Source organism: Prionailurus bengalensis, chromosome B3 (genome assembly GCF_016509475.1).
Source record: "Prionailurus bengalensis isolate Pbe53 chromosome B3, Fcat_Pben_1.1_paternal_pri, whole genome shotgun sequence".
Lineage (NCBI taxonomy): Eukaryota > Metazoa > Chordata > Mammalia > Carnivora > Felidae > Prionailurus > Prionailurus bengalensis.
The window spans coordinates 33,901,798-35,055,230 of NC_057355.1; the positions used below are offsets into that span (position 1 = coordinate 33,901,798).

The following is a 1,153,433-nucleotide window of genomic DNA, read 5'->3' on the forward strand; positions in this document are numbered from 1 at the left end:
TTATCTTTATCTACAATCATGGCTTCAGCATTCCATGTCACTTCTCTTACTCCCCTTCCCTCCCTATTTCACCTCTATGGCTGATTGCCAGTTCCTAATCTTTTTTTTTTTTTTTTTTTGCCTGTTCCCATCTTCATTAGGTCTCCTTTTTATCCAAAACATACTGACTTGAAATGGAAACTTTTTCTGTAGCTTTCTCAGACTTTCAGTTTCAACTCATGTTCACTTGGGCCTGCTATGTAACCTGTATTACTTACACTGTGGTTTCCCCCCACTCCCCTGACTAAAAAGAATGGAGTTACTGCCTTTGTGGTTACTGAGTGGTGAGATTATTTTGGGCTATGAGGGCTGGGGGCAAGGTTAGGTTGGGGAGGGAGGTGAAATAAATTTCACAGCTGAAACTAATCTTTGGTTTTTAAGTCTCGTAAGCACTGCGATCTAGTTTTCATTAGGAATAGAATTAATGTGTGTACCCAACATATCGGGTTGTTAATTATTTGAAACAACTCAGAAAAAAACACATCAATGATTTAGGAGGGATAGCATTTCTTTTTATTCTTGGTTCCATATTTTAAAAATTACATCGTCTGCATTTTGAATTAAGTGAAAGGGTTGAGAAAGCTCACTTTATCTGCTTTATAACTGCAAAAAACAAAAACAAAAACAAAAACAAGCCAACTTTCAGTTTGCAAGTTTCAGATATGATAATAGTCCTGAAATCACCATGGTTGAAAACAATTCTGCCAGATTATGGATAAAGAGGAAAGGAAAAACTATGACTATTAGAAAGCAGCAATATTTATTAGAAATAACAGGCAACCTTGGGAAGTTATTGGCTATGAGTTTTAAAACCACAGAACTTTGGATATAAAAGGAAGGAGTGTTGCATGGCTAACAGACAAGGTGAAGAAAAGCTGTTATCAATGCAGAGGAGCAAGTCAACCCATTCACTGAGCAAACTAAAAGGTCCAACAGCCATTTATTTTAATGAAGTTAAAGATTCCCCCTTTCTTAAAACACTCCAGGAATAGAGTGGGGGAAGATGGGCTAACATCATCTTTATCAAATATCTGCAAAGGTTACAAAGATAGCTGGGAAAGCCTCTGCACGGAGAATGGAAGAGGTATCACAGAACTGAATAACTGATTCTTAGAATATTTAGATCTTGAATTAGGTTAGATCTTGACCTGCTTCTAGCCAGTTGATCTCTTTAAATATGCAGGGCTGTGCAATAAGTTTTTGATTCTTCTATAATGTTCTTCTTGCATTCTTCTGGATATGACATACACTTGGTTTCTTTAAAGATCACTGCTTTTCCTTTGAATAAGCCAATGGGAATAAGGGAGACAAAAAGGGAAATAATAAATGTTCAGACAGCGTGGTTTTAAGGTTTTGATGCATAACTTCAAGACATTTTCACAGAGCATATTGCTCTCAAGTTAGGGTTAAAGTGAAACTTTCCATGTGGATAATGCAGAAGATGACATTCTTCCAGGGAAAAATAAGATACCAGGCATCTTCTTTCAGGCACTGAGATTACAGCCATCCAATAGATGGGGATGGGCAGAAAGAGGAGACTTCAACAGCCGCAAATATTCTTTGATAGCTAATTTTTGGCAAGTCTGGCAATGAGATCTTTCCATTCCCCCCTTTTCTTTGTGATGTATGTAGGAGTGAGTAGCTGCAGTAGTGATTCTGGTTGTTGCCTAAAGAAGTTCTGACACAAGGCCTCAGTGTTACATATCACATACATCCCACAGTCATAGCTGTTTTGTTGAGCAGGGGCTCTCTCTTCCACAAAGGCTAGTTTGTCTCCTTTTCTGCCTAAGAAAGCCTCCAGTTTCTCTGCTACCTGCTTTGCATGAACTGAGTTGCTTCTGCTATGGGAATCATAATGAAGAAAGCTATTTTTATCTTGGACATAAACCAACAAACTCCAATGGGTTCCCCCAGCTGCCTCATTGGAATTATCATTGATGGCTAAAAATACAACTCTCTTGTTGGGGAGGTCTAGGGGTTCAAGGAACATGGCAATCTCTGCTTGGTTGCTAGTGCACTTGATGAACTGGGTAACTTCGGGACTGATGAAGCAGACATGGTCAGAGCAGTCATGAAACTGACTGTTGGCAAAGTACTCAAAGGCAAATCCAATAATATGGTCATTGAGCCAGCTTGGAGGATCCAACAGCGAGACATCTGATTGCCGCAGTAGACTGTCCATGTAACTCAAAACTACAGGGTCCATCTTGTCCTGACCAGGGCTGATCAGAAATTCCAGTAGCTGAAGGAGAGGCAGAAGATAATATTTACTGCTGAATATGATACCTTGCTGTAAAATGGGGATCATAAATAGTAGCTACTCTTACAGGTTTTTTTAAAGATTAAATATAATTGTAAAGTTTTTCGCAATAATGCCTGCCTGAGAGTAAACATTCAACAGACTCTAGCTTCTGGATTGTGTGTTAACAATTAGTCAAAATGAAAACTTTGGAAAATTTTCATGCTGAAACAGTAAGCATGAATTTTTATCTTCCTCTTTAAATGCAGAGATTGGTTAAAATTATAACAGACATTTATCAAACTTCCTACCATTAACCCTATATTTGGTCCTTTAATGAATATGCATAATAACAATGGCAAGTTATTTTTACATTAAAGTGAATTTTCAAAGAGTCTGAAGAAAAATGTTGCTTATTAACAAGGGAAATAGTTTCCATTTCAACATTTATTTTTGAGATAAGATAAAAATATTGCTTCCTCATTCCATAATGGAAAGTGACAGTGATTAGAGCTGTAGTTAAAAGGAACTACAGGGGTGCCTGGATGGCTCAGTCGGTTAAGCGTCTAACTTTGGCTCAGGTCATGATCTCATAGTTCATGGGTTTGAGCCCTGCGTCGGACTCTGCACTAAGAGCTCAGAGCCTGGAGCCTGCTTCAGGTTCTGTGTCTCCCTCTCTCTGTCTGTCCTTTCCCTGCTTGTGCTTTCTGTCTCTTTCAAAAATAAATAAATAAACTTGAAAAAAAGATAAATGAAAGAACATTTCAAGAACAGAAAATCATGAGTTTTACAAATGAAAATCATTCCTGATTCTGCTCAGTTTTGAGTATGAGTGATCTAGTTTTCCTCATCCATTTCTCATCTTTAACTTCAAGGGGTAAGATAAAGATTATGTAATGTTTATAAGTTAGAAATTTTTATCATTGAAAGGTAGTTAGGCACAGGAATCAGGAGACCTGGATCTAGCCCTAGTTTTATCACAAAATTTAAATGATTTTGTCTTCGCTTTGTTGTCTGTAAAAAGGGCATATATCTGCTTACATGCCTCAGTGAGTTGCAGAAAGGCCAAATAATTTTACTTGAAGTTATTAAAAGAATATAAAATGTTGTTCCAATAGCATTTATATTATTAATTAAATGGTATTAGTAAGATGATCAGAACATCTACATAGCGCTCCACACCAGTGAAAGCAAATGAAGTTTGGAAGCAAATATTATCTTTTCCAAACAAAAGCATGACTAACTTAGAGTACAGCAACACAAAGTATATGATAAGATTAATATGCTCATGATCACTGAAGGTAAGGTGCTAACAAAGACAAGAAGTCTGATAAATGTGCAAGATAACATAATATTTAAGCCAGAGAGAGTTAACTGCTGTGCATTGACCTGACAGCATTACAACATCACTAAAAATCCAAAGCAATAAACGATCACATGCAGATTGAGAGTATAAAACAAAGCATATTATAATAATATCATTTCTGTGAAAGACTGGGCTAGAATAATCAATTATTTCTAGCCATTAATAATCAATTCTGGCCATCAGACCAGGTATTTTACCATTTGATTACACTACTAAAATAATAAAATTTTGTGGCACAGACATTTTTCTGTAATCAAAAGTCTGAAAAACCTGTAAGAAAAAATAAATATACCCCTCAAGAAAAAAGACCCTAAAGTAAGTGAGGTAATTAAGAAGCACCAAAGATGGTTTTATGTGCATATAGTATATAATAATCTGAACTATTTCAGGAACAATATAGGGCTGTTTATGAGAAATATATGTATATACACATACATATTAATATAAATATATGACATAAGATCGAATGAAAATATCTTAAGATTTTCTTTTCTTTAAAAAAAGGTTTTTTTTAAATGTTTATTTATTTTTGAGAGAGAGACAGAGTGCAAGTGGGGGAGGGGCAGAGAGAGGAGACACAGAATCCAAAGCAGGGTCCAGGCTCTGAGCTGTCAACACACAGCCAAATGCAGGGCTCAAACCCATGAACCATGAGATCATGCCCTGAGCTGAAGTTGGATGTTTAACCGACTGAGCCACCCAGGTGCCCCAAATCTTAAGATTTTCTTTTTTTTTTTTTTTTTCAGGGGGAAGGAAGGGAAGGGGACGCCGGGTGGGGTGGGTTGCTGGTCCCTCAAGGCAGACCCCGGTTTGGCCTCCGTATCCAGACCTGGACGTTGGGGGCGACCAAGCTTTTAAGAGGAGCATTGAGGGTGGGCGGCAGCTGGGTCAGGGTTTGGGAAGGCGAGGTCTGGGGGCTGCAGATACGGAACACCCAGGGGCCAAGGGAAAGAGGGTACTCTAAGATTTTCTTAAGAAAAGAGAATAACTTCAGAAGAGACATAAACTAGAGCCTGGAACAAAGTTTAACGAGGCATAGAGCACATTTGCTATGGGTGGGCCACAAATTTGGCTCTAAGATTTTTGGCAGCTAGCCAGAGACTATAAAGTTAAACATTCACAATGTCCGTAAGGTAAAAACAAAGCAATTGCTCAGGAGAGGTAAAAACATTCTTTGTATTAAGGTTAGGCAGTTTTTTTTTCAAGCAATTTTCATAAAAGACAAGGTGTATCATAATGAATAATGTCCCTCAATATTCTTAGGATAGATGAAGTTGTTTCTTATAACGATCCTTCATATCCAGTCTGATGGCAAATGAATTAACAGCAGTCTAGTAAAAACAAGTCTATGGAGGGTAGGTTCTCAGCTTGCTGCTGCTGTGACTTAAGAGTAAATTAATATGAAAATGGAATGACTGCTTGTGCATCAAGCAAAGCTCCCCCAATCTCTTCCCCCTGCTCTCAATGAATACTATGTAGTGGTGAGTACCAGATTTTACTGTCTGGCAAATACCTGGAGACCTACTCTCTACACTGAAATCAGACCCACATATTAATAGCCAACCCAACTAGGGATAGAAGCCTATAAGGAGAAGAGTTCCTGAAAAGACAGGCATCTCACCTTGGAAGGAGTGACATAAGTGGCCAAGATTTCCTTCAAAATATATAGTTCTTTTTTTTTTTAAGGGCTTAAATTTTTTTTTTAAGGTTTATTATTTATTTTTGAGAGAGACAGAAACAGCACAAGTGGAGGAGGGGCAGAGAGAGAGGGAGACACAGCATCTGAAGCAGGCTCCAGGCTCTGAGGTGTCAGCACAGAGCCCAACACGGGGCTTGAACCCACAAACTGTAAGATCATGACCTGAGCTGAAGTCGGACGCTTAACCGACTGAGCCACCCAGGCACCCTCAGAAAATGGTTTAAGTGTTCTGTTTGATTTTGAAAATATCCAACATCCAGACAATGGGTCAGTCAAGGATCTAGGTCTATTCCACCCAGCATGCTAGCAATAGTTTAACCCCAACAATTCTAAAGCAAATGGAACCAAAGGAGCCTTTGGCCAAAGCATTGTTAGCGAAGAAAAACTCTAAACTTAGCATCTGAAGACTTGAATTTTAGACTCAATTCTGTTACTCATTGGCCGTATGATCATAAATAAACTACTCAATTTCTTTAAGCCTCAGTATCCTCTTCTGTAAAGTGAGAATATTAATACATGACCTTTATCCTGGAGTATTTGTTAATATAAAATGAAGAAAACATTGGTAACTAATATTTTAAAAAATATAAGATAAAGTAGTATTTCCAGACATCTATTGTGTCTCAAGGAAATTTATATCCCAATAACTGATAACTGTGATGTATTTCATTTAACAAATGCTTACTGAGTGTTTCCTTTGTGCTAGGGGTTGAAAATACAGAATGGGAATGAAATAGTCATAGTTCCTACCCTGACTGAGCATAAGCCTATTATGTTATAATGAATACATAGTGAATATACAATTCTTTTTACTCAATAAGCACCTACTGACTAATAGCTGTTGTGGGAGATACCAAGATGTATAAGATGGCTTATAGTCAATAAGATCAGAAACCCACAAGGGGCAGAAATAAAATGTATGGGAATTCAGAAGAGTGAACAATCACCTCTGGCTAAGAAAGGGAAGGAGACTTGAGATCAGGAGAGACTTCCAGGAAAAAGTGGCATAAAAGCTGGCTCTTGAAAGGCATATAGAATTAGATGCATGGAGAAAGGCATTAAGAAGGTAAGAGAGGCAAGGGAAGTGCCCCTAGAGGCTCATTCCAGTCTGGCTGGAATGAAGTAGGAATAGGGGTACAGATGAAGGTCAGAGGAAAATTATTAGAAGCTAAATGGTAACAGACTGAAGTCCAGGTGAAAGAATTTGGAATTTATACTGAGGAAATGGGAATCCATTAATGGCAAGGCTGGTGCTTTAGGAAGTTTAATAATTCAGCCATAGTACATAGGATTAATTGGTAGGGAGAGCAACTGGAGGAAGAGATCAAGTAGATTTTTATTGAAAGTGAAAGTAGGAGGAAATGGCCTAAATCAGGGGAAATGGTAGAAATGGGGAGGCAAGGAGGAAAGGTATTGTAGACAGAGACTCAATAAGTGATTAGAGAACAGTTGGGTGAAAGAGAATCATTAGGAAATTGTCTGTGGGTTTTAGTTAGGGTGACCATAAAGGATGACGATCCCATTACTAATGGGGTGGGGGAAAAGGAGACAGAAGGGGATCCAGCAAAAGAACCAAGAACCATCTAGAACTCTCCTAGGGATATTTCCTTTCTATACAGGGAGCACTGTGCGTGGCACATCTGAGGTACAATAAATATTTGCCAGATGAATGAAACATTTCAAAAAAGGAATCAGAAAATATAGATTCGGGGTAAAAAGAGAAATAAGTCCTCTTAAGACGTTTGCATTGTTTGTAACATCCCCCTTTCTGCTTTGGTTTTGTGTTTTGTCTTTTCTCCTCTTCACTTAATAGTAAACTCCTTCAGAAATAAGAAGACCTATGTACTTGGCCTTGGTGGATGGTAAGGAAGACTGAAGAGTGAACTGGGGAGACAATAACCTCCTCATAGTTCTATTTGTAAAGTTCTACAAAATATATTTTAGTTCTACGTTTTGGGGCTAGGAGGCTTTGGGTCCAGGCTCTACTTTGCCACTTGCCTATCTGTGTGAATCTGGGCAAGTTATTTATTCTCTTTCTGGGCCTCATTTTCCTCATCTGTAAAATGAGGTAATAATAACACCTGCCTCATAGACTGTTACACAAAATAAAAACATGAGTGAAAACACTCAGCATGTCATCTGACATATATAGCGGACTCAAAAAGAGTTGTCTTCCCTGCTCCCTATATTTGGGGTGGTAATAATGGGCTTTAGAGATTTCTTGAAAATAAAGCACATCTGTCTTTTTTATAAGGCCACAAAGTCATCAAAGATAGATTTAGCTAGGGCATGACTCTGCTCTGTGCTTTACCTTTGGCAGAAGAAGGGTGAATGCTAACTCCAGAGAAAATTGTTCTCTCGACCTGAGTGGAGCAACGATGTTAATTGTGTATTGTCAGTATACACAAACCCTGCAGTAACAGTTTATAACATCTTCCAACTTCTGTAGCTAAATGAAGTTAATATTGAAATCATAGTATAGAACAATTCCTAAACGAAGGCTTAATTTTAGCAAAAGGAAGAGACTACTTTTTCATCTTAATCGTGAAATCCTTAAAATGTATATTACTGGAATATTTGTTGTAAAAAACAACAAGGTAATTACATAAAAGGTAATAAAAACTACCTTAAAGGGAAAATTTACAATTCAATGGAAGCCAATCTGATACAAGTAAGGGAAGAAGCTGCTGGTTCAGTAGAAAACCAATAGGTTGGGAGTCAGTTTCAATGAACTGTGTTTTAAAAGAGTGCTGTCCAATAGTACTTTTGATGATAATGGAAATGTTCCTTATTGGCAATGTCCAATACAGTAGTCACTTGCTGCATGTGGCTACTGAGCCCTTGAAATGTGGCCCATAAAACTGTGGAACTGAACATTTAATTTTTAATTAATTTAAACTTAAATTTAAATATCTACATGTGGCTATTGGCTACTATTTTGGACAGTACACTTCCACAGATTTCAAAGATATTTCTTGAAGAAAAAAAATAAGATTATATGGTTAAATAAGTTAGGGAAATGCTTCATCCTAAAAGTCCTCATTGGAGGCTCATAATGCACACAATCATATTAGAGACTAGAAGTTTTGTAATAAGGAAATGTAACTTTTCTTGGTCTTATTTTTTCCCCCAAACTCATTTGACCACGAGACACTTTTTTTTTCCTTTTAAACAGAATATCTATTAACACCTTATTGGCTGTGCAGCGAAGTTTGGGACGTGCTTGCTGAGTTACTTAATAAATGGCAGTGAGGCAACATGTTAATCATTTGATAAAAAAAAAAAAGAAGTTAGATCTCCGCCTCATACCTTATATGAACTCATATTTTAAGTGTAATAACATTTAAATGTTAAGAAACAAAAATATTAGAAGAAAATGAAGCTTAATACACTTACGTGGCCAATAAATGCATGAAAAGACACTCAACCCTTTACTAGTAATCAAAGGAAATCAAGTTAAAGCAAGATTTAATTTTTTACCTATCAAATTAGCAAAGATGAGGAAAACAGGTAATAACTAGCATTGCTGAGAGACCATGGGAAAAACAATCATTCTCATTGTTGACAGGAGTATATAAACATATGCAAGCTTTTTGAAGGGTAATTTGCCATTATATTTTAATTCTTAAGAAATGTCTATGTGAAGGTATGACACTTTCAGAAATTTATCTTAAGGGAAATATTAAGGATGTGTGCAAAAATTTATGAAGGATGTTCATCACAGCAATATTTATAAAAGAACTACTGAAACAATCTGAAAGTTCAAAAGAGGACTGATGAATTTTAAATAATAGATTTTCATACAATGAAATATTTTCAGTCATTAAAAAATAAAGTTGTAGATACCAATGTATTGACATGGAAATATGTTTATGATATGCTACGAAAAGGAAGTTTATATAAAAATTTATACAAGAAAATATACACGAAAAAAATCAAGAATAATAGCCAAAGTTTAAATATAGTTTTAAAAAGAGAATTATTAATGCTTCTTAACACTTTTTTCCTTCTACCTTTTAATACTGTTTGCTTTATATTTTTCCCCTTTCTTTTTATAATAAGCATATAATCAATAAATACAGCTATTTCCATTCAGGAAAAAAAAGGATATACCATCTCCCACTCTTACACTGACCTAAAATATGTCTATTCTTTCAACTCACTGGTCTCTAATGTCCTCTGGAAAGAAAAGAAAAAACAAAACAGAGAAAGTCTAATATCTCTTCTATAAATATTCAAACACAAAGATGTAAAATTAATCTATTTACTAAAATTAGATTATGTCCAACTTCTAATGTATGATTCCATTTTCAATTTCACAAAAAGAATCAAATCCAAAGACCAAATGTGCTTTTCATGGCAGCATAAGCAGAAATATTTTCAGGAAGGAAGTTCAAACTTTTTTTTTGGTTTCAATTTCCCCCTATTAAACGTTTTCTTTTAATGCTAGCCTAAACCTAAATATATGTATAAAGTAGAATGTAAAAATTACCATCAAGATTTACATATCCCTCTTGAGGGCAGAAATTATTAGATTTTATGCATCCCTGTTTCTTTAGTGCTTGACAAACTGGAGAAAATTTAATAAATGTTTCTCCTGAATAAAATATAGAAGTAAAATACATTTTGAAAAACTCCTAAAAACACAAAATTGTTATAAACAGGAAGATTTCTCAATTGTATAAATTATTTATAAATTGAACAATATTCCTCTTGACATCAATATTTTACAAATAGAGGAATTCAGCTCTCAAAGTAGAAAAACTACTTGGTATGATGATGATGCCTGTTAACTCTCCTACCAGAATACTTAACTTTAAAGTATTTTAAGTATAAATTCCATTTGGTCCTGCCTTGGGCCAGGAAGATAAACTAGAAGACTTTCTAGAATTTCTTCTAGCACCAAGGTTCTCTATTTACTGTTCTGTTACTAGGCATGGCTATCAATGGCTAAGATGTCATTGACCATGAAAATAATTTTATTTTCAGTCTACTGTTTCTAACTCAAAGGTTCCAATTCTAATTGTACTACAATTTTTTTCCTTACTATAAACTTGATGTAAACACCAGCCTTTCCTTAAGCTGTGTTTTGCTTAAAATCTTCCGAGAAATGACTTTGTACAAATGCAAAATTTGAAATACCTGGGGTTGTAAAGACAGTGTGTAGGGAGGCCAAGAGGTTCAATGAGGGGTTTGAGTAAGATAACATTTTGTGAAGGAGTGGACAGAATTTTATCATACGTATTACGTATAAACAAATTAAAGCTAATAAGGTGTGATCAAGCTGAAGTTACGATCTGCCTGATTTCATAAATAACCACAGTGTTCAGCACACATTAGCTATATGCAGACACAGTTTGAAAGAGTATGAAAAACTCATCAAGTTTTAATCTTATTTGTCCTGTAGATTTCAAAGCCTGGTATTTTTTTTCATAGATAGTTAAGAGGTAAATTGTTATTACAAACTCCTAATTAATGAGTTTCAAAAATGTGCTTGGCACATAGTAGGGGCTCAATGAAAGTTTTTAAAAGTTTTTTTATATATTGCTCAGAGACAGAGCAAGTGGGGGAGGGGCAGAGAGCGAGAGAAAGAATCCCAAGCAGGCTCCACAACTGCTAGTGCAGAGCCTGACTTGGGGCTGGAACCCACGAGGCTGAGAGATCATGACCTGAGCTGAAACCAAGAGTCAGCTTGGTTAACTGACTGAGCCACTCAGGGGTTCAATAAATAATGAATGAATGAAAAAAATAATGAATTTATGTTTTAGTGTATTGTGCTGATAGGAAAGCAGGATCTGAAGGGATCCAATAACATAGAGAATTTTCTGTCTTAGCAATTTGTCTTTAAATGTTAATTAATACAAAATATTTGTGAACTACCTAACCAAATTTTAATTATATGCTATTAAGTAGGGCTAAACATTTCCAGCAACTATTTATTTTAGCTGCTAATGTAAAGTACCAAGTTGCTACAACAAATAGTAGTGAGAAAATTAGAGCCAACTAAGGTCAGAAATCTCCAAGCCATTGCTTTGATGGAGGACTTGAACCTACCACTCTACTATGAGAGAGTATTTATTTACTCACTGGCCATAAGGGAAGGAAGTCCTCAAGTTTTTTAACCTGTAATCTAGACGCTCGAAAATAATAATTGTAAATGGGACAATTTTTTTCAGTATCAGGACTGTGTTTGGTGCTTTCATAACAGATAAAGGTGTGGAAGGGGTAGTAGTCACTTAATCAGAAGCCAGAGAAAGGAAATTTCAGAGATCTTTTGTAATAAAAATTCTTAAAAAGCTTCAAAAATTTCCAGTATTCTTTCTGCTTTCAGATAGACCTGTTTCCTGGTTCCCCTAAAAAGGAGACAGACAGATGAACCTTAGCCTCTACATAAACTTGATTTTCAGCCTGTTAAACCATATCACTGTCCAAATGTTCTCCAAAAGTTAGACGGACAAGATCAATATAGCTAGTCATGCTGAAGAAAGTAGTCTCTCAGAGAATCTGGTTCAGAAAGTTAACTTCACATTACTTATTTGGATTAGTAATATTTGGACCCCATAATTAATTTTTTGAATATATTTAAAAAAGCACACAAGTTGGGAACTAGCTGGAATCTGGGCAGTAAATTTCACATAGTTTGGTATTGATCAATTTCTAATGAGACAGGTTATCTGGGCTTCAAGGACTTCCTTCTTGTTTGCTAATGCATTTTACTCATCCAAGAGGTTTAAGGGATTGACAAGGAGAGAGAAATCTTGACCTTAAAAAGTCAGAAACGTAGGATTTAACACGTGTAGATGGAATTTAACTAAGAAAGGCCTTAGCAACACCTGGGAACCTATATATGTGGTAAAGCCACTGCCTATCAAAAGTACTAACATTATCACTTATAATACAAAAGAATGGGCTGGCCTCTTGACATGTAAAATGCTAATGGACCTCCACACTGGTAAGCACATCTCTGTAGAAAGGTATGTAATTTAGTTCAATCTATGTTTCTTTAGACTGGTCAGTCACACCGGGGAAACAAAGTAACTTAACAGACCCTTTAGAGATCACTTTATAGTAAAATTTAGTTAAAGATTATTTATTGGTCTAGTCTCTTCATTCCTATCTTCTGACAATCCAACCTACACATTACTTCTAGATTAATTTTTCAAACAGAACTCTAATAATTACATTATTCTACTCCAAAGATTTTAACATCTCTCCATTATCTACCAAATTAAGTTCAAATTACATCTTGACATTCAATGGTTTCCACAAAAAGAGCCCCAGCCTATCTTTCCCAATTTATTTCCTAGTACTGCTCCTACATACGTAGGCACAAGTACAGTACTCTCGCAGGCCCAAATTATTAGGCAACAGTGGATTAATTAGTACTGGTTGCTGCCCCTACCGTATAAGAGGAGAAGAAAATAGCCAGTTCTCTACTTCCACAGAGAGGCTGGGAAGTGAAAACTACTCTAGTATTTTTCTGAAACAGAGAAGGGATCTATCATGCTCTTGTTTAAAAAAAAACTATTACAGTCAGCTTTTTATAAATCTAGGGTCCATGGGCCAGGATGCAGCTAGAATTAGGGTTCCATGAACTTGGACTGGGAAAAAAATTGCATTCTGGATTTTTAATAATCTCTAGCTGAAATTTAGCATTTTCTTCAATAAGTATAGGCAATAATCCACAGCAGTATTAGCAGTCCCTATGTCTTTGTCACCAATAGAAATATGGTATTTTAATATCACATTGAAGTTACTACGAGTATCTCAAAATATAATTTATATACATCACTATTTTGAAATTACATAATTAGGCCTGCTGCCAGATATTATTTAATGCATAAAGAAGCACATATGTAACTACATCATACAGTTGTCTGAATATTTTAAAACTTCCAATAAAATTGATTTTATTTCTATGCATTTTATTTTATATATTTAAAAATATTATTCTGAGATAGGGTTCATAGGCCAGGCTGCCAAAGAAGTCTGTGGTGTAAAAAAGGTTATTTTATCTTTGTTTTTTATACCTATTAATTACTTATAGATTATCTAAACACTTTAGCATGGAATTCAAGGCTCTTCATAATCTATTCACACCCACTTTATCGCCTTTATCTCTGCCCCACCCCTACTCTCCATATTAAGCCCTAGTCATACCAGACAACAGTAACTGTCTTTTATCTGGAGGCAGATAGACTGGTTTTTGAATTAGCCCTAGTTAATAGTCAGTAGCCTTGCACTCACTGGCTTTGGCATTGCCTTATACAGACCTCTCTGCTTGCCAAGTGAATTATTCTTTTTAATGGTTTGTTTTCCCTAATACTATGAGGTCTTAATAGGGCTATATCTTTAAAAATTTTTAATTTTTTTTTCTTTTTGAGACAGAGAGAGACAGAGCATGAGCAGGGGAGGGGCAGAGAGAGGGAGACACAGAATCCGGAGCAGGCTCCAGGCTCCGAGCTGTCAGCACAGAGCCCGATGCGGGGGTCAAACTCACAAACCGTGAGATCATGACCTGAGCCGAAGTCAGACACCCAACCGACTGAGCCACCCAGGTGCCCCTGAATAGGGCTATATCTTAACTATCTTTATATCTTATTCCTTAAATGATTGATGAAATGAATAATAAAAGATTCTAAATTGGCAAGGCACTGTATGCAGTAATTTCCAGGGGAGTAAAGTTAGTCTTTGAATCTCAAATTGACTTAGCACTGATCTTTTTTGAGGACATAAATAAAGATACCCTTGATTCAGCCCTAAGGTTGGATCCCCAGCTGATAAATGCTGGATGGTAGGGAAAGGGAGAGTAAAGAGAGCCCTAACTGAGGTGGACTTCATTTTACATCCTCAGATTGAGGGATGTAACTGTGTTGAAGGGAAAGGCAAAAATGACACTTTTTTCCCATTTCCCAGAGTGGTTACCCAAAACTTCCATCACTCTGCTCAAGCTTCTCATTCCAGCCCCAACTCTTTCATCAAATAACTCCCACCTTAATGTTACAGAGCCAACACCATCAACTTCCTGCCCCTCCTTACTTTCCCATCCTTTATTGGTTCTCAACCGTCAGCGTTAGTCACCTCAGAAACTTTTTTTTTTTAAAACACTGATGGCCTGGGCCCTAGTCCCGGTTTATTCAATTGGTCTTGGGTGGAGCAACAGCATTTTTTTTTTTTTTTAACTTCTCAGGTTATTCTAACATGCATACAAGGTTGAGTTCCACTAGTGCTCCTGAAGCTATCAATCAGCCACCCTTATCCATGAATTGTCCACTTCGGGTTCCACGGTGGACCACTTCTATGCCTAAGTCTCCCATCTTTAAAGAAAACATTCTTGCGGCCCACATTCTCGCCCCTTAACTCTCTCACAATCTTAACTATGATGCTTCTTTAAAGGGTAATCTACACCTATCGCTTCCGCCAGCTATATTCTATTCCTCTTTTTACTCTTAACAGCCAATACTATGATTGGCTTTTGTGCCCGTCATTCTCTCTGCTTGTCTCATGTTTCTCTGACCAGTTACTGCTCACTGGCCTTTTAACACAAGAGTGGCCAAAAGGTCACCTTGGAAAAGGTTTCCCCAAGTCGTTCCACACAAGCAGGGGCCCCTCTTCTATGCTCAAAGAGGACCCTGTGCCTTTTTTTTTTTTTTTCTTATAATTTTACTTTATTACCACTGCGGATTCTCTCAAAGTCTCCCATGTAACACAGCACTTCAGAAAGCTGAAACGGTTTCATATGCTTCTGACTTCCTGGAGTCGAAAGCACCAGAAAGCACTCAGTGAAAAGTCTGAGGAATGAATGGAAAGCGAGACTAGGAAAAGGAGGTCGGGGGCGGGGAAATGCGAGGGGAGAGGGCGTGTGTGTGGGAAGGGGCGGGGGCTAGGAGGGGCGGCGCTGAGAATCCTGCGCCAGAACTGGGGAGGGGGCAACACGTTAAGTCGGCTAGGGCCGCAAAGCAGCTCCCCGACGGGACACACCGCCTTACCAACCAAAGTGGGGAGGCGGCTTCTTACCTGCCTCGGGCCTCACCACCCCAACCAGCCTTCAGGCACCTCAGTATTGGCCGGAAAGCGAGAGCTACAGTCGTAAACTCAGAGTTTTCTACCCCAACCTTGCGACATTCCTCTCTAGTGGAGTGAGAATCTGAGGCAGCGTTCCGAGCTCTGCCGTAAGGTGAGGAAGAAAAGTTTGGGCGGGGCCGCCTGGGGCGGACGAATGGGGCGTGCCCGCGCAAGCGCCAGCCGTTCTCTCCGGCGGCGTCACGTGCGGGGGCAGGGCCGGCAGGCTGCCCGGCTCCGGTAGGGGGCGTGGGAGGTAAGTGCGCGCGCGCCTGCTCGTCTGCAGCCGAGGAGTCGCTCGGGGCGGGGCCGCGTGCGCGGGGTCGGGGGCGCGCGGGCCTGAGCGGACGAGGGACGCGGCGGCGGTTGGCGGTGGCTGCTGAGGGTACCGCAAGGACTGTGAGAGGCGGCGGAGGAGGCACCCGCGGCACCGGCAGAGGCGGCGACAGCGGCTGAGGCGACGGTCCAACGCGTGCTCTCTGGGCGGGGTGCGGCGGGGGATGTGCCCTCGCGGGCCGGGCGGAGTCTCTCTGACAGGGCGGGGGATGCGCGGCGGCCGCTCTCCCGGACCCTGAGGCAGCTGGGCCCACCCTCCTGGAACCGTTTGACTCTTGGTGGCCTCAGCCTCTGCGGTCTCCGGCGCCCTGACCCTGGGGCCGCGGGTAGGAGGTGGCGTTTCCCGAAGAGGAGGGGGCTGCAGTGGCCACCGCGGCGGAGCCCGAGGTAAGACCCGCCCAAGCCGCCCAGAGGCCCTGCCGCCCGGCCCGGCCCACGTCTCGGTCTCGCTCTTTGGCTCCTTTGGGGCAGCCCCGCCCCAGCGGAGACGCCCCGTGAGCGGGTCTGCCTAGGAGCCTCCCAGACACCAGATCGCTGCGCTGGGTCCCCGGTAGACCCCACCCATCGTATCTTCCATTGGTCAGACACCACTCCGGCCCGCCAGCTCCCGGACGGTTCTGTCACGGCCCCCATCCCCAGCACAGCCCGTTAGAACCCCCTTCGGACTCTCTTAGGACTCCTCGTGGAGCCTCCAGACTCCGTTACGGCCTCCCGTAAGCTGACCCGGTCACAGTTCCTCTGACACCCAGGCGCGGCCGCCCCCTAACCCAGAGCGACCTTGCAGCCCACCCCCTGCCTGCGGACCCCTCCCAGCTCGCTTCCCGTCAACCCTACCCTCCTCGCCTTGCGGATAGTCTGTTCTTGATGCTCTCTCCTCCTAGTGGATCTGGTGTCAGCCCTTCTGTAGACACCATCAGACAGCAGCCTCTCCCCCAGCCCTCTCAGGCAGACCTTGTTATCTTTCTCTTTTCTTTGGTTGGAAGAGTTTTGCCTTTAAATCCTGGAGGGGCGTTTGCTTAACCTAGTGTACTCCCTACCCCCCCCCCCCCCCAGTGGGACCTAAGGGGACTAACTGACACCCAAAGGAGGGAGGGGACAGGGAAGAGTGCGGGCCCAGGGCAGGGGTGTGTGTGCTAATATAAGGTCATACATCCTGCTTCTCATCTCGTCTCTTCTGTAGAACGTGTGAGGTAGTCCAGTTTGACATTTAGGGACCTCTATAAGAATTAAATCACATTACATTAAGGGATGTGACTGTGTCTCCATGTAGTATCATTTGCTTCCCTTTCTGGAAGATTTTTACACATTTTTTTGTTTTGTTTTTGAGTGACACAAGGCGATTGTTTTTTTTTTTTTTTTTAACGTGTTTTTTGAATTTTCCGGAAAAATAAGACTTGTGGCTTTCCTTAATCCCTGAAGATTTTAATGTCAATTTAGTAGTAAATTTCTGCTACCTGGTGCTGCTCCTTTTCCAAGGAGCAAGTACAGTTATCATGCAGTGTTGACTGATGTCATTACCAACAGCCTTCTCAGCAGTAGTGAAATAGTGAATAAAATCTTGTTTGTGGAAGTTGAACTCCTGAGTTGTCAAGAAGGAAACGTAATGATGCACTAAGTGATCAGTACCTAGGGATGAAGTATATAGTGAGGTTTTTGTAGTTAGTACTTTAAAATTTTTTCTTTTGTGTGAAACTGAAGCGGGAGAAAATCATATTAAAATTACAGGTAATAACTAGACATAGTATACAAGTCAAAAGGTTCTAAAGAGTATGCAGCAAAAAGTTTCTCTTCCCCCTTTATCCTCCAACCACCTGTTTTTACTTTTTAGAGGCAACTATTTCCGTCTTTATGTGGGTCCTTCCTGTGATTTTTAAATTTATATTCTCAAATATATTCTTAAAATGCACCACAAATGCTTGCAATACTATACACTCTATACCTCCCCTCACTGCCCCTCACTTGATAGTAGAGCCTAGAGCTCATTCAATTAGAGTACATATGGACATGCCACATTCATGGGCTGTATAGTATTCTCTTTTTATGATCTTGACATTATTTTTAGTCTTTGCTTTTACAAACGGTCTCATTTGCTTTTCTTTTAGTGTATCAGCTGTTACATGTATGTTGTAAATAATTATCAGGATTTAAAAAAATTTCCTGATGATTCTTTTGTATTGAACCTACAAAAAAGGGTATAACTAAAGTTCTCATTGAACCTCCGAGCTTTCACGGAGTGATTCATTAGCTTTGATGGTGATTACAATATTTATCAAATAAGTTATTGAAGGGTATAAAGTCGGGGACTGAAATGATCAGATTTGCATTTTTAAAAGGTCACTGGCTGCAGTGAGGAGGGTGGATTAAAGGGTAGTCTAAGGCTAAGGGCAGGAATATTAGGCAAATGATGATAGGGAGTCTGGATTTGGGTATTGGGAGTAGAGAGGACTTGGTGATTTCATTGGATTTGGAATTAGGGAGAAGGTTCATAGAAGATTTAGGTTTCTAGCTTTTGCCTTTCACTGAAGTGGGAATTGATAGAAGGGAGGAATGGGATTTTTATTTTTGTCAAAAAAGAATTTGTGACAGGTTGGATTTGGGTGATTATATTTCTGTCAGATACTGACGGCCAGGAGGCAGCTGGATTTGTGTCTTAAGCTCATTATCAAATTCTGGATTGATAGTAATAGATTTGGGGGCAAAAGGTATAAATGAGAGGAGAAAAGATTATAGGACAGAAATCCAACATTTACATACAGATAGAAATTGAATGTCTAAAGCTAGTAAAGTAAGTGATTAATTTTTTTTAAGTTTGTTTATTTTGAGAGAGAGAGCCCACAAGCAAGGGAGTGGCAGAGAGAGAGAGAGAGAGAGAGAGAGAGAGAGGGTGACATAGAATCTGAAGCAGGCTCCAGGCTCTGAGCTGTTAGCATAGAGCCAGATGCTGGACCCGGCTTGAACTCACGAACTGTGTGAGATCGTGACCTGAGCCAAAGTCAGATGCTTAACTGACTTGAGCCACCCAGGTGCCCCAAGTGATTAAGTTCTTTAAAAAATCTTATTATGGTTTACGTATCAATAGTGAGGTTCACGGTCTAATGTGATTTAATAGTTTTTTCCCTTAGTTAACAATAATGCCTTAGTTTATGAGGGAAATGGGAGTAAAATTAGATTTTTTTAAAAAGTAAAACCTCAGTAGAAATTAGTACTATAAACCCATCCTTTCTAATCATTTGAATTTTACTATTGTAGATGTTTGTTCAGTCTTGTTTGTAGAGAAGTGTAGGATATTTGAAAATATGGTTTACCAAGAATAGTGTTTCCTAGTTTGCATGATTTTTTAGTTGTATTAACTTAATTTAAAATAAATATTAGTCAAAAAATTTTGGTTCATGTTTAAAAAAAAATTTTTTTTTAATGTTTATTTATTTTTGAGACAGAGAGACAGAGCATGAATGGGGGAGGGTTAGAGAAAGGGAGACAAAGAATCTGAAGCAGGCTCCAGGCTCCAAGCTGTCAGCACAGAGCCCGATGCAGGGCTCGAACTCATGGACTGTGAGATGATGACCTGAGCCGAAGTCGAATGCTTAACCGACTGAGCCACCCAGGCACCCCTGGTGGTTCATGTTTTAAAATCTAACATTGACTTTTTTTTTTTTTTTTTAATTTTTTTTTTCAACGTTTATTTATTTTTGGGACAGAGAGAGACAGAGTATGAACGGGGGAGGGGCAGAGAGAGAGGGAGACACAGAATGGGAAACAGGCTCCAGGCTCTGAGCCATCAGCCCAGAGCCCGACGCGGGGCTCGAACTCACGGAGTGCGAGATCGTGACCTGGCTGAAGTCGGACGCCCAACCGACTGCGCCACCCAGGCGCCCCTGACTTTTTTTTTTTAATGTATGTTTATTTTTGAGAGAGACAGTGACAGTGTGAGTGGGAGAGGGGCAGAGAGAAAGGGAGACACAGAATGCCAAGCAGGCTCCAGGCTCTGAACTGTCAGCACCGAGCCCGACGTAGGACTAAACCCATGAACTGTGGGATCTCACATGAACTGTGAGATCATGACCTGAGCTGAAGTCAGACACTCAACTGACTGAGCCACCCAGGTGCCCCCTGACTCTATGTATTTCTAAGTTTAGAGCGGCTGTATAGATCTCTAACTTTTCCTTATGAATCACTGCTAATGGATATCTCCTCTTGGATTCACATTTCACAAGCACTTCAAATGTGTGCAAAATAAAAACTCGTCTCTGCTTCTCTTTCTTCCAAAAAGGAGAGGGGAGAGGGAGACAAACTGCAACAAAAATTTTTGTTTTTGATTTCCTATCTTGGTGAATGGCACCACTCTCTCCTCGAGAAGTCTTCAGGAACCTGTGAATCATTGTCCACTCTGTACCTTACTACCAACGTCACTAAGTGCTCCACATTCTCCCTCATGATAATTTCATATTTATTGTTGTTTTTGTTGTTTCTATTTTATTTTAACCAGAAATGTCTCTGGTGCTCCTGTAATGTGTTCTAAGCAGTCTTGTTGCTTTCTCTTTTCTGCCTCTTGTTTTGTCTTACCCTCCAATTCATTCTCTGCACTGCTGCCAGATTAGGTGTTCTAAAATGCTCTTTTAGTTAGAGTCTTTCATTTGCAAAGAGACTCAAGTTACAGTAAGTAGTGGAGTGCTTTTTAGAAGGAAACATGCAGAAGGGAACCTAGGAAAAGTTAAACACCTTGGTCTCAAGAAGAACAGGAGTTTAATAAATAAAACTAAAAGCAGAAAAATACATATTTCACTCCTAGTGCTCTGTGGTTAATGTGTCTTAGATTTCTCTTTTTTTCTCCCTACTCCAGTTTTTCCTCTCACAGCTTCCCTTTATTCCCAATTTATGCCTCCTTATAACTACTGTGTTACTCCTGTGCCAACATTTTGCCTCCTGGATGCTGGCATTTTAACTTGAGCTGTTTGTTAACTTCTTCCTTTTCCCTAGGATTTTCTGGTTTGAATTTCTAAGAAACCATCTCTTGGGCTCAGCTCTTTTTCTCATGGGCTACTAGTAAGCCTGTGTACTTGGGACATGTGATCACTCCTGGCCATTTAGTGTTGGCCATGTGTTTATTTGTGCATGTGGGTGTGGGGCAGGATCATAATGGTGAAAAGCACAGGGCAGTGTGTGGGCTAATTTCTCACAAAATGGGATTGCAAGCATGGCAGACACTATAGTTGACATTTGTAGTACAAATACAAATCTGATCATGTCCTTTCCTATTGAAAGATCTTCAGTGTCTTCTCATTGCTTTCAGGATAAAGCTTAATTGTAGCATGGCATGTATGTGAGATTCTTTATGACCTATTACTTTTCTAGGCTTTCCTCCCATGCTCTCTTCCTTAAATTCTTTGATCCACCCTTATTGAACTTAGGCTTCCGCCCAGATAAGGTGCTTTTTTCTCTTGTTTTTGCATCTCTCTTCCTTTCCTGTCTTTCCCTTCACCCATTCTTTGCTTGGCTAATTCCTATCTGACCTTTAGGATTTGTTTCAGGTATATCTTCAGGAAGATTTCTTTTACTTCTTCTAGATTGAGTTAGATGCCACTCCTGTGTGCTCCTACTTAGTGCTTAGGTCTATCATAGCTCTCAAATGAAATTCCTAATTACTTATGTATTTAACTTCTTTTTTATCCCTACTATATAGGAAGGAAGACTTAGATTGGGGATTTAAAAAAAATATGTATATGTGTGTGTGTGTATAATGTTTTTTTTTTATGAATTTGAAAGTATACAAAAAAGTACACAGATCCTAAGTGAATTTTCACCAAGTAAACACACCAGTGTAACCAACACCCATGGTAAAATGCAGAATATTTCTACAACTCCGTAAGCTACCTCATGCCCTTTTCTAGTTACTAATCCAGTTCAAACAGGATTTAATTTTAAATGGGAAAACTCTTTTTATGTTTTTTTCTACATATTTTGTGTGTATCTTTAGATATACGAGAGATAGGTATCGGGATTGTGATCCTGTAGAACGAATATAATTTGTTATATTACAGAAATGTAATTTTCGCATACTTACACGCAACAGACAAATTTGAAATCACATTCTACTAATATTCTAATATTCTAATATTCAGTTGTGGGATGTTTATATTTAAGTAGATTTTCTTGTTTATAAGTTTAATATTTCAGAGTGGTAGAAAATAATATGATAGATCAAAGAATATTTGTTGAAAATAGCCTATTAATTTTGAATGGTGAACTTGCTGAAGATGTGTATAGTAAACATGTAAAGCACTTTCCAAATGGCGTTTGGCCTCTGAGTTTTAATGTGAATTATGTTGCTAGCATATTTTGGCAGTGGGGTCATCCAGCGGGCAACTGGAGTGTAATTTTACATGTACAGTGAGGAAAGTACTAGCTGTCCTATGTCATAGACAGCTGGCTTGCTAAGAATTTTTTTTTTTTTTTTTTTTACAACCAGCAGTCATTTTAGAGTGTATTTTTTCTTTTTCTCAGTTTTGATTTTTCTTTGACATTATGTAGCTCTTTGAATATGAAGGTATTCTTTTAAACATACTTTTTCCTTAGGTGGGGTTTTCTGTCTGTAAATATTAATTTAAGTCCATTAAGGCCAATCAAGTAGAAAGAATATGGACTTTCAAACCTGGATTTCCAACAACCTCAATTCAGTTTCCAGCCTCATCATTTATAAGCTGTCATTTATAGGCAAGTCACTTAACATTTCTGAGCTTTAAGAGTGTGCATCTCTAAAATTGGAAATACTTACCTGACACAAGATTATGATTTAGAGTTAAAAAAATTTTGTGTAAAGCACTAGGCACATAGTTGATATTCAACAAATTTTCCTTTTCTTCTGCAAATATGTCTATTTCTTGTTATATTTAAATATGAGGTCAGGAATTTAAAGAATTCATTGTGTGGCATTTAGAATAAATGGCTAATCAAAGTTTGTTGCTAATAGAAGTAAATCGTAGAAAGTCGGCTAGCTGTCTTTCAACTGTGATAATATTTTTGAATTCAAGAAGTTTCAAAGAAATGCTTTTCTTCATTTCTTACTATAAGTTTAATGGATGTTAGAATGTATTTTGATTCAATGTATTATGATACTTCAATTGAGGTATCATAAGACAATGTTCTGTTTGCCAATGACAAACATTCCTTAAATCATTGACAGATTGTAGTACTATTGCTATTTGTAATGTGTAAGTATTTGTTTGAAATCTGTTTACTTATATTGATTAGATGATAGTGGGTTGAGTAATCTCTGGATTTTTTTTCTTTAAAAAAATTTTTTTTAATGTTTATTTTTGAGAGAGAGAGAGAGAGAGAGAGAGAGAGAGCGAGAGAGAGAGCGAGCGCATGCACGCTACTTGGGAAGGGGCAGAGAGAGACGGAGACACAGAATCTGAAGCAGGCTCCAGGCTCTGAGCTGTCAGCACAGAGCCTTTGGGAGGCTTGAGCTCATATCACGATCTGAGCCGAAGTTGGATGCTTAACAAGACTGAGCCACCCAGGTGCCCCTTTTTCTTTTTAAATATAAAGAAGAAAGTTCTTCAGATGACTGTGTGGATATGTGTTTATAAATGATTTTTAGATCGTATTTTTTCCTTACTTTCTTTTGAAACTCTACCTTCTTTTGGTTCTCTTCCAGCCTCTCCCCTACTTTTTTTTTAATAATAAAAAAACTTAGAGAATAATGAAAAAATTGAATGATTAGGACAAAGAACATTGATATGTCTGCCACCTAGATTCAGGTTATCAATGGCCCATCCGTATTTGCTTTATTGTTCTTTATATGTATGGACATGTGTATACTTTCACTGAGCCTTTTGAAAGCTGTGACTATTATGATGTTTATCTCAAAATACTTCAGCATATATCTCCTAAGAAAATAAATATTCTTGGGGTGCCTGGCTGGCTCAGTTGGAAGAGCATGTGACTCTTGATCTTTGGTTTGAGAGCCCCATGTTGGGTGTAGAGATTATTTAGATAAAACTTAAAAAAAAAAAAAAAGATATTCTCTACATCACCACAGTGCCATTACCAACACCTAGAAAAATAAGTCATTTCCTAATAGCATTTAATATTCAGTCTATATTTAAAATTTTCCCATTTGTCCCATAAAATGATTTTTTCAAACCAGAATTCAGTCAAGATTTTTTTTGCATTTGATTATCTTTTTAGTCTCTTTTAATCTAGAAAATTTCCTTCCTCCACTCCTGTTTCTCTCATGATATTGACATTTCTTTGAGAAGACGAGATCATTCTTGTAGAATGGCCTGTTTTCTAGAGTTACCTGATTGTTTCTTTGTGCTTTTGTTTAACTTATTCCTTTGTTCACTGTGTATTTTGTAAATTGGAAGTTATATTTTAAAGGCTTGAGTTAGATGCATATTAAAGAAGTTTTGGCAAGAATACTTCATAGGTGATGTTATATTTCATGTTGCATATTACGGGAGGTACATAATGTCACTATTAGTAATCTAAGTTTTATGAAGTTTAAAGTTGGTGTTTGCTGACTCTCCATTGTAGAAGTGTATTTTTCCTGCTGTGATCAAATACAATAATTTGTGGGGGTGATACTTTGGTACCATAAAAAATTACATTATTCAGTGTGCCTTACCTCATAATTTTAGCATCCTTTGTTGAACCTTAGGCAATTCAGTTATTTAATTGAAACTTGAAAATTAGTGATTTTTCTAATTCTATTATTGTTTTTACACTTACTAGCTATCATTCTTCAGTTAACAAGAGCTTTATAACCTTCCAGCAACTGGGAATGAACTATAGTTCTTCCTAAAGGGCAGAGTAAATATATGCTTAATTCTTTCTCATCTAATTTTCAGAGTGAGGAGTTGGTCTATGAGTTATTACAATGGTAACAAATGAATGTTGTTATGATCTCTTGGATTTTACTTTGTTGAATTACAATAAGTTACAGACATTGTTCTTTTTGGTGCTCAAATGGTCTCAAATAAGGGCATTGGGAGCCCCTCCAAGCATAGCCCTCAGTTCTTTTTGCATAAATGCATTATTAGTCATTGAATGAGTCCTTACTTTTGAGTATTAGATACCTTGGCTCACCATGGACTTTTCCTGCTTTAGATTTCAATTAGCAGTTTCTCTTCAGGAGCTCTGTCTCCTTATAATGGAGGATGATATTTAGAAACCAATATCTGGATGCTAAATATGCTCCTTTTTATGGGGCTGTCACTACTTCTAGGCCTTGCCTTGTCTGGAGGGGAAAAAAAAGCATGAGGTCATATTGATAATTCTAATTCAAATTTAACGCTGTGGGTATTTCTTTCCTTTTTTTTTTTTTAAGTTTAATCTCTTTTACATTGAAAACCTTAGTTTTTCTTAACCTTTATGTATATGTATATATTTAAAGTACACCTTAAATAGTTTCAAGATAAATAAACCTACTCAGCGAATCTTAAGATTTTTTTTGCATTTCATTTTGTCCTTAGAATGTATCCCAATAAGGATATACTTATTGTTAGTACTATATTTAAAAGTCACTTGAAATCATTATTTTCTCAGTGTGATTGTTACCAATTTGATAGGTATGTAGTTAGATCCATTTGTTTTTCATTTTAGGGTTTGCTCCCTCCCTTTTTTTGTTTTGTTTTGTTTGTTTAATATTACTCTTTGAATATATGAAACACATAGTTCAAAGGAGAAATCAAATGAAAAGGCATATATAGAAATCTCATTTTTATCCCTGTCTCTTCTATTCTGTTTCCTCCTTGCTCCTGTAAAGGTAACATTTTTGTGAGTTTTTGATCAGTCATTCCAGTATTTTTTCTCTTTGAAAAATAAGATGTGTGTGTGTATTCTCCCTTCATATGCCAAAGGTGTGTGTGTATGTGCACGTGCATGTGTGTGTGAGCAATATCTATATATACTGTTCTGTAGCTTTTTTTTTTTCTCCACTTAATATATTCTGGAGAGCACTTCATATTGGTACATTTGGATCTTTCTCATGGAGGCATAATCTGTGCTGATATACCATAGTTTTAATGAATCTGGATCTGATGGATATTTGTGTTTAATTTTTTGGAATTAATTTTATGGAATAAATTAATTAAAAAAAAAGTGTCTTCCCCAAGTAATTGAGAAGGAGTTGATTTGTTCCAGAGAGCTGTAGTTTGAGTGGGCTTTGTTGTGTTTTGTTGTTGTTGTTGTGAAGAGAATTTCATGGTATGTTTTGGGACATAGTATACTTTCTTCCCCTTATATATTAGGTCATTGGTGTTAATGTTAATCTGCTTTTATTGTTGTATGATACGAGGGTCAGACAATAGATGATTCACTTGCTTTTTCTTCCTCTGCTTCTTGGTTTCTTTTAAAGCATTGGAACTAAAAACCTGATGTCCTGGGTGTTTTCATGTAAGGATAACTCAAGTTTGTCTTCACTTTTTTTCTACAACTTCCCCCTCCCTCACTTTAGCCTTTCTTCTTCTTTTCTGCCTTAAATCTCTCAGATTTTGGGATTCCAGGCATTTTGTGACAGTTGCTTATAGTCTGATGTATAATAAGATGTATATTATGAGTATAAATAAAAAGTAAGAGATCAAGAATACCAAAGGGAGAGGGAAGGGCACCTGTTAGGATAGAAGGAATTCAAGCTCTGGGGCTTGTGAAATAGAAATTGGAAGTTAGGGAACCTAGCCATTCAGATCTAAATTGTCTTTTACTCCAGTGCTTGAAAGTAATGTTTTGTTTATTGTTTTTTTTTTTTAAATGGAAGTATAGTTAATATGCAATGTTGTATTAGTTACAGCTGTACAGCGTAGGTGATCCACTATTCTATGCAATTACCCATTAGGCAGTGTTCACCATGCTAAGTGTGTTTATCATCTGAATTTGTTTCATTTACTGAACAAAATTTTTCAGTATCTACCATAAGCAACTTCGGGGAAATACTAAAAATTATATAATTTAGTAGCCTTTTTTTTTTTTTTTTGAATGAGCACTAGGTACCAGACTTACATAGGTTGCTTTATTGTTTTTTTTTAATTCTTTAAATGTGTTATTTATTTTTGAGAGAGAGAGAGACAGAAAGTGAGCAGGGGGAGGGGCAGAGAGAGAGGGAGGCACAGATTTGGAAGCAGGCTAAAGGCTCTGAACTGTCAGCACAGAGCTCCGTGTGGGGCTGAAACTCAGGAGCGGTGAGATCATGACCCGAGCTGAAGTCAGATGCTTAACCGACTGAGCCACCCAGGTACCCTGTGCCCCATAGGTTGCTATATTGTATTAAATTACTATAGCAATGGTATGCAGTTTACTTTTCCTTTTATTCATATATATAAGAGAGTGAATAAAACTTGCAATTTGAAGAAAATTTTGAAGTAAATATTTGTGTTATCACCCAGGGCAACAAATCAGGATTGCCTCTCCTTTCCCTTTAAAAAAATTTTTTTTTTTAATGTTTTATTTATTTTTGAGACAGAGAGAGACAGAGTGTGAGCAGGGGAGGGGCAGAGAGAGAGCGAGACACAGAATCCAAAGCAGGCTCCAGACTCTGAGCTGTCAGCACAGAGCCTGATGCAGGGCTCGAACTCACGGACTGTGAGATCATGACCTGAGCTGAGATCAGGAGTTGGACGTTTAACTGACTGAGCCACCCAAGTGCCCCTATTCATTCTATTTTTGATGGACATTTGAGTTGATTTCATTTTCTTGCTGTTATACAAATAATTTGGTGGTAAGTGCTCTTCTACCTGTTTCATATTTTCAAGTGTATAAATGTTTCTCTAGAATTTATAGGAATGGAACTGCTAAGTTGTGAGGTATGCACATGTTCAACTTTGATAATGGCAACGTGTTTTTCAGAATTATTTTAATTTATACTTCCTCCAACACAGTATATAAGTTCCCATTGCTCTGTTGTTGTTGTTTTTTTTTAAAGATTTTATTTTTAAGTAATGTCTACACCCAGTGTGGGGTTTGACCCATAGCCCCAAGATCAAGAGTTGCATGCTTCACTGACTAAGCCAGCAAGTTGCCCCTCCATTGCTCTACATTTTTAACACTTGGTATTATCAGACTCTTAATTTTTGCCAGTGTGAAGGGTGTGATGGTATGCCATAATTTTAATTTATATTTCCATGATGGCTCATTAAGTTGAACATCTTTTCATAGATTTGAGTTTTCTTTCTCTCTCTTCTCTTTTTATTTTTAAAGTTTATTTTGAGGGTGGGGAGGGACAGAGAGAGAGGGAGAGAGAATCCCAAGCAGAATCTGTGCTGTCAGCATGGAGCCCCACACGGGGCTCGAATCCACGAACCATGAGATCATGCCCTGAGCCAAAATCACGAGCCAGATGCTTAACTGACTGGGCCACCCAGACACCCCCATTTGAGTTTTCTTCATATGATGTGCCTGTTCAAGTTGTTTGCCCAGTTTTTTTCTGCTTTTCTTACTGATTTTTAGGAATTCTGTATGTGTTTTGGAGACTGGTCCTTCAGTTATACCTGTTACAAGTTACGTTTTTGGCTTGTTGGTGCTTGTTGATCAACAGAATTTCTCAGTGTTAACATAGTTGAATTTATCAACTTTGGCTAGTACTTATTGAATCTTTTTAAAGAAACCCTTTTCTAGGCTATGTTAAAGATGTTCTCGAATATGATCTAAGAGCTTTCAAGTTTTAACCTTTCACAGATTTGCTCTTTATTTGGGATAGACTTCATGTATAATGGGAGGTCCCATCCCAATGGATACTTCCCATTCTTTCCCATCCCAAATGGATACTTGATTGTCCTAGCACTGATTTTGAACATTTCATCTTTTCTATACTGATCTCAGTGCCACATCTGACCTATATCAAGTATCCATATTTGTGTAGGTCTGTTTCTGGCCTTGTTCCTCTGTTCTATTGGTCTGTTCCTGTACTTGTAACATATTCTTTTTTTTTTTTTTCAAATTGAAATTCTTTTATTAGAATACTAATAATTGAAGATAGAAGAAAACCATACACACGGAAAAAGGAAAATACTCAGAAATGCTATTTATAGATTAGGCAAATTACAGAAAATTTCTTCAGTGTATGCAAAACGTAAACATTTTCCCTGGGATTCCTCACAGATGGCACAGTCCACAAAGACTTATTTGGAACAAGAATCTATCAAGTAGTCTACAGTATAGCCTCTAAAATGTTTCTTGAGTAAGTAAAATGTCTTCTTGAGTAAGTTTTGCTGAGTTAAATATATTTCTAGGGTATTTTTTCAATTTCATCTGTATTAAAAAAAAATCCTCTTACTGTTGTAATGTTTGTAGCATTGGTAGTTTTTGTCCCTGTTGTCATTTCTGATCCCTTTCCCTTTCTTTTACTCAGCATTCTTGCCAGAGGATTGGCAACTTACAGTTTTTACAGAGACCCAACTTCTGGCTTTGTTGGACCTTTCCAATATATATTTTCTTTTATTTTTCATTTCTATTATTTTCCCATACTTGTTGTAGGTTTATTTTGCTATTCTTTTCCTATTTTCTTGAATAGACAATTCCCTATTTTTTTTGTTATACCTATTTAGGGTTATAAATTTCCCTGTCAAATATTGCTTTAGCTGCATCTCATAAGTATCTTGTTACAGTCTAGTTCAAAATATTTTCTATTTAGTTATTTGTCACATGGTTTATTTAGGACTGTGTTTTATTTTTTATTTTTTTATTAAATTTTTTTTTAATGTTTATTTATTTTTGAGAGAGAAGGAGACACAGAGTGTGAGTGGGAGAGAGGCAGAGAGAGAGGAAGACACAGAATCCGCAGCAGGCTCCACACAGAGCCGGATGCGGGATCGAACTCACAAACTGAGAGGTCATGACCTGAGCCGAAGTCAGATGCTCAATCGACTGAGCCACCCAGGTGCCCCAGGACTGTGTTTTAAAATTTACAACTCTTCTGAGGATTTCCTTTGTATGTTAATTATCTGTTGTGGCATAACAAGTTAAGCCCAGAGCGTAGTCGCTTATTACCGTTTACAGTTTTTGTGTGTCAGGAATTCAGGAGCAGTTCAGTTTGGCAGTTCTGCCTCAGTTCCTTTCCATGTGGATTTTTCCATGGAGCTTTTAAAATGTTGTTATAGTATGACCACTGGAATTCCTGAGGAAGAAAATGCTAGGTAGCAGCCATGTTACTGTTTTTGAATTAATCTCAGAAGTCACACAGCCTTACTTTGTTGCATTTTGTTGATGGAGACAGTTACAAAAGTCCATCCAAGTTCAATGGGGAAAGAACATAGGGAAGAGTGTGAACATTACATTGTAGAAGGATATGTGGGATGGGATATATATTGGTGTGAAGGATACCATTTGTTACTCCTAGTCATCTTTTTATTACTGGCTTCTATTTGAAAAGAACATGATATTACAATTTCAGGAGTCTCTTCTTTTCTGGATCTCCAATTTACTTGTCTATTAACTTTTTTTCTTACGTGATCTTTTTAAAAATATTTTTTTTCTTTTATTATGGGTAATTTCTTCTTCACTGTTCCAGTTAGTTTCAACTGTGTTTTACAATTTTATAAGCTGTTTTCTGTATCTTCCAAGTCATTTTGTATAGTTCTTGTTCCTTTCAAATATTTTCAAGCATGTTTATTGCTTTCAGCATTAGTAAGCAGTTATTTTATGTTTTGTGTATGATCATTTACAATATCTGATATTTTAGTACATCTGGTTTTTTTTGATGAGAATATTAACTTTGTTGTTTTTTTTTAAATATAATTTGTTGACAAATTGGTTTCCATACAACACCCAGTGCTCAGCCCAACAAGTGCTCTCCTCATTGCCCATCACCCACATTACTCTCTCCCCCACCCTGTAGATCTGTTTCTAACCTTTGTTTTCTTGTTGTCGTTCATGGTGTTTTGCTTTCTTTGTGCTTGGTCTAAGTAATGCCCTTTCTTGGGACATTATTTGTGACATTTGCACAGGCATGTTCTAGATGCCTATAACCTGTTTTTTTGTTTGTTTGTTTGTTTGTTTTTGGTCATACAAGTGATGTGAATTAGGGCCACAAATCTGTGTGTGTAGTCTAGTGGTGCCTTAGATGGTGGTGTGTCTTATGGTTACAACTCAAGGCAGACTGTGCTCTGTGCCACCTGGTTTTTGTAAGGTTGAAAGCTAAGAATGGTTTTTACATTTTAAATGATTGGCAAAAAAAGAATATTTTGTGACATGTGAAAATTATATGAAACTCAAAATTTCAGTGCCCATAAATAGTTATTGGAATGTAACATGCTCATTTGTTTCTGTATCGTTTGTGGCTGTTTTCAAGCTATAACAAAGGAGTTTGAGTGGTTGTAGCCTCCAAAGCCTGAAGTACTTACATCTGGTCCTTTACTGAAGAAGTTATAACTTGACAGGAACTCTGCTTTCCCCTTTTCTGTTACAGTTCAGTGCCAAAGCAACTTTCTTTGCAGTTTTAAGGGGATGGGTTAGAATGGAACAGGTTTTCTTTGGTTGATTTAATGGGTTCCAGTTGTATGGTATAGGGTATCCTATCAGACTTACTGCCTTGGGTGGGCCCTGGGCTACTATCTTTATAAGACTGTGATAGTCAAAGTCCAAGTTTGGTTTTGATTAGCGGCTAACCTGGCTTCAGCACTCTGCTTTCTTCTCTGAATTCCTGCCCTTTCTTATGTTTTGACCTTATGGTTCCCTACTATCTTGTCACTTTTTGATACTTTTAAGAATATGTGTTTTCTGTTTTATTTAGTTTTGAAAATCTCATTGTTTTGTTCCAAATAACTGGCCATATTATTGGAGATTGATGTTATTTTTTGTTTATTTTTGGCTTATTTTGAGAGAGATAGCGAATGGGAGAGGGGCAGAGAGAGGGTGACCGAATCTCAAGCAGGCTCTGCACTGTCAGCACAAAGCCCAATGGAGGGCTTGAACTTATGAATTGTGAGATCATGATCAGAGCCGAAATCAGGAATCAGATGCTTAACTGAATGAACCACCTAGATGCTTCAATATTATTTTTTGAATATGAAGAAATTAATGCTCAGAGAGCTAGGCTAGCTTGCTTCAAAATTATATTACTAGTAAGTAGCAGACAGAGACTTTGACTTTAGAAAGCTTATTTGTGATCTAGAGTGTGAACACTTAGGTTTGTACGTTCTTTTCCATGTTCCCAGTACGGTCTTAGGGATTTCAGCTGCTCGGGCCATGCAGGAGAAGTCTCAGTTATAGAGGACAAGAAAGGCATAAAATACTCAAAAGCTGTTTGTTGGGAGAAACTAACACCATATGTAGATACACAGAACTTAAAAATGTTGAAAAAGAAATGGAAAATTTTGTTGGCTGTACAAAAGGTGATAAAATTCAGCAAATATGCCTCATTAACGTCTGTAAATCAAAGATGAAAGTACACCTTTTAATTGTGCACCTACTTTGTAAGAGTCATTGTGTTCTTTTGTGAAATTTTTTTTTAACGTTTATTTACTTTTGAGACAGAGAGAGACAGAGGATGAACGGGGGAGGGTCAGAGAGAGAGAGGGAGACACGGAATCTGAAACAGGCTCCAGGCTCTGAGCTGTCAGCACAGAGCCCGACGCGGGGCTCGAACTCACGAGCCGTGAGATCATGACCTGAGCCAAAGCTGGACGCTTAACCAACTGAGCCACCCAGGTGCCCCAAGTCATTGTTTTTTTTATGTCTAGTATCACATTTAACTTCATAGCAACTGTGAATTAGGTGATCGTGGTGATGTCTTTTAACTGCATGCAAACTTTTGGGGAAGATGGCTTATTATTTATCTAGGACTCTACAACTAGTAAGTGCTAAAAGTAGGATCTGAACCCCTGTGTGACTATAAAGCCCATATTTCCCCCATAAAATTATTTTGGAAAAAGTCTCTAAATGGTTAATGGAGATTTCATGAAATCTGTGGTTAACATTTCTGTACTTGTGTGACAATCCCTTAGGTTTTCATTTAGAGGTTAGTCTTATTTTAGACAATTCAAAAAAGTATTTGGTTTCTAAGGCCTCATGGATTAGAAGCAGCAGTGAGAACAGAGGGGCATTTGTAGGTTGTTAGGCTGAAAGCATGAAAAGCTTTTCTATAAACTAAAAGTAAGCCAATCTGTTGATACTGAGATAGGGACAGAGAACTTTGCTTATGTGTGTCAGTAGTTTTTATGAATATCACTATCATATAAAAATTGACATTTACTACAAGATTCCAGATTCTTAAGAAATGTGTGAATTATATTCAGTATACTCTGCCTTAAAAGATATAAAGTTAGAAATATGTTGTGGAGGGGTGTCTGTGTGGCTTGGTCGGTTGAGTATCCAACTTTGTCTTAGGTCGTGATCTCACGGTTTGTGGGTTTGAATACTGCATCAGGGTCTGCGCTGACAACTTAGAGCCTGGAGTCTGCTTCAGATTCTGTGTCTCCCTCTCCCTCTCCCTCTGTCCCTCCTGTGCTCGTGCTTTGTCTTTCTCTCAAAAATAAACATTAAAAAAAAATATGTTGTGGAAATAATTTCATCCAGAGTATTTGAAAACAACTTCTAGTGCTTAAAGAGCTGAAATTCCAGTGTTGGAAAAGTTGGATTTCTAGAATGACTTCTCTAAAAATTCAGAATAGCTGAGATTTTACTGATGTACTGATAAATAATTTGTGACTCGCTATATATCTAATTGCCATGCAGTAAAATAATGATTAACTTGAACTTTTATTTTTACATAAAACTGTTAACTTACCATGAATACTTATTCCTTATAAGTTATTAATTTAGAATTGTTATCTCACAGCATAAAAAAAAAAAGAATCCCACTTAAGTCATTGGCACAATATGGTTTTTGACACATAGTGAATGAAGGCACCCTTTCAATAGGATCAAAACCTAAGAAAACTTTTAAGATTAAACTTTTTTTTTAATGTTTATTATTTTTGAGAGAGAGAGAGAGAGAGAGAGAGAGAGAGAGAGAGAGAGAGAGATGGAGCAGGAGCAGAGGAAGGGCAGAGAGAGAGGGCAGAGCCTTCGGCACAGAGCCCGACGCAGGGCTTGAACTCATGGACCATGAGATTATGACCTGAGCTGAAGTCGGAAGCTTAACCGACTGAACCACCCAGTTCCCCAAGATTAAACTTTTCTATAAATGATCTGGCAATATTGTGTTGATAAAAGTCAAGATCTTGAAGGAATAAAAATGATACATTTTTCCGTAACGTTTGACTTTTGAGGCAATAAGGCAATATTTGATGAGTGCGTATTTTGAAGTATTAACTTAGTTGTTTGCTGTACTACTGTTCTAATGAGAACAAAATTTTAGGCTTTATTCTTGAGCAAGTTGGTAAGGGATGCTCTTATCTGAACATACTTGTATTTTTGGAATGCTATTTCTTTGTAGAAATGCACCACATTGGTCAGAGAAGGGAGACTGGATAACTATGGATAAATGAGCACAGAGCTATCAATGTAAGTAGAAAAATCAACTTGTAGCACATGTTTTGTTGATGGAAATCAATAAAGCTAGTCTCTTTGTAGATAATATTTGAAGAGCAGAGGTTTTCACTTTAATAAGCTTACATAGAGTTAAACATTTGAATTTTCCCAACTCAAGGAACAGTTGCAACACTCAGAGAAAATAGCCTACTGGTGTGGGCAAAAAGATAAATAATAGAAAGCACCATGTTATTGTTTTGTTCATGGACCAGAAGTGCTCTCATTGGTCAGTGATGCTTCTGAATGCCTTATGTCAGTAGTGCCAAGGCAGAGAAGTGTATGTGATGCAGATTGTAAAGGGCTGGGTGAGAGAGGGGAAAAGGTGTCAGAGTGGCAAGTGACAAATATGTCAGGTTACCTTTTTGAGTGTGCTGGAAAGGAGATGACTGACTGTGGTAAATAAGAGTAGAAATCAGAAATTATCACAGTTGAAGGGATGGAAGAGAAAGGAAGTTGTGTATATTTCAAGCTCTGATGGAAAAAGAAAGCCATGCATATATTAGGCACAGAGGGATGGCATTGTATTTCTTAGGCAATGGCAGAAAACTAGAGTAAGTATCCTATAGAGTTCATTATAATACAGTGTCAAGTTTTAAGGTGTATTGGTAATTGTATATCAAAAACTGCTGTATAGTTGTACTAGTTTGCTAGGGCTGCCATAAAAAAATCCCACAGACTGGGTGGCTTAAATAACAGAAATTTATTTTCTCACAGTTCTGGAGGCTGAAGGTCCAAGATCAAGGTGTTGACAGGTTTGGTTTCTCCCGAGGTCTCCTAAGCTTGCAGATGTCTACCTTTTCACCGTGTCATTGCATGGCTTTTTTTTTTTTTTTTTTTTTTTTTTGGTGTCTCTTCTTTTTTTAATAAGGATGTCAGTCCTATTGGATGATCTCATTTAACCCTAGTTACCTCTTTAAACATCCTGTCTCCAAATATAGCCACATTGGGGGTTAGGGCTTCAGCATATACATTTTAGGGAGATACAATTCAGCCCATAATAGTAGTGTAAATCCAAATATCAGAACAGAATAGAAGCTAAATCTTGTCTAGAGAAAGCCATAGTGGAAAAGAGTATAAGAAAGAGAAAACAAGTATAGGATAGTTTTGATGGATTGGTATATTAGTTTATTCATGTCATAATAGCATATCTCATATCAATTTTTTGCATATTCAGAAATAATGGATGCTGTTGAATGTTGTATTATAGATTCACTATTGTCTCTCAGGGTGTCAGACTCTATACTAGGTTTCTTTGTGGGTTTTTTTTTTTTTTTTGAGGGGGTATCTAGGAATCAGCTAAGTAGTGAAAGAGGAGGGTGCAATGGAAATACAGTAAGCATTGTAAGGATAAAATTACTGATAAACAGAAATCAGCAAATAGTGGTTTTCTTTGCCCAATCACAGTTGAGCAACTTAAAATTTCTTATAGGTATGAAAATATTTGCAGATAAATATGTATGTCTAATGTTAATTTATGCCATGGCTGTGTACTGCTAAAGGTTTAGAAAACATTTTGAAATTTGAGTTAAAAAATTAAAGTTATGTTTGTTTTCTTCATTTGTACAGATTGAAAAGGTGGTATCCTATTAATTAAAAAAAAGTTTATTTATTTTTAGAGAGCTAGTGAAAGTGCATGCACATGTGGTTAAGGGGCAGAGAGAGGGAGAGCGAGAATCCCAAGCATGAGGTGCTCTATCCTACCAACCGTGAGACTGTGAACTGAGCCGAAATCGGGAGTTGGCCGCTCCTCTTAACTTACTGAGCAACTCAGGCACCCCTCTATTAATTAATAGTATTAACAAGTTTATTGGTGTGGCTGTGTGCCTTAAGCTTTGCTTTCATTCTCATTTCTAGTGAAGATGACATAAACTATATGGAACATGATTAATTTTTTATTATTGTACAGGAATGTCTAGTCAAATCTAAATTTTCATTAGTTAATTTTGGATTTCAGCTTTTATGAGTAAAGGGCAGGTGATATGAGGGTAAGTTTTTATTTACAGTTGTTTTTGGGCTACAAGGGCAGAGTTGGGTAGTTGGGAAAGAAACCATAGGACCTGCAAAGTTTAACATACTTACTGTCTGGCCTTTTACAGAAAAAAATTGTGGACCTCTGCACAGACCATGATTAAATGCCAATGAATAATATTGTGAGTTAAATAATTTGTACAGGTCACACAGCTACTTTATTTTTGGGTATCCTTTTTCTTAACTTTTTGGAGAGTCTTTTAATTTCAGCAGACTGTGGTACCAAATTTACATATTACTTGTCATTGTTGGCATTTCCAGTTTGTTGCTTTCTGTTAGAAAGCACCTCAATTCCATCTGTAAAAGGTCACCAAAATAGAGGAAGATTATATCAGTGCTGGGTTTTGTTTGTTTTTCTGGCTCCGTAGGGAGCTTTTGCTATAAAATCAGTGCCATGCTAGACTCTTGCTAAACAGCTAATCCCAGCTATAGTTCATGTATTTGTTTCAATCAAATGATTTCTTTGTCTCTTCCTCATCTAAATTTCTTTTTTCAGTTTTTATGAGACTGTCATTGATATTTTAATTTAGATTCCCTTGAGATATGAATAAAAGTGATACGTTGGCTCTGTGGAATAAATTTAGAAGAGCAGGGGGTATGCTTAGATCTAATGACTGTAGCCAAATGCATGACTTGGCTGTGCTTTTTTGATGTTCCATGGATCCTTATTGCAGTGGTAGTTGGTTGAGGTAGGTATACTTTCTAATTGATTCATCATTGATTTTTAATTATCTGTGGTAAATGTTGTAAGTTGTTGATCTTGATATAGGTACCTCTTTAGAGGTAAATACAAATTTATGTAAGGTCACTCTTGTTGGGTGGTTAGTAGTGGCTTAGCTTTAACTTCTGGGAACAAATGGTTTGCTCTATCTCCATAACGTCTTAAATATTTATATTATTGGAGAATGATCCTATAAAAATAGATTACTAACCATGAATGATTTATAATAGGAAAGATGAGTTGTCTGTTTATAGGTAGGTAATGGAATACTCAACAATAACTTATTTATCTTTCACACCTCACCCCATGAGGAGATTGGGGTAACATGCCCAGATGCAACTAGTCACAAACATCAATCAGATCTAGAATGGTCACAGATGATTTCCATGGTTTCAAATCCGTAGGTCATTTCTCTATTCAACTTCATTTGCTGCTGCTTGAAATACTTTTCCTTCATGAGCCTTCATTTTTCTGGTGGTTTTCCTCTGCTTCGATATACCATCTAAAGCACGTTGTTTATCTGCTGTTCTTCAGTTTCTTCATTTGAAAATTGTGATAATAGTGCTGTTTAGCTCCACAAAATTGTTCTAAGATTGAATGACTAAAATGAATAGTTTGGCACATATCAAGTATTGTTTTTGGTTTTTTTTAATTAAAAAAAAATTTTTTTAACGTTCATTTCTGAGAGACTGAGAGAGAGCCCAAGTAGGGGAGGGACAGAGAGAGAGGGAGACACAGAACCTGAAGCAGGCTCTAGGCTCTGCGTGCACTGTCAGCACAGAGCCTGACGTGGGGCTAGAAGTCACAAGCCGTTAGATCATGAACTGAGCCGAAGTCAGACACTTAATCAACTGAGCCACCCAGGTGCCCCACATATTAAATATTCTAAGGGTTAACCATTATTATTATTATTATTATTATTATTACTACTATTGCTGTTATTAGTGTGTTTTTAAGTCATTAGCTGCTCTATTTTTGACTCTCATTCTTCTCTGCAGGACCCCTAACTGCTGATGACCCACAGGCCTAGTCATAGTTCTTCTCTATCTGCTGTGTGTTTATACGTGAGTTCATCTAGTCTGATTGCCTAAAGTGCCATCTATATGCTGATGGTTAGCAGATGTGCCTTATCTTTAGCCCTTCCCTCATTTGTTTTCCAGACTTGTCTATCTAGTTGCTTTCATAATATTTTCACTTGCATATCCTGTTAGAGTCCTAGACTTAACATGGCCAAAGACATATCACAGCCCCCAGCCCCTAACAGCAACAAACACACCAACAACAAATGAACATGAACAAACCTGTTTTTTCCCCAGGTTTCTATTTCTATTTTAGTAAATAGAACCACTATTTACCTGGTCCCTTTCAGTCAGATGAACCTAAGTGTTGTCTTTGTTCCCACATCTAATCAATTCATCATTGAGTACAGAATACATACCCAATCTGTCCACTTCTTTCTATCCCCAGCTGCTATTTTATTCAACAACCATTACCTTTTGCCTAGACTGCTATAATAGTCTCTTAAATGGTCTCCCTGCTTCTACTCCTTCTTCCCTCCCTCCTCTAATCCATTCTCTTTCAAGTAACTGGAGTAACCTTTTAAAAACATAAATCAGGTTATATTATTCCTTGTATATAAACAATAAAATAAAACAATACCCAGAGGCTAGTACATTAGAATGAAATCCCAGACTGTGAGGTATGATCCAACTCCTCTCTCTGACCTCAACTTTCTCACCATTTTCCTTGTGGAATACTTTGTTTCAGCCATACTACCCTAACCTCCTTTCTGTTCCACAACCATACCAAGTTTGTTTCTGATTTAAACATTTTGCATTACGTATTCCTCTTAGCCTGGAGTATTTCTCACATATGTTATCATAGTTGGCTTCTTCATTTCATACAGGTTTGTTACCACCTCCCTGAGGCTTCACTGCATGCTACTGATAACTAAAATAGCATACGTAAGTCCTCTAGTATAATGATAGACAAACTGCTGTCCACAGGCCAGATCCGGCAGGTGGCCTGTTTTTGTTCTGTCTGAGAGCTAAATATGGTTTTTACATTTTTAAACATTTAAAAGAGTAAAACAAAACAAAAACTCCAAATATGTGATCCACAAAGCCTAAAATATTTATACTCTGGCTCTCTATAGAAAAAGACCATACGGTTATCCAAAATTAGTTTGTTCATTTGTTTCTTTGTTTTTGTTATTTATTTATTTATTTATTTATTTATTTATTTATTTATTTATTTATTGTTTTGTCCTCAGGATGCTTAATTGTTGAAGAGTTTTAGAACATTGGTTAAATTATCTGGAATGGAGGAATTGAGCAATAGTTAATACAAGGAACATTAGTATTATTGAAGAGTAGAAAAACAGGGCAAATAAAAAATGTAGTAGGGACAAAGACTAAAGAGACTGTGGGACATCTCCCAAAGTGGACAAGAAGAGATGATCTGTTAGAAGGGTCTCCTGCTCACATGACTCTGAAAGCCTCTCAGAATCATTCATGCAGAGGATTCAAATCTGAGTTTAAAGTATGCCTGTAAAACTACTCAAGTGATTAAGAGTATGGTTATCTGAAAAGTCATTCAGTACCTGAAAGATGTCATATTATAGAAGTGTGTTTCATAAACAGAGTAGTAGGGTTGAAAGATACCCCTAGGCCCACCCTTATAAATAAATGCTGAATTCTTATTCCTCAAGCTTAAGAATGTGGAAAGTGAGGCTGAATCGCAGCATTTTGTATTTTACAGTCATTGAGCTTATCTACCTTGTCAACAAGACCTTCAAAATATTTGGACATTTATGGAGTTTGTAAGTGGATCAACTCCCCAAGTCTCTAATTCTTATTGAAAATTAAAGGAAGAAGTGCTCAGAAGAAGGTTATCTTAACTGAAGGGATAAAAATTTATGAATGTGTAAATTAAGAAAAAAAAGTCTCTCTGCTTTGTTTTCATATTTACTACTGGGTATAAATAACATATGTTGCTACTGTCTTATATGTTTCTATTGTCTATCACTACCTTTCCCTGCTTTTTTTTCTACTTCAACAGCCTGATAAGTGGTTTATCACAAATTGTAAAATTGCTTCTGAATCTGTTTTATATTATTGATTCTATTGATAGTGGCTATTGTGAGGTAAAATACTTTATAATAGTTTCACATATTTATTCAACAAACATTTTTTGAGTACCAAACATTGTGTAGCAGATATAAAGACAAATACTCTGCTTCATCAAGCCTATAGACTGGTAGGGGAGACCACCAAATATGGACTAAGCAGTTGACAACACAATTTGGGAGTTCAGTGGCAAGGCTAAACTCAAACATCACTATTGCAAAGAAGCCTTCCTTCGGACCCCAGTGTGCCTCCTAGTCTCCCTTTATTATTACCAGTTCCTGTGCTAAAGAAAAGCTAATATTGAGCTGCAGTGGAGTCAGAATTGATCTCTGCTCCATAAAAAGCTTATGATTTCATAGAGGAAATATGATGTGTAGCTTTTCAACTATAACATGAAGCAGTTTATGAAAGGCAAAGTAGGATAGTGTTTAAGATCACCAAGTCTAGGGCTAGACCACTGAGATCCAAATCTTGGCTCTGCTGTGTAACTAGCCTGTAACCTGAGAAGTGTCAATCTTCATGTGCTTCAGTTTCTTGATTCGTAAAATGAGGATAGTAATATACATTTGATTAGGATTGTTATGAAGATTAAATGACTTAAGCACAGAGTAAATGCTGAGTGAGTGTGTTGCCATTATTGTCATCATCATGTTTCTTATTTGTGCTAAGTGTAGCATATTGGTTAAGAAATTGGGACCTGGTTTCTTTTTTTTTTTTTCTTCAATATATGAAATTTATTGTCAAATTGGTTTCCATACAACAGCCAGTGCTCATCCCAAAAGGTGCCCTCCTCCATACCCATCACCCACCCTCCTCTCCCTCCCACCCCCCATCAACCCTCAGTTTGTTCTCAGTTTTTAAGAGTCTCTTATGCTTTGGCTCTCTCCCACTCTCACCTCTTTTTTTTTTTTTCTACCCCTCCCCCATGGGTTTCTGCTAAGTTTCTCAGGATCCACATAAGAGTGAAGACATATGGTGTCTGTCTTTCTCTGTATGGCTTATTTCACTTAGCATCACACTCTCCAGTTCCATCCACGTTGCTACAAAGGGCCATATTTCATTCTTTCTCATTGCCATGTAATACTCCATTGTGTATATAAACCACAATTTCTTTATCCATTCATCAGTTGATGGACATTTAGGCTCTTTCCATAATTTGGCTATTGTTGAGAGTGCTGCTATAAACATTGGGGTACAAGTGCCCCTATGCATCAGTACACCTGTATCCCTTGGGTAAATTCCTAGCAGTGCTACTGCTGGGTTATAGGGTAGGTCTATTTTTAATTTTTTGAGGAACCTCCACACTGTTTTCCAGAGTGGCTGCACCAATTTGCATTCCCACCAACAGTGCAAGAGAGTTCCCGTTTCTCCACATCCTCTCCAGCATCTATAGTCGGGACCTGGTTTCTAACCCCAGATCATCTGTATCATCTTGGGAACATCACATAACCTTTCTGAGCTGGTTTCTTCATCTTTAAATGAGGATAATAGCACACATTTCTTATTAAATGGGGTAATGCATATCAAGCATATAGCATAGTGTCTAACTGTATATTATCAATAAAGAGGCATTAGTCTTCCTAAAGCTGTGAATGAAAATGTTGTAGACTTTTAAAGAAATGAAGTGCTGCTGAGATGTAGCACATTCCTGAGCTCGTAAGAGTCATTAAGTGTGTGTTCACTTAAAACATTAATTATTTAGAGATTGGGAGCCTAGAGAGAAAGCTGTTTGATGTACAGTTTTCTTTCTGTGAGGACTGTGGAAGGGTAATTTGATAATCTTATAGGCAAATATCATTGAGCTAGTAAAATAAAATATATGAATAAATGATCTGGATAAAAAGCATGTATAGTTTTTTTTCTAATTACAAATAGAATTTTTTTTTTCCAGAACGAGAGAGTGCAAGTAGGGGAGGGGCTGAGAGAAAGAGAGAGAGAGAGACAGGGGGAGAATCTTAAGCAGGCTCCACACCTAGCATGGAGCCCCGTGCGGGACTCAGTCTCCCGACTGTGAGATCATGATTTGAGCCGAAATCAAGTTGGATGCTTAACTAACTGAGCCACCCAGGCACCCACAAATATAATTTTTTGTATTTTCATTAAGAATTCTAAAGAATTGTAAGATTCTTTTTCTGTAAAACTTTGTGCATCATATTGTAATTTTGAGTCAACTAGTTGGGTTTTCTCAGAGCAGAAACTTTGCTGTGTAAAACTATATAAAATTTTTTTTGTAGCCTTAAAAGATTTTTATTAGAATGAATAAACATTTTGAAGCTTTTGGAATTTTGCTAAGTGGATAAAAGCACAGAAACATCATAATTATATCATCCATATTGGTGTATTAAGAAAAAAATCTGAAACTAAAAATAGAACTACCCTATAATCCAGCAATTGCACTATTAGGTATTTACCCAAAGGCTACAAAAATACAGATTCAAAGGGGTACACTATGGAGAGAGCCCAAGTGTCCTCTGGCTGATGAATGGATAAAGAAAATATGGTATAGGGGCGCCTGGGTGGCTTAGTCAAGCATTCGACTTTGCCTCAGGTCATGATCTCATGGCTTGTGGGTTTGAGCCCCATGTCGGGCTCTGTGCTGACAGCTCAGAACCTGGAGCCTGCTTCAGATTCTGTGTCTCCCTTTCTCTGCCCCTTCCCTGCTTGTACTCTGCCTCTCTTTCTCTGTCAAAAATAAACATCAAAAACAAAAGAAGATGTGGTATATATGTATATACAATGGAATATTACTCAGCAATGAAAAAGAATGAAACCTTGCCATTTGCAGTGCTGTGGATTAGCTAGAGTATATTATGGTAAGCAAAATAAGTCAATCAGAGAAAGACAAATACCATATGATTTCACTTATATGTGGAATTTAAGAAACAAAACAGATGAGCATATGGGAAGGTAGGGGAAGAGAAGAGAGGGAAACAAATCATAAGAGACTCTTAATGATAGAGAACAAACTATGGGTTGATGGAGGGAGATTGGGGGGAGATGGGCTAGATGGGTGTTGGGTACTAAGGAGGGCACTTGTTCTGATGGGCACTGGGTGTTGTATGTAAGTGATGAATCACTGAATTCTGCTCCTGAAATCAATATTGCATGGTATGTTAACTAAAATTTAAATAAATTTATTACTTTTTTACATTTATTTATTTTTGAGAGAGAGTGGGGAAGGGGCAGAGTTTAGAAAGGGAGACAGAGGATCTGAAGCAGACTCTGCTGACAGTAGCAGGGCTTGAGCTCAATGCAGAGCTTGAACTCAAGAACCATGAGATCAGGGGGTACCTGGGTAGGTCAGTTGGTTAAGTGACTGGCTTTGGCTCAGGTCATGATCTCATGGTTTATGGGTTTAAGCCCTGTATCAGGCTCTGCGCTGACAGCTCAGAGCCTGGAGCCTGCTTTGGATTCTGTGTCTCCCTCTCTCTCTGCCCCTCCCTTGCTTATGCTCTCTCTCTCTCAAAAATAAATAAACTTAAAAAAAAAAAGTGTGAGATTATCACCTGAGTCGGGCTTGAACTCATGAACCGGGACATCGTTACCTGATCCAAAGTCAGATGCTTAACCAACTGAGCCACTCAGGTGCCCCAAGAAAAAAATACTATTTACAAACACTGGAGAGCTATCTTATAGAGGGAGTGATTTTAAGTTATTTATGTGAGATTATGTGAGATTAATTGTTGTTTGTATCAGCAGTTCTTTTTTATTGCTGTATTGTATTCCATTAATTAATTTTATTGTTGATAAGATTTTGATTGTTTTTATTTCTTTGGCTATTTTTGAATGAAGTAGCAGTGAACATTCTTGTATGTAGCTTTTAGTGGACATAGCCAATTTTGCTAGAGGTTTGGTAATATCCCATTGTGGTTTTTATTCTCATTTCTCAGATGACTAATGATGTTATATTAGTCAACTGATAATCCTAAACAGACAATTTGAAAATTGCCAGTGGTGTACAATAATATTTATTTGTTGGTCATGATTTTGTGGGTCTCCTGGCATAGCTCTTCCTTGTGTATCTCATCTTCCTACTGGGAGTAGTAGGCTAGATAATGCATATTTTCATAGTGGTGGCACAAATGCAAGAAGGCATACCTAACTGGGCAAGCATATTTTAAGATCATCACGTCTCCTGACCTCTCACTCTTGAAATTAAGTCATGTGGCTTAGCTCAGTTCAAGGGATGAGGAGGTATACTTGACTGGACTTGAGGATAGGTAGTGAATAATTTTTTTTTTTTTTTTTAAAGAAGCCTCCACACCCAGCACAGAACCCAGAGTGGGGCTTGAACTCACAACCCTGAGAGCAAGACCTGAGCTGAGAACAAGAGTTGGACACTTAACCGACTGAGTCACCCAGGCATCCCAGGTAGTGAATTTTTTGAACAATAATCTAATTCACTACAGATGTTGAATTCTTTTTCATATCTTTATTGGCCATTTAGGTATTCTCTTAAGAGCCATCTTCTTTTTTTTTTAATGTTTGTTTATTTTTGAAAGAGCACAAGTGGGGGAGGGGCAGAGAGAAGGGGACAGAGGATCCGTAGTGGGCTCTGCTCTGACAGCAATGAGGCCAATGTGGGGCTCGAACTCACAAACTGTGAGATCATGACTTGAGCCAAAGTAGGATGGTCAACTGACTGAGCCACCCAGGTGCCCCAAGAGCCACCTTCTACATATATTACTAGGCACACTTACTCTATCAGCAACATTGATTAACTCCTTAGGAAAGAAATTTGATACTCATTTAAATTTTTAAATTTTATTTATTTATTAAATATTTTATTTTTTAAGTAATCTCTATACCCAACGTGGGGCTTGAACTTACAGCCCCGAGATCAAGAGTCTCCTGTTCTACCAACTGAGCCAGCTAGGTGCTCCTACTTGCTCCTATTTTTAAGGCCAGATATTGTTAAATTATTGTTGAGAACAGCTCTTACAGGAAGTTAAATAAAGCGGTGTATATAGATGAAAATAGATGAGAAGGTAGGAAAAAGGGAAAACAAACTATTAATAAAATGACTGCCTTAAGCAGTAAAAATGATTTCTAAAACACATGAATTAATGCGTATGTGAATTTATTTCTTTAACAAATATATTTTTGAGCTGTGGATACCTATGAAGAAAAAGACAAAAACGTTTTAGTGGGGAAGTCTTCCAATAGACAAAAAAACAAATAAATAGTAATATAATTCTAGGTAGTGTATCAAGTTCTATGATTAAAAATAGATCAGGACAAGGAGAATATAGCAGGGAAAGGGGGTTATTTTACATAGGTTAGGAAAGAAAATCCTCTCTGAGGAGTTGGCATTTGAGCAGACACCTCAGTGAATGAAAGAAGGTCCAGGTAGAGGGGGCAGGAAGCAAGTGTAATGGTCCTAAAGCAGGAATAAGCTTAAATTCAAAAAAAGACCAGTGAGGGTAGAGGTGGAGTAGAGTGAGGGAAAGATGAAGTTAGGCTACAGTAAGAGGTTACAGTTTTATTCAATTGTGTTACGGAGAGACATTGAAAATTTTGGTAAGAGAGTGACGTGATCTGATTTACCTTTAAGAAGGGTTGACTCCCCTGTTAGGTGTAAACTAGACTGTAGTGGAGCAATGGATACAGGCATATCACACTCTTTCACCAATTCAGATGAGAGAATGATAAGGGGCTTGAACTAGGTGGTATAGATGGGAATGGCAAAAATGGTTCGATTCGGGATATATTTTAATGGCAGACCAATAGTACTTATTGTTGGATTGGATATTGAAGAATTTCCTTATGGGGGAAGTTAGAACATTTCTTTAGTAATGCGTTAGTCAGAGTAGACTAACTGCTATTACTAAACAGCCTCCAAATATCAGTGATTCTACACAATAAAATTTTATTTCTTTTTCCATCATAGTCCAATGTAGATGGGTGAGGATGGGGTGATGGTGGGTGTTCTTTGTGTGGTCATTTGGGACCAGGGTTCTTCCATCTAGTGGCTCTGTATCCCATAGGACTTTAGAGCTTTCCCCTGGATCCTTTCCATTTTCTAGTAGACAAGGAAAGGCAGGCCCTCCCACCCCCTTTATTTAGGGGCTCTTATTGGCTCAGCCTGAAAGGACATCACCCCTGCCCACTTACCATTGGCCAAGGATTCAGTTGCATGGTCCCATATAATTAACTGCAAGGAAGGTTGGGAAATGCAGTCTAGCTGTGTGCCCAGGAAGAGGAGGAAATGGGTTTGTAAAAAGAGTAGAGACTTTTGAAAAAAAAGAGTATTATAAAACACATAGTTGGAAAAGTTTAAAAATATAAATATTTACATATTTAAGTAAGTTACATATTTACTTGTAAATTCAGTTTTAAGTACTAAAATATGAAGAAACATGAATATTAGCTCTTGAACACCACTTCTTCCAAATTATTTTTCTAAAATAAGTTCAAAATATTTAATAGCTTTCTCCCCATGACATTTACAACTGTATACAAATCAGTATTGTTTTCTCGAATGGACCCTGCCTTGATAGTAGAATGTTCTCCTTTTAATATCTACTGGTGAGATTTTTGCTTTATTTTCTGTGTAGTGAAGCTAGATTTTTATTTTTTAGATATGAATTTGCCTGATTTATTTTTCTCTTGTTACTGAATGTTAGTGTATGATCTTACTAACATTCATTTGTAGATCCCTGTGATAAAGTAAATATAAAGAGAAAGGATACTTCTTTTTTTTCTTCTTGGAAAATGACCTTGAGAACTTGGTAAAGAAGTAAAAGCAGCTATAAAAATTTTTTGAAAATTAAATTTTATTAGTACACAGATGCAAAATATGACATTAAAAATCTTTAGTTACTTCTTTTTTTTAAATGAACTTCTAATTTAAAGGAAGCTCTGTATTCCCTATTTTCATTCTTCACCACAGTTTTCCTCTATAATTAGTTTCTTCTCAGACCACTGAATAACAGCATAAGCTGGCCTATTCTGAACCACACCCTACTGACCACAGCAACTGTCTGACCGCATTGTTTCCCTCTGTTAGCATATACTTTTGAAATATTACTTTGGGATAGGGAAAAAACATATTAAATAATTTTATTTATAACTGGTACAGCTATGTGTAATTGCTCCATAAGTGCCAGTAAAGTGCTTAATTCTTCATATGCATGATATAAGTTATTTTATTCTCTCAATCATTTATCCATACTCTTTTTATCTGCTGGTTTGAAATGCTATCTTTATCATAAGGTAAATTTACATAGACTTTTTTGCTCTGTAAGCCTTAATTTTCTTTTTTTTTTTTTAATTTTTTTTTTTTCAACGTTTATTTATTTTTGGGACAGAGAGAGACAGAGCATGAACGGGGGAGGGGCAGAGAGAGAGGGAGACACAGAATCGGAAACAGGCTCCAGGCTCTGAGCCATCAGCCCAGAGCCTGATGCGGGGCTCGAACTCACGGACCGCAAGATCGTGACCTGGCTGAAGTCAGACGCTTAACCGACTGCGCCACCCAGGCGCCCCTGTAAACCTTAATTTTCTAATTTGACAGGTATTAACTTGTTACCTGTCTCAGAGATTTCCTGTTCAACTCAAATGAGGTAATGCACATAAAACTTATTTTTGATGAAAACTATAAAAAGGAATTTTGAAGATTACTCAAAAGTCTAATATATTTGTCCTTATTTAATATATATATGCCTTTATATGTAGTTTTATATTTTAAGTTTTTTCAGTTGACATCATATTATACATCCCTTGCCATATTTCTTCTGCATGACTGGCATTACAGGTATCATTCACCATCTAAATCTGTTTTACCCAATCTTTAGTTTGGATAGGGAATTTGGATGTCAGGGGGTGCTGCCCTATTTGAATCTATTTGGCTCCCCAAGTTTGGGTAGCAAATAGCATGATTGTGAAGTAAGCACCTAAAAGTTTATTCAAATATATTTGGTTCCTGAGCTTAGACTGTGAAATTTAAATTAAAAAAAATTTTTTTAATGTTTATTTATTTTTGAGAGAGAGACCGAGACAGAGCACACGCGGGGAAGGGGCAGAGAGAGAGAGGGACACAGAATCTGAAGCAAGCTCCAGGCTCTGAGCTGTCAGCACAGAGCCTGACATGGGACTCGAACTCACGAACTGCGAGGTCATGACCTGAGCTGAAGTCAGATAATTAACGGACTGAGCCACCCAGGTGCCCCTATTTAAAAATTTTTTTTAATGTTTACTTTTGAGAGAGACAGAGTGTGAGCAGGGGAGGGGCAGAGAGAGAGAGGGAGACACAGAACTCCACATGTGCTTCAGGCTCTGCACTATCCACACAGAGCCTGATGCGGGCTCAAACTCACAAACTGTGAGATCCTGATTTGAGCTGAAATTGGATGCTTGACCAACTGAGCCACCCAAATGCCCCTAGACTGTGACATTTTTAGATATCAGTAATTTGGATAACAAGAGATACCTAAATTGTGAAAGGGTATTGCACTGAAGTGTTACCTATTAAAGTGAGTTCCTTTGATTGCAGAGAACAGAAACCCAGCTCAAAGTAGCTCAGGGTAAAAGGGAATTGATTGTCACACTTAAGGAAGTTCAGTGGTGTTTATTTGAGGCACAGCTAGCTTCAGTAGCCCAAACAATGTTGATTAGGTTTTGCTGTATGTATTTGTTCATTTTCTTTTACTGTGTAAGGACTTCTGTGCATTCAGGAAAGATGGCTGCAAACAGTTTTAGATTTACATATTTCTGGATAACCAGCCCAGCAGAAAAGAAAATGCAGCAAAGTTCCAATATGGAATCTCTATGAGCAGCCGCTGGTGCCAGGGGGAATGGAATAATTGATTAGCTGGGTCTGGGTCACGACTAATACCACCCTTCCTCCCCTAGCTAGGGGATGAGGTTGGTCTATTCAAAGTGTGCTGTGTCAAATGGCAAGGGAGGAGTAGTAGTTCTTCAAAGGCAAATGCAGTACTGTACTTTCATTAGAAGGGCCGGATTACCTACTGCACAGATGAAACCGGTTAGCTGTTCATGTACCTATCTATAGTGTGTCATCTGGTAACTAATTTATTCCATCACCTTTTCTTTAGTTGAAATATTACAAAATGTATTTTCTTTCAGCACTCAATTTGGCTTTTACTTGGCATTGACCTACTATAAGTAAAACTGGGCTCCTAATGTGCTATCTAGTGTGAAGATGAGCTAACATGCACATTTGTCACATCTTACCTAAAAAGCTTTTTCTCAATCTTTTTTTTTCTTTAAATTCTTTAAGGAAAAGAAAAGAGTATGTTTTTTACTTTCTGAGAGATGCACCTGTCCATCTTTGACCTAAATCTCATTCTCATTTAGTTTGTCTTATTGAAGAACCTTGGCTCATCAGATAGACCTTCATTTTCTTAAGTTTTCAGTTTCTGCTTCTCTACTTGATTCTATTTATAACCATAAAGATGTGCTCCCAAGCCCCCTAACAAATGATTCACTCATACTTCTCCCTTTTTTCTTTATAGCAGATTTGACCAATGTCTGCTAATTTACTTGCCAATCTGTCTTCTCCCACTTCTTCCTTAACTTCTTACTTCCTACTTTTCAGAGTCCCCAGTAATATCCAGAGACCTTCATTTCAGGCCTAAACCTAGAATTACAGTATGTAAGGGCTAAAAGGGACCTAAGAGATATTTAACTCCACTTTCTTTTTTTATTTTGCTTGATGTTATTTTGATTGTACTGACTTTTTTTTTTGTCTAGAATTTAGATGGTATATGGAATTTTTTTAAACTTTCAGATCTTGATCAGATCATAAATGCATGTTTATTAAAAACAATATAGTTGGATTTTAAAAATCTCTTGGTAATCTTTTTCTTTTAAGTGGAGCATTTCCATTTAATGTAGTTATTGATACATTTAGTTTGCTTTCCATTTGTTCCATCTGTTCTGACTCCACCCAGGACCCCCTTCCTTTTTGCCTTCCTTTGAATTGATTATTTTTTAATCATTCCATTTTTTTCACAGTGTTAGTTGGGAAGTTATACCTTTTTTCTAATTTTTTTAGGGGTTAGCCTAGAATAGAAGTTGGCAAACTTTTTTTTTTTTTAAGTTTATTTATATATTTTTGAGAGCAAGCTTGGGGGAGGGGCAGAGAGAGAGAATCCCAGGCAGTCTCCATGCTGTCAGTATGGAGCCTGATGCAGGGCTCAATCTCATGAACTGTGAGATCACAACCTGAGCTGAAACCAAGAGTTGGTTGCTCAACCGACTGAGCCATCCAGGCACCCCTAACCTGTTTCATTTAAGGGCCATATAGTAAACATTTTTGGCTTTGTGGACCATATGGTCACTGTCATTGTAGTGCAGAAGCATCCATTGATAACAGGTAGTGGTATAAATTTCAGACAGTGGATTAGGTAAAGTCATTTAGATAGAAGAGCACTGGGTTGAGACCAGAAACTGGGAGATTTTGTTGTTGTTGTTGTTGTTTTTTTTTTTTTTTTTTTGAAATTGAGGTCATGGACAAGAAGCTCTGAGAGTGAATCAGAAAAAGAGTGAGCCTATCAGGAAGATTACAAGAAAAATAATTATCATGTGAGGGCAGTTTCAAGAACGAGAAGATGGCTTTCTTAGTCAAATGCTATAGAGTGCCGTGTTAAGATGAGGATTCAGAAGAGGCCGTTGGATTTGGCAACTTTATGGTAATTGGTGACATTTTCAAAGAATATTGGCAGAGCTTGCTATGTGGGAAGAGTGGTAAAGGAGTGGAGAGTAGAAACATAAACCATTGATTGTCAAATACTATTTTTTGGACCAGCAACAACAGAAGTGCCTAGATTTCCCAATCTCAGAACCATTATTGGGCTTAGAAATGTATATTTTTAAAACATTGCCCAGATGATTTTGATAAACGCTAATGGCTTGCTGTCAAGATGTATTTGTTAGTGATATTTTGAGGCAAACCCTCTTTTCCAAACACAAAGCTATGATTGATGAAGCAAAAAGAAAAATCAAGTTGACATAAATGGGGTGCAGAAAAGGTAAACATTCCTATGTTTCAGAAAGGCAGTAGAACACAAAGCAGTGAATAGGGCTGTGGCTGGGACCTTGCAGGTACAGAAGCTGAGGTTTGAGTTTCCTTGAGTGTAGGACTTATCTTCTGATTTGAACAGACCACCGGTAAGAAACATATTTATGAGATAACGGGAAATTGAACATTGACCAGTAATATTAAAATTGTTAATTTTTAAAGGTGTGATTAATGGTATTGTGGTTATATTAAAACAAAGTAGTAAATAGTAGGTTCTCAGTAAATGTTTATATGAAAAACAAAAAAAAATTTCCATCAGAAAGTACACCTGTACCTCTAAATTTTCAAACAAATTAGCCATCTAGTGCCGAGAATGATATGAAATAAATCTGAAGAGCAGTTTACTTTGGATGACATTAAAATGCTTCACTGAAAAAAATAAAATTTTATATTTAGTATTTTCAAGAAGAAAAGTGAGTAATATCCCTTAAATTAAAACAATTATGGGGGCAATGGGGGGGCAGGGCTCGGTTGAGCATCTGACTTGATTTTGGCTCAGGTTATGATTCCAGGGTTGTGGGATCGAGCCCTGATTCGGGCTCTGTGCTGAGTGTGAAGTCTGCTTGGAATTCTGTCTCTCCTCCTTTACCCCTTTCCCCCACTTACGCTCTTTCTCTTTCTAAAATAAGCCAAACAAAGCAAAAAAAACCCAGTTATGGCACTTAAGGTAGAAAAAAGATCAGATGGATATGAAAATGACAGAAACTTTAGAAGTGAAAGCTAGTGTAAGACAACAGCGTGATTTTCATGAAAGGGAAGTCAAGGGGCGCCTGGGTGGCGCAGTCGGTTAAGCGTCCGGCTTCAGCCAGGTCACGATCTCGCGGTTGGCGAGTTCGAGCCCCGCGTCGGGCTCTGGGCTGATGGCTCAGAGCCTGGAGCCTGTTTCCAATTCTGTGACTCCCTCTCTCTCTGCCCCTCCCCCGTTCATGCTCTGTCTCTCTCTGTCCCAAAAATAAATAAACGTTGAAAAAAAAAAATTAAAAAAAAAAAAAAAAAAAAAGAAAGGGAAGTCAATAGGATGTCTGTTTTCCCAGTATTAATCTATGAAATCAGTGTAGTGTCAGTCAAAATATCAGAAGGTTTTGGGGGTGCCTGGGTGTCTCAGTCGGTTAAGTGTCTGATTTTAGCTTAGGTCGTGATCTCACAGTTCATGAGTTCCAGTCCCATGTCGAGCTCTCTGCTGTCAGCACGGAGCCTGGAGCCCCTGCTTCAGATTCTGTGTCTCCCTCTCTCTGCCTCTCCCCAGCTTGTGCATGTGCGTGCTCTCTCTCTCAAAAAAATAAACATCAGAAAATGTCAGAAGTTTTTTTTTTTCGTGGTAGTGGACGTGCTGATCTTAAAATTCTTATGGTAAAGAATCAAAGTAACATTAAAGAAGAACAAATTGAAATGATATGCCTTCCATCAAAACTTATTATAGAGCTATAGTAATTAAGATAGATTCAGGGATGGACAGATAGACTACTGGAAGAGAATACAGAGCCCAGAACACCTTGATATTTATATGGAATTAGCTACATGACAGAGGTGGCATTATAAATCAAGGGAGAGATTGGACTCTTCATTGAGGTGCTGATTAAATTGCTAATCTGATTTGGCATGAAAATAAGAGCGCTATGAAAATAAATTCTGTATGGATTAAGTACATAAATGAGAAAAGAAAAACCTTAGGCCTTTTCAAAGAAAATGCAGGATGGATAACTTTATGTCTTCAGGATGAGGAGGGATTTTTAAAAACTATACCAGGAGATAACGCCATGTAGGTTTTATAGCCAGACGAACTGCTTCAAATGTCAACTTTCTCACATGCTAGTTATGACTTTGGGCAAGTTATGTAATCTTTCTTGTTTTCTCATTTGTAAAATGAGGATGATAATGGTAAAAACAGCCCTCAGGAATTGTGAGAAATAAAATGTGAAATGCTTAGAAAAATGACTGGTATAAATAAACACACAATAAGAGTTAACTACAATTGTTGTTACTGTAATTTACTAAAAAAGAAATCATAACCTGTAAAGGATTGATAAATTTGACTATTAAAAACTCTATGACAAAAGACATTGTGAATAAAATAGAAAGCTAAGGCACTAATAGGTAGGAGATAATTATCACACATTTAACTGAAAATTGATTAGTATCCAGGCTATATGAAAAACTCATTTAAACCAATAAAGAAAAGACAACTCAAAAAACAGAAATGAATAAGCAACATAGTCCAAATGGCAAATGGTAAGTGTTGCTCATCCTCATTCTAATAAACAGGGAAATGCAAATTAAAGTAATGAGATACCTTTTTACACTTATACTGGCAGAAGCTCAAGTCTGACAATACTTTTATTGGTAAGGAGGCAGAGAAACTTGAGCCCTTCCTACACTTGCTGTGAAATAGTTGGTACAACTACTTTGGAGAGTGTTTTGTTAATATCTAGTAAAGTTGAATGTGCTTAAAACCCAACGATTCTAGGTGTAAAGCCCAGAGAAATTCTAGGAAAGACATACAAAGAGACATGTGTGAGATCTGCAGCATTGTTTTAATAGTGTAATATTGGAAACATTCCAAGTGTTCACTAGAAGGACAGTGGATTGATAAATTGTGGTATAAATCATCCAATGGGATTTAAAAACAAAGACCTTGCTTTTAAGAGCAGTTTTAGGTTAGCTTGACAGCAAATTTGAACATAAGATCCAGAACCCCCCAACCTCCCCCCATACATACATAGTCTCCCCCAATATCTATATCCCCCCCACCCCAGTACATTTGTAACAATTAATAAACATTAATTGGCATATTATTTGGCAGTTAATGAACTTTTACATGTATCAGCACTTAGAAAAGACAATGTTAACTTGAGATGCAGACTATTAAGTATGGTATGACACCATTTTTTTAAAGCCTAAAAGACTGAAACAGTACTATCTATAATTCATGGAGACCCACATGTGTAATAAAAATATAGAAACAGGACAGTGGTTCTCTCTGCAGAGCAAAAGAAGGAGCTTTATCTCTAATATGTTGTTTGTAAACTGATCTGGAGTAATTACAGCAGTTTTCAAACTTGTTGAATTCGGTGGTAGCTATATGACTGCTTTTTATATGTTCCATAATATTCTCTGTGTTTGAAAGGTCATCTAGGAAAAAACAAAACAGAGTTTCTTCATTTGAGAACTTTTACAAATATGTAATATTATGAGAGAGAAGTAACTGAAGGTATTTAAAAAAAATAACAGCATCTTTGTATGTTAAAGGATGAAATAAAAAAGGAAAGTGGTAACATGTGAGGATGATTCTCTGATGGGGCAAGTTTGATGGAGATGATAAGAAATAGGTTTTATTAGCCCTGGAAAGGACATGGGATATATTTTCTTTGTAGACTAGAATGGAAAAACTAAGATGAGAATAAAATAGGGATACATTTTGAGTTGGAAAATGCTATTTTCTCAGCGGGATGCCAAAGTTGAAATCATTCTGGAGGTGTTATGTACATGGGGTTTGAGAAGATTGGAAGGATATGCAGAATACGTGTAAGAAATGAAATAAGGTTAGATAAAAAGGTAACCTTGAAGGAAAAGGGAAGGTTGAATAAAAGTTATAATAGTATCAGCTATATAATTTTATCAGCGAGCCGGGGGCAGGATCTTTTTGTTGTTAGGAGAGGTAGAGAGAGAGCCCAAAAGTCCTTGAAAATATATCTATTCTATAGCAGGTTTCTCTCATATTTTCTTAGTTATAATTTCATTTAGTTTGATTTTTTTATTTAATCTCATCTTCTTAATGGTTTTTTTCAAGGTTTTATTTAAATTCCAGTTAACATACAGTATAATATTAATTTCAGGTGTAGCTTTTTTGTGATTCAGTTCAATACCTAGTGCTTATCACAAGTGTCCTCCTTAATTCCTATCACCTATTTAATCCATCCTCCCCACCCATCTGTTTTCTGGTAACAATCAGTCTATTCTCTATAGTTTAGAGTCTGTTTCTTGGTTTTCCTCTCTCCCCTACATGTTCCTTTGTTTTGTTTCTTAAATTCCACTTATGAGTGAAATCATATGGTATTTGTCTTTCTCTGACTTATTTCACTTAGCATAATACACTAGTTCCATCCACGTTGTTGGAAATGGCAAGATTTCATTCTTTTTTTTTTTAATTTTTTTTTTTCAACGTTTATTTATTTTTGGGACAGAGAGAGACAGAGCATGAACGGGGGAGGGGCAGAGAGAGAGGGAGACACAGAATCGGAAACAGGCTCCAGGCTCTGAGCCATCAGCCCAGAGCCTGACGCGGGGCTCGAACTCCCGGACCGCGAGATCGTGACCTGGCTGAAGTCGGACGCTTAACCGACTGCGCCACCCAGGCACCCCGATTTCATTCTTTTTTTATGGCCGAGTAATATTCCATTTGTGTGTGTGTGTGTGTGTGTGTGTGTGTGTATCTCACATCTTTATCCATTCATCAGTTGATAGATATTTGGGTTCTTACCATAATTTGGCTATTGCTGATAATGCTGCTGCAAACATTGAGGTGCATGTATCCCTTTAAATTAGTATTTTTTTATCCTTTGGGTAAATAGTAGTGCTGGATCATAGCGAAGTTCTATTTTTAATTTTTTGAGGAACTTGCATACTGTTTTCCAGAGTGACTGCACCAGTTTGTATTCCCACCAACAGTGTTAGAGGGTTCCCCTTTCTCCACATCCTCTTCAACACCTATTATTTCCTGTGTTGTTAATATCATCTTCTTACTGTTTTTAATTTCACAAAAATTTGGCTTCATTGATGGCATTGTTTTGTGTTTTTGCTTTATCCATAAGAGCTTTTGGGTGCAGGGTGATTTGTATGATTATTCTGCCCTTTATAATCTAGTCTTTGGCAAGTCTCTTTAAATATAAAGAAAGAACTTGACTCTAATCTCAGGTACTTTGGAAACATTTGAGATAGAGTACAAAATAATTTTTATTTGCACTCTGGATTTTGCGTTATTAGTATGATAAAACATGGAAAAATCTTTGGCAAGTTGCTTTTGGAGAAAGTGTCCAGATTTGGGCAATAAAATGTAATATTACGTGGTCTCAGATTGTTTTCAAGACTTTCTAGACTAAGAATTAGGATATTATGTTCTAAAAGATGTAATCAACATGATTTAAGCCTTTCTTTCTTGAGCATCAGAAGCTAAAGATTGTTTATGTGATTTCTAAATGTTTCACATCTTTTATGTTACAGTTCTTTTGCCATGAAAATGGTTTGCAGGGTCTTGGACACATACTATCCATGCTGATGGGACAGGATCCAATATGAATATAAATGATGGAGGAAGACGACGCTTTGAGGATAATGAACATACGTTACATATATATCCTGGGACAATTTCAGAAGGGACTATCTACTGTCCAATTCCTGCCAGAAAAAACTCCACAGCTGCTGAGGTGATTGACTCTCTTATAAACAGACTTCATCTTGACAAAACAAAATGTTATGTTCTTGCAGAAGTAAAGGAATTTGGTGGAGAAGAATGGATACTCAATCCAACAGACTGTCCAGTTCAGCGAATGATGTTGTGGCCCCGAATGGCTCTGGAAAATCGCCTGAGTGGAGAGGACTATCGCTTTCTTCTGAGAGAAAAAAACCTTGATGGATCAATCCATTATGGTAGTCTGCAGTCATGGCTACGGGTAACAGAAGAACGTCGTAGGATGATGGAGCGGGGTTTTCTTCCACAGCCTCAACAAAAAGACTTTGATGATTTATGTAGCTTACCTGATTTGAATGAGAAAACTCTCTTAGAAAACCTACGAAATCGCTTTAAGCATGAAAAAATTTATACCTATGTTGGCAGTATTCTAATAGTTATTAACCCATTCAAGTTTCTTCCTATTTATAATCCCAAATATGTCAAAATGTATGATAACCACCAATTGGGAAAACTGGAGCCCCACATTTATGCTGTGGCTGATGTAGCTTATCATGCCATGCTTCAGCGCAAAAAGAATCAGTGCATTGTGATTTCAGGAGAGAGTGGTTCTGGGAAGACTCAAAGCACAAACTTTCTTATACACCACCTTACTGCACTCAGTCAGAAAGGATTTGCCAGTGGAGTGGAACAAATTATTCTTGGAGCTGGACCAGTACTTGAGGTAAGTGTGTAGAAATACTTTTCTTACTCTTAAACATGTCTTTGAAAAAATTTTTTGTAAATGTGAGAAAATGTAATGAAACCACAAGTATAGATATCATTTTTAGTTACCAAGGAAAACTGGAAGATGGGAAAGCAAAAAAGGCAGCGTGGAAGATTAAAGGGTATGACAGTGGCAGTATATTTTTCAAAGGTGTTTTTGGGTCATAGTGATGAAGTAAGAGATGATTGGAGTCGTATGTATCCCCCTGTAAAGGGAAATAGCCAGCACAGGACTCCTATCTGTAATTGGGTTGTGGAATTAGGTGTTGGGGAAAATATTCTCATCAATCTATTTGTATCTTTGCAACTTTAACATGTGCCTAGTATTGAATTCTAAGGGTTCAGAACGTTTTGAAAATGTAGAGAATATGGGAAAAAAAGTTTTAGTTCTATAATGTTTTAGAAGTAATAGTACCAAAGGTAGAAAGGAAAAAGAATACACTTTTTGTTTTAGAGTTGAAAGGAAAAGGTAGTATTACCTATTTTTTTTTATTAAAAGAATTTTTTTTTATGTTTATTTTTGAGACAGAGAGAAACAGAGCATGAGTGGGGGAGGGGCAGAGAGAGAAGGAGACCCAGAATCTGACGCAGGCTCCAGGCTGGGCTGTCAGCACAGAGCCCGACGTCAGGCTTGAACCCATGAACCGTGAGTTCGTGACCTGAGCTGAAGTTGGTTGCCCAACCAACTGAGCCACCCAAGCGCCCCAATATTACCTATTTTTTAAAAGAGATTTTGTGAGGTATAACTGAGATACAGCAAACTGCACATATTGGAAATGTACAGTTTGATAAAATTTGACATGTATATATACTAATTAAGCCACTGTCACAGTCAAGATACCGAATACATCCATTATTCCCAAAGTTTCTTTGTGATTCACAAAGTGTAAGTATAGTGTAAGAAACCACTTACACACTTACACTATAGATTAGTTTGTGATTTCTATAATTTTGTATAAATGGAATCATATACCATATACTCTTTTATGTTTGATTTCTCTTGGTATAATTATTTCAAGATTCATCCAGGTTGTATGTGTCAGTAATTCATTCCTTTTGCTAAGGTGGAATTCCACTGCATGGGTGCATGATGCTTTGCATTTATCCATTTACCTGGTAATGGACTTTTAGATTATTGCTAGTTATTCACTGTTGCATATAAAGCTTTATACAAGTCTTTGTGTGGACATACACTTTACTTTGGGTGAATACCTAGGAGCGGAATGACTGGGTTATATGATAGGTATATGCTTAACTTTTTTTTTTTTTTAATTTTTTTTTTTTTTTCAACGTTTATTTATTTTTGGGACAGAGAGAGACAGAGCATGAATGGGGGAGGGGCAGAGAGAGAGGGAGACATAGACTCGGAAACAGGCTCCAGGCTCTGAGCCATCAGCCCAGAGCCTGACGCGGGGCTCGAACTCACGGACCGTGAAATCGTGACCTGGCTGAAGTCGGACGCTTAACCGACTGCGCCACCCAGGCGCCCCAATGCTTAACTTTTTAAGAAGCTGCCAACTTTTTCTACAGTGTTTTTACTTACATTTTATATTCCCACCAGGCAGTGTGTGACAGTTCCAGTTACTCCATATCCCTGCTAACCCTTGATATAGTCATTCTTTTAAATTTTAGCCATTCAAATATATATACAGTGGTATCTTACTGAGGTTTTAATTTGCATTCTATAATGACTAATGCTGTGAGCACATTTTCATGTGTTTATGTGCCCTCTATATATCTTCTTTGGTGAAGTATCTGTCAAAATTTATTGCCTAATTTTTTATTGGATTTTCTTAAATTTTTTTTAATGTTTATAATTTTTGAGAGAGACAGAGTGCCAGTTGGGGAGGGACAGAGAGAGAGGGAAACCCAGAATCCGAAGCAAGCTTCTGACTCTGAGCTGTCAGCACAGAGCTGACATGCACTGGCATGAGATCATGACCTGAGCCAAAGTCAGATGCTTAACTGACTGAGCCACCCAGGCACCCCTCTTGCGTTTTTGATTTTAGCCATTCTGATAGGTGTAAGGTAATATCTCATTGTGGTTTTGATTTGTATTTCCCTGATGATGACTGATGTTGAGCTGGATTTGATTTGTATTTCCCTGATGATGACTGATGTTGAGCATCTTTTCATGGCCATTTGTATGTCTTCTTTGGATAAATAAAATGGGTCCTCTGCCCATTTTAATTTTATTTTTGGCTTTTTGTGTGTGTGTTGAGTTATATATATATATATATATTTTTTTAAATATATTTTAGATATTACCTTATTGATATATTATTTGCAGATATTTCTCCCTCTCAGTAGGTTGTCTTTTTGTTTGTTGTTGGTTTCCTTCACTGTACAAAAGCTTTGAAAAAAAAATTTTTTTTTTATTGGTGTGGTCCCAATTGCTTATTTTTGCTTTTGTTTTCCTTGCCTTATGAGACATACCTAGAAAAATGTCACTTCGGCTGATGCCAGAGAAATTACTACTTGTGTTCTATTTTAGGATTTTTATGGTTTCAGGTGTCACATTTAGGTTTAATTCAATTTGAGTCTATTTTTGTGTATGGTGTTACAAGGTGGTTCAATTTCATTCTTCTGCATGTAGCTGTCCAGTTTTTCCAGCACTATTTATTGAAGAGAATGTCTCTCATTATATGTTCTTGCTTCCTTTGTCGTAGATTAATTGACCATATAAATGGTTTATTTCTCAGTGCTCTATTCTGTGCCATTGATCTGTGTGTCTGTTTTTGTGCCAGTACTGTACTGTTTTGATTATTACACCTTACTAGTATATCTTGGAATGTGGAATTGTGATACCTCTAGCTTTGTTTTTCTTTGTCAAGATTGCTTTGGTTATTCCAGGTCTTTTCTGATTCTGAAGAGATTTTACTATTATTCTAGGTTTTAAAAAAAATCCTGTTGGTATTTTGATAGAGATTGCATTGAATGTATAGATTGCTTTGGGTAGTATAGACATTTCAACAATATGAATTCTTCCAATCCATGAGCCTGGAATATCTTTCCATTTGTTTGTGTCATCTTCAGTTTCTTCAATCAGTTATTTTGTAGTTTTTGAGTATAGGTCTTTCACTTCTTTGGTTAAGTTTATTCTTAGGTACTTTATTATTCTTTTTGGTGCACTAGTAAATAGTCTTGTTTTCTTAATTTCTCTATGTGCTGCTCTGTTATTAGTGTATAGAAATGCTACCAATTTCTGAATATTAACTTTGTATCATGCATCTTTACCAAATTCATTTATTATTTCAAATTGCTTTTTGGTGGAGTCTTTAGGATTTTCTGTGTGTAGTATCATGTCATCTGCAAATAGCAATAGTGTAACTTCTTTACCAGTGTGGTGCCTCTTCTTTTTCTTGTCTGATTGTTGTGGACAGGACTTTGAGTACTGTGTTGAATAAAAGTGGCAAGAGTGGACATATTTGTCTTCTTCCTGATCTTAGAGGAAAAGCTCTTTGTTTCACCATTGAGTGTGATGTTAGCTGTGGGTTTTTCATATATATAGTCTTTCTTATATAGATGTATGTGCTCTCTAACCCCACTTTGTTGAGAGTTTTTACCATGAATGGAATTTAAATTTTGTCAAATGGGTTTGTTTTCTGCACCTATTGAGATGATGATATGATTTTTATCCTTTGTTTTGTTGATGCTGTGTATCACATTGATTTGCAAATCTTGAGCCATTCTTACATCCATGGAGTAAGTCTTACTTGATTGTGGTGAATGATCTTTTTAATGTATTGTTGTATGTGGTTTGCTAATATTTTGTTGAGGAATTTTGCATCTATGTTTATCAAGGATATTGGCCTGTAGGGGTGTGTGTGTGTGTGTGTGTGCGCGCGCGCGCATGTGTGTGTGTGTGTGTGTGTTGTTTTTTGATTTTTATCATCAGAGTAATGCTGGCCTTGTGAATTTATTTGGAAGCTTTCCTTCCTCTTGTGTTTTTTGGTATAGTTTGATGAGAATAGGTATTAACTCTTTTCTAAATATCTGTGAATCTGTCCTGGACTTTTATTTTTTGGTAGTTTTTTGATTACTGATTTACTTGTAATTGGCCTTAGATTTTCTATTTCTCTTTTGTTCAGTTTTGGAAGATGATATGTTTCTAGTGATTTATAGACTTCTAGGCTGTCTAGCTTGTTAGTATATAATTTTTTGTAGTATTCTCTTATAATTCTTTACATTTCTGTGATAGTTGTTACTTCTCTTTCATTTCTGCTATTACTTATTTGGGTCCTTCCTCTTTTTTTCTTGATGAGTCTGGCTAAGTGTTTTTCAATTTTGTTTACCTTTTCAAAGAACCAGCTCTTGGTTTTATTGATTAAAAAAATTTTTTTAATGTTTATTTATTTTTGAGAGAGAAGGAGACAGACAGCACAAGCAGGGGAGGGACAGAGAGAGACAGAGACACAGAGTTTGAAGCAATCTCCAAGCTCTGAGCTGTCAGCACAGAGCCTGACGTGGGGCTCGAACTCACAAACCATGAGATCATGACGTGATGCTTAACCGACTGAGTCCCTCAGGCGCGCCTACTGATTTTTTTTCTATTGCTGTTTTTAGTCTTAATGTCATTCATTTCTGCTCTGGTCTTAATTATTTCCTTCCTTCTATTTACCTTGGGCTTTATTTGTTGTTCTTTTTTTTTTTTTTTTTTTCTGGTTCCTTTAGTTGTTAATGTAGATTGTTTGAGCTTTTTCTTGTTTCTTGAGTTAGGCCTGTGTTGCTATATATTTCTCTCCCTTTCTCTCTTTCTCTGTCTCAAGAACCAGCTCTTGGTTTTATTGATTTAAAAAGTTTTTTTTAATGTTTATTCTTTTATTTATTTATTTATTAATTAAAAAAAAAAATTTTTTTTTCAACGTTTTTTATTTTATTTTTGGGACAGAGAGAGACAGAGCATGAACGGGGGAGGGGCAGAAAGAGAGGGAGACACAGAATTGGAAACAGGCTCCAGGCTCCGAGCCATCAGCCCAGAGCCCGACGTGGGGCTCGAACTCACGGACCGCGAGATCGTGACCTGGCTGAAGTCGGACGCTTAACCGACTGCGCCACCCAGGTGCCCCTTTAATGTTTATTCTTGAGAGAGAGAGAGAGAGAGAGAGAGAGAGAGAGAGAGAAGGGCATAGGGAGAGAGAGAATTTCAAGCAAGTTCCTCAGTGCAGAGCCTGATGTGGAGCTCTATCCAATGATCCCCGTATCATGACCCAAACAGAAGTCAAGAGTCTGATGCTCAACCAACTGAGCCACCTAGGTATCCCTAATTTTAAAAAATGGTATTCATCAGGCACTTATAAATATTTGTAGATTGCTTTGGGGTAGTGAGGACATTTTAACAATGTGAATTCTTCCGTGAGCACATAATGTATTTCAGTTTATTTGTGTCGTCAGTTTTTGTCATTAATGCCTTTTGGTTTTCATTGTACAGATCTTTAACCTCCTTGGTGAAATTTCTCTCAAATACAGCCATCTCTCAGTAGTACCTTTTGAAGAGCAGAATTTTAAATTTTGATGAAATCCAGTTTAACCATTTTTTTTCTCTTATGGATTGTGTTTTTGGTGTCATATTTAAGAAAACTTTGACTAAACCATGGTTGCAAAAGTGTTCTATGTTTTGTTTTGTTTTTTCATTAGTTTTGTAGTTTCAGTTTTGCATTCAGGTCTATGATTAATTTTGAGTTTATTTTGTATATGGTGTATAGATCCAGTGTTTTCCTATGAGTATCTAATTGTTTCAAAACTATTTTTGTTGAAAGACTATTTTTCCTTTACCTCGTTTGCCTTTGTGTCTTTGTCAAAAAAAATTGTACATATATATGTGGGTTTATTTCAGCATTCTGTCTCCTGTTGATTCGTTTTTCTTCATGACAATGCCATGCTACTTTCATTATGCAGCTTTATAATAATTTTGAAATTAGGTAGTATTAATCCTTCTTTTGCTTATTTTGGATATTCGAGGCCTTTGCATTTCCATATGAATTTTAGAACTAAATTGTCAGTTTTTCTATAAAAGTTTTTTGGGACTTTGGGATAGTGTTAAATCTATAGTTTAATTTTTAGAGAAGTGATATGGTAACAATATTAAGTCATCTGACCCATGAACAAGTTTATTTCTCTACTTATGAAGATCATCTTTAATTTCTCTGAGCAATATTCTGTTGTTTTTAATGTATAGGGCTTGAACATGTATAGTAAGATATATTTGTCAGTATTTATTGATGCTTTTATAAACAGTATTTAACATTTTTCAATTGTTATTTCCTAGTATATAGGGATACAGTTGAAATTGGTACTTTGATCTTGTACAAGCTGGCTAGGTACAAATATTAATTTCAATTTTTTAAAATTTTTATTGGATTATCCACATAAGAAGTCATATTTGTGAACAAAAAGGCAGTTTTATTTACTTTCTTCCAGTTGGAATTTTTTTTCCTGCAGATTTCACTAGTTACTCCAGTATGAAGAGATGCGGTGAAAGTAACATTCTTGTCTTGGGGGAAAGCATTTAGCCTTAAACATTAAGTGTGATGATAGCTGTTGGTTTTGTGTAGATGTTCTTTATTAGATTGAGGTCCATTCCCTTTCATTCTTACTTTGTTTAGAGTTTTTATCAGGAAAGGTTGGATTTTGTCAAATGCTTTTTCTGTGTCTATTTGAGATAGTCATATGGTTTAAAAAAGAATAGTTTGTTAATATGGTAAATTATATTGATGGATTTTTTAAATTTAATTTATTTTTAAAAATTTATATCCAAGTTAGTTAGCATATAGTGCAACAATGATTTCAGGGGTAGATTCCTTAATGTCCCTTACCCATTTAGCCCATCCCCCCTTTCACAATCCCTCCAGCAACCCTCAGTTTGTTCTCCATATTTATGAGTCTCTTATGTTTTGCCCCCTCCCTGTTTTTATATTATTTTTGCTTCCCTTCCCTTATGTTCATCTGTTTTGTATCTTAAAGTCCTCATATGAGTGAAGTCATATGATGTTTGTCTTTGATTTTGCTTAGCATAAGACTCTCTAGTTCTATCCACATAGTTGCAAATGGCAAGATTTCATTCTTTTTGATTGCTGAGTAATACTCCATTGTATATATATACCACATCTTTATCCATTCATCAGTCAATGTGCAGTTGGGCTCTTTCCATACTTTGGCTATTGTCGATAGTGCTGCTATAAACATGGGGGTGCCTGTGTCCCTTTGAAACAGCACACCTGTATCCCTTGGATAAATACCTAGTAGTGCAATTGCTGGGCCATAGGGTAGTTCTATTTTTAGTTTTTTGAGGAACCTCCATACTGTTTTCCAGAGTGGCTGCACCAGTTTGCATTCCCACCAGCAGTGCAAAAGAGATCCTCTTTCTCCGCATCCTCGCCAACATCTGTTGTTGCCTGATGTGTTAATGTTAGCCATTCTGACAGGTGTGAGGTGGTATCTCATTGTGGTTTTGATTTGTATTTCCCTGATGATGAGTGATGTTGAGCATTTTTTCATGTGTTGGTTGGCCATCTGGATGTCTTCTTTGGAGAAGTGTCTAGTCCTGTCTTTTGCCAATTTCTTCACTGGATTATTTGTTTTTTAGGTGTTGAGTTTGATAAGTTCTTTATAGATGTTGGTTACTAACCCTTTATCTGATATGTCGTTTGCAAATATCTTCTCCCATTCTGTCCGTTGCCTTTTAGTTTTGCTGATTGTTTCCTTCACTGTGCTGAAGCTTTTTATGTTGATAAGGTCCCAGTAGTTCATTTTTGCTTTTGTTTCCCTTTCCTCTGGAGACGTGTTGAGTAAGAAGTTGTTGCGGCCACAAAGAGGTTTCTGCCTGCTTTCTCCTCAAGGATTTTGATGGCTTCCTGTCTAATGTTTAGGCCTTTGATCCATTTTGAGTTTATTTTTGTGTATGGTGTAAGAAAGTGGTCCAGGTTCATTCTTCTGCGTGTCACTGTCCAGTTTTCCCAGCACCATTTCCTGAAGAGACTGTCTTTATTCCATTGGATATTCTTTCCTGCTTTGTCAAAGATTAGTTGGCCATATGTTTGTGGGTCCATTTCTGGGTTCTCTGTTCTCTTCCACTGATCTGAGTGTCTGTTTTTGTGCCAGTAACACACTGTCTTGATGATTACAGCTTTGTAATACAGCTTGAAGTCTGGGGTTGTGATGCCTCCTGCTTTGGTTTTCTTTTTCAAGATTGCTTTGGCTATTCAGGGTCTTTTTTGGTTCCATACAAGTTTTAGGATTGTTTGTTCTAGCTCTGTGAAGAATGCTGGTGTTATTTTGATAGGTATTGCATTGAATATGTAGATTGCTTTGGGTAGTGTTGACATTTTAGCAGTATTTGTTCCTCCTGTATATTGATGGATTTTTGATTGGTAAACCATTTTGGCATTCTGGGGATAAACACCAATTGTCATGATACATTATCCTTTAATGTATTGCTGGATTTGGTTTGCTAAAATTTTGTTTAGAATTACTGATATGTGGTCATGAGAAATATTGTTTTCTTTAATGCTTTTTTTTTTTTTTTTAATAAGGATAATTCTGGCCATATGGGAATGAGTTGGGGTGTTTTTTTTTTTTTTTTTTTTTTTTTTAATTTTTTTTTTCAACGTTTATTTATTTTTGGGACAGAGAGAGACAGAGCATGAACGGGGGAGAGGCAGAGAGAGAGGGAGACACAGAATCGGAAACAGGCTCCAGGCTCTGAGCCATCAGCCCAGAGCCTGACGCGGGGCTCGAACTCACGGACCGCGAGATCGTGACCTGGCTGAAGTCGGACGCTTAACCGACTGCGCCACCCAGGCGCCCCGAGTTGGGGTGTTTTATATTTTTGGAAGAGTTTGTGTAGAACTTCTTTTTTCCTCCTACTATCAGTGTTAGGATTGATATGATGGAATCCAGGCCTGGTGTTTTCTTTGTAGGAAAGTTTTATGTATTTATGTATGTATGTAATTATCTATTTAGAGAGAGAGAGCAGGGAAGGGGGACAAAGGGAGCAAGAGAAAGAATCGTAAGCAGGCTCCACACTCAGCATAGGGCTCCATGCGGGTCTTGATTCCACAATCCTCGGATATATTGGAAATTCAACTTACTGAACCATTCAGCTACCCTGCAGTAAAGTTTTAAACAAAGTTTGAATTTTTAAAGTAGATACAGATCTACTTTGAACCTGTTTGTGTCTTTGCACCTGAAGTATGTCTCTTGGGGAAAGCATGGAGTTGGATCATTTAAAAAAAAAACATCTTTTCTGCCAGTTACTTGCTTTTTGACTGGAATGTTTAAGCCATTTACAGTTAATGTAATTACTAATGTAGGATTTGTGTCTGCCATTTGATTTTTAATAATTTTTTTAATGTTCTTGTATTCTTCCATTATTATCTTCTGTTATGTTAAGGAGATGTTTTCTAGCATACCATTTTAATTTTGTTATCTCTTGTTTGTTTGTTTTAGCAGTATTCATGAGCATTCCAATTAACATAACAATTCAGTTTGGATTACTACCAACATGTGTTCTTTTTTTCTTCATATAGATTTGCTTTATTAAGTGTCCTTTCATTTCAGCTTATATTACTTCATTTAGTATTGCCTTGTAAGGACCATTTGCTGCCTAATGGATTCTTTTGGTTTTTGTTCATTTAAATATCTCAATTTCTCCTTTAATTTTTAAAGACGGTTTTATGGGACACAGAATTCTTGGTTGACCGGCTTGTCTCAATGCTTTGAATATATAGCTCCACTCTCTTCTATTCTTGATGTTTTATTTGGAGAAATTCGATGTTACGCTTATTGAGGAACCTATATATGGTAATGTGTTGCATCTCTCTCACTGCTTTTAAGAAACACTTTTTGTCATTCAACAGTTTGATCATTATTTGTCTAAGTACTTATTCTTCATACTTTGAATTTGTGAAGGTTGTTAGATATATAGATTAGTGTTTTTCATGAAATTTTGGAAGTTTTGGGCTATTCATTGTTAAAATATTGATTCTGTGTTTTCCTCTCTATCCTCTCCTTCTGGTGTTCCCATTATATGCATATATTGGCATGTTTGATGGTGATCCACCCGTGTCTGAAGCTCACTCTGTTCATTTCTTGTTTATCTCCCCCCTGCTATTCCTTAGGTATCATCTCAATTGATCAGTGTTCAAGTTTCGTGATTTCTTCTACTTGTTCATATCTCTACTTGAGCCTCTTCAGTGCATTTTTTATCTTAGTTAATTACTTTTCAGTACTGGAATTTTTATAATTTCTCTGCCTTCACTAATATTCTCTACTGTTAAGGCATCTTTGTCATATTTTCCTATAATTGTTTGAAAATATTTAAAATAGTGATGTAAAGTTTTGGCTTTGGAGGTCCAACATCTGGGCTTTTTCAGAGACAATTTCTGGTTATTGTGTTTATAAAATTTTTTTGTGTCCCTACTTTCTTTCTTTTTTTGCATGTCTTATAATGTTTTGGTGAAAAGTGGGCATTTTTATTAATACAATGTGGCAGTTTTGGAAATGAGGTATTTACCTCCTCCCAGGATTTGTGGTGGTTGTTTTGTTTTTGCTGTTTGGTTGTCCATGACTTCTTTGAAATTAGTCTGTGAGGTCTGTTCTTTTTTTCTGTGAGGGCTTTACATTCTCTCTTCATTTAGCTTAGTGGTCAGGTAATAATTGGACAAAGATTTTAAAAAAATGTCCTGAAGCAATAAGGTTTCCAGTTTGTGTGTGTGTGTGTGTGTGTGTGTGTGTGTGTGTGTGTGAAGTTCTTAAGTTGTTTGGTTACCTCATTTTTTGCCCCATTCTCCTATCCATACCTTAGGCAGTTGCAGTGTTCTAATCAATTGCCTCTGATCGATTTTAACAAATATACATGGGTGAAAAGGCTGTTCCTTGTGAGTGCTTTCCAAGTCATTTCAAGTAAAGATAACCCTTTGAGTGAGGTTTTCCAGTGAAATACCATGTAGCTCAAATTCTGACAGTTACTTGTGGGATGGGGCTTTGGCTATAATCCTGTTTTGATCCTTCAATGGCTTTTAGGCTGCCTTTGAAACAGACTGTAATTATAGGGCATTGCTTTTCTCTTCAGCATGGAGCTAGGGAGAGGGAGATGGTAATTGGCTAAGTTAAAATGCCACAATGCCTTTTTTCTTACTGAGATTCATCTGTTTTCCCCTCAAAGGATTATTGCAAGCCTTTGGTTAATTTCTAGAGTTGTCAAAAAGTTGATTTGGATAATTTTTTTGGTTTTATTTCTCCTATGAAAAAGAGAATTTTCAGAGATCTTTATCATTTCTCTGACCTTACTTTCAATGATCTTTTCAGGAGATTTAAGTAATAAAAAATTCTTTCTATGTCTACCTTTCTGGTTACCATTTCTGCTGTTCTCCATTCCTTCCATATGTTGATCCATATTTGAATATGATATTTTCCTTTTGCATTAAGGACTTCCTTTAATGTTCCTTTTAATGTGGTTTGGCCTATGATGAGTATTTTCAGATTTAGATGTCAGAAATTGTCTTTCTTTGGCCTTTAAAATTAAAAGAATAACCTTATAGTAAAATTGTATGAATTTTAAAACCTGTTAATTTTTGTATTGTATACAATCTGAGTACCCATTACCTCTTGAAACTCCCTCACACATTCCTTATCTTCAAACCCTCTGACTTGCCTTCAATACTCCCATAATCCGTGAAGACTACGTGTCCCCTGTTGTTGTTGTTTTGAAAATGTCACAGAAATGGAATCACACGCTAAGTACAGTTTTGGGACTAGCTTCTCTCATTCAGCATTATGTCTTAAAGATTCATTCAAGTTGTTGAATATGTGAATTCAACCGGGGATTATTTCTTTTAAATATAAATTTTAATAAATTTTATTGGGATGTAACTTAGAATAAAATGTAGCCATTTAAAATTTATACTTCAGTGATTTTTGATAAATGTGTATACACTTAACGTAACCATCATTATTACACAATGAAGCTGTAGAATATTTTCATTACTCCTTGTGCCCTTTTGTAGACATTGCCTAACCACACCCTCATTCCCAGACAACTCTGATCTTCTTCCCATTACTGTTTTGCCTTTTCTAAAATTTCATATTACAATATGTACTCTTGAGTCTGATTTCTTCTATGTGGCGTAATGTTTTGATATTCATCAGTGTTGATGTATCATCTTTATTGCTGGGTAATATTCACTGCATTGTGTATACTTTGGTAACAATATATTCTTTTATAAATAGTACTATAACTTTATTTTAAGTTGATGTAATAAAGTGCAATACATTATGTAGTGAAACCTTATTTCATTTATACTATTCCAAAATTGCGATTATTTTTTTTTAATGTTTATTTATTTTGAGAGAGAGAACACACGTGAGCAGGGGAGGGGCAAAGAGAGAGAGGCAGAGAGAGAATCCCAAGCAGGCTTTGTGCTGCCTCTGAGCTCAGAGCCCAGCATAGGGCTCTATCTCATGAACCATGAGATGATGATCTGAACTGAAATCAAGAGTGGCCACTTAACCGATCGAGCAATCTAGGCACCCCTAAAGTTGTAATTATTTTGATGTAATTATTCTGCTTCTATCTCCTTGTTATTTAATTTAGTTAGATCTAAAAAATTATATATTGAAATATAGTAAGAAAGTTTGCTGGCTCTGGGATGTAAAAGTTAATTTTAAGGAGTGTTAAATCTTTATAATTAAAATTTATTTATTAAACTTTTTAAAAAAATATTTATTTTTGAGAGAGCATGAGCTGGGGAGGGGTAGAGAGAGAGGGAGACAGAATTCGAAGCAGGCTCCAGGTTATCAGCACAGAGGCTGACGTAGCGCTCAAACTCTTGGACCGTCTGAGCCAAAGTCTGACAATTAACTGACTGAGCCACCCAGGCACACCTACTTAAGATTTATTTTACTGAAAAGCATAAAATACTTGTTTTTTCAAAAATTTTTTTCAACACGTATTTATTTTTGAGAGACAGAGCGTGAATAGGGGAGGGGCAGAAAGAGAGGGAGACACAGAATGTCAAGCAGGCTCCAGGCTGTCAGCACAGAGCCTGACATGGGACTCAAACTTGTAAACCGTGAGACATGACCTGAGCTGCAGTTGGACGCTTAACCAACTGAGCCACCCAGGTGCCACTCTTCCTACTTGGTTTTATTTCAACTATTAGTTTTTTCTCTTTTACTTTACCTAAACCATAGGAGTCTGAAGTTAAAGAAAATTGCTTTTCTACTGTCTCTTGCATTTTGTATCTTTGAGCTGACCTAAGTAAGATTTTCCATTTTTAAAATGAAATTAACAAGAACTATTTATTTTGACAGGCCTTTGGAAATGCAAAGACAGCTCATAATAACAATTCAAGTCGTTTTGGCAAGTTTATTCAAGTAAATTACCAAGAAACTGGCACTGTACTTGGGTAAGTAGCAGTAATAGGCTTTGGAGTATGTTTGTATTTTTACCATTGTCTCTTCATAATCCGTAGATTATTCATTTACTCTTAATGAGCATAGTGAAACTGGTGTCTATTAAGTTTTTTCTTCTAAACTTTTTTTTTGTTTTGGAAAAGTTCAAGCCTGAGAAAAGTTCAAAGAATAGTGTAGCGCTTATATACCTTTTTTAAAAAAAATATATAACTTATTGTCAAATTGGCTTACCTACAGCACCCAGTGCTCATCCCAAGTGCCCTCCTCAATGCCCATCACCCATTTTCCCCTCTCCCCCACCTCCCCACCCACCCTCAGTTTGTTCTCTGTATTTTAGAGTCTCTTGTGGTGTGCCTCCCTCCCTCTGTGTTTGTAATATTTTTTTCCCCTTCCCTTCCCCCATGGTCTTCTGTTAGGTTTCTCAAGATCCACATATGAATGAAAACATATGATACCTGTCATTCTCTGACTTACTTCTTTCACTCAGCCTAATACCTTCCAGTTCCATCTACGTTGCTGCAAATGGCATGATTTCATTCTTTGTCATTAGCACTTACATATCCTTAATGTAGATTTATTAATTATCAACAATTTGCTGCATTTGTTTTATCTCAGTGTGTTATGCATACATTCATTTTTTAAAATTGTTTTTGAGTAAGTTGGGCATATAATTTGACCCCACACAGGAATCACAGCCACATTTTCCTATATAATACTTTTTAAGAAATTAAATATGTTACAATAACATTAAAACAATTTTTTTGTAATGTTTGTTTATTTTTGAGAGAGAGAGAGAGCCAGAGTGCAAGCTGAGGAGGGACAGAGAGAGAGGGAGACACAGAATCCGAAGTAGGCTCCAGTTTCTGAGCTGTCAGCACAGAGTCTGATGTAGGGCTTGAACTCAGGAAATGTGAGATCATCACCTGAGCCGAAGTTGGACACTTAACTGACTGAGCCACCCAGGTGCCCCTCCAGTAACATTTCTTACATAGTGTGTAATCAGAGTATCTCTGGTTGTGTCAGCAATATACTTCCTAACTTTAAAATAACTAATAAGCTTTATTTTTAGAGCAGTTTTAGGGTCACAGCAGAAATGAGTAAAAAGTACAGAGTTCCCATATACCTCTTTACTCTATCCCCCAGTTTCCCATGTTAAGAACATCTTGCATTGGTGTGTTCCATTTGTGTTGTATATTCTGTGGATTTTGACAATTGTATAAAGACATGTATTCACCATTACAGTATCATATGGAGTAGCTTTACTGCCCTAAAAATCCTGTGTGTTTTGCCTGTTCATCCCTTTTTACTCACTAACCTTTGGCAACCACTTATATTTTTATAGTACCCCTAAGTTTTGCCTTTTTCAGAATGTCATATAGTTGGAATCATATAGTGTATGGTCTTTACAGTTTGGATTCTCTGCCTTATTCTTAAAAAAATTTTTTTTTAAATGTTTATTTTTGAGAGAGAGACAGAGAGAGAGGGCGGAGCTGGGGGGGGGGTGGCAGAGTGTGAGAGGGGGAGGAGCAGAGAGAGGAAGACACAGATTCTGAAGCAGGGTGTAGGCTCTGAGCTGTCAGCACAGAGCCTGACGCAGGGCTCAAACTCATGAACCTTGAGATCATGACTTGAGCCGAAGTCGGATGCTCAACTGACTGAGCCACCCAGGCACCCCCTTTGCCTTAGCACTTTGTATTAAAGTTTGTTCCACACCTTTCATGCTTGATTTTATTGGGCTAATGTTAAATGTATGTATTAATTTGGAGATAATTGACATCTTGGGCTATTTAGAACTGCTTTTAAGTTTTTGTATTTCTTATTTATTCCTAAGTATTTTAATGTTGTTATTAAAAGTGTGATTTTTCTCTTGCATTATATCTTCTAGTTGTTTGAAGATATATATGAAAGTTACTGATTTTTATATTTGTATCTTATTATCTTATTTTTTGCATTTTACTGTCGTATCTCTTACCTTTTCTTGGTATATATGCAAAAATAGATATTTTTACCTTTTTTTCTGCTCTTACATCTTTAGTAATTTTTTCTCTTGTCTGATTCCAAGTAATTTTGTTTCAGACCTTTATATGAATGACTTTACTTTTTTCCACTAAGTAAAATGCTGGTTTTAGGACATTTTATCACATTAATGGATTAGTATCGATTTAAATTTTCTGTGAGTGGTTTTCTGAGTAACAAAATGATATTGCATTTTATCAAATGCATTTTTCACATTTGTGGAGATTAGCATAATCTTCATTCTGAGATATATCAGGGTTATCATTATTTTCCTAATATTGAATCATTTTGTGTTCCTGGGAAAACAGTCTCACTTGGTCAGTACAAAATGATACGTACACACACACTCACATACATATGTACACAAACATATTTTTGTAGACACATATAAATTGGTTCTATTCTGTTTTCTAGTTTTTATTTATGATTTTTGCGTCCATATTAATAAGTGAGATTGGTCTTTTTCAGGCTATTTTAATTATGCTTACTATTTTACTTCTTTTAATTTTAAAATTTTGACCAAAACTATGTACATTCTCCCCCTGCCAACAAAAACAAAACAAGAAGGATAAATCCTTCTTCAGTGATAAGTTTCATAACTTATTTCCTTTCTTATTAAAACTATGTTTCCAAAGGTACAGTTGGTACTTTTACTAATAAAAATGGGATGCAGTCAAGTTGTCAAGTTGTACTTTTCTAGTATTTATGATTGTGATGCAGGAGAGGTTGATAATAGGTACAGTAGTATATATTGCTTTGTAACTTATAAGATATCATTATATATATTCATTGATTTTTTTTTTTTTAACTTTTTTCAAAGTTTATTTATTTTTTGGGGGGGACAGAGAGAGACAGAGCATGAACGGGGGAGGGGCAGAGAGAGAGGGAGACACAGAATGGGAAACAGGCTCCAGGCTCCGAGCCATCAGCCCAGAGCCTGACACGGGGCTCGAACTCCTGGACCGCGAGATTGTGACCTGGCTGAAGTCGGACGCTTAACCGACTGTGCCACCCAGGCGCCCCAATATATTCATTGATTCTTAAGACAATTTCATGAAGTAGGAATGGCAGATGTTTATTTTCCCATTTTATGAATGAAATCCTGGCTCTTACATGTTAAGTGATGACCTAAAATGGTTAATCTCTTCTCTTACAACAGTGATGAACAAAAATCTTTATCTTGAGTAGTAAGTCAACAGATACATATTGAAAAAATTTTTTTTCATTTCAAAAATTTCTAACTCTTAGCAAATATATGTCAAACATTTTTCTTTCATTTTATCATTCATTGGGCAAACATTTATGGAATTCATTTCTAGTACCAGGCACTGTGCCAAGTGTTGAGGACAAAAAAAAAATATATACACTTGTCCTCTGCCATTAAAATTCTCATAGTCTTTTTGGGAAGACATGTTTACATAAGAGGATTACAGTAAGTGAGGTAAGTACAGTGATTAAAGCACGCGTCTGGGAGAGTTCACAAAAAAGGATTTTTATCTTGGGTCTTGAAAAATTACTAAGAAGAAAAAGTGGTAAATCACATTATTGATTGAGGAAATGAATGGAATCATAAGAGCTTGGTGTACTTGAGAAGTTCAGAGGCTATAATGGTCAATTGGTTTCAGATTCTGAATAAAGCTCCAATGTTTATAATTTACCCTTTTGACATTGGGAAGGAGATTTTAAAAATTTTATTATATAAAATGTCAAACATAGAAGTAAAGAGAATAGTACAAGGAATGCCCATTTGATTAAACAGTTATCCTGTCTTGCCATATATACTTCATCTATTTTTTTCTTTTTCTTTGCTGATGTATTTTAAAAAACAGTCCCAGGTAGATATAACATCAGTTTACCCATACATACTTTAGTATGACCAGCAGTGAAAGAGGAATAAAATGAGTAGATCTTATTTTATAGGTAAATAACTCTCAGAGCAGTATAACTTATGGATTGGAGGGGAGGAAGGAGAGATGTCTAGGAGTATGTTGGTGTAGCTGAAAGAGAGAGGCTTTTAGTTAAAATAGATCTGGTATCCAGTCATAGTTCTGCTGTTTACTAGCTGCATGATCTTAATATCTTTGAGCATCAGTTTCTCCACTTATGAAATAGGCAGTAATATTTGCCATGCAGAGTGGGTGTAAGGATTTCATATACTATGTAGAATCTAAAACACAAATGAGTAAACAGAAAGCAGATTTATACCTATAAACACACAGAACAAATTGATGGTTGCCAGAGGGGAGGAGGATGGTGGAATGGGCAAAATGAAGGCTGCCAGTTAGGATTGAATAAGTAAGTCATGGGACTAAAAGGCATTGCATAGGGAATATAGTCAATGATACTGTAGTAGTGAGGAACCGTAGCTACACTTGTGGTGAGCATAGTATAATGTATAAACTTGTTGAATCACTATGTTGTATACCTGAACACCTGAAACTAATGTAACATTGTCAACTAAATGTTGACATAGTCAAATAAAATAAAAGAATTTAACATACTAGTTTATGTTAGTTCCCTTTGTCCCATCTTATACAGATAAGACCCTGTTTCAGTAGTTTAGAGGTGATGATGTTTATTCAGAGGAAATGATGCATTTTAATTGCTGGTAGTGGTAGTGATAATGGGCTTACAAAGAAGGCACATTTGAGCTTCATTTTCATTTTCATTTCCATCCAATGGATGGAACCTATTGGATAAAGAGTGGGTATAGACTGTAGAATTAAAAGTGGAAAGAAGAGCATGAACAATGCAGTCAGGAGTGAATGGTGTGCTTGTGGAAATAACCTGTATGTGGGAGTGATGAAATACTGAGCATGCAGTGGGAGGGAACTGATGGCAATAAAAGCTCCAAAGTCAGATTTTGACCCCACAGAGGTTTGTGCTAAGTAATTTGGATTTAGTAGGCTAAAGCTTTTAAATTTCAGACCATAGGAGCCTCTTTTGCAGTGGGAGCTTAACTAATTGCTTCAGTTTGGTAATAGGTATTGAAGACTTGAAGTGGTGGGGTACAGGCTGGATAAAGAGAATAACGTAGGGGAAGGAAAAAAAAAAAAAAAGAGGTTAGAATGGGAGAGAGCCAAAGCATAAGAGACTGTTAAAAACTGAGAACAAACTGAGGGTTGATGGGGGGTGGGAGGGAGGAGAGGGTGGGTGATGGGTATTGAGGAGGGCACCTTTTGGGATGAGCACTGGGTGTTGTATGGAAACCAATTTGTCAATAAATTTCAGAAAAAAAAATAAATAAAAACTTAAAAAAAAATTTCAAAAAAAAAAAAAAGAATAACGTATCAGATGTTTATGTTTCAATTCCTCATTACTTTTAGGGTAAAATCCATTCTTCTGGCATATGGTATATTGGTTCTTCTTGATCCACTCCACTTGTCTGTCTCATTCTTTAGCCATGTTAACTAATTATCTTCCTTGATGTTAAGTACCCTCCTTTTATGCGTTTATACAATGCAGTTCTCCTTGCCTTCTTCTGGTCAGTCTTTCAGATTTTAGAGTCATTTAGTCAGTCATCAAATAGTTTTTGTGAATGTTTACTATGTGCTGGGAACTCACCTCTATATGAATTGTTCCTTATGTAATTTTTTCCTTCTTGGATTGAGTCTTACCTATCTCTCTTGGTATATCCATAATATCGTGGTCATTGCTCTATAATAAACCCTATACCAACTCAGTATGATAGCTCCTTGTTTACATATTTCCTCCACTAGTTTGTAAGCCTCTTGAGAATAGATAGTACATCAGTATTTTCATATTTGAACAGTGCTTAGTACAGTGCCCAATTAATGAATACTTACTGAGTAAATAATAAATGAATAGATTCCAGAATGTGGTAGTAGCACGAGTATGTTAAGAAATGTGTCTTTGAGCCTCATTTAGGCATCTGACGAAAGTATAATATCTGAAAGAATGTGCAGTGGCATGGTATCTGGGTGGCTGAGTCAGTTAAGTGTCTGACGTCAGCTCAGGTCATGATTTCACGGTTCGTGAGTTCGAGCTCTGCATTGGGCTCTCTGCTGTCAGCACAGAGCCCGCTTTGGATCCTCGGTCTCCTCTCTTTCTGCCTACCCCCTTCCCTGCTCACACTCAAGTGCGTGTTCTATCTCTCTGTCTCTGTCTCTGTCTCTCAAAAAATAAACATTAAAAAAAACACAAAGGGTTGCCTGGGTGGCTCAGTCAGTTAAGCATCTCGACTCCTGGTTTGGGCTCCGGTCATGATCTCACAGTTGGTGAGTTCGAGTCCCATATCAGACTCCATGCTGAGAATGTGGAGCCTGCTTCAGATTCTCTTTCTCTGCCCCTCCCTTGCTCATGCTCTCTCTCTCTCTCTTAAAATAAATAAACTTTAAAATATTTTGAAAAGAATGTGTAGTGGTATATGAACCTGGAAAGAAAGTAAAGTCTATGCCATGGGTGGGTCTTCTGTGCCATGTTTTGAACTTGTGACTTTATTTTGATTTATTGACTCCCCTCTGCCAAAGACTTAACGAGTTTATGAATTTAACGTAGGTAACATTGCCAGCATTTATAAAACAGTTGTAATGGTAAATGTACTAAAATGATATGGATAGTATTCTTTGTACTTTTGCATCTTCTATGAAACAGTGTTTATCTACCTTAAGCTTTATTGTTTATATCAACCAATTTTATTTTTCTTCTAGTGCCTATGTTGAAAAATATCTACTGGAGAAGTCCAGACTCGTTTATCAAGAGCATAATGAACGGTACAGATTTTTATTAGTATAATTTAATTAAGTTAACATTTGTATTATGCAGATCAACTTTTAGGATGTTTGTATATTATGACTTTTAATTCAGTTTATACTGTGTAATCCCTTTATGTATAATTGCTGTTACTATCACTGGCAGAACATTGCACTTTTTCAGAGGCTGCTAGGAGTTTTTTTTAAAACAAGGTATGTTTACAAGCATACCTTGTTTCATTGCACTTCATAGATACTGTGATTTTTACAAATTTGTTTGTGGCAACCCTGTGTTGAGCAGGTCTTTTGGCACCATTTTCCCAGTAGCATTTGATCACTTTGTATCTCTCTGTCTCAAACTTTGGTAATCCTTGGAATATTTCAAACTCTTACATTATTATTATATTTGTTACCATGATCTGTGATCCATGATTACAACTAGCTGAAAGCTTGGATGATGGTTAGCATTTTTTTTTTTTTTGGCAATGCAGTGCTTTTAAATTAAGGTATGTACATTGTTTTTTAGACATGATGCTATTGCATACTGAAAAGACTATAGTGTAGTGTAAACATAACTGTTATATATACTGGGAAACAAAAAAAAATTATTTGCCTCATGTTATTTTGATTCTTGCTTTATTGTATGTAGTGGTCTGGAACTGAAACCCACAAACAGTTATCTCCGAGGTGTGCCTGCACGTGGAACTGTTGCCATTTCTAAATTCTAGGCAAACTGTCCAAACAGGAAAACAGTGGTATCTCAGATTATTGCTTTTTGTGAGCATTGTGCCTTTGGGCTTTTCCCCATGTCTTAGTGTTCTATTTCTAATTTGAGAAAATTTTTAATAAGGCACTTAATTTTGTTATATGAAGTATACGGGACTTCAGAGATGATATCTGTAACTTTGTACGGATGAAGAAACCAAATGTCAGGGGAAAGAAAGACCCCAAATATAAGAGCAGTAAATGATTTGCTTCATGCTACAATGAGACAAAATAAAGTTAAGAATCAGAGTTGGAAGTTAAAGAGACCTACATTCAGGGGCACCTGGGTGGCTCAGTCGGTTAAGCATCTGACTTCAGCCCAGGTCATGATCTCACAGTTCGTGAGTTAGAGCCCCGCGTTGGGCTCTGTGCTGACAGTTCAGAGCCTGGAGCCTGCTTCAGATTCTGTTTCTTCCTCTCTCTCTCTCTCTCTCTCTCTCTCTCTCTCTCTCTCTCTCCCTCCCTCCCTCTCTCCTCCTCCTCTACTCATGCTCTGTCCCCCTTCTCTTTCAAAAATAAATAAACATTAAAAAAAAAAAGAGACCTACATTCAAATATTGACTATGCCTTTGGCATCTGTTTCTTTGATATTTATTCCCATTATACAGATAGAAGACAAGAGTTATTTGGAGGAGTAAATGAAATAACATTTATAAAGTGTTTAGGAGCAGCTTGGTGGCTAAGTCAGTTGAGCGTCTGACTCTTGATTTTGGCTCAGGTCATGATCCCAGGGTTATGGTATTGAGCCCTGCATCAGGCTCCATGCTGAGCATGGAGCCTGCTTGGGTTCTTTCTCTCTCTCTCTCTCCCTCACTTGAGCTTGCTGTCTCTCTAAAAGTAAAAATAGGGACGTGTGGGTGGCTCAGTCAGTTGAACGTCCGACTTCACCTCAGGTCATGATCTCATGGTTCCTGAGTTCAAGCCCCACATCTGACTCACTGCTGTCAACGCAGAGCCTGCTTCAGATCCTCTGTATACCTCTCTCTGCCCCTCCGCCACTCTCAAAAATAAATAAATGAAACATAAAAAAAAATAAAATAATTAAAAAAAATTTAAAAAGTAAAGTGCTTAGTGTGGTCCTTATATAATTAAACTTCAGTAATTAATAGCTAAAATTATTGTAATGAATACCTTCCAGGTTAGGACTAGAACTCAAGACTTAATTTTTCTGTGGCTAGCAGATGAGGAAATTTAAATTAGAAGTTTTTTGAAATGAGGGGAAGGGAGTTTTAGGAAGAGAATAGCTTCATAAAGATTTGTAGAGCTAAAAGATACTTCCATGAGAAGATTATTAGTAACTTTTTCTAACACATTTTAATGGAATGGTAGGGATATAGCATGGTTTCAACAATGGGAGGGAGATAAATAAGATCCAGAGTTTATAAACTAATTCACTATTATTTTGCTGGATTCTATTTGTGGATAGATGTATAATCTTTATTATGTGTTGCTGCGTTTGGGTTGCTAGTATTTTGTTGAGGATTTTTTTATGTCTGTATTCATAAGGGATATTGCTGTAAGTTTTTTTGTTTTTCTCCTGATGTCTTTGGTTTTGGTATCAAGATAATACTGTCTCATAAAATGAGATGGGAAAAGTTTGGGAAGGATTGGGTTAATACTGTTTTAAATGATTGGTAGAATTTACTAGTGAAGCCATCTGGTTCTGGGGTTTTGAGGGAAGTTTTGATTATTAATTCAAACACTTAGTTATTGTAAGTCTCTGTAGATTTTTTGTTTCCGTTTTAGCCAGGTTTGAAGATTTTTATCTTTCAAGGAATTTGTCCGTTTCATTTAGTTCATCTAATTTGTTGACAAAAAAAAATTACAGTATTCCCTCATAATATTTTTTATTTCTAAAAGACTAGTAATAATGTTTCCCCTTTTCTTTTTGAATTTGAGGTTTACTCCTATCTTTGTTTGGGCTGCTATAATAAAATACCTCAACGTGGGAAGGCTATAAACAATAGGAATTTATTTCTTAGAGTTCTGGAAGCCGAGAAGTCAATGATCAAGGTGACAGCATGGTTGCATTCTGGTTAGAGTTCTTCCTGGTTCATTACTCATACCTTCTTGCTTGGTCCTCATGTGGTGGAATGGGATAGGGAACTCTGTAGGACCTCTTTTATAAGATTACTAATCCCATTCATTAGGGCTCTACCTGTCATGACCTAATCAACCCCAAAGGCCCCACTTCCTAATACCATTATCTTTTGGGGTTAAGATTTCAAGATAGGACTTTGAGGCGCACACATTCAGACCATAGCAATCTCCCCCACCTTTTGGGTCGGTTTAGATAAGAGTTTGTCAATCTTGTTGATTTTTTGAAAGGACCAAGTTTTGGTTGATTTTTCTGTTTCCTGTTGCCTATTTTATTTCCCTTCTCATGCTTATCACTTTGTTCTGCTTGCTTTGGATTCATTTGCTCTTATTTAAATTAAAAAAAAATTTTTTTTAAGCTTCTTAAGGTGAATGGTTAGATTTGAGTTCTTTCTTCTGTTTTAATATGGGTTTACAGCTAGCTATAAAGACCCACTGAACATTGCTTCAGTGGTTCCCATGTTTTGGCATGTTGTATTTTTGTTTTCATGCATCTCGGTGTATTTTCTAATTTCCTATGTGATTTCTTCTTTGAACCCATTGTTATGTAGGAGTGTGTTTGTGAATTTCCTTCTGTATTTTTGAATTTTGGAAATTTGTTATTGGTTTTTTATTTCATTGTAAGGTCGTTAGAGAACATAGTTTGTATGATTTCAGTTTCCTTACGTTTATTTAAACTTTATTAAAATTTTTTTTAAGGTTTTTTATTTTTAAGAGACAGAAACAGCACGAGTGGGGGAGGGACAGAGCGAGAAGGAGACACAGAATCCTAAGTAGGCTTCAGGCACAGAGCATGATGTGGGGCTCAAACTTACAAGGTGCAAGATCATGACCTGAGCTGAAGTCGGACACTTAACTGACTGAGCCACCCAGGCACCCCTATTTAAACTTTATTTATTTATTTTGAGAGGGAGAAAGAGAGGGAGGGAAGGAGGGTGGGAGGGAGAGAGACAGAATCCTAAACAGGCTTCGCATTGTCAGCACAGAGCCTGATGTGGGGGGCTCAAACTCATGAGCTGTGAGAGCATGACCTGAGCCAGAATCAAGAGTCAGACACTTAATGAACCACCCAGATGCTACAATCCCCTTACATTTATTGAGACTTGTTTTATAGCCTAACATTTTTTTTAAAGTTTATTTATCTTAGAAAGAGAGAGTGAGTGCACAAGCACGCTTGGGCAGAGAAACAGGGAAGAGCAGAGAAAGCGGGAGACAGAATCTGAAGCAGGCTTCAGGCTCCAATCTGGCAGTACAGAGCCTGACCTGGAGCTTAAACTCACAAACCGTGAGATCATGATCTGAGCCGAAGTTGGACACTTAACTGACTGAGCCACCCAGGCACCCCAGATAGTCTAACATTTTCTAACCTGGAGAATGTTTCATGGGTATTTATCCTGCTGTTGTTAGATGGAGTATTCTATAGATGGCTGTTAGGTCTGGTTGGTTGTTAGTATTTTTCAAGTTTTCTTTTTCCTTGTTGATCTTTTGTCTTGTTCTGTTTATTATTGAAAGTGAGATGTTGGAATATCTCAGTACTATGTTGAATTGTTTTTTTTTTTCTCTCTTTTTTCAGTTCTTTCAGTTTTTGCTTTATGTATTTTGAAGCTTGTTTTTATATGTATTTATATTTAGAATTGTTACATCTTTTTGACCAATTGACCCTTTTGTCATTATAAAATGTCCTTTGCAGCTAGTAATAATTTTTGTCTTAAGGTCTATTGTATCAGATGTTAATATAGACATTTCAGCTTTCTTTCATTTATTTTTTTTGCATGGTATTTTTTCCATCCTTTTTACTTTAAGCCTTTTTGTATCTTTTAATCTATAGTGTGTCAGTTGTAGATAGCATATAGTTGATTTTACTCATCTTTGGACTCGAGTGTTTAATTTATACTTAATATAATTGCTAAGATAGGATTTATGAATGTTATTTTGCTATTTGTTTTATATATTTTTATGATGTTTTAGTTCTTCTATTCTCCAGTTACTGCTGTGTTTTGGATAAATAGATGTTTTCTGTGTACCGTTGGCATCTCTTATTACATATTTCTTAAGTTATTTTATTAAAAAAAATTTTTTTTTACATTTATTTATTTTTGAGAGACAGAGAGAGCGCACAAGTTGGGGAGTGGCAGAGAGAGAAGGAGACACAGAATCCGAAGTAGGCTCCAGGCTCTGAGCTGTCAGCACAGAGCCTGATGTGGGGTCTGAACTCATGAACCGTGAGATCATGACCTGAGCCGAAGTTGGATGCCCAACCGACTGAGCCACCCAGGCGCCCCTAAAATTATTTTCTTAATGCTTCCCCTGGCAATTACAGTTAACATTTTATCAATCTTCTTTGGAGTAATAACTTGATTTTGATAATGCACAAATAACTTTGCTCCTGTGTAGCTCTGTTCCTTTCCCTCTCCTTTGTACTATTATTGTCATGTAAATTACATCTTTATAATGGTAGACCCATCAATACAGATTGGTCATTGTTTTTTGGCTGGTGTCTTTGAGATCTAATAGGTGGGAAAAGAATGACAGACAAAAAACTTAAATACATGCTATCTTTTATATTTACTTACATAGTTGCCTTTTTAGTGCTATTTATTTCTTCATGCTTAATTGAAAATTGTCTGGTCTCCTTTCATTTCAGCTAGAAAAAGGCCCTGTAGCATTTCTTATGGGACCCATCTGCTAGCTATAAAGTCTCTTAATTTTTGTTTATCTGGGACTATCCTAATATCTCCTTTATTTTTGTAGGATAGTTTTGTTGGACATATAATTTTTGATTGATAGTGTTTTTACTCTCAGTACTTAAAAGTGTGTTATCCTTCTGGTGCCATGGTTCCTGATGAGAAATCTTTTATTAGGATTCCTTGATTAGCATATCTTTTCATGGTGCTTTGAAAATTTGTCTTTGTGTTTAAATAGTTTTGTCTAAATGTCAATCTCTTCAAGTTTTTTTCCCTGGAGTTTGTTGAGTTTCTTGGATGTGCAGTTGTTTTTTCATCACATTTGGAGAGTTTTTGAACATTAGTTTATCAGATATTCTTTTTGCTCCTTTCCTCTCTTTTTGGGACTCCTATTGTGCGTGTGTTGGTGTCTGCTTAATGGTGTCCCACAGATATCTGAAGCTCTGTTCAGTTTTCTTCGTTAATTTTTCTTTCTCTTCAGACTAGTTTCAAATGACCTGTCTTCAGGTTCACTGATGCCTTCTGCCCCCTCAGGTCTGCTGTTGAGTGCTTTTAGGTAGTTTTTCATTTCAGTTATTATATTTTTCAATTCCAATTCCTTTTTGATTTTTTTAAGTTCTATATATTTATTGATAGGCTCTATTTGATGAGACACTATTCTACTTTCCTTTAGTTCTTTCACATGGTTTCCTTTGGTTCTTTGAACGTATTTAAAATAGTTGATTAAAAATCTTGTGTACCAAGGCTTCCTCAAGGACTGTTATTATTGATTGTGTTTTTTCTTTTGTATGTGCTATACTTTGTTTCTTTACATGCCTCATACATTTATTTGAAAATTGGACATTTCAAATAATAATTGGACATTTAAAATAATTATGTGGCAGCTCTCGAAATGAGATTCTCCTGTTCCTACTGTTTGTGGTTGTTTTTGTTTATGTTTGTATCATGACTTTTTAACTAATTTCATGAAGTCTCTGTTCTAAGTGTGGCCATTCAAGTATCTGCTTGGTTAGCTTAGTTGTCAGCTAGTGATAGAACAGAGATTTGATTAAATGCTTGGAAACTAAATCTCTTAGTCTTTGCCTCAGGGCATTCTGTTTGTATTGATTCGTTCCTTTAATACTCAGGCATTTTTTTTTGATATCAAAGTAGATTTTATTTTTTTATTTTTATTTTTTAAAATTAATTTTTTAATTTTTAAAAATTTACATCCAAATTAGCATATAGTGCAACAATGACTTCAGGAGTAGATTCCTTAATGCCCCTTGCCCATTTAGCCCATCCCCCCTCCCACAACCCCTCCAGTAACGCTCAGTTTGTTCTCCATATTTATGAGTCTCATCTGTCTTGTCCCCCTCCCTGTTTTTATATTATTTTTGTTTCCTTTCCCTTGTGTTCATCTGTTTTGTCTCTTAAAGTCCTCATATGAGTGAAGCCATACGATTTTTGTCTTTCTCTGACTCACTAATTTCACTTAGCATAATACCCTCTAGTTCCATCCATGTAGTTGCAAATGGCAAGATTTCATTCTTTTCGATTGCCGACTAATACTTTATTGTGTATATATATACTACATCTTCTTTATCCATTCATCCATCGATGGACATTTGGGCTCTTTCCATACTTCGGCTATTGTCAATAGTGCTGCTATAAACATGGGGGTGGCATGTGTCCCTTTGAAACAGCACACCTATATCCCTTGGATAAATGCCTAGTAGTGCAATTGCTGGGTCATAGGGTAGTTCTATTTTTAGTTTTTTTGAGGAACCTCCATACTGTTTTCCAGAGTGGCTGCGCCAGTTTGCATTCCCACCAGCAGTGCAAAAGAGATCCTCTTTCTCCGCATCCTCGCCAACTTCTGTTATTACCTGAGTTGTTAATGTTAGCCATTCTGACAGGCGTGAGGTGGTATCTCATTGTGGTTTTGATTTGTATTTTCCTGATGATGTACACTCAGGCATTTTATAATTCTGCCTTTGCCGTTACTTCCTGCATGTGTATCCCTTCAAGGTTAGCCAGAGGTGAGAGTTCAGTACCCTCTTTGGTCTTTGCCGAGAAGACATGAAGCCCTGGGCATGTGCACAGCCTTACGTATGTGCATGGCCTTCTCGATTCCTAGGAATATAGAATTAGAATTAGAATATAGAATTAGAATATTAGAATATAGAATTAGAATATTAGAATATAGAATTAATTCCAATTTTAATTGGAATTAAAAGCTGGTGTGGAGATCACATTTCCCTTTAAATTTTTGTTAACCCGTTGTTTGCCCCAGCATTTATTCATTGTTTAATGTAGCTGATATGTTTCAAAAAATTGCCTATAATTTTCTACCAATGCCCCTGGAGAAAAGGTTTTCACACTGGGCTAAGTGTGAGTAATGTCAATAAAGCCAGTTTTGAACTGTCTGGCTTCTTCCAGGGAATCACCAGATAGTTTAAATAATGATATTTCTCAGAGAATGAGGCTTTTCAATGAGCTCTAACCCTGTTCTGCTCTCTTTTGAAAGCTGCCAGGCTATTGGGGTCCATCACCATTATAAGCTAGTGGTTTTGAAGGCTACCATGGATCTGGTGAACAGGAGATGGACTAGGGCAAGTTAAAAGGCTACAAAGGTTGGATTTTTTACTGAGATTGGGCTTTTTTTCTTATGTAAACACTCCTTGGATTGCTTTAAGCTTTAAGGTATTTTCTAGAGTTCTGAAAAAGTTGATTCTGACAAATTTGCCAGTTTTCTAATTGGTTTTATGAAGGAGAGAATTTTCAGGTCTTAACCTTTGCCATATAGCTGCCTTCACCCCTCTCTTTTGAATTTAGCATCCAAAACATCATTTATTTTGTAATACTTAAAATATTGAACTTAACACTTTTGCATTAAAAAATGAGGCAAAGTCCAGGGCGCCTGGATGGCTCAGTCAGTTAAGCGGCCGACTTCAGCTCAGGTCATGATCTGACAGTTAGTGAGTTTGAGCCCTGCATCAGGCTCTGTGCTGACAGCTCGGAACCTAGAACCTGCTTCAGATTGTCTCCTTTCTCTTTGCTCCTTCCCCGCTTTCATTCTGTCTCTCTCTCTCTAAAAAATAAATAAACACTAAAATTTTTTTTTTTAAATGAGGCAAAGTTGAAACACTTTATTAACATTTGCTCTTTTTTTCTGATAAATGACGACTATAGATCACGTCCATTCTAAAGCCATACTCTGTTTCCAACAGGAACTATCATGTGTTTTATTACCTCCTGGCAGGAGCAAATGAAGAAGAAAGATTAGCATTCCATCTTAAACGACCGGAAGAGTATCATTATCTAAATCAGGTGAGGATTCATGAAAAGTATTTTGAATGTTGGGCATTATTAAATTTTAGCTCTTGAGAAAAGTTTTTTTTCTAATACTTTGTTCTCTGAACCTGGTAATAGACATTAACTAGCATTTTCATACATGCCGCCTAAAAGTTTATGTGATGCGCTTCTCAAATTTAAAAATTATTATTACTTTCAGTTGTAAGAAGTTAGTTATATGTGTGCCCTTTGCTTTTTGTGAGACTCTTTCAGAGAATAATAAACTGTTTATATACATACCTACACCTTAATAAAATGGGTTGGTCTTTTCAAAGTGATTTGCCTTTTATCGACAAGAGCATGCTAAATGTCACTAATAATTAATGTTTGTCCTTCGCATGGGATTACTTGAAACCTTTTTTGTATGTTTTGAAGTCTAATACATATGCCTCTTTGCATGATATTATGATACTAACTTAAAGTATGATTTTTTTTTAATTTAGTGAATGATCCTAATTAGTATGAAATTCATCAAAAAGAATGACTTACAGAATTTGTATCTTTCTCTGAAACTCAAAAATTCACCCCTAATTAGGGAGTAATTTCTCCCAGTTTTTCATTACAGTAGTTTCTCCGATTTTATTACTTCTCATATTAACAAAAATTCTAGAACCAAAATCAATGAAATTGGTATGACAGTAGATCACTTAACAGAAAGACATTCCTTGTTTTTTTGGATCAAGACAAGATGTAATATCCTTGGAAATAAATGTCTTTATGGTAATTTTAAAAATGTTTATGGAGCTTTTGTAAAGAAATTGACATTTGATGATAGTTTGTAGTAAGGTTATGAAATGAGTATCCTAGACTTTTCCCAAGATACACAGCATGCTGTGTAATGATTTTTTTTAGTTTTGAAACTACCTATTTTATATAAGCTAATATAACTTTGTTATCAAATATATCAGTTTCAAGATGATTTAAAATTTCACTTCTTGATATAAATACTAAACATTTCTCTGCATAAAAATTAAGTAGATTTAAAAAGTTACTGATTTAGCTTCTGACCTTTTTCTTTCCCCTGTTTAAACAATTTGCATATATTTGGGTAATTAAATATTTTCTTTTTAAAAACTAATAATTACCCATAAATGAGCTGATAGTATTATAGAAACCCAGAGCTTATTAATTCTTCTTCCAGATTTTTTTTTTATCGGTGCCCATACCACACATATTCTTGTCCTAAAGGGGTCAGTATTCATAGAACATAAGATTGATCTATTAATACAAATCTCAGAGTTGCTGGACAACAGCATGTATGGATTCATTGTAATGATATATGATCTCCCAGAATCTGAATGTTCACCTAGTTGTTTCTTGTTTTATGCTGCTACACAAAATAACTTTCTTTGGGTAGCAGCAGTGCTAACTGAATATTATTTCTAAGAGATAATTAGAGAAGAGTAATAACTATTACTTCTACCTAACTAATCTGCCTTACTTTCAGATAACAAAGAAACCCCTCAGACAGAGCTGGGATGATTATTGCTATGACTCTGAGCCGGTCAGTACAAGTACCTAAATATTTTGTGTTCCTGTTAAAGGACCCTCACTCACCTTGCTCATTTGCATCTATCTCATGACTTAGAAAGAAAATCAGCTGAAATACAAAGACTCTAGGAAAGAAGAGAAATTAATGTTTAATTTCTTTGAATTGATTTATTTGTATGTGTATAGTGTGTGGATTCAAAACCAGTCAATTTACTTTTTAAAACTTTATTTTGCTGCTCATGTTTAGTCTATATTTATTTTGACAATAAATTGATTTGCATTCCTGATTTCAACATTGATGTGGATTCTTATGAACTACAGGGTGTTTTTCCTTGAGATATATTTTTTTCAGTATTTTTTTAGTGATTTCATTACTCACATGTTGTGAGTAGTATGTATTGTTTATTTTAAATAGTTATAGTCTTCCTGTTTTATGTGTCAGTTAACAGTCTTTTCACATGATGGATGCATGTACATTTTTCTTTGAATTTTTTTTTAATAGCAAGAGAGGCTATCATTTTCCAAATATTAAGAATTGAAATTCTTATAAATAAGATAAATAGTGTTTAAATTAAGTGATTTAAGGGCATATATGATGTAGGGCATATATGATGTATGATTTAAGGGCGTAAAATGAGTAGGTAAATTTAATTTTATTTGTTACATTTTATAAAGGCAAGTTTGTAATTATAAAGAACATAAAAAATCTTTTTCCTGCCATTCCCTTTGTAATGAGGTCAGATATAAAAGGCTGAGAATCTGCACTCGTCTATATCTATTAACTAATGAACTAATTTATTAACTATTCCCTCTGGAAACATAACTTATCTTCATCCTTGCTTTAAATAACCATGACTTTGATTTTCACTGCATGTGTTTACAACCTCCAGTAATTATAAAACTGTTTCAGAGAGTTGAGAAGGATCAGGAATTATGGACATTAATTTTTTCCTTCATACAAAGTTTAATTGCATTACCTTTTCATTATATATCAATTAATTTATGGTTTCAGATTTAACATTATGGAAAATTAAATTTAGACATTTAAATTTATAGATTCTGATAAATTTTAGTAGAAAAAATTATGCTGTTTTGCCACTCTTGAGAAGTTTCCACCTTTCACCTATTATATCAAGTGACTGATCTGTTGGGAAGTAGGTAGGAGACTGGTAGACTCATATAGTAAATGTAAGACTTGATTGCCTGTAAAGAGCTTATTGTGACGTTATGAACTGATCTGCTGTTATTTAGTCTGAGTCATGCTTCAGGATTTGGGCTCTGAAGCAGACAGACCTGCCTTGATGACTGGCTTACCCATTTACTAGATTTGAGAACCTGAGCAGGTCACGTAACTCTTGTTTCCATCGTCTGTCTAAAGGGATAACAATGTTCTTTAACTTTTGTGAGTATTAAATTAGTGCAGGAGTGCCTGGGTGTTTCAGTTGGTTGAGCGTCCAACTTTGGCTCAGGTCATGATCTTGTGATCTGTGAGTTCAAGCCCTGCGTCGGGCTCTGTGCTGACAGCTCAGAACCTGGAGCCTGCTTCCGATTCTGTCTCTCTCTCTCTGCCCCTCCCCTACTCACACTCTGTCTCTCTCTCCCTCTGAAAAATAAACATTAAAAAAAATTAAAAAATAAATAAATAAATTAGACAGTGCATCTAATAAACAGCTTGATAGAGTGCTTCTTAGTACTTCATAAATGTGCAGTACATGTTCCCAATGTTGCTGCCACCTTTGAGATCATCATTATCTCCATCTTTTCTTTTTAGCATTTTATACCCAAATTCTTCTACTCCTTTTATATCTTTCTTCTTTTTAAAAAAAATTTTTTTAAACGTTTATTTATTTTTGAGATAGAGAGAGACAGAGCATGAGTGGGGAAGGGGCAGAGAGAGAGGGAGACACAGAATCTGAAACAGCCTCCAGGCTCTGAGCTGTCAGCACAGAGGCTGATGCGGGGCTCGAACTCACGGACCGTGAGATCATGACCTGAGCCGAAGTCGGACGCTTAACTGACTGAGCCACTCAGGCGCCCCTGTCCTTTTATACCTTTCATCACTAGCCTCTTGCTGATGTTTTCAGTCTATTATAGTTTGAATAATTTCTGTTACTTTTTCTTACAAGTTAATTGATGAAAGCAAGCAGTCAATATGAGAATCTTTTGGTTTATCTTCCTAGCCCTCCTCAGAGTATATTTGGGGCCAAACTAAACTTTGTGTCCCTCTGAGTTATGAGAACTTATGTGACTTAGCATTATAAGAAGAGAGATGTTTTTTTTTAAATTTTTAAAAAAAAATTTTTTTTTTCAACGTTTATTTATTTTTGGGACAGAGAGAGACAGAGCATGAACGGGGGAGGGGCAGAGAGAGAGGGAGACACAGAATCGGAAACAGGCTCCAGGCTCCGAGCCATCAGCCCAGAGCCCAACGCGGGGCTCGAACTCACGGACCGCGAGATCGTGACCTGGCTGAAGTCGGACGCTTAACCGACTGTGCCACCCAGGCGCCCCGAGAGATGTTTTTTTTTTTTTAAATGTCTTATTTATTTTTGAGACAGTGCAAGTGGGGCAGGGGCAGAGAGGGAGGGAGACGGAGGACCCAAGGCGGGGCTCTGTGCTGACAGCAGTGAGGCTGATGTGGGGCTCCAACTGGCAGAATCATGAAATCACGACCTGAGCTGAAGTTGGACGCTCAACTGACTGAGCCACCCAGGTGTCCCGAGAAGAGAGGATTGTTAAGGATTGTTTTGTAATGTGTTCTGTATTATCATACATGTAATGGAGTAGTATAAATGATCCTGAGGAGAACTGTGATGAGAAAATTGCTTTTAACAAGGGACCAGTTGTTGCCCATTTTATGTTGGTTTAATTCCTATTAAGAGGTATCCTATTAAATAAATAAGCTCAAGCAACTGGTGTTGCATGAGGGAGTGCAGAGGATTTAGAACTGGATAGATTTTCATTTGGCCACTCCTGTCATTTAGGTGAATTATTTAATCTCTGAGCCTGTTTTCTTCCCAATTGAATGTATATAACCCTAAATGCCTCCTTGTGTTTATATTTTAAACTATATCTAGTTTAACTCATTCTTACAGGGTTGAAAGCAGGGTGTACATGCTAGATACTTGATAGTCTAAAAATAATAAATGAGTACTTTCTCAAAAAGGAATATTTCATCTAATTCAGTACTTGTTCAGTAATTCACTGACTATATATTTACCTTAATGATTATCCACTTTTTTCTTGGCACTGACTTGATGCTAGAGATCTTCAGTGAATAAAACAGATTAACAGTTAATGCATGTATTGAAAACTTGATGCAACCTTCTACAGTATCTTAAAAAAGTAAATATGTGTGAGGAGGTGTTTGAAAATGTAGGTGTAAGGGAATGTGAGCAAATACAGTAAAGGGCTCTAAAAACCTATTTGTTATTTTAAAGATACAGATTATATATATGTTTGACTTTTTTGGTAACTGAAATGCAAGGATTACCCGAAAAAAGTAGTATTTTTTTTATTTGGTAGTTCACAGCTATTTTTATGCACTAATATGTATTCTTTGCAGATTTTTAATTTTCATGTATACTTTTTTTGCTGATTGATAATGTTTATATTATTTCATTAGGAACTATTTTTATATCTAATACTGATATAAACATCTTTATATAAAACTAGGCTTCATTTCTCAACTAAATTACTGCCTCTTCTAAAATTTATTTTTGTGTCTCAGGATCTTGTTTAGCATCTTGCATAGGGATAGGCATTTAGTAAATATTTGTTGATTAAATAACATTTGTTTGTGGAATTGAGCTCTCTTAAATGCTTTGGATCTTCAGGACTCTTCACCATTCAAAATCAAACTTGGTATCAGAACATTTTATATTGCTAGCTCTTTATCTTAAGTTGCTTTGAGATCCTTGGTGATTTGTGAAAAGAAGAAAAAAAGGTAACTTAATTGTTATTTTGGTAGGTATGTGTTTAGTTTGCAAACCTGTCATAAGAGTTCTAATGAATTTGGCTGTGTCTAAATATTTCCCCAGCTCTAATTTTTATACACAGGTATACTTACCTAGAGTTACTATTATTTCTGAGTGGCCTACCTTATATTTCAATAGGTAATCTTGATTTCTTCCCCTTTTTTCTTTAATAAGCAGGATTGCTTCTCCGTAGAGGGGGAAGATTTGAGGCATGACTTTGAACGCTTACAACTGGCCATGGAAATGGTAGGATTTCTTCCCAAGACACGAAGACAGTGAGTTTATTTATTGTACTCTATACCATTGGTAGAGAACAAATCACAATGTATGGTTAAGAAGTTCCTCTTCCTTGGTCCTTTGAAAGAATTTTCTAATGGATATTGCTGAGCTAGTGCTTCCTTCTCCCTTGTTAAGCATTACTTAAAAGACCTGTTATGAATTCCTTTTTTAATTATAAATTCTTTGAAAATCTCTTAAAAGTTGGAGCTCTTCTTCCTGTAAAATGTGCATCCATAAATATTTGCATGCAATTGTGGGAATTCATGGTGCTCCTAAAGCCTGTCCATGGACCTTATTTAAAAACTTGCTTTATAATGCTATTTTTATAGTTTCTTATTTTCTGCGTCATTGAGCTCTAATCCTAAGGCATGTGTACCTCTCAATAAAACATAATTTCCCTGCTTTTCCTCTGTAAATTTATGTCTGTACTATTGTACTAAACATATTTTGTTCATTATAAACAAAACAGAAATGTAAAAAGGTTGAAATAAAGATGAAGCAAATTATATTTAAAATAAAACAAACTTTTTAAAATTAAAGACAAATAACCTGACTCTCACCAGAAAAGAAAAAGTAACAGAACTATTTTTTTGAGACAGGAATTGAATTATGTCAGATGTGATTATATTGTCAACTTTTAATCTTATACTAAAAGTAGAATAACAGCTCTTATGTTTTCTTGCTTACTTGTGATTACATCATTAGTATGATCTTCAGTTAGATTATTTGCCAAAATTATTTTTTGCCAAATAGTACAATATGTAAATATGCAAGCCAATTTAATTAGTCACATAAACTGCATTTCACTGAAAGTTACTAAGTAAATGAGAGTACCACTATAGTTCCTCCATGCTATATTATATTCGTCCCTCAACATACCTCATGTGATACCTGATTGACATATATGGACCAAAGTGTCAGTCTATATATTAAATAATAGTGAAACTTAATTTCATTTTTTTAAAGGTAACATACATTGGAAATAAAATATTTCTCATACACCAAGGGATTGTGTGTCTTTTACACTTTCTGATATCACTGTATTTCATATTGGAAAACACTGGAAAAAGTAGGTTCTTAGTAGCCTGGCCTTAATTTGACCTTTCTTTATCTTTTAGTATTATCTTCAGATACTCCCTAACACAAGTTTTGCATTTTAACTAGGCTGATGGTGTGTCCTAAAACAGTATGTTGTATTCTGAATGTTCAGTATTTTCCCAATTCCTGGAAGGACCCATCTTAAAAAATTGTTTTCTTCATTTTATTTTAATAATAATAATAATGATAATAGTTATGTTTATTTATTTTGGGAGAGAGAGAGAGAGAGTAGGTGGGGCAGAGAGAGAGGGAGAGAGAATCCCAAGCAGGCTCTAAGCTGTCATCGTGGAGCCTGATGGGGGGCTCGATCCCACAAACTGTGAGATCATGACCCGAGTGAAATTGAGAGTCAGATGCTTGATTGAGCCACCCAGGTGCCCATTCATTTATTTAATTTAGAGAGAGAAAGAGAGAGGGAGGGAGAAAACAAGCTGGGGGAGAGGGACAGAGGGAAAGAGAATTCCAAGCAGAGTCTGTGCTGAGCACTGAGCCCAATGTGGGGCTCTTATCCCATGACCCCAGGATCGTGACCTGAGCCAAAATCAAGAGTTGGATGCTCAACCAACTGAGCCATCCAAGTGCCCTGAAGGACACATCTTTATCTCTTTTTCGGTCATTCACATACTTTCAGTTCTTTTTTTGATAACATATCATATGTACTGCTATTCCCCTCTCCTGTGACCATGATTAATTATCTGCTGATAATTCACAAAATTCTTTTCCACTGCACTCAGATCTAATCCAAAATTATTCTTTTTTTTTTATCAGCAGCTTTTTTTTAACGTTTATTTATTTATTTATTTATTTATTTATTTATTTATTTATTTATTTTCAAAGTTTATTTATTTTTGGGACAGAGAGAGACAGAGCATGAACGGGGGAGGGGCAGAGAGAGAGGGAGACACAGAATCTGAAACAGGCTCCAGGCTCTGAGCCATCAGCCCAGAGCCTGACGCGGGGCTCGAACTCGCAGACCGCGAGATCGTGACCTGGCTGAAGTCGGACGCTTAACCGACTGCGCCACCCAGGCGCCCCTAACGTTTATTTATTTTTGAGAGAGAGACAGAATGCGAGTGGGTTAGGGGCAGAGAGAGAGGGAGACACAGAATCCGAAGCAGGCTTTAGGCTCTGAGCTGTCAGCACAGAGCCCAACATGGGGCTTGAACTCATGAGCTGTGAGATCATGACCTGAGCCGAAGTTGGTTGCTCAACCGACTGAGCCACCCAGGCGCCCCCAGAATTATTCTTAACACAGCCCTGTAGGCAGCCCAAAATTTGGTATATTAATTGAAACCTGTTTGCTTTAGAGTACTGTACATGTCTTCCCTTTTTATTTTTTTTAAAGTTTAAGTAATTTCTATACCCAGTGTGAGGCTCAGACTCATGGTCTTGAGATCAAGAGTCACACTCTTCCTACTGAGCCAGCCAGTCACCCCATGTCCTGTCTTTTTGGTGAAATTTTTCTTAATTGTGTATTGTTTCTGCCTTCAGTATTTTAGTATACCTTGCCTTACAGTTTTTGAGTCTGTGTTATCTCCTATTGCAAGATTATAAGCTTTCTGAGAACAGGAATTCTTATTCATATTTGTAAATCTTTTTTATGTTTAATCATTGTACATGAGATTGTTATGTAACATTTATTATTGGAGACTATGCATTATGTATTTGTGTGTGAGAAAACGTTAATATGCAGATTTTTGAACCCCATATTCTGAAACAATGTAATTAGCAACTATGTAAACTCCTACTAAAAATAGTTTTTAATAAATGGCCCATGAATTTGTGTTTTTATATTTTTTGGCTTCCATTAGTCTGTATAATGATTCAGTTGATACTGAATTTCCTTTCTAACCCAGTGTACTTTTATAAATTATTCCTTTATAATTGACCTGTGTTTTATTTGAGTCGTATTAATGATTCAAACATTTAAAATTTTAAACTTTATTTATTTTTGAGTGAGAGACTGAGAGAGTGAGCAGGGGAGGGGCAGAGAGATAGGGAGAGAGAAAATGTCAAAGGCTCCATGCTGTCAGCACAGAGCCCGATGTAGGGCTCGAACTCACAAACCACGAGATCATGATCTGAGCCAAAACCAAGAGTCGGATGCTTAACCATCTGAGCCACTCAGGTGCCCCTCCAACATTTAAAATTTTAAATTGTTTGAAAAATTAGATCAACTAGTTGTTGATTCAGGGATTTTGAATGTATAGGTTAGATTCCTAAAGCAGTATCTTTATTTTATTTAGAACACTTAGTAATTTTTGGAAAACACACTAGTTAAAATTTTACAGGTAGGACAGGTTTATTACAAGGAAACAATGGGACAAGCCAGAAAGATGTGTATATATGTATGGATTTCTAGGAAGGGCTTTTAGATGGAAGGTTCAGCTATGTTAAATGCCTTTGAGGGGTCAGGTAAGTTAGGACACAATATACTTTTCGTGGTTTCATGGAGGTCATTGGTAGCTTCAATGAGATATTTTAATGGAGTCAGATGCCAGAATGTGATAGTAAACAGGGAATGACAAAGTGGAGACAAGTGTGTAAGTTAACAGTTTAAAAAGCCTGTTTGTGAAGGGAAGGAGAAGATGTAGGATCTAGGATGGGTTATTTAAAGAGAAAAGTGAACATGACATTATTTTGGTAGGAAGTTCTTGTAGGTTCAGGTAAGATATAGGAAATAGGTATAATAAAATTCCTGAGTCACCTGGAGTTCCCAGGATGTAGAGCACAAGTAGAGGTTTAGTTGTTGACTGGAGAAGGATCGTGTGTTCCTCTTAGATGGGAGGGAAGAATGGAAAGGAGGGCCAGATGTAGATGCTGTTTTTATAGGAGGGGCCTGATATCAGGTAATTTACCCTAATGCCCTCGCAGTGTTTGTTTTAAAAGCATTTATCAAGGGCACCTTAGTATGATGTAGGAAAACATTTCAAAGATGTAACTAATAATGAAAGATCACCTAAGCTACTTAGTTAAAAAAATACAGATTCCAAGGACTTGCCTTTAAAGTTTCTGATGCAGTACATCTGAATTATACAATGTAGGGAAAGGATACAATTCCAGGCAGGATGAAAAACATTTAGAAAGGTATGGATTTTGAAACACTATAGCAGATTCACGCAATAGCAAGTCCTCTTCTAACAACTATGTTTGAAAAGTGATATAGTACTGAAAGTAAGGTTATGTAAAGCACTTTGTGAAGTACCTGACATAATATACATAATTTTTATTATTATAATTAGTATTCCTATATTTTTTATTTTTATAATGATTAGATACTTCATATTTGTAGTGGTTAATGTGCTTGATTAGAATTTTGCAGTGAAGTAAGTGTAGAGAATGCACATAAGCAAGCTGTAATTTATGGTTTTATTTTCACAGGATTTTCTCTCTTCTCTCAGCAATACTACATTTGGGTAATATCTGTTATAAAAAGAAGACATATCGGGATGACTCCATAGATATCTGTAATCCTGAAGTTCTGCCTATTGTCTCAGAATTATTAGAAGTGAGTGATTATATTTTCAGTTGTCATTTCTCAAATACTGGGGTAACTGCTCACTTTTAATTTTGTGTAACTATTTGGTTAGGTGTAAATGGGTTAATGCTTTTTATTATGGTGTTTGTTGGAAAGATGGAATTTTTGCTATTACCAGAATCTCTAAAAGGCTTGGGTTTTCTTGCCTGTCTCCCTTTGGCCAGATATCCATAATCCCTCAATTTGCTGGATAGGATCAGTATTTCGCTCTAGACTGTATCATGTTCTAAGCCATTAATAGTGTTTCTCCCTCTATATTTGAGATTTGTTTCTCATACTAAGATTTTGGTTAGATTATTTATTTGAAGATGGAATATCTGGATGAGTGAAGAGAAAACGGTACTTACCTTTTTTTCTATTCATGTCTGAATAGGAGCCAAAGGTCTTAATTTCCTACCATGCTTCTTCCTATAATCAAGGTCTTTATTGCCTCATTCTTCCGGGAGTGATGATTTCCCATGTTTTCCGAGCTCACTTCTCATCTTGCCAGATTCATCTCAAAATCATTTTACAGGCCTTCTCGTTTGACAGAGCAAGGAAATACATGTGTGTTTACTAATCCATGTATAGTCACATACTACAAATGTTTTTATATATCCATGTATATCTATATAAAGGTAAACCTGAGGTCATACTGATGTTTCTAACTAATACTTTATCACATGTATCATCCTAGCCTTCTCCCCTTGTATAGAAACTCCCACTTTAACAATAAGGAAGCTATCTCCTACCATCTGCCATTCATTTATTTAATTATTCAATTTCAGTATACAGTTGACCCTTGAACAATGCAGTGGTTAGGGATGCCAGATCTCCTGGGCAGTAAAAAAATCTGTGTATACTTTTTTTAAAAAAAATTTTTATTTTTAAAAATTTACATCCAAATTAGCATATAATGCAATAATGATTTCAGGAGTAGATTTCTTAATGCCCCTTACCCATGTAGCCCATCCCCCCTCCCACAACCCCTCCAGTAACCTTCAGTTTGTTTTCCATATTTATGAGTCTCATCTGTTTTGTCCCCCTCCCTGTTTTTTTATTATTTTTGTTTCCCTTCCCTTATGTTCATCTGTTGTCTCTTAAAGTCCTCATATGAGTGAAGTCGTATCATTTTTGTCTTTCTCTGACTCACTAATTTCACTTAGCATAATACCCTCCAGTTCCATCCATGTAGTTGCAAATGGCAAGATTTCATTATTTTTGATTGCTGAGTAATACTCCATTGTGCATATATATATATATATATACACACACACACACACACACACACACACATATACACATACACACACACACCACATCTTCTTTATCCATTCATCCATCGATGGACATTTGGGCTCTTTCCATACTTTGGCTATTGTCGATAGTGCTGCTATAAACATGGGGGTGCATGTGTCCCTTCGAAACAGCACACCTGTATCCCTTGGATAAATACCTAGTAGTGCAATTGCTGGGTTGTAGGGTAGTTCTATTTTTAGTTTTTTGAGGAACCTCCATACTGTTTTCCAGAGTGGCTGCACCAGCTTGCATTCCCATCTGTGTATAACTTTTAACTCCCCCAAAATGTAATAGCCTGTTGTTGACCAGAAGCCTTATTAAACAGTTGGTTAATACATATTTTGTATGTTACATCTATCATATACTGTATTCTTACAATAAAGTAAGCAAGGGAAAAGAAAATGTTAAAACCATAAGGAAGAGAAAATACATTTACAGTATTGTATTTATTGAAAAACACCCGCATGTTAAGTAGACCCATGTAGTTCAAATCCACGTTGTCAACTGTCCATGTATGGGAATGTACATATATGTATGTACACATACACTGATATGGGAAATGACTATCAACTAGAGTATGGTGTTCCTTCTGCTTTTAGTTTTTCTGACTCCATTCATCCAGAATTAATTTAGGTTAGCACCTTTTTCTCCCACTCCCTTCGTTTAGGTTGTTTGATATATTTGTCATACAGTTAGATTTTCTTGTCATGGTCTGCATTCTTTCCTAGGATCCCTCAGTGTCTGAAATAATTTTCTAAAAAATTTGTTCTTTGTGCTTTATGGGTTATGGCAAATGCATAATGTCATGTTCTTCCATTATGTTACTATTGGTATAGAATAGTTTCATTCCTAAAAGCCTCTTGTATTTCACCTGTTCAACCCCTCTCCGCAAACTCCTAGCAACCAGTGATCTTTTTACTATGCCTGTAGATTTGCCTTTTTCAGAATGTAACATAATTGAAATTATACAGAATGCAGCCTTTTCAGACTGATTTGCTTCACTTAGCAGTATGCATTTAAGACTCATTCATATCTTTTTTGTGACTTGATAGCTCATTTCTCTTTATTGCTGGGTAATATGCCATTGTATGCATGTACCATAATTTGTTTATTCATTCACCTATTGAAGGACATCTTGGTTGTTTACATTTTTTTGTAGGTATAAATAGCCTGCTTTTTTATGTTAAAATATTACTTTCAAATTTTGGTTCATTTGCCTCTTCATAGAGATTAACCTTATTAAATGCTGTAAGCTGACTCCATCAGGATAGAACATTTGTGTCTGCTTAGCCTAATTTAATTTTGGTTTTGTAGCAGAAAGTTATTTAGTGGTTGGTGTTCATTATAAGGCGGCAGTGCTTTTTGAGGGCAATGGATGCCTCTTTCTTATTTATCTAACCTTAGAATGCTTATTTTGCACGTGCCTGGGTGTTGCTTATTAACTTAAGTGAAATTAGTTAGTCTGGCAGAAGGGGCAGAAGAGGATACACGGAGTTGAAACTAGACTCATTCATTGAATGAAGTTTTACTAGGATGTGGAGTGTGGTATTTGAAGGTGGTAATTTTGAAGGTCATGAGGTTGACAATAGGTGAATGAATAAACAATTTCAGTCAGGCATTTTAGGTGATATTTTAGTCAACATGTAGTCAGTAAAAACACTTATGAACAGGTTCTAAGAATGGAGGTTTGGTAGTAAGTAGGAAGAAGTTATCTTCAAAGTTTGAGGAGCTATAGAAGTACTGACAGGACCTACCATAGTATCATGCCTGTATTTAGTTCTTAGAAATTATTTTTAAGATGATTTCCTGTAATTGGTTAAAATTGGTAATAATAATTGCAACCTTAAGGCTTTTGTTGAGATAGAATTCAAAGATAGGAACAGTAACTGGTTTAATTAAAATATAAACTCTTTAGTTAAGATTTTAATTTAATTCTTCTCCTCACAGTGGTTCAGTTCAATGATAACTTTAGATTTATTTTTTTTTTAACTATTAATGTTTATTGATTTTGAGAGAGAGAGATGGAGAGGGTACAGAGAAAGAGGGAGAGAGACTTTTAAGCAGGTTCCATACTCAAGCTGGAACCTGAGGCGGGGCTTGATCCCATGAACCATGAGATCATGACTTGTGCTGAAATCAAGAGTTGTACGCTTAACTGTCTGCGCCACCCAGGCACCCCTATATTTATTTCTTTGGAGGAAATGTTTCTGAAATAATGATTTAATTTTATTTTTTTAATTATTTTTTTGTAGTTACCTCAGGCAGCAATGAATATTTTCAGTCATCTGTTTACTAAATTCTGTTTGGGATATATACTTGTGAAATTATTGAAAGGTGAACAAGCTCCAGTAGATTAATTGTAGAGCATATTTTTGAGCACATTAGAACAATCATCATTATCAAAAACTGTTCAGTTTTTAGCAGGTTTATGTGTTTTGAATATGTTTTAACATCTGTTAAAACAATATAAAGAATGGGTTTTTAACACACATATCAGTTTCTCAATTATGTGAATATGAGAAACATTGTAGACTAGATATTGAGCTATTCATAGTTATTTTGTGTTAATAAAACTAATTTTTTTTTTTTTTTAATTTTTTTTCAACGTTTATTTATTTTTGGGACAGAGAGAGACAGAGCATGAACGGGGGATGGGCAGAGAGAGAGGGAGACACAGAATCCGAAGCAGGCTCCAGGCTCTGAGCCATCAGCCCAGAGCCTGACGCGGGGCTTGAACTCACGGACCGCGAGATCGTGACCTGGCTGAAGTCGGACGCTTAACCGACTGCGCCACCCAGGCGCCCCAATAAAACTAATTTTTTAAATTAAAAGTCATATGTACAATTAAGGATATTTGGGAAATTACAGAGATGGCTGATTAAAATATCGTGAATTCAGTCATTTTCTTCAGGATGTTTATCAAACATAAGCAAGATTTGTGTGTTTTGTGTGATTGTGCATATGTGTGTAGATCTGTGTACGATCATTATCATTACTAGGTTTTAGTGCCAGTATTAAGCCAGCTCCTTAAAGTGAATTGTGTAGTTTTTTATCCTTTCAAAATGTTTTCTGCACTTAAAAGAAGAATAATTAGCCAAGAATAATATGTTCCTTAAAAATTTGAGAGATATCAACCCTATATTTGTGATCAACAATATTTGTGTCCTTCCTGTTTGTTTTTCGTTAATTTTTTAGGATGTGTTTTTCTAGGAAATCATATATTGATTAAATGTTTAAAACTTTTATTTTGCATTCTTTGTAAGTATTCTGTTAATGTTTAAAAACATTTTCTCTATTTTGTTAGGTTTCTGTTTGTATTTCTTTTTATAATTTTTTTTTAAGTTTATTAACACTGAGAGACAGAGATAGCATGAGTGGGGGAGGGGCAGAGAAAGAGGGAGAAAGATAATTCCAAACAGGCTCCCTGCTGCCAGTGCAGAGCCTGATGTGGGGCTTGAACTCATGAAACTTCAAGATCATGACTTGAGCTGAAACCGATAGTGAGATGCTTAACTGACTGAGACACCCAGGCGCCCCTCTGTATTTCTTAATGTTTTTTTGATTTGGTAAAAGTTGTCTTTCATTTCTTATTTTGAAATAATTGGCCTTTAGATTTATTACTTCTGCCATTTTACTTATTATGTATTAATTTCTGTTTTAATATATCTTCTTCATTTTTCTCTGTTAAATTATGAATGGTTTTCTATATACAATATAATAAATACCTGTGTACTCACAACCGTACCCATGTAATAAAATACTGCATATAATTGTAGCTCATTTTGTACTCTGCCACACCATAAGTAAACACTATTATGAATTTGGTGTTTATAATTCTCAGTTTTGTTTTTATATTTTCAGAATAGATGGATGTTTACATAAAGAATATATAGTTTTTAGGGCACCTGGGTGGCTCAGTCAGTTAAGCGTCTGACTTGGGCTCAGGTCATAATCTCATGGTTTGTGGGTTTGAACCCTGCGTCAGGCTGTCTGCTGTTAGCTCAGAGCCCGGTGCTGCTTCGGAATCTGTGTCTCCCTCTCTCTCTCTGCCCCTCCCCCACTAATGCTCTGTCTCTCAAAAATAAATAAACATAATAAAAATTAAAAAAAGAATACTTTTGTTCTACATATTTTTGTACTTTATATATGTAAATGTTTTAATGTATCATTCTAAAACTTGACTTTCTCATTCTATATCCTGTTTTTGAGAATTTTCCATACTGATTTAAATATTCTAAATGATTCTTTTTAGTTGCTTTATAAAATTTCATTATATGAGTAAAACATCTTTTTTAGTGGAGATTGAGATTTGTAATTTTTCATTTATAGATAGTATTATGATAGACATTTTTGTACATGTCTCCTTGTTAACATGTGTGGGAGTTATTCTAGAGTATAGTCCAAGGAGTATAATTTTTGGGTTATGGTATACTCACATATATAGCTTACTGATACTGACAGATTATTTCTATAGTGGTTGTACCAGTTTATACAAGTGTATGGAACTGACTTTTGCTCCACATTGTTGCCAGCTTACGTTTGTTTGTTCCTTTAAAAAAATTCCTTGAGTCTACTGCCTAGATCATTTATTTAATAATACTCACTTTTATTTTTTTTTATTTTTTTTTATTTTTTTAAATTTTTTTTCAACGTTTATTTATTTTTGGGACAGAGAGAGACAGAGCATGAACGGGGGAGGGGCAGAGAGAGAGGAGACACAGAATTGGAAACAGGCTCCAGGCTCCGAGCCATCAGCCCAGAGCCCGACGCGGGGCTCGAACTCACGGACCGCGAGATCGTGACCTGGCTGAAGTCGGACGCTTAACCGACTGCGCCACCCAGGCGCCCCGTATAATACTCACTTTTAGTAATAATTGCTTAACCTCACCAAACAACAGTGGTTTTTATTACATACGTTTTTTTCTTAGTTTTATTAGCTTTGTCATATTTGCGTAATCTGGCATTGTTTAATTTTTGTTTTTCAAACTATTTTAAATATAGCTAAAAGCTTGAGGTCTTTTATTTAAACTTTGGTTATTTATTTGTAGTTTTTCTGCATTTTGTAAAGGTAATGGTCCTCAAATTTTTTCCAATTTGTTTTGAATTTGAAGATTGAGCAGTGGATGCTCCAAAAGAAGGTATATTTCCTTTATGGTATCGTCACATTAAAAAAAAAATGATTGATCTATCATGAATTGCTGGTGGTAGGGTAATGCTTCACTCTGTTGTTTTGTAACTCAGTTTCTCTTTATAATCAAATCTTTTTTGCTTTTTATACTTTATATCACACTGTCTACATAAAATTTTGTGAGTGTTTTATCTTTTTTATGTATGGATGCTTTTATAAAATGCCCTTGTTTTGCCATTTCATGATCTCAGTGTGGCAAAAATCAGCAGTCTGATAATACCAAGTATAGTCAAGGTTTGAAGAAATAGGAATGCTCATTGCTGATGAGAGAACAAATTGGTGAAAACCACATGCAATAGTTTGGCAATATCCTTTAAAGATGAAAATGTGTATGCTACAACCTAGTAATTCCCCTTTTAGGCTTGTACTTCAGAGAAACTCTTGAACTCATATGCAAGAATAGTCACTTCAGTTTACTTCCTAATAGTGCAAAATGGTGGATAGTGTAAACTCCTACACGTAGGATAATGGGTTAAACACTGGAGTAATTTATATACTGGGAATCTGTACAGCAGTTAAAATGAATAAGCTTGATGTAAATTATTAACATAGATTCAAAAACTTATGGGCAGTATGATGCCATAGATTTAAGAGTTAAATAAACTTGGCAGTATAATGTATTTACGAATACGTCTAATATATATAACGTCAACTGAACTGAATGATACTGAACTTAAATGATGACATGTCAAATTCATGATCATATTTGCTTCTAGAGAGAATGAGAACAAAGGAAGCATTAACTTTCTTTTAAAGTTTAAATGTGCAAATAAATATCAAACCTCTGAAACATAAATAAGTACTCACTGTAATGCTTTTTGAATTCAAGAAGTGTTCTCACTTTTTAGTCCTTGCCTGCAAGTTGTGGCATTATTGTTGACCATCTTAAAATGTTTTTTTGCACTATTCTGTATTTTCCATATTCTGCACAAAGAAACATGTTTTTCTATTATGGTCAGAAAGAAAACTGTAAAAAGACACATCTGTCTTACGCCCCTTCTCTTTTTGGAGGTGGGCACTGGGAAGTGGGGTGAGTGGAAAATTTAACTTTTACCATGGCCAATATTTAAATTACCCAATGTATTGTCTTTGTTTTTTCGATTGTATATTTGCTAATCTCATTAAGCATTTTTTTTCTTTATTTGGCTTTTCAATAAATACATTGTCATAAATCTTATACATTGAATTTACTTTTCTGTTGTATAGGTTAAAGAAGAGATGCTATTTGAAGCATTAGTTACAAGGAAGACTGTGACAGTGGGAGAAAAACTTATTTTGCCATACAAGCTGGCAGAGGTATGAAAAGATTATCTTCTCCTTTTTTTCTATTTTTTCTTTTTTTTTTTTTTTTAATTTGAGAGAGAGTGTGAGTGGGGGAGAGAGAGAGAGACAGACAGGCAGACAGACAGACTGGGAATCTTAAGTGGGCTCCATGCTCAGGGCAGAGCTGTCCTTATGATCCTGGGATTATGATCTGAGCCAAAATCAAGAGTTAGAAGCTCAACCAACTGAGCCATCCAGGTGCCCTTGAATAGATTTTCTTGAGATCAGAGTACTCTGAACAGTTTTAGAAGTTTGAGTTTGTTCTTTCTTTTAACAGAATGAAAATAACAAAAAAGAGTATTGATTGAAATATCTTCTGAGCCCTTGAAATTTGGTTGTGAATTTTCCCTTAACTTGAAAACTTACTTGAATGTGATTTTAAGCAGTAGGCATATATTTTTCTCCAGAGATCTTAATTTGTTCACCATTCTTAAGTTTTATATTATTAATATAGGGTGAACTAGATAGTTACAAATGAGCAGTATTTGATCCAGTTGATTATTTCTTCTTCAAGCAGTTTCTTATCTTCTAGTACATCATACTTTTCTGGTTCATTTTTTCATTGTTGGCCACTCATTTGTAATTCTTTTTGTTTGCTGTTTCTTTTCCACCTGACTTCTAAAAGATGTAGTGCTCCCTACACAGTCCTTGTCTTTTATTCTCTATATTCCTTATCTAGGTTCTCTCACCTAGTCCCATGGCTTTAAGTATCATCTGTATACTGAGTATTGCTGTCTTTGCCATTATAATTATAATAATATACTATTCGGGTGTATATGAGTGGGAAAATTATTGAAAAGCCTACTATTTTATAGTACAATTTAATGAAAATGATGAGAAATGAAACTATGACAGTTATTATAAAAATAGGACAGGAATGTGAGATTAGAAGACACAGAGGTGGGGAAATAGTAATAGAACTATTTCTATCTAGAGAATGCTTTTTAGGCTGACATTGATCTATTTATACCATCTTTTCGGGTCCTTCTAAATGTACCTTCAAGTCTGTATTTCTTCATTATGTCATGTATCTTACGTCATAGTCTCCCAACTTTTAGAGCTCTTTTCTTTTTTTTCTTTTTTTAATTTTTTTTTAATGTTTATTTACTTCTGAGAGAGAGAGAGAGAAAGCAGGGGAAGGGCAGAGAGAGAGGGAGACACAGAATCTGAAACAGGCCCCAGGCTCCGAGCTGTCAACACAGAGCCTGACACGGGGCTTGAATTTGCAGACTGTGAGATGCGGACCTGAGGTGAAGTTGGATGCTTAACCGACTGAGCCACCCAGGTGCCCCCAAAAGCCAGACCTTTTACAGGGTTTTGCCCTTCTTTTTGCATAAAGGTTTAGTACTTTTATATTTTGTTTTACAACTCTTTTCAATATAAAATATTTCCTTATGTTTATTTACATTTTTAACTTAAAATTGAACTTTCTCAGATAATTTTTATAGCTCCTGACTTATTTTTGTTTGCATTTGTTTAGTGTATTTATTTAGTAAATATTTGAAAATCTTATTTGTGTCCAGAAATGTATTAGGCATTAAAGGTAAAATTAAGGAGCAGTTCTTAAGAATTTGTGTATTTTAAGGGGCAGCTGGGTGGCTCAGTCAGTTGAGCATCCGACTTCGGCTCAAGTCATGATCTCACGGTTTGTGAGTTCGAGCCCCACATCGGGCTCTGTGCTGACAGCTCAGAGCCTGGAGCCTGCTTCGAGTTCTGTGTCTCCCTCTCTCTCTGCCCCTCCCCGCCCCTGCTTACACTCTGCTTTCTGTCTCTCTCAAAAATAAATAAACATTAAAAAAAATTAAAAAAAAAAAGAATTTTTGTATTTTTTTTTTTAACTTTTTTTTTTTTTTCAACGTTTATTTATTTTTGGGACAGAGAGAGACAGAGCATGAACGGGCGAGGGGCAGAGAGAGAGGGAGACACAGATTCGGAAACAGGCTCCAGGCTCTGAGCCATCTGCCCAGAGCCCGACATGGGGCTCGAACTCACGGACCGCGAGGTCGTGACCTGGCTGAAGTCGGACGCTTAACCCACTGCGCCACCCAGGCACCCCGAATTTTCGTATTTTAAGAGCAATGGAAACTTCTTAAAATGTTATCAACAAAAAAGGTGTCTTTGATTATTTTTTTTTTCTTTTTTTTTTTTTAATTTTTTTTTTTTTCAACGTTTATTTATTTTTGGGACAGAGAGAGACAGAGCATGAACGGGGGAGGGGCAGAGAGAGAGGGAGACACAGAATCGGAAACAGGCTCCAGGCTCTGAGCCATCAGCCCAGAGCCTGACGCGGGGCTCGAACTCACAGACCGCGAGATTGTGACCTGGCTGAAGTCGGACGCTTAACCGACTGCGCCACCCAGGCGCCCCTTTGATTATTTTTTTAAAGGATCAGTCTCACAACAGTTTAAAGAAGTAGAGGAGAGTGTATTGGTTTTCTATAATTTTGTAACAATCTTAGCAACTTAATGCAACACAGATTTATTTTCTGACAGTTTCCATGGATTGGCAGTCTGGGCACAGGTTTGTTTTGTCCTCTGCTCATGGTTTCACCAGGCTGAAGTCAGGATGTCTGAAAAGGCTGTGATCTCATCTGTGACTCAGCATCCTAGTTCACAGGTTGTTGACAGGATTCAGTTCCTTGCAGTTATAGGATTGAGAGCCCTAATTTCTTGTTGACTGTCAGGAGCCATGCTCATCAGAGTCTACTTGTGGTCCTGTATACAGTATAGCAGTTTGCTACTTCAGAGGCCAGCAAGGGAATCTCAGATGGAAAGGCTCAGTCTCTTTTAGGAGATTTCTCTGGATACTTTCTTTGATTAATTAAAAAAATCAGCTGATTTTGGGCCATAATTATGTCTTTTAAATCCCTTTGTCGTGTAACAAGATAGTTACTGGAGTGATATTCATCATATTTACAGTCCTGCCCATGCCTAACAGGAGAGGGTTATTCAGAACGTGTACACAAGGGGATGGGAATCTTGAGGACCATTTTAGAATTCTATCACAGAGGACAAGAGTGAATGTGGAAAGATGAGTTGAGGAGAAAGAGGTTTATTGCTTTGTCTAAAATGGTGATATATTGATAGGGAGAAATGGATATTTAAAAAGAAAGAAATTTAGATGGTAAAATCAACAGCATCTGGTAGTGATTTGCTTAATGGGAAGCAAGGAGAAAGAAGGAGATGTTAAGGATAAATCCTAATTTTCTCGTTCACACAACTGTAAGAGTATTGGTACCATTCACTGAGATAGGAAACACTCGAGATCTTGTTTGGGTTGGAAAATGTTAATTGGCATATGGGTTTATTGAGATTAAGCTGTGAAAGGACCACATTTCAGAGAAAAAGGGCTAAAAGTATATTGGGAGTTATGGGGTAAATAAGTATTATGTTGGTATAATTTGGTATGTCTGGATTCTGTCTGACTGTTACTTTATAAAAATAGTGGTTGTTTAATGTAAACCATAAGTAGATGGGTTGTAGTTTTTAATTTAATATGAAGGTCTGTCTTCTCACTAAAAAATTCAACCCATTTGTATATTTTATGCTAATATGTTTTCTTATTTGTGTTTTTGCGATTTATGCTTGTGTATGTAGTTTTAAATCTTTTGGGGTGCCTGGGTGGCTCAGTCGGTTATCTCGCAGTTTGTAAGTTTCAGTCCCACATTGGGCTCTCTGCTATCAGCAACAGAGCCCACTTTGGATCCTCTGTGCACCGCCCCCCCCTTCCTTCACTTGTGCTCTCTCTCAAAAATAAATAAACATTAAAAAAAATAAAACTTTTTACTTTTGCTAAGCTAGATCAGATTGTCTTCATTTTGCACTCTGGGAAAAATTGAATGGTTATTCTCCCTGTATATTCTATTTGATTTTTTTGAATTTTAAAGATAACTTGCCTAAGTATAGAATTCTAGGGTCACAGTCCTTTTTCTTTCAGAACTTATAAATGTTTTCCAAGTATTTTCAAGTTTCTGGTGTTAAAGGTAGAGAATTTGATAGCCATCTTTTCTTTTCTTTGCAGGTAATGGTTTAGGTAGTTATTTTTTGGTCTAGAAACTTGAAACTTTTGTTTTTTTATTCACCAAAACTGAGAAATTAATTCATCATTTCATGTGGTAGATTGTAGTATTATCTACATTTTACAAATGCATAAGCTGTAGCTTAAGAGTTTCAAGTATCTTGGTCAAGGTTACACAGCTAGAATAAGTAGAGAAACTGGGATTGGATGATAGCCTAGCTTTTAATCATTATTGTCTATTTCCTCTAAAGGTTAGGACAAATATATAAATATGTACCTGATTTAGCTTCAAAATAAGTCCCTAGATAGCAAATATATGTTATTAGGGCTTACATTCTTCTAACTACTAGGACTCAATTCTCTATGATATGTGTCCTTCCTTTTTAGCCTGTAGTGCTTTCTAAATGTTGATTTTTTTTTAACTAATAGATGTTATTTTTTACAATTCTGGACTTACAGAAAAATTGAGCAGATAGTACAGAGGGTTTCCATAAACTGGGGAAAGTTTGAAGTGAGGGGAAATATAAATTGTATTACTCCATAATGAAATCATTACTTTGGTGATGGAGAAACCCTAAAGGTTAAAATGGGTGACAAGTTGAAGACGACTAGGAATGTCATTGTTTTGATTATGTTTTAAGAGTCTGACTCCGACTAGGATTCCACAGATAACTATAACTGATGCCTGTTTTCCAACAGATTTATTCCTCTGCTTGGAATAGTCTTCCCCACTTCAGCTGGCAAAGTTCATTTGTTTGTAAACTTCCTATAATACCTTCTTTACTAGATAAAGAAGTTTCAGTTTCAGTAAAACTGTTTAGAACTGACCTATATTTTGTTTCTTGTACCTTTTAGTCTACTTTACCTGAGTTGGACTAGGTAAATGAGTATATGTATATGGAAAACTTCAATTATAGGCTATTTATGTTGACAGAAAATTAAATTTCTTATTCAGGATAAGAATTCTTGGATATTTCTTGATTGATCGAGAGAAAAACACACTTTGTTATAGTATCTTAGATTATTGCCATTTTCATTTGTTCTCCAACCCTTTTTCTTTTTTTTCAGGCTGTGACAGTGAGGAACTCCATGGCTAAGTCTTTATATAGTGCCCTGTTTGACTGGATAGTTTTTCGGATTAATCATGCACTTCTGAATAGTAAAGATTTGGAGCAAAATACGAAGGTAGACATACACTACATTATTATATATTTTTCTTGGAAAGCTATTTTAATAAAATAATTAAAAGATGAAATTTAAAAACACAGAAGTATGTAGAGTAATAAGTAAGAATCTGTGTTTATACGTATTCCCTGCTCTTTCCTCTTTATTTCTGTTTTTATAGACATATAAACCCTGTTCAAGGAAACTACTCTTCTGTTGTCTTTCCAGACCTTTTTCTTATGTACATTTCTATGGATATAGACTATACAGAGTTGCTTTTCAACATAAAAATAGAATTATGCTATCTGTGTTGTATCTAACTTGTATTTTTTTACCTGGTATGTCTTGAAATATATCTGGACCTTATTATTTTTAATAACTTTGTAATATTATATAGTATGTATACCTGTATACCATAAATTTCCCCATAAAAATGTTGCCTTTTTTTTATTGTTAGAAATTATGGTGTAACAAATATTCTTTGTGCACATTTCTCTAGGATAAAATCCTTAAAGTAAATTGCTGGATTAAAGAATATACATTTTCAATTTTTGGTAGCTACTGCTAAATTGCTTTTCAAAAAAGACTACACTCCACTGGTAGTGTATGAAACTGCCTGTTTCCCTACACCTTTACTCATATTGGATATTATCAGTCATTTCATCTATGCATCTGATTAGGAGGAGTATCCCATTTTATTGTCTGTTTTTTCAATGATAGATTAAAATTGAGCATCTTCTCATGTTTTTTCATTATTTCATTATATATTTTGCCTTTTTGTTACTCCTTTTTTGGAGTCATTGTGGATATTGCAGAGACTTATAGTTTGATACATATTACAAATATTTTCTCTTAACTTTTATGTTTTATTTATGTTATATATCTGGGCCTGTATTTTTTTTTTTTTTTTCTTTTTAGAGAGCCAGTGGCCAGGAGGTAGGGAGAGGGAGAAGGAGAGAAGGGGAGGGAGAGAATCTTAAGCAGGCTCCACACCCAGGGTAGGAGTTCAACGCTGGACTCAGTCTCACAGCCCTGAGATCATGACATGAACCAAAATCAAGAGTCAGATGCACAACTGACTGAACCACTTAGGTGCCCCTGGCCCATATGTTTTAAGTTTTTGTGCAGTTAATTCTGTCATTCTTTTCCCTTATTTTCCAGAGTTGTATTTATTTTTCTTACATAAGAATGCATCTTTCACCTCAAGATAATAAAAATATTTATTCTCATACTTTTAGAATTTAATTTTTTATATTCAGGTTATTTACCTGGTTGGAATTTATTTATTTATGTATTTTTTAAGATTTTCTTTCTTTTTTTTTTTTTTTTAATTTTTTTTCAACGTTTATTTATTTTTGGGACAGAGAGAGACAGAGCATGAATGGGGGAGGGGCAGAGAGAGAGGGAGACACAGAATCGGAAACAGGCTCCAGGCTCCGAGCCATCAGCCCAGAACCCGACGCGGGGCTCGAACTCACGGACCGTGAGATCGTGACCTGGCTGAAGTCGGACACTTAACCGACTGCGCCACCCAGGCGCCCCAAGATTTTATTTCTAAGTAATCTCTACACCCAATGTGGGCTCAACCTCAACCCTGAGATTAAGAGTCACCTGCTCCACCAACTGAGCCAGCCAGGTGCCCTTGGAATTTATTTTTTAATATTGCAGATTTTAGATATTTAAATTATTTTAAATCCATTTTTATTTCTCAGCAACTTTATGGAATAGTCTGCATATTCAGGGTAATTAAAAATATCATCTTTATTACTTAATTCTCCTGTCTTAAATGTGTAATTGCTTTTATATTAACTTTTTATGATTTGAGTAAGCCCACAGCCATAAAATTAATTGTAATAGTTATCTAATTTACCAAATTGACATATTTTTAAAGTTCATTACTTTCACTGTTTTTCATAAGGGCTTAGAATTAGAATCAAAGAAAATACTTTTTTTTAAGAGAGAGAGAGAGCATGAGTAAGGGAGAGGGGCAGAGGGGAAGACAGAGAATCTTAAGCAGGCTCCATGCTCAGCGCTGAGCCTGGTGCAGGGCTCGATCCCATGACCCTGGGATCATGACCTGAGCCAAAATCAAGAGTCGGACACTCAGCTGACTGAGCCACTCAGTTACCCCAAAGGAAATATTCTTAATGGAGAATTAAATAAATCTCTCACTATTTATCACTCATGACATTAGTTTGCCCAGTGGCTCTCTTAGCAGCGGTGGAGAAAAATTGTTTTCATTTAACCAAAATTGTCTTGCAACTCTATTTTAAGAATGAGGTGAGGTGGTGAGAAAAATGTTGGTTTGGGGGCATTAGAGCTGAATCCCTATTATCCATAGTAAGAAGTTAGAATATAATTTGTAGAAATAAAATATCAAGACATAGATGAATGAGCACTTGTATACTGTACTCTACTATTTTATACCAAATAGCTAAAAGATTTGAGTGTGTGGATTTTAGGGAGCAGAAGTTGACATTGAAGAAGGGATTGCTATTTTTTGTTACAACCTTTTAGAACTTTTTAACATCATGAACCTTGTATAATTTTTTTGATGAAAACTAAAATTTGAAAACACCATATTCTGATACCCAGTTTCATTTTTAGTTTGCACAAGAGTGATGAAACATACTTCTTAGTTTGGTTTGTGAAGCAGAATTCTGTTAGGCTTTAGAAGTCAAAATAGTGGAACTTGCATGGTGTTCTTTGCATAAACATGAATAATCACGAGCAACCTAGCTTTAGGTTATTTTTTACTTCCCCATTGGTGGTTCTTTCTATTTCCTTGTCTCTTGGAGTTTAGGAATTTCTGAGATTGAGGTAACAGGTCACTAACCCTGCTTCAAGCATTTCTGTAAAGTAATCAATGTATTACATGTGTTAAAATTTTGTATGTATTTTTATAATTGGGATAAAAAGAAAAAAAATGAAGATAAAGAGAACTAAGATGCCCTTTATTTTGTGGAATATTTTGGTTGAACATTGGCCCCCCAGAATTTCCTCTCCACTGCTCTAGAAGAACTTTGAGCATTTTGTTACTTATTTTGTGGATATTATTTATGAAATAAATTTGAGCATATTTTTTTTCCTGTTTTATAGACTTTGTCCATTGGTGTTCTTGATATTTTTGGGTTTGAAGATTATGAAAATAATAGCTTTGAACAGTTCTGTATTAATTTTGCTAATGAACGTTTACAACACTACTTCAATCAGCATATCTTTAAATTGGAGCAAGTGAGTACCTAAATTGCATGTATGCTTGTCTTAACCACTTAACCTTCACTCATGTGTATACACATAACATTTTTGAGTCATAGTTACAGGCATTTTAAGTCTTGTACTTTCATGCAGATATTACAGTCTTCACATAAGTGTCAGCAAATTAATACTCAGAGCATAGTTTTTGAGCCATGTGATACAGGGTTTCCTATATATTTTTTATAAACCTCAAGTAGATTCAATAATATGTGCTTTCTTAAGTATACCTTTCAATATAAAGATGCTTGGGTTTGGTTTGGTTTGGTTTGGGTTTCTCTTGATTTTTAATTGTTGCCATGTGCTTGGTCAATTTGTGTAATGCTAAATATGCTTGTTTGATTGCTTTGGTCTCTTAGTTTCAACGCAGTTGCTTGCTTTGGTCTCTTATGTCTTTATCTGTGGGGTGGAGGAGCTTATTAATAGAATCTTGAATCAATTTAGAGTATGGATACAGAGAAATGGGATAGTTTACAGAGACCAAAATAGGTAACTAGATATTTCTTGTGAAACACTCAAATTGATTTAGAGTTGAAAGTGCGATCCATCAGTTTCCCTGAGAATACTTAGAATAAATACAGGGTCAGAGAAAACGTGGTCTCTTTCTCCAAGCCAGATTTCAAGTTAGTAACGAGTTGAGTTGTGGCCAACAATTTCAGTTTGTATAGGAAGATACAAGCAGAAGCAGGGTTCACTTTGAAATGCGGAAGAAATGAAATGGACAAGAGGATGACAACACGTCTACAAAACAGAAAAAAAGAATCTTTCTGTCATTGAGGCTTTTTACATTGGGTCCTAGCTTTAAGCATATTTACCTTCTTAAAGGGTTAGGACAGTTGCACAAGCAGCACTAGTCCTGGCCATCTTGATGGTGCTTAAAATGTTTAGCATATTCAACCTTTTAGCTAGACTCTCTGATGGAGCTGTTAAAAGATAGTACAGTATTATTTGTTACAATGTTAGCTAACATTTATGTAGTACTTACTATTTATCAGGCAGGTACTATTTTTATTCTAGTTGTGCAGATGATACCTAAGCCTAGTATTCAAACCTTAACACTCTGGCTCCATAATTCTTGCTTTTAAAAAGCTGAGCTGGGATTGATCTACTAGACTCAGTCTAGTGTTCTTTTAACTAGATCATGCTAAATTAGTTTTTAAATGGATATATGTATTGGAGGGGTAGAGAAATGTGTTTTGTTGACTGTGTGCTGTATTTTACAAAGCAAAGCGTCAGTTGCTCTCTGGATCATTAAACAGAAGAGTAAGTAAATTGCTTTTGAAGAAAAAAGGTATTCTCTTACAATTATTGAAATTATTCTTACCTTTTCTAGAAGTGTAGGTTAGACATGGAGGAGCCACAAGAAATACTTTGACTAGAAACATGTATAAAAACATGCCTCACAGTTCATGGAAAATGTTTTTGGGACTATTTGGCTGGGGGTGAACTTTATGTATTTGCTACTCTGAATATCATAGTTTTGGGCAATGTGGTGGAATTATGGATCAGAAGATTTAGATTCAAAGATACAGCTTTTTCCTTTCAATTTTTAATATCCCCTTCTGTAATTTAGTGTAATGGGTATACTTTTGCTATAATTTATAGAAAGTTTGGAGACGTTACACCTCTTTGCCATCTCATCTATTTTATTCTTCCTTTCTCTCCCTTCTTAGATTTTTCCACTTAAAATGGATTTGCTGGGCCATAAGAGATTTAAGGCAGATTAAATATTGAGTGTTTTGTTGATTTGTGTATCATTGGTACCTAGAATAAGATGGGTACACAGTGACTGTTAAATTCAATTGAATACAACATCAGTTAAGTAGATAAAATTTGTTGAAAATGAGGATAGAAGTAAAAAGCTATCAAATATGCTTAGGGAGTAAACATCTGTACTGAAGTAAATTTTGTCTAAAAATTGTGTATGGACACATAGGATGGGAGACAGGTATAATAACTGCCCTGTAGGATGGTAAGTGTGAAAATCAGGTAGAAGGTTAAAGTAGTGATATAAAGGATGAAGTTGATTAGAACTTCATGAAAGTCTACAAACATTTCCCAGGGGTGATTCGGGAATATAGTTTTGAATAGAAGATTGAGTTTACCAGATTGTCAATGGGGAAAAGATATTTTAAACAAAGGTAACAATCTCTTTAAAACTGTGAGGCATAAAACAGCATGGCACTTTAGAGGAACTGAAAATAGTTCAGTGTAAGCTAAAATACAGGATATAAGGATAGAGACAGGGAGGAAGATTAGTTTATGAAATAAAGGGTCATATACTTGTGAGCTTTATATGTCATGCAGAGAAGATTGGAATTTTTCTTTTGGAAAATTAGGTGCTATTTGAAGTATATTTAGCAGAGGATTTGAACTGTGTAAGATAGACTGGTGGAAGTGAAATGGAGGGAAGGACGTAATCCTTGAGTTAAAGTAGTATGCGTGTGATTCTGAGTTCTGAATCAAGTTATATGTAAAGATAATATGGAGTAGGAGACCAGAAAAAGTTTCTGTGATTTGAAAATATACTTACAGTTGTCATTTATAATACTGTTCTCTTATTTCCATTACTTGCTCAGAATTATCCTTGAAGTCATTGGCTCATCACTAAATTGAATAACAGTTGTGTGTCACGCATTGTGCTAGCCACTGAAGACAGCAAATTTAGAGCACAGGGATCTTATCTGAGGAATTTATAATCTAGAGAGTTTTTCTCATCTCTGTTGCTTCTGGGGATATCAAACTAGGAAATTTGCCTTTGTAGAACACCTAAAAAAAATGAACAAAATATATTTAAAGGCATTGAGTTACATTTAAATAAGTGATATTCTACAGGGCTTATTATATCTGCAAGAGGGAAACCCAGAGAGACGAGACCAGCATTTTTGGACACCTTTGCCTCTAAAGATATTTTTCTATTCTGGTAGAGGGCTGCCCAGCCTTAAGAATCTGAGAAGCTGAACAGAGTTTCTTCAGATTTAAGAACAAGGAAGATACTCCTGGTAATTCCTACAGGCTTTATGCTTGAGACCTTAAGGATTATGTCTTAGAAGTAAAGATAAACCAGAAATAGATCATGCATCATAGGGACTGAAGCCCAGTTTAAGATATTCTTAGTTCCAGTTTGGTTGAAAGAGTATAGAATTCCTAATGTTCTCAGCCACGTGCAAAGAGCAAATTCACTCTCCAGTGGAGGAAGAGATCATCCAAGTGCTAAAATTATCTGTATGATTTTTCATATACAGGAACAAGAATTCAGTTTTTTTAACTGAGAATTCTTTTTTAAAAAACATACAAGGAGAGAAACCAACATGAATAAAAAACAAGAGAATGAATAGATTATTCCACAGGAGATCCAGGAAATGATGTTATCTGACATGATCTTTAAAGTAATAATGGTTTCAAGAAATTTTTTTTAAAAGCAATATTTTTATTGAAGAACTACAAAGATCTCAAGTTTAGGAAAATCTAGAACTAAAAGGGAGAGTGAAATTAAGAACATAATGATAGTTTTTAACAGTTAGATATAGCTTAAGAAAAGGTTAGTGATTTGGAAGATAGGCCAGAAGAAGATACCTAGTCTGATGAAAAAATAAAATACAAGTAATAAAAGGGACATATGGGGTACAGTGAAAAGGTTTAACATAAGTGTAAGAGGAATTCTGGAAAGATGTATGTGAGGAAAGAGAGAAAATGGTAGGTGCTATATTTGAAAAGATAATGGTTGAGAATTTTTCCAAAACTCAAAACAAAAAACAAAAAAAATCCAGTAAGTGCACATTTGAAAAACTCTAAGAATTCAAAGCATGGCAAGTATAAAGACAGTCATATAGTAAACCAAAGACAAAAAATCTGAGAGGCAGTCAGGGGTTGAGGGCCAGGCATTAAATGCCAAGCGATAGAAGATTTTTTTTTCTCCCTCTGTTAAACATTGTTAAGTAAAGATATGTATTATGATTTTAGGATAACCACCAAATAGTAAATGAATATAAAATTGTCAAGTTAATATAGGGAACAAGTAAAAACTCCAGCAATCCAAAAGAAAGCAAGAAAGAAGAATAAAAGCAATACTGAAACAGGACAGATAGCATATGGTAAAATGGCTGATTTAATCCCACAATTATCAGTGATTGTGTTAAATATACATGGATTTATTACTCCAAGTAGAAGTGAAATAGTGTCATACTAGATATAAAACAAAGGTAAATTGCTGCCTATAAGAGAGATTCTTCAAATATAAACATATTAAAAAGTTAAAAATAAAAGGATGGAAAAAGCTTTAATAAACCTGAACAAAAAAGAGCTAGTAGGTAAGTATATTAATATCATGCTTTAAGCATTGCCGGAGATCAAAAAGAATATTTGATAATGCAAAAGGACGAGTTCATCAGGAAGTATACAATTCCAAATTTATAGGTTACTGATAACATAAATTCAAAGTATATAAAACAAAAATTAAAAGTAAAAAAGAAACATGTAACAGACCTTCCTGAATAGCTAACAGAATAAGCACACAAAAGAAAAAAACAGTCAGGGTATAGACTATTTAAAGCACCCAGAGGATGTGGCAGATGCTTTTGTGGGTGCTCAGCCCTTCTTGCCTTTAGGTTTGAATGCCAGTTTACTTGGGCCTGTATCAAATAAGGATATAGAAGGTTTTTTGTTTTTATTTTTGTTTTACTTTTGGATATGGAAGATTTTTAAAGCAAATACTTATTTGACATGTATAGTTAACTAACTGCAAATTTACAAAATGTATAAAATCTGTCCTTGTACTGGGCCATAATAACAAAGGTCAAGTTTTGGGATTGAAATCACACACATTTTAGTACCATACAGAAATTATGCCTGAAACCAACAACCAAAAGATAACTGGAAAATACTTTTATGGGTAAAAATTAAGAAACGTCCTTCTGCATAGACTAGAAGTTGAAGAAAATAGAAAATATATTGAACTGAGTGAGCATGTTGCATACTAAAACTTGTGGGATGTAACCAAAGGTGTATTTAGAGGAAAATTTTATAGCTGTTAGAAGATTTTAAGATTGAAGAGCAATGATAAAAGTACCCCTCCCAACAAATTGGAAAAAGATATAAAGGAAGTATAAACCAAAGGAAAGTATAAAGAAATAATAAAGATAAAAGAGGAAATTAAATAAGAGTGAAAACAAATATGCCATGGAGGAAGATCAACAAAGTCAAAAGTAATATATTGAAATGATGAATTAAGACCCCTCAGAGGGGTGCCTGGGTGGCTCAGTCAGTTAGTTAAGCGTTCTACTTCAGCTCAGGTGGTGATCTCACGGTTCATGGGTTTGAGCCCTGCATCAGGCTCTGTGTTGACAGTTCAGAGCCTGAAGCCTGCTTCAGATTCCGTGTCTCCCTCTCTCTGCTCCTCCCCCGCTTGCACTCTGTCTCGCTCAAAAATAAATAAAAACATTAAAAATGTTTAAAAAAAAAACCCTCAAATTCATCCAAGGGAGTGACAGAAAAAGAGAGGGATATAAATAATCAGAATTCCAGTTTATAAAGAGGACATCACCATGGATCTTACACACATTAAAAAGATAATAGGGTACACTAAACAACTTTATGTCCATAAGTAGACTTATCAAATGATATGAAAAAAAAATTTCAAAACTGACACAGAAGAAATGCAAAATCTGATTCTTATAACTATGAAAAAATTTCAATATGTAATTGAAAGCCTTTCCATAAAGAACATTGTAAGCCACATTGGCTCCAGTGGTAAATTCTGCCAATACTGAAAAAATTAGTATCAGTTTGACATAAATTCTTCTGTGGAGTAGAAAAAGAGACAATTCACAATGCGTTTGAGGGGCCCAAGATCTGTCCAGATCCAGATCTGTCAAGGATATTATTAGAAGTGGAAATTGAAGTGAATTTCACTCATAAACATAGATTCAAAAATTTTAAACAAATATTATCAAATGAAATCCAGCAAGATACACAAAAGGATAATATAGAACCAAGTGGAGTTTTTTCCTGGTGTGTGTTACATCTAATCATCAATTGATTTAATTCATCTATAAACAAAACAAGAAAAAAAAACTTACGGTGATCTCACTAAAAGTATAAAAATCAGTTGATAAAATTACATAACCATTCATGTTAAAAAAAAGTCCTTAGCAAATTAATTGTAGAGGGCATTTACAAAAACCTATAGTTAATATTATACTTAATGGAAGTAGGCTGAATGCTTTCCCCTAAGGCATCTCTTAAGGGAGTTTTCCTCAGAGTTTTTTATTATGAATGTAGGCACGTGAGGACATCCAAATGGACTGACTGTAAACATAAGAAAAGATTTTTCACTTATTATCAGGGAATTAAAATGAAAACCACAGTCAGATACCCCTATGCATTCATCAGAATGACTATAATGAAACAGACTGATAATACAAGTATTAGAGATACTGTGCATGGGGGAAAGTCCCATTTACAGGTGGTGGTTACATAAATTAGTACATCTGCTTTAGCAAGCTGTTTGGCAGTATCTGCTGAGGTTATACATGTGTAGTTTATAAGCCTGTGTTTTCACTCTCAAAATGCATATACACATACCAAAAGTTTTGTGCGTAAATGTTAACAATGGTTAAAAACTAGAAATAACTGTAATGTCTATCAGTAGTGCAGTGGGTGAATAAATTGTATGTAAATACTTTACAGCCAATCAAAAGACAGGGTATCAGAATGGATAAAAAATCAAGGTCCATCTATATCCTACTTAAAAGAGACTCACTTTAGACCTAAAGACACCTACAGATTTAAAGTGAGGGGATGGAGAGCCATATATCATGCTACATGTTAATGGATGTCAAAAGAAAGCTGGAGTAGCCATATTTATATCAAACTAGATTTTAAAACAAAGACCGTAACAGATGGAGAAGGGCATTGTATCATAATTATGGGGTGCCTCCATCAGGAAGATCTAACAGTTGTAAATATTTATGTCCCCAACTAGGGATCATCCAGGTATTTACATCAATTAGTAACAAAAGTAAACAAACTTACTGATAATACCATTAAAGTAGGAGACTTTAAAACCCCACTTACAACAACGGACAGATCATCTAAGCAAAAATAAACAAGGAAACAATGGCTTTGATGACACACTGGACCAGATGGACTTAACAGATATACTGAGAACATTTCATCCTAAAGCAGCAAAATACACATTCTTATCAAGTGCACATGGAACATTCTCCAGAAAAGATCACATACTCGGTCACAAATCAGCCCTCCGCAGGTACAAAAAGATTGAGATTATACCATGCATATTTTCAGATCACAACACTATGAAACTTGAAGTCAACCCCAAGAAAAGATTTGGAAAGCCCTCAATATATGGAGGTTAGATAACATCCTACTAAAAATGAATGGGTTAACCAGGAAATTAAATAATTTTTTTTAATGTTTATTTTTGAGAGAGTGAGAGAGAGAGCACAAGCAGGGGAGTGGCAGAGACCGAGCGAGACACAGAATCCAAAGTAGGCTCCAGGCTCTGAGCTGTCAGCACAGAGCCTGACGCAGGGCTTAAACCCACAAACCATGAGGTCATGACCTGAGCCGAAGTCGGATGCTTAACTGACTGAGCCATCTAGGCACCCCTGTATGGTTCTATTTATATTTGTAAACATATGAGTCTTAACAGTGGTATGAAAAGTTAGGAAAATGGTTAAATTTGGCAGGGGCGTCTGAATTGTAATTGGGAAGAGGAGATGGGAAGGATTTTGGACTGCTATTAATGTGTGTAAGAATCCATATGTTCCTGTTAGGTAGCGTGCTTGTTAACCAAAAGAGAAGAAACAGAATCATACAACTCCTTGGGGGTGACCTTCATTTAGCAATTACTTCCTTGTGAAATTATTAATTAAAAGGAAATAATAAATTATCTTTTCAGATTTGCATGTCATCTTTGCACATGCGCCATGCTAATCTTCTCTGTATCATTCGAATTTTAGTATATGTGCTGCTGAAGTGAGCATAAGCATATGCCTTTCCCAATTAGCATAACTATCACTTATGCACTACCATTCTTCTTTACAGGTTAATAATAATAATAATAATAATAATACCCAAAGAATGATAAAAATCACAAAATCACCAATTTGCAAAACCACCATATTTGCAGAGAAGTGTGTGAATGTTATCAGTGTATTTCCTTTGGTGCCTAAATACTGCTGTGTAGAAACTTATTCGGGGGCCTCATTTTGAAAAACAGTTTAAAAGCAAGTATTTCCCAGTATAGAGAAAAAGTTAAAACCAATAGGGGCTTAATGACATCGTTTTAGTTGCTCAAGGCCTGCGCTTTGACTTTTTTAAGTCTTGAAATTTGAAACTTTTTTTTTTAACGTATTGTAGGAGTTCCCTCCCCCCCCCCTCAACTCCACCAAGGGTTTTATTTTACCAAAGTACATTGTGTATGAATTCCATATGATATCAGTGATCACTGTAGGTGATGGTTTTTTTCTTTTCCCAGACATTGCTTCATTAAATTCATTGTTGATAATCCAACAAATACTCAGTTCTTTTTGATGATTTAGGGTAATGTGGGAGAAATTAGGCTTCTTCGTTTTGCATTTTTCCTTAGTGCAGTCCACAAACAAATTCAGCCCTAAATTTTCACCTGAGTGGTATTACAAATAGCATTCTAACAAAAAAATTTGGTTACATGTATGTTTTAATGAAAACAGACATAGCCTGTATGAAGGTTTTATACCACCAAAATTAAACATTCTTCTATTGTGTAGATTACCAGTTTAAAAAAGAAAAGTTTAGAAAGTTCTTTTAAGCCTGGCAAAAGCTTTCCAGTCTTTATTATATACCAATTATTTTCTGCGAGATGAATAAATTATGAATTTATTTCCTAGGAGGAGTATAGAACTGAAGGTATCAGCTGGCACAATATAGATTATATTGATAATACCTGTTGCATCAATCTTATTAGCAAGAAACCAACAGGACTACTCCATCTTTTGGATGAAGAAAGCAAGTGAGTATGATTCTTTCAGTTTTGCTGTTGGCCATTTGGGATTTTCATGTCTTTTTATTAACTGTGAAGTTTTCTTCTTACATAATGAAATAATGTGCCAAAGTTTCCCTTGTATGCATTTTATTATGTGTGTGTGTTTCTAGGAAAATTGGATGCACTTCAGCATTGAATGCATTCTTTCCTTGAGTTTTTCCAGATTTCTTCTACTGAGTTTCTTTGACGTTAAATTTGTTAGCATATTTTTTGTTGTTTTCCATGTTCTTCTCTTCCTGAATTGGGTTTTATATAAGATATGTTTGTAGTTTTCATGTTTATCAGCAAAGAATATCATGATAGATTAGTGATGTCTGTCACAGCTGTGCAAGTGTAAATAGCAATATAGGCCAAGTATTTGGCACCCTTTTTACCACTGTGTAGTATACCAAACTTATATATAAGCTTCAGAAATAAAACTTCATATAGCATCCTCCACAGTGTTTTCAGTGCTCTATAAGATATTACCTAAAGTAAAATTATCTTATGAGATGGCAAATCTAGAACTGGAGAAACTGAAGTGATGGGGAGTATTTAAGTTTTCTGTCACTCTTCAGTAAAATGTTTAGTAATTAGGTCACCTGATGTCTAGCTTAACATTATATCCATTGAACTAAGATCTAAAATATTGGGAATTCACTATCATAGATGGGATGACTATACATCATCAGGCTTGAATAGGACAATCTGAAGTTTATGCCTGTTCAGTTTAGTTACTAAAGGTGCCTACTTTTACTTACAGACATCCTGGTTTGTATGGTAGGTTGTAGGTTACGCTACTAATATGCCATAAACATTCAGAATTGCTATCTACCAATCTCATGGTCTTTAGATTGAGCCTGTGTCAGCCTCCAGGCTGAGCGTGTAACTTGTTAGGGATTCTCTATCCTCCTCTCTCTGCCTCTCTCCTGCAACTATGTGTTCTCTCTCTCAAGATAAACATTAAAAAAAAAAAAAAAGAATTGATACCCAAAAATATAAAGTAATACAGCAGATTGCAAACTAAATTGAAAAGGAGAATGTTTCCAGTTACATCTTCCTACTTTATCACTAGTTTGTTTCCATTAATTTAAATGAATTAAAATACAATTAACACAAAAATATTTTTAAAAAAAAATTTTTTTTTTCAACGTTTATTTATTTTTGGGACAGAGAGAGACAGAGCATGAACGGGGGAGGGGCAGAGAGAGAGGGAGACACAGAATCGGAAACAGGCTCCAGGCTCTGAGCCATCAACCCAGACCCTGACGCGGGGCTCGAACTCACGGACCGCGAGATCGTGACCTGGCTGAAGTCGGACGGTTAACCGACTGCGCCACCTAGGCGCCCCAACACAAAAATATTTTATATCCAAAGTTGCGTAAAAGTTTTTTGTATTGCTCTGTATGTCCTGAAACATATACTATCTTTTATAAAATTGTAAGGTCAGTGGTTCTTAGCTGTGCTGACATACCTTACCTCTGGTGTATTTTATTTTGGAAAGCTTCATAGGTGAGTATGATATTCGGTGTTGAGAACTACTGTGGTTGATGTTAAAATGCAGTTCTTTTTTTGAGGTATTTTATGATAACAAAAAGAACAAAGTGTAAGCAATTCTAGAAAAAGATTATACAGGTATCAAATGATGGATTTGAGATTCAGATACTCCAGGTATTTCTAACTAATTAGCTTGTGCTTTTAAGTATTGTCCTATAAAGCTTCTTCATAATGCTCAGGCTGTAGAGTCAGAATTTCAAGGTTGCATTCCATCTCTATTAACTGCCTTTGGCAAATCTCTGAATGTTCTTGGTCATTGTTTTCTTTTCATGTAAAAAGCAGATGATGATGAGAAATGATAATGCTTTGTGCTATATATCTTAAGGTGGTTGTAAGTAGCAGTTGAGATAGTGAATAATTAAAACATGGGAGAAAAGGGTTGTTGCCTGGCCTATCATTCTTTACTCAAAATATTTTGAGTTCATATCTTACTTTACAAAGACTGTATTTTCCTGGTCAGTTGCTACCTCCCATAGATATAAATATTACCCAATAAGAGACTGTCAACTCTTTGCCATTACTCAAAAGTTCCTGGGTGTAAGCCATGTGGCCAGAAATTACAGAGAGACGGATTTTGGCTCAATGTAAGGAAGAACTTACTAGTCAGTAGAGCTGATTAGCAGCTGCTTTATAAAGTAATAAAATTTCCCAAAATCATAATTATTTTGCATCATCTGTAGTTGGGAGACTGGACTGAATAACCTCTTAATTGTCCCTTCAGCTATACTTCTATATTCAGTCCTCCACAAAATTTTTTTATAAACCCTAGTATAATTTTCTTCATTTCTATATCAGTCCTGTTGTTCTTACCTCCTTTTGTAAATGGACCACTTTGTCTCTATGCGTTAACATCCCAGAAGATGCAAAGGCATGAAATGTTTTCTCTCTGCCAAAATGGGTTGAAAACAGTCACATTTAAGAAGAGCTATTTGGGGACCACTTTATAGAGTAGTTTTCTTCTAAGAACTGTTTTGTTCTATAGGGAGCGTATAACTTGAAATCTATCCTTAGTGGTGTTTCTCCTTCATTCAGTGTTATTTTACTGCTTTAGGTGAATGGGTTTGAAGTCAGAAGTCTTGTTTAATTTTGTCTTGCTATCTCTGGGCTGTTTGACCTGGGCAAGTTATTTAAGCTTGATTGTAAAGGATGCAGTGCGAAGTTTAGAAAGAAGGAGTAGAATAAGCAAAGTTAGGTATGAGCAGGATGTTAGGAGTGTTACCAGTCTTTCCTACAGTATTCAAAGTGTGATCTGTTGATGGCAGGACTCGCAGCACCTTGAAGCTTGTTAGAAATGCAGAATCTGAGACTTCGACCCCAGACTCTTTTAACAAAATGAAGTTAAGATCAGAGCATTCATTTAGGACAGCATTTCATTAGTCTTGCCTGCCCATAAGAATTACCTGGAGAACTTGGAAGTAGTACTGATCATCACCACCCTAGGCTCAGTTCAGTAGAATCACAGGAATGGGGTCTAGGCCTTGGTATTTTTGCAAGCTAAAGACACAGAGAGGCACTAAGGCTATCCTGGCAGATAGCCTTTGGGGAACACTAGATGGAAGAGCTTTGACATGCACAATAATGTATGATATTTATCTCTGTTCCAAGCTCTTTTGCTTGATATTGTAGTGTGTATCCATAGGTGTGTATTGAATGCAGGAAATATGGAGAGCTTCCCTTTCTATCTTTCCTTGTTTGGAATAAAAACTGTTTTCATGTATGTTTTCCTTTGAAAATTTTTTTTCTCCATTTAAAAGTAGGAAAAAAATCATAAGCTTTTTGATTACCCAGGGGATTATCCAGAGACCATGAGGTGTGAGTATCCTTTCTGAAGAAAAGCATCCTGTGCTGTGGATAGTGAAGCATTAAGTTTGCAGAGTTTGAGTTTGTCTAGGGTTAGGAGCTTGGATTCTGTCTCTTTGCCTTGGTGATCCATAAATTTTCCTGAGTAGGGGAGGCACATGATTAAAGCAGTATTCTAGGAAAATTTGTTATTTTGGTTTGGTGACTTGAAACAAAGTTTAAAGTCACTGACACTTGTAGAGGCTGTTGCTGTACTCTCTGAAATTGTAAGAGTTATAGTTCATTCTAGAATGGCTTTAGAGTTCTAGAATGGACAGGAAGAGGTGGATGGTGGAGATGTTTTGAGGAAGGGTTGGTATTGAATGCAAAAGCAGGCCTAGGTGGATAGAAAAATGGCAGTGTTGGCAACTTAAGAAATGAGGTGACATTTGTGTCCTTCCTATAGGATGCCAAGCTAGTGTTAGATGTTTTTACTAGTTTTATTTGATTCTGCTAACACTGTGATACCTCATTGTACTCATATGTGGAAGCTAGCTGGTTCTTGAAGCTTACTGAAGGTCACTGACAGAACTGGTAATCCAAACAATGACTAACACCAAAGGCCATTCTCCTTCTTCATTTTAATACATTTACATAATTATTTTCGTTATAATTTTGGAATCATTTTTACACATTAGATTTTGTATTCATCATCTTTACAACCTCATGTCACATTATTTCTCATTACTTCAGCTACTATTAAATGAAACTACTCTCTGAAAGATACTTGCTTTTTCCGTTTTGTCAGTGATATTTCCTTTATTAAGAAACTCCACCTTGGGGCGCCTGGGTGGCGCAGTCGGTTAAGCGTACGACTTCAGCCAGGTCACGATCTCGCGGTCCGTGAGTTCGAGCCCCGCGTCGGGCTCTGGGCTGATGGCTCAGAGCCTGGAGCCTGCTTCTGATTCTGTGTCTCCCTCTCTCTCTGCCCCTCCCCCGTTCATGCTCTGTCTCTGTCTGTCCCCCAACCAAAAAATAAGTAAATGTTGATAAGATATACTCAAATATGGAAAAAAAAAAAAAAGTAAAAAAAAGAAACTCCACCTTTAACATTTAGCTCATAATTGCCTCCTGTATCTTTGTTAAACCTTTCCATTATTTCCAACCACTAGTGTTTTTTTCCTCTTCTGAACTTTTATATTCTTGTATTTGCTATCATGTATTTATTTCTTTTTCTTTTTTTTTTTAAATTTAATGTTTATTTTTGAAAGAAGAGAGAGAGAGAGTACGAGTGAGGGAGAGGCAGAGAGAGAGAGAGGGAGACACAGAATTTGAAGCAGGCTCTAGGCTCTGAACTGTCAGCACAGAGCCTGACGCAGGGCTTGAACTCACAAACTCACGAACTCATGAACCGCAAGATCATGACCTGAGCCAAAGTCAGACGCTTAACCGACTGAGCCACCCAGGTGCCCCTATCATGTAATTATTTTTAATAGGTATCATTTGAATGATCCCTAGATATGAAATGCTCATCAGTGAGTATAAACCCATTGATGTATATTTGAAATAATAATAGATATAGTATAAAATTATATAGTAACTGGTATAGGTATGAAAATTGCTACTTAATTTATATATCAAGAAATAGGAAAACAGAAAATGACTTGCGGATTTAAAGGATCTATCAAAACTGGGAGATCATTTTGTTTTTGGAAGTTCTTGGCCCCAAACAGTGGATCATTTGAGTTTTATTTGGTGAGTTTAATGGTAGTGTCACACAATGCAACCTAAGCTAAAAGTTTAAAGACTTGAGTTTATTTCTCAGTTCTGCTACTTGCCAAGTGTGAATTTGGGCAAATCATGAATTTTGATCCCTCATCTATAAAACATCAATCCTTGTTACATTCACTTTTTAGCTTGTTATAAGAATCAGATTAGAGAATATAATTTACTCTTTGTAATTTGCTAAATGTGTTAGATGGCAATGTAATTATAAGGGTTTTTTTTTTTAAGATTATTAACTGTTGCATCTTTCTTTAGTATTTTTGCTTTTGTTTTTAATTCAGCTTTCCACAGGCTACAAATCAAACATTGCTAGATAAATTTAAGCATCAACATGAAGAGAATTCTTACATTGAATTTCCAGCTGTGATGGAGCCCGCTTTCATTATAAAGCATTATGCCGGGAAAGTAAAATATGGGGTAAAGGTCAGTAAATTTCTCATTAAAATGCCTTCAGGGTAAAAGTGTGTTTACTGTATTATCATTCCTGTCACACTGCTTTCTTTGTAGTTTATGGAAGCTCTTGATACAATTAGAGACATTTTGTAAGAATACTACTAACCCTCGTATCCTACCTTGCAATATATTACTGTCTTATGTGATATTTTTCTTGGCTTCTTCCTATAGATAAATTTGATATCAGTCCCTTCAAATAGTTTTTTGAGTATAAAAGAATAGGTAGCATAAATATCTCTTAAACCCACTATTTCATTAAGTGGTTTGATGAATTTTTCTCTTCCCTACATCCATGAAGCTTGACAGAAGATTTTGTCTTCATGCACCATTAGGTATTTGTGAGTTTGCATTCCTAATGCATATATTGAAACTCTTAACTCCTGCAGAGGGGAACCTTCATAATTGTGTCCATTTCCTGTTTGTAATTAGTGAGCCCATTACCCTTCAACCACTTGATGTTTAAGCCTACCATTTAAGATAATTTCCCAGACAAGGCAGTGATGTTTTGGAGAAAAGTGGAGCAATAAGCTTTCTCTTGGGTCTTGAGATTAGAGTCACAACTGAGATCACTCATTCATTCATCAATGATTCACTTATTTAGGAAGTGTTTGTTAAATACAGGCTATGTGTCAGACACTGTCCCTGGTGTTTGGAATGGCTTAGTAATACACTAGACAGACCTGTTCTTGGCTCAGTGTGTGTGTGTGTGTGTGTGTGTGTGTGTGTGTGTTTGTGTGTAATATAGATAAATGGGTATTGCTATAAATAAATGAATGAGTTCTATGAGAGATAGTAGTCATATAGTGGATTTTGAATTTGGAGATCCATGAATACCTCTCTGAAAACTTAAATATTGAGAGTTAACCTGAAACAAGCATTACCTTGGTGAGGAGTTGAGATGATGAATATTCTAGGATATGAGGTGGGAAAGAATTAGTATGTTAAAATAATTGAAAACAGGCTAGTGTTACTAGATTTTGGTAAGCAAGGGAGATAGTGGCATGAAATGAATTTAGAGAATGGACAGCAAGTTAATTCATAGCTTTTAGGACAAGTTAAAGGTGTTTGTTTTTTGTTGAACTTATTATGGGGAGCAATAAAAAGATTTTAAACAGGATGTGATTCGTGTTTTTTAAAGATTGCTTTGATTCCTTTGAGGAGAAGGAATAGCAGAGGATGAGAGAGGAAGCTGGGAGATCAGTTAGGAGCTTTTTTAAATAGTTGAGGTGAAATGTTAAGGTAAACTGAACCACCAGGGTGACAGTAGAGATGTAGGGGATCTAGATGATTAAGAAAAAATTTTGGAGGTGTAATCAGTAAAACCTGATTGATTTATTCTAACCTATCAGGTTGAAAGTAAGTGACTTCTGACTGTAACTGATGGGTGAATTTGAGGTGCTGTTTCCTGAGATGGAAAAGACAGGAAGGAACAGATTTTAGAACAAACATAAAGAATAACAGAATAGGGGTGCCTGGGTGGCTCAGTTGGTTAAGCACCTGACTTCGGCTTAGGTTATGATCTCACAGTTCGTGAGTTCAGGTGCTGCGTGGGGCTCTGTGGTGACAGCTCAGAGCCTGGAACCTACTTGGGATTCTGTGTCTCCCTCTCTCTCTGTCCCTCCCCTGCTCACACTCTGTCTCTAAAAATAAATAAATATTGAAAAAAAAGGAGTAACAGAATTGAGTGGTGGCTACCAGGGCTGGGGATGGAGGGATTGAGATGTTGGACAAAGGATACAGACTTGTAGTTAGAAGATGAATAAGTTCTGGAGCCCTGATGCACAGCATTGCAATTATAATTAACATTGTAATAATAGCATTGTCTTCAAAGTTGTTAAGAGACTAGATTTTAGATGGTCTCACCATAGAAAAGAAATGATAAATTAAATGACCTGATGGAAGTGTTCAGTAATGCTATAGCGGTAATCATACTGCAGTGTATAAATGTATCAAATTAACATATTATATACCTTAAACATTACATGTCAGTTTTATCTTATGTAAAAAAAAGATTTTAAAAATACAGTTTAGAATAAAAACCAGAAATCTTGAGCTATATATAGTGAGGTACATAAAATACATAAATCTAAAGTGTACAGATTTCTATCAGGCCCCTCCCCAGCTCATTCTCCCCCACTTAGAGGTAACCACTATCCTCATTTTTTATCCTTTGTTTTACTTGTTATTAAATTTCAGATAAATGGAATTATATATACACTTGTATGGATTGTTCATCCATATTATCAGATAGGTTGAAATTAAAAGTATGGAAAAATATATACCACACAAACCCTAACTAAAAGAAAGCTGATGTATAATTATGTTATTATCAAAGTAGACTTTAAAGCAAGAAGTATTACTAAAGATAAAGAGGCACATTTCATAACAATAAAAGGGGCCAGTTTGACAGGAAGACACAGTCATCAAAAGTTGCCTGTACCTAATGATTTGATTCAGTACATAAAAAGCAAAGTGAGAACAAAAGTAGAACTAGAAAAATCCATCTGGCTGTAGATTTTTATACATATCTCTTAGTAACAGAATAAGCAGACACAAAATCAGTAAAAACAGAAAAATTGAAAAGCATTGTTAAAAACTGACCTGCTTGGTATATTATAAGGATAAGTAGGCAGTCTTTGGGTGTTCAGAAATTAAGCACAGTCCTTCTATGTAACCCATGAGTCAAAAAAGAAATTACAATATAATACTAAGTTCAAACTGAGCATGAATGAAAATACAACATATCAAAATTTGCAGATTTGATAGTAATTGGTAGGATGCATTTAAAGCAGTGATTTATAACTTTAATGCATATATTAGGAAGAATGGTTGAAAGTAATTAACGTTCTGTTTCAAGAAACTAAAAAAAGAACAGGAAATTAACCCTACTCCTCCAAATTAGAAGGAAATAATAAAGGGAAGATCAGAAATCAATGCAGTAGAGAACAAACATACAAGAGGGAAATTACCAAAGCCAAAAATTAGTTTCTTAAAAAGATAACAGAAAATAATTTAAGTAAAAGGTAATAGAAAATAACTGATAACAGAAAAATATTTAAAAATTACAAATATCAGAAAAAAAGAGGACTTAACTACATACTCAACAGATATTAAAAATATCTGAACATATTTTGCCAATAAACTTGTTAACATGAAAATGGAAAATTCCGTGGAAAACACACATCATCAAAACTGACACTAAAAATACAGGCAAACCCGGGATTCCCACTTCTGTTAAACAATTTAAATCAGTAGTTTAAATCTTTCCCACAAAGGAAATTCCAGGCCCACATGATTTTACTGGTGAATGCTTACAAACATTTAAGTAATACTAGTCTTGCTCATTCTCTTTCAAGTTTGAGATCCCTTTAAGACGTATAAGTGGATCTCAAACAAGAAAGATCTGAGGTAGAAATACAGATTTGGGCCTCATCATATAGATAGTGTTTAAGGTCATTATTATGGTTGAGATCAATCACCTTACATCAGATAAGAATTTCAAAAATGGAACCAGCAGTAGGGACTGAGAATGCACAGCACAAAAGGTAAGTAGTAAATCACAAGATGTGTTGTTACAGAAACCAAGAAGAAAATGTCAAGAATGATATGATCAGTTTGTGAATTGTACTTAGAAATCTGGAACTCTGAAGACATATGAGACCATTGCATTTGGAAAATGAAGGTCTCCCATCAATATTTAACAGTCATCATGGAAAAGATTTCTAGAATTTTATGTCGTACCATATAGTTATTAATAGGATGGGATGGTCTTTGGTATAGAACAGACTAGTGTTTCAGTTCCTGTAGTTTGACCTTCTTTATCTATTTACTTATCAGTAAAGTGTGGTTTATAATTATTCTGTGTTATTAAGTACTTGTTAGAATTGAATAAGTTATGTATAGTCCTTAACTTAGTGCCTGGCATCTTGTCTCCCATTGTAGGTATTAGCTGCTGCTGGTGGTGGTGGTGATTTGAATTTATAAATTCTAACTCAGTTTTACTAACTTTTATAATACATACTTTTACTCAAAAGATGGTTAGGGGAAAGCCAAGGACCAAGATTTCTGGCTTGTTTTCCCTCTTCTATTCTCAAGAGAACAAAGAACAGGAAAAGAAACCCCTAAAAGTTAATAGGATGAGTCCAAACTGCCTTCTAGAAAACATCATACTAGGCGTGCTCCTCGTAGAAGTCTGAGTTAGAGCTGTTCTGTGAAGTTGCACCAACTCCAGGTGATTTACTCACCAAGTTTTAATCCTTTAATCTGGGTGTTTTGGACTATACATATCAGTCTAGAACCTTCTTCCATGAGTATAAGCTTTTTGTCCTCTTTATCTTTGTGTGGAGTGTTTTAACCCATTTTCTTCTGATATTCCCTCCGACTTCTATTGGCAGGTGGTTTTTACTGCCTGTTTATGCTCTTTAGGTAATACTATCCTGCTTTAAAAAACTCTGTGGATAATGATATCCATATGTATTTTCTGAAGTCTGTATAGGATTCCTAGATGCATATATTCATCTGCCTACTTGATGTCTGTATGCAGACATAGTACAGTGGTTATGAGTGGTTGTCTTTGAATCCCTGTTCTACTTATTGTGTGATAGGGACCAAGATAGTTAACCTCTCTGTGACTGAGATTCTTCATCTATAAAATAGGAATAATAGTAATATTCTCTATCTTAAGGAGTTGTTAGGTGGATGAAATGAGCTTAAATGAGATAGCACATGTAAAATGCTCAGAGGAGTGCCGTGTACCTAATAACCATTCAATAAATGTTACTTACTGCTATCTTTATCCTCACCATCTCAGACTTCACTTGTACAAAACTAATCTCTTGGTCTCATTTCCTTTTCCTAAACTTTCTCTTTTCTCTGTGCTTATCCATATCAATATGGCACCTCTATCCACCTAGTTACTTAAACCCAAAATATAGGTGTTACGCTTATTCCCTCATTTTCTCACTGGGGCCTAATCCACCAGCAAATTACCAGCCTTACTTCCAAAACATATCCCAAATACAATAACTATTTTCTCTTTACAGTATTACCACCAATGTAGTCTAAAGTCACAATTAGCTCTTACCTGGAATATTGTAGTAGCTGTTCTCCTTTTTTTAATTCTTTGCACAAATTCATTCCCTCTGCAACATCCAGTGTTGTTTATAAAACAACATTTAGCTTATGTCATTAGCCTTCCATTGGCTTTCCTTTACACTTGAATAAAACCCAAACTCTCAACTCAGGCTTACGTAACCTATTTATTTCCCAAATCTTCCACCACTCTCACCCTTGCCCAGAATGCTCCAGCCCCTGGTTTTACTGCTTATCTCCTAACTTGTCCAGTTCATCACCACCTATGGGTAGTAGGTGTTTCCTTTGCTTAGAACACTGTTCCTTGTCTTATGTCTGCCTCCTTTTTATTGTTCAACTCTCTGGTCATTTTATATAATACCCCTTCAGAGAGGCTCAATGTTTAACAAGCTGCAATAAAATAATTGAATATTCACTCTAAATGAAATGTATTATAGAATTCAGTAGTTTTAGGGTTGGATGGGACTTTATAGAAGGTATCTGATCCAGTTAGCTACCTAGAACAGAAATCACTTCTATAGTCCTTATTTAGCCACTTTTCAGACATGTCACCCATTGTCTTCTTGGTTTAATATTTTTTTCAGAAATAACATTGGTACTTTTTTCATGTAGGATTTCCGGGAAAAAAATACAGATCATATGCGCCCTGACATTGTAGCTCTTCTAAGAAGTAGCAAGAATGCATTTATCTCTGGGATGATTGGAATTGATCCTGTAGCGGTTTTCCGATGGGCAGTTCTCAGAGCTTTTTTCAGAGCCATGGTTGCTTTCAGGGAAGCTGGGAAAAGACACGTGCAGAGAAAAACTGGTAAGCAGTAGATATTAGTATTCTACCATATTTCATCTTTTAATTTTTTACCTTTTTAAAATAGAGATATCATAATTTTGTTCTCTTCTGTTTTCTTACCATATCCTAACATCATTTTCAGATCTTATTAGTTCTAGTGAACTTTATATGATTAAGTGGATATATGGTGTTTGTGTGTATATATGTGTTGGTACATTTTTATTAATAAATCCTGAGAGGAGTAATGTATGTAAGACACCTGGTATTTAATAGGCATTTAGTAAAACATTGGTAAAATTTTTAAACAAAAAAACAAAATGATACTTACCATTATTTATATAGAATTAAATATTGATACCTTTTTCTATTTTCTTCTTAGGCCATAGTTTTTACTCCAAATGAAACATAATTTAATGTGAAAGAATAAATCAGGAGATAGAAAAATTGGGATAGAGGTAGGGTAGTCTAGTTAGAGATAACCTGGCTTCAGTAATCAGTCAAGTGTCATTTCTTCTCTTGAAGAAGGTTTTGTGACTATTTGAAGAAATTTTTCTTCAAAATATTGCCTTCAAAATTGTGGGGTAAAGTCAGATAATAATGATACATATAAAATACCTGTTTACAAATGTTAAATTTCTTTTCTTCCCACTCTTTAGTTCATTGAATTTTACTTTGAAATTTAGAAATGAATGAAGCAGGATACTTTTTCTGTGTCTTTTCCCCTTAAATCATAAAATGCCATATTTCACATTCTGTGGGAGGACATCTTCATAAGCACTTGCCACTTAATGGAAACCACACTGTTGCTTGCTGTAGCTCTAGCCTTAGATAGACCATTGCTGCATAGTGAGGATTTTCTAATATATATGTAGTGATTTAAAATAAGTTTTTCTGCCCAGAGAAGCTTCAGTAGAAGTTCTCTAGGACACATCTGTGCTTTCAGGACCCCCAGACTTACATATATGGCTTTTTGGTATGTGTACTAGCAGTAAAACTTTTAGGTTCAGCTTTTATATATTTCAGGTGAATACACATATTTGGGAGATTGTATTTCTAAAATGAGAGAAAAATGCTAATTGAGCTTAGCTTCTGTTTTTCAAATTATAATACGTGCAAACTGGCCTTTGTAGGTAGAGAGAAATACAGTTTTTTGGAAAATAAAAGGAATATCTTAAACCTGCTTTGTCTTTTACAAAATTATTTCTAAGAGGCTCTCTTTGAAAAACGCTTTAAGGAAAGATTTTTTTTCCTTTAAGATATGTTCTTATTTATTACAATGGATTTATTAATTTTGAAAATTTTAAAAATTGGTAAGTATCCTGCTAAGGTATAACTAAGTGAAGAAACTTTTCTTGTATTTACTATTGAAAATACTGCTTTCTGTAAACATTATTCACATTGTTTGTATGTTCCTTTGGCATTTAAAATATTATTTATGAAAGCTGATTGTAGGTTTATTATTATCAATTTGTACAAAGATATGTAATGTTATTAATGATCAGCAAAATGATACTGTGTTATTTCTACTTTGATCATTTCTAAATTCTTCTTGTTTTTTAATCTATTTTTCCTTTCTGGCCAGCACAGAGCTTCCATATAATAAACTTTTTGAAAGCTCTTTTATTTTGGGATATAACATGCATGCATACCGAAAAGTGTGCCCCCCAAAATGTATAGCTCAATGAATTATCACAAAGTGAAAACACCCCTGGAACTACCACCTAGATTAAGAAGTAGAATATTACCAACAACCCAGAAATTGCATTCGATTAACTTCTTAAATTTCATTTTTTCTCAAGAAAAAGAAATTCCATAGTTCATTTGTATTTTGAGGCAATGATGGAACAGACTTGTTACAGGAAATAATTGTATTACAGTATATTAGTGTCAGTGCAAGTATTCAGCTTTTTTGCTCCTTCCACATCTCTCACCATTTACTGTTCTCTGATGGGTTTAGGATAAAAGGATGCCATTAAATTAGAACATTGTAGCATTGCAAAATGAAAACTATTGGAATAACTGAAAATGGATTAGTAGTAGATGCAGAACTTTTTTTTAATTTTTAAAAAAAAAATTTTTTTTTCCAACGTTTTTTTTAATTTATTTTTGGGACAGAGAGAGACAGAGCACGAACGGGGGAGGGACAGAGAGAGAGGGAGACACAGAATCGGAAACAGGCTCCAGGCTCTGAGCCATCAGCCCAGAGCCGGACGCGGGGCTCGAGCTCACGGACCGCGAGATCGTGACCTGGCTGAAGTCGGACGCTTAACCGACTGCACCACCCAGGCGCCCCCAGAACTTTTATAATGACCATAAATAGTGTGCAGACATGTGAAAATGAAATAGGAATTAGAGATTATTTAAGTAGAAGTGGAATATATGGATGGCAGAAGGTAATCAAGTTCAGATTCTGAATAAGAGGTCAAAGATAATAATACTTTAATGAAGAAAGAAGATGTAGACTGCAGAAGTACAATATATTTTTCACTTCCTTTGAGAGTATCTGTATAAAAAAGTTTTAGTGGCTCTTAGCTAAACTGGCAACAGTTTAACTTGATTGCCAACAATAGTTGATGGTAAACTAAAAAATTTTGGATTTTCTTATGGAAATCCCTGACATTCTTTTTCATCATCAAGCAAACCAAACACAAATGAGAATATTAAATTAAAATCTGCTTTTTGACTATTGTATACAGACTTCCAAATTAAAGGACACAGTGCTATTTGTTTAATACTTTTAAATAAAAACTAATTCAATTTATTCTTTTCAAGGATAAATTTGTTAAAATTGTGTAATGTATATTATGGTAATCAGGAAACCATAAAATGTCCTTAATGGAGTCATATAAGTAGGCCATCTGAGTAAAGGTACATGTTGGCCCTGAGAAATAGTAATGATTTGTCTGGTCAGCAGTGAGGTATGAGAGAACAGACATTCCAGTAGTGTCATTCACCTTGCCTCTTCCTGAATAAGAAAGATTCTGGAAGAGAGTAGGAGAGATCATAACTTGACCATGAATTATGCTGTATGTAGAAGCGAGTGCAGTGATGTTTTATGTAGCTCTTTTGGAGAATTTTAATCAATCTAAAACAGCTAGACAGAAATGGGGAGTTCAGTTGTGGTATAGGGAAAAGAGGCAAGAACAAGAGAGTTCAAAGTGTCAGTTTTTTCTTCATCTACAGGAGAGAAGCTGAAGTCATTAATATAGTTTTCACAGAGAGCTATAATAGTTTCCACATAACCTGCCCCACATAACCTGTTCCTTTTCCCCACCCACTCAGTGGATTGCATGACTCTAATGTGCTATCATTTCTTTCTAAGTGGGAGAAGGGTAAGGGTTCCATGGACCATCTATTTCCAGGAATGACCAGGTACTAAAACTGATTTTGATATCACCAAGGGTCTAGGATCTCTATGCAGTACTCTGTCCACAGTTCTTTCCCAAATTTAAATGTACCCTTAATTTAAGACAATTAAATGGATTTTTATGAACAAAATAAACTCTGAATATTTTTTATAAATCACTTCTGTATCAGGCACTGTAGTATGGTGGTTTAAGAGTAGTGTCTTAGATGGAATGTCAGTGAAATGGTAGAATAGGAACCTCTTCCATAAAAGCAACACAAATACTTGCAGAAAATGTCAGAATAACTTTGTCAGAACTCAGGAAATTTATCAAAGGCCTGTAGTAATCTAGAAAGTGTTTATACAAGAAAAAAGGCTGAATATTGGTAAAGACAATGCACTTTGTAGCCTTTTAATTTACACTGTTTGCATTCTTCCGTCCCCAGCTCCCCATGATAGCCTTGAAAACCAATAGGTCAGAAACACATTGAATATCAGCAGTTTGACAGCCATTACAGGTAGTAGATGGAGGCTGGAGGTCCTTCAAAAGCCCCATTTCCAGAGAATTATATTCAGCATATTAGGTGGTTCCCTGGAAAACCTGACACCCACTTGCTTCTTTAACCTGACTCAGAGCTTGCCCAGTGTGAATAGCCTTTTATGTAGGGGTGATGTCCAAAAATAATCAGAAGTACTTGTTGAATAGTGCAACTCCCTGCTAGTAGTAGATAGCAGTTGGGGCAAAAACTAACTAAAAAACTTAAAAGGAAAAGCTGGGAAATGAGGTCTCCATAGTAATGGCTTTGAAAATTTCCTGTATCTTCATGGAAATCTAGATAGTTGTGTACATACATAGGGCTGTGTACATGCCCAGTCCTATGCATATGCTCAGGAAAGACCCAAGAAGATCCTTCTCTCTCACTTCTATGACCTTCAGGCTCTGTGCAAGCAGGAAGCAAAGGTGAGATCATATAAGACAGTTGTAAACTGCCTAGCAGATTAGCAGGGTGTTGAAGGTGTGCCCCAAAACACATGCACAGTGAACTTTGACAAAGACGGGGAGGTTTATTGCTTCCAGGCATGTAGAAATATCTGCCTTCAGTAGTTAGCTGAGCACCAAGCAGACTGATGAGAGATTTCTCTGTGATCATATATGACAAAGAATACAAACTTTATAGAATTGGTTCAGGAAAGTCCCAGACGATAGCAACAGTTACATGAAACATTAAATCCTGGGAAGAAGGGAGACTCTGATTTCCAGAATTGCCGTGTTATATTTTTAAAAATATTTGTGTTCCTACTCTTAAAAGTGTGAAGATATAAAAATATGAAATTTGTTATAAATTTGTTGCAAATTAAATGTTTTAATAAAACTCACAAAAATAATTCCTGTTCCTTGAGTGACATGTAAATGTGAAAAGAAGACCTTAAATTATTAAGTAAATAATTAAAAATATTGTTTAAAAAAATAAAGATGTTTTTCCACTCTCAAAAAAAATATCTGCTGTTCTATACACAATTATGGGATGTGCAAAGAAAAAATATGACTATTTTAAATATGTTCAAAGGCAACCATGTCTGAAGACTAATGCAAATTTTGAGAACAATGTCTGACCAAATATAAAATATTAATTTATATATGTATGAGAAATTCACTAGATTCAGCAACAGATTTGAACAGGCAGAGGCCAGAATCTGTGAACTTGAAGACAGATCAGTTGAGATGATCTGTTCTAAGGAACAGAAAGAAAAAAGAATGAATAAGAATGAAAAGAGCTATGGGACACCAGAAAGTACACTGATTTCTGGTAGTCCAGAAAGATAGAGAAAGGGGCAGTAAACATTTCAAGAAATAATAATGGCCAAAAACTCCTCAAATTTGATGAGGAAACTAATCTATATATCCAAGAGGTTCAAACTACAATGGTGAATTCAAAGAGATCCAAACTTAGATACATCATAATTGAATTGGCCTGAGAGAAAATATTGAGAGCAGCGAGAGAGAAGTAATTCATCATGTACAAAGTATTCTCAGTGAGAGTGACAGTTGATTCATCATCAGGAACCATTGAAGCTAGAGGGCGGTGGCTTGATATATTCAAAGTGCTGAAAGATAAAAGAGAGTCAGTCAAGAATTCTGTATTCAGCAAAATTGCCCTTCAAAGTGATGGTGAAATTAGGACATTCCTGGATAAACAAATCCTGGGCTACTGTTACTATCAGATTTGCCTCACAGGAGATACTACAGTGGGTTCTTCTGGTGGAAATGAAAGGAAACTAGACAGTAACATGAAATACTAAAGAGCACATTAAAGACAACTATAGAGTTAAATAAAAAATATAGTAAAAGTATATTTTTTACATTTTGTAACTCCCCCCCCTCCCCCGCCCCAATTTGATTTAAAAGACTGGTACAAAGCAATAATTATAAATCTCTGTTGATGGGCATGACATTTAAAGGTGTAAATTTGTATGATAACAGCATAAAGGAGGAGGAAGGGAATGGAACTATATAGGGGAAACATTTTAAAAAATCAATCAATTAATATTTTTGAGAGATAGAGCATGAGCAGGGGAGGCTCAGAGAGAGAAAGACAGAATCCCCAGCAGGCTGACTCAGCATAGAGCCCAGCACAGCGCTCAATTCCACAGCCATGAGATCATGACTTGAGTGGAAACTAAGAGTCAGAAGCTTAACCGACTGAGCCACCCTGGTGCACCCTGGGAAACATTTTTATATACTACTGAAATTAAGTGGTTTTTAATCCAGCCTTGATTGTTATAAGATGCTAATTCTATATTCCCTTGGCATTTGTTATGAAAATAACTAAAAAATGATGGTAAAATAAATGACAAAAAAGTAAGAATATACTAGAAAACATCTGTTTAATACAAAAGAAGATAGTAATGAGAGAAGAGGAGCGCAAATAATATGTCGTAAGACATATCTGGAGGGGTACCTGTGTGGCTCAGTAAGTTAAGTGTTTGACTTTGGCTCAGGTCATGATCTTATGGTTCATGAGTTTGAGCCCCGCATCGGGCTCTGTGCTGACAACTCCGAGCCTGGAGCCTGCTTCAGATTCTGTGTCTCCCTCTCTCTCTGGCCCTCCTCAACTCACACTCTGCCTTCCTCTCTCTCAAAAATAAATAAACATTAAAAAAAAGACATATGGAAACTCAACAACACACTTCTAAAAGTTTATTTTTATTTTGAGAGAGAGCACATGAGTTGGGGAGAGGGACAGAGAGAGAAGAATCCCAAGCAAGTTCTGCAGAGCTGGATACAGGGCTCAAACTTACAAACTGTGAAATCATGATCTGAGTTGAAATCAAGAGTCAGACGCTTAACTGACTGAGCCACCCAGGAGCCCCAAAGGAAGAGTTCTTGTTTTCTTTTTTTTCTTTTTCTTTTTAAAGTTTTATTTTGAGATGGGTTGGGGGGGGTGCAGAAAGAGAAGGAAGGAGAGAATCCCAACCAGGCTCTGCAGTGTCAGTGTGCCAGTCTCTTTGCCTAAGCATTCTTTCTTCATGTAGCCCATCAAACGTGGTGGGGAGGATTATTGGTAAAGTACAGGCTAGTCTGAACCTAAGCATTCTTTCTTCAAATAGCCCGTCAAACATGGAGGGGAGAATTATTGGTAATGAGTGAAGAATATTTTTACTGAGGTATTCTTTGACCTAGAAATGATAGATAACTTGATAATATTTGTCTCTTTTTGAAACATTGAACATTTGCAGCTGTGGGCTATCCACAGTGGATGAGATAGTGTTTTATTCGTTTACTCTTTTAATATTGGATGTGAAAATAATTTTCACATCTATTTCATTTTTAAGAGCCTGCTATTTATGTGTTTATTCTTATATAATGTATTGTAAGATTCCATGTCTTCAGCTAAAATGTAGATGCCTTTTCTCTGGACCCAGTTTAAGGAATTATGGTTAGACTAAACCATGCTTTGCCAACTTGTTTGAACTACTCTGCCTCTGTTTAACTTTTTAAATGATCCTGTGTTGAGAACTGTTCCTATATAGTATCTCATTCCAAATTATAGAGTAAATATGCACTAATGAAACTTTAGTTCATTGTGTTGCTTACTTTGCCTCTGTTGTTAAACCATTCCCTTTTCTCCCCCCTTTTGTTTTTTAAAGGCAAACCTACACAAATTTGAATATAACGTCTTATCTCTAGAGATGTTCTTTGAGTAAATGATACTCAACACCACCTCCCAAAATTGGCGGTGCCTATTCTCTTTTAAATCCGTCTGTTGCTAATATTAATGGTACTGACATCCCCCAAATCCTCATCATTGCTAGAGTGACTCATGGTTTCAGTAGCACTAATCTGGGGCTTTGGTCCTTATGTGAACATGCTCTCTTCCGTTTCCCACCAGTAGTTGATCCTGTCTCACTTGACTAAGAAGTGGTGGTGAGGTACATTTTCCAACTTTCTTTTCAGATTTATAAATACCAAAGTGCTGCTGGGTTTTCCTGCTCTGTTTTGCTTTTCTTCCTGCTCTTTAAACATTGACACACTTGTTGGAATTCCTACAAGTGTGGTTTATTGCAAGATTTGTGAAAGAATTGTTTAACTTTTGGTAAATTGTTTTGGGTATATTTCTCTTTGGTGTTCCATCATTGTTCCTTGCATTGTTGCCAACTATATGCTAATTATATTTCAGACCTGATAAAAATGGGTCTATTAAAAAAATAGCTAAATCATACAAATTGTTTTGAAATTTCCCTAATATTTTAAATTAGAAATTTTCAGTGTGATGTTATCTCACAACACTTTGAATACTGATAAGGATACTTGGAATATCTAAAAAATACCTTTATGTTTTCCTTTTATTTTTGTGTAATTTCCACAAATCAATTTAGAAAAATTATTCACATTTAACTCCTATTACTTGATACACTTATATATATTCTTAAGATAGTTGGCAGCATTGTCCTTGAATCTCTATTGGTTTGGGCTTATGTAATCTTTTTCTTTTCTCCATTTTTTGTTTTTCTTTTGCTTCCTAAGGACATGATGATACAGCGCCATGTGCAATTTTGAAAAGTATGGATAGTTTTAGCTTTCTCCAACACCCAGTCCACCAGAGGAGCTTAGAGATTCTGCAGAGGTGCAAGGAAGAGAAGTACAGTAAGGCTGCAAATCCTGATAAACTCTGTGTCATCACATATCTGTTTGGAAATGGAAACCAGGAGCATTTTGCACCAGGGTGGGACATAAATTGCATAGGCAATGTCACCTCCATAATCGTTTGACCAGTCTCAGGATTCTTCCATTGAGACTTAAGTTCTTTCTTTTGAAAAAGTTGATATACCTCTTCTTTGAACTTGGACGACTCTTTGCCTGTGATCCATGAGTTGTTGATTATACTTGGTTATAGACTCTGAATTAGTTTCCACTTTTGTCTTTAAAGTAGCTGAGTGATGGGTAAAAATGAATAATGATTTTTTCCCTGCTAATTTTTAAAAAATGCTTTACTGAAATCTAGTTGAGATAAAATTGCATGCAAAAGCATAGAGTTTGGTAAATTTTGACATATATATGCACTTGTGAAATCATTAACATAATATAGATAATTACTATATCCAACACTACCAAAAGTTTCCTCTGCCTCTTTCCAATTTTTGGCTGATTGTTATGCTTGCTTATGCTTGAATTTCAACATCAGCAGTGTTGCTTTTGTGTATCATTGCTTAATCCACTTAGTTTGATTGCAGTTCTCCTATCAGACTTTTCTGTGTCTGGTTTAGAGAAAAACCACCATATTAATGTTTTGGATTAAGGAAGAATGATAGAATCATAGTGGATATTTCTTTTTTTTCTTTTTTTTTCTTTTTCTTCTATTTCTTTCTTTCTTTTCTTTTTTTTTTTATAAAATTGGTGTGAAAAGATGCCCGTGGTCTCCATTTCCTCCTTTCTATTTGTTATACTCATTCTGAATGAAAATAGATTGTTTTGCTTATTGTGGGATTATAGTTATTTTGCTACTGCTATAGTGAGAATAAAGAGATCCTTCAGAATACTCAAATACTCAAACCCCAATTTAGCAGTTTCCATATAATGGACCTAAATTACTTACAGATTCTGAGCTTTTTACAAATTACCACAGATTTACTTTGTTGATTTTACAGTTTTGTGATTGAAATTCCATGAAATTTTAGTATCTAATTATCAGTGAAAGGAGAATGTAAGTAGAATTTGTAAAAGCAAATGTTGTGGATTCTTTTTTTAGTTCTTACTTTTGCTGTCTTGGTATAAGGAAATGTGTAATGCATTTTGAAAACTATTAAAAATGTTTTCTCATTTTAGAAAGAACAAAGGTAAGTATTTCATTTTAAAAAGACCATCCTTAAGTGTTACAATGAATTAATTGCTATTGTTTCTAAAAGGTGTACAATAAGTTTTATTTCAGGTACTCATCTTCCTTTTTAAATCTTTAAATCCATGGGACATTATTTAAACCAGTTTACAAATCTTTTTGGGAGTTTAATTCTTTTTAACTTTTAAATAGTTGCAAGTGGTTTATTTGCTTTGTTGATTTTCATCATGTTCTGACAACCCTAGGCCTGATTGTATTCCAGTTTAGTATATATGGGTTCGGGAATAGGAAGGCACCATGTACAGTATAGGCTGCGTGAGGAAATCGTACATTTGTTCTGTGTTTACATGCAAATTGATTTTTACATTTATGGAAGTTGGAGCTTTTCCATTATTTTAAGAAGTTTATTCCATTTTATATTATAGTACTACCAATAATTAGAATTTTATACTCTATAAAATTACAAATTGAATTTTGCGAGATTGTTCTTAAAAAAACAGGGGACTACCAGCTTTAGGTAATGGATAATTGGCAAGGTGAATGAACCCTTCCACAGGTAACAATGATAAAACCTGGAAAAATTTTTATTTTATTTATTTATTTTTTTCCTATGTAAAACTTTTTTTTTTTCAGTATATGAAATTTATTGTCAAATTGGTTTCCATACAACACCCAATGCTCATCCCAAAAGGTGCCCTCCTCAATACCCATCACCCACCCTCCCCTCCCTCCCACCCCCCATCAACCCTCAGTTTGTTCTCAGTTTTTAAGAGTCTCTTATGCTTTGGCTCTCTCCCACGCTAACCTCTTTTTTTTTTTTTTCCTCCCCCTCCCCCATGGGTTCCTGTTAAGTTTCTCAGGATCCACCTAAGAGGGAAAACATATGGTATCTGTCTTTCTCTGTATGGCTTATTTCACTTAGCATAACACTCTCCAGTTCCATCCACGTTGCTACAAAGGGCCATATTTCATTCTTTCTCATTGCCACGTAATACTCCATTGTGTATGTAAACCACAATTTCTTTATCCATTCATCAGTTGATGGACATTTAGGCTCTTTCCATTATTTGGCTATTGTTGAGAGTGCTGCTATGAACATTGGGGTACAAGTGCCCCTATGCATCAGTACTCCTGTATCCCTTGGGTAAATTCCTAACAGTGCTATTGCTGGGTCATAGGGTAGGTCTATTTTTAATTTTTTGAGGAACCTCCACACTGTTTTCCAGAGTGGCTGCACCAATTTGCATTACCTGGAAAAATTTTTTAAATAACAAAATGATTTGAAAGCATTGGAAAAAGACCAAAACACCCCCACTAAAATACCATAAAGAAGCAGAAACCAGAGGAGAGTTTATTCTTTGGAGTAAGTAAAGTAGTGGATAAGAATTGTGAATCTGTGGGTTTTTGTACAAGGTGCTTCCCCACTCTCATAGCCCCAGAGACGGAAAACCACAACCATACTGACTTGAGGTATCAGAGAACAAAGGTGAGGACTGGCAAAACAACTTGGAATTTAGGAGGAAAATCTGAAACTGAGAAAGCTGCCAGAGGGCTAAAACCCAAAGTTAGAGTATGAATTCTGCCAGCTGTACCTGGCTGACAGCTATGAGTACACAGGGAAGCCTGTCAGCAAAGCAGTGCAAACCAAATAGGAGACAAACTTCGAAACACACAACTGTAGTAGGTGAGATTTTCAAGTTTGCTGCTTTTTTGACATACACTTTTTGTATCTGTGTGTAGCTCCTGTGGGAGAAAAGCTGAATTCTTCCTGCCTTAGTTGGAATCCCATAGGTAGAGGGGGGGAAAGAAAGAAGCAGAGGAATATTTGAAGAAATAATGGCTGAAAACTTTTCATATTTGTTAGAAACCTGGCTTAGAGATCCAAGAAGATTAATGATCTTCAAGTAGAATAAATACAAAAGAAAACCATAATTAGGCACATTGTAGACAAACTGCTAAATGTCAAAGACAAAGAGAAAATCTTGAGAGCAGTGAAGAGAAAATATGGCCTATCAAATACAGGGGAATAATGATATTAACACCTGACTTATTAAAGCAATGGAGATGAAAAGATGTTGAAAAATCATAATTAAAATCTCGCCCTGGCCCAAAATAAACCAGAACACAGCTGTCTCCTACCTCCCAAACAAATCCCAACTTTCAGGCAAAATTTCTATATTTTTAGTTTGGGTCCAGACAAGTTAACTATCTGTTGAAAGAAAAATCAACAGTCTTCAGAAGAACATAACAGAATTTAGTGTTGGCACAATGTATTATCCATAATGTTAAGCTATCAGCAAAAATATTCTTAATAAATGAACCTTAAATAAATATGTTTTCAGATAAAAAGTATCTGAGAGAATTTGCCACCATAATGTGTATTCTATGAGAAATAATAATGGAAGTTCTGTAAGCTAAAGGGAAATGTCACCAGGGTGCTTGGGTGGCTCAGTTGGTTAAGTATCTGTTGATTTCCACTCAAGTCATGATCTCATGGTTCATGAGTCTGAAACCTGCGTCGGGCTATGCACTGACAGTGCAGAGCCTGCTTGGGATCTCTCTGCCTCCCGCTCTGCCCCTGTTCCACTTGAGTGTACATGTGCTTGTTCTCTCTCTCTCAAAAACAAATCAACCAACTTAAAAAAGTAAAATAAAGAGAAATGGCACCAGATGGTAATGTGGATGTGTAGTAAGTGTTGGTAAACTTTCTGCAAAGGGCTGGAAAGTAAATATTTTAGCCTCTGTGGGTCTTATGGTCTCTGTTGAAACAACTCAGTTCTACTGTGAAAGGAGCCATAGATAGTACATAAATAAATGAACATGGCTATGTTCCAATAAAATTTTACTATGAGCACTGATATTTAAATTTCATATAATTTTCACATTTCACAAAATTATTTTTTTATTGATAATTTTTTTCCTTAACCATTTAAAAATGTAGGGGGCACCTGAGTGCCTCTGTTGGTTAAGTATCCGACTTCGGCTCAGATCATGATCTCATGGTTTGTGGGTTTGGGCACTGCATTGGGCTCTGTGCTGACAGCTTAGAGCCTGGAGCCTGCTTGGGATTCTCTCTCTCCCTCCCTCTGATATACCTCACCTTGCTGACAGTGCTTACCTTAATGTCCCTGACCTCAGGCCCACAAATGTGTGGGGTCCCACAAATGATTGAAAATTTAATCTGGCCAAATACAATTAATGGAATTCCATTGTGGAATTTCAAATGAAATTTAAGTCTTACAAAAATGGAATTAAAATAGAAATAAGTAATAGATATCTGAGAAATACATGTATATTTTTTAACTAATCTCTACACCCAGTGTGGAGCTTGAACTCACAACCCTGAGATCAAAAGTCACATGCTCTTCTGACTGAGCCAGCCAGGCACCCCTCAAGAAATCCTCAAATATTTTGAAAATAAACAACATGTATAAATGACTCATGAGTTAAAGAAAAATTTATAAGGGCAACTTGAAACTACTTCGATCTGAATGAGAATAGAAATAACATAACTTGCATAATGCAACTAAAGAAGTACCTAGAAGAAAATTGATAGCTTTAAGTCCTTATGTTAGGAAAAAAGGTCAAAAGTCAAGGATTTAAGCTTTTACCTTATGAAGCTACAACAAGAAGAGCACATTAGACCCAAAATAAGTAGAGAGAAGTGACGAACTACAACCCATGAATACAAAGCAGACCAACAGTAGAGAATATCAGTGGAAACCAAAAGCTGATTTTTCTTTTTTTCCAGTTTTAGAGGGAGAGAGAGAGACCACACATGTGCATGAGTAGGGGAGAGATGCATAGGGAAAGAGAGAATCATAAGCAGGCTCTACACTTAGTGCGGAGCCTGATGTGGGGCTTTATCCCAATTCCCTGGATCATGACCTGAGCCAAAATCAAGAAATGGAATGCTTAATCAACTGAGCCATCCAGGTGCCCCCAAAGGCTATTTTTTCAAAAAGAGCAATGAAATTTTTAAAGCTCTGGGTCAGTCCATTAGAACTTTCTATAAAGATGAAAATGTTCTCCAACCATGCTATCTAAAAGCCACATATGGCTGTTAAGCACCTGAAATTTATTTAAAATTGAGAAACTGAAGTTTTAATTTGATTCAGTCAAATCAAACTTGAAAGCCACATGTGGCTAGTGACTGCGGTATTAGTGCAGTTCTAGCCATTCTGATCAAGAAATAAGAGAGAAGAAGACACAAATACTGTTATCTGGAAGGAGCAAGTGGACACAGTTATATATGATAGGGACCTCAAAAGACTGAGGAGAGATTATGTCACTAAATTAAGCAACTTAGATGAAATGGACAAATTCCTTGAATGTCAATCAAAATTGACCCAAGGAAAAATACAAAATTTGATCACTCCTATAAATGATATTGGCTTCATAAGTAAAATCTTCCCACACAAAAAAGTGTAGGCCTACATAGCTTCAACAGTAAATTTGATTTAAGAGATGTTTAAGAAAAGAATAATACCAGTTCTCTTCAACTATTTCAGAAAATATAGGAGCAAGTAACCTTGTACAAATCTTATGAGGCCAGTATTATTACTCTAATACCAAAAGCATACAAAAACATTACAAGAAAACTATGGACCTCACAATGATGGGTGTAAAAAGGCTTAACAACATAAGGGCTGACTGAATTCAGCAGTATAATAAAGGATAATACATGAAGCCCAGTGGAATTTAAGGTTGAATGAATGAATGAAAGGAATGAAAGTTTGGTTTGATAATAGAAAATCAATCATTATAATTCACTATATTATCCTTCTAAAAAAAAAGCATATGATACCTCAGTAGTTGGAGAAAAAGATTTTTTCGTAATTTTTCACTCATTTAAACACCTTTAGGAGCCTTGGAATAAAAGGCAGCCTTCCTCAATTTTATAAAGAACATGCATGAAAATCCTACGGCAGACTTCATATGTAATGATGAAAGATTGAACACTTCTCTGACATTGAGACAAGGCAAAGATATCTGTTTTTGACACTGATATTTAACATTGTACTGAAAGTCATACACAGTGCTATAAGGCAAGAAAAAGAAGTAAAAGGTGCATAGCTTGAAAAGGAAGATGTAAACAACATACGATCCTCTATATACGAAGTGTTAAGGAGTTTGATATATGCTCTTTGATCTAGGAAGTAGATTCAACAGCCTCTCATGATAACAGGTAAATTTACAAAATTATACTATTTTAGCCATGAAGACATAGAAAATTAAATTTATGAATTTTATGTATACATCTTTGGCAGCCAGTCTCCTAGATATTCTTGTTATCCCCATATTATGGTATTTACAACCTTGTATAGTCTTCTGCATTTTTCCTGTCTTGGTCTGTGTGACTTATAGGACATGGCAGGAGTGATAGTATGTCAATTCCGAAATTAAGTTATGAAAGACTGCAGTTTTCATCTTAGGTAATTTCTTACTTGGTAGCTCTATCTCAGATCACTGTCTCTAGGAGAAAGAAGCAAACTGTCATCTGTGAGTCGCCCTGTTGAGAATCCCACTGAAGCCACTGGTCAACAGGTAGTGAGAAAATGATCTTTGCCACTAACTACATGAGTGAACTTGGAAGTAAATCCTTCAGTTCCATTCCAGTCTTTTTTTTTTTTTTTTTTTTTTTTTTTAATTCAAGGTAGTTAACATACAGTATAGTATTGATTTCAGGAGTAAAACCCAGTGATTCATCACTAACATATAACACCAAGTGCTCATCCCAGCAGATGTTCTCCTTAATGCCCATCACCATTTACCCCATTGCCCCACCTGCCTCTCCTCTAGCAACCCCCAGTTTGTTCTGTGTATGTAAGAAGCTCTTATGGTTTGCCTTCCTCTCTGCCTTTATTCTTACTTTTCTTTCCCTTCCCTCTATATTCATCTCTTGTTTCTTAAATTCCACATATGAATGAAATCATATGATATTTGTCTTTCTCTGACTTATTTCGCTTAGTATAAACACTCTAGTTCTATCCATGTTGTTGCAGATGATAAAATTTGATTCTTCTTGCTCCTGAGTAGTATTCCATTGTATATTTATACCACATCTTTTTTATACATTCATTAGTTGATGGACATTTGGGCTCTTTCCATAATTTGGCTATTATTATAAAATAATAGCATTATTGATAGCATTATTGATAAACATTGGGGCGCATGTGCCCCTTTGAATCAGCATTTTTATATCTTTTGGATAAATCCTAGTAGTGTAATTGTTGGGTTATGGGGTAGTTCTATTTTAATTTTTTGAGGAACATCCATAGTGTTTTCCAGAGTGGCCGCACCAGTTTGCATTCCCACCAACAATGCAAAAGTGTTCCCCTTTCTCTGCATCCTTGCCAACATCTATTGTTGCCTGAGTTGTTAATTTTAGCTATTCTGACAGGTGTGAGATGGTATCTCATTGTGCTTTTGATTTGTATTTCCCTACAATGAGTGATGTTGAGCATTTTTTCATGTGTCTGTTTGCCATCTGGATGTCTTGGAAAAGTGTTTTTGTAACTGGCTTATTTGTTTTTTGGATGTTGAGTTTGATAAGTTCTTTATAGATTTTGGAAACTAACCCTTTGTCAGATATGTCATTTGCAAATATCTTCTCCCATTCTGTCAGTTGCTTTTAGTTTTGTTGGTTGGTTCCTTCGCTGTGCAGCAGCTTTTTATCTTGAAGTCCCAGTACATTTTTGCTTTTGTTTCCCTTACCGCTGGAGACGTGTTGAGTAAGAAGTTGCTGTGGCCAAAGTCAAAGAGGTTTTTGCCTGCTTTCTCCTTGAGGATTTTGATGGCTTCCTGTCTTGTGTTTAGGTCTTTGATCCATTTTGAATTTATTTTTGTGTATGGTGAAAGAAAGTGGTCCAAGTTCATTCTTCTGCATGTCACTGTCCAGTTTTCCCAGCACCACTTGCTGAAGAAACTGTCTTGATTCCATTGGATATTCTTTCCTGCTTTGTCAAGGATTAGTTGGCCATACGTTTGTGGGTCCATTTCTGGGTTCTCTATTCTGTTCCATTGATCTGAGTGTCTGTGTCAAATTCCTTGATTCTCTTTCTGCGTTTTCATTATTGATATATATAAATGCAACCAATTGCTGTGTGTTGACTTTATATCCTGCAACTTTGCAGATTTTTTGTATCATTCTAGCAGTTTTTTGGTGGAGTCTTTTGGATTTTCCACGTAGTATCCTGTCATTTGTGAAGAGTAAAAGTTTGACTTCTTTGCCAGCTTGTATGCCTTTTATTTCTTTTTGTTATCTGATTGCTGAGGCTAGGACTTCCAGTACTATGTTGAACAACATTGGTGAAAGTGGACATCCCTGTCGTGTTCCTGACCTTATAGGAAAAGCTCTCATTTTTTCCCTGTTGAGAATGATATTATCTGTAGGCCCTTCATATATGTCTTTTATGATATTGAGGTATGTTCCTTCTATCCCTATTTTCTTGAGGTTTTTTATCATGAACGGATGCTTTTGTCAAATACTTTTTCTGCATCTACTGAAAGAATCATGTTTCTTATCTTTTATTAATGTGGTGTATCACACTGATTAATTTAAAAATATTGAACCAGCCCTTGGCCCAGGAATAAATCCCACTTGATCATGGTGAATAATTCTTATTTAAAAAAATTTTTTTAAGTTTATTCATTTTTGTGTGTGTGAGAGAGAGAGAGAGAGAGAGAGAGAGAGAGAGAGAGAGAGAGACATAGTGACATAGCACAAGGGGGTGGGAGGGGAAGAGAGGGTGGGAGACACAGAGCAGGGTCCAGGCTCTGAGCCGTCAGCACAGAGCCCAACACGGGGCTCGAACCCATGAACCACGAGATCATGACTTAAGCCGAAGTTGGATGCTTAACTGACTGAGCCACCCAGGAGCCCTAGTGAATAATTCTTTTAATGTACTATTGAATTAGATTTGCTAGTATCTTGTTGAGAAATTTTACATCTAGGTTCATCATGGATATTGGTCTGTAATTCTCCTTTTTAGTGAGACGTGTGTGTGTGTGTGTGTGTGTGTGTGTGGTTTTCGAGCCAAGGTAATGCTGGCTTCATAGAATGAGTTTAGAAGCTTCCCTTCCATTTCTATTTTTGGAACAGTTTGAGAAGAATAGGTATTAAACTCTTCTTTAAATGTCTATTAGAATTCCCCTGGGAAGGCATCTACCCCAGGACTCTTATTTGTTGGGAAACTTAAAGAAAAAAAAATTCTTTTTAACATTTATTTATTTTTGAGAGACAGAGAGAGACAGAGTATGAGTGGGGGAGGGCAGAGAGAGAGGGAGACACAGAATCTGAAGCAGTCTCCAGGCCCTGAGCTGTCAGCACAGAGCCTGATGTGGGGTTGAACCCATGAACCATGACATCATGACTTGAGCTGAAGTCAGATGCTTAACCGACCTAGCCACCCAGATGTGTCTATTGGGAAATTCTTGATTACTGATTCACTTTTTTTGCTGGTTATGGTCCAGCATTTTCTGTTTCTTCCTGTTTGAGTTTTAGTAATGTGTGAGTGTCTAGAAATTTGTCCATTTTGTCCAGATTGTCCAATTTGTTGGTGTACATTATTCATAGTTTTCTCTAATAATGGTTTGTATTTCTGTGGTGTTGGTTGTGATCTCTCCTCTTTCATTCGTGATTTTATCTATTTGGGTTAGAGCTCTCTCTTTTTGAGAAGTCTGGCTAAGGGTTTATTGGTTTTCTTTATTCCTTAAAAAAAAACCTGCTTTTAGTTTCATTGGTATGTTCTATACCGTATTTTTTGTTTCTATATCATTTATTTCTGCTCTAATCTTTATTATTCCCTTGTTCTGCTGGCTTTGGGCTTTATTTGCTGCTCCTTTTCTACCTCCTTTAGGTGTGAGGTTAGGTTGTGTATTTGGGACCTGTCTTACTTCTTGAGATAGGCCTGAATTGCAATATACTTTCCTCTTTGGACTGCCTTTGCCGTATCCCAAAGGGTTTGGACTGTCGTGTTTTCATTTACACTGGCTTCTATGTATTTTTTTTTTTCTTCTTTAATATCCTGGTTAACCCATGCATTCTTTAGTAGGATGTTATTTTACCTCCATGTATTTGAAGGCTTTCCAAATTTTTTCTTGTGGTTAATTTCAAGTTTCGTAGTGTTGTATTCTGAAAATATGCATAGTATGATCTTGATCTTTTTGTACCTGTTGAGGGCTGATTTGTCACCCAATATGTGATCTATTCTGGGGAATGTTCTATGTGTACTCGAGAAGAATGTGGATTTTGCTGCTTTAGGATGAAATGTTCTGAATATATGTTAAGTCCATTTTGGTACAGTGTGTCATTCAAAGCCATTGTTTCCTTGTTTATTTTCTGCTTAGATGATCTGTCCATTGCTATAAGTGAGGTATTAATGTCTCCTACTATTATGGTATTATTATCAATAAGTTTGTGCTTGTGATTACTTGATTTTTATATTTGGGTGCTTCCACATTGGCATAAATATTTATAATTGTTAGGTTTTTTTAAAGTTTATTTATTTATTTTGAGAGAAACAGACCACAAGTAGAGGAAGCCAGAGAGAGATGGGGGCAGAGGATCTGAAGCAGGCTCTGTGTTGATAGCAGAGAGCCCGATGCAGGGCTCACACTCATGAATCATGAGATTATGACCTAAGCCAAAGTCGGATACTTAACCCACTTAGCCATCCAGGCATCCCAATTGTTAGATCTCCTTGATGGATAGACCCCTTAATTATGATATAATGCCCTTCTTAGTCTCTTATTATAGTCTTTGTTTTAAAATCTAGTTTGTTTGATATAAATATGGCTTCTCCAGCTTTCTTTTGAGGTCCATTATTATGGTAGATGGTTCTCCATCCCCTCACTTTCAATCTGCATGTGTCCTTAGGTGTAATATGAGTCTCTTATAGTCAGTATATGGATGGATCTTGTTTTTTAAATCTGTTCTGCTACCCTGTGTGTTTTGATTGGAGCATTTAGTCCATTTACATTCAGAGTGATTATTGAAAGATACGAATTTAGTGCCATTGTGTTAACCTATAGAATTGGTGTTATTGTTGTTTGGTCCATTATAGTCTTTGCTGTTTCCTTTTTTTTCTCCACTCAGAGAGCCCCCCTTAGAATTTCTTGCAGGGCTTTTTTTTTGTGGTCACAAACTCCTTTAGTTTTTATTTGTCTGGAAAAGCCTCTTTCTCTCCTATTCTGAATGTCAGCCTTGCTGGATAAAGGATTCTTGGCTGCTTATTTTTCCTATTCAGCACATTGAATATTTCCCTTCTAGCCTGCGTAGTTTCAATGGACAGGTCTGCTACTAACCTTATGTGTCTACCCTTGTAGATTAAGGACTATTTATACTTAGCTGCTTTCAGAATTCTGTGTTTATCCTTGTATTTTGCAAGTTTCACCATGATATGTCATGGTGTTGACTTGTTTTTATTGATTTTGAAGGGAGTTCTCTGTGCCTCTTGGACTTGGATGCATGTTACCTTCTCTAGATAAGAGTTTTCAGCTATAATTTGTTCAAATCTATCTACTGCCCTTTTTTATCACTCCTCTTCTTCTGGGGCCCCTATGATACAGATATTGTTTTGTTTTATAGAATCAGTACTCTAAATCTCTCCTCATGATCTAGTAACATCCTTTTCTTCTTTTTTTCAGTTTCTTTATTTCCCATAATTTTATCTTCTATTTCACCTATTCTGTTCTCTGCTTTTTCAGTCCTCACTATTACTGTATCTAGTTTGTTTTGCATCTCAGGTATAGCATTTTTAAATTCATCCTGACTAGTTCCTAGGTCTTTGATATCTGCAGAGATCTCTGCTTTGATCTCTGGTGTCTTCTCTGTGTTTTTCTTTTTTTTTTTTTTTTAAATTTTTTTTTTTCAACATTTATTTATTTTTGGGACAGAGAGAGACAGAGCATGAACGGGGGAGGGGCAGAGAGAGAGGGAGACACAGAATCGGAAACAGGCTCCAGGCTCTGAGCCATCAGCCCACAGCCTGACGCGGGGCTCGAACTCCCGGACCGCGAGACCATGACCTGGCTGAAGTCGGACGCTTAACCGACTGCGCCACCCAGGTGCCCCATTCTCTGTGTTTTTCAAGGCCAGCTAGTAGTCTTATAACTGTTGTTCTAAATTCCATTGTATTTTTTTTTTAATTTTTTTTTCAACGTTTTTATTTATTTTGGGGACAGAGAGAGACAGAGCATGAACGGGGGAGGGGCAGAGAGAGAGGGAGACACAGACTCGGAAACAGGCTCCAGGCTCCGAGCCATCAGCCCAGAGCCTGACGCGGGGCTCGAACTCACGGACCGTGAGATCGTGACCTGGCTGAAGTCGGACGCTTAACCGACTGCGCCACCCAGACGCCCCTCTAAATTCCATTTTAAATATATTGTTTATATCTGTTTTGAGCATGTCCTTGGCTGTGATTTCTTCCTGAACTTTCTTTTGGGAAGAATTCCTCCATCTTGTCATTTTGGCTAAGTTTCTGTCTGTTGCGTGTTTTAAAAGCTTGTTATGTTTCCTGCACTTGAGAGTACTACTATATTAAAAAGGGGTCATACGTTGTTCAGGGCCTGAGGGACACCTGGGTGGCTCAGTTGGTTAAGCATCTGACTTCAACTCAGGTTACGATCTCATGGTTTGTGGGTTCGAGTCCTGTATTGGGCTCTGTGCTGACAGCTCAGAGCCTGGAGCCTGCTTCGGATTCTGTGTCTCCCTCTCTTTCTGCCCCTCTCTTGCTTACACTCCGTGTCTCTCAAAAAATAAATAAACATTAAAAAAAAAAATTAACATTGTTCAGGGCCTCACACTCCAGGAAGTGTTTCTGGTGTATGCTGTGTCCACTCTGCTGTTGTGTTTGGCTGCTTTTTCCCACTGGTCAGTCATTTGCAGAGCTCCTCCTTGCTTGCAGTGGTGGAGTGTTTGGACCTTTAACTACATACGCTTTGATTTGTTTGTTGAAGTAATCCTGGAATAAATCTAGAGTCAGTGGTAGGCCTGATTCTAGAAAAAGAGAAAAAAGAACAGGAACAGAAAAAAAAAAAAAACAGAATCAAAAAACTATCTTGCTGATTCCAAGGAAAAACAAAGTGGGGGAAAAAAAGAGAGAGAGAGGAAAAAAGGCAGAAGCAAAGGGAAAAGAAGAAAAAAGAAAGGAATAAAAAAGCCTGATTAAAAAAAAAATGATGAAAGGAAATGACAAAAAATAAATCAGAAACTATGAGCCTGATTCCAGAAGAAGTAAAGAAGTCTGGTAAAAAGGAAAGAAAAAAAAAAAAAGCATTATTTATGTCTTAGTGCCTGGGGGTGGAGGTAGCTGTGCTTGTCTGGAGGAGAGGCCATCTGTGTTGTCTCAGTGTGAGTCTTGCCCCAGTAAATAAGCATTTGCAGGCACAGAGGGGCAGGGTTTGGTGTCAGCAGGTCTTGCCCACTGGGCGCTCTGTGTTGGTCTCTGAAGTCCCTCCTGTTGGTGTTGGGGAAAAATGGTGCCACCCCAACCCCTCGTCCTCCAACTGGGGATCTCAACCCCTGTTGTTCAGGCAGCCCTCAAGGATTAGTGAGGGAAGCTTACCCTGCGCCAAAACTCTCTTGCATTTTTTCTTTGGTGCACGGCTGGGATTCAAAACCCAGTTTTAAAGGACCTGGCACTTGGCACGCAGCTGGGATTCAAAACCCAAAGTCTTAAAGGCCTGGCCTGGCACAGAGCCTCTCCTTTCCTCCGGAGTAGAGCCCCTTCACCCTGATCATGAAAGGCCTTTAGCTGGCACTTGCAGGGTCTTTTGTACTTAGGGAGGCAATAAACCTTCTTCGGAAGTACTCCAGGAAGGGAACTGTTCTCTCCCAGTGTGCCCTGGAGATTGCTACACCACACTAAGGACTCTCGGGGCCAGGTCCCTCTTCTCCAGGAGCGTGCACCATGGCTCTGCTTTGTAGAAAGTCATATACTTCCAAAACCTCAGGGTTTTAGCCCCCAAAGATCCAACCACTTCACATCTGCCAAGCTGTCTCCCTCCAACTTTGGAGATCCTTCTGTGTCTCTACAGATCGATTTCCTGGGTGTTCCAAGTAATCTGACCTCAACATAGCTGTGTTTGAGGGATGAGCAATACCTGGGGTTCCCCTACTTCTCTGCCATCTTAACTCCTCCCCAGTTCCATTCCAGTCTTGAGATGACCATAGCCTTGGCCAACAGGTTGAATACAACCTTATGAGAAACCCTATTGGAACCTCCAAGCTAAGCAGCTTTTGAAACCTGTCTCTCTAGAAAGTCTGTGATTATGATAACTGTTATTTTAAAGTGCTTTAATATGCAATGGGTAATAATACACCAAATCATGAAATATATAGGGATAACTTTAATGAAATACATGTTAGACCTGTATACAATCAAGGGGAATTGAAAAATACTTAAATAAATGGAGATACATGTTTTTCTTTTTCTTCTTCATTTTCTTTTTCTTTCTTTCTTTTTTTCTTTTTTTTTTTTTTTGAGATACATGTGTTTCTATTGTTGAGATGTCAGTTCTTCCCCAGTTGGATCAATAGTTTGAATGCAATTCTGGTGAATATCACAGCAGATTTTTTGTAGAAATTCATGAGCTGATAACTAAGATTTATATAGAAATATAGAATACCTAGGATGACAAAACAATTTTGGAAAAGAGCAGTTAAGCTGGAGAACTTATACAATACGATTTCAAGACTAAAATAATGATGACATTGTTCTCTTATTCTTAAGATCAAGAGATCACTAGAACCAAATAAAAATCCAGGAAAAGATCTACACATAGAAGTCAGTTGATTTTCTGCAAAGATGTTGAGATAATCCAATGGGGTTGACTATAGTCTTTTGAATAAATCACATTGGAACAACTGGGTATCTGTATGTAACAAGAAGACTGACTTTTACCTTATATTATACATAAGATTGAATTCAAAGTGGGTCATACAGGTTTTCATAAAGAGGAGAACTATTAAATTTGTAGAAGAAAACCTGAGGAAAATCTTTGCAGTCAGGCAAAATCTTTTGCCAGGCAAAAATTTCTTAGATCGGACATAAGAGCATAAACTGTTAAAAAAAAAAAAAAAGGAAAAAGAAAAAAAAGATGGAGTTCACCAAATTGAAAATTTCTACTTTGAAATAGATCTTAAGAAAGCTAAAAGCATACCACACCCTGGGAAACAATATTTGTGTAATAATTTATAATACTAATAACTGATAATGGATTTGAAAACAATATTTTCAAAACCCCTGTAGTTAATAGGATCAACAGTTCAGTTAAAAATAGCCTAAAGAGGGGCGCCTGGGTGGCGCAGTCGGTTAAGCGTCCGACTTCAGCCAGGTCACGATCTTGCGGTCTGTGAGTTCGAGCCCCGCGTCAGGCTCTGGGCTGATGGCTCGGAGCCTGGAGCCTGTTTCCGATTCTGTGTCTCCCTCTCTCTCTGCCCCTCCCACGTTCATGCTCTGTCTCTCTCTCCGTCCCCAAAAAAATAAATAAACGTTGAAAAAAAAATTTAAAAAAATAGCCTAAAGATTTGAACATGTGCTTTAAAAAAAGAAGATCTATGAATGATCCTTAGGCTAATTAAAATTATCAGTTTCATTAATCATTAGGGAAATGCAAATTATAATCACAATGAGGTCATATTAACACCCTGTGATATGGCTAACCTTTAAGAAGTTGACAGTACTAACTGATGCTGAAGATGTGGAGCAACTGGGGGTACTTATTTACTCTACTGCAATGTAAAATAGTATAATTGTTTTGGGAAACAGTTTTGAATAAAGGTATGCATATACTTCCCATATGTTCCATTAATACCGATCCCTGGTATTTACCTGAGAGAAATGAAAATATGTGTTCATGGAAATATTTTTATAGATCAATTATTAAAATAGTATGCTGAGTTAAACCTTACACAAAAGAGGACATACTGTGTTACATTCCATTTATGTCAAATTCTAGAATATGCAAACCAGTCTATATGCATAGCAGATAAGTGGTTTCCTTGATCCAGGAAAGGGGTTGTAGGGGTTGTTTGAGAAAGGGTATGAGAGGGGCGCCTGGGTGGCACAGTCCGTTAAGCGTCCGACTTCAGCCAGGTCACGATCTCGCTGTCCGTGAGTTTGAGCCCCGCGTCAGGCTCTGGGCTGATGGCTCAGAGCCTGGAGCCTGTTTCCGATTCTGTGTCTCCCTCTCTCTCTGCCCCTCCCCCGTTCATGCTCTGTCTCGCTCTGTCCCAAAAATAAATAAAAAACGTTGAAAAAAAAAATTAAAAAGAAAAAAAAAAAGAGAAAGGGTATGAGGGAACTTTTGGGCAATGATGCAGATATTCTCTGTCTTCTTTTGGTGGTGGTTTTATCTAATCTTACACAACCATATACTTAAAAATGCATGGATTCTATATGTAAATTTTACCACAATAAAAATCACGTATCATGAAGCCTGACAAAAGTCACAAATGTATACAAAAGACTATTTTGCATGGAATTAAGAATATAAAAAATAAAAAAGTGTATGATCAGAATTCCTGTTTGAAAATGAATAGAAACATGCAGGAAGTGCTAGAGTGTTACTTTGTTGAAGCTTGCAGGGAAGTCAGGAAGCTATCTTTTTCTTGAATTGGTAGACTATAGATATTTATCAAAGTTGGTAAATCAGTATGGGTAAATAAACATGAATGTGTGCTTTATAGGCAACGACAATAATAAAAAAATAGAAACAAGTTTATCTTTTACAGTAGCTTAAGAAACCTTTAACAAATGAAAGCAAACAGGAAAAAAATGAGTTTGAGATAAATGAAAAATATGAAATAAAATACAAGAAACAAGTACTGCTACTTATAATTACTAAAAATAGATTAACCTCATCACTTAAATTCCCAAAATGAATTTTTCAAGAAGTTCAATTAAAGATTCTTAAAATGATGAACATAGAAGGGTGGACAAAGATAGACCATGCAAAGATGAACAATTGTAATAAAGTTAGATAGTAATCTGAACAGCTCTACACTGATAGAACTTATAAAATGGTTTAGTTGAGAAAGACAAAACCTGACCTCACTGGCAAGTTTTGAGATCTGATAAAGAAATATTAAATAAGTGCATAAATCTAAATAAATATTTACTTTATAAAACTTAGTAGTAAAGCTTAATTTCTTGATTCATGGGAAGAAAACAAGGTGGAAATAAGTACAGGGTAACAACATCTGAGATGGGAAGGGGATAGCTAGAATCGGACCTTTCAGAAATTCTTATATTCTTTTTTTTTTTTTTTAATTTTTTTTTTTTTTTCAACGTTTATTTATTTTTTTGGGACAGAGAGAGACAGAGCATGAACGGGGGAGGGGCAGAGAGAGAGGGAGACACAGAATCGGAAACAGGCTCCAGGCTCTGAGCCATCAGCCCAGAGCCTGACGTGGGGCTCGAACTCGCCGATCGTGAGATCGTGACCTGGTTGAAGTCGGACGCTTAACCGACTGTGCCACCCAGGCGCCCCTGGAAATTCTTATATTCTTTTTAGGGGAACCTGGTGGCTCAGTTTGGTTGAGTGTCAGACTTCAGCTCAGGTTATGACCTCAATGTTTGTGAGCTGGAGCCCCACATGTGGCTTCCTGCTAGCAGCCTGTCAGTGCACAGCCTACTTTGAAGGCCCTGTCCCCTTCTTTCTGCCCCTCCCCCACTTGCATTTTCTCAAAAATAAGTATATTAAAAAAATTTTCTGTACTCTTTAGAAAAAGGGAAGAGAGAATTTAGTTTAGAATTCATGGATATGTTAAAAATTCAAGGATAATCAAAGAAGAGAGTATATATAACTTCCAAAACAAAAGAAATCAGAATATAAAGAAAATAATTCAGTAGAAGTCTGGATAAAAACATATAATAATTAGGGCGTAGAAGGCATAAAATAAGTTAGTAAAAATAGAAATAACAGTAATATTATGTTGGGCCAAACTAAATAGTTAAAAAACAGATTATGCAGTTAAGAAAAAGAAAACTCGGGGCGTCTGGGTTCAACTTTGGCTCAGGTTGTGATCTCACAGTTCTTGAGTTCAAGCACTATATCTGCTGTCAGCATAGAGCCTGCTTCAGATCCTGTCTCTTTCTCTCTCTCTCTCAAAAATAAACATTTAAAAAGAAAAAAAAATGTAACTATAAGATGTTTATACAAGAAAAACCTAAAACATGAACACAAAAAGATTCAAAATGAAATACTAGAATAAAGTTGTATCAGAAAATTTGTTCTTGCTTTCTTGTACATTTTCCCACCACCTTTAGGCAACCCATGTTAAGATTTGTTACTATAGTTTTGCCTTTCCTAAAAATTTACAGAAATGGAATAATTCAGTTTGTATTCTTTTGCATTCTGATTCTCTTATGCAATATAATGGTAAACATTCATCTATGTTGTTTCATATTTAAGTAATTTGTTGCAGAGTTATATAGATATAAACAATTGTATATCATTCGTTTCTTGATGGATATTAGGGTTATAATACTGTTTTGAGCTGTTGTGAGAAGCCCTGCTATAAACATTCAAGTCATTTTGTGTACTACATATGTTCATTCCTCAGGTAAAACTTATGGGTTGTTACTGTGTCATAAAGTAGACATGTTTAATGTCATTAGGAACTATCAATCTTTCAGCACTTTAAAGATACTTCATTCTGAGGGTGCCTAGGTGGCCTAGTCGGTTAAGTGTCCAACTTTGGCTCAGGTCATGATCTCACAGTTCGTGGGTTTGAGCCCCATGTTGGACTCTGCTAACAGCTCAGAGCCTGGAGCCTGCTTTGGATTCTGTCTGTGTCTCTCTTTGCCCCTCCCCTGTTCACACACACACACACACACTGTCTCTCTCTCTCTTTCAAAAAATAAACATTAAAAATATATACTTCATTTTCTCCTTGTTATATATTATTTGTGATGATCAATTCAGATGTCATCCTATTGTCATTGTTTCATGCCTAATGGACCTTTTTTCCTCTGGCTCCTTGACATTTTCTCTTTGTTTTCTGGTTTTCAGTAATTGTGATTTCCTAGATATGATTTATTTTTATATTTATCCTGTTCGGGATTTGCTGTACCTTTTGGACCTGTGCTTCAATTGTTTTTCATCAAATTTAGGAACTTTTTGGCTAATATTTAAAATTTTTTTTTCTGCTGCAATTTATTTTCTTTCTGGATGTCAGTTACATGTTTTTAGCATATTTGATATTCTCTCAGATTCCTCATACTCTTCATTTTTCTTTTATCTTCTTTCATTCTTCAGGTTGGATAATTTTTACTTATCAATTTCAAGTTCATTGTGCTGTTTAAACCCATAAAATGAATTTTTAATTTTAGTTTTTAGGTCCAGAATATCCATTTGTTTCCTTTTTACAGTTCCCTATTGTTCCTTGAGATTTCCTGTCTGTTAACTCATAAGACAATCTTCAACGTTAAGTTATTGAATATTATGATAGCTATTATAGTGTTTTGTTTTGTTTTTTTGTGCTAATCCTAACAAGTAGGCAATGATGGGACCTGAAGCTGTTGTGATGGGATCAGGAGAGAGGTGCACAGGCCTTCATTTTCTGAGTGATCAGTTGCCAGTGTTCAGTGTATTATCCCTTTTAATGTTAAACTATTTAATAATTGATGTTGAAAAATCATCATACAGAGGGAAATAAGAAAGTGAGTTAATATGCATAAAAGAACGACCCTCAAAGATATGCCCTATTGTGTTTACAGGGAAGATACTCCAAGAAAGAGAAAGAGATTTCCTGTGAGTACTTTATAGTTTAGAAGCATTTAATAACATGAATCCAGTAAAGCAGCAGTACAAATTTGAGAGTATAAAATACCAGAATGATACTGAAAATAGGTATTGAACTACTAAAGCACACAGAGGCATAAAGCTAAATCTGTATGAGTTCAAAAAATAGGGGAAATAGCTGAAAATTGAATTACTGATATTGAAGAAACTTCTGGGATTATTATGTTTCAATACACGAAAGAAAATAATAAATATGAAGGATAGAAAGGCAGAATTTGTCATAGGGATAATTGGTGCCTATAACTAAACAACTGATTAAATAAAACAAAAACAATGAATTCAAATATATAAGAAAATAAAGTCATTCAAAGTTCTAAGAATTTGTTGATCTCAGGATATATTTCCAGTAATAGTTTATTGGAAATTCTCCTGGGGATTTACTTAGGAGTAGAATTGCTGGGTCATATGGTAATCTTATGTTTAGTTTTTTGATGAACTGCTCGAGTGTTTTCCAAGGTGTCTGTATCATTTCACATTTCAACAGTGTATAAAGGTTCCAATTTTTTCGTGTCCTTGGGAGCACTTATTATCTGTCTTTTTGATTATAGCCATCCTGGTGGGTGTGACGTGGTATCTCATTGTAGTTTTGATTTTCATTTCTCTGATTACTAATGATGTTGAGCATCATTTTGTGTACTTATTAGCCATTTGCATGTCTTCTTTGGAAAAATATTTATTCATATACTTTGTTCATTTTTAAATTGGGTTGTCTTTTTATTGTTCAGTTGTAAGAGTTCTTTTTATTTTCTGGGTTCAAGTTCCTTGTCAGATATTTGATTTACAGACATTTTCTACCATTCTGTGGGTTGTCTTCCTACTTTCTTGATATGGTGTCTTTTGAAGCATAATAGTTTTACATTTTGATGATGTCTTTTTATCCATTTTTTTTCTTTTGTTGCTTATGCTTTTGGTGACATATCTAAGTAATTTTATTGTCTACTTCAGTGTCAGAAAAATTTACTTCTGTATTTTCTTTCAAGAGTTTTATAATTTCAGGACTTATATTTTGATTTTTGGTCCCAACTTCATTCTTTTGCATAAGGATATCTAGTTTTCCCAGCACCATTATTGAAAAAATTATTCTTTTCCCATTGAATATCTTGACACCATTGTCAAAATTCGATAGATCTTAAATGTAAAGGTCTGATTTGTATTCTCAGTTCCTTTCCATTGATTTATTTTGTCTTTGTTTATGTCAGTACCATAATGTCTCAGTTACTCTGTCTTTGTAGTAAGTTTTGAATTCAGGAAGTGTGAGTCCTCCAATCATGTTCTTCTTTTTCAGCATTGTTCTGGTAGTCTGGGTCTTTTGCATTTCCATATTAATTTTAGGGTCAGTTTATTCATTTCTGCAAAAAAAAATGCTGCTGGAATTTTAATAGAGATTGCATCAGTCTGCAGGTAAATTTAGGGAACATTGCCTTCTTAACAGTATTAAATTTTCCAACCAATAAGTTTGAAAGGCATTCCATTTATTTAGATTTTCTTTTAATGTTTTTTAGTTTTCAGTGTAGACACTTTATACTTTTTAAAATTTATTGTTTAATATTATTTTGGTCTTATTAATGGAATTGTGTTCTTAATTTTATTTTCTGATTGTTTATTACCATTGTATAGAAATAAAATTGACTTTTAAGTACTGATCTTATATTTTATAATTGTTCTGAACTCTTTTATTAGTCCTAATAATTTTTTGTGAGTTACTTAGGATTTTCTACATTTAAGATTGTTATCTTGAATAGATACTTTTATTTCCTCTCCATTGTATTTTACCTATATTAAATGTGTGTTGAAAATTTGTGGCGTTATGTGTATAGAGCTTCAGTGTTTATCATATGATTTAAAGTAAATTATAACTTAAAAAATATCGGTAAAGGAAGTAATTTATTGTTTTTGTTTCTCAGTGTCTATATATAAGATTAATTGATCGCTAAAATCTGTGGTCCATGTCAGCAATATAATTATTGCTGAAAAATGTTGCAAAGGAATAATTAGGAATTTTTTGAATATTAAAATAAATGAGCATATACATTTCTAGACCTTCAGCCCAGTTACCCTTGATTTTCTGATAATGTTTAAATGAGAGAACAATTAAAAAGATTTATTATTTAATTCCCTAATTGGGTTCATTGTTGATTAAGTCAGATTTGTAAGTAACAGTCATGTGCCTTGGTTCACATTCTTATTTTGATATTTCTGACATGTTTAGCAAATATTTACTACCAAAGTACATTAATTTCATTTGCCCTTAGAAAAATTGTTTTATGTGTAGTTTCTTTTAGCATTGATTTGAAAATATCTGCTTTTTATATGTTAGGTATAACCCGGAGAAATCCCAGAACACCTCTTTCTGATCTCCAGGGCATGAATACTCTAAATGAAAAAAATCAACAGTAAGTATGTTTGGTTTGTGTTTTCAAAGAGGTATAGAAGAAATAGCTAGAATTCTTATTAATACTTATATGGCTTTAAAAATATGAAGCAAGGTGTAGTTTGTTTTTCTTTCTTGAAGCTTTTATAAATGGTATAATAAGGTTTGAAACTGGACTAAATATGTGTAACTAGTCATAGTACTCTTTGCAACAGCAGTAGCTATAAGAGGTTAAGACTGAGAGGATTTGAAATGGTGTATAGTAAGTTTGATATACATGTTTAATGGGAAGCTCCTATTCAGTCTTTATACATTATATATGCACACTCATATAATTAGGAAGCACACAAACAAAATGAACCTACCACCCAAGTTCAGAACTAGAAGATTATTAATATTGCTACAGCTACCTTTATATTATCTGATCATTCCCTTCCTCCCACCCCTCAGATAACTGTTATGTAGAATTTTATGTTTACCATTACTGTACTCTTAAAAAAAGTTTTACAGGGGCATCTTGGTGGCTCAGTTGGTTGAGTGTCTGACTCTTGATTTCAGCGCAGGTCATGGTCTCACAGTTGTGAGATGGAGCCCTGCATTTGGCTCCATACTGGGCATGGAGCCTGCTTAAAATTCTCTCCCCACTACTCCTCCCCCTCTCATACACGTTTGTACTCTCTCTCAAAAAAGTTTTATCATAAATATATGTTTTTTCTAAGCCATAAATTGTCTTTGCTTGTTTTTAAGTTATACAGAAAAATTAGTATATAGTATGCTGTCTTCTATGATTTTTTCCCTTCAGCAATATTCATCTAAGATTCATCCATCTTGTTGCATACAGTTTATTCTTTTTAGTTGCTGTATAATATTATATGCTATTGGGGGGATAGGGAGTTACTGTTTAATGGATGCAACGTTTCAGTTTGGCTAAAAATTCTGAAGATGGATAGTGGTGATGTTTGTAGAGCAATGTGAATGTACTCATGCCAATATACTCATATACAGTGTACACTGAAAATATTAAAATGGAGAGAGAACAGATTGGTGGTTGCCCATGGCCTGAGTAGGGGGTGGGTGAAATGGGTGAAGGTGGTCAAAAGGTACAAACTCCCAATTACAAAATAAATAAGTTCTGGGAAGTAACAGATAGTATGTATAGTTGCCATAGTTAATAATACTGTATTGTGTATTTAGAAGTTACTAAGAGAGTAGATCTCAAAAGTTCTCATCACAGAAAAAAATTTGTAACTGCATATGGTGACAGATATTAACCATAGTTATTGTGGTGATCATTTGGCAGTATATATAAGTACTCAGTCAGTATGTTGTAATATAATGTGTCAATTATTTCTCAATAAAAAAGTAATAGTTAAAATGGTAAGTTTTGTGTTGTGTATTTTTTAATCACAGTAAAAAAATTATTTTATCACATTAAAAAAATTATTGTGTTGGGGCGCCTGGGTGGCGCAGTCGGTTAAGCGTCCGACTTCAGCCAGGTCATGATCTCGCGGTCCGTGAGTTCGAGCCCCGCGTCGGGCTCTGGGCTGATGGCTCAGAGCCTGGAGCCTGTTTGTCTCTCAGTGGATATATGAGTGATTCTTTTACTATTAGAAATGGTGCTACTTTAGGGATGCCCGGATGGCTCAGTTGGTTGGGCATCCGACTTTGGCTCAGGTCATGATCTCATGGTTTGTGGGTTTGAGCCCCACATCTGGCTCTGTGCTGACCACTCAGAACCTGGAGCCTGCTTTGGATTCTGTGTTTCCTCCTCTCGCCCTTCCTGTGCTCATGCTGTATTGCTCTCTGTGTCAATAATAAATGTTAAAAAAAAATTTAAAGAAATGGTGCTACTTTATTACTAAAAATTTTTAATTAAAAAAAATTTTTTTTAATGTTTATTCACTTTTTGAGAGACTGAGACAGAGTGCGAGCAGGGCAGGGGCAGAGAGAGGGGGAGACACAGAATCCAAAGCAGGCTCCAGGCTCTGAGCTGTCAGCACAGAGCCTGACGCGGGGCTCAAATTCACAAACCGTGAGATCATGACCTGAGCCTAAGTCAGATGCTTAACTGACTGAGCCACTCAGGCACCCCATATAATATTTAATTTTTTAATGTTTATTTTGAGAGAGAGAACAGGTGTGTACACATGTGTGTTGGGGGGGTGGTGGGAAGAGAAAGGGGAGAGAGAGAGAGAAGCCAAGCAGGCTCCGCGCTGTCAGCACGAAGCCCAATGTGGGCTTGATCTCATGAACCGTGAAATCATGACCTAAGCCGAAATCAAGAATCAGATGCTTAACCAACTGAGCCATGTAGGCACCCTGACTAATGGTGTTATTTTAAACATGCTCATACCAGTCTTCTGGTTCACCTATTATTACATTGCTAGGATATGTACTTATTAATGGAACTGTTAATTCAGTGGGATATGTGCATGATAGTTTTGTAAGATAATCCCCAGTTTTTCCCCCAAAGGAGTTGTACTAATGTACACTAAAAGTGGCAGCTAAAAGTTCCCTTTGCTTCGTTCCTTGCCAGCACAACTCAGCTGACTGTCTTTTTAACTTTTGATAATCTGGTGGTTATAAAATGGTATCTTAGGATTTGCTTTTCCCTGCTTATTAATGTTGTTGAACAATTTTTATATATTTTATGGCTATTCATGTATTTTGAAATATCATTTATTTGTCCATATTTCTTTTTTAAAAAGTATTCTTTATAAATTTTATGTACTGGTGCCATTTCACTTATGTTTCAAATGTATTCCCCCAATTTGTAACTTATCTTTTTACTTTCACCATTTTTAGCAATCTACACATGTCCATATATAGACTTTTGCAATTGTATCCCATATATACAATTATGTAATCAATGCCACAGTCAAGATACATACCTTTTTCATAATCACAAAAGAATTCACTAATGCTGCCTATTTGTATTTACCCCTCTCCTTCCCTGTCCTATCCTCTAGCAACCTGTGGGCCTCTAGGGCCTGTGAATTAAATTATGAAAGACAGATTAACAGGAGAAAAAGTATATAATTTTTATTAATGTTTTACATGCATGAGTATTCACAGAAAAGAAGTGAAACTTAAAGAAGTGGTGTCATACTTGGGGGCTCATATACTCTTTTTTTAAAGGAAAGATGTTTTGGGTTTTAAAAGGGATTATAAAATGTCGGGTAGTGACTAGGGAATAGATGGGGGAACTAATGGAAGATGAGGGTTATTTTAGTAAGGTTTATTTAAGCAAACTCCTTTCAGTTTCTAGTCTCTTATTTCAGGTGATAAAAGCTGCACTTCTCTTCCTTATAGGGGAGATGGGGACACTTTTCACGAAGGGAAATTTATGCCCTACTTTTAGGAAGTTCAGGGGACGGGAGAGAACTGACTCTTCCTGTATCTGTTGATTCTTAGTTCCCTTATGTAGTGTAATTTGGGGTGACATGTCCTAATCCCCTTCATAACTTTGAGATTAGCTCTTTAACGTTAAACGTGGTGCTTAATTCATTAGGTTCTTAAATGTATCAGTAGTTCATTTCTTTTTTTTTTTTTTTTTTCTTCAACGTTTTTATTTATTTTTGGGACAGAGAGAGACAGAGCATGAACGGGGGAGGGGCAGAGAGAGAGGGAGACACAGAATCAGAAACAGGCTCCAGGCTCCGAGCCATCAGCCCAGAGCCTGACGCGGGGCTCGAACTCACGGACCGCGAGATCGTGACCTGGCTGAAGTCGGACGCTCAACCGACTGCGCCACCCAGGCGCCCCAGTTCATTTCTTTTTATTTCTTGAGTAATCTGTTTTTTAGTTGGGTTGTCTTATTATCAGGTTGTAAGAGTTGTTTATATATTCTAGATCTAGGTCCCTTATCAGATACATGATTTCAAATGTGTTATTGGAAGTGTGAAGGTTTTAATTTTGAAGAAGTCTAATTTATCTATTTTTATTTTTTGCTATACTTTTGTTGTATTTAAGAAATCATTAAGCCTAAGTCACAAAGGTTTACTCTCTCTGTTTTCTTTTAAGAATTTTATAGTTTTAGCTTTTAAATTTAGATCTGTAATTGATTTTGAGTTGTTTTGTATATGCTAAGAGATAAAAGATCCAATTTCCTTCTTTCCCATGTGGATATTCAGTTGCCTCAGTACCATTGGTTGAAAATACTGTTAATTTCCCTGTTGAATTGTCTTGATGCCTTTGTCAAAACTCATTTGACCATAAATAGAAGTGTTTATTTCTGGATTCTCAATTTTATTCTATTGATATGTATGTATTTCCTTATGCCAGTACTGTGTTGTCTTAATTACTATAGCTTTATAATCGGTGTACAAATCAGGAACTGTAATTCTTCCAGCTTTGTTTTTTTCAACATTGTTTTGGCTATTCTGGATTCTTTGCATTTCCGTATGAATTTTAGGATTATCTTGTCATTTCTGCAAAAAAAAAAAAAAAAAAAAAAAACGGCTAGGATTTCGCTAGAGGTTATATTGAATCTATAGATTAATTTGAGGAATATTGTCATGGAATATCTTTTCACTTCTTTAGATCTTTAATTGTTTTAACAATATTTTTTAGTTTTTAGTGTACAAGCCTTACACTTCTTTTCTCAAATTTACTCCTAAGTATTAATTTTCATGCTTTTATAAATGAAAAATTTTTTTGCTTTCATTGTCAATTGTTCATTGCTGTTATATAGAAATATAATTGAATATTTTAACCTTGCTTAACTCATAAGTTCTCATAGTTTTTTAGTGGATTCCTTAGAATTCTCTATATGTAAGATCATGTCATATGTGAATAAATATAATTTTACTTCTTCCTTTTCAACTTGGATGTCTTTTATTTCTTTCTCTTACATACTGCCCTGGCTAGAAACTTCAGTACAGTGTTGAATCAGTGTGGCAAGAGCTCACATCCTTGTCTTATTCCTGATATTAGTGAGAAATCTTCCAGTGTTTTTTTGTTTTTAATCATGAAGCATGATGTTGACTGTAGGTTTTTTTTTTTTATAGATGCCCTTTCTCTGATTCTTTTTTTTAAAGCTTATTTATTTAATTTACTTAATTTTTAAAAGTCTTTTGATGTTAATTTATTTTTGAGAGAGAGAGGGGCAGATTGTGAGCAGGGGCAGGGCAGAGAGTGAGGGAGACACAGAATTTGAAGCGGGCTCCAGGTTCTGAGCTGTCAGCACAGAGCCCGACATGGGGCTTGAACTCATAGACTGCAAGATCATGACCTGAGCCAAAGCCAGATGCCCAACTGACTGAGCCACCTAGGCGCCCCAAGTTTATTTATTTGAGAGCGAGACAAAGTACACGAGTGGAGGAGGGGAAGAGAGAAAGGAAGAGAGAGAGAGAATCCCAAGCAGGCTTTGCCCCACCAGCACAGAGCCTGAAGTGGGGCTCAAACCCATGAACTGTGAGATCATGACCTGAGCCAAAATCAAGAGTTGGACGCTTAACCAACTGAGCCATCCAGGTGCACCTGATTCTTGAGCCTTTGTAATACAAGTGACATCTCTCCTCTGAACTTAAGTACCAGAATTTTGTATGATCTGTCTAGAAACTCTTTTGTTAAGTCTTGAGTCTACTTGATTGATCTATTTTGTTAATGATTTTTCATGTTGTTTTGCTTTATAAGTGATTTCTCCCACTTCCTCATCTCTAAATCTTCTCTTACTGGTTTAAAATCTTGAAGTCATCCTTAATTCCCTCTGTCTCAGACACTCCCCATTCAATCCATCAGCAAGTTACATTGGCTGTACCTTAAAATGATATCCTGAATCTCACCATTTCTTACTACTTCCACTGCTATTGCCCTGGCATAGATTATTATAATAGCTTCCTAAAGTAATGTCCCTGCTTTTGTCCTTTGCCCCTCAAACAGTATTCAATATAGAAACCAGATCATTTTAATATAATATGTAAATATATGTAATATAAAATACATTTTAATATAAAAAAGCTGATTCATGTTTTGCTGAAAATCCTTCTTTGTCTTTCTTTCTCATTCTCATTAAAACCCCAAAATTCTTACATTTCCTAGAGGGTATATGTGACATGGTTTCCTCCTTCCTAACTCTGACTTGATCTACCATTTTTCCCCTGTTTACTCCACTCCAGCCTTGCTGATTTATTTAATATATCTCAGACTCATCAACAAAATTCCAGCCTCCCAAACTGTGTGTTTGCTCTTCTGAGTAGAGTGCTCTTCTTTCAGATAATTGCTTGAATTGCTTTTTATCTCCCTTAGATCTCTGTTTAAATGAAATCTTCTCCATCGTGCATCTCCTTGACTTCCCTATTAAAAAGCCTCGTGTCCTGGCATTCTTCTTCTATGTTTAAAATTTCTCCTTGGCACCTATTATCTGACATACAATGTGTTTTTTTATGTGTTTGTTTTCTTCCATTTGAATTTAAGTAATATGAAGATGCTAGAAAAAATTGACACTATTTGGTGCTCAATAGATACTTTTGAATGAATAAGTATATTCTGCATTTTTATTGGTGTTACATCTTTAATTTTTAGGACATTTTTGTTACTTTGTTTTCTCAATTTTTTAATTTTTCATAGCATCTTATTTTATAGATGCAATATTTTCTCTCTTCTCTAAGAATATTACTGAGGGCTTAAAACTTTTTTTTTTTTTTCCGCCTGCCTGATCCTTTTTTCCTTTAAGTTGTTTATGTCATGATAGTTTGTTTTGGTCTCTGTTTTATGCTCATGGCTTTACTCAGATGTCTGATGAACCTTGGTTGACTGTTAATATTCATTATTGAAACACTGAAAGACTAATTGCAATCTGATTAATTGGGTGTGTTGGCAATGTATAGAACATATTGGTATCTTTGGGTCTTTCTTCCTGGGATGGCCACATTGCACACAAAAGTTTATTCCGATTTTCTCCCTGGAGGATATAGTCCTAGCTGCTAGCATTCTGGAGCCAGTGGGGTAAGAGGGTTGAGAATCTATTTTCAGTATTACCTTTGACTTCTATATGGTATACTCATCCTCTGTTGTGCCTGGTGCTGCCTAGTCCGTGGTTCATGGACTCCTCTTTCATCCTCTTGCTTAGATAAGGGATGGCTATTAGGCTTCATGGAGTTCTAAATGCTTCTTTACACACACACACACACACACACACGCACGCATATGTGTGTGTGTATGTGTGTGTATATATATATATATATATATATATATATATATATATATATATAAAATTTATTGTCAAATTGGTTTCCATTTAACACCCCGTGCTCATCCCAGCAGGTGCCCTCCTCAATGCCCATCACCCAATTTCCCCTCTCCCCCACCCTCATCAACCCACAGTTTGTTCTCAGTATTTAAGAGTCTCTTATGGTTTGCCTCTCTCCCTCTCTGTAATTTTTTTCTCCTTCCCCTCCCCCACGGTCTTCTGTTAAGTTTCTCAGGATCCACATATGAGTGAAAACATATGGTATCTGTCTTTTTCTTCCTGACTTATTTCACTTAGCATAATACCCTCCAGTTCCATCCACGTTGCTACAAATGGCCAGATTTCATTCTTTCTCATTGCCAAGTAGTATTCCATTGTATATATAAACCACATCTTCTTTATCCATTCGTCTAACTGCTTCTTAAACTGACTTTCAACTAGTGCTCTTGTTTTTAACCCACCTTTCCCACCACTTCCACAGGTACTTGATGGAACTCCAGAAACTCTGGAGCCTTTGAGAGTTCTGTAAATACAGATGCTTCTCATTCTTCCTCGTAGCCAGTTTCAGATTGCTTTCTGTATTCCTCTGTTTTCCATATTTCAAAACTGTGTTACTCTTGTCTCTTAGTATATTTTCTTTATTCTTAAGTGTTTATTCCTTTAAAAGTTATTTTATTAATGTTTTTATGGGTTTTATTAATATTTAATGTGTTTATGGGTTTTTATGGGAGGAATCAAAAAATGTGGTCCATTTGCTGCTTTACCTGGAAAGCCCTCTATTAAGTCCTCATATTGTAATCACTGATAATTTTATCTGTTTTGTTCACTCCTCTATCTCCAGTGGCTAGAATATTGCTTAGCCCATAGAAGATACTTAGTAACTTTGGTGGATGTGTGTGTAGTGAGTGAATGTGTGAATAAGACCTCCCAGGAAGAAATTAAATATTCCATAGAATGGGACAGCCTATTAGGATTGTAAATTCCTTCAATAATATTTGGAAGTTCTAAAATCTAACAAAGACAAAAACCATTATATTACTATAATAACCTTATATTATTTACTGATTGTAAATAGTTAATGGATTAGATTTAAAGATATTAGCTGTATGATGTGCTCATCTACATGCACATTTGTATGTGAATGTGCCAGAATCCATAGAAATTCTTTGTTCTGAATGAGGAAAAGATTAGATTGATTGGTAATCTCTGTGCTAAAACCATTTTTTGCTGGGTTAGCTCTTTTTGTAAATTTTAACTTCAGTGTTGAAAGTTTTAAAATTTACTTATTTAAGCAATGTGGGGAGTATTGTAGATGTCTCAGTTAACTAAAGCAAATTATACCGTATTTAACTTTTTACAGTGATACATTTGATATTGCCTGGAATGGCAGAACTGGGATTCGCCAGAGCAGACTGTCAAGTAGCACCTCCTTGCTTGATAAAGATGGGATATTTGCTAATTCAGCTAGCAGCAAACTCTTGGAAAGAGCGCATGGAATTCTCACGTTAGTATTGATCAGAAATGTGGATTGGTTTTTATGACTGGTTTAAAATTTCTGGCTAAAAAAAGAAGAGGGGTGATGGTGAATCATTATTTTCATGAGGAGAATTTTGAGTGAAACAAGTGAATCAAAAATAGTATTGAGAGCTGTGAATCTCCTGCATTAAGAAGCTTGGCGGTTTGTTTGTTTTCATCTCCCCAGGAGAATCATGGTTGGATGTACTTACGGAGATAATTCTTCATTAGTCTTTGACAGACCCTACATACAAATAGAGTAAAACTGTTCACACTTTTTATGATTCTCAGTCTTGAATTGCACTTGTCCTTTAATTTTGACACTCCTAACAAATTGGGCAGTAAAATCCCCTATGAAATGGGGACTGAGACTATATATAGTGATATATAACCTTTATCCAGCCTGCCATTCTTCATTACCTAATTATAGGACTGCTTTGAGGGTATAGGTTTAACTATGCAAGGTGGACCAGTAAAAAGTTCTTAGCTACCTGTATCCATGTATTTCAGGCATTATTTCAAAACATATTTTTTGACCGCTAGCTGGTATGACTGAATTGGATTCCTTAATCCCTAAGTCATCACTTAACACTGCTAATAGGCTCAATTTATTTAACTTTTGCAATGCTTCAGAATTATAAATTAACTCATTTAATCCTCACAACAACCAAGAAGTTGGTGGTATTATGATCTTCATTTTACATTATTACATTCTACATTATCACATTAGTGAAACCAAGACTTAGAGAAGTTAAAACTCCTACACTAGTAAGTGCTAGAGTTTTAGATTCAAGCTTTGGTCTTTCTGACTCCCCAGCTTATGCTCATGAGCTCTGGGCATTATTCCTTTTATTTCTTTAGCCGTTAAAAAAAGTCTTGATGTGAATATAATATTGGGTTATAAAGAAGAAAAAGAAGAAGAGAATTTTTAATTCAAAAGGGAAAGATAAGAATTTTTTGATACGTACATTTTAAAAATCTATGAAATTAGACATCTCTTTAAAGTCTTAAAATGACAGAAACAAAGTTTCTGTAGGTATAGGAAAGCAGAATTCTATTAACGTCCAAAAGGAAACAATTTTAGTTTTGAATGTACAACACTATGTTACTGATTATCAGGCTTGAATCTGTTTATACCTATATTGTAGAGCAGGTATCTCTTGTTCCTTTTCCCTGCTTATTTTTCATTCCTAAAGGTGCCTGCTTAGTTGAACTAGACAGTGTTTTCATATAGAGGACCAGTATCTTGGAAATGGGTATATAATCTATTGTTTTACCAGAGACCTGGAAAGGATTCATCTGTACTGTCGTTATTTCTAATATATGATCTGTCTTATAGGAGAAGCAAAAACTTCAAACCCAAGCCTGGACTTCCAAAGGTGAGTATTATGAAAAAGAATTTTTCTGTTTGTGCCCTATTCTGTAATATTTTTTTTATTCATGCAAACAATCTTTATAAACAATCCCAGATAAACAGTACCTTATTTGTACCCAAAGTAGGGATTAATTTTGTATATTCAGTTAAATCTGTTTTATAAATAACACTGGATGTTAGGAAATGGCCAGGCTTAATGGTTCAGGTAAATATTTGTGATATATCTCATATGTCAGTGTTTGAAAGGCTTTTGAATTACAAATGTTTTTTGTTGAGAAATTGCATCTTTACATTAGATCTTTTCATTTATCGTTAAGCCAGGCTAAGGTCAAATTTTGAATTTTACCTGATTTTAAATAGTTTCTAATTAGGGGCACCTGGGTGGCTTAGTCGGTTGAGCGTCCGACTTCAGCTCAGGTCATGATCTTGTGGTCTGTGAGTTCAAGCCCCGCATCAGGCTCTGTGCTGACAGCTCGGAGCCTGGAGCCTGTTTCAGATTCTGTGTCTCCCTTTCTCTCTGACCCTCCCCCGTTCATGCTCTGTCTCTCTCTGTCTCAAAAATAAATAAACGTTAAAAAAAAATTAAAAAAAAAAGTTTCTAATTAGTGTTTGTCTAGCTTATCATCATTAGCATTAGTTAGCCAAGTTTTTCTATAAGGGCCCAGATAGGCTGCAGGTCTATGTTGTAACTCCTTAGCTATGCTGTGGTAGCACAAATGCAGCTATAGACAATATGGAACTGAATAAGTGTTACTATATTTCAATAAAACTTTATTTTTAGACACTGAAATTTGAATTTCATATAATTTTACACATGCCCTTAAGTATTATTTTAATGTTCTTTTAACCATGTAAAATCAGTGAACAGGATTTGGCCCATGGCTGTAATTTGCCCACCCTGATCTACAAAGTTTATGCTGAGATGGCATTCCAGAAGTATTTACTTAATTTACTAAAGAAAGAAAAATCTTACTCTTTCTTCCTCTTGTACCCCCCTAAAGAAGTTCTGTCACTTGTAACCTTTTTGGTGAATTTCAAAATTTTAAAAGAACTGAGAAAGAGCTATTTATTCTCAGATTTTCTAGTTCAAAAAACAAAAAACAAAAAAATGAAGTTATTATTTCCTTCTACTTAAGCCTCTTTGGCTTCTAGAGAAAAGGTAATGCAATGCTTCTGTGGTTTCTGGTAGTGGTAAATAGTTTTAAAGCACAAAGAAAATTTATGTTAAGTGGTCTGTACTTTGTTCTTATCATGAAAAGATTTTATGTAGAGAAAAAGGCTACTACTTTCATTATCAAACATCTTTATCTGTTCATTTGTGTTTCCTTTTTCCTTCATTGTCTCTTTAGCCATTTAATATTTTGTTTTTGTTTCAAGTTTTTATTTAAATTCTAGTTAATTGACATATAGTGTAATAGTTGTTTCAGGAAAAGAATTTAGTGATCTGTCACTTACATAGAACACCCAGTGCTCATCGTAACAAGTGCCCTCCTTAATACCCATCACCCATTTAGCCCATCCCCTGCTTCCCTCCACTCCAGCAACCCTGTTTGTTTTCTATAGTTAATTTTATGGTTTGCCTCCCTCTCTTTTTTTCCCTTCCTTCCCCAATGTTCATCTGTTTTGTTTCTTAAATTACATGTATGAGTGCAATCATATGGTATTTGTCTTTCTCTGACTGAATGACTTCACTTGGCATAATACACTCTACTCTAGCTCCATCCATGTCATTGCAAATGGCAAGATCTCATTCTTTTTGATGGCTGAGTAATATTCCAGTGTCTGTGTACACATACACATATATACAAGATTTATATATATACATACATATATATATGTACAGTGTGTGTATAAATATGTAAGTATATATATTATATATAAATGTATATATATACAATGTGTGTGTGTGTATGTGTATATGTATGTACTTTAGTATTTTGAATGCCAGCACTGAGTCTAGCTATTTGTACCATTCTTTTTACTCTCCTCAGATGGATAACCTCTCTTTAAACTTCATATGGTTTAAAAATATTCATGTTGGCTACACCTGAAATAAAAAATTCTATTCAATTATCAGTGACAGGAATCCCATCTATTTCTCTATTTTTATTTATTTATTTTTATTGATGTATATACAGTGTTATATTAGTTTCAGGTGTACAACATATTGATTAATTGATTCTATACATTACTCAGTGCTCACAACCTGTCACCAACAATGTTATTACAGAATTACTGACTATATTCTTTATGCTGTACTTTTCATCTGTGTGACTTTTATTTTATCACTGGAAGTTTGTATTTCTTAATCCCCTTTATCTATTTTACCCCTCCCCTCCAGCAACTATCACTTTCTTTCTTTCTTTTTTTTTTTTTCTGTATTTGAGTCTGTTTTTCATTCATCTGTTTTGTTTTCTGGATTCCACCTATACACGAAATCATGTGGTATTTGTGTTTCTCTATCTTACTTCACTTGACATAATACCCTCTAGGTCTATCTGTGTTGTCACAAATGGCAAGATCTCATTCTTTTCTATGGCTAAGTAGTAGTCCCATTGTGTGTATATGTGTGTGTTTGTATACACACACCCCACATCTGTATTCATTCATCTGTTGATAGACACTTGGATTGCTTGCATATCTTGGCTGTTGTAAATAATGTTGCAGTAAACACAGGGATGCAACCATCTTTTGAAATTAGTGTTTTCATTTTCTTTGTGAAAATACCCAGTGGTGGAATTATTGGATCATATGGAATATCTGTTTTTAATTTTTTGAGGAACCTCCATACTATTTTTCTTAGTGGCTGTACCAATTTAGATTCCCACCAACAGTGTGTAAAGGTTCCTTTTTCTCCACCACCTTGCTAAATATTCACTTGTTATTTCTTGTCTTTCTAATGCTAGCCATTCTTATAGGTGTAAATCAAAACCTCATTGTGGTTTTGATTTGTATTTCCCTGATAATGAGTGATGTTGAGCCATCTTTTAATGTGTCTGTTGACCGTCTGTATGTCTTTGGAAAAATGTCTCTTTGGTTTTCTGCCCATGTTTTAATTGGATCACTTATTTTTTGGCATTGAGTTGTAGAAGTTCTTTTTACTAACCCCTTATTAGATATATCATTTGCAGATATCTTCTCCCATTCAGTTTGTTGCCTTTTCATTCTGTTTATGGCTTCCTTTGCTGTGCAAAAGCTTTTTATTTTGATCTCCCAGTAGCTTATTTTTGCTTTTGTTTCCCTTTCTTGAAGAAACCTATCTAGAAAAATGTTACTATGGCTGATATCAGAGAAATTACTGCTTGTGCTATCTTCAAGGATTTTTATGGATTCAGGTCTTACATTTAGGTCTTTAATCCAATTTGAGTTTATTTTTGAGTATGGTGTGAGAACGTGGTCCAGTTTCATTCTTCTGCATGTAGCTGTCCAGTTTTCCCAATACCATTTATTGAAGAGATGGTCTTTTCCCCATTGTATATTCTTGTTTCCTTTGTCACAGATTGACCATGGAGTCGTGGGTTTATTTCTGGACTTTCTATTCTGTTCCATTGACTTATGTGTCTATTTTTGTGCCATATTCTTTTGGTAGTACAGCTTGGTAGTATATCTTGAAATCTGGGATTGCGATATCTCCATTTTTGTTCTTCATTTTTCAAGATTTCTTTGGCTACTCAGGATCTTTTGTGGCTCCATACAAATTTTAAGGTTATTTGTTCTAGTTCTTTGAAAAATGCAGTTGGTATTTTGATAGGGATTGCATTGAATCTGTAGATTGCTTTGGATAGAATGGGCATTTTAACAATATTAGTTCTTCCAATCCATGAGCATGGAATATCTTTCCATTTGTGCCACCTTTAGTTGCTTTCATCAGTGTTTTTTAGGTTTCAGAGTATAGGTCTTTCACCTTCTTGGTTAAGTTTATTCCTAGTTATTTTATTCTATTTGGTGCAATTGCAAATGGAATTGTTTATTTATTTTCTCTCTCTGCTACTCATTATTAGTGTATAGAAAGAACTGATTTCTGCATATTAATTTTGTATTCTATAACTACTGAATTCATTTATTATTTCTAATAGTTTTCTGTTTGGAGTCTTTAGGGTTTTCTATATGTAGTATTATATCATCTGCAAATAGTGTCAGTTTAACTTTTCTGCTTTACCAATATGGATGCTTCTTATTTTTTTCTTGTCTGATTGCTAGGGCTAGGACTTCCAGTACTATGTTGAATAAAAGTGATAGGAGTGGACAGGGTTGCAAATATTTTTCTGTGTCAGTAAATACAGGTTACGGTATATTTATGAACTGTATAGAATTTAGTTGTGTGACTAAAGCATACTTTATGAAAATAATTCCTTATAATTACATATCTCTGTTGTTTTTCACTGTTTTCTGAAGCATTGTCAAAAATAACTTTCAGATCTTGTTTGATAATCTCCTTAAATAAATATCTAGATGTGAAATTGTTTATCAGGAAGGCTATACTGATTTGCATTCTTAAGAACAGTGCATAAATATGTCTTTCTTCACAACCTCATGAATATTGGGTTTTGTCAGTGTTTATTATGTTTGCCAATCTGATATGCAGAAAATCTCTTTAAAAGAAATGTGCTTTTTTTTTATTATAAATCAGGTTGATTGATTGTCATCATGTTATATGTCATTTATACTTTATTTGAGAATTGCCTGTTTCATGTCTTCTGTTCATTTTAATTTCAGGATGAATTTTTAAAGGAATTTTTACATTTCTTATGTACAGATAATAAGTCTGTCATTGCTAGAAAAATTTTATTTAGTTGTATCTGTTAAAATATGTATTGTACTTGTTGCCACTTGAAGGTTTATATTTTTAGGTGTTTATATTGTCAAAATTAATATTTTTAAGACTTTTAAATTTGTTGTTTTTAACTCAGTTCTGTGCTTCTCATACAATAAAATTTTTAGAGCTTTTTGAATAACATTATATAGTTGTACATATGTATATATATATTCTTTCCATGGGCAAGCTCACTTCCATAAATATGGTATGGTTTAAAAAGTTGGGGCGCCTGGGTGGCTCAGTCAGTTGAGCATCCGACTTCAGCTCAGATCATGATCTCATGGTTCATGGCTTTGGGCCCTGCGTTGGGCTCTGTGCTGATTTGGAGCCTGCTTCAGATTCTGTGTCTCGCGCTCTCTCTGCCCCTCCCTTGCTCGCACTCTGCCTCTCTCTCTCAAAAATAAATAATAAATATTAGAAAAAATTACTTTTAATTGTAATTGGCTGCAAAAGCTCTCAAATACTTTATTAACACCCCATTTTGTATTATTTGTATTTGCTTTATGTGTAACTCCTATCTTATTATTAAGATTGATAATTAATTTGCCAGGATCATGGTTAATAGGGTTTATGTTTTATTTTGTTTCTGTGTGTGTTTCTGGCATACCCTCTGTAGCCCTGGGATTAAATTTATTGTCTCTGTGAGTCAGGATTCAGTTACAGTTAGCAATAATAAGTATAGATATTTTTAAGTAGAAAAAGACTTAATTCAAATAGGCACTTACAAAATCATTAGAAGTTTTAGAGTTTCAGAGTATTAAAATAGCAGTGCAGAACTGACCCCAGCTGTAATCAGCTAAGAAAGCAGGAAGCTGCCATTCCAGCTGCTGCTTCCAGGTGCATACTACCTGTGGTGTGATCCAGGAATCAGGAGGAAGCTGCCACAACTATTGGCTCCAGGGTTAAGGTGCATTTACTAGAGTTGCAGTAACAACACAAATTCCCTGTGCTCTGCCTCTCAACTCACAAAGGTGGTGCCTGGACATTAGGATCCATTTAGAAAGCTAAAGTACTTGGGTATATATGGTTGTCAGAAGAAACAGAAGCTAGTAGCCAAAGTCTGCCTCAGTTATACCTTCCCAATTTCATGCGTTAGAATTTAAATGATAAACTTAAATCCTATCTGGAACCCAGATGCAAGAGAGTTTGAGAAATGCAGTTTTCTTTTTACCTGGAAAGCTTCTGCGAGAAAGCAGGAGGGTGAGATGGATATGGAATATCAATTTCTAATATTCACCACAGTCATTATACATAGGTGATAATGAAAACTGGCTTAGAATTTTGGTTTCCCTGTTCTTTAATTAATTTATGTGAAGAATTTGATTTTTCTTGCTTGTTTTCAGCACTTGCTAGAGGTAAATTCTTTAAAGCACCTGACAAGACTGACACTACAGGATCGCATTACCAAGTCTCTTCTTCATTTGCACAAGAAGAAAAAGCCTCCCAGCATCAGTGCCCAGTTTCAGGTTATTTCTTTTGTTATCTTTTTATGAAAAAAGTTTTTAAAATCAGGAATCTGTTTCATTCAGATCAGCATTGAAAGGTCAAAATGATCTGCAAGGTACCTGAATGGAATATGATTCATACGACTTAAAAGCCATTTTATGGTGGTCATTTTGGAGAAAAGTTACAGTGGTGGAAAAAGTCAGCTGCCTTTCTTTTTCATTGTTGTATCTGTGGATAGTGGATATCCCAAAGAGTAATTCATTGCTTTCAATGTGAGGAGACAGGCAGCAGGAAATTGCTATTATAAACAAAATCTTCCTTTTACCCTATGGCCCAGATATAGTCACTGTTAACATAAGGTGTATGTTTTTTTTCCTATATATATTTTTAAACTTCATGCTTCTGCTATCGATATTTAACTAAATGAGATTGTAGGTTTTTCTGGTTTTATTTTAACTTTGTGTACATAGATCCATTTCTTTTTGTTGTGACTGGGCATTTGTGAATAAATATCACCATAAATTAAATAACAGTTATATATAATTGTCAAGCTGACTTTTATTCTTTGAACATCTGTGTCTTAAGTTTTTTACAGTACCTTCACATTGGTTTTATAATCAAAGGAAAATAAGTCTAAAATGGGCTATTTTTTTCAAAGATGGTTTGTTTATAGCAGCAGGAATCAGATTGGTGGTTTTCTGGGACTGTAAGCAGGAAGAGTTATTAATTGCATATGGGCAGGAGGGAACTTTCTAGGGTAATGGAAGATTTCTATATCTCATCTAATGTGATGTTTGCACAATTATGTAAACTTACTGAAAATCATTGATCTGTACACTTATAATGGGTACATTTTTATAGTATTTAATTTGTATTTCAATAAAGTTAAAAACAAAACATCACTCTTAAGAGAATGAAAGTGCAAGGTACAGGGTGTGAAAATATACTAGCAATATATCTGAAAAGCACCTTATATATGTAGAATAAACGAAGAACCACAAATCAATTTTTAAAAAGACTGACACCCTAATACACATGGTACAAAGCCTTGTGCAGTCAAAACTGTCTGAAATCAAAAGATGTAATCCAAAAGGCCAGTGAGCCTATTAAATACTGGCCCAACATTATTATTCATCAGAGAAATGCAAATTAACTACACACTTGCCAGCATGGTTGAAATAAAAAAGACTGATTATACAAAGTGTTAGTGGGGATGTGGAGCAACCAGAAGAACTTTTATACACTTCTATTGAAATATAAACTGATGCAGGTATTTGGAAATAGCTAAAAGATATGTTGAAGAATGTCCACAGCAACTTTATTTATGACAGCCCAAACTGAAACAAACAAATATCTACCTTAAATGGATTATTTAATTGTGGTATAGTCATATAATGAATCATTACTATATAGCACTGAAAATGTACATAATATATGCAACAAATACAAGCTAGTACCTAGTATATCTTTTTTTATATGAAATCATATAGCAGACAAAACTAAGTTGCCATCTTAGAGATTAGGGTAATGGTTACCCTTGGTTCAGGTGTGGAGGTAGGTAATTTATGTACAGTGACCTTGCTAAATTCAATGGGATGGGATAGAAGGCCTTCTGAATTTCTGGTAATATTTTGTTTCATGATTTGGGCTTTGGTTGTAAGAATGTGTTCCCTTTGTGAAAATTCATCAGACCGTATACTTACGATTTAAGCATTTTATGTATCTTGTACTACAATAGCATATACAAGAAAAAAGAACACTTAAAAGTAAAAAAGTTGTATGTTGCTTATATATGATGGTAATAATAGGAGTCTATATGGTTGTAAGGCTTTTAAGTTTTACTTGAAGTCATAAAATATTAACCCTAAGTAGACTATGACAAGTTAGGTTTGCATATTGTAATCCTTAGAGTAGCCACTGAAAAATACTACAAAGAAATATAACAGAGAAGCCAATAGATGGAATACTAAAAAACAAAATACGTTATCTGAGCATAAGATGGAATGAAACTAGAAATCAATAAAGGAAAGATAACAACCCCCAGGTATTTGGAAAATAAAAAGCAGACATCTAAATAATACATGAGTCAAAGAAGGAGGAAGATTTTAAAAATATTTTAAATGAAATGAAAATATCAAAGTTTGTGCAGTGCAGCTAAAGCAGTGCTCCAGGGTTCATTGATAACATTAAATGCTTTTAATGAAATGAGAAAGGTCTCAAGTCAATAATGTAAACTACTACTTTAGGAACCTAGCCAAAGAAAAATATGTTAAACCCAAAGCAAGCAGATGGAATGAAATGATAAAGATAAAAGAAGTCAATGAAATTGAAAACAGAAAAATAATAGAAAAAAATCAACGAAACCAAAAAGCTGGTTCTTTGAAAACATAAAAAAATTATAAACTTCTAGATAGACTAGTCAGGAAAAAAAAAGAAGTAAACTACAAATTATCATATTAAGAATGAAAGAGGGGATATCACTGACATGAACACTGAAAGTGGGAGAATATTAGCTAGTGGATACCCTACTGGATGATTTTCCAAGTTGTTCTAGGAATGCATGAGTTTGAATAAATTGCTTCATGAAATGTGAAGAAAAGTCTAGAATTAGGAGGTTATTCTGTAATATATATGCAGTATTTACTATTGCCAAGTTATCAGCTTTAAGATTAAACTACCATTCTTAAATTACTAAATTACCCTTAATCAGTATGGAAATAAATTTGCTTTTCAGAAAGAAAGCTATTCCTGTGTATACCAATTGCTTCTGCATAGTTTGCCAACATTATTTTTTGTACCCATAAATTATTTCCTGCCAGTTTGGAATGGGAGAAAATGCTAATTACATTGCTTTGTATTGCAGGCCTCATTAAGCAAACTGATGGAGACACTTGGTCAAGCAGAACCATATTTTGTGAAATGCATTCGCTCTAATGCTGAAAAGGTAAAAATGTCCTGTAAATGAGAGCTTCTAGCTCAGCTTACTTCAAATCAGGCTTTACATTTTTTTTTTTTTTTTTTTTTAAGGAGAGCAAGTGGTAGGGAAGAGCTATCTATAATCTTTTAAAGGAAAACCAGGTTCTGTATTTTCTGTGGATGTCCTTTTATTTTCTGTATCTACTTGCCTATTCCGTGTTTACATGCACTTGATTCAGTGTTTCCCAGAATCTGAGAAGCAAATATGTTTTGAAATTCCATCATAAAAAAGAGTTTTATGCAACTTTTGTTACCCTGAGATTAATCTTTCTTGTTTGTATATAACCTGTCATTCTTAAAGAATTTGTTTAGAGCTTTTTGCCTCTGTAAAATAAGGAACGTACTGTGGACATTCTTGATTCCTTCTGCTTTCGATAATAGGTCTCCTAATTACAGCTGTGCAGAATATACCTAATAAATACAAACATTTGTCATATTCCTTTATGTTCATCATAGGAAAATATAGTTCCTAGGCTGAACAGCTAAAAATGTGTAGTTCTATAGTACTATAAATGTATAGTATGAATTGTGTCCAGCTTTCTTAATTTTTAGGAAGCAGTCTTCAACTGCTGTTTACAAGCTTTGTGAACTTAACCATTTCTGTGACTTTTAAAAGTTTTCATCTTTGTAAGAATATACTATAATTATAGGACCAGACTCATAGTGTTTTGGAACTAGTATACCTGCGTCACTACCTGCAAAGTACTTAAAATGTTACTGGCCCATACTAATTGTTCAGTAAATGTTAGCTGTTCTTTTATAGTAACAAAAAAGGACACCTTTTTATTTACAGTTAAATAGAACCTTTGAGTTCTTATTATTAATGAAGACCTTGTTATACAGAGAGTTCAATTAATGAAGTATTTCAGGGCACAGAATAAGTACTAAATAAACATTGACTATTATTAACATAAGTTGCATATTTCATTTTTTTTTCTTTGATAGCTGGTATGCCCCATTTCCCTGCAGGAAAATGTTTGGGATTGCCTTTGCGAATCATTAAAAATAGTATTTAGAGAATAGGGAGAAATATCAGAATATCCAAATATATCTTTTGAATATCGGAAAACATGCCTACTGAGATACCTACAAGTGACAGGGTGTTGTGACTGGTGATGAGTGACTGCCTCCCATTAGCTTCTTCCTTATCAATGCTTGTGCATTGAGGAGGTCAGTTCTCAGGGACTGTAGGAATTTTTTGTTTTTCATTGTATCCTACTGGTATTACTAGCAAAAAGTGTTTAGAGAAAAAACTGCTCTTAACCTCGTACTAGTCATTAAATGAAGAATCTGTCAGCTCTCCATTAACCAAGGCAACTGGTAGAGTGGAGTGGGTGGTTTCTGACTGAAATTATAGAGAGAAATCTTAATTTAAAACAAAAATACAGACACTCTTGACTACATATATGTAGATTAATCTTGTTACAGATTTTTATAGGGACTAGACTATGTCTGCTCCTCCTGTGGGTAACTACATTCCTTTTTAGCTTTGAAGGTCCTCTCCCTCTACAACTAGAGAGAAGCTGGAAGCTTGGTTTCTCCTTTTTCCCTAGGGTCAGGCATTTAGAACTTTTCTGAAGCTACCAGCTGAGGAGGTAGATTTTCCTGTCACCTCTGTTGTGTCTTAACCTGACAATCTCCAATTTTTAGATACTCAAAAGTTGACTATACTTAATGAGGAAAACATTAATTTGGAGATCTCTTCTTCCAGGTTAATCTGTTTTTTTTTCCATTTGCTTTGATTTAGCTGCCATTAAGGTTCAATGATGCTTTGGTACTTCGACAGCTTCGATACACTGGGATGCTAGAGACAGTTCGAATTCGCCAATCTGGATACAGCTGCAAATATTCTTTCCAGGTTATGCTTTTATAGTGATATTTAAATTTATATACACATAATTAAGTGATTCCTGTGTCTTGTTTTTCATTTGGGGCTCACTTATTTCTCTTATTTCTTCCTTTCCATTCCATCTTTTGTATACAGAATTGAAGAGGGATAGAAAGTACTCACTTCCATTGAATGGCAGCAGTCTTATTTATGTGTTGTAATCGAATCCAATTCCTGGCTATTCTCATTTTATCTGAATGTTTACTAATACTAAGTTTACTTGTAACATAGTAGTTCCTCCTGCTGATTACTCCAGTAATGGAAATAGTTCAATCAGAGCTACCTGGTTCAAGAGAAGATTCTATTTAGGTTTATGTAAAGTTTTCTCAGCAAGATTTTCTTTTATAGTAAGCTGCCAGCAAGGTTCACAGTTATTCTCATCAGCTATTTGCTGCTATGGGTATAGAAATTATGTTGAAGCTTTTCAGCAGCTGAACAGATTCTTTGCTGTTTCTGGGCGGGAATGCTTTGTTCTCAGTTATACCCTGTAATAGCTGACACCTTTGCATGTTTTTTTGCTAAAAATTTCAATTCTTATTAAATAACTTTTTCTTTGGTCTTTAACACAACTTTCTCAAAAGGGATAGTTTCTGCTTTTTTCTTCTTCCATTCCCTTTTGATAACAAAATATGTAGAACTCACTATCTTCTCTCCACCCCACCCCCATTTTACAAATTAACTGTTTTGTAGTTTTTTTAATTAAATACTTCATTGGTTTCAGTCTGTTTAGAAGATGAGAAAAGGATCAATAAAAGGACAGCTAGCTAATTTAGACCCATGTTTACATTTTACATATAGTTTAGACATATTTATAATTTTCTTGTGATTTTACAACATTTTTCTTTTCATTTTTCAGGATTTTGTGAGCCACTTCCATGTACTTCTTCCCCGAAATATTATTCCATCCAAATTTAACATTCAGGATTTCTTCAGGAAAATAAATCTTAATTCAGATAACTATCAAGTTGGAAAATCCATGGTAAATATAATATATACACTCCTTGTCAAATTTGAGTGAATTTTTATACTTAGATAATAATGGCGATCTTTGCCCCAGAGAACTATTCTGAAAAAGATACTGTACCAGTTATCATAAGGAAATTGATTAGGTCAAGATTTTTACTTAATATAGTCAGTATTAACCAAAGAGCTTCTGGCCAGTGCTCTAGGTCTGCTTAAGGTTTTTATCTGCCTAAAAACAATGACTCCCTAGGTATTCTACTGTAATCTTCAACTCAACTTGCCCAAAGTGAGCTTATCCAAATTACCCTACTGTCCTTAATTTTCATCTATTCTTTTCTCTCTCATCCTTCTTCTAGGTTCTTAGGCTAAAAACTGTAATGCTATTTGGCCTGACCCTTCACCTTAATCCTTTTACAAAGTTCTGTGTCTTCTCACAAATGATTCTCACGTCATGCCCCTTTTGTTCATTCCTGCTGCTGGCATTTTAGTCTGTTCCTTTGCTCTCAGTTATAGTTCTCTTACAGTAATTCCTCATCCGATTTCAGTCTATTTGTCATTCCATTTAAGTCACTCTACCCATAGTATCAAAACCATCATCTTAATATACTTTTCTTTTATGTTGACTTTCTGCTGAATAATAATCACCTGATAACCTCCCGTTAAATTCAAACATCTTTCTCTTCTTCAAGAACCTCCATATTGTGACTTCATATCATTTAATATTTTCTTTATGAAGATTATTCGGTTGTCTCCTGTACATGCTGCCATGTACGTGTACATTTGTTATTATTTCCTGCTCCTTGTTTTGCTTAGGTAGAGCCCTCTGTCTTTTGCCTTACAGTTTACTGTTTTCCTATTTGTGTATCTAATATCTCTTCTTTTTTAAAATAGTGTTAAATTTTTGACAGAAGGGGGAGGTGATGGATATCAATTAGTTGGTGGTAATTACTTCATAATGTATACATACATCAAAATGTCACATTGTACACCTTAAAGATACATATAGGTTTTAATATCTACCTGCTTTTAAGGGTGAAGTGCAAATTCTGTTTTCAGAGGGACTATGTTTAAGTTATATTTGTTTCCTCCTAAACCCCTAAAGATTTATTAATGGCATGAAATAGTAAATAAATTGATTAATAGCTTTGGGTAGCAAGAAGCCTTTGATGCATACTGGTTTCAAAAAGACTGTTATTATTGGTTTATTCATATTATGATCATCCCCCCACCCTAACATCCTTGAACAATATGACCTTTTGCCAGTGGTACAAGTGGTTCATGATGGCAGTGAATCTCTAAAACTGGGAATTTTGTATTCGTGTTCACTGTTTCATTTCCCCTTCTATGTTCTAATGTCTCTTTCTATATTCTAATGGCTATTTTTTTTTTTTAATTTGAGAATGACTTCTTTGGATATATTGATAGAAATATTTATCAGTACTGCTTTTCATTTCTTCCACTGTATTCTTCTCTAAAGAAGCTTACCACAGAGGGGCGCCTGGGCGACTCAGTCGGTTAAGCGTCCGACTTCGGCTCAGGTCATGATCTCACGGTTCATGAGTTCAAGCCCCGCGTCGGGCTCTGTGCTGACAGCTCAGAGCCTGGAGCCTGTTTCAGATTCTGTGTCTCCCACTCTCTCTCTGACCCTCCCCCGTTCATGCTCTGTCTCTCTCTGTCTCAAAAGTAAATAAACGCTAAGAAAAAAAGAAGCTTACCACAAAAAGATGATTCATGAAATAAATTTCTCATTTCTTCATAAGCTGTATTCCTCATCTTTCTTCTTTTTGGTAGGTGTTCCTAAAGGAGCAGGAACGACAGCACCTACAAGATCTGCTTCACCAAGAGGTGCTGCGCAGAATCATATTGTTGCAGCGATGGTTCAGGGTCCTGCTGTGTAGGCAGCATTTCCTCCACCTGAGACAGGCATGCATCATTATCCAGGTGGGAAGTAAAGGATTTCTTGCATGAGATTTGCTAGTTTATTTGGCTTTTATTTTAGTAACTAGAATTTTACTGTGAAACATTTGAATAAGAATATAAACTTCTTCATTGATGACAATGTGTCCTATTCATTTTTGAAATATTCATACCATCTAAAAGATTACCTGGCATATACTAATAGGCCATTGATAAACATCGATGGAGTTGAAGTTAAATTGAATTTATAGCTGTAATGTCTTGTACACTATGGTTAGGGGCAAAGGAATTATGTGCCTTAATTTTTGTTGCCTTAGTTATTTTTATTTGATTGTTTCCTGAGTGATATTTGAGAGTTATATATACATTGCTCTTGCTCTGTACTCCTCTTGGATGATAGGTATCTTATTTCATATTTTATCTGTTTTATTTTTTCCTTCACTGATTTATATGATGACCGTTCTGTTCTCCTCCATAGGCCCTTTTCTTTTAATACAAGAAAATTTTTAGAATATTTATCTTTGAAACATGTGCATGTTGACCTTAAACCCATTAATATTGGCAAAACTATAGCCCGAGAAGATAATGTAATTTGTTAAAGCATCAAAAACTGTTAAATTATTTTAAGTTCTATAATTAACTTCATTGAGGTTATATTCTCTAAGAATTGTTTTAGCCAAGCATATCTGGAAAAGAAAGCTTTTTTTTTTCACTTTAATCAGGTGCAATTTAGCTATTTAGCCATTTAATCTCTAATTACAACACAATACATTTATTTTTTTTCTTTTTTCTGTGAAAATGTGGTATAAGATATGACAGCCATTTCTATTGTTTTGTCTTCCTCACAGCGATTCTGGAGGAATTATCTAAATCAGAAGCAAGCCAGAAATGTAGCTGTGCAGAAGGATGCTTTAGTTTTGGCTAGTGCAGCCACGCTTCTCCAGTCTTCCTGGCGTGCTCATGTGGAGAGGCAGCGGTATTTGGAGCTCCGGACTGCAGCCATCATCATCCAGCAGAGATGGAAGGAATGCTATAGGCAGAGGCACATGGCTGCTGTCTGTATTCAGGCAAGATGGAAAGGCTACAGGGAAAGTAAGAGGTATCAAGAACAAAGGAGCAAAATTATCCTTTTGCAATCAATATGTAGAGGATTCAGAGCAAGACAAAGGTAATCTGTATTGTTTTTGATACTCCTTTTCTCTTCAGCTATTTTGTTTATATCTTTGCTCTTAACACTTGCCTAACTTGTATTAGAATTGGTTATGTACAATTTCGTCTTCTCCACTAGGCTGTGATGTTCCTAGCAGTTTTAACCCACATTGTATGGTCTCTAAAAGAAGCTAAACAGATACTTATTGAATTAAATTGGATTGAAAACCTGCATGGTCTACAGTTACAACCACTAAGAATTGATTTTACATTAGGTTGAGTCTTTAAAATTTGTCAATATTCAGTTGTTTTTATCTTCAGAAACTTTAATTTCATTATTAACGTTTACCTTAAAATAAAGTTATTTTTAAAATGAGAGCTTTACTTCTGAGTTAATTTATGTTTTGACTAGGGTGACCTATTAGGATTAATGTACTTAATAAAGTATCTCACTCATAGAAATAGAATTATGAAATAAATATGCATCCAAGTTAGTTTAAGAAGAAAATTTTGAAACTTTCAAATTATTTCTTAAATTCTCAGTAAAGTGTATTCTCTCCAGTAGTAACTAAAAAATCTTTCTAACCCATTTTTTTTTCCTGTTGTTATATAGATTTAAAGTTTTAAAAGAACAAAGACTGAAAGAAACAAAACTAGAATTTGGATTGGCAGATCCTGAGCCATATGGAGCTCTGGAAATTCAGGGCTCAGACCCTTCAGAATGGGAGGATTGTTCCTTTGACAACAGAGTGAAAGCTATAGAGGAATGTAAATCTGTGATAGAGAGTAATCGAATTAGCCAGGAGAGTTCAATGGACTGCTTGAAAGAGTCCCCAAACAAGCAACAGGAGAGAGCCAGAAGCCAAAGTGGTGTGGACTTGCAGGAAGAAGTAATTGTAAGAGAGAGACCTAAGTCCTTAGAGGATCTCCACCAGAAAAAAGTAGGTCGGGCCAAAAGAGAAAGTCGGAGAATGAGAGAACTAGAGCAAGCTATATTCAGTTTAGAATTGCTAAAAGTTCGTTCTCTTGGTGGCATGTCTCCTTCAGAGGAACGTAGATGGTCTACAGAACTGATGCCTGAAGGTCTTCAGTCTCTACAGGGTACACCTGACAGTGAAAGCTCTCAAGGAAGTTTGGAACATCTGAGCTGTGAGGAAAGCCAGAAGAGCAAACTTGAGTCCATAATATTAGATGAAGGAGACTTGCAGAGTCTGTCACCTAAAATATCTAGCAGTCCAAAATTTGATTCACAGGACAATGCCCTCAGTTCCTCAAGTGAGACTAACTATACCATGATTGAAAAGGGAACACCCTCTGACTCAGTGCATTTGAAGAATGGGACTGTGAAGGAAAAATTGGTTTGCAGTTCTGAATCTATTACCTGTAAGCCACAGCTGAGAGACCCCTTTATTTCAAATAGTCTGCCTACATTTTTTTATATTCCTCAACAAGATCCACTGAAAACAAGTTCCCAACTAGACACAGGTATCCAGAGAAACAAGCTATTAGAAAGTGAAGAAGCACTTTCAGCTCTTACTTTGGATATCAACAGGGAAGCCAGAAAGTACCACTCCTCCGGAGAAAATCAAGTTGTCATGTCTTTGAATACAGATTCTTCTAATACTGTGCTGAAGAAGTTAGAAAAGCTAAACACTGAGAAGGAAGAAAGGCAAAAGCATTTGCAGCAGCAGAATGAAAAAGAGATGATGGAACAGATTCGTCAGCAAACAGATATTTTAGAGAAGGAGCGTAAAGCCTTCAAGACCATTGAAAAGCCACGAACTGGGGAGTTGTTCCTGGCACCATCTTTCCATCCATCAAAACAAAGAGTAGAGAGGCCGTCCTCTCTCCTCATTCTGAATACCCCAAATAAGGAAGAACCCAATGTACTAGGGCCTCCATTAGTAACTGTAAAAGATGCAGTTCTTCCAAAAGACAGCGCTTCTGCTCACCTGTCCCAGAAGGACCGACCTGTCACCTTATTCTTTGAAAGGAAAGGAGGCCCATACCAATCTGCTACTACCAAGGAATTATCCAAGACAGACAGAATGTGTACCCAAATGAATGTAGCCTGTAAACTTTCTAATAATCGTGTTTCCAAAAGAGAGCATCATAGGCCAGCTCAGTCTTACATCCACAAATCTGATGGCCCTTCCAGAGATGGAACTACTAGGGTCATTTTCTTCACACCAAAGGACAATATGAGTATTTCCCTGTAAGTGAAATGATATTTATTTTCTGTGTAAATGGGAAACTTTTTGGAGAATTTTGCTAAGTTGCTTTAATCTACCTCAACTATTTGTATGGGTGCTGCCGAAATGAGCCATTTTCTCTGTGTAAAAAAATTCCCTTAATGTTGACTCTAGCAGGGTTCCTGAAATTGGATATAATTATACCATAGGAATCTTTGACTAAGCATAGATGGAGTTTTTTGGTTTCTCCTCATTAAGTGAGAAAGCATTTGTGAAGGTCAATACAGTGCCTATAAACATAGTAGGCTAGGCATTCGGCAAATGCTGGTTGTCTTAGATTTTTCATGTGAGGCAAGTCCAGGTTTTTATTGTCACACTTTAAAATTAATGTACTTTGTCCCAGCTCTTGGCCTATTGGGTCTTCACTGAGTACTTTATACATTTTTGATGTGTAGTAAAAAACACAAAAAGAATAAAATTTACCATCTTAACCATTCTTAATTACATACGACAGTAGTGTTAACTATATGCACATTGTTGTACAGTGGATCCCTAGAACTTTTTCATCTTGCAAAAGAAACTCTATTACCTATCAAACAGCAACCAGCCCTTTCCCCTTACTCCAAGCCCCTGGTAACCACCATTTTTCTTTTTTTTCTTTTCTTTTCTTTTTCTTTTTCTTTTTCTTTTTCTTCTTTTTCTTTTCTTTTCCTTTTTATTTTGAGAGAGTGTGCATGTGTACTTGAAAGCAGGGGAGAGGGGCAGGAGGAGAGAGAGAGAGAGAGAGAGAGAGAGAGAGAGAGAGAGAGAGAGAATCTCAAACAGTCTCCTTGTTCAGCACTGAGCCCAATGTGGCTCAATCCCAGACACTCAACTGGCTAAGTCACCCAGGCGTCCCTCCTTGTGACCACCATTCTACTTTGTTTCTAAGAGTTTGACTACTTAAGTGGATGCCTCATATGGGTGGAAGTTCTTTATACTTTTAAGTTTTCTTAACTTGTGGTCATCATGAGAAAAGCACTTTTTAAGTGGAACATAAAAACAAAGATGATAAAATTTAAGAAATTTTGTTAAGTCTTTGTTGTATAGTGGATTCTTTCAGTTCTCCTGGGACAATGTCAGTGTTTTGTTTTTAAATATTTTTTGAGAGAGAGAGAGAGAGCAAGTGCACAAAGGGGGGGGGGCAGAGAGGGAGAGAGAGAATCTCAAGCAAGTTCCACACTCTGTGTAAATGTGGAGCCCAACATGGGGCTCGATATCACAACCATGAGATCGTGACCTGAGCCAAAATCAAGAGTCAGATGCTCAACCAACTGAGCCACCATGGTGCCACAAGAATGTCAGTGTTTAAATGAAAGGAGGGTATATATCTTAGAGCTAAAAAAAATTAAATGTCACATTAACTATGAAAATAACCTTTTCTCTCTTATCATAGCTTGAGCTTTTAAATATTTTTGTCTTTAAAATTACATACAGATTTTATAGAAACTCTTTGTAAATACGAGCAAAAAATCATTGGTATTTTTTTTTCCATTAGGGGTTTCTGTATGGTATTATGAAACGCAGTTGGACTAAATGACAGCTTAAGGTCCTATACCTGCCCATTAACCTAGAGATTGCCCAAAAGTTCAAAGACTTTGTATAAGCATATATAAGCCCATTAGAGTGTTAAAAACATTATTTCCTGTCATTCTGATTAAGTTTAGTGATGGGAGGTGTGTGTGTTGTATGTTTGTGTAGTTGTTGGATCCATGAATCAGTTCTGTGAAAGGCTTACTTATAGATTTCAAAAACATTAATCATTCTTGTGAATCCTTGTAAATTACTTTTGTCATTTTCCAAGATAAACAATCTTAAGGGTACTTGATCTAGTTTGTTTTGCCTCATTAAGATCTATTTATCTTCAAAATGATTATGTGTTAGGTTGTTTCTGTGAAAGCTTAAATAAAATTCATACTTTAAGTCTTCTTTTATTGTATAAGTAATACTATAAACCTTAGCATTTTATAGAATTGCAAATGCTGGTAATTCTAAACTATTTTGTCCAGTTGCCACACTATTATAGATGAGCTCACTAGGCCTATAGAGATGAAATGACTTGTTCAAAATCACATACTGAGAGAAATAGCTGGGAATGGAACTTGAGTTTCATGATTAGAAATCACCATTGGATTTCATGATTAGGAAGTAATTTTAGATTAGTGTTCTTTCTATAGAAAAGAGATGCACTTTCTATAGATAAAGTGCATTGTGGCCTTCATCTGGTTAATGAAAGAGAACAAAAAAGAAATCATGGAGAAATATAAAGAAAATGCTGTGAGTTTAAAAGTCGGCTAGGGCAGGGGCGCCTGGGTGGCGCAGTCGGTTAAGCGTCCAACTTCAGCCAGGTCACGATCTCGCGGTCCGGGAGTTTGAGCCCCGCGTCGGGCTCTGGGCTGATGGCCCAGAGCCTGGAGCCTGTTTCCGATTCTGTGTCTCCCTCTCTCTCTGCCCCTCCCCCGTTCATGCTCTGTCTTTCTCTGTCCCAAAAATAAATAAACGTTGAAAAAAAAAATTAAAAAAAAAAAAAGAAAAAAAAAGTTGGCTAGGGTGTTCAGATGCTATCAAACATTGTTCCTTGTTTTGAGAATAAATCAAAGGCCAATAGGCTTAACTGTGGCAAGACAGATTTTGATGAAAGGGAATCTTTTAGGATAGCCTAGGATTGCTAGGTTTGATTGTGCGTTGGTCAAAAAGGGAGATACCTGAGACGCCTTTAGCTAGGAAAGGTTGCCATCTATTTTGGTTTGTTTAGGGATTTATGCATAGGGTAAAGGACAGTATAACTTTTATGGCCCCTTGGTCTTCACTTATAAAAATTAAATGGAAGATTTTGCATGAGAGCAGTTAGTCTGCCAACTTGTATTATAAGTTAGTATGTACTTTAAACCCATCACTATGTTAGAAGGTAAGGTATGATTCTCAGTGAGCTTATAGTTCTAAGGAGAGGATAATGGTATGTTGATAAAGTTTAAGATTCATGGTTCTGAGTTAAGGTAGGTAACAGAATTTAATGATAAAGTAGTCACATCATGTGGTTATTCAAGCAAAATTAAATTTTCATAAACTAACACTGCTATCTGTATGGCATACCTCTTTTAACTTAATAACAATTTCTTATCCTTCTAGTGTTGACTTTGTTCTGTATAATAGTTAAAAATTTTTTTAACGTTTATTTATTTTTGAGAGACAGAGTGTGAGTGAGAGAGGGGGAGAGAGAGCGAGGGAGACACAGAATCCAAAGTAGGCTCCAGGCTCTGAGCTGACAGCACAGAGCCTCATGCGGGGCTTGAACTTATGAACCATGAGGTCATGACCTGAGCCGAAGTTGGATGCTTAACTGACTGAGCCACCCAGGCACCCCACTGTTTTGTATAACAGTTTTAAAACTAAGATAGTAGATGAAAGCTACAGAGGGATTTCAGAAAGGAAATTTGCTAACCAGGAGAAACCATCTCAGTATAAAACAAAGTAATGGGATCTTCATCACTTAGTAGCTACTTATCAGGTATTTTATAATGATTAGAATAAAAGGTCCCTTCTAAGACTGATTTTAAAGATTTGGGGATGTAGTATTTTCCCTTATCAAATCCATCTGTTTTCTTGAGCTAATTCTGCTGCTACTATTCTTAAACATATATCATAGTAGAATATACCCAGTGATTATCAGGGACAGGCTTCTAATTCAGTCTCATATGCTAATTCTTGATAATGCTATTAATTAGGATAGGCAGAAAAACATTGATAACGTTGTTTTAGGAATTGGATAAGATCTGGAAATATTTATGTGATTTTCTAGAATTCTTTGACTTGGCTTGTTAGGCTATATTTCATGTTGTACTTTAAGACTGTTGCCATGGGATGTCTGCTCGGAATTGAAATGTAATCCTGTTGTTTTATCTTAAGTGTCAACAAGGAAGCCTTAAACAGTGGAAATCCTCTACTCCATAAACAAGATGAGCCAAATTGGAAACCTGTGAAATTAACTGGGCCGGGCCAAGGAGAGGTAAGTATTGAACTTTATCTCTCTTATGCAAAATAGATGCACCTATTTTAGAAATTATTATTCTTATAAGTAGAGCACCTCATTTATGCATTTACTCCCAAGTGTTTATGGGAAAGAAGCAATGAGTTAAGTCTGTTATACTTAGGGAAGTGTACTTTAGGGAGGGAATGGTGACTAAAATCCCAGATTATGTTTACAAAAAAGATGTTGCTTAAAGAAAGAAGGCAATTTATGCAAGTGGCTTTGGTGACATATTATGGCGGTGAAAGATGTCTTCCTTGGCTATGGAGAACAGTGTAGACTTAGCTTCCATTTGTGTTTTGTCCAGAGTAATGTATATGGATTGCTTTTGGTTATCTCTGTCACTTCTAGAAGAGAGGATACAGTGGGGTGGAGGGATGTTTCAAGAAATTCATGAGCTCTCAGATGTCTTTCATTGGCATCGTCTCCAAAAAAAACCAAAACAAAACATTGTTGTGTTATTTGTTTTATCATTTGGTCAAGCAGGTTGCCAGACCGGCCCATAAAAAGAAAGCTCGAATGGCGCGGACGCGCTCCGATTTCTTGACTAGAGGTACTTTTGCCGATGGGGAGGGGGATACAGAGGAAGATGATTACGATGACATTATTGAGCCCCTTCTCTCCCTTGATCAAGCGTCTCACTCTGAGCTAGGGCCTGCACCCAGCCTGGGTCAGGCCTCTCACAGTGACTCCGAAATGGTAATTTTACAGCAATATAAGAAATATAGGGAACAAGCAAATCTGATGGGAATAGTGAGTAGTTTTTGCTAATCTAAAGCTAACCTTCGCGGCTTCTTCCTTGTATAGTGGTTTGTACACGGGAAACCTCAGTGAACACAGCAATAAAACTAAACCTTAATTTAATAGGACCAGATAAAGGGCACTTTAACAGCATATATCAAATCATAAATTAGGGGAAATTAGGGTTATTTAATTTAGCACTAATGTAGAGTTTTTCTATTACATCTTAAAAGGTCTAGATCAGGGGCCGCCAAATTGTTTTCTGTAAAGGGCCAGATAGTAAATATTTAGATGTTGTTGGTCAGCTCTGCTGTTGTAAAGTGAAAATAGCCATAGATAATAAGTAAACAAATAGGACTGTGTTCTAGTAAAACTGTTTACAGAAACAGTGGGCTGTATTTGACTTGCTGGCCGTAGGTTGCTGATTGATCCTTGTGTCTAGTGAATAGTAGGGTATGTTGTTAAATAATCCATTTGCTTTTAACTGAAATGGTACTCTCCTTTTTTTGTTTTTGGCCTTTAAGCTTGCTTTCCCTCCACCATTATTTAGTAATAGAAAATAAACATGATTTTTTTTAAGTTTGTTTATTTTGAGACAGAGAGAGAGAGCACACACAAGCAGGAGAAGGTCAGAGAGAAGGAGAGACAGAATCCCAAGCAGGCTTCTCACCATCAGCACAGAGCCCAATGCAGGGCTTGAACCCACGAACTGTGAGATCACAACCTGAGCCGAAATTGAGTTGGACACTTAACTGACTGTGCCACCCAGGCATCCCTAAACATTAATTTTTTAAAAATATAATGAACAGTGCCAAAAATGTTTTCTTGGACCAACCTAGCCAGGCCAGAAGTCTGTATGTAATGTGAATTTGAATTAATCACAAATTATAACATTGAAGTTGTTTGAATAAAGCTACACTTAGTCAAAATATTTGACCAGGAGTATAACTTTATCATCATATTTCATCCAAAATTAGGTATATATAGTTTGACAAGTATGAATGTATTTATGGATATAAAGTATCTGATTTTGGAATTGTCCTGGAAAATATACTATATAAAGAGTCTGTTATGTCTAGTATGTACTAAAACATTATCACTTGTCAAGTGGAGTGATATATATGGTTTATTTCCATGCATATCCTTAATTAAGTTGGGTTTCTAATGTTATTCTTTAGTATATATTCATTACGGGAGAAAAATTTTAGGTTGGTCTTTTGACATATTAAATATTTCATTTTTGAACTGTTGTAAGCTGTTTGTGCCAAAGAATTAAATCTTCTGCTAATTTCTAGAATACCCTCCTTGTCTTTATCTTCCGTTAGATAGACCCCATTTTTAAATGATAATATTGATAATCTAAGAAGAAAAAATAAAATAAAAATAGAAAACTATATGACTAGGTCTCTAATTAGACAAATGAGTCTTTACCCTGAGCTAAACCTTAGGGCTATAAAAGTTAGAAACAATCTGTGTATCTATTAATATATATATAATATATATATATTATTAATATATATATATTAATATATATAACTAGAGCCAAGGTAAAGTAACTCCATTTTGGAGGTGCCCTGTTTTTGAGTTATAAATAATGAAACTTACTCTACCATATGATTAGTGGTTAAAGCTGAAATTATGTTACAGAGCAACTAATTTTACTAAAAAGTATTTTTTTTTTTAGTATAAATAGGGAGCATACTTAAATTATTCTCTAAAATGTACATAGATTTTTCATTTGTGGAAGAACTTAGCATGGTAATTGCTGTTTTGTTCCTGAGAGTTTGCTTTGTTACAAACCTTAGTCCTTTTGGTGGTAGAATTCTTCCTCACTGAAAACTCTTACTGAGATGAGCTGGAGGTTGGGCTTTCTGCTTGGAGCATTTGGCCCCATTAAGGGTTCTAGCTGGTGGCCTCTGCCTATGATTCTGTTCACCTGCTTTTGACGGTCACTGCATGCCAGTAGTTGTAGAGCACTCTGTATCCCTGCACAGTGTATATAGCCCCCTTTCCAGCTTTCTCACTGTCCTTCTGTTTCATCACTAGCTATTTTAGGAACAGGTGGTGGTGTTTGTTTCTGTGGACACTTGCATGAAGCAGCTTTGCTTTCTAGAATGTGCTGATAGATAGTATTGGGGTTGGGGGTGGAAAGGGTAGAGACAGTTTAAAATGTGTTTCTGTTTGTTTATCTTGAAAATATGCCGTGTTCTAAATGTTATCTGATATGAAGATGAAGACTAATTGTTTGTAAATGGGAATTCTCAAAAATTCAGGTATCTCCAGGATTTTAAATAGGCTTGATTTTCTAGACACGTGGGTTTTTAAAAACTGGATTTTTTTTTTTTTCCTGGACAAAGTGATCCTGTCACTTGCGACATTCTCTAAAAAGAGTGTCATTCAATCTTGGAAGAAGCCGTCTTACCTTTCCACTTGCAAAATAACTGATCCAATGGGATAGAGACAGTTATAAATGAATTACCTGAAGAGGATTTGATAAGCACTACCTCCTGAATTCATCAGTGGTTAACTAAGTTAACATTAATTAATTGTTACCTGCTAGGAGGAGTGGAAAGAGTAGCAGTTTCCTTTTTTTTTTTTTAAACTTTCTGCCTTTAATTCTGCCATTTGAATAACTATTTACTCTCTGTATGCTGCTCTCACTCAGTTCTTCTATCCGTTGTGTTGGCTTTTACCCAAGAAGAATATGTTCTGTCACATAATATTTAAAAAAAAGTTTATTTAATGTTTTTATTTATTTTTGAGAGAGAGAGAGCGCACAAGTGGGGTAGGGGTAGAGAGCGAGGGAGACACAGAATCAGAAGCAGGTGCCAGGCTCTGAGCTGTCAGCACAGAGCCTGATGTGGAGCTCAAACTTGTGAACCGTGAGATCATGCTCTGAGCTGAAGTCGGACACTTAACTGACTGAGCCACCCTGGTGCCCCTGTCACGTAGTATTTTTAAAACCAATTTTTATATAGTTTTTAGTTTCTCAATATTCTAGATGGTAAGTGAGTTAGTCACATCATTTCTATTCCTTATTAGTAGGGTTGGTATAGGTAACGTTATAGTTTCCTCTGTCATTCCCTAGATGGAAAATAATCATCTCTGTGGGCATGATTCCTAAATAGCTCTCCAAAATTTGTCTTCTTTATCTCCAGTATGATAAATTTCTCATTTTACCCCAAACCTGCTGTCACTTCCTGTTTCTGTTTGTTATTCTCTGAGATATTCACTAGTCCTTGTCTTTGAGAATTTTCCTTCTCACCACCACTCTCTCCGCAAAAAATTGCCAGAAAAACCTGTAGATAGAGCAATGCTAAGGTTTTTAGCTTATTTTACAGTAAAGGAAAATCTACCTTGGCTAGGCCTCAGAAAGGGGAAGCCAGGAGAGGATGTTTATAGAATTTTAGAACCTAGGCTGGTGATTTTGAGATGGGTCTTGCAAATTAGAAATCTGGTTGATATTGAACAGTTCATAACATGAAAGGTTTGGATTGGCAGTCCCAGCACAGCAGCCATACTGTTGAATATACTTAGTATTTATACATGTATTTCCCCTCCCAAAAGTTAGGGATGGTTCATAGCATCGCAACTCTCTGCTCTTTATTTTTTATTTACTTATTTTTTTAATTTTTTTTTCAACGTTTTTTATTTATTTTTGGGACAGAGAGAGACAGAGCATGAACGGGGGAGGGGCAGAGAGAGAGGGAGACACAGAATCGGAAACAGGCTCCAGGCTCCTAGCCATCAGCCCAGAGCCTGACGCGGGGCTCAAACTCACAGACCGCGAGATCGTGACCTGGCTGATGTCGGACGCTTAGCCGACTGCGCCACCCAGGCGCCCCAGCAACTCTCTGCTCTTTAAAGATTTGGTAGAATTTCCCTATGAAACCATCTTGGATTGGTACATTTTTATGGTGTAATTCGTTACTTCCTATATTTCTTCTAGAGAAATTAGTCTTATAAACTTTCTATCTAAAGGGGTCAATTTTGGTAAATAATTTCTCTTATGAAATTATTCATTTCATCTAATGATTCAGATTTATTTGCATAGAGGTCTGGAAATAATCTCATGATTTTTAAAAATTTTGTTTCAATGGTTATTTCCCTTTTGTCATTTCATATTTTATAGAGTTGTGTTTTTTCATTTTTTTCTTTAAGTTAGCCAATCATTTGTCTTTGTTACTTTTTCCCAAAACAACAGGATTTTTATTTATGATACCTAGTTCCCCACCGCTTCCCCGTTCTCCACTGATTTCTGCTTTTACCTTTATTATTTATTTCCTTATATTTTCTTTTGGTTTACTGTCTTATTTTTCTACATTTTTCGTGGGGAATTTAATTCATTTATTGAAGTTATTTTTATTGATACAGGTTTTTAAGGCTGTGAATTTTCTTCTGATCACTACTTTAGTTATATCTTGTTTATTCTAATGTGTTTAAGTCTTCAATTACTTTTTGGAAATCTGTAATTTCAGTTTATGTTATTTTTTACCCAAAACTTGCTCAATAAAAATCTTTTAGTTTTCAGAGGAAGAACCTTTTTCTTTTTTAGCTTTTTTTTTAATTTCTAGTTTTATTGTATTGTGATTAAAGAGTATTTGTAATGCTTCTAGTTGATCAAATTTATTGGTTATATTCTTTGTTACTTAATATGTGGTTAGTTTTTGTGAATGCACCTTGTGCATTTTTTAAGAAGGTATATATTATGTGTTCAGAATGTAAAATTTCAAAATATAACCATAATTTCTTCCTTACTGATTAGGTTGTTTACCTTCTATATACTTACTATTGTTTATACAGCTATCTTTTACAGAGACTTATGTTAAAGTTTCCTATTATTCATTGTGAATTGTGGCTTTTGGTATCAAAAAGTGTCCTTTGTCACATTCAGTGCTTGTTGCTTGAATTCTACTTAAATAATAGTATTATAGCCTCTGTTTTCTTAATTATTTCCATTTGCCTAGAGTACTTTTACTCATCCCTTTATTTTTAGCCTTTCTGAACCCTTTTGCTTTAGATGTGTTTTGTATGTATTATAGTTGGTTCCTACTTTGTGAACCAAATTAAAATTTTTTTTACCATATCGATGAGTTAAATCTATTTATATTTATTGATACAACTGATAGCTTTGGTCTCAACTCTTATAATTTTATGTTGTTATTCTGCATTATGTTAAATTTGCTGTTTGTTACTTTTTTATTTCACTTTTTAAAATTTATTTTGATATGAGGTGGTGTGTTCTTTTCTTTGGGTTTGTATATAACTTTTAAAAAATGCCCTTAATTTACCATATTTTATTTTATTTTTATTTTTTTATTTACTTTTTTAACATTTATTTATTACTGAGAGACAGAGGGAGACAGTACATGAGCACAGGAGGGGCAGAGAGAGGAGGAGACAGAATCAGAAGCAGGCTCCAGGCTCTGAGCTGTTAGCACAGAGCCTGACATGGGGCCCGAACTCACAAACCATGAGATCATGACCTGAGCCGAAGTCGGACGCTCAACTAACTGAGCCACCCAGGCACCCCTAATTTACCATATTTTAATCTATTATTCTCCAGTTAGTCATTTATAAAAAGTATTTTTTAATTCTCACCTGTTTTGGCACAACTATCAAATTATTCTGGTCTCTACCTTTCCTCTGTTTTTTAGGCTTTTACTTCTACTTTGTCAGAACATTTAATTTTACATATTCTTTCACTCTAGTGTCCATCTTTATTTTTTGTCTTAGATCTATTAAATATCTGAAATGATCACATCAAATATTTTGCTGAAGTTTCCATATTTATCTCTTGATTGGTTGTAGCTCTGCTCCTAATACTTTACTCAGGAAGGCTCATAGCTCTGGCATTCCCTTGATATTTGAAGGGACATCTTGGCTACATATAAAATCCTTGATTCATACTTTACTTGATTTATACCTGAGGTTTTGAAAATGCTATTTTATTGTCTCACTTTGTTATTTTTGGAAGTCTGTTACCAGACTAATTGTCTCGCTGTTTCAAAGAGTTATTGGCTCTGTTTACTTGGAGACTTCCAGAATTTTTTTTCTTTATATCTAAAAGTTAGGATATGTCTTCAACTTCATCATCACAGGTGAGTTATCCCATATACCTGCAGGACTTGTGTGTGTGTGTGTGTGTGTGTGTGTGTGTGTACGCATGTGTGTGTATAAATTCAGGTTTTGCCTTATTTTTGAAACACTTTCTTGGATTACAGTTTTAGATATTGTGTTCCATCCATTGTTTTGTTTTTCTTGTGTAGGGACCCCAATTATAAATGATTTTTTCTTTTCTTGTCTTCCAACTCAACTACCTTCTCTTCTGACTCTTTTCACTCATTTCTTTATATCACTTTACATTCTTTATTATCTTTCTTTATATCAAAAACAAAAACATTTCACTCATTTCTTTATATCACTTTACATTCTTTATTATCTTTCTGCCTTTGTTCAGTCCCTTTTAAATTTGCATTTGTGTATTTTCTCCCTTGGGCATCTTCTAAGTATTCTTTACTATCTTTTTATTTCTTTCCTGAGTTCATTTGACTCTTTTCACTTCTTCCTGGTTTTTCTAGGAAGGGGGGAGCTCATTTCTGTTTTTAATTTTTGAATTTCTGATTAATATGGTATTTCATATATGAAGTTATTAAATTCATTTTTGATTTACAGTTTTCTACTTCATGCTTGGTTTTGGTCAGTGGGAGATGGGTTAATCAACTGCATTGTTTTGGTTTTAATTTTCTTTGTTTTCTTATTGTAACTTGTGTAGATTTTGTATGTCTTAATTTCTGTATGTTCATTTGGGATAGTTTATAAGTAACTTGATTTCAAAGGCTTCCTCTTCTGTCAGTGTAACAAAGAAAAATTTATTTTACAGGCAGCCTCTTTTGGGTCTGGTAGGTGTGTGAGTGCGTGTGTGTGTGTGTGTGTGTGTGGTGAAGGCATTGTTGTGTCTTTCATTTTTTACTTCTTTTTTGCCTTGCTAGATTCTAAATTTTACCCTTCTGCTTCTTTTCCTTTTCACTACTCAATCTCCAGAAGGCACCCCTTCCTTCTTTTTTACCTTCATTTTCCTCAGAAGCAGTGATTTTAAAAATATGTCACCTTGGTGGCACCTGGTGGCTCAGTTCGTTAAGCGTCCGACTTTGGCTCAGGTCGTGATCTCGCGGTTTGTGGGTTCGAACCCTGTGTCAGGATCTGTGCTGACAGCTCAGAGCCTGGAACCTGCTTCGGATTCTCTCTCTCTCTCTCTCTCTGTCTCTCTCTCTCTCTCTCTCTCTCTTTTTTCTTTCTCTCTGCCCCTCCCTCACTCATGCTCTGTCTCTCATGCAAAAATAAACATTAAAAAAAAAAAAAAGTCACCTTGAATCCCATGCAGTTTTAAGTCCTTTCTTTTTAGTCAGTTCTCTGATCTCCTAGTGCTCAATATTTGTCAGTTTTGAGTCACTATAGATGGATTGATTTTTTTTTTTCCTCCTTGTCAGTCATATACTGTTATTTCTTTGCATGCCTAGAAATAGACATTATTGGATGCCTGACATTGTGAGTTTTGTCTTACTGGGTGCTGAATACTTTTGTATTTAATTAATATTCTTGAGACTGTTATTTCCAGTAATGTTCTAGAGCTTGGTTCTGGAAGCAATTTGTTCCTAAGCAATCAGGTCTTCCTTTTAAGATTTGTTAGTTACACTGTATTGAATATTGGAAATTTTCTAAAAGAGTAGCTTTCAGGTGCTCTCACTGCCAAAAAACAAACAATGTGAGGAGGTGATATGTTAATTAGTCTGACTGTAGTGATTTTAATATTTATATGTAAATTGAACTATGTTCTATACTTAATATACAATTTTTATTAAATAAAACAAAGATTTGTTAGGCTTAAACAGAGCAATAGTTCGTTTAGGGCTCATTATTGACTATTGAGGCAAGATCCTCTGTGTACTTCACCCAGTGCCCTGGGAATCATAAAGTTATGTATTCTGACTCTTGGGTACAGGCACTATTACTGGGATTTCATAGGTGTGGGATTCTATTTCCTTTAAACCTTTCAGGTGATCCTTTGCCTGGTCTTGGGTAGTTGTCTGACACAGAAGTATTGATAAGTACTCAGCTAAATAGTTTCTGAAGATCTCTAGAGTTCTTTATTTGTGCATCGCTTTCTTCTTCAGTACTCTGCCTTTTGGTCCGTAGTCAACCTTGGTCTTTCTGGACTTCAGCTTCATGTGTCCAACTCAGAGAGTCTGACAGGGTTCACCTGGATTCCCCCTCCCTGTGTAACAGCCTGGAAACTGTCTCAAGGCATTAGGCTGGGGAAAATGAAAGACTTTACTTCCTTTGTTTCCCATCTCTCAGGGATAACTGTCCATCATCTAGATAACTGCTGGTTCTTACTATTTTGTGGGAGTTTGTGTTTTGTTTTTGTTTTTGGTTGTTTCAGACAAGAGGATAAAACAGGTCCCTGTTAATTCTTCTTGGCCAGAAGCAGAAGTCTGTTCTTTAAATTTTAGCAACCCATGTTATTTTCTATTTATGTTGATAAGGCCATAGTCAAGCAGACTAAAAAGCTAAAGAAAAGTACTATAATTATAGAAAAATGAAATACTAGGAAATGATTTGAATAGGTAACAAGAAATTTTCTCCTCCAAATTTTAAAGGGGCACATTGTAAACAAATGGAACAAAAATTGCCGATTGAAATTCAGGCCCCCGTTTGATAAAGCTATGTAAGTTGTTTGTATAGAGCATTAGTGGTGATAATGATCTTTAATTGTTTGGTCTTTGTTTTTGCTTTTGTTTTTTTTTTTCCTTCTAGATTTTTAAAATCCTTGACTGAGTATAATAAGAATCTATAATAGCAAGTTAGGCCATAATAATTATTAACTTATAGGGACAAATAAAAGGCATGAAAGACTACTTAGTATTCTAGATTTATCAGATCCTGGAGCTTTTGTCTGTATCTTTAGTTGGCTTTGACTTCTTTCATACCTTTCCATTTGATATTCATTGTTAAGTTGTCAGAAAACATGAGCTGGTAGGTCCTATTCAGCATTTCATTGACCCAAGTTCTTTTTACTTCAGATTAGGAAGTTAATAGAGTTTTTACTAGGTTCTTTTATTTCAATGAATTGCTAAATAATATGAATGTATTTGTATATATTTTTCATAGATATAATTCTCAAATTCTATAACTTGAGTTTTAATTACAGTGCTGTTATAGTTACTTGGTTTTAAAGTCTTCCATATATGTAATTATTACAGACATCACAGCGATTTTCTTCAGTTGATGAAGAAACAAAGCTTCATAAGACTATGTCTCAAGGAGAGATTACAAAATTGGCAGTGAGGCAGAAGGCTTCAGATTCGGATATAAGGTATATACACTGAGTTAATAGGGGTGATATCATTTTATTTACTAATCAACTATAGTTTATGCTTAGCCTCTTTTAAAAAGCATAGTTGATAGAGCAGCTAGTTTTGAAATTTATTTTTCAACAAATATTAAGTACTTACTATGTGACAGGCATCTGATAGTTCAGATTTACATGATGAGCTTTATGTTTCTGTATGTTTAGCAGTGTGATTTGGACAAAGTCTTTAAATCATTATACAATTTGTGATTTTTTTGTTGTCAGAAAGGGAGATTAGACCAGATGAGAGTGACCATATTTTCCAGCTTTGGATTTGGATTCTGTTCTCTGAGTTAAAGTGTTTTACAAACAGAACTGGAAAAGACTGTCAGGAAATAATTCTATTCCCCTTAAGAGAATATATGGAGTTCTTATTTGACAAGTAAATATCTTTGTCTCTTATTGTGTTACAGAAGGCAATTGGGCCTTCACTGAACACCTGAAGATTACATTGAAATCTTTCTGGTTCTTAGTCCTACTAAAGACCACTTCCTTAATGTCTGTAGAGGCATAATCCAAGATAATGCAAATCCTGACCAGATTATGTTAGAGATCAAATTTTGGGAAAAAGATATACCATAATAGAAAGAACATATGGCTGGAGATAGCAGATTAAATATATAAATTTAATTTCTACTTCCTCCTCCAAAATTGTAAAAATGATAAAACCTGTGCAGGTCAAACAACAACAAACAATAAAACAATGAGAGACAACAATAGTAAAATTGTGGAATCCAAAAAGGAAATAGACAAATTTTAAATGTCTTAATAGAAGAAAGCTGAATCATAAACCAACTGGGTAGACCTGAGAAAGAAGCCTCTGGCTGACTGATCTTCCCCAATCATAGCAGAAAGCTGGAAATTTATTCTCTGGAAAGGATAAAATAGAAGATCTCTTTACTTGGAGTTCTCAGATACATTTGAAGACTGGGGTACATATTTGGAATAAGGAGATTTAATGAATGTTTACATACTGAATATTAAGATTCCACTCAGTTTCCACATTTCACATATCCCCTTGGCAAATCGTTCAAAAAGTCTTTGGGACATTTGTACAACTCCTAGGAAAGACCAGAGGTATTGGTATCAGAGGCTCGCCCTACAAAATGGACTAGCCAGATAACCATACAAGGAAGACCAGTTTGGAAGCTCCACCAATGCACACTAGAACTTCCAAATAGTGCTTTTTTTCAGCCCTGTATTTTATTACTGCATTTGAAGAAACATCTTAATTTTTTTTTTTACATGTATTTATTTTTGAGAGACAGAAACAGAGCACAAGTGGGGGAGGGGCAGAGAGAGAAGAAGACACAGAATCCGAAACAGGCTCCAGGCTCTGAGCTGTCAGCACAGAGCCCGACGCAGGGCTCAAAGTCACAAACTGCCAAATCATGACCTGAGCCAAAGTAGGACATTTAACCGACTGAGCCTCCCATGCACCCCTGAAGAAACATCTTATATTAAAGAAACTAAAACTAATGGATATAATACAACTTGGAAGAAATAAACTATGCAGGGGAAAGGGAACTTCAAGACAGACAAGTGAAACTAATCAGCAAACCTGCATAAATAAATATAACTGCATACATGGAACCAAACAAAGTGCATGAAAGACAAACATTCATTATTAAAAGAGCCTTTGAAAACTAAAAATATGATAACATAAAGAAAGAACTAGAATAGTTGGAAAGAAAGTTAAGGACATATCTCAGAAGGTTGAAGAAAAAGACAAAGAAATGGAAGACACAAGAAAAGGTTAAGAAAATCGCTTTGGGCTGTAATCATCAAAACAATATGGTACTGGCTCAGGAACAGACACATAGCTCAGTGGAACAGATAGAGAACCCAGAAATGGACCCACAAATGTGTGGCCAACTAATCTTTGACAAAGCAAGAAAGAGTATCCATTGGAAAAAAAGACAGTCTCTTGAGCAAATGGTGTTGAAAAAGCTGGACAGCAACATGGAGAAGAATGAACCTGGACCACTTTCATATCATACATACAAGAAAACCCAAAATTAGTGAAAGGCCTAAATGTAAGACAGGAAGCCATCAAAACCCTAGAGGAGAAAACAGGCAACAACTTCTTTGACCTCGGCTGCAGCAACTTCTTACTTGACATGTTTCCAGAAGCAAGGGAAACAAAACAAAAATGAACTATTGGGACCTCCTTAACATAAAAGCTTGTGCATAGTGAAGGAAATAATCAACAAAACTAAAAGGCAACCTATGGAATGAAAGAAAGTACTTGCAAATGACATTATCTGATAAAGGGTTAGTATCTGAAATATATAAAGAACGTATATAAAACTCAACACTCAAAAAATGAATAATCCAGTTAAAAAATGGACAGGAGAAATGAATAGACATTTTTCCAAAGAAGACATCCAGATGGCTAACAGACACATTAAAACATGCTCAGCATCACGGATCATCAGGAAATACAAACTAAAGCTATAAGGAGATATCATCTCACACCTGCCAGAATGGCTAAAATCAATAAGATAAGAAATAGCAGGTGTTGGTGAGGATGTAGAGAAGGGGGAACCCTTTTACACTGTTGGTAGGAATGCAAACTGGTGCAGCACTCTGGAAAACAGTATGAGGTTCATCTAAAACTTAAAAATAGAACTACCCTATGATCCAGCAATTGCAGTACTAGGTATTTACCTAAAGGATACAAAAATGCTGATTCAAAAGGATACATGCACCCTGATGTTTAAAGCAACATTATCTACAATAGCCAAATTATGATAAATAGCTTAAGTGTCCATTGATGATTAGATAAAGAAGATGTGGTATATATACGCAATGGAATACTACTCAGCCATCAAAAAGAATGAAATCATGCCATTTGCAGCAATATGGATGGAGCTAGAGAGTACTGTGCTAAGTAAAATAAGTCAGAGAAAGACAAATACTGAATGATTTCATTCATATGTGAAATTTAAGAAACAAAAGAGAAAAAAAAAAGGGAGACAGACTAAGAAACAGACTCTTAATTATAGAGAACAAACCAGTGGTTACCAAAGGGAAGGTGGGTGAGGAATGGGCGAAATAGGTGATGGGATTAAGGAGTGCACTTGTGATAAACACTGGGTGTTATATGGAAGTGTTGAATCACTGTATTGTACACCTGAAATGAATATTGCATTGTATGTTAACTGGACTTTAAATTAAAAAAAGAAAAGATAAGAACATAGAGCAGTTCAGAAGATCCAGTGACCCACATTAATAGGAAGTTCAGAAAGACTGAACAAAGAAAATAAAGAGGACCAATCATTAATAAAGTAATTTAAATAAGTTTCATAGAACTGAAGGACATGGGTTTCTAGATTGATAGCACCCAATGATTGCCCAACATAATGGATGAAAACAGACCCGTACTAAAAGACATGTCATTGTAAAACAATAGGGACGAAAGGAATTTACATAATGATGATGGATGAAAGTAGCTTTTCAAATGATGTTTGTACAAGTACTGAGGGAAACCATGCCAGATTAGAGCAGATTAGAAGGCTCTGGGAGAGATTTCTTAAAGAAATGGAGTACTTACTGTGTTTGAACATGTTGAAAAGAGATGTACACAACTAGGAAAGCATTTCGAAGTGAATTGTATGTGGATAAGTGAGCAAATGTAAAGCAAAACATTAACTCTAGAGAAAAAAATAGGTTATACAGGGAATTACATGCCTTAGTTGTGAATATTATTTGTGTAATAAAAAGTGGCTGTTACTACAAGAAAATATTATATATTGAGCTAACTCAAATTGCCATTTGATTCTGTTGGGGGCATACCTGTCTGTGGAGAGTGTAGAACAGGAGTGTTGGAACATGCTTAATCATTACTTGTGGTCACAAGGATGGCAGCAATATAAGTATGGTAAATATTAAAAAGTTAAATCAATTCAAAAGGGTTGCCTCCAGGGATCAGAAAAGGAATGAGATGGCAGAAGGATGCTGTCCTTTGTAATAAGCCTTGTAGAACAACTTCTCTTTACAGTATATGGATGTGTAAGTTTAGTAATAGGCTTTAAAGAAAGGAACAAAAGAAAAAAGAATGTGGGTTTCAAAACCAGATAGACCTGTTTTTAACTTTCAGCTTCATCAGTCCTCTGAGCCTCAGTTTGCTCATGGGTAAAAAGTAAGGATGATAATAATAGCTATTTATCATAGTAGTTGTGAAAATTAGGTATATCAAAAAGGCATATCATGCTTGACTCCTGGTAGATGCTTATATTTATTTTCATTGAATGAACATAAAAGGTAAAAAAAGAAAAAACAAAAAATGCGCAAATAAGCTCTTGGGGTATGGGGTTAGGACACATGATGTATGGTCAGTAAATGTGCACTGTTATTATCCTACGGTTTTTTTTTTTTAATTTATATGATAGAAAGTATATAAGCAATAATAATGAGGCTTATATATAAGCAATAAGAATAAGGTAGTATAACAATCAATATAGTTATGATTTTCAACTTCATTACTCACTGGCTGTGTAGTCTTGGGAAAGTTACCTAATGGTTAAGCCTCCAGTTTTTCACTTATAAAATGGTTTTTGTAGTTGAAAGTAAACTTGTTTTTATAATTAAATAAGGTAAGCCAGTGTAAGCACTTGTGCCTAGAGAAAAATAACTCAAATAAGTGGTAGCATTTGTTAAATAATAGTATTGATAACTTCTACATATAAATCACATTAAAATATTTTTTATATAATGGTAAGTGGAAAGGTTTAAAATTGTATCTTCATCGGGGCACCTGGGTGACTCAGTCAGTTAAGCGTCTGACTTCAGCTCAGGTCATGATCTCATGATTCAAGCCCCGCGTCTGTGCTGACAGCTCAGAGCCTGGATGGACCATGCTTTGGATTCTGTCTTCCTCTCTCTCTTGCCCCTCCCCTGCTCATGCTCTGTCTTTCTCTGTCTCAAAAAAATAAAAAATAAAAAAAATTGTGTCTTCATCATGATTACAGTGGTGTAAAAATAAATGGGCATTCTTATGGATAAAGACTTGAAGGGAATTAACAAAAAAAAACCCAAAAAACAAAAAAGGTAAACTGATACATTTTAGAGTGATGGGATACCAGTGAATTTTTAAAAGGTATTTTCTTTGTTGTTGTTTATGTGCTAAATCCAAGCTGGAAGGAGGACAAGAGTGAAAAGATACCAGTTTAGGAATCAGAAAACTTCAGTTAGAATTCTAGTTTTACTGCTTTGTAGCCATTTCATTTTCAGGAATTGTTTAACATCTCTGGGTCTTATTATTTCCTGTATTCAAGATGAGGAAACTGTCTCCCTTCCAGAAGAAGTTTAAATGTGAAATTGAAGGTTAAATATGATTAAACTTAAGTGTGAAGGTTATATGAAGTCATACACATGAAAGGTTTATATGGGTTAAAGTGATATACAGATATTATCACTGCAACATACTAATTTCTTTCCATTTTTACCTTTATTTTTAAAAATAGACCTCAGAGAGCTAAGATGAGATTCTGGGCCAAAGGGAGACAAGGGGAGAAGAAGACTACCCGAGTGAAACCTGCCACCCAACCAGAGGTGTCAGCATTCTTTGCTGGCTCAGATATGATTCCAGCTCATCAGTTTCCAGATGGTAAAAACAGATAGAGGGTGGAGATTGTCTTTCTAATTTTCTACTCTTTCTGAGACTTTACTGTTCCTGTTGGTCAGATATTCTATGAGATAGGACCAGGATTGTTAAATCCTTCCTTAACTTTATAAAATTACATTGTACCTATAATAGAAGTTCCAAGGAAGTGTACAAAACGGTGAAGTAACAACTTCAAGAATGATGGTGAATCTTCGGTTAGCCTCAGTTTTCTACAGTGTAAAAATTTAGCTGATATTCATTCACTTAACAAATTTGTGTTTTAGTAAAAATTAAGATAATAGCAGCTAATATTTGAGTGCTTACCATATGCAAGGCACTGTACTAAGGATGTTGTATGTATTAACTCAGTTGATCCTCACAATTTTTTGAGGTTGGTGTAATTATTATTCCCAATTTATAGATGATAAAGCTGAGGCACAGAGAAGTTATTTGCTGATACACATATTGTAGTTGGCAGAGCTGAGATTTGAATTTAGGTAGCCTAGCTCCAGGGGCTAAACCCCTGTGCTATATATTAAGTATGTACTATACTGTCAATGTCTCGGACCTTATAAATGTAGCTGTTATTTTAACATTTTGGACATCAGTCACAACACACTTGGAAGTACTCAACAGTGAGTTCATCTGTTGAGAAAACTGGCCTTTCTAAATGCTAGAATTACTAACTTTCCAAGGATTCCAGTAATTCCAGCATTAGATGATTATGCCATTTCCCCCCAAGCCTTTGCTCAAGCACGTGTGAGAGTTTTTAATCATTATGTAAAAAATGCCAGCTATCTTCAGCAGTGATGGGCTATATACCAGAGATGAGTGTGTGGTAATGAGTGGATGAAATACCAGTGGGTAAGTGAAATATCAGGATTGAATAAAATAGAAAGTGGATCTAGGAAGAAAGTTATTATCTCTAAAGGAAAGATTGAGCAGACCCAGTTAAAATAAGTAGACAAAACTTCTCATATCGAGGGTAAGATAAAGGGACAAGGAGAAAAGATCATCAGGTTTCACATAGGAATGGATGAGCCCAAGCAGAGGCAGTTGTGCATCAGGGGAAAAAATGGTAGAGCTGTAGTTAGAGCCCTATTTTTGCATGTTGTGGCTTTGCTCCTATCAGTTAGCAAACTGATATGGATAAAACCAATAATAAATTAAATGAATACTACAAGTTCAGTTTGGAAATTTGGGAAATTCTTACCATTACATTACTAAGAGGTTCTCTTTCCTATATCTTATCTGGTTTATAGTAATCATTCTAAATTTTTCATTTTTCACAGCTCTATTCTCAATGGCTAATTCTCAGGAAGGAAGCATAAGGCTCTTTAGTTGATGCATATATTATTAGCAGGCTTCACTGTGTGTTGCTCCTTAAGGATATGTATATAAAAATTAAAATTGTAGCTTTTTACTCATCTTTGGGTAGCAATTTATTAAGGTAGCCCTTGTTTTTAATACTGAAATAGTATTATAATTTCTATAGTAATCATTATTTTATTTAAAAAAGATATTGACTTTGCTAAATGAAATAATTAGATACTTATATGTTTAGGTTATATAATGGAATTAAAGTCAATTGATACTAATTTGCACATACATATATCCTATATCTTTATAATTTTTATTGTGGTGCCATATCTTAGATTGGGTTTGCCTTTCTGCTTGAAGTGGCATTTAGCATGTAGGAGGCTACTTTTTTCCTTCATTATCAGAATTAGCTTTTAGAAGGAATGAGGACATACTATTGGATAGGTGAACATGTGTCAGAGAGACAAACTGAAATGTGAAGTGAGAAGGGGCCAACATTCTTATCAAGCCCCAGGTAGGGCTTTGGCAAACCCAGTATAGTTCTGGATTGTGATGGACTTACATGGAATCTAATTTCGCTGTTGTAAATAGTTATTAAGAAGATTTGTTGGGCCTTCCAATATTATATACAAATCTAATGCATTCCAGGAGATTTCTCAGAGAATTCTAGGAATCCTAGGATTCCTGAGAAATTTAGTTATTTGGGAGATATGTAACACAGTCGTGAATACTAAAGAGACCAGGGAGAAATGAGCCAGTTGACTTACCTGGCTCCCTAGACAGGTTGCCAGGCTAACACCAGATAATATAACTGGAACATTTATGGCTTTAGACCCTAGTAATGAAATAATAATTAATGAATTTCACTGGTTTGCTGGACTCATATATAGCTGAATGTTCATTCAAACTAATATAGTAAAACTATGACTGGGTTAACAGCATGTAATGTGCCAGGGTGATTACATCTTCTTTTTTTTTCTTTGGGACTGTGGTATCTGATTCCAGGCTTCGGTTCTACCAGACCCCTCTATCCAGGTTTTTGGTATCAGACCTTAGCCCCTTGGGAGACATGGTGGCATTTCCTTTCGAAAAGTGATAATTTTAAAATACATTTTCTGTACAAATATGCAGTCTGGATTTATTGCTTAATTGCCTAACCTCAGACATTAATGTTACTTGGCTTTTCAGATACTTACATATGTTTCCTTCAGTGACTTACTAAAGGAAGTTAAACTTAGAAGAATATGGAGATTTCAATATTTTCACTAAAAAATTTTTTTTGGATACTTATCTTGAATTGTAGAATTAGTTCAGTATCACTCGACACCTCCTTTGAGCCCAGACTTGCCTGGTAGTTGCCGGAAGGAGTTCAAAGAGAACAAAGAACCTTCTCCAAAGGCAAAGCGGAAGCGAAGCGTGAAGATCAGCAATGTGGCTTTGGAATCTGTGCACTGGCAAAATGACTCTGTCCAGATCATAGCAAGTGTCAGTGATTTAAAAAGTATGGATGAATTTCTTCTGAAAAAGGTACACTCTGCACGCTGAGTTAAGCCCCTGATTGGTTTTGACTATGGAATACGTGTATATATCAGAATATGGCCCTTATAGATCAAAGTTATATATGCTTCAGTAAGTTAGATGGTCTTTTCTTTATCAAAAGGTACAAATAATAGGATATACATTACTCAGACTGGGTGGACAGGATTTAAGGTTTTATGCTTTAATATTGACTTCCATTTTACTATAACTGTCCCATTGTATTCCATTGTAAAGGTGAGACATGTCATTGCATACTTGGAGTTTTTTCTCAGGTGACAGAACAATAGAATAATACAATGTTAGAAGGATCTTAGAAATCATCTAGTAGTAATAAAACATTTGCTTTCTAGTCATGATTTTACCTGGGACCCATAATAGCAGGAGCTTGCACTTTCAGAACCATCAGGACCATCATTGTTGAAGAACCAATCAATATCACTATTGTGTTCACCTGTTTTTAATTAGTTGATTATATGCAAAAACTCTTTCTGTGGCCTCCAGATGAATGACCTAGATAATGAAGACAGCAAGAAAGACACATTAGTGGATGTTGTATTTAAAAAAGCCCTAAAAGAATTTCGGCAGAATATCTTCAGCTTTTATTCATCTGCCTTGGCGGTAAGTTGGACTGTGTTAGGAGATACTCAATAGTTCAACATATGAAAATTTGGCAATGCTGTAGAAGATCATACAGAAGCTGTGTTCAATGAGAGATTTCTCAAATTCTTTGTTTTTGTTTTAGGAATAGGTAGGGAAAAGCATACCTATGGGTCTTAGATTAATACCTTCCTTCAATTTCCTTAAGTAGGTTTTTTTTCTCCTCTTAAGATATTGAATCTTCTTAAGATGATGAATTCAAATATTCTAGATGTGATTCTGTGGCTCTCTACTATTTTGACTTCTCATAATCCTTTTAGCTCTAGCTTTAGCTTTTAATTTTCACATGTGTGGAATTATATATTTTTCCCCAGTGGAATTAGAGCATTTATGTTTGCTGATTTATATATATCAGTTTATTTCACTTTCAGATTTACCTTATAATCTTATGTGATATTGGTTATGTTTTAGAAAATTTATTTTCATGCTAAAGTATATAATAATTCTTTGATCTCTACAATCTATGAATTCTCACATTGTATAAATAATTGTATTTAATCATTTTTCTTTGTTCAATCTGTAATTTATTGTGAAAAGAGAAACCAGAACTTTCTTGTGTACCCTCTACTTTTTCTTTCTCAATATAAGACTTTTTGATTTTTTAGAAACCTCAACCATGCAGTCTGAGAGAATAGGAATTTCAAGACCATAGTAAGAGTAGTAATCAGGCTATGGCAAATGACTAGGTTTGGGTGGAGACAACATTGGCTGTATTTTTCTAATCCTGCTCAACTGCTTATTATGCTCATGTCTTTCTCTGCTTCATACCTGTATTTCCTAGATTAGGGACTCAGCGTTGTTGCTCCAGTGCACTTAAATTACATAGGAAGAACCAAAATTATAAAGCAGAGCTTAATAGTGGTTTTCTAACCCTAGATCAAAAATGTTCAACTTATTTTGAGGAAGTGAAGGAGAAACAAATTCTAAATGTATTTAACACTTTTTGGTCATTTAAAGCCCCTTTCTTCTCATAAAGATTCCAGATCTTATTTAAATAAAAAAGTTAATTCCATGTAGATTTCTGTGCATGTAATACAGTGTTAGTCAGGGCATATCACTCTTTGGAAAAATAAAATAAAAGTTACCTAATGTATCATTAGACAAGGATTCAGGTATTCATTCTTTCAATTTTAGAGTGGAACTATCCAAACATGGTTCATCTTTGAAGCAATGGGTAATTAAAAGGGATGCAAATAATCTTTATAACTAAATATAGTTTATTGGAAAGTTTCCAGGACTTTTTCAGATTGTTATATTGTTTAAATTGTTAGGTATTTGACTCAAATTTAATAGGTTTTATTTGGCAGACATTCCAAGTAGAAGAGTTTACAAATACCACATGAGTTCATGGGCATGCCCATTAGAAAGGATCCTAATCTTTATTCTAAGCACTACCTAATACAAGTTCAATCAACTTCTATATTTATAGAATTTCTTTATAAAACCTTAACATTTCTTCTCTTATTGCTTATTAGGTAGATGATGGGAAAAGCATACGGTATAAAGACCTCTATGCACTATTTGAACAGATTCTGGAAAAGACCATGAGACTTGAGCAGCGTGATTGGAGGGAATCTCCAGTCAGAGTTTGGGTTAACACTTTTAAAGTGTTTTTAGATGAATATATGAATGAATTCAAGACTTTGGATTGTATACCCACAAAGGTAAATATACTATGTTTTGATTTCTAAAAAGGATTCAGTTAAGAATTTTTAACAGTCTGTTTGACACAGTGTTTGAGAAGAACATTACAGGAAACATGTCAACTTAGCACTGCTTTAGATTCAGCAAACTTAATTCTGTCTTGTAAGTTTATCAAGCCATTTTATCTAAATCTTCTGCAATTAATATATTCTTTGCTTAGTTACAATATAATATGTGTCCTCAAAATTATACCTTCTACTTTGATAGAGTTCACTACATGAATTTCCTTTTGAAAAGTCGTGGTTAAAGATGTGATTCATTGTATCATTTGATGGCCTTTATGTAAAGAACCACAGGTTATATTTCTTCTTAAATTAGGTTTTGAGAGGATGTGTGTTGCTAGAAATCTATATAACAGTTAATAGTAACATTTATTTATTGAATTCCAGGAATTGTACTAGGAGTTTGATATTTCATTCTTGTTTCAGTCCTATTAAATAACTATTATGAAATCCCTATTGCAGAAAAGATAGCAAGCTTAGACAAAGTTATCAGTGTTTCATTTTAGTACCCCAGCTGAAATAAATAGGTCTCTAATTATTAGATATCAGGAATATTATTAATCCTTTTTATTGATGGGGCCTTATTTCCAGTTATTCTAGTTTATATGTGTGTAGATTTATTAGTCATTTTAACTCATTTTTGAAGTAGTCAGGTATAAGTAATACCTTGAAAGTTCCTCTGTTCTAGGTCAAAGTTAACTTTATATTATGCAGAAGAAGATTTTTAGTAGGCTTATACTGCCTTTGTTTATAATTTTAAAGGTTAGGTTTAGATTGCTCTATACTGTAATTATCAGGAAATGTCATATATAAAAGAGCTTTCCATATCCCTTGTGATACCTTTTTATATTTAACTCTGAGATGGAGAGTTTTTTAGAGACAAAATATGGAAAGTACAATCTTAAAAGTTAATAATCATTCAGTTAATGATTAAAATAAAATTATCATTTAAATTAATATGGAATGGCTTCTGGACAGAACTAATGTTTAATAAGACAAGAATCCCTAAAGTGTCCTTTTATTCTGTTGTTTTTATGAGCACTGTGTTTTACTAAATTTAAAAGTTTTCTCACATTTGCTTACTAGCACTGCACACTTTGTCTTGAAGAACAAAGAGCTGCTTGCTCTACTACCTGTGAGCAAAAATCTCAGCATTTGCACAGAAGCAAGAAAGTATGTTTGTCTTTGTTGATATTACAGTTTCTGTATTTCTCTCCCATCAGGTGCCAAAAACAGAAAGAAAGAAAAGAAGGAAAAAAGAAACTGATTTAGTAAGTTATAATCTGTTTCTTATGTTAGCAAGAAATAATTTTTAGTAGTCTGACGTATATTTTACAGTATTTCTGTGGATATATGTAAGGAATGTTTATCAGTTGCCTAAGGGGTTATAATTTATGTCTTTACAAAAATTTACAATGGCAAATGTGTCTTGAATTCTGTGACTTGCTATTGGTGGTGGTTTCCTAAAATGGCAGAAAAGTGAAAATGTTTACTCATGAAAGGTACAAATACCTCTTCTCAGACATAGGAGCTGTTTAACTTCCCCTCATTTCTAAAAAAACAAAAGCAAAAACAAAAACAAACAACTGAGGACTCTTAAGGGTTTTACAAATATAACTACTTCTAATTCAAAAGACATTCTCAAAGTCATTTCAGCATATTTTGCCATTGCTCATGTTCTTAATTTGTATAATGTATCTCTTATTAACTGTAGCCATCATACTGTACATTACATCCTCCTGATTTAATTATTTTGTAACTTTAAGTTTAAATAAATAATAAATTATTTTATAACTGAAAGTTTGTACAGCCTTCCCTGCCATATATTTTAGTAACAGGCAGTGTTGCCAGTCATCATCAATGATACTCTTGGTCTAGTTCTGTTTGCCAGCATAATCTCTAAAATTTTTAACTAGTTTTTATATTTGAGAAATTCATAACATAATTTAAAATGATATTCATTATAAAGGAAACTTCTTTCCCGGTCCTTTTTCCTTAGGGGCACCTGGGTGGCTCAGTTAATCCTCTGACTCTTGATAGCAGCTCAGGTCATGATCTCTCAGTTGTTGGATTGAGCCCCATGCTGAGTAGAGCCTGCCTGGGATTCTCTGTCTCCCTTGCTGTCTGCCTGTCCTCCGCTTGAAGTCTCTCTCAAAATCAGTCAGTCAATCAATTAATAGACATAAAAAATTAAATGTATATATTATTCCCCTTCCTTTTTTAGGATATTCTGACTGGAATTATCTTTTTACTTTATTTATAGTTGATTTGTTTATTATGGAAATACAAATTCACCAGTTTTTAAAAAATGTTTTAAATGTTTTTATTTATTTTGGAGAGAGAGAGAGACAGACAGAGCATGAGCAGGGGAGGGGCAGATAGAGAAGGCAACACAGAATCTGAAGCAGGCTCCAGGCTCTGAGCTGTCAGCACAGAGCCCCTTGTGGAGCTCAAACTCATGAATCATGAGCTCATGACCTGAGCCAAAGTCAGAAGCTTAACTGACCGAGCCACCCAGGCACCCCTCACCAGTTATTTTATGTTTGAGGTTTTTATCTTTCTTAGACAAATAATTATATAATTATTACAAATAATTTTTCACTTTTCCCTTGCCTTTTGCTCATACATTTATTGTTTCATTTGTTTCCTATAAAAATTTTTAATCATCTGGGATTTATTTTAGTCTTGAATAAGGTAGGGATCAAAGTCTGATTTATTTTTAAAAGCATGTCAATTCTCTGAACTGTGTTCAATGATGCATTTCTTTTGCAATGATTTGAAATATCACTTTTATAATATACTTCATTCCAAATGTATTTGGGTTTAATTTTGAACTTTCTCTTTTTATTCATTGATCTGTTTATACACATGTCAAATTTTTTAAATTACTTTTTATGTTATCAAATATATGTACATGTATACCCCCATATACACATGATATACAAGACTCTAAAGTCTTGAAGGCTTTTCTCTTACTTTGACTAAGTTTTTATTTTAATTCCAGTTCGTTAACACACAGTATTACATTAGTTTCGGGTGTACAATGTAGCGATTCAACACTTACATACAATAGCCAGTGCTCATCACAAGTATACTTAACCCCATCCCCAATTTAATCCAGTTACCACCCTTTCCCCGTCCAGTAACCATCAGTTTGTTCTCTATAGTTAAGAGTCTATTTCTTGGTTTGCCTCTCTTATTTTTTTCTTCTGTGTTCATTTGTTTTTAAATTCCACATATGAATGAAATCATATGGTAGTCGTCTTTCTCTGACTTATTTTACTTGGCATAATACTCTCTAGCTCCATCCATATCATTGCAAGTGGCAATATTGCATTCATTTTTGTGGCTAAATAATACTCCATTGAATATATACATACCACAGCTTGTTTATCCATTCATAAATTGATGGATATTTGGGCTCTTTCCCTAATTTGGCTATTGGTTGATAATGCTGCTATAGACATTGGGGTGCACGTATCCCTTTCGATTAGTATTTTTGTATTCTTTGGGTAAATACCTAGTAGTGTAATTGCTGGATCATAGAGCAGCTCTATTTTTTTTTTAATTTTTAAACATTTATTTATTTTTGAGAGAGAGAGAGAGAGAGAAAGGGAAGAGGGGAGAGGGAGGGGCAGAGAGTGGGAGACAGAGGATGGATCCAAAGCAGGCCCCATGCTGCAAGCGCAGATCTCACACGCTGTGAGATCATGACCTAAGCCGAAATCAAGAGCCAGCTTCCCAACTGACTAAGCCACCCAGGCACCCTGGGCAGTTATATTTTTAACTTTCTGAGGAAGCTCCATACTGTTTTCTAGAGTGGCTGCACCAGTTTTTCATTCCCACCAACAGTGTAAAAACACCAACTCCTGTTGTTTCCTGTGGTGTTGTTAATTTTAGCCATTTTGACAGGTGTGAGGTGATACCTCACTGTAGTTTTGATTTATACTTCACTGACGATGAGTGATGGTCATCTTTCCATGTGTCTGTCTGTTAGCCATCTGTATGTCCTCTGGAAAAATGTGTTTATTTCTTCTAATTTTTTAACTCAATTGTTTGTTTTTTGGGTGTTTAGCTTTGTAAGTTCTTTATATATTTTGGATACTAATCTTTTGTCAGATATGTAATTTGCAAATATCTCTTCTCATTCCTTAGGTTACCTTTTAGTTTTGTTGATTGTTTACTGTGCAGAAGCTTTGTATTTCAATGTAATCCCAGTAGTTTATTTTTGCTTTTGTTTCCCTTCAGGAGACATCTAGAAAAATGTTGCTATGGCTGATGTCAGAGACCTTACTGCCCTTGTTCTCTTCTAGGACTTTTATGATTTTAGATTTCACATTTAGACTTTGATCCATTTTGAATTTGTTTTTAGTGATGTGTGGTGTAAGAAAGTGGTCCAGTTTCATTCTTTTGCGTATAGCTGTCCAGTTTTCCCAACATTATTTGTTGAAGAGACTTCCCTTTTCTCATTGGATATTCTTTCCTACTTTGTCAGAAATTAATTTACCATATATTTGTGGGTCTATTTCTGGATTTTCTGTTCTGTTCCATTGATCTGTGTGTCTCTTTTTGTGCCGGTACCATACTCTTTTGATTATTACAGCTTGGTAATATAACTTGAAGTCTGAAAGAGTGATGCCTCCAGATTTGCTTTTCTTTTTCAAGATTACTTTGGCTATTTGGGGTCTTTTGTGGTTCCATACAAATTTAGGATTGTATATTCTACCTCTGAAAAATGCTGTTGGTATTTTGATAAGGATTGCATTAAATGTGTAGATTGCTTTGGGTAGTAGACACATTTTAACAATATTTGTGCTTGTAATCCATTTCTTTGTGTCATCTTCTATTCCATTTCTTTCATTGGTGTTTTATAGTTTTTGGAGTATGGGGTCTTTCATGTTGTTAGTTAGGTGTCTTACTATTTTTGGTGCAATTGTAAATGGGATTGCTTTCTTAATTTCTCTTTTTGCTGCTTCATTACTGGTGTATAGAAATGCAACAGATTTCTGTACATTGATTTTGTGTCCTGCAACTTCATTGAATTTATTTGTCAGTTCTAGCAGTTTTTTGGTGGAGTCTTTAGGGTTTTTCCATATATAATATCATGTGTCTGTGAACAGTGAATGTTTTCCTTCTTCCTTACCAATTTAGATACCATTTATATCTTTTTGTTGTCTGAATGCTATGGCTAGGACTTGTAGTACTATGTTGAATAAAAGTGGTTAGAATGGACATCCTTGTCTTGTTCCTGATCTTAGGGGAAAAAACTAAATATGATGCTAGCTATGGGTTTTTCATATGTGGCCTTTATTTATTATGTTGAGGTATGTACCCTCTAAATCTACTTTGTTGAGGGTTTATCTCATGAGTGGATGTTGTACTTGTCAAATGCTTTTTCTGCATCTATAGACATGATCATGTGGTTTTTTTCCTTTCTCTCATTGATGGGATGTATCACGTTGATGGATTTGTGAATATTGAACCATCTTTTCAACCCAGGAACAAATCCCACTTGATTGTGATGGATGATTTTTTTTCATGTATTGTTGGATTTGGTTTGCTCGTACTTTGTTGAGGATTTTTGCATTTATGTTTATTAGAGAATGCTGGCCTCATAGAATGAATTGGGAGGTTTTCTTTCCTTTTCTATTTTTTGGAATAGTTTGGGAAGAATAGGTATGAACTCTTATTTAAATGTTTGGTAGAGTTCACCTGTGAAGCCATCTGGTCCTAGACTTTGTTTGTTGGGAATTTTTTCATTACTGATTCAATTTCTGCTAGTAATCAGTCTGTTCAAATTTTCTATTTCTTCCTATTTCATTTTTCTTAGGTGATATGTTTCTAGGAATTTATCCATTTTTTTCTAGGTTGTCCAATTTGTTGGCATATAATTTTTCATAATATTCTCTGTGTATATCTGTGGTGTCAGTTGTTTTTTCTCCTGTCTCATTTGTGATTTTATTTGAGTCCTTTCTCTCTCTCTCTCTCTTTTTTTCTTAATAAGTTTGGCTAGAGGCTTATCACTTTTCTTGATTTTTTTTTTTGGAGAACCAGCTCCTGGTTTCATTCATCTGTTCTATTAATTTCTTCTTTTATTTTCTGGGTGACTGATTTGTTGTTTAGTAGCATGTTATTTAACCTCCACATATTTGGTCTTTCCAGAGTTTTTCTTGTGGTTGACTTCTAGTTTCATAGCGTTGTGGTCAGAAAAGATGCATGGTATGACTTTGATATTTTGGATTTGTTCAGGCTGATTTTGTGGGCTAATATGTGATCTAGTCCAGAGAATTTTCCATGTGTGCTTGAAAAGAGTGTGTTTTTCAGCTGATTTAGGATGAAATATTCTGACTATATCTGTGAAATCCATGTGTTCCAGTGTATCATTCCAAGCCATTGTTTCCTTCTTGATTTTGTGTAGATGATTTGTCCATTGATGCAGGACGCATTGTTAGCAAAATTGGCATTGGGCCACTAGTTTTATGATGGAAACCATGAAATGCTGCAATGGCTGGGGACATGAGGCCTGGTGTGGCAGTGCACTGTGGCTGGGTGTGGTTGGGCCTGATGCTGGATGGTGGCTGGAGGTGCATGGCTGAATGCTGCTGTTGGGTGCAGTATATGGTAGCAGCAGCACACCTGGTGGGTGGGTGGGGAGCATGCAGCTTTAACAAAGTGTGCCCTGAGCCCTGGGCGAAGGCTGCAAGTGTCTGGGTGTGCAGCTCCTCATCCTGTAGGTGGCTCTGTGTTTGTGCTGGGGGCCAGGGGAGAAAAATGGTGACTGCCAGCTCCCTTGTTTTCATAGAAGTCCCCCAGCTCACTCCAAAATCAGCTTTAATTTATCTAGCTCCCATTTGCCCCCCAGTATTGTGTAAACTGCTATTTTTATGTCCTCTCTGTGCGGTTACTATCTCTTTAAGGGATAGTATCCCAGCTATCATTTGCCCTCCCAGCTCACCCCTTGCTGAGTCAGCTGACTTTTTTTTTTTTTTAATTTACATCCAAGTTAATTAGCATATAGTACAACAATGATTTCAGGAGTAGATTCCTTAATGCCCCTTCCCCATTTAACCCATTCCCCCTCCCACAACCCCTCCACTAACCCTCTGTTTGTTCTCCATATTTAAGAGTCTCTTCTGTTTTGTCCCTCTCCCTGTTTTTATATTAGTTTTCCTTCCCTTCCCTTATGTTCATCTGTTTTGTACCTTAAAGTCCTCATATGAGTAAAATCATATATTTGTCTTTCTCTAATTTCGCTTAGCATAATACCCTCTAGTTCCATCTACATAGTTGCAAATGGCAAGATTTCATTCTTTTTGATTGCCGATTCCATTGTGTGTGTGTGTACACACACACACACAACATCTTCTTTGTCCTATCATCTATCCATGGACATTTGCGCTCTTTCCATACGTTGGCTATTGTTGATAGTGCTGCTATAAACATGTTGGTGCATGTGTCCCTTCGAAACAGCACATCTGTATCCCTTGGATAAATGCCTAGTAGTGCAATTGCTGGGTCTTAGGTTAGTTCTATTTTTTTTTTTTAACATTTATTTATTTTTGAGAAACAGAGAGAGGCAGAGTATGAGTGGGAGAGAGTGGGGCAGAGAGAGAGGGAGACACAGAATTCGAAGCAGGCTGCAGGTTCTGAGCTGTCAGCACAGAGCCGGACGCAGGGCTCAAACTCATAAACTGCGAGATCATGACCTTAGCCAAAGTTGGATGCTCAACTGACTGAGCCACCCAGGCGTCCCAGTTCTAATTTTAATTAAAACATTTTTGTTGAATGTTTATTTATTATTGAGAGGCAGACAGCGCATGAGCACGGGAGGGGCAGAGGGAGGGGGAGACACAGAATCCGAAGCAAGCTCCAGGCTCTGAGCTGTCAGCACAGAATCCGATGTGGGGCTCGAACCCATGAACCGTGATATCATAACCTGAGCCAAAGCCGGACGCTTAACCAACTGAGCCACCCAGGTGCCCCTATTTTTAATTTTTTGAGGAACCTCCATACTGTTTTCCAGAGTAGCTGCAATCACTTTGGATTCCCACCATCATTTGAGTCAGGTGACTTTTAAAGATCCAGGCTGATGGGGTGCCTGGGTGGTTCAGTCATTTGAGTGCCTGACTTCTCCTCAGGTCATGGTCTCATGATTCGTGGGTTCGAGCCCCACATCAGGCTCTGTGCTGACAGCTCAGAGCCTGAAGCCTGCTTTGGATTCTGTGTCTCCCTGTCTCTCTGCTCCTCTCCCACTCACATTCTGTCTGTCTGTCTCTCTCTATCTTTCTCTCTCTCAAAATAATAAATAAGCATTAAAAAAAAAAAAAAAACAACACTCCAGGCTGCAAGTCCCACTGGTTTTCCAAACTCACTGAATTCAACTCCTCCTGGATTTTAAAACCAAACATTATGGGGATTATTCTTCACCATGTGAGCTGCCTTGGTGTGAGGGCCCATTTCTTTGCCCTCCCTGCACGGGTAGCTCTTTCCCTACTGCAGGCAGCCTCCCTCCACTTTTCTGACTTTCCTAACCTTTCAGATGCAGTTTCTTCTGTGTATCTTGTTGTGGAGTTTGTTCTGCCTGTCTTCAGTTCACTCTCTGTTTATTGACCTGAATGTGGGTGATAACGTAGATGTAATTGTGGGACAGGATGAGCTCAGAGCCTTCCTACTCTACCATCTTCCCAAACTTTTTGTTTGTTTGTTTGGTTGTTTGTTTGTTTGTTAAAATTTTTATTTATTTATTTTTAGTTTTCAAATTTGTTTTTGAGAGAGAGAGACAGAGTCACAGAATCCAAAGCAGGCTCCAGGCTCTGAGCTGTCAGCACAGAGCCCAACATGGGGCTCAAACTTGTGAAACGTGAGATCATGACCTGAGCTGAAGTCTGATGCTTAACCGACTGAGTCACCCAGGTGCCCCTGTTATAGACTTCATGAAGATTAACCATCTTTGGTTAGCATATTATTTCTTGAGATGGAATAAATATAGTTACTAATATACAAGCTTTCTGAATTAAACTACAATTCAGTTGTGCTTCCCTGAATTTTAGCAATTAGATTTTGAATGATTATAGAACATTCCTTCTTTTTGTTTAATATTTACAGATACCCATTTATTTATTTTATTATTTGCTTTTATTTTATTTTTTAATTTACATCCTAGTTAGTTAGCATATAGTGCAACAATGATTTCAGGAATAGATTCCTTAATGCCCTTACCAATTTAGCCCATTCCCCCTCCCACAATCCCTCCACCAACCCTCTGTTTGTTCTCTATATTTAAGAGTCTCTTATGTTTTGTCCCCCTACCTGTTTTTATATTATTTTTCCTTCCCATCCCTGTGTTCATCTATTCTGTGTCTTAAAGTCCTCATGTGAGTGAAGGCATACAATGTTTGTCTTTCTCTGGCTAATTTCACTTAGCATAATACCCTGTAGTTCCATCCACGTAGTTGCAAATGGCAAGATTTCATTCTTTTTGATTGCCAAGTAATACTCCATTATATATATGTATATGTGTGTATACATATACATATACATATACATATACATATACATATACATATATATGTGTGTGTGTGTATCTACACACACACCCCACATCTTAAAAAAAATTTTTTTAATGTTTATTTATTTTTGAGAGAGACAGAGAGTGAGCAGTGGAGGGGCAGAGGGAGATGGAGACAGAATCTGAAGCAGGCTCCAGGCTCTGAGCTGTCAGCACAGAATCCGATGTGGGGCTCGAACCCATGAACCGTGATATCATAACCTGAGCTGAAGTCAGACGTTCAAAAGACTGAGCCACCACATCTTCTCTTTCCATTCATCTATCAATGGACATTTGGGCTCTTTCCATACTTTGGCTATTGTTGATAGTGCTGCTATAAACATTGCAGTGCATGTGCCTCTTCGAAACAGCATACCTGTATCCCTTGGATAAGTACCTAGTAGTGTAATTGCTGGGTCATAGGGTAGTTCTTTTTTTTAATTTTTTGAGGAACCTCCATACTGTTTTCCAGAGTGGCTGCACCAGTTTGCATTCCCACCAGCAGTGCAAAAGAGATCCTCTTTCTCTGCATTCTCACCAACATCTTTTGTTGCCTGAGTTGTTAATGTTAGCCATTCTGACAGGTGTCAGGTGGTATCTCATTCTGGTTTTGATCTGTATTTCCCTGATGAGTGATGTTGAGCATTTTTTCATGTGTCGGTGGGCCATCTGAATGTCTTCTTTGGAGAAGTGTCTATTCCTGTCTTTTGCCCATTTCTTCACTTGATTATTTATTTTTGAGGTGCTGAGTTTGATAAATTCTCTGTAGATTTTGGATACTAAATCCTTTATCTGCTATGCCGTTTGCAAATATCTGCAACCATTCCATTGGTTGCCTTTTAGTTTTGCTGATTGTTTTCTTCGCTGTGCAGAAGCTCCTTTATTTTGATGAGGTCTCAGTAGTTCATTTTTGCTTTTGTTTCCCTTGCCTCTGGAGATGTGTTAAGAAGTTGCTGCGGCCAAGGTCAAAGAGGTTTTTGCCTGCTTTCTCCTCGAGGATTTTGATGGCTTCCTGTCTTATATTGAGGTCTTTCATCCAATTTGAATTTATTTTTGTGTATGGTGTAAGAAAGTGGTCCAGGTTCATTCTTCTGCATGTTGCTGTCCAGTTTTCCCAGCACCACTTGCTGGGAGACTGTCTTGGTTCCATTGGATATTCTTTCCTGCTTTGTCAAAGATTAGTTGGCCATACATTTGTGAGTCCATTTCTGGATTCTCTATTCTGTTCCATTGATCTGAGTGTCTGTTTTTGTGCCAGTCCCATACTGTCTTGATGATTACAGCTTTGTAATACAGCTTGAAGTCCGGGTGCGATGCCTCCTGCTTTCGTTTTCTTTTTCAAGATTGCTTTGGCTATTTGGGGTCTTTTGTGGTTCCATACAAATGTTAGGCTTGTTTGTTCTAGCTCTGTGAAGAATGCTGATGTTATTTTGATAGGTATTGCATTGAATATGTAGATTGCTTTGGGTGGTATTGACATTTTAACACTATTTGTTCTTCCTATCCAAGAGCATGGAATCTTTTTCCATTTTTTTTTTTAATGTCTTCTTGAATTTTTTTCATAAGCTTTCTGTAGTTTTCAGTGTATAGATTTTTCACCTCTTTAGATAGATTTATTCTTAGGTATTTGATGGTTTTTGGTCCAATTGTAAATGGGATCGATTGGTGTATAGGAAGGCAACTGATTTCTGTGCATTGATTTTATATTCTGCAACTTTGCTGAACTCATGGATCAGTTCTCGCAGTTTTTTGGTGGAATGTTTTGGGTTTTCCACATAGAGTATCATGTCATCTGTGAAGAGTGAAAGTTTGACTTCCTCCTGGCCAATTTGGATGCCTTATATTTCTTTGTGTTGTCTGATTGCTGAGGTTAGGACTTCCAATACTATGTTGAATAACAGTGGTGAGAGTGGACATCCCTGTCTTGTTCCTGACCTTAGGGGGAAAGCTCTCAGTTTTTCCCAATTGAGGATGATGTTAGTGTTGAGTCTTTCATATATGGCTTTTATGATCTTCAGGTATGATCCTTCTGCCCCTACTTTATTGAGGATTTTTATCAAGAAAGGATGCTGTATTTTGTCAAATGCTTTCTCTGCATCTATTGAGAGGATCATGTGGTTCTTGTCCATCTGTTAGTCCTTTCTTTCTTTCTTTCTTTCTTTCTTTCTTTCTTTCTTTCTTTCTTTCTTTCCTTCTTTCTTTCTATGTTTATTCTTGACAGAGAGAGAGAGAGAGAGAGAGAGAGTGAGTGAGAGAGAGAGAGAGTGTGTGTGTGTGTGTGAGTGGGAGAGCGTCAGAGAGAGAGAGGGAGACATAGAATCTGATGCAGGCTCCGGGCTCTGAGCTGTCAACACAGAGCCCGATGCAGGCCTCCAACTCATGAACGATGAGATCAGACCTGAGCTGAAGTTGGATGCTTATCTGACTGAACCACCCAGGTGCCCCTCTTGTCCTTTCTTTTATCGATGTGATGAATCACGTTGATTGTTTTGCAGATATTGAACCAGCCCTGCATCCCAGGTATAAATCCCACTTGGTTGTGGTGAAGAATTTTTTGAATGTATTGTTGGTTGACTAATGTTGAGGATTTTTGCATCCATGTTCATCAGGGAAATTGGCCTAAAGTTCTCCTTTTTAGTGGGGTCGTTGTCTGGTTTTGCATCAAGGTAATGCTGGCTTCATAGAAAGACTTTGGAAGCTTTCCTTCCATTTCTATTTTTTGGTACATCTTCAAGAGAATAGGTGTTAACTCTTTCTTAAATGTTTGATCGAGTTCCCCTGAAAAGCCATCTGGCCCTACACTCTTGTTTTTTGGGAGATTTTTGATTACTAATTTGATTTCTTTACTGGTTATGGGTCTGTTCAAATTTTCTGTTACTTCTTGTTTCAGTTTTGATAGTTTATATGTTTCTAGGGATTTGTTCATTTCTTCCAGATTGCCCATTTTATTGGCATATAATTGCTCATAATATTCTCTTATTATTGTTTTTATTGATCTCTCCTCTTTCATTCTTAAAAATTTTTTTTTTCAACGTTTATTTATTTTTGGGACAGAGAGAGACAGAGCATGAACAGGGGAGGGGCAGAGAGAGAGGGAGACACAGAATTGGAAACAGGCTCCAAGCTCCGAGCCATCAGCCCAGAGCCCGACGCGGGGCTCGAACTCACGGACCGCGAGATCGTGACCTGGCTGAAGTCGGACGCTTAACCGACTGCGCCACCCAGGCGCCCCTCTCCTCTTTCATTCTTGATTTTATTTGGGTCCTTCCCTTTTTCTTTTTGCTCAAACTGGCTAGTGGTTTATCAATTTTGTTAATTCTTTCAAAGAACCAGCTTCTGGTTTCATTGATCTGTTCTACTTTTTTTTTTTTTTTGGTTTCTAATGCATTGATTTCTGCTCTAATCTTTATTATTTCCTGTCTAATGCTGGTTTGGGTTTTTATTTGCTGTCCTTTTTCCGTCTCTTTAAGGTGTAAGTTTAGGTTGTGTATCTGAGACCTTTCTTCCTTCTTTAGGAAGGCCCGGATTGCTATCTGTATTCCCTCTTATGACTGTCTTTGCTGCGTCCCAGAGGTTTTGGGCTGGGTATTATCATTTTCATTGGCTTCCATGTACTTTTTAATTTCTTCTTTAACTTCTTGGTTAGCCCATTCATTCTTTAGTAGGATGTTCTTTAGTCTCCAAGTGTTTGTTATCTTTCCAAATTTTTTTTTGTGATTGATTTTGAGTTTCACAGCATTGTGGTATGAGAATATGCATGGTATGGTCTCGATCTTTTTGTACTTATTGAGGGCTGATTTGTGTCCCAGTATGTGATCTATTCTGGAGAACGTTCCATGTGCACTGGAGAAGAATGTATATTCTGCTGCTTTAGGGTGAAATGTTTAGAGTATATCTGTTAAATCCATCTGCTCCAGTGTGTCATTCAAAGCCATAATTTCCTGTTTAGATGATCTGTCCATTGTTGTAAGTGAGGTGTTGAAGTCCTCTACTATTATAGTATTATTATCAATGAGTTTCTTTATGTTGGTGATTAATTGATTTTATTTAGGTGCTTCCACATTTGGAACATAAATGTTTACAACTGTTAGGTCTTCTTGGTGGATAGACTCCTTAATTATGATATAATGCCCTTCTTCATCTCTTGTTAAAGTCTTTATTTTAAAGTTTAGATTGTCTGATGTAAGTATGGCTACTTCAGCTTTCTTTTGTTGACCATTAGTATGATAGATGGTTCTCCATCCACTTACTTTCAATTTGAAGGTGTCTTTAGGTCTAAACTGGGTCTCTTCTAAACAGCATATAGATGGGTCTTATTTTCTTATCCATCTGTTACACTGTGTCTTTTGATTGGAGCATTTAGTCCACTGACATTTAGAGAGAGTACTGAGAGATACAAATTTGTTGCCAATATGTTTCTTGTAGAGTTGGAGTTTCTGGTGGTGATCTCTGGTCCTTTCTAGTCTTCCTTGCTTTTGGTCTCCCCCCCCCCCCCTTGTCTTTTCTCCCCTCAGGGAGTTCCTGGTAAAATTTCTTGCAGGGCTGGTTTAGTGGTCATGAAGTCCTTTAATTTTTGTTTGTCTAGGACCACTGATTTTTATAATTTAAAATGCTGATTCAGAGTCATGCAAAACAGCTCTTGTATGTTTGTAGCATTCCTTTCTGTTTTCATACAAGTTGATCTTGTTTCTCTACTAGATTGTTAGCTTTTTGAAAGTAGGGACCACATATATTGCCTATTTAGTTTCTCAGAAGATCATATTTACTCCTGGAGTAAATGCCCATTGAAGACTTAACAAGGGATTGAAGGATTTCCCATTGGCTGACTATGTTAAGACAGCATTTGTTATGTTGGCTTTAACATAAATGCTATGGTTTTGTTTTTTTTTTTTTTTAATTCAGGTAGAAGAGCACAATGGTCACATCTTTAAGGCCACCCAGTATAGCATCCCTACATACTGTGAGTACTGTTCTTCCCTGATATGGATAATGGACCGAGCCTCTGTTTGCAAATGTAAGTATGAGTGATCTTTTTTTTTTTTTTTAAAGGAATCCATCTATCTTTACTACAGTAATTCCAAACATTTCACCATGAACCTCATTTTTGCTATATAATCTTGTCACATGTGGCAGAACACATGTACTTTGTCAGACACCCATCTATCCGTTCTTTGAAGTGCAAAATAAAGTACAGAGACCTGAACTGACTTCTCTAGGTTCTCAGGGGTCCCACTTTAAACTTGTGGCTAAGAAGGGTCTGGGCCCTGCTGTCAGGACTCACATCGAAAGCCACTCTTCCAGAAACTTTTTATCTACATTTAGTAGCCTGAGGAACCAATTTGTGAGTTTCTCCAAACTGGAAGAGCTCTTCTGAGGGAAGACAATTACCCTCAGAAATTATAGTACTTTTATTTAGCCAATATGAGTGATCTTTGAGAATTTTTTTTAACCCCTTGATATTTCTATTTCCTAAGTTTACTTACATTTTTTTTAACATAAAAGAGTAATTCACACTTCCTGATTCTTTAACCTCATTTCACTGTACTCTTTCACCTACTCCCTGTTGCCAAACCAGATATTTTGGTGTTGTTTGGTCATTGTACTTGCAGGTTACTTTATCTGAAATGCTCTTCTCCCAGACGTTAGTATGATTTACTATTTCAGTTAATCTATGTCTTCACTCAAATGTTACCTCTTACAGAGCTCTTTCCTTACTGTCCTATCTGAATGCCACTCTGTCCCCTAATTTTTTGTCCCTTAATTCTCTGTCTCCTTCCTCAGCTTAATAGTATTCATAGCACTTCTCGCCACCCAAGGTTATATTAAGTATTTGTTTTCTTGTTTGTCAGGCTGTCCCACTAGAAAGACATATAAGGTCAGGAAACTTAATTGTTTCTTAATACCAGATCACTTGAAACTTAATACCAGATCAGTTCTGGTATTACAAATTTTGATAAATATTTGTTAGGTAGATGGACCTATAGATGGATGGATGGATGAATTAATGCAAATATTATTAGGCTATAACCAAAAAAGTACTTTTTTTCTACTTGTAATCTTCTTTGTTAAACTTTTTTTGTGTGTGAAAGTTTATTTATTTTGAGAGAGAGAGAGCTGATGGGTAAGTTGCACGGAGGGAGGGAGGGAGAGAGAGAGAGAGAGAGAGAGAGAGAATCCCAAACAGGCTCTGCACTGTCAGCAGAGAGCCCAGCACGGGGCTCAAACTCACCAACTGTGAGATCCTACCTGAGCTGAAATCAAGAGTCAGATGCTTTACTGGCTGAGCTGCCCAGGAGCCCCTCTACTGTAATCTCATCAGAATATATAAGTCTGTGAATGTGAATAGAGACTTTTTATAGGTCACCTTGGTTCTGGGTTCTGGCTTACAGAGGACCTTCAGATTCTTTTCCTGTCATGCCATACGTCTACTGTGGTGCTTTCAGTAATTCTTGGAGGTTTTGTTTCCTAGTGGCCTGGAATTGAATGACTGAAGTATTAGGAAGGGCTGTGTCCAGTAGGACAAGGATGAAAGTCATGGTCACCATTGTGGAATCACCATTATTAGATATGTTTATTTGTTCTGTCATCAACAATGGTTTCTTTTTGTTTTATTATTGATAATCTAAAAAAATTACAGTAAGAACAAAATAGGAAATAGTTTGCCATTAACTTGACTGTTTGATGTTAGTCTGAGTCCAGTAGGTTTGGTATAAATGTCTCTGTGTTTTAAAACTGAAAATGGAAAAAAATCTGCTTGTTTATGACTTGGGTGGGCTTGGTTTGATTTCTAAATAGAATTAACTGACTTTGTGATTATACTGGTGGTTTCACCTGCACAATGAGATAGCCTCCCCTATTTGATCTCGGTCTTGAAAACCTCACAAGTTATGTTTTAGAAGCTCAAAAAAATACTTAGGTGTTGATATCAAGGGGTAGAACTGGTGTAGCAAAGTGACACCGGTCAGGTATGTTTTCAGTATTCTCTCACTGCTTCTTCCCACTACCAATTGCCTAACAACCCTTTTCTCTGCTGCTCCAGGGAATAATTTCTCCTCTGAAACTTTTCTTTATCTTTTTTCCCAGTCACAACTGATATTGTTTATATTCTGGTTCCTCAGAGCTCTATTCTGGACTTTCTAAGATAGTAAATAAATAAAGCCTTTCTTAGATCTTAATGTGCTACCCAACGTACTTTCATTTCAGCAGGAGTCTTTGGTGATAATACGTTTCTTCCTCCTTGGAATGATTCTTAATAGGTATTTTTGGCACTTTAATAGATTGCAGAGCCAGATATATGAGGAGAGCATAAAGACTAATTTGTGAGTCAGGTCAGAAAGATAGAAAATATTCTGTAGGAATATGGCAGGTGCAGGGAGGAGGAGTAGACAGTGATGAAAGATTAAAAGCTTTTTCATAGACAGTAGTTAGAAATTTTAGGCATGTTTTTCAGCTTCACTTTTCTAAATAGAATGGGTTAAAATGCTTTTTTATTGTTTTTTTATATGAAATTTATTGTCAAATTGGTTTCTGTACAACACCCAGTGCTCATCCCAACAGCTGCCCTCCTCAGTGCCCATCACCCACTTTCCCCTCCCTCCCACCCCCTATCAACCCTCAGTTTATTCTCAGTTTTTAAGAGTCTCTTACAGTTTGGCTTCCTCCCTCTCTAACTTTTTTTTCCCCTTCCCCTCCCCCATTCTAATACCATATGAAACATATATATGATATTATAGCAGCCTCAAATTTAAAGAAAATATGTCTAAAACAGAGTTGTAAACTTTTTTTAAAAAATTTTTTTATATTTATTTATTATTGAGAGACAGACACAGAGTGTGAGCAGGGGAGGGTTAGAGAGAGGGAGGAGACACAGAATCCGAAGTAGGCTCCAAGCTCTGAGCTGTCAGCACAGAGCCCAATGCGGGGCTCGAACTCACAAATTGTGAGATCATGACCTGAGCCGAAGTCGGTCGCCCAACCGACTGAACCAAGCAGGCCCCCCTAAAGTTGTAAACTTTTTAAGTTCTTGTCATTGATGTACAGGCTTTTAAAAATACTGCATTCTTAATCTGTTTTTCAGTATGTAAATATGCTTGCCATAAGAAATGCTGTCTGAAAACCACAGCCAAGTGCTCTAAAAAGGTAAGAAATTATCACCTATGAGTAGTAAATAACAGATATATTGGCCTTTTCTACCTCATGAAAGAAAGCAAGTCCTCTTCAATGGTTTTATAGAGCAGTCGTTTTCAAACTTTTTGATCACAACTCACAGAAATACACTTTATGTCGTGATCCAGCATGCATATATATATATAGGGATAGGTATATAATTGGATTGATTTTCCTGGAACTATATTTACCTTTACTATTTGGGAGAGCTATTAAACTGGTTTCACAACTGACAGTTTATTAAAACACTGCTTTTAAAGGTTTTCCACTTCATTAAATGCTCATAACTCTTACTAGAAATTGTCTTGAAAGTGGTAGGCTATAGCTAAAGATTTTAACATTAACAGCAAGATTCACCAGCCCAGTTGGTGTTTTTACATAATTCAGTTTGGATACACAGAGATCTAAAAGGTATTAAACATGTACTTTGACACTTTATTTTAAAGGAAGCAATGATTTTTGATAGATTTCAGGCTTTTTTTGCTATATAATCACATTTTTTTTTTACTTATTAGTCACATATGGACAGTTGTAACAATACTATACAAATCTGAACTGTAATATAAATGTGTGTATGTATTGTTTACAACCCAGGTACAGTATTTGCATCTGTTCCAAATTAGTAGACAAATCATGGCAAGGTGTACAAAGAGAAATTTTATTCAAGGCTTAAAATACAATGAAGGTGGGACATTTGCTTTGAGCTTAGGTGGAATAGCTTGTGACAGACTATTACCCATGCCGAGAATAACTGAAAAAAGTGTTGCTGCACATCAGAGAGCTAGCTGCCCAGGAAAGTTGGACTTTGTTGGAATGCCGATCCTAGAGAGAAGATAATTGCATAGTAGTGAATCTGTGTCTGTGAGATGTTTTTCTCCTAGTAGGAATTTGTCAATTTTTGCTGTAGAACACGAAACCACAATTTCAGGCAGAGTTTTTAAGAGTCAGAGAAGTCAGCACAACTTTTAGGAATCTCATAGGGCAATGGAGGCAAAAGTTGGAATTTGGGATTGCCAAGACCAGGAATTTGGGATTGCCAGGATCATGATCCAGGTGTAACCCTTGAACTCAGAGGTTTTTCCCTCAAGACATTCTCTGAATTCTTAAGCTATATGGGGTAAAAGGCTAAAAAGCTAAACTGGAAAAAAGATCAGAGTTTTCTGCAATTTCACACTGTTAAGGAAAAAAAATTGGAGTTCTATGATCCACCTTCAGAGAGGGGCCCTACTGAATGTCCTACACTGGCACTGAGACCTCTGAAGAGCTGTACTCTCAGAAAGGGAGTGAGTCATTAATAGGCTGGACGTTATAAAAGCTGAAGACGAGCTTTAAGGCATTCTTAATTAGATTAAGATGATCTGTTCCTTAATTTGACTACCCTCTCCAAAGAGACATAACATCATCAACGTTTATACTTTATCTATATATAATAACAGATATTAAGAAATGAGACAGAGAAAAAAAACACATAGACAATGTCAGTAGACTCACAGATGACCCAATTACTGAATTTTCAGACCTGGACTTTAAAACCTTTTTTTTCAAATATGTTGAAATATAGATAAAAAAAATTTATTATTTTTTTTAAATTTTTTTAACATTTATTTATTATTATTGAGAGAGAGAGAGAGAGAGCTCAAGCATGGGAGAGGCAGAGAGAGGAGGAAACAGAATCTGAAAGCAGGCTCCAGGCTCTGAGCTGTCAGCACAGAGCCGACGTGGGGCTTGAACTCACAAACTGCGAGATCATGACCTGTGCTGAAGTTGGCCGCTTAACCGACTGAGCCACCCAGGTGCCCCGAAAATTTATTTTTTATCAATATCTGAAATATACATTTAAAAGAGAGGCAAATGGAGATTCTAAAAATAAAAAATGCAATTGGAATTATAAACTCAAAAGATGGGCTCAACAGCATATTGGTCATAGGAGAAGAGAAGATTGGTGAACTAAAAGATAGGTCAGTAGAAATCTATAAGTGCAGAGAGCAAAAAAGAAGGGGGAAATACAAAGATAAACACGAGAAACATCTAGGAAAAGATGAAAGGTTCTTAAATGTGGGTAATTGGAGTCCAGGAAGAAAGGAAAGAGAATAAGGGAAAAGCAACATTTTAAGAGATAATGGCCAAGACATCAAGTCACAGGTTCATGAACCATTTTTAACCTAAAGCGGGATAAATACAAAGGAAGCCACACCAGATGGACACTTCTCCAAATGAAAGGAAGAAAAATTCCTTAAAAGCAGTCTGAAAGGAAAAAATAAAAAGCACTGCTAAAGCAGCAGTGAAAAAAAACTGACAACTGGCTTCTCAACAGAAATGATGGAAGTCAAAAGACAGTGGCCTGGCATGTTTTGAGAGTTATAATAAAATGAAGCTAACTCAGAGTTTTGTACCTTGTGACAATAGCTTTCAAAAATGAAAATGGGGGCACCTTGTTGGTTCAGTCAGTTAAGCGTCTTGATTTTGGCTCAGGTCATGATCTCATGGTTCATGGATTGAGCCTCATGTTGGGCTCTTTGCTGACAGTGCAGAGCCTGCTTGGGATTCTGTCTTATCCTCTCTCTCCCTGCTCCCCAACTCGTGCACAAGCACTCTCTCTCTCTCAAATAAAGAAATAAACATTGAAAAAAAAAGTGAAAATGATGTGAAATTATTTCTAGACAAAGACTCAGAATATGTCACCAGCAGCCTTGCACTAAAAGAAATACTAAAGGAGGTACTCCAGGCAGAAGGAAAATGACATTGGATAGAAACAGAAACATAGGAAAGAATGAAGAAAAATGCAAAGAGTGAATAATATTTATAAATCTAAGTGAATATGACTAAAAATACAATAATGTCTTTTATAACACTTCAAATATATAGTTGACCCTTGAACAACAGGGGTTTGAACATCATGGGTCCACTTATTTGTGGATTTTTTGATAAACACAGTTATGTAAATGTATTTTCCTTATGATTTTCTTTTTTTAAGTGTTTATTTAATTTGGATAGAGTGCACAAGCTGGGGAGGGGCAGAGAGAGAGGGAGTCAGAGAATCCCAAGCAGACTCCATGCTGTCAGCACAGAGCCCAATGCTGGGCTTGATCTCATGGATCATGAGATCATGACCTGAGCTGAAATCAAGAGTTAGACGCTTGGCCACCTGAGCCACCAAGGCACTCCTTCCTTATGCTTTTCTTGATAACATTTTATTTTCTCTAGCAGTGTACTTCATTGTAAGAACACAATGTATAATACACATATAACATATAAAAATGTGTTGATTGACTGTTTATGTTATCAGTAAGGTTTCCAGTCAGCAATAGGCTATTAGTAATTAAATTTTAGAGGACTCAAAAGTTACATGCAGGTTTTTGGCTACATAGGAAATTGGTGCCCTTAATTCCTACATTGTTTGAAGGCCAACTATATAGAATTAAACTGCCTGACAACAATAACAACACAAAAGTTACTTGGGTAAATGGAATTAAACTATACTAAGGTCCCTGGGTTATCTGGGAAGTGGTTAAATTGTTCAAAATACATTAGACTTAAATATGTTATGGATATTTGTTTTAGTCTTTAACCACTAACAGAAAAGCAAATGAATATATGTCTTAAAAGCTAATAAAGAGGGGCGCCTGGGTGGGGCAGTCGGTTAAGCGTCCGACTTCAGCCAGGTCACAATCTCGCGGTCCGTGAGTTCGAGCCCCGCGTCGGGCTCTGGGCTGATGGCTCAGAGCCTGGAGCCTGTTTCCGTTTCTGTGTCTCCCTCTCTCTCTGCCCCTCCCCCGTTCATGCTCTGTCTCTCTCTGTCCCAAAAATAAATAAACATTGAAAAAAAAATTAAAAAAAAAAAAGCTAATAAAGATGGGAGAATGGAAAAACGAAAAATATTTGATCTAAACGAAGACCAGAAATGAGAGGAACAAACATAAATTAGATCAGAAAAGAAAATACATAGCAGATTGGTAGGTATAAGTCCAAATATATTGGAGATTACATTAAATGTTAATAGGTAAGATACTTCCAGTTAGAAGACTAGGTTAAAACCAACTGAAAAATCAGTGATATGCTGTTTACAAGCAACATTCTTAAATATAAAGATACAGAAAGGCTGAAAGCAAAAGGATAGATTTGTATGCAAAGACTAACAAATAGAAAGGTGGTGTACGTATACTAGTACTAAAGTGTATTTTAGGGCAAAAAACATTTCAGATGAAGATGTTTTGTAATGATAAAATGGTCATCCCGTCAGGGAGATACAAAAATTCTAACCTTTTTTATTTTTTTAATATTTATTTTTGAGAGAAAGAGTGTGCACAAGTGGGGGAGGGGCAGAGAGAGAGACAGAGACAGAGAATCTAAAGCAGGTTCCAGGCTCTGAGCTGTCGGCATAGAGCCTGATGCAGGGCTTGAACCCATGAACTGTGAGGTCATGACGTGAGCTGAAGTTGGACACTTAACTGACTCAGGCACCCCCAAAAATTCTAACATTAGGGGAGACTTGATATTATTGCTTTAATACCTAGAGACAAAAATTTAATAAGGGTGCAAATGATAGGAAAACAAGATGAAAAAACTTGACCTAGTTGATGTGTAATGAATCTTGCAGTCTTTTCAAGAGCACATGGGGCATTTGAGAAAAATTGATTATATGTTGGGTTATAAAGCAAGTCCCTACAAATTTCAAGAGGATTGAAAATGTTGAGAGTACATTTTTTGACCCAAGTGATATTAAGCTCTAAATCAACATAAAGATAACTAGATAGTCTTCAAGTACTTGGAAATTAAGCAATACTCTTATAAATTACAATAAAAATGAAAAAATATTTTGAACTAAATGATAAAGTATGACTAGGTACAAAAGTGTGGGTACAGCAAAAGTTGTGAGTAGAGGACTAATTACAGCTATTTTAAATGCATACAGTTAGAAAGGATGTAAAGAAAGAAATGATCTAAACTTCTATCTCTAGAAGATGGGGAAAAGTAACCTCAGCAAATTTAATCCAAAGGCAGTAGAAGGAAGATAATAAAGAGAAATAAATGAAATCAAATCTACAAAGCCAAATTTTAGCGCTTTGGAAATACTAAAACCATGGATAATCCTGAAAAAACAAAAACCTGCAACCAAGAATACTCTATACAGCAAGGCTGTGATTCAGAATAGAAAGAGAGATAAAGAGTTTTCCGGACAAACAGAAATTAAAGGAATTCATCACCCCTAAACTAGCCCTATAAGAAATGTTAAAGGACAGAAATGTTTCCTTTCCTTTGTCTGGAAAGAAAGACCATAAGTAGTAGGAATAAGAAAAATAGGAAAAGCAATAAAAATAAGTATATCTGTAAAAATCAGTCAAGGAACTGACAAAATTAAAGATATAAAATGTGACACCATATACCTAAAACATGGTGGGAAGGAGTGAGGAATAAAGTATGGGGTCAAACTTAAGTGACCACCAATTTAAAGATTGCTAAATGCATAAGATATTAAATATAAACCTAATGGTAACTACAAATCACAAACTGGTAGTAGATATCCAAAAAATAAAAGAGAAAGGAATCCAAGTATATCACTAAAGAAGGCCAGCAAATTGTGAGAGAAGAGAGCAAGGGACGAAGGGAACAGAGAACTACAAAACAACCATAAACAAGTAACAAAATGACAGTAAGTACCTACCTATCAGTATTTACTTAGAATGCAAATGGACTAAATATTCCAATCAAAAGACATAGAGAGATGGAATGGATAAAAAAACAAGGCCCATTATATGTTTGCTACAACAGACTCATTTCAGACCTAGAAACACCTGCAGATTGAAAGTGAAAGGTAGAAAAGCATTTATCATGCAAATGGAAATGAAGAGCCAGGGTAGCAATAGTTATATTGGACAAAATAGACTTTAAAACAAAGACTGTTAACAAGAGACAAAGAAGTACACTATATAATCATAAAGGGAACAGTCCAACAAGAGGGTATGATAATTATAGGGGTGCCTGGGTGGCTCAGTGGTTAAGCATCTGACTTTGGCTCAGGTCATGATCTCATGGTTTGTGAGTTCAAGCTCTGCGTTGGGCTCTTTGCTGACAGCTCAGAACATGCAGCCTGTTTCAGATTCTATGTCTTCCTCTCTCTCTGCCCCTCCCCCACTTGTGCTCTGTCTTTCTCTGTCAAAAATAAACAAACATTAAAAAAATTAAAAACAGGGGCGCCTGGGTGGCGCAGTCGGTTAAGCGTCCGACTTCAGCCAGGTCACGATCTCGCGGTCCGTGAGTTCGAGCCCCGCGTCGGGCTCTGGGCTGATGGCTCAGAGCCTGGAGCCTGTTTCCGATTCTGTGTCTCCCTCTCTCTCTGCCCCTCCCCCGTTCATGCTCTGTCTCTCTCTGTCCCAAAAATAAATAAACGTTGAAAAAAAAAATTAAAAAAAAAAAAATTAAAAACGAAGATGTAACAATTGTATATATTTCTGTGCCTTTCTACATAAAGGAGCTGATAACAACCATAAATGAAATAATTGATAGTAATACAATAATAGGGGACTTTAACAACACATTATATTAAGGGATAGATCATACAAACAGAAAATCAACAAGGAAACAGTGACTTTGAATGACACACCAGACCAGATGGATCTAAAAGATACATTCAGAACATTCTATCCTAAAACAGAAGAACACATATTCTTTTTTTTTTACACATATTCTTTTCAAGTGCACATGGAGAATTCTGCAGAATAGGTTACATATTAGACCATAAAAAAAGTCTCAACAGATTCAGAAAGATTGAAGTCATACCATGCATCTTTTCTGACTACAATGCTATGAAACTAGGAATCAACAACAACAAAAAATCTGGAAAGAATACAAATACATGGAGGTCAAATAACATGCCATTAAATGATGAATGGGTCAACCAAGAAATGAAAGAGGAAATCAGAAAAACTCATGGATATAAATGAAAATGAAAACACAACAGTCCAAAATCCTTGGGATGCAGCAAAAGCTTTCTAAGAGGGAGGTTTTGAGCAGTACAGGCCTACCTCAAGAAACAAGAAACATCTCAAATAAACAACGTAACCTTATACCTAGGAGAGCTAGAAAAGAACAAACAAAACCCAAAACTAGTAGAAGGAAAGAAGGAAAGATTAGAGCAGATAAAATGAAATAGAAACTAAGAAGACAGCAGAACAGATGAATGAAACTGGGACCTGGTTCTTTGAAAAGATCTAAAATTGATAAACTGTTAGCAAGACTCCAGAAGAAAGGACTCAAACAAAATCAGAAGTGAATAACCACTGACACCATAGAAATACAAAGGATTATAAGAAAATATTATGAAAGATTATATGCCAACAATTTGGGCAATCTAGAAGAAATGGATAAATATATAACCTCCCCAAACTGAGTCAGGAAGAAATGGAAAATTTGAACAGACCAGTTAGCAACGATGAAATTGAGTCAGTAATTAAAAAAAAACAACAGCAAAAAACAAACAAAACCCTCCCAACAAACAAGTCCAGGACCAGACAGCTTCATGGGTGAAATCTAACATCTAAAAAATAATTAATACCTATTCTTCTCAAACTGTTCTAAACAAGAAAAAGGAAAGCTTTCAAACTCATCCTATTAGGCCAGCAATACCCTGAATCAAAACCAGATAAAGACAGTACAGGAAAAGAGAACTACAGGTCAATATCTCTGATAAATATAGATGCAAAATCTCAACAAAATATTAACAAAGCAAATTCAGCAGTATATTAAAAAAATCATTTGCCATGATTAAGTGGGATTTATTCCTGGGATGCAGGAGTGGTTCAATTTTTGTAAATCAATTAATGTGATACATCACATCAAGAAAAAGTATAAAAACTATGTGACCATTGCAACAGATGCAGAAAAAGAGTTTACTGAAGTTATACCATCCATTCATGATAAAGACCCACAACAAAGTAGGTTTAGAAGGAACATACCTCAACATAATCAAGGCCATATATGAAAAATCTATAGCTAACTTCATAGTCAATGGGGAAAAACAGAGCTTTCCCCCTAAGGTCAGGAAGAAGACAAAAATGTCTACTCTCACCACTTTTATTCAACATAGTATTGGAAGTTTCAACCACAGCAGTCAGACAGATATGGAAATAAAAGGTATGGAAATTGCTAAGGAAGAGATAAAACTTTCACTATTTGCAGATGACATGATACCATATATAAAAAAAAAAACTAAAGAGTCCACCAAAAAGTTACTGCTAAATAAATTCAGTAGGATTGCAGAATACAAAATCAATCTATGGAAATCCACTGCATTTCTATACACTAAGTAGCAGAAAGAGAAATTAAGAAAATATTCCCATTTAGAATTCTACCAAAAATGATAAAATATCTTGGAATAAACTTAACCAGAGAAGTGAAAGTCCTGTACTCTATAAACTGTAAAACGATGAAAGAAATTGAAGATGACACAAACAAATGGAAAGATATTCCATGTTCACGGATTACAAGAACAATTTTCGTTAAAATGTCCGTACTACCCAAAGCAATCTACTGGATTTAATGCAATCCCTATTAAAATGCCAGCAGCATTTTTCATAGAACTAGGACAAATAATCTTTTTTAAAAGTTTATTTATTTTGAGAGAGAGAGAGAGTGAGTTGGGGAGGGACAGAGCAAGAGAGTGAGAGAATCCTAAGCAGGCTCCACACTGTCAGCACAGAGCCCAATGCAGGGCTCGAACTCATGAACCATGAGATCATGACCTGAGAGCCAAAATCAAGAGTTGGATGCTTAACCAACTGAACCACCCAGCCACCCCACGACCAAGTTAGAAAAAGAGAATGATGCAAGAGAAGGAAAAGAGAAGAGATTTATAAAAAAAGATCTGAGTCTCAGAGATAATACCTGGCATTTTTATCTTCTGTGAATTACTTCAAATAATCTTCAGGATAAGCTGTTCTTTTACAGTCATGTAAACTGTAGTTAGTAGGATTATGATGTCAGATACACTATTTTTTTAAAATGTTTATTTATATTTGAGAGAGGGAGAAAGAGCATGAGTGAGGGAGGGGCAGAGAGAGAGAAAGAGAATCTGAAGCAGGCTCCAGGTTCTGAGCTGACACAGGGCACAAACTCCTGGACCATGAGATCATGACCTGAGCTGAAGTAGTAAGAAAGAGCTTGAACACTAATCATGGGTCAGTCTGTGTGTGCTTCTGCCTTTGGCTATGATATTGTTCAGTTAAACTTCCCTGAAGTTGGGGCGCCTGGGTGGCTCAGTCGGTTAAGCGTCCGACTTCGGCTCAGGTCATGATCTCGCGGTCCGTGAGTTCGAGCCCCGCGTCGGGCTCTGTGCTGACCGCTCAGAGCCTGGAGCCTGTTTCAGATTCTGTGTCTCCCCCCGTTCATGCTCTCTCTCTCTCTCTCTCAAAAATAAATAAACATTAAAAAAAATTAAAAAAAAAAAACTTCCCTGAAGTTTACATAAACATTGAAGCATTGTTAAGCCTCAGAAATTACTGGCAGCTCTAATTCATATCTAATCAGACTTTCTATTGGTGCTTGGTAAATGTTTAGCACACAAAGTCTATTCCCTTTCTCCTTTGTCCAAATCCCAACTTTATGTGAAGAACTTTTTAATAGGAAGGGGAACAGTAGCCTGTTGCCACTGTCTTCATTCTCTACCCCATTATATTTTGAGGGGATTCGTAGTGGTAGAGGATTGAAAAGTACATCTCACTTGATATATATTGTCAGTGTTAACCAGAATTCCCTTTCCCTCCAAGTCCTCTAACTGTGTTCATGAAACTTCAGGGAAATAAAAAGTAGTTCCTCTTAAGTAACTGGTTAAATATGTTTAAAGATGTTTGAATGTATTTGGAAACAGAAAATTATCTTCCATTTAGTATGATCCAGAGCTGTCATCTCGACAATTTGGGGTTGAATTGTCCCGTTTGACCAGTGAAGAACGAACTGTTCCTTTAGTGGTGGAAAAGCTCATAAACTACATTGAAATGCATGGACTGTACACAGAAGGTATTTACCGAAAGTCTGGTTCAACTAATAAAATCAAGGAGCTCCGACAGGGTCTAGATACAGGTAAGATAGTGCTCTCCAAATCAAGACCACATGCTTTTATTTAAATAGGTCATTTTACACTCTTAAAGTTTTCATTACATGTTGCCTTTTTTTCTCGTAGCCAAAAGAATGCAATCTTTTCTGTGGTGCTTATTCATTTTGTGGCTTTCTAAAGAATCTTTGTTTTTATGTGGTCAGTTCAGCAAACACATATTGAGTGTGTCATTTATACAAGGCATTATTAGGTACCTCAGACAGATCTCATTTAATCTTAACAATTTGGTATGGTCATGATATCTGTAATTTACAAAGAAGAAAATAATTTAAAGAAAATTACATAATGATCTGTTGATGATGATGTAGAGCAGTGTGCCAATGTTTTTATTCTAATCTTCACAACAGTCCTATGATTTAGGGATTATTATCCTACTTAAAGAAACTGAGGCTTACAGAGGATCTTGCCCATAGACTCACCACCAATAAGTGATCAAGCTGGGATTTAACCCCAGATGTTCTGAATTCATAATCTAAACTATCGCCTATTAGTCTGTTATTTTGACTCCCAAGTGTGCTGTTTCTGATGCATGTTCTCACCTTCCTATATTGATGACATAATTATTTAGTGGATTAAACATGTACCTGTGTAGAACTGTAGCCTCAGCCCCAGAATATATCAGGAGTTTGACTTTGGTTTCATTGTCAACTTCTACTTTTTATCACTATTGAGAAGGAATAGATCATTTTGAATCAAACATAGATACAAAGCTTGTCTCTGTGTCTCCAGGAACCTATCTACATGCTTTTTCTTTCTAGTTGTTTTGTTTTGTTGTTGTTGTTGTTTTAATGGGCAAATCAGGGAGAAATTAGTATGGAAATAACAGAAAATGTTTGGTAAAACTCAAGCAGGAACTTCTGCCTACCAGAGACTCCATCTACTCCAGTTTAAAGGCAGTTTCCAACTTGTGTCTTGCACCTTGGGTCAGCACAAATGAAAAATCATTCATCCTGTATCCTCCCAATCATTTCCTTTGTATAACCTTTGGGAGTTTATAAGTGAAACAGAGTAAAGATATGTCCTTTACATTTCCTAAGTTCAGTTATTGCTGTCCTTTCATCTTTAAAAATGACTTAACATTAGCCTTATTTTTAGAAAATGTCTTCTGGGCCTTTTCCCCATGTGTCATCCAAAGCATTGCTAATGAAAGTGTGGCTCACAGACCAATCTACAAGATAAGTACAAAAACTGAGTGTAAGCATTTAGAAATACTTACAACAGTATTTAACAGAGCTTTGACATGAAAGCATATGATCTTTTATTTTACTTATTTAGCAGTCTACAACAGATTTGGAAAACAAACAAAAAGCTGTTCCTTTACCACTGTTAGAAGTGCTTTTCTACAGCAAACAATTAGATTGTAAAAGGTATTAGTTCAATTAAGAACATGAAGGCTTCCTTGGTGATGATAGTTTCTAAAGTGAATTATTTTAATTTCTTTGCATGTTTTGGCTTTGTTATCTAACTCTTGTCTATAAACAGATGCTGAGAATGTAAACCTGGATGACTATAACATACATGTCATTGCAAGTGTATTCAAACAATGGCTTCGTGATTTGCCCAATCCACTCATGACCTTTGAGCTCTATGAGGAATTTCTTCGAGCTATGGGTAAGCACAGGCTTCCTGGATTCCACGGAAGGGCTATACTTGGGAAAGGAATGCTATCTTCATTATAGATTTATTATGTCATCCTCTAGTGGTTTAGTCCATATAGGTCCAAAAGTAAGCTTTTGACAGTCAATACAGAACTGCCACTGTATTCTCACCTATTCATTTGTGGATTTTTGAGAGCTTCATTAAAATATCAGGATCCCAAAAGTTTTCTGAGTAAGTCAGCTAGTTGCTTCTCACAAAGAGATTGAAAGACTAGATTAAAAATTATAAACACATTAGAAAACTAAATAGATTTAAGGGCCAGCTTATATTCATTTAAATTGTGAATCTAGGCAAGATCTCTGCTATGTATTTTATGCCAGGCCTACTAGATGATGGAGTTTAGTTTTTCAGCACTACAGGTATGTAGGGTGTTGCTGAAGGCCTGCCTAGACGTGTTTAGGCCCTGAGGCATTACTCCTCAAATTCCTATAAGACCAATTTATAAATTACATGGCAATTAATTAATTTTAATGGGGGAATCCACCTGCCACAAAATGCCTAATAAACTAGGCTGTCTCTTTCCCCTTGCTGTAATAAGGATTACTGGGATATAGATTAAAACCAGGAGACTGCTTAGTGAATATAGAATTCAAGCAAAGGAAGATTAGTAGTAATTGTGAGTTGCTTGTTTTCTGTCATACAGGTACAACTGTCTCTCCTAAAACTTTAAAATTTAGAGCCAGGCTGCCCTGCTTCTATCTGTTCAGGAGGAAGATACAGCATATAAGAGGGCGTATTCAATTTTATTTGCTGTCCTTACTCTTTCTAGGCCTTCAGGAGAGGAAAGAAACAATCCGTGGTGTATACTCTGTGATTGACCAGCTCTCTCGAACTCATCTCAATACACTGGAACGCCTCATCTTTCATCTAGTCAGGTAATTTCAAGGAGCAAGGAAAGATATGATAGTTTTGGGGTTTTTTTGTTTTGTTTTGTTTTTGATTCTTTTAAAAGGGAAGAACTCCTTCATTTGGAAAACTGACAGATCTTTTTTTTCCTATTTATAAAGTCAGCGACTCAAACAGGGGCTTACAGTTCCTTGGAGCAGAAAGCCTCAGCTGAGTTGGACTGCATGACAGGTGCTTCTCTGCCCTGTTTGAGCCATGTAACAACTTCAGCCTCATGGTGGCACTATGTAGCCTAACCTCCTTATCTCATTCCTGAACTAGGAAGTAGACATAACCTAATTCAAAGGAGGTGGGTTCAAGTGGTGCTTGAGAATTGACTGACCAGAGACTTCAGGAGTGGTCTCTCTTCTCTGAGTATAAATATCTGCAGTAGTTGGGTAGAAAGTTATGTTTATTTTTTATTAGATAAATATCTGGTAAATACTAGATAAATGTTAGATGAATATCTAATATGACTATCTGAAAATGCCTTAAAGTCTCTGCTGTGCATTCTTCAGACACGTTTATCAGGTGTATGGCAGTGGGTCAGAAATTTCCCTTGATAAGCTATCTGCTAGCCTATATTGCTTCAAGTAAGGGACAGAGTAAAAGTGCATTAAAAAAAAAAAAAAAAAAAGAAGTATATTTTCCAGAGGCAAAGGAATAGCTTTGGGAAAAGTCTACAAGTATCTTCTTTCAACTGATATGTATATCCTTCCAGTACAATGTGCTTGATGTCATACGTCATCTTTTTCTCATATCCTCTGCCTGTGTCCGTACTATTTACCCTTTTTTTCTGAACTTCACTTGGTTTTTTTATTCCTTAGGATTGCTCTACAGGAAGAAACTAATCGAATGTCTGCTAATGCTTTAGCCATTGTGTTCGCACCCTGCATTCTCCGCTGCCCTGATACCATTGACCCACTACAAAGTGTGCAGGACATCAGTAAGACTACCACGTAAGGCCTGTTGTTAACACCTCCACAAGACCCCAGAAACTTCTGAGTCAGTGTAGCCACTTTATCCAGATATCGAACATAGTGAATGATTTCTTAAGTTCAGATGTTTTTAAGAAGATTGTTAGACACCATTGGGTTTTCTTACGCTGAAGATGAAAATTTTTTTTTAGATTCTATTCAACTGAACACCATTTGTTTTGAAGAATCTTTTTAAATTTAGCTTTTCTTTAGCAATGCTTGTAATCTCTAAAAATATTTAGAATTTCATTTTACCAAATTATGTATACTTTGTATCTTCCCATAATTAGTCTAACTGGCTCCAAATCCCTTTGGCCTTAGTACTTCAGTATTTCTGCATTTTACTTTAACCTTTTTTGGTGGGCCTCTGGTTTCCTTCTAGATTGATGGTTCTTAACCTTGACTGCAAAAAGAGCTTTAAAAAAAATCCTAGTGTTTTTGTCCCATCCTAGAGAGTCTAATTTAATTGGTCTGGGGTATGGCCTGGGCTTTGCGACATTTAGTCACTCCTCGGGTGGGTACTGAAGTACAGCCAAAGTTGTGGACCACCATTATATAAACCTTGTCATAGAGCTCATAAAATAAGGAATGTTGGTTTTTCTTTCATTCTCCAACCATCTGCCACATTTAGCTGAAAAGCAGTCTGTGGATACTACACTTTATTTGACTTACTTCAGCTCCTAACAGTTTTCTCTTTTTCCTCCTGTTTCAGCTGTGTGGAGCTGATTGTTGTGGAACAAATGAATAAATACAAGGCTCGTCTCAAAGACATCAGTAGCCTGGAATTTGCTGAGAATAAGGCAAAGACCAGGCTGTCTCTGATTCGTAGATCAATGGTAAGATACAAGATGTGGAATCACAGGGGAAAATGGGAGCCTTTCTGGGGCTTTAAGTATGCATTTATGGTGTAAAGAGAGATTATTCTCCAAATCTTTTTCACATGGAATGAGTAAAAAGAAACCACTTTAACTCAGGGTAATATAGATGCCTCATGTTTGATATTTTAGCCCTCTTTAGTAATATGTACAGAATATATATAGTTAAATGTGTAGAAGTTTTTAAGTCAAGTATTTGGGTAAAATGCTGGTGGTTTAATAATCTGTCCTGTTTTCTTTTCCTGTCCTTTCTGTGAAAATTTAACCTATCCTAATTTTTTTCTCTACTTCGTTCCACCATCTGTTCCCACCCTCAACCATGTCACCTTTGATGTTCCTGTTAATACTTGTGTGATGTAGAGAACTTAATCATTTGCAAGAATGTGATTCATAAGGAAATGGAATTCCATCTATGAGTCTACTATTCTCAAATAAAGATTTCTTTAAGGATTTATTATTAGGTTTTGAGAAAAGCCTGGCAAAAATTTAATTTGTTTTCTCCATTTGCCTACTTTTCTGTTTAATATCTTCCTTTGTAACCAGTGATAGACAATTTCAGTTCTCACTGACCAGTAATCAGTAGGATCTGGGTAACTGGGATACTACTGCTGCATTAAAGTCCTATCATTTGCTACCATTCCCCTCAGCTGCAAAACAGAATTGTAGCAATGAAGACCCAGTCAAATTCCCAGTAAATCTCTAAAGGGAAGCAGGCTTCCCTGTCATCATGCCCGTGCTTTTCCAGGAGCCCAGCAATACTTCATCTATATCTTCATGATTTATACTTAGATTAACATTAAAATAACTCTGTTTCTTTCTTTAGTGCTTAAACTGCCTGGCACAGAATAAGTCCTAACAAATATGTCTGTTGATTTAAATTAGTGAAGGGTCTTCTCTAAAAATAAGTACAAACATAGACCTTTTCCAGGCAGTCAAGTTACTAAAGAAAGTTAATTGTAGGACACTATCTAAATCTTTTCCCTAGAAAATGAAAACAGAAACACTATTAAAAAGTTAAACCCTTTCTGGTAGTCTGAATTTTCAGGAGCTCAGTTCTAGGATGCCCAATTTAGCAGTGCCCATCTAAGAAGGATGGGGAGAGACCTTTTACTCTCAAACTGCTTTTCAAAGCAGCTAGACAAGCTGTGCTTTTTTTCCCCTGATGCTGCAGAAGACAGATATATTCAGTCCATTGAAAGATTAAACCTTCTCTTTTAATGGGGCAATGACATGTACATTCTAACCTTCTGCTTTCCTTTTCATGTCCTTCCTAATCCAGAAACCTGTACTAATTGCAGTTAGATTTATGAGCATTACCCGCAATTCAGTCTCGGTATGTATTAATATTGCAATGTGTCATAGCCACTTTACATTATTGTCTACCATCCATCCAGAGTTGTTCTGCTCTGTCTATCATCCATGCCTGTCCACCTTCCATGTACAGCCCCAGTTCAGGTCCCACTTCCTGACCAGCCTTCACTTGTTTTTCTCTTACTCTTTTTCTTTAGAACCTTCCCTTTTCTTCCTTTGTATCATGCAGCTGAACAGTGTCCATTTATAATATACTGGTTTTGCTCTTTGTCAGATAAGCCTCTTTGTAGATTTCTTCTTTGGTTGGATCATTAAAAGGTAACATTGAAAGTGGCTTTGAGGTATCAAATTAATTTCTGAAGAACTTTGTTCTCATTGGTCCCCTTCACTTCATTACTTGAAATACCTATTACTACTACTAGCATCCTCCATCATTAGTAATGCTTATTTGTCCATTCATATCTGTGACTTTAATGGTGACTTCCCAGATATAGAATAATAGCTCTCATCTGCTTAGCATTTTTCAGACAGAGCAGCAAGCAAATGGTAGTGAAAAAATTGACAGACTGGTTTTAGACTTCATAGTATAAATATCATAGTATAATAGAGCTCATACCAGGATTTCATTTATTATACAAAAAAAGGAAAGGAGAGATGGAAAGCTAAGAACACCAGTATATGTGGAAACTAACTTTAGAGGCTATCCATCTGTGGTTAACTAGTTCATTGAGGATCTCAATTTGCTGGGATATAAACACCGATCAGTTTTGCTTTTTACCTAGTAACTGCCTGCCAACTCTACCATGTCTGACTCCCCTTTCTGATTGGATGTCAACTGCCTTCACAGTGTCTTGTCACTATTCTGCAATTTTTAAACACTCTTGTCTCATGGCAGTATTTAAGAATCAGTTTTCTCCATATTATAACTTGAGTCACAGACTTGATTCAGTTACTCTTTTCATTTTCTCAGGCAAACTAGACCTTAATCTGGGGCTGAAAACTTTTGGGGTGGATAAGTAGGTTCCTTTTATTACACATGTCGGCCGTCCCTTTTTCTTGTGGTTTTTCTTCCTCTAGTGTTGAAACTGGGAGGAGTGATACCGGGGGCAAAATCCTACATGATATCCCACTGTTGAGGTGGCAGTCCTCTTTCTTGGTGGTTCAGCACTGCTGTTCTAGCTCATTGTCAATAGCCTAAATGTAGGTGAGTGGGAACTTCCATTTATCCTGCTAACAGATCAGTCCTATCCCATGTTTACAGGCATTGGCAATCCCTTGGAAGATTTGGTTACATCTTTGGACTAAACCTACTAATGGCATTCACACCATGGGACTCTGTATGTCTTTTTTTGCCTCAGGACTTTACAATCAAATCCACCTCCCAGTACCAGTTCTAGGGCCTACAGGCACATTAGGGGAAAGGTTACATTTTTCATACCTCTTGGAACCAGGTTCCAGGAACCAGGCCATTGTCTTTCCTGTCTTACTATCTCTCACTTCCCCCACCATACTCTCTCCTTATTTCTCTTTTCCCTTATGTATATAACAGAGGGGTAAATCAGTAAGTCTTTTGCCTATACAAATAACCAAATAGGGAATGAAATACCAGTCTGACTTTCTTTTAGATGACGATGATTCTTTCCCTCTGGATTTAAATATGACAACTTCTTTTTTCTCCAAAGAGGAAAGGAATGTCCTATTTTCATAAACTCTGTGTTCCCCTTAAAGTCTAGTAATCTTCTTTTCTTTTCAGCCTTTTTAGATTTACATTGAGGGAAGGTGTTAGGATATTGATGGTAGGAGCTGTCTCAATAAATTGGTATCTCTCAGTTAAACCCTTAGAGAAGAGTCTGGTACCAACTATGGTTGGCTTCTTAAGCTAGTAGATGGAATACTTCATTATCCTCAGCTTTGGGCCTTAGCCACAATTTTGAAACAGGAAGAAAAATGCAATGTACTATTGCATTTGCATTTAGCTGTAGTTAAGGCTGTATATAGGCCCAGTTCTTAAGAGTATGACTGTGTCGAGGGCATATTTGGTATTTAGTAAGTATCCGTGGAATTGAATCTAAGAATTAAATCTAGGGGAGATAGCAGTGAGTTTTTAGGATAACCACTACAAATAGACTAATCAAAATCAATAGTGTTCATTATTCATAGATGAAAAAAATTACTATTCCATAATTAAATATAGTAGTGACTTTTCTGAAATGAAGAGTGAAATATATTTATGAAACGTATGTTGTATTATTGCCAATGTGAACAGTCATTTTGAGTTGGGTGTTGAAAGATGAATAATAATTTAACAAATGGAGAAAAGGAGGGGAAAAGAGAATTCGAGAAGGAAAGAAGCATGAAACAACAATCTGTGAATAATAACTACCTTGTATAGCTAGAGCTGGGGCAGGTGGTGTGGAAGTGGCAGAATAATTTGGAAAGCAGATTGGAACCAGATGTGCAACATTAAGAATTTTTAATTTCTGGGGTGCCTGGGTGGCTCAGTTGGCTAAGCATCCAACCTCGGCTCAGGTCATGATCTCACGGTTTGTGGGTTTGAGGCCCGCATCAGGCTCTGTGCCAACAGCTCAGAGCCTGGAGCCGGCTTTGGATTCTGTCTGCCTCTCTCTTTGTCACTCCCCTGCTTGTGCTCTGTCTCTCTCTCTCTCAAAAATAAATAAACATTAAAAAACAATTTTTTTTTAAATTTCTTGGGTGCCTGGGTGGCTCAGTTGGTTAAGCATCTGACTCTTGATTTTGGTTCAGGTCATGACCTCATGGTTCATGAATTCAAACCCTACATAGGGCTCTGTGCTGACAGTGTAGAGCCTGCTCAGGATTCTCACTCCCTCTCTCTGCCCCTCCCACACTCTCTCCCTCTCTCAAAATAAATAAATAAACTTAAAAAAAATGAATTTTGAATTTCCTGCTTTGAAGCATTTGGGAGCTATGGAAAGGTTTTTAAATGAGGGAGTGTCACCATCAGTGTGTCTTTTAGAAGATAACTGATAGCATTCTAAAGAAGAATAGATTAGGGGTGCCTGGGTGGCGCAGTCGGTTGAGCGTCCGACTTCAGCCAGGTCACGATCTCGCGGTCCGTGAGTTCGAGCCCCGCGTCAGGCTCTGGGCTGATGGCTCAGAGCCTGGAGCCTGTTTCCGATTCTGTGTCTCCCTCTCTCTCTGCCCCTCCCCCGTTCATGCTCTGTCTCTCTCTGTCCCAAAAATAAATAAAAAACGTTGAAAAAAAAAATTTAAAGAAGAATAGATTAGAGATAGGCAAGACTAGCAGTCATGTATCAGAAAGCTCTTGACTCATAAATCACTGAAATAGGTTGAATGCTGATCATTTCATTTTGAAATGATGTGGAAAATCTCTTTCTGCTACCATGCAGAAAGAAGGTCATTAGGTTTATGGAGCATAATCTTTGGCTAGGACACTCCCAGACTAGGATTTCAGAATATGATATGCTTCTAGTCTCATCCAACTATTCCTTTGCTATAAGAAGTGGTTTATTTACTTATTTATGGAATAATTCCAAACATAAATATTGATTTAGCACTATTTATGTTAATATAATATGAAGAATACAATTTGAAATAAATTTTACTAATCTGTAAAACTTACACAAATCATCATCTGGAAAGATGTTACACACAAAAGTTTCCATAACCAAACAAAGTTGGGGATATAATGGATAACACTTCCAAAACTTTGACCATGGAATTCTTTTCTTCATAACATATCTAGCTGAACAAGCATTCTAAGAAGGGCATTTTAAAAAAATGAACATTCTAATTTTTAAAATCGTATCAGTTGCTACTTTATTTACTTAGTTTGAAATTTATAAATTGCTCTAAGTCTTTTCAAAGATTTTACTGCTGTACTCATAGTGGCAGACCTTGTGAATTTTGCCTGTTGTAGGCTTATTAAAGAACTTACCTGCATGTCTCTTTTGAAATTTTTTTTTTTCAACGTTTATTTATTTTTGGAACAGAGAGAGACAGAGCATGAACAGGGGAGGGGCAGAGAGAGAGGGAGACACAGAATCGGAAACAGGCTCCAGGCTCTGAGCCGTCAGCCCAGAGCCTGACGCGGGGCTCGAACTCACGGGCCGCGAGATCGTGACCTGGCTGAAGTCGGACGCTTAACCGACTGCGCCACCCAGGCGCCCCTGCATGTCTCTTTTAGAAGTTAACATACCTTTGATTCTGTATTAACCCGTATAGGTAGATCTGCAGTGTTAAGTTTTGCAGTTGACTACACCAAAAGAAGCTAGAAATGTCCTTCCAAAAGTTAAGTATTAATAATTGGAAAGCCAAAAATCAATTGAAAATTGGCAGCTCTGAATGGTTCCAAAGGAAAGAAATATTCCAAGTGTGGACTTGCTTTCCTTCCAGCGAAGGGTTTTGTCATTTCCTTATGTTAATAATGTATAGTATCTAAGTCTGCTGTTCACATTCAGGTGACTTGACATAATAAGAATCGGATTCAGAGAGTGAAGATTTTCTCAGAATATAGAAGCATTCTTATTGTTTCTGGTACTGACCAGCAGGTATTTTTATATTATTATCTTTTTTTTTTAAGATATAATTGACATGTAATGTCATGTTAATTTTAGGTATATAACAATTTGCTAAAAGTATATATTGCAGACTTTTGTATGATGATTTGCTATATGTATATATTACAGAATTTACCACAACAAATTTAGGTTACATCATCACACAGTTATAATTTTTTTTCTTGTGGTGAGAACTTGTAGTGTTGTCTTTGATAACACCACACCCAGAAGGACCCTATTCTTTCTATTTCTCCCTAAGCCCTTTCCAGGGATCGTCATGGTATGCATGAGGTGCTACTTAGATCTCTGGAAAGGGGTTGGGGGAAATAGAAAGAGTAGGCTTAGATCTGCATGCAGTAAATGTGCAAGGCCAGTGACAAGGAGGATACACAGGACCTTCTTGGGAGAGTAGGCAAAAGGAGAACAGCATTTGTGTTCTTTGTGTATTTGTGAGAAAAGCACCTCTTTCAAAGCTTCGGAATCTTCTCTCAGATGGGGACAAATGAAAATTATGTAGGGAATTATTGTACATAGAATTGCATGGAAATGGAAGAACTACAGTAATATCTGGGAAGGGAACTTAACCCTTTTCAGGAAGCCTAACAATTAGGTTTGAAGAATAAAAGGCAGAAGATAGGAAGTAAGAAAACATTAAGGATTATTGTGGTTTGGAATGATGGGGTTATATGTGAGAAAAGAGAGGTGAGAAGTTTAAAAAACAGTAGAGTGATCCTGGGGGGTTGTGGTTAAAGAATAAAAAGTACAGAATGCTAGACAAAAGTGAATGCTGTTAGCTCCCTGTGTAATTTTTGCTGCTAGAAGGGGATTACCTACCATTTATATTCTAAAACTCGACTGTTAAATAGTCTCAATTCACTCTTGTATCTCCTTTTTTTTTTTTTTTAATTTTTAAAAAATGTTTATTTATTTTTGAGACAATGCGAGAGACAGAGTGCAAGCAGCAGAGAGGCAGACAGACAGAGACACAGAATCTGAAGCAGACTCCAGGCTCTGAGCTGTCAGACCAGAGCCCGATGTGGGGCTCAAACTCATGAACCGTGAGATCATGACCTGAGCTGAAGTCAGATGCTTAACTGACTGAGCCACTCAGGCACCCCGCTCCTTTTTTTTTAAATGAGATTTGAAGCTTCATTCTAGTTTTGTGTGTGCGTAGTAATGTAGTTAGTGCTTTTAAAGAAACTATTTTCTTTTTTCTCACAGAACTTGGAGCTGAAAGATAAACTATTTTGTGTTTACCACTTTCAAATCACTGAAAGGTTTTTTTTGGGTTTTTTTGGTTTTTTTGTTTTTTTTTTTAGAGAAAGAGAATGTATGCCAGTGGGGGAAGCAGGGCAGAGGGGGAGAGAGAGAATCTTAAGCAAGCTTCAAGCTCACCACAGAGCCCAACCTTGATCCTACAACCCTGGGATTTGATCTTAGCAGAAATCAAGAGTCGGATGGCAAGTGAGCCACAGAGGCACCCCTGGAATTCTTTTATAGCATGTAATGTCTTTTAAAATTAGCCATTTGATATGTTTAAGATCATATATTTTTATATAAAAGAGATTCACATACTTTTTTCATGTTCATTGTGGAAAATTTTAAACAGGGTAGCATGTAAAAGCAGGAAGCAAATCATAGATATCTATTAATATTTAGAATATTTGTATTTCAGAGTGCCTGGGTGGCTCACTTGGTTAAGTGTCCAACTTTGGCTCAAGTCTTGATCTCACGGTTTGTGGGTTTGCAAACCCATTTGCACGAACAGCTCAGAGCCTGGAGCCTGCTTTGAATTCTGTTTCTCCCTCTCTCTCTGCCCCTCCCCCGCTCATGCTCTGTGTGTCTGTCTGTCTGTCTCTCTCTCTCTCTCAAAAATAAATAAACATTAAAAAAAAGAGAATCCTTTAGAATATTTGTATTTCCCTCGAACTTTTTCTTTATGTATATTTGATGAAGTTATGATAATACTAGGTATCATAGTTTTATATTTCTTTCATTAGGAAGACTTTCGTAGAGGTAAAACGTAATCTCAATTCAGTATTCTTAATCTATTTAGTAAACTTTTACAATTTTACTAAATAAAAATGAGACTACTTTCAATTCGTTTCTTTAAGGATACTTCTCTTTGTAGGCTGCATCTTAGACACATCTTTTTCCCTTCCCATTCTCTTCTGCAGATGATACCTATCCTCCTAATCCCACTCATTCGTCCTATTTCATTTATTCTTATGTTTTCAACAAAAATAGAACAGTTCTGCCATGTTTCAGGCACTGTGCTGGAGGTATAGAAATGACAGTATCTCTGCCTTAGATAAAATAACAATCTAGCAAACAAATACATAATTGCAGTTCAGTTTACTAAATCTCGTCTGTGCAAAAAGCTATAGCAACATAGAAAGCTGGTGACTAGTACTGCTTGTGAAAGTTGAATGAACATCAGAGGCCAGAATGGAAGATTTCTTGTTAAGAATGAAGGAAGGGGAGAGTAGTAAGATATAATGAGTTAGTAACATTTTGGGCTCTTAAATTACAGAATCAGGAGTTTGGATTCAATCCTTTTTAGGTCTTGAGAGTCTGTCAAAGGTTTTTAAGCCAGGGAATAATACTACCAAACTTTTACCCATTACCAAAGACTTTCAAACCTTTTTAGGGAAAGGCAATGACTGTACTCAAGGGTAGCTTCCAGAATGTGACTATTAGGTATACATGGAGTAGCCTAAGTTATTGGGTGTTTTCAAAATAATCCTATATAAAAGCACCCCACAACTCATTGGCTTAATGCAAGCATGTATTTATCACTTACACATCTGTGGGGCAGCTACGGTTTAGCTGATTTAGGGTAGACTGCAGGTTAGGTCCAGCTCTGTTCCACACATCTCTGATTCTTCTTGTACTATTGGACTATTTTTTTTTCATGATGTCTTCATCACGTGAATTGGTAAGCTCAACTGTGCATGTTTTTGCTCCCATAATGTCTGCTAATAAATGTCCAACTGGTCAAAGCAAATCATATGACCAAACCCCAAATCAAGAAGGGGAGAATATACTTCACCTATCCTGAGGCCATGAGGAGGGTGCAGATATAATTCTATTCGGAAGATTGGAGAATTGGAGCCAGTAATTTAGTCTGTCATGATCTTTGATACTTCTGACAAGGCCAGGAGGAAAGCTCAGGAACATGTTTCTTTACAAAGAAAGCAGAGTTTTTCCTTCATACATCCCCTCAAACAACTTAGTCCTTTTTTCCACCTATTGTGCCTGCTCAGCATCTGCTCATGATCCAAAGCTGAGTTTCCTTCTCCTTCATAGAACGTTGGCCTTATGGAAAAAGGAGCATTAGTTCTGCTTTTACTAAAGGGAATCAGCTTATAGCTCTTTTAAAAATGCCATTAAGAGATGCAATCTTAATTCTTATTAAAATGACTTACCACTGGCTGTGGTATCTGGAATGAGGGAAGATTTCACGTCTGGTATAGTCAATATACTTTTGATCTTATCCCTCAGATGATTTTGGATACTGTGGTCCTTCACCCAAAAGCAAGAGTTTTTAGTTTCTTACAAGTTAGTTGCAATATAGAATATGAAGCTACATCAACTAACATTTCATATTCTGGAATAAGATATTTGCAAATGACATCTGATAAAGGGTTAGTATCCAAAATCTGTAAAGAGCTTATCAAATTTTTAACACCCAAAAAACAAATAATCTAGTTAAAAAATGGGCAGAAGACAGGAATAGACATTTTTCCAAAGAAGACACCCAGATGGCTAATAAATACATGAAAAGATGCTCAACATCACAAATGGCTAAAATTAGCAACAGAGGAAAAAACACATGTTGGCAAAGATGTAGAGAAAGGTAAAATCTCTTGAACTATTGGTGGGAGTGCAAACTGGTGCAGCCACTATGGAAAACAGTATGGAGGTTCCTCAAAAAGTTAAAAATGGAACTACGCTACATTCCAGCAATTGCACTGCTAGGTATTTACTCAAAGGATACAAAAATATGGATTCAAAGGGGTACATACACCGCTATGTTTATAGCAGCATTATCAACAATAGCTGAACTATGGAATGAACCCGAGTGTCCCATCAACTGATGGAATGGATAAAGATGATGTGATATATATATATAACTTGGTGATGAAAAAGAATGAAATCTTACCATCTGCAGTGATGATATGGATGGAGCTAGCATGCATTATGCTTATTTAATAAGTGAAATAAGTCCGTCAGAAAGACAAATACCATGTGATTTCACTCATATGTGGAATTAGGAAACAAAACAGATGATTATATAGGAAGGGGAAAAAGAGGGAAGCAAACTGTAAGAGACTCTTAATGATAGAGAACAAACTGAGGTTGATGGAGGGAGAGGGGTGGGGATGGACTAAATGGGTGGTGGGTGTTAAGGAAGGCACTTGTTGTTATGAGCACTAGGTGTTCTATATAAGTGATGAATCACTAAATTCTCCTGAAACCAATATTACAGTATATGTTAACCAAAATTTAAGTAAAAATTTGGGAGAAAAAGTATATTCTGTGACATTAAAATCCATTGGTTATTTTGTACTTTCAATGGCTTTATAATGTCATAGGTGGGTCATTTGGGAAATATTGGATCACTAAGTTAAGCAGATCTTCCAAAAATTTTTTTTGTTGAAGTATTGTTGACCTGTATAGTGTTGTATAGTTTCAGGAGTACAACCTTGTAATTCAGCAATTATATACATTACTCAGTGCTCAAATGTTTCCCAATACAGTATCAAAAATCACATTTGTTAGTATTACCACCAGTCTCTTCAGACAATCTTTTAAGTACTGGGTAGCTATCAAACTCACAGAGCAGTTACAAGTTTTCTAAAATTCTAATATTTGTTTGAAATCTTGAAATTTTATTATAGACAACAAATATGGTCATGTATTTCACTTGAAATGATGAGCTCTCCTCATACATTTTTAAAGTAAATGTCTGCCACATATCTAAGTCTGAATAATCCTACTTTGTTGATTTTTATAAGCACTGTTTTATGAATAAAGCAGTTGTAATTCAGCTTGCATTTGAAACAATTGCACTCATATTTTTCTGAAGATAACTGGTCAGTATGTAGCAAGGTCCTTTATATGTACTTCCCATTTTATCACACAAAAAATAAAAAAAAAATAGTGAACTTAAGGGTTAGGAATTAATAAAATCAATTCATACTACTTGATTAATGAAATGAAATTGACTTTTAAAAAAGCTGTCATAGTAGCAAAAAATACCATGATTACTAATATAGTTTGGTACTGCTGCCTTGGACTCATGCAAAAATGTTAGTTAGCAGTTTTACCTACAATTGCTTTTGTGCAGTTAGTGCAAATGTTAACAAGTGAGAAAGGCAAACAGCAACTTAGTATCTTGATTTTGATACTGCAGACCCTTTTAAATGGGCTTAGAGATACCACATAACCCCTGCCAGGGATCCACAGACTACTGCCTAGCCTTTGGGAAACCACTGCTCTACATACAATACTGCTGACACACTGCATTGTACAGAAATTTTGACGTGGGTAATTCCTTTTCATGTGCAAGATACAAATACAATCATATACTGGCTGTGTTTAAAGTACTTACTAATTCTTATGATCTGATGAGCCATAATTACAAGCATTGGGATTTTTGATCAGGCCTGTAACCTAATTATAATACCATTCAAAGTAACCAATATTCCAGAAAGCCTTGAATATAGGACCTGTCCTTATCAGGAAAGCAGACTCCTCAGGAAGAGGTCTGATAATTCACATCCTTGCTTCCTATTTTTGTTAAGATCACTCACTATTGATATTTTGTCTTGGCCCAAAGTGCTATTTTGGGGTAAAATTTCTTCCTAAGAATTCTAAAATTTTTGTTTTAGCTAGTTATATACAGTCCTGTCTAGATGATGCATATTTTCTTCTCCTTATATGTTCAACCCTTGGGTATATACTTTCCTTGGATCTTCATAAAGTATAATGACTCCATGGTGAGGGTAGTACATGTCTTTCCTTACATAGTCTTCAGGTTTTGTAAGGGCAGTGCAATCTAGTCCTTTATAACCACCACAAGTATCTCTATCTTCATCTGTCTTTAACTATTTGGGCTTACTTTGACTCAGCGTTGAATTTCTTTGTGTCTCATCGATTGTGCCTTGCCATTCCTTCTTGCATATTTCCGCCATCATGAACCTTAAAGCATTTTCAGAAGATATCAAAACTCTTTCATAGGCCTTATTCATTTTAACAGTTTGCTATACCTTCTAGTCATATTGTTATCTCTTCAAGCCTTGGGAGAAAATGGAAATGTTAGTATCTTTATTTAGATCCTCCACATTAAGGCATTTGGTTCTCAATATTTTTGTTATGGTAAGAAGCCTTTTACAGACTGGTCTCACAGAGTAAAGAAACCTTTTATGGACTCACAGAATTCTGATCCAAATCAAATAATTAAGGATTTTTATTTCAGAATATCATTCTTAGAAAAAGTAGATAGTAGAATCATATAGACTTTCTCAGATAAAATATGGCAAATGTATATGACTAGATGACTGAATTCGTGGGTATTAGAATGTTTTAAGGGGCTTTTGGGTGGCTCAGTTAAGCATCTGACTCTTGATCTCAGCTCAGGTCATGATCTCAGGATCGTGAGTTCAAGCCTTGCATTTGGTTCTGTGCTGGGCGTGAAGCCTACGTTAAAAAAAAAAAAAATGTTCTAAAAGAAGAGAGGGAGGGATCAGATAATACTGTGTATTATGTGGTGAGAGTACTGAGGAAGAAATATTTAATTCTGCCTGGGCATACTGGGAAGGCCTGTGAGCCAGATCTTAAGGGAAGGTACAAAGCATACATGGTATAAAATATTTCTTGTTAGAAATTAATTAAAATAATAAGTCTGTGAGAAAAAACCAGGCCACAAGAAAAATCTCAAAGGCACAGAGAAATTATTGAGTAATTTAAAAATAACAATAAAAACACTATCTGAGTCTCTGGGACATGTACCTAAAGCAATGTTCAAATGAAATTGTGTTGCCTTAAAAAACTTGTAAAAAGAAAAAGTAAATAACAAAATTAACTTAAGGAAAGCAGAAAGAAGAAAATAATGAAGGTAAAAGCAGGAAATAAATTAGAAACAACAAAAATGGTGAAACAAACTTGATTCTCTGAAAAACAAATCATTAGCTAATATAATTAAAATGGGAGTAGGCACAAATTTACAAGTAAGAAATAATGATTATCATGGATAACTGAAAATTAAGAGACATAATTAAGACTACTATTGTTTTAGTCATCTATTACTATGTAACAAATTACCAAAAAGCTTAATGGCTTAAAGCAATAACAAACATTTATGATCTCATACATATATTTTTGTGGGTTAAGAATTCAGGAGGCACCTGGGTGGCTCAGTCAGTAAGCGCCCGACTTTGGCTCAGGTCATGATCTCAAGGTCCGTGAGTTCAAGCCCCACATCGGGCTCTGTGCTGACAGCTCAGAGCCAGGAGCCTGCTTCCGATTCTGTGTCTCCCTCTCTCTCTGCTCCTCCCCCACTTACACTGTGTCTCTCTCTCAAAAATAAAGAAACATTTAAAAAAATTTAAAAAAAGAATTCAGGAGCAGGTTATCTAGGTGGTTCTGGTAAGATCTCTCATGAGCTTGTGTCAGAATGCCAGGGCTTCATTTATCTGAAGGCTTGACTGGGGCTGTAGGATTTACTTTCTGTATGTCTTACTCATATTGTTAGCTTATTGGTGTTTGTTGTTGGCAAAAACTCTTAGTTCTTTGCCATATGGATCACTCCATAGGGCTACTTGAATGATTTGACTTTTTCCAGAGCAAATGATCTAAGAGACAGCCTAGGCAGAAGCCTACAATGTCTTTTGTACTCTAGCCTCAAAAGTTACACTGTGCTATTTCTACGATAATCACACACATCAACTCTATTCGGTGTGGAAGGGACTACATAAGGAAATGAACACTGAGAGATAAGAATGATCAGGAACCATCTTGGAGGATAGCTAATGCAATTTTATTCAACTCTGAAATACTTTGAAATACAAGGTTTTCTAAGAAGCTGTCCTATGCCAAAGTGCCTCTAAAAGAAAGACTATCAATGGACCAGTTACCAAAGAAAAGATAAAGTTGTCTGAGAGTTTCCTCATATAAGAACACCAGACAAAAACAGTTCACAGAGGAATTTTACTAACCCTTTTAAAGACATAGTTATAATACAATTTAAGCTGTTCCAGAGCAAAAAGGGAAAAGGCCTTTTTTTGCAAAAAGAGTGTAACATTGGTATTCACTCCCACTGCCTCCCCCCCCCCAAAGAAAAACAAAAATTGCACACAAAAGAATTAAAGGCAGCAGAGTACAGGATGGGCTCTGGACTACTTTTGTGTATAAATCCCAGCACCAGTGTACTAGCTATTATGTGATGGGCAAGTCATTTAATCCCCATGCCTCAGTTTTCTTTATAAATTGGGGTTAATAGTACCAAACTCCCAGAGTTAAATGAGTTCCTATTCAGAAATCCATAAGAACAGCACTTGATACATTGATATATAGTATGTATGTTTATATGTATGTATGTATGTATCAGTAAAATACTTGATATATAAATGTAGAACTGTGTCATCTGTTACAAGTTAATTGCAAGTTAAAATATTAGCAAGAGTAATTCAGTAGCTCATAAACATAAACCTTGACCAAGTGAGACTTAACCTAGGAATAAAGGGATGATTCTATATTAGGATAGCTATTAACATAACTCACCATGTTAGTTGATCCTCATAGATATTTAAAAGGCATTTGAGGGGCACCTGGGTGGCTCAGTTGGTTAAGCAGTTAAACTTCCAACTCTTGGTTTCGCCTCAGGTCATGATCTCATGGTTTTATGAGTTCGAGCCCTGCGTAGGGCTCAGCGCTGACAGTGTGGAGACTGCTTGGGATTCTCTCTCACTCTTCCTCTCTCTGCCTTTCCCCCACTCATGCTGTCTCTGTCTCTCTCAAAAATGAATAAATAAAAAAAATTTTAAATAAATAAAAAGCATTTGAGGGGTACCTGGGTGGCTCAGTCAGTTAACTGACTTCAGCTCAGGTCATGACCCCATGGTTCATGAGTTTGAGTCCCACCAGGCTCTGCTGACAGTACAGAGCCTGCCTGGGATTCTCTCTCTCCCTCTCTGCCCTTCCCCCACTTGTATGCACTCTCTCTCTCAAAATAAATAGATAAATAAAAAAAGGTATTTGATATAAGTATGTAGGTATTTTTTAAATTCTTATTAAAATAAGGATATATCTCTAATTCCTTAGCATGGTAAAATATATCTGTTTCAACCCCAAAGCCTGGATATTATTTAATGGAGAAACACTGAAAGTATTTTAATTAAAATCAGGAAAAGGCAAGAATGTCCATTATCCCCACTGTTATTTGACACTGATTAGAGAGGTACTAGCTAATGCAATTAGATAATAAAAGAGATCACAGGTATAAAATTTAAAAGAAGAGTTAAGATTATCATCATTTGTCGGGGCATCTGGGTGGCTCAGTCAATTGGGTGTCCAACTTCGGCTCAGGTCATGATCTCACATTTTGTGGGTTCGAGCCCCACATCTGGTTCTGTGCTGACAGCTCAGAACCTGGAGCCTGCTTCGGATTCTATGTCTGCCTCTCTCTCTGTCCCGCCCCTGCTCGCATTCTGTGTCTGTCTTAAAATAAATAAACATTAAACACATTTTTTTAAATAAAAAATTATCATTTGTCTTCTGACTGTATATATGCAAAACTCAAGAAAACTAAAAATTTATAGGTTTTAAGAGAATTTAATAAGGTGGTAGGGTGCAATTAATAATTAATAACTTTGGGGGCGCCTGGGTGGCTCGGTTGGCTAAGCGTCCGGCTTCGGCTCAGGTCATGATCTCACGGTTCGTGAGTTCGAGCCCCGCATCAGGCTCTGTGCTGACAGCTCAGAGCCTGGAGCCTGTTTCAGATTCTGTGTCTCCCTCTCTCTCTGCCCCTCCCCTGTTCATGCTCTGTCTCTCTCTGTCTCAAAAATAAATAAACATTAAAAAAAAATAGTTAATAACTTTGATGTATACAGCCACTTAGATGATATAATGAAAGAAAAATCCCCATTTGTATTAGCATATTTGTACACACACGCACACACACAACAGCAACGTAAAATACCAAGGAGTACACTTAATGAAGAAATGTGGGAAGAAGAAATAGGGAAGGTCGCACAAAGAAAGCCTTAAAACCCCAAGAATTACAAATTCTTTAACAGTTGCATTTGGAAAAGAAGACTAAATTTTATAAAGGTGTCAGTTCTTCCTAGTCTATTCCCATTCTATTGTTGTTCTAATACCCAACAGCACAGAGAAGGGATATCTTATCAGATGCAGCTTTCAGACTGGTAGGGCTACCATGGGCTACACTTGGCATCAGAATCACTTAGAAGGATGTGGGACAGGAAGCACAGTATGCCACCAGACAATTTAAGGTCTTCTTCTTCTGCCAGAGTCCTTGTAGCAGTCCATGCTGCCATACAACTATCAACGATTTAGTTATCTTTAGCCTCCCAAGTCACATCTCTGAAAAGAGAAGATCTGAATCTAGTGACTGAGACCCATTCTGCCTTAGAAGTTTCATTCCTCCACAGGAATCAATATCTTTTGTAAAATTCTATAGACATAGTTTCCAGGGTCCCTGCAAGGAATATGTCTGATTACAATATACTCTACACTCAGGGAAGTCCAAATGTGTGGCTTCCAACCAGATATTTATAATTTATTATTTCTTCTTCTCTAAATGCAACTTACCAATCAGGGTAATTTTTTTCCAGAGGCAATGTCACTTAATAACCTCATTTTCATGCTGTCTTTACCAGGATTCCAGGGATCCCTCAGCTAGAACATTGACCAAAGATCAGATTTTCACAAATAAGGGAAGAGGTTGTTTTTGTTGTTGTTGTTGTTGTTGTTGTTGTTGTTGCTTCTTTAGGTTTTTATTTTAATCACCCAGTGGTCATCATGACAAATGTACTCCTTAATCCCCGTCACCTATTTCACCATCCTCTACCCACATCCCCACTGGTAACCATCAGTTTGTTCTCAATAGTTAAAGAGTCTGTTTCTTGGTTTCTCTCTTTTTTCCTTTGTTATTTTATTTTATTTCTTAAATTCCATATATTTAAATTCCAAATACTGTATAGTATTTGTCGCTGACTTATTTCACTTAGCAGTATACTCTTCTAGCTCCAAGTTGTTGCAAATGGCAAGATTTCATTCTTTTTTATGGCTAAGTAATAATCCATTGTATTTATATAATACATCTTCTCTATCCATTCATCAATCAATGGACAGTTGGGCTGCTTTGGTATCTTAGCTATTGTAAATACTGCTGCTACAAACATAGAGGTGTATGTATCCCTTTGAATTAGTGTTTTTTAATTCTTTGGGTAAATACTCCATAGTGCGATTGGTGGATTATAGGGTAGTTCTAATTTTTAACTTTTTGAGGAACTTTCATACTGTTTTCCACAGTGGCTGCACCAGATTGCAGTCTCACCAACACTGTACGAGGGATTCTTTTTCTACACATCCTCACCAACACCTGTTGTTTCTTATGTTTTTAATTTTAGCAATATAGACAGATGTGAGGTTATATCTTATTGTAGTTTTGATTTTCATTTCCCTGATGATAAGTAATGATGAGCATCTTTTCATGAATCTATTGACTATGTCTTCTTTGGAGAAATGTCTGTTCATGTCCCTATTTTTTAATTGGATTATTTGGTTTTTGGGTGTTGAGTTGTACAAATTATTTATATATTTTGTATACTAACCCTTTATCAGATATGTCATTTATGAATATCTTCTCCCATTCCATAGGTCCCCTTTTAGTTTTATTGATTGTTTCATTGTGCAGAAGCTTATTTTTATGAAGTCCCAATAGTTTATTTTTGCTTTTGTTTCCCTTGCCTCAGGAGATATATCTAGAAAGAAGTTGCTACAGTGATGTCAAAGAGGTTACTGCCTGTGTTCTTCTCTAGGATTTTTATGATTTCAGGTCTCACATTTAGGTCTTAAGTCCATTTTGAATTTATTTTTGTGTATGGCGTAAGAAAGTGGTCCAATTTCATTCTTTTGCAAATTGCTATCTAGTTTTCCCAATACCATTTGTTGAAGAGACTTTCTTTTTCTCACCAGACATTATTTCCTGCTTTATTTAAGATTAATTGACCTTATAATTGTGGTTTATTTCTGGATTTTCTGTTGTGTTCTACTGATTTATGTATCTATTTTTGTGCCAGTCAGCTTTGTGATACAACTTGAAGTCCAGAATTGTGATGCCTTCAGCTTTACTTTTCTTTTTCAAGATTGCTTTGGCTATTTGAGGTTGTTTGTGGTTCCATACACGTTTTAGGATTTTTCTAGTTCTGTGAATAATGCTGTTGGTATTTTGATAGGGATTGCATTAAATGTGTAGATTGCTTTGGTTAATAATAGACAATTTAATAATATTTGTTCTTGTAATCCATGAACATGGAATATCTTTACATTTCTTTGTGTTGTTTTCCATTTCTTTCATCAGTGTTCTACAGTTTTCAGAGTACAAGGTCTTTCACGTCATTGGTTAGGTTTATTCTTAGGTATCTTACTATTTTGGTGTAACTGTAAATAGGAATGTTTTCTTAATTTCTCTTTCTGCTTCATTATTGGTATATAGAAATGCAACAGATTTCTGTACATTGATTTTGTATGCTACAACTTCAGTGCATTTATTTATCAGTTCTAGCAGTTTTTTGGTGGAGTCGTAGGGTTTTCTATATATAGTATCGTGCCATCTGCAAATACTGAATGTTTTCTTTCTTCCTTACCAATTTGGATGCTATTTATATCTTTTTGTTGTCTGATTGCTATGGCTGGGACCTCAGTACTGTGTTGAATAAAACTGGCTAGAGTGGACATCCTTGTCATGTTCCTGATCTTAGGGGAAAGGCTTTCAGTTCTTCCCCATTGAGTTATGATGTTAGCTGTGGGTTTTTTATACATGGCCTTTATTTTTTTTTTTTAATTTTTTTTTCAACGTTTATTTATTTTTGGGACAGAGAGAGACAGAGCATGAACGGGGGAGGGGCAGAGAGAGAGGGAGACACAGTATCGGAAACAGGCTCCAGGCTCTGAGCCACCAGCCCAGAGCCCGACGCGGGGCTCGAACTCACGGACTGCGAGATCGTGACCTGGCTGAAGTCGGGCGCTTAACCGACTGCGCCACCCAGGCGCCCCAACATGGCCTTTATTATGTTTGAGGTACCCTCTAAATCTACTTTGTTGAGGGTTCTTCTTATGAATGGATGTTGTACTTTGTCAAATGCTTTTTCTCCGTGTATTGGAATGAACATAGGGTTGTTATCCTTTCTCTTATTGATGTGATGATAGATTTGTGAATATTGAGCCACCCTTGCAACCCAAGAATAAATCCTACTTGATTGTGGTGGATAATTTTTTTAATATATTGCTGGATTTGGTTTTCTAGTATTTTGTTGACAATCTTTGCACCTATGTTCATTAGAGAAATTGGCCTGTAGTTCTCATTTTTTAGTGGTGTGTTTATCCAATTTTGGTATCAGGATAATGCTGGCCTCATAGAATGAATTTGGAAGTTTTCTTTCCTTTTCTGTTTTTTTAAATAATTTGAGAAGAAAAGGTATGAACTCTTCTTTAAATGTTTGGTAGAGTTCATCTTAAAACCATCTGCTCCTGGACTTTAGTTTTTTGGGAGTTTTTTGATTATTGATTCAATTTCTTTGCTGGTAATTCGTCTGTTCAAATTTCCTATTTCTTCCTATTTTGGTTTTGGTAGGTGATATGTTTCTAGGAATTTGCCCATTTCTTCCAGGTTGCTCAGTTTGTTGGCATATAATTTTTTATAATACAGTGAAACTTGGATTGTGAGTAACTTGTTCTGTAAGTGTTCTGCAAAATGAGCAAATATTTCTAATAAATTTTCACTTGATAAATGAGCTATGTCTTGCAATATGAGTAGTACGTGATGCCAAACATCTCATGAGCACAACTGAGCCAATGGTTCTTCTCTCTCTCTCCCCCGCCCACCGCGGGATTGTGGGTAATCGTCTCCCATACTTGGATGCTCGGTCTCAAGCTGCGGTGTTTGGCAGAAATCTGTGATTTTTCAGAACATTGGAAGGTGCCCACAACTGGCACTTGTGTATTTTTTTGTCACTTCAGATCACTTATAGACAGTCCTTTGCTTTTCCATACAAGATTAGCTTATGAATGCTTTGCTTCATTCTAGGTCAGGCTGCCTGCAGATATAGACCGTTTCCTCTGCTGCCTTATTGCCAGTTACATTAAATACAGTTTATGACAAGAGTTTATTAATACTGTACTGTAGTCAACATCTATGGGAGCATATACAATGGCCCCCCATGCAGAAAAAGATTGAAATGAAAGGCAGTTAAGAAGAAGGAGATGATTAAGGTGGAAGTTAAGGAAATCATGGAAAAGTATGAATGAGGTATGCAAGTGGCCGAAATTGTAAGATTTTATAAGAAGTCCACGTCTGCATCTCATCTGCAGAGGAGAAAAAGGAGGAGGAATGCTTCATGTGACGTGAGATTAGGGAGATTTGTAAAATGTGGGAAACAGTGCAAGATTTTGTGGAAAAGCACCACCCGAATAAGGCTGTAGCAGTGTGAGCAATGAATCTGTTTAATAACAATGCAATGCCCCATTTCCATGAAATCCTTAAAAGGAGGTCAAAGCAAGTATCATTGGATAAGTTCCTTGTTAAAGTTGCAGGAAAAGAAAAAGATTCCATTGAGCCAATGGATAGCAATGATTCTGCTAGTGATAGTGAAAGTTGTCCTACACAATAACCCTCCTCTCTCTTGTCGCCCTCACACTAGCCACAAAGGTTTTCAAAGGTAAGTGCAGGTTAATTTGTTTACTTTTCTTTATATTTTGTATTTTCTTTCTTATTTTGTATTATATTACAGTATTGTAATCATTTTTATATGAATATTTTCGAGTTGTGGAGCAAATCATATGAGTTTCCATTATTTCTTATGGGGAAATTCACTTTGATATACAAGTGCTTTGGGTTACAAGCATGTTTCTGGAATGAGTTATGCTTGGAAACCTAGGTTTTACTGTATTCTCTTATAATCCTTTGGAGATCTGTGGTGTTGGTTGTTATTTCTCCTCTTTCATTTGTGATTTTATTTATTTGAGTCCTTTCTCCTTTTTTCCTTTCTCTTTTTTTCTTGGTAATTCTGGCTAGAGGTTTATCAGTTTTGTTGATCTTTCCAAAGAACCAGCTCCTGGTTTCATCCATCTGTTTTTTTAGTTTCTGTATCATTTATTTCTGTTCTGATCTTTATTATTTTCTTATTTCTGTTTGTTTTAGGTTTTGCTTGTTCTTCTTCTAGCTCATTTAGGTGTAAGTTCAGTTTATTTATTTGAGATTTTTCTTGCTTTTTGAGGTAGACCGGTATTGGTATAAACTTCCCTCTTAGACTCTCTTTTGCTGTGTCTCAGAGGTTTTGAATTGTTGTGTTTTCACTTTCATTTGTTTCCATGTTCTTTTTAATTTCTTCTTTTATTTCCTGGTTGACTGATTCATCGTTTAGTAGTATGTTATTTAACCTCCACATGTTTGGTTTTTCCAAATTTTTTCTTTTGGTTGACTTCAGTTTCATAGGGTCAGAAAAGATGCTTGGTATGACTTCAATCTTCTTGAATTTTTTAAGCATTTTTTTTACGTTTTTAATTAAATTCCAGTTAACATACAATGTGATATTTGTTTTAGATATATAGTGATTCAGCACTTCCACTCAACAACTGGTGCTCATCACAAGTACACTTGTTGAGGCCTATTTTGTGGGCTAATATCTCTTTTGGAGAATGTTCCATGTGCACTGGAGAAGAATATGTATTCTTCTGTGTTAGGATGGAATGTTCTGAATATATCTGTTAAATCCATTTATTCTAGTGTGTCATTCAAAGCCATTGTTCTCTTGTTGATTTTTTCTTTAGGTGATCTGTCCATGGATGTAAGTAGGGTGTTAAGGTCCCTTACTATTATTGTGTTAGTATCAATTAGTTCCTTTATGTTTACTTGCTGCTTTATGTATTTGGGTTCTTCTAAATTGGGTGCATAAATATTTACAATAGTTTTGTCTTCTTGTTGGATTGTCCCCTTTATTATTATATAATGTCCTTCTTTGTCTTCCCTTCACAGTCTTCATTTTAAAGTCTAGTTTGTCCAATATAAGTATTGCTGCTCTGGCTTGCTTTTGATATCCATTTGCATGATACATTTTTCTCCATCCCCTCACTTTCAATCTGCAGGTGTCTTCAGGTCTAAAATTAGTTTCTTATAGGCAGCATATAGATGGACCTTGTTTTTTTATCCATTCAGTCACCCTGTGTCTTTTGATTGGAGCATTTAGTCTATTTACAAAGTAATTATGGATAGATATGTACTTATTGCCATTTTATTACTTGTTTTGTGGTTGTTGCTGAAGATTTTGATTGATCCTTTCTTATCTGTCTTTCATGGTTTGCTTATTTACTTTAGTGATATATTTGGATTTCTTGCTCTTTATTCTTTGTGTATTTATTAGTTCTTGATTTGTTATTATCGTTAGTTTGTATATAACCTCTTCTGCATATAAAATGGTGGTCATTTAGGTTTGAATCCATTCAAACTTACTCCTCTTCTCCCCATGTTTTGGTATATGGTATGATATTTTACATCCTTTTATTTTGTGAATGCCTTGACTGATTTTTTTTAAAGAAATATCCATTTTTACTGTTTTTGTGTTTCCTGCCTTCATACTGTCTTTTTGGTCTTTCCTTTCCACTCAAGAGTACCCTTTAATATTTCTTGCAGGGCTGGTTTAGTAGTGGTCATGAACTCCTTAAGTTTTTGTTTGTCTGGGAAACTCTTTATCTCTTCTTCTATTTTGAATGATAGTTTTCCTGGATAAAATATTCTTGGCTGTAGGTTTTTCCCATTTAGCACTTTGAATATATCATGCCACTCCTTTCTTGCTTGGGGTTTTTCTGCTGAAAAATTTGCTGATAGTTTTATGGGATTTCCTTTGTATGTAACTGTCTTCTTTTGTCTTGCTGCTTTTAAAAAGGTTTTTTCTTTATCACTATATTTTGCCACTTTAATTACAATTTGTCTTGGTACAGGTATGCTTTTATTGATTTTGTTGGGGGTCTCTGTGCCTCCTGAATCTGGATCTATTACCAAAGTTTTCAGCTGTTATTTCTTCAAATAATCTTGCCCCATTTCTCTCTCTTCTTCTTCTGGGACTCCAAAAGTTATTATATTTGATGGAGTCACTGGTTTTCCTAAGTCTGTTAATCAATTTGCATAATACTTTTTTCTGCCCCTTTTGTTCAGGTTGATTACTCGATTTTCTAGGTCTTTAATGTGTTCCTCTGCTTCTTCCAGTCTGCTGTCATTCCATCAAGTATACCTCTCATTTAATGGTCTCACTGATGTTCTCCACTCCTTTCTCAAGTCCAGTGAGTATCCTTATGATCATTGCTTTAAATTCTCCATCAAGCATGTTACTTACATCTGCTTTGCCCAGATCCCTGGCCATGGCCTTGTCCTATTCTTTCATTCAGACAAATTCCTCTGTCTTTACATTTTGTCTAAGTTCCTGTGCCCGTTTCTCTGTGTCAGTAAAGTCAGCTGTATCTGTTCTTGAGGGTAATAGCTTTATGAAGAAGAGTCTTTTAGTCCCTGTAGTATAGTGTCCCCTGTTCCCCAGGGCCTGGTGCCTCCAAGAATTTCTCTAATGTGTGCTGCATGCACTCTGTTGTTGTGTGTTGGCCAGTCATCTGCAGATGCAGAGGTTCTGTTTGCCTGTTATAGGCAGTGTTTGTTCCCTGACGTGAGTGTAGCATGTTTAACTAGGTATGCTCTAGTCTGCTAGTGAAATGAGATCTGTAGCCACTGACATGGGAACCAAGGGGTTACAAAACTCCTTCACTGGGAGATGAGGTATTGCCAGGGATTTGGGCCAGTCTTCTGGAGGAAGAGGCCATCTGCACTGAGACAGAGGCAAGTGTGACTGGGTAGGGTGGTTCTTCTGGAGTGTAGAGTGGGTTGGGCGGACTTGATGTAAGCAACTTAGGTAGCAAGTGTTGGTGCTGCACTGGTTCTTGGTGCCCTGTGCTTATGCTGAGGGATGGGGGAGAGAAATGGCACCTGCCAGTTCCTTTGTTCCTGGAGGGGTCTCTCCATGATCACTGGCCCTCTTGGACACACTCGGAGATGAGAAACTGACCTCCCACTGTGTCCTGGTGCTTTTCAGAGTGCTGTCTCCCTGCTATATTTTCATGGGCTGTTTGTCCTGCCTTTTCTGCAAGTGCAGCCCCCAGATCCTCTGAGCTCTCCCAGAGGCAAGAATGTTGACCTTTAAAACCAGGCTTTAAGCCTCACTGGTTGCAATAACTTTAAAAACTCAAACCCTCTCTCTTTAGAAAGAGAGCCAATTGCTATGGGAATAATTTTCTTGGTGCACTCTCCTGTGTGTTAGTCTCTCTCTCACCCTTCACAGCCACAGCTCCTCCCCATTTGCAGCAGCCACAATCCATTTCTCTTCCAAGCTGTGTTTCTGCACTTCCTGCCTCCTTCAGTGTCGTCTCTTCTTTTCCTGTGGAGTTTGTTCTGCCAGTCTTTACATCGATTTCTGGGGATTTTGGATGATTTGATAGCTGTCTAGTTCTATTTGTGAGATGAGGCAAGCCTAGGGTCCTTTTATTCCTCCACCATCTTCCCTCCAAGGTCAAGGAAAGTTTTGTAACCCTTTACCTACAGACGTGATCTGAGTAAAAATAGCAAAATAATATCTGGGGAGACTTTAACAAGTTGATACTAAAATTCATAAGAAAATAAAGAAGAAATATCCTTAAAAAAGAAAAAGAACATTAAAGTGAGTGACATTTTAAAGATATATTATTCAATAAATAGTGAAGGAAAAATGGGTAGCCATATGGGGAAAAAACAAGAATTAAAATACTGATTCAAGTGAATCAAAGACTAAAAAGTACAAACTAAAGGTACTAGAAGTATATAGTTGAGGCATTCTAGTTTTTCAGGGCTGCTCACTGCCCTGCATCCTGCAGTTATTAAAGCATCCTACTCTTTACCTTCACACTGCCAAAATATCCAAGAGGAAATTCAATTCAGCTGAAAGGGTAGTTGTAGAAGAGCCCAAGAGGAAATCAGCAAGGTGGTCAAATAAAACCTCTTCCTACAAAAGTTGAAACCAAGCCATTAAAAGTGGCAGAAAAGGATCGATCTTTGGCGGGGGGGGGGGGGGGGGGGGGGGGGGGGGGGGGGGGGGGGGGGGGGGGGGGGGGGGGGGGGGGGGGGGGGGATGCAAACAAAAGGGAAAGGGGGAGCAAAAAGAAAACAGACTGAAGTGGCTAACCAAGAAACTGAAAACATCTTCAGAAAACAGAGAAACTGAGGCTAAGTACAATGAAATTGATAGCGTTTATCAGGTAAGTGATCCCTGTATTACACTTCTTGTCCAATCCAGAAGAATTTTTTTAATCACCATTTTGTAAATGTGAGTTTTTTAGAACTCTAAAAACATGTGTTTTTGTTTTTTTCCTCCCCCCCCCAGCTTTATTGAACTATAATTGACATATAACATTGTGTAAATTTAAGGTATACAGCACAATGATTTATGTATATATCATGAAATGATTACCACAATACACTTAGTTAGACATTCATCACCCCATGTAGTTACCTTTTATGTGTATGTGTGTGGTTACAACATTAAAGGTCTACTCTCTTAGCAGCTTTCAATATACAATATAGTATTGTTAACTGTAGTCGGCATGTTGTACATTGCATCCCCATAATTTATGCATCTTATAACTAGAAATTTGTACCCTTTGACCAGTATTGTCCATTTCCCCTACGCCCTCACCCCAGCCCCTGGCAACCACCAGTCAATCTACTCTGTTTCCATGAGTTCAGTTAAAAACACAGAAGACGGGACCCTGACTAGGACAATATATTTTCAAAACACATATGTGAAGAAAGATTTGCTTGAAAAATATTAAATGAACTGGGAAACTCTACAATAAGAAAACAAACTCTCCAAGTTAAAATAAATAGGGCAATATGAGTAGACACCTTACCAAATAATGTACATAAGTGGGAAATCAGTATGTGTATGTTGCTCAACTTGGGGAATTATTAGAAAATGATATGGATTTTCCATTAAGGAAAAGCAAATTAAAACACTGGTGAGATTCTCTATCCATCTATCAGAATGGCTAAATACCAAAACTGACAATACCACTTGCTGGTGAGGATGTGGGACAAGAAGAAATCTCATTCATTGCTGATGGGAATACAAATGGTACAGCCTCTTAAGAAATCTTGCCAGATTCTTTTGAAGCTAAACATAGTGTCACCATATGGTATAGCAGCTGTGCCCCCAGTGCATTTACCCAACAGGCGTGGTAACATGCATCCACATAAAACCACTAAGAGCATATACCAAGCTGATTTATGAAAAGAAGAGAATCCCATTTCCTTCCATTTTGAAATCATGAAATCAAATGCTAGTTTATTTTTTGTATGAACTAATCATGGTGAGCATTAAGTAATGTAAAGAATTGTCAAGTCAATATGTTGTACACTTGAAGCTAATATTATATGTCAGTTATACTGCAAAAATAAAAAAAAAATTATATAGTGTAAGAGGGTTCCATTTTCTCCACATCCTTGCCAACACCTGTTGTTTCCTGTGTTGCTAATTTTAGCCATTCTGACTAAAGTGGTGTGAGGTTATCAATATCTCATTGTAGTTTTGATTTGCACTTGCCTGATGATGAGTGATGTTGAGCATCTTTTCATGTGTCTATTAGCCATCTGTCCTTTGGAAAAATGCTTTTCATGTCTTCTACCCATGTTTTTACTGGATTATTTGTTTTGGGGATATTGAGTTTTGTAAGTTCTTTATATATTTTGGATACTAACCCATTATCAGGTCATTTGCAAATATCTTCTCCCGTTCTTTAGGTTGCTTTTTAGTTTTGTTAATTGTTTCCTTCACTATGCAGAAGCTTTTTATTTTGATGGAGTCCAAATAGTTTATTTTTGCTTTGTTTCCCTTGCCTCAGAAGACATACCTAGTAAGAAGTTGCAGCTGCTGATGTCAAAGAAGTTACTGCCCTCTAGGTCTTTAATCCATTTGGAATTTATTTTTGCATATAGTGTAAGAAAGTGGTCCAGTTTCATTCTTCTGCATGTTGTTGTCCAGTTTTCCCAACACTATATGTTGAAGAGACTCTCTTTTCCATTGGATATTCTTTCCTGCTTTGTCGAAGATTAATTTGATTATATAGTTGTGGGTTCTTTTCTGGGTTTTCTATTCTGTTCCATTGATCTGTGTGTCTGTTTTGTGCCAGTACTATACTGTCTTGATCATTACAGCTTTATAATATAACTTGAAGTCTGTAATGGTGACGCCTCCAGCTTCACTTTTTTTTTTCCAAGATGACTTTGGCTATTTGGGGTCTTTTATGGTTCCATACAAATTTTAGGATTGTTGTTCTAGCTCTGTGAAAAATCCTGGTGGTACTTTGATAGGGATTGCATTAAATGTGTAGATTGCTTTGGGTAATATAGACATTTTAACAATATTTGTTCTTGTAGTCCATGAACATGGAATGTTTTTTCATTTCTTTGTGTCATCTTCAACTTCTTTAATCAGTGTTTTATACTGTTAATGGGAATGCAGACTGGTGCAGCACTCTGGAAAACACTATGGAGGTTCCTCAAAAAGTAAAAAATAGGTCTACACTGGGGTGCCTGGGTGGCTCAGTCAGTTAAGCGTCTGACTTTAACTCAGGTTATGATCTTATGGCTTGTGGATTTGAACCCCACATCAGGCTCTGTGCTCTGACAGCTTGGAGCCTGATGCCTGCTTCAGATTCTGTGTCTCCCTCTCTGCCCCTCCCCCACTCACGCTCTGTCTCTCTCTCAAAAATAAATGAACATTAAAAAATATATACAGGTACCCTATGATCCAGCAATTGCACTACTAGGTATGTACCCAAAGGATACAAAAATATTGATTCAAAGGGACACGCACCCTGATGTTTATAGTAGCATTATCAACCAATAGCCAAGATATGGAAGCAGCTCAAGTGTCCATTGATTGATGAATGCAAAAGATGTGGTGTATGTATACAATGAAATAATACTCAGCCATAAAAAAGAATGAAATCTTGCCATTTGCAGTGACATGGATAGAACTAGAGAGTATTACACTAAGCGAAATAGGTCAAAGAAAGACAAATACCATATGATTTCACTCTTGTGGAATTAAGAAATAAAACAAATGGATATGGAAAAAAAGAGGCAAATAAAGAGACAGACTCTTAATTGTAGAGAACAAATTGATGGTTCCTGGAGAGAAGGTGCGTGGGGGTGCGGGGTGGGGGGAGTAGGTGAAATAGGTGATGGGGGTTAAGGACTTGTGATGAGCACCAGGTGTTGTATGGAAGTGTTGAATCACCAAATTCTACACCTGAAACTAATATTATACTGTATGTTAGCTAATTGGAATTTAAATTAAAACTTGGAAAAAATTTTAATGAAAAAAATACATACTTAAAAAAAAAATTAAAAACAGTTACCTGTCCATAAGTATGATAATGTCTTAAACTGTTCCCTGATCTATGAGAATTGTGTGTTATCTGTGACACCTTTGGTAGTGGTAGTCCAGCTTTTCCTAGGAACTTGGATTTGAAATTTTGAATATTATATATCATATTAAAACATGGATTAGTTGGATTTCAGACCTAACACTTAATCAACATTTGAAGATAATTATAGTTGATGTCCTAATTTTAGGAATAATTTGTCCCTAAAGTTTAAGCTGGAAAATCACTGAAATAAGTTCTCCAAAAAGGACTACAATCTGACTTTGTATTAATTAAATAATAATTAATGCAAATGGGTCCAAATTGTTCATAAAGTATGTGATCAATCCAAACCAATAAAATTCCTTTCGTGATAGAAAAATACACTGTAACCTTGGAGTAGAGAAGGTTTTCCTATTACAAAAAAACATGAAAAGAAAAGTTGATAGGTTCATCAGCATAAATACAAAGTATTGTTACTGAATGATAGAATGACCATAAGCAAGGCACAAAGGAAATGACACATCCTAAGAAAATAGTTACAACTCATATCACAAAGTCTAATTTTCCCTAATCAATAAGGAGAAACTCCTATAAATAGGAGAAAGACTGGCTACCTAGTGAAAAATGAGCAAAAGGTTCTACCAACCACTGCTCAAAGCATTAACTGCTGACTGTTTGAAAGTACAGAAAAGTGTAGAGAATAAAGGATATTATTCCACTCAAGCTACTGTTAATAATGTGGTATGTTTAGATTAAAAAAAAAAACAAAAGCCGACAGTATACAAATTTATGTCCAGTTTCTAACACAGTATTAGCATTTTCCAGGTTTCTAAAAGCTCTATGTAATCAACTTGAAAACTTAATTTTTTTTTTAGGGAAACACTCATTTGTAATTTTAATATTAAGCTTTGACCTTGTAAGACAACTCTGAGCTGTAGGGGCTTCAATTTCTACTTCATCTTTATTTAATACTGATTAGAGATGAGGCCTGTAAGGTTTGTTTGATTTTCTTCAGCTCTTCTAAGTAATTCCTAGCTAAACCATAGTGAGCTACTCAGTCAGCTAGGTGATGGTATAAACGCTGAACAAAGGCAACTCTTTTTTGAATATTGGTGTGTACCGGGAATAAGTTCATAGTTTTCAGCTTCCTGAGGCTTTTGTATCACATGTTTTAGTCATTCATTTGGCTTCATTAAAATAGTCAAAGTCAAGATGTCCTGGAATTTATAATGTGATTCTGACTGGTCATGGACTGTCAGTGGACTTTAGCACTGTGTTGATACTAACTCTAAACCCCGTTCTCTGCCTCCATTCCACAGTGCCATCTTCTTCTGAGTCATCCTTTGTTAAATTTACAGACTGATCTTCTGGTTTTAAGGGCCTTTTTCTTAATATATTCTTTACTTTTTGAACTCAGAACTGAAAGTGGAATAGCAATCTTGTAATGCTCTTGATTTTCATCCTGTTGTGTGTTTTAGAATGCATGAGTTTGGAAGAGTTAGCATGAATTTCCGTAGAGCTGCCCTCCACTCTACCTTAATACCTGGACTAAATCAGTAGTTTCTCTTTCTTAGACAGTGTATCTTCCTTCTTTCTTCCCCAAATCAACTCAGAAATCTATCACTTATTGTCCTGTGCTATTCAAAAAATACTGATATGTTTGCATAAAGTGCTAACTTTGAAAAGGACCTCTTCAAATATCTTTTTTATTGTGAAATACAACACATATGGAAAAGCACAGAAACATACATCTATTAATGAATTATACAGTGAATATCCAAATACCACCCATAGTTCAAGAAGTTGATTTCTAGCACTCCCAGAAGCTCTCCTCTTTCTCTTTCCAAACATAATTCTTTCTCTCCGTCCCAGGGTAAGTGATAACCTGAGTTTTATGTTAATCACTTACTCTGTTTTCTTTGTTGTTGTATGTATCTCTGAACACTATAGTTTTGTTTTGCCTGTTTTAGAGCTTTATAAAAATGGATTCATATAGCACATATTATTTTATATCTGACTTATTTCACTCAATGTTATATGTGTAAGACTTATCCATATTGTTGTGTTTCGTTGTATCTTGTTAACTGTATAGTATTCCAATCCATGTGTATACCACAATTTATACACACAAATGTCCTAATGTTGAAGGACATTTGGCTTGTATTTGGGGGAATTGTGAATACTGCTATGAACATTCTGATACATGTATTTTTGCTGGACACATGCACATATTTTTGTTGGGAGTATATAGGAGCACAATTACTGGGCCATAGATATATGTATCTGCAACGTTAGTAAATAATAGCAAACTTTTTTCCAACATGGTTGTACTATACTAACAGTATATGAGGGTTCCCCGTTGTTCTACCCCAGTATGTATATTGCCAGATTCCTTCATTTTAGCCATTTTAATGGGTGTGTCAGAGTGGTCTAATTTGTATTTTTGTGCTGTGACTCTAATGTGCTTCAGCACCTTTTCATACAGAAATTGGCCATTTGGACAATGCAAACGGTTGCAGCCACTCTGGAAAACAGTATGGAGTTTCCTCAAAAAGTTAAAAATAGAACTACCATACATTCAAGTAATTGCACTACAAGGTATTTACCCAAAGAATACCAAAAAATACAGATTCGAAGGGGTACATGCACCCCAATGTTTATAGCAGCATTATCAATAATAGTCTAATTATGGAAAAAGCCCATGTGTCCATCAATTGATGAATGGATAAAGGTGTGGTACACACACACACACACACACACACACACACACACACACACACACACACACTGGAATACTACTCAGCCATCAAAAAGAATGAAATCTTGCCATTTGCAATGACTTGGATGGAGCTAGAGTATATTATGCTAAGCAAAATAAGTCAGGCAGAGAAAGACAATTACCATATGATTTCACTCATATGTGGAATTTAGAAGACAAAACAGATGAACATATGGGAGGGGGAAAAGATAAGCAAACCATAAGAGACTCTTAATGTAGAGAACAAACTGAGGGTTGATGAAGGAAGGTGGGTGGAGGATAGGCTAGATGGGTGATGTGTGTTAAGGAGGGCACTTGTTATGACGAGCACTGGCTGTTATGTAAGTGATGAATCATTGAATTCTATTCCTGAAACCAATACTACGCTATATTTAACTAACTAGAATTTAAATAAAAATTTGGAGAAAAAATAAAGTTTTGTTTGCAGAGATTTTACACATCTTTAGTATGAATTAATACTAGAATTTTAATATTTTTAATACAATTTAAATGTTTAAAATATTTATGTTTTTTGCTCATTACATACAGTTGATTTTGGTATTTTTCACCTTGTATCCAGCAGCCTTGCTGAACTCACTTATTCTAATAATTTTTCTGTGCATTTCTTTAGATTTTCTACCTCTACAATCAGGTTGTTCATGAGTCATGATAGTTTCATTTGTTCTTTTATAGTCATTATGCCTTTTATTTCTTTCTCTTACATCAGCTAGAACCTCCAGTACAGTGGTGGTAAGGATCCTTCTTGGCATGTTCCCCAACTCACTGGGAAAGCTTTTTTTATAAATTTTTTTTTCAACGTTTATTTATTTTTGGGACAGAGAGAGACAGAGCATGAACGGGGGAGGGGCAGAGAGAGAGGGAGACACAGAATCGGAAACAGGCTCCAGGCTCTGAGCCATCAGCCCAGAGCCTGACGCGGGGCTCGAACTCACGGACCGCGAGATCGTGACCTGGCTGAAGTCAGACGCTTAACCGACTGCGCCACCCAGGCGCCCCGGGAAAGCTTTTAATAGAACTTTTGTAGTTTGTTTTTGAGATTCAGTACGTTCCCTTTTATTCTTGGTTTTCTAAGAGTTGTTACTATGATTTAATGTTGAATTTTATGAATTGCCATTACTATATGTAGTTTGGTGTTCATGAGACTTTTCTATTTTACTGACATGTATACAGTGAATTTCTAATGTTAAAACTATCATGTTTGCTAGTAAAATCATCTGGGCCCAGAGTTTTCTCTCTGGAAAGGTTTTAATTTTTGGATTGGTTCAGTCGGTTAAGCATTCAACTTCAGCTCAGGTCATGATCTCACAGTTCATGAGTTGGAGCCCTGTATCCAGCTTTGTGCTGACAGCTCAGAGCCTGGAACCTGCTTCAAATTCTTTGTCTCACTGTCTTTCTGACCCTCCCACACTCACACCCTGTCTCTCTCTCTCTCTCTCTCTCTCAAAAATAATAAATAAATATTTTAAAAATGAAAAAAAAGATTATCCACATTTTAAAATATTTTCTTTAATGGTATTAATTACTTGGGTTTTAGTAGAAATTTCTCCACTCCTTATAAAATTTCAGATTTACTGACATAAAGTTGTTCATAGTAGCCTCTTAACCTTTTCATATCCTTTTCACTACTACATATTTATTAGTAGTGCCCTCTGTTTCATTCCTGCCTTTGGTTATTGTAAATTCTTAATTTTTCTTTCTCAGCGTTGCCAGGTTTTATGATTTTTCAAAAAGTTACATTTGGGCTTTGTTTTTCTCTGTTCTGATGTTCATTTACTCTTATCTTTATTTCCTTTTTTTCTCCTTGGGTTTATTTTTTTGTTCTTTATCTAGCTTCCTGAAATTGATGCTTATTACCTCATTAATATTTAGCCTTTCTTCTTTTCTAATGTATGCATGTAAGGCTATAACTTTAAGGTAGACAGTGTTAAACTGTATCTCATGTATTTTGATATTGTTATTTAGTTCAAAATAATTTCTAATTTCCTTTGTGATTTCTTCTTTGTTCATGGATATTTTAAAGTCTCTTTAAAGTTTCTTAATTTCTGAATATATAGGGACTTTTAGTTTTCTCTTTGTGATGACACTTACAGGAAATTATTTTAAGTTACTTTAAAGATAACCCCTTGGAAATATATTGTCTTGGTATATGTACTTTAAAATAATGAGTATTCTGAAGTCGTTAGATACTGAATTCTTGTATGTCTATTATATCACTTATGTTTATCAAGTTGTTCCTTTCTTTAGCTTTATTGGTTTGTGTGTACACATTTGTTTTTTTCTGTGCTGATTATAGCTTGGTCTGTTTCTTTGAGAATTTCTGTCAGTATTTTACTTTAAATTTTTGGAAGCCATTTCTTAGGTACTTCCAAGTTTGGAAATCTTCTGTCTTCATAATTTGAAATTTTGTCATTGTGAAATAGCCCTCTTCATCACAGGTAACACTTCTTACCTTAAAGTTTACTTTGTGTAAAATTTATATAGTTACACCAGTTTTCTTTTGATTAGACACGATATGTCTTTTATTCCCATATTTTTACTTTCAGACTTTCTAAATTTGTTTGCCTTATAAACTTCATATACTTGGGTTTTCTTTACTAAGACAATCTGACAGTCTTCAGATCTTAACTAGTACATTTAATCTGCTTACACTTAATGTAATCACTGATATATTGGGATTTAAATCTTATTTTATTTTGTGCTTTTTATTTTTCCTGCCTGATATATGTCCCTTTTCTTTATTGCCTTTTTTTGTTTTTTGTGTGTTTTTTTGCCCTTTTCTTCTTATTACTTTTTATCCCATTTTTTTCTTTTGTTAGTTTCAAGTTTTATACTCTTTTTTTTTTTCAGTAGTTAATATAAAGATGACCACATAAATATATGACTATCAGTTAAGTCTGTTAATTTGTGCTTTTATTTTTTTTCTCAGATAATGCAAGGACTTTAATGTGTTTCAGCTATTTTATGGTATAGTTGCTAATGTTGTTTTTAATTTTGTATATACCTTAAATCCAACACGTTATTTTTATGTTTTATGCAGTCAGTATTCATTTTAACTTGCTCATATTTTTACTCTTTTACTGTTTTCCTTGCTCTTTATTTATCCCCCGACTTCTCTTCATTTTTATATGCCCTTTAGTGCAATTGTGCTGGGGACAGATTCTCTGTCTTAAGTCAGTCTGAAAATGTGTTTATTTCAACTTTGTTCTTGAAGGTGGTTTTGCTATCTGTAGAATTCTAGGTTGGCAGTGTCTTTTTCCTTTCATCACTTAAAAATACCATCTATTGTGTTTGCCTCCCATTATTTCTGTTGAAAAGTAACCTTTGAATCCAGTAGTTTCTTCTTTTTACATATGTGTATATATTTTTCATTTCATAATTCAATTTAAAAGTTTTTTGAGTATAATTGACACATAATGTTACGTTAGTTTCAGGCACACAACATAGTAATTCAGCAATTATGTGTTGTGTTATGCTATGCTCACCATGAGTGTAGCCACCGTGTCTCATCATGCAGTGCTGTTACAATATCACTGACCAGATTCCCTATGCTGTACTTTCCATCCCTGTGACTTACAATTCCAGAGCTGGAAGCCTGTATCTCCTGCTTCCTCTGACCCATCGTACCCATCCTCCCACTCCCTTCCCCTCTATCAACCACCAGTTTGTTCTCTGTATTTATAGGTCTGATTCTGCTTTGTGTTTATTCATTTGTTTTGTAGTTTAGATTCCACATATAAGTGAAACCATGGTTTTGCCTTTCTCTGACTTTTTCACTTACCATGATACCCACTAGAGCCATCCATGTTGTCACAAACGGCAAGATCTCATCCTTTTTTATGGCTGAGCAGTAGTCCACATATGTGCACGCGCACGCGCACACACACACACACACACACCATACCACATCTTCTTTATCCGTTTATCAGTCGATGGACACTTGGACTGCTTACATAATTTGGCTATTGTAAATTAATGCTGCAATAAACACAAGGATGTATGTATCTTTTCAGATTAGTGTTTTCATTTTCTTTGGGTGAATACCCAGTAGTGGAATTACTGGATCATATGGAATTTCTACTTTAAAATTTTTGAGGAACCTCCATACTGTTTTCCAAAGTGGCTGTACCAATTTACATTCTCACTCACCATCAGTGTAAAAAGGTTCTTTTTTTCTCCATATCCTCACCATCATTTGTTATTTTTTGTCTTTAAGATGCAAGATGATATCTCATTATGGTTTTGATTTGTATTTCCCTGATGATGAATAATGTTGAGCATCTTTTCACGTGCCTGTAGGCTGTCTGCCCGCTTTGGAAAAATGTCCATTCAGGTCCTCTGCCCATTTTTAAATTGGATTATTTTGTTTTTCTGGTTTTGAGTTGTATAAGTTCTTTATATATTTTGGATATTATCCCCTTATTGGATATATTATTTGAAAATATCTTCTCACATTCAGGTTGACTTTTTGTTTTGTTGCTGCTTTTCTTCACTGTGGAAAGGTTTTTTATTTTGATGTAGTCCTAATATTTAGTTTTGTTTTTGTTTCCCTTGCCTTAGGAGACATAACTAGAAAAACGTTGCTATGGTCATTGTCAAAGAAATTACCGTGTATGTTCTCTTCTAGCAGTTTTATGGTTTCAGTTCTCACATTTAGGTCTTTAATCCATTTTGAGTTTATTTTGGTATGCTAGAAAGTGTTCCAGTTTTTTCTCTTGCATGTAACTGTCCAGTTTTCCCAGCACCATTTGTTGAAGAGATTCCCTGTTGTGTATTCTTGCCTCCTGGGCTCTCTGTTCTGTTCCATTGATTTATGTGTCTCTTTTTGTGCCATTACCATATTCTTGATTACTACAGCTTCGTAGTATATCTTGAAATCTAGAATTGTGATACCTACAGCTTTGTTCTTCTTTCTCAAGATTGCTTTGGCTCTTTGGGATCCTTTATGATTCCACATAAATGTTAGTATTTGTTTTAGTTCTGTGAAAAATGCTGTTGGTATTTTGATAAAGATTACATTGAATCTGTAGATTGCTTTGGGTAGTATGGACATTTAAATATTAAATTTTCCTATTCATGAGCATGGGGTATATTTTCTCATTTGTTTGTGTCCTCTTCAGTTTCTTTCATCAGTGTTGCATACTTTTTGGAGTACAGGTCTTTCACGTCTTTGGTTAAATTTATTCCTAGGTACTTTTTTCTTTTTGCTGCAATTGTGGATGGAATTGTTTTCTTAATTTCTCTTTTGCTACTTCATTATTAGTATATAGAAATGCAACTGATTTTTGAATATTAGCTTTGTATCCTTATTTCAGGTATATATATTTTTCTGACTTCTTTTAAGATTATCTCTTGTCTTTAGTTCTTAGCCATTCTGTTTATGTATGGACTTATTTTTATTTATCTTTCTTAGAGGTTGAAAGCTTTCTTTCAGGTTGATAGGTTGATATCTTTAATGATTGGTTTTGAAAATGTTCTGCCATTATCTCTTTAGTGTTCCACAGGATCCTTTTCCTCTTCTGGTATTCTTTATATATATAGTAGATTTTTTTTATTTTGCTCTCTCTTTTACCTTCTTTTCTGAATTTTTGCAGGAAAAGTTTTGTTTCGCGTTCTCTGCTTGATTCTTTATATTTTCTTCTGACATAATTAACTTCCAGTCTGCTATTTTAGCGATGTCTTTATGCCTCCTTCAGCATTGTTATTTTAAGTCTGTCTGATAGCAACAGTATCTGGAGTCATTGAGGGTTTCTGGGTTTTGTTATTTTCACTTACATTGTCTTGTCTCCTTTTGTGCTTGGTTACCTTTGATTATGTGTCATACATAGTATTTGAAAAACTATAAAAATATTTTGAAGCCTGAGGTGATATTACTTTCTTCCAAGGTGTTTCTGTTTTTTCTCTCAGGTTCTAGGGTACTAGCAATCTGGGATTACTTTAATCCAGTTTTAGGAATTACAATTTTCTGGACCATTCAAATGACTGGAAGCTAGGCTACAATGTCCACAAAGACTGTTATTTCAGTTAACTCATTTAGGTTGCAAACATTGGGGATCCCAGCATCAGGCATGGAAGTTTTACCAGGCAGCAGTCCATACTCTTGCATGGGTCTGAACTCCAGTTTTTATTCTCTACCCCAGGGGTTGGCAAACTTTTCTATAAAGGACCAGAGAGTAAATAATTTAGGCTTTGTGGACTATACAGTCTTTTGATGCAACAATCAATGCTGCCATTGTTCTTGAGAAGAGCCACAACGTGTGAATTAATGAGCGTGAATGTATTTCAATAAAGCTTTATTTACAAAATCAGGCACAAGGCCAGATTTGGCCCAGGGCCATAGTTTGTTAACCCCTGCTATAGTCTGTCAAAAGCTCTGCTCAGATTCTCAGCCACCTCTTCTTAAATTTAGGTTAGCCCTGAATGCTGATCTAGCCTCTCTTTGGTCTGCTGTGTTAAATAGCTCTCTAATGCCTTCAAGAATATTTTGGGTTTTTTATGTTTTGCCCAGTTGCTGTCAGCAGGAGGTTTAATCTGAAATACCTAGTCTGTGGTATTATCAGAAGCTAAAGTCATATACAAAGTTAACCAATTTAACAGCAGTGAGATTTTGTTTCCTCTTTGATCTCAGGAAGGAAATTTCCTGAGGTGTTCTCAGAGAATCTCTCTCACTGACATCCTTTGATATATAAATGACTTTTTCTTTAATGAAACTGACTTTTCAAGACATGTTTCTGTAGTCTTCCTAGAGTGATTGTGTATTCCAAGGTTAAATTTATAGAGCACTGTTGTCCATCAGAACTTTTCTGTGATGATGGAAATGTTCTATATCTTGCACTGTTCAATATGGTAGCTACTAGCCACCTGTGGCTATTGAGCACTTGAAATGTGTCTAGTGCGAATACCAAACTCCAATTTTACTTTACTTTTATTTAATTTTAACTAATTTAATTTTAAATAGCCATGTGTGGGTGGGTACTTAGTTTGGAGTGGATAAAGCTTAGATTAAATGAAGAATCTACTCTCAGTGCAAAATGTGTTCTTACAGTCTCACCCACCAAAGTGTCCATTTTCTAGTGCTTTTGCAAGAAATACTTAACCTAAATATATTCAATGGTCAGTAGTATCTCTCTAAATATCTTAGGCCTTGCAGAATGTTTCCATGTATTCCTACCATTCACCTGGTGTGATGGAAGTACACTTGCTATCCTCAACAGGCCACATAAAACCAATGCAGTCACTCAATTTAGTTTCTAACACATGTTTTTCTTTGCAGGGAAAGGGGCGACTTCGCCGAGGAAACTATCCAAGTCCATCCTCTCCTGTTGTAGTTCGGTTGCCCTCTATGTCTGATGTGCCAGAAGAGACCTTGACTAGTGAAACAGCTGTGGAGACTGACATCACAGAACAACAGCAAGCAGCTATGCAGCAGGAGGAGAGGGTACTGACTGAGCAGATTGAGAACCTACAGAAAGAGAAGTGAGTTTTCAGGAGGAAAGGGAGTGACCAGTTATTACCTGTTTTCCTTTCCTTCATTCTGTGCTTTCTTGATTTTTCCTTACTTAGTAAATATCTCCTATGTGTGAAGCACTGTATCAGGTGATACAGGGCATGCAGAGAAGACAAAGACATGTTACCTGGACTCGGGTAACAGTGTGAGAGTTGTCATTGTATTGACGGAAGCTCCATGAGCAGGGAGACCTGGAGATGCTGAACTGACACACTGCAACACGGTGTGTCAGTCTTAGCCAAGATTCCTCACAGGTCTGAGCCCAGCCTCACTGACTAAATTGGTCTTTAAAAGGAGGAATGAGGATTCCTGGGTTAAGGCAGAGGCCCTTTCAAGAATGGGTATTACCCAGAACTCCCTAAAGGAAGGTTATTATCTGAAGATCAGTGTAGCCATGAGGCCAACAATTAGATGGTCAGGATAAGGCAGCAGCTCTAGTGGGCACTGGGATACTATGTAGGGAAATTGGTTGCAATTTAGGAGAGAGACAAATAGTCAATTCTGTGCCCTCCACCATCACTGGAGAAAGGGTAGGCAACAATAATACTATATTTGGGGGGATAATGTGCACAAGCTGTGGCTCTTTTTGAAGGTACTGTGTACTGGTTCTGGTTGAAAACGAAGACTCTTAAGCTTTAAGGGCATTTTTGTTCCTCAGTCTCACGATCCCAGGTCTGAGAGTTTGATGCATTAGGGAATATGGGAGTCTGTTGAAGTACTTTTTGCGTATCAGGACTGATTCTAGAATTTAGGCAAGCTAAAAAAGCAGCTGGGGCTCAGATATGCAGAACATGATAAGGCAGAAGTAGTATACATTGACCAGGGGCTGGTATTGGAGGTACTGAAGGATGAGTAGTTCAAGCTTGGTAGAGTGGAAGCAAAGCTAAGAAGGCCCTGAAGGAGAAGAGACTTGATGTAAAAAGGAATAAGAATTGGAAGGATAAGGAGGTTGTGGGCTGATGTATTTCCAGGTGTAAGATCTGCCCATTGGAGAAAGTTGCCCACATAATGTGGAGGAAAGCTGGTTAGAAGTAGCAGACATAGAGGAACTTTTGTCTTAGAGGACTGAAGTGAGCTTTTACGAAGACGTTAATTGACACAGATCTGGGTGACATCAAGCAGTAGTAAGAAAGCAAGATTAGGAGCCATGTACCAAAGACGTGAGAGAACAAGGGGGCTGAGAGGCAGGTGGGTGACTGATGAAGAGGAGCAGAGAATGCTGTGAGTGGGAGCAGCATAAGCTGCAAAGAACAGAAAAGATCAGTCAGCATTTGACTTCATCAGAGGCCTCTCTGTGTTTAAGGTGAGGATATCATCTATAGTGTAGTTAGTGCCTGTTTCATGGGAAATAGTTTAAGAGCTAGAAGGAATGTTAAGAGTTTATCTCATTAAATCTCTTTGTTTTGTGGATGAGGAAGCTGAGGTCCAGAGAGAGGAAAGTACACTCCTGCTGCATTATGTATGAGTTTAGAGTGAATTTAGAACCCTGATCTAATTATCAGTCCCAAGTTCATTTTACCAAAATATCTTATAGCTGCAGCATCTTTTCCTGCCTCACTCTTTGCTCTATTATAGGTCCCAGACTTTGCTGTTTTCAACCTTCATCATTACTGTGGCTTCCGGGTCTCCATCGCCACTTTGGTTGAGAACAGTAGGAAATGTGACTGTTTTTGCTACTTAAATTTCTTGCATCATAGGTCTTTTTTCCTGTTGTCTTCGCTCCACTTCTTATCAAATGCTGGTGGATTTCTTGATTATATCTTACAGGGAGGAGCTAACATTTGAGATGCTTGTATTGGAACCCCGTGCCTCTGATGACGAAACCCTGGAGTCTGAGGCCTCCATTGGGACTGCCGATAGCTCAGAAAATTTGAATATTGAGTCTGAAGGTGCCATCTCTGAGAAATCAGGTAAATGAACATACTAGACCGAAGTCTCCAGATTTTTTTTGTGAAGGAGGAGTAAGGATTCCCAAGCTAATAAGACAAAATCCCTTTCAAGAATGCCTAACCTTATGTGAGAAGGTGACAAAGTCCTAAGGAGTTAAATATGTACTAATCTTTGTGAAACTTCCATTATATACTGTTCATTAGACCAAGCCTTTAATGCAATGCAGCTTTTTGTCAATTTTAATGTTTTCTCCTCGATTTACCACAGAGAAAAACCCATAGTAACAACACATGTCGTCTTACCCATGATCCATGTTCCAGAGGTGGTTACAGGCATTGTGCCCTGCTGAGAGATGGGGTTATACCAAAGGAGGTATTTAACCTCCTGGCATGTCTCAGGGAGACGAAGAATTACTACATACCCTGGCAGTTTTTTAAATGATAGTGACAGTTGTAGGCCTCTCCTAATGGCATAGTCGAACTCCAGACTTCTTGGGGTTGATTCTGAAATGACCTACATAGAAATGGATAGCTTCTCGAGCTGTGACTGTGCACAAAGTAGGTCAGCTTGGACCCTTCAGACCTCAGCCCACCCAATTTCACATGGGAATGGTGAAACTGATTCATTATGGAATGATTTGCTTTAGAGAAAATTGTCATTTATAGCTTTGATCTCTTCTTTGAATTAGAGAGAAGCTTAGCCCTTAGCTCCCTGAAGGCAGCTGGCAAGTCTGAATCTTCAAGCAAGTTCCGAAAGCAGCTAAAAAAGCAGGAAGACTCTTTGGATTCAGTGGACTCTTCAGTCTCTACTTTATGTTCGTCTAGCACTGCATCTTCTCATGGGACCAGAAAACGATTTCAGATTTATTCTAAATCTCCATTCTACCGAGCTGCCTCAGCTGGGGAGGTCCTGGGAATGGAAGGGCCACTGGGCCAGAGCAGATCCCTGGAAGACAGGCCTCAATTCATCAGCAGAGGAACCTTCAACCCTGAAAAGGGCAAACAAAAATTAAAGAATGTGAAAAACTCACCTCAGAAAACCAAAGAGACCCCAGAAGGGACAGTCTTGTCTGGCCGCAGGAAAACTGTGGACCCAGACTGCAGCTCCACCCAACAGCTAGCACTCTTTGGAAATAACGAGTTTATGGTCTGAACTGGCAGCTGTATGTCCCGTCATGGCTACAGAGTGGTAAACACACCTCCTCTTCGGGGCCTCTTCTCATCACCTTGTCCACAATAGTCCATCTAATTGTGGTCCTGCCTCTTGCCCAAGCATACAACTGAGAACTTGTGTGCTAATTTCCTGGGCCTCCTGCAGAAGCAGAAAAGCCCCTTTGAAGCCTGCTGGGGATGGTGCCAGCTGTGCCTTGGCTGCTGTATTTGACTGGAGATTCCACCAGACAGAGCCACCAAGGGCCTGGGGATTTGGGCCAGTTGTGAGGTCTTTGTAGTTGCCTCTCCTCCGTCTTCTTTTCCTTCCCAGATGTGGGTGTTGAACTGGAGGGGACATGGTGGGCCTGAGGGACCCGCTGATTTCTGACATTGAAAGAAAACATATAAATCTTTCTTAACCATGAAAGCAAAAGCCTTTGGGTTTATTTTGGGATAGTTAGGAGCTGGAGCAGAATATAATTTTTTTTCCAAGGATTTATAAACAAAAAGCCTAAGCCCTCTATTTTAAGATTTTTGAGAAACACTCCATGTTATATTTTGGGGAAAGTAAAAAAGTAATTGTTTCCATGAAGCCATCAGAGCATGCCTCAGACATCTGGTTACACAATGAAGAAGAGAGTACATGTTTTGTTTTTTGATGATGTTCAGTGTCATAATAATCAATGCTGGTTTCACTCCTGGTTAGTTCTTGCCAAACATACTGCATGGGCTAAAGTTTCAGTAGCCTACTTTTCTCATATTTCCTGGTCCTAGGATTAGGTTCCTCTGATTTTTTTTAAAAGTCTCATCAGAGACATGGTGATCCCTAAACATGAGGGTTTCATCCTAATCCACCCAGGCCTTTCTCTTCGTATAGATTAAATTGAAGATCACAAACGAACCTGTTCATTTGCTGGTGGATTTCCACCATAAACTCAGACAAATAATGTGACCATTTAATCACTTTTCCCAAAACATTTACACACAACACTGCATGAATAAGTGTTAACAGAAAGCTGCCAAAAAATAAAAAAGTTTTTAATATAACCATCTATTATCTTCTTTTCCTCAGACCATCAGTATTAAATAGATGAAAGAAAAATCAAGGACTACTTGAAGCTATTTTTGTTAATATTCTGGTTACTGAAGTTTACTGTAAATATATATGTATAGTATGCGTATTTCTTTTTAACTTTATGCTTCCCTCCTTCCCATGGAGTTTCTTCCCACAGATTAGGGGCCATTGGATAGGGGTGAGAGCCACTATCCCTGAGTTGAGGGAAAAATCAAACCATCTTTTTCACCACTGGGTGTCTCCACACACCTGAGCTATAATAATAGTATTTTAAGCTTCTTAGCATTTGTGGGATTAGAAATCTGTTTTTGCTATTTATAATATATGGAAAATGAAACATGATACTCTTTCTTGAGATAAGTATGTGAAAATGTTTATTTTTAAAGTTACTAAATGCATCTTGTCTAACTACCACATGCACTGTTCTGAAAAAGAGCCTTTACCATCTGTAACCTGAATTTTGGTTATTCTTTCTTTTCATACTTCTTCAATTTGAAGTTATGGAAATATTTAGACTTTTGTTAAGGCAGAGTCTCTCCTGTTACACAACACTGAACCTCATGTCACTGCCTCAGTGGTTATTGTCAAGCCCCAGAGGTCGGACTTGGAACATCATTCTGAGTGGCAGCTAAAGGTAGCAGGAGTCTTACCTCTCCCTGGTTTGGTTTCAGAAATGAGCTAGGGAAAGGAATCTTTTTAAATCTCCAGAATGATGATGGCTGTGAGTAAATGTTAGATTTTATATCCCGCAAACATCTGCCACCTTGTTTGTGCCGAGGAGTAATAAATTTAAAGCCTTTAAAAATCTGAATTTTGGAGAATCTCCTAGAGGAAAACCCAGCCCCTCAGCGTGGTCATGTCCAAGTGGGATTGCTGGAGCCTCAGGGCCCCTTGCCGGGCCACACAGGTCTGCTTCAGGATTCCGGGGAGAGGAGTGTCCTCCTGGGCATTCACAGCTACTCTCCACTTGCTCCAGAACATTGGTTAAATACTATACAAAAAAGATATTACCCTTGTCGGATAGTCCTTTGGCCCTGAGGAACAGCCTGGAGGACACATCTCAGCATATGTTCTCCCTTCTAAATCTTTGCGGATTTTGTTTGTTTGCAAAGTAAGTTTTTGGCAGTTAAAAAAGAAACTACTCATTATAGGTAGGTCACTTTATAGGAACTAGGCAGTGGATGATAAGAGACTTTATAATTTTTCTCAGGGACCTGAAACCTGAATTTGGATAAAATTAAATAAAAAATACTTGTTTTTCAGTTGCTAGATTTGTGGATTTCTAGTTATTTAACAAACTGCCAGAATGGAGGATGGTGGGGAGGAGAGATCCACACAAATGTTAAGAATGGAGAGCAGGTGTGGGACCCTCCCTTTGAAGGAAAGAAAGCTTTTCTTCTCGTAGGATAACAGGTGTTGTTGGCCTGATAAAGAGTTGAAGCCATAATTCTTAAAAGCTGTCAGAACCAAGTGCTGTATCTTCTTCCATCTGATCTTAACTGGTCCTCTCCATGGTTCAAGTTGTCACCACAAAGCGACGCTGTATTACAGTCACTTACAATGAAGATGTTAACCCTTAATATGTGTCAAAGTCATGCTTCCTATTGCTTCTCCTTTGCTTTTCTCTGCTCTCAGATGCCACAAACAAAATCCCTGCGTGGCATCAGTGGGGCAGCCCCCCATCTGGAGCCCGTACTCCAGAATACAGAGAAATTCTGTTCATATCACACATTCCCAGCCCCAAACAAAGCCCAGATTTTCACTTCTCCCCATTAAAGCCAACATATCCTTTATCATGGAAAATGTAATAAAAGCAGAGAAGTATAATTTTAGGGTTATGCTGTGTATCATTAAGTGAAGCAAATCTGTTCAACAGCAAGGATCAGGCAGGTGGCATGCTTAACGCACTCTGTACTTCCTGCCATTTTATTTACTTTGCCACTCTGGCCTTCTGGAAACACAAAGGGAGATAGAGAGTTCCCAGTATGGGCCTTGCACAGACAGGGACCTGAAGAAGGGATGGGATACCAGACCCCTACCTTCTCATGCTTTGGAAACCTGGTGCAGCTCTTACCCTGCTGGGAGGTTAGTGGAGACTTCCTGTGTTCCGTGACAGTAGGGTTGTTTTCACTGTCAAAGTCCGAGGACGGGGGGCCTAGAAGAAAAGAGGAGCTCCGGCAAGGTTCTGCAGGCCCACTTCAGTGACTGTGGGCCACGATTTTTTAACTGTAACTAACGAATGTGTACCTTTTATAAGCACTTTGGTGAACTAGAGAAGAAAGTATTCTCAGGATGTGTTCAAAGCTAAGAGGGTTTTTATTTTAAAATGAAACACAGTCCAGATGGCTTTGCTAATCCTCCTCTCTTCTCCCCTGTGGTGGGAGCTAGGCATGGGGCATGCGTCATTCTGTGTTGACAAATGTGTTATGTCTGTCCATATTTTGTGACAGTTCCCCAGCACTGTCCCCCAACAACACCATGCTAGCCTTGGTGTTTGAGGAAGTCCTCTGTTCTTCTGTGCCCCTAAAATATTTCTAACCACTTTTCTCTGGAACCACTCCCACGTTTGATTTGGTGTTAAAGGAAACAGCAAGATGAAGAATGTGGAGATGGATCTATTTGGTCTTGTTGGTCTCTTGGCTAAAACTGTTTAAGGGGCCTGTCACCTTGCTATCCATCTATATACTTAATGCCTGTTTATCAGCCCTCTTAGGTCATATAAAAGTTGCACCTTTTGAACCAAGTAATTGTATTTACTAGGGGAAAGGTGTGGATTACAGATTAGTATTATATTATTTTAATGGATTTAAAGTAATTTATAAGTATGCTGAGTGTAAATTTTTAAGACTATGTATTGTAAAAGGACATATCCTGTGAAATATATCATTTTACTGTTTAACAGAATAATTCTATAAAAAGAATGATTTATCTCACCCACGGAACTGATTACATTCCTGATGCAATCAACAGGCACTTTGTAATTTCCTTTTGGGTTGGTTTTTTTTTTTTTTTTTTTTTTTTTGGAGGTGGGGGAGCAAGACATCATCTGTATGAAGTGCAGTTTGTGTCACTCAGAATATGCACTGTATAGCTACACAAAAGCAGCTTGATGAACAAATCACCCCGTGGCTCATTAAAGAACAAAGCTTCCAGAAGCAGCAATCCGTGTGGTTTGTTTTCTGACCATCCTGGCTCCCACCCTAACTCACTCCAGTCCCACTCCAGTGGTTTTTGTTTAAGGAAAGGACTGAGCAGTTGGCAACGTACAGAAACAGTAATTACTGGAACTCAGCTGAATTCAAGTGAAGGGTGAGATTCAAGCTGTTAGTTTTCTGTAATGGATGCTAGCTGCCAGCTGTTAAGACTTCCATTTAATCAGCTCAGAGCTAGGTGGACAGCCAAGACCGCAAGTCTACATTTAGGATCCTCACCAAAAAGACTGTGAAGAAGTAGCAATATCTGCTGTGGGCCCAGGAATTCAAGCCTAGGTTGTGCTTTTTGTTCTGGCTGTGATTTGGAGAAAGTTGAGAGCCCTTTCTGGGTGTCAGTTTTCTCATCTGTAAATGAGTTCCCTTCCTCGGGTTTACTTCTCTGTATAACTCCTGCTGACTCTCAGGTGTCCAAAGGGAAGTTTACTGGAAATTTACGCCTCCCCCTTGAACTGGGTTAGATGTCTTGTATTCTCAACAGAGCCCAGTATTTGTGCCATCAAAAATCTGTTTGATTAAGCTTCTCAAGGCAAGAAGTGTGCCTATCTTGCTGACTCTTAGATCCCCAGCACCTAACAAAAAGTGCCCTTGCTTAGATATTGGATGAGCAACGTGAAGGAGATTGGGGGTTCCCAAATGCCAAACCAGGTCGAAGGTGAAATAGAAAATTGTTCAGTTTTTAGTTAGAATTCTGAGATCATCTTCCCATTTCTTTTTGCATTGTTTATATTTACATTTTTGCAATAAGTTTACATCAAAATAAGGATGGTGAATTGTTTCTTAAAATGTCTTTCGTTGGCCAAATAAAACCTAGAAATGCCATTAAAAAAAATTTTTTTAATGTTTATTTCCGAGACAGAGAGAGAGAACATGAGTGGGGGCAGGGGCAGAGAGAGAGGGAGACACAGAATCCAAAGCAGGCTCCAGGCTCTGAGCTGTCAGCACAGAGTCCAACGTGGGGCTCGAACTCACACACCGTGAGATCATGACCTGAGCTGAGGTCGGTCGCTGAACCAACTGAGCCACCCAGGCACCCCAAGAAATGCCATTTTTGAGACATCCCCTGTGATAGCTGAATCTACAACAAACCTCCCAATTATGAAGAAAGCAGAAAGGTGTAAGGAGACAAGTTCTAAAGAGACCAGAGCCTTGTGTTTTTGTTTTTTGTTTTTTGTTTTTTTGGTTTTTTTAATTGCTCTTCTATATTGGGTAGCAGTACAGTGTCTAAGAGCCAGGGACATAACCATGAAAGCAAATCAGACACATGTAATATCTGATTGTTGAGTCTGTGGGCATCTCGGATTCCTATCTGAGTATGTCTCCTCCCAGTTCTGGGTGGCCATTTATCCATTCATCCAACAAATATTTGCTGAGCACCCATAAACACTGTCCCAGGTATTTGGAGTAAATTGGTACAAACAAAACAAAGCTCCCTAACCCTGTGGAGCTTGAATTTTGGGGGAAAACAATGTCCACAAGATGGAGACTAGTCATCCACAACACCTGGATTCCACAATCAGGTTATATTTATTAATTTGAATGGTGCTTCTTGGCATCTTTGGGTCTTTCTCTGCCTTTCTTACCATGAAAGTCCCTTAAGGGTGCAGGAGGATGAGTGTCCCTCCAATCTGCAAACTGCAGTTGAAAAGAAAGGCCCAGATAGGCCCACAGAGACGACCTCCATGTGCTTCATAACCAAAGACATTTCTAGATTTGGGGGCAAAAAAACTTTCACAGTATCCTCTTCCCTAGCAGCAACAGCCCTAAATGCAATGAAGGAGAGCTCTTTTCCATCCAAATTTCAGTGGGGCCAATTTACAGCAAAATGTTGAGTAAATCCTTCAGATCAACTAAGCTCTATATTGTATTAGGAAAACAAGAGCCACTCAGTGTATTTCAGGTGAGAAGGATTTAAAAAGGAATCAGGGTTAAGTTTAACAATAAACATTAGAAGGACTGGGAAAACAAAGATCAGAGAAGCTCCTGCAGAAGGTAGAGAAAGCCAACACAGATCTCAGCCAAAAGATCCAAAGTTAAGAGCTTGCCTCGAAGCTACTGCAGTTCTAAGGAAGACTGCCTGAAACCTCCGTCTTCCCACACAGCTGGCTGCGACTGCCTCCAGAGAATAATGGCTTCCTCCTTTACCTTCCTAGGCCCCTGTGAGTGCCTGCCTTTCATGAGCGAGCCTTAGGCAAAGGGATCCTGGGAAATGTAGTTCCTGGCATCTCCGCAACCAAGACAAGACCTTAGAAGGGGGGGTGGTATTGATGCCGGTTGCCAGCAGATAATTCAGTTTATGTAGCTCCTCTAATTCTCCATGACTTCCTCCTGGAGATCTCACTCTCTCCCAATATAGAATTGCTGTGCTCACACATCCCAGACACCAGCCTGTGAACTTCAACAGGCCACCTTTGCACTCCTTTATGTTCTCAGGAGCATGACTACAGGGTACATGTCCAGGGCGTATCTGGTCCTATTTCATCCTTGTGTCTTGCTACAGTGCCTTTGCTCGGACTTTCTGTTTACAGACCTTTTAAACCCTATGGTTAAAACTTTTGATAAGCAATTAGATAGTAAAATGACACTGTAGACATTAAATCGCCTACATAACTGAGGCATATCTGATGCTTTTAGAAGACCCAGAGTAGTTTGAGTGCTCAAGTGGGAAGGGCTTAAGCTGGGCAATATTTACCATACTCTTTCCTCTCTGGGCACCGGCCTAGCTATTGTCATTTCCAGAGCAGAGTGTCCTGAACCACCTCCTTCCATCAAGGCAGGATATCTCTGCAAGCTAGAATTCATAACACAGGCCAAAGGGCAGGGAACCCCTAGGATTTCACATATTTCTCACATGACCTTTTCCTTCTTGACTTCAAGCATTTCTTCTGTGGGGACAGGAAATGCAACAGCGTTGTCCAGCGATTCCAGGAGTGGAGGGGTGTGGTGGGGCGGCAGTGCCAACTTCAGAGGAGTTGAGTCCCACTAAGGTTTGTGTTCCCTCCAAGCCTCAGGGTTTTCGTTTATCAATGGGGATTATAGGTCCCTGTCCCAGAGCTAATCTGAGGATTAAATAACACGGGCATTCAGCGTTTGGTTCACTGCCTGGTATAAAGTAAAGCAAACTTTACTACCATTTTGTAGGTCTTTTGCATCTGCCTTTGAAAAGGATGAGGCTTGGCTGAGCATTTCTCCCTAAGGAATTAAGAAGTGTTAGAGATTCCCCTTCCCCAAAAGTGCCTGTAGCTGCCTGGTTTTGAGTCAGATGGGCTCACCTTTGTTTCTAGAAGGGTGAGGAAGAACAGGAAGAGAAAGGCTGAGAGAGCCTGTGGGCTGGCGGGCCCCCATCTGGAGAGAGGCTGGCCTTTTTGCTCCTGTGGGAGTTTCTGAAGCTAGACTTGAATTTGTTGCACCTGGACTCTGCCTTGGCATGGAAACCAGATGGAACACAAGTCTGTGCTCATTCCTTCCATGTCCTCAAAGGGAGAGCCTTTTCCACATGTGTTTTCTTTTTTGTTGTTGTTCACTTTTTTATTGAGATTTAACATAATACAGTAAAGTACACAAATCTTAAGTGCATGGCTCAATTAATTTTTATGAATTAGTAGATTTGTGAAACCACCACCTGGGTCAAAATAAAAACCATTTCTAGCATGCCAAAAGGCTCCCCTGGGTCCTTTCCCAGCCACCCACCTCCCTCCCCCTGAGGTAAGTACTATTCCAGCTTTTGTCACCATCCGTTAGTCTTGCCTGTTCTTGAACTTTGTATAAGCAGAACCTGTGCCTGGAAGGGTTCTTCGGTTCCACTTTTATGTCTGTGAAATTCATCCATGTTGTCACATGTGTTGGTAGTTCACTCTTCTTTATTGCTGTTTTCCATTAAATGAATAGATCACGATTTATTAATCCATCCTATTGCCAAAATACAGTTTGGGGCTATTAGGAATAAAGCTGCTATGAATATTCTTATAATCTCTTTTAGTGGACATTTCTGCCTGGTACGTGTGTACCTACAGGTGGAATTGCCGAGTCACAGGGCAAATGTTTGGCTTTGGTAGATTGTTTTCCAAAGTAGCGGTGCCCATGGTAGTTCCACATCTCTCAGTTTTTGAACATATCACAGAGGAGCTTCTCCATTGGAGTATTCCCTATGGTCTTGCGGAAAAAGAGGAGCTCAACCCGTTCAGAAGTGATAAACCTCAAGGATGGGAGGAGCAGGAGCAACTTCCCAAACCTGAACGGGAGAGAGAACAACATCAGTTTTATCGGCAGCTTCTGAGCACGAGTCATGGGGGCGGTGGCATAAGAAAGGGTGCGTGAATATTGTTTATTATGTGTAAAGATTGGAAAGTGAGGAGTTATTTACATTAATACTATGTATGAATATATCAATCACATATATGATTATTATGATAGCTGTGGTCAATACTATAGATATTTGAGTAAGAACATAAATTCCCCTGTGTAAGCCCGTTAGGATGATAGAGTAGCCATTAGTGAAAGTGTTCTGAAGTTGAAGCATCATTTTTGTGGTGAGATACTCCTCCAGAAGCAAAACAACTGCAGTTTTCAGTAAGAACCATTTGCCAGGGTGAGGGTCCCCAGCGCAAAGAAGGAAGGTGGATGGCGAAGCTCCACAAGACAGACGGGAGGGATCAGCAGGGTTCAGTGCCCAACATCAAGGAGGCCGCTCCAAAGTGGGGCAGCTCCACCCTCAACTCCCACCATGGAGGTCTGTGGGAGGCCTTCCCTCATGGGCCAGGTATCCGTGGGACTTGTTCTGCCCACCCAACCCGAGGGCTTCCTTTCTCTTGCGGGCGCCAAGTGGGTGGCACCCCGCAGTCCTGCCCCTCTCCCTTGCTCCTTCCCTTCTTGTTCATCTGAGTTGGGGAGTTTCAGGAAGAAGTAACTAGAAAGTCAAGTTGAGAAACTGTTTTTCAAACTGCAGGAATTCATCCCCTAGTGGGTCTGAAATTAAATTCAGTGGGTCACCACAAGCCTTAAAAAAAAAAAAAAAAAAAAAAGAAACGGAGTAAATTACTGTCTGCAAAGTAAGTGAGGTACTTTTCGGTGGGACTTTGTTTCAGTGTCTGTGTGTGGACTGGGTTGTGATGGGAACTGTATTTCTTCCTGCCTATTGCAGTTTCTAAAAACTGAAATACACGGACTTAGAGAACCGAAAACCTCTCTGTCACTTCTGTCTGTAGTTGATACTGAACTGCTAAGAGGTGACGTAGGAAATCTTAATCAGAATTGGAAATCTGACACCAACCCAATATGCCCGGACATCTCTGGGAGCTGATCCCAGTAGAAAGTCTGGGAGGGCTACTGGATGTGTTGAGTGTCTGGGATGACTGTGCTTAGGACACTCTGTCGCACCTTAGGAACAGCTGTTTCTCCCCATGCTCATAGGCAGCAGAAATCTTTCTGGACAACACCATATATATTCCTTGTATACTTTGACTCCTTTTAAAGGGAGGTTACCTCCTGACATCATTTCTCAGATCAGAGGTGATTTGAAGATGTTCATGTTCACCTAACTTCTTCAGAGACAGCCACTGAGCACCCCAAAAGAATGCAGATAATAAGGTATAAAATAGCCAGTAGATGCCTGGAGGTCAAGTGGCCCAATCTATGCCGAGGCTCCACTGCATCTACTGGTGTTGAATGAACATGGCCCCTGCCCCCACGCTCCCCCAGCCACGCTCTCAACCTGGAGCTCCTGCCCCCAAACCCAGCCAGGGCCGGGCCATCATCCATGCACGTGGCTTAGCCCAGTGCATCCTGACAAGATGTTACCCTGCAGCTCCAACAGACCTGGTCATGTTCCCTAAAAACTATCTCTGCCCGACGTCCCTTTTATTTCTTGACTCCTTCTTCTGCCCGATAGCACCTCTTCTCTGGCTCCAAGTCCGACCCATTCTGACTCCTAGAGGCTCCTGCCACTGTCCTCTCCCTTCCACTCCCTATGGCTACTTCTGGAGAGCAGGACCCCAAGGACTCCCCGGGATGAGGTCAGCGTGCACCGCCCTCCCCGATCATATTCTCTGTACTCACTCCAGCTCTGTGCACAACACCCTTCTGCTCAAACACATACGGTGGCTCCGTCTGCCTGCCAAATCACATATGGCCTTTGGCTGGCATTCAAGTCCTGGACAGGCTGGCCCCAGAGCACTGTTCTGGCCTAATCTCCCACCTCCTCACTTGGCAGCAACCTGGTACACCTTCCGAACTGGGCTCCTGTCCTAGATACCCACATAGATACATACATAGAGATACAGGTATCTGAACTTCAGTATCTGACTAGGGTGCTTCTCGTCTTCAGTGTGCTCACTGGGCGGGGGTCGGGGGGGGTGGGGTGGGGGGTGGGCATCCTTGGAAGCCAGCAACTTTGTCTTACGCTCATTTTGGTCCCTACTCCTGGGGCCTGGCACACAGTGGATGTTGGATTCGGGCCGGATGAACTCAGACCTTTGGGCCATCTGATCAGTGCAGCCCAGAGATGATGTCAAAGCGGTGGGGGGAGGGTGAAGAGGAGAAGGGACAGGTGGGCAGGGAGGCACGCGCTCAGGTCACCTCACAGGCTGGCTGGGGTGGTGCGCCTTGCTGTGCTGGCTCAACATCACTTGGGACTGGTCCTGCAAGGCCTCCACGTGCTCAGGATCCTTCAGGCCTCGAGTTTCTGGAGAGAAACAAGCATCGGCAGTGAGCTCCTCTCCCAGCCTGCCCTCCGGTCCCTCCGCCCCCACAGTCAACCAGGGCCCTTAGGAGGGATGAGCCGGGCTGTGCCTCTCTCCTCCTGCCCCCCCAGGGAAGAAGCCTCCGCCCACCTGGGACTATGTGGGGCCATGGAAGCAGAGCGAGAGGCAGAAGGAAATCACTGGCATTGTCGTTCTTTGACCCCAACGGCCTTTCTTTAAGGCCTGGGCAAAGACTGGGCTACCTGGTTTGAAGAGGACCAGGGCCTTCATGCAGGCGAACTCCGTGGGGTCCACCGCCAGTGCTCGGAAGCGTGAGATGGTTTCTTGCAGCACGCGACTCTCCGCGCTGGCCAGTGCCAAGCGGCCCTGGGAGCTGCCGGCAGCGGAGGCCTCAGGTGCGGCCAGCAGCGGGCAGCTGTCCAGAGGCAGGGACCACTGTATGGCTCCGAGGAGGAAGAGTTCACTCCATGCCTCTTCCAGCAGGATCACCTGTGCTCAAGAAGCAGCGTGATGACTGAGAAATGACCTGTCCGGCTCAGCCTGCAACCTCCGCCACCTTCTCTGGGGCCCTAGGAAAGGAAGGGCTGGTCCCGAATGCCCAGACCTTCTCCTGACCTCTGCCCGACACTGGCCAGGGGCCCAGAGTTCTAGGATTTGGTATGATCTGGCCCAGCTGTGTAGGCTCCAAGACACTATAGCCTCCACCCAGAGGCTCAGCTGGAACATTTGGGAAGTTCCGAGAGCCGAGGGAAGTTGGGCCGCCTCGGGGGCACACCCCACGAGCATCCCAAGTTGAGTGCGTTCAGCAGGCTCTGCCTGACTTCTGAGCCGCTCCTTGCAAACCGCCGGCCAAGGACTCAGACCCTCAGTGTGCCTCCCTTCCTGGGTTTATCGTGACACCTCCGCTTGCCCTTGAGACGCTCAGAGGGAAGTCCTACAGGTGAAGAGGTTAGGTGGAAACTGGAGCTTTGAGGTCAGAGGCACTCGTGCTCCCAGGGAGCCCAGAGTCACCTGCTCACGCTGCTGACGGGAGGGCAGACTGCCCTGTCACACAGAGGGACTGTAGGACCTGAGGGTGTGTCTAGGGGGAGAGAGGACCCAGGGGGCCATAGGCATTGCCTTCAAATCCCTGGTCTCTGCGTCACCTCCTAGCTGCACGTCCCACCATCATCTCTGCCCAGAGATGTGAGCGCCCCCAACGGTCACGTCCCTGAGACGCGTATCCCTGACCAACACGGACCCAGAGACATGTGCCCCCACACCGTCACCACCATCCCCAGGTTTCAGGCCCCCCGCCCCCAACCATCGCCTGCACGACAGTGTATGTGCCCCCAACCCGGCTGACCCAAGTGCATCCCCTGACACGTGTACCTGATCCCGGAAGGGCAGGTTGGAGAACACGGGCAGGTTCTTGGCCCACTTGACGGCCATAAAGAGAAGGCGAGCCGATGTCTCATGGATGCTGTCCAGGCCACACGGGGATGAGGAGGAGTATGGGGATGAGGGAAACTCGGGATCATTGCTGGTGACATCAATATTCTCATCGGCTGTTGGAGGAGGAGGCTGCTCTGTGGCAGGGGCAGGGGGCGCTCAGGGCCACAGGGGTGAGGCTAAAGCCTGCTGCGGCAGCACCCAGCAGCCAGCACCCAGCCGTCCCCCCACTTACCGTCCTCTGGCTCCAGTTTAGCACACGTTTCGGCCGTTATAAGGCTGGCCATGAAGTGGTGGTGACCTGGAGGTGTGAGGGCCCCGGGCCCCAGGGCTCTGGCTGCAGAAACAGGCGTGGGGCCCCGTGGATTGGGCCCTGCCGGGGCCAGGGGGGCCCCCAGGGGCTCCAGCCGGCGCTCCGGATCTGACTCCATGCTGGCCAGCCGGACCTGGGCTGTGCTTCGCGGCTGGCGTTCATTCTGCACAGCTGGGGAGGCAGGAAGGGTCAGGACCCCCCATCAGTCCTGTGCCCCCGTCTCTTCTGCCATATAGCTCTCCGGGCCGGCTCCCCGACTCACCGTCCTGGTTCATGCCCTCCTGCAAGCACTTCTTCAGCCGGCAGGCCTGGCACTGGTTCCGGTGGGCCTTGTCCACCTGGCACATCCCTGCCCCCACCTGGCACCTGCAGGAGGAGGCGAGCCCCAGGGTGTCAGTGCCCCACCCAGGCCCTGGACTTGGCTTTGGGACACGTTTCCCCCAGTCCCTTCATCCCTGGACATCCTCCACCCCTTCCCGGGCCCCCCCCCCCCCCCGCAGGGCTCACCCCGGTGGGGGTCCTGCCCCGCCCCCCTCACCGGTAGATGAGCCTCCGCCTCACGCTTCTCTTGAAGAAGCCACTGCAGCCGTTGCAGGCGTAGATGCCATAGTGCTTCCCGCTGCTGCTGTCACCACACACGCGACACTGGAGCGAGGGGCCCACGCCTGAGGGGCAGGGGCAGGGCTGGGTCACACCCCTCCCTCCCACCTTCTCTGGGAGCCCTCCCCGCCTCCTTCCCTTTCCGGTCCCCACCCACATTTAAACACACTAGTACTCTCTCCTCCTTTACCTACACACCCCCCCACCCCCCCAGCCAGCTTCTGCCCTCCCACCGCCTCCTCTGGGGGCCAGTTGGCTCCAAGAGCACGCTCTCTCCCTTCACTGCCCTGGCTCCCATCCCTTCTCTGCAGGTGACTTCAGGCTCTGGCATCCCACAGAAACGTTCCTGACCACATCCCTGGGAGCTCGACTGCCACACCCCAAGGCTGCTTCTCCCTCTTTTCCCATTAGTTCAGCTGTCCCATCCCGACTCTGCTGCCTCCCACCCCCCTCTTTCTAGGATTCTGGGTTTGCTGGCCTGTCCCCTCACTCTTGCCCACAGACCTTGGGGCTTTTTTTCGTGGTCTCTGCAAATCTCAGGTCCTCCACACTCCACTCCCCCAAGGGCCCAGATGCTGCCTCCAGGAAAGCCATACCTGCCGGCTCCTCTCCCAGGCCCCATGTGCCTGGAGACTCCTTCCGGGAAGCAGCCGCAGTGGCTGGCACAGCTGCAGCCATGTTGGCGCTCATCCGCAGGCAGTGGGCCTGGTGCTAGCAGGTCCCCCGCTTCCTGCCTGAGGGAGGCCTCCTGAGGGGGCGCAGCCGTGCTCCCCCTCTTTCCACCTCTGTCCCTCTCTTGGTGCCCCCGTCTCTCTTCTATTTCGACTTCTCTGTCTCCCTGGCCCTGGTGGTCTCCCTCTGTCTTTGTCTCCCTCCCGAGTCTTTCCTCTCTGTTCTGTCTGTCTGTCTGAACTCAGGAGCTGCCCCAACTTCCCCTCACAGCAGCGGCTCTGGATCTAGGAGATTTCTCCCAGGGCAGCACTGGACGCAGCTTATGATCCTCTTAATCTTTACTGTCTCCACAGGGGATCAACCAGCCACACCTGCAGCGTCACCAAGGTGCCCGCTGAGCCGGTCGATCTTGCTGCCCCCACACCAGCCCCCAGGCTGCCCAGGGTCCCCTGGTCCCTTCCCCTCTGTGCCCTCAACCTGCTCGCAGTTCAATGCCAAATCTTGAAGGGAAGTGTGGACTCCAGGTCCCCTAGGACTTTAAACCTCTTGGAGCTGCTTGGCATGTGTCTGGGAGCAAGTGTGTGTCTGGGAGGTGTGTGTGCGTCTGTGTGTGTGGCGCTCACTGTGGCTCCAGCCTTCCACCCTCATGATTCCCACCCAAGCCCTCGATAAGGGACTGTTACGGCCCAGAATTTGAGGGTCTCGGGCCCCCTAGAAGGGGGCTCTCCACACGTCCAGCACAGAGGTGGCTCCCGTCACGCATGGGAATGGCTCTAATGTAGGGTCTGAGGCTGGCCTAGAGGCAGGGAGGCCTGAGGCCCAAGGTGGAGAGTCTCTTTCAGGTCTGTGAGGAGCAGAAGAGGAGCCGTAAACATTTTCCTCACCCTCCCGGGGAGCAGGGCCTGCAGGTTGGGAGGTGTGAGGACAGAGCTCCTGAGCCTGGCAATGGCGTCTCGGGTGGCCTCTCCTCCTTTCCGACTTGGCCTCACGGTCCTAGGCAGGCTGGCCTCCCTGCTGTCCCCAGATCCAGGCTTCCCAGCTCGAGCCCAGTGTGGTTCTGAGGTGAGGAGATGGAAGGAGGGGTCTGCGCCTCTGTGAACCAAGCCTGGGGTTCAGAAGGAGCGTGGAGAGAGCCCAGACAGAGCCAGATGTAACCCCTGCTCCCGCCCAGGCCAGCCATACGTCCCTGAGCGAGTGATCTAGGCTTTCTGAGCTTCAGATTCCTCGTCTGTGAAAACAGGTGACAAAACTACCTGTCTTGCAGTGTAGTGGGGAAACCAAGAGAATAAGAGCATAGTAAATGATGGGGGCTGTTATTATTATGATTTCTCTGAGGAGATCACAGAGCAATCCCCAGGAAATAGCCTTTCCTGTCCCCTGTCCCCACGTCCATTCTTGCCTCCTTCCTGGGATAGAGCAGAGAGCCCTGCATTGGTCTGGAGGGGACCACCCATCCTCAGCAGACCTGCTCACCTCTGGGGCTTAGAGCCCAAGGGGAAGGGGGACAGTGAGAAGTTTCTGGAAGGATCATGGAGTGAAGGGGATGGGGGCGGGGGGGCGGGGCCCTTATGTATGTGGGGTTAACCCTCACTGTGACAGAGAAGCACTACTGGGGATTTGGGAAGTCAGCTCGAGGGGCTTTGCAGGGTAATCCGCTTTCCCAGGCCTCAGAAGATCGAGGCCACCAGGCCGAGGCCCCACACCTGACCTCCTCTGCCTCTGTGCTCACCTGCACCCCTTCCTGGCAGGCAGCCCTCAGGGCCCTCTACTGCACAGTCCGCAGCTCCACCTAACCTCCAAAGCCACGGGCATCTCCCTTGAACTTGACTGACCGGTCTCTCCTTTGGAAAGCTTGTCTCTCCCACTCCGGAGCATGTCTTTACCATCGCCCTCCGCACCCTGAATGGTCATCACTCAGGGCGCCCCAAAGCACGCCCCAGCCGACCTTTTCACCCTGTCCTTGGGTGATGATCTCGCATGCCTGTGCAGCTTCCACGACCCCGTCACACCTGCCTGGATCTGGGCCTTCCACCCACAGACCCACTCAGGTGGGTCTGTTCAGGTGTGGAGACCGACTCCACACGCCCCAATGGGCTCATACCCGGCTCGTCCACAGAGACGGTCACCGAAGGCCCTGGATTGAGGGCCTGCCCTGATCAGGCATGCGCAGGGAGGAAAGCACCCTAGGCTGAAGCTGAGGACCTTTGACCCTGGAGGTCGGGGCCAAGGAAGAGCCCCTGGGAAAATCAGGACAGCGTGGGGCGTGGGGGCCAGGGAAGGGGAGGATTCGAGGGTGGAGCCATCCATCCACCAGGCCAAGTGTCCTGTGATGTTTTTGCACCGGCGCTAGTGAGAAGGAGACAGCGAGCAAGAAGAGTGCTTGCACAAATGCTTGCAATATCCTATCCAACGCTCACAGCAACCTTCAACCCAGAGGTGAGGAAACTGAGTCTCAGAGAGGTTAAGCAAACTGCTTCAGGCCACACAGCTGCAGAATGGGAGAGGAGCCTGGGGAAGGAGACAGGGCTCTCAAACCGGTGTCAGGTCCCCACACTCTTGCTTTCCACCATGGTGCTCTCCAAGGAGACCGAGCGTCTCTTTGGCTTTAGCTGGCGCTGACGACGAGCGAGCGCTCTTCCCAGGAGAGGGAGAGCGGACCACCCTGGGCGGGAGAGAGAAACTCCAGGGCCGGATCTTGTCCTCACCAACACTGATGAGAAATAATGACCAACCGCAGGTCGTCTTTCTCTCCTCGGTCAGTCGATGGAAGATTCCAGGGACAGGGTTTGGAGCCACAGGTCAGCCGGGCATGTGAATGACAAGGTGCTTAAAGGACACTGGCTCATTTTTAACTTGTCTTTGCTTTCCTCGTATTCCGGAGCGAGTATGTATTACTTAGAATGGAAAAAATAAATCCATCAGAATAAAAGATACTAGCAATGTTTGACGTGCCTGTTCTTAACACTGTGTTGACACCTCACATTATTTTGGTTTCGGGCTGGCTCCTCCGTCACCCTGGCCCTCCGTTCTTCGGGTTCTTTAGCGGGTCGGCCCCAGCCGGAGCCGGCACTGTGCTGGGAGAAGGGTGGGGGGAGGATGACAGCCCAGCGGGGCTGGGGGCAGGGGCTCTCTCCCGATTTGTGACCACCAGCTGCTGGGGCAGACGCCAAAGGATTACCCGGCCCAAAGCCTCGAATCTGCTGACGAAGCTGCCAGGGGCCACCTTATCACTAATACAATTATTCCCCCAGGGAACAGGTCAGCAACTTCCTTCTGACTCCCTGGAGGTCTGGGGCAGGTGGGGAGGGGGTGAATGGTAAAGGCTGCGGAACTGACTTTTTCCAGGTAAAGCCCCCTGCCCCAGCCTGTCTAGGGCCTGCCATACCCTGTGACACTGAGAGATGACCCGGATGTAGTCAGGAGGACGAGTGGCTTCTGGGATGAGGTCTGGTTGGCTGGGCTGAACGCCACGGTTCCAGGAGCCACGGGCTTCTGGTTTGGGGCAAGCTGCGCTCATGGCATTTGGTCCTGGGACCACGTTTCCTGGGAGTTTTCAAAAATTCTCTTTATTCCCCCACCCATGCGTCTTCATGACCTCAGAGAAGGGATAGCTAGTGATGTGTTCACAGGCTCAGGAACTCAGGACGCCAGTTCCATTTCCAGGAAACTATCCCTTGGAAAATTTCACAAAGAGTTAATTGTGGGGCTGTTCCCTGCAGCAACTGTCGTAAAACACCCCTCTGGAGACAACTGGCCGAATACAGTCTGCTCCATCCCGACAGCGGAATGCTGAGCAGCCTTTGCCGATGGTCACGCTTCTATATTCATTTACATGGAAATATGCCCAGTGTTTGAACTTGAAAGCCAGCTACAAAACAGCATGCACGTTTTGAGTTCATGTGTCTCGGGGGAATTTCTGGCCAAAGATCATGAGACTCCTTTCTCGTTGTTAGGACCTAAATTCGTCAATAGTTTCTTTTTCTAGAGCAGTGAGCGGAAGATTCAGGCCTTGGAGAGGCAGACACCAGCAGGAACGTTTGTCAACAAAGCCTCTTTCTTTTCTTTTCAAGATAACATTTAGAAATGATCAGATAGTTCTCCCAGCCTTTGGCTTGTGAAGTGCTTCTCCCAGAATCGTTTTAGAGGTCCGAGCAGAAGTGGAGAGGCTCCCTCTTCCGTCCCAGGGGAGCAGACAAAAGGCGGTCTGTCCAGGACGCGTCTGATCTGCAGCTCCAGCTAGGGGTGACCCCTTCCTCTGTCCCTGATGACCGGTAGTGAAGGACGCCTGTTCAACTTCTCCCCCAGGCTGCTGTGAGAGGTGGGCTTCTCCCGTCTCTAGCAGAGCTATTATAAAGATGCCACAAGCAGAACTTCTCGCCACAAAACAGAAGTCTGGCTGTTTTGTTTGAATGTTTAATAATGAACATGTATTACAATTAGAAGCAAGGTAAAGCTCTTTTCATTCAAAGAAAAAAGGAATGGCTAATTTGAAATAAATACTAATACTACCACTAACAATAATTAATAATAATAGGAAGTGCTTACGAAGAAATTGTTCAGCATTTCTATGTGTAAGAATGAAATGCTTCTCAGGCCCTCGATTTCGCTCCCTCATTACTGGAGGGGAAGGTTAAAATCTTGAACAGCAGGTTGGGCCTGAGCCCTGCCTCATCAGACAGCTACAGGTGGGTGCAGCCTGGTCCCGGAGGCGCCCTTTCTCTGTCTACACCTGCCTTAGCCCCATCCATGCTGTGCTGGGGAGGCACTGGAGGCTCCCTGCCCGGGCAGGGGCAACTGGGCTGGGGAGAGCTCTTGGAAAACCAGTACAAAAGTATTTTAAAAGTTTAACAAGAGGTAAAACCATACCAGTGTATTCTAGCTGACTGACTCCTGGTTCTAATATTTATCATCTCCGAGAAATGAAACAACCTAACACAGGGGTTTTCAACTTGGACCCTATTGACATTTGAGCCAGAAAATTCTTTGTCGTGGGGGCTGTTCTGTGCGTTGTAGGGCATTTGGCAGCACCCTTGGCCTCTCCCCACTAGATGCCAGTGGCGTCCCCTTCTCCCCAGTTGAGACAATCAAAAATGTCTCCAGACATTGCCAAAAATGTCCCCCGAGGGGCAAACTTGTTCTTGGTTGAGAATCACTGGGTCTAAGCCATGTTATTTCCTGCTTTCCTGGAGACAGTTCGCCAAGTCTGTTTTTACAGATGCAGGAAGCACAGCCCAAGACAAATGTCCATGAGGAGCCCCAGGCCGTCGGGCATGTAACATTATCTTCGGTATGCAGACTCAAGAACTATCTGGAAGGACGCTCAAAGTGTTGACAGAGGTTTCTCTGGAGGAGAATTTTACTATTTTATTTTCTTCTTTATATTTGTCTGTGTTGTTTGAATGTTTAATAATAAACATGTATTGTAATTGTAATCAAGATAAGGCTTTTCGTGTTTGTAAAAGAGACCAGCTAATTTGAAATAAATATGACCTGTAATAATAACAAAAATGGGAACTCTTTATTAAGAAATTGTTGTGTAGCAGCCAGAGTTCTAAGTGTTTTTATGTGTGAATTAAAAAAAAATTTTTTTTTTTCAACGTTTATTTATTTTTGGGACAGAGAGAGACAGAGCATGAACAGGGGAGGGGCAGAGAGAGAGGGAGACACAGAATCGGAAACAGGCTCCAGGCTCCGAGCCATCAGCCCAGAGCCCGATGCGGGGCTCGAACTCACGGACCGCGAGATCGTGACCTGGCTGAAGTCGGACGCTTAACCGACTATGCCACCCAGGCGCCCCTATGTGTGAACTTTTTAAATCCTCCCAATAGCACTATCAGACCGATGTTATTGCTCTTGTCCTCTCGTTACAAAACAAGAATGACAGAGAGGTTTAGCGACTCATCTAATGTCACACAGCTAGTAGGAGATAGAGCTGGGATTCAAACCCAGGCAGATAAAGTGGTTATTTTAGGAGAATGTGTCTGCCCAAGGGTAAGGGGGGAAAAACACGGGAATATCGTATTTCCGAAAAAAAAAAAAACCCAAACAAACAAACCCCAAAACAAAAACCACCCTCATACATTTAATAAAGAAGATCTCCTCCAAGACACATTCTGTCTCCAGGTAAGTTGAAAGAATAAAGTAGATATGCTGGGCTATGGAAAGTCACTTTGAATTGGCACTTCTGTTCCCAGCTTTTCTATGGGATGCAGAGTCTTAGATTCAAACTACAATCAAAATCAAAGAGGAAAGTGAAAGAATTATTCTACAGGGAATGTCTTTTTTTTTTTTCTATGTTTGCTTTTAATACGATGGCGGGGGGGGGGGGCGGGGGGGAGCTTCACCAGGTATGACGACATGACTAGTAGTGCGCATGCGTGAAGGGGTGTGTGTGTGTGTGTGTGTGTGTGTGTGTGTGTATAGAATCCGGCCCTGCTGTGACAAAGGCAGGCTGAGATTTGCTATATGGACGCAAAGATGCTGTCTCTCCCCATGTCTGTTGTGGTTTATTCTTGAGGTCCCAGACAACGTCATGACAGCGGCACAAGCTTCTAGAAATTTCCCCCAAAACAACTCTTCAGACGAGCAGCTGTTCAAATGTAAACTTGGCACATTTTCCTTCTTGACTTTTGATATGGACAGAAGCTGTATTTTCTGACCTTAGCTATACTTATTAATTGGTGAAAATGCTAAATTGAGGTAATAAATATCCAGTGTCTCTCCACAGAGACGAAGGAGGTATTCTTTAGAATGGCATCATAGAAAATGCATACGCTCCACGCAATTCTCCCTATGGTGTCATGGTACAGGAGGGGTCCCGGAGTAACTGGCCACTGCCCAACTTGTCAGCTGGGCCGCGAAGGTCTCCTGGGTCCCTGAACACAGCACATTCCCTCACAGCCCGTGGTCTGTGCATATGCTGTTTTCTGGCTCCCCAGTTATCTCCGAAGGGGTTTGAAAGACCTGCCCTTTAGCAGAATTTCTTAGACACTACAACGTGATATGTCAAGATGTTGCTTTCAGTCATCATGCATTGGAAATAGCTCAATATATATATTTTAATGTAACAAATTATGGCACTTTCCCAAAATGGCTCTTTGCCACTGGAAGGGGTTATATGGAAAAATGTTATGATGAAATAGCAAGTGACAAAATGCCACAAACACTAAGGCATTTGTGAACAGAACTAAGCTAGTTCTGCTAAGTCAGAGGCATTCTGGTTATTAAATTTAATATATTTAAATTTTAAATATAACATAGCATTTAATAGAAATTAGCATTATTTTACTGAGCTTTTATGTTGTCATACTGTTTCTTCAGCATGCTTATCTATTTATTTGATTGTCTATTTCCAAAGGTAATTTCTTTAAAAACATTTTTTTAATGTTTATTTTTGAGAGAGAGAGACAGAGAGAGTGAGTGGGGTGGGGCAGAGAGAGAGGGAGACACAGAATCCAAAGGAGGTTCCAGGCCCTGAGCTGTCAGCACAGAGCCCGATGCAGGGCTCGAACTCATGAACCATGAGATCATGATCTGAGCCAAAGTCGGACACTGAAGTGACTGAGCTACCCAGGCACCCTCAAAGGTAATTTCTAACTAAGGCTGTGATCTATCATTTTGTTCCCAGACACAATTTCAAGGTGAGATTTCTGAATAAGACACTGAAATTTAAAATAACTTTTCTGGAAGTCTGAACTTATTTCAAAAATAAAATGTTAAAAAACACATATGTTAAGGACTTGTTTTAAATGTGGCTTGTTATGACAGGGGTATCGTGCTTATGCTTAATGAAAAAGCACCTTGGTCTTGGTTAGAAGCTATCCCAAAGTATTTACTGGTGAAGTGATTCAATGTGTTGGGTTTGCTTTTTAAAAAATATAGCACAGGGGCGCCTGGGTGGCACAGTCGGTTAAGCGTCCGACTTCAGCCAGGTCACGATCTCGCAGTCCATGAGTTCGAGCCCCGCGTCAGGCTCTGGGCTGATAGCTCAGAGCCTGGAGCCTGTTTCCAATTCTGTGTCTCCCTCTCTCTCTGCCCCTCCCCCATTCATGCTCTGTCTCTCTCTGTCCCCAAAATAAATAAATGTTAAAAAAAAATTAAAAAATATAGCACAAAAATTTTGTTTCATAAACGAGTGAACGGAAGGAGGAAGTGTGTCAAAGCAGAACAACTAAAGTTCATGGTTGATGATGTGGGAGATGGGTCCATGGTATTTCGTTGAACTATTATCTATAATTTTGTCTATTATAATTTTTATATAATAAAAAGTTAATTTAAAAACATACACACACATTTTTCAACACGAAAACTGAAACAAAAAAAATGTGGTTGATGGCTTTGGACATACCCTCCAGCCTAAATCTTTTTGCTTTCTCCCTTTGCTTCCACCGCTCCCACCCTAAATCTGTCTTCACTGACCCTTTCGATCTCGCTATGTACTTTTGAGGAGCTAAGTTGAAGGGGGTGATGCCATAGAGGAAAATTCCAGGTGCTGGCTTTGGATGAGGTTGGCTATTACACGCATCAGCGCCCCCTCCTGGAAGGAGAAAAAGGCAGCGGTACCCTTGAGCTTTCTCACTGCGTCAGAGTGCCTGGCTTTAAAAAGAAAAAAATATTGGGGCGCCTGGGTGGCTCAGTCGGCTGGGTGTCCAACTTCGGCTCAGGTCATGATCTCACTGCTCGTGAGTTCGAGCCCCGCATCAGGCTCTGTGCTAAGAGCTTGGAGCCTGGAGCCTCCTGCAGATTCTGTCTCTATCTCTGTGTACCTTCCTTGCTCGCTCTCTGTCTCTGTCTCTCAAAAAAAATAAATAAATAAATAAATAAAAACATAAAAAAATTAAAAAGAAAAAATATTATGGTGCAAGTTTGATTATTTATGTATTCATTATTAAATTTTTTCCAGCTTCGTTAAGGAATAACTGACATATAACATTATATAAGTTTAAGGTGTACCACTGTTGATTTGATACACTTATGTCTTGTGAAATGGTTACCAGAGTAGTGTTAATGCCTCCATCACCTCACATAAGGACCACTGCTTTTCTGTGATGAGAACATTTGAGATTTATTCTCCTGGTCTTATAACTGGAGGTTTGTACCCGTTGACCAACATCTACCCTCTCCCTCGTCCTCTAGCTGACCCTTCCTCACACTTGGAGACACAGCTCCAATCCTCTTCTCAGACCAGACTCTCTAACATCTCTCCTCACGTCCCAGTCACAATCAGAAATAAGGAGAGCTTGGGTGGCTTTGTCGGTTGAGTGTCTGACTCTTGGTTTCAGCTCAGGTCATGGTCGTGGGATCAACGATCCTAGGGTTGTGAGGTCAAGCCCCACGTTGGGCTGAGCATGGGGTCTGCTTAAGATTCTCCCCACCCTCCCTCTGAAGTAAATATATTTAAAAAAAGAGAGAGAGAGAGAGAGAAAAAAGAAACTATTCTAGTCATCTATTTGTTCAATTAGTGTCTGTCTTCTTCAACCAGAAAGTAAGCTTTATGAGACCAGAAATCTCATGTATCTTGCTTAAGGGTTTGACACATGGAAGGAGTCTGATAATTATCTGCTGAACGGCCGACCGGATGCATCAGTGAAAGCTTCCCCTATCTCTCTGGCAGAGTTTGCTGTTCCTTTCAGGTATAGGACAATGGTTTTCAAGGTGTGCTGAGTAAAGGGGCTGGCAAGGGTGAGCCCTTCTGTGACTTCAACCAGAACACCTCCAGATTTGTGTCTTATAATTGGTAGAAACTAGTTTGAAGAAAGGTTTCTTCCTAAAAAGTGACCAGAGGATTGCAAGTAACCTCAGGTAAGATACTCTGTTAGCTGTGTGGCCTCGGACAAACCTCTTAGCTTCTCTGGGCTGTTATTTTTTATTATTATTATTATTTTTTTTTTTTTAATTTTTTTTCAACGTTTATTTATTTTTGGGACAGAGAGAGACAGAGCATGAACGGGGGAGGGGCAGAGAGAGAGGGAGACACAGAATCGGAAACAGGCCCCAGGCTCTGAGCCATCAGCCCAGAGCCCGACGCGGGGCTCGAACTCACGGACCGCGAGATCGTGACCTGGCTGAAGTCGGACGCTTAACCGACTGCGCCACCCAGGCGCCCCTCTCTGGGCTGTTATAATAAAGCAATAGTGGTGTTCATAAGCCTTACCTGTTTGCAGGTAACTGAAATTAGACAGGAAACTGAATTAGAACACTTTTCAAGTCCTCTCCCAGATCTGCGATGGTAGCAGTAGTCAAAATATTAAGAGGCAGCTCGATCTACTTGCAATAACCAGAAAGACCACAAGATGGAGGTGTTACTCCATGAGAAAAGCTCTTCCTGCTCCCTGGAAATTCTAGCAGGAGCGAGAGATTTGGGAATTTCTTCTTTGAAATTACAGAAAAGAAGAAAAAACAATCATTAGCACTCTCAACGTCAGGCAGAGGATTTAAAATCTTTTAGCGATGAACCCTGGCAGAGTTACCCAGTGTGGAATGCAAAGTTTTGTTCTACCAAAGCATCCAAGAGGAGCTTCTGCGATGGAGGAATGAGCTAAATTTGGTTCCTCTGTGTTTTAGAGGCCATCGCCTCAAGGGCCAGATTACCAGAGTCTGGGAGGCACTGAGCAGGAAGGACATTTTCTGCATTAAGGTTTTGGCAGGAATCTTTGTCGTGTCATGCCGTATTGGTAGGAAAAGAAAGGGTGAAAGCACCAGATTAGGCAAAAATACAGTTGATCCAAGAGGACACGTCTCACTCAGCAGACCTTTGGGGCGGAGGCGGGATGATGCGGAGGAGACTAGAGTGTTGACTGCTTGCTGCCGTGGAGACAGGGAAGCTGGAAGGGTGCTCAGAACAGGTTCGGAAGAAGGCGATGACTGACATCCCCTGGGAGAGGGTCTGCGCGAGAATGAAGAGTGGAAGTGAGCCTGTAGATCTGCCTGTTGTTTCCCCCAGAATGTGGTCATCAGAATAAATGAGCTGAACATTCCTGAATCCAGGCCGGACCCACCTGTCAGGCCTGCTTGTGGATGGAGGAGGCTTGGTGACCTTCATGCGGAGACCTGGGCCCGTCTGCTACCTTGCCGGCTCTCCCACTTGCCTCCTGTAGCTGGGGAGCACCCCCTCCCCACCCCCCCCCACCTTCCTGAGGGCCCGGCCAGAGAAGGAGCACCAAGGCTGCTTGGAGTCACCCCAACCTCCAGGCTGCTTGCACTCAAGTAACATGCACACAGCTTTTTATTTTATTTTAAAAATGTTTATTTATTTAGGGGCTCCTGGGTGGCTCAGTCGGTTAAGCAGCCGACTTCGGCTCAGGTCATGATCTCGCGGTCCATGGGTTCGAGCCCCGCGTCAGGCTCTGTCTGACAGCTCAGAGCCTGGAGCCTGTTTCCAATTCTGTGTCTCGCTCTCTCTGACCCTCCCCCGTTCATGCTCTGTCTCTCTCTGTCTCAAAAATAAACATTAAAAAAAAAAAAATTTTTTTAATGTTTATTTATTTATTTATTTTGAGAGAGAGTGTGAGCAGGAGAGGGGCAGAGAGAGAAAGAGACAGGAGAGAGACTGCCAAGAGAGAGCCCCAACACAGGGCTCGATCCCACAAACCATGAGATCACAACCGGAGCTGAAATCAAGAGTGGGACGCCTCACCGACTAAGCCACCCAGCGGCCCCTAGACAACTTTTCAAAGGAACGTCACTGTTTCCCTAACCTCCAGTGTGGAATCAAATAACCTCATGTTTTATTATAATGCTATAAAAATTGAACTAAGTGGAAGGATAGAACTCTTAAAGAACTGTATAATCAAAATGAAACTGCTAATTACGTGAAAACACTGTTGCGAGCACACAGAATTAAAAGCAACAACACGGATAGGACGGATGATGCTTTGCTGGGACCCAGCGGCCGCTCAGGACGTAGAAAGAGGAACCAAGTGTATGATGGAGATTCTTTTGGGTTTGGCGTGGCTTGTCCAAGGAACTCGCTGCACTGCTGCGGGTCTTTTGCCTCAAATGACAGGTGTTTGACACACTCTGGCCTTTGCTTTGTGGACATCCACTCTTTCACACCAAAAATGACCGCTTATTAGCTCCGCTCGTGACAATTAAAGCAATAGCACCTGGTCCCAGTGCTGGACCCAATGGCGGTGTTGGACTGGAGGGAGTCAATCAGACGATGGAGTATTTGTATGTGCCTATTTTTTTATTATTAATTTTTTTAATGTTTATTTATTTTTGAGACAGAGTGTGGATGGGGGGAAGGGCAGAGAGAGGGAGACAGAATGTGGAGCAGGCTCCAGGCTCTGAGCTGTCAGCACAGAGCCTGATGCTGGGCTCGAACTCACGAACCGTGAGATCATGACCTGAGCTGAAGTCCGACGCTCAACCGACTGAGCCACCCAGGTGCCCCTGTACGTGCCTGTTTTTAAAAGATTATTATTAACATAAAAACACAAAATGAAAAAAATTACTATTGGAAACACTCCTGAAAAAAAACAACCACCATTTAATTAAGTTCTCTCCCCAGGATGAATTCCCAGTCATGGGATTAAGTGAAAGGGTATGGTCAGGGTTGTGGCTCTTGTTACATTGTGTCAGTGGACTTCCTTAAATCAACAGTTGCAGTGAAATGGTATTTCTCAGCTTGCCTCAGAGGCTGATGGCTTAACCCAGGAAAATAAGTGTTTGGGGCACAGTTAATGCACATGCACAGCTCGTGTCAGGCTGGGGACCTCACTCGAACCCCGTCACTCCTCCCCACAAATGTCTGATTGGCTTCTTCTCTCACCCAGGGTGAAACCAAAGTCTTCCCCAGACCCCCAGGGCACCTGACCTCATCTCCTGCTCCCCAAGTTCTCCCACTGCCTGCTTTGTGCTCTCCTGGAGGCAGAGCTCTTGCACGTTCCTCTGCCTGGAACATCCTTACCCAGGTAGCCACGCGGTGGGCTGGCTCCTGCACCCCCTAACCATCCCGTTTAAAATAGTACCTCCCGCCCATCCCTCCCGCTCCCCATCCATCTTCCCAGCTTTGCTGACATATCACTGTCTGACATGCCACACATCAGTTACCTGTTTACGTCTTTTTTCTGCCTCCCCCGTGAGCACGTAACCTCTCTGAGGTCTTATTCCACTTGGTATACTGCTACATATTCAGCCCCTAGCAGAGTATCAGGCAAAGAGTAGGTGGTCAATAAATATTTGTTGAATGAGTGAATGAATGACTGTCATGACTGGGGAGGTATAAAGGCAGGTGATAGAAAGTTAATTTCACAAAAATGAACTATTGGGACCTCATCAAAATAAAAATCTTCTGCACAGCGAAGGAAACAATCAGCAAAACTAAAAGGCAACTGACGGAATGGGAGAAGATATTTACAAATGACATATCAGATAAAGGGTTAGTATCCAAAATCTACAAAGAACTTATCAAACTCAAAGCCCAAAAAACAAATAATCCAGTGAAGAAATGGACAAAAGATTGGAATAGACTCTTTTCCAAAGAAGACATCCAGATGGCCAACCAACACATGAAAAAATGCTCAACATCACTTATTATCCATGAAATACAAATCAAAACCACCATGAGATATCCCCTCACACCTGTCAGAATGGCTAACATCAACAACTCAGGCGACAACAGATGTTGGCGAGGATGTGGAGAAAGAGGATCTCTTTTGCACTGCTGGTGGGAATGCAAACTGGTGCAGCCACTCTGGAAAACAGTATGGAGGTTCCTCAAAAAACTAAAAATAGAACTACCCTACAACCCAGCAATCACACCACTAGGCATTTATCCAAGGGATACAGGTGTGCTGTTTCGAAGGGACACATGCACCGCCATGTCTATAGCAGCACTATCAACAATAGCCAAAGTATGGAAAGAGCCCAAATGTCCATCGATGGATGAATGGATAAAGAAGATGTGGTATATATATATATATATATACACACAATGGAGTATTACTTGGCAATCAAAAAGAATGAAATCTTGCCATTTGCAACTAGTGGATGGAACTAGAGGGTATTATGCTAAGCAAAATTAGTCAGAGAAAGACAAATATCACATGACTTCACTCATATGAAGACTTTAAGAGACAAAACAGACGAACATAAGGGAAGGGAAACAAAAATAATATAAAAACAGGGAGGGGGACAAAACAGAAGAGACTCATAAATATGGAGAACAAACTGAGGGTTACTGGAGGGGTTGTGGGAGGGGGAATGGGCTAAATGGATAAGGGGCACTAAGGAATCTACCCCTGAAATCACTGTTGCACTACGTGCTAACTAACTTGGATGTAAATTAAAAGAATAAAATAAAATTAAAATTAAAAAAAAAAAGTGAACTTCAGGGCGCCTGGGTGGCCCAGTTGGTTGAGCCTCTGGCTCTTGATTTCAGCTCAGGTCATGATCCCAGGGTCATGGAATTGAGCTTTGCTTTGGGTTCCACACAGAGTGTGGAGCCTGCTTCAGATTCTTTCTCCCTTTCTCCCTCTGCTCCTCTCCCCTCTCATGTGTTCTCTCTCTCTCTCTCTCTCTCTCAAAAAAAAAAAAAACAACAAATGAATTCCAAGGGAGAATGCCTGAGTTCTGAAGTCAGGAACAGGTTGAGGGGTCTGCCTATGTCCCTTCCCTTGAATCTGGGTAGGCCTGTGGCAGGCTTTAACCAACAGAAAGAGGCAGGAGTGATGCCTAGCACTTCCAAGTCCAGGCCTTAAGAGACCTGGCAGCTTTCTCTTTCTCTTGCAGGCTCTTCCTTCTCCACCTGCCACGTTCGAGAAGCCCAAGTCCCTGTGGACATCACTCGGAGAAGGAGCCGTCCTCAGTGGGCCCTGAATTCCTGACCCACGGAATTGTGAGAAATAAGAAAATAGTGCTGTCCGAAGCCACTGAGTTTTGGGGATAGTCTGTTACGCGGCAACAGATAAGACAGACAAGGTCATTACCTGAGAGTGTAAATTGGGTGTAAGGGGCGCCAGAGTCCGAGCTCACGTGAGCCGCGGGGCAAAGATGACAGAAGTCAGGCCCCTCCGGGACTCAGGTGAGGAGCCAAGAATTCTGTCTTGACTGGGTGAGAGTAGAGGCTGATTGAGGGTGTCGAGTTCAGGTCGATTTGATCTTTTGCGTCTCACTGCTGTGCCCCTCCGGCCCTGGCTGGCCTCCAAACAGGACTGACTCTGGGCTTAGAAAAACAAATGTTTGGAATCCACTTGGGAAAGCAGGACAGAGTAGAAGTGCTTCCTTGGAGGCAATGGTGTGTGTGTGTGTGTGTGTGTGTCTTTGTGTGTAACTGTCAGAGAAGCATGTCCCCGGGCTCTCCACTTGGAGCCGGAGAATCTTTGTGAAGCCAAGGTCATCAGCAACAACCTCTGTGACGCACACCACACGCTCAAGGGAGTAAGTTCTGGCCCACGTTTAGTTTTAAAGGGACTTTCGTCTCGCAGATGCGTTTATGCAATTCTTGCGGAGGGACAGTGCCACGCGGAGGAACAGGCACAAACAATGAAGGTTAGATGGACCTGGGTTCGAATTCCTCAGCCACCAGGAGCTGTGTGATGGTGAGTAAATTTCCTAAACTGGTGAGACCTGGCTTCCCCAGCTGTAAAATGGAGAGAATAGTACCCAGCTGTCAGGATGGCTCCACGTATTAAATACTGCCGCGCGGAGGAGGCTGTTGCATCCACACGACTCCTGAAACAGAATGTTACGGGCACCAGTGACAGTCACAACGAAGTTTAAGAGAGGCAAGGCCGACCGATCGGGACCAACACTCTTGGTGAGAGTGCGGCCCCGAGCAGCTGGGGTACAGAGTTTTCATGGCCGATCACACCGTTTTCTGGGAACAGAACAGAGAAACAGTTCCCAGACGAGTCAGAAACAGTTGCTGGATGGGGTGATTATTTTAGACTTTTTGCCACTAAGTTGCAACCAGTGGATCTCCTTGACCTTGCCTCTGATGCTCTTTTCTTTGAGCTTTTGTTTCCTTCATTGGCGAAGCCTGATTTACAACAGTATGAAGCATAATTTACAAGAGTAAAGCAAGGCTGTTATCTCTTGACCTTCAGTGTCAGAACAAAGCTGTTGTTTTTCAAGCTGCACGTTAGCCTTACGCTACAACTTAACCCTTACAAGGCTAAGCGTGAGTTCCCTGCCAGTTATTAAGTAGAGCCCGCACAGTAATACCCGTTACGGCTCTTAGAAAGCTGAGAGCCAAATCTGATGTCCGTTTATTTGCAGCTCGTTGCAGAAGTCTGGCCGCATCCACTCCGTCTGAACCCTGTGGGCGCCTCCCTATCTGCAAATGTTCCAGGTTGCACAGCATTTTGTAAAGTCCACGGGACTGATGTATCCCCAGTGTCCAAAGCAGTGCTTGGCGCACAGCGTGTGCTCAGGAAGTACTTGTTGAATAAACGAGATGGACAGCCTAAGCCCATTTGAAGGAGTAGCCCTCTAACAGGCCAGAGATGAGCTGAGGCTGTGTGTTTGAACTTCCATCACTACGGTCTGGAAGTCGGCACTCGCTAAGGGCGGACATCATTGGTGACCTCATCCATGTTTGGCCCCTCCTGCGTCTCTGCTCACAGAATCGCAATTGTGCCCAGAGCAGCGGTGTGTCCAGCCCCCGGTTGGTGGATCCTGACTGGTCCACACTAGTCATGACGACCCTTCATCTTCCCAGCCTTTGTGGCTAGGAATGGCCATGGAGCCTGTTTTGGCCAATGAGACCAAAGTGGAAGCCTATTGGTTATGGGAAGGGTTTCTGGGAAAGTGTTAGCTTTCTTGGTAGATGGAGGCCAATGCAATTGCACCTGTCCTTCCTCCTTCCTCCGCTGAAGGTGGATGTGATTGCTGGAGCAGGAGAAGCTGTCTTGTAACCACGAGCAAGAGGCCAAGAGAACTGCAAAGAAGCTCTGAAACTTTTTATAACTTCTTGTTATAAAACAAAAACAATTCCCCAAGTCAGTATAGTCAGGTTTTCTTTTACATGTGGCCAAAGAATGCTCAAATGATACACAGGTTGTCTGGTTGAAAAAACTGAGTCATGTATGACACATGAGCGCGAAGGCTTAAAAGAGTTTCAGAGCCCTTACATGGCCTTGATTGAAGGGGTAAACTGGTAGATTAAGTCCAAGAAACTGAATTTTATAGAAGACTTTTATAAAGAGTGTCAGGAGTCATGTGCTCAGCTTGTCAATAAAAACAAGAAAATCTGCAACTTTCTTAAAGGGTTGATTACCTCATTTTCTAATCAAGAGCTTTCCTCAGGAACTTGTTAGAAATACAGAATCTCAGGTCCCACCCAGCCTTCGCCGGCTCAGAATCCTAAATTTAACAAGAGCCCAGGTGATGCAAACACACGTTAAAGAGGGAGATGCGCTATTCTTGGGGGTTCTCGGCCCGAGCTAGAATTTCTTGCGAATGCCTTAAACCCACCGATGCCTGGTTCTCACCCCAGTCAACTGGAATATCTGGGGGGGGGGGGGGGGGTCCCAGCATCACTTAAACAAACAGAAGTTCCAGCTGATCTCATTACACAATGAGGTCTACAGAAAACCCGAGACTGCCCCTGGCCACCCAATAATCATGTCTTTGGTCGGGTTACTTATTCTCTTTGAATCCCAATTTATTTATCCATAAGGTGGCCACAAAATGAAGCACTTGCTCAGCAGCGTTGCCATGGAGATTAAGTTATGGGGTGTGAAGGACCTAGGGGACGCGTGGCACACTGCAGGTGCTCAGTCTCCCAGCCTCGGTGTCTCCCAGCCTCGGTGCTGATGAGGTTCTTTACCTGCACCCGTCTCTTTTAGAAAATTTCAAACCTCAGAGAAGCATAATATGAAGAATACCTCATACCCTTCACTGCTACTCACCAAAGTGCATTTTGCTTGATTTGCATGTGCTCGCTCGCTCTCCACCCATGCGCGCGCACACACACGTGTTCTGACCTACCTGACAGTGAATTGCAGACATCGTGACCTCGATCCCTAGATACAGCCGCAGGCACCTACTCCTGCTTGACCAAACACTAACATCACACCCAAGAAGTTTTCCATGGATTCAACTGCATCATCTTAAATACACTCCATATTTGAATTTTCCCTACGCTCAAATGTTCCTGGTTGCTCTTTTTTGAGGGTCTCATCGTCTGTTGAAAAACCTTTTCCGATCGTTAAGCCTCCCTATCATGGAATCACGCCTGACTCGCTGTGCCTTCTCTTTGCTGACCTGCTGGAAGTATCCAGTTTCTTTTCTGCTCCTCACTGCCCTTGGGACGTCTGGAGAGGGCGGAAGACATTTTCCCTTCCAGATCCCTCCCACTGCTGTCCTGGTCATCATCACCTGGGCTCTTGCCTGGTGGTCAATGAGCTTGTATGGCATGTGGTGCCTAAAATTAGAGACCGAGGTTTCCAGCTTGGGTCTGACCCCCTTGAACAGAGCAGAATTGTTGCCTCTCTCTTGGTTTCATTTGTGCATCTTCAAATGTAGCCTATTATCCCGTCGGTCATATTGAGCCTGGGGATCCTACACTTTTTCATCAACAGCTAAGCACACCATCTAGTCCTTGTGCAGTTAGGTCCATAGGTTGGAGTTGACGTGGGAAAAGAGTGGAACTAATATATGCTGGGACCATAGAACATGCCAGGCCCTGCAGAAATGGAGCTGGGAGAGACAGAGCCCGCCTCGACAGGGAGCTGACTGTAGAACCCTAGAGCCACCGAGGCGTAGCTGGAGACTGAACCCCTCTGAGTGTCAACGCTCTTGTTTCCAGAAGGGGATAACATTACAACCTCCTAGGTCTGCTGTGAAGACTTAATAAAAACCCTCACTCAGCTCAGTGTCTGGCACGTGGTAGACTTCTGGTTTTGGTGTTGAAGAAAAACATGGAATTTGGGGGTTAAGGAGAATGTTCCAGTGATGGCTGTGCCACACTGTGACTGTATAAAAAATCGGTGAATTGTACACTTCAGAACGGTTGACCTACTGGGTTTTATGTTAAGTGAATTTTACCATAATCAAAAAGAAGAGAGGCTATACGTGGAGATGTTCCAGGCTGAAAAGGTGGGTGGGAGGTGTGGGAAGCACATTTCAGGCAACATAGTAAGTTTCTGAGAGTTACTGATGCAATACTGTGCAGGACAGAGTCAAGGACAGACTCCTCCAGAGACTCTCTCTAGTCCGGGACGGCTCTCACCGGGCATTCTGACCTAAGTCATACTTCACTTTCCTATGCACCAAGAGAACCTGAAAGATTTTGTCAAACACTTGGCTAAACCCAAGACCAAGGTGAAGTCAGCCCAAGGGGAGCTGGAGGAGGGCTTATTCCATTGAGAGATGAGCCAGATGGAATCTGCCCAGTCGGCTCCAGTCTTTCCTGTCTCCTGGGGGGAGGTTTAAAGAAATACCCGCAAACGAGCAATCCTGGGTGGTGCACGCGCCTGAATATTTTATCTGAAGCTCCTCAGGCGATTCTAGCATACAGCCGAGGTTGAGGACCAGGGTGAAGCTAAGGTGCTTTGTAGCCAAGGTGTTCCCTGTGGCGAAGCGGCCCCGCCCTGTGCAGAGCGCTCAGAGCCATTAAGACAAGCCAACGGGGCCGCTCCAGGGCTTGGTTCTTTTTTAAAAGGGGCTGCTTGAAGCAACGTGAGCAGACGCGGAATCAGGCCCGAGAAGGCACAAATGTGTTCACAAAGCTCATCTTTTAACCAGTTTATTGCATCTTTACAATAATAAAAATAAATTAGTCATACACAAAAATAGTTGTCATTTTTGCCGAAAACAGACTGCATTTGCTCACATAATTCACCCTCTCCCCCTCACCTCCTTAAACAATAATTTAACACTTGTAAGGCCGACATGGTGACAGTGGAGTATTTATATTTAGTAGGTAGGTTCCTTGCTCCTGGCTAAGCAGGTGGCGGGACAGCCCAGTGCCCCTACCCCAGCGGTCCCAGCGGCCACCCTGGAGGTGTGGTCAGAGCTGTGAAGGAGCCACACCTCTTTAAGCCCCTCCCAGCCCCTGCCAGCGGACCCTGCCTCACCCACTGCTCTGACCAAGCCTCCCCGCAAGTCAGTGTTGGCGAGCCTACGAAGGAGGCAAGACGAAGAGAAGGGACGAAGAAAACCCTCCCGATTCCTTCTCCAGTTGGGACGAGGAGAGGGCAGATTATATGAGCAAACATAATATTTAAGATGGAAAGGTGGCGATGCAGACAGGCTTGTGTCAGGTACAATGCCAGGGGTAAAAGTCCCTCCCTGAACGAGTCAAAAAGCAGAGTAATTTATATTCGATCTTAAAACCCAAAGAATTTGGCTAGTCAGGATACTACATCGTAACTATGAACCTAGAATAAGGCATCATGTAGCAACTTTGCAGGAAGCTGGGTTAGTAGGATCAAATGATTTTACACAAATGTGGATTGCATATGTAAATAAATACCTATTAGGTCCCTTTAAAATTAACATATTCTAAATAATAGAACTATTTTGGTGTAGTGACTCATTCTGCCCATACAGTTCAGAATACACATTTCCTATAAACATCTTGTATTTACAAAGAACAAAATAATAAGTTATAACAAAGTATATCCTTCTGTCAAACTGAACCAGGGGTCAAGGACGTACGTGGAAGTTCGCTTATGTAACAGAATGGCTTTCCTCTCACTGAGGCAAGGGGCTCACCCTCTGGGAGATGCTGAGAAAGTTGGCTGCGAGTTCCCACCCTCTCGTGGCCACGTCGATTCTCCAACTGTTACCCACCGAACAGAACCAGGAGTGTGGGATGGTTCGGGGTGGAGAGAATTACTTTGCTCCAGTAAAGGTGCAGTAAAGCGAGGCGAGTTGAGAAAGAGAGCAGGTATTTGGAGGGTCCTAGTCTAGTCAAGATACTTCCCCAACAAGGTGTGTGACCCTTCCTGGGCAGAGAACTAGCCATCGGAATGTTCGGTTACTCGTCTACAAAGCAGGACTTGACAGGGCAGCTTTGGCCAAGTTGCTAGTGGTTCTGAGATATGAGGCCACATTCGGCTCAGGTGAGGATGCACCACTGGGTTCAAAATGGGGGACCCAGAAAGGGGAAGTCCACGTGCCGTGGTTCAAAATGGGGGACCCAGAAAGGGGAAGTCCACGTGCCGTGGTTCAAAATGGGGGACCCAGAAAGGGGAAGTCCACGTGCATGTACTTGCCATCCCAGACCAGGTGAATCACTCAAAGCTGCTCTACCGACAGAATCACCAAAGCCTAGACTCCGAAGGGACCTTAGACATCATATTGCCCGAGCTGAGCGCCTGAATCCCCTCTCCAGCATCCCTGACAAATGGCCATTCAACCTCCACTGAGACCTCCCAGTAACGGAAGAGCCCTCTACCTTCAGGGAGCTCTCGCCTTGGTTCTTCTCCAGGAGCTCAAGTCTGCTTTTACTTCCTGGTCTTAGGGTCACTGTCCTTATAACACGGCCCCATGTCTCTTCTCCAGGCTACACGTTCTCATGACGTCCTCTCCACCGTTCCTAACTGTGTGCACCCCTCCTCGGGATTGGGCGTGCTCATCTGAATGTTACACACTACCAATACTCTCCAAGTGTGGTTGCAGCAATCACAACGCAATGTGGCAGACGGTCACCAATGTTTTCTCCTCATGTAGCCTGAGTGTCTCATTTCGGGTTTGTGCATGGGTGGGGGTGGGGGGTGGGGTGCCGGAGGGGAGCCTCCACCCCTTTCTTGACTCACTGAGCTTAGTCGACTGGAATTCTCACGTCTCCTCCACCTTGTATTTGTATAGTTTTTGGTTTTTTTGAAGTTTACTCATTTATTTTCAGAAAGAGGGAGAGAAAGAGGTAGAGAGAGAGGGAGAGAGAGAGAAAATCTGAGCCTAACATGGGGATCTAACTCAGGAACCAAGAGACCAGAACTTGAGCCGAAATCAAGAGCTGACCGAGCCACCCAGGCACCCCAGACTAGTTTTGTTTTGTTTTTTTTGAATCCAAAGGTTGACTTATGCTGCTTCCTCGTGAATTCCTAAGATCCGGGTTTTGTTCTAGTCTCCCAGATCTCTTTGGATCCCGAGCCTGTCACTGTCACCAATTTCATGTCATCTACCAATTTCATCAGTAAGGTGTCCAACTTCCCATCAAAGCCATTTAAAGATATGGCAAGGGTCAGATGTTGGCCTCCACCTGCCAGACTGATACAGGTTCCTTCAGGTTTGATCATTCAATCTGTTTTAAGGAAAGACATCTATCTTTTTATCGCTTATATTTATACCTGCTACACTAGAAAACCAATATTCAAATTCTAAAATGGCTATATTAAAAAACAAAACAAAACAGGAGAGCCACTGGTTTAGAAAGGTACTAGTCCTATCCGGATTTCTCTCTCTGTCACACAACTTGGTGAGAATAAACTTAGTATCTCCCACCCATTGTTCACCTCCTTGGTAAGGCCATTCTTTAAAAAAGTTTTTTTTAAATGTTTATTTAAACATTGAAAGAGAGGACAGAGTGTGAGCAGGGGAGAGGCAGAGAGAGAGGGAGACACAGAATCAGAAGCAGGCTCCAGGTTCTGAGCTGTCAGCACAGAGCCCAATGCGGGGCTCGAACCCACCAACCGCTAGATCATGACCTAAGCAGAAGTTGGACGCTTAACCAACTGAACCACCCAGGTGCCCCAAGGCCATTCTTTTTAAAGGCAAGTGTCAAATGCTAAAGACTTTGAGGATAAGCAGATGACATGTACTCAAGGAAATGAAGCAGTCACAACATTCCAAGAGCCCTGAGCAGAGAGGCAAGGGGAAAAGGGACAGATGGGGACAGTTCTGAGAGCTCCTGCCAGCAGTGTCGCTCCTCGAGGGTGGGGACAAGCCTCACTCCTCTTGGTTTCCTTACTAGCGTGAGGGCAGTGGCCCAGACGCACCTGTGAAGTGCTCAGCTGACTCCTGTCTCCACCTAGTGGCCAGGTTGACAAGCTTTCTTTAGTGTCTCTCATGCTATCCTGGGGTGGGGGAATCTGAGCGTGAAGGTGGGAGACTGGAGTGCATTGAATGTCCTTTGCCTGGACTGCAAGGAAAACACTTTCCTTTTCTAACGAGTGAAGCAAAATAGCAAACTCCTTCTGTTTGGAGATTGTTGGCTTTTGTGAGAAAAACATAGAACATCTTCGATTCGTCTAATTGTAAAAGTCAGGGCAGGGAACGAGGCGATTCAGTACACAGGAAGAAGAAAAGCAGAATTAAAATGGAACTTTCAATTCTGCACGTCCCCGGTTGAGGAAACATGAGTGGGCGGAGAAGGAGCTGGCAGATAATGGGAGAAGGAGGGTGAAATAAGGGAGTGCCAGGAAAGGGAGAAAGAGACCTATCTGCGGGGAGAGTCATCAAAAGGTGAGCTTTCCTCTGACCCCCTCCAGGAACTTTATCGCTGGAAACACTGAGGGACCTTATCATATGTGTTGTGCCAAGGACAAAGGCGTTCAGGTGTTGATACAATAAACCAGGAAATGAGTGAAAACTGGATTTCAAAGACAAATAAGCTGCTAACTCCCTGTTCTAGTAACTTATAACTTTCCAGAGATAAATGAATTCCAAGAACAACTCAACTATTTGTTGGAAAAGAAAAAAGACGCTTAGTTTAGGTACGTTTTCTCCCTGAAGACAAAGGACTGACCCATTTGCTCCTACTCAATTCCACCAGAGGCAGGATGGCCATTCTCACAGGAAGATCACGGTCTCTAGCACAGCTGTTAGGTAACGTTTGGGGGCCCCAGGACACCAAAGAGATGTCAAAGAGACAAAGCCAGCATTGACGCATCCAGTCATGAGAATCTGGAGTTGGACCACCCTGGGGTGGTGACTTGCTTGATGAAGAGATCTCCGTTAGGACGGAACGTCGCCCATGTAGGGTGGTCCAGACCTCTGCGGGGCAGCCTGGATGGCTCCAAGGTTTCCCCTCAATTTGAGTGAAATCAGCCTTTCTGCTCTTTGACCCACTGATCTTGCCCTCCACCCTCCAGCATGTAAAGAAAGTTTCCTCCAAGGGACCCTTCTAATCGGGGGCTTGTTCCGCAAGGTCTGAGAGCAGCTGCATGAAGGCAACACTTCTCTTGTGACAAAATGCAAAAGTAGGTGGTGACAGGGAGAGAGAGTGCTCTGGACAGAAACCACCCGAATGCTTGGCTTCTCTGGTCCTGCTCTGCTTGGTGGGCATGGGAACTGGGGTCTCTGCCCGGCAGCTCATTGCACGAGTTACACTGTGTGGAGATGAGGAGAGATGGGTGTGCTTTTGCAAAATGGCGGCTGGGCTCTCCAAGAAGAGAATAAGACCCAACGAAAGGTCACACAGAATTTCTGAAAGCCCAGGGGTAGTGGCAACTGAACACAGTGTGTCAGAGTGGGCTGGCCATACTGTTTCCAAAAGCTTTAAGTGACCGTCAAATTAGCAGATTTTTGGGTTAAAGGGCTCATGGGAGAAACTCAGTTACTGGGAATCCAGGTTTGCTTTGAAAGGGAAATAAGCCCAGGACCACGGTACTAAATAAGACAGATTTTCTATGAGCTTACAGTTTGTTTAAGCCTGAAGTTTTTCTTAATTGGTGAAAGAATATAAAACCCTTGAACAACATGGGTTTGAATTGCATGGGTCTGCTTATACAGAGATTTTTCTTTCCGATAAATACCGTACAGTATTGTAAATGTATTTTTTCTTTCTTGTGATTTTTCTTTTCTTTCTTTAAACATTTTTTAGGGTTTAATTTTGAGAGAGAGAGAGAGAGAGAGAGAGAGAGAGAGAACGAGTAGGGGAGGGGCAGAGAGAGAGGGAGACACAGAATCCAAAGCAGGCTGCAGGCTCTGAGCTGTCAGCACAGAGCCCGATGTGGGGCTTGAACCCATGAGCTGTGAGATCACAACCTGAGCTGAAGTTGGAATCTTAACCCACTGAGCCACCCAGGTGCTGCTCTTGTGATTCTTCGAAATGACATTTTCTTTTCTCTAGCTTACCTTATTGTAAGAATATAGTATATAATACACGTAAAAATATGCGTTGATTGCGTCATGGGTAAGGCTTCCAGTCAATGACAGGCTGTTAGTAGTTGAGTTTTTGGGGAGTCAAAGGCTACACAAGGATTTTTGACTGCACAGAGGGTGGCTGGCAGCCTAAGCCCCCTAACTGTTCAAGGGTCAACCATATATATATATTCTTTTTAATTGGCTTTTCAGGTGGTTTACCTTTCCCTATGCACTGCATCCCCCTTGCTGCCCGAGGCCTCTAGAACTGCAGAGTCAGGTGAAGGGCATCGGGGAGGATCCTGCCACTGCGGCCGTCACTGAAGGAGCCCACTGAAGGAGCCTCTTCCTGGCTGCTGTATGAGTGCAGATCTTAGTGCTCAAGTCTGGGATGGTGCGTATAGGTTGTGAGTCACAGTGGGAGGGAGGGATGGGAAGTCAAAACAGAAACCCATAAATCCAACTGGAAAAACCAAAGGGAGACTCTTTCTAATATAAACACAGGTTTTATGCTGAGACACGTTGGTTAGACTCTCCACTGGGTGATGTGTGGTGAACATCCCAGAAGTGACTATGAAAGGAGAGAAAGCCCAGAGCCCAGAGATAGGAAACAAGGGCTCTGTGGCCAAAGGGACCCTGGTGTGCAGTTCCATGGGGGTGGGGGGGAGGGCACATATCACTGGGGAATGCACTCGGGATTTCAGGCATCACCTTGCTACCCCATTGACTTTCTTGTCTCATGGACAATTCCGTTCAGGACGGGGTTTCACAAAACCTGCGCAGGGTCCTGTAATGAGGATCTGTGACTTTGTCAGGGAAGGGACAGACGGAAACGGACTTTGGAAACAACAGAGTGCAGTGGATACAGTCTTGACCTTTGGCCAGAGGAAAGAATTCAGAAACTGGGTTTTGTTTGCTGAGCGGGGAAATTTCGCAGTCACTTGGTCTGAGATGAAGCCATGTCCTGTAGACCTAAGGCTTCTGGGCAGGCCTTGGGGTGACTTTTATGGTCAGATGACAGGGGTCGGACTCAACTCTGCCACCGAACGGGTGAGTGTACCTGGCAGGTCAGTTACACAAATTGAGCCTCAGTTTCCTTGTCAGTAAAATGAGGATGATGATTCATTCCCTGGCTCCCATTCTGGGGCTTCGTGGGCCGCTAATGATCTAGTACCTGTGAATACACCTGTGAAACAATAAAGCACTATATTGACATGAGATATTTGTGTCATAAGGCAGGAAAAAGCCTAATGTCTTTGAGAATAAAAATAGGCACAGCCAGGCTGAGGTAAGAGTGGGAAGCAGGCGTCTCAGCAAGGCTTGGTGGGGCTCCGGGGTGGGAGCTGCCTCTTCTGACTCTCCAAGGGGCCCCGATATTGAAAAGGGCAGTAGCACCATGGACGAGGCAGCGCCCCTCCAGTGACTTAGAAAGTGCTGGCACGGGAGTTGACTGAGAGCCACATGCACCCCGCCCCCCCCTGCGTGGTTTTCAGATGGCACCTTACCAGGTGCCAGGTTTCCCAAGGAGGGATCATCAGTTTATGGTGATGCTAAAGGACAACCGTGGCTTGGCTCCTGGGCACGACGTGTCCGCTTTGGCGAAGGTGGGGTGGTGACTACGCTGGCTGGCGGCCTGGAAGCCTCTGGCGGAGCAGCGGCCAGCCAGCCCCACCGCCGACAGACTCCCCGACCGCCCCACTGCCGCGGGGCGGGCGTGTTATCTGCTCCCCAGGAAGCCCGGGTGCCTGTTGGCCACACGCGTGCAGGAGGCACAGCAGGCCGTCTTGTAGTAGTTGTAGACACACAGTCGCGCCTGGACCACCACGTTGCAGTTGTAGTACCTGTCCTTGCAGTTTTCATCTGCAGAAGAGAACAGAAAAGACCCTCTGAGCACAGAGCCAGCCCGGACCCATGGGAAGAGAAAGGACAGTGGACTTGGCTTTCCCTCCTGGTCCTGCTTTAGTACCCATGGGAGGTGCAGGGTGGGCGAGGAGCTTATGTTTATCTTTTCTTTTTAAAAAAAAAAATTTTTTTTTAACGTTTATTCATTTTTGAGACAGAGAGAGACAGAGCATGAATGGGGGAAGGTCAGAGAGAGGGAGACACAGAATCTGAAACAGGCTCCGGGCTCTGAGCTGTCAGCACAGAGCCCGACGCGGGGCTTGAACTCACGGACCGCGAGATCATGACCTGAGCCGAAGTCGGACGCCCAACTGACTGAGCCACCCAGGCGCCCCTATCTTTTTCTTTTAAACATGGTAACAGAATGGACGGTGTCCTCCCTGCTCCCCAGCAGAGACACAGTTCCCAGAGTTCACTCCGCGGCCACCTCCCCTTTCTTCTCACCTGCCCCCGAGGTCATCAAACCCCACATTTGGTATTTATTATCCCCAATCCTTTCTTCATACGCGAGCTGTGAATGATCGTGCCCCAATCACTATGTGGCATTTAAACTTCAAAAAAAAAAAAAAAAAGATACAGATTGTATATATTCCTTGGCAACGTGCTCTACGTCGACTTTGTGTGATTCGCTCATGTTTAACGAATGCTCTGCGGGAGTTCATTCTCATCCTACGTGCTGCAACTTACGGACCCGTTTTCCACTGACAGTTGTTTTCCATTTTTTAAGGCTGCAAACACTGCTCCTTTCTTTATTTTTATAAATTTTTCTTTTCAACGTTTATTTATTTTTGGGACAGAGAGAGACAGAGCATGAACGGGGGAGGGGCAGAGAGAGAGGGAGACACAGAATCGGAAACAGGCTCCAGGCTCTGAGCCATCAGCCCAGAGCCCGACGCGGGGCTCGAACTCACGGACCGCGAGATCGTGACCCGGCTGAAGTCGGACGCTTAACCGACTGCGCCACCCAGGCGCCCCAACACTGCTCCTTTCAACAACTGTTACACATCCCCTTCTCTGGGTCCTGCTGGGTCACAAGGTAGATGCAACTTTACTGGATCCCATCCAATGGCTCTCCCAAGTAGGTGCAACAACCGACATTTCTGTCAGTGGTACAGACGAATTCCCTTTGTGCCGCATCTTTTTGCTGATCTGGCGGATGTGACATTATCCCCAAAGGAGGTCCAACGTGTCGTCATCATACGCATAGTGGCCATTCGAGTTTCCTTTTCTGTGAATTGCTTTTCCCATCTTTTGACCAATTGCTAATTTGCTTAACTTAAAACAAATGATTCAAGGACATTCTTTGCATATAATGGGTCTGATCCTTTTTTGTTCATTGTAGGTGTTGCAAATATCTTCTCCATGCCTGAGGCCTTTCTTACCAGTTTGCCTAGTGTTGATTGGCAAATAGATTTTATTTTTAATATAATAGGCATTATAACATTTTACTTTGCGGTTTGGGATTTGTGTTTCTCATCGAAGAAATGATTCCCTATGCTAATGGACATATTTCTGCATATTCTCTTTTAAAAGTTACAAAAATTTCTCTTCACGTTTATTTCCCTAATTCACCCAGAATTGATGCGTGGGCATGTGCGGTGACAAGGAGGAATTCAATTTGATTTTTTTCTCTGTGGGTAAACAATTGTTTCATTACCATTAACTGAACGTTCGTGTTTCCTCCCCAGATTCGTAATGTTAACTTTGCCCATGTATCACAAGCCACGCTATGCTCGAGTGTATTTGGGGAACTCTATTCCGTTCCTTTGGTTTAGTTATCTATCCTTGGGCCAGTATCTCCTGATACATCGTAGGATATGTTCCCCAACATTGGTCATTATCAAAATCACCTTGCCTATTATTATTTCTTTGCTTTTGCTCTTCTGTGTAAACTTTAGACACTGTTAGATTTTTCTATGAAAAGCCCTGTCTAGATTTTGATTAACGTTGCTTGAACTTACAGATGAATCAGGGAAATAACTGACATAATTTCAGATGCTTGCTTTTTGATATGCCTCACAAGTATATTTAATCCGTTTATGCATCATGACATACAGCTTTACCACATTCTTTTCAAGACGTCAATTCTGTCCTATGTGCAGTAGCATAATTAGCCATTTCCTTCTCCTGGTAGAAATGTAATTGCTTCCGATTTCTATGAGTCACAGGAAATTCTACAATTCAGTCACTTATCAATTCTACACAATTTTCCCAGCCCTGTTACTCATGTATGTGCATATCCATACATTTTTGAGAGCAAAGCTTGAGTGTAAATTTCCGGAAGTAGAGTCACTGAGTCAAAGACACCGAATACTTTGTGTATTGAATGATAGTGCCAAAGTTCTCCTAGAAGATTACATTCCCCCCACAACTTTGCCAACAGCGAATACTGTCCAATTTTGAAAAGTTTTCCAGTCTTAGGGAAAAACACAGACTACCATTATTTTTAAAATTTGCCTTTTTGATGTGCTAGTGAAGCTGATTACTAACTCCGCCTCTTCCAACTATGTTCGTATCTTTTATCCTTTATAAAATTGGATCACTTGTCTTTTCAGGTACACAGCAAAACTGAAGGAAAGGTACAGAGGTATAGGGATTCTTTTCTTTGTGAGACAGAGAGAGAGAGAGAGAGAGAGCGAGCACAAGCGGGGGAGGGGCAGAAAGAGAGAGGGAGACACAGAATCCTTAGCAGGCTCCAGGCTCTGAGCTGTCAGCACAGAGCCTGACGCGGGGTTTGACCTCATGAACTGTGAGATCATGACCTGAGCTAAAGTCGGATGCTTGACTGAGCCACCCAGGCGCCCCTCTTATCTCTTCTTTTTAAACTAATTTGTGTGAGTTTTATGTATATTAAGGATTTGACTCTGCTTGAGTGGCATTTATTTGATTCTTTGATTCTAAGATACGGTCAGTTGTGAGGTGATTTAGTAACGGCTCTCTGGAATTAAGTGAAAGATTATAAAAATGTACGTAGATTTCAAAAACCTGATAACAGCATACATTTGCCCATGTACTCACACACTATTTTCTTCTCGAGCATTATAACCAAATGTGCACCCGAGTCATCTTTGCTCTCCCAGTGTATACAGATTCTTGCTGGGTGCAACTGTCTGGGATACACTTTGTGCTTCATAACTCTGGCTCACAGCCTGGACATTTTTAGTACCTTTAGCTCTGATGGTATCGATTGGGATCAACCTGAGGCATATGAAAGAATACCACGGTCTTGCTTACATTTTCTCTTTTGTTAAATCTCATAGTTTCCCTTTTCCTGAATTGAATTTTCTATAATTGGAAACTAAACAGTTTTTTCTCGTGTCCTTGCAAAGACACCATAGACAAGTGGAAAAGACCAAAGCAGACTGGTAAAAAATTTCTATCACATCAAATTAGTTAGAAACCTGGAGGAGATGTCTGCTAGCTGAGGGCTAGCCCTTCAGAATACACGAACCGTTTATGCCAATCACTCCCAGCTTGCAAACTGTACAATCAATTCTATGGGTCTGGTAATTTTGGCTGTCTTTAATTATCTTGGGCTGGCCCGAGACAAGTAGACAAGTTTACATACACAACTTTTCTTTCCAGTGTTGCATTACTTTTTTAAAAAAACAATTTACCTAACAATTTAGGATCCACATTTAAACGAATGCTTTAATTATGTGCTGCCAATGTAAGTAAGTTGATGGAGGCGACATCTAGGTGAACATGTTTGTGTGCATGAATCGGCAATGGTACTTCTGTCACTCTGGGCTCTGGCTCCTGGCTGGACGGTTTCCTCTCATATTGATTGTGTCACACTGCAGTAAGGTATATTTCACATTGTCTCACAATCGTTCCTCATTCTCTCTCTCTTTTCCTTTCTTCGCTTCTTTCAACTTGGGTTATGATGTCTGTGATGGTTCCTTTCGTGTGTCAACTTTACTAGCGATGGGGAGCCCAGATTGAAAGTGATTTCCGGGTGTGTTTCTGGATGAGGTTGCATTGGAACTGACGGGCCCCGTAAAGCAGGTGGCCCTCCCCATTGCAGATGGGCCTCATCCACTGAGGGCCTGAACAGGACGTAAAACAGAGGAAGGAGGACTTTGCCCCTTTTCTGTCTCACTGCCTGAGCTGGACATTTCACGTCGTCATCTCGGCTCTTGGACTGAGATTCACGCCATCAGCTCCCCCTGGTTCTCAGGCCTTCAGACTCAGATTGAATTACACCAGCAGCTTTCCCGAGTCTCCAGCTTGTGACGGGTAGATTGTGGGGCTTCTCAGCTTCTACAGTCATGTAAGCCAATTACTCATTTCTCCCTTCTTTTCTCTCTTTACCTATCTATCTATCCATCTACCTATTTATCTATCTATCCATCTCTCTCTCTCTCTATCATCTATCATCTATCTGTCATCTTTTGTCTACCTACCCACTTATCCACCCGTCTATCTTTCCTATTGGTTCTGGTTCTCCGGAGAGCCCTAATACAATGTTCTTAACAGAAAAATGTTTTTAATTAATTATGTTTTTACATTCAGCAATGAGGCCTCTGAGTTTTGGGTCTAGTTTATGAAGACTTAACCAACTCTGAGATGTATTTTCTCTGGCATTTTTACAGTATGTTTTTTTTTATGTAAGGATCTTCAATCCATTAGGCACTTGTGCTTCTATATGGCATAAGGCAAGATTTAAGATGCTTTTCTTTGTTTTTTCAAATGGATCTTCAACTATCTGAATACAGTGGAAATCTCTCCTTTCTGTACTTCCTTAATATTAGACTATCATACTTCACTTCCTTGGTATAAAGGAATCTGTTTCAGAATTCTGTATTATAACATCGATATGCCTGTCTCTTCCTGAATCAGTAGCATATAGTTTTAATTTATGTAGGTTTATAATATGTTCAAGTATATGATAAGGCAATATATTAAATTTTTTTTAATGTTTATCTATTTTTGAAAGAGAAAGGGAGGGAGGGAGAGAGAGAGAGAGAGAAGCACAAATGGGGAAGAGGCAGAGAGAGGGAGACACAGAATCCGAAGCAGGCTCCAGGCTCTGAGCCGTCAGCACAGGATCTGACGCAGGGCTCGAACTCACGAACTGTGAGATCATGACCTGAACGGAAGTCTGATGCTTAACCGACTGAGCCCCCCAGGCACCCTGGCAATCTATTTGAACATATTATTGCTGAACCCCATGAACCTTATTTTATCCTCTTTATAGTACTGAGGAACAGTTAGCCTCTCTATCCATTCACATTTCCTTTTATGTTCTATACCAAGGTTTTCTTACTTTTAATTATTATTTAACATTAAAAAAATAGGTTTAGACCTTTCTTATTAATTTTCTTCCTTACACTGACTTGTTCCTACAGTTAAAAGTTGAACTCTCACTACTTTGACCTTAAAGATAATGGAACCGAATCTCTGAAACCATTAGCATTTTAATCAGTTCACATTTAAGTTTGGAGGGTGTTTTGGATCGCCATCCCTGCTATGAACAGTCATCTTAAACTGTGAAACTTGGGGCGCCTGGGTGGCGCAGTCGGTTAAGCGTCCGACTTCAGCCAGGTCACGATCTCGCGGTCCGGGAGTTCGAGCCCCGCGTCGGGCTCTGGGCTGATGGCTCGGAGCCTGGAGCCTGTTTCCGATTCTGTGTCTCCCTCTCTCTCTGCCCCTCCCCCGTTCATGCTCTGTCTCTCTCTGTCCCAAAAATAAACGTTGAAAAAAAAAAAAACTGTGAAACTTATCACACTGAAAGTATTTTGACCCCCTGAACTCCATGACTATGCACAAGGTCATGGAGAGATCTAGATGGGCTTGGCATTTTCATACCAGAGAACTTGATGGAGTTTAAGAAGGATGTATCTCTTCTCCTAGAAAGGAATCCCTACTCACCAACTTCAGGGACACAGTCCTGAGGGTTACAAGATTCTTTCTCTTCTGGTTTCAACTGAGGGTCACAGAGATTGCTTAGGGTCATGTCATCTGACAGGCAGCGCACTTCCCGGACCCGGAAGCCACCCTGGCAGCTCTTGGAGCACTGCATGGCGACAAAAGGAGAGCGTTAAGAGATTTTTGACAGTCCATTAGCCTAGCACATCGGAGGCGCAGATTTTGGAAGATTTGAAACATCTTCAAAAGGAGACCAAATACTAAAACAAACTCCCATGCGTCCAGCAGCATCAACAACCATCAACTCACAGCCAATTATGTCCCAACTATACCCCAACCACATCCCCTGTACAACAGCATTTCTCAGAATGTCCAAGGATACCTGCATCCAACTCACCTAAGGAACTTGTTCAAAATGCAAAATACTTGGCTAGGGTGGAGCCAGAATCCGGTCTTTCCAAACAAAATGCTGGTTGATTCTTTTGCACACACTAAAACTGATGGGGTGCCTGGGTGGCTCAGTCAGTGAAGTGTCCGACTTCAGCTCAGGTCATGATCTCCTGGTTTGTGGGTTCAAGCCCTGCATTGGGCTCTGTGCTGACAGCTCAGAGCCTGGAGCCTGCTTCGGATTCTGTGTCTCCCTCTCTCTCTGCCCCTCCCCCACTTGCATTCTCCTTCTCTTTCAAAAATAAATAAACATTAAAAAAATTATTGGGGCGCCTGGGTGGCTCAATCGGTTAAGCGACCGACTCCGGCTCAGGTCATGATCTCACAGCTCGTGAGTTTGAGCCCCGCGTCGGGCTCTGTGCTGACAGCTCAGAGCCTGGAGCCTGCTTCGGATTCTGTGTCTCTCTATCTCTCTGCCCCTAACCCACTTGCATTCTGTCTCTGTCTCTCTCAAAAATAAACAAACATTAAAAAAAAATTAAAAAAAATAAAAATAAAAAAATTATTAAAAAATAAATAAATCAAATTGAGAGTCACTGCTTTATGGCCTCTTCAGTTTAGAGATCAAGATGGTCCCAGCCTCTGGCTCCTCCCACCAAGCAGGCCCCAACAGCCACTGTCTAGAGTAGGTCACTGTAGGGAATCTACTCCAGGGCTGAGCCCAGTGCTTGCACACAGTAGGTGGTCTGGCTGTCTATGGGAGGAAAACAAAAGCGTGATGTACTAATGTGATGTCTATAAAGAGCACCATGACTTACCATGCTCCATTCTGTGCTAAACCATTTGGCCCCACAAGGCTTGAGGTGGCATGACTGCTGGCTGGGGGGTCTTTCCAGGAAGGAACATTCATATGGGTCCAACACTTCAAAGGTGTCTACGTTCTTCCTAACACAAATCACCTCCCTCTGTTGGGTCCCGCTCCCACACTCGATGGAACACTGGAGAAAAATCAGAGAAGGATGGGTGTCACATGGCAGAAAGGGGACGAGAACATCATGTGGTGTCTGTTTGAGTGCTTTTTATCATCAGTTCAGTGGGGATGAGCCCGACGGCACCTGGAAAATATTACTGGACGAAAAGTTGCAGATGGATTCCAATTTTCCTAACAGCTCTGTGTTTGGAATGGAGAGTAGGTGCCCTGGGTTATCACAGCGCCAGGGTCGTGGTGCCCTCTGTGGTGAGAGTGAAATGGTTTCTTTTAGACCACCTCTTTTATATAACCCCTCCCCGGGCGCACAGGCAGGAACACATCAGCCTGTCAGTTTGGTTGTCCCTGTCCAGTAGATTCTGACACTGCTCATTGTAAAACAATGAACCAACATTCTGATGGCTTTCCCAGGTCTCAGTGCGTGGATACTGGGAATGAAGTAGTCTCTTAGAGCCCACACACCTGTGGATGAAGGGCTAAATTAAAATTCTTCGGGATGCACGAACGTGAGAAGATCCAAGACTGGGGACAATGCCCCCTGTGGTCAACCCTCCCCTCCCAACAGGTGGCCAGCAGGAAGCTTTGACGTTGGAGTCCAAGCCTTTCACTTCCCACCTTGGTGGGAAGTGTGCAGGGGGTGGTCACACAAAGAGGGTGGTCAGACAATTACATGCGTTGGCGTATTTTGTTAGTTTCCACGAACACGATGCATATAACTGCTCACCAAGTATTCTATTTAAGTATCTGTTACTTTGTAAAATGTTTTCTGTTCACGTTTGGTTGACTCTTAACACTTCTTGATTACAAAAAGTTTAAACTGTGATCTATATTCTTCTAGAGACTTTAAATAATCTACTACCTGTATAAGAGCCTCTAATAATTTCTTCAGTTGAAACTCTTAACATTACCTTTACTGTCTGTATGCAGGAACATAATCGAATTAAAAAAACGGGGGAAAACCCACACATATCTACAGAAAAAAAAGACAAACCCCAAACCAACAGACTATGAATTAAGCACACAGGACATCATAAGCATCACCCTCAGCAATTTCCCCTTTGTGCCCTTTTTTGGGTGGGCGGGGCATCCTCATAAGACATCCAGAGAATACGTCTTCTTAGTTTGTTTTTCCTATTTTTTTTCCACGTTAGTTTATGATTGATTTGGAGTATATTCAGGTTTTGTCCTTTTCTTACAAATGCTGCAGACAATGACAGCACCGGAGGCAGGGGAGGAGTGACCAGGCTGCCAGGCAAAGGTCTGGCCTCCCCTGCAGGAGGAGTGTGTGTGTGTGTTAAAGCAAGGGTGGAATAGGAGACATGGAAACTAGTCCAGACATCGTCACTAAATAGCTCTGTGACTTTAGCCAAGATATTGCACTTCCCCATGGCTCTACTGTCTTACTTGCAAAGTGGTGGTTTGGAAACCTAATCAGAAAGACTCCTCCCCGCCATGACTGCTCTGAGGGTCTGTGTCTGTACTGAGTGCTTGGCAGAATAGCAGAGTACAAACCTTGACCAAAACCTGAAGTTATTTGATGCTATTTTTAGAAAGTCCTTGAAGAGATTAGGTAATTAAGGGAGAATGAGTACATAGCTCAGCCTTCTACCCTCAATGCCAAGAAATGGCAGAATATTTGTGTTAGGAACAAGTGAATGTATGTGTGTACGGCAGGGGCGGGAGGGGGTTGATATACGTGTGCATGCACGAAATAGCATTTGAAAACAGGAAAGGAGGGGCGCCTGGGTGGCGCAGTCGGTTAAGCGGCCGACTTCAGCCAGGTCACAATCTCACGGACCATGAGTTCGAGCCCCGCGTCAGGCTCTGGGCTGATGGCTCAGAGCCTGGAGCCTGTTTCCGATTCTGTGTCTCCCTTTCTCTCTGCCCTCCCCCGTTCATGCTTTGTCTCTCTCTGTCCCAAAAATAAATAAACGTTGAAAAAACAAACAAAAAAAAAAAAAAAAAAAAGAAAACAGGAAAGGATACTCATCCTTGGTGGAACGGAAGTTATGGGGGATACTAGAATGGTGAAAGGCAGCTGAGACTAAATTGAAGAAGCACATCATAGTTCAAAATGCACACGCAGGAGGATGCCTGGCAACGAGGAGAGTTCAGGTGCTTTGGGTGAGAAGGAATATGAGGAGCAAGAGAGAGGACTCAAGGCAGTGAGAGAGTGGCCGCTAAGGTACTGACCAGGAACAGCTGGGCTGGCCTGACTGTGCCCGGGTGCCTGACAGTAAAGACATCTGCCCCTACTGTCAAAGGGCAAAGTGAAGGCATTCTCAGATTTTCAATGGCTCAGAAACTTACCACTCATGATCCTATTTGAAAGACTTACTGACTAACGGTCTCTAACCAGATAAAAAAGAACCTGGAAGAAGACACACCAGCAAGGACATAAAGCAGAAGTTGGCAAAAGCTGTTGTTAATAATGGTTTCCAGGGATGATGAAGATGTTCTGGAATCAGACGGTGGTGGTGGCTGTACAGTTTTGTGGATATACTAAAAACCACTGAATTGTATACTTTTAAAAGGGTGAATTCTGGGGCGCCTGGGTGGCTCGGTCAGTTGGGCGTCCGACTTCGGCTCAGGTCATGATCTTGCAGTTGGTGATTTCGAGCCCCACGTCAGGTCTGTGCTGACAGCTCACAGCCTGGAGCCTGCTTCGGATTCTGTGTCTCCCTCTCTCTCTGCCCCTCCCCTGCTCATGCTCTGTCTCTCTGTCTCAAAAATAAATCCACATTAAACAAATTTTTTTAAAGGGTGAATTTTATGGTATGTGAATTATATTTCAATAAAAAGATAACCTTTGGGTGGGAGAAAGCTATTTTTAAACCTAAATTTTCTCGATTTTCAGTATTTTCTATAAAATTAGTTAACATTAATATGGAGCTGGATCCAGATGATCTCAAGATCTTTTGGGAGCTATTGTGGATTGAGAAAGTGGAGATAAATAAATGAGGACTTAAGGTTTCTGTTTTCTTTTGGGGGAAGATGTAGGATAACACAGATAGAAACATAAAACTTTAAAACTGCTAAATATTTGAATGTTATTACCAAATGAATAAAAATAGAATTTATAACTTCCAAAATGTTAGAGGGAAAAATGGAATTAGAGAAACCTAATCCATGAAAATGTGCAGAAAGTTAAGAAGAAACAGACCCAGAAAGCATGGCAATAACCTAAACAGGAAACACAAGTTAAGATGGCAGGGGAAAGTCCAAACATATAATTGATTGCAATAAATGTGAATGGTTAAATTTTAACTCTTAAAAAAACAGAGACTTGCTTGGGGTGCTTAGGTGGCTCAGCTGGTTAAGTGTCTGACAGTTTCAGCTTAGGTTGTGATCTCACTGTGAGATCCACTGTCAGCATGGAGCCTGCTTGGGATTCTCTCTCTTCCTGCCCCTCCCCCACTCCTTCTTGTTATTTCTTAAAATAAATAAACATTAAAAACAACCCCAAACCAAATCAAACCAAACCAAACCAAAACTACAGAGACTTGCAGACTGGGTAAAAATAAAGTCTTGCCTACAAAACGCATACCTTGGAAAAGTACATAAGAAGATGACAAAAATGCACTAGGTGAAATTCGACAACGAGAAATGACAGTAATGCAAATATCAGGTAAAATATAATTCATGGAGAAAAGCCTAGAAGAGCAAGCGGTATTTAACAGGGATAACTACTTCCACTGAGCAGTGGGAGCGATTATGTGTGTTTGTACACCTGAAGAATTCCTGCAGTTGTACATTGGTGGATCACTGATCCGAGACCAGATGAGAATGGAGATATCTGCTCAAGATGCCAGTGAAATCCAGACAGATAGGCAGACAAGAGGGCTGCTCTCAATGGCTAGAGGCTGTGAAAGACCCCCCAGAACAAAGACAATGTACAGGTGAAGTAAACCCAGAACTGGTGGGGAAGATAGGAAACATCTGTGATCCGTCTAGGCACTGATCTAGATACTGGTGGAATACCCTGAGTAGGAGTTGGGCTACTTTGGCTGCAGGTAGAAAAGAGACTCCTTAAGCTTGACAGGTCTCCTTCTCTTGGATTGGCTTTCTCCACAAGCCTCAACAAGGCCGCTGCTAGCACCCGTGCTCACGACTTCCCAGGTAGTCTCTTCCCCCAAAGCCCACACTAAAAGTCCCAGAGAAAAACTCTGCTTGGCTTGGCTTGGGTTACACGTCCACCCTGGACAATTCACTGTGACCAGGCTAGTGGGGTGTTCCAGATGCAACTATCGTTCAAACCACATGGATGGAAGCAACATTTATTTTTATTTTAGTTTCAATAAATAAGCATGCTCTACTTCATTTTCTCTGGGGACAACATCAGATTCCCAGGGTATGGAGGTGCCCCCAGACTCCAACATCCTCATAAATCCAGAACGAAAACCTTGTCACATTCAGTCATGTCCTGACCCTTTTGGACAACAGGGCAATAAATTCTGTTTCTAATCCTGGCAGAAACAAACACTGCCTTCACCCAGATTCACATCACTCTCAGTTCTCTGAGTAGGTCAGGAGTCAACAGGAGGCCTGCCAGGAAAAAGGACCCTGAGTCCTGCTCCCCTCTCGTCTTGGGAGATTGGTAGACATTCGAGTTGAATTGTACTGCTCATCCTCACCATGTGAGGGCTGTTACAATTTCCCATAGGGCTCTTCCCGTTGCCTCGGTTTCTGTGGGTGCGTTGTGTAATACAGCTCCTTCTGAATTATCTTTGGGATTCAGGTCCCACGCCCTAAGTGTTTTGCTATCAATAATGACACAGAAATAGCCGGCAGACAAAATCATAACCATGGGGAGAAGGGAACTACTATTTATTAGCTGGTATTCTTATCCTCATGTTTGGATGGGGAAACAGGCCCACAGAGGTTAAGCTGACTGCCCCGAGTCAGAAGAACTACAGAGAAATAGGGCTGGGGTCAGTTATCAGGTGTCATCTGCCTCTGATACCCACTCGGGTAGCACTGGAAGTACTTGGATTCTCTTTCTTTCTGAATTTTCTATATTTTACAGTTTGTATTATAAAAACATGAAAGGAAACTTGAGAAGAAAACATTTCCCCCTGTTGTTCATATAAAACCCCATTCTTTGAAGCGGCTGAGATGACATTCATGTATTTTCATATTCTGGTTTTCACTTGCCACTATATCATGTGTACTTTCTACGTCTCCCTAATTATCACTGTTGTTGTTACATGATATTCTAATGAGTTATGATATACCATAATATCCCTACGTGCCCTGCTGTCATGAACACCTCTGTCAAAAATGCCTTTTTTGCCCCCCTTCTGGTAATTATTTTCTTAAAAAGAATCCCCAGAAGCAGAGTGACTGGTTAAGGCAAATGAACATTTTTATGGTTCTTGACTTTTATTGCCAAACTGCTTTCCAAGGGGGTTGTATCAGCTTACAAGGACGGGGCAGTCCATTTTTTCAGGGTCTGTTTTTAAGGATACTTAAAAGAAATAAAATTCTATATGGAGCCAGAGGTCCTGATAATGTATAAATCATGATCATCAGCCAAAAACGTCTTGGAGAACCAGCCAGCCCTGAGAGCCAAATGCTTAGGGGCCCAAGAACTCAAAGTACTAATGTTAATCATAATGGGGCAGTAAGAAGGAATGATCTTTTTTCCACATTTTCTTAGGGAGTCTGTGTTCAATTCTGGAACACTGAGGGGGGAAAATCAATTGATCATTTCAGTTGCTTTCTTTTTTTTTTTTAAATTTTTTTTTTCAACGTTTATTTATTTTTGGGACAGAGAGAGACAGAGCATGAACGGGGAAGGGGCAGAGAGAGAGAGGGAGACACAGAATCGGAAACAGGCTCCAGGCTCCGAGCCATCAGCCCAGAGCCTGACGCGGGGTTCGAACTCACGGAGCGCGAGATCGTGACCTGGCTGAAGTCGGACGCTTAACCGACTGCGCCACCCAGGCGTCCCTTCAGTTGCTTTCTTAAAGTATTTGGTATTATCTGTTCTTTATAAGGAACAGCCTCAACTTTTTCTACACGAGCTTCTATTTTCTCCTGTTATTGAGACATAATTGACAACAATTGTAATATATTTAAACTGTACTCACGATGGTTTGATGTACATATGCATTGTGAAAGGATTCCCACAGTCAAGTTAATCAACCTCCATCGCCTCCCATATTTCTCTCTTTTGTGTGTGAGAACACGTATATTGTATCCTCTTAGCAAATTTTGACGATACGGTATTATCATTACCCTCATCGTGTTATACGTTAGATCCTCAGAACTTTTTTTATCTTACAATTGAAAGTCTGTCTGTTTTACCCACCTTTCTCTATTTTCCCCACTCCACCCCCACCCCCAGGCCCCGGCAGCCACCGTTCTGCTGTTTCTCCAAGTTCCAGGTTTTTTTTCAGATCCCACATGTAAGTGACACCATGCAGTGTCTTTCTCTGTCTGGCCTATTTGATGTCCTTCAGGTCTACCTGTGTTGCAACAAAGGGCAGGATTTCCTTCTTTTTTATGGTTGAATAATATCTATACTACATCAGTTATATGTATTACATCTTCTTTACCCATCCACGTCTCAACAGACACTTAGGTTATTTCCAGATGTTGGCTACGGTGTATAATGCTTCTACGAACACAAAGGTGCAGGTATCTCTTCGAGACACTGATTTTGCTTCCTTTGCATATATCCCCACAGGTAGTATTGCTGGACCCTATCTATTTGTGCTTCTGACACTCAAATACAGAAATACAGACAAAACTGGCTTTACTGACGATAATAATGGCAGCGGCAGCTATGATGTAGAGTGTATGTGTTGTATGGCAAGCAAATGCACTGCATTCTTTATATACATTTCCTTCTTCATTTCTTCTAAAAATAACCTCATACAGTGCGGTCATTAGCAGCATTTTATAGACAAAGAAACCATGCTAGACCATACTCTCCTGAGGGCGCGGATATTTGTTCTGTTCATTGATGTAATTCATGTGCTTAGAAGAGCACATAGTAGGAGCTCAAGAAACACTGTTGACTGAATGCAGCTCCAAGAGCATAAGTAGCCTCTCCAGGGTCACGGGCAGCACTGCTGGGATTCAAGCCCAGGATGCCTGGGCTACTCCCATTCCTGGTTCCTGACCCCTCTGCTACGGACGCTCTTACCAGAGACAGACAAACACAGCCAGTTCTGGCCACTCACCTGGCTCCAGCTCCCCGCAAACCACTCCACCTTGCCCGTGCAGGGCCCATTGTCACACGGGGTGGCCTCCGCTGGCCGGTTGTTCCCACAGCCCTCCAGGGGCAGGCTGCTGACGTGGTTGGTCATGCACACCACTGAGCGTGTCCGCACTCCAGCCCCACACTCCGCTGAGCACTGAGAGACAGGAGATAGTTCCATTAGAGGGGACACCCCTACAGGCTCGGAAACCACTTTCAAATGATGTGAAGGAGAACTGAACATCTCATTTCCCTACCAACTCTTTCCCTTCGGAGTCTCTGATCACTTTTCCCGCATAGCCTACTCCATTATGGTGTACCAGTACGGCAACCCCGCCCCCCCATCTTAGATTTTCTGGGACAGTCTTCTTTCCAAATATCCTGTCCCACTATTGCGATTCATACGCTTACACACTTGTCAGACTGCCTGTCTTGGCTTTTGCTTTTGAAAACATATCCAGTAGCAGAAGAATGAGAGCATGAACACTTGGGCCTCTGTCTACCTGCTGGTAGCCGACATTGGGCTAGTCTGGGGAGACTGGGGAAGTGAAGTCTGTCACCTCATCGTTGCCGCCTGCTATTAAGTCCCTGAAGGCCACAGCTGTGACAGTGTTAGGAGACAGCTTGGTATAGAGGGAGAGCTTGGCCCGGGAACCAGACACATCGATGTTAATATGTCTACTAGCTGGGTGGCCTGGGGCAAGTGACCCAGCCCCTCACGTGTTTGGCATACTCACCTGGACAGCTGGCATAGGACAGGTAACGAATGATGTGCTCTGCGTACAGCAGATGTCCAAAAAATGGTATAAGGGGCTTTAAAGAGTCAAGTCCTATATCTCCACTCTAAAATAGAGAAACTGAGGCAAGGTCTTCACTTACAGCCACAGAACCACCAGTGATTTGTCTCCTATAATCACACTGTTCTCATCTAGTGCCTAGTAAACACATTCCTGAGCCATACCCTAAAGCTCAAAGAGCGTTCTCCATCTGTCTTGAAATACTTTGGAATGCTGCCTTATTTTGCTTCTCATCCTGTACATGCAGACATTTTCTGGACCTCTTTGGGTGTTCCCCAGATACCTCATGTCCAGCATGTAAAATAATGGAACCCTGCCTTCACCACCAACCCCATTGCTACTCTTGGTTTTCCAAGTTGTGCTCAAATTTCCACCAGGATTCAAAAGTTGACTGTTCTTCTGAGTTCTTGCTTCCAACATCTAGCCAACCATCAGGTCTCACAGATTCTGGTTTGACCACATTTTTTCCTGTCGTGTTCCTTTCTGCCCATGGCTCCCAGCACTACTAATGTTCTTCCCCTGGACTGTGGTCACAGCCTGTTACTCAGCCTCATCACCCTTTCTAATTTGTTGGGCTTCCAGGTGTTGGGACTGCCATGCTGAAAGTCCCCCTGATGCCATCCCATTCCAGCATGGATTTCCCCACCTGACATCAAAGCTTTCTTAGAAGATGACCTCAGTCAACCTCAGCCAACCTCAGTCTTCTAGGCTAACTCACCATTATTCTATCCCACACACCTCATGCTGGACAGAGCCAGGGTCCTCCATTCGCCATCGCATGAAGGGCTCACTGGACCTTGGCCATGCTGTTCCTTCTATCTACCTAGAGCGCTCTTCCCCTTCCCCAGGACACACCAAAATCTGTTAAGGCTCAGCTCAGATGCCAGTGAAAACTCCCTGCATTGCCTGATTCAATACTCTCTTTCCAGCCTCAGGATTCTCAAGGCACTCTGCATTTTACCATCTTTCTGTACCGTTACTTATGTCCTACTTTGCTTTATTCTTTCCTTTATAGAAGTAGGCTCAGTGAAGGAAAGGACTATGGAATCATCTTTAGTTCCTTCTCAGGTCAGCACCTAACTTATGGGCAAATCCATGAATATCAGTTGAAGAAATGAATACAGACTTGGGTCCTTCCTTGCTCATTTCTCTTCTGTAACCAGCACCTTCCAACCCGGAAAGTGGCCCTTCAGAGCTCAACCAAAGCCTGTTCTAATGGTTTCTGCTGGGTCTTCCCTTAAAAACAGAAGGGAAATTTGTTTCACTAATGTTACTGTTTTAAGAAAAGAAGCAAAAGCGATGTGATTTAGAAAAAATTTGAGGAAAGAAAAAAATACAACCCTGTTTCCTTATCAAAATTTTCATTTTCTTTTTTTGTACATTGCTGTCTAGTCTTGCAAAATCACAGCCCAGGATGAATAATCAAACATTTATATGACCACTGCTGGGCTGGGCCTGACTCCTCAGGGAGGAAACTCTTTGTAGCTTGAAGGGGATTAGAATATGCCACCCCAAAATATGCTGCTTTGACCTATTTTTAATTGAAGGTGATTGAGAAACATCAGATCCAGGAAGGGCTCTCTGCCTTCCCCCTTCCTGCCTAAAAGCAGTGCATAAGTTTCCTGTGAGAAATTTCGGCCTAGAACCAGGAAGAAAACATTTTTTTGTTTTTGAGGGAGGGTACAGAGACAGAGGGAGAGAAAAAGTCTTAGCCAGTCTCTATGCCCAATGTGGGGCCCAACGAGGGGCTCGATCTCATGATCCTGAGCCGAAACCAAAAGTCAACACCCAATCGACTGAGCCACCCAGGTGACCTAAAGAGAACATTTTTATAACTGCCATTGCGGAGCTAATGCCAAGAGGAATGTAGACAAACTTTACTAAAATAACTCTAACCCTCCATTAGTTTCCCCCATATATAGACAAACTTAACTAAAATAACTCTTATCTTCCATTAGATTCTCCCATATATTTCTCAGCCACTTTCCTACAATTTACTGTCCTGGAAGCCCCAACACCTTTCCTTGGTCTAGTCACTTCTTCAAAATTTACCACTCTTTGTTAAAATGGTATATAAGCCCTCACGTCTAACTGCTTCTTTGGGATTTTCACTTCTTTCTTATTAAGCTCCCTGTGCCATGTAAAAAAAAAATTAACATTAAATAAAATTTGTTGGCTTTTCTCTTGTTAATCTGGCTTTTGTTAGTTTAATTTGCAGGCCTCCATTGCAGAACTCAAGAGGGTAGAGGAAAAGAGCCTCTCCTACAGGCTCACAAATGCTTTGCATGACTTATACCCTATCTGCACTGTTACTGGGAATTTGAGCTAATGAGTCAGTCCTTTTTACAAAAAAGAAAATCTTTTCTTAGAGTAATTGGAATATTCTAGGCTAAAGGGTTTTTTTTTATTTGTTTGTTTGTTTCAGCTGTATATTATCTGGTCTCTTTCTTAGCCTCAAACACTCAAGATAGTTAAATCTTCCTGAAGAATACAAGGTGAATTGAATCTAAGTTATCTTCCTGTTTCAAACCCTAAGAATATTTCTTTCCATGTAGTTTCCATTTGCCCTACTAACTTAATTTCTGCTTTCCAAACCAAGTCATATACACGCATCTGGGAAAATGTCCTCAGACCCCCATGTGCTTAATTTAAAAGAAGAATGTTACGGGTCGAGCCAAGTACCCAATGAGAGAACATTACAGGGATGAACCGTGTAGAGGAGCTTGACTTTAGCATACAACCGCAGCGAAAAGCACATTTCAACTTGAAAGTAGCTACCCACCCCAAACCTGGCTCAGGAAGTCTCTCAGCAGGAATCAGGGGGAATCATGGATCCCTACCAGGAAGCACAGACTACCCTTCAACTTGAGGCACCGAAACACACCCACTCACTGTCCCTGAAGGATGTGCCTAAAAGGGCCAGATCCTCTTGGTAGTCAGAAAAGGACCTGACTCCTAACTGAACCTCTGGGCCGATAAAACACTGAGAGGCATCATGAAATGCCTAAACAGCCCTGTGGTGAGGACTGTCCTCTCTCTCCAGCTACAGCCGAAATGCTAAGGCTTGAGGGACTAAGAGGCCATAATGGCTATTCCTGAACTTCAGGTTCCTGTATCATCTTCTGTAACTAAGTAACAAAAAGCTCAATGTTTTGTTTCTTCTCTTGGAAAATATCCTTAAGATATGAGGGTGGTGGACTTAAAAAAGTTAAAAAAATTTTTTTTAAACGTTTATTTATTATTGAGAGACAGAGAGAGACAGAGCGTGAGCAGGGGAGGGGCAGAGAGAGAGCGAGACACAGAATCTGAAGCAGGCTCCAGGCTCCGAGCTGTCAGCACAGAGCCCAATGCGGGGCTCGAACCCATGAACCGTGAGGTCACGACCTGAGCTGAAGTCGGACGCTCAACCGACTGAGCCACCCAGGGGCCTCCCCCCAATTTTTTTTCTGTTGTGACTAAATATTGCACGTGTGTTTAAACTTGTCACTAAAGTTTACTTTTTGAATTAAAAAGTCAATGATGCCGATGTCTCATAAGGTCCACCCTCAATTAAAAGGAGCTGCAAGGATATTTTTAAGGTGAGTCAGTGAGTCAGAAAAACTATATATCCCTGGAAGTTTAAGAGAAGATTCAGATGTGAGTTTACAACCTCAATTCAATCAGGTAGAGATTAATTAACTTTATTTGCAATCGGGCAATAGGATGTGTTCTGGGTCCTTTAAGTGTTTGTAAACTTCACTCACACTTTCTCTAATCTCTCCCACTTGAGCTAATTAAATGGAAGCTGGATCTCATTCATGCCTGGCATTATTAAGTGCTCAACACATGTTTCTTCCAGTTGCAAAAAAAAAATTGCGTGGTTGAGACTACAGCTCAACAGGGTTGATTGTGAGACAAAGCCACTACTCACATGTGAAAGACTGCCACCAGCTGGTCATTCCTGGGGTCTGACCCTTTTTGTGAGGCTAAGTCGTGACTCAAAAACCCACTCCAAGGTCCCAGTCTCATCTAGGTCATGGTTTCGAATATGTTACCTCTTAATGCTCATTCAGCAACGTTACCAATGAGGAAACTGAGGGTCAGAGAGCGGCTTGCTCAAGGTATAATGAGAAATAAGCCCTTGGGGGAAGTGATGCCACAGCCAGTGCACTTTCCCTAAAGCCACCTGCACCCCCTTCCCACTCATCTACTCCAAGCACAAACATTCAGGAATAATGACACGTTCTAGGGGTAGATAAACCAAATTTCTTACAACACAGGACTAAACTCACATGGCTTAAAACATCTTTTCAAAAAAGAACAAAAAAGTTCTAACAGAAGAATGAAGTGGTCACCCCTTCCTCCATTTAGAATTTTAAGGCACGAGTTAGATCCATCAAGTACTTATGTTAAAATGCAAAGTAAATTTACATTAGAGGGAAATTTACAAGTCTTTTTTGGAGGGGAAATAAAGAATAGGGGTCGATTCAGTTATAGTAGACAAACAATAGCTGAGTCTAATTAAAAGTCATGCTTCAAAGGTTTCTAATGCCATCAACATGTTTATAATTAATACATACGTGAAAAAGGAAGGCTACCAAATTATACATATGTAGTATTATGATTTGTATCCTTCAAATATGAATGAGTACAAAAGATTTATGTATAAAGGGCGCCTGGGTGTCTCAGTTGGTTAAGCTTCTGACTCTTGATTTCCGTTCAGGTCATGATCTCACGGCTATGAGACTGAGCCCTGTGTCGAGCTCTATGCTGAGCGTGGAACCTGCTTAAGATTCTCAATCTCTCTCTCTCTCTCTCTCTCTCTTTCTCTCTCTCTCAAAAAAGAAAATTCTCTCTTTTTTCCCCTCTCCCCTGCTTGCATCTTCTTTCTCTCTCTGAAAAAAAAAAAAAGCTATGTATGTAAGGTATGTATGAGTAGGAAAAAGCTTGACAGTAGCTTTTTTTTTAAGCTTACAACTCTTAAATTATTATCTGCTAGTGAAGAGATTATTGGTATACTTTTCTGATTTTTTTCATATTTTTTATAATAGTATATGTTACTGTATGACCAGAAAAAGTGAATGTTATTATTTTTTGTCCATAACTACATTAGCTCTTTAATTGGAAATACATATTATTTTTTTAAAGTTTATTTATTTTTGAGAGAGAGAGAGAGCCCACATGTGTGAGCGGGGGAGGGGCAGAGAGAGAGGGAGAGAGAGAATCCCAAGCAGGCTCCACACTGTCCGTGAAGAGCCCGACATGGGGCTCAATCCCACAAACCTTGAGATCATGGCTTGAGGTGAAATCAAGAGTCAGATGCTCTGCTGACTGAGCCACCCAGATGCCCTGGAAATCTATATAATTTAAGTGAAAAACTCTGTGAGAGAAAATGTTGGCAAATGCACATTAAAAAAGCAGAAAATGGCATTTTTACTATTTTATTAAGTGGAGGTAAGTTATTAAGTGTGTAGTCATATAAGAACTTTGATTAAGGGGCGCCTGGGTGGTGCTTTCTCTTTCTCTCAAAACAAATAAGTGAACATTAAAAAAGGAACGATGATTAAATATTTTAGATTAATATTTGAAATGCATTAGAAACTCAGTTGTCTTGCATTGCCTATCTTTGCATATATCCTATTATTAATTACATAGTTTTCTGTAAATAATTTTCTTTGCATTCTAGAATAATGATTGATCAAGATGAAGCATTTCCTGAGAAAATAATTTCAGCTATTTTAGCCTTTACACAAGCATTCTGAAACTTTCGTTTGCTCTAGGGAATGTGAACCTTCAGAAAAATTTCTAAGTTTCTAGTCTGTTTTGGACATACAAGTCATTGGATATTCATAGAAGAACTTATTACCTTGAGCACTGCATATTCTTCATGAGGTTACATACAATGGATTAAGGATTAAAAGGGTTTAAGTGCTCCAGACTTCAAGCTATTTTGTTCCTTTGTTTCATAACTTAAAATGGTATCATAAATTCTGTGTTTGTATCATAAACTTTTATATTATAGGACACCGATATTTTAGCTGAAGGTTTTATGTATATTTGACAAAAACTATTTTCATCTAACGTTATTAAAAAAATTTTTTTTCAAGTTTATTTATTTATTTTGAGAGAGACAGAGACAACGTGAGTAGGGGAGGGACAGAGAGAGAGGAAGAGAGAGAGAGAGAGAGAGAGACAGAAACCCAAGCAGGCTCCTAGCTGTCAGTGCACAGCCGGATGTGGGGCTTGAACTCACAAAACCGTGAGATCATGACCTGAGCTGAAACGGAGTCAGATGCTTAACCGACTGAGCCACCCAGGTGCCCCCATCCAACATTATTTTAAAAAGTCTTCCCTACAGAAAAATGAAAGCCCAGCGTCATTCTTTTTATTCATCTGCTTGTGCACTAAATTTGCCCAGTTTACTCTGAACACAAAGGAGTTCTGGGATGGCTAGAAATCCAATAGTAAATTCACTATTTAATATTCATTGGGGTGCAAAGGAGAACTAATATTCTCTCACACCCAGTGATCCCTTTTGGAGCCCCTCGGTCTTCCTATAAGGATAGAAAGCCTGCAAGAGGTCGTCTCTGGGCCTTTTCCCCAAAGTCAGAAATTACCCACGTAATTTTTAGTAATCCTAGTGATTTCTAGTAAGTCTAGTAATTTGTAGTAAGTCTCATGGTTTCTAGTAAGTCTAGTAATTTCTCGTGGGCGATTTGTCTTGGTGGTGTTGGGGCGCCCGGTAACACGTGGACCCTGGGCCCGGCTCCAGAACCCAGTGTGCGGCCGCCATGCTCACCCTTTCCCCCCACTCGGTGAGGAACCAGCTCTTCGCGCAGGGCCCCATGTCGCAATTCTCAATGTCGTTGGGCCGCAGCTTCATGTTGCACTCCTCATCATCAACCACGTCCCCGATGTTGCTCACACACTTCACGTCACGAGTCCTCTGTCCCACCCCACAGGGCACTGAGCACTAAAACACAGCAAGATCACGTCAGTGGAATGGGTGGTGTTACCTCCGGGGGCCTCTCTAGCTGTGGTGCCCTCATCCTGGTCACCTGCCACCTGAGCAGGGGACCCACTGTGTGGCTGAGTTCCCCTTTCCCCCTCCCCCGCCACGCAGTGCTGTCCGACGGGAGGGGGATCCCAGCCCTGAACACTTCACAAGTTTTTTTCCCTAAGACCTTCTCGGATGTCCTGCCTACTCTGCTGCTCTGGGCCTCAGTTCTGTCATCTGTAAAACAGGGGCGCAAGACGGGAAGGACCTGGCTTCTCATGACACGCGAGAGCGATGAGACGTGTATGCACGTGACTCGCGTGGGTTCACCCTTCAGGTTGGCCGTGGGTGGCTGGAACACTCTCCCAAGCCATCGGTCTATTCTGTGGGTTGCACAAAAGTGCTTCCGGAACCACTCGGGACGGGTTCCCTCCAGGAGACCTCAGGGCTGTCCTGATAGGTCTCCGGGTGGGGGCGGGGCGGCGGGGTGGGGGTGGGGAGGCAGTGAGCGCTGCAGGGGGAGCTCTGGAGCGGCGCCCCGCCCCGCCCCGCGTACCGAGGTCCAGTCTGTCCGGATCTGCCACTCGCTGCAGATCTTGAGCTGGCAGGTGCTGGTGGTCTCGGGCTTCTCCAGGTGCTGGCAGCGGTAGGGCTGCACCGTCAGGCTGCGGTTGGCATACACCTGGCGGCACAGAACCTGGCGATGCTGCATGCCCAGGCCGCAGGTCTTGCTGCACTCAGACCACTCTCCGATGTCCCAGCTAGCTCGGGAATGACAGAGAGCGACAGGGACGGGTCAGCGTCGGTCCGCAGGAAGACAGCCAGACCCCGCCCGAGCCAGCCTGCAAGGAACCGTCAGAATCCTTCCGGGTGAGGCTCGTCCTAGAGCATTCTTAATGGTCGGCCCAAGGGCCATTGGGCTCCGTAAAGGAAAGTAACCCACTTTGGAACTTAGAAATCTTTTTCCAGTATTCTTTTTTTTTTTTTCTAGTTACTCGTCAGTTTCACAATCCTCTCCTGTCCCCCTGCTTTGTCATTCAGTTAAATAAGACATGGGCGCATGCTCATTACCTATGAGAATGTATCTGTTACTTTGAAGATTACGTTTGGGCCCTTCTTAGGGCCCTTCCCCTGTCCTTCCTTCTGCAAGTGTCCTATTTATCATTCAATAGCCAGCCCCGACCTCTCCTGAGACTCTACCCGACTCCTCCTGGCTGCTGTCTTTGTGACTCGCGTTATTGTGTGTACACAGCTCACCTACCACACTGACCACGCTGGACTGTAATTCTCTGCTTCCCTCTCTCCTTTCCTCGCCGGGCTAAAACGTAATTGCTCCTGATTACCAAAGGCTGGCTGGTCAGGGCTGCAAGTTAACTGTGTGCATCCCGAGACAGGTGCGCGTGTTGAACAGACTGCAGCTTATGCACAGACCAAGTCTCATGTTCCTAAATCAGATGTACACAGATTTAAAAACCAGATTGTTCTGCGACTGAGGCCCTATGCACGAGCAAGCAGAAGTGACCCGACAAAAGGCCACCTGCACCGAGAGGCCATCTTACAAGGCTGGGCAAGGGAAGATGTTGCAGGGTTCCTCCTCGGGGGTCGGCTTCATGCTGGAGTCACAGTAGCTCTCGGGAACCTCTTCGTGGGTGTTTCTGTGTACACAGCGAAAAATCGGGAACTGCGATCCTGCAAACACAAGAAGAACTTCTGAGGGACCATCCCGCACACTTGAATGGTGGAGATGCACAGAGATACCCAGGTACCGATGAGGAGAGGCCACAGAAACGGAACAATCCATACGCACACACACGGGCCGCCAGGCACTGTGGGTGCAAAGAAGGGTAGGAATAGTCACTGCCCTCGGAGAGCTTACGATCTCTTTGCGGACACGGCTGCTAGAGGCAGGCAAAAATAGTTTTCGTAACAGTTCAAGATAGCACTAGGCAGGAGAGAGATTGTGAGCACTAGCAATAACCGTTTGCAGGTTTTCTGGAGACATCACAGAGAAAGGGTCCCAGAAGCCCCAGCTGGATCCTAGAGAACAGTTGGGTTTGGGCAGCTGTGGGCACATGTGTCTTGGAGGGAGGGGGCCGTGCAGGCAGCTGAACCTGTGCCTGTATGATGAAGAGGCAGGCTGAAGCAGAGAAGTAGGAAGATTTAAGAGAGGCTAGAGGAGCAGCTGGCTTCCCCTTTGTAAAGCATCTCACACATTCCCCGAATAAAGTACTGATCCAATGGTATTTTTAGGTATTTGAGTGGATGTCTGCTTCCCATGAGACAGTGAGCTTCTCAGAGACAGAACTCATTCTTGTCCATCCCTGTAATCCCAGTACGTAGCAGAATAACAGCTGCTCAATAAAAATGCTGAGTGGCTACTTATCAGAGATCTAATATTTGTTTTTATTACTTTGCTACAAAAAATCATACTAACTTCCTCGGGGTTTTTGTTGTTGTTGTTTTGTTTTGAACACTTTTTTTTTTCAACGTTTTATTTATTTTTGGGACAGAGAGAGACAGAGCATGAACAGGGGAGGGGCAGAGAGAGAGGGAGACACAGAATCGGAAAACAGGCTCCAGGCTCTGAGCCATCAGCCCAGAGCCCGACGCGGGGCTCGAACTCACGGACCGCGAGATCGTGACCCGGCTGAAGTCGGACGCTTAACCGACTGCGCCACCCAGGCGCCCCTGTTTTAAACACTTTTTAAAAAAAGTTTTTATTTATTTTGAGAGAGAGAGAGAAAGGGAGAGGCAGAGAGAGAATTCCAAGTGGCATCTGCACTGTCACTGAGGAGCCAGACTTGGGGCTCAGAGTCACAAACTGTGAGATCATGACCCGAGCTGCAACCAGGAGCCAGACGCTCAACCGACGGAGCCACCCAGACGCCCCTGTTGTTTTGTGTTAAATACACAGCTGAGTTTCACTGGCTTCATGTGGATAAATCTGTCTTGGAGAGAAGGTCAGAATTTGTTAAGTGAGATCTGTCGCTTTCAAAAAAATCCCTTTCAATTCTGCCTTCCTCTCTCTGCTGCTCCCTGGTGGCAGCCCTGGAATATTACTAGTGAAGGTGTACAAAGAGAAATGTCATCAGGCCAAGCAACGGTCTGAAAAATAAGATGCTTCTTCACAAATAATTGCCTGTCCCCGCAGCCAACCCCCCAGTCGAGGCCACTACACAATTCCTGCTGGGCAGAACGCTATCACTTATTCTACAGCTCTGTCATAGCTCTGTTGCTAACTGGCCAGGCGTTCAGAGTTTCTGAACTTCCAACTTGCTACAATTTAATCGAAACTGGAGGGATAACTTTTAACATAAAGGCCCCAATATTTCATCAGCCGTGAAAAGTGTGTCAATGCTTGTTTCAGCTGATCTTGTGTGATGACCGAGCCAGAGGGAAGTTCTCGTAAGAAACTCGACAGTTTGTAAGACAGTTCTGAATCTGAAATGGTCATGTGTTTCAAAACCACTCTGCTAGTAAAAATTTCTAATGCGGCTCTTCCTTGAGACCATTATTTAAAATCATGTCTCAATTAAGTATAATTGTTAGCTCAGTAAAAAAGCAGTACTGACTTTTCCCTTAAATTAATTTAATTAATAGGAAGCAAACAATTTTTGTGGAATTGAGTTTTGTCTAGTGACATACCTGCTTCCTTTAAGAAGAGATTTTTAATTAAGTTCAACGAACATGAAGCACATCATGCTCACTTCACAAAGATGAATAAGATTCCATTCACGCCTTGCAGGGTATCCATTTGGGACCCAGCTATTAAGGGATTAAGTAAAAATCTTATTATTTATCCCTTCGGACCATGTGGGTCTAACTTTTCTGCTAGCAAGTTTGTGAACTGCAAAGCAAAAGTAACTATTCCAACCCCACGGCACGCAAATGAGGGGGCAATTTAATATCTTCAGCTAGAAGGATGCAGGTAACCATAGGAATGCTCTGTGCCTCGGAGAGATGGGTTCTGCTTAGGGCTGTTAGCACATGGCCACTGCCTGCCTTCCCCAACCCCTTACGGCCTTTACAGAGCGCTTGTCCACCATGCAGCTCCCGTGTTCAGTCGAGGACCTGGGTTCAGAGGCTCTCTCTCTGATGGTGAGAAAGCACCAGAGCTCTAGTGACTCCAGTGACCACAATGGTTTCTTTCTTTGTTGATCTCCGCAGAGAGGGGGACTGTCACTCAAAATGGCACCTGGCCATCTCTTCACTGTACAGCGTGCCATTCAATTATGCCTCTAATTGCTGGCAAGCAAGAATGGGGTGGTGAGGTCAGGTGCTGGCTGGGCTTCAGGCAGCAGGGAAAATCCGGGATCGTTTTAGTTGGGTTTTGTGTTGTGTGTGTTGATCAAAACAGGACTCTGTTATCCTGGAGGAGGGGACGGTGCCGCAGGTAATCCAAAATGAGCAACTGAGGCAAGTCAGTGAATTCAGGGGACAGTATATAGAGGCCGGCGAGGCACTGTGGAGAGAGGGACAAAATACGGAGCAAGAAAAAAATTAAATCACCCTAGTCTTGGTACCTTAGGAATCAATGGGGCCAAGCCAAAATTTTGACCAGAGGTCTGGGCAAAATGCTGGATGGAGTACAAGCCATGTGGGATGCTCGGGGCGGGGCCCCTCTCTGTGATGGTGATATCGTGATGCTGAAAGCATTTCCCCAAAAGGGAGGTTTTCACACGAAACCTGTGGAAACGTGTGGTCTGGTGAGCTCCACCAGGACTGGAGGAGGTCTGTGTAGGGACAAGTGGTGAGGTTGCAGGGGGCGTGGATTTGTGTTGTGCATAAAAGAGCTGGGCGGCACCAGGAGGCTCAGAAGGTCCTGGTCCCAGCACATCTGTCACTACTGCTGAGCAAAACACTGCCGCATCCACGCTGCCTCGTCTGTCCTGCAGGTGTGGCCACTGCTGCCGGGAGCAAACCTTCCAGGGAGCCAAGGGAGGGGCACCCCCGGCTGCTGCCATTTGTCACGAGGGAGAGCAAAGGGGCTGGGAGTACAAGTTGCGGGGGTGGGGGACAGTACATCTCTGCTCTTGTTTGATTTCCGAGGCACGTCTTCCGTGTCTCTTTGACTGGACAAGCCGTGCTGTTTATCAGGGTAAAGAAGAGAATGCACACGTCATCCCGGGCATCCGAGGGGCAGATGACGTGTGTGTATGTGTGTGTGGGTCCACAATGCAAAAGAGAAAGACTCTATTAAGGACGTTAAACAAGATAATATGGAAATCTAGAGAAAAAGAGTCTTCAGTTTCGAATACATAAATCCACGCTCTTTCAGCTACGGATAAAACACAAGTAAGGCAACACTAGCCTTGCGTATCTAAGATATAATGAAGATGTAAAAGCCACTCTCACACGCTTTCTAAAAGCTGTCTACACCCCACTTGAGATGTGGTGACAATATATTCGTTAATTCAAGAATCACCTGAGGGGTGCCCCCGTGCGTGCTTGGTACGATCCCAGGTGCAGGCAACGCAAAGTGTGTGTACATGCGGAGGGTCCGCTAGGCCACAAGAAGCTGGGACAAAAATGTGTCCCGAATTGCCGGGAGGTCCCATGGAATAAGTGGGACCTTGCAGAATTGGGAAAGGCTTCCCAGAGGAGATGTAGCTGTGCTCAATCAGCAGGTCTAAACAGTTTGCTGGCTCCATACCAGAGAATAATCAGGGAGGCAGATTTTTTATCTCCGTGCGGATCACACAGACTGGGGTTGGCTGGGGGGACGATAACCAGAATCTTTGGAGATGGGGTCCCTCCATCATGCCTGGTAGAGAGCAGATAAGAGACCTGTTGAATGACCACCAGGGTAAGTGGCATCTATTCAGTGAACACAGGACCGTGTGAGCAGCATGAAGGGGCAGCTGGCAAATGGCAAAGCTATGTCCTTATCCTATTAAGTCCCCAAGGCAAAACCGAAAGGTCTCTGGACAAGGCTACATCTCACCCTCCTGGAAAGGCTGGGCCAGGAGATCTTTACGGACGTGAAAGGGAAGAGAATCTCCCATACCTGCCATCCTTGATATAAAACCACATGACAACAATTTTTATTTTTATAACTTTCCCTCGTTTTTACCTAGCGCAAATGTAAGCAGTTCCTCTAGTGGGTACCATACCACTAACTACAGAGTATTTGGTAAGAACACATTTGGACCCTGAGTTCCTACGTCACCTGCATTTTGTACTGCTCACCTCTTCAGATTCATGGCTGGGTCCTCACTAAAGTGGTTTTGGCCTTAATGTGTAATCATCTCTAGCTTTCTGCCTCTGTTAAGACACATTCTATAGGCATTTCATTTTTCCTCACAGAGCTTGAAAAAGAGGTTAGCCCGGCGAATCTCCAGTCCACGTTCTTTGCACATCAACTAAGTAAAAGCACGATAAAACCTGCACAATACCAGCCCCATAAATCAGTTCTCCGGTTGTCGATCATCATGGGACTGGTGGGGTTCCAGGAGGGAGGAGCTCCAGCTCCCGTGAAGAACACCCAAATCCCATTCTCAAAAGCCACTAAGCCAACGTGCTTGGGAAAAAGATAAAGGCTTTGAGGCAGTGGCGAAAGGCTTTTCCATGCACAAATTCTGTCAAAGTTTCCGGATTTTGTGCCTTCAGGTACAAGCCTCTTGAAGAAAAGAAAAAAAAAAATGTCCCCAAACCAATATTCTCACTGTGTCAGTTTCCTGTCCGCAGAAACTTTCTGAGATACAGCCTCCCCGTTTCTGTGGTAACCTCCCCTCAAAGCACAGCTCTTCCAGGGTCACCAATAGGACTTCATTACAAACAGAAGGCTATTACTATGCATTTGGTATCCCTGGAAAACAGTTCCTGGATGGTCACAGGCAAATCCTTGCCCTGGGGATCTAGGCCACCTTGAAACTGGGAAACAGCATCCATTTCCAACCAGGTGCCACAGGTTTGAGAAGGGGTTTCTGGACACCACATTCCACATCTACCTTAGCTTTGGGGCTTTCCAGGAAACAGGGCCCTGGATCGCCTTCACAGTTCAGACCGAGACTGATACTGACCCGCTCGCACACAGCCACGCTTTGTTTTGAGCCTATCACGACCAGCTTTACGTAAATTTCACCTGCACACCATCCACTCTTCTCCCCAGTCCTGTAACTCTTCTCTTTTCTTTGGTTTAGGGAGATGCCCCGTGTGCCCTCTGGTGTGTGGTCTCCCTTCCTGCCAGGAGTCCACAGAGCTGGCGACGTTGGGCTGCAGGCTTGTCCCTGGGGTCTCAGCCGACGGGGTCGGGATAACGGGATGATACAGGATGAGGATTTTACAGAAAGGAGAGAGCTGTGAGTGCTGGTGAGCCTGAAAGCCAGCTAACACCTCAAGCCCAGTCAGCATGCTTTTTTCTGGAATCTCAGATGTGAGAATGAGTTTTGTCTGGTATTTGTGTGACCTTACACTTTGTGAGCACATTCTGTGGCCATTAATGAGTGTGGCATGCAGGAGAGGGTTAACTCAGGGTGCTCAGACCCTGCACACTCCAAAGAAAGGCCCATCTTCAGGACCGGCCCCTTGAGCCCGTGGAATATCCGGCTGACAGGGGTGTTTCTCTATGTCTTGGGACCACGCTGTATCAGTGTGACAAGAGAGTTTATGCCAACAATGCGATTCGGGTGAGTGCCTGTTTTTCTGTGCCTGAGGTCTCGGGCCATGTCCTGTCTCTCAGTTTGACTTCTGGGTGCCAATGTCGGTAATGTGGGGGCTACGTGCCGATGCGACTGAGCCACAATAAGCCCCCTGGACACCAAAGCTCGAGGGGCTTCTCCGGTTGGCATTACTTGGCTCCTGCGGTCACCCCTCATTGCTGGGAGAATTCAGTGCATCCATATGCAACTGTCTTGGGATGGGACACCTGGAAGCTGGCCCCTGGTTTCTCCTGGACCTGGCCACACATGCGTTTTCCCTCTGACGATGCCCCTCTGTATCTTCTCACTGTAAAAGTTGCAAGCCTGGCAGCTTCTCTGAGTCTTGCATGTCCTTCTTGGGGATCATCAGGCTTGGGGGGGGGTCTTGGGGAGCCTCAACACAGTGTCACTCCAGTGACCAATCCCACAGTCAAACTCAAGGAGGGGAGGGTTTGCCGCGTGCCTCGAGCCCAGCTACGCGTTCCTCACCGGGTGGCGGGGGCGGGGGGGCAGGGATCTGCGGACACCCTCCCGGCCCACACTCGAGCTCACCTTTCCCACAACTCGTTGAGCATTCTGTGGTCCCGAGCTGCTTCCAGTTGTGGTCCCGGCTTCGCCGTGGGGACTGCGGTGCCGCCGGCACCAAATCGTCCGGTCGATGGGGAGAAAATCCATCGGGATGCCTGACTGGGAAGGCCTGCGCTGATCCTGAGGTGAATACTTCAGGCGCCCCACCATCTCCTTCCTTCTCGGTCCTCTCTTTCTCTTCTCGCTCCTCCTGGCTCCTCCCATCCGTTACCAGCTGGCCGTTGAAGGGCTCCCCTAGGAGAGGCAGGTGCACACACAGAAGAGAGACCGGTCTGGACACTGAGTCCCACGGAGGAGATCCCTTCAACATCAGAAATTATGCAGAATGCCACCGTTTCTAATTCACAACACGCGTGTTTAAAACACGCAGACGCTCATTTCCCTAATATCCAAACCATTATTAAAAGCGAATAAGAGAAAGACGGAGGTCTCAGGAGGAGAAGCAGGCAAGGGCCAGGAAGAGGCAAGTCACGCAAAAAGAAATACAAACAGCCCAAAAGTCACACAACAACGCTCAACTTCACTCATAGTGAAAGAACCACATGGGAAAACAAAAACTACCGCCACAACGTTATTAGCCTGACAGTAAGTATCAGAAACTTTGGAGACCCTAAAATCCCTAAACCCCTCATGGAAAGTACAGGGAAATACACCGGGGAAGGGGAGGGTAGATAGCCACAAATTTTTGGAGGGCAATTTGGTCACATCCACCCTTGTTTTACACGCACGTGCCTCCTGACCTAGTGATTCAGTTTCTAGGACCTTCATCGTGCAAATATTCCCATTCTTTTGCATAAAGCTGCATGTACAACCATGGCCAGTAAAGCGTTATTTGAAATAGCCCAACAGTGGAGTGGATTTAAGTGTCCACCAGGGTCCTGGTTAAAAACCATCAGGCTACAACCATGAATGGATGCTAGGTTAGCTTTTTTTTTTTTTTTTTTAAGAATGGAACAACAACAACAAAAAAAAAACGGAGAAAATATATGTTGTGATATGGAAAGATGACCGTATGTTGTGATATGGAAAGATGACCGATTTTTTTTTTTTTTAAGAATGGAACAAAGAGGCGCCTGGGTGGCGCAGTCGGTTAAGCGTCCGACTTCAGCCAGGTCACGATCTCACGGTCCGGGAGTTTGAGCCCCGCGTCAGGCTCCGGGCTGACAGCTCGGAGCCTGGAGCCCGCTTCGGATTCTGTGTCTCCCTCTCTCTCTGCCCCTCCCCCGTTCATGCTCTGTCTCTCTCTGTCGCAAAATATATATAAACGTTGAAAAAAAAATTAAAAAAAAAAAGAATGGAACAAAAAAAAAACGGAGAAAATACATGTTGTGATATGGAAAGATGACCGATCTGTTGTTTGACGAGAGGAAAAAGCACGGCAGAGTTTAGCCTGCATACACATACACCCCGAGGTGTGGCTGGACACCTCCGGAGATTAAATCTGCTTTCTGCCCCTTGCGTCTGTTCCTCCTCCTCTCCCAGTCCAAGTGGCCAAGCCCTTAGGTTTTCTGGCCTCGGAGTTTTGCAGGAGAGAGAGTACAAGCTGCTGAAAGTCAACAGCTCTTCCTTCCTACAGTGAAAGCCTGAGTTCTCAGGAAGGATAAGGAGGCCCAGATACCCAGCCAGTCGAGGGAAAAGAGGAAAAGAAAGGAGGGAAAGGTGGAGAGCATTTTTTGAGAGACACAGGGAGAGGGAGAAGTATTTCCAAGGCGAGGAGAGGGTGGAGTCAGGGGGCTGGGGCTTCCTGAGCACCGCAGACCTTACTCATGGTGACCTTCACTCCTATCGGGGGTGTGTGGGGGGCCCCCATATGGACTGAGATCGAATTTTCTACAAGTTTCAAATAGGTTTGCAGTTGAGGTGAGATCTCAGTTAGACTTCTGGAAAAGCCCAGCATGCAATGTCCCTTGTACACTTGGATTGCAGGCAAAGGTTCCAAGTGGCTGTAAGCGTGTTTCTATGTGCACAGGAAAGGGCTGTGTGGAATCCCACCAAGCTGTAAAGAGATATCCCCTCTTGGGATGGGGTGGGAGGGATGAGGTCGGGGCATATTACCTTTTCTTTTTTTTTCATAGACCTTATTCTTTTTTTTTAGAGCAGTTTTAGGGTCACAGCAAAATTAAGTGGAAAGGTTCCATATCCTCCCTGGCCCCACACACGCACAGCCTCCCCCATCAACATCCTGCACCAGAATGGGACAGCTGTTGCCATCCACGAACCTGCATCGACACACCATTGTCACCCAAAGCCCATGGTTTACATCAGGGCTCAGTCTGGTGACGTACAATTTATGGGTTTCGACAAATGTGTAGTGCTATGCACCCACCATTACGGTAGCATTGAGAATAGTGTCACTGCCCTCAAAATCTTCTGTCTGCCTATTCGTCCCTCCCTCCCCTTGCCCCCTGGGAACCTGTTTAACGTCCTCATAGTTTTGCCTTTTTCAGAATGTCGTATGGTTGGAATCATGCAGCGTGGAGGCTTTTCAGATCGGCTTCTTTCACTTTAATAATGCGCACTGACCTTTCTTCCACGTCTTTTCATGGCTTGACAGCTCATTTCTTTTTGTGCTGAATAACATTCCACTGTCTGGAGGTACCAGACAGCTTATTCATCCATTCGCCTAACGAAGGATATCTTGGTTGCTTCCAAGTTTGGCCAGTTATGGAGCACTTGTATCTTACTTTATATATTTCTATTTTGACCGAATATTGTTCAAGTTCGATACAAACTAAGGAGGCAGATCCCAGAGTTACTGTAGAATCCGGTTAAAACTTAGGGCTCTCCCACCCTTCACCCGTATTTCTTATTTAGTTGGCTACTTAAAATATTTCATGGCTTAAATTATATGCAGTTTAAATCAACAGAATCAAGACTAGTCATCCCGCCATAAGTGAGACTAAAATGCTACCAGACAAAAACATTTTAAAATCATTTGCGTACCTCACATACACTGGGCACCGTGCCGGGATGGATACCTGATATTCAATCCTTTTCCACTGCCTGTCGCCTCCAAAAAAATCCTGGGAGTGTAGGGTTTTTTCCCCCTCACCATTTTGTAGACTGGAGATGTGCTCAGAGAGTTCCTGACTTGTCTGAAGCAAGCCAGCAGAAACCAGCAGAGCTGAATTTGAGTTCATGGAGGGTAAAGCCGACTCCCAGAATGCCCCTCCTCACCAACTTTCTACAACTGACTCCTTCTGGGCCTGCCTGTCCCAGGTCATCAATCCCATGCTACCGATCAGCTGAGACTCATCAGGCTTGTTATCAGTCATCATCACCTTATATGATTTCAAGTAGTCTGTCCAATCGCCTTATCGATCAGCATCAGACCTCAGTAACCTCAATATTCTGCCATCCGCACTTGGTTTCTCAGACTATGTGTCGTTCCTGCTGTGCTGATTTGCTGTTTGGACAACACGGGCACCCCATAGGCTGGGCACACACCCTGTTGTCTCCATGCAGCCAGGTGGTTTCTGCCTGACCTGTGACAATCCGATAACCCGGTTATCCATCTGGTGGGCTGGAGAAGGATGGTGGGCCGGGCCTCCTGTGCCCTCACTTCCCAGGACAGTTGTCAGACCAGGTAACTCAAAGAAGCGTAACAGTTACGTAGTCACACAGGCTGGCCTGAGGTCCCTGTGAGACCGGGGCAAATAAGTCAATCTAAGCTTCCATTTCTTTACTTTTAAAATGAGGCTAATAATAGCACCTTCCTCTGAGCACTATTGTGATAATGTGATGAGTTAATCTGTGTGAAGGGCTCAGCAGTATCTGGCACAGAGCAAGGACTCAGTGTGTGGGTGATGATACCATTAATATTTATGCAGACCTTCCCGTTCAAAAGATGGAAAAGAAAGTCTCCGTTTGGGTGGTGGGCTCCATTATCATTTGGTAAAGAAATATCTGTGGAGTCAGAGGGCTGCCTGCTGTGTCTATCAGCAAAGCCCACAGGAAAGAGGTAGACAGCTAGGCGTGAACTCATTATTCATTTCTTATAAGTCAAAGCAGTGTTGACGGAAGCAAAGGGGACCAAGAGAAAAGGCATGAAGTAGACAAGAATAATGGCCCTCTGAAGATGTTTGCATCCTAATCCCTGGAACCTGTGAATATGTTACCATGTATGGTAAAAGGGGCTTTGCAGATGTGAGGAAGTTAAAGATTTGGGGATGGAGACTTGTCTTGGATTGTCTGGATGGGCCCGATGTTATCATTTGCATGCTCACGAGCAAGAGGCAGGAGGACGAGAGTCAGAGACGGAGATGTGATGATGGAAAAATGGGGTCGGAGCCCAAGATCCGAAGGTGCTACTCAGCTGGCTTTGAAGATGCGGGGGCCCAGAAGCAAGGAGTTCAGGAGGCCTCTTGACGTGGAAAGGGCAGGGTGACACAGCCCCCTAGGGCCTCCCATAGGAGCATGGCCCACCGACACCTTGGTTCCCGCCCAGCAAGACCCGTTTTGGACAGACTCTGACCTCCTGAACCGTGTGATAGCAAATTTGTGTGGTTCTGAGTAACTAAGTTTGCGAAAATTTGTTAGGGCAGCTGTAGGAACCTAATACGAGGTGCTTCCAAATGTCGAACTGGAAAGATAGATTCAGGATGTCCACCTCATTTTTGAATCAAGTGAATGAGACACGCTCATCAGCAAAGGCTCAGACAAATAGTAAAGCATTCTCTGATATCAAGTGGGTGCCCATGGGTTTTCTCCATGTTGACTGAGAGACACAAGGGAGATGCACAGGAAGAGACAGGGGGGCTTTAGAAGGAAATAGCAGGCATGCTTGGCAGAAACACAAGAGATTTTACCTGGTCTCCTGTGAGGAGGCACCTGGGGGCTGATGGCGTTGGTCCCCATGATGACGTACTCATAGTGGACTCCCGGATTAGGCTGCTGGTGTATCATCTGACAACACAAAGGTCAATGTCACTGCACTGTCACACACACCTTGCCTGTGGGCCAAGTTTCCGTGGTATAAATGCCACTATCTATTAATGAGTGGGTTGATTCAGATCTAATCATATTAGTGAACCTGTGGCAGATTAAATGAAAGCTCTTCCTGGATTGTTTTTTGTTCTTTGCTTTTGAAGAATGAAGAACTTGGAAGAAAACTAGGGGGAAAGTCAAGATTTTATACATTCCAAATAGGAAGATGGGACCAGTGGTAGCAGAACCTTTCTGTTGGCTCTCAACCATCTTATACCATAGCTTAGTTTGTGCTCAGTGCTCTCAAAATAGCCCAGACAGCCATGTCTACGTTACAGGGGAACACATTTGAACACTAGGTGGCGAGAGAAAATCATGCAAAGAAGAGCCAGCCGCCTTGGGCAGAGCCAGCCTGGCATCCCTGAGGTTCCTTCAAAGAACCCTATCTGGCCATGAGGCTGGCTCAGGAAAGGTCTGCCCCACCCTCTCCCTCGTTCACGCTCTGGATCTCATCCCCTCTCATCCATGGAAAGCTCCAGAGCCACAGAGAGTTGGGGGGGCGGGGGGCCAGGAAAACAGGTGTAAGGCAAGTAAGTCTCCCTGGTTCCTGTTCTCTCAGGAACCAATGACAAAAGCAGGATATCAAGCAGGAAGCAGCAGAAGTCAGGAATTAACCACCATCTGGGACAAAAACCACAAAATCAATCAGCAGGCCTTTGCAGAAAAAATCCCTCCCTATTGGCTTTGGAACACAGAGTCCTTTGTGCCTATGGCCTTCCTGGCGAGGGGCAGGGCGCTGGGCTAAATGGAGCAGCAGAATGGGAATCCTCAGTGTAAATACAAGCCAGGCAAGGAGACACTGTCCCTACTGCTTTATAAAGGGGCTCTCCTGTTGGCCAGTTGTATACCCTAGAGTCCCATGGTCTCACGGTTTTTGATTTCTTCATCTGGAGCAAGAGGTTAGAATCACAGCTATCTCTTGGAATCTTTAAGCCACAAGCGTCTCCAAGTCACTCCTGCATGGTGGGACCTGTTTTGTTCATGAAAGTGTCCATTCTGCCCGCCATCATCCCTTACCTTCTTCCTACATGTGAAAAGGGGCCTCCATTCTACAATCACCCGTGGGAAGGCAGACATGAGAACCACTGACCTCCCTACACCCAGGAACCATGGTGGTGAGCACAGAGCCCCAAGGGGGGAAGTGGGGTGACCTCTGTTTCCCACCATCTACCCCTAATTCTCTCGTTTCTCTTTTAACAGTGGGTCTGAGGCTGGAAACCCTCCCTGCCTCCCCCATGCCTCTTCTGCATGAGCATTCTGCCAGTGCAAACCCTGTCCCATTTATGAAATTATTGTTGGCCACCGAATCCCAGACCACCCACACCGGGCCTTTAACACAACCTGGGTTTTTACCCCTGATGCCATTGGAAACTTACCCAGAGCCCAACAACCAACTGGACAGTCTTAAAAAAAAATATTCAAAATTAACTATAACAAGGCTTCTTTTATAGTTTCTAGTCTATGAGCCACTAGGCCCAACAGGAATGAACATGTAACTGTACAGCTGGAGAACGAATATTTATAGAATCCTAAGACAGCAAATAGCATGTAGATTAGCATGGCTTTAGAGATGGGAAGAGAGTACAGGTCTGTGGCTGAGCTCGTCTTTATCAAAACCTGATTTGAGTTTTATGTCTTGTCACCTTTTTTATTTCCTGAGCATTTTAAGAAGACTGGATTTTAGTGGTTTCTTTGAAAAATAAGGACCATTTTATACTCTTGGGCAACCTACTAATTTAGTTTCTTGTAAAATAAATCCCGAATTGTGTCTTCTGTAAGGCAAGGAACTTGTAGTAAACGTCTGTATTGTTCCTTCAAGCTTTATTGCACATCGTCTGGAGTACTCTGCAGTTCTCGTTTCTTCCTTTGCTTTCATAGAATTTGAAGAGGGCTGGGAACTTGAGCGGTCTTGTCTTGCCTTGGGCATTTGCTTTCTTTTGCCATAAAAAGAAAACATGCCAAATTAGCATTAGGAAAAAAGTGCCGGGAGCGGAGCCAATGCTCATGAAATAAAGGGTATGTTTTGCCTCTGATTTGGTTCAACAAGTAAAAATGGTTTTAGGGGGTCAATAAACTCTGAGGGTAATAAGCATCTGGCAGAGTTTAAGGTTTCTATGAGCTAGGTACATTCAGAGGTGAATGGTAGAGGTGAACGCCAAGCATTTAGGCACCTCAAAGGCTCAGCTCAAATGGTTTTATTGAGCACAGGCAATGATCTGTTGCTTATTTGCACTCAGGGTGGGACTTAGAAGAAGCAAGATGCAAAATTCAAACAGTCCAGAAACATCCAAACTCACATAGACATCCAAGATCTCATTAGTGGGGCCTTCGGCCAAAAAGGATTCTCCAGCGGTGCTCGAAATCTCATTTGGACGCTTGTAGGTGAACATGGTCCCTCCGCCTTCGTATTTTCCTGGCCGGTCAATTGCCCAGTTCCCGTTGATGATGGAGCGGCCAGAACGACTTCGCAAAGCTGTTGAGAAAAACGAGATGATTCCTCGGGTAAGGGCAGGGTATGCACAAGAAAGTGAAGTGACCCCACGTCAAGTGTTCCATTAGGACCCACTATGTGCTAGGCACTGATCTAGGCCTTGAGGGAGGTGAGGCATCTAGATCACATCCCTTCGGGTTTCTTCAACTTCTTGGTTCACTTCTTCAACCCATTCAATGCCTTCCACCCCTTGAACTTAGGATAGAAAAGAGGGGCAAGAGTAGTCAGGAGAGAAGAATGTGGAAATAGAGAGGGGGGTGGGGAAAGTTAGAGGACGAAGAGAAAAGGACGGGAAGGGAAACCGTAGTATATCCCATTATCTAGGTGAGAGGTTGCACATTGGCAGCCCGTGAGCTGATTTTGGCCCACAGATAGGCTTAGTTTGGCCGTCATAGTGTTTTGTTTTGTTTTGAAATAATTGAACCCAAATTCAATTTGGGTTCTGTAGCTTCTAGCTTCTCTTGTAAAACAAGAAGACATGTTACCATTGGCTCTACAATCTGTCATGGCAGGAACCAGCTGGAGCTGAGGAGGACCGCCCGTTAGATGGGGTTTGTGTGCTCTGCTTTGTCCTAACGCCCCACTCCCTAATACTCCCCCACACTGAGGCTGAGTCTCAGTGTACTGTCCATTTATTGACGGCTATGGGTTATTTATTCCATTTATATGATCATGCCCGCATTGTTATTTGTCTTACGGAAATAGAAACTTGCTTATAATTCTTTCTACTTGTGTGTCTACTAAAAGTGACAAAACTAAAGATAGGTCAAGAGGGTCACACGATTCTCTCCCACCTGATCACCTTCATTCATTTGTATGACCTTCCTGACCTCTGTGGGCTTTTGAGGCTGGGAGCCATGCTGACCCTCCCACATACACGGTTAAAATTAATCCTCATGACACAGCTAAGCAGGCGCATGTCCCCGTCAGAGCGTTGATCAGGGATGGGAGGGAACTTGTTCAAGTTGGCGAAGGTGAGAAGTGACAAAACTGTGTCTGTGCTCAGGAGGGGAGGTAAGAGAGGAGGAGAGTGGCAAGGAACAAGGTGCTTGTGTTTATGAGAGGACAAAGGACAGCATGTGAGAGCTGACTTTCCTCCCTTAGGGCATCTGACACCTTGACACTCAGAAGCCAATGGTGGATTGGGTTGAAAGGAGGCCCCGTGGTAAGTGTCATATACACAGTGGGCCTGTGATGGTCACTGGATCTCTGCACCCTCACTTTCACAGACTTACTAAATTTAATTTTGTACAATGTATTATGGAAAAATTTACATAGAAACAAAAGCAGTGAGAACAGTGTAATAAACCGTATACCCATCACCCAGCATCAATAATTATCAACTCATGGCTTATCCTGTTTCCCTCTGCAAATCCCGGACCCCCTTTACCCTTATATTTTTCAGGAGGTGTCTCAAAAATATAAGGACTCTTTGCTTCTTTTTTTTTTTTTTTAATTTTTTTTTAACGTTTATTTATTTTTGAGACAGAGAGACACAGAGCATGAACGGGGGAGGATCAGAGAGAGGGAGACACAGAATCTGAAACAGGCTCCAGGCTCTGAGCTGTCAGCACAGAGCCCGACACAGGGCTCGAACTCACAGACGGTGAGATCATGACCTGAGCCGAAGTCGGCTGCTTAACCGACTGAGCCACCCAGGCGCCCCAAGGACTCTTTGCTTCTTAAACACATTTTCAGCAGCGTTTCTACAGTGGGTCTCTTGGGTCCAGCAGAGTCAGGCTGCTCCAAGGGGTGGCAGAACCTCCTGTTTAGAGGTGGGTATACCCCCATTCTCCCCACCCAGCACACTCCATCCCCGGTTGGCTGGTTGCCATGGCTACAGGGAGACCACACCTGTGGAACACCGAATACCAAATTATAAAATCAATTCAGCTTACTGAGTGGCAAAGAAGGTCAAGAGTAGAGACTAAGGAAGAATAAGTTTAGAGCTGTTTTCTCTCAAAAACCACACTTGAAAGTGGTCCATATTGCCTCTCCATTTCCTCACTTGCCATTCACTTCTCAACATCTCCAACCTGACTCCTGCCCCCACTATGCCACTGAAACAATTATAATTAATGTCACCAGGACCTCCATGTTGCTAAATCCAATGGGCATGCTCTAGGCCTCCCCTTGCTAGATGTCGCAGCAGCATTCGGTCCTACTGGCCCTTCCATCCTATTGGAAACATTCTTGGTCTGGGACACCACACTCAGCTTGCCATCCTCTGGTTCTTAGGCTGCTCATCTGTTCTTTCATTTCTGTGTCATCTTTCTCTACTCAGCTACTGAATATTAGCATTCCTTGAGGATTAAGAGTAGACCTGATTTGGGTGCCATACTTTCATGGGCAAGTACACCGATGCCATGGCTTTAATTACTGTATTCCGCTGGTTTCCAAATTTCTGTTTCCAATCCAGACTCCTTTCTCTAACTGCCTACTTGACAGCTGCCCTCAGATGTCTGAACTCGCCCTTGACCTCTTCCAGCATTTTCTCTGTCAGTAAGTGGTACTACCATCCGCTTCATTAGAAATGGAGGAATTACCCTGGACAACTCTCCCTTCCTCCTCTCCTGTATCCAATCCATCATCAAATTTTACTTGACCTCCTCCATATTTCTTGAACCCATCTATTTCTCTCCATGTCCACTGCCATTATCCAGGGCAAGACTACCACCAGATCTCATCCAGACTAACTCAAAACCTTCTAATTGGTCTACCTAATTTCCCTTCTTCTCAGCCAGAGTAATCTCTTCAGAATGCAGATCTGACCATCAACTATGGCTCAACATCCTTCAGTGGCTTTCTATTTCTGTCAGGGAAGAAGCCCTTAATCCTTAATGGGTGACGTGGTCCACGGTGATGTGGTCTAGCTTCATTGTGCACCACTTTTATTTTTCTCTCTGTGCTCTGCTCCCTGGCCTTCTTTTAGCTCATCTAATACCTCATGTTCCCTCCACAATCTGTTCCTTCTTCTAGAAGTGTTTCTCTGAACCCCAAATCCAATTTGTTCTTTAGATGTCAGCTCTTCCCCAACCCCCAGTCAGGTCTGTCTTTTCTTTCACATGTTCTACGAGATGCAAAAGCCTCTCATCCAAGGCACTGAACTCTGTACATACATCCGTTCAGAGTCTGACTGGACTAACGTTTGTCTCCCGGAACACTGCCGGCTCCAAAAGGTGTTTCCTCACTGTTACAGGTCTAGCGATCAGCAGAGAGCTTACCACCTAGTAGGAGTTCATATTTGCTCAAGGCAAAGCTGGACAGCAGAGAAAGGCACCAGCTCAAAAGAAAGATAGGCAACGAATGATCAACAGGCAATTTAAAGAAAACCAAGTCCCGATATTTCATAAGCAAATGAAAAGCTGCTCTGCCTTACTTGTAATTTAAGAAATGCAAATCAAAACCACGATGGGATATTCTTGACCCACCAGAATGGCAAATGTTTGAAAACCTTTACTATTGCCGGAATTGGCAGGTGTGCGAGTGAGCAGGCATCCATAACATTGTTGGTGGGAATGTAAGCCAACTCAACCATAGTGGAGGGCAGTTTGGTTACATTGCTAAAACTTTAAGTGCCTACACACTTGGCCCAAGAATTGTACTCGCATGAAACTACTTTGAGGGATATACTTTTATAAGGACACAAAAGCGTTTGTAACAAGGATATTCTCTGCAGATTTTTTTAAATAGAGAAAACCCCCAAACAACCTAAATACCTCAATCCTCAGTAGAGGATTATTTACATAATTTGTCATACTGAATGTCCACGCAGTGGGATGCTAGGTGACCGTAAAAACGAGATAGGTCTGTGTGTGTGGGTATGAGAAGAACTCCGTGATAAATTTTTATTTAAACTTAAAAAAAATTTTTTTTTCAACGTTTATTTATTTTTGGGACAGAGAGAGACAGAGCATGAACGGGGGACGGGCAGAGAGAGAGGGAGACACAGAATCGGAAACAGGCTCCAGGCTCTGAGCCATCAGCCCAGAGCCTGACGCGGGGCTCGAACTCACGGACCGCGAGATCGTGACCTGGCTGAAGTCGGACGCTTAACCGACTGCGCCACCCAGGCGCCCCTATTTAAACTTTTTAAATGTTTGTTTTATTTTTGAGAGACAGACAGAGCATGAGTCGGGGAGGGGCAGAGAGAGAGGGAGACGCAGACTCTGAAGCAGGCTCCAGGCTTTGAGCTGTCAGCAAAGTGGGGCTCGAACTCATGAACTACGAGATCATGACCTCAGCTGAAGTTGAATGCTTAACTGACCAAGCCGTCTGTTTTGTTTAAATGAAACAAAATGCAACGTAGTGTGTTTGGTATGATCTCATTTGTATATACTTTTAAAAAAAGGCATACACATAAAACACATATGCCTATGCATAAAGCTTTTCAGAGAAAGTCATAAAACTGTTAACATTTGGGGACAGGAACAAGGGTTTAGGTTGGGATGGGAGATGAGAAGGGAAACATTTATTTCCCATTTTATATCTTTTTATTACCATTTAGAATTTGTTTTACCATATGTGTATATTACCTTCTTTAAAGCTTCAACATTTTTCAGTTAATTTAAGGGACATGGTACAAGCAGAAATACTCCCGAGGGATATACATATTTTCCCCCTTTTTACTGGTTCTTCTTAAAATCTCATTCAGAGCATCCAAAGCTCAGAACTGATGTAGGTTCTGGCTAAGGTTTTATTGCTCTTAATGGCAATATCGTAGAAGAGGTTGTTATCTGGAAACCAAAAAGTCCATTAAAAAACCATCTGAAATACCGCGTAGGAGGGAACTGTGAGGGTTTCCCAGGAACTAAAACATGGGGACCCCAAATCTTTTTACCATCTACTACTGTTACCCCTGCCCCTGCTCTCCGGGTTTAGGTGAATCTTTCACCATATAATAGCAAAGCATTAAAAAAAGCCATGTGAGGTTTTTAGCAGACATGGGCCTGATTCCATATGCCCACAGGTTAGCTTCTGAAACGGTTCCAGAACTAGTCCCACCTGGGCTTGCATATTGAAAGCAGCTGCACCCACAATTTACGTGCCTGTAAGCAGTTCCAGGGCTGCGTAAGGGTGTCCAGAACTACCCCACAAAAAGGTGCAGGTGACTCACGGCTCTCGCTAGCGGGTGTGTTCATGGAAGGTCAAGCTTTGGCGAAGCTTGTCGCAACTGTGTCAATAAGGGGAAACCTCCACTCTCGTTTGACATACGCCTTTCGTTCGTTTTAGCTGCCAACTCTGGGCATCTACGTCTGGCCTAAACTATCTGCGCCAACAAAGCCCGTCTCCAAGATTCACATAGGAATCGCTTATAGAACTAAGCCCTGCTTCTCAGGCACTTTATCCCACAATCTTAACGCCTGCTGCCGCCGGCCGAAATGCCAGGCCCCGCGTCCCAACAAGAAAGGGGGCCTCCTGACAGCCAACAGATCACTGCGAGCTTGTCGTGTTTCTCCCTTTGGGAAATGAGAACGGAGTTCCTCCTAACAAAGTTCCAAGCTTCTCGATGTTTCGGCAGTTCTAAGAAGCTGTCTGGGAAGTGGCAGACCAGGAGCAAGGACGAAAGGGTCAGACATCACCGGCCGCCTCGTGATGCCAGCTGGAGGTCTGCGGCCCTGCCTTCGTCGCCCCAGTCTATGGGCTTCCACGGAGGCTCACGTGTGGGCACAAACCCAAGTGAGTCTCAGAATATGCTCACTCATCTGGATATCCTGAAAATGGAAGACACCTACTCACCTGGCACTACCACCTTGGAAGGGTCAGTTACATCCTAAGTGTAGCTTTCCTTCTACGATAAATTCAGCCGCCAATCCTAACAGTATCAGCAGTACTTTGTGCGCTGTATCCTAATGGAATTAGCAGTTTCTCTGGGGACTTTGTCACCACTAGAAATCACCTATGCATTCATAGGACATTACAGATGTTACAGGTAGTCTGAAATATTGTTTAAAAACCTATCACTATCCTGCAACGACAGTGATGATTAGACTCCCCGTGAGATCTCCTATCTTAAAGACGCCCATGCTACTAAAAATTACTAAGAAGCAAGTCTTTTTCTAAAAATATTTTGATAATTATATTTCAGCGCAATTGGTTTCCGCTGTACTCTTCTGTATCTTATTTTATGGATTTAAAATCAGTGGTCTGAGAGGGGATCTGAGAAGGGAGTTCCAGGCACAAAGAATTGAAGACCTTCTGGTCTAATGATTTACGGTTTTCAAAACAGAAAGGAATTCACGTAATACCAAAGCCAGTTGCATAAGGCAAACAGGACACATAGTACCTTTGTTACACAGAAGAGGAAAGAGGCTCAGAGAGATTAAGTTGTTTGCTCAAAGTCATAGATTATTAGTGGAGTTCAGGACTTGAGCTTTGATGCTCTGATTTCATATTCTTTCCATTCTACCAGTAGTTCTCAAAGTGTGGTCCTTGGACCAGCAGCACCAGCACCCCCTTGGAAGCTGGTTAGAGGTGTAGCTTCAGACTGGCTGAACCCCAGGCTCTGGGGTGGGGTCCAGCATATGGGTTTCACAAGCCCTCCAGGTGGTTGTGGTATATTGAAAGTTGGAAAACCACCCTTACTTTATTATATTTTAATTTTTATTATAACCATCTCTTATTTTCGAGTCCTGATCAACAGGGAAAGCTTCTCGATCAAGGCAGGAATGGTTTCATGTCTCATATCTGGCTTTGCCTGGACAACAGGGCAGATGCTGAGAACAGGGAGGACAAAGGGGCAGTCTGGAGGTTGTGGCTGTATTCCACCCTACCAGTGAAGCTGTCACCACGACACCCGCCCTCCCCGTCTGTGGGCATTGAGGATTCCCAGCGCCAACCTTTCCAGGGATTTCGTTATCATTATTTGATCCTAGAGGGCACCTAGATTCATGTGACTTTATTTACAAGGCATATGCCATGACGGGTTTGAGCGATGACTGGCCCTGGGTGGGGTACGGTGTAGAACAGAATCCAATGCAGCTCAACAAGCAAAAATTATCTCAAGACACCGGATAAGCCTACACACTGTGTTGTTAAATCCTAGGATGCACGATTCTCCCCATTCTTACATTATGGACATGGCATGCGTCTTACAACAGAAAAGCAGTAGCTGCCAGGCAGATGATTAAGCTCTGATGTAGTCGTCATTTCTTGAACACATGTGAGATTTGTTTGATTAATTCATTTCAGTTGAGCGAATTTCCAGCAACCCAACTGGTAGCTGTATCAATTTTTTTAAAAATTAGGATATAATTCATACAGCAAAGTATTTAAATTCTATGTTTATAGCCCGATGACTTCTTATCTTGGTATTACAACTGTGTTACTACAACCCAAATAAAGATATAGACCATTCCAGACCCCCATAAGGCTCCCTTCCTGCTCTGTCCCCACAAGCCTCCAGGGTTATCACTACTCTGACTTCTAGCACCATTAATTTTGCTCGTTTTTGTATTTTGAGTAAATGGAATACTATTCTTTTGTGCTGGACATCTTTTACTTAACATCATGTCCATGAGATTCATCCAAACTGCTGCATTTATCAGCAGTTCATTCGTTTCCACAGCAACTTAGTATTATATGAATATGCCACTATTTATTTGCTTTTTCCATTATTGACTGGTCTGGGGGTTGTTTCTAGTTTTTGGCTCTTATAGGTAAAGCTGCTATAGACATTTGTGTATGCTTTTGCTGGACATAAGTCCTCATTTCTGTTGGGAGATATCCCCAGAAGTAGAATTTCTGGATCACGGGCCCATGTATGTTTAATGATAGTTTGTACTGCCAAACATTTTTCCAAAGTGAGTACCCTGGAGTTGCTGTTGGAAGCCAGGGATCTCGTTGTGGAGAAGGAGACATAGATATGGAATGGGAGAAGGCCAGACAGAACACTGTGGGATGGATTTCACTTTCAGATAGTGTAAATTCATGATCTTGAAATTATGTACGTGTGTGTTTATATGTACTTGTGTGTGCACACATTTTTATGTGTGTGTATGCATCTGTACATATACATGCATATACCTCCTGGCTCTGTCTGTCAAGAAGGCTAAGAGGCAGAGACATGGGGCACCTGGTGGTTCAGTCAGTTAAGTGTCCATCTTTTTTTTAAATTTTTTTTAATGTTTATTTATTTTTGAGACAGAGAGAGACAGAGCATGAACGGGGGAGGGTCAGAGAGAGAGGGAGACACGGAATCTGAAACATGCTCCAGGCTCTGAGCAGTCAGCACAGAGCCCGACGCGGGGCTCGAACTCACGGACCGTGAGATCATGACCTGAGCAGAAGTCGGACGCTTAACCGACTGAGCCACCCAGGCACCCCAAGTGTCCATCTTTTGATTTTGGCTCAGGTCATGATCTCACAGTTCGTGGGATCGAGCCTCATGTTGGGCTCTGTGCTGACTGCGGGGAGCCTGCTTGGGATTCTCTCTCTCCCTCTCTCTTTGCCACTTCCCTGCTCATGCTCTCGCAAAATAAATAAATAAACATGAAAAAATTAAAAAAAAAAAAAAGAAGCAGCAGAAACATGCTACTAGCAACAAGCATTACTGGTATTACTTAATCTTGATGACCCCATCTACTTTTCAAAAGCTTCAAGCTACCTTTTAGGAGATAATAGCTAGAAATTTGATTAAGGGAAAACAACGTGTATAATCAAACAAGAAATTGGGTCAAAGCCCCAGCATTCTTTGACACGCTTTGAATTTCTACTGCCAGGTATAAATATGCTAAAGGAAGGCCGTGTGCACAGCTTCCACAAAATCCTGCCACCCTGTCACTGTGATGCCCCACAAAACTGCCAAAGGCTGAAGGTGGTTCCGAATACGTTTTAGGATTTGAGTACGAATAAAGCTGAGAGTCCAGATCTGATGGGGACAGAAGGAAGTAGCATCTAGACAAACATGTATGTCATGGCTGGTTTCTATTATTAAGTTTATGTCCCTGCCTTTTGCTAGAAGGTGAGTGCTTTCAAAACAGATACTGTGACATATACATTTTTGCCCACTACTTGGTGCTTGGGTGGCACTTAATAAATGCTTGTTGAATAGAAGTAAATTATGAGCTGTATTCTTCTGATCTATCATATTTTAACCTTGGAGTTGAGATAAGAGATTCTTGGAAACTCCTTAAAGTCCTATTTGTGTCTGAATATTCCTGTTTAAGAATTCCAATCTCAAAAATGCCCTCCCTGCCTCCTGACCAAAATGGTAAATACACGCAGTGATGCATAAAAATGCTGTAAAAAAAAAAAAAGAAGCACAAATATTTCTTTTTAGGTAGGATCCAGGTCCAGCTTAATACAGTATCCAAATTACAGTTTCTGTTAAACAGCTATAGGCACATATCACCCAGTAATTTTTCAGTTCAGATTTGCTTTGGCATTTTGGAAAGAATTGAGCCTGTGTGATTTTCTAGAACATGATGTAACACAATTGGACTGAAAATCAGAGTATGAGAGAAAGAAGGCTGGCTCTCTCTGGCACTCTATGATCACAGGTTGAATAAAGGGAAATGCCAAGTCTTTGTTCTTCTTTCATTGCTAAATTATAGTAAGTAAGGTGAATTCTCGTTCTTTAAAGTATTAACATTTGATTTATTTTGACTCCAGATTTCCTTTGATACTTACTAACTATAAATAAACTTTATGTGTTTTTAGGTCTCAAATAATGTATGAAATAGATTCCGCCTATGGTTTAAGTAAGAAAATAAACTGGGCAAAGCACTGGGGGTGGGGGTTATAAAGCTAATACAGCCGACAGTTTCGGGAGCTCGGACACGTGCTGATACATGTGAACTGAGAGGCTGTCAAAATTTCCTTGGGAGTGTAGAGAATTTAGGAGAGGAGGTGACATATGAGCAGGAATTGGCATGGTGAGGAGTTCACCAGTCAGAGGACAGGGGAAGGGCATCTGGGGACAGAGAAAGGCATGGACAAAGGCAGGGACAGGAACGGGCCTGACCTTGGAGGGGTGGGGGACAGTGTGGGGGTGCTACAGCAGGGGCATCCTGGGGTGCTAGGGGCTGGAGTGGAGTGGGTGTGCAAGGAGTGCCCTTGGACATGAGGTGGGGAGGGGCGACTTTGGGCAGACTGTGGGGCTGGGTTGTGGGCACTGGGGAGCCATGGAAGGATTTAGATCAGTAGTGACAGTTGCCATCTGGTGCTGGAGATAACACTGGCTGTTGAATAAGAAGTCCCAAAGTTCATTCACACCACATTTCCTGAGTACCTATCATGCCTCTTCCCACCCCCAGGGGGCAGCAGGTCTGCCCCTGGGGTCTGCCCAGGGGTCTCAGGGCCACATTCCCCTTCTCGGCTCCACTGTCTACTCCCAGGAGCAGGGAAGCACCCTGTTTAGGACCTTCCTTTAGAACTGAATTCCAGGAATGTTCACCATAGCTCAGTTTATCTACGGATAAACCCAGTATCTTTGTCATCCTAAATGATCCTGCTTCCTAACCCCTCCATTGAAAACATTATTCTCCCATTACTCCGATTCAAGTTTTGGCAACCATCTTCTGCTCTTTCCTAGCTGTCTTCCTGTTAGCTGATTGCTCATCAGGGGTATCATCCCCTTTGCTTCCCCTTTGGGCCCCTCCTTCCCTCTCCTGCTCAGCGGCCTCCTGTCTCATTCTCTGTTTGCCCCATAGCTGGACCACAGCAGAAAGTCAAGGATCTCCCTGCATGCTACTCTAGAGGTGCCTTGGTAGAGCCGCTTTCCTCCAGTCTCCCCACCGTCTCTAAATTTCCAACCTAAAGGATAAAGCCCAGCCCCCCCCGATTCACAGTCAAGATCTTGTATGATTTGCCCCTATCTGTAACCACTTCACAGACCCCCTTGTCTGCATTCAATCAAATGTGGGAAATACCAGTAATTTGTATGTCTGCTTTAAAAAAAAAAAATTCAGTTGTGCCCTGTCTTATTTATACCTGACAAAAAGACCCTCTGATGTTGCTGAGTATGGCTAGCAGCCCCCTGCTCATCCTGAAGTTCCCATTCGAGTGTTGCTATTTCCTCTCTCCAACCTCTTAACCCTACTCTTTGTGTCTATGCCCTGTTTTCTGAGACTTAATCCATTGCTGTCTTATTTATTTATTTATTATTTTTTTTAATGTTTATTTATTTTTGAGACAGAGACAGAGTATGAACAGGGGAAGGGCAGAGAGAGAGGGAGACACAGAATCTGAAGCAGGCTCCAGGCTCCGAGCTGTCAGCACAGAGCCTGACGCGGGGCTCGAACTCACAGACCGTGAGATCATGACCTGAGCCAAAACCAAGAGTTGGATGCTTAACCAACTGAGCCACCCAGGCACCCCCGTTTTACTACTCCAAACGCTGATTCTAAACTCTGCAAGATTTTTTTTAACTTCGGGAGCAGAAGGTTGAATTAATCAGACTCTGCAGCTCATGACACTTTTGCTTCACATGGCCTACTTCTCTTGCCTTATTTTGTTTTTCCCTTCATGCTGGATTCCCATTGCCGTCACCCTGCCAGCCCCAGCAAGAATCTACACTAACGTGACATATATGTGTATGCATAATTCATGAAAACATTACCGTGTTTCCAATAACCCTTTGCTTTTAAAATCTACCTTTGTTTCTGTAATGACTGTCATTGCTTTCTAACTGCTGCATAATATTCTGTGGTATGCACCTATGTCAGTTTACGTAGCCGATCTCCGAGTCCTGTGGGGACTGGTTATTAAATTTCTTTTTATGGTCCATAGTGTCAGCCGAGAGCTGGCACTTAGAGAAAACTCAATGAGTATTTGTTGACCAAATGCCCAAGCCAAGAAGGTCTATTTTTAAAGACAGCATCCCTATCAATAGCAAGAAGAGAAGCATTTTATCAGGGCCCACGTATGTTGGTAAAAGGCAGTAACGTGTTTGCAAGAATGCATCCTCCCCCTGGCACAGACGGGGAACACTGGAGCTGTCTGAAAAATAATTCGTCTGAGGTGAGATTAGAACCCAGCTTTTCCTGCCTCCTGGTCCTCTGGTCAGCTTTGCCCCAAAAGTTCTCACTAAGGAACATCTGCGGTGACCTCGCGGAGTTGCATTAGGATCCTACATTAGGATTCCGCGTGGGTGATCATAACACACAACAAAGGAGCATCTGCATGTGCAGTGAGGGGTGGAACCAGCTTGGTCTGAGGGAGGAAGGCCACCGCAGTCAGGTGGATGGTGCTGTGTATGTAGGATGCTAGCCCGCCCGCTGGCCTGGCACCAGTCTAACAGCAGGCCGCTAGGATTTACAGCACTGGTCACTCGACTGCAAAATAACCTTCCCCCCTAAAACCACCACAAAGAAATGCAACGACAGCACAAGCGCATGTGCATGCACGCGCACACACACACACACACACACACACACTCTATAAAACAGAAAGTGCCCTAGGAACAAAGAGAAGAATGTAATGAATACTACTGGGCAGGTGGACATGCTTCACATTTGCACAGCCACATAGACAATGCACAGCGTCTGCCCAAAACTCATGTCCACCCAGAACCTGTGAGTGTGATCTTATTTAGAAATAGGGTCTTTACAGAATTAAAAATAGAAATACCGTATGATCCAGTCACTCCACTACTGGGTAGAAAGCAAAAGAAAACAAAAACACTAATTTAAAAGATACGTGTACCCCCCCATGTTTATTGCAGTATTATTTACAACAGCCCAGATATAGTAGCAGTCCAAGTTTCCAAGGATAGATGAATGGATAAATAAATAAATACACACACACACACACACACACACACACACACATATATGTATATGCACACAATGGAATATTACTCAGCCATAAAAAAGAATGAGATCTTGCCATCTGCAACTGCTAGATGGATCTAGACAGTAGTACACTAAGTGAAATAAGTCAGACAGAGAAAGACAAATACCGTATGATTTCAATTACATGTGGAACCTATTAAACAAATGAACAAAGAAACAAAGAAACAAAGAGACAAATAAAAAACCAGAATCTTAAATACGGAGAACAAACTGGTGGTTGCCAGAGGAGAGGTGGGTGGGAGGATGGGTGAAACAGATAATGGGGACTAAGAGGTATAAACTTCTAATTATAAAGATAAGTCATAGAGATGAAAAGTACAGCATAGGGAATACAGTCAATAATACTGTATGGTGACACATAGTGCGTACAATAGCTTTGCATGGTGACAGATGGCGACTATGCTTATGAGGAGCACTGAGTAATGTATAGAAATGTTGCATCATTATATTGTACACCTGAAACTAATATAATAACATTGTATGTTAACTATACTTCAATAAAAGAGTTGGTGACCAAAAATAGGAAGGTTCAAGCATGACTTGAATCCAATGAAAAGATTCAAGAATGCAAGAGAAATTCCCAACAGCTGATCTGATGGCATTGTTGCCAAGGGTTCCAGGATGGTGGCACTAATTCATCCCTAAGTAGAGAACTGGTAATGGCAAAAGAAGTTAATCTAAAGAACACAGGATGTACTTAGATACTAATTTAGTCTAAGGGTTTTATTGTACAGAAACAAAGAAACATTGGTATGGTTTTTGAGTATGAGAACTCAGAGCAGTGACTGTATATCAGTTTTAATGTCCTTGGAGAGCAAACGTATGGAAAGAAACTCCTGCTTAATTATTTTGACTGTTGAGCATGATTCTTTCATGTGATACTTACTCTAAGACTGAACCACTTGTGCGTCTGGGGTTCTAAGGGTTACGTATCTAATGATGGCAGCTTGTCCATCCATGAGTTGAGTAGGTGCCCAAGGAAACATTTTCCCATGATGATAATAATTTAAAACATGATCTCTCGATGAAACTAACATTCCGATGTATGTTCACATTTGGCAGATAAAACGCAAAATTTCAAAGAAATTTGGACTAACAACACTGGGCCACTCCCTAGTCTCTAGAAAGTATTAACACTCTAGAAAGCATTTCCTAGGCTAGTAGGGGCTTAAAGAGAAAGTCTAAGAGGCCCTGGTGAAGTGGGTTGTTCTCCAGCCATCTTGAGAATTTGAAAATAGCATTTACGTTCTCCTCTAGCACGCACACGTTCATCTTTTGCTGGGCCCCTCTACTTTACATTCTCAGGAGACTCTCTTAAAAAAAGCACTTTGTGGGGCGCCTGGGTGGTGCAGTCGGTTAAGCGTCCGACTTCAGCCAGGTCACGATCTCGCGGTCCCTGAGTTCGAGCCCCGCGTCAGGCTCTGGGCTGATGGCTCGGAGCCTGGAGCCTGTTTCTGATTCTGTGTCTCCCTCTCTCTCTGCCCCTCCCCCGTTCATGCTCTGTCTCTCTCTGTCTCAAAAATAAATAAACGTTAAAAAAAAATAAAAAAAAAATAAAAAAAGCACTTTGTTTAAAAAAGTGGAAATATCAAACAGATTAAAAATAAACAAAGCAGTACAATAAAATCTCATGTACCCATCAGCAAACATCAAGAATGATCAACTTAAGCCATTCTTCATCTGTGTCTCTCTAATTGCTTCCTTACCTTTCTTACTTTTCAACACTTCTCCTGGGGGGGGGGGTGATAGTTTTGTTCCTTCTTCCTGGAAGTAGTCACTTGGTTCAGACTCCAAGAATACAGTCGATTTTTTTACTTCTCTGCTTTAATTCCACTTCCAAATTGGGTTAAGGAATGCAGCAGAGAGCTCAGAATGGAATTAACCCCATTTGGTTAAGTGTCATTGTGCTTGGGGTATCGAGCACCAAGCGAAGACAGAGTCCAGTTTCGGTGGCACAGGTCTAGAGCGTGGTTTCCAAAGCACGATCCCCGGCCCAGCAGCATCAGCATCAACATCAGCTGGGAATTTGTTAGAAATGAAAATGCTCACGCCCACCACAGACCGCCTGAATTAGAATCTCTGGAAGCAAGGTGTCCAGGTGATTCTATTGCAACCTCAAGTTGGAAGAGCACTGCTCTAGAGGTTGGGCTAACTTGAGACATGGACAGCAGTAAGCATCAGGGAAATGACATTCAATCTACACTCTCTGAACACCTGTGTGAGTGTGTGAGTACACACATGTGTACTCACGCACACCTTGCACGTAAGCATATTCTTATTTAAGATAGCCTAAAAATTTATTTCTACGTGAAAAATGGGACACAAGCTTGATATAAACAATGTGATGCAAACAGATGGAAATCCCTGGGCAAAACTTAAGCATCCTTGTTCTATATTTAATCTTATTAATTCTGCTTTCAGATTGTATTGTAAATTATGTGCAATAGACAATTTTGACACGTTGTGTTTTCACTTTCATTCAGTTCAAATTATTTTCTAGGTTCACATGAGACTTGTGGTGTTTCATTTCTATGCGTTGTTTACTTCAGGTATTTGGGAAATGTACAGATCTCTTTGTAACTAATTTCTAGTTAAATTCTATAATGGTCAAAAAAAGCACATTTTATATGATGACAATTGCACTAAATTTGTTAAAGTCTGTTTCGTGGCCCAGAATATGGTTTATCTTGGTGATTGTTCCATGTGTACTTGGAAAGAAAGTGTGTTTCTGCTGATGTTAGATGAAGTATTATATAGATGCAATGAGGCCAAGATATCTACTTATTCTATTAATTATCTTGAGAGGAATGCTGAAGTCTCTGAGTACAATTATGGAATTGTCTGTTTCTCCTTTTAGTGCTATCAGTTTTTGCTTCATGTGTTTGGGGGCTTTTGTTTAGGTGCATATGCATCTAATACTGTTATGTTTTCCTGGCCATTTTCATTATTATGTACTTTCCCACCTTATCTCTGGTCATTTTTCCTCGCACTTAAGTCTACTTTGTGTAATGTTGGTATTGCCACCTCTGCTTTCACTTTCTTTTGATTAGTATTTCCATGGCACATATATATATATATATACACACATATATATATACACATATATATATACACACATATATATACATATATATACACATATATATACATATATATGTGTATATATACATATATATGTGTGTATATATATACCTTTACTTTTAGTCTACTTATATCATTACAGTTAGAGTAAGTTTCTGTAGATAGCATTTGGTGTTTTGCTAAAAATCCAATTGGACAATATTTATCATTATTTGGTATTTTAGGCTATCTACATTTAACATAATTATTGGTTGGATTTAGCTCTATCATTTTATTAGTGTTCTATTTGTTTCCTCTGGGTTTTGTTTTTGTTTTTGTTTTCTTTTGTTCTTCTGTCTGCCCTTTTCCTTCCTTCTTTCGGATTTGAATAATTTTTAGATTTCCATATAATTTATCTATTGACTGGTCGCATCTCGTGCTATTTTTTAGTTGTTGTCTAGGGATTATAATATACAAGCCTCATCTGTCACAGTTTACTTAAGGTAAATACTTACCACTTCAAGTAAAATAAATTGTACAGTTCTTGAAAGCATATAGGTCCTTTTATGCTCTCCTATTTATGTTATATGCGCCATAGGTATTACATCTACATACAATGAGATCCTTCCAATGTTACAGTTTTTGCTTTGAACAATTGTGCATATTTTATATAACTTAAAAGGATATGACCTTGGCTTTTTTTTTTTTAATGTCACAATCCACAATAGGTAGCAGGTATTATGAGTTCCATTTTAGAGAGGAGGAAATGGATAAGTTAGGTGACTTGTCTGCATGTGTACAGTTGAAAGATAGCAGAACCAGGACTCCACCCCTTTACCCCCATCTCCTATCCCTTTCCCTTCTACTAGGCTGCGTTTTGCCGTTCACACGTAAGTTCTAGCTTTGGTACAGAAACTAGAGTCTGCACAATGCAAAGCTTGAGAACTTCCAACAAATACTGTTTAAGCATTCCTCCTTTTGGAAACACCTCGGTGGGCTGGAGGAAGTGCCTCTTATATCTTATGTGTGGCACCAAGATAATAAGCAGAAAGATCTGGGTCTAGCTTCCAAGGCACTGCATTAACCACACACTGGCTGATGCCCCTCACGTTCCCAGCTAACAACTAATTTAGGTCCGTGATCATTTACGTTGGCTCTCCTCCCTTTGGAATCTGCTTTCTAGCCATCACAATAATCAGGATTCCAGCTACAGATGGCTGAATGCAAATTTCATTTCTGTGGAAGTCCTATTTCCCTTCCCTTAAATTTGTGGTTTTTAAAAACTGTGTGTGTTCCCTGGAGTCCTAGAGATTTTCTTTAAGTTCCCAGATTTCCATGAAGTCTCCTCAGGGGTCAAATGGACTTGGGTAGGTGGATGGGGTCGTGGGGAATCCACTTCCTTCCTCTTTTGTTTATTTTGAATATTTTATTTCATTTGGACAAATAGTTCCTTGGAACTGTAAAAGGAATTTGAAAACCTTCACCTCAGACCCTGGACCCAGCAGCCTCTCAGGATGGAAGGGAATTTGAGGTTTGTCTACTTTAGCCAGCCATGGAAGGCTTGAGCTCATCACCACCATGTGACGCCCAGCCTGGGTCTGAGCAGGGAATCTCCACATCTCTAATAGCTCACCCCTTCTGTGCTTGGTTCGGACGTTCTCAGCCCTTCTGTCCATCACTGCTTGGTGAACTTGGCTGCCCACTGCAATCCCCCGAAGAGTTTTTGAAAATACTCATGCCTGGGCCCCACTCCCAGAGCCTCTGATTTAATTGGTTTGGAGTGCAGCCTTGGTAATGGGAGATTTAAACGTTTCCTAGGTGATTCTCATTTGCAGCAAAGTTCAGGAAACACTGCCTCAGACGAGCTGAGACCTGTACCTGTGTGTGTGTCCCCACCCTCTCCTGGAAGACACCTGTCACCAGAGCCATCTTCCTGACTCCTGCTGCAACATGTTATCTGGCTGTTCCACGTATCTCTTAGTGAGGTGCCTCCCTGGAATGCGATAGGCTGGGATGGATCCGATCATCACACAGGAGTAGAACCAGATATCCCTCCTCCATACTCGACTTGGATTCCTGCGTTGCCTACGTAGCCCCAGCACCTGGGTGATTTGATAAAGAGCCTTTTTTTAAATTTTTTTTTTTATTTTTGGGACAGAGAGAGACAGAACATGAACAGGTGAGGGGCAGAGAGAGAGGGAGACACAGAATCGGAAACAGGCTCCAGGCTCTGAACCATCAGCCCAGAACCCGACACGGGGCTCGAACTCACGAACCGCGAGATCGTGACCTGGCTGAAGTCGGACGCTTAACCGACTGCGCCACCCAGGCGCCCCATATAAAGAGCCTTTTTTTACGAAGATGCTGCTGCTAAGCTCCTTTCTCTCACCTCGCATATCCACATGAACTATTAGTTACTGACCATGGCCTGAGGATAGCCCCAAAACCAAATTAGCAGAGCCTGCAGCTAAATGAGGAAATACATCTCGCAGCCTTTTACAGTTCACAAAGTGAGTTCACACACCTCATTTCAATCACTCCTCCCCCTCAGCTGCCCTTATTCCAGTTCTACTGTTCAGGTAAGTGAGGTGGTTGTCCCACAAAGAGACAGACCCCAAACTACCAAACCATGAGGTTAGTAAGTCGCAGAGCCGGGGTGGGGGCGGGGGGTGTCATGCAAAACGCCTGCTTCCACAGTCAGCAACCTGTACACCAGGCCACACTACCTCCCATGCAACCTCACAGTCCACGGCAGGCCAGGAACAGGACCTCATGGAATGTTCGCCTCCGGTATCGCTGCTGCTTGGCGTGGCAGCGTTCCAGGGCCACCCACGCTCTCTGCACCATGAGTGTGCAGCAGCATAACCACAGGACAAGGGTCCCTGCCACAGCGCTGAGAAAATAAGGCCAGGTTTCAGGCAACATTAACATACCCCTCGCTCCAAATGCTGACAGAAATTATGTGGTGGCTTAAAAACCTCCTTGGAGAAAGACAGCCATATGCATGGCTGAACCAAAACCAGGACCAGATATAAAAAAAATTCGCTCCCTGCCTTCCCCCCCCCCCCCCCCCCCCCCCCCGCCGCCAACAAAAACCAGACCAGGCCAGAGAGTTGCAAACTGTGTGGCAAAAATTCATAATCCATCTCATGATGCATTACTTCCTGTATATACGTGTGATGCTTCATTCTTTTGGTTCCTGACTCACCTTTGCCCTGGGACTTAAAATCTCTTCCAGCAACTGACACTTTCACTATATACCCTTTTAGTTTCGGGCTCAGCTCCTACTCAGGACTTTGGTTTTCTTGTCGCTATTTGAATATTCTCAGGACTTTCTCCTTTCTTTTTTATTTAAAAAAAAATTTTTTTTTAACGTTTATTTATTTTTGAGACAGGGAGAGACAGCATGAACGGGGGAGGGTCAGAGAGAGAGAGAGAGGGAGACACAGAATCTGAAACAGGCTCCAGGCTCTGAGCTGTCAGCATAGAGCCCGACGCGGGGCTCGAACTCACGAACCGCGAGATCATGACCCGAGCCGAAGTCGGATGCTTAACCGACTGAGCCACCCAGGTGTCCCAGGACTTTCTCCTTTCAAACTCACACTACTGACCCAACTCTGGGTCTTAATTTTACCTATTTCATTGATTGGACTAAAGACAGTGGGACATCCGTTAGCTGGGCAGTGGGCAAGGTCTGTCCCAGGTGCAGGCAGTAAGAATGTGCATTGTCTGTAGAGGATTTGATTAAAAAAAAAATTTTTTTTTAACGTTTATTTATTTTTGGGACAGAGAGAGACAGAGCATGAATGGGGGAGGGGCAGAGAGAGAGGGAGACACAGAATCGGAAACAGGCTCCAGGCTCTGAGCCATCAGCCCAGAGCCCGACGCGGGGCTCGAACTCACGGACCGCGAGATCGTGACCTGGCTGAAGTCGGACGCGTAACCGACTGCGCCACCCAGGCGCCCCAGGATTTGATTTAAAAATGGCAATGCAATGAAAGCATCTAGAAGTTGATGCTGTTTATCATTACCATGATGAAATGCTGCCCTCTGTGGGTGGGAGGACTTCCACTGTCCCTCCTTTCCTGCCTTGGTGTGCCACTGGTAACATTCAGTCACAGATGTCTATCCCAACCTGCCTTAGATGTCCTTCCCAACGTGGCCTCCATTTCTGTCCTGTCTGTTGGGCAGGACAGAAGTCACATCTAACAGGCTTAGGGGGCTACTGCAGAACTTCCTGCACAGTTAGTTGAAAGGGAACTCTGTTAATTCTGTTAGAAATAATATGCCCCTAGAAGATAGGGCAGCTTCTATGGCAGAAGTTGAAAACCAGAGAAAACGGGGTTTTAAACATCTCTGAGAACATAGTCTTAGATGACACTGGTTATTTCCAAGCACTGAGAAGTATCCTGCTGGAAAAAGAGGGCACGGAATTGTTTTTATTTGAAAGGCATTTGTTTGAGAAAACGATGCTTTCTCCAAGCAAAATGTTAGCTTGCCTGGTTAGAAGTTAATTACAGTATTTATTGCTTAAAGCCAGCCTGGAATTTTGGCTCGAATTCTTACAAGCCTATGATTCAAGGGAGGAAATTACCTATTCAACCCAAGGCTAGCGAGCTAAAGGTTGATCTGATAACTGCCCATTTCAAAAGGACCCAAGAGATAAGAAGTAAGACCCTGAGGGAGGAAAAAACAAAACTGAAGTTTTAAATCCAGGAACGTTATCTCCGAGCTACGGGAACGTTTGTTATCGAGGACGCAGATAAATGAAGAAATGACGTAAAGGAATAAAGTGATTAGCTGCCTTGGTTCTCGAATTAATAATGACCTTGTTCTTTTGATGTCTTCACTAGTCACATATTGGTTTAATTATAATATTTGGAAGTGGAAGTCCAGTGTAAGCAGAGAAATCATGCATTTCATATACTGCTATGGACTTGAGCTTTAAACCATTCTAACTTCACTCAAAAGCAAACGTCATCCTTGTTGGTCATCCTCCTTCAGCTCTGTCTTCAGGGCTGGGTACCACTGACTGACTTGTTTGTGCCTCTGGACACCACGACGATGTTTTCCAGCTGTCCCCTCCTTGGTGCCTATTTGACCTTGAACTTTGAGCCTTTCCCAAGGTTCCGGCCTCAGTCCTCTGATTTTCTTTCTGCACGACCGAATTGATCGGTGGGGCTTCGGTGCTCACCCCTGTGTGACTCTCCAGCCTCTCCCTCCCACCGCAGCTCAGAGACTTTAATTCCAAATGTCAACAGGTCATGTTCTTGACCTTAATCCCTCCTGCCTCCTTCCGCCCTCCACCAGGCCTTCTTTCTCCCTTCCATCTCTTATCTCTCCCTCTCTCTGCTAGCTCTCTCCATCTTCCAGGAAACATGTTTAAGTCTACCCTAGCCTTAAAAAAGGAAAGAAAACCACATCTTGCCTCAGCCCTGGCACCCCTTAATCTCTCTCCTCCTCTTCACTGTCAAATTTCCTAAATAACATTGACTCTGGCTGCCTTGCACCTGCCAAGGTCAGGGGTAATGTTCTAGTTGCTGGATCCAGCTGTGTGTCATGTTTGCAGCGTGTTAACCCTTTGTGCTAGGACAGAGACTGCTCCCTGTGGAACCTCTCCCATCCCTCACCTCTGGGGTTTCGTATCCCCTGACCCCTGCCTACCTCTGACCACGCCTCAGGTCCTCCTCTGCCTCCTGCTCTCCAAAGGGTGCTGTTGCTATATAGTCTTTGGTCAGCTTCCACTTGCCCTCCATTCCATCCCTTGGGCAGGCCCAACTCTCCACTCTGAAGAGATGACTCCCAATGTCTATCTTTGGTCCTGATCTCCTTCCTGAACTCCAGCACCTGGTTTTCCATGGCCTGCTAGAACTTTCTCTGGTATATTTCACGAAGGCTTCAGTTCAACACGTCTCAAATCACACACACCATTTTTTCTCCCAGGCCTGCTTCCTCCCTGTCCTGGCCCAGGTGTCCTCTCAGTCATGGGTTGGACCCCTTCATTTCCCCCCAGCTTTTCCTTTAGCCCTGGTATCTAATCAATTATGAAATCCTATGTTCTGAGCAAACTGTGAAACTTATTCTACCATATGCATCCAGAACTCTCACACCTCCAGGCCCCTGCTACACTCTGCTCTGTCTGGAAGGCCTGCCCCTTGTGTGGACAGAAGCTGCCTGGGCCTACTAAGCTAGCCTGGGGCTCAGACTCCCCACATGCAAGATAAGGGGTTAGAAAGACAATCTTAAAGCTTTGCGATTCTCTGGATGAAATTCCTCGTCATGTCTACATGTCCACAACCTGCTTCTCTTTCAAGATCCATGGCAGCTGCTGTCTCCTTCCAAAGCCTTCTCTGACTCCCTCCCTGCCCCGTCTCAACTAGAAGTAACATCTCCCTCTCTGGATTCCTGTAACACTTTATTATATATTTCCTTTAGGGAATTTATCACTGATTACTTCTTAATCTCCCTCATTAGATTAACTGAGCACATGCTCTTGGAAGGGAAAGGAGAATGTCTAGTGTTTTCTACTTTAAATCCTTCTTGTGTACAGTAGGCGACCATGAAATAGTCGTTAAGTAAAGATATGAATGAGTACAGAATCCTTTCCCTTGGAGAAAACCCACAATAGCTTCTAATTTTTTTTTTTTCTGGCTGCTGTCCTGAAATAAGGCTGGAGTAGCCGGCCTGCCCTGAGAGCTAGAATGAGGACTGGGCCGGCCTGGCTGCTGCTCGGGATGTTAATGTACAAGGAGCTGGGAAACATCTCTAGGGCAGCAACGTCTTACCAGAAACGTAAAGAGGAAGGAAATTTTAGTTAGGTCACCTCCTCTCAGGGGCTCCTGTGTGTGGCAAGAAGACCGCCCTAGAGAGGCAGTTTGGGTGAGAGGAGACCCGTCTTCCACCACGGTGCAACACCTCATTAGCAACCTTCCAAGGAAAGTGGGTCTGGGTCTCTTTGGGGTTTTAGTTTTGCTTAGTTTAGAATAGGGAAACTGAGGCACTGCCCCCACTAGCCATCCTTTTCCCACGCGGGGCTCTACCTGTCCTCAAAGAGAATTGAGTAAAGGCTCAGTATGAGGGACACCTGGCCTCTGGCTGGTCCTGGGCACCCACCCTTCTGGCCCTGCTCCTTCCCAGCAGGAGCCTTCACTCACCTGTCCTGCCAGCATCCTGACTGCCCTTCAGTGGCTTTAGGACTGACTACCTGCACTCTTCGGCTTCTGCTTTTCCCTTCCAAATTCTCCCCTTCCTTCAAGGCTTGACCCATGTTCCTCCGTGTCTCCCCCTGCCCGCCCCCCCCGCCCCCCCCCCCCCCCCCCCCCCACTGACGATTACTCTACCGATCACTGCTTTCTTTCTTCTTTGAAGACCCAAAGTAGACATCTTATACCCAGGCCAGGCTCTTTAACTTAGAGCCCACGAAGATGGCATCACTATCCACTTCTCACTCCGAGCTTCTCTTGGAGTAAGAAGCTAATAACTAACAGGCATTGGGGTCTGGGTTCAAAGCCAGGTTTGGGGCCCAGCGCTCTTGTGACTTTTATTTACTACTCCATCGTGCTTCTCCCGGTTCCATCACGTAAGTCATGGCAGGTAGGGGCTGTCTCGAGCAGCCTTTGGATCTCCAGAGTCCAGTACCTGGTTCACAGTGGTTGCTGGATAAATGCAGAATAACTAAACACTTAGCTCCCAATGATATCATTTGATTTAAACTTATGCACTACCTTCATCTTGTCACTTGGCAATTTCACGGTAAGAGAACCGTGGTTTTTTTTTTTTATTTATTTTTTTAACGTTTATTTATTTTTGAGACGGGGAGAGACAGCATGAACAGGGGAGGCTCAGAGAGAGAGGGAGACACAGAAGCTGAAGCAGGCTTCAGGCTCTGAGCTGTCAGCACAGAGCCCGATGCGGGGCTCGAACTCACGGACCACGAGATCGTGACCTGGCTGAAGTCAGACGCTTAACCGACTGAGCCACCCAGGCGCCCCTTAATTTTTTTTTTTTAACGTTTATTTATTTTTGAGACAGGGAGAGGCAGCATGAATGGGGGAGGGTCAGAGAGAGAGGGAGACACAGAATCTGAAACAGGCTCCAGGCTCCGAGCTGTCAGCACAGAGCCCAACGCGGCGCTCGAACCCACGGACCGCGAGATCATGACCTGAGCCGAAATCTGATGCTTAACCAACTGAGCCACCCAGGGCGCCCCGAGAACCATGCTTTTAAGGGTGAAATCACTTTAAATTATGTTAAAAACTTTTAAAAATTTTCATTAAATAATTTTGGCTAAAATTTGGGGTGCCTGGGTGGCTCAGTTGGCATCCAAAACTTGATCTCAGCTCCGGTTTTGATCTCAGGGTTCTGAGTTCAAATCCCGGGTTGGGTATGGAGCTTACTTTAAAAAAAAAAAATTGGCTAAAATTTGCCAAGATCCTTGCCCCTCACCAGAGAGGGCCAAAGACAGCACTGACAAGGAAGAAATGAAGGAACGTCTCTAGAATTACAGCTTCTCCAACCCCTCATGCCCCAGGCAGTAGACACTTGACCTGAGGCTGAGGACCTTCCCTGACTTCAGACACACTTCTCTTGTGCCATCCGTCTACACTGCAGGCCCAATTGAGCTGTCTTCCGTGGAAAGACCAGCAAGAGGTCAAAAGGCAGGACTGGCTTTAGGCATCTGTCAGAGCACAAGCCCTGGGGACCCTGTCCCTTGTGCTACTTAAGACCTCCATCCCTTCCCTCTGCCACGTGCCTCAGGTTACACACAGTCGCACTCCCGGCAGACTCAGGTCACCACCCAGGAATGATTGAGTCAAACAGTCAGGTGTCAATGGAGAGCTGAGCAAAGGACACAGCTCATGGAAGCTTGTTCAGTCTCCCTTGTAGACCTTCAAATTAAAATAATAAGGCTGTATCATCACTTTTCACTTCCCCCAAAAAATCAAATTATAATACACATTTCCTGGACTACATGAGGAGACAATCCCATAAGAGCAGGAGCCAGAAACCTTTCCAAATGGGTATCAGGCTTGCTCATTCATTCACTTAGGCTCTTTCTGAGCACCTACGATGTGCCCTGTGCCGTGACGGCACAAGGGAGGCTCGGAGTCTGTTTTCCTGGATGGTTAAGGGTTGTTGAGAGGGCAGGTCTGGTTCACATACAGTGGTCAAGGAAGGCCTCTGTCAGGAGGAGCCTGCCTTGTGAAGAGCAGGGAAGTGCATCCCAGAAAGAGGGAATAGTCTATACAAAGGCCCCTGGTCCGAAGAACTTGGTTTGAAGAAATGACAAGAGGTCTGGCTGATGACTTCTGTTCTCCTGAAGAGAGGTGACTATGGTTACCTTTTTGGAGGTAAACAGGCAGGAGGGGGGCAGTAATGTTCTCAGAGGGTAGCAGACAGGCAGGAGTCGGCTTGCCTAAGAACCAGGAAACTTACAAGGCTGAGTCGCCAAATTCAGGGTCTTGAATTTAACACAACTTATTTTTTTTTTTAAATGTTCATTTATTTTTGAGAGAGAGAGCAAGTGGGAAGGGGCAGAGAGAAAGGGAGACATAGGATCCAAAGCAGGCTCTGGGTTGACAGCAGAGAGCCCGACACAGGGCTTGAACTCACGAACCATGAGATCACGACCTGGGCAGAAATCAGATGCTTAACCCGCGGAGCCACCCTGGCACCCCTTGATACCATTTACTAACGCTCCTTCCCTGGACCTCTGATTCCTCATCCATAAAGTGTTAGGATTGAACTAAAAGATCTCCCATGTCCCTTTAAGTGAAAATTTCCCTTCAAAGATTAAATTTAATTAAAATAATGAATTTGAAAGGATGAAATGGATCCATTACCTAAGAGTTTAAATATGACGTTGCCCTCCAAAGACTTACTGGCGGGCTCCTTCTGCCTTTTCCTTGGGCCTGTGACAGGCTGCAGTTAACAGAGGTGCTGGAAAGCCATGGGTGAGGCAGCTCCCTCAGTCAAGAACCGTGAATATCGGGTGAAGCAGTCCCTTGGGAAAGCCTGACCCTGGGAGGAAAGCCACAGCCAGCCGAGTTCGAGAAGACTGTCAGTTCAGAATACCTCAGACGGGGAGGAGGCCTGGCGGGGCGCACCTGGTCCGAAGATGCTTTTCAGATTTGATTTATCGGCTGTACATGAGTGTTACCTCTGGCAGTTTTATTTTCCATGTGTTTTTCATCAGAATAATTTGATTAAAAAAAAATCCCACAAGTAATTATTCATTAAAACAAAATTAAGCATCTTAAAAGTAAGAAGCCAATGTTCTCACTCCTCCCATTAGCCCCAATCTCACTTCACTCCATGAGGATAACCAAATGTAACAGCTTGGTGCATAACCTTCCAGACCTTTCTGTGCATGTGCAGACACAGACCTATATAAAATTATGTATAATTTCATACAGCACATTTTTTAATACAAAAATGGGACCCCGTTATAACTTTTTTTTTTTTTTTTAAGCCCAGCATCCTTTCAAGGATCTTCATTTCATGTCATGGAATGTAGAGTGACTCCGGTATTTTTAATGGCTGCAGAGTGTCTCAGAGGATGGAAATATAACATTTAATCACTTTCCTTCTGTTGGGTGGTTAGACTGCATTTAATTTTTTCAGCTTATGAAACTCATTGCAGTAGACATTCTTGCTCAGGTCTTTCTTTGTAATCTTAAAGGAATATTTTAATAGGGCAGCCAGCAGTGGAACCACTAAGTCAAAGGCTTGCACGCTGTGGTGTTACACACTCGAGAGTTACCCACTAGTTTGGCCTCGTCTACTACACTGTGTTTAAAATGTCTGCAATCTGCAAAAATTGTACTGTGGCACTTTGCATTCTTCTGACTGCTAATGGGGCTAGATATCTTTTCGTACGGTTTTTGATCGTTGGCGTTTTTCCCTCTGGAGATCACCTGTTTGTATCATTTACCGGTTTTGCATTGGGTTGTTTTATCTTTTCGTAGTGAATTGTAGGAGCTTTCACCAATATTAAGGATATTAGTCATGAGCCCTTTGCCATCTATCGAAAATACTATCTTTCAGTCTAACACTATTTTATTTTATTCTATTCTTTTCCATTCTGTTCTATCTTATTCTATTCTATTTTGAGAGAGCACATGAGAGTGGGGGAAAGGGGCAGAGGGAGAGAGAGAGAATCCCAAGCAGGCTCCACGCTCAGCAACAGGGAGGTGGGCACCTAGGTGCTTCCATTATATTCAGCTACCTGGAAGTCCCCACGTTCTTTTTTTTAAATGATAATAGCCACCAGGGCACCTGGGTGGCTCAGTTGGTTAAGCATCCAACTCTTGATTTTGGCTCAGGTCATGATCTCACGGTTTGTGAGAGTGAGCCCTGAGTCAGGCTCTGTGCTGTCAGTGTGGAACCTGCTTGGGATTCTTTCTCTCTCTCTCTCTCTCTCTGCCCCTCTCTCACTCTCTATGTCAAAAGAAATAAACAAAAAAATATAATAGCTACCATAAAAGAACTGTTTCAATAGACCAGCTACTTATATAATAGCAGTAAAGCTACCTACCATTTATTGAGGACTTACTATGTGCCAGGCATATCCTAAATGCTTTCTGTGTATTAACTCATGTAATTATCCAACCACCATAACAGATAGACAAAGTAACTTGCTCAAGGTCACAGAGCTACTAAGGTGTGAAGCTGGGATTTGAACTTGGATCCAAAGCCATTCTCCCTCCTTGTGAAGGAAGAAGAAAGCAGCACATGTACTGGACCCAGTGGGTGCAGTTCTTAGACGTGGGGACTGTGACTCTCCAGACAGGGTGGGAGTCAGAACACCTCTCACCAGCCTCTGTTGTGGTCCCCAGCACCTCTCCCTTCATGAGAGGGCCCAGGCACAGTGGTAGGGATAGCAGAAGAGGGGCCTCCTTCCCACTGGGAGAGGGTCCTCTGCCTTTACTGAGCTATGGTCTGCCTTCTATTGGGGCATGTCCAGTTGGGTCCCTCTCCTGGAAAGGCAAGGATGGGCAACAGACACAAGAGGGGGCTTCGAGGAGAGTTATGAAGGGGAGAAGCTACAGTTTGCCAGCCTCTTTGCTGAGCTTGATCAGCTAGAGAGATACCAACATAGGAGCAGCATCTCACTCAGGGCCCTGAACCTGACTCTAACCTAACCTTCGATCCAGCTGCCAAGTGGCAGAATGCAGAGTATAGAGGAACATTTTAAACTGCACCGTGACTGGGCAATCAGCAAAACTCACCACTATGGAAATCATGACAATCAAACACCCTGGGTCCCCAATAGCACATATACAGAAGAGAGAATCTGTACACGAAGAGATGCTTACAGGATCTAAATAAAAATGGGCAAGACTAGGAGAACCTGGGTAGCTCAGTCAGTTAAGCATCTGACTTCAGTTTAGGTCATGATCTCACAGTTCATGAGTTTGAGCCCTGCGTCAGGCTCTGTGCTGACAGCTTGGAGCGTGGACCCTGTTTCGGATTCTGTGTCTCCCTCTCTCTCTGCCCCTCCCCCACTCATTCTCTCTCCCTCTCTCTCTCTCTCTCAAAAATAAGCAAACATTAAAAAATTTAAAAAATGGGCAAGACTAAACCATAAGGTTCAGGGATGCACACTTGAGCAATAAAATTGTGAATAAATACAGGGAAGTGACTTCTATACAAGTTAGGGGAGGGAGTGAGGGAGCAGAGATTGGGACAGGGCATGTGGAGGGCCTTCTGGTCACTGGCAGACTTTAGTTCTTTACCTTACAATAACTCACTAGGTTCTGTACTTGTTCTGTGGGATTTGGGGGGACAGGAAGGAAGTTATGAAGACAAGAGGTACAGAAGGAAAAGTTTAACTGTTAAAAAAATTTTAATTTATTTTAGAGAGAGAGAGCAGGGGAGAGGGGCAGGAAGAGAGAGAGAATCTGAAGAGTCTCCACTCAGCCCAGAACCCCACATAGGGCTCGATCTCATGACCCTGGGATCATGACCTGAGCCAAAATCAAGAGCCTGATGCTCAAACGACTGAGCCACCCAGGCGTCCCAAGAAGGAAAAGTTTAAATTAAGAGATGAGGGTGGCAATTACACACACACCAGCTCCTTAATATACCTCTCTGCCCGCCCCCTCCCCCCCAACCCTCCACTTTTGGGCTCTCCTGGCCGCCAGGTGCACGCACACTCTATGTGGATGCCATGGGGTGTTCTGCATGTTTTGTTGTGGTCTTGTGGGGGTCTACTGGGGTGGTCTTCAACACTAGGGGCTGCTCTGAGTTGGGCTTCTCCTGACAAACCGTAGTTCTGATAATAGGTAGTTACGGCAGCAGGTCCTGAAAACGCAAGACCAGGGCATATGCGTGTTTCCTTGGGACACGAGAATGCAGCTATCGTTAGACCCTTCCATTTGTCTGGTTTTAATGACTTTTGTTTGGGAGCAAAAGTTTTCAGTCTGTTAAAAACTGAAATACCACTTGTAGCATATCTCCCGACTGAATGTGAATCCACAATTACTTCAACAGAAATGTCAATTAAACAGAGGAAAGGAAGAGTTGTGAGGAAACTTGTTGAATAAATCGAAGGAAAAGGCATAATTCTGGAAAAGCTTAACCACGTTGAAAGAAAATAAGAGAACTTAAAGTTATGCTTACAGGGCTCCAGGCCTCTGTCGAAAGTCCTCAGGAAACCGTGATGTGGAGGCCACCGATGAAAAGTTGACCAGACTGAAATCCGTACCGTCGGGGGAAGTATAAAGTAAAGAAAAAGTGCAAGAGGAGAAATGGAAACATTCGGAACTGGATGAATTGCCGTGACAGCACAAGAAGAATAAAGTCACGAGGACATAAGTGAAAATCCATTCAGTGGCGGATGGCTTTTCTAATGAGGACGCCTAAGGGACAGCCTCTCCCAGATGGTCTTCACCAAAGGGTCAGCCTTCATCTGAAAGGTCTTTGCCTGCGTCTCCGCACAGAGTCCCAAGCTTGACACCTGCCGTGTTCCTCCCCGTCCCCCATCAATTCAAGATTGTTTGTTGCCAGCGGACCCAAGGAGACAGATCACGGGACTTGGACCTCCTTGGCTGCTGCACCACCAGAAAGCAGGTATGGATGTATGGATCGTCCCACAATGCTTCCCACTAAGGGATTTTTCTGGCCTTCCACATCTTCGATAGCGATGAGAAATTGCCTGGCTACTAAGAGGGGGGTGGGTTCTTGCTTTTCCTCTCCCATAGGCTGTATTTTCCTCCACCATGCCATCCTGAAATCAACCTTGGGTTAACAGCAGGATTGATTCAGTCTCTAAACGAACCTATGACCAAACATCTAGAACCACAGCAAGAAATCTGACACTTTTGTGTCGCTTCAAAAGCAATGTTGGAATTCCCTCTCATTATTGGTTTAGGAAACTGCCCTCTCTTCCTTAAACGTTTCTTCTTTGCCCAGTTGGAGGTTTTGGGAATTATAATTCCAGGGTATGGACTGGGAAATAAAGTTTACTCAACCACTTAAAAGGTAGATTTATTTTTTTTTAATATTAAAAAAATTTTTTTTAATGTTTATTTATTTTTGAGACAGAGAGAGACAGAGCATGAACGAGGGAGGGTCAAAGAGAGGGAGACACAGAATCGGAAACAGGCTCCAGGCTCCGAGCTGTCAGCACAGAGCCCGACGCGGGGCTCGAACTCACGGACCGCGAGATCGTGACCTGAGCCAAAGTCGGCCGCTCAACCGACTGAGCCACCCAGGCGCCCCAAAAGGTAGATTTAAATATGAAATGTCACCCGGGTTAGCGTTTCCAAAGTGTCTTCTTCACTGGAAGTGAGTCCCTCCAGATACCAGGATTTAGCAGGGTTTCTTACTGCTGGGAGCTGAGCCAATGAACCTGGTCTGCAGCTACTGAGTATTACTTGTCTCCCCCCACTTTCTCCTGCTGCTTCTCTAAGATACCCTCAGATGTCAGAGCTGCACATGAACTCAGATCTCCGGGTCCGATCCCCCAGGCACAGAGGAGGCGGAGGGGGCCAGCTAGAGAGATTGGCTCTGACTGCTGAGCTGAGCTCACCATGGCCGGCTCCTGACCTCCAGCTTGCTAGTAGCTCCCCACATACTGAAGAGCTAAGTCTCACAACGCAGTGAGTGAAAAAAAAAAAATCCGGTGGAAGAATACGGGTCCCGTTATCAAGTGCAGCTTTTGTCTACCTAAATCTCCTTGGCATCCAGCAAAGTAAAAAAGGAAAAAAAAAAGTTCTGAAGTGTTCTGAAGGATGGCCTGGGAGTATATTTCCAGTAAGATGACCTCATAATCTCTGTAATTCTCAAAACCCAGAGCAGCCATTCCATTTAGAATAATGGAAAAATAAAAATTAGACTCAAATGTTCCCTTATACGTGCACATAGATCCACGTGTCATTTATCAGTTTGTGCCTGGATGTTCTGGAACACTCATTTGTATATATCAATGTCCCGGTATTTTGTTACTTTTAAACAAATTATATGGGAAACTGACTTTACTGAGGCCCTGGTCACTTGAAAAGAGAACGCACCGTGTTACTTTGGGTGAAGGTCCCAGCCGGAATTTTGTTGCGATTTTGTTACCCCTCGTGGAGAGGTCCCAGCCCAAGCACACCACCACCTGCCCTTGCTTAGGTTTTCACCTGGGCGACATGTTCTTTGGGAATCTCGATCCTTGTTTGGTTCTGACCTTCCTGGGTACGTGCACTGCCAAGATTTCATGTGTTCACTGCCCTTGGAGAAGGGACTGTCCAGCTGCCCTGGGTCCAACTGGTGGTCCAATAACCTGCGGTGCTGTCACTAGGAACCCCCAGAGCAAGGCTACCCAGCGCTAGACAGGGAAGAGAATGTCAATTTCCCACACCCTAATATAGACACTCTTCCAGGGGAGGGAAGGAGAAGAAGGCATGCTTGAAGGCCTCAGGAGTAGATGAGGTCATGTGTTGAGAGCCCACGAGGTGCCAGGTACTTCACTATGAGTGCCCGATGCAGTTTCATTCTTACGTGATACCCATTTTATAGATGAGGATAATAAAGGTCAGAGAGATGAAGTAATTGGAATAAGGCTGGGCAGCCAGGGAGTGATGACAGTGGAACTCATCCAGCTCTGCCCGGATTCAATGTCTGTGCTCCTTTCTTTCCAGACAAGCTGCCTCTTAATGACGAATTAACACCTTGGCAGTCTCAGTCTTTAGCCAGGCGACTGTAAAGAATGACACTCCCACGGGGCGCCCGGGTGGCGCAGTCGGTTAAGCGTCCGACTTCAGCCAGGTCACGATCTCGCGGTCCGTGAGTTCGAGCCCCGTGTCAGGCTCTGGGCTGATGGCTCAGAGCCTGGAGCCTGTTTCCGATTCTGTGTCTCCCTCTCTCTCTGCCCCTCCCCCGTTCATGCTCTGTCTCTCTCTGTCCCCCAAAAAATAAATAAATGTTGAAAAAAAAATTAAAAAAAAAAAAAAAAGAATGACACTCCCACAGTGGGAAGTGGGTTCAGATGATAATCAAGGAAGGGGAGTGTGTTAGTTTCCTACTGCTGTTGTAACAAATCACTATAAACTCCGTGGCTTAAAGCATCACACATTTTTTACCTTGCCCTTCTGTGGGGGAGGGGGGTCAGAAGGCTGAAATGGGTCTCATTGGATTAAAATCAAGGTGTTGGCAGGTGCTTCTTTATGGAAGGTCTAGGGGATAACCTATTTTCTTGTCTTTTCCAGTTCCTAGAGCCACATTCCTTGCACTCCTTGGCTCGGGGCCCTTCCTTCCATCATCAAAGCCAGCAGTGAAGCACCTTCAAATCTGTGACTCTAACTTGTCTGCCTTCCTCTTCTTACAAGGACCTTGTGGTTACATCGACCCACCTGGATAATCTTGTCACAGAGCTTATTAAAATTTTTAATCCCATCTGCAACTTCAATGCCCATTTGCCAAGTAACCTACCAGGTACATGGGTTCCAGGGAATAGGTGGGGGCATCTTTGGGGGGATTATCAATATGACTCTCACAATCTTACTTGAGGCTGGGTGATGGTGGCCCTCAGGTCCCCATGTCTGTCCCTGGCATGTTCACTGACCCCTGGTTCCATCCTGCTAGGCAACTTTGTGAAAGTCTATAAACATAGATTCTAGCATCATCCCAGCAGGTGAAGAGCATGAACTATAGCTCCATAAAGACCCAGATCTTCAGCAAGGATTCTGAACTACTGAACCACATCCCAGAGAGGGAGCCAGCAATGCCAAAGAGGACAGTTCTGCCAAGTGGTCTTAAGAATGGGACATTCTCCTGAATAGCCAAAGCAATCCTGAGAAAGAACAAAGCTGGAGGTATCACAATTCCAGACTTCACGATACGTTACAAAGCCACAGTGATCAAAACAGTAGGGTACTGGCACAAAAACAGACACAAAGATGAGTAGAACAAAATAGAGAGCCCAGAAATAAACTCACACGTATGTAGTCAATTAATATATGACAAAGGAGGCAAGAATATACAATGGGGACAAGACAGTCCCTTTGATAAATGATGTTGGGAAAACTGGACACAGCCACACACAAAAGAATGAAACTGGGCCACTTTCTTACACCACATACAAAAATAAGATCAAAATGGATTAAACACCTATGTGTGAGAGGTGAAACCATTAAAATCCTAGAATAAGACATAGGTGGTAATCTCTTTGGCATTGGCCTTACCAACATTTTTCTAGATATGTCTCCTGAGGCAAGAGAAACAAAAGCAAAAATAAACTTTAGGGCCTACACCACAATAAAAAGCTTCTGCGCAGCGAAGGAAAAGAGGAGCAAAACGAAAAGGCAACCTACTGAATGGGAGAAGATATTCGTACATGATATATCCATTAAGGGGTTCATATCCAAAATATTAAACAACTGATACAACTCAGCACCAAAAAACCCCAAATAATTCAATTAAAAACAGGCAGGACCTGAATAGACATTTTTCCAAAGATGACAGAGATGCTCAACAGACACGTGAAAAGATGCTCATCATCACTCATCATTAGGGGAATGTAAATCAAAACCGGAATCAGTTACCAGTTCACACCAGTCAGAATAGCTAGAATCAAAAAGACAAGAAAGGACAAGGTGAGGATATGGAGAAAAAGGAACCCTCATGCACTGTTGGTGGGACTATAAATTGGTGTGACCACTATGGAAAACAGTATGGAGGTTCCTCAAATATTAAACATAGAAATACAAAATCATCCAGTAATTCCACTACTGGGTATTTATCCAGAGAAAATGAAAACACTTAATTTCAAGATATATATATACCTCTATGTTCACTGCAGCATTATTTACAATAGTCAAGATATGGAAGCAACCTGAGTATCCACTGATAGATGAATGGATAAAGAAGATGTGGCATGCACACACACACACACACACACACACACACACACACACTATGGAATATTACTCAGCCAAAAAAAAGAGAACAAGATCTTGCCATTTGCAACAACATGGAGGGGCCTAAAGGGTACTGAAGTAAGTCAGACAAAGAAAGACAAGTACCATATGATTTCACACATACGTGGACTCTAAAAACAAAACCAAAGTGGAAACAGATCCATACATACAGAGAACAAACTGATGGCTGTGGGGTTGGGCAAAATGGGTGAAGGGGAGTGGGAGATACGGGCCTCCAGTTATATGGTGAAAAAGTCATAGGGATGAAATTTATGCATAGGGAATGTAAGTCAGTGGTATTGTAGTAGCATTGCATGGTGACAGGTGGTTACATAGCATAATGGAGAGACTTACTGAATCTACGCCTGAAACTAACGTAACACTGTGTATCAACTGTACTTCAATTAAAAAAAATAAAGGGACAGAAAAAGAGACATGCATGTATTATCCACCCATCACGAAGCTTCATTTACATCACCAGGGCCAAGACAAAGGGTAAGGAGAGAGCCCTTCTGCAAATTTCCCTATGGCTGACCTTTTGATTTATTTTTCTCTTTATTTTTCTCTTAAAGATTGACTTCAGTGCTTAACTGAATCTGATTCAATTGGCATAAAAAAACCTTAACTGGAGAGCGGCTTGGGCATTTATCCCATTTTACGGATCACCAGTGGGAGGGTTAAAGAGGCAGGTTTTGGTTGCACACTGAGGGCTGGTCATGGTTAAAGAGGCAGCCTCAGGAGGAAGTCAGCTCTCTGCCTCTGTTTGTGCTCATGAAAGGTGGGCATGGGGGAGCAGGGTCCAAACAGCTCCAGACAGGATTCTAGACTCATAACCCAATGGAGAGCAGCAGCACCTGGAGAGTCCTCTCCAGATGAGGTGTGAACACTCCCACCCGCACCCTCTTCTTAGTCCCCATGACCTCAATGTGGGTGCTAGAATACCTGCTCCACTTTATGGAGGAGCACACTGAAGTGAGGCAGGGAGACTTGCCCCAGGTACCTAGCTTGTCCTCAGGCACTCAGCACTAGGTGGGCAGCCCGGTCTCCTGGCACCCAGGCCCCACACGCCTATCTGGCTGGGAGTGAAGCCTGGATGCCCTTGGCTCTCTGTCTTGGCTCACTGATTTTATGACAGCACCTAGAGTTATATAACAGCTCATTTAAAACTCACCTCTTCTCCCATTCCCATGTGAGGAGAAGGAGAGTCACAGAGTTCAAGTAACGTGCCCGAGATCACAGAGCCGCCCAGGGATGGATGCAGAATTCCAAGACCGCCTGAGGCTCCACTTCTGGGGCTCTCTCCGCTGCCCCTTCATGGATGCTGCTTCTGGAAGCCCAGCGCTCCCCAGCACCCCAAGGAACCGGGTGGTGGCTTCCAGAGCAGGAAGTCCGTGCCAGCACCAAAATCCCTCCATGGTCTGACTCTACACATCCACTTGAGGATCCCAAAGGGATAAACACTTTGTGAGAGTTAAAAGCACTTTATAGAAACTTCCTGTAGGAGGAGGATTACTATTACTTTTTTGGTCGTTTCAGACACTTGTTTATCAGAATCCCAGTGAGGAGGAATTAAAATGAAGGTCTCTGCACGTCCTTATGGGCAGAGCTTCAGGGTGTATGGCCCCTGGCCCTGGCCAGTCACCCACCGATGGACAAAAGACTTTCATGTGCGTTATCTCATGGGCTGGCCGGGATGGGGAGATGGCAGTTAAAGGACCCTGCTCTCCAGAATCACCAGATGCATGTGGTTCTGGAACATCTGTCACCACTGGAAATGGAAATGTCAGAGTGAATGACTAAAAATAAATAAATAACGGACAGGGGGTGATTATTCCAAGATGTTCACATTTTGCCCTCGAAGGTAGGTTTTTAAAAATTACAGGCAGCTCACGGAAAGAAAAAAAAAAAACAACTAAGAGTATTAAACAGGTAACTTAATAGAAAAGCGTTATTCTTTTTAATTATAAAGGTTTTCATTTCCCCCTTTCCCTCCATTATTTCAGCTAATAAGCTTGTCGATGGGGCTGGAACTGATTATGAAAGGCTGGGAACAGATTTTATTACCTGGAATAACCTTTTTTACACATTAGCATTTTACTTTCAGTTTTACGAATCAAATGCAATATGGAGTCTCTAAAAGTTAGGACACGATTCAGGTATTACCTCAGGATTACTTCATTTGAGCATGTAGTAGATAACACGCATCTTTAGGGTGAAGTCTGGGTCCTGGTAATTCTACACAAACCCTTAAAGGCAGAAAGGAAAATGGTCTTTGCAACCTTTGGGTACTATGGGGAAATTAGGGGAAGAATTCTGGATGGGGCTTAAGATAGAAGGCTGGATTCTAAAGGCTTCCCAGCAGCTGGGAACTCTGGAGATTCATGAAGAAAAGGGGAAATGCAGACTTTCACTCAAGGAGCTTCTATGATTAAAAGGGAAGGTAGAAGAAATTATTACATAGAATATGTATGAACACATGTGAACAAAACAGACATTTACAAGAAGCTATAACTGAAGTCATAGCTGTCGCCTAAAGCAGACTTAGCTCCTAAGAGACTCAATAAATGTCTAATGAATGAATGAATGTGTAAGTGTAATCTGCATACAGGCACTCAAATATTTTTGACTGACTGATGGTTGATACAGATGAATTTCTAAGATGTTCATTAAGGTTAATTTGTGAGCTCTGTCCTTTAAGTGGTGATTCATTTTTCTCTGATGGCCTTTTCCTAAAAATAGAAAGTGCTGTCAGGAGGAAGCAGGAAGCAATATTGCCCTGGTTATGGCCTCCTGGTCCAAACAGGCAAGACCCCAGAATTTTGAAAAATTAAGGTAGATCAGCATAATTTTTTCATATAAAATAAAGTTCTTATTTAAAACAGCAGAATAGGGGTGCCTGGGTGGCTCAGTCAGTTGAGGTCTGACTCTTGATTTGGGCTCAGGTCATGATCCCAGGGTCATGGGATCGCACCCTGTGTTGGGCTCCGTGCTGGCCATGGAACCTGCTTGAGATTCTCTTTCTCTCTTTCTCTTTCTACCCCTGTCCCTCTCCCCAAGTCGCATGTGCTCTCTCTCTCTCTCAAATAAAAAAAAAATAGAACAGCAGAACATAACGACAGTAAGAGGTAAACTAAATAGTCCTAAAGAGCCGCAGCAATTTCTTACTCAACACGTCTCCAGAGGCAAGGGAAACAAAAGCAACAATGAACTATTGGGACCTCATCAAGATAAAAAGCTTCTGCACAGTGAAGGAAACAATCAGCAAAACTAAAAGGCAACCGACAGAATGGGAGAAGATATTTGCAAATGACATATCAGATAAAGGGTTAGAATTCAAAATCTATAAAGAATTTATCAAACTCAACTCCCCCCAAAACAAATAATCCAGTGAAGAAATGGGCAAAAGACTGGAATAGACACTTCTCCAAAGAAGACATCCAGATGGCCCACCGACACATGAAAAAACGCTCAACATCACTCATCATCCAGGAAATACAAATCAAAACCACAGTGAGATACGACCTCACACCTGTCAGAATGGCTAACATTAACAACTCAGGCAACAACAGATGTTGGCGAGGATGCGGAGAAAGAGGATCTCTTTTGCGTTGCTGGTGGGAATGCAAACTGGTGCAGCCACTCTGGAAAACAGTATGGAGGTTCCTCAAAAAACTAAAAATAGAACTACCCTATGACCCAGCGATTGCACTACCAGGCATTTACCCAAGGGATACGGGTGTGCTGTTTCAAAGGGACACATGCACCCCAATGTTTATAGCAGCACTATCAACAATAGCCAAAGTATGGAAAGAGCCCAAGTGTCCATTGATGGATGAATGGATAAAGAAGATGTGGTACATATATACAATGGAGTATGACTCGGCAATCAAAAAGAATGAAATCTTGCCATTTGCAACTACATGGATGGAACTAGAGGGTATTATGCCAAGCGAAATTAGTCAGAGAAAGACAAATATCATATGACTTCACTCATATGAAGACTTCAAGACACAGAATAGATGAACACAAGGGAAGCAAAAATAATATAAAAATAGGGAGGGGACAAAACAGAAGAGACTCTTAAATATGGAGAACAAACAGAGGGTTACTGGCGGGGTTGTGGGAGGGGGGATGGGCCAAACGGGTAAGGGGCATTAAGAAATCTAGCCCTGAAATCATTGTTGCACTATATGCTAACTTGGATATAAAGTTTCAAAATTAGAATAAATAAATAAACTTAAAAAAATTAAAAAAGAAACGGTCCTAAAGGACAAACAATTAAAGAAAACGAACATCTAAGATGTTGGCAGCTTAATTTTTTTTTTTTTCAATGTTTATTTAATTTTGGGACAGAGAGAGACAGAGCATGAACGGGGGAGGGGCAGAGAGAGAGGGAGACACAGAATCGGAAACAGGCTCCAGGCTCTGAGCCATCAGCCCAGAGCCCGACGCGGGGCTCGAACTCACGGACTGCAAGATCGTGACCTGGCTGAAGTCGGACGCTTAACCGACTGCGCCACCCAGGCGCCCCGACAGCTTAATTTTTGTTCCCTAGTGGTCGCTGTCCTTCTACCCGTATGCTTAGAATTGACTACGAAACTTTCTCAACCAAATGCTGGAATGAGGAATGAGCCCAGTTTTGGTACTTGTTGATAAGCAGTGTCTGCGATTGTCTGTTGCCTTGGTTCATCTGGGTGCTGGCAGAATTTTCCTTTAAGATGATCAACTGAAGGTGAAGAATGAGATACTCCTAACTTGTAGCTAAGTTTTCAGCTGTACCAGGCATTAGTGTAGAGCAGGTTGGCAAATGAGAGCCCACTGGGCCAAATTTGGCTTGCTGTCCGTTTTCATAAATGGTGTTTTATGGGAAACCTATCACTGCTTCTAACCGGCAACAGCAGAGTTGAGTACCTGTGGCAGAGACCATACGGTGTGCAAAGCTTAAAAATATTTACTCTCTGGCCTTCACAGACAAAAATGTAGTGTAGCGGTGCTAGGAATCTTCCCCTTACCCTAATGCCGCTTTTTTTCTGCACAGAGTGAAACAATGGAATTCATATCACTGTCGCTACCACCCACACCAACATCCTCACTATCACCATCATCACCACCACCACCGCCGCCAAAAATACAATTTCACTTTCTAGCAAGCATGGCTCCAGGGATTTTTCCTTCCTCTGTCCTTCCAACCTGAGCTTAGTTGCGCGGTGTTCGTGGGTTAAAAGACCACCATCGTCACTCTCTCTGTCCCCATCGTGTGCTGGTTTCACGGTTTATACAGAAAGACAAGTACTGATGAAGTGATGAAGGAAGAGCCCTCTGGCCATCTCAAGACAAAGGCGCTCTGATGTAGAGGGTCGGCTGTCACCTTCTTGGTTTGGTACGAACCCTACAGCTCTGATTCAATCAGTACAGAGAAGGAGAACAGTTTTCCTACTGTTTTTACGCACTCCAACTCCTGAAATTATGCAGATCACCTTCTCCAAAGCAATAAAATCAGAGATAGATAGACAGCACAAATGTAACCCTTACACATACAAATAAACGCCTTGGGGCGCCTGGGTGGCGCAGTCGGTTAAGAGTCCGACTTCAGCCAGGTCACGATCTCGCGGTCCGTGAGTTCGAGCCCCGCGTCGGGCTCTGGGCTGATGGCTCAGAGCCTGGAGCCTGTTTCCAATTCTGTGTCTCCCTCTCTCTCTGCCCCTCCCCCATTCATGCTCTGTCTCTCTCTGTCCCAAAAATAAAGAAACGTTGAAAAAAAAAAATTAAAAAAAAAAAACAAATAAACGCCTTAAATAATTTGGAGTAAGAAGTAAATCAAAATTATACCTAACAGATAGGGAGTTTCAGTTTTGGAAGATGAGAGAAGTATTAGACCCGGATGGTGGTGGCTGTTGCACAATGACGTGACCACACTTAATGTCACCGGACTGTACCTTAAAATGGTTACAATGACCATTTTACTTTATAGATATTTTACCACATTAAAAAAAGCTACCATTAGGGAGGCAGGGTCAAGGGTATATGGGAGCTATATTACCTTTGCAATTCGTCTGTAAATATAACATTATTTCACAATAAAACGCTTTTAAAAATTATATATACTCCATTTGTTTAGAATAGCGTTTCTCAAAGTGTGGTCGCTGAGACCCTCCCAGGGGGTCTGTGATATCATGTCTACTTACATAATACCACTAACATGTTATTTGCCCTTTTTTCCCCTCTCACTCTTTCATGAATGTCAAGGGCATAAGCAGGTTATTGATATGGTTTCGGATTCAACACTGCAATGAATCTTTAAGAAGCTACCACTTTTCTAGTCTGGCATAGTATCAGAAAAAAAAAAGATCCACAATTGTCTGAAAAGAGTTTCCAACTACGTATCTCTATGAAGCCAGATTTCATTCACGTGCTTCAGCCAAAACACGTCAAAATGGACTGAGCACAGAAGCAGTCATGAGACTCCAGCAGTCTTCTTTTAAGCCAGATAGTAAAAGAGATTTGCAAAATTGTAACATAATGCCTCTCTTCTCAAATTTCTCTCGGCCTTGGGAAATACTTTTCAAAAACATTCATTTTTAAAGTGAATCAAGACATAATTTTTGAAGTTCAGTTTAAGTTTTGAAGACTAGAAGTATCAATACCTACAACTCATACACACAAAGGTTCTTTGGGGTCTTTGATAATTTTAAGTGTGTGAAGGGGTCCTGAGATCAAAACATCTGAGAATTACTGACTGACAAAATCAAAAGAAAATGGGTGCATACTGAATTTATGAGATGTGGTCAAAGCTATCAATCCTTGTATTTTTTAAAAAATTGCAATCAAGGTAGACATCTTAGTTTCTGAATGAAAAAAAAAATACTTGCATTAGAAACTGAGAACTGGTTCCTCACAACAGTTTTTGTTTTGCATTGAAGATTACGACTGGACCCATGTTTAAAAGCAAAGTATACATAATATTTTATTATGTTAGTTTCAGAGGTACAACATAATGACTAAATATTTGTATATATTGCAAAATGATCACCACAGTAAGACTAATTCACATCTGTCACCATGCACAGTTACAAAATTTTTTTCTTGTGATGAGAACTTTTAAGATTTATTCTCTATATGAAATACAGTATTTTTTTTAAAAAAAATTTTTAACGTTTTATTTATTTTTTTTGAGACAGAGAGAGACAGAGCATGAATGGGGGAGGGGCAGAGAGAGAGGGAGACACAGAATGCGAAGCAGGCTCCAGGCTCTGAGCCATCAGCCCAGAGCCCGACACGGGGCTCAAACTCACGGATCGCGAGATCGCGACGTGAGCTGAAGTCGGACGCTTAACCGACTGAGCCACCCAGGCGCCCCTGAAATACAGTTAACTATAGTTAACTGTAGTTAACTATAGTTGCCACTCTGTGCATTCCATCCTCATGACTTATTTTATAACTGGAGGTCTGTACCTATTTATTTATTCATTTATTTTAAATTTTATTTATTTTGAGAAAGAAAGTGTGAGGTGGGCAGGGGCACAGAGAGAAGGAGAGAGAATCCCTAGCAGGCTCTATACTGCCAGCGTGGAGCCCGATGCGGGGCTCAAACCCATGAACCGTGAGATCATGACCTCAGCCGAAGCTGTATGCTTAACTGACTGAGCCACCCAGGTGCCCCTGTACCATTTTAATAAGCAACTTTGAAAAAAGCAATAAAACTGAAACAGATGACATTACAACTAAAATATAACAAAGCATCAGGACATTTAAATTATAAGTGAATTTTACATGTAATTCTATACTATGACATTTGAAACTCTCCATGAAAAAAGATACATTAAAAAAATTATCAAACTGACCTAAGATGAACAAGAAAACATGACAGACTAGTAACCACAGAAGAATTTTTTAAAGTTACCAAAAATAATTTCTTCCAAAAAGATTCTAGGGCCAGATGTTTTTTATTGGTGAGTTTCCATCAAAATCTAAAGGACTAGGTAATGATATAAACTTTTCCAGAGCATGTAAAAATTGGAAAGCTAACCTAACCTAAGCTTCAGAGATGCAGTACAAAAGAAAGCAACAGGCCAATCTCGGTGATGAATAACGATTTAAAAAATCCTAAGTAAGGTACCAGCACACTGAATTCAACAAAACATTAAAAGAACCACTGAGCAAGACGAAGCAGGTTGTCTTGGAAGGCTGTATTCCAGGAATGTAAGGATGATTTAATATCGGAAATTTTTAGGAAAAAATAATTTAAATAGATGCCAAAATGACATTGAAAAGTCACCCTGGTAAAAACATTTACCAAATTAGAAACAGACTTTCTTAATCCAATAATAAGCGTGTAATCATAAAGACACTCAAAATATTTATTGAACACACATCTATCTTTCTTGATAGTGAAAATGAGAGGTATTCACAATAAAATCAGAGGAAGATTAAAGATGTCTGCTATCACTCATTTAAAATAGTTTTAAAAGTGTGGGTAAACTTTTGGTAATGTGTCACGAAAAAGAAATCAGAGGCATGACTATAGGAAGAAAAGAGGCAACATTACCATTATTTCCACACGATATAATCATATCATAAAATCATAAAATCATGAGAATCAATTGCTAATACTCAGAATTAATAAAAGTTCAACGAAGTGGCCAGATAGTGATAAATGTAAGAAATCTGGAACTTTTCTGGAGACGGATAATAATTTTGAAAATAAACTAGAAACGTATTTCAGTCTCCATCATCATCATCATTATCATCATCATCCCACAACAAAACACAAGTAAATACTTAAGACCAATCTTCACAACTAATACAGAAAGTCTACATGAAAAACATCAAAATTTTACTGGCAGATATGAAGTATTTGAATAAGTGGAAATAAATGCTATGTTCCTGGCCTGGATGTTTTAATGATTTTAACTATTTTATTGTTTAACTAGTCCTCCCAAACTGATTTAGAGATCTAAAATTTATAGATTTACAGATCTCCCGGCATTCTGTAGGTGCCAATTTCAGTGTGAGAGACCTTCTCTGACCACCTAACTCGAGTAGCACCCTGCTTCTCCAGCTGGTCTCGTGTTCACCTTTGTCCCAGTTTTATTTTCTTGACAGCACAAATCCCCACCCGAAATTATCTTTTTGTTCTCTTGACTTTAGTCTCCCGGACTAGAATGTAAATCAACAAAGGTGAGTGTGCCTTTGTTCTCTGTGGTGTTATCAGTGCCTGGAGCAGAGCCCGGCAGACAGCAAGTGCTCAATACGTGCTTACCCAGTGGATTTAACACAATCTCACCTGAAAACGCTAATAGGATTTTTTTTCCCCTTGAATGTGACAAGATGGTTCCAAAACTGACCTGGAATAGAAACCTGCTAGGTTGTCTAAAACATTATTAAAAAGAAGCAAAAAAGGGTAACTTGCCCTGCCAAATATTAAAGCACATCTTAAGACTGCAATGGTCAAATAGTGGCGTAGAAATTACATGACAGATAAATGGAACAGAACAGTTACAGAATTGATCTAGGACAAATAGGAGGACCTAGCACATTCTAACTTTCTGGTGTTAAATAAACAAACTATTCAACAAATGAGGTTAGAAAACTGGCTCAATATCAGGGGCAAATCTTTATTCTCATTTTATGCTACACTCGTAACAATGTTCAGCAATCCCCCCACCCTAAATAAAGCCACATACAAAAGAGTGCACGGAGTGTTATATACCATTTATGTAAGGTTTTTGTTAGAAACAGGCAAAACTAATCTATGGTGTTACCAGGGTAGTGGTTCCTTTTGGGGGTGGGGCAGATTAGTGACTGAGAGGTGGACACTCTAAGGGGCCCCTGGAATGTCAACAAAGTCCCATTTCTTGACCTGGGTATGAGTTATGGGAGGGCGTTCACTTCGTGAAAATTCAGCAAAGCTGTACAATTTTGGACCGAGGGCTTTTCTCTATGTGTTATACTTCATTCGTCAACAAAAAGCTTATTTTTTCGAAGTAAGTGAAATGAGTAAGTGTTACGCCAGTTGATTGCTCTGGTCAGAGATTAGGTTTTCTGCACTTAAACAAGCATTTCTTTTTCACTCGTGCTTTCAGAAGAGGAGATAAAGTTCTATGATGATAAGTTAAACTTATTTCATTGTAATCAATTAAGGAGACCGATAAAGACCTTGGGTTGAAAGGTCTCCATCCTGTCCAGGAGCTATCTGTATCATGGTCTGTCCCTATGCTGAGCAACCCTGAGGGTCTGTGTCTTTGGCTCTCATGCATTCACAGCAGAAATTGTTCTGTGGGTCTCTGAGACGCAGCTGGACATTTTATTTTTTTAATACACTTAAAAATTATTGTTAATGTTTACTTTTATTTTTGAGAGAGAGGCACACAGCATGGGCAGGGGAGGGACAGAGAGAGCAGGAGACACAGAATCCGAAGCAGGCTCCAGGCGCCGAGCTGTCGATAAAGAGCCTGACGTGGGGCTGGAACTCACGAACTGTGAGATCATTACCTGAGCCGGAGTCAGATGCTTAACCGACTGAGCCACCCAGGTGCCCCTTTAACATATATATTTTTTAAAGTTTATGTATTTATTTTGAGAGAGAAAGAGTGGAGGAGGGACAGAGAGGGAGAGAGAGAGAGAGAGAGAGAGAGAGAGAGAGAGATTGAGAGAAGGAGAGACTCCCAAGCAGGCTCCATACTGTCAGCACAGAGCCCACTGTGGGGCTTGAACCCACAAACCATGAAATCATGACCTGAGCCAGACTCAGACACTTAACCGACTGAGCCATCAAGGTGTGCTGTCAGCTGAACATTTTAAAGAATCCGATGCATTACAGAACAGAAAGTTAGTATTCACATTAAAAGTAGACTGTCTAAAAGCCCATTCCTTGTTCTTTGGCCAGACCTTATATACGAGCATTGATCAACTTCTGACTGCATCTACGAACATGTTGGGAACACCTCAAGCCAGTGAGTCGAGTTAGGGGACACCCCAGTGACTGGATACAAGCCAAACACCTCTTCTCTAGTTCTAGTTCACTATAAGTTATAAAAGCATGTGCTAAAAAACTTTGATTTTCCTACTGGCTTGATATGGTTAGAAAAAAGTCTTTTGCTTTTGTAAAGGTATTTATTGTCCAGACAAAACCTCAAAGCACATATATGTGGCTCTATAACCATGCAATCCTGGACTAGTCTATGTAATGGTAACAACCATAAAAATAGTAATAATAATACTTATTACTAATAAGTATACTAATTAGTATACTACTACTACTACTACTAATACTCATTGAGTAAGTTTTTCGTACCAGTCACCGTGCTAAGTGCTTTACCAGTAGTATCTTATTTAACCCTCTCAACGACCCTATAAGTATTATTGTCAGTTCATTTTATAGATAAAGAAAATAATATATGGAGAGGTCAAGTAATTGACTGGAGGCCACAGAGCCAGAAAGTTACATTGTACGACTTACACAATCCTGCTTCTGTTGAATTGTTTGAGATTTTGAGAATGTACGCTGGGCACTTTTGCCAGTCAAACTGGTGACTACTGATTTTTCTTAAAATTCCAGGTTAGTTTTAGCCACTCACATTTTGTAAGTAAAGAAGAGGCTAACCGCAACGTGGAGTATTTATTTAGAAGAAAACTTAAGTCTATGGATTAGATCCTTTTTCTTTGATGTACAAATTTCTACCATATTAATAAAAAGTTACCTTAAGGGCTGATAGTGGTCTTCCCAGCAATTCTGGGAGCTCATTAGACATAGGATGTGTTGGGGATCATTGGAAATTCAATTTAAACAAAGCATTGATGAAGGACGGGGGTAGGCTCTCTGCTGCCCGATGAGAAATTGCTGTGTGGATTAGGTCATTGCCACAGGTGAAGGTCGAGATGACCACTGAGCTCTGGTGTCCCCAGAACTCACCAACAAGGACAATGAGACTGAGCTAGGTTTCCAGAATGCTCTATCAGAGAAGAGGGAAGAAACTTAGCTTCTCTCAAATACAACTCATTTGCATATTATCTACCCACCCCCAACCTTTGTCTTTTAAAATCGGATTGGTCACTTACATTTCCAACTCCTGAAAGTAACTCCTCTGTCTCCTCTACTTTCATTTGCTTCAGAGCAGCTCAAAATGCCCAAGTGTACTTTATCATTCTGTGATCCAGCAATACTTTGATGTGTTGTATGTTTAATAAGATATATAAGATGCTTAGCCTACACTCCGGGATTAAAGAAACGTACTTAAATTCTGGTTTTTAAGCAAGGCTCAGTTTGGAATCACCGAGCCCACTGATATACTGATATCTTTGTTTATCCATCATTTCCTGTCATCAGACTCTTGGTATAGACCTGGCCTTTCTAGAACAGTCGCTCTGCAATTCCTCTCCTTCCCTACTGCTGTCTTTAGAGCAGAGGTATGATCCTGTTGCAACATTCCTCCTGTCCAGCATCTTCAGTGGCTGACTACTGCCCAAAGATCCATCCGAAGGATGGAGTTTGGAATGAAAGGTCTTCCATAGCCTTATCCTATAGCTAGCTGTAGCCTTAAAAGTCAAGGCTGCCCTCACTTTCTTATAAGATGCCATGTTCAGACATGCCTCACATTTCCTCCTTCTCTGTGGCTCATGTGGCTCCTTTGGACTGGAATATTCTTTCTCCTATTTTTTTTCTGATAAAATCTTATCCATCCTATAAAACAGGGGTTGGCCAACTACGGCATGGGGGTCGAACTTGGTGACTGCCATTTTTTTGTAAATCAAGTTTCACTGGAGCACAGCCACACCCATTCATTCACATACTGCCCATGGTGCTTTCTTCACTAGGACAGCAGAGTAGACGCAGTCATGACCAAATGGCCCGTGAAGCCTAGAATATTTACTAGGTGGCTCTTTCTAAAAGCAGGTTGCAAACCCCTGCTCTAAAAGCCCAGTTTAAACACCACCTCCTCATGCTCCTCAGAGTATACTGTTAGAAGTGATTTCTCCATCCTTTGTACTCCCATACTGCTGGGTCTCTTACCAAAATCATCAAAGGATTCTCAAATGGCTTACAAATGCCTGTGGGGCAGGGGCCGTGCACTGTTCAACTTTATGTCTCTGCAATGCACTGCACACAGTAGGTGCTTATAGATACTTGCTGAAATGTTTTAACTATTTTGCACGAGTATTGAGTCAGATAAAGAGCAGTGTTTGACCTAATCAGATTATATAACTACTAGTTTTACTGATTGAGGAGATCAGTAAATTAGGCTCCCAAAGCACAATAAATATAAGTGTGACTGCCAGGCCACAAAAGAGGATGGGGTGGGAGGCTGGGGGGCCTATGTGAAAGTTTCTTTTCCGAGGAAGGACATGAATATTGACTTAGAACTCAGACAGAAGCAGGAGATCTTTTTCATACTGGCCTTTGTGTGATTTTGAATCCAAGTGTCTGGCTTGGGAAAAGGGTAGAGCAGGATTAGGAGAGGTGGAAAGTTCTTCTAAGAGCTGTTGATGCCTGGTTGAAACAGCTGGAGGAGAGGTCGTAGGGGCAACCCGGAGGGGAGGGAGGAAAAGAGGCTTGCCTTCAAAGCACACCCCTTCAGGGATTTGTTAGCAAAAGGAAGAGCAGCTCTCACTGGAGATCTGCTTAGTGACAAAAGGGAAAAAAGATGTTCAGCTTCTCCTGTGGGAAGGCGAGACCCGGAGAGAGGAGGGGACGGTCCCGGAAGGCAGATTTCCCATTTCCGAAGCTCTAACCCTCAAGAGAAGATAAGGGACATTCCAAAAGATGGTATGAACCTGGAGCGGCCAGGATGGGTGGCCTGGAGCTCCTGGGCAAGAAAGCCTCAAGGTTACTGTTTTTCTCAGCATCCCTTCACTTTGAGTCATATATTGAATAAAGGTTGTTTAAAACCTTAGATATGTCTTCCTTATCTTGTCTTAATTCCTTAACGTGGAGGCTCAGCGATCTAACACACAGCAGAAAGCCAGACTTTGATTCAGAGAGGGAAGGCTTAGCGGCACTTCCAAGTGGGTTAGGGAATGGGGAGATTTGGGACGACATTATCCACGCCAGACTCACAGACAATGGGTTCTGAGTTATTGCCCCGATCCAGGTAGGAGACCTGGGAGCGATTAACAGCCCTGCAGACGATCTTCTCCAGAGGTGTTGCTGCCCAGAGTGGGCTGGGAGAGAATCCTATTCTCCCTACAGGGACAGGGCTGTCAAATCACTTCCATAAAAATCCAAGACCCAGCCCCCACTCAGCAGCTGTTTCCTGCATTTGAGGAAAGCATCCCATTAGGTACAGAAAAGCAGGTGTGGGTGCTCCGCATATGTCTGCGACAGATGATGCAATTAGAAGGAAAAAAAAAAACCCAATCACAGCTTAACTATTCCCCATAAAACAAAAGGCAAATCTGAGTACAAACAGGCACACTCACGCTTACATTTCCAGGCAACTAGGTGCTACCTAAAAAGCGGAAGATGAGAAACAATAATGAGCATAAGGGGCAGTTGATTTCATCTTATTCCACCGTATCTGAAAGCTTTTCAAGGCAGAGTGACTGCAGAAGTGAAAAGAAAGTCCACGTAAACAGACACGAGGACATCAGAGCCTTTCGAAATCAAATGGATGCGAGCTGTCAGACGCCAGGTGGAAGGGTGTGATGCAAAATGAAGTCCAGGAGGGCTAAAACCAACAACAGCGTCTTCCCAAATCACAGCAAGATTGCACAGGATCTTTGTTTGCAAAGATTTGGTTTTGGACAGGAATCATAAATGCTTGCTGCTGAAGAAAAGGTCAGAGCTGAGTCCACATAACAAAACTCAAACACTCGGTGACAGCCTTTTCATGCCGTCACTAACGAGGAACATCCAGCCATGACGTGGTGTTTGCCGTCTGACCGTCTCCCGGGGCTGCCATTACGTGCAGAAGGTAACCGAGGAGGGTCACAAGCCTGTCTCGGCATCTTGTTCTTATGCCCGGACGCAGACCACAGAGGCATGTCTTACCATCTGCTTAAATACTCTTAAAGACACGCTTGATGTGTTGGCAAGGATGTGGAGAAGCTGGAACCCGTGTGCATGGCTGGTGGGGACAGAAAATGGTGCTGCCACTGTGGAAAGCAGTCTGGAAGTTCCTCAAAAGTTAAACACAGAATTATCGTACGACCCAGCAATTCCGCTCCGGGGTATATACCCCAAAGAACTGAGAGCAGGGACTCACACAGTTACCTGTACACAATAGCCAAAAGGTGGGAATAACCCAACCATCCATGAACAGATGAGTGGATAAACAAAATGTGATATTATACATAAAAGGTACAAGTTTCTGACGCCATCCAACATGGATGGACCTTGAGAACCTTATGCTAAGAGAAATAATCCAGACACAGAAGGACAATTATTGTATGATGCCACTTGTATGAGGTGCCTAGAATAGGCAAATTCATGAGACAGAAAGGAGAGGAGAGGTTACCAGGGATTTAGGATAGGGGGGAATGGGGCATTATGGTTTCTTAGGTACAGCTTTTGGGATGATGAAACCGTTCTGGAAATGGATAGTGGTGATAGTTGCCAGTAGCATGAATGTATTCAACGTCACCCAATTAAATGTTTAAAAATCATTAAAGCGAAAAGTTGTATGTTATATATGCTTTACTACAATTTAAAAAGAAGAAAGAAAACCACGATGTTTCATGTCTCCAAAATATTCTACTCTTTTTAAGAGGTGGCTGTTCTTTTAGATGCTGGTTTCAGAAGAGCTCTGCTAAGGCAGATGGTGAAAGTCTAGTGACTAAGGCATAATTATGGCAACCTAGCCCGTGGGCTCTTGGTGAGGGCAGGCCTGATGACTTTCATCAAGCAGGAGGTAGTAGTGGGGGGAGGCACGGAACAGTGTGGAGGGGACAAAAAGGCTGCATGGAGTTGGAATATATCTTTCTTCTACTGCTGGGGGGAAGGGAGAAGGCACAGTTTCTCCCCTACGTCTCATCCCCTGGCCACATTTTTCTTGCCAAAGGCCACGAGCAGGGACAATGCCTGACTCAGCCACTCATAAATTGTTCACCTCGGCAGGTCCCTCAACCACGCTGGGCTCAGCGTCCTCAGCTATAAATGCAGGTGCTGATACAACACCCCACCCCCCCTTCTCCAGTTGTGTAAGTGCTGTGTGACACAAAGAAGGTGGCCCCAGGATTCCAACAGCCTAGGAGCGAAACATAGGACTCAAGTGCCACGAAGGAGGTCTCGTGATGAAGGTAGGCTAACGACGTCTGAGCACAGGCCCCTAAAACAGGCTGCACAGCACATGTGTAGTCTCAGGAGAACCTTGATTTCTGTATGTCACCACTCAGCACGGTTGTAAGCACACAAAGGGTACTTGAGAGAAGGAATGTCTAAGGCTGGAATGTCTTCAAAGAGTACACAGACTAACTGAGGAGAACACATGCATAAATTACAGTAAAACATGGCAAGTGCCAAACTGGAGATACAATCAAGGTCTTACGGGACTTCAGGAAAAATCTAACTCTTTGCTGTTCCTTTTCTCGGTCTTTTATTCTTTTGCCATGTATTAAGAAAGCAAGCAAGGGTTCTGAATGCCGGAAAGACAGCCCGCAGGAAGGTGCTCTAAGCCGGGATTTCTGTTGCTGGGGTTGCATGCAACTCAGGGGCCCATGGCCAACAGACTGGGTGAAATATTGAAGGGAGATGGAAGGAAGGGGCTTAGATTGGAAACTAAGAATTCATAGTGAGTTGATCAATGCAAACTTACTGGTAGGTAGAATTGTCATCCCAGTAGCACCTTTGACATTTATTATTATTATTTAGACATCATTCTTAAATAACTGACCCATGAAACTTTAGCCCCAAAGGGATCTGGGTGAGCACACAGGCCAGGGGTTCTCCTCTCAGCACCGCTGACATTCGGGGCTGGACAGTTCTTTGTGTAGGGGCTGTCCTGTGCATTGTAGGATGTTCAGCAGCACCCCTGGCCTCTCTTTGGATTGGGGGAACAGAACAGCTCCTAGTTGAGATCCAGTGTAACACGGAACAGGTCTTTTAGCCTGCAAGGACATGGGAATCACCTAGGGAACTTAAAAATTCTGATACCCAAGCTGTGCCCCAGGCCAATTAAATTGGGAGGTAAGAGCCAGCCATTGGCATATTTCAAATAGGCCTCAGACAGCATACCTCCTAGGATTCCAGTGTGCATCCAGGATGAGAACCACTGATCTAGAAAGATTAGGGAACAAATAGTTTTTGAATACCTTTAAGATGGTAGGTGTTTTACCTACATCTCACTTAAAGTCAACAGCTCCGTGAAACTACAATTGTTTTCCTAATTAACCTGTGAGTAAAGGGAATCTCAGAAAGGTTAAGGAACTTGTCCAGGAGCATCCCAGGTGGAATGGTGGCTCTGCAAAGGGCAGTTTCAGTGGGCAGTGGTGGGCTATACATGGAAGACAAAGCCAAGAACCGGAAAGTGGACAGGAGCAGAGCAGAAAAATGCACTCAGAGCGCAGGATGTAGTCCGGGGCGGGAGGGGTAAGCCCATGGTTACAGATGTGGACCTCAGAGAAGCCATTTTCTGGTTAGAATGAGGTCAGCACAGGGGAGAGACGGAACACACACATCCATTCGTTTCCCTCTTTGCTCTGTGGGGAAAAGGAACCAGAGAGACAGGGACACAGAAGCCATGGGGACACAGCTAGAGCAATCAAGTGAGATCAGGTAGGCTTTGGATGTCTAAGAAGAAAGATACAAAATGTTATACTCGAGCTTGGATAATCCTGGAAGCCTCTAGCAGTGGGGTGGAAGAGAAGGCTGTTTCCTGTTGAGCCATTATAAGGAAAACTTGAGACTTGGTATAAGGTAGGTTAAAGGTTGATGGTTCATATTTATTATCCTATTGAATCCTTGCATATCTCCAAGAGACATTGGTTGTCTGTCTACTCCTTGTCTGCCCCCTGCCGATACACACTCAGAGGAGGCCTGTCAGACAGCACGCTGACACCAGAGTGCCTCTGCTCCATTTGAAGGAACGGCCTGTTGTAGAGACAGATTTAAGTCACTTAGTCCACTGGAGCTGCTATAACAAAATACCACAGACCAGGTGGCCTGTAAACAACAGACACTTACTTCTCACAGCTCTGGAGGCTAGGAAGTGTAAGACAAAGGATTCTGCTTCCTAGATGGCTGTCTTTTCCCTATAACCTCTCATGGCAGAAGGGGTCAGGGATCTCTCTGGGGCCTCTTTTATAAGGATGCTAATCCCATTCATGAGGGCTTTGCTCTCATGACCTACTCACCACCCAAAGGCCACATCTCCTAAAACCCCCACCTTGGGGGTTAGGATTTCAATAAGTGAATTTGGGGGAGCCACTGCAGTAACTGGAGGAAATCCACTTAATAAGAAAATATCCACGAACTTCATAAATATAAATTGAGAAATAAGAATAATCAGACACTGGGGAAAAGAAAAAACAAGAGCAGGTTCTAATAAAAATTGTTAAAAGCTGGTTACAGAAAGAAAACTCCTTACTCTGATAAAAGTTACATATCAGAGAACTCTGCAAACGTCTATTAGAAGCATTCCCAATGTTGGAACAAGACAAAAAAAACCAAAAAAACAAAACAAAACAACGCACTGACATTATTATTCCAAACTTCTGGATTAGTCCAAAATTTTTTAGAGGTTTAAGCTGTTAAGTACCACAGCACAAGAGAATAATAAGAGGTAGAATATGCATTAGAAGATAACATTATTATTATAATCTATAGATGTCAAGATTTTCCACCTAGAAAAATCCATGTTAAATAAGTGAAAAACTATTAGAATTGTTAAAGGAGTCTAGCAAGATTTCCAGGTAGAAAATAAATACATGATTTGATACATGCTGGCATGACTAACTAGAAATACAGTGGAAAGATCTTATACTATATTAGCAAAAACTATAAAATACCTAGGAATAAACCTAATAAAACCTATGCAAACTCTAGATAAAAAAATTTTATGAAAGAACACAAAATGGGAAGATATGCTATACTCCTGACTCAAAAGAGTCAACGTTAGGGGCGCCTGGTGGCTTAGTTGGTTAAGCATCTGACTTCGGCTCAGGGCATGATCTCGCAGTTCGTGGGTTTGAGCCCCACGTGGGGCTCTGTGCTGACAGCTCAGAGCCTGGAGCCTGCTTCGGATTCTGAGTCTCCCTCTCTCTCTGCTCCTCCCCCGCTCAAGCTCTGTCTCTCTGTCTCTCTTACAAATAAACAAACATTAAAAAAAAAGTCAATGTTATGAAGCCATTTCTTTTATTCTTCAAATTAATCCATAAATTCATTGCAATCTCACTTGAGAAGCAGAAGTTTTATGGATTTTGACAATTTTGAAGTATACGTAGAAAAAATGTACAAAAATACTCAAGGAAATTTAGGAAAAGAGCAAAGTGTTTGGGTAGGGAATTAGAGAGAGAGAAGAAAGTTGACCTACAAAAGAATAAAACCTAAAACTACAGTAATGAAAACGATATGGTACCAAAACAGGAAGAGACAAATAGATCAGTGGACTTGAATCAAGAATCCACAAGAATACCTACATATATTTGAATTTAATATATGGTAGAGGTGGCATTTCAAATGAGTGGGGAAAATTTAATAAATAGCATTGTGACAACCCTACCTCACACCACACACAAAAATTAATTCACACAAATCAGTATTTAAATATACAAAATGAGTATAAGAATAATAGAAGAAAATACTAGAGACTAATTTTATAATGTGGGAGGTGGGCAAGTCTTCCTAAGTAAAACCAACCCCACAAGCCATAAAAAAAAAATTATTGACATGTTTGACAAAAAAAAGATTAAAATTTTTCTCCTCAGAATAATAGATACGATAAGCACAGTTGAAACACAAGATAAAGACTGATATGTATATGAGCAGAAGATGGGTACTATCCATAATTTATATGAGTTCTTAAAACCAGTAAGAAAACCACAAACACAATTTAAAAATAGAATATTCATAGGAGTACAAATCACAATAAAAATGAGTGGTCAGGAAAATGCAAATAAAAAAGATATAGTAAAAGTTAATAAGTACATTCACAATATTTTGTGTCGGTCCAGGTTTGGAGAAAGGCACTTTTGGTGGGGGTACAAATTGGTACAACCACTTTGTAGAGGAATCTTACTTTCTCTCTCACTGTTCATTCCATTTGACCTACAAATTCTATTTCTAGGAATCTATCCTACAGAAATATTTACATAAGTATGAAAGGATATACCTATTAGGATATTCATGGAAGCATTACTTGTAAGAAGACCTGTATTTAAGTTTTCTTCTCCAAGAATTTGCTCTTTTTCTTCTAGAAACAACTTTTAAGTTATATATCTTGGCTTTTCTTTCATGGTCTAGGCTTAAAAAAATGTCTACTGATCCTTGGTTGTCCACTTATGTTATTGTCTATTGATGTTTAAGATGAAAGCAATGGGAAGGCTGCTTGAGAATTCTGTACACATTGGCAGAGCTTGTCAACAGGCCAAATTTTAGAGGGTGAAAAAAATGGGGCACCGGTCATTCACTTGCTTCTTCCTCCAATTCCACAATGGTTACTGAGGTCTTGGGGGCACCAATCCTCACAGCCACGTTCTCGTTCCCATCAGCTTTTGGAGGAGGAGGTTGAGGCCAGCATTCTGAATGTGCGTGCCGGGGGGTGGGGGTGGGGTGCCCGTTCATATATTCCTCAATTTTTCAGTTCCATTCTCTTCTCCCACCCTCCATTTTATCTGCTGCCCCCAGACCCGGAGGCTGCTGGGCTCTGCATACGGGCTGGCCCCTCCTCATTATTATCCCCTCAGCTACCAAGGCTATGATTTCCTCTGCTCTATTAGAGAACATTCTTCCATCTGCTTTCAGAAATGTGTTCCAGAAATTTGTTAAAATCATTTCACAGATGCCCCCCCCCTCTTCTTTTCTTGGTGGTTGTAGGTTATATCCTGTCTTATTCCTTTCGTATCATTTTGATGGAATCTTGGGAGGAAGGGGGCAAAAGAACCCTCATGTACTCAGTCTGCCATCTTGAACCACAAATCAAATGTATTATTTGCAATATTAGAAAATGAGACAATTTAAACATCCCTCAATAGGGAACTGCTGAACTAGATTACGTTACCTCTGTTGTATGGAATACTCTGCACTCAGAAAATAATGAATTAGCTTTATGTAGTAATATGAAAAGGTATCATGAAATAATACTAGAATAAAAAAGCAAATTGCAGAAAGTATGCATAATAACACCACTTTTAGAAGATATATTTTTTTGTACTTCCACAAAGGACTGATACACACCGAGCTGGTAAGGGTGGTCATTTATGTGTCTTACACATTTATGTGTCTTACACCTGAAGGCAGCGGACCCAGTATGGGGTTGGCACAAAGAAGGAATCTCCTCTGTATTGTTCAAAATTTTTACAATGCATGTGACAGATCTTTGGGATTAACTATCATACGGATGTAAGACATTCTGTTATTTAAATACTCCAACCTTTCCCATATAGAGAGCAGCTCAGCTAAGGAATGAAAGGTTTGCAACCTACAGACGATCCATGATACTTGATGTTTTAAATGCTGGTGATTATTATTATTGTTTAAAACTTTTAAGAAACCATGCCTTAAAGTAAAGGTATTGCCAATTTACTTTTTGAAGCTTACAGACCTTTAACAAATTTCTTCCAAGTCTCAGGCTCTATGACATGTAGCATGTTGGCAGGTAGAACACGTCCTGTAGAATCAATTTTGCTTGGTATGCTTTTATGTCTGATTTCTGAACTGTTACATAATGACATTAGTAAGCCGAGCTAGCTGCACTAGCCAAACTTTGATATTTCAGGTAGAATAGTTTTACAACATCTTATTACTAAGGAAGAGGTAAGTAATATAAAATGTCAATCATTTTAATAAAATTAGGTTTAACTTTTTATTTCCACAGAGCAGGGTTCAGAATAACTCTCATGCAAAAGCACAATAGATTGCCTTTAGCAGATCCATGGATTCCAAAGCCTTTTCCATTAAAAAAAAAAGATATCTATCTATCTATCTATCTATCTATCTATCTATATCTATCTATCATCTAGAAATCTATAATGCACCAAATAGTGTATATTTTGGAGCATGTGGACAAATTCAAATAAACACTAAAAAATGGAGCTTGGGACACCTGGGTAGCTCAGTTGGTTAAGTGTCCGACTCTTGGTTTCAGCTCAGGTCATGATCTCACAGTTTGAGAATCTGAGCCCCACATCAGGCTTTGCGCTTGCTTGGGATTCTCTCTCCCCCTCTCTCTGCTCCTCCCTCCCTCCTCTCTATATCTCAAAAGAAATAAATAAACTTAAAAATAAAAGTGGAGCTCAGTTCTGCAGAAATTCATTGGTTTCCAATCTAAAATGAGACAAAGGGTCTATCTCCTGAAATCTGTGTATCATTAAAGGTCACGGTTTCTCCAGCTTTGCTCAGGGAAATAGTGGGCGTCACGAAGTGCTGAGCTGGCCTGTTGCCCCAGCTCCAGGTGGGTCTGTCCCCTGTGGGTTATGGTAGGACCAGGGCTAGAGCTCTGGCCTTCGGAGTCTGCATCCTAGCAGGACCAGCTCTTTTTTGTTTTTAAATTTATTTTAATGTTTATTTATTTTTGAAAGAGAGAGAGAGACAGAGAGACAGAGAGACAGAGAATGAGCAGGGGAGGACATAGAGAGAGGGAGACACAGAACCTGAAGCAGATTCCAAGCTCCGGGCTGTCAGAGCAGAGCCCGACGCGGGGCTCGAACTCATGGACTGTGAGATCATGACCTGAGCCGAAGTTGGATGCTCAACTGACTGAGCCACCCGGGTGCCCCTAGCGGGTTCAGTTCTTGATGGAAAAAACCAAACTCAGCGTCTGGTTGAATGCACCATTACTATTTACATATTAGCCAAGATTTGGGGGATGTATGCCTCCTTCTTCCGCATATGTAGTTTTGATTTTTAAATTTCAATTTTCACATCCTCACTCTATCATTGCTTCTTCAGTAATTCTAGATCTTTCTCGAAGCAAGCAAAGTAAAGAATGCCCAATTTTAAAAATCAGAAGGCCACGTACGTCAAAATGCTTGGAGACTCTGGTACTTACCATACATATAGCACGACTGTTATCATTAACTAAGCGACTGGCCTAGAAAAGGCACTTACGTATTAAGGGTTTTAAAATTAAAAACCTTTTAAAATTTTTTTTTTTCTTTTTCAACTTTTTTATTTATTTTTGGGACAGAGAGAGAGAGAGCATGAACGGGGGAGGGGCAGAGAGAGAGGGAGACACAGAATCGGAAACAGGCTCCAGGCTCCGAGCCATCAGCCTAGAGCCTGACGTGGGGCTCGAACTCAGGACTAGGAGATCGTGACCTGGCTGAAGTCGGACGCTTAACCGACTGCGCCACCCAGGCGCCCCAAATTAAAAACCTTTTAAAATGAGGTGATAAGACCATCTTTTCCAGCAGTAATAATATAAGTCCTTCTGTTTTCATAGAAAGCTATTTTCCATTTCTATCAAGTTTGGAGAGTTAGTCATTAAAAAACACCAAGTGTTTCACAAGGAAAAGTTTGATTTGCATCACAAATAACTAAAGGTAATTCTGAGAAACAGGGCAACTGAAAAACTTTGAAAAGCTGTGCATGGTTTGAAAGCAATGACACAAATTTGAACTATTCCTTCCCTCTCTATTGCCAATTCTACAGAACAGCTGTACATGAACAGCCAAATCAATTTTGTGCATCAAGTCACATTTTTACACAAAATAGTTTTCCTAGCCAGGAATTACACAGTAAGAAAACCAAAACCTTCACCACTACCTGGAAAATTGTAGAGAAACCCACCACATATCTCTTCAAAAAACGTTTAAGTGTTTGAAAATGTGCAATGTAAAACACAGTCGTTGAACAGTTCAAAAATAGCTAGAGACACCTGTGTTCTAAAGGCTTCTACACAATCTCAGGCAATCCCATGCAATTTAACTTTTAAACTATACAGGCCTGACAGAATAGGAGATTTAGCAGGATAGGTGGGATAGCTAAAGAGAATACTTGTGATCAGAAAAATACCATCCGAACCACTGTACATTTTAAAAGGTTGAATTTCGGGGCGCCTGGGTGGCGCAGTCGGTTAAGCGTCCGACTTCAGCCAGGTCACGATCTCGCGGTCCGGGAGTTCGAGCCCCGCGTCGGGCTCTGGGCTGATGGCTCGGAGCCTGGAGCCTGTTTCCGATTCTGTGTCTCCCTCTCTCTCTGCCCCTCCCCCGTTCATGCTCTGTCTCTCTCTGTCCCAAAAATAAATAAATGTTGAAAAAAAATTAAAAAAAAAATAAAAGGTTGAATTTCACGATACATGAATTACATGTCCATAAACATAAGAAAAAAGGAGGAAAAAAAAAAAAGCATTGCACGTAGTTTCAGTGCTGAAGACAGCAGGTCCCATTCATCACCTCTGGAACCTCCTTTCTCTGTGGCCTGTTCTTCTGTTTCCATTCTCCCTCCTTTGCCCACATGCCATCCTACAATATTGGCAAAGGGCTCTGGATTTCTCATGTACCCAACTGCTCTCTGGGCATACAAGGTTGAATTTGACTTTCTGAATCATCACCCTTGCACTGAGACTTTTTTAGCGGGAGAGGGAATTTTGATTCCACGAAGCTCTGAGGTACCAAAAAGGTCTCGGAGACAAAGGAAAGGGAACGAACATTGGTCAGTGGCTAGTAAGTGATAGGGTTCTGCTGGGTTCTGAATATCTGTTGCGCCATTAATTGTCCTGAAAACGTACAAGGTCAAGATTCTTCTTCCCATACGCTAGATGCAAACACTGAGGCTCCGAGAGCAGTTTCCATTCAGACATCCAGTGGATATTCACCCAGGGTTTTCTCTTCAGAGGGCACAACTTAAAAACTGTTTCCCGAACAGGACTAATTTGAGCAATGAGAACTTACTAAAAACAACACAACGCTCGTGAAAAGTGGCATTGTTTTCTGGTGCACTTGCACCCAGTGACGCTTCAACTAATCCCCTGAAGAACATTTTCCACTCTAGAAGATGGGATGTTTATGGAGATGTGATGTTCTAATATTCAAAAAAAAAAAAAAAAAGGGAGTAAACACACACAAGGACCCTCTTCTCACAACTAAAAATAACACACAAACCACTCATTGGGAAAACTGGGCTTATTGTCACTTGGGTGGCTCCTGGGCTTGCCAGAGCCAATGGGTCAGCTCTCCACTTTAACTGGACTTGTCTCAGGGTCTCACCTGCCATTCCTTCCTCCTCCTGCCAGTAAATCCAGGTGAAGCTAATTTCAGTTGCATTTTCCTGGGTGCAGGGAGAAGAGCTGTGGCATTTGGAGTTGTCGGGTCTGGATTTATCTTCGGGGGCGTTCCTGGTACTTGAGGTTTGCAAAATTAACCACCTCTCTCAACTGCTGCAACCACTGACTGCTGCATGGCCAATGGTGTACCAGAAGAACTCTGAGAACTGCTCATGGGTATGATATCTTGATAGACTGCTATGCTTGGAGATAGACTGCCTGGGTTCGAATCTCAGCTCTACCTCATCCTTGCTGGGTGATGTGGGCAAGTTACATAATCTCTCTGTGCTCATTTCCTTATCTATAAAACGGGGATAGGAACTGCTCCTATCCCTAGGGTCGTTGAGAGGGTTCAATAATTTAGCAGAGGCAAAACACTAAGAATGGTGCCTGGCACATAGTGTCTGTGCCATTTAAGTGAAAGACATAATTAAAAAATGAAAATGCATATTGCCTTCACGAAATGACTTTCAGGAATTGCTTTCCTTGTGTTATTTTGTTGGTTAATCTGCACATGCTTACCTAAAATTGGTAAAAATTAATTTGTATGGCCTGATTGGCTTTGTGTAAAATGCAATCAGCCAGAAACCCAGGAGGAAGTATCAACAAAGATCTAACTTTCAGCAGGACAATGGGTTAAAACGGCTTCTTGATATTGACGACATGGACCAAAATGACTGCAGCTGTTAAGAAGATACACACATGCTCTACACATCCTCCTGCCTCAGGCAGATGAAGCAGAAAGAAGAGAAAAAATGGTTTTACTTTAGACTTGTAGGGAACGAAGCTCCAGACAGGGTCATCAATGGCCCCTGGCCACCTTGAACTCCCAACAGAACAGACTGGCACATACCCTGGCTTTTTATAGAGCCTCCCCCATCTCAGAGAAACCATTTAGCCCATCACCTGTTTCATAACCACGTTGCTCTTGGAAGGAACAAAGGCTGGCTTAAATGTGTAGGTATTAAATATTTATTTGCAAGGACTTTTAAAATTTTCTCCACCCACGCTTCTCATTTCAAGGGGGAGGCCAAGCGGTGCTTTGGCGTGCCCCAGTGGCACCTTCTACGTGTCTACGGACCTCTGGACACTGCTGTGTCACGATCCTGGGAAGGAACGAATCATCTGGTAGTGACAGAGGGTTTCCTCCGGAAAAAGACCAAGCTTACCCAAATAGTTGTTGCTCTTGTACATCTCGGTGATGTTGATTTTGGTGGCTCCTTGGGGAATCTCGACAACTCGGTGGTAGCCCAGGCTCGTGAGGGCATGCTTGAACACGCCTGACACAACCTGACAGCCTGTGTTATCGCCTCCACACACCCCGCATTTGTCCACAACTTTGTCGGAGCCTAAGTAGTCGTCACAGCCAATGCTCTGTGGAGAGGTAGAAAACAAAAGACTCTTGTAGCATGTAACAGGAGTGCGAGGGGAGACGGGGCGAGGGGGCGATGGAAGATCTATTACTGGGTCTCGAACCGACCTCCCTCCTGCCCCCATTCAGCCCCTGCAGGTGAGCAAGTTCATTCTTCCCGCACTCGATGGATAGTCACAAAGCACTGACTCTGGGCAAGAAATGTATGAAATGTACACTCTAGGGGCGGGGTGCAGGCCCCAGACAGTAGACAAGACAAGCAAATCAAACAGTACTCTTGGTGGTGGCAAATTATAAGGAGAAAATTACGCAGAGAGAAGGAACAGGGAGGGTGTGGGGGCCGGTCACTTATTTATACTGGCTGGACAGTGAAGTTGTCCTGCACATCCATCCCCCTATGGGACTCAGAGGGGAGAGATCATCTGGGATTTCTATACAAAGTTCTTTGGCTCCATGATAAGTATTGCACCGAAAATTGGGGTTTGTCCCCAAGTCTTGTGTTCTAAATGACAGACCGTATAAATGCTTAGCAAAGTACCCTGAGAAGTGGTACTCGCAGGCTTAGCGTCTTAGGCCATTAGGTCAAATTGGTCGAGATCTGGGTCTCTGCTGGTCACTGTGGCTCTGAAGAGTTGAGCAGCAGGATTTGGCTTGGCTCCCCCAGAGCATTTTTCCTGGGGGAGAGCGGGGAAGGAGGCAAAGGCCAGAGACACCAGCGAGCTAGACGATGATCTTCCCATGACTCAAAGATTTCTTTTGCTTTATCTTTCCCCTCCCTGTTCATGTTTCTGTTGGGGCCATTTTATTTTGCACTTGGAACAAAGTGCAAGATCATTACCTTTATACAGTCTTTTCCTACTTCCGGGGCTCATGATCATGCTTCCTGCATCTAAGATGTGGGCATGTGGTTGGAGCAAAGAATTCTGTCACATTTCTACGGGCAGATGGAAGTGAGCAGACGACAGCTGGACAACGAAGCGCTGTGATGACAGGGCTCATTCACTGGGTTACGGGGATAGGGAACGGTACTTGAAATCAGAACGGTACTCTAAAACTCGAGACACATGTTTGCGGAATCACAGGCTTGTGTTGGTTCTTTGAATTCTAAAGAGCAATCATCAGACCCCATCCGAGGGGGGCAAAGTGGTCGGCAAACCATTCAAAATCCACTTGTGATTTTGTGAAATAACCCTGGGTCTGTTCATATGGGCCCTACAGGTCAAATCCTATATGCAGAGTCAAATCAGAAGGTTTTCAGGCTGTCCCCTCCAACCTCACGTTTGATTGACATCTTTCTGTAGACACTGTACCTCTGCATTATTACTTCCATATTCCTGAGTGCACATTAGTCCATCAATAATAACGGGTCTCTCTTCACAAATAGCTTCTCTGTAAAACATTATTTCTGACAATAACAGAACATCATCTCAATATGTTCATCCACATCCAATTAACCTCTCAAAATGCCATGTTTGCTGTGTATTTCTCCTCCCTCAAATATTTCTTGCCCCTGCCCCATGCACATTTTAGCAGAAAAATAAGGAAAATGTTTTCCATGCATGATTTCCATCTCTGACCCCTTGGGTTCTCCTTTGCTTTGAGAAAAGAAAAAAAAGAAACAAGCAAAATGCCACATTGCCAAAGCAAGATTCCAACCAAATTAAGGACATGCCTCTGACTGTCACGATGGGGACGATGGATAGAAATGTCGGTCAGCACACAGTCCTTGTCCTGTCCAGCAAAATCCCACTCTCCTCCCTTCCATTTCTGCCGTCCCTGGGCCCAGTTTGTCCCAGACTGAGCTCCTCCTCACGGGGGATTCCAGTAAAGGGAGCACTTCATTCAAAGGCAGAGGGGTAGGAAAGCATGTTCACAGAACAACACGGCTCAAGTGTAGGGTTGCTGGGAGGCAGGAAATCAGGCTGGAGAATTCAGCTGAATGGTTTAAGAGTCTTGTTTGCCAGGATGAAGAATTAGAATTTTATCCGATGGCATCAACAAGCAACCCCTGGGTGTCGAGAAAGGGAGGGCCATGCTCAGATTTGTTTCTCAGACGATAACTTTGGTGTTGTGGAGAGGGTCCCGGAGTGAGGAGAACAGGCAGCCTAGCCCGTCTCTCTCTTCTAAATGGGGTGTAGGGGGGGCGCCTGGGTGGCGCAGTCGGTTAAGAGTCTGACTTCAGCCAGGTCACGATCTCGCGGTCCGTGAGTTCGAGCCCTGCATCGGGCTCTGGGCTGATGGCTCAGAGCCTGGAGCCTGTTTTCGATTCTGTGTCTCCCTCTCTCTCTGCCCCTCCCCCGTTCATGCTGTGTCTCTCTCTGTCCCAAAAATAAATAAACGTTGAAAAAAAAATTAAAAAAAAAAAAAAGAAAAAAAAGAATTAAAAAAAATTAAGAAAAAAAAATAAATGGGGTGTAGGGGACATTTCAAGGATGAATGAGAGCCTCCAAAGACAAGGACAGACATCACATGAATCCTTAGCCCCCAGCCCAATTAGAGCGGGAGGACCAACAAGAAAATTACAAATTACACAGCCACAGTGGGCTTCAGACAACAACAGACACAGACTAAATGCCATTTTATCTTGTGAAACAGATATTACATTGAGATGTTCTCCACAGTCCCATGAATGCCACCCCCGCATGCCAGATTTCCTATGCAGCACAGCCACTCTGCAGGAATCTAGAAATGGGAGGGAAGGTTGTAACCCTTTCTCCTGCCAGACATCCAAATGGCCTACAGGTTGGCTTCGGTGAAGCGTGTAGCCACACAAGAGACGCCAAGAACTACAGGTGACATCCTGTTTCCTCAGGGCTTCGTGGTCACTTCCTTCTGGGCTCAGCGCTGAAAACATCTCCACCACCGTCCGGGTCTTTCAGGGGACAATGCCCACAAGTGAATTGGGCCTGAATTCTGGCTTGCACTTTAGGAAGCTGGTCAGCTGGTCTCTGATGGGGATGACTTAATGCACTGGTCTCTGTTTCCAAACTCAGAGGCGCTACCAAAGTGCTATCACTAGGTGCTTAAAAAAAAAAAAAAAAAAAAGGGCACTGGAGTCTGTGGACCCGGGTTTTGTGTTGGCTCTGCCTCTTAGGAGCGCTGATCTTTGGACGTACCAGTTAGCCATTCTGAGCCTCTGGTTCTTTTTCTGTGGCTGGGGTTGGTACGGTGTCTACCCGATGGCAATGTTGGGAGGACCTAAGCAGGTAAACAAGAAGGTGCCTGGCAGCATGGGTTTTGTTAATTACGGTCCTCATATACTGGTTTCATCTGGAATCCATCCACTTCGAAGTAAATTCCACCATCGTATAACCACAGACCCACTCCTATTTCTACAATGCTCTCTATTACTTCTCAGTCACAGATACTCTCTTCCTCATTTGGAGAGAGTCAGAGACATCCAAAGAGCTGAGGAAAGGCCAGCGTTCACCGTAAAGGTAAGGCACGTTGCTGGGCCCCTTCACCCTTACCCCGCCAACAGCACCTCGTGAAAACGGACAGGATGAACATCTGCTCCTTGATCCACCTTTATTTCATGTTTTTTTCCTCACCATGTACCGCAGTTCAGAAGAGACATTTCTTGCTGTGACAAAGACAACTGGACAACTGGACAAATACCCTTAGTATTCTTCCAGTGAGTTTGGCAACATGTTGTAGGAGAATTTTACGCGTCGCAAGCCGTCACAGAAGAAATTGCTCAAGAATTGCCCCCAGTTGTGTGCCGAAATTAACCCAAATGAAGTTTCCTGAGGGAAATGAGCGATCTGGATGACATATCTGGTGGTGGAGTTCACAGGGAGGAGGCCTCTGTACATCACGGCAGGGCAGGCTGGTGCCTGGCGTGCAGATAGGGGAGCTTCTGATGCCCTAATGGGAAGCAGATGTTTCTATGTGTGCTCAATAAACACACCCGATAGGGTAACCTCCACTGGTTGGCTAGATGACACGGACAGATAGCACAACGCGCCTTAATCATCACGCTGTCACAACAGTGTGGGAGAACGTTATTATTAAAATGATTAGTAGCTAACACCAATTTGCTTTTGTTTGCAGTAAGCTAATTCGTGGAAATACATATGGATGCCAAAACTTCTATTCATGACATTCTGTTGAAAGAAATCCTTTGCATAATGATAAATCCCTCCCTCTGATTACGTTAGGAATGCACATCGATACCACCTTCCTGGAAAGCAATTTAGCAATATATACTGTTTGATCCTATTTCTTCTTCTAGGAATTTATGCCAAGGAAATGATAAATGAGGCGAACACTTTCTGTATGAAGGAACTCATCACAGTCATTATTATTAATAAGAAACAATCGGAAGAGTCCTGAATGTCCAACACAGGAAAACAGTGAAACAACATATAGAAATTCTCTAGGAAATACTGGATGGATCTTTTTCCAGCCATTATTCTCATTAAAATCTGCTCGTACTTGCAGCTATGTGATTGGCCCTCAACATAGTTCAGGAAATATTTTCTGAGGCAACCCCTACTATGTGCCAATAGGGTGTTAGGCAGGGAGACATGAAGATAAAACACACACAGTTCTTACGGTCTACATCAGGGTTGGCAAATGACAGTTCGCAGGCCAAATCTGGCCCATGACCCATTTTTGTAAACAAAGATTTACTGGAACACAAACACGCCCATTTGCTTGCCTACTGTCTAGGCTGCTTTTGTGCTGTAACAGTGGGGTTGAGTAGTTGCGACAGAGATAGTATGGTCCACAGCACCCAAGATATTTGTGGTCTGGTGCTTTACAGAAAAAATGCCAACCTCTGGACTAAACTAGACGGCAGATGTGATCCCATCATTCAACATAGTATATACTGGTGGGAGGGCAAGACTGAGGCTCAGGCTGAGGCTTCCAGATAAACCTCTGATTGCCCTCACCTGCTTTCTATATGCTGCCCACTTGACTCGTTCCAATATGTTTCAACCCTAAAACATAAGGCAAAGAGTTGTCATCTTCTACCTCAGTAGTCTTCAACAAGAGTTTTTTAAGGAAAAAAACCCCACATACTTTTTAAACAAAACCTCATGCAGAAATGCTGAACTCTGGGGCGCCTGGGTGGCTTGGTCGGTTAAGCGTCCGACTTCGGCTCAGGTCATGATCTCACGGTCCGTGGGTTCGAGCCCCGCGTCGGGCTCTGTGCTGACAGCTCAGAGCCTGGAGCCTGTTTCAGATTCTGTGTCTCCCTCTCTCTGTGACCCTCCCCCGTTCATGCTCTGTCTCTCTCTGTCTCAAAAATAAATAAACGTTAAAAAAAAAAAAAAGAAATGCTGAACTCCAATATATAAAATGAGGCCGGGTTTGGAAGTTCAGCACGTCACTTCCTTACCTTCTTGCTCACGGCCATGGTTTCTCAACCATGGCTCTAGGGACATTTTGGGCCAGATGGTTCCTGGTTGTGGGGGCTCCCTTCTGCCCTGTAGGATGGTTGGTGACATGTGACACCCTCTCCTCAGTACAACAAATGAAAATGTATCTAGATGTTGCCAAATGTCCCCAAATGACCTCCAATTGAGAATCACTGCTGTAGCGTAATCTTCAGCTCATGGGATACCAGAGACGAACATGACAGGTCCCCCAGAAAGCATTAGAACAACGGCAGCTCCAAGAAAGTGCAAAAACAGCACTCTGTCAATGTCAGAGAAACTAATGAGCAGAGAATACTTAATTATCCAGTTAGAACAACAACAACAACAACAACAACAACAACAACATTTCCTCACCACCATCAACCAACCAGTAGGCTAGGGCTCTTTAGGCTTGCCATTTGGTCTAACTTCAGTCCGGACAAGATTATGTTCCAGAAAGAACACAGTGCCTAGTATACAGTAGGCACTTAGTAAGCGTTTGTTGAATGAAAGAGCAGCTGGCTGAGGCATCAGGAGATCAAAACTACAGGACCAATTTTCTCTCTTAACTGGATCATCTCTAAGGTATCTTCTGGTGCTAAAATGTTTCTGGGAAAAAAAAAGGAGTTACAGCCCTGATGTGAGGAATCCTGCCATGTCTCAAGTCAGAGGAATTTTCTATACGTAGACAAAATTAAATTGGAAACAGGAACCGATGGGAAACGAACTGACAATGTCATTCATTTGAAGAGAAGAAATGGTCCACGGGATGAAAGGTATTTTGGCTTCCCTAACGAAGACAGTTGTGAAACTAGCGATCTGGTTTTAATCAAGCTCATGGTTGTCGCTTTTCAGTACCTCATCCTATTTCATTAGAGAATAGCACCTTACCAAGCGGCTTAACTGGAAGAAAATGCTGGCACTCTTGTAGGATAAAATTGGATGAAGGTCAACTGCAACAATGCTTACAAATCTGATGAAAGAAGCCCCGAGAGGGAAACGTTTCTCACGCCGTAAGAGAATTACCACCCTCCTTGCCACCAGGGTCGTCTCTCCCTGGAGAGGGGGGATATTCCAAACCCTCAAATTCCCATGCTTTACTTTCATGGTTTTCCTCCCCGACGGCTTAAAATGGGGGGAGGGGGCATGAATGAATTATGACAATGATGACCGCTTTATTATAAAATAAGGTATATGTATATTTGTATAGAATCGTAGAAACCTCTGGACCTCCATTTTACTCTTAAAATGTAAGGCTCTCTGGTGAATTCTCTATTGAAAGAGAATTCTGTTTTGGGGCACCTGGGTGGCTCAGTTGGTTAAGCATCTGACTCTTGATCTCAAGATCAAGCCCCTGTGTTGGGCTCTACGCTGACAGTGCAGAGACTGCTTGGAGTTCTCTCACCTTCTCTCTTTCTCTGTCCCTACCCCATTCATGCTCACTCACATTCTCTCTCAAAAATAAATACAGTTAAAAAAATTTAAAGAGAATTCTGTTTAAAATACTTGGTCGGATTGTTTGGAAACTCTATAGGGCCCCAGGAGGGGCTCATACCATGTGGGAGAGGTCTGTTAGGTGCTGTGGTTTTAGCAGCCGAGGGGTCAGGACTAGGAAGTTTCCTGCAGAAAGGAGAAGACACAGTCTATATTCTATACGGTGAAGTTCTGGAAGCAAGTATTAGCAAAAAGACAACCGTGAGTTGGGTTGACGAATGTGCCCCAGGATGGAGGCTGTTTGCACCTTGGCCTCATTTACACGGCCCCTCCTGGGCTCAGACAGCCTGAGTCTGCAGGTGTGGGTCCAACCAGAAGGCCCTCAGAGGACTGTGGGTGAATCCAGTGACCCACCAGAAGGCAATAAGGGAGACTCATGCTTACATTCTTGTCCTTTCCTTGACACACAGCTTCTCTCCAAACGTGCCTGTTTGCATTTTTCTCCACAAGATGGCACCTACAGGCCTTCGTAAAAGGGTACTCACCTAAGCAGCTAGTTTAGGGACAGGAAAACGTGGTTAAACATTTAAAGAATGATAGTTGGGGAACACCAGAAGGGTGGGCTCAGCAACTCAGGCGGATTGCATATTTACTGTTGTTAAGATACGACTTTCACTTTCCCAAACATTTTTGTGGAGCATTTAAAAATGTGAGTGAACTAATCAGGCCTTTTACTTTCGCATTGTTCAAGGAAAATGCTTAGAAATCTGTGTAAATGTATTAAACTTTGGGAATTAATGGGCTTTTTGGATGTCCAGGGATGGCTGAGAAGACTGGCTGGTTAGTTGGTTGGGGTGGGGAGATGAAGAGGGAAAAGGCTGGCTATACTGAACATTAGGGGGCTTGAGTCCCAGGGCTGTGGAGTCAGGCAACAGCACACGGAAACACGGTTTTCAGGAGATGCTTAGCAGACATAGGCATTCGGGAGAGATGGGGAGACTAGAGGCTGAGAAGCACAAAGACAGCTACATTTGGATGGGCGCAGAGGTAAGGGGGGCCTGGATGGGGAGAGGGAATTAGAATGAAGGGCAAAGTCACACCAAGCTACACTGAAGTAATGCCCTATGGACCGAAGAAGGATGCTCCATTAAAGGTAGAGTAGGGGAGACTTCTAGGTCCTGGGAGAACAGTAGTGTTGCCTGTTTCGGGCAGAAGCCTTACTTGGGGGGACAGGGGGAGGCAGGCCTTTGAAGGAATCATCTTAGAGCAAGGATTGAGGTGTACATCTTGGTGGTCATTGGTTTCCTCATTGGATTCAGTCATATTAATTCTCTCTCTTTCATTGGAACTTTCTTCTAGCACCGTAAACATTTTCATTGGAGCTGTCTGGATGGAAATCCTTCCAAAGTTTATTTTTTTCCTCCTCTGTCTTAATTAAAAAAAAAAAAAATCAAGAGTAATAAACATTAGTTGATCCTTTCTAGACCGTTGTTACTTGTCACTCAAAGTGTGGTCCGTGTACCGGCAGCCTAGGATCATCTGAGAACTTGTTACAAATCATGGCCCCCATCCCAGGCTTACCTGAATTGGAATCTGTGTTTGAGTAGCATCCTTAGGCGATTCCTGTGCAATCTGGGATTATTGGGCTTTTGGATCACTTTTTGTTTACTTCATGCTCTTTCTACTTTTCTCAAGGTGCACACCAACCCCCAAGTGACAGCCAACGCCCCGTCCAGGCAAAACAAAGACAGCGCAACACTATTACCCTTTTGGTTACTATTACCCTTTTGGTTGTCACCTCAAATGGTCCATCTTCTTTTCTTTGCGCTTATTATGTCCCCATAACCACACGAGGATGCTTTTATCTACCAGCCAGAATAGCAACTCCTTTTAACAAACTGTCAGTGTGTAAATCTTGGATAAACTGCTTGGGGGTGGGGGTGGGACCCTGAGGCCTGGGGTCAGCAGAAACCAAGGCAACAAGAGACAATGGCCATACTGAGATACAGCTAAATAGGAGGAGTCTGGTTTCGCTTCCAGGGCTGGAGAGAGAAGAAAGGGGCAAGGAAGAGGAGTAGGAGAGAAGCTAGGAGATGGTGGAGGGCTGATGAGAAGCCCTGAGTGGGTAGGAGGACCACTGATGACTGACCTTGCATCTGGAGCTCACTTGCGGACATTTAAGCCTCTCTCCGTTCCTGGCCCTCCCACATATTTATTGAAGTTCTACACCTGCTTTATGCCTATTTCCCTGCCTTTAGAGTTCCTGGTTTAGATTCCTTGAAGCTGCCATTCTTTCCATTTCCATAACCTGGGATGAAAATGTCTATGTTCCCCATCTCCAAAAGTCTTTTCTTCTAGACACATACAGGTTTGTTTGCCTAAGAGCATCCCCAATGCGCTCTATACCTGCAAGTGACATCATTTTTCTGAGCCTTAAACAAAGCCATGAAGGTATAATCGTCAAGTCTTTTGTGACGATTCACTGAGAACATGCAGATGAAGGCACCTCGTCCAGAACAGGCTTGTAGTAGGGGCTGGAAAAACGTCAGTACGTTTTCCTTCTTGAGGGCGTGTGTGCCCCACTTCAGTGATGTCCCTGGGCACGTGCAGGCATCCTTTCTCTCACATAAGGCACACACATTTCTACATTCACAGAGAAGCCTGGTCTGTTTGCACTGTCCACTGAAACCTCACTTCTATTTACACACGAGTCTCAGGCGGGGTTTAAGCCACAGCTGTAATAGGTTAACTGCTACGATCATTTGCCTTTCCATGGCATTCTGGGACAACGGTGATCAAGATTTTCAGAGATTTTCTTATAACTTGGTTATCCCTCTATTTTTTTTTTTTAAATGTGTTTCCTTTTATTAGTCTTTCCTGGCTTGTGTTAAAGACCAGCTATGAAAAACCTCAAGAACTGTAAAGGGGTTATGTTCATTTTAGAAAGAGAGCAAGGGACGGAGCTTACAGCTTGGGCATGTTGGAGCCCAGTCTTATGGGAATTGTGGGTGGAAAACAGATGCAGGTAGGGGTGCAAGCAGTTTGCAGGGAGGCAGGCAGTAGGGAGCCCCATGTTATAAGTGACAGCGATTACGAAGAGAGCACTCACCACTCGCGAGGCATCTTCTACATGGTAGCCTGTTTAATGATCTTGACTATCCCTATTTCACTGAAGCTCAGAGAAGACAAGGTCACACAGAGGGTTCGAATGAAAAGGGCTTTCTGTCTCTAACGCCCAGGCTCTCTTTCCTCTGCTGGTTGCATAGTCTCCTAGTCCAATGGAAACCTTTCTTTTAAGGACAGGGCCTGTGGCGCTGGGTCACATATACCAATGGCTAGAATGACGAAGAAATCAAATAGCGATAATTCCTTCTTATTGCCTCTATCACTGGGGGCTGCTCTCTGGCTTTCCCTAAGACCCTTCCAAGGGGGCCCTACCTGTAGTCTGTTGCCTGCTCTTTCACAAGGACTAACAATTGATTCCACGTCTCTGGTAGCTTCTCTTTCTTCTCCTGCTCTCCCATGTTGCCTCTTTCCAATCATTCAGTGTGCATTCACCCAGAGTCGGGAACATCTATCACACTACCCTTTCTTTTACAGCAAATTCCTCAGTGCAAAATTATTCATTGAGATAGTAACTATTTTTCTCACGTGTCTTCCTGGGAATGGAAACTATTGGTTTACCAAGCTGGGAAATATTTATGACTCAAGGAAAAGCATCATCCACAAAGTTATCTCCACAGAAGATAACGTTATTCAATCCAAGACTTTGTTCCTTGGTACTAGAATGGCCAAGAAACCAAATAAGGATACCTTCTTAGTCTCCCTTCTAACCATCGATGCATCCAATATGAATATTCATTTCATTAGGAAATGAAGACATTGTATTCTATGCATGCTCTGAAGGAAGAAATTTGGCTGAAATATTTAAACATGAAGGCTCCTTCATGCTTCTTTTGAAGGATGGCTAAGAACAGGGTTATCTGTCAAACTCAATGTGTTCCATAACAATAATTCAGGTGGCAGCCAGATGAATAATTCTCATGCTTGCAGAGAAGTTCCCTCCTCTTGCAACTTTAAACCAAAAGGTAAGGCAAGGGCAGATGTGATACATGGCTTCCAAGTGACCACGTGAACAACATGCTCTTGTATATGTCAATATTTAGGACATGCAAACCAGTTAGATAAATACTGATTCTTCACCTTCTTTTGTGGAACCTTGAAATTCTTCATTTTCACCAGCCCCTTCCTTAAACAGATCGTATTTATGAGCTTTTAAATCACGCCCCCCAGATGCGTCAGCCTAAGAAAGGCTAAAGCTGTGGTTTCAGGTAATCTATCCTGCATGTGGCTGTGAAATTTATCTTCTCGAGATACTGCTGTCATCATGTCATTCTTCAGGCTCAAAAGGCTTCCTGATGTCAGCTGTCACTTAAACAAGCTGATTATTTCCTCCCAGGCATTATGCCTCTATTTGAGTCCCTGATTCCAGGTGGAAAGGAGAGCCTGGGGCTGTAGCAGCCCAAGAAAAACTCTACCCCAGGTGCCAGAAAACTGAGTGAAAGTGGGCTTTTGAAAAAGATCCAGCCTCCTTCTGTTTCAACAGCAACAGTACTTTGTTAAAGTGACAGTACATGTTAATTAGCAACACTAATCATTAATAATGTATTCTAATTTATCGGGTTGGTTTTGTGAGGCTAAAGGGAGATAAAGTTTGCAAAAAGCATCTGACACATGGAAGGTACCCAATACATGTTATGTTTTATTTAAAGTCAAGTTAAAGATAACATACAGGGCACATTCAATGAAATACAAATGATACTCATTCTGAGCTTAAACAATAGCCTCCTTGGAATGTTATTTAGTGAGAGAACGGCCTGCATGTACTTTAAAGAATGTGGAATGGCAGCAAATATGGAAGTAAAAAGAAAAGCATTTCTCTGGCACAGTAAAATAAACCCTAGTTAAAAGAAAGCCGGAGCCAAAGTCAAAAAGTCAAAAATTCACTTTTGACAGTTGATGGGACTCCCTGGGTGCTATGAGAAAGGTGTGCTCTCATGACTCAGAGAGGTCTACAGAGGTTCTTATGAGCACCAAGAAAAGCAATAGAAAGAAAGGAAACTGGTGCTTGTTAAGGCTCTCTTAGGGTGAAAATATTTACTACCATTTTAACAGAGGAGGAAAGAGGGAAGTTAAGTGACTCACCTAAGGTCACATAGCCAGGCATCAGGATAGAGACCGTATCTATGGAGCTCAAGAACTCAGAAGCAGGGTGATAAGGTGGAGGCCAAACAGGTGAGGTTAGCACAGTGATGAGACAGGGACTACAGTGGTGAACCGTACATGCTGACAGGCGAGGAGCAGGGGCTGGAGGAGGAGGGGGTGTGAACAGCTCTGGAAGTGGGTGAACACGGTGACCACAAAGGCGAATGTCCACTGAATGAGGACAAGCAGCCTGGGGTTGACAGGTGCTAGAGGGAAAGGTGGCTTTGGAGAGTTTGCTCTTCCCTGACATTTCATGGAAAGGAGTATCTGAATATCATCTTGGACTTCCCCTTCACACTCACAGAAAGCTCCAGGTCCCCAGAAGCGTTGAGTCCTCTCTTGTCCATTGACTCTGTGTGCTGCCAGAAGCCTTGGGGCTAAAAATTCTCCCAACCACTTTTTCCTGTTCTAACAAAAGGATACGATGGAGGCTTTCAATCCAGCGCAGACCCAAGGGTCTGGGACATTAAATCCTTTGGACAGCTTCTGTTTCCTATGAGGTTCGCTCAGTCTCAGTCTCCAGAAAGTTCTTTGATGAGCAGAAAGGGAGCCATGAGCATATAGGTCATGGTTTCTCCAAGACCACCTTTCCTTTGGGTTTATGTGATTCATCCTGGTGATCCTGGGGATTTTCAATCCCTTTTGAAATCTAAGGTCCCCCTTTTTGAGACTGCCTCCTATATGGGTTTGAGGGTTGTGAAGAAATCACTGTATAACTTCAATTTTTTCAAGTTGTGTTTTTAAATGATAGGAAACAGCCCTGTAAGATAAAGAAACTTCTGGAGATCTTGAGCAGAGGAAGGCTATAAACCTATAGCTCAATAGGTGTTCATGCAGAACACTGATTTTGAGTTGTTAATGCCTCCTTTGGGTTCTGTGAGTTAGCCAAGGCATTAACCCTGAGATAAGGAGTGAATTGGACTGCTTGAGCAAGCGTCTACTTGAAGACTGGAAAATCCTTGCCTCAAGTAAGTTGGTAATGGTGACATGGTTCACACAAAGCTATTGAAATAGGAACTAGCAAAATGATTTATTTGCTTCTTAGAATGGCTGGAAAACCACGTCATTAGCTTAGGTGAGGATGTTTGTCTTCCTCTCTGCTGTGGCTCAAAGTCAACAATAAATTGAACCAGGTTTTTTTGATGGAAGCTAAAATGTCAGGGAGCAGAACACACACAAGGGGGGAAGGGTGCATAGGGCATTGATCTAGCTGGCCATGAAAATCAAATTTGAATTTCCTTATAGATTTGGACCTTACAGTTACCAATGAGTGTTAGCAAAAAACACTCACTCTCTTTGCTGTAGAAGACCGCAGTTCTCTAATTTTCTCAAACATCACTAAACTGGATTTGAAACAAAGGTCATCAATCCTTTTCAGAAAATCTAACTTTGAAATTTTTCATAACAGATTTCTGCCATAGAGAGAAGAATAAAATGGCCCAACTAGTAAGATGGGGAAGAGGCTCATCATAGTACAATCAGGCATATTGGCAAGTATTCCTGCCACGTACAGAATGCTGGAACCACAGAATCTTCGAGTAGAAGAAACCACAGAAGTCACGTGGTCTAAGCAAGGTCACAGGAAGTTCTGTTGGGGTCACGTTCCACACCAGCATCAGCCTAGGAACTGGTGCTCCCTGTGTAGACCCTGGACAGGTCACAGGACTAACTGAACTTATAAAATGTGTTTGCTGGATGAGATAGGTCAGTGGTTTTCAAGCTATTTTAAGGTTTTAATCATTTTTACAACACATTTTTAAAATAGGAAGAGCTAGAGTTTACATCTAATAACACTGAATGCACTGTATGGACTTATTTTTATGCAGCCCTTGGGACAAACTGCTTCCATTCTTACTGTAAAAGAGATTACCCATCTGAAATTTGCAATTTGTTGTCTGCCTTAACCAAGGACTCCTCAAGAGTTGTAGACGGAAACAAAATTCAAAAATAAATTGGATGCTCGGGTATCTAAACCATTTTCCGTATCCCCTGGGCTAAATTGTCTATTCAACAAAATAGCTACATGCTCACTAATTGCCAGTTAGATGTTAATGTTTTAATTAAAAATTGATTTATGCTAATAAAACGCGGTGGGTTTTTTGCAAAACTTGGGTTTTATGTATTGGAACCACTCATGCCACTTTCTTTGGGAAAAAAGAGCATTTCTGCTAAAAAGCAAAGACTATAGACTACAGTCTTCCCAGAACCCCAAGAGGTAGATGATAGTATTATTCTCATTTTAGAGATGAGAAAATCAAGGCACAGGGAGGTTGAGGAAATGGTCCATGATGAACGGGCTGTCAAGCAGGGATGGAACCTGGGCAGTCCCATCCCAGAACCTGGACTATTGTCAACGCTCACTGCATCTCCCATGACTTCACGGGTGCCTGGTAACCCTGACTTTGTAAAACATTTCCCTTCTTGGCAAGAGCCTTGTCTATCTGGCTTTGTTTGAGCTTCTCCCAGTGTCAGGGAGCTCCTCACCTGCTGGGGAAGCTTTCATTCATCCCTGAAAGGCTCTAACTTGTAACGAATCCTCCCTTCCAGCCACTGGAAACCTCTCTGTGTACTGTCCACTACTGTTCCCTGTTCTGATCTCTGGAGACCTCTGGACACTGGTCTGTGTCACTTCCTTTTTAATATTTTCCATTTGATTTGATGTATTTGCCTAAAACAGGTTTTTTCCTCCACATTATCCCTCTTTGTCAGGACTGTAGGATGAGACCCTGGTGCAAGGAAAGCCATGGGTTTCCAGCTCTAAAGCTAAATGATCCGGAATAACTACCTGTTGTGCACATATAAAAAATACGTTTCTAGCATTTGGTTTTCCTGAGAAAACAGTGGCTTGAAAATACCCCTTTCATGAATCTGCTTTCTATGATAAGGTATTTGCCTTTTTTGCTCTTTTATTAAACAGGTGACATAAGGAATTCTATTCTGTTAAAAAAGATCAAATCACCATTAGGTAGCACTGATACTGAGTAATAATTAGAAACTCTGTCTTTGGAATCATGCTCGCCTGGGACTACAGTTCTATTCGCCACTCACTGGCTGTGTGACGTTAGGAAAGGTGCTCAAGTAAGAAAAATTACAGTAACGTAAGCCACAAAAGGAAAACATTTATCAAAGTATCACTAAGTTTGTGACTGTTGTTAACAACAGCATAAGGGTCTGGGCTTTTAACAGGCAGAAAAGCAGACAGACATGACGATGGCCCCAAATATTGGTGGCTCTGTCAGACTGAAGAGACACTTCCTTTCTGTGGTCCCAAGAGAATGGGCTGGGACAAGCAGGGGGATTGTACAGAGGAACTACTGCATTTACTGATCCCCAAATGGAATCCCGGCAAATGCTTGTCTCACCAGAATGCTGTGAGGGTTGAATGTTATAATCAGTGTAAAGGGTTTAGCACTGTGCCTGGAACATAACAGGCACTCAATAAATGTCAGCTATGTTCAGTGTTAACAGACAGAGTTGACTGAGGATGGAGGGATACGGAAAGATTTAAATCATCAAATGAGTTACGACATTAATGAAAGATTAACTGAACACCTAGCATGTGCCTAGCACAGACCCATTCCTTTACAGACATCAGAAACGGCACTAGCCAGGGGGACAACATCCATGAGAAAAACAAACGAGACTGGCCATATGGTCGGTGAAAGAGAATCTGGTGAACGAACTGGGCAGCAGCAATGGCTAACGACTTTACAGATGGCTTCATGGCAGAATTTTATTTGTAAAATAAAGAATGGATTTTTAGATTCAAATGAAATGAGAAGAAATCAAATTTTAAAAATGTCTAAATGTTGAATGGAGTGACCTAGTTGAGTGACCTCAACTTACATCATGGAAATCAGCCTTATCCTGGGCAACCCCTGGGTGACCCTCGGCCCTCCTGTAGGCTTTGCCACTGTCTGCCCCTCTCTTTACTACACTGGATTGGAAAGGTGCCTTTGGTACCGGTTTTCAAACATGCCCACAATACTACTGTTTGGTGGCTAAAAAACAGTATCATTTCTTTCTTGACCTGTTCCCACTGAAACAAGTCAGTAATATATACATTGTAAGATGTATTATTCCTCATGAAGCCAAAGTAAATTTTATTTTGAATAAGAAAAAAATGAACCTGAACACATTTTCAAATTTTTCTGGCTTGGTCTTTTTGCTAAATAGGTTACTCATAGTTGGCTCAGACCATCCTACAAGAATTAGCAGATGAGACTCCCCAGGGATATATGGGCAATGGGTCAGGGTGGCACAGAGCCACAAAATAACGATCATAATTCTTTGTTGATTAACAGTTCAATAGCAAATTGTTTACGATATGTAAACTCTAACATCATGTGCCTTGTATCAAAGTTACATCTAAGTGTGTGGATCAAGAACACATAAAAGTCAACACTACATTCCTTCTAAAACTAGCACATATGAAGTGATAACAATTCTTGAATTAGGGAGAATTCCATGGCTATGGCTGGGCTTCCATTCCAGTTCAGAGAATGTCACATTTGAAGAATGAAGAGATTAGAGCCTGGTGGAGTGGAATTCTGTGGTTTAGTGCCTTTTGAATCTATATTATAAATGTGGTGTTTTTTTTTTTAAAATTTTTTTTCAACGTTTATTTATTTTTGGGACAGAGAGAGACAGAGCATGAACGGGGGACGGGCAGAGAGAGAGGGAGACACAGAATCGGAAACAGGCTCCAGGCTCTGAGCCATCAGCCCAGAGCCCGACGCGGGGCTCGAACTCACGGACCGCGAGATCGTGACCTGGCTGAAGTCGGACGCTTAACCGACTGCGCCACCCAGGCGCCCCAAATGTGGTGTTTAAATCAATGAGATGCTCTCCTAGCTTAAGTGAGTGTCACTCCTGAGGTAAGCCCTCACGGCAAGCCACCAGAAATTACTTCAAAAGTACAGCTTACAAAGTTGATCAAAGTGCTTATCTTCTCTTCTTAGGCAAAGGGAATGGTAGGACAAACTTCTGTTCAGCACTACTAATGTTTCTCAGTATCTGGTTCTTTGTACTTCTAAGTAAATGGAGGACTGCCGTTTCCCCTCTGGAGTTAGGTGTGACAATGTGCCTAGGCAAGGTCAATGGGATGTGAACGGGAGTGGCACCTGTCACTTCCAGGCTGAAGCATTTAACTGCTGGTGCTCAAACTCTTCACCCTTTCTTCCTCTGCCACAGCAAGTGTTGGGGACTTTGGGTGAGATTGCCGCTGTCCAAGATGTTGGAGCCAATGCCAACCTGGATTTGAGGGGCTGTGATGAGTAGAATCCCTTCTGGCCCTTTAAGGACCAGAAAGAAAAAGGAATCTGTTTGAAGCCACTGCTATTTTGTCATTGTCAGTCAGGTATAACACAGACTATTCCGACTGATACAGAACTTCCGGTTACATTCCTAAACCTACAGCCAAAACATTATGTAGAATTTCATGCTAGGTGACAAAGACTAGATCAGATGAATTTCTAATATCTGCCGTAGTCAAACTATCTTCTGAATCCTTTCTTCGTAAGGCCTGAATAAAAGTGTACTATGGCTGCATCAATATATCTTAAAGGAAAAGTGTTGTGACTAGGAGAATAATAAAGTTTTAAACTGAGTAGTTGGAATTGTTTTAAAAGATTTTTTTCTTCATTGTGTAGAAAAGACAAACTGCTAACAGATACAGAAGGCTACTTGCCAATCTCATGCACACTTCATTATTTTCGTGTATCATGTTAGTCTTCAAGGGTTCACAACTGACCTCTAACTTGGTGCTTCTGGGTTACGGGATATAGTTTGGAAAGCCCCACAAAAGTCCCTGTGGGGTATCTACAGCCCATTTTATCCCAACTTTTATGTATCACGCAAAGTCAGAGTGAAACAGAGGCCCGTAAGTATCTAAATGGCCTTCAATCTTCTGAAAATACAACCTGGAGAATTCTGCATTCCTTTGTCCACCCTGTTTACTATGCGTGCAACATGATGGTACATAAGAGTGTGTCCTGCAAACGGCGGGTCAGGATTACTGAGGATCTTGACCTTCACCACAGCCCCAAGCTTGATGTCGTGTCACCACAAAGCATCTCAAATAAGCACCGATTTTCGGACTATCATGTCTCCTTACCCTTTGGCCATGGAGGTTGACCTCCATGGATGGTGACCTTACCAGGTTATGGAGATTTTCTCCCTCAATACTAATGACTTTACTTTCTCTGAAACAAATGGGGTCGGCTCAGTTCTTAATTGTTCACAAGGGCGTTGCTCACGCCTCGCCTCTTGAATTACTCTCTGCCTCTGCGTTCCATGACAGTGGCCACCTTGGCCTTCCATGTTCTCCTTCCTTCCTCGCCTTAACTTGTCTCCTAAGTGTGGGCTTCCAAAGGCTCGGTTCTTGACTGCACTTTCCCAATGCATACAGCTCAAGATGTTTTCCGAAAGTGAAACTTTTTAAAGAATTTGTTCATAAAAGGGTTTCAGTTTTCATCTAAAATTTCAAATGTGTTTTGGAAGTAAATGAGAGATTAAAAATCTGTAAACAACAGTTACAAAGAGTTCAGCAGACTTGAAAATAGCAGTGACTCCACGGACCCCCTTCTACGTCCTAATAGCAGGTGCTCTTACAAGAGCGCGGTTCGCCCTCAGAGTTTTCTATTTATTCTTTTGCCATCGGTAAACTCAGTGGCTGCCTTTCTCACCTGAACCCCTAATTCAAAAGACCTCTGTCTTAAGGAGTCCTTTATGTGTTTGTGTTTTCCAGCTAAAGTCCCGGGGTTATATTTGAAAAGCATTCTGTTAATTATTGTCTCTTGTCTTTTTCACTCATCCTCCAGGAGAGTCAGAAAAGATACTGAGGCAGGAATGCCTAAGTTTCTCAAGGAATAAAATCTAAATCTGGAAAGCAGTTTTGAGGGAGAAAATCGCTGTGGCTCAGAGCTCTCCTCTGAGGAAGCTGCTTACAGGTGAGAAATCCCTGATTAGAAGGGAGAGCTGGGCCAGCAATCAAGCCCGCAGTTTCTCCCTCCCAGGCCCTCCTTCGTTCAGTCATGTCATGGGACTCTCAGAGAGGTGGGAGCTCCTGATTCCTGGGGGACCAGCTGGGGTCAGGGGATGGAAGGCACAGCTGTAGGATTGCTAGGAAGAGCTAAGCAAAGAGAAATGTCTTTGTGTTGGGCTCCGTGACGAAGAGCCAAGAGAAAGCCAAGAATTCAGGGATAATGTAGCAGGAGATGGTGGGAGCTTCAGTCCAGTGATGGGACAAAGAAGTAACTGGAATGAAACGAAACGGAGGAGGTGGAGGAACTGACATTTGTTGAGTACCTCTGGAGTCTATTCTTCCGCAATTTCACTGAATCTTTATACTGCCCTGAGGCAGCCATTATTTTTCGCCATTTTGCTTCAGTTGAAGAACTGAGGTTCAGAAAAGTCAAGCAGTTTGTCGAAGGTCACCCAACAGACATGGATGAAACCCTGGTCTGTGTGCAAAGCCCATACCCTTCCACTGAACCAGGATAGCAGAAGGTGGGAACTTCAGGGGAGACAGACCTCACTGAGATCCGAGTTCTGACCCTGCCCTTCCCCAGCAGGGTGACCTTAGGCAAATTCCTTAAGCTGGTAACGCCTTGGGTGCCTTATCTGCAAAATGGGCATATAATAGCACCTATTTTATAGAGTCAAATGAGTTCCTGCGTGAAAATTCATACATTTAAAATGCCACATGTAAAGCACCTAAAAACATTAACTTCATTAATATCACGATTGTGATTATTTTCAGTATCACCTCCGCCATCACGCTCCTGCTCCAAATCACACTGCTGGGAAAGAATTTATTTCTCTAATAACTGGCAATCTCTGTATAGTATGCTTTCAATTCTCTATTGACTAAAGCATTTGGTAACCAGAAGATCATGTGTTCCAATCAATCCATGATGTGTTTCCTTTAGAAAAAGGTAGATATAAGAGAAAATAGACAAGTCTTTCAGCCTTCTAGCAAAGTCACGTTTGTAAATTGGGTCCATTTTTGCTTTCACAGAAAACCGAGCTGTTATCATCAGACCATCTTCTCACATGATTACTTTTCCCAGAGAGCTTTTCATTTTCCAGGGTGCCTCAAATAAAGCGTGTGTGTGTGTGCGTGCGTGTTTGTGTGTGTGTTCCCACCCTATAAATCTGCTTGGCAGAGAGTGTTGATGGTTTCTGTGAAAGGGTCTTTGTATCCCTTTTTGTCTAAGAAGCTTTTTCATTAGAAGCCTGGAAGTCAAGGTAAGTGCCACAGGGATTCGAGGATCTCTTGGTTTTTCTCCGATGTCCAAATTATCTCCTGGAAAAATAAAGTCCTACATTCCCTGCACTCAGTTAATAGAAGTGACAGCTGTGAGAGCTTCAAATCTGGCCTTAATTAATGGACCCTGCACAAATGTGACCAAAGCATATTTGCAGACAAGAGGCTTTAAATAGCATCACATGTTTGTGAGCACGAGGCCATGCAACGGCAGGAAATATCTGACCATCTTAATGGGATCAGGCTTTTGTGTGCAAACAATGGTGAGCAAACCACAGCCCAGCTGCCAGCCATTAGAATGGAGTTCTCATTTGTGGTGTGTGCAGAGGCTCTTAGATCGCTACTAATCAAAACAGAGGAAAATGAACTATGTCGTGATACAACTGTAATACAACAGAGTGCCCACCTAGGTGTTTGTGCAATGTGCATGGAGTGGTCTTCCCCTGGAACTTGCTGCTACCGTGGCCACAGGGGAGCATTACCTCCTTCAAGAAACTCTGCCCTTCACCTCTGAGGCTAGTTTCTTTTCCCCTCAGTTCTGACCCATCTTTCCCCAACTTGGTCTTCCCAACCCTTCAGTCTCAGTGACTCAGAGTGACTGGTCAGTCTCCAAGTGACTGTTCTCTGCTCACATTTGCTGTGTGAATTATTCCCCCAAAGAGACTCCTTCTTTCGAATCCTATGGGGATTTAAAAATGTCACTTGTGGGGCGCCTGGGAGGCTCGGTTGGTTAAGCATCTGACTTCGGCCCAGGTCACGATCTCACGGTTTGTGAGTTCGAGCCCTGCATCGGGCTCTGTGCTGACAGCTCGGAGCCTGGAGCCTTCTTCTGATTCTGTGTCTCCCTCTCTCTCTGCCCTTTGCCTCTTGCATTCTGTCTTTCTCTATCTCAAAAATAAATAAATATTTAAGAATTTGAAAAAAAAAATGCCACTTATCCAGTTGTGGCCAAAGCACCAATGTGCCAATGGGTCGCAGACATGCTCATACTTATCTGAATACTTATAATGAAGACAGCAAAGACCTGAACATGTGGTCATGACGTTCATTGATTCATTTCAGACACTTTCATTTCTAGATACTGATCTAGACGCTGGCGATGCAGACAGAAGAGTCCATGCTCTCAAAGAACTTCTAGAAGCCATCCCCATCTCTGCTGGCTGAGCTGGGTCGGGCAGGCCACGCACTCTGCTAGGTGCTTTACTTATGTGATCCCACTTAGTCCCCAGAACAACCGAGCGCTGTGGCTACTATTATTCTTTCATCTGACAGATGACAAAACTGAATTTTGAGTGAGAACGCAATCAGACAACTCTCTCCCCCCGCTGGGGAGCTGCTGAGCACAGAGGCAGGACTGAAATCAGGCTTATCTGGTGCCAAGTACCACATCCTTAAGCACTGTGCTGTGCTGCCTTTCCTCTCTCTTCATTTGCCTCCCAGTCTATGGAGGGAAATAGACAAATAAGTTCACAATTGTTGATCATCATAATCTAGCAGGAAACCGAACTAATAGGAAGACATATATTAAAACTCTATACCAATATCCGGGTGAGTTGTCATGCTCAAGAAATCAAAATTTGTCCCTTCAAGACAAATACTGTTATTTTTTGTTTAATGTTTATTTATTTTGAGAGACAGAGAGAGAATAAGAGAGGGAGAGGGAGACCAGGGGAGGGGCAGAGAGAGAGAGGGAGGAGAGAGAATCCCAAGCAGGCTCCACACTGTCAGCACAGAGCCCAACGCAGGGCTGGAACTCACGAACCGTGAGATCATGACCTGAGCCGAAATCAAGAGTCGCATGCTTAACTGACTGAGCCACCCAGGCACCCCAAGAGAAATACTGGTCTTGATTTCAAGTCACCATGTTTCTCCAGCCACACCTGTCTTCACCCTCAGGGGGAATCATTCTCACAGGTGGGGCTTGTCATTTGTACACCTGCCTCAGAACACGAACCTCAAGAGTCCAACTTTTGGGGCAATGAAGCAAAATATTCCTGGAAGTCTTTTCCTGATGAGAGTCCACACACACCCAGGGGTTCCAAAGAGTTTGAGTTTGAAGAAGTTTGTCTTTTAGTTGCTTTTATTCCTTAAGTCCTCTTTCCTTTCCTGTCTTATCTTGACCCCCAAAGAAAAGAGCAAGCTGTCAGGTAACTGCCAAACCGGGGAGATGTGGCGTGAAATGTCTGTTGCAGTAACGGGGAGACCTGGTGCAGCATGAGGCTTGGACAAGAGCTGAAAGAACCCAGGTTTCAATTCCCTCCCACTCGCGAACCAGCTTTTGTCATCGGCCTCCGTGCCCACAGGAGAGAATTTCACATGTAAGCTGTTTGTATAGTCTTCTTATTAATACAAATAAACAAGACCCTACATGAGATGCAAAAAAAGAAATTAATCAGGACCAGGCAATGTTTCCAAATCACTTACAGTACTTGCTGGGAAAACAAAACTTTGTATTTAAAACATAACAGGAAAAAAATGTGCAACACTTCAGGCCAAGATATATAAACTGTGGACAGGGGAGTTCATTCAACTAATACTTAGAGTGACTTGAAAACACGCAGACATTTAAAACACAAGCAAGGGAAGTCAGTCAACACTCTCTGGTCGTGGGAACCAAAACTAACAATTCCGAAACACTGGGAAACCACAGGGTGGCCAAAGAAGTAAGTTCTGGCCATATGGCTTTTGGAACTCACCCCGTTGGTGGCAAAGAACCCCTGGAAATTTTAATCAGGAGTCACATGAGCCTCGTGACTCCTGAGAGAGGTTAGCTGGGTGGCAGAGGAAGGTAGACCCGCCAGAAGGGGTGCCCAGAGGCACACGACTCAGGCCATACCAACAGAGATGGACTGGAGGGGGGCATATTTCCAAACGATATTTCCAAGGACTAGGTAACAGGACTTCTTGACCCACTACATTTGGGGGCCACAGAATAAATAAGGACAGCAGCTAATATTTAGTGAGCCCTGCACTCAATGCTTTTCATGGATTATTTCAATCTAATTCTTCTTCCAGCTCTATGAGAGAGGCATGATTATTACCCCATTTTACAGATGGGAAAACTGAGGCCAAGGGTGGTCAAACAGGTTATTTCTCTAAGGTCTCTCAGCTAGTAAGACACGCACGGGGTCAAGAATCGAATACGACTCTTAGTCGCTCCTAAAGCTCATGCCTTTTTAAAAAAAATTTTACTTACTTAAATTCAAGTCAGGTAACATATAGGATAGTATTGGCTTCAGGAGTAGAACCCAGTGATTCATCACTTACATATAACACCCAGTGCTCATCACAAGTGCCCTCCTTAATGTCCATCATCCATTTAGCCTGTCCTTCCTCCAGCAACCCTCAGTTTGTTCTCTGTATTTAAGAGTCTCTTCTGGTTTGCCTCCTTCTCTGTTTTCATTAAAAAAAAAAAAAAAGTTCACGTCTTTAATCTCCCTGCTGTACTCGAAATCAGAATGCAAAATGACTGGAGACTTTCTAGCTTGGGATGTTAGGCAGGATGATAGCATCCTGAACTGAAGCCTATGCTAAAAGTCTGACATTAAAGCAGCCCATTGTTTTTCTTACCCCTTTAGCAGAGGATTCCTGTACCACAGGGGAAAGCGGAGGGACATTACGAGACCCCTAAGCCAACGCTGCTGAAGCTATTGCCCGACCTTTGGTGGACTAGAGCCAAGAGGCCAAGAAGGACTGACTTGTCCGCCCCAGGGCTGCTTCTCCTCCTGGCCTCTCTTTCCCTCTTCCCATAGGCCTCAAAGTCTCAGCCTACTTTTCCTTTGTAAAATCTCCAGGACCCCTTCTATCCTTTATGATCCCTCCTCTCCCAGCCGGCTGTGGGGCCTTACCGGCTGCGCCAGCCCTCCCCAGCACGTCTAAAGGTTCCAGCAGCCACTAAGGGAGACACAAGCCATCTCAGACTCAGGCTGGTTGTTTGTCCGTTCTTGGCCTTTTCTGCCTGACTCCCCCGTTAAAGACATCAATGAGATTGAGATGTCCCAGGGCCACAGTGCCTTTCACCCCTTCGATGGAGGTCATGAAACAGTCCCTCCTTACAAAGCTCTCTCTCTCTTAACCCTGGGTGTATTTTAGAGTCACTTGGGGGGCCTTTAGAAGCTACCGATTCCTGTCCTTATCCTCAAGACTCTCTGACTGGCTTGGTCTGGCCCGGGCTTGGCCACTGCAACTCGTTGAACACCTCGCGGGGCTGATAACGCTCTCCCGTGGGGACATTTGGAAACGTGTGGAGACATTTTTGGTTGTAACTGGTGGAGGCAGGGGGAGAGTACTATTGACATCTGGCATGTGGAGGCCGGGGAGGCCGCCAAACGTCCTACGTTGCACAGGAGAGGCCCCCCCCCCCCCCCGCCAAAATTATTGGTCCAAAATGTGAACAGTGCCACTGTTGAGAAACCCTGTTCTACCAGAACTGGTGACACACACTAGCACATTCAAACGTCCTCGCGCCTCGGAGGGGATCCCCAGGGCCGCGGGAGGCCCCGTTTGGAAGGTCTCATTCTTTGTGAGGCTCCTTCTTTCCTGGACAGCTTGGCTGTTATTACTGTTCTGGAAACACTACAGGAAAGGGGGGGGGGGGGGTTGGTGTTTTGTTTTTTTTTTTAATTTTTCAATTTTTCAATTTTTTGCCATCTCCTTATGGACTCTGTGCCTGAAAGGTGGGAAGAAACCTTACTCCGTCCTCAGGGGAGGGAACCACGCTTTGTGTTTCTACTGCACAGAGTCATGCTAGAGTGCTCACACCTCTTTAATTCTGTGAGGAAAGTTCTCAAGGAAAGCATGACAAGAAACAAGAACCCTGAAATTGGGGGTAAAACATAAACAAATGTTTTGGCTGATGTTCTGCACATTTTTTAATCACAAAGTGTGTTTTCAGAGTGTACTGGGCCTTGCCTAGAATGGCTCTAATTAAAGATCAAAGGCTGTGCCGTGACAGCCAGAGCGGAACGCCGTGCCAATTCTGCACCCCTGCTCCTCCCTGGAAATATCCATGTGCCTCAGAAGCGCTTGTCTGAAGGGCCAGTTCGGCGAGCAGTGATTAAAGGGTTTTGTTTTGTTTTGTTTTGTCTGTTTGTTCTCTTTTTTTTGGGGGGGGGGGGGTTGGTGCGGGACTTTAAAATGTGGTCAGACAGCAACACGTTTTTCAGAAAAGTAAGAAAGTGACTGAGAGCCAGAGCACAAAGACCTAAGTTGGGTGCTTGGAAGGTGTTCCCGCTTTTATCGAGAGATTCCAACGTAAAGCGGCAGGAGGGGAGCTGCCCAGGGGAGATGGCGGCCCCTCACGGGGCACACAGGGGAGCATGACCGTGTCGGCTTGGGGGCGCCAAGGCGCCAAGAAGGGTCCCAGAGCCCAGCCGTCACCTGTCACGCAGGCAGGGCAACTCAAGGAAGCAGGCTCCTGGGAGCTGACAATGGACGCGACGTACCCCGAGTGAGGGAAGTGCACATGAAGAACCCTCTAGCAGCTGCAGACAGGATGGATTTGCTTGGGGCCCGGGGAGGTAAACAAACAAAGAGAAGCTTACAGAGAGGCTGACACCCCAGTCTCGGTGTGGAATGTGAGGTGGGGCGGGGGCTGGATGAGGAAAAGGCAAGCCCAAGGAAGAATGTCACGAAGGAATGACTGGGAGGTCCTGAGAATCTTCTTATGTATCAAATCATCTAGAGCTGAGCTTCTCAAACTGCTGTCACAAAGAAAGACAAAAAGGAGGTACAACCACACAGGTGACAAGAGCTAAGAAGGAATGAAAACCCGGACGAGTGGTGAGAGTACTTGGGGAGGCCGCTTTAGCTTGGCTAGTCAGGGGGAGTGATGTCTGAGTGTGGCCTACAAGACAGGAGTCATCTCTGGGAGGACAACGGAAGGGGCTCAGAGGCGGAGGGACAGCTGGGGAAGGCCCTCAGCGTCCCTCGGGCTCTCCGTCTGGAGGCAAGATCAACTCAGTTCCTTCAACAGGGCTCGATATGACATGGTTCAGGTCTCCTCCCCTGTCTGGCTGCTGCCCCCTGGATGTGGCCCAGTTTGTCACCGTTCCCGCTGAGATAGGTCCCAGAGATCTGAAGCCAGTCATCCAGCTGTGGGCTGACCGGGCAGAGAGAGCTGGTTCAGGACACGTCTATTCATGCAGACAGAGCCTCCATTAGTTTTCTGGCAATTCTGCTACATTGTTTATTCATAGTGAGCCAACCTGGTGACAGATTGGACATAGCGGCTGACAGAGTGAGAAAAGTCAGGGTATTTCAAGGGTTTGGGCCAGGAAAACTGCGAGGTAGACACGTAACCAAACCCCATGATAACCGTTTTGGTTTGGGCTCACTCCACTGGGTTATAAAAGTGCCTTGTTTATCTTTGCATTTCAAGCGCCTCACTGTGGGCGCTCAATAAACATTAGTTGAACGATGGGATGACCGACCCTATTTCTGTCACTGCTGGCCCCGTAGGTAGACATGCACTGACACCAGGGAACATCTCCCTCTTTCTTTTGCTCTTCGTACCTGGGAAATAGAGTCGTCAAATCCACGTGTCAGCCCACTCCTGAACAACTTTATCAAGATCATCTACACCCGCAATACTCAGTGCCTCCTATAGACCAGCAGCATCAGCAGTACCCGGTTCTGCTTGTTACATGCAGAACCTCACGCCCCACATGAGACCCCCTGAAACAGAATGTGCATTTTGACAAGCTTTCCAGGAGACTCCTGTCTGCGCACCCAAAATGGGAGCAACCCTGGTCTCTGTCCAAATGGGCTCAGCCTTGATGGACCTTGGTTCAAATCCTGGTTCTATTCCTTAGGTGCTGGGCAACTTCAAACAAACTAATTTTTTGGATCCCTGGTGTCTTCATATTTAGTATGGGGATAAGTACTGCGCGGGTTGTTAGGAAGCATGAAGGAGGCTGTGGGTATAAAACTATCCAGTGCAGAATCTGGAATATGGAAGAGTCCAGGGAATGTTCCACACGTGACCCTTTCTAAAACGCCTCTTTGAGTGCACAGGCTGCTAGCAACCTTCGCTTGAATTTCAACTTCATTTTCAAAATTGAATTCCTGCCTTGCCCCAGGAGATGCTCTGCTTGAAACCTCCACATAAACTTTTCCAGCAATGGAGGACTCACAGCACAACTGGAAACATCTCTCCTTACTCTGAACTCAAATCCGTTTTCCCCTACCTTCTGGTACCACATAGTACACTGGAAACAGTCTATTACCTGGCCCGCTCCATGGGGATTCTTCAAATATCAGAGGACATTTGTCATGCCCCTGACCATCCTTTCCTGCCCAGCTCCAACAGGCAGTGCTCACATGAGATTTCTGGACCCTCACAACCCTGGTCAAGCTCCTCTGAAGGCCAGATACTGGCTATTTGATATATACATGTCCTACAAGCTACTATTTCTTAGCTAGTGAAGGGTTTACATGCAAACTCAGACTCTCCCTGAGAGGTTGTTTGAGTCTTAGCTTGTCCTCTGCTGCCTGAGGCCCAAGTCAATGATCCAGAAAAGGTCAATGCCAGGAGGAAGGACTATCAGCCCCAGTCACAGATAAAGATGTCAGAGAGTTCTCAGTCTGCACAAACCCACATGGGCTAAGTATTTTGCCTCTTGAGGCCCCCTTCTTAGGACAAGGAGGACACACTGGTCAGAGGAGGGGCATTTAAGTCCCCTTTACACTGACAGTGTATTCTAATAGTCCTCTGGCTCTTTGTTCTTGTATAAGCTCTTGGGGCACAATTCCTCCTCCTGTAACACCCAGGTGGACACCTTCCTTTTCTCCCATGAGCACCTAAATAAAATGGGTCCCAAGACCAACACACAAGAAACAAGACTTATCTAGACCAATGGCCACTAACTAAACTGATACAGTAATAAAGGAATCTCCCTCTGCCCCCCCCCCCCCCCCGCCCCAAAGCACTAGGCCTAGATGATTTTATGGGTAAATTCTACCAAATGTTCAAGGAACAGGTAATTTCCACTTTATAAGTCATTCCTGAGTATAGAAAAAGAATGAAAGCTTCCCATTTCATTTGATGACCTTAGTACATCCTTGATTCCAAAGCTGGACAAGAACAATGAAAGAAGATAAAATACTAAGCCTATGTTCCCTACTTTAATATGCACAATCTTGAATAAAATACTAGCTAATGGAATCCAGTAGTGAATTAAAATGGTAATAGTTGTAATCAGATGATTTTATCCCAGAATGTAAGGATGACACAAAATTTGGTAAATCTATCAATGTATTTATTCCATCATTGGCACTAAAGAAAAAAAATCATACAGGCACTTCAAAAGATGTAATTTATTTTCTTTATTAAGTGTATTTATTTATCTTGAGAGAGAGACAGAATCCCAAGTAGACTCTGCATGATGTGGGGCTCAATCTTATGAACTATGAGGGCATGACCTTAGCTGAGACCAAGAGTTGGATGCTTAATTGAGCCCCTCAAAAGATGCAATTTATTTATTTATTTATTTATTTTCAACGTTTATTTATTTTTGGGACAGAGAGAGACAGAGCATGAACGGGGGAGGGGCAGAGAGAGAGGGAGACACAGAACCGGAAACAGGCTCCAGGCTCTGAGCCATCAGCCCAGAGCCCGACGCGGGGCTCGAACTCATGGACCGCGAGATCGTGACCTGGCTGAAGTCGGACGCTTAACCGACTGCGCCACCCAGGCGCCCCTCAAAAGATGCAATTTAAATAAAGCATTTGTGAAAATCCAATTCGTATTTAAGATCAAACGTTTCTAGAAAAACGTAGAAAGGTGCTTCCTGAACCTGGAAATGGTAATCTACCAAATCTTCCCAGAGAAAATATCGCTCTCAAAAGAGAAAATCGAGACATTCTCTTTAGGGTCTGGGAGAAGACAAAGATGCCGACAATTATTGCTTCTCTTCAATAAGATATGGGGGTCCTGGCCACTGCAATAACCCACAGAAAAGAAATAAGAAATATAAGGATTGGAAAAGATGTGACAAGACTGCCATTGTTTGCAAATGATGTTTATCTACTATCTGAGCCCCTGTGCCTCTTTCTACCTTAGTGCTCTATCTTGTGTCAGTTTCCAGCCCCTTCGGCTGTGAGCTCCCTTCCTGTTTCTGCCCTGCTAACGTTTGCACAGTACTTGGAATACAGTAACTGCTCAATTAAGGCCGTTACATGAATGAATAAGATCCCTGCTTGTGTGCTCCCATTTATTTGCTATCCATCAAGGTAAACACAAGGATCATCTTCATTTAAGGGTAATGGGTAAGGTAATGAATGTAAATGAGAGGAAGTTACAGAAGATCTACGAATCTTCATGGTTTTTCATAACACCTGTCCAGGTCTTTCGTTCCTAATTCTGTGACCTTTTATCCTTGTCTTTTATTTGAGTGCAGAGTTTTCAAACAACTCTTTACCTTCTTTCTTATTTCCAGATGATAGTTCCCAGTTCCTCTAAGATCTTTCTTTCTGAGATTTAGCCTATTGAAGAGCCCCAGCACACCCAACAGGTGGTCTCATCCCCAAAGACTCCCATAGAATATACTAATTTATCAAAGGTCTCCACTGGCACACTATAAAGGGTTCTCCAACTCTGGTGAATCTCCTAGGCTGTTAAAAAATAAGTACGCCTGGGGGGCGCCTGGGGGGCTCAGTCGGTTAAGCGTCCGACTTCACCCGGGTCATGATCTCGCGGTCCGTGAGTTCGAGCCCCGCGTCGGGCTCTGGGCTGATGGCTCAGAGCCTGCAGCCTGCTTCCGATTCTGTGTCTCCCTCTTTCCTTGCCCTTCCACCATTCATGCTCTGTCTCTCTCTGTCTCAAAAATAAATAAACGTTAAAAAAAAAATTAAAAAAAAAATAAGTACGCCTGGATCCCTCTCCAGCCACCAGGAATCAGATTCTTTAGGGAGGTGAAGTCCATGTATGCATGTATTTTGTGTGCATGTATCTAATACTTATCAAGATCAGCAGCGGTATAGTGGAGTGTTTCCTAGGTGACTCTAGCACATGGTATTGTCCACACACCGCCTCTCTGCAGGCAAGCCTGGTGAGGTCTTTCTGATGGACTTGAAGGATGACTTCATGACACTGTATGAGTTGGATTCCTGGCCAATGTTGACCATGCCCTTTCCTCAGTTTGAAGCAAGAAATCCAGACTAGACTTCTTTTATGAACAAGGCATCATAAAAAAGAGGGCAGGTGTGAAAGCAATATTGGATTTACACATTAACACCAAATGGGTCCAAAACACAGTGTTTAAATTAAAACACACACGCACCAAATGCCTCCCATATTGATAATTTTCAGCTAGAACTAAGGCCACATCACTCCATGGCAAAGAAATGTACTGACAGATTTATTGGGTGTCTCCTTTCCACCAAAAAGTACTCTAAAAGGGAGTATTCCTTAAAAATGTGACTTAAGGTGTTTACATACTGAAGGGCAGATAATTAAAAAAATATAATATGTTCTTATGTTTTGTTGTAGTGGCTGTTGTGGTATATTGTCCAGATTCCCTTCCGGGCTGAGGCTGGGGACTCATAGCTGGGTCCCTACCCAAGACCTGTCATCCGTAGAAGGAAGTTGCTTTGTTCAAAGGTGATCCTCCCTTCCAGGGGTAGCCAGCATCTACTGACTGCTTGATGAAGAAGCATAGAGGCCTGGCCCCCTTGCCTTATCGGGACAATCCGAAGGGCCAGTCTAGCTCTAGAACCCCCTATAAGATCAGTTGAAGCCTCTGTTCTATCTGCCCATTCCTGCATCCCTCACCTCTGGTAGATGTTGTTCCCAAGTACTCTCCAGGAAGCCTCCTGCACCCAAATGCCAAAGCCTATTTCCTGGGGACCCAACCTATGATGTCTCTCTGATTCATGTTGTAGGATTCTCTGGTTGGCTTTTAAACTCTTAAAATGCTGGGTCTTAACTACTTAAGATGTTGTAATAGCAAGACCAATGCAAAATAAATATTGGCTAGTCCTCATTTCTACCCTCCAAATGGTTCTAATGTCCTTCTCTTATAGCATGGGTTCAGGTATCAGGAAATTCAGGTCAAGATTCTCACTCTACCAACTACTTAGGGGAAATCATTTAATTTTTCTAAGTTTCAGTTCCTTCATCTGCAAAATGGGATCAATGATAGTTCTCATCTCGTAAGGTGGTTGTGACGCTTAAATGAAGTAATCTTTGTAAATCACCTAGCAACAATGCCTGGTACGAAATAAGCCTTCAATGAATGGTAGCTGTAGTTATTAATGGCACAACACTAGTGTTATGTCTGGTTATGTCCGATGACCTTCATTGTTACATTGTTCAACCACCACCTTGCTTCTTGCTGTTATAATAGAAACTGGTTTTCCTGCACCTCAGTTTTCCTTATCCTTCCTTCTTCCTTCCACTTCTATCCAATGCTACTGAATTATTTCCTTCATTATTTGCTTTCATTATACCAATTCTCCATTTGAAATTCTTCAGGGGCTCCTGATTACCACGACCTTCCTCAACTGTCACTGCTATGGTCATCCAACCATCGTTCCAATTCCTCTCATGTGTGATTTTTTAATCAAGCCAAACCCTGTGTAGTTCAGAGTGGACCCCCTCAATCAAACTGCCTTTCAATTTAAGTCCCTAGCTACTCCTGTCCTGAGCCGTCACGTACCCTAACATTCTTCCACGCTTCCAATACTGAGTAGTGAAAGACATCCTTAAAGTTCGGGGTTTTCCTCTGGTTTCATAATTGGGTCAAAAACTGTCTTGATAAACTCTTTATCAGGAACTCCTACAAAGGCTGCTATTCTGAGGGTCTCCGTTGGTCCTTAGGTACATTTCACATCATTAAAATTTACAAAAGGATGACAGTAAAAAATAGAGTGGACATCTCAACAAAACAAAACAAAACAAAACAAAACAAAACAAGATTTAGAAAAGACTCCCACCTATAAAGAATACACAAGACCAAATGCTGAGCTGCGATGAGGTAATAAGACATATGGAATTTGTCTACAAGGAGTCGACTGGCTTCCAGATTTGGAAGTTTGATGCCTCTGAGTTATTTTTACTGGTAGAGATTCCATTTTATGAGTAATATCTGGAACACGGTATCAACAGTCAACAGTTCACAAACTCTTTAAAAAGTCTCCCAGCAGAGAAGGTTTAATTAAGCTTGACAGAAACTATCTAGCAGCTTTTGTAAGTAATTGCTATGACCCAAAATAGGACCAACTCATAAACTGCATGATTTCAGAAATGATGAATCAATAAAAATGTTTATAGAAACAGCATTTTGATTAATTCCTTCAGACTAACAAATTCGTGGCACATGCGATAAACTGAGACTTCTACTGTCAATTAGGGAAACCCAGAAATCAAACCCAGCCCTCAAATACCTCCTTTTGGATAAATGATCCCAGATTCTGGCATTGGGAGTCACTTTTTAAGCAGCTCCTCCAAGATCGGCTGCACCACACCCCTGGGCCGCATTCTTGGGACAGTCGAGTTCAAAATCGCTTCAGTTCTCAGCCACGCTGAGTCACAGTGAGAGACTGACTACAGACAACACGTGATGTGATCATTATGAAGGCTTGGTAAATGAAGCAACAAGTCTTCCATAAGTAACTAATGGGGTTTCTTTTTATGCAGACAAACTCAAGAGCAACCAAAAATCACTAGCAGTTACAATCAAGTAAGATCTCCTCTATTACTAGGGTAACAATTAACATGGAAGTTCCAGTTATCTAGAGTAGAAAGAATAAATATCTTTTGTCATATGACGCGATGCTCATAGCAAATGACCTTTGAGTTTCTGTAAGAATGTAAAAATGTTTTTAAGCCATCAACAAATACAGAATTATTTTCACTATCATTTTGGTGTCCAAACGTATTTGAAAATAATCAATATGTGATGATTATAACACTCAGCTGATCAGAACATCAGGAACTTAAACATCACCATGGAAATTCACATGTAATTACTTAATAGGTATTTTATATCTAATATGTTCTATAGTTACATAACAAGTACTCAAAATAACCAACCAAACAACTGAAATAAAGTTAGTGAACCAGAGAATCTCAGGGCTGAAAGGGACCTTCAGGGACACCCAAACAAATCCCTCCTGTGGGACAGCTGTCCTAGCAGCTCCTGGGTTGTTTTCTGTTGACAATCTCTACTGAAGTTACACGGGTTGTACACTCTCATTTTCAGTCAATATTTTGACAACAATTTTCAGTTTTTCCTGTGGAAACTCTTGACAAAATAGCACTTATTATGAGTACTTCTCCCACATTTAGTACCGTATTTCACAGCAATCTAAACTGCCATCAGTTGAATACTCTGGTTTCTCTTCAGATCACATAAATCTTTCACCTTCTAAATTACCATCAATTTTAAATTACATATCCTGACATCCTAGATGTTAAAATATGAAAAAAATGTGCATTTTAGAATATAACACATGGTCGTTTTAGTGTTTAATCATACTTGGAAAGAACAAGAAATCACAAACATGCAGGACACTGCAGGAGAAGTGTTCCAGAAATCATCTAGTCTAACATCCTGCATTCTCTATCCTTAAAGACCAAGAGCTTTAGAGCCAGGAGGTTATTTGCCCAAGCTGACACCACGGTGGGTAGCTGATAGGGAGACCGGAAGCAAGCTGGACTTCCAGACCATGGACCTCACTGCTTGTTAACCTTTTCTTTTTTTTTTTTTCTTTTAATGTTTATTTATTTGTGAGAGAGAGACAGAGTGTGAGTGGGGGAGGGGCAGAGAGAGAGGGAGACACAGAATCTGAAGCAGGCTCCAGCCTCTGAGCTGTCAGTACAGAGCCCAACGCGGGGCTCGAACTCACAAACCGCAAGATCATGACCTGAGCCGAAGTCAGACGCTTACCGACTGAGCCACCCAGGGACCCTGCTTGTTAACCTTCTCAACCCTCATTCCACCTAAGGGCTACCATGTGCCCCCACCAGTAACGGGGTCACTAGGGCACAGAGTCCCAGCTGGAGGGATGGCACGACACATACAAATGTCTGAATTTGTCCACCTAAAGTTTCACTTCTCAGGCCTTCAACAAGGTTACACGCAGAATCCATAGATCTGTGTTCGTTTGATACCACAATCATCGCTAGGATTGCTTTCGCGGAGTTATTTGGCTAGAACACTGAGCTAATCCTGATGTCCTCCTGATGACAAATCATCATGCAAGAAGATGACCTTTGTTTCGTAAAAGGCACAGGGATAGTTACAGCCCCCAGGTAAAACCTGATATGCCAATCTGACCAAAGCTGGACCACCATGCTTGTTATATTAAAGCATTGTATGCAAATCACGTGTCTTTACAGGTAAGTGTGGCATTCACATAGCTCTACCTGCGTCTTGTGTCAGGGACAAGGAAGGGGAGGCTGCAATTATGCTTTCAAACACTAACAGTATGTCAGGCACCGCAGTGAGCAATTTACATTACTGATGTCCCTTAACAACTCCATAAGGTAGGAATTGCTAACCTCACTTTCTGGATGAGGAAACAGAAGATCAGAGATGTTAGGCCACTTCGCCAAGGCCTGACAGGTGGTAAAGTGGCAGAGCTGGGATCTCAAGCCCCACTTGTCCAACCGCAAACACTGGTTTGTTTCCTCAGTGCCTCCCTCTCAGGACTCTCAAAGGTCCTGAACCTCAGCACCAATACAACGTGCAGTGCATCCAATGTTCTTCTTCAAGGTGACTCCTGGGAATTGCACATGAATTTCTCAAGAGCTCTGTGTAGTTCTAGTCTTATAGGCTGGTCACTCTTGATAGAGAAGATGCTGAATAGATACCAGCTAAACAGAAGTAATATTAAGTAACATTTAGAGAACCTCATCCCTTGGTCAGGATTTCCAATCTGAATTTGGAAAAACGAGCTGGAATTTCCAACTGAGTTGGGAAAATGAACTGTTAGGGTCAGACGGACCTCCTTCCATGTGTCGATATCTTTTTCCACTTAGTACATTTCTATGTGATATAGACAGCCGGTTGTGCCATTCACTTATATGTCCTGTTTGGTTCTATACATTTGAAAATAATGTACAGACAGAAGAGGTAACTTGAGCCCAGAGTAACAGAATAAATAGGAGCAATGGAAATTTCGACTTATATTATCACCAAGTAGGAATAAAACATCTGTGCCAGGTGAGTGGAACGTGACCAGGAAGTGAAGTCATTAAACAAGAAGCATTTATGGAGACTTGGGAGCAGGCTGCTGAAAGAGATAAGAATAAATTGGTTTGAGCATAACTCTCCTCCTACCTCTGTCCTCTCCAAAGACTGGGGTCTCGGCTTATTTGCCCAGACGCCAACTATCCCTGCTCTGCTGGGTTTGGAGAGAGACCCTCTTGAGTGCTTGATAGCACTTGTCCATCCTTCTTGTTTAAATCCTAGTTTGGGCTTTATTTTTAATTTGTAGAACATGTAAAGCTGTAGAAAAGTATAGAAAATAATACCCAAGCACTCACTAAATTTTTAAAAAATTTGATATATATACATATATATATAAATTTAATTTGCTATGTAATTATATATATTACATATTATACATATACGTATATATACATATATATCTAATATATGCATATATATATACACGTATATATATATGCATATATATACATGTATATATATACATATATACACATATATACGCGTATATATATATATGCATATATATATACGCGTATATATATATACACATATATATACGCGTATATATATATGTATATATATATACATATACATATAGGCGTATATACATATATATGCGTATATATATACACATATATATATACGTGTATATATGTATATACGTATATACGTGTATATATATATTTAGGGAAGCACAACATTATCGATACTATTGAAGAGGCTTTGATATCCCTCCCTACCCCCATCTCCTCTCCTCTCCCACCTCCTACCTCTCTGAAGCTGAGGGGTATCCCTGCTCATACACTGTATGTTTTGTGTTCTATTTAAAAATCTGCATGGTGGTGACAGTGTCTTTAGCAGCTTGTTTTCTTCATTCCGTGTTCTTGAGATCTATCCGTGTGGACACATATGCATCTAGTTTATTCATTTTAACTGTTGTTAAGTGTGCACATGTGGGAGAATTGCCCTAAAGTATATACCTAGAAGTAGAATTGCTTGCTTTTATGGTGTGTGCATTTTCAGTTTTACTAGAATGCGCCTCTGTCTTTAAATTGCGCTTATCAATACACGCTGTTTCTACATTTAAATAAAACTGCCTCCAACAGCACTAGGCTAAGAGAGAAGTTCCATGAAAATTTAAGTGGGGTTAAACGAGCATCATAATTTTCTTCAAAAGACCACTTTCGGTACTTCTTGGTTTTAGATCTTTCCATGACTGAATGTGTTTCCAAGCTTTGGGCTAGGACCAGAGATGGAAAATAAGGACCCTTGTTGTTCAGAGCTGTGTGCTGATTGTTTGGGGTCTGTGGACATCGGCTCATGCCAGCCGGGTAGGAACTGGTAAATGGCTCCTTTGAGGAAAAAGATAAACAGAAATAAATGTCAGAGCTAACTGGAAAATTGTTCTCATAATTCAGTGTTGTTTTACATAACCTTGCTCCCTAAATGTTAGCAATTTAGCTGAAAGAGCTATCGGTATTATTAAGTAGTCACTAAGTGTGGTGAAGAGACAGCTCAGCAAAACTCGTGGATGGAGAAACCGTTTTATGACCATTGTTTCACCTCTGGGGGTGGCTCGCCGCATTTTGTTCCAGGTCCCTAGGGCCCAGAGGTAATAACATCTGTATTTTTAAGACCCGCTTTGCGCCACACCTGCATATCAATTCCCCTTTTCGACTGCTGCCTCTAAACCAGGACCAAATGTTTGGCTACAGATTTGGTTTCCAGGGTTCGGCTGAGTATTAAACGCAGCAGCTCCGAAACTTCTCTGGTCCCACAAAAGTGTTTTTAAGTGATGTTAATTGAGTCCTGGGAAAGTTTAAAAAATTTAAATTCTTAGAGGAAAAGGAGATGAAAGGAAACGAAGGACAGGGAGAAGAAGAAAAGGGGCTGGAACGAGAAATTACTGACAGAAATAGAAATTAAGTCTAAATGATGGTGGAGAAATTTTAAACGAAAATAATTTAAGAAAAATTATTATAGTCTAATTTTAGTATAGTCTAATTTCATGTACTGCCACTAATTTATTTCTGGCTGGTATCTGATTTTATTTTACAAAGTAGAAGAAGTCAATGTTCTAAAAAACAACCGGAGGAGAGGAATACGAAATAAGGAATTTGAGGAATTCAGGACATCTCAGACTGGAGTTTATAGTTAGCTGATTTATTGCGATAAACTTCTGCCGACATTTGCCATGATATCATACGATGCAATGTAAATCAATTCTCTGACTTACAAATTATCTTCTAATAATTAGAAGTAATTAGAGATTGGTCACCCCCTGGTGACAGGTAGTACATTACTTAGTTAATGGCTAACCTCTTTGGAATCCCTATGATAGGCATGGGTTACTCTGAGCGATTGACCTGGAAAACAATGAATGGAGCCTCCAAGGGGCTTTGCTGCGTAGTGGCCCTCGTTTGGCAAGGTTTCTTGAAGAGAGTCAATCCTATTCATGATGAATGAAGTGGGACCGTCACGGGTCCTTGGAGTTGAAGACCACCCAGTTCAAATCTCTTGCCCAATGCAGAATTCATTGGCAGCAGCTTCCCTGAACAGGTCAGCCGGCCACTGCTGTGGAACATTTGCAGGGAAGGGAGCTCTCTGTAGCTGGAGGCAGCAAAATTCTGGTGTTTGAAGTTGGGCTCTGTATGACTTTCACCCATTGTGCCGTTGTGAGGAGCAGAGGAGAGATCTACATCCATTTTCCAGAACTTTGAAGGTGGCGTTGTTGCTTCCTCCTGCCTACCTCCGCTGATGATTCCCCAGGTGAAACCATTCCAGCTCTCTCAACTGCTCATTGGACAGGGACAGTCATGACTGGTCCTGAGTCCTTAGGACCTTATCAGGGCCTTATGACCCAGAGAAGGGCCTTATCAGAGCCCTTCTTAAAATGAACTGCTCAGAGCAGAACATACTGTGGTCTGGCCAGCAAAACACAAAAGGACCATGATTGCTCACGACACTGTATTTCTATTTTTTTTTTTTATTTTTTTTCAACATTTTTTATTTATTTTTGGGACAGAGAGAGACAGAGCATGAACGGGGGAGGGGCAGAGAGACAGGGAGAGACACAGAATCGGAAACAGGCTCCAGGCTCTGAGCCATCAGCCCAGAGCCCGACGCGGGGCTCGAACTCACGGACCGCGAGATCGTGACCTGGCTGAAGTCGGACGCTTAACCGACTGCGCCACCCAGGCACCCCGACACTGTATTTCTATTAATGCAATATACAATTAGACTCATTTTTAAAATCTTTTCATTGCACTAGTGGTTTTTAATGAAGGTCTGTTCAAATTCATTTCTAGATGAACTGCAGATTTTTTTCAAACCAGCCATGTAAGTCTGTTCCAGATTTTTATTTATTTATTTACATATTTATTTATTATTATTTTTTTGGTAACTACTATCAAGGTCATATGTTTGTAGTTCCCAAATTTTACCCTTCTTCATTCTGAAAATGTAGACATTGGTCCGTCTCTAATCTTGGCCCATTCAATTGGCACATTTGTATTGTGTGTCTATTCTGAGCCAGGTGCTGTGCCCAGAGCTGGGAATGGCAGTGAACGAGACATAGTCTTTACCCCTCAGGAAACTTTATGCAGTAGAATAGAAGGTTCCAGCAGCCCAGGAACAAGTGGCTAAGGGAATACATGGTCATCCACACTGAAGGGGCATCCCTCCCTCCCTTCCATTTTAAAAGGAGGAAGAACTAATCCCTGAATTTCCTAGTCTCCAGTTACTGTTCTCTTCAAACACATATTCTCCTTCTCCACTCAAAATCCCATCTCTTTTAGGAAACTTTCACAATGCTCTAACCAGCACCGACCTCTCTCCCTCCTTTCTATACTTGAAGTATGTCTTCCAACTAAGCATTTCTGGATGTAATTAAATATTTTCAGAAACCGTTATTTAAACATTTCAGATTTACGACTCTTCTTTCCAGTGAGATGATCCTTTGTGAAGTCAGAACCAAATCTTACTCTGCTCTTCTTCTAAAAAACCCAGTACAAGGAGGAACCGGGCAGTGAGTTAACCTCTGTTCTAGGCTTACAAAATCTTTGACAGACGTGACCACTCACCACAAGATGGCTACCAGAATTGTAGGTAAAAGGAAGTCTCTGATAAAACATGTATGTATTTTAGATGATAAAGCATACTGTAGGGGAGGAAAGCTTTTCCCTTCTTCCATTCTAGGCTCTTTGGCCGATCTAATAATGCAATCGATATAAGGCAGATTAATAGGAGAAAAGCAAATTTAATTTCGTATGTATAGGAGCTCCTAAGACTATAAGACTGTAAGTCTCATAAGTCTGTAAGACTCAAATAGGTGCCAACGCAGGCACCTATTATACCTTTACTTTTTAGACAAAGAAGCAATAAGTTTGTAAAGAATTGACAAGACAGGGAAGTCTGGGCTTGGAGTAGTAAATTAGGGGAGAAGTAACAAGATTTGTTTATACAGCCTTCTAGGTCCTTAATTCTCTATCTCTGGTGATAAGGATGTCTCTCCTTCTCCTGGTGCAGGGAGGGAACCATCCACATGGGAGATTTATTTCCTGCTTTCAGGGGGTCATGGGGGTCAGAGTGTCCTTCTTGTGTTGGCTCTTTCTTAAGTAACTTTAATTCAAAATCATCAATATGCCAAAGTGGCATATACTGGGGAAGTCTGGCCTGAACTGCACTGATACGTATCAGGAAATCCAGGAAGCATCTTGAAGCAATGTATGAGACTATCAGAGAGCAAGGCAGCTTCACAGCATAAAAGCAAAATGAGTTAAATGAATTCCATTTATTTGAGCAGGGTACAAAAGAAATAAATGATCTTTTACAGATCTGCCCTCGTGCTTCCTAATTTATGACACAGTCACAAATGTCACAGGAGGTCAGGGAGACAGGGAAGTCAAAGCTAATCCTGATGTTTTAGGTTCCATTGTCTTGGGAAATCTACGATCCCATTAAAGAAACAGCAACATTTGGAGGAAGCAACAGGCTCAGTTTACTTGTTTGTTTATCCCCTGCAGCATTCCCAAAGGACCGGAGGTGGCATCACAACCAGCAGGTAGCTGGAATACATGAGATAAATGAATGGGAACATTCCATGTGGAAGATGGAGACTGGATGGGCTGACTTGAGGACAATGTGCGAGGACCTGGAGAACTCAGCGTCCTGTCAGCCAGGAGAATAAAATTCTCAAGAACTCTCCAAGGAGGTGGGAAAAAAACCCTGTGAGAATGGCAATCAGATACGAATCTCAGGCAGTTACCAGTGTCTTCGAGAGTAAGGGTGGCTGGTCCCAGCCTGGGATGGGTAAGAGAATGAAGTAAATGGTGGCAAAGAAATGCCAAGAGATGGATAGAGCTCTTCCCAAGCACTTTTGGGAAGAAGTGCTTTATCTGGAGCAGAGAGAGAAAAATATCTAGCCAAAGCAGAGTAGCTGGGTTTTGGGAACAAGCATTTCTACTTTATCATTCTGATGTCCAGCCCTCACCATAGAATTTCAATGTCTGAAGCTGGTCTCTATGGTCCTAAGTTGCATTAATAAATATTCCCTGGAGTATGGGGAAGACGGGGAAAAGGGTCTATTTATTCAGTGAGTTTATGGTCTGGTCTACATGCAGCAAACCCCCAGTCAGACCATAGATGGGTATCGGTTACACATACTCGAAGCCCAGATGAGCTATACTTACACCCCACATAAAAGGAGGTATATTGGTCAGCTGGGAATTTGGCCCAAATGTGATACTCCATTTCACCTAATCAGGACTGGTTTATTGGAGTACATAGATTCTGCACAGATTTAGTGGTTTAGATGGGGTCTAAACCACCTAAACTCACATGTGGGTAAAAGAACCCTTCAGAGCACAACAGTCAGTGTGGACATAGGTTCATAAACAGGTTGCAGAGGGAAAAACTGATCCAGTCAGGCCAGTGTTGTTTGGGTGGATGTGGGGAATTATAAAAACCAGAGGGTCTAGATAAGGAGCAGAGGTTTGGAGAGAGAGGTTATGACTCATTTAAATATGTGTCTCCATATACATCTTCTGGCTAAAGATGAACTAGCCCAACCTTGTCAATAAATCCTATTCCTACTTATGTCTTAGTTCTCCAAATCAGCCTTTCCTAAAGTTGTTCTGAATATGCAGGATTTTAAAAGATGTTAAAAATGGAAGAAAAAAAAACCCCAAAATAATGGCTCCATGGACAACAAGTTTGGGATATGTTAAATTATAAAAAGTCAACCAGGTTTCCTTAGTGTAAGTTATCTTGGAGTCTTTACTATGCCAGAGGGCCTTATGAATGTCTAAGAAGGGTGTATTATACACAGCATTTCTTGAATTTATTCACATATAAAACCCTTCTTGTTCAGGACTCTCACAGGACTGAAGGTACTGGAACACGCTTTGGGAAAGAAAGGCTGCTCTTCAGCAGCTCTGCTTATGCAAATGCCATGCCTGTGACTACGGCCATTGCAAGTAAAAGTGCATTTGCTTTTCTAACAAGTCAAGGTGAATTTCACCATGCTTTTTCACTAAGAAAGCAGACTCCACAAATGCTTCACCTTGGTTATTCATGCGACCAACTAACAGAGGCCTTCATGAAATAAACAATAGCCCTCAAGACAGAATTACTGCTAAAAGCATAATTTATGAGTTTGCTAACTCCTTCCCACTGATGGCGATAGCATTCATTTAGCAACAATCAGAAAGGAAACTTCAGAAAAGCCACAGCTATCGTCTGCCTGGCTCTAAGCTCACTGGACAAGCCTGGATTGGGCCTTTGGAACATATCAGTGCTCTGTTGACTCTGTTGGGAAATAGTTTCACAGCTGGGGCCTCTCTCTAAGGGTGACCTTTTCAATTGTAGAATTCAGAAGGCACAGCAGATGTGATGAGGGAGGAAGTTGAATGGCCTCCTATCCCCGTCCCATAGCACTGTGTCAAAAGTTGAAGCAGCTGCATATCCCTCTTTTCTCTGTCAACAGCTGCAGCCACGGAACCACCCCTTTTCACGGGTGTTGGCCCAGAAAAGGGCCATGCAAAACCTTGCACAGGTTCACACGCTAATAATCCAAGCAACCTTGCAGAGCCTGGGGCATCATTCTGGCTTCCTGCAGGCTGCCCTTTCAATTCCAGATCCTGCGTCTCCATGCAACTATTTTCTCTGTGGAATACCCATTTTCAGAAATTCTTCGTGTCAAGGTGCCATCTTACAGAGAAGTCTGCAGAAGAAGTTCTGGCATCAACCCCACTGGGGGATGGTTAGTTGAAACTGTGAGCTCATCCAACCTCAGAAAGCCTCATGGCTTTGTAACGACATGGATGGAGCTAGAGTATAATGCCGAGCAACATAAGTCAGAGAAAGACAGATACCATATGATCTCACTCATATGTGGAATCTAAGAAACAAAACAAATGAGCAAAGGAAAAAAAGAGAGAGAGAGAGAGAGAGGCAAACTGAGAAACAGACTTAGCTATAGAGAACAAACATGGCTACCAGAAGCGAGGGGGGTGGGGGATGGCGGAAGTAGCAAGTAGGAGATGGGGATTAAAGAGCACACTTACCAGGTTGGGGGCTTGTGGAAAGAAAGCCTCATTACCTCTTTTACAAAAGGCTTTAAGCCTCCTTTAGTAATGACACTGACAGAAACACAAAGATATTGGTCATTCCTGACCCTTTTCCAAAGGTCTTCTGACCTTCTGGCCCCTCCCTGGCCATACAGCTAGTGTTTCCCTTCTTGAAGCCTGTGCATTTCCAGAGAACAAGTTAAGAGGGGCTGCCTTTCAAACGACCAGCACTCCTGGGGGCCCACGTATCTTCGCCACAAATGCGACACAATACCCACGGACTCAATGCCTCTGTACAGCAGCTACACTCGGCCAAGAATGCTCACTCAACGTCTGCTCAGCTCAAAGCCTTCAAGACCTGACCCCTGCCTAATTTTCCAACTTTATTAATAGCCCTATCCCACTCCTCGACTTACGTGCCCCTCCAGCGCCCCCAGGGATCCCGGCATTCCAGACGATTCCCTGTCCTTTCACCCTAACATGCTGTAGGATCTGACTCAATTGCCCTCACTGGCCTGGCAAGCAAAAATCACCCCTTAAGTTTCAAATGTAATGTCATTTCCTCTGAAGGCTCCCCTGACCTTCTCAGGCAGGGTTCCTCTTTCTCTCTCCTCTGCACATGACATCGATGGTGCCCCTGTCACACCAGAATGGTTAGCTGTCAGTGATCTGCCTCGCCTACGTCCACGCTGTGAGCTCCTGAGAGTTCCCAGTGCTTAGCACAAAGCAGGTGTCTGTAGGATGCTCGCTGAAGAAACAGAACTGCTAACTTTCCGCTATGGCTGGGCACAGGGGATACTGAAGGAGAGTTAGCTTCCACAGGAAGTGTTGGGAAGTAGGGGACAGCAAAATGGAAAAAGGCTGGCCTGGACCACCCTGAATCTAGTTCCAGAAGGAAAATGGCAATTCCTTCTTTTCCAGTGAAAAACCCAGGGCCATCTAAACACCTGGTGCAGAAAACAGGAGATCAGCACAGCAATACTAAGTGACGGAAAGGCTAAGGAATACAGAAGGGCAATGGCATCGAGCCACTCGAACGAACTACCTACTTAGCCTATTTACTGACTGCACAAGTGGTAAGGTAGTACGACTGAGGCTTGGACCCAACAGTCCTGGCCGGACGTCTGACGCTTTTCCTTTCAAGGTGTCTAAGTGCACTTTTCAAATTGCCAAGGCCTCCGTAAGTAGTTGTATGCTCAGCACAGAGGTCCGCGTGTTGTTCATCCGTGTGCTCCTCCACACACCCCAGCCTTTCTCTTTCACTCTCTCTACACGTACACACACACACATGCACACGTATAAATGCATATGCACATATATACATAAACATGCGGACGCATACGTACATACGCATCAACCCACCCAGGGCACCTCTCTAGCCTTACTCCCGTGACATAACTGTTCTGTCTGCCCTATGCTCTCTGCCCCCTTCCAATTTATATTTGGGGAATGACTGGTAAGTATTACCTTGCCTTACACAGGCAAAGATGCAGGAAGACTGGCCAAGTGTCATGGATTATGAGAACTATGGGAACAGCCCAAGTATCCATGGATAGATGAATGGATAAAGAAGATGTGGTATATATCCCCCCCACCTTCACATACACGCATGTTGGAATATTACTCAGCCATAAAAAAGAATGAAATCTTGCCGTTCGCAACACAATGGATGGATCTAGAGAGTGTTATGCTCAGCGAAATAATTCAGTCAGAGAAAGACAAATACCACATGATTTCACTCATATGTGGAACTTAAGAAACAAAACAGATGATCAAAGGAAAAAAGAGACAAACCAGAAAATAGACTCTTAACTACGGGGAACTGTAGAAAACCAGCCAGAGAGGAGGTGAGCAGGGGGATGGGCAAAATGGGTGATGGAGATGAAGAGTACACTTATCATGATGAGCACTGAGTAATGTACAGAATTGTTGAGTCACTAGACTGTAGCCTGAAACTAATATAACACCGTATTTAACAGATCAATTAAAATTTTTAAGAAGACTAGCATTTTATACAACATGGAGAAGGAGAGTCCATTAACATAGAAGTATATTCCAGGAAATATGTATAGAAATGCATGTAAATCACCTGAGTATATTCTTGAGCACAGAACGTGTTAGTAAATTCCCAGAACCAGAAGCATCCTGCACACCTCACCCTGCTAAGTGGAGCCTCACTCCCACAGTAATCGCCCTCCAGCCGCAGGACAGACTGTTTCTCAAAGGGCAGTCCCTTTGCCAATTTGAGCCCCATTTCCACATGGTGAAAAAAATTACCGTTGCCTTGTGCCTTCCTAAGCGCCTTCCCAAGGACTGCTGGTCTCTCAATGCTCTGTAGCTCACACGCACTTAGGAAGCGTGGTGTTTTAATGACAGGAGCAATGAAGAAAAACCAAGGGGGAAGGATGGGAGAGGGCAGAAGAGGAAGAGAATGGGCCTGCAGTGGGGGTGACCCATCCCTCTGGGCAAACTGCCACCACCAGGTTCTGCCTCTCTGCAGCATGCATTTCCTCTGAGACATGCCCGGGGTCACCATTACCAATTACTTCTCAGTCTGATGCTTTCCCCTATTTAACAGCAGTGTGCTCTTCTTTAAGTTAGGGAAGGAATGTGCGTGACTCCACGTGCCTTGAAACAGATTATTTCAGCCCCTTTGCAAACAGTTTTCACCTCTTTATTGCCAGTGACATTCTTGGACTCCATGCAAGGGCGCCTGTGTTTCTTTCATTTGGTTTGCTTATTGGGCCCCAAGTGTGCCGGAGGGAGTTCATTTTCTCTAAGTGCCTGGCATACAGTAAGCGCTCAATACATGGTAGTTCTGATTGTAACTTTTCTTATACTCCCCGTGTGTGATGAAGTGAGATTACTGGCCAAGGTGGGTCTTTCGAGAGACCCAATTAAATCCACGTGGCTAAGCTGGCCACAGCCTGAGTTAAATCCTGAGGTGACCCTGAACCTGGAGGAGCGTTACCTCTGACCTGAAGGCCTGAAAAGGTGAAGAGATTCAGGAGGAATCAGAGATATGGCCGAGCTGAGAACAGCTCAACTTTGTTCCTAGCGAAATGACCCCTCTGCCATTCATTATTAACTATACAACACTGTTTAGGAATGACTGTCGCGGGTCCTGTTCGTCAACTTACTTGTAGGAACTCACATAGGTGTTACTTATTAACATTAAAAACCCGCATTACATTTTCTGTCCTTTTTTTCCCTCTCTCCATGTAATCAGTCTTCAGCTCCTAAATGCCTGAAGAACAAGAAGCAGCATGTTAAGAAAGGGTTCTCTTGTGTCACTGGTAGGTAATCTTTAGCCTCATGACCACTATATAAGGCAGCACTGGGTACAGCAGCCAGGAAGACGCGGGCACCATGCTACTCTCTGGGTTTAAAATCTCCAGCGGGGCCCCTTGCCTGCCCGGGGAGAGTGAGGTGGGTCTCAGATGAGCCAGACCTAGTGCTGGTTCTATCTCTGTGCCTGATTAGCTATGTGATGTGGAGCTGGCAGCATAACCTGTGGGCTTCAATTTCCCTTATCTGTAAATTGGGGAGAATGCTCATTTCGTGAGAATATGACAAGGATTAAGTGATAGCAAATTTTTGATGACAACATCTACTTTTGGAGAGTATGTGGTGAAATGCTGCCAGCTGAAACAGAGGTGGGAAGGACTTTTTGGAGGGGCGCCTGGGTGGTTCAGTCAATTGAGCATCTGACTCTTGATTTCGGCTCAGGTCATGGTCCCAGGGTTGTGGGATTGAGACCTGTGTTGGGCTGAGCATGGAGCCTGCTTAAGATTCTCTCTCTCTCTCTCTCTCTCTCTCTCTCTCTCCCCCTCTCCACCACTCTCCACTGTTTTGCACTCTCTCTCTAAAAAATAAAAATAAAAAAATTTTAAAAAAAGGAAGGATTTTTTGGAAAGCCATTTGGCAACAGGGATCAGGAGGCCTAAAATGCTTGTGCCCTCTGACCCGGTCATTCCAATTATGGGAATCAATCCTAAAGGCATAATCTAAAACAAGGTCAAAGACCTATATACAAGGATGCTTATCACAGCTTTATTTATACTGACATAAAACTGGAAATGACTCAGATGCATGGTGCTGGGGGGAATGACTAAATACGTTATTGCATATTTACGTGATGGAGTATTAGATAGTACTTACTGTGATGTCTATAAAGAATTTTTAATCTTTATAAAATCCCCTTTAAAATGTTCAGTGATAAATGGATGGAAGAGAAATTACAGAATATCAGGAAGAGGCACATTAAGGCGCTAACAATGGAGGATTGTGTTCAGTCCATTTTAGGTGTTTTACAATTTTTTTTTTTTTTTTTTTTTACAAAGAGCACTTTTTTTTTTTTTAACTTGGAAAATCACAACTAAACTTAAAAATACGAAACCCTTAACTGAGGGCATGTTACCGATGTAGACGCATAGATGTCAGTCCTATTCTCCTCCCCCTTAGTATGTTTACTAAGCCGCTGCTAAGCTCAGTGCCAGCTGTGATCTGGACTCTAGGTGCTTCCATACCTCAACTCCCTGCACCTCCTCTGACCTTTCACACTCCTCCACACACCCTAGAGTTCGCACCTGTTGGAAAATCTTGCAGGTCTCTCCTACCCACACTGAGTTAAGTCCTGTTCAGCATGACTTTAACTGTAAAGCTCCACTGAGACTCGGGGTTTGGTTAGGTCTGTCCCCTCAGTACCCAGTTACACCACTTATCATGCTCTGTGCCGTAAGGATGACACCCTTCTGCTTCAGCAAAATGACAGTGAGGGGAGTACATCAAATATAGGTCCCATATCTTTCTCACCTTTGAATCTTCGGTGCTGGGCATGATACTTGGGTCTTAGCAGTTAGTCAAATGAAATACTATTATTCCAACACCTTATCTCCCTTTGGTCTCCTCTCAAGGTCCTTATCATTTAGAAATGCCATCTGTCCTCACCTCTGAGCTGTCTTGCAAGTTGGATCATCTGTCTTTGTTTTGTTTTAAATTTTTTTTAATCTTAAAAAAAATCTAAATTAAAAAAAATTTTGTTTATTAAAAAATTTTTTTAATGTTTATTTATTTTTGAGACAGAGAGAGACAGAGCATGAGCAGGGGAGGGGCAGAGAGAGAGGGAGGCACAGAAGCTGAAGCAGGCTCCAGGCTCTGAGCTGTCAGCACAGAGCCCGATGCGGGGCTCGAACTCATGAACCGTGAGATCATGACCTGAGCCGAAGTCGCACGCTCAACCAACTGAGCCACCCAGGCGCCCCTAAAAAAAATTTTTAAATAAAGATTTCTGAGAGAGAGACAGAGACAGAGAGAGACAGACAGACAGACACACACACACACACACACACACACAGAGAGAGAGAGAGAGAGAGAGAGAGATAGTGAGAGCAGGAGAGGAACCAAGAGAGAGGGAGACACAGAATCCGAAGCAGGCTCCAAGCTCAGAGCTGTCAGCACAGATCCCGATGCGGGGCTCAAACCCAAGGATGGTGGGATCATGACCTGACCCGAAGTCAGATGCTTAACCAACTGAGCCACCCAGGTGCCCCTGGACTGTCTGTCTTTGACCTTCCCCATTACTACTTATTCCCAAGACAGCTGCCTTTCTTTCACCTTTGCAATGGCTCCTAAATCTGCCTTTTCTATGAAACAGGACTTCCTCTGCCACTTGCCAGTCAGGACTCCTGGATCCACATGTAGCCACACTGGCTCTCTGGTCTCAGTGTGTTCTCAGTGACAGACCATCTCCATTTGTATCTCTGGCAACAGTCCCAGAGTGAACTTATCATGTTGCCCTCAGCTGGCCCCTCTTCTTCCCAATACATTTCTGCCATGGCACTGCTCAGTCTTTGGCTCCCCCAAAAGCCTTGGGTGATTTTCGCTCTAATTTATCCCCCAAAGCCAAGCTCTCACCTAGCCCTGCCTTTTCTCCCCCCTCCGGAATGTTTTCAGATTTCACCTCCGAATTTTACAATCGCCACTTGAAATGTGTTACTTCTGGGAAGCCTTGTTCCTTTGTGCAGTTTCCCCTGTCTCCTCGTTGGAGATTGTGTCCCCTGAATTGCATTCATTTGCCGCAAGAGCTTAAGTGACAAGGAACATAAAATGAATTATTGCACCCCCACAAAATGCCCCATCCCCAAAAGGAGCCAGGTGCCAACAACAGAAAACCATATGTTTTATATACATAAAACCATGTACGAAACATAGAAGAGGTCTCTTGGAGAAATTTCCCTTGTTTTTTGCTTTGCACAAGGACCTAGGAGAGTGTGAGAGAGGGTTCAGGAAAAACAATAAAGACAAAATAAAGACAAAACCAAAAAATGTCCCATAAAAACAGGCTAGTGCTTTCTCTTGGACTTGCTGCCATCAGGCTTCTGCCCTCACTGTGTACAGACATGTCCACTGTCACGGTCATCAGTGACTGCCACGTGACTAGATCTAATGGCCAATTCTGAGTCCTTGTCTTCCCTGACCAAACAAAAACACCTGACACAGCTGATTCCCCCACCTCCTCGAAATACCTTCTTCAGTTGGTCTCTGGCACTGTGCTCTCTCTTGGTTTTATTTCTGTCTCCCTGGTTGTGGCTTCTCAGTCTTATTTGCTGTCCTAGGCATTTCATTGCCCTCACACATCATAGCATCCAGGGCTCAGACCTTCAACCATCTTTTCTCCTCCATCTACACATGGTAGGTGCATCCAGTCTCTTGGCATTACATGCCACACTTACATCTCCAGCCTGAAGCGCTCCCTGAACCTCTGACTTCCATACCTGCTCACTCTCTGGTATCTCCACTGCAGTGTCCAAAAGGCACTGCCAACTTCACAATCCAAACCCTAGTCCCTGATCTTCCCTCCCAGGTCTGTTCCTTCCAGAATCTTCTCCATCTCAGCTGTGGGCTACTCTGTCCTTCTATTTGTTCAGGCCAAAAACCTTGATGTCACCATCTACTCACCTCTTCTTTCCACACCCCACATCCAGTAGGCCATTCTTCCTTCAAAAGACTTCCAGAATCCAGCCACTTCTCATCCTCCACTGCCACCCTGTGACCCAAGATTCCCTCCCTTCTCACTTGGTTAACTAACTGGCGTCCCTTCCTCTGTTCTGCCCACGTGTCATCCATTCTCCACAAGATAGTCAGATGATCCTGTTAGAGCTAGATCTCTGGCTGAAACCCTCCAGGGGCCCCTATCCCGAAGCGTGTAAGAGCAACGTCTTTAATGACCTATACTTAGGGTTACCATTAAGTTTCTCTTCCACACCAGGACATCTGTTAGAATAAAATAGTATCAGGACAATACGTATACATTTGATTTGTCCCAGGCAAACAAGATATATACTTATCCATCCTACAGTAGCTCACACGATCTGATCCCCTGTCAACTTCATGAGACCATTGCTTCTCTTCTTTGATCCTTTGGCTCCACCCACACTGGTCTTTGCTGTTTCTTATACATGTCAGACTTGCACCCTTCTCATGGTCTCTCTACTGGTGATAACCTCTTTCTGGGGATGTTCTTTTCCCATTTGTTTACATGGCTCACCCTTCACCTCCTTCTCGCCTTTCAACAATTGTCACCTTCCCAGGAATATCTTCCTTGACTATTCCGCTTAAAACGGAGGCCCCATTCCCCATGCATTTCTTACCAGCCTTTCTTGCTTTATTTTTTTTTTCTTCATGATATTTATCCTGCCATCATTTCTAAAAAAAGTTTTCATTTTTTGTAGAATCAAGGTTGACAATTTTTTTCAGCACTTAAAGACACGCTTCTACTATCTTCTGCCTTGCATATTACGACTGACATTTTATACACCTTAAATGACTGAAATAAGTCAAAGACAAATATCATGTGATTTCATTCGTATGTGGAATTTAAGAAACAAACAAATAAAAAATGAGCAAAGGGCAAAAAAAAAAAGAGAGAGAGAGAGAGAGAGAGCGATAGCGAGAGAGAAACCAAGAAACAGACTTTTAACCACAGAGAACAGACTGATGGTTACCAAGGGGAGAGGAGTGGGAGGATGGGTTAAATAGGTGATGGGATTAAGGAGTGCACTTTGTTGGGGCGCCTGGGTGGCTCAGTCGGTTGAGCGTCCGACTTCGGCTCAGGTCATGATCTCACAGCTCATGAGTTCGAGCCCTGTGTCGGGCTCTGTGCTGACAGCTCAGAGCCTGGAGCCTGCTTCGGATTCTGTGTCTCCCTCTCTCTCTGTCCCTAACCCACTCGCATTCTGTCTCTGCCTCTCTCAAAAATAAATAAACATTAAAAAAATTTTTTTTTTAAAAAAAGGAGTGCACTTTGTCGTGATGAGCACTGGGTGATGTATAGAATTATTGAATCATTATATTGTACACCTAAAACTAGTATTATATTGCATGTTAACTATATTGGAATTTAAAATAAAATAAAATAAAATAAAATAAAGTAAAATAAAGTAAAATAAAATAAAATAAAATAAAATTAGCAAATGATCAACGCTGAATAATACATACACATTTCCCAGCCTTTGCTTGCTAGAACTTTTCTGGAGCCCCCATATGTGTGACCGAGGCACTTGTTGATTTGATGCAGGTAATATACATTTCACCAGGCACCAGGGGGACTGTCTCATCTTGAATCCAAATATCCAGGGCCTTTCTGATTCTGCTTGGACTCCCCATGTCACTCAGCTGAGGTCATCTCTTGGATTTAAGTACAGTGGATCTGAAATCCTCCAACTGCTGACTGGAATGCCATGGTAAATCCAACTATGCAGGTTCACGCAGGGCAAATTCACCATGGGGGAGGGATTATGATAAAACTGTCACAATAAATCAAGTAAAAGATATCAATGTCATCTGTAATTATAAAGTATTACACAAATGCCCCGGTTTGCCAGCGTTACTACTCTTTTGTATTTCCTACTGGCACAGCATTTAGATCTCGTCTTTGTAAAGGGGAAGGAAGAGAAGAAAGGCTGCAAGTGTCTAGGCTGAGGACCTCTTGATACTTGTTCCTATGTCACTACCTCAGACTCATTAGGTCCCCAAATTATTTTCTTATCTTCGCTTCCTTTCTATTTCATGCCCATCCTGAGCACCTTCAAGTTTCTAGTCTTCTAGGCTATAACACCAGGAGCTAAAAAGGAGAGAAACTTAGTAGAGCTCTCTACCACTATGGCTGTTCCCTCTCCTTCATCTGTGGCAAAGGCTATCATTTGTTTTCTAAATATTATCCTGCTTCACTCCCCTTCCTCATTTCTACTACCAAAACCTTGAACTACAATCTTCCCAGCTCATGTCCGGATTGCTACAGCTGGCCTCCCTGGCCTCCACACGACACTTTCATACGACCCACTTTTTTTTTTGAGAGAGAGAAAGAGAGAGTGCAAGGGGAGGGGCAGAGAGAGAGAGAGAGAGAGAGAGAGGGGCAGAGGATCCGAAGTAGGCTCTGTGCTTATAGTAGTAAGCCCGATGTAGGGCTTGAGCTCATGAATGGGAAATCATGACCTGAGCTGAAGTCAGATGCTCAATCAACTGAGCCACCCAGGTGACCCACACACTAACCGACTCTTATAAATTGCCTGAAGAAGTTTCTGATAACGATTGAGTCTCTAATACACCACTACTCACTGACCAAATTATAATTTCCCCAATTACAGGGGAGGGCATTTCAAACCTTTTGGGGTAAGGCCCCTCCCAAAGACCTTACCTGTCACAGCCCACCAGCTGCAGGCTCCAACAATACCCCATCACGAGGCCTAGGCTGTCCCCGGGTCCTCGGAGCCAGCATAGCAGGATCCGCATCCTGATGTCAGACGGGGTCCAGAATTGGTCTTGCTATCCTCAGAGCCAATATCTTGTGTGTTACCTCCTTCTCAAAACTTTACTATCTGTCTCACGACCCACAGCTTCTACACTGTATCTGTCAGACAGTATTATCGAATTTGTCGTAAAAATACATTTTACTCATTAATCAAAAGTTTGTGGCCAACCTCATGGCTATGCCTTCATAGGGTCCTGAAATGACAGAAGGCAGCACCATCTAGGGGGATAGGGCACAAGCTTTGGAACCAGGAAGGCCTGGTTTCAGATCCCAGTTTGCTGACTGACCTCCAGGTTCCAGACCTTGAGAATGTCACTTGCTCTCTTCAAGCCACAGCTTCTGCCTCCTCTTTTTGAGGCATGATCATATCCTACAAATCATACCATTTACCATTTTAAAGTCTACAATTCAGTAGTATATTCACAAAGTTGTACATCCATCACCGTGACTTAATTCCACAACGTTTCCCCACGCCAAAAAGAAACTCCATACCCATTATCGGCCACTCCCCATTCCCCTCTCTCTCAGATGCGGTCAACCACCAATCTGCTTTCTGTCTCTGTGGATTTGCACGAGCCTCAGTTTTAACGAACTCCACAGTAAGCATAGCACTTGCCTTTTTTAAGATGGCCGTGGCGGGGGAGGCAATTTTCGCAAAATTTCTAGTTCAGTATTTGGCATCTAAGAGGACTTTAATCGGTTACTAATAGTGCGGTAATTATTTCTCTCGCTCCTTCAGATTCCTCAGTATGAAACCCTTAGCTGCAGCCAACTTATCTTCTTTATCACTGTCCTCACCTTGCCCTCTCTGTTCTTACCTCTTGGCTCCTTTCAGTCTCCCAGATTCCTGCCTCTGCAAACCCAACATTTAAGATCCAGCTGAAATCCTACCTCCTAAATGCGAAACCTTCCCTGGTGTAACGTCTGTTTTCATCCCCTGGTTTTCCTCAGCTACCATGGAGACAGGAGAAAAAACCTTTTCAGGCTTTTCAGCCTGACTTGAAACGTTTCCAATATAGTGAGATTCTGGCCACAACTCCAAGCTAGTCAAACTTGTATTGACTCTAGATTTTGCTTTGTGACACATACAGGGCTGCTCATACACACAGCTGCTTTGTCACAATAAAGAAAAACATTGCTACGGTATTTTGGGGAGAAATTTCTGATCTTGCACCCTAACCTCCGTTACGTGATGACGTTGAAGCAATAAATAGTGACATTTCAGTAGCCTGTACATGGCAGCTATATTTTTCCACGTTCTTAGGATTCGTAAATTTAGAGCCATCAAAGATTACACCCTCTTCAGAGTTTATTTGGTCTTGGAAACCTTCTTAATGAGTTTGACATTTTTATTAGGCTCAAAGTCTTCCACCAAAGCCTGGTGTAATTATAGTCATTTATAAAGTAACCAACATGAAAAGAGCCTTGGCAGCCCTAAGACAATGCCTCGGGAAGTCCAGCAGCCTGGGAATATTCACCCGGTTCTCCATTCCCTGTCCTGGAAGCACCATGGAGGCCAGGGGGGTAATCACCGGGGCTGGGGTAAGAGTGGACGACCCACAATGCGCTTTCTAGCTGTGAAATGCTTTCACTCTAGGCTGACTTCACAAATGCATCAATTCTTCCCACCCACCACCCCCATCCACCCTTGAGGGAATAAAAGAACCTGCTCTCCCACACAGTAGGAATTGTTCAATGACTCTCTTTAGCATAACACAATAGTTAATGGCTCCCACTCTGTAGCCAGATGGGGCTCTGTCCAAATCTCGCTTCTGTCATTTACTCCTTTCAGACTGTGGGCAAGGTATTTGTTCTCTTTAAAACCAAGTTTCCTTATCATTAAGGTGGCCATAATATGTAAAGTGATTATCACAGTGTCTAGAATACAGTAAGCATTCAGTCAGTGATGGCCATTGTTACTATTTTAGGTGTCATCCTCTTCTTCCTCCTCCTCATCAGACAACATACTCATGAACCAGGTGTGGAGGTCATTAAAAATGGTTGAGTATGGGTACATGCTTCCAGTTATAAGAAAGTTCCGGAATGGTGACGATAGTTAACAATACTGTGTTGTATGCCTGGAAGCTGCTAAGAGAGTAGATCTTAGGCATTCTCATCGTACACACACACAGTTGTAACTATGTGAGGTGAAGGATGTTCACTAAATTTATTGTGGCAATCATTTTCTGGCATATACACATATCAAATCATAATGTCATACACCTGAAAATAATTCAATGTTATATTTCTTTTTTTATTTAAAAAAATTTTTTTAACGTTCATTTATTTTTTTTTATTTTTTTTTATTTTTTTATTTTTATTTTTATTTTTTTAAATTTTTTTTCAACATTTATTTATTTTTGGGACAGAGAGAGACAGAGCATGAACGGGGGAGGGGCAGAGAGAGAGGGAGACACAGAATGGGAAACAGGCTCCAGGCTCTGAGCCATCAGCCCAGAGCCTGACGCGGGGCTCGAACTCACGGACCACGAGATCGTGACCTGGCTGAAGTCGGACGCTTAACCGACTGCGCCACCCAGGCGCCCCAACGTTCATTTATTTTTGAGACAGAGAGAGACAGAGCATGAACAGGGGAGGGGCAGAGAGAGAGGGAGACACAGAATGTGAAACATGCTCCAGGCTCTGAGCTGTCAGCACAGAGCCCGACGCAGGGCCCGAACTCACGGACCGTGAGATCATGACCTGAGCCAAAGTCGGACACTTAACTGACCGAGCCACCCAGGCGCCCCTCAATGTTATATTTCAATAATATTTCAATAAAGCTAAAACCAAACCAAAGCAAGCAAAATGGTGGAGTATGATTCATTCAGATAATTCCCAATCATTCCTTTTCTACCTCAATGTCCCAAATATTTAGAAGGTACCTCGTGTTAGGCACTGTACTAGGTACTATGGAAATTAATAAGATGTGACCACTTGAAGGCTGGCCGACAGGCACTCCAGGAAGAGGGCAAAGCTTGGAAATCCAGACAGAGCTTTCTGTGTGAGTGTCAATATCGTACAGAATACTGTCTAATCCACAGACCTGACTGTAGCTAATTAGCGGTATTTTCCCAAGGCCACATTGCTATAAAATCTTAATTGCTGTTTTAGTCTTAAAAGAAAAATAAGCTTTTGCTGCTCAGATCAGTCACTTCAGAAGGGAAATTAAATAGGTTTTCACCAGACGGAGTCATAACGGAAAGATGACACTAACCAAGCCTGCATGTTGTAGAATTTGAGACGGGAGAGCTTTGGGGAAAACAGAGAGCCAAAGTATGTATCAGTGAGCTTTGTGGCTCAGTTGCTAAAAAGGACCTTCTCATACTGGGGTGCATTGTGGGGAAGACATTGGGGCTTTATGTGGCTCCCAGTCTTCAGGCACAAAGGGAGCCTCGCCACACAATGCAGGGAGACGACATTTGCCCTTGAATGCACACACATTCCTCCGGGCCTGCGGCCAGCGTCCACCAGAGCAGCTGAGTGGCAGAATGTAACAGTTCTTACTTGAAAAATGTTCTTCATCAGGTTGTACGAAGCCAATGGAGCGGGACCGTGCCCGGGGGCAGGGGGGTACATGCCACCAGACCAATGGAGTGTAATCACCCTGCATTAGGATTCGGGCAGCGTTCCTGGTTTTAGGTCCTTCTTAGCCTTGAGAGACTCCACAGCATTTCTGTGACCACACAGGTGAAGAAGATCTGATCAGAACAGTAAACAGTTTGCAAAGATCTGAGCCTCAAGTTGAGGATCTACGAGAGCACATAATGATGCGTATGAGAAGGGCCTGGCGTAGCAGGGGCTTCGTGCATGTCTGGTGAGCATGTGACGATGTGAAGGAATGTATTGACAGAAAGCAGGCTCTGCATATGACATCAGCCTGGAGGCCTTGGACTCTCCCCAGGGACAAGCATCCATATTTTCACTCGGTTGGAAAAAACCTCAGCAAATGCATCAATCAAGTATTTATCTTGTACATGCCATGCAACCAGCAGTGCACCACGCTCGCCTCCAATCAGAGGCCCAGATTGCAAAGAAATACGAAATGTGGTCCCTGACATCAAAGACTGACAATTTAGTTCGGGAGACAAAACTAAGCCACATGAGATAAACACTCGTACCCCGTATCAATAAGGGTTTCGCGAAGGTTTTCAAGTGGTCTCCACTGTAAATATTGACTCTGAGTACAAGTGGGATTCAGGGAAAGTAAAAAGGTCGGAGCGAGTCTGAGGAGTTGAAAAAGGTGTCACGAGGGGGAGGCGGAATTTCAGCTAGGCTGCCCCTAACAAGGGTGCCACACACCTTCACCAACCTTTAAAAAATAACTCCTGAGAGCAACGGGAAGAACTCTGTTCATTACATTGTCTCGAAGCACCGAGCAATCCTGTGAGATGGTTGCTGTCCCAGGTTGTTTGGTTTGTCAGAGGTGAGAGGGCATTGGAACCCAGGGCTGTTCCTGCACCTCACACAGCTGCACAAGCAGGGTAGAATTTGCCTAAGCCCTGTCCTCAGTCTGTATGCTAAAAATATGGTCCTTTCAGAAGCCTGTTCAGAATACTGTGGCTTTTCTGGATCCTGCCTGAATTCCCTGGCTGGCAGGGAGGGAGCGCAAAAAAAAAAAAAAAAAAAAAGCAGCATTCAATGGAACTAATCTATCGTGCGTTGGCACTAAATTGAGAATTTATGAAGGAGGTTTGTTCTCCTGCTCGGGAGCTTAATGATGGAAATATTGTTCTTGGCATTGGCCTGAGGCGTCTGCCATCTTGAAGACTATAAGCAACTCGTTTAGCCGCGACATGGACTATAGAGACGCCTTCGAGGAGTCGCATGGTGCTCCTCAGAGCAGGTGGTGGGGTTCTCTCGAACGCAAACTCATGGGCCCGGTCGTTCTGGCTTCAAAAGACTATCTGAGTTACCGTTACGACCCCTGGCTCCCTGGGTATGAGTGGAAAACTTGAGCAAAAAGCACAGGGGAAAGGAGAAGGGGTGAGTGCCACAGGGCAGGAGGGAAACAGACGCAACAAAATAACAACCCCTCTCCTCAACCTGCAGTCAAACCCCCGCCTTCACAATAATCACTTGGTTTGTTATACTTGTCATGCACACATTTCAGCCTTCCTCTTCTCAACACCCATCAACGCCTACGGATTAAAGGTCAGACTCTTGACCTGGGGATGTGTCCTGGCTGACCTCTCAAGTCTCCTGATGCAGCCCACCAGCCAAACCAGTATTTTGGGCTGTATCATGGGCTGGATATCTTCTGCCCTTGCTTCTTGCTCTTACTCCCTGGGCCTAGAAGGCCCTCATCACTGACCTACCTGGTCAACTCTTACCTGTCCTTCAAGGACTATCCCCACAGTGACCAGCTCTGTGAACCTTTGCTAACCCCCATGACTTCGCCCTCTGGCACAGCCCTTCCTACGTGTCTTTTGCCATTCTCTTTGCTCAGCTTCGATTGTTCTAACGAGCACTTGCCTCTCCCCAGCTAGGCCAGGAACACCGTGAAGGCCTAGATCATGATTTATTCATCTGGAGGACGCTGGGTTACAGGACAGGACCTGGCTCACAGCAGGCACTCGCTAAATGTCTGAGGGAAGAAAAGCAATTCAAGGGGGTGCCTGAACTCACTCCCATTGGAGCTGTTCCCTGGTGAGATGCCCTGCAGAGCCCCGGGGGCTCAGAAGCTTTGCCTGGGGTTTGGGTAGTGAGATCCGCTCTCCCACTCAAGGAGGCCATGGATGGAAGAGGCCGCTCTTACATGGAGCACTGAGCTTGTGAAAAACCCACAAGTATCATCCAATGACTTAGGGGGGAAAGTATGCAAGAGAAACTTGCATAATTCCTCAAAGCTCAGTGGTTTGACCAGTGAGATGTTCATCTTGGTCTTCCAAGTGAAATATGAAAGATGTATTCTCTGTAAACATGCTTTTTGGTGAAAACTCTTCTCTCTATAGATCTTGTTATCCTTATAGTGACTTCTCTTATGCTTCTTATAGTCTGTGTTGTCTACTGGAAGAACTAGCATAAATATTCTGTATTAAGAGGTCGGAAAGAGTGGCATCTATGTTAAATATATGTAGTCTATTCGGCGACCCTCTGGAAATTTGCAAAATGCATACCAGATGCTAAAGAGCCAAACTGTCAGTGTTTAGCCAGGTTGTTTTTACACATTCTTGCCTATTTGAGAACGGAGATTCTATGTAGCACCAAAGAAGGCCTATGATGGAAAGCATAGCCAGGAATCTGAGAAATTTGATGCTATAATTCAGGAATAATCTAAATAGTCTATGTTCCACCCAAAAACAAGATTAAAAGAACAATATTGTTGGAACATTAAGAAAAGAAACAACTTCAAAGCTAAACCTTCAAGCAAAGAATTTGGACTGAAAGAAAAAAAGTGAAATGTAGTCAAATATTTTGGTTTAGCAATAGTTCCTGTTTGCCTCGCCCAGCCCTGTTCCCTAAAGCTTGTGGCTTCAATGTTTCTTGGCCGCTTTCCTTCATCCCCACCCCCCCTCTCTGGCGGCAGCTCTTAAACAACAGCATTCCAAGCCAGGAGGGCCAGGGTCACCCCAGGGCCCAACGAACCCCCACCATTCGTCCACCCCCTCTGCTTCAGCTCTCCCTGGACAGAGCAAGGTTCCCCAGCTGGGCAGCCGGCAGGGTTCTAATGCCACCATGCACCACAGGAAACGAGCAGAAAATGGTCCCATCGTTAACAGGTGGCCCAGACTGAGTCTGAATAGCACTGTCCAAACAAGAGTCCCCCTGGGCCTCTTCAGCCCCAGGAACCTTTGGAATTCAGAGTCCTCACAAGTGTCTCAATCTGAAGTAACTAGATAGAACTGGTTTTCTTAGCTGGCTCCCACAGAGCCAGCCTGAGGTAGGTACTATGGACCATCTGAACGGCAATTCACAGTTTATAAAATACACAATTCTTAGCAATAAGCTTTCACAGCACCTTCTGGAAGGTAGACTACTGGATGCATTTATTGGGTGAGAGAAACAAATGGCTACTTCTGGAATGTGGTGGAAGAATGCGTTCTTTTTTCCATTAAAGAAAAAGGACCTTCGGATAATTACCTTGTGTTTGTACTTGGAGAAAAGAGTTAGAAAGAGAGAAGACCACAATAAGGCTGTGATTTTGACTAGGTATCTACCCATAGAGGGGCGGCCCACACCGTGTCATTTGTGAAAGGCCACTCTCCCCTCAAACCAGTCAGCAAAACAGAAGTCACCTCATCATTTTAACCATCGCTCAGCGATTTGTCAAAGACGTGTTTTTAATAAAGGATGGAATGAATACTTACAAGAAACGAAAACACAAACAAGGAATACCTCAAGGACATTCTGGTTGTGATTTAAGAAACAAAAAATTCTAAACAGAACCTCTGTTGGGAAAGGAAAGTAGCGATGAGGTTGGACAGAGGACTCATGTCCCTACTTTGAGGGTTAGAAGATGCTGAAACAGTCACCCAAAAAAGCTGTGCTGTCTCTCTCAGTGAAAACAACATGTGCAATTATGCAAACACAGACTCAAACCTTTCTCTGCCACTTACACTGACCTTGGGCAAGTTTCTTAGCCTCTTTGGGTCTTGGTTTCCTCATCTACAGAATGGGTATAACTACCTTCCGTGTTTTTTTTTTAAAGTGTATTTATTTACATGGAGAGAGACAGAGTTGGGGAGAGAGAGAGAGAGAGACAGAGAGAGAGAGAGAGAGTAAGCACAAGTGGGGGAGGGGCAGAGAGAGAGGGAGAGATTGAGAATCCCAAGCAGGCTCCACACTGTCAGCGCAGAGCCCTACGCAGAGCCGGATGCAGGGCTTCATGCAAAGCCCGATGTGGGGCTTGACACCGGACTCAATGCGGGGCTCGAACCCATGAACCACTGTGAGATCATGACTTGAGCTGAAACCAAGAGTCGGACACTCAACCAACTGAGCCGCCCAGGCACCCGAGTACCTTCCATCTTTAAAAGGAGGGTATTGAACTAGCAGATCTTGGGGCAATGAGGGGAGGGGATTCTTCTGCTCTAATAATTCAGGGGGAATGTTCTCCATTGCAGTACAGTTGCAGTTAATTATTAACAGGACTCTTCGGAAATACAATAACCAGGAAAGGATGCTATCTGCTTCCCTTGGACTTGCATACACGCAGATGTAATTTTAGGTACTTTGAACTTCCAAAGCTCTAACCGTACCACTTAGGATGTAAGCAACTTTTTAAGATTCACACTGTCTGACTTCCAGGCCGTTCTTCTAGTGTCCTCCCAGCGTTGTCCAATATCTACACAGAGTTACTAATCCGGGGTGCAAGCTTCCAATCCTGATGTGATTAAAGAGAGAAGCCCATACCTTTAGTGTGGTAATCATATCACCCAGCTTTCTGAACCAAGCCGATTCCTGTCTTCTCTGCTCTGGCAATACAGACTTTTCTCGTTCCTACCACACCCTCCCTCTTAACTCCCACCATTGGGACTGTCCGTGTCCCTATACAGCTGGTAAATGCTTCCTCCACCTCCAGTGCCCAGCTCAGAAGTCACCTCTTCAGAGAAGGCTTCCCCAATCCCCTCCCTCCCAAAGAGACCTAGCCACTGCCTCACCTGTGCCTAAGCTCTTTGTGCATCCCCGTTTACGTCTCTCTTTCTTTCCACTACGAATTCTTGCAGACCATGCCTAGATCTTATTTTCCTTCACACTCCAGCACATCACACGACGCAGCAGTGGGTTAAAGCAAGGGTACTAATGACCTGCGATATCAGCTTCACACGTCTGCTGCCCAGGCTGGGGACGCCACTGAGACTCCAAGGAGGAGGCCTACGATCTCTCCACCTGAGGCAGCATGGGAACCTCTTTGGTTGGGGAAGACTGGATCGCCTGGTCGCACCTGGCTCAGGTTGGCTCCTCCTGGACTAGGGCAGAGGCTGGTTCACAGAGGGGCAGAATCTAAGTAGAAGGAGATCCACGGACTGGATGTTAGGAATGGACGGGAGCAAATGGTAACAGCAATCGGGTGGGTCCCTGCGCTTCGGGGCCGAGGGTGCAGAAGGAGGTACCAGGCACGGACAGGCAAGCCCCACACTGCTGTGCTCAGCACCCGACAGAGTCCACTTCCAGCTGCCCACCTCACCACCTTCTCATGTCCCTCCCACCTACAGCACCTTCCCCTTCCCTCTCTTCCACTGGCCCCCCTCCCTCGGTGACCTTTAACAGTCACTGGTTTGGTATAAGAATTTCCAGCTAACCACAGAGGGCAGAAAGGGAGCGTGTGACCGGATAGCGTGTCAGGGAAGGGGCAGGAGCAGGTGTGAGGGGTATTCCCACCCTGCTGGTGCTACTATTTTGTCTCGAGCCACTTAGTGTGGTTTTAAAAGGCTACCCACGAAACTTTCTTATGGGCTCTTTCTATCACAATGACGCTAAGGGACAAGGCTGGGGCCAGGAAGAGAACCTCCACTTATGTTTCCTTCGATCTAGATCTGATCTGACTCCTGCCAGAAAGAACTTGAGCTTCAGACCTCAACTCTCCCCAGCTGTGTATTCTAATGTGGTGGGGACCTCAGACGTGCCCAGAAAAGCCAATCGGCCCACAGGAGATTCTGTCAATGTTCTGCAAACCAAAGCCCAGACCTCAAGGAGGACATGGTTTCTGCAGGAAAACGTGTTCTGAATTCCACCTTGTGATGCCAGGCAAATGGCTTCTCCCCCTGCTCCTCCACAAAGATGTAACCGCTCGGCTCCCAGGATAAGCAGGGCCATGTGGTTGTGCACATGCTCAGATGGTTCCTACGGCGGCAGGGGGAGGGCTCTGCGGGACCCCCACAGCCTCCTGCTCTTGCCCCTCGGGCATTTCCCTGCTGGATGGAACAGGCAAGAACAGAGCGTTCACCTGGGCAATCCTCTGCTCAGGAGCCTTGAATGACTTCCTTGTCGAAAGATCTAAATTTCCTCTTCCAGTATTCCTGGTCCTCCCAAACCTACTTCTTCCCACGGTAACCACATGCTGGCTTATACATGCACGGTCTCCGCTCTTTCAGGTTTTACTGCCGCACGACCCAGAGGAAACACTGTAAGCTCTGAAGCAAAACCCTAGTTCCAATCCCAGCTATATCACTTGCTAGCCAGTAATCTTGGGCAAGTAAACGCATGCCTTAGCTCTCCTTTCTTTCTCTTTAAACTGAAGGATATTAACACTCGTTTCATAGGACTGTTGGGAAAATTATCTGAGATAAGGTTCACGAAAACCTGTCACGGGGCCTATCACACACGAGGTCCACACACACCTGTTTTTGTCTTTTCTTTCATGATTTATATAGTGAAACCACTTCTGACCAACACCATTCACATTTACTTGCCTTCTTATTACAACTACTTTTTTGCTAGTTCCTGGTATATGGAAGATGCCTGGCTTTGGGGGGTGTGTGTGTGTGTGTGTGTGTTTTACTAATGAAAACATCTGGCTGGAGCCTCAAGCTCTCTCCCCACAAAGGGGCTGCTTGCAAACATTCCTGCCGAAGGTTGCACCAGGTCTCCCTCCCCCAGTGACAGTCCCTGCCCTCTGACAATCCCTGATGCCCTGCCATCACGTACCCCCCCACCCCGGGTGCTCGCCCTCAGAGTCTCTGTTTCGGCGTCATCTGTCACACATGGAACGTGCCACACGCCCAGCGGGGAAGCCCGGGTGATGACCCGCTCCTGCACCTTGACAATGGAGGTTGGTTGCCATCCAAGAGGATGGTTGCAGCAGTATTCTTGCTTCCACGAGAACCGAAGATGTCTCCACATCAAAAATCCTTTTCGCACCTGGTCACGTGTTTGTGACACACACACATGAGAAGCAGAGATTTACAGAATGACACCTGGGCTTCGGTCAAAGGTGGGCCAACGTTACCGGTCTTGAAAGACTGACAAAGCCACAGGCAGACCCGACTCAAGTGCCTGCCTTGCCACACGCTCCGTACGGCCTCCCCTCAGGCCAGCCTCGGTGTCAGTTTTCTGAGGTTTACGTTAATAAACGACTGTCCTGCCTACTTTGTGACAAGAAGATGAGAAGATGTCTATAAAAGGGTTTTTCGATGTTGAAAAGCCCTTCCATAATACAAGACCTCGTTCTTACTCCTCCTCTACACACTACTGTACAAGGGTCGCCAGTCCTCAGCCCCCACGCCGGGTCCAGGGCCACACTGCCTCCAGGTTACATCACTGCCTGTCTCCCAGTCAGTCTCCGCCCAGCGCTGGCTCACAAATTAGCCTCTGATTCGGTTCTACACAAATGCACTGAGGACTATCTCACACCTACAGACGAATCAAGAGACTCTTGTGTTCCCACCATCCAGACAGAGCACAATGTCCTTCTCCTGATCCCACCCTCTTCTCTCCTTCATGTGCCACAACCTCTCTCCTCGATTACGTGTTATTATTGTCGTGCATAGGCTTATACACCTATTAATATTTACAGAACCATAGATAATGGGTTTTTTTTGTATTTTATGTTTTTAAAGTTTTTTTTTAAAATTTTACGTTAGAGAGACAGAGCACGCATGCAAGCAGGGGAGAGGCAGAGGGAGAGAATCCTAAGCAGGCTCCACACTCAACACGGAGCCTGACATAGGGCTCGATCCCACGACTCTGGGATCATGACCTGAGCCGAAATCAAGAGTCAGATGCCTGACCGACCGAGCCACCCATTTTATATCATGATATTTTTAAAATTTATTTTTAAAGTTTATATCATGATATTTTTAAAATTTATTTTTAAAGTTTATATCATATTATACATACATAATTCAGAAACCATCTTTGTCCTTTATCTTTGATTTTTTTTGTTGTTGTTCATGACGATACATTTTGAAGTGTTGCTCTGTGTTTCATTACATGCGTAAGCCTCAACTTACTGATCTATTCTCCCGAGGATGGACGTGGAAAGTGTTTCCAATTATTCACAATTATAAATGGTGCCGCTAGCAATATTTTTGTACTTGACTGTGAGTATACATATGTGAGAGTTTCTCTGGGCAATAGTTTTCAAACGCTTTTGAGCACAGCCCCCAGTAAGAAATATCTTTTATATCACAGTGTACTAGACAAAACATAAAATATCCACACACACACACACACACACACACACACACACACGTGGAGCTTTTTCCAGAAATAATATCCTTTCTGCGTCCTCATCCTTTAACATAAAACATTCCATTCGATATTTTAAATGCAGGTCAAAACCCACTAAATTGATTTCATGCACTTTTAATGGGCCTAGGGTACCTACCTAGGCGTGGAATTGCCAAGTGGATGGAGGGCTATGTGAACTTTCAACTCCCCATTAAAACATATTTTAAATCACTCTCCAGCTTAAAAAACACAAGAGTTCTCTAATGTCTAACACCCCACAGCAAATTCCTGGGTCTCTTTGACAGGTTTCCCTTTTGCCCCACTACATCCTTTGCTTGTTCCTGCCTTTGTTACACAGCTCCACCTGCCTGCCCTTTCTCCCTCTCCCCTGCATAACGGTGCCCATCTCCCCCCCGAAGACCCTAGGCTACCCCTACCCCACACTGCCCTAGAACTTAAGCTGTATTAAAAACACTATTATGATATTTACTCTTTAATTTTCAACTGCTTTCTGTGTCTCACTTTGTCTCCAAATGACAAGATTCTTTTTTTTAAAGTTTATTTATTTATTTTGAAAGAGAGAGAGAGAACATGCACGAGTGGGGGGAGGGGCAGAAGGAGAGGGAGAGAGAGAATCCCAAGCAGGCTCTGCCCTGTCAGCACAGAGCCAGTTGCGGGGCTGGAAATGTGAGATCATGACCTGAGCCGAAACCAAGAGTCAGACGCTTAACCAAAGGTACCACCCAGGAGCCCCCAAGATGACAAAATCCTTGAGAGCGGAGCTACATCACTGCAAAGCTTCTGGTCTGAGAGCCAGAGGAGCTCGCCCTGGAGTTCGAAGTCCCAGCTCCAACTCACTGGGTTGTTATCTTGATCTTTTAACCTCTTTGAGCTCTAGTTTCCTAACATATAAAATGAAAATATGGTAGAACTTTTTTTTTTTTAAGGGGAAATGATATCTCAGCTGTGGAAGTGCTTTACAAACTGTAAAGGGGCAGAGAAGGGCTGGTGTGCGTTTCACATCCTCCACAAGACCTCCGCAGTGGACATGATGCTTGTCGGTTGTGACAAGCAGCCTCCCTCAGGAGATGCACACAGCTCCATGAGGGAAACACAACAGAGTGGTAGGTAGAATCTTACCTGAGCATGTGATAGATTTTACTACCATGATTAGGTCATGTTAAATGGCACGGCTGACTTTAAGATAGAGAGATTATCTGAGTGGCCTGACCTAGTCACACGAGCCTTTTAAAAGCAGAGAGTTTTCTCTGGCTGGTTGCAGATTTGAAGCATAAGAAGGATTTGTCATGCTGTTTCTGGCTGGAAGATGGAGAGGTCTCGTGGCAGGAAATGGGGGAGCCCCAAGGGTCCCCAGTTGACAGCCAACAAGGAAACGGGGACCTCAGAAATGAATTCTGCCAACAACCAGGGAGCTTGGATGATCACTCCAGGCTCCGTATGAGGACGGCAGCCATGGGGGACACCTTGATTTCAGCCCAGTGACACCCTGAGCAGAAAACCTAGGCATGCCGTGTCCAGACTTCTGAGCTACAGACATGATGATGCAATCAATACACAATACATACCATTCATGTAATACGCATGTATCTGTATATAATAGGGAAACTATGAAATAGTACATCTGTGTTGTTTTAGGCTGCTAAGTCTGTGCTAATTTGTTACAAAGCAATAGAAATCTACTAGAAATATACATAGAACTGGCAGGTTTAGCCGCTGGCTAGGTTTTCCATTCCTCTGCCTGTAAAATGGGTGCCTCTCACTTGCTGTTCTACCTTCCAAATCGTGGTGGCTCAGGTACTTTAAAAGTTATGAATGGACGGGCGCCTGGGTGGCTCAGCTGGTGGAGCATCCGACTTCATCTCAGGTCATGACATCACAGTTTATGAGTTCGAGCCCCGCATCGGGCTCTGCGCTGACAGCTCAGAGCCAGGAGCCTGCTTCCAATTCTGTGTCTCCCTCTCTCTCTGCCCCTCCCCCTCTCATGCTCTGTCTCTCTCTCTCTCTGTCAAAAATAAATAAACATGAAAAACATTTTTCTAAAATACATAAAAGCTATGAATGGAAAATAAAAACCAAGGTTGAGGGTAGGGAGAGATAAAGGAACAAATCTGAGGGGTATCCACCATGTGTTGGCAGGTACAACAGAGGAGAGGAGACTCATCACCCAGGAGTATAGTAGCAGTCTCTTTGGAGTGAAATTACTTGGATAAAATAACAAACGTTCTGAACTGCGTTCAGGGTTGGAAAATGAAACCAGATGGTTGAATTATTATTTTTCACACATACGCTTTCTCTCTTCCGGGCACTTGTTTACTTAAAGGTATTTCTAATTCCTTTTGTCATCAAGACCTCCACAGACTTTCAACGGACAGATCACCATGGGAAAAACTTGGGGCCCCTTTCAGAAGGACAGCTAGCTCCAGGTACGGCTCTCTCAAACGCCAGCTGGCCTCAAGCACGTTAACAGTAGGTACTGGGTGCGTGTGAAGAGCCAGATCTTACGGAACACCCAAAAGAAATAACAGAGCAATATTCTCTTACCTAAATTCAGTTTATCCCCAATTTGTAAGGGCGGATGAGCTTAAACTGAAAACATAATTGCCATTAATTTCATAAGAGAAAAGTCAACACAATCCAGAGCCCGAAATTAAATCACATTATCACTAAAATGGTCTTAAGTACTGTACTAGAAAACATTAGTGTCGTAATAGAACTTAACCAAGTGCTTTTTTTGTTATGAGTTAGTCTAACAAACAACTGTTTATCTGTTCTTGGGCTATAACCCCCTGAATACTTAAGATGAGACTAAAACAACAAAACATGTACGAAGCACTGCAATTTTTTTTTTAATTAAAAAAATTTTTTTTAATGTTTATTTATTTTTGACAGAGAGAGAGAGAGAGACATAGCATGAGCGGGGGAGGGGCAGAGAGAGAGGGAGACACAGAATCTGAAACAGGCTTCAGGCTCCGAGCTGTCAGCACAGAGCCTGACGCGGGGCTCGAACTCACGGACTGCGAGATCATGACCTGAGCCGAAGTCGGACGCTCAACTGACTGAGCCACCCAGGTGCCCCAAAGCACCGCAAGTTTAAATAATACAACCTTTAATTTAAGAAACGGTAAGTCAAAAGAGATCAATGAACACAGTACAAAGGACACGGTGCTCGTTGAGCAAACCCGGCATCGTAATGAACGGCATCCTTGCTGTAACTAGTAAATCGGGACCGTCTGGAAAGGGGCTTGCTGAGCCAGATGTTGGTGCCATCTGCACCACTGCCCAGATGGCCCCCTGGAGGTCATAGCTGCTCACGAGGTGTACCAATCCAAACTGGCTTTCACAAATACGAAGACAGCCCCCTCAGGGCTAAATCGGGGGCCCAAAGTAGAAGTTTTAGTAAAGCCAAATGGTTGTAAACCGAAGAGGCATAATGATAACGGCACTTTACAGTTTGCAAAGCATTGCTCCCATCTGGAAAGCTTCTCTACACCACATTTGTTTTTACCTCCATGTGTCTGACAACTGCCATTCACCACCTTCTACAGCGTCTTGTACTCCTCCTTAACTAAGACTGTAAAGTCCCAGAACGTTAAGAGACCTCAGCCATCATGTTTAACATTTGAGAAGCCACAGATTAGGTGATCATGCTGCCTTCTGTCCACTTCCTTGCACCTCATCGAGAAAAGCTTTTCTGATTCCTCTAGAACACACAAATCCGTGAATTAGTCAATCAGCATGTATTCATCAAGCATTCCTTATGTCCCAGCACTGGTCTTGAGGGATTTAAAACAACATATTAAACAGAGTTTCTTGCCCAAACAGGGTACATTCTAGACCAGGAAACAAGGCTTACACATGTGATGATTTTGGGGCACCTGGGTGGCTCAGTCGGTTAAGTGTCTGACTTCAGCTCAGGTCATGATCTCGCGGTTGGTGGGTTCGAGCCCTGTGTTGGGCTCTGTGCTGACAGCTCAGAGCTTGGATCCTGCTTTGGATTCTGTGTCTGCCTCTCTCTCTCTCTCTCTCTCAAAAATGAATAAACATTGAAAAAAAATTTTAAAAAACGTGATAATTTTGAATAAAAGGATACTAAAGGGTTTTTTTGTTTGTTTCTGTTGTTTGTTTGTTTGTTTGTTTTGTTGTTAGGACAGTCCTGGAACATACTCTTGGGGCATTTATTTGCAGTTTATATTGACCAATCCAGTACTTTCCAAAAAAAAAAAAAAAAAAAAACAACAACCAACCAACCCATTTATTATATAAAAAATTCTATTTAGGTTTAAAAGTATTTGTATAGCACTTCAATATAAGCTTTGGCAGGGGTTATAATAAAAGACATTGTAAGGTTGATAAAAATTGAAGAAGAAACCAGGAAACTGAAAATATCAATCTTAAGTGGCTTTGGTTGAGTATAAAATCTGAATTTGAGACTACTGGCAGCCAAGGCAAAAAAGATAACATGTTACCTTGTTATCTGAAAGAAGGAGAAAAGATAGATCCACAAGGCATTGGGAAGGGTCCTAAAACATCCTTACATGGAACTTTGGGGTCTACTGTGCAGTATAAGAGGAAGTGTCCTTAACATCAGGTTTAAAATAAAACGAAGACAGAAGTGGCTTTTTAACTGATTGCTTCCGTCTTTTGATCTTTCTCACCGGGTGGACTCAGAATTCCCAGTGAGAGGGAAGGAAGGAGATTATCTTTTAGACTATTTTGCTAAATACAACCTTTTAAAAACATGGCTGGGCTGTAAATGATAGGAGATCAGATTTTCTGTTAAGGACCCAACACATACAAATGTAGTGAAAAGGATGATATTAAATAATTCTGTATCGGTTTCCTTTCTTACTCAACCACAGGTTTCAGAATTTTGGATTTTGTAGGATGTAATTCAAAAATTCCTAAAAAGAACTTGGAAAGCTCTATAATCTGTTCACTTTTTAATATCAATTAAGATCAATTTTTGTGTTTTTTTTTTTTACAAAAAATGGGAATCTGTCATCTAGTCCTTTTTTAAAAGTTTATTTCTTTTGAGAGACAGAGCACGTGTGTGTGTGCAAGACTGAGGGCGGGAGGGGCAGACAGAGAGGGAGAAAGAGAATCCCAAGCAGGCTCCATACTGTCAGCGCAGGTCCCAATGTGGGGCTCAAACTCACAAACGATGAGATCATGACCTGAGCCAAAGTTGGATGCTTAACCAACTGAGCCACCCAGGCATCCCGTCATCTACTCTTATTGTTATTCCTTTTTTTTTTTTTTAATGTTTGCTTATTTTTGAGAGAGAGAGAGAGAGAGAGAATGAACGAGAAGGGGAGGGGCAGAGTGAGAAGGAGACACAGAATCTGAAGCAGGCTTCAGGCTTCGAGCTGTCAGCACAGAGCCCAATGTAGGACTTGAACTCACGAACCATGAGATCATGACCTGAGCTGAAGTTGGATACTCAACTGAATGGGCCACCCACGTGCCCCCACCCCCCTGCCAAGAGACTTTTTAACACCAACGAACTAGAAAGGACAGAATACCCTAGTCAAAAAAAACTTTTAACAGTGAATAGATTTCGCTTCATGCAAAGCTTTCAATGATGGTCTTCGTTTCCACATATTGTTCAGGCACCCTGAAAATGGAGGTTAGGAGGGCTTTAGGAACCTCTGACCTAGACTGGAAGCATCTTGCAGGCAGCAGCCAGCCCACACAGGGACACCATCCCCTCAACCTTCTTCATGCAGTTGCCAAATATCTGCACATCCAATCCTACCTAAAAGAGACAAGTTTTATGCCTTAGTGGTCCATTCAGAAATGTCCCTCAGTTCTCTGCAGGGCCACCCTAGAGATGACAATGAAGGAGCGTCATCTAGTGGTATGAAGGGTAACTGCAGGCATTCTAAAAAAAAAAAAAATCTAGAAGATGTAATTTCCAGGTATGAATTTTTTGACTCCATGTAGGACTTCCAATACAACTTATTAAAAATAGATTTTAAAAACCCACCCTGATTTTTAGTACCTTTCTGGGTGTATGAAGGCGCTCTGCTGGCTCACTCATTCTTTTCATTTTATTTATCATCTACTATATTCAAAACTTTCAACTTACAAAAAATACACGATGCAATCAAATAAAACAAGTAAGTAGGGAGGAGGTACATTGAAAGGAACAGTAATATGAACTTGGAAGTGAAATCAGCACCAAAATATACGTCACAAGGTCTTTGCATTTGTTAATAGTGGATCACATATTCAGTTTTGAGCTTTGGAGCAGACAACTTGAAGAGCAAAGTTCATTAGTTGCCTGAGCCACAAATCTGTAAGATTTAAAACCAGCTCAGCTCTAGAAAAGCCCAAGTGTGGGGCGCCTGGGTGGCGCAGTTGGTTAAGCATCCGACTTCAGCCAGGTCACGATCTCGCGGTCCGTGAGTTTGAGCCCCGCGTCAGGCTCTGGGCTGATGGCTCAGAGCCTGGAGCCTGTTTCCGATTCTGTGTCTCCCTCTCTTGCTGCCCCTCCCCCGTTCATGCTCTGTCTCTCTCTGTCCCAAAAATAAATAAACGTTTAAAAAAAAAATTTAAAAAAAAAAAAAAAATAGAAAAGCCCAAGTGTGCCCAGTACGGAGAGAAGACAGGAATCTCTCCCACATGTCCTAACATGGACAATGTCTTCAACTAGAAACTGGGGAGAAATATTAAATAAATATAAATAAAAGAAGCTATATAGTCCAGGTTTTTGTAATTTTCCTTGCATATGGCTGATGGTGTCACTAAAGCCCCATTAGTAAAAGTATAACACAACATAATACAACAACGCTACGGTTCAGGTATGGAATCAGTCTGGCTCGATCTGAAGATCTTCTAAGGTCTCTAGAGAAATGGGCTGACTAGATCAGCGTTAGGCAATTCACGCTTCCCTGTGTCCGCGCCCCTGGCATTGTGACTTTGTAGCCCCTCCCATGAAGAGAAGGAGTCTATCTCTTTACCTCTTGAAAGTCCTGCAGGTAGCCACTCACAACCTTGGAATGCTAACACCGTCACACGAACAAGCCTGGCTAGCCTGGTAGAGGATGACGGCCTGGTCCATTTACCCTTGTCACGTTGGTGGATAGCCAGGCAATTGCACGATGTGAGTGTGAGGCTCTCTAAGCTCAGCCCCCTCCCGGCTGACCACACAACGCACGAGTGAGCCCAGCCGAGGTCAGCATGCGCGACCCAGGTTGGCAGAACCCCCCCGGGCTGACCTTTACACTCGAGGACAATAGTGAATGGCTGTCATTTTTACAGCCCCTCTTTCCTGCTTCACCTTGCATCAATCCTCCCGGCCAGGTGATTTTCTCCCTAACATTCTTGTGTCGAGCTTCTCCTCTTCCTCTGCTCTGGTGCCTCTCAGCTCCTCACCCTCACCTGGGCACTGCACTCCGAGGCTCAGAGACAAGAGGGGACTGCGGAAGGTCACAGGGCAGAAAAGCATGGGGCTTTGACATCCCGACATCATAGCCACCACGGCTTACTTAATTAGCGAAGCACTATGAATGTTTGCTATTGTGCCGGTACACTGTGGACGCTCCAGAAAGGCTGCGTACGTGAAAGGCTGCATTATTGTCTAAGGCACAGGCTTGAGCTAAGAGCACTGGCTCACCATCAGACATGGTGATGGCAAGGCTAGTCGGGCAGCAGACACCCATGGAGTGCATACTAGGTGCCAGGGCACCGGGAGGAAGTGGTGTGTTAGAGCAAGTCCGTGTTACTTTCTCAAGGACTGAGTTGTGATGTCACCTCTTATATGTTCATGCCCCCCTGAACTGCACGGTTCACTCTGACCTCTCTAAAACTTCTCCAAGAAGCATTTTTGAAGGACTGGAAATCCTCCTTTATTCAATAGACATTTATTAGGCATCTTGCTTGCTCTAGGTACTCTAGTTAGTGCTACGGATACCGTGAAAATCAAAGGCAATCGAAGCAACACAATTAGTATTAAGTTACTCAATGAAGTCACGATGAGTGAGGTTGCAGGAAATCAATCAGAGCTCATATTGACATTTATTATAGCTCATAATCCTTCAGAAACAGTTGATTCATCACCTACCCTTACAGCAATGTGAAGCCTGTGAATGGAGTACATTGTATAGGGGAAATTAGATTATCCTGTTCCCGAAAGAGTAATTAATTTATACAGTGGATTTGAGGAAATATTTTTACATTAAAACAGTATGGTGTTTAACTTATTTCACAGGTGGTATTTCGGGGAAAAAGGGACCCATTGAATAGAACCAAAACTATGTAATTCACAAAGCAGAGATCTGAGTTCCGAAGGGTCTAGAAACATTTCATTGGTTGACTGGATCTTAAGTCAAATACTTTTTCAAAAACCACATTCTAGTTTTTGCTCAGGGATAAAAAAGAAGGTCTGTTGGGGTCCTTGGCTTTAAAATCAGTAGATTGGAGGCGCCTGGGTGGCTCAGTCGGTTAAGCATCCGACTTCAGCTCAGGTCATGATCTCGGGGTTTGTGAGTTTGAGCCCCGCATTGGGCTCTGCACTGACGGTGTGGAACCTGCTTGGGGTTCTCTTCCTCTCCCCCCCTCTCTCTCTACCCCTTTGCAATTCACATGTGCTCCCTCTCTCTCTCTCTCAAAACAAATAAATAAACTTAAAAAATCAAATCAAATCAGTAAATCGCATCCATGTCCCTTCCCATATGTCTTTCTCGTAGGACCTCTCCTTTCTATTATCACTGCTGCCAGCCTCTGCATTCCCTCCTGGGATCCCGCAACTTCCCTGAAGTGCATGTCTGCTGAGTGCAGGCCTCTCTGCGTAAACTTGGTGGCCTCACTATGTCTTTGGGATGAAGTTTCCTCTTTGGTGGGACATCAAGAGCCTCTTTGGACGTGTCTCCTGTGGGCATTTCCAGCTGCAGCGCTGTCACACCCTCAGGGGCATTCCACGCTCAGTCCCGGCACATACCCAGTCCTGCCAAGCTCCCTTTCTTGGCACTGTTTGCCTCTCTTGGAACGACCTCTGCCTTCCTCTCCCAACCTTCTATCCCTCACCCGCGTCACTTTGTTCTTCAAGAAATAACTCAAGAGTCAGCTTCTCTTGGGGAGCTTTCTCCCCGCCCCCCCTCCTGAGACCACTTTTCACACTTAGAAGACAATAAAGATTATACTGAGGGGATGGTTCCTAATAGTAAGTATCACATCAGTAGATGTGACATATGCCCAGCGTCAGTGCTCCTTACCCCCTTCCCTGGGGGGGCGGGGGGTGGGGGCAAGCTGGCGTCTTTTCTTTCTTTACCCCCAGATCTAGGCCAGTGCCAGGCATGATAATCTGGATACTCTGTAAGTGGCCACCATGGTATAGCTACAACCTTAAAGGTGGGTTTGAAGTAAAAAGGTGGAAACCATCTACAGGTCCAGCACAAGGAAAGTGTTTGAATGTTTATTTATTTATTTTTGAGAGAGAGAGAGAGAGAGAGCGAGAGAGAGAGCGAGGAGCATGAACAGGGGAGGGGCAGAGAGAGTGAGGGAGACAGAGAATCCCAAGCAGGCTCTGCACTGACAGATACGGGGCTCGAACCCATGAACTGTGAGATCTCATGACCTGAGCCGAAATCAAGAGTCAGTCACTTAACCAACGGAGCCACCCAGGCGCCCCACGAGGAAAATGTTTAAAATAACTCTTCACTTCATCCATACAACCGAATATTATACAGCTGTTAACAATCAAGGTTTTGAAGAATATTTGATGATTCAGAAATATTGCTCGCTATATAACATAGTCACTATCCTCCAACTGGAGATCCCTATAATTAGCAAGCATTCGGGATAAATAACTTACAGGCAAGCATGATTTTGTAAATCCAAAATATTAACAGCAGTAAGTGGTTGTGGTGGGATTCTATTGTTTTGCTAAATTTCCCTCTGCAATTTCTTTCTGTTGCTATCTCTCTGCTACTCTCTCAGCAATGACAACAAATTGCTTTTATAATAAAAGACAAACACTTCAGGAGGGAGAGCACTTTAGGGTTGGCAGAAACAAGAAGCAAGTGAAAAAACCCAATCTTTGAAGATGCTGGAAGAAAGCAAACACAATTCCTAGAGAAATTGCCAAGGCAGGTCCTCGATGTGGAGTTAGCTAGTGAGATAAGCTGTTTGCGGCCAATCGCAGAGCTGAAACTTCCATCATCGTAGGGAAGGAAAGACAGCTACACAGAAGTGCTGCACTGCCTAGTATAAAATATCCTCATGCAGGGCAGAAAGCTTGTCCGCAAGCTAATATGCTGAGACTTCCTACAGATTCTGATGCAACCTTCACAACTAAATTATAGGGTGGGCTTTGAGTCTCATTCGGAGACTCTGTCTCCTACAGGGCTCAGAGGAGAATCCTGTCCACAATAGGTACTCAAATGCATTCTAGGGGCTAAATATAGGCATTTTCAGAGAGCATACCAGACATCTGGGGATTTGGTGAGGCAAACTTGCCTTAATGCAATGGGAACATGGAAATCACATTTTGAAATATAAGCTCAGGGATCTCTTTTTTCCATTAAATAAGGAATTTCTTGGGATTTGCTAAACATTTCTGTTTTATTCAATACAGAAACGTTTAGGCAAAGGGATGCCAGAAACAAACCTGGAGCCTAAAGCTTAGGACAGGGTTTATTTATTTGGGAACAGGAAGCTAACACACAAGATTCTACCCCCCAGGGAAGCCCTCCACGGAGACATGGCTAACTTGGAAGAATCCAAGACGTGTACATGGGATCTTTGGGCTCAGAAGAGGCTTAAGAAGGAAGGGGGGTGGGGAAAGTTGAGTTCTTGGCCAGGCCAGGATCACTTTTCGCATTGAATCTGATGAAGTATCAATCAGTAACATGAAAACACTGCTAATACTGTGGAAATAGCCTGTAGGACACCGGGAGCTCAAAAAGAGTTCCGTCTTCCTTCAGCCTGAAGGCGCAACCCGCAAGCCCAGGCCCCAAGCAGGCTGGGACAATGGCGAAGGTTCAATGGCCCACAGAGGTGCAGCCAGGCTACCGCAGAGCAACTGCTAATGTGAAAATGACTAGGAACACTCTGGAGTGTAGTCTGGGAAACCGCCTGGAGCCACGGAAACCCAGAGATGAACAGGCTGTCGCAGCTGGAATGAATCTTCCCAGAGAAGTCATCAACCTCCTTACTTTCCAGCTGAAGACACTGCAGCTCTGAGAAAAAGAAAAAGGAGACGTGCCCAACACCACACAGCTAGTCAACAGTGGGCTTTGGAGTATATACTTCACGTGAATTCAGCCTGAGATCCTAGAGCCACATATCCATATTTCCATCACCCTGGCTCTGCCCCCCAGATCAGGGAATAACAGAAAAGGTGTATCTGAAAATCTGAATTTACATTCCAGGCCCATCGATTATTAGCTATAGGACCTTGCTGTCCTCGAGGAAAAATAATGTCTTTCTGACCAATATCTCACCGAGTTATTATGAGTAGTTGAGTAAGAAGGCAAATCGGAAGGTCTTTTGTAAGCCCTCGATTCTACTACAAATATAAGCAGTTGTACCGAACGCACGGAGTTCTTGTGCTATGGTTGCATTGGGGAGGGGAGCGCTTGGCATATAGGTACTCAGCTGGGGTTAGCTATTATTATTATCACTAAAAATAACAGTAACCTGGGGTGCTTGGGTGGCTCAGTCGGTTGAGCATCTGACTTTGGCTCAGGTCAGGATCTCACGGTTCGTGAGTTCGAGCCCTGTGTTGGGCTCTGTGCTGTCAGTGCAGAGGCTTCTTGGGGTTCTCTCTCTCTCCCTTCCCCACTCATGCTGTCTCTCTCTCAAAATAAATAGATAAACTTAAAAGTTAAAAAAATTTTTAAAAACTTATTGCAGTGTTGACTGTATTTCCTATACTGTACTCTTTATCCCCACAACTTATTTATTTTACAACTGAAAGTTTGTGCTTAATCCCCTTAACCTTTTTGGCCTGAGTATTACTGTTTGTCTGAATGAATAGTGGCACTCAAGGACTTTCTGAATTCAAGGGCTAATATCTGTCAGCCTCTTTGTATATATTCTTTGCAAATACATCCTTCAATATCCCATCCCAAATGAATCACCTTTCTTTTTTAAACCTATGAGTCACATATTTGATTGTGTTTCCTTCTTTGCTTTGGCTGCTTTGACGACTAGGGAGAAATTTCTGACCTCCCCTCAGTAGGACTTAATGGCAGGGATTTTAAATGCCAGCCTTATCCCTCGTATTTCTCCCATCCCAAGTTTTCCCTTTGCTCCATTTTCTTCCCTTACTTGTTATCTTGTTTGTATATTACATCCACTAAACATTTAAAGGTTATTTTACATTCTCTTTTAGAATGAAGGAGTCATAAATAAATAACTTGGAGAGATGCTCAGTTAACACTACTGATTATTGTAACACACGAGAGCCTAGAATTCCTTCCTTTCCCCCTTCCTTCCTTCCTTCCTTCCTTCCTTCCTTCCTTCCTTCCCTCCCTCCCTCCTCCTTCTTTCCTTCCTTCCTTCCTTCCTTCCTTCCTTCCTTCCTTCCTTCTTCCCTCCCTCCCTTCCCTCCCTCCCTCCCTCCCTCCCTCCCTTCCTTCCTTCCCTCCTTCCCTCCCTCCTTCCTTTGTTTTCACTGTGACATCTGGCTTAACATTTTCCTTGAAACAGGAAACCAAATGGCAAAGAAATACTCAGTGTGGGTCTCACTCACAACCATGAATATCAGAGGACAGAATCTTCATTTCTTCAGGGCTTCTGACCAGCAAAGAAAACAACCAAAATCTTAGATTTCTGAGTGGCAGGCCACATTTTACCTTGGATGCTTCTAGCAAAACGTCTATTTTTAGAGAACAAGACATTTGGGGGAAATGTCATGATTAAAGAATATTCAGATGAAAGGAAATGTTTTTTTATTTTCTCCCTATTTAAAGTACATGCTCATCAAAGAAAAGTTGTTATGTACTGTATGGACAAGCAGTAAAAATATTAATCAATAGAAATGCATAGGAGGAAATATTTTAAATATTAGCCTAAAAAAGAGGTACAAATAATAGCTATTAAAAGTTCTGGAGGCTGCTTCTGCTGTATTTGCCTTCATTTATTTTTTTATTTTCCATGGTATGAATAGGGTCCCATACCCTGACTCAGCAAAACTTTGAACCATGGGCTCCAATGTGGCCTTTGGGGACCTCTCATCACATCACCCATGTGATTCAGGAATCCAATTTTTTAGCATTGTGGGCAGGATGAACATCCTCTTTCTGTGGCCACTTTGAAGACACAGGTAGTTTCCTTTGCTTGCAGTTCTCTGGTGACTCACAACAAACCTGACACAGGGGCAAGAATTCTGTGGTCTCCCATGCAGTCGGGACCTTCATGTGGAGACCATGAAGCTCTGATAAAAAATCTCATTGGGGTAAAACAGCCTGGCAGGTGCTTATGACTAGTCCCAGGTTTGTCTTTTTTAACTGGGTAGCCTGTTTTTGTATGTATTTGTACCCAACTTATACCAGTACAGGGATTCAAGGAGGGGGAGCTTTTTTTTTAATGTTTATTTTTGAGAGACAGAGAGAGACAGGAGACGGGAGAGGGCAGAGAGAGAGAGAGACAAGGAGACCCAGAATCGGAGGCAGGCTCCAGGCTCTGAGCTGTCAGCACAGAGCCCGACGCGGGGCTCGAACCCACGAGCCGTGAGATCATGACCTGAGCTGAAGTCAGACGCTCAACTGACTGAGCCACCCAGGCGTCCCAGGAGGGGGAGCTTTTAAAGGCATGCACAAATAGGATAAGAATAAATATACCAAAAAAAGCTGAGGCAGAAGGAAAATAGATAAGAGAAGGGAAATAAAAAGGTAAGGTTGGTACAAAGATTGCATTCCTGTAAGGTCTTGTCCAGTAGCTGGAGGGGGGTTATAAATTGGTCTGAGCTTCCAAATTGCCAAGACTGAGAAGCAAGCAGGATGGGCCATCAAAATCAGTGTGTGTAATTCCAACACACACACACACACACACACACACACACACACACGCACCCTGTGTCCCGGCTTTCCTGGTTCTGACTGCTGACGGAGAATCTTCTTGGGGACTGTTGCTGAGTCTGCCTGTGCCCTTCTTCATTATTTCCACACTCAGTTTGCTGCTCTGAAGGTGCTGTGCTGTGATGCCCAGTTGCTTTGTTCTCACTGGGAATGATCTGGAATGACCTGCAAGAGCTGCTGAAGCAGCCCTCAACTAATGATGAAAAGGAGGGCCAATGAGCCAGCTTCCTTGATCCTCTGTTGGATAATTCTGAGTTATGTGCTACCCTGACTCCCAGGGGTCCCTCCCAGGATGGAATCCCAGGTGCACACAGTAGTCACTGGCTCCATAACACAACTGTCCTGGGTGCCTCCTCTCCCCACTACTGGGGTTTCCTGAGGCCATCTGCCAAACAAATCATTTGCACTCAGGGTGCATTTGCTTGGCTCAGGGTCTGTACCTAGGGGAACCAAACCAAGATGGGGACGTGATGGGATCTAGTGAGATGAAGCAGACTCAATGACAATTGTCACATGCTGCCTCTTATAAGGACCTCTAATATAGCCAAGGGCAGTCCTGCACACTCAATGCCACGGCCACCCACTTACTGCTCTGGGGGAGGTCCACTTGATAGAACCCACTTTTGGCATTGCTGTGTGAGCCTGAGGCAATAACTATTTGCCCACAGATTTCTAATCCCTCACAAGACAGGGGTGGTCCATTGATCCCGTCTGGTTCTCAGATTCCTTGACATAAAATATGCCACACCTACATACGCTTAAGTTTTTAGGGAGAAAACAAATCACAGTGCTCCCTGCTGAAGTGGAATTTTTCAGAGAATTCCAGCCTGTGTTGTTCAAGCCCTCAGGCTTGGAAGACGGAGGGGTCTTGGAGGAGAGAAGAGTCAGTGTCTGGAGCAGCCATCACATCTCTCCATGTCATGACCAAAGAGGTGGGAAGGGCATGGGGACAGAGGGAGCAAGGACGAAGGGGGGCCTTCTAGGAAAGAGGACAATTTATAAACCAAAAGAGGAAACAGCGAGGCCTTCTGGAGGCACAGCGAGTCTATTATAACCAACAAGCTTTGGCTGCAGGGTAGGAAGGAATGATGTGGCAAAATGGTCTGAGAGATCAGGTCTGTATTACAGAAACTCAGGGCAGGATGGTCTCAGCCAGTGTGGCTGGGGAACAAAGAGAAATCCCCGTTGCAGCCTTTACAAGTTATGTTCAGCATGTTGCTGACCTGTCTAGCCCAGCTGTCTCATCCAAACATGGGAAAATAATTCCTACCACAGAGGGCTCTGCTGGGATTAAATTGAGAGTCTCTAACACCCGAACACAAAGTACATGCTCAGTAAGTACTGCTGTGGCAATCTGTTGACCGATCCTGAATTAAAGAAATACACGGACATCTCTGATGACAAACCTCTCAACATTTAGAAAGTGGGCATCATTACTCAGAGCTATTTCAAAGCCAGTGTGCGTTTTTATTTGACTAAATCCCATAAAGAGAAAACACACACAACATTCAAACCATGCACTGTTAGAGAATGACAATGCCTGAAGGGTCCTTGAACTCACTATTGAATTTCAGCAAAGAAAATTCTAACAGAAAACTAAATGAAACGGTTTCCCTGTGACTTTTCAGTACTAGCTGTGGCTTTATCTCCCTGGACCTCAGATTTCCCATAACCAACACCGAGGGGCACTGGGCCAGATGCACTTGAGTAGCCTATTCATGTCTTTGGTCTGTTTTAATTCTAGGACCCCCTGGGAAAGCACAGAACGGAGTTCTTTGTGTGGCCAGAGTTACTTCCGTCTGTCATCATGACGCTTGTGTCCTGAGCACCTCAGAGGCCGGCTTAGAGCATCTAAACCTTAATGACTCCTTTTGCTTTTCTTCCCTTGTCAATAAATTACAGGGTAATGTTTTTCTTCTTGTTACCATTCTCTATAATTTATGTCCTGTGGTCTCAGAGGTTCCTTTAAGGCCCAGGAAAATCTGCCTATTCTGTCCTCAAATTCAACGCTGGTTTGCAATTAAAGTTACAGTAGAGTCCCTGGAGCAGACCCCAGAGACAGAAGGTCTCTCCCGTCACTTCCGACGAATCCTTCAGGGCTCAGCTCCAGCTCTCTGTTCTTGTGAAGTTCTGGCCTGTTAATGTCTCTTCCTTCTCTAAGTCATTTCAACTGATGGGCTTTCTGTACTCCATGCAATTAGCGCCTTATTATATACTTTGCTAGGTTCTAATTGTCTGCATCCTATAATTGAGCAGTGGGATGCATGGGGGTAGATTATTTTCACTGGCGTGTGCGAGCAACCTGGTCTCGTATGGGCTTTGGAATCAGACAGAAGGGGTCCAAGTCCTGGTTCTGCTCTTAGGACTGTGTGATCTGGGCCATATGATGTGGGCACATCTGTGATGTACATATAATGGACATCTGTCATTTTTACCTGCCGACTAGACGTGCAAGTCAGACTACACCTCCGGGGACTGGCGCATGGCTTCAGTACACATTTGTCACATAGGATGAAGAGTTTAGGCACCAACAGGATACATTTAAAGGAGACGGGAGCATTAACTAGGAAGAAGGAACACTGGATAGCAAGGATACTCTTTTTGAGGCTGGACAAAGCCATCTCTAGCTAGGTTACTGACAGATACACTATAAAACATGGAAATCAGAGGCCATGTAAGTACTTATGTTAACCCAATAAAAATGCGTGGACTTAAAAAAAAATGTACTGTCTTTCTACTTCAGTGCGCTTTCTTTCTCAGGAATGAAAGCCAAAATAATTAAGCGTTATTTGGCTTAACCATTATGGTGTGTATCCGGCTTTAAGCCTTGGCTTAGAATTCTGTTAATCATCAAAATGCTTCATGATTAGAAGGCTCCCTTCATCCAACAATCCCAAGTGCTTACTCATAGTTCTTAGATGTTTTCAGTGGCATTTGGGATTTCAATTCCCTTTGAATGGGTTTTCCAGAGCTTTTAGAAAATAGGGTTCCAAAGGAGCCGCCTCCGGGGTACTCGCTGGGTCTTCACTACCTGAGGCTCCGGGGAAAGATTCCTGGAGTGGTTTTGCTAGTGGGGCCCCCGGCAAGACTCTGCTGCGCCTCCTGTCTCTGAAGGGTGCCCTCATCAGTCACGACACAGCTTTTCTACTCCAGTCTGACATGAAGGCTCAATGAATGTGTGCCACATACGTGTGCCTGGTGTTCAGTGCTGTGCTCCACAGGACGAAGCAGGACGCACGAATGGTTTCCCAGCCTTGGCTTACTGGGAGACCAGATGTTCATGGCGGAAACTTGGAAGAGAGCAACTGAGATCAAACCAGATCCGAGGCTTAATGTTACAGAATGTGCCAAAGCAGGTGGGGCTCTGGGACCAGATAGTGTGCAAGGGCATCCTGGAAGAGGTGGGATTGAAATGGGGTCGGGGGAGGTGTGATGAAATGGACACAGCGCCACAGCCAGTCACTGCTTCACTGCTACAATTCCAGGGGCAAGAATGCTCGAACGTGAGGTCAGGATCTTCGTCTGATTGGCTCGCTCACTGATCCATGCCAACCACTTAGAACGGTGGTTTTTTATTTTATATTTATTTTTTATTTTATATTTATATTTATAATATAGTATATATATGTAAATATAATATATTTATACGGCAGGCTCTCTGTAAATAGAGTGTCGATGAATGCAGTAGACGCCTGGGATCCTCCCCTTTCCCCTAACTCCCCACCAACCTTCCAACAGACTCAGATGGTTGGGGTACAAATCCAACCATCCGTATGGGGTCAGCATACTTGGGGAACAAACTGTATACAGCTGAGGTCTCTTACAAATAGCTTTGAACACGTTTAACATGTCTGGTTTAACTGCTGAAAGCCACAACCGCTCTTTCAAGTTACCCCCAAGCTTTCACTGGCCCCGGCTCTCAGATGCTACAACTAGGCCCATCATGCTTATGTTGCTTCTAGACCATTTGCCCTCCAGCTCTGGGTTGAGCAACTGTGTGGTCTTGAGCCAGCCGCATAACCTCTAAAAGATTCATTTTCCTCCTATGTGAAATTAGTGGGTTGGACTACATTATCTCTAAGGTTCCTTCCCAAATAATGATTCAAGAGACTGGAATTTGGTATTTAACACCACTTTCTGGCTCTCGGGAAAAAAGCGTGTTTTTTTTGTGGGTTTTTTTTTTGAGCTCCAGATCCACCCTTTTGCTGAGAAAACCACAGGGACCTCCTAGCCCTCCTTCACGAGCTGGGACGGTGTGGCCAACTTGTTCCGGCCTTAGGTATTCTGCGTTTGCTCTCTCTCCTTTTGCCACCGCCCATCCCCATCTTCCCATTTTATTTAAAAAAAAAAATTTTTTTTTTCAATGTTTATTTATTTTGGGACAGAGAGAGACAGAGCATGAACGGGGGAGGGGCAGAGAGAGAGGGAGACACAGAATCGGAAACAGGCTCCAGGCTCTGAGCCATCAGCCCAGAGCCTGACGCGGGGCTCGAACTCACGGACCGCGAGATCGTGACCTGGCTGAAGTCGGACGCTTAACCGACTGCGCCACCCAGGCACCCCCCCATCTTCCCATTTTAAAGCATCCTAGATCTTTTCTTCTCCTTTCTCTTCCACTCAGAGCCCCTGACTCCTTAAGATTTGGTTAAAGCATGGGGGCCACGTTTTGGAACCCTGACTCTAAACCTCCTGCTACTCTGTCTGTTTTCACGCTCTCCCCAGCTCCATATTCGTTCCCTCTCACTCCCCCTTTCACTTTATATCCTGCTTGCCTGTGAGGACTACCTCCTCGTGGCTTTCCGCAATTCCTCTGGCCTGACCGAAGAACCCTCCTCCACTAGGCTTTAGAGATCGGATGTTTTTACAAGGACAGCTGCCGGGCACTGAGCATCCCCTGTGCCCAGAACGCTTTCTGGAGATTACCTCCTCGATCTTCGCTAAAACTGTATGATGTTCACATAGTCCTCACCATTTTAAAGATGACACAATGATGCTTAGGGAAGTAAGTCCCTCAGCCTGCCCACGTGAGAATAGGCAGGACTGGAGATTCAAGCTCAGGCTTGTGCGCCTCAAAGCCCGGGGGTCTTCTCACACTCTGCCAAAGACGTGAACCCCGTTCAGGCAGGGGTTTGCGATACGCACTTATCTTTTCATGGTCACTCCTAGATCCAGAGAATTTTAAAGTTGAAACATATTTCACAAATCATTTAGTGTTAGTGACTCCTAATAGAACCCAAGAAATATAAGAACATACCCACACAGAAAGAAGGAATGAAACAATTACATGGAAGAATGCACACAGATTATAGACATCTATAATAAAAATGTAAGTATATCTTTACAAGCTTCCATGGCACATTTATAAAAATTGATATACTGGCTACAAAGAAAGCCTTTTTCTACGGCTGAAACTGTACTGTGCACAATATATCCTCAAGCTGCATTATTTTCCGCTACACGCACTTGATGTTCTAGCCAAAAAAACAAAAAAACAAAACCGCCAGTATTTACCATGACCTAAATATGCCCTTATCTTTCCCAACTGAAACACCTTTCTTTATTCATACTGTTTCTGAGACTTGAGATGACTTCATCCGCTATCTTTCTAGGGAACTCCTAAACATTTTTCAATCCTGTCTTAAATATGGCGGTTCCTAATCCTCACGATAGGGCATGATACGTTTATTAGAAGAATTTGTACCCCAGCTTTAACACACTTGTTGGTACCCACCTTTAGAGGACAGATTTGAGGGGGGGGGGTCTCGCCTCCTTATGAATACCACAGCACTCAGCACAAACCTTATACACAAAACAGCACTCAGTATACAGTTGCCGAATTTAATTCTCAGTTACTTACTTTGCCTTGGTGCAGAGTGGAAATTAAAAAATAACAATTGTAGATAGGCAAATTTGAGTACATTCTAATATCAAGCACTTGGTCTCTTACATCAGTTACTCATTCTGTCCCTCAAATACGCCTGGGTTGAAATTTTAGCATTCTTTCTGTCAGTTCATGTGAACTTTCTAAGCTACAGTAAATAAATTTATGAATATGCTGAATCAGGAAATATGGGTTTTTTTAAGTAAAAAAATGTTTTTAAAGGAGAAATGCCTAATGGAGTATGCATGCCAACACCACAGTACAAGAAAAGAGGGAAGAAAAAAAGACACCCACCATAGCATTAGTTTTGAGTCTAAATAGATTTTTCCATTTATTTTGTGACTTTCTATTAAGGCAATAATTTCTAGCAAGCAAATTTTCTCAAAATGCATCAAATAAAATTTTGTTTGAGCCTCTCATCATATGCCAGCCACAATTAATCACTTTTCTCTAATGTAGCTGAGCTGCTTAATGACATTAGCTACACAAGAGGAAAGGAAAGTTAAAGGAAGGTGCTAAGGTCACCCTTTGTATTGGTACAAATCTTTACAGTTCTACAAAGCACTCGCATTGACATGATCTTATTAATATTCCTTATATGCCATCGAGATAAGTATTATTGCCATTCCCATTTTATAGATGAGGATATAGAAGTCTAGAAAGATTATTTTCCCAATAGACATACGTTGGGAGAAAAAAAGGAAGAAAAGAAGACAAGATAAAACTGTATCTCACAAAGGGTAAAGATGACAGGCTGAGCAGAGGCATTTGTTTTTCTCTTTCCTTTCCAAAATGCCATTCAAATGGCAGAAAAGATTCATGTGTTGTAACAGCAACTATAAAACAAGAAAGCATACAATCAGCAGGTTAATTTTTTGAGGAATTTTTGGATATTAGAAAGTTTATGCTGGCAAGAGACCACAGCAGAAGAAATCACCAAAACACACTACTGCAGAGTTAGAAGAATTCTAAACTCAGAAACCACAGGTACAATGAGCAGGAGGAGGTGCTATCAAGTCAGAATGGTCATTAATGTCAAGGACAGGACTGCCTACAGAACAGTAAGGTGGGTCCCACCCCGTCTCCTCCAGAGGCCAAGAGAGCAGCTGGTGGGAGATTCAACATGTCTGTCTCAACTACTGACAGATGAAGCAGGCAAATGTTAGGTAAAGATACAACAGACTTGAACAACTCCATCCACAACCTTGATTCAACAGATAAAAGTCCCTGTACCCAGTTATCCGGAATGAACATTTTTCTGTTCTGCTCACTTGGAATGTTGACAAAGACTGTCCATATACTAGGCAACAGCATAAGTTGGGACAAATTTCTAAAAGTCAATCTCACAGATACCATATCCTCTAATCGTGATGTGACCAGATTAGAAATGAACTTGGGCCATACATCTGAAAATATAACTAAATAAAGCATGGGCCAGAGAAAATATCATAATGACAATGTTTAAAACTACTTAAAGCCCAATAATAATAAGACAGGCTACTCTTGAATATTGATTTTTAAAAAGTCCTCTAAACAAAACAGTCACATGTAGAATTCATTTAATAAAAATAGAAATATATTGGGATGTCTGGGTGGCTCAGTTGGTTAAGAGTCTGACTTTTTATTTTGGCTCAGGTCATGATCTCACGGTTCATGAGTTCAAGCCCCACATCAAGCTCTGCATGGGCAGCATAGAGCCTATTTGGGATTCTCTCTCTCTCTTTCTCTCTCTGCCCCTCCCCTGCTTGCACGCTCTCTCTCTTAAAAACAAATAAATAAACATTTAAAAAAATAGAAATATATCATAACCAAGTTGGATCCATCTCTGGAATGCAAGGATGGTTTAACATTATATAATCTGTGAAATTTATCATACTGACAGAGTATAGAAGGAAAGCCATATGTTCCTCTCAACAGAGAGAGACCGTGCATTATATAAAACTCAATACCTGGGGGTGCCTGGGTGGCTCAGTTGGTTGAGTGTCTGACTTTGGCTCAGGTCATGATCTCACGGTTTGTGGGTTCGAGCCCCACATCAGGCTCTGTGCTGACAGCTCAGAACCTGGAGCCTGCTTTAGATTCTGTATCTCCCTCTCTCTGCCCTTCCCCCTCTCATGCTCTGTCTCTCAAAAATAAATGTTAAAAAAACTCAATACCTGATTATGATTAAGAAATAAATCTCTTGGCAGACCATGAATAGAAGAGGATTTGTCAACATGATAAAGTACACATCCAAACACTTGCAGCTAACTTTATTTTTTTTAGCTAGCTTCATTTTTAATGGCAAAGTATTAAAAGAATTCCCTTTAAATCAATAACAAAATAGCATTGCCTCTATTAAACATTTTACTGGAGGTCCCCACCAGAGAAATAAGAAATTAAAAAAAAAAAAAAGACCATAGGTGGGGTGCCTGGGTGGCTCAGTTGGTTAAGTATCTGACTTCAGGGCAGGTCATGATCCCACCCTTCCTGGGTTTGAGCCCTGTGTTAGGCTCTATGCTGACAGCTCAGAGCCTAGAGCCTGCTTCAGATTCTGTGTCTCCCTCTCCCTCTGCCCCTCCCCTGCTCACACTCTGTCTCTCTTTGAAAAAAAAGCATTAAAAAAAAAAAGGCATTGGGTGTCTGCGTGGTTCAGTTGGTTTAGCTTCTGACTCTTGATCTTGGCTCAGGTCATGATTTCATGGTTTGTGAGTTTGAGCCCTGCATCAGGCTCTGTGCTGACAGCATGGAGCCTGTTTGAGATTCTCTTTCTCTCTCTGCCCTTCCCCTGCTTTGAGAGAGGTACTCTCTCTCTCTCAAAATAAATAAATATTAAAACAAAATTTAAAAATTAAAAAAGGTATAAGAATTGGAAAAAAGAAAAACTCAAAATGGTCATTATTCACAGATGATATATAATTATGTACTTAGAAATTATAAAAGTTCCCATAGGCAACTGATTTATATTAATAAATGAGTTTAGCAAGTTGCTTGGGTATAATATCAATTGTGATTCTAAGCATTAGCAAAACAAAAAAATTAATTTAAAAATATAAACAAAACTTACAATACCAAATGATAACAAGATAGCTAGGAATACATCTAAAATTAAAGATGTACAAGACCTTTATGTAGAAAATTGTAAAATTTTATTGAAAAACTTTAAAGAAAATCTAAACTAATGTAAAGCTTATAGTATGCCCATGGATAGAATGGCTCAACATTGGAATGTTAGTGATTTCAAATTGATTTATATATTCAATACATTTCTGATAAAAATTTCTAAAGGATTTTTCAAGGGAAATTGGTAAGTTCAAATTTCACAAAGAAGAGCAAACGTCTAAAAATAGCTAACACACTCCCAAAGAATAAGTAGAGAGATTTCAATAAAGGGCTCTACAACAATTGATTACCAATATGAGGAAGAAATAAAATTACCCCCAATATTCACATTATTCACACATTATTCCTATGGAAAAAATTCAGTTCTAAGTGTATCAAAGACATAAAGGCAAAACTTTAATAATTTTATAAAAGAATATAGAATAATATCCTTATAACCTTGGAACCAATAATTTCCTATGTAAGACACAGAAAGTGTTAATATACGATAACTGTTAAATTCAAGCACGCTAAAACTGAGGACTTTTGTTTATCAATAGATAGTACGAAATTTTAAATTCAAGGCACAAACTAGAAAACATTACATGGAATAATAAGCAAAGGATGCATAATCAAAATATATAAAGAATTAAATCAGTAGTGAAAAAGAGAAGAACCACATTAAAATCAGGAAACAGACATGAACAGGCAACTCATAGGAGAAGAAACATGAATAGTTTGTATCCATGTAAATATCACACTACAGAAATATTTGTTCATCAGAGAAATGTCAACCAACATACACTAATAACATGTTATATCTAATGTACCAACAAAAATTAATCTGTCTGATGATGCCAAATATTGACAAGGAGGTAGATAACTGAGAACACTTAAACAGGGCTAGCAGAAGTGAAACCTTATACACCCACGTTATAAATCAATTTGATATTATCTTGTGGAATTAAACACATACTGTCTGACCTACTAATTCAACTCCAAAGTACACACCCTAAAGGAATCCTTGCACATATATGTGAACAGATGTTTTTTCTTTTTCAATATATGAAATTTATTGTCAAATTGGTTTCCATACAACACCCAGTGCTCATCCCAAAAGGTGCCCTCCTCAATACCCATCACCCACCCCCCATCAACCCTCAGTTTGTTGTGAACAGATGTTTTGAATTGCTCATAGCAGCATCATTTATAACAGAAAACAAACCAACCAAGAAAGAACCCCAATATCTATCAACAGAAGAAAAGATAGTTTATCATAGAGAATACTACGTAGCAGTGAAAATGAATGAACTATAATCCTTGTGTTGAATAAAGGAAAACAAGATACTATGTTTATATAACTCAAAACCAAACAAAATCAAACAATATATTCATTAGAGATACATATGTGTATGATAAAATTACATATATATAAATATTGCATATATATTATAAAATTAAATATATATATATATATATATATATATATATATATATACACACACACAATATATATATATTCAAGGCAAGAAAATGACAACCATATTTTCTCTGAGAGAAAAGAAGAGAATGGACTGGGGCACTAGCATTGAGAATGTTTTATTTCCTTAGTTGGGTGGTCGGCTCAGAGGTATTTGTTTTATTATTTTGCTTCATAACTCATTTGTATGTTACGTGTAGTTTCCTATATATATTAAATATTACACTTTTTTCTATAAATAAAAAGGAGACTAAAATAGGTACTCAAAGACCACCTCTCCCCACAAGGGCTGGCCTTATGATGGAGTTCAACAAACCTTCAAGAAGACGCTGATTCTTCTGCTTTTCTTTTTTTTTTTTTAATTTTTTTTTTTCAACGTTTATTTATTTTTGGGACAGAGAGAGACAGAGCATGAACGGGGGAGGGGCAGAGAGAGAGGGAGACACAGAATTGGAAACAGGCTCCAGGCTCCGAGCCATCAGCCCAGAGCCCGACGCGGGGCTCGAACTCACGGACCGCGAGATCGTGACCTGGCTGAAGTCGGACGCTTAACCGACTGCGCCACCCAGGCGCCCCCTCTTCTGCTTTTCAAACTGTTTCAAAGCATGCTAAAAGACAAGACACTTTTGAATTTCTTTCACAAAACTAGCAAAATCCTTGTCTAGCACAATAAAAGAGAGCCATGAACAAAAGCACTCATTAAAAAAAAAAAGCCCAAAATTCAAAATAAAATATTCACAAATCAAATCCACTAGTGAATTTAATGAATAAATCACCACGATTAAGATAGATAGTTCCAAGAATGTAAAGAGAATCCAACATTAAGAAATGTATTAATATAGTTCACTTTTTAAGTAGATTAAAGGAGAATACCACATCAGCACTTCATGAAGGTAAACAACGTTTAACCAAACTCAACAACATTCCTGATAAAAACTTAGAAGGGAAGCTGTCACTGGATAAAACTAATCCACCTACAACATCTGGCAGGCCTCACACTTAGTGATGAAATATTAGCTTTCCCATTTAAGTGTGAAAGACGAGAATGTTCACTTTCATTGCTCTGATTTAACACTGTATACTGGAAGGCCTAGCAATTGAATGAAGACAAGAAGTAGAGATAAGAGGTACCAGGTATCAGAAAAGCAGCAGCAGAATTGCCATTATTTGCAAGCTGTAGGCACATTCACACATACATATGTAGGCATATACGAACACACACAGAGACACATAATACACACCCTTATGCTTATAAATGTGTAGGAATGGGTCCGGAAGAACAAATGCCAAACTGTTAATAATGGTTTCATCTGGGGAGGAAGGAAGGATTGGGAAGGGAGTGAGGGCAAAGAGGAACCTTTAACTTATGCTTCGCATTTCTTGAATTTGTTTTTATAACAATAGCTTTCCTAATTTAAAAAGAAAATTCAAAATGTTGAAAGTCATACGGCTGGACATGGTAGACCCAAGGCTCAAACTCAGGTGTTTCATTGCCAAGTTAGTTCCACACAGTTGGTTTTTCATTTTAGATATCAGAAAGCTGGAGAAAGGTTGAGCCACTGAGAACTGTGCACAAAGAATCAGTAATAATGGGCATTACACTGATACTTCATTTCTATTCGCCACAAATAACCATCCAGGGACTAATAATAATGGCTAGCTTTTTATAAAGGCTATCACTGCTTACAAAGCAACTCTACAGGGCTGCCTGGGTGGCTCAGTAGGTTGAGTGTCTGATTCTGAGTCTCAGCTCAGGTCACGATCTCACAGTTTGTAAGATTGAGCCCTGCACTGGGCTCTGTGCTGACAGCATGGAGGCTGCTTGGGATTGTCTCCCTCTCTCTTCCTCTGACCCTCTCTCCCACTCACATGCTCTCTCTCTCTAAAGTTGAAACAAACAAAGCAACTCTACATTCATTATTTAAATTATTTTAATCCTTAAAAAGTAATTTCAATAATCCATGAACATGAAAATGTCCCACAGTGTAATCTAAATGACATGTTGTTAAAGATAAGATTCTTATTAAGACTGTAGATACGCAGGGGTGCCTGGGTGGCTGGTTAAGTGTCTGACCCTTGATTTCCGCTCAGGTCATGATCTCATGGTCATGAGATCAAGTCCTGTGTAGGGCTCTGCACTGGGTGCAGATCCTGCTTACGATTCTTTCTCTCCTTTTCTCTCTGCCCCTTTCTCGCTCCTGCTCTCTCTCTCTCTCTCTCAAAAACAAAACAAAACAAAACAAAACAAAACAAAAACAAAAAAACAACAAAGACTGCAGATATGTCATTTCTGGGACTTTCAAAAGCACACAGGAAACTCCAACCCTAGGGATCCAGGTAACTGATAAACCTTCTCCCACCACATTCCCTCACAGTGTATGCTTCTGTAATCTGAACAAAGCTTTGTTTCCAGAATATGTCATGCTCTTTCTTATTTCTGGGGCTCTGTAGATGCTTTCCTTCTTCCTGGAATGTCCTCCCTCCCTCTTTTTCCACTTAAAATGCCTACTCATGGGGCGCCTGGGTGGCTCAGTCGGTTGAGCATCTGACTTTGGCTCAGGTCATGATCTTGTGTCCGTGGGTTCAAGCCCTGCATCTGGCCCTGTGCTGACAGGTCAGAGCCTGGATCCTGCTTCGGATTCTGTGTCTCCCAGTCTCTCTGCCCGTCCCCAGCTCACACTCTGTCTCTCTCTATCTTTCAAAAAAAAAAAATGCCTACTCATCTGTGCAGAAAAGAGTTAACATAGCAGACCTGAGTGCTCTCCTTTAAAAAGATCTGCTTATGAGGTTGGTCACTGACTGATGTTTGGAAATGGATTTGGGGAGGGTTCCCACCGCTCCCAGAACAGGTAAAAGTGGCTAACTGTGCTTATACTGTACTAATAATAAGGGTTTATGCTGAACACCGTATCTAGCAATCTGGACTGTTGGTACACGGCAGGCAAAGGGTGCTTATGTGGCCAGTCCCCCCAAAAACCATAAGTGCTGGGTCTCTAATAAGCATACCTAATTGACAATATTTCACATGTATTGTCACAACTCACTGCGAGGGGAATCAAGTGTGTCCTGTGCGACTCCACTGGGATAGGACCCTTGGAATGTTGCCTGGTTTCCTCCAGACTTTACCCATGGAGTTTGCTCTTTATCCCCGCCCTAGAGTGGATCATAGCTGTAAGTGCAACCACACGCTGAGTCGCTGAATCGCCGTTAATCACTGAACTTGGGGATTGTCTTGAAGGCCCCCCAAGACACAGCCCTCCAAGCCTCAGTACAAACACGACATTGCAGAGTTTCTCTTCCCTTTGTTAGGCAGGTTGCATTGCTTCTTTACCCCTTTGCCTCTGCTCTTGCAATTAAACAGAATTTCATATTGCATGATCATTAACTGTTTGCACTCTGGGCCCTTTTAAAAGTGTAAGCTCGGGGCGCCTGGGTGGCGCAGTCGGTTAAGCGTCCGACTTCAGCCAGGTCACGATCTCGCGGTCTGTGAGTTCGAGCCCCGCATCGGGCTCTGGGCTGACGGCTCAGAGCCTGGAGCCTGCTTCCGATTCTGTGTCTCCCTCTCTCTCTGCCCCTCCCCCGTTCATGCTCTGTCTCTCTCTGTCCCAAAAATAAATAAACGTTGTAAAAAAAAAATTAAAAAAAAAAAAGTGTAAGCTCATCAAAGACCTTATCTTTTCCTTCTTTCCTCGGCATCCAGGTGGCACATCCTGGCAGCACCTGGACAGTAACTGTAGTGACAGCCAATCAGTGCTGTTGACTATGTGCCCAACACTGTAACTAGGAGCTCTGCACATCCTATCACATTTAGCCCTTCCAACCACCCCTTAAAGGAGCTACTATTACTATTCTCATTGTAAAAATAAAAAAAACACAGAGGTTCTAAGGTTAAATGAATGAATGAACCACCCAAAGAATATATCATTCTAGCCCTTAAGGAATCACTTTGCCACATGGCACTCTAGTGCTATGGCTATTAATTCACATGCACTGTGTGCTATGAGCTTCGCCGGTGGTGTTATCTATTACATCATGTGTTATATGCAGTACGAAGTATTTTTTTTTTATTATAGCGTATATTTTGTTATTATTGTTTACTGGCTAAGACAGGTCTATCATACACAGTTCAAAAGGTACACAGGTGTACAGGGCAGTGGAAGTCTCTCACCTGCCTCCACCCCCAGCCACCCCCTTTCCTCTCCTTTGCTGTATATCCTTCCAGAGGGGGGATGAACAAGTACGTTAATGCCTTTTACACAAAGAGTAGCATCTCATACGTGTTGCTCTGCAACTTGCTCCTCTTACCTGACAAGAAAGACATCCTGGTGGTCATTTCTTATCAGTACATATAGAACTGCATCATTCTCGGGGTGCCTGGGTGGCGCAGTCGGTTAAGCGTCCGACTTCAGCCAGGTCACGATCTCCTGGTCCGCGAGTTCGAGCCCCGCGTCGGGCTCTGGGCTGATGGCTCAGAGCCTGGAGCCTGCTTCAGATTCTGTGTCTCCCTCTCTCTGACCCTCCCCCGTTCATGCTTTGTCTCTCTCTGTCTCAAAAATAAATAAACGTTAAAAAAAAATTAAAAAAAAAAAAGAACTGCATCATTCTCTTTGATCACCTGCCTTGTGTCTCTTATTGAGGGACATTTAGGTTTTTGCAACAGACGGATAATGAAAAGTGGTTCAGAGAGCATTCTGCACACTTAGAGTGGATTTACATAGTGAAGTATTAGAAATGGAAAAGCTGGGTCAAAGGGCTATTTATCGTTTATTTTTAATGTAAAAAATCGACTTTAGAGTTTTAATTTAAATTATGGTTCGTTAACATGCAGTGTAACCATAAGTGTGCAATACGGTGGTTCAACACTTACATACACCACAACAGAAATTATTCATAAAGCATAACATTTGCTTTTTTAAAAGGTATAATTCCGGGTTTTTTTTTAGTACAGTCACAAGATTGTGCACCCCTCCCCACTATCTAATTCCAAAATATTTTCATTGCTACAAAGAGAAACCCTGTCCCCATTGTATTTAATTTTAATTTTTAATTTTGATAGGTTTTGCCAAATTGCTTCATCAAAGTTTAAAAAAAAAAACAAAAAACATTTTTGACCCACTCTTAGAACCGTGTCAGTTTCTAAGTTGCCTTTCCTTCCCCCTCCTCACATACAACAGTATCTCACTGGTCTCATCTGAGGAGGTTAAGTCCAAATTCAGGAAAGACAAGGCACACTCCCACCCCCACACACCATTCTGCTGCGTCCTGCAAAGAAACTGGATCCCGGCATGTTTCGCACACGGACAAAAGCCCCAAAAGTCCAGCTTGACTTCGTGGCCCTTCACATTCTTTAGGGAATGCGTGCAATCTCTACAAGTGAACGGGGCCACTCTCCTAATTTTGACAAGACCAACAGCATTCTAGTGACCTCAATGTTTTTACAAGGTCCTAAGAACCTAAATGCTCCTGCCACCGGAAAATCAAGGAAGGAACAGGCCTTCCCTGTGTTTGTTCTCAAACCCATGCACCAACCCCAGACCAGGTTGTTTGTCCTTGGCTCACAGTTACCGGTGCCGACAGTGTCAGCGACAGGACCCCAGATAAGGCTTGCTTGGCATAAGGCCCCCTCCTCCCACCACCTGCCAGCCCCCACTTATCTGGGAAACCGACCCTGAGCTGCTACCCAGAGTCCGCTGCGCGGCCTCCAGCCCCACGCTGAGCCACACCAGCTAAACAACACTGGGAGCACAATGCTTTCTTCCCCCTTTTTTCCTTTTCCTCGTGCGTTTTTATGAACATCCACAGGGAAGATAATTAAAACCTGCAAGGAAACCAGCTGGCAGCGCAAAAGAAAATCTTGGTGACTTGGGGACGACGCCACATGTTTATGGGTGAGTTTTGTAAGCAACAGGCCTATAAAAAAAGGAGGCTCTTATAAATAAATGCCACATTCTTCAAAGCTCTGTATAAACTACATTCTTTTTAGGGAGGGAGGGGGAGCTACTGGCATATTCATGTTCCTGCCTCGTCATTTCAATTCCAACGAGGGGAAAGGAATCCTAATTGTACTATTTCCTAGGAGCACAGCAGTGATGTCGCCGAGGCTCTGCACCGGTGTGTGCACGGGTGTAGGTGCACACACACTCAGAAGAGGGACAACAAGGGAAGAGGAAGAGGCACAGGAGGGTCTTTATTTAGCAAAGCGGAACAGAACAAAGGAGCGGGAGAGTGGCACCGCGTCACCTCTGATTGGGTTTTCTGGCTACTAAGCGCATAGACCTTAACTCGAAAGACAGAACTTCCGCCTTCCTCTCCCGAGTGCTGAGTGTTGTCTGAACGGCATCAAGATTTGGGGGAGCCAGTGTAATCCCCTTTCATTTTTCATCTGCCTTGCTGACTGCAAAGAGAAACAGGGCCGCTCGCCTCTCCGCGTGTGACACCGGGCTTGAGGCACGCACATTCCAGAGTGGCCTTCCCCAGGAGCCAGCTGTGTGCAGGTAACTGAAGCCTGCCCTTAGCCTTGCTGTTAATAAGAGTAATTGGTCCGCCACTGAGGGGCTGCGGGAGCGCTGCGATTCGCTCTGCATGGGGGGGCTCCCCATACCATATGCGCATGCAGTGGTGATAGAAATATTTTCCATATGAGCTCTCCTCACACATGCTGAAGTGCTCCAGGCTGAGTTAGGCCGGCCCATTTGTCATTTACTCCACACAGTAAAAAACCAACAGGGAAGTCGCAAACTCCAGCCACAACTAGAGGGCAATGGTCTGCTCTCAGCTTTCCAGCATCACAAACCCATTCAGTCCCTCCAGCTCCCATTCAAGACCCCGACCCCCGCACAGGCCCAGAAAATATCTGCAGAGCAGAGGACACGGGTAACTAATAGGCTAAAAGCCTGAAACAAATGACCCGTTGCCGCACACCTCTGAGCCACATGTCTGTTTTGAACCGACCAGCGAGCCTGCTGCTCATAGAGCCACGGCTCTACCCGAAGCCTGGCTTTGGGAGCATTCTTGCTTCCACTGCAGAGAAGGGAAAGTAATCACATTAAGCTTTCAGAGCCCGCTCTGTCCTGACAATGCCAACAAAAGGCAAAGCTGTGATGTGGCCCCTGGCCTTTTTAGGAGATGGACTTTTCACTTGGCTTTTCAAAGAGGAAGATGAGTTCGGGAAAGAGGCTCTCTTTTCATTCATTACTCGGGCACTGATCGGTCTTGGAGACCTTTCGTCAGAGGAAAGAGCAAAAGCAGCGGACGAGCACATTCGTTGCAGGCTTGTTTGCAGGTGAGGGTAGATACACCTAAGTGCTTCCCTCTCCAGGCTACACGGTCCCCCTCCAGTCTCTTTGCCCGCATCAAGACCTGGCTCCCAGAGCATCTATGATGTTCAAAGATGTATTCAGCACACATAGGAGCTGAACCCGTAAGAATAAATCATCCTGCTGGGCCTTAAACACGCCTTCCTGCCGTAGTAGATCTGGGCATAGTCCTAGCCCTGTCATGTATCGCTATTCCTCTTCAAACCTATGACATAAAGTTAAACACAGATTTTTTTTTCAAGCACATCCAGGCAGAAAGGGAGGAAAATGTGATGCAAAAGCAGTCAAGAAAAGCAGTTCCTCTAGCATGCGTATCCTTTCTGCAACACTGGAGGAAAATTCTCAAAAGGTAACAGTCCCTATCGGAATCTGACACGCACATTTTTTTTTTTTTTCCTACAACGGCAGGAGGAGAAACGTGCACGCTGCAGGCATCTGTCACCAAGGCCATGCCAACTCCCCAGTGGGGCAACTGTACAGACAACCTCAGAATGAGATTTTAGAAATGATGGGATTCTCCAAGAAGAAAAGAAGTCTTTCTGGAAGAAAAGGCAGAGCAAGCCTAAAAAAGCAATATAAAGCATTCCTCTTTGCACCCCATAAAAACCCAGCCCCTCTTCCCTCTTGGTAGATAGAAAAGGAAATACCGTGCTGACAAAAATACAACTTCTGACAAGATATTTTATTTGGCTTACCTCTCCCCCAGGTCTTGCTAACACTGCTGTTTGAACGTGGAGCAGTGTTAATATCAGGTAGCTGACAAACATTATTACCCAAAGTTAGAACCACCCTAGAGGAGAACTCCGTCTGCCAAGTGCTAACAGCTAGCAGATGCACTTGTGTCTCGGGATTCCAGCCCTGGAGTTCCGCTAGGCACTGCGCTGGTTCCCTCCGCTCTCCCTCACTGTACTACCCGGAGCTCCGAGCTCAGCCTCTGCTCTGAAGAAAACTGGTAAGCTGATCTCTTCATGTAATAACTTCTCCCGGCTGGGGGAGGGGACAGGAGCCAGCTGGGAGCTGGGGGGCTGCCTTTAACAGAAAGCAGAAAGGGGAGGGACAGAAATGATCAATGTGGAGTTCTGCATCTGGTCTCATTCATGAAAAGGGCCCCAAGGTAAGCACTCCGCACGCAGGGGGAAGACCCCTGCTTCATCAGGCGGCAGGGAGCTCTACAGCCGTGAGCTGGGAGACCTGAAGCCTTCCCGGTCCGGGGTCCGCTGCCGACCGACAAGCTGTCTGCCTGGGTACACTGTCAACCCATTCTGGGCCTCGGTTGGTTTTCCTCCCGGTATGATCAAGGGTTGGGTAGATGACCTCGGAATTCCCTTTTGGTTCTGATTTGAAGGCTGCAGGAATCCAGGCAGTCCAAGGCTGGCTGTGTTATCAAGGGCAGCCTCGAAGGGGAAACACGTCATAAGGGTGCTGTGTGTTCGTGCACTGACCATAGGGGCACGAACGGATGGTAACTGAAGAAGCCACTCTGTCCCCCTCTTGCGATCTCCCTGGGGCACTGTGCCCAACCAAGAGCTTGAGGAATTCTTACAGACTGTGTAAAAATAAATGGTAAGGTGGGAATAATGAAGCCCAGGTGCTAGACGGCACTGGCAGAGAGCACGGAAAAGCATGATGGTTTTCGAGAAATACCTCTGGGTAGCAAGCATCAGCTTGACCGTCAACGTGGGGCTTGGGGACAGAGGGAGCATGGGAGCAGGCTGGGCAGTGGGTCTTGCAAAAGCCTACGGTCTCCTTACGATGCACCCGAAGTGGCCTGTTATTATGAACTAACGGCTCATTGTTTAAAATAGGTTGAGAACCCACCAAGTATTAGATTCTGCTTAGCATGGTCACAAGAGCGCATTCTGATGCGGTGGAACAGCCTGGGCCCTGGAACCAGGGAGATGTCAGTTCAAACCCCAGGTCTACCACTAACTCCCTGGGGGGGGGGTCTGTGGGAGGGTATTTGAGTCCAGTGAGCCCCAGCCGCCCCACCTGTGAAATGGGGAAAGGCCACCTGATGGTTTTGATGACTATCCATGAGATCACCTAGGCCCCAAACGTGGCACAGCTCCTGATGCACAGTCAGGGCTGAAGACATCAGCTTTCTCTTTGATCTGAAATAAATATCGACATTCAGCCCCAGAAAGGAAATTCACTCAGGTTGTGGACATTTTCTTGCATTCATTAGGAAACTTCAAACCAACTGTAGTTTGTAATCACCTCGGAACGTTTATTATCTATCACTAGTCACGTGACAAATTACTAGTGGGGGGTTTTTTGGGGAGTTGGGTGAAGGGACTTAGAATCTCTTTTTCCAAGGCTAGAAGAAACAGAGAGTACGTTGGAGATAGTATCTCCAGTTAGACAAAGGAAGGATGGAATTTCTTCTCTTCTCCCTCCTCCTCTTCTTCCTCCTTCTCATTCATTATTATTATTATTGTTGTTCAGCCTCGGGTGTGTTTTTTTGCTGCTGACCGAAGGGGCGCTGTCGTCTGCTCAACAACCTCATCAGAAATGCAGGCGTCGTCCAAGGAAGCCAAAGCTCTTGAAAGACCGGGGGGTCTTGTCCAGTCCAGGGTTTGGGAAACTTTCTGTAAAGCGTTCGATAGTAAATATTTTTGGCTTTGCAAACCATGTGATTTCTGTGGCAGCTATTCAACCCTGCGGTCCCAGAACACAAGCGGCCATATACGAAATATACACTAAAGGGCGGGGCTGTGTTCCAGAAACACTTTACTGAAACAGGCAGGAGGCCAGATTTGGCTGTAGTTTGCCAGCCCCTGGTACAGACAACTTCCCAAGCGTCCTTCAACCCACTGTAATCTGGCTTTTGACCTCTGCTCCACTACAAGGGCTCTGGAATTGTCTCCAATGGCCCCTGTGTCATAAAATGCAGAGGCTAATTTCATAGGGCTTATTTGACTTCTCTGCAGCGTGAACCATGTCCTCGATTTTTGAATATGATGGTAAAATATACACAACATAAAATTTTACCATTTTAACCATTTTTTAGAGTACAATTCAGTGGCATTAAAGTACGCTCCCGTGGGGCTCCTGGGTGGCTCAGTCGGTTGAGTGTCCGACATCGGCTCAGGTCATGATCTCACGGTTTGTGGGTTCAAGCCCGGCATCGGGCTCTGTGCTGACAGGTCAGAGCCTGGACCCTGCTTTGGATTCTGTGTCTCCCTCTCGCTCTGCTCCTCCCCTGCTGACACTCTGTCTCTCTCTCTCTCTCTCTCTCAAAAATGAACCTTAAAAAAAATTCTTTTTAAAGTATGCTCACAATGTTGTGCAACCATCACCACCACCCATTTCCAGAACTGTTTCATCATCTCAGGCAGAGGCAATAACTCCCCAATTCTCCTTCCCCCAACCCCTCGTAACCCCCCATCCCGCCTCTCTCTCTCTTTTAAAGTGTATGTATTTATTTTGAGACAGAGACAGCGCTAGTGGGGTAGAGGCAGAGAGAGAGAGGGAGACAGAGAATCCAAGCTGACAGTGCCGAGCCCGATGTGGGGCTCGAACCCACAAAACTGTGAGACCGTGACCTGAGCCAAAACCAAGAGTCGGATGCCCACCCGACTGAGCCACCCAGGTGCCCCACCCCTGGTAGTCTCTATTCGACCTTCTTATCTCTCTGAATTTGCCTACTCTAGGTTCCTCATCAAACTGCAATCATACAATATTTGTGCTCTTGTGTCTGCCTTATTCCCCTTTGCGTAACCTTTTCAAGGTTCATCATGCTGTAGCGTGTATCGGTACTTCGTTTATTTTAGGCTGAATAATATTCCATTGTATGCATATGCCACATTTTGTCTATCCGTTCCTTTGTTGGCAGGTGGGTGGCTTGTTTCCACCTTTTGGCTCCTGTGAAGAATGCTGCTCTGAACATGAGCGTACAAGTATCTGTTTGAGTCCCTGCCCTCAGTTCTTTGGGGCACATACCAAGGAGGCGAAGTGCTGTATCATACGGTAATTTCACGTCTGACTTTTTCAGGAAGACCAAACTGTTTCCCACAGTGGCTGCATCATGTTCTATTCCCCGCAGCAATGCATGACGGTTCCAATTTCTCCACATCCTTTCCAATGCTCATTATTTTCCACTGTTCTGATAATAGCTATCTTAAGGGGTATGAAATACATGCCCTCCTTTCTGAACCACCTTCTTCCCTTAGCTCCCAGACCACCACCCTCGTTTTCCTTTGCCTCCAATTAGCCAACATTCCTCTAACACCAAGAGTCCCAGCTCTATTCTGGGAACTTTACATAGAGTGTGCCACATGCTCCTGACAACAGCCGTATTAGATTAAATAGCTTGCTCCATGTCACAGAATGGGTGGGTGGGCAGAGCCGGTCTTCTGGGCTTCTAGGACCTAGCCGTGAGTGCCTACGCTATGCTGTCACCACCTCTCTGGACACGCTCCAGTCCCCTTGCCCCATCCTGGGCCTACCCCCTCAATGGTTGTGTTCGTGCCCTCTCTTCTCTATCCCCTCTCCTTGGGTCATGTCATTCTTTCACTGGCCTCAAACACTCTTGACGTGCCAGCGGCTCTCCACATCAGTCTACGGCCAGCTCTTCCTCCTGACCCGCCAGCCCATAGATCCCGTTGCCCAGTGGATACTTGGATCCCTCAAATGTACTCCAAACTCAGCAGTACTAAAACCAAACTACTGGTTTCCTGACACCTGTTCTTCCTGTTTTCTCCATTGATGACGTCAGTGGATGACATCGTTACCCATCTAACTCCCAGAAAACTGGGTGTCATCTTGAGCCCGCTGCTCCCTCACTTGCTTATCTAAACCATCACCTGGTCTGACTGAGTTTTCTCCGATAGATCTCTCCAGCTTGCCCATGGCCTCGGACTCCTGCTGTTGCTGTTCCCATCTGGGCCTCCATCATCTCTTCCTGACTTTTTGTAGCACAACCTGGCAAGGTCTCACGCTGGTCTTTCCCCTTCCAGCCTTCTTTTCCACCGCAGCCACTGGGGTTCATCTTCCCAATGAATCTAATCCTGTCACTCCTCTAATTCTCTTTTTTTCCCCCTTTTCATTTTGAAATAATTTTGTATTTATGGGGCAGTGGCAAGACAGCACAGAGTGTCATGGTAAATCTTCACCCAGCTCCTTCTGATGTTAACATCTTAAGTAGCTATGGTACATTCATGCAAACCAGAACATTAACACTGGTCTGGTACTAACTAAAATAAGGACTTAATGTTAATTTTTTCTCAGTTTCCTCTGAAAGTCCCTTTTCTGTTCCAGGACCCGATCCAGGATCCCACACTGCATTTAGTCAGCGTGTCTCCTCTGTTCAGGGACAGTTTTCTCACCCTTTGTTTTCAAAGACACTTTCAAAGAGTCCTGGTCAGGCATTTCTCGGAATGTCCCTCAATCCGGTTTTACCTGATGTTTCCTCACGATTAGACTGAAGTTACGGGTTTGGGGGAAGCACGCTGCAGAGGTAAAGTACCCTTCCCACCACGTCGTCAGGGGTAAACTATATGAACATGACATTATGGTGATGTTATTACCCTTCATTACTTGGTGAAGGTGGTGTCTTCCAGGTTTGCTCATTGTGAAGTTATTATTTTTCCTTTTCTATACCCTATTCGTTAGAAGTGAGTCAGTGAGTCCAGAGGAATTAAGCTCCACTTCCTGGAGTGGGGGGGGGGGTATCAAAGCACGTTTGGACAGATGTTAAAACCATCATGATAATTAACACATACTTTGGGGGAGATACTTTGAAGCTAGGCAAATATCCCGTTTCTCAGAGTTTTGCCCACTAATTTAAATATTCAGCAGCAGCTCTTTCCGGCAGGAATTATTACTGTAGGACTCTAAACGCTGATTTTCTGTTTCCCTCATGCCTTCTACATATCTACCAATCAGAATCCATCAGTATAGAAGATGTATTCCTCCTCTTGCCTTTATGCATTAATCCAATCATTTATTTATTCTTCCCTGCTTCTTACAATCTTTTGATGGCTCAGGTATGAAGCCCAAACTCCTTATTATGACACTTTGCAATCTAGTCTCTTCTTGCCCTTCTAGCCTCCTCCCCCTCTCATCTGTTCACACACACTCTACCCTGCAGACATCTCCACACACAAGACATTGTCCTCAAATGCCATGTGTCCTTGTGCTCTGTGCATTCATGTTAGTTCTTTTCTCTAGAATGTCATTCCCCCGTCCTCTGTGGGGTTAGCTCCATCACTCTCTGCCTCTTTGAAAATTCAGCTCGAGTTGTTTATAAGCACCGAATATTGGAAGCCACCTAAATGTTCACCAATGAAGACTAAATGAGTAATTTGTGACATCCATAAGACGGGATATTCTACAGCAGGAAAAGAAATAAACAAAACAGGAAAAACATGAACGTGCTTCCTTTGGAGTGATATGAAACATTTCCGAGATCTATTCCTTAGCGAGAAAAGGTAGGATGCACAGCAATGTGACTACTGTTCTATTATTTGCACATGTATGTTTGCAATTGCTGGTATACCTATCAACCATCTGTGGAAGAACATGCTAGAGACTAGCGAAACATGGCTGCCTCCAGGGAAGGGAAGTCAGCAGCTTCAGGGCAGAGACGGGACGGAAACTGCTTACTGTATAGTCACTTAGTCACATGTGGCTATTGAGCACTTGCAATGTGGCTGTTCCAAACTGCGATGTGTTGTTGTATGTGAAATACACTTTGTACCCATTCTAAGCCTGGTACAAAAAAAAATAAAGGATCTCATTAATAGTTTTTATGCTGATTAGATATTGAAAGGATAACTATATATATCTGGATTAAATAAAATATAGTATTAAAACTAATTTTACTTGTTTTGTTTTAATTTTTTTAAATGTGGCTACTAGGAAGATTTCAATCACGTCACATTTCTATTGGAGGGCACTTTTATAACCTTTTCATACTCACTGAATTGTCAAACATGTGAATGAACTGCTATTCCAAAAGTAAATAAAAATGAAAAAATAGGAATAATAACAGTTAATGATATAAATAAATGCACACATCCCCTCCCCCAATGATCTGCTTAAATGTCACCTTTTCTGGGAGTTGTGCCTTGCCGGGCTTCCTGCCAAGCTGTGGGCAGTGCCCCTGGCCTTGGTCTCAGGCATCCCCTGATGACCTACAACACTGTGTTTGTCCTACTGTATTGTAATTGTTAACTAACGTATCTGCCTTCATCTATAGAGAGCAAGGTCTTGATGACTGGCGACGTGTCCTTTTGTGTTCCCAAGACTCTGCACATGGACAGCCTCATACAGTGTGTGCTGAATAGGGAAAGGAGACAAGGGAAGGTCCAGCGGGAAACTCTCGTCAGCTTGTGACAGGTCTTCTGATGGTGCGTTTTAGAAACCACAAAAGGGAAAACGAAAAGGAGAAACTCTCAGAAGGTACATCCCTCAAGGAAATGCCAGTAATTTCCAACCTAACTTTTGGGTGACCTAGAAGAGGGAAAATATAAGTGATAGGGAAAACACATGCGAGAATCAGAAAGTCGGGAAACAAACATTCTCCTGATGCCACACATTTCACGTTCAATATAATCATGTCCTTCTGTCTTAATAACAGCAACAACGAAAGAGCAAACCTATAGCAGATAGCACCTCTAAGGCTATTTTATTTCCCTCAAAATATGTCTGTGCCTTTATGAAGGAAGAAGTGAGATGCAGCCCTCTCCACAGAGGTATATGCTGTATGGCTAAATTGTTAAAACTATGTCGATTTCCTTAAATATGCTTACATCGTGGGGACGAGGTGGGAAAAGTCTCGGTCAAGAAGTTGCCTATGGATCTGGGAGGAGAAGCAGGTGTTAGTAATTAACTCTCCCTTTGTGTGGACCAAGGAGCCATTAAATAGCCAAGGGAGCAGGAAATGAGGAAAGCAAAGAGGAGTTCTCTGATCCCATCGCTGGAGAACAGAAGGAAAGTCACGAGAGCCTAAAGCAAAGGGAGTCACTGCATTCTTCCCTTTCTCTCATGTCTGCCTTAAAGGGCCCGAAGCATGGCTGCACAGGCACCTGTCACCAGCGGGGAAGCTGTGCCGTTAGGCTGAGCACCTCTCTGGGTCGCTGGAAGGAGGGCTATGTTCCCCTGGACCAGCTCTGAAGTAGTTCCAGGAGCAGGGCCAGAGCCTGTCACGGAGGTGCTCACAAAAAGCACACGGGGCAGGCTCATCTGACGTCTGAGGGCACACTGGGAAATTAATTCAGAGAAGGCATCTGGGCCACTCCCAGGTTGACCGTAGTCTTTACTCCATGGCAGAGGTTCTCAAATCGTGGTCCTTGGATCCACATCATCAGGCAACTTGTTAGAAACGCAAACACATTTACTGAATCGGTAACAGATGGGGGCCCATCCATCTGTGTTGGCACATGCCCTGTGGATACCCACCCAAGTTTGAGAATCGCTCTGAGCAACAGTTCTCTGTCTAGTAACCCTTAGTTCAAATCGTAGAACTTAAAAATATTACTTAATAAAAACGCATTTGCTTAGAAGGTGTGACTATCAGATATGAAAACATAGTCTAGAGTTACAATAATTAAAAATAATTTTTTTTAACATTTATTTATTTACTTTAAAAAAAAATTTTTTTTTCAACGTTTATTTATTTTTGGGACAGAGAGAGACAGAGCATGAACGGGGGAGGGGCAGAGAGAGAGGGAGACACAGAATGGGAAACAGGCTCCAGGCTCTGAGCCATCAGCCCAGAGCCTGACGCGGGGCTCAAACCCACGGACCGTGAGATCATGACCTGGCTGAAGTTGGACGCTTAACCGACTGCACCACCCAGGCGCCCCAACATTTATTTATTTTTGAGACAGAGAGAGACAGAGCATGAACGGGGGAGGGTCAGAGAGAGAGGGAGACACAGAATCTGAAACAGGCTGCAGGCTCTGAGCTTTCAGTACAGAGCCCGACGTGGGGCTCGAACCCACGGACCATGAGATCATGACCTGAGCCGAAGTCGGCCGCTTAACCGACTGAGCCACCCAGGCGCCCCTAGAGTTACAATAATTAAAAAAAACGTGGCAAACATTGCCAGTGTGGGAAAGACAGACTATTTACACAACTAAGCATGGAAAGAATTTAATGTGTAGTCAACGAGTCACCTTTGAGAATACTGCTAACCATTTGGCAAGAAAATAAAGTCATCTTCCTAGTTTATAGCATATGCTAAAAACAAATGGCAGGCAGATTCAGTATTTCAATGCCAACAAGAGAAGTATAAAATCAATAAAAGAAAATAGGTCAACATTTCTACAGTCTTGAAGCCACGAAGGACTTTTAAGCATGGCTCGAACAAAGGCAGAAACCATAAAGGAAAAGATTTATGCAAATTTTTAGGGTTCTGTGAATTAAAAATACCATAAACTAAATGAAAAGTCAAATACCCAGTAGGAAATGTATTGATCTTGTTTCTTTGCTAAGATATCAGTACCTATCATGCGCTAGAACCCGGGGTGTAGATACCAGCAAAAGCAGAGTCCGCTCCTATCTTTATAGACCTCACTCGCTGGTGCAGGAGGCCAAATTAATGAAATCCACAAAGTAAATCTAAGCCTGCAGGTGGAAAGGGCTGAGGAGGGAAGATGTGTGGTGAGCTAGAGGCCTGTCCCCATTAGGGAGACTGCCTTGCGATGGCAGCAAGGGGTTTTCAAGAGGATCTGAGAGGAAGCAGGTATGGACAGATGGAGTGAGCAAGTGGAGGCACCCCATGAGATTAGGTGAAGGCCAAGAGGGGGCCGTGACAAAGAGTTTTGTCCTTTTCCTACTGAGGATCTGTTTTAAGGACGGAGGTGGCAGTTACATGACTAGATTTGCATTTTCAAAGTCCACTCTGTGATGGAGAAACAAACTGGAAAGAGGCAAGATCGGAAGCTGGGAGACCAGGTGGAGTTAAGGCTGTGGCCCAGATGGAAAAAAGAAGAGCTTAAACCAGGATGGTGGAAAGAAGTGAACGTTTTCAATGGCAATGTACAACATAGATAATGGAAAAGGGTTTATGCCCATAAAAAGACCCATAAATCAGATAAAGGCAATTTTAATAGTGACAGCAATGGAGAAACGATGTAAATTCTCCATGGTGTATTCAAAAAGTGAAATCCTAGTCAGTGAAGCATCTGCCTCTTGATCTCGGCTCAGGTATTGATCTCACGGTTCGTGAGATCGAGCCCTGAGTCGGGCTCTGTGCTGACAGCGCAGACCCTGATTCTCTCGCTTTCTTCTCTCTGTCCCTCTTCTACTTGCACACAACTGCTCTCTCTCTCTCTCTCTCTCTCTCTCTCAATACATAAACTTAAAAAAAAATCAAATGACCATGTTATATATTGATGGATATGGGTACATTTTGATGTTAAGAGAAAAATAGGCCACATAAATGGAAGGAGAATCTTTTCAGCAAATGGTGCTGGATAACTGGATATCCACGTGCAGAAGAATGAAGTTGGACCCTTACCTTACACCACACACAAAAATTACCTCAAGGGGCAAATGGGCGGCTCAGTAGGTTGAGTGTCTGACTCTTGATTTCAGCTCAGGTCATGATCCCAGGGTCTTGGGAGTGAGCCCCGCATGGGGGGTCTGAGCTCCAGCTGAACATGGAACCTGCTTAAGATTCTGTGTCTCTCCCTCTGCCCCTCCCCTCTGCATCCATGTGCGCTTCCTCTCTCTCTCAAATACAATTTAAAAATTAATTCAAAATGGGTCACAGATTGTGGCAGATAGAATATTGAATATGTTACATTGCATGGCAAAGGGAGTTAAGATAGCAGAAGGAATCAAGGTGGCTAATCAGATTACTTTTTTTAATGTTTATTTTTGAGAGAGAGAGAGAGAGGAAGAGGAAGAGAGAGAGAGAGCACAAGCAAGGGAAGGGCAGAGAGAGAGGGAGACACAGAATTCAAAGCAGGCTCCAGGCTCTGAGCTGTCAGCACAAAGCCCGACCTGGGGCTTGAATTCAGGAACCATATGATCATGACCTGAGCCGAAGTCAGCCCCTTAACTGACTGAGCCATCCAGACGCCCCTCAGATGATTTTAAAATAGGCATATTATCTTGGGAAATCCAGGTGGGCCCAATGTAATAACCAGGTCCTTAAATGTGGGAGACAGAGGCAGAAGAGGAAGTCAGAGTGATTTGATGTGAGCACGCAGCATGCCATCACTGGTTTTGAAGATGAAAGGGAGCCATGAGCCAAAAGAGGTGGGCCAACTCTAGAACACAGAAGAGGCAAGAAGGCAGGGATTGATTCTTCCCTAGAGCTTCCATATGGAATGCGACCTTGTCGACACCTTGATGTTAGCCTAGTGAGACCTATTTTAGACTTCTGACTTCCAGAGCTGTAAGAAAATCAATTTGTGTTAGGTTACTGACCCAAACGCAGAAGCTAAAACTATAAAACCCTTAGGAGAAAACACCAGAGTAACTTCATGACCTTGGGTCATAATTGGTTTCCTAGATCTGACATCAAAAGCACGAGTGCCAAAGGAAACAAATGGGACTTCATCAACATTGAAGACTTTTGTGCTGCAAGTGATCACATCAAGAAAATGAAAAGAGGGGCGCCTGGGTGGCTCAGTCGGTTGAGCGAACGACTTCGGCTCAGGTCACGATCTTGCGGTCCGTGAGTTCGAGCCCCGCGTCAGGCTCTGTGCTGAGAGCTCAGAGCCTGGAGCCTGTTTCCGATTCTGTGTCTCCCTCTCTCTGACCCTCCCCCGTTCATGCTCTGTCTCTCTGTCTCAAAAATAAGTAAACAAAAAAAATTAAAAAAAAAAAAAAGAAAATGAAAAGACAACCCACTAAATGGGAGAAAATAGTCACAAATTATATGTCTGATAAGGGATGTGTGTCCAGAATATATAAAAAATTCTTACAACTTAATAAATAATAAAAAGATAATCCAATTAAAAACAGACAAAGGAGGGGCGCCTGGGTGGCTCAGTCGGTTAAACGTCCGACTTCAGCTCAGGTCATGATCTCACAGTTCGTGAGTTCGAGCCCCGCGTCGGGCTCTGGGCTGACAGCTCGGAGCCTGGAGCCTGCTTTAGATTCTGTGTCTCCCTCTCTCTCTCTGCCCCTCCCCTGCCCGCACTCTGTCTGTCTCTCTCAAAAATAAAATAAAAACATAAAAAAAAAGTAGACAAAGGACATTTGCAACTACGTGGACGCAACTGAAGAGTATTATGCTAAGTGAAATTCAGAGAAAGACAAATATCATATGACTTCACTCATACCAGGACTTTAAGATACTAAATAGATGAACATAAGGGAAGGGAAGCAAAAATAATGTAAAAACTGGGAGGGGGACAAAACATAAGAGACTCTTAAATACAGAGAACAAACAGAAGGTTACTGGAAAGGTAGTAGGAGGGGGGATGGGCTAACTGGGTGGGTCAGGGGCACTAAGGAATCTACTCCTGAAATCATTGTTGCACTATACGCTAACTAACTTGGATGCAAATGAAACAATTAATTAATTAATTAATTAAAAAATAAGCAAAGGACTTGAATAGACACTTCTCCCAAGAAGAAACACAAATGGCCCATAAGCACATGAAAAGATGCTCAACATCATTAGTCATTAGGGAAATGAAAATCAAGGCCACAATAAAACCACTTCATACCTCCTAGCCAAAAATATAGGTAGTAAAAAATGTTGGTGAGGATGTGCAGAAATTGGAGCCCTCACGCACCACTGGCGGTAACGTAAAATGGTGCAGCCACTGTGGACAGCAGTCGGGCAGCTGCACCATAAAGTTAAGTGCAGAGTTATCGCAGGATCCGGCAATCCTCTGTATCTATGCAAGAGAAATGAAAACACATGCCTACACAAAAACTTGAACGTGGATGCTCATAGCAGCAATATTCATGATAGCCAAAAAGTGGAAACAACTCAAATGCCCATCACACGACAAATGCATAAATAAAATGTGGTGTGTCCATATATGACATATTATTTGGCCATAAAGAGAAATGAAGTGCTGATACGCACTACAACACGGTGGGCCTCGAAAATACCACACTAAGTGAAAGAAGGTAGTCACCAAGGTCACTTGGTGAAGACCACCTGTTACCCATTTAGATGACATGTCCAGGAGAGGCAAATTTATAGAGACAGGAAGTAGACGGGTAGTTTCCTCGGCCCGAGAAGTGTGGGGAGGAGAGGGGGACAGGATTTCTTCTTAGGGGGATGAACATCTCTAAAAATTATATTGTGGCAATGGTTGCACAACTCTGAATATACTAAAAATATGGCATTGTACGCTTTTCATGGGTGCATAGTATATGTGAATTATTTCTTAAAAAATTTATTTATTTTAACGTTTATTTCTTTTTGAGAGAGAGAAAGAGAGCACAAGCAGGGGAGGGTCAGGAAGAGAAGGAGACACAGAATCCGAAGCAGGCTCCAGGCTCTGAGCTGTCAGCACAGAGCCCGACGTGGGGCTCGAACCCACAAAACCATGAGATCACAACCTGAGCCGAAGTTGGATGCTTAGCTCACTGAGCCACCCAGGCACTCCACTTAAAATTTTTTTTAAGTTAATGTTTATTTATTTTTGAGAGACAGAGAGACAGAGCATGAGTGAGAGAGGAACAGAGAGAGAGGGAGACGCAGAATCTGAAGCAGGTTCCAGGCTCTGAGCCATCAGGACAGAGCCCAATGCAGGGCTCAAACCCATGAACTGTGAGATCATGACCTGAGCTGAAGTCGGACACTTAACTGACTGAGCCACCCAGGTGCCCCTAAGTGAATTATTTCTTAATAAAGCTGTTTTCCAAAAGTAGGCCATAATATGGCCCCTTTAATATAATTCTATTTGGGGTAAACAGAAGCGGTGATGTATGACATTCTTGTTCTGAAAATTTTAGTCATGCTGAAGAAAATTTAGTTATTCTTTTTCTACCTTGGGCAGCAGAAAAATAGAGTAACAAAACCAAAATTATTCTCACTTGGAAGAAATGATGCTTATAACAATAAAAATGGGAAGGACTGTGAAGAGTGAGCTCACAAATGAAGATATACAGATGCAATATGATAAAGGAATAGGAAAAACAATTTAGCATCGGTGGTAGCCAAAGTGTTACAGAACCAAATAACTGGATGCCATGTTCACATAACACCCTAGGAAATAATTTTCATGAACGACAGTTATCATTGGCAAGGGAAGCAGGTAGTGTGACATAGGGCTGATGAGAATGAAAAGCAGAACAGGTGTCTGAGAGCTGGGCTCCTAAAGCTCTGATGCGCACACGAATCACCTGGCCGCCTCACTCAGCGAAGACCCACCAAAGTGACTTCTTACCCTGGGCCTCCTCTCCTGCTTCAGTCCCCACCCCCCCTTGCCCTACCTCCCCCCTCTCTTTCTTCTCTCCCTCCCACCAGCGAAGGTGCTGAGCTAGCTGGCAGGAAGAGCAGCAAGGCCACACCTAGTCTGGGAGTTGTGACTTCTGTTAACCTCAGTTTGCTGGAACCAGTCGTGATCTTGGCATTGACTGCAATGGGCCCCCAAGCCGCTGAAGCAGCCATTCTGGTGGCTAGTAATCTGTTCCGCCAAACTATTCCCTAGCTCGCATACAGAGCTTGTCCACCTTTTAGCAAGTGTTTCTACCAGGGGTGTTTGATTTTCTTCTCTCCGTAGAAAAAGATTGGAAGAGGAGGTGAAGGTGTCGTCAGTAAAAACCAGCAAGAAGAAGTCAGTAAAAATTGTAAAAGTGGAAACCACAGCTCAAAGCACTGCCGTCTAGCTCCAACTGATGTTGGGGTAAGCGGCCAAAGATACTTTACAAGTCTCCGAGGGCGAAAATTTATGTTCCTAAGTGTAATTCCAAAGCAAAATCCAATAAACCAAATCATTACGAAAGAGGTCAAGGTTTCAATAGTTATTGTGTGTATTATTTAATATTTATTGTGCCAGGCATTAGGCTGGGAGGTAGACATGATCCCCATTTAATCCTCAAATCCTGTGGATTAATAGTCCCTCATTTTATGATTGATGAAGCTGAAGAATGGAAAAAGTAAAACTATCTTCAGTATACTTTATTTAAGAAAACACGGATGTATATAGGATGCATTAGAAAAAAATTAATTTTTTTTTAAATTTTTTCTTTTTTAACGTTTATTTATTTTTGAGACAGAGAGAGACAGAGCATGAAGCGGGGAGGGGCAGAGAGAGAAGGAGACACAGAATCAGAAGCAGGCTCCAGGCTCTGAGCCATCAGCCCAGAGCCCGACGCGGGGCTCGAACTCACGGACCGCAAGATCGTGACCTGAGCTGAAGTCGGACGCTCAACCGACTGCGCCACCCAGGTGCCCCCAGAAAAAAATTAATTTTCTAATTTCTGAATTTCTAATAATTTAGAAAAATAGAATTATTTTATTTCTTCTGTCTTTATTAAGTTCCTCCTTCCTAGCCCAGCACCTGGCATCAGGAGTGTTTAATCTAATTTAAAACAGAATAAATGTAGTTAATCACTAACCCTGGCTTTCAGCTAAAACTATTAGGCAAAAAAAAAAAAAAAAAATCTAAGAGACCTCTTGTTGACAGAGAACTTTGTTCTGTATTTCTCGTGATTAATATACACCACCTGTTTTGAACAGAGACCATGTAGTTGGTTTTGAAGCAATTATGAAATTTGTTTTCCCCCAGTAGCAAAATACAAAACGGTGCTGTCATGTTCAGCAGGGTGTCAAATGCCAGCAGAAAGGAAAGTTTTAAAAATTTACCCCTTGTTTCATCAAGATTATTAGTTAAGGTGATGTTAGCTGCTGTAACAGATAAACCTTGAGGTTTTAATGGCTTAATACACAGAGAGTTCCTCTCTTGTTTGGGTGAAGTCCAGATGGCGAGGCAGGCAGTGCTCTGTTCCACACAGCCACTTACGGACCCAGGCTGTCGGGGGCTCTGTCCGCTTCAGCACGTGGTTTCCAGGGTCGCCCTGGACATTGACATCCATGTGGCAGATGGGGAGGGGAGAAAGTAGAGGGTCACCGGACCTGGCTACCTTCCACTGGCCACGTGCAACGGCAAGAAGGTAGGGAAATATGACCTAGCTGTCCGGGGCCCAGGAAAAATGAGTCATGGGCTTGGTAAACAACAAAACAGTCTGCCATCGTAGACAGGATGGGCTGAAGGGGAGAGTTCATCGCAGTTACCTGTTATTATATAAACTGTGATATATGTTTATAGGAAGGTGACTCCAGAGAGCCCAGACTTACACCCCGCTATTTACACCCTTAATACCTGCTTCACATTCAGATTTGCCCCCCTGCCCCTGCTTCGTCTAAGACCAGCCAAGAAACCTGATGAACACGCTAAAGAAGCAGCATCATCCCCACCAGTTGATGTGTAGATATTCCAGTTCCAGAAACAGAAGCTGCAGCCCAATGAGAGAGTTATTGCTCATATTATGGGGTAAAGAGACGCAAGGAAATGAACATTTACCAAGTGGCTGCGGTAGCTGGCGCTTGACAGACATTATCTTATTTGATTTTAATAACTGCGGAGGAAGGAATTTTATTTCCATTTTCCACAAAGGGAGGAGGCTGAGGCTCACAGAATAGGCAACTCTCCCAAGGTTGCAGCAGTAATAAGAAGGGGGCGGTGCAGCGGTGTGGGTGCTGCCTTATAGCGTGTGTACTTTCCAGCACAATCCCCCTCCTGCAGAGCCAGGAGCTCGTGGGTGACACTGTGGAGCTCCTGAAATGGGAAGTTCCTGACAACACCCTCCACGGCAGCTCCCCACGCGCCTAGGGGCCACAACTCTCAGTGTTAAGGAGCCCCATGTACCACAAAAATACCCACAACATATGGGCCAGGACACTTGTCTCTAATCCTCATCACTGACCTTGATAACGGCAGAGGGGGAAGGACAAGGGGGTGTTTCCAGGTTAGCTGTCTTCCACTTTCAATTTTTGCGGTTTCCAGGAATAATCGCTTTGGAAAGTTGGGTATATGCCTGAGAGCAAGAGAGGTTGGCTACTGTTCAGTCTTACTGAAAGCAATTTTCCTAGGCTCACGCGTAGGCTCTGTCAGGCAAAATATTATAGTATAAACAAAAACATGGGTGGAAATCAACAAAATCTGAAAAATCTCAATGAAGAGGAGCGTCACACTTTAAGAAAATCCAAAAGAAGAATCATAAATGTGAACGGAAGCAGGTGTGTGTGTGTGTGTGTGTGTGTGTGTGTGTGTGTGTATTAGAGCCTAACTGATATTCTTGGGTACAGATCAGTGGTTTGTGACCTTTTCGTGTGTGTCTGTAGCACACTTTCAAATACCCAAATTTTTGGCTGCACATTTGAAGGGCTTTGAAGGTGAACACTGATGAGGAAAACCAAGCTTCAAGAAGTTCCAAACGCTTCCCACATTGTCGCATGATTTATTTGTGTCTCCACCATTTGAGAACAATTGTTTACCACCCTGAGCAACAGGCTTCTTTACATTCCCAAGAAGTGTCTGCATATCTCAATAAAGGGCCATTTTCCGTACGTGCTACCTTGATGTGACGCTGTGGCTCTTATCTTATGGCACAGAAAACTGCCCCCTCATTCTCTGCCACGTCCCCCTTAACCTGCTCACTTAAACACATCTGACGGACTCTGTAAGAGAACCCATTCGAGTTTGAAGCAAAAATGACTTTCACATCCAGATGAGCATTTGGCAGAGTACTTGGGGTGCCAATGCTGTGCGACAGCCCAACACAGGCTCTGGGGAGTCACATCAGCTAATTGGAAAGGCGTCCGGTAAAAGTCACGACATTTGCACAAGTGAGATACTAAGCCCCCTTTTGCACACACAGTCCTTCACCCAGCCCATAAACATGCCAAGAGAGGTTCAATGTCCTGTTTCAAGTACAGCCCTGAAGAAACAGTTTCTTTCAGGAAAAATAAAAACAAACCCAGCTTTAAAAGAGAATCTCTAAACTAGACCTAAGAACGGTGCAATAAAACTGCCAAGAACGACAGCATTTCTGTTTACTCGGTAGGGCTTCAAGGGACTGTCTCCTAACGAGAAAGAAGTCACTCGAAAATATTCCGCCTGTGCCAGTGATGTGTGATTTAAGAGAGGAAATACTCAGAGGCTTAAGAGACCTTTGCAGGGAGCCTGGAAGCTGGCTGTAAGTTTGAAGACATTTGCATTCCCTGGAATCCAGGCTCATTTATCTCTGGGAACCACCAGGATGTAGAGTCCATAAACTGTGATTTTAGAAGGTCCCCAAGTGAGCAATGAATCAGAACAAAATGAAACTCGGCGCAAGTAGGTAGCAATTTATCGTGACTTTGTCCCCTGTATATGAGGGAAAATTCAGACATCTGCAACGAAATGGGGATGGGTCAGTGAAAACACTTTACACTTTGATAACGTATCCAGGAGCAGAATGGGGCTGAACAGGATTGGTTCTCATTTCCTCAGCTCAATCGACGCAGCTGTTTCCTGGGCATCTGCGGGGCATCCGTTAGAAGCTCCTTCAGGAGTGAGAGCCCTGCTCCAGGGTCTCTCGAGGGAACAGGGAGGGCACTGAGTGTGAGGTCAGGGATGCTAAGGCAGAGTTACCGAATGTCACATCTCCTCACCAGGGCTCACCGACGACCATGGTTGTCTCCCGCACTTATGGGACCAGAGAGATTTCTGCTTCTCAAAAATCCCAACTGCTTCGGACTTTTCAGCATGATTTAGGACATATATTTCTGTGTCTGGGTTCCATTTCCTCAGAGTTGGAGTGTTCTGTCCATGGACTGTGATAATAGTCAGTTATTTCTAACTCATGGCTTGGGAAAACATCCCATGAATACATAAAATGTTTGCATGACGTTCTTTCTGCGTTGTAAATCTGTGTAATTGACTCTCAACCTCATAGTCTGAATAAACTTAACCATGGGCACTTTTCAACCACCATCTCCCCCGATGGCTCTGAGCCCAGGCCTGGCCTCGTCCAGTTGTGTATCCTTCACTGCCTCACTGCCTTCTGCGAGTTTCCATTTCCAAGTCTTGCCAACATTAGAAATCCAAAACATCTATAATTAAATTCATAATCTGGTGGTTATGAATGTCAGTTTTAACTTTAGACTGCCTGAAGTCAAATTCTGGTTGTACCACACACTAGCTGTGCGTCCTTGGGCAAGTAACTCCAGCTCCACGTGCCTCGCATTCCCCGTCTAGAAAAATCTGATGATTGATGTTACCTATCCCTTAGGGCTATCATGAGAATTAAATGAGATATTACATGTAAAACACTTAACGTGGTGTCTGATGCACACTAAGAAGTTAGTAGATATTCGCTCTTCTTACTCTGCATTGCAAAATTGATGTCTATATTTCCGTCATTGGTACCAGCCATTCTCTACACGAGGCAGGGAATGCCGAAGACCGCAGAGTCCACAATTACCGCAGCGGTGGGGGTTCAGCTGTGCTCTTGGATGGTCCCTTTTCATACAAGGAGAGGGAGGGCGAGGCAAGTGGGAAAGGCAGTTGTTCCCCATATAAAGAAGGAAGGGCCCAGAGCTAATCCCCACCCTCCTCCAATGGTCACAGTCAACATTGCTAATCATCTATGCCATTCTTCCCCAGAATCCTTTCTCCTGGGAACATGAGAGTTGCCGTCTCCTGGGTCAGAGTTGGCACAATGGCTGAAACTTGTGCTCCACACTTCCTCTGTAGCCAAAGCTTCTCCCATCTAGAAGAAGGTACCATTGAGAGAAGAACCTACCCCACAGGACAGCCCCACAGACTATTCAAGTCGAAGAGGGTCTCGTAAGCCTTTGAGTGGCTTCTACCAACTGTTACCAGTCCCCGTGGCTCTCCCCTGGTGTTGGCAGGGGTCTGGGAAGACAACCCTCGCCCTCAACAATCTCCGGGCTCAGTTCTTCTTCACTCCATCCTTCTGGCCCTCACATTTTCTTTTCTCTCTGATCCCGATCTCAGAGGGAAGAGGGTCTAAGAGCAATAGTTTCCAGAGGTGTCTGGATTTCTTGTCCTCCAGGATAATCTAGGTCAAGCAGGTCCACAGTCAGATAGGCTTGGGAAAGGCTGTCCTCCAGAAACCTGCCTTTACAGAGGCACAATATATATGCACATGCTGAAGGCTTGGAGAAATCCTGCAGAGGAGAAGCCTGTTTGACCTTGTCTGATCAGTGTGTCCCCAACGTGTCTGTCTCTGGCACCATTTCCCCAACGTGATACCGACTGATATGCCAAGATCCAGTGCCCTACAGCACACGTTTTGGGGAAACACGCTTTCGAGTCAAATCTATAATTTCTCTTTCTCTTATTCATCACACCAATTAGTGGCCAAGTCCTGGCAAATTCTTTCATCAAATGTCTCCTGACTCCACCTCCTCCCCTCTATTCCCACGGTTTCCACCCTGATGTAGTTGTTCACTTGCTCAGTCCTGCACTAAGGTCTGAGCAGCCAGTGAGCCCAATGTCCCTCCCGTCCCTCCCCTTGCCATCACACTCCCCCTGTCAAACTGTCTTGCTAATATACCCATGTCATTGTAATGGGCTGACTGGTGGTCACCTCAGTGATACACCCAAATCCGAATCCCCAGAAGCTGTGAATGTGAACGATGGGGTTGAGGACACACACACTACCTCGAAATATGGCACTTGAGCACATTGAGTGGAACTCCACACAGGGAACTTGAGAAATGGCAGATGCAGGAAGGACTCTGATCTCCTCCTGAAACAGGTCATAGGACCCTCCTGTGAGAGGTGCCCTCCCTCTACCCGGAGGAAAGGGGCACCTTCATCCCCAAGATGGAGGGACACCCAGGGCAATCTGAACAAACAGGCCTTGCTAAGTTGCCCCCAGTGTACCACTCTTGGACCCCTCGGTCCTGCATCAGTTCTCCACCGCTCTCCCCTCTTCATCAAACCTGGTGTAGAGACACTCAGGTTGAACTCTTTCTTTGGGTCTTCATTTCCTTAAAGGCCTCCGTGCCACATAAAACTTGTGCTAAACAAATACGTATGCTTTCCTCTCATGAATCTGCCTCGTTCAGCTGTCAGAGCTCACCGGTGAGAATTTAGAAGGGTAGAAGGAAAAGATACTTTCCTCTTCCCAACGTGACTGTACTTGGATAAAGGGACTTTACAGGTGTAATTAAGAATCTCAAGAGGAGATCATTCTCGGTTATCTGTGTGGGCCCTAAATACAATTACAAGTGTCCTCATAAGGGATAGATAGCGGGCAATACAGAGAGAAGAGGAGGGCCAGGGGCAGAGCGAGGCAGAGATTGTGCCGTGATGCAGCCACAACCTGAGGAACGTCCAGGACCATCAGAAGCCGGAAGGGGCAAGGGTTCATTCTCCTCTAACACCTTTGGTGCAGTTCTGCTGACACCTTGATTTTGGGTGTTTGGTCTCCAGAACTGGAAACAACAGATTTCTGTTGTCTTAAGCCACCGAGTCTGTGGTAATTTGTTACAGCCATAGGAAACAAATAAAATCGTCATGACGTCTTTTCACTCCTCTCCCAGAATGAAGCAACACGAGCCAGTACTGATTAACCTTAACGTGTGGACGGCTATGTTCCCGTCATATGCCGGATAACAAAGTGTGGCCATCATGGCGGTACATCCATGTGTGGTGCTGCAGTGCAAGGGAGGCTTCTAGAAGGCTGGCTGCCCTGGCTTCAGGTTCCAGACTGGAGTCTGATTACATTGTTGGCTCTTAAAGCCTCTGACTTTGGAACTTACTGGATCCTTCTTCTCGCCTCCCAGGTTTGCCCCCAGCATGCCTGTTCCCTCATCGAATAGCATTTGGAAATAGACACCCATAAACTCTGCCATTAAACGCTTTCAGTCCCACTTGAAGACATGGAGGTGTTAAATCACATATTCCAGGGAGTGCACAGAAAGTAAATGAAGATTCTGGGTTTTCTTGTTGTCTTTGCTTGTATTTCTCTTCCCCACATTCATTCAACCAATGTTTACTGAGCCCACTATTCCCAGAACTGGTTATGTTTAAGCATGAAATTTTGAATACATCTTTCAGTCACTGAGCGACATTTTCTGCTTTTCCAAATGCTCAGGCTGAAACTTCACGTTCCTTTTATGAAAGCATATGTCCTAGACTCCCTGACCCTGACTCCTAAGCCCACACCTTCGAAGAGAACTATTTTGTACGGGTGGCCTGTGTATGCCTTGGACTGGGGAGGCAGCCCAGAGGACAGCTTTGAGTTCACTTCTACCAAGACTTTACAGTACAGCATGTTGGCTAATCTAAATAAATACTGGCTGTCAATAATAAATAATAATAAATAAGTAATAATACTAATAAATTGGGAGAGGTATAAAGACGTATACAAAATGTACACCTAACACAAAGGGTTTTATTTTAGATGGGAAAAAGTGCAGTCAAGTAGGCATTTAAGGTTCAAAATATGGCTCTGCCATTTTCTAATTGGGTGGTCTCTCTGGATTCCATCACTCCATCTAAAGAGTGGGTAGGCCTCAATGACTGGCAAAGCCCAACTCCTTGGCAAGTGTAGGGTTACATTATTTTCACAGTCTGCCAGCAATGTGGATCTGAAAGTTATGTGAACGTGTCCAAGACGTTAGGCCCCAACTCTCAAGAAATTTGTCATACAAAGAGATACAGACTGGCTGTCCACACCGGTGGCTCTAATCTGCCCTTTACCAATTTTTGGAATAATTCCTTTGGACAATGATCCCCGAAGAACAAGGATCTCATTTTATCTGTTTTTGGAGGTTTGCAGTCTGGAACACAATAGGCAAGCAATGAACTTTTGCAAAAACAAGCTGATAAATGTCTACTACTAATGATCTTTCTCTCCAAGGAGCTCAACGGAATGTTTGGTGAGAGCAAAATCTGATCCACCAGGGGAATCAAAAGAAAACAAATTGATTTACAGATTAATGAATTTTTTTGTTTATTTATTTATTTTGAGAGAGAGAGAGAGAGAAAGCGCACTTTCGGGAGAGGCAGAGGGAGAGAGAGAGAATCCCAAGCAGGCTCCACACTGCCAGTGCAGAGCCCAATACGGAACTTGAACCCACCAACCATGAGATCATGACCTGAGCTAAAGTTGGATGCTTAACCAACTGAACCACCCAGCGCCCCTAATGAATTCTTTTAGAGTACAAATGAAAGACCCAGAGCGACCCATGAAGCCTTCTCCTTCCTTATGGCCACTTGGCAGAGACATTCATGGCTCTTCCACAGTAGCTTGCTGGTCCAGAAAATCTAGGTATTTTCAGGTTGGAGAAGCACACATATGATTTAAAAGTGTCTGTGCCAAGATCACCGAGCCTAAGAAAACTGAGATCAGATTATCCACCCGTTTTTTGGATAGGAATAGATGAATGTCGAAGAAAACATGTTTTGAAAAATTACAAAATGGATGGGGCGCCTGGGTGGCGCAGTCGGTTAAGCGTCCGACTTCAGCCAGGTCATGATCTCGCGGTCCGTGAGTTCGAGCCCCGCGTCGGGCTCTGGGCTGATGGCTCAGAGCCTGGAACCTGTTTCCGATTCTGTGTCTCCCTCTCTCTCTCTCTGCCCCTCCCCCGTTCATGCTCTGTCTCTCTCTGTCCCCAAAATAAATAAAACGTTGAAAAAAAAAATTACAAAATGGATTCATTACATATGATGCCTAAAGAATCTTATTTCATTTATTTAAACAATTTCCTTTTAAAAACACCCTGCATATTTGTTTTCTTTTTAAAATCATGGAAAACTGAAATAACTTACCAAGAATTATCCATAATCCCACCACTCTCCTTATTTGGGCGGGGAGAGTGGGGAGGTACGTAGCTTTTGAGGTGTTGAGTAGAATTAAAAAGGGGGAAAAGTGTTCTTTGAGTTCTGACACTTTCAGACTTAGTAGAAGACAGGTAAGTAATGATTTCTTTCTCTCTAGTCACATCAACTCCACGCTTCCCAGCCCTGTTTCCCCCAAGTTTATCACTTTCAGGTGCTCTCTGATCCTGACAGCTGGTCTGTGGACATTTCAAAATCAGTGTGGTCATGGGAGACCTGAGCTGTTCACCCTTAAGATCTCTCCTCCACCATGGTGTTGCTACACTCACTCATTCTTTCAGGGGTTTACGAAGATTTCCTGGGAAACACTGGCCCCAATCCAGCACACGTATGTTCCTCACCTGAGGCAGAATGATTAAGGATTGACCTCTGGGGCGCCTGGCTGGCTCAGTCCGGGGAGCATGTGACTCTTGAGCTTGGGGTTGTGGGTTCAGACCCCACACTGGGTGTAGCGATTGCTTAAAAATAAAATCTTTCACAACAACAACAACAAAGAATTGACTTCTGGTACCAGATTGAAAGGGTTCAGATCTTGGGCCCACCATTCACTGTTAACTTCGGGCAAGTTATGGGCAAGAGAGCTCAGATAGTCCATCTGAAAAGGAGGGGAGCAAGAATAGCAGGTCTATCGAGACTGCTGTGTTTGGGGCGCCAGGGTGGCTCAGTCGGTTGGGCGTCCAGCTTCGGCTCAGATCATGATCTCGCACTCCGTGAGTTCGAGCCCCGTGTCGGGCTCTGTGCTGAGCTCAGAGCCCAGAGCTTGCTTCGGATTCTGTGTCTCCTTCTCTCTCTGCCCCTCCCTGACTCTCTCTCTCTCTCTCAAAAATGAATACAGATTAAAAAAAAAAAAAGACTGTTGTGTTTACTGAAGGAATAATACATATCTCATGCTCATCATATAACCTTATAGGTAGGAAGTGCTTAATTAATCCTAGTCCAGGGATTATTATCTCCAAAGGAGAGTCACAGTAAAACATCCCAGAAATATGGAAGTATGAGCATTCTCCCCACCCAAGAGCAGTAGGATTAAAGAGGTCAAGACACCGTCTTGTTTAGATGATACTGTTCTTCCTAAAAGCTGCCTAAGAAAGCAATCCCAGGGAGGAGGAGGAGGCCCTGGCTCGCCCTGTGGCTCCACTCCATCCACAGGAGACAGCGTTGCTCAGGGGCTGCAAGCTTCCAGTCTGTACGGATCAGGAAGCTTCTTCCAGTGTTAGTCAGGGCAGACGGCATCAGGGAACAAACTTGCTTACCCTCGTCCCTACCTCCCAGATCATCTTTGTCGTTTGGGTCCCGGCTCCAGACCAGTCCACCCCTCTCTTAGAGAGCTCACTCTCCAACCCTCTCTGACAATCCCTGAACCTTGCCACTCTCCCTTCCGAAACCCAGAATCTGTCATGCCAGCCCTATGCAGCCCTAGTAGCTGCAAGTGTCTTAACTCCTCTGTGTCTCAGCTTCCTGTGTAAAGTGGGGCTAATAACAGTACCTACGCTTTAGGATTACTGCGGGGACTAAAGAAGCTATTCCAAGGAAAGTGTTTAAAATACCGGTGGACACATAATACGTGCTCAATAAAACTGGCTCCGATTACTATGATTTGCCACCACTGTGTGAAGAAAGATCTTTACAGCTTCATCTTTTCTGAACGTTCCCTGCCCTTCAGCCCACTGATTGGACCTGGCTGGCCCCTGTGCCTCCCTCTTTACACCATGGGTACCTGAGGGCTGGGATGGAGGCAGAGTTAAAAACTGTCTTATAACCACCACTCTGCTGTTTGCAAGGCACTGTCCTTTTCCTTTGAAAACCTCCAGTCCCTCTGGAGTTCACATTCTTCTACATATCTCCTCCTCTTCCTGTCTTGCTCCTGTACCCACTATTCCCCACACAGAAACTAGAATAATCTTTTAAAAACTTAATTCAGATCCTTTTCTTCTGCCGCTCAGAATCCTTCTGTGGTGTGTTACTATACTTGGAACAAAACCCAAAGCCTGTCTACATGTCTGACCTTATATTCTATCCCTCACTCCCACTGGCTACATGGCAACGTTGGCCTTCGTGGGTCTTGAAACACGGACACTCAGTCTCACCCCAGGGCCTTTGCACTTGCTGTTTCCGCTGTCCTCGACACCTGCATTCTGGATCCTTCATGTCATTCAGGTCTGAGTTCAGAGGTCATCTTGTCAGAAAATCCTTCCAAGAGCTCCCGGCATAAACAGCCCCACATTCATTATCCCTTTACAGCGTCTATTGTTCCGAAATGATCTAGATTCTTTTTTAACTTACTCTTTCTGTATTTCTTCTCTAGGATAGAAGTTCCATAAGATCAAGAATCTCTTCTTTACTGTTCACTGTAGAGGCCCCTGAGCCTAGAATAGTGCCCAGCCCACAGTAAAACCTTCAAAAAACACGATGTGATGACAAAATACAAAAGAACGGGGTCCAAAACCACAGAGCTCTGCCACTTATTGGCTGTGTGATCTTTGGCAAGTTGTTTACCTCTATTAGATTCAAAATTCCTCAAACTAAAATATGGGGGAAGTGGGTCCACACTATCAGGGCTGTGACAAGAATTAATGAGACGATGGGTCTACAGCAGCTAACACATCGCTGAATTCCACGCATTCAATGAATAGTTGTTAGGGTTATTATATACAGAAGACAACACAGACTTTAAACTTTAATAAGATTAAGGTTAGTTAAACTTGGATTCGTTTCTCTTTTTCAGAGAGTGGAGCAGTACGGAACCTAGCCAGAAGGAGGCTTCTATGACTCCCACCCAGGCAGGGACTCTGCATTTTGGACAGATGCCTCCCTTTGTCTGAGAAAGAGAACAGAGCATCACATCACCTTCCTGGGGATAATCAATCCCATATTTAAGGTTTAAAGCTGACAGATGAAGGATCCCAAGGTATCATAACTTCTTGTATAAATTAGCAAGAGAAACTAAATTTTCCATAGCCTAATTGAATGCATTTAGAATGAGGAAACAGGAAAAAAAAAAAAAAAAGGAAAACACATTTCCTTGCAAGGAGTAAGAGAAAGTCGCAACTTTGTCCACCTAAGGAAGGGTCTGTTTTATGCAATCAAGCAATGCATAGATGTTCTCCAGTGCATTCTGCACTTCTGAGAGGTCCAACTTCTCCTTTCCTCTCCTCTCTGAGGTCTCTGGATCATTACAATAAGGATAAAGGTGTCTGGTCTGTTCTCCTCAACATTCATGGCCAACACACAAAGCACACACATGTCTATGCAGCACTTCCCTCTCTTGGGGATCCTCTTGAAGCTTTCCAAGCTCTAACAGGGTCATTTTTTATTTTAAAAGAAGTTGCATCAAGCTTTTTAAGTGATTCCGCTTTTAGCCTGCTCAACAGAGGTAATCAATGCCACAGAGGGGGCTTTGGGCTGCTCTTCGATGGGCTGAAGAGAAGCATGACCAAAAATTCTCTTGTTCTTAAGTTTTTTTTTTAACACTTATTTATTTTTGAGAGAGAGAGAGAGAGAGAGAGACAGAGAGAGAGACAGAATGTGAGCAGGGTGGAGCAGAGGGAGAAGGAGACACAGAATCTGAAGCAGGCTCCATCCAGGCTCTCAGCTGTCGTGGGGCTCTAACTCACAGACCACGAGATCATGACCTGAGCCAAAGGTGGATGCTTAACCCACTGAGCCACCCAGGTGCCCCCTGCTTTTTAAAATTTTTCTAATTTTAATTAATTTTATTATTTTATTTTATTACGTTTTAAAAATTCTCCTGTTCTTTTAAAGGTGGCCTTGGTACTCTGGAACACAGTATGGAGTTTCCTCAAAAACTTCAAAAAAAAAACCCCAAAACAAAAAATAGCACCACCCTATGATCCAGCAATTACACTACTAGGTATTTACCCAAAGGATACAAAGGTACAGATCTGAAGAGGCACATGCACCCCAATTTATATCAGCATTATCAACAATAGCCAAACTATGGATAGATATTATCTATATAACTATAACTATACACACACACACACACACACACACACACACGCACAGAACAGAGTATCACCCAGCCATCGAAAAGAATGAAATCTTGCCATTTGCAACAACATGGATGGAGCTAAGCAAAGTAAGTCAGTCCGAGAAAGATACCATATGATTTCACTCATAAGTGGAATTTAAGAAACAAAACAGATGAACATAGGGGAAGGGAAAAAAGAGAGAGAGAAACAAACCACAAGAGACTCTTAACGACAGAGAACAATCTGAGGGTTGCTGGAGGGAGGTGAGTGGGGGATGGTCTAGATGGGTGATGGGCATTAAGGAGGGCACCTTGTGATGAGCACTGTGTGTTGTCTGTAAGTGAGAATCACTGAATCCTACTCCTGAAACCAGCATTGCACTGTATGTGAACCAACTAGAATTTACACAAAAGTTTACAAAGAGAAAAAAAAAGGTGGCTTTGGATGAGGAGTAGGGCCAAAGCAAGTAGTCGGGTGTCGTTACATCAGTGAGGGCCAGTCAGGAGTTTGCGTGGGAAACAGTTTAGTTTTAGGCATCCTGAGAATGACATGCCGGCGGGCTTCCAAGCAGAGGCGTCCAGTGTGTGGCTGGTCACATCTCCATGGACACCGCTAGGAGGTATCCCTTGTTCATGTTACAACTGAGAATGCCCTTTGGTCTGAAATTATTGTAGTTGAAGAATAATTTACAAAACGAAATCCAAATCCACTCGGATTCTGAATGAGGGAGGTTTCTGGCTGGGAAGGTGAAAGGGAGAGAAAGGACAGAAGCCAAGAGTGAACGCGAGACTAGGACACAGGGAGATGGAGAGAGAGAGGCAGAAGGAGCAGGAAAGCAGAAAATACACAGAGCTGTGCCCAGAAAGGAGGGAGGCAGACTGGGAGGGCGGGGTGGGGGACATGAGGGTGACAGGGTTAGGGACAGAGGGGGCTGCGGGAGAGAGGTGGTTTACAGCATATGGAAGCCGATCTGTTACTGGAGTTCAAATGCATCCACCTGCCTTGCTGCCTACTTGGATGATGGTCAGTGGAATAAGCTATATTATGTGACATTTTTGCTAGCAATTCCTAAATTAATCACTACTCACAGTCCTTTGGGTAACCTTACCGCATATTAGCTTAGCTTGAGCCAATGAAAGCAGTCAACATGCCCCAGGCAAATCATAGCCAGAGGCATCCAGTACAATTTTCTCTGTCTGCACTGTCCCAACATGGCAACGGCCAGCCACCGCGGCTACTGAGCCCTTACAATGTGGCTGATTCAACCAAGGAACCGAGTTTTAACTTTTATTTAATGTTAATTAATTTCTCAGAGTATGGTAAGTGTATCAAAGGGGGTATAAACAAGACACAGTACTAGCATACAAATTAACATTTGAGAAATTTAATGGTTATGAAATTAGATGAACATTTAAAAATGACGGCTAATTATTTTAAGATATATTAGAAGACTATCTGGCCCGTCAAATGGATGATTTCACAGATACTGCAGGGCTTAGAATAAAAAAATGGTTTAGTCCATTTATTGGAAGACAAATATGAAATAAATAATAGGACATGTGGTACATGAACCTGGCATACATCCTGAAGGCTGAATGACTGAAGTCTGGGAAATGCTAGACTGGGCCATGTTTCCCAAGCACGTTGTACTGCAGATTGACAAATGACTAATTTGTTACCACAGACTCACAGCAGAAGAAAGAAGAGATGTTTTTCAACTGTTGCCATAGATGAGTGAGACAGAAGAGGAAGGAGGTGAGAGACTGCAAAAATCTGCCAAGAAAGCAGAGATTCAATTCAGGTCAATGTCATTGGGCCACTTCCGCGCTTGCACCCGCTTGCTGGGTGGACTGGGGACAGAATGCCGGTGATGATATCCCAGAGATATCGCATAGAGTAAAGAAGGTAGATAAACACAGGCTATAGAGAACCCAGTGCCAATGTTACTCCATTTCATTCCCAGCTCACTTTTCTTAGCTGCCTCTCCTCTTCCGGGACCCTACCTGGACCCCATGTCAGTGGGTCCCAGATAACTTATTAAGGCATACTAATCAGTTTCTATGCTTTTGGCTCCCCTGTATCCTATACGTTGACCAGAGTGTTTCCACTTGTCCCAAACCCCTGCAGAGGCCCAGGGTCAGTGGTCCATTCTAAAATGCAGGTCTCTGACTACGGGTCCAATCTGGGTTATTAACTGAGGGTATGTGTCATCTTGCAAGGGGAGCAACAGCCAGCTCCCTGCATCTGCTGACCCTCTGAAAAAAAAAAAAAACACCCTGCCAGGGCTTTGCCAGAGTGTGCCCTGAAAAACAGCCAAGGCACAAATTAACACCCACTTTCCGGCAACGGGAACAATTCCTGAAAAAGCCACTTCCGCAAAACCCGAGGCAACCTGGAATAATCCGGGAGCCAAGACACAATTTATTACTTCACAAAGAACATAGGATTTCTGATCCAGCAGCAAACTAGCTGCTGGGTTTTTTCCTTTCCCACACAAGCTGCATTTCAAAGGCCTGACACTTACAATTTACAAGCCCAGCCTTCCTGAGGAATGCTTTAAATAGCCAAAGATGTAGAGAATGTCATAACTGAAGACAACACAGAGACTGGGCGCTCTTGGGTCCCTCATCTTAGACATGGGGCCACGGAAGCCTGGGCAGGGCAAGCCAGCCACCTGCCTAGGATCACACCGCGACAGGCGATGATACAGCCAGCCCTGAAACTGAGGTATTTGGAGCCCATGATCTCTCCTCTCCCCAGCTCATCCAATGTTTCGACTCCATTTGAACATTGATCGTGTCCTCAAATTAACATTTTAAGAGCAATAGGTTTCATTTTCCAACTAGCAGAATCCAAAAGGGGATTCAGGCATTGCTTAGGAGATGGGAGCCAGACAGCATCACAGGTTAATTTTTAACCCTGACAGACCATGGTTCCATGAAAAGAGGTAGTCCCTAACACAGGGACTAAAGTTACAGTGTGCATTAGGGTGACCCAGGATAACACATGAAATCACTGCTGGTGAGAATGGAAATTGGTAAAACCATTCTGAAAACAAAAGATGGCAATATGCATTAAATGCCCCAAAGATATCCAAACCTCAGTTTTGACCCAGAATTCCTAGTGTTAGGAACTTTCCCCGAGGGAGTAACTAAAAAAGTGAGCAAACACACATGTAGGACAGGTTCTCCTGAACGACAGTAAACACTTGGAAACAGTGTAAGTAATAGCAAGGCTTGGTTAGATACATTTGGACACACCCATCCATGGCATGTTATACACCCAAAAGAAAAGTTATCTATTTATATCTTCTAACAGAGAGATGTGCATGATGTGCTCTTTAAAAAGCACATTACAAAATGCGGCACCTACAGTACGATCCCACTTTTGTTAAACTTTTATTTGTTAGCAAACAATAAATCATATCTGAGATTACTGCAGGATAAAGGGGACCTAGGAAGCTTTGAATTCTTCTCCTTTTGTTTGTAGTTTCTGTTTTCTTGTCACGGAAATGTATTGGTTAATTCATAGGTTTTTGGTTTTTTGTTTGGTTTTTGTTTGTTTTGTTTTTGCAAGGTCTTAAAAATGAAATGAGTGTAGGGGCGCCTGAGTGGCTCAGTTGGTTGAGTGTCCAACTTCGACTCAGGTCATGATCTCACGGTCTGTGAGTTTGAGCCCCGCGTCGGGCTCTGTGCTGACAGCTTGGAGCCTGGAGCCTGCTTCTGATTCTGTGTCTCCTTCTCTCTCTGTCCCTCTCCACTTGTGCTCTGTCTCTGTCTCTCAAAAATAAATAAATGTAAAAAAAAATTTTAAAAATGAAATGAGTGTATTATTTACTACCCAAGGTGGATACCCATAAAGGAATAACCTTAATACCTTCTCTACGGGCAAGATCCACAAGGCGGATGGTGATGCTTATCTCCGCTCCAACATCTGTCAAGCCCTCCTAATAACTCCTGCAGGTGGCCACATGGAACTGGCTCTTTCCATCACAGGTCATTACTAGCCGCCTCGTGCCCAGGATAGAAATGTGACCTCCGTGATTACTGCCCTTCCTTCCCTAGGTACAAAGAAGTCTTTTATCTGCTCCCCTGCAGACGTGCTCGGCTATTTTTCACCTTCCATGTTCGCTCAGAGAAGGTGATGTGGCCAAAGGGGCCTAGCTCTGACAATAGGGCCCTAGCTGTCGTTGGCCTAGAGTTCAGGTACTGGCTTTGCCATTTATTTGCTGCCTGACTTTAAGCAAGCATCTTTCTCTCTCCCAACCTGAGTTTCTTCCTTGTAAAGATACAATTTACACATAACAAAAGGCACAACCCTTAAGCGTACTGTTCCCTGAGTTTTGACAAACATTTACAAATATTAACGATATTTACACTCATGCATCCACCCCATAAATCAAAGTACAGAACATTTCCATTACCTGAGAAAGCTCCCTCCTGCCCCTTTCAAGTCAATTTCTGTAAACTGAGACCTCCACTTTCTGATTTCTGTTACCCCAGCTTAGTTCCCCCTGTCTTAGAACTTCATACAAACTGAATTCTGTAGATGAACTCTTTTGTGTCTGGCTTCTTTTGATCAACCTAATGTTTCTGAGCTTCAGCCACATTGTTGTACAAGTAATATGTACCTTTTTGTTGAACGTATCTGCTGTGTGAATACATCCCGATGTGTTTCCACTCACCTATTGGTGGCTATTTGCTTTGTTTTGTGTTTTGGGCCATTAGGAATAGAGCTGTTAATATTCTTGTTTGTGTTTGTGGGTGTGTGTCCGTGTTTTGGTTTCTCTTCAGTGAACACCCAGGAATGGAATTGCTGGATCAATTCTCCAAAGTGGTTGTGCCATGTTACACGCCAACTGGCAATGTAGGAAGGTTTCTGTCTCTGCTCCTCACCAACACTCTGTATCATCAAGTGGAGGTTTTAATTTGTGCGTTCCTGATGATTAACGATGTTGAGCATCTTCATGTAATTATTGGCCATTTATGTATCTTCTTTTGTTAAGTTTCAACTGAAACCTTTTGTCCATTTTCAGGGCGTCTGGGTGGCTCAGTTGGTTAAGCGCCTGACTCTTGGTTTCAGCTCAGGTCACGATCTCACGGTTCATGGGTTCGGGCTGTGCATCAGGTTCTGTGCTGACAGCGAGGAGCCTGCTTGGGATTCTCTCTCTCTCTCTCTCTCTCTCTCTCTCTCTCACTCTCTCTGCCCCACCCCAGCTCTTTTTCTCTCTCTCTCTCAAATAAATAAACTTTAAAAAATTAAAAAAAAAATTTTTTTTAGATGTTTATTTCTGAGACAGAGAGAGACAGAACATGAGTGGGGGAGGGGCAGAGAGAGAGGGAGACTCAAAATCCGAACCAAGCTCCAGGCTCTGAGCTGTCAGCACAGAGCCTGACGCGGGGCTCAAACTCACAGACCGCGAGATCATGACCTGAGCCGAAGTCGGACGCCCAACCGACTGAGCCACCCAGGCGCCCCAACTTAAAAAAATTTTAACCCTGTTGCTTGTTTTAACAGGTTGTTAGTCTTATCGTTATTCATATTATGAGTTCTTTATATATGCTGGGTATAAGTCCATTGTTATGTAAAATGGTTTTAAAGATACTTTCCTACGTGTCTCAAACATTCAACGTCAGTAGCAAAGTAGACAATGCTGTGATGGCCTATGCACGCCCAAGGATAGCCTTCCTTAACACGGAGATCACAATTCTATTTGTGAGGAACAGTAAAAGGAGGGCTAAAAACATTGCAAGATGGCACATCCTCCACGTACAGAGATGACAGGAAGCCCCTGGCTTTGTGTCACCACCTTGGAAAACCTCCGGCACTCTGGTCTACCACCCGGTTCTCTCGAGTCTGTGGCCTCCCGAACACTGCTTCTCTATCAACTCATGTCATGGTTATCATTCCCTTGTCTGTGTTCAGATTTTGGATCAATTTTTTTTTGCTCGGATCTCTGACTGCTTTCCGTGTTCCTGAAATACTGGGTGGTGAGCTTCCTGCAACCACGGTTTATGTCATTTTCTTGTGTGACTTACTGCTTATCCTGAATCCTGTCTTTTGCTCACCTTCCTTCCCGTCCACCCGGTCTTGCTTTTATACCAAAAGTCAAAAGGTTCTTGTGGCCTGTTTATGTGGCTTCAGGCCCTTGTTCTGTCCTGGATCCAGCCCACTCTTTGTTCCCTGCATATCTGGGCTTGCCCATGATCTACCGGACTTGGTTCCTCATTTCTTACCCTAGAAATAATATTGCCCGAATGTCTATGGGTAAGAGGTAGATTCTGTTTCCCAAGATAAAATATTAACATTGGCGTTGGCAATAAAAGTCTTTAATAACTGAGTTCCTATCATCTTTCCCTGTCTGGCTTTCATTGTTTTTAAAATAAATTTTCCAACAGGAAAATGTATTTCTATTTTCCCCATTAAATTAAAAAGACCAATATAAAATAATAAGCAAGGATCACAAGAGTTGACAAGTCATTGTTATTTTGATGACAAGTTACTCCTAGCTAGAAGAATCTGGGCTCATGGGATTTTTTTTTTTTTTTAACTCCTCCATTCATTCATTCACTAAGTATTTACTGATCACTTGCTAGATGTGAGTTTCTGTGATTGGAGCTGAAAATATAAGTAAGGGTCGGACACAAAGCCTTACTCTGAGGTGTTCACTGACTGGTGAGGAAAGCCAACAGGGAAAGAATCTTCCTTCTATAAAATGGGAAGTGTTCTAATGCAAGTACAAGGTGCTATAGGAGTTGAGGGGAGAAATGGAGTATTTATTCCAGAGGCCGTGGGGATTGACCACGGTGGTGATATTTCACAGAAAAAGTATATCTGAGCAGTGCATTAAAGGATAATTAGAAATTTCGCAGACAGACAAGGAAGATAGGGAACAGTGTCAACAGAAATGTATTTCACCAGACCCTTAATCTCCACCATGCTAGAAACAACCCGGTTACAAAAATGATAGCTGGCCAAAGAAGAATGTTTAAAAATAGAGAAAGGGGCACCTGGGTGGCTCGGTCCATTTAAGCCTCTGACTTTGGGTTTTGGCTCAGGTCACGATCTCACGGTTCATGGGTTCGAGCCCCACATGGGGCTCTGTGATGACAGCACAGAACCTGCTTGGGATTCTCTCCCCCTCTCTGCCCCACCCCTTGCTTGCTCTCTCTCTCTCTCTCAAAAATAAATAAAAAATTTATTTTTTTATTAAAAAAATAGAAAAAGAGGAAGGAATAAAGAAAATAAGTAATGCCTATTTAGCGATAAAAAAAGAGATTATACCTAGGTCAGTCATGCTGGGGTGGTCTATCTCCCCCTGCAGTACTATCTGAGGTGAGACGGAGAAAGACAACACTAGCAAGGAACACATGGTCTCAACCACAGTGTGCCCGGTACTGTTCCTTCTTAACGCTGGCCGATCTAACATCTCCATTTTGCTCACTGCAATATCTCCCGCGCTGCGTCCCCTTCCTCCAGAAGCTCAGTATTTACTAACGGGATGGAGGCAGGAAACCTGAACACCAGGCAGCCTGAGGGTGGTGCTGCTCCAGCAGGCAAATCACGCACCCTGCGTGGCCAGGTCGCCTACACCCAGAGTCTCGTCTTTGTTTTCGGCCTGTGTTAACATTTTGATTCTTCCGCGCATCGCTTAAAGCGTTTCAGTGTGAAGGTGATCTTAGGATATTCCGGGCCTGCTTGAGAAAAGACCGTTGGGGAAATTCTTTTGTAACAAGAGATTTTGAAAAGTGTTTCCTTACCAGCGGAGCTGCTCAAACCCCTGTTACTTACAGACACTGTTTGTAGGGGAAGGCGCTCTGCCTAGGAAGTGGGACCCAGAAAAAGGGTAAATGTATCTAAGATCTAACTGGACGCCAAATGGTTAAACGCTGTCGCCTCTGGAGTCCGTTCGTAGCTGTGCCACCGAAGTAACTTCTGTTATTTTAATTTTTGTAATGTTTTTTTAATTTATTTTTAAGACAGAGAGAGACAGAGCATGAATGGGGGAGGGTCAGAGAGAGGGAGACACAGAATCCGAAACAGGCTGTCAGCACAGGGCCCGACGCGGGGCTCGAACTCACGGACCTCGAGATCATGACCTGAGCCGAAGTCAGACCGACTGAGCCACCCAGGTGTCCCAACTTCTGTTATTTTAGAAGAAACACCTAAAATGCTACTTGGACTTTTCTTGCCAAATTGCATCCCCAGGGCACATCTTACCTGTGGAAGGAGCCCACACAGAATGCGCATGGACAGGGCCAAAGAGCGACTGACTCTAGGAAATGCTGATCAAGGGTGCCTGGGTGGTTCCGTCAGTTAAGCCTCCATCTACTTTTGGTTTGGGCTCAGGTCATGATCTCACGGCTCATGAGTTCAAGCCCCCCATCAGGCTCTGCACTGACAGTGTGGAGCCTGCTTGGAATTCTCTGTCTCTGTCTCTCTCTGCCCCTCCCTGCTTGTGCACGCACGCATGCTCTCTCTCTCTCTCTCTCTCTCTGTCTCTCAAAAAATAAACTTGAAAGAAAGGACGGAAGGAAGGAGGAAGGAAGAAAAAGGAAGGAAGGAAGGAAGGAAGGAAGGAAGGAAGGAAGGAAGGAAGGAAGGAAAGAGAAAGAAAGAAAGAAAGAAAAGAAAGAAAAGAAAGAAAGAAAGAAATGCAGCTCAAAGCCCCAGTAAGATACTGCCTCACACCTGCTAGGATGGCTACGATCAAACAGGCAGATAATAACAAGTGCTGGCAAGATGCAGAGGCTTCTGAGAGATTAGAACCCTCACGAGTTGCTGTTGGGAACGTTACACGGAGCACCTGCTCTGGAAAACAGTCTGGAGTCCCGTGAAAGCTTAAAGGTAGAGTGAGCACGTGACTCAGCGATTCCCCTCCTAGGTGCGTCTCTCAGGGAAATGAAAACACACATTCACACGAAAACTCACACATGAGTGTTCATAGCAGTATTCATAATAGCCCAAAAGCGAACCCAACCCAATGACCATCAACTGGTGGACGGATAAAGAAAGCAGCACATCCATATAACGGCACGGGATTTAGCAATAAGAATGAAGGCTGTGCTGGGGCGCCTGGGTGGCTCAGTCGGTTAAGCGTCCGACTTCGGCTCAGGTCACAATCTCGCGGTCCGTGAGTTCAAGCCCCGCGTCGGGCTCTGGGCTGACGGCTCAGAGCCTGGAGCCTGCTTCCGATTCTGTGTCTCCCTCTCTCTCTGCCCCTCCCTGTTCATGCTCTGTCTCTCTCTGTCTCAAAAATAAATAAACTTTAAAAAAAAAATTAAAAAAAAAAGAACGAAGGCTGTGCTGACACACGCAACGACGTGGAAAAACTCTGAAAACATTATTTTCAGTGAAAGGAGCCAGTCACAAAAGACCACATCTTTCATAATCCCACTTACATGAAATGTCTAGAGTGGGCAAATGTATAGTGACAGAAAATCGATCAGTGGTTGCCAGGAGTTGGGGGTGAGGGTTTAGGGAGAAGTGGGGGGGTGACTGCTAATGGGGGCAGGCTTTCTTTTTGTTTTAATATTTAAAAAAAAATTTTTTTTTTTAATTTTTTTTTCAATGTTTATTTATTTTTGGGACAGAGAGAGACAGAGCATGAACGGGGGAGGGGCAGAGAGAGAGGGAGACACAGAATTGGAAACAGGCTCCAGGCTCCGAGCCATCAGCCCAGAGCCCGACGCGGGGCTCGAACTCACGGACCGCGAGATCGTGACCTGGCTGAAGTCGGATGCTTAACCGACTGCGCCACCCAGGCGCCCCTAAAAAAATTTTTTTTAATGCTTATTTTTGAGAGAGAGACAGAGCATAAGCGAGGGAGGGGCAGAGAGAGAGAGGGAGGCACAGAATCTGAAGCAGGCTCCGGGCTCTGAGCTGTCAGCACAGAGCCCAATGCGGGGCTCAAACTCACACACTGTGAGATCGTGACCTGAGCCCAAGTTGGATGCTTAACTGACTGAACCACCCTGGTGCCCCGGGTACGGGCTCTTTGGGGTAATGAAAATGGTGGCAAATTGATAACGGTGATGGTTGCACAACCTTGTGAATATAGTACAAACTATTGAATTCTACACTTTCAGTATGTGAATTGTATGTGATGTGACTTATATCTCAATGAAATTGTTATATATATATAACATATATATATATATATATATATATATATATATATAAAAGAGTAGGCAAGGTGGAATACAGAAGAGAAGCAGGGACAAAGTTCAACCATAAAGGGAGGGCCAGACTGTCCCAGGTCTTGGTGACAGAGAGGGTCAAGGTAGTGTGAAAACCACTCTTGACTTTCGTTCTCCCTTTGTTCTGCATGTTTGGGGGGTATATGTATTATTAAGCTAACTCTTTGGAAACTATAAACCTGGTAGCCACTAGGACATGTGTTTATCTAGATGTAAATTATGAGAAATGAAATAAAATTAAAAATTCAGTTCCTCAGTGGCATGAGCCACATTCCAAGCGTTCGACAACGACATGTTCTTGATAGGCACACCATGCAGATATGGAACATTCCTATCATTTAATTCTTATCAGACAACACTGCTCTCGATGGCTCATGTGGCTGCTTGGCGGGGGGTGTGGATTATTTCCCACCAATTCTTTTTGCTGTCTGTGATTTTTTTAAATTATTTATTTTTGAGAGAGACAGAGACAGAGCCTGAGCGGGGGAGGGGGCAGAGAGAGAGGGAGACACGGAATCCGAAGCAGGCTCCAGGCACTGAGCTGCCGGCCCAGACAGAGCCCGACGCGGGGCTCGAACCCACGATCCGTGAGATCATGACCTGAGCCACCCAGGCGCCCCCTTTTGGCTCTCTCTAAAGCCTGGAGTTAAAAGAACTCTTTCAGGTATTGTTGCCAGTAAGAATCTGTGCCCAGGCCAGGCAAAAAAGCAGGTCCCTGCAAAGAACAGAGCCACATCCAGGCCTACTCCCATAAGGGCGTGTCAGTGAACACATACGCCGTGGCTCTGTCCTGCTGGGGTACTGGATGCTTTTTATTTCTTAAAAAAACAGCACAGAACCAAGCAAAGAAAGAAGGAAAAGAATTCCAATATTGTTTTTACAGTACCAGTGGAATAATAAACAACTATTTAATGTTCTGAGCTGTGAGATTAAGCCCCTCGGGGAACAGGAGGGAAGATAAATCAATATTTACCAGTAGTCCTTATCCTACATTAAATATTAGCTTAAACCGAAAAGCCCACGTTTTTTTTTTGTTGCTGCCTCTCCTTAAGCCCACATTTCACCGGTCTCTTGCTCTTGTAGAGAAATAATCATTTCAGAAGCAGTGGGGAATATTTGCACAATGACATGACATACGCTTTACTGTCATCCTGGATAGTTACTGTCAACGTAGGGGTTGCTGGAAAACATTGCCTGATTGAAACGGTTCAACCTTTGTACCACAGCAACACACAAATGTCAGTGGGAGTCAACTGACATTACGAATAAAGCCGTAGGGTGGGTAAAATGAAAAGTAATTGACTAGAGTTTTTGACAAAACCCCGTGAGCTGAAGCTGGGGTCTTGCCTTTCATAGATTTGCATTAACCCTCAAAACTAGAGGCATTAGCAATTGTTGTGAGTCCTACACGGACATAATCCAGATCTCCACAGCCGAGGAAGAACGTGCTGGGCGTAGAAGCTACCATTTGTTCAGCTTGCCCAGCCACACCCCTGGTCTCTCAGCTGCTGGGAAAAGAGCAAAATTCAGTCTCCAGAGAAGCCAGAAGAAGGTCTCAGTAGGGAACGTGGAGCCCAAACTCAGGTCATTATATAACATTGGCTGGATGGTCCAAGCAGCAGACTTCGTATTGCATAATAAAATATTCACGGGTATCGCCCTCCCTGGAGTCTCCAATAAAGATCCTTTATAAACACTAAGTGAATAAAATTCCCGACACCATCTCCATGGGGGGTGTATATTAAATACCAAGCTTTTCTTATCAACGGTCAGGCTAAGCCCTGAGAGGTGAAATAACTTGCCTTAAATCACGGCGCGCCGGGAGGAGCCCAGGTGTGCTGGCATCTGAACGTGCTTTGTAGAACCTCATTATAATTTGTATAGAATATGACAAGAAATACAATCATACAAAGAATTTGGGAAGTTTAGCGGTTATTTAATCAAAGTCACTTAAATGATTTATGGTTGGAAGGATCAAAGAATTAATGTTACAAAATGAAGCAAAAGCCAAAATGAAAGCAGTGGGGGCGGGGGGGGTGAGGGGATTTGGTTTTCCCACGTTTTAATTCTTTTGTGAAAGTGAACCCAACGGATGCTTGAATATTTGCAGCGAAAGTAAATCTTCCCCTGCACACCCCCCTCCCCGGGAGGAAGGGAAAATGACAATAAAATCGGTGTGGTTCAACCCAGTGAGAAGACCCGGGCCTTTTAAACGTCTCCTAATCCTCCCATCTTCTGCTAAGAAGGGGAGACATCTACTCCTCTTCCGTCAGTCCTCTAAGGCAACCGCTGAGAGACACAGGCTGGTGTTTCCAACTCCCGCCTCAGCCCAACACCAAGCGTCCCTGGCGATGCGCACCGTGGCCAGCCTGGTGGCCGGTTCCATAAACAATATACAGCCGGCATAACTTTCTTTTCCTTCCTCCTTGTCCCCCGCCCCCTGCTTCCCAGGATTTGGCCCTCTCTTCATCTGACTCGCTCCACTGGGAACAGAGGCCGTGTTTTATGTCTCCCCCCCACCCCCCAACACTTCTTACAACAAAACGTGACTCAAATCACACACCACCAAGCATAATCACACTCCTCCTCTGGTGTCAGAGCCTGGCATGGGGGAAGACAGATACTTATTCAGTTCAAATGGGAAGAAAACTTTCTGCCTCTTTGATGGCCACCTGTGGTAAATGACGAGGACTCGGACGGTCCATCCACAACGCAAAGGCTTTGCCTGCTGTCTCCATGCATGAGGATCCTCCCCGGGGCTAGAGGTGAGTTGGGTCCAGAGAGAGACCATGGTCCAAAACAGAACATGAGGCTGGACTGCAAGGAATCCTGGTTCTTTTTCACACCGCTCTCATGTCTGTTTGTAATCCAAGCAGGATTACCCACACCTTCCCGAGATGCCATCTCTGCGCAAAGGCTTCCTCTGACCATGTAATTTCACAGACCATCCCCCACCCCCGCCCTCTAGCCGCTTCTTCCTGTTCAACTCTTCTTCAGAGCAGTTATCATCATTGCTACTCTGTCTGCCTCTAGAACATAAGCCACATGAGGGCAGGAACTCCTGCCTCGGTCTCCACCATATCCCCGGTGCCTAGCAGTATCCTTCCAGCAGCCATGCAATCGATACTTAGGGAATAAATGTGTGGGATGAACAATTAAGTGTCATTCATTGGGAAAGCATTGACCAAGGACCTAATCATAATTTCTACCAGTTACTGAGTGTGGAGAGTACTTTTCGCAAGCTCATTGGGTATTCCATCAACACGATGATTTTCTGTCAACAGGCAATATTCCATTTTAATCAGGAGAAAGTCTCCTGCAAGGAGCCGTAATGTAAACTGTGTCCTTTGTGTGATAATGATGTGTCAGTGCAGTTTTATTAGTTGTAACAAATGTGCCACCACTTGGGTGGGGGGTGTGGATGGTGGGGGAGGACACGCGTGGGTCGTGGGGTGGGGTATATGAGAAATCTCTGTACCATCCTCTCAATATTGCTGTGAACCTAAATCTGCTTTAAAAAATGAAGTTTTAAAAAGAGTCTCTTGACCCAGGATAGCAACGACACATGTCTTTGGGGTTATTACCTTACCTTCTCTTCTCACCAGCCTGGAAAGCTGATAATTTCTGCCAATGTAGGCATGAGAATGATTCCTACTGTGTTCATTTCATTTTTAAGAATATCCATAATATTTGTGCACTGTAGCCTGCTGGAGAAAAACCTCTTTTTAAAGCCAATAAAACACCCCAACAACCAGATTTAAATGCTTTCGTTTAATCTAAATAAACCAGTTGTGCAGCTTGGTAGATGAATCCCCCAAATAGGTAACAGATGGTAAGCTTTCCGGGGAAAGTAACTTCAGACCTAACATCTAAGTGGGACCAACTACTTTTCTTCCATTTGAAAGTTCTCAGTTAATTTCATATCAAGTGGTTTCTATGGGCTAGAGGAAATGGTATGGTGTGTGTCTGATATGGTGAAAACAGCCAATAAAATATATGGGGTTTGGAATCCAACAGATCCAGGTTTGATTTCTAGCTCAACCCTGTAAAGTTAAGCAAGATGCTTAACTTCTTAGAGCCTAAGTGTCCTTGCTGCTCAACTGTCATCGTTTAACTAACATGTAATAATTGTTTGGTCTGGGGTTGACTTCATCCCACTTACAAGCTAACGAGTTAAACTACTGCTGGCGGAAGATACATGATTCCCAAGTCAGAGGCCAAAGACCTTATGACTCGCAGACCAGCAAGCAGCATGGACACGAGCACTTCCATCAGTTAGCCTCATGGCCAAGTCCACGGGGACAAGGTGGAGGGGTGCAGACAGATAGTGCACCTGCAGTGGGTTTCCATTGCTATTGAGGGACAGTGCACTTGGGGAACACACTGTTGTTGTTTTTGTTTTTTAATTCATTTCGAGAGACACAGAGATGCAAGTCAGGGAGGGACAGAAAGAGGGAGAACAGAGAATCCCAAGCAGGCTCTGCACTGTCAGCACAGAGCCCCCAACTCATGAAACCATGAGATCATAACCTGAGGCGAAATCAAGAGCTGGATGCTTAACTGACTGAGCCACCCAGGCACCCCAGGGAATACACTGCTTTTAAAGCAGGCAGTAAGCAAGCCTGCCCTTTGTTCTGGAGGCAGCTCTCACCTCATTTCTCAGGGCTGCTCACTGAAAACACAACCCTAAAGAATGGCTCAGGTAAAAAGCAGTCATGGCCTCATATATTCTTGGCACAGATGTGTAAGAGCAGAAGAGAACCATGGACTGTCTCCTAATATTAACATGATCAAACTATGCACCACAGTGCCTACAACATGGTACCCAAACATGCTACCTCTTTCTTTCCTCCCTTTCTCTCAGATTTTTTTTTTAAATCTGTCACCACTCAAAGAATTCCAAAATGTTTGAGCTGGAAGGCATTTTGGAAACCAAACGGTTGTGAAATTTTAGGAAGCTATTACAAATTACACACACACACAATTTTTTTTTAATGAATACAGAAGTGTTTCATATAATGTTAGAAGAAAAAGCAGGATCCCCAATTTTTTAATATCCGAAAATACTTTACATATGCACGACATTTTTTCTGTATTTTACAAATTCTACAATGAAAAGGTGTTATATCACCTCTATTCAGAAAAAAAGATGCAGGGGCACCTGGGTGGCTCAGTCGGTTAAGCGTGCCACTCATGATCTCAGCTCAGGTCTTGATCTCAGGGTTGTGAGCTCAAGCCCCACGTTGGGCTCCACGCCGGGCATGGAGCCTACTTTAAAAAAAATGCAAAATGTTTTAGTTCAGCCCCTCCAGCTCACAGATGAGGAAATGAGAAGCAGACAGGTTAAAGGGCCTCCCCCAGACCCTTGGCAGGTCCTTTGCAGAGCTGATACTGGGCGCACACCCTCTGACTTCCAGTGCTTCAGAAGATTTGCAAGGGGCACGGGGCTGGGTATGCAGGGTCTGGTCAGGGTAACCATGACCCTCTAAACCTGGGCAAAGCAGTTTGTGGCATAGTGAACGACTGATGGAAGCTGGACTCAAGTTCATCCACCCATTACTATGGCGGACATGAGGGAGAAGAGGAATCCCCTTAGGCGCGAGCTTCTGATGGTAAGCCACTCGTTGTTAACAGTTGGCAGTGGGGCGCCTGGGTGGCTCAATTGGTTGAGCCTCCAACTTCGCCTCAGGTCACGAACTCGTGGTTCGTGGGTTCGAACCCTGCGTCGGGCTCTGTGCTGACAGCTCAGCGCCCGGAGCCTGCTTCGGATTCTGTCTTCTTCTCTTCTCTGTTCCTCCCCAGCTCACACTCTGTCTCTCTGTCTCTCTCTCAAAAATAAAGTTTAAAAAAAAAAAAGTTGGCAGCCAAGTGAGATGTGGCTTAACCCAGGACAAAACAAAGCCCTGAGACTCCAGTAGGCAGGACTGAGGTTGAGCTCTGGCACAAACCCCTGAAGGGTTGGCTTCAGCCTGAGCTATCTGAATTACTTGTCTAGACAGTTCCCATTTCCCTGGGTAATTAAGTGGCCCTCCTTCTCCCTGAGCAATGTTCACGGCTCACATAACACATCTTTCTCAGTCACGTACTTATCTCTTTCCTCCCCCCACTATTATTTTCAAATGACATTTTTGTACCCTTGTACCTTCTATTTTATTTTGTGGTAGCCATGACTTTGCCATTTCCTATTTAGGAGAACAGCCCAACATAGGTTGTTAAAAGATCTAACTGGGCTGTTGGTCAGCTAGCTCAGCTGAGTTAGAGGGGGCTGGCTGGAGCAAAATGGGGTTATCTCGTCAAGTCTTACAGTGCAATTCTGGTCCTGTTTCCATGGGGAGTGTATTTGGGGAGTGCTTTCTGACACCTGTTACAGACAACTCGAGTTAACATTCCAACACTGAGTCCGGGCTTTTCTCTAGGCACGAGGGATACGGAGACCAAAGATGTGATGTCTGCCTTCGTGGGCTTTGCGGTCTAGAGGGAAGTAGATGAAGTCCGCAGTGACAATTCATTGAGGTAAGTGCTGGGAACTGCATGACTCTTCCCCACTTCTCCTCATCCCCTACCTTTCAAACTTCAGGACAAAGGAGGGAGCAGTGAGTATCCCCAGCTGAGAAGACCTCAGAGGGACATCTGAGTGTGGCTGGAGGAAGGCACACAGCTGAGTATAGGTTTCTGATACGCACTCCTGAAGAACCTTGTTTTCTGCCATAGACTCCCCTAAAACTTGTAGCTTATGGAAAAACTAAGGACCAACCACTAAAACCTATGCAACTTTGTGACCAAAAGTCAGCAAAACCAATAAGCGTTCCCGGGATGTAATTTAACCCCCGAAGTGGGAAGCTCAGAGTTCCGGAGTCTGCCTCAGGGGATATTAAAAACCTACAAAGACCGGAGAGGGGCAGTGCTGGCTTGTGGGTGTTGAGGCAAGATGGGGAAGCAGAGCTCTGAGCCACAGTGCGGCCATTCGAGGGCACAGAAGGTGCACTTCTTGGGGAGGGGTCCTAAACCAATTTTTAATTTGCTAAAAATAGGCCTCAAAAACCTCCTGCCAATGCAGCATTCTACGGAAGGATTTGAGTTTTTTGGTTTTTGTTTTTTGTTTTAAATATATTTTGGTCCTGTGGAAGTTTATAAATCTGCTTCCATTATCCCACATCCTCCCACCTTGGAAAAGTCATAGATGGATCGATTTAACTTCCATGGTGTATTGACATCATTCCTCCTGTTACGAGTCGTGTGTGAACCGACCAAGGTCACAACAACATGACTGCTGAGTGTAGAGCACAACCCCCCAGGGAACTGGCAGAGAGGTCTGGCCACGGCAGAGGTCTTGGGCCATTTCCGGTCAGGAAAGACAACCTGCTCTTCAAGCAACCGTAAGTAATGGAAATGGGAAAACTAAGAATGATGGGGATGATACCGTGGGACACTTATGTCCTACATTCAAGCTGAGGGCTTACTGTATTCCACTGTTTTGTGCGGATCACACAGATTTTTTTGTGACCTCGTCTTGACACTCTCGCACGGGATAGAAGGTCCAGCGTGTGGCCCTTGTGCCGGATGGGACCGCCGTCTGGACATTGCTAGGCTTGTCTGGCATGGGAGTTACTGAATACAGGCATCCCATCAAGACACACTTGTTCATGGAAACACATGGGGAAATGAGAGAGAGGGAACCGGGACAACCAGTGCTTAACCTGGGCAGGGGGTGGGGGCAGGTGCTGAACAGGTTGCTCATCCCGATGGGTAACGCTCCGTCCTAAGCTGACACGGTGAATGATCTGGCCTACAGCAGGAAAAACAAAACAAAACAAAACAAAACAAAACAAAACAAAACAAAACAAAACAAAACACAAGCCCAAATCCTGCTTGAGAAAGAGATTTGACTCCCAAGCTCTAAACCAGCAAAAGTGCAAATGGGAGGTAAGGAATAAAATGGATGGCTACTAACTAGACCATAAACCTGGAGCGGGGACCAATCCCTGACACTGAGCAGAGGAGATACACGATACATTCTTTTGAGTGAAAGAAAATATTCAATAGGACACTGCGGGCAGGAGCCACATTTAGAAGACAGAGTCATGCTTTCTTTCTCCCCCCTCAAAAACACACACACGAAAACCGTTCGACCAACTTAACTTTTTGTGAAGATGAATTTCAGATTTCTTTGTTGTTTGTCTCTCTGAACATAACGGTTCTGTTTATACAAAGAAACTAACAGGCCCACATTGGAGCCCTCTGGACGGTCCTCCTCGGACCTCGTCATTAAGCCCAAGCTGATCGTTATTAATCACTTTGGGGCTGCCAGAGGCTTCCTGCCCTTTCCAAATTGCAGCACTTCCCTTCTGTAAGATCAGATAACTGTGTTATTTGGCTGTTCATTAAAACGTGCCTCACCTATTTGAAACATATTTTTTCCATCTATGTTTCTGTTCCCATACAAACTCGAACCACTTAAATTTCCTCTGCTTTTGCAAAATTTTATTTTAAAGTTGGAAAGTCTTGATTTTTAAGCTTGTGCTTTTGAGCACTACTTTTCCATTTTTGCATTTGCTATTTTAATCACAAACGTTGCCCCTGTTTGATTTGGCTGTCGACTCCTGGCTGACATTTTTCTCTCATCTTTCTCTTTTTCTATATCTACTCTTGCATTTCTGCTCTTCGGTTTCCTTCCCCAAACCCTAAGAATATCTTTTCTAAGTGTATGTCTGTTTCATTCGCTCCCTGTCACAATGTTTAAACAGACACTCAACAAACCGCCAGAAAAGGACAGATTGTTGCTAGCAAAGCAAAAGAGAACAATCACGAAAATGGCATCTCAGTTCAATGGCAGAAGAGGGTTTTGAGGATGTCTGGAAGGGGCTTCCATACCACTTAACGTGAGCCTGGAAGGATGGGAGGTTGTCCATAAGGATGGGAATGTGTTGGGGTAAAGGCAAGAACTGTGGTAAAAAACCAAAAACAATAACAAAAAACAAAAGACGAATCAAGATTAATATCTCCAGGGCACCTGGGTGGCTCAGTCGGTTAAGCATCTGACTCTTGATTTTGGCTCAGGTTGTGATCATACGGTTTGTGAGTTTGAGCCCTGCATCAGGCTCTGCTCTCAGGCCTGGAGCCTGCTTCAGATTCTGTGTCTCCCTCTCTCTTTGCCCCTACCCTACTCGCACTCCATCTCTCTCTCAAAAATGAATAAATATTAAAAAATGAAAACCAAAGATTATTTGTGTGTCATGTGTTCCCCCAACAGAATGTGACGAGAGGGGCACTTAACCTTTGTGGCAGTCTTCCCCAAAACCTGGAACCCCACTTTAACCATGAAAAAAAATCTCAGACAGACCCATTTTGAGGGACATTCTTCAACATACTGAATCATATTCCTCAAAACTGTCAAGGGCATGAAAACCAGAAAAGACAGAGAAAATGTCACGGGACAGAGGAGGCTAAGGGGCCTGGGAGTCTGGTGCGATGTGGGATGCTGGAGTGGATCCTGGAACAGAAAAGGGGCAGTAATGGAAAAACTGGTGATCCAAATAAAGCGTAGAGTTTAGGTAACAGTGACGTACCAACATTGGCGTGTTAGTGTTGACAAATGTACCTTGGCAATGGGTCATGCAAGGTGTTAACATCAGGCAAAAGTCAAAATGCCTCAGCCATACACAGGCGCTCTCTGTACTGTTACTACAGTTTTTCTGTAAAGTCTACAATTTGTCCAAAGAAGAACTTCATTTAAAAACGCAATCCAAACAATGGGCTCTTCTCAAGCTCCTTGCACTTGGGTTTGAACCACTGGCTCCATTTTTTATCTTTTCTTTTCTCCATCTTCTATGATTAATTGCGTACTTTGTGAGATGGTTGTGATGTTACTGTTTGTGCTGCCAAGATTGGTTCGTCTGAGGTCACCGGACTTAATTAAGATGTCTTTTTATCTTTCATCAAATCCTCCGCATAAGTCACTGGCAGTGACAGCCCTCACCTTAAGTTGTCTCAGCTTCCGTAACCCTGCATGCCTACATTCATTCAGTCCCTCGTGCATTCATTTAGCACACACACACTGAGAGCCTTACGTTAGGTAGGGCCCTGAGTGACCCTCGGGATATGCTGGGGGCTTCGAGTCCAGCCCTCAAGTCATCAAGATAAAAAAAGGTGAAGTTCTTCACGACCTGGTCATCATAAAACAAGGGCATGTCCCAGGGGCCTGGCTGAATCTGAAATGCGGGATTTGCTCCGCTGTTCGCTGTTCGGAAAGCCTTCACTTTCCACTCCGTTTCCCACCATTCTTTCCCGCCTCTCTCTTCCCTCCCTAAGCCAAGACCATGCTTTATGCCCCCTAAAATCATAACTTACTGAGTCACTGGATTCCATAGGCTGTCTGCATGACGAGTGCCAGTATGAACTGGGTTTTCACGGTCACTTGCGTTAGGAAATCACAGAACAATGGCTCCATTTTCCTGTTTTGTGCACGATTTTCCTCTATTGAAAAAGATAGGAGGGCTGGCTCCAGATTCTGTGCTTCTCTCAGCTTTACGGTGCCATCTGTCCCTCAAAACTCTCAGTGCACGGCCTAAGAGCAAATTAATAGGCCATGACCCTGGAGGGTGGCATCCTGGGGGAGGGAAGGCTAGAGGGCAGTAGAGAGAGTCGTCCCCCCCCTCCCCGCGAAAAGGCACCACAGTCAGGGAGATTCAGCAGTGCCTCATCCTCATGTGTGTGGAAGACAGTGTGGCTCTGAGCTGGGGCCCAGGCAGGCTGATGGAGTTCTGCTGGCTCAAGGCCTTCCCAGCCTAAATGGGAGGTCTGCTTCATTTTCACGTAGGGACCGAACTCCTAACGGGTGGGCTTGCAATCCCATGGCAGGACAGCTCCACGGAGAGACCAGGTCGTGAGGCCTTAGCCAAGGGGTCGTGGGGAGAATAGGAAAGAGTGGTGTATACCGTTGTCAGGGTGGAAATGCTCCCTGAGGAATAAAACCCTTAGGTCCTTGCTGTGGTCTAGAGAGCCCTGAGCCGACTCTCGTCTACACTCCCCACCCCGGCCTCATCTCCAACCACACTCCCAGCATTTGTTATGCTTCAGCAACACCTGTTCTCGATTCCTCAAACATGCTGGGATATTTCCTGCTGCCTTTGCATGTGCTGTTCCCACTGCCTGGAACAGTCTACCTAACAGACCTTCACAAGGTCTCGTGTTAAAGCTCACCTCACACATGTCCTTCTCGGAGAGGGCTTCTCCCCTACCAGTCACAATTACTCTCCGGTACTATCACATGAACCTATTTCAGTGGTTCCCAAACTGTCCTGGCTTTTTGGCATTCTTAACAGGCCAGTAAGTTTTTCATGGCGAACCTAGACCAAAAGAAATATCTGGTAGTTTCGTTTATGGAGTAGTTAGGTCCAAACAACGCAATACAACAGTTTTCACAGACTCTGAACAGATACTGTGTTTTGCTAAAGGATGACGATTTCCTATGGTACCCTTTGAGATTACCGCAGTACCCCAGGGACTGTGTGCCTTAGCACACAGTTTGGGAAGCATGGCCCTATTTTCTCTGCCTCATGGCATTTTTCTCTATCTGAACAACCATCTAACTTGCTCACTGGATTTTTACCTGCTTTTCTCTACTAGGAGGTGAGCAAAAGCAGGTATCTTGCCTGTCTTGTTCATCTACATATCCATAAAACTAGGGATGTAGCAGACACTTGTTAAGTATTGTCTGGGTGACTACGGAACAGAACGGGAGCTCAGGGAAAGCTTCCCAGCGAAGGGGACGTGTGACCTGAGCTTGAGTCAGGACGGAGAGTGAACCAGGTGAGAGGTGGGTGCAGACAGCGGGATGTGGAGACATCGTGAGCCTGACGCCTCTAGGCGCTTTGCAGATTCTGAGGCACTGGCTGTGCAGCCCGCGGATAGTGGGGGAGCCAGATCATAAAACTCCCGGTGGGCTGACCTTCCGAATCTGCATGTGACCCTGCATGATGAGCCACTGAAGGGTGTCATGCAGAGGGAGAGCATGAGAACAGGTTGTTCTGAGATCTCCCTAGCAAGGATGGGGACGGCAGACTGGACTGAGCAAGAGATAAGAAAACCAGTCAGGAGGCCACTGGGACGCCTCCAAAGTGAAGAGAAGCAGCGTTCAACTGCAGAAGGCGGTGAAGTAGAAAAGAGAGAGTGCAGAAGGAGGCCTTAAGAAGTCAGAAGCCACAGGGCTTTGGGAGTCACTGGATGAATCCCATGGACGGAATTACAGGATACAATGGTAGGACCAGACGGGGCTTCCTGGCTGGTGTCTCAGGGGGACGACTGTACCATTCACCCAGGGAACTCCACAGGAGGAACAGAGTTCGGGGAGACTGTTCCAGGCAGTGGGAACAGCACATGCAAAGGCAGCAGGAAATATCCCAGCATGTTTGAGGAATCGAGAACAGGTGTTGCTGAAGCATAACAAATGCGTGAGTTTGAAATGGCTGTGGGACATACAGGCGAAGCTGGTCAGTGGACTGCTGGGTATGTAGGTTTCATGCACACAAGGGAGGTCTGGGATCAGCATCTCTAAAAGTCAATGAGACCTGGGCTAGCTCTGCAGATTCTCCTTTGCTCTCTGGGGGCGGGCATCCTGGTGGCTACAGAGATTGAGCTGCGTGCTTAAAAGAGCCAGGCAGAAGAAATCAGGTGGGGGTAGACCTCTCCTGCCTGCATGAGCTCACGGCTTCCTACTTTACCAATTTCCAGACCCCATCTGCCTGGTGTCTGCAGGGATCACTCTGAGGGCTGAGACAGGATTCTCATAGAAGATGGTACTGGGGCATAACTTGTGGGCTGCCTGCATGAAGTTTAACTTGGATCAGAGGCTGAATTCTTACAGAAAATGCTGGTACTGTCTTACTCCATTTGAACTTGGGTTTGAGATGAACCAGTGGAACTCAGTGACATTTCCCTAGTCGGAGACCTCCTACGTCTTCATTTATGTAACGTGGGCGGGGTCCCCAAAGCAGCAAACCTCAGAGCAGAGGAAGATATTCCCGGTGCATGTGAGTTTTCCACAAGGCTTTGAAAGGCTGGCCTTCCCCCGTGCCTGCAGGTTTTACTTAGGGCAAGTCTGGGCCTGAAGAAGTCTCCAGCTGATAAAGCCACACGACTCCTTAGGACCAGAGCTAGTCACTCCCCAGACTGTTGCCATTGGAGCCACAGGGGGAGATGCCGGAAGTAGCCGGGCTCAGGAGTCCGGGCTCAGATGCTGAGACGCAGAGAGCGCCTATATATGGCCCTGAGGTGGAACTTAATTACTGCACCATAAGCTGGGGCTGAGGAAGCAGAGAGGGCAGCATGCTACATTTAGCACATGGGACCAGGAAGATAAACGTGAGTCAGACCTTTACATAAATGGTGATGGTGGTCAAGTCAAGCCATGGGTCTTGAGCAGACGCTGCTATCTGCCTACACAATAACCTCTCTTGTCTTCTTCCTTCCCAACAGTGCACTATACTGGTCTTGCTGGTGCAGATCAGTATGTCTAGCCAAAAATCTACATTTCCCAGGTCCCTTGCAGCTTGAGCCAATGACATATAAGTGAACATTGCTAAGTGGGACTTCCGGGAAAGATCTCTACGTAAGAACACACTTCTGGCAGCTACATTTTGCCCTTTCTCTTCTTCCCAGTGGGGACGCAGATGCAGGGCTATAGAGAGACAGCTGTCTTGCGATCACATGACACCAGTATGAGGACAAAGCTCACAGTAACTTGCATAGTGGTAAAAAAGAAAGGCACAAGGAATGCACCCTATTTCCTTTGTAGTGAAAGCCAGTCCTTAGCTGTGGTTGGCTCAGCTGTAACCACACAAGCTACCTGATATCACCTATTTGGAGCGGGGAAACTATGTCACCTGATGCCCATAGATGCCACCGCAGGTGAGAAATGTTAGAACCTTCTTCAGTCTGGGGCGTCTGGGTGGCGATGTCTATTAAGCGTCCAACTCATGGTCTCAGAGGTCAAGGTCTCATGGTTGGTGAGTCTGAGACCCACTTTGGGCTCTGCGCTGACCATGCGGGGCCTGCTTGGGATTCTGTCTCTTTTCTCTGCCCCTTCCCTGCTTGTGCTCTCTCTTTCTCTCTCAAAATAAATAAATTAAAAAAAAAAAAAAAAAAAAAGAACTTCAGCCTGTGCCACAACTTTATGATATCTTCCCAAGGAAAGGGCTCCATGTGAAGACAGAAGCCAGGGCCCTCCACAAACCTGACATGCTCTCACTGATGCCCGAACAGTAGAACCTACCAGAAACCTGATTCTTGGCTTTGTTTTGCTTGATTTTTAGCAGCACTTGAATAGCACCCTTATTGAAAGACTCTCCCCCAGCATGCTGGGGTTTTGTTCACATCTCTTGTAGTTTTTGGTACCCTGTGCTTTTCTGAGCTCGAGGCTCAAACTCACGAGCCATGAGATCATGACCTTAACCGACTGAGCCACCCAGGTGTCCCCTACCCTCTTTCTATCTAAAGATGGACAGTAACTGGAAATTATCTTCTGTAAAACATCTTGCCACTATTCAACATAAAATGTATATAACAGGGGTGCCTGGTGGCTCAGACGGGTGAGCGTCCAGCTTCAGCTCAGGTCATGATCTCGCGGTCTGTGAGCTCGAGCCCCGTGTCGGGCTCTGTGCTGACAGCTCGGAGCCTAAAGTCTGCTTTGGATTCTGTGTCTCCCTCTCTCTGCCCCTCCCCTGTTCACGTTCTCTCTCTCTCTCTCTCTCTCAAAAAAAAAAAAAAATAATCATAATAAACAAACATTAAAAACAATTAAAATGTATAGAACATATATTCTGAGCCAATCTACTATTTTTCAAGTCAACTGTTTCGGCTCTTATGTTTTACTCTCCAATGCTTTAATCATATTTGTCCTCTCCGACCCTCTCTCAAAGTTCCCTTCATTTCTCTATGAAGAGAGAAAACTTGTGAAGCATAAAACTTGATACATTATTATTGTACACAGCTAATTTCAAACAAGAAGATTTTTCAAAAGACTTTGTAATTGTTCAGTCATCCTCCGTACTTGCTTTTGGATGAGATAGTGTGTTCTTGTCCATCCGTGATCCGTGATGACCTCAAATTGTTTTCCGCCATAGAAATTCACAAAGAAGCCCATCCTATTATTTTCGTTCATTTCCCCACCCAAATTTTCATGAACTTCCGTACTCCTAGTTAATTTCGATAGCATGTAGAAAGTGTTGACATGTATTTTTAAATGCCTTCTGGACTTGACCTGTGTTATATGCAAGCACCTCTGAACATCTACAGTACTAAATGCACAGACTTGCCCTATGTACTGTTCCTTTCAGTAATTACATCAACTCTAACGATCGCGCTATTTATCCCTGTACAATGGGGCTCTAATTAAGGTCCAGTTCCCACAAACGTTCTGGAATTTTATGAAAATATTTCTCTATGAGATCAGTATCGTGGATTAGTTCTACTTTATTCCTAAAATCAATCAATGTCAAAGGCCTCATTCTCAGTTTTATATTTAAACATGTTCCACATTCCTGGGCAGATCTCAAACACAGTTAAATAGGTGTGTTCTCTGCATGATTTGTTCCTTCTTTGGTGGCAGAAATTATGTAACAAGAACTAAACAGAGGCTGCGGCAGAGATGGGAAGGCAAGCCACAAAGAGGACTCAATGACACCAAAACAAAAACGCTCCAGGAGGTTCACAAAGTGTCACAATGGGAAGGGTCATTTGCCTCTTAAATTCAAATCTGCCTTCAACAATCAGCTATTCAAAGCAGACTCACAAGATTTAGTGAATTAAGCCACTGGATACTGGATTGTTGCATCAGCTCAGCCATGAAATACCCTTGCCATGTTGAAATACCCTCATCTGTGGATGGCTAACAATGACCTTGGCATTCCCTTGGCCCTGGTATGAAGGCAGCCAACAGCTTACGTTGGCAGAGCTGGAAAATACCAGCCTGGAAGAGAGAAGAGGAGAGAGGGGGAAGGATGATGATAGTAGAACACAGGCTTGGAAGCCAGGCAAGTCCGCTTTGGGCAAACCCAGACTCCGTCACGTACTAGCAGCATGGCCTTTAGGAACGGAAGTTAATCAGTGTGAGTCCCAGTTTCTTTCTTTGCCAAATAAGGAAACCAAAATTAGTTGTATGGAATAATCAAAATAGAAAGTTTTTGGTACACTGAAAGTGCCAAATATATGTGTTCCTTGCTTGCTTTCTCTCTCCTATCTCCTCGGAGAAAGAGAGAGAGAGGAAGAGAGGAAGGAAGGAAGGAAGGAGGAAGGGGAAGAAAGTTAAGAAAAAGAAAAGAAGGAATAACCCACAGCTTTGGTGATTTTTTTCATACCCTTTCATCACTGCCAACAATCTTATCATTATATATGAAGAATTGTGCTAGTCACCTAAGACATATAAACCTAGTCCTCAAATTGCTTAGAAAATAAATAAATGGGAAATATCATACATGGTATCCTATGTGACATAGCAACAATACAAAACAAAACAAAACGTCAGGGACAGTATGTACTTCAAAAACTCAGTGTCAGAGAGACCACTGCTCCATGGAAAGAGCAAAGGAAGAAGGCTTCCTCCTGCGACTTGAGGGAAGAACTGAACCTAGTAGAGACACAGGCGGGCTTCCAAGCACAGAGGATAGTGTGAGGCAAAACTGCAAAGAGCAGACAGCAACTCTGGGCATCAGGAACTGTATTGATTAGACCCGGGTGAAGGGTTTGTGTTTGCAAATAATGAGAAGCAAGGTGGAAAAGGTAGGACCTGTTTGATCAACGCCAACCTACAGCACTTTGTCTGCCATCGGTTCAATACTCATGAATGTTTTTGAGCTTGGTAATGAGAGGGCCAAAGTCATGGCATGAGATTAACCTGGCTGCTGTGTACAGATCAATGGAGAAAGTAGGAGCCAGGGGAGAGGGGGCACTCATGGTGGCCACTGCTGTGTCTAGGAAGCAGTGATGACACATGGAAGGGGGAGGGGGATGTCTGTGGTCATGGGAGTGAGAGGAAGAAAGGATTCTAGAGAGATCCTAAGGAACAAGAGCATTCGGAGAGGCAGCCATGGGATTGAGAGAGAGACAGAGAGAAAGAGAGAGAGACTCCCTGGTTCCCAAGCAGAAAATACTGATCCCCCAACTACTATCAGTAAGATATTATCAACCTACAAGTACAACTGGGGTGAAAAAAAATTAAAATAGTCTAAAATATATTTAAGGCACTGTTCACATCAGGAATTCTGTGCGTCTCAACTTGCCTTAAAATGCTGGCTTTTTAATTAGGTGAGAAATAATCAGCTTTCTCAAGAAGAGTGTGTGGTTCTCCTCTTAAAGCATGATAAATTACAATACTATGTGGATTATTCCCATGGATTCTTTCTGCTTAGAGAGTGTTACAAAACTTAATATTGTTTTCAGTAATATAATCCACCAGCAGAATTTCTATCTATTAAAAGCTACTTAATTATGAAATTTGAGGGAGTATTAGATTTCTATCACCAACTCACGTTGGTTTCATGCCCTCCCCAGTTAGGATAAGCACCCACGTCATTATAAAATCAACCTAAAACCCACTCTACCCTTGTAAAGAACTCCGTTTCTTTTAAATATAATTTAAACCCAACTATGTTTAACTCCTCACTCTGAAATTTCCACTGGTGGATACAGACATTCTATCCACCAAGTATAATGAGTTGATGATCCTGAAGCAATAGTCTACTTTCTTAGCGCGTCAAAACTTTTTTTTTTTTTTTTTTGGATAATGGCATTAAAAACCCATTATGCCTATTTAACAAATGAGAAATCTATACAGCCCCACAGTGATATTCCAAGACTGAAAAACATATGCTGATAAACAGAAAGAAAATACTTGCAACAGACTGCAGTAGCCTGAACACCTTACAACCCAGTGAGACCCGTAATGCTCTTCCCTGGGCAATCTCCGTCCAAAGAGATTAAACTTGATCTCTCGAGACAGGACTCCTTGAACAAAGGAGCAATGTAGTATGCCTCGTAAAATGAATTGAAATACGTATTTTAATATGTTATCTATATTTATATACATAATTTCATGCACATATAAGCCTTCATACACATGGCCATACTCCCTTTCTCTTCTTATTAACAAAGAGGATGCTGAAAAACACTTAAACCTGTGTAACTGCATCCTTTCAGAAAGATACCATTTCAGATGCAACACCTTCAGAACCTGTAAAACATGCTTCCTTTTGCAAAATACTCTTTGGGGGTTAGAGGGCAATGGTAATGCAAAGACTGAAGTAGGCCCAGTGTTCACGTATTTCCTTCTCTCTGGTAAGTAATTCATCACGCTGAGCAGGGCACACAGCTTCCAGCAAATGTTTCAGGAGTGGTTTCTCTCATTTGTAGCTGCCCCATCCCAGGGGGAAAGGGCTGAGGGCCATAGCACAGTCTTTTCCTTTCTCCAGTATTGCTTGTGACAGACACTCTGAATCACGAACCTATATTTATCCTCTCATTCTGCCTTAGGACAGAATCCCAGTTTTCTTTTATGCGTCAACTAAACGACTACAGTTTCTACCCTCTGTAGGGGTGTTGCTAGGGGTGTCCAACGAGATGTCAGTGGAATTTGTAGGGTGAGTTTCTGGGAGTATTCCTTAAGAGAAGCACTAGTATACTCTTTTCTTTCTCCCCTTCCTTCATCCTGCTGCCTGGCATGTATTTCCGTCAACAGGAGCTCCAGCAGCCACCTTGGACCCTGAGGCAGCCCAGATAGAAAGCTACATGCAGAAGGCGATAGAACAAAAAGACAGAGGAACTTAGGCTCCTCGCTACCTACATCCAGACTGCCTTGCAATGAAGGAAAAAGAAAACCATCTTTGGGACTACACCATGGTTCTTCTGGGTCTTCTGTTCAGGCAGCTGACAGCTGATTCTAATCCTAATCAATACAATACTTCATCCCAACACCTTTCTATCATACACCAAGTCGATTTTTAATACGAAAGACTGATTTTTTTCATACCAGAGGCAACACTTGTGTTCAGGAATCCTTACACATCCCTAAATTATCTCAGTTCAGCGAAACCAACAAAAATCTCAGATTCACCCAGGGCAAGTGATGTTCTATACTGATCTGTAACTGAAGAAACCAAAAGATGGTAGTTAGCTACAAAGCCATCCCTCCTCCAAGGGAGAAGCCTCTGCTCCAAGTCAGGCAAGCCCCTAGCTTACAGTACAGGGAAGAGATGAGCGTGAATCCCAGTCACCCCTCTTGAGGATACAAGGCTCTGTTCTGCCTCCTTCCAGAGCCCGAAGCTCTAATCAGCCCCTCTGGTGACTCTACCACAGTCTTAAACAAGATGCACATTCTTTTTCTGAAGTGAAGCCTCATGAAAAAACTGAGAAATGAGATGGATTGGGTCCTTGGGAGAGTCGCTGGGGGCAGTGAGATGTATTTGTAAAATAAGGCATCAGGCTTTCTCCCCTATAGCCCACGTGAGAGGTTTCTAAACCCAAGTCCCCTTCAGTTGCAATGACAATCATGTTAACCCTCGTTTTAATCCTTTGCAACCTCTGCAGTCTCCAGGTTTCCCCACACCAGCGGCTTGGGCATGTCCTACTTGATTTGTTGGGTATCAGATCCCCTGGGCAAAGAAAAATGCTTCAAGTTTCTTCTATATCATATTTCTAACAAAGAGACACTGTACTTTTGAGTATTTTAGTTCGATTTAGGCTGTAACTTGGGAGGGACTGGATATTGGGGACCATCAGCTAACCACAATGGGACGTTTGGAATCCATTCCTCTATTGGGGCAGACATCTGCGCTGGGAGAGGCTGGCTAATGGGCCATCCTTGTCATTGGATCTTCATACTGGAGGGGAGGGCTGGAACTGCTCCAAGCAGTAGGAGGAGGGGTGCTCCATTTTAACATTCTCAAAAATAACCCAATGATTCAAGTATATGGCGAGTAAAGCGAAGTTGGGTTACCATTGGCAGTTGTCAACTTGAATGGTTAGCAGTTTCTACCTTTCGAGGGAACTATGACTTAGGTCACTCATACCACTTCTTCTCCCTCTTTCTGAAAAGCAATAAATTGTCTACACGTCCCAGGCCTCCCTCCTCTCACCCGTCATGGGCCTCAGCCAGGTCAGCTGTATCAATACTTTGGAAGGTGCGTGGACCATTAAGTGGGGATTGAGTGGAGGTCTTTCTACCAGCACTTCATCAGAGCACATAAATCGCTTCCTAGGCCCTGAAAGGGAAACATATGCCAAAAAGATGTCGATTTACAAAATGTTTTCATATCTTTAGGGTATTTCATTTCTCCTGCTTCTTCTGACATAAATAGCACATAACCCTGACCCCAGGATTTTTTAATAACCAGCTGTGAAATTTCACTAGCACTGGCATAAAATCAAGAACTGAAAATAATTCATCCCAATGTATGGGGGCTTCTGTCCTCCTCTGATGGGGCTTTGATTTGGTAATGGTTTATAAAGCCACTCTTCTTCCTGAGCTGAAACAGAACTTAAAAGAAAAATATTGAATTCGCTATGGGCAAGAATCCAGACAGTATTTCTTTTGGGGTCCATGGTGTGGTGGGGGAGGTGCAGGGGGTCAGAATATGGAAGAATAAAGAGGAAACTATGTAAAACATACTGAGGTTGCTTGAAAGGTTTTTAAAATAGTTCATTAACAATCGGTGTCCTGTTGGATTGGAGAGCTGTTTGTGCTTTGTGTTAGCCTTTGCAGTGAGACTCTGGGGCTGACCTTAAACTTGGGACCTCTGACGCATTTAGGTCACAAGGTTTCCCAGCTTGGAAGGTGAGGTTAGAAAGGAAAAGGTGGGACAGAGATGAGTCCAGTCCTTTCTTTTTTTATGTTGGCCTTCGTCTATTTTACTATAATTAAAAAAAATAAACAATGTCCTCCTAACAAGCTCAGTTTGCAAATAAAAACAGTAGGTGCAAATTGAAAAATCGTTCTCCCCAATTTTTTTCATTTATAAAGGTTCAGTTGTAATCTTCAAAGCCTCTCCATACTGCTAGGCATAATTTCCTTAAAGACGCCCTCACAGGGGCTCCTGGGTGGCTCAGATGGTTCAGCATCAGACTCTTGATCTCTGCTCAGGTCACGTTCTCACAGTTCGTGGGATAGAGCCCCATGGTGAGCTCTGCACTGATAGCATGGAGCCTGCTCGGGATTTTCTCTCTCCCTTTCTCTCTGCCCCTCTCCTGTTCTCTCTCTCTCAAAATAAATAAAGAATCAACCTAAAAAAATTGACCCTCAGTCTTTAATCAAATTAAAAGTTGGATTACATCCGGGGGTTTCATCAGTGAGATGCCACCTGAAAGCAATGCTGTAAACTAGAAAGGTGTGGGTCAAGGGTGCTAGGTACAGCCATGCCCTTGCTCCTAGCACTTACAGCATTAGCCTTACGCTGTCAGCACAACACCAGCACTGGGGCCACACAGGGCTGAGTTCACACCCAGTGCAACTTCTGATGGGCCGTGCTGTACGCCTGGGCAAGGCAACCACTCTGGGCCTCCCTACCCCAGCTATAATGGTGGCAATAGCCCTTTCTTCACAAGGCAGACTTGATACACCGTATGTAACACAGCTAGCAGAGCAAACAGTATATGGCGTGAGCTCAACAAATATTTGTCCTCTGGATGAAAGAAGCTGTCCTTAAGACAAGGAGAGTTCATGCCAGCAGTTTCAGGGCAATTCAAGTGTGTTCTCTGTTCACACGGAAGTGTATGGAGTTCTTGGAAGTAAAACTAAAGCCCAGGTTTATATACTAATTTCAAGGCAGACTAGCCACAGGACTCATGTGCGATACATTAAGCTTCTTGGAGCTTCAGTTTACTCAGCTATAAACTGGGGACAAGGGTCAGCTCCATTTTCCTTGCAGACGATAAAGACCACATGAAGGAAGCGCATGGTACCTGGGGGGTGCTATACGAATTTGGGCTAATATTAAGCTTGACTTAATATTAAGTTTGAGTTAGGACTACTGAGGAAATTATCTAAAAATTATTTTAAAAAATCAAAAGAATATAAGAATGAGAGGTAGAGGGAGCACTGATCTGTCAGCCAAGTTTCAGAAGAGACCAGAGGTGGTCTCCCAGCTAAACGTCAACCTCTCTAGCTGTCTCAAGAAACCTGCTATCATCTCATTACCTCAGAGCACACAGAGTACAAGGAAGTGAGAGCTGGCTTAGGGTCGGTGCTTTTATGCCAACCTACCGAGTCTTCCCAGACCATTTTTACCCCGAGTAACCCAAGCAGGTTTGTTTACCTTAGGACTGCGGAACAACCACATGGTTCAGAAATATCTTCTTCCCAGCTGGGACGCCCACCTGAATTCACAAACTTTTATTTGGAAAGTCTGATGGCTGGTGTGGTTTTTTAGAGGGGCTACTTTACGCATTATAGTGATTAACCCTTTTTCAACAGTTCATTAACGGTTTCTGAAAAACATAAAAAAGACATTTCATGGAGGGCAAAGGGTTTAAACATGGCATGCTTCAGGAAGAATGCTTGCCACACGCAAATCAATTCCTGCTACCAGGCTCCATGAGTATGGAATTGATTTAGGGGCTTATTTAGGAACAATGGGGAATTTTTCCACTTTGAAGAAGACCCTGGGTTAACTCAGGGCCTGGGAAAATAAAAGAAAGAAGGGGTTTGCTTCCTAAATGGCTGTTTCTTTTCCGGAAGCTTTCTTTCTCTCACTCTCCGGGAGATGAAGCCAGGTCTTTAGCAACTTTGCTTTCCCATACAAATATGCTTCCCTTTAGAACACAACCTAAGGGGCGCCTGGGTGGCGCAGTCGGTTAAGCGTCCGACTTCAGCCAGGTCACGATCTCGCGGTCGGTGAGTTCGAGCCCCGCATCAGGCTCTGGGCTGATGGCTCAGAGCCTGGAGGCTGTTTCCAATTCTGTGTCTCCCTGTCTCTCTGCCCCTCCCCCGTTCATGCTCTGTCTCTCTCTGTCCCAAAAATAAATAAACGTTGAAAAAAAAAAAATTTAGAACACAACCTAAGACTGTAAGAATTGCCACACTCCCTTAGAATAGTGGTGTATCACCCAGCGTAGCTGTGGCTGCTGAAAGCACACTGTTTAAAGAAAAAAACAAAGTTGTCAGTATCCAAAGCATTAAGTGTATGATATCTGTAGTCTTTAAATATGTCTCATAGATCATGAAGAAAAAGCAAACACTCCAGCAAGAAAATGTGCAAAGGACATGAACAGGCAATTCAAAAATGAGATGGAAGTCACAATTATGAAGAAATGTTCCACCTCACTAAAAATCAAAAACAGGCAAACAAAAATAAGATACCATTCTTCAACTTACAAAAATTTGTAGATTAAAGAAATATGATTATGCCCAGTGATGTCAAGGGTGTTGGGGAAAGGCACACTTTAATATGTTAGTAGTGGAATAGTGAATCAACCTTTCTGGTGGATGACTTAGTGCCATAAAGATGTTCATATTCCTTTGGTCAAAGTAGTTCCCTTTCTAGGGGTTAATGTTGAGAAAATGAACATACATGCATACAAAAATGAACATGGAAAGATGTTCACTGTAGTACAACAGGGTGGGAAACTATTTCTATAAATATTATAGGCCTGGCAAGCCAATCAGTCTCTGTTGCAACTACTCAACTCAGACACTGTAGGGAAAAACAAGCCATAGACTATAATCAACAGGGCATGGCTGTGTTCCAATAAGACTTTATTTACAAAAATAAGTAGCTAGAGGCTGAATTTGGCCTATGGACTATAGTCTGCCAACCCATACAATAGCATTTATAATAATAATGATAATTTTAAAAAACCAGACTCATCTAACATATAGACATGATAAACTAATTTATTTTATGGAGCTATTACAACTTTTTTCTCTTCAATGACTTACAAAAATGCTTATTGCAAAAATATCAGGATACAAAACTGTAGGTTTAGAGTGATCCCAATTTTTTAAAGGAAAGAATATGTAAGCATGGAAAAAGGATTAGAAAGAAATACATAAGGATTTTAACAGTAATGGTTTGAATTTTTTTTTTTGTACTTCTCAGGATCTGAATTTTCTATAATGTATGTGTGCTTTACTTTTAAAATAGGAAAAAAAATATTTTAAATGACAGAACTGGGTTTCTGGTGTGAATATAGTTGCATAAGCCAGCATTCTGCCCCTCTTGCTCGTGAAAATAATCCCAAAAAGAGAATGAAAGGAAAAAACTTACCATCTTCCATTTCTAGCAATACCAGACAAACACAACACATTTGTAAGAGGCACAAAAAGCAAACAGATTTTCTCTGGAGCTACAGAGGAGGAAGTATAGAGAATGGGAGGGAGAGCCTAGGGCAGCAGATTTCAGAGACCCCAAACAATGCCCTTCTAAAGGGCGATGGGCACTCCCGAGGGGCAAAGGCAAACCCCATCTTCTGCAAGAAGGGTTCACTGATGGGGGTGAGCTGGGCAGCAGCTAGGAGTAGATCCAGTGCCATGGGCCTGAAGTGCATACAATCTGTGGGTCCCTTTTATTAGGTACAAATGTATTTATTTAGAATGCACAAAGAAAGGGTATTAAATGTAAAATTTAAGCTGATAAATTCTACACACACACCACCCAAAATCCAGAAAAATAATGTTTCTAATAATTAACTACAACTATCTGCTTGACCCGCCTCTATAATAACCCCCTCTGTGACACCCCATCTCAAAATTCTTTCCCTGTATTTTGTGGCTGCATAGTCCTTGATCACCTCATCACAGGACAATAATTTTGTTCCTGTGAGCTTTCTGAAGAAATCTCTAGAAGAGGAACAACAGCCAACTAAAAGATGACTGGGGAAACCACATCAAAATGACCCCAGGGGCACTCTGAACAGCTTATCTAACATCTAAAACTGTAACAAATTTGAGTATTGTAAGTTAGAAAAGGAAAAAGAAACTAAAGAAAAGCAGAAGAAAGGAATTAATAAAAATAAAAGAAGTATTAGTTAGCTGGAAAATAAAACATAGTAGAACTAAAAGCTTTTTTTGGAAGGTGGGAGAGACGGTTAATCTGCTAGCTAACTCAATCAGAAAAACAAAACAGAAGAAACAGTAAATATACAAAGTAAGAAATATTATAGGGAAATAACTACAAAATCTAAGCAAACTAAAGGGACCCTAAAAGACTGCTTTGCTAAATTCGAAACAAATACATTTGTAAACCTAGATGGATAGGCAATTTTGGAAGAAAATGTAATTTACCTAAACTGATACCAGAAAAAGAGAAAATGTAAACAGACCAATTTTCATGGGGGAAAAAAAAAAAAAAGAGGAAAGTTGACAAAGAGCCTCATCTCCTAAAAAGTACCAGATCCAGCTGGTTGCCTATAGAATTTCCACCATATTTCAAAGAACAGGAAATCCCAATGTAATTTAAACTACTCTGGAACATAAAAAATGGAAGGGGAACACCATATTTTCTGAAGTGTGCAACAACAAAATGTAACAAAGATTTCAAAAATAAAGTCACAGACCATCTCTGATGATTACTCGGGCAAAAACCCTCAATAGAACACCAGATCGTCAAGAGTTTAGCTGAACCGCTTCATGGTATTGTTGCCTTGGTATCCATTTGTTTGGCCAAGCGGCCTGCAGGGATTTTAAACGGACACTAGCCCCTCATGTAAGCAGGTGACCTAGATAGCAGCCTCAGAGTCATAGTTACATAAACGAATGTAAGTTCCCATTAAGACTTCCCCAATAGCCCTTGTCATCAACAGTCTCTCCTGCCTCCCAGTGTCCGGGCGCCTTATGTGCCTCCTAGATAAGACCATTGTGGGGCTTACCAAACCCGCCGTAGCTTGGGAACCCCTAAGCATTCCATCTATGGACCCTAAAGAAGGCATGCGCCCCAGTCATGCCCCTGACTGTCTGTACTCTGCCTTGACCTCCTCCGGTGGCCCCTCAAGGCAAGCTATGCACTTCCTCCAGGACCTGTGAGTAATAAACGTCTCTGTTTTGATTTCTCTTGTGGTCTGTTATTGAACTGTGGCTCACCATCCAACACCCTGTGCTCCGCTTAACAAATGTTAATTTAATGAAGTCACAACACAAACAGAATCCGGGACATTAAAAGAACAAAGCATCCTAACCAGGTGGAGTTTTGCCAGGAAAACAGACAGCTTAATTTTAGGAGACACATTAATATAATTCATCATATGAACAAGTTTAAGTGGAAAAAGCACAATGCAACATCTATTCTTGATAAAAATGTTCATTGGTATAAAAATGCCCCCTTCACACGGTAATAAATCTATTCCTGCCTAAGAGCTTGCACCAAGCTGAAAAGAGAAATCCCAACAGCACCTTCAATTAAGTCAGGAACAAAACAGAGATACAAAGACTTAACTGTCGTTTAACTCTGTACAGGAAGAACTAGCCTATATAATTAGACAAGAAAAAGAAACTAGGGCTAAAAATATCGATTAGGAGGAGGTAAAATTATCACTATTTGCAGATAATAAGGTTGTATACCTTGAACACCCAAAGACAAAAATAATTGAAAGCTACTGAAATAATAAAAGAATTTAGGAAGATAATAAAGTAGAAAAATTGTAAAGAGTTCAATAACTTTTGTATTTACAAACAATAACCAGATAGAAGATATAGTGGGGGAAAAGATCCCTCACAACAGCAATAAAAAAGATAAAATAGGGGCGCCTGGGTGGCTTAGTCGGATGAATGTCCGACTCTTGATTTCAGCTCACATCATAATCCCAGGGTTGTGGGATTGAGCCCTGCGTTGGGCTCCGTTTGGGGCATGGAGCCTGCTTAAGATTCTCTGTCTCTCTTTCTCTCTCCTGCCCTTCTCCCACTTGTGCACACTCTCTCTAAAAAAAAAGAAAATAAAACAAAATACAGAAATTAATTTAAGAAACATGATTATAAAAATCTTAAAAATATCACTGAAAGACCCAAAATACCATCTGAGCAAATGGGGAGTCACACCACGTTCTTGGATTGTATGTATTTAACATGATCTTATTATAAGTATCAGCAGTTTTTCCCCCTTGGAACTAGGCAAAGATCCACATACAAGATACTGTGCCGAGCTTCAGGAAGACTGCAAACGTAAGTCAAATAAGAATTGTTCCATAACATGTTGCATGGGACCTCATACTCTTGCATCATGCTGGACATTGGCAATTTCTTGTAATTACAACTACCAAAATATTAAAAACAAATCTATATATGCTGAGATTCAGAAAAGGCCACTGGACTTAGTAACAGAGAGGTTACGGCAGACCTTCAGGAAAGTAATAGTGGGGCTGAAAACTAGCCTTGTAGCCCTTAGCAAAAGCCACTTATTTCAATGCCAAAGGAAAGCAATGGAACTTTTCACCTGGTTACAGGGGTTTCATCTTCCTGCTCCAAACACATATTTAAATAAAGTAAAATAAAATACAGCTACACACACGCACACACACACAATCCCACATAACCAAATTCAGAAGGCATCAGAAGTAAGGAGGAAATATAAAGTCAGAATGTTGTGCTGGCCTAACGCTGAATTCTTACAGTGTTACCAGACCCCAATAAACCCTGCAGAGATGAGATTTGAACTCGGTTTTAACAGAGTCCACTATAGAGACTAGAGTGAACACCCTCTCCAGCTGAAAGGGAGCTGGACTTGAGGGGTTTTCTCAGCATAAAGTTGGAAGCTTTACGAACCGTGGGGAGCTACTCAATTGGTGGTGTCTTCTGAAACTGAGCTGTTAACATTAAAACCTCACCGGGGTGCTTGGATGGCTCAGTTGGTTAAGCGTCCAACTTCGGCTCGGGTCATGATTTCATGGTCTAAGGGTTCGAGCCCCGCATTGGGCTCTGTGCTGACAGCTCAGAGCCTGGAGCCTGTTTCGGATTCTGTGTCTCTCTCTCTCTCTCTGCCCCTCCCCCGCTCATGCTCGCTCGCTCGCGCTCTCTCTCTCTCTCTCTCTCAAAAATAAACAACCATTAAAAAATTTGAAAAAAACACCCCAAAACATCAAAACATCACCAAATGCTGGAGAATCTATAGCCTCCCCCGAAAGGTAACTTCAAAATCTTGAACCCAGGGCTAGTGGGCCTCTCCAGGAAAAGGACTCCCGTTCGACCAGCTCACACTCAAAATTGCAAAGCATGGGAGAAACACCCCACCGTGAACGGGCGTCAACACGCACGGCACACACAGGAGCTCACACCCAGGAACTGCAGATGAGAGGCCGATCTGAGAGAGGCTTCCAACAACTATTTCTAAAATGTTTATAGAGTTAGAGGAAAGAGTGGTAAAAAACAAAAACCAGAAAGGAAACTTGGCATCGGGGAGGCAGACAACTGGTTCCAATGAAGGTTTCGGTAAGATGTGAGTGATACCTGCATGCCGTAAACCAAAATGGAAAAACAATAAGGAAGTGGGAGAATGAACACTTCTTACGAGCTGTTCATGTACCGGGCACCATCCTAGAATGTGACTTTCTTACAGAACTGCCACGACAACTACCCTAGGGGGCAAAATAATTATCCCTATATATATATATATATTTTGAACGGGGCCTCAGGGTGTTTAACTTACCCAAGCTCACACAACTCAATAGGAACTGGAACCCCAACCCAGGGGTTCCCCTACCTCTTTAGACGGAGGAACTACAGCTGCTGAAGGGGAAAAAAAAATGTAAAATTGAGGGCTCAGTATCACCGGGGAGGCAGGAGAGGATCCAAGAACATTGATTGTAAAGGAAGGAGGATACTCCTTTTGCTCTGTCTGTGAGAAGGAGAAGTATTTCGAGATGAGCGAGGACGTTCAAGGGCACTGAAGGCTAAGTTATCATGCGATGTGTAACACTAAGAACGTCTCCGAACTGGAATCTTCTCCTATGCACGCAATTATTCCAGCAGGGGAGGGAAAAACTGATCTGACTTCAATTTGTTCAACATGCATTTTCTAAAAAAAAGGGCATTTGCCACAAGTAATTACTGTGAAGTGGGAGCTATTCCTGGTTAGAAAGTTTTTAATCATGAAGTGGTATTTGACGATGTAATTATTTCCACGGGCCCAAAAAACGAGCTTGTCACTGAACTATAGTAGTAACTGGGTTTGACCACAGAGAAAAATGGTATGTATGTGTTGCTGATAACACACGGTCACCAAGTTTATGGGAGTAACAGTAAAATATATATTAATGAAGGTTTGCCACTCTGTGAGGGGTATTGTAAAATAACGCTGGAAACAGTTTTATGCTCGATTTTGTTCCTAAAGAGGGGTGACCTTGGGCAAGTTGTCTGGGCTGCAGTCTCCCTTCCGCAGAAGGCGGGAGGAGTCCAGGATCTCCAGGCCCTTCTGACTCCAAATTCCACTTTACTCAGGCCTCCTTCTGCCCAGTGAGGCTGGTAACATCAAATGCTCTGGAGGCAACGGTGAGCTCAGTTTTCTCTTAATGGTCTCAAAACATTTTAAAGATGAATTTGCAATAAGTTCCTCTTCTACTACTGAACCACAATAATTTCGAGCCAAAAGTGGTCAATGATGGTGAACTGTAACTCTACCCAGGGAGGAAAATGAATCACTGAAAAATTCCTTAGAGGGTTTCTCGTTCAACCTCCTAAGCTTACGGATAAGGATCTGAGGTCCAGAGATGGAGAGCCGGATTGCCACTGAGGGCGGACCTTGGCCTGGAATCTGTATCTTCCAGGTCCTCATCCAGGGCTCCATACCATGCTGATGAGAGTCAGGTCAGCCGAATCATGGCAGAAGTACATATACAGCTGTTGAGCTAATGAGGCCTAGAAAAATCCATTAATGTTAATGAGGATAGCAGGAGCGGCGGTAGTGGTTACTCATCAGACACCCTTCCTCAGCCCTGCCCTCTCTTCCAAATCTGGAAGCACTAGCTTCTACAGCAGCTGAAGAGAAAGAGAGAGGAAAAAAATGGCATACTGAAGACACGGACTGGCTGAAATGTTTGTTGAGGGCTCTCTGGACTAGTCAGCGATAGTCAGGAGGAGAGCAGAGGACTCTGGTCAAAGGTCTGTGTCTGTGAAGAGGGGAAGCCTTAAATGATTTCAACAAGAATGCCTATTTTTACCAGTAGAAGCTCAACCCTCTGTCTGTAACCCATGACCTCTTTTAAATTAAAATTTTCCTCAGTGTCATGGAGGGAGAAACGTCTTACTTCCTCAGTCGTGAATTCCCTGTGGAGCCAAGGAAATGACACCTCCCTCCTCTATGCCTCAGTTGCAAATTGGGGCCAATAAACTCACAGTTCAGTGAACCTCAGGGTTGAGAAGAGGGTTACATATTTGATAAAGGGTATGCTTAAGGGATGAGTAGAAGGAGCAAGAGGAAGACTTTGGTGTTGATGATGTTCCCTTTGACTCCTGATTGGAGCTGGGGCGAAGAGCTCAGCCTTTGGACAAGGCAGATCTGGTTTAAAAGCTGGGTTCTGCGCAATCTAGGGCAAACCACATCATCTTTCGGAGTCTTGGTTCCTTCAAATTTAAATTTGGAATAACGATAGTACCTATCTCACTGGAAAAACAATTTGGGAAGAGACCCAAGGCCAGTGTATTCTTCTGATGTTACTCATGGAAACAATAGCATGTGGGGCTTTCTGAAAGCTAATTTGGAAAAGCAGAACCACTGTCCATGGATGTTCTTCATGATTAAACTATGCCAGTGGCGTCAGTAAAATCACTAGACAGAATTTCCCCCAGTGGTCAGAGCTTAGGAATTTTGCAGCTTCCTTCTGGAAATATGGTCTTGCTTCCATCTCAGTTTCAAATGCTGGGCAATCCCAGGTTCAGAGAAAAGCTGTTTGATGGGCCCAATATGAAACAGACACTCTGCTAACACACACTGGAAGAGCCGTTATTGTTTATGGCGCACTTTCTCATTTGTTGCTCACAACCCTAGCGGGTAGGCAGAGTGAATGTTGACTCCATTTCCCCAGAAGAAGACACTGAGGCTGTGCAAGTTCAAGTGAAGCTACTTTCCTAAGTAAATTGCCAACCAATGGAAGGCTCTTCTGATGACACAACATTGCCTCTCCCTCCACCTGACCAAGTTTGAGAATATGACTCTCGCCTAAATCAAATGTCCAGGCAGAAGCCAAATATGCTTAATATTAGTAATCAGTAACATTTCATCCATCATGATACCGACATATCAAATAAGACGCAGACCATAAGTTTACATATATTCACATACATAAAGTATGGGGGAAACTGAAGAAGGAGGTACTCATAAAGTGAGCTATCTGATACCATGGAGCTGGTCTATGGGACTCGAGACCACAGACAGCCAAACTCGATCTGTGTATTTTCCCTTTTGGGTCCCTCTGTGTTCCTGGATGGTGCTTTTGTGGAGCTGGGCTCGCACTCCTATACTGCTGTCATCACCATGCCAGGAGGGGATGAGAGACTGGTGGAGCAGAGTCTCCCCAACCCCCTCTTCATGTATCAGTGCCACACCCTCCATTCTACAAATTCACCGGCAAGATGCAAGTGCTTATTTCTGTAAAGCACTGAGATTTTGAGCTTGTGTGTTACGCAGCATTATTATGACTGTAGTTGACTATACACGAGATAAATGTCGAAAAATAGGGAGTTTGATAAATTGCAACACATATGGAGTATCAAAGTCACTATTATTAATGATAATGATCTATACACATATCAACGTGGAAAATATCTAAAGTAGATTAAGAAAAAAGCAAGTTATAAATATGTATGTATAGTATGAGTCCTTTCTTATAATATATATACATATGTGTGTTTACATGTACAGGAAAGAGCCTGGAAAGAAATACAACAAGTTTCTCAGTGTTTCTCTCTAGGTGGCAAGAATATACATGTTTTCACTTTCTTCTTTATAAACATCTGTATTTTTTATATTAAAGTTTTTTTGTTAATGTTTATTTATTTTTGAGAGAGAGACAGAAAGAGACAGAGCATGAGTGGGGGAGGGTCAGAGGGAGAGAGAGACACAGAATCTGAAACAAGCTCCAGGCTCTGAGCTGTCAGCACAGAGCCCGACGCGGGGCTCGAACCCACGAACCGTGAGATCATGACCCAAGCCGAAGTCGGAAGCTCAACCGACTGAGCCACCCAAGCGCCCCTATATTAAAGTTTTTTATTGTTTATTTTTGAGAGAGAGAGACAGGGAGAGAGACAGAGTGTGAGCGGGAGAGGGGCAGAGAGACAGGGAGACACAGAATCTGGAGCAGGCTCCAGGTTCTGAGCTGTCAGCACAGAGCCCAATGCGGGGATTGAACTCAGGAACCACGAGATCGTGACCTGAGCCCAAGTTGGATGCTTAACCAACTAAGCCACACAGGAGCCCCTGTATTTTTTTGTACTAAAAAAAAAAAGTTTACAGCAATTTTAAGTCAAAATGAAAACAATAAACTGATTTCATTTAGAAAAGCAATGAAAACTTACACAGAATTCTGGTTATAGTTTGCCAGGTATCATTGGCCTTCAATAGGAAAAGAGTTTTCTTCTCCTAAAGAGTTAAGGATATATATTTTAAAAATCTGGCAACTGAAGGCTGAAGTATACTTCAAAACTTAAAGCAAATTCCCATCAACATGCCAAAAACAGACTAGCCTGTTCCCCAAACTTGTCTGTTTCTTGCATCTACTAATGAAAAGTCTTTGTTTCAGACTTTGAGTAGCATATTTGTAAATTAGCCCTCATACAGTTTCCCAAAGGTAAAGTTAACCTTCTCTCCTACCTTTAACTCTTGATGATATATCCTTGATTTTCTCATAAAATCCCCAATCCAGACACAACGATTAAGAAAGTGCAGACTCTAATGAAAATAATTTCATTAGTGTCAGGGAAAGAGAAAGCTTATCCAATTAAAAGGACTAAAGTTTGGTATTAGAAACAGAAGCTATGAACGTGATCGATAACATGGACAAATGGGACATAGAGGATGGTCTTTAAGTCTACTGGGAATCTCTGCGAAATATGTCTGCCTAATACCTCATTCAGGTGTAGGGGGGAGTCACGGAAAACATTTGACCAAAAAAAAAAAAAAACCCCACCCAACTCTGCCAGTGATCAGCTAGCATTTACAGATCCCAGACGTGGCTTGCAAAAAACGCTCTGCCTAATTTTCCTGCAGGTGTTTCTGTTCCCCTAGACTGCCATTGCACTATCGGGGGCCCACTGCTCTCTGGTGTTGAGGATTATGGTTGTTTTAGTCACAAGACACGAAGCAGGCCTGTGGTTTCAGGAAATATTAAAGACCTGTTCGCTTGCAGAAAAATGACAGAAACTTTCATCTCTGTTAACCAGCAAGTAGTCCCTTTCTCTAATGGCCTATTAGGAGAGCACAGGGAGGAACAGGTCCTCAGAACACTGTGCCCCACAGCCCGGTGCCTGGAAGAAGGCCCATATGGTTCTTATACCTGGTGATCGCTGATGTGGTTGCCAGGGACCTCCCATTATCAGAAAACGGTCCCCAACAGCTTTGTGTTACATGTTACATAATTATGGTGAGTGTGTGTGTGTTTGAAGCCACATAAAAGTGACTTAAATTTTGGTTGCTACCTACAACTCAAATTGTCTCTAGCTGAAATTCACGATCCAAATCTCTCTTCACAGTGCTTCATTATTTTATACCAGGTTTCTGAAAGTGCTGTTACTTTGATGTTGTTACTGTTATATATTATCCTTTGTGAAAAATCTATCAAATCATGTTCTCTACTAAAAGTTGCATCTTTCTACTTAACAAATATATCTCTACAGATACTATGTATGTGGGTTCATTTATAAAAATATGAGAATGGTGGGTAAAACTTTTAATACTTTATATCCCATCTTTTTAAAAAATGTTTATTTTTGAGGGGGGAGGGGCAGCGAGAGAGGGAGACCGAATCCCACGTTGGCTCCACACACAGGGCAGAGCCCGATGTGGGCCCCAAACTCATGAACCGTGAGATCATGACCTGAGCTGAAACCAAGAGTTGGACGCCTAACTGACTAAGCCACCCAGGCACCCCTATTTTGTATCCCATCTTAAAGGAGGCTTAAATGGATATACATAGTAATACAAAACGATATAAGTTAAAATACATAGATGAAGACACAACAAAGCCAGGAGTGGAGTTAACATACGACACCTATTGTGGCACCTTCTCATGTGCTTGCTACAGGTACCGAGCTCTCTGCTGTGAGCACTGATGTGACTTGGGGTTCACAGGACCAGGGGAGCAGAGGACCGGAGGAAGCCGCTTGCTTAGGACAAAGACGGCTACTTCTACTCAGCTAAACCTGAGGGAAACTTCTCCCTGGGTCTTCATGAAGGGGCTGCTGTGGAATGCAACGAGCACATCTTCAAGGAAAACATTGCACAAAAAAAGCCGGCAGTATCCTGGGGCTGAGTCTTAACAATAAGACTGAGAGCATCAGCCCTGCTCCTTAGGGACCAGAACAATTTGATCAGGGCATACAGTTCTGCTGCATCTCGGCACCCGATCCGGGGACGGATGGATCCGGGAGCAAGCAAAATGACTGTAACTTTTTTAAAAGCTGCAGAAGGCCGTCTTGCAATGAAGACTTAGCTGGGAGTGGGAAACACAGGAAGAGGAGTAGGTGTGGTACAGCGGACGATGGGGGCAGCTTTAGGGATGCTGCCAGGGGGATGTGCAGCGGGAGACGCAGGGTAGGAGACTGGGACGGAGATCTGGGCTGGTCATGAAGACCAGAACCACCAGCAGGAAGGGCAGGTTGAAACAATGGGAGAAGAGCCAACCCGGCTGAGGGAGTGACAACAGAAGGGGCTGAGGACCCGCAGATGAGACAGCTGCTCAAGAAGAAAAGGAAGCAGCCGATTTTCTTCCTTTTTCCATAACACGCAGAGTGAGGCTCCCAATGTGGCCTCCACACCCCTAGTCGCGCCCCCGCACCTTTCAAGTGTCTCTTGCTATCCGCCCGTCCTTTTATCCTCTGGGTACAAGCGCTGCCTTCAGTGTGGGGAAAATGAATTCAAGACCCGGGGCCTGCAGGACAGCACGTCCGCTTCCTCCACCTCTGGGCTCCTCTGGGCAACTTCTAAACGCCATTTTCCACACATATGCTCACAGCCTTACCATCTGCCCGCTCATGTTCTTCAACTCCACGTGACACACAAGAATGGGTCACGTTTGACGGGGGCCAGGCGGGTCCCCCCCCTTAGGCAGCTGGCTCCGGCTGGCCCGAAGCTGCTTCTCCATGCCGTGATGTCATGGTTCTGGGTTTTGCCATGTTCCGTTGTCAACCAGGATCTGTGCTACACATGAGTTGTGTGTTCACCTTGGGGAGGGGGGGGGGCGGGGGGATGAATTTGCATACATATTCTCGGGCTGAGGGGGTATATGCAGACAAGAGTGGGCATGGCCAAGTTCCCCAGAAACCCGAGTTTAGATACTGCTGGAAGTGAGGGGCTCTACCCCTACCCCAAATGGGAGGATGCCACTGGGAGTTCACTCAAGCTCATCCTGAAGAAAAGAAGGATCAGAGAGCTTGCTAATGGTTTTCGTTAGGACTAAGACCATCCTAAAGAAAAGAAGAATTCGATGCCTGGGGGGACGGATCTGGCAGTTGGTGCTTTCAAGAACGACTGCTCAGCGGGCTTGGCAATATCGTACTATAAGCTCCCTTCTAGAGGTGCCAGAGGAGAGTAGTGCTGGGTCCTGGGTACCGTCTTGAACTGGGGGCTGCCCTGAAGACAAGCAGGGCCTTCTGGAACAACTGCCAGGCAGGGACACTGGAAGCCGTTTGAGAGGAGCCAAGGGCAGATGAGTATGAGGAACAGACAGAAGGTGGGGCAAACAGCAGTGTGAGCTACCACCTGTGGAATGGCCCTGATGTGTCCAGCCCTGTGCTAGGCATTGCACATGCGTGTGTTACCTGATTTGGTCATCGTAAAATACCATGCTCCAATCTCCATCTTATAGATGAAGAAACTGAGGGTCCAGATGATGAAGAAACTTGCCCAAGGTCTCCATTACGAAATGGTTGAGTGGGGATTTGAATCCCCGACCCCCTGCTTAGCCCTTTCTTTATGCTTATTCTCTAACCCCTTGTTATTCAGGACCAGCACGGAGCAGTGTCGGCAGGGAGCTTGTGAAAAATGCACGCCAGACCTCTCAAATCGGAATATACATTTCAGGTGATCTGTGTGTGCCCAAGTCTGAGAAGGGTGACCCCTAACATTGCAGACACTGCAATCTCTGGTTAGTTCAGTGTCATGGGTAACACAATGTGAAATAATCAGAGACCAGTTTAGAAAACAGCAAATTGGGACAATGTCTTTGGGGGAATAATTTGGCAGTATCTATTGAAAATTTATTTATATTTAATGATTATTTATTTTTGAGAGAGAGAAAAAATGTGAGCAGGTGAGGGGCAGAGAGAGGGAGACACAGAATCCGAAGCAGGCTCCAGGCTCTGAGCTGTCAGCACAGAGCCCGATGCGGGCCTTGAACTCACAAACCGCGAGATCATGACCTGAGCTGTGATGCTTACCCGACTGAGCCCCCCAGGCGCCCCAGGCAGTATCTACTGAAATTTAAAATGTACATTCCCTTTGACCTAGAAATGCTACTTCAAGGAATTTATTCTACTTGTAAACTGTCACATACGTGCAGAGAGAAACAAAGATCACAATTGTGTAGAATTGCAGACCTAAATGTGTATCAACAGGTGCATCAGGGAGGCTCCCAAGAGGGAAAAAAATGGCATATTCAGATTATGACAATCTGAGAAGGGCTTAATAAAGGGATTATTAGCAAAGCTGTGTGTAAAGCAGAAGAGGAAAGCATAGTGCAATGGTTCTCAAACTTACGAGTGCATCAGAAGCACCTGGAGGGCTTGTCCAGATGCTGGACCCCATCCACAGAGTATCTGAGTCAGTAGGTCGGAGGGGCCTAGAAACCTGCATTTCTAAGTTCCCAGGTCCAGCAGCCATAGTCTAGGAATCGCTTTCACAGGGAAGTAACCGAGGACTAGTAAGAATGAAGGAGAAGCTTCCAGACCCAGTGGGACATGGCGAGAGACAAACTGCTGGAACCCAGAAAGAGATGGTCATGTAGAGAAAGCACCCAAGATGACCTGTATGGAGCAAGGCAAGGGGATAAATATCCAACCTCACTCTCCTCCCTCCTTTCTGTCTCATGTTGGGCTTCCCAAGGCTGAACCCAACAAGATACCAGAAGGAAAGGAAGCCTGATGATGCATTATGCATTCCATATAGGGCCTCCTGTGTGCAGACAGAGGATGGAAAGGGTGGCTGAGGGGTCTGGAGGGGCAACAGGAAAATATCTGGCATGAGTGCAGACTGGTTGCATGAAGTCACGCAGAGCTCTGCAGTCATGAGCAAGAACAAAGCAGCAAAGGCTGAACGATGAACACTCTGATGCTGCCATTTATGTCTGAATAATGCAGAATATCCCTGCCAGGGCACAAGAGGCTACGAACAGTGGGTGCCTTGGCCTCTGGGGCCCTGGGATTCTGGGAGTGGGCAACGCAACGGAGGAGGTCAGAGGGGCCAGTTGGTGGGCCTGACCAGAGAACCACGTGGGGAGGAGCTGTCAGCATCCAGAGACTGTCCAGCAAGGTCCGGCACCAATGGGACCCGGGAGGGGACCCCAGGCCACCACTGCCCACCCTCATGTGAACCGTACTGAGGGACCTCATTGGGGTGGGTCTCAGCCTGGATATACATTCGAACTACCAGGGAGGCTTTGAAAACCGCCGCACAGGCCCTGCGGTAGACGTTCCAATTGACCTGGCCTGCGGTAGGGCTGGGCTGGTAAGTAGGAATGTCCCAGGTGACTGTGCCCTGTGCTGAGCGGTCACTTTCTGCTGACAGCCTTCCCTTGGTGGCAGCCAGCATGACTCTCTGTGTTGTGGTGGCATCCACAGAGGCTTTGCTGGCCCTATTCGAGCCACTCCAGGATTCACCGTCCTTTACTTTCAGTAGTCCCCCAAAACAGAGGGCAGGGTCCTTGTCACCCCATCTCCTGCCCCCCAGGAGTAGGGGCAATGGGAAGAGGATGCTTCCTACCTCTCTTCTCTGTGTAAGGGTTGGGGACACAGTGGGGACGATCACCTTCGCTACGGTGGGATGAGGCACGAGTACTGAGGCTGTTACTGTAATTAGAGAGAATAGTTACTATATTTAGAGAGAATAGTAATTTACCAGCAAATCACCTTGTGGATCTGAAGACCCGGAAACAATGAACACCTCTGAGTAATCCAGAGTCGCGGCTGGGGTGTGGCCTGGAGAAAAGGTTGTGACTCTTAAAACAATACTGAACGGAGTGAAAACGGAGATTCACAGATTTAAGATTCACAAAGCTGAATACGCTCAATAAAAATTGTGAAAAACTTTAGAAAACCGAAACCTCCCTAAAAATGTACTGTTTAAAACATCCCTCACCAGGAACAGCGTCTGTAACCAGTTGGCCTGCACAACCCAGGTATTCTCCCCACCAGAGCTACATAAAACAACTCCCACTGCCTCCTCCACTGTTTCAGAGGTTACGCTTCCTCCCAGTGCTGTTTTTCTAAATTTAGAATGTGAAGTTGACCACTCACAGAGCTTTAGTTAGGGTGACATGTGTTTTATGAGAATAACATACAGTCAACCTCCTGCAAAATCAGCCTTTCTTAAAGTCAAGATTCCTGTTTCCAAGCGGGTCAGCAAACAGGACTTCCAACGATGCATTGAGAGAGGGTTGCTTCTGGAACATTCATCCTGGAATGAAGGAAAATTCCTCAGGGAGACCATCCTAGTTTGTCGGCGGTGGAACTCTGCCTGTTAGGGTAGCCAAGCCTCTGTCTGCTAAGAAAAGCAAAGAAACCTTCAAGTGGGGGAAGTTCTAACTGGGAACTGTGAGCCAGAGCAGAAGTTAAGGCTTACAAGAACAGTCCGAGCCGTGCTGGAAAGGATCTGGGTCAGACGAATCTTTCACAGACCCTCACGATAATTACTCTTGAATGGATCACCTCCCACCAGCGGTGGTGGTGATAATCAGTGGAAACAAGAGAGGAGTTTTGAATGAAGTGCATGCTGAACACTTTACTGTGCTGAGTCCAAAGCATGAGATCTTTACAACAGTCCTGTAACATGGATACTACCGTTATCTCCATGTTACAGAGAAGCCACATGGTCACCAGTTACACGGTTGGACAGTGGCTAAACTGGGGTTCAAACCCACTGTGTTTGACTCCAGAGCCCAGGCTCCCAACTACCACACGGCTGGCTTCTTGTAGCCAATGTTATTGAGCACTATGGATGATCTGACTCGAATCTTCATGACAACACTACAAGGAAGGTTTTATTGCCCTCATTTTATAGACGAGGACAATGAGAAAATAAGTGGTTTGGGGGCCGCAGGAGCGGCCACTTGTGAGATAGAGTGGGACGTATGCCCTGCTCTCAGGAGGTGAAACAGAAAAGGATTAAGCACGTTTACCATCTCAGAGGGGTCAAGACATCCTGGGGACTCTGTCCCCCACCACTTCCTCCATGGATCTGATTTTTGGATACTTTCACCTGCTTGTCCTAGTGTTTAGTTCTGAACCTCCCCGCTCAGAGAGCCAGTAAGCTCATGCTCAGGGGCAGCTGGCACGGGGAGCGGGAGCCGGGATGAGCCATAGGGAAGTGGCCGGAGAAGGACGCAGAGGTGGAGAGGGGAGGAGGGCAACAAAGACTGGGACGCATAGCACAGGAAGGCAAGGGACTGCTCTGGATGTTAAGGTCCCGGGGCTTATTCCCAAACTGGCAAGTTCTTTCTGGTTTTGCCCATAATGTGTTCTTCAGTTAGCCAAAAAGCTCCAAAACAAATAACAAAATAAACAGCCTGATGACTTTAAGAACACGATCAAACTTCTGAACTGTATAAACAGTTTAAAAGTCCTGACTTAGTGGCTTTGCGACCTTGACCAAGTGACTAAATCTCTGTGACTTGGTTTCGTCATCTATGAAATGGGCGTAATACTAGTCCCTCCCTAATAAGGTTATTGTGAAAATTAAGTGAGTCAGCACATATAACACACTTAGACTAGTACCTGGCCCTCTGCCACATGGATATTAGCAATTGTTGTTGCCTTCTAGCTGTGATCATTGACTAAGTTTTAAAATATATTTGCATCGAGATTACTGGAGCGCAGCATTCACAAGGCTCTAAGCAGTCAACTTCTAGGAAAGAAATCAACATGTTCAGTTTTACTGCTGATTCTGGCTGGGGAGCGGATAGAACGCTAACGAAAGACCAGATCCCATTCCACGAATTTTAAATGCAAATCATCCTAAATCAAAGCTCTGGGTTTTGATAAATTAGCAGTAATTACGACACACTTCTAGAAGAAAAAAAGTTTAGTTTTGCCCCCAAACGACTTTAAAGACAACAACGTCTTTAAGTCTGGGGACCTCTTACGTTTATTGCCTGAACATGGGAGGATGTTTCGTGCCTTTACACATTTGTGCCAATTGGTTTCTCTGCCCCTAAGGCGTCCATCTCTACCTCCACAGGCCTCATAAACTCCTAATCATACATCAAAAGGGAGCCCAGGCATCTCCTCCGTGCTACTCCCACACTGTGTGTAGATTTACACTATATACTTTTCTCCATGATGTAATGGCTTATGGTTAGCTTCCCTCATGAGATTTTGAGCTGTGAGGACAAAGACCGGGTTCCAATGATCTTTGTGTCTCCATCACTTAGCATAGGGTGTTCATCCATCTGTTCCTTAACAAGAATTCATGGAAAGCCTGCTGTATGTCAGGCACCACATGAAACTCTGAGGAAGGACACAGCAGTGAGCAAGACCAGGGCAGTGAGGGACACCAGGGTAGAGATAACCAGGTTATGAATTTACTACCTTCCTCCCCAAAGAGGGCAGCCTTCCAGAGATATATTAAGATGACCTTGGGAATAGAAGCCAAGCAGAAAGGAATAGGATGAAACAAAGTCTCATATCGAGGACAATAAAACTGCTCTTTCACTCTCAGATTTCTTTAATGTGAGCCAGAAACAGACTCCTTTATTTTATTTGTATTTATTTAAAAAAAAAATTTTACGTTTTTTAATTTTAAGAGAGACACAAAATGTGAATGGGGGCGGGGGGCGCAGAGAGAGGGAGACACAGAATCTGAAGCAGGCTCCAGGCTCTGAGCTGTCAGCACAGAGCCCGACGTGGGGCTCGAACCTACGGATGCTTAACCAACCGAGCCACCCAGGCACCCCAGAAACAGACTCCTTCGGATCACTACAATTATTTTTTGTTTTCTAGGAGAGTTGAATTTAATGTAATGGGGAATAGGAAAAAGGGAGTGGAATAAAGGTTGAGCCCAGCTACTGGACCTATGGTCAATCCCGTTACAATCACCTCCCCCGATCATCCTCGTCTCCAGTAAAGTTAGTCTCTCCAGTAAAGTTAGTCGATTCCTGAAACCTAAACACAAGCCACGTGGATTTCTGTGGAAACTGGATTTGCGGGCTCGACTAAAGAGCCCAGAAACCAAGGCAGCACATGAGGATGTGGAAGTGAAGAGGCCAAAGCATGAAAAACAAGGCCCTGGAAGTCTCTGGAGATCATGGGAAATGCTTTGGTGTTTCCAGGCCTTTCCATTTGAATTTGAAAAGTTTCCTGGGTGGGGGGTGGGTAATTTGGGGCTCTGCATTATGAATGTGAGGGCAAAACCTGGGAGGGAACACCCGATTAAAGGTCTGGAGAAGGAAAGCTGTTTTAGTTGAGCCCATAGGACCTCGAGGCTCTAGGGCCAGAGGCTAGAGCTCTTTGTCCGGTCTGTCGTAGCTGACAGGGAGCTGGGCGGGGCCGGGGGGCAGGGCTGAGAGATCAGCAGAGGCCAGGTCACAACAGGTCTCAGAGACTTAAGAGGAGGATACTTCATCTTAATGGCAAGGAGGATGGAGTCCCCGCAGGTTTAGCCTGAGGAGTCTGAGATCGGCGCTGCCTTCTGGAAAGACAGCCCAGGCTGCAGCACAGAAAGCAGCTCAGGGACGAGCCAGCACGAAGCAGGGGAGTCCGTTTCCAAGCCGCTGGGACAATCTAAGCCAGAGGTAGTGCTGGCTTCTCCCAGGGGACAAGAAGAGCAGCATTTGAGAGAGCCCCAGAGAGCGGGACAAACACAGAGTGAGGAAGCCCAAGGAAACTCAAAGGAGAGTGGACCTGGAGGTTTCTTCCTCAGGGTCAGAGAAGGGAGGTCTGACAGGGAAGGGACATGACCTTTTTGACCTCTGAGGGCCTCGAGCTGGAGGGCTCGGGGGGCTGGTGGGCAGAGAGGGTCTACGGCACATGTGGGTCTGACCCTGTTTCCCCTGGTCCAGCTTCTCCTTTCCAGGCCTCTATTCCCCACATCTAAGTAGGAGAGGGGAAGAAGAAGAGGAAGAGGAAGAAGAAATATCCTTAGACTTCTCAAGCCAGGGTAGGCCAGATCCTTTTCCCCTGCCATCAATTTCAGCCTGGGCCCTGCTTTCTGGACGGACCATTCGCTCTATTGTCGCAGGAAGCTTCAGCACCTCCCCCCACAACCCCCTGAAAGGAACGGCTAACAGACACTGTGAACAGGCATTCTCTTATTTGCCACTATTGTAAAACTCATGTAAAGTGACCAGCATTCTTTCCAGTTCCCTTCCCATTCCGGCCGATACCATACGCTTCACAAATAAGCGAGCAACAGAACAAATTTTGGGAAACTACCCATTAGATTCAGCTTCTCCCAACAGGGGAGGCGCAGCCTGACAATGTAACTGATGAAGTTTGGTTTATAGGTAGGTAACTTGGGTCGCCAGGATAAAAAGCCTGTGCAAATACAAATCTCCAACTTAAATGCACATCACCCAGATTTGAAATAATGAGCCCCCTGTCCTTTGGGTTCCTTAAGTCCGAAGCCAAGGAGGGAGGCCAGGGAGAAAATAAAACATAAATCTATCATTTAACTTTATAATGTAGAAAGGACTTGAAACTCCCCAAAAGGTAGCAGGAACTGCTTTTAAATCCTGCCTTTTTTCTGCCCCTGTCTACCCCTCACAGCCACCTTAATTAACTGCAGCACAAGTGTCAAACTATGGAACCACAGCCAAAATGCAGTAGGAGCCTGAACCGCGGAGTTCAAAGAGGGCTCATTTGTTTATAACTGTTAGGTAATGATGAGCAGTCACACCGAACATCCTGTGAGAGATCCCACTTCAATTAATAAAAGCCTTGTTTTCTTCAAAGTGAAATGCAAGAAAAGATTAGTACGTTTGAAACTGTGTCTGAACAGGCTCATTTAGTAACGGATAGCGGTGGCTAAAAGCTCAGGTTGCCGAGGGTTTAGTGGGCAGAGCCGGGGGCTTGAGTTCTATGATGAGTCACTCACCCACCAGGAAAACCTAACTCGGGTAAGGCCACACACAAGTACAAATTTTACTCGATCCAGAAAGTTTTAAATGTTCATTTTCACTAGGGGACTTGAACTGACATCAAAAATGCATACATTCACTTGCCTAAACAGGGAATCAAGGATTTAAGGAAAGAGGTCAAGTTTTCATCTCTTACTTCAGTTTAAGGTTATAGGTTTGGAAGGCCATGGAACTGATAGGAAATTGGTAGGTGGCTACCTATGTGGGGCTTATGAATGAGGATTCCGTGAATTCTTGGGTAGAAACAGTATATATCTTACTCCTAGAATGCAGAGAGTAAGCTCCTTGACATCAGCCTTGGTAATGATTTTTTGGATTTGACATCAAGAGTAAAGGGAAAGAGAAAGAAAGAAAGAAAGAAAGAAAGAAAGAAAGAAAGAAAGAAAGAAAGAAAAGAAGGAAGTAAAAGGAAAGAAAAAAAAGAGAAAAGAAAAGAAAAATGAAACAGCTGGGACCACACCAAACTAAAAAGCTTCTGCCCAGCAAAGGAACCATCAACACAATGAAAAGGCAACCTACGGAATGGGAGAAAATCATGTGCAAAGCATCCATCTGATAAGTGGTTAATAGCCAAAATATATAAAGAACTCATACAACTCGATAGCAAATAAACAATCAGATTAAAAAATGAACAGAGATTAGGGCACCTGGGTGGCTCAGTTGGTTGAGTGTCCGACTTCAGCTCAGGTCATGATCTCTTAGTTCCTAAGTTCTAGCCCTGCCTCGGGCTCTGGCTGACAGCTTGGAGCCTGGAGCCTGCTTTGGATTCTGTGTCTCCCCCTCTCTCTCTGCCCACCCCCTCTCAAAGATAAATAAACATTAAAAAAAAAATGAGCAGAGACATTTTTCCAAAGAAGACACACAAATGGCCAATAAGAATGTGAAACGATATTCAACATCGCTCATGATCAGGTGAAATGCAAATCGAAACCACAATAAGATGTCACATCACACCTGTCAGAATGGCTGTCATCAAAAAGACAAGAGATAACAAGTGCTGGTGAGAACGTGGAGAAAAGGGAACCCTCATGCACTGTTGGTGGGAATTAGTAAATTGGCAAAGCCACTATGGAAAACAGCATGGAAGTTCCTCAAAAAATTAAAAATAGAACTACCATAAGATCCAGCAATTCCACTGCTAGGCGTGTATCCAAAGGAAACAAAATCAGTATCTCAAAGAGGTATTTATAATTTCATGTCCATGGCAGCATGATTTACAATAGCTAAGAGGTGGAAACAACCTAAGTGTGCATGGATGGATAAGTGGCTAAAGAAAACTTTGATGTGTACACACACACACAGGAATATTACTCCGTCATAAAAAAGAAGGAAATCTTGCCGTCTGTGACAACATGGATGGTATTTGAGGGCATTATGCTAAGTGAAATAAGCCAGACAAAGAAAAACAAATACTACATGCTCTCACTTGTATGTGGAACCTAAAAACAAACAAACAAACAAACAAACAAACAAACAAACAAACAAAAAACAAAAACACTGAAGTCACAGAAACAGAGAACAGATTGGTAGTTAACAGAGGCAGGGGGTGGAGGATGGGAGAAATGGGTAAAGGTGGTCAAAGCTACACACTTCCAGTTACGAGATTAATAAGTTCTGGGGATGTAATACCTCAAAGTTGCTAAGAGAACAGATCTTATCACAAGGAATAAAGTTTTAGCTACATGAGATGATGGATATTAGCTAAATTTATGGTGATAATCATTTAATAATATACACATATATCAAATCATTATGTTACATACCTTAAACTAATGCAATGTCTACCTCCATAGAGCTGGGAAAAACAAAACAAAACTCAAAAAATAAAAAAAAAGAAAAAGGAAAAGAAATAGTGTATGTCTCCCCAAGTGGGGAAAATATGGCAGAGGAATTTCTGATCTAGAGAGTTTTAAGCTTCAGCTTTAGAGCAGAAAACGTTCAGATGAGATTATGAGACTGTCCTAGAAGACAATGAATGTGTCCCAGGAAAAAGTACCAAAGCTCTGTATTTTCCATAAAGAAATGAGGGCAAGTTGATTGAGTATGCTGTTTTTAACTGAAAGGGCTGGCAAATTAAGAGACACTGGGGTAACGTAGTTACCTTGCACTGTGACCCTTGATAGTGAGTACCTTTTCACAGGGCTCACCAAGAATGATGGTTGGGACTCATAACCACAAATTAGAAAAAGAAAATGTGCAAGTCAGGGCATGAAACCAAAAAGAACGAAGAGATCACAGGTCCTGGTACATAAGGCTGGAAGACTCGGATGGGGGAACTGGCATGAGTTTGCAAGAATTCCTAAGGCAGAGAGAACACAACTGACGAGCATGGCTTGTTATGGATCCACGTCTGGGTAGTTTGGGTAGTTGCACAGGTGCATTAAAAAGTACCGATGTGGCAAATTTGTGTACAGGAACTTACACTAGGTACTCAAATATTTGGGTTTCTGAATTTTGAAAATCCATGAACCTAAGGATCGAAGCACCTGTTTGTAGAGAACAGACAAATGAAGTTAAAAGGGGAGGGTGTGATGAACCCAGGATAGCTAGAAGAGCAGTCAGTTGAAGTTAAGAAGACTGGATTCTGAACAGGTTTGTAATACTTGGTCTCCAGGTCTTAAAGGGTCAGGACGAGAGGTCAGTCAATAGATATATCTTCAGGAACCTGGCAATCCTGTAGAAGGATGCAGTTGTTTGGTGATTGGGGAGAGCAAGCTGAGGACAGAATGGTTCCCATCTTGCCCGATTCCATTTCTTCCTGTGGAGCAAGAAGCAGGTCACTATAACTGACAACTGTGAATGTCAGAGACCCAGAATGTATTGATTAATCAAGGCATTTGGCAAAGTCTCTCAGGAAATTCTTGTGGACAAGATGGAGAAATGCAGACCAGATGACAGTATAATTTGGGCGACTCATAGTTGGCTGAAAACCTATTCTCAAAGAGTGCTGATGGAAGGGGGCAGGGAGGTGCTAGTGACCTGCCAAATAGCTCTGTCACTGGTCCTATCCTACTCCTCATTACTATGAGTGACTTGGATACAAAGATAGAGGGAACGCTGCAGACAACACAAAGCTTTGAGAAAGAACTAATACAACGAAATCAAGATTTAAGAGCTAGCAAATATCAAAATGACTCCAATGGACTGGAACAATGAGCTGGACCAACGAGATGGAATTGGATAGAGATAAATGTGAAGTCTTTCATTTGAGTTCAAAAAATCAATTACATGAAGACAGGGTTGGGAAGGTCTGAACTGAGAATAGTTCCCCTCAATGAAAACTGATAATCTTAGTTGATCACAGCCAAAAATAATCCAATAGTTTGACATGGCTATAAAAACAGCTAATATAATCTTTGGTTACATCAATAGAAACATAACATCCAAATTAATTGGAAGAAACAGTCCCACTCAACTCTGTCCCATTCAGACATCTGGACTGGCACAGTGCCTTGCCCCTAGACAGCATTCAACAAATACTTGTCACACAAATGAATGGATACCACATTTTCAAATGGACCTTGAAACTAAGATGGTAAGGGATCTGGACACTGTTCTCAGAAGAGAACGCTGAACAAACAGGGAAATGTTTAACCTGGAAGAGACCAAGGAGACCCACATGAGAGCGGTTTTCAACTATCTGAAAGAATTTCACATTTGGTTTTGCTCCAGAGGGGGGAAAAATGGAAGGTCAATGGTTAGAAGATACACAGAGATAAAACTTGGCTCGAGTAGAAAATGAGACCTCTTGGACAATCAAATGTAGAGGCAGTAAGCTCTCTCTCATTGCTGATATTAAAGCAGAAGTAGGCTGAATCATCTATCACATCCTTAGTATTTCAGCATGTATACCTGCACACGATGCAAGCTAGGTCTGGAAGGTCTCTCAGATCTCTTCCGACGACAAGGATGTAGGAGATCTGATCCTCCAGTGCTGCTGGTCTTGTTTCGTTAGCTCCAAATGAGTTTCCAACTCATTGGAGTTGGCTTGCCAACACCCATAGCTTGGTGCCAGGCAATCTTGGCTGTGGATTTCAAAGCAGCAGCTGACAAAAGAACCTGGCCTGCGCTGGAAGATGGCAATCCATGAAATGGTAACTTTATGAAAGGAGGTTCAGTTTTGATTTGTTTGTTTAACTTTCCTCAGTGCAAACGCTAGAGAAGAAAAGGAAATTGACAGTGCCCATATGGCTTCATCATGGTGGAAGAAAATCTTGCTTGGAAATTGTGATCAAAAGTGGACTCTAACCTTGACTTTTCTGGACCGTATTTTTGTTTCTTAACAAACATCAAATGAGATGTTTGGAAGTGAATACCTCTTTTAACAGGACTACATATGATACTGATACTCTTAGATGTATTTAATACTGATGGAACCTACAGATCCCAAGAGCGCCTTTTCGTTCTTTATTTGAAATGGCACTATAGGAATTTTCCTCTCAAGGGAATTGGAAGTTCTGAAAGGCTGTAGAGAATGTGGTAGCCCACCTCTAAGATGCCCCCACAATAATCCTGGCCTACGGATATTCATGCCTTTCTACAGTTCCCTCACACACGGAATAAGGCTAACCTGTGTAACCAATAAGATGGTGGAAATGTTGAGGTGTGGCTTCCGAGGCTGGGTTGTAAAATGCATTAGGGCTTCTACTTTGTGCTTTCTTGGATCATTCGGGAAAGCCAGCTGCCATACTGTAAAGACCTATAGAGGGCCTACAGAGGCCCATTCAGTGAGGAACTGAGGCCTCCTGCCAACGGCCATTACTAACTTAACTAGTCATGTGAGTGAGCCATCTTGGAAGCAGATCTTCTAGTCCCAGTCAAGCCCTTAGAGGACAGCAGAGCCAGCTAACATCCTGCCACCTAATGAGAGGCCCTGAGTCCGAAGCACCCGCTTAAGCTGCTCCTGAATTCCTGGACCACAGAAACTTTGTGGGATAATAAATTTTATTATTGTTTTTCAGGCACTGAGTTTTGAAGTAATTTGTTACACAGCGAGAGATAACTAACACAGGGAAGTTAGCACAGAGCTGCAATGAATAAAACTCAAGTTATTCTTTGTAGCACTTAAATACTAGGGACGTCATTAAGGGGACCGATATGGATAAAATGAGGACACAGGAAGCCACACAGAAGACACTGATTTCATTGGGTCGTTGCAGGACTGACTCTACCACACAGTGAATGATTCGCTAAGCATCTCTAGCAAACTGTACTCTGGTCATTTCCAGACCCATCTAGCTGGGTGGCAATTACCACATACCAGCAAGAAAAAAGGGACTGTGGCCTCAAACACTAAAGGTGGCTGCACTGTGCTCAAGCAGGGAACATTCATCATTGTCATAAGGTGGCCTTTTCTATTTTCATGAAACAAACAGCCACCAGCCCGGTGAGAGAAAGGCCAGAACCCAGAGAGTGTAAAGTGTCTGCAGACTTTAAATGGTCCAGGATAAATCAGCTCCCAGAGAGTCACAGGCATTGCTATCAGATTCTGATGTGAGCTCAGGACCCGAGGTACCAAAACCAAGCTGTTTCCACAATGTGCAAATATGTCCACATGCCATCCAGCCCTGTTGGCAGGAGTAATAAATCCAATGGGGAATGCACTCTGGTCCATTAATTTTGGGAGAAAAGGCACGATACTTAAGTGCCTTTTAATATATCATTTAATCTACTCTTGGGGTTATCTGAGGCCAACGGCATGCTTAAAAAAATAGGAAACTTATATTTCTTCTCCTCCTTGCTTATCTACCTATAGATATTTTTTTAATGCTGGTGGGTGATTTATTTCTTCTATTAGCATGAATCGGCTGAGAACAACTGGCCTGGAGTTTCAACCTCTTAGCCATTCCCTTAGGGAATCCTTTGGGAATGTGCTCAAGAAAGAAAATTCCCATCAGTATTGTGGGCCACAGAGATCAAGGGGTACAGACAGGACAGCTCCAGAGAAGCACAAAAAAAGGGCACTTCTTATAGGAGAGACATCCGTGTGGCCAGAGGTAGAAATCTGGAGACAGCGCAGAGGTAGTCAGTGCCGGTCACTCTGGGGCCACAAAAGGTATGGCTAAGTATTGCAGAGGACAAGGTACAGATCCAGGCTGTGTGAGACAGACTACATGGTCTTTAAGAATATAACCCCAAAAATAAAAACATGTAAAGCTTACTGGCCTAAATACCTCTCCCAAATTCTTCAATCCATGTGTCACTCTCCAGCTCACGATTATTCACAGTGAGCTATCCTTCCACAAAACTTAAATGTTATTCTGACATAGCATTAGTTTATTACATGAGTCCCTAGGTTATATATATTCACTTCTTATATACATTTATATTATGGGTGATTTCTACTTTTAGGGTACATGCATGTCTCTCTGAATTCTTCAAATTAGAAAGAAATCTAAATAAACAAGTCTCACTTCAAATAGTCTACTATATACAAGAGATATACCTTTCTGAAGAAAAATTAAAGAAGAAATGTTTCAGTCCTCTTTGAGCCAAGCAAGGTGAACAAACCAAAACCCAACCTGCAACAGTCCTGGGACACTTTTCTGAGTGCCCAGCTCAGAGGTCTGGTGACCAGGCAGAGAGAACAAGAGAAAACGAAAAAGGCTGTCCACCAGAGACAGAGACCCAGAGATAGCCGACACAGGTACAGTCAGGAATCCATGAGAAGTACCCTGTCGACCCCTCAAATATAATATTCAAACAAAATACAAGACACTCATGGCAGTATAGTTAAGAATTCGACCAGGGTGAGTCTCATGTGAGCATCCAGCAAATGACAGACCTTGGGACTGGTCTTATCTACACTTAGTACCACTGTAAAGAAACAGTAGAGTCACGTTGTTTGAAGCATCTTAAAAAAAAAAAAAATTCTGGGGATAGGTAAAACATGAAGTTGCAGAAACCTCCCAGGAGAAGAATGTCTCTCTCTCGGTAACGTGAATGCCTTTAACAGGTTTTCCAACAGCGAGTAACAATGAATGGAATATTTTCATCACCATGACTTTTCTTTTAGAAAGTTCAGGGACATCTAGTTTTTTTGAAACGTGACAGTTACACAATCAGTTAACATCTGCATTATGTTTTATGGTTCGTGAAGTATTTTGGCACCTTACTTTTTTTTAAATATTTTTTTTTCAACGTTTATTTATTTTTGGGACAGAGAGAGACAGAGCATGAACGGGGGAGGGGCAGAGAGAGAGGGAGACACAGAATCGGAAACAGGCTCCAGGCTCTGAGCCATCAGCCCAGAGCCTGACGCGGGGGTCGAACTCACGGACCGCGAGATCGTGACCTGGCTGAAGTCGGACGCTTAACTGACTGCGCCACCCAGGCGCCCCCTGGCACCTTACTTTGAGCTTAATAGCAACCCTTCACAGGTGAAGAAATAGGTGTGTATAATTCAGGTAGTATTTATTGAGTGTCTAACAGGTAAGTACTTCACTAAATCCTTTAATATTCCATCACAGGTAGTCCTGACGACGTCTTGTTTTTTACTATACTCATTTTACACACAAGAACACTAAAGTTTGGAAAGGCAGGTGTGTTGCCTGTGATATTATTGTTATAAATATAATAAAATATAAGCTAAGACCAAATGCCAAAAATTAACCTTTTGACTCAAAACCCTAGGCTCTTTCCGCTATATACAATAGATACACAAATTAGATTTGAACAATTAAACCCAATGGGAAATGTAGTCTGATCCATTAATTTGGGGAGAAAAGGCAGGATACTTATATGCCTTTTAGTATATCATTTAATCTACTCCTGGGGCTATCTGGGGCCAATGGCCTGCTTAAAAAATCAGAAAACTTGTATTTCTTCTTACATGAGTTTTGGCAACTCATTGCATTTCTCTGAGCTTCGGTTTTATCATCTGTGAAAAAGAAATATGATAAAAATGATAGTAATTTACCTACGGTCACTAAAAAGTTAACCGAATGCACATACAAGAGAGATTTATTATAACAAGATTAGATTTTCACAGGATTGTGTCACTTTTGATAATTCATCCCAGAACTAGAAATCCTCTGGGGTGAAGGATTCTGCTAATTGCAGATGCCACAAAATCCCTGAACTCATTGTTCATTCAGTGCGTATGTGCTGGGCACTGTAATGGTGCAGAGAATCCAATGGAGAGCAAGACAAAGACTCTCCGTGCATGGGGCTGACATTCTGGCAGGGATGCTAGGCCATAAACATAGAGTCAAATACATACATCACCTTGGGTAATAGTGCTGTGGAGAAAAGAAGGCAGTTAGAGGGAGCACAGTATGGCAGGGGAGGTAGACTGGAGGTAGGCTGGTTACAGAACACTTTGAGAGCAGGTGTGAAACAGGTGAAGGACTAAGCCCTGCAGACATTGCAGGGCCATGTGTTCCGGGCAGGTGTCACAGCAAACGTCCAGCCCCTGAGGTGGGCACAGCTTGGCAAGACCCAAGAACAAGAACGTGGTGGTGGCTGATGCTGACTGAGAGCGGTGGAAAGGAAGGTAAAACAGGGGGAAGGGGGCAGACTGTAGATTACCGTGGGGTCCACAGTAGGAAGTTTGCATTTTCTTGGAGGTGATGAATCGCCACTTTCTAACCCTAGATTGAATGGACAGGTTGGAAACACCAGCACATCCTCAGCTCCTGTAGAGGCCGGGATAGGGTTCCACATACCTCCTGCCTTCATCCTCGTCCAAAGGATGTCCAAGGCTCTCTCCTCATCTACTACTGTAGAATCTTCCACATTACACCCCAGCTCCCTTTTGATTTCTAATAAAGGCTTGCTGAGAAGGAAGCAAATACTGGGAAACAGCGCAGACTCTGGATGGGGCTCTTGGACCCAGAAGACCCACAGATGAGGTCTGATCCCTGACTCAGCCACCAACCAGGTACCAGTCCTCCCTCGGGCAAACCGCTGTGAGCATCAGGTCCTCTATGCATAAACTCGGGATCATGACAGAGCCTGCCTAGGAATGCGCTTTAGTAGAGCACCTCAGTCATCTCCACTGTGCACGAAACAATGCTCTTCCTTTCTGTTTTAGTGAGTACGATCATTCCAGCATTTTCCCTATCTCACTGACACTGGAAGGCAGCTCCTTTTTGCTACTGGCAAAAATTCTCTCTGGAAATGGAAGAAATTATGTAGGAAAAAGAAATGCATAAGATTGCCTTAAAATCTGAGCTGAAAGGGAATACACAGGCTGGAAAATATATGAATAAACATGGCATGCTGCCTTGGCACTCCCTGGATGCTTAACTGGGGACATTTTCATCTATTTATTTAAGTAATCCAAAAGTAAACCACGAGAGGAAAAGAGAGGAAGAGAAAAGTTCTTTCCTCATACCCAAGCCAAACACCACAAAATAACACTGCCATTCATACGAAGGGATTCAAATTAAGGGAGGGGAAAAGCCTGACCTTATTTACAAAAGGGGCCCAGTCTAAAAAGTCAGAGGGTCAAACTGGGCTGAGCTTGACCCTTGACTCTCTGGCAGGCACAGAAAAAGAGAGAACTGACCTCCACAAAATGGGGCAGGCATCAACAGCCTCTGTTGCTCAAGGGAAACAATAGGACCTCCGCGAATTGTCGGGAAAAGCACCAAGAGTCATGCTCCTTCTTGCTTCAATCCAGGGCCACCCTGAGGTTCAAGAGGGCAATTTTGTCTCTGACACCTCCCACCTCCCTTTCAGCATCTACTGTGACAAATTTCTGCCCCCTTCCTCGGTCCTCCTAATTCCTCCCCCACTACCTCCCAACCAAATTGGGGTTCATCTGGAACGGATTACGTCCACCAATTCACTTTCACACGAGGCCCGGGTGTCATGCCGCCGGGGGGGAGAACGGCAGTTTATTACAGGCCAATTCTTTGGGTCAAAGGAATGAATGCCTAATGCTGGGCATGCCGCTGGCATATGGACCCGCCTGAAGGGCCCAGCTGCCCCCGAGGGTTGAGTGATGGCTGCTTACTGGGAGATGGGTCTCCCCCATCCACAGACTCGCAGGCCCAACAGGAGAGCTGGTGGGGATGACCGAGGTTACCTCCATCACTTCAAATCCTACCCACCCACCACACCTCCAGTTCAGCTGATAGTCTAAGCAAAACCCATAGGCTTCCCAGGACATAGGGCTGGAAGATGAGCCCAGTAACGCCGCCTTCCAATCAGGCTGCCACATCAACCTGATTTACTCACTGTGTTGCCAGGCCTGCAGCATGGATGCAAGCTTCGAGCTTGGACCGGCTCAAGGCTTCAGTGCAGGGCAGGCGGGGCGGCGGGGGGAGGGGGGAGCCAAGTTCTGCTTTCTTCTGGTTCTTACCCTCCATGTTCTGCGGACCTCCAACGAGCACACAGAGCCACGAAGGATGCCTTACCCAGAGAAACCAGTTAGGAACTTACTGATGGTAGAAAACCAAGCCCCGCATGATGGGCAGGGCAGGAAGCTAGTTTGGGATGGCAAAGGTGAGTGCGGGAAGGCAGAGGGAGCCTCCCTGACCCTCGGATCAAACTAGAGAAGGTTCTGGCTTTGGAAAGAGAGTGTACATATTCTTCCCGCCTTGATCCCTTCAACTGGGCTCTGGAGTTTTTATTTATTCGGTCAGTATAACATGTCTCAGTAATCCATTCTTGTTAATTTGGTTCCTCTTTGGAATGACCTGCGTATCAGAGAGAGATGACTGGAGGGAGAGGGGCAGAGGGAGGGGACTGGGCTGCCAAGGGTGCACTGAGAAAGCCTTCTTTTCAATTACCTTCCTGACCATTTAGAATGAATTTTAACGGGCTGTGCTTTTCCTGGGACATTTTTTCTTTGAACTCCCAGACTTCCCTTCACTGCAAGTTGCCATAATATGAACCAGATTTTTTTTTTCTCCCTCTTGTTTGCTTAAAAGGCGTTAACTATAAATTAGAGTATCTCAAGAGTGAGGTGTCACACACGGGGCCTCGGGCTCCTCAGCCCTGGAGCCCCACAGCTGGGAGAGGGGCCAGGCCGCCTCTTTCTTTGGCAGCCCGGCTCCAAGACCCAGGCCAGGGATGATCCCGCCCTCCTTTTCAAAGCTATCCGGTTACAGTGATCTACAGACACGGCCTTGTTTGACTTAAACATCAGGTTTTATTTTTTCTTTCTTTCTTTCTTTCTTTCTTTCTTTCTTTCTTTCTTTTTCTTTCTTTCTTTCTCTTTCTTTCTCTTTCTTTTTATTTCTTTCTCTTTTTCTTTCTTTCTTCCTCTCTCTTTATTTCTTTTCTTTTTATTTCTTTCTCTCTTTCTTTCTTTCTTTCTCTTTCCTTCTTTTTTTTCTTTTTCTTTCCTTCCTTTCTTTTTTTCTTTCTTTCATTCTTTGTTTTTCATTTCTTTCCAGAGGAGAGGGAAGAGTGGTTTTAAATGTACATTTATCTTGAGTCATATTCCATGTGGTTCTTTCATTGTAAAGGGTATTCACCCACTGTGGGCAGGCCAAGGCTCATTTACAGCAAATAATCAAATCTCCCACACTCCCCACCCGGTTGTGGCCATGATGGTCACTATGTAAGAAGGCAATGGCCACCACACCGGCCTTTTTTTTTTTTTTTTTTACTGTACTATCCATTGGATTCCCATCAGAGAATCTTCACAACTGCACTCACCACACCCCTCCAGGTCCGAATATCATGCCTCCCAGGGACAGGGCCACCAACCAGCAGACAACCGTTGTTTTAGTGTAGTCCAGTTTTGGTTTTTAGAACGCTCAAGTTTACATCTGTTACTCAATTGTCAAGATTCAGAAAACATTCAGAGTCCCAACCGTTTGCCAGGCGCAATACTAAACAATTTCACATCTGCTCATGTCGCCGAGTACAATTTAAAATTAGTGTCCAATCGGGGCGCCTGGGTGGCTTAGTCGGTTGGACGTCCGACTTTGGCTCAGATCACAATCTAATAGTTCGTGAGTTCTAGCCCCGCGTCGGGCTCTGTGCTGACAGCTCAGAGCCTGCTTCGGATTCTGTGTCTCCCTCTCTCTCTGCCCCTCCCGCTCACTCTCTCTTTCTCAAAAATAAACATTAAAAAAAAATCTAAATTAGTATCCAATGTATTGTTCCTCCGTGGTAGGGGCCACCATGTTGCTCCACGGCCCTCCAACCACTGAGTCACTGAAGTACAAAGGTGACAGCAGACAAGTTCCTGAAGTTCACCTCAGACACAAGAGTCTGACCGCAGAACATGCCGATGTGCAGCAACCAGGCGCTTCAGAATCGGAGTTCAGTTTTGAATTCCAAAAGGGCTGGGCCCATAAGATCAACCAAAGTTGGGGTCTGAGCACAGGGTTCGTCTGGAAGCGAGAGGCAAGCTCTCACATGGGGGGGGGGGTGTCTTGCCACAAGGGGGCGGGGCTTGTCTCAGCCTGGGCTGTGGGACAAAATACCAGATTGCGTGACTTAAACAACAGACACTTTCTCACAGTTTCTGGAGGTTAGAAATCCAAGACCAAGGTCTCACACGGTCAGTTTCTGGTGAGGACTCTCTTCCTGGCTTACAGCGTCTTCTTGCCGTGACCTCAGAGGGCCTTTCCTCCATGTGTTTGTGTGGAGAGAGCGCACAAGCCAGCTTTCTGGTATCTTTTCTTATAAGGGCACGAATCCCATCATGAGATTCCTAACCTCGTGACCTCATCTAAACCTAAATATGTCACAAAGGCCCCACCTCCAAACACCATCACATTAGGGTGAGGTCTTCCTCATGTTAATTTTGGGAGAAAGGGGCAAAATGCAGCCTAGAACAGGCGTTAGTGTCTTTGAGAGCCGGGAGAGGAACGGGGGGAGACCGGGAGGGGAGGGGCTCAGGCTGCAAGTGTGGCACCCATTCCTTCACCACATGCAGCCCCCACCCAGCCCAGGGCAGGAACACTGGAGGAGGGCATAGAGACCTCTGGAAAGAGCTGGGAACCCAAGGCAGAGGAGATGATTGCTGTCCTCTCCACGTGGAAAAGTGGGAGCTGGGAGACCCCGTCACTGAGCGTCCTCAGCAACACAGAACGGCTGCAGGAGAGGATGGACAGTGGGGTGGCGGGTCCAGGCAAAGAAAAGACAGTGGTCCTGAGGCCAGCACCGGGCTGCATGAAATGCTGAAGCTTCAGGTGGACAGCCCAGAGTCTCATGGGCATGCGGGGGTCTGTGCGCATGTGCAGCCAAAATGAAGCTGAGTTAGGGAGGAGCGGCAGAAGGGAGGAATGGAGTCCACCAGCCCTGGGCTGTGAAAATAGCCCAGGAGTTACATCCATTGCCGTCAGAGCAGATACAGCGAGGGCGGAGGGGACACCCAGACAGCAGGCAGTGGGACAGTCAGTCAGCAGGCGCTAGCAGGGAAGGACAACAGGGGCCAAACCCTCCTTTATCTCTACTCTCTCCAGCAGAACAGACAGAGAAGGGGGAAGACAAGGGGGTCCTTGAGAAGGTAGGAGGAGCCTGGAGAGAGAGGATTTTTCCCAAAGAGACTGGATGAGTCCAGAAGAGACTTCTAAACCAGAAACGACTAACTTTGACAAGATTAAATGCCACCCCCTCCCCCGGCCCCTGGTGTCTCTGCCCTTAAGTGAAAGGGAGGTCTTGTGAACAATTTGAGCTCAGTTATGAACAAAGGCATGTCTCCACAGACTCCCATTTGTGGCTGTCTCATTTGTACCTATTACACTGTGTTGGGTGTTACGGGATTTACGATTTCCGTCTTGCAGATGAGAAAACAGAAGCCCAGAGAATGGAAGCAACAACTATGGGCACACAACCTGGAAGAGACGGAGGCTGGGTGTGAACTTGGGTCTTCTGAGCACAAGTTCAATGTGCACTGGGTTTGTTGCCTGCTCTACTCTCTTCCAACCCTGTGAGAGGGCCCAGCTCTCCTGAGGGAAATTCAGGGCAAGAAAAGAGGTCCTCAGCTGCCTGCATCACTTTCGCCCTGGCCCGCAATCCCTGGATGAGTGTACGCTTTTTCCCCCAGGCCTGAGTTTCCTACAGGCAGCAATGCCCCCCCTTCACCCCCCCCCCTGCCGTTAGTGGAACATGAGAGGCCATGTGGACACACAACTCCCAAAGTCGTTAACTACAGTGACATGACCTGACCCCGTTTCAGAGAGAAGCAGCAGACCTGCCACCCCGTCAAGTTCGCAAACACACACTGCTGGACCGATAGATCTAACACCAAAATGCTCCTCTCTTTGGCTCTTCTTTCGATTCCATCCAAATTTGTACCTCACACCTCCCTTAGGGCCATCATGTCCACCTCTTTGCCTTGTCACGTGGCTTTAGTACGGGGAGCAGTTTTTGTCCTACTTTTGAACCAAAATGGGGTTTCTCTAAGTGTCTACAAATTCTAGTATGCCTCTACGGTGAAAGCTACCCAGAGAACGAGGCACTGACTTTGGCCAACGAATCTTACAGATGCCGGTTGATGATAAGATGACCTACTTTTCATTTTCTAGTAGTTGGGCGTCACAATTTTTGATGCAAGTCAATTCCCTCCTCGTTAGATCTACTTATTTCTAAAATGCCATTTTTAACTTGGACCTAGTAATAGGTTTCACTATCAAAGTTTACTGCTTTTGCTCTCCACACTTTTCCCAACTCAGGTTCAACTGATCATGAAATGTCTGTATCAATTGGGAACAACTGGTAAACCTCACAGCCCTTTGTGACTTTCATGAGTTTGGATTAACGGCAATAGTAATAGCTATTTTGGTTTTTTGAGCCTTGATGGTGTAGGCAGGTCCTGTGTTATGTGGCTGAGAGAGAGTTATCTTACTCAGTCCTCACACTGACTCTGGGAAGTAGGACCATTTCTCTGAGGCACAGAGATATTCATTGATCTACCCAAGGCCACGGAGTAGTGATAGAACTTAGACTAGAACCCAGGTCCCTCTAACTCCAAAGCCTTTGTTTTTGTCACCTCTCTACTGAACTGCCATATACCACATAGAAACAGTGTCCAATATACTTCCAGATAATTTGGTCAATAGAACAAGAGTCTGATGCCAGTGATGTTGAAGATAACAGCATATGTGCTTATGTCCTTAAGAGTAGTTTAAAAGCAATCGCCCTATTTACTAATTCAACCCCACACATAAGTCTTCTCCATGTGAAGTGATGACATGGCTTGGCAACCGAGTCTTTTCTGTGATGGCCATCTCGGAATCTGTGACCAACGGGAAGAGGCTCCCTGGGGTCCTCTGGGGTTTGTTCTGAGGCTGCCCGCTGGTCAGACACACCCAGATAAGACTGGCCAGTCTGCCTCTGGGTTCGTCTGCTGTGGTAGGCCCAGCAGGGAACCAGGACTGGAAGAATGAACAGAAGGCAAGCAGCTTTCTACGTAATCATCAAATGTGTTTACAGCCAGACCCTGGTTTTCACCACCTCTCCTTTAACCAATCCATTCCCCCAGCCACGCCTGAAAGCCACCTATATTTAACTTTTCACCACCTTGATTCAAAAATTTGTCAGTTTCTACCAGGCGGTTAGTATTACCAGTCAACCATTTTCTGATCAATGTATGAGCGCCATCTAGGTGTGGATGGAGGTAACTTCAGGCCACAGCGGGAACATGTCAACTGCGCTGTTCTTTCCCACATCTTTCTAGAAGCCCTTGCAGAGAAAGTAGGAAGGACCGCATTAAGATGCTCATTACATGACTCTAAACTGGGCATTATATCTAGCAAGTCATGCAAATGTTGTTTCTGCTTTCGCAGACTTTGTTATGTACAACTGGAAGAAGAAGTTAATAAAGCTAATTTCTGTCACCTCAAGATCGTAGGCACTGAAATCACTAAATGCCCAGTATGTTTAGAGAGTTAAAACTGAGATAAGGATAGGTTATTCCATAAGCAATGTCTGCCACCAGATTTTTTAAATTTGGGCAAACAACATCTCCTGGGGTCTCGGTTCTCTCAACACTGCCCTCTAAATATTCTCCATGAGGATGCTGGACAGTGTGATATACGTCATTCTTACAAGGCCCAGCTCTAGGATCTAACAGTGCTTCCACTTGACAGCTTTTAATGGCTGCTATTTTGTTTCAAGCTGGCAGATGGAACAACCAATAAAGAATAAATTGTCTAGAGATGCTCTGGAGGTGACTGGGCAGGCACTGCCTAAGTGTATGCACATTCTCCCACTTCCCCATGTTCCTAACTAACAGAACCCTGGCAACGTTTGTGTTGGCAATGTCCCCGTAAGACCAGACCCAGGTCTCACTAATGAGATGTAACCAGAAGTCAATTCAGTGGAGCTGTTGAGAGAGCTATTGCTGGAGGAAAAGTCACAGGCGTGGCTGACAAGTATGCATGGCCATTCTTCCTGCTTGGAACATGGGCTCAGAGGAACAGAGTAGGCAACCTGTGCCCATGAGAACATGTAGTCACATGCTAAGGAGAACAGAAGAAGACACCAGAAGGAGCGTGGGTCCTTGGCAAGCTGCAAGAGCATCTTCATTAGCTGAGGGCCTCTTCCTCTGGAGTTGGTGTTCCACAGGAAGAACACACCTTCATCCGGTGAGACCACTACTGTTGGGTTTCTCTTAGACGCAGAAAGCCATGCCTGGTACAACAGCTCAGGTTTTTGTCATCATTTTGTTGCTCAACAAAAACGGCCCTCAACTATGTGCCAGTAGCTGTGCCAGATACTAAATGGTTTAACCTTCAGGCACTTGTGCTCTGGTGGGATAAGTTCTACTGCAGTCTAACTCACCAGAAGGCATCAGAGGCAAGGGAGGTGGTCAGAGAAGTCTCCCCTACAGTGACTCCTTAGTTGACTATTCAAGAATCAGCCTGGCAAATTACTAGGAACCTGGTTTAAAAAAAAAAGTAGGAAGGGGGCTATGGCAGACACTTGTTCGCCAACCTGATGGGCTTCCCCATCTTTCTCCCTTCCTCCAATGCTGAAAATGCCTTGGTTCTCATTCCAGAAAGCGTCCTTCTCTTCTTCCCTCGTGTGACTTCACTAAATCCCTCTGCCGAAGATTGACTTAGGAGGGCGTGAGACATGGTCCTGACTAATAAGGCAGGGGAAAAATTCCACTATAAGGACATCTAGAAAAGTTTTGTTTCCTCTTAAAAAGAAGACACAGAAGAACAAGCAGTCTCTTCTTTCTTCTGCTGAACCTCACGTTTGCCTGAGATCTGCTGATGGCAGATACCCTCAAAGGGAGGGAAGCGAGCCCACGCAGAGTTCAGCAGAATGGGAAGATGAAGGGAACCCTGCCCTCAGTGGCAACACTGAATCGCTGCGTTAGTCAACCCCAGAACCACCAGGGGCTCGGGGTTATGTTCTGTGAGTTGGTAAGTCTTCTTAGGGTTTTAGTCTTTTGGATTGAATTTTCTGTTAGCCTCAGCCAAAACCAGCCTGCTACAAAGGCGTCCTAGGCAGAAGCAGCAGCATATACCTAGGGAATAAGAGCTACAACAGAAGATGATCTCTTCTAAGAACAGGAGGCATGAAAGGTCTACATCTACGGTGAGAGAGTCGTGTGATGAGACGACACTGCAAAATTAAGCAGAGACCTAAGGGGTCTTCCTCCCCGAGAGGGGAACTAGTGGGAGGTTTCCAGCAGGGGAGTGACACTTTCAGATTCATATTTTATTTTTTTTTTAATTTTTTTCAATGTTTTTATTTATTTTTGGGACAGAGAGAGACAGAGCATGAACGGGCAAGGGGCAGAGAGAGAGGGAGACACAGAATCGGAAACAGGCTCCAGTCAGATTCATATTTTAGAAGAGGACACTGGCAATCTGGTATAAGGAGGGGCAATGCCAAAGGCAGGAAGACCTTATTAATGTGGTTTCTCTACTTACCACACCAGCAATGATAAAGACTCGACAAAAGCAAGTGATGGTAAGAAGAAGGATGAGGAGCAAAATACAGAAACCTACCAAGGAGGTGGTTTCCTCGGGACCTCCCCGCCACCGGCTGTGGTGCAGGGAAGGAAAGAGGAATTGAAGATGGCATCCATATTTCTGACCTGGGTAACCAGTTGGGTGCTGTTCATGGAGATACACGAGAAAGTATCTGTGATGGTAAAGCTATTTTCTTTGGGAGGAGCTGGGGGGAATGATAAGAAAAGATTCCATTTTAATGATCCTGAAGTTTGAGGCCCCTGTTGGACATCTAGGTGGAGTTACTCCGCATGCAGTTGCTAAAGGGGGTAAAATATGGGCTGGTTTCCATGAACGAGCTTGGCCAAATTTCCCCATGCTTGATGTTTTGATACACAAGGAAAACACATTATCATAAGGAGCTTGTGCATTGTCATGGGTAACATTTTGAATCCTACAGTTTTTGAAAAGAACTTTCTGAGGCTTTAGCCATAAGGCTAAATCATTGCTTCTTCCCAGTTAGCCAAAATAATGATTCTGACCAGTCCTTGAACCTCAGACTCAGATATCTAGCTGTCTACTTGATATCACCATTGCAAATGACTGGAGGATCATCTGAGAAAACAGTGAACCTCCTGCTGATCAAGTCAACGCAGCTCAGAACACGGACCCTGGAGGTGCTGCTGTGACTCACCTGTACTGTGTAGCTGTGCATTCAGGGTATATCCAGGTAAGACGTGGTGAAGAATGAATAGATCACAGGAGGTCAGTAGCTCCAGATGAACAGTGTTGAACAATCTCCCGGCTCGCTAAATAATAGATTGATTTGTTCAAGTGAACAAGTATCTTTCGAGTAAGTACTATGTGCCTACTCACTGTGCTAGTCAATGGAGAGTCAAAGATTAGTAAGACAAGGCTGGTCACTAGTTCAAGGTATTTCTGGGCATATGGGGAGACGCACCAGTAAATCAAAAAGGGCAATAAAAGAATTACAGGTGTCTCGACAGAAGTCTCTTGGAGGTACATCAGGGAGAAACATCCCCTCTCTCCTGGGATAAAAAGTGAAGAGGAAATGACACCTAACTCTGAGTCTTGCCTGGTGAACAGCTATTTGCCTATTTGTATAGGGAAGAAAGATGTTCCAGGCAGAAGAAGGAGGGCAAAGCCCAGAGGCATAAAACAGAGGCCCGGCCTATTCAGAGAGATGTACCTCGTTTGGTATGGTTGGAGTTTATGCTTTAAGAGAAGTAGGCAGGGAAGATCTGAAATAAAGCAATGGCTTCAAGAAGGCAAGGAAGAAATGGGAACAGGAGACTTCAAGGATGCAGAAGACAGAACCTGACCAGCACTGGATGTGGGGAGGCAAGAATGAGGAAGGCATCCAGCCGGTCTGGCTTGGGAGATGAGTAGAATGGAGGTGCCACTTGCCAAAATCAGAAACACACAAGAGGATAAGCGAGTCGGGGGAAATAATAATGAGTTTAGCTCTGATCGTGTTGAGCATCTCCAGATAGAGATGCATAGTCGTGAGTTAGTACGAGTCTGGAACGTAGGAGAGAGGTCTGGCTACGGAAGACACATCGACTCTCTCGGCAAATTTCTGTCTTCTGATGAAGAATTACACCGATTAACAACCAGAGGAGTTAGGACCTGTGGCCACAGAAGAGATGGTGTCAGTCTAGGACCCCTCAGGTTGGTTTGGCGCGTCAGGCTCTCCACTGACTTCCCTGGAATGTTTCATTTGCAGTATCTTACACAGAAAGGGATACAGAAGTGGTCTTGTCCCAACCTGCACCCAACTGAAGCATCCAGCAGCGGCTTATCAGCTTGTCCACACTTTGCCTGTATGTCTCTGTCTGTGCCTACGTGCCCACTATGCCCTGGTCACCACACATTCACTAGGCATCCACGCTGCTTTTAATAGGGAAGGCGTGACCACGCAAAATGGGCCATCCCAGCGTCAGAAAGTTCTGTTTCTTAAGAGCTTTTTTTTTAAATGTTGACAAAAGACCTCTTAGAAAACAGAAAATGCCACCTCAGCCTTGGATAATCATAGGAGAAACAGGTTTTCAACTGAGAAGAAGCATCTGTTCTTTAAGCAATCCGTGTAACAGAAGGGGAGTCTACTTCACGGGGCAGTCTTTACTTCGAGGATTTGCCTCAGGCACTTTCTTCTTTAAAAGGGTATGGGGCGCCTGGGTGGCTCAGTCGGTTGAGTGTCCGACTTCAGCTCAGGTCATGATCTCGTGGTTCACGAGTTCGAGCCCCGCGTCAGGCTCTGTGCTGACAGCTCGGAGCCTGGAGCCTGCTTCCGATTCTGTGTCTCCCTCTCTCTCTGACCCTCCCCCCATTCATGCTCTGTCTCTCTCGGTCTCAAAAATAAATAAACGTCAAAAAAATTTTTTAAAGGTCAACAAAAATAAAAAGAAAAGAGAGCATTTTGCAGAGCATTTGTTATGCAGTTGTCATTTTGAAATTACATCTGCCCATTGTGCTTTAATTCAGTACAGAGCTTAACAGTTTAACCAATGCTTGCTGCAGAAGGGAATGGGATAGGCTACAGCTTTGAACACATATGCACCTTCCATGCTTTTCAAAAGCACAGGGTAAGGAATTTTTTACAAGTGAGCTGGGATGCTGCAGGTCTCCAAGTGTCCAGCAGGGGGACCTGCAAGTGACAACATCTAGTTTTTTTGTTTTTGTTTTTTCCTTCAGAACTAAACATGCACTTTCAAAAGGCTGTTTCAATGCTTCCTTTTTGCAAAATTTAACATCCTGCCCCCCACCCCGAATTCCAAAATACATCGCGGCTTCTGAGCAACTACAGAAGTTTTACTCTGAATTCCAGATGGAACGCCAGTTGATCAGAGCCAAATCAGGTAGAGGCATGCGGGCAGAGAAGAGAGCTTCACCCTCTGGACACAAATAGTGGTCATGAGCAGCCCCAGCAACCCAGGGAGGCCAGGCAAGGAAGGCGGAAACCTATGGCAGATGTCAGAGCCAGTCCGCTCTTCTCCAAAAGCACTGCTTTGAATGCAAAAAGGAAAGCAGGCGAAATCTTGCACCTTTTTGCCCTCCAAGCTTATATTTTGAAGAATGACAAACCTAAAGGAATAGTTGCACGAATAGTTCAAGAAACATCTGCACACCCATCCCCAAGATTCGGTGCACAGTTTGCCATACTTGTTTTACTCCTGCTCCTTTCGTCTTCTTCCCCCTGGTATTCATCAATTTTATCCACATTTCTCAAGCACTTAAGCTCAGTCAGTCTGTTCTGGGGGCTCACTGTTTACCAGTGTTTACTCGCATATGTAGGCAAATAATGACACTACATCTAATGAGAAGAGAAAGGGGTTCAGGACAAGGCACTATGAGGATTGGGGCCACAATATAAGCCGTGATGGTGATGAGGGAGCATAAGGCAAGCTGAGGGCAGAGCACAAGCAACCTTTCCCCCCAACAGGAGGGAGATGTGTGACATTCCTCAGGCACTCCTGGCTGCCCAAGAGCAAAGGAAAGGACAGAGAACAAATGGTTAGGGGTGCCTGGGTGGCTCAGTGGTTTAAGTGTCCGACTTCAGTTCAGGTCATGATCTTGTGTTTTGTGGGTTTGAGCCCCGCATCCAGCTCTGTGCTGACAGCTCAGAGCCTGGAGCCTGCTTCAGATTCTGTGTACCCTTTCTCTCTCTCCCCACCCCCTCCCCGACTTGTGCTCTCTCTCTCTCTCTCAAAAATAAATACATGTTACAAGATTAAAAAAAAAAAAAGAAAACAAATGGTTAAACTGATAGAGTCTCCATCAGTTTACAAATATCTTAGTGATATTAAAAGAAAAGGGCAATCTTATCAATAGCCTAAAGTCCAGGAACTCCCTACTATCTTAAGGTTAATGCTTTGCTAGAAAAATAACCTTGCCCTGACAATAGCTAGGTCTCCAGTAACCTGTGAGTCTTCTTTAGCATATGGAAATTCCTGCAAGAAACTTCTTGACTTTACCTCCCCCCAACTCCACAGTATATAACCAGTCATTCTTCACAACCCCAGTGCAGCTCTTTCTGCCCACGGGTCCTCTCCCTGTGCTTTAATAAAATCACCTTTTTGCATCAAAGATGTCTTCAGGAATTCTTTCTTGGCCGTCGGCTCTGAACCCCGCCATCACTCCAAAACCTCATCAACGGTGCCCCCCAGGGTCAGGGAATGCTTCCCAGAGGTGACCTATGTGGGGCACGGAGGTAGAAAAGGATCTCTAGGGAACAGGGTAGAAAGGCAAGGAGGAATCAAAGAGTCCTGTGACCAAGGGCTGAGCCATTTCTCTTCTTCTGCTTCTGTGTCCTGCCTTTAGATAGCAGCAAGAGTTCACAGTTATTGTGAGCTTGCTAATAATAAGCTATGCCAGGGCTTGTGCTGGGGATCTTACAAGCATCTTCTCATTAAATCCTTGCAGCCCTGCCAGGTATCCAATGGGGCTTGGAAAAGCCAAGAAATTTAGCCCAGGAGACCCAGCTGGTGAGTGGCTGAGGGGGTAATTGTTTCTGTATATCTTCCTAAAGCTCTGCTGGCGCCTGGCATTTCCTTCCATCCTTCTCTCCCACACCCCGTATCCCAGGTCAGCTGGGCAGCAGCTCTCTCAAACCCAGTGACTTTTCGGTCCTCGTGGTTCCCTTCATCTGAGCCTCATTCAATCCACATTTTCTGTTCATGTCAGGACATGGCTCCCGTTGCTCTCTACGCCCAAGGTCCAGCTCCAATTTCCTAGACAATTTCTGTACCTGGTCCCCGTCTGTCTTTGCCACCCCCAGACGTGAAGATCTGCGCAAATAAGCCCCCAGACACATCACCACACCATCACCATTGCCATCGGTCTTTACGCATGAAACAATATTTAATTCTCCCAGAATTTTATGAGGTCATCCCAGCATCTCTAATTTATATTCAAGAGAACTGACTCTCAGAGAAATTACATGACTTGATCAAGGCAATTTGCTTAGTGAATTCACACCCATGCCTGGTGTCGCAAGAGCCAAAGAGATTGAACTAAACCAAGTGATTCAGAGCTAAGACTGAAAATAAACAGTTTACTTTGTGTGTCCATACACAATGGCCCTGGTATTACATAGACTTCTTGGTGTTGTCATCAAGAAGAAATCACCCTTCTAATTTACATTTGTCCCAGTTATTGCCCCCCATTTCTCCACTTCCACTTATTTTAATTTTGGCTTGTTTAGCCTATTGTCAGCTCTGAATTAAACCGTAATTTATGCTAGTTTATTTTAGGAGCTGCTTTTAAGAAGGACACGTAATTTCAACACTGAACACTAGGTGTCACTGTCAACCAGTTCTGCAAAAGCATCCTTCTTAAGGTAGTGGAAAAAGTCCTCACTGAGAAGTATTCGAGTCTTATTTACTTGATATTGTGCTACATAATCTATAAAAACTGGAGCACGGCAGTAAGACACGGATTTCCATGTACAAAATATTGCATGATCTCTAGCCTCACTCTGTGGGACTCCAATACATAGATTTTTTAAACGCCTGTTTTTCCCCAAGTGAAAAATAATATCGAGAACACATCAAGCACCACAGGAACACTAGGCGTTGTGAAGTATTTAGGTGAGGCTTTTAGAAACTAATTTAAAACCCAGAGGATACAAAGATCTTTCACCCAGGAAAAGCTAATCAACCTTCTCACAGGGGGAGCATACTTTACAGCTTTGTCAAGTATGGTTTTGGGAAAACAAGGCGAGTATTTGAACACCAAATGTCTGACTGAGTCCAAGATCTTTTTACGCACATGATTATATTCAGTCCCTTGGCAACCTTGGCCATTACTGATCTTCCTTCCTTAGTCCATTTGGGCCAGTTTCGAGGGAGGGCAAAAAAGAATCTTTCCTGCCGGCACCCTCTCTAGGTTTGGTTAGGAAACCAGATCCGGAATATCCTTGAATGCTACAATTATTAGCATGTTGCTGATAACTGTGAAAATAAGACACAGGAAAAATAATTAGGATAAACTAAATTTCAAACTATCAGAGATGGGTTGATAAGCTTTAAGAAATTGATAGGATCTGTAAAAATTAAAACTTGTAGAAGATATTGCCAATTTACTGCCTGACAGCTGCTAAAGCTTTTATTCTGTGTTTTTCAATAAATCTTCTAATTCTCTTTTTCTTTCCCCCAACCATCCATGAGATCTTGACCTGGGCTGCCATGATTTTGTCATTGCGAGTACTTTTTATGATTGTCACTTTGGCTATTCCAGTCCTAAAAGTCATGGAACATTCACTTTTCCATTAAGTAAAAATGTGCTGTGAATTTGAAGTCTTGCTAAGGCCTCTAAACACAGATGGTTTTTTCCAAGTGATAGAGAAAGGTTTTCAGTCAAAGTCTGTGGGGTGCCTGGATGGTTCAGTCTGTTGAGCGTCTGACTTTTGATTTCTGTTCAGGTCATGATTTCACAGTTCATGGGTTCAAACCCCACATTGGGCTCCGTGCTGACAGTAGGGAACCTGCCTGGAATTCTCTCTCCCTCCCCCACTCTCTCTGCCTCTTCCCCACTCACACTCTCTCTTTCTCCAAATAAATAAATAAAAATAAAAATAAAATTACATAAATAAAATAAAATAAAATAAAATATAAAATAAATGGTTGTGAGTGCACTGGTTCCAAGCAAAGAGCAAGCTTACCGTCCATAAATGTAGGGTAACAAAATCTGCCCCTGCAAAATGTGTCTCTTTGACATGTGAATTATTTTAGGCTGACTATTTTTAAGAAACAAAAGATTCAGGGGGTGCCTGGGTGGCACAGTCGGTTAAGCGTCCAACTCTTGATTTTGGCTCAGGTCATCACCTCATGGCTCATGAGTTCAAGCTCCACATCAGGGTCTGCACTGACCGTGCGGAGCTTGTTTGGGATTCTCTCTCTCCCCCTTTCTCTGCCCTTCCCTGCTTGTGCATGTTCTCTCTCTCTTTTCTCCCTCTCTCTCAAAATAAATAAGTAAATAAGCTTTTATTTTTTTTTAAAAAAGGGAAGACTCGAAGGTTTTTGGTTTTGTTTGTTTGTTTGTTTGTTTTGCCTTCCCGCTAACTGCCTAAAAGGATTTAGATGGAGGACCTGTTCCATCACCACAAATCACTATAGTTTAATATACACTAGGTATGGTACTGGGAGGACCCTAGCAAGGCTTGTTTGAGCAAAGCCCTCTCTGTCCCATTGTTTCTGGATGGCCCAGCAAATACTTACTCTTGCCATTCTTCCTATCAATTGCCTTCCTTCTCTTTGAAGCCTTAGACCCTTACCCACTTCTCCCTGGCCCAGAATGACATATATATCTCATTTTGGCTGTCTTTGGAATCTCTCGTGTTTATGTGGATTTCCCATATGTACATAATTAAATTTGATTTTCTCCTGTTAATGTTATTTGTGACAATTTAATTCTTGTAGCAGGCAGAAGAACCTTGAAGGATAGAAGAAAAATTTTCCTCCCCAACATAAGTTTAAATGCTGCTATATTTTCTCTCTGAAAATGTATGTTCTGGTATTCATGTATGAATAGACATATAGACTAATGGAATAGAATATAAAGCCCCAAATATATGCTTACATGCATACATATACACAGTAATAAAGAGGGAGCCTCAAAATAATGAGGGAAAGATTTATTCAATTATGGTAAAGCATAACTGGGTAGCCGTCTGAAAAAAAAGTATAATTAAATCCATACCTCACACAATACACAAGGGCAAATTCTAAGTGGATTAATATAAAATATAAAGTAAAATATAAATATATAAAATAAAATTTATTTAAATTTAAATTAAATTTAAAATTTAAATTGAAATATTTAAATTAAAATTTAATTTAAATTTAAAATTTACAATTTAAATTTAAATGTTTAAATTAAAATTTAAATGTTATGTAAATAAAAATTTAAAAACAAAATTTTTGTATGAATATAAAAATATAAAAGCATAGAGCCATAAATTAGTGAAGGAAGACACAGAAGAATGTTTTAAAGCTTCAGAGTGTAAGACGTCTTTCCATGACACAAAATCTAGAATCATAAAAGAGAGAATTGCTAAATTCACCATTTAAAAAATTTAAAACGGGGGCGCCTGGGTGGCGCAGTCGGTTAAGCGTCCGACTTCAGCCAGGTCATGATCTCACGGTCCGTGAGTTCCAGCCCCGCGTCGGGCTCTGGGCTGATGGCTCAGAGCCTGGAGCCTGTTTCCGGTTCTGTGTCTCCCTCTCTCTCTGCCCCTCCCCTGTTCATGCTCTGTCTCTCTCTGTCCCAAAAATAAATAAAAAACGTTGAAAAAAAATTAAAAAATTTAAAACGTCTCCATGGCAAAAAAATGACCAAAACCTCACGGTCAAAGGCATAAGTCAAAAGGCTACTTGAAAAAAAAAAAACAAAAACAAAACCCTTGCAATCTCTATCATAAAAAAAAAACAACAAAAAACTCTTTCATGTATGAAAAGCTCCTACAAATTAAGGAAAAGATCAACAACCCAATAAAAAAAAACATCACACAGAACGAATATAAATTGTTCCTGGGTCAGGAGGGCAGTACTATCAGGGGCAGAGAATAAAGCAGGGCAGGTGAGGTGCCTAAGGCTCAAAATTGAAGGAGGCCCTGAGAATTTAATTTCATTAAATGCCTCCTTAAATTCTGTACCCAAGGCACCTCACCCATCCTACTGCAGGCCCCTAAATAGTTCCTCAACCCATGAAAAGATGCTCCACCTCACTCAAAATAAGATAAATGCAAATGGAAACTACCCAAAATACCATTTCTCATTTATCAGATTGGCGAAAATCCAACGTAGGACAATGCACCACCCACAGATATCGCTGGTGGGAATGTTAGTTGTTCCAACTGCTCTGGAGAGCAATTTGCCACCCACTGAGCATTAAAATCACAAAGACACACGGACTCTCGACTCACTTCTAAGAGTCTGTCCTGCAGATACTTGCAAACATGTAAAACGACCCCCACACCAGTGTATTTGTTTCAGATTTCCTGGTAATGGTTAAGACTGGATCTATCCTAAGTGTGCATCCTGGTTAAATAAACCATGGTTAATTCATCCAATGCATTGCTATGCATTCCATAGTAAATGGAAGGAGGAGGTCCTTCAGATAGAGGAATGGAAAGCTTGCCAAGTTATGTTAAGTAAGAAAAGCAAGGTCCAGGACCATGTGTGTGGTAAGCTACTATACGCATCGAAAAGAAGGAGAAAGTAATATATCGTGGGCTTGCAGATGCATAAATATATCTGCCTTAAAAAAGAAACTACCGGGGAGCCTGGGTGGCTCAGTCGGTTAAGCATCTGACTTCGGCTCGGGTCATGATCTCGTGGTTCGTGAAGTCAAGCCCCACCTTGGGCTCTGTGCTGACAGCTTGGAGCCTGGAGCCTGCTTCCGATTCTGTGTCTCCCTCTCTCTCTCTGCCCCTCCCTTGCTTGTGCTCTCTCTCTGTCTCTCTCTCAAAAATAAATAAACATTAAAGAAAAAATTTTTTAATAACAACAAAAAAAACTATCGAACAATGGTTATTTTCTGTTGGGGCATGGGGAGCTGGGTAGATATGGGACAGGGGATCATACCGTTTGATGCCTGAGTCACATAAATGTATTATCTATTAAAAATATGAAATACAAAATGTAAGTATTTTCATCTGGCACTTTTGTCCTCCAATACCTATTTCTACCTAGATGCATGACACAATTGTGGATATCTCTCTAAGGCTTTTCTAACACACTAGCAGAGCTCCTCACTACTCAGTGTGACCTGACTTTTAGCAGAAATGTAAACGAGATGCCCAAACTTGAGGTTGGGATGGTGGGCTTCCCCTACATATCTTCACTCAGACTTCTAGGCTCTATTAGAGCCATCCTCAGGCTAAGCAGTCTACGTGAAAGAAGAAATCTGATCTCACATCAATATCACCAGTTAAGAATATGAGCTGACTCAGTGAGGACGTGCGGAGGGACCAAAGGGAAAGTAGGCGGCTGTTCCCCTCGGGCTTGTGAGTCTGAACAGAGACTGCCTGGTGTTTCTGTATGCAGCACAGCTTTCTGCATACTTTATAGGTTATCCAGGGCCTTGTAGAAAAGTACCTGTGGAGTTGAGCTTTTTGGAATGGGTGCGGCATAGCTCAGGAGTGTCTATATGTAACAGATCATATGCACGTGGTGCTTCTAGTCTGTGACTGGTTTAGGGGTGGCGATGGGTTGCATGGGGGCAGAGAGAGATATTTGGCCCAGGGGACTCTGCTGAAGCTTCCTCTGAAGTCTCAGTTACAAATGCCAGTCACCATTCCAGCCTATTTAGATAGGACACTTCTTTAAGATCCCTTAGGGGGAATGCTGCCCATTCCTTCAGAAAGCTAGGGGGAAGTGCCCTAAATTCCTCTCTCTGGTACAGACAGACCACCAGGAAGGGAAGGTTGATGCTCTGGATATCCTGACCCAATTTTACCTGGGCAGCCCCTCTTTCACTTGCTTTCATCTTGGAGATCCTGGCTGACCCCAAAACCTGCTCTTAGTATCATCCAGTTTCCAGGAGAGCCTTTCCGGCGGCACGGAATCACTTAATGGAAGCCTTTCTATTGCTAAAGCCAGAATGTGTTCGGGAAGACATGTGGGCTCTTTGGAAGACCGAAGTTTGGCACCATAAAGGGGACACCAGATTAACCTAAGGGCAGAGAGCAGGAAGAAGGCACAAAGGGTTCATCTCCATATCTATCAGCTCCGGAGTACTACGTGGGTCCTGGGTCCTGAGCTGCAGACTTGGTGTACAACTTCTCCCATCCCTGGGGACCTACTAGCACCACCTCCATCTGTTACCTCGACCCTTGCCCTCCCCTACAGTCCATCTAAGGTAGGCCTCCTCACCAGTTCTCCATCACAGTTCCCCCATTAATTTCATAATGCTCGTCAAAATTTGTAATTCTTTTGCCTGTTAACCAACCTTTCCTATTACTTTTTCCATTAGGTTTTAAACTCAATGTGGGGAGGAACCGTGTTAATCTTTTCTACTGTTTTATCCCCCAGGCCCAGCCCAGTGTACATCAGGGAGCAGTTAAGATTATTTTCGGGGCGCCTGGGTGGCTCAGTCGGTTGAGCGGCCGACTTCAGCTCAGGTCGTGATCTCGCGGTCCGTGAGTTCGAGCCCCGCGTCGGACTCTGTGCTGACAGCTCGGAGCCCGGAGCCTGTTTCAGATTCTGTGTCTCCCTCTCTCTGACCCTCCCCCGTTCATGCTCTGTCTCTCTCTGTCTCAAAAAGAAATAAATGTTAAAAAAAAATTTTTTTAAAAGATTATTTGTTGAGTTAATTAATAATCATACCATAGTGCTTGGGCTGTTAATGCTTAATTAATAAGCATGCATCAACTAAGAAATGTAACCAGAGTTTTTTATGCTAGTGGTGGTCCCAATGACTGAAAGTGAGAAAAATCATTGATAATGGGAAAGAAGCACACTTCGTCAGTTTTACTTGAGGTGTCAGTTTCAGATGTCAAGAGGTCCTGAGAACAGGGCTTGGGAGCTAACATTTCAATGCTTCTTTAATCCTATTCTTGATTATTTGTAGGAAAAGAGGTTTACACAGCCAGTTTCTAACATTCTTTTCATTCATTCTTTCATATGATTTAAGAATATTTACTGAATAATCTTAACATGTTAATTAAGCACTGAAGATACAAATACACAAGACACTTGTTCCCTCTACGGTAGGATTCAGACATGTGTCAAAATAACTGTAACATAATATGATATGCACTTTAATAGTCACAAATAGAACACCGTTTGCTGGGGGTGGGAATGCAGGTGGGAGCCCACAAAGTGTCCCATAAGCTCGGAATTCAAGCAAAGTAAAAGGTCTCCGCCTTATTTCAAGGCTGATCATGCAGACGTCTGGCAAAGGGGAGAACGTTTTATCCAACACAATTATTCTCTTGGTTCTATTCAGGTAGCAAAAGAACTATAAGCAAAGTCCACAAAAGAAAAAAAAAAAAAAAAGAAGCAACTTAGGGCAAAGGGGCAGAGAAGTGAGCAGGGGGTACCTACCCATTCGGCTCAGGAAAGCACAATATTGTGAATGATGGCCTGAACACACACGAGCGTGCACAAACCCCATTCTGTCATCCTTCCCGGTCAGGGCAGCACGCGGGTCCAGAGCTTATCTCTGAACATTTGGAAACAGTTACCTTGCTTTAATTTACTGAATAAATCTGACACCGTCTGCGGATGTGTCCAGATTGAAGGCGAGCAGTGTCCCGGCTGGGAGAGGAGGTGTGAAGGCCCCCGCTGAGTGCGGGCGGACGGTGGGCCTCAACCAGCGCCCTGCACGGGAGGTGATGACCCACCGGCGACGAGAGGTGGAAGTCTGGGGGCAGAAGGGGTGCTTTTCCCTCCACAGAAGGCACCTTCGGAATGTGTGTACTCACACTGGCTTCGTTCCTTCCTGCCTTTGCTCTGAAGGGACTCAAGAAATTCAGAATGAGCAAAATAAAACAGGACGAGGGATGGAGAGCTTGGCAGAGGCCAAGAATTTTCCCCGACCTTTGAGGCCTTGGGTTCTGGGGATCTGGCCAAGGGGGCTTCGTGTCCTTGTTTTAGCTGCACTCGATTGCCCATCCCAGCCAAAAAAGAGAAAACTCTGTGCTGGTTACAAGACTAATTTCATTTGTTGCAATCCAACAGACTGAGTCACCAAGACCTCAATTCATTTACACATTTATTTTAAGCACCTTTTCAATGGTAGGCATTTTGCTAAAGCAAAAGGGCTAGAATGGCTCCCAGCTTGCTGGGTGGTAGGTGGGGGCAATGGGAACAAACAGTTACAAGCAGTGGGGACAGAAGAATGGAAACAGGGCTCAAGGGGGTCAGCCAGTACTCTGCCCAGACTCTGCTTCTGGGCAGAATCCACCAAGTGGACCAAGAGTGGACACGAGGCCGAGGGGACAGCATGTACGTTCTGCTGGACACGAAGCCCTGTCGGCCTGCTCGGTCTGGGGGGGTAACATGTCCCAGCCCAGCCAGCACTGGAGGCCCGGGGAGGCCAGGCAGGAGACAGATGATGCAGGACCTAGACTTGATTCCTATAGGCGAGGGGGAGCCACGCGTGGAATTTAAGCAAAAGACAGACATGTCCTGATACATGTTTCGAAAAAGGAGCCTGTTTTGGAAAGAGGCAGTGAGGAAAATAAACTCAGAAGAGGAGACGTAGCTAAATAAAGCACATGGGTTTCTTCCCATCACATACAAACGACTCTTCCTATTCTGATGAACAGTTCAGCCTAAAAAACGAATTATTGGTAGTCAAACCGCCAAGTAGCCCTTATTGGCTGACTCAGCTCAGCGTTGTAACAGTCCTCTGTAAAACAGGGACTGATAATTCCCACTGACTGAGTTATTGTGAAGACGGGTGGATTAATGATATCATTTTTTTGGAAACAGATTCTTTAAAAAACTTTTTTTTAATGTTTATTCATTTTTGAGGGGGGAGAGGGAGAGAGAAAGGGCTACCGGAAGAGGGGCAGAGAGAGAGGGAGACACAGAATCGGAAGCAGGCTCCAGGCTCTGAGCTGTCAGCCCAGAGCCCGACACGGGGCTTGAACTCACGCACCATGAGATCGTGACCTGAGCGCAAGTCAGACGCTTAACTGAGCCACCCCGGCGCCCCAGATATCATCTTGAATGTAAAGCACACAGCGCAGCGTCTGGAACACAATACACACTCAGAGAAGGCTCCTAGCTAGCCATATCCTCTCCCACATGTTCCTCCTCCAAGGTTTTGCATCAGCCTATTTATTGCAAGGCATCCTCAAGGCCTGTTCCTTCCCCACCAAAGACTTTTTGTTGGGGGGAGGAGAGTGGGTCTTGGGGTGGTTCTCACTTTCAGGACCACTCAAGTCCAGAAGTCAGAGGTTTCTGTAAGGCTGCTCTCTAGGGAGCTCAGAGTGTTTTTCTCTTCTAGTTCTTTCAAATGCCTGCTGTACCACTGAAGAGAAACTTCCATCTAGTTTTATTAAGTTGTGAGCAAAAAGAATGCATGTATCAGCAAACTATTAAAATTCAGAATTATTTAGACAGTTCAAAGCTGTGACCAAGCCAAAAAAAAAAAAAAAAAATCACAGTACAGTTAACGTGATGCTTAACAGAAATGATTACTGTGCTCTGTTAATTATACGTAAATGCTATTTCGTTCCCATAAATGACAGTAATGACTGGGCAGGACCAGAAGTGCCTTAGAGACTTCTTTGAAGATTGGCCGGATATTCCTATTTGACGTCTACAGGGAAGGGGTCAAGTTGAGCAAGGTATAGGGTCTCTGTGGGCTTCAGATACATTCTCTTGCTTGAGGAAAAGACCGTTCTTTCCGCTCAAAGCCTATCCATATGCAGTCCTTAACCTGAAGACAACTTTTGGGATCCTTCAGTCCCTGTCAAGAAAAGAAAGCATCACCCAGCACTGAGGGACTGGTAAGGGACCCCCATTTTCTGCAGCCCTCCCGCCCCTCACCAGCCAGTTCTGGGATGTCTGCATTCTTCCTGCCCCTCTTCCAACTCTTGGATCTAAAACACAGAGGAGGTCCAGCAACAGTGTAAACACAGGCTGGCCAGGGAGCTCTCTGCCGGCATAGGAACACAGCATTCCAGCTTGCACGGGGTGGGCCTGGGGCCTTTCTCTGGCTTGGTGTCCAGGGGGACGACACCATTCCCTCTCAGCTACTCTTCTGTGGGTTTAGCTCGTACTCTTATTGAATGCTCATTGCCTTTCATTAACTTCCGTAGCAGGCCTGGCTTTGCATTTCAACTTTCTGTGGCCAGCAGAGGCCTTCTGGAGCTATTTCAGATGCGGACGCTCCTGTCCGTGAGGGACAGCTCTCTCAGCCACAAGTCAGTGAGGCAGAGATACCAGTGTGGATTCTGGGCTTCCAATCAAATATTCAGAAAAGGACACTGTACCCTTTGAAAGCTGCAAAGTAAACAGACCTTCCGCTTAGGAAGCAAACGTACTTCTGATTATTTAAATTTAAGTTCTAAAGAGGACGGGACAGTCCGTGATTCCAGCAACTTCAGTGAGGGAAGTTTCAGGCAAGTGCACAGAGAGCAAATACGTAGCGATATCAAAGCGGTCCTTGTAACATCAAATTCCTATTAATCTGCCCGCATGCTAAGGAATGTCTGTTTTGATCTTTTAGCAATTATCATCTACAAACTGTGCTGCCCTGCAGCCCTGATGGTGTTCGACAATCAGCGAGGATCCACACCCGCATCCTTATGGGTGTTTGTTTTTCCTTCGTATCATCAGGTCAGAGACCCTTAAGGCAGCACTGAGAAAACACGACGCCCCTGCCCCTCTGGTGGAAAGCTTCTTTCCAAGTCACGACGCCACTCTGTATTTATGTTTCTGATTCTCTGTCAACTGTATTCTCATCAAAGTATCCTTTAAAACGGTTGCCACTTGTGGCCCAGAAGCCTTAGCATCCTGTTGGAAGGACAGACATTCAGGCCCCTCCCCAGCCCTGCCGAATCAGAATCTGCTGTCCCCTAGCAGCTCACTCTAGAGTGTGGGAACACACGCCAGCGTTCCCCTGACAGAATGTGAGTCTCATAAATCCATAATCTACCAACGAAAAAATAAACAAAGCAAATGCTTTTGCATAGGAAACTCAAATCCAGTAGGACCTCTGTGGACATAAACAATCTATTAATACTAATCAGTGTCAGCTGCTTACTAAATGCCAGACCTGTTACAAGGGCCCTGCATGTATGGGTTCACAACTGTGCACCGAGACACAGGAGGTAGGTACCGCCCTCCTCACATTGCACAGGCACAGAGAGCTTTTATGACCTGTGCGAGATCAACACAGTAAATCACACAGTGGAAGAGGCAGGATTTGAATCCGGGCAGTCTGACTTCCCGAGGGCATGTGTTTAACCATTACCCTACACCACCCCCCGGCAGTGTGCACCTGTATTCAGGAAATGAACAGCAGATTCGGGGCCTGAAAGAAAAAGCTATGTTGCTGTAAGGGCCACCATTTCAGGCTCAGTCACGTTTAGAAGCAGAGACCAGCTGAGCTGGAGATCAAAACCTCTAACAGAACCCTCTTAGGTATTATCTGAAGTCAGTGAGGTGCGGAGAGGATGTGTGGTTCTCCCAAAGGGGTGGAAAATGGAGGTCTCAGCCCCGACGGTTCTTCCCGCCACGCTCACTTACCCCTTCTGTGCCACGTCCTTCTTCTTTTGGGGTTTTGCTCTTCCAAAGCCCCTTCACACCCACCAGATACAAAAGTGACAGCTGTTCCCTTCTGAACTTTCATTCAACATCTGAGCATCTCTGCACTGCTTTAATAAGTCATTTTGCAACCTATTTAAAGCCTCCCAATTAAAAAACGAGTCTTGGGGCACCTGGGTGGCTCAGTTGGTTAAACGTCCGACTTCGGCTCAGGTCACGATCTCGCGGTTCACGAGTTCAAGCCCTGCATCAGGCTCTCTGCTGACAGCTCAGCCGCTCCCCGCCCCCGACCCCCACCCCCTCTCTCAAAAACAAGTCTGGAAAGGGAAGGCTGTGCTTATCGACCATCCTTTAGTAACTTTGATACTGAGCAATTACATACAGAGCGTAACAGGAACTTTCAGAGGTGATAACCAAAGAGCTCTTCCTTTGATGAAAGTCAAGCCTGCCAGCTACTGAGTGTTCATTAAGATGGAGTTTTAGTCTGGGCCCCAAAGAGTCATGTACCTGCTAGAGGCTTAGATCCGCCGATACATTGACAGGCGCAAGAAGGGTGGCAGTTGCAGGCCCAAATTAAAGCGGCTATGGAATCTGGACCACCTCATCTAAGGTGCCTATTTCTGACCAAATGGTGCTTTCCGTCACTGGTTAGCACCCCACAAGGACTCTCAAGCCCCGTGTATTTGCAGAATGCAGGGCAAGGAGTTCCTGGAACACACTTCACGGGTCTGAAGGGGCTGAAAATTCCCATTTGAGGTACTCCTCTGCTACAAAAGGCAGAGAACACCTTTCACTTGGAAGCCTGCCCATCTGGTGGCAGGCAAGAGATAGAAGACACACCATGCCCTTAAAATGCCACCCTCATGATGCCCACCGTTTCTTGACTGATCTGGCAGTGCCTTTCATCACCTCCACTTCAGAGGCGAGGAAGGATCGCCGAGTCCCTCTGGATGCACAGGGTGTACATATAAATCACTCAATACTTGAAATACCAGACCGAGCCGTGGCGACTCCCAAGGATCAAAAACACAGAGAGGACCAATCTGCCCTATCTTAGCCTGCTTCTCCCAGAGCTCGTGGTTCCGTGCCCCTGTGGGTTGTGGGGCAGCAGCGGGTCACAGCTTGGCCACCCATAATGGAGTTGGCAGTCTCAGATCAAACGCCCTGAGAACGTGCTACAGACACCCAGCCCGGGGCACTTACCTTGCACTGCCCAGACACGCAGATGGCCGTGCCATTCTGGTCACAGGGGGTACCGTCAATGACCTTCTCGGCTTGCCGGACATAGAAGCGGTAGCCCATCGCCTGGCAGTTCAACTCACACTTCCGATTGCCCTTTACTACCAAAAAAAAAAAAAAAAAAAAAAAAAAAAAAGAAAGAAAGAAAGAAAAAAAAAAGCATCTTTTTTTTCTTCTGGTATTCTGCACTGAGATAAAATTCACATGACATAATAACATAAAAATAAACATTTTAGCCAAAGTGTACCATTCAGTGGTGTTGAGCCTATTTCCAATGTTGTACAACCATCACCACTAATTCCAGAACATTTCTGTCACCCCCAGAAAACAGCCCTGGACCTGTTCGCTGTCATTCCCTCCGGACCTTGGCAACCACCCATCTACTTGCTATCTATGGATCTGCCTATTCCAGACGTCTCATAATCACACACTTTAAAAACACTGCATCAGGGGCACCTGGGTAGCTCAGTTGGTTGAGCATCTGACTCTTGGTTTCGGCTCAGGTCATGATCTCACAGTTTCATGAGTTCAAGCCCCACATCGGGCTCTATGCTGGCAGCACAGAGCCTGCCTGGGATTCTCTCTCTCCCTCTCCCTCTCTCTCTGCCCCTCCCCCACGCACGCTATCTCTGTGTCTCTCAAAATAAATAAATAAACTTACAAAAATAAAAAATAAATAAATAAAAACTTCATCCAAGTTACTAGATCTCCCCACAGTTGCTGGTCGAGGGAAGGGATTGTGTCTTGGTCTATGGGCATATAGTAGACATTCGATGCAGAGCAGATATCATAAAGGGATTCTTCAAGAATCCCACGATGCAAATAATAGACTCCACTTTTAGAAGTCCTCCCAAGTTTTAACATAGTCACAATTATATCTTACTTATCAGCAATCACAGTGAGCACACAATTTTTATGTTCTGCTTTAAAAAAATTGTTACTGAATATCTACGCAATTATATCATCTTTATGTTCTTTTAAACGGCTAGAGTTTCCTGTAATAATTCCTCCATTATGAGATATTTAAGTGGTTTCCGTATCACCTTGGGTTGAAATCCAAAGTCCTCAGCAAGAGATAAACCATCTGTCAAGAACTGAATCTTGCCTACCTTTATAGTCTCATTTCCTACTGTTTCTCCTTACATCCTTGCTGCGTACCCAACTAAGCACTTCCTCTCTCCAGCTATTGCTTAACTATTCTCCTGCCTTTGCCTTACTTGGCTAGTACCGGTTCCTACTTTGCTTTCGTTCCCAGGTCACATCCTCTAGGAAGCCCTCCGTGGATCCCGACCTTGCCTGTACATCCAGCCATCTGATCTGGCCCCCTCTACAATAAGGTTAACCAAACTTCACTGAAGCAGAGTCTTGAGGGACCACAGGGACATGCCTGGCGTATTCACTTTTGTACCGCCAGCATCCAGTACAGAGGCGGGCACAGAGCAGATGCTCTACCAATCCCTGAGGAATAAGAGGAGGGATGAATAAGTAAATACTGGCCTTTTTAAAATTTTATATTTTGCCTTTCTCTCATCTCCCTCAATGAGATATATTCCCTCACAGAGTCTTTCTCTGTATTTCTGTTATTTCACACCGAGCCTGGCACACAGTGCTCAATACATGCGAATAATTAATTACTGCTGCTACTAATATCTTCAGAACAATTTAGTTGCCTCCAAAATAAGAATGAGAAAAATTTTCAGGCAAGATGTATTTCCATATCCAAAACAGACAAGCCAAGTAAATACTGACTTTTTTTTTTTTTAACTGTTTTTTGAGACAAGACTAACGCTTTGCTCAGTCATAGACAGCATGTTCCAGGGTCATGCCTTTGTCTGAAAATCTGATTACTGGATTGGATAACACTGGCTCTTTCCTACACAACACAATACATCATATTTTCCCCAGTGTAGCTGCCTGACTGTCATAGCAATGAACTTCACTCCAAAGCCATTGAAAACCACTAACAGGAAATAACATGGAGCCTCTGGGACCACATGGTTTAGGGAACACTGAATCTTTTATATGTTAAGCTCTATCTTAGAAGTCAAGAGGCAGGGTTTCGTACCCTGGCTGCCCAGAAGATAGAAGAGGTGATCTTGGAAAAATCCAAGAATACCAAAGATGGAAGTGCCTTCGGGAATTATCTAAAACCAAGTCATTTCATAGATTAAAAACATACCACCACAAAGGCCTAAGAAAGGAGGTGACAAGTTAGAGGTAAAGTAGTCCCCAAAGCTTGCTTCCTCAGGTCATCTATCTACCTGGACCCTGCTTCTTCCTTCCCAGCTCTTCATTTTCTGAAGTGACAGCAGGAACTATCCAGGTGCATTGCATTTCAAGTAATAACAGCGTCTGAGAGGCAGCCTCAGGAGGGGCCAGAGTTTTGAGTTCTCACTTCTCCTGGCTCTCTCCCAACTACCTCTAGCCTTTGGGATACTAGCTTTTGCAGCCACAATTTTATTTCTCCCTATTCGTAACCATACTACAGAACAACATTCTGAGAACATTCTACATACTACAGGAGAACATTCTGGCTGAATGTGGGGCAATTATGGCAGAATCTCCAAAAAGCTACATGAAAGTAACCTGGAGGACTGGCCTGATGTCTGCACCTCTCCTGCCACTAGGTCTGACCCTCTACCACTGTGGCTCAGTGTCCCTGCTGCCTCAGACTTGCAAGAAGGAAAGAGGGGGCTCCTAGCAGATAATAGACCCCTGCGGACAACTGACCGCCTATCAGAACTATCAGACCGCCTGTTGCCTTGGCAATGCTCAACCTAGTGTGTCTCATAAAAGTACACAAGGACTCACTTCTTTAGGCCCTGTGTATACTCCCCAGCCACCTTAAAATTCCACATAAAAATAGGGGCGCCTGGCTGGCTCAGTCAGTTAAGTGTCTGACTTTGGTTCAGGTCACGATCGCGCCGTTTGAGGGTTCGAGCCCCACATCTGGTTCTGTGGTGACAGCTCAAAGCCTGGAGCCTGCTTCGGTTTCTGTCTCCCTCTCTCTCTGCCCCTCCCCCGCTCATGCTCTGTCTCTCTTTCTCTCAAAAATAAATAAACATTAAAAAAAAATTCTTTTTAAACTACATTAAAACTATATTTGTAGGGCCTCAGATTAAGTTTTCTCATGGATAATCACTTCATTCCTTTTTTTCCTCTGTGAATATAATTATACTTCTCTATAGAAGAGAAGCCAAGAGCCAAGAGCGTCTTCTCTAAGCAGATCTTGGCTTGGTTTTACCAGCAGAGAGAGAGGAGGAAAACAGAAGAGTGGCCACCAGCGGGGGGCAGTGGGCTGAGAGCAAAGCGGGCATCTCCTTCTCCCCCTGATTCTCTTATTGCTCTCCTTCTCTGTCCTCCCCACCCCCAAAGGGAACACCTTTATATTCCACACACTGAGAGGGTGATTCTGTGTCCCAGGACCAGAAGCACAGCCTCACCTGGGAACTTGTTGAAAATGTAGATTCTGAGGCCACGCCTCCTAGTCCTGCATCAGAGACTCAGGCAAGCTATATTTTAAATAAGCCCTCAGAGTGATTCTGGTGCACACATTTCACAGCCACTGCTCTAAGAAAAATCAAACAGTGAGAGAAGAGCTAGAAGCAGCTGACCATTCTTATTTTGAATCAAAGATGTTCAAATTCCACACCCAAGTTTCAAAGATAATATAAGCACTATCTGTAATTAAACTTAGAATTGCCAGGTATCTGGATCCATGATAGCTAAAAAAATCTCTCTTCTTATTAAACTCTGGAGATCACACAAAAGAATTCAGGTTACTTAGAATAAAACAGCTAACAGCTAAAGGATTTACTCTCAAATACGGTTCAATATTTAAATCACTCCCTGAACTGTGTCCCCTTGGAAAGCCCCCTGATATAAGAGTAAAGACATTTTTCAAGTGATAAAGGGCAAAGGAAATAGAAAAGGAATTAATAGTTACAAAATTTTGGAAGGTGGGAAGCAAAGGACTCATGGAAATGACGTAGCAGACCCAAGAAAACTGATCCTAAGCAGGAACTGAAGCATCGAAGCTATCTAGTATTGTTGCATCTCCAAGAGGTAACTTTGGAAATAGGGCAGAAAGAAGGCCTAAAAACGGGGGGAAAATCTGTAAGGGTGATTAAGAAGTAGCTAGCGATTCCATTTTCCAGAATGGTTAGCTAAAAGCCTCTGAAAATTAACTCCTTCATAAAAGCAATGAGAACACTGTCAAAAGACAGCTGGAGCAGGCTATACTACTATGAGACAAAACAGACTTTAAGACAAAAACTGTTACTAGAGACAAATAGTAGCATTTTATAATGACAAAAGAGTCAATGCATTAGGAAGACAACAACAGAGCTCCAAAGCACATGAAGCAAAAACTGACAGAACTGAAAGGAGAACTGGGCAATTCAATAAGAATAGTTTGAAATGTTGATACCACACTTTCAATAATGAATAGAATGACTAGACAGAAGATCAGCAAGGAAACAGAAGACTTGAACAGCACTCTGAACCAACTAGACCTAATAGCTATCGATAGAACTTTCTACCCAACAACAGCAAAACACTCATTCTTCTCAAGTGTACATGAAATAGTCTCCAGGAGGGAACAAATGTTAAATAATAAAACAAGCCTTAATAAATTTAAAAGGATTGAAGTCACACAAAATATGTTCACTTGCCGCAATGGAATGAAATTAGGAATCAAAACCAGAGAGGAGTCTGGGGATTTCAAAAATATGTGGAAACTAAACAACATATTTCTAAATAACTGATCAAGAAAACACACACACAAGGGAAATAAGAAAATACTTTGAGGTAAATAAAAATAAAAATACAACACACCAAAACTTATGGGATGCAGATATAGCAGTGCTTGGAGGAAAATTTATAGCTGTAAACACCCATGTTAAAAAAAAATCTCAAATCAATAACCTAATCTCCCACATTAAGTACTAGAGAAAGAAGAACAAACTAAACCTAAAGTCAACAGAAGAAAGAAATCTAGAATGGAAATAAATTATATAGAGCAGGGAGAGGCAACAGAGAAAATTAATGAAACTCAGAGTTGGTCTTTGTAAAGATAAACAAAATTGACAAACTTTTAGATCGACTAAGAATAAAAGAGAAGACTCAAAACACTAACATCAGGAACGAAGGGGGAACATTACTATTGATTTTATAGAAACAAAAAGGACTTCTAACCAGGGCAGTTAGACAAAAAAAAAAAAAAAAAAAAAAGAAAAGAAAAGAAAAGAAAAGAAAAGAAAAGAAAAGAAAAAAAAAGCATCCAGGTTGAAAAGGAATAAGTAAAACTATCTGTATTCACAGATGACCTGATCTTGTATATAAAACAATTTAAAAGCACCAAAAAAGTATCTGAATTAATAAAAAGTTCATCCAAGTTACAGGATATAAGATCAATATGCAAAACTCAATTGTATTTCTATACACTATCAATAAACAATCTGAACATGAAATTAAGAAAACAATTTCATTTACAACAGCATCAAAAAGAATGAAACGTTTGGGAATAAATTTAACACAGGAAGTTTAAGACTTATACACTGAAAACTACAAAATATTTTTGAAAGAAACTAATAAAGATCTAAATAAATGGGAAGACATTCCATGTTCATGAATCAAAAGACTTAAGATTGTTAAGATGGCAATACTCCCCAAAGTGATCTATAGGTTCAACACAATTTCAGTCAATATTACCAGCTGTCTTTTTTGCAGAAATTGACTGGCTGATCCTGAAATGGATAGGGAAATGCAAGGGACCAATAGCTAAAATAACCTTGGAGAAAGAAAAAGTGGAAGACTCATACTTCTTGATTTTGAATACTACGAAAGTACAGCAATGGAGACAGTCTGATATATAAACTGATGGAATAGAATGGAGAGACCAAAAATAAACCTTCATATATATGGTCAATTGACTTTTGACAAAAGTGCCAAGACAATTCAATGAGAGAAAAATAGTCTTTGTAATAAATAGTGTTGGGATAGCTTTGCATATCTACATGCAAAAGAATGAAGCTGGACCCCTACTTCACATCATATATAAAAATTAACTTAAAATGGAACATCAACCTAAATGTAACAGCTAAAACTACAAAATTTTTACAAAAAACCTAGGCATAAGTCTTCATGATATTCAATTCATCAATGGTTTCTTAGATAATATGATATCAAAAGCACAAGTAACAAAAAAATAGCTAAGTCTGGCTTCATCATAGAACTCCATTGGGAAAATAAAATGACAACACAAGTAATGGGAAAAAATTTTTGCAAATCATGTATCAGGGACTTCTATCTAGAATCTGTAAACAACTTTTATAACTCAACAATGAAAAGGCAATTCAATTAAAAAAAATGGACAAAGAATTTGAATAGACACCTCTCCCACAAAGATACATAAATGGCTACCAAGCACAGGAAAAGATGCTTAATATCATTCATCATTAAAGAAATATAAATCAAAACCACGATGAGATAACATTTCACACACACTAGGATGGCTACAATTAAAAAGACAATAGGAAGAGTCGAAAAGGATGTAGAGAAATCAGAACCTTTGTACAATGCTAAAAGGACTGTAAAATGGAAGGGCTTTTTTGGAATAAATTTGGCAGTTTCTCAGAATGTTTGACACAGTGTTACCTTATGACCCAGCAATTCCACTGCTAGGTATCCAACTATGAGAAATGAAAACACACGTCAAAAAAATGTGTACGTGAATATGCATAACAGCATTATTCACAACAGCTAGAAAGTGGAAGCAATATAAATGTCCCTCAACTGATGAATAAATAAATAAAACGTGTTTTATCCATATGTGGAATATTATTGGACAACAGAAAGCAAATATGTACTGATACATGCTACAACATGGATGAACTTTGAAAACAGTGTACTAAATGAAAGAAGTAAGTCACAAAAAGTCACCTATTGTCTAATTACATTTATTTATTTATTTATTTATTCATTCATTTAATTTTTGAGAGAGAGAGAGAGCACAAGCGGGGGAAAGGGCAGAGGGAGAGACAGAGAGAGACAGAATCCTAAGCATGCTTCCCACTGACACGGAGCTTGATCCCACAACCCTGGGACTGTGACCTAAACTGAAATCGATTGTCACTCAATTGACTGAGCCACCCAGGTGCCCCTCATAACATTTATATGAAATATTCGAAATAGGCAAATCTATAGAGGCAGAAGGTAGATTAGTAGTTGCCAGAGGACAGAATGCAGAGCAAATGCTAATGGGTATGGACTTTCATCTTGGGGTCCATACTGAAATTATTTAGTGGTAATGGTTGCACAATTTTCTAATTATACTAAAAACACTAAATTTTAGTATTTAAATTGGTGGCTTTTACGGAAATGAATTTTATCTCAATAAAGCTGTTATTAAAAAAAAAGGCAGCAGCAGCAGCAGCAGTTAGTTTTGTAGATCTCCAGGAAATCAACAAATAAATAACTCAAAAAAAATTTGTTTCCAGAATGAAGGAGCCCATCAAGTGCCCAGGACAATGGTGTTAGGTGTAGGACTTGATTTTACCCTACTTGTAATTAATAAGTTAGCCTGTTATGTTTTATGGGTATAGACAGAGGATATGAGACTCCTGAGTCAGAGGGACACCTGGGTGACTTAGTCGGTTGGGAATCCAACTCTTGATTTCTGCTCAGGTCATGACTTAACAATTCCGCTCACATGAGCTTGCTAGAGATTGAGCCCCGAGGCGGGCTCTATGCTGACAGCACAGAGCCTGCTTGGGATCCTCTGTCTCCCTCTTTCTCTGTCCCTCTCCTGTTCACGTGCTCTCTCTCTCTCAAAAATAAATAAATACATTTAAAAAAAAAAGACTCCTGAGTCAGAGATAAAGGACTTTATTGCTCTTGGAAGAGCGAACATCACAAGCATTAGCATGTTTGTGTCAGTTCCCCTTGCCCCCACGCCTCACAGGGACATTACACACGTAGGCAAGGAACACTGTGCTTGAGGACCCGATGCGTCTACAGGAAGCAATAAGGAGCCCTGCTCTTTTGTCCTGGATGGAGATGTTGTTCATTCTTCAAGGTTGCTCACTGAAAACACAATCTTGAGAAATGACCTGGTTTTAGGGTGGGCAAGGCCTGGCATTCTTGGCATACTCCACAAGACCTATAGGAACCTAAGCAGTGTCTCCCAATGAATGGATGATAATGAACAACACCAAGGCACATGGTTGTGGAATTTTAAGACACTTGGGACAAAGAAAAGATAACACAGGCTACCAAAGAGGAAACAACTAAAATGGTGATGTATTGGATTTCTCAACAACCACTTTGAAAGCTACAAGATAACCGAGCAATGGCTTGTAATTTGTGAAAGTCATTTCTAGAATTTTACATCAATCACCAGAATTCCATATCCAGTCAAATTACCAACCTTTGAGAAAAAATAAAGGCATCTGCAGAAATTCAATTCTTGCACAATTTTCCTCTCATGGACACTTCCTGGAGAATGTGTTCTACCACAATGAAAGAACAAACCAAGAAAGTAGAAGGTGTGGGATCCAGGAAATAGAAGAACTAATCCAGAGGGAATGCTCGGGACTAGGGTGAAAGGGGACCTTAACAAGACAAGTGTGTACGAGGCTAGGACTAGAGCGGATCAGAAGGGTCAAGGAGAAGGTGAAATGGAGACAATACTCAATTTTTAAGATACTGATATTTTAGGGGCATCTGGGTAGCTCAGTCGGTTGAGTGCCTGACCCTTGATTTCAGCTCAGGTCATGATCCCCAGGGTCATGGGACTGAGCCCCACAGTAGACCTCTACACTGACAACGGATGCATGTTTGGGATTCTCTCTCTCCGCCCCTTTCCCACTTGTGCATGTATGAGTGCATGTGTGCTCTCTCTCAAAATTAATAAAAACTTAAAGATATTGATAAATCAAATTACTGAAAGAAGGTTCACATAATTTCAAAGTGCCCGAGGTTAAATTAGTGTGAAGTACCTAGAAAAGAAGACAAGGAGAAAAAGGTGTTTATTAACAACAAAGAAACTAAGGATTTCAGGAGGAGAAAAGTAATCACAGCATAGGGAATGGATGCTACGATGTGATGCCCAGATAACCCACCAGCACCACCCAATCCAAGTCAGAATTCCCCCAGCGGCTGGGAGTGCCCCCTGCTGGTAGCTCACAGTTGTGTCTTTCTGGAACTTGCCCTCAGTCTAAGGGACCTGCCTCACAAAAGGTTGAGCCTCTTCCCCAGGGATAGCCAAAGACTGGTCTGTGTGCTGGCACAAAGGCCGACCCTATCTCAATTTTGGGTAATTACGCAAGCTAGCCCAGCACAGAGATGCGCCAATCTGCACCTTGCACCCCCACAGGTGCTGCTGTTCCAGGATCACTCCCCAGTAAACACTGGGCACGAATCTCCGTCCAGGCTCTGGATCCTGGAGATCTGACCTAAGCTAGTACACCATATGGCTCAGCTGTGAGGAGCGTGCACATAGTCATGCTGTAACTATTCTAAGGTAACTATTCAAAGGTAACTATTCTAGCCTAATTACATAATTACCTCGAGGGGGTGTGGGATGGGGAGTGTGCACACGTGGGGAGGTAGGAGAGGATGATGAAAGAGGATTCCATCCTCGTCTTCAACAGAACATATTTGAAATCCGAGAAGTTCACAAGTAACAATGTAAGCAGTATTCATAGATACGAAGGTAAATCAAAAGAACAGCTAAAACAGCTGGGGAGGAAGAAATACTGGGGGAGGGGCAACGTTTGTAGAACTATTTGTTTCTGTGAATATACACATGGATTAAATGATAAAAGCTAGGGGGCGCCTGGGTGGATCAGTCGGTTAAGCGTCTGACTTCGGCTCAGGTCATGATCTCACGGTTCGTGGATTCGAGCCCCGCGTCGGGCTCTGTGCTGACAGCTCAGAGCCCGGAGCCTGTTTCAGATTCTGTGTCTCCCTCTCTCTGCCCCTCCCCCGCTCATGCTCTCTCTCCCTCTGTCTCAAAAATAAAATAAACATTACAAATAATAATAAATGATAAAAGCTAATTTTAAAAACGCGTAAAAAATTCAGGTTCAACAATTCAAGTTCGCAGAAACGGAGTCCTTGTGCACAGTTTCCGTGGATGGTAGGCTTCCTCCCATCTCTGTTCAGAATTAACACAAAACTGTCAGACTTCCCGCCGTCTTTTCGGGAACGTTGCCTAAGTGCGACAGCAAAACAAAATGTTGCTCTCTAGGAAAGCAAAACGTTGCTGCAGTGTGGAGATCCTCGATTTTAGCTAGCAGATCCTGGATTTAAGCTAGCTTTGCTACTTCGGAGGTTTGCATTAGCTAGTAAACAAGAGTGGCAGCAAACAAGATTCAAACCTTTGCCAGAACTGCACATTTCTCCCAGGGAGAAATTTTCGGGTGAGGAAAGAGGAGAGATTCTGTGACTAAACACACGAGGCTATTCTTAGAGAACGGGTAACATCTGTGCTCAGTTTCGGGTCTACTTAAACTTCACAAGTTCACTCCAAGTGTAGCACCGAAACCTTCAGTTCCCAGGCTCAAGTTCCGTGTTTTTTGGTGGAATACAGGATATCCCTGTTCAAGAAAAGCAGCCTCGTAAACACAGCTCACAAAACTCGGACGTGGCAGGGTACTTACCCAACACATGCTGATGAGTGAAGTGTAAACGAATTAGAAACACGTGGATGCAATGTCTTACGTGTAGGTGCAGGGTTGACATAAAATAAAAGGGGTTTGCTCAAAGCTGGGGGCAGGCTTTGCAGCACTGGCTGGCAGTGAATAATCCAGGGCACAGCCAAGCCAGACTTGACCTCTGCCAACTGCATTATCTATGCAGTATCTCTCTTGTTTATGACAAAGGATCTGCCTGCCCTTGAACTCCGCATTCTGGACTAGACGCGGGTGATTACTATTGAAGCTGCTTTCCCCCAGACTGCATTTTCCAGGACAAAGTTATGGAAAATAAGATGAGGAACATGTCTCTAAGAGCCCAGACGCTTCTCTGGAATTAGAAAACTGGTCTGAAAAAATAAGAAGAGAAGAGCGACGAGACTGTCTAATTCTTAGCCTTTCCTGTTCTGAAAGGGAAACTGTTTGGGGCGCATTCTGTCATTAAAACTTAAATGCAAAAACATGCAGCTTATCATTTGCTAATACCCCTAACCTTCTATCCCGCACTTGTAACTATATCATTTAAACTTCAGAAGTTCACATGCAGCGCCCCGTTCAATCTTACTTAGCTGACAGCCTTGGAGATCTAAATGACTCACAGTGAACAGAAATGTCTTTTTGTAAATCCTGAAAAAGTATTGGCTCGATGTTCCACAGACGGTAAATTCCTCTTAGCATCGTTGCTCACACTTAAACACAGTTCGAGTGTGTGACGCTCGAATGCAGTGGTTCTCAAATGCCAGCGTATTCGGAATCACCTGGAGGTCTCGCCAAAGCACAGACTGACGGACTGACTCCATGCCTACAGTTTCTGATTGATTAAGTCTGGGGTGGAGCCCCAGAATCTGCATTTCTAACAAGTTCCCAGGCGATACCACTGCTGGAACCACACTTTGACAACCACTGCTCTAAGTGAGGCTATTGAACCAGGAAGGAGAACCCAGCCAGCAACCACACCACTGCTCGACACCCTGGGGATGCACCGCCAAAGCTGCCATGCAAAATGATGCGCGACTGGCTAAATAAAAGGTTACAGTTCTACCCAGGCAAGCCGGCCTGTCAAGACTGCAACCTTCAGGAGGCCTTGCAAGAAGGAAGTTCCCTTCTGAGCTGTACAGCCCATGCTGGCAGAAGGCAGAGAGAGAAATGGAGCTTCTCTTTCCTTAGCATCTGCATTTGGATCTGGCTGCTGACCCTATTCCCATCTTTTATAATTTTTATATACCTACTGTTTATTGAGCACCTACTGAGTGCCACGCCCTTCGCTGATCCTAACTCAGCTAATCCTCACCTACGGGGGATGAGGGTCAGGCAAGCTCAGTGACTTGCTCCCGAAGCAAAGGTGGTAGGCGGCAGAGCTCCGAGTCGGGCCCAGGTCTGTGGGACTCCAAGGTGCCGGTGTTAACACTGCACCACTACCCGCCCACCCTGTGCTGCAGCCCAAACCTGTTCCAAACTGCTGCCCTGCCAATCGGTTACAGCTGTGAACCACTCGCCCCAGAGTCACCTACTGGTGGCTGCTAGCATTTCTTGGCTACCTGAGGACCGTGTGTCTCTCTCAGGATGGCCAGCTAAAGGAAGCCGGTTTCCTGCCTCACTCCAGTGGCCCCACAAAGTGGCCTCAGCTTCTATTGAGGGTTTCTAAGGCTGAGCACCATGAGTGACTCTCGGTGGGCCCTCTCTAACTTCAGGGTGGGAGCTGCTCACCAGCAAGACCAAAGTATTATTAGAGGGTTGGAACTTCAGCTCCACCCTGACCTCTGGGGAGGGGAAGGGGCCGGAAACTGGGTTAATCACCAGTAGCCAATAATTTAATCACTCGTGCCTACATAAGGGATCCTCCGTAAAAACGACAGGGTTCAAAAGTTTCTGGGTTGGCGGAACACGCCCTGGTGCCGGGAGGGTGGCATGCCCACTGAGGGCCCAGAAGCTCTTCGAGGTCCTTCCCTCACACCCACCCCCCCCCCGTGCATTTCTTCCATCGGGCTGTTCCTGGGTTCTATCTCCTTTAATAAACTGGTGACAGTAAGTAAGCTGTTCTCCTGAGTTCTGTGAGCCATTCTAGCAAATTATCGAACCTGACAAGGGGGGGGGGGGTCATGGGAATCTCCTGCTTGTACCCAAGTTGGACAGAAATGGGTATAACGTGGTGACCCACTACTTGTAAATGGTGTCTGAAGTGGGGGGCAGGCTTGCAGGACAGCTCCTAACCTGTGGGGTCTACACTGACTCTGGGTAGTAGTGGCAGAACTGAATTCAATTGTTGGACATCTGGTTGGTGTCCACAGAGAATTAGAGAATTGCTTGGTGTGGAAAACTCACACATTTGGTTTCAGAAGTGTTGTGAGTAGAAGCAGATCTTGTGTTGTACCTGCCTTCTTCCCATGGCTTCCAGCTTCCAGTGAGGGTCTAAGCCTTCTGCTGGTGGAAGCCAGGCCATCGGCTGGGTTGACAACCACTGATACACCTTTCTAGGGCACGCAGTCACTTTCTTAGGGACAGGACACATTTCTTTCAGGGCAGCAAGCACTCGAGAAACCTCTTTCACTCCCTATATCTGCTCTGCCACCAGGCTGTCATTCATTCATTCTGGATTCTTCTCTTCCCCTTCACTTCTCCTGCCAAGCCCCAGCCCAGGTCCTCATCAGCCTGTGCCAAAAGGGCTTCACAGTCTCCTAACTGATTTCCCGGATTCCAACTCCCTCCCTCCCTTCTCCCCATTTATCCATCTTAAGCTATATTACCCCCCAAAACTTCCTTCTTCAGGAAAGAGGCATGACCCTCTCAAGAACCTGTCCTAGCCCTACACTCTTCTCCCATGAATCCTAAATGAGCACCCTCCCCACTCCAACGCCCTTTCTCCGAATGCCCCGTGCCCCTGCCCCTACCATGGCTTTGCACTTCATCTTGGTTGGTGTCTCTCACATTCTATTCTCTGCTTAAACAAATTCTACCTGACCTTCCAGATGTGGCTTCAGTCCACCTGCTCCCGGAAGCTTCCCCGGACTATACTTGCCCCACTGATCTAAGCAACCTCTACTCTAAATAGAGTTTCACACCTAGAAAGAACCTGACTATCACTTAATTCTCTCAATTTACACAGCAGAAAACGGAAGCTCAGAAAGGGGAACACGTTTGCCCAGAGTCATGCTGTTCGTCAATGACCTCAGCACACTTAAAATGCAGAGGAACTTCTCAATTCATAATAATGATGCCTCACAGGGCTAGTGAGGTAGTTCCTGCAGCGTACCAAGTGCTGTGTGAGACACCGCCCGGGCATTATTCCCCCTTATCCTCAGAACTCCGCAAAAGAGATACATTATTATTATTATTATTATTATTATTATCCCATTTGACAGGTGTGGCACCGAGGCCCAGAGAGGTTAAGTACCTTGCTAAAACCTGCACCACTAGAAACTGGTGAAGTCAGCAGGGTTCCAACCCAGGTTTGACCCAGAAGCTGAGTTCTGACTCATTGCCTACCGAACCCTGACTTCTTTCATCTGAGTACAAAATTATCTCCCTAAATAGAAGCTCACTTCTCTGAGGTAAGGGACAGCTCTTCACATGGTACCAGGTATGGTGCAATGCTCATGCATTCACCCAAAAAATACTTAGTAGGCACCTACTGTGTACCAGGCTCTGGGCCGGGATCTAGGTATGAGCAAGATGACGAGGCAGAGTCTTTGTCCTCATGGGCAGTCCGCATCCATTCATTTTATGAATTTGTTCGCTCAGCCAATATTTACTGCGAGTCTACCTTATTCTGGTACTATCGACAGTGCCAAGGAAATGATAAGAAAAAGACACCGAGTCCTTGGTCTGGTGCAAGTGCACGACCAAGTCCTTCCCTGGTCTCACAGGGAAGGCAGCCGCTCACTAGCCATTCACACAACCGTGAGACTGTAACCGGAAGGACGGTTTAGTGGGTGAAGGGGCGGGGAGGAGAGAAGGACCTTCAAGGCAGAGGTATACACGTCTGGCCACAGCCGAGGGGCAGGCGCATGGCCCCCTCAGGGGGTGAGAGACGTCTCCACGGCTGACGCAGAAAGCGAGGGCAGATGTGACGAGAGGGGTCTGTGGAGGCAGAGCCAGGCCGCGCGAGACCACCGTTCTCACAGAAAGAAGGAACACACATGTGCAGAGGTCTACGAAGCACCGCGGCTGGTGTTCCTCGCACGCTTCCAGAGAGCTGAACACAGAACAGCAGTAGCTTCCTGTTTGGAGAAAGTTGCTAGACACGTAGTCTCCTGGGAATCGGAGAGGCCCGCGTTGTCCGAGTTGCCCAACCTCTTTCTGAAAGGTTTCCTTTTTTCTCTCTTGTCACAGTAAATCTACGGCTGGAAAAAGTGACTGCAAACAAATCCCACTGTGGAAAAAACGGCACGCTGTTCAAAACTCTTCAAGCTGTGGGACACGTACTGTTACATCTTAACATGTTACATTTAATAAAAAAGAAACGTTTCAAGGGCATTCTGTCAGCAGAAGGCCCGGTCTGGCCAAGTGTCAGGAAAGCAGCCTGACAGCTGCCTAGAAGCAGGAGGTCATAACCGGTTTCTTACAGCCTGGGAAAACACACATCTATCGGAGCGGATACGGACACATTAATATATGGAATATACACATATCCTCCAGAAAAATGATGTGGCTGGGGTTTTTCCTTGTCAAGAACCAAGGACGTTGAGAGTTCTGAGAAGGAACTCAGGGCAGGGAACTCTGGTACAAATGCCATGGAGAGTAGAAGTCTCAGAAGACGGAGAAATCCAGAAGCAGAGGAAACGACACCACCTGTGCAAGTGATACCCCAAGGAAGGTGGCTTGACTTCCCATCTCCTGCTATTATCATCTTAGCAAAATATGCATGGGCGTATATGCACGTGTGCATATGTGTACATGTGTGTATATGCATGTGTACCGCATGTTATGTCGATGTGTGCATATAATGTACATATGTGGGTGCATGATATATGTATTATGTGTATGTTTGTGTATGTGTGTACCGGTTTGTGAATGTGTGTGTGTGTGTGTGTGTGTGTGTGCGCGCACATGTATCTTCTAGTCTCATGGCACCAGGCCAAAGCAATCAAGAGTGATAAAAATGGGGTGCCTCGGTGGCTCAGTCGATTGAGCGTCCGTCTTTGGCTCAGGTCATAATCTCATGGTTCGTGAGTTCGAGCCCCATGAGTTTGAGCCCTGCATTGGGCTCTTGGCTGTCAGTGGGGAGCCTGCTTCAGATCTGCTCTTCTCCTTTCTCTCTGCCCCTCCTTCTCTCTCTCATGTTTAAGTAAACATTAAAAAAAAAAAACAGTGATAAGGACACAACATGGGCTGGTCCATAAGGTGGAAAAACTTCCTGCATGAATGTGTGGGCAGATGCAGAAAAATCCCCATGCCTGAAAACCAAGCAGTGGTTCTAACAAAAGCTCTGTCTTCTTAACACTTCAGAGCAGAGATGGTAAAACATTGGAAAGAGGTTTCAGCAGAAAGAAAGTTTTGATGGCTTCAGGGAAAGAATTAATTAGTGTGACAAATTCTCAGAATTCGGTGGGGGGGGGACCACAAGGGACCCCAGCTTATCTTCTGTTTGACAGAAGCCAGTGAGCTGGGCACTGCCCCCTGTGAACTGCCCTTGCTCATTAGCAGATGCTTTGCGCCTGGGAGGCAGTGGGAGCTCAGCAGGTATTTCTTGAAGTGATGCTCTCTCATAGCATGCTCCTTCCCAGCTCTCTGGAGGGCTCTTGGGCTCAGCTCTCCCTGTTAGGGGTTTAATAACACCAACCAAAGAGTGACTTTCATCGTGTTGCCATTCTTATGACAGCCTTCCTGAGTTCTTCACTGTCCTCGGAACATTCACCTAACATGGGTTTCAAGGACATGGTTCTCTACAATTGGATCGCTAACTACTTAATGGTTATTTTCACTGTTCTGGAAACACACCACAGGCACTCTCACCTTTGTGGCTCTCTTTCTTTTGTTTACCTATCCAGAATGTCCTTGACATTCTAATACGCCTACAGAAGCCTCACCTTTAGCATATGTTTGTGAAATGCACACACATAAACATTGTGGCAAGTACTGTGGAGGCAGAGCCCACGAGGGAATGTGGATAGGGAAGTGAGCTCTGAACTGGAATCTAAAGGAAGAGTTAGTTTATTAGGGAGGGGATGGGAAGCAAGTCATCCTGAAGCAGTGGTACCAACCTATGCAAAGGCCCTGTGGCAGGAGGTGGAATGGAAAGAAGGTCAGTGTTGCTGGACAGCAGAGAGTAAGACAGCCAGCAAAGGTGGCTCTCCTTTAGGTCCACAGTCCTCATAACCTCTTTGGATGGGGCTGCTAGATAAAATGCAGAATGCCCAGGAAAAATTTGCATATATATAACATATATTGCATGGGATATACTTGTACTAAATAATTTTTTTAATGAGTCTGAAATTCAAATTTAACTGAGCCTTCTTCATTTTTATTTGCTAGCAGCCTTACTCTGGACACAACCAAAGGACATATTTTCTATATAACTCATTTGTGTTCTTCATCACAATGGGTCTTATTTTTTAGCGGGCTCGATGTCTTTCTGTCTCTGGTGACTTCAATCAGGGAACCTTAGAGCAGGAAAGGTCCTTCTGGAAACCAGCCAACCTGACCTCCTAACTCTCCAGTCAAGAATAGGAGGCTTAGAAAGGTACCCGGAGCTGCTCGAGGTCATAGATAGAGACCCCACTAAGGCTTCCTTCATGCCTACCTGCCGTGCCTAGGACAGCCCTGAGCACATTACAAAAACAGCTTCATCAATTGCCCAGTTGAATTAACAAGCTCATTTACATGCCTCTGTACAGAAGGGGCTGAATAGGCACAACCCCAGACAGCCAGGAGCTTTCCAAACAAAATAAACAGCAAGCCAGACAGAGAAGGGGCCATTTGCACATGCACAAACACGGGGACAGACACAAAGGACCCCAGCAAGCGGCTGCTTCAACCAGCTACATTGCTGCCTTTTCCTGGAGATTCTACAAGAGCCCAGAACCAAGGCTCTCCTCCGCGGTGGCTTGGTGAATTCACTTCTGCGTGGTGGCCCATTGGATTTCCATGGCAAGTGTGAAAAGTGATCATTTTTAAGATGAAAACGGTGACCCTGAAGGGACTCACCAGCCAGCCTCATTTGTCCCTTTCAGGCCCCTGTTATTTGCTAAGAGACTTTTTTTTCAGGCTCTCTCTGCAGGCAGAACACGTCCTGTCCAAATATGCACAACCGCCTGGAGAAAAAGGCAGGGCGGGTCCCTCCACCACTATTTACCAAACGAATGCAGCCCTCCACATTCAACTCCACTGAATGCTGGGGATAATCCCCCTGAGTAAGCTTGGCTTTCATTCCGGGGACTTTAAAAGACGTCAATCCATCCCAATCACAATCAAATGCAAGCATTTCACTTTTCGAAGACAAACAAGGATTTGGACAAATGAGAAGCGGAGGTTCCCTTGTGGAAGCATGATGTTCTTGCTGTGGCCACACAAAGTGTGGCATGAGCTCATCATGCCAGAACCTAATTGAAACCTCAGGCTGAAACAGTGTTTTGTGATATTTGGGGGGAAAGGATGGGCAAAGACAAAGAGGGAAAACAAAGTATGTGTACAGAGGCAGCATGCAAAGCAGCCCACTTCTTGACTGTGGGACAATTTGGACGGTGGCCACTGAGTTAAATGAGGTGTAGCCTTCTTCCTCTCAAACTCACTGAGACCCAAAGCCGTTTTGCAGAACTCGCTGCTGCCAGCATCATGGCTCCGCAGCCAAGGCCTTTCGGGCCCATTAGGACCTTCAAAATGCAGCCGTGTTCAGAGAAATGCAGCAGAAGAGATGCCGGTTAGACCTGTGGACAAACCGCCTAGCATTCGTGAATCTACCGAGAGGCTCCGAGATAAAGGAAAAGAGCGGGGATTTTACATATCCTTCACTGGGTCTGAATCCGAGTCCTGTCACACACTAAGCTTGGGCCATTGGACCCATTATGTCCCTGAACCTTGCGTTCCTTGTCTTTCAAAGCAGGTATGCCAATGCTGACCTCGCAGACTTGCCTGATAATCACGTAAGAGAACGCTTGTAAAAGCGCAGGCACTCAATGAACATTCACGTCCTTTCTTCTCCCCTGAAACTAGATGCCCAGGGAAGTGGTGCAATGTCTGCTTCTGGAAGCTTTACCCGAATCGCAGACACAGAACTAGCTACCTTTATCTCACGTGGCGACCCCTGGCAGGGGAAGCATGGGCTCGGCGGTAGTCCCCAGCGGTCCCAAGACTTTATTAAAAGTATGCCTTTGCTTGTAGGTCATTCATTGATGTTTGGCGGTCCCCAAACCAAAGCCCTTTCTGAGCTGCCTCTTCCGTCAGCGTTCTTTGATAGCTGTCTTAGAAGGATGGCCCGAAGCTACAAAATGCCTGGAGGAAGAGCCGCGAGGAAGGTCCCACGCTTTCTGGGGGCGGTGCAAGACTCGAGGTGCCGGGCGGCCAACCCTTGGGGTTTGCCATTCGGGATCTCGTTACCCCATTTTCTTCCTTACGGTTCTTGCAAGTAGCCACCGGCAAGTTGCATTTCGTTCCTGGATGTGCGCAGAAGAATGGTTTTAATCTTCCTTCTTTGGGGCGTCTGCTGGGCTCTGAAGGGCCCTACTCTCCTGCAGTTCAACCATCAGCCACTGACACACGCAGGTCTTGGTGGGCGAACTCTGTCCTCGGTAAAAGTTCTCACCAACAAGCACACTCTGCCTTAATGAAAAATTTGTGAGGACAGACCTGGAAACCTGGAAAGAATGTGCCCCAACTATAGCCATAGCCAGTAAACCTCTGTGATATTGGCTCTTCTCCTCACTGCCCTACTTTACTCTGACCGTGTAGCTATATCCTCACGCTCTGGTTTCCTTTGGATAGACTGAGCCATCCACAATTACCTACAAAATTGGGGGAGAGACCAGAAGAAGAGAGACTTCTCCTTAAATGCCCAATATATTTTAAATGAAAGGATGTGATCTTTTCGACTGAGTGATCCAAGTTATTATCTATCTCTGTCTCACTGTACTCTGATCAGGCTCCAGGAAAAATTCCCCGATAATCCAAGAGTAAACTACTCCTCAGGGCAAAACACTGGCAAATGGGCAAGCACAAGTGTAGACCAAGGACAATCAGACTGCTGCAGGCCAGGGGGAGGTTATAGGACGGAGTAGACACAGGAAAACACAACACGGTAAAGGTCACACAGTAAAGGAAAGTCAAATCTTCCACAGTTTGTCTATGCAATCTGGAAATTTTCCAGCGGTTCTACCCATATTTCTACATCCCCTCTATTTCCCCCCACCCTGCCTTCCTTGTCTAGATAAAGCCATACAAAGAGTTCACCAAAAACAGATAGTTTCATGAAAATCAAAAGAGATAACATAAACAGAGAGGAAATGTGACATAAGCTCTCCTAAACCTTTGGCTTAGATTCCACTGTGCCCATCCTGTGTGGTTTTCGATACTGGGTGTATAGCAGCAATGCTAGCATTTGCTGATTTGTATCATTTTATCTGAAAATGCAGGGATCGCTAAGAATACATTGTTCACTCTGTTTTATTATTAAAAATAGACCCAACATCTCACACCCATTGGGATGGCTATTATCAAGAGAGGAAGAAAGAAAGAAAGAAAGAAAGAAAGAAAGAAAGAAAGAAAGAAAGAAAGAAAGAAAGAGAAAGAAGGAAAGAAAGAAAGAAAGAAAGAAAGAAAGAAAGAGGAAGGGGGAGGAGGAGGGAGGGAGGAAGGAAGGAAAGAGGGAGGGAGGGAAGGAAGTTAGGAAGTTAGGAAGGAAGGGAAAGAAAGAAAGAAAGAAAGAAAGAAAGAAAGAAAGAAAGAAAGAAAGAAAAAGGAAGGGGAAGGAGGAGGGAGGGAGGAAGGAAGGAAAGAGGGAGGGAGGGAGGGAAGGAAGTTAGGAAGTTAGGAGGATAGGAAGGAAGGAAGGGAAAGAAAGAAAGAAAGAAAGAAAGAAAGAAAGAAAGAAAGAAAGAAAGGAAGAGGAAGGAAGGAGGAGGGGGAGGGAGGAAGGAAAGAAGGAAGGAAGGAAGGAAGGAAGGAAGGGAGAAAGAAAAAAGAAAAGAAAGAAAGAAAGAAAGGGAAGAGAAAAGAAAGGAAAAGATAAGAAAATAAAAGAAAAAAGGAAAGAAAGAAAAGAGCAAGTGTTGGTGAGAACAGAAGAAACTGGAACCCTGTGCACCGTCGATGGGAATGTAAAACAGTGTAGTCACTATGGTAAACAGAAAGGCGGTTCCTCAAGAAATTAAAAATAAAATTACCCCATAATTCAGCAACTCCACTTCTGAGTATATATCAAAAAAAAAGTGAAAGCAGGCTCTTGAACTGATCTTTGTAAACTTATGTTCCTAGCGGCCATTACTCAAAAGAACCAAAAAAGTATCAGCAACCGAACGTAGAATAGTATTTCCAGGGGTTGGGGAGTGGGGAAATGGGGAGCTATCGTTCAACGTTGAATAGTTCTGCAAGACGCAAAGCGTCAGGAGAGGGGTTGCACAACAGCGTGAGTGTACTTAACACTATTGAGCTGTACACGTAAGACTGGTTAAGATGGTAAATTTTTGTTATGTGTATTTTGCCACCATTCAAATGTTTTTTTAATGTTTATTTATTTTTGAGAGAGAGGGGGGCAGAGAGAGAGGGAGACACAGAATCCGAAGCAGGCTCCAGGCTCTGAGCTGTCAGCACAGAGCCCGATGTGGGGCTCGAATTCACGAACCCTGAGATCATGACCTGAGCCGAAGTCAGACGCTTAACCGACGGAGACACCCAGGCTCCCCAACCACCGTTCTAAAAACATGGAGGCAACATGCCAGAATTCACACAAACCTTCCAAAGTCTGCCCCTTCGCATATGGCGTATTCCAAAAAATCAAATGGATGTGGAGAACAGAGGCAAACGAATTGTAGATAAAATTAAATTTCCTTATAACCTGCAGCCCCATGACACATGACACACTGGGGGCCTCGCAGAGTGTAACATTCCTCTAGGAACTCCAAACTCTTTTAATGTTAATGCTTTTCTGGAGGGAAAAAAATGACCTTAGCCTGACAACAGCTAGGCCACCAGGATCCACTGAATCTTTAACATATGAAAATCCTTTTGGAAACTTCCCCTTGTCTTTACCTCCCCCAGCTCCCAAATATATAATCAATTGCTCTGCACAATCCCAGTACTTTCTGCCCATGGGGTCCTGTCCCTGTGCTTTAATAAAACCAGCTTTTTGCACCCAAGACGTCTCAAGAATTCTTTCTTGGCCGTCAGCTCCGAACCCCAACACTTCTACATCAAAGTTAACGCTCTAATGAAACTATAAAGTTGTGACCCAATTCCAGTAACTGGGATGATCTCTTAGCAGACCACTCTGCCCTACATAGATTCGCTTGCTGGTTTCTATTCTTCCCCTCTTTGGGTGAGGCTGGGCAGATAGCAATAGCTGAATCACAGAGAACCTTTTGGAAGGGTGTGCATCCTGGTAGATGGAAAAATCAGTGGTTCTTTGCAAACAGAGAGGACATTACTGACCCCAAACCATTTTAAAGCGTGCCTGAAGGTTGCTGTGTTCCCCATTACTGGGGATAAATTTTCATCACTCCACCCATATCCCCCCTACTATAAAGGGCCTGGCACAGAGCAGGTACTCCATATGGGTTTGGTGAGCAAATTAATGAATCACGGAAAGGCTAAGGGGAGTGAAGCGAGCAGCTATACAGCAGAAACGTAAGAAGCCCTCAAGAGTGTTAAAAACACAAATTGATTGCCTCTTTCTGGACAAATTCAAGAGATGATTTATGTGAAACAAGGTAAAGTAAGTTCTTGTTTAAGTCTCAGGTTTTCCCGAGAACGTGTGATATCCTGAGTCCAGTTTTGATTTGTCTTCTGTGTATGCGTGTAAACCACAAAAGCAGTTAACTGTTGATGGGCAAAATCACAAATGCCTCTGCTTCTCCCAGGAGAGATTAAATAGCTCTGGGTTGAGGGGGGAAAAAAAAAAAAAAAAAAAAAGGAAGATCAAAAAAAAGATCCAGACATCCCTGGCCAGCAGGCAGCAATAGGTTCCCCCTGGCCAAGGGAGGGTAACCTTTGCTTGAACTTAGTGGAATGTGGGAAAGGGTTCCGGGCGGAGAAGAAAATCTCTACAACACTTCTAAATAGTGCTGACCAGGATTCTGAGCCACATGCCTGAAACTCCCCAACCAGACCACAATGTTTACTTCTAAGCCTTTGCTGTGTACACTTCTAATTAACAACAACAAAAAAAATGTTTCTTTTTTTCTTTTTCTTTTTTTTTTTTTCAAGGATAACACATAAAGCAAACTCGGGTCAAGGTGGCATCTTCGTATGACTGGTCCGGTGCTTTTAGTAAAAGAATTTGGATACCAGGCAACACAATGCACGCCCACCGACCCATTCATCGTCCTCCACAAATTATTCTAACATCTAAACGAAGAGTAGAACATATTACGGTTTTCCTGAAGATGTCTTTGAATGAATTCTGAGTTCTTTAAAACAACAACAAAAATTAAAAAATAAAATAAAAAAATAAATAAAGCAACAACAACAACAACAATAACAACAACAACAACAACTCATTAGGAAAAAGACTTTGGGGAAATAAAACATTATGTCCTTTACCCCTAAAGCCACGTAGTCTATCTATGGCTACCCCCTACATAAGCCCTAATTCATGGGTACCACTTTCTAGGTTTGGAGGCAATCACCAACCTCAGCATCCTCCGCAGATCTGAAAATGTTTCTCTAATACCTGAGATCACCCAGACAACATTGTCTGTCAAAAAGATCCCATTCTGTAGCCACTCAGACAGGTTTTTTTTTTTTCTAAATGTTAATGAGTTATGCCTAGCAGCTAGCTTGCAATGCACAGCTATTCAATGCTTCAAATGCAGATAAAAGCATCCTGCCCAAGTCCTCAGAAGCCTCAAACAAAATGCAAGCAAGCTGTGAAAACAACTTGACCCTATGCCCAAGGCCGCCAGGGAATCTCTAGGGACCAGGAAAAAAAAAAAAAAAAAAAAAGACAACATAAACAAAACACAAAACCCTGAAACCTTGACTTCTAAAGTAGCAAGTACTGTAATGCAAATGAATGTTGATTAAAAGGCAAACAGAACCCTTTTCTGCCTCTGGTTTCCAAACACAAAGCTTAGAAAACAGATGATTTTTGCCAAATCCTCCCAGATCCATAGGGAAACAACTGGCCAAGGCTTTCATTACTTAAAAAGCTTACCCCCCCCACCCCCACCCCCGAATTAGGAACCTAGGTAATGCTGACATTTTCACTTCAAAAGTGTTATGTACATAAAGATCGATCAGTGTCTATGTATTTTAGGGGTTCTGTCTTGCGTCTCACTGTTAAGAAACGAAACCAGGGAGTCTGGGGCTGGGTCCACCTGTCCCAACTTCTCTTTCACATGGTAACATCTCCATCTGCTGGAAAGTTAGATGCCTGCATTAAAGGCAGATAATGAGTGTTTTATTTACCTATAAATCTAGGTCAGATTGCCATTTCCATTTCCTGTTTGTCTGTAGTGCTACTTTATTTTATTTAAAACATCTGCCTGTTTTCCTTACTTCCGACACCCCCGGAGACTTGATCCCTATGGCATTTGCAGTATCTCCCCTGCCCCTACTTGGTCCTTTCCCCAGGGTCTGAGCAGGTCCATGAATCTTTCTTCAGCCGCACATCCATCCTTTGGTGAGCCCTGAAACCCTTCTCCGAATGTGGATACCACTGACCTGGAGGTCAGGGGTCCCTGTCACCTTTGGGCTGGGCTGGCATTCCTTTGAACTAGAATCTCAGCTGTTCACAGCATGAGCTCTTTTATTTGGCTGGGCGAACTATTAAAGAACCGCCGGTTTTGTCTTTGATTTTAAAAATAAATAAACCCACAAACATTTTGGCCCTGAGGACAGGGCTGTGTTTGCCAGTCTCTTGTTTCTGGCATCTGCAAGGGTCTTGCTTTTCAGGACACTGGAGTTTCATCCCACCTTGGCCAGGCACCCACTCAGTGAACAGCCCCAGGAAAGGCTTGTGCACGTTGGACACACACACACACACACACACACACACACACACGACTTCTTCTCTGTCATTTCTTGTTCTTCGTTAGCTCCTTCAGCAGCACTTTCCTCTTCTTCCTTGGGAGCTTCATCGCCACTTGGCCATTGCTCTCTTTAAGGTAAACTGAGGTACGAGTCTGTTTGTGAATTACTGCTTGCTGGTGTTAAAGGCACAGTATGAGCCTGAGCAGGACTCTGGGCTCCCATCTCTTTCTCTGTACAGTGAGGGCACTGGGAGGCTCTCGTAGGCCGATGTTATTCGTGACGGCAGAGGAAAGAGAGGTGCAGACGAGGGAAGAAGCCATGTGCTTTAGCAGTCCCTCGAAAGCTACAGACTTGACCGAGTCAGAGGTTGGCAAGGAAATAAAAGCGAGGCTAGTCCTGTCCTCCTCTTCAGAATGGAAGGCTGCTGAAGGACCAGCTGGGTACGAGAACGCCTGACTCTAAGAAGCAGTGGTCAGAGAAGCCTGAGCCTAACCTCCCTCCCTCTTCCCCGAAGAGAACTTACACATGCCGCGATGAACAGGCAGGCCTTCCGCTAAAATGTCCCCTGAGAATGGGACAGTGAGAAAAGCCTCAGACCGGCCCCCTTCCTCTGTCTCCCTGTCGCTCTCTGTCTGTGTCTCTCTCCATAGCTGCCAATTCAGAGAAGCCCTACAAAGCTTTTGATCCCCAAAGTGGTATAAAACTAATTGTCTTCTTCTGCCTGGGAGGTTGATTAAGCAGGGGCTCCCACTAATAAAAGACCTATTAAAATAATGGATCGATTATGGCCAGTACTCACGCCTGTTCCATTAAAAACAGCAGGTTTCGAAGGACTGAGCCCCGGCCGCCAGCACTACGGGCACACGATTTCTGCGTGGCCCTGAACTCCTACTTGTGTGCCACTAAGATGCACAGTTCCCTGGGGGTCATGGAACCCTGTGTTTTGCATCGTTGTAGCCCCGACAGAGGTCCTCTCACACAACAGGTATTTGATAAGTGCGCGTCAAATTGAAATGGACTGGCCAGGGCCCACGCTACTGGTCCGTGAGGGGAGAGAAGATGGCTGGCCGACTACTTGTCAAAGTGCGGGCCCCTCATTCATCTGGTGGGAGCTCTCCGGGCCTCCCTCATGGTGGTAGAAAAAGGGCCCCTTCCTCAACACACCTTACTTCCCCTTGAGATAAAACTGTCATAATGTATTGATGTTGTAAAGTCCCTTTACCGCCATCTGCCAGAAACCTGTAAGAGTAAATACGCAAATCACTCATCTTTTGAGTCAACACGGCGTGATAAAAATACGGAAAAAAAAAAATTAGAAAGATACCTACAACGTAAAATGCCGCTCCCTTAGAGTAACCTGTGCAGTGCACAACCTGAACAACCGTGAAGGCAGACCATTTCTTTCAGGCATCTGTGTATCTAGCCTTGAAAAAACGAGCCTACGAGTTGGTTGCACGTGGTAGAACAATTTACGTTCTGCTGCTTTCATATTGGCTTTCAGAAGAGTTCGTTATACAAAGAGGTAGGAGTGTGTTTGTATGGTGTGGTTAGAGGGTTGGAAAGGGGGCAAAGGGGTGGTCACGAGTTAGAGCCCAAGGATTATAAAGGATGACTTCTCTCCCTCACAAAGTTCTCAGGCCCAGCAAGTCTGACCTGCAAACCTGTCTGCGAAAGGACTTCCCTGGAGATAAACTGTTAGTTTAGGTACTAAATAGCTGTGCCGACATATAATGGCCCCCCTGCACTCTGGGTGCTGTCCATCACCCCTGCCCCCCCCAGGCATGCTCATCTGGTCTGCTCATTCCCTGGGCTCTCCACAGCCTACCGCTTCTCCCTCAGGGCTCCCCTGTCCACTGCTGTCCCTGCCACTGTGGTCCCCTGGTTGCTTTGCTATTGCGCTGTGCCTTCCCAGTTCTCCTTCCTCCGGCCGGAGGCAGACATTCTCGGAGGGTTGTGACTCAGAGTCCGAAGCTCCTTTTCCATTCCCCCCTTTGCACCAGGCTCCTGGGATGGGGAAGACCCACATTCCTATTAACCCCCACCTGGCACCCTACCCGCGGTCGTGGCTCAGCACCTGACCCTCAGCATCCCCACGGGGGTGTTGTGTTTTCACCTCAGACTCAAACTCTCAACTTCCTCCCGCCTCTGCTCTTCCCCGGCGGACTGCCCCCGTAAGTGCGGGCCGCTGTTATTCCAGTCACATAGCTTCAAAGCAGGGTCACCTTTGACTCCTCTCTCCCTTCCGCCCTGCGCGAAGTCGGCCATTCCCCTCAAGGGACTCCCCAGTCCAGAGCCAAGCTCCAGAGCTGGGCGGTTAAGACCTTCCACGGTGTGGTCTTACCACTTGTCTGCCAGTGTTTCAATCCAGTGTGCCTCAGCATGGGTTCTAACCCAGCCAGGCTGGTCGCCTCCTGGAGCATGATCCTGCTTTTACATTCTGACATCTGTGCCTTTGTTTGCCCTGGAATCCCTTCCTTGGATATGTGGATCAGCATGCAGAGACAGCTAGGACTCAGAGTTCGTAAATATCAGCTGGCCTAGACTGAGAGAAGAGTTTGCAAATGAGGGCAAGGGGGAACGATTTGGTTTTTTTTTTTCCAGAGCACATCAGAATTACGTATGTCCAAGGGCCAAACCGAACTGGTCTGACCCAGCCACAGGAAGACTTGAGGACAGCTAGAAAAGGATCCCAGCTCAGAATGAGGGGTACGGGTCTGGTCAAACAGTGACAGGGCAGGCCGCCAATCAAGACCAAGAGGGGTGCTAGTCAATATCGGGGGGGGGGGTCCAGTGGCTAGTACTGAAGGCCCAATCACGGAGACACTAGTGTCAAGGGTCAGGATGCCCAAACTGGGCCCTGAGGCTGGGTCCTGGAAAACCAGAGCATGAAGGTCAGAACAGAACCTGTCACCAAACTGTCAGCCCTAAGCAGTACTGTCATCATCTCCTACATAAATTCAGGAATGGCTCCAGATCGGAGATGGCAGATATAAGGGATGTGAGTACTCCCTACTCCCGTACCCACAGCAGACATCACTAATCAATCATGGTAGGTCTTCACTCCAGGCACAGTCATAGCCTCAGAATCCCTCACAAAACATCTCCAAAAAGCCACTGCCCATCATTGAAAGTTAGCACATAAATAAATTCTATCTGTACGTGAGAGCTCATGGCCCCAGATGCAAATAGTATGTTATCCTAGCAGCAAGGTATTAGGTGAGTAGTTCTTAGAGTTGGACGTGCACCATGATCACCTGGAGGGTTTACTGAAACCCACATTGCCGGGTCCCACCTCCAGAGTGTCTGATTTAGTAGGTCTGGGCTCATCCCTTGGGGCCAGCTGGAATCCCTTCTCCTTGGCTTAAAATGCCCTCTTCCGACTCCAATCTCAGAGAATATCATCGACACAGTTTATATAAACTGTTGATCACCACGTATTTCGCTGGGAGTGACACAGACAGGAAAAGTCCACAAGCACAGAAAAGTCACGGCGTGGGGAAGGAAGGCCATAGACAATTTAACAGGTAAGTACAGTTCAGTGTGGGGGGGTGCTGCCTTGGGGAAGCACAAGCAGCTGTGGGTGCACATAGCCTGGGGACCTCACCCACCCAGGCCTGGAAGGTCAGAGGAGGCTGCTCGGAGGGAAGGCACAGGCTGAGCTGGGGCCTGAAGGGTAAGGAGAAGGTTGGGAAGGGGGAGAGGAAACTCACTTGCTGCCTTAGGTTGTTGACCTTTTATACACACACACACACACACACACACACACACGCAGAGACACACTGCCGTATCTCCCCGTCTAGACAGTGACCTCCCCAGACAAAGAGATAATCTTTAATCTACACAGGCATTCCTCAGGTGCTTGGGCTCTAGCCCTCAAGGACATTTTTATTCACTGATTGAATGCATATATTTGCAACAGGCTGGAAGTGTTCTGTATTTAGGAAAGGAGAAGAGAGGGATGTGAGGACAAGTGGGTTTGGCTGAAACTACCTGTCTGCCCCCTGCCATGGGCTTTTGGTGATCTCTGTGGCTGTGAGGACTTCTCTCATACCAGCCATTCGGGGGATTCGACATCCAGCCCCTACCATAAACCCTGCCTGCGGCCCAGTATGTTCGTTTGCACCCAGCAACATATCTGAGGCCGGTGATTAATGGCCCACGGCCCTCTGCAACCCCCACCAGCCCACGCCACCATCTGTGAACGGTCTCCTGCTTGAGTAATAGCCGTGTTTGGCAAATTGTTTTGTACGTTCATAAACAGAGATTGGGTGTTTTCCTCCGCTGCCTTCATTTCAAGTGATTAGGCTGAGCTCGTTCCTGTAAGCAACATCTTTCCTAGAATTCAAAGCTTGAGGGTCAGGGCCACTGCTCAGCCTTAAGACGCATTCTCCAGTGCAGCCTCTGAGGAAGCTGGAGGCAGGCCCAGCACTCTGATGAGGTCAAGGCAGCATTTTCTGACCGCCAAATTGGTAGACCATGACTCCTTCTCCACCGAGAACCACCATTTTTTGATTTGGAAATTTAGATGGCCATTTTCTTACCACGTCTCCTCTCTTACTGCACCCCCTTTATTTATATTTAGAATGCGGTTAGCTCATGTCTCACTTTAGGTGGGATAAGAAGTGACAAATATCCATCGGCCCTTCTTGTCTCACATCCGCCCTGGTCTCCCCAGAAGACAACACAACCTGACGCGCACTGAATGCTCACCGGATGGGAAATGATGCAATAATTAAGGCACTGAGTCAATGGTACATTCGAATGGAAGAAAATGAACCCAGGGTATTGTACAGGAGGTTACTTATGCTCTCCCTCTGCTTCTCCTATTTGAGAACCTCCCTCACCCCACAGTCAAGGGCATCAGGGGAGAATGTGCAGCAGTGAGTGTGGAAACATTGTTTGCATCACCTGCGGGGGTGGGGGTGGGGGGGGTTGTACACACAGGTCACCCAGCCTGTGTGCCCGGCTGCTCCAGACAAAGGAAACACGTGCCTGTTCTTCCAGGTCTAACCTCTGACCTAGTCTGTATTTGAACTCAGTCTAGTGTTCATAGAACTTACTAAGGAAAGGGCTACGTTTGTTTTTTGTTTGTTTTGTTTTTTGTTTTTGTTTTTTGTTTTTAATAACTGACTGCAGACCACCAGCTCCAGCATTTTAAAAATAATGATTTTGGAGGTGGGGTTGCTTGGGTGGCTCACTCAGTTAAGTGTCTGACTCTTGATTTCAGCTTAGGTCGTGATCTTGCGGTTCGTGAGTTCGAGCCCCGCTTTGTGCTCTGCACTGACAGCATGGAGCCTGCTTGGGATTCTCTCTCCCCTCTCTCTGCCCCTTCTCCAAGAAGTTTGATCTCTCTCTCTCAAAAATAAATAAATAAACATTGAAAAACATAAAAATAAAAAGAATGAGTTTGTAATTCTCAGGGACCAGTGTGTAGCATCTGCTGGTGTATTATGCTTTTTTTCGAGAAACACTCTCAATGGGAACATCCTCGTTCATAAACTGCCCATGACTCACAGGATGGAAAGTCAGAGGCCCACCGTGCAAAGTCTCAGACTTTGAGAAGCAGAACTGACCATGACCATGAGAACCTCGGCCCTGACCCTTGCACTCCATGGGGAGGCAATCTGCCCAGAGGCAAGTTAGTGGCAGAGATGGGCCAAGAGCTCACATGTCCTGCCTCACATCCAAAGTTGTATTAGAGGTGGGCGGAAAAAAAAACCCACACACACTCACCACCAGATCTTATGGATGTAGAAACGACTCCCTGGTTGGCTGGGAAAGAAATAACAAAAATGAGTTGAGTTGCACGTATGCAAATGTTTTCCATTGTTTGCTAGTTTGGTCATAAGCATCTCCTGAAAGTTTTTGTTTTAGCCACTGGGATCTTCTGTGTGTAAAAGACCCTGACATAGGAGCCAGGAAAGTCCAAGTGAAGAGAAAGCCACAGAACTCTTTACCCAACAACGAAAAAAGCAAACACATTTCTCTTCAAATATCCATGGACCAGTTACTAAAACTGTCCATGTATTAGGCCACCATACAAACCTCACTATGTTCTAAAGGTTGGAACACCTTCAGGGCTATGTTTCTGACCAAAAAGGCAAAGAATAACACTAGAAAGTTAATACTGTAGACTTATTTCGTAATCTATCCACTTGAAAGTTGTGTTCTTTTAAATAACTCTTTTTTTTTAATTTTTTTTAACGTTTATTTATTTTTGAGACAGAGAGAGACAGAGCATGAACAGGGGAGGGGCAGAGAGAGAGGGAGACACAGAATCTGAAACAGGCTCCAGGCTCTGAGCGGTCAGCACAGAGCCCAATGCAGGGCTCAAACCCACGGACCGTGAGATCATGACCTGAGCCAAAGTCGGATGCTTAACCGACCGAGCCACCCAGGCACGCCTAAATAACTCTTTGATTAAAGAGGCCATCAAAACTGAAATTATGAACTATTTAGAAGAATTAGTTTCCAGTCCCTGTCCTAACTCTATCTGAACACTTTTGGAAAAGTCTTATAATATCTCAATTTCCTTCTTTCTGAAAGGAGGTTGTTGCAAGGATCGAGATAACAACAAAGAGGGTCTAGCATAAGGTAACTGTTCAACCAATGTGATAATAGTGGTAAGGCCAAGCTTTTGTAACTGGAAGTTTTGATTATGTAGACTGGACACTTTAAATAACTGAATTGAGACTATGTAGTCAACTTCTAGTGGCCCCAGGAATTTCTATTAACTGAGAGTGATCAGAAGAGTCCTGGGGCCTCCTGTGTTTTCAACCAAGGGCAGTGAAAGAATTTCTACTGAGTTGCTCTGAAAAGGACAGCGAGACAGAAAAAAAGTTGCTGGTAATTATATCCTGTGAGTCTCCTGGCCAACTTGCTGGATGCACTTCCAAGCTAGATGTCTATTCCAACTAGAACCCACTTAGGGATGCTATGACATCAAGGGGTCCAAAGGAATCCAAAAAACAAAGGAGACCACCTTCCATTCTATAAAGTCCCTTCCTTGTCCCCCTCCCAACTCCCCTGTATTTCTATGGAGTATTAGCAGCTTGTGCTGTTAAAGGCTATTGCTGGGAGAGAGGGAAACACACGGTAGAAGAAGGATCTGGAAGACATTACAAGGACGGAAAATGGCTTTTTACTAGAAGGGGAGACGTAGGGCAACTATGACTCAAGGACAACAGGGTAGGGATCCCAGGCAGAAAGAGAGCTTGACGGAGTGGAGAGGGCGCCCTGGAGTTAAGGCTCCTACTTTGAAGTCCTGCCTGGACCACCATTTTGGCAGCCTTATTACTGTTACTTCAGCAACAGCGACTTGAGGTACAGAAGACTGACCACCAGCAGGCGAGCTAAGAAAGCCAGGAGCTAGAGCTTTCTCTGATTCACCTAGAAATCCTCATGCAAATTACTGAAGCTGTTACACAAAGTGGGCCATGGTTGTTGAGCTGTCTCTTCTCTCTCTCTCTCTCTCTCTCTCTCTCTCTCTCTCTCTCTCGTGTGTGCACACACATACACACACACAGAAACAATTTCATGAACTTGTAAAGTGAGCATCGTTTCCAATGGTCTGATAAATGATTTTTGTACTGTTTTGGGGGAAAGACAAAATCTGAGAGATGACATTTAAGTGCCAGAATAATAGAATTCCTAGGATGCCTTATTGTTTAGGTGGAAGCAATGGGTCAAAATATTTGTGACTGGGGCTGTCCCCCAAACCACAATTTAAGAGCTTGAAATAACCATGAATTCATATGTGCAATGTATGTTCCACTTATATAACCCACTGCCAAATAAGCTTCAAACAATTTCATACAGTTTCCCACTTACTATGCCCCTTACCAGGACATGCTTTAAAACTCCATGCGATACGTGGCTAAGAAGAAAACACAAATGGTCCCAAATGATGTGATCAAAATAAATAAAATGAAACTGAATTCTATCAATGCTGATGATCGTGCTGGGAAATCTGGAAATGCTGATGTATTCAACATCTACTCATCCATCAAGACTTGACTTCGTGGTCATCTCCTCTGTGAGGCCTTCCTGAACCCCCAAAGGGAAACTAGTATTTCCTGGAAACGGCCACCTGCCAATTCTCTTAGCAACTCTATGAGGTAGATGCCACTCCCTGCATTTGAACAGATAAAGAAACCAAAGCTCCGTCTGCTGAAGTAACTTGCCCAAGGGCACACTGTCAGCGTCCAGTGAGTGTCCCACGCGGAAGGGGGGAAACTTAACATGTATTACAAACTGCTATGAGAGCCAAAATGCTAAGTATTAAGACGTGTGCTTTCTCATTTAACACAGCGGCCTCTGCGGCAGTTCATAATAGCCCCTAACCACAGGTGAGCAAACTGTTCCAGTCTTGTCCAACGACGCTGGAATGGTGAGTCGCGTGGCTGGGACTCAGAGGCAGGTCTCGAACTCCAGTCCTGTATGATTCCACGTCACCACACTGCCCCTTCTGAAGCGGCTCCAGAACTGTCCACTGCAAGCCCACCTCTGCTGGCCAGAGGTCAGTCCTCTCCTCAAGTAGTGCTGGGGAACTTCTCTCCTCCCACACTCTCTCCTTCCTCCTCCACAGCGGGCTCAAGAATCTGTCATGGCTGCCTACCACCCATCAAAGCGAGTTTGAAAACCTCCTGCCTAGATTTTAAGATCTTCTATAATCTGGAGTTTTCTGAATTCTAGTTCTTTCATACAACATTGTGAACAACTTGGGGGAAAAGAAGATTTCTCAGTATCTTTTCCAGCAAATAATGAGCCATTGTTTAATAACCTTCTCCAGATCATCTAATTTGATAGGTCTGCACCTTTCACTGTTTTTAGCTGAGCTGTTTTACAACTCAATAAACTGCAGAAAACTGATAGTAATGGAAATAGGTTTTGTCAGTGGAAATGCAAATAATAAGCCCTCCTTGCTCCCCACGAGGCCAGTTTTACATGGATAGCAAATTCCTTTCAGCACCCCTGACGGCCTTCGTGTGTGCCTGCTTGCTCCTTTTCAAACAGTTGTAACAACATACCGACTCCTTCGCTAATGAATGAGTCACATAAAGTCTTTGACACATGTTCATTTCATATTTGAAAGAGAGTCATGACTTAACCTTTTCTTAAAAAGTTATTCCCTAACCTTTTCCTCTGCCTGAGCCACTCACTCTCTAGTCAGGCCTGGATCCCTCACTAATGTAGCAACACAATGTGTCTCTCTTCCTTCTTCAGTTCCCCCTTTCCCAGGGACCACAAATGTGCACATACCCGTACACAAATGAATGCACACACACCAGGAACATCAGCCTTTTCCCAGAGGAAGGCAGGGAAAGGGAAGAGAGCAAAAGGGAATATAACAATGAATTCAATGATAGAAACAGCTATGAATTAGGTGATAGCAAGCTATGGCCTTTGGGCCAAATCTGGCTCAACACTCCTTTTTGTAAATAAAGTTTTATTGAAACACAGCCACGTGCATTCATTGATGCACATTACGTGGGGCTTTTGTGCTACTGTGGCAGAACTGAGTAGTTACCACAAGAGACAGATTGGCCCACAACACCTACAATATTTACTGTCTGACCCTTTACAGAAAAAGTTTGTTGACTTCTGAGTTAGATACAATCTTTCTCCTTGACAGACTTTATACTCTTACGAAAGGAAGTGATGAGTATACACCGGTGAGAATACAAAAATGGCAATAAGTTAAGTGGGTTCCCAGGGGTGGAAGGTGGGGGTGATAAAACAGAATGAGGTGTTGAGTATGGATGAAAATGGAATTAACTGCCTTCAATAATTCTAATATAAACACCGAAGTCATGCCGTATAAATTATTATTTACTTACTACAATTTTTCTTTTTTTATTATAAAATATGAAATAAGCATGTTAGAAGATAGTACGAAATACTTAGGTACTGGGCTTAACTCAGTTTAATATTCTGTCACATTTATTTCCGCTTTTATTTTCCCTGTCTTTTTTTAATTTAGGAAGGTTTGGCTGGGTTTCCTCTCTCATTAATTGACTATAAAATGAAGGGGATCCATGGAATATTTATTCTACCCCCCGATCTGAAGAAACTCTTGGTGGCATAACGGGTTATTTGTTTGAATTTCCTGCTTTTGTTTTACCTCATTTTTATTTTTTTAAAAATAAGATTCATATGGTTCAAAATTCTAAAGTTACAAAGGATTAAGCAATGAAATAGTTTCCTCCTACTTCTGTGCCCCAGCTACTCATTATGAACCATATTACAAATTTCTTATGCTTCCTTCCAGGGACATTTTATATATAGTTGAACAAATATGTATGTATATTTATTTTTCCAGTTTCTTTTTTCCATTTTTTTTTCCCTATTCATCCAATACTTTATTTGGGAATCCATCCGGATCAGTATATGGAAATTCTCATTCCCTTTTACCAAGATTTCATAGCATTCCTTTGTATGGATGAAAGATAATTTATTTGACTAGTTTTCTTTCCAGAGCATTTGGATTACTTCCAATCCTTTGCGATTATAAACAAGACTACAATAAACAATCATGTGCATTTGTTGCTTCCTCTAAATATAAGACCATCTGTAGGCTGAGAAGTAGAATTGCTAGGTCATTTATAATTTGATGTGCATTTATAATTTTGATAGGCACTGCCACATTGTTTTCCATGGAGAAGGTACCAAAATTGCACTTCTACCAGCAATGTATCAGAAAGCTCATACCTTCACCATCTCAGGTGATATTAGCCTTTCTGATCTTTGCTGCTCTAAGATGTGACAAATAGTTATCTTAATATAGCTTAAAATTGCTTTTTCCAGGGCACCTGGGTGGTTCAGTTGGTTAAGCGTCTGACTTCAGCTCAGGTCACGATCTCACAGCTAGTGAGTTCGAGTCCCACGTCAGGCTCTGCGCTGTCAGTGTGGAGCCTGCTTCAGATCCTCTGTCTCCCTCGCTCTCTGCCCCTCCCCCACATGTGTTTTCTCTCTCTCAAAAATAAACATTAAAAAGATTTTTTTTTTTAAATTGCTTTTTCGGGGCACCTGGGTGGCTCAGTCGGTTGAGCGTCCGACCTCAGCTCAGGTCACAATCTCGTGGTTCACGAGTTCGAGCCGCACGTCGGGCTCTGGGCTGACAGCTCAGAGCCTGGAGCCTGCTTCGGATTCTGTGTCTCCCTCTCTCTCTGACCCACCCCGTTCATGCTCTGTCTCTCTCTCCCTCTCTGTCAAAAATAAATAAAACATTAAAAAAAATTTTTTTTTTAAATTGCTTTTTCCTTGGTATAAATGAAACTGAGCATCTTCTCATATAGTTAAGTCATTTGCATGTGCATCTCTAAGAACTATACATTCAAGTACTTTTGGTCCATTTATTTTGGGGTTACTGGTCTTTTTTATGGAGGGGGGGGCAGGGTGGCCCTTTAAAATCCATCCAAAGTGGCACGGCCATGATACAGTCTGAAGACAGAGAAGGAAGTTAGTCAATAAGCTTTTAAACTCCTTCCCAGATAAATGAACTAGGCTTACCCTTCAGTGGTTCCCTATTACCTAAAGAATCAAGTCATGGCCCTTAGTATGACATCCAGGGTCCTTCATGGTCTAGAAACATCAAATAGCATGTACTACCCTACACCCCTACCCAGCTCCTGCCTCTTTACCTTTGCTTCTCAGGCCATTCCCTCCGTCCCAACATCCCTCCACTTCTTTGCCCAGATAACTTCAGTAGAATTGAAGATTCAGTTCAAGGGTCACATTCTCTAAGAAATCAAGGAAGATTTCAAATCTCTAAGAATTGATAACCACAAATCATATTATATGCCTCTCTTCTGTACTCCTATGGGACCATGTGCGAACTTGTATTAAAATTATCTCTAAGGTATCCATCACTCCTAGTAATCTCTTCAAGGACAGGAATTGAGTCTTCTCTCCCCTTGTTCTTCTGGCTGAAGGGAGACAGTTTACAAACACTGACTGACTTGAAACTCCATTAAAAATTAACCATATAATTTTGAACATGCCCTCTTGGGGTCTTGGTTTCCTCCTCTGAAAAAGGAGAGGGTAAGATTGGATGACTTATAAAGTCCCTCTTGGATCTATGAATCTGTGAACCAATGGATGGGAGAGGCATCTGATGAGGTTTTGTATGCTAGCAAAATACACAAGGGATTAGGAGCTGGGAAGAAAGTCAGAACTCAATTAGGAGATGCTTGTACTGAACCAAAAAGATGAAGCACAAGAAACTTGGATCCTACTAAGGTGGTGGCGGTAGAATAGAATGGCTAAGAGGGGTTTTTTTTCTTTTTAAGCAAAGCATAGATAGGTCCCGACGACTGGATAGATAAAGATGGCAATCGTCGATTACTTCCTCCACTGTGTTCACATGCTGCTTCCCATCTCGAGAGATCAAGACTAGTAACTGGTTCCACTGAATCTGGAATGACCGTAGTAACTTGCTCGACCAACGAAATGTGCTGGCAGCAAGGGTCTGGGATACCTAAAGCTGGACCGTAAGAAGCCTTGTAGCTTTCAATGGATCTTTTAGAGCTTGCTCCGGGGAAAGTCAGCTGCTCTCTCAGAAATCTGAGGAAGCCCAAGCTCGCCACATGCAGGGGTCATGCAGGGAGAAAGACACCTGATCCACCATTTCTTCCTAGATCAGATGCCAAATATGCGAGTGTGGAAACCTTTGGATGACTCCAATGTCTGCCACCATCTGAATGTGAGTACAGAAGAGACCAGGCAAGAATCACTCAGTTGAGTGGAGACACCCCCGGAACTGTGAGTAGTAGCAGTGGTAGTAGCATAATAATCATAAATACACCGTCATTTTAAGTCACTCAATTTTGGAGTGGTTTGTTATACAGAAACAGCCAGAACCTAAAGAAACCAGCAGACACAAAACAGCAGAGCGGGAAGTGCAGAAGACAGACTCTCACGTACGTGGCTTTCAATCCCAGCTTAGCTTACTACTGAGTGGCCTTCAACAAGGTTCTTAACCTCCTGAAGCCTCAGTTTGTTCATCTGTAAAATGGGATGCTTACAGTTCCCATCTCCCAGGGTTATGGTGCAAACCACTGAAATGACAAAGTGAAGTCACCCAGCATGGTGACCACGGCCTTCATTCAGGGTGACTGGGAGAACGGTGGCATGAATGATGCGGAGGTGGGGGGTAGGTGGTCGGGAAAGAGTTTTAGGCATGTTGAGCCTGACATCCAAGGAGGAAGTCTCAACCATCTCCCATGAGCTCTGGGCCACCTGGCGGTATCTCGGACGCATACGAGGTCCTCAAGACTAACTGCCTGACTGATTCGCGGCAGAAGAGAAGAAGCAAAGGGCAGACATAAAGGCGGGAAAAGGAGATGGCCGTTCAGACTGAAGATCATGTTAACTCGCACCGTATTAAAATACAGAACAAGGACTGTGCTTGCTACCGCGGAGCAAAATGGGTCCCTCCATCCCGCTAGCTGACGGCCTGTACCGAGGCAGGCTGGGTCGGACAGGACAAGGGAACCCATCTTCACCAGGTTTCCACTGGGTGTCAAGCCCTGGGCCAAGTGTCCTCACACCCATTCTCTCTGAATCCTCTCGACAATCCTATTAGCATCACACTCATTTTGCACGTAAGGTTCAGAGACTCAAAGGAACTTGTACAAAGCCCCCAGAGAGCGAGTAAAGATGACGATGGCCATGCCGACGATGTTATGTAATACCAGGGGGAGCAGCAGCTGGCAGTGTTCGAAGCACGCTATGTTTATCATTTCATTTAATCCGCACAGCAGCCAGAGAGGTAAATACTGTTTCCCCATCCGTTTCGCGGATGGGGAAAGTGAGGCACAGGAAGTGGCGTCTTTGCCAAGGCCATCCCCCTGATTGGTGGCTAAGCCGGGGTGTATATCTATGCCGTCTGCTTCCAGAGCTGAAGCTCCTGAAAGCCCTATGCTTGTTCGTGTCTGTCGCCCTGTGAAGCTGCCTCCACACGGACACCTATCCGATGGGATTTCTGTTGGACAGTTGCCCGGAGCCCCATCTTACCGCACTCCACCATTAAAGTACAGTTCTTAACAGTTACTAGATATTCCCTGGAGTAATAATCGAGAGATCTCACTGTAAGGGCAACCCTGTCGTGGGAACTCCCCATTAAACCACCGCCAAGAGAGGCCAGGAGCAGAATTCAAGAAACAGCTGAGTGGGAGAGGGAGGGAAATGAACAAGACATCGCGGGGCGAGACCGACACCTCTGAGGTCTGTGGCCAAATGTGACTAAGCCCTTCGAAACCCAGAGAAGGGAGGCCCGGGGGGGAGGCCATGCTGTGAGGCACTTGTCTGGAAGAGTGGGAGGAGTTAGCCACCCCCTCCTCCGGGGAGGCCTCAAGGTTCTCCTTCCCAGTCTTGACAGACAGCGGAGCCACCTTTAAAGCCTGGCCCAAGTTTGAGGTATTTGGTAGGAATCACAGCACGGGGCCAAAATGAATGCCTTTCTCCCCCCACCTCTTCAAATCAGTAAGGCAATTGGTAGTGTGATGGGGAACAGGAAAAACCTCACAACAGATTATTTTACAGAATAACAGAACTCAATTGTTTTCAGACGGCAGAAAGGGAAAATCCATTTCTTGCCACATTTAATTTTCTCACTCTCTTTGCTTTATCCTTCCCAAATCTCTGTCCCTGCATCTGGAATGTGATCCTGATGTGCACTCCCCGCCCTCTGCCAGAAAGGACTCCGGTGGCTAGATTCTGCAAGGCAGTCAATCCGGCCCCCGCCCGTATTAAACTGCGGGCCCAAGAGCCAGGAGGAGAGAGGGAGCAAGGGCGTGGGGCCCTGCGTGGCCTCGATGCCTCAAATACTTTCTCAAGACCTGGCAGCGGCCCCCGCCGCTCTTGGCTGTGCAGCCCACGCCCTCTCGGAGAAGTGGGGCTGTAGGGCGTCCTGTCCCCCCCCCCCCCCCCCCCCCCCCCGGACAGACTTGCCGAAACACACACCGAGGCGTGTGTCAGTTCCTGCCCGGGGCCGGGAGCTGTAGCCAAGGAAACGCACGCCTCCCGGGCTGAGCCGTAGCAGGGTCAGCAACAGCTTCATCACCGAGGCACAGATGTCCGGCGGCACACCGCCTGTCCCACAGGCAGCAGCCCCCAAACTGAGGGGCTGTGAACAGTGAGCCAGCTGGGGTGGGAGGCAGGCAGGCAGGAGGAGGGGACGTTCCTTTGTTTCTCTCCACCTGCTACGCAACAATAAGCAGGAGCATGCCGGGAAGTAATGGTCCTCGGCCCAGATGCGGCAGGACACGAAGGGAGCAACTACCACGTCCTGTGCACCCGACTTAGCACTGGGAGTCCTGACATGGCAACGCTCTTCTCACCCCAAAGGCACGAGGATAATACTTGTGAGGTGGAGAGAGCGCAGGCTGAGCTGGGCAGCCCCACCCCTCCGGAGCTCCCCTAGGCTGGCCCGATTGCCCTCCTGCATGCGGTTCCTTGGTGTCTTTGACCGTATAGCACTGTTAATGTCCTGGGACACCCCAGGACACCCCAGAGGCCCCAAGCAGGGCACCCCAGAGCTTGGACCACTAGGGCCTCCTCTACCTCAGATTGCTCAATACAAGAAGAGTTACTGTCCCTGCTGAAACCTCCTCCCTCCCTCCTTCCCTCTCTCCTTCCCTTTCTTTCCTTCCCTCCACTTTCCTGTTCATCCATTCAACACGTTTTCTTTTTTTTTTTTAATGTTTATCTATTTATTCTGAGGGAGAGAGAGAGAGAGAGCAAGCACACTGGGGTGGAGTAGAAAGAGAGGGAGAGAGGGAATCCTAAGCAGACTCCACCTGTCAGCGCAGAGCCCGAAGTGAGGCTCAATCTCCTGAACCGTGAGATCATAACCGGAGCTGAAATCAAGAGTCAGATGCTTAACTGAATGAGCCACCCAGGGGCCCCTCAACACATGGTCATTAAGCACCTACTATGTACCAAGTATTTTTCCCAGGCTCTGGGAACACAGTAGGGAATGAGGTTGATGAGTCTCCACTCTCATCAAGTAATGTCCTATGGTGTCCCTACACACACACACACACACACACACACACACACACACACGTAGTAGGTGTGGCGGAAAGAGCTGGAACAGGGGACCAAACAGGGAGTGACTGCATGGCCACTTTGGTCTGGGTGCTCCTGGAACGTGTTTGGGCCCCAGAAGCAACTATCTGCGGGGGAGTCATCAGCCTCCCTGGAAGAGGACATTAAGTAGAACTAGACAGAAGAAACTAAATTAGAAGACTTTCCCCAGAAGGCCTTATGCTGAGACTTCATTTTTGGCACATGAAGAAAATACTTCTTCATGCCTTGACCCTGGGTCCTGCTGATGGAAACTCAGTCAAGCAAGAGCATCCTTCTTGGGCCCTGGCATCCGAGGCCCAGGCCTGGCCGCCCAAGAGCACATTCCCAGCTGAGCAGGGGCTGAGCCAGCACCTCGTGATCCTTCCCTCTTCCAAGGCACCACTGAACATGACATAATCCCGTGATCCTTGGGGCTATAGGTCCGCACTCGCCACAAAAACAAGAAACATATCTCTGGGCTGAGAGGGTGATAAGCCAACAGACATTCATTTAAAGCTTCTATTTTGAGTATGCACACACACACACACACACACACACACACACACAGGAAAGAGGCAAATTTCAGACTAGCTGGAGGAAAGCATGTCTTGCCTGGAAAGTCATCAGGTTTGGAGGCCAGTTTCAAATAAAGAAGAGCTCCTTGGTGAGTTGGGTGTGAGGTAGCCAGGATTAACATTCAACCTTATGCATTAAGCAAGTTATATCAGTCTTTTATGGCTTGTGGTTTTGTTCCAGGAATACCTTTATTTGAAACACGATTTGGCCTGCAGTGCATGGAAATCTCCACAAAGAGGACTCTTACCCCAAACAAGGTCATGTAGAATGAGAGAATCTAGCACAGGGCCCAGCTCGTGGCCGGCATTTAGCAAATGTTATTTTTGCTTTACAGAATGTCTGTAATACTTCTGTGTTGAAACAAGAGGAGGAAAACAAGAGGAGGAAAATTCCCTGGGAGGAAAACAACTCTCAGATGCCATGCGTTTATCCATCCGCCAAGCACGGGGACAGGCACCCGACAGGCACAGAAAACACAAGGAAGAACTGGAGGAGCGTGAAGTTTATAGAAGGACATCCTACAAGATGATGGGCTGGAAACACAACCAGAGGTTTATATGTGAAAGGCATTTATTGACCAGTACCCCCTCCGCCATCTTGACTGGGCAGTGCTGTACGATTTATTTTAGATGGGGAAAACTTTACAGATAATCTAGTTCCCAAGCCTCAGGCCTGGAGAGATCATGTGGCCCACTCAAGGCCACGCGGTGGACCTACATATCGTCTGGTGGGTTCACCCGATGCTCATTAGCAAACGCAGGGGCGGAAATCACACTGGAGCCTCAAGTTTCTAAAGGTGAGATCTCATGGACCAAGCTCTGTAGCACTGATGGCTTTGCCAGGTACACAAGTGGCATTCAGTAGGTTTATGTTGAATTAACAGAGGGCATTCAGTAGGTTTATGCTGAATTCACCATTATGTTGAATTCTTTAGTTCATCAACTACTTCCCGAGCACAATTTGGAGGAGTCGGATCTGAGATCAAAATGAAAAGTCAAAGGTGCTTTCTGAGTCCTTATCACTTATCCAACTGGGTTAGTGTAAACCACTCTGAGCTCCTGGACTCCCTCCTGGTTTCCCTCCAGGGTTCCTGGCCTTTCCTCAGTCCCCTTTGTCAGTCCCTTCTCCTCAATGGCCCCTTGGATGCAGACACGCCCCCAGGGTTCCATCCTTAGCATCTTCCCTCCTCAATCATTCGGCAATCTTGCCTGCTCCATTACACGTGTGTGGATCTCATTGTCTGCTCCCATATTTCGCACAGGCCGAGGTCACATGAGAAGCAAATGGCAGAGGCAGGATTTGAATCCAGCCCCAACTGGTTCTCAACTGCATGGCTCCTGCACCAAAAAGCTGAGACTTTATCATCCAGGCATTGAAGAACTAGCTGGAACATTATATTCCATAGATAACCTACTAATCAGAGGCTCCTATTATTTCGGGGACCAACAGACCTTTTCTGAAATTGCATAAAAGCATGGACTTTCTCCATAGAGCTGACACATTAATGTGTTAGTATAGAAAACATTTGTATACAATTTAAAGACTGTCCTGGATCCCCTTGAAGCTCATTGATGACTCCCTTTGGGTAAGGGACCTCAATTTTTTTTATTATTTTTTTAATGTTTATTATTTTTGACAGAGAGAGAGAGAGAGAGAGAGAGAGAGAGAGAGAGAGAGGCAGAGAGAGAGAATGAGACACAGAATCCGAAGCAAGCTCCAGGCTCTGAGCTGTCAGCACAGAGTCCAACGTGGGGCTTAAACTCACAAACCACATGATCGTGACCTGAGCCGAAGTCTGACGCTTAACTGACTGAGCCACCGAGGCGCCCCAGAGGGGACCTCAAATTTAAGAACCAATCTTGTAAAGACACAGAAAACACCTCTGAAGTACTTTTAAAAACACCACTAAATAAAACTGTCTTTCTCATCTGCTCTGACTTGCCTCCAGTAAGTGAATGGAAACTGCAGCACATCGGGGATTATTTTGTGATCAGATTAAGTGCTTTCTGATAAAAAAACGGACGCCTGATTTTTTATCACCATGGCCGATTTGTTACAAACAAATGTCGCTAGAACCTAACCCAATCAAACAAGTTGTGTGACACGAAGATCTTATTTCCTTCAGGCCCCACTGCTCTTCCAGGTGTGACAATCCCTGGATGAAAATAGAGAAACACTGGTTCTGCTTCACATGTCGCGTGTCCGTTGATATCATAAGGATCTGGCGGAGGTGCCGTGATCGCTAAATGAAGTACCAAGTAGAGAGTGCTTAGCAAGTGTCTGGTGGCTGAGGTGGTGTTGAAGGAATGTGAGTTATGGCCTAAAGGTCCCTGGAAAGCTGGCCTCAGCCCACTTTCATAGCCTCCTGTCCTGATCCCCCTACTGACTCAATTTCTAGACAAGCCACACAGACTAAGGAGTACATTCCAGAGCTCTCAGACCTCTGGGCCTTCACCCATGCCATTCCTTCTTCCTGCAATGCCCTTCCACCAATGTATCCATATGGAAAATTGCACCAAGATCCAGCTTAAATGTTAAGCTTTCCGCTGCTCCATGTATACCCAAACTCCGGTTGGAATTCGTTTTCCTTTCACTGGAGCCTGTAAAGCACGGTGGCTAAACCTCCATCATAGCACATATGATACCGTGCTACAATTATTCATCCCTTTGTTCTGGTATGTCAGCTCCGGAGGACAGACCCTGTCTCTAACACTTGCACCCCTACCACGACAGAGGACCACAGAGGATGTCCATACACACTCTTTGACACGAACTCCACCACACTAGCAAATCCTCTCAAGCTCTTTTCTAAGTCCCAGCGAGTCTAGAAGCTTTAGTCGAGTTCAAGTATGTTCCAATTTACCTGATTTTAAAAGACCCATGCCTTTCAATCATGTTCATTACTGCCCCCAGCGGAAACGGTAATGCCTGTTACTCGGTTATGGGACCATCCTGTAATTTATATCCATACAAAGTCATTGCCAAGGGAGAGACAGGTCTGCTCCTCAGAAAGAATGGCTGGCAAGCGTGAGGGCTTCAGATAAACTCAGACCATGTGTCTTCTGCCAGAAGTTTCCCTTGTGGACCCATCATCAAAGCTTAACCCGGCTAAGGACTGCACGTAAGAGAAACAGTAACACCAGGCCTGATGGTCCTGGAAGTGTCAGTCTTTCCACATGAACATTCAACATGTTCTTGGTTGGGAAAGGATGCTACAAAAACAGAGGACAGTAAAGTATCAACTCTGTTCAAATCACCAACCTACCAAAAATAAACGGACAGGGTAATCTTTGTTTGTTTGTTTAATTAATAGGCCCCCTCAGGAAGCTAAAGAGGCAAGGTATGAGAAGTACAGGGCTGTCATGATTCTTAAAAGGGGCTTTTATTGGTTAGCTGCACAAATGTATCAAGAAGTTCCAAAAAGAATCAGTGACGGCAAACCGTGGGTGGAAAAGTCAAATGACAGAAAGTAGCAGGCTTCCCAAATGCAGACCAGAGTCGGCAAGTTGCCATGACTTAGCAGCTGACTCCTGGCTCGGTAGGGCCGCTGGAAGGGAGCAGAGAGACAGAAGCAAAGGCATGGATGGATCGGGGACACACACTAGAAAGGAAACTGGCTTCCATGTTGTGCTGAGTATAGTCTGGCCATGGAGAAAACCATCACCGGCCCGGGAGAGGAACGAGGAAAACGCCCTCTCCGCTCCCTGGTGAGAATCCCGCTAAGACCCTGCAAATAGCTGTGGCCGAGAACTTGCGGCCTCAGCACAGATCATGAGAGCAAGAGCGTGTGTGAGAAACGTTTAAGTATTATTTTGAGATTATAAAAGGGTTGTTTAGTGTTTACACAAGGTAGAACTACAGGGCAGATGGCTGAGAGAAGCAGTAAGGTTGGAAGTCTCATGAAATCCATAAACTAAGGGAATAAACAGTATTTAGAGGGTAAAATCAATCAAGAGAAGCAATGTAGTTTAAGGGCCGATTGTACATGTCTGTCTTACTTAGGTCTACTTTCGCTAAAGAAGGGATTTTATTTTATTTTATTTTATTTTATTTTATTTTATTTTAATTATTATTATTATTTTTTTTTTTGTAACAGTGGCATATATATAGAGTGTTACAGTGGGAAACGCAGACAGTTCAGTTCAGCACCAAGCAGCGGATTGGCTCTGTCCCTCACTGGCTGAGTTTGGGCCTTTCCTCCACAAAAGACAGACTTGGGCGAGATGATCTCTAAAGCCTCTTGCAGGGCTCACATCCTGCAATTGATTTTCCACGCAACATTTCACTGTGACGCGGGGCCCTTTTCCTGCGGAGTATACACAGACTTCTACTGCTCCCCAGCAGTTCCCCAACCACTCACCTGATACCCCAGGACCACAGATGGCCTTGGGAAGCACTTCCCAAACAGAGGTAATTGGTACCCCAGCCGGTACTCAACGCAAAGCTGTTCCATCTACAGCCTGTTGACAGGCTTGTCTGATTATGCTCCTTGAACACAGGGACGTGAGTGGCTCACGTATCAGATCAGCTTAAAGGTAATAAAACCACCAATCCTCCCAGTGGTTATTTCTTAGATGAATTACCAACAGGCTTAATACAAAGGAAAGGATGCAAGTGTAGCCACATGCTCTGCCTGCAACTACGCACTTACAAAGGAGAGACTCGGGGCGCCTGGGCAACTCAGTCGGGTAAGCGTCCAACTTTGGCTCAGGTCATGATCTCACCGTTCCCGAGTTTGAGCCCCAACGTTGAGCTCTGTGCTAACAGCTCAGAACCTAAAGCCTGCTTCAGATTCTGTGTCTCCCTCTCTCTCTGCCTCTCCTCCGCTTGTGCTCTTTCTCTCAAAAATAAGTAAACAAAAAAATGTAAAAAAATAAATGAATAAAGGGGAGACCCCCCAAATCTGGGGGTGGCCCACCCTTGTCCCCATCTCTGTTCTTTTGTACACTTGCTCTTCCCTCAAGGCCTCAGGACCAGCCCTTCTCTCCTCCTTGCCCTCCTCCTCCTCTTCCACGGACACCTCAAGCTTGTTGGCCATTCTCAGTGGTGGAATTTTTTTGGAACGGAAGAAATTCAACTTTAGACTTGTGTAAAGGGTTATGTAGGGGAATTTTATTTTAAGGGATAAGAAAAGAAAAACTCAAGTCACAAAGCGTTCATACTAGAAGTTATAGCACCTTGGCTCCGTATGTCACAGAAACCCAGAGGGAAGGTCACTTGACCAGTCAGCCAGCCCCAAAGCAGAACTCAGGGCTCCGGATTCCCAGCAAAGGGTGCATTTCTGTTCCACTGCTCTGCTCGGCCGCGAATGACTGTCTGAATTCTAGGACGCTCGGCTCCCCACCAAGAATGCACGCTTCAAAGCAAAGGTGCCAAAAGGAAACATTAAACAGGCACCAAACTCCCCTCTGTTATATACTGGAAAGCGTAACTCCAGGGTATTTTTAGTGAGTGCATGTGGTCAAACTCAGGGACAAAATGAAGTTCAGCTTAAAATAATGAAGCTTAAGTTAATATGCCCCACCTTGTTTTTGGCATCGCGGTTCACTCCCCCCCCCCTTTTTTTGGGACTTTGCAGTTTATATAATTATAAGACTGGAAATCTATCACACCAGCTGGGCAAGGTATACCATAAATGTGCTAGAATAAAATATTGACAGAGATTTAATTATCATGCTGCTCATGCTTTTTAAATAACAGCATGTCAGCACTTCCATAAACCGATTTGCATTATGTTAAAATTAATGGACTGTAAGCTCTGCTCCTGGTAAAATGGACCATACCCTCCCTGTCTTCCTCTCCCACCTAAATGCCTGCCTGAGACCAGCTGCCTTCCTAGCAGGTTCCCTGGATTGGTGGGCACCGAATCTCCCCTCAAGTACAAAGCCCCTGCCGCCTCTAAGAGTAAGGACCCCTGTCCTATTCCAAACAGACACAGCCTCGTCCCGTTTCTCCGAAAGCACGTGAAAGCACAACAAAATGAAAGGCTGGTCCTGTGCTTCATCTCTCAGCAATGCTTCTCTTTCGCAGCAGTTTTTGACCAGGGCTGGCTGTGGCCCACTTTCACCTGCGAGAGTGCCGTTGTGTGAAGAAAAGATGCCTCCTCCCGGGGATGAGCAGCTCAGAGAAAATACAGGACTGACAAGGCCAAGGACCTGGGCTGGGGCGGGGGTGGGGGGGGGTGGGGTGGGGGACGGTGTGGGTTTGGGGTCGCCGCAGGTGCTTGGCAGGCAGGGAAGTGTTGAGAGCAGTTAGTGGCCATGTCTTCAAGGAGTCTGTCAACAGAGGGAGGCAGGGAGACGGAACAGCATCTGGAGAAATGAGCAAGTTCAAGTCTCCAGTGTTTTCCAGATAGCGGACATGTGCACATTTGAATGAAGAAGGAAAGAACTGAGCAAGGGAGGAGTTAATACTAAAGAGAGAGCCAATTAAGAAAGGGGAACATCTTCGGGTGCTTTGCTGGCCTGAGCATTTAATCCCCATATGTCACAGTAGATTCATTTTAAATCAGAACACCTAAGTTCAGAGAAGTTGAATATTTTGTCTATGATCTTATTGCTGAGAAGCACTGGCCTGGGATTTGAACCCAGGTCAGCCTGACTCTCATGTCCCGGTTTCCCTACCGCTCCATTCTAGAAAGCTCTGGGGGACGGGACAGATGTGAGCTCACGGGTAAAAAGGATGATCTAGAAAAAGAGTATTTATGTCTGAAATCCAGAACGGGTAGATACAGAAACTGCAATACAAGATATGACTGGAAAGGAAAGTAACTTTCATAGCTAAAACACGAAGACCTGTCTATCCATACTGGAGCTCTGCTCCCCTATGGAGGGCCTTACCTCTGGAGACTGGGCACTCACTCATTGCAAAGATGCTGTGGCCACTCCAAACGTTTATATGGCTCTTTGTTAAAATGGAGTTTTGGAACACATGGCACATTCCTTTAAATGGCTTGGTGGTAACAGGTTTTCATCCTTTGGAACCAAATCTGGAGCAAAAAGGTTATAGTGGGAAGTGTAAATTTTACTTAAAGGCCATTGTGATTAGGTGTAACTACACAACAGAGAGACTGTATCTTCTATAGTTCCGCCTAGCTCTGAACACAAGCAAGAGCTAAGCTCTGAGCTGCTTTCTGGAGTAGGGCTGTCATTGGAGCATACACTCTCAAAGTATCTCTGTTGAAAGACAGAAGCATCAAGATTTGGTGCGCAGGTGTTCTGCGGGAAGGCAAAGGAAAAAGAGAGGAGAGCATCGACATTCTCAGATTCAGCAGCTCAGACATCCAGGACCTGTTGATGTGGTCCTCAGACCAGTCACAGCAGCACCTACTGGAGCTCAACAAAATGCAGACTCTCAGGCCCACCCCAGACCCACTGAGTCAGAACGTCTGTAGTTCTGCTGCATGTTAAGGTTTGACAAAGCCTGGAGAAGAAAGCCCTGTGCCAAGGGTTAGGTACTGAGGAACTGGAAAGACAACCTGGAATCAAGATGCCCAGGAGTGCCTGAAAAAGCAAGCTTTTCAAAAGCTCACACAAGCAGGAGTTTGAGGACTCTCATTTTATAACTACTACAGTGATGAGTCCAAGAATGTCGATGACATTCTCAGTGTTGACATTCTGTTGCATTTGCAGACCAGGTATCCTAGATGGTCGGGGGCAGTGAGGATGCACCGATGGGTGTTGTAAATCAGTACTAACAGGTGAGATTAGTGAAGTGAAGTTACTGCCATGTGGGTATGAAGACAGCCTAGTTAGCATAAAGGACTGTCAAGTGTTTGGATGGTCCAGCTGATCATCTGAAGGAGTGACTTCGGCTGAAGTCAGGATGAGGGGCAATCAGGGAAGGATCAACGTTAAATTAGGAGAGAGAAAGAGTGGGTTTACATGTATATATACCAGACTAACAGAACTGTGATAATGGAAATGTTGCATACCTACACAGCCTGATATGGTGGCCACCAGTCACATGTGGCTGTTGAACCCTTAAGATGTAGCTAGCACAACTGAGAAACCGAATTTTAAATTTTATTTAATTTTCATTAATTCAAGCCGAAAGAGCTGCATGTGACTATTGGCTACCATACTGAATAGCACAGGTATATATAAACACCATGGATGAGAAACCAGCCCTTGTGCCTGCCTCAGGCCCAAGGAGAACCAGCAGGATCCCCACTTAGGAAAGGGTCATTGATAGGACCCTAAAGGAACAGGTCACATTATGAGAAAGGTTTGAATGAGTAGATTTAGACATACAAAAAATGGACGTCATGATAAAGTCAAACTCTTTGCCTTTAAGAGTGTGTGTTCAGGGGGCCAAGCAAGATGTCCATCTGGTGGGGGCCTGGAGTAAGGCGCCAGAGCCCTAGTGGAAGGAAGACGGTATTCACATGGGAGGGTGATCTGGCCCTGAATGGACATTTACACAGAGCAGGGTAATGGTGGCAATGGGAAACTGATTACACTCAGGGTGACTGAGCCAATAAGTAAATATATAAGGATAACTGGAGCTGGATTTCTTATCATCAAAGAAGAGAGTGACGAACATGGAAAGAACTTAAAATGAACCTTGTTTTGTTGGACTGCAACTTGAGTTTGAGTGTGAACGCACAATTTTCAGTATTGATAGATGTATACAAAAGTGAATATAGATGGAAATATGTGTGTATATTACCTAGTTCTGTCTACTGTGAGGGCCTGGAAGCAGCAACATCCCAATAGCAACAAGCACACCCATTTTCCAGACCTTGGCTTCTAAATACCATTCTCCACTAAAATGAACCAGGTTTCCTTGGGGAAAGGACTGATTTCAGGGTTGGGACTCAAAAACAGTACCATATAAGCTTGTGCAAAATGTACAGTATCTTTTGTGCCAGAAAGTCGAGGAAGTACTTCTAGAATGATGGAGACATGTCAAAAAAGAACAGGAGCCACGCTTACAGGGCGACCACTGTGCAAACTGGGACAATTTGAGCCCCAAAATAAGGAATGATAGTAACAGGTCATAACCCACTTGAGTAAAAGGGAGATCCATGTGTCCATACTGATATAGGCAAATGACTGAATAAGGGAACAAATGGACATCAGGCACCACCTGTTAGGATGCAATAAGAACACACCAATCCTTCTGTGATTTTCCTACCCAAAAAGCATAACCTGAATCTATCATGAGGAAAACATCAGATGGACCCAAACTGAGGGCCATTGTACACAATAAAGGGCCTGCACACTTCAAATTATGTCAAGGTCATGAAAGTCAAGAAAAGTCTGGGAAAGTGTTCCGGATTAAAGAAGACCAAAAACATTCACTACTAAATATACCAAGTGATTCTGAATTAGATGCTTCTACTATAAAAAAAAATTCTTAGGACAATTGGTAGAACCTGAATGTCTGATGTACCGATTTTGGGCCATTGGGGAAATCTTTAGAGACATCTCAGAAAGACGTTCTTCTCTGGCAAAAAGAGAACCATACGTGGGAATCTCTTCCCTTCCACCTGACACGGACCTGTGTATGCTAAGGCTGATGTCCACAGCTGTGGCAACCCTCTCGCACACAGGGAAATGCCACTAAAAACTCAGAGAAGCCAGGCTGATATTGTTGAGCTACTAAATTAACAAGCCCACAAACCGTCTACCTCCAGATTTCTTGTTATGGGTGATTTACTACCAAACCCAAACTGTTGGAAGTTAAAAAGAAAATGCTGCCATTAGGCAGCACTGGCTCTCCGGTTTGCAGAAAGGGATCAAATAGGGGCGCCTGAGTGGCTCACTTGGTTGGTTGGAGCAACCAACTTCGGCTCAGGTCATGATCTCGCGGTGTGTGAGTTCGAGCCCCGCGTCAGGCTCTGTGCTGACAGCTCAGAGCCTGGAGCCTGCTTCGGATTCTGTGTCTCCCCCTTTCTCTGCCCCTCCCCTGCTCACGCTCTGTCTCTCTCTCTCTCTCAATAATAAATAAACATTAAAAAAATTTTTTAAAAAGGGGTCAAATAATTTAGTGCTTTCTCCTACTATAGGCTGCCGTCCCCCCAGCCAATGTCTCCTTCCTTTATTTCAGCTTCCCATCCCCCACCTCCTGTGGCTCAAGACTAGAGTTGCTGACTGACACTTGAAATGCCCTTCTGACTGGCAGGTTCCTAGGGTACAACTCCTCCTTATTCGACATCAGTCCCTCCCTTCACCCTACACACACACACACACACACACACACACACACACACACACAAACTACATACTAAAACAGAACAAAAGTGTATCTTACCAGAACAAGAAATCACCAACATAATGATAGCCAGCCGCAGACCCTGTGTAGACTACAAAAAAGTCAAGGATAAAGGTGAAGAAAGCAGTTTTCTTTTGGACTTTAAGTCTCGTGCTCTCTCCTCGGAATATTTCGCCTAGTGTGTAACCTGCACCCTCTTCCCACATTTCTACCTCACAACTGTGTACACACTCAGAATCCTTGCTCACTTCCTGCTTTGCCCCCGAAAGGGCATCTCTCACCTCAGCCACTCTTGAAGGCTGGACCTGAGAGATCAATGTTGATACCACACCAACTTCGAAACCCTTCCCACAGCGCTGAAGATTCTGGTAAGCCGAGGTCAATTTGTTGGGGAGATCTCATGTGTAGGAACAGACCCTATGGATGCAAGCATGGGAAATCCTCTTGAACGCTTGTGCCACAAGCTGGCATTTCCACAGCTTTTTTCTGACTATGAAATAATGCCTCTACCCTAAGCTCGGAGAACCTTTCGCTCAATTTACTATTTTTTCCTAAACTATCATGTCTGCCAAGAAACAACCAAAGAAAAGCTAGGTGGCATGAAGGACACAGTGGATAAAGGATGTGAGGAGACACCCAGGTAGCACCCTGCCTGTGTGCCCTGTGAGGCAGCTCACACGTTTCCGGGAGGCCGCCAACCCTTCCCATAAGGTGGGCATAGAGGGTTGAATGCTGCCCCCTTCTCCAAAAATATGTCCAAGTCTTAACCCTGGAACCTGCGAATGTGATCTTTTCTGGAAAAAGGAGTGACCCTAAATCGAATGACACGTGTCCTTTTAAGAGAGAGGCAGATGGAGACCGGAGTCACAGAGATACACAGAGGAGAACACCATATGAAGACAGAGACAGAGATTATAGTTATGTGTCCCCAAGCCAAAGAAAGCCACCAGAAACTGGGAGGGAGGCACGGAATGATTCTTCCCTGAGCCTCCAGAACCAACCCTGCTGACATCTTGATTTCAGACTTCTGCTCTCTGAAATGGTGAGAGAATACACTACAGTTCTTTTAACGTTTAAGCCACGAAATTTGTGGCCATCTGTTAAGCAACCCTAGGAAACTAATATGGCGGGTAAGGCAGGTAATTTAGGGGTGGACTTTGTCCGGAGAGGAAAGCGTTTTCCCTACCAGTTATCATAACATCAGACCAGTAGGCACAAAGTCTCCGGCTACTTCTCTTCAGACCTTTTTATAGGCACAACTGGAAAATAAGAGAAGAGGTAGAGAGCCCCCAAACAAACTGGGACCTCAAACACATTCTGTGAGGGTCTGACACCAAAGGCACCAGAAAGGAATTCAGCACGGGGAGAGGCACATCTGGCTGGTGTCCTGGGTGGGTGGCCAGGGCTGCTTCGGGCTCTGCTCATGGCCAAGGCTTGGCTCTTCTGCCCACCACACAGCTGCCTGGCACAGCACTCCTGTTTTGAGAACAAAAGTCAGGTACGTAGAAATCAGCCAAAGCCCCTTCGACCATACTGTGCCTAGGGGCCATTTTGCAGCCCTGCAGGGTCTATCCCTGTGGGAACACCCAGCACATAGGCACAGGGAGACAGACGTGGGCAGGTCGGTGAGAAATCTAGAGATGCGGATACCAGGTCAATGGGAGGGCAAAGGAAGGACAGACCCGTGTGCGGACACTGCACTTCCATGGTCTCCTCTTTCTTGTTCCCTGGTGTCCTCAGACTTGGGGCTCTCTGCAGGGTCTATAGGGTGAGGGCCTTACCCTTGCACACGAGACAGTGCCCTGCTTTTTTATTTGCTTTTCTGTGTACACCATGGATATTTTGCACCTCCACGATGGCCTCTACAACACCAACAGCCTCTCCCTTCTAGCTTCCCAGAGGATACTTTAAAATCTCATCAGCTATGCTATGTTTAAACTCCAGAAAGACAATGGAATTCAGTAGATGTTATTAAAGAACATCTACTGACCCATTTTTATAAAACAAACAAACAAACAAACAAACAGACAAACAAATCACTTTAGTCAATCAATCAATTGACATATCAGTTTCTACCTCTGGACATCAAACCATCAACCCACTCATCCATCCTTCTGTGTGTGTGTGTGTGTGTGTGTGTGTGTGTGTGTGCGCGCGTGTGTATGCGTGTGTGAAACACATGCATTAGAAATGTCTGGAATTATGTTCACCTGCTGTTAACAAGAATTAGCTCAGTGGTGGGACTTGGAGTAATTTTTTACTCTCTTCTTGGCTCTCATCTGGATTATTTGAATTCTTTACTTTGGACACATGTTACTTTCAGGAAAAAAAATTAAGGCATTACAGTCATTATTCCAAAAGAAATATAAAAAAGGCTGTAAGTGCAAATAGAAAGAAAGGAGAAGGAGAAGAGAAAGGAGATGAGGGAAAGTGGAAGGGGAGGGGACTGGAAGGGAGGGAAGCAGCGGAGATGGAAAGCTGGGTGAAGGCATTATCTGCACACCCACTTTAGGAACTCTGGGGCCCTGGGTAGGGCCTCCCATCCCATTCTCACAAGTGAGCCCCCACAGAAAGCTTATGGAAGAGTCTGTGGAGGCTCATTAAGGCCCAAACAGCAACCACCTCCCCTACAAAAGAAAGCCTGGCAGCCATGGCCAAGGGCCATCCAAAGGGTGGTACCCTGGCAAGCTCCCAGTGCTGTGGAATGGGCCCATGTCATGGTTCTTCTAGCTCATTCTCTTGAGGATTTGGTTTGAGAGGGCAGACCCTTTAGCTACAGAGTGGATGGCATTGTAGACTCTCTAGTTCAAGCCCCCACTCAGTTCCAGGACGACCACCACATCTTGGACTTCAAAGTGATCTTCAACAAGTCACCATACCTCTCTGAGCCTCAAGTTCCTCATCTAGGAAATGGGGACACAAGACCCACTCCTGTAAGGTGGTGAGCCCAAGTGTACAGGCCACAGGCAGGCCCCAAGCCCTTCCTCAGCAAGCACGTAGCCCAGGAAGAGACCCACACGCAAAGCAAATCAGCACAGATCTACTGATCTCGTGCTAAGCTCCGAAGCTGTCATGGAGCCTGAAAATTCAGATCGGCATCATAATAATTAAGACCTATCTGGGCGTCTGGGTGGCTCAGTTGGTTAAGCATCCGACTTCGGCTCAGGTCATGATCTCACTATCCGTGAGCTCGAGCCCCGCAATAGGCTCTGTGTTGACAGCTGGGAGCCTAGAGTCTGCTTCGGATTCTGTGTCTCCCTCTCTCTCTGCCCCTCCACCACTTGTGCTCTCTCTCAAAAATAAATAAAAACATTAAATTTTTTTTTGAAAAAAGAAAAAAAACTAAGACCTATTGAGCAATGATATGTTTTACACCTTTTTATCATTTAATCCTCACAACTGCCCCAAGAGGTGGGTACTTTTATTATTCCCCTTTTACAAATTAGGAAATTGAGGCACAGGAGGTTAAGAACTTCCCCTGCGTCACAAAGCTGGCAAATGGTAGCATTTTAATAGAGTCAATCCATCCCCTAAACACTATGCCCTATGCTTACTCTAACAAATAATATGTGGCTTTCATTTTCGGTGAGGTTACATTTCTAGATAGGGACTAAGCATGTAAACATATATAAAAGAATGCACTGTCATCAGATTAAGAAGACATGTGTGCAAAGTACAGAGGTAACTGGGGGCTAATAACCAAATACCCTAGAGGGTCGAGGAAGATTTCCTAGAGAGGGATGAAGTTCAATCTTGGTTTTGAAGGATGAAGGGAAGTTAAAAAAAAGAAATACATCAACGGAAGGCCAAGACAGAAGCAATAGTTTGGGTAGGCAGAGGAAAGAAGAGAAAGAAAGAAAGAAAGAAAGAAAGAAAGAAAGAAAGAAAGAAAGAAGAACGAGAAAGAAAGAAAGAAAGAAAGAAAGAAAGAAAGAAGAACGAGAAAGAAAGAAAGAAAGAAAAGAAAGAAAGAAAGAAAGAAAGAAAGAAAGAAAGAAAGAAAGAAAGAAAGAAAGAAAAAGAGACAGTACAGAACATTGAAAACGTTTAATGGAGACCAAATACTAAGAATGTGAACGTGCTATGTGGAGGACCACACGGTACACAGGGGCCGCGACACCTGAAGGCTGGAAACAAGGCTGACCAGAAGACGTGGGACGAGGGCTGGACAGGATGGCCCGAGAAGAGGTGAGACACAGAGAGGGACAGCAGCTGGAGCAAGGCCTAGTGTGGCTGCCCTGCAAGGAGCTCAGCTCCCACGCTCCATGCACTGGCCATGCAGGCTCCTGTGGCTTCTCCCTAGAGGAACAAAGGAAAGAGGCCCCTAGGACAGATGGCCTTTTACTGAGAGCCCAGTAAAGTGTGATAACCTGGGATTCCAGACTCTGGCTGTAGCTCTGGCCTCATCGCACTGGAGACCTTGGTCTTTGCCAGGCCCGCTCTGGTGGCTTGAGCTGGAGGGTTTTTTCTGTTTTGTCTCATTTCCCCCTTTCTCTTGCCTCCCACCAAGTGTTTCGTACCTCGAGAGGCTGCTTATGGGAGCCTTGCCTTCTAATAACCCCAGTTTTCAGTGACAGATTAACCAAACTCAAACAATAGAACTTGCCCCCAAACAAAAGACTAAACCCCGGATCTGCCCCGCTGAACACGTATGCCTTTGTAACTCCTCCATGAGCTGCCTCCTGACCTCCCTGCCTTTCTCCAAAGACACCATAAAAGGAGAAATCAGAGCCGAAGGAACCTCGCTGTGGAGCACATCAGCATATTAATTTATAATAGTTCACATACTCTCCGCATTACCTCACAGCCCGATTCTAGATTCGGCACGTGAGTATAAACTGGGACAGCGTGCAGCCTGATCTCTGAGGCCAGTTCAGACTCAGCTCCAAACAAAACGGCAACACGTAAGGAGACTCTCTGCTTTCAGATTCTCCTGTGCTACCGTCGAGAGCCCGGGAGGCTCAGAGCAGGGAGGCTGAGCCATCACCTAAGGAGTCACCTGTCGCGGGGCCTGCCAGGATTGCAGGATTGGCTCCGGGTCACTCTCAGCTCATGAGGGAAACTCGAGAAGTCAAAGCTCACACTTCTGATTCTTCAAGGTTAAAAACCATACCTTGAACCCCATTCTTAGGGAAATAAGTTATCAGGATTTGAGGGGGTTGAGGGAGTTTAACGACAGCACAAAGACAATATGAGCACCAGCCTTGGCCAGTACCACGGGGTGTTTTACACACATAGTCGTATTAATCCTCAGAGTCCTTCAAGGAGGTTATCAGAACCGCCAATTTATTTACACAGGGAGGAAGGAGGTTGGGAAAGGCTCAGAGCCTTGACCACAGTTAATCGGTGCAACGAGAGGCCAGATCAGAACTCAGTCATGACCCAGACTCAAATGGCTCATTCTGCCTACATGAATCCCTTTACTAACCCTCGTGTCTTCCAGGGATGCCTCTGGGGTGTCTCAGCCCTCTCACGGGCTCATCTGTGGCACCCAAAGGCCTCCACGTGTCAAGCAGGACCTTATCTCCCAGCCTGGCTGGCGCCTAGACCACAGAGGGCCCAGGCTTCTGTGGCCCTCCCTGGGCTGAATAAAGACTTGCGGGTGGAGCCTCTGCCAGGGCAGAATGTCAGAGGGCTCTCTCACCCCAACCCAGGCTGGGAAGCCTTTTAGTTATTAATCAGGCCAGACCAGTTTCTCCAGCTCCCGGTTAGGACAACTTTTTACATGTCAACCAGTTGATTCTTGTAGGGTTTAGCTCACAAGGCAAGTATTTGTGGTGTTTCTCCTGGGGCAACACACACTGAACAAATAGGGCAGGCTTCCTCCCAGGCACCTGGCTCTGCCCGCTCCTCCCTGCCAGTCCACCAAGGGCCACGCAGCCTGGCTCTCCGCAGGTCTCACTGGACTCTGGCGTAGCTGCTGGTTCTCCGGGCCTCCCTGCTGGGGCCAGTGGTGATTCTACCTCTAGCCTAGCTGCTGCAGTCACCAAGGCCTCCAACAGTTCTCTCTTGGGCTGGGGACAGCCATTTCACTTTTTTTTTTTTTCCTTTTAGCAGTTTTAGGGATGCAGCTAGAGAAGCATTGTAGTGTGCAGTCAAGCCACATCCATATCCACAGACGTCCTGACTGGCCCAGGCCCAGGGTGGTGATTATAGCCCTTCTTCTTCTCCTTGGCTGCCGCCCTGCCCTCACAGACACATGTGCGGCCCCCACACTCTGTCCTTAGGTCTGGAAGGGCTGGGCCCCCCAGGCAAATGAAGCCCATGCAAATAACGCCCTGGCAAACAGGGTCCCCTCTGTTTCCCCAGCGCATATGCTTAGACTTGACTGAAGCCACCTTCGGCTGACTTCAATAGACAGCTTTTTCCCCTGATGAAATTATGAAAGTCTCACCCATTTTGACGGGCTTGTATGTCATTCCTGGAATTTCACTAACTTCCTAGAGAAAAATTAGATCGGGGTCAGATGTGTTTGTTGCTTCAGAAACTGTATCTGAATTACCAAACAAGAGGAAATAAGTTATGAATTGGAAAGATGTTTTCGGGAACAGAAATGATGAATTGTAGGCTGCGGTTTCGAAAGCATGCCTTACAGAAATGTAATATGCCTTTTAAAAATGTCTAATTCCATGAGAGCTATTGTTTCTTTGCCTATGCAGTACCTCAAAACAAGTGGAGACATGGTTAAATGTGGAATATAATTAATGGCCAGTGGTAACACCAATTGTTCCTAAGCCTGGTCTTCAACTTGAAGAAAAACAATCACACCCAAATGACCACTTTACTTTTCCCCTTAAATGTTAAAAGGACAAAGTATAAAATTCATTGCTATAAATATTGCTCATCGGAAATTTTAACTTTTCAGTGACTTTAGTTTGAATTGTCTTTTATGTTCAAATAGAAACGGAACTTCAGGGGCGCCTGGGTGGCACAGTCGGTTAAGCGTCCGACTTCAGCCAGGTCACGATCTCGCGGTCCGTGAGTTCGAGCCCCGCGTCGGGCTCTGGGCTGATGGCTCGGAGCCTGGAGCCTGTTTCCGATTCTGTGTCTCCCTCTCTCTCTGCCCCTTGCCCGTTCATGCTCTGTCTCTCTCTGTCCCCAAAATAAATAAACGTTGAAAAAAAAAAATTAAAAAAAAAAAAAAAAAAGAAACGGAACTTCAGATTTAACAAAAGTATTAATACATTTATCAGATAACCACTTCTGTCCAGGTATCATTAGGCTCTCACTACTAAGGTTGTACATTTTATTTTTATATCAAAAGTTGAAAGGCAACTGCCCTAAATCACTGAACTGATTACGTAAGTTCTAGAAGCTTGTGCATTCGTGGGGGAGAGTATGCATGTGTCACACGTGTTAGAAATATGGCAGCCACAGCTTTATTTCTCCGCCCTAAAGGTTTACAGTTGAAAGGCCATCATCTGAGGTGATGTCACCCCAGTTTGAGAATTTTTTTTTCTTCTCATTGATTGCGCTTTGTTACAGTCCAGCTACTTTGTTCGGCTTTGCACACCATTCCTCTACAACCCAACCCCCCATGCCCTTCTAGAAGAAGGATGACCTCAAGTGGGAAACAATCTCCAGCATCTGCTTAGGGCTTTGATTTCGTGGGTTTATTTTACACATCCTAATTCTGCAGGAAACTCCCTGCAGATGTGGAGAAGCCCTCGATCACTGACCTCTTGTTAGAAGACAAACAGCCAGAAACCAGAAACATGACCGGGAAGATAAACAGCTGTGCAGGTCTCAGCTGCTTGCCGGAATGGCAACATCTTCAGAAATGAGCCTCATGTTCGTGTTCACCAAGGCTGGGCCTTCAAGTTCCTTTGTGTAGTGAGAGATCGTAAAAGCACGGCATACACACCTTCCACTCCTTTCCCACATCCGTGACAGACATCACTAGTCAGTTACTGTAGCCCATCCTTTTCCTCGGAGCCCAAAGTCCCAGCATTCTTAGCAGAAAGGAGTCCAGCCAGGCTCCATGGCACCGGGTTAAATCTACTTGCCATCCCGGGAGTCTAGGTGCTAAAGGATGAGGATTATACAAAAACCCTCCTGGGGTCCCAGAAGGGGACACTTCATACAAGTCCTAAACAGAGTAGGAAATGCTACTCATTGGAGTACCATACCTGAACCCAACAACCTTGATTTAAGCAAGAAACTGTCAATTAAAAGAAGAGACCGGTGCCGATGACTGCATTCACCGGACGTCAGCTCTGTGCCAGGCACCGCTCTAAGCACCTCGCATGTGTTGTCTCATTTAATTAATAAAAGATGACTCTGATGTTAACATGACCCAGGATCCAAGGCTCATTTCTCAGATCCAACATGTTTCACAAATGAATGTAGCAACGGTCACAGGACAGCTGCATGCCAAGAGTGCTCTCACCCTCCCAGGACCTGAGCTCCATTAATTCTGCTCGAGAAGGAGGGTCTTTCTGAAATCCAGTGAAGCCCTGGCCCATCTGCTCCAGTCTGTCACTCAGCCACATTCTCTTTCTGAATGTGCAGCTTCAAAAGGCAGCAGACTCTGTCACATATTCTGTCTTTGCCCCAGATGGACAGTGCAGCTTCCAAGAAGAGTATACATTTTTCCTCCTCCATCTACCGTATCTGCCGACGTTTCTGAGAGCTCCGAGGACCACAAATCTATCTAGCCACAGATCCAGATGATGCCAAGGGCTTAATTTCAGAGAACTGGAGAGAGAAGGAAGCTATTGTGTTTCTTCTCCCAGGCCTGGGTCAGACCCTGGCCTGCTGAATCATTTGCCCCGATGGGCCAGCATTTGGCCATAGACTTGGCCATTGCCAATCCCAGCCCTCGGGGATTCTCCATGGATCCTGGGTAACAGCCTTGCACCAGCTGCCCCCAGAGCTGGGGAGTGAGAAAATAACAAGAATGATGAAAATAATAAAAATGAGAGTTACCAATTTTACTGGGTGCTTAGTAAGTGCCCAGGAAATGTGCCAAAATGCTTCACATACACTCTCATGCTTAATTCCCAAACTCTTCTCTGAACTGTTAATTCAGAAAGGCTGCTGTTGATTATCTCTTGGAGAAAGGGTTCTAGGGAGACCATGTGTTGGTCTTAAAACCAGGGTTCTGGCGACATCCTTTAGCTGTGTTTCCCCATTTGCAAGGAGCGAATTTTCCCCTTGTCTGTCACATGTTATATATATATATATGTGTGTGTGTGTGTGTGTGTGTGTGTGTGTGTGTGTGTGTGTGTGTATATGTCATGAAGAAAAATTATCAGAGCACGTGAACACGCTCTGGACTATTTTGCAGAAAAGAGCTAGTTGAGTTCCTACTTTACGACCATTCCGGTTGTGGGCATTGTCCTCTGGCTTCCTGTTTGTTGGATATGACTTATGTTACTGTCTTCCATAATGTGAATTCTAAATCTTAAAAAACTGTCTTTGTGTAAATGCCTTCGCCAACTGAATCCACAAGGAAAACAGCGGCTGGGAGGTTACGAGCTTCTTGAGGGCAGAGGTTGTGTCTTAGTCATCTCTGAGTTCCATGCGTTTGGCATAAAAGAACAGAGGAATGTTAGTTGAGGACAAAGGATCAGAGGGTGGGAGGGGAAGGAAGGCAGAAGCCACAACGTTCTGTAGCGGTATCTTGTCAACTAAAGTCCACGCTTTTTCAACAAGCATCGATTAAACCTCGCGAGAGAGAACGGGTGGTGTCTGTTTGGCACAGCCTTAAAAATCGGGTGTTTGATGCAAACGTTACCTCTGTAGAGAGGGAAACAGCACTGAGAAATGTCTGAACCAAAGACGTCATAAGTGTCCTCCAGGATAGCCACAATACCTAGCACCCTGGGTCTGGCTGAATCTTGGGAAAGTAAAAATGCCCACACTGATGCCATGGGAATGTCCCCTAATACCACTGCCCTTCTGCATGATACCAGTTGCCAGCCACTCAAACTCACACTTTTCCCGTCCAGAACTATAGATGCCAGAATGACAAGGCTCGTGGCCAAGGACAAAGCGAAGGCTCAGCCTAATAAGAGCAAGTGGAGGGTGAGAAACTCAAGCCTGAGAGGCCTGCACTTCAGTAATGGGAAGCAGAAACAGGCAGCTGTTTGGATTCTTGGTGGGCCATCTCCCACTCCCACGACACACTAAAGGTTGCAAGGACAGTAACAAGGGGACTTTAGGTTGGCTGGGACCCATCCCACAGAAAGCATACCTGAAAGCTCAGCCTAGGTGCACTCTTCCTGATGCCCTTGAAGCCTGGAGATCCCCGAGGAAGGAGGCTCAAGCTCTTGAGCAGATGTGCTAAAGCGTGTATCCCATCCTGCTTCCTCAGGCAGGATGCATGATCTGCAGTGGCTCCCTCCACCATGACCTTGCAGCCAGCCAAGAGGGACGATGTCCTTCTCACCCTAGCATCCCAGGCTCCCCCACAGGACCACCACTGTTAGGGAGGTCTAATGGCGAGGGGGGAGGAGTTAATCAAATGGAATCTGGGAGAGCTAGACGACACCCCAAGCTAACAGCTTTAGTCAATGGATTCATCACTGCCACATTTAGTGGGAGTCTCCTGTGTACCAGGCAAGTTCTAGGTATTGATGAGATGGCAGACAAAAATCAGACAAAAAGCCCAGCTGCCATCAGGGATAGTGATCCCTACCTTAACCTTGTGATGGCCACTGGGTCTCGTAAAATGTTAATGTCACGGGACTTGAACTGGGTTTCAAACCCCAGGCATGGTGCGTTCTAACTGTGTGACCTTGGGTGCCCAACTTCTCTGGGTTGGTAGGGTGGATTAAATTAAGGAGTAATTTGAAGGACCCTAAGCAGGGTCCGGGCCTCCAGATTCCAAGCCTGGGGTTCCTCCTGCTACATCCTACAGCCAAGAGTTCCCATCCATTCCATACCCACGCACACGCATACATCATCCTGAAAATAAGACCTAACGTCCTCTACATCTTTGATCTCGGACCCTCACGGCCACCTGCAGCGTAGGCATTCTTGGTGCCCGTGAGAATAAATGTCCTGTGCAGACCTCCAACTCCAGGAGGCATGACAGACTAAAGGCCCCAGCTGCTGGGCTCTGAAATCCATCACTGAAGCAAGCCCTGGCACTTTGCTGAGCTTCCCAGGGGCAATGGCTGAGCCCAGCGGGGGTACTGAGACAAGTCTGTTCCCGGGAGGCACAGATGCCTCTGACAGCCAACTCTGACTCCAGGGCTCCCCACCCAATACAGCCTTGCTGAACACTCCTTGGAAATCCAGGGCCCTGCCCCCCTGCTTTCCCTCCTTTCCTCTTTCAATCAAGAACAGACCTGCGCTGCTGTCTGACCATTCTCCTCGCCTGCCCGTTTCCCCTAATAAATTCCTTACACATTTAATCTTGTCTTGGTGTCTGCTTCTTGCAAGACCCTGACAAACAAAATCTTATTATCCCTGTATTACAGATGGGGAGGCTGAAGTTCAAGGGGGCAAGTATTAGCCCAGTGTCACACAGGGGCTGGGAAAAGAGCAATGATTCAGGATCAGCTCTTCGTGACTTTGAACGACAGATGCCGGCTGCCTCTTCACAGAGAGCCCCGGGATTGGGCTCCAAGGTGTTATCTGTGAAGCTAACACCCCTCCCCAGGTCCCACAGCTGAGAGCAGCGGGCCAAGCCCAAAGCCTAAGTTTTCAGCATGCAAGTCTGGGATTCCTCCTCCTGCCCCGCCGTGCTCTGGAGCCAGACCGCATCGGAGCCATCCCAGCTAGCGCGAGCCTCTGCGGTTCAGCCCGCCCCACGGTGCCTGCAGAGCCACAGCAGGTTTTTGCATTTAGTAAGTGTGTTTGGAGACAATCATTTCATAAAAGCTAATCCGCTCTGAGTCGGAGCCAGCCGAGACTGATAACTCCAAGTTTCCCCCAATGCAGAGTTCAGATGCAAAGCCACATTTCTTCCCAGTGATCTGGCCGCCTGAGACCTGTCTTCAGATGAAACCAAGTGTGCGTGTGTCCGCATCCAAATTTTTTTGGCCTGCCCCGGCTGGAGATTTCAGGGCTGCTCCCCCAATGCCAGGAGCAGCCTGACAAAGGGCAGCAGCCCCTCCAACACCGTCACAGGCCAAACACCTAGGTGGCTGGGGGAGACGCCCAAACACCTCAGGAAAACCAATCAACACGGTCTAAATGATTGTAGCAGAGAGATGGCAACGGAGACAAACAGCTTTGCCAGGCAAGGGCCACTGAGAGGCGTGCAGGGAGTCAAGCTCAGGTCTCCGATGACACCCCAGGACACACACAGGTGGGAGAGCAAATTAGCACGGCCTTCCTCCCCACTCGCCAGGGCCAGACGGCGGTGACCCCTGCTAAGCAGGCTAGTTAGGGACTGGGCCGTTCCAACCTCTGATGCGTCAACTGATGTCTGTTTTATTTTAGGTTACTCACTGAACTAGCCTCTCTCTCACTCTTGGCGGCCAACAGAGCATGGCCCAGTGACAGCTGCAGCAGAGGCAGAGAGAGAAAGTGAGAGAAAGAGAGTGGGTTTATAAAACGGTATTTTAGATCTGAAGGAACGCAGGGCAAGCAGCGCTCTCTTCAACTGGAGAACAGAAGAAGAACAGAGGAAGAAGGAAGGGAAGAGCTAACAGTGAGAGGGCTTTGCTGTGCACCAGGTCCCATGCTAACCGATTTACAGGCATTATGTCCTCTCACCCTCACAGTGACTCTAGATGGCCGATGCTATGATCACTTCCACTTTACAGAAGAACAGGTTGAAGTTCACGATGGTAAACAGTCCTCTCAAGGCCTCCCAACTAACAACCGGTCAGGCCCAGGCTTTAACAAGTCAGTCTAACTTTAGCGCTTACTCTATTGACCATAATAACGAACCGTTCCCTGTGTTTACTGAACGCCCACTGTGCGCGCTCCATGTTTCAATTACACGAGCTCCTTTACTTCTCACAATGACCTTACAAAAACTGCTGTCATACCCATTTCTGAGACGAGAGAACTAAGACTCAGAAAAAAGGGGTTTTAGTAAAGGCCATACAGTTAGTAAGTGGGGGGCACACTTGAAACCATGATGAAGTGACTCCGTACACCGAAAGTCCTTCTCGTGGGTGCCCCTACCTGAGGCTGCAGTCTCTCCCCATGTGGCCCAAGAGGGCATAATACTATTGACGATTATGCTGAATACCGACTGGGCATTTAAAATGTCCTCAGTACGAAACTCAGCACTTTGCACAAATCATCTCACGAATCACTGCCACAGCCCTCGTCAGCGAAGTGGCGTTACCTCAATGTCACGATCTGAGGCTCAGAGAGGCAGGGCCACCCGTAATCTGATCAGGGCTGGAGTTCTACCTCAGGTCCGCCATATCGCCTGCCAACGTGGCGTGTCACAGGAGATGACATCAGCTCTTTCACCTTTCCCCTCTAATTAAAGTAGGCCTGTTGGCTTGAGAATCCCTTTAAGGCAAGTTGTTAAGGACACAGCAAAGGAAGTTTCTGGGTTTCATTCCGAACAGGAGTCCCTAAAAGAACCTTCTAGAAGTTACGGGCGTGTGGGTCACCCAGAGGCCTGGCCACCTTTCTCTCTAACTTGAACTTTTCTCAGGCCAAAGCCTCCCACAGTCAGCCTCAGATTTCCCGGGATGCGGCTCTGGCCTTTCGAGTCAGTGAGATTCTAGCCGAGCCCAGGCCTGAACTCACACTCAGTGAGTGTCGCCAGGTAGCCTTCTTTTTCCTCCCATGACGATGAATACAACCTGTCAGGAAAACTAGGACTATTTTTAGCTCCTAACTGATTTTTATCTAAATTTAACTTTGGGCCACAGCACCAGCAGTTACGTCCAAAGGGCAGCCAGCGTTTTCATGGTGACACATCATAACGGAGCCTTGGTATTTGTCAGATGCCCTGGCTGTGCCTCAAGCTAAAATAAGACACACCGCTCTTCAGGAAAAGGATCCTGATCTTGCAGGGCTAGAGTCATCAGACCGCAGAGCTGGAGGGAGCCGTAGATATTACCCAACCCCCTCATTTTGCAGATGAAGAAGCTGAGGCCCAGAGCAGAAGCGACTGGAACCCCAAAGCTTGCTTCTTTTACCACGACGCCACATTGCCTCTAGGGAACACAGTGAGCAAATCTGCAGAGGGCCATAATTTTTTATTTTATAAATCGGAACATCAAAAGCTCAGGGTTTGTTGAACCCTGATCTCCAGTAAGCAGTGGTAACTGTCTGGTTCAGCATATTTAATAAGCCCATGGAAAGTGGACTTTTTCCAAGGTTCAGAGTTTAAAAAAAGTTCCAACTGAAAAAAGCCAGCATGGTATGTTGTTCTCTCTCCCCTGCTAGAATTTGGCTCCTGGGGAGAAGGGCATTATCACTTTTATTCACTGTTCCAGCTCCAGAGCCCAGAATAGCACCTGGCATACAGTCGACAAGTGATAAATATTTATTAAATGGCAGGCTAACTGAATAAACGAACAAATGAGTAAATATGAGAGAGATAAGCTTTAGGCCGGAACTGATGATGGACAGGTAGGGGAGAACAAAGCCACAGGCAAAATAAAGCGAGATTAACCTTTTCCCTTCTTCCCACCAAGGTATGCGGCCAGGCAGGTCTCCTAGGAGAATCAGATCAAGGGGGTTTGCACGGGCTGAAATAAAAGGCAGCCTGAAATGCCCAAATCGTTCACACAGATGGCCAGCCTGTATGACTGAGGATTGCGCTGGAACGAAAGAAGAGGGGCGCTTGGGTGGCTCAGTCGGTTAAGTGACTGACTCTGGATTTCAGCTCAGGTCACGATCTCACGGTTCGTGAGTTCGAGCCCCACGTCGGGGTGCGCGCGGACAGCCCAGAGCCTGCTTGGGATCCTCTCTCTCCCTCTCTCTGCCCCTCCTCTGCTCTCTCTCTGTCTCACAATAGATAAAATAAACATTAAAAAAAAAAAAAAAGAAATAGGACAGAGATAAATTAACCAAGGAGAGTACAAGAATACACTGCACAGTCTGCCAGTAACACTGGGGTTGCAGTGGATTCCACAGCCGAATGCAACCCTGGAGGAGAGCCTCTCCCCGGAGCCGGAGTTCTTCGTGTTTTTAGAGACAGGTCATACCAGGGTTGGGGAAGGAGGATGCATGGCCAATCAGCGAGGCAGTTCAGAGCGCAGATTTACTTTGTTGTCCCTTTCTTCATTTGAGTAACTATAGACTGTATTGGCTTTAGTACATGCGTTTAAATTGAGAAACTGCCGTTCTCTCAAAGACGTGACTGAATTAATGAATATATTCTGAGGCTCAAATGGTATCAGGTGTCCCAGGCCCCACACTGTAACACATTTATTTTCACAAGCAGGTCACTAAATATATAAACATGAAAGGTTGTATTTGTGTATATCTTAAGGCACATGATACGGGGAGGGAGGTGAAGAAAAAGCAGCAAGACAAAAAGGAGGATTTATAAAAAAGAAATCCAAATATGGCTTTATTTATTTGACACCCATTATATGTTCAGCACGACGCTATAAAGGATAGTGGGGGGGGCGGGGGGATGCTGGGATTTGGGGTAAGAGAAAGCAGAGGAGATTCAAAAAATAAATATAACAGAATTCTTGACTTCACAGAGTTCTAACTTATTAGGGAGATAAAACAAACGCATTCAGGCATAAAATAAATATACATATTTAGCATAGTAAAGCATTAGTGAACCGATTTATAAATTATGTGATTCAGAAAGGTCCAAGAAAGTGAGCTCTAGGTGGGTCAGGGTCAGTCCGGGAGGGCTTCCTGAGAGAGGTGACCAGAATCTGGTGGAAGAAGGCCAAGATCTGGACTGGCAGGAGCTGCTGGAAACAATGGTGGGTGGCAGGACACCGTGAGCCCCTCCTCAAGCATGGGAACGCATGCATTTCGCAGGGGGACTGAAAGGCCACCATAAACAATTAGAGGCAGGACATGGAATAAAAAGAGTGGCCTGGAGGAGGGTTCAAGTTGTTAACTGCGTATCCCTTTCATGAACACAACTAACGTTTACGGGGCCTGCCCACCACCAGCTGCTTTCACGCATACTATCTCCTTTGACCATCACTGAAATCTGAGGGGAAGGTCCAGTTCCCACTTCATGGGGGACAACTGAGGACCGAGGAGACTGAACATCACAGAGCCGGTGCAGGGCAGAGGCAGAAAGCTGCTCTCGGTCCGTCAGCCTCCCACCCCTCTCCTGTCTCTGTGTTTTCCCGTTGCTGAGTGGGTTTCGTGCTGTCCAAAAAGAAACTGCTGGAGTCTTCCCCTGACCCTGCATGTCAGCTATAGCAAGAGGCACTCCTGATTCATATTAGCAATATCGTCTTTTACTTTCCCGTCATCCCCATCAATACCACCACCACCATCGGCATCGCTAACCACTATCATCGTCACCCACGATTTTTTGCGTGTTTGCTCTGGACAAGATACTGGCTCTGGAGCAGGTGTTACCATTAGACCCTTGACATGCATTCACTCATTGAATTCTCGCAACAACCTTGCATGGTACACGGATATCACTCATTATCGCCACTTTGTGGATTAGGAAACTGAGGCTTGGAAACGTTAACTCCCTTGCCCGAGGTCACATTGGTGGCTGGAGATGGGTTCAAACTGTGTCCTTCCTCCTCCCACGCCATCCGTTTCATGCTATACCCAACTGACTAAATTCTACCCCTGGCAGCTCTGCAGAGCAGTTACATGAAATTATTAAGCAGATGTTCTTGCTCGACCAGAATGCAACATTTATTACCGAGGCGGAAATTGTTAGAGGATTTGCCATAATGTATTTTACATGCATATCATTAGAATTACTCAGGGGTGAGAGGGAAAAGAATTCCCAGTGAAAATCTTTATTTATTTCTGGCTTTGATGTCATCATAAATTCACAGTGTCCCCTTGGACAAACCATCCAGAGTTTCTGGAGACTTTTTTGCTTAATTAATGCCACAGTCAGAAGTCAAATGGGCTCTAATTTAGCATTTTCTCTGACTTTCCTCTGATTTGGGCTTGGCATTTCAGCAGCTGAGCCCCAACTGCAGAAGGTTTAAAAAAAAAAAATCCCTGTGCAGTCACTATTCCTAGCCCATTTTACAGATGTGGAAATTGAGGTTTGCAGCACTCATGAATCATGTGATCTTGTGCTCTGACCTGAGTTCCAAGGAGGACTGGCGCTATGATATATCCCACGTTTGAGCCCCTTAGACCCTTCTGAGGACCTCTCTGGGTATCCAAGTTCCCTGCCTCCTTTTCATCCTCACATTTACCTCCTTCCTTCCAGTGGGCATGGGCGCTGGACAGATAAAATTGACTTCTCCGTCATCTATTACCAGTGCCAGACTCAGGGCTGGCCAGGACCAGGTAGGTACTCAGGTACCGCTGAACTGAAGCGTGAAGAGAAAACTCAATGTTGAAATCAAAAGGAAAGGAGGCGACCACACTGAGGTTATTGATAAAAATCTGGTTCCTCTGCATGAGAGCAAACCACACCTGAATATGTGTGAGGAGTTTGGTGCAATCTTGTATATAACAAGCAAAACATTTTCGGTGGGGGGGGGGGATGTTCTAGAAATTATTATACACTCAGATAATGAAACACCATAAAGCTATATACAATGTTGCTAGAATACATGCAGTGTCAAAGGAGGCAAACATTTGTTATTTGGAGGTAAAAAAAAAAAAAACATGTTAGATGTTACAATTAATTATTTATCCCTTCCAAAGGGCCACAATATATAAACAGATATACAGTGTGTCTATGGTATTAAAATTTCATGCTGGTGTTAAAAGGACTCCTTAGGGGAGCGGTAACAAAAAGAAGGTTGAGAAACACTTCTATAGCAGAATCATGCCGTGACAGGGATCATGCTGAATATGAGTGCTACATGAGAAAAGCAGGTTTTAAGTGGGAAGACACTACTTTGGTAAAACACATACACACAAGCCAACATCCACACACACACAGATGGGGAGATACATACTCTCACTGGGAAAAACAGAAATTATAATTTTCGGTGGCATTCTCTGAGTACTGGGCTTACAGATTACTGTGACCTTCTTACTTACGTGCATTTTCTAAAGTTCCCATCGAAAATATATTCCTTAGGCTAAAAGGGGCACCGTGTGCTTTCCAGAAATCAGATTATTGTTCATCTTGTGCAAAACCAGAGGGAACGGCAGAGCCATATGGGCCCTTGATATTTGCTGCTTCATTCTTAATCTTTCTTCCTACCAACAAGCTTTTCTCTTGCCACCTGGGGACACGCATTCAACTTAACTGTAAGGACCACCTATGGCATTCCAAAGGCCAAAGCTTGCAGCGCGAAATGACCTTCCTGGGACCCCAACAAGCCTGAGGCTCTGCAGCCAGTTTTCAGGGGGATCGGAGAGAACAGAAGGGGTCCCACTTGCCACCCCTCTCCTGCTATAGTAACCCCCCCTGCCCCCCCCCCCCCCCCCCGGGCCCTGAGTTCCTTGTTGGCTGTCTGAATGATCCACCTTCTTTCCAACTGGCCTCCCTGGGATTTAGCGGATTCTTTCTCCTTTCCTAAGCTGCTACCATTTGTCTATCTTGTAGGCCTCCTCTCCACTGCAGGGCTAGAGAGAGCAGACACAGGCTTTCTCTGCTCTCTTCACGACCTTTAATTCTTTGCTGTGGTGGTCAGCCTCCCAAATGGCCCCCAATAACCAGGGCTTTCTCCTGTTTCCACCCTTGCACGGTCTCTCCACATACCAAATCAGGACTCATCTGCGTGACCAATAGAGAATGACGAAGGTAACAGTTTACGACTTCCCAAACTAGGTCCCTACGGAGGTTGCACCTTCTACGTTGCCTCTTTGATCGCCTGCTTTAAGGACAGCCAGCAACCATATAAGGGAAATACTCAGCAGCCCCATGAAGGCAAACTGAGGCCTCCTGCCAACAGCCAGCGCCTAACTGCTAGCCCTGTGAGTGAGCTACTTCAGACATTTACCCCCCAGCCCCAGTCAAGCCTCAGATGACCGAAGCTCCAGCCAACTTTGACTGCTGCCGTGTGAGTGACACTGACCAGAACCAGCCAGTCTAGCCACTGACAAATTCCTGACCCACAGAAATTCTGTAAATATACAAATCAAAACCATGATGAGATACCACCTCACACCTGTCAGAATGGCTAAAATTTACAACACAGGACACAACAGGTGTTGGTGAGGATGCAGAGAAAGGGGAACCCTCTTGCACTGTTGGTGGGAATGTAATTGGTGCAGCCGCTCTGGAGAACAGTATGGAAGTTCCTCAAACAACTGAAAATAAGGGCGCCTGGGTGGCTCTGTAGATTAAGCATCTGCCTCTTGATTTTGGCTCAGGTCATGATCTCATGGGTTGTGAGACCAAGCCCTGCATTGGGCTCTGTGCTGACAGTGCTAAGCCCGCTTGGGATTCTCTCTCTCCCTCTCTCTGCCCCTTACCTGCTCATTCTCTCTCTTAAAATAAACTTAAAACGCACACACACACACACACACACACACACAGAAAACTAAACTAAAAATAGAACTATCCTATGATCCAGCAATTGCACTATTAGGTATTTGCCCAAAGGATACAAAAACACAGACTCAGAAGAGTACATGCACCCCAATGTTTATAGCAGCACTATCAACAATAGCCAAACTGTGGAAGGAGCCCAAATGTCCGTCAATTGATGAATGGATAAAGAAGATGTGGTGTGTGTGTGTGTGTGTGTGTGTGTGTATGTATATATGTGTGTGTGTGTGTATACATGTGTGTGTATATATATATGTATATATATATATATATAGTATATATATCTGTGTGTGTATAAACATATGCAATGGAATACTACTCAGCCATCAAAAAGAATGAAATCTTGCCATTTGCAATGACATGTATGGACCTAGAACATATTATGCTAAGCAAAATAAGTCAATCAGAGAAAGACAAAAACCATAGGATTTCACTCATATGTGGAATGTAAGAAACAAAACAGATGGACATATGGAAGGGATAGGGAAGAGAGAGAGACAGGGAAACAAACCATAGAAGACTCTTAATGATAGAGAACAAACTAAGGGTTGATGGAGGGAGGTGGGTGGGGGATGGGCTAGATGGGTGATGGGTACTAAGGAGGGCACTTGTGATGAGCACTGGGTATTATAAGTGACGAATCACACTCAATTCTACTCATAAAACCAATATTGTACTGTATGTTAACTAACTAAAATTTAAATAAAGAAAGAAATTTTGTAAGATAATAAATAGTTATGGTTGTTTTTAAGCCACTAAATTTTGGGATAATTTGTTATGCATCGATAGACAGCTAATACCTTTGTGATTATAGAATCCTACTGCTCAATACCACCTGAAACAGACAGAGTTGCAAATTTAAGAGGAAATCACAAGGATTCATCAATACTAGTAAGTTATTCTGGTCTGTTCCTTGGACTAAATTCCTCACTTTTTCCTGACCCTTTTCTTCTGGATGGTTCTGATGACCAAGTATTCTCCAGCAGGCACTGAGTTTGTCCAGTCAGCCCACATACAATCTTAGCCTCCCGGTCTCTTGACCTCCTGGAAACCATCTCTGCCAACAAATGAGTCAGTGGGTACAAATCGGGCAGACTAGGGGCACAAACCCTCAAAGTTTCTAAGAAGTCACGCATGCCGTCCAGGCAGAATTCCACAGCACTGTTTGACCTGGCGTCCATTTTTAAAAACCATTAGTGGGTGCATTTTAATCAAGTCCACCCTTGATTTCAACTTAATCTGACCCATATTAAAACCCAAAAATGAAATCTATGTTATCATTTTACTCAGTTCTAAATTTGCTCTTTTGTTCTAATGGGCTTTGATGGCTTTGATTGTTATTAACATTTGCAATTGTTGACTCTGGCTTTTATTTGTTTTAGCTGCTTTTCAGGGTTTTATGAAAGTAATTTTTTTTGCCCATGTTAAATTGACTATAATATTTTAAGATTCTTTTCAACTTTGCTCACATTAGCCCATTTGTTGTTTTAACAGATCTTAAGTTGTTTCAGCTGTTTTTTGGTTAAATATTTTCACTTAGAAATTATCATCTGGATGTTAAAGCATTTTAAGAATGCAATTACATTTACTTCAGTGCTTCTACATTCATATCTGCTTTTAATATTTTAATACCTTATTGAGTTCTAATCTGTTCTTGGAATATGATTACAAAATGCTGTGAGGAGAGGAAACACCATAGTAAGAGACTACTTTAACCTTATGTTTTAGTACAAAGGGCCAATACAGAAGTTTTAATGAGGATTCATGGAGGTTCAGGATACCTTGGTCCCAGCTCTGGCCACCCTGGCCAACTAACTGAGTCAAAGTCACTTCACGGCTCCAATCTGTTTACTCATCTGTGAAATGAGGCATCCTGTATTTGGGGCCAAGTTCGGAAGGTGACATGGCAACCGTTACGGACAGCAGCTCCAATCTTCACCATTCTTCCCATCGCATGGGCTTCTAGAGGTTCAAAATTTTTTAAATTTATTTTCTAGAGAAATCTTATCTTACCATGGTAAGTGGAAAGCCTATGTCCCTTTCCATCAATAAGAGGTCATGGTAAAAATAAATACGAGAGAAAACCAGCAGGGTTACTAAATTCTAGCTAGGTACTCTGAAGGCTGGCCCAGTTTGAGAATTGTTTAAGTACTCAACCGAGGCATTTTTCTTGATGTTAAAAAAAAGATGTAGTGTGGGGTTGAAAGAGAACTGGGGAGCATAACTTTCTGACTCTGTGACTCAGGGTCATGTAATAAGGTTCCTGGTCTGACTTGAAGTCAAGGATGACTTACCACCAGCAGTGAGTCTCATACTTTCTGAAAAGCTGGTGTAAGGTATGTGGTGGAACAAAATGTTTGCTAATATTCCAGGAACAGGTTTCCTGGCTCTTCAGGTCTTCTCTTTTATGTGTCGTCTCTTTACCCATCCAAGGTGGAATGCATTCTGTTAAGAGGCCAGAAATGTGAGCTGGCCTATTTTAAATCTTAGTAATGTCAGGTGGACCTTTGGGATGGGGGGTAATCGGGGATGCAGAGGAGAGTCCCCTCTGCTGGAAGGTGGTTGCCCCCGGGAAAGAGGCCAGGAAAGAGCTCGGGAGAAGGCGAATGGCTGCAATACAGAGACATTCGGCAAGTAATCTAGAGGTTGTTTTCGTCTGGGTTACCTGATGGTCTCTAGTACATTCCGAATATACAAAAGTGTCTTATGAACTCAAATCTTATACCAAACGTGAGGCATTATGGAATTATCCCCTTAGACTGTGATGTGGTAATTATGAGTGACAGCAGGATGACCCTCACACAGTTCACCCTGGTGCGGGAAGGCGATTCATTCAAAGGCCAACTTCAGGAAACTGGGAGTTCATCTAGGGGTGACCCAGTAAAATCTGAGCTCAGCAAACATGAATCCCTGAGTCAGCATTTCCCAAAGCACTTTCTCAAGAATGTCAGGGCCAAGAGAACTCCGTGAAAACGTTTAAAAATTTAAATTTAAAAAAGGCTCTGTGACCCTTTTGGTAAAGTCTACTTACTATACCATTCTCTTAAAAATCTATAGTTCACATTGGTACAGTAAGAGCTCTGAGAAGTCCTGTAATAAAAAATGCACTCACCTTTGTTCAGTCAAGTCTGTAATTTGTTGGCAAACAAGTTTTCATGAATAGCCTAGCAAAACTCGTATTCGGGGCCATCCTAACTGATTTCTTTGTTTCTATTTTTTTAATTTTTTTTAATGTTTATTTATTTTTGAGAGAGAGAGAGAGAGAGACAGGAGACAGAGCACGAGTGGGGGAGGGGCAAACAGAGGGGAAGACACGGAACCTGAAGCAGGCTCCAGGCTCCGAGTTCTAAGCACAGAGCCCGAAGAGGGACTCGAACTCGTGACCCACAAGATCATGACCTGAGCTGAGGTCGGACCCTTAACTGACTGAGCCACCAGGTGCCCCCATCCTAAGTGATTTCTAATGGAGCACCAAGACCAACCCAGCACTCTGGCCAGGACAAAGGAAAATACGGAGTCAGAAACAATGTTCTATTTCCTCAAATGCTTTAAGGAAGGGTGGTTTTACTCTGGAATTAATGTAGAAATATTCCCTGGAAATTCCTGGGACATATCAGGTATTTTGGTAATCAAGCACTTTGGGCGGCCTAATCTCATTTAATACCATAATAACCCCATGAGGATAGGCACTATGGTTTCCCCCATGTGTAGAGATGAGGAAAATCAAGCTCCAAGACGAGCAATTTGTCAAATGTCAGTGCTAAGCGGTGGATCCAGGACTGGAAGCCAGGCCATCCCCAGTCTTCAACTATTCCACAGGCAACCTCTCCTCTGGAAAAGTAAATTTCCAAATTTTTTTTTTTTAAAAATTAAGGAAACTTTAAGGAATTTTTAAGGAAAAGTAAATTTCCCAATGGGCACATTTTACCATCTTCTCCCCAAATTCCATCCTATGTACACAGAAATGAGTTCACAGAAAACAAATACCCTTTTTCCTTCCTCCTAATTCTCTGGGTTACAAATCTAGCTAGTCACTTCCCAGAGCAGCTAGTTTGGACACCCAGACCCAACTCTGAAAACTACCCCTCGGCAGTTTATTCAGACTATTCTTTTTTTTTTTTTTTTTAAATTTTTTTTTTTTTTTTTTTCAGCGTTTATTTATTTTTGGGACAGAGAGAGACAGAGCATGAACGGGCGAGGGGCAGAGAGAGAGGGAGACACAGAATCGGAAACAGGCTCCGGGCTCTGAGCCATCAGCCCAGAGCCCGACGCGGGGCTCGAACTCACGGACCGCGAGATCGTGACCTGGCTGAAGTCGGACGCTTAACCGACTGCGCCACCCAGGCGCCCCTATTCAGACTATTCTTATACAAAGCAAACACTTAGGCAATCTAATCTGTCCAAACATTTACATCCCACCCAATCTTTTAAAAACTTTGGGTTCTGCCAACACTTTTGGTCGGGCCTTGGAAGGCAGTTCCCATGGCTCATTTTGTGTTGCATGAAAATATAAATGTCAGGATCGGCAATGGTTTATTAGGTCCCGCTGATAACTACAACGTACAATACTCTGGGTATTTTTCCAACATGGGCTCTCCCAGAACAGGCAGAAAAAAGGTTTTATCTGAGAGTCCTCAGATTTTGGCCCTATCATCCATTACACTGTCTTCTTAGAACTCCACTGGGAGGTGGGGAACATAAGGCTTCTAGCCAGTTCCTGTTGCTCACTGGGGACCCAGTATGGCCTAGGCCCAGGGAGCCCCACTCTGTCTGGTGGCTGGAACTGAAGGTTCTGTTCTATTCGGTCCTTCGGCCACTGGGAGCCAAGCCTAGAAGCAGGATGGGTCCCCATTCCTACCTGCAATGGGCTTAGACTGGGGTGTACAGCATTTAAAGAGCCAAATGACATGCAGGTCCCTGGAGTCACATTTCTGTATCACCCACCCTCATAAAGGTAGACCTGTGTTTGACCTAGAGACTCCACAAAAGTCTGGAACAATCACCTCAGTAACCCATTGGGCTTCCCTATTCATGCATTCACTCTTGTCAATCTTCCTTTCCTTCCTCCCTCCCTCCTTTCCCACCTCCCTCCCCCTTCAAGCCTCCCTCCCTCTCTTCCTTCCTTCTTACCTCCCTCCCTTCCTCCCTTCCTTCCTGCCTTCCTTCCCTTCTTCCTTCCTTCCTTCCTAATTTTCATTAAACCCTTACCATATGCCAGGCACTGTTTTAGTTGCTAGGGAGATGGGGGAGTACAATAAATATGGTCCTGCTCTTATGATGAATCACATCTGGTTCTGAATGAAGGGGACCCTATATTTACTTGTTGTTCACCTAATCCATTTCTTCTCAACCACACAGCTGGACTACATTTCCCAGGATCTCTTGCAGTCGGGTACAGACGCATGACTTGACTGAGTGCTGGCCAATGGAACGGCCAAGGCAGAAGCCATGTACACTATACCTCCAGACATGACAGATGGAACCTTCTACAATACCCCATGTGCGTTCTTTCTTCCATCATATACAGCCCTATGGCAGAGGGCCCACAAAACAGGCGTTAAGTGAGGCGTTAAGTGATAGCGGACCCATAAGGCAGAAGGAGCTAAAGTCCTTGAATCACTTTGTGGAAATGACCTTGTGGAACTCAGCAATTCCACCTACCCACCACCTACTCACACTGGTCTGTAATGTGAGTGAGAAGTACATCCTGGTTGGAGTAAGCCACTGAGATCTGGGAGTTGTTTATTACAGCAGTGAGCCTTCCCTGACCAATATTCAGTCATGAGATTAAGTTACTAATTATACCTTGTTTCTCTGGCAAGGATCCTAAAGAGGTATTTCTCGCAGGAGCATTTACATTTTTGACCAACCGAGAGGTCTCAAACTTAGCTTCATTCTTAACGTAAACAGCAACCAATAGGTAGCAGCTTAGGGTCATTTCTGCAGGATTTAACAAGGGTTACAGCTAACCAAATGGGTATAGGCAGAATCAGTGTGAACAATCAGTGAACGGAGATGGACCACTCAATAAGTGGCTAGGACAACTGACCTACAAGAAGAAAATTAAAACTGGATTCATAGTGGGGCGCCTGGGTCGCTCAGCCAGTTGAGCGTCTGACTTCTGCTCGTGTCATGATCTCACGGTTCGTGAGTTCAAGCCCTGCGTCGGGCTCTGTGCTGACAGCTCAGAGCCTGGAGCCTGCTTCAGATTCTGGATTCTGTGTCTCCGTCTCTCTGCCCCTCCCCTGCTCGCACTCTCTCAAAAATGAATAAACATAAAAAAAAAAACTGGATTCATAGTTCACATCACACAAAAATAATTCCAGGCCAACTGAAAACTGAAATGTAAAAAGCAAAACCTTAAAGCTTTTCCAGGTATAAACAGGACAAAGTATTTAATACAAGCACTAGGGAAGAACATCTTGAACTGGACACAAAAGCACAACCAAATGGGAAAAGATTGGAAGAAAACTGATTATATTCAAATAAAAGTTCAGCATGACAAAAGCCTTCACAAACAAAAAGACAAACAATAATCTAGAACAAGGGACAGCCAGCTATAGCCCATGGGCCCAAATCTGGCCCTCTGCCTGTTTTGTGTGAATGAAGTTTTACGGGAATACAGCCAGGCTTATCTGCTTATGTGTTGCCTGCGGCTGCTCTCATGCTACAACGACAGAGTTAGAGTTGCACCAGAGACTCTGTGGGCCGCCATGCCTAAAGTATTTACTATCTGGCCCTATGCAAAAGGGGTTTAGAAGAAATTATACGCAACACACATAACTGACCAAAAGTTAGCGTGTGCTCAATTCACTCACACATAGAAGGACACATGGTGTGCTGAGGCTAAGAAATGAAAATAGCACATATGGCCCGTCAGCCTGGGAACAGATAAACAAACCGTGAAGTGCTTACACACTCAAATATGATATAGTAGGAGTGAATGAGGTTTGAATGCATTGACAAAGGCAAATTTCAACTTCGAGTTGCGTACAACACGATATTTTTAAAATACATCGAACAAATACCACATACATTGTTTAGGGGCGTACACAAGTCATAAGCCACAAAAACATGCAGAGAAAAATATTCCTTGCCTTCGGTGCAGTAGTTTCTGTTGAGGTGGTTAAGGAAGAAGAAGAAATGATGAAGCAGCTTTTGGCGACTTCTGTATCTTTAAACATTTGTATTAAATAAAAAAAAATGGCAGCATGCATTACATATCAGTGGTGAGTATATCATGTTGTATTATTTTCTGTACTTTGCTCTACATTTAAAATTTTCTACTTTAAGTAATAAGAATGTAAGAGTAAAAAGGTCCAGATCTGTGGATAAGTTATTCTATTGTATTCTGTTGTATTCCATTCTATTGCATTCTATTGCATTCTATTGCATTCTATTGCATTCTATTGCATTCTATTGCATTCTATTGCATTCTATTCTATTCTATTCTATTCTATTCTATTCTATTCTATTCTACTAAGTTTTTATTTTAACTCCAGTTGACACACAGTGTTATATTTGTTGCAGGGGTACAGTATAGTGATTGAACAATTCTACACATAACTCAGTGCTCATCAAGATAAGTGTGCGCTTAATCCCCTTCATCTGTTTCACCCATCCCCACGTGTCTCCCCTCTGGTAGCCATCTGTGTGTAGTCTATAGTTAAGAGTTTGTTTTTTGGTTTCTGGCTCTCCTGTTTTTTGGTTTTTGGTTTTTGGGGTGTTTTTTTTTTTTTTTTTTTGCTTGTTTGTTTTGTTTAAGAACCGAGACTCTGCAAATTTAATAAGATTATGCAAAGTTGCACACTGTAAGTGGTAGGGCTTGGTTGCCAACTCACACTTCAGTTATCCTTGTTCAGCAAAACAGCACATGTTCATTACATCATATGCAAGGACAACTTGCTCTTCAAGCAGAATAATAACTGGCTTTCCCTACACGTCATTCCTCTAGGTAGAAGAATGTGGGGACGAGCTACCATGAGTCTTTGGGTCACCGAGTAGTTGCACGTACTACTCTCAATCATTTAGAGGTCATGGAATCCAAGCCACTAACATCTGACGTCCGCCTCTGTAGAGGAGAACCAGACTCTGTGGTGCTGGGTTGGGACCAGCAACCTCTTTCTAGGGGTGCTGCCGGCGTGGGCTGCCCAGCCTCCCTCCCTCCTAGTCTGACAGCGCTACTTTTTTCTGACCTTGCTGTATTGTCCAATTTCAGCACACTTACTACGAAATTAAGGCAACTGGAGAAAAGAACATGGTCCGCACAGAGAAAGCTGGTTTCACAAGGGAGTATGTGTGGCCATCACACAGCCCCGTCACTTAGCCCACCAAAGCATATGACACTTGTAGGTTACGTTTGCACACCTGGCAGAAGCCTGACCAGGCAAACCAAAGAGACGCTGCCGCCAGTTACTTGGCACAGGCATCGATGGGCACATCTTGTTTCTCCTTCAGCAGCTTCATAGGATCCCATTATTGCTGAAGTCAAAAGGTAATTTCTGTTGGCCAGTGTGTTAAACAAAGGCTTTCTCATGGTCTTAATTCTATTTATTCTTCGCCCTGCTATCATAAAAAAAAAAAAAAAAAAAAAAAAAAAGACAATTCGGCCCAGAAATTTTCAGCAGGCTCTCAAAATATCTCTCCTTCCTATGCATCTGGTCCTTTACTCTTAAAAACCTATTAAGAAGCCATAATACAAATTCCGGGGTTATTACCGAAAAGAATCTTCAAACCGTTATCATTGAAACAACAAACTGAAGATTTGTTGCAAGATGCCCTGTAAGTTTTAATGTAACTAAACATCAGCCAATCGTGTAAATATTTAATCACTGTGTTCAATACAATCCTTTCTTGGAAAACTTACTCAGGGATTACAAGGGCTACAATATGGTGATCACCTAAAATATGGCGCCATCTTGAAAGTGTACAATATGATGGATGGAGAGCACATGATTCCTGCTCTAAACGTTTTTCACAAGGATGCAGAGGCCTGAATTTCCCAAAGAACAGAAATGTGGTGCTGGTAAAGTACACAGATATCCAACTTTGAAATGAAACTTAGATGTGAAATTTCAAAATGAAAGTCCTTTTGAACAGATCCCACAATATGTCAGTATCTCTCAATTGTATAGAGCCTTTAGCGAGAGCCATGTTCACAAACGTCATCAAATACGTTTTAAAACTGAAGGACTCTTCCAAGATCTTGTGATTAAAGCAGTGTTAACAGAATTCAAACAAGGAAAATATAACCTTCGTGTTGATTTCATGTTATTCCTTTTATGTAGACTCATAGGCCATTTTTAAGCAGAGAATGGTCTGGAAATGGGGATAAAACTCTCTGGGGACAAACCAACAGTTTTCCATACGAGGCAGAAATCATCCTTGGTGGTACAAAGCACAACTAACAAAGGTAGGCATTTATTGGTAAATACTTCCAGTACATTTCTAAAATTCTCAGGTCTGACATTCAGCCTGTATGGGAATCCAGTTCCAAGACAAGCTCTTGGCTAGGACTGAAGCCACACACCTCCTGATTCTGCTAACAGTAATTTATCCCTGTTGCCATTCCTGGCCTCTATCCCACTTTTGGTTCTCACATCTGCAATTTCTGCTCAATCGTTCTTCTTTAATGTCCCAACTATACTTCCAGTCAAGTACCTCTACAACAAAATCCACCTCTTCAAAACAAACAGACACACTAACAAACAATAAACAAGGCCTCCCTGCTCCCAACCTAAAGGGAGACATTCAATCTCTTTCCCAATAAACCGTGACTGTTACCAAACCTTTAAAAAGAGCTATGATCATATGACTAAGACGAGCCTTTCTAACTCATCCAAAAACATTCTTAGCGTCAATATTCTCTGAAGAAGATGGGAAAAGCATAGGACTTTCAGCAAGTTTTTATTCAAAACCCCTGCAGACAGAAGAACCCCTTAGTAAAAGCCTCTATATGCCTAGTCATCTGTATTAGGACACTTAGAGCGAATTTATTTTTTTTTAATGTTTAATTTTAATTCCTGTTAACATACAGCGTTACACTGACTTCAGGTGTATAATATAGTAATTCAACATTTCCATTAGGGCTAATTAAAAATTTTTTAATGTTAGAGCACCTGGGTATCTTAGTTAAGGGTCCAACCTCAGCTCAGGTCACGATCTCACATCACAGTTCGTGGGTTTAAGCCCTGTGTTGGGGTCTCTGCTGACAGCCCAGAGCCTGGAGCCTGCTTTGGATTCTGTGTCTGCCTCTCTCTCTCTGTCCCTCCCCCACTCATGCTCTGTTTCCAGCTATCAAAAAATGAATAAACATTTAAAAAAATTTAAAAAAAATGTTAATGTTTATTTTTTGAGAGAGACACAGAAAGACAGAAAGAGAATGAATGGCGGGGTGCAGGGGGGGAGGCAGACAGAGACAAAGAATCTGAAGCCGACTCCAGGCTTTGAGCTGTCAGCACAGGGCCCTATGCAGGGTTTGAACTCACGAGCCATGAGATCATGACCTGAGCCAAAGTTGGACGCTTAACTGACTGAACCACCCAGGTGCGCCCATTGGACCCAATTCAAACGATAGCTTTCATTTGCTTCTGTTAGAAACCTGTGCTATATTTTTTCTCGCTACCTGAGTCTTTGTTCTAGTAGAGAGAATTCAGCTAAAAAGAGAGTCATATAGAAAAATGAAACTAGTAATGACAGCAAAGCCTCAGAGAGCTGGGATCAGTACTAATCTGCTGAGATGGAGGGAAGTGTGTATACCACAGCCAGGAGCCGCTTGGGGGCAAGGGTAAGTATGACAAGTTGAAAAGCCAAAAATGACATGATTCTCCTAAGAAACTATTGCAAAAGATGGACTTATTCCTCCCCTGAAAGCAATACTTTAAAACTTCTGAAATTATCTGTATATTAAAACTAATTTGATCATACACCTACTCATTCATCCCAATGAATATTTATGGAGCCCCCTCATGTGTCAGGTGTTGTTCTAGCTGGTGGGGATATGGCAGTGAGCAAGGTAGAGGAAGACCCTGTTCTCATGGGGCTTTCGTTCCTGCAAATAAGTAAGCCTACTCAATAAATTTCAGACGGTTGCAAGTGCTCTGAAGAAAATAAACAGGGTGACGCGACAGAGTGGTGGGGTATGATAGCTAAGGCCTCTTTAAGGAGGTGACTTTGAAGTGAGGCCTGAATGACAAGGAGGGAACCATAAGAAGATCTGGAGGTCGGATCATTCCAACGAGCATGACCAGCAAGTGCAAAGGTCCTGCCAGGAGAATGCAGAAAGACACCCGTGTGGCTGCAGTGGAGTGAAAGAGGGAGAAGGTGGTATGAGGCCAGAGGCATCGATCATGTGTGGCACAGGAGGTTGTATTAGCGTGCTAGGACTGCCATAGCAAATGCCACAGACTGGGGGCCTTAAGCAACACGAATTTATTTTTCACGGTTCTGGAGCCCGGAAGTCCAAGCTGAAGGTACCGGCAAGGTTGACTTCGTCTGAGGCCTCTCTCCTTGGCTTGCAGATGGCCACCCTGTAGATGCCACTTTACATGGCTACCTCTCTGTGCACACTCATCCCTGTGTCTCTCTGTGTGTGTCCTAATCTCTTATCAGGACACCACTCAGACTGGATTAGGGCCCATCCCTAAAGGCCTCTTCTTAATTACCTCCCTGTCTCCAAATACAGTCACATTCTGAGCTACTGGGGGTGAGGGCTTCAATATACGGATCTGGGGGGGGGGGGTATAATTCTGCCCAGGACAGAGGTCATAGAAACAAAGAAAATTCTGGGTTTTCTCCTAAGCTCACAAGAAGGCCACGGAGGGTCTGAGGCAGGGCGGCATCACAAACAGTAACTGCCAGCCACACTGTGTGGAGAACAGACTGTGGGGAGGAGCTGGTGAAGGTGAAAGCAAGAAGACCCCTTGGGAGGGTGTCTGCAGCAGCCCCGACAAGAACTGGTGGTGGTGTGCACCAGGGTGGAAGCACAGAGGTGGGAGAGGCCAGACGCAGGATGTACGTGGGAGGTGGAGAAGATAGGACTTGTGGACGGATTGAACATGAACAATGAGAGGAAGGCTGGCCTTGACTCCTAACTGCTGACTTCTAAGTGTTTGGCTTGAGCAACTGGGTAGACAGTGATGCCATCTACTGAGATGGAAACAGATTTTATTACAGTACACACACGCACAAAAGAGAAACATGACTTCAATACATGATGCTAGGGTCATCATTATAAGTCTTGAAAGCGGACGTGTGGAGATGGAAGGCAAGGCCAAGTGGCCAGTTAGAAAGCAAATCAGGAAATCCCTGGATTCGACTAAGAAGGGTAAGAGCACAGCACTTTTCTCATCAGTTCAAGCAATTTCTTGGAAGAGGCTGGATTCTAGGAGTTATTCAAATTATGGGCGTGTCAGAGAATGTTGGATGTCTTCCAAAATCCATGATCTTCCATAATAACAGAATTTTTAGAAGAGCTTATGGCTGCCCCCTCGCAGGATTACGTTTCTGGCCTTCCTTGCAGCTAGGTGTGGCCACAAGATGCCTTTCTGGTCGATGGAGTATAAGTGGAAGTGTTATATGACAACTTCCTGGAGATCAGCATTAAAAAAGGCAGGTCTATGCCCTTTGCTCATTACTCTCCTTTCTTTGTCAATATCCTACTGCCTGAACTTAAAATGTGATGCCTGGAACTTCAATTGCCTCTTGGAATCTAAAAATTAGGACCCAATTCTAGGGATGGAAGAGTGATGAGGTGGAAGGTTCTGGATCTTGGGAGACTTTATGAAGCAGGGCCATCATGCCAGCATCAGATTATCTTCCTCTGGATTTTTAAGTAAGAAAGAAATCCACTTCTATCTTGTTTAAACCACTTTGTTTTGGGTCTCTGCTTCTTAACGCTGAACTAAACTTGAACTGACATAACGTGAGAGGGACAGTTGTTGGCATGCTGTGGTGGAGGACAGCCATACAATGTTCCAGCATCCTTTCAGCTTAGTGATACCTGGTTTCTAAAGAATCTCTCCCAATCCCATGGCATAAGATAGTCATAAAGTCTGTGTTGGGTTCTTAAAATAAAATCAAGCTTAAAGATAAATATTTAAGAGCAGAACTATTTGGATTAAAAGACACAGAGCTCCAAGGACCACTATTTGGAAACCACTGCCCTAAATGACAGTGATTCTAGAGTTAGTGACTGGGCTGACAATCGTTCTATGGTCTATCAGCTACAGTTCTCCCTCAAAGCTGATAACAGTTGTATTTTAAGAGTTATATGAATAGTAAATATTTTCAGGGTGAAGACAAGCTACATAGGTGGGGAGCCATCAATAGCTGGGAGGTCTGTTTGAGTGTACATGCGGCAGAGAGCAAAGTAGGAGATCAGCATTGGGGCTGTTCTGGGTAGCCTACGTTGTTAGTGTAGCAGGGCCTGCATACCATCCATTAATCCATATCCAGGGGCAAGCATATCTTTTTGTTAAGAAGAAAGGAGGAAAAATAAAAAGGTGAAGTAAACCCACGTATCAATGATCAACGGATTATCAACAAAGGGGCCAAAATCATTCAACGGGAGAATAATAGTCTTTTCAATAGATGGTTCTGGGACAACTGGATATCCACATGCAAAAGAATCAAGTTTGACCCCTTCCTCACACCATTTACAAATATTAACTCAAAATGTATCAAAGAGATAATAAATATAAAAATTAAAAGTAGAAAATCTTAGAGGCAATAGGTATAAATAGGTATAAATTTTCATGACCATGGATTAGGCAGTGGATTTTATTTTATTTCATTTTATTTTATTTTATTTTATTTTATTTTATTTTATTTTATTTTATTTTATTTTATTTTTAATGTTTATTTTTGAGAAAAAGAGAGAGAGAGAGAGAATGCAAGTGGGGGAGGGGCAGAGAAAGGGAGACAGAATCCAAAGCAGGCTCCAGGCTCTGAGCTGTCAGCATAGAGCCTGATGCTGGGCTTGAACTCATGACCTGTGAGATCATAACCCAAGTTGAAGTTGGATGCTTAACCGACTGAGTCACCCAGGCACCCTGAGGCAGTGGACTTTAAAATATGGCACAAGATGCACATGCAGCAAAAGAAAAAAAAAATGTATAAATTGGACTTCATGAAAAAAAAAAAAACTTCTGTGCTTCAAAGGACACCATAAAGAAAGCTAAAAGAAGACCCACAAAATAGGAGGAAATGTTTGCAAAGCATATAACTGATATCTAGACTATGTAAAGAATTCTTACAACTTAACAATAAAAAGACAATACAATTTTTAAACGGGCCAAGTATTTGAATAGATATTTCTCCAAAAAAGACATACAAATGAAAGGTGTTCAACCTCATCAGTGAGTAAGGAAAAGCAAAATGAAACCACAATGAGATACCACTTCACCTCCACTAGGATGACTGGAGGTCCTGAGTGCATTTACTCAGCCGGCCTTAACGACTGGCTAGTGGAAAAGGGATTTCAGTCAAGAAAAGCAACTTTCCCAGACCACAACTCCAGAGAATCCTCAAGAAACAAAGGAAGCAAAGTTATCCCAAAGCCTGGAAGAAACATGGTTTCCTCAAGAGTAGGATCTGAGGGATGGCCACAGAGCAAGGCCCGGAGAGAGCGTGGAGCCATGCCATATTTATGGCAGGGAGCCTAAATATCTTTCCAGACTTGAAAACAGCACCAACTTAGAAATCTAAGAAATTTATGCTTGACTTCAAGACTCTTATCTCCAATTAGGAGACACCACAGGATATTAATACGTGTTTCACAGACCATACAGAGATCTACAATATGGTTGGAAGACATTGGATTAAACAATTACAACTCTTTTTTTGTTGTTTTGAACTGCGGGACATTCTCAGAGGCTTTAATGTGCTAATCTGCACTCTGAATTGTTAAGATAGGAAAATCACACACAGCACTCCCAACTGTATTTGACCACAGAGTTCCCTTTCAGGCAGGATTTCAGAGATCCACTCTTTCAAGCACTCCATTGAGAAATACTGTTCATTCAGGGAAACGGAAACCCATACTCAGCACAACACAAGCATGTTTGTTTCAAAAAAAAAAAACAAAAAAACACCTCTTTGTCCCGTGAACCTTTCTGCATGTGTGATGCTTTGCTTCCCTTATTGTCTTAGTAAAAGTACCTGAGAAGCAGGAAGGTATATTGGAATGGGTGCAGGCTTTTAAGGAAGATAAACTCGAGTGCGACCTCACTTTCCCCAGATGTGCTGATCATCACACACCTCAGGGTTGTTATGAGGATAAAAATGAGACAAAGTATTTGAATTATCTAGCAAGGGGCTGGCCATAAGAGAAGGCAACAATAAGTATATAATTCCCTCCACCTCCCTCCTTATCTTTAAGCCCTCAAGCTCTTATAGTTCTGTTCGAGGGGCAAAGTAGGCCATGTCGTAGGTCCTCCAGGTTAACAGGAAGGTGGCCACTGTGGCAGTGGTGGCAAACTGTCCAACTCCAGGACCCAGAGGACCAGGGACTCTGGGGATGACAGTGAGTGGGGAACTCCAAGATAGATTTGGAGCCGGCCATGAGGGGAGGCCTTTCTCAGCAGAGCAGGCCCTGTGGCTAGTGGCACGTGTAAGCATCCCTCTGCCATTAAACAGCTTTTCCTCCAAGCCTTCTCCTGGAAAACCTCATTCTGCATGGGTGGGACTCTTTTAGAGCTCCCACATTGTAGCTACATCCTAGGTGCTGGGCAGTTTATAGTAACAACCTCATTAATTCTCCCAGCAACTCAAAGTTCACGAGTAAAGAAAACGGAGTCAGAAAGATAGAAAACCTTTGGAAGTCACAAGATTGGAACCTATAGGTGTAACCCCAGTTAACCACTGCTCTTGGCTCACAATGAGCTCCATCTTCTCACACTGAGCCCCTCTGATATCCAGTCCTGCAGCCACCTCCTGGGGGTGGTCTTGGGAAGGCAGCTCACCCACATCAAGAATGCAGTGTTGGAAGGTAATTGCGTATGTCTTCATCTTTCGATCATTCGGTCCTTACATGGCAGATTGCAGGGGGTCCGCAAATACACAAGTGTGTCCTCTGAGGACTGGTAATGTCTTGGGTTGGAATTCGTTCTTTGATGTTTGGGGAAAGAAGATTAATAAGGAAAAACTTCTTGGTTCCAGGCTGGTAGATGATTTGCCATGTAATTTTCATTCCCCTATCATCCATCAGCTCTGGGTCATGGGGACCTGTCTCCTACCTCCTTGGGGTTTTCCCCAGAATCCTTATCAGAAAACACTTACCCACCTTTCACCAGCAACAGAGTGGTCAGGGATTCAAAAAATATGTGTAGGACCACTGGTGATGGATGGAAGAAAGGTGTTACAAAAAAGCCTGGTGCGTTTATTGCCCGAGCCAAGGAGAGAAAATAGTCTTCATTGGACACATGTATCTGATAGCATCTGGATCCATTTAGTAGGCATATTTATTTCATAACAACATGAGATCATGATGCCAGGATGATTAATGATCTTTTATATTCTACCACTCTTTTTGCATAAATCCACAAGTCTGTTAGGGAGATTAATTATCTGAGATGGGGCAAGTATGCATTTTGGTTACTTCCAAATTATAGCACCTGAGTTCTTGGAAAATAATTTCAAGGTTCTTAGGTAATGTTCTTCCGTGTTCCCGAGGGGAAATACGGATATAATCCTCAAATTGAGCAAGACACAAAAAAAGGAAGAAAGAGAATTTGAGCTGAAATTTCAGTGATAAGGCTGAAAAATTTACTGCCAAACGCATTTTTAAATATGCAGACATTATAACCACACTGGAGATAGAACACTGGGAAAGAAACACCGTTCTCACTACGGCCAACTTCAGAATAGTGATGTTCGCCTTGAACTCCAGGAGGATGCAGGGTCTGGAGTAACAATTGCCAAGGCACCACCCAACCTCCATAGAAGCGCAAGGCTCTCTCCCTTCATGCCTCACGTGGGAGGGGTGGCCTAGACAGTCACAGCCAGATGGGGCGGGATTTTCATGTTTCACAGAGCATGAGAGGTCCTGGCCTTTGCATGACAGTCCTTTTGGACTGCCTTCTAGAGCAAGTTCCTCTCCTGGGTGGTTTCTGGAATGAGCTGCCACCATGGGAGGCATCCTACCCACAGATGGAAAATATGGAACAGGCAGCTGGAGCCAGCTCTGCTCTGCAGCCCTGGAGTACTCTTCCCCAGAGACATGCCCTTCTCCACTCTTTACTGTCGGATCCTGAAAGCCCATCTAGAGCCAACCAGGCAAAGGGATCCAAAGGAGGCTGCTCTGGATCCAAGCAAAGGGGTCTTTGTGAACCAAAACGGAGCGGCCCAAAGTTTCTAGTATGAGAAGCAACTAAGAGGGATCTAGAGGTATTAACAGCCAGTGAGTGACAGAGGACCTTCCACATCTGCCTGGTGGTGTTCTCTAGGTAAATGTCGCGGCAGTCAGCACACCAGAGTCACAATGTTAGGCTAGGACCAACCTAGAACACCAGTAAAATATCCTCCCTGAGGTTCCCAGGTACCAGCACAGCACCCAGTGATGAGGCAGTGTCACCCAGATGAATGGCACTAAATGCAAGACTCCAGGGAAGGAGTATCAATAGTGACATGGAAAAACCTGAAAGGGAGGGTTCTGGAAGAGGCGACACAGTCAAGACCCAATACGAATTCCTATCAGGCCCACAGCCTTGGTTCTTCCTACAAAAACAGAAACAAGAAAGTAGAAACTCATCTAAGCTGTACTGCTTTACCCACAGAACTGGCTTGTATGAGTACCACATTTATGAGCTAGCACATATCATATTATTCATGACAACTTTAGAGGCGATTTATCATCTGCCTCCCCATTCCCTCCTTAGCCAAAGCAGACAAGAGTGTCTGCCAGAGATTTGTAAAAACAGCCCATGCTGACTGCGTGCCTCCTGCCCTATAGCTCTCTAATCTGAGTCTACGTGGGCCTTGCCAGGAGCTCAGCCACTGTCCCGGCTGACAGGGGACGTACAGGTGCCTAGAACCAGTGACGCCCATATGAGCTGACTGCCAGAATCACTTGGGGAGGCTTTCCAAACACAGATCCTGGTGTTTCTCCCAGAACTGGCAGATCAGAGTCTCCTCCTAGATGAGGGGGTTCAGGAACCAGAACAGCAAGAGTTGTAAGAGGTACACAACACATAAATGCAGACCTTACGTCAGGGGTCAGCAGACCTAGAGCTGCATGTAATATTCTTCAAATGCAGACTGCCATCTCTAGGGCCAAACCGAGGCTTCGCAGGGAAGGGTGGGCTCCTGAGCCCCCTGTGCAATGCAGAGTGGTAGAGGAAGGGGGGCTGAATGAGGAGCCAGAAGGCATAGCAGATCGGGGGCCATGGTGTTCCAATAAGGGGGAAATGGGTACCATCTTGATCAGATGAAGGTAAGTGACTGACATCATTCAGTGTCACTTTCCTTCAGCCAAGGAGACATTGGCTGGCTCAAAGAAGGAATGTGCCCACGGGGCTCAGCACAGGTAGGAGTGTGTCTGGAGACAGCAGCCCTGAATCTTCATTACCTGTTGCCTTACCACATTCCCCTGGGCATCCCCAAGCCCTCCCATTGGATCTTGGATGTTAGCAGGCCCTTGGCAGGTGGTGTGCACCAAGCAGCAGCCCCGAGCCTCCCCTTTGGATAGGACTGCTGGCCCTGCTCTTCTCACCTCCCTGACTATGGCCTTTCCAGCTGCATTCTGGCTTCAGTGCCTGTTTCTGGACCTTTTGGTTCTTGTGACTCATTGCCCATCCCTCTTGGGGTCATCGGAGTTTGACTTCTCTCTTTGGGTCTCAGCTCTGTTCTTGCCTACCTCCACCTTCCACCACTTCTGGTGTTCTCTCCAACCGGGTGTAGAGTGTATCTATGTATCCTCTGTGTCTGTGTATCCTCAGGCCCGGGGGATTCCATCAAACAAGGATTGAAAACCTTACTAGGGAAGGGAGACTCGGACAATGATACTTGAAAGCTCATGTCTTGTACGCAGAAAGATTTTCTGGGTTTGAACCTACCACTTTGAACCTCAGTCTTCGGAAGTATGTCCCCAAATAAATTAGTTCTAATGCTGCTCTAATAGACAGACCCTCCAGTTCTTGCCTGACCATAAAATCAAAGCATTCTGGAGTTGCTGTGGCAGATCAGTATGGATATCAGGCAGCAGAGGTCACATCCAACAAGCCCCCGCTGAAGGAGGGATCAAAAGGCACCCCATATTTCTTTAAATATTTTTTTAATGTTTATTTATTTTTGACAGGGAGAAAGAGCATCAGCGGGGGAGGGGCAGAGAGAGAGGGAGACACAGAATCCGAAGCAGGCTCCAGGCTCTGAGCTGTCAGCACAGAGCCCAACAGGGGGCTTGAACTCACAGACCGCGAGATCATGACCTGAGTCAAAGGCGGACGCTCAACCGACTGAGCCACCCAGGTGCCCCGGACACCCCATATTTCTAATGTCATGTACCGTAAACACTGAGTGGTGTTTCCTCTCCTCTTGACAAGGTGTACTGGCTACCGGAGTGGACAGTTAGCTTGCAGGTGTCCACGCAGAACGCAGTTCAACCACATTGATGCACACATTCAAATTGGAAACCCTGAGTTGCAAACTGAATCTCAAATTACTGGAGGAGATCTCCAGGTAGCCCCAAGAAAAGTGTTAATAAAGGGGATATTAGGGGCACCTGGGTGGTTCAGTTAGTTAAGCATCCAACTCTTTGATTTCAGCTCGGGTCATGATCTCACAGTTCATGAGATCAAGCCCTGCATTGGGCTCCATGTTGATGGTGGGGAGCCTGCTTGGGATTCTCTCCCTCCCTCTCTCTCTCTCTCAAAATAAATAAATAAACTTAAAAAAACAGATATTAAATTACTTCTCAAAGGAAAGAACAAGACTCACTCTAAGGTTAATCTGGAAAAAGGATAGCCCAGAAAGTAAGAAGAATCTTGGAAAAAGGCAGAGTAATAAAGGGTAATCAGTTGTTCTAGACATTAACACATATTACAAAGGAATTATAATGGAGTCATATTAGTAGGATACACTAACTTAAAAAGATATCTCATAAAATATAAATGTGAAAAAATATTTTATAAATACATATCTTTATGTATATTTTTTAAATAAGTTATTGCCAATAAACTCAAATGGTATTGTGTAGGCCTCAAATGATGGCTATTACATAATGAAGCAATTTGGAAAATGGCTTAGGAGGTGATATGAAATTTTTAGAAAGGCAGAACAAAAGACAGACAGAGTAAATTCAAGAAAAAATATAAGTGGAACAAACTGGAAAAAACATATATCTATGGAAGCACGTATGATGAGTGATATTACTAAGTGCTGGCCCATCTTCCACCAACCAATCAATGTCTGGGAGTGGGGGCCAGGCTGCAGCAATTTGTAAAGGTCCCCCGGAAATTGATTTTCAGTGTTCTGGCATGTTTAGAAACTTCTGTTCCAGAGTTCAGAGCCAGGTAAAGGGGTCCAAAAAAAGAGCCTGGCTTCACCTCCCACCCCAATAAATGAGGGTAAATAAAAATTTTGTAGAAATCTGAAGAGTTGTAATTATCAAAAAACATTAACAAACAATTCATAAAAGTAGAATATAAATGGCCAGAAAACCTGGCAAGGTGCACAAAATGAATCTAAGACATATCATTTTTTTTTAGAACAGCGAAGATAAAAAAAAAATTATTATCCTCAATGCATATAAGTATATGCTCAAAGCTCAGAGTATGCTCAAGTATATGCTCAATGTTTGTTGAAGCATTGTTTTAAAAACAGCAATATTCCACAAATAACCTAGATGGCCATCAGTAGGTGATTAATAAAACATGACGATCCATCATTAAATGGAGTATTTGAAGCAACCAAAAACCATGATCTTAGTCTCTCTCTGTTAGCCTGGCAATACAGGCTAAGCAACATTATAAATGATATGATCTCAGCTTTTGTTAAAAAAATTAAGTAATCCATACAACCAAATAATAATGGCAGTTATTTCTGAGTGGTGGAATCAGAGCTGATATTTTCTCTTTCACCTTCAGTCCTTGTTTCTGTTTTAAAACTTAACACCACCAACAAAACTCCCCAAACCTTAACGAAAAAAAAGTTTTAGGTAGTTAGGGAAAAACGACCTCGGGAGCAGAGAGGCAAAGGCACAGCTTACTTTAAATAAAACAAACTCTGTCCAGATTTTCCCTTTCCCTTTAGAAATACTCATGTCCTAAAAGGGGTTATCCAATTAGACAGATACTGTTTTGGACCATGGTCAACTTTCAGAGAAAGAGATTCCCCTGGCTGTGATTCAGAAGGTGGGAGATGGTTCTCTGGGAAGAAGATGTTTATCAAGGCACTTTGTTGCTTTCTCAGAACTTGCCAGCACAATCCATTTATGTTATTATCTGGCTTATGATTTCTTAATTTGGAACTTAATGCAGTTCTCATATATTCTCACTACTGCCAGACATTACACAAACTGAAAGCAGAAAACACAATAAAAAAGAACACATCATACTCTCTAGATTTTTACTGTTACTTCTTAGTCTTATACTAGTATCTTCCTGGAAAATTTGGGGGGACTGACAAGTGTTAGGGCTATGAAAAGCCAAATGCTGCCTAGAGCAGGCACTAAATGATTTACTGGGAGAAGTTATGAGAAACTTGTATGAACATAGCATCTGGCCTAGAAGTAACAACTCAGCCAATTTCTAACAATCAGCATTAGTAAACCATCCCGAGCTCCCTGCCATCCCTGTGCAGCTCTGAAAGCCTCTTTTAGACAAAAGGTCCTCGTCCTGGAGAGATACTCCTCTGATTCCTATTAAAGGTGCTATTTCTGGGCGCCTGGGTGGCTCAGTTGTTTAAGCATCCAATTCTTGATTTCAGCTCAGGTCATAACAGTTTGCAGGATTGAGCCCCACGTCTGGCTCCGTACTGATGGCGTGGAGCTTGCTTGGGATTCTCTCTCTCCCTCTCTGCCCCCCGCGGCTCTCTCTCTCTCTCTCTCTCTCTCTCTCTATCACTATCAAAATAAATAAACAAATATATTTTTTAAGTTGCTCTTTCTGTTCTTCTGTTAACCTGGGTAGTTTTTGAAGGTAAAAAAAAAAAAAAAAAAACCACATATGAGTGGTATATCCTTAAGGACAGAGTAGATAAAAATAATATTTAAGAAAGGGTCTATTTTGCTAGGTATTTAGAGGGAAACACATCCACAGAGAGAAAAATTTTCTTTATAGGAAAGCTTGGCCCTCATTTATACTAGGGGTGAGAATTTATCAGTATGTTCCAGACTGCTCCAATGTAAGAATATATTCCAAAGAGATTTTTAAAAAACTATCACAAGGTACACAGGGGCACCTGGGTGGCTCAGCCGGTTAAGCGTTCGACTTTGGCTTGGGTCATGATCTGGGAGTTCACGAGTTCGAGCCCCACGTCGGGCTCTTTGCTCTCAGATCAGAGCCTGGAACCTGTTTCGGATTCTGTGTCTCCCTCTCTCTCTGCCCCTCCCCCACTCATACTCTGTGTCTCTCAAAAATAAATAAAAACATTAAAAAATTTCATTTAAAAGGTCCCTACATGAAGATTCCATTTCTTATGCCCCAAGAGCGTGAGAGTTAACATCCATTAGCTTAGGGCTTTCTGGGTAGAGAGAGCACATACGCTCAGCAATTTTCTCTTACAGAATCCATACCCCCACCCTGGGCCCTCAGCTACAACGCGCTTTAAAACTTGCTTTTTAAAAAGGTCAGAGTCTCTTCCAGTGCCAGATTAAGGGGCAGGCTAGCCAGGAAGTTGAAAAGATGCCAAAATATAAGGAAAACCTGACTGGAGAGAGGGAGAGAAAGAGAATAGTATTTGCCAGAACTTCTTTCAAAGAGGATCTGTAAATGGTTGAAACTTTTCAGATGAGGGGCGCGTGTGGTAGTCATGACAGCAGTAAGAGGTACACTTAAGTGACAGGAGCTGGTCACCAAAATGCTTCCTCGGGTAGGTGGTTCCTGTTAAGCATGTCGTTTTTCTTTTGCTCAGTGTGGCCTGCAAGTTTGGGGCCAGAAGTGAAATGGACAGAACACCGAAGGAGCTGCTGTCCCCAGTGACATTCCTTATCTCCCCCATCACCCAGGACAGCTTTTCCTCTAAATAGCATGGAACAAATATTTGAAGAATATGAAAACATCTACAGTCCTTAGCCTGCCCCTATCGAGAAACCGAACATTTGAAATTAAAAACTGTAATATGACCTAAGTTTTATAAATTCAAACTATGCTAAAACATTTAAAACCGTTCCATTAAAAGTCACCCAACTCCACTCCCACTCTTTTCATTATCATTCTGCTTTGTTTCTCATCCCCCATTGTCCAGCTCAGCAGGATGAAGGACAGCTCAGATCAGAGACTCCCAGAAGGCCAGAGCAGAGTCTGAGAGTGCCAGGCTGGTGCAGAAGGAAGGGACAATGAAGACTTCGGGCACCAAAGTGGGCGGTGTCCAGGGTGAAGGCCATCTGGGAAGGAATGCAGTACTCGGGGAATTCAGAAAGTCCACACAATGGGGGGCATCACTGGAGAGGAGGTTGGAGGCTTTTAAAGATATCCAGCAGCTGCGTCGAGGATTCTGCTGGGTAGTTTTCATTCCTTATTTCATCTGATTTGAGTGTTAATCCCACAAAGTCAGCCCTGCTCTCCCCACTTCATAGATGAAGAATCTGAGGCTCACAGGGCTTAAGAAATATCCCCAAGTTTGTGCAGTTAGCAAGAGCCTTAGCTAGCATCAAACCTATATTTGTCTGAATTCAGTGTCCATGCTTTTCTCAACAGACAGACAGAAAACACGGCCATCTAGAAAGAAGACAGAGTTGACATCACGACTTGACATCACGACGTAAGTGTTCTGTCTTGGGTTTCAACTCTTCCTAACTGGGAAGGTCACCTGATCTCTCTGGGGAGACAATATGTACGTGGGTGAACTGGGAAGGTACAAGAGCAATGACAGTAAAATGACAATTCTGATTATAATAAAAACCAAGAGGCTCACTGAGATCTGACGCAGAGGTACCCAGACTGTGGGAGGACCCCCAATATCAGGGCACGTGAGGAAGGTAGAAGATGCTGAACAGGGTCTCAGACACCCTGAGAGGGATCCTGAGATAAGGGTCCCTAACCAGGCTGGATGGTCACAAGGGGACAACTGAGGCCTGAAGCCAACGTCATCCTCGAGACCCAACGACAAAGATTCTGCTTCCCCAACCATGGAGGGGATCAAAATGAAAAAGTCAGCACTGGACCAGAGGCTTAAAGAGAAAATAGGTGTAAAACTCCAGATTGAGGAGAGAGGTGGAGTCTATCATTTTGAAGGAGGGAATATCTAGGGGATCCTAGAGGAGAAGAAATGAAGTCTCGTCAGGTGCAAAGAAAATAGTGAGATCAGACATGGGTAGCTGATGTGACACTACACGTAACTGATAGCCTGGTTGGGCAGCAAAATAATGGGTGTGTTTTTAAGTAGGTACTGCAGAAGACTGGAATAGCCAGTTCGTAATGGAAGAGGATCTTGAAAAAGAACAAAACTGGAGGACTCAAACTTCCCAATTTTAAAACTTGCTATGAAACTACAGTAAGGAAGACAATGTGGTATTATCACAAGGCTGCATATATAGATCAACGGAACAGAATTAAGAGTCCCGAAACGAACCGGTATATACACAGTCAATTGACTGTGGACAAGGGTCCCGAGACCATTCCAAGAGAATAGTCTCAACAAATGGTGCTGGGACAACTGCAGAGCCACATGCAAAAGAATAAAGCTGAACCCCTAACTCACACTATATACAAAAAGTTATTCAAAATGGATCAAAAACCTAAAATTTAAGAGCTAAAACTGAAATTCTTAAAAGAAAACACAGGGGTCAATCTTTATGTCCTTGGATTTAGCAATGGATTCTTCAACATGACCCCCAAATCATGAGCAACAAAGAAAAAAAATACATAAACCGGACTTCATCAAAATTATAAATTTCTCTGCACCAAAAAGATACTATCCAGATAGTGGAAAGACAACCTTCAAAATGGGAAGAGAAGGTATTTGCAAATGATTCACTCAATAAAGGTCTAATATTCAGAATATATAAAGAACTCTTACAACTCAGCAACAAAAAGGCAAAAAATTCAATTAAAAAATGGGCAAAGCGGGGAGGGGGGCACCTGGGTGGTTCAGTTGGTCGAGCGAGCATCCAAGTCTTGGTTTTGGCTCAGGTCATGGTCCCAGGGTCATCGGATCAAGCCCCTGGCTCTGCACTGAGTGTGGAGCCTGCTTGAAATTCTCTCTCTTCCTCTGCCCCTCTCCCCTGCTCGCTCTCTCTCTCTCTCTCTCTCTCTCAAATAAAAAAAAACACATTTTTTTAATGGGCAAAGGACTTGAGGAAACATTTCTCCAAGATAAGATACACAAAAGGCCAAAAAGCACATGAAAAGAATCTCAATATCATTAGTCATTCAGAAAATGTGAATCAAAACCACAATGATATACCATTTCACACACACTAAGATGGCTATAATTTGTTTCAAAAGGGGAAATATGTGGTGAGAATGTGGAGGAAACTGCTTTACTTCAAGTTATGTGAATTTCAGCTCATTTTTAAAAGTAATGGAAAAAAGAGAAGACTCAAATAAAATCAAATGAAAGAGGAGACATGACAACTGGTACCACAGAAATAAAAAGAATCACAAGATTCTTGTGAACAATTATATGCTAACAAAGTGGATAACCTAGAAGAAATGGATAAATTCCTAGAAACACAAAAATCAAGATTGAATCATGAAGAAAGAAAATGTCTGAACAGACCTATAACTAGGAGGAGATTAAAGGAGAATAAAAAACCTCCCAACCAAGAAAAGTCCAGAACCAGATAGCTGGTGTCACCAGTGAATGCTACCAAACATTTAAGAAAAAATTAATGCCAACTCTTCTCAAATCCTTGCCAAAAAACTAAAGAGCAGAGAACACTTCCAAACTCATTTCATGAGGCCAGCATTACCCTGATATCCAAAGCCAAAGATACTACAAGAATATAAAATTACAGGCCAATATCTCTGATGAATACAAATGTAAAAATCCTTAACAAAATGCTAGCAATATTTAAAGGACAATACACCATGACCAACTGGGCTTTATCCTTGTAACACAAAGCTGGTTCAGTATAAAACAGCCAGTTAATGCGATTCACCACATTAGCAGAATGAAGGATAAAAAATCATATGATGTCTTGATAAATGCAGAAAAGGTGTTTGACAAAATTCAACACCCTTTCATGGAAAAAAATCTTAACAAACTAGGAATAGAAGGAAATTACCCCAACATAATAAAGGTTATATGTGGAAAACCCACAGCTAATATCACATGCAATGTTGAAAAACTGAAAGCTATTTCTCTAAGATCAGGAATAAGGCAAAGCTGCTCACTTGCTACTTTTATTCAAAATAGTACTGGAAGTCCTAGCCAGAGCAAGTGGGCAAGAAAAAGAAATTAAAGGCATCCAAATTGGAAAGGAGGAAGTAAAACTGCCCCTGTTTGCAAATAACACAATCTTACAAAGACTCCACAAAATACCATTATAACTACCAAATAAATTTAGTAAAGCTGTAGGATAAAAAATTAATATATAAAAATCAGTTGCATTTCCATGAACTATGAACTAACAATGAACTATCTGAAAAGGAAAGTGGAAAACAATCCCATTTGCGAGAGTTCCAAAAAACATCCCCAAAACTTAGAAATAAACTTAACTAAAAAGGTGAAAGATGCATACATTGAAAACTACAAAATACTGATGAGACAAATTAAGGAAGACACAAACAAATGGAGAGACATTCTGTGTTCTGGGTCGGAGCACTTAATATTGTTTAGATGTTCACACTACTCTAAGAAATCTCCATATTCAATGGAATCACTATCAGAATCCCAAATTTCTACATTTTTATAGAAATAGAAAAAAAAAGTACTAAAATTCACAAGGAACCACAAGAGACCCCAAACAGCCAAAATAATTTTGAGAAAGAACAAAGCTAGAGGCATCACCTTTTCCGATTTCAAAACATATTACAAAACTACCATAATTAAAACAGTAATGTACTGGAACATATACTAATAGAACAAAGTAGAAAGCCCCCAAATTAAACCACATATATAAAGTCATCTGGTCCTCCACAAGAGTGCCAAGAATACAGAATGGGGAAAGAACAGCCTGTTCAATACGCAGTATTAGGAAAACTGGATATTTACATGTAGAAGAATGAAATTGGACCCTTATCTTACACCATACACAAAAATCAACTCAAAATGAATTAAAGACTTAAGTGTAAGAAGTGAAACTATAAAACCCCTAGAAGAAAGCATAGGGGGAAAAGCTACATGACATTGGTCTTGGAAATGACTTCATGCATATGACCCCAAAAGCACAGGCAACACAAAAGCAGAAATAAAGCTTCTACATAGCAAAGAAAACGACAGAGTGACAAGACAACATACAGAATGGATGAAAATATCGGTGAATCATATGTCAGATATAGGGTTAATTTCCAAAATATATAAGGAACTCCCACAACTCAATAGCAAAAAAACTAATAACCCAATTAAAAATTGGAGCTGAAGATTCAAATAAACATCTTTTTCCAAAGAAGACACACAAATAGCATGTACAAGGGAAGATGCTCCACATCACTAACCATCAGGGAAATGCAAATCAAAAGCACAATGAGATATCACTTCACACCTGTTTTTCCAAAAAAAAAAAAAAAAAAAAAAGACAACAAGTATAGGCAAAGGCATGGAGAAATCGCCTTGCACCCTACTGATGGAAGCGCAAGATGGCATAGCTGCTAGAGAAAACGACATGGAGACTGCTAAAAAAAACTAAAAATAGAACTACCATGTGATCCAGCAATCCTGCCTCCGGGTATGTATCCAAAAGAACTGAAATCAGGATCTCGAAGAGACACTAGCGCCTCCAGGTTCTCGCGGCGCCCTTCACCAATAGCCAAAATGTAGAAACGATCTAAATGCCCACTGATGGATGAGTGGATAAAGAAAACACGGTATATAAATACAATGGAATATTACTCAGTCTTGGAAAAAGAAGGCAATTCTGTAATGGGTGGTAACATGGATGAGCCGACCTTGAGGACATTATGCTAAGTGAAAGAAGCCAGTCGCGGAAGGACAAATACTGCATGCTCGTGCTGATAATGAGATACCTGAGGTAGCCAACTCAGAACCAGACAGCAGAACGGAAGTTTCCAAGGGCCTGGAAGAGGGAGAAATGCTGGGTTGCTAATCGATGAGCATCAAGTTTCAATTATGCAAGATGAATAAGCACACTGTCTCTGTAATTAATACTGTATCACACACTGAAAAATTTAAGAGGGTCGATCTCATGTTATGTGCTTTTGTTACAAAAAAAATAAAAATTTTAAAAATACTGGAAGATAGTCAAATGGCCCGCAAGCACAGGAAAATATGTCTAGTGATGGAAAAGGGCACAGGGGAAGAAAGAGGGAGACCCCACAGCGACCTCACAAAAAGACCCCACGATGTCAACATCATTAATCCCATTTTGCAGATAAGGAAACAGAGGCTCCGAGCCATTAAGAAACTAGTCACAGCTAATGAATGGCAAGGTTGGGTCAAGGCTTTACGATAAGTTACCAAAATGGCAGCACCAATGACTTAAAGGAATAGGACGCTTTCAGACACACTGAAAATTGGACCCTTGAGTTTATGGCACTTTTACAGTGTGATAACACATAAAAACCTGTGATAAAAGTTTACGTCTATAAAGCCATGGACACAAAGCCTTGGCCCGTGTCGAGGATAATGCAGGACAGGTGCTGTACAGATTTATGCGTGTTGTTTGGCCAACTCCCTCAACCCTGCTCTGCATAACTGCTTCCCTGCTCCAAAGACAAACACCCAGAGAGACTTGGCAGAAATATGCATCTTGCCCTAGAGGCACAAACTAATAGAGACAACTGGCCTCAGGGAGGTTTTGGAGGTTACCTGGTCTTAGTGGGTACTGACCAGATGCGCCTGAATCACTTAGGAAGCTTATAAAACACAAATTCCTGGGCCCCGCTCCAAACCTCTGGGGAGTAAGGCCCAGAAATGAGAATCTTTTAAAAGCTCCCCAGGGAACTCTTCTACATTGGTGGTGGAAACATAAAATGGAACAGTCCCTTTGGAAAACAGGTAGGCAGTTTCCTAAAAAGTTAAACACAGTAGTATTACCACATGACCCAGCAAATCCACTTCTAGGTATAAACTCAAGAGAGAGGAAAACATGCATTCCCACAAACACTTGTACATGAACGTTCTCAGCAGCGCTGTTTGCTGTCGGCTAGGTTCTTCAACTGGGTCAAGGATCCGTGAACTGGTGAACTGGTACATTAAATGTAACGTACAGTGGAATACAAATGAACAATTAAAAGGGACAAACTGTTGATATCTACTGCAACACCAGTGAGCCTCAAAGACTTTACATTAAGTAAAAGAAGCCAGATGCAAGAGACCGTGTATTTATGGTTCTATTTACATGAAACGTCCAAAACAGGTAAGTCTCTAAAGACAGAAAGCACACAGATTACTAGTTGCTGGGGCGGGGGGTAAGAATGGGATTAATGTGGGCACGAGGGATGTTACTGGAGAGATAAAAATGTTCTAAAACTGATCCGTGGTGATAGCTGCTTGAGTTGTAAATTTATGAAAAAAATCATTGACCTGTATGATCTTAACGTGTAAATTTTATATGTAAAATACGCCTCAAGAGCGCTGTTTCATTACCAGCAGATTTGGGAACTGCTGAATTCCAATCCATTTATCTTACAATGAGGAAACTAAAACACAGAAGGGGAAATGATTCACCCACGGTCACGAAATGAGTTTACACAGAGCCAGAAGACCTCTGAGCACTGTCTCTATGAAAGGAAATGGGACGGCTGGGGGGTGACCTGCTAAAATGAACCAAAGTGGACAGCCAACCTCAGTGAGTCAGTCCCCACTAAACCCTTTTCTCCCCGAATAGCAGGAAGCCGGCTTGTTTTGTTTGAACGATCCAGGAAAGGGGCTCAGGAAGCAGATGGAAGGCCGTGGAAGGACCAGCGGCTTGGGAGTCAGGAGGCCTGAGTTCCAATCCTGGCCCCCAAACTTAATGGCGACCCTGGGCAGGCCATTCCCCCTCCCTGGGTCTCATCTTGTTCATCCATTTATAAACAGTTGCTAATACCACACTCCCAGGATCACCGTGACACTGGTAAGGAAGATAGTGAGTAATCCAGGCAAGAGATGATTCCAGATGATTTCCTTCCTGCTTAACTGAAACCACAGATGTCCAGCCTAATCTGCTTATCTAAACGCCACAATGAGAGCATCCCTTCCAGCCTTTGGGGCACTCGCAGGCCCTTTCAAGGTTCCCTGACGCAGGCACCGCTCTCTGATCTTGGTCCCAGCCTCGGCTTGATCCAAGATCCCAGGTGCCATAAAACTCTGGAGAGGGGAGACAGGATTGTATTTCTTTACAGATACGACAGCCCCAAACTGAGAACAATATATGTCTAAAAAATAACAACTTTCCGAGTGGCCACCGTTGCATCAGATACTAGATTGGGCGTGGTGTTATTACAAGACCAAGAGAATGTAAAACATCCTGTAATATAGCTCAGCAGAAAATGTTGGCCAAGGGAAAGAAATCTGTATTCCATCTAGGAGGAATGTTTGGTAATTGTTTGGGCCTCGGATAAACTCAGGCCATAAGTTTTGGGCCAGGCGTTTACATTTATAGGCTAATCATAGGGCCCTGATGTGGATACAGGCTTTACAGAACAAGAGTAGCGAGTTACCAAGATGGGCCCGTCAGCTTTGACGCTCACAGAGAGACGTGCGGCCTGGGTCAGGGTCGGGGAACATTTAGGCCAGGATGCTTTGTTGGAAGGAAAAATGTAAACGCTGGTATCTCCTGACCTGCCTAAGTGGATCCTGAGCTCCCAGCCTGCGCGATCAGACGAGAATGTCCACGTGGCAGAAGGTGAGGGGATGAAGGGATCCATCCAACTCCGCTTGCTTAGGCCACACTATGTTTGCTGTATTCGTTCTGAGGGAAAACTGACTTCTGGGAGGAACCTGTTTGTGTCATTGAGGAGTTAGTGCCTGGTGTCTGAACTAGACAGTGACTCACAGGCATTCTTTGCAAAAGGTCATCTGGGACAGGCCAGAAGACAAAGGGACACAGACGTGCACGCCCGTGACGGCAGAGCAGGCTTAGGCTGGCAGAAAGCAAGCTTCACTTGAGAGCATTTAGCTCAGAGAGGTGTTAGAGACTTGCTGAAAACGTAATTTTAAGCAGCAGCAGAGGATAAATGAGAACAGGGGGAAAGAAGGCAGGGAAAATATGAAGGAAAGCAAAGGATAGGAGGACAAACATCAAAAACAGGAAAGGCAAATATTTAGCAAATGAGCTGCAAGTGACCCTGCCCAGGACTCGTGGTGGCCTCGGAATGCCCCGAGGAGCCCTGCCCCCACCGGCAGACATGAGAAGTGTGTTCCCCATGAACTTCTGGGGCCTGAAAGCCTAGATTTTTACTTCCAAATAAACATAGAGGAGTGCCCATCTGCCTTTACTTCCTCTCCCTTCCCAAACTCTACTCGAATGTTAGTAAAGCAATTACAAATAATTTAGACCACAAGGATAAAGGCCACAGAAGGAGACATCAGCAAGAAAAGGTTTCAGCAAACTTGGAGAGGGGTGGGTGAGAGAGGGGTAACAGAGGATGAGTTGCAAACTCAGTATCTGCTATGGAGGATACTGCTGGGGCCAGCACCAACTGGCTGATGACCCAACAGCTCACTCCTTGGAGGCACAGTATCACGAAAGACGGGCCCCAGGAACGTGAAGGAAAACACTTATCGAGCATACTGTATGTGGCCAGACCACTTTGCAGCCCCCACCCTCCTCTCCAAATAGGCAAGATGCTTCTTCTCTGGAGAAACTGAGGCGAGGCTACAGACACAGTAAGTAGGTATGGTGGAGAACAGCGGTGAGGGCCAAAGGGCTCCCATAACACAGTCACACGTCCCTCTCTCCAGGCAGAAGACTGAAGGATTCTTCTCTGGAGAAAATGAACAGCCTCAGAGTAAAGATATCCATACGCTGACATCTGTGTGTGAGGTTTCAAAAACAAAGGCCAGCTCAAAATCTGTTCTCCCCAAGGAAGGCTCATCAGCCAACCACCCTACCCATGCACATAATTTCAACCTGGATTTTAGCACCTCACTGTCAAATACAAATACTCACTACCAGTGGACAGACATTCAAGGAAAGCCAGAGACATGAAAGGAACAGTCAAAACAAACAGAAAAATAACCTGGAGGTGAAGGAAATGCAAGGGAGGTAAAAAGAACTTTTAAAAATCCTATTATTGGGGTACCTAGGTGGTTCAGTTGGTTAAGCATCTGACTTCGGCTCAGGTCATACTCTCGTGGTTCGTGAAGTCAAGCCCCACGTCAGGCTCAGGCTCTGTGCTGACAGCTCAGAGCCTGGAACCTGTTTCAGATTCTGTGTCTCCCTCTCTCTCTGCCTCTCTCTCTCTCTCTCTCTCTCTCTCTCTCTCTCAAAAATAAACAACAAAAAAATCCTATTATTTTCTTAGAGAATGAATGCATTAAGTTATTGCATCCATGAAACAAGGACAGTATACGATGTTAAAGAAATAATCAGAAAACAGGAAGGAGCTCTTGGAAATCACATGATCATGCAAATCAAAAAGTGTAACCGAGAATCTAAAAGATGGTCAGAAAGTAGACCTAAAAATCACAACAATGGAAAACAGGAGAGGAGAGAAAATTTGAGACACTATCCAAAAGGAGCTCCAGAAATAAAGAACACAGGAAAGAAAAGAAACGTGTCAAAGACATTTTAAAAGAAACTACCCAGGAATGAGTTTCTAGGTTGAAAGATCCATCACAAGGCGTGTGCGAGACAAAACGGTCATACAAAGGCCCTCGCCAGGGCATTCTGTTGTGAAGCATGGAAACACCAGAGATTAAGAGAAGACACCTAAAAGCTTCCAGAGGCAAACCTCACATCATACACAAAGCAAGGAGAATCACCACGCCACCGGTCTTCCCTCAGGCAGAATGCTGGAAGACGTGATGAAATACCTTGAGAATTCTCAAGACAAATGATTTCCAACACTGATTTCTAAGACTAATTTAATCATAAGCCGACTGTGGGGTGGAATGAACACATTTTTTTTAGATAGGCAAAACCCAAGAACATCGCCCTTGCCACCCTTCCTTAGAAAGGTGCTAAAGATGTGTTTCAGCCAGGCAAGAAAACAGACCAAGAAAGCAGAAGACTTGGGACATGGTAGACAGGGGCTATCACAACAGATGATGCTAGCAATGCCCCCAGCCTAGAACATAACCAGTCCATACTGGAGCAGGAGGGTGGAGGACCAAGGAGGCTAAGAGCTCTGAGAGGAACCAAAATGTAAATGAGTACTTGGAAAAATAGATGTCAGAAAAACACTGCTATAGTTAATCTTACGTGTCAACTCATTTGGGCCATGGGGTGCCCAAATATTTGGTCAAACATTATTCCTGGGTGCATCTGTGAAGGTATTTCTGGATGAGATTAACATTTGAATCGGTACACTGAATAGAACACACTGCCTTCCCTTCCCTACTGTGGGTGGGCCACATCTAATCAGTTGAAGGCCTAAATAGAACAAAAGGGCTGACCCCCACCCCCCACTTTTTTTTTAACTTCTGTGGTAAAATGGAACCACTCCAGTCTGACTGCCCTGAGCTGAGGCACCAATTTTTTTCTACCTTTGGAGCCAAACAGAAATATCAGTTCTTCTTGGGTCTTGAGCCATCAGCTTTCCTAGGTCTTCAGTTTGCCAACCACAGATCTTGGGAGTTGCCAGCCTCCATATCTGTGTGAGCCAATTTCTCATAATAAACGCACACACACACACACACACACACACACACACACACATATACGTACATCCTATTGGTTCTATTTCTCAGGAGAATCCTGACCAGTACAGATATAATATTTAGGAAGTAATATGGTAACAGAAGAAAGAACTATAGTGAGTAGTATTTCCATAGTCATAGTAACGTAAATAATGACTACTTAAAAGTTCACTTATAATGACATGGAGCAGGTTAGGGAAAGGAAAGGAAGCTAGGGGGTGGCTGGTATAAGACTGTTCAATCCAGTTACCTTATAACAAGTCAAGAAGGAATATCCAAACTGGATAACTCACATTGCCTAGAAATATGGAGTTAAATGCCGAAAGAAACAGCTCAAGAAATTGAAGAGCGCGCCCTCTGAGGCGTGGCTAGGATTTGGGGGGGGGGGCGGGGAATGCTGGTTTTCATTAGAAGCCTTTTAGGACTATTTGAGTTTTAAATTATATGCATGTGTTCATAAATAAAAGTTAAAGAAGGGGGGGGGGAAGGAAACCATGTTTTCAAGACAGATCAATTAAGATGTGATTATACATGTGAAAAATAACTTGATTGGAATTGGCAGTAGAGAAAAACCTTCCTGCCACCTCTAACACGTGATGACAAGGTTACTTACTTACAGCCAACAGCTTTTTTTTATGCACTCAAGTGTTTTATGGGTTACAAACAAAATACAAAGGTAAGTGATCTGTATGTTATGACTAAAATAGATATTTATAGAATGTAAATGTTCCTGAAAGGAGGCACTAATGAATGATGTATCTCTGCTCGTCTTCGTCATTAGAGCCCGAAATAAATCTAATTACCACGCATTCGGCTTTCTTGGAATTCAGCTCTTGGAAGCAAAGAGCTTTTGCAAGTGTTGGGTGTCACTATAAACAGGATCATTTTTAAAAGCGGCCCAGTAAATTGATAGGCATGGCAGGCTCAAAGGGACATTATGGGGCAAATGGGGGCAAATCTAAAGGACATACAAATGAAAGCCTGGGTCTTAGAATAAAACCTCCAGTGGCAGCGTCCTTCCTGGATTTTAACAGTATTCTATTGCGCTGTTGCGAACACAGAGCCCGCCCTAGCTGGTTTAAGCAGAAAATGTATTTAAAGGGCACTGGGCGGTTGACAGAACCTCCAGAAGAACTGGCTTGGAAGCGGCTCAGAGGGGAACAGAGGACGTGCTGTACAAGCACCTGCTCCCAGGAAGCCGGAAGACCACGTGCCCGGACACTGTCATGCGCAGTGGGCACCAATGAGACAGGTACAAGGGGCTGAGGCAGTTTGACCCAGAGTGCTCTTCCAATGCCCTGGTCCCTACTCCCTCCCTGGCTGGAAAGAAAGAACTATTAAATATTCTGGGGGGTCTGAGGCTGCTCTGGGTGAAGGTGGGCGAGGACGTGCTCAGCGTGTGGATGCTCCCCCAGCGCTCTGGCACCATTCTCTCATTCTGGATTATCTGGCAGGGAAGCATCCTCCAGCCAGAAAAACAGAGTGAATCCCAGTCATCTGTCCCATCAGGAGGAAGCAAGAGACGTGTCTTGTGATCAAAGATGAGCCCCTGACGAGGGCTGAGAAGCCGTTGGGCTAAGGCAATGTCAGGCGGTTTAGAACTCTGCACTCCACTGTTCTTTGTTCTTAACATAGATCATTGTTTACCTGTTTTCTGAGTCAAGTAGGCATCTAGTTACTTGCCGTAATTAGGTCACTAAAGGGTCCACTTCGTGTCCTCCCCACTCATGTAACAGTTGTCTGATTAGTTCCTTTGAAGACTGGACCTCAAAAGGGAACCCACAGAGGTATGGCCTTGGTGTCTATTCTAGCCTAGGTTTCCTGAAACAGAACAACTACTTCACTCAGAATGAAGGGGTACGGGGAACGAGGCAGGGAAGGAGAGTGAGAGAATGAGATGGGGTGTGTTCCCAAGCTGACCTCTGCTTGCTGTCCAGTGCAATTCACCCTGGGATCACGCAGGACCGTATTCCCAGAGGCAGCATGAACTGCTATCTCAAGAAGATTCCCATCTCCCATCAGGAGAGGTTCACGGTAGGTACACTACCTTCCCACATCCCCCCGTGGCACATGCATGAGTGCCTAAGGGCTCCTTGGAGTCTCCTCCTCCTCCTCCGAGTCGACAGGGAAACCCCAGGGTGGCAGATGAGAGGTTAGGAGCTGCTGGGTTGTGTCCACCGAAGGCCGGCTATGGCAGTGACTGAGCCCAAAAGACCTTCAGAGTTAGATGTAGCCAAGAGGACCCAAGGTACACGCAAGTGATGCCTCACACGGTGTCTGGCTCACCCTCAAAATTCTAATTCAAAAACTCTGGTAATATTTAGCTATTTCCCTAAAAGACAGTGGATTTTGTTTTCAAAAAGCAGCTCTAACAAATAGAGGCCTACGCCAGCTGGGGATTTGCCCACTGAAATGTTCGTTCCTTTATGCAGGAATCCCCCATGCAGACGTCTGCAGTCCCCTAGAAGATCCTGGTATTACTGTAAGGGGAGCCTGAATTCAGGAACTGTCAGCAGACGGCGTCCGTAACACATTTCACACGTGCGCAAAGGCACTATTTCAAAAGTATGCGGGCATTGTTGTGATTAATTAGATACTGAAATTTACTGAATGAGCTGACTCACCATTCATAAGCGCTCTTTCCATTAAGGATGTAATAGGTATGCTGGTCATTCTGTTTGCCTTCCCAGACCCATTCTCTGCCTTTCTTTGCCCTGCTTTGTGTCTCAGGAGGCAACCCTTCTAGCTGGGCTTGACCAACAGGAGACGGGATGGTAAGAGAAGTGAAACTATTTCTTTTGACTTGCGCCTTCACTCTCACCTGTCCTTTGACCTTGGCTAGTCATTAGACACCTCTGGACTTGAGTCTCCCCATCTGTACAATGGAGGGGTTAATAAGATCATCTCTGAGGTGCTTTTCAGTTCCCGTTTTTACTTCGTAGATCCTCAGAAAGAATAGTTATTCACATCTGCCAAATCAAACAGGGATGAATTCCAAACTGATATTCTCTCCTTGCTATCAGGATGCCTCTTCAAAAATGGATCAAAACAAGATAAAAAAAAAAAGTTTCCGATTTGTCTTTATCTCCTTTCACATGAGGTGTTTACCATGGACTGATTCCTTTGGGTCATCGAAAGAAATCTAGCACTGCATTTAGTAAATACCAAGCAAGCAGTTATGCAGGATGTAGGATTCGTTTTTTCCTAAACATTTTATGTGTCTCATTGGGCATAAAGCTAGGGCATCTGCGGTAGGAAATATCACCCCGTGCACTGTGTAGGCGACCTCTCTGTATTTTTACAGGGCATGCTGCATATATTGTACGATATTGCCCAAATGTGAAAGCAAGTCGATTTCTTCTCAAAACGTTTTCCCAAGTTGATTGGAGGGCGTGCATCAGCCCTTGGCCATGGAAGTCATTCATCTTGAAACACAGAAGGGTTAAAAATTCCTTCTTGAACTCAACACCTCCTAACACAGTTTATCAATCTAAGAGCTGCACCCAACTCCAGCATCTCAGAACATCAAAGGCAAAAGAGGAAGCATCTGAAATATGCAAGTTCATCCTCTTGGCATTTGACCCCACAGTGGTTCTTGCCTCCTATGTGGCTGGAGGCTTGTCCTCATTTCAAAAGCGTGCAAGACGATTTTCCACACGTTATGTTTGCCTCTCTCAAAGCTGTTTTTATAGTCTATAGCTATCTGTTTCCCAGGGACATATTCCTACTTCTCTTCACCACATGAAGTTTGATTGTTTTTTCGGGTACTGTCTGGAACTGCTTTGGATATAAAACATCTAAATTTAAAAATATCTTCATGCATATCAAAGAAGAATGTAAGAACATTAATAATATCCCATAATGCTTATTACAGATAGTGCAATGAGTAAAATTCTAGACCTACAGGCTTATATAAAAACACTATGGTATAATAAGCACATTATTTTCCGTTTTTCTTGGATGCTATTATTATTTTCTAAATATTAAATATTAACACGGTATTCTGTGAGATTTGGAGTTTTCTTCCATTTCCTTTTGTGAATACGATATCTGACACGGCTGTAGTCAACCATCCAAAAGGGTACTTTTCCTTTGCTTCCTAAGTATTTCCTTTTCTCCGGTATAGTTTCCGGGCAGTCACAATTTTTAGTATTAATTTATTTGTGACTGTGGCTTTAACTCAAATGCCATGCTTCTCAAATGAGAGTCCGCAGAGCCCTAGAAATGGCAATCATTTGTTAAAAACTGGGAGTTTTCGGATCAAAATGATCTGAAATCAATACAAGTTTTGAAATTTTCTCACTACATAATCAAAAAGAAATAACAATAGCAAAACAACAACAACAACACTAACAATTTCGATGACCCCAAGCCCAACTTCCGGCAAACGGGTAACAATCCATCTGCAATGCAAAGGATGCATGTATATGTCACATTTTAAAAACGCATCCAATGTCTATGTCAAATGCAAGTTTATTACCATGGCAGAGATACAAATGGGCCTAAACCTGACTTTTTTTTTTATTGTGGAAGGAAAAAATTAGAGTGTCAGCTGCGTGAAAAAAATTTCTTGCCATGATTTATTTAAAAAACCGTGCAAGTTTTCGAAGAAAAATCACTAGGATTTTTTTTCAATTTGACGGAGAAGCTGGGATTTGGAACAATCCACTGGAAGACACAACAGGTGAGGCACGAAGTTGCTTGACGCTTTCTTCAGGGTCAGTTTCAGAAACCACTTAGAAGAGAAATGAAGCTCGGTGAAGAGACCATGGGTGAAGCCCTGATATGTACACATAAGCTTCTCTTGTTTGGATCAAAAAGAGATAGCCAAATCAAAAATCAATCATATTACCAAACAACACACTTCAAACTGTTCAACAGACACAAGTGAAGGAGAAGTGAAGGGATTCTCCAGCCAGTTGAGAGGTTTGGCATGAACGATTTGTGCATTTAACGATTTGTGTTTCTTCGCTTGTTCTGTTAATAACGTGGTAAAGGCTTGTTAATGTGCAAAATGCTTAGCGGTGAAATATCTGATGAACTAGGGTTTTTTAAATTTATTACTTTTATTTTTTTAATTTGAGAGAGAGAGAGAGAGAGTGTGTGTGCGAGCAGGGGAGAAAGGCAGGGCAGGAGGTGGGGGGAGGAGAGAATCCTAAGCAGGCTCCGTATTCAGCACAGAGCCTGATGCAGGGCTTGATCCCACGACCCCGGGATCACAACCCTGGGATCACAATCCCAGCTGAAATCAGGAGTCAGACGCTCAACCGACCAAGCCACCCAGGCACCTCTGATGAAGTAGTTTTTAGTAAGATAAGATGATTTCATCCCATTCCATTCTGTACCATCCCACTCACAGCAAGGATGGTGCTCACATCTCTGAAAATGTTGAGAGGATAGCTGTTGAGAACGGCAACCTGGATGGGGGCGGGTGGACGTGCCCCAGACTGCTGTGGTTTCCACAAAGAACAACTCACCCTTAGAAGGAAAGGATGGAATGCAGACAGTGGCTGACTAGATGACTCTTCTAGACACACTGCTATAAAAAGTGCACCCAAAAACTTGCTCTGCTACCCAGCTGAATCCCAGCTTTTGGGGGAGGGGAGAACAGATCATGGGCTCGTGTTCTTAAACTTAATATTGAATCACTGCTTTTTTAATGGAGGAATAACTGGTCTCAAAGTAAAGGCTAAAGACCTGGATGCCCTGCATTATTTGGATATTCACAAGCTGACTTATTTAGGAAAATTCTTTTTTTACGGCTGAAGTCTCTCCAATCACCACTGCAAGGCAGAGCTGACTGCTCCAATAAAAAAAAGTTTGATTTATATGAAGAGCACGGATCCCAGAGACGATGTGTCTTTGGGACAGTTTATTTACATTAATGGTCAAAACAAAGAACACCAGTTTTTTCCATTACTGAACTAAAAACTGCTTTCGGTCCACCATGTTACAGAAGCAATCTGGTCTCTCAGCAAGAAGAAACGCTTACTGAAATTTCTATCACTTGCAGCCTGAAAATGTCACATGAAACCACTTCTTTGGCAACATTCTGGGCAACTCCTCCACCCCACAGACTGTATTCCAACTCTTATTGGTATGAGTTTGTGTTCTCAAAATATTAGAACACTAAGAAAGAGAGAGAAGCTGTCGGAACCCAGAACTTATTATTAAACATCATTAGCACTCTTTTATCAACATAAATTTTAAAATATCCAATCAAGAGTATCTCACTTTTACCGCAATGGTAAGCAATAGAAAAGTATTTTCTATGAAGACAAGCATGCATGCAATATTGTGTATAATGGAAAAACCCACGTGCATTTAGAAGAACGGATATACATGTCTGGCCTTTCTTTGTGTTATTTGGGGCCACACACCCAGGGCTCTCATTCATCCATTCTGGAATTAACTACTCTTGAGAGAAAAGGCATCAAAAGCACCGTACCTCTAGTTTAAGTAGAACACGATGGCACTGACATAATTCAACCCCACTAAAATGCGAAATTCTACTGAGTATCAATAAGCTGCTTTTTTTTTTGAGAGAGAGAGAGAGAGAGAGGAAGAGTATGCTGTGAGCAGGGGAGAGAGAGAGAGGGAGAGAGGGAGGTCGGGGGGGGGAGAGGAGAGAGAGAGAGAGAGAGAGAGAGAGAGAGAGAGAGAGAGAGCATTTTAAGCAGGCTCCATGCTGAGCACAGAGCCTAAAGCAGGGCTCGATCCCACGACCCTGGGATCATGACCTAAGCCAAAATCAAGAGTCAGACGCTCAACCAACTGAGCCACCAGAACAGGACAGGAACCAAGGTCTCTTTTACCCAAAGTCTCCATTTACCATTCCTGGGTACTGTATGTTCAACAGAGCAGATCTTTAACACTGCCCCCTTCCCCAACAACACAGCAATTTAGCCCATTGTCAATGCTGATACTGAATTTTAAGCTATAGAGAAGTCTGAATTTGAAAAAATAAAACATACCTAAAGAACCCTCCCAGGGTCACAGTAATCTTTGTGATGAATTAAAGCGATTTACTGGCCCTGTGTGATCTTAGCAACATGCTAAACCTCTCTGAACCTAAAATTAACCTAAACCTAAAAATGGCACTTATATTATGGAGACATTCTGAGAGCTAAGTGAGATACTGCTCACACGATGCCTGACACACAGTAAGCATTCGCCAAACATTACCGTTGTTAAGCAACAGGTCATTAGCAAGCTGGATACAGGGTCAAATGCTACTGAGAGGTTCAGCAGTAAAAGACATTTCCCCTGACATCAAGAGTTTTACAGACTAGTTAAAAGGAGATGATATTAACATACAAGGAACAACAAAGTGCCGTAAAACCATGTTTGGGAAACAGGGCCGGTGGACATGGTGAGTTCAAATGTCTCACTGGCTGTATAAGCCTTGGCCAAGTGATCGTGTACAGTAGGGCTGAAAACACCTGACCTGCCTATCTCATGGCGTCATTAGGTCATAGCGTCATTAGGAAGACCAAAGAAAAAATGCGAGCGAAAATGCGGGCTAGCGAATTTGATGTGGGTGTTTTGAAATTATTGCTGTGATTTCCAGTAATTATAATGGAGTATTCTGTTACGGGGCCCAGGCTGAAAAAGAAACACAAGCTGACTCTGGAAAAACTGAGTGAGGACTAAGGCAGTCAGGGAAGCCTACACGGATGTGGGTGGGTCCTGAAGACTGGATGGAATTTGGGTCAGTGGAAGTGAAGTGAAGGAGAGCCTAAGACACAGTCAACACGTGAGCAAATTCGTGGTGATCGCCTGGGTAGAGCAGGAATGGCAGGAAAGCAAGGGTGGGTTGGTTGTGGGTGTTAGACTATCTGGACCCTCAAAGTCAGGGAGCAGAGCTAGATTTGATACGTCAGAGCCAAGGCACCAGTGCACAAGCAAGGGGCTGTTGCTGGAGATACGACAGTGACAAACACTAGGATCAACCTAACATTTACATGAAGGTAACACATCTTCCTCGCTTCTTCTTCTCCTTTTCCTTTTTCCCCCTTTTACGTCCTTCTTAGGCTTTGGTACGGTTGCACAGGGACATCATAAATCAGTGAACCTTTAAAACACTTACATCCAAGTATCAGATAAGGCAGGGTCTCCTGATACTGCTCGACACCAGTCGTTTGAGATGCCAAAAATGTCCTCGTTTGGGGAAACGTACAACAGTTTAGCTATGGAACAGAAATTGAATAAAAAACACTCGTTTGGAAATAAAAAACTGCTCCGCCTGAGTTAACGGATCTCATCTTTGGGACTGGGAAAATAACAGTGATAATATGACAGCTAACATTCATGTGAGTACCTACGATGTGCAATCTGCATGAATTATTTCACTTAATCTTCTCCAAAGAGCTTTGCGGGAATACTAGTCTTATCCCCATTTTTTTTCAATGTTTATTTATGAGAGACAGAGAGAGACAGAGTGTGAGTAGGGAAGGGGCAGAGAGAGAGGAAAACACAGAATTCAAAGCCGGCTCCAGGCTCTGAGCTGTCAGCACAGAGCCCGATGTGGGTCTCGAACCCACGAACCGTGAGATCATGACCTGGGCCGAAGTCAGATGCCCAACCGACTAAGCCACCCAGGCGCCCCTCTCACCCCCATTTTCTTGACGGAGAATCAGACCTTTGGTCCCAGAGCAGGTAACATCATCAAAGTCAGGGTTTGAAGGCTATTCTACAGGGGCCTGAGCCGAAAGACAGTGAATATGGTGATGACTGAGCATAACAAGGAAGAACCTTTGTCATTAAACAGCTTTGAAAATTAGAACCATCAATACAGATTCCTTGTGGTAAAAAACAAATTGGTAATTCCTGAACAAATACCTTTCGTATGTACCAATTAATCTTTCAAGCGGAGAAACGATTATCTTAAAGTTTCCTAACACTAGGAAAACGGGATTCCACTTAACATAATACGTGTATCCAGAAACAGTCGTATGCACAGAATTTCTGTAAATCAAATACTAACTACATTCACCAAAGGGCTTTTCTACGGTAAATGCACAATAAGTATTTAATAAAATGAAAAATCGTTTGGCAATCTGAATAGTCATTCAATAATTTATCTGTTTTGTGAATTTGGATTTACAGCAGACTCTTGACATTCCTGAGGCATACATCCGGAACCTTCTCGAATTGCCAGATTCACAAATACAAAAATGTTTATAGAGGTTCCTAGCTTTCTTGCGAATCACATTTCCATGGAGAGTCGTATGAATTTCCTGTTCCTGGCCTTATGCTACACACTACGAATTAATCACACTTTCACGTTTCACTTGAGGTGCATCTCTCACTGTTGCCATTTTTCACAGAAACAAACAAAAAAAATGTCTAACTGATTAATGAACACTCTTACAAACGCACACATAAGTAGAGCACAGCAAAGCAAAACGACCCTTCTCTCTGCATGTCTCTGGCAAGATAGACTTTTCGGATTTGCATCTCGGTCAAGCTTTGTGCCACGGAACCTCAGGGGAACTCACAAAGAGCCACAAACCTGCAAGTTAAATCCATGACCACCTGGAATCTACACACATTTATGAAGCTTGCATGGGCAGGGGCAGGGGCCGTTTCTACAGAATCCATAGGAATTCCACTGTTCTCGCTAACCCAAGAGTTAACAGAACTCTGCTGAGCCTTTTGGTGATGAGTCCAGAAAATGTGATTATAGAAACCTTGGCCACATGAATTATAGGAATTTGCCTGCTCATTCAAAATACCTATACTTTGTGTGGTTGGGGTTGGTGGAAATCAATGCTGGATGATTTCTCTGCCTTCAGAATGGGGCCCAGTCACAGCTGGCACACTGGAGAGCCTTAGCAGCTGGACCTTCTTGAAGCACTGTCCTGGGACTCTCAATCTCTGGCTGGTTTTGAACCCCGCCCCCGCCCCCACCTCCGGCGAAACACCACTAACCATGAAACGTAGATGGGAGAAAGGGAAAGCCTGAGTGAAAGAGAGAGACAGAGAGAGGCGGAAAGAAGGAACAAATGCAAAGATGAAACAAAAGCGAGAGAATGAAAAAAAAATTGGCTGCTGTGCAAAAAAAAAAAAAAAAAAAGACATTATCATTTCAAACTATATAGCTTATATATTTCAGAACATATTTGAAAACACTACTGCCAAATTTTCAAATTATTTATTTATTTATACCCCTTCTCGTTCCAGCATTTTGCTGCCAGATTAATTTTCCTGAAGCTCAACTCTGATCAAGTTACTCCCCTGCTTAAAAACCCCAATAGCTCCTCACTGCCTATAAAATGAAGTCCAATTTCCTTAGCCTCCTATCTGAGGGCCTCCATAATCTGGCCCCAAACTTCTAGCCCAACCTTATCCTGCACTTCTTCCCCATTATACACTCTTGGCTCCAGCCAAAATATATTCCCTGACGTTCCCCGGACACTGTCTGTATTCTCTGCCTTTGCACCTTTGCTCATGCTATTCCCTCTGCCCGGAATGCCTTTCCAGACATCTCCATATGCCTCATACTATTCACCTTCCCACACTCCACCTGGAGGATGCCAGGCACGTAACAGGCACTCCGTTATCAGTAGCCGATCTTGCAACATTTAAACACCTGCTTTATGTGTACATCATGTCACCGGATCCTCACCATTGGAGGAAGTAACTTCACACAGAACAAAAACTGAGTATAACGCAGCACAAATCAATGCCAACATGTTGCAGCAATTCTTTCTGAGGGGGAAAAGTGCACCCTACCATTTTGCGTGAACTCGAATGCACTCGTCCAGTCCTGAGGCACAGTTTCATTTGGTCGCCCCTACACAGCCCTCACCAGGCTCCATGAGGCAGGACACTACACTAGCTGATTCCAAAGGCAGAGGCCCCAGAGGTGCAGGGGGCCAGGGTGGGAGCTGAAACGCCAGACACCCCTCCATACTCCCCCCGCCCCGCGGAGAACAGCCATGGAAGGAGGGTGATAACCATCATACATGTCAGTGGATTGAGTCTTACTCCTCTGCAACCTAAAACATGCTGAAGGGCTTTTTAAAGGTGACATTTATCACCAAGGGTTTCACAGTGGGCTGCTAAAGCTCCTCATACAACCTCTAGAGCCGGCTTAAACAAACACAGCAACCGTGTGTGGGACAAGGCATCACCACTGATGGATGGGGCTCTATGAAGCATGCAAAGCCGCCCATAGCTACACGCTCACCGGACAAGGGCCAAAGCTACTACATGAAGAGTACTTGTGTAACCTTAAGTACAAATGGAATTTGGGCTGTATGCATCTGAGATGCTTCCCCTTTCTAATTTTCGGCATCAAGAGGTAACATATATGGACTGGAATGCTAGAGCCCTCCCCTCCGTTTTCTCCCCTCTCCTAGGACAGGCAGGCCTAATGATCACAGCAGACATCTCTCATCCCAGTTACTGCAAGTTAACCCCAAACCAAAAGCCCCCATGTCCTGTTGAAATCTGACCTATTTTTAATGGGCAGCTCAGTTAAAACAAAACAAAACAAAACATCCTTGGTTAGAGCATGACTTTAGATGAAACCTGTTTCAGGGATTAACCCAAACTTCAAATCACTCCCTTGGACAAAACTTGATTCGGTCCAATAAATAAATCATGCCTCCCTCCATAAAATTTTAAAGCAAAAGTTTATTCGGGAACCATGTGAAATCTATGATTGCTCTGCCAGCCTCTTGTCTTATCTGTTGTTGACTTCTGGCTTTGCTCAACTCAAGGCAGGGCTGGCGTCTCTGACCCCTGCCAGAGCCGGCTCTCCTGCCCTGCTCTGTCCTTTCCTCCCCAACCAGGGACTGCTCACTGCTGTCCTTGCCTCCAAGTGACATATCTGTGCAGCAAGGTTTAAGAGAAAAACACATCAGCCCAGTATAATGCAGAACTTTGTTTTCCTAAACTTTTCCTGTTATTAATTACTAAGTGGCAATCTTGAGTTAGAAATTCCATTGACCAGCTCCAAAGATGCTAATCAGTTATTACTCACTTACATTTATGAAACTGCTACTTGCTTTTAGCCATCTTTAGTTCAAAACTAGAATTCCTGGGGAGCCTTTCCTTGTTCTACTTCTGAACCATTTAAACATACCCAAACACTGGGTGGGCTCAGTCAGTTAAGTGTCCGACTTTGGCTCAGATCATGATCTTACAGTTCGTGAGTTCGAGCCCCGCGTCGGGCTCTGTGCTGACGGCTCGGGGCCTGGAGCCTGCTTTGGATTCTGTGTCTCCTTCTCTCTCTGTCCCTCCCCCGCTCACGCTCTCTCTCTCTCTCTCTCTCAAAAACAGGTAGACATTAAAAGAAATTTTTTTTAAAGAGTAAACATATCCAAATACAAGGTTGTCAACAAAGTTATATACAGCTTCTTCACCGGGGTTGTTGGTGGGTGGTGGAAGGTCCATCTGACAACCCAAAATGAGAATGAAAAAATCCAGATGAAAAACTAAGCACTGCTCATGGCAGGGCGAGCCGAACAGGCAGGATCTGATAAAATAAGGTAGTAATGACCACGTCTGCTTTGCCCTGGGGGAACCCACACCGTCTTAGTCCCAGCACCAAATGGCCAGAAAGGCACGTCTTCTTCAGTGGGCCGCCCAAAGATCACGGGACACTACCAGGGGCAAGAGTGGAGAAGCTGACAGTCACAGAACAGAAAAGGCAGGGAAAAGTAAAAATCCAGAATTTCTCCCACGTAAATGGAAATGGTTGTGAATGAACAAAAGCCTTATATTTCAGGGTAATGCGTATCACCATTAGCAATCGTAAAGAAAAATACATCCTGACATACACTCGGTTGCTAAGCATTTGGGTTGAAAGGACCTCGAATAGTTAGGTGTTAGTACAGCTTGGGTTTGCAGTACAAAAGTGTGATAATGACACACGTGAACTCAGGATGTGATGACAAGTACTTTCCACGGTTCAGGCTGGAGATAGCTGGGTTTGGAAGCAGAATAATTCAGATACAAATAATTGCCTCTGTTTCAATTTTGTTTTGCTGGTGGAGACACAGCCTCAGATGCAGGCAGGAAATACAGTTCCAAAAGCAGAATGAAACCTATTTAATATATCGATATCAGACAATTCCATTTTTAGAAATTATTCTTTTTTTTTTAATGTTTATTTTTATTTTTGAGAGCGTGAGAGACAGAGCACAGCGGGAGAGGAGCAGAGAGAGACGGAGACACAGAATCCGAGGCAGGCTCCAGGCTCCGAGCTGTCAGCACAGAGCCCCACACAGGGCTCGAACCTATAAACCATGAGATCATGACCTGAGCCGAAGTCGGATGCTTAACTGACTGAGCCACCCAGGTGTCCCCAGAAACTATTCTTGATTTAATTCCTCCACCTCGATATAATGCACCCCTGAAAGAATCCCTAATTTAAAGGATCAGTCTGGAAACCAGTCTTGCCCCCCACTATTTCAAGCTATCTCCACGTCTTCCCTTGGAAAATCGTAATCACTTACCTATTGTTTGGTTTTTACTTGTTAAACGCAAACACATTTTAGGGAGAACATACAATGATGTGTGTCCATCATATATATTTGCATCATTTCCTTGATTACAGAAGCTTTACCCAGGCATTTGCAGCAACACCTATGCAATGCTCGGTAAACTTTATGAATCGTTTAAGGATCTCCTCTCTGTTCAGTAAAGAATAGGGACTCATCCCAAACTTTCAAGCAACTAAAAGGGTGAATTGGTACCTATGCAGCCACACTTTGAAAGACTGAAACACTGAACACTGTGCAGCCAGCAAAAAGGCAGCACAGGGGCTGGGCTGTTTTCTCCCTCCCCGTACCTATGTGAGATATTACTCATCAATCCCCATGACACCCCTCGGTCCTGAGTAGCACATTCCAGCTACACCCAGCCAGAGCTGGCACAGGCTAGGAGACCACTTAGCATGACCCATGGACTATGTTCTAGAGTGGACAGCCACCCTGAGAAGCAAACAGCATGCCCCAACACACAGGGGATCGCTGGAAGGAAACGGAGGTATTCAGCAGGCTGCTAAAACAAGGTCCCAGGTGACAAGATGGCTGCTTTCAAATATCTTGAAGGAGGAGATGGGACATTTCATCCAATGGAGTTCTAAAGGGTAGCCAGGCCATAAATATCATTCCTGGGTAAACAACAGTGGCATTTGAAGAACAGGTTGGGGCAGTGTGAGTGAGAAGTGTGAGGAGGCAGAGAAAAGAGGAAGTGCTGATGTAGGCCCTCTACCTTCTTCCCACGCAACCACAGATAATATACAACAAGTTCTTCCTTTAATCCTTTGTAAACAAGTCCCACTGGTCCATGAGATTTGTAAGGAATACAGACTGACACGTATGGTTGCTGTTTGATGGCTGTGGGGGATGGGCTATGCAGATGGCAGAGAATTTCTTCTATAAATTCTATAAATATGTAAAGGACGGGCTGAATTCGCAATTTAAATATAAACTTGCATATTCACGGATTACCTTCTAGCTCTAAACCCTCTAACTCCAAAAACCTCTTGATGTCTGCCCAAGACTAATTTCTTGATGTCCGCGCAAGGTGCAACAAAATGCCCTAGCTGCTCCTTCACGACACGTCCCTGCTGATTTACAAGAAGAGACCTCTCTGCTCAGAGGGCACAAGGGATGAAGACAGAGTCCCAGGGTTTCCTGGAGAAGTCTTGGTAGTCTTGATGCAAAAACACATTTGTTTGTTTTTAGAGGAAAGGAATCTGTCCCAGCTTGGTTACATAGAGTGGAGCGAGAAATTCTTCTGTAGCCCCTGAGGCAAATGACTGCTCTCAGCTCAGCAGGCTGTGGTTATGTAAATCCTGGCTTAATCTGATACTTCTATTTTATTCTGAGCCCTGGGGCAGACCATCCATCCCTTAGTCTCCGTTCCTGCATCTGTAGAATAGGAACACCACGGTGACCCTAGACCTTGCCCACCCAGACCAGCCATACTTGAGGAGGGAGGCAGTCTTTGCAGAAAGCTGAGCTTCTTGGAAGACAGAAATAACAGGATTGGGTCTCATAATTTAACAGTTTGCAATGGGTTTAAGCTGTATACTACGTTTCAAATCCTTAAAGTTATTCATATTTAGGTGAATTTGAATCTGCTTACTAGATGTTGCAATCTATCCTGAGGCTTTTCTTTACTAATTACTTAAAATGACATTGGTTCAAGTGCCAGGAAAGAAACTGCTTTTACAGGAAGCATTTCCATTTTCTGGAATATCCTACAAGCAGGAACAATTTTCTCCCTCAAACAATCTTTCCTTTTCGAAATCTTAAATTTCCCAGTGAAAAGACGAACAGAGAAGTGTGATTATTATTTGCTCCATTCCTACATTCTCCTGACTCTTCAGACAGAGAGAAACACAGTGTGGATTCAAGAACTAGCCAGGGGCAAGTTCCAGAGGCACATCGCATACATAATCCCAGCGGGGAGAGGGAGGGCTAGCCCAGTGACCTGGACTATGCAAATTGGGGGTAGGAGGATCACAGCCATTACTCCCCTTCATTTCTCCCTGAGATCATCCCTGACACAGGATGCAGTGGGCGTGGTAAAGGGCACCACAGAACCCCAGCCTCTTTCCCATGACCCTGTATAAATGCTCCTTAGTCAACTTGAATTATGCTACCAGAATGTCTAGGAGCAAAGAGGATCCACACAGTTACGGGTCATACACATATAAGGAAGCCTATCGGTAGCAATCTTCAGAAATGTAAACAGAAAGAATGAAAGAGGGATACCCATATGTTATATTCTAATCCCAATAACCCCTCAAAGGTATTAAGAAACACTGTGTGCCTCTGGATGAAATGAGAGACGAGAATGAGAGAGAAATGACAAGCCAAGTGGGCAGCCTGATTTGTCTTGAGTTTCTGTTATGGACACTGGTTGGGGCCATTCAAGATCCACTCTCCATTCTTTTGGTTCAGCATCTGAATTTCCTTTTTAGGAATTAATTCTTGTCTGCTGTGTAAAGTCTTGGTGGGAATGTCAACTGGGGGACCCACCCCTCACCCCTCAGGCCAAGGGGTAGGCGTATGGCCTACACCGAGCTAATGGAGCTCTTACTTGTTTCCAGGGCTTTGAAACTTGGGTAGAGAAGCCTGTTGGATCTTACCCATTACAGCAGTAGAATACAAGGAAGATCGTCAATTCTGTCCACCTGGACCTCCAGAGCTTCCTCAATTTCTGTCCTTCACCAAGTCTGTTTCTGCACACTTCCCGTCGACTCTCTGACCTACTGGATACGTTCCAATAAAACCCTTTTGTTGTGACTTAGCCAAAATCAGTATCTATTGCTTGCGCAAAATGAATGTCAACTAATACAGATGTCCAGCTTCTGGACCTGAGGATTTCTAGGCCCAACAAAGCCCTATGATTCTAGATGATTCTAAAAGTGACACTATGCATAGGAGTTCATTCTCCCTAAAATTCTCTTGTTCCTTCACGGTCAGTAAGAAAGAGTAAGTAAAATAAAATGAGAAAGAAAGGAACTAGCAAGTCTTAGAATAATTCTACAATGGTGAAATTTATACTGCCTCTAAATGTCACCTTCAGGAACTGGACAGACAGAAACAGAAAAGGGGAAAGAGAATAATGGGCTTTTGTTAAGTATTATTTTTATATAATAAAATGCACAAACCATGAGTGTACAGTTCACTGGGCTTTGACAACTGTACACACCTGTGTAACAACCATGTGAAACGTCATACAGAACTTTGCCATCACTCTAGAAAGTTCCATTATGTCCCTTTCCAGCTGACCTTTCCCCACTCCCACAGCCAAACACTGGTCTGATTTCTATCACCAGAGCCTAATTTTTCCTGTTCTAGAACATCATGTAAATGGAATCAGACAGAATGTACTCTTGCATCTGGCTTATTTTGGTCAACATAATGTTTCTGAGATTCACCCAGGTTTTTATACAGATCAGTAGGGTGTTCTTTTTTTTACCGCTGAGTAATACTCCACTGTACGAACGTACTATAGTTTCACGTCCCACGGGTTTTGATAACACCGTGGGTGCTTTAATCTGGCAGCCCTTGCCCCATGCCCGAACATGGTGTCCATGCCAGGGCAGACTGCTGGACCGGTGGAGGAACCAGCCACACACCTGGGCACCTGGGCATCAGTGTTCCAGCTCTGCGCCTCAGAGCTTTAATCAAGCGAAAGAACTTGATCTAAATGGCTGGTGGCCTGTGGCTATTAGACGCTGTGTGGCACCTTTAATATTCCCTGGAGCAAAATCTACTGTTCTTGCAAGCAGCCTAATCGAAGTCATCTGAATGTCTAAGGAAGGCATCTGGGGAATTTTGTCGGAGCTTTCTGCCTGTGCTAGTCCTCGGGGTGGGTCACAGATACTCCATTTCTCCCCTTTTGAGCACACAGTGGCATGGCATCTCCCTGCTGCCCTTGAAGTTAAGTGTGACATGCAATGTGCCTTGGCCAACGAGATGTGAGCAGAAACAACACTGATCACTTCTGGCAGAAGCTTTAAGAATCCATGTGTGATTCACTTGTTCCCTTTCTCCGCCTCAGTGGGAACCTAAGAAGACGGGCAGCTTCTACCAGCCTGGCTCCCCAGATGAACAGAGCACACACTACATTACACATGGAGCATGAGCAAGAGACAAACTTTGGTTGGCGAAGTCATTAGTACTAGGCAGTTGTTTGTTACTGAAACATAACCTAGTCACTACTGACAGATATAGCGGCCTCGTTCATGCGGCCAGCTGGCAACCTCCAACTTCTAACTCAGCCTCGCCTCCAGCCTTTAGATTTCCACTCTGTTTTAGTTCACCCCTCGGGGCCACAGAATGCACTTAAGCTACCCAAACACAAAGCTGTCCCCTGATTTGTGGATTAAGACTGATACCTACTGTTGGGTAGCCCACGGTGACACAGCAAACCTCTAGAGCCTAGTGCTGCCCAGTCCCAGCGCCGTAGGCATGATACAGGTGCCATATTCCCCAATGTCAGCATCTACACAAGAGTCTTCCTATTGACGTGTCCCCCGCTAGCTGCACTGACAGCATCATTTATTGTCCAAAATGGTTCTGAGGGTGAAAGGGGACTGGGCGACGGGTACAAATCTTTCCTGTCCTGGGCGCACAAGGACACATGGGCACCCTAACTCTGCCTCCATTGTCTTTACGATGTTAGGTCCAGGGCTACGCGAAAAATTCCTAGAGGCATTATCTAAGGACAGATCGCCATATCCAGGAAATGTGATTAAAGGGCTAAGAGGAGCCATGTGGTGAAATTAATGTGTTTATCAGAGAGTACTCTGCTTTTACTATGCTATGTGGCATTGGACTGAGTGAGTACAGCTGTTTCCCTAAGCAGGTACAGGCGAACAGCAGTAGACATCCAAACAAAACCAAGAGCCCAATGCAAAATCCAGCCACAAAGTCTGAACACCCTGCAGAAGCATTAACGGCATCTTCCTCCCACAGGTCAGCCTGGGAGTCATTTAAGAGGAAGAAGGACAAAACCAAGAAAACAATCTTAGCAGCAGAAAGAAATATTTAAGCAAAGCCAAAGTAAATGCAATTTCGGGGACCATGGGCTCCTCCTCCTCTGGGCACCGGAGACATAGTAACGTCAGTAAATATTTTCAAAGAACGTTGAATCTTCTAGATAGGGTAACACGCTGTAGAAGACAGCTGATTTTTTTAAATCTGCTGCCATTCGGCATTTTCCTGGACTTTGTGAAACACCACGATTCGAAGTGGTTCATTTAAAATCTCACAGCTTATAGTCAAGAAGCCCGTAACGATTTTTAGTGAGTCTGTTTTTCTGCGTCCCGATCCCCACTCCCCTGCCTGTGCCTCCTGTGATGTGGGCCTCTCACCAAGAGCTGATCACACGACCTGAGCCAGCCCGAGGACCCCCAGCCCCCAAACTCATGAGACCGAAACAGTCACTAGGTGTGTCTGTTTCCTAGGCCTCCATAACATATCACGGCGAACTGGGTGGCTTAAAACATCAAGTTTATCATTCCCTCACGGTTCTGGAGTCCAGGAATCAAGGTGTGGGCAGGGCCGTGCTCCCCCCAGAGTCTCTGGGGAAGAATCTTTCCATGCCTCTCCCCGGTTTCTGGTAGTTGTTGGCAATCCTTGATGTTTCTTGGTTCCTTGGCTTGTTTTAATCTCTGCCTCAGTCATCACATGGCTGTCTTCTCTCTGTGTCTGTGCCTGTGGCTTCACATGGGTTCTTCTTTTTATAAGGGCACCAATCATATTGGAAAAAGGACTCACCCTACTCCAGCATGACCTCTCCCTTGCAGCTTCATTATATCTACAAAGTCCCAATTTCCATAAGGAAAACAGGTACCAGGAATAGGGCTTCAGCATATCTTGCAGGGGTGGGGATGGAGACACAATTCACCCCATAACACTAGATGAGGGAGAGTCTCTACCACTGTGATTGCAAGCTCCAAGCCTTGTAAGCCTGCTCATACACCGGAGAAGTAAACGAACCAAGAAATGGAGAAAGACAGAAAAAGGCAGGGTCCTAGTATTACTGAATTGCTGGAATGCATTTCTGTCTGAAATCTAGTCCACCTCTCGGACTTCCCAGTAACACAAGCAACAAAATATCTTTCTGGTTTAAACACTGGGTTTCTGTCCCTTTCGACTAAGAGCCCTAATCAATATATCTACTGAGGAATAATGCTATGTAATGTGAATTCAAAGAGTTCCCCATATTCTGGATGGGGAAGAGAGGGTAGGGTGTACATAAGAAAGATTGGCCATGAGCTGATAACTGTTGAAGTTAAGTGATGAGTTTAAGAAGCTCATTATTATGCCATCAAACTATTCTCTCTGTGACTACAGATGTTAAAGCAAGTGTTTAAAAAAAAAAAACAAAAGGAAAACTCACAGGCCTCACACTTTGAGTCTAGCACAAAGCGGGACAAACCAAAGAACAGAAAAGATAGAATCAAACATAAACCAGACAACAGCAGACACGCACAGGGAATACCTGTAATACGTGAAAACCTTAGCACTCAAGTTCTTTGCAGCACACAGGGCTTTTGATACTAGACCTGAATCTATCGAGGGCCTGACAGGGTCAGGGGATCTTAGATAACCGTGCTGGCAGATGACCACCCCAAACTATGCAGAGAAGGGCCAGCACCGTGCTTCAGCTCCAGGCAAAACAACGGAGTGCAGAGAGCCCTGCTGGAGGGATTCTCTTTCCTCCCAGCTAATCACAATAAAGCAGCTAGTATCCACAGCCAGCAATAAAGCAAGGGTGTGGCTCAGACAAAAGACCAGGTTACTCCTTCTCTAAATGTTCACGGACAACTACAGATGTTCTGACGCAAGAATATATCTCACGGTGTATAAAAACAGTCATGATTCTGCCTCAATTTAGGCAAGAGCCACCACCACTTCTGAGATCATGCCTGCCTGTTGGATTAGAGGTTCTCGACCCCAGCCACCCACTAGAATAACTGGGGATCTTTAGAAAATCCCCGTGCCCGGGCTGCACTCTAGACCAATTAAATCACAGTCTCTGGGAGTGGGGCCCAGGCCTTGGTCTTTCTGGAAGGCTCCTCAGTGATTCTAATGAGCAGCAAAGGCTGAGAACCACTGTCTCAGGTAGACCTAGCTCTGTAAGGTGCTCACTCACCGTAGATCTGTGCCTCGCTTCTCTGAGCATCTCCTGCTGCTGGTCAGACCACCCTCACTTTCTGATCTACTCATGCGGGTAGATCTCAATCAGTCCAGAACCTACTTCTTTCCTTTCTAGTAGTTTCCTAGGGTTGCATGACCAAATACCACAAACATGATGGCTTAAAACAACAGAAATAAACTCTCATAAATTCAGTTCTGGAGGCTGAAGTCCAAAAGCAAGGCGTTGGCAGGCCATGCTGTCTCTGAAGGCTCTACCCCAGGATCCTTCATTGTCCCGTCTAACTTCTGGTGGTCGCTGGCAACCCGTGGGGTTACTTGGGTTTGTGGGCACGTGACTCCAATCTCTGCCTTCGTTGTCACTTAGCACCACTCTCCCTGTGTCCTTTCTTCTTCTCTTACAAGATCATCAGTCATACTCGATTAAGAGCCCACCCTACTCCAGTAGGACCTCAACCCTTTACATCTGCAGTAACCCTATCTCCAAATAAGCTCACGTTCTGATACTTTTCAATCCAGCGCACTCTTCCTCCCCCATATAAAGCAAGTCTTAGTCTTGATCTTCATCCGAATCCATGTAGGACCTAGCTAACTGGGACCACGATGCCTTTTAAAGTAAGTTTTTATTTTGAAATCATTTTAGATTTACAGAATAGTTGCAAAGATCATATAGGGAGTTCCTGTATGCTCTGCACCCAGCTTCCCCTAATGTTAACACCCTGTAAAACCATGGTACATTTATAAAAACTAAGAAACTGTGGCTCCTGGGTGGCTCAGTTGGTTAAGGGTCCAACTCTTCGTTTCGGATCGGGTCATGATCTCACAGTTTGTGAGTTGGAGCCACAGCGCAGAGCCTGCTTGGGATTCTGTCTCTCCCTCCCCCCCGCCCCCCCCCCCCCCGCTCTATCTCTGTCCCTCCCCTGCTCGTGTTCTCCCTCTCAAAATTAATAAAGTAAACATTAAAAAAATTTTTTTCACTATTACCACCAGCATGATACTATTACCTTAACTATACACTTTATGCATATTTCACAAGGTATTCCGCCAAGGCCCTTGCCCTTTTTCTGTCCCAGGATCCAAATCCGGATACCAAATTGCATTTAACAAAATGCTTTTCAGAATGCAAAGGGTCACAGCCAAGCTCTGATTCACAGCAGCAAAACTTCACTTCAGGCTTCCTTCCCTAGTTTACCCTCCAGTCTCTTGGCCACCCTCACATTTGCATCCAGCTGGCTGTACGTTTCATCTGTGCCTCCTTCCTGTTTGGATCTGACCACCCCAATATTTTAGTCAAGCTAGTTCGTGACGGTTTTGAGGTCATGGAACCTCCTTGAGAATCCAAGAGAAGCTACAGACTCCCCTCTGAAGAACTACAAAGACAGAAACAATTTTGCATCCAATTTCAGAGCAGATATCGATACCCAATAACCCCTCCCACTTCCCCAAGGGTCCCCACCGTAGCATGACTTTCCACAGTCTGGCTTCCCCGGGCACTGATTCTGTAATGAAATCAGCATAGCTATCAACCCTCTCTCAAGACAATTTCTCCATAGCTCCTGGACACAGCAGCAGTGCTCTGTACTCTGGGTTTTGACCAACGCCAGGGGCCCCGGCCACTGTCTTGGGCTGGCAATAGACACTGAAGACAGCTGGACTCTCCCTTCTGGCCAACTTGACCGCCAGTATCGAACCTCACAAGTTTTGCTTAACCCATCACCTCTGAGGAGTCCACTTTCTCTGTGATAGAAGAAATATCCCAGAATGTAATACTTCTCAGTCCTAAGGGCATGTCACATCACCTCGGTTTCAACTAAGAAAAGTGACCCTGGGATCTAGAGCAGTATTGGCAAGTTCTATCAGAATCAGATCTTCTGCCATTTTGAAACGGCAAGAACCTCGGAACCAAGGCCAATGCCTGCCTATGGCGTTTCATCCTTGGAAACTGCACGTGAGGCCCTCCTTGCACATAAAAGCCGAACAACTGGTTAATACAACCCTACATGTCCTCTGAAGCCACCACATGAACCCTGGAGCAGGGTCGGGGGAAAGGGAAACTGTCCCCGCTCAATCCTCTGACGTTGGTTTGAACCTCTTGCTCCCCACAGTTCTTCAAACCCTGTTCGGTCCCACTCAGATGCTGCTCGTTTCTATCAATCTCTCATCCCTGTGATAATGGTCCACGAGTCTCCTGAGCTACACTACCTGTGGGCTCCCCCCGTGTCCTGGGGTCACACTTTGCCCCCTACTGCCACTCTGATGAGGCTCTCTCCAATTCTTCCAGCGTTGAGCAGAAGGGAGCAGTGTTGGAGAACAGACAGGCATAATTCCTATCGCCGGGGCTGTGTCTATTCTTACCTTCTGCAAACGGTTCCCACTCATAAAACCGGCCCATGAATGGCTTGTTGTTGTAGGATGCACACTGAACCTCCCGGATACTTCTACTGCTTTCTGGACACACCTAATAAAGCAGATATTAAACATGCGGTTAGTGTCCGTATCTCTTCACGGCCCCAGTCACACCCCAGGAGACCTCTCCAACTGTAAATGCCAGCCGTCCTCTACCAAAACCAGGGTTTCTGAAAATGTGCTGATCGCCTGCATTAAAAATTTTAAATGCAGATCTCAAGGCTTCATTCCAAGTTTACTAAATCAGAATCTTTGGAAGGACACTAAAATTTTAACAAGCTCCCCAGGTTAAGCTTTTGCACCATAATTTGAAAACCACTAACCGAAACCTTCTGCTCCTGACAAATTGGTCTGCTCACCTACTCCAAAAGGGCCATTCATTTCCATCTGCTTGACTTTGTTCATGCCATTCCCGCTCGTGGGATAATATTCACATAAGCTTGTACAGAATCCTTACCATGCGCAGGTACTGTTTTAAACATATTACACATACTAATTCATTTAATCCTCATAGTGACCAATGAGGCCAATAGGAGAGTTCTGCAGATTTTTCACAGATGAGCAAACTGAGGCACAGAGGAACCGCTCAGCCAGTGAGGGCAGAGGCTGGACTTCAGGCTACGTGGTCTGGTGCCCATCCAGATGCATCTCAGTGTCCTTCCCATCTTGTCTACATTCTGGTCTAAATGCTCTCCACGATCTAATGCCAGAGCTCCCAGCCTTTAGCACACAAAAGAATCACCCAGAGATCTATGGGAAATACAAAGTCCAGGTCCCTCCCCCAAGGATGGCTAGTAAGTAAGTCTGGTGTGAGATATTTTATCAAATTATCCGGTGATCTATATTTTATCAAATTATCAGGTGATCCTGATATACTAATCAAAGAAAATACCCAGTTCCCTCTAGTTTCTTTCCTATTTACAAATGATAAATACGAACAAAGTGTGACATGAAATAAACAAGTGTGAAATATAATAATAAGATCAGTCTCTAATTCAAATCATGGATAAAGTGTGATCTAGCTTTTTTTAAAACCTAAGTACATTCTTATTTAAATGTGTGGGGGGGGTGGGGGGGGGGCGCCTGGGTGGCTCAGTCAGTTAAGCGTCCAACTTCGGCTCAGGTCATGATCTCACGGTTCATGAGTTCGAGCCCCGCGTCGAGCCCCTCTGACAGCTCAGAGCCTGGAGTCTGCTTCAGATTCTGTGTCTCCCTCTGTGTGCCCCTCTGCTGCTTGCACTCTGTCTCTCACATTGTCTCAAATATAAATAAACATTAAAATTTTTTTTTAATTTAAATGTGTGTGGGGTCAGTGTGTATGTTTTAATAATCAGAGGGAAAGGAATCTGGACCCTTACATATTAAAAGCCCTGTGTATAAGAAGTTTCTGGAATAAACTGCCAATAAGGCAGCTCAAACTCCTGAAGGATTTCTAAAGAAATGCACTGTACGTATCAGAAATGCCAGATCTTTTGGAGGAGGAGGGAACAGAGGGAGGAATAAAACCAGGCAGAAGGGAAAGCATCTCTTGCTTGAAAAAGGACAGTTGGGAGAGGCCGCTGGTACAAACACCCGGGGTGGTCATAACCTTGCTGCAGCCTGAGCCAAACCACATGGAGCGAGAAGCCATGTGAAGCAGAACGTGATAGAAACCGGTGGGGAAAAAAAGGGCCCGGTGGACAGACAGGGTGGGCTGAGCTCTGACAATCAGTGAGAAGCCGACAGGCCGGGGAAGGCTGTCTCCATGGGTTCTGGAAGGCAAGCCTCTGGTGGCCCCCGAGCCAGGAAGCGGGTAGGCGTCCAGCAACACCAGCTGTCTCCCTGAAGGATTTGGGGTTAAGATGCTTCTGACAACCCTTTGGCCAGAACTAGAGCTCGACGAGGATGTGATCAGTTGGGTGACTTGGGAGAAGCTGACATCCTTGCAACAAGAAAGAATCGCTAGGCAGGTTGTTAAAAATACAGGTTCTCAGCCTCGCCCCCCTGGGAGGGTAGGGAAAGGGCCAGGAATATATGCTTGGAGATCTGGCTCAGCCACCCGGGTACCAGAACTCAGTGGCAATGAAAAGCCACACCCAAGCCTCAATCTTACTCCATGTTAGTTAATGCCCAATCACATTGTTAGAGCAGGGACAATCAAATCCAACCCTTTAATTTTGATGAGGACACTGAGGCCAGGAGAAGTGGCGTAGCTCCCCAGAGGTCGTAGTGACATAGGGACAGAGCCCAGAGCACTGACCGCCCACTCTGGCCATAATCAGAAACTAGAGATTCTCAGGGTGCCTGGGTGGCTCAGTCGGTTAAGTGTCCGACTTTGGCTCAGGTCATGATCTCACAGTCCGTGAGTTTGAGCCCCACGTCAGGCTCTGTGCTGACAGCTCGGAGCCTGGAGCCTGCTTCAGATCCTGTGTCTCCCTCTGTCTCTCTGCCCCTTCCCTGCTTGTGCTCTCTCTCTCTCTCTAAAAAATAAATAAACATTAAAAAAGAAAGAAAGAAACTAGAGATTAGCTACTGGGTTGCATCTTTTCATAATGGAAACAGACCAGAACAAGTGGCCTCAATGTCCCATTCCTCAAATAACCACACCTATGTAAAGCCAGGCTGTTCTGCAATGAGGCTTCAGCCAGAAGCCTCCCTCACTCAACCTGGTGGCAGTTGCCAGAATTGGAAGCTACAGACCACAAACTCTTAGCCAGTCTGCTTAACCTCTTTCTCTTCCATCAGCAAAATATGCTAATAGGCTACACCAGGAACCAATGCATCTGTGGAATCATTCTGAATCGCTCAATACTTGATGGTCTAAATGTGTGTTTCATGACATGCAAAGCAGTCCACAACCCATTAAGTGAAAAAAAGTGCTAAGTGATTGTGTGTGTGTCTGTGTCAGTGTGTGCAGAGAAAGATTAAAAGCATTATCTCTGGAAGGTGGGTTATAGATTTTTTTCTTTTCACAAAGAAAACTTTTGGCTTATTGCACTAATTTTTCTGCAATATATATGTAACGTTTATGTAATAAAAATGTATAATTACCGAATCCTTCCAAACACTTGGCCCTTTGCCAGCTTTGCATGTGCTTATAGTTGATAATCTTATGGTAGATTTTAATGTCCCACTAAAGCTCTCACTATGTCCATTTGCATCTACCAAGCCAATAGTCACCAGTGATAGATCATTCAGGACGCCCTGTCCCAGGTCACCAACAAGTTCCTTATATCTGAGCATGGCCCAGTTACTTCCTGAGGCAAAGGGGCTTCATGTGGCATCCGACCCACAGTGGGGGGGGGGGGGGTCAGGTGCTGCAGCAGCAAATCCACTTCCAGTTGTCCAAAGGCAGCTGAGCCCAGCAAACTGCCTATGGTATCCAGCATGTGGCTAGCATGGGAAGATACAGCAGGAGATGACCAGGTGCCCTGCCATGGCCCTGGGTGTCCCTAGCAGGGACTCACATGATGCTAGGGGAGCTGCCAATTAGAGGGTAGGAGAGGGACCAAGTCAGAGAAATGCAAGGCTCACGGGGTCCAGCTGTGGATGTGAGTTACGGAGATGAAATTATAGTAAAGACGATCAAAACAGAAGTCTGGGGTCACAGTGATGTTAAGAATAGCTAACCTTGGGGCACCTGGGTGGCTCAGTCGGTTGAATGTCTGACCCTTTTGATTTCAGCTCTGGTCATGATCTCGCAGTTCATAGGTTCGAGCCCCACATCGGGCCCTGTGCTGACAGTGTGGAGCCTGCTTGGGACTCTCTCTCCCTCTCTCTCAAAATAAATAAATAAATAAATAAATAAATAAATAAATAAATAAATAAAACATTAAAAAAAAAAGAATAGCTAACTTTTACTGAGCACTTATTAAATGTCAAGCACTCCACCGCATGGTTTATGTATATTAGCTCATTTAGTCCTCACAACTATTATACCCATTTTATAGATGAGAAAGTCAAGGCAGCAAAAAGTTAAGTGAGCGGTCCAAAGCCATAGGGCTGACAAGTGGTGAATTCAGTATCTGAATAACACTTTGGATCCAGAACCCACGCCATTAACCACCACGCTATGGTGGCCCTCAAGACTGGGTGGGCAGCAAAGTTAATTTGTGATGGGTCCTCAGACAAGAGGGCCTTAACTCCTTGCCTGAGAAGTCCTGGATCCCAAGGTCGGATCCAGCCTCTAAGGCCTGGGGAAGGGGCCTCAGCTGTAAGGATCAGGCAGTTGCAGATTGAGGATGAAAACCAAGCAGGGTCAGGGAAATTCTGTTTCACATCTCTTGTGGGTTACATCTGTCGGTACTTGTCATACTTTTATCGGTATAAGATCTCCTCTCATTTCAACAGACTCCCTGAAGTTAAAACTTCCCGGTTACAGATCGTTTTACATTTGTTACATTTTAAGTGGGTTGCTTCCTGATGCCACAGACTGAGTCACCCCCACCTTATCAGTAATTGTCTCTATTTTACACAGCAAGTTGGCTTTGGGCAGATTTCCCGCAGCCACTAATCCTTTCCATGGGCAGAGATTCTTGTCATCTTCAGGCCGGAAAAGTGGGACAAGGGAAAAGCCGGGTAGATAGAGATCAGGATCACAGGATGGGGCTAGCAAAGACCAGAGCTCTATTGCCATGGAATGCCTCCGGGAGATAACCTCCCTTCAAATGACTTCCCTCCATCCCAAAGGGGGAGAGATGTTTCCACTGGTCTCTTATGGGAAAAAGAAAAAGATGTGCTTTAATATAATAAATCCTTATAAAGCATTTTAGACCCTGTCCAAAGTTCCATCTCGACAACTGCCTAGGGTTGCTATGCGTTACAAAGAGGATTATGGAAACTCGGGCTGTGTTGCTAGTGACCCTGGTTAATCTGAGGTGACTACTGCCTGCACCTAACTTCACCGTTCAAGGGGCCTCTTGGTGACCACATACTCACCTTCTGATAATTACTTTCAGCTCCTCAGTCAACTGAAGGACTGAAGGGCATCATCCCCAATGAAGGTGGCACCAAGGGACACGACCTTGAAGTCTTCCTGGGTGAGACATGCATTTTTTTTTATCCTTTGCATTGCTCTGGATTCAATCAAAAGACCAGTACAAACACACAACATGCGATGTATTTAACATCACCCCAGTGAAGAAATCGAAAGAAAGAAATCTGGAAAGTGTCCCTACACTGCCATGAGAAAGGGACCTTGGGCATGTGACTTGGGCAAACCTAAATTACTGCATTTCAATAACAAGCCCTGAACCACTCCCACCCCGCAGGGATTTTTGCAAAGATTAACTTAGTAATACATGAAAATTTCTAGCTCATAATAATGCCCACTAAATGTTAGCTGAACTGGAATCTAAGTAGACATCAAAGATGTCTCCAGCAATGAGGCGCCTGGGTGGCTCAGTCCATTAAGTGTCTGAAGTCAGTTCAGGTCATGATCTCACGTTTTGTGGATTCAAGCCTCGTGTCGGGCTCTGTGCTGACAGCTCGGAGCCTGAAGCCTGCTTTGGATTCTGTCTCCCTCTCTCTCTGCCCCTCCCCCACTCAGTCGCTGTCTCTGTCTCTCTCTCAAAAATAAACAAACACTAAAAAAAAAAAAAAAAAAAAAAAGACTCCAACAGTTCCAGAAGCTTCAAGCGCCTGACAGGTAGGTGTTCTGAGCAAACACTCCCCTTTCTTTTCCACAGCTGTCAAAAGGGGCTTTGTTTTCCAGCTGTAGAATAATAGAATAATACAACCATGGATCAAAACTTCTTACAAATTATCCAGCACATTTTTCAAATATGTTTCATATCTGCTTTCTCAAGTCACTTGGAACAAATTCAACCTCGCAAAAACTTTTGCCACCTGCTACTACTTCTAGCACTCTCTAGACAGTCAGCAAATTGGTTTGTCCAAAAGAGTCGGGTCAGGGTTTGGATTTAAAACAAAAAACACAACCAAAAAAAGCCCCCAAATCCTGAGGTTTTCTTAGTTCGCAAACACCTTTTCTCCCCCATCCAAGTTCATAATGTTCTCCTAGAAAAAGGTGTTTCCCTCTCCTTCAAAGAGCCAACGGATGTTAATGTGACTAAGCCCATTTATTCACCCAGGAAAACCACATATTTTTAAGTACTCCGGATACACGTTCATACAAATCTAGACTTATCCCAGTAGTACTTATTATTTCTCCCTCCTTAGATGTATATATCTCTCTGCCTGTAAGAAGATCTAAAGGAGGGGGTGCATGGGTGGCTCAGTCAGTTAAGCATCCGACTCTTGGTTTCGGCTCAGGCCATGATCTTATGGTTCATGAGTCTGAGCCTCGAATCAGGCTCTGTGCTGATGGCTCAGAGCCCGCTTGGGATTCTCTCTCTCTCCCCCTCTCTCTCCAACCCTCCCCCGCTCGCTCACTCACGCACTGGCTCTCTCTCTCTCTCAAAATAATTCAGTACGCTTTCATTTCATTTTTCTTTTTTAATGAACTTTTAAAAAAGATCAAAACAAGAACATCTTTTTTTTTTCTAACTAATCAGAAAGTATATGGCAAAATGTAAACTTTTCTTTTTTTTTAAACATTTAAAACTTCTACTCCCCCTAGTTGCTACTTTCAGGATCACATTTATAAGAGTGGCTTCCTTCCCCTCTGCTATCTGCTAGAAGAGCAGGTGAAATTCCTTCAAAGGCAAATATTCAATGTGGCCCTAGTACTATGTGTCATTACTGCTGTGACCTCGCAGGATACAGAGGAGAACCCCTCATAATTAGGGATTTCACAGGCCAAGAAGAGAAAACTACATCAGTTAACACATGTAGTTCAGCAAACTGGACATTAAATTTCTAATCTTGCAAAACAAGGAGTTAACTGATCCTCCCTAATGTTGATAAATCAAGAGAACAAAAATTGTGAATATACTACATGTAATTAAAAATACACGGGGCACTTGGGTGGCTCAGTCGGTTAAGCGTCCGACGTCGGCTCAGGTCATGATCTCACTGCTCATGGGTTCCAGCCCCGTGTCGGGCTCTGTGCTGACAGCTTGGAGCCTGGAGCCTGCTTTGGATTCTGTGTCTCCCTCTCTCTCTGCTCCTCTCCTGTTCATGTTCTGTCTCTTTCTCTCAAAAATAAATAAATGTTAAAAAAAAATTTTTTTTTTTTTTTAAATATAACTGAGGGGTTGGTTAAGCGTCTGACTCTTGGTTTCGGCTCAGGTCATGATCTCGCAGTTCGTGAGTTTGAGCCCTGCACTGGGCTCTGTGCTGATAGCACGGAGCCTGCTTGAGATTCTTTCCCTGCCTCTCTCTGTCCCTCTGCTCTCTGTCTCTCAAAATAAATAAATTTGAAAAAAATTAAAATATATATATATATAATTGAAAATTAAAATGTGGATAGCAGGTATCAGCACAGTGGGAGGGAAAGAGGGTCATTTCTCCTTCTTTTGGAGTGAGGAGTTGATGAAGGAAATTTGAAGTTGATGTATCAACAAGCAGAGGTATCAGTATACTATTAGACTTATGAAGAGAATGACCCTAGTAACTAAAAATTCAAAATGACTGACTGCGGGGTACCTGGGGGGCTCAGGTGGCTAAGCATCTAATTCCATCTCAGCTCAGGTCTTGATCTCAGGGTTGTGAGTTCAAGGCCCACACTGGGCAAAGACTTTACTTAAAAATAAAAAGATAAAATACCTAAAAAAACAAAAGCAAAACAGAACAAAACAAAACACCTCATTTCATGTTTTAAAGAAAAACCCGAGGGGTGCCTGGGTGGCTTGGTCAGTTAAGCATCCGACTCTTGATCTCAGCTCAGGTCTTGATCTTAGGGTTGTGAGTTCAAGCCTCGTGTTGGGCTCTGCATGGTATGTGGCGGGGGGCAATGCGGGGGAGGAGGGTCGGGGGGGTGCGGGAGGAATATAATTGATTACGATTACATCTAGGGAGAGGGACTAGGTTATAGCTCTCTCTGCCACTGTGCTATTTCTTAGTATCTGCACTACTTTCTATAATTATTAAAGTGACAATTGTGAACAACTCAATATATATGTGTGACTCAAATCTTTCAAATATATTTACATGAAACATATACTTAAATATTTATATTAAATATTTACATATTTAACAAATATATTTAATATTCACATATTTCATATATATGTATGAAAGGCCACTGATGGATCAAGAAAAGGTCAGTAAGAGGACTTTTTTTTTTAATGTTTATTTATTTTTGAGAGAGAGTGCAAGCAGGGGAGGGGCAGAGAGAGAGGGAGACACAGAATCCGAAGCAGGCTCCAGGCTCTGAGCTGTCAGCACAGAGCCCAATGCGGGGCTCGAACTCACGAACGGTAAGATCATGACCTGAGCCGAAGTTCGACGCTCAACCGACTGAGACACCCAGGCGCCTCAGTAAGAGGTCTTTCTATGGGAAATTCCAAGTGGTCGGAGAAGGTGGAAAGGAGAATGATGTAGAAAGCACTGACACCAGCATATATCCCCCAGATAAGGAGGCTGGTGACAAACTCATAAGAGAAACTTACGTTGAGCCCCCAGTTAGATGGAACTGGCCCCACAGTTCCTGGCGAGTTTTACACCTCACAGAATTGTTCTAAATCCTTGACCTGGCCCGTTTGCTAAGTTCCTCCTTAAAAGTGCAGTCAGGAGGTTGTTTTTCCGCTCCTCTTTCCTTCAATAGGAGACTAGAAATGGGCAGAATTAGAATTGGCCTAAAGACATTCTAAAAGCTTAGCTATATTTGAGATTTGTCCAACATCTTCCCTTTGTTTTCACTCACTTCGAGACAGAAACAACTCCACATGGAGAAATCCATTGTCTGAAGTCAGTCCCACTCTAGGGAAATTTACTGGGGAGTCACTGATACCAGAACTCATCACATCCGTGTTTGCTAAAAGCTGCTTTTAGCCCCAGGGGTTTTTCCCCATCACGTTAAGTGCACTCTGTCTAAAGTCAGGATCACGTCTCCTTTGGCAGCGAAGCACTTTGAAATCATAACCCCGAAACTGCCCCTGCACCAGCTGACTCACTACAGCCTCCCTTCACCAGAAGGAGCAGGAGTGTCATTGTTCCCTGGGGAGAAAGCGCTGAATTCAGAGCCCTGAAGAGAAGGTGGGGAGAGAGACATCAGGCCTCCCAGACAAAGGGCATAGGTGTCTTGGTTGTTAATGTATCAGCAGTTAATAATACGAACCCCCCAAAACAGCTAGTAGGAAGGATTTTAACTGCATCCCTCAGGCACCAGAGGGGCTGCCCCTTGGTTCCCTCCTTCCCCTGTTTTACTCTTACCAAGACTCCAGGTCATTTGCTTCCAAGCCTTGGCCTTCGACGAACTTCCACGAAGAAGAAACCTACTTACTCGATTCCTTGAGCACTCATTATTTTTAGCCATAGCTGAGAAAGCGCAGGGCTGTGGATAAACCAGACCTCCCCATGTTGCCCCTTCACTCCTCAGGAGAAACTCGCAGGGGAAGCCACCGCTCACAGGAAAAGCTTCTGGCTCCACCAAGAGGTCTCCCGAGACCCCCTTCTGGCTCCTGAGCCCCTGTGGGAACCCCTGTCACTCCCTCCTCCCAGAAAATCCTCCCCTCACCTGGATGGCCTGCATTTCTCCAGAAGGCCAGGCCAGGCTCATTTCCACTGTCCAGGGATTTCAGAGTGTCGACCCAGCATGTGCAGTGGTGTTTACGCTCTATACTTGTCATTACCTATTTAGGAGTCTCTCTCTCCCACTGGACTCTTAGCCACTTACAGCCAGAGCTTACTTTAATCCCAGTGTCCCTGACCCACAGCCGAACACCTGATCCCACTGTCGATATCAATGCTGTGTTTCTGGATGCCAACAAGAACCTACGATAGTGAGTGATCTGACGTGTCGTACCAGTAGATGTCTAAAATTGACATCTCTAGCCTGCTCTAAAAGACCATGAGATTCTCCGGGCGCCTGGGTGGCTTAGTCAGTTGAGCATCCAACTGTTCATTTCAGCTCAGGTCATGATCTCAGGGTTGTGGGATCGAGCCCCGTGTTGGACTCTGAGCTGAGCACAGAGCCTGCTTAAGATTCTCTCTCTCTCTCTCTCTCTCTCTCTCTCTCTCTCTCTCTTTCCCTCTGTCTCTCTCCCCAGCTCGTGTGTTCTCTCTCTCTAAAAAATAATAAAATTAAAAAATTAAAAAATTAAAAATAAAAGACCATAAGATTCTATATCTACACTGGGGCTTGCAACTTCCTCGTATACAATGTAAACAAGAAAAAAAAGAAAAAAAACTCTTCCTTTTCTTTAAAGCCTACATTCCAAGATCCTTAGTACTGCATTTGCTATTGATTTTACATTATTTCATAGAGGAAATCTTACTAAGAGTCAAACAATCCTAAAGACACACTAGAATGCTTAATATTCCCAGATGACATCCCAAGGTAAGGCTTCACATTAAACACACTCGAGGGTGTAAAGCATTCACTGGCAGGAACTTAATCTAGAGCCCTACTTTCTCATTACTTCACACCTGACCCTAGGGTGATTATACCGAATCTACATCACAGTTGCCCTGTTGGGGCCCTCAGCAATTGTGTCTTATTGTTGGGGAAGGGAAAGAACTCTGAACCCCAGCTAATCCAGAGGACAAAAGGGGAGTCTGAGCAAGTCTGACCATTTCATCCAGTTTCATGACTAAGCACTTGGAAACTGACATGGGGAGACCGTGCTCCACTCCCAGTCTCCAGAGAGGCACACAAGTGCGTTCACTCATCCAGGTCAGAACACTTTATTTCCTAACAACGTGTCAGCTCTCTATGTACATGATCAACACTATGGAGTTGGTGTTATTATCACCCCGACTTCATAGATGGTCCCAGGGAGCTAAGCGCCCTTGCCCAAGGAAACTGAGGCTGACATCTAGCACGGCTGGCTCCTGAGCCCGCTATCCTAGACCGCCCTGCAGCCTAACACCCAATTGAACCAGTGGATTAGAATTGCTTTCTCCCTCTGCACTGTGTTTTAAAAGTTTTTCAAGCATCTATCTCGTGTATGAAAGTCAAGCAACACCCATGTGAAATCTCTGTATTTCGAGACGTCAAAGAACAAATTCCCCATTATTTGTTGATTATTCAGGGGCGCCTGGGTGGCTCAGTCAGTTGAGCGTCCGACTTCGGCTCAGGTCATGATCTCACTGCTCATGGGTTCCAGCCCTGCATCAGGCTCTGTGCTGACAGTGTGGAGCCTGGAGCCTGCTTCAGATTCTGTGTCTCCCTCGCTCTCTGCCCCTCCCCAGCTCACATGCATGTGTGCTCTTTCTCTCCCTCTCTCTCAAAAACAAATAAAAATTAAAAAAAAAAAAGATTGATTATTTGAAGCGGATAGGAGGATATGAGAGGGAAAGGAAGGAGGGTCTCTACAACCTGGCAAAGCATCACGGCACCTGAGATTCTGGCATAATCCTGCTTCCCCGTCTCTGTCCAAGCTGTTTCTTTTGCCCCAGACTACCCTTTTCTCTTTTTTGGCCATCCTTAGAAGCCTAGCTCAGTTTTTTCCTCCTCAGTGGAGTCTTCCCCAACCCAGTGGCCTCCTCCTTTGTGCTCCCAAAGTTCTTCCCTCTCATGAAGTGCTCCAGCACCAAGTGCAATGATTTATACACTGCTGCACTGGTCTTCTTCACCACTGCACCACAAGGGTGTTGAGGGCGGACGGGATGGTGATCAAGTGATGAGACACTGTTCTGGAATCTGGAAGCCTGCAAAACCATTTCCCCTAATTCACACCTCCCCTTAGATGCATTACTATATACCTCACAACTGAGACCTCCACTGTGAGGGTAGTCTTAGAAAGTAGGACATTCCATTGAGAACCTGGGTGGGATATACTGGGCACTTAGTTTATGGGATGATGTTCTGAAATCAGGGGATGTTTCCAACCCACCCTGGCCTGCTTTCCCTTCTCTTTCTTCTCCCAGGTACGAACTGGGAGAGATCTCTAAATGCACGTATTCCTTTTTAAATCTTTGAAGGACATAAAATAACCTGTATTCCCTATTAGACTCGTTTGATTTTTCACAATGCTGCCCTTTACCTCTTTCCTCTTTGAGTAGGAAGATGTGCACAATTTGTAGATCCATGCTATCTCTTCATGTTGCCCATTGGGGCAGATATGTAAATATCCATGTGAGGTTACCCATGCGAAGGTGCCAGAGCACTGGGGTCCCACATGGGAAGTGTGCAGGTTAAGACTCAACACAGCAGGACTGAGACAGTTCTCTTCAGACAGGCCTGCTTACAAGACTGGTCCGTGGCTGGCATCTGGGAGCTTGGATTTCAGAAGGGATTCCATCACCCCCTAAGTGATAAGAGAGACTCACCATGCCTAAGCTATTTGGACAAGCGATATAGTTTATGCTGAACGCCAGCTTTCCTGATGGGAGCCTGGAATTTTGATATGTGGCAGGCAGAGGGTGCCTATGTGACTAGCCCCCAATAAAAACCTTGGGCACAGAGTCTCTAATGAGCTTCCCTGGTAGACAATAGTTCACGTGTGTTGTCACAACTCACTCCTGGGGGAATTAAGCACATCCTGTGTGACTCCACTGGGAGTGGACTAATGGAAGGCTGTGCCTGGTTTCCTCTAAACTTTGCCCCGTGTGCCTTTCTCTTTGCTGATTTTGCTCCGTATCCTTTTGTTGTAAAAAATCATAACTGTGAATCCTCCCAGCAAATCATCAAACCTAGTAAAGGTCTTAGGGGCTCCTAACACAGAGAGTTTTAAGGTGTTCATGATGTTTGGGGGATGATCCAAGTACCAAGAAGCCATGGGCTTATAAAAAGAAGATAGGCTCTCTCTCTCTCTCAAAAATAAATAAATATTTAAAAAAAATTAAAAACAAACACACAAACGGGGCACCTGAGTGGCTCAGTCGGTTAAGTATCCAACTTTGGTTTAGGTCATGATCTCGCAGTTTGTGGGTTTTAAGCCCCACGTGGGGCTCTGTGCTGACAGCTCAGAGCCTGGAGCCTGCTTCGGATTCTGTGTCTCCCTCTCTCTCTGCCCCTCCCCTGCTCGCATTCTGTCTCTCTCTCCCTCTCTCAAAAATAAAGATTTAAAAAATTAAAAAAAAAGAAGAAGATAGGCAGTAACGGGACCTCTAAGGAATGACATCACTCAATCAGGGTAAGTGGGATGGGTCTCAGGATAATGGGGTGCACTGGGGAGGACACTGTGGGACATGCTACAGCCAAGAGAAGGGAACTAAAGCTGTATGATCCTCTGTCGACATTCACCTCTCTGTCCTGGGTTTGAGATGTTACTTTGCCAACTGCCAAAATGATGGCCCACGTCATAAATTCACCAGAATTGTCTAAGATTCCTTGCAGTTCAATGTCCTTAGTAGTGGAATCATCCCAGCACCCAGAGAGGACACAACGTCTACATGGAGAGAGGCAGCCCTGCCGCCGGCAGGAAAGGTCTAGCAAGACCATGCGTGCTTGAAAAGTGTAGGCGAAGTGACAGAAATACGTGCCAAATGCCCTCTCTCTGCTTCCGCCTCTTTCTGGTTTATGTGGTCTTCAAATTTAAGAAATATACAAGTCAATGGGACGTGTTCTACTTTAGAAATGAATTCATTTCACTTTAAAAGGAAAGCAAAGATATTCAAGAACAGGGGCCACGTCCGATCACGGACACAAATATTTCTGTTCGATTTATAAAGCCCTTTCTCAAGATCACCTCATTTGATCCTCCTAACTCTGTGAGATAGATAATACGACCTTCCTTTCATCTTCCATGGCACCCGGGCTGTTATAAGACAAGCAACGATGCTTAATTAAGACTTAATGGTTGACTGATTAGTAATGGCTTTAGAAAAACGACTGCTTTACAAAAATTAATAATTCCTGAAGTCTGTCAGTGGAAGAAAAGCTAGAAAGCAATCCAGGCATTCAGAGGAATTATTAAAATCACAAATTAAGTCATTTCTATGGACTCTATAGCAGGAAATATATTTTTAATGAGAGAATTGAAGCTAATATATAACAGCTGTCCTGTTACCCAGTAACAGAATATTAAGGTAGATTAAATTATTAATGAAAAATATAGCAGCTTGGAAATTTAACCTTTAAACGTTCTCTTATCCCTTTCTCTTTTGTATACAGTCTTTAAACTGGTATTTTTTTTAAAAAACATATTTAGTCTTGTCAGGGAGTTTCCATTTAGAAGTTGCTTTGCCACAGATCAGCTATGCAATCTTTAGCAAGTTATTCACGATCAGACTTTCTCCGCATACAATATCCAGCGTGCTCACACCAGGGACGGCAGGACACTTCCTGGATTGGTACTGATGTGAGGCAAAGCTCCCCGGACTCCTGACTCTTCAGCACCACCACCGTTGGCCCTGAGTTAGCCACCCGTTTATAGAATCTGGAGGTTGTTTGACATGTTTGACACTGTAGCAACATGATTGTCAGTGAGCAATTTAAGAAGTTACTCCCAAGTTACTACAGTGACAACCTGGTGAAAACGAGAAGTATCCACGGAGAATGCACGGAGAAAAAAAGGGAGAGAAGATAAAGAGGGGCATTAACATGGCCTAAAAGACCCTGCCTGTGCTATCTTCCGTGTTTTTGCTGGCCAAGCAGAAGGGGGACCAGCAGCTGTCTCCTGGCCCGGTGTGAGGCAGTGCGTACTCACGTTAGTGTTGCATAGCTTGTACTGCCGATAGGCCCCGATGCAGGAAATGGCTGTGGACCGGGCAGGCTGTGAGAAGCTCTGAGCTGCCCCGTGGGCCCCCATGCCGCGGCCGCTGCTTATTTCCGGGCCATGGAAGAGACTTGAAGCTGCCGGAAAGCCTCCGTCGTGGGTCAAAGGCATCTGGTAGAGGGAGGCCTCGGAGGTCTGCAGTCCAGAGCGAGGGCCACTGTCACTCTGGTACAGAGGCCCGTGCTGGGGAGCCCGGTGGGCTGACGGGCCGTAGCCGTGGCTAGGACCAGATGCCCCCTGGGACCTGGAATGCCGGGCCGAGGGCCTCTGCCTCCGAAGCCTCTGCGGCGAGTGTTCAGAGTCCGTCTGCAGTGGTAAGATGTACGGGGCCTTGCCATAGCCGTACTTGCCAGGGCCGATGGGACCGCGGGTCCTGCTCCTAAAGAACGACACACAAGAGGAGAGGAACAGAGTCACAGGAAGTTTCATGTTAACCCAGATGCTGTGGTCCATGATAGAGGGGACCAGGTAGGGATGGAGCCTATGGTGGGAGAGGGAGGGCATTTGGGAAGAAGGGAGCGTCACAGAAGCTGGCTCTCTCTGTAGACAGGCTCTTACAGAGGCTGGAAAGTACAACAAAGGTGGGCAATGTGAGTGGCTGAAAATGAGGTTGGAACGGTAAGCTGTGGTCAGTGTGTGACTTACAGCAGGGACTTTGGGTGTGTTGGTAGGCTGTAGGGAGCCACTGAGGGATTTTTGAGAAGTATAAGGGTATAATTATAATTTCGGCCACAGCAACTTCCTGTTCGTTTGTTTTCTCTGAAAATAATCTGTGGATTTTTTTCTCACTCAACTGTGCCTGATGTTTCAGACCGGTTTCCATTACCATTCATGCCCAAATAGCTTTTCCAGGTAAGTGGAGCTTAGCTAAGCAACCACACTCCAGTGCAGTCCTGAGGCCTGACTTGCACTGGGTCAAACTTAATCCCTGAAGAAATTAGAAGAGGTTGAATAACTGGCTACTCCATCACTCTGGAGGCAACCCATGCTGCACGGTGGGTAAACGGTCATCTCCACGTTGGTATAATCTTTAGATCGTCAAGACCGGTTGCCTTGTGAGACCTGAGAAAAATCATGTAAACAGTTGTGTGCTGCTGAGTGTTTAATATCTGGCTTCCCGGGGGAGGAAAAGCCCTTATTTGTGCCATCTGTCTACATCCAGGGTGTAAGTGCTTCCACCGTGGCCGATTTCAAGCTGTCATTATGAAGACCCAGTCAGCTCTCGTGAACGGGATAAAGTAGCTCCTGCATATCACACTGCATGTAAATTTATTGTGCACCTATGGTTTACAAAATACAGAGCCAGGAACAGTCAAGAATACAGAAGTGAATCAGATATGCTTCCCAAGCCCCCAACCTCACAACGGCAAACAACCAGGACATAATGCAAGGTGAGGTAAAGGCCCCAGGAGCATCAACACAGGATGATTTGGGGATTCTGAGGCCAGGAGAAGTGCTCCCGTCTGCAGGGATGTGAGAAGGGTTTCGCTGTCACTGGTCTGAGCTCGGGAGCAAGGTTCCAATACGCTATTGAAGGACTTGAAGAAATCATCCAACTCTTACTTACTTCTAAAATGTCTGAGCTGGATCTAATAACCACGAAGGCCATTCCAGCTCGCAAATTATATGCTTCCATAGTAATTAATTCTACATTTCTGTAAAATTGGAAATGTGCCCAAGGGTTTCTGCAGGATGGCCCCATTAAAATAAGCACATTAAAATAGCAATCAAAGTGAAACATTAATTTCTGTCCTCATGAGGAAATTCTTTCTTCACTCTATGTAACCACTGAATATAAAATTTAACAGACCACAACTAATTATTAACATCTTTATCACTAATCGCACCTTCATTCTTGGCTGATATGGTTTTGAATTAAACTGTACTACAGTGTTTATTTTGCCTTTCGGCATTTCTCGATTAGTCTTGGCAACACTTGGGACTCTGTTAATGATTGGGGGGGGGGGGCTGGATTCCAGTGTGCTGCTTTGAGAGATGCAATTAAGAAGTTAGTCTTAAAAATATATAGCTTGGATGTAATTTGCCATTTTCTTTTTTGCGGCAGGCCAGGTAAAATGAATGACATCATGTAAAGGTGAGGGAAAGAATTTCTGTACGTGTGTGCATCTTTTCTTTTTAAGATCAGAAAGCCTACCAACAATTCCAGCCTCAAAGCCAGCGTTGGGTGGAGACCCCAGCTGAGGGTAATAGAGAAATGAGGACACGTGGAGCAGTGCTTCTCAAACGTGGAGGTGCACGGGAATCAGCGAGGGATCTTGTTGGAGGCAGATTCTGACTCAGCGGGTCTGGGGCCAGGCCTGAGACTCTGCATTTGCAATGAGCTCCCAGGGGCTGCTGGTCCAGAGACCCATACCTTTGAGGAATTGAAATTCCAAACAAAAGGGTGAGAACGTGACCACAAAAGTGATCATTTTTGATGGAGGATGACGGCTATAAATTTTCTTAAAAAACCTCTGCTTTGGGGATATAGCCAAAGTCTGCTGGCCTGGGCCAGGTTCCCCGCTAGGGACCGACTTGATCCTGACCTTGGGGAACAGAGGCTGCAGAGGGAGAACATGATGACTTGAGTGAGCGTCTTTCCAAAGGCCGCCTATCACCCCGAGGAGGTAAGGCACACAAGTGCCGGTGGACATTTTTGTATTCACACCTTACGGGAGCCTCGGCCTAAACCACAGAGCCATCCCAAACCCACACAAACAGCAGCACCACTGGAAAGATGATGTTTCAAAAAAAAAAAAAAAATGACCAGCAAACTCTGATACACGGGCTAAAGAGAATGAACAGCCAGTCAGGGTGTGATTATGAGAGACGTGATTTCTGAATACTTGACTCGGGACCCTGGAATCAGGGGCAGACTCACCCCCACTGGGCTACGAGAGCATGTGTTTTCCTTCCAGCGGCCAGAGCTAATCATCCTGATGGTTCGGGATGGCCTCTTCCCCACCAGGACAGAGTCCATCTGGCCACTGGCAGGGTGGCCTGCAAAAACTAGGCAGATTTATGCCGAGTTGGGATAATAAGCACAGATGTGGCCAAGGGAAACCGTGTGGTCAGTTAGCTCTTCCGGGAGAATATGTGGTAGGTACCTGGGAGGTCAGTTAGTTCTGTTTGGTCTTCCCATAACCCATCCGTGGGATTTTTCTTTGGATTCCTCACTCGTCAAAGCTCTGGCTAATTTTGGAAACTCACGTTTGGGAAAGAGACGGAAAAGGCCCAGCTTGGACATCGAAGGCCTAGGTGGTTAATGACTTGAACTCTGAAGCCAGGTTTCCTGAATTGGAACCCCAGCTCTGCCATGTAATAACTAATGCAACTTTGGGGAAGCTACTCAATCTTTTGATGCTTCAGTCTCTTCAAACAGGGCCGGAACTAGAATGAGGTCAGGGAGGCACAGGATGAAACCTTTAAGGGTCGTCCAGGTGCTGGTGGAATATGACAGTGATATCTCCTTAAATGTTGGGCCCAAGGGCCCCACTCTAGGCCCGGTCCTGCCCTGTATGCATTTGTAAACAAAGATGATAACGATACCTTCCCTACAGGTTGCTATAAAGAATAAACAGCAAGAGCAAAAGACTTAAATAATGCCTAGCACAGAACATACATCATGTAAGTATTTGCTTTTTTAAAAAAAGTTCTAGCTTGACCATTTACTAGCTCTAAGAACCTTGGCACACAATGTACCCTCCGTTTTCTTACCTATAAAATACACCTACTAGGAGGGCCATAATAAAAAGGACAAGTAACAACAAATGTTGGAGAGGATGTACAGAAACTGAAACCCTCACACATTCTCGAAGGGACTGTAAAACGGTGCACTTTGGAAAGCTATCTAGAAGTTCCCAAAAAGTTAAATGCAGTGTTACCATATCACCCAGCAACTCTAATCTTGGGTATATGCCCAGGAGAAATGAAAACATATGTCCGCACAAAAACTTGTACATGAATGTACATAACAGCTTTATTCATAACAGTGAGGAGACAGAAACAACCCAAATGTCCATCAAGTGATGAATGGATGAGCAAAACATAGTATATCCAAGGAATGGGCTATTATTCAGCCATAAAAGGGATGAAGCACTGAGATATACTACAACATAGATGAGCCTCGAAAACACTGTAAGCGAAAGAGGCCACACATAAGAGAGCACATATTCTATGATTCCATTGATATGCAATGCCCGGAAGAGACAAGTCCACAGAAAAAGTAGATGAGCAATTGCCAGAGGCTTGGGGGAGGGAACAATAGAGAGTGGCAGCTAAAGGGTATGGGGTTTCCTTGCGGGGTGACGGAAATGTTCCGTAATTAGACAGTGGTGATGGTTGCACAGCCCTGTGAATATAATAAAGACCACTGAATTACGCACTTTAAATGATTAATTTTATGGTATGTTAATTATAAAAACTTAGGCCACGAATAACTCCTGTCTTATCTACTTACAGTGATGTCGTAAAGAGCGAATTGAGGTTACCAATAGGAATGCACGTTTTGAATCTGAAAGCAGGATTTTTAAAATTATATTTAACGTTTATTCATTTTTTGAGAGAGAGAGAGAGAGAGAGAGAGAGAGAGAGAGAGAGAGAGACAGAGCATGAGCAGGGGAGGGGCAGAGAGAGAGGGAGCCTCAGAATCCGAAACAGGCTCCAGGCTCTGAGCTATCAGCACAGAGCCCAATGCAGGGCTCGAACTCATGGACGAGATCATGACCTGAGCTGAAGTCAGACACTTAACCAACTGAGCCACCCAGGCACCCCTGAAAGCAGTTTTTATCATTTTGTTTTCTATCATCTCTTTCAACAACTGTGGACAAACCTGTGTGGAGCGGATTCTATGAGCATCTACTGAGCATCATGGGTAATGTTTTCTCTGCTAGTTGGCTTTTCAAGCCCTGACAACATAAGTGAATGCGGAGCCTCCCTCCCACACAGGGCGGCTTAATGACAAGAACTTGACCGTAAGGGCTCTGACACCAGGTTCCAGTCCTGGTTCTTCCAATGACCTACTGTGGGTGTCTGGGGAAACTGTTGTTTCTTGAGATAACGGCTGCAAATAATGTTTTCCTTACAACAGGCTGGCTGTCATCCAGGGCCTCATTATGTGTGATGTCGTACAGCTTTGTGACGTTAGTCCTGGCCAGTGTGATGATTTGAGCACAGACTCCACCCCATATTTCTACTGCCTGGCCAGACCCCTCTCCTGAGTATCAGCCATATATACCCCACTGACCTCCAGACTACAGTCTGCTTCTCACCTGGGACATGCACACGAATCGCCTGGGGATCTTGTCAAAATACCGCTTCTGATTCAGGAGTGCTAGATGGGTCTCTGATTCTGCACTTATAACAAGCTCCCAGGTGATGCCGATGCTGTGGGTCTTGGGATCATGCTCCACCTACTCATTCTCACAAGACATTGCAAACTCAACACATTCGAGCCCAAATTCATCACCTTTCGCCCTATAACACTGTTCTCTTAGTTCTTCCTATAGTCTCCAGCTCAGCAATTCTCAAACCTGGGCAGCATCGGAATCACCAGGAAGTCTTGCTGAAACAGGCAGACCGATCTGCAGAGTCTGGCAGGGGAGATCGGGGGCCGGATCTGAGAATCTGCGTTTCTAGCACGTCCCCAGGCAACGCCCATGCTGGTGGTCTGAGGACCACAAAGTGAAAACCACTGCTCTGTCTCACGCCCAAGTACCACACCATCCCCCGAAGCCGGCTGGCGCTTCCAGTCTCCCCACATCTCTGTTTGAAGTCCACACTCCTTGGCTTTGCCACCCAGCCTGCACAACACGGCCTCTGCTACATCTCCCAGGTCATGGCCCTGGCACCCCATGGACCACCCCCACCACGCTCCAGGGAGGTTCCCAGTGGACCAGCCCAGTTGATTCCCCATGCTCCGTTCATGCCACTTCCTCTCTAGGCCGCCGTCCCCACCACCATGTTCTGGACTAACTACCTCTTCCCCCTTCAGGACTCAGCTGAAGCACCACTTCCTGAGTCATGCCTTCCCCGGTTCAAACTCCACCCCATCCCTTCGCTGCATAAAATCGAGGTCCTTCTCTTTTGTCCTTCCACTGGACCCCATGGAAGTGTCACAGCACAATCATCTTTTACAAGGCTGACTTGTTTAGTCTGCCTTAATTTTCCAGGCTGTAGGCTCCCACAGGGCAGGGATACCTCTTATGTGTCTTGTATCTCTAGAACCCGGCACAATGACACGGTAGGTTACACAATGACACCTACACAATGACACGGTAGGTGTTGAGTAACTGTTGAAACACCGAAAGAACAAATGCACGAGTGACTCAAACCACTATTGCCAAAGGAAGGAAAATGTTTAACTTCTTCTATATGAAATATTATATTTTATTATATTTTATTAAAAGACTGTTAAACTATGGTGGCACTGAGGCTACGACCACTTCCCTCCACGTAAGAATAAAAGTCTCATCCACCGGGAGGGGTCATTCCTGGTATCAAACACCTGGAGAAGGAACAGGTTCTCGGAATGTCAAGGGGGACTCAGCAGGGGCTGGGACTCGGCCTTCATGCACAGAAGGAGGGAAGAATTACGGGGTCAAGGGTGTGCTATGCATGTCTGTCAGAGCTGGAGAGCCACCCAGGCAAGGCTGTGGGTCAGCTGCTTGTGGCTACAGGATGGCTTCCCACTTTTTTGCTCAGTACAGAGTGGGATGGGCAGAGAGAGAGGAGTCTGCCCTCCAGAAGCCAGGCTGTTTGTATTTCTTATACTCTCCATGTTTATTCCCCTTTTGTTTTGCCTTAGAGCTCAGACAAGTCCCTGTGAGGGGCTCAGCCTCTCTCAGCTGTGCTAACATGAACCACACAGGGGCCGCTGTATCCAGCAGACCAGCAGCCCCTGAGACTGGCCTGTGAGGAGCCCCAGGAGTCTGAGCCTGTGCGCCCTGGGGAAGCTGGACCTCCATGAAGGGAGCACGCAATGAGACCAACTGCCCCCGCTCCAGAGGAAGGTCTCCTTGCCCTGCTTGATCCTGGAGGCTATGGGTTTCACAGCATTGAGAGAAGTGGCATTCCTTTGCATCTAGGTACCTGAGTTGAATGGCCAGGTAAGGCAGAAATCAATTTCTCCATAGGGAGGATGGGAGGGAGGCTGGTGAGATGGGAGGTTATTTACTACTGGAGATGGTGGACAGAATCAGGGGTTGTTGGAAGTCCCTGCACCAGATGCTTCTGAGAAAGCCTGAGATCCTACTATATCTAATGAATAGTCTCCACGTGATTTCAAGGACTCCTTTATGCCACCTTTGCACTTTATGCTGCTATCATATATCAAAACCAAACTCTTACCAAGCCAATGTTTTGGGGGCACACTTAGCTGGCCTGTCTCCACACCTAAGACAGGCCTGAAGAAATACAAAGCTAAGTATCACAGACTCCTGGTTACAAATTGGGAGGGGGGGGGGTGGAGGGAGGGTGGGTCGGGTGCTGCATCTGATGTTTGCCTCCAAACCAAACCCCCAAATACGCACATTCATCCTCCCTTTCTCCCTTCATTGAGGAAACAAAGCATTTCCACTTGGTGCCTTTAAGCTGGGGGAGAGGGGAGTTATTTGCAATTACTATCAAGTGAAATGTTTTTCCAAAATCCATCGGTATGACCAAATTCATCTTTTCAGAGGTTTTTATAATCATTTTAAAAGATGCTAGGCAGTAGGAATCATACCTAGGAATTATCTTTTCTTTTTTTTTTTTTAATGTTTTGTTTATTTTTGGAGAGTGTGCATAGGGGAGAGGCAGAGAGACAGCAGGACAAAGGATCCGAAGTGGCTCAGTGCTGAGAGCAGTGAGCCCGATGTGAGGCTTGAACTCACAAACCATGAGATCATGACCTGAGACAAAGTCGGACACTCAACCAACTGAGTCACCCAGGTGCCCAGGAATTATGTCCTCATGTGCTTATAGAAGTACACAGAGCCAGGGGCTCAAGGGTCCACGGTCAGCCCTGGTGAGCCAGCAGGACACCAGAAACCACCCTGGTAGGATAATGCTTCCAGGAACCAGCCAGTGCATTAGACCCTCTTAGTAATCCTTTCTTTTCCACACAGTGTTTCTGGAATGACCTTGCTGAGTACAGCACCAGAGAAAACCCAAAGATCACCATAAGGGGAGAATCTGAAAAGCTGAGCTTGGTCAAGAGCCGAAGACTGGGGCATGGAGAGCAGGCTTACAGTTTATACTGTAGAATGTGAAGAAGGTGCTATGACCTTGGAATTATCTTCTCAAACCAAAGGAAATTAAGAGTTCGATTAGCAGGCAGAGGAGGAAGGAAATGAGAGGCAGTAACGAGAGACTAGGCCACAGTGCTCCGGCTTTGGGGTGGGGTACAATAGAAACTCCAGATGCACGTAGGAACCTGAGACGGGAGGGACCTGCCAGCTTCGTGGGGCACCTGAGCAAGACATGGGAGGGAGGTGTCATGGCAGAGGGGCTCACCCCAGGGGTCATCCCAGAGGAGCCTTTGTGGAACGTGAGCAGCACTTACTGCAAAGGGTGGAAGGCAGCCGCTGAGACACAGCAGACGCCCTGCTCCCCTCAGCAAGACTGCACAGGAGCCCCTCATCTGGGAGCCACATCCCCCCCACGCCCCGGGAGAAGGGTAGAATGCAAAGAATGGGGAGAATCCTGACTGAACTAAGCCTAAGCCCTGAACCGATCACGTTAAACATGCGGTGTCTGAGCATCCCAGTCTCCGAAAACTGGCAGCTGTCCTACAGCAGCAGACAGAGGGGCTCACGGACCACGTCTGGTTATAGAAGAATAAATGGCATTTTGCATATCTGTGTTGTAACTTATAAATTACATGCTTGAAGTACAACCCAGGCGTCCTTAAGTGGAGGAACAAGGAGCTAAATGACGGTGTGCGTAGACACTGGAGGACTATGAGGCTGTTTAAAAGAAGGAGGCAGATGCATATATACTGACACAGAATGGTCTCCAAAACACAGTTAGGTGAAAAAGAACAAGACACAGAAGACACTTATCCGAGGGTATCCATGCTCCTGTCTGTGTGATAAGAAGAAAAAGAAGAGAGAAAAAAATGTATCAATATATGAAAATGCGTATATGCAGGATACATTCCTGAAGGGTACAAACGAAACCTGGGGAATGATTTCCATTGAGAGGCGACCCAAAGGGGAGGAGTTGAGGCGGACTCATTTGTGATTTCTTATCCTTTGTACTCCCATGAACAATGTTTTTCTGTACTATCCAAAATATAGAGAGAGCTTATAAAACTCAACACCCCGAAACAACAAATAATCCAATCACAAAATGGGCAGAAGGCATGAACAGACATTTCTCCAAAGAAGACATCCAGATGGCCAACAGACACATGAAAAGATGTTCATCATCCTTCACCATCAGGAAAATGCAAATCAAAGCTACAGTGAGATACCACCTCACACTTGTCAGAATGGCTAAAACCAACCACACAGGAAAATAACAGGTGTTGGCAAGGGTGTGGAGAAAAAGGAACCCATGTGTACTGTTGGTGGGACTGAAAAGTGGTGCAGCCACTTGCAGAAAACCGTATGCGGGTTCCTCCAAAAGTTCATAGTAGAACTACCCTACAATCCAGCAATCACACTGCTGGGTATTTACCCACAGGATAAATAAACACTAATTCAAAGGGATGCATGCACCCCTTTGTTTATTGTAGCATTATTGACAATAGTCAAGATACGGAAGCAGCCCAAGTGTCCATCAACTGATGAATGGGTAAAGAAGACGTGATATATACACACAACAGAATACGACTCAGCCATAAAAAGAACGAAATCTTACCATTTGCAACGACATGGATTAAGCCAGAGTACGCTGCTAAGCAAAATAAGTCAGAGAAAGACAAATACTATATGATTTCATTCATATATGGAATTTAAGAAACAAACAAGAAAAGGGGAAAAAGGAGAGAGAGACAGGTACAAATCAAGAAACACTCTTACTTTGTATGGCACTGATGGTTACCAGAGGTGAGTGGGTGGGGGAATGGGTGAAATGGGTGATGGGGATTAAGGCGTGCGCTTGTTGTGATGAGCAGTGGGTGATGTGCGAAAGTGTTGAATCACTCTGTTGTACGCCTGAGACTAACACTATGTGCTACCCACATTGGCATTAAAATAAAAAAGGTAAAAAAATGTTTTCTTCTGCCTTCTGCACAGGCTTTCAATATATGAAAGCAATATAAAAAAGAAAGACACTGAACTGTTTTTCCACTGCATTTTGAAAAGTGTGGCTGTGTATGGATGTGGGAGGATCGTTAGGAGCAAATACAGAAACCTCCCCTCACAACCCTCCCTGAGGCTATGTCTGCTAAATACACAACACTACAAAGAGAAAGGAAGTGAGGAACTTAAACATGTAGACATTTTGGCGGGATATAAAATACACACTTATAAATAGGCCTTAAGCCTCAAAGACTGAGGGGGCAGAAATCATCAGGGGACCAAATGTTCTTCTGAAATGTCACTGTCAATAACTGACAGGTCATACACTCCCAGGAAGATCTGAGATCCTCGGAGGCCATCGCCAGCCTGATGTCCATGTAGGGAGTTTCTTTAGAGTCTGGACGTGCTTGGGCAACACAGTCTATGTAAGGAGTAGCAGTGACAGTGATGCCCAGTGTGGTACTTTCGGTGATGACAAACACCCCCGTGCATATTCCCAGGCTGCCTAATACCACTTCCACCCATCAGGTACCCAAGTCAGGATCAGCAAGCTCATGCACTTTGACTTCTCTCTCCACTGGATTTATGTTTCTTAACACAGCCCTGGCCATTACCCTCTATTTCAAAAAAAACCAAAAAAAAAAAAAACCAAAAAAACAAAAAAAAAACCCTCAGAGTGCCTGGGGGCTCAGTCAGTTGGACGTCCAACTCTTGATTTCAGGATTGAGCCCCTCATTGAGCCCTGCACTGGGATCTGGGCAGACAGCTCGGGGCCTGCTTGGGAGTCTCTCTCTGCCCCTCCCCCTGCTCGCATTCTTTCCCCCCACCCTCAAAATAAAGTAGTAAACTTTAAAAAAAAAAAAAATAACAACCCTCGTGGCTCAGCTCTGCCTAGAAAATAAAGTTCAAATCTGGAAGGTTTTAAGGAAAATCAGTAGGTCCTATGTCGCGTTCTTCATCATCTGGTCTCAGTCTTACCAGATTCAACTCCAATCTTCATGTCCGCCTCCTGCCCCCAACCCTCCATTTTCCAGGCACAACAGACCACTTAGTGCCTCCCAAACACACCGAGAGCTCTTGTGCCTCCAAGGCCCCACCTGGAATTCTACGCTTCCTACTTCTGCACCGGTATAGCTTTCCAAGCTCAACATGAATATCAGTGCCTCGTGTGCTTCCCCTGAGCTACCCCACACAGTTAGTCCTCTTGGGGGGGCAGCCCGCACACCCATCGGCGGTAGCAGGAACACTGAATCTTAGTAACATCCTTAGGTAAGGGGCCTGGCTCCCTCACGAGTCTTCTGGGTCTCCAGGGCAAGGCGTGTCACCTTCTGACCCTGTGTGCATAATCCCCGAGATCAGCAGCAGCCCCGACCCCAGGCACTCTGGGAACATCAGTCGAGATAACACACAGGAGAGACCACAGCTTAACTGCTCCACGTTCTAACCAATGGGCCAATAAAGCCTAGCTCTGTGGGTCAATTAGTAGAGATGAAAAGGTTCTGAGTTCCTCTAAGCAAGAAAGCAAGACAGCCCCACACATCTGGTGGGGAGCAAAGGAGGCTGGTGAAATTGAAAGTCAGTTACCACTGGCCACCACCTAGAAAGCTCCGCGAGCCCAAATTCCAGGGGAGGGAAAATGTAAGGGAACAGCAGCTGGAGAGCAGACCCGTGTGTTCACCAAGGAGCCACGTGATCCAAGGCAAGCTGGACAGAAAGGAGTCTGCTGCCTAAAACTGGAAAGAGAGCCCCGGGGTCCTGAAACTCACCCTGCTCCATTGTGAGCAATGCAGCCTGCCAAAGGGAGAAAGGATAGCATGTGCTAAGTTCAAAGAGGCTGGGAGCAAGTGGTTTAGGTTGAGTGCAAATGTCTTCTTGGAAGTTCAGAAGACTGAAACTCCTGCCAGAGCTGTTCCAGGCAATGCATTATCTGGGATCTGCAGGAGGTAAGAGGCGAAACTCTGACCGCTTAACGAAATAAAAATTAAGATGATGAAAACAAAAGCTTTCTTGGTTGCCTACTGTGTGGCACACACCGTCACGTACGTTAGCCAGTATGGCTGGATCTGTTGCTGCTCTTCGGAAAGCCCTTAAGGCCTGCATTTAAAGACCAGCATGAGAATCTGCGGACAGGTTTGCTCTGAGTCTTCCGGGAAGAAGGATCTGGAAGGCTTATAAATGGGGGAGGGATGGCAGAGGGAAGAAGAAGGAGAAGGTACACTTGCACTAACAAGAGAAAGGAAAGAGGTCTTTTCCCAAATGGATTCAGGAGCACTACGAGGACCCCAGGAGCAAGCAACCCAGTAAAGGAAGCAGAGAGGTGGTTTTAGAGCAGCTTTGAGTTTGAAAGGTCTTTTTTGTACCAGGAAGCCAAGTCTCAAGAAGATCCCGTCCCCAGTGACCCATCTGCTCGCCTCCTAGGAGGTGAGGTCCATAGGGCTGCCCCACACACACCCCTAAAAATAAAACCGAGGAGAAGCCTTCAGAACAGACCCAGTCCTTCTGGAGCAAACCCGGGAGAGGACTTAGATTCTGCTTCAGATATCATCCCCAGGCTGCTCCGTCTTGTTTCGAGTATCGTGTTTGAAAATCAGCCAAGTGTCCCTAAGAATAAGTCATCATTGTGCTCACTGGTGCTGCTGTGCATCTGAGTGATCTTGGGTTTCCAGGACCAATCCGCAGCTGCTGTTTAGTCAGCGTGGGCTCAGAGAGGGTGGAATAAAGACAACTGAGTGGGTGTTCAAGCAAACCAGTATCAGACCAACGGAAAGCAACCGTGTCCAGTGGCCCCAGGACACCCCTTACAGGTGAGCAGAGTATTCACCGCACAAGGACATCTGGGGCTTGATATCCAGTGTGTTCTCCCAGTGGAGAGAAGAATCTGGCTAGAGGATGGGAAATCTTTTTGGACTCACATAAAAGCGAAAAATGCACTAGCGGAGGTCCAACAGAAAGGCGTTTCCGGCTAAGGCTAAGTTAACACTAGAGAGCTTGGAGCCAAGATGACGGCCCTGCCCAGTAAGGCAGGGCATCCGTGAGGAGTGAGGAGGGTAAGAAACCGACTACGACAAAAGTGGTAAGATGGGATGGTAGAAAGCCCAGGTATCCCGTCAACAAGCCAGATCAGCCCCCCTGTGTAATCATGGGCAAGTCCTTCCACATCACATCCCCAGCGCTAAAATGGGATAAAAGGGCCTACCTCACGTGACTGCCGTGTGGATTAAATGAAATAAGAAAGGTGAAGTGACTAGCAAAGGGCTCGGCCCTCAGTGGCACCCCGAAAACGGTGGTTCCCACGTGGCCGCACTTCCCGAAGGTGAGAGACACAGAGCCTCCGACCTTGCCATGGGAGGGCCACTGCAAAGGCAGAGAGCCAAGTGTGGGCTGAGTGGTACGGAGCCGGCTTTGCGTGAAAGAACAGTAAGTGCATTCATTTCTCCAGCGTAACTGAGAGGAGTCCTCTTGGGAGTCCAACCAGTTGCTGGTGTGGGATGTAATCCGAACCGGAGCAGTCCTCCAGGACTACAGGGGCTTAGGGGAAACCAAATGAGATTACCTGCGGGGCACGGTGCCTGGCCCCGGGCAGGTGCTAAGCAAATGTGAGCTCCTAACCCCTCTGCCCTGGGGACTCTCAAACAGCGCCCCCTGCCCCAGGGGCTGACCCCTGGCAGGTGGAAGCAGGCTGAAGAATGATTTGCTCTATGTCCTGCTGAATTCATTAATATAACAGCAATCGCGATCATAATGCTACTTACATTTCTTGACCCTCTTTAACGTGAAAGGCCCATGAAGGAAGCAACGGCATTTCTCTCCTATTCTAGATGCCTTTCCGGTGCTGTTAACAACCACTTTCTATGTACCTACGTACCTTATGCCACTTCATTTTTTTCCTTTCTTACGATAAAGAAATATGAACCATTTCAAGCGCAATAACCACGTGTGAAGACGCGTAACTTTCTTCTTTGCATGAGGGAGAGCGTTTGGCTGTAGGCCTGTCACTCTCAGTTAACTGGAAGAAAGAGGGATTTTCTCTGGAGTCTCACTCCAACCCCCAAAATATTCAGCATCATGTATTTAAATAAATTCAGTATTCAGATCTCGATGATTTACGGAACACCTGCCGAATGGTTCGCGTATGTTATCCCACTTACCCACCACCGCAGACGGCACGGTGGGTCATTACTGTTATTGTACACACAAGGAAACTGAGTCTACAAGACATGAAACAACCTGTCCGAGCTGTAAGTCTGCGTGAACGGATATTATTGTAATATTAACAAATGTTACTGAATGAATGAATGGTAAGCTCTTACGGAGCTCAAACAGCTGCAATATAGCACAGCTTATAAATACCGAACGCCATTCACAAAGGATTACAGGGATGGATTGTTTGGAATGAGAATTTACTGGAAAACAGGGGGAAGAAATTACTGTTTCCCTCCAAATCCAGAAAGGAATCATTTTCAGCACCAGTCCCCAATGACCTGCGTTCCAATCACTGAGGGAAAGGGAAATCTTAGCTCACTGCTGCTGGGTGCGTGTGGCCCACGGGGGACTAAATGTTTCTGTCTGGAAAAGATTGACAAGGGAATACAGAGAATATCGTGTACCTGAAGTCCCAAAGTCAAACCATGAAGAGGAAAAGGAAGGTCCTAATCTTGACCCAGGCCTGACCTAGGGGGCATTGGAGTGAGAAAGGAGTGAGGGCAGGAAGGGAGAGTAACAAAATGGTGAAGAACAGGCTAGGAGCCAGACTCTCCTTGGAGTCCCTACTATTCTGCAGCCTACTAGCTCTGGGACCCACGGCTCGTCCTTCGTCTCTCTAGGCACAGAGTTCTACTCATATAAAAAAGGGACTACGTCGGGGCACTTGGGTGGCTCAGTCAGTTAAGCTTCCGACTTCGGCTCAGGTCATGATCTTGCAGTTCACGAGTTCGAGCCCCATGTCAGGCTCTGTACTGACAGCTCGGAGCCCGGAGCCTGTTTCAGATTCTGTGTCTCCCTCTCTGTCTGCCTCTCTCCCGCTCGTACTCTGTCTCTCTTTCTCTCGAAAATAAATAAAACTTTTTAAAAAATGGAACATACGGACACTTTATGCATCAGGGCCTTTCCTTATATACCATGTTTACCCAGGGCTCCCATAACAAACTACCACAACCCTGGTGGCTTAAAACAACAGAAATTCAGTCTCTCCTACTTCTGAAGGCCACAAGTCCGAAATCAGCATCAATGGGAAGTCGGCAGGGCTGTGTGCTCCCTCAGGAGGCTTTAGGGGAGAAGGAATCTGTTTCCTCACCTCTTCCAGCTTCTGGCGGCTGGGCATTCCTTGGCTAGTGGCCCCAACACTCCAATCTTCCAGAACAGAATCCTCAAACCTCTCTCTGTCTTCACATCACCTTCTCCTGGCATCAAATCTCCCCCTGCCAATGTCTGAGAAGGACACTCTGGGTCGCATTTAGGGCCCTCCTGTACAATCCAGCCTGAGCTCCTCTTCGCAAGATCCTTAACTTAATCACACCCGCAAAGTCCCTTTTTCCAAAGAAGTTGGCATTTGCAGGCTCTAGGAATTAGGACCTGGTATCTTTGGGAAGGCCATTATTCAGCCTATGACACACTGGGAACCTTCAGTAAACATCGCTTGTGACTGTTCTTGTTACTGCTAACAGAGGGGAACCAAAAGCCCGTAAGGAGCTGTTAGCGCTTCGCCACGAGGACCAACAGAGAGGCCACAGACAGTACTTGTGCCCTAGACCCTCTCACGTACACGTGAATCACCCAGGTACACATTATGGGCTTGGAGTGGCAGTGAAAAGACTGGGGACACGGAGGTCAGGCAAGCCTGCATTCAGATCCCACTCTGCCCCTCTCAGGAGCATGATGCCAGAGACTTCTCTACCGCAGCCTGGAACCCTTAAGTGTAAAATGGGGCTGGCTGAGGCTCGAATCACACATGTAAACGACGTGGCACATAGTAGGTGCCGTAAGACGGTTATCGTCACAACAGCTGAATCAGCAATGTGCAAAGGAGGATCCGAGAAGGAGACGACAGTAACCCACGCATCCAGAATGTGTCCCCCAGCCGGTCCTCACACGAAGGCATCTCAAGTTGCCACCAGGCATGCATCCAAGGAGAAGCCCTAGGGGTCCCAGATGCAAAGTTGAGATCCCCTTTCTGGGACACACATATTGTAGTCAGATTTTTTCCGTAGCCCATCATATCTTTCTTCTGGAACCTGGAGTTATGAATGACTTGGAGGAAGTTCAATGCAGCATTCTTATGGCAAATGTGATCTCTGTTCTGATAACTAATGAAATACTTCTGACACTTAATGAAATGCCACAAGAAATGAACAAGGGCTCTTTGGAGCCTTGTCTGAGATCAGAGTAACTCAAGCTTAAAATCTGGCTCCAATCTTTCCTAACCTACAGGCAGAAACATACATACCAGTGGGCCCAGCTCTGCTACAAAGCTCTCTCACTGAAAAGGGCCAAGGTTTCTGATTTAGAAACCAAAGCGTATTAAAACACCATTTATCTGGTTAGCATCAACGGGTAACCTCTTGTCAAACAATTCAAGAACTAAGTGGAAATCCTGCTTCGGAAGGTAAAGAAACAAAATTTCCCTGCAGGAGGAAAAAAAAAAATGCCAAAAATGCAGAGTGTGCATTTCAAACAGATGTACCTGCTTTGCTCTGCTAACTGCCCAAGACCACGGGGGAGGTTTTCCAAGGAGAAATGCAGACAAGGCCAAAGATTTCCCTTCTCCCTGCCTTGTGGTTTCTGCCTCCCTGTATGTAACAAGACTCCCTAGGTATCGATGGAGGGTCAGGAGAATGGCATGTGGCTTCCCGAAGTTTAATTAATAGCAAGTTTGCCCATCCAGCATCACGAAGGGGTCCACTGGGCTCCAGGGGCCCTCAGGACACAAATAACATATTGCTCCAGAGTTATTAATGATGAAATGCAAATCACCTCCAAGAAAGTGAGTACAAATGGAGGAGCTGAGAAAACAAATGATTCCTACCCACAGTCAGGGATAGTTCCCCAGGAAGGCAGGAAAGGGTAGGTAAAGCCTGTGATCTAGGCCTGATCCTGTCTGTCCTGTTTCTAAATGAATGGACCTTCCAAGCAAACACACACACACACACACACACACACACACACAGACACATACATACAAACACACATGCATACATGTGCACACACATACAAGAAATTACAGAAAGAGACAGAAGGCTCTAAAACCCAAAGATTATACTGTTTCCCAGAAAAACACAAGAGGAAAAACCACGCTTTCCCTACCCCTCCCTTAAGTGTTCTTCTTTGGACATTCAGTATCAATCAAGGACAGTGACGATAATAAAACTTTAGGTAATAGATGCCCGACACTAAAATGACAACGACAATAAAACAAGCCATGTTGTTATAGAACACAGCTTACGTTTTTCAAAGTACTTATACAGCTGTTACCTCTTTGGCCCTCTCAATGGGCCTAGGTGGTAGACAAGGGACATACAATTATCCACATTTAATAGATTAGATTAAGTGATTCCGGAAGGTCATCCAGTTAGCAGATGATGGAGCAGACAGGAAGTGGGATATAATGACTCCCAGCCTGAGGCTTTCTCCCTCTGAGGTAAGAAATGTGAATGCTTTCAATAGAAAAGGGCCGACCCCCAGGGGGAGACCACCAAGAGGAGGTCAGACATGTGGATGGCACTTTTACAAAAAACTCCTGCTATGGGGGTAACGATGTTGGTGTATCTAGAGAGAAGAAAAACCATCACATTCCTGAGCATGTTTGGGAACATGGTTGAGGACTGTGTCTTCCAGCCGCCTTCTTCTCTTTCCATCACCCTAGATGAACCTCCGTAATGTGCCAATATTGAACGAGAGACCGTAACCGATGGAATAGGGCCCCTTTACGGCACAGACACGCAAAGTAAGGCTGAGGAGGTGACTGGCCCGAAGATGAAAGCATTCATAAGAATTGGGAACTGGACCCTGGACTCTGGATTTGGAAAACAGAGCTCTTTATTCAACACCAGCTGCCTCGGGCAACTATTACCTTCAACTTTATTGCTGTCACTGTCCTTGATTAATACTGAATGTCCAAAGAAGAACACTTAAGGGAGGGTTGGGGAAAACCTCGTTTTTCCTCTCCTTTTTCTTCTGGGAAACAGGATAGCTAAATCTCCCATGGAAATTACCAGACACAATGTGGTGCAGTGGCCAGCAGTCCTGCTAGCATGGAAACTGTCCTGTCGCTAGGGTATTTTTGAGATGCCCAAAAGGCAAGTACATTACGGTAGGCTGGATAATGCTCCCCCCACCCCCCAAGATGCCCACGTCCTAGCTGCCAGAACCTGTGAATGTTACCTCATGTGGCAAAGACACTTTGCAGATGTGATTAAGGATGTCACAATGAGGAGATAATCCTGGATTACCTGAGTGTGTGCGGTGTAATCACAAGGGTCTTTCCAAGCAGGAGAGGAGGATGCCAGTTACAGAAGCTGGTGAGGGGTGCACTGATGGCCAGAAAGGCCCACCAGCCGAGGAAGGCAGGAAGACTCTAGAAGTCAGAAAGGGAAGGAAACAAATCCTCCCTTGAAGCCCTCAGAAGGAACCCAGCCCTGTTGATACCTTGATTTTAGACTTTTGGCTTCTGAAGATTTATTCTGTTGGAGAATAAATCTGTGCTGTTTTAAACCACTGATTTTACGGTTAAGTGTTACCGCATCAATAGGAAGCGAATGCAACTATCGCAAAACTAGAGAAGCAAGCCTTAGCTCCCGACCAGTAACCCTGGCTTCTAGGGATTTATGTACATGAGATAGGGGGTGGCATAGCCATTTGAAAATGACAAAGGCATTAAGGAGAGATTCAGAGTGACTATACACGGGAAGTATCGTCACGCTTTTAAGTGGAAAAGGGTTGGTCATCTGTACGAACAGGAACTGTCTTTCTCAAAGAAATTCTAGTGCAATCCCTTTAGGACTACTTGATTGATAGTCCCTCCCTGGAAAGGAGCCTGTGGACATTCCCTCATCCACAGCCTGTGCTCCAGCCCCATCAGACTGTTGACGACTTCCAGAACCTGACAAGCTCACGCAAGCCTCCAGGTCTCCGCCCCTACAGTTTGCTTTTTGGAGGAACGCCCTTCTCTCTCTTGAGCTCTGCTAAAATCCTTCTTCCTAGTTCAGCTCAGTCATCACTTCCTCTGTGAAGCCTTCCCTGGCTCCCTCCCTCCCCCCCTTCTCTCTCTTTCCCTTTCCTTTCTCTCCATGCCCTGGGCATCCCCCTTAAGAGAGCCCTGGGCTTGTAAATGGCTGTTTGCTTGTCTTTCTCCCCTCCCCCACCAGCATGAGCCCCTGGAGAACAAGGAGACTTTCTCATTCCTCTTGTGTCACCAAACCCCTGCCACAGCCCATCCATAAAGTACTCTCTAGCTCTTTCCCACCCGAGAAATGCAAACCCCTCCTTTAAGGAAGTACCTTTCCCCACGAAGTTCCCTTGATTCCCCAAGAATGAGCTGCCCCCCTGTGCTCCCATACCCTCTGCTCCCCGACAGGTGCAGCTCCATCATGGTGGTCAGCCGGGGGCTACTTCCTCAGTAAACACGGAGTCCTCAAAGACCACGCCTCTTTCACCTGTCGGTCCTTTTTGTGTCTAGCACACTGCCTGCTTCACAGCCGACACACAAAGAACGTTGATGCAATTAAAATGAAAGCAAAACACGAAAAGGTAATTGCTAGGTCATCTCTACTAATGAAGCCCTGGGATTTCCAGAGGCAGCCTTTAAAAGCAAATACCTTGGGGCCCCCCCGGGGTGGCTCAGCGTCTGACTTCGGCTCAGGTCATGATCTCACAAGTCATGAGTTCGAGCCCTGCGTCAGGCTCGCTGCTATCAGCACAGGGCCGGCTTCAGATCTTCTGTCCCCCTCTCTCTCTCTCTGTCCCTCCCCTGCTCCCGCTCGTGCTCTCAAAAATAAACAAAACGTTAAATAAATAAAAAAATAATAAATAAATAAATAAATAAATAAACAAAAGCAGATAACTTTATGTTAAGGTTTTGCCTAGCCAGCTGCTGACTATCCCCAGTTGGTGTTTCCCCTGGGCTTCTCACATAGACTTTGGAGCTCACGGTGGAGACACTTACAGTGTGTGTGTGCATACATGTATACATATATGTGTGTGTGTGTGTGTGTATGTATATACATGTGTATGTGTGTGTGTATATATATATTTACTACGCTAAAAACTTTGTAGACTGTTTTTTTAACATTTATTTATTTTTGAAAGAGACAGAGACAGAGCATGAGCAGGGCAGGGGCAGAGACAGCGGGAGACACAGAATCCGAAGCAGGCTCCAGGCTCCGGGCTCCGAGCTGTCAACACAGAGCCCGACGCAGGGCTTGAACTCACGAACCGTGAGATCACGACCTGAGCTGACCTCGGACGCTCAACCGACTGAGCCACCCAGGCGCCCGTACTATGCTAAAATCTTTGAAGCGAATATTGGAGACAAATGTCCCTCATCTCAGAGAGACATTCGTTTGTAAACGTTAGCTTAAACAATGAGTGTTCCCTTTAATTTTGAAGCAGGCTTTCTAACAGTCCGAGTGTGAGAGGAGCAGGACGCAGCACAGATGGGTTTAAACCCTGACTCTCTCGCTTTCTTTCTGTGTGACCTTGATCTACGCAGGTTCTCTCTGACCCTCGAGTCTGTCATCGCTAACCGGGAACGATACCGGTCTACCACACGAGCCTGTGACGAAGGTGTGATGGAAAATGTCTGCCAGCGTGCCTGGCATGTGGAAGTGACTCTGCCACGTCACCTGCCTGCTGGCAGGTGACCCCACACTATGCTAAGCACTTTGTATGAATCGTCCAATTCGCGGCAGCCCAGTGGAGCAGGGGTGGGATCATCCCCTTGGGGGCAAAGCTAAGCAATGTGGCAGGACACACATCTAGGAAGGGGCAGGGTTGGGCACAGAGACCAGACCTGACAACTCCAAAGCTGACTTCTTCACTATCAGGCAGTCTGCAGCCTCTCCGGATGTGCTAGCTCCCACCGCCCCCCCCCCCCCCCCGGAGACTGCAGTCAGATATCTACTGAGACTGAAGACCAACATCTGAAACAACGCGACAAAAACAAAAAGCAGCAACTGAGTACTGGCCACAAGCTGCTCCTGAGATGTGGGTCTGCGCAGTCCGGGCAAAGGCCTCTCGGTCCAGCCAGGCTACCTGCTGATGGGAAACAAGCTCCACTTCCCCGAAGAAGTTCTGGGAAGCCCACCCTCCCCAACCTTTCTGACACCTGAGGGCTATGACACACCGAGTGCCACACGCCCAATGGAAACAGCGGCCATGAGTTTCAAGGTTGTGACTTCCAACGTCCCAGGCTCTCACAACTGTCTCCAGGAGCTGGAAGTTCTCAACTTGGCAACACATAGTGGGGGAGGGGAGGAGCGCTCCCTATCTTGAAAAATCTCTGAATTAAAGCCATCAAACATCCCATTCCCCAGATTCCAGCTGGTCCACACGCGCAATGATCAGGAAAACTGGCTAATGTAGGCGAGCATGTGGAAAACCACCGGGAAGGAAGGCCTCCTTGTTAGCAGGCTCTTTGGCCACCAGAGCAGTGAAAGTTACTCGATGTCAAAGAGGAGTGGGGTCTATTCTCATATCCTGTCTTTGTGGAAGCTGAGTTAAACGGGCCAATAGACATTCACCACAGGTTTCTACTAGGTTATGCACTTGAACTCTGGCAGCGGGACTCTCTCTGGGTTTCATCATCACCAGACATGTCGGGAATGAGAAGAAAGCCAGTTGGTTTATGTGTTATAAAAGGGAAAATCCTACAGTAACAGGGCTCCTTCCAGTTCCCTCCAGCCTGTGGGTGCCCATTTCCAGAAATCAAGGGGGGGCGGCTTCTACTGAGGAGCGCCTTCAATTTCGCAGGCGAGCGGCGGCACTGTGGCACTGATGGCCGGGCTCACTTAGCACCCTCCTCTCCCCACCCCTCCCCCTTTAGCTATCACCAGGACAGACTTGGGCACGAAGAGAGGGGAGACTTGGTGACTACCATCATGGAACCTGTTGGCCAAGACCTGCAGCCTCAATTCCCCTCCTCCACAATGTGCTGGTGCTCGGACTGAATCCCAGGAGAAGGCCACCCTTTGTGGAGGGCTTTTCCACAGGTCGCACCAAGACAGGGCAGAAGGAGGTGTGCCCAGGTCCTGGGATCCCGGCTGCACCCAGGCTGCACTGCCCAAAGGCCCGCCCTCCTGGACTAGACCTCAGTGCCTGGCTCCCTGTTTTCCTGTGTGGCCCCAGTTCACCATCAGAGCCTTCCTGCAGAACCCAACTTCTATCTGGAACTCTCACACATGAACACTCAGCCTTTAAAGCCCTAAAGGGAGGTAGCACTACATTTTCTTGAGCACCTACTATAGGCCAGGAAATATGACCCTATTATTTCATTTAACCACTCCACAATCCCCTGTGCTATGGATTATTAGCCTCTCGTTTGAAAGATGAAGCCCTGGGGCTTCAGAAAAGTTAAGTAACTTTCCTAAGCTCAGATCCTCGGGAAACCTCCAATAAATACTGCCGTGGTTTCCAAGGCTTTTTAGAGCGTGATTTGCAGTATGTATGTGTATGCTGTAATGAGACAAAGGTGCGATATGCAAGCAAGTAGACTCAAGAGGTTCCCAAATATATTTCAGCTAAGTACCTTTTATTTGTTTTTCAAGCTTGGGTTCAAACCCTACCTGTTCTGTGTCATCTGCCCTGACTGCTCCATCCCGGAAGGGCGTCCCATCTTCTGAACTCTAGTCCTATCTCTACGGCTTTCCAGCACGTGTAGTGTCTTGTGGGTTTGCCCCCCATCCACCACCACACGGTGTCGGGCACCCAAGGATAGGGCTGTGGTTTCTAATGTTTTGAACTCCCCTTGGTGCCTAGGACTAGCTGCAGAGAAGATCCCCCTGATGGCAAGAGGAGAGTTGAACCCTGCAAAGTTGAGATACACTTCATTTTAAGCCATGACTCCCATATCCCATCCACTTTTCAAGACATGACTCAAAGCATCCAACCTGTAGGCAGCTTCTCTGACCACACCTGCCGTGAGAGGGAGCAGCTTCGATTTCAAAATACCCATTTCACAGAAGGAAAACCTCCAGATTCATTCTGTAAGGCCAGCACTACCTCGATTCCAAAACCAGACAAATATTCCACTAAAAAGGAGAATTACAGGCCAATATCCCCAAGGAACGTGGATCCAAAAATTCTCACCAGGATACAAGCAAATTGAATCCAACAGTGCATTGAAAGAATTATTCACCAAGGTCAAGTAACATTTATTCCTGGGCTGCAAGGGTGGTTCCATAATCGCAGATCAATCAATACGGTATGCCGCATTAATAAAAGAAAGGATAAGAACCATATGATCCTCTCAACAGATGCAGAAAAAGCATTTAACAAAGCACAGCATCTATTCATGACAAAAGCCCTCCTCAACAAAGTAGGGTCAGAGAGAACATATCCCAACATAATAAAGGCCATATATGAAAAATCCACAGCTAAGAGCATCCTCAGTGGGGAAAAACGGAGAGCTTTTCCTCCGTGGTGAGATACAAGACAGGGATGTCGTCCACTCTCACCACTGTTATTTAACATAGTACTGGAAGCCCTAGCCTCAGCAATAAAACAACAAAAAGAAAGAAAAGGCATCTGAATTGGTGAGGAAGAAGTCAAACTTTCAGTATTTGCAGATGACATGATACTCAATGTAGAAAACCCAAAAGACTCCAGCAAAAAGTTGCTAGAGCTGATACATGAATTCAGCAAAGTCACAGGATACAAAATCTGTTACATTTCTATACACCAATAATGAAGCAGCAGAAAGAGAAATCAAGTAATTGGTCTCATTTACAAAGGCACCAAAAACTGTAAGATATCTAGGAATAAACCTACCCAAAGAGGTGAAAAATCTATACACTGAAAACTATAGAAAGCTTATGACAGAAATTGAAGAAGACACAAAAAAAATGGAAAAAGATTCCACGCTCCTGGGTAGGAAGAACAAATATTGTTAGAATGCCTACATTACCCAAAACAATCTACACATTCTATGCAATCCCTATCAGAATACCACCAGCATTTTTAACAGAGCTAGAACAAACAGTCCTAAAATTTGTATGGAACCACAAAAGACCCTGAATAGCCAAAGCAATCTTGAAAAAGGAAAGCAAAGCTGGAGGCATCACAATTCCACACTTCAAGTTATATTACAAAGCTGTCGTCATCAAGACAGTATGGTACTGGCACAAAAGCAGACACAAAAATCAATAAACCAGAATAGAAAACCCAGAAATTGAATTATAACTATATGGTCAACTAATCTTTGACAAAGCAGGAAAGAATATCCAGTGGAAAAAAGACAGTCTCTTCAACAAATGGTGTTGGGAAAACTGGATAAGCAACATGCAGAAGGATGGGAACAGACCACTCTCTTACACCATACACAAAAATAAATTCAAAATGGAGGAAACGCCTCAATGTGAGACCTGAAACCATCAAAATCCTAGAGGAAAACATAGACAGCAACCTTTTTGACCTCAGCTGTTGCAACTTCTTACTAGGCACATCTCTGGAGGCAATGGAAACAAAAGCAAAAAACGAACTATTGGGACCTCATCAAGATTAAAAGCTTTTGCACAGCAAAGGAAACAATCAACAAAACTAAAAGTCAACCTATGGAATGGGAAAAGATACCTGCAAATGACATGTCTGATAAAGGGTTAGTATCCAGCATCTATAAAGAACTCATTAAACTCAACACCCAAAAAATAAAAAATCCAGTTAAGAAATGAACAGAAGACATGCATAGACACTTTTCCAAAGAAGACATCCGGTTGGCCAACAGGCACATAAAAGATGCTCAACATCACTCATCATCAGGGAAATACAAATCAAACCTACAATGAGATATCAACTCACACCTGTCAGAGGGCTAAAATGAACAACACAGGAAACAACAGATGTTGGTAAGGAAGTGGAGAAAGGGAACCCTCTTACGCTGTGGGTGAGAATTTAAACTGGTGCAGCCACTCTAGACAACAGTACAGAGGTTCCCCAAAAAGTTAAAAATAGAACTATCCTACGGCCCAGGAATCACACCACTAGGTGTTTACCCAAACGATACAAAAATACTGATTCAAAGGGGCACATGCACCCCAATGTTTATAGCAGCACTATCAACAAGAACCAAACTACGGAAAGAGTCCAAATGTCCACCGACTGATGAATGGATAAAGAACATGTGGCATATATACAGAGTAGAATACTACTCAGCCATCAAAAAGCATGAAATCTGACCATTTGCAACGATGTGGATGGAAATAAAGTATATTATGCTAAGTAAAATAAGTCAGTCAGAGAAAGACATATATCATATGATTTCATTCATATGTGGAATTTAACAAACAAAAGAGATGAGGCGCCTGGGTGGCTCAGTCAGTTAAGCATTTGACTCTTGATTTCAGCTCAGGTCATGATCTCATGGTTGTGATATCAAGCCCCAAGACAGGCTCTGCACAGGGTGTAGAGGTTTTCTCACTCTCTCCCTCCACCCCTCCCCAGCTCATGTCATCACTCACACACTCTCGTTCTCTCTCAAAAAAAAAAAAAAAAAGAGAGAGAGAGAAACAAAACAGATGAACATAGGAGAAAGAAAAAAAAGAGGGAGGCAAACCATAAGAGACTCTTAACCATAGAGAATAAACTGGGTGTTACATGTAATTGATGAATCACTACATTCTACTCCCGAAACCAATATTACACTACATGCTAACAAACTAGAATTGAAACGAAACCTTGAAACATTAACAAAATAATAAGATATAAAAACATATATGAATGGAGAAAAAACCCACCTATTTCACAAATACCTATTTCTGTGAAAAGAACTTGAGTGCCAGACTCCAACAGACCCACTTAGAATTCTGGTTCTGTTGCTTCTGAAGCAGGTGATTTTGAGCAAATCACTCCGTTCCTCCGAGCCTCAGTTTCCTCATCTGTAAAATGTGAATATACCCATCTGCCTCATAGGGTTGTATCAACTATAAATGTCATAATGCATTCGCTATGGTGCCTGCACATAAGCCATGGCCCAGAATGATAGCTAGCATCTTCACTATTATTATTTTATCACAGTACCTTGTATGGAAGACATTTACATCCATGTCTTTTCTAAGCTTCTAGATTAGTGGTTCTCAAAGTCTGGGGTACATCAGAATCTCCTAATCTGAAGCTACTTAGGGTCATACCCCAAACCTACAAAACAGAACTGCCATTAGGGAGGGGAGATCGTGAGGACTGGGCAGCTCCCCTTTGAACAAGCTTCCCCACCCACTGCATTTGGTTCGGATACGTGCTCACCCACCTGCAAAATTCTGCTAGATGATAGTCAATTCCCAAGTTCTTTTCCATAGAACTCTAAGGTCCCACAGAGGTACTTCCAAACCAATGGTTCCCACCCTCAGCCGGACAGCAATTATATCGATGTGTGCCCACAACCCCTAGAGATTCAGATGTTGGTTTGGGATGTGATCAGGGTGTTGAGATTTCGGAAAGGTGGTTGCAAGATTCTCATGGTCAGCCAAGGTTGAAAGTCACTGGCCCATTGGGATGCCCTGTGTGACAAACTGAGCCTCAGCCTAACACTGATTTTGCAGACAGGATTCTTATGCTGAAAGAAAAAAAAAAAAAAAAAAAAGTAAGTTTCCAAACAGCTGCTCTAGCCTGTCAGTATGAGCCTTCAGCCCCAACCTGGCTTTTAATCACCTTTGTGTCTGTCCCAGGGCCTCACAACATGGCAAATACTTAAATATTTGTTGGAAGGTTGAATAGTTCTGTTTTGTGTGTTATCTGGCTCCAATTAAGTTTTCAGTTGCCTAGCATAACAACCTAACAGTTTCTGAAACATCTAAGCCCTAAGAGCCTTTGCCTCAAACCTCAAACCTGAAACAGAGAGTCTGGCAAGACAGCCATCCAGAGAACACGCGGACATTTCTTCTGGGGTCACATGTACCATGCAAGCTCCTAATGACTGATAAACATAAGCAAATGTGATTTCCGTCAGCTGGGAAGAGCATGAGGTTTGTCGGTGGCGCAGGCCTCCCAGGCTAATATTTGGATTGTTTCATCTGAAACTGTCAAATTACAAAAGCATGATAAAAACTCGTAGGAACTTCATAGTAAACAGTAACTGGCCCCTTGTCAATAAGTCGGGAGAAAAAAATTTCCTGCTGCCAAAACGCATGGGCCAGAATGCCTGCAGTGCGGGCCTGCGGCCAACTGGAGCCTGTTCCCTGGGCAGCTCTTCTGGGCTCCCAACCACAGAGGCTGTGAGAGGAGTCCCTGAGTACTCCAGGAATCCGGGACCCAGCAGCACCTTCACATCTTAGCTCCTCCATGGCTCTGGGGCCCTGGGTAGTCCTTTAACCTCTTAGAGCCTCAGATTTTTCATGTATAAAGGCTCTTTAATCAGGTCCTTAGAGCCCCCACTGCCTGGGTTTGAATCCCAAGTCTTTCTAGACTGGCTGCGTTGCTTTGGACAAGTTACTCTGCTTCTCTGGGCCTCCTTTTCCTCACCTCGGACATGAGGATGGGATTAGCACTATTTCACAGAGTTGTCCGTGTAAAGTGACAAGAACAGTGCCCGGTATAGAACAGGCATTCAATGAACTCTAGCTATTATACATCTGCACTTCTCAAACCAGGAGTTTTGGTCTTTTCTTTTCTCTTTATGTTTTAGAACTGGGTTGGTGTCAAAGTTCACCGGGCGGCACACCTGACCTTAATGGACGTAGGACTATCACGATCTTTTTTTATCCTCCTTAACATGAACTTTCAAATGTTTCGTGCAGAAATAATAATGCAGTTGATCATGGGATGCCTCCCCCTACCGCAGAAGGAGCGCCATTAATCTGCGAAATATGCCCTGAATTACCTTTCGAAAATCTGAGAAGTTCTGAATTCTAAAGGGCGTTGGTCACCAGCATTTCAGGTTAAGGGAATAGAGAGCTACGTTTATGACGGGGTTGTGGTCGATAAAAGGGAGGAAGCATCCTCCCAGCTGACCTCTCTTTCCTCTCCCACTGACAGGCCGTGCCAGCCCTCAGAACTCACATATCGTCCCTTCTTCCTTCCATCTAGCCAAATGTGGTTCATCCTTCAGAATTCAGCTAAAGCACCTTCCCTGTGAAATGGTCCTCTCTGAACTCCTACCGACCATGTCAAGAGCATGCGGCTGGGGAGGGCGGATGGGCTGTGTCTCCTCCACGCCTCCAGGTTGCACGGCAGTGACAGTGACAGGCTACTACATGTGGCTGAGAAGGACGCTCAAGAAGCATATAGCCGCAGTGGGCCAGGGTGGTCATCAGTGCTGATGTCTGAACCCCCAGTGACAAGAGGGGCTGGGCAGCGCCCCCGATAGCTCATGCCTTTCCCCAGATGGACACTAATTTGGCTTGATGACTTCCTGTTCTTCCTGTAAATGTTTGCTTGTTTGTTGTTGTGTATTTAAAAACTCCCAAGAATCTATCATGGACCTAGAAGCACTGAACAAATACTTTCGAATGACCACGGAGTAATCTGGAAGTATCAGTGGATTAATTCACTGACAAGCTCTTCTCAGCTGCTGTGTTCCTACCTTGCCCAAGCGCACAGCCTAATTTGGCATATTCATGCTGGGCATGAAGAACCATGAGAGGCGTTTTGGAGCTATACAACTATTTCGATGCTGCCATGCAACTTCTAGAATTCATATTTTATTAAGACTCTAAAAAAAATGTCTCGGTCCTCCATCAGAGATAGCCTCAAAGCAGGGTGCTCACCCAAAATTCTGTGCAGAAACTTTCCAGAAAGAGTGCACACAATCCTGAAGTCAACAGTCTGGGAGCACGTATGACACCCAACATTCACTTTCTGCAAGGGCTTGAAATTTCCTCATCGACTCCCGGGTTGGAAGACCCCTCATCTTATGTCCTCTGCTCACATCCACACAGCCTGCGGCCAGGGATCTCCCTTTCCCCCCGCTGCACCGGACCGGAGGTCTCCCCACCCCCCCTGCCCGCCTTGCCTCACCCCTCCACAGGGCCTCCCTAAGGTTGATGCCTAAGGGCCTGCTCAGAATTAGCTTCCCTTTGAAGACGATTCTGAAGCACAGAGTGGGGCGGGAGTGGCCTCAACGCTCTAGAAGGCTGCAAAATAAATCAAAAGATGAAAGGAAATACGCGGAGCCAAGAATTCCTCCCCAGCCGGCAGAAGCGACGCGTTGACCGCGCGATGCTATGGGTGGCGCGGGGCAGCGCGCGGCACGTCGGGGTAGGGGTAGGGGCAGGGGTGGGGGCTGCGGGAGGGGCGGGAACGGGGGCAGGGGCGGGCGCGCGCGTACCTTCTTTCCGCCGTGGGGTCGCGGCCCCGCGCCTGCGGGTGCCGGCTGCCCCTCGGCCCCGGGCCCTGGCGGCTGGCGTCGGGGCCGGCGGGGGCGCGCGGCTCCCCGCGGTCGCGGCTGCGGTGCAGCGGCACCGACGTGCGCACGGCCGACACCACGTGGCCCGCGAAGGCGCGCGGGGGCGTCCCGGGCCGCAGGGCCCCGCGCGCGCGGGAGGAGCCGGGCAGGCAGGGCCGCGTCTGCTCCATCACGCCGCCGCTGCAGCTGCGCGAGCAGGCGGACCAGGGCCCCCAGGCGCCCCACACGCCCTGGGCGCCGCCGCCGCCGCCGCCGTCTTCGGGGGCGCCCTGGGCCGCCGCCATCCGCTGCGGGACCTGCGGAGACAAGAGGCCGGTTAGGGGGCCCGAACACTCGCTCCTGCTTCACCCCCCCCCCCCCCCCCCCCCCGCCCCAGAGGCTCTGGGTAACCAGAAAGCCTTATCCGTTAGGCACTAGTAGGCACAGGGCTGGTTTTCAAATCAGAAGAACGAAGTGACTATAATCCAGCCTAGGTTATATTCGCCTTATACCAATGCACTCATAAAATATAACTCCAACCTTTTTTTTTTTCTTCTTCTTTTTTTAATGTTGGAAGGGACACACAAAGGTAGACGTGCCTAAGGCTCACATACGTAACTCGGTCCTCGCTTCCGGTGCCACGACCTTGGGGAGCTCAGCGTGGCACCCTCTCTCTTACTGAGGCTTATCCCTCAAGAATCCCCCTTAACCTCCAACTTAGGTCCTCGGGATTCAGGCCAGAGGGACTGGACTTCCCTTAAGCTGCTGGAGAGGCCGCGTGGCCCAGTCTCCGTGCAGTCCCGGCACTGGGGACACCGCAAGTTAGAGGCCCTGCCCTAGAGCCAGGCGCCTAGGGTCACATCCCTGCCACCACTTCTAGCAGTGTGACTAGGAAGGGGGCCTGTGTTCTACCTCACAGGGATGTAAGGAGATTTAAGTCAGGTCTTCCATGTGCGTAGCAGGGAGACTGGCACTAAATACATATTTGTTGGTAAGCCTAAAGTGGTGATATTCCTGCTTCCATAGTAAATCGGAAGTCAGAAATGTCGGAAAGTTTCAAAGTTCTAACCTAGAGGGTGATTCTACACTCCTGTTCATTTAACCCATCATTTCACAGAGAACAGCGATGCCGGGCGCGGCAGGCGGGGCGGGTACGCAGTGTTCCTTCACGGTGCAGACATGCTCTGAGCACCAGCGATATGCCCATGCTGAGCTAGGCCCCGAGAACCAGGAGGAAGGCACCCCAGCTCCACGCAAATGGCCTAGACCCAGCAGAAGAGCACTGTGCAGCTAGCACAAGACTGGGGGAGGCTCCTGGGGGGACTGGCTTCTCTGGCTGGGTGGGGTGGGGAGGGGAGAGGGATTCAGAAGGCCTCAGAGGAGGTGCCTGATTGGCTCAGTTGGGTTGAGCATCTGACTCTTGAGTTCGGCTCAGGTCATGATCCCAGGGTCACGGGATCCAGCCCCGTGTCATGGAGCCTGCTTAGGAGCCTCTCGTCTCCAGCTGCCCCTCTTCCCAGCTTGCGATTTCTCTATCTCAAAAAAAAAAAAAAAAAAAAAAATTAATCAATTTAAAAAAAAATTAAGAAACGGCGCCTGGGTGGCTCAGTGAGCTAAGCGTCCACCTTCGGCTCAGGTCATGATCTTGTGGTTTGTGGGTTCCAGCCCCCTCAGACTCTGTGCTGACAGCTCAGAGCCTGGAGCCTGCTTCAGATTCTGCGTCTCCCTCCCAATCTCTCTCTCTCTCTCTCTCTCTCTCCCCCCCCCGCCCCTCCCAGCTCACGTTCAATTTCTCTCTCTCAAAAATAAATAAACATAAAAAAATAAAATAAAACAAACAAACAAAAAAAAAAAGGCGGCCTCAGAGAAGGAATCACAGTAATAGCTGTAATACTCAGGTGCCCACTCAATACCAGGTTAACACATGTCATCTCCGGCCCTCTCAGAGGTGTGGTTTCCCAACTGAGGCTCAGAGACGTGACCTGCCCGGGTCACGTTGCCACAGCAGGGTTTGGAGTTCAGTCTATTCAATTTCCAAGTCCCAGTCCTAATGTGGGACACTGACCAACACTATGACCTTCTTTAGAACATGAGTTTTTCAGTGAACCTCATGTTTCCATCTTAAGTGCAAAAAGCCATCATTAACTCAGCTTGTTGTTGTTGTTGTTGTTTTAGATCTTGGTTTTGGAAGCATTTTTTGGCCCAAAGCTCAAACACTTTTCATGGTTGTGTTCTTCCTCTGTCCCCACAGTGCCTCTGAGCAGTGAGAAGGTCCAGGGACCATCCTCCCCTTTGTGTGGCACAAATCCAAGAAGACTGAGCTCCTTCACACCACGTGGAAATGACAGGTGGAGATAAGATGACCTCAGAGGGGGCCTGTGAGGACTTGAGGAGGAAACCTTAGTCACTGCTGTCGCTGGCACTGTAGTCACTAAAAGTGAGGGCTTAGCCCTTGGTTAGAGTCCTTGTCCCCAGGTAATCAGTCACCCGGAAGCCTTGGGGCTCGTTTAATTGAGGCCGTTTTCCTTCAACTACATTCCAGGGCAGAGTGGTCTGTGGATGACATCTGCAGCTTAAGTTGGGTTCCTGAACGATGGCAGGATGACACAGAGCGGAGGGAACCCAGGGAGCAAATAAGCATCGAATCAGAGGGTGAAGCCCAGAGGTGGATGTCGCCCAGCCAGCCTTTGGGAGCCATGTTCAGAGAGCCAAGGCTGGAGGTTGGAGGTAACATGGGGTGGAGCCAGTGGGCGACGGAGTCAGAGCAAGGGCAAGACAGAAGGTTCTGTGACAGGAGGGCTACAGTTCCACACGGCCAGTGCGTGAGCAGCAGCGGGTGAATGGGTACGTGAATAGTGAATACATTCAACTCATCGTTACGAAATGGGGGACCCAGGAGAGAAGGCTTTTTGCCTGTTTGTAAATACAAACTAAAATGAAAAAACACAAGCTTTTGTTCTTTCTCCTCTCTTACGTGCCCTGATTTCTTAACATCAAACTGCTCGTGGATTCACTCAGGTGGCTGGGAAAAAATGTGCTTAATCAGGCCACAGTCTTGACACATAACGTAATCCCTGAAGTGCGTGTAGTGGGTTAAATGGTGGCACGTCTGTGCCCTAACCCGGCAAAACTTGGCAAAAATATGACCTTATTTGGCAAGAGGCTCATTCTATAATACTGATTGAGATGAGAACATCCTGGATTTTCCAGGCAGGCCCTAAATCCAATGACAAATGTTCTCCCGACACAGAGGAGAAAACGCAGAGGGAAGGAGGCCACATGACCACCGAGGCAGACTGGACAGATAGAGCCATGAGCAGGAAATGCAGGGAGCCATCACAAGCTGAAAGAAGCAGGAAGGATTTATCCCCCCGTAACTGGAAGAAGTGGGGGCCCTGGAAACACCTTGAATTTGAGCTTCTGGCCTCCAGAGTTGTGAGGAAGAAATTCCTGTCGTTTCAAGCCATCGAGTTTATGGTGATTTGTTACAACTGCCCAAGGAAACGAATACAGGGTTTAGTACTTTCAGGACAAGGAAGAAAAGTGGAGAGGCATTTTCTGAGCACCTTTTCTGGGTCTGGCATTGGGCAAACCCCTCAGGTAGGGACAGGCTCTACGGCCTAGGCACCACTTAGCTTCACATTACACTTTACAGGGCCCCTCAGCCACCCTGACAGGTTGGTGTTATTTTGTCCCCTCTACATGGAACAAGTGAGGCCTCTAGAGGCTACATGGCTTGCCCAGTCTCAGGCTGGTAAGGGGCACAGACAGGACTGAAACTGAGGCCTGCTCACTCCTGTTCCAGGGTTCTTCCCGCCCACGCCCCTGCAGCATGTTGCCTTTCTGCCTGCTTTTGGTGGAAAATAGAAGGGGGAAATGAGTAGAAATAAATCCACTTTGATAGTTCTAGCAGGATAATTGGGATAAACAAGCAAAGGCAGAAGTATGTGTCTGACACATTGCGGGACTTCAGTCATCCACGGCCTCCTGGGTTCTTATTAACGTTGATAAGGAAGGCACTGTCACTAACATTGGGATTAGACATGCAGCTATACTAAAAAGCCACTTCCTAGAACTAATCCCACCCTGAATTTAGCTTCCCATTGCCAAATTGGGCAGGGTCCCTGGGGGAAGAAAACACGAAACCACATTCCACCCTATTCTATTCACAAGAATTCTCTAATTTATAGTTGAATTATGGTGAGTGACTTTAAATTCCATCTCAGTCCCCATGGTGGGCATCCGACCACATACTCCAAAATTGGATTTTTATACTATGCAGCCAGAAACAAAGAAAAAAGAGACAGAAAAACAAAAGGAAGGAAGGGAGGGGCGAAACAAAGAAAGAGAAAGAAAGGAAGAAAGAACAAAGAAAAAATAAAGAGAGGGGGGCTTTGGAGGTGACAGCACCCCCGAGAGCACCAAACTCCTATCCTCCACGTACTCTTCCCAACCCTCCCGGTGACCTGCTCCCTCCTTGTTTCCCCATAGTCAAGGAGTTTTCTGTGACACAAGACGGGAAAACTCTCAAGTATCCTGAGACACAGTATTCCTAAAATCACGACTAACTAACAGGACCTCTGTTAGTCAGGGACAAGCATCAAAACCCAAGACTAAATCATGATGAGAGACCAGAACAAAGAAGGAATCGAAACTTAAAGGCTTGTAATCTGCCAGCACATTGCTCCTTCCCCAGGATACACATGACATGTTAAGACTGAAGCAGAAAACCTGAGGCGCTTCTAAAATACACCCCAAACTGCTGTCTTTTCCTCACTTACAAAGATGGCTAACCAATCAGTAAGGAAAACATGAACAAGCCAACGAAAATAAGGACAAAGGGCATAAGCGTGTGGTTTACAGTCATCAGGGACTGAATGTGTCCCCCTCAAAATTCAAATGTTGAAGCCCTAACCCTCAACGTGGTGGTATTCGGAGGTGAGGCCTTGGGAGTCAATGAGGTTTAGATGATGTCATGTGGGTGAGACCCCATGATAGGGCTCATGTCCTTATGAGAAGAGCAAGAAAGACCAGGAATCTCTCTCTCTCTCTCTGTCTCTCTCTAGCATGTGAGGACATAGTGCCAAGCCAGTGTCTGTAAGCCTGACAGAGAGCCTTCATGGGCAACCAAATCTTGATCTTGGATTTCCCAGCCTCCAGAACTGTGAGACATAAATGCCTAGTGTTTAAGCCCCCTACTCAATGGTATTTTGTTACAGCAACTCAGGCTGACCAATACAACAGGGAAGTAAATACAATATATGAAAACTGTTTAACATCACGTATAATCAAACAAATGCAGCAACAGAATAAAACAAGAGAATCCCAATTTGTACCTGTTAGATTGGCAAAGAATACAAAGGATGACAAGATTGATATGACAGGGTAAGAACGTTCACTGCTGGTGGGACGCTAAACAGGGGCAACTTCTTTGGGAGGGAACTTTGCAATACCCATCACAGTTGTATTTTATTTATTTTATTTTATTTTTTTAATTTTTTTTCCCAACGTTTATTTATTTTTTGGGGACAGAGAGAGACAGAGCATGAACGGGGGAGGGGCAGAGAGAGAGGGAGACACAGAATCGGAAACAGGCTCCAGGCTCTGAGCCATCAGCCCAGAGCCTGACGCGGGGCTCGAACTCACAGACCGCGAGATCGTGACCTGGCTGAAGTCGGACGCTTAACCGACTGCGCCACCCAGGCGCCCCTTATTTTTGAAAATTTTTAATGTTTATTTCATTATTTTGAGAGACAGAGCCAGGGAGAGGCAGCGAGAGAGGAGGAAAGAATCCCAAGCAGGCCCCGTGCCGCCAGCATAGAGCCCAACACGGGGCTCGATCCCACAAACCATGAGATCATGACGTGAGCTGAAATCAAGAGTTGGCCGCTCAACCGACTGAGCCACCCAGGCGGCCTAGCAGTCAAAAGTTTTATACTGTGTTAGACGCATACCTAATCCCCAAACCAAATGGCGCTTGCTCTATTCCACTGGAGGTTCCAGGGTGGGTGTAGGGGTAAGATAACAGAATTAAAAGAGAAGCTTTTTCAAGTACACATGCCATGCTATGCCCCTTCCCCCAGAGATAATGATGTGTCCTGCCTGGAGTGAGGCAGGGGTCAAGGGAGAAATGTGTATTTTGGATAAAATCCCCCAAACCTTTTAATATCCCCTTTCTCACTTAAAAGCAACTATTTGATATTATGGTGCCTCTCTAAATAGTCCAGACTGGGGCATGAGCCAGGGAGCAGAGAAAGGGGAAGGCATTCCGAGAAGTGAGAGAGTCAGGGAAGCTACATTCCTATTGAACTCAACTTGAGCCATGCAAAAGACGAGGTGGTTGCCGAACCAGAGGGAGAACTGAAATCCCCCAAAGACTCTGGGGTTGGAGCTGGATGCTGTAACTAACAACATTTTGGGATCCGTCGTACGGAAGTTAATGTTAGGCAGGGATTTTTGGGTAAATGTGTATCAACAGTAAGACGTGTGTGTAGGGCAGCCTGGCAGTCATTCCCCTTTCCCTGGGTCCTTTAGGAAATCACCCCTCCACACTGAATGAAGTGTGGTGGGAATGTATTCAGGGGCCCTGCCAGCTGAAGCCAAGGTAAGCAATGTGGGCCAATTGGACGCTCCCTCCCTGAAATCTGAATAGCCAGTAAAGGGGCCAAGAGACCACAAATGGCTTCGAGTCCTTCTTCCTGACCCCACTGTTGATTCTCTGAGACCATTTCTTCTGCTCTCTGGCATGCCTCAATGCCCACCTGCTTCCGTTGCTTGCAGGGAAGAACTCTAAATAATATCTAAATGGTTACAAACATTATCATATAAAGTGTGGTAACCAAAATAATGTGAAGTTAACTGGGTCTGCCTTGGGCACGGGATTTGGAGGCCAGAGAGCAGCGACTGGGATGACGAGAAGCCTCGGGGTTAGGGGAGTTCAGGGCTACAGGATTCATGGAGACAACAGCTGACCACAGTCTGCATAACCAGAGAACCAAGGTCTCCCTAAAACAGGATGGACTGATGGAATAGGAGGTTCACAGGGACGGCGTGGGAGCTCTGAGAAGAATAGGGTAAGCAATAATCTGAGCAGCAGTGGCTGTCGTATTTCATCATAGTTTTTTTTTAAGGGGGATGAACACATCCCCCTTAGGATGGCCAAACAAACGAGGGCTTGATAGACTCAGTGAAACACCATAATCATGAACAATACAGAGCGATATGGAAACAGCCTTGGAATATAATATTAAGTGAAAAGTACCACATAGAAACTTGCAACTATACCATGATCATAATGATGTAAAGATTCTGTAGGCATATAATAAACAAAGCCTGGAAGGGGACGTGGAAAAATGAAAACATACGACGTGTTACTGAAGCTGGACCCAGGGTAAGTTTTCTTGTAATTTAAAAAGAGTTCAGTGATGCTTACAATATTGCTTGCTCAATAAATACAAATAAATTGGGGAGCCTGGGTGGCTCCGTCGGTTAAGCGTCCGACTTCAGCTCAGGTCATGATCTCGCGGTTTGTGAGGTCAAGCCCCACGTTGGGCTCCGTGCTGACAGCTCAGAGCGTGGAGCCTGCTTCGAGGTTGTGTCTTCCCGTCTCTCGGCCCCTCCCCTGCTCATGCTCTGTCTCTCTCTGTCTCTCAATAATAAATAAATGTTAAAAAATTAAATAAACAAACAAACAAACAAATAAATGAAAATTGATTCAATGAAGAAAGATTCCGAGCAGATTGTGCAGGGTGAGAGACACAGAGGAGTAAACCAAGAGTCAGTGGTAGTCCTTGTCAGAGAAAGCCCGAGAATTTCTCATCGCCATCAGATCTGTAACTAGGAACACAGCTCTAAATGTTTTCAATGTATTTGGTTTCGGTACTAATGTAAAATCATGTAAGATTTCACTGGTTTCTAATTTTCTTTCTACAAAATTAAACCCAGCATCTGTTCTTCATAGAAAACGAGTCACATGCAAAGTCTGAAATTCTAAAGTCTCATTCTAGAAGAGACTGGAAAAAGTAGGTTTGCTTTTAGCCACATAACCAAGTCAACACCCTAAAGCAAACATTACGAAAATACACCTTGGATTTTGAGCCCAGGGAGCAAAGTTTTGGAGAGCTGAGAGCAAATGAGAGCAGGAACATACAGCTGGCAGCTCAGCTGGGACATCTGTTACCTGAGACCCTGTGTGGGAGCACGGGGAGGGAGGTGCACTTTGATAAAACACACACACACACACACACACACACACACACACAACTCCAAACTCAGACCAGATCTAAATGAAGGACCACCACCATGGTTTTCTCCGAGACATAAATTCAACCTTCCATCTCAAACACCTATCTTGACTCTGACACAATACACTGTAAAGGTCCTCTCATCTTACCTCTGAGCATAACGTCCATGCCAGCAGCTACGAGACCAAAGTGAGAACCTTACATATAGAGGAGACCGGAGCAAAACAGGCTCACCTTGACCATTGCATCAGAATCCCCCACTGGGTAATTTATATCTAAATGAGTTCTACAAATGCATTTCAGAACAGTTAAAAGGCTACACTTGCACAAAGCCATAACAAAGGAGGAGTCAGCGGAGGCCAAGGGAGAGACAGAGATATGTGGAAAGAGAAATACTAAGCCCATGCTAAAGCATGACCTGTTGACATGCAGTCACCCAAAAGCTAAGCAGGCGTGAGCTGGTTTGCTCTGCCCATTCCAACTCTGTCTGCCTGGCCCTATGGCTCTCTCTCAATCCTGTGTCCTTCTAGTTGGTGAATCCTTAAGTAAATAATCTCAGACACATCAAAACTCTTCCATATTCACCCACATATGTGACGTTGAGTACATATTCTGGCCCAAACACTGAAGAACATGGACATACCCTTGCCCTCCGACTCCTGGCCTGTGTAGTTTCTCCATGTGTGACCCACAAGTTACCTACGACACAACCAACCTCACTCGCATCTAGTGACACTTGCAGATTCCTGGCTCTTATGCCAAACCTAGTGAATAAGAACCTCTAGGGTGGGGCCCAGGAATATGAATTTTAAACAAACTTCCCCAGTGATTTGAATGCATCCTCTGGTTGGAGAATCACTGGCCACTGAACACCCCTAGGTGAGACTCAAACAAGGAAGCACTCACCTGAGCTCACCCTCGAGGAGTTGGACCTCCACCATTCACTGCTACTTCCTTAATCCCAAAATGCTCTGGCCACATTACTCTATTACCCTCAAACTGCCTGCTCTTTGGCCTACGTCTTTCACTCCAGCCATTCAGGTGGAGGCCAGCCTGGAGTTTTATCACATGAGGCAGGAAAATATTCACAGACGATAACCGCCTAATACAGGATTCACGTGTTACAAAGCAGACTCCATTTGAAACGTGCTTTTAACATCAGAAGTATAGCAGCAACACCAAGTACGGAAAGATGAAAGGAGAGGAAGGGAAGACTCGTGGGAAACCCAGGACTGGCCCCTGTGTTCAGGTCCCAAGTCTGCTGTTATTCACTCTGTGACTTGGGGCAAGTCCACCTGCGGCTCTAGGCCTCAGTTTCCATATCAGTAAAATGGGCCCGTTGGGCTTGATGAGGGCCGGGGCCCCTTCCAGTGCTAACAGGCTCTGATTTTTCCTGGAGGAGCTCTTCCATTCCTTGCCACGTACTGATTCGCTTCAAGGACAACGACACAGGGAGGCAATCTCACAGGTTGTGCCCAGGGCTCCCCACGGCCAGCCAAGGGCAGCCTGTAAGCGCAGAATATCTTCCCTAAGTGCAGTGCACAAGAGGCCTGGATGCATTTCCACGATATTCAAAGGCAGGGCCCAGCCAAAATGATGGAATGAGGTAAATATTTGGATGTGATCTGCATAATCGGAAACAATCCCCCCTTATGAAATTGACCTGACTCTTTCATCACCAGCCACATGGAAATTGTCCTCCGTTGTAACTAGAAAATAACACAGAGCATGTGCCGGGTACCGAAGTCTGCCCCGTGTTGCTGCGCAGTTACCCGGGAAACAGAAGCAGATGTCTGTGCACAGTGCGTGTGTGTGTGTGTGTGTGTGTGTGTGTGTGTGTGTTTTGTTTGGTGGCTGGTCCGTTTGGCCTCATGCTCTCAACAGCGATTGCCTATCTACAACCCCAGCCAACCAGGGCAGTCAAAATAATGAGTAATGCACACGATAAAGAGTGGCGGCTTCTGGGCCCCGAAGTTGACTTGGGGATCAGCAACTTTCCAGCGGAGGATTCTGCCTGGTGATTTGGCCATCTGCATCTGGGTCGACAGCCAGCAGGCTCCTCGAAGACAGGCGATTCAAAAGCATTTTCCTGGGATATGTCAGCACCCAGCACAGAGCGGAGCACACAGTAGGTGTTCTATGAATATTTTGCCGGTGAACGATGCTGCAGATGGACTGAGATGGGGCACTACCCAGATTGCCCGCCTCAGTTTTTCCCTTGACCATCAAGGCTATTTTCTTGAAATCTAGCCCTACTGTGTCATTCTGTTACTTACCAATGTCTCTTAAATTCTCACTCTCCCAAAGATGAGGTGCAAACTTATTCTTTACCATGGCACTCCAAGCCTTTCATCACCTATGCTCACCCGTCCTTTCTGGCTTGAATTCTACCACTGCTCCCCCTCTGACCCCCAACATTCACACCATGCATAATGTAGGATGTGCCCTTTCTCCCCTCCAGCCTGCATCCTGCTGCGCTGTGACTCAAATGTTCTCTCCCTTCTCCCCTTCTCCTCTGCCTGTGAATTCCTACTCAACTCCAACCAGGTCCAAGTTTCGAAGACCAGCATCCAGGTCCAATGGTCTCTCTCTCTCATGCTCCAGGGCCATCACCACATCTCTCCGTAGCACTTACCACCTGGCACTAGAATTATCTGTGTATACAACCATCTCCCCAACAACACTTGGAGCTCCCCAAGGCAGGGATTATGTCTTCTTTGTGTTCCATGTACGCTAACAGTGCCTCATACAGAGTCTGTCACCTGGCAGGCCCTCAGGAAATATCTGACGGGTGGATCAGATGGGTGGATGAATGAATGACAAATGTACCAACTGCTTGGTTTCCTGCCCATTTGCTTTGTTAAATGTCAAACGCTTCCTCTGTCTCGCAGCCCACGTCCTGGCTGTTCAGCCACTTAGCTGGTCTCTGATGCCTAAATGTTCCATGTGCCTTAATGACAAGAGGCTGGCAATCCACAGGACAGTTCTCCCATCTCTTCAAAGTCATGCACTCAGTATTTGATCCCCTATCTCCTGCTTGTTGATACTTTCTCTCTCCTTGACTCCAGGACACCATACTGTCCTGGTTTCCTCCTAAACTTTTAGCTGTCTCATCCTCTTCTGTCCAGATAGCTCTTCTTCTGTCTGTTGGCTTCCCCTCTTCTCTCTGCTCCTCAGGTGTTAAGGTTCCATCATAGGCCTTCCAGTCTTATCCAAAGCTTCTTACAGAGAAATAAACTGTAGCATCAGCAATAATCTTCACGTTGACATCCCCCTTATTAAGATACTCCCAAGCTCCAGATTTACATTCCCAGTAACTGACTGGACATATCTACCAGGATGATGCATGGGCTTTCCGTACTCAATATGTCATGTAACGGGGACCTGAATACCCACTCCGTTTTCCGGTTCATCCAGATGTGGTCCCATCCAGTACTCCCTTCCTCCATCCGGGCACACAATTCAGGCACTTTTACCACAGAACCATCTCTGGATTCTGTCCCTTTTTGTCTATCCTCACAGCCCATAGTTGGGCCAAAGCCTCACTCCCATTTGCTCTTAGCTGGTCTCTATCCATGCAACACCCCCTCTCACACTATTTCCAGAATTACATTCTTAAAAAATCACATCATCCAAGTCCCATGTTCACTGACCTCCCTGAACTCCCTTCTGCTTCCAGGACTCAATCCAGCCAGCCTGCCCGGCTGACACTGCCCTTTACTTTTTGGTCCCCACAACCTCCCCTGCCAGCCCTCCTATTCTTAACTTCTCACTCAACCACACCAAGCCTTTACACCACTCTGTGCCTCCTACAACCCATGTCACTGGCCTCAAAAGCCCTCCCTCACCCTAACCCTACTTTACCTGAGACATTCCTGCTCCTTCTTCAAGGCCTACTGAAGATTGCGCCCTCTCTGCAGACTGCCTGAACTCCCCAGGCAAGGACAATGCCTCTGTCCTGTAAGTACCCACGGCATTTGAGGCACGCTTATAATTTGTTTTTATGTGTCCTACACCCCAAGTTGTGAAACAAAACCAGGTATAAATTTTGTACGCTGATTTACAAATGGAGTAACTACAAAACTTACAACCAAAAAAAAAAAAAATCAAATCAAGAATATTAATTTAAGGGGCGCCTGGTTGGCTCGGTCAGTTACGCATCCGACTTCGGCTCAGGTCATGATCTCGTGGTCCATGAGTTTGAGCCCCGCATCGGGCTCTGTGCTGACAGCTCGGAGCCTGGAGCCCACTATAGATTCTGTGTCCCCCTCTCTTTCTGCCCCTCCCTGCTTCACGCTGTCTCCCTCTCTCTGTGTGTCTCAAAACTAAATAAACATTTAAAAAAAAAAGAATATTAATTTAACGTGATTGATGGTTAATGAGAATTTGAGCACAATGGACCGTAATTTGAGTTATTTTTCCTTTTGAAAAGTGAGCTTGTTTTAAGCCACCAATCCACGATGTTGATGTGCCATGCTAGAAGCCTGAACAATTTTAAACGCTGCTTAACGAAAACGGGTCACTACGGTGTACCAACACGTTTGCTGCCAATAAGCTACTACGAGTTGGGTGACAAGAGACAGAACCCACGCAAGACAACAGAAAGTGGACATGTTTCTGACCTCTACGGGAGAAGGGGTCTTTGCAGACTGGGACCCCATATGGTATCTCAATTTCCCCATTTATAAAAAAAAAATTTTTTTAATGTTTATTTATTTTTGAGAGGGAGAGAAACGGAGGGCGGGCAGGGGAGGAGCAGAGAGAGAGAGAAAGAGACACAGGATCCGAAGCGGGCTCCAGGCTCCGAGCTGTCAGCACAGAGCCCGACGCGGGGCTCGAACCCACAAACCGTGAGATCATGACCTGAGCCGAAGTCGGACATTTAACCGCCTGAGCCACCCAGGCACCCCATCATTTTCCCCATTTTTTTTTTTATGGATTCTCACCGAAATGGAGGTACTTGGTTAAGGAATTTCCATTCAGATTATCTATATAATAGACAAGTTAATATTTTTAGGTTATCATCAAAATCAATATCCTAAACAAATAATAATAATAATAATAATAATAATAATAATAATAATAACAATCTAACATATCCAAGACTCCAGGAGGCCATGGGGCCTCAGCTTATAAAACATTTTCATTTTAAAGAAAAATGAACTGATGAGGCTTAGAGCCAGGATTTGACCCCAGTAAGCGCTGGGCTGATTCCAAACCTCAGACTCTTCTGTCTGCCCCATGGTGCTTAATTCTCAAGAATGCTATTTGAAGACCCAAATCCTGGGTACCAAAGGGCTTTGTAAACCGTAAACTCCTACACAGTTGTTGGTTGAGGGTTTGGTTGTTACAATTTATATATGTACAACTTCAGAAAAGAAGCTGGTACATTTTAGGAGACAGCTGTCTTGCCCAATATAACGGCTCTTTAAGGAGACAATATTTATACCAGTTCTTCACCTATGTTCAATAGGTTACAACTCAAACCTGATGCTATTTTATTAAGATGGTGAAGATCTTATCTGCATGCTCCATGGGAGCAGGTGACGGCAACAGGGGAGCAGAACACAGGCTTCTTGGGGCACCTGGGTGGCTCAGCCGGTTAAGCATCGGACTCTGGATTTCAGCTTGGGTCACCATCTCACGGTTTGTGAGTTCAAGCCCTCCATCAGTGAGGAGCCAACTTGGGATTCTCTCTGCCCCTCTCCCATTCCCAGGCACATGCGTGCTCCCTCAATCTCTCTCACTCGAAATAAATAAATGACCATTTAAGGAAAAAAAAAAAAAGGAAAAGAAAAAGAAAACTTAGGCTTCTCCACCAAAAAAAAAGATGCTGATAATCAGGGCCCCAGGGATGAAGGCGACAAGAAAAGCCCTCTGCTTCTGCAGGAGCGCCACTGAGCAGGTGTCTCTGGATGGGGTGCGAACGAACCTGGACTGTATCCTGTCCAGAATCCACTTAAATTCCCTGGCTGCACGTTAGTCATTTCTAACAACTTATAAGCTCTACCTCCCATGTTTAAATGGTATTTCTTTGACTTCCTGAAAGAGAGGCAATTACTGTCTACGAAGTCCCTACCACGTGCCAGGCACTTTACTAACTGACTTTGTCTAATCTGCAAAGCTGGCTTCCTCCTATCAACCGAATCTTAATCCAAACGTCACCTCCCTAACAAGGCCTCCCTGGCCACCGCATCCAGCGTTGAGCTCATATGGGCTCGCACCTACATACACCTCACCAGCACATTGCCTTATTGCATTTTCCTCGTAGCCATTAGTACAGTCTGAATTGTTCTTATTTGCTTGTTTATTGTCTGTTCCTCTCACCTGGAATAGAAATGCCTCACTTTCTGGGAGGGTCTTGTGGATCTTTTTTTCACATCTACCCCCAGCCGCATGCTCAGTGGTCGTTGAATAAATGCACCTCTGCCAGGGAGGAAATACTTTCCTGCTGTTTTAGCTGAGAAGCTGATAGAATCTGCCTAAAGTTAAGCTGCTAGGAAGTAATATAAGCAGATTTCAAAGTCAGATCTACCTGCTCCAGGAGTCCAGATGGCCACTACCCAGGCTTCTCTAACTGGGGTTGTTAGCAGTGCACCAAGGACACTGGGACACCCCAGAAAAAAATATGTGGCATCTTCCCGAGCTATTAATTTCCTCAAGGATTTTTTTTTATAAGGGAGGTATGTATATGTGAATTTTGTCCTGATGTTAAGTAATTTAAAGCATTGTTTTATAAATAAAACAATCAGGGAGCGCCTGGGTGGCTCAGTCACTTAAGCATCCGACTTCGGCTCAGGTCATGATCTCACGGTCTGGGAGTTCGAGCCCCGCGTCGGGCTCTGTGCTGACAGCTCAGAGCCTGGAGCCTGCTTCAGATTCTGTGTCTCCCTCTCTCTTTGTCCCTCCCCCATTCATGCGCTCTCTCTCTCTCTCTCTCAAAAATAAACATTAAAAAAATAAATAAATAAAAAATCAAACAATCACTTATATTTTGGGACAGAATGCCATATTTCCATGAGTGTTTATGGGAATAGCAGACCTCAAGGAAATTGTGAGACTGTGGTAGGCCGCTTTGGGCTACCCCAAAGGCTGCATGTGCACATGGGCATGTATGTGTGTGTGCATGCATGCACGTGTTCACACTCTTCTGCTGGTGGAATACTTGTGGGGGAGACATGTGGAAAGCCTGAACTATACTGGCCGCCCCCCAAAAGCGCTGGGGCTGAAACGATTTAAGCAGAGAGGAAAGTCGTTGAAGGAGAGACACCCTCAACAATGATCTTTGCAACGAGAAAGATCAACAGACCTCCGCTAAAGAGGTTTGAGCTAGAAGGCAAAGCACAGACGTCATTAAAAATAGACTCTGTTTCCAAGGACGGTTGTAAAGTCTCCTCCCCAGAGCAGTTCAAAATAGAACAGATTCATCTTTCTGGGATGGCGTGGGTGTGGTCTTGCCTGAAAGAGCAAATCTCTGGAAACGATTTCCATCTCGAGAACTCTACGGTCTAGACCACCAGTTGGCAGCCGAATGGAGAGCTCCCCCCACTGTTTCTGGAATGATTTTTAAAAAAGGGCCTCTCTTTACAGTAGCTGGCTTGATGTGAAACTGCTGCCCCAGATACTCACAGACAAGGTTTCCTGGTCTGGAGCCCTTTGCCCAGGCAGGAAACACCGCACTCCAGCAGCGCCCGCCCCTCTAAATGAGCTCCTCCTGCCTGTCAGGTGAACGGGAACACCACCTGCCCAGGCTGATGCCGGTCATGTGTTCGGCAGAGAAGGAGCCCCTCTCTGCAGCACTCATAGGCTTCCCCAAACATTTGAAGTCTCCCTGGCTCTGAACCAAGAATCCCTCTCCGAGCCAACAGCTTACAGCCCATTAAAACCCTGTGCAAATGCAAACACTCTCTCCATTAGACAAGGAAGAAACAAGAACCACGTCTTGGGACCAAGCTAGCAGTTGCTGAAACTGGACTAGGGGCTGGAGTCTCTGAAGAGGAAATATCACTGTATTAAAAACCACAACTATTTCCAATGCTCACAGTCAATTACATGGGAGACCAAAGGCGCTGCTGGAAACCCCGCGAGGGCAAGCAGATTCTGCCACGTGCGGGCAGTACTGGTTTGGGGAAACTAGAGACGGGTGTGGATTTCAGGGCTGCTTGAGGCTTGAGACCCAGTGTGTGCATCCGTGAGAACGCTACCCTGGTCCACGCGTGAGGCCGTTTCATCCACACCCCGAGCCTGTGGTATCAGCATCGTCCTCATTTTATAGCCACAGGAGAGTTCGCTAGTCTAACTGGTTAGAATCCCAGCTGCCGACTGGACCACATGTATCGGTGAGCAGAGGTGCCGCCTTGCAACCCTCCACTCTTCTGGCTGTTCCCTCCACCCCACGGGGTCCCCCGTCTTCTGCGCACCCACTTGAGAGTGTCGGTCACTGCTCTGGGCTTCAAGAGGTCAGAGGCACCAGGTGGGCCTCAAGGCCAAGCTGTGTCATACACTTCAGCTTCATCAGAACTCTGCGTTGGGAGTCATTAGGCATTGATCCAGATAAAGGGTTTTCTGGCAATTTACTCACAACGTAAATCTTTATACCGTGAACTGGGTATAACAGGAACGATTCAAAGGGAGCAAAACCACCATCACACAGATATTGGCCAGGTGAGAGTCCTGTGGGAAGTCAGCCTGGGGCATCGGAGAAACCGCAGCTCCCATCACATGGCACCACTCTGCTCGGGGCTTTGCCACCAACATGGCGCCTCGCTCTTCTTCTGTTGGTGATGGTCATGAATGGAGCTGCGCTGAGGGTTGATTTTGTGCTCCCCACCCCTGCCATCTTATTTCAGTTTTGGACTTTCTTGATTACAGCGATGGATTATGATGACAATGGCCTGAAAATATTACCAAAATAGACCTTGTGGCCATTAAAAACACTGTATTAATTACATTCTTACAGAGAGAAATTACTTTGTTATTGTAAAGCACAAAACTCTCGAGACTTAATCCTTTTCTTCCTTTGGGACAATGGCTTTGATCACTGAGGTTTAGCACAAGAACTTGCTGGGTCATAACTGATAGATTACCACAAGACACATTGTATTTTGTCTCCCATCTGCTATGTTCTCGGGGTCTCTCTCCCTTAGGAATGCCACAGGCAGGATCCAGGCATTTCAGGGTCCCTGGCTACAACATCATTGGGCGATGTGACAAGCTCACCACGACAGAGTGCTGACACGATACATCAGGTGCTCTAGGTCCCACCGCCAGTGAGAGCCAGGACACCAGCCCAGGATTTCTCCTGCTCTCTCCACCTCCCCTCCCCTGAGTCAGCCTGACATGGAAGGTCAGGGAGCTGCAGACCAGCCTGTCTGGGACAACAGGGACTCAGCCAGCATCAGAACGATGTGAAAAGTGATGGGGTTTCTGGCTGAAAGGACAGTCACGGAAACAAAAGAGAAGCAGACTGGGCCCAGGGATGCGGTGAGAATTCTAGGAAGTGCCCTCCATCACCCCTAACAGGTATTGTGCCTGAAACTCCCAACTGAAGGAGAAACCTGGGGAAGGTTCCAGAGGCCTCTGTGTCTCCTGTATGTGCTGCCGCTGCTGCTGGTTCTAGAACAATAGTTCTCAATGGAGGCAATTCTGCCCATCGGGGGACGTGAGATGCCTGGAGACATTTCTGGGTGTCACAACTGAGGGGTGGGGGATGCTACTGGTATCTGGGGGGTACATGCCAGGGGTGTTGCTAACAAGCCACAGGGTACAACATTGGTCACCCCCTCCCTTCCCCGCCCCCCCCACCCCCAGTCAGTCATCTGTCCCAAAACGCCAGTGGTCCTGAGGCTGAGAAACCCTGACTTGGAGGAAGTCAGGGACACCTTGACACCTCCCATCCCAACCTTTTTCTCTGCAGAGGCCCATTTCTGGCATGTGCAACACCAAAGAATGCAGTCCCCAGAGCCGTCCGCATTATAACTGAGAGGAGGAAGGGGATGAGGCACATAGCGAGAGGGAGCAAAGGTCCAAAAAGAAACAGTCCAAAGCAAACGGGACCATGGGGGTGCGCTTGTGGGGACCCCAGGTCGCACCCCTGGCCCTGCCTCTAATGGGTCATGACACCCGAGCAAGGGGCCTGTGTAGGCCAGGTGGTTCTTCGGGCGAGACTGGTGGATGTTGATACGGGCTAATTTCAAACAAGGCCATGAATACAATGACACATCAGAGGATTTCCAGTGAATCTATTAACAGGGGAACTTCTTGTGCCAGTTGACTAAACTCAACACTCCTGAGGTTAAACTGGGAAGATACCCAGACTGGAGCTGGTCAGTTGGGATGCAAAGGAATGCCGCTCTCTCATCAGGTGGTTGAGGCAGGGCCCTTACCATGACTGGGTCGTCCATATCAGGGGACGGCCAGGTGCCCCCACGTGCATGGCCAAAGGGTTAACTCTACCGAGAGCCTACACATCCCAGTTGGCCTTCTCGGGGGCTAGGGATACCTGGCCAGGTAGAAGAGGTGGACCGTGCTCAGCTGGCAAGCCCCTTGCCCTGGATGTGACCGCCTTCTGATCCATACTGCCCTCCTCGCCCAAAGCTACTCTGTGACACGACGACGCTATGGTTTACATTCCTCCAACCATCTGGGCAAACTGAGGCAACTGTCCAACCGGGAGGAAGGGAGAGGGGGGGGGGGCAGGTGACCCCAGAAAGCCCTCCCGGCCTGACGTAAGAATCTCAGCATCCTGGACAGAGACCCAGGGGAGACTGGTTTCCAGTGTGTGGGGCAGAGCTGCCCGCCAAGAGGGGCCAGAGAAGGAGGCAGCGTCTGGGCAGCACGGCCTGTGCCAGCCTCACGGGACACACTTTGGTGGTTTTTTCCTGTCCCTGCTTTGATGTCTTCCCCCCAACCCCACCATTTCCTCCAGCTTCTAAGTCACGCGTGGATTTCTCTGGGAGCCCTACATGTGGCATCAACTCTCCAAGAGTGCCTGACACCCAAAGGGCCATATTCCCTACCCACCTTTCCACCCCCAGTCCCTAGGGAGGGGACAGACAGGCAGCAGGTATGCAGCAAGGCCTTCAGGCAGATACACCCAGAGCCCTGCGGCCCCCAGTCCCCCAGAGGATAAGGAGCCGGTCCTCACAGCCCACGGTGCCTCCAGCTCATCTGTGCTATCTTAACATTCGGAGCCATCTAGGGACCCTGTCATCTGCCATGTCTTCCCCATGGTGTGCCAAGTGACAACCAACAGAAGGGGGCTCTGGTCTCTGTCTGAACTGGGAGAAGAAAAATGAAAGAGAGCTGTGTCAGAACATCCGGGCCAAAAAACACATTAAAGGACGGGAAGTTCTAGGAATAGGAGATTCTTTTTAGTACTGAAAAGCCACATGAGGCTGCAGAAATCAGGCATGATTGACTAAACAGCCCAGACCACACAGGAAAGGATGCCACTCCCAGGGAAGGCAGGCTTCCCCGAGTCTGGCAGGAAGACCCGCAGAAACTGCCCTTCACTCTCTTGTCATTATGGGTTCTTAGCGTAACCGAGCAAGCACCATTAGGCTCCAAGTACCGTGTAAGTGTTGTGCATGCATCAGTTCTGATTCCCGGAACAACCCCCAGCAACAATACCTGCCTGGGGACAGGGATTTGTATGCCCATTCTACATATAAGGAGACAGAAGCTCAGAGAATAACAATCTTGGGCCAGGTGGGAAAGACACATTTCACCTCAAGTCCATGTCGAGAAGGTCTCCTGAGACTTTCAAGAGCAGGGACTTGCCTTTCTCTATCCCCTGCACCAAATGCAAGGCCGGGCATATGAAAGCTTCCCAGTGAATGTGTAGCAGGTTGAAGTGAGCCCTCCCAAGTTCACGCAAGGGCATTCATCTTGACTTCTCTGACACGTAGAAGTCGCAACAACTCACCCGGAACCAACTCCCCTGCTGGTTTCTGCCGTGCGCACCATGACACCATTTTTTTTCCTTTTCCTGCTTCCCTGACAGCTGCTTCCACTTCCATGCTGCATTCTACCTCCTCCAGAATCTCCCTCAACAGAAGATGCTTTCTTTTTCCTGTTTTTGCTCATCCATACCGACGGCTCGTCTAGAATGTGAGTCAGAGGATATGACTGACAATGGCTACCTGGCACGTCGGTCACTCTCCGATTGCCACCTTTCCAAAACTCATCTGAATACCTTCCACCTCAGCCCCTCAAGATCACCTCCTTCTGGTGGCTGGTGGCTTGTAATGCCTTTCTGCCAACCCCCAAAAGTACAAAATGGAGTCATTACTTTTCCCTCTGTGTGTCCTTTGCCCTGCAAACCCGGGTCAGTTCTCAAGCTTTATTGATTCTTCCAATCATCTCTCCCATCTGACCCTGCCTTTGAGTATAACTCCTCTAATTCGATTCCCAAATTCATAATAGAACCCCCCCCCTGGGTTTCTACAGAAAGCCCAAACCTGGGCTTTGAAAGAAGGCTATGCTGACTTCAAATGTTGGTTCTGCCATTTATAAGCCCTATGACTCTGGGTGGCCATTCCACACAGATAAGCCTGAGTTTCTTTGCTGGTTAAAGTTACTCACTCGGTAGGATGATCAAGTAAGACAGAAATCACATAGGTACCATATCTAGCACCTAAGGGCTGCTCAATAATTGGGAAAAAATCATCATCATCACCACCACCACCACACCCACCACCGGCTTCCTTGCCCCAGTCTCTCCCCATCCCCATTCACCCCACATACACCACAGTTAACAAGATCAATGTCCTCCCTACCTGCCTCCATCTACTGAACCTTCCCGACTCTGCCCTACAAACCACTCCGGACCCCAGCAGGGAGGCTGTCCCTCACTGAACTCAGAAACACTCAGGTGTCTTTTTATCTTCTGGAGTAGAGAATTATGTCTTCATATACATACCTACAGAGTTTAACATTTCTTAGCGTCGCGGGTGGACTGAGAGTACCGTTAGGTACGTTCACAAACATTATTATTGCCTTTCTACAGTGGATGAATGCAACCACTTTGCACGTACCAGTAGTCAATAAATATTTACTAATTGGAGAAAATAGCGCCTGTCAGCGCGGGGAAAGTACATCCACAATTTGGGTATGGCGGGGGGACAGCCCCAGCCCCAGCCCCATCCTGGGCTCCTGCATGCCAGGCTGTGTTTTGTTCCTGTTCCCGTCCCCCTGGCGGCCTACACCTCTCCCCAGAGCAGCTCCTCCCATTGGGGTTCCAGGTGTCACAGACCACAAGGGGACAGCTGTCCGTGGCTTCCATGCCTCTGCAGGGAAGCTGCCACAGCGGGTCTTATAACCCAACAGTGCTAAGTGTGAACCCCCTGAAATGGAGGTCACGGGAGACCAGGAACTGCTGGTGTCCAGAAGGCAGAGATATGCGTGTCTTTTGAGGCACTTAAAGGATACGAAAAAGTAGGTGCGACCTTGGGCTGATAGGTTCTCAATGGGTTTGTGGGGGCCTCTCCAATCGGGGCCTACATTCAGGGTCGGGCCTTGATTTCGGTGAGAAAGTAAGTGAAACAGAAACCAGGCCCAGCAGGGCAATAGGCCACCCAGGACGGGGTCACAGGGAAACTGTCCCCTTATACTCCCACCGGTGTCCAGAGCCCAGAGCGTGGAAACAGCGGAAGATTCATCCCCTTGGCCGAGAGCATGGAAACTGCAGACTATTTCCAGACCCTTCCCTTCCACATGGCTCTCAGTGCAGAGCCCATGGGCGGGCTGTGCCCCTCAGCTGCCACTGCCAGTAGCTGGCTGGGCCGGAGCCAAAGGAGGCAGCTTCTAGCCAGTGGCGTGAGAAGCAACCCGAGCTTGTGAGAAAGGGATGTGGGCATCACTTTTCATCATCTACTAAAGGGAAGAGAGAAACAGGACACAGACTGCGTATGTCCTTTAAATGTCCTTCACGGTCCCTAAGCATTCTTACCAACCCCAGCAGTTGTCCCTTCGGGTACCTGGAGACTCCGTGGCACCGGCCTAGAACCATAGTCCCGGCGGTGCAGGATCTAGAGACGCTAGCAGTTAGGGATGGTTAGAATTGTATCAATTGTGCCTACTTGTTTACTTCACGATGTCAGCTCTCTACGCTCTGTGCGTTAATACGGTTAATCTCATTCCGTTTAAGTGCTTGTTACCATAATTCACAGAGCTCTGTTCGAGGCACGTCCCAAGCTGCCAACCCGGTCCCCAGCTTGTGCCAGTCGGCGAGAGGCCGTCTGAAGCAAAGGTGGCCCTTTCTGACTGTGGACGCTCAGTTCACCCTCAGATACGGGGCAGGGAGCCCATCGGACGGGTGCGCTAATGCTCAGACTCCCCATGCAAGCCCAGGCCCTGATCCAGAGCAGCAATGGCAGCCTGTCCCCCAGGAGTCCCACCCGTTCCGCTACAAGCCATTTGTATTCCTGCGGTTTGCAGCCAGGTTTGGCGGGGGAGGCCCCACTGCTCATTTCTCTCCTAAACCTCCTTGGTGCACAGCCAAGTCTCCATTTTCTTCAAACTTTAAAAACAGAAACGTATGAAGAAAAATGATTCCCACGAAGGATGGAAAACTAATCTAACAAGCGATTATGGCTGTGCAGAGCGCCGGTGGGGGGATCAGGGCACCTTAGCGGAGCAGCTCCCGGAGGGTGGGCGGCACCTCACGGCCTTGCTCACGTGGCCCGGCACAGGCCGTGGTAAGGGACAAGAGATGTCAAAATGACCCAACGCGGATGTGAACCAGCGCTGCGCACAAGGAAGCGTGCTGGGAGCCGCCAGAGACTGAACCGGGTCTGAGACGTAGCTCCTGCCCTCAAGGGTTTAGAACCCATCGGGAGAGCAACACTGACATTCCCGAGAAGGGGTCCACAACAGTTTCGCATTAAATAAAACACGAAAGTACACACACACACAAAAGGCTTCTGAAATTCAGAGGGTCTGGAGAGGTCAAGGAGGCTAAGCTCAGGGAATGGGGCTGCCCTGGGGACTGGATGTCACGGAGGAGCTGGACAAAACCATAGAGAAGAGAGTGAGTGACCTGGAGACCCAGGAGTAAAAAGAAGGTAAGACTACAAAGGTGGGCAACGGCCGATCCAAAGAGCTTGGTCTTTAGTCTACACTCACTGGGCAGCCGCTGAGGGCTGGGGGCAAAAGGAGAGGCAGCGGGGTATAGAGGTTAAGAGCGAGGGATCAGGGGCCCAGAGTGAGTTTGCATTCTGTTCCACGCTCATCAGTGGTTAGGAACCTTGGCCTGGTTCCTAAGCATCTCTGAATCTGTCTCCTCGCAGGTAAAAGAGAGATAGTAAGCGTTTACTGATTCCTAAGGTTGCAGTCAGGTTGAAATGGATACTAGACGTAGGGTGCTCAGCACTAGGCCTCGCACACAGCAAACCCTCCGTGGATGTTTGCAGCCAGAGAGAGGAGTAAGAGTGTACTGGACGTAGGCCTCTGAGAGCTGTGTGCAGACGGGAGGAGAGTGAGGCTGGAAAGCAGGGGCTGGAAGCTATCACAATAAGCCAGCACAAGGGAGCAGAGGCAAAGGCAAGAACGGCCATGGCGAGAGGCACCGGGAAGGCAGTGTGGACCAGATGCGGTTACGGAGTGGAAAACGGAGCTCAACACAGCTGAGATCCCGTGCCCGGGGAAGTCAGAAGAGACAGTGCTGCCTGGGATAAAAATAGGGGAGACAGGGCTGGCTTGGTGGGCACATTTCTGTTTACGGATGCTGTTGGGAGGATGGGCCTCAGCATATGTCGGGCCAGCGCCCTGAATCTGGGGAAGGAATCCCAAGGCGGGCAGGGAGGTGCTAAGGGACCAAGATGGCGGCCCTGGGGACACACTCCCATTTAAGGGGCAAGAGAAGGCAAAGAAGTTAGGAAAGGAAACAGAGAAGGGACAAAGAGGAGGAAGAAAAGTTAGGAAGCCGGGAGAGGAGAGGGTGGCCGACAGAATCGGGTGACTCAGGGAGAACGAACAGAATGAGCTTTGGGAGGGCACTGGTGACTTCAGAAGAGGGCAGGATGAGGGCAGCCCTGAGGGGGAGAGTGTCTTGGTGAAGGTGGCAATAGGAGCCTGACACGACTGGAGAGACAAAACTAGAGGGCTAAGAGCTGGGGACTCTTCACGTGGAAACACGTCCTCTCTGGGGGACCCCACGCATCCCCAAGTTCACAAAAGATAAGGTAACAGAGGAGAAGCAATGGCTCTCGGGTTGGGGTTCAGTTCCTGTGATGCTGCTCCAGAACACACCCCCCTGACTGCTCTGGGACAGCGGCCGCCACCCACTTTGGCCTCTTATCAGGGAGCCTCCAAAACAACAGCGGTGCCAGGGGGCCTTGGGCCGCTTTCCCTTCCGTTTTGTTTGGCAGAAAAATGAAGAGGTGTGCGGGAAGGGGTAGGGAGAGATGGGGCGCTCTGCAAGGGGAATCTGCAGGCAGCCGTGGGGGTTCGCGTGACATCTGGTTAACGAGGTGCCTGCACAGCGCCGAGGCCTGCTGACCGCACCTGAGAATCACCTGCGATGCTCACAAGGCCCAGCCTCCAGACACACTGACCCAACTGGGCCGCGAGGGGGCCCAGCATCAATAGTTTCGTTTATTTTTTTTAACTTCCTGGGTGATTCTAGAGTGCAACCAAAGCTAACCACTCCCCGAGAAGTTGCTTCTAATGAACACACGGGGCACAAGTTCCAGAAACAGACAGACTTTTTAAGGCACTGGTTTGGGGAATGCCACTTAGGATGTCTAGCTTTAGCAAACAAAAAACAGGTCAGCTTGCGAGGCAACTCCGTTTGGCTGGGACTGGCAGGCCGCCGAGACAAGAGGGATAATGAACCGTCAGAGCACAGTGACCTTCTCAGGTTGGGGAAAAGGGAATGGCTGGTTACATAGGCATCCTGGGTCCAGTATCTCTAATCCTAGGACCACCTCCACAAAATAGACTCAGGCAATTTGGGCATCAGTCAGAGACCATGAGCCCCCCAATCCAGCAGCCCCTAGCCTGGATGAGCATGGGCGACCCCTAGACCAGACCAGGGGGCCAGCACCGTGTGAAATGCAAATTTTCAGCACCCTCCCACCCTCAACCACCTACCCCTGCAGATCTCCTGAATCAGAAACTCTGAGGGTGGGGCCCCGCATCTGTGTTGTAACAAGTTCTCCAGGAGATGCTGAAACGCCTATAGTCTGAGAGCCAGTACTCTAGGGAGCTTTAAAGACACACACACACACACACACACACACACACACACACACACATAGAGAGAGATCCCTAAGCTCACCAGCGATCCAAAATAGAAGCTTTGGGGGGGTAGAGCCCAGGAACCTGGATTTTTTTAAGCTCCTTGAATGGCGCTGAATCACATTTGGGCTTGGGCACCACTAACTGGGCATTGCTTTCTGTCTGATGTTGAATTTCCTCAACAGCACCCCTGGAAATAATCAGACTATTCACCGACACCTGCTGGGCGATAATCATCCCGGGAGTGGGTTCAACAACACACACGGCTGGTCACCTTGAGCAGCTCTCTTTACCCCCTCCAAAGCTTCTTTTCTTCATCCGTAGAACGGACACGCTCTGATCTCCTAGGGTTGGGTTGTTGTTGTGACAGAGAAATGAGAACAGCAAGCTTAGAGTCCGGCCATGTTTGGGGCACTCAGTAAATGGTTTTAGTTGAAAGAAAGAAAAAAGGAATGAAGAAAGGAAAGAGAAGCAGACGTGGGACCAAATGAATAGCTTTGTGGCACACATGGAGCCCTAGCTCGGACCAGAGTCAAGCCAAATTACTAGCACAATGATTACCCACATGGAACACAGATAAACACCCCACGGTGAGTCATTCTCCGATGGCCCCTGAAGGATCGTACCCGTCTTAACTGCACAGCCTGCTCCTGTAAATGTATGCTTTGGGGTTTTTGCCTGTCAAAAATCACACTACACTAATTTAACTAATGTTAAAACAGCAAGCTCATGTCAGCTCTTGGCTGGAGGCTTCCGCTTAGAGGGAACAAAGACACCAGAACATCCATTTGCCTCACCCTGTCATGTGCAGAAATGTTAATTTCCCTAGTTAATCGTGCGGGACATGGGAGACAGGCAGGCAGAATGACATGATGGTGGAGAGTGTGGTCGAGGCGCAGCCTCCGCGGCCCAAGTCCCGCACCTGCAACTTGTAGTGGGGTGACCAGTCCTGGGGCAGGACAGCTTAACCCTCCTATTCACCTGGGGCTCTTCAGGCCAGTACCCGTGTCTCCCTCCAGCCTCCAGGGCAAAGCTTGCATTCCCTGTCCGCCCTTCAAGCCCCCCAGATCTGTCCCTCCCATGCTCCTTGGAAGAAACCTCCGTTTCCGTGTCTCTGTGGCCCCCTGAGAACCCGGTGCACACACCTCTCCTCGTGCGGCTCCACCCCCCCCCCCCCCCCCCCCCCCCCCCCCGCGCCTTCATCCAGGCCTCCTTCCGTCTTTGTCTGGGGCATTCTCGTCCTCGAGAGCCCAGGCCCCGCATACGCCTCCGCTGTCAGTCCCAGCCCTGGGGTGGCAACCTACTTCCTCCACCAGCTCCACTCCTCTGCCTCCAGACTCCAGCTTGTTCTGGAATTAACTTCCCTTCACACTTTCCATCCCTTCTACCTTATGAGCACTTGACAGGCATGAGTGTAATTCATCGTTACGACTGGGTCACGTTTGCGAGTGAAATGGGGTACTAGTAATAATTTTATCAGGATAAGAGGCATAAACAAGGACTGTCGTCCCAGACGAGGCAGGATGTCTGGTGACCTTCAAATTAGCCCCATCTTATGTCTCCTTATATTCTCCTCAGCGCCTGGGCCTTATAAACATGAGTTGATACAGTGAAATGCTGGGAACCTAACTAGCTCTTGATGGAGGTTTAGGAAGATTAATCTGGCCGCGCTGTGCAGGGGAGACGAGAGCTAGAATAATAACAGCTCACAGTTATGAATAGAAATGAGTAAGTGACATGCTGCTTTTATTTCGTTCTCTATAGAAATGCAAATGCAGCCCAAGGGCTGATGTAAGGTTGAAACAGGCCTTGCATGAGAAATGCGGTTTGCATAGTTTAATACAATTTAATATCTACTCATGGCCAGCTAAGCATCTGTCTCTAATTCCCAGCCACGGTCCTTTCAAAGTCACTGCCTTTGGATGTAAGTTTCTCAGAGAGAATGAGCCTGTGTCCAATGCCTGGAAAGCAACAGCATTTGGCCACCAAGTTCCCCTCTATCCCCACCAAGCAGCCTTTCCTGTTTTGTTTTTAGCTCCAGGGGAAGGACAATGGACAAGTCAATCAGTGCAGATTACCCTGCACAGGGAGGAGAGACACCTGACAGCCATACCCTTCACGGAGTCGACAGGCACAAAGGCACGGGGTAATCGGGGCTGCATGGGGAATGCAATTCTCATCAACCCTTGGGGTCGCCTCATTGTTTTTGCTCTATTTTCCAGAAAGTCTTTAGAGGAGGAGAGAGGGTGTGGAGGAAGGCAGGGTCTTGCCTATTAGCAGATACTTCAATGCGGTCATTACCCTCCCCCCAACTCAGTGTCAGGGATCAGCTCCTGCAAAGAAGCCATCAGACAAGGCACAATCAGGGACTCTGGGCTTTTCTGTCCGGCTGCACACTCAACCTGCCTTCCCCTGCTGAAAAGGCTGCTTTTCCACTAGGCATGCCCCAGGTATGGAAAAAAGTTCCACCTCTGCTTTGCTCTCATTTGTACCCACCCGCTGTGAGCTAAAATTGCACGACGCAGAGGCCAAGATGCCTTTCCTAGCACAGCTCGAACCTCTGCCAACTCTACATATAAGGACTCAGATCAGTGATGACTAGTTAATTAAGGAATCTTGAGAAGTGAGATGATTTATTCCTTACCTTTCAATGAGCAGCTTAAAGGCTTCCATTTGAACTCTAATCAATCACCTGAAATGCCTTTCAAAAACTGGTATCCCCATTTTAAGGATTATAGCGCACCAGTCTCTGCAGTAGGTTCTAGGGATACAGACTTGAGTATCCCAGGGATGGAGCAAATGTCACAGAGGTTAAGTGAGCTGCCCAAGGCCACTTGGAATCCAGCCTGGAAGACTGAGAACTCAGTACCCTTGGGGATCCTGCCAGCCCTGTGACTTTCCCAGAGAGGCTCAGCTGTCCTTTTCCCCAAGCTCAAAGTCACATGAACAGCCACTTCAAGGTTGAGTGGTTCATCCCAGCCACACAGGTTCATTACAATATGAAGTGGCCCCTCACTCGAGGGTGGAAGAAAGCCAGAGCGGGGGTGTCGGGAGGCACAGGTTGCTTTTCAGTGAAAACCGGTCACACAGTTAAAAATCATGTAGCCACGGGCAGGACCGGATGATGTGACCCCAGCTCCCAATGCCTCCTTGATACACAGAGATCATCTCACCACTTGTATCTGTCTGTCTTTGTCTTTCCTATTCCCCCATTCCAGAATCTCTGCCTTCTTCTTCTTCCTCCTACATAATTCTTACTTGGCTTGTATTTTTTTTAAATTTTTTGTAACATTTATTTATTTTTGAGACAGAGAGAGACAGAGGATGAACGGGGGAGGGTCAGAGAGAGAGGGAGACACAGAATCCGAAACAGGCTCCAGGCTCTGAGCGGTCAGCACAGAGCCTGACGTGGGGCTTGAACTCACGGACCTCGAGATCGTGACCTGAGCCGAAGTCGGACACCCAACCGACTGAGCCACCCAGGCGCCCCTTACTTGGCTTGTAAAACTCAAGCTTAGGGAACTTCTCTCGGAGCCTCAATTTCCTCATCTGTAAAACAGGGGTACTAGTCAGTACCTCTATCTCCCACAGTTGCGAGGATTAAAAAATAAATGTGCGGAAAGCATGGTGCCGAGCATGTAGAAGGTGTTCAATAACTGTTAGTTGTCACCACCAGCACATCATGCTGCTCTGTGATCCCAAGTTCAACGGCAGATTTGATCACGGTATCTCCCCGGCTGCAACCGGTTATTCTTGCTGCCTCCATTAGGCTCTGAGCTCCTCAAGGGAGGGGCCCGGGTGTGGCCACCTCGTCCCCAGGGCCTCGTACAGTGCCTGGCACACGGCAAGCGCTCAGTAAGCCTGCTGCACCTGCCTGAATCGTGAACGATTCCAGAGTGAACTGTAAGCCCCCTCCTGTCGATCTGCGCATCTATGTGCCGTGTCTTTCCTGGGAAGGGTGCCGGAGGGGAATAAAGAAAGAGAACGGGATGTTCTCTATGTTACTCAGAAATACTCTCCGGCAAAGATTCTACATTACTCATTTGTACTTTGACATTTTATGACCTTCACTTTCTCTGAGTGCTTTCTACAGAGGCTGATGTTTTTTACGAAAACTGTTAGGACAATGGTCTTAAAGCCAAGGGTTTAAATACAAAGTGGAAAATTAAAGCAGATCCATGTGGCCTCGGTGGGGGGGGAGGGGGGGTGGAAAGCAAGGAAGGCCAAAAAGAAATCAGGTGATATATGGATTTCTGGCCCAAATCATAACCTATTAGCATAAACTATCAATGTAATGGTGGGGGGGGGGAAGACACCATACCTCTCAATGGCCAACACAGTGTGAACGATATTCAATAAAGTAAGATTCTAGTGACGGCCATTTAAATTGTTAAGTTCCTTATTTTCGGCTTATACGGAGTCCTGTGTCTGAGACAGAACTGAAAATATATTAAAAGCGATCACTTTAGAATTAATGACTTTCAAGAGACTGGCATTAAGGAAATTTAGACATTGGGACACCTGGTGCCAGCAAGGTAAATTCTGTGGCCTAAGGGCTCAACTCAAAAGTGCGAACCCTGCTCGCTCTCTCTCTCTCTCTCTCTCTCAAAATATATAAATAAACATTTTTTTTAAAAAGTGCAAATCCAATTAACAAGGTTGGTTTACAGCCCAGAGAGACCTCACAGCAGAAACCCACAGTCAGCCTACACACTGGGAAGAAAAGAGTATGGTTTGCAGCGCAGGGAAAGCAAAGAAATAGGGCTGGGGGCAGGGCAGGTCTCGGGTATGACATCGTCACCGTGAAAACCAAGCCCCACTACGCCAGTCACAGCTCAGGTCAGCATGAGGCTACTGACGGACAGCTGTGTGTCACCAGGATGGCATCTAGGAATTAGGGCTCAGACAGGGGACATTCCGGGAACGAGCTGCTGCTTTCCAGAGACCAGGGGAAGGTGCAGCCTGAGCTGATATGAGGACAAGCGTTGCTGCTGGGCTGGAGGACTCTGGAATCCACCGCCTGGGGGTGGAATCTGTGCCCCCGCTACTTGGCACGTGGCCTCAAAGTTGACATTTCCTCACCTAGGAAATGGGAATAAAAATATCTGCCTTCGAAAGCCAGTGTGAACAATTACAGGCCAATCACTACCAAGCGCTTAGTGCAAAGCCTGTGTGCAGTAATTACCCTATCAAAGGACACAGGAAAACACGGTCCGAGGGCCCGGCCGTCCCATCTCACACGGTATGATCTAGCGACCCCGGCTTGCTCTGCACGGCGATAAGCAGGACATTCCTTTGGCTGCAAAGAGCCAGGGAGCTTGTTTTCAAGGGCAGCCCTGAACAGAAGTGCTGAGAAGACCGTGTCCCCCCTTCTCTATCGAAAGAAGCCCAAGAGACTGAAAAGGAGGATATTTTAAAGAGGAGCCCCTCCTGCTAAGGAGGCCTCAGTAACGTTGTCCCGAAGGTTCCCAACATGTGGTTAAGAGGCACAAGCAAGAGGGAGCAGGGATCTTCGAAAACAAGCTTAGGGAGAAGGCTAACCAGGCGTCGCCTGAGAAAGTGGGCGGAGCCACATTTTGCTGCCTCTGCAGGAGAATTTTCCAGTCGAAACAGTGGGCAATTTTGTCCTCCAGGTGACACTGGGCAATGTCTGGAGACACCGTGGGTTGTCATAACTGAAGGAGCATCTTCCCAGCGTCTAGTGAATAGACACCAGGGATGCCGCTCAACTTCTAACGGTGCATAGGGCAGTCCCACAGCAAAGAATTGTCGGACCCCAAATACCCACAGTGCCAAGGCTAAGAAACTCTACGCTAGATAAATAAGGCTTGGGTAGAGATAGTGGCCATGACATTAGAAGGAAAATGCTTTGAGAAGAAGCATGTTTAGGTACCCAGCCTGAAACACAAGGCAGCCCTTGGTCATAAAAACAGCAAACAATGATAATACCACTCATGTGGTACTTACTACGGCTCGGACAACATCCTAAACTCTTCATGTACGAGTCATAAAATCCTCTGAAACTTCCCCATTTTACAGATGACAAAACCGAGGCACTGGATCTGCCCAAGGTCCAGGATTAAGTAAGCAACAGATACCAACTAGCCAGGGATATCGACTAGGCAGGCTGGTTTCAGAGTCCAAGTTCACATGACAGGCACTTGATAAGTGTTTGATGAGTTAATAGGAGGAAAACTGAACTTGGCCATGAGTAAAAACATGGACCGAATATATAAACAATACAAAGAGAACAGAGTTATGAACAAAAGGATACTGACTTCGCAATTACTCCAAACGAACCAAGGGGTGAGCATCCTGTGGTGGGGAAGGAAGCCAGGGGGCGTGTGAAGCCTCCACTTGCCAAATTCCTCCATCATTAAGAATCAGGTAGTTATCATCATCGTTCCAAGAAGAAGGTGGGCTGAACATACACACGAGGACAGTGGCCTAAAGACTTTACAGATAATCCCTGACCTACAACTTTTCAACTTTATGATGGTGTGAAAGAGATCTGCATTCAGCAACTTTATGATGGTGTGAAAGAGACACCCGCTCGGTAGAAACTGTATTTTGAATTTTGACTTTGGATCTCTTCCTGGGCTAGGGATACGTGGCACAAATTCTCTCTCATGATGGTGCACAGGGGCAGCGGTAGCTCGAGATCACAAGGACAAACAGCTGAGACACTTTACCACCGTTCTGCACCCAGACAACCATTCTGTTTTTCACTTTCAGAACAGTATTCAATAAATTACATGAGATATTCAACACTTTCTTATAAAATAGGCTTTGTGTTGGATGGTTTCTCCCAAATGTAGGCTAAAGTCGGCGTTCTGAGCACTTTAAGGTGGGCTAGGCTAAGCTACGACTTTTGGTAGGTTAAGTGTATTAAATGCATTTTCGACTTAGGATGGGTTTATTAAAACGTAACCCCATTGTAAGTCAAGGAAGATCTGTACTATGATTTGTTTTCTTTTCCAAAGACCAAGATTTGTGGCCTAAGTGATAAGTTATTCTGTCTGTCAAAACTTTGTTTTAACTGTAATCTGGCCTGGAAACATAACATAGTGGGGAATTTAGAAGTTATTTTAAAAACACCTTTTTATGGTTTGGATTTTGTATGTGTAAGTGTAGGAGGGAATGGAAATTTCAGGAAAAAAAATCAAAGTACATAAAATAGTCATTTTTCTTAGAACCATTTATAGTCCCAAAGTCACTGTTAGGGTCAAAACACACACACACACACACACACACACACACACACACACACACAAACCTATTCTGTATAACTGTTTGTTTAGAGTAAGATCACATTTGAGATATAGGTATTAGTTTTTCAGACAATAATACCAAATTTATAAGGCATTTGTTTTTAAGTAGTAGTACAAATGGAACTAGAAATCTCCAAAGGAAAGAATTTATAAACTTGGACTGTGTGTGTTTCTATGAAGCAGAAAAAAATACTTAGAACACAAGAAATATCCACAATATAGAAAACAAGGGGATTTTTGCCCCTGAACTTAGGGGTAATTAAATACCAAAAGAGTTATTTAAAGAAATCAGAAAAGGTGGTGTCATAGGGAAGGAACACTCAAAACTCAGTGGATATCATTTTTGCCATTTAAAATGTTGGGTGGAGGGGCGCCTGGGTGGCTCAGTCAGTTGAGCGGCCAATGATCAGCTCAGGTCATGATCTCGCGGTCCGTGAGTTCGAGCCCCGCGTCGGGCTCTGTGCTGACAGCTCAGAGCCTGGAGCCTGTTTCAGATTCTGTGTCTCCCTCTCTCTGACCCTCCCCTGTTCCTGCTCTGTCTCTCTCTGTCTCAAAAATAAATAAACGTTAAAAAAAAATTTTTTTAATAAAATAAATAAATAAATAAATAAAAATAAAAATTAAATGTTGGGTGGAAAAAAAATGTGGGGTGGTTGCCTCAGTTTCCCCAGCTTATATTATCTATCCCCAGCATCTGCTTCCTCTGATGGTCCCTCAACATCTTCACAAACTTCTACAAACAGAATATGCAACCCAAGTTCTTCTAGGTCTTTTGTGTTTCATTTCTTGATTTGGAATTTTCCCTCAAGCTAACAATTCCTTTCAAATCAAGAGATGGAGGCATCTGAAGCAGGCAAAGTTTCACGAAAACAGTCGAAGGCAGAGCTACCATGCTGGGGAGGAGGATGGCTAGGACTTCCTTCCAGTCTTCCTGGCACCAGGCATGGATGGGTGATACCACGATGGCCAGCACCAAGATTGGAAGGATGAAAAAGCAATTCACGTTAAGTCAGCCAAGGACGGAGAAGGGCAAAGAGGTTCCCAAAGGCCAGGCAGGCTGCTCTGTCACGGTCAAGGAAGTCAGCAAGCATTCGCCAATACGAAAGCCAGGTTCCAGGCAGAATTGTTTATTCTATGTTCCACCATGCCACCTACCAGCAGGTAATAAACATACTCAAAAAAACCCCAGAGATCTGAAGGGGAATCCTGGCCCTACACAAGGAAGAGGCTAAAAGGCCAGGACGGCCCCCACTGTGCCCCCACTAAAACCTGAAGCCGTTTCTCGTTCTGCTACATTGCAAAGGGCTTTCCAAACACGAAGTCTTAGGCTCACAGCTCCATGTGTAACAGAAGCAAATTTGATTTTTCTGCCCTTGGACTTGAATCCACAAGATTTGGCACAGCATGAATTAGTGAACATTGACATTCTTCCCAGTCCTTAATAAGGTCTTTTTACTTTAATTTCTTCATTTCTCATAAGTAGAAATACTCTTAATTTTGCAGAAGCACTCAGTTATACTTAGACCATTGGAAACAGAAGGCCTGACGAATACCAGCTGGAAACAACACAGTGCCTGCTTCAGTCAGCTTGCAATTCTGGAAGGGTTCTGTGCAGGACACTCGCTAATGAGAGCGTGCCCTATGCTGTTCTTTGAAGAGCATCTTTGTTTCACGGTTGCTCTCAAAGGATAATCCCACGCTGCTCCAAAGACTTCCATCACCAGTGCAGTTTGCTACACTGCCTTGTCTCCTTCCCTTTCTCCCTCCTTTTATTTTTGTATTGAGGTATAACACACATAAAGTGCATAAAGTATGCTTATTGTAAATATATGACTTTTTTTTTTACTTTGAAGTCCTAAATAACCACCACCTAGGTCAAGATGTAGAATATTTCCAACATCCCAGAAGGATTCCTCGTGCCCCTCACTGGTCAGTCTCACCCTGCCTCTGTTCGCATCCATTCTTCCGATTTAATTTTCACCACAAATTCACTTTGTTCTTGAATAAATATAAATGCAATCATACGGTAGGTACTTTTGTGTCTGGCATCTTCAGATCAACAAGACAAATTTATTCAGTGAGTTCAGTGAATGAACCCATGTGAAGTTCATTCAGCTGTTGATTGTATCAGTTTGTTTTTAGCAGCTTTATTGAGGTATAACTGACACACGATTAATTGCACATATTTGAAGGGTACAGCTTGATGAGATTACTCGTACACATTCACCCAAGAAACCACCACCATCGCCAAGATAATGCGCATATCCATCACCCCAAAAGTTTCTTTGTACCCCTGGGTTATTTTCCATCCCTCCCCTTCCCTTTATCCCCCACAAACACTGATATACTTTCTGTCATTACAGATTAGCTGACATTTTCTCGAAGTTTACATAAATGGAATAACACAGTATGTCCACTTTTTTGGGTAGGTTCTTTCACTCAGCATACTTATACTGAGATATACACATGTTCCGGCATGTATCCAGAGTGCGTATCTTTCCACTGTGCAGTAGTATTTCTTAGTATGGATGAACTAAGATTTGTTTATTCACTCACCTGTTGATAGACATTTGCATGGTTTCCAATTAATGGCAAATAAAGCTGCTATGAACATTCATGAACAAGTCTTTGTCTGGATGCAAATTTCCTTTCCTCTTGGGTAAATATTGGACCATACGATAGGTACGCATGTAACTATTTAAGAAACTGCCAAATGGCTTTCCAAAGTAGTTTGCCATTTTTATATCCCACTAGCAGCGTATGAGGGAACCCGGTCCTCTACATCCCCATCGGGACTTGGTATGGTCAGTCTTTTTAATTTTAGCCACTCTACTGGGTGTGTGGTCATATCTCACTACGGTTTCTGTACATTTCCCTAATGACGACTAAAGATGATTAGCATCTTTCCATGACCTTACTTGCCAACCATCTTCCTTGGTGAACGTTGTTTTTTCCTTACTATTGAGTTTTGGGAGTACCTTATATATTCTGCAGAAAAGCCATTTGTCAATTATATGATTTGTAAATATTTTCTCTCAGTCTGTGGTTTGTCGTTTCATTCTCTTAAGAGTGTCCTAGAACAGCAGAAGTTAGTAGTTTTGATCATACATTGATGCATTTTAAATGTTAAACCAACCTTATTTTCCTGGAATAAAGCCCAGTTCCTTATCCATGATGTAGTACCATTTCCTATAATGCTGATTTCAATTTGCTAAAATTATATTTAGAATTTTTGTACTGATGTTCACGATGGATAATCACCTATAGTTTTCTCGGAGTAGCTTTATTTGGCTTTGGTATGTAACGCTGCTCTCACAATGACTTAGGAAGTTTTTCTTCCTCTTCAATTTTCTGGAAGAGTTTGTATAAAATTAGTATTATTTCTTCCTTAAATGTTTGTAAGAATTTACCAATGAAGACATCAGGACCTGGAGTTTTTCTTTTCTTTTTGCTTTTGTTTTTTGCAGGAAGGCTTTTAACTACAAATTCCATTTATTTAATTAATATAGAACTATCCTGTTAACCAACTTTGTCTCGAGTGAGCTATGGTAGTTTGCATCTTTCTAATAATTTGTCTTTTTCATCTAAGTTGTTGAATTCATAGCAATAAACGTATTTGTAAGATTTCCTTATCATCCTGTTGCTGTATCTACAGAATCTATAGTGATAACACCACTCTGTCTCCTGATAACAGTAATTTGTGTCTTCATTCTTTTTTTTCCCCCCTGATCACCCTGGTTCAAGATTTATCCATTTTATTGATCATCTCAATGAACCAGCTTCTGGTTTAAATGGTTTTCTCTATAGTTTCTCTGTTTCTATTTTATAGTTCACTGTTTTGATCTTTATTAGTTCCTTTCTTCTTGGTTTGAGTTTAATTGCTCTTTTCCTAGTTGTCATGGTGGAAACAGAGGTCACTGATTTGAGGTCTATTTATCTTTATAGGTATTGAGTTACATAAGTTTCCTTCTAAGTGCTGTGTGAGCAGCATTCCATAATTTGTTATTTTGTGTTTTCAGTTTCCTTCAGGTCAAAGTACAGTCTAATTTTCCTTTCATTTATTCTCTGACCCAAAGATCACTTTGAAGTGTGTTATTTTATTTCCAAGTTTGGGGGGGGGGGGATTTTCCAGATACCTTCCTGTTATTGATCTCTAATCAAATCCCATTGTGATCAGAGAACAAACTGTCTGCATCTTGAATCTTGTTACATTGAAGCTTGTTTGATGGCCCCAAAAATGACCAAGAACAATTGGTAAGTGTTCTTCATGCCCCTGGAAAGAATGCATATATGATTTTGTTTGAGGGAATGTTCTACAAATGTCCACTAGGTCAAGTTGGTTGATAGTCATGGCCAAGTCTCTTATACCCTTTCTGATTTTTCTGTCCATATGTGCTATCAAATATTAGGAAGGAAGCACTGAAATCTCTGACTATACTTGTGGATTTGTCTGTTTCTCCTTGCAGTTACATCAGATTTTGCTTCAGCAATTTGAAGTACTATTCTTAGGTACATAAATGTTTAAGATTATGATGTCCCTTGATAAATTGACTCCTCTTGTTATGAAATGACCCTCTTTATCCCTAGTAATATTCTTTGCTCCAAAATCTACTCTCTCTGATGGTGACAGGGTCCCTCCAGCTTTCTTTTGACTGGTTTTAAGATGATCTCTCTCCATTCTTCACCTTTTAATCTATTTATGCCTTTATGTTTAAGTGCATTTCTTGTAGACAGCACACAGGTGTGTGCCTTGGTTTTTTAATCCAATCTTTCAATCTCTGCCTTTTAGTTGAGGTGTTTTTGTGATTAATACAATCATATTTAAGTCTACCATCTGGCTATTTGTTTTTTCTAGTTATTTGATTCTTTTTCCTCTTTTTCTGTATTCTTTTGAATTATTTGAAAATAATAATAATAATAAATTACATTATTTCCCTATTTTTGACTGGTGTCACTTTAATGGTTATTTTAGGGTTTACAGTATACATCCTTAACACATCAGTCTACCTTTAAGTAACATGATACCATTTTACATATGTTATAAGAACCTTATAATATTTCCATTTAGCCTCCTCTGGCATTTATACTAGTGTTGTTATACATTTTGCTTATACATATCCCCCAAGATGTAATTTTTTATTTAAAGAGTCTATATTTAAGGGAGATTTAAATAATTTTTTAAAGCCTTATACATTTACCCACGTAGTTATCATTTCTGGTGCACTGCATTCCTTTGTAGAGGTCCATATTTCCATCTGATACCATTTTCGTACTGCCTAAAGAACTTCTTGTAACAATTCTAGCGGTGCAATTTGTTAGTACAGCATTGGTATGTCTGACAAAATGTCTTTATTTAACCTTTATTTTTCAAAGATTTTTTTTTTCCTGGGTGGAGAATTCTAAATTGAGTTTTATTCTTTCAGTGCTTTAAAGATGTTGTTTCCCTGGGTGCCTGGGTGGCTCAGTCGGTTAAGCATCCGACTTCCACTCAGGTCATGATCTCATGGCTTGTGGGTTCGAGCCCCATGTCAGGTTCTGTGCTGACAGCTCAGAGCCTGGAGCCTGCTTCGGATTCTGTGTGTGTCTCTCTGCCCCTCCCCTGCTTGCACTCTCTCTCTCTCTCTCTCTCTCTCTGAAAAATAAATAATGTTTAAAAAAATGTTTTTAATTTAAAAAATAAAGATGTTGTTTCCCTTACATGAGTGACAGGAGACAAGGAATCTGCTGTATCCCGATCTTTGTTTCTGTGTGTGTAACCTGTCTCTCTTTTTATTTTAGGAGCTTCTGAATTTTTTTCTCTTCATTACTAGTTTTGAGCGACTTGATTATGGTGTGACTTGGTTCAATTTTCTTCATCTTCTAGTTCTTGGAGCTCACTGATATTCCTGAGTTCATAGTTTTCATATCTTTTCTGTCACTCCCCTCCCACCTCTTCTCCTTTTGGTATTCTAATTGCACATAGATAAGCCCACCTGAAGCTGTCCCAGAGCTCACAAGTGCTCTGTTCATTTTTAAGATTCTTTTCTCATTCTATGTTTTATTTCAGAAAGTTTCTAGTGTTACATCATCAAGTTCATTTATCTTTTCTTCTGCACTGCCAAATCTGCCATTAATTGCATCCAGCATATTTTTCACTTCAGACTTCGTCATTTTCAACCTGAGAAGTTTGACAAGGGCTTTTATATCTTCCATGGTTCTACTTAACTTTTTGAGTCTATGAAATACTGTCTTAATAACTTTTAATACCCTTCTTTACAAATACGAAAATCTGCATCAGTTCTGAGTTGGCTTCAACTGACTGTTCTCTTTATGAAGAACGGTGCTGTTCTTCTGTTCCTGTGTGTGCCTGGTAATCTTTGACCAAATGTCAGACATCTTGAATTGTACCTTTTTGGGTGCTAGATATTTTTATATTCCTATATGCGTGAGCTTTGTGCTAGAATAGTTAAGTTACTCAGCAACAGTTTGATCCTTTCCAGGAGTACTTTTACGATTTGTCAGGTAGGTCCAGAGCAACACAGAGTCTAGGGTCAATTATTTCCCCAGTACCGAGGCAAGAGCTTCCTGAGTGTTCTCTCTAACATCCCCTGGACTGGGAGTTTTTAAAATCTGGCTGCTGGAAAGAGTCACTGTTTCTGGTGCTGTATGAGGGCTGGACACTGTTCCCTTCAATCCTTTCAGATCGTTCTTTTCCAGACTCAGGCTATTGGCTCACATGCGTGTGCTCATTAGTTCTGTGTTGCACCCCTGAGGAGAACCCTTGGGGTCTCTGTGTCTTCCCTCACCGTCGCTCCACTCTCTGGTACTCTGTCCTGCAGACCCTTGCCACCGTGGCCCCAATGGGCTCTCAAGTCCAGGTACGCAAATCAAGGAGTCCAACAGGTTCCGCCCGGGTCCCTGTTCCTTCCTCCACTCCAAGGGTAGGAAATGCTATCAAGGCAGTTAGCTGGGGAAATTTTAGGGTTCAACTCATTTGTTTCCCATCTCCAAGAAATCATTGTCTTATGCTGACCAATATCCACAGTTCTGAAACCACTGCTTCATATATGTTGTTTGGTTCTGTTTTGTTTTGGTTATTTCAGGGAGAAGGTAAAGGGGAAAACTTTCCTTTCCCTATTGCTCTATCTTGGCCATTTTGCTCTCGTTCTCGATGAGAGGGTAAATCCAACACCTATGGCTCCAACTTGGCTGGAATCAGAAGTTTATTTTTTAATTGTTATTTAGTGTTACCTTGTATGGAGATGCTATATTTAGCTATCCATTCTGTGGATGCATAAGGCTTTTTGCATTATTTCAAATTTTGAGCTATTGTAAATGAAACTAACTGCTTGTAACATTTTTATGCATACGTTTTGGTAGATGCAGACACTCATTTCCCTTAGGTAAATACTTAGGAGTAGAACAGCCAGGTTTTTGAACAGGTATATGGCTAGCTTTAAGAGATTGTGCAAAAACAGTTTCCAAAGGGGGCCACGGTTTGAAACTCCCACCGGCATCACATGGAAGTTCCAGTAGCTCCCATTCCTCATGAGCACTTGGTACTCTCAGCGTTTCTCATATTAAAGCTATTCCGGTGATATCCCATCTTAATTTGCATTTCCCTAAGGACTAATGACTTTGATTGACCACCTTTTCGTACGCTTATTGACCAGCCTAATATCCTCTTACATGATGTATTCAAGTCTTCAGTCCATTTTAAAGTCCGATTGCTTAACTTTCTTAATGATCACTACAGGATTTTTTTAACATGACCCTTCTGTCAAATATATCATGGTCAATATGCTCACCTGTTTAGGGCATATCTTTTCGCTCTTTTTTTCTTTTTTCATAAACAAAAGTCATCGATTCCAGGGTAGCTCAATTCTTTTGGTGTCTTGTTTGAGAAACTGCCAGTGCAACTCATACGGATATATTTTTTTAAGTTTATTTATTTTGAGAGAGAGACAGAGAGAACACAAGCAGGGTTGGGTCAGAGATAAGGAGAGACAGAATCCCAAGCAGACTCCACACCGACTCAGCACAGAGCCCGATGTGGGGCTTGAATCCACGAATGGCGAGGTCATGACCGGAGCCGAAGTCAGACACTCAACCAACTGAGCCACCCAGGTGCCCCTGATGTGGATATTTTCATGTTTCCTTCTAAAAACATTATGATTTTTTCCTTTCTTCTCCTTGAATACAGCTGCAACGGTATGAGAAATGTTACACAGCTCAACTTCTTTTTGCCCTTCTATCGGCTTTCTGTTCAACATCCAGTCGTATGACACTGTCTAGAGGCAATTTGAAGGCATTGGCTGCACATCTTACTACATTAATAGCAGGTCCTAAACCCATCACAAGGTCCCCCGCTGTTCACATTGTGACTTGCTAATCAGTTAGCAAAACAAATATTTTACTTCACCCTTACTTCATTCTACAGTGTCTCTGTTCTTTTTGTTTGAAAGCTTCTATAAATAACAGGTTGAAGAGCTGGGGGCCCAAGGGGTGAGCTTTTATTTCCTTCTAGTTTTTCATTGTTTTCTAAATTCTTTATAATGCACGTGCATACTTTTAATTTAAAAAGTAAACTTAAAAAACAAAACCTCATTGAGCAGTTGTGAGTTAGGTATACGTATGTTTTTTCATTTGTAGGAAAAAACATGTTTCGCAGCTCTTTCCTAAACAGATGATGTTGACTATACATATTACGACTTAGAAAAGCAACTTGCTCAGTCAGTGTCTGTTGGGAAGACAGTAAAACAGTTTCATTAACTTAAAAGCTTTCTACAATCTACACAGTTTCCCTTATTTTTTTTTTTAATTTTTTTTTCAATGTTTATTTATTTTTGGGACAGAGAGAGACAGAGCATGAACGGGGGAGGGGCAGAGAGAGAGGGAGACACAGAATCGGAAACAGGCTCCAGGCTCTGAGCCGTCAGCCCAGAGCCCGACGCGGGGCTCGAACTCACGGACCGCGAGATCGTGACCTGGCTGAAGTCGGACGCTTAACCGACTGCGCCACCCAGGCGCCCCTACACAGTTTCCCTTATTAATAACATATGATTTTGATTAAAATCTCGGTCAAGTTTTTTTTTTTTTTTTCCCTGCTCTTGGTCTTACCTTATCTGCAAATGAAGCCACGGAAAGTTTTAAAAATATAATCATTTGCCAAGGGTCATTAACAATTCCAAGAATAGAGGTTGAGCAATCCTTTGTGATAGTGTCCTTGTTGCAGGAGGAAGAGGAAGACAGCTGGATAGAAATACCTGGGGGCACCTGGGTGGCTCAGTCAGTTAAGCGTCTGACTTCGGCTCAGGTCATGATCTCACGGTCCGTGAGTTCGAGCCCCGAGTTGGGCTCTGTGCTGACAGCTCAGAGCCTGGAGTCTGTTTCGGATTCTGTATCTCCCTCTTCTCTCTGCCCCTCCCCTGTTCATGCTCTGTCTCTCTTTCTCTCTCTCAAAAATAAATAAACATTAAAAAATTAAAAAAAAAAAAAAGTACCTGAAAAGGGTTACTTACACTCTGCCCCGGTGTCTGCTTTTTCCGCACTATTGTGGGACAATTTTTACAGAGATGTATCCAGTCACCCGAGCCGCATTTAGAAAAGCACAGTTTACTTGACAGCATTTACAAATCATGTCTTTTCCGCAGAATAACTTACACTGCAGAAATGCTTCCATATGCTAAAGTTGGACATGCTATTGTAATGAAGAAGAGAGATGTCTTTAAGCGGGTAGTTTTCACATACATACTAAACTGCCACATGCACAAATTAGTAATGCTGTCCCTTAAGAGTTTACCATAAATGGTTTTCTAATTCTTTCTGCCGTTCTCTGCCACAGACTGGGAGTGGATTTTGCCCCCAAACAATGGGTCAGCAGGACTTCAATTACGATTTATCTAAGCAACGAAAGCAATTTGATTGCAATCATAATTCCTACGTTTTAATGAAAAAATACACCTGTTTCTCAAATCTTTTCTGTTCCTTAAGAGTTCCAGGAGGAGACAACTTCCAACTTCAAATTCCAAAACACGTATACTTGTAGTTATCTCCTCTCTACCAGACTTTAGAGTGGTGGTCTGCAAAGTGGGAACCATGGCCCAAATCCAGCTAACCACCTGTTTTTATAAATAAAGCTTTATTGGAACAGAGTTATGCACATTCAGTTACCTATGGTCTATGGCCGCCTTTGTGCTGCAAAAGCAGAGTTGAGTAGTTATGACGGTAACTTTGTACCCCAGAAAGCCCAACATATTCACAACTGGTCCTTTATAGGAAAAAAAAAATTCTGACCCCTGTTTTAATAAGTACCTTCTTATTTCTCACACTGCAGAAATAAACGGATGTTACCATTGCCAGTACTGCTGCCAGGATTTTTAGGACGTAAGCAGGCAGGATGACAGTCACAGCCCCAGAAAGCTCTGATAAGACACCAAGAAGAAATTCAACACCCAAGAAAGCATTGAATCTTTTCTTTAGGGTGGATGACAATGACCTTGGCAGCCAAAATGCATATAATTATATTTGAGAACTGTCCTAAAATGTATGTTCTCCAAGTAATCTATAAATGATTCTAAAAAAGTTTTTTTTTTAATCTTTCTACTACAAAGTTCTTAAGAATATTTTGAGGCGGTACCATATGCCAAGATGGGATACTTTCACTCAAATTTAAAAAGCAACATTCCGGGGCGCCTGGGTGGCGCAGTCGGTTAAGCGTCCGACTTCAGCCAGGTCACGATCTCGCGGTCCGTGAGTTCGAGCCCCGCGTCGGGCTCTGGGCTGATGGCTCAGAGCCTGGAGCCTGCTTCTGATTCTGTGTCTCCCTCTCTCTCTGCCCCTCCCCCGTTCATGCTCTGTCTCTCTCTGTCTCAAAAATAAATAAAAACGTTAAAAAAAATTTTTAAATAAAAAAAATAAATAAAATGCAACATTCCAAAGCAACTCATAAACTTTTTTTTTTTTGCATTTCCCAGAGCATGTACTTTAAGAAAAATGAAGGCAATACTGATTTGTGAACCTTTTGTTCAGGTACGCACAGGCAAATGTGCACATGCGCTCCCTCTCTTGCTCTCTCTATCAGGCTAACTTGAAAAATTGAGAGAAATAGCAAAGTAAATTGACCACTCATAAAATATTTTCAGTTATGATGGTCTGTTTTAGCAACAACAACAACAAAACACCGGAAAATTGATTCAACTATTAGAATTAATAGCCCTGACGGTTCCAAACGGTAATAAATAATATAACTTAATAATGAAAAGACAGTTGTCTTAGTCCATTCCAGCTGCTATAACAAAAATACCATAGACTCAGTGGCTTATGAACAATGCACATTTAGTTTTCACAGTCCTGGAGGCTAGGATGTCTGAGATTAAGGGACCGGAGGATTTGGTGTCTAGGAGAGCTCATTTCCTGGTTCATGACAGCAGGTAGGAGAGCTCATTTCCTGGTTCGTGACAGCAAGTTTCTCACTGTGTCTCCACCTAGCAGAAGGGGCAAGAGATCTCTCTGGGATCTCTTTTATAAGGGACTAATCGTCTTAGGACTGAATCACCTCCCAAAGGCCCCACCTCCAAATAACCATCACACTGGGGATTCAGTTTCAACGTATGAATTTGGCGGGGGGAAGGGGGGGGACACATTCAGTCTATTGTATTCCATCCTGGTCCTCCAAAATTCATGTCTTTCTTGTATGCAAGACATCTTGTATGCATCGTCCAAATAGCCCCCAAATTCGTAACTGGTTCCAGCACCAACTTTGAAGTCTAGGTCCAGTCCTATCTAAATATCAACCTAAATCAGATATGAGCGAGGCTCAGGTATGATTTGTCCTGAGGCAGTCTGCTCTCCAACTGTGAACCTGCGAAGTCAAGCATGTTATGTGCTTCTGAAATACAACGGTGAGACAGGCACAGGACAGGCATTCTCATTCCAGATGGGAGAAAGAAGAAAGGAGAAAAGACGGACAAGGCCTAAGCAAGTCCAAAACCCAAGGAGGCAAATTCCATTAGACCTTAAGCCTCAAGAATAATCCTCTTTGCCTTGATACTCTGCTCTCCAGACTCAGTGGGGCAGTGCTCCTGCCCAAGCTTTGCTGGGCTAGGTTGAGGCCCCATGGCTCCTGACTGCCCTGCCCCTACAGCTTTGGGCAGCCCTGTCCCCACTGTGGCTCCCCAGGGTTAGCATCTGGGACCATGGCTTTGCTGGGAGGCCTTGTCCTTTGAAATCAAGATGGAGGCAGCCATGCCCCCAAGCTCTGCCAGGCACAGCCCACGCCTTACCGGGCGCTGGAACAGCACCTGGGGCAGCCAAGGAAAGAGTGCTGGCAAGTGAGGTGGTCCAGGGAGAGTCAGGCACAAGCAAAGCCTTCTTTGCATTCTTCCATTGTCTTGGAAAATGGTTCCTGGCTTCTTTGAGATGGCTGACTAATCCTCCTATCAGTCGTCTCTTGGCCACACCCTACGTGTTCTCTCCTGAGGACTTTCTCATTCTCTTCAATACGCATACGGATACGCTCAGAATTTTCCAAATCTTTAAGTTCTGTGCTCTGCTTCCTTTCCGGTTAACAATTCCATCTTTGAGCCGTTTCTCTTTTTTCACATTTTACTAGAAGCAGTCGAGACAAACCAGGCCACTCCTTCAACACTTGGCTTCAAAATCGCTTCAGCTAAATCTCTTATTTCATCTCTTGCAAGTTCTACCTTCCACAAAACACTAGAACCCGAACACAATTTCTTTCAAGCGTTTGGCCACTTTGGAACCGGCACGGCCCGTCCTGCAGTTTCCAGTAACATGTTCGTCACTTCCGTCTGAGGCCCCATTCTTCACTAACCACATTCCACCATCTTTCTGTTCAGGATCCTTGTTCTCTGAGCAGAGTGAGGGCTTTCCCTACAGCCTTCCTCTTCCCTTTCTGAGCTCGTACCAGAAACACCCTTAAAAGTCCACTCGTGGCCTCTTCTAGAATGCACCCCCATCTTCCAGCCTCTGCCCACAACCCAGTTCCGAAGCCACCTCACCATTTAGCCATTTGTCATAGCAGCACCCCTGCTACTCGGTGCCCATTTTTGTCTCAGTCGGTTCGAGGCTGCTACAAGGTACCACAGACTGGGTGGCTGATAAACAACGGAAATGTATTTGTCACACTTCTGGAGGCTAGAAATCCAAGATCATGGTGTCTTGTTCCGGGTGGCAGACTTCTTATTGTACCCTCACGTGGCAGGCAGCAAGCTCCCTCCTGACTCTAATGAGGGCACTAACCCCATTCGTCAGGGCTCTCCCTCCCCATACCCTAAGCACCTGCCAAAGGCCCCACCTGCAAATACCATCATGTTGGATACTAGGTTTCAACATGTGAATCTGAAGGGGACGCGAACATTAAAACTATAGTAGTTGTCCTTTCTGATTGCTTGCAATTATGAATGGGGATGATGCAGTGGAGTGAGGGGGGTTTAAATCTCCAAGTGACTCTAAAAAAATGATGCTTAGAGCTCAGCCAGATTTTCTATCCGTTCCTTCAACCATTCATTCAACCAGTCAGTCATCCGACAAGTATTTTATTGAGCACCTACAATGCACCAGGCTATATTCCAGGAGCCGGGAAGATGGCAGTCTCATGGAGCCGACAGCCTAGTCGGGGATACAGTACAATACAGGATCATATCTGGCCCAGAAAAACAAAGCCAGAACATAATGCACAGACCTAAGGAAGTTAAACTATTCAGACGGGAACATCAAGAATCCTGCCTGAAGGGTCACATCCAGGCAAACCCTTGCACATACCTCTTGTCCGCTCCCCACCCTCCTGGACTTCCCCTATGAAACCCCTCTCTCAGGAAAGGTTTGAACCAAGTCAGTCACACTTCAATACAGATGCCTGACCCACCATTCCTCTCAGAAGCGTCTGCATTTCATGACGTGTAGACATGAGGAGTTCCTAGGCAGCAGGAAGGGATTTTAAGCACCTTCGCAGGGTTGTGCATCTGTTTCTAAGGAAACATTTATCATGCACCTGTTCTGTTGCAGGAGCAGCATTTGGCCTGTTTAGGCAGCAGTGAATAATCCATTTGCTGTGAAACACACAGAGCCTGAAAGGAAGCATGCTTGATACTCTCTGCCCCCTCCAGATGCTCCGTCCACCCTTCTCTGTCCAGCCCTGTTGCCTAGGAGGCTGGCCTCTGACGACTGCACCGAGGGGCTTTTTTCTTTTTTGTGCGGTTCAGTTAAAGGGAGTCCCCAGCTGGGGCGCCTGGGTGGCGCAGTCGGTTAAGCGTCCGACTTCAGCCAGGTCATGATCTCGCGGTCCGTGAGTTCAAGCCCCACGTCAGGCTCTGGGCTGATGGCTCAGAGCCTGGAGCCTGTTTCCGATTCTGTGTCTCCCTCTCTCTGACCCTCCCCCGTTCATGCTCTGTCTCTCTCTGTCCCAAAAATAAATAAACGTTGAAAAAAAAATTTAAAAAAAAAAAAAAAGGGAGTCCCCAGCTGGAAATGGAGAAGGGGAGGAAAAGAGAGGGCCAGATCCTTATTTCTCTGCTCCCTCCCTGCCTGGCTGCTGGCTGGCAGGGGCTATGTCCCCCTCCCAAAGATCGTGGCTTCCAATTAGGGTCCCCTGGCATACCTACAGCGACAGCTTTAGCTGGAGCTCTCTCTCATCTCTGCACACGGCCCCTGCAGGTGCCCCTCGAAGGGGTAAAAGGTCCATGCTGGTGTTCCACCACGCCTAGATGGTAGTCTCCTCCCTGCCCTCTCCCTCGCGGCCCCATTCTCAAGGACACAGCCAGCAACAGCAGCGATGCTCTCAGATCAGACACCGACTCTGGGCACCAGCTTCATTTGTAAGCTCCAAGGCTTAGGAGGGACAGGAGAACTGGTTCTATAAATGGTGCTTCCTCTCGAGCTTAGCGGTGACTCACCTCCAAACAGAACCAAACTCAGGGCAGTTACCGGAGTGACCCCAACCCCTTGTGCAGAGAGGCAAAGCCTCTGAGCCGCCATGGCTTACCTTTCTGTGTTCAGTGGAGGGCTGTGGGCAGACGAGCTGGAATCCAAACAGCAGGAGGGAACCCAGGACACTGAGAAGGAAAAACAGCAACAGGCAGGGCTGTGAGTATGTTCCAGGAAGCAGCATCCAGCTGAAGGCAGCAGCTCTGCCCCATCACTGGAAGGGAGAGAACAGTCCAAGCCGGGCCCCGGGGACGTGACCCAGTGAAGGTGCACAGGGCCAGCAGCCTCGTGGGAGGGGAGGCAGCACAGGGCTGTGGGCTCGGCCAAGGCACGGGGCAGATCTGGGATCAAACCCTCTACCACTTACCAGCAGGGTTTCTGGGTCAGGATATGTAACCTCCTGAGCCTCAGTCTCCTCCCGTGGAAGATGGGGCGACGGACACAGAGAAAGTGCTAGTGCGTGCGTGGTCCCACTGGAGCTGGTAAGGTCAGGCTGGGGCTCTGAGCCTGGCCAGGGAAGCCCCTCTCCAACACGCCCTGCTTCCCTGGGAGCCTTTCCTCTGCTCGTCCTTGGCCCTTTCGTGTCACATATGTTCTCCATGGGCGGGATTAGCTGCGTTAAGCCTGACTGTCACCAGCCCTGATTAGGACTTGTCATCAAATAAAGGGAAGGTATGAACAGGAGCCAGCTGGCCCTGAGACAGCATGGTGTGCTAGGAGAGATGACGCTTTGGATTCAAACACATTGAGGCTGGAATCCCAGCCCCACCATCCCCATCTGGGGGATTCCGGGCAAGCCGATGTCTCTGACTCCCCACGTTCTCACCTTCTGTACGGATCACGGAAGACGACAGAGGTGAAAGCGCCCACACAGCGAGTTAATCACAGGAGACACAAGCACTGTCAGTTCATTTAAATCCCCAAAGTCCCTTGACTTGGAATCAGCCATGGCCTTGCTTTGAGCATCCCTGTAAAAAGGCCCCTTGTCCTACTTAGCTGTCTTCTGAATCCTTTTTTAAGCTTTAACCCCGAGGACAGTTAAGTGACCCAGTGGTTCTCAACCTTTTTGAGGCATCCAACACAACTGTGAGATGTGAAACGCTGCCCCCAGTCCGAGCGAAACTCACCGTGTGGAGTCACTGATGCGGACATCAAGAACCTCTCGGGACGTGGAGGTTAGGGTTGGTGGAGTTAGAGAAGAGAAAGCTCCCCACCGTCTCTAAGTATCTTCAGTTCTACCCTAAGCCCCTCTTTGTATGAAATCAGCCAGACCCTAGCAGACCACCCAGAATGCCTGTGGACAGACCGGCCAGAGACAGCAATGGGACGGGAAGCCGGACGAAGGGATATGGAACGAGGTGTCAGATACATCCTTGTCATTGTTGTCTCAGAGTTGCAGCCAAGGCCCCAGAGCTGAGGGCCAAGAGCAATTATTACATATGTACGCACACATTTCAAAAAAGAGGGGCTGCATCGTCTATTCGGGACCAGAAAAGGAAGTGTCCCCTCTGCCCCGCCCCTGTTCCACGTTGTAGCCCCTCACCACCTCCACCTGTACAGGGAGAAACTGAAGACTGAGACAGGTTTGCCCTGCGTGAATTTCTTCGAATATTTACACAGAAGTGCTGAGCACAGCCCCCTACTCTCCTCCTGTAGGAGAGGAAAACCTGGGGCTCTCTCCCAAGCCAAACAAGGAGGACGACCATTTAGAGAGCTTTATCTGAGACCCCAAGTTCAGGTTATAAGGACTGGTGCCAGATTCTCCCCCAAAACCTAGCTGGGGTGTCTAGGAGGGCAGAGTGGACAGAATGGGCTGGAAGGGGAACAGCCCGTATTTCTACAGCAAGCAGGGCCAGAAGATGCGGGCTTTTCCCCATCAACTGTATACAGGCACGGTGGAAGGCTGGGCTTAGGTTGCCTAGAAAGGACCTCATCGAAGGCTGCTTGCCGGGTTAGGCGATGATGTGTGGCGGGTACCTGTGGAGTACAGGAGCTAGGAGGAGGGTCATAAGGGGATGTGCAGCAGGCGACCCCCAAGTGAGGACGAAGTCCTCCAAAGGACCAGCCCTGAGATCCGACCTGAGGGCAGCAACACCAGATCACCAAGAGCACCACGCCCATGGAAAACCTTTGCCCCCTACGTCTCCCTGGCTCCACCCAGGAGCCGCTAACAATGGCAGAGGGAGGGGCTGGGAAGAGAACTGGGCGTGTGGTGTGAAGAAACCAGCCACGCCCCCTCTTCCTGCTACAGGTGTCTGAGGCCCCTCCCAGTCCGAGGAGAGGAGAGACTCTGCGGGAGGAAAGATATTACCAATGAGAGACTGAAATTCTTCAAGCTGACTAGACTTCCTTTATAACGTAGCATATCTATATACAAAATCTTTTCAAGCAGGGTGTCTATCCAGAAAAATAGGGTATGAAATCAGTCGCGAAGAGAATCAAAGAGTTGGTTTACGACATGCTTGAGGATCTAGGCCAGGGCTGTCCAACGGAATTTTCTACAATGATGGAAATGTTCTATTTCTGCACTAGCCAACGCACAGGTACAGGGATCTGCGCTGTTCAGCAGGCACACGGGGAGCTGGTGGTGCAGGTCTAGGTGGTGAAGTTACTCACGTCGTAGATTCATACCAAAAACTACTGAAGGAAAACCAGAGCTAAAGCTTTTAAAAGAACGGCCACTCGACCAATGAAGCCATCCCCTCCCACACATACACACAACTTTTTCCCGCTCCTTAGTTACACAACCTTGGCCAAATCATCCCCATACCTGTTTCCTCATTGGGAAAATGGGAATAATATGACCTGCCCTGTCTACCTCAAATGAGCCACTGTCTGTCATGAACTCGCACCTACAACCCTGAATCGTAGTAACATGTTCTGGCACTGTTTACTCGTTTAAAAAAGAAAACCAGATGGGCGTGGTTTTGTTAAAAACAAAACCAAAAACAAACAACAGCTCCATAAATGTGTTACACCTCAGCCCAAGCCACATATTTGTGATGCAGTCAGGAGCCCTTCTGCATAACTACTCATCCCGGGCTGCCCTTCCCCGACTTGGAGGAGGGAAGATTCTGGGTCATTCCAAGACGCCTGGTCAACTCTACTCCCAGATACTTCTACAGCTCGTTCCCTCCCCTCTTTCAGGTGTCTGCCCAAAGCTGTCCCTTCTCCATAACGCCCTCCCAGCCTGTACGGAAGAACCTTATTTTTCTCCACAGCACTGACTATCGCACAGACTGCATCTTCATTCCTTGAAATCTCCCTCTCCACCCACTAGAACAGAGGCTCCGTGAGATCAGGCAGTTGATTTTGTCACTCCTTTATTCCCCGGCATCTAGCAGAGTGTCTTCTATACAGAAAAAGCTTAATTTAGCGAATTGACGAATGATGTCACATCATCTTGACAACCTATGAAATCTCAAGATAGATGGAAATAGTGTGAATTAACATATTCAAAAATGCCCAAAGTCACTTTGGAAGGTTTTAGAAGTTATTCTATGAAGGCTTTATAAAAATCAGCCATGCTTTTGAATTTCCGCGTGATGCCCCCCAAATTTACTGTCCTAGGATCGACACGAGGTATGGCAGCAAAATGTTTGCCAGTGCCTCTTGGTGTAAAAATGCAACTCAAATTATATTTAGATGTTCAAATACTTCTTTTCTTCATTGAGCTGGGTCCTCGTGAAGTTAAATACATAGGGGTACCCAATAAAATTCATTCTGGAATAAAATCTTAGTTATTAAATGGGCTCTGCTCTGAATGGAATAGAATAAATTCCCCCAGAGGGGAAATTATTCTTTGGGCTGTAATAACAGCAGCCAGAGCAATATATTACCCCAGAGGCCAGATGAAACTCTGCCAAGGGCTGGAAGTTTCCCACCCATGCTCAGTAGGCTCTGTTTTAGGATACCCCACCCTGCTCACACATACCTATCTAATTGGTAGTCCAGAGCTGTGCCCACACCGCTTCAAAACACCAACGATCTAGCCCAAATCCTTGTTCCTCCTGACCCAATTCAAAATTAATGTCTGGGGAATGGGACAGCATGTGTATGTCTGTGTGTGTGCAACTCGTGTGTTATTTCACTTTGATAGTTTGCTTTGGCAGACTGCTCCACGCTTGCAACGTTTTGACAGATTGAAGGCTACCAGGGCCTTTGGCAAACAAATCATACACTCCCCTCCGAGCGGCGGGGGAAGCCACATTCCTACCAAGACTTTCTGATTCACCTTGCAGTAGAAACAACCCAACCTTGCACACCAAAGCACACAGGGGGAAAAAAAAATGCCATCTACCCAGTGTCGTTGTAGATTTTAAACACTCCATCATTTCATTTCCTCCTGTAGAAAATAATACTCATTGAAATTCAGTACAAGATTTACATCATGGAACCAGGGCTCTGGTCTGGGCTTCTGGATTTTCCTTGGCCAACTGCTCCCCACCCTCCGCATCAACATCCTCAACTCCAGGGAGGATGCATCATGTCACAGCCACTGTGTTCCTAGGATTACCTCAATGAACTCAACACCACTTGAGCATATCAAGTAACAAAACAAGGAAAATGGGGCGGGTGGGGGGGGGAACCCACCTTACCTCTTTTCTTCTTCAGTTAATACAACCCAAGAGATATTTGGGGAGCAGTTGGGAAACTAATAAAATTATACTGACCTTAGCAAAAGAGAGCCAAAATCTTAGCACTGAAGTGAAATCTCTACCTACTGCTCTCTGGAGCTGAAAAAGTTTTGCTAAGCATGCATTTCACCAGCTCAACCCTCCGCCTTTCTCTGACAGCAGTTAAGAGTAAAGGCAGCAAGAGAGGGAGACAGGTGACAAATGACAATTCGACCATGAAGACTTGATGGTTATCCATGAGCTCAACACTTATGAGTATTATTTCATTGAATCTCCACAACCATCCCGCCAGACGCTTTCGTTATATTCACTCTGCAGGTGAGGAAATTGAGGCACAGATAGGCGAAGTCATTTATCGAAGGGCACACCCACCTAAGTGGCAAAGGCTGATTTCAAAGCCAGCAGTCAGACCCTTGGCCTGGACCCTTAACCACCGTGCTCTGGGGCCTCATTAACACAACACACCTTTAAACCAAGCATTTGCATTTCATCACATCAATTTTCTTCCCCGTTCTTACGAGGCTGTGGCTTCACACATCTGTTTCACTTTCTGTCATGCTTGCAAAAATAATCAGAAAGTAAGTACATGTGATAAAACCTGGCTTATCCAGCCTCACAAGAGAACATTCTAAGGTTTAAAATAATGGAAGCCGACCATTTCAATCCCAAACTTACAAAAATGCACTCTATTTATTTTCCTGATTTCTTATACGGAGTATACTGAGCGTAAGTAACCTTTTTTAGACGGCTCAGAATCACCAGCATGATTATCAAGCCATCTGTGGAGCACAAGGTGGTGGCCTTGGAGCTGAGGAGGTTGAAAGGCCCAGACGCCTGGGATTCTCTGAACCCCCAGCCTGCCCTTCGCTGTCTCCTGCCGGCCATCAGCCATCGCTTGCTGTGCCGTGGACAAGCCTGTGCCCTCTCAACTCGGCTTCCTTTAGGTAGGCCTCGGCCTCAGAACCAAGCTGAACCCAAAGTAAGACCGACAGGCTTGGCGCAAGGGCCTGCCTACCTTTCGTGGGGTGAATGTTTCCAATTTAGAGCATGGATTTACAGACACCTATTCTATGCATATTGGTTTTTATTGCTGATTTCCAGGTTCTCAACTCTTGCGGCCATTTGTGTTCTCTGGACCAGGGCCTCTGGCAAAGTGAGGTGTCTGTCACCGCACAGCTCTTTACCCATCATCCTTTGGTGACTTCCCCTCCTCAATGGCAGATTTCTCAAGGAAATGGTTGCTGATGCATCTTTGCAGCTAGTAGACAATCAGCAGAGCTCTGGTCCCACCTCAGGACCAATGAATAGCGAGTGAATGAAAGAATTGGGAGGATGGAATGAAGTGAGAGAGAAAGAAGAACCAGAGGCAGGGAAGAATGATGGCTCACAAAAAGGTGCAAAGAGCTCCTGTCATAACACTCCAGCAATGAAGTGTTTTCTAAGTGCACCTCAGAATTCTCTGTTGGGAAAATAAAAGAACAGGAAAAAGGAAGACAATCCTAAATTAGGAAGATTTCCACAAGTTGGCAGTTACGGGTTCCAGTCCCCGGCAGGGGTGGGGGTCAATGTTAACCTGAAGCCTATAAATCCACTTGGGTCCATAAGGAATGGGTAGCTGGCAGCCCAGTGATCACACCTTGACTCCACTGGATGCTTTTGGGTACAGAATGTTCTAGTAAATCCCACAGTCAAGTACGGAGTGATGAGGACATGCTCCAGGTGCAGGGCTGTGCCAGGCATAAAGAAAAATCAATACTGTCTGAATGCTTGCCATCATTTTATAGGTAGGGGTTTGCCAGGGCAGTCCTCCAAAAAACGATTTTATTTCCTCTTAGCCTCGCTGCCTACCATTCAGATGGCTCTCCTACCAGGCTTCCCCTAAAAGATTCCAGCAGGCTCTTCCCCGGCATACTCGTACTGTTCTGCTCCCACCAGAGGAGTTGTCTTCATACAGGGTCAACCGTGTTCCCAAACCTGTGTGTGCCCGTTGCTTTGGAATCACGTGAAAATATCCGAATAGTACACAAACCCATGACATAGAGCGCGAAAAGAAGGAGTCGTTGTTAGTTGTTTCTACGAAAATGAAGCTGAATGCTTCGGAAAGACTCAGTAAAGGCAAGTAGCCAAGAGAAAAAAAAAAAAAGACTGTTGGCAAATTAGGTGTGGATGAGACAACTGTCAATGATTAGGGGCAAAAATAATAAAATCTAGAGTCATCTGAACTCAGATTGCTTTGCAAATGTCTTTAAATTCTCACTCCGCGTTAAAGAAACCCAAATGGAAACCTTAGATAATGTTTATGGGTGTGGTTTGTGCAAGAAGGACAATCAGGGGTTCATGCTCAAAGAAAAGTCCTTGGCCCCGTCTCAAAAAATAGTGAGTGAATGTACATGTGTTTTAAGTTAAAAATAAACTGTTAAAGGTGTGTGTGTATCATTTGTATGATTTGCTGCTTTAACCTGCTTTTGTAATTAACTAACAATCCTCATCAGGAAAGAAAAACTTTCTACTTTCTTTCTTTTACCCAAAAGATCATTATCAACTCATTCATTCAATATTCAACAAATGTTCATTAAGTATTAACCGGGTAGTGGTTTAGATGCGGGCTACACAAAGTCTGTCCTGCTCTATTAACGTGATGGGGTTTTTTTTTTAATTTTTTTTTATGTTTATTTTTGAGAGAGAGAGAGCGAGCATGAGTTGGGTAGGGGGCAGAGAGAGAGGGAGACACAGAATCAGAAGCAGGCTCCAGGCTCCGAGCTGGCAGCACAGAGCCCAACACTGGGCTCGAACTCACGAGCTGTGAGATCATGACCCGAGCCGAAGTCGGACGCTTAACCCACTGAGCCACCCAGGTGCCCCAAACACAATTGAGTTTAATACTAATAATCCAAACCTGACCCCTCCTCCTCTCTTTCCTCCCTCCTTCCTCTACCCTCCTCCTCCCCCTCCCCACCTTTCCCCCTTTTTCCTTCCCTTATTTTCTCCTCCTCCACCGCATTTCTTAGTCACTGGCACAGGGACACTGATTGAGCCCATGATCCTTCCCAATGACCACATAGTCCTCCACCCCTGAAGGGAGTCTCCGTTTTCACTGATGGATCATATCTCAAATATCACTATTTTGGTCATTCTCTTTCTTACACACACAGACACATCTTCTCAACACGCTTCTTTTTTCCTTTCTGTATTCGGGATCTTTTTCAGTTGCCCCACGAACAGCCACCTCTCTCCTTCTCATTTCCTCAGTCCCTTCTGGCTGTATTTCTGAGTGAAGCAGCTGACACGCATTACAGTAATACTACTGTACTGAAGTGTGTTTGAAGGCAAAGAAAAGCCTTACGTTTCAGAAGACTAAAACCAGACACTTGACCTAGGGCCACCAACCTGTAAACCCCTTAAAATGATCCAGAACTCCACTTCACAAGACCTATAAAAATCACCATCTACCTCCGTAATCTAATTACGTCTGTATTTCTTCAAACCCTACTCTTCAAAAACAAGGATCACCTAGTCAGCTTTATTTTCTGCCACTTTAACCACTTGTCTGGCATTTTCAACCATTGTGTTTTCCTTTCAAACATAAACACTGTCAACTATACTGAGGCATAGTACGAGGTACAAAATGAGCCCCCGACCATGCAGACCGGCTCTAAACAGATTTTGTTGGCTGGCCATGATACGTAGCCATCACCACCTGTTATACTAATTCTAGCAGAAAACTGGGTTTGCTTCCACTCAATCACTGAACAAACACATAGGCTGTAACTGTCATTTAAAAAAAAAGTGTACCATTTGGAGCAAGACTTTAAGAAATATATACACTTTGGTATCACTTAGTGTCTTTTCCTCTGTTAACCTGTAACAGGACAAAGACTTCCTAATGTAGCCTTGACTAATCCTTTGGTCCAAACGGATTTTTCCCTTGCCCTGAATGTTGCGTGGCCTCCAGGCTTGTCCAACGTTCAAAGACAACTCGCTAACCAGCTCCATCAAGAGTTAAAACTTCCATGTTTTTTCTGCTGTGGGGTTTAACAGTGATTCTTTTTATTACTGCAGACATTGAGCAAGGCAGAGATACTCTTGCTATGCTAATACTCCAGGCTTTTTGGTCTTTTTCAATGAGGGGGAAGCTGGCTTTCTGCTTCTCTGTGGCTTGGCAAAAACTGGGGAGGGATTTTTAAACTAAATCTCTGCGTATCAGAATTGTGAATCCCCTTCAATGTTTTTTCCTCTCAGGGATTTTCTTGGCAGCTGACTTCTAATCTGGACCTGTTGCCCTATAGGTAGAGAAATCTTCCAGCTTTTCCAATTGATCTTTATGCACTTGGTTGCCTTTATAAATATTTTTTTTTAAAAACCTTAAAATTTGGGTGTGTGTGTCTGATCTACTAATGTTATCAAAGACTTCTAGCTCTTAAAGTAAACATAGCCCTTTCCCCAGAACATTTTCTAAAGCATTAAAACAAAAGTCATTCTAGTTTTTTTTCAGATTAAAATAGATTTATAAGGCCCTTGAAACAGAATGCAAAATGGTTTATGAGTTTTAATGCAAAACCTGGCTTATGAAGAAGGAGACTTCATGGAATCTGCAGCTGAGCTCTTGCAAAGAATCACCCATCCTCAGAGCCCACATTTTCTCCCCCCACTCCATTCAGCAGAACTCTTGAAGAAACGTCCTGCTCAGTAGGCCTGTTTAAACAGCCACTTCAGGGGCGCCTGGGTGCCTCAGTGGGTTAAGCTTTCGACTTCAGCTCAGGTCATGATCTCACGGTTCATGAGTTGGAGCCCCACATCAGGCTCTGTACTAACAGCTCAGAGCCTGGAGCCTGCCTCAGACTCTGTCTCCCACACTTTCTGCCCCTACCCTGCTCACACTCTGTCTCTCTCTCTCTCTCTCTCTGGAAAATAAAATAAACATTAAAAAAAAAAACCTTATAGGGGCGCCTGGGTGGCGCAGTCGGTTGAGCATCCGACTTCAGCCAGGTCACGATCTCGCAGTCCGTGAGTTCGAGCCCCGCGTCGGGCTCTGGGCTGATGGCTCGGAGCCTGGAGCCTGTTTCCGATTCTGTGTCTCCCTCTCTCTCTGACCCTCCCCCGTTCATGCTCTGTCTCTCTCTGTCCCAAAAAAAATAAATAAACGTTGAAAAAAAAAATTTAAAAAAAAATAAAAATAAAAAAAACCTTATAAATAAATAAAATTAAATTAAATTAAATTAAATTAAATTAAATTAAAATAAAATAAACAACCCTTTCAGAAGGACCCTAATGCTGGAGACCTGTCAAGACTTCCAGAGTTCAATCCCAAGGGTAGCAAGGCCACATCTAGCTGTCAACTACTCCCACCCTGCTCATTTCCAACCGTGGGCAATTTCTCTGAAATAACGCCCAGCCTGGAGGTGAGCCTCCCCTCGAAGGGAGATGGCTTCCAACCACCAATCAGATTAGGAGAGGTCAACTGTTTTCACAGAGGCATCAATGAAAATTCCAAAATCCCATCAAGGAAAAAACTTGGGGAGTTCTCCCAAGCAATGGCCTTCCTCGGGCAGCCTGGGTGGCCACATTTTTGAGGGTCCTCAGGGCTTGTAGAGGCCTTTCTGCTGCTGGCCAGGCTCCCACTTGGGTACCACATGGCGAACCCACCTTTGGTCATCCTTTGCTGCCCTTTTCAATCCAGTTCAATATGCAACTGTGGCTTCCACTTCTCTGTCCCCCATTGGGGTCCTGGTGCTCAAATATGCTGTGGTTCTGAAGTGACCCAGTGGCCCAAGCGCACTTCTCACTCCCCTGTGGTTGTACAGCATTATTTTGGAGTTTTCACAAACACGATGCATAGCTCATGTCTTGAAATATCTTTTAAATCTATTTTTTAAACTATGGTTTAAAAATGCAAACCTGCTAATTTAGGTTAGTTATCAAATACTATCCCTGAGCAGATCTGGGCTGCCCTGTTAACAGCTGGATTTTGCGGAGACCTCAGAATGGAGCTTTTCCTGACTTCGGTCTGACTGTGACACACTTGTGAATGACATTAATGAAGAAGGCTGTAGCTCTGCACGGGTCTTTGGACTTCAGGCCTGCACATGTCTGTTCATGTAAAATTATACAAGCAACTACAGACTAGGGCATGCGCGCACACACACACACACACACACACACACACTACACTCAATTAAATGCCAGGCATTGGCCTAAGAGCATCTGCCTAGCAAATGCGCTAGCCCTGGTTGGGCAATCACATGTGGCACCACCATAGTAACATATTATAAGCCATTTTGCTTTTTATTGTAAGTTCTGAGCATTCAGGGCTAATGTATAGTTACAAAAGAAAAAAAAAGTACAAGATATCCTTAGTGATTCAACTTTTAAATAAAAAATTCTTCCTTCCCCGCTTTCTAGATTCTGAGTCTACTTATTTAAAGAGCATCTTGAGATTGCAAGATGAACTTCCTTCAGGAACTGCAATTACTTACCTTGTGGGTCAAGATTTTAATTTTTTTTAATGTTTATTTAGTTTTCAGAGAGAGAAAGAGAGACAGAGCGTGAGCAGGGAGGGGCAGAGAGAGAGGGAGACACAGAATCTGAAGTAGGCTCCAGGTCTGAGCTGTCAGCACAGAGCCTGACACGGGGCTGGAACTCACAGACCTCGCGATCATGACCTGAGCTAAAGTCGGACACTTAACCGACTGAGCCACCCAGGTGCCCCAAGGCGCCCCAAGATTTTCTTAATGCTACACAGCTAAAGCAAGTGCAAAATAAGCTAGATGCTAAGGCTGATGTACAAGCCATCATCCATAAATCCCGATTCCAAATTTTGGTGTTTATCAACACAGACTCACTGATCTCATAATATGTAAATATCACAAATCCAAACCTAGGAAACAAATTTAGCTTAATAAAACACTACCGTTAACCATTTTGCATATTGTGTTGTTACAGAGCATTTGGACCGAAGACGTTTTCAAAGGGTCTATCGGGATCAAATAAAACACGCAGGTGAAGGTCACAGATGTTTTGAGCAGAAGGAACCAGAGATGTCCCTTTTTAAGTACACTGGATCAATTAAGTCCAAGCCAGAGGATAAAATTGGCTTAAGTTCTTCAGGTAATTCCATTGGGCAGCCAGGCTAAATATCCACGCATCCAGGAACGTCTTTATTTAAAAATAAGAATCTGAACCCCAGAGGTCTCCCAGGAACTAGCAGAACACCGGGTTGAACCCAAGTCACTTGGATCTCAGTCCGAGCACCTCTTCCCACAGCACACTACTCCCTAGGCCTCGAGGGCTCTTGTGAATAGCGGACTTATTATACACATGCACATAGTATATCAACAATATCACTGATGTGCAGACCCTCAAGGCTAGTTACTATAGAGACTGTAGAGGAAATGCAAATATCGAATTTCCTGTTTTCCTGTTGTCTTTTGAAAAGGTTCTCCACTTACCTGAGAGACCGCATGAAATAAGAAACCATGATGCTGGGCGTCCCGGAAGAAGCAAGGGCTCCTCTGAGATGTTACCAGTTTTCCGCAGATGGGAGTGATGTTCAACTCCTACGGAAGGAACAACAATACTATTTTTAGCATCATTTGCTTAAGAAGATCCTGGAGTCTAAGGGGGGCCAATGAAACCGGAAGCGAGCAAATGGAAGCCATTAAAATAAAAACGCCGCTGTCCAGTTATGGTTACATTTCCCAGTTGAAATCCGAGTATACACGAACATGAGGTAACAGATTTATGGGACATTCAGCACAGGCATTGATCCATAAAAGATGTTCAATAAATTACTATTAGTATGATTATCTCAGACTGGCTAATATCAGAGTCGGCATTAGGCAGCCCTGCGTTGGAAATCTAGCTCCATCTATTAAAGGCTACATGACCACAGGAAAGTCACTTCGCCTCTGTGTGTTTTGGTTCCACCAACTGTACATTTAGGGGTAAAAATACCGCCTAACAGGGAAGGCCTGGGTGGTTCAGTTGGTTAAGCGTCCGACTTGAGCTCAGGTCATGATCGCGAGGTCTGTGAGTTCAAGCCCCGTGTCAGGCTCTGTGCTGATAGCTCAGAGCCTGGAACCTGCTTTGGAGTCTGTGTCTCCCTCTCTCTCTCTGCCCCTCTCCCACTCACACTCTGTCTCTCTCACTCAAAGATAAATAAACATTAAAACATTAAAAAAAAATCGTGGGACGCCTGGGTGGTTCAGTCGGTTAAGTGTCCAACTCTTAGTTTCGGCTCAGGTCGTGATCTCACAGTTCATGGAATCGAGCCCCGCATTGGGCTCTGTGCTGACAGCATGGGGGATTCTCTCTTTCCCTCTTTCTCTGCCCCTCCCCTACTCATTCTCTCTCTCGCTCTCAAAATAAATAAATACTCTTAAAAAAAAAAAAAGAAAAAACATACTGCTTAATAATAAAAAGAAATGATGTACTGATACATGCTACATCGTCATGAACCTTGAAAACATTACCCTGAGTTAAAGAAGCCAGCCACAGGAGACTACATATTGCACGATTCCATTTACAGGAAATGTTGGGGGTAAGCAAATCTATAGAGACAAAAAAATACATGAGCGGCTGCCAGGGTCAGAAAGGTTGGGAGGGGATAAGGGGAGGTGCAAGATTTCCTCCTGGGGTGACAAAAGTGGTCTCAAATTACACTGTGCTGATGGCTGCCTGCCCAACCCGTGAATGTATTAAAAATCATTTAATTGGAGATGTTAAATCGGTGAGGTGTATGCTATGTGAATTACATCTCAATGAAACTGTTTAAAAAAATACTGCCTAAGGGATTGACACAGGTGGTGGGGATTAAGTGGCGGACATGTGCACCGGGCTTGGCCCGTGCCTGGCACCCGAGCGACACTCATCACCAAGTAGCTCTGCTGGCATTGGTGCAGGAAGAGGTCAAGCGACACCTGCAATGTGTCGTCCCAGGAAAAAGAGGAGGGTAGAACCCCCCACCTACAAATACACCTCTCCTCGGAAGCCCTTACTACACAGAATGTCTTAACACTGTCAGATGAACCAACAGTTTCAAAGGTAAACTATAAACGGCGTCAGAAAGCCCGGGATGGGAGGTTTGGTTGGGATATAATGGAACTTGGGAAGAAAAAACACGGCCCAGTCTCCCCTCTTCCTGTACCTCCTTCTCAGGGAAAGGCAACAGATGAAGCGAGGTTTCAAGGCATGCCCAGGGGTCCGCTCTAATAAAGCCAGTTTTCCAAAATCATCGGTTTCCCCTTCAGATTTCTTTCTTACCAGAAAAGGGGTGGAAGTGGGGATGGTGAGATAAATTATAAGGACTTAAGAAAAGACAGTGATGTGAATCAGAGCCTTCCACTTGCAGGGGAAAATAATCAAGATTTTAAAAGTTACCACCGGCCCTTTCTGGGGGCTATTAAGAAAGTAAAGCCTCTTAACTGTAATCACCCCTAATTAGCCATCAGCAACTCATGAAATTACTCATGGCATTGAAGACCCTGAAATTCTTGGGTCTCGGCCAGAAGTTACACTGAGATCCACCAGGAAGAAGGCCAACAAGCATAAATTGGAACAGTTAAAACTCCTCTGAATCCAAGGCATTGTCTTCTTGGCCGGGTAGTGGGTCTGTGTGAAGACAGAGAGTAGGACGAAATCTCTGCCAAGCTCCTAATAATGATCAACTAATCAATAATTATTTACTTATCATGAGACTCAAGAAAAGGATGAGTCAGTGGTCTCCCTTTACAATCTAGCTTAGGTGGATAAGATTCAGGGACTTGGAGCTGTCAGAGGAAAGGATAGCGTTGTCTAGAACAACAGGTGAATAGTGTTATACAGAGACCCTGGGCACAAACCAAGCTAGATCAAGAGAAAAATCGCTGTAGAGGGCGGGTCAGACATCGGCAAGGAAGATGGGACTTACGGTCAGCCCGTAGTCTACGCAGGTTACAAATGAGCAATCTAGAGTAGCCGGTAAAAAGTGCACACGCTGTAGCCTCAATGACCTAGGTCTGAGACCAGGGGCCTCATTTATTAAGCAGGTGACTTTTGGCATTAACACTTCTGTCTTTCAATTTCCTCGGCTGTCAGGTGGGGGGGGGGGGGGGATATCGCTTGGAACTACCTGTAGGGTTGCTGGGAGTATGAAATAAATATTTATTAAGATGGCGTGAACTGGGTGATAGACACACACATGCGTGCACGCACATGGCACTGTAGGCACGCTCCTCAAGGAACTTAGAGTCTAGGTGTAGAGGACTATACACTTTAAACAAACTGAAACATAAGTATAAAAATAAAATTGTTGTTGGGGCGCCTGGGTGGCGCAGTCGGTTAGGCGTCCGACTTCAGCCAGGTCATGATGTCGCGGTCCGTGAGTTCGAGCCCCGCGTCGGGCTCTGGGCTGATGGCTCAGAGCCTGGAGCCTGTTTCCGATTCTGTGTCTCCCTCTCTCTCTGCCCCTCCCCCGTTCATGCTCTGTCTCTCTCTGTCCCAAAAAATAAATAAACGTTGAAAAAAAAAATTTTTTTTTAAATAAAATTGTTATAGGGGGCGCCTGGGTGGCTCAGTCGGTTGAGGGTCATGATCTCGCGGTTCACGAGTTCAAGCCCCACGTGGGGCTCCGTGCTGACAGCTCAGAGCCTGGAGCCTGTTTCCGATTCTGTGTCTCCCTCTCTCTCTGCCCCTCCCCTGCTCATGCTCGGTTCCCCACCCCCCCCCCCCCAAAAAATAAACAAACGTTAAAAAAATTGATGAAAATAAAATACAATTCTTACAAGCACCATGAAAGAAAGTCCGGGGTGCCTCAGGAAGTACACCGGGCAGTGGTCGGAGAAGGTCCCTCTGAGGAACTGACCTTTATGCTGGGGCTTGAAGCAGGCGACAGCCAGGCGTGGACCGTCGCAGGAAATGGGAATCACGTGTATACAGGCGTGGGAGGAACCGGAAGGAAGAAGGAAGCAGTGTGGGAGCAATGCAGCAATGGGAGGAGAACATGGGGAGACCCGCCCCCCTGTGAGGAGGTAAAAATCCCTGAATACGGCAAATGAATGGCTGTGGCAGGAGGGAAAGAGAAGAGTCACCCATGACTCCCTTCGGATTTCTGGTGGATGGAAGCAGCAAAACCAGGTACCAGGGAGCTTTTCTGGTTTTTTCGGGAAAGGAAGGGCGATGTCGAGGAAAGAAGGTCTGCTGCAAAGCAGTGGTTTCCACAACTGACAAGAAGCCAACCAGAAAAACATCTTAAATATCCAAACAATTTGAAAACAGATTGACAGCCCCTGCTGAGAACCATGGACCCCATCCTCTGGGCATATCTTGCCTTGAGGTATTTGCTGATAATAGAACGAAGCCGTCATGATTAGCCTCTCTTTTTTTTTTTTTTTTAACGTTTATTTAATTTTTTTTTGACACAGAAAGAGAAGGAGAGCACAAGCCAGGGAGAGGCAGAAAGAGAGGGAGACAGAGGATCCGAAGCAGGTTCTGCGCTGGGAGTGGAGAGCAGGACGCGGGGCTCGAACTCACGAACCGTGAGATCATGACCTGAGCCGAAGTCGGTCACTTAACCGACTGAGCCACCAGGCGCCCTACCTGTCATTTTAAAATAGGGCTTTTTTCCTCTTTGCCTCACCTTCTTAGAATTTATATTTTGGGTGTACATCTTATGTGGTCACATCATACATTAGTTAAAAAATGATAACCAAACACTACGTGGGAGCTGTACGTGTAGACATTTTTTACCGACGGAGGGTGCCATTCAAAAAAAAGTTTCGGAGGCCACTGGTCCAGAATGTTTTTTGACCAACTTCTTAAGCAGATTTGACTCATCACTTTTATCCGATCATACGGTTGAGGAGCTTGTTCCAGAGGGACTCTGCCATTTCCTGGTGTTCACCTGTGCTTCCGTGATCACTACTGTGTTATGTCAGTTCTGCTTTTCAAACCGCGGGCCGCAACCCCTGTCTGTTCTGTGGGTCATAACCTGCACTTTTTTAGGTGAAACAGAAAAGAACGAAGGAGAAAGGAAACGCTCTGGTGTCCGTCGCACACAGTGTGGGCAGCCATGTCTCGCCGTGGCTCACAGAACAGTTTAAATGCCCTTTTTAAATGCACTGGAAGACCAGAAGGCACGGCAGAGTTTGAACTGGTCAGGGGGAGTAAAATCATGACGACGAGGCAGAGCCACATTGCCCAAGCCCCTGAGAAGCTGCACCGAATTTCGATGAGATGGCTGGGAAAGAGCCATCGTAGGGAGCAGGCAGAGACCTGATGAAAGCGAGGTTTCCCAAAAATTCATTTGGCGGCACTGTGCCGAGCCTGGGGAGCTGAGTAAGCATGCTATCTGTGGGGCTGATTCCGCTTTTTGAGGTTTGCGTCTGTGGATTTATAACTTTTCTTGACAGCGACCAACAAATCCAACGATGTAGTTGCTGTTAGAACATAGGCTCCCTGGGGGAAGCCCAGGGCCCGACTCTCTCTCCTTTCCACAAAGATCCTGCAGGAAGGCTGAACGGTCACCTGATTTGGGTCAGGCTAGAGTCACAGTCCCCACGCACCAGGAGGAAGTGGCACGGGGTTCCAAGGCTCAGTATGGCGGAGACAGAAAGAGGAGCCATGACAGACTTAACTCAGGGTGGAAGGTGGCTCCCAACCCCAAAGATGACAGGGGCACTATTTTGCTGCCCTTTACCAACAGGCCCACCTCTGAGCATGTTTCCTGCCCCTTCTCCTCATGGCCTGACCAGAACTCCTGGAAAAACCCACCTGAGTTCCGTGGTCCCCGGAAGAAAAGGCTCTGCTCAGCCTCCCATGCATGGGTTCAGAAAGGCCCACCTTGAGGCCACATCGCCACGACAGGAGCCAGTTCCACCTCCCCATCTTCCCCCCACACTTAGGCTTCTCCCCCTCTGGAACCGCCATGATGTAAAGCGATCACCCAGACAAACAAAAGCCCTACTCCCTGGGTCCACAAGAATGAGGACCAGACATTTCAGGAGGCAGTTCCAGACCCCAGATCAGCACCCAGGAATGTGTGGTGGGGGCAAGTCACAGAAGCTGCCCTTCCTTTGTGAAAGCTGCCCCCAGAACGTCCTGACAGAACAAGGGCCTCCACGCTGGGCCTATGCTCCGCCCAATCCCGTCTTCCCCAACATCACCAACACTTCTGCTCCACCGCCATTTCCGCCAACTTTCTTCTCCCAGAACAGTGGCCGACCCTTTGCGGCGCCCCCTACCTGACATGCAAATTGTCTGTGGACAAAAGTACCAGGCTGTAGGCTCCCAACATCGGTGTCCAACCCCCATCTGTCTTCCATTAACAGTAAAGCAGAAGAAGAGTCAGGAACCGACTTTCACTAAGCACCTGATGTAGGACATGATATTTAATCATCACAGCAAAACTGAGGCCACACGGCAGGTAGAGGGTAGGCCAGGGACAAACACAGATCGCCAACACCAGAGTTGGTCCTCTTTTCACTGTTAGACTCACTGCCTCTCACCTAGCAGAGAATCATGCTTAGCTAGCCATTTAGTAATAAACACGTGAATGGACAGATGGATGAATGGATGGATGGATGGATGGATGCTTTCCTAAAGGACCGAAGGTGCCTCGTGGATGTGCTAGGAGGTGAAACAGGTCAGGACGTGATTGTTCATTATGCCATGAACATCACCTAGAGCAAAGTCAGCCAGGATGAGCCGTTTTCATACTCTATCATTTCTGATCATAATAGTCATGAGGCCAAGGATGCCAGCAAACATCTACTCAGTGGCTACCATGTGCCAGATGGCATTCGATATGCTTAACACACATGAACTCATTTTTAGCCTTACGACAACTTGCCATGGGGAAATGGAGGTACAGAGAGGTTAAGTCACTTTTCCAAGCCACCCGGTGAGTAGGTGGGGGAGTCAGGACTCAAAACCAGGCAGCCCGAGCCCAGATTTTATGCACTGAATCGTCATTTGACACTGTCTTCAGAAGAGAGGCACGTGAATCCCACTTCTCAGAAAACAGAGCCCATGTCTGCTCTCTGCTATTGCTGATGTTCAGTAAGTGGCTACAGGCTGGCCTTGAACCAGAATGGAGGCGCTGACCCACCGCAGGCCTGTGCTGCCTCCACAGAGAGGCCCACCCTCCTAAACCCTCCGGGGGCCGTCATCACTTGCCTGCCCCAGGCAGCAGGGTATTCAGGGCCAGGCCCTGAGGAGCCCCAGGCCAGGTCACATTTCCAGCCTCTTCCAACTGGGTGAAGCCAGCCAGAGGAACATCTCCCTCCCAGCCCTCTGTGCTCCATCCTGTCTCCTAGCCCCTTGCAGAACGTGTCCTTTTTCCTCTGTCATCGTCAAACTCGGCCACGTTATTCATTTCTTCCCATTGAACCTCCATTCTGTAAACTGGCTGGTTTACCCAGAGTGACCTGAAAACCCACAGAATCTGATCTAGGGAAAAAAATGGTTGAAGAGCCATTGAAACTCCCTGGATACTTCCAAGCAAACACATTATAGCAGGTTTGGTTACTCAATTAGGAAAACACCTACCTCTCCTTTCTTACCTGGAGAAATTGGTACTCAGCACAAATTAGTTAAGGATCTCGATACAAATTGCATCATTTTTCATGGTCATTACCATTGATGTGGTTTATATTTGTTTTCAGTCCTAAAGAATGTTTTCCAGGTAACTAAGGAAAACGTTCAAGGTCAGAAATATCAGGAAGGCAAGATATTTTTAATAAATGGGCCATTTATTCCTGCTTCTGTATAAAGTCGGTTTTTCAACTTCAAATGGCCTCATACTACAGATCAAAGGCAGAAATGCATCTGGAGTAAGACCCTTTCTTTCCCCAAATGTTACTTAGTCATTTGATTTACAGCACTTGATAAACCTGGTTAAATGTCTTTACTTCTGTGTTAAGTCTCCAGCAGAGCTCCCATCTAGCAATTGTCACAGTGTATCAATGTGATTTGCATTTGTCTTTCAGCCCCCTTAGGTGGGACTACAGAAGAGTAAAGACTCTTCTCAAAGACTTGCTTTTTTTTTTATGTTCCTGAAGCCTAGAACACGGCCTGGGGCACAGTAGGTGCTCTGTGATGACAGAAAGGATTTACATTCAGTCTCACTCAGAGGGCCTCTCTCCAAGCATGATCATACCATGTTTCCAAGGTACTGTTGCCCAGCCCAGCGTTTAAACAGTCACTTTGCTTCCACAGTAAATGTTAACACTTTCTGAAATTAACACTATTGATGACATTCTCTGCCCCTACCCCCACCCCAAAGCCTCCAACATGCAAATAAGCAGCTGTGATGGGCTGCAGGCCACCCTACCAAGGGATCAAAAACACCGAGACACCACACCGATACAGCCTTCCTCCCCACCCTGAGCACTCCATCTCTCCCCAGCACCCCCTGCCAAGAGTAGTTTGTAATCCCTGGGTTGCCATTAATCAAAGGAAACAAGATCAAACTCCCACAGCGGGGCTCTGCAGGGAGCTCAAATCTGTGGGAACCACAGATTTGCTGCCCAGGCCCTCTCCAAGATGATGATCCAGCCCATTTCAAAGACCAGTACATTCTCCAGCCCCCTTGGTCAAAGCAGGTGGCCCTGGGACTAATGGCAGCTTTGGCTCAGGCTGAGCCAACCTCCTGGTCCACCTCCTTTCCTTCTGATACAAACTCAGGTCCTGCCACCTGCGGATGGCCTCTTGCCACTCCAGCAAGCACCTGCGTACATCTGTGTGCACACGTGCACACACACACACACACACAGGTATCGGCAAAGGAGAGTGTCCCAGATGCACTAACACTAAAAGAACAGATCCACAGAGGGCAAGACCACATTCATCTACAAACTGGGTCTAAGGTAAGACTTCAGGACTGGGAAGAACACAGCTAATGTGGTATTCTTTCAGGAAAAAAGTTATCTATAAAATTAGACACGCGGGGCGCCTGGGTGGCTCAACTGGTTAAGGGTACAACTCTTGATTTCGGCTCAGGTCATGATCTCAGGGTCGTGGGATCAAGCTCCGCCTCAGACTCCGCACTGAGCATGGAGCCTGCTTGGGATTCTCTGCCTCCCCCTGCCCTGTCCCCAGCTTGCACCCCTCCTCTCTCTCTCTCTCTCTCTCTCTCTCTCTCTCTCTCTCTCAAATTAAGAAAAAAATTATACATGTTTATATATGTTCTTAAGACAATCCTAGGAGGTAGGTGTTATTGATATCCCCATTTTATAGAAGAGGAAACTGAGGCTGTAAGCCCTGAAACAATATGTCTGCAGTCCCAGAGCTAGTAAGTAAGCAGCATGATCTGAACCCGAGCCACTTGACCACTGGAGTCATGGCTTGTCTTCGCACTACGTTAAACCATCTCGCAGGTCCCCCGGCACGCTACCTCAAACATACATTTCCAGGAGAGAGGCTCGCACTCACATTTACCTGGTGCACAACATGCAGACTGCGGCATGGGCCCCAGCCGGGGAAGCTGCTGTGCGTGAGGTTGTGCTCCACCCGTTCACTCCACGGCGGCTTTGGCCTTGAGTCCAGGTTATTTCCTCAGTCCCCGCATGCGTTTGCCTGTCCAGAACACGTCCCGGCCCAGCATGCCTCGGTCACCATAAATCAGCCAGCCACACGCTCTGCCCTCGGTGCTTCTGAGCACCAGGCGAAAGGATTTGCCTCTTTTTTGCTTGGCTCTTACGGCTTCTGCATTGACATTTGAATTATGTCATTATTTTTTTACGTGATAGAAATCTAGCCAATGATCTGTAGCGATCGCTGCCGGGCAGTGTGTGCCAAAAGGCTCCATATATCCTTACAGAAGGCGGCAGAAGCCTAGCAATTAGCCTGACTTCCTTTACACAATTCTGTGATGGGCCGGTATTAGGTAAAGCTGACATCAGGTGCTGTGATTGAAAGATTACGATAATGTGAAACAGACAGCCAGCTCATGAACTAGGAAATGTATTCAAGGCAACCAAGAGAAGCAAGTCGTTGGAGTCAAAGGTCACCCAGAGGTCAAGGGGGCAATCAAGGCAGTTGGGTTTAGCAGAATAAAACTGTTAACCATACCCTTTTACTCTAGTGTCAATGGCCAGGCAAATCTGTTCTCTTCCTGTCACTTCTGTCCGCCTTGTCGACGCTCCCTGTGACCCAAACCAGGACTAGAAAAATATCACCAGTAACCCAGGCCCCACTAATGAGCTGCGCAAGCAGGGTAAGGACTCTTACCCTCTGACCTCTCTGATTATTATCTCATGCTCGGGTCTCCAAGGCTCCACATCTCAAGGCCTACCCCTCTCATTCAGACTATTTCCAGTTTCTGCCTGCCGATGACCCACCCAAGATGAATAATAAAAGGAGCCAGCCGCCAGCTCCACACCAGGTCCCCCTCCCACGGAGCCTTCCCATACTTGGGTGGTGATACCACCATCCTTCCCATGAATAAAAGCTCAAAGCTTACCGGGGCTTCCGTGACTTCCCCTCCCGCGTGGCCTAGGCCTGGCCTCTTGCCAACCTTCAAGTTTTCGTTTGTATTATCCCTCAGATAAACTTCCTTTCCATTCCATCGTCTACCAGCCTCCCCTCGCTCATCAATGAAATCATTCCAGTTGGCGTTTCTCCCATGTCCCTGTGTACCTTTGTCAAAAATCGGATGGGCGTATTTCTGGGTTCTCTCTTCTGGGCCACTGACCTGTGTGCCTATCCCGCTACACGGACTGGATTCCTACAGCTATAGAGGTCTCGAAACCCGGCAGACCAATTCCTCCTACTTCATTTTTCCTTTTCCCCGATTATTTTCGGAGGTTTGACTATGACGTACTGTGGTACAGACTTCTTTGGGTTTATCCTGTTGGGAATTCATTAGTGCTTCCTGATTCTGTGGGTTTGTACCTTAGCCTAACCTCAGGAAGTTCAAGTTCCTTGAGTATTTTTCAGTCCTACCTTCTTTCTTCCATCTTAAGATTTCAAAGACATTATTACAGTCCTATAGATCCCTGATGATCTCACCTTGTTTTTTTCCCTCCCCCAGTCTGTTTTCTCTCTGTTGTTCAGATCAGGTAATTTTTATTGTTACATCTTCAAGTTCGCGGATTCTGTCCTCTGTCATCTCTGTTCTGTGGTTCAGCCCATCCTCGTGAGATTTTATTTCAATTGTTATATTTTTAAATTTGAAGACTTTTCATTTTGAGGACGCTGGACGGTCTGTCAGTTAAGCATCCAACTCTTGGTTTGGGCTCAGGTCATGATCTCATGGTGTGTGAGTTCGAGCCCCACGTCAGTCTCTGGGCTGACAGCGTGGAGCCTGCTTGAGATTCTCTCTCTCCTTCTCTCTCTGCCCCCTTCCCCCTTCTCAATAAACAAACAAACAAACATTTTTTTTTAAAGAAAACTTTCATTTGGTTCTTCTTTAGGTCTTCTATTTCTTTTCTGAAACTTTCTATTTTCTTCTCATTTGTCTCGAGCACGTTCAGCACTGCTCGCTGAAGCATTTTATGATGGCTGTTTTAAAAGCTTTGTCAGATAAATCTCACATCTCCATCATCTTGGTGTTGGCATCAGCTGACTGTCTTTTTTCATTCAGCTGGAGATCTTCCTGGTTCTTGATACAATGAGTAATGTCCAATCACATCCTGGATATTTTAGGCATCGTGTTATGAGCCTCTGGATCTTACTTAAACCTTCCATTTTTGCTGGCTGCCTTTCATATGGCTTCAGCAAGGGAAGGAGGACCCCACCTCATGATGGCCAGGGGTGAGAGGGAAACCCAAATTTGCCACTTGGCCTCCACTGACTTTGGAAGGGAAGGGGGAGCATCATAACTGCTGAGCTCTCCAGCAGGTCCCATAGATACTTCTCTGGCTGGGGAGGTTAGGGATGCCTCACTACCGTGCCTCATCTGGCCTCCATTTGCACCACTGGCAGGAAGGGAAAGGGGATGAATGGCCTCATTACTGCCAGGCGGTGGTAAGAGTCTGGACTCTCCACTAGGCCTCTTCTGACCACCCCAGTGGGGAGGGGGAAGGATGCCTTATTGATGCTGGGTGGGAGTGAAAGTCCGGGCTCCCCACATATCTCAACCGAGAAAAGAGCCCCCAGAAATGGTCTAGGTTGTCACCATTCACTTAGGAACGAAGAATTCGTAACCCCAGAGAGTGTGGGAGAATGTGTTGCTGGAGGTTCTATGGCAAGTTCATGCAAAGTCAGGACTCAACACCCGTGCCCTTGGCCCCAAGATCACTTGTGCATAAACCAAAGAGCTCCTAAAGCACAGGAGGAACACCAGCCCCCAGCCAACGTAATAATGAAAAGTCTCCCTGGCCAAGGGATAGCGGCTGCCTCCTCTTACATCCTGCCGGACCCCAGGCCAGAAAGCACACGTGGTTATGCGCCATTATCCTCTAAACAACACAAACACACGTCTACTCAAGACAGGCCTTCCGTCCAACACACACAGCAAGAGCACACTCGCGAGCCAAGAGCTACAGCATCACGGTCACCTTCGGGGCTGGTGGTCTTCCATCTGGAGAGGACCCTGGCTTTCCTACCGTTGGAATCCTTGAAACCAAGATACACCCAGGAGCTGCACGGCTCGGAGCGGCCAGCAGGCCAGGCGCCCCCCCTCCTGGCTGGAGAGCTGGGTCTGCACCCAGCTGGAGGCGCCTTCCTTGGACCTGGGGCCTCTGGTCTGGCCCCGGCCGGCGATCTCAGCAGAGCACTGCTTATTCTTGGGCAAGGGAAAGCCGGTGACCCGGGAGGGGAAACTGCTTTCTAACAGCCTTTGTTTTTGTTTCCATTGAAAAAAGTTAGTGACTTTACTGCATGTGGAAAGAACCAAAGTAACAATGTCAAAGAGACTCAGCATGTTTTGGAGCTGACCAAACACACAGAAAGTTTGGGTGGGGAGGAAAAGAAAAGGAAGCGAGGGAACAAAAGTTTATTCCACATTCACCGTGTGCCAGACATACGCCTTGGTGCTCCTTCCATGCCTTCCCCTGGCTTCTACAGTAAGAATTCCAGCCAAAATCAAGTTCCAAAGCCCCTACCATAGGTCATCAGGCTGTTGAGAGTCAGGCAGAATTGCTAGACTCCACAACAGCATACAATAATAAACAATTTTATGGTCCACAACTGGAATCATAAAATAGAATGATATAACAATATTAATAAAGTCATTTGATGCCTAAATTTTGAAACAGTATGATTAAAATTTTTTAATTCAGCATAACTACTTCAAGAATTATAGGGACGGCTGGGTGGCTCAGTCAGTTAATCGTCTGACTTTGGCTCGGGTCATGATCTCTCAGTCCATGAGTTCGAGCCCCACATCGGGCTCTGGGCTGACAGCTCAGCGCCTGGAGGCTGCTTTGGATTCTGTGTCTCCCTTTCTCTGCTCCTCCCCTGCTCGCATTCTGTCTCTCTCTCAAAAATAAACATTAAAAAATTAGAAAAAAAAGAATTACAAATTGTGTTGAAGTAATTGCTATGTTGATATCACCCAAGATGGTAAACACCCACAGTCTTTTGCTAGAACTTGTGAATTAAGCTCTACACTCTTATGAACACTCAAACTTCTAGGAGTGATTTTGTTAACTATCGGGATATTTTAACATTCACTTTTTATAATTTAAAACAATTTTCAAATATTATAGTCACCTAGGCCAGGGGTCAACAAACTGACCAGTAGGCCAAACCTGCTCACTGCCTGCTTTGTCATATTTTTAAATAAATTTTTAAAAAAGAAAAAAATTAGGGGCGCCTGGGTGGCCCAGCTGGTTTAGCGTCCGACTTCGGCTCAGGTCATGATCTCGCGGTCCGTGGGTTCGAGCCCTGCGTCGGGCTCTGTGCTGACAGCTCAGAGCCTGGAGCCTGTTTCAGATTCTGTGTCTCCCTCTCTCTCTGCCCCTCCCCTGTTCATGCTCTGTCTCTCCCTGTCTCAAAAATAAATAAAACGTTTAAAAAAAGAAAAAAAAAGAAAAAAGTTAGCAGGATTCTATTTTATGACACAAAAATGATATGAAATTCAAACTGCAGTGTCCATAAAAAAAGGTTTTACTAGAACACAGACTTGCCCGCTTGTTTATATATTGTCTGTCACAGCCCTCATGCTCGAAAGGCAGAGGTGATTCGCGGCAACAAATCACCATCTAGCCTGCAAGGCTGAAATATGAACTCTCTGGCCCTTTAGGGAAAAGAGTTTGCCGACCCCTGATCTGGGCACTGTGTCGAATGTTGGTGCCAGATTAAAAACACACGAGGATGATGATGATTAACCACCACCACCACCAGCAAGGCTATTGGGGGAGCCAAAAAACCGTCATGAGATACTCAGTGAGCAATTTACGAGCAAACCCACTGAGCACAACGTTAGAGATAACCGCGACCCACCACGCGAAAAGCGACGTTACAGCAAAACTACACTTCCTGAGAATTTCTCAAGTGCACCGGCACTCTCTTTACATTCTGTTCTGTGGGAGCAAAGAGGGTCCGTTATGAGAGATGGGAATCCTGTGAGGTCTTCAAGAATGCAGCCCTGCCATTAAATCCAACAGCCTCCAATTTCCTTCCCTTCCGTCTACACGGTTTCCCCGTTAAGGTGTGAGCACCGTCAAGTCTCTGAATTCCCACCAATCGGAGTCTGATGCCCCTCGGCCGGGCCCCCAGCCTTCCTACTGCACAATGCTTATCACACCCATCATTCTCTCCGCTGGACCCCTCTCCCCAGGCTGTAAGTACCCCCCAAGGCAGGAACACCATCTTCTTTATCTTTAAGATGGACAGATGTGCCTGCACTCAGTAAGGCACGTGGGAGGCCCTCCGTTTCATTGTAGGGCTGAACAAACACCGTCTCCCCTGACTCCGGTGGCATCTACAGTGATTCCTGGTCCATTTCACAAGCGAGGGGGGGTGGGGCGGGGGCGGAAATAACAGCAAACTGAACAGTGATTGATATTGGTAGTACTAGATCTTTTTTAAATGTCTGTTCGTTTTGAGAGAGAGAGAGAGAGAGAGAATGTGAGTAGGGCAGAGGGGCAGAGGGACAGAGAGAATCCCAAGCAGGCTTCATGGGGCCCCGACATGGGGCTAGATCTCAGGACTGTGAGATCATGACCTGAGCCAAAATCAAAACTCTGCTGCTTAATCCGACTGAGCCACCCAGGCGCTCCTAATTTTTTGATTAGGGAAAAACAAGGAACAAACCCAGACCATTAACTAAAATGATGGAAACTGTCATTTATGCCTAAAAATGGGAAGCCTGACAAGGTCAAGAGGAATGTTTACACAAAATCACACTCTGTTAAAAAGACAGATGTGCAAATATCAAGCAGAAAACAGAATGCTGTAAACAGTTAGTATACTATGCAGATGTGAGGCAGGGAGGGGAAGAGGAGAGGGAGGAAGAGGAGGGGGGAAGGGATGTTTTGGTAAAGTTACATGTACAATAAAAGTCAAGTTAAAAGATAACACATTTGTGGAATTATAAATTATACAGTCTTTCTGGGAGGCCAATCAGACCATATGTATCAAATACCTCTGGAGTATTTATATCTTTTGTCCCCAAAACAGCACTATGCCTTAACAAAAGTACAAAAAAAAAATGCACAAGAGCAGTTTTATTTATAAATAATATTGAAAAACTGAAACCAACATGTCCCCAAATAAGCAAACATTAATGTTTTTTAATAAGGATTTTTTCTATTATTTTTTAATATTTATTTACTTATTTTGAGAAAAAGAGACAGCATGAGTGTACACGTCGGGGAGAGAGGCAGAGAGAGAGAGGGAGAGAGAGAATCCCAAGCAGGCTCCTTGCTGTTAGCCCAGAGCGCGACACGGGGCTCGATCGCACAAACCTTGAAATCATGACCCGAGCCAAAATCAAGAGTCAGACGCTTAACCAGCTGAACCACCCAGGCGCCCCCAAACATTAATGTTTTTAAAAATATTCTGCCACCATTAAGATAACCATGTTTTGCAAGAATATTGAATATTCAGTACCTAGGGGAAATGTTTGTGGTTTATTGTTAAGTGAAAAAAGTCGCAAACAAAACAAGATGTTCAGCAAGATACCAATTCTATAAAACTGTGTGTGTGTGTGTGTGTGTGTGTGTGTGGTGTGTGTGTGTGGTGTGTGTGTGTGTATGTGTGTGTGTGTGGGGGTGTGTGTGTGTGTGTGTGTGGTGTGTGTGTGTATGTATGTGTGTGTGTGTGGTGTGTGTGTCTGTGTGTGTGTGTGGTGTGTGTGTATGTGTGTGTGTATGTGTGTGTGGTGTGTGTGTGTGTGTGTGTGTGTGTGTGTGGTGTGTGTGCAGAAAGACTACAAAGACACACATTAAAAATAATGGTCATCACTGGCTGGGGAATTATGGATAATTTTTATTTTTTTCTGTGTTTTTCCACATTTCCTAACTTTTCTACAATAAATGTATCTTCCCTTTGTAATCAGAAAAAAAAAAAAAAGCCTTGTATCTAGAAACTTAAGCAAATCCGCGGAGCTGTCACCAGCATGCAGCACCTGCCACCACAGTCCCCCTGAAGTTAGAAGGGACGCAGCAGACTGTGCAGCCACTAAAATGTCCATGCGGCACCCACACTGGACAGACTATGGCAAAGAGCGCTCCCAAACCCCCCTGCCCGTCTCTCGGGGGGTCAGCCCACTGCACCCACACCACCTCTGCAGGACGGATCCCGACAGACCTCGCCGCTGGCACGAACACCAGGGTGTCTGGAGGAGCGCAGCTGGGCACCCCTGCTACTCCCGGACGCAGGAACCCAGCCAGGCCCGCACCTGCTTCTGCCTCCACCTCCACACCCGGCAGGAGCCCTCGCTCCACCTGCCCCTACTTTTAGACTCCTCTCACGTCTGCCCACAGTAAAGACTGAGGGCCCCTTTCTTTGCGCTGCATCTGTTTTGGGACGGCAGCTCCACCCCTTTTCTAAGCAGAAGAGCCCTCTATTTTATTTTCAAAGTGGGTTACGTGGTGATAAAAAGGAACGAAGCACCGATCTGTGCTTCAAGACGGATGAAAACATTAATCTTAGTGAAAGAAGCGAATCACGGGAGACCACATATTGTAGGATTCCATTTATCTGAAATGTCCAGGATCCATGGAGACAGAAAGTAGATGAGAGGTTTCCAGGGGGTGCTGGGGAGGAAGGACGGGGAGTGACTTCGAAAGGATATGGAGTTTTTGCAGGTGATGAAAATATTCTGGAGTTATATAATGGGTGATGATTGCACAACTCCGTGAATACACTAAAACCACTGAATCGTATACTTTAAAATGGTGAATTTTATGGTATGTGAATGACATCTCAACTTTTAAAAGGTTTTAAGTGGGTTACAGTTAGACTTTTAAGTGGTTACCATCAGACTTTCCAGTGGGTTACGATTAGACTGAGGCACTAACCAGCCCATGAGTTCCCATGACGCTTTGGAGTCAGATGACTGGAAATTCAAACATCACTCTGACACCTACTTGCGGTGCGAGCAGGTGCAAATTCCTTAACCTCTCTGTGCCTTGGTTTTCCAGGCTGTAGAATAGGAATAATAATGTCTAGCTCACACGAATCGCTGAGAGAATGAAATAAATCAACGCAGGCAAATCCCAGGACCTGATACAGAGCTCTGTAAATGGCAGCTCCTTCTCTTTAGCTGGCCGGAAGATCCCTGGAACTTCAAGCAGAATGAAACCTGGGCCTTCGCTAAAACATCAGTGAAGTCAAGCAGGCCCCGGGCACTTGTCTGTTCTCACAAAGATACAAACGGGCTCGAGGGGCTAGATGTCAGGGCACACCCCGTTATCAGGCTTAAGGCCCGCCTTGTAACCAGCAGTAAACTCCCCACCACAGTCCAAAGGGCCTCCTGTCCACGGTCGGGTTTGACCTTCTCTCAACCATTAGATAAGTGTTACTATTATTAGCCTCGATCAAGGATGAGGAGGCAATGGGAGCTGAGAGCAACCAGAAAAGGGGACAGCGCTGGGACTGGCATCCAGATCAGACTGTCTCCGCCGTTCCTAATTTTGCTCGCAAGGCAGCTGCCCTCTTCGTCCTCAGCCGTCAGGTCACGGCAAGGCTGGCCGTGGGCAGAACTGGTGCGGAAGTGGCCGTGCCATGACCGGACCAGGCAGGCATCACTGTCCTGATGCACCACATCCGGCCGCCGAGCATGGAGGCAGGGGCCAAGGGGCAGGGCAGTGTAATCCAAAGGGCAGCTGGAGGCCAGAGGGCCAACAGCAAAGGGAGGGGAAAGGAGGATCAGAATTCAAGGCACGTGAGGGTCAAGGGTCAAACAAGCGAGATCAATCAGAGGGTACGTCATCAATTCAGCCAAAGCAATTCACCCATTCTCAGAGACCCTGCAGAGTAGCTGCTTATGCCCTTCCCGGAGAAGGTCTGGTCTCCGGGGTTTAGCCAGAGAAATGAGAAAAAAACGATGGCACTTCTACAGGTCTAAGGCTGCTGTAAGCACCTCACACTCTCGTGACTCTCACCCGGGGTCTGTATTATTCTCACCCTCATTTCGCAGACGGGAGAACCACAGCACAAAAGGAAGCTGTCCGGGAACCCACCGCTTAGTGGGGCCAAGGCCTGAACCCAGGGAGCCGGCTCCAGGGGGCGCCCACCCTCAGCACCACTGCGCTCCTGCCCGACCCAGGAAAAGGTGGATCCTACCACTAGAGCTGCGGTCCAGCCGGGGCCACACCCCCTCCTCTCTGCCCTGAAATGACATGTGACCCGAGGCACTGCGTTTCAGGAAGAAAGGTCTGTCTGGCAACTACCAATTTGTAACTCGCTGATACGATCGGAAGGTTTCCAAGAAGGAATCAGGTAGAGCGGCCTCCCAGCTGTCCACGTATCCATGTTCGCAAGAAATTAATCTCTCTTGACTGAGCCTCCAAGAAAAATGGTGAAGTCAAAGGCGTGGCTTGTCACCCCGCCCCCCACCCCCCTGGTAGTCTTGCGGCTGCATCCCCGCCATAAATCAAAGGCCGTGCTCCCCTTTCATCAGGTGCCTGCAGATAATTCCCTAGCGATTTCCTCGCTGGGGCTCAGAGGGCCATGGCCTAAAGGGTTAACATCTCATTTCCTCTGTCTTTCAAGCCTTAATCCCCATCCTGAGCTGGGAGCATTCCAAGCCCACCTGGAGCAGGTCACGACGAGCCCCAGCCCACGGCTGGCCCTTCATTTCCCCTGGCAGGAGATTAGATGGGGCGCCCATTAATCACTCATTACTTGGGTCCTCACTGCTGGCCAGCCCTCAGGCAGCCAGCCAGCTGGCTGGGCGGGTGGGGCGGGCCCGCCCGCTGCCCAGCCCAGGTCGCAGGCTGCCTGGTGTCACTAGACAAGACACCACAGCGTCAGCCCGGCTCTCTGTCCTCGGGACCGCGCCCAGGAGGAGAGGGGCCCAGGGAGAGTACTGTGGGGCACCGCATGAGTGAGCGGCTTCTGCCAGGCTCGTTGGAGGGACGTGCGCGGCACGTTCCGTGGAAAGATGAGGTGAAAAGAGTTGAGCAGGCAGAGGCCGCTCTGCTGGGACAACTAACTGTGAGGAGGACACTTGCTCCTTGTCTGGATCTTAGGTTCTTCCTTGAGGATTCTAACGGGAACCCGAGGAGGGAGCGGAGAGGGGAGAGGATGTTGAGTGAACAACTCACTATTATTATTATTATTATTATTATTATTATTATTACTGCACAGCAGAAGGGGTTCATTCGCTGGATTGGAATAAAAGGTTGCAATATTTGGCCCTTCAGACACAAACCCCTGGACTTGAGGGGGCCTGAAGTTTTATATATACGCATATATACTACGTGTATATTTATATATATGTATATAGAATATATATATAATTTATATATATTATAAAGTAATATATATTATTTATATACATTTTTTTTTCTAGCACACAGTGCCTGCCAAGCCCTGACCGGGTACAGAGAAGGTAAGACAAATAGGATGTGCCCTGGCACTGAGCACCCGGGGCGGGTCCCCCCACCAGCCCCCCAGGCTTTGGCCATCCCTTTGTCACACGTGGCAGAGACCGAACAAGGGTGCAAAATAAGGGCTTGTAGAAGAAAAGGGATCCGTTGGTGAGCAGACCCCACTCAGAAGAGAGGGAGAGAGTGGCTGGCACGACACGGGGTCAGCCCTATCCGGGGAGTCCCAACCCACTTCCTACCCTAGGAAACTTGGGGCTCTGGAACCAACCCACCTGACCCTTCTCCCTCAGCACTGGCTCAGGCCCAGAAATAAATTCACAGTGAGCCTCATGGGGGCTGGGCTTGCACACCTTTGCGGGGAGAGGTGGGGATCACGCTTCCAGGAGTGAACTCAAGACCCCTTTGACCAAAAGAGGGCTCTCTGCCTGGCCTGGGCCATGACAAACCAGCACTCCCTCCATAGAGTCAAGGTCAGAGTTTCTGTTAAAGAGGACCATGTGACCTGGGATAAAGCGGCTAATATTATTAACTCACCACCTGTCCCTGGATCCTCATTGTTAAGGCAGCCGAGGGCAGGGGTCCTCAAAGCCAGTCTGTAGAACAATCACTGAGGCAGTCTGAAAAATGCCAACTTCCAGGCCCTGCCTCCACTCTGGAATCTGAGCGTCGTCCCAGCAGATCCTCATCCTGACTCAGATGTTCCAAACACAGCCCTTTCAGGAAACAGGGGTATAGTGGGAAGAGCACCTGGCTTAGAGTGCTGGGTGCTAAGGTTTAGGTTCAAAACCCGAGTTGTCGACCTAAGGCAAGTAAGCTGGAGTTTTCTACCTTGTAAAATGCGGATTATGCTCTCTCGCAGGTTGGTGGGAGGATTAAGGCACCAGGCGTAGCACACCCCAGTGCTCACGAACCGCGACCTGAGCATGAGAGCATCGGGCCAGCGAGGCTCCGGAAACCGGAGAAGTCAGTTCTGAAGGGCCCCGGAGAGAGAAGAGAGGGCAAAGAGGCCCAGAAATGACGCCCCCAGCGTCAGTCCACGGGTCCTGCAGGAGGAGGGGAGAGGGGTACCCAAAGAGGGCAAGAGGCCGCCCAGAGCTTCCCACTGACGTTCCACCTCCCCAGCGCCAGCCTGTGGTAGGCGGTAGCTCCTGGCCTAACACTGCCAATCCGTTATTTTCACAGAGAAGAGTCCATACGGACACGAGAAACCTTTGCATCCACACCTACGTACATAAATACCACAGTTCCGCACGCACAGAAAAAGATAAAAGGTGGGAGAAGTAGAGACAAGAGGACAAAGAAGGCAAAGTGGGACTGGAAGGTCCAACCCAGTTGCATTTCCAAGTCACCCGGTGCTGGTCGCGGGCTGGCACTGTGCTACGCAGCCCGGAAAGGTGGAGGGAAGAGAAGCCTCAGGGGGCCTGGGACAGGCGGCTGGCCTGCTAGATCGTGTCCAGGCTGAACACACGGTCTGTGCAAAGGCGGCAGGGGAGCGGGGCACCTGGGTGGCTCAGTCGGTTGAGCATCCAACTTCGGCTCCTGAGTTCAAGCCCCGTATCCGGCTAGCTGCTGTCAGCCTGGCAGCACAGAGCCTGCTTCGGATCCTCTGCCCCCCTCTCTCCGCCCCTTCCCCCGCTTGCACTCTCCCAAAAATAAATAAATATTTTTTAAAAAAAAGGAGGCAGGGGAGCACTTCAGATGGGTTCAGGGAGGAGAGAGCCGGGTGTGTGCAGGAGGGGCTGAGGCACACTTACCTAGCAGAATTTAGAGGAGCAGACAGGAGGTATGAATTTCTGAGCGGCAGTTAGAGAGCATACAAGACCACCATAAAGACACTGGGTACATCAGGCAGGTAGGAGGTGGGCTGCTCTTGGATCAGCGGACTTGAATCAAGACAAATCCTCACTGTCCAGACGAAGCCTGGCCTTGTCCTGGTCTATCACGTCCATTCCAGCCCATTCACATCGCTAGGTCTTTGCTGGAGCTCTTCCCTCTGCCTGGCATGCCCCCTCTCCTTCCGGCTTTCCCATCTCCTTGAACTCCTCCTCAGGCTTCAAAGCCCAGCTGTAATTTTCATAGCCCCTCGCATGCAGAAAAAACTTCTTCCTCATCTGTGTCTCCTTGATATGTTGCACATCACCAACGTTTTGCATTAGTTTCGCGGTGACTTTTTTTTTTTAAAACATCTTTTCGTCTCCCCGGGTGGCCATTTATCATCTGTTAGCCTGTCAACAAATCCAGGGCAAGGATATTGTCCTGTGCTTGGTTTAAGTCTCAGCACATAGTAATAGTCCCTCGAACACAGCAGATGCCCAAAAACATCAGCTGGAGAAGAATTAAACAGAAGTGAATGCAGGGAAGGGGGGGGGGGTTGTATTGTGATTTCTTGAGAGGAATGATGTGGCGAAATCAGAATTTTAGGAATATTAATCTGTCAGCATGAAAGGAGATGGATTAAAATGAAAAAAGTAACTCATGGCTGGGAGTCAAGAGGCGAGATGATTACTGTAATGTGGACAGGGTTTATGGAGGGGGCAGAGGGAACGGAGACAGGAAAATGAACCCCTGTGATATCACAAAAGAATGTGGACAGAACTTGGTAATGAATGTGCTCTAAACGTGGGGGACAGGATGGGGCTCTCAAACCCTGAGGCTGCCTGCCAACTGGGAGGAAGTGGTGCCATGGAGGGAAATGTGGGGGACCGAGAAGGATGGGGCAGTGCCCAGCCACTCTTTAGGATAATTGGATGCAATCACAATCAGATTTCCAGGCAGCACAACAAAACAAACAAACAAAAACCCCAAAAAGCCTCCAAGCCAAAATATCCAACCCTGATCTTACTCACAAACCCTGGACTGTATCTTATTTTATTCATTTTTTCCTAGCAGCCAGTTAGATTTCTTACTGAAAGAAAGACCTGCTGCCTGCTCCGGTCTGGGCGTGGAGGTGATCATGGGAGCTCATCTGACCAGCCCTCTTCACAAGACGGCCAGCCAGGTGGCTTGTTCAGTAGAGGCTCCAGGATTCTGATCACCCAAATTCATTTCCCAGGCCGGGACCTCTGGGAAATCCCTGCTCCAACCCTGCAGAGCTTTATAGGAAAGTCCCAGGACTCCCATCTGCTTCCTCGAATTAATTCCAGGGCTAGGATTTTGTTTTCTAAAGGAATTCAACTATGGTGCCAACAAAAATCTATAGGAATTGAGTAGTACTGTATTTCAATCACGTTCTGAAAATGTTTGCATCTTTGTGTATCGAGACCCAGTAAGATCCCATAAAGCCCTTCATCACCACTTTATCAATGAAGTAAAGACATATGCAGGTTATGCAGGTTTTAAGAGCTGTGTGATCTTTGAAAAATCTTTAGATTATAATTCTGTGCCTGGGTGCCTTCAGCTGTGCAGGACGGTTGGACAAGATGATTCCTTAGACTTGCATGTCTCTTATTCCAAATTCCAACAGGCATCCCACAATCGCTTCAGCTACCCAGGTCCGAGGCTTCAGATTCACTTACTGAGCGGAACGGGGTGGGGGTCGGTCACAAAGGAGGCAGAAGAGACACAAGCATGCACATTTAACAGGCAGTAGGGAAGGCCGGTGGGAGGGGGCGGGGGGCGGGGGGCGGGGGGGGGGGCTGGGTGTGGGCTGCTTAGCAAACACCAGACCCGCAATTTCCAGATGCTAAGCGGGCCTGAGAACGCCCTGAAATCCCCTTCCCAAGTTAGGGCTGATGTTATTTAGAAGAAAGAAAAAAAAAATACTAACTTCCAGATCTCTAAAGCTCCACGAGCTACTTCTGCAAAAGCCAATCCTATAAACGCGCCAAGGGGCTGCAGGTACTTGGGCTGCATTTGAGGAAGTGTCCGGAGTTGGCGGAAACAACCCATCCACTCCGGCTCTCGCTGGCTCATGGGCTGCAGCGGCTTAGCTCAGACACACACCAGGATTTGAGGCTTTCTAGAAAACGGCGTGGCCGAGGCCCCGGGCTGGGGCTCGATGCGCGCCGACCGAGACCGGATCAGCTCTCCGGCCCGGGGCAGAAGGAAGGCGAGGCAGGGGTCGGGGCGCACGGGCTGGGTGTGCACTCGCCGGCCCCCCTCCGCCCCGACCCGGGGAGCGCGGGGCCCCGACTACAGGACGGCCCAGGTTGGCTGTCTCTAGAGTTTCAGAGTTGGAGAGTGGAGGAGTGCGTGCTGGCGCCGGGACACAGCAGATCCCCCGGGAAGGGAAGAGAAGGGAAAGGAGGGAGAGGCGGCGCAGCCGTCGGCTGGGACCAAGCGCGCGCTGGCTCCCCAAGCCCGGTGCGGGCGCAGCCCCCCGCTCCCCGGACACACCCACTGCGCCCGCCGCCCGCGCCGTCGCCCCGAGGTCCAGAGCGGGCCCGGGAGGAGGACAGCGGCCGGGCCGGGTCGGGGCCGCGCAGGCGGGGCGCAGGGGGCGCGGGCGGCTCTGCTCACCTGGCGGTCCGCGTCCCGGAGCGGCCGGCGGCCGCCTCGCCTCGCCCCCGCGTGCTTCCCGGCGCCGGGCAGCCCCGAGCCCGCCGCATGGACGGCCGCCGCCTCCGCCCCGCGCCCGCCCTGCACGGGCTCCCGCTGCGCCCCGGTTCGGCGTCGGGCTGCGCGGGCGGCCAGAGGCTCGGGCGCGCGCGGAAAGCTGTGGCTCGAAGTTTGCGACCGGGAGAACCGGGATCCGCGCTCTCTCGGTCCCTCCTCCCTCCCCCACCGGCGGCCTCCCGCTGTCATCTGGAGCCGCTACTGCCGCCCCCTGGCGGCCGCCTCGGGAAGGAACGCCCCCCCCCCCCAACCTCCCGCCGTGACCCCGGAGGGGGCCCTTACAAACAGGAGCGGGACTGAGCCCTGGGTCCCTGGGCACGGGGAGAACAGACGTCGTCCCGTGAGGGTGGCGAGAGTGGAATGGAGTGTGGTCCGGGCCGGCCAGGACCCGCTGAGGGAGAGGAAAAGGGCTGAAACCAGGAGGTAAAGCAGCGCCAAATGGTGGAATCCCTCTTTCATCTTCTCCTGGGGTTTCTGGGACCATTGAAGGACTGGGGTTCAGGAGGGACAGGGGCATCCTTGTGTTTGGAACAACCATTCCGGCTGCAGCAGCAGGGGGCTGAGGCTGAAGCAGGGAGCCAGCACGGAAAATTTCTCTGTAAACCAGAGCAGAAGACATGACTCTAAGGATAGGGAAAGAGGAGTGCCCTCCTCCAAAGGGCACACAGTCACACTCACTCACTGCTCACTCGCCAAGTAAGACTCGCTGGGCTCCTGAAGGCAAAGGAACAGGACAAGAGCCTTCAGGCTCTAACCAAAGTTCCAGTGCTCACTGAGGGGAGAGATGAAACATAGTCCGGACAGCCAGGGTGATTCAGCCTTGTTACTTGTCTCATTCAAGGTACTAGTGTGGGAAGGAAAAAGCTGGCGGCAAAACCATCATCATCGTCATCGTCATCAAGCTTTGGTCTGTGTATCCAAGCCCTTCTTTTTAGTAATTGGGCAATATTGTCCCAAGAAGGGCCTGAGGACAGCTACTGAATGGCAGGACCCGGTTTCTTGGTTCCTAACGCCGTGCGGCGTTCTTTACATCAAACTGAGATGCTTATGGCTAGTGAGGTAGCGACTGAGAAAATGTCGCCTCCTCTCCCCTTCCCCGGTGAGGGTGGGATGACCTCAAACATCTGAAGAGGCTGCCCAGCTATAGGTAGTCTCCCTCAATACCAGTCGGCCTGTTTGTTTATCCCGCCTCCGAAGCCTGTTTGCAAGAGCTGTTTTGAAAGTGCAGGTGCACAGTGGGACAGTGACGGTGACGGCAGAAGCGAGCTGCCTGCCCCAAGCACCCTGGGATGGGTGCGGTGTGTGGGAGGAGAAAGGAGAGCAACAGGGCAGGGAGCCCCAGGGGAAAAAAAAATTCACCAGAAGAAAGTGGCAACCCAAGAGATCAGGCCAAAGAAAGGAAACCAACTAACTCTGAGTGCCAGGAGCCTGGGCAGAGCCAGTCCTGACTGATCCGCACGGGTTCAAATGGGAGGAAACAATTTCACACTTGATCATACAGATTTTGAGGGGAGGCACCTGGTGGGAGTGGGATTAAATTAGTTCTGGGTGTCACAGGTCCCACGGGTCCAGGGTAAGCAGCTCTAGTAAATTCTGACCAGTTTAAATCATTTAAAATGATAGAAAATTTAGACCATCTTGAAATGTACTTAATGCCATTGAACTGTATGCCCAAAAATGGTTAGAATGGTTATTTTTATGTAATGCATATTTTGCCACATTTTTTAAAGTTTATTTATTTTGAGAGAGACAGTATAAGTTGGGGAGGGGCAGAGGAGAGAGAGAGAGAGAGAGAGAGAGAGAATCCTAAGCAGGCTCTGAGCTGCCAGCACAGAGCCCAATGTGGGGCTCAAACTCACGAAGCCAAGGGATCATGACCCGAGCCGAAACCAAGAGTCGGACGCTTAACCGACTGCGCCACCCAAGAGCCCCTTTGCCACAACTTTTGAAAAGAAAGCAAAACGAATAAAAGTTGTTCACATTGGGTGGATCCATTTAAAAGACATGTACGGACTGCAGGAAGTGAAATGAAGAAAGTTCCAGTCCCAAAGAGGCTCAGAGTGAGCTGAGAGAGGCATCACACAGCTGGGAAATTATTCTAGTAGGTGGTGTACCTGGGGGATATGCAGAAGTAGGTAAAGACTCCTGGGAGGGGAGCACAAGTGTAGTCCGTCCGTCTGTTCTGCCTGAGCTGAGTCTTCAAGGCTGAGGGGAGTTTCTCAGGCAGGTATGAACAGGCCTGAAGGCCTGACCCAGCAGACCTAGGCTGGTTCTTCAGAACTGATTCCAATCCCCTTCAAACTTGGTCAAATCGTGGTGGCCGTGTTTTGCTGGCCTGTCACAGAATGTTCCCATTATTTAAAGTCAAGGCCAGGGGTGCTTGGGTGGTTCAGTCAGTTAAGCGTCCCACTCTTGATTTTGGCTCAGGTCAGAGCCTGCTTGGGATCCTCTCTCTCCGCATCTCTCTCTGGTCCTCCCCCGTTTGTGCTCTCTCAAAATAAATAAATAAACTTAAAAAAAAAAAAAAGAAAGAATGTCAATGCCATACTGTGAAATCCAGTCTCGTTTTATTTTATTTTATTTTATTTTATTTTATTTTATTTTATTTTATTTTATTTCATTTTATTTTATTTCATTTTATTTTATTTCATTTTATTTCATTTCATTTTATTTCATTTTATTTTATTTCATTTTATTTTATTTTATTTCATTTCATTTTATTTAATTTTATTTTAATGTTTATTTATTTTTGAGAGAGAGACAGAGACAGAGAACGAGCAGGGGAGGGGCAGAGACAGAAAGGGAGACACAGAATGTGAAACAGGCTCCAGGCTCCGAGCTGTCAGCACAGAGCCCGACTTGGGGCTTAAACCCACGAACAGTGAGATCATGACCTGAGCCGAAGTCGGACGCTCAACGGATGGAGCCACCCAGGCGCCCCTCCAATCTCATTTTAAACAAAAAGGTATTTACATTATGCATAGGCACCAGTCAATATTAATTACATTAAAACAGCAAGTTTTTCAGCTTTCAGTCCTGCTGTAATTTCACTTGTATCCAAGTGTGGATGTATGTGTAAATCGGATTGTCAGGATTTGGTCCTCGTGTATGAGATAAGCTACTGAATCTCACCAATAAAGAAGGCAAAGGAGAGCAGGGGCCCCAGATTAGCTGGGGTCATCCTAGCCGGAGTGTCTCCTGGTGCGTCAGTGTCTCCCATATACAACATCTTGGAGCCTGAGTTGTTAGTTACGCTCTTGCGTATCTGCAGTGACAAAGTGCCCACTACTTCATAAAATAGCTCAGACTGTTAGTGGAGGCTCCCTGTTAGAAAGCCCCTTTTCATTTTGAACTGAAACCTTTCCCCTGTAACTATTGCCCGTACGTCCTATTGTAGGACAGTCCTCATTTATACCTGTTGTCCTGGCATAATTATCAATTAATAATTAACAGTGCCCCTTCACTCTGTGAGTCCCGGCGGTGACGGTAAATGATCCGGCCACCCTACGGAAGACCTCCACTGCCCCACCTCACTAAATCTGTCCCCTGCTAGAACCACATCTCGCGTGGGCCATTCCTCCCAAGGGGCCCCAGGCTGGAGCCTGGTCCACGGTAAAGACCCCCAAATGCTTGAGGAAGAATGGCAAATTGCTGAGAGCAACGTCCTGGGATTTCAGAGCATGTGGAACTTGAGTAAGAGCAGAGTGTGAACAGATTGCAGGAAGGCAACTCAGGACAACCAGACCTTTGTCGGGGAGACTTATGAGTAACACGGCTTCCGTACTTCGCTAATAAGCACCGACCACGAATCCTTTTACCAGCAGAACGTTTCTTGGGGCTAGAATTCCAAAAATTATGCTTTGAAAAAAATACTGCTTTACGCTCTTGACAAACACTAGTGTTTTCACCCTAATGGCATTTCAGGGGGTTGTGTCCCAGCAGGGAAGGAAACCCCTGTATTATCCCTACTTTGTTAACATTTGGAGGCGAAGGGAAACAGACACATTTTCCAGCCCCTAATTTCAGGCTCCAGCAAGGTACCAGGATCCATTACAATGCTTATAAAAATGTTCCTTTTATTTTCTTGGTTGTAAACCTTTGTAGACTGTAAAGTCAAGGCAAGCTTGTGCCCAACGAACAATAAGGACGTAAGGGAAGCACAATAAAATGAAAACACAACACAACACAACACAACCTGTTGTGAGCTGGAAACTGTGTCCGATGTTTTAAGCTGTTTCTGAGTGCCTTGGGTGAGCGTTAAGGAGCCTTTCCTCCCCTGCCTGCCTCATTAACTCACTTCATTCTCTTCCTCCTCCAGGGGATCTGGGATGTCAGCCTGAAAACTGAGTCCCAAGTTCCCATGCCCCTGCCTGGGGCTGGCCCCCTACTTGACCTATGTATAACCTATAATTATGCAAGAGAAGGGCTGAGGCCACAAGCTTGGAGGACAGAGGCAAAATGGCTTCTAATGGCATATCAAGGTCTCGTATCAAACATCAGAGGTGACCGGCTCCGTTTCAGATTGCCCAATTCTTGTTCCCTCTTCTCCCTTCGCTCTTTCTTCTTCTTATCCTACGTCTGGTCAGAGGAGATAGGAAACTTCGTGTTACCTGGTACAAGACAACTTTTGGAATCCCAAGTATTCAGATTATTTCTCTTTTCCCTCTTTGCAAGTGATAATACTCACAGCTCAAAGGCATCACCCAGATCGAAACCGCTTCTCTCCGGGAGTGGCAATGCCGAGCAAGAAGAAAAGTGGGCATCTTGGCCTCCAGGTTCACAGGCTCCCTTTCTCCTTCCGGCGCCGATTACCTAGATGAAGACAATCGTCATCTCTGGGAAAAGTCCACTTGCAAGTGCTTCCTCTCAAACACGATTGGTTGATCATCTTCTTCTTCATCCAGCCAAGCTATATTGATTGAAGCTCACAGTGAAGGATTACAGGGAGGATGAGAAAAGTTAGCCAAAGGAAAAAGAGGACAGGGTGGGAGAGGCTGTTCTAGACAGAAGGAAACACACTTTGCAAAGCCCCCAAGAGAAGCGACACACACATGGAGCAGAAGGAAGGGGGATGTGGCCAGGACGCAGAACCTAAGACAGACAGAGGGAGGTGGAGGGGACGGGCTGAGGTCTGACTGCGCCGAGCCCTGCAGGCATAGTTAACAATCCTTTGACAACCACAAAAACAGGGGTGTCCCATCAGAACACATACAAGGAGTGGGGTCCTGGAGCCCCCTCCTGTCCTAGATACTGGATTGGAGGGTCTAGGGATTCCAGATCAGAAGAAGGGAGGTGACTTCTATACCAATATAGAAGTAAATCATTTTGTAAATGATTGGGAGAGCTGTCCTGTCCAAATCTGTTAAAGGTCAGTGATGCTTATGACCATTTTTGTAAGTTGGGTTATTTTCAAATGAGCCTCTGAGGGGGTTTAAGCAGCGGCTGATACCATCAGATCTGTGTTTATCCAAAAAGAGAGGGAAAAAAAATCCCCTTTGTTATTAAAAAAAAAAAAAGGTAATGCAAAAACATCATTCCACAATTCTTTTGTAATGAAAAAAATAAATGCAAAATAAAACAAATCCATCATTCTAAAGGAATGCCCTGTGCTTCCCTTCCCCTGTTCCTGGGAGACTCTCCTAATACAGTCTTGTCCTTTGCCCATTGCCCATGCTGACCTTGTGACCAGTGCTGCAGGCCTCCAAGATGGCCTGGGGGTTAGGGGTCTCAGTGTAGGAAACGGCTTCTCTGTTTGAGGCTAATCACCTTACACGGTGCCTGAAATTGCCATCACCTTGACCTCACTGGCAGTTTTCCCTCTTTAGCAAACTGGCTTTCTTGTTGAATTAATTCATTTTTATAAAGTCTCGGAGATACTGCATAGCCACTGAACGCTGGCCAGATACGGTTTGTATATAAACCCAGGGCACCACGGGCCACAAGGTCAGCCTCCAAGTTCACTGCTTTACCTTGCCTATTTTCATCTTGCCTCTCTTCAGTATACAGAGACCCAGCTAAGGTGCCAGTTGCGACATCTTGCCAGACTTTGCTGCCAAGATGTTCGTGGCTCCTACGTTCCTTTTTCCTTTTTTTTTTTTTCCTTTAACATTTCCTGTCTCGCTGCTCTCTGTGTGATAAAGGAATCTTCTGCCTACAAGGAGCAGTTCCATGCAGTAAAAGCAATCAGCCAACCCCCCCCAACCTCTACACCAGCATCACCCACTGGGTCATGTCATGATAGGAATCACCAACCTCAGAATGGCAGTGGCCTCGTCTATAAAATGGGAAGAACATATTTATACCTGTTGGAAGGAAAGGAGACTAACTGACTCACCCCGAGACTTGAAGCCCCTCCCAGCTCTCAGATCTCTGATTCTCTCAGAAACTCTGCACCAGGGAAATGATGTGGCTCATTTCGGATCCATCTGGGAAAAGATGACATACACAGAAAAGTATGTGACTTTTTTTTTTTTTTTAATTTCAAGCTGCATTTGAAATGGTTTCTTTCATTTCCACCCCTCATAAGTCCATGGATGGAGGACACTGGGGGTCTCGTGCTTTCGGAAACAGCCATCAAAACCACGAACGTCATCTTGAGTTCCAAATCTCATACACACCGAGGCTGAGGATTTCAGGCCCTACTCAAAGCACGTTGAATCAAGTGGTGTTTTTTTCCTTCTTTGGAGTCAAAACAAGAACACGGCTAAGTGTCCTTCATGGGCTGGTACAGAGGCTCAGCCCAGCAGAACAGGCCCAAGTTTCTACGACTACCTATGCCTCTTCCTAGAACTCTTGTGTGGATTCCGGGTTTGTTCAGGAAGTGTTCTGAGACCTGAGAAGCATTTTTTCTAAAGCACTGGGGGAACTCCTACCTCCAGGGCCCAGCTGCCTGAGCAGTGGGGTCACTGCCTCACCTCTTATGTCTCTGGCGAAGGGCCACACCTGTTCTCGTAACCACCAGAGAGCAAGTCACGTGAAGGCAGAAGTCTTTAGACAAGGCAGAGCTCCCCCTAGTCAGCTGGTATACTTACCGGCACGTTTCCCAGGAGTTGAAGGGCAAATACAAGGCTGCAGTGTGGAGTGGACAGGAAATTAAGCTACGATTCAGAAAAAAGAATCACAGCTTGTCGTTTTAATCTGGTTTAATCACTTACCCTCTCTGCGCCTCAGTTTCCTCATCTGCAGAGTGGGACTGCGCACTCACTGCTGACTTCTCCCAAGTGGGCAAATGGGTTGCGAGTACTCTCATGCCCTCTACCTTCCCACTTAGAATTGTAAGTCTGACAGAAGTTGGGCTGAGTACTTGGTCTGTCCCTTCTGTCTGGCTAGCTGTATGGCCATTCTTCCATTGTCATGGGAACATTCCACAGGAGGAGTGAAGGGGACAGGATCAAGCAGAGAACAAACAGAAGCAAGAACCAGTGTGTAGATTAAGATACAGACTTCTTCTGACCCAGTTCTGTGAGTGGAAAATACCACACAGTGAGAAAAAAACAAATCGCCTTGACATGCAATTAGGTATTGTGGTACGGGTCAGAGGTCCACCCAAAGGGCTCATTTTTTTTTTATTCCTCTTTTTTTCTTTATTTTTTTCTTTTCTTCTTTTTTCCCCCCTTCTTCCTTTTCCTTTTTCCTTTTTTTTTTTTTTTAAACAGGTTGTTTGAAGAAGAGAGAGAAAAGAAACACATTGTCACAAGATTAACTTTAATCGGGGGTCAAACTTTTTACTTGTCAGCATCTGAAATTCCCTTGAAGCTAATAAGAACCATCTTCTGGGTAATGGTTTCCTGAAGAGGAGACATCCGACTTGTGGAAGGTGCGTGGGTTTTACAGTTAAACAAGTATGCACCTGGATCCTTGCTCTGCTGACTTATTACCTGTGTGACTTTGGAAAGGTGACTTAATGGAGTCCGAGTTTTTCAATTTGTAAGTCGAGATAACAACTCTTGAGGGTATGGTTTGGGTAGTCATCACCGAGATTCTCCATTTCGCCCTTAGGGGCAAGAGAGGATTTAACTTCCCTGTCTCCTTGTCCTCAAGTTAAATGTGGCCATGTGGCTTGCTGTGGCCAATGGAATGTGACTTCTCTAAGAAAGAAAGAAAGAAAGAAAGAAAGAAAGAAAGAAAGGGAGGGAGGAAGGGAGAGAGAGAAGAAAGAGAAGAGGAAAGAAAAGAGAAGAGAAGAGAAGAGAAAAGAGAAGAGGAAAGAGAAGAGAAAGAAAAGAGAAGAGAAAAGCTAGCAGATGCTCTAAGTCTCAGTGTAAGAATCATGCCCCCTTCCCACTGGCGCTGTGACTGTGAAAACAATGGCGAAGATGTGGCCTTGGTTAGCCTGGGTCTCAGAGGTCTCTGAAGAGCACAGCACCCACCACCCCTTGTTGTGTAAGCACGTGTAGCGTCTTTTGGTGTGTTAAGCCACTGAGATTTGGGTTTATTACTGTGGCAAAACCTGGCATGCTGGGATTCATACAGTGGTTGTTCCAATAAAATATGGCAGTGTGTCCAAACACAATTTGGCAAGGTAAAGTGTTTGAAAAGTCTTGTTACTTCACCATACAGGGGGAATTGTGCCGATTAGGAGGCCCAGGGAAATTCTCGTATGGGTCAGGCAAGCCACAGCAAGGTGCAAGTTCACCCCAGACTGTCTCCACTAGCAGCCAGAATCAGGGAGATCCTGAAAATCTCCCTCAGTGGATCTGCCATGGTGACCAAAATACCACCTCTGCCTTTGAATAAGCTCCAGATAGAGGGCCAGTCTCTGCCCTGAAAGGGGGGACGCTGAGGGGGAATTCGCCAGGATCTGGGGGGGGGGGGGGTGGAGGGAAACCCAGGAAGGGTAGGAAGGCACAGCGGTGGGAGAGCTTTGCAGGGCAGTGATACAGAAATGAGGCCAGCACCATGGGGGCAACTCCTGGGCCGTGGGAGGCTTAAGCACATCTCTGTACACGGCCTCTGCCTCTCCTCTCTTGCCACGCTGCATCGTCTCCCCTCCCATCATCATTTCCTTCCTCGCATCTTCCATGATAACTTCTTGGGGAGTGATTCTTGCTGCCACCTAAATCTGACCTCTGCCCCTCAACTCCAGGCTCCCGTTGCCTGGATATTTTGGCAGGCTCTTCCTGTCAATGGGTGATGAACGGAACACAGAACATATCCCCGTCCCTCCCCCCCCCACCCCCCACCCACCCCCCACCCCCCTGCCGAACCTGTTTCCCACTCTACACTCCCTGTCTGGGTGAAGGGCACCTTCTCCCGGCCACTCAAGCTCAAAATCTCAGAGATTTTATGGCCTTCTCAGAGCATTTTTTTCCCCCATTAATGTGAAAAGGGAGGATGCAAACAAGGAAAAGCACTGAAAGTATTATGCAGGCCTAATGAGGTTGTGGTTCAATCTTCATGTGAATGTGTTCCTTTGAGAATTTGTCTTCGGGAAAAATGCCTCTAATTGTGGATTCAGAAAATAGAATGTGGACAGCCTAACTCTTTTAGGCCATAACAAAGAGCTATTACCGAAAATTTTAAAACGCAACTCTTTTTTTTGCAATAAATGCCACGTATAAAGATAGCATTTTCCACACAGCAAAAGATCAGTGATCTCAGAAGCAAAAGGAGATGCTAATTCCAGAAAAGCATAGAATAAGGGAAGACACACTGAATACAACTATAAATCCTGGAGAGAACAGATGGAGTAGGTATCTGAGGGCTCTGCCACATACACTGTAGCAGGCAGGTCAGGGAAAGAGACCAGAATGCAAAGGTCCACTAAACCAGCAGTGAGCTTGCCATTTTTCTTTCCCTCCAGTGTTGCCCCACCTGGACTCCAAGGCAGTCAGAAACTCAGAGGTGTGCACCAGAGGCCGAGAGAAAGAGCTCCAAGAGAAGTCCTCTCTTTCTGCTTCAAGAAACAAGAAAGGAGACTCCTAAGAGTTGGGGGGTGGGGGTGGAAATCCTCTGGGTCTGATTTCTTTTTTTCCCAGCCGTGCCCGCAGACAATATTGTGGCAGCAGTGGTAATGGGCAGGCACCTAATGGGTGGAATAGTTCTATTTGACCAGAGGAACGGTGATCATAATGTGCAGTATTCTTTTTGTGCTTCCAATCTTTCTTCCCACCACTTGGCTTTCGATACAGAAAGTTACAGGAAGCATGTGGCAGAGCAAGGAAACCAAAGCCCAAGCTTGCTGGCTGGAGGGCTTGGAGTGGAGGCTCCACAGAGCCAGACAGCATGGGGGAGAATGTGGAGAATGGAGGGATTAAGAAGGAAATCTCGCGAATTGATGTATGAACTCCTGGGCTTCCCTCCAAGCTGCACATGTGTGGATCTGACACTGAACAGCATACCATACAGATTTTGAGGACTGAACTATAGGATAGACCCTGATCCAGGCCCAAGACTGACCACTGGGTTGCACACACACTGGACTCATCGGAATGGCAATGCACTTTGAAAATAGAACTGACATTGAAACCATAGCCCATGGAGGCAGGTCAGAGCTTACAGCCAGAATATAACCTGGTCCATAGCCTGATTAAAAAAAAAAAAAAAATCAATGTTCCTTTTATGACTCACACCAGACTCAGAGTCTCACAGCATAATGTTTGAAAGGTCCAGGATATAAACCCAAATCACTCAGCATATAAAGACCCATGAAAGTCACAACTGACAAGGAAAGAAACAAGCAACAGATGTCAACTGTGAGAAGACTTTTTAAGGCAGTGATTATAGCCATGCTCCAAGAAGTAAGAGCAAGCACTCTTGAAACAAATGGAAAAATAGAAAGTCTCTGCAAAAGAGAAGATAAAAAGATAAACCAAATGGAAATTTCAGAACTGAATAGTACAGTAACTGAAATCAAGTCTGTGAATGGAAATAAACTTAAGATAAATCAATAAAAAGTATCCAATCCAAATAACAGAGGAAAAAATTGGGAGAAAAAACCCAATAACTAACAGCGCCTGAGGGATCCCTGGAACAATATCAAGACATTTAATATTTGTGCTATTTAGACTCCGAGAAGGAAAGAAAAAAGAGTGTTGAATGGGAACAAATATCTGAATAAATTATGGCGGAAAAAACTTCCACATTTCGCAAGAGACATAACCATACAGCTTGAAGAAACTCACTGAACTCCAGACAGGATAAATTCAAAGAAACCCAGATGTCATAATCAAACTGATGAAAGACAAAAACAAAGAAAAATTCCTGAAAGCAATCAAAGACAAATGATGTATTTCATACAGGGGAACAAATGTTCACATGACTGCTTGTTTCTCACCAGAAACCATGGAAACAGGAAGGAAGTAGAATAAAATTTTTGAGTGGTAAATGAAAAGAACTGTCAGCCCAGAATTCTGTATCCAGTGAAAATGTCCGTAAGGAATAAAGATAGATGAAGACATTCTCATATAAAGGAAAAGGAAGAGAATTCATTGCCACCAGAAGTATTCTCTAATAAGTGCTAATGAAATTCTTCATAAAAGGAAATTACAGCAGAGGAAAATTTGTAAGAATAGTAATGAAGGCAGAACAACCAAAATGGAAGATATCTGGGAAATATAATAGGATTGAAGTTTTAAAAATATATATGACAGTTTAAAGCAAAACTTGTAGCTCTGTCTGATGGAGTTGTCAATGTATGTAGATGTAATACTATGACGTGTACAATACGAAAGGGGATGCCAAAGGCACTTACACGGTGATAAAGTTTCTATAGCTCACTTGAAATTGTAGAATAGAATTCCAGATAGGGTGTGAAAAGTTAAGTATGTATTCCTAGAGCAACTACTAAAAAGGTTTCCTTTCAAAGAGCTATAGTAAAATTCTCAATAGAAAATCAAAACAGAGTACAAAAATATTCAAGTCATACAAGGAAAGGTAGGAAAGGGAAAACGAAAAACAGAAGAGACAAACAAATAAAATGGTGATCTAATTACCAACCTATCTTATATTAAATATAAATGGTAAAACACATACATCAGTTATTTGTTGCTGTGAAACAAATTGCCACAAACTTGGCTGCAATAAATATTTATTATCTCACAGTTTCTGTGGGTCAGGGGTCAAGGCATGCATGGCTTAGCTGGGTCCTCTGCCTTAGTGGCTCTCGTGAAGCTTCAACCAAGATGTTGGCCAGGAATGTGCTCTCATATGAAGGTTTGACTGGGAAGGGATCTACTTCCAAGCCCACTTACATGGTCATTAGGATGATTCAGTTCCTTTTGGGCCGCTGGACTGAGGGCCTCAGTTTTCAGCTGGACATTAACTGTCAGCTGCCATCAGTCCTTTGCCATGTGAGTCTCCCCAAAATGGCAACTTCCTTCATCAAAGGCAGCAAGGGAACGAGTCTATCGAGATGGAAGTTATAACCTCAGGTGATGTAACCAAAAAAGTGACATCCCATTGCCTTTGCCACATCGTATTGGTTAGGAGCAACTCACAGGACCTTTCCACACTTAACCAGAGGGGATTAAGCAAGGACATAAATTCAAGATACAGGGATCACTGGGGCCATTTTAGAGTATGTCCATCAGGCCTCTCAGTTAAAAGACCAGGATTTAAAGAATGAATTAAATTAATAATAATAAAAACAAGACACAACTATATATTGCCTAAAAGAAACCCACATTAGATGTGTTGATACAGGTGTGTTCAAAATAAAAATAAGGAAAAAAGATAAACCATGCGAGCACTAATCAAAAGAAACCTATAAGGGCTATTTTTATATTAAAATAGGCATTGGAACATGAAAAATGACCAGGAAAAAAGAGGAGACGTTGCATAATGACAAAAGAGCCAACTCACCAAGGAGGCAGCAATCCTAAATGTGTATGTACCCAACAACAGGATTTCAGAATACAAAGCCAATAACCGATAGAAACGGAGAAATGACAAATCCACAGTTAGAAATGAAGACTTCGAAACTCCTCTCTCAGTAATTGATAGTGAGAAAATCAGCAAAAATGTAGAACTGAACAACGCACCAACTGCTATTTATAGAACACCCGACAGCAGGACACACATTCCTTCCAAGTACACACGGAACCCGTTGGAGCTCCTGATGCACAAACAATTCTTTCCAAAGAAAGCCAGAGAAAGAGAGAAGAGGTGGGTGGTAGGGTGCAGAAGGAGAGGCGTTCTCTTACTTTACCAGCCGGCTCCCTAGGGGACATCGTGGGGCCATGGTCAGTGCAGACTCTGAAGTGAAAAGGCAATTCAGATTTTAATCCAGTTTAATCTAGCAGTTTAAACAACTGAGAACAAATTTCACTTGCACAGAATTGCTTAAACAAGTTTGATCTGACCAGACCTAGTTTGCAGGCCTGTAGGTGTCCAGTTTTGAAACACAAATTCCAACATTTTATCTGGGAAATGTACGTGGTGGTTTTTTTTTACATGTTAATTTCTTTTTGAGAAAGAGAGAGAGAGTGGACGCAAGTCGGGGAGGTGCAGAGAGAGAGGGGGACAGAGGATCTGAAACGGGCTCCATGGTGACAGCACCAAGCCTGATATGAGGCTCAGACTCATGAACTGCAAGATCACAACCCGAGCCGAAGTTGGACGCTCAACCGACTGAGCCACCAAGGCACCCTGGAAATGTATGTGTTTTAAATGTGGTTCACATAGACATGAATAGACACTTTTCCAAAGAACACATCTCGATGGCCAACAGATATAAGAACGTTGGCCCATCATCAGGCAAATACAAATAAAAGCCACACTGAGATACCACCTCACACCAGTCAGAGTGGCTAAAATGAATAAATCAGGAAACTACAGATCCTGGAGGGGATGTGGAGAAACGGGAACCCTCTTGCACTGTTGGTAGGAAGGCAAACTGGTGCAGCCACTCTGGAAAAAGTGTGGAGTTTCCTCAAAAAATTAAAAATAGATCTACCCTATGACCCAGCAATAGGACTGCTAGGAATTTACCCAAGGGACACAGGAGTACTGATGCATAGGGGCACTTGTACCCCAATGTTTATAGCAGCACTCTCAACAATAGCCAAATTATGGAAAGAGCCTAAATGTCCATCAACGGATGAATGAGAAAAGAAGATGTGGTTTATATACACAATGGAATACTACTTGGCAATGAGAAAGAATGAAATCGTGCCATTTGCAACAACGTGGATGGAACTGGAAGGTATTATGCTGAGTGAAAGAAGTCAGTCCGAATACGACAGGTATCATATGTTTTCACTCATGTGTGGATCTTGAGAAACTTAACAGAAGACCATGGGGGAAGGGAAGGGGAAAAAAATAGTTACAAACAGAGAGGGAGGGAGGCAAACCACAAGAGACTCTTAAATACAGAGAACAAACTGGGGGTGGATGGGGGCGGCGGTGGGAGAGAGGGGAAAGTGGGTGATGGGCATTGAGGAAGGCATTTGTTGGGATGAGCATTGGGTGTTGTATGTAAGCCAATTTGACAATAAATTATATTAAAAAAAAATAAATGTGGTTCACGTAAATTACCTTTCCACTCCAGTTTTACTGTTCATTGCAGTCCAACTTGTATTCTCATTCATTCTCCACATCTTTTCTTTCTGCTTCTGTACTGGTTTGCCATTTGGATAAAGAAGTATGATTATGTATCAATTCAGGTGACTTCTAGGAGGTCAACATAGTTTTGAATTCATTCATGTTCACACTGTCCATCAGTCAGGAAATGAACTAAGCAAAAGTGTCTAATATCCCTATATCAAATAAGACTCAATTCAGAAATTCTTTGAGGAAAAATATGTAAAGGTGTTTAATTAGAGAGCTATATTCAGAATTTGGAAGGATGGTCAGCAGTTCATATAGTCAACATATTTTCCATAGAAGCAGTACCACCTGGGACAGAGCCCTCAAAGAACTGGGGACATCTTTTCTCTTTGAAAGTGTGTCTTATTGTGGTTCTGGCTTTTGATAAAGTAATTCAAATCTTAGTGTTGTCCCAATGAAAAAAAGAGGTTTCCCCAAAACAACATTGTGAGAAGGTCAGTCATGGTCATGTACAGTAGCCTCCCCTTACCCATAAGGGATACGTTTCAAGCCCCCCAGGGGATGCCTTGAAATGGTAGACAGTGCTGACCCCAAATATATTGTTTTTTCCTATACATGCATATCATATAATTAACTTATAAATTAGGCACAGTAAGAGATTAATGACAATTAATAATAAGATAGAAACACTGTAATAATAATATAGTATAATAAAAGTTATGTGAATGTGGTCTCTCTCTCTCTCAAAATACCTTATTGTACCGTACTCACTCTTCTTTTTATGATGACGTGAGATAATAAAATGCCTCCACGATGAGATGAAGTGACGTGAATGACGTAGGGGTTGTGACATAGCCTTAGGCTACTACTGACCTTATGACCTACATTAGAGGAAAGTCATGTGCTTCTGGACCACACGTGACCAGGAGTAATGGAAAGCGAAACCAGTGTGGGGGCAATAGGTTCACTCCCACTGATGGACTCTCATCTCTATATAATCAGAAAAAAAAAAAAAAAACTGTTTTGTTTTTGCAAAGAAACTTCCCCAACGTGATTAAAACCTGGAACACTCAACAGTGTAAGAAATCACTTTTTAAAAATGCTTACTTTTGAGAGAGAGAAACAGAGTATGAGCAGGGGAGGGGCAGAGAGAGAGGGAGACACAGAATGCGAAGCAGGCTCTGAGCTGTCAGCACAGAGCCGGACGTGGGGCTCAAACCCACGATACCGTGAGATCATGACCTGAGCCGAAATCAGATGCTTAACTGACTGAACCACCCAGAGGCCCCTGTAAGAAATCATTTTAAGGCTGGGGGTAAACTATAGATCAATGAACATTATAAATACTGTACTGAATCAGTAAAGAGCTTGCTTTGGATTTTTAAAAAATATGCCCTTTAATGATCTATATAAGCAAAATGTAAGATACAACAGGTAATGGCATCTATAGTCTGTCTCTTTTTTTCCCCCTCAATAAATAGTTAATATATTTTTGAAGCCGTCTGGCAATGCTGCCAGACTGATCAGGTTTAAACCGGCCAAAGCTGGTTTTAATCAGCAAACACAAAACTATTGACATTAAAGCTGATTTGATCTAGTTTGAACTAGGCTACTTTGACAAATGTGACTTTAAACTAGTTCGATTTAGTTAGAATCTCTTTGTTGAGAATCATTCATCGTCCTGCCAAGAAGCTTTTTACACTATTTTCTCCTAACACAAAGCAGTGTCACCTGGCTGAATCCAGTTTCCTCCTTCTGAACCGTTGTGATCGTGTCGGTCTGACCCAGTAAGGACAAGTGGGAACCAGGTTTATCTGGTCTCAATCAGCATGAACTGCTCTCAATTTGATTTGTCCCAAGTTGGAGCGTTTTAAACTATTCATTTGAACGGGCCTTATCCAATCTGATCCAGCAAAGTTGGTTTTGACATGGGTAGAACCAGTTAAAAACTGATGTTGGGGCAGCTGGGTGTCTCAGTCGGTTAAGCATCTAACTCTTGATTTTGGCTCAGGTCATGATATCACAGTTTGTGAGTTCAAGCCCTGCATTTGACTCTGCACTAAGAGCGTGGTGCCTTCTTGGGATTCTCTCTCTCTCTCTCCTGTTCATCCTCTCTCTCAAAATAAATAAATAAACTTAAAAAACAAAAACAAAAAAACCTGGACTGTAACCAACTTGGAATCCATTTGCTACTATGATAGCTACTTCCCCTTAGAAACCTGACATTCAGACATGGCTTAGCTAGTCTGAGCCTACTGTGAAGCTACTGCCCTGGATGAAATCAGTTAGAACTCTTCCATGTGGTCTGATACACCTAAAGAAAATGAGGATGGTAGAAATCCAGATTTCACAGGTTAGGGAGAAATCCAGGTTATGGAGAAAAGGCAGAGAGGGGGGAACAGAAGGTGCTCTATCTATACTCTTCTAGATACAGGTCAACATGGAGAGTCAGGATCAAGAAATGATTTTTTTTTTAATTTTTTTTTCAACGTTTATTTATTTTTGGGACAGAGAGAGAGACAGAGCATGAACGGGGGAGGGGCAGAGAGAGAGGGAGACACAGAATCGGAAACAGGCTCCAGGCTCTGAGCCATCAGTCCAGAGCCTGACGCGGGGCTCGAACTCACGGATCGTGAGATCGTGACCTGGCTGAAGTCAGACACTTAACCGACTGCGCCACCCAGGCGCCCCAGGAAATGATTTTTTAAGGCAATATGGATCAAGACCCCAGAAGAGATAGGAAGGCATAGAATAGAGGGACTGGGTCGGAAACAAAGTAGGGACAAACGTATATTGTAATTAAATTGGGGGAAGAGGAGAATCATATGGATGTGGTAATGGTTAGTTTTAATATCATGTGAAGAAAATTTTAATTTTTATCATGTAATTGTAACTTTGGTTAAGTAATTTATGTAGCTGACTGTAGTCTTTTGATAATTCTATCAATTTTCCAATCGTCATTCCCCCACTTGCCATGAGTCATTTGGAGAGCACATGCACCTCTGTGTCCTTCCTCACCATACCTTCCTCATCACCAAGGAAGGACGCGAAAACAAGCAAAAGGCTGGGGGGCTTTGCTAGCCAAGAGAAGACAATTTACAAAAGTTACAACAGCCCCTCTGAAGACCCTACCAAAAGGACACATGTTCTGGGCTATAGCAAGCGACCGCCTCTTCGCCACTTCCTGCGGTCATATAACACGTGTCAGGGCTGTGCCAACGGCAGTCATCACCCAACCCCTTCAACAGAGGTGACCCTACTGTTAGGTGACCATATGTGTGCCCAAGACAATCCTGCTTTCCATCTGAGGTCCCAATGTCATTATTTATTTATTTATATATTTATTTATTTTTTAACGTTTTATTTATTTTTGAGACAAGGAGAGACAGAGCATGAATAGGGGAGGGTCAGAGAGAGGGAGACACAGAATCCGAAACAGGCTCCAGGCTCTGAGCTGTCACCACAGAGCCCAACACAGGGCTCGAACTCACAGACCGCAAGATCATGACCTGAGCTGAAGTCGGCTGCCCAACCGACTGAGCCACCCAGGCGCTCTCCCATGTCATTATTAATAGTGGCCCCTTTCTCTCTGAAACTTGTTCCATTTGGGGCAACAATTATATGATCAAGCTGCCTAAGGCCCAGTCTCCTCCTGTCTGTCTCCTCTCACCTTCTCTCTCTTCTCTTCCACAGAGATTGCATGCATTCTCGTAATTTAAAATTCTGTCTCTTTGAAGATAACTCCAGAATTTTCATCTCCGTCTTTTTTTTCTTGAGTTCCAGTTCATAATCTCCACTGGGATATTAAAATAATAACCCACTTAGTACTGGTGGAAATGAGACAGACTGACAGGTATTGCGTTAGCCTCGCTGCCATCATCCACCCCTGCCACCCAGAAATGTGTCACCTGAGTGGTTACTGAGAGCAGCCTCCACACCAAAGAAAGATAGGAAATATGTGTTCCCATGTTGGAAAATAAAAGGGTATTTGCGCATGTTGCCAGGGTTCCTCTGGAAAGCATCCAGGAATCGTTCCAGAAATTCCATTTCCAGGTGTGTGTTTCTTTAAGGAAACATTGTGCAGCTGAGAAGGAACACCCTGCATGGTGCCACTGTCTGTAGGCGTTGCTATGGCAGATCGGCCTTATTGTGGAATAGCAAAAGGAGTCATGGGGAAAACTCAACATGAACGGACAGAGCATACACTCCACCCCGAGGAAGCCACAATCAGGTAGCTGACATGTGTTTCAGAGTGAGCATGAAACAGATCGACTTCCCCGGCTGCAGACCCACAGCAAGGACCTGCTGGATGGGGAGAGGTGCTCCACTCTGGGATCAGGAGCCCACCCAGATTTCTGTTTGGCCCCGGGATCCCACTCCTGGCTCTTTTGTTCCAACCTTACCCTTGAGAGAAGCGGGTGCCTTCCCTCTTTGGAAGCTTCAGAAGAACCTTGGAGACAGGTTAGAATCCGTGGTCAACAGAGGCTGACACTCCAGCCCCGGAGATGGGTGGCTTGTCCAGAGTCAAGGCTCGGGCTGGTCCATCTGTAAACCTCATCTGTGGGGAGAAAGGGGCGAACTGTGAAGAACCTCTGAACTATGTGCATCTATTCACCTAGGAGAAGGAAATGTTTGAAATGCATCTATTTTTTTTTTTTTTTTTTTACGAAGTATGGGCCGAACTCCATTGACAAAATGATTTTAAGACCACTTACTGGAATAATAGAAGAAGAGAAAAGCAAACTTAGGTGGGTCAAACACTGTCTTGGGTGGGGTTTCCCCAAAGGCAGACCCCAAGACGAGGATTCCAGGACATGTAACTTGAGAGATAATCTTGGGAAGCACCGGACAGGGTGTCGGGGGGAGGGACAGGAAAAAAAGGAAAGCTGATGGAGGGTGTGTTGATGAGTAGATTACCACTGTGGACACTGGCGTTCAGCCCTGCTGGGGCCCCTCTGGGAAACTGAAGCACTCTGCAGAGTCCTCCTGCCGAGAACAGTGGGGGAGAGGTTTCCATCCACCAACTCCCGTCCCTCAGGGGCAGTGGGTCATTCTTGTAGTGCTAACTCACTGGAACCTTTGGCCTGTTGCCCACCAGGAGGAAGTGAACTCCTGGGCTGGAAACTGCCCTTAGGTGGAGAGATCCAGGAACATTCTTAGGTGGGGAAGGACCTCTAAGGCAGACCCAGGGGATGTGATTGGAGGACCAAGATCGTCTCCTAAAGAGAACCCCCGCACCACCACCATCCAGAAGAGGACGAAGGGAGGGCAGCAAGAGAAAAGTAAAGTGGGAGGATGAAGACAGTAGGAAAACTGGTGGTGTTTGCCCCACATCAAAGCCTACACTTGGAAGATCAGACATTTCAGCTTCCAGGGTGAACTGCTTCTGTCCCGTTCCACTTGTGCTCCTCCTCTTCCCCTCCCCCGCCCACAACTGAAATATGAATCCACTTCCAGGGGCTGGGCAGGAGAACTGGAGGCTGAGAATATCCTCACGACTCTTCCCTAAGCAACGATGGCTCTTTCCAGTCCCGTTAGACTGGCAGGAGCATTATGGCGGCCACATGCAGAATTCATAAGCAGGGGATCTCAAAATGGTTTCACTGGGACTTTAACTGATAGGAGAGCAGCCCTCATCAGGGGCAGTAGAATCTCCTGTGGTGAGATGGAGCTGGGTGCAAGGTCTGCTCTCATCCCCTGCTCATGTAATTTCTCAGGCAAATTTCTTCATCTTTTTACGCTGATGTTTACTCACCTATGAAACTGAGTAAAATAATAGTAAACCTCTCATAGGGTTGCTTGAGAGTTAAATGAGACAAAGCATGGAAAGCCCTTATCACAGTATCTGGCACATAGTAAAAACTCAATAAATTCTAGCCATTATAATTTCTCACTCATTCAACAAATATTTATTAAGTTTCTCCCCTGTGTCAGATCCTATTTCAGTGATGTATCAGTGAACAAAACAGACTCAACTCTTGCCATGAAATGTGTATTCTACTGCCTTAGAGAAGGTGAGAGGGAGAGGCAGCTGTGATAAGGAATTTGGATTTCATTCTAAGTTTTGATCAGGGTTTGACATGACTTGATTTGCACTTTTAAAAAATATCTCCTGGTGGGACACCTGGGTGGCTCAGTCGGCTAAGCGCTTGATGTCGGCTCAGGTCATGATCTCACGGTTCGTGGGTTCGAGCCCCGCGTCGGGCTCTGTACTGACAGCTCAGAGCCTGGAGCCTGCTTTGGATTCTGTGTCTCCCTCTCTGCCCCTCCCCTGCTCACACTCTGTCTCTCAAAAATAAATAAAAACATTAAAAAATAATAATAGTAAAAATAAAATATCTCCTGGCTGGCCATGGAGAGAAGAGACTGGGAGAGGGATAGCAGGAGACGATACAGAGGTATGAGCTATGAGGCTACTGGAGCAGGTCCAGAGAGAGATGGGGGTGGTTCAGATGGGTGACAATAGTAAAGATCTGAATATGTCAAAATGTTGAGCTGTGGTTGAGTCTGGCATGTATTCTGTGGATGGAACCAACCACACTTATTGATGGTTGAGATGTAGAGTGGAGTGCAAAGAGAAAACTCGGTTAAAACAGAGAGGCTTGGAGCCTGAGCATCTGGAAAATGATGGTACCCTTGACTGAAAGAAGGTCAGACTAGAGAAGACAGGTACAAGGGGAGGGGGGAAGGGTTCTTGTGGGAAATCCAGAATTCTATTTTGAACACACAAACTTTGACCAGTCCAGTAGGTGTCCAAGCGGACATGGTAGGAAGGTAGTTGGCTTAGGAGGGAGGACTAGGCTGGATAAATGTTTGGAGACCCTGTGCACAAGTGGCAGGTTGTCCTGAACAGAGGCAGGGACAGGTCATCCTTTGCAACAGGAAGAAATGCAGAGGCTAGAAATACAGCTGCATGAAATATTCCTGGATGCTTAGGGCAACTGCTTCTTTTTTCTAGAAAATCCCCCCCAATTCAACTTAAGAGCTTATTAAATGGCTCAGCAGGGGCTGGAGGTTTTGTGCTGCCTGCCAAGCAACGATTTGGGGTTCACAGCCAATCCCAAGACAGTGAAAGCAGGGAACATGAGGTCAGAGAACACATTTTTTCCCATCCTTGTAGGCCTTCAATAAATATTGGATTGACTTGAATTATGAGAAATTAAAATTCATTTGTTGAAGACCTACTTAAAAGATACTTACAGATGGTGCAGAAAGCCATTATTCTGAGGAATTAATATAGCTTCCACAGTCTTCTGAGCAAATCTGTCCACAGATGGAAAATGCGGAAGGACAGCACCCTCTACTGTGAATAACTGGGATTGGTTCACTGACTTGGCCTCTGTTAAAAAAAAATATATATGGCATCTTTTTGGCTAGTATCCAAAATATATAAAGAACTTATACAACTCAACACCCAAAAAGCAGACAATCCAATTAAAAAATGGGCAGAAGACATGAACAGACATTTCTCCAAAGAAGACATACAGATGACCACCAGACACATGAAAAGATGCTCAATATCACTCACCATCAAATCAAAACTACAATGAGGTATCACCTGACACATGTCAGAATGACCAAAATCAAAAACACAAGAAACATCAAGTGTTGGTGAGGATGTGGGGAAATAGAAACCCTTGTGCAGTATTGGTGGGAATGCAAACTGGTACAGCCACTGTGGAAAACAGTATGGAGGCTCCTCTAAATGTTAAAGATAGAACTTCCCTACCATCCAGTAGGGTAGAGTCCATACCATCCAATTGCGCTATTGGATATTTACCCAAACAATACAAAAACATTAATTTGAAAGGATACATGAACCCTCTGTTTATGACAGTGGTATTTACAATAGCCAAGATATGGAAGCAGCCTAAGTGTCCAACCATAGATGAATGGGTAAAGAAGATGTGGTATATAGATTCAATGGAATATTATACACCCCTAAAAAAGAATAAAATCTTGCCATTTGAAGCAACATGGATAGGTCTAGAGACTATACTGCTAAGTGAAATAAATCAGAGAAAGACAAGTACCATATGACTTCATTTATATGTGGAATTTAAGAAACAAAATAAACAAACAAAGTGGGGGTGGGGGGAAGAGAGGGGCAAACCAAGAAACAGACTCTTCACTGTAGAGAACAAACTGATGGTTACCAGAGGGGAGGTGGATGGGGGATGGGTGAAATAAGCATTGGAGATTAAAAAGTATACTTATCATGATCAGCACTGAGTAATGTGTAGAATTGTTGAATCACTATATTATACACCTGACACTAAAAAACACTGTATGTTACCTACACTGGAATTAAAATAAAAAACTTTAAAATATCAGAGCAAAACATTTTGGTAATCAAATCACCACAGGTTGGAACATTTGATGATAATAAAGATATTTGTATTAAAAAATATGGCATCTTTTTAGTCCCACTTACCAATCCTAACGTGTTAGATTGCAAGCTCCCTGAAAAAAAAGAGGCCAGGTCTTAGTCAATACTCTTTGGCTTCCCTAACTACCCAGGTGCTTAGCCAATGTGTGTTAGTGGACATGATGGGGCCTGCTGCTCACAGTCATTAGAGATTTAGAGCAGCAGATCCCCCGGATACAAAAGGAGACCCTCTTCATATCACATTCCCTTAAAAGCTTATCACTGAAACCCCAAGCCTAGACCCCAAATGACTCTGATAGACTTTTGAAGTTAACAATGAGAAACAGCTTCCATATGGGAAAGTCTGGAGTTCTGGTATATTGCCCTGGCCATGTAATACTTCCCACAGTGGCAATTGTGAGGCTTCCCTACGAAACGCATTATGTTGGGAGGATGAGTAATGCTTCAATCCAAAGTTTTACTCTCAGCCTATCCACCACGCTGAGGCAGATCATTCACTTTGTATCTGAAGCCACTTAACAACAGCTCACTGATAGCAACCTATGAAGGTCCACACTGGGTCAACAATCATGCACGGTTCCTTGATCCATTGGGATGATAAGACTTTAATCAGGGTGGGGGGCGGGGGAAAGGCCCTGGGATTTCCTGGTCCCTTGAGAACTGTCTCATCCATAGACACTCTCTCCTTCCTTTTCCCACCACTCCCTTGGGTCCTGTTGCCACTTATAAACTCTGTTCCCTCATTCCCATTACCTCCACACCCAGAAGTTCCGTTTCTTTTTGGCCTTCTATGAGGGCTATCAGACCCATGGACGATTTTCTCCCAAGGATGTGCTAATGAGAGAGAGGAAATTTAGAAAACCAGCCCTCAGAATTAAAGGTCCACAAGATAATCAAATCTCCCAGACTTCCAAGAATGACCTCCTATGTACTGCCCAAGCTCCCTTCTCATATCTCCATGGGTATATGCTATGAGTGCAGAAGGGGGTGAGGCTGGAGAAATAGACCTGTAGCCCCAGGAAAACCTCCACATCTGAGGGACTGTATTCGCCCAGAACTGGGGACATGGCAAGTTGCTTTCTATGACCCTGAACAGCACATACAAACTTGTTTTTCTCTATGGGATGGTCCCAAAAGGGCACCAGGCATCAAAGCAATTCTGCATACATACTGAGCCAGGGGGATGGACACGAGGGAAAAGTGCCCTCAAACTTGGATCAAGTTGCTCTTCGAGAGGCAATTCAACACATCAGGTGAGTGACAGACACTGACATCTTTCACAAGGTGAAGCCCACAGGCCAGAGCAAGACTCTGAGTAAGCTGCCTATTACGTTAGCGTATCTAAAGAAAGAATGTGTCGAAATCAAGTGGAGGTAGGTCCGCTTGCAATCTAGAAAAACCTCAGTGAGAAAGGTACACTTAGAAGTGCACATCCAGGCCTTGCTCCCAGGAGGGAGTCCATCTTGAACATCACCTGTGGCCATTCCCTCACAGTCACCCTCCCACTGAGGAAGGAACTGACCTGAAAACAGCTATGGAGCTCCCAGAATTAACCACTGACAGACCCAAATACTCCTTCCTCATCTCTGATCTGCCTCTGCTCCGGAATAAGAAAATCAAGACTGAGATCTCACGGTTTGTGGGTTTGAGCCCCGCATCGGGCTCCACGTTGTCAGCTGCTTGGGATTCTCTCTCTCTCTCTTTCTCTCTCTCTCTTTCCCTCTCTCCCTGCCCCTCTCCTGCTCTCTCTCTCTCAAAATAAGTAAAATTAAACAAACAAATAAAAAAAAAGATTGAGAATGATGTGCACACAGGAGGGTAAGTCCTAGTACAGGGAAGCAATTACTCTATGAGATGGGACATGGGACAGGAACAGTTGGGGTCACCCAAACTAGGCTCAATAAAACTATCCAGACTGGAACCAACACCCCCCTTTAACTCCACCTGGTTAGAGAACTTTTTAAATTACTTAGTGCAGAGGAATCTTTGTCATTAATTTTAGAACCCGACGCTGGAGCATGTATGGTTTAGTGTTGGGTCAGAGTCCTCAAGACTACCTCCAGGGTCAGTGATTTGCTGGAAGGACTCACAGGACTCAGCATATGGTCTCATTCACAGCACACTCGTGGGATTTATTACAGTAAAGGGCTAACAGAGCAAAATCAGCAACGGGAAAAGGTTATGGGGAGAAATCTGGAGGAAACCAGGTATAAGCTTTCAAAAGTCCTCTCAGTGGAGTCACATAGGACGAGCGTAATTCCTTCAGCAATGAGTGAGCATCGCATAAGAAGCACTGCCTATCAGGAAAGCTCGTTAGAAATTCAGTGTCTAAGGTTTTCATTAGAGACTGGTCATATAGGCACTTAACTGTACCAAAATTCCAGACTCCCAGAAGGAAACCAGGTGTTCAGCATAAACCACCACTGTACAAATAGGTAGGTACATTTAGGGAAGGCTTTATATCAGTTCAGATACCTGTTTAGTGGCCACGTTCCCACACACCAGCCAAGGGCCAACGTCACTCAACTCTTCCGTAGAGTAACAACATAAAGTTCACATTCAAGAGTATGGGTTCAAATGTCATCAACGAACCCTTTGCTGTCTTCATAAAGTCCTAAGATAAAGCACTGCTCCAGATATTGATGTGGACTTATTTTGCTACCGGGAGGACCCCACGTGCCATCAAGATTCCAGTGCTCTAGGCTGGCAGAACAGAACACACCCCATACCCAATCGACAGGTACCCCTTCCTTCCACCACTACCATGTGCTGGGAACCCTTACCGAGTTAAGCTTCAAAGCAGCCCGTTTGATTTAGAGTGCTAAATATTGTCACAAATCATCCATTTCTCACCCTTCTCCAAACCAAAATTTCCCAGCACGGTGGTCCCAAGTCCTGGTTCCCAGATGTGGAGGGGGTCACGATCTTCATCCTGGAGAACTGTTTCAGGGACTCACCTGGGGACCGCATACAGTGAAGCTCAGAGAGGAGCCCTTTCTTCTGAGTCACATTAAAGCACCTTCACGCATCCTCCTCCTTTCCCTGTGTAATGGTCTGTACTCCCACATCCTTCTACAGTGATATTATTTACTTATTTTCGCCTTTCTGAAGCAAGCTACGACCTTGGCTCAGGCTGGGTCACAGAGCAATTTTCTTTAGACAGTTTCTCAAATATCCTGTGATCTATGAACTCAACTACCCTGAAGTCAACCTTGAATGTATGCAATGGTAATGACTCAATTGCGCTTAGATCAAGGAAATCCTCATCCCCAGACCCATTTGCCCAGTTCATTTTTCTTTTCTTTGTCAAAGGACAGAATTTAGGGAAGCAGTGAGAATAGATTAACCCTCTAAAGTCTACTGGCTCAATCAGTCCACTATGGAAGCCATATTTGGGTGCCTCTCTCTACACAGAACATGACCCCAGCAGGAATTCCCCTTCTGGTTTTTGTTTCCTTCCAAATTTAGAATCTGGGCTGTCTATGTGTGAGGCTGGCGGGAAGGGGTTGCTCAGGACAAATGACATCATGTAGGCCCACAGGAACAGATGTTCGGGCTCTCCGTGCTCCATGAACTTAGTTTCATGCCATCTACTGGAATGGAAACTCACCAGGCCATCCAGAGGGAGTTTCTAAGATGAGTGGGTGGAGCTACACTGCTTTCCTTTCATTAAGACAGGAAGGGCCTGGGCTGGAACATGTTAGTGAGGACATCCAGAAACCGGCATGGAAAGCCAGTGCTCAAACCCACGGTAGGTAAAGGACTCTGGTCCACTGAGCAGATTGGTAAGTGAGATGCTGAAATAATTTTTCCACTCCACTGCCCAACCCCCGCCCCCCACCTCCAGAAAGGCACAGGATATTTTTAGCAGGAAAAATAAGTGCCCCATAAAAATGAACATAAAAATACCATACGGGGGACAGGGTACCCTCCCACCCGTTACCAAGAGATCCCTGGAGTGAGCATTAAATTAAATAGGCTTCAAAGCCAGTATTGGAGAAGTGGACAGGCGCAGGCCAGCCAGCACCGGTCTGAAAAGACCTGGTAAGGAAAATGGAAAAAAAGAAAAAAGAAACTGGCCCGAAGAACCCCACACGTAAGCAGGGGGCCTGTGGGACTGGGCGGAAATGCACACCGCACGCTGCGCGCCTTTTCCGTGATCTCAGGGCCATTCATTTGCAAGTCCAAGGACCTCCTCTCCAAGTTCACTCCCAGGCCCTTTCTGTGGGATCCGACGTTGTCCTTCTCTCCCCGGCCTCTGTGGAGCCGTCCTACCTTCATGTCTTCCTCATCTCTGCCCCAAGCTTACCCCAGGCCCTTGCTTTCCACCCTCAGGGAGAGTCACTTCTGGCTCCGGCCCAAATCCCAGGCCTCTCGCACCCCATGTCCAATCTGCCAGCAAATCCTGTTGGCCCAACTTTGCGAATATGCTGAGGTCTGGCCGCTTTCACCCCCTCCGCAGCTGCACGCCGCTCCGGGCCACCATCAGGTGTCACCTGGATTACTGCCCCGGCTGCCCGATTCCTCACCCCGCTTTGCCCTTGCCCCTTTGGACCATGGACCCCAACACAGAAACCAGGCAGACATTGTTGAAACGGAAGTCAGATGAGGTCACTCTCCGCTCAGGAGCTTCCAAGGACTTCCGATCTCACATGGAGGGAAAGCTGTACTCGGTCGGGATGGCCTTCAAGGCCCTGTGAGGTCCAGCCCTTTCTCTGTTGCCTTTTCCCTCCCAGTTACCTGCAGGGGCTCCATGCTGGCTCTCTGACTCACCAGGTGCACTCCTGTCTCCCGCCCTTGCCCTTGCTCTCCCTTCTGCCAGAATTGCTTTTCCCCAGAGGTCCCCAGGTTTTCTCCTTCCATTTCTTCAGGACTCCACTCGAACGCCACTTTCTTGGTCACTCCACGTAAAACTGCAGCCACCTTGATGTCTCTATGCTTCTTCCCTTCTCTTCACAGGGCTTATCACCCTTTACCCTTCCACAGAGTGGATTCTTTATCTTATTTATTATCTGCACCTCCCCACTACGAGTAAGCTCCATGCGAGCACAGATCTTCTCTTTATGTTTGCTTTTGTAGCTGCACCTCTAGCAGAATCTTTTACTGAATAAATTGAATGAATGAATGAGTTAAAGTTCCACGCTAAACATCCACAACCACTCCTGAGTTCCCTGCTTTAAAGTACTGACACCACTACTTATCCCATGGTCCCGACCTGCTCACCTCTAAACAGACACTCAGTTGTGCTCTTTGCCCAACAGGGGTCTTATTTATGATGACTTAACTCAGTCTCTGCTCAAGTCAGAAAGCCATGACAAACCTCTCAGAGTGATACAAGACAAATGGCTTTCACAAACGCCAACCCTTTCCTTCCTTCTTTGTGAAATGGGTGTAAAAACACCAACTTCCGTTAAGTTGTTGGGAGGGCAGTGAGGTGATTGGCCAATAGCACTTCTCCTGGCGCCTGATACAAAGCAGGTGCTCAGTTAACACCGTGTCCCTTCTCTCCTGTGTTTGTGTCTTCTGAATGCCCCGAAGGGCTGCTGGACTCTCTTGACGGTCCCTCCCTCCAGTTTCTTCACGGAACAATCGCTTTGTTTATGACTACACTATTTTTCTCAGGTTATGCTCTCGTTCAAAAATCCACACTTCCCTTCTGAAGAGGCACCATTTCATTAAACCCAACTGAACAGAGTTCAAATACTAGCAAACCAAGTGAAATCATTCCACGAGGCCAGCCTAAGCAAGCCAGTTTCTTCCGAAAGGCTTCTCAGTAAACACTTGAGTGAGGATGGGGGTCCAGCCCATCACGAAATGTGGTGTCAGTTCATCAGCCGAGCCCTCTGGACCACTTACCGACCTCTAAGCCCCACTGGCTCTTCCTGGTCTCTGAGCCATTGCGAAAGCTGCCTTCTCCCCAGTCTAGAATGCCTTATACCTCTTTTCTTCCTCCTCCTCACCCATCACCTATAACACGACACCTTCAGGACCCTTAAGGCAGCCCTCCTTTGAAAAGCCCGTTATGCCCCCTGTCAAGGCGGCTTCGCTGCCCTTCTCCTATGCTCCCACCACATCATCTGTTCGCCATGGCATGGACCACGTGGACAGGCATCTGCCTGTATGGTCATCTGCCTCCCCAACCAGGGCTGTGAGTCCTGCTGGCCAGGAACCGTGTCCTATTCATCTGTGTGAACTCAGTACTTAAGACGGCACATGGCATGCGGTAAGTGCTGAATAAACGCTTATTGAATGAATCAGCAAGTGAGTAAGTGAAACGGTGGCCGACTCAATAATAACCGAAGAAATGCAACACGCTGCCGGCCCAACTGGAGGTGTGTGAGGCATGAAGAGGCTGGAGTCACACGCTTCTTAGGAACAGACCCAGGATGGCACCACCCCGCCAGCCTCCTGCCCCAGGTCCTCTCCCCTTCTCCGTGCACGCACTTGTTCTCGCTGAGCTGCCTCACCCATCCCGGAGGCTGCCGTTCTCTTCCCGGTGCCACTGGGTCCCAAAGCGATGGTCCTAAATTCTGTGCCAGACTTGAGGCAAGTTTTCCCTGCCTACAGCTTTTTCATTTAAGTTGTTATAGCCGTCGTCCCCTTCCTCCACGAGAGATCTCTTGCATCTCTGGATTCAAGGAGTGTTTGCATTCCAGGAACAAGCACCCTGGCCCAAGATGCATTCTGATCCTCCCCAGTTGAAAGGCCACTGCTGCTACAGCGTGTTCCAGAAGGATTTTTGGCAGGTTTGGTAAAGGTAAATGCATCCCAAGTTGCCATGGAGATGTGGCGTTTCATAGTCACCGAGGACAGAGAAGCAACAATTAGAGTTACTTGCCTTGGAATGGAATAGAAAATGTAAAAGCCCAGAGTCTAGATGTGTAGGGCAGGTGTGGGGGAACTTCTGGCCTCCAGCTGTTGGCTCAGTTTTCTTCCAACCTTTGGCAAACACAACAAACTGTGGTTACATTAGCGAAGAAAGATGCTTATCAGTCAGATACCACTGTCTGGAAATTACCCAAAGCCAATCGGAAGGCACATGGGCGGTGACACATTTTACAAGCACCTTATCATTGTCCCACTCCATTTCAGAATTCATTTGGCCTTCTTACCTTTCAGATCAACTCTCTTTTTCTCCAGAACCTGTGCGAAGTTTGAGAGGAAGTCTTTTTGCTTTGTTTTATATTGTTGACTGAAGCCATAAAGTCACTAGACGTGCGAACTGGAAAGATCCTTAGAGATTATCTGGTCTAACCCCCTCGTTTTATGGGTGAAGAAACTGTCAGTGCTGACTTTAACTTTGAATTTTATGAGGCCTATTTGTGTTGACAACATGATTGATTGCTCTGCTTCTGAGACTGAAGATTTGCAAGGGGAAATGGCGGGGGGGGGGGGGGGGGATGTCAGAGCTCTTCCTGATGGGAGGGAGAGTAAGGTAACAGCTTTCCCAGCTGTAACCTTCCCTGGGCCACATCCACCGGATATAATGCAAGGTCTCTCCACCTGGTGTAAGCCAACCACCATTGGAATACCCACAGGAGGAAAGTATTGAAAGGTTAGAGGTAACTCCCTGTGACCTATGAGAAAGGACTGAAGAATTTTGAAGCAATAAGGTGTCCTGTCAGTGAGTGGCACTCACTATTTCCAAAGGGGGAATTCTCTCAGGGGAATGGCTATCTGGACCTCTTGAAATGAACCTGCTCCTGTACTCTATAGCTGTCCAATCTCCCTCCCTATTGAGCAGGGAGGCCACAGAATGTGGCCAGAGAACGTTCCATGGCAGTGAGGCATGGCTTGGTTTAGGAACAGCATACACCTTAGGCTGTGTCAGATGACATCAGGGGGCTGGAGCTTGAAGTCATTCTGGAAAAGGCACAGAGATCAGAGCTAGGAAAGTAAAAGTGAAATCTGTTTGCACAGCCAATGGAAAAGATCAGGAATGGAAAACCTGGTTTCAGATCAACTCTAGTTGATTGGTAGTGCCGGCCTGGAGTACCAGATCTTGAGGGGTTGGGAGGCTGGGGGTCAGCGGAAAGGAGCGCCATTATGGATTCGTGATGCCTGCATTAGGCACAGGATTGGGGGGGGGGAGGTGAGGGGAGGAGCAAGCATACTGTGTCTTTTCGTTTTCATTTTAGATTTAATTTTATTTTACAAAAGAGTTACATGTATACAGCTTTAAAAGTCAAATAGTGCTTCCAAGGTTTATAATGTAAAGCAGCAGCCCTCTTCCCACAGTCTTGTCAATGAACTTGGGTTAGAGAGTGCGTGCCATGGAAATAGTAAAGTATGGAGATTCCCATGTGAAAATTACGGGGGATTTGAGCATAAAAGCAAGAATGCAGGTATTGGCCCTGGAGCACACAGAAACTAAACCACAAACCCACTTTTGTAATCCATCCAGGATGACCAAAGAGTGGGGTGGGTTGAATGGTAAACAGTATTCATCTGTCTTAGTAAAGCCCTAGAATGACCACTTAGCCATTATCAAGCAAATGGGTAGGGGAGTATGTCGGGGGGGGGGGTGTCCATTCCACTGACTGGGGGAGAAGCACCTGGCTACCAGAAACCCTGGCTACCAGAAACCCTACCCTACCAGAAACCTTATTTGGTCATGTCAGTTGATGAAGCCACTAGCCAAAACTAGGGACTAAAACTCTGATGGACTAGGAAGCAGGTGGGGTCACCACACAGAGTAGGTCTGGAAGGGGCTGATAATGAGGCAGAGAGAAGCCCTCTCTGTTCACTCCCTGGAGCCAGCCCAGAAGCAAGGCCCCAGGAGCAATCTGGATATCTGTGAGGAGGGATGACTCTTGTGGTCACTCTGGAGCCTGTTAGGGTTCCTCTCCCCTGATGTTCCCCTGCCCCTGTCTGGGGACCACAGGGGAGGCTACGATGGCACGAAGTAACTTTCCTGCATCTACTCAGATAATCATCTGATTTTTCCTTTCTAGTCCATAATATGGTGAATTACGTTGATTAATTTTTCTTTTTTTTTTTGATCTTTTTTTTTATATGAAATTTATTGACAAATTGGTTTCCATACAACACCCAGTGCTCATCCCAAAAGGTGCCCTCCTCAATACCCATCACCCACCCTCTCCTCCCTCCCACCCCCCATCAACCCTTAGTTTGTTCTCAGTTTTTAACAGTCTCTTATGCTTTGGCTCTCTCCCATTCTAACCTCTTTTTTTTTTTTTTCCTTCCCCTCCTCCATGGGTTTCTGTTGAGTTTCTCAGGATCCACATAAGAGTGAAACCATATGGTATCTGTCTTTCTCTGTATGGCTTATTTCACTTAGCATCACACTCTCCAGTTCCATCCACGTTGCTACAAAAGGCCATATTTCATTTTTTCTCATTGCCACGTAGTACTCCATTGTGTATATAAACCACAATTTCTTTATCCATTCATCAGTTGATGGACATTTAGGCTCTTTCCATAATTTGGCTATTGTTGAGAGTGCTGCTATGAACATTGGGGTACAAGTGGCCCTATGCATCAGTACTCCTGTATCCCTTGGATAAATTCCTAGCAGTGCTATTGCTGGGTCATAGGGTAGGTCTATTTTTAATTTTCTGAGGAACCTCCACACTGCTTTCCAGAGCGGCTGCACCAATTTGCATTCCCACCAACAGTGCAAGAGGGTTCCCGTTTCTCCACATCCTCTCCAGCATCTATAGTCTCCTGATTTGTTCATTTTGGCCACTCTGACTGGCGTGAGGTGATACCTGAGTGTGGTTTTGATTTGTATTTCCCTGATAAGGAGCGACGCTGAACATCTTTTCATGTGCCTGTTGGCCATCCGGATGTCTTCTTTAGAGAAGTGTCTATTCATGTTTTCTGCCCATTTCTTCACTGGGTTATTTGTTTTTCGGGTGTGGAGTTTGGTGAGCTCTTTATAGATTTTGGATACTAGCCCCTTGTCCGATATGTCATTTGCGAATATCTTTTCCCATTCCGTTGGTTGCCTTTTAGTTTTGTTGGTTGTTTCCTTTGCTGTGCAGAAGCTTTTTATCTTCATAAGGTCCCAGTAATTCACTTTTGCTTTTAATTCCCTTGCCTTTGGGGATGTGTCGAGTAAGAGATTGCTACGGCTGAGGTCAGAGAGGTCTTTTCCTGCTTTCTCCTCTAAGGTTTTGATGGTTTCCTGTCTCACATTCAGGTCCTTTATCCATTTTGAGTTTATTTTTGTGAATGGTGTGAGAAAGTGGTCTAGTTTCAACCTTCTGCATGTTGCTGTCCAGTTCTCCCAGCACCATTTGTTAAAGAGGCTGTCTTTTTTCCATTGGATGTTCTTTCCTGCTTTGTCAAAGATGAGTTGGCCATACGTTTGTGGGTCTAGTTCTGGGGTTTCTATTCTATTCCATTGGTCTATGTGTCTGTTTTGTGCCAATACCATGCTGTCTTGATGATGACAGCTTTGTAGTAGAGGCTAAAGTCTGGGATTGTGATGCCTCCTGCTTTGGTCTTCTTCTTCAAAATTCCTTTGGCTATTCGGGGCCTTTTGTGATTCCATATGAATTTTAGGATTGCTTGTTCTAGTTTCGAGAAGAATGCTGGTGCAATTTTGATTGGGATTGCATTGAATGTGTAGATAGCTTTGGGTAGTATTGACATTTTGACAATATTTATTTTTCCAATCCATGAGCAGGGAGATTAATTTTTCAAGTGTTGAAGCAACCTTACTTTCCTGGGACGAAATCTTCTTGGTCATGATATAGTATCTCTTTATGTAGTATTGGATTTGATTTGTTAAAATATTGTTAAGAATTTTTAAAATCTATGTTCATGAGGGATTTTGGATTGTAATTTTCTTTCTTGTAATGTCTTTAGTTTTGGTATCAGAGTAATGTTAAAGAATAAATTGGGAAGTGTTTTCCCCATTCCAATTTTCTGGAAGGATTTATTTAAAATTAGTGGGTTTTTTTTCTTAAGTATTTAATAGAATTCACTAGTGATGGCATCTGAGCCTAGGGTTTTCTTGGTGGAAAGGGTTTTAAATAAAAATTCAGTTTCTTTCATGGATATGAGCTATATCGCTTATCAATTTTTTTCTTGAATGAGCTTTTGCAGTTTGTGCCTTTCAAGGAATTGGTCCATTTCATTTATGTTGTCAGATTTATGTGTGTAGAGTTGTCTGTAGTATTTCCTTATTGTACTTTTAATATTTGTGGAAACTGATTATGTCACTTCCTTCTTCTTGATAATAATGAATTGTATCTTCTCTTTTTTTCTTAATCTGACTCGAGAGTCATCAATTTTATTAACTTTCTAAAAACCAAATGTTTGGGTCCATTGGTTTTCTCTTTGATTTGAGGTTTAATTTGTTCTACTTTTTAAAGGTGGAAACTGAGGTCATTAATGTGAAAGCTTTCTAATAAATTCCCTCTCAGTACTACTTTCCCAGAATCCTACAGTACTGATATGTTGTGTTTTCATTTAGTTCAAAATACTTTTTTTAAAATTGTTTTTAATGTTTATTTATTTTTGAGAGAGACAGAGACAGAGCATGAGCAGGAATGGGCAGAGAGAGGGAGATACAGAATCCAAAGCAGGCTTCAGGCTCTGAGCTGTCAGCACAGAACTCAACGCAGGGCCCGAATGCACGGACCATGAGATCATGACCTGAGCTGAGGTTGGACACTTAACCAACTGGGCCACCCAGGGGCCCCTAATTCAAAACACTTTTTAATTTCACATTTAATGTCTTCCTTGACCCGTGGGTTATTTAGAAGTATGTTAGTTTCCAAGTATTTGGATTTTTTTCAGATATTTTTCTCTTACTGTTTTCTGATTTAATTCCATTGTAGGCAGAGAACATACTTTGAATGAGCTGAATTACTTTCAATTTATTGAGGCTTGTTTTACATCTCAGAATATTGTCTTTGTGAATATTCCCTGTGCACTTGTTAAGAATTATGTTATTGCGGGGAGTGTTCTATAAATATACAAATGCTTTGGTTTATAGTGTCTATTGTGTTTTTCAAGTCTTCTGTGTCTTTATGGATGTTCTACTTGTTCTATCAATTGTTAAGAGAGGATGTGGAAAACTCTGACTGTAATTATAACTGCCAATTTCTCCTTTCAGGCCTATCAGTTTTTTTAGTTGATGTGTTTTGATCCCCTGTTACTTGGTGCAAAAACATTGAGAATTGTTATGTCCTTGGGTGAAATGACTCTTTCATAATTATGAAATAATCCACTTGCCCCTTGCTAAGATTTGCTCTGAAACCTACTTGGTCTCGTGTTAGTATAGCTACTCTTGCTTTATTTCGATCAGTTACTTTGGTGGATCATTTTGTATCTTTTGTTTTTAATCTATTGTGTCTTTATATTTAAGGTGGGTTGCTTATAGGCAGCAAATAGTGGGATGTTGTTTTATTATTCAATTTGACAGTTTCTGCCTTTAAATTTGGTATTTCCATCATTCTCACCTTATGCCATTAGTGACATGCTTCCGCTTCCCTGTTTGGTTTCTATTTTGTTCCATCTGTTATTTGTGAACTTTTCCCTATTGCAATGTTTTTTTTAATGTTTACTATTTATTTTTGAGAGGGAGAGCGCTGACAGCATGGAGCCTACTTGGTATTCTGTCTCCTTCTCTCTTTGCCTCTCCCTGCTTACTCTCTATATCTCTCTCAAAATAAATAAACTTTAAAAAATAAAATTTCTTATGCATCTGCAGTTATTTCCTTTCTATCGTTTTGCATTTTGTTTCTTTATATGATCTCTCTTTTTAATTTTTTTTAATGTTTATTTATTTTTGAGAGAGAAAGAGACAGAGTGTGAGCAGGGGAGGGGCAGAGAGAGAGGGAGACACAGAATCCCAAGCAGGCTCCAGGCTCTGAGCTGTCAGCACAGAGCCCGACGTGGGGCTCGAACCCACGAACTGTGAGATCATGACCTGAGCTGAAGTCGGATGCTTAACTGACTGAGCCACCCAGGCACCCCTCTCTTTTTTTTACCAGTCTTTGCAGAAGACTATTCTGATTTTCTTTGTTTCTTTCTTTCTTTTTTAAATCAGCTTTTAATTTTGCTGGTCTCCCTTGTTTGAGAGAGAGAGAGAGAGAGAGAGAGAAAGAGAGAGTCAGAGAGAGATCAAGCAAGCAAGCAGGGGAGGGGCAGAGAGAGGGGGAGACACAATCCAAAGCAGGCTCCAAGCTCTGAGCTGTCAGCACAGAGCCCGATGCAGCACTTGAACACACAGACCTCGAGATCATGACCTGGGCCAAGTCAGACGCTTAACTGACTGAGCCACCCAGGTGCCCCTCATGAGTTCCTTTTTAATCTAAAGCTTGTTTAGTGGTACACTATTTCATATGCAGACTTCAGGGATTTGTAAAAGTTATTAGCTAGAGCTATGAAGACTTCTGGGTTTTACCCTACTTGTAAGCTAGTCACAGTTTCAAAAATGCTGGCAGACATGAGCCTCCTAGATCAGAAACAAAGGACTTAATTACTTCATTGTCTTATTGGCTCACCTTCCCTCCTAAGCCCCACGAGAGTGATGTATCTGTGGGTCCAGGAGGATGCTGCACCTGCACAAGTGAAGGGCCTTGAGATTAGGAAACTCTCATCTTTTATAAGGGGGTGTAAGCCAACCCACCCAATCTGTGCCCCCGGATGAGACATTATCTTCATTTTACTAGACAGCAGACAAACCTGCCCTGTACCAAAGAGGGAGACACTAATCTTTACTTGCCAAGGCTGTTTGCTTATATGCACATCCTTGAAAATACAGTCCAGAACAAAAGCTGACAATGTCTCTACTCAGAAGACATACAGAAACATAAGAGACCCACGGAGAATCATCATCCAACAATTATTCTTTTGTAATTTGTTTCTAACATAATTGTGCCGTGATCAGAGAACATAGCCTGAGCATAGAGGAGGCCTGGAAAGCTCTCTGGGAATGAGAGCACCACACATCACAGACCGTGCAGACCTAACACCATTCCCAGTTCCTTCATCAGGCATTGCCTCCATTCAGAGAATCTCCCTTAAATTCTTGGGGGAAAAGCAGATTAATTTAGGTTGCAATCCACTGTCATTGAGGGGATGGGGAGAAAGGGAATGAGGAAGCAAATGCCTTAATGCAGCTAGTCATTATACATGTGTTCTCACCAGATTCTCAACCTGGCAGGGTCGGGAAGCTGCCCTGATATTCTCCACCCCCCCCCCCCCCCGCCACGTCTTCAACACTTCCCCTTCCCCCACATGCACACCTGACATCTGGACTGCTCTCCGCTAATTCCCATTCTACAGAGGGGATAGAGCCACGAAAGAGCCTGCAGAATTTTCCCCACTACTGCCCTACTATGTCCGCATCCCATACTGCCACGAGCTTCTGCGGCCAGCTCACAACTGTCTCTGGTCTCCTCAAGACCTTCTCCAAGTTATTATTATTATTTTTTAAAGACCTTCTCAATGTCTATGCTAGTGCCATAGACTCTGACTTCTCCTCTATCAATTTCTCAACCCTAGGGGCACATTAATTGGATCTAAAGAGTATTTTAAAAACACCAGAGTCCAGATTCTGTTTCTGAAATCAACCGGTCCAAGGAGGACCCCTGATTGTCAATAGTTTTTAAAGCTCCCTGGGTAATTCTAATGTGTAACGAATGTTTTTAATCACTGTCTCTAATTTCCTCCGGGATGATTTTGGGGGAAGGGACCTCGCAGCCCAGGTTTTTTAATTTTCCTGTCAGGACCTGGAACTTGTATTTTGTTTAATGTCCAAATTATTGAACTCATCTACCTAATAAACAACTATTAAAAAAACAAATTATCCTGGAAATTTGATTAAATTCTCTTAAATCATTTAAAATGCAATTACGTATTTACTATGGCTGACTTTTTGAACACTTCGAATATCATAAAACTTTCACAAATGCAGTGACTACAAAGCTTATTATTACACTTACACTTGAATGTATTCTAAATCCTCAGAACAATGGACTTATTCATTTCTTTGATAATTTATGTGCTTGTTTTATACCTTCCTAGGGGATATTAGTATACTTATTTTAATATCTTTCTAGGGTTTCAGTAATATATTTTTATTTCTTCCCAGGGGTGGAGTAATATTACTAGACCTGAAAGAAAAAGTACACTTGCTCAGCCCAGCCAAGGCTACAGGGTCTGAGTTACTGGCTGATCCCGTTTTGGTCTGGGCACAGGATTCATCATCAGCCTGCGTTAGCTTCCAGTGTTACCACCACATGACTTTTAAAGTCACACCTCCACTAGGGATTTATTTATTTATTTATTTATTTATTTATTTATTTATTTATTTTACAATATGGTGTCTTTCAGGAAATGATGTACCTTTAAATCTCACTTTGCCAGATTTACAAAACCCAATGCCTTACTGGTATGATATATTGACTTAGTTCGTAAACTTTAAAAAAAAAAAAATCATGTATTCCTTACTTGGTGTTTTGTTAAAATGAGTAGGGCCATCTAGTGGTTTCATTTCTTGTGAGATAAGGCATTGGGCATTGGGTCTGGGTAGTATATTCCTCCATTTGGGGACATTTGACTAATTCATCTTGTTGGAAGACCCTGTTGAAACTTTCTCCTACTTGGCAATTTCGTGTGATCACTGATCCTGATTAAGTGGTAGAATTTCTTTCCACCTAAATTAGTATAAGTTAATCCTAGTGCCAACCAAACAGTTCTCCCTCTTCTTGATAGAGTTTCTGTTTTTTCCTAGATTATTGGTTTATTTAGTTCCATAATTTTATTTTTTCCTTATTTTTGTAATATGTGCATAAATATTTATTTATTTATTTAAATTTAATTTTTTATTTTTTCAAATTCACATCCAAATTAGTTAGCATATAGTGAAACAATGATTTCAGAAGTAGATTCCTTAATGCCCCTTACCCACTTAGCCCATCCCCTTTCCCACAACCCCTCCAATAACCCTCAGTTTGTTCTCCATATTTATGAGTCTCTTCTGTTTTGTCCCCTTCCCTGTTTTTACATTATTTTTGTTTCCCTTCCCTTATGTTCATCTGTTTTGTCTCTTAAAGTCCTCATAGGAGTGAAGGCATATGATTTTTGTCTTTCTCTGACTGACTAATTTCACTTAGCATTATACCCTCCAGTTCCATCCACGTAGTTGCAAATGGCAAGATTTCATTCTTTTTGATTGCCGAGTCATACTCCATTGTATATATATACCACATCTTCTTTATCCATTCATCCATCGATGGACATTTGGGCTCTTTCCATACTTTGGCTATTGTTGATAGTGCTGCTATAAACATGGGGGTGCATGTGTCCCTTCAAAACAGCACACCTGTATCCCGTGGATAAATGCCTAGTAGTACAATTGCTGGGTCGTAGGGTAGTTCTATTTTTAGTTTTTTGAGGAACCTCCATACTGTTTTCCAGAGTGGCTGCACTAGCTTGCATTCCCAATAAATATTTATTTTTATAAAAAATAGTAATTTAGTGGGAGAAACAAAATATCCATATACAAACAATGACTGTTAAAATCCATTAACAAGAAACAAATCCATAATTGGTTATCCATTTTTTGTGTTACAATATTTTTGTACTCATTATGTTAACTTTTCTCTTTTGAGAATAATGATGAAGTTCATGGTCTTTCATAGACTCAGCTTGCTCCAAATGGCCATAATAACAATATTATTTTGTGCTTAAATTGTTACAACTCGGTCAATGGAAACCCTTAAATTTGAGTCCTTTGGCCTTTTGATGTTGCCCCTAAACATATTTTAATATAAGATTCTTGCTTTCTGATGACAACAGGATATTCCAAGGTCATTCTGATTTTTTTCCCCCTTCCCAACACAAGGAGCTATCTGTCCTCTGGGAAGCCTTGTTTTCTTTTCCTTGACAATAGGATTAGGATAGTGGTCATGGGAGGGTGCATATGGAAGGTGAACAAAAGCTCCACCACTGCTGTTGAGCCGTTGGCCCTGGAAAATGTGACTTTAAAAAATAAACCATGGTTTCCAGTGATTTTCAAATTTAAAGATAGTAAATGGTATCTCCTGATACGAAGACTTTCTCCTCAATAACAACAACCAGTTCATTAAATATATGTACTCCTAATCCAGTCCAAACACTGTCCCTACTTTGAGGAATTCACAGTCTAGTAGGTGATAAGCTGGATGTAACTTGTCTCTACTCTCTTTGCCATAGGGCTTTAGACATTACTTGTCAGAATATTCCCTTTCCCTTGGCACGTGTTACTCCTGAGAGTAACTTCACAGAGATTGAGATCAATACAGAGATTTTGTTTTTTAATTTTTAAAGTCTATATTTATTTATTTTGCCAAAGAGAGAGAGAGAGACCACAAGCTGGGGAGGAACAGAGGCAGGGGGATGGGGAGAGAGAGATTCCCAAGCAGCATAGAGTCTGATGCAGGGCTTGATCCTACAAACCATGAGATCATGACCTGAGCCAAAACCAAGAGTCAGACACTCAACCAACTGAGCCACCCAGGCGCCCCCGGAGATTTTTAAAAATAGCCACAGAGGTCTAGAAAGGCTGAAATAGAAAGAAGGTGGCTGGAGATATTCAGAAACAAACAAAACAGAGACACAAAGAGATTAATGGAATGAGAGGGAAGAAGAGGTGTGTTTTAGTGAGGAGTAGTGTGGGAAGAGAGAGAACACTGAGGAGGTGAGGCAGGGAAAAACAGGGAGTTCACAGAAATATTTGGAACAAAAAGTAACAGGAATAAAATGGAGGGAAAGAAGACAGATCTGAAGAAAATAATCGATTTTGAGCAAGGATTTACAGCAAGATGTGAGAAGTGGGGAGAGATATAGAGACGGTTAGGGGGGAAAATGGACAGGAGGCAGAAAGGTAGAAAGAAAAGCTGACTTAGACCATAGATATAAGCCATAGATTCATTGACAGAAAAAAGCCCCAGCAGAATTGGAATGGTTTTAGTTGAACCAAAATTAAGAACTAAGCTCCATGAGATGAGTGCCATTTTCCATTTCCATTCTCAGTTTTGCTAGATTCTTTTCGGCACTGGTCCTCCAGTCATCATGTTTACTACAGCATCTTCACGTCTACCTTTTGACCATCTTTTAATTTTATTTCTTATTTTTAATGTTTATTTTTGAGAAAGAGAGAGAGAGAGAGAGAGTGAGTGGGGAGGGGCAAAGAAAGAGGAAGACACAGAATCTGTAGCAGGCTCCAGGCTCTGAGCTCTCAGCACAGAGCCTGATGCAGGGCTCGAACTCATGAACCATGAACTCATGACCTGAGCCGAAGTCAGGCGCTTATCCAACTGAGCCACCCAGGTGCCCCCATCTTTTGGCCATCTTAGAGTAGTAGGTAAACTTTGTAAGTTCAGCTACTGGATCTAACTTCCCACAATCCGTGGTGTCGAAAATCTCCGCAACCATACATTAAGTGCTAGGATTAGCTGGAAGTCAGCAGTCTCACTTGCCCCACACCCTGGCTGTCAGTCCCATCCTGTCACCATTTCCATTGTGGCCAGCAGTCCATTCGACAGGGCAGAAGCCAAAGTGTTAACTATTCTCAAGAATACTCAAAGCCTTCAGTCTCTGCATTACAATCTTATTACATTACAAGGCTCTGCCCCTGGCCACCTGTCTCTTCCATTCGTCCAGTTTTCTATTCAGCCAGACTACGTGACCATGGCTGCAAGTAAGAATGTTGCTGGAAGAATGGCTACCCGGTCCTGCTATTCCGATGTCAGCTTAGGGAGAAAGGCAGAGACCTCGGACATTTGAAAAGGCATAAAGTTAGCATTTGCAAAGTCTATTACAAAAATTTTCCTTGGATTCTTCTTATTTTCTTGTTGTAAGCCATTTCTCCTTGTTAATATGGGCTCATATCAGCTGGGGTCTGATCAGCGTGACTTTCTCAGGGTGAGGGGCTAAAGTGGATTCCTTTCCGGACTGCAGGCATAGGCCAAGGGACTCGTGGCTCCAATGTCAGCATCTACCAAAGCATTAGTCCAAAATTCTGGTATGAGGAAGAGTCATCTGGGAGCCTATTAATAGCGCTGGGATCCATCTACAGTGATGTGGTCCAAATAAAGGGGATGGGGGCAGGCATCCAAATTGTAAGATTCCCACATGGGATTCTGATATGGGCATCTCCATGCCATTCTCTGAGAAATTTTTTCCCAGAGTAATGTCAGTAGGTCTTTGCTTATGTTTTAGAAGGTATCTTGCCTGCTTGTTAGGCACAGATACATCAACTCTTCAAGTCTTCCCCCAGGCCACATATCCTGCTGTCGCCATATTCAACATCAGATCTCAGCCTGGATAACCTGTTAAACTTAACCTGCAGAGTTGCTATAATCTAATTACGAGCTTCACATCTTACTTAAGATAGGTATTCCACTCGTTTAGTACAGAATATGTCCCTATAAGTCTGCTAGAAAAGCAAACATTCAACAGGGGAATTTATATAGTGTGAGGGGCTTCATTCCCAGAATGCTTAAAAAAATTATAAAATCTATAGTAACACCCTGCCTTTCAGATTCCATCTTTGATGATATACTTTCCCAGCATTTTGTATATGTTCTTTACATGTTGTCCTTTTCTTGTTCTTTATGGCGCTTGCGTCATGCTTAATGGTTTCCATCTTTGACTCTGTTGTAGTAGCTGTGGGGTTTCATTTCTTATCACTAGTATTAGAATTAACATATTTTTTTCTGTTTTCATTCGCTCTGCTGTGCACACATGGTGATGCTTATAAGACTGAACAGTTGGCTGCCGAGCACAGCCACCATGAGGTAGCTCAGAATGTTCTTTGCCATTCGGCTTATAAAAGTCTAAACTTTACATCTGGAAGGTGCGTAGAGGTGTCAGAGCCAAGTGCTCAAAACTGCAGGATGTAAGGATATTAAAAGTCAGAGGTGGAGGGCTGTCACTAAAGTGAGGATCCAGTTTAAATGAAACTGGTTCACTACACAAAGCCCAGGATAAAGCTGTATTACTCATCTAACTATTTTGTTAAATACACCGGAGATACAGCAAGGATGACACGAAGGAAGACACGGTCAGGAAACTCACAGACTGATGGACGACATAGGCAGGTTAGTGAGAAGTAAACTCTTGCAGAAATACAGGGTGCTGTGCGCGTGTTTGTAGGGACACCTCACTCAGAGGTTGAGTATGGTTTAGCCAAGTGAAAAAGGTAGAGAGAAATGTTGTAAAACACCCAAGGCCTTAGAGACAAGAAATAGCATGATATGTGTGGCAAATGATAGTTTTCAAAATGGCTGCAACATTATTTCCCATTCTACGTGCTTCTCTGACAATGTGGCTTTGATATTCCACTGGTCCAGAGCTGAATCTATATGATCTCAGATCTGAAAGTAATGCCATGCTGCTGCTAAGGCAAGGTCAGAAAAGATGAGAGAGCTTGAGATGCTTGCCCTTGGAACCCAGCCCCCATGCTATGAGGAAGCCCAGCCAGCCACTTGCAGAGGACATACGTGGGTGTCTGGGTAACACCCAGAAGATGTCCTGGTCAGTAGCTGGCATCAACCACCAAACACACGAATGAATAAGCCTTCAGATTATTCCAGATTCCAGCCTTTGCATCCTCCTCGCTCAGGCCCCAGATGCCATTCAACAGAGAAAACCTTCATTAATAGAGAAGCCTTCAAGGATGGTTTGAACAGGACTCCTTTTCTACTTCTCTTTAGTTTCTCAGCTTTCCTCTTCTGGGTGTGGCTGGATTATTTCATGGTATTAAATTGCTGCAGAAGCGCCAGACTTCACATTTCATATCTTGTATTCAGAGCAAGAGAGAGAGCTCTTGGGGCACCATGGTGGCTCAGTTGGTTAAGCGTTCAACTTCGGCTTGGGTCATGATCTCGCGGTTCGTGAGTTGGAGCCCCGCGTCGGGCTCTGTGCTGACAGCTCAGAGCCTGGAGCCTCTTCAGAATCTGAGTCTCCCTCTCTCTCTGCCCCTCCCCGGCTCAAGCTCTGTCTCTCTCAAAAATAAATAAACATTAAAAAAAAATTTTTTTAAGAGAGAAAGCTCTCTTATGCCCAACCATTCAAAACAAAACAAACAAAACAAAACAAAAACTGCACTTCTTTCTGATTGGTCCTACTTAAGCCTGTTACTGGTGCTAGAGAAATTCCTTACATTGATTGGCTTAGGTCTTATTCAGCCCTCAACGATCGTAGCAAGAAGCATGCAAGCATGTTAACCAGTTTGTCAGTCAAGGCCCATCCCCAGGGCAAGGAAGTGAAATCAATCCTACCAGCCAAAATTCTGCTACACTGCTAGAGGGGAATATTAACAAGAACAACAACTATATGTTTATATATCCAACCATTGTCTCTAGACCGCTGGTGGACCCCAGCAGTATGAAGGAGAGGCCTATGGATAGTTTGGTAGTTTCAGAGAGGTCAAACTACTATAAACATTGTTTTTAGGGGCGCCTGGGTGGCGCAGTCGGTTAAGCGTCCGACTTCAGCCAGGTCACGATCTCGCGGTCCGTGAGTTCGAGCCCCGCGTCAGGCTCTGGGCTGATGGCTCAGAGCCTGGAGCCTGTTTCCAATTCTGTGTCTCCCTCTCTCTCTGACCCTCCCCCGTTCATGCTCTGTCTCTCTCTGTCCCAAAAATAAACGTTGAAAGGAAAAAAAAATTAAAAAAAACACAACATTGTTTTTATATTATATTCCACAAATTTGGAACATAAAATTAATTATTTTCACAGAAGTATAGACATGTTGCCATTTTTATGTTCTTAAAGATTATCCACGTTCCAATCAGTTGTTTTCTGGTGAGAATGAGAGTATAATTCTTTTGGGCTAATGTAGCTTCTCATCATTCACATTGTTTTGTCCACTCGACCACAAATTTGATGAGGCCGCATCTAATATTGCTTACTTTTACTTCCCTGGCCCCAGCACAGTGCCTGGCATTTACTCATAAGTACTAAGTACTAAGTAAATACTTGTTGAATGAATGAGTTTCCTTAATTTGCATACTCATCATTTCTATTACGGTGTGTTCAGTCTCAAATCGCAAAAATGGCTTATTGAAGGTCAAGAACAATGATGAACATGTTACATTAATGCAAATAACATAAACTTAAATAGGGAGCTGATTTCAGTGTAAATACAGGCTAAGAAAATGAATATGCTGGGCAAATAGAATCATGTAAAATAATTCGGCGTGAATAGATAAAAAATAAAAGTGTGAATATGAGGTGTGTACATTAGTCTATATAAAATTAGTGAATTGGTGATACTTTTACTCCTAGCTCTCGGTTCGTTGTCTATTATAGAAATACAAATATATTTATATTATATACGTTGAAAGTTCTTCGGAAATCACTAAAAAAAATAGAAACAGAATGTATAACTTCTAAATCCATACAAGGAAAATGTATGGCTAAAAAATACCCAGTAATTCAAAAGGAAGCAAGGAAAAAGGAAAAAAAAATTACAAAATATGGAATAGGTGAAACAAGTAAAAGCACAAATTGAGGTGGTTAATTTAAACTCAGCTACTTTTATAATTACAGCAAATGTAGATGAACAAAACTTACCTTTTAAAAGGCTAGATTGTTGGATTGGAAAGAAATATAAATTATCGGCTATTTAAAAGAAACACACCGCCTAACACTTATGGATATAGGAAGGTTGAAATTTAAAGCATAAAAGATCTCATTCAGGGCCCCCTGGTGGCCCAGTCAATTAAGCGTCTGACTCTTGATTTCAGCTTGGGTCATGATCTCGTGGTCATGCGATTGAGCCCCGCATTGGGCTCTGTGGTGACAGCAGGAAGCCTGCTTGGGATTCTGTCTCTCTTTCTTTCTGCTCCTCCCCGCCCCCCAAGACAAACAAACAAAGCTTTTAAAATCTCATCCAAATTTTAATAAAAAGAAAGCTAGTGTAGTTACATTAACATTGAACAAAATGGACTTTAAGGCAAAAAATATTTCTAAAGATGAGAGTTACCTCATAATGTCAAAAACATCACCTCAAGTAAGATGTGTCAGTTTTTAATTTGTATGCATCTAATAACATGCCCTTAAGTATATATAGCAAAAATAATAGAACACAAAGATAAATGGACAAATCTACAATCTTAGTGGGAGACTTTGAGCCTTTCAATAATTGATAGACCAAGCTCGGGGGGGGGGGGGGGGGGGAAAGAAGATAGATGATTTGAACAATATGCTTAACAATTTTGACCTAAGCTGATATATATAGATGGCATAGTTAGTCACCTTTCAGAAATAAGATGGAACTATCAGCCAAACTTTGGTTCAGATGTTGATACTGATGATATCACACATACTAACAAAACATGAAAAGGTTTATTACTCACATAATGGGGCCACATACTTGGAAACCAAACAACACACTTCTAAATAACCTCTGGGGTCAAAGAATAAATCACAAGGAATTTTAGAATATATTTCAAAGAATATGGTTCTTCTCTGTGCCCCCCCTCCCCCCCACAGAAAACAGAGTAGAGGGGAATACTTTCCCACTTGTTTTATTAGGCCAACTTAGCCCTGATACCAAAACCTGAAAAAAGATACAACAGAAAAAATAGTACAGACCAATATCCTTAATAAACCTAGACACAAATACCTTTAAACAAATGCTAGCAAATAAAATCTATTAGTATGTTAAAGGATATAATTCTACTATTCCAGTAATGCAAGGTAGGTTTCACATTAGGAAATTGATCAATGTAATCAATAACACGAATAGAATGAAGGAAAAGAGCCATATGATAAGGAAAAGAACCAATTGATGCAGAACAGTATTATACAGAAGTCGATATTTATTCATGATAAAAACTCTCAGAAAACTAGTAATAAAAGGGAATTTCCTCAGTATAACAAATGCAATCTATATAAACCCAAAGCGAACCTTATAATGGTGAAATATTGAACACTTTTACTGTAAGATTAGTAACAATGATAAACACTCTTACCATTTCTGTTAAACATTGAACTGACAGTACTAGCCTGTGCAATAAAGCAAGAAAAAGAAAAAAGGGTATAAAGACTGGAAAGGCAGTTGTAACACCATATTTGTAGACTAAGTGCTTTTTCATGTGGAAAATCCTAAGGAATCCACAAAAGAAACTGTCAGAATTAATAAAGCATACATATGAGGTCAATATAATATATTCTCATTGTTCACTGTAGTTATATTCTACAAAGTTGCTGGGAATAGCAAATTAGTTATTTTCTCCTAAGGAAAATAGAGGGTTAGATTCCTGTGAGCCTCTTAGCAAATTTTTGTCAATCAATCAATATGTAACCTTATTTTATTTAGGGTTTTTTTGCTGGCTTGAAGACATCTTTTAAAATGTATATTGTTGATTTATTAACATTGAACTCACGGCCAACAGCATTATAACTTATGCCTGAACAAAGCTTATCTGACACATGTATTTTCCCTGTAAGGTACATCACAACCTTTTTGTGCTTAGAAACATGAGAAAGCAGTTCAGCATGATCCATGGGGCCATTTTAAATAACAAAGTTACCAACAAAAAAAATAATAATGCAACAAAGGTGACACTAACTATGCCATGAAAAGGACACTTGTTTACATTATGACAACCAAAAAGAGAATGTTACCTTCCTTGACATTAGCTGGAAAGATGTGCTCATGTTGGATGGCTCAAATTTTTCATCACTCTGCTCATGTCTGTGAATGAACATGAAAATACTGTGAGTATTGATTTGGGGGTTACAAATAAACTTTAGCAAGGAGGTAAATTTGCAAATACAGAATGAGGATCGACTGTAAATGAAAATAAATTGTATTACTATATGTTAGCAAAATAATTAGAAATGAAAATTTAAAATACCTTTAAAATATTTTTAAAATGAAATTCTTATGAATAAATTTATTTCAGAATAAAATTTAAACTGAAACCTAAACAATTTTGCTGAAAAAAATGATAAAGAAATATCTTGTATACGAATAAGATTCAATATTATGAAGATGTCCATCTCCCACAGTTCATTTATTGATTCAATACAATCCCAATAGTAATCCCAAGAGTCTCTTTCTTTAGAGAAATTGACAAGCTAATTCTAAAATTTATATGGAAATGCAAAGACCAAGACTAGCTAAAACAATTTGTTTTTTTTTTTAAGATTTTTTTTAATGTTTATTTTTGAGAGAGCGAGAGAGAGAGAGCGAGCAGGGATGGGGCAGAGAGAAAAGGAGACACAGAATCAGAAGCAGGCTCCAGACTCTGAGCTGTCAGCACAGAGCCCAACATGGGGCTGGAAGCCATGAACTGTGAGATCATGACCTGAGCCAAAGTTGGATGCTTAAATGACTGAGCCACCCAGGTGCTCCTAAAACAATCTGTAAAAGGACAAAGTTTAAGGAGTTATATCACCTGATTTCAAGACTCACTACAGAGCCACAGTAATCATGACAGTGTGGTATTTATGTAAAAATAGAAAATAGAAACGAATAGTAAGTTTAGGAAGAGACTCATATATATTTAGGTCAGTTGATTTTCAAAAATAATTGTCAAGGCAATTCAATGGAAGAAAGGCGCTCTTTGCACCAAAGAAAATGAAGTTTGACCACTGCTTCACAGCATTCCCAAAAATTAATTCAAGAAAGATCACATTTCTGAATAACTAAAACTATAAAGCTTCTAGAAAAAAAAGCATAGGAGAATATCTTTGCAAACCCGGGGCAAGCAAACCATTTTAGAAAGAACATTAAAAAGCACTTGCCATAAAAGAGTTGATGAATTGAACTTTATCATAGTTCATAAAAAAACGTAGTATGTCTAGAACATATAAATAATTCATAGAATTCAATAATAAAAAGACAATTCAAATTTTAAAGATGGGTACCGGACCTGAACATTTACTCCACAAAGAATATGTATAAATGACCAAAAAGCCCATACAGATGTGATCAACATCAGTAGACATCAGGAAAAATAAAATTAAATAGATAAATAAAGGTGGCTAAAAAGCCACGCTAGACATCTAAAAATTAAAAAAAAAACAAAAAAGCTTCACAATAACAAATGTTAGCAAATATGTGGACCAGTTGGAACTCTCTATGCATTGCTGGAGGGAGTATAAAATACAACTACTTTGTAAAAATGTGTAGCAGTTCCTTATAAAGTTAACTTTAAAACTGTTTAGGTCCACTGAACAAAAAGTCTCGTGTAACAATGTCTTTATTCGTAACAGCCCTAAGTTAGAGACAACCCAATAGAATGCATAAACACATCATAGTATCTTCATACTATGCTATAAAAACTCATCAATTACGAACATGTGAAACTATATGGGCGATTCTCAAAAACACTATGTTGGGTAAAAACAGCCTGGCACAAAAAAGTGTACATACTCTATTGTTACATGTATAGAAGTTCTAGAACAAACAAAATGAATCAATGGTGAAAGAAATTAGAAAAATAGTTGTTCATGGGGAGAGGCAAGGACTGATTCAAAGAATTTTCCTGAAACAATTAAAATGTTTTATATCTTAATCGAGATGTTGAACATACTTTCAAAATTAATCAAATTATACACTTAAGTGCATTCCACTGTATAGAAAATTCATCTTTTAAAAAAGCCCTAGAACAGTCTCTTCTGGGCAGACACACCCTTTGCATAATATAATCAGACTGCAAATATGAAAATCTAACTGTCATTGTTGTATGTGCAAGCACTGGAAGTTGTATTCTCTGCTATGGGAATACCAGCTGATACAAATCACTTCAGAGAGCAATTTGGCAATATTTAATATAGTTGACTGTGTGCATATGACCCAGAAATTCCACTAGTAACTGTGTACTTCCTAAACTCACACATATATTCAAAGTATATTCAAAGCATATATATTCAAGTATATTCAAAACGGCATTGTATGTAATAGTTGCAAACTAGAAATCAGTCAATACTCACCAATAGGAAAATGGATATATAAACCCCATATGGGACATACAACTGAGTAGCAAACAGCAGTAAAAAAAAAAAAAGGATAAAATAAAGTAGGATTACTCCCATCATTTATGTTTCTGAGTACCTTTACTCAGAAACAGAAAACTGAATGGGGGGGGGGGGGGAAGAAGACACAGAAAAATATACACTGCGTGATATCATTTGTATAAAATTTGAAAATAAAAAAATTCAATAAACTCCCTATGCATAAATGCAAATACAAATGCTATGAAACATGAATGAATAATGAGCATACAATTCAGAATAGTGGTTACCTCTGGGGAAGGAATGAAGTACACAGAGGCTCTATCTTTACTTGTGAAGCTTTATTTTTATTTTTATTAAAAAAATTTTTTTATGTTTATTTATTTTTGAGAGACAGAGACAGAGTGTGAGTGGGGGAGGGGCAGAGACAGAGAGAGAAAGACACAGAATCTGAAGAGGCTCCAGGCTCTGAGCTGTCAGCACAGAGCCCGACGTGGGGCTGGTACTCATAAGCCATGAGATCATGACCTGAGCCAAAGTCAGACGCTTAACCAACTGAGCCACCCAGGAGCCCTGTGAAGCTTTATTTTTAAAATCTAAAGCAAGTGTGGAAAAATATTAACATGTTACAATTGGTGGTGGATACAGGGTATTTATTTGAGATACTACTACTCTACATGCATGTCTATATGTTGAAATATTTCAAGATAAAGAAAGGGAAGAAGTCAACTTTCCAACTCAAGCTTCCAGAGACTGGGTAAGGGATAGATACATAGTTTCATTGTCTCCTGAAGAGAAAGTGCAAACTATCCCATTCCAAGAAATTTAGGAGTCATGTATTCTTTTGAGCTTTGAGTATACTTTAGCTCATTTATATACCCTTACTCTCTTTCCACAAAGGATTTAAGGTAGCTTGCAACAAAAGACACAGACATTGAGCCAGGAAAACATAAACATAACTAGAAAATCAGGATCAAAGATAACAAATATTTCACCCATACTGGTTAACCACGGTTGCTGTGATCAAATTTCAAACTTGGCTCTGAACTTCTTGGCAATAGCACCCAGCATCTATAGCTGACCCAGAAAAGCAGGTTACAAAAACTAACCTTTGTTCTTCGAGATTTAAACTTAATATTTTCCTAAGCAGTCTTTCTGTATTGTTTTGCATTTTGCCTCGCTGACTAGTCAGGTTCTCCTTTCATTTTTGTTCTTTTGTCCTCCCTGGCTCCCATCCTCCTTCCCTCCCTTCTTTTCTTCCTTTCCTTCCTTTCTTTTCATTCTTTCATTTATTTGGTTCAGATGCCAGATCCTTACAACGACCAGTGGTTATGAAAGCGGGTCCTATCTATTATTGGTTGGCTGAAATACCCTTAGGTGAGGTTTTCAACCTCTCTGTGCCTCAGTTTTCAGATGTTCATGGGATAATTATCACATGTATATGACTGTTGGGAGATTAAATGAGAGAATGCATGTAAAGAGCTTAGAATAACACAAGATCTTAATCGATCTGAGTTGTTGTTATGATTATTGTCAGTCAGTGGAGTACCTGAATCCGGTGGGTGGATTCCCTGCCCTGGCCAGGAATAGATGAGGATCAGGGTAAGGCTTTGTGGTCTCACTTGCCAGGCCTTCAGTGGAGGGAAGCTCAGGAAGGGGGAGGCTGATACCAGCACCATCCTCAGACGGTAGCACGGTTAACTAGCCTCAGATCCAACGGTACCCCTACCAACCATCCCCACATCTAGCAGCACATTTAACCATTTAAGTGCTGAGCCAGAACATGGGGGACAGTATCTCTCCAAATCGGGGGATACTAGCCATCTTTTGCTTCTGAGGCAACCACAAAGTTGTTTCCACTTGAGAATGCTTTTGGAAAAAAGGAACCCTTCGGCACACACTAGCCTAGATAGCCTCAGACTGTGGGGTGTGCATTTCCTCCTTCCCCACAGACCCTGGAAAGCCCCACGTAGAGAGGACGACTCGTTCCAGGGATCACCACTAACAACATAAGACCCTCTCTGGATTCCAGACCCAGTAGACTCGGGTCCTCTTGTCCTTTCATCTGGGGATTATCTACACCTAGGAACTCCAGTAAGCAAAATGGATTGGCGGGGGGGGGGGGGGGGGGGGGGGGGTGGTGTTGAGCTGGAGGGGATAAGAATTACAGGGGAGGACACAGCCATTGGGAGTTTGGGGCCAGGCAAAATAAGGATTCAAGAAATAGAAATCAATCAGTGTGGATAGTGGGGGCAGACAAGAGAGAGCTCAGGTACAACGGGATGAGAGACCAAGCGACTAAAGCTGGGCCATAAAAAGATTTGGTTTCAGGAACAAGACAGAAACCCTATGACTAGGCCTGAAGCAGAAGGTCTGGGTAGAGCCCCTGTGCTGCAGGCTTGCTGCCAAGCCACTGAGTGCTGACCCAAGGTTCTTAAATTCCCAGAATAACCGGGGAGGGCCAAGAATGCATGTGAATATGAGGGTCAGATGCCTTTAGCATCAGGGATGGGAGGGCCAGGGGAGAAGAGGCAGCATTCAGGAAGTCAGACAGATGACTTATTAAACAGCCAGGCCATTCACCTGCAAAACCTCAAGTTGAGCAAGCTCCCCACATGCCCAAGGTGTCACAAGCTCTGGCCTTCCCTACCTACTAAAAGCCCGTGAACAAGACATCTTTGTTTCTCTTCTCAACATCACCCGCTAGGTGGGATCTCATTTCCATATCAAACAAGATAGACACCCCCCCCCTCCCCGGAGAGAAATCACCCTTTACCAGCCAGATGAGAGATGGTTCAGATTTTAATTTTGAGAGACTGCAGGAGCATCAAGAAACCCTAATAGTTGTTCCCGTCCAGGAGCACCCATTCTGTGGTTCAGTCTGTTTCTAGAAGAATAGCTTCATTTACTGGTGTTCACTGTGTGCCAGGTATTATGATACATGCCTTGAATGCTTCATCTCATTTGCTCCTCACGACACTGTTATAAGCTGGGTAGTATTATGAGGCAGGCGTGGTTCAGATAGATCATAGGCAAGCGAACTGGTAGCTTGAGCACCAAGATACAAACCCAGGACAGCATGACTCACAAGGTCACGTTCTGAAACATCATGCTAACCATCTAACCTTGACCACTGCCTCTTGGGCGAGCTCTTGAGGAGGTGGGTGTTTCTCAGAACTGCACAAACAACTTACCTAGCTTCCTTCCAAGCATTTCTGTATGTACTCTGGAATACATCTGTATCTCTGGCATCCTGTAACTTCCGCTGTTTTCCCACATCCTGGTGGTCCTGCCAGGCGAAATCTGAGCAAACTGGAGAATTCCAATTTATTGACCTGTAAGGTTGTTTTGCTGAAGTTGAGCAGCTCCAGCTATGGTAATGATCTCCAGCTATGGTAATGGGCTCACAACAGCCTCCTCACCAGCATGAACTCGGGCAAACCCCTGCTTAGGTCTTAGTTACCTGTTGGAACTTCAAATGGAATCAGAAAAATTAGAACCTTTCACCCATGAGTTTCTAATACTTCTGAGGTACAGGTACACAGGCCTACCAGACAAAAAGAGCCCCCAGAGTGGCTAGCAACAGAAAGAAACACCTTTCAGAGAAGCAGACTTACTGATTTGTCACTGCATTTTACATTGGCTTGGGATTCCTTCAGACAGAGCATTTTCTTCCTGCCCCCGTTGTACTCATTTTCATATTTTCTGCCCACAGTGAGCCCACGAGTCCCGGTGGTGCCCTGAGGACGCATCCCTGGAAGAATGGCGCCTCCTCCTACATAAGTGAAGAGAAGGGCTCCTACTCAGCTCAAAAGGAACATAAAATAAATATGACAATTCTGACTGGAGGAAGGACGCAAACAGACGATTTTTTTTTTTTTACTAATTTATTAGTAAGTTTATTCTTCACTCATAAAAAAGAACATATTTTTGGCTTTGAAATCATGACATAAAATAAAAAGGCAAATAACTGGAAACTATCAGCTGCGGGTAGGTAGAAGCAACCGATGCCGAAGCAGGAGCGAGCACGCTGCGTGCTCTGGGCTAGAGCAGGGGCACCGGTCGAAGCAAGAACCGCAGACGCAGTGCCAACTCAAGGCCCAGCTATCTCTAGAGACTGCCTAGTTCCCAAAGGTGGCTTGGTCAGCTTACACATGAAGCTAATCCTCTTTCGCTCTCTCTCTCTCCTTCCTTCCTTCCTAACCTTCAGCTACGAGAACAGTAGGCAATAATGCTTTGATGCTAGTCTTTGCAGTTTGCAGCACAGTGTCGTTTTAACATGTTTAACCTACTTATTTTCAACCTTCAAAAACACAGAGCTGCTAAAATCAACTGGAACTACAAGCCATTTCTATTTTTGGTCAGTTATCTGCTGTAGGCAAAGCTTCATATAGGAGTTTTTATTGCGGATTTCTATGACTGCGTCCCTAACAAGCTCGATGAACATCTGCGGCCAGAGCTTCTGCAGAGCCTCGTTCTTCATGTTGATGTCCGTGGCTTCCTTCACAAGGTCCTCCATATACATCTTGCAGAATTTCTTTTTTTCCTTTATTTCCTGTTTAAAAAAAAAATGGTGCATGGGGTTATAACCCAAGAGCCAAGGAACAAGGGGCTGAACCAGACTAACTTGAAATGATCTGTTCTGAGCCTCATCCTTCGGAGCAGGAGTGCTTTCCTAGACACTCTTGACACAAAGCCCTGCTTGAGTAAAGCCAGCAGTAGGGAGTTCTCTGCTTCCCAGTCCACTCCTACCTCTGGTGGGCAGCTCTGTTGGAAGTGGGTTTTGATCGGAATCACTCAGATGGTAACAGCGATCACTCTGTTGGTAGACTTTCTCCTTTCTCAGTTAAGACAGGTTAGTTCACATAAGACAGATGAATGCAGAGGTTCATGGCTTGTGGTGCTAAATGTATCATGGCACTGATACCGACAATCTTAATTGGTATGAGGTTAGTTAATATCCATATACATACTTGAAATACCCATATGCTGAATTTAGTCTGTATTTTAAGAAATTGTGTAGTGGTACTACACTGATTTATTAGCCTAGACCACTTGGACAAAGTTGGGAGAACGTGTACAAGCAGGAAGAGGAGATATATACAAGCCAGGGACCCAGAACTTGGCCTTGAGAGAAACAGTGCTCCCACTCAACTTCTGGGTCTGGAAGCCTGCAAGTGAAAAACCTGGGTCCAAAACACCATAGAGAAGCTTTGGGGCCGAGGCTGCTCAGGCACTGGGCCCCAATTTCACAACAGAGGCTGAAACAAACCCATTTTCTTCAATATAAGAATTCAACATTTATTTTGGCTATTAATACTTGTGAGGAGTATCGAGGCATTATGATGGAAAGTGCCACAATACATATGGAAAAATTAATGGAACAGATCAGACAGTCAGAATTATAGGAAAGCAATTCACGTCAGTGAAAGAGAAAAGAAATAATAAATGTCAACGAGACAATGGGCTTAGCTTCTTGGAAAAGAATCTACTCAAACCTCCAACTCATAAAAATACCAAAACAATTTCAAGATGAATTAAAGAGTTAAATTTAAAGTATCAACAGGGGTGCCTGGGTAGCTCAGTCGGTTAAGCGTCTGTCTTCAGCTCAGGTCATGACGTCACGGTTTGTGAGTTCGAGCCCCCCGTCGGGCTCTATGCTGACAGCTCAGAGTCTGAAGCCTGCTTCCGATGCTGTGTCCCCCTCTCTTTCTCTCTCTGTCCCCTCCCCCGCTTGTTCTTTCCCTCTCTCTCAAAAATAAATAAACATTAAAAAATGTATATGAACAGATATTGTCATTAAAATTATACTCCTAAGGACTTGCAATAACAAGGAAAATACATTACAATGTTAAATGGAAAAAACAAAATTAAATTTTGAGGTTTAAAAGAGGTTGCATTATACACGTGTATGTATCTGTCAAAACTTGGCAAGCGTACGTCTAAGATTTGTGTGTAAGTTTCACCTCAGAAGAAGAAACTATGTAAAATACTGAACTCTAAATGATATGTAGGCTGAAATATTTAGGAAGAAGCATGCTAAGGTCTGCACTTACTCTGAAATGAATGAAACACTGTAAGGTGTATTGGTGGTAAAGAGAGGATGGGGAAATGTACAGGTGTGAGACAAGCACGTGCACTGTAGTACAATGTTAACGACAGACTCTAGGCTGGGGGTAGGGGTGTTCACTGTAAAATGCTTTCAACGTCGCTGTACGTTCGAAATTTTCAAGAAAACGTCAGAAAAAGTATACGGAAAATTTTGGGAAGAAAATATACTCCAGTATCATTAAGATTGCCTTTGGGTTGTGAGATGACAAGTGCTTTTTCCTCCCTTGTTCTGTTTCTCTTCCTTTTCCAAATGTTTACAATTTTTAAAACAACCAAAGATGTTTTAGATTCTTGATTAATTCACATAAGTTAATGACGAATCACAATTGTCGCCAACTTTCCCTGACAAGGACATATTTTAGAAATTTTCTTATGACATGTATGAGTTCTCCAAATAATCACTCACCATTCAGGGGTCAGCATACCGACCTGATTTAGTTCATATGCTAAAAACAACTGGTCACGAGTTGACCTCTCATAAAAATGTGTACAGATTGTGATGGGCGATAAATAACAAATGGTTCCAGCTGGCTACTTCTCCGAGGAACCTAACTTTCTCTAACTCTGAAATATGGTCTGGGACTTAGTCACCTGCACTAAGTTAGCTTGTTGATGAGAACAGCATTGAGCTGTTCCCTTTTAACACTCAGTAAATCTGGGCTACATAGGGACTACCAAGGAGAAAGACAAGTGTGAATCACTGGAGATCGATCACTAGCCGAAACGAGCAATATTTTACAACGTGCAATACATTTACACGACGAGAAGGCCCACAGCGTATTTAGTGAATGCCTCTTTTACACATTGCTAAGTTTCTTAAAACACAATTTTGAGTCTTTTAAGGAAGAAAAGTTCTAGCAGTAAAACTGGAAAGTTACCATGGTAACGTAGGGATAACAAAAATTTAAAGAATTTTTATATGACATACTTTGTTAAATAATTTATACAAAATACAAATTAAACTTTTCATAATTGGCATAGTGCAGTTTTTGGTTTTAAAATTTCTTGCTATAGCTCCTCTCCATTACTTCTTTATAGACATGTTGCTACAGAATTGTATCTGCCATAATAACCCTTAATTTAGTAACTGTTTGAAGGCAGTTTTACTTCATCATTTCTTCTCTGCTCCAAGCCAATGACTCGCATCTCCATAAAGTGTGCTCTATACTCATCAGGGGTCTGCCAGGGCGGCTCACTCTGCCTGTCCAGAATGATCCTGTTAAAAGCACATTAGAGATACCTCTCTTGCCCTGACCCGTCAAGGAGTTATTGCTCTTTGAATAATGCTTTTTCCATTCTCAAATGCTTTCATATACTTATTTTTTTCTTTCCCACAATATCCCTGTGGGGTTCATAAAGCAAGTATTATACAAGTTCAATCCTGATGAGATGAACCCTAAACAATGTTGTTTATTTCACTGGACTACGATTTTGTTGTCAGGAAGATGGTTTGGAAACAAAGTAGGTCAAAGAGTGGGATTTGCTGTAGAGCCATTTTAGCTCTAACGGTACTTGTACTAGGATATAAGCTATATCTCCATTCCATAAATGGGAAACTGAGGTCAACAGAAGTTGAGGGGCTTGCTCAGGATTAGGTATCATCTACTAACACTTACTTAGAGAAAACTCTAATCTAGTCCTTGAAGGACCTGCAGGCTGGTTGGAGAGACGGGCCCACGATAGGAAAAGCTAACTGAGAAATAGTAAACCGTAAGTGAGTGCTGAATGAGATTGTCTAGACAACAAATATAGTCGGTGTTCAGAGAAGAGAGAGCCCTTTATGCTGGGGTGGTCAGAAAGATTTCAGAAAGCAGCATGATTTACTGTGAAAGAGTCCAAGGTCAGGAGTCAGGAGGTCTGAGTTCTAGAGGCAGCTCCGGCAGTAACTCACCGTGCAGTCCCGAGTAGTTCCTCTGAGTCTGCAGTTTTCCTCATCTGTCTAAGAACCGGACTGGAATCATTCATTCCTTCCAGCTGTCTGATTCTATGTTGGTCTTAAATCTTTCTTAGAACAAGTTAGGAGAAAGGATGGACAGCTACCAGGCAACAGAATTATACGCGTCATCTGTATAATTATACGTGTCACATGTATAATGGAAGGGTTTGCTTACCCTGACTTGTGAGGCACTCACTACAATTCATTCCCTCAACAACTCAGGACCCACGGAAGAGAGAGACTGAGCACTCTGTACTGCAGTGATTTCAATATTTTTCAAAGGTAAGAAGGAGGGTATATAAGGTTTTATAAGTGAAAGCATGCTAGGTTGTGAGTCAAGAGAGTGATTAAGGGACTAGGGCAAGGTCTTTCAGGTAGTAAGTGGTAGAATCAGGGGCTCAAATCCAGGTCTCCAAGTGGCCAAGTGTTCTGTACAAAATATTATATGGCTTCAGATTTCTTCTCCCTTTGACATTTCTCAAAACAGGAGTCAACATTCCCTGTTTTTAATTCTTGGTTGTTTATTTACTCCTTAAACCACTTTGAGACTCTGATTATATGACTCCACTGAAACCACTCCTGTTAGAAACCTACAACAATGACCTTGATTGCCAAGTTTATGACATTTGTTTCTTCTTGTTTGTGTCCTGCAGGTGTTAGAAAATCATAGCCCACCCGGTCAAGGGCATACAGATTTTCACCTATTTTTTCAATAATAACTTTAAAGTTTTGCTTTTCATAGTTGGGTTTTTATTTGATCTAGAGTTAATTTTTGTTGCATGGTATAAAGCAGGGATTCAATATGTAGTTCTGATTTGAGACTCAATTTCCTAACTAGCATTTATTAAACTGTACTAATCTATAATACTTCCTATCTAGATCCCCATATACATGGGGTATATGTATTCCATATACACGGGATAGTTCTGGATCTCGATTGTATTCTCAGGTCTATTTGTCTATTCTGACACTGCCATAATTACTACAGCTTTACAACAGTACTTGGTATCTGTTAAGGTAAGTTCTCCCCACTTTTACTCTTATATGTTTTCGGTTCTTCCTTCCTTTCAAGTTACCACTAGTTTCTTTCTCTTGCCTCTTTGCATTGTCTGTACTGATAAATAATAATGGTGATATTGGCCATCCTTGTCTTGAAGCTGACTTCAACGGTACATTAGGGTTCTATTGCAAATTACATCAAATTTGGTGGCTTAAAATAGCACATATCTATCATCTCACAGTTTCCGTGCACGAGGAGTCCATGCACAGCTTAGCCGGGTGCTCTGCTCAGGACTTCACAAGGCTGTAGTCAAGCTGTTGGCCAGGCTGTGTTCCTTTCTAAAGCTTGGGTCCTCTTCTAAATCTTGGTGATTGTTGGCAGAATTCAGCGCCTTGCAGTTGTAGAACTGAAGCCCCACTTTCTTGCTGGCTGCCAGCAGGGGGCTGCTCTCAGCTCCTAGAAGCTTCTTGCAGTTTTTGGCCATCTTACCCTCTCGCATGGTGGCTTACTTCTTCAAGGCCAGCAGTAGAATCTCTTATGGAAAGACTGAATCCTCCTTTAAAGGACCTGCCTGATTAGGTCAGGCTTACCCAGGATAATCTCCCTTTCCAACTGATCAGAGACCTTAATTGTATCTGCAAAATCCCTTTACCCTTGCCACATTCCATTGGTTAGAAGCAAATCACATGTTTACCTGCACTAAAGAGAGGGGATGATATCAGAGTGTGGATACCAGGGGGATGGGAATCACGGAGACCATCTTAGTCAGAATTTTGCCTGCCATTAATGCTAATGTTTCTAGAGTTTCCCCATCAAGCAGGATGTTTGCTATCCATTTCCATTTATCCTATTTGCTTAATTAAAAAAAAATTAAGAATAGATGTTCAATTGTGTGAAATGCCTTTTTAATGTCTACAGAAGTATTCTTAACTTTTCACCTTAGATCTATCAATCTATTAGTATTTAATCTTCCTTGCATTCCTAGAATAAACCACACTTGGCTGTATGTTCTGTTACTCATTTAATGTTCTGCTATAGTCCCCTTGATACTCCTCCTCCTTTTCTTAAAAAAATTTTTAATGTTTTTATTTATTTTTGAGAGAGAGAAAGAGACAGAGAGACAGACAGAGAGAGCGCTAGCGGGGGAGGGGAAGAGAGAGAGGGAGACACAGGTCCAAAGCAGGCTCCAGGCTCTGAGCTGTCAGCACAGAGCCCAATGTGGGGCTTGAACTCACGAGCCGTGAGACCATGACCCGAGCCAAAGTTGGATGCTTAACTGATTGAGCCACCCAGCCACACTCCCCTTCCTTTTTTAAAGGATTTTTGTATCATCAATGTTTTTAGATTTCTGGTATGGCTTTTCTTTTTCTGCGCAATCCTGGCAGGTTCTAGATGGAATGTTATGTTGTCTGCAGCACAAGTGTTCCTTCTTTTTCAATACTCTTGAACAATTTAAAAATCACTGGAATTGTCTATTCTTTATAGAGTTGGTTGATCTCTCTATGACATTGTTCTTGTTTTGCATGCAGCTCTTTAACATTTTTCTAAATGTCTTTTGTTGAAATTAGTGTTAATTTTTGACTCATGGAACCAAGTGCCTTCAAGAAAAGGACTCACAATCCTGCCAGTTTGGCTTTCATTCTCCTCTTTTGGCCACATCAGGAAGCCCCTTTTGTGCCAAGATTAAATTCAGTCCTTTCACACAGTCCTCTCACTACCCTTTGTAGTCTCTTCTTTTAACACCATCTACCTCAATCACTGTGCTTCTGAAGAGTGAACTGCTCGTAGCTCCTGGCTCTCTCCTTGTCTTTTTACGCTTTTAATGCCTTTTATTCATAGTGTGCTATTTCTCAGAATTGCCCTTTTCCCTCTGCATATAGCTACATTTTATCATTTAAGACTGAGATCAGGAAGCTTCTTCTCTAGAAAGCCTCCCTTGACCTGGATAAGATAACCCTCCTCCATTCTCTTGATATACTGATTTATAATCATCCCTGTGGATGTCTATTTCCTCCATTAGAATGTGACATCCTGGGGCGCCTGGGTGGCTCAGTCGGTTGAGCGTCGGACTTTGGCTCAGGTCATGATCTCACGGTTTGTGAGTTTGAGCCCCGTGTCAGGCTCTGTGCTGACAGCTCAGAGCCTGGGGCCTGCTCAGATTCTGTGTCTCCCTCTCTCTGCCCCCCTCCCCCCCCCCCAACATACTCTGTCTCTCTTTCTCTCAAAAATAAATAAACATTAAAAAATTAAAAAAAAAAAAGAATGTGACATCCATGAGGATAAGGACAGTGACTTCTACAGCCCAAGTAGTGTGTGACATGATTTTTGAGTGAGTGAAAGCATGACTGTAGGGAGGGAGGACTTCAAGGTATTCAAGTATCTGAGGAGTTTTCATGAGAAAGAGACTTAATCTCTTCTCTACATAAGGTGGTACCAGGATCATGGAGTAAAAGTTATTAGGTGGCAGCTTTCAGCTTCTCATGGGTAAGAATTTCTTCACCAATGGAGTCGCTCAGAGATAAAGAGCCACCTCATGAAGCAGTAATCTTTTTTGTGTCAGGAGAGTTTAAAGCAGAATCCGAACATCTTTTAGGATGCTATAAAAATATTGTTACATTGAGTTTTCAAGGTATTTTCAAGCTGTAACCCTTAGAGCCCTATGGGTTCCAAAGAGATGCTTCAGGATTGGGCATGAGGGGACTGAGATGAGGGGAAAAGAAAGGAAAAGAATAGAAGATCCAGTCAATTGAAGCTCTGAAGTGTCCTTTCCCTCGACAACAACAGCTGGTCTGCTGTTTTTGCTTTGTTTTGACATACTGGGTTTTCAGCTACAATATGGTTTGAATAAAAAGTCTCATAGCTCTTAAAAAACATCTGAAAACCACTTGCCAGGCCATTTCACTTCCATGTATATATAAAATGTATATATAAAATGTGCCTTGCACATAAAGATGCTCGATCAGTGCTTCCTGCTCTCTGTCTTGCTCTCGTGCCCTTGAGTCCCCTCAAAATCTCCTGCAGCATCTTCACATTCTGTTGTTATTTAAAGGATTTGTTCCTTCAGCTTTCTTAGGAGTTCCATCAAGACAGGCACTGAATACTTGTCTTCTTTGTAGCTCCTGCAACACCCTGACATGGTATTCCTCCAATAAACCTCCGAACACAAAGAAGTAAAGAATTAGTTCCAGTTTTCCTGGCTAAGTAGCTACAGTGGGAACAAGATAGGTTAAAATTATATTACACGATTAAGGACACAGGAGTTAATGGTGCAGGAGAATGAAAGAAGAGAATTAAAACACCAAGGACGCAAGCAAAGAGAACAGGAATGGAGGTTCTGCCGTGCCCTCTGCCAATCCGACATGGGCTAGTTAAGTACTCACAGCGAGCCTATCTATCCCTTAATTCCGAGAGATCAGAACCTTTGGTCCACTTTGGTCTAGGTTTTTGATACAGATTCTTTTGAACATTTTTTTTCTGCTGAAATAAAGATACTGGAACTGTGGGCTCTACTTCCTCCAAACACCTTGGTGCCTACTGTCTCCAGCTGTATATAGCTTTCCAGAACAAACAAAAAATGTTATCTTAACTGATTAAAGGGAGAAATGTACAAGTGCCAAGTCCCAAGCCATGTGGGACATATCCAGGCACCAGATTCCAAAGACTGACGGTAGTTTTACCTCTAGCCGTTCGTTATAAAAGTCTCTTGTGGTATAATTTAGCGGAGCACGGTTTGTGTTTTCTCCTACAAGTCTTTTGCTATCGTTATTTTCTTCGTTGACAAGACCTGGTTTTTTCCCTTTGGTTTCTAGCAGATACCGGAATTGCTTCTTTCTGTAGAAAGACAGTAAAGAGATTTAGTTACTGGTGAGATTTATTAAAATGCGTCTATTTTTGTTGACTTCAGAGGGAAGCATATGCTCTTAGGAATGTTCGTTTTATGAGTTTGAGTTATTTATTTGAACTTGGTTCAATACCCCAATCTTTCTTCTTATTAAGCTACTCAACCCGAATTCTTTTGTTTCATAACTGCCAATCAGCAACATAAACATGTCTCAACCATTTCTACCTTAAAGAAACTCTACCTTAAAGAAACCAGTACAAAATTTAAATAATCACAGAGTACAAAACAACACAACTGAAGATGTAGTAGGCTAAAGTTTCTAAGTCGTTATCTTCCATAAAACATATAGTAATCTCTTACAAATCACACAAATAGTTCCTAATTCCATTATGCAGCCTGGTAGTATTACTCATAGCTAGAAAATGGCATGGGATATTGGTTTAAGTTTAGGCAAAACAAAATAAACAAAATCCCCAACCTTCCAACTGTTAGCATAGTGAAATATATGAAATAATGAACCTGGAAACTTCATTTGATTATGAGCACATACACAGTGCTCATAGCATCACTGGCAGACCCATAAGCCTGGATAGAGAACAGCAACTCATCTCTGGTGAAAGTCGATTTCTGGTTTCTGCCAGACTTAAGGTGTCTCTAAAGTGAAGTGATATATCTGCTTTATTGCAAACTGAACTAAAGATTGGGAGGAGAAGAGGAATAGATCTTTTAAATTTTGTCTTCCTTTTTCCAATTTAAAAGTGTAAGACAGTTGGGGCGCCTGGGTGGTTCAGTCGGTTAAGTGTCCGACTTCGGCTCAGGTCAAGATCTCGCAGCACTGTGGGTTTGAGCCTCGTGTCAGGCTCTGTGCTGATAGCTCAGAGCCTGGAGCCTGCTTCGGATTCTGCGTCTCTCTCTCTCTCCACTCCCCTGCTCACACTGTGTCTCTCTCAAAAATAAACATTAAAAAAAATTTTTTTAAGTGTAACACAGCAATTTTAGAAATTTTAAGGAGTACACATTTTTAAAAGTATAAAGAAATAGATAAAAATTACCCATAAATCTATAGCTCGTACATCTATATATATGTACAACACTGTTCACATTCAATATACTTTTTTGCAGGCTTTTTCTCTGAAATTTTATAAAAAGTTAAGATCCTATTAAACATCCAATTTTGTGCGCCTGTTTTCACTCAATGCTATATAATGCGCATTTTCTATTTAATGAATGAATAAAATTCAGTTGTGACATTCATCAATTTACCTAATCGGGCCCTTTTTTTGGATATTTGGGTAGTATAATATTCTCACTTTTAGAAAGAAGAAAGTGAGTAACATGGATATCTTTACCTACATTTTATTTATTGATTTTTTAATTACAAAAGTAATGCAAATATATATTTTATATCACTTAGTCTTTTCAAATAATCAATTTTCCATTAATTCTGTTATTAATATCATTATTTCTTTTAACTTTTAGGATTATTTTACTGTTTTTATTCCCCTAACTTGTTTAGATAAACGTTTAGCTCATTCATTTTCAGCCTTTATTCTTTTCTTTTATAGCCATTTCAAAGTTTAAAATGTTCATTTAGCGTCACTGTAACAATTCTACAAGTTTTGAAATGTGGTATTTTTGTTATATTTCAGTTCAAGGTAGTTTCCATTATAAAACTGTCTTTAACCTGTGGGTTATTTAGAAATGTGAGGTTTTTTTGTTTGTTTGTTTATTGATTTTTGAGAAAGAGTGAGTGGGGGAAGGGCAGAGAGAGGGAGACAGAGGATCCAAAGCAGGCTCTGCACTGACAGCAGAGAGCCTGATGCAGGGCTTGAACTCCTGAACGGTGAGATCATGACCTGAGTCAAAGTCAGACGCCTAACTGACTGAGCCACCCAGACCCCTAGCAATGGACTTCTTAATTTCCAGATATATGGGAATTTCCTGGTTAACACTGAGTAACTGAGCTAAAGCTTAATTGTATTGTGAACACAACACACTGTCTACGTAAATCCTTTGGAATCTGTTGATAATTTCCTTACGGATAGTATTTGTTCAATTTTATAAATATTCCATGTATACTTGAAAAGAACATGTGTTCTACAGTTGTTGGGGCAATGCTCTCTGAATGTCCATTAAGTCAAATTTGTTATTCATGGTGCTCAAGTATTTTATATCCTTTTAAAATTACTGAAAAGTATATTGAAACTTCCCCCTGTAATTGTGGAGCTGCAGTCATGTCAATTTTTGGTTTGTATGCTTTTTAAGGCTATGCTAATAGGTGCATAAATATTAAATTAGTAAATTTATCTTAACATTTGCAATGAATTGAACTCATTATCATTTTGAAATGATTCTCTTTATTTTTAGTATTGCTTTTCACCTGAGTCAATTTAGTCCTCAATGGCTGTTCTGTTTTTATTTTGGTTACCATTGTTGTTTTTTATCTTTTCTCTCTTTTTTATTTTATTTTTTTAATGTTTTCTTAATTAATTAATTTATTTTTAAGTGTATTTTATTTATTTTGAGAGAGAGGGAGCACGCATGCACGCACATGCACCAGCAGGGCAGGGTCAGAGAGAGCGGGAAACAGAGAATCCCAAGCAGACTCCACACTGCCAGTGAAGAGCCTTATGTGGTGGGGCTCAAACTCATGAACTTTGAGATCATGACCTGAGCAGAAATCAAGAGCAGGATGGTTAACCCACTGAGCTACGGAGGCACTCCTCACTTTTTTACTTTCAAACTTCATGGAACCTTATGTTTCAGATGTGTCTCTTGTTAACATATAACTGAGCTTCATTTTTTACTCAATATGACGATCTTTGGCTTTTAACCAGAACAATTAGTACATTTGTGTTTTATCACTGAAGTCATGCATGATCTCATGGTTGGTGAGTTCAAGTCCCGTGTCGGGCTTGGCACTGACAGTGTGGAGCCTACTTGGGATTCTCTCTCTCCCTCTCTCTCTCTCTCTCTGCTGCTCCCCTGCTTGTGGGCTCTTTCTCTCTCTCTCTCAAAATAAATAAATAAATATTAAAAAAACAGATACAAAAATCACCTTGTTTACTGAGAAAATCACACTGGGATTGTTGATTGGAAAGTTAGTAACTATATGATTTCATTAAAATAAATTGACATCTTTATTAAGCCTCAGAATTCATTAACAATGTAAACCTCTCCATTTTTTAGACACTTTTTTTATTCCTAATTTCACTGTTTATTTCATAGTTATTTTGTGTCAGGTAGATTTCCTGATGTTTTACAGTTTTTATTGCCTCTATAAATGGGATACTTTTTCTAATACTATTTTCAATAATTTATTATTTTAATGAAAAAATAACAATTATTTTTGTATGTTGATACAGTATCTGGTTTCCTTAGTATATAATCTGATCAGTTATAAAAAATTTAATGGTTGAGTTCTTGGATTTTCCTTAGAAAATGGTCTTTATAAAGAGTCAATTTTTGCTTTTACTAGTCAATTATTCTTTTTTCTTTTTTTTTATTTTAAATTTTTTTTTCAACGTTTATTTATTTTTGGGACAGAGAGAGACAGAGCATGAACGGGGGAGGGGCAGAGAGAGAGGGAGACACAGAATCGGAAACAGGCTCCAGGCTCTGAGCCATCAGCCCAGAGCCTGACGCGGGGCTCGAACTCCCGGACCGCGAGATCGTGACCTGGCTGAAGTCGGACGCTTAACCGACTGCGCCACCCAGGCGCCCCCAATTATTCTTTTTTCAATTTCTTATTTTTTTTTAAGTTGCTTTGTCTTTATTAATTTCTTGCCTCCATTTTTTTTTTTTACTTTGGTGTTTTTCTAGCTTTCTTGAGTTGAAAGCCTCATTCATTAATTTCTAATCTTTCTTGTTTCCTAACAAGTATATTAAAGATATATCATTTCCTCTCAGTACAGTTTTAGCAACATCCCACAGGCTGTGACAGAGTTCTCTTGTTATCAAGTTCATTTATATGTAATTTATGACTTTGGTTTTAATTTATTCTTCTATCCCAAAGAAAGTACTTTTCAAAATCATTTTTTAAAGAAGGAATACAATAATAATGGTAATAAAAAGAATAAAAAGAACAAAACCCAAAAAGGTAATTCGAGCAGTATCTATAGACATACGGTGAAAAGTAAACTTCTACACCCTTTGCAACTCTTAGTGTCCTCAGTTCAACTCCCAGAGACATTTTTTAAAAAATCAAACATTTAAAAATAACATACAGATACCTTTGAAACATATGCCCCATTTCTCATAAATTGCAGTACACTATGTAAGTGTTCTATAACTTGCATTTTTATTTTCTGAGCCATCTTACAGACTGTTTCATATCAGAACCTCTAATTATTTTTAGAGTTGCAAGTCATTAGTCCCTTATTAGTGGAAATTTAGTGAGTTTTCCTATTTTTGCTACACTGCACATCCTTACACATTATATATCTTTACACATCCTTACACATATATATTTGTGCTCATGTAAAAACCACCATCTGAAGAAGATTCCTTTAAGTGAAATTACTAAGTTACAGGGCTTGTAAATTTAAAATTTGTTAGGTATTGTTAAATTGCTATGTAAAAGAGTTGCCTCAACTTATACCATGGACAGTGTATAAGAATTCTGTTTCCATATGCTGTATGTGATCAAACTTTTAGTCTTTCCCCACAAAGGTATCTCACTGCTTTAAAATTTTCTTATCTGTAACTCTGAGGTCAAACATCTTTTTTAAGTTTTCTGGGTAACTGCTTTTCCTGTTTCTTTGTTTTTTTAATTTCATCTGAGTAAATTTTGGCTCACTATTTTCTAATTTTATGCTGATTACAGAAAGTAATCTGTTTGAGTATGCTTTTTGGGAAACACGGAGATCTTCTTTGAGTTTAATATGTATCCAATTTTTGCAAACATTTCATAGGTGTTTGAATAAAATTTTTTTCAGAATTTGGAATAATATTCTGGGAATATAAATATATTTAGTTGACAAAGTATATTAACTAAGTTATTCAAATCCCCCATATTCTTTTTTATTTTGGCTTATTTGTCTACTGATCAAATAGATTAATATCTATCACAATAACTGTGAATTTGTTAATGTATACTAGTATTTGTTGATATATTTAGGAGCTTAGTTACATTAAGCTTCATAATTATCATCTTTTTTGGTAGATTATAGCTTTTGGTGTTATCAATTTTATTATCACTAATATTAATATCCCCAGATTTGTTTGTTACTGTTGTTGGCATTTGCCTGTTATATATTTTCATTCCTGTATTTTCAAACTTTATATATTGCTTTCTTTAGGGGTATTTCTCAAATACAACATGTAACTCAATTTTTAACTCAATTTGATAGCCAATATCTATTCATAGGAGAATTTCATTCATTAATATTTATTATAACTGATATGTTTATTTTTATTTCCTTTCCACATTTTTGTTGACCAATCCTTTTTCTTTTTAGTGGTTAATAAACTATACATCTAGCCTTTCTTCCTAATAGTAGTCCTTAAAATTTTAATACACACAGTCAAACATGTACGTTTCCATCAATTTCTGATGTTAATTAGTACCTATTATTACTCCCAAAGGGAAAAAAACCTTAGCAAAGTTTAAGTTCCTTTCTTTTGTGAATTTCTGGGATTTTTATCTTCCAGTTATTAATTTTTTCCTTATACATTAATATTTTTAGACAGCTCTAATTTTTACTTATTTCTTCCCACACCATCATTTCTTGAATTCAATGATTCCTTTTTTTTTTTTTTAATTTATTTTTTGAGGGGCGCCTGGGTGGCTCAGTCGGTTAAGAGAGCGACTTCAGCTCAGGTCATGATCTCACGGTTTGTGAGTTCAAGCCCCACATTGGGCTCTGTGCTGACAGCTCAGAGCCTGGAGCCTGCTTCTGGTTCTGTGTCTCCCTCTCTCTCTACCCCTCCTCCACTCATGCTCTGCCTCTCTCTGTCTCAGAAATAAATAAACATAAAAAAAAATTTTTTTAATAAAAAAAATAAATTTATTTTTTGAGAGAGAAAGAGAGAATGTGCGTGGGGGGACAGGGGTAAAGGAAGAGAGAGAGAGAGAATCCCGAGCAGGCTCCACGCCCGACATGGGGCTTGACCCCATGACTGTGAGATAATGACCTGAGCCGAAAGCAAGAGTCGGACATACAACCGACTGAGCCACCCAGGCACCCCCAATACTTCCTATTTCTTGCATTCACTGTTCATTTTATGGCAGACCCTCCTTCAGTACTTTTTTCCCAAGTGATTCTATAGGTGTTTTACGGGATTTAGATTCTACCAATCAGACACACTTGGATAAGATCTGAAATGAGAACTGAGCTATGTGGGGAAGTAGAGGTAACACACAAGATACCCATTTTTTTTTTTTTTGGCACAAATTACAGAAGGGCAACATGGCTCTGCAACCAAGTTCTGGGGACAGGAGTGGGGAACTTCCTGATCCTCAATGTAGTTGAAGTAGTATGATTCTGGAGGCTGCAACCGGGGTGCCACTGTCCTGCTTAGCCAACTCCCCGAGCAGAGGTGGCAGTTTCCTTGGTGGGTTGGTTCTGTGGTATCGTTCTGGGAGTCATGAGACTCCCACCTCTTCCAATGATTTTGTAGACAGCAAATTCCTTGTACATCAATTGTTTTCTGCTTATTCTAACCAGAGTGAATTTCCTTATCTATAACTGAATCATGATGGACATACCGTCCCCCACTTCTCTCCTTCCATTCATGCACATTTTGTCAGTGTGGTCTGCCAAGTATACCTCTTCTAAGTATTTTTCAAATTATCCCCTTCTCCATTCTCATTGTCTTAGTTCATGCCTTCAAAATCTCCCTCCTAAACTATAACTAGCCTCTTCATCGGTCTCCAGTCCTTCCATTTCTGTCCGCTCAAATGGCAGCCTTTCTAGAACAAACATCTAATCACATGATTCTTGTGCTGAATTACAAAGCACAAATATTCACTTTTGTTTTGAATGGATTCAAAATCAGACCACAGTCTTTCTAGCTTCATTTCCTGTCACTATTCACAATTATCCCATGCTCCAATTATGCTGAACTCTTTACAATTCCTCGTGCCTTTGCAGATCTCTTTCCCCTGTATCCTGTACCTGAAAAACTACGCATTCCTGAAGAGCTAGATAAAACCTTACCTCCTCTGTGAAGCCTTCCGTTATGTTCTTCTAAACTAAAGTTGGTCTTTCCTATACTCTTTCACTCCTCTCTTATAACATCTGAAACATTTACATTATAAGTGCTTACACATATCTTTAAACTATTAGCTGATAAGCCACACAAGAGCAAGAATCTTGTCTTCTTCATCTTTATACCCCAAGACGCTGAAGAGGGCTAGCCACAAGACAAACTTAGGATAAATCTTTGTGGGATGCACATGTGGCAGTTAAGAGTTATTCCTTTTTTCTACAGCAACAGAAATTCTATTAAAATGATAGAAATTAAAGATCACCTGGCATCACCCAGAATTGAAATCAGACGGTACTGGGGTAACTCGGAAGATGCTACATGGGCTAGGATTCCAAAGAGCCTTTCAGCCATGATCATATCATTCTGCGTCACCTGAAGAGATACAATGGACATGGGTCAAAATGACACTGTATCTAGCTTGATACAATTAACACATTTCCAAAGAGATGTCTAGCTTGAGTGTTTTCTTTTAGTCCAGGAAAGTACCTTCTCTGGGGCCGTAAGAGGAGAGCTCTCATTGACATATCTTTCTTCCCTGAGCTTAACTGGAATGAAGATGACAGGTGCGGCTCATGGTGATGGGAGGATGATGGAGGTGATGAGTTAGCTCTGACTTAAAGCAATGTTCCGTGAGAATTAGACTTGAGGCACCTTAAATTCCTTATGAAATTTTTTTTCAGGAATCCTTTAGCTTCTTGGAGTAGAGTGATTTAAGGGGAAATTTCTCAAGTGTCAACAGAATAGATTCACTTTAATAACATGCCAAAGGTAAGCAAAGGTGTTGTTCATACCTTGCTTCTATAACAATAATTTTGTCCCTTCCTGAGAGATGGAACATTAGACAATTAAAGACACTCCTGTTCATTGTAAAATTATGTCTACCTTTCTCTCCACAAGGAATAATTTGTCACAGGTTTTCTCTGTGAGGGCTTATTCCTATCTTAACCAAGGAAGTACTAAAAGCTAAAATTAGGACTTGGATTAATATCTGGGCATATTTTCTTTACTGTAAAATAGGGTTGTTTGCATTTTAAATATGATTAGTTTGTGTATATAAATTTGGTGATTCCCAGCCAGGGGCCATTTTGGCCCCTAGAGAACACTGGACAATGTCTGGAGACATTTTTGGTTATCACAACTGTCAGAGGGATGCTACCAGAATCTAGTGTGTTGAAGCCAGGGATGCTGTTAAGCGTCCTACAATGCACAGGACAGCCCCCACAACAAAGGACTACCTGGTCCCAAATGTCAACAGAGCTGAGGTTGAGAAACCCTGGTATAGTGAAATTTTGGAACATAAAAACATTCACTAATACTAGATGTAATACACTTCACAGGCGTTTTCCAAAAAAACAAACCCATAGTTCACCAGCATCTTATACCCAGGACTCCATGCAGACACTTTCCCTAGACCTTTGGAGTTCACGAGGCTGCTGTTCCCTCAAATCTTTCCTTTAGCGGACGACTCAGTTGTTTGGTCTCACATAGTCACCTAGTGGCCAGTGTAGGCCACTACGCCATCTTTTCTTCTTGATGCTCACTCACAATTCAATTTAATTCTACTTCAAGTAATATTATTCTCTCATATATAAAGAAAAGTAGATATATAGTATTATTACATATTTTCAAGGTTGAGATAAGTAGCTTTATTTTAGACTTTTAAGAAAGGGTCCAATATCCCCGGCATTGACATTTAAGGAACTTTAAATCAGAGTAAGTTATACTGGTTCTTTCTAATTCTTAGGTATATAATATTATTATGTATTTTCAAGGTTGAGACAAGTAGCTTTATTTTAGACTTTTAAGAAAGGGTCCAGTATCCCTGGAGCTGACATTTAAGGAAATTTAAATCAGAATAAGTTATACTGGCTCTTTCTAACTCTTCTCTCTTTAATGTAATGATATTGTACTATTCCTTCCTAGTTCAAGGTTCAATAATATTTAGTATACACTTCTAGTAGTGGTCTATGTCTGGATAAATACACTATTTAGGTTAATGGGGACAACAGTTTGGCCATTAATGAAGAATTACTCATCCATAGCTAAAATAACTAAAATAAAATAAAGTTTTCCAGATTTGGAAAACTTTGGGACTAGTTATGAGGTCTGATCAATGACTCATGACCTCTCTGGGCAAGTACCAAGGGAGTACACAAGAGTACACAAGACTGAACCAGATCTCGTGAGAACTAGCTGGAGAAATTAATAGTCCTCTGAAGATTCCAGATTTGTCCTACATCTTCAACAGATAGCTGATACCGTGGTCACGAGCCTCCTGTGGTTGATGCAAAAATCTCACTTGACTCTTGCGCACTGACCCAGAGATCTCCAGCCTCTTAACCCTGTGTTGGGTTTCTGGAGTACTAGGCCAGAGGCACTTGTAGTGCATAAGCTACAGAGAAATACAGTTGCTGGCAAACCTGATTACTGCTCATTTTACAGTAAGGAGGTCTCCGGAATTTTAAGAGATAATCATAATAATACTAACAGCATAGAGAGATTGTCTTCCTTTGGAGGATTATTTATATTCAGTTCAGGAATTCCTCAGTAGAGGAAGAACCCCAGTTTCTCTCTTGTCTTCCAAAATAATTGTTAGAGAACACGGTCTTTGGGTAAAAGGAAGATTAATCTTGTGGCAAGCTTAGCAGAATCAATCTGAAAAATAGCTTTTCACTAAAAATATTCCAGGCCCGAGTTATCCAGTGCAAGTTATCCACAGGCAGCTGTTACAGACTATTAAAAAGCAGTCCAGACATTTACATACGCTTGGTTTATTTCCTTTTTCTCTCATGTTTACTTCCTCCTCTTTTACCTTTCCTCCTTGCCTATTTCTCCTTCTCATTGTTTCTTTTTAAAATCATTCTTCTTTCCCTGTGTATATTCTCTTCTTTTCATCCCTTTACTCCCCCCTTCCTCTACTATGACCCTTACCAGCTGACATTTGGGTATTACTTTCCCACTTCTCCATCCTTCTTACATGCCAGGCAGCCTGTAAAACACTTTGACATAAGTGTTCTTTTAAACTTTTTTTAAGTTATCCCACCAACATTTTACTCCTCAAGTACTTTCAAACAACAGTAAAAGTATTTGCTATTCACCATGATTTGGTTGCTATTTTTAAAGTCTGTCTAGTGTTTTCGAAGGTTTTTTTGATAGATTTTTAGCTCTCTGACATTGTAAATGTCAAGATTTGGGGAAAAAAACCCACAATATTTTTCAAAAGTTCTATCGTGGTTACTGAAATTCCTGCCCATTTTTATGACTGTTTTCCTTAAAAGGGAATATTAATTCTACAGTTGACTTATGTTTAGCTTACCTCTGTCCCGTTTATTTTCTGCATACTAAAATGGCTCAGCCTAAACAGTACATAGTATTTCCAGAGTGTAAAATTGACAACTGGATTTCCTTGAGGATCAATTGTCAACTGGTCAACGCGGCGGAGTTGAGCTAGTGCATTAAATTGCTGCAGCATTACAAGATTTGTTTCCTTGAATTTAAGGTGCTACAAAGATAAAACACACAGAAAAGCTGAACGTTGAATTTAACCGCCTTAAAATGCTAACATTAAAGCTTCACTGATCATTCCCCCAAGTAATCTGTAAACTTTGGGCTTAGCTAACGTTTTCAATTGCATTCAATCAACTGAATCTACTAAACTTACATAATTTAAATCCATCTGATGCATTGTTGATGGAATCCATTAATCCACACAGTACTGAATTCTATGTGATTTCCTATCTGCAAAGGACATTCCCTACATACTAGCAAACTAAGATTCTTAAAATTATATAAATATTCAATAATCCAGACCTTTAGGCATTACAAAGATTTTACATGCTTTACACTGAATTAAGTCTACAAAGGAAAGATTAGAAATAAAACTTGCAAAGCTTTAAAAATATAGGGCTCACAATGTTTCTGAAAAGAACCAGCTATTCATTATTACCTGTATTTTGCTAATCACTATGCAGGCTAGTTCAATTGGCTATGGGAAAAGAAAATCACTAAAATGGAAATGCTAATGTAAATGTTCTTTCTGTGAAATTGGATGCTTTTTTTTAAACATATAGTCTCCACTTCTATCTGTATTCTTTAGGGAGGATGATGTGGCAAAAGAAAAAGTCACTATAAAAGGAGAGGTGAGGGAAATCACTTGGCTAACAGAGGAAAATATAACAATAATAAAAATTCAAGGAAGAACTCAGTTTCTGCAAATAGATACTAATAAATAATGCAATAGTACGACAAAAAGCTAATTGGAAAAACTGGAAAAAGCTAATTTTTCAATAATTTTAAAAAATTTTTAATTCCAGTATAGTTAACATACAGTGTTATATTAGTTTCAGGTGTGCAATACAGTGATTCAACAGTTCTATACATTACTCAGTGCTCATCATGATAATTGTACTCTTAATCCCCATCACCTATTTTACGCATCCCACCCACCTCCCCCCTGGCAACAATAAGTTTGTTCTCCATAGTTAAGAGTCTGTTTTTGGCTTGGTCTCTTTTTTCCTTTGTTTCTGAAATTCCACATATGAGTGAAATCATATGGTATGTCCTTCTCTGACTTACTTCATTTTATCCTCTAGAGCCATTCGTATTGTTGTAAATGGCAAGATTTCATTCTTCTTATGGCTGAATAATATCCCATTGTACGTATGTATGTATGTATTTATATATATATATTAGAGATACACATAACATCTTCTTTACCCATTCATCTATGGATGGATACTTGGGCTGCTTCCATAGTTTTGTTATTGTAAATAATGCTGCAATAAACATAGGGGTGCACGTGTCTCTTCAGATTAATCTTTTTTGTATTCTTTTTCTTTTAAATGTTTATTTTTGAGAGAAAGAGAGCATAAGTGGGGAAGGAGCAGAGAGAGGAGGACAAAGGATCCAAAGCAGGCTCTGCACTGACAGCAGCAAGCCTTATGTGGGGCTTGAATTCACGAGCCATGAGATCATGACTCGAGCCAAAGTTGGACGCTCAACCAACTGAGCCACCCAGGGGCCCCAACATGTTTTTGTAATCTTTGTGTAAATACCTAGTAGTGCAATTACTGGATGGTAGCATACTTATATTTTTAATTTTCGGAGGAACCTCCATACTGTTTTCCACAGTGGCTACACCAGTTTGCATGCCCCCCAACAGTGCACAAAGGTGCCTTTTCCTCCATATACTCTCCACACTTGTTTCTTGTGTTTTTTTTTCAATGTTTATTTATTTATTTTGAGAGAAAGTAGAGAACATGAACAGGGGAGGGGCAGAAAGAGAAGGAGAGAGAGAACCCCAAGCAGCTCTGTGCTATCGGCACAGAGCCTGATGTGGGGCTGAATCTCATGAACCGAGATCATGACCTGAACCAAAATCAAGAATCAGATGCCCAACCGACTGAGCCACCCAGATGCCCTGGTTTCTCGTGTTTTTTATTTTAACCATTCTGACAGCTGTGAGGTGGTATCTCATCGTGTTTTTGGCTTGCATTTCCTTGATGATGAGTGATGTTGAGCATCTTTTCATGTGTCTGTTGACCATCATCAGTATGTCTTCTTTGGAGAAATGTCTGTTCATGTCTTCTGCCCATTTTTAAATTAGATTATTTTAGGTGTTGAGTTGTAGAAGTTCTTTATACATTTGGGATACTGACCCATTTGCAAATATCTACTCCATTTGGTAGATTGCCTTTTAGTTTTATTGATTGTTTCCTTTGTTGTGCAGAAGATTTTTATTTTTTAAGTATTCTCAATAATTTATTTTTGCTTTTGTTTCCCTTGCCTCAGAAGACATATCTAGAAAGACGTTGCTTTGGCTGATGTTAATGAAGTTACTACCTTTGTTCTGTTCTAGGATTTTTTTGGTTTCAGGTCTCACATTTAGGTACTTAATCCATTTTGAGTTTATTTTTGTGTGTGGTGTAAGAAAGTGGTCCAGTTTCATTCTTTTGCGTGTAGCTGTCTAGTTTTCCCAACAACATTTGTTGAAAAGACTGTCTTTTTTCCATTGCATATTCTTGCCTTCTTTGTTGAAGATTAATGGACTATATAATCGTGGGCTTATTTCTGGACTCTCTATTCTGTTCCACTGATCTATGTACCTATTTTTTGTGCCAGTACCATACTGCTTTGATTACTACAGCTTGGTAGTATATCTTGAAATCTGGGATTGTGATACCTCTAGTTTTGTTCTTCTTTTTCAAGACTGCTTTGGCTATTCGGGTTTTTTTTGTGGTTCCATACAAATTTTAGGATTGTCTGTTCTAGATCGGTGAAAAATGCTCGTGGTATTTTGATAGGGATCGCATTAAATCTGTAGATTGCTTTGGATAGTATGAACATTTAAACAATATTTGTTCTTCCAATCCATTAGCACAGAATATCTTTCCATTTCTTTGTGTCATCTTCAATTTCCTTCATGAATGAGTTTTCAGAGTACAGGTCTTTCACCTTGGTTATTTCTAGGTATTCTATTATTCTTGGTGCCACTGTAAATGGGGCTGTTTTCTTAATTTCTTTCTGCTACTTCATTATTAGAGTATGGAAATGTAATGGATTTCTATATATTGATTTTGTATCCTGAGACCTCACTGAGAGAGGATTTTTATCATGAATGGATATTATACTCTGTCAAATGTTTTATCTACATCTATTGAAATGATCATATGATTTTTATCCTCTCTCTTGTTGATGTGATGTATCATGTTGATTGATTTGCAAATATTAAACCACTCTTGCATCCTGGGAATGAATCCCACTTGATTGTGGTGAATGATTTTTTTAATGTATTGTTGGATGTGATTTACTAGTATTTTGTTGAGCGTTTTTGCATCTATGTTCAGCAGAGATATTGGTCTGTAACTCTTTTTGTAGTGATTTTATCTGGTTTTGGCATCAGGATAATGCTGTCCTCATAGAATGAACTTGGAAGCCTTCTTTTCTCTTCTACTTTTTGAAATAGTTTGAGAAGAACAGGTATTCACTCTTCTTTAAATGTTTGGTAGAATTCACCTGTGAAGCTGTCTGGTCCTGGACTTTTGTTTGTTGGAAGGTTTTGATTACTGATTCGATGTCATTGCTGGTAATCAATCTGTTCAAACTTTCTATTTCTTCTTGATTCAGTTTTGGTAGTTTATATGCTTTTAGGAATTTATACATTTCTCCTACTTTGTCCAGTTTGTTGGCATATAATTTTTCACAATAGTCTCTTATAATCCTTTGTATTTCTGTGGTGTCAGTAGTTAGTTCTTCTCTTTCATTTCTGATTTTGAATCCTCTCTCTCTCTCTCTCTCTCTCTCTCTCACATGAATCTGGCTAAAGGTTTATTAATTTTGTTGATCTTTTCAAAGAACCAGCTCCTGGTTTCATTGATCTGTACTATTGCTTTTTGTTTCTATTTCATGTATGTCTGCTCTATTCTTTATTATTTCCTTCCTTCTACTGGTTTGGGGTTTTGTTTGCTCTTTTTCTAGCTTCTTTAGGTGTAAGATTAGGTTGTTTGAGATTTTTCTTGCTTCTTGAGGTAGGCTCTATTGCTCTAAACTTCCCTCTTAGAATAGCTTTTGCTGCATCCTAAGGATTTTGGACCATGGTGCTTTCATTTTCATTTACTTCCATGTATTTTTTCATTTCCGCTCTGATTTCTTGGCTGACCCATTCACTGTTTAGTAGCATGTTATTTAATCTCCATGTACTTGTGTTCTTTCCTGATTTTTTCTTGTGGTTGATTTCTAGTTTCACAGTGTTGTGATCAGAAAAGATGCATGGATGGGGCGTCTGGGTGGCTCAGTTGGTTGAGCATCTGACTTCAGCTCAGGTCATGATCTTGCAGACTGTGAGTTCGAGCCCCGCGTCGGGCTCTGTGCTGACAGCTCAGAGCCTGGAGCCTGCTTCGGATTCTGTGTCTCCCTTCCTCTTTGTCCCTCCCCTGCTCATTCTCTCTCTCTCTCTCTCTCTCTCTCTCTCTCTCTCTCTGTTGAAAATAAATAAACATTAAAAAAATTAAAAAAAAAAGAAAAGAAAAGATGCATGGTATGATGTCAGTCTTTTTGAATTTGATGAAGTGGCCTAATATGTGACCTATTCCAGGGAATGTTTCATGTGCACTTGAAAAGAATGTGCACTCTGCTGTTTAGGATGGAATGTTTTGAATACATTTGTTAGACGGATCTGGTCCAATGTGTCCTTCAAAGCCACTTTTTCCTCGTTGATTTCCTATTTGGTTGATGTATCCACTGATGCAAGTGGGTGTTAAAGCCCCCTAATGTTATTGGATTACTATCAATTATTTCCTTTATATTTGTTTTTAGCTGCTTTATGCATATGGGTGCTTTCATGTTGGGTGCATAAATATTTGCAATTATTATGTATTCTTGTTCCCTTTATTATTATATAGTATCCTTCTTTGTCTCTTGTTACAGTCTTTGTTTTAAAGTCTATTTTGTTTTATATAAGTACTGCTACTCCAGCTTTCTTTTCACTTCCATTTGCATGATACATGCATTTCCATCCCTTCACTTTCAATCTGCATGTGTCTTTAGGTCTAAAATGACTCTCCTGTAGGCAGCATTTAGATGGGTCTTGCTTTTTTGTCCATTCCATCACCCTATATCTTTTTATTAGAACGTGGTCCATTTACATTCAAAGTAATTATTGATAGGTATGTACTTGTTGCCATTTTGTTGCATGTTTTATGGTTGTTTTAGTAGTTCTCTGTTCCTTTCTTCTCTTGTTCTTTTCTCTCACAGTTTGCTAACTTTCTTTAGTGATACACTTGGCTTTCTCTTTATTTTTTGCATATCTATTTCAGGTTTTTGATTTGCGGTTACCATTAGATTTACATGTAACATCTTATGCATATAGCAGTCTTTTTAAGTTGACAGCTGCTTAAGTGTGAACCTATTATAAAAACACTAAATTTTTACTCCTCTCCTTTCCACATTTTAGGAATATTGTGTCATACATTACATCCTTTTGTGAATCCTTTGACTGATTTTTATAGATATACTTAATTTTATTGCTTTTGTGCTTTCTACTTTTCTTACTCCTGCTTTTAGTCTTTCCATTCCACTCAAAGAGACCCCCTTTAACATTTCTTGTAGGGCTGGTGTAGTGATGATGAATTCTTCTAACTTTTGTTTGTCTGGGAAATTCTTTGTCTCTCCTTCTATTATGAATGATAGCCTTGCTGGATAGAATATTCTTGGTTGCATGTTTTTTTCTTTTAGCACTTTGAATATATAATGCCACTCCCTTCTAACCTGCAAAGTTTATGCTGAAAAATCAGCTCATTTCCCTTCTGTGTAACTGTTTCCTTTTCTGTTGCTTTTAAAATTGTGTATTTATCACTACTTTTTGCCATCTTAATTACTATGTGCCTTGCTGTGGACCTCCTTGGGTTGATTTGATTGTGGGCTCTCTGTGCCTCCTGGATCTGGATTTGTTTCCTTCTGCCCCCTTTTCTCTTTCTTCCTTTTCTGGGGTCCTTATTGTGTGGAAGTTATGCTTGATGGTGTAGCTGAGTTCCCTTAGTCTGTTTAGTCTGTCTTCATTTTTTATTATTATTTTTCTCTCCCCTATTCTCTTGCTTGGTTTCCATTACTGTGTCCTCCAGGTCACTGATCCATTCTTCTGCTTCCTCTAGCCTACTATTTATTCCATCTAGTGTATTTTTAATTTCAATTATTGAGTTATGTATTTCTGATTGGTTCTCTTTAAATGTTTTTTCTTTCTTTGTTGAGGGTCTTACTGAGGTCCTCCACTCTTAAGTCCAGTGAGTATCTTTACTTAAAATTCTCTATCAGGCTCATTACTTATCTCCACTTTACTTAGCTCTTTTGTGATTTTGCCCTGTTCTTTTATTTGGGATGTATTCCTCTGTCTCTTCATTTTGTCTAACTCTCTGTGCTTTTTCCCATGTGTTGGGAAAGTCAGTTACATCTTCTGCTCTTGAAAGTAGTGGCCTTACGAAGAAGAGGTCCTATAGTGCCCTGCAAAAGAATGTCTCCTGTTCACCAGAACCTGGTGCTTCAGAGGCGTCTCCTACATGTGCTTCGTACAATCTACTGTTGTGGCTGAGCTGCGTTTGCCTTTAGTCCAGTCATCTGCAATGGCTCTCTTTGTTGTGGGCAGGATTTGGTCCCTGTGCTGTTAGCGGGCCAGTCTGGGGGCCGCCTTGGCTTGAGTTGAGTCAGACTAGGTGTTTGCCAGAGATGCAGTAGCACTGAACTGCTGGGCACTTTCTCTGTGTTGTCCCCTGAGAAGCTTTCATTGGTGGTCAAGGCCTACAGTCAGACTCGATATCTGACCCCAGCCTATTGCTGGGGCCGCAGTCAGACTGCTGTGTGGTTATCCTCCCCTCTCCCCAGGGCAGGAGTCACTTTGGAGTGGTGTTGGCCCCTTTCGAGGCCGCTTGCACAGTGCCAGGCTTGAGGTACCACTTTGGATGGGCTCTGGCCAAGGGTGTATCGGAAGGGGGCAGGTCTATAGGAGACTGCAGGTGGAGGGCATATGGTGCCAGCAAGGTCTGCATCCATCCACTACAGGAGGGGAGAGGCAGCCACCCAGGATACCTCCTGCCCAGGCCAGGATGGAGGGGGCATGTTTGTAGAAGCACGTGGGGATGGGGCACACTGCTCACAAGCTAGGTGGAGAGTGCTGGTGTTGCACTAGTTCCTGCAGGTGTCTGTGTATCTAGGCTGTGGGGTGGGGGATGGGAAATGGCACCTGCCTGCTCTTGTGGTCTTGGAAAGGTCTCCAAAAGATCCCTGCCCCTCCAGCACATGTTCTGACACTAGTAAACAAATCTTCCCCGTGTATCCCGGGAATTTTTCGAACTGCTGCTTCTATGTTGTATATCAGTAGGACTGTTTGTTGTGCTGTCTCTTTAAGGGTGGGAACTCCGTTTCCCCTAGCCCTCTGGCTCTTCCAGAGCCACACCCGCTGGTTTTTAAAGTTTATTTATTTTGAGAGACAGAGAGTGTAAGCAGGGGAGGGGCAGAGAGAGAGGGAGAGAGAGAATCCCAAGCAGGCTCTACACCATGTGGGGCTCAATCCTACTAACAGTGAGTTCATGACCTGAGCCAAAATCGGGAGTCGGACGCTTAACCGACTGAGCCACCCAGGTACCCTATGCCTGCTGGTTTTTAAATTTATAGGTATTAAGGCCCACTGATTGTAAGAACCCAGAGTTAGGCCCCTCTAGTTTTCAAAGCCAAATGTTATAGGAATTCGTCTCCTAGTGTGGGGCCTCCATGCCTGGGTGCCTGGCATGGGGGTCTGCTCCTCTCCTCTCCCATGGACAGTCCCACAGGTTTGTTCATCTCCCAACCTGTCTCTGCCCTTCCAACCCTCTTCAGTGTAGCCTCTTTTTTACATTTAGTTGTGGATAATCTGTTCTGCCAGACTTCAGGTTGTTTTCTGGGTTATTTACACTGATGTGGGTGTTGTCTACTTGTATCCATGAGACAAGGTGAACTTAGAATCTTCCTACTCCACCATATTCCCTTTCTCAAACTAATTTTAATGAGCTACTAAAATTATTATTTTTTAAAAAATAATCTATACATAGGTTTATTTAATCCATGCATGAACTACTACCCAAAGCCAAAAGATAAGGTTCCCATTTCAATTAGATATTTCAACTCAATAATCTCTAAAGAACTTCAGATTTTCCCATCTTATAAAGCAGGTGTTGACAATTTTCTGAAAAGGCTTACATAGTAAATATTTTAGGCTTTGCAAGCCTTACAGTCTCTGCTGCAACTACTCAAAGCAGCCGTAGACAATATGTAAAGAAATGAGTATAGCTATGTTCCAATGAAGCTTTCTTTATGGACAATATTTGAATTTCATGTCGTTTCCACATGTTATGAAATATTAGTCTTTGATTTCTTCCCCCAACCATTTAAAAATTCAGAAATCATTCTTAGCTTGTGGAAAAATAAATAACAGGCAGCAGGCCAGATGTGGCCCATGTGCCATAGGTTTGCCAACACCTGCTCCAGAATAATCCCTTAAAAATCTAGTCACCTTAAGGGGCACCTGGGTGGCTCAGTCAGTTAAGTGTCCAACTTGAGCTTGGGTCATGATCTCAGGGTTCATGGGTTCAAGCCCCATATTGGGCTCTCTGCTGTCAGCACAGAGACTGCTTCAGATCCTCTGTCCTGATCTCTTCCTGCTCCTCCTCTACTCACTCTCTCTCTCAAAAAAATAAACATTAAAAAAAATCTAGTTACCTTAAAATTTCAAATTGTTACTTCCCAGAGATTAAGTGATTATTCAAATCTTCATCAGTAACTTCTTTTAGATCAGCTGGTTTCCACTTTGGTCTCTGGTCTTTATCTAGTAAAACTGCCCTAACACCTTCATGAAAGCCATGGCTTCCCGCACAAGCTTGACTCAACTGATATTCCAGAGTTAATACTTCTTGCAAGGTCTTTGAAGACCCCTCCATGAGTTGCCTTAGTGTGATATTTAGGGATGCTGGAGACATTTTATTAATTACCTTCAACTGTTCTAAGGCAAAAGATGGACTATCTTGCTGTAAATTTTCAATAACCTGTTCCACACTATTGGCCAAGAACCAACTGTTTATTTTGTCCATGTGGCCCTCAAGTATAAAAGACTTGTCTTGATCAGTCTTGGACTTTGTATGGTAACCTCTAAGACATCTGCAATATTTTCTTTTGAAGGAGATTTTAGGGCTAACAAATCTTCTAACATGCCAACTTTTCAGAATCCACAAAGTGTGTCGCAATTCCTGCGGTGTATGTATCTCTTCCCTTCAGCCCGAATCCTGTTAATGCAAGGAAGTAACCAAGTTTTCCTTGAAGTCATGGCAAGAAATAACCTCCACCCACATCAGGGAATAGTCCAAACAGCAATTGGTTAATCGCTATTAAATTGCTATTTCCGGCATCACAAAGAGAGACTTTTCAGTAGCCGCTTGGAATTGCCCATGAACTGAGAGACCAACTCCCCCACCCCCTGTGATGCCACGAATAAGTGCAACATATGGTTTCTGGCAAGAACCAATGGATTGTTCAGCATATATTTTTCTCTAAAGAAATCTTCAGCTATCTTCTGGTTTGCCTTACTACCTTCTGAGATCACTCTGATATCACCCCAGCACAGAAAGCCTTTCCACTAGAATAAATGGAATAATCATTATAATCATTATAAATAATGATCAGGGCAGTTTTGGAATCTTGTTCCCAATTCCTTAGCTGTGGATAAATTTGCCACATCATATTAAGATTCAGTGCATTTAGGAACTTTGGTCTGTTTAGCGTTATCGCTCCTGCACGACGTTTTCTTTCCAATTGTACTTTTCCTACTGCATCCGTGTGGCTAGACATTCTAACCCTAGAGGCTGGAGGTCCAAGATCAAGGCACCGGCAGATTCAGTCTCATGAAGTCCCTCTTCCTGGTTCACAACAGGCGGTCTTCTCGCTGTGTCCTCCCAAAAGTTTCAGTATGATATTAGCCCTTTTGGGTGAATTAAACCTGGACATGAGCCTCCACACCTCCCGCAGCCCCATGGCGAAGACACTCACGAGCCTGAAGTCTAAAATTATTTTAAATGTTTGTAAGGGGACTACTGTAATAATCATATATAAATGTACATGTCCCATTGATACTAGGTACAATACATGAATACATAATATAGGATTAGGTGAGGTCCTGCTGAATGCTTTATAAAGGAGAAGTATATGGTTTGAATAAGATTGTATTAGTCCTTTATACTCCACAAAGGATAATTTTATAGAGAGACAATTTCCAATATTAACAGAAAATTGCAAAGCCATTCATGAATACTGATTTAAATCCCAGATCCAGAAAATCAAGAGCTTAGTCTCCCCACCAGATAGAAACTGCATACATAAAAGTTAAGACAGGCCTTTGGCCTGAACACACAAGTCATGACCGGGGATAATTCAAATATGCTACTAAAAGAGAATGTTTACCAGAGAATTAGGAAACTTCATCTTCAATTTTGGAAGCACTTGGACGATTTCATCAAATTCTATGAAAGTGAAGGACACGGTTGTCACCATTCCTGCCGTTTGAACACTCCAATTCCGATCTAGAGACTCCAGTGCTCCTGAGCCATAGAGGGAAAGTGTGTCCCCGTCCACTTCAACAAGGTATGTGTCTGTGACAGATAAACCTTGTAAAGCGCTGGTAAGTCCTGAGTCCAGAGACCTGGAAAATGCAACACACAATTTTATTTTTTTTTTAATTTTTTTTTAACGTTTATTTATTTTTGAGACAGAGAGAGACAGAGCATGAACGGGGGAAGGTCAGAGAGAGGGAGACACAGAATCTGAAACAGGCTCCAGGCTCTGAGCTGTCAGCACAGAGCCCGACGCGGGGCTCGAACTCCCGGACGGTGAGATCATGACCTGAGCCGAAGTCGGACGCTTAACCGACTGAGCCACCCAGGCGCCCCAGCAACACACAATTTTAAATGAAAGTCTTATCATGCAAAGTAAAGAAGAGCCAATGAAATCTGTTGAAAAAGGTATGTGAACTTGGAAATTTTATGTTCATTTTTCGTTGTTTCAATAATTAGACCCAGGGCACCAAAGACTTTCAAAAGAATATCTAGAAGTTTTGCATTCTTCTGGTTATATATTTTAATTCAAAAAGAGGCACAAGTGAATAAAAAATAACACTTTAAACCCAAATTATTTATATCAGTTAAAGATAACTGACATCTTATGGAGTTTTAAAACAATTGATTTAGTATATCACGGATATCTTTTCACGTTAGAACAAATACGTTTTCCTAATCTATAAACTATCCCACTGAGTGGCTGGGAAAAAACCCCCACATTTTACAGAACACTTTTTCTATATTAAGAACCATATAATATAAAAATAAATTTATAAAACACCTGGGAAGACATATAATTACTGCTAACAATAGTTTACCTCTCAGAAGTTAGATTAAGGAGTAAGTTTGACTTTCTACTTTTGAATACTTCAATGTTGTTTGAAAATTTGTAATTGTATACTAAAATTATAAGCAGTAAAATTAATGACAATATCCTCCCCATTTTGAAATTAAAAATAATGAAAAACAATCCACTATTTAATATCTCTGTGTGTATATATATATATACACACATACACACACATATGTATGATACACATAAAATCACTTCACGTACTCTACTGAATATGAGAATTGTTACTATTTCCAAAGCAGGAGCCACATTTTCTGTAAAAGGTACCCAAATGTTAGCCAGAGAAGACAAGAAGTAGCTCAATCCAATTCAAATTTTTGGATTTGTGAATAGAGACATAACTATTTATTTTACCCAATCTCAAAAGTCAAACAACGCTTGGCTTTTGTTCCATGTGTTTTCATTCTGCTATTTTTGTTCTCAGGCAGTATTTATTTGCCCCTGCTAATATTAGTGCTTTGTCTTCCTTTGTGCTCCTATTAACTTCTGTATACTCCTCCAATATATCATTAGTCATACTATATCATAATTATATGCTTACAATTTGCCTTCTTGATCAGTGAATTCTTTGAAGCTAAAGACAATTTTCTCATCTTTGGGGCCCGGCAGTGGGTGTTGCACCGTGTATATTGAATAAATGAATTATTAAAGATCTTCACATTTGATAATGCTGACAGGGGAAGGGAAGACTAACAAACCATTAACCTTGTTGGCTTATTATATTTTACTGGACTTATGTGTACTTTTTCAGAGGCACCAGTTAACTTCTAACACATCTGTGTCTATAGTAACAAGCTGGGTAATAACATCAGTCAATTCTAAGTGAATATACAAGCAAGAAAATACAAAGAGGCTTAATTTCTGCCACTCTGGTCCTTGAAACAATGATTATTATATGACAGCAGTAAGACATTCAATAAGCAGTAGTATGTGAATAATCTTAGATGATAAATCCTATAAAGGTAAGGGATGATAACAGAACAAAAACCAGGTGGAGTTAAGAGCTCCTTACGTTGGGCTTTGTGTGATAGCTTTGGGCTGAGCTATGTAAAGCATACAATCATTTCTGGAATAAGGAAAGGAAAGGAGTTGTATTTCACTGCCACTAAAACACAGAAGGCTTGCTGTAAAGAGTGCATACCCCTGTTACAGCACTTACCACACTGCATGGCAATTAGCTGCTTACTTGCCTGTCTCTCTTACCAAACACCGTGATTCTTGAGGGCTCCAACTTTGTCACATTAGTAGCTCTATCAACTAACGCAGCTCCTAGCACATGTTGTGGTCAATAAATATCTCTTGCATGAATTAATGAAGTGAGACAATTAAAAATTTTTAATGACTATCTACTGAATCTTATGAAGGATGTTCTGACTATAAGGTGTGATTTGAGCAAAGGGGCAGAATCAGTGATACAGATACAGAACAAGGGTTAGCAGGTTTTCTTGGGTGAGGCAAAGGCAAATACTGAAGAAGTAAGGGCAAGGCAAGAAAAAAAAAACCCAGCAAACTAGTTAGTTAATGTCATGATGCCTACATTAATGCCACGATACCCAGCAAACTAAGTTCATTTTAATGTAAAAATGATGGGGAATCTGACGTATATACCATAAACATGAATAAATCCTTTGAAAAGCAGTATTATTCTCTGTTGTATATTTGGAAGTGTTTTGACTTTCTTTTCTTTTCCATATGATTAAAAGTTAAAGAACATAAGCTCCAAGATAAGTCTTGCATCAGAAAGGAATTATTTATTTTGTATAAAGATCTGTCAAGCAAACTGTTGGGAAAATAAGTGAAATAATTAATAAGTGTAGACTCAGCAAAACAGCAATATGGTTACAAAAGAAAGGAGAAGTCATTTCCAACTTCTCACGTGGGCATTCTGTAAAAAAACAAATGGCAACTTTTCTGTGCTACATAAAGGTTCATCCTTGTCAACAGAAAATGTAGCACCTGTTAATCAGGTCATAGAATATCTAACCCACTTCAGTTATTATCTGAATGAGGCTTAACTTAGCCTCAAACTCTGGCCAATGTAGAGTAGAGGAATCTGTTCTTTGGGGAACAGGTTTTTTTTATGATGTGCATAAAAAATGACTTGGAAAATTTGCTAAAAATGTTTACACATTGGGGATTGTTCTTCCAGCTTTCCTTGTATGCTTGGCAGGCATGTCCACGTCTTTAGTCATACATACATACACACATATTACTTCACTTGTTCATTCATTCATTCATTCATTCATTCATCAAACATTTACTGAAAGCCCACTATATATAGGGCACTGTGCTAAGGATTTGGGCATAGGCAACTAACTCATCTGTATAGATAAAAACAGTCAGTATAGAGATCATGGACGTGTGTTGAATATTTCAAAACTTTCCTCGCTTTCATTGGCCTCTAGTCCCAGAAATAGAACTGCTCTAATCATACTCTGGAATTAATTTAATAAACACATGAAATATAATTTCTAAACTGAAATGACCTCAACTTCCCATTAAACAAATTATTTGCCAAGCTTACTATGTGTCAGGTATTATGATAGGCACTGGGGATATAAAGATCAATTAAGATGTACTTGCCCTTACCATATATGAAAGACCCACAGCTAAAATCATCCTCAAGGGGAAAAACTAAGAGCTTTCCCCCTAAGGTCAGGAGCACAACAGGGATATCCACTCTCACCACCATGGTTCAACATAGTACTAGAAGTCCTAGCCTCAGCAATCAGACAATAAAAAGAAATAAAAGACATCCACACTTGCAAGGAGGAAGGCAAACTTTCACTCATCTCAGTGACCTGATACTCTACATGGAAAACACAAAAGACTCCACCAAAAAACTGCTAGAGCTGAAACATGAATTCAGCAAAGTCACAGGATATAAAATCCATGTACAGAAATCAGTTGCATTTCTACACACCAATAAATAAGCAGCAGAAAGAGAAATCAAGGAACTGATCCCATTTACAATTAAACCAAAAACCATAAGATACCTAGGAATAAACCTAACCAAAGAGGTAAAAGATCTGTACACTGAAAATTATAGATAGCTTACGACAGAAATTAAAGATGACACAAACAAATGGAGAAACATTCCATGCTTATGGATTAGAAGAACAAATATTATTAAGATGTCTATACAGCCCAAAGCAATCTACACATTCAATGCAACCCCTGTCAAAATTACACCAGCATTCTTCATCACAGAGCTAGAACAAACAATTCTAAAACTTGTATGGAACCAGAAAAAGACCATGAATAGCCAAAGTAATGTTGAAAAAGAAAACCAAAGCAGGAAGCATCACAAATCTGGACTTCAAGCTATATTACAAAGCTGTAAGCATCAAGACAGTATGGTACCAGCACAAAAACAGACACAAAAATCAATGCAACAGAACAGAGAACCCAGAAATGGACCCACAAATGTATGGCCAACTAATCTTTGACAAAGCAGGAAAGAATATCAAATGGAAAAAAAGAAAGTCTCTTCAGCAAATGGTGCTGGAAAAACTGGGCAGCAACATGCAGAAAAATGAAACTGGACCACTTCTTCCACAATACATAAAAATAAATTCAAAATGGATGACAGACCTAAATGTGAGACAGGAAACTATCAAAATCATACAGGAGAAAACAGGCAGCAACCTCTCTTTAAACTCAGCTGCAGCAACTTCTTACTAGACATGTCTCCAGAGGCAAAAGAAACAAAAGCAAAAAATGAACTATTGGGACCTCATCAAAATAGAAAGCTTCTGCACAGCGAAGGAAACAATCAACAAAACTAAAAGGCAACCAACAGAATGGGAGAAGGTATTTGCAAAAGGCATATCGGATAAAGGGTTAGCATTCAACATCTATGATCTATGAAGAACATATCAAACTCAACACCCAAAAAGCAAATAACCAGTGAAGAAATGAGCAGAAGACATGAATAGACACTTTTCCAAAGAAGACATCCAGAAGGCCAACCGACACATGAAAAGATGCTCAACATCACTCATCATCAGAGAAATACAAATCAAAACTACAATGAGGTATCACCTCACACCTGTCAGAATGGCTAAAATGAACAACTCAGGAAACAACAGATGTTGGTGAGGATGCAGAGAAAGGGGAACACTTTTGCACTGTTGGTGGAAATGCAAACTGGTGCAGCCACTCTGGAAAACAGTATGGAGGTTCATCAAAAAATTAAAAATAGAATTACCCTATGACCCAGAAATTATACTACTAGGTATTTATCCTAAGGATACAAAAATGCTGACTTGAAGGGTACAATGCACCCCAATGTTTATAGCATCGTTACCAATAATAGGCAAACCATGGAAAGAGCCAAATGTCCATCGACTGGTGAATGGAAAAAGAAGATGTGGTATACATATATACAATGAAATATTAGTCAGCAATCAAAAAGAATGAAATCTTGCCATTTGCAACAACATGGATGGAACTAGAGTGTATTATGCTAACTAAAATAAGTCAGTCAGAGAAAGACAAATATCATATGATTTCACTCATATGTGGAATTTAAGAAATACAGATGAACATAGGGGAAGGGACAGAAAAATAAGACAAAAACAGGGAAGCAAACCGTAAGAAACTCTTAAGTACAGAGAAAAAAGTGAGGGTTGCTGGTGGGGTGCTGGGTTAAATGGGTGATGGACATTATGGAGTGTACTTGTTGGGATGAGCACAGTAATGAATCACCGAATTCTATTCCTGAAATCAATATTACACTATATGTTAACTCACTTGGATTTAAATTTTAAAAAATGGAAGAAGAAAAAGAGAAGACAAAAATCATGATTTCACTAATATGTGGAATTTAAGAAACACGACAAACATGGGGAAGGAAAAATAAGATAAAAACAGAGAGGGAAAGGGGCACCTGGGTGGGTCAGTCGGTTAAGCATCCAACTTTGGCTTAGGTCATGATCTCACAGTTTGTGAGCTCAAGGGCTGCATTGGGCTCTGTGCTGACAGCTCTGAGTCTGCTTCAGATTCTGTGTCCCCCTCTCTCTCTGCCCCTCCCCTGCTTGTGCTCTGTCTCTATCTCTCAAAAATAAATAAATGCTAAAAAAATTAGATAAAAAAAAACAGAGACGGAGACAAACCATAAGAGACTCTTAAATACAGAGAACACACTGAGGGTTTCTGGAGGGGAGGTTGGTGGGGAACGGGCTCAATGGGTGATGGGCATTAAGGAGGGCACTTGTGGGGATGAGCACTGGGTGTTATACGGCAGTGATGAATCACTGGGTTCTACTCCTGAAACCAATACTACACTGTATGTTAACTAACTTGAGTTTAAACAAATAAAATTTTTAAAAAGACTAAGAAAAAAAAAGACCTATTAGTCTTTAAAGAGCTCCCAATATGAATGGTGGGTAAAGAACAAGACAAATATACACATTAATTGTAATACAATGTACTTATTTTCATATAATGAGTATTTAAAAGATATGCTATGAGAATACAGAAGAAGGAATTCTTCTAGTAGGGAGAAGTCAGTTTTCAAAAGAAGGTAACATCTGAACGGGTCCTTGAAAGATGAATAGTAGAATTTCACCAGAAATAGAAGGAGGGAGCACACACAGGTAAGAAAAACTAAATGAAGAAAGGCATAGAAGCCTAATTATATATAACATATTCAGGTAAGAAATTTTGATATGACTACAACACTGAAACATATTGGAGTCATAGCTGAAGATGAATCTGAAAAGTCAGATTTTATCCTATAGAGGTTGAGGAGCAGGAAAAGTAATAAAATATCAAAACAGAAAGGTAATAGGACCATATTCGATGCATATTTTTGAGCCCCTCCAACGTGACACGTATGGAGCTAGGTGCTGGTGCCACAAAGACGAGCAAGACATTTCTCGATCCTCAAGGATCTACCTCAGACCAGTAAGTTGGTCAACCTTGTGGAAGATGCAGCAGAGGGAGGGAGAATAGTAGGAAAACCAGTGGAATAGTGTTGACTAGATCATATAAGGGCATAACAAAAAGGAGGGCATGGTGCCCTGGAAATGGAATTGGCAAGAAGGCCAGACAGACCTTAGTTCGAATCCTAGGTCTGCCATTGGCAAACAGATGATTTGGGGGGCAGGTCTTCTAGTTTCTTTGTAGTTGCAGTTCCTAATGTGTAAATGGTGATTACAATACATGTTTTTTCCAAGTTGTCAGAGACTAGAAATATCCTGAATCCGATCTAATGCTTAGTTCAATACATTATAGTGATTATTATTAATAAAAGAAGAGAACATAGATATAACAGATGTTTAGGAGAAAATAAAAGTAGAACTTAGTGACTGATTACAGGGAATAAAGGTGAAGAATGAATAAATGTGACTCAAATTTTTAGAGTAGATGACTGGATCAAGTGGGCTAGTGTTCTACCCCTGTCTAGTCTAAATTAGCACTCTGAGAAGTGTGGCATTTTTCTGCGAAGGATCCATGTTTTAAAATTTGTTTTCCCATGAAGCCCAATACATTTCCATGTGTATTTCCCCCCTCAAATATTATTTATAGAACAGCAGGCAGTCTGCCATCAAACAGGAATTCTCTTCAAGACCTTCACACTCACGTGGTTAATTACATGTATAAATGCTTATTTAATCAACTTGATCTTTCTATGAGTCAGAAAAGGCATATTCAATGCCTTCTTGATTAGTATAGGACTCTAAGAAACGAGAGTGTAATTAACTTAATGCAATAAAGTAATGAGTCCCTAAAAGCCAGGCTAAATAAAGAATATACTCTTAAATGCCTGAATGGGCAAAAAAGGGCAATATTTCAGAGGATTACGGAGTTTTTTGGTTTGTTTAAAAAAATCTTTAGGCTTTCTATAACAGGCTAGAACAGAAAGACTTAAAATATTTCGGAAGATTCTTTTCCCAATGAAAAAGTGGTGCTGATTCCTATAATAATGTATTTTATGAATTTCTATTACAACATTCATAGGTGTAGAAATTCATTTTATGCATTATATTTTATTATGGTAGTGTTGGCCAAAGTACCACAGTGTTCATAGACAGGAAATGACCAAAAATAAACCAGCTTCACCGTATGCATCCAATGTAAGCAAAGAAAACATTACACCAAGTACTTTCCCATTTCTGGCACGGAAAAGAAACCTGCAATATGTCATTTTACTATAGAGCTGTCCCAAGTAGAGTGAAACAGTGAAATCATTAATGGGATATACCAAAGTTTTACAGAATTTCTTCTCTTTATGTGCCTGTAATTTTTTCATGGATACTTCTTTCCAGGCATTTAGTTACACACCCATAAGCCAAAGGTCACAGAAACTCTAACACAAGAATTAGCCACTTTTCTGGCATTATGAAATACTAAAGACTATAAATGGGATTGTTAAAAATGGAAAAACTTATGTAGCATTAAAAAACAAATTGGAACCCTAAGGAAGGGACTCTCTGACCCTCTAGCTTTCTACCGTCAGAAAGAGCCAGGCTTATATCATTCCAGAAAGATGAAATTAAATTATATTTTTAAAGACTTACAGAGAATATAGTAACACAACTTCGAAAATTTAAAACATTTTACTGTGTACTTTCAGATAAACCAGCACAAAGACTGGACACGTGTTTGAAATCTCCCTCTAAAAGCCCATTAAAGCAGTTGCACTGGTGTAAACCCACAACAAGTACAATAGTTGGGGGGAAGGGGAAGGACAATCTGCTGTAGGAAGTTTCAGAAAACTTCTGGAAACTGTAAAGAATGTTGAGTGATGAAGACAAACAAAAAAGTCATTGCTCCGAATACGTACACACTGGAGACAAGAACAAAGATGTAGGCCAAACTGCTCAGAAGGCTCTGGAAAGGAAAGAACAGTAGATATGATAGAAGATGGGTGTAGAAGTAAGACTGAAGATCTGTAAAAGGATCCTACCACCTACTTCTCTCACTGCCTATAAAACAGTCAGGCTGAGCGGCATCACAGATGAGTGGGAAAAGGAAAGAATTCTCATTAAATAGGAGTTGGGCAATTGGCTATTCCCATAGGGGAAAAACAAACAAATCGGACCTTTGTCTCAAACTTAAAAAATCAATTCCAAGTGTAATAAACACTAAAATACGAAGGGCCAAATTTTCAGCTTTAGGAAGACAAAATGGGAGAATATTTATATAATCTCAGTGTAGTAAAGGATATTTTTCCTTAAACACAATCCAAATGGCGAAACCACAAAAGAAAAGGTATATAAATTGGTATCTTCCAAAATACAAATGTTGTTTAAAGGCAAAGACATATCTGAGATTGCTTGGGGGGAAGCAAAGAGTGAAAAGAAGGCCCAGGACCAAAATCTGAGTAACTCTACCATCTACAGGTTGAGAGGACAGAAGTACCTGAGGATATTAGAAAGACACATAAGGCTAGAAAAGGCTACTAGTAATACGATGTAAAATAATAAATTGTAAACAATGGTCCAAAAGGAGATATTAAGACTGAATTAGGTCCGGAAGATAGCAGGCTTCAAGAAGAATAAATTCTACTCACTAGATAAGTGAGAAGTTCAAAGAAATTTGAACGTAGTAAAGGCAGCACAAATTTCTTCATTTAGTAAACAATAATAAATAAATGAATAAATGAATGAATGAATAAATAAATAAATAAATAAATAAAAGACAAAATCAGAAACTCCAGATAAAAACAAACTATGTATGGGGCGGCTGGGTGGCTCAGTCAGTTAAGCGTCCGACTTCGGCTCAGGTCATGATCTCGCGGTCCGTGACTGCGAGCCCTGCGTCGGGCTCTGTGCTGACCGCTCGGAGCCTAGAGCCCGTTTCAGATTCTGTGTCTCCCTCTCTCTCTGCCCCTCCCCCGTTCATGCTCTATCTCTCTCTGTCTCAAAAATAAATAAACGTCAAAAAAAAAAAAAAACTATGTAAGAAGGCATGGCTCAAATGTGAGGCAAACTAGAGTGTGGCATGGCTCTGAACACATTTTGAAGTGTGATGAAGCGGAAGACTATTTGCATTTGATGCTAAGATTATTTTCCTTGAATGGTTTAGGAAGCAGAAAATGAGATTTACAGTACACTACTTAATGCTCAAGTAAAAAATAGTTACATAATCGCAGAAATGTAAACACTGCTTACTAGTTTTCAATCTTTTTTATTGAAATTTTTAATTGTTTATTTATTTTTGAGGGAGGGGGAGAGAGAGACAGACAGACAGACAGATGGTGGGGGGATGGGCAGAGAGAGAGGGAGAGACAGAATCTAAAGCAGGCTCCAGGACCTGAGCTGTCAGTACAAAGGCCCATGCAGGGTTTGAACTCACAAGCTGTGAGATCATGACCTGAGTCAAAGTTGGATGCTTAACCACCTGAGCCACCCAGGTGCCCCTACTAGTGTTCAATCTTTAGAAGCTACCAATTGACAATGTTGTGGTTATAGAACAGACACAAATAATTTTAATATCAAAATGTAAAAGCATAGCTCATAGTATATAGCAAAATTGTGGTTCCCAAACGAGAGAAAATGGTAGAATAGGGAACTCCAAAACTGCATTCCTCCAGAAAAGTAACAAATATGCTAGCGAAAACTTTCAGAATCAACTCTTTCAGAACTCTGGGATCTAAAAGAAAAAAACATTACAACAACCAGGGAAATGCATACTGAAGAAGAAACATGCCGAATTTCAGTATGAGAGTTCTGTGCATTTTAACTTACACTGTTAACATCCCCTTCTCCCTAGCTCAGTTGTGGTTTGAAGACGGCAGCCCATATTCTTGGTGCAGGTTGCTGGTACTAGAAAAAGTAACACATGCCTTACTCTCAAAGAGCTGTGGTCATGCGTTTGACATGTCTGGTGGGTCCCAGCTAAATAGCCTGCCTTTGTTTCACGTGCCTCAGAGTTTCCCCTGGGCACAGGTGGCTTCGTGCGTGGCATTTGTCAAAAGCATTTAATGCAAAAACGTTTTAGGTGTTGCCCCGTGGGACAAAAAAATAGAGCAAAAACCTTAAGACAAAAAGAGGCTGGGGAAGAAGATAGTTGGGGGATTGAGGGCTTTGTTAAGTTCTTGTGCATTTCAGGGAATGAGAAGACCCTAAATAATCATCTGTAATTGTTAAAAGAAAAAGACAAAGGAAGAATCTCGAAATAGCAAGAGAGAAATGACTAAGTGACTGGTCCTGTTCAAGGGACCCTCAGGGACCCTCAATAAGATTAACAGCCAGTTTCCCATCAGAAGCCATGGAGGGCAGAAGGCAATGGGATGACATATTTAAAGCGCTGAAAGAAAAAGCTTTCAATCAAGAATTCTATATCCAGAAAAACTGTACTTGAAATGAAGAGAGAAATTACGACATTCTCAGATAAAAGCTGTGCTTACTGCTAGTACACTTGCCCTACAAAAAAAAAGCTAAGGTAGCCCCTTAGATTGAAATAAAGGGACACTAGGTAGTTACTCAAAGCCAGATAAAGAATATCAGGAAAGGTAATCACATAGGTAAATATAAAAGCCAGTATAACTGTATTTTCAACTGGTACCTCTTCTTTTCCTCTATATGATTTAATAGACAAATGCATAAAATAATAATTATAAATCTATGTTAACGTGCACATAGTATATAAAGATGAAATTTGTGATAATAAGAACATACACAGAGTGAAGCCATATAGGAGCAAAATTTTTATCTATTATTGCAACTATACTGGTATTAATGCAACCTAAACTGTTATTATTTATGATATTAATTGTAATTCCCAGGGTAACAACTGAGAAAACAGCTAAGAAATATATACGGTAAGGGGCGCCTGGGTGGCACAGTCGGTTAAGCGTCCGACTTCAGCCAGGTCACGATCTCGCGGTCCGTGAGTTCGAGCCCCGCGTCAGGCTCTGGGCTGATGGCTCGGAGCCTGGAGCCTGTTTCCGATTCTGTGTCTCCCTCTCTCTCTGCCCCTCCCCTGTTCATGCTCTGTCTCTCTCTGTCCCAAAAATAAATAAAAAACGTTGAAAAAAAAATTTTAAAAAAAGAAATATATACGGTAAAAGAAGTGAGAAGGGAATCACAATGGCACACTAAAAATCACTTGAACACACAAAAAAAGTAGTGGAAGAATTGAGGAACAAAAAAGATACATAAAGAAATCAGAGAGCAAAATGATAGAATTAAGTGCTTTCTTATGAGGACTTGATAGATTAAATTCTCCACATAAAAGGAGGTTTTTAGCAGAACGAATTAAAAAAATAAGGTTTAACTATAGGCAGTCAACAAGATTAAAAGACACAAATAGACTGAAATTGGAAGGATGGAAAAAGATATTCCATGCAAATGATAACCAAAAGAGAGCTAGAGTGGCTGCTAATACCAGACAAAATAGACATCATGTCAAAAAGTGTTACAAGAGATATAGGAAGACATTTTACATCAATAAGAAGGTCAATCCATCAGGAAGGTGGAACAGTTATAAATATAGTGCATTTAACATCCAAAATATATAAAGCAAAAACTGACAGAATTGAAGGGAGAGATAGATCTGCAATAATAGTTGGAAATTTTAATACCCTACTTTCAATAATAGATAGAATAGGCAGAAAAATCAATAAGGAAATAGAAGACTTCAAGAACACTATAAATCAACTAGATCTAACATACATAGAAGACTTTATCCAACAACATTAGAATGTACATTCTTCTCTAGTGTGCATGGAACATTCTTCAGAATAGACTATATGTTAAGCCACAAAACAAATCTCACATAAAACATCTTTTCTGAAAACAATGGAATAAAACTGGAAACCAGTAACAGAAATCTGGAACATTCACAAATTTATGGAAATTAAAACACTTTTAAAAAATGGGTCAATGAAGAAATCACAAGGGAAATAAGAAAAGTATAGCTCATAGAAAGTTGCAGTGTACAAAAGTGGGAGAAGTAAAAAGAAGGGTAGACTCATCTTGCACAATGCAAACTTGAGAGCTACTGTCTATAGCAAATGGAACAAAAAATAGAGGTTTAATTATAGTAAATTACAAAAGTTATCAATAAAAGAACTCTAGGTATATAGTGTTGGGGGGTAACAAGTGAGTGAGCTGAATCCTTGTCTATTATGGCCAAAAGTCTATCTAAAATTTTTTTAACGTTTATGGTTGAAAGAAAGAGAGAGAGAGAGAACAGGGGAGGGGCAGAGAGAGAGGGAAAGAACAGAATCAGAAGCAGGCTCCAGGCTCTGAGCTGTCAGCAGAGAGCCCAATATGGGGCTCAAACTCATGAACCGTGAGATCATGACCTAAGCCAAAGCCGGACGCTTAATCAACTGAGCCACCCAGGCGCCCCACAAAAGTCTATCTAAACTTTGTAAATCGAGAAAGCATAATATACATTTAGAGATTTGGTAGAAAAGGAGTTAGCAAGGTATTATTTAAAACAAAACACAAACAAAAACAGCAGCCACATAGGTAAAAGGAAAATCAGGTGAATGTGCTATCAGGAAAGTGAATGCAAAGGGCCCTTCAAGATGAAGAGTGTCAACTATGTCAAATGGTGTGGAGAGCTCAAGTATAAAACAAAGACTTCAATTTCAAACAGTCAGTCTGGATACTCTGGTTAAGAGCTCCTGGGGGCGCCTGGGTGGCGCAGTCGGTTAAGCGTCCGACTTCAGCCAGGTCACGATCTCGCGGTCCGTGAGTTCGAGCCCCGCGTCGGGCTCTGGGCTGATGGCTCAGAGCCTGGAGCCTGTTTCCGATTCTGTGTCTCCCTCTCTCTCTGACCCTCCCCCGTTCATGCTCTGTCTCTCTCTTTCCCCCCAAAAATAAATAAACGTTGACAAAAAAATTAAAAAAAAAAAAAGAGCTCCTGGTGTAGGGGTGCCTGGGTGGCTCAGTTGGTTAAGTGTCCGACTCAATTGCAGCTCAGGCCATGATCTCAGGGTTTGTGAGATTGAGCCCCATGTCGGGCTCCGTGCTGACAGTGTGCTGGGATTCTCTGTCTCCTCTCTCTCTGCTGTCGCCCCCCCCCCCACCTTGTGCATGCTCTCTCTGTCTCTCTCTCAAAATAAATAAACAAACTTAAAAAAAAGCCTCTGGTATATACATATACAAGGTATAATCAGCTTTCAGAAATATTTCTATCTTTCAGATGCAAGAAATTTTACATGAATCACACAACTGCCAACTAAATTGAAGAAATTATCATTAACCATTGTAGAAGTTACAAGTAATTTTATGTTAAAGTTTCACCAATAATTCACTATGTTCAGAGTTTTACTTTTCTGACTTCAAATATCATCGGTGTCTCCTTGACTTCACAGTGTTTAAGTTCTTAAAAGGATCAGACCAAGAAAATGGTGTCTCCATGGCATTTGAACTTACATCAGTAAAATACAAATCTTTTGCCAGAAATCGTGGGTCCCTTTCCAATGATTCATTACTGCTCTCCACATCCTCTCCACTGAACCCATACATCACTTTTCCCATCTCTCCCAAACTCTTCCTTTGTACTTCTTGCTTAAAAGGCCTCTCTGACTTTGTGGAACTTTTAATAAAAATTCTGAAACTCTTGGCAGTAAGTATAAGGCATAACAATTTTCACTAACAGATACTTCCTCTTTTCTCTTGGAACTCATTGCTTGTTTTTGAGGCCATAAAAGTGAAGACTCTATACTTTTAAATGATTTTAGAGGATCACAGAACGTTTGGCCATAAGCTGCCTAAAAAGTTCAAAGCGTTGGGAAAATCATATTAGCAGTCTGGGATTCACCTGTCAGAGATAGTTTTGCCAGGTAAAAGAGCAAGTTAATAAACAAAGACATTTCTGCACTCGCTGTAGCCGCCAACACCAATAAAACGGGAATAGTGAATGGTTTAACAAGAGCATAGGATGCATGACTCAGACTGGAGGGAGATAAGGCTGATCACTGCTGAATGCATTGACCCCTTGTTCCATATCTAGTTCTACCATCAACTGCAATATGTTCAATAACAGCTTCAACTGATCTCCCTCTGGTGACCTTCACTTCTCTTCTCCAACGACCCACTCCATGGCCACAACAGTGGCCTCCAAATTGCTCTGAATGTTGTCATGACTTAGATATGTCCTGCCTTTAAAATCTTCAACTTCAACATCTTAACCCTGACCATAAACTCCCACTATCTGAGCTCACTATTAACCCTCTTACTTCCTAGGCTTCTCATCTTCAACTTCATTTAGACTTCTGGTCTCAGAAATACTAAATTTTCTCCTAATCTGTAGGCAACCTTCTATTTTTTAATTCTTTAAAAGTCTAGCCCAGACCATATGACCCATCATTTTTCCTTTTATCATTATACTTGAATTTTTTATTATTTACCTTTGATCCTTTATCTCCTTATTCTTTATCAAACACATAGCTTCTCTACTGTTATACCTGCCTACTCTGTGCTCCTGGAATACTCATTCAACAATTCTGACTATAGTTGCTACAATTTCATAGTCTCTAAGCTCATTTAGTTCTTCAGAATTTTCCTTCAATCTTTCAACACTTCCCTAATTAGCTCCCTCTGGATACCAAACAAGACCTGGAAAAATGGAGATATACCATGATTTTTAAAGTGATGATTTATTATCTTAAGAATGTCAATACCTCTGAAATTAATACCTTAAATGCCATTTGAATATGATTTTTAACGTTTCTGTTTAGATGAATAATTTTTCACTGAAGTATACTCAACATACAATGTTAGTCATAGATTAAATGATTTTAAAGTTCATATGGAAGAACAAGTGTGGGAGAATTGAAACTCTGAATAGTGAAAGATTTCCCCTACATAGATACTAAAATGTACTAAAAAACTACTATCATCAAAATAGTTCTGATTATTAACACAGATAAACAGATAAGTGAAATGGAATAGGAAGTTCAGAAATATTTCCAAATATTTACAGGAACTTAATGTAAGAGGCAAATGGCATTCTCATTAAAAAAGAGAATACCTTAATTAAGCAATGCTATGATCAATTAACCAATTGAAATAAAATCAGGTTAGACTCTCACCTAACACTACATATGAAAATAAAGTTGATGTAGAAAGAACTAACTTTTAAAACCTTATTAAAATTTTTGAATATAATGTGTAAGATTATTTGGATAAACTTGGATCTGGGAAACCATCTTAAGGAAGATAGGGAAAAAAAATTTTTTTTAAAAAGAGCCATCAGAAATAAACTGACTTGTGTAGTGTATGTCATAAATCTAAAGTTTTAACTTTATAAAATGTTATCGTTCTGACCAAGTAAAAGAATATTACATAAAGCTCTAGGGCAATATAAGAAGGATATATATTTGTTTTATAAATTGTCACTTGATTAAAATCGCTATTCTTATTGCTTTATTTTGCTAGCTAAAAGGGCTGAGAGGCTCTGCATGTGGATATGATACCCACGTGAGCTAAAGTAAGTACACGGATCAATATAAATTAATCCTATAACTAACATTTTTGACGTATATTTGTCTAAATATATGTCACACTCTTTAACTCCGGAAAACTTCCAAAATGTTAGTCTAATGCCTCTTAAATTATTTTCTTCATGGCATTCTTTGTGTATGAAAAAGTTTATAGAATATGACCTGAAAACTCAAAAGAAAAGCTACATCACATTCAGTTTGAAGTGTGCTTCGTAATTTGGTTAAGGTCATTAGGTAATAGAGCTTCATCAAATGAAATCAAATTGGTATGCATTCTATCTTTGACTTTCAGGCTTTATTTTTAAGTTACATATATTTTTAAAATTATAAATAAACTATACACATAAATATGCTTTATATCCCTCACATTTACTTGATTCCAATATGCTTTCTTAAGAGGAAGAGAAATATGTAAAATCTACATAATGTACTCAGATTTGCTCACAAACCAGGGGATATGTAATTATGTGGCACCTATGTCACAGAAGAAAAGAGGCTGTAAGGCACTGGGATAGATCGATATTATAGAACACAACTGGAGTAATTATTCAGATTTTATGACAAAATTGCTTAATACTATTGCTTAATACTATTAGTTAGGAGTACTTAATACTATTGCTTAATACTATTGCTTAATACTATTAGTTAGGAGTAAGGTCTTGCGCTGGCTGCTGGGTCAAGACCATCAGCAATCGGAATCAGGATTCTTTTCCTCTTCAAGTTATACTCTAGTAGGGAAGACAGGAAACAACTAATTACCCACTAGGTATTTAATCATGGTTATGTAAGTGCTGAGAAGGGGGGAGTGCACAGTACTGAGAGAGATAAGAGGCGTATCTGATCTAGACTAGTCTCCAGGGGGTAGTTAGGGAAGGCTTTCCAGGGACGTGAGGTTTAACTTTAAAACTGGCAGGCTGGCATTAGCCAGGGCAGGGGGAGGGAAGCAGGGCAGGGAAGTAGTGGCAGGGGACAACACAGCTGTTTGTAGCAGCAAGGCTCTGAGATGGGAAGTAACCGATCTGAAAGGCCCTGAGGCACCGTCAAATTAGTGTCCGATGATGAGGGATGAAATCTGGGGTTTTTTTCCTATGAAAAATAGGAAAGTACTGAAGTGTGTGTGTGTGTGTGTGTGTGTGTGTGTTTTAATTAGGGGTCAGTTTATATTTTCAGTATTTCTACCTTCACTTTTAAATTTAAACTTCTAGGGGCGCCTGGGTGGCTCAGTCGGCTGAGCGTCCGACTTCGGCTCAGGTCATGATCTCACAGTTTGTGGGTTCGAGCCCCACGTCGGGCTCTGTGCTGACAGCTCAGAGCCTGGAGCCTGCTTCGGATTCTGTGTCTCCCTCTCTCTCTGCCCCTCCCCGGCTCACGCTCTGTCTCTCTCTGTCTCTCAAAAATAAATAAATGTAAAAATAAATACATTTAAATTTCTAATCTTAGTAGGCTTTCTTAAGATAACTATTTTTAAATAGTTATATGTGAAATAGTTCCCCATTTCTGCTCCAAACTCAGTTCCCCAAAGACACTGGTACCTGGAGAGAATACCATTCATACCCTGTTTCCTCTGGAAATGCAGAGACGACGGCGCTTCCATGGAGCTGAGAGGGGTCCTGAGAAGGAGAGTCAGAAACTTTTGTATCTTGATTTGTAGCAATGTTGGGTGTTCGATGCTGTTGCAAGTCCCACTTTCGAGCTACGTTGTTAATTGTTAACCTTTTCTTCTCCTATGAAAAAGTTTATTGTGACAACAATTATATAAAGCAATTTTTGCAGCAGGCGAGTATCCCTGAAGCACGTTGTCTGTACTACTTATCACACTTTTTAAAGGAGTCTTACTCCTTATACGTAGCTGCAAATAGGCTCCTAAAAGTACGGCGGCCTTATTTACCCTGTGCATTTAAACATCTCAACCGTGGTCTGTCATCCTTAAGGAGAAGAAATTACACACAAACAATAATTACTCCCATTGGAGATACGAAAATTAGCTATCTGAAAGTTTAATTTGGCAGAAGTTTTTATACTTGTTATCTGAGATTTTAATTGGACAGAAATTTATATGCCTCTGTGTTTCAACCTAGTGAGAAGAAAACTAATAATATTTTAATTTTCCTACCTAATAATTCAGACTACTACGATGCAATAATCTTGGTTGAGAGGTGGGGAGAAGAAGGGGGGATTGGTCAATGTTCCAAGCTTCACAGCATGAATTACAATGTCTGAAAATGAAGAAGTACATAAAGACCACTAAAAGAAATTGTACTAGGTTGAAATATTTCTAGGTAACTAGTACCATCCCAGAGGAATAGGAAAGAAGTAATTCAGTATCTGCAATGGATGTCTTAGTAGAGTGGTTTTCGTACTTTACCTAGCGTGCCTCAAACCACCTGGAGAACTTCTTAACCCACCAACTGCGGGTTCTCACGCCTTTCGCCTTTCGGATTTAGTGTGTTTGAGGTGGGGCTTGAGAATTTGCATTTCTAAAAGCTCCCAGCTGTTGTTAAGGCTACTGGTCCCGAAGGAAATTGTGCCAGGTTGCAATGTTTCTACTCAGCTTGTATTAAGTTGATAAAGAAAATAATCACTACTCTGGTAAAGTCTCCATTATCAAAAGTTAACATTTTTAAATGGCATGTCGATATGGTCAGAGTGCTAAAACTAGACACTTCCCCTTTCCTCTTTACTGAGAGCACGCTCATCCAGTCAGCTGTGTGATACTGACTTCTCACCTGCTGCCTCTGGAGTCGGTGAGGGCTGTTAGGAAGATTCTTTGCCCATTTCCTCAGGGAATATGTACATGCAGAATAATACATTTTTGGTTCCATCTCTTTGCCTATATTTGGAGATCTAAAATTTTAGCATGGAAAAATGGCACTGGGTAGGAATGAAAACTGATAACAAAGCTTAATTAAAACTAAACTTTTTAGAAGTTCTGTGTTTAAAAATGTTTTTAGCATGGGTTCTTTCTCTGTTGCATGGCATTTCAAGTGTGTCTATATCGTTAAATGGGTTATGCTTAATATGTGTATACTTCTGAGACTTTGGGGCATTTTATGTGTATCCCCCTTGTCTAAAGCAAGTAGGAATCTGCTATTCTACTGTCAAAAAATTTTTTTTTCCAAATCTGTATTAACGGCATCCTACCCTAAGGAATTCTCTTTCAGTTATTCATGGATAACTGATACAACCCAATTCTTAATCTAAGTAGTGTCATTTTTACTCAGTATCAAGCTACTTTGAAAGAGCCAGGGGCAGTGAGTTAATAATGGCAGATGGCTGTCACGCTGGCTCCATGCATTTGGTTTCCTGGCTGACTGGTAGTTGGTGGAAAGAAATATTCTTAATGAGGCAGATATAGCTATGTTTAGAAAAGAGATACACAATATCTTTATACCAGTGAGTATGTTAACAAATTTATAAGATACCCTGAAAATACAAACACTTTCCTATACCTACCCCAAAGCTAAAGTTCCTTTATTTGGATCATTGAAATTAGATCAACACCAGGTTGACTAAGAGAATGGATGACTAAGAGTACTGGGGCCAGGAAGAGGAAGACATATTTTAAAACAGGAGTGCAGCCTGGGGTCAGGTGGGGGTCACTGGCTGGCCAGGGGGCCACATAAGGGCTCTAGGTATCTGGTGCAAGAGAAAAAGCAAGAGAAAGGCCAGAGATTCTGCAAGGCAGAAGAGGGGGTCCCCAAGGAAAATCTTCTGCTCGAAGATCATGGATGCATTTGGCATATCAGTTATAGACATGTCTCTACAGCTAGACAGCAATACATTGCCAAGTCCGTGTTAGGGTGGCAATTATTTTAGAAGATTCCAAATTTCAGCTTTTGTCACTTGAGTCTATTCTTCATAATCCAAGCAATTCCACACCAGTATATCCTGTAACCATCACTTCCATTTATTTCCAAGGTTGCAAAGAAAACAGAAAGATAGAAAAGCAACAAGGCAGAAGATACGTGTCAATGAACTCTTCTGGTCCCTTCATAACCACCCACCCACTTTTCTTAACGATCAATAGGTGTTGTCGCATAAACAATAGCCAGCAAATGCTGAGGGTCTTTGGTACTGTGATCTCAAATCTGAGCTAGGGCTAGAATCCAGATCTCTGGATTTCCCATGCTTTTCCCCTAACTAAAAAATTTTAAAGCTAAATAACCCTCATAATTAAAGAGTCCTATTTGGTGACTTCAAGCGAAGCATTCCTTTTTTTTAAAGTTTTTATAAAAATTTCCCAAACGTGTAAAAACCACATTGGCTAAATATTTAATGGCACATTTCCAAAAATGCCGACAGTGGAAAGCATCTGAATTGGGTATATAAGAAAAACATTTTAGTGCAAAGGTGGAGTCAAGTGCAATTTGTTGCCTCAACTTGTAAGTTGTAAGGCTCAACGTACAATGGTGCCTTTAAAAGCTAAATCGCCAATGGAGCTTCTTTGTTTTTCTTCCTTTCCATGCTCCAGTGCTCAAACAAAAATGTACTTTTGGTCCGAGAGCTTTATTTATTTACTTATGTATTTTTATTCATTTATTCATTCATTCACTTATGTATCTGAAAGCAGCAGCTGTACAATAGGAAATATAGTTGATCCTTGAGCAACATAGGGGTTGGGTTAGGAGAGCTGAAAATCTGCATAGAACTTTGGACTCCTCAAAAACGTAACTACTAATAGCCTACTGTTGGCTGGAAACCTTCCTGATAACATAAACAGTTGATTAACAGATACTCTGTATGTTATATGTGTTATATAGTGTATTCATATAATAAAGTAAGTTAGAGAAAATAAAATGTTATTAAGAAAATCATAAGGAATAGAAAATCCATTTACAGTACTGTATTGTATTTTTTGAAAAAAATACATGTAATAAGTGCACATGTGTGGTTCAAACTCATATTGTTCAAGAATCAACTCTGCTACTTTTTGTAAATGAACTATCCCAAAAATTTACCAATAGTATCATCTGGCAATGGTAAATCTTGCTCCTACACATTGAAAAAATATTGCCTACAACTATATTTCCTATAAACCAAAGTGTCTTTTTGGCCAACCCTTAGAAATATTCCAAAATAGTTAAGACTAATATCCTGTTGGCTAAAATCAATATGTCAGAGATGTCAAGAGAGGGCTTAGGTACATCTAATTAATGGGATGAGGGGAAACATAGAAGTTGGGGAGGTGTCAGGAGGTTAGAAACAACAGCAAGTGAGAAAATTGTAACACAACGGGTAAGAGTTCTAAACACTTTTGAAGTAGCAGGCTTGAGCCAAGAGGGTTGGGACCAAGTTGGTTTTCTTTTTTGTGAATTTCGGAGTAGTTTTCATAGAGTAAGACATATTGATTCAAGTATACCCCTTGATCGTTTTTGACAGATGCATACACCTGTGTAACCCACACCCCTATCGAGACACACATTTCCATCGCCCCAATAAGTCCCCTTGTTTCCTAAGTTTATTTTGTACAACTTTGTATCCCTACTAGTCATTTTTTGAATTCTAAACGGCATTTTCATTTTTAAAAAGAAAAGCACCCACGTTAGACAAGACTGAGTAATGATAACCAGCGTGATATCTTTAATTTTAGAAGAGGATGAGCATGATCCAGGCTGCAAACTGTAAGCTGTCTTCATTGATCATACTTCTGTGATGCGAATGTAAAATATTTTAAGAGGAAGCATTTTATTTAAGGAAAATTTATCTGATATGCTAAATTATCTAAATCTAGTTTAAAACAAATTTTAATTCCTAAATCCTCAAAATCTTTACCACCTCTACAGAAGAGAGGCTAGTAGAGAAAGTTTTTAAATGTAAGAAGCAATTATCACGAAAGAAACCCATGTATCAGAGCTCACTAAAACAGCTCAGTAAAGACAGTGGTCTGTTACACTGTCTTCTGAAATGAAGCCCACATGGCAGGGACACACAGGGTGACGCACTGGTGTGGAAAACAACTGTAGCTTGTGCTCTATTTTCCATCTCTTCCTTTTAAAATGTCTAGCTTTTGCATGTGTTTTATACTGTACATTATGTCGCAATTCAGAAGCACAGGTTTATTTATAGGTAACTGCTAAAAGTTTTCAGGGTAAGTGTTAAAAACAATCTACTGATAGGAATGAAAACTTTACCAAATGTGGAAACTGCTCTTTCAGCTGACTAGCTAGCTAGTTTCGGCGTAGGTGAGCGTGCGGGCACACACATGCATGCACTCGTTCGAGAAAGTACCTTCAGCAAGGATTGTTTATGACTTTCCCGCTTCTTCTCTTCCTCTTTTTTGGCTACAACAGATGCCATACGCCTTTCTTCTTCCTAAAAGAAAAAGTGTTGACAAGTGTTATGAAGTACTTAACCGTTATTTCTTGGGTTCGGCAAGCCTGGTTCTCTTTGTGAGAAGCGTACGACTTGCTCGTAGAAAAATGTCTCGTTTTCTGCTTCCTTCCCAGTTGTAAAAAAAACTATGCTCTTAACTCTACTCCCAATTGTTGATGTGAGTTGAGCCTAGCTAATACACGAAAGAAAACAGAATGAAAAGAGCAAGGAGAAAGGGGGAGCAGGTTTACATAATTTTTTCTCAAGAGCCATGCACTACAGTTTCACATAGAAAGACTTAAAATCTTTCTACTATGAAGATAAAAACAACGAGCATTACACTTCTCACAACTTTTATTTGATCTATGGATGTAAATCAGAGCTTTTTAAATAATAAAACAAGTGTGAAAGCCTTTTAAAACTCTCCATATTAAATATTAATAAAATTATTCTCCATTAATACATTACTTTTACTTTCTTTAAGTTGATTTGGCCAGTCTAATTTCTTAAATTCTAAAAACTACAAAATAACATTATGGTTTAGAAAAAATTTTAAAAATCGGCCACAATTCCAACATGGTAAATCACATCTTGTCGTTTCTGTGTCACCTTATAATATTCACTATATTATATGTATACACAATATGGGTCATGGGCTTTTTTCCCCCTAAAGATTATCACATTTTGCAAATTATAACCATGTAACTTTAAATTTTAGTATCAAAAGATTTGCAGGGGTTCAAGATGATGTCACAATTTGAGAAAACAATTCCTTCTGAAAAGACAAGCTTGAAAATATCTTCAGAGATAGAAACTACAAAAAGTAATTTAGCACATTTGATTACTCTTTCAGAAATGAAAACATACAGAAAGTGAAATGAAAAAATCCAGTGGAAGGGAGTTAAAGAGCAAATTGTACACAGCTAAAGAGAATCAGGCAACTGGAAAACAGGTCAGAAAAAATTTTCCCATATACCTTCATAGAACCGTATCTTCCCCCACAATAGGACTTAACCAGTTCCATTTTAATTATTTCTGCTACTCTCTCTCTCCTGTCCTACCCCAAAAGCTCTTTGAAGGTATGGACCATGTCAGCTCCTGACACAGTCAGGATAGCCAATAAATATATATTTGAAGAATTAATTATTAAATATACATCTTCATAGATCTGTTCAATAATTTCCTAAAACCGGGACCACTAAATCAAATGGAAGACACCTTTTTCTAGGGCTCTTGATACGTTGACAAACTGCCCTCCATAAATGTAGTATTGATTTCCACCCCTACCAGAAGTCGGTGTGTGATTTAAAACATGACAGATAGTCACAAGAGCTGTTGACCAAGTATTCCCGTGTCTTTCCACGTCCAGGCCATACTGTATGATAGCAATTCTTGTCCCTTGAAAGTTAGGTGCGGTTACGTGACCTCCTTTGACCAATGTCATATGAACAAAAGTAACATGTGTTTACTTCTGGAGGAAGATTTCAAAGACCGTGAATGGCATAGCTGTTCTCTCTCTCACCTCTGCTATCGGATCTGTAAAGCTCCACATGGTGGGTACTTTGAAGTAGTGCCTTGGTGCTGGAACGAGGACAACACAGAGCAAAGTTCCCAGACCACATACTATGGGCAGACAGGCAGTATGAGCATGAAATAAACTTTGTTGCTTTAATCCACTGAGGTCAGAGAAATTGTTACTACAGTATAATCTAGCCTATCCTGATCAGTACATATATTATGTTAGAAGTAAGGAAGGTCAAAGAGGCCATGAAAATGTATTCTGGGGGGTGAGCCATTATAAATACTTTTGAAAAGAAAGAAAAGGCCTAGACTAAAGAAGTATATAAAAAATGCACAAAGAAAAATTATCACGGAGCTAAAAAGAAAACCAGAAATGCATCCATTGGAACACTCTAATTTTAGAAATGAAGAACTGAATATTCTGAGAAGGTTAGTAATTTATACAAGGTCACATGGCTAGTGACAAAGTCAGGATCAGGATCAGAAGCCATGTCTTGTGAGAAATGGAATTTGTAGTATTTTTTATAATAAGAACACATTTAAATGTATTTTACTGATTTTAGAAAGATATGAAAGCTATTAAAGTTCAGTAGTAATCTGCTATATGGTTTAATTGTTTTAAAGGGAATGGAAATTGAATGTGACTTTTGGTGAATTTGAAGTCTTTTACAATATGGAAAATAGTTATTCTTGGTGTTTGAAGGCTGAATAGTGGTTATGAGGAGAAATATAGTGAATAGGAAATTCAGAAGCTTGATTCCTAGCTTCCCAAAATAGCTGGATTAACAATTAAACTCTTTGGTTCAGTAAATACTGATTTGGAACCTATTAAGTATAACCTATTTCAGAACAAACTTTTTAAAAGAGCAAACTATATTGATGTTCAATTGTTGATTCATCTATAAAATGTGAACTAGAAACAGATTGGTAATTCAAAGAGCCAATTTCAAACAGTACTGGAAACTGTATGGATCACGTATTACACATACTTAACAGATGATTTCATCAGATTTTCAAAAAGAATTTGAGCTTCTATTAAAGGCAGTAGGACTTTAAAAGGAAGGCTAAACCTAAGAAAACTGGATACATGCCAAATCAACTCAAATATTGAGTGTTTTAAGGAATTTATACATCTGATGACTATATTTCAGCCCAAATAATTATAGAGTAACTAAACTTGGAAACAAAAATAAACCTCTAATTGTAAAGATAAGCTATAAATCTGTTGGTAAGAAGGAAAAAACTGTAAAATTCTGGCATCTTCATGATAATAGTTCAATGTCTGGGATCAAAGCCATATCCTTTATATAGCAAAGGAAAAGGATCTATCTGGGACCAAAAAATATATACTTTTTTCCTTACTTCAGTCTGTCATGAAGATAAAATATAGAAATGACTTCAAATTAATTAAGAAGTACTGTGATTTAATAGGTGTTTGATAACTTAGATTATACTCTGTTAGCAGACTATTAAGGCTCTAAACAATGCATATTTTATATGAGAAGTTTTGCTCCAATAAATAATAGTGGTCCTAATATAGGCAGTAATTTATTATGTGGAATTTAGAAAAATACGTGGCAATGTGGGTTTTTAACCATATACTTTAGAATAGTTAGTTATAAAAGACATTACTTCCTTGACTCCAACAAATATTAAAACAGACTTTAAAATCAGAGTTTTTGTCTACAAGAGATATTTTTCATTTAAACAACCTTTTTCTTAACAGAGAAAACTGATTTTTCTAGGTCACAGTTAATGTCAGAGTGAAGGCTGGAAGCCAGGTCACCTGACTTCTCTTGGCCCAGGGATATTAGCTCTTAAATATTAGGGGGAGGGGAGGCAGAATAGGCTAGGTTATGCTGCCGTAACAACTTCAAAAGTTATAGGAGCTTATGACAAAAGCTTACTTCTTTTTTTTTTAAGTTTATTTATTTTGACACAGAGAGAGCATGCAGGGGAGGGGCAGAGAGAAAGGGAGAGAGAGAATCTCAAGCAGGCTCTGCACTGCCAGCACAGAGCCCCACGCAGGGCTCGAGCTCACAAACTGTGAGATCATGACCTGAGCTGAAATCAAGAGTCAGACGCTTAACTGGCTGAGCCACCCGGGTGCCCACACAAAAGCTTACTTCTTGACGGTTCAAAGAACACTACAACTTCCCTCCATGTACTGCCTAAGTATTCCTGGGTGCTGTGATCTGATGGCATCTTCAACTCAATACATGCGTCCACAATGACCACCACAGGAGAAAAGCAGTGAAAATCATACATCGGCTGTTAAATGCTTCTGCCTGAAAATTATATATATTACTTCTGCTCACACTTCATTGGCCAAAGCAAGTTGCACAACCACACCTAAGTTGAAGGGGAATGCTTCCACCTGCCAAAAAGAGGAGGAGAATCAGAAGGTATTGGCGAGTGTCAGTAATGGCTACCAAACAGAAAACTCACTTCTGTCTCAGATAAGGCTGTTCCAATTCTTGGAGAGCAAACTGTAGACAAGGTCATATGAAGCCAATAAATGTGGGTCTGAAGTGAAACCTTTAGAAATTATGAAGTCGTGTCTGTTTCAGAATTCTGAGAATAGTGCCTGTGTTAGAAAAACACTGCCTTAGAAATTAAAAGGAGAAAATTCTGCCTCCTAGAATTGTCTATACGATTGTCCTTGTTCTAGGCCCCCAAAATGTGTCTATTCTCTTTTTTTATGGACAGTTGTGAAAATATTTGAAGACCACTGTAATATCTTCCTTATGGCTCCCCTCTGTCAATGAGTTGTGCCAGGTTCTCTGGACATACTCTAGTTCGTTGTCACCCCTAAAACTAATAGTTCAGGTGAAATCTGATCATTAAAGAAAAAAGGGGGACTACTGTCTCCATTTTTCTGAATTGTTTCTATAAATGATACTGTTTTAAACCATATTTACTTCTAATGATCACATCTCACAAGTAACTCAATTTGCTGAGTCTCATCTCACGTAACTGGGGGATTATTTGTGCTGGGGATTATTTGTTGTTATGGAGTAAAGTCCAGGATTTTCAATTTATCTATTTTTGTCTTGCTAAATTTTACTTATTTTTCTACACTAGAGGTCAGCAAATTTTTTCTGGAAAGAGCCAAATAGTAAATATTTCAGGCTTCGTGAGCCACGTGAGATCTCTATCACGCATGGTTTTTCTTTTATTTTTTAAAAATACAATGCTTTAAAAAAAAATCTATAAACCATCTCTTAGCCCGAGACCTGCTCAGAAATAGTCTGCAGAATAGATTTGGCCCACAGGCTGTTGTTTGCCAAACCCTGTTCTAGATTATTGAGCTACTTTGGGATTGTGATTCGATTAACCAGTATATCAGGATCTCCAAGTTCTCTAGTTCCTGTCAATTATATACTTTCTCAGAAAAACAGAAATATTCTCATCTAGTCATTAACAAAAATATTGAATCAGGGGTGCCTGGGCGACTCAGTTGGTTGGGTGTCCAAATTCAGCGCAGGTCATGATCTCGTGGCTCATGGGTTCGAGTCTCTGTGTTGAGCGCTGTGCTGACAGCTCAGAGCCTGGAGCCTGCTCTGAAGTGTGTCTCCCTCTCTTTCCGCCGCTCCCCTGCTCACATTCTGTCTCTCTCTCCCTCTCAAAAATACAGAAACATTTAAAAAATATTTATATATTGAATCGAAAGGGCCTGAGGAAAAAGCCTCAAGGCACACCAGTACAGATTCTTCTACAGGCTGGCCTTAATCCACTGCTTCCTGTGTTGTAGGGACGCTGGAATCCCAAATTCACTTGACTGTGCTGTCGTCATACAACTTACTCAAAGCAATACCATAAAAGACTTTGTCAAAAGCTTGGCTGAAATAGCAAAACACTGGAACACTTCTTCTCGGAGAGACCCGATTTACAATATCTGAAATAGAAAATTAATTTGTCTGGCATGAATTGTTTTTAGTGAACCACTGCTGCCTCCTAGTGATCAATGCCTTTAGTACTGACAACTCCTCCAATAATCCAATTTAGATTTCCTTCGTATTCAACATCAAGTTTACTGTCACAATTTGTGAAATTTATATTCTTTCCCTTTATGATAAAAAGACAGGTCAGTTCATCCTACCGTGCAGCTGCTTTCCTATTCTACACTGTTTCTTTCAAAGAAAGAAAGATTCTTTCTAGTAATTATTTATTCACTATATTTATTCAGTTCTGTAGATCAAGGACTGGCAAACTCCAGCCCACAGACCAAATCCAGCCTGTCACCCATTTTTGTAGATAAAGTTTTATTGGAACAGAGGCATGCTCATTCATTTACGTAATGTCTATGCCTTCTTTCACACTACAATGAGTTTCGTAGTGTTCAACAGAGACTATATAGCTCCCAAAGCCTGAAATATTTACTATCAGATCCTTTCCAGATAGCTTGCTCTAGATCAAGCTTATCTATTCACCTATCCAAGGCTTTACTTTCTTCCTATTAGTATTTATTTCTACTCTTAACAGACTATAAGCCTTTCTTCTTGACAGAGATAACAAAAGCAAAATAGGACCTGAGGCCATCAACTCACATTATGTCTTCTGACCTCATATTATCTTATGCCATTCTTCTGGGTCAGACCCCTGGAAGCTCTCACTGTAACTAATCTCCGTTTCTCATCCCACCCATCCTATCCTTCCCAATTCATCCCCTGGGCTGCTACCAAGGCAGACACTCTTTTTAATAGGCAATTGTAATTTAACCACTTTAAACTCTTCAAGAGCTTTCTGTTCTGTCCAAAAACAAAAGAAGCTAATCTCTTTCTTGTGATATAAAATGCCCTTCATAGCCTACCGCTTGCCTGTGAGACACCCTTTGCTCCTGCTACTCTCCTCCACGTACACTCAGTGCTCAGCCATGTTGAACTGCTTTCAGTCCCTCTCATGTCTCTGCATTATGCATGCCTCCACCCTCCCTGCACACTCTCCACAGATACATCCTCTTCTTCTTGACCACTCTCCAAGCCCACATCAAGTATTTTCTCCTTTGGAACTTTTCCTATTTCTCTGGCAGACACAAGGGTGCTTTATCCTCCAATATTATTGTGCTGTGTGTGTGTGTGTGTGTGTGTGTGTGTGTGTGCGCGCGCGCGCGCGCACATATACATATCTATCAACCTATCTTTTCTAGCTTGGCATTTTGCATTATAACCTGTCTTCACTATGATGGGGTTTTGGAATGGTGGTGGGGTCCGGAGCCAACGGCCAAGAAAGATTTCTTGAGATGTCTTTGGTGCAAAAAGATTATTTTATTAAAGCACAGGTCCTTTCCCGTGGGGTGGGGAGGGGTGGAAAGAAGGGATAACAAAGGGGTATTGGGAAACTTTTCTGGGTGGTGAATTATTAATAAGCTTAGCTGTGGTGATATTTCACAGGTGATATACATGTTGAAATTTATCAACCTGTATAGTTAGTATGTACAATTAATTTTATGCCAATTATACCTCAAAGAAAGCTTTTAGTAAGACATTAATTTTTTTTTTTATTTCTCAAATTAAACCATGAAGGAGGAGATGTACAAGGATTGCTGCTCTGTATTTAGCAGAACAGTTGGCCCTGCTCCCATCCCAGGTGATTTTCTCTCATTTCCTCACCAGGCAAACACAACCCACGGGAATGCACAAAGACAATGATTATATATAGCATTATTCTCCTTTATTTCAGGCATGAAAGTAGATAAATTTCACCCAGTCGGGACTTTATTGCATACTACTACATTCTCAGCATTGTGTGAGATAGAGAAGGAAAGGAAATAAGCATGTATATAGACCATCTGTATGTATCGAGCAAGGAGGAAGAATGGCTTCTGTCCTTAAGGATTGTATACATTAGTTGGGTAGGCAAGACTGACAGAAATTCACTATGAGAAACATAATATATAATTAAGTACTAATTTATACAAATGAGTTAGCAACATTTCATACCCCAAACATCTCAATCTCACCAGGAAGAGCAACTGTAAGTACCAAAGATGCTCAATTAAGAAAGACATGGAGATAAGGGTAAAAGTATGAAACAGTGTTCGCAGGATAGATAGATCTGAAGAAACTAAGGACAAAGAACCTCATCTCCATGCTGGAACAAAGAGAGGCAGAGCCCTAGAAGACCCCTGGCATGCACGAATCCATCAACACTTGTAACTATCTGCTGGCTACCTTAGATGGCCACGATATTGCTGAGACAGATGTGTAAAATGTGCACATTGTGAAAATGGATCCTAGACAATGAGTCAATTGGCACTTGAATAGCTGACCACTCAAAATCCACATTAAAATTAGCAGAGTCTAGAAGTCAGAAAACAAGTGGAGGTTTAGGATATTTTTCTAGCTCTGGGGTTACTGAACTGAGATCATTAATGGGTGTTTTCTGAGATAGGAAAACATTTGAATAAATATGGGCTGCAATGAAACCAATTAAGGCAAGTTTGTTACAGAGCTTCTTGAAACCTATGATATGCTAATGTGCACTGTATGCCTAGAAGGTGCATGTGTAGCATTTCACTTAGATCAGGAGCCATATTAAAACATCTAAGTATAGAAAATACCTAACATGCAGATAGAACGAATAAAAGAGAATGACTCTGAGAGGTATGGCATCACACACAACAGCTCGATGTGATGCTTCCTACGAGCCTCACACTGTTCTAAGGGTTAGTACTTTATTTTATCTTGACAACAACTCTATGACATAATCATGACCTCCCATTCTACTTTGAGGAAAATGAGATATAGAACGGTTAAGTAAATCTCCAAAGGTCATTCGGCTAGAATATGGTCAAGCGAGGATCCAGACTCAAGCGGTCTGGCTTTGGCACTCACGTTCTCAAAACATTACATTATGTAACTTACTAATGATGTTTTTACTCATCCATTCCAAACTAAACTATTAGTTGGGTATTAAGCCAGAATGGAAACCAGTTGTGATGATTAATTTAAATAAAAGGTTAGGAATGAAGGAGAAGGAGGAGGAGGAGGAGGAGGAGAAGAAAGAGGGAAAGAAGACCAAAAATAGTGTCACTTGTTAAGGCCCCAAGCGAATAAACCAAGACTTACTATGTAACCTAAGTGTAGTTTTGACCCTCCCAAAATGTAACCTGTAACCAGTCAACCTGGGAAATTCCTCATTAGCACTAGGAAGTTTACTGATGAACCCCTCCCCTCCCTCCCCTCCCCTCCCCTCCCCTTCCCTTCCCTTCCCTCCCCTCCCCGCCCCTCCCGGATAAACCCCTCCCCTCCCCTCCCCTCCCCTCCCCGCCCCTTCCCTTCCCTTCCCTTCCCAAAATGTAACCTGTAACCAGTCAACCTGGGAAATTCCTCATCAGCACTAGGAAGTTTACTGATGAACCCCTTCCCTTCCCTTCCCTTCCCTTCCCTTCCCTTCCCTTCCCTTCCCTTCCCTTCAGAGGGGTGACCTTGCCTACAACAACTTGCTAATAATTTCCCTTTTTCCACTCCCTCTCTACCTTTAAAAACCTTTCTTTTTCTGTAATCACTGGGAGCACCTCTCTACTTGCTAGAGAGGATGCTGCCCAATTCATGAATTGATTAATAAAGTCAATTAGATCTTTCAAATGTACTCAGGTGAATTTCTGTTATTTAAACAGCGCTATTCGATGAAATTGGAAATAAGGGACGGGTGGTAAAAAAAAAATTTGTACGTATAATTATGAATTATATTGTAATGATAACATAGTTTATTAGAACCAAGAAGCATTTCAAGCAAAGAACATGCACCCCAATCTCCCAATCCACAGTAAGGAAGACAATTTGGCAAGCGCTTCACAAGAGTTCTCACCGTAACTCTCTTCATATCTAGCTGGCGCAGCTGCATCATATTCTGAAGGATAGTGTGTTTGTACCATGACTCTTGAGCTATTGGATTGCCATCAAAAGTGATGTCTGAGAGAGAAGAAGAGTCAGCAAGACAGCAAACACTTTCAAAACTGTGGGAGAGACAGAAACCGCTGGATTATTGTGAGACCTTCCAACAGTACTTTCATTTATTTACTATACGTTACTGTAGAATAGTTTTAGGTTTACAGAAAACTTGAAAAAATAGCATAGAGTTCCCATATACTCTGCACCCATTTTTCTGTTATTAACATCTTGTATCAGTATAGCACATTTTAATTCACAATTATTTACTAATTAATTCATCCCTTGCTTTCTGGCACTAAAAGATTCTCTAGACTCGTATTATGTATTTTCGACCCCAGTCCTAGAATCAGCCATTTCTCGAAGGAGCCATGGTTCCTTTTATTGGAGAAGGCTATGGAACCAAAGATCTGGTGGCTGGATATACTTTTTGCTCCTGGGGTGTCATTTTTTTCAGGCCCTCTGCCAACAGAGCAAGGACATGTATGTGTGAATATTAACATGTGTGTATACAAACACCTGTAATATTTAATCATTTATGTCTATGTTAGGCTAAACATGAATTCACACTGATGTACCCCAATTCTATTATCAAAAGGATCATTCTAGCCTCTTTCCCTCACTTATCTGTAAATTCCTACTCCAGCAAGGAGAAATCTGACTCCCACCATCTCATCCATTTATTTAATTGTTTAATTCCAGAATATATGCATAGTGGTATCAGCATTTTTCAACCTGAACCCCCACAGGAAACAACTTTGTTAACTAAAGTATAACTGTGATGTGTAATTCCTTTAGCATTTAGCCTTACATACTCATTCCAAAGTTACTTAGGTCAACACCTCCCCCCCCCTCACCCCTTCAAGGGGGGTTGGTTCATACATTTGAAATACAGGTAGCTTCTCTTGTCATAGTCTATATTCATTCCTTCCCTGGATCCTCTAACCTCCTAAATATTATTTTTACATTTGCATATACTACGGTTCACTCTGTGCTATAAAGTTCTGTGGGTTGTGACAAATGCATAAGTATCATACAAAATAGTTCCATGATCCTAAAAAAATCCCCTACTTCAACCCTCCTCCTCTTTCCCTGAATCTCTGGCACTGATCTATTTATTGTCTTTACAGTTTTTGCCTTTTCCAAATGTTATATAGTTGGAACCATACAGAATATAGCCTTTTCAGACTGACTTCTGTCACTTAGCCATTTGCATTTAAGGTTCTTGCATGTCTTGGGGCACCCAGATGGCTCAGTCAGTTGAGCGTCCGACTTCAGTTCAGGTCATAATCTCACAGTTTGTCAGTTCAAGCCCCACACTGGGCCCCCTGCTGTCAGCGCAGAGCCCACTTTGGATCCTCTGTCCCCCCTCTCTCTGTCCCTCCCCGATTCACGCTCTCCCTCAAAAAAATAAACATTAAAAAAAAAGCTTCTTCCGTGTCTTTTTGTGTCTTCACAGCACATGCTCTCTCTCTCTTTATCACTAGTATGTCATTGTCTGGATGTACCACAGTTTGGTTGCTCCCAGATTTTCGTGATTATAAATAAAACTGCTATAAATATTTGTCTGCAGGTTTTTGAGTGAACATGAGTTCTCAACTCACTTGGGTAAATACTTAAGAGTGCAATTGCTGGATTATATAGTGAGACTAGTAGCTTTATGAGAAACTGCCGAACTGTCTTCCAAAGTGGCTGTAACATCTTGCATTCTTACCAGCTCCGCATTCTCATCAGCATTTGCTATACGTCAGGTTTTTTTTTTTATAATAGTCACTCCAAAAGGTGTGTAGAGGTCTCATTGTTTTAATATGCAATTTCCTAATGTCAAAGGATGACATTTTTTCCTATGCATTTGCCATCTCTGTATCTTCTTTTTTTAAAAGTTTTTATTTAAATTCCATTTAGTTAATATACAGCGTAATATTAGTTTCAGGTGTACAATTTAGTGATTCAACACTTCCATACATCACCCTGTGCTCATCACGGCAAGCGCAGTCCTTAATCCCCATCACCTATTTTACCCATTCCCCCACTCACCTCCCTTCTGGTAATCATCAATTTGGTCTCTACAGTTAAGAGTATGTTGCTTGGTTTGCCTCTCTCTCTCATTTTTTTTTCCCTTTGCTTGTTTGCTTTGTTACTTAAATTCCACATATGAGTAAAATCATAGGGTGTTTGTCTCTGACTTACGTCGCTTTGCATAGCACTCTCTAGCTCCATCCATGTCATTGCAAATGGCAAGATTTCCTTTTTTATGGCTGAATAATATCCCATTGTGTGTGTGTGTGTGTGTGTGTGTGTGTGTGTGTGTGTGTGTGTATACCACATCTTCTTTATCCATTCATCAGTCGATGGACACTTGGGCTGCTTCCATATCTTGGCTATTGTATACAATGCTGCTATAAATATCGAGGTGGATGTATCCCTTTGAATTAGTGCTTTCATGTTTTTTGGGTAAATACAAAGTAGTGTGATTGCTGGATCATAAGGTACTTCTATTTTTAACTTTTTGGGGAACCTCCATACTGTTTTCCAGAGTGGCTGCACCAGCTGCATTCCCACCAACAGTACAGGAGGGTTCCCCTTTCTCCACATCCTCACAAACACCTGTTATTTCTTGTGTTTTTAATTTTTGTATATCATGGATATATAAATATATACATATATACAAATATACCCAAATAACTTATCAGGTATATGATTTGCACATATATCTCCTAGTCTGTGACTTGCCTTTTCATTTTTCTTTTAAAAAAAAATTTTTTTTTACATTTATTAATTTTTGAGAGACAGGGAGAAACAGAGCGTGAGCCGGGGAGGGGCAGAGAGAGGAGGAGACACAGAATCCGAAGCAGGCTCCAGGCTCTGAGCTGTCAGCACAGAGCCTATCACGGGGCTCGAACCCACGAACCATGAGATCATGACCTGAACTGAAGTGGGATGCTCAACCGACTGAGCCATCGAAGTGCCCCTCATTTTTCTTGAAAGTGTCTTCACAGGGCAGAAGTTTTTAATTTTAATGATGTTCAACTTATCAATTTTCTCTTTCATGTGCCATGGTCTTCGTATTCTATTTAAAAATTCATCACCAAGGCGCCTGGGTGGATCAGTCGGTTAACTGACCCACTTCGGCTGAGGTCGTGATCTCACAGTCCATGAGATCGAGCCCCGTATCATGTTCTGTGCTGATAGCTTGCTAACATACTTGAAACATACTCAGAGCTGAGAGCCTGGAGCCTGCTTCAGATTCTGCGTCTCCCTCTCTTTCTGCTTGTTCCTGCTCGAGCTCTGTCTGTCTGTCTCTCTCTCAAAAATAAATAAACGTTAAAAATTCATCACCAAACCCAAGGTTGCCTAAATTTTCTTCTAGAAGTTCTATAGCTTTGTGTATTATATTTAAGTCTACAATCAATTTTGAGTAAACTTTGTAAAACATATAAGGTCTACGTCTAGATTCTTTTTTTAGATGTAAATATCCTATTTTTCCAGTCTCATCTATTGAAAAGACTACCCTTTCTCAAATGAATTGCCTTTGCTCGTTTGTCAAAGATTACTTGACTATATTTGTGTGAATCTATTTCTAGGTCGTCTATTCTTTTCTACTTATATATATGTCTACTCTTTCACCAATACCACACTGTCTTGATTATTGTACCTTAATACAAGTCTTGAAATAGGGTAGTATGAGTCTCCAGCTGTGTTCTTCAGTATTGTGTTGCTATTCAAGGTCTTAGCTTTTCCATTTAAACCTTAGAACACATTCATTGATATCAGCTTGCTGGGATTTTGATTGGGTCTTTTAAAAAATGGAGGTATAATTGATATACATTATATTAGTTTCAGGTATATAACATAATGATTCAATATCTGTGTAAATTGTGAAATGACCACCACAATATATCTAGTCTAATACCCATCTCTACACGCAGTTACAGAACTTTTTTACAGAATTTTTTTCTTGTGGTAAGAACTTTTAAGATCTTCTCTCCTAGCAACTTTCAAATATGCAACACAGTATTATTAGTAAGAGCCAATATGCCATACATTACATTCCCATGACTAATTTATTTTAGAACTGAAAGTTTGTACCTTTCGGCTCCTTTCTCCCATTTCGCTCACTGTCAGCCCCCTGCTTCTGGCAACCACCAATCTGTTCTCTGTATCTATGAACCTGTTTTGCTTTTTTATTGTTGGTTTTTGTTTTTGTCTTTAGATTCCACATATAAGTAAAATCATATGGTATTTGTCTTTCTTTGTCTCACTTATTTCACTTAGCATTATACCCCAAGGTCTATCCATGTTGTCACCAATGGCAAGATTTCATTCTATCTTATGGCTGAATAATATTCCATTATATATCTCTCCCTGTCTGTCTGTCTGTCCGTCCGTCCATCCACCCATCCATCCATCCATCCCACATTTTCTTTATCCATTCATTTGTCCATGGACACTTATATTGTTTCCGTGTCTTGGCTACTATAAATAATGCTGCAATGAACATGCAGGTATCTTTTCTAGTAAGTGTTTTCATTTTCTTTGGATAAATACCCAGAAGTGGAATTACTCAATGGTAGTTCTATTTTTAATTTTTTGAGGACTTCCATTTTTTAAAGAAGGGAATACTCGCTTTTCTAAATGATACCCCAGAGAAGACTAGTTAAAATCATTGAAATCATTTATGTTAGAATCATAACTAGTTAAAATCATTATGTTAGAATCATCAAAATTTGATGACTATTCAAATAACTAATGTAAACATTTAGGCCTAAGAGTACTTTCTTTATTCAGGCACTATATTGAATATCCCTTCTTCCTGTGTAAGAAAAGCTAGGGGATATAGAATATTTATGGTATAGAAAATAACCTATATGTTGACAATTAAGGTCAAGGCAAGGTATATGGTAAGACTAAAGTTCCCTTTTTTAATTGTCACATTTAAATATTTCTTCTATTTTTCTCCCATTCAAGGTAAAAAGATCCTCTCCTATTTTTTTTTTTTTTTACCTTAGAGATTATCTTTACCATCTAATAGGTAAATCTCACAACTCATATGCTCATTATGGGTGCATATGGGTGAGACAAATTTAGATAATTTTAGGAAGACAATTTCCCCCAGTTTTATTAACAATTGACATACATCGGCATGGTGGTTTGACTTTATATATATTGTGAAATGATTACTATAATAGCTTCAGCTAACATCCATTTTTTCATATAGATACAATACAAAGAAAAGAAAGAACAAAAGAGAGAAAAAAAAATTTCCTCCCGGTGATGAGAACTCATAGTTTTTACTTTCTTAATAACTTTCCTATATGTCATACAGTAGTGTTAGCTGTGGTCATCATATTGTATATTAGTCCTGAGTACTAATTTATCTTATAATTGGCAGTTTGGACTTTTGACCCTCTTCCTCCAATTCTCCCCTACCCCATCCTCCACCTCTGGTAACCACAAGTCTGATCTCTTTCTGTGAGCTTGGTTTTGGTTTTGCTTTTAGATTCCACATATCAGTGAGATCACACAGTAACTATCTTTCTCTGTCTGACTTATTTCACTCAGGGTGAAATATAATGCCTTCAGGGTCCATCCATGTTGTCACGAATGATAGGATTCCCTCATTTCCTATGGCTGAACAACATTCACATATAAACACCATAACTTCTTTATCCACTCATCCACTGATGGGCACTTAACTTGTTTCCATGGCTTGGTTATTGTAGCAATGTTGCTATAAACAGGGGGAAGCAGATACATTTTCAAGTTAGTTTTCATTTCCTTTGGACCTATTCCAGGAAGTGGAATTGCTGGATCATATGGTAGCTCTGTTTTCAACTTTGTGAAAATTCTCCCTACTGTTTTTCATCGTGGTTGTATGAATTTACAATTCCACCAACAGCGCACGAGGGTTCCCTTTTCTCCACATCCATACCAGCATCTGTTATCTCTTCTCTTTTTGACGATGGTCATTCTAACAGGTGTGAAATGATAACTCATTATATTAAAACCACGGTTTTAATCTGCATTTCCTTAATAACTAGTGATGTTGAACATCTTTTCATGTACCTGTTCGCCTTTTGTATATCTCCTTTGACGAAATGTCTATTCAGGTCTTTTGCCCATTTTTTAATTGGGTTATTTGTTTTTTTGCTATCAAGTTGTATGAGTTCCTCATACATTTGGGATATGAATCCCTTATGAGAGACATGGTTTGCAAATATTTTTCCCATTGCATAGGTTGTCTGTTCACTTCATTGATAGCTTCTTTGGCTGTACAGAAGATTTTCCTTTGATGCAGTACTTGTTTATTTTTTGTTTTGTTGCTTGTGCTTGAGGTATCATATTTTTTTAAAATCATAATAAAAACACAGGTCCTGAAGGTTTATTTCTGTGTATTCTTCTAGGACTTTCGTGGTTTTGATCTTACATTTAAGTCATTAATCCATTTTGGGTTATTTTTTGTGAGTGGTATAAGACAGGAGTCCAGTTTCATTCTTCCACCTGTGAATATTAAAGAGACTGTCCTCTCTCCATTGAGTATTCTTGGCTCCCTTGTCCATATTGGTTGACCTGATATACTTGGATTTATTTCTGAGCTCTCGATTGTATTCCATTGGTGTATTTGTCTGTTTTTATTCTAGTACCATACTGTTTTGACGACTGTAGCTTAGAAATCAGGAAATGTGATGCTTGGTTATTCTTTCTCAGTATTCCTATGGCTATTTCAGGGTCTTTTGTGGCTCTATATATTTTAGGAGCAGTTTTTATACCTCTGCAAAAAATGCGGTTGGAATACCGATAGGGAATGCACTGAATCTACATATGGCGTTTGGGGGTATTGGCATTTAAACACTATCAGTTGGGAAGACATTTTTTTAAAAGGCTAGCATATGCAGATGAAAATGAGAGATCGTTAAATTTAATAATCACTACTAGTATAAATAAACTTGAACAAACATTGCATATTTTTCCCACCTAGCAGTAACAAAATTCGTTTTTCCCCATCAATATAAAACATCTCAGAATAGTTTCTGATGTTTAACGGACGTTTGAAAAATGCTTCTCTCCTTCCCTCATAGTTGTTTACATAAAGCTAAAATCAAAGATGCTTCTGATAAGTTCAAAACTGAAACACAAGGCAAATTTGTGTTTCTCTACATTGTTAAGTGAACAAAGTCATCGTCTTCAATCCACAAACCTACTTCTCTATGTATATACTTCCTATTGATAAATAATGTCACCATCACGGCAGTTGCTGAGAAACAATCTCTTACTCAGAAATTGAGATCTGAGAATGTGAACCGACTGAAGACCTATCAAGGGAGTTTAAGCAAGGGAGGCGGGTGCTAACAGGATTACAATAACTAGTAACTATCAACATAATTGGTAACGTTATGGAAAGTATAAAGGAAAGAAATGAAGTAAGAGCAAAAAATTAGTTACAGACTGCAGTAAATAGAGGTAAAAAAGGAACCAGCCTCTAACATATCAAACACTAAGGCAGAAGAGAAAGAGAGGAAAGAGGAAAGGATAGGTTCTATGGAAGTTAGGATGTAGCACGTACAGAAACTAGTACTTACTTGGATGCGAGGAAGGGAGGAATCTAGAGTAACAGCCGGCTTTTTCTCTAGGTTAATAATGATTGGGTGGTGGTTACAAGGCTGTGCACTTTGTCAAAATTCATTGACTCGACACTTACAATGCGTGCTTTTTGTTACATGTAAATTATATATCGATAAATTGATTTACAAAGACATTTAAAATGTAAAAAAATTTGTCATTTGACAAATCACCTTTTCATCTATCAGGTCTCCCTTGTCTGGAACGGTATGTTATATTGGTGACCCATGGCCCTTAGGACATATTTCAAAAAGGCTTTCTTTAAGTTTTCCTCCAACTACCACAGGATGGGATACTAACTTCGACCTTTAAGAGATGCAGTGATGTGAAAAGCGGAGGCAGGGCCAGTACAGGCAAGAGAACTCTTCTGTGCTGAAGAGTATTTTTCTTCAATGGCCCAGCATATCTAAACAGAATTAAACTATAAGGTTCTTGAGGGCTAGAAATGTACGGTGATCACTATTCCAAAACCTATCATAGCCCCCAGCATCTAGTGAGTGTGCAATAATTTTGGTGAGTGAAAGACTATGATGAATTGATATGATTTCCAGAGGCTTATCTTTGATCTAAAACTTAATAAAAATTTTTTCTTACACTAGTCTTAGAATTATTTAAAGGATATCATGTTATCAGGAATCATTATGATCTGATATCTGTCACTAACCAGGTATATGCACTGAAAAGTGGAAATAATATGTCCAGAAGCAGAGGGAAGCTGGAAAACATTTTATTGCAAGTAAAATCCTGATTTTATTGTTATTTTTTATATGTTTGTTTGTTTACTTATTTTGAGAGAGAGACAGAGAGACAGAGAGAGACAGAGAGAGAGAGAGAGAGGGAGAGAGAGACAGAGAGGGAGAGAGAGACAGAATCCCAAGCAGGCTCCAAACTGTCAATGCAGAGCCCGACATGGGGCTCTATCCTACAAACTGTGAGATCATGACCTGAGCTGAAATCAAGAGTCAGACACTTAACCAACTGAGCCACCCAGGCACCCTATTGTTATTTAATGTCTATTTATAACTTAGACTGTAGAGTCTATGATTTATTTCTTATTGCAAGTATAATTGCAAACTAAAATGATTGTAACTGTTCCTAGCCCAAGTATTCCTTTGGGGAATGTAACTAATGGTGTTAAACACAAAACTACACACTGTCTTCATTGAATTCAAATACAAAGCACATTAGTGACTACAGAAGAAAATATTATGTCCACTGAATGTAGTCATTATGAAGCACTTCAGACATCTAGGAGATCTGTTGATGCCCATCTGGTCTGTGTCTGTAATTCAAGCACAACCAAAGAGGCACCAGGAGTGGGAAAATCATTGCAATCCTTAGCAGGTACTATCCTGGCAACCCTTTCCAGGTCAGCTGCTAGCACTGATACTCAGACTAAAGTCTTTATGCTTTGAATAGTTTCATTAAGGTAAAAATAAATCCATATTTGATCCAGAAGATTCCTCACAAAATTTCATTTCCATCTGCCAGGCATTTGACCAATAAACACGCCAGACATTCCTAGAAATGCACTGACAAGGTACATACGATTTTAAAGACATTCTCTAATCAAATGAAAGAAGTCTCATTAAGTACAAATCCAGGCTAATGAAGGGTTACATACTACCTAACCAGAGAAAATCAAGGTCAGGTTATAAAACAAAAACAAAACCACCTGGAAACAGAATGGTAAGTATAGTAAAGTACTACTGCCTTTTAAGAACAGTCTTTTTTTTTAAGAACACTCAGTTGCTTGCCTCTTCGGAGTCCCCAGAATGGAAAAGCTTGGGTCCAAAGGCCAACACCTAACTCATAATTTGACTTTAATCTTTTTCCAGATTACTCATGTATTTGTTCTTCCCCTAGTGGTCTTCTCCCGACGCCTCATCGGCCTCATATCTGCTGAAGAACCTACGGAGGAACAGTGTGTCCCTACTGACCAAAACTCACATCTCAAAAGGAAAGGAACATATTTCAGTCCATTTTAGGCTTACTTAATAAAATACAGAGAAAAAATAAAATTCCCATATATACAAACAGAGCACATAGATATTTAACTAACAACCCCCAAGTATCAGTCAAATTTCTCCAATTAGAAACTTCTCCCAAAAGTAAGTTAGGTACTTTAGAAAAGGGGGGTTTACTCTTTCATACCATTAAAGCACCATATTCTCTGAAAACAATCTTCATAAAAAGCTCACTTATTTTACATCGATCAGTGAGAATTTTACTGGACAGTTACTATGTATCTAGCAGGCTGAAATGAAATGGAACACTAGAATAATCAAGTGTTCTCACAAGGACTGACATATACACAACTGATAAGTATAAAATAGCTAGAAAAATCTATATGATAACATATAATTAAGTATTAAAGAATGAAGCACAGTTAAAATAGCATATAATGAAGGTGTTTGTATATCGGGCAGAATGAAGTTTGTAGACTGAGTTTTTGTTCTTGCAAAAACAGCTAAAAATGCTAAATAAAATATATTTTAAAAATCTCAAATGCATCCATGACCTGCTAAAAAAATGAGAAATACACAGGTTAAAAAAAAAAGTGAAGGTGAGAACCCAGAGAGCTCTGAGGACACTTACTGGACCCAATGAACTTGAACTTTGGTTCATATGATCTTCAAAGCTAGGGGACAGAAAACAAATACCAGAGGCTACCCAAGTTGGAGAGTCTAACTGGAGATCTGTCCTATATCTGAGACCCAAAAACTAGACTTTCAATATAGAGTTATTTAGGCATAAGCTTTCCTACCCACTACCCCAGATATATTGCCCGTCTCAAAACACGGAGCTAATAGGGAAGGAGAATCCTTCCCTGATTACTTGAAACCACAAACCACAATTTGCATCCTGAATCCACACTAAATGGGTGGTCTAAAATATTTCAAGAGAAGTGATATTTTGAAGAAGTCTAAGGCTGCTTATACCTATTGGCATCTGACAGAAACAAATGAAATTTCTCCATGGAGGAACCTACGTTCATACAAGATCTCAAAAAGTTCCCAAAGATAAGGTACCCCCCGCCCCAAAATATATAGTTCACAGTTCAAAAGGAAATAGAACACTCTGACTGACAGCCAGCAGAAACCACAGATGACATTGACTGTCTAAGACTTTTTCACATAATTGAATTACAAAACATAGGATATAAAAACATATTTCAAGAAATAAAAACAGGTTTGAAAATACCAGTAAACTCCAAGAAGATCCGAAAAGACACAGAACTTCTACAGACTAGAAAAATATTTTAAAAATTAAAGTAAAAATGTCAAAGGCAGTGGATATAAATTAAGGAAATAAAGCATTTACATCCCTTTCCTGCATAAACTGTTCTTCAGGGTAATCAAAATGCTAATGAAAGTCTTTTTCTTATAGAAGAAATAGAACTTAAAAGGACAAAGAATGATGGAATATCACCATTTTGTAATCACTAAATAAATAATAGATCCAGACAATGATCATCAATTACTGTTAAAACACTGAAAAGATGATGAGGAACTTTATTTAAAAAAGAATAGGTGAACAACAGCTGAAACCAATAATTAGTTTTAACATACCTTAAGCAAAACTAGAACACATTTTTTCTTCCATTTACATTTCTTTTACTTTCTTGTTCCTTTCTTTTGGTCCTCCTTAACAAACAATCATCTACGTTGCTACTTGTTAAGTAATGTTAGTTACTTAGTCACTAAAATTCTTTTTAGTGCACAACAATAGTAGGGGTTCCTGGAAACAAGATGGTTCTACAGATTCTAAAGACGCATTCTAACAATAGCCCATTCTTTTTTGTCACAAAGCAAAAATATGGCTGAAACAAAAAATTTTTTCACATACATGAAAAAGATCGCCAAATTTCCCTTGGGGAAACTATTCAAAAAGTTTAACCCACTCGTCACAGTGTTTACAAGATTTTAATATTTGAGAAGCTGAAGTGATACCAGAGAGAAATAAATAGAAGACTATGGCTATGATAGAAACAGAAAGAAAGTAAACAGGAGGAGGTAGAGACATGAAGAATTAAACAAAATAGAGAAAAATGTTAAACTGCCTCTTTAGACATCTTTTGCTGCAACAATGGCACTGACAACAATTCAACAAGGACAGTATCTATCATGTCCCTAAGCACCTGGTTGACAAAAGACATGAGCACAGAACTGAGTGTCTCAGAATTCTAGGTGACAATTCTATTAGCTTTCTCTATTAGCTTACTCATTTTCTAGCAGTAAAAAGACAAAAGCAACACAGCTTCAGTCTCAGGAGATTCACAATGACTCTAATTACCAAAAGTAGATCTCAAGTCATGGTCACATTCTTATAATGCTAATTTATGACACTGAAACCAAATTTAAGGTGACAAAGTTCTTGATGATATATTTCCTCTTATGAATCGACATGTGGATACAAATAAGTCTCCTCAAATTTTTTTAAAAAATTTTTAACGTTTATTCATTTTTTGAGAGAGAGAGAGACAGACCGTGAGTGGGGGAGGGGCAGAGAGAAGGAGACACAGAACCCGAAGCAGGCTCCAGGCTCTGAACCGACAGCACAGACCCCAATGCGGGGCTCGAACTCACAAACTGTGTGACCATGACCACAGCCTAAGTCAGACACTCAACCGACTGAGCCACCCAGGCACCCCTAAGTCTCCTCAAATTTACAGAAGAAAAAGAGAAGGATTCTTTGCAGTCTCAAAGTGTGATAACAATTCTAAAAAGCATGCTCATTTTAGCCATTTTCAACATTAATATTAATTGTTTAAAAATTACACTGGCTATAAAGCAAGCCAAATAATATTGCAAAGAGATCTAAGTTCAGCACCGTGTAGGTAAGCAGCAGTCTGGGAAAACAACAACAAACTGATAAAGTACTTGTCAATTCCTATGGTGTAAATATTCCCAGCATGGCCGATTTCAAACTACCAAGATGATGTTGCTGAACTGAAAAGATGCACATAGACTGGTGTAGTGAGCCAACAACACAAGCTGGCTCAAGCATACCACTGCAGACCAAATTCCTTTTAAAGTTAATGGAAGTATGTTTATTATTCCACCATGAAATAATTCCGTTATTTGGAGGAACTTTTCTATTGATGATTTTCCAGTGGTTTTTGAACTTTCTATCAGTTTTAATATACATACAAAAAAGTCCACAAATCATAAACGCACAGTGTGATGATTCTGCACAATCTGAACACACACATATAAACAGTCCCCAGGTTAAGAAAGAAAACATTACCCTGATGGAGAACAGAATATGTGACCCCCAAAATACATGACCTTTGGTACGTGGATTACATTGAGCTGAAGACAATTAAGACCCAGAAGACTCAACAAAAACTTTTACCTTTTCTTTAACTACCTAAAAGAATTTAAATAGGCAGGGGCAGGGTGGGGTGGCAGTGGGGGCTGGCCCACAAAGAGAGCTTTACCAGAGATAACTTTTATTCTGAAAGAGTATGGCAGGGCAAACATCTAATTACCAAATATCTGCTTTCTTATCATCCTATGAATCATCCTCCTTACCTTTGAAGCCCCACGGCCCTATCCGATTCCTTAGCCCAGGACAGCAGAGACAGAGCAACTGCTTGACTGGCCCTTAGGCCTCATTTTTATGGGGCTCCTGTACACAAGTAATTAAATTTGTTTTTCTCCCGTTAATCTGCCTTATGTCAATTTAATTATTAAACCAGCCAAAGAACCTAGCATGGTAGAAGGGAAATTTTTCTTCCCCTACAGTTGGTGACCACGAAGGGTTCTTTACTGACTGGACATTGCTTGCTTCAGCAAGCAATGTAGCTGAGAGATGTTGGGACCTTGGACAAAATCCAGCATAAGGGAAGAATCATCATGTCAGTGTCCCAGATTTCTGCCTACAGGATCTGATGGAAGCTCAAGTAGTGTAATTTTCTAAATTAGCAGATTAGTAGAACTACCTCCTTGGATACAGTGACTCTGGTAAAGATCCAGTATGAGCACTATTGATTATGGTATTATCATAATTCCAGTTATTATCTCAAAATGTTGTGAGCCACAAAAATAAACATATTTCCTTATCAATACTGTTATAATGAATTTCATGAGATCTTTTTTTTTTTTAATTTTTTTTTTCAACGTTTATTTATTTTTGGGACAGAGAGAGACAGAGCATGAACGGGGGAGGGGCAGAGAGAGAGGGAGACACAGAATCGGAAACAGGCTCCAGGCTCCGAGCCATCAGCCCAGAGCCTGACGCGGGGCTCGAACTCACGGACCGCGAGATGGTGACCTGGCTGAAGTCGGACTCTTAACCGACTGTGCCACCCAGGCGCCCCGCATCAGATCTTTAACAATGGGCATTTTATAGTTTTTTGTCATTTACAGATAGTTATTGTTTTACTCTGATGCTCTGCAAAAGTATTCCTTCAAAAGTACTTCATTTTCAAGGAGGTTCAAGGAAAGGACTTTTGAAATATCTAGGCTTTTGATAACTTTAAGATCATAAAAGTGAACTGGGTAAGAATTTACAGAACTCATGAAAAAACTGGATTCAAGGAGAAAAAGAGTAACATGAGACTGAATGAAATGATGAGAACGATTATAAATTTTATGATTTTTTTTCATTGGAACATTGTTGGTTCTGTTATGTTTTGTTTTACCAGGTTGAAGGAAACCTTTTTCTCTTTTCTCTTAAGCTATCAACAATTTGGTACAAATGGTACCACAATTTGTGAACAAAGAGGAAACAATTACTTTTTCTCCCTACCTGATCCATCCAGAATTGGGGAATTTAGTATTCTCATTTTCATGCCAATACAGCTATTTGCATAAATTCAATAAGAATCTATTCTCATTGTAATAGGACACAACCAGAAACGTTGATTATATTGCCAAGGCTTTGGCTGGAATGTCGTATTTGAGCATGGGTATAGAATCAGATATGCCAGACAGCTTTAAGGAACTAAGGTTGACTTTATGGAGCCAATAAAACCCCTTGGAAAAACTGGCCCGAGACCTTGCTTACAGGGTTCCCAGCAGTCTCACTAGGTGAGAAAGGAATGTTACTTCCTGGCAAGCTCAGAAACCTCAGGATATTTGGGGGACCTCAATAGGAGAGGAACCCATTCAGATCTACAGGTATTGCATGCAACGTCTGATGGTGAGACCTTGGCTTGGCATCTTTGTTTCCTTCATGAGGGTTTTTAAAAGACTAATCTGAGATTCCTTATGAAAAGTTCCAACAGACGGGGCACCTGGGTGGCTCAGTTGGTTGAGCATCCAACTTCGGCTAAGGTCATGATCTCAGGGTTCATGGGTTCATGGGTCCAAGCCCCATGTCAGGCTCTGTGCTGACAGCTCAGAGCCTGGAGCCTGCTTTGGATTCTGTGTCTCTGGCTCTCTCTGCCCCTTCCCCACTCATTCTCTCTCTCTCTCTCTCTCTCTCTCTCAAAAATAAATAAATATTAAAAAAGAAAAGAAAAGAAAAGTTCCAACAGAGCAGATTAAAAGATTCTACATGATCAATCATCATTCTGGCTGCACTTCTGTAAAGAATCCGGCAAAGTTTATTGAAACTAGGCTTAATTTGCAAACAAATTAGTCTTACTGTGGTTATCTCTGACTAAAATGGGTATGACTGTAAACAGAAAAATTATGTGTCAGTAATAGCCCTTTCTGGATATCAGTTTCTAATACATTAATTGTCTTTGAGGTTTTGTTTTCTACTGGTGAAATGGACTAGAATCCGAATTTTTAGTTTCCTCCAGTATTTGGTTGCAACTCTCTGAACTAGCATCTCCCAACTTTTCTCTCACCCTCTGACATGGAATCAGTGAGAACTAAAACTGCCCTTTTTCTGAAGTCATGTAAGCTAAAGCTGAACCGTGTGATATAAACTTTAGAGAAATCATCCCAACAGTACACGTATGGACAATCTCCGTGTCTGTTGCTATATGGCCAATTAGAAAGATCACCAGGCACATTTAAAGTACAAATCAGGAGAACCGATCAGATTGCCACCACCTGCCCTTACTCTATCTAAAGATGCTTTGAGCCAACCATCTACGTATCTTCTTGATTAGCTGCCTTTCAGAATCCCAGAAACTGTGATTATAATCTGCTCCAATCATTAACTATTGTTTTTCTTTTGTTTCCATAGAAATGCCTCATATTAAATACCTGAGTGCACGCACCTAGTCCACATGAGACACAACTGTCTAACTGAATTGACCTACCCTCGGGACTAAGAGACTAGCTCAAAGAAATGCACCACTCTACCAACTCAGCTTCTTGACTGTGAATCTTCTTGGGGAAGTTTCAGAAGTGGGACTGATGGGGAAAAAATACAGGACTCCAAACTATGCCCCTTTGGTCTGTGGATTATTTTGAGCTGATGGCAATTAAGACCCAGAGGCTCAAGAAAAACTTTTACCTTATTTAAAGGTAAAATTCTTAGCTTTCTAAAAGGTAAAACTTTTAACTACCTAAAAGAACTTAGATGGGGGCCTTGCTCAGAAAGAGAGCTATTATCAGAGATAATTTTTTACCTGAAAGATCTATATATACGGCAGGGCAGACATCTAATTACCAAATATCTGTTCTTCTTAGTGTCCTGTGAATAATCCTCCTTGCCTTTGAAGCCCCACGCCCCTATCCCATTCCTTCGCCCTGACGGCAGAGACAGAGCAACTGCTCGATTTGCCCTCGGGGCTCATATTTTTATGGGGCTCCCGAACATATGTAATTATATTTGTTTTTCTCCTGTTAATCTGTGCTATGTCAATTTAATTATTAAACCAGCCAAAGATACTAGCAAGCTAGAAAGACAAGACTTCCATCTCCACAACCCACACCCCGATGCCCCCTGCCCCTGTTTCCCCTTATAGCCGTTACTCCTCTCTAAAGTAACCACTCATCTGATTCTAACTATAGATAAGGTTTGCCTATTTTTTAACTTTATGTAAATGAAATTCACTCATATGCACTCACTTGAATCTGGCTTCTTATGCTTCACATATTTTTTGAGATGCCTCATATTGCCTGTAGCTGTAGTTTGATGACTCTCATTGCTGGGTAGTATTCCACTAAACACACTTTATTCTACTGTTGGAGGACAGTTGGCTTGTTTGTATATGAGGTTATTATAAATCGTGCAACTAAGAACATTCAGGTGAACATGTTAAGCATTTCTGTGGAGTTTATACCTAGGAGTGGCATTGCTGAGTCATAAGGGTTGCTATTACTTTCGACTTAATAGACACTTCCAGAGCTTTACGAAATGATTCATTGATCTACATGCTTCCTGGCAGGTACGGGAGCTCTATCTAGTAGCTTCACATCTTCACCAATACTTGTTATATCGACATATGGTACACATTGTATACACGGACAAATTGCACAATCTTGTCCTACTTTAAAATATTAATTCTTCCATATTTCGGTAGCTTCTATATTTCTTTTTTTTTCAGGTTTATTTATTTTGACAGTGACAGAGAGCAAGTGAGCGGGGAGAGGCAGAGACAGAGAGGGAGAGGGAAAATCCCAAGCAGGCTCGATGAGGAGCCCAATGAGGGGCCTGAACTCACAAACCATGAGATCATGACCTGTGAGCCCAAACCAAGAGTTGGACGCTTAACTGAGACACCCAGGTGCCCCCATATTTCGGTAGCTTCTAATACTGACTGGGCATCATAATCATTTGTGGAGTTCATTAAAAAACACAAAGCCCTAGAACCCATCCATATCTAAATCAGGATTGCTAGGGGTAAGGTCATGGTTATATTATTCTATTAGTTCTAGAAGTGATCCTAATGCAGAGTCGGGTTTGAGACCACTGATGTAAACTTCATCAAAGGAGTAACTTCATCATTGAAAATGACAAATGGTCTAAAAGGGCCTCATAAAATAAAATTAATTCATACAGTGAAATTGAATGTAGCCATTAAAAAGAATGAGACAGACAAACAAGGCTGATATTCACATGGTACAACTAACTGTATTAGTTAAAATTCTGAAATAATTCCATGCCAGCTGGTAAAGGCCACTGCCCCCAAGAGGCCTAAGTGTCCCAGACCCAGCTATGAAGTGTCCTGAACCTCTGTTGTTTTGGCAGCAAAAAGAGTAACCTTGGCACAGCAGGGGCCTTGAGACCCAGTTTAGCATCTATTCTGACTCAACAGTGCCCATGCTACATCGGTTAAAATTTCTGAATCACTATTCTATCCTTGCTAGTGTATACATGCTATACTTGTGAGGTTTTTTACATTATCCCCCCGCCTACAAGTACTAACATGGAAAAATATCTATAGTATATTGCTACCTAAAAGAGCAAGCCGAGGAAAAACTATATAGCATGATTCCATACTGTAAAAATATTATTCGTGTGTCAGTAGTGTTGGCCTAGGAACAAAAATCTAGTGGAATCCTTCCTTATAAGTTTTCATCAAACTCTTAAGACTGCAATTGAGACTGGGGGTTGTAGCATGGTACATTTGCTTTTTGCCTTACACATTTCTGCACTCTTTGTCTTTGCTATAACAAACATGGAATAAAATAATAATAGTAGTGTTTCTTTAAAAAAAAAAAAAGGTGAAGGGAAGGGTGCGCCTCGGTGGCTCAGTCAGTTAAGTGTCCAACTTCGGCTCAGGTCCTGATCTCCCGGTTCGTGAGTTTGAGCCCTGCATCGGGCTCAGTGCTGACAGCTCAGAGCCTGGAGCCTGCTTTGGATTCTGTGTCTCCCTCTCCATCTCTGCCTCTCCCGGGCTCGTGCTCTCTCTCTCTCTCTCTCAAAAATAAATAAACATTTGAAAATTAAAAAAAAACTTCACCTCATCCCAAAGTATGCAACAAAAATCTTAAATATGGAATGAGAATACATCAGCCACCTGCTCCATAGCTGTTCCTTTCTGCCTTCCTTTTTTTTCTCTTAATATAAAACACATAATCATTAAGAAAATCTGGAAAAGTGTAAGACCAAAATTAAACCATGTGAAATCTCTCCTAAAGATATACTAGTTTATATATTTTTTAACATAATGTAGATCATGTTACATAAAATAGCTTTGTATGTTGCTTCCTTTACATTTAACCAATACTTTTCCATGTCACTAATTATTCCTATGTTATTATTTTAGTACATGTGTAATATTTCAATGTTTGGGGAATAACCTAATTTACTTAACCTGCTGAATTCTACTCATCTGTGGAAGGAACCTCCCATATTAAAATGGAGAGAAATTATAACAAATACATATATGAGAAGTAAACTTGGCAGAGATTCTGTTTGTGGTAATGAATTTGGGGGGCTATATTGTAAGGTTTTGTTGGCAAAAACAGAATTATTATCAGATATAAATAATTATATCTTGGTCTTGGCATGATAATTAGCGATAATAATGGAGAGAAAATATAAAGGAATACTGAATAGTTTAAATCTTATTTCAAAAGAGGCTCTGAAGTAGAGTTTGGAAGGAATTTGTGTAGCAAACAGAGAATAAAATCATTTGGTGGGGGAAGGGATATAGTGAGCCCACGCAGTTTAAAATGTGTAGGCACAGTACCTATTTTATTCCTCTCTCTCTCTGGCATGTTCATGATCAGCACCAAACGGAAACAACATAAGTGTCCACCGGTGGGGGCGTAAGTTATATTGATCTTCAAAACTACCTATCCCACCTGCTCTGGCATCCTCTTCGACGGCAGCAAGCGACAACAAGAGTAGTCAAGGATGCAAGCTGCTGCTATCATAAGTGACAGATGAGTTTATTTGCAACTTTGTTTTAATCATTAACAGGATAAAGGAAAGTTGAAAGAACACTACATGATCGGGGCTGACATTAGTGCTAAAGACCGATGAGTACGACGCAATTGCTACTCTTAAGAAAATTGCATTCTGGTAGGGGAAATACGTATATGCACCTACTACACACACACGTGGATACACACATATGCATATATATGAAGTAAATAAAGAGATGGACTGAAAGTCCCAACTCACCTTCCAAAAACAATACAGAACTGCCAAGAAGAACAAATTACATAAAACCAATGCCCATAACATAACTAAAAGACAGAGAAGGCCCAAGTATCAAATTACCTGTAAGTAGGGAATATGGAAGGGCGATATGAAAAACTGTGTGGAAGAAAGAAAAGAGGAGCTGATAGTGGGTCTAAAACTTATCCAAAATCACTAGCAGAAAGAGAAGGTCCACAGTAGGTGCAACAATACTGTAAGAGTGCTCGTTGACCTGAGCATGTACTACAAGGAACTGACTTTAAGGAACACGTGATCTGAGGTGGCAGTCTTCAAAAAGTCAGTGCTTTTGAGAAGATAGAAAGGAAAGTAGACGAGCTGTTTGGAGACTGGATAGTGAAAGCGAAAATGGGCAAAGGGGAGATTGAGAGCCTTGCAAGGTAAAAGAGCACCAAAAAATTAAAGATTAAAAAGGATATACAATCCCTTTTACACACACACACACACACACACACACACACACGCCCCAACTGTACTTTGCTGCACTAACAGAAGACACCTTTGACCAAAGATTCTTATAAGTCGCCCAAACCCATAAAACAAATAGGCAAAACCAGACTAAATATATACAAAGTATTTGAAGAACAGAAATCAAATCCACCCCGCAAAAGAAACATGGAGAAAACTGTAATACAACATTGCACACTGAATTCAATATCCTCAAGTAAGCATTTGGAGCTAGGATAACCCACCTTGAATAAGAATATTAAAAATTAAAAGCAGATTTGGACAGTAAACAGAAATGACAAGAGTGTTGATTGAATTTAGGAAAGAAATGGAAGGAAAAGCCAAAATCATCACACAAAGATTAAATTACCATGGCCCCGAGGGAAAATAGATACAAATAAAATTTTACTAAGGAACACTGAAGAAAGACAGAAAAACAAGCAAGAGAATGAAAACGAAACAAAGAAATAAAGTGTGCCAATAGCAGCTGAAACAGAAGAAAACAAAAGAAGAAACCAAGTGTGTGTGATCTGAGATCCTAAATATAAAAACAAAACAACTGAACAGAACCAATACTTAAAACTATAACCCAAGAAAACTTTCTGGAAATAAGAAAAGACCAAAATGTATATACTGAAATGGCCCAACAGGTAGCTGGGAAAACAGAACCAGAATGATCCATCTGAAGACATATCCTCACAAATTATTAGACTTTAAAAATTAAATAATAGGGGCGCCTGGGTGGCGCAGTCGGTTAAGCGTCCGACTTCAGCCAGGTCACGATCTCGCGGTCCGTGAGTTCGAGCCCCGCGTCGGGCTCTGGGCTGATGGCTCAGAGCCTGGAGCCTGTTTCCGATTCTGTGTCTCCCTCTCTCTCTGCCCCTCCCCCGTTCATGCTCTGTCTCTCTCTGTCCCCCCCCCAAAAAATAAATAAACGTTAAAAAAAATTTAAAAAAAAAATAATAATAATAATAAATAAATAAAAGAAAAAAAGCCTCATGACCTCTAAGCACAAAGATCAAATGTGAAGTTCAGACTGGCATCAGATACCCTACACACTGGATGCAAAGAAATAATGCAGCTGTATTTTTTTTTGAAAAACTCAAAGACTGGATGAGTGAATCAAGAATGCTATGCTCAGACAAGCTATCTTCCAAATATCAAGGTACAGAAAAACTCTGCAGCACAAGAGGTATGGGACCATTCAGTACCCATGAGCCCTTGCTGAGGAATACACTGGCTGGCCTTCACCCTTGAGAGGTGACCGAGGAAGCCCGAGTGAAAGGACTAGGGACGAGCACTCAATGCCTAATTGTCGTTCTGGGACTAAACTGAAGGCAGGAACCCAGGTGGAACAACAACATGCTATGTATTACATAGAGTGTGCTTTATGTGCAGGGAAGTACAAGCAATGCAGCTAAAAAAAACAGAAGGTTGGAGAAGGAAAGAGAAAAGTAAAATAAGCTAATGATTATCGGGTAGACAATATGTAAGAGTTGAAGGATACCATTAAAAATGGCACGGTGGTAAAGGAGGAAGCAAGAAAGCAGGGGACGACTGGAGATCAAATGCATAGCAGAGTGAAAGTAGTTAACAAAAGTGCCAAGAGACCAGATGTTAATTCTTCTCACCACAAAAACAAAATGATAATTATGGGACGTGACAGAGGCTATAGCTAATGCTATGGTGGCAATCATTTTGCAGTAGCTAAGTGTATCACATCAACACTTTGCACGATGTCCTATGTCAATTATATGTCAATGAAAAAAAACTGGGACTAAGGCAATTAAATAATATCAAACAAAAAGGAACCAATAAAACAAAAATATAAAACTTCCCAAATACCAAAAGAAATCTGAAAAAGTAAACACAACATGTAAAGAACATAGCAAGTATAAACATAACACACATGGAAGATTATATGACAGAAAGACTTTAGTCACATGAAGAAATGTAAACGGGCTTCACTGATTTATTAAAAGAAAAAGATTTTCAATTCGGCCATCAAAACAAGGCCCAGATATATCTTCTGCATAGAAGAGAGATGCCAACCATAAAGGGTTTCAGAAAGACCAGTGGTCGGGGCACCTGGGTGGCTTAGTCAGTTGAGCCTCTGACTCCTGGTATAGGCTCAGGTCGGGATCTCGCGGTTGTCAGATGGAACCCCATGTCGGGCTCTGCTCTGAGTGCGGAGCCTGCTTAAGACTCTCTTTCTCGGGGTGCCTGGGTGGCTCAGTCGGTTGGGCGTCCGACTTCGGCTCAGGTCATGATCTCGCAGTCCGTGAGTTCGAGCCCCGTGTCGGGCTCTGTGCTGACAGCTCAGTCTGGAGCCTGTTTCAGATTCTGTGTCTCCCTCTCTCTCTGACCCTCCCCCATTCATGCTCTGTCTCTCTCTGTCTCAAAAATAAATAAACGTAAAAAAAATTTTTTTAAAAAGACTCTCTTTCTCTCCCTCTCTCTCAGCCCCTCCCCCCTCTCTCACACACCCTCTCTCAAAGTAAATAAATAAATATAAAAGAAAGAAAGAAAGAAAGAAAGAAAGAAAGAAAGAAAGAAAGAGAGAGGAAGGAAGGAAGGAAGGAAGGAAGGAAGGAAGGAAGGAAAGAAAAAGACAGACTGGTGGTGAGCAAAGTATAGGACATGGACCAACATGGTCTAGCACCTGTTTTTGTACAGCCCGTAAACTAGTAACAGTCTATATTTTTAAATAATTGTAAAAACCTCAAAAGAAGAATAACATGTAAATAACATGACATGTAAAAATTATATGAAATCCAAATTTCAGTGTCCATAAATCAAGTTTGTTTTTGTTTTTTTAATGTTTATTTATTTTTGAGAGAGACACAGAGACAGAGGGTGAGCAGGGGTGAGGGAGGGGCAGAGAGAGAGGGAGACACAGAATCCGAAGCAGGCTCCAGGCTCCAAGCTGTCAGCACAGAGCCCGATGCGGGGCTCAAACTCACAAACTGTGAGATCATGACCTGAGCCGAAGTCAGACACTTAATCGACGGAGCCACCAAGGCGTCCCTTTTACTTTTTTTTAATTTTTTAAAATGTTTATTTACTTTTGAGACAGAGAGAGACAGAGGTCCATAAATCAAGTTTTATTGGAATACCACCGTCCTCCTATTCATTTTGTATTGTTTATGTAGCACAAAAGAAGAGGTAAGTATTGAAACAGACTTTGCCTGCAAAGAATCAAGGACATTATATCAACCTCCGTTCTCTGAATGAACACACACATGTGGGTTCACAGGGAAATTCTACCAAAACTTCAAAGACCAGAGAGCACAAATGCCTCACATAGTGTTCAAGAGCACTGAAAACTAAGGAAAACTTACTGATTCTTTTTATGAAGCAAATATAACCTTGACTCTTAAATCTGGTAAAAATAGTACTTTTAAACAAGAAAAAATAATAGATCAATGCCACCTGCAGGTATTGTTGCAAAAGTTTTGTTTATATTTTAAAAATATTTATCTATTTATTTGGAGAGAGAGGGAGAACTTGAGCGGGGGAAAGAGGCAGAGGGAGAAAGAGACAATCCCAAGCAGGCTCCTCACTGCCAGCACAGGGCCTGACACAAGGCTCAACCCCACAAACCACAAGATCATGACCTAAGTTGAAGTCAAGAGTTGGTTCCTCAACTGATTGAGCCACCCAGGCACCCCACAGAAGTTTTAAATAAGATATTAGGAAACCAAATTCAACACCACATGAAGGAAATTATACAATTTGACCAAATTCTATCTATTCTAGAAATGCAGTTTGTTCAATATTGGGACATCTGTTAATAAAATCTACGATATTAATTGATCTCCGGAAAAAAATCATCTGGGTATCTCCATAGATACTGAAAAAAGCCTGTGAAAAATTTCAACACCTATTTTTGTTTTTTTCAACTTTTTTTTTTTTTATTATTTATTTTTGGGACAGAGAGAGACAGAGCATGAACGGGGGAGGGGCAGAGAGAGAGGGAGACACAGAATTGGAAACAGGCTCCAGGCTCCGAGCCATCAGCCCAGAGCCTGACGCGGGGCTCGAACTCACGGACCGCGAGATCGTGACCTGGCTGAAGTCGGACGTTTAACCGACTGCGCCACCCAGGCGCCCCTCAACACCTATTTTTGAAAGCAAACACTCAAGAAAATAGAAGTTGATGGATACTTTTTTAATATGATAAAAAGATCTTAAACAAAAGATAAAAATACATACGTGACAGCCAGTTATTTTACTTAATGTGGAAACATTTGAGGCGTTTCCACTAAATCAGGAATAAGGCAGAAGCACCCACTAATCCACTGCTAGTCAATACTTTACTGAAGGTAAGAGCCAATGTGATTAAACACATGAAATAAGTTAGAGGTGTAAGAATTGGAAAAGGAGTAAAACTATTTTTATTTGCAGATGACCTAGAGTATACCTGGAAAACCAGAGCTAAGCTGTCGAACCAATATGGTAGCCTCTAGACACATGTAGCCACTGAAGACTTAAAATGTGGCTAGTGTGACTGAGGATTTAAACAGTTAAGTTTATTAACCTTATTTAATTTTATTTAGCTTTTATTTAACTTAATGTTATTTTAGACTTAAACAGTGACATGTGGCTAATGGCCAAAATACTGAAGAGGGCAGTTATAGAATATTTCCACTCTCTTCAGAAGGTTCTATTGCACAGTGCTGCCCTAGGGAATCAATGATAAAACTAGCCCAAACAATAAAAGAATTAAGTAATGTAGCAGGATATAAAATTAACACAGAAATCTGTGTTCATAGCCTCATATACACAAATAATGACCCATTAGAAGGCATAATGATATAATATCAATAGAAAAGAGAAAATACTTAGGAATAAGTGTAACAAGAAATGTGCAAAATCTATATGAGGAAAACTTTCAAACACACCTGAAAGACACAATAAGCATACTTAAATGGAAATACACCATTTGTTCCCGATAGAATGATTTAACATAAGAGATCACTTCCCCAAGTTAATTTAAAAACATAATGCAATCCCAATAAAAAATACCAACATCTTACTGGGGGTTAGACAAGTTGATGATACTAAAGATAGCATCCAAAATCACCGGGGCAAAGATGGGCCTTTTAATAAATCGCTCTGGCACAACTTAATAGACATTTGAAAAACAATTCGATTAGCTCCAAACAGGGCTCTAATGCAAGTATTAAAGCATACAAGTAGTAAAAAAAAAAAAAAAAAAAGTGCAAATTTATCTCTAGTAACTCATGTATCTGCTGATTTGTGCAAAAAGAAACACAAGGAAGACAAAACCAGAAACTTACAAAATTGACTTTCTATAGAGGTGGGTGAAAACAGAATGGAAGGAGTAGGGTTGGGTGTGGAGTAGAAAGAAAGGAAAAGTATGGAGTGATACCTTTTTGCATAGTTTTGAGTTCCAGAACCATGTTATTGTTACACGGACTGAAAAATAAGTATATCAAATTATAGCAAAGTTGAGGGTGGAAAATAACAACAACAACAAAAACAATGGAATACAAACAGAAACAAATTTTTCTCGTAGGTCAAATGAGTAACATAATCACCCTGAAAACTGGTGGAAAACTAACCCAAGCAACTTTTGAACACAGTTCTTTGATTATATACCTTTAGGTTAAAGACAAAACAGTATCAGTAAATACTGAACCCCGGTTAGTAGTCTTTTTCCTCCCACAGAAATATGGCTTAGCGATTCTGAAGCTACTTTCCATGTATTCAAATATATAATGGGAGCAAATGTCAGAGAAAGGAATTATAAAAACGGAAAAGGGGTGATCGTGGATGGCTAAAATAAGCCCGGTGATAGCAGACTGTAATCGCAAGTTTCAGGATTGAATTCATGGAGGGTGTCAGTATGAAGCCACAGTTTTTAATATCCACAGACAGACAGATAAAGATGTATAATACACTCACACGTATGTGCACACATATCCTAATACTGCCCATTCAGAAAGCCTAGAAGCAATGATACGCCAACAGCCGTGAACATACTTAGCATTCAAATCTTGCTTTCTAAATACCATTTGCCACAAAAAGGAATCAAAACCCCGGCTTGATTCCAGAGCCAGGACTGCAAAAGATGAGACTGGAATGGCTTGTTGTGCCAAGAAGTAAGGAAGAGTTCAAAGAACGATGAGGACATATCAAAAGACAACAGGAGTCAGCTCAACAAATCGGGGGAAATTTGAGCATCAAAATGAATAACAGCAAATGATCATAATCTTCTCTTCCCCCGTATGTAAAAATTTTCTGAAGAGTAGTCACTTAGGAGTTTAATTCCTTAGGGCTAGAAGTATGACTCCCCCTAGTAAATACAAATGCATTGTAACAGTTCACAGCTTGAAAAGGCAGGACTCCAAGGATTAATGCCCTAGTGGTAGAATGAAAGGCAGTAAGGGAGGCACACATGCTTACCCAGAGTGCAAGGGCGTGAAGTCAGCCTGAGACACAGGTATGTGCGTGTTTATCCTTAAAGTGTTAATACGTATTTGAGAAGGGACAGAAGAGCCATGCTGTGGAAGAATAAAAAATCTCTACTATCTAGGTCAAGCAGACAGATGGCATTGTGAGGTGAGGCCGGGAGGGGAACACACGCGCACGCATGCGCACACACACAAAATGGGCTGAAACAGCCCAACGTGAAGGGGCTAGCCCTAACGTTATGTGAGCACAGGCGCTAAGGAGGAAATAAGTTAATTGGATATCTATTATTATTATCTTCCTGCTCAGCTTCCCATCCCCTAGCAACAGAACACCTCTGTTGTGTAGTAAGCCCAATCCACATACTGATCCCACCTCCATTGTCCTAGGGGATAGGGAACATATGTCCCGGGCTTGAGCATTCAGTGTGTCCTATATGCTCCTGGCCAGAATGACTAGTTCCGACAGGGCACCTGACCTAAATAAGCGCCATCGGAATCCTCTGCAATAGTGCTTCCTAGGCTGAAATGAACATTCGAGTTCCCTGGGGATCTATTAAAAATGACAATTCTGATCCAGTAGGCCTAGGATAGGGTTTGAGAGTCTGGATTTCTAATAAGCTCCTCTGTAATGCTGATGCTGCTGGTCCAGAGTCATAATTATGAACATTAAGGCCCTTCAGAAACTTCCTGTCAGACTTATCAGGGAATAATTGACCTTCACCAGAGCTGCAAAGCTGACAAACTGATTCTGGGCCTGTTGGCTTTTCTATGACATGTAGGGTTTGTTTGTTTTAGATTTCCATCATTCAATACTTTGTGTATTCTTTCATTACATCATATACACACTCACAGAAAACAGAAGCCATATACATGTCTCCTGTCACTCTCCCAAATGCCTTATTTGGTGTTTTACATTTAGAAATGCATAATCAATGTTCTTTAACACCCACTGGGCAACAGTTTTAAATTCCTAGATGAAAGAAGGGGAGAAGATATTTTAAGGAAATGGTAAAGCAGAAGAAGGATCAGTTTCTAGCTACCATCCTCTGGATATCCTGAAGATAGTCCTAGATCCTGAACCTATGCAGCTATGAAAAACCAGCATCACTCTCCTCATTCCTCAAGTGAGTCACTGTGAAGAATTATAAGGGCGATACCTGTTCAGTACAAAAAACCAAGCCTCAAAGACAACATCAAAGGAACTAGCAAAAAATATTATTAGTCGTACTTACAGATTTGCTCAGTGCTTTCTGGGAGATACCTAACCCCAAAACTATAGTCTCTAACCTGGGGTCTACAAGTGACATTGTCAATTTCTTTTCAAGCCATAAGAAGGGAGTTTTACCAAAAACAACTCTCAGAGATTAGTTGACAGTTTGAACTACCCTTTAAGGAATCTTAAGTCACTGTGATACATTTTTATGCGCCCAGAACAAACAAGCTTAACTGATTCACTTCCCTTCAAGGCAAGAATCCAGAAGTATCCTCCTTATTTACAGAGAATCCCAACTCCTAACTCCTGTTTTTGGATTAAACAAGATTTCTTAAAGAGTTAAATACCCTCCTGTTTTAACCAAGGCTTGATTAGAAACCCACTAACTTTCAGGATCAGGCAATAATTTTCCTTCCCGACCAAATTACATTTCAGCCCTTCATAAAAGTCAGCTTTAATGCTAAACGCTAATAGGGAAAAAGCAACTAATTCAACCCATTCAATAACCTATTCACACACACACACACACACACACACACACACACACTTCCTAAAAAGTAAACTTCCAAAAATGCACACATAATAGTCATAGGTTCTCTTATTTTTCTTTCAGGCCACCCAGTGTCCAGGATGGGGGTGTTATCTTCAGCACCAGCCCTCCCAGAGAGGTAGCTCTCTGTTTTCCAATTCCTCTGCCAGTGACGGAGCGGGTCAAGTATCCAATTCAGGACAGGTGTATTAGGAAGCCTGACTGTAGGTGTGTATCTAAACTATATTCTGCTATTTTGTACTCCATTTGTCTGATTCCTACATCTTTCAGTTGATTCAAAACTTAGCAGAAGAGAAAGAGTACGATTCTCAATCAGTCCTTCAAACGTCGGAAGTCAGCAGCTTTCATACAAATATACAATCCCTATCAATGTATTCCTAATTTATCATCGCTTTTAGATTATATATATTGTTCCATCACAAATAGGGAAAATATTTTTCTTTTGAAAATGACATGATCTCGCAGTCTCAGACACGGACTCAAGAATGGCTAAATGTAGACATATTTATTATGCGTGCATATGAAAAAGTATCCCAACAATTTAATCATACATCTGTAGCATTCCCTTTTCAGTTTGACCTGCTCATTCGTATCTTTCACCAGCCACAGGTTTCTGGTTCAATTAGTTCTTTCCTCAGTCTCTTCAGTAAAGATTAGAATCTGTTAAACCATAGTTTCTGAAACCATTTCTATAGGAAGATAAAGAAATAAAGACAGAGCATGGAGTTTTCTGAACGAATAACATGATACTGGAGTGGAGTTTAGAGAATCTAAAGAATCCATTTTTAGCCCATTTCTAAACTGTTCATTTTAAATACCAGGAAGTCTTTTCAGATAAACTGTACACTGCCACTTCAGGTTTAGATTGTATCATTGGTTCCTATATACCTATAGGTACATAGTATTGTTAATATAAAGGGAATTCACATCTTTTTGTTTGTTTGTTTGTTTGTTTGTTTGTTTGTTAAGTAGGCTTCCATGCCCAGTGCGCAGCCCAGTGCAGGGCTTGAACTCATGACCCTGAAATCAAGACCTAAGCTGAGATCAAGAGTCGGACACTTAACCTATTGAGCCACCCAGGCGCCCCTGGAATTCATATCTTATTAAGTACCAGACAGATAGATGGCATAAAAAAAATAGATGATATATAACATGATACTTTGAAAATCTGATAGAAAGAACTTGCACTTTGGCAATGATAGTATATCCCAGGACAGCCATGATGAAGTTGCTGCAAACTGAATCCTAGGACACTACATAGCATATTGAATAGGGCTATTAAGAATTATCTAAGGATACTGGGAAATATTGGAAAACACGAGCTTTACACTTCAGTTTTATTTACACATTGATTAAAACAATGATGATTACGTGCCTACAATGTGCATCATGTGACCACTACTATGAGAAGTGAAAGGTGGCCTAACTGGACATAAATACAAACAGATAGTACAGTGTACTGAGAGATGCTGGAGAGGTATCAGGAAAAGGAAACAATTCTCCTTGTCTGGGAGTAGACTGGATGATACAGATTAACAGAAGTTCCTCCGGGTAGAACTATACATTTGCGTTTCTGGCACAACTAATTTTGAGCTTGTTTATTTTTCCTGAAATGAACTGACCAATGTGTTCACTCTTTCCAATATCTATTCATTGATATTTGTTTTAAATGTTGATGTTCACTGTATTCGGGAAAAGGAAATTAGAAAATACAAATTGGTCTCGATTTACTAGACTTGTTTGTTTCTGAACCTAGAACAACCACCCAATATAATATTTAATCATAAGCAATTTTAAGACTCAAAATTCCCCTTAGTAATATGCACCAAAATTTTTCCCGTAACGTTTAGAGCCATCACATTAACAACCTCCCCCCCCACCCACCCACCCCACAAAGGGCCTTTGGTCAATGTTTTTAAAAATGTTAATTCAAGGGAGCATCTGGCTGGAAGAGCATGTGACTCTTGACCTCGGGGTTGCAAGTTCAAGCCCCGTGTTGGGTGTAGAGATTGCTTAAAAGGAAATCTTAAAAAAATAAAAATCAAAATGTTAATCCACTTCCCCAAGCAGCTATCAGCCTCTCAACTGTGTACGTGTGAGCCCGCGCTGAGCTGAAGTGTGTGAACAGCTTGCTCCCGGGGCCTTACTTTAATTTGATTTCAAGAATCTTTCCTCTGAGAATAACTGACACACATATACACACAAATGTTACCTCTACACTAGTGAAAATCAAACCTCGATGATGATAAGAGTATCTGGAAAAAATTCCAGTGAAGTTCCTTCATAATTGATAAATAAAACCCATGACAACATTTGTGTGTATTTTTGTACCGCAGAATTAATGTTTTAAGTGACTATAGATGCTGATGCAAACAGAATAACATGAGGTATAATAATAATAAAAAAAGAACTATCTCCTTGATTTTTTTTCTGCCTTTCCCTCCTTCAAAGGTAAATGCAAAAAGAATAATTAACATAAACATAAAGAGGGTCCCCAGTTTCCCTACTGCCTTGTACCTTTGCCGCCTTTTCTTTCTTCCTTACTATCTGCCACCCTTGCCCTATGAACTCTGGCTCTTCAAGAAACCACAAGGCTTGCAAAAACCGTCCTCAGAAAATATGTTCCGATAGTTACAGAATCCTCAAGCAAGACACATGAAGGAAGGAACAACCCGCAAGCCCTGGAGGGGGTAAGGTGGAAAACTACTCTTTGTGTAAGGGTGCAAGACCCCGTATTCGCCTTTCCAGGGTCCCGCACAATCTCTGATCCTGCTCCAGCTGGAGGGCCAGCTGGTTTTCGGGGCTCCCTGACACCACATCTAAATGAAGTCTTTAATCTCTATTCGGGTCACTGAAATAATTTTCTCTTGGCAGTGAAATCTATATGCAATTTAATAAATGGGAAGATATAAAGCAAACATACTCTGTTCATTTTAAAATGCTGCTCGAAGCAAAATAATTATAGAATTTATAGCTGTACAAAATACACCATGTAGGTATATAAAGCATATATAAAAAAAAGATTGGTTTCTGATGCTCACTTATCTATAGAATATTGAGGGGATAAGCTTACAATGTCAATGGGTGAAGGGCAGTAGGTTGATTCCCTTAAATGAGAAAAAGCTCTCCAGTGTGTTCAAATCACCGGCCACTTGCCAAGAGTACATGGTATCATGGTGCTAATAATCTACCTGAAGTCACCAATCTGTCTGGCATGAGATCGACAAATACTTAAAACTGACATAAAGAAAAAGTAATTTTGACTATAACAGAAAAATAAAACAATAGTCAGAGAAAATCGATGAACTAAACTGTGTAACCCTCCGCTTGGGGTAGAAAAACCCACACAAGGCTTCATGTTAGAATGCAGGGTATCAGAAATAGCGTGGTCATCTAACAAACCGAATGTCCGAAAGATGATGAAGGAACTAAAGTTGGTCTATTTTAAACACTTTTATACGCTACAGTATTTTAGAATGATTTCTACTCTTGATATCTAAATGGAAAAGTCACCAGTACTAAAGCAACACTGAAATAAGGTATACATAGAAGATTTTATACAATTTTAGTAAAAGTTCCATGCTTTAAATGCATTTAGATCCAATAATTAGGTCAACTCTAAACATGACGAACCAAATTTATCTTATGTGAAGTCTGTTTTTCTGAAGTGACGGAACAAATCTGTCATCAGTTGTGGACTCTGTTCACCTGTTTTCTTTCTGAAAGGACTGAAATGCTGCAGCTAAGCTTGACAATCAGACGCTAAGGCACAAGGCCCTCAGCAAACCCTGGGGGGGTTGCTCACCTTGGCGGAGTAAAACAGCAATGGATTAAAAAATAAATACATTAATTAAAAAGCCCCTAGTTTTAGAATTGTTTTTGTAGGTCCTCTTTAGCCCATGCCTATCACATCTAGAAGAATGCAATTAAATGTCTGCCTGAAGGTGAATCACGTGGGAGCCATTAGGCAAACACCTCCAAGCGGGGTGACAGAGCTAAACGGGTACTGATCGTGGCATTTCCTTGGCACGAATGTAGTCATTTCTTAAATTTAACATTTTTCTTAGAAGGCAGTCAGAAAGGATCTGTCAATGGTTGGTTTCTGTTTTATTCTGGTGATTTGCGTTAATTCAGTTGGTAAGATTTGCCTATCGTTGGTCATCTGCCATGAAGGAAAAAAAAATGAACCCATTCTAACAGTTCGCTGGATACTAGAACTCAGAAAACTTAATTTACATCGAGCCAAAATGACATAAGCAACACCTGGAATTCTGGAAAGTACAAGAGTGAAGCCTGCACTGTAGGAACACCTTATGTAACAACCTGTTCGTCAAAACTACCAATCCATTCTGAAGGTCAGTAAAAAAACCATTTCCTCCTTAAAATATCAGCCAGTATGAAAAAAAGACAACTGCCGGGTAGTCTGAGTTTCTCTGACTGGATATATAATTCATATGGTGTGTCTTACCATGTTGAAATAAAGCTTGAAAAAAATGCAAAATGAGTTATTTCCTGACAACGGTAAAATTATGAACTATTTTTTACAAATTCGGAAAAGAGCCTGGGGGCTACTCTGGAGAACCACGATGAGGGATAAGGCACACCCAAAAGCTTGCAGTCTGGTGACCCCTGGTCATACTATAATTACTAAAAGAGATCATTAGAGAACTTGTAATAGTCTTCTTTCCTCAAAAAAGAAACTGGAAACCTAGCTCAAAATGTTCAGTGACATCGTAAAGAGAAAGCGGAGCCCAAATAGCATTGTCTTACTAAGAGGAAGGAAGTGGGTAAGAGAGGCCCACACGGGCAGGAGGGGGGAATCCCCGACATTGTTTAGAATTTCCAGCGTGTGGTGATAATAAAAAGCAAATTATTTTTAGTCAGTCTTATTATTGTATTTTTATTTATTTATTAAAGTTTATTTACTTATTTTGAGAGAGAGAGAGAGAGAGCACAAGTGGGGGAGGAGCAGAGAGAGAGAAAGAGAGAGAGAGAGAGAGAGAGAGAGAGAGAGAATCCCAAGCAGGTTCCATGCTGTCAGTGCAGAGCCTGACGTGGGGTTTGATCTCAGGAACCATGAGACCATGACCTGAGCTGAAATCAAGAGTTGGACGCTTAACCAACTGAGCACCCAGGTGCCCCAATTTTATTATTGTTTTTAAATGCCCTAGAGGAACTGCAAATCCTTCCTGCCTGTATCCTGAGGCCAACCACACCCATGACCTTAACCCTTGATACAACCCATCTAACAGGAAGGTTTAATTTCTACATTTTTCTCTATTCTAGAAGTTCTGCGCAAGATCTTTACCGACAAATTGATGATAGATTGACCTAGAAGCCAGAAACAACGGCCAAGAGAATTTTGATTGCTTAAGCCTTTAAACCTCACATGTCCAGGCAGTAAACAAACAGTCCAAATGACGTAGCAATGATGTGAAAGCAGACCCACCAAAACAAGTTGCTAAACCATAGGGAAGAATATCTCTACTTGAGGGATTGAATTAATTCTTCTTGAAAATTTTTTGATACACTAGTAATATTATTCACATAGTAGATGCTGGAGAGACTGTAGTGAGCACTTTATATTCTTCTGCCTTTGTCAAGTTTATAGTCTAGCAGGGAGAACAATTTAAAATTCAATAAACTATGGAACTGCAATAATTATAGAAGTACAGGAAGCTATGATGGAAGCGTGTGGCAAGACTCCACAGTGTTGTTCAAACTCTGTAAGCCCAATCCATACTGAGAAATATATTTACATTGTAACCCTGCCCCCCATATCTATAGCAAAATAATATACACACACAAACTCATGCACAGACACATCCATATATAATTAAACCTGGACATTTTTCATGAAACAGTATTTGTCCTGAAAATGTGTGGCAAACTCTGATATTTTCTATTTCATTTTTATTTTCCCAGCCTCAACCACAAGATTGATTTTAGGATCCTTCTATGGGTTTTGACCCAAAGATGGAAAAACACAGACTGATGGCATTTTTAAGTCAGCTGCATCATTTGCTAAAGGTACAAATTCCTGAACCCCACCTAATTGAATTAGAATCCATGGAAAATGGATCCCAGAAAGCCGCATTTTAGCGGCTCTCCAGATAATTCTTAGGCATATTAAAGTTTGAGAACCCTTGGTATCATTTAATCTCAAATCTCAATGATGAGGAGTTATTCAGGCACTGAGAGGGTAGACAAATGTTAGTGCCAGAAGCCACGGTAGATACAAAGACCAAGTGGGCAAGCGGGAGCATGCTGTGTTTAAGGAAGTTCAAAGGAACAAGAGTCCAGGGCACTTGGGAAGGCAACGAGCATGGAGAAGTAGGCATGCGTGGCTCATTCTGCAAGTTCTCTCTTCTAGTCTGTTCCATAATCCCTCAAGAATAATTAAAAGGAAGGAAATTTTGACACATGCCACAACATGGATGAACTCTGAGGAGAGCTAGACACAAACAGACAAATACTGTGTGAGTCCACTCGTATGAAGTACCTAGGGCAGTCACATCCCAGAGACAGAAAGGAGAATGGTGGATGCCAGGGGCTGAAGGAGGGAGGAATGGAGAATTATTGTTTAATGGGTACACGGTTTCAGTTTTACGAGGTGAAAAGAGTTCTGGAGGTTGGCTGTGCAACAATGTGAATGTAACACTACTTCACTGTATACTTAAAAATGATAAAATTGGTACATTTATGTGTATTTTACCATAATTTAAAAAAAGAATACACGAGTCCAAGAGTCCTAAGCTGATATCTGATCCTCACTAGTGTTCGACTTCTTTCCCAATGATACCGAATTCCCCTCAGTTCTAGAAGCAATGGCAACCATTCCCTTTTAGGCAATCAAGACACTAGAATCATAAACCCTTCTTCCTTTTTTTTTTTTTTTTAAAGCTTGTAAAAACTTTCTAAGTTGGAGAATGAAAGGAGAGAGAGAGAGAGTGAAGAATCGATTACAACTTGACCTTGTGATGAAGAGCAGAGCCCTGTAACCGTCTCAGCGGAAGAGATGAAACTAATGGAACACTATAATTTTTGGCTAAAGATCATAAACTGCTTCCTGTGGGTCACAAATATTTACTTATCCTCAACAAATATTTTTGCTTATGAAGCTTTTCTTCATGAAGGAAAATTTTGCGTAATGCCCAAATTAACACGTATTCTCATTTTGGGGTGCCACGACTCAGTGGTTCCCAAATCTAGCATTGAGTTACACATCAGAGTACTCTGAGGAACCTTAAAAATTTACAGAACCCTGGCTCCACTCCAACTCTACTGGAGAAGATTACCCAGCAGGTTCCAGCAGTGAACCAGTGACGAGGTCATTTTAAAGCTTCCAAGGATATTTTTATGTGTAGCCTATTTGGGAAAAATCACTCAAAGAAAAGACAGTTAGGAGAATGGCTGCCTGAGCACATGCACTTACCTCCCTCCACCCTCTCAAAATCTCTTTGAAATTAATGAACATAAAAGTATGAAAATACCCATAGCAGTACTAGAAAACCAGGAAGAGTTCCATCAGTAGACCAGAACACTAAGGAATTTCTGGAAGATACAAAGCAGATGGAATCAGTAAAACCCCAAATTGCTAAAGAGCCTGAAATGAACAGGATCATTTACATTGTAAGTGTTGCCGGCAGAACCTCAGAATATTCCATAGATCAGAGGCAGCAAGTGTTGGCAGCAGATGTGGGTCAGGTGTCCAGTAATTACTGAAGGCTTTGGTAATAATTTTCCAGCATCTTACTCTCAAGAGTAGCTGACTTGTGAACTGTCCCCGGGTTGAACATGACAAGAGAGGAAAGGCAGTGTTCTGGGTAAAGTCTGGCGGCCAAGAGGAAAAAGGAGCCCCCATTTCCAGAAGGAAGTTTCTTGTGCACATCCTAAAAGAAAGTCCAACTGGGTAGACCTCCTCCTTCCCCCCTACCCTACATCCTCTGCAGGAAGAGATCCCGTACTCATAATTTTCATGCACACTTTTTTTTTAACCACTGCTGACAAAACAAGTCCACAGACTCATTTGTCAACATGAACTGCCATCACAAAAGCATAGAAATAAAGAAACAAAAGAAAGCAAGCATTTTTATTTGGAGAACAAATACAGGGTTAACTCCAAGGGGAATACAGTAAATTCTAGAAATCAAGGGAAACTTTCTCTCATCCATAAAATAAGAATAAGCCATTAGAAAAGGAAAAATACAATCAGAGTACTTAGAAATTAAGACCATGAGAGCCAAGAAAAACAAATCAACCAGACAAACAGCACCTCAGAAGAAGAGGTGAATGACGGAATGAACATATCTGAAGAATGAATTAGGTACAACGGATCCCCTTGATCAAGCACAGAATATGACTCTCAGGGTGATCATCATAAACAACTTCGGCAGGCCCCGCCAGGGTTCCGTGGGCTGGAGGAGGGCCCAGGCGTGGAGGGAGAAAGAATAGGCAAGGATCACACTGCAGGTCTAGAGAGGGCAGACCTGGTGAGCCCACCCTAAGCCTTCTGGATCAACTTTGCCCGGCTTGTGTCCTCTACCTGGAACGTCCAAGTACCCTTCACTTTACCAAGGCCTATTTTCACTTAGGCCTGGGTCCCGGTACCACGTGCCTCTGGGAAGGCTTTCTTCACTTCCCATCCTCAGGCTGATTTTACATTTTCGAATATCCCCACAGATCAGCACAGCTAAGTTTAACTTTCTATATAATAACCTATTTGTGTCTCTGTCTTCCTCAGTTTTGAGGGATATTTGAAAAAAAATTTTTAACGTTTATTTATTTTTGAGAGAGAGAGAGACAGAGGATGAGTCGGGGTGGGGCAGAGACAGAGAGGGAGACACAGAATCCGAAGCAGGCTCCAGGCTCTGAGTTGTCAGCACAGAGCCCGACATGGGGCTCAAACTCAGGAATGGTGAGATCATGACCTTAGCCAAGGTCGAACGCCCAACTGACTGAGCCACCCAGGCGCCCTGAGGGATATTTTAACCAAAAACACTGGTATTATTCAGCTACAGAGACATGGATACATGTCAGTTGTCCTCTCAATATATCTTGCATGCCTACTGGTAGCACTGGATGCACTTCTAATAGCTGAAGAAAAATAACAGAAAGGGTTCTGTACACACAGCATTAAAGTACCTATTCGTCCCATGTTGCAATTCTCTGAATTCAATAGGATGCCATCACATTTTGCGACTTTCTGAATTTCCACCAGGTTCCTAACTGTTTATGCAAACGGACCTCTACGAATCCAGTAATTTGGTCAAAAACTAGGAAGCCCTACCACATAACAATCAATATGTTTTTGTCTCCCTGAAAGGGATATACAATTGGATACTTTCATGTACTGAATATCATCTGTGAGTTTTCCGGAGGGAGTCATAAAAGGTACTGACTTTCAGCTTTTCACCGCTGTCTCTACTCTTACTGACCTCTGCTACTCCTGGGCTACTAAGTCTAAAACCAGGCAACTCTATTATGCCAGGACTATGGCAGGGCACTGGGGCCCTGAAACGACAGTTATCAGTACAGATCATGTGATGGCCCAGGTATCTGAGATATCTTGAGTAAAGCTAACAGAAGTGATTTCAAGGCTTGCACTCTCTGATTTTTCCCCCAGCAGATCAAATCTCTTCTGTATACCATGTCCTGGACCACAGGCGTCAACAGGAACAGAGCAGAAAATGTACTGAGCCTCAAAAGCAGACGAGCTGGAAGCACTAAAGGAAGGTTAAGGGCTGTGCCTATGTAGAAACGTAAGAAAACGATTAGTAAGAAAATGAAAGCACTGAAATCGTTGACTCACCTCTAGCTCAATTTCTTGGGAAATCATGCTTTTTAAAGAAACTTAAAAGAGAGGGAGAAGGACAGTGAAGAATATGGCATTGGTTATCTTTAATTGCCCTTACAAAGCAAATATTCCTTACAAACAACGTGGTAATGACCGCGGGATTTATTGTCTATGTGACAGAGAAAATTTTTCTCTGGAATTTTTCTCCGTAAGGCACAAAAGATCATTGATTTGGGGGATATGAAAATTAGAGGTCCAACTTACAAAGTAGTATATTGACCCAATAGGTGTATTATCAAGTAGCATAGTTTTCCCCAGCTCATGGAAAAACCTACCATGGCTGAAATAAAACTAAAAATGATTTTTAAAAAGAAAGATATTAATCTCATTAGTCATATCTTTATTTTGCTGAGTGGGTAAAACTCTTTTCCAGATTGGGAAGAAAATTCCCTAAATAGAAGTAATTCAAGCCAACTCTCTATAGTCAGGAGTTCAGAAGTTCAAGTATCCTGGGGACTTGGGAAGGTCAGAGCCCCTATATACCCAGATTTATATCTCTCTTTAAATTACTCCCCATAATCAAGGCAAGAAGCAAAAGTAATAAGTTCCACCATAAGCTGGGGGAATCTAAAGGTTTCCAGCACCTTAAACAATGAATATGGTAAGAATGAGAAACTATCTTCTCACAATAGTTGCTAATGGTCTTTAGGTAGAAATTCCCCAAAGAAAATTAAGTGTCCCTTCCACTGCTATTGAAAAGAAACCCTACCTCCCCAATAAGACCACGGGAACACATTCAACACAAACTGGAAAAAATATGAAAAGTCAGAAAACTTCAATATTTTTTCCACAGAAGAGAAGAAGAGAGACAGAAGAAGGGTATTTGAAATAACGCCTCTGTGCAAAGTTAACCATCTGGATTTAATCTCTAACCTTTAGAGATACGGTACAGAGACATGGGGTTAACCCTTAGGTCTGATAGGGGAGGAAAAAGATGCCAACAAAACCGCACAAAAACTAGAGTCCTTTTAAAAAATTTTTATTTATTTATGTAAGTAAGCTCTATGCCCAACGTGAGGCTCAAATTCACTACCCTGAGATCGAAAGTCAATGCTCTACTGACTGAGCCAGCCAGGTGTCCCTACACTGGTTCTTAATAATCAGAAGCACAGACCTTGAGCTCAGGAAGAGATGTGCTCTAAACTCTTACACTTACTTCTTACCCTCTTATAAAAGATGGTTCAAAGAATAGCCCCGAGGTAAAAGTAGAGAACAGAGAGGCAGTCATAAAGCATAGTTCAAACTGACTGGCTGGGGGAAGGAGGAGGAGGAAAGGATTAGGGAAGGAGAAGAGGTCCTTCCTTTTGCATCAAAAAGTCTGCCTGTCTCAGCGCCAGTTCTGAAATCTTCCACATTGACACTGAATGAGACAGCATCACAATGTGAGGATGATAGGCTTCAAATCTTTGGAAAACAAAAGGTATGCATGTGTATACTCTAATATACAGTCTCTTAGCAGCATTCGTTCTAAGTAGGGATAACAAGATAGAAGTTATGGCCTAATTAGCAAGAGGCTCAGTGACACAGCCTGAAATATTACACCCCAATTGCTTAGTAGCTATACGGAGTGTAGATGACAATTTATGGAAGAAATTCTAATTCAACTGAGCGGTGCAGGAAGTGTCAAACAAAGGACAGCAAAATATATGTTGAAATTTCCACATACACATTTTACGAAAGAGCAACTCTACAGTATAATTAAATAAAAAGCACAGGCTATGCTAATGTCATCATCCTAGCATTAGAGTCTCTAATCCTCACCAGAGCTTTGTTTTTCCACCAAGAACTTTGTCATATGGCCCTGTCGTTTTCAAATGTAAGATCTTCCATGACAAGAAAATTTCCCAAGGTACTTATAATCCTCCTTTAAAGCACTAGAACCCACACAATCAGGTTATTAATAAATGACAAATAGGCAGTTTCCACTTACGTAGATATATTGTTGAAGCTGAGAAACAGACGTTGGAGGCTGGGCAAATTATCCACATCTCTCTAGAAGGAAACAGAAAGCAAAAATTTATCAGCTGGAAGAAAAAAAAAATATTATCAACGTCTTCTGGCTCGGCTGTTGAAATATGTAGTCATTGCTGTTTACTGCAACCTTGCTAGACCATTGATTTCCACTGGACACCGAGCTCCATTCTTCCCCACTGCAGATTAAATGGGAGGGTTTCACTACATCCGCAGAGCAAGCTGCACCACTCGCAAGGTAAAAAGCACTGAGAACAGGGAGAGATGCCGCTAGCCTCTTTAAGCATGCTTTTGGGAAAGAAGCCAAAATGCTACTTCAGCATTTCAACTGTAGCACAAATATAGTATGATCAAACATTTGTTAAAAATCACTTTTAAAAGGAAGCTGTTCAAATGTTTTAAATTTTAAATTTATGCAGTTAGCTTTCCCAACAGTACCGAGAATTTCAAAGCCACTTCCCTCACTATTCTCAATCCTTTGGAAATAGACCAGTTACAAATGAACCAAGATGCTGACAATCTCCCCATAAAACTAAAAGCAGATCACAGTGAGTGTCACTGAAGGGCAATTTCCAACCTAAGCAAACAACAGACGTTACAATTGGAAATCTACCCCGTTCTGTTTGGGTACAGCACCCCAAAGCAAACTATGGCTGTTTAAACGTGGTTTTATCCTTACCAAATATTGAAATGTTTTGGCTCAAATGATTTTTTTAAAAATCACAAAATAAGTACAAAGCCATCTAATTTCATCAAATGGAAAGACACAAACTTCTTGAAAATCTGACATATGCTGAAGAAATAGAATCTTAAGAAGCAGCTTAGTAATTACCTAGGCTACAACCTCATTAGGCACATGAGAAAAAGTGAACAGTTGGGGTTGTTGCAGAGGGAGGGTGGGGGTGGGATGGAAAAGTGACCCAGGATTACATACTGCCCTTTGAGGCTGAGACAGGACAAGATTGGTTATCTTGACTTCCGTTAAAATTCTACACACTGACACTTCTCTTATAAAATGTATCTCTCTCTCTCTCGCTCTCTTTTTTCATTCAAAAAGTTTTTTTAAAGACTCACTTTAATTTGCTGGATGATGAGCTAGCTAAAATATCTGCTGTCAATATTAATATGTTAGTATGAAAAGTTGGGACACATTTCTTTCTTCTTTTTTTGTGTGTCTGGGACTAATTATTGAAGCATAATTAACATACAGCATTATATTAGTTTCAGGTGTATAATAAATGCTATTAATTTTTAAGGGCAATATCATTTATAATAATTCTAGTTATAGGAGTTTGAATAATGCTAATACAAGTATATACATTGTACATATTACTGTGTCGAATATTTAAACCCGAATCAAAACTTGTTTTACTGCTTCCATAGGTCATTATCTTTCTTCCTCCTTCCTTTCCTTCCTCCCTTTTAAAACTACCATTTCCAAGACCCCAGTAAGAATTAAGACAAGGGAATTAAAATTACAGCAAAGCCTAGCTTTTCCTAAAATGGTTCATTTATTTAAGTTGGCCATATAAAGAAAATATAAAAGTGATGGAATTGTGACAGAGCCACATCTCCCTGGTTTTTGAGAGGGTAGAGGAGAAACGAACCTGGCTTAAGACATTTTCCCACGGGGTTTCCCTTGTGCACCCCTCTCCAACACTTTGTCAACTCTGCAGATCCTAAGCAGTATAAAACAAATACAGCTGCCAGTCATCGGACCATGGGCTATGTGCACCATTCACTTGGCATTCCTATTCTCAGGCCCACCCCTGAAAAGCCTGTTCCATAGGTGTGAATGGTGGTTTTTAGAGTTTTTCAACCATGGCCAAAGATAAGTCTGCAGAAAACAGGACGGCGTCCAAATTCCCCACAGTGGGTTGTAAGCTCTAAATGTTGGCCAACTTCTGGAATCATCTCTACCAGCTTCTTCTCCTGATAATCCCAGAAGTGCCTGGAAGGTAAGTGGAGGAGTGATGGACTAGCGGTTGGTCCCATTTTACTCCAGGGCCCTACTTTCCAAAGAAGTGGTAGCTTTCTTCCTATCTGGTCTCTACAAGTAGGGAGTCATAGCCAAACTGAAAGCCCTCTCTGTACTCTCAGGGGATCTTTTCTCCCCAATTCTTCCTGAAATCTACCCGAGATATTTATGGGCACCAACATTGTTTGTTGACATCTAACCAGGAGAAAGTGAGAAACAGAAGCCTGGCTCTCCTTTAAATCAAGGCGCCTTAAAAAAAAAAAAATACACTTGTCACTTTTAGCTCCTGTCTACCACCTTCAGAGACTGTAGACACCTTCCAAGACATAAGTTTTTGCTATTAAAATATAAATTCAAATGATATCAGGCTATAATTTGTGAGACAGGTTTTTAAAAGTTTACTTGATTAAATTATAATGTTTTGTATTTATCGTCATTTATGAAACCAAATTTTAGGAGAAGTCTTTATCAAATTTTAGCCGTCATTAGCCGTCATTACCTGATAGAGCTATAAAAAGATATTCACAACAGATTGAAAAACGAAAACTCAGAAGTTAGCTACATATCCCTATAACCAGTTTAGTTGATAGCCCTTCCAGAACTTTAAAAAGCAAAACGATTACCCGCAATCATTTTTGTTGTTCCAGGTTTCATTTCTACAAGAAAATTATAGCTTTTAATTTTGCTAGCAACTCTTAGATATACTTTGTAAGGCATAGACAAAAAGAAAACATATTTATCATATTAATTATCTGTGTGTGAGTTATTTACAGAAGACTAACAAACAAAAAAGACTTGTTGACAGCTACTGGAAGATGGCTCCTCTATCTAATATGAGAGAGGAAACAAAGATGGAAACACCTAAGATCCAGGAAGGGGATTCACCATTGGAGGCAGGCAAAAAGAACTCCAAGGGTGGCATCTCGTGCTTTAAAACCAAGGTCCAATGTTCCAATTTCATCTTTCTTTGCCAGACAATCCCAACCTATTACATCATAAATCCATCAATATGAATCAAGCCCCTTCACTGACAGATGCACCTTTAAACCGGACCCCCAAGAAATCTCAAAAATAAATATCCTGCCTTTGCCCTTGAAGACGTGACTAAGACTATGTCAAGGTAGTGAGCTTTTCTTGCCTGTAAGTAACAACCTCACCTTCTCTTTACTAACAGGTTATTCCAATGGTATTTTGGGAGGCCAACATTTGACAATCTACTTATCAAAAAATATATAATTATTTTGGAATAATGGGGAAAGGAGAAGTGGAGGGCTAAAGCTAATGTAAGAAAGCCAAATCTTCGTAACTTGAAGGAAAAGTCAGCACGTTTATTGAATTGTACAGTGTTAAACCCTCCCAACAGTTCTTTTCTGAAGGTAAATTTTCACAGGCGGAGAAACTACTGCAAGGAAGCAACCTGAGAAGAGGAAGATGAAATAAAATATTTACATATAAGGTAATATTTGTATTTCATGTGTAGTTTAGTCTGCTCACAGTCTCAAATTTACTATATTTAACAAAACACAATTCTAAGATTACATTCAAAACATTTTTTGAAGTAAGATTCAAAGTTGGGGCGTCTGAGTGGCTCAGTCGGTTAAGCATCTGGCCAGATCATGATCTTGCGGTTAGTGAGTTCAAGCCCCGCACTGGGCTCTGTGCTGACAGCTCAGGGCCTGGAGCCTACTGCTGATTCTGTGTCTCCCTCTCTCTACCCCTTCCCTGCTCGTGCTCGCTCTCTCTCTCTCTCTCTCTCTCTCTCTCTCTCTCTCTCTCTTTCTAAGAATAAATAAACATTAAAAAAAATTGAAGTAAGATTCAAGGTAATTTTCTGTATTTTAAAAGTATAATCCTTTAAAAGTTAGACAAACAAAATTACTACAGATTATTGAGGGGATTATAATTTTTTATTTTTCAAAAGAATAGAGACTTGCCATTTGAGAAAGATGCTTGTCCGAGTCAGCTCAGACACTATTTTCCATATTCCTAAACTTCACGAAAGAACTAAATGATTCAGCAATCTCACCATGTGTAGAACATCTATTACTGGAGCTATTTTTAGAGCAGTTTCCTGCAGAGGAGTAAGGAAGAAAGGTGAAGAGATGAAGGCTTTGGCATGCACCAAGTAGGACAAAGAGGACTAAAAAAATCACAGCTACTCTCATTTTGTTACCTATTCTGTCATAAATAAAAATAAAAATAAATATATAAGGGTAATTATTTTCATTTTGAGAACTGAAAAGAGATTTATTAACAAAGCAATGAAGAAGTTCAAAAAGCACTCCCTTTTATAAAAAGATTTATTAATTCCAAACTAACTACTAGCTACAGCCATCCCTTTTGACACAGACACATATTCCATGAGAAATTATATGTAAGCCATCATATCAACAAGTCCAATCGTATATTTAAATGCCTATTTTAAAAAGTCGATTTTCTGGTTCTATTACCCAAAGGCATTAATATATATATCTGCCTTTTATATTTTTTACCACCCTTTATATGGTCATACACAGACACTCTCTCTCTCTCTCTCTCTCTCTCTCTCTCTCTCTCAACTAGCTGCAAGCTGTTCTTCCAGTCTGATTTTTTTCAGCACACGATTTAATTCCCATAGGGAAAGAGGTGGGATGGTGGAGTGGGGGACTAAAAACCCGACTAGTAAGCAGGCTACTGATACTCTGACTATGAAGACTTCCAGTATTTATAATCTAGGAGAGCTAGAGTCAATAGCAACGAGGGAAAAGAAAAGACCTCAATTTCATTATCATAGGCCTTTCCTCACTTGAATTTGTAGTTTTCTATCACGTACATGATCTAACAAGACCTCTCATAACAAATGATCCCTGGCATTCATGCCCTTAACACTCCTGGCAACACCCTCTGGAAAGACACAAACTCAACTCAGGCTTATAGCATTCTATCCCAATTAACGTATGGGAAAAAAATTAGCATGAGCAAGAGTCAGCAGAAACTTCAGGCAGCAAATGTAGAACTGCTCAAAAATTAAGAAAATATAGTAACTGGATAAAGACTAGGAAAGATCTATGTTTAAAATTATTAGAGAAATAAAAGAAACCAAAACATGAAAAAACATGTTTAATAAGGTACTCTGGACATTTATGGAAAAATTCATGTAGAACTCCTAGAAACAAAAAATTATGGTCATTATGGTCAGTAGATGGGCTGAAAATAGACTAGATAAGACTGGGGAGAGAGTTATTTAACTGGCAGATAGCACTAAATAAGTAAAAAGAATGCAGAAATGTAGCAGAGAGAAAAAGGAATGATAGAAAATTTTATTTATTTATTTATTTATTTATTTATTTATTTATTTTTAGATTTTTAAAAAAATGTTTATTTTTGAGAGAGAGACAGAGTGCGAGCGGGGGAGGAGCAGAGAGAGGGGGAGACACAGAATCCGAAGCAGACTCCAGGCTTCAAGCTGTCAGCACAGAGCCCAACGTGGGGCTTGAACTCACGAACTGCGAGATCATGACCTGAGCTGAAGTTGGACCCTCAACCGACTGAGCCACCCAGGTGCCCCAGGAATGATAGAAATTTTATGACACAAAGGATAGAATATGAAGGTCCACACTGTATCTAGTAGGTGTTTAAGAAGTAGAAAGAGAGAAAATGGAAGGGGTCAATATTTGAGAATATAAAGACTCAGTATGTGCCCATAATTAATGAAAGATATGCATCTGCAGATTCAGAAACACAAATATTAGGTATGCTAGTAAAATTACCATATTTGGTCAAATCTAAGGTATCATCTTAAGTTTATTTTATGTAATACCTGATGAAATAAACTTACGATTAACCAATAACAAAATATCACTTAGAATTTTTATTTCATTGTTGCTGAAAGAGCTCTTTTAGATTTATTTAACCATATTTTTAGCCAAATATCATTCTTATGCATACATAAAAATTAAGCAAAATGAATCTATTAAATTAATGAACTCCAAAATATCTCCATTTAGCATAGAGTTAGACAGTGTAGTTCTGGCATAATAATATACAAATAGACGGAATAAAAGAGAAGGTCCACAAAAAGACTCATGTGATTATAATTCAATTTCAACAAGGACACATCAATTAATGAGTAAAGGGTGTAGAGCAAATAGATATCCCTATATCGGAAAAATTAACCATGACCCCTACCTCACACCATACATAAAATGTAATTAAAGAAGTGTCAAGACCCCCAAGTGAAAGGTAAAACGATAAACTTTCTGGAAGAAGGCAGAGGAGAACATATCCATGATACCAGGATAGACAAAGACTTCTTGTTCAGGGCAAAAAAGGCACCAATTATAAAATAAAACAAATTGGTAAACTGTACATCACTAAAATGTAAAGCTTCTACATATCAAAAACGTTACTAAGAAAGCAAAAAGGCAAACCATGCAAAAAAGCCACCCAATGCATATGCCAAAGGACCTGAAGCTAGAACATAGATCTACTACCCCTCAATGATAAAAGGATAAACAACCTAATTTTTTAATAGGCAAAAGACATAAACTGATATGTCATAAAAAGATATGTTAGAATGGCCTAAAAGTACTTGAAAACATGCTCAACATCACTAGTCATCAAGGAACTGCAAATTAAAACCACTGATAATCACAGAATCACTAAACTTATAAAGACCATCACCATCAAATGTTGGGTAGGATGTGGGATAATTAGAGCTCTTATTTATTGCTGTTGGAATGTAAAATGGTATAATCACTTCATAAAATGGTTTGGCAGTTTCTAGTAAATTTAGACATCCACCTACCTTATGGCTCCGTAAGAGAAATGAGGTACATGTCCACCAAAATAAATGTATAAATAAAAGACTATAAGAATATTCCTATCAGTGTTATTTGTAAGGGCCAAAAATTGGAAATAATCAAGATGGCTATGAAGAGAAGAATGAAACCACAATTTGCATTATAATTAGAGAATGAATACAACTCTCAGCTAATTTAAAAAAAACTAATGATACACACAACAAAATGGATGAATATCAAAACACTAAGTACACAAAAAGTATGTATGTATATATATATGTATTTCATAAAAAGTTCAAAAACAAGCAAAATTAATCTATGGGGAAAGAAGTCAGAAAACTTCTAGGGCAGGGAAAAGCTGGGACTGACTGGGAAGGGGCACAAGGGAACTTTCTGGAGCAAAAGAAATGTTTTCTATCTTGATCTGAGTGGTGGTCAAATGAAAGTACATTTGTATAAAAAAAAAAAAAAACATTGAACTGCACAGTTGAGATTTGTGTATCCAAATTACACCTCAATAAAGTATGGAGGAATAGTCTTCACATTTAGAGTCCAACTTCTAAATCACTATTTAACCAATAATATCCATGCTTTTCACACAATACTGTCTTCTGTGCCATCATGAACATTGGTGATGCTGAGTATCCTAAAAGTGTGCTCTATTATTGTCTACAGAATGTTCTTCCAAGCTAGTGACATACATTCTGTATATTTTTGTATTGTTAAGGTAAAGAAACACCAGTACTCTGGTCTGAATGTTTGTGTCTCCCCCAAATTGAAATCCTAACCACGAAGGTGATAGTATTAGGAGGTGGGACCTTTGGGAGGTGCTTAAGTCACAAGAGTGGTCCCTTACGAATGGGATTAGTGCCTTATAAAAGAGGTCTAGCCTCCCCCACCATGTGAGGACACAGTGAAAAGGTGCCAGCTGTAGACCAAAAAGAAGGCTCTCACCAGAATGCAACCAGGCTGGCACTTTGATCTTGGACTTCCCAGCCTCCAGAACTGTGAGAAATAAATTTCTCTTGTTTATAAGTTACCCAGCCTGTGGCATTTTGTGATAGCAGCCCAAAGAGTCTAAGACACCAGTGTGAATTATACACACAGCTTCTTGTTGCTTTAAAATGCTGTCATCTCTTCCAAGGAGCTTGCTCAATTTCTCCTGCCTTCAAGTGCATTGCTTGCCATGTGATGAGCAAACTCTCTGAATCTATCTCAGTATCAAAATATAACACAGCTTTACCAAACATGGTTTTCTTCCTTTGAAAGTATTTGATTGTTAATTAGCAAGAAAATGTAAAATTATGGTCATTCCTCCAATGAAAAGTATGTTTCACTAATATTAAATGTGTGTCTTTGCTTTCCATGCCTTTTTGAATTCAGAAATGTTTCATTTCGTGCTAAGTCTTGGTGTAATCTTTTTTTAAGTTTATTTATTTATTTTGAGAGAGAGAGAGCAAGCAAGCATGAGCTGGGGAGGGGAAGAGAGAGAGAGGGAGAGGGAGAGAGAGAATACCAAGCAGGCTTCACTCTGCCAGCACAGAGCCCAATATGGGGCTTGAAGCCATGAACCATGAGATCATGACCTGAGCAGAAACCAAGAGTTGGACATTTAACCACCTGAGACACCCACACACCCCCTTGGTGTAATCTTTTTAGCATTTTTTTTAATTTTAGAGAGAGAAAGAGCATCCGCAAGTAAGAAGAGTGGGAGAGGGAGACAGAGTCGTAAGCAGGCTCCATACTCAGCATGGAGCCCGACGTGGGAGTCAGTCCCATGACCCTGGGATGATGACCTGAGCCGAAATCAAGAGTTGGACGCCCAACCCACTGAGCCATTTGGGTGTAATCTTTTTAAATACATTTTGAACAGTGATTAAAGTCAAAACATGTAGCACCAATAATTGAAATGAGCATAGTATAAAGTTAAAAGCAAGTTCACGTATATTTAAGCAATGAAATTACTATAACCTATCCAATAGTGATTTTAAGATGCCATGCATTGTAAAACATATCCAGATTTCAGAGTTGGTGAAATATGGAAAAAAATGTTTATCTAAAATTGAAGAAAAATGGTGATTCCACATCTATACACATCTTGATGAGTCTGAAGAACTTCAAAAAGAAATCTCATAATCTTAAAAGCAACCAGAGAAAGAAAAAGAAAACCATGCACACACAAAAAAAGACAGTAGACAGTTTAATGGCAATAATAGAGTTCAAAGACAGCGAGCTTCAAACATCTAGGGGAAAAAATAACTGTCCACCAAGTCAAACCATCAGTCATGAATAAAAGCAAAATAAACACATTATCAGACAAACATAAACTGAGAGAGCTTACCACCACCAGAGTCATCATAAAGATTTTTCTAAATTGTATATTTTGGAAAGAGTGGTAAACCCAGACACGCATGTGGGTGAATCCAAATAAGCACTGACTGAAAACACCAACAATTAACATATCTAATTTTGGAAGTAAAAAGATAAAAAAAAAAAAAGTTTAGGAAGCAAAACCATGTGAAACAGGACAGGCTTCCTGAATTAAATGACTCTGGGGTCCTTATTTAAGAAGAGGGTAGGGATGTATATTAACTCCATAATTTAAGTCAAGTGTATATTTTAAAATGTTAAGAGTAACCATTAAAGTGAATAGGAAAGAACAGAGAAAACTCCATCAGCCCACAATAAGGTGCATGAGTACACAAACACCCCCCAGTTGAAAGTAAAAGAATAGGTAATATGACTCACTAAGAAGTTAGCATCACTCCTGCTGCTATTCCTGCCAAAAGTACATAAACTGAATCTAATCATGAGGACACATCAGTAGACAAACCCAAATTGACAGACATTCTGCAAAATAAGAAGCTAATATTCTTCAAATATGTCAATGTCATGACATACAAAGAGATTAAAGAAGACTAGGGAGGCATAATTACTGAATGCAATGCATGATCTTGGAATTTGCTTTTTTTTTAACTATAAAGGAGCACTAATTAGATAATTAAGAAAACTTGAATGGGATTTACAGATTACATAATAGCATCACATCAATGTTAATTTCCCGATTTTGATTATTGTAATGTGTTTATATAGAGAATTCTTGTTTTTAGAAAATATACACTGAAGTATACGAATATAAAGGGGCATCATGCCTGCAACTTACTCTTAAACGGTTCAGAAAAAGAGAGAGAGAGACAGACAGACAGACAGACTTGTAGACATAAAGAGAAGGGAAGAAGGAGAATAATCAAAAGAAAAGACAAAGCAAATGTACTAAACAGAACCATTTAGGTAATTGGGTACTGGGGTACTAGGACTTCTTTACTATTGCATCCTTTTCTGAAATTGTGCCAATATTAAAGTTTTCTAAAGGTTAAGGAATAAAAAAGATACACCAGGAAAAAAATCACCAAAAGAAAGTTGGCATTAACATTAGACTAAATGAATGTTAAGGCAAAAAGTATTAACTTCCTTAGCTATACTCCATACTTAGAACAGTACCTGACATACGACCCATGCTCGTAAAACACTTGCTCAACGAAGGAGCTAGTAACAAAGATAGTTACTACACAATGATAAAAGGAACAATTTATCAGGAAGATACATCAATTTTTTTTTACTTTATTTAAATCCAAGTGGGTTAACATATAGTGTAATAATAGTTTCAGGAGCAGAATTTAGTGATTCATCACTTACATATAATACCCAGTGCTCATCCCACCAAGATACATCAATTTTAAACTTGTGTGCACCTAGAAACAGCTTCAAAGACTGACCACATACTAGGGAAACATATGGAGAGCACGTACTGACTGTAAATATTGACTGCCTAGTAGGCAATAAAGCAAACCTCAACAAACTTCACAGAACCGAATACATATAATCCACACTCATTGGTCACAATACCATTAAATTAAAAAAGAATGACTAAAAAAAGAATAACCCAAACATATCGAAAATTTTATATGGATCAAGGAAGAAATCATAATGGGACTTATAAAATATTTAGAATAAAAATACTAAATTTTAAAACTTGTGGGAAGAAGCTGAAGTGGTTCTTAGAGGGAAATTTATAGCCTTTAGTGCTCATATTAGAAAATAAAAAAGAATGAAAACTAATGTATCAGATATCCAACACAAAATTTTAGAAAGAAAAAGAAAATAAGAGAGTTAAGAACAAAAATCAATAAACAGTATTTTTTAAAAGCTGTAAGAGAAGCTCAACAAAGCCAAAAGGCAGTTCTTTGAAACTACTAGTAACATAAAGAAATCTCAGGCAATACTAATCAAGAAATAAGAAAGTATGAATAAGCATTATGAGAAGTGACAAAGGGGCCATGACTACAGAGAGAGCAGCTAAAAAAAGTAAATTCAGATGAAAGGAAACTACAACGTATCAAAACTGATACTATCATTACTAAATCAATGGTTTAAAACTACCCAAACTATTTAACAGATAAATTCTTCCAATTATTCAAGGTACAGATCATCTTTAATTTCATATAAAGTGAGATTTATACCAAATAAGTAGGGTATCACACAATATTAAAATAGGAACCACTCCTCAATTCATTTTATGAGACTAATGTAACCTTGATATCAGAAAAGAACATTAAAAATAAGTTACAGAAAAATCTCATTTATTTTTTTTAAGTTTATTTTTTTTATTTTTGAGAGAGAACATGTGAGCAAGCAGGGGAGGGGCGGGGGGGGGGAGAGAGAGAGAGAGAGAGAGAGAGAGAGAGAGAGAGAGAGAATCCCAAGCAGGGTCTGGGCTGTCAGCACAGAGCCCTATGCAGGGCTTGAACTCACAAACCGTGAGATCATGACCTGAGCTGAAAAAAGATGCTTAACGGACTGAGCCACCCAGGCACCCCTGGACAAATCTCATGTATTAACATCGATATAAATATTGTGAATAAAATATTGGCAAACAAAATTCATGAATGTATATGAAATATAGCCTATAAAATACATAATATGACCAAAAGTGCTAGAGTGACTTACCATTACAAAATCTTATAAAACAATTTGCAAAATTAATAAAGAAGAATCCATACAACCAGTCTAAGAGCTGTAGAAAAATCATCTAATAAAATCCAACAAACATTCATAACATGAACTTAAGCAAACTAAAAACAGAGGATAATTTTCTCAGATTACTAAATGGCATTTAGCAAACACAGCTAGTGATATGTTTCCCTTAAACTCAGGAATAAGGCAAGGATGCCCACTTTTGCTTCTTTATTCAACTGTACTAGAGGTTTAGTCAAACTGGAGGTTCAGTTTAGCTCAAACAAGAAGAAACAAAACATAATGATTAAGGGAAAACTATAATTGTTCACAAAAAATTATAATTGTCTAAATATAAAACCTAAGATAACCTACAGATACATTATTAAAATTATTAAGTGTCAGAGAAAGCTTGCTAAATATATGATCAATGAACCCAAATCAACTGTGGTTCCATACACTACTAACAACAGTAAGAAATCTCTTTCTGATCAAAAAAATTTACAATAGCAAAAAAGGTATAACATATCTGGGAAGAAATCTAACAAAAAACAAATGAGCTATTTATGGAGGAGAATAAAAATCATTAAATGTGACGTATGTGAATTGAGAGATATGCTGTTTTCACATTATGTCTTCATAATAATATGCCATGTTCATATTATGGTATTAAAGATTCCATATCATAAAAAATCTCAATTGTCTTCAAATTCAAAGACATTCCAATCAAACATACCAGTAGGGGTATTCATGAAACTTGATATGCTATTTCTAGAATGTATATAGAAACAGAAAAAAAAAGAAGATGGTTTTTCTTTAGAGGAAGAAAGGAAAGCTGGGAAAGGAAGGAAAGGGAAGAAAAAGGAAGATTGGGGCCCTCATGCTACAAGCTCTTAGGACATAACAGAGGTTATTACAGTTATTAAGACAGTGTTATACTGGAACATAGAGATCTATGGAACAGAACAGAGAGGCCAGCACAGACCCATGCATATGTGGATATTTAATTTGCTAGAAGGAAATACTGCCAAGGTGATAGAAAAGGACAGAAAGAATCCACTTTTCAATAAATGGTGCTGGGACAATTAGCAATCCAAATGAGAAAAGAAGAAACAAAATCGAATTTTAACTTTACACCACAAGCAAAAATCAATTGCAAATAGATAAAACATGCGAATAACCTTAAAACTTTTGTTAATACAGAAAAATATCTTTATGTCCTCAGCCTTTTTTTAAATTTTTGTTTAATGTTTATTCATTTTCGAGAGACAGAGAGAGACAGAATGTGAGCTGGGAAGAGGCAGAGAGAGAGGGAGACACAGAATCCAAAGCCGGCTCCAGTCTGAGCTGTCAGCACAGAGCCTGACACAGGGCTCGAACCCCCGAACCATGAGATCATGACCTGAGCTGAAGTTGGATGCTTAACTGACTGGGCCACCCAGGCACCCCTATATCCTCAGTCTTTAAGGAAAGATTTTTCAAACAAAAAAACCCAGAAACAGTAAAAAAAAAACTATTGATAGTTTTTACTTCTGTTCCTCAAAATACAGCAGAAACAAACACTACTGATCAAGAGGAAAAAGAGAAAATACTCTGTCATTACAATGGGCAAAGGATAAGACCATTTACAGAAGAGATCTCAATTATCACAAAAGAAAAAAGATGAAAGGCATTCAACCTCACTGGAAATTCAAATTAAAATCTCACTACAATATAATTTCATAGTTAAAAGCCTGGCAAAAAATAAAAGGCCTGACAATATCAAGTGTCAACAAAGATGTGAAGTTAAAGGAACTCCCAGGTAATGCTGATGGAACTATAATTTGGTTGTACCAACTTTTTGTATCAAGTTTTGGAGAAAACTTGACGATATCTGATAAAATGAAATAGTGAGCATGATCCTGGCACCCAGCAATGTCTCTCCCAAGCTCTATCACTGAGCATCATTTGATAAATGCAGGTTGCAACCAATTTTTCATCGGTCAAGAAATCAATTCAATAGGTTGAGACCAACATTTTTTTTTAGACCAACATTTTTGATAGGCTAGAACAGAACAGGATATACCAGAATGGATAACGGCAAGGGTAGGTATAGCTTCATGAAATGCTTGCTTTCATTATTTACGATGTACCCACATAAATATTTAATAACTGGGCTTTTAATAACTGGGCATTTAATACCTGGGTTTTAATGTAAATTTTATTTATTACCTTAGATTACGGTCTGAAAGCCGCTGTCCTAGAGAAACTGTTACACATATGCACCAAAAGACATGTACAAAAATGTTATTTTGACACTTTTTAACAATACTACTGTCCATAAGTAAAAGAATAAATGTTTTTAAAATTTTTTTTAATGTTTATTTATTCTTTGAGAGAGAAAGACAGAGAGCACCAGTAGGGGAGGAGCAGAGAGAGGGAGACACAGAATCTGAAGCAGGTTCCAGGCTCTGAGCTGTCAGTCCCTACGCAGGGCTCGAACTCATGAACCGCAATATCATGCCCTGAGCGGAAGTCAGATGCTTAATCAACTGAGCCACCTGGTGCCCCAAGAATGAATATTTTTAATCACAATCATACAATGGAATGCTATATAACAATGAAAACTAGTGACCTAGAGCTACAGAGAACAACACAGATCTCAAAGCATGTTAATAAAAGCAATTTAGGGATGCCTGGGTGGCTCAGTCGGTTGAGCGTCCAACTTCGGCTCAGGTCATGATCTCATGGTCCGTGAGTTCGAGCCCTGTGTCGGGCTCTGGGCTGACAGCTCGCAGCCTGGGGCCTGCTTCGGATTCTGTGTCTCCCTCTCTCTCTCTGCCCCTCCCCCACTCACGCTCGCTCGCTCTCTCTCTCTCTGTCAAAAATAAACATTAAAAAAAATTTTTTTAATAAAAATAAATAAATAAAAGCAACTTAAAAATGTGCATAGTATGATGATGCCATTTATACAATATTTAAAAGCATGTAAAACAACAACTTGATATTATTTAGGGATAAGTGCATACATATGTGGAAAAGAATTCGTTCCATGACCACCAGACACAGAACTGTGGTTACCTCTGCAAAGGAGGGAGGAAATAGGATGGGGGAGGTTTACACATTGGGCCTTAACTATATTTAAAAGATTTTTACTCATTAAGTTGATTGGTCGATCTACACATATTGGTAATATTATTTCCCATTCTTTTCAGAACGTCTGTATCATTTTATAATTAAAAAATTTTTTTTAAACATTTATTCATTTTTTGAGAGACAGAGACAAAGTGTGAGCAGGAGAGGGGCAAAAAGAGAGGGGACAAAGAATCTGAAGCGGGCTCCAGGCTCTGAGTTGTCAGCACAGAGCCTGATGCAGGGCTCAAACCTACAAACCATGAGATCATGACCTGAGCCGAAGTCGGCCACTTAACCGACTGAGTCACCCAGGTGCCCCACAATTTTTTAAAAGGGAAAGACATATAAACAAAAAAGACATTTGGTTTGAAATTTATAAAACCTCCCAGAAAAAGATCAGTGACTTTAGCCACAATAAACCAACAAACAAAAACTTTTCTACATCAAAAACATCGGACAAGTTTTCTGACAAGATAGTGAAATAGGTAATAACATGCTTCATCTCTCCTACAAAAGTCAATGGGCAAAGCAACAAAAATACACAAAACGAATAACTCCATGGAAATGATAAAGCCAAGAGAGTCTTCATTAAGAGATCCACATTTTTGATGAATTTCAGGAAGCTGGAAAGCAGATAGGATCTATCAGGGAGCACCAACAAACCTACCCCACCCTCAGCCGACGCCCACCCCTGCCATGCACACACACACACACACAGGCAATGAACAGAGCAGCTGGCTGGAGAAACATTCAGCTGGAGCCTCAGGGTCTGTTCTTTAAACAAAACAGAGTATCTGTCAAAGACGGATGGACAGTGTGAGCGTTTTATCCAGGGAGATGGTTAATAACTGCTACATTAGACCCAGCGGCGGGGGGCGGGGGGGGGAGGAATGGCATTTGACTTGGCACAAAGGATAGTAAAGTCCTTCTATACCCCCAAATAGTCGTTCTCTTATTTTGGCAATTACAGAGTGAGCCTCCCTTTTCCCTTCCACTCACTCTAAAGGGAAGCCTGCCAATGTGTGGGATTCGACAACTTACACAAATTCAGTGATCATTCTAGGGAGAGATCTTAGAGTTAAAAAGACCTATTCAGCTCCGCAGGAGACCCAGCTACTACCGAACACGGTCCTTCATTTAAAGATTACCAGCCACCGAGGAAAATCAAAACCATGAAAGAGAAAAAAAGCAAAAATATAAGGGTGATAACTGACCCTAGAGAAACGAAGATACTGGAAACAAAAAAAAAGAATCCTCAGACTTAAAAAGTCTCTTGGCTGTTTTAGGAAAGGATGCTTTGTAAAAGAAACAAACAAAAGTTAGACCCAGTGTCTTACTTATCCTTACATGTATATTCACAATTTCCTATAAATTAATATGCATGCTACTTATTATCATGATAATACCATAAGCATAATACTTATTAAATCTTTTTAACTTTCATAAATGAAAACAATTTCCTTTTCCATAGACATTGCTGACTAAGCCATAATAGTAATGATCAGACATAATACTCACTGGGAAATTCAGTAAGCAATTTCCTGGATATGCATTATGTACTTTCCAAATGAAAGACAGAACACAGAAAGGAATATGCAAAAGTCAATAGATGTCTGTGCCCCACTCTACCAAAGCCTTTTGGATTCTTACCACACCCAATGTCCTGAGGACAGATCAAGTCCAGCCTGAGCAGTTCCTAGACACTCAGCAATGTAACAGATTAACTCAATCTGGATGTCTTTTGAAATAAACAAGCCATTTCCAATATTTAAATTCAATCTGGGGAGGGGCTGACAGAATTTAGAGGTTCTGGAATAAATCCATGTCTTGGAAAACGTTTTGAAATTATCCCAACCTCCTAGAAGATTTGACTATTACTGAGCTCATATTTTCTGGTAAAACTTCAAAATGAAACCAATCTGTACTGTACAAGGAGGCCTAGAGATAAGGCATCATCTGTCCCCCAACCTTTCCAAGTGTACCATTTACATTACACTTAATTACTTAGTAAGGAACTCAATGTCTCAAAAGTTAAGAGAGTGCGCCTTTAAAAGTGCTTGAATGACATCCTGAGAGAACCTAATATTTTTCTATTGCATGTAAAAGAAAGGAAGCTTGTTAAAAAAACAAATGTTTCTATAAATCATTAGAAGTCTTCTTGGCCTGTGCCACATCATACAGCCAAAATCCCTATGTCTAGTGCTTCTCACATTCGCACAAGTACAAAATACCTGAGCATCAGGCTGTTACTTCATTGCTGAACTCAAGTGAAGCTATAAATCTAACAAAGTTCACCTGCAGAGCTCCAGAGTTGCCTTTCTGTTTTTTTTTTAATTTTTTAAAACGTTTATTTATTTTTGAAAGAGAGAGAGAGAGACAGAGCACAAGCAGGTGAGGGGTAGAGAGAGAAGGAGACACAGAATCCAAAGCAGGCTCCAGGCTCTGAGCTGTCAGCACAGAGCCGGACGCGGAGCTCGAACTCATGAACCATGGTATCATGACCGGAGCTGAAGTCGGACACCCAACCGACTGGGCCACCCAGGTGCCCTTGGAGTTGCCTTTCTGCAGTTTTGCCCCCACAATGCTAACTTGTTTCCTCCTGCTCACATGCCAGTTCTTGACCACCTTTATGTCTTTCTTCAGATTCAACAAGCTAAAAAGGATCCTGGAAAGAATCTAGCCCAGTGCCCTCCTTTTAGAGAAAAGTAAACTGATGTTTATAGAGTTAAGGATTTACCCAAGGTCACACAACTAATGAGAGATGATGCTGTGACCAGAAGGAGGTCTCTGATGCCCTATGCAATGCTTTTTCCACTACACCAGGCTGCCTCTTTAACCACCGCAAAAGATATATTTATGCACATCTTCACAGCCCACAGCCTCTCCCCTCTGTGTCTTTTTCCTCCTGGTACAACCATTTATCAACTTTAAGTCACCAATAACCTCCTTCCTTGTTAATTCTATACCCATGATAAAACAGGAAAGAATTCAGTATCCATTTAAATTAACTAATTCATTTATTGATAATACTTCTATTATCTTTACATTTATCTTTTAAAGTGAAAAACACCTTAACACTTCCAAATCAAAACATAGAGCTTAATAATTATATCCACAATGAAATTCAGAAAAGAATGAAACTACTGTAGATTCTTACTTTGCATAATGCCATAACATTTACCATATTCCTTAAAAGAAAAGCCAGAAATCATATATCGACTCCATGTTAATACTCACCACAAAAGTGATCTGATTGTGTCGCAGGTTAAGTTCAGTTAGTGAATCCAGCCCATTAAGATTATCAACGTGACTTAAAAGGTTCCTAGCAAGATTTAGAACTCTCAAATCACACAAATGACTAACATTTTCGATTCTGGTAATCTGTTAAAAAACGAGAAAATGATGAATAGCAGGCATAAATCATGGATATGCATGTTATAAAAACCCTAAAAATAAAATATAGTCACTGGATTCAGGGACACATTTACATGAAGACATTTAAAAATCTACTTCCAATTTCCTCTGTTGTGGATAATAAGAAGTCTTTTAACTTGCAAAACTTAACTAAAGGAACATATTTTATAATTTGGCCATAGTAAATATTTGAAGTAAATTTTATCAAATAACCATCAAGTCCATCCTTGGGGGCATCTCTCGTTGTCCAATACTGTGCCGGGTCCAGATAAAGGTGAAGTATACATACTAGTTGCCAAATAAAAAATTACTCTGAGCCCACAGCAGGAGCTCACAGTGTTTTGGCCACGCAAGCCAGCCCTCTGAGAGAAAAGGCAGGGAGAAGGAATGCTACCACGCCCCCCTTGTGCCTCCCACCAATTCTGCAGGATCCTGAAAGCCTGTCAAGAGTCTAAATGGAAAAGACACAAGGAACTAGGATCCCCAGTAGAGGGTGAGGGTGGAAGTGCTTAAGAGAGGAGACAGATAATGTTTGGCCAGAGTGCACTATGATGGATGTGAAGCGTTTAGCACAAGAGGACTTGAGTCGTGGAACAGGCACATACTCATGAGCACTGGCCCGCGGCAGAGGAGTTCTGAGCACAGTAAGGTAGGGTAAGGGAAAGCTTACTCATGAAGTGGTGAGAGCACAGTGTGATTTGAAGCCCCACTAGTGTAATACAGCAAGCACAGCACAATGTTTCTGTAGGACACAGAGGTGGGGGTCCTTGCGGGGGACTTCGTAAACTTTTTACCGTCATGTACTTAAGTTAACAATGAGTCATACACATAACGCTTTTCTTCCAAACATTAAAAAAAAAAAAAATTCACAATCACTAGAGATTAATTTTCTCATGTGTACTGTCCTCCCAGTATTATTTGCAATTTTTTATTTAACACTTCAGAGCAGATGTTGGCTAAAAGAACTTCTCCTTAGATTTATAATCCAGTTTGTATGTTGTTATTGGACCTTCCCTTACATTCAAGAAATACCATCCAGATTCCATCTAGGTTCAAAAGGGAAAACCTAACTATGTTTATTATAAATTCAGTAATATACAAAGGGGACATCTGAGTATGTTTTAAAATCTGTCCTAAGATTTTTGGTCTAACTAATATAAAATGAAAGTAAATGAAAAGTGTAAAAGAAGAAACAAGGTTATCAGTATTTGTAGATGACAGAACTGTACAATTAAATGTGGACAAAAGCATCTCAAAACTAAACAGATGACAGAATTTGAAATGTATGTAATCTGGGGTGCCTGGGTGCTCAGATGGTTAAGCGAGTCTGACTCTTGATTTCAGCTCAAGTCATGATCTCATGGTTCATGGGATCAAGCCCCGCACTGGGCTCTATGCTATCAGATGACAGCACAGAGCCTGCTTGGGATCTTCTCTCTTCCTCTCTCTCTGCTCCTCCCATACTCATGCTCACACTCTCTCTCTCTCTCTCAAAATAAATAAATAAACTTAAATTTAAAAAATGAAATGTATGGAATCAGCAAAAAGCAAAATAGACACTGTACAAAATCAGTAAGGTCACCATAAGCTTGAGAAATTCTCCTAAAATACTAAGGGAAAATGGAGATACGAAGCATAAAAGGTAAGATGGGGATATGGAAGACAAACAGTATAGAAGTAACAAACACAAATGGAAAAGCAATATTTAAATATATAAAACTTTCCTGAGCTCAGGAAAGATCCAGAGAATGAAGGGGCACAACTGTTATATGATATGCAAAAGATGTCTTCCCCCCTCTTGCTAATAATCCTGGGGCATTTCTTTTAGAAAACCACCTTTCTCTAACTCCTTGGTCCTGGTGGGACTTATAATTAGAATGCTTACAGTGCAGAGTTACGTTTTATTTTCTTTGGTAACTCTGAAAAGGAACATTATTAATTCTAAAATATAGGTATCAGGCTGTGATTTAAAAAAATCAGTGGGGATACCGTTCAGCTTTTTGGTGTGCAATCAGATAGGCCATGTGCAACAGAATCATGTGCAACATCTCTGATGGAGCCCTGTTACGCAGTGCAGCCGTGGACAAAGTCACAAGCATTTGAGTAAAGACAGAAATTTCAGGCAAAAGATGGTGTAGGGAGAGAGCAGACCTCTTGATTAGTTAATAAAGTTCACAGCAAGAAGAAGAAATGATGGGAATGTTGGAAAGCCCAGTCGTGGGTCATACTGATCAGAGAGAGGGCCTCCAGACAGACTCCAGGGCTTCCTGTTACATCTAGGAAGGCTAGATTCTCATCTCGTCTTTGTGTATAAGAGTAGCCCACACTGCTCTGTCTGGATAAAGACAACCTTCCTATTCAGCAATGCTGAAAGGGCAATGTCTGTTTTCAGGCAAGCAATCACACAAAGGGCAAGCTGTCCCTAAAGGAAGAGATGGCATCGAAAGAACAGATTCTTCCTGAAGCATATTACTGTCCGTGTGAAAGCAACCATTTACCGAGAGGACAAATTCTGAAGACCAAAAAAAAATCCAGGTCAGAAATCAAGAGTCAACCTCCCAGATTCCTCTGTATTCTTCACCATTCACATATAATCAATTGCTAAATCTTGATGTTTCTATTAATCTGCCCCCTTATATCACTATTGCTACTACTTCAGATCAAACTGCCATCCCTTTTCACAAAGACTATTAGATTGGTCTCTCAACCATTCTGTCTCCACTTTCACTTTTCTCCAACACATTCCATCCCCAAAACCTATTTCTTGAACACTGTTATCATTACTCAGAACATTTTCACATCCATAAACCAATTATGTTTTATTTCACAGTGCATACCAAGTATTATTTTTATTTCTAACAAAAGGAAATTCAAAAAACAAAAAATATTCACTTAATTTTCTTTTAGCTTTTTAACTACCTGCTGCTATTTTTTTTTTAATTGGACATGCCACCTTGAATATTCTATCTCCAGATTTTTTAGAAACCTAAGGTCAACCAAGGCTGTCTTCGCTTTGGAATATTCCAAATTTCTGCTTATTGCATTTGGATATTTTCAAATAAGACTCGATTCTCATTTAAAACTTCCTTCTTAGGGCACTTGGGTGGTTCAGTTGGTTAAATGTTTGACTCTTGATTTCAGCTCAGATCATGATCTCACAGTTTGTGAGTTCAAGCCCTGCGTCAGGCTCTGCACAGTGCAGAGCCTGCTGGGAATTCTCTCTCTCTCTCTCTCTCCCCGCCCCCTCTGCCTCTCTCTCTCAAAACAAATAAACTTTAAAAAAAAACCTTCCTTCTTATAGTTATAGAGCCTTGAGAAATAATTTGTATGTTACAAATGTTTACTCTTAATACATGGAATATTACAAACACGATGCTGAAATTATATGACATCACACAGGTCAGCTAACAAGGAATGAGCGTGTTTCATCAGCATAATGGTTGGTAAATAATTCTTACACATTACATACGATCAAGTGATATGTTATTCATTTATCAGGTCCTCTCACAGATCTTTGGTAATGCCCAATGAATTCTTAAAGGTGTATTATAATGTGAAAACTACAAAAATATGTTTAATTCTCACATATACATTTTTAAATAAACCTTAAAATATTGCTACCACAAAATGTTTCAGTTAGTTAGGAATAGTTTTAAAAACAGGGGGCTGAAAGATGGAAAGGCGATTCTGTAGTGCAGCATACAAAGCCCTCCGTGGTCCAGCCTTTACCTGCCACTCTCGCCTCATTCTTCACCATTCTTCAACATATGCTAAACTCTCTAGCAGTAAAAAATAACTTACCATGTAGTATTTAGTCTCAGTGCCTTTGCATATGATAGTCTTTTACTGACAAAACCCCTTCATTCTTCTTCCCATTCCACCACCACCTAATTGGGTAACTAACTTCTCCCCCGCTAGAGTGATGCTAACCAGCCCGTAGAGCTGGGCAGTTCTCAGGCCAACATTCTTCCCACTCTGTGCGCACACAGAAGACACACAGACAGGGCGGGGTTAGTTTGGAACCTAGCAGATGTGGTCCATCTAGATCTGTCAAGGTTTTCATTCATTACATTAGCTTTTCACCAAAACGATGGAGACTAACAGCTGACAGAAAGCTTAGAGAGATCATGCTGAAGTTTGTACTTGACCAACTGCAGGTGGCAGTGACAGATCTTGTTCATCAACAGGCAGGGACTCATGGATCATCCCAGAATGTACAGTCACCACCTCAAGAGAGGCTTCACCTTCTGCATGAGTATGTAGCTCATGTAGCTGTTTATAAATAAATACCCACATTTCAAAGACAAAAATTTCAATGGAAAAGCAAAAGACTAAAAAACAGCCAAGATGCGCTGAGAGAGAAGAAGGGGAGTGGGGAGACAAAACAAACCGGATAGAGGAATTCAAGCAGACAGATGCAGAGGCAGACAAAATAACTGAAGAGAATAGTCCAGATTATAGAGTAATCAGGGAAATGGAAATCAAAACCACAAAGAGATACCACTTTATGCAAATTCAAATGGCAAAAAATAAGAAGTAGGACAAGTCCAGAGCTTTGAGTGGTGGCCGCTGCTGGGCTCTGGCTTCCCACCAGCAGAGAGTGAGGTGGTGCGGACAGCAGCCCCGACACCCCATGCTCTGCCACTCCCTGTGCCCCAAGCCCACCGGTCCTTGCGTCTACACCCTGCTGCCACCCCAGTCCAGTAAGCAGCCCAGATGCAGGCCATAGAGTATGTGGTGGTGGGAGACGGAGCTGCCCATAAACCCTGCCTCCTGATGGGTTACACGGCCAATGCATTTCCTGGACTATTGTCCCCAGTGCCTTTGAAAAACACTCTGCCAATGTTATGGTAGATGGAAGATGGGGAATCTGGGCTTATGGGATACAGCTGGACAAGAAGATTATGACAGATTACGTCCCTTATCCTATCCACAAACAGATGTACTCTTAATTTGCTTTTCTCTTGTGAGTCCTGCATCACCTGAAAATGTTGGAGCAAAGTGGTACCCTGAAATGCAACATCACTGCCCCAACACCCCCATCATTTTGGTGGGGACTAAACTTGATCTCAGAGACAACGAAGACACCATTGAGAAACTGAAGGAGAAGAAACTGACTCTCATCACCTACCAGCAGGGTTTGGCCATGGCTAAGGAGACTGATGTTGGAAAATGCCTGGAGTGCTTGGTTTTCATGCAGCAAGACCTCAAGAGAGTGTTTGATGAAGTTATTTGAGTAGCTCTCTGCCCTCTCCCGTCAAGAAGAGGAAAAGAAAATGCCTGCTGCTGTAAATGTCTGGACCCCTCTCTGCCCTGTCCCCCTGGGAACCACTGTCCACTTTGCTCAAAAATGGTGGAGCCTTTGCACACCATGCAAAGTTTTTGTTACAGATTTTTTTCCACTAACCACTTTGAACCAATCGGTAATTTTTAGGTTTCATTCATTTGAAGTGTAAGCCTTCAAACTTTGACATGATATTAAAATATAGCCTTAAAATGGCAATCTTTCTTAAAGCCTTATTTTTCAAAAGCCCTTATTCTTGCTCAGATTAAGAGTTGCCCAAATACCTTGTGAACTAAATTACGCTGTCGTGCTGACAACACGAAGCACTGCACCGTTAAAGACCTTTGTCTCAAGTTTGGAAATGCAGGCACTTCCCAACGAGTTTCTCCCAGGAAAGCAGCACAGCATCCTCCTTCATGAAATGTTGCCATCTGACCACCTGTAATTTATCAGCCCATGTCCATTCCCTAACACTGTACTGTGCGTCCTAATGGAATGAGTTGTAATGACTCAACTCTTTGGATCAATCTTTTTTTTTTTTTTTTAACGAAGCTTTTTCCTGGGCAGAGTTTTTGTTTTTTTTAATGTTTATTTATTGTTGAGAGAGAGACAGAGTCAGAGTGTGAGTGGGGGAGGGGCAGAGAGAGAGGGAGACACAGAATCTGAAGCAGGTTCCAGGCTCTTAGCTGTCAGCACGCCCCGAACCCACAGACCGTGAGATCATGACCTGAGCTGAAGTCAGATGCTTAACCGACTGAGCCACCCACATGCCCTGGATCAGTCTTTTTGATTTTGTAGTGAGATTAAAAAACAAAAAACAAAAAACCCCCCCAAAAACCTTAGTGTCTTCACTTCGGCTGAGATTCTGAACAGCCCCCTTACTCCTGTGTCCCTCTGATGCGAAGTGTGTGCTCTAGTGGTGACCGCATCAGTGTGGGGTGTGTGCAGCCCGTGACACAATCAAAGAATGAAGACAGTTATTCTGATAAAATATGGAGGTTAATTTACATTACACTGTACACATCATAATTAAACTGAGTAAACGTGTCACGGGTAAAATTTTAAAAGGCTAATCTTCGTCAAATGCAGTAAATGATGAAGAAAGGTTGGTATTATTACTAAGTGTTTTAAGCTTTTCCTTACTCTTAGACCTCCCATCCGTCCTGAAACCAGGCATTTAATTCATCTTTGAACTCATCATTCCTATTGTTGCTAGCTTAGTGCTTTTCTTACAGAACCCCTTAAGGAGCAATAAAGCCTCCTTGTGTTATAAAATCTCTCTGATAATGCATTAGAAATTTTTTTTGTAGATTAATAAAAGTGCATTCCTGTTTACTTATTACTTTATTCAAAGCCAATAAGCGCTTTCTTTAGTTGTGTAGTAACTAGGTGTAAAAATCATGTGTTGCAGTTATACAGTTTTTGATATTTTTAGGTATCCTAAACTATGAACTTTCTTAACATCACTATCTTGCCAAATGGCCAACACTGTACCTTGACTAATGTTGAGCCTCCTCTTTGCCTCACCCCCTTGGACACATGCTTCCTGTTGCTCTGCCTAACCATGTTCCTGTAGGTCTGTGAGGTTCTGGAAGCCTGTGTTCGTGCTAATGAAGTTCTGTACAACTTATCCACTGGCAAGAATACAAGGTTGGACCTTTCGACCCCCAGAACAAAATTTTCTACATTGACAGTTACAGAATTGTGGGGTGTTTTCACATTGACCTTTTGCTAATACAATTAGCAGTATGTTTTGCATGTATGACTTAATAAATCCTTGAGTCATAAAAAAAGTATGATAATTCCAAATGTTGAAAAGAATGTGAAGTGACAGGATTGATTATGCATTACTGGTGGGAGTATAAACTGCTACAACCACTTTGGGAAACAATTTGATATTATCTTTTGAAGTTAGACATTAGATAATCTCTGATCTGTCAGTTTCATTCCTAAATATATACCCTAGACTACATATGGCACATGGAAGAAACATGTACAAGAATGTTCATAGAAGTGCTATTCCTAAAAGGAAACAAACAAACAAACAAACAAAAGGAAAAAACCCAAACGTCTACCAATAATAGACCAGAGAAAATAGTTTTCATGTAATCATTCCATGGAACTCACAACAGCAAAAAGGAGTAAACTATAGCTTCATAAATCAAAACAGATTAATCTCAGTAAGCTAATGTTGTATGCAAAAAGCAAACACTAGATGCCAATATAGAGTATGATACCTTTTTAAAATTACAACACAATACTACTAAACAAGTTATTATTTAGACACACATATATGTGATAAAACCAACTTTAAAAATCTACAAGGGAATGATAAATGTGAAATCCTGAAGAGTGGTGACCTCAGAATAAAGGAGGAATACCTAAGTAGAAGAAGATCATTAGTAATATTCTACTTGTTGGGCTAGGGTTGTATAATATATATTTTAAAAATAACAAAAGACTGGGGTGCCTGAGTGGCTCAGTCGGTTGAGCATCTACCTCTTGATTTCAGCTCAGATCATGATCCCAAGGTGGTGGGATTGGGCCCCATGTTGGACTCTACACCGAGCAAGAAGCCTGTTTTGGATTCTCTCTTTCTCTCCCTCTGCCCCTCTCCCCCTACTCTCTCTCTAAAATAAAATTTAAAAATAAATAAATAAATAAATAAAATAAATAAGAAAAAAAAACTGTCATAAATATAAGGATTCTGAATGTTTTATAAGTTTCAACTGCCATTTACTGCCATGGAATTACCATAACTTATATAAATAGGCTTAATACCTTAGAAATTTCAGTGAATCAGTAGTCTTGAAAAATTCAACACAAGTATCATTGCTAAAATTTTTATAATACCTAATTTCCTAGACTTTTTTTCAGAAAAGAAAAAAACGAAAGGGCTTTACAATACCTGATTTCCATGAAGGTCCAAGACATCTAAGCTTTTAAGGTTCTCCAGATTTGAGATTTTCTTGATTCTGAAAATCAAAATAAGCAGAGTAGAAATAGGGATGCATTTATCATAAATCAAAACATGCTAGAGCATAACTTATTTTTATTAAAAAAATTTTTTAACATTTATTTATTTATTTGAGAGAAAGAGAGAAATCAAGCATAAGTGGGGGAGGGGCAGAGAGTCGGGGACACAGAAACCCAAACAGGGCTCCAGGCTCCAAGCTGTCAGCACAGAGCCCCACCAGGGGCTCAAACTCAAGAACCGCGAGATCAGGTCCACTGACAACAGACTAAGCCACCCAGGCGCCCTACATAACTCATTTTAAGTTTATTCTTTCTACAGATAAGTAGACAGATATAGAAACAACGATAGATATATACCTATCTATATAAATCTGTATATAGTAAGAGAGTATATGTAATTGTATATATAAAACAAAAAAATATTTCCCATTGATTTAATTATAATGTTAAGATGCAGTCCCACTGGAGGAAAGTCCCAAAGACAGCTTAAAAGTCGTATCTTTATGAAAAATCAACTCTACTTCTAAGAACTTTAGGACAATGCACTTATTCAAGGCAGCTCTTTTTACTTCAGAATATGATCTAAAATCCTTACCTCAGTCCTCAAGGCCCTAACCCCTTGTGGCTGCTTCCTCCAGCCTTATCTCCTACCATGGCTCAGGCTCTCTGCTCTGGCCACAGGGGCTTTCTTGCGCTCTCTAACCTGACAAGTTCATTTCTGCGTTCTGTAAACGCCTTGGAGCGTTTACCCTTGCTGCTCCTTCTTCCTCAGTGTTCTTCCCCCAGAACTTCGCACGGTTCACTCCCCCTGCCTGTCTCCATTATTCTCTCCTCCCCCTGCTTTAATTAACTTCATTGCATTTATGCTTGCCTAAAATTATGTTATTTGTTTACTTTCTTATGATCTCCTTCCTCAAACCAAAATGTGAGCTTCAAGAGGGCAGAAACTTTGACATATTCTCTACTATATCCCCAACGCTCCAAACAGGGGCTGGCACTGAGTAGGAACCCAATATATATTTGTTTAATGAATAAATAAACATATACTAACTAAATGGATGAGGTTTATGTACAAGGGTATTCATAATAGGATTGTTTATTGCAGAGATAAATTAGACGCCATGTAAGTTTGGACCTTCTCAGTTAGTGAATATTTGGAATTTTTGATTTGCCATCTGTGAAAAGCTAAAACATTGCTCTAAAGGAAAAAACACAGCATTTTATCTCTAAAATGCCCCCTCTTATATTCCTTAATGATTAGGGCCACCCACTGTCTCCCTCATGCCTATCTTTTCTGGCCACCTTATCTGTCCAACTGCCTCCAACAGGACAGTTCTTTTTTTTTTTTTTTCTAAATGTTAATTTATTTTTGAGACTGACAGTGCACACTACAGGGGAGGACAGAAAGAGAAAGAGAGAGAATATCAAGCAGGCTCCACACTGTTGGTACAGAGCTGGACGCAGGGCTCGAACTCACAAAGCGGAAGATCACGACCTGAGCCAAAATCAAGAGTTGGATGCTTAACCGACTAAGCCACCCAAGGGCACCATAGACAGTTCTAAAAAAATAAAACAAAAACCACTTCCCTTTTACTTTTCCCTACTACAGACCCTAGTTTCTCATGCTACCATAATTCAGTAGAGGGAAAGGAGCAGCGGCAAAGAAAGGGTAGAAATGAAGTTCATACAATCCATCTTGACCATCGTCTGCCTATCACTATTCACTTCTGTTGTCATTACCTACTGCCTCAAAGAACCATTTCTACATTGCTAAATGTTTCCAGAACCAGAATCATCCCTTGAAATTTCATATATGCTGATCACTGATGTGGGGAACAAAGGCAAAAGTTCTGTTCTCTAGGAACAGAACTGCCTCGATGTTAACACTTTGCTAAGGGCAAAAGGCAATCTTAGCGTAACATTATCTCGAACACCGGCATCCTATAAGTCTCCTTTAACATATAAAAACTCCTTTGGAAACTTCCTTTATCTCTATCCCCCAACATATATGTTAGCAATCATCCTCCAAGCACATGGCCCTTGACATACATATGAAGGGTCTCCTGACTAAGGTTTTATTAGACAGTAATAAATGACCTTTTCCTAAAGAACGGGTAGTCCCCTCAAGGTCCTGGAAACCTTGCTTCCAAAATTCCTTACAGACTTATGCTATCTCTAACCCCCTCCCAACTTCAAAGTATATAATCAAATGCTCCTCACAATCCCAGTGCAGCTCTTTCTGCCCACGAGTCCCGTCCCCATGCTTTAATAAAACCACCTTTTTGCACCCAAGACATCTCAAGAATTCCTTCTGGACCATCTGCTCAGAACCCCAACGTTTTCACGTGAGTCCCCATGTAAACATAATGCAAATTTAAACTTCATGAATTTCCATCTCCATTTGACCTCAGTCATCTTACATCATTGCCAAATCCAGAATTATATCACCACAACCAATTGAATCCAACTTATCTATGATAAGTGCACCTACTACTGTGCACTATCACAATGCGATTATGTTCATCTTCTCTCCCTTATCACACACACATGCCACACCCCCGTCTTATCTTTTGTTCTTCCTATCCTTATTTTTCTTTGGTATTTTAAAAGAGTTTCTCAAGCTTATGCTGACACTATCAAATAGGAAAACAGACAAAACTTTCAACAAAATTAGTCTTCTGCCTGCTTTGCCCTTGAAATATTTAGAATAGTTGGAGAAAACTCCAATACCCTGATAATACGGATTAGGACAGAGTGATGCTTTCTTTTTTTTTTTTTTAGTTTAAAAAATTTATTTATATGGGGGGGGGGGCATGTGTGCACACATGCGAGAAAGGGAGGGGCAGAGCGAAAGAATTCCAAGCAGGCTCTGTACTGTCGCACAGAGCGGCTCGAACTCCCAAACCGTGAGATCACGACCTGAGCCAAAATCAAGAGTAGGATGCTTCACCAACTAAGCCACCCAGGCGCCCCCAGAGCAATGCTCTCTAACAGCAATCCAACTTCAGAGAAGTCTTTTACTCAACTGGTTTTATACCCCCAAGCCCATATTCCCTAAAACAGTGGTTCTCAAACTTCTGTATCAGATTCATCTGCCGGGCTTGCTAAAATATAGATTGCTGGGCCCCACCTGCAGAGTTTCTGAGATAGGGTCCAAACATTCACATTTCTGACATGTTCTTGGGTGGTGCTAATGCTGCTCGTCTAGAGATCACATCTTGAGAATGTGATCTTAAAATTCAGACCTTCCACATCAAATCTCAACTCTCCTCTCGTATGAGTTTCATGAGAATGAACTCACCTACTTAGAAAATACTAAAGCATATTCTAAGGATATAATCAGAGAGGCAGACAAAGATTTATGGATAAGGATATTTATCACAGCATTATCATAGCAAAAAAAAAGGACACAATGTAAGTGTCTAACAGGGAAAATATTAACTATTACACATCTGTCTACATAACTATACATTATGCAGCTCTTAAAGATATATTTTCAAAACAAATGTTTTTTCAAAGAATGTTTAATGACCTGGAAAGATGTAAATAATAAAATATATTCAAGTGAAAAGCACTAGCATAAAAACCAATTTTATAAAACTGTGATCAGGTAGGTAGAGTAGGAGTGTTTCTCAGTGTAGATTACCAAAACATGGAAATAAGGCAAAGGAATGACCTCATGTCCCTTCAATGTCATATCAGAGCACTGGGAACAATCGTACCTAAGGATCACCCATTTACTACTGATTAGAGCCCCAACTCTGCAAAGTTATGTACTAACTCACAGAAAACGGATTTAAGCTATGATGATGATTTTTGCCAGGTAGGAATGTAATTTATTTTTGTCTGTTAGAAAAAATAACCCACAGGGTGATAACTTCACTGCTCTGTAGGACATGGGCCTGTTTCATAACTTAATCATATTCTGGTACTTTTTATTTCTCATTGACTATGCATCAGTTTCTCTTATCCTCCTTTTGAGCCAGCTTTGTCATCCTACTAGTTCCCTCATTATTGAGTTAATTAAAACATTGGCCTGTAACTACTATTTGTCTGGGAATTATATGTTTAACATTTTGAAAATGATACACAAGGGATGGAGACTGTCTCAGCCTAAAGTTCTCTGATTTGGAGGATCCATGTGTTCTGTTTCTGTATTTATCAGAAACCCTGGGCAGTTTTAAGGTACTTCAATCTCAGAAAGCTTCGTGCACGGTAAATTCTTCCCATAGAATTCCACCAGGGCCTCACATACCGTTAAGCTGTCGAGTAAAACAGTTCCTGTATGTTGTGACTTCCAGCTTTAAGCTTTGACACACGGTGGCTTTGCGACTCTCACTTCCGATTTGGACTGCCCCAGTGATTAGGGAAAAAAGCAGGCAAGTCGCTGTCAGTGAAACCCAAGACCAACCAAACATCTTGCTGTCTTGTCTTCAGAACTGCCTTTGTCATAGATTCTTTCCCTACCCCCAGCACCTGAAATTACCTAAAAACAGATCCAATCAAAATGAATTCAGAGGCATATTAAGGCATCAGTTGACCAGGAGATCACTGGTCAGATTAGATACCGATGTGTGAAATTTGCAGAATTCTAGCCAATTCTCAATATGACCTGAAAGATTTTTTTAAAAGAAGTTCTCCTACTAAATGGACTGAAACTGGAAAAAGACAAGCCCCACCCATCACCTCAGGTGCAGACCACGAGGGGTACATCACAGCCCATCTCTGCAGGCTACGTTATGATGCCTGCGTAAGGACTAAACTATAGAATCTCTATGAAGGCTAGGCTTTTTAGGAGTCAAAGACAAATCCTTAAGTGGAGACCGTCAAGGAATCAATAGGAAAGGAATATGGAATCCCAGGGCCTGGCTGAGAGTTTTAGATCTATAGTCCTGGGTGATCAGGCAAAAGAGCATAGAAGTTCTACCCATTAGCCTGTGATCTGAGGGCACCAGAATCTCACAAAGATAAATAGGAATATAGAAAGCAGAGGAGTCAGATGGCAAGAACTTCAGTAGCAGAGCGGTAGGGGGTTCTTCCGAAGCAATGTAAATTTCACATACAGACTCTCAGTATGTGAAATTTAGACTCTCAGTCTAAATACAGACTAAGTCTAAATTCTAAATACTGAAATACAGACTCTCAGTATGTGAAATATTTGTCACAGTTGCTTGAACTTAGAGGAATGTGGTTGCCCTGGATTTTAACACCTGGTTCCACTGTCTTGAACTAAAACATGGTGCACTGCTTTGCAAAGTGAGAGGGAGAAAACCTTCTGGACTCTCGCCCAGGAGGGGGCAACAATACACCCAAGACAAACCTGAGGAGACAGGGTAAGCTCATCCCCACTCCAGCATCCCTCAGCCAGATTTGGTCCTGTACTGCCTCGGGATAGATTTGCATCTTCAAGGCTCACAGGCCCCTTGCTGTGACAAAGTCTGCTGGCCGGAGGACACCTGAAAGATTTGGGTTGTTCTGATACTTCAGAAATAATGCATTTTGGGAGAATGTGAAAAGCTGTCTTTCTGACTTTCTTTTTTATTAGAGAACCCTAGCAGCTCTAAAACGGTTTCACAGCTATTTTCTCTATGTGAAAAATAAAGTAAAACAGGACCAAACGCAAACAAAACAAACAAAAAGATGGGAGTAGAAAGAGGAGAGTGCATTAGATTGCTTTTACTTGATTGGTCAAGATAAGGATCTAGAAAAGGGCGTTAGGTCCCTTAGACTTAGAAGAGCAAAGTGACCTCTGAAAAGGTCAGAAGGCCAGATGGGACTGGTGTCTCCAAGGCATAAATTATTTTTTAAAAACTCAAAAGTTTATTTCTGAGAAGCCAGAGAAGCTGCAAAGTAGAAGCAGGAAAAAAAAAAAAAAAAAGTAGATTGAGAGAGGATTTAAAACATTGGGACCCAGGAGCTGCTCTTAGAATTTATGTTTAAAACTAGCAAAGGAGGGGCACCTGGGTGGCTCAGGTCCTGATCTCGTGGTTCACAGGTTCAAGCCCCACATCAGGCTTCGGATTCTGTGTCTCCCTCTCTCTCTGCCCCTCCCCTGCTCACACACACTCTCCCTCTCTCAAAAATAAACGCACATTAAATATCTTATTAAAATAAAAATAAATAAAACTAGCAAAGGAGATTAAAAATGTCACTATGAAGCACCTTACCCCGGGACTGAAGGAAGAGCCCAAAGGCAATGCTACTAAAGAATAAATAGAAGCTACACGAACAGATCAATAACTCCAAGGCTCAGAAAGTAGTTAAGAAATCTCTGGGAGAGCGAACAGGGAGCACGTAGAAGAGAATGCCTTAAATGTGTGAAAAGTTGACTTCTTACTTTACCCAGTAAACTACTCCGCTGGCATACTCTTACTGTGTACAGTTTCTACATATCCAACCTTGCAAAAGTCACTTTACATCTCCATTTCTTCATCTGTGAAATGAGAAAGTTGATCTCTGAGGTCACTTCAAGCTCTAATACTCCACGCTTCTATAATTTCCCCAAATTCTGTCCAGCTACCATAATGCTCAGTTTGATGCTTGAACCAAGTATAGGCAATAAACTACATTGGTGGGCACCTTCGAGAAACCACAGAGAAAAGGGGCACCTGGGTGGCTCAGTCAGTTAAGCATCTGACGTTTGCTTTCGGCTCAGGTCATGATCTCACAGTTCGTGAGACTGAGCGCTGCGTCCGGCCCTGCTGACGGTGCAGAGCCTGCTTGGGATTCTCTCTGCCCCTCCCACGTCTCTCTCTGACAAAGTAAGTGAATAAACTTAAAAAATATATATATATTAAAAAGAGACAGAGACAGAGACAGAAACCACAGAGAAGAGACAAGAGCCTAGAATTCTGGGACATGATCTTGGAAAAAGCACCTTACTATTACCACCAGCCAGTGAGAATAAAGAGGTAATTCAAGATCCATGCTGGGGGGGGGGGGGGGGGGGGGGGAGGAAGAAGGGAGGGGAACCAAGCTTGGATATAATGCTGTATTTAAAATTCATTATTTGATAATACAAAAATCATTTTGGGGTTTGCTAAACAGCCCTTCTTTGTAGGCATTGCAAAAACTAGTAAAACAGAATGGAGAGAAAATCATGGACAAATCTCAAGGAAATTAGTCAGAAATTGTGTAACTGCACTACACGATAGAGCCTTATAAAAGGAACTGGGGCGGGGGCACCTGGGTGGCTCAGTCGTTGAGCTTCGGACTTCGGCTCAGGTCATGATCTCGCGGTTTGTGGGTTCGAGCCCTGCGTCAGGCTCCTTGCTGACAGCTTGGAGCCTGGAGTCTACTTTGGATTCTGTGTTTGCCTCTCTCTCTGCTCCTCCCCAGCTCATGCTCTGTCTGTCTCTCTCTCTCTCAAAAAAAATAAAGACAATAATGTTTAAAGGAACTGGGGAAGTTTATAAAGGATATAATATTAAATACATACTGAAAACACCATCCAAAAAAGAATCAATCAGTAATTTGACAAGCACGAAATATCAAATATCTACCCTCAGTCAAGCACTGAGAATTACAAGTGAAACACATAAGCCTGAAGTGACTACTCATGTTTACATAATATAGCCCATGAAAACATAAAGTTAAGGCCAAAGTTTGCTATTCACTTCCATGTAAGATATGGCACTGGAAAGCAATGGAAATAATAAAATATGCATTCAATAAATATTATTTGGTTTGGCTGTTAGACTGAATCTCCTAAGACAAATTATAACTGAATCTTAATCCACGCAAATACTCTTTCCAAATTTTAGCCTATTAGTTTCTTAAGTATTATTCAATTCTGACACGTTATCTGAACACCAGGAGACTCAACATTAGCCCTAAGTAAATAAACAAATATGCTCTACAAAGATTACCTGTTTTTTCCCAGCAGAAGGACACGGAGGGATCTCAGAGTAGAAAGCCCACTGATTTCTTCAATTTGGTTATCATATAAATCCAAGAATATTAGCCTCTGTAGATTAGAAATATTTTGGATCCGAGTTATAAAATTGTGTTGAAAGTTCAACAAACGAAGGTGTTCTTCTCCATCAATGATAGGACACACAGTCAGCTTTTGCCTAGAAAACATTTTTGAAAGTAAATAAGGCTTCAATGTGACAATCTGCCTCCTCTTAAGAATGTTATTAATAGTATCTTTGTGCTCCCATGCTGTGAGGAGAAAAAGGTAAACACAACCACTTCTTGCCTCCAGGAACTATTGTAAATCATCTCTATTAAAAGACAATGTACTTTGCCAAAGGCATTTATCAAAATTAAGTCTAAGCTCTCATTATATTAAAAAAAAATCTCCAATATCGATTATTTCACATAAAATGGACTTAACATCAGAAAACACTCAACGTAATTGCCTTCTGTGGTGAAAGTTGAGATGATTCAAAGAGCCACGTCACATCACCAGAGAAATGACCTTGATGTGAATCCACTGATACAAAGACCTCCCAGGCAACTAAGTCATCAGGAAAAAAAAACAAAAACAAAACACATATATACAGGTGTCTCACAGAATCACTGACTCTAGAGCTGAATGACATCTTGGGAAGAGGAAGAAATTCGGCAGTCTACAGTTCATCTGATGGAAACAGTTTCATCCTGAAATCCATGCATGGAAAAGTAGTCCTCAGAAACTTAGATTTTAAAAATATGATTACACATTCAACATTAACTCTAGACTTTGCAGAACATTTAGAATGCTAAAGGATACGATGAAACCTTTACTAATATATGCCTTTCGCTGTATCTGAAAGACTCAGTCTCTATTATGCAAAAAGCTATCATATATTACATGTGAAGTAAATATGTGCAGGGCCCTTTAAGAATTCTACTAGCGCAACATATGGCAGACAGGAGGGATTCTACTCTGAGATTTTCAACAGTGTTCGAGGAAAACGTGGTTCTATCGACCAGCATGTGAACAACTCTAATGGGGAGACTTCTTAGAACTATTTCCTTTCAGTAAAAATCAAGTCAATAGAATCTCTAAAGAAAATAAATCAAGCATGAGTAAAACTGTGGAAGTGATCAGAATCAACCTCATTTAGAGAAAACAGAGTGATTAGCACAAGGAAATGACTGAATGCTAATGGCCAACAAAGACATGATGTTTAGGGGCCCCTGAGTAAGTGGCTCAGTCGGTTAAGCATGGGACTTCGGCTCAGGTCACGATCTCAAGGTTTGTGAGTTCGAGCCCCGCATGTGCTGTGTGCTGACAGCTCAGAGCCTGGAGCCTGCTTCGGATCCTGTCTCCCCCTTGGTCTCTGCCCCTCCCCCACACGCGTACACGCACGCGTGAGCGCGCGTGCTCTCTCTCAAAAATCAAACAAACATAAAAAAAATTAAACAAAAAAGGTATGATGTCTAAAAATACAGACCCTGAAAAAATCAGTTTATTTTATTTTACTTTTTTTTTCAACGTTTATTTTTTTGGGACAGAGAGAGACAGAGCATGAACGGGGGAGGGGCAGAGAGAGAGGGAGACACAGAATCGAAAACAGGCTCCAGGCTCCGAGCCATCAGCCCAGAGCCCGACCGGGGCTCGAACTCACGGACCGCGAGATCGTGACCTGGCTGAAGTCGGACGCTTAACCGACTGCGCCACCCAGGCGCCCCAAAAATCAGTTTAAAATAGAAGAAAAGTAAAACATAACAGATAATAGTTGAATTCTTTTCATGTATGCTTAGTATTTTGAATTCATTTCATGCATTCAAATATACTAATTTGCTCCATGTTTTATCAGTTATAAATTAATAAATTACAAATATTCTAGTTTAAAACGTATATCTTTATCCACTTAGCAAAAAACTTATATTGTCTCATTTTTTCCTGCTCCAGACTTCGTCTGTTTCTCATAATTAAACTTACCAATACCCCCAGCTTCTAGTTCATCCAAGTTCTGAGTCAGTCTTTACTGAGAAAAGAAAATAAGTAATCTCGGACCTCCCTCTTACATAAACTATTGTAGCTTAAAATAAAGTCACTTTCTCAGATTCCAAATCCAGTGACTAAATCCCAGATCCAAGGCTCACGCGTCCACCCCTTAACCCCCTAAGTCCCTGCCATCCAGCAAACCAAGCAAACACACACACATAAAAAGGCAGTGCTCTCCGCGGGGGTCATCCTGCCTACAAAATCGCCCAGTTGCTACACCTCCTGCCCCATACCAGGTGTTTACTGGACTGTCCTTTTGCCTCTGTGTTTCCTGCTTGGTGCTGGAAGGCTGCCTTCCTGGTGCTCCTGGCCTACCCTAACTCCCAGGACAGCCAGAGCCTAGCTCTCCAAGCATTTCTTCTCGGGCTACATTCTCCCCTTGACCCCTCAGTCTCCTGGCTCCGAAGCTGCAGTGAGGAAGATATGCCTTTGGAAACCACGGCCACTACCCCTGGCTCTCAAATAATGATCCCTAAGGCTGTTGCTGCTAGCCCCACTTTCTTGGTCACACCCTGGTACTGATCAAATTATGCTTGAGCTTACGGCATGTTGCAGTCCTGCCATTTCACACCCAGCCTTTGAAACCGAATCGACTCCTTGGTCCTGCCTTTCCTTGGTAAGCAAGTCTCCACCTGACCAGCCGGCTTCTTCCCCCCAGATGCCCATGATACAAGGACCATCTTCACAATTGCCTGAACCACCACAAGCTACCACACAAGTGCCTGACCTGTTATCTCTCGGCCTCACAAACACCGGCTCCTGTTAGTATCAAGGCCCACGCAACTGCAGGGCCAAGGTACTATTCCTGGCTGGGCTTGTAAAGACGGAGATAAAAATTTCCAGAAAATCCCTCAAAACGTTAAAATGGTATCGGAAGAGTTACAAACATTAGACCGCGTTAGATCACAAAACCCGGCAATACTGCCAACCTGGCACGAGAATTAGTGCCCTCAAGTGGTGCTCTGCCTACAATACAACAGCCCTCCAGAGAGCTTTCTCCCAACCAGACACACAAATGGTCCATGGCAATTTGCTGTCAGGCACTGCCAGCGTCAGAAGTCTGCTTACCAATTTGCTCTTGGAAACGCACCGCTAAGCTAAAGGTATGCGAGGCAGAGATGGCTCCTCTAGGCTGCTCAGAGCACTAAGGTAGGGTACGGGTGTTTCATCCACCATTCTATTGCAGAGGGCTTCCTAGACTTAAAGCTAGGGATCAAATCCTAAATATATTCACGCATTCCAACGTTTTTTAGTCTATTTTTCCTCAGGCTCTGTTCTAGGGGCTGGGGATACAGAACTGAACAAAACTCCCAGTGTTTGTGGAGCTTATATTCCAGTAAGAGGAGATGGACAATAAACTTGATAAGTGAAATATTTAATGTGAGAAAGTGATTAGGGACTAAGAAGAAGAATAAAGCAGAGAAGGGGGCTGGGGAGTAGCAGGGTGGAAGGGATAGTAGCTTTAGACAGGGTGGCCGGGGAAGGTCGTCCCCAGCATGATAACATTTGAGTGAAGACCTGAAGGAGGTGAGGGAGTGAGCCTACTGATACGTGGGGGAACCACAGTCCAGGCAGAAGGAACATGAAGTGCAAATGCCCTGAGGTGTAAGCATGCTTGATGTATTCAAGGGGCAGCAAGGAGGTAGGTGTAAATGTGGCAGAGTGAATGAAGGAGAGATTAGGAGGAGGTGAGGCCAGTGAGGTAACTGGATAGGGCCCTAAGGGCCCATATGAGGACCATGTGATAAAGTGTTTCCATCCTAAAATCCATTTTTATCAATGTCATACTCCAGAATTACCATACTACTCTTTCAGGATATAGGTAAGCTCTGTTACATTATATAGCTATAAAATCCCTCCCCACACCCCTGGAAGGATAAATAAAAAAGTGGTAACAGTTTTATACGTACGTGGGAGAACTGAAGAGCTAGAGAACAGGAGAAGGGAGAGAGACTTGTACTTTTCCAAACTTGTACCAGGCTTATGTATTATCTGGTAAAAATAAATAAAATAAAATAAAATAAAATAAAATAAATTGTCCTCACCTTTCTAGGGTCAACCTGTCTGAGTAAAGAATTTTCTCTTCAGAAGAACGTTGGAGAATGGGAAATGATGGCATTGATGAGCTCGCCAGATTAATATGATCACCTATTGAAAACGATACACAAATTACTTGATTAAGAAAAACCTTTAAAATCAAGACCGAAGTCATCTTATATTTGGAGAACTTTGGCACCTACAAATATCTTTTCTGGAAAGTACAGTTTCCATAGCTCTCCACATTTAAAATGATCACATGTGAGTTTGTTTCTTTCCTCCTCAAACCTCAACTATGTATTCTGCATATACGTTCTGTCTAGACCAAATCATTTTCCCCTCACCCTAGAGATTGGCTGAGAGGACAGAACAACTCTAGTGTTATCTTTACCCCTTTATAAGGCTGACTCCTCGTACTAAAATTTAACTCTCTTATAACTGACATGGCGGTCCCTCATTACCAGATACGTTTGGGCCAGCACTATGACAGCCCTGCCGGGTTCTGGACTTTGAAGGTGTCTGAAAGGAAGAATCTCCAAATGCTGATAAGGAGCTCATGGTAGTTTTCATTTCCAGCCCACATAGATCTGTCACGTTTGTTGTGGACGAGATGCATGATGATTTATTACGAGGCGAAGGGCTTATTACTCTTCCGTCTCCTTCAAAATATCAAAAAGTTGGTCACAAAGCTACACAATACATGACTTTGCTACTGGAAATACAGAGAAAGTAGTCTGGGAGAGAAAATGTAAAGCTGGCATCGTCACTTTTCCTGTGTACGTTCAGCTACTATTAGTTGAAAATACTGCAGAGACCAATGGATGTGGATAAATGCTGTACAATCGTAGTTAGGGTCCACAGGGTATGACACTCCTATGGGGTGCATAGGCTGCGGTCCTATTAACCTGACTGCCAGCAAGTAGCTTTCAACCTAATGGCCAAACACATATGAAGTTAACAAACTATACACAAAATGCAGAATAAAAATGGTGTCTCTTATATAATCACACGTAAATGTGACAATTATTTTTCACTTAAGAAGACGGCTACAAACGGGTTTGGGGGGAGGTGGATGTTAGGATATATTCTAAAGACCCAGAATAATGTAGAATGGTCAGGAAAAGATGCTGAGAAGTTCCAGAGATGAGGTAGGATTTGAGTAATGGGCTAAAGGAGGCAGTTTGAACGCCAGAAGAAATCTACTGTATTTTCTCCTATAAAGACAACATTCCTGAAAGCAGCAATTGATGCTGGAGGGAGCAATAAGCAGTGAAAAGGAAACTATGGTTACCACAGAATTCTGCTCAAACGGACCAACAAGATAAAATCATAAAACCAAATCTAGAAAGCTAACATACTTTTGGGGAGACCATCAGATAATATGATGGCAAATTAAAATCAAGCTCCATATAGATAGTATTAAAAAGCTGTAAAGCAATGGTATCTGCTGGCTTCCATAGGTCTACAAGGTATAAACCGAAGTATCACACAGCTAGCTTCTTGCACAAAATAATCAGTGCTAATACTCCACTTTTCTAACTTCTACAAAACATCACTATAGCTAATAATGAGGTTCTAGAGTATACGCATTCAGAACTGACATCATGTTCGCCAATGAACCGGTCTTGGAATAGGATTCGGCTCCTAGCAGAATAGGAAAGCAACCATGATTCAGTAAACTGATGTAAAAATCAAAATTCAGATGGTTAAAAAAAACAAAAACAAAAATTAGTCTCAGAATTAACTGATTAAGGTGTAACTGGTCAGCTAAAGATTATAAAGGTAAAACTCCAAACAATGGACAAACGTGATTTTTCTTATTAGCATTAGAGTTAGATTTTTAAAATTATTTTGTTAAGGTTTCAAACCAATCTTCAGTTTAAGAGGCAGATTTAAACTTCAAAAGACCTGAGGTATAGAGGAAATAATCAAAGGGTAATTTCAGTCATGTTTAGTGAACAAAGGAGTTTTATCCTCACACTTTTCAGCTCCTATTATATGCAGAAGTCATAATCCTAATCCCCATGATGAGCTTACTATCATGATCAGTGTGATATACATAGAGATAAGATACATATCTTACAATAAAGAGTATAGAATGAGAATGATTAGGAGAAAGGCCTTAAAACCCACAAACAAGATCCTCTGAATGACTGGAAACCAGAATGAACTATGACTGAAACATACATATATTTATGTGGACATATAAACACCCACATAAATGCACATATATTTGTGGATCAAACACCCATATATCTTTGTGGGATGTTTCACCCTACATATAAACCACATTACTATGTGGCAACATTTTAATTAAACATTTCCTGTTATTATTTCCTATGTTACTATTTAATTGGCCCTTGTTTTCCCAATTAAATTTATAAACTCTTTGGGACACAGACCTCATTTTACACTCTTTATATTCTTGGCCACATCTAAATTCGGTAAGCAATCTGTAAATTAACTGATTTTCCAATTTACTAAGAGTTAACTGGAAATCTGTCTTGTACATACTATTTCTGTGATCGCTTCTCGGCCTTTTGGCTAAGATCAAGGGTAGTATATACTATTTGTTAAAAAAAAAAAAAGAAGAAAATCAAAATCTTGTATTTTGGTATAAAAGTGCTGAGCATTCGTCCAATAAAGGCCTTATTCAGTGAGAATCTTTACTGCACTGCACCCTAGACAGACAGATCAATGGATGGGGAAGTGGATGGGTAAGTGGATGGATGGAAAAAAACACATGGATGAGTGATACAGTACATGGTCAGATATGTGTGTCCACTCAGCCTTATCTTTGAGATTCTGATTCTAGATTTTCCACTGATTTATTATGATCTTAAGACTGAAGCACTGCCTTCTCCTCTCTCTATACATATTTTAGAACTCTTACTTAAGGGATCTAACAAATTAAACTCTGGCTAACTGGGATTTTATTGTATCCCCGGAATATATGGCTCTTACAAAATCTCAAGGATACAGGTATCAACTCAATACTATTCCAAAAAGCCCAAAAGAAATTACATATCAAGTTTTAGACTTACCAGCTCAAATAAAAAATTGAGCTTCTTTCCTTTAGACTGAGAGTATCATTGATTAATTTATGCGGGCAGGCTACCATATACATTTAATTAATTTTGAAAAAATAGAGAAAAATAAGAAATGGAGTGAAATTAATTATAATGATTGGGTATCAAGATGCAGTTTATTCGATAAAGATTCCCAAACTTTCCTGATAAAGTGCTACTTATAATTTCTCCAAAGTTTTATGCCTTTGCAGGTAGAATGGTGAGTACAAAAGTCGAGAAAACAGCTACACGCCATGTAGCCTTCTTTGCATGAAACTGCCTAGAACTATGGAGGAGGCACATTTAGAAACAACTGGGTACAGATGAGTAGCCTGTTCCAGAGAATGATTTTGAATAAAATCCTTCAATGAAAAAAAAAAGGTTTTATTTTTCCCTAGAGAATTTTGTATCTTATGAGTCATCACTTATGTACAAAACTTTATTCTTCTGGTAGGTTCACAAAATTCAGTGTTCCACACTATTTTCCCATTACTAATATCTAGTAACACCTTACCACTTAAATAAATTTAACCTGGCCAGTCATCCAGAAATCTGCATATCAACTTACTCTTCTAACTCAAGAGTAGCTCGGGAGAAGTATGTAAGTTTGACTCCTGATAGAGAAAATAAATTGAAGATATTATTAGCAAAAATATGAAGGAAATTCACCATGCAAACATAGAAAATCCTACTTGAGAATTTTCAGGTTCACATCTGTAACTCTATGCGTAACACATTGTCGAACACATGGTACATACTCAATGGACATGTACTGAACTGAACAAAAGAGGGAAAGACAGATGCTTCCTGCAGTGTGGGACTGCAGTTAGGTTGATCCCATGTCTAGCATGGCCAAGACAAGACTGTAGGATACAGGAAAGAGAAAAGTCATATGTCAGATGAGACAGGCCCAAGAAGGTCCTGAAGCCACAAAACAAAAAATGAAAATGAATTAAATATTCAAAATGACCACATGCTCATATAGTAATGAGATGAACAGTCTAGACGTGCCTATACTGATCAACACTCTCATACAAACTCCTAGAAGGTGGGGGTGGTTCGTATACAAGGATTCTGTAGTGCTTCAAGCTAGCCCATTACAGATGGCTCGCAGTTGTCAGCAACCAACTAACAACTCAAATGTACTAAAGGAAATTTCTCCTTGAACTGAAAAATACATTTCAGAAATATGACCAGATCATATAAGGCAGTGTTTTTCAAAGTGTGGTCTACAAGCCATATCCATCAGAATCACTCAAGACATTAAAATGCACATTTCCAAATCCCACCCAAGACCCACAAAATCAGAATGGGGAAGAGGAAGAAAGGAAGGGGAGTATTAGGAACCTGCCTTTCTAACAAAATCTTGGGGGATACACACTAAAGTTTAAGGCCTTTGATATAAAATATCCATAATTATATGCACTAGTAAGGGAAAGAAAGAGATTTTCTTTTCTACTCGTGATTTGTCACTCTTTCCACTCTCTCCTTATTTCCTAAAATCTGTGTTCCCATACTCTTACCCTCCATTGGTTAGCCATTTTTCCTAGTTCTAATACAGTATTTGGAAGATTCTTTCCCATTATGTTGTACATAGCTCACCCCAAACTACAGTATAACTGCTTTTTTCTGTATTGGAAATAATCTAGTATGCTGTGTATATAAAACCCATTCGTATCTAAGTAAATACAAAACCAATTTGATTAATTAACCATTGGTTAATGAACCATTTCATTTTTCATTCAAGTCTATTTGGATTTAAGTAGTTAAACTTAGTAAGCAATGTTACCCAAAGAAGATAAACCATCGCTGATCTCTACCTTGCCTACTTGAGTAGTTTCTTTCAAGGTCATGTTGTAAGAGTCGACCAGGGAATGATGGTGTTTCTTTATTTAGCTTGAATTCAACCTAAAACACATATTTTGGGAAGAATTTCACAGTAAGGATTGAAGATAATTATAAAATTACATACAATACTGATACACGCTACAGCAGAGATGAACCCTGAAAACACGTTAAGTGAAAGAAGCCAGACACAAAATGGTACATCGTGTATGATTCCATCTATTAAGTACTAATAATAAGAAAATCTGCAGAGACAGGAAACAGATTTGTGACTTTCAAAGGGGGTGGGAAGAAGGAATGAGGAGTGATTGCTTAATGGGTACAGGGGACTCCCTTCTGGGTGACAAAAAGTTCTGGAACTACATAATGATGATGGATATACAACCTTGTGGATGTATTTAATACCATTTAGTGGTAAATGGTATTAAATACTTAAAATGGTATTAAATACTTAAAATGGCTACAATGGTAAATTTTATGTTATGTGTTTCTTACCACACACACACACACACACACACACGCACACAGAGTCGATTTCATGAGGTCAAATGAAAACACGTTCCAAACCACTTGCAATTCCTCCATACCTTCACCAAAACTACAATGATTAAAAGAATTATTTTCTAGAAAACAAAAGCAAAAAACATACAACAGAAACTAAATTCTGTTGGCAAAAAAATCACTATGTTTTTATCATCACAATTCTTTTATGTTCAATTATAATAAAATTGTATATCTAAACCTTCTAAGAAGGTTTTTCTCTAAATTGATTTTAAATTATTTGGCAGAACTGAGAAAAACAAAATCAAAACAACCTCTCATGATTAGTCACAGAAAAAACCCTAAATACATATCTTAAAAACTATGATGCTTCTGATTCATACCTACTATAAACATTATAATAGCATTTGTATTCTAACTTTATGAAGTATATGAGTTAAAGGTATTTTCTCAGAACATATGTCTACCCTAGAGGGAGCAAATGGTTTGAAGAGAATTTGGATGAGGCACACAGTTCCTAGAAGTACATTCTAATGATAGAACAGGATTTGTCCAGTGAAATCAACTAGTAAAACTTTGGAGGGAATTCATTATGTCCAATTATAATAAAGAATATTTTCGGGGCGCCTGGGTGGCGCAGTCGGTTAAGCGTCCGACTTCAGCCAGGTCACGATCTCCCGGTCCGGGAGTTCGAGCCCCGCGTCGGGCTCTGGGCTGATGGCTCAGAGCCTGGAGCCTGGTTCCGATTCTGTGTCTCCCTCTCTCTCTGCCCCTCCCCCGTTCATGCTCTGTCTCTCTCTGTCCCAAAAATAAATAAACGTTAAAAAAAAAAATTTTTAAAAAAAAGAATATTTTCAATTAAGCTAGCTAACTGCTATTTATCTAAGATGATCAAATGATCGATTTTCCCAGTGTTTATTTTCATATAATAATGTCATCAACTACTGCCTCCTTGACTAATAATGTCTGTCCTCCAATTGACCCTCCCTACCCTCCTCATGCTGTTATTTGTAAACTGTCCTTCACTTTACAACTGTAAAGTGACATCTATTGAACAATTTTTTAGGAAAAATCTGAATTGCGATGGTTGGAGGTATCCAACTTGGTCAAACGGGGAAAAATTGTTGTATGTCTTGAGACAGTGTGGGAGGTAGGTAAATATGTTTGAATGCTGAGGTGAGACAGGAGGGAAAGAAAAACAGGTGTATCAAATCTAAAGCTGGACGTAATGGAAACGCCAGAAATACTGTGCACAAATTAGGGGAAAAAAGAATCTTAGGTTCGTATCTTAACTTCTAAATAGCATGAAGCCTAATATATTTCCACTGCTAATATATTATTTTCTCCCCTGATTTTAAATGGAATGTGGAGATGTATCCCCCTAAATTATCACATTTTATTCATTATAAGATGCCATTGGTAGTAAGACATACCATCATTTTACCCACTACTAAGAAAGAAAAAACTTTCCCAGTAAAACTATGATGTGCCATGAATTTCAAGAAGAATCCTAATTTAAGAAATTTTTAAATGTAAAAAGAAAAGAAAAAAAAAAAAAACCTCAGGGCTCCTGGGTGGCTCATTTGGTTAGGTGATGGACTCTTAATTTCCACTCAGGTTATGATCTCTCAGTCGTGAGATCGAGCCCTGCTTAGGGGTCTGTGCCGAGTGTGGTGCCTGCTTGGGATTCTCTCTCTCCCCCTCTCTCTATGCTTCTCCTTGTTCATGCTCTCTCTCTCTCTCTCTCAAAATAAATAAATAAACATTTAAAAGAAAAGAAGGGAAAACTCACATCTTGTAATTGGTGAAATAAGAACCAGTTTTTAAAAGAGGCTTTTTGACTTTATGTGGGCAGAAAATAAAAATTAGTTTTAGTTCTGCTCTTTAAATCATGCTATTTGTGTAGATTATAAAATAATTCATCTTCAATTTAAGTACAAATCTGCTTAAATCTTACTTTGCTTTTTTCAGGAAGCGATGATGTCTGAATAACCAGATGAAGCCCACAGTTCACCTGCAATGCAAAAATTAAAGCATCGAATATGCTCTTAACTTAAATACCCCCCACACACATATTCCTCCCCAAACCAGTACAGATAAAGACATAACAAAAACTTAGGATAAAATAGAACGCTTGTTTTTTGTTTGTGCTAAATGATCGTGTTCTGAGGATTTGCTGAAAACAATAAAATCAGGACTGAGAATTAAAAGGTTTCACTGCGATTTATTTTCCAAAATGTCTGCGGCGATTTAACCCTCTACCTTAACACTTCAGGTTTTTGACACTTGCCAGGTCAGGTCTAAGTAAATATCTCAATGGGACAGGTAAAGGAGGTGGGAGTGCCTATTAATAATAATTATCTTTCTTAATTAAAAAAAGGGGCTGGGGGTTGACTGGTTATAAAATGAATCGTAGCCTTTCACAGCAGACCAGCTCCACCTTCCGGGAAACCAAGAACCTGGACAAGACTTTGAATACCCATCATTCTATATCAAATACCCTCCAAGAGCCTTGGTCCAGTCCACGAATCTCAAGCCTCGGTCAGACAATAGCTTGAGGAGATTCAGCGGTCCTGATCCCAATAACACAGCCCATCACCTAGGACAAAGACGCCCGTCAGAAAGAACGACACGAATGGGAAGAAGGGGAAAGTAGGAGACCCAACCTACGTTGTTCGCAGCCCGGCCAGAAACAGAGCGGTATTTCCCGGGAATCATGGCAGGAGACAGTCCAGGATCTGTTAGATCTGCCTTAGAAGCGACGCTACAGCGGAGACTCAGAGACCGAAAGGGGTCATCTCCCAGGCAACCCGCTCATGGGTTACCATGGAGACGACCATTTCCGGTCTGGTCCTCTCCTAAATCGACTGGCCAACCCGGTCGGTAGAACCTCTGGTGATGTTCGTGGGGGCCCACTGCGTCCCCACTTCGTCGTCCTACTTTCCAGGCGTCTTACAAACAGAGCGGGAGTGTGGAGAGGAGGAGGCGGGGAGGAGGCCGGCCGCCTCGGTAGCCGTGGCAACCACCACTTCCGGTCCGTTCCTCTTTCCGGCCCACCTCGGCTCGGCCCGCGCGAAATTTGGATCCCTCTGCCCGTGGCCACCTGCTCTCGGGGGAGGACCGGCGCGAGCCGGCAGAGGCCGACCTCCAGGCACCGCGGACTCTTCTGTGGCGCCCGAGCTCGGTACTTCCGGTGGCCCTGCGCCGCGCGGGCAGGCGAAGGGGGCCCGCGTCGCCCCGGCTAGGAAGGCGCGGGCGTGCCGAGGCGGAGGCCGCCACCATGCCGGCCCGCTGCGTGGCCGCCCACTGCGGCAACACCACCAAGTCCGGGAAGTCGCTGTTCCGCTTCCCCAAGGACCGGGCCGTGCGGCTGCTGTGGGACCGCTTCGTGCGGGGCCGCCGCGCCGACTGGTACGGGGGCAACGACCGCTCTGTCATCTGCTCGGACCACTTCGCTCCGGCCTGTTTTGACGTGTCTTCAGTTATCCAGAAGAATCTGCGCTTCTCGCAGCGCCTGAGGCTCGTGGCGGGCGCCGTGCCCACCCTGCACCGGCTGTCCGGCCCGGCACCCCAGGGGGAAGAAGAGGGAGAGCAAGCGGGCGGCCCCGAAAAGGGAGGAGAGCCCCAGGCGGTGAGGCAGGCGGAGGCCGCCCCGGATCCAGCCTCCTGTACGCTCCTCCCGGCCAGGAAGAGGGCTGCGGCTTCACAGGTAAAGGGACACCAGGAGTCCACCGAGGGTCGCGGGAGGACCCCCGGACTGTGGCTCGGCTCTCCCACTAGTGTCACCTGGGGGAAGGTCACCTCGCCTCGACGCGTTCTGTTTTCCCATCTGTAAAATTAGGAGTGTGCTGTATTGGTGACCTCAAGGTCCTATAGAACATGAACACTTTGGAACTATAGTTCCTTCTACCTCTTCCTCCCCCAAACACACACTCTCGTAGGCTTTTTTTTTTTTTTTAATAGAAAGGGTTTCATTTGGGCAGATCTCAAGGAATTGGGGTGCTTGAAACTGTCTTTGCATAACCTATTACATAAGCTGGAGGAGATGTCCATTATGACTGCCAGAATGATGGGGAGGGGGGAGGTTGAGGGGATGCGGGGCTACTGAGGAGGAGGGGGCTTGCTGGTAAACCCCGCTTCTTTCTTCTTGACTAGCTGCCTTTAAGTTAAATCATCTAAGTGAGCTCAGTTTTTCCACCTTGCCCTCTTCTGCTATTTCAGTAATCCTCATAAGCGTAGATTATACTTACCTTGCCTCTGGTCACGATCTTCTTCCCCTCTTCCCATCTTAAGACTCCCCAGCCTTCTTTGAGATCACCAGACTTCAGCCGTATCACCCTTAGGTAGATTAAATCAGGACTGTTAACTGGATCTAAAAGGTGTTCAATTTCTAGAGATGGGAAGACAAGTCAACTAACTGATCTGTAATTGATGTTTTGACTTTGAATATTCAAACGCATTCCTAGAATTTTAGAGCTGAAGGGAAACTAGGTGCTCATCTAGTCCAAACTCGCAATGTATACACATGGATGCCAATCCTGGAGGTTAATAATTTCCTCGTCGGCCTGTAATATTTGCTCTAGGTCTAATTGTCAGAGCAAAACTTTTTTCTGCAATACCAACCTGCTTCCTACATTGGAGTGGGTGCTTAAGACCCTTTTAAGGCATCCTGACATTTCTAGGATAAAGAACAAAATTATTAACACAGCCTGCAAGTCCCTGTGTGCTTTTTGCCCCTGTCTACCATACCAGTCCTATCCAAGGCCACTGTCCTTGTTCAATATACACCAGTCATGCTGATCTTTTCCATTTTTGAACATGCTATATTCCTTCCTAGCAACCAAGCCTCACTCAGCTGTTTCATGTAATATCCTGCAATTATGCTGCTCCCACTCCCCATCATCATCAATTAAGTCTTTTTACTTTAAAAATCAGTTCAAACACCCTTCTCTTTGACCCCCTAATTATATACTTTCTTCATATATTTCATATGCTTCAATAGCACATATACTTCAGTAATACTCATCACAACTGTCACAAAACAATTGTGTAGTTCGCTTAATATTTGTCTTCACATTAGAATGTAAGCTCCATGAGAGCAGGGATCCTATCTGACATGTTCATTATTATACTGGCAGTACCTAGAACATTAATTTGCAGATTTTAGGAATTCAATAAATATGGAATTGTGGAGTGATTATGTGACCATAAGAACACTTTTTTGTACTATAATAGAATGTTCAGTTCTCTGCCAGTTTCCTTTCTCACCAAGCTATAGACCAGTCAAGACATCTGCCCCTTCAATTATTTATCCACTATCACTACCTATCCAACCTTTACCTAAGCACATACAGGTACATCTATAAATAGATAAATATAAATATTTATATTTATATAAATTGGGAGAAGAAAAGTCAAGCTAGTGAAGCAGTCGAAGATTTTATACTATAACAAAGGCTAATGTTGAGGAAATCCAGAAAAGATACCAAAACTATTTTCCAATTAGTAAATCCAGCCAGAATTTCTAACAACCCATATTACATTAGTACACTTGTCGAGTTATTAGGAAACTATGTGTTTTCATAGTAGTGACTTTAAATGTATATAATGTTAAAAAGAGTTTAGAGTTGGTAGCAATACATTGGTAGCCAGGTCTGGACCGAGAACCCCAGTAACATTGCTGAGACGGTTTGCTTGTGCCACCTCTGAGTGCTTCCACCACTCACTATTTTCCCAATTCCGGGGCCAACTGACAGACAATTTCTAGGCATTCTACAACTTTTACCGAGGAGCTGTTGTAGACACTGTTCTGGATGTTTGGTGCTACATGTAGGTAAATGCAATGGAATGTTCCTTATCTGTAGGGAGTTTGAAAAAAGATTAGGGACTATCTCCAAGAAGAAAGGGGGCCCCGAGGAGCACTATGCACTGATATTTTGCTTCAAGAGCTAAGATTATTGTTTTTCCTTAACAATTTTGCATTCTTGTTTTTTTATCCAACCATAGGTGACGTAAGTTCCATGTATATCTTAGAATTGGTTTGTCAACTTCCACAAATTATCTACTGGGATTTGATTGGGACTACATTGAATCTATAAATGAATGTGAGGAGAAAGAACGTATTGGCAACACTGATTCTTCCAATCCATGAATATAGTGCATCCCTCTATCTGGGTTTTTACATTTCTCTTAAAAATATTTTATGGCATTCTATGTAAAAGTTCTGCACATCTTTTATTAGATTTATCCCTATTTGATTTTGCTATTATAAATAGTATTTAAATTTTTATTTTTTTATATATTTATGTAGATAAATTGACTTCTGTTGACCTCGTATCCAGAAACCTTGTGGAACCTTATTTATTCCAATAATTTGTAAATACTTGTGAATTTTCTTCATGTCTAAAACGTGTTGGTAAATACTTTTTGATGTTCATGCTTCTATTTCCTATGCCTACTATACTAACTAGACACTTTAGTATGGTGTTGGGAACCAAAGAGGTGATGAGGAATCCTTTTCTCATCCTTGTTTTGAGGGAAAGCCTTTAGGCTTACCATTTGATACGATTTATGCTATAGGGTTTTTTTTGCAGCTGTTCTTTATCCTAAAAAGAAATAGTCTCTGTTCTTAATTTTTGATACAGATTTAATCATAAGTGATGTGGAATCATATCAAGTGCTTTATATATTTTCTGAATCTATTCATGATCCTATATTTTGTCTATTATTCTGTTAATGTGGTGAGTTATATTGCCTGGTTTTGAAATACAGAATCAAACTTTTCATGGCTGAAGGAAACACAATTTGGCCAAAGTGTAGTACTCTTTTTTTACATATGGCTTCATTTGATTTGCTAATATTTAGGATTTTTGCAAACCTGATCTATAGTCTTTCTTTCCTGAAATTCCTTTCTCAGATTTGGTGTCAAGATTATGCTGACCAATTTGGAGTTATTTCTTCTTATATAATTTTCTGGAAATATTTCTATAAATGGGCATTATATAGCCATTAATAAATTTGGTATTAATATTTGGTATAGTTCAATGATAAAGATACCTATCCTGGAGTTGTCTTTGTGGGAAGATTTTTAATGATGGGTTCAATTTTTAAAAATAGTTATAGGGTTATTCAGTTTTTTGTTTCTATACTTCTTTTGATAAATTGTGTTTCCTATAAATTCATTAATTTAAATTTTCAAATATATTGACACAAAATTGCTTATGATAATCTTTTATCTTTTGAAATTCTTTATGCTATGTAGTAATTTTTGCTTTCTCATTTCATTTTTGATCTACTTCGCCAGGTGTATATCAATTTTATTAGTCTTTTCAAAGAATAAACTTTGCCTTGTTGATCTTTTCTCTGGTATTTTTTTTTCTTTTTCATTATTTTCTATCATTTTTCCTTCCATGTACTTTTTTCAACTTTGAGTTTTTAGTTGATGGGTTCGATTTGTACATTACTGAGCTAAATGGTTAACATAGATCTTTTCATATCTGCTTTTCCATTAAATAAACTTGTTAGAAAGTGGAAAACTTCACTTACACTAGGATATCCTTACATATTCAGATGTGATATTTCATACAAAGAATATCTTAAGAATAGCTAACTTGCTTATGTGAAGACAACACACTGAATTACCACACTTCAAATTTTGCCTGGCTGCTTAAATTTTTTAAAACACTTTTCTCCAATATTTTAAAAATTATTTTTGTAAGATTGTTTTTAGAGTAATTTTAGGTACACAGCAAACTTGAGGGGAATATAGAGAGATTTCCCATTTTCCCACTGCACCCACCCATGCATGGCCTCTCCCGTTATCAGCATCCTCCACCAAAGTGGTACATTTGTTAGAACTGATACACCAACATTGACACATTATTATCCCCCAAAGTCCATAGTTTACATTATAGTTCACTCTTGGTTTCTCTACTTCTTAAATTTTCATTCACTCTTCTTTCTTTAACTTCTTGAGAAGTTAAATTGGATCATCGATTTTCAGAATTTTCATTTGAATGGACATGGGGGATAAGTTTCATATGCTTATTTCCCAATTGTAGAATTCCCTAGAGTGGTATTAATGGAGGAAAAATTGACTCCTGAAATGAGGCTATGTTAGAAATCTTTCGTGGAATCCTTTTTTGCATGATGTTAATTCCAGTCTAAATTAACCAAGCCTGATCAATTTTCCTATACCCTTTTATGCATCTAAGGCCCAAAACTCCCTTGTAAGCATGGCATTAACTGAATCCCATAAGTTTTTGATGTAGGGTATTATTATTTAGTTTAAACTATCTTTTTATTTTCACTATAAATTTATCTTTTAAGTTTATCTTTTCATGGGTTATTTAGAACCCATATATTTTAAAATTTCCAAGCACACAGGCATGTTGTAGTTCTGTTTTTGTTACAAATTTCTAAGTCAATTACAGTGTGGCCAGAGAATATATAGCATATGAATTTAATCTTTCAAAATTTATTGAAACTTGTATTAGGCAAAATATAGGTCAGCTTTTGTAAATATTCCATATTCACTTGAGATGAATGTGTGTTTTGCAGTTGGGTACAATGTTCCATATATGTCTATTAATGTTTAAATGTTCTATGTCCTTCTGGAATTTTTGTCTACTTATTGCACTGATTACTGGGAGAGACATGTTAAAAATCTTCCACTGTGATGTTGAATTTACATATTTGGTCTCTAATTCTAACAGTTTTTGTGTTACATACTAATATAGCAACATCGGCCTTCTTTAGGTTGTTTTGGCATAGTATATCTTACTACATCCTTTGACTTTCAATCTTTCTGTATCCTTACTCACTTATGTATGGTTGCCCCTTTGAAGAGAATGTATCTTTTTCCTCTAGCTGCTTCTAAGTTTTTCTCTTTGTTTTCCAGCTTTAATGTGCATAGGTGTGGCTTCCTTTGTTTTTATTTTGATTAATACAAATAGTACTTTTGTAAAACTGTGTCTTAATGTCTTCTGTCCATTTTAGTCAATTTTCAGATGTTATTTGTTCAAATATTGCTTCTGTCCCATTTTCCCTTTTTCTCTGGGACTACAATTCATATCATATACAATACTTTTTCATTTTATCTGCTGTCTCTTGTGATCTTTTCTATATTTTCCATCCTTTTGTCTCTCTCTGCCTCACTTCAAATATTTTCTTTTGACACATGTTCCAGTTGATCAATACATATTTGGAAATTCTGCTTCTTAACCTTTTAATATGAAGAAGTAATCAGATATGTGCACAAAAGATTTATGTTCAAAGGTGTCCAATACAGATTATTTTAATAAATTATAGTATATCTGTACAATAGATTGTATGCAGCCACAAAAATTATGTAGAGTATTTAATAATATAGCAACATGCTATATTATAGGGAAAAATGATGTATTAAAGGATATATAAAAGGTTATAAAACAGATTATCCCAATTTTTAAAAAAATAAATAGCAAAAGACCAAAAAAAATCCAAACCATAAAGTTGTTAGCTATGGATAAAGAGATTATGGCCAATTTTTAGTTTATTTTAGTTTATTCTCTGCATGCAAATTTTTCTCAGTGATAAAATAAATGTATTCCTCTAACGGGAACAGAGGTTATTTTTTAAAACCTGAGTAAATAACTAAAATGCCATTTTTATCAAGCATAAATCTGTTCTGTAAAGAAATAATGAACTTATTGTAGACTTTTGGCTTGGCTTAGAAGTAGATATAGCCAGTGGAAATTAGTCATAATTATAAACACAAATAAAGGTAAGACTTATGTTTTGATTTAAGTCCTCAGTAATATTAGATATAATTATTTCTGTTACAAAAGGACTCTTCACAAAAGTATCTTTAATGTCTTGCTGTGTTACAGCAACCATAGATGCCAGCTAAAATATTTTTTCAGTGGTCTGAATGCACTTGTCACTACCAGGCCACTAGATAAAATTGCAAAGTACTTTAATTTTTTTTTAATATATAATTTATTGTCCAATTGGTTTCCATACAATACCCAGTGTTCATCCCAACAGGTGCCCTCCTCAGTGCCCATCACCCACTTTCCAAATTTTGTTTTTGTTTCTTTATCACGTCTTATTTTTTCTTCTCACAGGCCCCCTTACACATTCCAGATATCCTTTCTTAGCCTCTCCCATATTATTTCTAGGTACTCAGTCGTATGTTGCCTTCTAAGTATCCAAATCCTCCTCCTTTCTACCTCTCACTTCCCCCAAGAGTCAAAATTTCCATTTCATGTTGTATTTTTTTTTTCTCAGGAAAGCATAAAAACATTAAAGCCAATCATATTATTGGATTAAAGCCTTTCTCTGCAAGGTATAAAGGACCGATGATTGGGTTTTCTAGAGTAATGCTACTGCTACACTATCCAATAATTTAATGCTAGTAGTATTATCTCTTACAGCAACTTATTTAGGGGGAAAAATAATGAGTTGTAAGCAAATAGCTTACTAGCTTATAGATTGCGGTTTGACCAGAATGCTTAGCAATTCGTGATTACAAATAGTAAGGAACAGTATGGCAGAGTTCTTAAGAACTTGGACTATGGAGCCAGCTTGCCTGGGTTCAAATTCCAGTCTTCCTAATATGTGACCTTGAAAACTATTATTTATAGTCTTTTACTACTTCTCACTTTTGAAAGATAAAACCATACTACTTAGGCTTACCTTTGATATAGTTCTCCTCTGATTCATATTTTTAGATTACATGTGAAAATGAAATTACGCAAACACAGGTCCGCGCTGATAATCTATCTCCTGGTGTCACTTCAGTACCTACTCACTGTGAAGAAGGTCCAGTGCATAAAAGTACGCAGATTTCTCTGAAAAGGCCCCCTCACCGAAGTGTTGGTATGTTTTGACTCTTCAATTCATTTATAATTGAATTAATCTTTTGTATATGAAAGATACATGACAAGCCAAGTGTCATTCATAGGCGATTGTGTTCGTTCCCTTCAGGTATTCAGGCCAAGGTAAAAGTGTTTGGAAAACAACTGTGTAATGCCACTACTCAGACAGATGAATTGCGGTCTGGAAGTGCCTCTCTCTTTGACATTTACTCCAGTGACTCAGAGACAGATGCAGACTGGGACCTTGAGAGTGAGCAGAGCGGTTTGTCTTATGCTGCTGTGCAGGTGAAAGAAGAATCCTGTTAAAAACGCGACATCAGGTGACTTGACGTGCTGTAGGGTCTCACATCTTTGCTCACATCATTACTTCTTTGTTCCCGTAGCTCTCTCGCTTTGAAATAGTTGAGGATCAGCAAAATTTGTTTAGCTCTAAGGCAAAAATGTGCCCGCCTGCCAAGATAATGAAGATAATACTGTCCACAAATCTCCCCACCTCCCACTTGCACCTTTTGTTCTTTTTTCTTTTTAATCCTCCGTGGAAATCGGATTATAAAACAGAACCACAATAGCAACATTTCCAGATCAAGATTAAGCACTGAATATTTAAGCTTACTGCAGAAGCAACACCCATATGGGACTTATTTGACATTTATAAGCTGGAATGTCACTATTCTAAATTTGAAGATACTAGTAAGCACAGCCAAGTCTGATACTATTAAATGACCTGGGGGTAGAGTCAGGAGATTTACCCTTGATTATGATTTTTTTATGTTGTATATTTATTAGTTTGTCCATTTGTAATACTCTTCAATCTGGGGATCAGTCCCCGTGCGCATTTCTGGTGAAGCTATGACTCGTGCAGAAAATATTCGAAGGGAATTGATTGAAACAGAGACAGAATTTCATATACTTAGATTATCTTGTTGATGAAATCTGCATTGGTTCCTATTGCAAGCAACCAATGACCTTGATTCATTTAACACTGAAATTATTAACATCATGCAAAAAAAAAAAAATTAGTACATTTCTAGCATCATCCCCACTTCGGGAATTAGGTTTTCCTCTGTTGATACCACTCTATTGAATTCCACATTTGGGAAGTAAGCACGTGAAACTTAGCTGCTCCATCAGGACAACGTCCATGGCAGTTTTGTACCATGAAGAAATTTGTTACAGCGGTTTCTGAGAAACTTATTAGAACTCTAGTCTTCTAGTGAGAATAATAAAAACAAATGTCCATTTGATACCTCACATGTCTTGTTGTGCATGACTGGAAGAACTTGCATGCTTTGTACCCTAGAAGATTTAAACGATATACCAAAGCGATTTTCTTCCAACGCCAACTTCATGTGTGACTTAATTTGAACAGTGTAACTTTAATAAAAAAGAATAATAAAACAAACAAAATATTAGTAGAAGCTGTGAGCCTGAACATCGTTGTGTAAACATTTAGCATTATTATTATTATTATTATCATTATTAGGATTGCTGCTTTGGCTTGACTTTGAGATGACTGATTTATGTTTTAAGACACCTTTATGTTTTGTTTTGTTTTGTTTTGTTTTTTTAATTTTTTTTTAATGTTTATTTTTGAGAGAAAGAGAGAAAGACACAGAGCATGAGTGGGGGAGGGGCAGAGAGAGAGGGAGATGTAGAATCCAAAGCAGGCTCCAGGCTCCAGGCTCCGAGCTGTCAGCACAGAGCCCGATGCGGGGCCCGAACTCACAGACCGCGAGATCATGACCTGAGCTGAAGTCGAACACTTAACCAACTGAGCCACACAGGAGCCCCAAGAGACCTTTATGTTTTAAAACTAAGCACATAAATCTTCTGAAGCTTGATACTATCAGTAAGTACCTGTTGTCCCTTGAGCTTTTAAACAGCCAATCTCCTTAATTCAATTATAATGAATATTATATGCCCATTCATCCCCAAATTCCAATGCCATGAGTATACTTCATTTCTACGTGTTAAACAACTTTGAGAGCTGTAACAGTTCTTTCTCTTTCTTTCTTTCTTTCTCACTTTCTATTCAGTTAGAATTTTCTTCTCTTACCAATTGAGAATTTATGTTTGGTTTGTTGATTCACATGATTTTATAATGTACAATGTTTCACTGTCCTGAAGTAAAGTGAAATACTGGCTTTATTTTAAATTAAATATAAGGAACTTCTGGTTTATATAATACTGATTACTTTTTGTACATTTTCAATTATCTAAATTTCTGTTGTTCCCAGAAGAGTTTAATGGGAAATAATGAGATATACCTCAAAACGTCCCATATCATTTTTCATTTGTTTATTTAATAAGTATTTATTAAACATACTCTTTGCCAGATGACTTCTAGATACCAAGGTACATTGGTGAACAAGATAAAGATTCTGCCCTCTTGGTGCTTACCTTTTAGAGGAGAGCCAGGCAATAAACAAGGAAATGAATGAATGATTTTAGATAATCATTAGTGCTATGAAGAAAACAAGGCAGAGTAAGATGTTAAAACATAATTGGGGTCAGGGAGAGAGTTTGGTCTTTTAGGTAGAGTAATCAGGAAAGGTCTCTCTGAAGATAAAATATTTGAGCAGAGACCTGGATGATCAGAAGAAGCAGCCATCTAATGATTGGAGGGCAGAGCATTCCACATGATAGGAATGGCAGGTGCTCTGGCATTTGAGGAACAACACGGAGGCTAGGGTGGCTGGAGGTAATGAACTAGGCAGAGAATGATAAGAGATGAGATTGGACTGGTATACAGAACCAGACCACATAAGGCATTTGAGGCTGCTGTCAATTTTTATTTTATTCTAGGCTTAAATTCTATTCTAAATGTATTTTATGGCTGGCACATTGCCAGTATTTATCTCTTATATTTAAAAAACATAAGTGGATTCACATGTAAAGTCATTGGACTTTAGGCAAGAGAAGAGAGACACGTCAAGAGTGTGTGACTATAAAGCTTGCTCTGTCAAAAATATTTCTCAATGGGGATTCTGAAGAGATGATGGTGGTGATGGTGTCATTTTCTTTTAAATCTCCCCACATTTCCCCATGGAAGCAAATAGGGCAGTTCCTATTCTGTTAGTGGTAAGGAAGCTTGTATCAGATTAACCATCCCATGGATAACATGTATAGAAAACAACTTTGAAGGACCTGGGGAGCATCAAAAGCGGGTAGAAATAGCAAGTCAGCCTTAAAAGAGGTGAACTGCAGTGGGCGAGATGTCCTTTGTGAGGCTTCCCGCCTGAGTACACTCCCTGTTCCATGCTGTGAAGGGCAGATGGAACTCAAACAGAAAGTTACCATCTTACTGGCGTGAGGAGTCAAAGTTGAAAATTAAGGACGCCTGAAGTGAAAAGTGGTGGGGCGAGTCAAAGAAAAGTAGAAGCCACTGGGGAGGAGGACCAAATCTGCTTATCAACCACCCAAATCTTTGACTAATCACTGAAGTACACATATGTTGTATGGAGAGACCTCAGGGATCCTGGTAGAAAGCAACAGCTGGAAGCCTTAGCTTAGCTACACCATAGGGGAAACAGCTCGGAGTCTGAGTCCAGCCAAGTTAACTAGCTGTTAGAACAAAATCCTTCATGCTTTAGAATAAGATGACAGAATTCATCGTCTAAAATGTCCAGCATAATACTAAAAATTACTAGTCATATGGAGAAATTGGAAAAGTGTGATCCATAATCAAGACATAGGAAATAATAGAAACCAACTCCACGATAACCAGAAGTTGTACTGAGCAGAGAAGAACTTTAGAAGAGCTGTTTTAAATGTGTTCAAACAGAAAAATACAGTAATACCAAATGAAGAGATAGAGAATCTAAGAAGAGAAAAGGAAACTATAAAAAAGAACCAAATGGAAATTCTAGAGCTGAAAAGAGACAAGCTATCAAAACTGACACAAGAAGAAACAGAAAACCTGAATCACTCTATATCTATTAAAGAAATTGAATTTGTAATTCTAATCCTTTCGCAAAGAAAATTCTATGCCCAGATGACTTCACTTTTAAGTTCTATCAAACACATAAGAAAAAAATGTAAATGTTACGTAAACTCTTTCAAGAGAAGGATTAGGGAACACTTTCCATCTCATGAGCTCGACATTATTCTATTACCAAAACTGGGCAAAGACATAAGAAATTACAAAGCAATATCCCAATGTGAATGTAGGTGCAAATATCCTTAACAAACTATTAGCAAACCTATCCTGCAATATAACAATAATACATCATGTCCAAGTATAGTTTAGCTCAACACTGCAAGGTTAGCTTCACACTCAAAAATCAAACAATGCAATCACCACGTTAAGAGAATAAAGGAGAAAAATCACATGAACACCTCATTAGATTTAGAGAGAGTATTTGACAAAAATCAAGATCCATTTATGATAAAAACTTTCAGCAAACTAGGAATAGAAGGGAACTTTCTCAGTCTGATAAATGGCAGCCATGATGTATATACCAATAATACCATAGTTAATGTTCAAGGGCTGAAAGCTTTATCAGGAATAAGAATCAGGAACAAGGCAAGGATATCCATTCGTCAGTACTTCTAGCCAACATTGTAGTGAAGATCCTAATTAGTGCAATATAGGCAAAAAGAAAAAAAATAATAAAATGCATAGAAGTTGAAAAGGAAGATATAGGGGTGCCAGAGTGGCTCAGTTGTTTGAGCGTCCAACTCTTGATTTCAGCTTAGGTTGTGATCCCAGGGTCGTGGGATCCAGCCCCGCATGGGGCTCCACACTGAGCCTGAAGCCTGCTTAAGATTCTCTCCCTCTGTTCCTCTCCCCCATTTGCATGTGCTTTCTCTCTCGAAAATTAAAAAAAAATTAATAAAAGGAAAATATAAAGCTTTTTAAATATAGATCATGTACATAGAAATGCCTATGGGATCTACAACAAAGCTAATAGAATTAATAAGTGAGTTTAGTAATGTATAAAAACCAATTGTACCGTTACATATTAGCCATGAACAATGAAAGTGAAATTAAAAAATCAATACAATTTACAATATAGAAATACAAACGGTTTAGAATAACCCAAGTGTTGGATAGAGAGGAAGTATCCGGCATTCTGAGACATGGTTGATGAGAATGTAAAATATTAAAACCGCTTTAGAAAACAGTTTGGCAAACTCTTATAAAGGTAACAACCCATATCATTCAACCAAGCAATTCAACTCCTAAGTATTTATCCAAGAGAAATTAAAATACATGTCTACACAAAGACTTTTACACTGATGTTTATGAGCCTAAAACTGAAAACAACCCAAATGTTCATGAACAGGTGAATGGAGAAGCAAATTATAGTATATCCAGACAATGGAATTCTCCCAACAATAAAAAAGAACAAGCATGTGTGTAACAACACGGATGAATCTTGAAAACGTTACGCCGAGTGAAAAAAATCCAGATTCAAATAAGAGCACATGCTTGATATTTCCACTTGCACAGAATTCTAGAGAGAGAGAGAGAGAGAGAATCAATCTGTAGTGACAGAAAGAAAATCAGCAGTTGCCTAGGACTGGGGCAGGTAGGAAACAACCTGCAAAGGGGAGAAGGAAATGTTTGGGCTAATGTGGGTGTTTTATTTCCTGATGTGATAGTTACATTGGTACATATCCCTGTGGTGGTGTAGATTATACCTTTATAAAGTTGACTAAAGAAAACAGCAATACACGCTAATTGCCAAATCACTAGTACAAACAATAAATTCTGTAGTTTTTTTAAGGTAGACTTCACAGAAGAGGTAAAATTGGAATTGCCATTTCAGGAGAGAGAGGATATAGATAATGCTACATTAAAAACAAACAAACAAACAAACAAAAAACTGAGCAGGGGCGCCTGGATGGCTTAGTCGGTTAAGCATTTGACCTTGGCTCAGGTCATGATCTCACGGCTCTTGAGTTCAAGCCCTGAGTTGGGCTCTGTGTTGACAGCTCAGAGCCTGGAGCCTGCTTCAGATTCTGTGTCTCCCTCTCTCTCTGTCCCCTGTCTCTCTCTCCCTGTCTCTCTCTCTCTCTCTCTCTCTCAAAAATAAATAAGCACTAAAAATTTTTTTTAAAAAACTGAGCAAAGAAAAAGTCAACACAGGCATAAATGCAGAAAGAAGCAGAGTGGGTGGCTTGAAGGGATGGTGGTGGCATCCTTAGACTGAAGGCAGAGACTTTTACAAGGGAATTGTGGAAGATTCCGATGGAGGGAGGAGAAAGGGGGCAGAATGTTGCCAGAAAAGAGATCGGCCTTTATCCTTTGGGTGCTGAATGACATTTTGAGGTTTTTGAGCCGGGAAGTACATTAGGTGACTGAATCTGGAGTATGGTATGGGAAGAATCAGCAAGGAGAGAAGTTGTTGGGGCTAAGAGAACAGACTTTTGCAATAGTCCTGGCTTGAGAAGATCCAAGATTGAATTAGAGTGAGAAAGGCACAGAAGGGAGGTGATACTGAGAAGGAAGAATTGACTGGACATCCTAGACACGAATATTAGGTTAGTCTCTGGATTTGTGAACAAGGACAGAGTAAACAATGAGTTTCCAAGCCGGGGCAGCTAAAATGGGAGAACACTTAGTAGAAATAAGAAGCAGTCAGTCTGGGGAGAAAGGTTCTGATTTCAATTTTGGGAGTCAGTTGTCTGAGAAACCCTCCCTGACCCTACTCTTCAGTCTTTTTTTTTTTTTTTTAAGTTTATTTATTTATTTAGAGAGAGTGCGGGAGGGGCGGAGAGAAAGGAAGAAAGAGGGAATCCCAAGCAGGCTCCACACTGTCAGCACAGAGCCCTACACAGGGCTCGGGCCCACAAACCATGAGATCATGACCTGAGCCGAAATCAAGAGCCAGACGCTTAACTGACTGAGCCACCCAGGTGCCCCGATCCCGATCCTACACTTACCTCTGTCTTAAGACTGGATGCAATGTCACTGCATACACCAAAGTGTGTCATGCTTAGCCATCACAACATTTATCTCCTTGTATTGTGACTGTTGACCAATCTCCCCCAGTAGGCTCTGTAAAACTTGAAAGTAAGGACTTACATTAGTATTCCCATGTGCCAAGCATTGTTCTGAGAGCCCAAGGGTTTTGCGTATGTGCTCAGCACACAGTGAGTGCTTGTAAATATTTGCTAAATAAGTACTGAAAGTTGAGTTTGAGAGGATAATGGAACTGGAAAGTGGGTGTGTCCTTTAGTCGATTACAGTGGTGAGTTTAGGAGATATAGTCTGGGGAGGTATTTACATAAAAGTGATTGTTGAGGCTGTGATATAAGACTCCTAAAGGACAGCTTATAAATCTCCTGTGGCACTTAATGTCTTCATTACTTACCTGGCAAATTTGCTGCAAAATGATAAGTAGGAGGGACCAAGAAAATGCATGCGAGCCTGCATTATCCATTAATGCAATTAACAACCTTCTCAATATTCAGGAATGGGCTCTTCAGATAATTGGCACACAAGCTCTGCCTGGCATTTGATGCTTGCCTCTCCCCTTTTGTACCAATAAAAATTAAGCCGTGACATTTGAGAAAATGGGAGAAAAATTCTAGGGAGGTGGCAGCAGCCTGGATGCATCTCTTGGTTTCCACCCTGGTTGGGTACTGAAGCCCCACCACTTATCAACTATATGAGTTTAGAAAAATTACATCATCTCCCTGGGGTTATGTCTTCTCATCTGAAAAACGGGGATTTTATTATCCACATCTGATTTCTGTCGAGAGGATTAGAGGACGTCCACCATGCAGCGCTCTTAGAACAGTGCCTGTCACATGGTAAGCACTCTGTGACTCTTAGCTAGAGGCAGGAAAGTATGGTGGAAAGGAGAATGGCCTCTGGAGCTCACTCACTACCTGGCCTTGAATTCTGGTGCTGCCACTTACCAGGCAAGTTATGTTCTTGTGCCCTGTTTCCTCATCTGGAAAGTAAGGGTGTTAGGAGCACCTCTATCGCAGGTTTGTTATGAGAATTACATGAGTAGTAGCCACCGAGAACACTGGCTGACACATAGCAAAAATCATGTCAGTGTTCATTATGATAACCATCGCTCCCTTCCTCTGATATCTTGAGTCTCAAGCCGGTCTCCAGCTATGTCTGGTCTCTTCACTGCCCTTCCTTCCTCAGTGCTAGAATGACTAATGGCTGTTTTCTACGAAGGTGCACACAGTGACACTAGATGGGGTTGCTGAGCTAAAGCACGTAAGGACTGCCGGGCGGCCACATTAAATTTTTGGAGCTGAATGAGACTTTAGGAATGCTCTAGTATGCCCTTTTTATTTTGCACATGAAGAAACTAAGGATCAGAGAAGGCATCTGATGTAATCCCTGCCTGCAATTGTCTCAGCAATCCAGTGTCCCCATTTCTGAGAAATCCAATCCCGCTCTTCATCAGAAATGACTGAATAGTAAAGCTAGATGTGCTTACAAGCCCTAATTTTTTTCTAGAATCATTTGATCAAACCCAAATGACCCTGTAAGTTCCACAGGAGCAGGAGCAAGCTGCCATCGTTAGCTGACTGCTTTGTCTGGCATGTGGTTAATGTGCAGTTAACGTTCATCGAATGAATGATGGGGATCTATCATGGTTTTAAAGTTCTATGGGGCACCTGGGTGGCTCAGTCAGTTAAGCATCTGGCTCTTGATTTCAGCTCAGGTCATGAACTCATAGTTCATGAGTTCGAGCCCTGTGAAAGTTCTAGAGATTGCAAATCTTCCTAACACCTGCTCCAATGCTCTCTGAAGGGGATTCCTTCTAACACAGCCCCATTCCCTTCACGTAAACATGCCAATCAATCTTTTTCTTCTTTTTCTAGTTTCTGTGAAGATGTTAGAGCTGGAAAGACCTTCAGAAAAAAATCACCCAGTCCAATGGTGATTGTGTCAATGGTAGTTTTGTCAATGAAAACACTAAAGTAGGTGGTTTGTGCACGGTCACGTAACTAACTGGCTAGTGGCAGGATTGAGATTGAAACCTCCCTTAGCTCATCATTCTTTTTTTTTTTTTTTTAATTTTTTTTTTCAACGTTTATTTATTTTTGGGACAGAGAGAGACAGAGCATGAACGGAGGAGGGGCAGAGAGAGAGGGAGACACAGAATCAGAAACAGGCTCCAGGCTCTGAGCCATCAGCCCTGAGCCTGACGCGGGGCTCGAACTCACGGACCGCGAGATCGTGACCTGGCTGAAGTCGGACGCTTAACCGACTGCGCCACCCAGGCGCCCCATCATCATTCTTAAAAATCATTCGTCTGCTTCAAGAAACTATCACATTTCTTCCACCTGCCCTTTAAAGGCTTCCTAACCTTTCCTCCAGGTCATATCCTCCAGATTATTATTAATTTTGATTGCTTCCCACTGAGAGCAAGTTGACCATTCACGTCCTTCCTTTTCCCGTCTCCAGGACTACCTTGTCATTGCTCCTCACCGACCAACAATGTGCCCTTCTGGTTCTTAATCCCTGTCCTTGAAAAGAGAAAGTAGGTCCTTTCCCCTACCTAAACCAGGAGGGATGGGGGTTTCAGATATTCCAAGGGCATTATCCCTGCCTGGTTAGTTTCAAAACAGATGAATCCCAGACATCTAGGACACTTCCAGGATTGTTCCAAGGTGGTATTTACAGTTCTATTTAGAGCCTCAAAAGTGTGTTGGGCCCTGAGATAACACAACCCAGGGCAATCTCTAAACAGAGTATTCCTTGGCTGCACTAAATGACATTCAGGTTCTGTTTTGCTAACACCACCAGGAAATGAAGAATTTCTATAGTCAATCACTGTCACCTTTTAGCCCCTTCTCTACAGTTCTAATGGCTTACTGGTTTATTTATTTATTTATTTATTTTTACCAACTCTAGTATCTTGTTGGGGTGGATTTTTCTAAATGGCCATAAATTCTTCCATACCTGTCAAGAGGTGCAATCTCTTTGTCCACTCCTTGAATCTGACTTGGCCATATGACTCACTTTGGCCAATGGGACATTAACAAAAGTGATTCATGCTGGGGCTTTGAAAGTGCTAGAGCACTGGGGTTGTCCTCTAGCTGTGGTTGGAACGCTGGAACTCCCACGTAAATGAACCCAAGCCAGCCCACTAGAGGAAGAGAAGAAAAGCAGCCAGACCCTTCCTAGAGCCTTCTAAATACCAAACATATGAGTGAGGCCATTCTAGATTTATCCAGCCACCGCTGACATGCCAGCCGAGTGGAGAAACATGAGCAAGCCCAAGGTTATCAGCCATACCTGTTCAGACAGAAGACCTCAACCAACCCACCGAATCTTGAGATAAATTAATGGTTGCTTTTTAAGTCATTACATTGTGGGGTAGCATAGTATATAGGAAATGCTCCAATATAGAGATAGAGATAGAGATAGAGATAGAGATAGAGATAGAGATAGATAGATAGATAGATAGATAGAGATAGATAGGCAAAGACTTCTTAAAGAAATGGCAATCAGTATTCTCTAGTTCCCACCTCATCTTGACCCTCCCCTCATCCTATCGTATGTCATCCTAGGTTTAATTAGTCATTCTGATTATACATGATATTTTACCTAAATAAGGGACTAGCAGAGTATGGCTGTTAATAAATTGGGTCAACTGCAAGTTTAGACTTAGGTGCTCTCTGCTTGGCAATGCATTAAAAGTCGTGTCTTTCACAGGTATTGGAATGTCTTGGAAAATAAGGTCCTGTCTCTGTAGGCACAGGTCCACTCCACGGTTTCAGATCCAGACCACTCTCCTCATGCATGAACACAACAGCTTTTTTATTTTATTTTATTTTTATCTTTTTATTAAAATTTTTTTAATGTTTATTTTTGAGAGAGAGAGAGAGGGCACAAGTGAGGGAGGGGCAGAGACAGAGGGAGACATAGAATCTGAATCAGCCTCCAGGCTCTGAGCTGTCAGCACAGAGCCTGATGCAGGGCTCAAACTCAGGAACTGTGAGATCGTGACCTGAGCCAAAGTCTGGCGCTTAACCAACTGAGCCACCCAGGTGCCCCCGTAACAGCTTTTTTTAGATTCTGCCTATGGAACTTAACTTCTCTGCCTGAATTTCCTATACTATTATCTTTTTTAAGTTTGGGGCGCCTGGGTGGCTCAGTCGGTTAAGCGTCCGACTTCGGCTCAGGTCACAATCTCGCAGTCTGTGAGTTTGAGCCCCACGTCAGGCTCTGGGCTGATGGCTCAGAGCCTGGAGCCTGCTTCCGATTCTGTGTCTCCCTCTCTCTCTGCCCTTCCCCCGTTCATGCTCTGTCTCTCTCTGTCCCAAAAATAAATAAAAGTTAAAAAAAAAAATTTAAGTTTATTTATTTATTCCGAGAAAGAGAATGTGTGTGTGAGCACAAGCCAGGGAGAGGCAAGGAAAGAGGGAGAGAGATAATCCCAAGCAGGCTCCATGCTCTGCACAGAGCCCTATGTGAGGCTCAATCTTATGCATGTGATATCCCCACTTGAGCCAATATCAAGAGTCAGACGCTCAATCGACTGAACCACCCAGGTGCCCCAAACTTCCTCTGTTATTACAGTGCCAATAACTCTCTCCTTCTTGACAGTTTTCTCATCCTTTTAGAAAACACGCACTTTGGGAACCCCTACATTGTATCATGATTTTATCCCCAACATCATCCCAGGCTTCTAATCCACAGTCTAGGTCCCCCAAACTGGACCCCTTGGGATGCTACTTCTAAGCATTCATCCCTTCCATTCAGCTCTAGCACAATATGAGTGATTTCTCATTCATTCATCAAACATGGCAGAGTCAGTCCTTCCCTTAAATATCATACAGCATATCTAAAAATTCTTAAAACTAATTCCAGCCGTGCGCTAGTTAGGTTCTCAGTGGAAGAGGTGGTGAGGTGATGATCCTGAGAAGGATAACAATGACCTAACAGGCTTATTCCAAATAGTCCTGTCCTGAACTGTATCACCCTTTGGGGTTGGGTGATGCAACTTCACATGAATCTGACCTGTCACAAAATCGTGGTAACCAACCAATATGGCATTCACGCGTATTTCTAAACCTGAAAAACCACACTTGAACTAGTATGATATTACAGCAAAAGTTTTGTGACAAAATGTGGGCTGTTCTGTAGCAATCCCTCCCAACTCAATTTGAGGATGACTCACCCATTCCAATCTTCAAGTCGATGGGGAAAACCATGACTCTTTTCGGCATCTGTCTTTGCTGTTGAACTCCTCACAGAGTTGCTGGGGGGAAATGACAGAGCTTAGCTCAGTAGAGGACAAACATTTTGCACGGACATTTCCAAGCTTCAAATAAACTGTCCCCTGGATTTTGAGCCAAACTGAAAGAAACCAAAGAAGACCTCTCAAGTTCAGAGTGTCAAAAATAGGAAGGTTTATCAGTGGAGGCTAGTAATCAAATAGGCAGCTTTCCAGTAAATAATTATTTTTCAGCTGCAGCTCAGTGCTTTCATTTTAATAATATTTTCCCATCAAGAAATGCAACAACACAGTGTGGGAGATTAAGAGAAAAAAAAAAAACCATGAACGAATAAACAAAAGTCACCTGTTAATTTAAGATGCCATTGCAAAGAAGAGAAACCGTCTCTAATTAGCTCAAGGCAAATAAAAGGGGGGGGGACATTATTGGAGTCATAACAGAGACAAAAGTATTCCAGTTGAATATCTACAACGTTTCCCCACTGTGTTTTTAAGGAGAATGTGTGTGTGTGTGTGTGTGTGTGTGTGTGTGTGTGTGTACCCCTGCATGTGCTACTTACCTACCGAACCTGTATTGTAGACGGTAATAACCAATAGATCTATAGATCTGTGCTGGCCAGCCTCCTCTACTGGCATACCCCCCAAGATGGTCACAGCCCTAAATCTACATGTTTCCATTCTACAGCTATCAAACACTCTCTGGGTTTAATACTCCAGTTTTGTGAGGGAGTCCCTGATAGGTTCACCTTGGGTCGGGCGTCTGTGCAGGGTCCAATCGCCTATCACTGGAAGAGAGCCTAAAAAGTCCCCTTTTGGATTTCAAAAGGTGGGGCTTTGGGTAGGACATACTATTTATATTATTTTAGAAGATCAAGTAGGGAGGAAATGATTGACATTCATAGTACAAATGTAATGCCATCCTGTTAACATTTCAGTGTGTTCCCTTAGATGATATGCTGGCTATAGCAATATACATGTATTAATATGCTTCATATACTATACATACATCTTTATGCCTTGGGGTTTCTGTTTAGTTGTATATCATAACCATTTCCTCTCATCATTAAGAATGTTCTCCAAGCACTTTGATGGTTGCATAATACTCCATTGTATGAATACTAGTATATATATATATATATATATATATATATATATATATAAACTATAGTATATATATATATATCTCTCTCAACTATTAGATGTTTATGTGATTTTCAAGTCTCCATTATTTAATATAAAGCTGCAATAAACATTTCTGTACCTTTGTACATATTTCGAATCATTTCTTAGAGATACCTAGAAATGGGACTACTAGATCAATGCACCTAAATATATTTTTTTTTTTACTGCCAATTCATTTTCTGGGAAGTTTGTGCCAACATGTCGCCCCCACCAGCAATGACTGTGTGGTCAGCTCATTTTAGGACCAGCTCTTACCCATTTAGAAAAGTAAAACAAAGCACGAAATTGGACATTGCCACCGTGTACAGTTTTTGCCAATGCCATGTATTCTATTTAATTTCTCACTTAGGCTGACTAAAGTTTAAAGCTGAAATTCTCAAAATATGGTCCCCAGGAGCACCTGGGTGGCTCAGTTGGCTGAGCCTCTGACTTCAGCTCAGGTCATGATCTCCTGGTCTGTGAGTTTGAACCCCGCATCGGGCTCCGCGCTGACAGCTCAGAGCCCAGAGCCTGCTTCAGATTCTGTGTCCCCCTCTCTCTCTGCCCTTCCCCTGCTCTCTGTCTCTCTCTCTAAAAAATAAATAAACATTAAAAAAAAAGTTGTGCCCAGGCCAGTAGCATCAGCATCACCTGCAACTTAATGGAAATGCAAATTCTTGAGCTCTGCCCTAGACCTATTGAATCAGAAACTCTGGGGGTGGAACCATCTTGAGTTTGAATGAGTCTCATAGGTGACTCTCATGCCCACTCAAGATTGAGAACCACCAGCTGAAAACATTGGAGAATCCTTTCTAAGCCCTCCCAAGTGCTTCCCCATTTTGAGTGCTAGTTTATGAGCCCTGACCATTTATAAGAAACTGTTTAACGTAGGATAAAGGTGGTAGTTTTAGTTTAGAGAGTCCCGAGTTATAAGTCCTGTGTGACTCTCTGGGTACGGATCCAAATGCACGTCATAATGACTTATTACACTGTTGTAGCTTACATTTCAAGGTGAACATTTTTCTGTATCATTTAGCCTAAATGAGGCACTGGAGGGAAGTTTGAAGCTAAGTTACCCCAGATGTTCCATGGTTACGCAAGAGCGCAAAACAAAACATGTTTTCCCCACTGAACGAAAGCACAATATAAGTTTTCTTTAGCAGCTGTGTCTGGAGATTGCAAAATGGAATAATCTGGCTACCCTCCAGGCTCTTAGTTACCCCTCCCCCCTCCCCCAAGGGCCAAGGACAATCAAGCCAAAGAGAAAGGATAACACAATGCTCTCAAGTTCACAGCTAATACTGAGAAATGGAGCTGCTGGAACATCTGGAATGTATCACAATAGAGGTGACAGAGGAGTACAGAGCACCTCGCCCCACCGCCCCTGAATGAAACTAGTTCATTTAGAGTGGCCCTGGGAGGCATGACCCCAGTATTCATCTCAAAGCAATGCATCCCCGGGCGCCTGGGTGGCTTAGTGGGTGAAGCGTCAGACTCTTGATTTCTGCTCAGGTCATGATCTCATGGTTCGCGAGTTTGAGCTCCCCACTGAGCTCTGCGCTGATAGCATAGACCCTGCTTGGGATTCTCTCTCCCCTTCTTTCTCTCTCTAAATGAATAAATAAACTTAAAAAAAAAAAAAAAAAAAAGTAACGCGTGCCAGGATCTCAAGGCAGCTGGGAGGCGCGATAGAAAAAAATTGGGGATTTTCAGTCTTTTTAGAAGCCTGCACACAGCATGGCAGCAACAGCCGTCTTCTTCACCTGGACTTGATAAAGCCCCCACTTCTGAGGCTGTTCAGGCCTTAGCCCCGTTGCACCTCTTAGAACAATGCAGGGTGTAGAGCAGGAAAAGTGTGGATCTGGTGTCAGCACACATGTAATTTTCATGCTCTGCCACATAGCAGGCACGTAACCTTTCACAAGTCACTTGATTTTGCTAAACGTCAGTTTCTGAACATGACCTCATTGAGACTGCTGTAAAGATTAAATGGAGTCAGGCCCGTGGCGCACAGCCGTTGTTTCACAAATGGTCATTCCCTTTATCTCCTTAGAGGGCTTGGTGTCTTTTCACTACCTCTGTCCCCACCCTAGTATGAGGAACACATAAAAAATATTCTGTCGAAACTCAGAAACAGAAATTTCATCACGAAGTTCAAAATCCTTTCACCGTCAGGAAGTTCTTTTCTTTTCTAAACGCTCTTGTCTATCAGTCTTTGATCGTTCACGGTGACCCCGACGCCTCTTTTCTCTGGTGAGCTTCTGAACTAAGGAGTCTGCAAAAAGGCATCCCTTTATGAATTAGCCAGGGTCACAACCAGAGCCTCCTGTCGGGAGGGAGAAAGTAATGAGAAAGCCTACATCGAGATGAGTTATCCGCCTGGACCTTGCCAGTCCCGGGCCCTGGGCCTTCACGATTCCAGCCCTGATCAGCCTCCAACTGAATTCTTTACCAACAGGTACCCAATGCTACTTCAAGTCCATCACAAAATCCCCAGTCCAGACTTCCCCAAGGGCAGACATGACTTAAAGCTCAGGCCATGTCCAGAATTACATATATTTCAACTGCCTTCTGAACCCCAGCCCCTCCCTCTTGGCCTCTCAGAGACCAGTCATGCAATGGCCCTGAGGCGTTCAAACATAGAAAACAGGATGAAGACTGAGGAGAATTATTATTTTAATTTCCACCTGATTTAACTGAAATTTCTTACAGTGTGATTGATTTCCTTGGGACCCTGGTACATGGGCCAGGGTTGCTTAGTACCGGGTTAAATGTTTCCAGATTCCCAGATACTCTCTCCCCTCATCACATGAAGTCTCTGAGAACTTAGAAGCCAAAGTATGAATTTGATCCTGAAGATTATTGAAACTTCCAGAGTTTCACCTATAAGGCCAGAACAATGACATAGGATGCTGGTTAAGACAAGCATGCAAGCAACATAAGCTAATAACAACACTCAGTAATGAAGGGATGGAGATTACCGACCAGCACTGCGTTCTGACTGTTTAAAAATTTCTTAGCTGGGCATTCTGAAAATACATGTTGAATTTTGTTTTGTACATTCAGTTCTAAAATTCCTTGACACCATTCAATTATTCCTTCATTCAATAAATATTTAATAAGTGCTTAATATGTACCAGCATTAAAAAATTAAAAAAAAAAAACAAAAAACAAAAAAGGAGGTGCCCGGGTGGCTCAGTTGGTTAAGCGTCCGTCTTCAGCTCAGGTCATGATCTCGAAGTTTGTGGTTCAAGCCCCGCGACGGGCTCTGTGCCGACAGCTCAGAGCCTGGAGCCTGCTTGGGATTCTGTGTCTCCCTCTCGCTCTCTGCCCCTCCCCCACTCGCACTCTGTGTGTGTCTCTCTCTCTCTGTCTCTCAAAAATAAATAAACATTAAAAAATTAAAAAATAAATATATATGTAGCGGGATTACAGGGATATAGCGGGATTAGAGTCATGAGGAAGACATATGTGTCCCTGCCTTCATGGAGTTTACTGTCTATTGGAAAATTTAGATGTGAAACAGAGTCAAAAATATGACAAGCGTTCTGAAAAGGTAAGCACAGAACACTATGAAAGCATTTATTGATCAAGTGTGGCTGCATCATATTGGGTTATTATTATTGGTTTTTTTAGAGTTTTACCCTGTAAAATTGTTGCCTTGCAACCATTCAAGCAAATATCAGATTTTGCGCCTCCTGGACTCTCATGTGACCAACTCAACATTGTTTCTGTGGGCCTTTCTTCATTTGGGCACTAAAAGTCCCATGGTCAGAAAAAACCCTCAGCCCCAAGCAAACCAGGAAGAGTTAGTTACACTTCTTGCCTCACAGAAGGTATGAAGTTGATTCTCTGGGTTTTCTTTCCAAAAGCCTGAGTCCTTTCGGTTAACTTCAAAAAGCCAATCCCTTCCTTCAAAAAGCCAGTGCCGTGAAGCAGCAACAACTACCATATAAAAAGTTGGAGGTGTCGTTCTAGATTAACATAGACTAGAAAGAGGGGCGCCTGGGTGGCTCAGTCAGTTGAGTATCTGACTTCAGCTCAGGTCAGGATCTTGTGGTTCGTGAGTCTGGGCCCCACGGTGAGCCCTGGGCTGACAGCTCAGAGCCTGGATCCTGCTTCAGATTCTGTGTTTCCCTCTTTCTCTGTCCCTCCCCTGCTCATGCTCTGTCTCTCTGTCTCTCTCTCAAAAAATGAACATTAAAAAAAAGCAGACTAGAAGGACATAAAGGGAAAATGTAATGTGTGACTCTTCATTGGTCTTGGCTTTTGTTGTTAGGCGTAAAAAATTATTGGAATGGAACATTTACGGGGAATGCAAATATGAACTAGATAGTGGTGATTTTGTGGAACTACTGATAATTTTGTTACATGTGGCCATTGTACTAGAGTTATGCAGGCAAATGCCTTTATTGTTAGAAGACATAGGCCGGAGTGAGTACATACTGGCGAGGCAACAATGATGGCAAAATTTTAACAATTTAAACAAAAAAAATTTTTTTTACATTTCTTTATTTTTGAGAGACAGAGAGAGACAGAGCATGAGCGGGGGGAGGGGCAGAGAAAGAAGGAGACACAGAATCTGAAGCAGGCTCCAGGCTCTGAGCTGTCAGCACAGAGCCCCATGTGGGGCTCAAACCCTCGAACTGTGAGATCATGACCTGAGCCGAAGTCGGACGCCCAACCGACTGAGCCACCCAGGTGCTCCTTTAACAATTTTTAAAAATATTTTTATTTTATTTTATTTTATTTTATTTTATTTTATTTTATTTATTATTTTAGAGAGGGTGTGCACACACATGAGCAAAGGAGAGGAGGAGGAGGAGGAGGAGAGAGAGAGAGAGAGAGAGAGAGAGAGAGAGAATCTTAAGCAGGCTTTGCACTGAGCTCCATCCCATGACCCTGGGATCATGACCTGAGCCAAAGTCAAGAGTCAGACGCTCAACTAACTGAGCCACCCAGGCACCCCTAACAATTTTTAACCCAGTAGGGTTTATAGGGATATTTATTTATTATTCTCTCAACCTTTCTGTGTAAAAATAATAAAAGGTTTTGGGAAATAAGTCAGCAACCATTGAGCAGAAGAGGGTTTGAGACGAGAGCAGCTTCTCCTTGAACCAGACAATGATTCCTCTCGAATGGAAGCAAGACTCAAAGGGAGGAAAATAATTGTGCGCCAGTGGCATGGACTCTAGGCACACGGGATCATAGTGAACCTCGCAAACATCGCCGTGCCCCAAAGTTGGCATTGAAACAGCCAAAAAAGCCCCTGACTGATGATCTAGACATCTCAGTAGTCGGATTCATGAGGAAACAGCTGCCTGGTGACCAGATGCCTGGGATCTTTATCCAAATCCCAGTTATGGGAAGAGCCTGAACTAAAACTAATGTTCAGTTTCCTTTACCGCAAAGAGTTACACTGTCTCCACATCTGAGTTAATGGACTTTATTAGGCACTAAATTGCTGACTCTAGAAAGGAAGGTCCACCCAAGTAAGAGATGTTTTAGCTGAAATCTGAAAGATGAGTAGGATCTTAGCTACTCCCCCACCCCAACACTCCCCAAGTGTCTGAGGGCATTCCCTGCAGTGTCTCCCATGTCTGAATGGACAAGTGTAGCTGGGCATCACCTGGCTATCCTTCTTCTATTGTCTCAGCACTTCTCTGCTACACAAGGCCCTTTCCCCTGGGCACAGCTGCGTCCAACAGGTGCCACAGGCTTCCTCCCGCAGCCAAGGAAGGGCGCAGGAAGTGTCAGAGTTGTGAGAGATTGTCATACGCAGTGGCAGAGAATGGCTCCTGCTTCGTGTGTATGTTCAGCTAGTGAGGTCGCAAAGACCTATTCCTTTTGCCCAGTTACATGGGTTATAAGGAAACAGCTCTTTCAGTTTTCATGCACAAGCCCCAGCTTTCCACCCGCACTCAGATATATAAACACGAGGCATCGACAGGAGCTGGTAGTGGGGCCTTGGCCCACACGCAAAGACATGTCACGCACTAAGCTGCCCCCCAAACCGCTCCTCCTTTCTGACAATGGAGGCTTTGTCGGTGGGTCTGGCTTGTGGTGCCTGGCTCCCACTTCCCTGGGATGACTCCTCCTGGGAGGAGCTTCTGTCCTTCCGGCAGCGATTTCTGGGTCTGCTCTCTGGTTCTCCGAATATGCCAGACCCATGTGAACCCTAGCTTGGGCTCCTTCTGGGACCCACTCTTTCTGTTCATGTCTCCTACTAGATAGGGATGTTTGAATAAGAGGTGAGGTTTTATCTGCCTCTTAAATCCCTGAAAGGTGGCATTGGCCTGGCATGTAAGAGGGACTCTATTTATTTATTTATTCTTTTTTTTTAAATTTTTTTAACGTTTTATTTATTTTTGAGACAGGGGGAGACAGAGCATGAACAGGGGAGGGTCAGAGAGAGGGAGACACAGAATCTGAAACAGGCTCCAGGCTCTGAGCTGTCAGCCCAGAGCCTGATGCGGGGCTCGAACTCATGGACCGCGAGATGGTGACCTGAGCCGAAGTCGGCTGTTCAACTGACTGAGCCACCCAGGCGCCCTAATTTATTTTTATTTTAGAGTGCATGCGAGCAGGGGAGAGGGGCAGAGGGGGAGAGAGAGAGAGAGAGAGAGAGAGAGAGAGAGAGAGAGAATCTGAAGGAGACTCTACGCTCAGCTCGGAGCCCAACACAGGGCATGATCCTACGACCCTAGAATCATGACCTGAACTGAAATCAAGAGTTGGTCGCTCGGCCTACTGAGCCACCCAGGTACCCCAGAGGTACTCTATTTTTATTGAAAGACCATCCCCTACCCTAGACCAGCATTCACCCAACTTTAGATATTGTTTAAAACACAGATTTCTGGGGCCCCATCCCCAGAGACCTGATTCATTAGATCTGGGGTGAGGGCCCAGGAACTTGTGTTTTAATAAGATTCCAGGCAATCATGATGCAGAGGGTCCTTGAGTCTCTCTTTCCCTCTGCCTCAGGCAGGCTCGAACCAGGAACACTACTAGCCCTTCAGCTCCTTTGAGAATTAGGCACCCTTTCCCTTTCCAGTTGCACCAAATCCAAGGCTTACAACTTGGTAAGCAAAGTAATGTCCGCCCTTTCACGCCCTCTGCCAAGCATTCTTGTGTTATGCACAACATATGTGATGGTTCGAGCAACCTGGTCTGAAGCCTGTGCCTGCTGAGAAATGCTACAACTGAGAAATTCATCTTGGAGTCAGTCACCCAATATCTCAATAAACCCTAGGAAAAATGTGGGGTTGAATTGTGCTGGTTACTTGCTCCTGGAGATCGGGTGAGCCAGTGGCCAGTCTCCAGATCTGGTGGGGAGAGGGGTCTGGAGAATTCGAGCTCGAAAGATCTAACACAGAGGTCGTAACCTTTGCTGCATATTGGAACTGCTTTGGGAGCTTTGAAAGATCCTGATGCCTGGGTCTCACCTCCAGAACCTACTTGAGTGGGGGTGCAGCCTGGGCATCAGAGTTTTTTAAAGCTCCTCAGGTGATTGTAAGGTGCAGAATCTCTGACCTGAGTCCTCGCCCTAATCAGGGAGATGCATTGGCTGCTATGTGTCTTCCTAAGAATTGGAGGACCAGGGATGAGCTCACCCTTCTGACCACAGAACTCAGCTGGTTGTCTTATTCTGTATGGTCCAGCTCAATATAAGTTCTTCAGGCTTTTCCTCAAGAAGATAATGAGTTCTTTCGCGTATGTTCTTTGGCTTTTCTGCCCATGACCTATACCCCTGAAGTTTCTGAACATTCTCCCAGTCTTCCTCTCTCTTCCCTCCCCCTACATCAAATCCATCTATCCTTAATGTTGCGTACGCACCCTCAGCTTGACAGGCTAATTCTCCACAAGGCATACGTGGCAGGCAAAACTTCAATACTCTCTCTGAAGTAGGTGCCAACCCAATTTGATAATATACCACAAAGAAAACGATGTCATAACAGCCAGGTGTTATTTTTAAATGGTGGGACCCAAACTTGAGAGGTTGTTGCTTTTGCGGGGGGAACCTCAAACCTAGGGGAGTGGGGAGATAGTAGCTGACAGCCTTTTGGAAGCCCCCACTGTTCTTCCCACTTGTGGCAACGGCTGGACTTCCACTAACAATGCAGGTGATGGGACTCTCACAAGAGGATGAGAAGAAAGAGGCAAGAAGCCAATTCTCCTGTTAGAATATGAACTCCTAGAGGCGCCTGGTTGGTGCAGTCAGTTGAGCATCTAGCTCTTGGTTTCGACTCACATCATGGTCCCAGGGTCATGAGATCGAGCCCCCAGTCGGGCTCTGCACTGACAACACAGAGCCTGCTTGGGATTCTCTCTGTCTCTCCCTCAAAAAACAAAAAAATAGAATATGAGCTCCTAGAAAGGGGGACCCTATTCTATTCCTTTTTGAATTCTACATCATTCCCACCACATCATCTGTACACTTTTGTCATGCAATAAATATTACTGAGTTGTCAAATTTTTCAAATTCAAACTCAGCACTAATTTATTGAGTGGCTGCTATGTCCTGCATCCTGAACTAGGTAATTTCATATGTTATCTCATTCAATCTTAATAAATCCTCGGGTATTAGTGAGGATGTAGACTAAGCTACTGTAACAAAAATATCTCAGAATACAGGATTAAACAGGGTATGTGTTTCTTTTCTTTTCTTTTTCTTTTTTCCAAATGATGGTCCAGATTATGGCCCACCAAACAAGTCCAAGGTCTGGTTGTTGGTTCTGTCACCTTTAACATGTGCTAGTTACTTGCCTCCTGTCTTTTTATGCCCAGATCTTCCATGGCTGCTCCAGCTAAGAGGTAGATGGAAAAGGCCAGAGAAGCACATCTGCATTTTTAGAAACACAACCCAGAAGTAGGACAAAATATCTTATTGGCCAGAATTTAGTTGCATGGTTATAACGATGCACAAAGCATGCTGGGAAATGTAATTTCTAATTGGGTGGCTCTGTATCCATCTACAACTGGGGATCGAGTGTATTAAGCAAGGGACCATGTATGTTGATGGACAAGTCTCATCGAACACCTCATGCCTGTGGATGGGTATCTTAGTTCTGATTGAAGCTAGACATGGACTGTAGAAGATGCTGCTTTCCTGCCCAGAGAGGTCCTCTGTTTTGTCAGGGTATTCAGAATTAAGTTGGCTCTGAAAGGCTCCCTCAGCTTATAAGAGTTTGGTGTATTGGCCAGAAAAATACCGATTACTTAACTGAGAACGGAGATAGATACACGTCAACAACTTGAATGCTGTGTTCCCCATTCAGGCTAAGATTTTCCTGGTCTGGAGGTACCTAGAACCACATCACAGTGTATACGAGTAGATACTGAGGTCCAATCCGGACCAGGGGCTGTGCTAGACGTCTTCCACAATCTGCTTTGATCTACAGACCCGACTCAATGAGGTAAGGATCATTCGGACCATTTTACAGGTATGAACACTGAAGAGCAGAGAGGTTGTGTAGCTAAGATGTGGCAAGGCTGGTGTCGGAATCCAGGTCTATTTGGTACCAGAGTGAGTGCTTTTTCCACCACACTCTATCGCTTATGTGGGCACTGCTTTACTCTAAGCTTCAAGACATCCTCGGTAACGTTTTCACCGGCTGTGCCTCTTTGTACAGACTTCTGCTGTGGCATTTATTGCCCATAGACACATTCTATTATTGAAGGACGTCTTTTCTGGGCTCCCTCCTCTCCTGGTATCCATGGATCATGTCTTAGTCATTTTACAAAATTAAGGCGAGCATAGGGCCTGGTGTTTGTTACACGCTTAAACAAATGAGTAAATGACTAAATAAACCACCCTCCTTCCCCTACAGTTAAAACCAGACCCTCTGCTGAACCCCCACCCTCATACTATCAGTTTTTACCATCAATACTTAGCCCACTCCTAATTTCTCCAAATTAATATCTTATTCTAAGTCCTTGGTTTGCAATTCTAGTGCCAGGGGCGCTAAAAAAATATTTCCAATTGATTCTCAAACAACAATCTTTCGTATACTGGCAAGATCTCCTGAGGTTGTATTTTTCATTCAACCTAATCTCAGTCCATCCTGATGACTCATTAATATATTTCCTTTTGTTTCATCTTCAGAAGCTGTGGGGGGAAAAACTGTTTCCCATTTTAAGTTTATTATAAAAATGAACCCTCAGGATTCCAGGGAAAGGGAAGGATACCAACTCCAGGCTGAGGTCATGATTTTGCTGAAGGAGACTTCGTTAATCATCTCGATGCTGATGCAAACTCCCCGCAGTGATATTCAACACAGGCCTGGGTGGGGCTGGCCTCATCTCCTGGCCACAGCTCTGTGAAAGGAAGGAGCTAGAAATGAGAAGGGCACCTAAAAAATTCCTTCACCAGTGGCACAAATGATGGGTGTGTGGTTAGGACAAGTCAAATCAAATCAACAAACATTTCTAGATGCAGGGCTTTCTGCTGGACAGAACGGGCGCCGTAATAGAATGGAAGAGGTCCTTCTCTCATTAATAAATTTATTCATTGAATCATTTGCTTAAGCATATAATAAATACCCATGAGCTTCATTAGAACTCACTATCCTCATCTGAATAGTGACTGAATTGGACTCCTCCCGTGAAGCACTATCCCTAATATGGATGGGGGTGTCTGTCTTTCCCTCCCCCATGCTGTCCCCATGCTAAGCCAGCTACTACATATGACAAAATTATGTGAAGTTGCTTTAAAAGTCCTATGCAAGTTTTGCATTCAATTCATGATATATTCCAAGGTGTGTGTGTGTGTGTGTGTGTGTGTGTGTGTGTGTGTGTGGTATATGGTTCTTCTCTCAGTGGAGAGAAGGTTTGTACACTTGGGGGTACCCATTCCCTAAAAGGAGGAGTTCAAGGCTGGATGATGTCTGACATCCCTTCTGGATTCAGAATTCTTTTCTGAGGAGTCAGAAATAAATAATATCAGAGACAGCATAGGCAGATATATTTGAACCTAAGGGCGTATCGATGCCATTTATTTTTTTCTCAACCCCAACCAAATAAAACACTTCTGCAGACCAGATTCACCCACCAGCTGCCAGTTGTTAAAGTTATAGGAGCCTAGGAGTCCGTGTTTTCAGAACATTCCCCAGGGGACTCTTAGGCTCAGACAATCGGGAGCTCTGAGATAGGTATGAATGAGTTCATCATACACTGTAGAACCTGGTACAAATATGAGCCATTATTGTGGGTAAGGATAATAATCCTTGCTGTCTTCACCACACAGGAGGGTTTAAATGAAATAATGTGTATTGGTTTGTGAAAATCAGGAACTAAGGTTATCAAAATAGGAGGTGTGGAGAGGGCTGCAAATCTTCTCCTGATCCTGATGAGAGTGGACCAGGTATACAGAGGTTCTATAAGCTTTACAGTCTTGACAGGAGGCGCTGCTAGCTTAGAACAGATCCTCTCCACTTCTTGTCTCTTCCCTCCCCATAGCTCAGACACAGGCTCTGAGCCATCCTGGGACGGACACCAAGGGTCTCTCTCTTCCTTCCCTTAACTCACTCTATGGCCCCTTCAATCAAAAGAGAGATCTGACAAAGAAAGGGACGCAGATTCTAGTCAAACCTTACAGAGACGGGCTGTCCTTGCCACACACACCCCCCGCCCCCGGGTCTCTCCTGGCCCCAGCCCAGATACCAAGGGCCCGGTGCATGGTGTTCCTTTACAAGGAGAGTGCCTTCCAAGAGATCCCATTTCTTGAGCCTCTCTGATCTGCTTCCCCTTATCAAAACGTATTGCTCCAGGGGTCTGTTCCTTCGGAGCCCTAGTTTGGCAAATTAATATAATAAATTATGTTTAAGAAGGTAAATTAAGAGCTTCATGAAAGCACATTCAGAGTGTATTTATGTCGATGCTTCTGTCCCTAGTTTCTGGGTCACATTTGCAGGGTTGCTATGGAACTCATTCACAGCTGAATGTGAACAGGCTTTTCGAACATACTGGCATTTCAATAGCTCCCTTTATTTGTTCAACAGTATTTGAGTGCTTATTATATGCAGGGTATATTCTAAGAAGCACTACAGGGCAGTGGCTTTCAAACTTCAGTGAACTTTGGCGGTACTTGGAAGGCTTGTTACAACACGAAGTTCAGAATCGTAGATCCTGATTCGGGAGACCTGATTGGGCCCGAGCAGGTGCGTTTCTGACAAGGTCCCGGGTGAGGCTGGGGCTGCAGGTCTGGGGACCACACTTTGAGAACCAGTGGTATAGGGCACGGCAGGAACCAAGTGTGTGACCTCACAGGGCGCACAGTCCAGGGTGGTTGTAGCAAGGGGACTAATGGTGGAGATGTCGGTCGGTGGGGGAGACCCCGGGAGGCACAGAAGCCCCTTAAGGTGCTGTCCGTGCCTGCCACCCCCAGAAGTCATCCCCACACTGACAAGTCAGAGGCGCTGCGCCCTCCCGTCTCCCCGCTCCGGGGCCCCGACGCGTGGGAGGAGGGAGCAGCGGGCGCTCGCTGGAGGAGCCGGGGTCCAGCGCATCTTTCCGGGACGTGCGCTGCGCGGGGACAGCGGAGGAAGTCGCCCTCCCCAGTCGCGGCCCCGCCCGCTCTGGCGCGCGGCTTGGCGGCCGGAGCGGCGGCGGCGGCGCCGCGGGGCGGGGCGCCGCGACCCCCGTCCCCTCCCGGGCGCGCTCGCAGCGCCCCCGCCCCCTCGCCGCAGTCGCCGCCGCCCGGCTGGCTCGGCCTCGCGGCGCGGGGACCGGCGGCGCCGCATTCCCGGCCGGTCCGCGAGCCATGGCCCAGGCGGGCGAGGAGGCGCTGCCCGGGCCCGAGCCCGCGGTGCAGATCCGCGTCGCCATCCAGGAGGCCGAGGACGTGGAGGAGCCGGAGGACGAGGAGGAGGGGACCGAGGCGCGCGGCGCGGGGGACCCGGCTCGGTACCTGAGCCCCGGCTGGGGCAGCGCCAGCGAGGAGGAGCCGAGCCGCGGGCACAGGTAGGCGCGGGGGCGCGGCCCGGCCGAGCGGGGGGCGCGGGGACAACTCCGCGGGCCGAGCGGCTCGAGTCGGCCGCGGCGGGGCCGCCGGCGCGGGGCGTCCCACCCGGGCGGAACCTGCTTTCGGCGGCTGTGGGGGCCCCGCTCCGCAGCTGTCACCCGCCCCGGCCGGGGCTCCTGGCGCTGGCGGCGGGGCTCAGGGGCCTGGACGTCGGCATGCCCTGGGACCCGGGAGGAAGTCCTTCCCGGGCCACCCTCGCCATCTCCTCCTCCCCCGGAGGAGGCTCTCGTTGCGTGCGCTCACCCGGGACCCTCCAAAAAGCCTGGTTCGGTCCCGTCTCCCCCCTAACCCTCCGAGAGTGGCCCACCTCCCCTGGAGAGGAGGGCCCTCACTGCCATTATCGCCCTGTTTATCAGTCCGAATGGGTGGGGGCAGGCCAGGCCCAGCTGACACTTGCTGCTGGGGGATCCGAGGAGTGATTCCACGGTGTAGCGAGCTCTCCTGCTCGGATTTGGAATCAGCTCAAGGCTTGCTGCTCGCCTTCTCGAGGGCCGGGGATTCCCATTTTCAGGCAGCCTCCCCCACCTGACTCCCATGCTTGCATCATCATCTTGCTGCCTTGTTGTTGGGTTCCTGAACGATGGGTAGTCTGGAGCTGTTATGGCTGTTGTAGGCCACCTGTCTAACGGTGCCAGTGGGCCCTGAGCTCTTGTCAACAGCCGGAGACCTCAGACCTATGTCCACTAACGCCCACGGCTTTCAGGTCTGTGGGTTCCCCCCCCCCCATATTCAATATCCCTCCCGATATTGAAAGGAGGTACAGTATGGAGTATCTGTGGATACCAGAGTAGCGCAGTGGTGGAACTTGCAAATTCTGGGAAATGCCAACAGGCACTTCGTAAGAGCCCTCTTTCTTCTGGGTTCCTGTGCCCATGCCTCTTAGCTCTCAGGGTTCTGCAGGATGATTCCCTGGCAGGCATAGCTTTACTTCACTGGCAGAGGACTCAACTGAAGGGCGTGAGGATACTGGGTCCAGAGCCATTCCCCGTCACTGGCTTGACCCCTCTGCAGCGTAAGGGGTCTGGATTTAGGCACCCAGAGATTCCGGGTGGTTCCGTGGAGACAGAGGTATTGGAGGAGGAGGAAAGGCCAGCCCAGCAGGTGAGAGTAGGAAAGCTGAGCCACAGCAGATGACACAGTAGCCACAGTCGACATAGCAGAACTCTGTATACTGTAAAGCTTGATTCATTCACTCATTCACTCAGCTCCGTGCTGAGTATTGAGAGTATAAAAATGATGACTCCACAGTCACTGACATCTCAGTCTTGAAGGGAAGGCAGTCACCTAGTCAAACAATTGCAGAAGTTACATAAAATCGCTCAGAGTGGCTGATCCCTTCTGATTTGATTTGCCTGTGACTCTGGCAAAGAGCTGTCCCCTATACTAGGGGACTAAGTTTTGAGAGATCTAGGAAAGATCCCTCTGTGGAAATCTAGGAGAAGTGATCCTCATTGGGTGGGCTTCCTACGCCCACCCCCACCCCCACCCCCACCCCCACCCCACCACTCTCCCTCCAGAGCCTCCCTTCGCTCCCAGCTCCAGGGACTTGGAGTCTCATGGAGCATTCAGTTTGAAGCGTTTCTTGCTGCCCACTGGCAGAGAGTTGACACTAGAAAACCCCTGGGGGGCCCTTTAGGGCGGTGGAGCCGACAGAGCCCAGCAGGCAGACGTCCAGAGCAGGAGAATGTAGCCAAGAACAGTATCCGTGCTGCCCCCTGTTTGGGCTAGCCTGGCACAGCATTCCCTCCCCTGCTCCCCCCCACTCTGTGTGGATACTTCTTGGCTTCTAAAGTCTGCAGGAGAAAGCCCAGGTTCCTAAAGCTGTTCCTAGAGATTTAGCACCCAGGTTTACCACCACCCTTGGCCCATTGTTTCTTTCCCTGCCTGGGTTAGCAATTCATACTGCCGCAGCACTAACCCATCTGGGTCCCTGAACACAGGGTGCAGTTTCGTGTCTACCTACCTTTGCACTCCCTCCTCTGGGGCTCTGATCGATTGCTTGGTTGATTGGTTGATTCACTGATCTCTAGTCCGCCTTAAAACCTCACTGCTTCATTCCCACTACCCCTACCCCCCCCCCCCCACAAAGCTGTTTGTTTCCTGCCCTCCCTGTTGCTGTTGCCATAGCACTCTGCACGTTTTGTACCTAGCACTTGCCTCGTTGTAACTGTATAATTCTGTCTCCTTCCCAAGAATGTGGACATCCTGAATTCAGGGACCAAGCTTGCCTTGTTCTCAGTGTATCCTCAGCACCCAGCATGTAGCGAGTGCTTCGGAATATTTGTTGAATGAATGCACGTCTCTATGATTGCATCACACCGTCGGGTTGAAATATTTGTGTGTTTTTCTTCCACCAAACGGAGATCCTTCAAGGCAGTGACCTTGCCTTAGTCCTCTCTACACCGCCAGTACTTAGCCCAATACTAGGTTTTTCCCTGGGGTACAAGCAATAGCGGAAATGAGAAAGGTGCTCTTTAGCCTTCTTCCCACGTCTTGCTCGCTAAACGGTGTCTTTCTTTTTATTGTCACCTTTGGGAAATAAAGATTTCAAACATACAACGTGAAAGAGTAGTAACGGTGAGCATTCAGATATCCACCATCTAGATATAACAGTTAGTAATATTTTGCCATATTTGTTTGATGGACATATGTATGGATTTCTCAGAACCATTTGAAAACAAGTTATACACAAGACTTACTATACCCTAAGCACTTTATTTTGGAGCTCTTAATAATGACATAGTATCCATAATGCTATTATTGCAAGGAAGAGAATTAACAGGGATTCTTTAGTGTAATCCCTAAAATGATCCAACAACCAGGTTCCTTATTTGGGTGTCCTCTGAGTCGTCCCACACTGCATTTTATAGATATTCCTTTTTGCCCTCCAACCAGAATCCGATCCAGGGAATGGCATTTGCCTATTATGTCCCTTTAGAATCTTCTCATCTAGAACATTCACATGTTTTTTTTTTAATGCATTGCTATTTTGAAATAAGAGGCCAGATGTCTCATTGAATGTTTCCCAGTTTGAATTGGCCTGATTACGGTGTCATCATCTGTTTAACTTGCTCCTTTGTTTGTTTGTTTTTTTTAATATTTATTTATTTTTGAGACCAAGAGAGAGCATGAGTGGGGGAGGGGCAGAGAGAGAGGCAGACACAGGATCCGAAGCAGGCTCCAGGCTCCGAGCTGTCAGCACAGAGCCCGATGCGGGGCTCGAACTCACAAACTGCGAGATCGTGACCTGAGCCGAGGTTGGACGCTCAACCGACTGAGCCACCGGGCGCCCCTAACTTGCTCCTTTGTACCCTGTGTTTCCTGTAAACTGGAAGTTAGGCTAAGGGCTTGGTTCAATTTGGATTAAACGTTTTGGCAAGAGCACCTCATAGGCAATGCCACGGACTTTTTGTTGCATTCACCTCAGGTGGCTGTCACCAAAGTGATGCTCTAATTTGACCGCTTGACTCAGAGACCACTTGATCTTTCCATTGTGATGCTGTGTCTCTTCTTTTGCAAGGAACAAGTGATATGGGGGTTCCTGTGAATATTCTTTCACCAGTACCCTTCACCTAATGGTTTTACCATCTACTGATCCTTGCCTGAGAGTCAACTCCTCAGGAATTACCAATTGGTGATTTTCTAATTTTATTAGCCTTTGTTCACTTATTAACTGGCATTTTTCTGTATCAGAGAGCCTTGCTCATCATCTGGGATTGAACAAGTGTCCCTCCTAATGAGGCAACATAAATGCTTAATGACCAGCTTTCAAAGAGAGGAGTGGCTGTAATAGTCATGTCAAATATTATAAATTAGAGCCCTCCTTTGGGGCTCTCCTCGATTCATCGATTTTTATTTGCTTTTTGAAAATTAGTTACATTCATTCTTTTTGATGTTCAAAATGTCCTTGATTAAGTAGGGAGACCCCTTCAGGTTGGCTTCAGGATAGCCTTTTGGAACAAGCCCTTTCGTTTCTGAGCACTTTCTTGTTTTCTCTTGCTAGATATTCTGGGCTTATACTTGGTACTTTTCCTATTCTGGTCATGGGACCCAGCCATTTCCACAGGAATCCTTGTGGCTAGTATTTTTCAAATACTAGCAGGAGGGTATTTAGAAACCAAGACCTGGAATTAAGAGTGCTAATTTCTAGTGGGGCAACACTGGTTTTAGACCCTTTCCGTAGAGCTGGGAAATGCATTTTAGAAAATAACTTAATGTTGATAATTCCAATTCATATTTAACATAATAGGGTTTTTTATTTACTTTTATTTTTTTTTACACTGACAATCTTGATTCTGAATAACATTCACATATTTATTTGTTTGCTGTGTCTTCCAATGTGTAAAAATGATTTACAACTATAATACTAAATATGAGCATGAAGAATACAATCACTGAAGCACACCTTCATTTAACAGACAGAAACATCTAGGCTCCTTTCTCTTCGGGATGTTTCTGGGACATTGCACGAGCTATCTTTTCTCTGCTCTGGATGATGATAATGAAAGGCTCCATTTATTAATGCCAACTGTGTACCAGATGTGGAACTAAATACAATGTAAACATTTCTGCTTCACACCGCAAACCATTTAGACCTGCAGAGACGTCCACTGGTTGCACTCCTTTTGCAGGCGCTAGGAAGATTCCAGAAGAGCATGGCAGAAGACAGGGTTAGAGAAGAAGGTCATGATGTCTGTAATAACAAAGAACCCATTGGCCACCCAGACATAGCATGGGGCCTCTGCTAGTGGCATCCAAAATATAATTGTTCCCATACTGCCTTTTCCAAACTTGGACACATTCCCGTGTATGTTTCCAACTTGTCTCTATGAAAAACCTTTCTTTTTGGAATCTGTCCTTGTGTTTTTATATTGCACGATCAATTTTGTTTACCTTTTGAACCTTTTCTGCCTCGTTATCTTTTCCTAAAGGCAAGTCAAAAGGTTGCTCCTTTTTGTTCAATATCTTCCTTCTTGTTGTCCGCCATTTTCTTGGTATTGGTGGCCAAAGCACCATACTCGACTAGACCATCTGCAAAGATAGGTGATGAATCCAAGAAATCTTTGCTGTACGGAAAGCTATAGTGAGGAGCTCACTATTCCCCCGTTTTATTTTGGATATTTTTATTCATAAGGTGTCATTTGAATAACCACTTAATTAATATCTCCAGATTATCTTGAGATTTTATGAGAAAGGCAGCCCTGGAGATTTATGTTGTACTTATTTCCCTAGATCATCTGTAAATATGATTAATATTTCTTTTTTTAATATTTTATTTTTATTTTTTTTTCAACGTTTATTTATTTTTGAGACAGAGAGAGACAGAGCATGAACGGGCGAGGGGCAGAGAGAGAGAGGGAGACACAGAATCGGAAACAGGCTCCAGGCTCTGAGCCATCAGCCCAGAGCCCGACGCGGGGCTCGAACTCACGGACCGCGAGATCGTGACCTGGCTGAAGTCAGACGCTTAACCGACTGCGCCACCCAGGCGCCCCAATATGATTAATATTTCAATACTGATCTGTGGAGCCCCATCATCTGTTTTGAAGTGTACCTCCTCATTTCTACCCTTTAATTTCTAGCAAGTTTACCGTTACAAAAAAAGAACACGTCAGTACTCCTAACTTACAATGGTTTATTTAAAAGGAAACAAGACTGTAAACGTAAAACTTTTTTTCAAAGTCCTCTTGAAAGACCACTAATGGCTTATTCACCGGTAACCATACTTCCTGTCTCAAAGAATCCTGCAGATTTGCCCTTACAGAAACGATTCACTTTACACTGGTAATACTTTGTAAATTCCTACTATGTCGGTTCGTGCCAGAATGAAGGACACTGATACGGTTCAAGGGCACTAATAAGATATGCACACGGTAGCTCCGATACAAGTACAGGCAAGGGTTAGGAGAAGTTGAAATGATTTGCTTCCTGAGAGAGTTGCTTTGAGATGGGGCTTGATGTATGACAGGGATTTGGACCTGAGAGATAAGGCAAGATGTTTAAGGAGATGGAACAGTATGCCCAAAGGGACAGAGTCCAGAAACCTGGTGGCGCAGAGATCTGTGAATCTTTTACATGCTTTTATTTTAGAGCAAAGGATCTGAAGGGAAATAGACAAAAATACCTTTGGAAGCTGCTTACAGCCAGATTCTAAATGAATCTGAATAAAGGGCTAAAGACTTTGGATTTTATTTAATAGAATAGAAAACATTAGTATTAGTATTAGAGTAGAGCAGGGACATAGCGGTTCTTCAGAACATGTAATAAGGCACAGAGTGGAAGAGGCTTAACCCAAAATACAGCAAGAGTGGAAGCAGAGGGAGATGGCGGGAGGTGGGAAGACAGAACCCTAGAAAGGTTCTGGTTAGGAAATATGTGAAGGATGCAGGGATTAAAAAGGATGTTGATATCCAAGAGGTAATTTAAATTCTTCCTTTAGAACCATTGCCTTACCTCTCTGCCTGACCATAAAAAGGAGCAACCAACATCACTGTTTACGTGCAAGGAGGAAAGGAAGAAACAAGGTTATTTTCTGAAGGCGCCGAACGAATCAGCTCATGATCTGGGGTTGCTAAGGTAGAGCTTGTACCTGCAGAGTAACTCCTTCTCCATATAAAGCCCGTATTTAATCACTCCCTGCCTATGCACCCTAAAGGGGAGCCTTCCAGTTGGCATGTGCCATCCATGGATATAGAACCAGCTAGGAAGAAAATCAGAGTATACAGCTGTGGAGGGAACCGATATGGACCTGCCAAGAAAAAGCAACCCAGACCTCCCTTCACTCTTCGAAATGAATAGCCACGGAGCAGAACTCCCCACCTCTTAAGTGTGGACTGTATACAGTGACTCCCTTCCAAAGTGCACAGTATGGAAAGAGAGGGGGGAGCAGTAACTTCACAGTGGAGACACAAAATAACACTACCGCAGCCAGGGTCACCGTCCACAGTGATCAGGTATGTTGATAGTCCCCTTGATATCCTGTGATGAGAATGGAAGTTTACCTCGGTGCTTCTCTTCCCTAAAAGCCATACCCACCGTCTAATCCTAAAAAAATATATCAGATAAATCCCAAATGCAGAGCTGTCTACAGTATATCTGACCAGTACTTCTCAACACAGTCAAGGTTATCAAAAATAAGGAAAGCCCGAGAAACTGTCTCAGCCAGGAGAAGCCTGGGAGACACAACAACTACTTGGAATCTAGTATCCTGGATGGGATCCTGAAGGAGAAACAGGCCACTAGGTAGAAACTAAGGAAATCTGAATAAGGTATGGACGTTAGCTAATAATAATGTATTCGTATTAGTTCGTTAACTGCTTTGTAATAACACAAGATATTAATAATAGAAGAAGCCTGATGTGGGATACATGGGGACTCTCTGTACTCTTTTCACCATTTTTCTATAAATCTGAAATTATCCTATAACAAGTTTATTTAAACAGATTTTGAATAAAGAAAAGGTGAATTGTTTACCAATCACATGAAGAAAACCAATTACATGAAATTAAGTGAAAAACTGATCCCAGAAGATATAGAGGTGATGCTGTTGGAAACAAAGAGACTTTTGGGGCGCCTGGGTGGCTCAGTCGGTTGAGCGTCCGACTTCGGCTCAGGTCATGATCTGGCAGTTTGTGAGTTCCAGCCCCGCATCGGGCTCTGTGCTGACAGCTCAGAGCCTAGAGCCTGCTTCGGATTCTGTGTCTCCCTCTCTCTAACCCTCCCCTGCTTGTGCTCTGTCTCTCTCTCTCTCTCTCTCTCTCTCTCTCTCTCAATAATAAATAATAAACATTAAAAAAAATTTAAAACAAAGAGACTTTTAAAAATGTAGACTCTGGAGAGTGCCCCAAGAGGGAATTTAAGAGACTGCATCCACAAAATAAGAACAGGATGCTTTTAAAAAGGAGCAGTTTGAAAACATAAAAGAGTTCTTGGAGAATACATAATTCCTGAAATTAAACAATTCATCAAAAATGATTAGAAGGTAATGTCAGAAAATCTCTTGCAATGTAAATCAAAGACAAAGACCACGAGGTCAATACGAAAAAGAGGGTAAGAGTCATAGAGGATTGGGGCGCCTGGTGGGCTCAGTCAAGCATCCCATTTCAGCTCAGGTGGTGATCTCACAGTCTGTGAGTTTGAGCCCTGCATCGAGCTGTGTGCTGACAGCTCAGAGCCTGGAGCCTGCTTTGGATTCTGTGTCTCCCACTCTCTCTGCCCCTCCCAAATCACACTCTGTCTCTCTCACTCTCAAAAATGAATACATGTTGGGGCGCCTGGGTGGCTCAGTCGGTTGGGCGTCCGACTTCAGCTCAGGTCATGATCTCGCGGTCCATGAGTTCGAGCCCCGCGTTGGGCTCTGTGCTGACAGCTCGGAGCCTGGAGTCTGATTCTGATTCTGTGTCTCCCTCTCTCTCTGCTCCTCCCCTGTTCATGCTCTGTCTCGAAAATAAATAAACATTAAAAAAAAAATTAAAAAAAAAATGAATACATGTTAAAAAAAATTAAAAAAAAAAAAGAGTTATAGAGGATCAATCCAGGTGGTCAACTAACAGGACTTTAAGAAAGAAATGCAATCTTGGCAAATGCCTCCACCCTGCACAGATCAGTGTTTGTACCATCATAAAGGTAAACACAACTGATTAACTTTCTACTTTTAGTATCTATAGACAAAACTTGGAATATTAGTTACAGAGTAGAATGTAAATATGGACCATGACAAAATAACATAAAGGTACATCTGGGAGAATTTGAAAGGTTGGAAATGGAAGGAGAGGGAAAGAACACACCTATCGTATGTAGTGAGGAAGTGAGAAGTATCATTTAATGTTGATGGAATAAGGAACAGAATTTTAAATGTATTATTTTAAAACACAATTAGAAGGCCATTAAAAAAAAACCAAAATAATATAAAATTTTAAAAATTGGAAAAAGAGGCTTTGGGAGACGAGTGACCCCAATGTTGAAAATTGGCATGTGAGGAGTAGAATGAGCATATTTTATAGAACCATAAGGCAACTCTCCTAAGAACTAAATGGTTGACTAGAGGTTGCCTTTAGGGAGGAGAGGTGAAGTTGGAGAGGGTGGCGGCGGGGGGGGGGGGGGGGTGGATCCGTTGCTTTCTTTGTAAGTTATGCACTATGTTGTTTCATCTTTTGCTTTGTGTTGTTTATTTCACTTTAGTGTTTAAGATTCATTTTTGATGAGCTATTAATAGTGTCCAAGGGAGAAGTAATGAGGACAGTTGGAATGGAAAAGGGAACAGATGGGAGACACCGCAGAATAAAATCAACACTTGATAATTGGCTCGATGTGGGGGCAAAAAGAGAGGGCTAAAAGATGCATCTTGGGTTTTGAGCCTAAAAGCAGAGAAGAGTGAATAGGGAAAGTAGTCAGTGGGGCAGTTTGGGAGGAAAGATACATGGTTTTTGCAGGACGGTTGTAATTGACAGAAAGTTACCAACATTCTTATTTAAGAGATATAAACTTCTTTAATGTTCGTAAAGGGTACTGGTCTTTTCTCATTCAAAGGCTGTTGCACGAAGCAGGAAAGAAGGCAGCGTGCTCCCAGATGTGCAAAAAGGCCTTGCCTCTCAGGATCCCCCTTTGGAGATATACAGTTGCCGATGACAGCACCCATGTAGTGAGGGGGTCCTTAGGGTGCAAGGACCTCGCAGAATGGTTCTGAGTCAGCTCAGAAACTGTCTAGATTTGAAGTTTTAATGGGCTGTCCAAGTGGAAGCATCAGGCAGGCAGCTAGGAATTGAGGATGGGGTCTCAGGCATGAGAGAAGGATGGAGGGGTAGGTAGAGGCAGATTTGAATTGGATGTGCTGTCCGGCAGCTGAAACCTATTGGTTGCCAGGGGATAAAGGGTCAAGGATAGATCCTTGGAGAAATGGGAGCAGAATGAGGAGACCGAAAGGGCAATTAGATGGGGAGAAGAATCAGAAAAGGACAAATCACAGAAGCCCAGGGCGAGAGGTACCGAGAAGAAAGAGGTCAACAGCGTCCCATCCTGCCACAGGGGTAAGAGGACCAAGGTGGAGAAAAGGCCCCTGGGTGCGATGGATGCTTCGGCAGATGCCCAGACACATAGAACAAGCTTGTGGGGAGGGAGGCATGTCCCAGGGAGGTCTGGGCAAGTCTGCTTCGATGAACGTCATCTTCTCAACCAAGTTTGTCATAGAATCCTCTGCAGGGAGTAAAGGCTTCCCATGACAGACCTTGGAAAGAACGGGAGGCTCTAGAATGGGCACTGGAGAAATTGAGAAATTACATCCCCATCCTTCCATTATGTTTTATTTGTGTATGAGATAACTTTAAAAAAATATTTATTTTATTTATTTTTGAGAGACAGAGAAAGCGTGAGTGGGGAATGGGCGGAGAGAGGGAGACCCGAAGCAGGCTCCAGGCTCTGAGCTGTCAGCACAGAGCCCCACACGGGGCCCAAACCCACGAACTATGAGATCACGACCTGAGCCAAAGTCGGATGCTTAACCAACTGAGCCACCCAGGAGCCCCTCCATTGGATTTGTGACTTCCCTGTGCCCTGATAGATCCTGTTTTTTTTTTTTCAACATTTATTTATTTTTGAGAGACAGAGACAGAGTGTGAGCAGGGGAGGGGCAGAGAGAAAGGGAGACACAGAATTCAAAGCTGGCTCCAGGCTCTGGAGAGCATAGAGCCCCACGCAGGGCTTGAACTCACAGACTGCGAGATCATGACCTGAGCCTAAGTCCCCTGCTTAACCAACTGAGCCACCCAGGTGCCCCATGAGATTACTTTTTGTAATAGCCTCAACTACTCTAGTTGCGGAGTAGGACTTACTAGTGTGTGGGTGCCTTTGATGGTCTGGTCACCTCTGATATACTTGCGATTTGTAGTAAGTTAGACCATTTTGCTAATATCTGAGTCCACTCAAAGCTCTTCACTGGTCATTATCATACACCTCATCCCAACTCCTCTGTATTCTCATCCTTGTCATTGGGGCTCAGACTTTCCCATGCGTTTGTAGTTATTGTATCTGGTGTATTCAACTTATCTAGTTGAACTGCTTTTTAGAGTGTGAACTTTCTCTAATAGAGTGAAAATCCGTTCTGCCATGAATGCTGTTGGTGGCTCGGTGTCTGCATCCCTCCCAGGAGATGCTCTCCCTACTCAGAACGTGTTAATGGAGACTCCGGGCCTGATGGTCATGTTACTGGAAATCAAGCAGCCACATAGGAAAGTGGTAATTTTTTTTTCTGGAAGTAATTAAAAAAAAATTTTTTTTAACATTTATTTATTTTTGACAGACAGAGAGAGAGAGAGAGAGAGAGAGAGGGACAGAATCCGAAACGGGCTCCAGGCTCTGAGCTGTCAGCACAGAGCCCGACACGGGGCTCGAACTCACAAACCGTGAGATCATGACCCGAGCCGAAGTCGGATGCTTAACCGACGGAGCCACCCAGGCGCCCCTCTGGAAGTGATTTTTAACCAATCCTTTTCGTTGAATAAGATATGTATGATAGTGGATAGTACATAATTTAATGTGGTAATTAAACATACAAAAAAGAAGCCACCTTCTAGAGCTTCGAATTAATGGTGTCACCTATGAGGCAGATCGTCACAAAGTCCCTATATGTTTATGGTTTTGAAGTGTTTGTAATCCCTTGGTGGAAGGTTTGCCTGCCTAAAGAAGCTTTGCTCAGGATTTCTTTGGCTTGCTCTCATATCCTAAGATTCTCAGGGAGAGGGGAAGGAAGTCTGTCCAGCTGGAGCTACTGGTGGGTATGGGTTTCATTTAGAAAGGCCCTGGTGAATGGGATCGTTTCCCGATTCCATGGCAGGGTCCCGACGACACATGGAAAGGATATGTGTGCTGGCTTTGGGACAGAAAATTGGAGCTTCAGTCCTAGATGTGAGGTGCAAATGAATGTACCTATCACCTACTCGGTTCTCAGGGTGTGCCAGGCATTCACATGAGCATTTCCACGTATTAGTTGATTTACTGTTCGTAACAGTCCTATCAGGAGAGTGACGATAACAGAACTGAGGTGTGGCAGGGAGTGGGGTTCCTTGCCTGAGTTGACTCAGTTAATAAATGGTGGCGTCGGGATTCGAACCCCCATGGTCTACCTCTAGGATTGGGACTCTTAGTGAGTCTGCTAAATTACCTTCCAGAAATCAGGATTGGGGGGTGGAGTGGGGAGGGAAGAATAAGGAGGGAATGTGAAGAGCATCCCGTCAATGGCACAGCAGCACAGAAACGTTCATAGACGGTGTTGTTATTTTAGTGACCCTCGGTCCACCTTAAAAACAAAAGCTTGATTTCTTGGCTCGTTGGGCACAGTTTAGCCCCTTGTGATCACCAGGTGATACCGCCTCTGAGGAGCGCAGTTCGAGTGGGAGCCAGTGAAGTTTCCTAGAGCTGCACCACAAACTGGGTGGCTTAGAACCACGGAATGTATTGCCTCACATTCTGGAGGCCGGAAATAGGGAATCCGGGTGTCAGCAAGATGCACTCCCCTCGAGGGTCTGTTCTGGGCCAGTCCCCTGGCTTCTGGTGGTTTGCTGGCCACCCTTGACGGTCCTGGACTTTGCTCATCACCCCCATTTCCACCTTCATCCTCACGCGGCGTTCTCCTTGTGTGCGCGTGCCCAGATTTCCCCTTTTGATGAGACGCCGGTCGTAGTGGATTGGGGCCACCCTGCTCTGGTGTGACCTCGTCTTTAACTGATTACATCTACAGGGCCCCATTTCCGAGTAAGATCACATCCTGACATACAGGGCTTTGGGACTTCAACGCAAGAAATTTGGAGGGGGGGAGGGGGACAGCAGTTCAGCCTGTAACCTTCCCCCCGCCCCGTGTCTCCTTCTGGCCTCAGTGGCACCACCACAAGTGGGGGCGAGAACGAGCATGAAGACGGGGAGCAGGAGTGGAAGCCCCCAGACCAGGAGTTGATCAGGAAGCTGGTGGATCAGATCGAATTCTACTTTTCTGATGCAAACCTGGAGAAGGACGCCTTCCTGCTAAAGCACGTGAGGAGGAACAAGCTGGGGTATGTGAGTGTCAAGCTACTCACATCTTTCAAAAAGGTAAGCCTTCATCCTCACGCGCTGCCTCCAGGATTTCAGGGGTGTTTGGGGGTTTCAGTTCTCAGTCTTGTTTGCCCACAGGATACCTGACGACTAGCGATTTTTTGCCCCCTGACGTAGAGAAACATGATCAAGAGTAGAGATTTAGGATCGTTATTAGCAACATCGCGGGGGAGCCTGGGTGGCCCAGTCAGTTAAAGCATCTGTCTTCCGCTCAGGTTATGATTTCATGGTTCATGGGTTCAAGCCCCCCATCAGGCTCTGTGCCGACAGCTCAGAGCCTGGAGCCTGCTTCGGATTCTGTGTCTCCCTCTCAATCTGCCCCTCCCCGGCTTATGCTCTCTCTCTCTCTCTCAAAAAGAAATAAACATTAAAAAAAAAAAATGACAGTGAGTATCTTCCCAAGTATTAAAAGGGGCCTGGGTGTTGGGACAAATGTCAGCCGGTGGCAGTTGTGAAATGATAGTGCTTGCTCTTAGTAAAGTTCAAGCACTCTTGCCAGGCAAGTGGGTGACCAGGAGGGTGCTGTGCCGGGACACGGGGACTCTGTGGCCTGGAGAGACACCTACTGGGCCTAGAATTACGTGAAACCCAAGCTTTTCACCTACCCAGTCGAATGAATAGGAAGAGGAAGAAGGAATGCCCAGAACTCAGGGAGAAGAACCTTCAAGACTCCAGCAATGTTTGTAAGACCAACATTCTCACCTATACAATGGGGACGTTGGGTATCTGATGCTTGCCGCCATCTGGGCCACAGACCGCACGTCCCTCCGGTGCACAGACCCAGCAACTGGACTGTGCGTGAATTCCCTACTTCTCAAAGTGTGGACGGACTAGCTGGAGCCAGCACCGTGCGTCGTCCGTGGGGGAAGCGTATTTACCAGAATGGAAAAGCACCACATGGCCCGTTGCATAACGGGATGTGTAACAGCTGGGTCCCAGCCAAGCCGCCTGTGCCCTTGGTCAGACATTCCCGGAGGAGAGCTTCTCTCCGTGGAGCTGTTCTCTGCCTCACCTGCTGGTAGAGTCGGCCCTCTCCTCTTGCTCTCTGGCCTTCATTCATTCATCAAACCTATTCATGCCGCACCCTGAGTGCTGCCTTAGGCACAGGATACATGACATGAATGGGTTCTCTGCCCTTGCAAAGTCCAGGAAAGGCGAGAGATCAGTGAAGGATTGCAATATGACCAAAGGCAGTGAAAGAACAAAGTAGCGAGTAACCCTGCCTGGATCATCGAGAAGCCTTCCCAGAAGTGGTGACGTTGAAATAGGATCTTGGAGGGGCCGCCTGGGTGGCTCCGTCGGTTGAGCGTCCGACTTGGGCTCCGGTCATGATCGTGAGTTCGAGCCCCGCGACGGGCTCTGTGCTGACAGCTCAGAGCCTGGAGCCTGCTTCGGATTTTGTGTCTCCCTCTCTCTCTGGGCCCCTTCCCTGCCCGCACTCTGTCTCTCTGTCTCTCTCAAAAATAAAGCAACATAAAAGAAAGAAAGAAAGAAAGAAAGAAAGAAAGAGGATCTTGGAGGGTGACTAGGAGTTACCAGGGTATAGGAGAAGGAGGGAAGGGGCACTTCGTGTCGCAGTGGAAAAGTCTCCCCTTCCTCCTGCGCGTCTCCTTTGCCTCACACCGCGAGCACACGCTGACGCCAGATGTGCCTGTGGGGGGAGGGCATCCCCACCCAGCAGTTCTGCGTCTACCTGGAGACAGCACCAGGCCCTCCAGGGTAAGGCCCACAGCTAGTCACCTAGGTTACCCACAGCTTCTGTCCAACGTGGCTGCCCATCAGAGGTTCCCATGACCTCCTCCCCTTTGGATTTGATCATTTGCTAGAATAGCTCACAGAGCTCAGGGCAACACTTACTTACGTTTACCAGTGTAATACAGGATATGATAACAGATACAAACAACCAGATGAAGAGATACCCGGAACGAGACCCCGAATGCAGGAGCTTCTGTCCCAGAGGAATTGGGGTGCATCATCCTCCATCTGGAAGTGCCCTGAACCCCAAGGTATTGGAGTTTTCAGGGAGGCTTCCTCATGTGGGCTTGATCAACCATTATCTCAATTTCCTGCCCCTCTCCCTTCCCTGAAAATCGCAAGCTTCTAACCGCGATTTGGTCTTTCTGGTGACCGGCCGTCGACTAGGAGCCATCCAGAAGCCCACCCAGAGTCGCCTCATCAGAACAAACGGTACTCCTAGTGTTCTTATGACCTGGGAATGTACCGGGTGCCAGCAACCCCATGCCAAGAACGGGG

General features: G+C 42.0%; 7 protein-coding genes, 1 long non-coding RNA gene, 1 other non-coding gene and 3 pseudogenes across 29 annotated transcripts in view; 6 read left to right on the forward strand and 6 right to left on the reverse strand.

The window, feature by feature from the left end:
- Positions 1 to 529: 529 nt before the first annotated feature.
- SENP8 (SUMO peptidase family member, NEDD8 specific) lies at positions 530 to 15,509 on the reverse strand. Of its 2 annotated transcripts, XM_043554010.1 has the most exons (3): positions 15,361 to 15,441; positions 9,479 to 9,522; positions 530 to 2,281 (listed from the first exon to the last, which is right to left on the reverse strand). In XM_043554010.1, exon 3 carries the CDS (start codon positions 2,243 to 2,245, stop codon positions 1,607 to 1,609), a length of 639 nt encoding a protein of 212 aa, XP_043409945.1. In that variant the 5' UTR covers positions 2,246 to 2,281; positions 9,479 to 9,522; positions 15,361 to 15,441; the 3' UTR covers positions 530 to 1,606. The 2 variants fall into 2 exon arrangements, with proteins under 2 accessions (XP_043409945.1, XP_043409946.1); XM_043554011.1 differs by lacking the exon at positions 9,479 to 9,522 and having other exon boundaries at positions 15,361 to 15,509.
- A 107-nt stretch (positions 15,510 to 15,616) lies between these two features.
- Positions 15,617 to 295,137, forward strand: MYO9A (myosin IXA). Of its 13 annotated transcripts, none has more exons than XM_043553998.1 (44): positions 15,617 to 16,128; positions 56,345 to 57,255; positions 70,608 to 70,702; positions 77,396 to 77,458; positions 86,196 to 86,295; positions 87,767 to 87,823; positions 91,965 to 92,062; positions 96,546 to 96,672; positions 104,375 to 104,464; positions 109,577 to 109,693; positions 112,772 to 112,906; positions 121,819 to 121,940; positions 127,355 to 127,496; positions 133,230 to 133,425; positions 141,777 to 141,896; positions 164,216 to 164,291; positions 172,822 to 172,965; positions 174,316 to 174,355; positions 180,511 to 180,633; positions 183,477 to 183,557; positions 185,337 to 185,447; positions 186,334 to 186,456; positions 188,232 to 188,381; positions 189,206 to 189,525; positions 190,120 to 191,721; positions 195,644 to 195,743; positions 196,248 to 196,463; positions 205,769 to 205,881; positions 211,386 to 211,528; positions 214,149 to 214,372; positions 214,886 to 215,002; positions 216,517 to 216,705; positions 217,971 to 218,018; positions 231,197 to 231,308; positions 234,372 to 234,433; positions 244,342 to 244,534; positions 246,051 to 246,179; positions 246,997 to 247,102; positions 247,940 to 248,071; positions 248,802 to 248,925; positions 250,244 to 250,297; positions 287,630 to 287,832; positions 289,631 to 289,773; positions 290,442 to 295,137. In XM_043553998.1, exons 2-44 carry the CDS (start codon positions 56,416 to 56,418, stop codon positions 290,903 to 290,905), a joined length of 7,944 nt encoding a protein of 2,647 aa, XP_043409933.1. In that variant the 5' UTR covers positions 15,617 to 16,128; positions 56,345 to 56,415; the 3' UTR covers positions 290,906 to 295,137. The 13 variants fall into 13 exon arrangements, with proteins under 13 accessions (XP_043409933.1, XP_043409942.1, XP_043409940.1 ...); XM_043553999.1 differs by having other exon boundaries at positions 15,657 to 16,128; positions 196,251 to 196,463; XM_043553997.1 differs by lacking the exon at positions 15,617 to 16,128 and adding an exon at positions 43,889 to 44,454.
- On the reverse strand, positions 120,827 to 120,933 carry LOC122469701. The gene has a single exon (XR_006293596.1). It is a non-coding gene; the product is annotated as a U6 spliceosomal RNA (small nuclear RNA).
- Positions 295,138 to 298,691: 3,554 nt separating the features above from the next.
- Positions 298,692 to 305,179, reverse strand: NR2E3 (nuclear receptor subfamily 2 group E member 3). 3 transcript variants are annotated; one of them, XM_043554014.1, is made up of 8 exons: positions 304,827 to 305,179; positions 304,169 to 304,295; positions 303,893 to 303,996; positions 303,553 to 303,801; positions 303,258 to 303,433; positions 302,129 to 302,375; positions 301,762 to 301,867; positions 298,692 to 299,419 (listed from the first exon to the last, which is right to left on the reverse strand). In XM_043554014.1, exons 1-8 carry the CDS (start codon positions 304,918 to 304,920, stop codon positions 299,287 to 299,289), a joined length of 1,236 nt encoding a protein of 411 aa, XP_043409949.1. In that variant the 5' UTR covers positions 304,921 to 305,179; the 3' UTR covers positions 298,692 to 299,286. The 3 variants fall into 3 exon arrangements, with proteins under 3 accessions (XP_043409949.1, XP_043409948.1, XP_043409947.1); XM_043554013.1 differs by having other exon boundaries at positions 303,258 to 303,454; positions 304,827 to 305,052; XM_043554012.1 differs by having other exon boundaries at positions 303,258 to 303,475; positions 304,827 to 305,052.
- Positions 305,180 to 324,579: 19,400 nt separating this feature from the next.
- THSD4 (thrombospondin type 1 domain containing 4) lies at positions 324,580 to 900,942 on the reverse strand. Of its 2 annotated transcripts, XM_043554015.1 has the most exons (18): positions 900,694 to 900,942; positions 876,763 to 876,870; positions 864,739 to 864,808; positions 816,944 to 817,317; positions 787,187 to 787,634; positions 772,500 to 772,602; positions 644,215 to 644,351; positions 430,493 to 430,697; positions 369,520 to 369,695; positions 367,045 to 367,141; positions 362,201 to 362,470; positions 355,568 to 355,697; positions 354,565 to 354,769; positions 353,811 to 353,984; positions 346,219 to 346,392; positions 338,859 to 339,038; positions 337,657 to 337,801; positions 324,580 to 331,740 (listed from the first exon to the last, which is right to left on the reverse strand). In XM_043554015.1, the coding sequence occupies exons 2-18, from the start codon at positions 876,789 to 876,791 to the stop codon at positions 331,598 to 331,600; spliced, it is 3,060 nt and encodes a 1,019-aa protein (XP_043409950.1). In that variant the 5' UTR covers positions 876,792 to 876,870; positions 900,694 to 900,942; the 3' UTR covers positions 324,580 to 331,597. The 2 variants fall into 2 exon arrangements, with proteins under 2 accessions (XP_043409950.1, XP_043409951.1); XM_043554016.1 differs by lacking the exons at positions 644,215 to 644,351; positions 772,500 to 772,602; positions 787,187 to 787,634; ... (2 more) ...; positions 876,763 to 876,870; positions 900,694 to 900,942 and adding an exon at positions 528,197 to 528,448.
- On the forward strand, positions 895,625 to 897,827 carry LOC122467589. Its single transcript, XR_006293020.1, has 3 exons — positions 895,625 to 895,792; positions 896,199 to 896,237; positions 897,095 to 897,827. It is a non-coding gene; the product is annotated as an uncharacterized LOC122467589 (long non-coding RNA).
- Positions 900,943 to 954,475: 53,533 nt separating the features above from the next.
- Positions 954,476 to 1,103,668, reverse strand: LRRC49 (leucine rich repeat containing 49). 5 transcript variants are annotated; one of them, XM_043554017.1, is made up of 17 exons: positions 1,103,563 to 1,103,668; positions 1,102,850 to 1,102,906; positions 1,100,367 to 1,100,454; positions 1,095,940 to 1,096,137; positions 1,095,487 to 1,095,589; positions 1,091,370 to 1,091,573; positions 1,083,434 to 1,083,500; positions 1,075,065 to 1,075,208; positions 1,056,901 to 1,056,962; positions 1,016,744 to 1,016,891; positions 1,007,327 to 1,007,410; positions 1,002,653 to 1,002,822; positions 984,679 to 984,916; positions 974,024 to 974,209; positions 970,970 to 971,079; positions 963,332 to 963,485; positions 954,476 to 955,162 (listed from the first exon to the last, which is right to left on the reverse strand). In XM_043554017.1, the coding sequence occupies exons 1-17, from the start codon at positions 1,103,608 to 1,103,610 to the stop codon at positions 954,959 to 954,961; spliced, it is 2,265 nt and encodes a 754-aa protein (XP_043409952.1). In that variant the 5' UTR covers positions 1,103,611 to 1,103,668; the 3' UTR covers positions 954,476 to 954,958. The 5 variants fall into 5 exon arrangements, with proteins under 5 accessions (XP_043409952.1, XP_043409953.1, XP_043409954.1 ...); XM_043554018.1 differs by lacking the exon at positions 1,095,940 to 1,096,137; XM_043554019.1 differs by lacking the exons at positions 1,095,940 to 1,096,137; positions 1,100,367 to 1,100,454 and having other exon boundaries at positions 1,103,563 to 1,103,597.
- Positions 982,949 to 984,664, reverse strand: LOC122467591 (annotated as a pseudogene).
- LOC122467594 lies at positions 1,079,561 to 1,081,122 on the forward strand (annotated as a pseudogene).
- On the forward strand, positions 1,098,003 to 1,098,154 carry LOC122469919 (annotated as a pseudogene).
- Positions 1,103,669 to 1,104,042: 374 nt separating the features above from the next.
- Positions 1,104,043 to 1,113,169, forward strand: THAP10 (THAP domain containing 10). Its single transcript, XM_043554022.1, has 3 exons — positions 1,104,043 to 1,104,601; positions 1,111,605 to 1,111,752; positions 1,111,861 to 1,113,169. The coding sequence occupies exons 1-3, from the start codon at positions 1,104,173 to 1,104,175 to the stop codon at positions 1,112,055 to 1,112,057; spliced, it is 774 nt and encodes a 257-aa protein (XP_043409957.1). The 5' UTR covers positions 1,104,043 to 1,104,172; the 3' UTR covers positions 1,112,058 to 1,113,169.
- A 24,533-nt stretch (positions 1,113,170 to 1,137,702) lies between these two features.
- LARP6 (La ribonucleoprotein 6, translational regulator) overlaps positions 1,137,703 to 1,153,433 on the forward strand; it is a 19,457-nt gene continuing 3,726 nt past the window's right edge. Inside the window, exons 1-2 of the mRNA XM_043554023.1 lie at positions 1,137,703 to 1,138,039; positions 1,150,967 to 1,151,177. Coding sequence (XP_043409958.1) covers positions 1,137,840 to 1,138,039; positions 1,150,967 to 1,151,177 — 411 coding nt within the window. The 5' untranslated portion in view covers positions 1,137,703 to 1,137,839. The remainder of the gene's footprint in view (positions 1,138,040 to 1,150,966; positions 1,151,178 to 1,153,433) is intronic.

Bases quoted from the DNA above. Each gene is read 5' to 3' on its own strand.
- LRRC49 (XM_043554017.1), bottom strand. From the start codon at position 1,103,610: ATGATTCCCGGGAAATACCGCTCTGTTTCTGGCCGGGCTGCGAACAAC. The intron at 1,100,455-1,102,849 runs GTAAGATTTAAG...TATGTGTTTTAG, and splicing joins CGCTTCCTGAAAAAAGCAAA to GTTGAATTCAAGCTAAATAA. The intron at 1,095,590-1,095,939 runs GTAATGAGGGAC...CGTTTTCAATAG, and splicing joins TGCTGGCCCAAACGTATCTG to GTGATCATATTAATCTGGCG.
- THAP10 (XM_043554022.1), top strand. From the start codon at position 1,104,173: ATGCCGGCCCGCTGCGTGGCCGCCCACTGCGGCAACACCACCAAGTCC. The intron at 1,104,602-1,111,604 runs GTAAAGGGACAC...TCATATTTTTAG, and splicing joins AGAGGGCTGCGGCTTCACAG to ATTACATGTGAAAATGAAAT. The intron at 1,111,753-1,111,860 runs GTATGTTTTGAC...CGTTCCCTTCAG, and splicing joins GCCCCCTCACCGAAGTGTTG to GTATTCAGGCCAAGGTAAAA.
- THSD4 (XM_043554015.1), bottom strand. From the start codon at position 876,791: ATGGTTTCTTATTTCATGCGGTCTCTCAG. The intron at 817,318-864,738 runs GTAAGCCATGGC...TTGTCTCCGCAG, and splicing joins CCTCCACTGAACACAGAAAG to GTCCCGCAGCGGATGGCGGC. The intron at 644,352-772,499 runs GTAAGAATAGAC...TTTTTTTGGTAG, and splicing joins GTGGGAACCGTTTGCAGAAG to TAAAGGGCAATCGGAAGTGT.
- MYO9A (XM_043553998.1), top strand. From the start codon at position 56,416: ATGAATATAAATGATGGAGGAAGACGACGCTTTGAGGATAATGAACAT. The intron at 112,907-121,818 runs GTGAGTACCTAA...TTTATTTCCTAG, and splicing joins ATATCTTTAAATTGGAGCAA to GAGGAGTATAGAACTGAAGG. The intron at 205,882-211,385 runs GTATATACACTG...TTTTAAAAATAG, and splicing joins GCTTCAGATTCGGATATAAG to ACCTCAGAGAGCTAAGATGA.
- SENP8 (XM_043554011.1), bottom strand. From the start codon at position 2,245: ATGGACCCTGTAGTTTTGAGTTACATGGACAGTCTACTGCGGCAATCA.
- NR2E3 (XM_043554012.1), bottom strand. From the start codon at position 304,920: ATGAGCGCCAACATGGCTGCAGCTGTGCCAGCCACTGCGGCTGCTTCC. The intron at 304,296-304,826 runs GTATGGCTTTCC...CCTGCCCCTCAG, and splicing joins CCTGGGAGAGGAGCCGGCAG to GCGTGGGCCCCTCGCTCCAG. The intron at 303,997-304,168 runs GTGAGGGGGGCG...CTCCTCCTGCAG, and splicing joins AGGCGGAGGCTCATCTACCG to GTGCCAGGTGGGGGCAGGGA.